The sequence below is a fragment of the Nyctereutes procyonoides genome, unplaced genomic scaffold (assembly GCF_905146905.1).
Source record: "Nyctereutes procyonoides isolate TBG_1078 unplaced genomic scaffold, NYPRO_anot_genome, whole genome shotgun sequence".
NCBI lineage: Eukaryota > Metazoa > Chordata > Mammalia > Carnivora > Canidae > Nyctereutes > Nyctereutes procyonoides.
The window spans coordinates 29,148,243-30,219,030 of record NW_026575146.1 but is presented as its reverse complement, the minus strand read 5'-3'; the positions used below and the strand labels follow the sequence as shown (position 1 = coordinate 30,219,030).

The 1,070,788-nt window shown below is 37.3% G+C and overlaps 1 protein-coding gene across 2 annotated transcripts; it reads right to left on the bottom strand.

Annotated features, from left to right (window-relative positions):
* Positions 1 to 102,421: 102,421 nt before the first annotated feature.
* Positions 102,422 to 1,069,623, bottom strand: NKAIN2 (sodium/potassium transporting ATPase interacting 2). 2 transcript variants are annotated; one of them, XM_055309568.1, is made up of 8 exons: positions 1,069,525 to 1,069,623; positions 618,601 to 618,738; positions 549,087 to 549,167; positions 275,705 to 275,905; positions 129,297 to 129,357; positions 109,112 to 109,193; positions 108,321 to 108,409; positions 102,422 to 104,828 (listed from the first exon to the last, which is right to left on the bottom strand). In XM_055309568.1, the coding sequence occupies exons 1-7, from the start codon at positions 1,069,576 to 1,069,578 to the stop codon at positions 108,385 to 108,387; spliced, it is 642 nt and encodes a 213-aa protein (XP_055165543.1). In that variant the 5' UTR covers positions 1,069,579 to 1,069,623; the 3' UTR covers positions 102,422 to 104,828; positions 108,321 to 108,384. The 2 variants fall into 2 exon arrangements, with proteins under 2 accessions (XP_055165543.1, XP_055165544.1); XM_055309569.1 differs by lacking the exon at positions 108,321 to 108,409.
* Positions 1,069,624 to 1,070,788: the final 1,165 nt, after the last annotated feature.

The following is a 1,070,788-nucleotide window of genomic DNA, read 5'->3' as shown; positions in this document are numbered from 1 at the left end:
AAGTCTACATGGAAGTGCCCTCTGTATATGCCATCTGACAACTAGTTCTCTTTTCTTTCAAAAGAGACACGAAAGTAATCTGTGTTTTCCAGGTGACAGCAGGCTAAAAGTAAGACCAGGGTAACAATGACGAATACAAAGGAAGCATGACCCCCCCAGTGTCTGTAGGAATCAAACACCTTGAGGTCCTGGCACAGTGTGGGGACTGCCACCCCCACCCATGTTTGCCATAGGTGTTCCAAGGACTCGTTCTTGCAGGGCCCACCGCCTTGCTCCTTATCCCGCAGGCTTCAGTTCACTGGTGGCAGCTTCCCTCGCCACTGAACCGACTAGAAAGTCGCTGCTAGAAATCCTGAAGGCTCCCCCAAACTCTCAGCCCTTTTCCTTGCTGTGACTGCCCTTCTGCGGGCCTCATCTATCTCTGCGAAAAGGAGAAATGTGGCATGTGGTATCTTCACCCTCCAGACAGACTCAGACTTGCCTAAATCCTGGGCTCAGCCTCCCCGGTGTTCAATCTGGGACACTGGCAGCATGAAAATGAGTTAAAATGCAAAGTTAAAATTCCGGTCAGACCCATCAATTTCCCCTGAAATGAAATGCATGAAGCACCTATAATGATTGTGATGACAGGATGCACTTTTTAAGAAGGACTGGCTGAAAACATACTTACCATAGCATAAATTTCACTTATCTACCACAAGCTTCATATTCTCAAAACTGAGGCTATCTGCTCCACATCACGCTGTGTACAGCTGTTAGTACAGCATGAGCACTATCTGTCGCTACCAGTTTGAACTCTCAATATTTTTTAATCTGCAAGAGCTCTGCACCTAAATAAATAAATAAATAAATAAATAAATAAATAAATAAATAAGTAAGTAAGTAAGTAAGTAAGTAAGTAAGTAAAATAAAAAATAAAAAAATAAAAAGAGCTCTGCACCTTCCCCGAAACCAAGACTGCCATTGGGAGACGGTGTCAAGTTTGAGAATTGACATAGTCAGCTGCTGTAGATGGATTAAACATTTTTTTCTATTACTGCTTCTCTTATCTTGGCCTTTAAACATGACTTATTTTTGGTGCCCTTGAAAATTTTTCTTCAGACATTAATTTGAACATTAAAAAGCTGAGATTTATTAACTTATTAGAAAAATGTTATGAGATGTCAGAAGAGCTATGATTCATTTTAATTTTACACGGTAAAGGTGAAACTAATTTCTCGCCTGCTGTGGAGAAGAAATGCATAACATTTAAATATTATAAAATAATCATATAGCAAACACCTGACTTGTTTCTCTACCAGTCTTTCAGATATCCAAACAAGCAAGAAGAAATAGAAATCATTTAATTTTTAAAACAAATTCATTTCCTGTGGCACCTGGGTGGTGCAGTGAGTTAAGCATCCAACTCTTGGTTTTGGCTCAGATCCCGATCTCGGTGTGAGATAGAGCTCCCCCACCCCACCCCCCGCCACCCATCAGGCTCCTCGCTCAGCACAGTATCTGCATAAGATTCTCTCTCTCTAATACATACATATATACGTACGTAAATAAATAAATAAATAAATAAATAAATAAATAAATAAATAAATAAATAAATATTTTAAAAATCCACACATACAAATTCACTCCTGAAGAGGAATGAACAGGATGGAATGGTCTTCTAGGTCTGCTCCTGAAAGACACAGTGGAATGTTGATGCTCACTTTCCTGTTCTCTCTTCTTCACCCGTGGAGGAAGAGAGCCTGGAACATTAAGGGAAAGAGCACCAAGAAGAAAAGAAAGGGACACAATGGTTTCCCTTTCTTTTTCTACCTTAAGTTCCCTAAATCCAAATAATAGGCTTTTATAAAATAAAGTTAAAACAAAACAAAACAAAAAAAAACCACACAGTGTATTCCTTCAACTTCTAGGATAAAAGCCTAAATGCTTGGAATGTAGATGAAACCAAGAATAAAAAGGAGGACAAGGAACATAAGGAAAGGAGGAAGGGGAAGAAAGCGAGAAGGAAGAAAGAAAGGAAGGAGGGAAGAAGAGAAGGAGGGCAGCAAGAAACGAGGGGACGAAGTTTATCTATTACTACCCAAAATAACCACTTACACATCTTTACTGTATTGAGATATTTTGTTCAAGTGTTTGCATCTATGTGTATAAGAATATATTAAATGGTATATTCCCTTTTTCTGCCTTTTTCCCTTAGTAATATATCCTGAATATTTTCCATATAGTTAAGACATCTGTACATCAGCATGATTCATGACCATATAGAATTTTACAACATACATGCATCATAATGTATTTAATCAATTCTATTTTATTTTTCAAATTAGATTACTTATGATTTTATGAAATGTAACACTTAGGGGTGCTTGGGTGGCTCCGTTGGTTAAGTGACCAACTCTTGATTTCAGCTCAGGTCTTGATCTCTGGGTCCTGGAATCAAGTCCTGCATCAGGTTCACCATTGGGTAGGGAGTCTGCCTCCCTCCCTCTCCCTCGTTCCCCCTCCCCCCACTCACAGGCTCTCTCTCTTTAAAATAAATCTTAAAAAAATAAAAATAAATAAAATAAAATAAATCTTAATAAATTTTCTAAAAAGATATGGAACATTTAGCATATGTTAATATTTACTTATATTAGCATATAACCTTTGTTACCTTCCTAATACACCATAGCATAAAGTCCTAAAAATTAAATTGCTTCAAAAAAGGGGTAGATGTACTTTTGGGGCTCTTGGCACGTATTATCACAGAATCTTAGCACCGATTTATAGTCCCATCAATAATGAGGCTACGAGAGAGTCTACTCTTCTAACCGTTCTAAGGAGATTTTTTTTTAATTCAAAATGCTGTAAATAACATCTCACTTTTTAATTTTTAATTAATGAGTACATTCTCTTAAAAAAGGGCAAGATCAAATATTGACTGTCAATTACCCTTTGGATATTTACAATGTAGCATTACGTCATTACCATTCTCAATTCCTGAAGTTATAGTTCTGACAGCTTCCTTTCCTCATCTTACTCTTCTTGAGTTACCTCTTTGCCTCTTCCAAAGTGACAATAGTGGTCTAAAAGTGTTCGGAGATAAACTCAGTCATAATTAATACCTCTACATCCATAATACCAATCCTTGATTTCTAAAACACAGATTCATTCATCTATTTGAGTGCACAAACTCATTCCCAGATGAGTACTCTGCCAAGGAAATCCCATCTCTCAACCCACACTGTGGAAGCTCCTTAAATTAAGACAAAAAGAGGTCCACTAACTGCAAAATTGACCCTTCCTGGACAGAGAACTGGTTCGGTTCCTTCCCCACTGAAGGAGTCACGAAGACCTTGCAGTTTAAAGGTAACTTAAACTTTCTATGATCGTGGCTATGGTTTTCCAGAAAGATGTCAGCCCTGGCTCTGCATATGGAATCCCCAACCTCCTCTTCCCAAGGCATATAGCGACATGAATAGAGAGGTATGTTCTCTTCGTTCCTTAGCTTCTCTTTCTAAAAAGGACGTCAAGTCACAGCCTTCCCCTGACAGGCTTTGTTTATAGCATAAGTCAGGAGAATTTACAGCCTGGCTCCTCCCTGGACCTGAGACTGGAATGCTTCATTGGTTCGGTAAGTAAGAGCAAGATAAATCTTTCTGTACAGCCCCCAGTACCACTGTTGCTAGGTGATTCACAGTGAAGGAAATAATTTTGTTCAAACTAAAGGATAATCAAGCATCAAAGTAACAGAGCCAAAGATGCACTTGTACAAAACAATACTTTTAACTCTGAAGCATAGAGATTTTTCTTAGCAAGAGGAAATCGCTTCCAAATTAGGGAAGAAGTAAAAGGTTATTCAGACCAGATTTGTTTAGAACAATGGGAAATGTTTACAAAACTATGTTAAGTTAAAAAAGGCAAAAGAAAAAAAAACCCAACAACCATGTAGTGTGTAAGTAATATGCTTACAACTATGTAGGCATATATATTACAAAATAAGGACAAAATTAATAGAAGTTATTGTATAAGGTTGATGTTGTTATGATTCTCTTCTTCCTAAAATTTCCAAAATATTATTGCTCTTAGATTGGACAAGAGAGAAAAAGATTTTTTAAAAGAGTAAAATAGTTTCATCCTAATGAACAGAGAAATAGGCTTAGTGTTAATAGATGTTATTTTATTTGCATGTGTCCTTGTGACAGTTAAGCTAAGCAAGTTTTCCTATTTGTGTTACAATTCAATTTAAGAAACATTTTCTGAATGTCTATTAGATCCTATGTCAAGCTCTGGAAAATTTAGCTTACTAATTTGTTCAATGGAGAAAAAAAATCCTTTCCCCCAACTTTCCTTTATTATTAAGTTTAAAACATCTGAGAAACACTTTAAACTCTCCAGAGCATATGTTACCTGTATGGGGAAGCTCAGTTCCTGGCATTTGGCACATATATTACTTATCAACAAAGCATCTCTAAAGGACAGAGACAATGACAAAATAGTCTCCTTAGTGACTTAAGCATTATATGGAACTATGGTTCTCAAATTATGTCCCAACTTGCCCTGAGGCACAAGAGCAAACTCCTAGGGGCACCGTGGGATATTCAAAATTCTTGGGTTACCTAGCTGGCTCAGTTGGTGGAGCAAGTGACTCTTGATCCCAGGGTCATGAGTTTGAGCCCCATATTGGGGGTAGAGATTATTTTTTATTTTTTAAAACATTATATTTATTTATTCATGAGAGACGCACAGAGAGAGGCACAGACACAGGCAGAGGAAGAAGCAGGCTCCTCATAGGGTGCCTGATACGGGACTCGACCCCAGGACCCCAGGATCATGACCTGAAGCAAAGGCAGAGGCTCAAACACTAAGGCAAGGTGCTCCAGAGATTACTTTAAAAATAATAAAGTAAAATAAAATTCTTCAAGTAATCACAGAATCACCTCTTGGACACCATGAAAACAACTATTGGTAAGTTGTTTGGACCTAATTACTAGTAGGGATTTCTTTTTGCAAATAGAGCACCATAAAAAATAACAGACACAGCCCGCTGCCAAGGACTGAGAAGGCTTGGAAGCTCAGATTGAAGACCTTAGGCTCAGGGCAGAAACAACAAGATAAGCACCTTATGCTCTTAGAAATCTATACTCTAAGTTTACAAAAGACATTTATGTAGTCAAGGTTAACCTTGCCTACAGAAAGATTTGATCCTTGCCCCCAGCTCCTAGGAGTCCCCCCTAGGCTCCGCCTGCAGGAAATGAGTCTCTTTGTTGACCTGGAGTCCTTAGGCCCGTGCCACAGTCTATGTGAACAGTGTTATTTATGGTGGGAGGTCTTAGGTCACGTGATATCAGTTTGACCTCTGGAGGTGCTGGGAACTAAGAGTAATCACATGGGTGGTTGGGTGGTTAGCCATGTGTACATCACTGACTTCCGATAAAAACCCTGGACACCAAGGCTTGGTGAGCTTTCAGGCCGGCAGTATGCCATTTATGTTGTCACACGTGGTTGCTGGGAGAAATAAGCACTATTCAGGCGATTTCCCCGGGAGAGGACAGCTGGTGGCTTCGTGCCTGGTCTCTCTAGAAGTGTGTCTTGTATAGGTTTGCCTGTTGCCGATGGTAGTCTGTGTATCCTCATGCTGTAATAAACCTTTCCCATGAGTAGGCATGTTTGCCGAGTTCTAAAGGTCCTAGAGAATCAGTGAAACTGAAGGTGGCCTTGGAAAGTTCCTGAACTACATCACTACAGAAATGAAAGTTCATTGGCTTTTACAGGTTTTTCATTTTCTTTGTTTTCCCAAGCAGAAATACCTGTCATTGAGCAGGTATGGTATCAATTACTGCAAGAATAAGCCAAGTTTAATATAAAAAAAACAACAACAACAGAGGAATAGGGTCCCCTGGGTGGCTCAGTCAGTTAAACATCTGGCTTCAGCTCAGATCATGATCTTGGGGTCCTGGGATGGAGCCCCATGGTTGAGCTCCATGGGGAGTCTGCTTCTCCCTCTCCCTCTGCCTCTCTTCCTCTTCCCCTCTCCCCACTCATGCTTGCTCTCTCTCTCCCTAATAAGTAAATAAAATCTTTAATAAAAAAAGAAAAAGAAACACATTATCTTGTTCTTGTCACACAAGAAAGTTGATTGCCTTATATAACGGAGATAAGGAATGGGCCCTTCTGATTTGCGGGCTGCTTGAAGTTGGCTTCGCCATTTTGCTTGCAACATCTAGCAAAGTATTAAATGATTCTGAAACTTTTTAAGCTGACAGTTTAAGCCATTCGGTTATATTTATTCTTAAATTATGGAAGATAATTATCTATTTATTTCTTAACACACTTGCTACCAGGTTGGAATGGGAGAACCCAGCTGCCTTTGGGGGCTGTTAAATACCACAAGCTGTTTCTCAAACATTGTGGAATCAATAAAGCTCAAAATATTTTCTCAAATACCTAAAAAAAATCTCAATGTGCAAGTGTCTTAAAAAGCTCTTTATTCACATTTTGCTAACTCATTTGCATTTTATTTTTCTTATCTTGATAAGACTTTGAAGTTTTTATTATGAGCTTTATGAGGATGGTGGCTTTAATCCCATAATTATATAATGGAAAAGCTCCAGACTAAGTAAATTTATGTTTGTATCCTAGTCCCATTTTGCCATTAATTGTCTAATGCTAGGGCCTCAGTTTTACTTCTGTGAAATGGGCAGATTGAACTGGATGGTGCTAAATTTCACTCCAATATTAAAATTATCATCTTCTATTTAACCAGTAGATAATAATCCCTACTTTGTGCACATCGTCATGAAATATATAGGTGAACGGTCATAAACAATGCGTATATCATGATCCATGCCTGAGGAACATCTCAATTAAAGAGAGAAGACAGATGTCTAACTACAATACTAGGTGATTTTGGTGGGTGTGATTGTAGAACTATAAATTCAGAAGTACTGGAGCTACAATGCAGGGGGTTTCTGTTTTGGTGGATCTCAGGACATTTCATAGAGGCCCTGGAAGACAAGTTATATTTTTAGAGATGGAGAAGATTTGCAAGGATAGTAAATATTCCAGTAGAAGAAACCATGTGAGCAAACACGTGATAGCAGAACGCATGATGGTGCCTTGGGTGGCAGCTAGTAGTCCTGGTGTCCGATCTTACTGGGCATGTAGAAAAAGGACAGGAGATGAGGCAAGAAAGATAAGGTGTCGCAAAATTGTTCAGCAACTTTGTGTTGGATATCGTATTTGTCCTGAGTCCCCTTCTGCTTTTGTGTTCTCTCCGCCCCTGAAGGCTGACGCCTAGGGATACACACCAGGGGCTCCAGTTGCCCTCCGCCACCCAGTGAAGTTCAACCAAGGGAAGGCGCTAGCAGGTGATCAGAGAATTGGAGTGTTTATTTTTCTGACTCTCAATCTGCCAAGTCCCTGGAGGCTGTCTGTACCCTCCCTCAAAGGCCATAGGTGCTATCATCTCTGGGTTCTGAGCATTTCTCCCTTCGGGCCAGAGGGAGAAGTATTAGTTTCATGGGGCTGCTGTAACAAAAGACTGCAAGCTAGATGGCTTACAACCACAAACACTTACTGACTTATATCTTTCTGGGAGCTAGAAGTCTGAAATCAAGGCAACCACAGGGCCATGCTCACCCTGAAATCTGCAGGAGAGAATCCCTCCGGGACTTGTAGAAGCATCACTTCAATTGTTGTCTCTGTTGTCACACGGCCACCTTCTCCCCACATGTTTCTGTGTTTCTTCTCTTCCTCGAGGCACCTCAGTCTTAATGGATATGGGCCCATCCCACTCCAGTGTGACCTTAGATTAACTGCAAATCTTCCTGTTCTAGAAAGACATAAGATTACTGATGGGAAATCAGGAAAAACAAAAACAAAAACAAAAAAATACCTGGAGCCATATTTCTTTTTTTGTCCCCCTTCACCACTTTGCGTCTATTGCCATATCCCACAGATTCTATCTCTAACGGTGACTACTATTTAATAATTGTCGAGGATCTACTATGCGCCAAGTCCAGTTCTATGGGCAGAATAGCAGACAAATAGAAAAAAAAAAACAAACGAAAACCCTACTCTGTTGTTGTGGAACTTAAGAAAGAGGGAGAAAAAAAAAAAGGAAGGGGGAGAAAATTAAGAAACAAAGAAATAAACATAGCTCATGTCACTTGAGTAGTATGAAGAAAACAAAACAGAGCGAAGGGCTAGAAATGACTGGGGATGAAGTATATGAGGGTGGTGATATATTTTTGTTTTTATACATATATTGATAATATATATATATTTAAACATATTTTGATATGTTTTGATTAAGGAAAGCCTCAATGACAAAGGAACATTTTGAGCAGCAACCAGAAGAAAGAGAGAGGGGGCCACACGTATGACAACCAGCATCCCCGGCAGAGAGAACGTGGATCAAGGCCACAGAGTAAGCATTAATAAACAGGAAGATTTGCTGGCCTAATTTAGTTATTTTTGCATTTTACATTTCGGAGAAAAAGTCAATCTTTCATTTTCAACGTCATTTTAAAAGTCCTAATGTTAGTCATACAAGTCAGTAAATCCTATGAGAAATGTGAATAGGTTGTGACTCATAAATACATTTTTAAGATGGTGCTTCTGACTTGTATTAGGTTCTTCTACCATCAGATTCTATTGATATTATTCTTTCTGGGGTTGTGGCTGGGAATTCTAGCACATTTTCCCCCTTTCCCTCAACTTCATATAACTTATGATGCCTGTGCCTCATCATTTGACGCAGTGCTTCCTCTTTTACATCAAACAGTTAAGTTAGAGAATTAGTCAATGTGTTTAACATGATTATCCAGCCTGTTCTGTGATGCATGATATTTGTTATTTAATTACTTGCTTCCAATTTTAGACATGACTAAGAGATAATGTGAATTACAACTCAACAATGGTGGATGGCACAGGCTCTCCAATACCTAAGAAACCGTTCAGCATCATGCCAGCACTGCTCAAAATGACGTCTGCGTATGAAATTCTACGGGCACACGGGGACATAATCTGCTGACCTCCAGTTGTCAGAGTGAGTCGTGGATTTGCAAATCCTCTCAGATCCTATGCTTCAGAGAGGATGTTATTATTTTAAGAATAAAATATACCTTTTTAGTTCCTGGGGAAAATAAAGTAATAAAATTAGTATAATTTTTAATGTTACCAGTGATAAATAACTGTCCATGAACTTGAATCAAACAAGACTTGATTCTTGGGAAACTGTTTTCTTTGTTTCCCCCAGAAAAATGTTATGATTAATAAGGCATTTAAAGTCTAGATATAATTCTTTCTATTTATGCTCATTAAAATGCAGCAGTGAAAACTGAGAGTGTATGATCATTCATTCATTTTATTTGCAATGATCACTTGAAAGACTATTAAGTGAATTGTTAAAAATAGGAACTTAGACATTTAACTTTTATTTAAGAATTATTTTCAATTAAGTTATAATAAACACCAAATCATGGCATGTTCCTTGCTAGGGAGGACTATGACTGTTGGTTACATGAATTTTCCTCTAATTCCAAAGCAGCCAGATTAGCTATGCAAAGGTTAGCTGTGGAAAAACATTGTGAAGTGTTTGTGTGTGTTGGTGTTTCCTCTATCTTGCCTTGCAGCATGGTATTCTGGTTGGGATCTTATGCTGGTCCTTGGAAAACAGTGTGTCACCCATATACTAATCTGGCTCAGAATTGTTCTCCATTATTCCTTCTATTAAAGCTTACCTTACCTATGTCCAATTCCCTCAGGCCTTTGGCTGCCCCCCCCCCGCAATGACAAGGGGCAATTATTGTCATTAATAATACCACACATATCTCCTATCTATACTATGAATTACAATGTGTTTTCATGTGTATCATGTCATCTGGTTCTTCAACGTTAGACAATAGAATGTCTAACATATGGAAGTTTGCATACTACAACCTGCCACCTGTTTTTGTACAGCTCCCAAGCTAAGAATAGTTTTTACATTTTTAAAGAAGCTGTTTAAAAAAGAAAAATATGAAACAGTGCACAATGTCTAAAATGTTTACTATCTGTCCCTTTATAGGTGAAGTTTTCCTATCCCTGGATTAGTATTATAATCTTTATTAAAAGGTGATTAAAACAGAGGCAAAGCTACATACAGGGGATGAGCTAGAAGCCCTTTGATTTTAAATCTATTTTTAACCAGTGCTATTGCTTGCACTCTATTTCTCTTTCTTTCTCAATTTCTTTTGCTTAGAAAGGAGTGAGAACAGTTAGTCCTTTCTCACTAACCATAGCCTGAGATTCTGCTGACCTCACCCTGCTTATTTACCTGTCTCTTTGAAGCTAGTTGTTGTGAGAAGGCAGTGAAATAGTAAGTAAACAAGACAAGGGGAGAAGAAAGGATGGGAAAATGGGAGAGTTGCACTAATTTTTGAAAATCAAAGTTTCCAAAAAAGAATAGGAGTGATACTTACCCTTGGTTTCCCTGAATTCAAATCTCTCATATGAGCAAATAATAATAAGAAAGATGAGAAGTAGGAAGAAAATGAAGAATAAGTATATATTGGACACTAACTTTGTACCAAGAACTCTTAAGATGTGCTTTTATAAATATTATCTAACTTAATTTTCAACTTATACCAGTATTGCCCTATGCATATCAACTACTCAGAAACCTCTGTGATTCTTAGTAGCTCATGAAGTAATACGGTCCTAAAGATATCCAACAGAAAGAGTAGATAGAGTTAGTAATATGTAGTGATATACTACAGAAGTAAAATCCCTAGGATATACTACAGAAGTAAAATCCCTAAGAATATGGTCCAAATAAACCTTTTTAAATTTATATTTATGTAAGTAATCTCTATACCCCATGTAGAGTTTGAAATCATGACCCAGAGATCAAGAGTCACATGCTTTTCCAAATGAGCCAGCCAGGTGCCCCTAATCCAAATAGCTTTCATTGGACATGCAGCATCAGGAATCTTTAATTCCCATCTGTGTTAATGTTTAAATCACATAATCATTTGGTCTTTAATTTCTCATTTGCATAATTAGAGGTTTACCTGGATCACTTCAATTTATTCCATCTCTAAGGGCTATAAGTTTGAAATACTACCACTAGCTAAACTGTAGATAATTACATCCTTCCAGGCTTAAAACATGCCAGCAGTTAAAACAACAAAATGCAGCAGTGGAATTATATTAGGATGTTGACTCTCTTGAAGGCAATGAAAATAAAGTAGGATTGAATTCTATAGAAAATACAACTGTTTGAAATACTTATCTACTTTCCTTGACATGATAGCCACTATAATTGAACTTCTTTTCTTAGAGACTTAAGAGTTCTATGTGTTTTTAAAATTTCAAAAAATTAGAACCACAAGTGTTGCTTCTATAGCCATGTCAGTTCCCAGTGGACTGAGCCTCTCTTATATAACAGCTATAAACTCTACATCAAAAACAAAAGTGAAACAACACAAAGACAAACAAAACACAAAAACTACCTGAAATCTCTGGACTATGAGCCCAAGCAGGAGATTCTGGAAGAGAGTTGACTTTGAAAGAAGGAACTGGCTCATGATGCGTCTCCTGTTTCTATGCCGTAAGCCTAAGGACAGACCATTGTCCATGATGAACAGAGTGGCAGAAAATCTGTTAGAAAACTCAGAGGTTTGAATGGCCAGAGGACTGTTTAGTGCAACATCAACTGCCAAAAAGTAAAAGGGAAATCCCGTAAGGAGAGAGCCAGAAGGGTAAGCCACAAATTCTGTGAATTCATTCTGCCAAAATTTCTGGAAGACCCTGAAACACAGATGCTCGGGGCAGCCACCAAACAGCCAAGCTAAGGATAAAATAATTAAACTGAGATGGAAGCTGCTACAAAGTGCAGCATTTATAGTTTTAATCTAGCCAAGTTAATTACTTGTTAAAACAAAACCAACAAGTAATTAATAAATATCCAAATCCAAATATCTCTGAAAATCAACAATTTGGAGTAATAAAAAGACTTGAGAATTTCTGCATCATTCCCAATATTCAGGATGCAATACAAAATTAGTTGACATGAACAACAAGGAAAATATGACCCATTTTCAGAAGATGAAACCATCAACAGAGACCACACACAAGATAACCCAGATGTTAGAAGTAGAAGACCAGGACTTTAGAACAGATAGCATTTATGCTCAATAAGATAAAGAAAATCTCTTCATAATGAATTTAGAAAACTAAGTAAGAGTACAGAAACCACAAAACAGTACCAAATGAAAATTCTAGCTGAAAGAATACAATATCTGAAATATTGAAATTCACTGTATTGGTATAACATCAGAATGGAAATGACAGAGAAAAGAGTCAGTTAAACTTGAAGATTCATAAATAAAATTTATTTAATCTGTAAAGAGGAAACATTTTTTTCTTGTTTTTCTTTTTGTTTTGTTTTTTTAAGATTTTATCCATTTATTCATGAGAGACACACAGAGAGAGAGAAGCAGAGACATAGGCAAAGGAAGAAGCAGGCTCCATGCAAGGAGCCCGATGTGGGACTCCAGAATCGCACCCTGGGCCGAAGGCAGTCACTAAACTGTTGAGCCATCCAGAGATCCCCAGAAACAGGTTTTTTTTTTTTTTTTTTTTTTTTTTGAACAGCAAAAGCCTCAGGTACTTGTGAGACAATAGCAAAATATCTAATTCACAAGTACCTGAAGTCTCAAGAGGAGAAAGGCTTGGAGATGAAAAATACTTACAGAAATAATGTTCCCAAATTCCCCCCAATTTAGCAATCAAATATTTCAGCCAACTTTCAGCAAGATAAATAAGAAACTATGCTCATCATAGTTGTTGGAAACTAAATAAAAGAGAAAAATTTTAAAGCAATCAGAAAAATGATGTGTTACACACAGGGGAACACTGTTTCAAATAATCACTGACTTATCTGAAACTGTAGAGGCCAAAAGATATTGGAACAGCATCTTTAAAGTGTTAAAACAACAATACAAAAATGTCAATCCAGAATTGTGTAGCCTGTGAAAATATCCTTCAAGAATAAAGCTTAGGGGTGCCTGGCTGGATTGGTTGGTGGAGCATGTGACTCTTGATCTTGGGATTGTGAGTTCAAACCCTACATTAGATGGAGGGATTATTTGAAAATCAAAGAATATCTTTTTAAAAAAAGAGAGAGAGATTAAGTAAGGACACTTCAGATAAAAGAAAAAACAGAAATTACTACCAGAAAACCTACCATACTATAAGTGGTCATAAAGTTCTTCAGGCTGAGGAGAAATGATACTAGATATCAATTTCTGTACTGATGATGACATTAAGAGCTTCAGAAGGGGGATCCCTGGGTGGCTCAGCAGTTTAGCGTCTGCCTTTGGCCCAGGGCGCAATCCTGGAGTCCTGGGATCAAGTCCCACATCGGGCTCCTGGCATGGAGCCTGCTTATTCCTCTGCCTGTGTCATTGCCTCTCTCTCTATATCTATCATAAATAAATAAATCTTTAAAAAAAAAAGAGCTTCAGAAATGTAAAGTGTTGTATTGTTATAAGTATAAAATATTTTTTGTTTTTATTTCTTTAAACTCATATGAGTGTTTAAAGCAAAAATGACTTATTGCTTTCTGGGAAATATCTTTATTCTGAGTTTATTCTTTTCTTTCATTTTTAGTTTTAAAGTGTCCTATCTTATAAGATAAGAGTTCACCTTCACCATTTCTATTCATTAATATAAGAAGCTAGCTAATTCAATAAGAAAAGGAAGGAATATTAGGGGAAAAGAAGTTAGTTTGTCTTTATCCACAAATAACACAATAGTTTACAAAGAAAATTCTATAAAATCTGCAAAGAAGCTTTTAGAAGTAATGAGCATATATAATAATATCATAGGAATCAAAATTAATATGTAAAAATCTATTGTGTTTTATGTATTAGCAGCAATTAGGAAATGAAATTTAAAAATGATTTTAAATAGTGTCAAAAACATAAATACTTGACAGTAAATTTAACAAAAGTTATGAAAGACCACTACATTGAAAATTACAAAATATTGCTGAGGCAAATTAAAGAAAAACTAAGTAAATGGAAAAATATACTATGTTCATGGATTCCAAGATGCTATATTATGGAGAACTTAATTCTCCTCAATAGATCTATAGATTTAATACAATTTTAATCATAACTCAATGGCTTTTTTGGGTAAAAATTAACAAATAGTTTTAAAAATTTATATAGAAATGCAAAGGATCTGAATATGCAAAGTAATCTTGGAAAAGAAAAACAAAGCTGAAGGATACATGTTATCTGATTTCATGATTCACATGACTACATAATTCTTTTTTCTTTTTTTTTTTTTTGACTACATAATTCTTTTTTTTTTAAGACACTTTTTTTTTTTTTTATTTATGACAGTACAGAGAGAGAGAGAGAGAGAGAGGCAGAGACACAGGCAGAAGGAGAAGCAGGCTCCATGCACCGGCAGCCCGACATGGGATTCGATCCCGGGTCTCCAGGATCGCGCCCCGGGCCAAAGACAGGCGCCAAACCACTGCGCCACCCAGGGATCCCTGACTACATAATTCTTAATAAATCAAGACTATATGGGTATTCCCCTAAGGATTAACCAACAGAATAATGGAACAGATATATACCTCAGAAATAAACCCATGAGTTATAGAGTCATTTGATTTTTTTTTAAGATTTTATTTATTTATTCATGACAGACACACACAGAGAGAGAGACAGAGAGGCAGAGACACAGGCAGAGGGAGAAGCAGGCTCCATGCAGGGAGCCCGACGTGGGACTCTACCCCATGTCTCCAGGATCCCACCGTGGGCTGAAGGCAGCGCTAAACCATTGGGCCACCGGGGCTGCCCATCATTTGATTTTTTAATATATGATTCAAAACAATATAACAAAGAAAAGAACTATTTTCAATAAGGGATGCTAGAATAAAGAATTATTCATTTGGGAGAAAATAAACCTTGACCTCTACTCTCATACCACATATAATAATTTATTGGAGATTGCTCTTAAGCCTAACTCTAAAAGCCTTAATCATTGGGTTTTTAAGGAAATCATGGTAGAATGTTTTTGTGACTTGAACATAGGCAAAGATTTCTTAGATTATGGAAAATAATGACTATAAAAAGCAAATTGCAAAGTATCAATTTATCAAGTTTAAAATTTTTTCATCAAAGACTCATGTAAAACATCATTGAAGCCTGGGAGGAAATATTTTAAAAACATGTATGTAATAATAAAAGACTGGTATCCAACTTGTATTAATAACTCCTATGGCGTGACAATAAAAAAGTAAAAAACCAAAAACCAAAAAAAAAAAAACACACACACACACACACAAAAAAAAAAACGAGCAAAGAGTTTGAAGAGAAAATTTCACAAGTGAGGGTATATGAATGAGTAGTAAGCACAAGAAAAAATGTGTACATCATTAGTTGCCAGGAAAATTAATTCAATTAAAACCTTAAAGGGCTACCTCTACATAGCCATTGAAATGGCTAGAATTATGTTAATGAGAAAGTTGAGCAAGTGGAATTCTCATACATACTTGCTGGTATGTGAAAGGGTATAACAACTTCCTAAAAAGTTATAGCAATTTACTGTAATACTAAACATGTGTGTATCCTATGACCTAGTAATTCCAACCCTAGGTATTTACCCAAGAGAAAACAAAAAATATCTGTCTACAAAAAGACTAGTAGAAGTGTAATGATAAGAGTTTTATTTATAATAACCCAAATTGGAAGTAAAGGGAATTTATTTAAATGTATGTATTTAATATACGGTATAATTATATAATATAAATACTAAAAACTAAAAAAAGTAGAAAGCATGGTCTATTGATACACACATTAACAGATAAATTTTTAAGATATTATGCTAAGTGAGAGATAACTCATACAAGAGTACCTGGTATGTCATTTCATTTATTTGAAGTTCTAAAACAGGCCAATCTAATACATAGTAGGAAAATTATAAAAAACAAAAAAAAAACAAAAACAAAAAAACAAAACCAAAAAACAGAAAAATAGTTGGCTTTGAGAATAGAAGGAGGAATTGCTTGAAAAGGAGCATGAGGAAATTTTCTAAGGTAATGTCTTGGTAAAAGTTTAGATTACATTAATATATTCATTTATCAAAGCTCAGAAACTAAGAGAAAATGTAAACATATTTGAATATGAATGTTCAAATAGTTGAGGGAAATGTACAGATGTCATAATGGATGGAATGGAAAGGTGAGCAGATGAATAGATATGTGATAAAATAAGCATAGTCAAATGTTAATGGTAAAATCTAGGTGCTGGGTTCATGGTGCTCACTATAATATTCTTTCAAATTTTCTGTACACCAGAAAACTTTTATAATAAAATGTGAGAGAAAAAATTGAAACCAGGAATTACATTGTGTAAATAAACAAAAGTTCATCTTACTTAGAAGTCTTGAGTTTACTTAAAGGCATTTTGGAAAGTCTCTTTATACCCCACGCATCTACATAAGCATTTGGGAAAAAGATCAATTTCCTATTAATCTATAGAGTCTTAAAGTTGATTCTTAGGATATTATTTTAACATCAGCAACCTCTTTAGTAATTTACAGATAAAGACAAAATAAATTCTTTATGAAAGGGAGAAGAAGGCTTGAATAAGGTGCTGTAGATTGAATGTGTGTCCCCCAAATTTATATGTTGACATCTAGTCCCTTGATTTGATGGCATTTGGAGGTCGGAGCTTTGGGAGCACTCATGAATGGGATTTGTAGTCTCATAAAAGAACCCCAGAGAGCTGCCTTGCCCCTTCTACCATGTGAGGTTACACTGAGAAGGCTATGAACTGAGAAGCAGGCTCTCACCAGACACAGAATCTGCCAGTGTCTGGATCTCCGGTTTCTCAGCCTCCAGAAATGTGAGAAATAAATTTCTTCTGTTTATAAGCCACCCAGTTTATGGAATTCTGTTATGGCAGCCTAGACTAAGGCAGGCAGACTAAGACACTAGGCCTAAGAGCTTTATATAGAAGTTCAGAGTTAATCCAGAGTGGAAACTTGAGAAGATGGCTCCAGGAGAAATGTGACCAGATTCTCACATGAAGAGAAAGCTCCAGGGGCACCTGGGTGGCTCAGTGTTTGAGTATCTGTCTTTGGCTTGGGTCGTGATCCCGGGGTCCTGGGATCGAGTCCCACATCAGGCTCCCTATAGGGAGCCTGCTTCTCCCTCTGCCTGTGTCTCAGCCTCTCTCTCTGTCTCTCATGAATTAATAAATAAAATCAAAAAGAGAGAGAGAAGAGAAAGCTCCAAGCCCCTGAAACACATTGTCCAGTAATACATGTCTTCTTACTGTATCTGGCTCTCTTCAGGAATTTAGACGTGAAAGCATGGAATATATTCTGTTTTTAAAAACATGAATGTTGTAATAATTACATCCATGTGGCTCTATTAACCACTTTGAAAAGGAACTTTTCAGCTATTGCTAAACCATCTTACAATTAGTTTTGAAGACAATGAATGATTTGCTAAACAGATGACTCCTATTCCTGAGCACTCACAGGATGTATATATAGCCTTCCTCAGAGAGCATTTTCAGTAAAATATTTTAAGTAACACTAATATTCACTATGATGCTACTGTTTTTAGAGACATTATTAACCTCCAAATATGTTTTTCCTGACAAAGATTTTAATTATATTTTCACCCTATTTTTTTATTTATCAGTAGCACTGTATTCTTAGTTTCAGGGAAAGAAAAGTTTAATGAGTTGGGATAATTGGGTCTTTAACTAAGCAAGAACTTCCTAGTTTATCCTGTTCTCTCTGGCTTGATTTGAAAGTATTTTTGTTTTTGTTTGTTTGTTTCAAGTTTTGATTTACATTCTAGTTAGTTAACATATGGTATAATATTGGTTTCAGAAGTAGAATTTAGTGATTCACCACATATATAAAATACTCAGCGCTCATCACACCAGTGTCCTTCTTCATACACACACACACACACACACACACACACACACACACAAAAGGGATTCTTGGGTTGTATCAATATTCACTTTCACTGGCCATTGCCAACACCTAACATAGCAGTTATTTCACTGTCTTGTAATTGTTTTTGTTTGTTCATCTTTTTTTCCCATCGTACCACACACTCCTTGGAGGTAGGGCCTTCACTTACACATTTTATACCCCCAGTTCACAGCGTGGCATCAACTGAATAGTAAGAAACTCAATAAATGTTGATGGATGAATAAATGAATACACTTTGTTAATTCACATAGATTTAACTAGCCTCTTCCATGATGAAATAAAGCCAAGTAGATTCAGAGTGGAGTTAACCAAAAACAGGGACAAAGTAAATATTAATTTATAATTGGATTCAAAGAGCAAATTCCAGGAATCTCTATCTAATGTATGAGGGCCTTCTCTGGGGGCACCTTCCTTCCTTGTATGTAGGTACCTGGAAAGCCGAAGCTTCAATCAAAAGATACTGAACATAGCCTCTGTGAAAATATCCTTAGTCGGCAGAGAGCACATTTCTCTAGTGAACATATTCATGTCCCCGGAGTCATTGTCTCTGAGTCTTAAATAACACTAGTTAAATATTGACAGATATTGTGGTTTTTGCCAGTTGTTCAGTTTTCAATGACAAGTTCAGTAAATGTGTTTATGTTGTGTAATAAAGTGCTATCAATTTATTGCTGTGACTAGTTACAGTCAATATTCAACTCTCTTATTTTGATAGACTAAGACTCACATATCTGGTTCTTGTCCACTTCCTCAACTTCATTTCATAATGTCTCCTTCCCACACTAATTAGCCACACCAGTAAGCCTTCTATTGTCCCAACAAATACACCAAGCTTATTCTGACCTCAGGGCTTTTGCACTTGCTATTCTTCTACTTGGATTATACTCCCCTAAACCCTTTTTGTGCCTATCTCTTCTCCCTGTTGGAATATCAGCCCAGATGTAACTGTCTCAGTCACATCACCCGGAATCATTTTCTTCATACCACTTACTGCCACATGAAAGTATCTTTTTCTTTTTTTTTTTTTAAGATTTTATTTATTTACTTATGAGAGAGAGAGAAAGAGGAGAGAGAGAGAGGCAGAGACACAGGCAGAGGGAGAAGCAGGCTCCATGCAGGGAGCCCGACCTAGGACTGGATCCCCGGACCCCACGATCACAGCCCGGGGGCTGAAGGCACTGCTAAACCGCTGAGCCACCCAGGCTGCCCTGAAGTTTTCTTTTTCATTTATCTCACTTGTTTGTTCATTGACTTTTCCATGTGAATACCAAACTCTGTAAAAATTGGCATTTTGTGTATTTTCTTCATTGCTGTAAAACCAGCTCCAGTGCTTGGAAGAGTATCTAACACATAGTAGACCACAAAAAATGTGTAAAGAATGACTAAAGATAAAAGAGTCTGCTTCCTTCCATTAGCTGTTGATATTTAGATTGATTTTTGGAGTCCTACGAACATTTGCAGCCTACAACCTCCTTACCTTTCAAGTTTTAACACCCACTAATCTCTTCAATGAATTCTTAGCTCCTCTGCAAGTCTATTCATTGTGATCACTGGGTAATTGTAAATACTTTGAGGTTAGGATTCTTTTCTTTATTCTTCTTTGTAACTCTACACTTTTGTCTTCTCAATAGTGAATGTGTGTTGAGCAAGGGGAGATGTCCTCTAGATAGCTGGAAATATGGAGCTAGTCTGCAATAAGGAAGAAGGCATTCAATTTGGAATTTTCAACAAAGGAGTGGAGCTATGGGGCAAAATTCTCATGGACAGTTAAGTTCAGAAGGAAAAGTGCAGAGAATTCTAGCCAGGAGCTCAGTGGAGGTGGTATTTATTAAAAATAAAAGCATACCCACTTCTAAGAGCAGAGAGGGTGAGAGTGGGGAAGTAGGATATAACAGAAGATAGAATTTTAAGGAGTAATTTAATTAATAACAGTGGATTTGTCTAGAAGAAATAGGTTCACTAAACCTGTGGGATCACAACATGATTACAAAGTGTTCTGGAAGAAGGTATTTAGCCATATTATTTAGCATTTAAAAATCCTTCTTTAGGGGCAGCCCTGGTGGCTCAGGGGTTTAGCGCTGCCTATGGCCGAGGACGTGATCCTGGAGACCCTGGAGTCCCATATCAGGCTCCCTGCATGGAGCCTGCTTCTCCCTCTGCCTGTGTCTCTACCTCTCTCTCTCTCTCTCTCTCCTCTCTGTGTATTCTCATGAATAAATAAATAAAATCTTTAAAAAAATAAAAATAAAAATCCTTCTTTGCTTTCTTAGCAAGCAAAATATTGAATAAATTATTACAATTAAATGGACTAAGTTGTCTGACCTGTTTTTTCCAGAAGGAACATCCACACAAATCTATTTCCATTACCTTAAATTTACTGGTTTCAAATGTAATTATATCTGGATGTTCTCCATTAATATGCACTTTATTCATTTCCTTTCTTGATAACTTCATACTTTTTAAAAGTCTTTCCTTTTGTCATAGTCCTGACTCTACACACTACTCCTAAAGTAATTTTAAAATGGCCAATGGGGTTGATAGTTCTCTGAGAAATGCAGAGCAGATGGTAGAGAAGGCATTTAAAAACCATAGAAAGGGATCCCTGGGTGGCACAGCGGTTTGGCGCCTGCCTTTGGCCCAGGGCACGATCCTGGAGACCCGGGATCGAATCCCACATCAGGCTCCCAGTGCATGGAGCCTGCTTCTCCCTCTGCCTATGTCTCTGCCCCCCTCTCTCTCTCTCTCTCTGTGACTATCATAAATAAATAAAAAAAATAATAATAATAAATAAAAAAATAAAAACCATAGAAAAAGAGGTCGGATGCAGTAGATAACATAGCTCCACTCTCACCTTAAGAAAAGAAAGGGGGCACCTGGGTGGCTCAGTCAGTCCAGCATCCACTCTCGGTTTTGGCTCAAGTCATGATCTCAGGGTCCCTGGATCGAGCCCTGCTTTGGGCTCCACTCTCAGTGTGGAGTCTGCTGGAGATTCTTTCCCTCTCCCTCTTCCTTCCCCTCTGCTCCTTCCCCCAGATCACTCACTCTCTCTCAAATAGACAAATAACATCTTTTGTTTTGTTTTGTTTTTAGAAGATTCTTCTTATTTATGAGAGAGAGCGAGAGACAGCATGGAGGGTGAGGGGCAGATGGAGAAGAGGGAGAAGCAGGCTCCCTGCCAACCAAGGAATCTGACATGTGGACCGACCCTAGGACTCTGGGATCATTCATGACCAGAGTCAAAGACAGCCCCTTAGCCAACTGAGCCACCCAGGCGCCCTGATAAATAACATCGTTAAAGAAAAGAAAAAGAAGGATATGTCTGCTGAAGAGCTACCCAATGTTGAACTGCCCTTGGGAAAGTGATATGAGACCCTTTTCAGGAACATTAGACCCTTGATATGAGTGTGAAAAAATACATAGAAGCAATTAATTTGTCAATCCAATCAACTTGAGGTTTAGTGAAAAGATCATGATTTCTAGTGCCAAAGCTGGCATGCATTGGTTAAATGATTTGGACAAGTCAGTTAGTTTTTGTGTCTTCTGTTCCCATGTTGAGTGAAGAGGGTTTGGATATGGTAACCTATAAGGTCTCACTGATGTCTAATATTCTGTGATTCCTAAGAAGAAAGTGTGAATATGGCAAAATAAATAATAAAATAAATGGAAAAATCAGCCTGTTAGCTTTTGCATCTAGACAGAGTGAACGATCTTTTTTTTAAGGTCTCCACATTTCTAGATCCCTTAATCATTTCTTAATTTCTCAGTTGTTTTCATTGAAAAATTTTTTAAAGATTTTATTTATTTATTTGAGAGAGGGAGAGAGAGAGAGAGTGAGAGAGCACTAGCAGGGGGAAGGGCAAAGGGAGAAGCAGACTCCCTGCTGAGGAGGGAGCCCGAAGCAGGACTTTATCCCAGGACCCTGGGATCATGACCTGAGCTGAAGGCAGACACTTAATTCTATATTTCTTCTCTTTACTGCCAAATAAAGTAAACACATAGTACATTTTTTAAAAATCCCCCAAACTAAAAAAGAAGAAAATGCCTAAACAAAAAGTTTCCAACTCAGTTCATTTTTGTTATATTAGTTGTTAAAGATCAAAACTTCAGAGTCAAAGCAAAAGGAAGAGTTGAGATGATAATTTTTGTTCCTGTAAGGATAATAGGAAAAAAGATTTCCATAAATGATGTGACATTGTATAGAGAGACACACATATTCCTTCCATGTAGGACCCCAGACCATGAGAGAATGGCCTGTCTTTTCAATTTACTAAGCTTCTCCTCCCTTTACCAAGCAGCTGGTAGTTCTTCTATTGCTGATAATACTGACTGTTTTTTATATATCTTTATTCACTATTTGTAGTTCTCCTATCATAATATTTAGCCATCTTTCTATGTATTGATTGGTGTATATTAAAGATATTAAGTTGTCTATGATAGATATATGAATTTGCTTTATAGATCAGCCAGGTAATGACAGTCAAATACATTTTATTTTAGTTGTACATAGTTGTTGTTTTAAGAGGTCTCTACCCCAGGGGTACCTGGGCAATTCAGTCAGCTAAGCAACCAACTCTTGATTTCAGCTCAGGTCATGATCTAAGGTTGTGAGATCAAGCCCCATGTTGGGTTCCACAAGAGATGTGGAGCCTGGTGAAGATTCTCTCTCTCTCCTTCTGCCCTCCCCTCTTAAAAATTTTTAAAAAGTAGGCCCCACACTCAAGGTGTGGCTTGAACTCTGACCCTGAGATCAAGAGTTGCATTCTTCTATGGACTGAACCAGTCAGGCACTCCCATTTCATTTTATTCAACAATGATTTCTTATAGGCACCCATGATTTTCCTGGGAAAACAAATCGGATATCAGCCTATAGGTCAGTAGACATAGGAAGTGTCTTTAAAGGTCTCACATCTTGGTCTTTCCAACAAGCTATAGTTTTTAGAGTCTCCCGTTACTAACTTACTCTGTAGGATTATAGCATAGTACTTCCACCACAAATCCTGTTAGGCTGGCTTCTACTGCTTCTGTATACCTCATGACCCCTTCCCAAATAGTCATTTTTATGTGTTATACTTACTCTATGAATGCTTTCCAGCAAGCAGGACTTTATCTTTCAAAAATTTATAAGGATTAAAAGTGCCAGAATTTTAGCAGGCACATCAAAAAAATAAAGGATATAAGGGAATGGGTGTTGGCAATGAGGGCAAAGCAATGGAAGAGAATTTTATAGATGGGTTATCTTGACTTTACAGGACCACTAAAACTAAAATAGTATCCTATAAAATAAAAGCATAGTTCTAGAACCAGAATTGTAGAATCAGAATGAACAGATTGCCCAATTTTATGTTCTTTGCAAAAGCTTTTAGAGATGTATGAAATGATAACCTAATTTACCGACAGCTACTGAGAACCCCCAATTTACAGGAGAAAGATCCACATAATAAGAATAATTTTTTGTTTTATAAAGAGGAAAACACTGAGCAAATGTTTTTATGCCATATTGAAATTAACAATTTAATATTTCCATAGTATTACATAACAATAGGCAAACTAAAACTATACCCAAGAAACAAATGAATTATAACAAATTATTAAATTAACCAGTTGTTCATTCTAATATACAAGTGAATGTTGAGATAAATTAAGACTAAGTCACTGTATTATCCAAATTAGATTATGTATAATACTCAGCAGAAAAGCTTATCATCTCTCTTTTATATCTTTTTTTTCCTTACTTGAAGGCTTATTAAGCACTGAACATTTATAAAAAATTCATTTAGAGAAGTAATATTACAAAATCCCATTTAATCATTCAGGATATGAGTCTTACATTATTAATAATTTTAAAATATTCTGGAAGATGATCAAATTAAGCAATTAAATATGATCAATGGGTATGGATTCATGGGATGGGGTCAAGTTTGCCATTTAATTACATTTTTCTTCTCCTTTGAGCAAAAATTTCAGAATTAGATTAAAAAAAAAAACAACACTTATGTGAATAGGCGAAAAAAAACTTTCCTCACCTGACTTCATGTAATCCATTTGTTTCCTAAGGAAATTCATGTTATTCTGCAGAACTTCTTTGTTAATGAATCTTCAAATAATGGATTAGTAGCTAAACTTTGAAAGTTAGTTCTTTGTATGTTATAAATCCAAAACTTAAATCATCAATGAATAATAAGGAAAAAATTGTACTTTACGAACTCACTATTTTTTATAAATAGCTTAATCCCCGGGGTGTATAATGTATGATATCTTTTACATTATATTTTAAATAATTCAATGTCTTTCTTTTTAAAGATTTTATTTATTTATTTGAGAGAGAGAGAGACATAGCAACAGATTCTCCCCCTTTTTAAGGGGGGTTGGAGAGAAGAAGCAGACTTCCTGCTGAGCAGGGAGCCCAACTTGGGGCTCATCCCAGGACCCCCAGATCATGACCCGAGCCCAAAGCAGACACTTAACCTCTTAACTGACTGAGCCACCTAGGTGCCCCAATTCAATCAATCAATCAATCAATCAATTTATTTATTTATAAAATATTTTATTTGTTTATTCATGAGAGACACAGAGAGAGAGAGAGGCAGAGACATAAGCAGAGGGAGAAGCGGGCTCCCTGCAGAGGACCTGGTGCTTGACTCCATCCTAGGACCCTGGGATCAGAACCTGAGCCAAAGGCAGATGCTCAACCACTGAGCCACCCAGGTACCCCAATTTTATGCCTTTAAAAGCATCATTTTGTGGCCAGGTAATGACTGTAAGATTAATCACAATATTAGAGATAACTTTTAGATTAAATTTTTCTCAAAAAAAATTTTTTTTCAGCACATGTAAACAGTTCTGGGGAAGGTCTTGGTGACATGGTCCATGGGGGTATATACCCAGAAACTGAAGCTAGGGTGATTTTCTCCACCTCATACTAAAATCATTTTTGTAAGTAAGTCATTGCTTCATAAACTTTTTGTATTTGAGACACCCTTTTGTTTTAAAGATTTTATTTATTTATTCATAAGACCACACAGAGAGAGAGAGAGAGAGAGAGGCAGAGACACAGGCAGAGGGAGAAGCAGGCTCCCTGCAGAGACTCCAATGTGGGACTCAATCCCAAGACCTGGGGATCATGACTTGAGACTCTCAACCACTGAACCACCTATGTACCCCTGAGACATCCTTTTGAATACAAAAATGTTGTTGGAAATTTGGAACAATGAAAAGATTCAAAACAAATTAGCAAAATTTACAGTAGAAACATCCTGCATATAACAAGATCCCACAGAATTTAGAAAAGTATCTATGAAAACCATATTATGTATTTGATGGCTTTTGGAAATATGCCTTTGAGAAAAATTCGTTACTGCTCTACACTCTGTCATATACTCACAGAGCAAATTTCATGACTATCCTTGTCAACACATGATTTTCTTTTTTTGTTTTATGACCGATTGTCCTTTTATTCAGAATCACCTGTTTTTACCCCTTGCCTATTTTTCTACTGGTACCTGCATCTTTTTTTTTTTTTTCTAGGGAAGATTAAGTCTTCTGGATGAGACTGAACTCCAGGGCGGCTGAGGCTAGGTTTATTTAATTCACTTCACAGAGGGCTCATCATTTACATTTTGCATACTAACTTACAAAACTTATATATTTTGAAAGAATAAATGGTAAATGTTTGAAAATTTTACCCTCCATTGGCAAGATTAGCTCAAAATTCCACATTAGAAGCTGATTGGACAGAATTAGGGGAATTGCACGAAAGTTAAATGTCCCCTTCTTAGCCAGCCTTCAGATGTAATGTGAGTAAAATGACCCATCCAGGAGACTCCACAACTACTGCCAGGTACCCGTGTTTCAGAAGCATTTAAATAGCTCCTTGGTTACACCAGAGGGGAGAACTCTTTGACCCCTTGGTGTTGTGTCTCGACACATGATATTTCTTTTAACACCAATTGGCCATTACAATAAGCCTCTTATCTTCTCCTTAGTGCCAGCATATCTCATTTTGTCAACCTAGTCATCTAGCTGTTCATGCTGAATACTATGTAGCTTCATTTCTAACAGAAATTTTTCCACACTAGAAAAAATTTCACAGTACCATACAAAACACTGAAGTTTCCAATAACACCGGGGAGCACAGCATGTATGGCTGGGAAATGTTCTTCCAAAATCTAGTCTGCTTATATGTCGATTTCCTTTTCTTATGCTTTTATATTCTATCTGAATTTCCTATTGTTCTGCATCATTTAATATTTTCCAGACATGTAGTGAACTTTGCTTCATTTCCTCTTTTTTGTTGCTGTTGAGCAGTTGGCCTTCTTAATTCTTCTTTTTCTAAATCCACTACCAATGACTGCTTTTCTTTGGAATAACTCCAACTTTTGTAGCTGGTTTATAATAGAGGTATAAAGGAAATTAAGAAATCCTTGGATCTTGGCTTCTCGGGTAGCAGCAGAGAGGCACAGCAGTCTTTGGAGTATATACTTCTCTACCATACTTGACATGCTCTAAAATCTAGATCATCCAAGTGGTTCTGGAGGGAATGCCATTTTGGGACGGGGAGACTTGGCCAAGGTCCAAAACCACAGTTATTTAGAAGCCTCCCGAGTCATGAGCATGACTCATCATGACAATGAAACTGCTTCACTGTACAAATACCAGTTTGCACCAGTATCGGAGCTCTAATCCTTTTGCTCTAGCAAGGGCAATGTTGTACCTTGCTTGCACTGCCTGTCTGGAAATAACAGTGTGAACTGCTTGTGGTCGGGATGATGGCCAGCGTTCAACCTTTCTAAAACTGCCAAAGAACTCACTGTTTTTGCACAATTGTGTCTGTGGACCCTCATTTCCATTAGACTGGAGGAACTCCAGGTGTTTGCTTAAGGAAGTCATTGAAATTCAATGCAAATTAAGGCCAGATTTCCAGGAGAAGCAATTCAGCAGTAAGAATTTTCCAGGCACAAGATTTCAAGACACATTTTTTTAGATGTTCAATATGTGCCTATGGTATGATGAGTTAAAATAAGCTTTAACTTTTAAAAATACAACCCCTTTTGCCATTTGAAATAAGAAACACTTTGGTAGGGGTATATAAAACAGCATAGAAAGAAATATTTAAGTTCAGGCAAAACTTGTTTATTCAATGGTGATACAATACCGTTACATCATTTCCCAGGGACTTAAGAAGTAAATTTCCATTGAGAATTTAAAACCAATATACTGACATATAGAAAAACCAAAAGTTCATTGCAGTGGAAAGAAATGAAGATTTATAAACAAATACTATTAATTTTCAAAATCCATTTGTACTCTACATGGGGCTAGTCAGGTATTGCCTATGAAGGAAGATCCTATATAAAAAGTTTAAAAAACAGTAAGTTAAGGGACACACATTGGAAACTCAGACAAAATGAAAAGACCAAGTGACACACTATATAAATGCTAAGTTGAAATGTTTACAACTTACCTAGATATACCATTCATAGAAAGAAACCTATCATTTTCTACCCAGGATCCTCATATTGTAAACAAGGAACCCAGATCGTAAATGGGTAAGAGATTCACTTGCTGTCACATAGCTGGCATGGTTGGACGGACTTCTTGGCTTTTGCTCTACTGATAAGTAGACCACATAGTAAAAAATTATACTTTAAACACCTTTTAAATCAATAAACATTAAAAATCTTAACATTAAGAATAGTTATAAATTTGCAGCATTCTGATTAGAGAACATATTTTTTACATATATGATTGTAGAGTAATTAGCTTCTGGTAACATCTTAAGTCTATACATTGATATGAGTATTTGAGTGGACTTGTGATTGTAATAATATGAAGAAAACCCAAAGAACTTTATTGGCATAATTAAAACGATCAGTTTCATTTTAAAATGTTAATGGGTCCCATTGAATAGCAAAAAATGCCATTTTGCCCCAAGACAAACAGAAGCCAAGCCTATTTCCCTGTCAAAAATAATGAGTTTGTTTTCCCTTGAAAGTGTTTCAAGATAGAAACAGGAGTCCTTTTGGAAAGAAAATAGGAGTTTGGTTAAAGGCACAGGAAAGAGAAAGAAAGAAAACAACAGACACATAGCTATCCTTTGTCATTGAGTAGGAAGGAAGCCCCCCTGAGTGATTTTTTTAAAAAACAAATCACATTATGTCTTGCTCTGCTCAAAGGTGTTCATTGGTTTTTCAGCTGAGTGAAACAAAAAGTCTTTACCGTGGCTGGAAGATCAGGAGACTTTCTCTAGGATGACCCTTCTCTCCTCCAACTCTGCTGTGGACACCTTGGCTCTTTTTCCCCAAAACCATGTCCTCCTTAGGGCCTATGCACTTCTCCTGGGCTGCCTTTCATGCTTTACCCCCAGATATCAGTCTGACTGATGACAGCGCTCTCCTAGGGTCTCTCTAGGGTATTGCCCTGGCGGAGCAGATTTCCTTATCTAGAACGTCCTTCCCACACAACTCTTGCCCTATTGTCTGCTTTTTTCCATGAGAGGATAACCTCTATTAGAGCAGAAAGGAATCCTTTATAAGAACATACATGCTTTTGCTTTTTTTAGGAGAGTAGTAAGATTTCTTTTGCACTTACCGTAATGACTGCATTATAAGTACTTTACATTCGTGTCCTCATTTTATTTTCATAATAGCCTTACTAGAAAAATGCCATTATCATCATCATTGGCAGGCAGGAGAACTGAAATTTGCAGACGTTACAATATGTGCCTTGAGTTACACAGGAATTAAATATTTGGGACGGGATTCAAACATTAGACCTTTTGACTCTATACTGAGTGGAAGCAGTAAGAGAAATGGAGTGTCAAAGGAGGTGGGTGGCATTAGCATTCTTATATATCCAAAGTGATACAGTTGAAGCAGAATGCAGGTATAGTGACCCTTGGAGAATAGAATCACAAAGAGAATTTTTACAGAGACCACTAAAAAATATATATGACATTGCCTACGATAAACAGAGCTAAATGCATAGTAAGTGCTTAAAAAAATATGTGCTTACTTGATGCAAAAAAATTATTCATGGCTATTATCAAGTCAATGACGGCATCATGTTTGAAGATAGAATTATAAATACCTTAGGTGGACACTGTTTTAAGACCTCATACCCTGACTTCCTGCCTCACTGAAGCTAATACCGAAAAAATTGGAGAGTCCTTTTGAAGAAACCTCCCCCCCCTTGTAAGTAGGGCCAGCCCTAACCCAGAGGCAGCCCATCCAGTCTTCTTCCTGAAATTTTAGCAACTAAAAGCATTCTGTTTACAATAAGAAAACCGTTTCCCCCCCCACACCCTGATTGGAATGTCCCTGAATAGGTTCATGTTGACCCTCCCCAAAATCAACCTGGATGCCAAGCGACTCCCGCGGTTCTTTTGTCTTTGGGCAGTTTCTTTCCTTTTGCCTTTTAAAAGATCCCTGTAATTGCTAATCGGGGCTCTTTTCCTCCTCGGAGGCGGAGAGCCCGTTTGCGCAAACGTTCAATAAACCCTCTTGCTAATTGCATCTGCCTGTCTGGGGTCTGGGTCTCTGGGGCGTCCACCGGGCCACATTGGCACCCGTGAGCCAGGGTCCAACACTTTCATATATAAATATTCCTGGAGTAGACTTTTCTTTTGTTCCTATTCATCAAATGAATTCTTTCTTCTTTTAACTGTACTTAATTTTTCTGAATAAAGTTTCTTTCTTCTGGTGAGTTCTTTTGTGGACTTGGGAGAGCAATAGATGTGTGTTTCATCATCAGAACTCATCTTGGTTATAGATGTCCTCCTATCCAGTAGAATGTCTATCTAGTTCTACTGAGTGTAAGGACACCCTTTGATTGCTCAGTAACCAATATCTCCCTTTACCTGAACCATGGAGCTGAAGAGCTGGATGCAAGATGTGAGAGAATTTCTCTCATCTCTGAAGCAGCTGGGAAATTGCTAACCGGTTTCTGGAGTAAGTATATTTCCTCGGTTATCCTTTGGGATCTTCAGGTATCCTGGAGCACACCTTCACAAGACTAAGTCCTGTAAACACAAAGACTGTGGTAGTAACTACCAAAGTCAGCAAATTACAGGACTGGAATGGAGGATTGCATAGGTTTTAGTTGAGTAAATCTAAAATCTAGTCAAAGATAGTACCTCCAATTCAGCCTTCTGTTTAAATGCACAGATTATAAACTAATTATTCTACATGAAACACAACGGGCTCGTTTGCCTTTTGATGCTTAAATAGAAAACCAATAGTGTAGACTGGCTCAAATTAACACCAGTGAATCAGGCTTCCTATGGAATTAACCAATTATATCTAGTACTGGCCCAAACGTGCTTTCAGAGATTTTTGAGTAGATGATGTAATGATTAGGAGTGGGAGCGCTGGAGCTAGACCATGCAGGAACATCTCTACTAACCACAAATATTTCCTTTTGTAGGGCATGGGATAATTCCTGTCTTTAAAATCTCTAGTGAAATCCCTAAAAGCATGGAATATAATTAAATTCAGAGTTTTTCAGGTGATCGGGGTTGTCTGTGTGAATAAATATGTGGTTCAATTGGACTGGCTGAAAAATTCCTTGGTTGGCTTGTCTGTATTTGCTCTTGCTGCTCAGAGTGCTTTAAAATGGTCCAGTTAAATCAGACCATCAAAATGGTGAGGTTCCCTGTTTGATTTACTCATGCCACATACACCCACGCAGACTGTTATGAATGCCACATTTGAGAAAAATCTCCCATTTGTGAAAACATATTGGGTCACATTAAAAAGGAGATTAAATGAATCCCTTTTTCAAAAAGTTTTTGGTAGGTAGAAAGGAATGCTGAGGTGACGCCTGTGTAAAGCCAGAACTACAGATGTCTCTTTCTCATGGAAATATGCTCCATGGGCTAAATTTCATCATATTGGGGGAGGGGTGAACTATAAGAAGCATGCTTCAAATTACCCTGAAATGGAAGGCTGGCAAATTAAATCCTGACCTTCTGCAGGGTATTTGGAGTGCAGAGCAAAAAAGCAACCCACACATTTTCGAAAGAAACCCTATTATGAGCTTTGCTATACCTCAGCGCTGCCAGGAGTGCTCCCTTCCACTCTTCTACATTATGGACTGCAGGCAATTAAGTGTGGGATCCATTTATTTTACTTCTACAGCTTTGACTGCAGGCACACTTTGTTTAACGGGTCTGGATTCTGTTGCTTTTCAATGGAATTACAAAGCCAATGGATTTAAATGCAGATGTAGGTGTATTACCTAGATATATTCTGAGTTCTGAGTTCAGTGAGACAGGTGTTTATAGAAACTAGAGTATCTTCCAGAGGGGAGTGTGTTCCAATGTTCAGCAAGGTGCATGTGAGGATAGGATGACTGAGGACTGCTGGGAGATCTTAATTCCTAGGGAGCAATGGGGGTGAGCTGGATTGAGCCATGCCCTTCAATTCAGTGGCCCTGCATGTATGAACAGGGTCAGGAGTGTAGGAAATGATTCTCAACACTACTACCTCTGGTGTTAGTACAAGGGTGGTGACTGAAAAATACCTTCAGCTCTTTTGGAATAATTGCTTGTAATCCTAAAACTGAAGGATTCTATGTTGAAAGATGGCAAACAGAAGTCGGTATTGTGTGAGGTAGGTATGATTCAACTATCTTATTTTTTTGAAAGCGGAAGGGTGAGTAAAATTACCGTGTATTTTTCATTGTCATTTTACTGCTTCAGGACTTAAATTCTACAATTAAAAGATTTAAAGATTACACTATTTATTTTTATTTTTACTTTTTAAAAATGTTTTATTTATTTATGAGAGACACACACAGAGAGAGAGGGAGGAGCAGAGACATAGGCAGAAGGAGAAGCAGGCTCCGTGCTGGGAGTCTGATATGGGACTCGGGTCCTGGGACTCTGGGATAGGATCACCCCCTGGGCCGAAGGCAGCACTAAACTGCTGAGCCACCCGGGCTGCCCTAAACCATTTATTAAAGTCACTTATTGGTGTCCTTGAATGTGATTTGCTTACCTAGAAAGTCCTCTTAGAGTCGTATCACCACTGCAGTTCCAAACCATTACCACAATGATTGCATTGTTGGAGTTTGATGGGAATAAGCTATACTCATGTTGCTCTTCAGAAGTTCTGTGTTAAGTAGGCCCCTTGCATTTCATTTTGCTTCTATGCCTTTAATATTACAAATTCAGCTATTTTTCATCCGATCTAATGTGTTGTTTAAGACTGATGTTACAGATTTTCTGTCTGGATGACCTCTTCCTTGATGTAAGGTGGGTATTAAATTCCCCTACAATTACTGTATTGCTGTCTATCTCTTTCTTTAGGTCTGTTAACATTTGCTTTATATATTTAGGTGATCCTATATTGGGTACATAAAAATGTGTAAATATTCTTCTTGTTAGATTGACCCATTTATAATTATGTAAGACCTTTCTTTGTCTCTTATTACAGTCTTTATTTGAAGCCTATTTTGTCTGATGTAAGTACTGCTACTACATCTTTTTTTTTTCATTTCCATCTGCACAGATTATCATTTTCCATCCTTTTGCTTTTCATTTGTGTGTATCCTTATATAGGAAGTGAGTCTCTTGTAGACGTCATATGGATGGATCTTAATTTTTATCCATTCAGCTACTCTAGTCTTTTATTTGGATAATTTAGTCCATTTATATTTAAAGTAATTATTGATAGACGTGTACTTATTATAATTTTGTTGATTGTTTTCTGGCTGTCTTGTAGTTCCTCTGTTCCTTTCCTCTTTGCTCTCTTCCTTTGTGGTTTGATGACTGTTTTGTGTTTGCTTAGATTTCTTTCTCAACATCTTTGTATATACACTATGGGGTTTTGCTTGGTGATTACCATGAGCTTCCATATGACAACTTATATTTTTAACAGTCCATTTTAAGTTGATAACAACTTAAGTTTGAACACATCTGAAAGCACTACATTTTTAAATCCTTCCCCCCATTTTATGTTTTTGATGTCACATTTCACATCTTGTTATATCCCTTAACTAATATTGTAGTTATTTTTACTATTTTTGTCTTTTAACCTTTCTACTAGATTTATAAGTGATTAATCCACTGTCTTTACAATATATTTACCTTAACCAATGAGATTTAGACTTTTGGATGTTCTATTGCTACAAATTAGTGCCTCTTCTTCATTTAAAGAAGTCTTTTTTTTTAAGATTTATTTATTTATTTATTCACACACACACACACACACACACACACACACACAAAGAGGCAAAGACACAGGCAGAGGAAGAAGCAGGCTCCATGCAGGGAGCCCGAGGTGGGACTCGATCCCGGGACCCCAGGATCACACCCCAGGCTGAAGGTGGCCCTAAATCGCTGGGCCACCGGGGCTGCCCTAAAGAAGTCTTTTTAACATTTCTTATAGGTCTAGTTTAGCAGTGGTGATTTCCTTTAGCTTTGGATGACAGCTTTTCAGGGTAAGATACTATTGGTTGGGAGGTTTTTTTCTTTCAGCACCTTGAGTATATTGTGCCATCCCCTTTGGGCCTGCAATGTTCTGGCTGAAAAATCTGTTTGTCTTCTTATGGAGGTTACTTTGTATGTAATAAGTTGTTTTTCTCTTGCTGATTTGAAGATTTTCCCCTTGTCTTTAACTTTTGACATGTGTCTTGGTGTGGGTCTCCTTGAATTTATTTTATTTGGAACTTTCTGGGCTTCCTGGATCTATATGTCTATTTCTTTCCCCAGGTTAGGAAAGTTTTCAGTGATTATTTCTTCAAATAAATTTTCTGCCCCTTTCTCACTCTCTTCTCCTTCTAGGGCCTCTATAATGCTAGTACTGGTCTGTTTGATGCTGTTCCATAAGTCCCTTAAGTTATTTTCACCTTTCTTCCTTCTCTTCTCTTTTTGCTTCTCTGATTGGGTGAGCTACTCTACCTAATATTCAAGTTCACTCATCCTCTCTTCTGTTCCTTCTAGTCTACTACTATATTTTCCAGTTCAGTTATATTTTTCAGCTCTTTTTTTTAAAGACTTTATTTTTATTTATTTATGAGAGACTCAAAGAGAGAGAGGCAGAGGCATCAGTAGAGGGAGAAGCAGGCTTCCTGTGGAGAGCCCGAGGCAGACTCGATCCCAGAACCTTGGGCTCAGGACCTGAGCCAAAAGCAGATGCTCAACCACTGAGCTACCCAGGTGCCCCTATTTTTCAGCTCTTGTGACTTTTTAAATATTCTGTCTTTGTTGAAACTCTGTGTTCATCCATTCTTCTCCCAAGTTCAGTGGGCATCTTTATGACCACTACTTTGAAATCTTTATCAGGTAAATTACTTATCTCCATTTCCTGAATTTTTTTTTTTTCTGAGAGTTTTATCTTGCTCTTTCATTTGGAACATATTCCTCTGTGTCTATATATTGGTTTATAGTCTGTATTGGTTTCTCTACATTAAATGAAATAGCCATCTTTCCTAGTCCTGAAGGCTTGGCCTTGTGTAGGGAGTAAACCTTATTGTTCACCCGTGCTCTAGTTCTTGGTTGTTTTTCAAATCTTTGTGATTGTCTAAGCAGACTACTTCATTTTTAATATCTTCCAGTTGTTGAGATTGTGCCAAGACTAATCAGTGTCTTAAAGGGAAGGACCACAGTCATCACTTTGCTTCACTTGATTGGAAGTCAGACCCTCAGGGAGCAGTTTTTACAAGACCCAAATATATACACTCCTGTAGGACCACAAGCATAAGTCCTGTTGGCCACCAGAGCCAGGCAATCTGGAAGTGTCCCCTAAGTGTCACAAAAATCAAGACTCCAAATGAGCATATAACCTCCTTTCTGGAAGAACCTAGTGAGCTGTAATGAGGTAGAGAGAAAACACAAAGACAGCATGCCCTGACCTATGTTCCCTGAGAGCAACTCTGTAGCATTTAGATGGGTGCCAAACCTGAAGCCTACCTCTAAGGCTAATGCCATGGAAGAAACAAGTAAGATTCTTTCACAGAAAGGTTGGGGATGCTATCTGTACAGCACCCTAGGGGGTGGTCATCTGCCAAGAATTGTATCTCCAATTGTTATAGTCCAGTGGGACCTAGGAATGTAAGCCCCACTGCCTACCAGAGCCAAGTGACCAAGGTGGCAGTTACAAAAACCAGGGTAGCAGAAGTAAGAACTAGAACACAAGCCATGTATAAGAGTTCCCCTCTGAGAGATGCTCATGCTTTGGAGTATGGCAGAGGCAGAGCACAAAGACCATGTGCACCCTGTGAGGTCTTTGGAAAGGTTTATAGTCTGCCCGTCAGGTTGCAGCTATGATAATAAGCTAATAGCCCCTTTTTGTGGAAAGACTGAGCTTCTGGGAAGCTGAGTCTTCTGGAAAGACTGTTGCTTCTTTCTGTGCCCTGGTGGTAGCATCTGTTCAAGAACTCTTTCCCTGTTGATTATAGTCATGTAGGACCTACGGGCATGTGCCCTCTGGCCATCAGAGCCAGGCGAAGTAGAGGTGTCCTGTAGCAGCAGCTGCTTTGATGTGGTTTCTCTCTCACTTGCTCAATGTGAAGGGGTCTCTGCTCATTGTTAGGGTTTCTTTCAGAGGAAATTGTTCCACACATACCTGTAGATTCAGTGTGCCTGTAGGGGGAGGTGAGTTCAGGATCTTCCTATGTTGCCATCTTGAACCAGAGCCATCAAGTTATTTTTATTATTTATCTATTTATTTACTTTTTAAAATTTTTTGGTGGGGGGCAAGAAGAGAGGAAGAGAGAGAGACTCTTAAGCAAGTAACACTTGACAAAGGATCTGGTCGTAGTTAGAAGAACTTCTAAAAGATATTAGGGTTCCAGCTGGATCTCAACATAATTGAGGGGCCCTCCTAGTGAAGGAATTTAAGTGAGACCTGCTGATAGGAACTGCAGAAAGAAATAAAAGATACAGAGGTGATGGTTTTGGCTCTCATAACATTTCCATATAAATGAAGGACTACAGAAAAAAATACCATGAAATATTTCTTAAGATCATATTTTATGGGCAATGCAAGTTAATATTGTGGGCTATCTCTATACAAAACTAAGGAAGCATTAGACTGCAGTGCTATTTTGGGATAAATTATGGGAGAATTGTGGAGGAAATGGGCTCAGAGTTACAATGGAAAGAGAGCCTTTGGCATAAATTGCTTAGACTTAATTCGACATTCTCACAAAAGAATTTGATTGCCCAGTAAATATATCTTGACTGCCCATTTTGTAGCAGGTTTGCAAAGCTTAATAAACTGAATTTGAAAGGTTTTTCCCTTTATTGTTCATTATAAATGTAACTTGTAATTGCTACAATGAACCATAATTACCTAAAGCCAGATTAGATGAAATCTAAGTGCCATTACTATCTCTCTTAATTAGGAGAGGCAAGCTCAAGGGAAAAGGAAAATGTATCCTGTGATGCTGGCTTTTACTTAAGCAGAGCAAGGACACTCAAGGGAAGTGAGCCTACGGTATTCTAATTCTAAGCTTATTAATGAATTAAAAAGTTTACCATTTAAGAACTAGTATTACTGTCCTTTAAAGGGGGTCACATCCCAATTTTCTGAAAGCTGTAGTTTGGCTTTTTCTGTTAAAAATCTTTTTTTTAGGGGTACCTGGGTGGCTCAGGGGTTGAGCGTCTGCCTTCGGCTCAGGGCGTGACTCTTGAGTCCTGGGATCGAGTCCCACATTGGGCTCCCCTGCTTCTCCCTCTGCCTGTATCTCTGCCTCTCTCTGTGTGTCTCTCATGAATAAATAAATAAAATATTTAAAAATCCTTTCTTATGTGTGTGTGTCCAATGAAAATCCCTCTTCTAACAACAAAATATAGAAAAAGAATGACTTGATGGTTGGAACCAGTGAATGGGCTTCCCAAATTTAATATTCTTATATTTATTTTTCTTTTCAATGACATGCCAGTTGTTTTATTTTTTCCAGTATTTTGATTTATAAGGGAGGATAACTCTAACCTAACTTAGATGAGGAAACAAGAGAAATAGCCTTCTCTTTTTTGTGCAGAGAAAATAATTCTGCAAATGTAAAGACTTGCCATATTTGCTTTCTTCTTTTGTAGGCCTTGTACTGAAGTTGTAAATAATTTAGAGAATTATATAGATGAATTGCTTCAACTGTCAAGACAATACAACCAAAACCAAACAAACAAGGAAAGAATGATGCAGACCTTCTGCTTGTGCGCTCCCAGAGCATAATTTCTGTACTGTGTCTGTCACGAGGCAAGTTCTTCCCGTGTGACTCCGTGCTCCTACGGGACTGCCAGCTCCAGTCTCAGGAGCTTCACTAGGAGAATCTGAACATATTTTAATGCTCCTAGGACATTTTATTTTTCTTTCGTTATGATCATACAGGGGCTCAAGAACTTTTTCTGAAGAATTCATCAAAAGGGAATAGAGGAGTAAAGACTTTTACATATTTTATACTGGAGTTGGGATACAAAACAATATGATGCCTCTGGTTATCACATTTATAGGAAAAAACTCGAGGGTTAAATTACTTTTGCTATGTGACCTTAGAGAACTCCTTTTAAAAGGGATTTTAAAGGGATTTGTTTTCTATTAACAAAAAAAGGGATTTCATTTATTTGACAGAGATACTTCTACTGAAATTATGCAATTATGTGGATTAATAGTGTTCTCAACTTTAAAATGGGATTGTTAATTTTTTTCAAATTTTATTTAAATTCAGTTAATTAACATATAGTGTATCATTAGTTTCAGAGGTAAAGTTTAGTGATTGATCAATTGCATATAACACCCAGTGCTCATTACATCACATGCCCTCCTTAAGCCCCATCACCCAGTTATCCCATCCCCCCACCTCCTCTCCAGCACCCCTCAGTTTGTTTCCTTGAGTTAAAAGTGTCTTAGATGGTTGGTCTCCCTCTCTGATTTCATCTTGTTTTATTTTTCCCTCCCTTCCTCTATGATCCTCTTTTCTGTTTCTTAAATTCCACATACGAATGAAATCATATGATAATTGTCTTTCTCTGATTGAGTTATTTCACTCAGCATAATACCCTCTAGTTCCATCTGGGGTCGTTAATTCTTATTTCAAAGAAGTTCGATGAGGATTTGATGAGTTAATGAAAGCGGAGTGCTTGGCAGAGAAACTGAAACATGGAAAGGGTGCAGTAAATGCTGGATGTTACCTACAGATCTGACTCGCATTCTCTTCTCCCGTGCGTGGCCTTTCACTTTCCAGGCTCCATGACCACACAAACCCATGTCACTCATCTGTATTGTCCCAAATCCTAATCCTAGAAATAGCCATAGCTCATAGAAAGTGCTTGATCAGTGATCATGGATCATGAATACACCATAAGTCTAACACATAGCACATGTAGATCTTCTCTACAAAGATAGAGTATATCAAGTTCCTTTTATGTTGAAAGTTCCTCAAAGACAGGGCCTCTTGTTCTATTCATTTTCTTCCCTTCATGACACAAAGTGGTTCTTAAATACTTGCTGAACATAATGGCGAGCTCCTAATTTAGTGAAAACCAGACAGAGCTAATCTTTACTTCAGTGAGAAGGTCTCTAAGGGAGCAAATTCTTTACAAAAATTTTAATTTATTTGGACACCTGGCTGGCTTAGTGGTTAGAACATGCAACTCTTGATCAGGGTTGTGAGTTTGAGTCCCATGTTGCATGTGGAGATTACTTAAAAATACAATCTTAAAAACACTTTAAAAATTTATTTTATTTAGATGTATTTATTTTATTTTAGTTTATTTTCAGAGGCTTATTGGAGATAATTGACATATAATAAGCTATTTATACTTAAGTTGAACAATTTGATGACTACTGACATGTGTATGAATCACAGAAACCATCACTTCAGTCAGGATAGTGAATATAACCATCATGCTCCACGTCTTATTTTGTGACCCTTTAAAGTATTTTCTTCCTTTACTTACTGCCTGGGTCCTGAAGGAACAACTTCTGAAGGTCCATTGTAGGGTGGAATGAGAGCCTCACAGCCTCATTTCTCTTAAGTCAGCTGTCATTATTTTAAAACACCAAGTAATTCTTTCTGTTTGTGAAATTTTAGATTAAGGATGTTTGGCAACTACTAAGGAAGGGAGAGCTGATGCCCAGATGCATGACTCATCTTTGAGAAAAACCACAAGGGAGAGAGGATTCACTGATGGTTGAGAAAAAGCCAAAGGTCTCCAGGGTCCTCTTTGGGCTTGGGCCTGGATTGACTTCTCTCCTCTATTCTTCTGGATTCTTGGAGGGGAAAAAAAATCTTTAGTGGGCACAAGGCACTATCCCTTTATTTTCATGACAAAAATTGCTCTGTTAATTTGATTTTTTAGCCTCATGTATTCTCTGGGATTTATCCTGAAGAGTTAGAGAATTATCTCCCTGTTTAATTGCTTTTAAACATATCATTTAAATTAAAATCTGCTAGTTGACTTTCCAGAATTTTCTGGAAGCTCTTTTGTTTCTTCTAATGCCACATCATCAGTTTATCTACCCTGGAGCATAAAAAGGACTTATACAACATCAATTACCAATATTTTTTGGTTCTCTATCATGGCCTCCATATTTCCCATAAGCCCTAGATTACAGTAATTTTTAAATTTCTGTACAACATCTGTAAAAGTTCCTATTTAGAAAAATATTATACCAGACAATAAACAGACCTTTTAAAAAGTAGAGATAAAATACACATAACGTAAATTTTAACATTTTAACTATTTTTAAGTGTACAGTTGAGTGGCATTAAATACCATTCATAATGTTACGTAACCATCACCACTACCTATTTCCAAAACTTTTTCAACATCCCAAAGAGAAACTCAAAAAAGACCATTAAAAAAAAAAAAAAAAAACAACAGACTTTAGTTTTTTTAAGCATTTTTAGGTTCACAGCAAAATTGAATGGATAGTACAGAGATTTCCTATATACGTATTACTCCCTTGACCCCTATGCACAACTTCCCTCGTTATCGGCATCTCCCGCCAGGGTGATACAGTTGTTACTCTTAATGAACCTAGGTTGATACATCCTTATCATCCAGAGTCAAGAGCTTACATTAGGTTTTATTCTTGGTGTACATTCTGTGGGTTTGGACAAAAGTATAAATAACATGGAGTGCCTGGCTGGCTCAGTCGGTAGAGCATATGACTCTTGATCTCCAGTCATGAGTTTAAACTTCCTGTTGGGTGTAGAGCTTTCTTAAAAAAAAAAAAAAAAAGTATAAATGACATGTATCCATCATGATGGTACTGTGCAGAGTATTTTCACTGCCCTAAAAATCCCCTGTGCTCTATCTATTTATTCCTCCCTGACCCCAACCCCTGGCAACCTGTGATCTTTTCACTACTCCCATTAGTTTGCCTTTTCCAGAGTGTGTCATATAGTTGGAGTCATACAGTATGTAGCCTTTTCAGATTGGCTTCATTTTTAGTCATATACATTTAAAATCTTCCATGTCTTCTCATGGCTGGATAGCTTATTTCTTTTAGTACCAAATAATATTCCAGCATCTGGATATACCCACATTTTATTTATCCATTCACCTACTGAAGGACATCTTGATTGCTTCCAAGAAGCTCACTCTGGTAATTATTAATAAAGTTTCCAGGGGCAGCTGGCTGGTTCAATTGGTAGAGAATGGAACCCTTGATCTCAGGGTCATGAGATCAAGCCCCACATTAGGCCAAGAGTTTACTTAAAGATCAATCAATCAATCAATCAATTTCCATAAATATTCAAGTGCAGGTTTTTTTGTGGACATAAGTTTTCGGCTCCTTTGGGTAAATCCCAAGTTGCTGATTGTTGAATCATATAGTGAAAGTATGTTTGGTTTTTTCAAACTATTTTCCAAAGTGGCTGTGCTATTTTACATTCCTATTGGAAATTAATGAACCTTTCTGTGGCACCATATTCTTCCCAGCATTTGGTGCTATCAGTGTTTGGGATTTGGGCCATTGTAGTAAGTACTGTAGTTATATCTCATTTTCAAATTTGCATTTACCTGATGACCTATGACCTGGAGCATCTTTTCGTATACTTATTTGCTATTTCTATAACTTCCCTGATAAAATGTTAAAACAGATATTTTAACAAGATTTTTTAAAACATCATTAATTCTGAAAGTCTGTTGAAAAGATTTGTGCAGTTCCTCTTCAAAGTTGGGAAAGTACACAATGAGACAAAATATAGAATACTATCTAAGCAGGTATTTATATTTTCTTTTTAAATCACAGCTTTTAAAAGAGTGTAAAAACAGGCTGGAAATATTCTACATTGCACATAGAACAAGGTAGAAATAGAAGATAGAAGAACTAATTAATCAATAAATATACCTTTCCTCAACTTGTTCTCCCATTTTTTTAGACCTAGTTTAAATTGTACTTCCTCAAAGAAGTCTTCCTTGTTAACCTTCATCAGAAACAGTATCTCATTTTCTTGAAATCTGCATAGCTTTTAGTTTCCTTCATTATGGTTTTATTTTGTATCACATTTAGAACACATCTCCCTGACCAGAGAACTAGCTCCTTAAAAACAAGTTCTCATTTATTCATGAATAGAATATCTTATTGTATGTCTATCATAAAATGCATATCTTAAACTTTTAAGTCCATTTACTTCTGCATTAAAAATTACTGTTTTCTGGGGCACCTGGGTGACTCAGTCAGTTAAGCATCTGTATCTTGATTTCAGCTCAGGTCATGATCTCAGGGTTGTGGGATTGTGCACCACGTAGGGCTCTGTGCTGGGCGTGGCATCTGCTTAAGATTCTCTCTCCCTCTGCCTTCCCTACGTCCCTGCTCTCCTCTCTCTCTCTCTCTCTCTCTCTCTAAGATATTACTTTTTCTTGAATAGCCAAAATAATCTTTAAAAAAAAAGAATAAAGTTAGAAGGCTCACACTCCCTGATTTCAAGTTTTGTACTACAATCCAAGATAATCAAAGCATTATGGTACTGGCATAAAGATGGACATATAGGACAGCCCGGGTGGCTCAGCGGTTTAGCACCACCTTCAGCTCAGGGTGTGATCCTGGAGACCCAGGATCGAGTCCTGCGTCGGGCTCCCTGCATGGAGCTTGCTTCTCCCTCTGCCTGTGTCTCTGCCCCCTACCCCCCCGTGTGTCTCTCATGAACAAATAAGTAAAATATTTTTTAAAAACCTAATAAAAAAAGATGGACATATAGACCAATGGAATAGAGTATCCCAGACATAAACCCTCATGTACATGATCAAAGGTTTTAGATAAGTGGTGCCAAGACCACTCAATGAGAAAGGAGCAGTCTTTTTAACAAATGATGTGAGGGGGATCCCTGGGTGGCGCATCGGTTTGGCGCCTGCCTTTGGCCCAGGGCGCGATCCTGGAGACCCGGGATCAAATCCCACGTCGGGCTCCTGGTGCATGGAGCCTGCTTCTCCCTCTGCCTGTGTCTCTGCCTCTCTCTCTCTCTCTCTCTCTGTGACTATCATAAATTTAAAAAAAAAGAAAATAAAAAAAAAACATGATGTGAGGAAAACTGGACATAGAGATGCAAAAAAAAAAATGTTCAACCTCATCAAATTAAACACATTTTAATTTTTATTTTTTTTATTTTTATTTTTTTTTAAAGATTTTACTTATTTATTCATGAGAGACACACGGAGAGAGAGGCAGAGACACAGGCAGAGAGGGAAGCAGGCCCCGTGCAGGGAGCCTGATGCGGGACTCGATCCGGGGACTCCAGGATCATGCCCTGAACCAAAGGCAGACGCTTAACCACAGAGCCACCCGGGCTTCCCACATTTTAATTTTTAAAGGGCACTAGCAATAGAGTAAAAACAACCTACAGCATGGTAGAAAAAATTGCATATTCCACATTTGATAAGGGATTGATATCAGGATATATAAAGAACTCCTCTAACTTAATAAAAAACCCTGAAACAATCTGATTAAAAATGGGCAAAAAACATGAAGATATTCCTCCAAAGAAGATCTAAAAATAGCCAATAAGTCCATGAAAAAATGCTTAACCTCACTGGTCATTAGGGGTATGCAAGTCAAAACCACAATGAGGTACCACCTCACACCCATTAGAATAGCTATTATGAAAATCACATGTGGGGCCCCTGGGTGGCTCAGTGGTTGAGCATCAGCCTTGAGCTCAGGTCATGATCCCAGGGTCCTGGGATCGAGTCCCACATCAGGCTTCCCTCAAGGAGTCTGCTTCTCCCTCTGCTTGTGTCTCTGCCTCTCTCTCTCTCTCTCTCTCTCTCTCTCTCTCTGTGTGTGTGTGTCTCATGAATAAATAAATTAAATCTTAAAAAAAAAAGAAAATCACATGTGTTGGGGAGGGTGTGGAGAAATTAGAACCCTTGAATATTGTTGGTGGGAACATAAAATAGTGTAGCTGCTATGGAAAACAGTATGGTAGTTCCTCAATAAGTAAAACACATAATTAGATATGATCCAGGCATTTCCACTTCTGGGTATGTACTCCCCAAAAAAGTCAAGGTAGGAACTTGAAGTGGGATTTGTACACTCATATTCATGGCAGCATTATATATAATATCCCAAATGTGGAAGCAACACAAGTGTTTACATACAGATGGATGGATAAAGATGAAACATGGTGTACACATACAGTGGAATATTATTCAATCTTCACATGGAAGGAAATTCTGACACATCGTATGGTATGGATGAGGCTTGAAAACATTATAAGTAATAAGGCCATGGCAAAAATAATTAAACTATATGATTTCACCTCTATGAGGTCCCTAGAGTAGTCAATATCATAGGGACAGAAAGAATGATGGTTGCAACAGGGCCTGGGAGAGGGAGAAATGAGAAGTTCATGCTTGATGGTAAGGAGTTTAAGGTGGAGAAGAAGATGGAACAAGGTGGATGGTGGTGACTATTACACAACTGTGTGAATGGACCTAATGCGCTTAAAAGTGGTCAAAATGTAAATTTTGTTATGTACATTTTACTATAAAAATCTGAATTAGGGCGTTTGGCCTTATATTCTCTATTTCCTAGAGGTCTAAAAATAGGTCTGATGAGAAATAATGAGACATTTTTCCTCCTTATTTCCATGTTTACTAGCATCTTTCTGGACCTTGTTTATGGACAAAAATGATCTAATGAGATTTAATCAGTTATACTCTGGAAACATCTGTGACATCTATAATTTTTCCCAGAATGGAAAATCAACAACAGAATCCTTGAGCTCAAAGATAATCAAATCTAACTCCTTAGCTTTACAGACAAAGATGCGGAGACCCAGGGGGATTTCGTGACTCGAGGAGATAACGCAGCTGCTCTCTGATGCTGTGGGTCCACCGGCATCACTGCTCTAACAGGAGCCAGAAGGTTTACAGGCTGGGTACTACTCGTGCAAATCATATTAGCTAGGAAAACAAAGTTCTGATAAATTCAGTAAACAAGACAGCCATTAGAAAAACAAGATTAGGAAGGGGCTCAAAGAGGCCTCAAGGCTTTGAAGATTTCTGAGCCTCTGACCGCCAGTCACCGCCCTGGAGTTGTAGTGGCATGACCAAGGGCACTCAACTGCTTGCTTCTCTCTGATGCAAATCAAATTTAATTGCAGGGCATCCATTCTAGAACTCCTATGAAATTCAGTGAGTTAGCACACACAGTGTTAGACTTTGCCCTACATGATCCGAAGTTATCTATCCCATAAGGGAAGAATGATCTTGTTTTTTTGTTTGTTTGGTTGCTTGCTTTTCATAAATTGATCAGAACATAATGAAAGTGTTTAATTGGAACACATTCTTGAAGAGGAATAGTGGTGTCCCCTGAGAGCCAGGGCAGAGATGCATTTAAAGGGAAGTGGGGGGGGGGGGGTTGAGCGCAAGAACTCCCAAGATTGAGTCAAGGTCTAAAGCTCACTTGGAAACTGACTCCACACCTTTCTTTTCCTCTGGCCGACCTCAGGGCCTTGTGGCTTCCTTCCCTTATAGTTGTCTAAGCGTCCTGGGTCTCCTTTCTCCGGAGGGCCTGCCAGGCAAGAGGGCATCCTCTCTCGGATGCCCCGTTTTTGGTGGTCATTCAACAAGCGTACAGGGCCTATTCATTTTAAGGGTTTCGTTATATTCACTACAGAAAAGCAAAATAAAATGAGGAGGAGCAAAGGAAATGTCAAAAGGTTCTCAGTGGTCATGGCGTTTGTTAGGCTAAATGTTTTACAAATGGGGTTAAATGTGCCTTTTCAGAGTCAGTTTCCACTTTTAGATGTCCCTCTGGAACGATCTATTATTGTTGCTTCTGATTCTTTTATTCTAAAAATGGAGCATCCCAAATTCGTAGAGCAGCTATGCTATCACAACTCTAAAATTATAAAATTATTGTGCTATATCTCTGATTTTTAAAATTTCTTCTTAGTGGATTTTGTTGACCAAACTGCTGTCTTAAATGTCTAGGAAATTGTGCTAAGAGATACTATTGTAATATATTCTTTACAGAATTTGAAAGAATGAGAAACCATTAAATAGTACACCTATTTATAATTATTCATGTCGTCTAGAAACTCATTAGCTATGGTAGCTTGAGGTTTGCAGGTACAGCCAGATAGTAGAGTGTAAGAAGAACTTTAAGAACAGCGTTATCTCATCCACACCTTTCTAACAGTATTTGTAGGCACACAATAGATGATTGTTAAATGGTCAAATAAATAAAAGAATAGAGAAGTAAGGAACTGCTCGTTAATTGCTCATTAATATTGCTATGCCCTTGATTACTTTCTCCATTGTGTATTTCCTATTCATCTTTCATGTACTATCATTTGATTGAGTTCTTTCATTCAAAAAAAATTAGTTAAGGTAGTAAAGCTGCAGTACTGGACTTTGAGAATAGATTAATCCTAGCCACAATCATGTATCACTGACTAAGAACTTTCTGGGTGGCTCAGTGGTTGAGCATCTGCCTTGGGCTCAGGGCATGATCCCGGGGTCCTGGGATCGAGTCCCACATCGGACTCCCCTGCAGGGAGCCTGCTTCTCCTTCTGCCTCTGTCTCTGCCTCTCTCTGTGTCTCTCATGAATAAATAAATAAAATCTTAAAAAAAAAACTTTCTGGATGATGTCAGAGACTGAAGTTGGGTGAGGAAGGAGCAGCTTGGGGATATCTCCGAGTGAGTTGTAACAGTGAATTCACTAAGTAGGCAGGACTAGGTCTCAGGCTTGAGGTGACATCAGTGAGCCTCAAACTCCTGTGGGGACTGGTTTGACAAAGATGCCAATTTTCTTTGAATCATAAACCCCCTTTCTTTTTATCTTTAGCTGTCTTAAGTGATGCATTTTTTATGTTAATTTATATTTGATTGTTTTTTTTCTTTTGCATGTCAGTTTTCGCTTTGATCATTTCCTTTATCATAAATAAAAGCTTATTCTAGCATTATTACCTGTCCCTGAGAGCCTATAAGAATATTCCCAAAGTACAATTACTTTGTGAAGAAATGTTGCAGAAATCTGACATGAGTTACAATCATTTTGTGGTTGGAGCAGGACAAGTAGTCAGTCATGGACAGAAAAGAAATTTTTTCTGTTTGTTGCTATCTGGGAAGTAACTGCTAAGTCTACCGTGCCCTATGATTTTCTTACCTTTTTTTTTTTTTTCCAAGAAAGGAATTCCAATTACCATAGGAGTTAAATTTATGGTCATACGTCACTTCTAGGTACAATAAATGTTATCTCCCTTTAACAAAAGTATATATGAATATTCAGAAAATACAGAAACGTAATTAAATAAAAAAACTTTTAAAAGCCTAGCTGGTCAAACAATTAGCATCGAAATTCCAAGTTCCTTTTCAAATAAGAGAAAATTGAAGAATTCTGTTCATGTGAAGGAGTCAGCATGTCTGTGACTTTAGTCTTAAGTCTTTCTCCAGGACCACTTTATCAATAAGCTCATAGCCCTCTCTTAATTCAGACATGGATTAATTTACTGAAATTATTTCCTTAAAATATCAGTTCACATTTCTGTTTTCTTTTTTTTTTAAATGATTGATTTGCTTATTCTAGAGAGAGAGAAAGCATGAGCAGGAGGAGGAGTAGAGGCAGAGGGAGAGAACCTTCAAGCAGACTTGCCCCCTGAGGGCAGAGCCTACCCTGGGGCTCCATCCCAGGACCCTGAGATCATGACTTGAGCCAAAATCAAGAGTCCGATGCTTAACTGACAGAGCTATCTGGGTGCCCTCAGATTTCTGTTCCCTAACTTTCCTGTGGCTAGTTTAGAACAGGTCCATCTGAAGAATTTTATTTTTTTATTCCAGGAAATGTTGAGTTATTATTACACTTTTACATTACTTCAGCTAAGCTTCCTTGTTAGTATAGGTTGGTATCTGATTTGCAGGCAATATGCAGATGTAAGGGCTGCTAATTTCTCAACTGCTTTCTGCCATGCTTTTATTAACATTTGGTTAAGGTGATTCAGTGACAAATGGTCATTACCATTTACTCGGTGCGAAAAAAGATGAGTATCAGAAAGGGAGACAGAACATGAGAGACTCCTAACTCTGGGAAACGAACTAGGGGTGGTAGAAAGGGAGGTGGGCGCGATGGGGGTGACTGGGTGATGGGCACTGAGGGGGGCACTTGATGGGATGAGCACTGGGTGTTATTCTACATGTTGGAAAATTGAACACCAATAAAAAATAAATTTATAAAATAAATAAGTAAGTAAGTAAATAAGTAAATAAATAAATAAATAAATAAATACAAATACACACACACACACACAAAAATTACTGTGGAAAAATTCATCCAAGGATATGGAAAATGTGATGCAGGAAAGCAGGTGGCAAAAGGCAACAGTGGAAGGTGTTAATACATTGTCCTTAGTATAAATAGAGTATTTATAATGCTGAAATCTAAGTCCCTGTGATAAGCTCTGAATGTTCAGGGGACAAGGAAGAGGATAAAGTAGTTGAAGGGAATAAGCAAAGGGGGAGAATAATAGGAGTTGACATCAGAGAGAGGTGACAGTCTTGTCCTGGCATTTGTGTTAAGAACAGAGTTTAGGCAAAAAAATTGAATAAAGGGTGAACATTACTATACAAACATTACAATAATCCAAAGTAGAAATGAGAGTGGCATGGATTTCATGGCAAGTAGTCAGATCCTGGGCAGGTTTTGACGACAGACCCAACAGGATTTGCTGACACATAGGATGTGCAAATTGAGAGACAGGATTCGTTCTATATTTATTGTGTCATCATGTATGTCAGGGATTGTGCTAAGTATCTTGGTCTAGAAAGATAAAAAAGGATAGTCCCTGATTTTAAGGAGCAGTTGAGGTAGTACATTACTTTTTCAAACTTTTTGACTACATAGTAAAAAATAAATTTTATCTGTGACCCAGTATGCACTTATATATATCTGCACAACTGTAACAAAGGTTTTAATAAATGATATTTGCCCATAAAATCTAAAACATAAAACATTAATGTAAAATATGATTTCGGTAATACAAAAATACGATGCTGTTCTATATTTTATTGAATTTAGAAAATACTGGTCAAGATCCATTAAATCAATGGTTTTCAAACATTTTGGCCTCAGGAGCTCTTTATTACTCTTAACAATTATTACGGACCCTCAAAGCCTTTTTATTTATGCAAGTTATATGAATTGATGTTTACCATATTATAAAGTAAAATGGAAAACTGAAAAATATTTATCTAAAAATTATGATAATAAGCCCATTACATGTTAACTTATTTTTATTTTATTTTATTTATTTATTTTTAAAGATTTTTATTTATTTATTTATTCATGAGAGGCACAGAGAGAAAGAGAGAGAGGTGCAGAGACACAGGCAGAGGGAGAAGCAGGCTCCATTCAGGGACCCCGACGTGGGACTCGATCCCAGGACTCCAGGATCATGCCCTGGGCTAAAGGCGGCACTAAACTGCCGAGCCACCCGGGCCGCCCTGTTAACTCATTTTTAATGAAAAACATCCTTAACCCACACAAAAATTAGTGGAAAATGACATTGTTGTACATCTTTGCAAATCCCTTTAAGGTATAAGGCAACTAGATTCTTATTTCTGCTTCTGTATTCACTTGAGTGCTATTTAAATTGAAGTAGATGAAGTAAATTGGCTTTACACGGATATGTAGTTAGAAAAGGGAATAGCATTTTAATAGCCTTTTGAAGGTAATTGTGGATTTTCTTTATTACTACACCAAATTCAATGAGTGGTAGTTTCTTAAAGGTTATTGCATCATGAAATCTGAAACTGTGTCAGTGAATTTTTAGCATTTTTTTTTTTTTTTTTTTTTTAGAATCCGTTAGCCTGGCTTGCACTTTGAATGGATCTTTTACCCATTCATGAGTTTTCATAACATACAGGGATCACTTGGAAAACATTGGTCTACTGAATTATGAAGATTTTCTAAATGTTTATAAATTGTGTTATATGATATCAAAAATTGCATTTGTTAATATCACCATTCATCTTATCAGAAAAGTCATTAAAAATTAGGACGTATCAAGCTCTCAATGGTAGATACAAGTTTTTTTCAAAAATTCCAATTTTTGAAAGCTAGAAACAATAGTGGTAACAGTGATACCCACTCATTTTGTTCACATTCACGATAGCGGTGGCCAAATACCTGGGACCAAATAACAGTACTTCCTCAGTTGTTCTTTCAAGTTGAAATGGTAAGTCATTTAAAAAGTATGTCGTTCCTCTGGTAGCTTAATTGCACAAGAATTTTCCTTGAGACAGCATTTTACTTCACTATTCCCCTATCGTCACAGAGAAGATTGAAAAGGTATATCCTTAAGCTGAGATTTAATAAAATTTATTTTCACTGTTTCATCAAGGACATTCCTAAATGAAATCGATATATTTTTTTTAAACTGTGGGTGCATTGCAATGAAGAATACATTGTCTGCTTACTAGTATAGTTTGGTGCTACTGCTTTGATTTTTGCTAAAGGCATGCAGTTTTACCCACTCTTCCATTTGCACCTATGTTGCAAATGTCAACACAGTGGGAAAAGCAAGTAACATTTAGTATTATTATGAAAATAGTTTTGGCCTAATAGATCTCCTGAAAAAATCTTGTGATCCTCTTCCTAACCCCCGCCACCGGCTCCCCCTGGGTCTCATAGACCACACTTTGGGAACTACAGAGCTAAATTAGCCTGGGGGTAGCCACTAACAGGTGGCCAAACACAGTTAACAGAGTACACATTAAGACAGAGAAACAAAAAAAAAAAAAAAAAAAACAAAAAAATTTGGAAGAAATGAAAAAAAAATGCTTAGAGTTTTGTTTTATCCCTACCAACTGAGGTCATGGCTAATAACTGAATGAAAGAGAATGCACTTTAAGTTTATCCAATTTCAAAAACCATATTCTTTCTATATAAATGCCATCCTTTTGTAAGAAAATTCTTGAAAAATCATCACTTATATTTGAACAAATATTTACTTATTATCTGCTATAGGCCACATGCTATTCTATCATTAAGATTCCTATTATTTTAGTATCATAACAGGCAAAGTCTGCTTTTAGTCCAGTGGCAGCAATATTTTCTTTTCTGTTTTTTTTTTTTTTTTTTTTTGCAATTTATTTATTTGTTTTTACAGAGGGAGGAAGGGAAAGGGAGAAAGAGAGAGAGAGAGAAAATCTTTTTTTTTTTAAGATTTTATTTTTTTATTCATGATGGATACAGAGAGAGAGAGAGAGGGAGAGGCAGAGACACAGGCAAAGGGAGAAGCAGGCTCCATGCAGGGAGCCTGACGTGGGACTCGATCTTTGGTCTCTAGGATCACGCCCTGGGCCGAAGGCAGGTGCTAAACTGCTGAGCCACCTGGGTTGCCCAAGAGAGAGAAAATCTTAAGCAGACTCCACATCCAGCATAGTGCTCAATGCAGGGCTCAATCTCACAACCCTGAGATTGCAGCCTGAGGAGAAATCAAGAGTAGGATGCTTAACCAATTGAGCCACCCAGGCACCCTGGTAGCAATATTTCCTTAAATGTAGATTTAAAAACAAACAAAATAGGGGCACCTGGGTGGCTGAGCGGTTGAGCATCTGCCTTTGGCTGAGGTCGTGATTCCAGGGTCCCGGGATTGAGTCCCACATCAGGTTCCCTGCATGGAGCCTGCTACTCCCTCTGCCTGTGTCTCTGCCTCCCTCTCTGTGTCTCCCATGAATAAATAAATAAAATCTTTAAAAAACAAACAAACAAAATAATATTCTGGATAGGATAAAAGCAGTACTACTCAGGCTCCATACTTTACAGGACTCCACTATGGCCCACCAGTTGTATCTCTACTCACAAAGCAAGGAGTCCCTGGGGTCAAACATCATTTGTACTTTGGTATTGCCAAGTCAGCAATACCAGAATCCCTTGTTTCCAAGTACTTTTTTTTTTTAAGATTTATTTATTACAGAGAGATAGAAAGAAAGTACAAGCAAGGGAGGAGTAGCGAGAGGGAGAAAATCTCAAGCAGACTCCCCACTATGTGCAGTGCTGACCTAGGGTGCAATTCTATCACCCAAAGAGACCATGACTTGAGAGGAAATCAAAAGTCTGGCACCCAGCTGACTGAGCCACCCAGGCACCCCTTCACTTCCAGGTCCTTCTAATGGTGTTTTTAGTCTAAAGGGAAAAATGAGCCACAGACGTGCACATTCCTAGGATGACTTCTGAAAGCAAAGAGGCTGGACCAAGTCCATAAGCATGAAAGGTGTCTTTCCTGGTACAGGATGAAGTGAAATGGGAAGGATAGTGAGCATGGGCAAGAACTCCCATTTATACTCTGCTCTGTCTTGGAAATGTTAAAGATGGGTCTGAGTAGATGAATGGGGAGATTGGGTGCATAGTTTGAAATTTTCTGTTAGATCAGGAGATTATGCTTGAATATAGACAAGGCCCTCTTGCAGAGTCCCCACATGGTATCATATCAAACACAGCTAAACCGTACACGTTGAACATTATTTTTGCTATACAAATTTTAGGAGTTTTTATGGTGGTGTTTTTGATAGAATCTGGCCAAAAGAAACTCATTTAATTTACAATTGGCTGTGATTTGATTTCTTGGCAATTATTAGTATACTTGGAATTCTTGTAAAAAAAAAAGAAGAAAAATAAAAACAAATTATTTGGAAACAACGCAAATTTCTTGAGTTCTTAAATAATTTTTCTTAAAACTGACAAAATATATTTTGCTATATTTAATCACTTATTCTTTGATTTTGCAATTTGTTGTTTTGTAATAATATTTTTCATTTCTCATATAATTTCCCTTTATCCTTGTAAAGCTTATTGTGTTTAATGGGTTCAAATCTCACAGTATCATTTGAGAGTTTAGGGCCTAGGCTTAGATTGTGTTGTCAAATACACTAGCCACTAGCCGCATGTGGCTATTTAAATTAAAATTAAGGAAAATTAAAAATTCAGTTCCTCAGATGCCCCAGGCACATTTCAGGTGTTCAATAGTCACATGCGTTTAATGGGTGCCGGGTAGAAGAATGCAGGTAAGGAACACTTCTATCATCGTAGAAAGTTTTATTGGACAGAGCTGATCTGTGCCCATCCTCGCCTGGAAGTATAGACGTTGACTATACCTGCAGACTACACATCAAGTCAATGATGAAGTATTGGGAGAAAGTTCTCTCAACTGGATTGTGGAGGAAAGGAGTATGAAGGCGGCAAATTATATGTTCGCAGGATGCTTTGGAGTCAGGTTTCCAAACCAGGTACAAATGACACAGGACAGAGGACAGAGTGAAGAGGCCGGAGGAAAATGTGAAGGAGTAAGTGGTGGGTGGAAACAACGATAGCAACGGGTAACAACAAATTCAAGATTTTGAAAATGGGAGCATGTGGTACGAAAGGAACACAAGCACCAGTTTAGTCAAAGACAAGAAGATCTAATTCAGGTGTCTGCCTGCTACCCCGAGAGGAAGAAGCAGATGCCTGAGGTCCTGCAGAGGAAGTAGCAGCCACAGCCTGGCCACTGATGAGGTGTGATGGCCAAACAAGCTGCCAGGAGACAGGAGAGGCTGGAGAGGTGGTACTTCAGAGTCCGGGCAACTGGCAAGTGTCCTGTTTGTGAGTCTGGACTCACTTTGGGAGGAAATGGAGGCTTCGGTGGAGAGGATGGTCGGAGGGTGTCACCATCAGAAAACAGGAAGAGATGCGGGGTCAGGGGTCAGTGGGTAAATGATTCACACACACACACCAAAAAAAAAAAAAAAAAAAAAAAAAAACATGCCTCAAGCCTGAAACAGATAGGCTTTCTCAAGGAAGAAAGAATATAACCAGCCATTCCTTGTTTGGAGGGCACTTTGCTCCTGGAGAGGAAGGAAGAGCAATGCCAAAAGAAATGCGGACGAAGGGGTTGGTAAGGGTGAAGAGTCCAGAAGAGGAACAATTCTGAAAGCCAGCCCAGAGAGGTTAGGGGGAAAACAATGGCCCAGAGACCTGCAGGTAGAAAAAACTTTGAGGTTAGAAAACACATAGACCTACCCCAATTATGAATGACAGCACCAAAAATCTTTCTCATGCTACTTCAATATAAGAGGGCAAGAAAATGCCTTGGGCGCCGGGGCCTGGTGGGCCACATAGAAAATTCTGGAATCAGGACTTTTTAATTGCAAGGAGGGCGTGCACCCTGGTTCATGGGGTGATAGCCAAAGAGATGTGGTTCTATAGGCCAGTGTTCCCAAGAGCTGAGTCACATGTTTAGAGTTACTCAGTGAAAATGACTAAAACGCGTGAAAGACAAGGGTGCTTTTCTTGTGCATACCCTCTCGCTTAAGCGCCAACGTGCATCCTGTCAAGAAGGCACTACGCTCTCATTTCACGCGTGGATAATGAAGTAACTGAGACAAGAAGGGGCTTACTTGTCTGGTACTATCAGTTCCGTCTCACATGGCCATTTGAATTCTGCCTTCCACATTCCTATGGGCACACCGGAGAGTTTGGTAACATGTTTCCTTCACAATAACAACCAGATTCCACCTATCTGGTTTTTGAACCGGCCATCAAATTTTGCTGACTTGAATCTAATTGCTTTAGGACTTTGTAATGCCTTAAAAGTTCACCCTTGGCCAGGAAGAGGAAAGAAAAAGAGTTTTCAAAGGTGCTTTCATGACTATGTGCCTGTGTCAAAAGTTAGCTTTATGTTTTGGCTCAGACCTACTGAAAATATCATATGCTTAGTATAAATTTTGTCTTTCTTTCTTTTTTTAAATTTTAAGATTAAAAAAAAATTTTTTATGTTTAAGCAGTCTCTACACCCAACATGGGTGAACTTGAACTCACAACCCAAGATCAAGGGTCACATGCTCCACCGACTGAGCCAGCCAGACGCCCCATGTCTTTCTGACCAAAATGAGGCCATTTTGTCACAGGAGGAGAGATAGAGGTTTGAGCTCCTGTTGCTAGAAACAGACTTTGGAATGACAGAGGAAGGTTACATGTAGATGAAGCTACACCTTACTAGCCGTTCCCACATACAAACTATTGAGAAAAGTATATTTCTTCAAGAACAAACTAGGGCAAAGGTTTTTAGTTGAGAGCTTTAATTAAAAACAGTTCACTCCTGTTGGAGACCGGGATTAGATACTTGTTTTCATTTCTATTTTTGCCGTGTGTGTAAAATAATGTAAAAAGAGAGTCAGAGACAAGATGTCTGATTTAAGCGTTTTAAGACTGGGGGCAAAACTTGCATTATCCCCAGCAAACAGTTTAAAGAGGATGAACAGGACCTCATTATGTCACTTCTCCGGGTAAAAGGTTAAAACTTTTCCAAGGCCCTTATCTCCTTGAGGGAAGAGTCTAGATCTCTCACTGAGGTGGAAAGGTGTTTTCATCTGCTGTCCTTGCCCTACTTGTCCACTTCCAGGGTCATCTCCTGTCAGCCCTAACCTGTACTCTCCATCTCAGCCTCACAGAAACCTGTCTTCAAGCCCCACCTCACGCTTCGTCCCCTGTGGGAATCTTCCAGAACTCCTTGAGACTGAGTCACTCTCCTCAGTGCTCAGCGAAGCTTCCTGGTGACCCTCCTAAGATATTCAGTACTCGGTTCGGTCGTTATTTCTTCCCACATTTTCTCCATCCCCAGTTTTTGAGCTCACTGAGGTGAGGGATCCTGCCTTAAGTAACCTTCATGGCTAGGTGACCTCCAAATATATCAATACCAAGCATGGTTTATTTTATAGACGAGGTGCCCACCAACGAGAGCTACTGCTGTATGACAGGAGTTGAGTGAATCAGAGGGGGCTGAGGTAGGAGGTCACTGGCTTAAGGAGTGGTAGGGGAACCAGAGGTGCTGATGTCTGAAAACTGGGCTCTCATATTGCCATGTTTAAACACACAGCTGAGTTGATGAACAGTTGAATACGAGTGGGTTATCAACTGGTGTCTCAGGCTCTGAGAAGGAGAAAAAGCACCTTGTGTTCTGGAGGACTTGAAGGACCCATGTGTGGTCGCAACATCATTGAATCACTTCGGTGAAAGGACTTGTATGGAAGAGCAGTGATGTCTTTTGGGTTGAACTTGAAAACGTAATTCAAAGTGGTGGCAAGTGCCACGGCCACAGAAGCATAGCGGCCCAAGGCGGTGGGCTGATTACGGAGAATCTACATAATCTCTGACCTTGGAAAATGAATGTCAGGTGTTTTTCAAAACCTGCTAAACTTTTCGTGCAGTTTAGCTATGTTCTAAATCTGTGATTTCTTTCTTTCTTCTTCTTCTTCTTCTTCTTTTTTTTTTTTAAGATTTTGTTTATTTATCCACGACAGACACAGAGGGAGAGGCAGAGACACAGGCAGAGGGAGAAGCAGGCTCCATGCCGGGAGCCCGATGTGGGACTCCATCCCAGGACCCCAGAGTCATGCCCTGAGCTGAAGGCAGACACTCAACCGCTGAGCCACCCAGGTGCCCCTAAATCTGTGATTTCTAAAGGGTGTTTCAGAGAACACAGGCTGATGTTACATGATGCTATGAGACTTTCAAGAAACATCCTTGGGAAAAAAAAAAAAAAAGAGAGAGAGAGACATCCTTGGAATTATCTAGTCCATCCTGGCCTGCCTAGGAGAAGTGAGAAGCTAGGAGGCTGGATGCCTAGTGCTTATTCACACGTCGGTTCCACACAAAGTGTCGCAACTGGTGTAGTACGTGGTATAGTCCTAGGGAACTCAAATCTTATAAAGCTCTTTTTTCACAACAGCATTTTCCAAAGAATGTTCCACGAAACAGTAGTACATCCTACTTATTTTTTTTTTAAAGAGTTTATTTATTTGTTCATGAAAGACACACGGAGAGAGAGGCAGAGACACAGGCAGAGGGAGAAGCAGGCTCCCTGCAAGAAGCCTGATGTGGGACTCGATCCTGGATCCTGGGATCATGCTCTGAGCCGAAGGCAGACGCTCAACCACTGAGCCACCCAGGCGCCCCAGTACCTCCTACTTATAACAACTCATAACTACTCCTGTTATGAAAGAGAGAAAGGGAGAGAGAGAGAGAAAGCAAGAGAGAGGGAAGGAGAGACCATTTGCCCAAGAAGCGGTGAACAACTGAATAATTGTAAGGCATCTTTGAGCTCAGCAGATGCCAAGGACACTTCAAGTAGGCAGAAATAGCTGAGACATTCAGGCTACTGCTCAAGGATTTGAATCGCACTGATGTGGAAGTATTAAATGTTCTGAGTTAGAGAGAGACAGGATCAGAAAGAGAATCATCTAGATAAGAATGTAAATGATCCATTTAGCTCCATGGATTTATTTATTTTTTCCGTTCTAGTGTGGAAAAAACATCGTAGAACATTTTCCTTTCTTGAATTAAACACCCACGTCTGCATCAGCTGAGGATCCCTTACTCTCACGACACATAAAACAAGGTGGGAACGAGGATGGAGAGCAAGAGGACGTGCTCTTAACGGCGAATCACCCCGGGCTTCACACAAGGCCGAAACCTTTCAAGAAATGGAATTTACCTTGAACTACGATTACAAGATGCCAAGTCCAGGGTGTCTCACAGTGTAAATGGTAGGTTTGACCCAAAGAGCAACACAAAACAAAACTCAGGCAACCCAGAATGGATTATAGAATGATGTTTTTGCGTGTCTTTACAAATTTTTTCCCATCAAATTTTATATGACAATTCGTAGCTTTTTGGTTTGGGCTGTTTGGGGGGCGGGGGGCGGGGTCCTTTCTCCTCCTTGAAGTTGCCTGAGAGGAAATGGATTTCTGCCACTAAGTCAAAGGGGGCATATTTACATAGTTCCCCATGATGTGACCAGGAAATCCTGTGTAGAAAAAACAGCTGCGGGAAAGGAGGGAAAAACATGTTGCCTGCTTATGTTTTCTTAAACTGCCCTTGTCCCACCCCCAGAGCCATTTAAAATAAGGCCTCAGTCTTCTCACTTTTTTTTTTTTTTTTAGCTATGGATGTCAGCACCAAGGCTCATATTTCAGGGTTTGCTTGTCTTCACTGATGAGAACCAAGAGAGGCGGAGATTCAGATGGATTTTTCTCTCCCTCCTGGGGCTGTCTGGTCTCACGAGGGACAGGTGACTCTCCATGTGACAAAGGCATTCCTACTTCGGAGGCTTCTGATCTCCTGCCCGACACACTGTCGGGTCTCCCGTTGACGTCTGTGGGCTGCGTGGCCAAAACAGAAAGGAGATTGGCCCTGTGATCTCTCTCCTGAGGGACAGTGACCCTGGCAACCGGGGCTGTCACTCCAGAGCCCACAGCAAGGGGAGCAGCTGCAGCTGCTGCCTTAGGGAAAACCAGATGCACCAATATTTTGAATGTGCTCTCAGCTTTGCCAGGAATGCACAGACTTGTTGCAGTTGCTTTGCAGGATCCTGGTATTTGAAATCTGTCACAGAGCCAGTTCCAATTGGGGGAATAATATGACGCTGAGCACGAGGCCCATGTACTAAACTTTCCTTGAGGGTTCACACACGTTCCTACCGACAAGTGCTACGGACCCCATGGTTTAAATAAGGAAACTACCCAGAATGTCTAAGAATACACGGTGAGTCAGTGCTATAAAGGGGAATCCAGTGGCCCATTTCTTCTCCAGTAACCATTTGTGTTCCAGCCGTAATAATGTATTCAGTCCTTGAGAAAGATGGAGCCCTTCTTGACCACCTGGGAATGAAAAATCAGCAAGCTAAATCAATTGCTCTGGAAAAAGTTAATTTTATTTGGAAGGAAGCACTGTTGCTGTAACTCAGAGACACGAACTCATGCCCTTTGTATTATCTATATTTGTCTCTGGTGGCTCTTGGGTATCCACATGGGACTCGCTTTCCTATTCCTTTTCTTTGCAGATATTGCCTTGCCTTGATCAGATTCTCTTTCTATAGCCATTTCCCCAGATTGGCTGTTCCTGTCACTTTAGGAAGCGTAAGCATGACAGCTTAAGCTTATGTCACAGAGCTCAAGGTTTTAAAGGCCATACGTCTTCCTTGGTCTATTGACTGAGTATCTCAGCCCTTGACTCGAGGGGCATTTGGCACTTTGGAAACTCAGCTGGCTTCTTTGATCAGCTAATCAGGATTTTCGCTAAGCCAAAGCAAAAGCAGGAGAAACGAGAAAGTCATCAGGTGATGAACTCCCACTGTGGGAGGTTTCACCTCCATGGAGGAGGATACGGGCCTGCTGCGTAAGGGAGGATGTTGTTGGACTTGTTCTCCCTGTGTCTCAGGCCCACGGAACAGTGCCTGGCGTGGAGCAGGGACTGCATGATAGTTATTGAAGGAAAGCATGAAGGAGTGAATAAGCAAGTTATTAAGTGGCCAGACTTTCGGAAGGAGCTCTTGATGTTCTGGGACGAGAAAAGAAGAAGACTGCTTTTAACCCTCTTGGCCGTTTCTTTTTTCCTTACCTTTAATAACATAAATTTATGTTGTTTGTATGCTATTGAGGGACCAAGAAAAGGTCTCTGCTTACCAGTCTTTTTGTGTGTGTGTGTGTGTGACAGCTATTGATTCTGACGGCTGGCTTCAAGTCCTGGGACCTTCTAGCGTCAGAGCTATACCAGTTATTCCCTGGAGAGAGCTCTCTTAGGTTGTTGCTCAGATTCAGGGAACGTGAACTTGGTGGTTTGTATCATTGTTTCTCATTTCTGATTCTCCGTGCATACTTGGTATTCTACTAGTATCATTGCGGAAGTGAATTATTACATTTCAAAAGCATATTTTCAAATCCAATCACAATAATATTTTCAGTTGTGTAAGTAGTTCTTCAATTGCTTTCTGCTAAATAAGGATGCCTAGAGCCCTGCAGAAAGTTCCTTATGCCTGAACTTCTTTTACGGGGACAAATGTCTCCGGTTTACGTGTCATGTGTCTGTTTCTGACCCTTAATTTTCTCATATATAAAATGGAGTTATATTCATCTTTCGAAGATTTAGTTGTATTCAAGAGAGCTCGTATAAAAACACTGAAATTTCAGCACATGATAAGTATCCTGGTCCAAGCTGCCTGCTGTTAGTATTGTACGGGATCAACATGTGGGCTAGGTGGTGAAGACACGGAAATAAAAAGTACTCTGACTCTACTCTCAAGCAGCAAGGCTTTCAGCAATTGAATAAATGAGTCATAATGCAACTGTACAGTAGTAATAAATGAATAATATGAATAGGACCCCAGTGATGAACTTTAGCAAGGGTACTCCAGGAAAACTGCCTGGAAAACAGGAACTTTGACTTTAGACTGGAAGAAGGAGTATAAAAGTGCCAGACAGAGACAATAAAAAGGGTCATTGTAGGTAGCAGAACCGAAATTGCAAAGAGTTGATACATGGGATATTCATGAAATAGAAGTCCAGAATGACCAGAGCCTTTGAAGAGGGTTTAGACAAAGTGCAGGTGGCAAAGCACCAGTCGAAGCAGTCAGGGGGAAGTCTATTGGAGGAACTCGTGTGGTAAGGCAAGAAATTCGGCTCTCTGTCATTCACTCTGCATTTTAGGAAACTAGTTTGGGAGGTCATGTGGAGGAGAGCAGAGTCGTTAAAAGGATGAAGTCTAGAGCTAGACTGCTTGGATTAAAATCTCGCCTCTGCTATTGACTGGTTTATGACTTCAGGGAAAGTTACTGAGACTTCGCGCGCGTCCTCAACTTTCCCAGCTATAAAATGGGAATGGTAAAGACACACGCCTTGCAAAGTTGTTGTGAGGTTTCCATGAGTCAACTTACACTTAGAAGAGTACCTGGCACATAGTTTGTGTTGGCTAAATAACAAGAGTGAATTAATAATAATGAAAAATAGGTCTTGGTTTACATGATAATATAGAGTAGATTGTGGATGACATGGAGACAAAACCCAGGTGGGAGGTTTTCTTGTGGACCAGAGAGGAGCATCAGGTCTAAGCCTTCCAGTCAGTTGAGTGGTCTATAATAATGCAGAAGGAAAATCCTCAGGTCCAAAGCACAGAGGACTCCAAATAAAACAACAAGGTTTTTTAAAACACAGGTGAGCTTGAAATAATCAGTGAGTGGGGCAGGTACACAAAACACATAGTAGTGCTCAAACCAGGGGCTTGCAACCACCAAGACATGGAGAAGCCAAGCTTTAAGACATGTGCATATTGAAGTGCCTGGCTGGCTCTGTCGGTAGCGCATGTGACTCTTTTTTTGTTTTTTTTTAAGATTTTATTTATTCATGAGACACAGAGAGAGAGAGAGAGAGAGAGAGGAGACAGAGAGAGAGAGAGAGAGAGAGAGAGAGAGGCAGAGACACAGGCAGAGGGAGAAGCAGGCTCCACGTAGGGAGCCCAACATAGGACTCGATCCTAGGTCTTCAGGATCACGCCGGGGAGCTGAAGGCGGCGCTAAACCACTGAGCGACCCAGGCTGCCCCACATGTGACTCTTGATCATAGGGTCATGTGTTCAAGCCCCATGTTGGGTGTAGAGCTTACTTAATAATAATAATAATAATAAAGACAGGTACATATGAAGACCTGAAATTAAGCTCTCTGTATAAAGCTAGAAGCATCAAAGAGCTGCACAAACTATGAAATTGGGACCAGAGAAATCTTTATCTGTCAGCATGGGGCACATGACAGGAACATTCTATTCCCTACATTTCCATAATTGGAAAAAGTGTCACCTGCAAAAATATAAGTAGGCAAAGCAGCCTTCTAATGAATATTAGTCACATTGTGTGTAGATTTTAAGCCAATGAAATGAATGTAAAAACCGTTCCTGAATAACCCAACTATGTGCTATATAAGAAGCAGTTCAGATTAAATGACATGGGTGGGTAGAAAAAGATGGAAAAGTATATACATGCCAATATTAATTTTTTTTTTAAAATGGTGAAGGATCGCCTGGGTGGCTCAGTCGGTTAAGGGTCCACCTTTGGCTCAGGCCATGATCCGAGGGTCCTGGGATCCAGCTCCATGTTGGGGGGAGGTGTCTCTGATCAACAGGGAGTCTGCTTCTCCCTCTCCCTCTGCCCCTCTTGCTGCTGCTGCTCTCTCTCATACTCTTTCTCTTTCCTAAATAAATACATAAAATATTTTAAAAAATAAAAAGAATGATGAAGCAGACTTCCAATTGATGAAAATTGCTAGGGAAAAGGAAGGACATTACATAATGATCAAATTTTTAAAAATATTTTTATTTATTTATTTTTAAGTAAGCTCTGCACTTGAGCCTTGAACTCACAACTCCAAGATCAAGAGTTTCATGCTCAATTGATGGAGCCAGTTAGGTGCCCCTGTAGTGCTAGATTTTAGACTAAAACCAAGAGGACATAACAAACCTAATGCTGCACACATCAGACATAGTTGAAGGAAAAAACAACATGAGGCAAAAATTGATAGAACTGAAAAAGGAAGTAGAGAAACCCAAAATTATACTTACCTAGATTGTAAAAGATCTGAGCAATATGATCAACCAACAGACCTACTGGCAGATAAGAGCACTTTGGTCAAGAGCAGCTGAACGCACTTGTTAATAGGTCTCCATGGAAGAGTAATCAAGGAAGCCAGAGCCCTAACGCAAGGAATTGAAGTCAAATACGTATCGAGTATATTCTCTAGTCAGAATGAAATCATACCAGAAACCAATAATAGAAAGAAAATAGGGGTGTCTTCAAACAACGTAAATTAAACAACACATTCTTAAAAATGCCTGGGCCAAAAATGAGTCTAAAAGGAAACAACAAAAAAGAACAGAATGGAAATGAAAATGCAGCGCATCAAAATACGTGGGATGTAGTTAAAGCAGTTCCGAGAGACAGAGAGAAGTATAGCATTAAATGCTTACCTGAAAAATGAGGAAAGTTTTCAAAGCAGTAATTTAGGTTTCTATCTCAAGATACTATAAAAGGAAGAGCAAAATAAATCCAAAGCAGCATAAGAAAGAAAATAATGAAGAGCAGAAATTGGTGAAATTGAAGTAGGAGAATGACAGAGAAAATTAATGAAACAAAGGTTATTTTTTTTCAAAACAAAAACAATAAAAATGATAAACCATTAAGCAAGAACGACTTAGACCAAAAGTGAAAAACAAATCCACAATATCAAGAACGAAATAGGTGACATCGCTCCTCACACTACAGCCATTCAAAGGATAATAAAATAACATTATAAATGATATTATCCTCATAGATTTGACAGTTTGGAAAGAATTGACCAATTCTTTGTAAAACTCAGGCTAGTGCAGCTCATCCAAATCCACAGAATTGGTTACACACGCATATATAATCAATTTGTTTACCCATCCGTTAAAATATACTGGTTCAAACCCTACTGCAAATAACTTTTAGGCCAACTTTCTGGTTCAGAATATACTTGAGCAAAAAAGGGCAATGGTTAAGAATTCTGGCTTTTGTGGTCAAACACCTCTACTCTGTTGATCACTAGTTGTGTGGTTTGACTCAATTAAGTAGCCTCTTTCGTACCTTCTGAGGTAAAAGGATGAGAGCAAGGACCTATCTCAAAAGATTTCGATGACTGAATGAACTCCAGCTTGTGCCATACAGTGCTTGATAAACTGCTCAAAAAATGGTAAGTTTTATTAGAATTTGCTATTGCATCGGTGCAGTCATCATATAATCCACTATCAGTTCCATGTATGAGATAGCTTTGTAGGGAAATCGGATTAGTAGAATCTTCTGTGAGTGATTGGTATGAAAATGCAGACTTTGATGACAGAGGTCTTGCAAAATGGGAAAAGAAAGCTGTTTATATTGAACTTCTAAGTTACAGGTGCTCTGTGAGGAATTTCACATGTCGTATCTCATTTGGTCTGCACAACTAGCCTTGTAGAAGAGTGACTGTTCTTTACGTTCACAATTGGGATATGAGAAATCTTGCTTCCAAAGCCATGTAGATAGTTAGTGGCCAAACTCTATTCAAATTCCCCAAGCCCTTACTTTTACTTTTTTTTTTTTTAAGATTTTATTTATTTATTTGAGAGAGTGAATACAAGCAGGGGGAGGAGCAGAAGGCGAGGGAGAAGCAGACTCCCCATGAGCAGGGAGCCCAAAGCAGGACTCCATCCCAGGACCCCACAACCATGACCGGAGCTGAAGGCAGATGCTTAACCAGCTGAGCCACCCTGGTGCCCCTACTTTGACTATCTTGTAACAAATACAATTAAGTCATAATTGATTGAATGGAGATGAACTTTTCTTCCTTTTGATGCTTCATCTCGTTTAACTAATTGAAGCAGTTCACGGCTTGATCTTGTATGTCTGCTGTTGTATCACTTTGCTGGAAATAAGTCATGAAATAATCATGATTTTCATAGTTTCTGGTTGATCTCCCATCAGTTGTCAATGTATAGGTCATAAGTTCTGACTGATAAAATTATAGTTAGGTAGATAGTTGGGTAGATGGATGGATGGGTGGATAGATAGATAGAGCTGGCGACCAAGAAAGTAAGAATCAGTCAGGCTTGAGCATACATGAACAAAAGACTAATTTGTTTTGCTAAGTATCACAGAACTTGGGCATTTTTAAACCCTTAGGAATATACCCCTAAACTTTAGCAACCAGAAGAAAGAAAACTAGAAGGAGGGTAACAGAGGGAGCAATGGCCCCAACTTCCACCACCACCCTCCAATATTTTTAAACATCAAATAATGGAATGTTGAATCATTATGTTATACACCTGAAACAAATATCACACTGTATGCTAATGAACTGGAACTTAAACAAAAACTTAAAAAAACAAACAAAACATTCTTGAGATACATGAAAGAAAATATAATAAATGGAGAGAAGAGGTAATGTACTATACCCAATATTTGAAAGAGTTAATACATAAAGACCAAATTTATGTATAGATCCATAGCAATCTGAATTAAAATCTCAATAGTTTAAAAAAATGACAGATCACAGTACACTTGGGAAATCTTTTAAATATTTTTATAAATTCAGATATGAGTGAACGTGCTGTTTTATAAACATGCATTAGTAAAAGTATTTCATGGTAATAAAATTAGAGTTTGTATTTCATTTGGAAAAAAATAATAAATTAGTCCATATTTAAGTGTTTGAATAAAGGAGTGCCTGGCTGGCCGAGTCTGTAGAACGTGAGACTTTTGATCCTGGGATTGTGAGTTCAAGCCCCACTTTGGGGGTTAGATTGTATTTAAAATTCTTTAAAAAATTAAAAATCTTTGAATAAAGACTCAAATATATTTTTTGCTGTCTTTCTGGATTTTTTTTTTTTGTATCACTCAGGTATTTTTGGTTCAGAGTTCGCTTATATTGAAAATTTGATAGTATTTTTACGAAGCTGCAGTTTCTACTTCAATCTTAGCGCGCCCTCTTCTGGTTATTGGGCGGCATGAGAAATTCTGATTTTTAACAAGGGATGCCAAAATTTGCATCAAAATTTGTGTTTCCGTATAAGTACCGTGATGGGATAAGCACTGGGTATTATGCTATATGTTGGCAAATTGAACTCCAATAAAAAAAAATTTCGTATTTCCATATTTTTATAATTAAATTTCTGAAATGTGACTGAAAATCACCACTGCTGGTAGTCAGGGATTGACCAGTCTACCTGAACTGCGGTGTGTGATGACCAGGAACCGTTTTTACTCACCAGAAATCTCAAAGAAGCTTATATCTGAGGGCCAAGATATAAACTTAGGGCCCAAATGGCAACACCACAAGGGGGGAGAAAGGATGAAGGAAGAAAACTGATATAATTCGTCGGTTATTGCATGTCAGGGGAGGTACTAGGTATTTCCCACCTGTCATCTTAAAGGGGTCAATGGTTGCGAGTTTGACAAAGAAGATTGAGTGCAATAGTTTAAGTGACTCTCCTAAGATCCCATAACTGCTAGAGCCAGGAGTTGAGGGCTCCTTGACTGCAGATCTTGTCCTCTCTCTATTCATATGTGATAGAAGGTAGAGAGAGAAGCAGAGCGACATATGACAGAGACGAGTTGTGACTTACTCGTTCAATTACTCATTTAACAAGCATGGTTATAGTTGTGGACTGTAGAGTATATATGGTGAAAATAAGTTAAATATATTTTCATTTAGACTATTTTTAATAGGCAAATAGATTTTAGCCATGAAGATTATTGGATGTCAGTTTACCTCTTCATTACGCAGTATTGAGTACTAACAGATTGAGTTCTTCTTAACCTTTTTTTTAACACACAAAAAAGGGTATTTAAAAAAAGATTTATTTATTTGTTTGTTTATTTATTTATTTATGAGAGAGGAAGAGAGAATACATGTGTGGGAGCAGGGGGAGGGACACAGGAGAGGAAGAGAGAGAGATTGAGAATCGTAAGCAGACTCTCTGCTGAGCTCAGGGCCCGACTTGGGCTCAATCTCATGACCCTGAGGTCATGACCTGAGCCAAAACCAAGAGTCAGAGGCTTAACCAACTGAGCCTCCCAGGTGCTCCAAAATTATATTTCTATTCCCCATAGAAGAGGGGGAAAGGTATAAAAATGGAATGTTTTGCCCCCAGTGCTGATTACATAGTAAATGTTGAGTTCATTTTTATTTATGGTTACGACAACTCCAGGGTATAAGGCATTGAATTTCAATTACATCCCGACTTCGTAGGACAGTCCTGGTTTACTGCTGCTGTCCTGGGGTAATTGCTCACAGGACTCCCCCCCTTCCCCCCCCCCCCCGTCACTGTTCAAAATATCCTACTTTGGACAATGCATTTAATGACGCCTTTCGTACGTGTGGAAACCAAGGCCCAGAGAACTGAAGCAACCAGTCCAAGGTGAGCAGTTTGTAAATTGCCAGTTGAGAGATGAGAGCACATTTGACCTCTGCTCTTTTCACTGCACCAACGTTGTGTCTGTCACATTTTTGGAATTTCTCCAGGGCCTCTTTGACCCTCTCTTGGCCTATTGAGGCATGTAATTTATTGCTTATCTTGTAGTCTTCAGAGGCTAAGTCATAACTGTGATTGAGCTTCCCACACAAGATGGAATTCCATTTGCAAGAGGAAGCTCAGATCCCGCTGAGCTGACCGCTCATGGATGCTAGACGCTGCATGTGGGTGCTCTGCAGATGATCACCAGGCCCTTCTTCGCTAGGTCACACCCAAAGTTTCTGAGGATATTGAAAGGCAGGGTTGAATATTTTGCCCTTTATTGACTATTTTGCCCTTCCTGGGGGGCTCAATCCGATCAAAGTGGCAACCTTGCTGAGTAATAACTTCACTAATTAGTTCCTGGTAAAAGTGTGTCATTGTCAGAGAGGAGAGAGTTCTTTGTGCTAAAACTTCCAGGACTGGGGTTATCAAATGTGTAGACCCTTGCGATATAGCCTCAGGACCGTTGTCCACAGGTAAACCAGCAGACCAACGAGAGCCAGCATGCGGAATGAATGTAGGGTCAGAGGTGGAAGGTGGGGGGTAGGTTGAAGCCAAAATGTGAGTCGCACAGCGAAGAGCACCATGGGGGGAAGAAGATGCAAAAGGACAGCCTTGGGAGCCGATCGGGAGGATGTACCTAAAGGGAAACTGAGTCACCCTTTTTTTTTCCTTTAAAGCTAGTGGAAGTGGGGGGCACTGAGAAGCCAGATAATAAGATACTATATTTAACAAAAACTCATTAACTTTAATGTGACTCGACCCATTTCTTTTCCCAGGAGAGTTTGAATTTCCAGAAGAGATAAGGTAGACCGAAGTCTCAGCAGGAGCTGACAGCCTGGACGTACTTCAGTGAGGTCTCTGCTTGGAGAAACCTCAACTCAGAGGTGGAGGCGGCCTGCTGTGGCAATTGGTAGGGTGCCTGTCGGGGCAGCACCACGCATTTCGGCAGACGTAGAGAAGCATCGAGAATGATGATTTTTTTGAGAAGCTGTTCTCTTTCCGGGCTTCGGTCCTGATGTAAAATTCCAAATTAGATATTCTTTTTCTTCTCTGTCTTGGCTTCAAATAACATACTCATAATAAGAGTATATCATAACCTCACTTTTGTGTGAGAAACACTTTTGTGTTTTATGTGGCGAGAAAGGAATACTTTTTTGGCAGATAATGAGGGAGAAGGAGAGAGAGATTTCATACTCTGAACTTTGTGCAGAGAGAAACCGTCCTGAATCTTGCAAAGGCACACAACAAAGTCAGCTAGCTGAGAAGCTGCCCAATTTCTGCAAAATCCAATTGGAAGAATCCTTTACCATCTTATCAGCATCCTCCTTACTATCTTGGCTTCTTAGAGATTGCCCTAATTGGTCCCAGTGTATGTTTAAAGAGCACCCCCCTCCCCCTTTCTTCGTCCACTCACAAGGCCTCATGTCTGGCTCCTTAATAGACCGTAATCAGGTGAATTGTTTATGCTGTTAAGTGAACGCAGCCTTATGCTTGAGGTTCCCTGGTGTGTTGCCATGGAAATGCCACGATCACGGATTCAGCATCAGGATTTTTGGCCACACTGTGGAAATGAGCATATAGAGAAAAGGCAAGTTGAGATAAAAAAAAAAAAAAAAAAAAAAAACCCAAACAAACCTAAGTCATACCTCGTCCCTTGCTTATACAGCAAATGTATCCTTTAAATAGTTTAATTTTTTTTTTAAAGATTTTGCTCATTTGAGAGAGAGAGCGAGAGCATAGGCATGGGGGAGAGGGAGAAGCAGGCTGCCACTGAGCAGGACCCAGGGGTCACGACCTGAGTTGAAGGCAGACCCTTCACGGGCTGAGCCACCCGGGTGCCCCAAGTGTTTAATTTTTGCATTTAACTTTGAAAAATAGAATCCAGGGTAATAGATACTTCAAAGCAACCTGCTAACTAGAGTTGGGTAGTCTGGAAACAAAGAATAGAGAGATTGCTGGTTTTGCTATTTTGGTTGCCGGTGACAGTAATCGTCCCCTCGTAATACATATGGTTAAACAGCCACAGTGCACAGAAGGCGTTGGGCCTGGCCTTTCACAATGTAGTGGCCGCTGTCCCTACCAGGTCCACCCCGGTGATGCGGCCGATGCCCAGGTGGTACCTGGGGAGGAGGCTCTGTGTGCGTAGTTAGGGACTCCCGGCAGGCCTGTCAGCATGGTTAGGGACCTCGGCAGCCCCATGCACGTGGTTAAGGATGCTGGGCAGCTGGCCCCGAATACCTGGACTTGGGTAACTGGACGGGCCCCCTGGGCTCGCAGGAGCCCTTAGACGCTGAGGAGGAAAGCAGAAGCCAGTCAGAGGCCTGCAGCCCTTAGAGACATTGGAGGCTTGGGAAGGACTCCACCCGGTGTGGCTGCGAGCCGGGGAGCCTGGGGAGGCCCTGCCCGCCGAGGAGGCCACCCCGGGCCCAGCAGGTGCCCCAGCAGGTGCGCAGCGGGTGCCACAGTGGGTGCCCCATCAGGTGCCGTTTAGAAACAGCCTTGTTTTTAATGGAGGTAAAACAGTGTGGAGGTGATGGAGAAGGTGGGATCACCAGCTGGTGGGAAGGATGGGAATCCATGAACGTCCGCATCCAGTTAGCCCGTTAGCACCCAGAGTCCCCAGAGTCTGCACTTCCCTGGGCCTTCCTCCTCTTCGCCAGCTGGTATCCCCCACGTTAAGTGTCCAGAGCCACTAGACCATACGATGGATGACACCACACAATGGAGGAGCCCCTCCCAGCCACGTTTCCCTTCCTAGAGACAGCTGGCGGGAGAAGGACGCCGTGTGTTGAAGCAGGCCATGAAATGGGCCTGGACTGTTAGGCCCACAACTCCTAAGACCCTAGTGGAGGTTTCCCCCTTGGGGTTTCCCTAGAAACTACCCCGCCTCCTGGTGTGTTCTCTTCAGAATATTCAGCCCCTCAGGTGTAGGGAGAAGGGAGTTTTTCCAGACGAGCATGAGGAGAGATTGGGGAGGACAGGGCATTTGCATTACAGGGGGTAGAATTTTACCCCATGAAGACTAAGCTGGTCGTGCAGCGGGGGGGTGTGGGGTGTGGGGTGGGGTGGTGTGGGGTGGGGGTGGAGTAGACTCCCACACTGGAAATGGTCAAATGGTCATTTTGGGGTAACAGAGGTTCACACTTGGTGTGTGAAAGGCGACTCAAGGATACCAACGTGTGATGGGAGGATGCACAGCTTAGAAGAAAGTCAGTCGCTTCCTATAGCTGGATTTCTTGTCAACCTTGTAGAGGGTACTAAAAAGCCTTTGTGAATGTAGACAGTTCCAGAATTTATTTTTAATATCCTCACAAAACCTTATTTCTTACAAGAGCACCGTGAGGTAGATATCATTATTTCTGTGTAGAAGAAATAGTAGAAGAAAAGTAGAAGACGCCGAGACTCAAATAATTACATCATTGCCAGGTGAGGGTGCAGGTTGAGGCTCACCCTTGGTGCTTCCTAGCACCAAGGTGGCTTCTGTTTTCTTTCAAGCTCCCCACTGCCTCCACTAGGATACAGGTCTTTCCCCTCCCCTAGGTGCTTTTTTTTTTTTTTTTAAGATTTTATTTATTCATGAGAGACACAGAGAGAGAGAGGCAGAGACACAGGCAGAGGGAGAAGCAGGGTTCCCACGGGGACCTCGATGTGGGATTAGATCCCAGGACCCCAGGATGATGCCCTGAGCCAAAGGCAGATCTCAACTGCTGACCCACCCAGGCGTCCCTGTGTGGTCCTTTTTTAAAATTATTTTTTAAAATTTATTTATTTATGATAGTCACAGAGAGAGAGAGAGAGAGAGAGAGAGAGAGAGAGAGAGGCAGAGACATAGGCAGAGGGAGAAGCAGGCTCCATGCAGGGAGCCCGACGTGGGATTCGATCCCGGGTCTCCAGGATCACGCCCTGGGCCAAAGGCAGGCGCTAAACTGCTGCGCCACCCAGGGATCCCCTGTGTGGTCTTTTTTAATTAAAAATGAGAATTCTAGGGCTCTGGTAGGTCTAGATAAACCAAGAAATGTTTTCTCTGGACTCCCAGCTTACCAGGTGATGGCGGCCTCATCACTCCCGTGACTGGCTTGCAGACTTCACGCCTCTCACACCTGGGGGCTCTGCTAGGTTGGAGGTCCTGGTCACTGGGGATGGAAAGTGGGGAGGAGCGTCTCCTACAACGGAGACGGTCAGTGGCCAAGTGGATGGGAAGCTATACACTGCCACGTGTTCACTTAGGGGTCCTCAGGCCAAGGGCCCCGCGGACACAGCAAGGAAAGGGTAAATGGTCTGTTTTGTTTATTTTGTTAGCATTCTATTACATATGGGAACAGGGAAGCTTTATGTCTAGAACTGAAAGGATTCCCCGGAGTGCCTCTTGGTACTGGGGGTACTATCAGCAGGGGTGATGATGATGTTGATGGACAATTGCAACCACCCAGGCCTGACCAGGACCAAAGCATGAACGGCAGAGACTCCTCGGGGTGGGAGGCCCCAAGCACCCCTCCAGGTGAGCGCTCTGCGCCAGCTGAAGATGAAGCAGCGTGAGGGAAGTCTAGATGGAGTGAGTGAGGGGATGCTGACTGCTAATTACAGCCCGACTATGGTCGACAACCTCTCAACACACCTACGACAGAGTGGACGCAACGTGCGCAGGAGCAGATCTGCGTGTCGCAAGCAGTGCACGACAGCAGGTGTCCTGGATGCCCCCGGCCACGTCTCCTGGCCTCTGATTTTACCCGGTGCCGAGGTGGGCAGCTCTTCGTGGGCTTCAGCTCAGCTTCTGCAGCCAGCTGCTCCGTCCTAGGGGTGTGACATGTATCTTTGTACTTTCAGAGAGTGCGTGTGTGCGTGTGTGTGGGTGTAGGGGGGTGTAGGGGTGTGTGTGTGGGTGGATTCTAAAGCCCAGAGCTGGAATCCTTTAGGGCCACCCAGCTGGCTGCAGGCTGGCACTTCGGCGGGGACCCTTGACCAGGGCGCCCCACGCAGGCCCTCCCGCAAAGCCCGGGTTCCTCACGGCCCAACAGCGGGGTCCTAGGCACCAGCCTCCCGAGAGAGACAGAGCCGGACCGAAGCTGTGCCGTGGTGTCGCTCCCACTACAGTCTGTCCTCAAGGCAGTCACGAGGCAGCCCGGGTTCCAGGGGAGGGGAAAGGTTCTGCTTCTTTATGCAGTAAAGGCGAAGCTCTTGGGGAAGCTCGCATGGACGGGAGGTGTGGCTCTGGCCATTTCTGTAGCAGCCAGCCAGCCCACATCCAAAGGATGAGCGGGAATTAACCGAGCTGAGAAGAAGGGGCTGGGATGGGACATGGGGGAGGAGTGTTCTAGAAAAAGAGAGGAGGGTTGCAGGCTCTGTGGGAGGTGAGTGAGGGGGGCTGTTCGGCCTCAAAGCGGACGGCCAGTCGGGGACACTAGACAGGGGTTGCTGGGCAGCCAGGTCCAGGCCCGGTAGGGCCCCGTGGCCCATATTCCTCATTCTCCCTTCACTGTAAAGGAATCGAGAAGACTGGACGCATTTTAAGTGGACGTGAGGGTGGATATGTGTGGACGCTGCGCTGGAGAAGGGGACGCCGTGGCCGGTCTGATTTGCAGGCTTAAGATACCATTTGGTTACAGTGGGGGGCGGGTCGGGGCAGGTGAGGACAGGTGGCGTGCTAATAGGGACGTGTGTGGGCCTGCTGGTTACATGGACCTGAGAGGCAACAAGAGAAAGGGACATAAAACAGGGTAACTTGAGTACGGTCACACCATCGATAGGTTTGTCGGAAACGGATTTAGCTGTTTTATGGGGTAGGGGTAGCAAGAACATTCAGGAATGACTCAGGTTTTTGACCGACACGCCCAGAGAAAGAAGTGACACTGGTTAGCAAGGGCCCCTCCTCGAGGGAGGGGACTCAGTGTACGCTGTGGGTTTGAGGTGCCTTTCACATGGCCAAATGCCAACGCCAGTTGGCAGTGCCAGGTGCTCAACATTTCAGAGTATATCAAATGGATCGTCCTATGGCTCAGTCGTCACTTAGGAACCCGGAAGGCATCTTCTCCCAAGTGGTCTCTGTCACATCAAGAATTCCTCTTTCATCATGTGTTTAGCCCCTAAGTATACGCTGAGCACCGTAAGTACGCGTCACTGTCTTAAACGTGAAAGACACTGGGGGGAAGAAATCAGAATTCCTGTCCACGAGGAACTCCTGTTCCACTGATGGAGACAGTCCATCCATGGAAAAATGAACAGGAATTATCGTTGGAAGTGCTACGAAGAGTAAAGTTAAGGCAGGCAGGGCCTGGAGAGTGACAGGTGGTGGTCATTTTAGATTTGAAAGGGAAGATGTGTTTTATGAGATCATCTTGAACGGCAGCCTGCCGGTGAGGATGGTGGGGGCCCAGCTCTCCAGGGCCAACCCAGTGCCCCCCGTGCCGCTGTGACCTCCTGCCTGGGCAAGACTCTGACTTAGGGGCCTTCAGTCACCATCCCACAGACAACAGCCTTGTCCCATGGGTCAACCATATATATGCCAACAGGTCTGACGACCTGATTTTTTTTTTTTTTAAGATTTTATCCATTTATTCATGAGAGAGAGAGAGAGAAAGAGAGAGAGAGAGAGAGAGAGAGAGAGAGAGAGAGGCAGAGAGAGAAGCAGGTTCCACGCAGGGAGTCCGATGTGGGACTCGATCCCAGGACTCCAGGATCACGCCCTGGGCCCAAGGCAGGAGGTAAACCACTGAGCCACCCAGGGATCCCTGATGACCTGATTAGAGTGAGAGTACCCACATGCATGTGATCTGATTTTAACTATAATAGAAAGATACCAAAAAGCCTGAGGTAGAGGAGTGACCTGATCCGAATTATATTTTCAGTGGGTAGGTTGGGCTGCTGTGTGAGCACAGTGTAGAAGGGACTAGGAGGGTAGGAGCAGGGAAGTACTGTGGTGATCCAGAAGAAGGGAATCGTGGCCTGGGTTGGGGTGACGGAGGCAGAGATGCTGGGAGTGGGCACCTCTGGGACTCTGCTACCAATGAGGCTGGGTCGCTTAGGCGATAAGGCCCTGTTAGGGCCTCCTCTGCTCTCCGGGCCCTCCTGGCTGCGTCAGGGTGCAGGGCTGCTCCCCAGGGCCTGGCTGGTTGAGAAGGTTGAGAAGCTTGTGTGGTAAGGTCATCTCCAAGTTCAAGCACATCCGTTAGTGATTTTCACCATTTGAGGCGTCTTAGAACCTAAAAAACGAAAACTGGCTAATCATGATGATAAAAGATTCGCTGTCTCCCACCTGAAGGCATTTGCTCCTCCTCTTGTAACCACACTCCTATTACCTTAGTATTTAAATATTTTACTTGCCCTTGACTTCCTTTGTGCCTTAATTCTAAAAATTGTCCTTCAAATCTGTAAAATTGGCTTGGGCTTTTTTGGGGGGGAATCAAGAAAGGATTTCAATACCAAATGAATTGCAAGGAAGGATTTCAATATTAAATGAGAGAGCAAACAAGTGAGCAGTTGAGTAAATAAACTACTTTGCTTCAGAGGGTTTGTAGCAAAGAGTGGAAAGAAAAACATTTATTTTGTAGATGAAAGCTTCAGGAGACACTGTGAAACTTGTTTTCATGTATATGAAAGGGGGTGACACACTAATATTGATTTCCTTTGAATACGATACCTCAAAAAGTGAACTTGAGTATTTTTTTAAATTGAAATATACTTAACACATAACATAGTGTAAATTTTAGGTTTACAACATGTTAGTTTGGTATATTTATAGATTTAATATTATTGTCGCGGTAGCGATAATTAGCTCCTCTGTTGATCACAGATGCCTAAGTATTTACTAGGAAAAATTTCTGTTCAGAGAAAAACGTGAACTGTTGGAAAGGATTAATAAAAGTAGCTGTGGTTGGGATTTTTTGGATGACTCTTTAGAGTACCTTGTTTTCTTTTGCCTGAGGCTACTTCGTTGTAATCCTACATGGAACAGTAGAACAGATGGGTTAAATAAACATAATTTTTATAAATGGAAGGTATAATTAATATATCACTTTCCAACAAATTTCTTTTTGGGAAATAGCATGAAGTTTTAAAATGTTCTACTGATTAAAATATTGGTAATGTAACAACATTACATTGCATTTGAAAGCAGTTTTTAGTGGGATGCTTAAAAGAAAAATGTTATAAATTATGAGCAAAACACGGTAGCAAGTCACGTTTATGATTTTTTTTTCTTGTTGGTTGTTCAATGTTCAGCTTGAGGACCGTGTCCTAATTAATGATAAGAATTGCCAGCCTAGGGCAGCCCTGGTGGCTCAGTGGTTAAGCGTCTGCCTTCAGCCCAGGCCGTGATCCTGGAGACCCGGGATCGAGTCCCGCATCGGGGTCCCCGCATGGAGCCTGCTTCTCCCTCTGCCTGTGTCTCTGCCTCTCTCTCTCTGTGTCTCTCATGAATAAATAAATTCTTTTAAAAAAAAGAAATTGCCAGCCCAGATTCCACCAGCCACTAAAGCCACAATGCATTTTAGGATTAAAGATGAATAATTCAGGAAATATTTTGGGGAGGCTTTTTCTTTCAACATTGCAACTCTAACAGCAGGTGGAATTTTACAGCACCTGGAATAAGCAGGAACTAATGAGCTAAAAATTGCTTCCTTTCACGTCCAAAATTTTTCTTATTTTCGCTAGCTCTGTCTAAAGGGAAAAATCGTTCGGAGTGTATGTATCGACGACCTGGACGGTAGAGCAAAGTAGTGGAGAGCATCTCACATGAGAGAAAAGGCAAGTGCTTATGAATCAGGAGGTGAATTGGCAGCGAAATGCACTCTATTGCATGACTAGTCAGAGGCACTTGGGTGTGTTGCTTGTCACTTAATATACAGATTCTCACACCCGCCCCGTACACCCTATTGCTACTACTACTATCCAACATGGGATTTCAATGGAGGGAATTCCTGGCAGGCACTACTCATTTGCCTCGCACCCCCTTGTGGCCTCCCTGGGGGTTGGCCGTTGTTGCTACCCTCATTGTTGATGGTTAACATCTTGAAATAATTTATCCAATATTCTGATGACTCCCTGGGAGGACCATACACATCTGATCCTGTGATGCTGCGCAGTGGCTCCCGGTTTGCGCAGGCCTGGGTTAGACTGCACGCTCTCGGTGGGGGTTGTGGCCTCTGCAGGGCCAGACCTGCTGAGGGGTGGCTGACAGGGTGGCTGAGCCTACGAGGGTCTGAAGCCTGAACATCCAACCACGTCTACCAGGAAGCATCACTGGGGGGCTTTGCTGCATCCTTACAAACGCCTTTGTGACCTCAGGCGAGTGCAGTTTGCTTCTCATAGTTTTAAAACATTGGCCAAGGGTAAAATCATTTCAATATTTCTTGGATCTTGTGGTATTTGTGGAATGTACGGCGTTTAAAACCTGTGTAATTTCCTTGGACTTTGTTTTTTTTCACCTAAATTATCAGAATATAAGGGCAGGATCAATTTACTGACCTGTGAGTTGAGCAGTTTCATGGCCAATGAATGAGTAGTAATGGCAGGAGAAAGAACCTGTACTTGTTCTTTCTCATGTTAAATTTCCAAACATTTTTCAGTCTTTAGTTATATGTTTCATACGTAAAAACAAAAATAATCTGAGTAAACTTTTGTTAACCTAGTGTTGTTTGCTGTAGGAGAAAAATAGTAAAACCAAGCAAGCTCTGTTATGTTGATAAAATTAAAGAGCTTAAACATCTATTTTTGGTGATGGTGATCATAATAAATGTACTGATTTGCTAAATCAAATGTTTTGCTTTTGATCCAGCCTTAAGGTTAGTTGCAAAAAATTCTTATTTAGAAAGAGTCACATGCAGTTTGAATTTTTTTTTTTTTTTCAGTTTGAATTTGAAGCAGGAGAGCTGGGTTCTTGTCTCACCGAGTGGAAGCATGGATCTCGAGGACACAGGACAGTGAGCAAAGCCGTAGAAGTTTATTAAGCCGAGGTACAGAGAAAGAAAGCTCTGAGGAGTGACAGGGTCCCCACAGGGCCACTACCGAAGGTTTTTAAGGACAGCCTTTTAATGAGAGCTGACAGGGTAGCTTGTGGCCTGGAGAGTCTTGTGCCGTCTTGGTTTCAGCAGGGGCGATTGGTAACACCCTTAATGACTTATTTTTTTGTGGTCTGGTGATTACATTGTAGTCTCCAAAGAAAGACCCTCCCTAACATCCAGGACCAGGGGGAACCCTGGGTGGCTCAGCGGTTTGGCACTTGCCTTTGGCCCAGGGTGCAATCCTGGAGTCCCGGGATCGAGTCCTGCGTCGGGCTCCCAGCATGGAGCCTGCTTCTCCCTCTGCCTGTGTCTCTGCCTCTCTCTCTCTTTCATTCTCTGTGTGTGTGTCTATCATAAATAAATAAATAAATAAATAAATAAATAAATAAATAAATCTTTAAAAAAAAAATCCAGGACCAGGCAGTCTGGCTTATTCCCTTATCGCTGGTTTCCTTACATCTCAGCACCATTGGGAATTCTGTAAGCCTGATTCTGTGGCCCCCCACCCAGCTCGCCCTGCCTGCCCTGCCTGCCCTGCCTGGCCCTGCCTGGCCCTCACTCAAATTCAACTTGATTTGAATCAAATATATCCTCCTAGGGCCGCCTGGGTGGCTCAGTCTGTTCAGCGCCTGCCTTCGGCTGAGGTCATGATCTCAGGGTCCTGGGATTGAGTCCTGCATGGGGCCCTCTGCTCAGTGGGGAGTCTGCTTCTCCCTTTCCCTCTGCCTGCAGCTCTGCCTGCTTGTGTTTTCTGTCAAATAAATGGATAAAACTTAAAAAAGAAAACAACAGAAAAATGAAACCAAACAAACAAAAACAACAACAACAAAAAACCCTTCTAGACCTAAGGGTCCGTGACAAAAGAGTATTTGATTGGACATTTCAATGAGAAACAGTCTCTCTGCCTTCTGGTAGCTGAGGTCCTAACTGATACCTTTTATCAGAACAATGAAGGAACGATTTAATTCTTGTCCTTCTATAATAATTAGTTTAATTTCTAGATGTCCCTATGGCCTCATAATCAATTATTTTATTGTCAATACTTAGTATAAAATCTTGGATGGGATCCCTGGGACTTAGAACCAAAGAGTATGTGTTGACAAAAATTAAAACTAAATTGTTTGCTCATTTATTTTGTCGATGAAATCTTTTCAACACTAGATGGCACTGAAAATATAGCATGATAAATTCTGGTTTCATCAGGAGGAAACATTAGCAATCTGATGACCTCAGAAGGTGGTGCATTGTTTATATATTTTTTAAAAATTTAAAACAAGTAAGTGCTATTAGGGCTCTCGCTTACTGAAATAGGTAATACAATTACCAAACTATGGAAATACATAATCTGTAACGAAAATTATTCGAAACGCTCTTTCAGTGGCCCATGGATTTTACCTTACTGCAGGCTTTTTCATCAAATGAGTTTTCTTCAAATTCACTAAGAGGAAGAAACACATTGCAAATGGAAATAATGAATAGGCTCTTGAGCAGTTTGATAAACTGATTAATAATGAAGTGTGATCACATTGATTAAAGATTTAAATTCTTGACACAGAATACTTCCTCCAACAAAGATACCATAAACCTCATGGTATGTCACTACCTCAGGGCATCAGGGACTCCCCATGGACTTGCTATCAAACCAAGGAATATTTACAGTTTCTCTTTGCACGGACTACTTTGAAATAACTCGAAATCTCATGACTTAAATTTGACAACAGTCCAAAACATTTACTCATTATCAGTAACATTTTGTGAGGCCAAAGGAAACTTGTATGCTATTGATAATAAGAGAATTTTGATCAGTTGTGCTAGAGGAAAGCCTGAGTTATCCTCCTTAGCAGACAGAGACATGAGTCAAGAGTGTAGCCAGTCGACGGGAAAGAGTAGAGTAGCTTGAGTGTTCCATAGTTTCTGGATCTTGTGATATTTGTAGTATTTGCCTGATTTTATTTTAGTTTTTAAGATTTTAATTAATTAATTAATTCATGAGAGACACAGAGAGAGAGGCAGAAACATAGGCAGAGGGAGAAGCAGGCTCCCTGTAGGGATCCTGATGTGGGACTTGATCTGGGACCCTGGGATCATGACCTGAGCCGAAGGCAGACACTCAACCACTGAGCCACCCAAGTGTCCCCAATATTTGCCTGACTTTAAAAGTTTGTAATTTGGTATGACTTTCCTCATTTCAAGTATGTACTCATTTCTATATGTAATTTTGTGTTCTTGTTCTTAAATGCAGCTCGAAACACTGTGAGCTTCAGAATCTGCAGGCCTGGATCTCCTCTGCTCCAGTCCCTTTCAAGTCCCACTAAATGTCTGGCTCTTACTTAACTGTCTGGCCTTATGTAAAGTCAGCCCTTTACCTTGTGTTCCTATAAAAAGTAATTATTCACTGTTACTACATACAGTCCTCTCTGTCTTTCTTTCACTACTGGACTTTGTTTCTGCTGTTCTATTTGTTTTTTTTTAATGCCCTTTCTCTCGGCGTTGCCTTTGGAATTTCTACTTGCCTAGGTCTATAAGACCCGGTTTGTATATCATTTTCTTCACGAAAAAGGCTCGGATCTCTCTCCCAAGCCTCCACGTATCCTCAAGCTGGTCAAGAGTAATTTCTCCCTCATCTAGAAAAATGTATTTTTATTTCTTTTGTGATATACTTCCTTGTATACTTTGCACTATATGTATTTATGAATATGTGTTATTTTCCCTATTGGGCTATTAACTTCTGGATGAAAGAGTCTAAATCTCATCCATATTTACATCCATTATGGTACCTAGCACAGTAATATATATCTTAGGCAACTTACAAATATATATAAAATAAACTAATGAACCCATGAATGTTGTTTGATTGGAGGGTCACAGAATATGTTTTTCTCTGCCTGTTTATTTTAACTCTTAATATTTTGGCCTTATGTGTATGCTTATATTTAAAATAAAATATGCAACAACCAGAGGCTACTGGAGAAAATAAAAGAGGGTGTTTTCTTCTATTTCCTTAAAGAATCATGGTTCTGTCATGATATAGACAATCTTACAAGACTATCATTTCCTCTTCCAGTGTATTTTAAATCTATATCAGAAGCCATCAAACTACAGCCCTTGGGCCAGATTCAGTAAATTAGGTTCTTGGACATAATTCTTGAGCATACGTGTGGAGGTTTCCCCACACCGACAAGCAATTCTCAGACATCAATACAGTGTTGAAAATTCAAAGTAATTCTGACACTAGTTACCCCGAGATAGAATCAGATTCCACAGGTAAATGGCTCAGTCCCACAAGATGCCAATTCACTTTAGATGTCAATCAGAAGCCCAGGTTGTCACCTGTACTTCTGGTCAACTGGCTATAAATCAGAGGTTCCCATGACTCTTTCCTTGGGGTTGATTAATTTGCTGGCACGGCTCACAGAACTCAGGAAACCCATTTACTCACAAGATTAGCAATTTATTACAAAGGATATTAGAAGATATGAATCAATAGCCAGATGAAGAGATACATAAAGTGAGATCTTGAACCAAAGAATTTCTACCCTCATAATGCTTGGGGCCCAGCATGGTGTCACCTGCAAGAGTTCTGATTCCCTACCCTATAAGCTCTCTGAACCCCTTCCTTTTGGGTTTTTATGGAATCTTCGTTACATAGGTTTATTAGATTAAATCATTGGCCATTAGTGACTGATTTGACCTCCAGCCCCTCCTGCCTCCTGAGAAATCAGGGCCTGGGACTAAAAGTTCTAACTCCCTGTTCATGGTTGGTTCCCCTGACAACCTACCCCTCCCCACCCGTCCACAGGTGCTTTCAAGAAGTTACTTCATTAGCACAAATCCACTTCTTGTTTAAAGAGCATATATAAATACACGTGAATGACCAAATATAAATAATTCTTAAAAGCTGCCTGTTTTTCTAAATAGTTGTATTGAAACATAGCTACTCCCTTTCATTTTTTATCATGTCTATGATTGCTTTTAAGTCACAGTAGCAGAGTTGAGTCATTGCAAGAGAGGCTATATAATGAGCAAAACCTAAAATCTTTACTATGTGGCCTTTGAAAACAAAGGTTTTCCTGGACCCTGGTCTAAATCTTGTTGGTACCAAGGTAGTCAGATGGCTGGAAAGGAGAGTCCAAAAACTTTTCTTTTAAAGAATTAGTAGGAATCAGAGAACCACTAAAATTTAAGCTTTAGAACTCCACTTTTTCAGAATGTTTGAAAGGTTAGGGCTGTGTTGGTACGTAGAAACCTTACTGGATAGCAGAAATTATTCAACAGAAAAGAAGGTGATGTACGTTAGCATTTTTGTTTCTCTTTGCTCAAACTTGATTTGGAATCAGAGTTAGATTCTTTTAATGAAATCAAGATGTAAACGCTAAAATGATTCAATGGTTTTTAGTCAGGCCTGTTGCAAAAGAATAAAGTTGCATTATCTCCTTTGAAACAGGTGATGCATAAATGGCCAAACCATTATACATTTCCTATAGTGTTAAGAACTAGTGTGTTATAAAGTTAAGTGTTTTTATAAATTGTCAACCTTAAAGGCAAAACAAGCTGTAGCAAAAGCTATAGGCAAGTCTGGAGAGCAAAGAGGGGAAAAGTCTCCTATAGAAGAAAGGGGAAGGGACTTGTTGAGAGGGGCTGTTTTAAGCAAAAATCCCCATCAGCATTAACTGGGAGTTTCAAGTGTAGTGGTTTTCCATTGGCTTAGTTGTGGCAAGCTCTCGTTGGGTACGCTGCTGCTGGGCAAGGAGAAAATCTTCCTTTCTCTGGCTAGAGGGCTTCTTCCTAATGGAAATGCAACAGGTGGTACATTTCCTCCTTTTGGCTTGGCCAAGGGTTGCAAGTAGTGATACAATGTAAGAGCTTCCTCTGCTGGCCTCTGGACTCCATTTTATTTATTTACTTTTATTTTCTTAAATATTTTATTTATTATTAATGAGAGACACACACAGAGAGGCAGAGACACAGGCAGAGGGAGAAGCAGGCTCCCTGTGGGGAGCCTGACCCTGATGCAGGACTCAATCCCAGGACCCCAAGTTCATGACCTGAGCCAAAGGCAGATCTCAAGCACTGAGCCACTCAGGCATTCCTCTCTGGACTCCATTTTAAATGAGATTTCCTTTATTCTGTTTCACAAAATGCAATACAGATAAAACTGACATCAGGTTAAAATATGTACACTGAACGAATTTCCACAGTGACCAGTCATTTACTGTGGGCTTCGGTGATGGGAAGGTGGTGTCATTTGGGTTGGTCAAGCCAAGGAGAGGTCTCAGGAGAGATCTTGGTAGAAAGCTGCCAGCCATCAATGCTTCCAGAGGATGGAGAAGGGAGTGTTTCTGTTCTGAAGGAGGTTTCTGGATAGTGTACCACAGAATATATATTGCAGTATATTCTAGGATTGACCATGGGCCAGATAACTAAAGAGAATTATGGGAAAGATTTCAAAAGATGAGGCAGCCAGGGAACTGGAGGAGAGCAGAATTATGCCATCCCCAAATATGCCATTTTGGCATATTAATTATTTTGAATTAAAGTTACTTAAGAAATAGCCAGTGCAAGAGGGACACTCTGACTCTCCTCTGTCCCTCTGAAAGCAGAAAATAAATCTCTCATGTAAAAGTTGCCCTCCCTATACCAGGAAGGTAGAAGGCATGTTTATCACCAGAGATAGGGAATTTAGGGCTGAGAAAGCTGTATAAACAAACCTTGTTACTTCTTCGCTAATTTACTACCCCATGCCCAAACCCCTTTGTCTTGTCATTTCTTCACAAATTTATTATTTCCTCGCCTAAAGGGTATAAAAGCTCCTGCTGTAGCTGCTTCTTGGAGTCCCTTACTTTTTATGGGCCTCCAGTATGTATGAAATTAAATATTTTTTTCTCGTGGCCATCTGTTTTATGTCAATTTAATTATTTTTTAAAGATTTTATTTTTAAGTAATCTCTGCACCCAACATGATGTTCAAATCCACAACCCTGAGATCAAGAGTCACACACTCCGTTGGCTGAGCCAGGCAGGTGCCCTGTCAATTTAATTATTGAGCCAGCCAAAGAATCTAGAAGAGACGCTGGGAAAAGTTTTGCACCCCTACAAAACCAAGAAGCCAGTGGATTGGATTGATTATCCACTGATGTTTAAGTCATTAAAGATGATGTCAGGAAGAAGGAATTATAATGAGGAAGACTATGATCTTGGTGCCAGTGTTCACAGTGACATAGTCTTCACAGTCTTCCTCATTGGTTTCCTGACTTTTAAGGGGATCATAATTATCTTCTACATCCCAGTTACCTCAGGGCTAACTGAGGGATATGGTTACATGGCTCCCTATTTCCCAGGAAATGTTGCTTCACAAACCTTGATTTCTCCAACTCCAGCCTCAGGCTTATGCTAACCTGATAGGCTCACATCAACTCCTCATCACTAATGCCCTCAGCTCAGCTACAAGCCTCTGGATCATGATCTTCTTTAACACACAGAGTCCTCAGTAACTTAAACTTCCATGTGAGCATCCCATCAAATAACCTAGTACTTGGTTCTTTGATCACCTCATCTTCAATTCCCTATTCATCCTACTATACTTCAGCCACCTATGCTACACGGCCATACAGATCCAAGAATGACATAAGTATTTGAGCAAAACAATTTGATGGGCAGTGATACAGAGTTGTCTGAGATTAAACTGTGAGTTTTTAGTGGCCAGATCCTGTATTTTTTTCTTTTTGCTTTTAAAAATATGATCAGCAGTCTTTAACAAAATGTAGTAGAGAAAAGGTTTTGCTCTATAGGAGTGGAAGCTAGGCATGCTAATTAATTCCAGGTACAAGTGATGATCTTGGAGCCCATGAGGAGGGAATTAAGAGAGCTCAATAAGTAATTAATAGACTAGGAGAAAGAAAATTGAAGGGTCAGTGGGCTAGAGATCTTTCTGAGGTCAAAGGCTATATAATAATCTTAGGTATGAGAGGTCAGTAAGGACCAGAGTGTGGTCAGAATGAACAACTGAAATTTAATGTTTCTGAGAGGGAGCACCCCCTTGTTATGACCAAGGCTAGGGAGTAGCTGGAGTAGAAATAGGGGTGAGCCCTACTCAGAGGGGAGCCATCTCTTCCAGTGTTGGATGTATGAAAAGAGTTTTGATTGCTTGTTTACTGCCGGGACTTCCTAGAGTCTTGTAGAGAAGAAGGTGTGCAGTTTGGTGGTGAAAGGTCTCTCCCAAGAAAACTGGTAATTAATCTGGAAACTAATCCCTCTTAATATTTTAGGAAATGAATTCTTTTAAAAATTTGTTGAATTGGTTGCTCTCTTCCTCTATAACTCTTGAAAATTGTATGTAACTTCAATTTAAGCATTTAATTATATAAATTCCTGAGCCACTTAAAAATTATTTCTCATAATTTAATTTTTGTCTCCTTTGACATATATATACTCTTGGATGGCAGGAAGTTTTATTTTTATCCCCAGAGATGATCTTTTTGTTTCTCTGGTATCTTCCATAATAAGCCTGAAGAAGGATATGGAACATGGTGCTTTCTGGTGATTCCAATTTTATGTTTTTATGATTTCTGCCCCTATTTTTAAAAAATAATTGTTGTTGGAGTTGAATTTAACCTCTAGGTGAGTATTGGCCTAATTGGGTTTTCTGGGTAAGCTTCACTTTGTCATGAAGTTTAGGAAAGTGGTTGGGTTATAACTTGGAGACCTTTGCTCTCATTGTACCTTTGCCAATCCGTGGACAACACTTTATTCAGGTTTGCGTTCTCCAAGTGGTATTACTGACAACATTCACCTAATGTTGATTGTTCCTTCACCTTGCCACATTTGTCCTCGTGTATCACCTCCTATAAACATCACATATTTTAATTTTCTATTTGAAAATGTATTTTTGATTATTTTTCTCTTTGGACTATAGGTTGTGGGGTTATAGCTTGATTAAACTCTTAAACTTTAGAATTGATATCAAATAATTTAGGTTGGAATTTAGAGTGACATGAAAAGTAAGGTAATTCACATTATCTACTCTTTCATTTTATAAAAGTGGAAATTGATACAAAGAATAGGTAAATGATTCAAAGGCTTATCTGTGATCATGCAGCTTGTTAGTATGTAATCTCATTTGTATAGTGTATATTCTAGGACACCTCTGCAGTCATTCTGTACACTAAACCCTGTCAGAGCTAGCCCTCAGCGAAAGGCGAAGGGGTCTAGGGTACATTGCAGGAAGTAACTGAATGGAAGCAAAAGGAAGATCAATTCAGGGAAGCTGAATAAGTAGGGACCCAGATGGGATACAGGAAATGAAGGTGGGGCTGTAGTGCAGTTGACCAGGCTCTATACCCTGACAGCTAATCTTGACAAGAATAACACAACTAGTATGTTATCAGACTGTGAATCAGAGATAAAGATTGGATTCTAAGAAAACCAGTAGGAGCATGACCTTCCTAGTGCAGAACAGAGAAACTGAGGGCCTCGAAGTTAATGATGGAAGAAACCACGGTGATGGATGGATCATCTATATGGATGTTGAAATTTTCAAGAATAAAGGTGGAGTGGGGCTAGAAAGAGATGCTGAGGACAACACTAAAAGAGGGAGAGAGACTGAGAGATGTGAGATGTGAGATGATAAGCAACAAAGGGTGGTGTATGGTAAAGTCTATCTGATGTGCACTTCAGGCAATCTGGGGTTTTTGAAATAAGAATGATGAAGGAAGAAATGGAAGTATTATTAGTGAGAAAGAAGGGCACACCCAGCCAGAATGCCCTATAAATTCGAGTATGGGATAGAAAGCACTTTCACATGTGAAAGGAAAGAGAGTCTTCAGAGATGTTTATAAAGAAGTGGTTCTTAAAATGTGGTCCTTGGATAAGTAGCTTTGGCATCATCTGTGAAAACACATGGATTCCATCCTCACCTATTGAACAGAATCTCTGGGGTTGGAGCCTAGGACACTCTTTTAACAAGCAATCTGGGTGATTTTTTTTTTTTTTTAGCACCAATAAGTCTTTATTCATTGTATTTTGCCAGGAAAAAAAAAAGAAAAAAAATCATTTGTGTTATAAAATGATAGCAAACAGGAAAGGAAGTACTTGGAACAGCAAAATCAACCATCAAATAAACTCTCCCCAGTGATGGCATCACCAAAGCCCAAAGGGGCTCAGTCTTCTGTAGTTCAGGAATGAGACAAAGGGATCAAGGAAAGAAGAGACAGGCACACTCTCTCCCTCCTTCCCTCCCTCCCCATAAATTCAAGATTTCACACAAAGCTTTGGTTTCCAGCAGTAAAGATGGAGTTACATTTGTGTCTCCTATTAAACAATCTTACAGTCACTTTGACATCTTTCTTGCACCTGCAAAAAGTTCCTGAGCAACTTGGATATACAACTATTTTCTCTTCCTTGGTCTTCTGACTTCTGACTCTGCTTTCTACATGGAAGGGCTTCTCATTGCTTCTCTCTACCCAAGGATTAGAGATTAATGGAGGATCAATCCATCAAGTACAGCAGGGAATATGTTTGGCATGAATCACATCAAGGAATGGTCTTGACTTGGTGGTTAGGAATAAGGGGTAGTGTATTTCTAGCTTCTTCAGGATTTTTACACAAATCACTTAAGAGTTGTGAAGACATCCCACAAAGTAAATGGGTACGGCAATGGGTGTGTGGGCTTTGGGGGTGAAGGGAGAGAAGAGAGTAGGTTTGGAGTCAAGTTTTTAGGCCTAGGGATCTGGTTAAGAAAAGGAAATGGGGAAGGGGAACACAAAGAAAGGATGGTTCAAGAGCCCCACTTTAAGAAGAAAGGTCTCCAAGCTTATGTTTTAGATCTTTTTGCCTGGTGCAGAAACTTTTGCCAAGGATGTTTTGACTATTTTTCTCTCAACACAAAAAGAAGCTTTTCAACAGTAGAGCTCCAAAGGACTATGGAGAAAGACCAACACATATTTATACAAAGCAGGCCAACTAGCAATTACAAATCAGTAACTTGTGAAGTCCTGCAAAGCCCAGACAAATACAACAGCTACAGGGGAGCAACAGTTGGGAGAAACAGGAACCCAGAATCAGACACACATCACCCAATGTGTTTTATTGCCTTTTCCCTGTTTCAACACAGCGAAGCAGGTTTGGAGTGATCTCACAGCATGCAAATGAAACCCTTTTCCCCTTTAGCTACCACAACACTATTAATCACTACTGCAGGATGGGACACTGGGTCTGGGCACCAAAAGAATACACTGCTAGTGTTTTTTCTGGAAGCCATGGAGGGAGAGCCCAGAAGTTTTGAAGGTTAAGTATTTTAGTCCTTACTTGATATACACATTCCTGGGCAGTGCAAGATGGCTACCGAGGTATTGTTGTTAAAACCCATCTTTAGCAACTCACATTTTGTATAACAACAAATACCTAGACCCTGTTGTGCAAGGTAGGCCTGGCCCAATGCAGTGAAGGATGTATCTGCTATGTAATGCCAGGGCCATGTCCTGGGATCAAAGGTCTGTGACAGGAAACATCTATCACATATTACGTAACCCTCACTTCATCTTGGCTTCCTCCAGATGCCTTTCAGCTGGCCCAGCCTCTCCTAACCTCTTTGTATCACCTTTTCCTGTTCAGACCAATTTCTAGTCTTGCAGTAGAAGGAAATCAAGTCATAAGTCAAGCCAGTTAAAACCCAGTTTCCTATGAAACATTTAAGGTGGAAGGGTTTCAAGAGGACACTATGGCAGAAAAGCCAGCTCTAATTGGAAAAAGTGAGGTAGCTCAATAGGTCTGCACTCCAAATAGTTCTCCGTGGTGATAAAACAGTAAAACGTATTCCTGTTGTGCAGCCCCAGAGCTGTTGCCCACTTACCCCTGGGCTTGCTCATGTACCTGGGAACACAGTGTGGGAATGAGGGCCTTAGATCAAAATGCACAAAGATACGAACCCAGAATAATTATATTAAGAAAAGAAGTTAAAATGCACAAGGTATGCCACTTGCACACAGCTAGTATAGTTGGTTTCCTGAGAAAGGGGAACCCAAGGTACTGCTGTCCAAGGGAGCAAATAAATAAAATTGTGTTGGTCCAGAAATGGGCAATATGGGTAACAGACAGCTTAGGGCAGCAGGTCTGCAGCTGGTCCCTCAACTGCTCCCTTCACCTATTATCACCATCCCTATGTCTTGGGACAGTTCCCTACATCCTTTCCCAGGAGTGGGTGATGGGGAGATAAGACATGGAAAAACCCTGCTTCATACCTGAGAGTTTCCCTCCAACAGAATGTAGTGGCTTGTGGGTGGACCCATGAATCTAGGCTCTTTTCGATCTAGCATGAGAAATAGTATTATATATTCTTCTTTAGAAGGAAAGCAACTTCCTGATCCATGCCATTTTAAAAAAGCTTGAGATTCTGGGGATGTTGACTCTATTAAAGCCTGCAGGCTCCAGAGGAGTTTCCCTAAAACTCTCCCTTGCATCTGAACAGAGCATGATTGAAGTTCCTTTGCCTCAACCTCTTCCCCCAAAAAGGAAGAAGGGGTGACTGATGTGGACTTGGCCTGAAAATCTGGGGCAATGCCAGCTACCCACCCTATCCCCTCCTTCTCCAGTCTGCTGATTGAGGCCTGCTTCTAGAAATTTCCTGACGGCAAAAGGACAGGCCCCACCCACTGTGGTTCAATTCTTGTCTTGTAGGAGCAAGGCTCAACTGTGGATCTCTTTTTCCTCCTACAAGTAGACTGGCTTTGCCTGTGAGTAGGGGTCCTATGGGCCCTTCAGTGAACAGCAGGCCAAGCCTGGGCTGGGAAGCCTTGGGAGAAGGGGTACTTAGGGGCGGGATGGAAGCTTACATTCCTTGGCCTGATAGTCTAGACCTCCATAATCATAGCACTGACTTCTTTTGATAATCCTGCACGTTCCTCCTTTTGGTGCTCTCTCACTCTCCATACAGAATACCCCACCAGGGCCGGGATATGGAGAGATGCCAGGTCCACATCCTCTAGCACTTTTCTTGGTGTCTTGGGGCTGCCACCTGCACACTGCTGGCTGGGCAATGAGTTTCCTATAGGCCCCTGAGCCCATGGTCCCAGACCCTTGATTGGGCAGCCACTGGCCCTTTAGAAAGGGGTGGCAGGAAAAGTGGCTGCTGCAGCTTCTCCAGCACCCCACGTGGAGTTTATGACCCCAACACTGGAAAACCATGAGTAGAGAAGGAGGATGAAGAGCATGTTAAGAGACATGGGCAAGGCTGTGAGAGAGTTTGCATGTGATAGGCCTGCAGATTCCAAAGAGCAAAGCAGACTCAGTTAGGAGGGTGGCGGCGGTGGTGGTGGGGGCAGGTGACATCAGATTCTCAGCATCTGCATTCCGATGTGGCTCCGTCGGGCGCGGGGGGTAGACTTGGGCCTGAGGTGCATGGGAAGAATCTCAGTAACAACCATTAGAGGCAACATGTCCGAAATAATTCAAAGGACAATAAAATGGCACTTAAATGTGAAAAACACTTTGTTCAAGATCCAGTCATAACTGTACATCTACTCGCTTCCACTCGGGTTTAATTGCAGTAGCACCAAATTGAAGTCATTGCTTTTACTACCTGAAGGAAAACAAGCAATTTAGCTTCTCAGAGTTTTATTTGTCAGATGTGTCTAACATGAAAACTAATGAATGCTTCTTCATACTTGAAAGAGGAAATATTTCTTTTCATTTTTAATTTTGAGCCCCTTTGGTCTAAATCCTGGAGGGCTGGTGAGTTAGCACGTGTCTGGGTCAAGCCTCCTGGTATGATACAATTAGAACCAAGACAGGGGTTTCTCATTCTTCAGTTATTTTGAAACTGAGACAATGCAATACAAAAAGAAAATTTTTGCATAATTGCAAGTTATTTTGGTCTGTGCCTCTCTCTCTTCGTAGTTGGCTTAGAGGAGAAAGACAAGATGGGATAGAAGAAAAAAATGAGAGCAAAATGAGTTTTACGTTTTCTGCAGTTGACTGCTTTGTTCTTCCACTACTTGACAATGCCAGACTATAAACAATTTGTAAGTTTTTTTCATAAGTACTTATCATCAGGGGTATTTTGTTTTTCTTCACTAAGACAATTCACTCTCATTTGTTTAGTGAAATCTCACTAACATGCCCAAGAAATAAATCATTGAAATTTAGACTATTTGTTTTTAGCCACAAGTGGTTCCCATCAGCACTCATACCTACAGCACTCATTGCATATTTAACCATGCATTGTTAATTCTTTATGTTCAATAAGGCAGATATCTGTCTTAAAACTCCTTTGTGTTCCATCAGAGTTTATAGTACATAGTAGAACCTCATTACATATGAGTTGATTTATATAGCCATGGAAGATGAGGTAGGTTCAAGTTCATTGGAAATCCTGGTTGGAAAATTTGAGATCTGTTCCCTGCTGATGGATGGGTTAATGAACGTTTTATCAATGGCAACATCTGGTGGGCAAGGGGAGAAAAGTTCTAGCAAAAAGTTATTTCTGAGAAGTGGGCGGTTATTTGTGCAATGAGAAATTTACAAAAGAAGAGTGAGAGAATTCAAAACTTACCTTTATAAGACTTGTGCTTGTAAACATTTTCCCAGAGTTAGGGAAAAAAATATGTTATAAATCATTTTTTGGAACCATTGTGTCTACTACAATCATTTATTGCAAGTTGCATACGTATATACGCTCCGGAGACCTTTGCTTATCAATTTCCTCTTAGTGAGGAAGATAAGTAGTTGCCTCCCTTGTTGACCACAGCATATACATACCTTGCATCCGTCAGTAGTGCAGTGTTCATCTAAGGCCTCATCCTAGAAAGTGCTCACGATTTTCTTTGCTTTGTTTCTGGATGTCAATATTTCTCTTTCTGTTTCTTTTTGAGTGATAACCCGCTATTCTGTCTTCAATGAGGACAAAGCAATTGTCAATCTGCTTAAATTGCTGGAAAATACACTTGGAATAAACACAAGGAAATGTCCCTGCAGTGAGTGCTGTTGAGCTCTTAACTAAGTGACATAGGTGATAGGTTGGCCTCAGAATACAGTTTTTTAAAATTTTAATACCGTGATAGTTACCATAAAGTGTTATATGCGTTTTGGGTGTACAATATGGTGATCCAATGGGTCCGTACAGACTCAGTGCTCATCACGGTAAGTGTACTCTCCATCCCCTTCACCTGTTTTACTCACCCCTCCCCCCACCCACCTCTCCTTTGATAACCAGCTGTTCTCTATAGTTAAAAATCTGTTTTGCTTTTTTTTTTTTTTAACTTTGTCTCTCTCTCTTTTTCCTTTGTTCATGGTTTTGTTTCTTAAATTTTACACATGAGTGAAATCATATGGTATTTGTCTTTCTCTGACTGGCTGATTTCACTTACCATAAAACTTTCTAGATCTGTCCACGTTGTTGCAAATGGCAAGATTTAATTCTTTTTTATGTCCAAATAATATTCCAGTGTGTGTGTGTGTGTGTGTGTGTGTGTGTGTGTGTGTGTAGTTACAATCACGTCTTCAGGCTCCACTTCTAACTCTAGTTCTCTTACTGTTTCTACCACAACTGCAATTACTTCCCCCACTGAAGTCCTGAAGCCCTCGAAGGCATCCATGAAGTCTAGATTCGACATCTTCCAAACTCTAGTTAATGTTGATGTTTAGATCTCTTCCCATGAATAACAAATGTCCTTAATGGCATGGTGAATTCTTTCTAGAACAGTGGATTCTTTTCAGAAGGCTTTCAATGAACTCTACCCAGATTCACCAGGGGAATCACTATTGCAACTAGACACAAAATTTACTTCTTAAAATATTAAGACTTGAAAACTGAACCTGCTCCCGTGGGCTGTGGAATGGACATTATGTCAACAGTCATGAAAACAATATGAATTTGGTCTTACATCTCCATCAGAGCTCTTGGGTGAGCAAGTGCTTTGAAAGCAGTAATACTTTGAAAGGACCCCCCCCCCATTTTTTTCTCCAAGCATTAGGTCCTGGCAGAGGGCTCAAAATATTCAGTAAACCATGTGGTTAATAGATCTGCTGTCATTCAGGCTTTATTGCTCCATTTATAAAGTGCAGACAGAGTAGATTTATTCTTATGGGCCTTAGGATTTGGGGAGAGTAAATGAGCATTGGCTTCAGCTTAGGGTTATCAGCTGCAGTAGTCCCTGATAAGAGAGTCAGCCTGTCTTCAGAAGGTTTTTTTTTTTTTTTTTTAAGATTTTATTTATTTAAAAAAAAAAGATTTTATTTATTTATTCATGAGAGAGGGAGAAGCAGGCTCCATGGAGGGAGCCCGACGTGGGACTTGATCCCAGAACCCCGAGATCACACCCTGGGCCAAAGGCGACACTAAACAGCTGAGCCACCTGGCTGCCCTCTTTGGAGGCTTTGAAGCCAGCCACTGACTTCTTTCAAGCTGTGCAAGTCCTACATGGCATCTTCTTCCAGCATAAGGCTGTTTCATCCACATCAGAAGTCCATCATTTAGTGTAGCCATCTACATTAATTATCTCCACTTGATCTTCTGGACGACTTGCTGTTGCTTCTATATCAGCATTTGCTGTTTCACTTTGCACTTTTATGTTATGGAGATGGCTTCATTCCTTATATCTCAGCCTCTGCTAGCTTCAGACTTCTCCTCTGCAGCTTCCCCACCTCTCTTGGCCTTCAGAGAATTGAATAAAGTTAGGGCCTAGTTGTAGGTGAGGCCTTGGCTTAAGGGAACGTTGATTCTGGTTCGTTCTATCCAGACCACTCAAACTTTCTCCATCTCAGCAGTAGGGCTTTCAGTTTCTTGTCATTGGTGTAGTCATTGGAGATGCTCTGTAATTTCCTTCAAGAACTTTCCCTTTGTGTTCACAACTTGGGTCCCTGCAAGAGACCTAGCATTCAGCCCATCTCATCTTTCAACATAGCTTCCTCACTAAGCTTCATCATTTCTAGCTTCTGATTTAAATTGAGAGGCTAGTGACTCTTCCTTTCACTTGAACACTTAGAAGCCATTGCAGGGTTATTAATTGGCCTAACTTTAATAATGTGTCTCAGAGAACAGGGATACTTGAGGAGCAGGTGAGAGAGAGACAGGGAGCAGCTGGTTGGTGAAGCAGTCATAACACACCCAACATTTATTAAGTCTGCCGTCTTATCTGGGTGCAGCTTGTGGCACCCCAAAACAAGCACAACAGTAACAGTGAAGGATGCTGATCACACGTGACCATAGCAAATATAGTAATAGTGAAAGAGTTTGAAACGTTGCAGGAATTACCAAACTATGACAGAGACATGAAGTGAGTAGACGCTGTTGGAAAAATGGTGCTGATAGACTTGTCTGATGCAGGGTTGTCACAAACCTTCCATTTGCAAAAAATACAGTATCTGTAAATTGCAAAAAAGGAAGTGCAATAAAACAAGGTATACGTGCACTTTTTTTAAGTGAAAGAAAATAGCAAGATGCCCACACAGAATGTATATCTGTGGCTGCCTTCAGAAAGAGAAGTCAGGTTTAAAGAAAGAGGAGTTCACACCCCATTAGACCTTTTTAATTTTGAACCAAGTGCATATATTGCCTTTTCTGAAATAAATAAAAATAATGCATTTTCAAAAGCCGTGTGTTACTGAAACAAAACAAAACAAAACCTTCGACTCCTTCCTCTGTTGATCAATATGGGATTAAGTTAGATAAATTATGGTGCTCCATATACTAGAATATACTCTGCATCTATTAAAGATCATGAAGTAGATTGGCATGGATAAGTTTGCAAGTGAACACGAGTAAAGTGCAGAATGTGCAAAGTTTTAATCTGTACATTTTTAAAGAGCACACACAGAACATTATGCACATATTCCATCCTATAAACCAGTGTCTTTTCTGGAAGGACCCACATGAAAAGGTGAATAAGGATTACCTTTACAGAGAGGAAATAGGGTAAGTGTATGGGGGAGAGTGAGTTTTGTCATTTCATACATTTTGGTAGTATTTATGTCTTTAATATGTTCACTTATTATTTTTATTTAATGAGTACTTAAAAATCAATTTCTATTATGTTTCTGTGAAAAAAAAGTTCAGTGTCATTAGGAATACTTTCATAGGGACACCTGGGTGGCTCAGTGGTTGAGCGTCTGCCTTTGGCCCAGGGCATGACCCCGGAGTCCCGGGATCGAGTCCCATGTCGGGCTCCCTGCATGGAGCCTGCTTCTCCCTCTGCCTACGTCTCTGCCTCTCTCTGTATGTGTCTCTCATGAATAAATAAATAAAATCTTTTCTTTTAAAAGGCATAGTTTCTTAAGTTGATGTGAATCCAAATGAATGAGATCTACAATATTATAGGACCCTCCTGCAAAAATTTCACAAGTAGATAGATGGCAGCTAAGCCCCTCTAGCGACTTTCTTTTTATTTTTTAGTCACAGTTGGTCTTTAGCAGTGATTAATTAAAACTGAGTTGAATTTTACAAATTATTAGCAGCAACACCAATAGTGGAAATAGCTGTGTCATATGCTCTGAAAGTTTAACTGAGTTCTTCCACTTGGGTGTCACCAACCTGAAACGCAACGATCTCATGTGTTACAAAAGGAGATGATGAGTTCATCTTCTGTTCCACCTTACAATTCCAGGATTCTAACTCTTATTCACAGGAAGCAGAGGATTTGAGCTTATTTAAGTAGTTCTGTGAATTCTTTCAAGATTTTAAAAATATCTACATAGTCTATATCGGCCATTAGAAATGCTGACCCTCAGCAAGAACATCTTCCACCTGGGTGTGTAGGGACTACCTAGGTAGAGACTTAGGTGATTATGGTTGGTGGAGCAATGGCCCTCCAAAGACTTCCATCCCTTCATGCCTACAAATATGTTACCTCATATAACAAAGGGGCTTTAAAAACAAACAAACAAACAAACAAACAAACAAACAAACAAACAAAAAACCAAAGGGACTTTTGTTGTCCCTTTCACAGATGTGATGAGGAGTTTAGACATGGGAAGATTATCCTGGATTATCCAATATAAGCAAAAAGGTCATTATAAAAAATAATTTAAAAAAGGGTCATTATGGGGATCCCTGGGTGGCGCAGCGGTTTGGCGCCTGCCTTTGGCCCAGGGCGTGATCCTGGAGACCCGGGATCGAATCCCATGTCGGGCTCCCGGTGCATGGAGCCTGCTTCTCCCTCTGCCTGTGTCTCTGCCCCTCTCTCTCTCTCTGTGTGTGTGACTATCATAAATAAATAAAAATGAAAAAAAAAGGGTCATTATAAGGGGGAGCAGGTGGGTCAGGGTCAGAGAGAGGTGTGATGATGAAATCAGAGGTCAGAGAATTAGGGGAGAGACGAAGATGCTGCACTTCTGACTTTGAAGATGGACAAAAGGGATGCTAGCCAAAGAATGCAGGCAGCTCTTAGAATTTGGAAAAGGGAAAGAAATGGCTTCTTTTCTTGAGCCTCCATGAGGAACAAAATCCTGCTGACACCTTGATTTTAGCACCATGAAACCCATTTAGGACTTCTGATCTCCAGAGGGGTATCTTAATATCTTAATAAATTTGTGTTGTTTTAAATTACCGAGCTGTCCTAACTTGCTACCACAGCAACAGGAAACGAATACAATGATTTATAGCTAGAATTAAAATTTGAGGGTCATAACAATTGCATGTATTTCCATCTCCTTTAATACAAATAGAAATTGTCCCCCGAAACAAGACTGAAGAAAATTTGTGATCACCCAGACAATCAATGATACATATAAAATGTTGTTGACTTTTATGGACAAAAATATAAGAAACGATGAATCAGTAAGTAAGGTTTTTTTTTTTTTGAAAATACTTTTTTTTTTTTACCTTTTTGTTCACATACCTGGCTTTTAGCTGTAAATGTACACTATTTAAGAAGGAGAAATTGCCAATAGACATTCGATGAGACTAGGGATGAGGGAAGACCATTATGCTTGGTGTGAATGGTGGAACTCGCTTCAGTTTTTGTTTAGCCTTTTAATATAAATCGTCCTTTAGGAAGATGTGACTTTTTGTAGTGATATTAAATTCTGTCTGTAAAAATGAATGACACTGGCAACAAATACTTAGCAAGTGCTGGTTTACTGCCCATCCATATCTCTTTTCACTCTAGCTCAGCACTTCTCTGTGAGTTTCAATTTTAAATGTCAAGCACAACCAAAGTGGGACTTATGGAGAAGGGAATTTATAAACACAATATATTACAAGTGTCTTGTTTTCCTTCAGAGTTGACCATGTTTACCAAGATTTACTGTGCTTTTATTTCTCTCTGTACAGACAGGGATGATAGTTGGTGAGAGAGGGCCTGTGGTCATAAGGGCTCACATGGGCCATACTTAAGCCACGGTGCCCCTGAGAGAGGAATAATTCCAGAATTTTCCTCTGATGTCCACCCTCTGCCAAACAGCCTTAATTGTTAAGAAACCTCATGTCCTATCTCAAATGGAAAGTGTCTGGAGAGGTGTGGTGGATGGAAGGAAGGAAGTCATTCGAATAAAGTCAGGACTACATATCCTGTGGGTGAGTGGGTAAGAATGACTATAATTTGAGACAGATCTTCTTTGATATTAAAGGGAACATAGCTATTCACATCTGTGTCCTGTTCTCTGGAGATTTTTAGTAGACGTTAGAACTGTGGGCTCTGTAGACAGATTGTTTTTGAGATTTGGATCTGTCATTTAGATGCTCTGACCACGTAGAGTGCTGTGTGGCCCTTATAGCTCTAATATCATCTTATATGAATGTTGAAAAATAGAAAAAGGAGTAAGGGAGTGGATTCTCCTACTGTAGTGCTTCCAAGATAGGCCTTCATAGAGAAACACGAAGGAATAAAAATCTCTCAATTACATAAAATATAGTCTTTCAATGTACTCTTTTGGCACATGGTGCCTTGATTCACAATGCATTATAATTAGTTATCTTTTCAGTTTTTTTTTTTAAAGATTTATTTATTTGAGAGAGAGAAAGAGCATGTAAGCATGTGAGTGAGTGGCGGGAGGGGCAGAGGGGGAGAATCTTAAGCTGACTCCCCACTAAGCCAGTCCCAGGCAGGACGCATGAGGTCATGACCTGAGCTGAAACTGAGGGTGTTTACCTGAGCCTCCCAGGTGCCCCTATTTTTGGTTTCTACAGCATTCCAACAATATATCTATCTTATTTTAAATGTATTGGAGCTATACTAACCTCAACAATTCCTACTTCTGAATTTTGGTGGGAAGGATTTAACAGCAACTTTTGTTGTTATTCTTGAAATTTATTCTTAAACTTGCAGAATCAGATTGAATTACAGCCATGAAGCGTTAGTGCCCATGCACCATAATGGATTTCAATGATCATGATAAAACTCCTTCTGTAATGAGATGAGTAATAAAAACCTGACCAATTATGTGATATAACTACATGTTTGATTCAATTCATTGGAAAGTGTGAAAATACTCAACAGCCTTGGTGTCTAAGGCATCTGATCTCTCCTTTTTGGTGTTTTCTTCTTTCTTCTTCTTCTTCTTCTTCTTCTTCTTCTTCTCTTCTTCTTCTTCTTCTTCTTCTTCTTCTTCTTCTTCTTCTTCTTCTTCCTTCTTCTTCTTCTTCTTCTTCTTCTTCTTCTTCTTCTTCTTCTTCTTCTTCTTCTCCTTCTTCAAATCTTATCTTTTCATTCTCAGTAAAAACATTTCAGGACTATTTTTAATAATAAATGAAATATCCTAGCTTCATTTGTTCCAGTAACAAAACGGGCGTAAGTTTGAAGTGGGGGTGGATGCAGACAATTTTCCTCTTGGCTTCTGTAGCAAGCAGGGCCACCTAGCGTTATGGCTGGGTGGGCATCTGACATGTTTCATTGCATAGGGTCCCCACGCTCAGAGGAGTCTGGTACTTAGTTTAACGTTCCACTCTCCTCTTCATGAAATTCTTAATGTATTTTTCTTGAGCATGTGGTGAGCAGACAAGATGGCCTGGGGTGACAGCTTGCATGAATGCTTGTGATCTAGCAGCAGGACTGGAGGGCACTGGCTCAGGCCCTTGGGCACAGTGTGCAGCTAGCAGAGGCCTGCCTCAGGGCAGTCGAAGATGCCCCTGGACTGGGGAGTGACCTGGGACAGGACTGGCAGTGGTGACAGTGGCAGCTCTACCCCTGGGGGAAAGCAGGGGCCCCGGGCAGCCCTGGGAACTGGGGGAGGCCAGCTTACCTATTAATTCCCCAAGAGCACTTGCCCCTGTAGATTCTGCACAAATGTTAACTGTGGCTCCACGCTGGACCACGACTGCTGGTCGTCAGGCAGCAAACGTTGTCAGTAAATTATTATAAGACAAAAGTATGCACATCGACATTAAATAAAGCATATCTATCACAGAGTTACTGGAATTACTCTAAGAGTTTGGAGTCCCTGGTTTTGAGAACGGCTGTAACACTGTACAATAAATCCACAGGCTTACACATAAAAAGTAAAGATTGTAGCCTTAGTAGTGGACACAAAATAACTCAATTTTCATATGATGCTTCAGATGAATAATATTTCTCATTATTAATGAGAAATAATTTTAAAATTATTTTCCTTGTAATTGAATATATAGCAATAGATTCCTTAAGTGGGTGTTTTCAAGTATATGGAAACCATGAAGCCATTTTCAGCTTCTTGAACAAGTTACAGGAAACGGAGAAAACACTAAGATGTTACTGTATATTTTTTCTTTAAAATTAGATTCAGACTAGAGTGACTTTTTGTGAGGTTAAATCTTTTTTGAAAAATTGTTCTGTGAACCGTTAACTCAAATGACTGAAATTTCTATTTAAGAGTAACCTATTAGAAATTTATCTCATTGCTGTCACTGTTTGTAAAATAGTCTTCATGGTTCTAGTAAAGTGGAAACAGCAGGAAGATTCTTCTCAAGACTAAAAATTATAAAAAATTACAACTTTATAAAAATCATCAAAAGTTGTGATGCATCTGCCAAGAGTGACTGGTTATCACATTCATTTATATTGATTGAAAATTAATCAGTTGAAAGTATACATTTTGATGACTTAATATTAAATTGTAGAAAGATGGGTCACACATCCTATGATCAATCAAGATGTCCCATTAATTTTCTATTCATTGTATTATTTAAAATGATGACGCCAAAATATTTTTTTATTATGTGTATTTTGTTTTGTTATTTATGTGTTATTATTCACCCTTTTTATGTTTTATAAGTAATAAAATACGTTTATAGGAGAAAATCTTTGGACACCTGGCTGGCTCAGTTGAGAGAACATGTGGCTCTTGATCTCGGGGTTATGAGTTTGAGCATCACATAGTGTGTAGAGATTAAAAAAATAAAAAATAAAATAAAAAATAAAATCTTAAAAAATAAATAAATACATACAGAAATAAATGAAAAAAAAATCTTTATTTTAGGGGGTTTGAACTCACAACACTGAGATCAAGACCTGAGGTGAGATCAAGAGTTCAATGCTTAACTGACTGAGCTACCCAGGCTCCCCAAGGAAAATTCATTATATTTTAGTACCTTTACTTTTTTTTTTTAAGATTTTATTTATTTATTTTAGAGAGAGAAAGCACGAGTTGGTGGGGGAGAGAAGAGGCAGAGGGAGAAGCAACTCCTCACTGAGCAGGGAGCCCGATGAGGGGTTGGGCTTATGACCCAAGCCAAGGGCAGATGCTTAACCTACTGAGCCACCTGGGCGACCCTATTTTAGTACTTTTAGTAGCACTTTTTTCCCCTACTCTTTAAACAATGGCTTCACATTTTCGTTTTTTTTCCCACTGGGTCTCACAAAACTGTGTATCCACCCCTGATGGCAAGGTGTAGACAGATATTTGGCTCATCAGAAATAGAAATGTTTCATGTCTGAGGATAGTTGCCTTTCAGCACTCAAAACAACACAAACCCTGAATACAGTTTGCTTTTCCATGAATTATTAGCACAGGCCCCAGCCTTTCAACGCTCAGCCTCTGTCCTATCTTTTGCAGATGGGAAGACTAGGTCCATGGGTGCCTGCCGCACAGAGTTGTTACATCTTTGCCAACACAGGATTTTTCATAGTCTTTACTTGATTTAATAAGTTGTCGGTGACCTGTCATTTGTAACTCAGTGTCCGTTTGCTTGCCTCGGTCCTGAGAGCCTTGGTCAGCCTGAGAGAACAATGACAAGAGGCTCAGGTGTTCTGGTGGCCTCTAGTTTAGGGCTCAGAAGATTTATGTCTAGACAGCAGTGTGCAAAACCTCTCTGCACGTGGGGATCCACAAATCCCCAAAGGATATAATGAGTAAAACTAGAAGAATAATGAAGAAAAATGACAGGCACATGGGAGGGGAATAAACAGGGTATGCCTCTGGTAAATAACTCCCTGAAGGACTCTTAGAAAAGACTTACTGATTAATTGAATCAATCCATCATCCTTGGGGTGACAGCATCAATTTGCAATCTTTTTTTTGGGAGTTGTTTTATTCTATTGCTGTTATGGCTTAAATTCGTATGAGAGTAGAATGAGAGGTTAAAAAATAGAACTGTTTTATTATTAAGGTGCCACAATCCTGTGCTCTCATTATTTAGGAGCCTTACATTCATTTTAATTAAAGTTTGGACTGTGTCAGAGCATCAACATGTGGCTTATAAAAGGATTTTTTTCCCTTCCTTGAATTTATCTTATAGAAATAAACCTTCAATACCTATTAAAATTTTAGGCTCCTTTGCTTCTCAACTCCGTGTGTGAGGATTTAAAAAAATAATCTTCGTTATAATTCCAAAACATATAAAAAGATGTGTCTTGATCCCTTTTTCAGACAAATTCCCCTTCATTTTCTTTGTTGTCACTGGAAGGCGTAACTCATGATACCTGTGAAGGTTTCAGTGGTAAATGAGACCCTTGGAATGTATGATCCCATCCAAGTTTTTGTTGAATTAAAAAGGAGAGAGTACGTAAATGTCTTTGAGATTTTGCTCTGTTACCCAAAGTGATTGTTTCAAGATACTAGCATGTTTTAAATTGGACATAATATATCAATCACAGATTTTGTTCTTTCCTGTCTCGGGAGTAGGTGGAAGGAAGATGTAATAAAATGAAAAGAGGATTGAATATGCATCCTAAGCAAAGATTCACCTGTGATGAGGATAACAGGGCCTTCATTTTTTACAATGTAAGGATCTTGATACCAAAGCTTTCTGAGTATGAGTGTTGAGTGCTGAAATTTTACCAAAGACAGATAAAATGCCTGAGGGAAGATTATCCTGACAATCACAGTAAGTATTTTTGTGACGGAACTGTTTAAGTAATCCCAATCTCTCTAATACCAACTCTTCATAAATGTATTACGAAAGAAGTAACAGGAAAACTTCTAACCCTGAAATCAAATGTTAACTGGTTGACTAGGTTTACATATGGGTACGAGTTATTGGTCTTTAAAAGAGTTGTAAGATAATAAAACATATTTAAACATATTTCAGGGATGTCTGGGTGGCTCGGTGGTTGAGCATCTGCCTTTGGCTCAGGGCGTGATCCCAGGGTCCTGGGATCGAGTTCCACGTTGGGCTCCCCACAGGGAGCCTGCTTCTCCCTCTGCCTGTGTCTCTGCCTCTCTCTCTGTGTCTCTCATGAATAAATAAGTAAAATTTTAAAAAAATAAACATTTCACATTGAGGCTATATTGAACCTAATGCATAATAATCCAGACACATTTCATGACCTTATACTGTCTTGGGGTCTTCCTTACCGGGGTTCATGCTGATTTAGCAGTCCAGGGTCAGTTGACAAATCCCCATCATCTGGGATTTGATTTATTCTATTCTGACCAGAGTACACATACCAGAATTTGGTGTAGGATGGTGAGTTATTTGCATTTTCAAGATAAATGGTAATCTCGAGTAATTTCTTGGTCTCTGTGGGCCTTAGTATACTGTCTCTATAATAAATGGGTTTGGATCTCAAAAGTTTGTTCTGCGATGTGACCTACTTAAAATGAGTTTGTATGTATAAGTTGATGGCCCACTCATTATAGTACCACGGAATGCTGGCTGTTTCCTTCACTGTATTAGAGATTATGATATTAATAGTTACCAAAGGAGAATCTTGGTACCAACAACAAAAAAAACATTTATTATTTAACCAAATGCACACCCGATTTGAGAGCTCCAGAGGCCAGAATCTTTTCTCTAGGGGACCTTGAGACCTATTTATAGTTGCCTTAGTAACTTTTATCTCTTTCGCTGCAACCGAGGTATTGTGTGCTTTGGATCTCACAGTGTGAAGCCACATTCTGATAGTCATCCACGATGAACCAGTCAACGTGCCTTTTGCACGGGGAACAAAACTAGAAACAGGCCTGATCGTTTCCAAGACTCACCGTGTGGCCAAGAAGGCAAATACTACAAGTTGATCTTCACCATCTTCAAATGCCGCCTCCAGGCCTTATTTTGTTTTTAATCGATTTCTGCATTTGGGGTTCGAGGGGATGCTGTGTGTCTGTGTGCAGGGAGAGGAACCCCAACAGCAGCTCAAGCCTGAGACAGCCCAAGCCAAGGGCAGTTTAAACTACTTTCTATCTCTTTCATCCATACAGTGAACCTCAGCTGAAATTACAGTCGTGCAATCACAAATGCGGGGGGTTAATCTTCCCTACTCACCCCCTACCCCCAACATGCTTCACTTAGAGTGTTGTCAAAGACTGTGTCGTCAAAGGAATAATGAATAAATGAGTCTTTTAAATTATTTTATTTTAAATAATTTGGCCTTTAAAAAATGAAAAACCTTACCTATGTTAAGCAAAGGTTTTTAATATAGTGCCCTCACACCTCTAGCTATTGGCTGGATGCTTAACTCTAAATTCTAGGTTGAAAGTGGGGGCGGGGGGAAGTCATCTAAATGACATCACGTCTATTCCAGGCAGTCTCGTAAAAGAACCCTTAGTGTTAAGAGATAATGAAAGTACGTGCTACCTATGACTGAGCTAAAATGGTGCCGTGACCTGGCAATTTCTTTTTACTGCTGACACATCCATCCCTACGTGGCACAGAACACCAGCGTCGCCTTCATGTAAATTTAATAGGGTTTCCCTGTCAATGACACAATCAAATACCGTGTGAGAAGGAGCAGGGGCTTTCAGGGATGGCTCAGAAACTTAATTGTTTTTCCATTTATTTTTAAAATGCAAATTACACTAGTAAGTCAAAAAAATCACTCTGTTAAAAATACATTCAGAATTAACAAACTCAAAAAAAAAAAAAAAAGGACACATCAGGATTGTAACTCTTGCCTTCCGAATATTAGGTTTATAACAAAAGCTCAGCCTAGAAAAATAGCATTCTTCACCGGATTTTGAGGAGGATTCAGCTGTACAACTTAGATGTTTTTCCAGATATAATCACACTACTGTGCTCACTGCTCCCAAAAAAAGACCTGTCCACTGATTACTTTTTAGTAGTCAACAACTGTTTTTGAAAATTTTGGTGGCGATGATAGTAGTGATTAGGTGGTAGCTTGGCTGCAACTTAAAGCAGGAATATGAGGGCTTGTTCTCTGTGCATTTAAATCTCTAGCCATATACATGTCCTAGAAGGTGGAACCTCTAGGTGCATGAATGTACAGTGAAACCTCATTTTAATAGTCACATTAATAGTCACATTAGAGCAGTTTCTGGCATGTATAGTATTTATATTTTAAGAGTCAGAGGACAATACATTGGTAAGTATTTTTCTCATACATTAAACATGCATGTCACTATAAAATCATCATATGAGGTTTCACTGACATGTTTGCAATTATAGATTTTATAAATGTATGTGTATGGACAAACATATACAAGCCACTGAGAAAATTCAAGCACAAGTGCTGGAACGATTTTTTTTTTTTTTTGTAGTTTATGTTCCAATATCACCTTTGTTCCTTTATCGTTTTCAGATGTAGATGCATGTATTTCACAGACATCCATGCAAACACAGTAATGGGACTGGTTTATGTAGATCTGGGTGGGCTAAGGTCCAAAGTAGGTTAACCCAATACTTGAAACTACATAGAAACCAAGAGAAAACATTGTTCCATGCCAATTGATAACTTTTCAAGTCTCAATTTCACTGCATTTAAGGATGTTGTATCAGTTTAAAAAAAAAATTGATTTAGCGTCTCGGGTGGATCCAAGAAAAAACATGACTCTTCTGAGTTCCTGACAAGCCTGAGCTAATTATGTTTTCCACTAATGAAAACCAAATAATGCTTGAATATATAGAACAAAATTTCCTAGGAATCCAGAATATTCCATAAACACATTGACCTACTATAAGTTTCCAAAGGCATCTTGTTGCCAACTACGTTAACAGCACAGTTTTTCTGCCACAATAATACAGGAGGATTAAAATACACTCTAACACACAACAGATCCCCCAAATACCACAAAGAGATCTCAAATATTTCACCAAGGTAACTATTGCTCCCCGCACCCCCCGCCCACCCAAAAAATAATCTTGTACGCTGAAGTTAGGAAAAAAGGTTCACCTACATAGGGTCTTCAATTTGAATTAGATATAAAAGAGTAAACATAGCTAATACATATTCAGTTGGCCTCTGTTGATAGAAATCCACAGCTGTTTCTGTGTTAGTAAAAGACATCTGTAGATACTTATAAAAGCACCTAGAGTGCGACAAATAAAATCAGTGAGTTAAGCCAGTACTGCTCTCTGCTTCCAGTAGGTTAATGAGCTTAGTAGATTAATAAGTTTTACTTTGTCCCACCCAACCCCTTCCGAAGACCACATTTAAGAATTATAAAGATGACGATTATTGTTGTTGTTGTTATTACTGTCACTTGTTTGTCTGTTTTTGGCCACCATGGAGGTTCAATGGTAAAGCACTTTGCTGACAGCTGGCAGTTTTTGTACACAGACACACTGGAGCTGCTGAGCTACGCAGTCTTGTTTCTTGACATGAAACACACGGACTCGAACTCATTCGGAATTAATAGCAGTGTGTTAGCCTAAAGGAAGTGACTTGGGGAGGTCTGCACTGAGACTCGGGCGCACAACTTAGGTGGGTTAAGGCAAGTATGTACGGTATAGCCTTTAGGGCAAACAACCTGCCATTTCGGACTTCGGTTACTAGGTCATCATGGCATGTTTCGTTTGTTTTTGCAATCACATTGCCTACATAGCCGTGGTGCTACCAAGACGTATGGAGTGCAGAAGACAGGGCTCTCAAACTAACGCGCCCTGGGTGACTTCGCAGCTCGCAGAGGCCGACTGGCTGGGCTGCAGAGGAGTTAGTGACGGCCAGCAGTGGGCACCAACACGTCTCCTTAGGAACTTTCCAAAGGCCTGGGAGAAAGAAGCCTACTTCCAGGAAATCCGAAATGGGCGTGTCCTGCATGTTTGTTTCAGTTAGAAAGAGGAGGCCAAGTGGAATTAGTATGTGCCTCTGGGTGTGTGTGCGTGTGCGTGTGTGTCCCAGTGTATGTGGAGGCTTTATATTTGTTTTGTTAATATGTATATATACTTAAACTCAGTTGCTTCTTGCTCTTCATAAAATGCAGGAGGCCACTGTGAAACAAGTTCTTTGAAAGGTCCAGGAGCTGACATACTGAAGCCATCTGTATTATTTTGACCTGGGAGAGAGAAAGAGAGAGAGGAAAGATGTTCTTAATCGGGGTGGGGAGAGCTCGGCGCCTTTTCTCACCTCTCCAAGCACAAAAGCAAGCAAAAATTAAAAAAAAAAAAAAAAAAAAAAAAAAGACCAAGCCCAAGTTTTGTTTGAAAAGAGACAACTTTCCTTTCCTTTCCATTTCTCTTTTTTCTTTCTTTCTTTCTTTCTTTCTTTCTTTCTTTCTTTCTTTCTTTCTTTCTTTCTTTCTTTCTTTCTTTCTTTCTTTTCTTTCTTTCTCTGTAATCTCCTGGATAAAGAGGCCACTTATGATCATTTAAAATCCATTTCTGGGAGCAAATGAAATGAGTAGGTATTGCCGTACAATTAGGCTGACAAATAGAACACAAGGCTTTCCGATGTTACTAATAAGATACCATGGGATATTCTCACAGCTTATACTGCAGGGGCCCCGAGTAGAGCTCCACTGGCTACGGCACGTAGGTAAGTGGGAGTCAAAGCACCTGCTTTGTTCAACAACCTGTGGACACAGGAATGTTTGTGTGCAGCAATGTTAAAGCTGTTGTTTGTTTCAAAGAGGTTGACCAAAGTATAAGAAATAAATTAATGAAAATTTTTTCTTTAGGGTTGGATGGATGATTGATAATCTCAAGAATTACAGGCCAAGAGCATTTGCCTAACTTAAGTGAAGAAGAGAGGACTAATTTCAGTGACGGTAGGAGCTGAAACAGGGCGGTGAATGGAAGTCAGGGCAGTGTTTTTGAAGCTCTTGGTCCACAAATTTACTGGGGATGAAGGAAGCCCCCCAGCTAACACTGCACATTACTTTTAAGCATTTGCTTTCCTTCTAAGGAACAGCTTTTATTTCTAGTTGCTATAGAATATCGTGAAAGTGCTTGAACTGGCCCATGATGTTAGATTACTCTTACTTTATGAGACTTATTTATGGCAGGTTGACAGGAAAGGCTACACCCCAAAGGACAAAGACATAGGAGATGTTGGGGCCCCTGCCTCTCAGCGGGGTTGAGGTTTATGTGTGAGTCGCTTTGGGGTGTTCTACAGGATTTGAATAGGCAATGGCTCTCAAATGAGTGGTTTTGAGGGCTGCCAACGTGGAAAGCCCTTCATTCAGCACTGGGTAATGTCAAATCAGAGGCGATGAGCAGAGCACAGAGAACGGGAGGGATGCAGGCCTGTTTGGGAGTCCGGCGGCTAAATAAAAAATCAGGAAATCCAGGGAATGCCAGAGCAAACTCACAGGTCTGTCTAAGAATTTGGAAAAAAACAGGGAACTAAGGGCTCAGCAGGCTGATCCCTGAGGGTTGCAAAGCTGACAAGTCCTGTGACCCTCATTTTCCTTTCTCTTCATCCTGTTTCCTCATCTGTAAAATAAAAATCTTAGTGTTGTAGTATTTGAAGTCCCACAGGGGACGTTTTGTAGAAGGGACAGGAGTAGTATTTTGACTAGCGATTCGTTATAGGCAAGTATTTCTAATTTCTCAATTGAATTTCATTAAATGTCACTTATTTCATGAGCTGTGAGACTTGAAACTTCTTGCATACTTCTACCATTCACAGGCAGGAAGGAAGAAAACAGTATTTTTATTACTTTTGGTTTGGCATTTAAAGTCTTCTGTTTAATAAGACCATGGGAAGTTTTGTCCTCAAGGAATTTAATGCTGGATATTAAATCTGCAGAGTCGCCTCCTTAAAGACAACATTAGAATTACTAATGCCTGATCTGAAACAATATACTTGATGATGCTCAATTAGCATTCTCATGTTATTATCATAGCTAATCCTGCGTATGTGGTTCCACGTCATTTATTATAACTCGATCACATTTATTGATCATCCCTATTGACCAACACAATGAAGTGCTACACGGTAAAGAAATGTTATATGAGCAATCACAAGCTTTGTCGATGTTCTGGTCTAATCTTAAGCACAAACATATTGTCACATGTGCTTGGGTGGCTATTCTATATATGACACATTGCTTACAGAGGAAATCTTTTGGGAATGAAAAATGGTATATTTATTTCTGATCTGACACAGTCTTTTCGTAAGTAGTATTGGTTAACACAGCATCATCACTACTAATGATAAGATATGTTTATTAAGCTCTTACTACATGGCATGTTTTATGTCGTATGTGCTTATAGATTCAGAATAAGTATATGAAATGTGTATGCTATATTATTTCTATTTTGCAGATAAGGAAACTTAGGTTTGATGAGAATAGTTAAAGTTGTTAATATAATGCTAATATAAAATTGTATGTCCAAGGTCACAAGGAATTTTATCTCCAGTACTCTGCCTTCAGTAGGTCATTCTAACCACTACTCTTTACTGCTTTGCCATTATTTTTTAATAGAATACTTTACATAAGTCTATAATATAGTATTGAGAAGAGTGGTAAAGAATTTAAAAGATCATTTTACTTTTTATGTAAGCTAATGAATCTTCCTGGGAGGCTAGGAGAGGCATGTTCTAAATAGAAAACAACTGTAGTGTGAGGCAAAAGGAAAAAAAAAAAAAAGAAGCATCAGAGGAAAAAGAGATTTAAAAATCTTCCAAAAAATGTATTTGAGATACAATCTGAAGGATAGTGGGATTTCATCTTGGGGAAAAAATACGTTTGGTGTCGAGTATAGCACGGACAATTGGAAAAAAAATGTCATATTTGCAGAAAGCAAGAGATCTAGTTTGGTTGGCAAACAAAAAAGATAAAGTGAAATATCAGACTATTACTGCCTTCAATAGACTATAAGCTTCGGGAAGACAGAAGCCAGTTCTTATTATTACATTTGCTCATTGTCTCCTAGCGTCATCTGCATATGATTGGGAGTCAAAAGTTGTTAAGGGTCCAAGAGAGGAGATAATATTTCAGCAGAACGCTGGGGCCAGATCAGAATAAGCTTGCAGAATAAGCTTGCATGGTGAGGAGTACAGGCTTTGTTCAGCAGGGAATAAGGATTCGTTCACAGTTTGGGGGCAGGGGAGGGCAATGACCAAAATGGTACCTTGAGAGGATTAATTTGGCAGCCACATGGAGGATGGGATAGAGGTACTAAAATCAGAAAGCAACAGGAGATTTAAGGTAACGAATGCCTGAATCAGGGCAGTGGTTGCAGGGAGACTGAAAAGAAAATGTGTAATGCACTGTTTGCAGAGGGGATGCCTTGAATGACATACAATATTGGCTGAGTTCTGACCCGATAAAGTCCTTTTTTACTAGTGGAGTTACCAAATACTTCCAAAGAAAAATGCAGGCACGATGCATAGATCCTTTCCCATTGAAGGAGAAGCTTATGGGGGCAGGTGTATAAGGATTACTTTAATCTCTCGGAGGGGAAATAGTCCAAAAATCCATTTATTATCCTACACATTAACAATACTAAAAGGTAAGATGACTCAATGGTGGAGGACAACGACGACAAACACATATCTTCAAAGAGAGAAGCTCACATTTCAAAATGAATTGGAATCTTACTTTCTATTTTGATCTTCGCTTGCAATTCAGCATATCACTTGATGCTGATATATAGAATTTGTTATCAGTTGTTATCCAAGGGAATTTGCCTAAACACAGATATAAAAATCAGGCTCTGATTGTATGTCTGCTCTCTTGAGTGCTAGAGCTAAGGGTCTGATAAATTTCAGTGTTACTATTTGGCTTAATTTTCACTTTTCACATCAGAAAAATGATACAGAGTTTAATTGCTCAGTTTAAAAAAAATTTTAACACTACATATAACTAAGTTTATACTATATATACTAGGATTATGCTATATATAACTATGTATAACCTGTCATTTATCATCCAAATGAGAATACTTTTGAGAGGAAGAGGAGGCACCAGTAATAACTATACCAGGACAATCCGTGTAAACTGAGACTCTTCTGGAAAAGCCAGAACACGCAGCTTATATATAGTTGCATATAACTACCTCCTATGTTATATCACATTTTCAAATTATACAAGTTTGGGGTCATTCAAATAAGTAATATATTAATAAAGGCTTTCGAGCTATGTAGTTGATACTTATATATATAAGACTAAAGGTCACTTTAGAGATGGCGTTTCGAATAAATTAAATTTAAAAAAGAATTATGAAGAAAATGTCATTAGAATTATCCCAGTCAAAGACAATATTAATAGAAGAGAAAATACTGGAAGTATGTAATTGGAGGAAAGCTGCATGCCATCTACTGTGTGCCAGATAACGTTTACTTAATCATCTTTTAGTATCACAGAAGAATACCTCCAAGTAGGGTACTTACATGTACATAGGCTGTAGTTGTAAATGAGATGTCTTCTGAGGGCCTTGATAGCCATAAGAATCAAACCCACCTATGAAATCAACTGAAAAGGGACAATTGTTTTCATTAGTTAACTTTTCAAAAGAACTCAACATTCGCGATCAAGATCTCACACAGATTACTAATATAAACCGTTTAATACTCTATTAAAACCAAGGTGACTAATTGTGGAGGAAAACTGATCGTCGTTCCTTCAGGGTAGTGATTTTTTCCTCCTCTCAATTGTGAGATTCAATTACTGCTTTACAAGAATCTATTCACTTGGAGAAGAAATTACGTACTCCTCTCAAGCAACCAAGACCTAATTGGAGTAATAAAATTCACTTGTGCAGTAAAGATGCTATATGTCTTTTTGGTGAGTGTGGAGATTTTCTGCAACACATTACAAATGTAAAAAATAATGATCGCTTAAGTGCATGAATCTATCAGCGACTGCAGCACTAGTAATAATATTATACTCTGAGTGTCAAGTACAAGGTGCTATGGTGGAGCCTGTGTAAATTAACTCAACGCGGCTGTCCCTGCCAATATGGGATTTATAATTTGAAATATCCAATCAGAAATAAAGAAGTGGGGCAATGTCCAACCAAACATTAAAATGCAATACATACCTAAATATTTTTTTAAAGATTTTTTGTTTTAAATTCATGAGACACACACACACACACACACACACACACACACGGGGGGGGTGGGGGCAGTGGCAGAGACACAGGCAGAGGGAGAAGCAGGATCCCTGCAAGGAGCCTGATGTGGGACTCGATCCCAGGAACCCAGGATCACGCCCTGGGCGGAAGGCAGATGCTCGACTGCTGAGCCACCCAGGTGCCCCTACATACCTAAATATTTAAGGTACAGTGATCTATAACTAAAGTTACTGTGATAAAGTATATCACCCAGAATGGCTGCAACAAGATCTCCTGTTCCATAGCTGTTACAGGGTGACCTTGACACTCCTCCCATCTGGTGGTTTTGGTCTGTATCCCTTTCTCTTGAACCTGGATAGAGCTTCGTGGCCACTCTGACCTACAGAGTTTGGTAGAAGTGATACTCTGTGACTTCCAAGGCTAGATCATAGAGATGTCATGCACATCCCTTTGCTATTTTGGGATGCTTTCCTGGAACACCACTGCCATGCCCAACTAGCCCACATGGAGAGATTAATGGAGACTCCACGGGTATATATTGTGACCAACGGACTGGATGAGGTTCCCTCCGATAGCCAGCATCACCACCTAGGCACATGAGCAAGAATGCTTCCAACCCAGTCATGGAGTCTTCCCAGCTGAGGCCCCTGATATCAGGGATCAGCCAAAAGCTATCCTCCCAGTGCCCTGTCTGAATCCGTATCCACAGACTTGTAAGCATAATAAATGATTGTTCGACACCACTGAGTTTTTGGAAGCAGTAGTCACGGCAACAGTAAATACTAAGAGTACTGTTAAAAAGTTTTGTTTTTGTTCTTTCTTTTACACTCCTGGATATAACCGTTGTGTAGGGGCAGGGATGAAATGGGTAAAATAATGAAAGGCTGGTGATACAGAGGACAGGAAGGAGAAAGAAAGGGAAATTGAGATTGAATTAGGATGCCTGTGGATATCTTTACTTCTTCTGGAGTCAGAGTCTATTGCTTTAGGTTTGACTAGTTTTTGTTCTCTTTTTAGTATCCTAAATGCTACAGGTAGAAATTGGAGCAAGGGGTGCAATAACATCAAGTCTATGATGTTTGTTTAGTGGGGAAAGCTTTATTTAATAGATTTTATTTTTTATTTTATTTATTTTTTTAAAGATTTACTTATTTATTTATTCATAGAGACACACACACACACACACACACACAGAGAGAGAGAGAGAGAGAGAGAGAGAGAGAGGCAGAGACACAGGCAGGAGAAGCAGGCACCATGCAGAGAGCCTGACTGTGGGACTCGATCCAGGGTCTCTAAGATCACGCCCTGGGCTGCAGGCGGCACTAAACTGCTGTGTCACCGGGGATGCCCAGATTTTATTTTTTAGAGCAGTTTTATGTTTATGGCAAAACTGAGCAGAAAGTATAGAGTTCCTACACAGACCCTGTCCCCACGCACGCACAACCTCTCCTACCATTAACATCCCACACCAGAGTGGTACATTTGTTGCAACTGTTGAATCTACACTGACACATCATCATCGGTCAACGTCCAGAGCTTATATCAGGGTTCACATTTGGTATTTTAAACCATATTTTTAAAAATTTTTAAAAAGATTTTATTTATTTATTTGAGATAGCAAGAGAGCACGAGCTGGAGGGAGAGGGAGGGAGAGACAATTTGAAGCAGATTCTGCATTGAGTGCAGATGTGGGGCTGGATCTCATGACTATGAGATCATGGAGATCACGATCCATGATGAAACCAAGCGTGCGCCACTTGGGTGCCCCTCAAGTATGTTTTTTGATGAGGGTATAATGACGTGTACCCGCAATGTTAGTCTCATACGGAAGGGTTTCACTGCCCTAAAATTCCTCTGTGCTCTGCCTTTTATCCCTCCCTCCCCTCATCCCTGGCAACCACTGATCTTTTTACTGTCTCCATAATTTAACTTTTCTAGAACATCATATAGGTGGACTCACACAGTATGTAGCCTTTTCTGATTGGCTTCTATCCCTTAGTTGTGTGCATTTGAGGTGCCCTCATGTCTTTTTGTGGTTTAATACCTCATTTCTTTGTATTATGAGAATGCTTTTTTGAGGGTGAATTTCTCTTTCTCATCAAAAGTGGAACAGTGTAAGAACAAAGGCCCTGATGTTAGAAAGATCAAGGTTCAAATACTGCTTTGACCACTTTAAGGCCAGCTGTGTGACCTTAAACAAATCATTTAACATCTCTCAGAAATAGGAATTAAAATACTTATTTCATACAATTAGTGTGAGGATAAAATGAAATAGGGAATGGAGAGCCCTGGGGGAGACATATGGTGTGGAAGAAGAAAATTAAGTCTCATTAAAAAAATCAGGATTTTCTTTTTTTTTTCCCTCAAGTGAAGGGTTTTATTTTATTTTTATTTTTGAAGATTTTATTTACTTATTCATGAGAGACAGAGAGAGAGGCAGAGACACAGGCAGAGGGAGAAGCAGGCTCCATGCAAGAAGCCTGATGTAGGACTTGATCCTGGGACCCCAGGGTCACACCCTGAGCCGAAGGCAGATGCTCAACCACTGAGCCACCCAGGGGTCCCCAGTATTTTCTTTATATAATTCTTCTAAGAAAGAAAAAAAAACAGGAATGTGTAATTTGGGACAACTATGAAACTGTACCGAGTATTTTACAGAAGATGAATGAAGAAGATGAGTCTCCTTTGTTTTCTGAATTGCCCACATTTGTACGTTAGCTAATATACATGGCACCAGAAGAGCTATCCCATAATTAAGGGGCAACTATATTTAAGGCTTGTTATTTTGAGAAATTATTGTCTATGATTGGAGATTCAGTACAGATAGTGCCTAAATTCCCTTTCATTTGGGTTTGCTGTTGTCAACAATGGGACTTTGTTAGGGACAGGTTTGCTGAGAGGTGTTCATAGCATTAACATGTCCTTGTTCCAAGGTCCCCCCTCAGTAGGATGGTCCTCACTCTGGCGCTGGAGAATAGGGTGAGCTAGAGTAGAATAAGATCACGGCAGATGTAAATGGTGAGGTATCCTCCACTGAAACGGAAATCTAAGTCAATCTCAGGTTTATTGTTATTATTGGTGTTAGGAAATATTTCCTTGGCTGCTTCCCAGGAGTTTGAGATGGAGAGCAGAAAAAGCCAGATGGTAACAACAAGCCAAAGACTGTGGAGTGAACCAAGGGGTAACTAGAAGAAACCATGATGAATCTTCAGTTCCAATGGATAGAATCAGGACCAAACATGGAAAACGAAGCTTGAGTTGGGAGCAGTTGGGAGCAAGACATGAGAGAAGGCCAGAAGGGAAATGAGGTGTGTTCTGAGTATCTGTTGGGAGGAGTGTTTGAGCTGTCTGGGGCTTGTTCTTCTTAGCTGCGATGTATCTGGTGTGGAGTTGGTAGAGCTGGCTTACAACTCCCCAAGTTAGGGAGGATCTCACTAAAACTGTGGTAGAAGGATTGCCATTGTTCTGCTAATTCAGATCATCTGGAGCCAGAAAGAGGCTCCAACAGCAGGTGACTCAGAACCAACATGAGAAAAGAGGAGGATCCGAATGTAACCAGGATGGATTGTTACCATTGCACTCATGAGGAGGGCAGTCGCATTTAAACAACAATCAAAGGGCATATTCTCTGTTGGGTATTTTATAAACATGCCTGAGTTCACAGCCAAGGAAATTATGAAAGGTCAGTATCCACATATTTTCATTCTTGCTAATTGTTTGGGTGTCTTCCTAAAGGCCCGAGGGTGAGGAGCAGACACAAGCTGGTCCCCACTAACTACTACAGTCAATATTGGTGTGATCCATGTAGACAGGCTCAATTCCTTGCACTTTTGCAGATGGTGCTTCACCCACATCTGGAACTCTTTTGGTGTCACATGGGTGCAGAGCAGAAGTAGAAGAAACCATTTCTTTTTCTTCCTCAAAAAATTGAGTCACTGGGGTTTAACTTACATTTTTAGAATACCCTTAATACCCCTTTGGTCTGTTTTCCTTTTCTTTTACATAATGACATTTATTTAGGCTCCAAGGAGAGTATTCCATGCTGTAAAACTTTTCTGGGCAATAAGGGTCCTAAAAACACCTGACAGGTCCTTTTTCTAAGTAACTGTGATGGCGTCTAGACATTTGGCTCATGGTTCATCTCTGCACTATTTAGAAAAGCCTATTTTTTGTTCCTCGGGAATCTCCTTATTTCCTGAAAATAAAAATAAAGTTCCAGACAATTGCATAATACTTAAGAGTTTCTAAAGCCCCCCCCCCTTTTTTTTTTCTAAAGCCCTTTTAGGTGATATCAACCATCTTTACAAAATTACTGTGAAGTGGATAGTCTTTCTAGAAAATTTACTCTTTCATCTTCTTCTCATCTCCAACCTAATATTCTATGAATATTCAGATGTGAACAAGGTTCAAAGCAAAACCCCACCTAAGCTGGTTTTTCAGTGATGGTTACTAATGAGATGTCTTGGTTTTTGTGTATCATATCTTTCAGAGGAGATAAGGTGAGCATCCTTAAAGGTTTAGTTCATTTCTTCTGTGTCTAATAATTTATGCAGGATACCATATAAACATTTAAACGATCATTTTTTCTTGAAAATTACTTATATATTCTCAGCCCCATCTCATATAACTCTGATTACAGTGGAGTCTTTCAAAATAAGGAGGCAGGTTTTCTTCATAGCTACTTGGAATATTGGCTGTTATCTGCTTATCAGAAAACGTGAAGGACAGGAATTACTAACGGCCTGAATTAGGATTAGGGGAATGAGAAAGAAAAGGTGACCACGAATTCAAGATACGTGGAGAAAGAGGTAGAAAACATTCCCCACGCCAAGCTTTTGAATATGGGGGAAGGAGAGGAAAAGGCAAGATTCAATGTTGAACTCAGACATTTGTTGACTAGGAGAATGCTGTTGCCTTTAATAGAACAAAACCAAATGTCAGGGAGTTGGTGTTGGGCTTCATTTGAAAATGTAGTTTGTAAGTGATAACTGGCACATACAAGAGGCAAGGGCCAGGACATTCCTATAAAAAGCGAAACATAACGTGAACTTGTGGAAGGTCAGGTGGAGACCTGCTGGGATCTTTAGAGATTAGTTTCTCCCGACTCAACCTTATTGGGCTTCCCTGGAATGCATCTATCCCCATCTGACATCCTGTAATCTACTTGTTTCTTTGTTGATACCATTGCTATATGGTAAACTGGGTGAAATATACTGTTTCCTACAGTAGCCCAGAACCCGGAACAGTGTCTTGGCTCCTGGAAGACTGTGTTAACTGAGTGAACTCTCTATAAACCTATTAGGCTGTAAAGAAAAATGAGGCAATCATTGGAGCATGGAAGATGTTGGTGAAATTCAACTGCTTTTATTCTTTCCTCCTTAAAGCCTTCGATGATAATAAAGAGAAGACCCTTTCTGGAAGACCTAGAATGTTAGTTGTTGTGAGATAAAAAAAAAAAAGTTTTTGAATACCAATGGGAAGAAACCACCACTGTGGTCTCTTTGGCCTAGAGGAGTAGAGGGAAAGAGGCTAAGACATCATCAACTTCAAAGTGAGACTGTTGAGTCATTCATCAAAGAAAGCTATCGAGTGCCACAAATGTTGATAATTGGTAGGAAAAACATTATTCTCGGGATGCCTGGGTGGCTCAGTGGTTGAGTGTATGCCTTTGGCTCAGGGTGTGATCCCGTGTCTGAGGATTGAGTCCCGCATCAGGCTCGCTGTGAGGACCCTGCTTCTCCCTCTGCCTGTGTCTCTGTCTATGTCTCTCGTGAGTAAATAAAATATATTTTTTTTAAAAAAAGGAAAAACATTATTCTCTTTCTGGCCAGTTTACAGCATCCTTTTTTTTTTTTCAGTTTACATCATCCTAAAAAAGGTAGACAATGAAGCAGAAGCTGACAAAATAAAATAAAGACTGTGCTTGTTTAATTTTTGCCTCATTGGAGGGATTTCGCCTTTGGTCCTCTGAAGACAACTCGGGAATGTTACCGTTTTCCTTGCAATTGTTACATTTTCTTTCTGCCTTACTTTTCCTACCTGCAATATGGGTGTATTTATAGCTACTGACCTATGGAGACACTGGGAGGTCAAATTATTTTAAATTAGTAAAGTACCATATCAGTTTAATAACTATGAATTAATAACATTAATAATAGCGGAATTTTAAACATTATCAAGTAAGAGAAAAATGCTTTTTGAATAAATATTCCTTGCTAAAATATATTCCCTGTTGTGAGCTTCCCATTTATTCAAACCTCTTAATCATGAACATTGAGTTCAGTAAACCTAAAACTACCTTTTTGAAATAAATGTTGGTAGTGAGGCTTTGTCATATAAAATTGTACCCTGGTTATTAATGACAAAGCCACTAGTTAACATACTCCCTTTTGGAGACAGAACTGGAAAAGACCATGAGGGGGAATTTTAAAAGGCAGATCACACAAAACTAAGGCTAAATATTTAGAAGAACTCATTGAAAGACATGAAAGAATGTGTGTGGGCCCATGAAAATAGAGTGTATATACATTATCTCTGCATGTGAGAATTTCAAGGGTACTTATCTCCAGTTGAACAAAAGAAATTTAGAGCATAACCAACCGTAGGCCAAATTCAAAAGAACCACCTTCCTCCCACACAGACTTACTTGGTGGCCGCAATTCAGCTTACTGTGGGAGCTTGAGGTGTTTGGTCTGGGCTAAAATCCCTGAGTGGACTTTGTGTTACCTTTTTTTTTTTTTTTTTCCCTGATTAGGGAAACACAACCCTTTGCAGGGGTACTTTACCCTGCTGGTGACGTAAAGGTCACTAAAGTGACTGTTACATTACAGAGAGATCCTGACAGACGAAGCGCACATGGAATGAAATGAGACTCATGAGCTAAATCATTGCAGATGCTTCACTTCCTAACCTTGTTCAGCACACGTGTCTTCTCAGGGCCCAGTCTTCATGTTTCTCTCTTAGTTGTGTTAGAACCAGACCTTCAATATTTTACACTTACGCCAAAAAATGAGAGTGAAACCCAATCACTACAGTAATACCATAGCAGAAGAGATACTTCTTCGGTGAGAAATAGTTTGAGTAACCCCCTTAAGCTTTTGGTTTTGAAAACAGAAAAAAAAAAAAAAAAGAAAATATTACTTCCACTTGACAAAGTATGCTGTCTCTCTGCTCTTGCCTCTTTCTGCCTCTTTGCCGTGAAGGTGGTATTTTAGGGGAGATTTGAAGCAACACATGCTGTGTTTCCGCTGACACCAGGATGTTGCTCTCAAAGGAGCCTCCACTATTATAAGTCCCCCTGGATACAGCAGGGAAGTGATGAAGTAGCGTAAAAATCGCAGACTTTGGAATCAGAAGACCTGGCTCAGGTTGGATCTTCACTTCCTACCAGCATCATACCCACAAGTAGGTCACAATTGCTCTGAGCCTGACTGTTGTCCTCTCTCAAGTGGGGATAATGAAACCATCCCAACTTCATTGGGTTATTGACAGGATCGAGTGTCATGTGCAATACTTAGACGCGTGTATATTAAAGATACACTGTGCATGGATTTGAGATCTCATCTTTCTTTTTTTGGAAGCGATTTATGCAAAGAAAATAATTTAAAATGCATAGTTAGGTTCTTTACTGAGAGGACAAGACCTGGGTGTTAGAATTTACAAACATATTGTGTGGAATGACACAAATATTGGGTCATCAGCAGAAGCTGAGGACAACTGAGGTAGGTCTATGGAAACCCTTCAACTGCCCACTCTGTTGGTTAACCGTGGTCTGACAAGCCACGGAAGAGCTGGTGTGACATAATATAGAACAAAGGGAAGATATTTTTTGCCTAAAAAACTACATGGAGCTGAGTTTTCATATTTCCAGTTGTTTTGTTTTGGGAATCGCCTTGTATATTATATATAAGGACAGAGAGGCTGGGACCAATCTCTTGGTCTATGAGGTTTACGGTCTATGAGATGTCAGCCTGTATGTAGGCAAAAGGAACTATCCTGTGGAGTGTGCTAGAATGCAGATCCTGAAAGCTTATCCTGCTGGACCAGGCAGAGAGCATGAGCTCAATGCTTGGTGAGGGATAACTAAGGAAGGAAAAGGTTTACCTGTTCCTCTCAGATTTGGGTAGGGTTGTCAGGAGATGACCCCTTTGAAGGTGTCTGGGCTCACTCTGTGCTGGGCCATTTGGATGGAGCAGATTCCCCAAATCTTTGTTTCACTCTCCCCTGTTCGACTTGCTTTCAATCAGGTAGGCCAGGCCTTCCAGCTGGAATCAGAGAGAGCAGCTATTACGAGCTACAGGTGAGTGAGTAGGTCGCGGCCCGGCCTGTCTTCTCAGCTGACATCCAGGTTACATGTAGAAGGCACAGCCCATTTAAATGCAGCAGTTTTCATCAGGGTGCGGGCCCACTTGTGCAGGGAGGCATATTTAGGAAAAGAGAAGAGCCGTGCGTGTCTTGCTAATGTCACCTTGGCATCACTTTTACATCCTCCAGATGCAAAGGAAAATCACCAAACTCTTGAGCCTCAAATGATCATCTTTTCAGAACGGCTGTAGCGGTTTCAGGAAAGAGAGTCCAGTGGTTATCCTAGCATTCTAACCGGCGTTTTGGAAAGCTGAAACTAGATTTACTATATTGAGCTCTTTAAAAACAATATTACTCCTGTGTGAATTATGGTGTACATTAGGGTCAGTATGGATTGGGAAGTAGTCCCCTTGAACAAAGGCGCGCCTATTTTTGTCAAATTCTACATATGTCCCTGACGTATCTTTTAGATTTCAGCCAAAATGTCATCTCTTCGGGGAAGAATGTTCTAGTCTTCTCACTTGGCCGAGGCACACGGGGATGCATTCCCACCACGCCGCCTCCTCCCTTTGCCTGAGTTATCATCAGGAACGACAGTGGGTGTCTGCGTGAGCTGCATCCTTGACTCTAACCATCATGAAGGCAAAGGCGGGATCTGCTTGGTTCCCTGTGACTAACACGTAGCCAACCAAAGAGCGGTTACTTGATCAATATGTGTTGAAAGAATCTATCTTGATCATCACAGTGAAGCGACGTGGAAAGTATATTTAAACCAGGAGACTTAGGTTCAATTCCCAGGTCTGCCTCTAAATGACTGTTTAATTTAGAGCAAGTCAATTTGAGGGTCCCTCTCCTCAACTGTAAAATGAGGGGATTAAAGCAGCTGATTGCTAATACTGCTCACAGCTCTAGGATCTTGCACGGTTCCATATTTCTGGGGTGAGTTTACAGACCAATGGCAGCAATAAAATATTTAAAATGAGCAAATCTACCCAGGCAGAGTGAGCGGGAAAAAAATCAGGGCAAAGGAATTACTTCTCTCTGACTGTTAATACTATGATACTTTAATTTTACTCAGCAAGTTTCCAGGGAGATGAGCTGCTGAGTAGTCTATGCATATACCGTGGAGTCTGTGTAGTATATGCATATTTTATACTTATATATTTACACACAGACACAGCATTTGGAACCTAAGATGCGACGGTTTCCAGTTGGAAAACAGGGTGATGAAAACAAATGTGGGAATCGGGAGTGGGGAGTAGGATTGGTAGGTTTGGAGCCAACTGCAAGAAACACTGTCCCCCCGACTCAATTCACTTCCGAGACGAAGGTGCAAGGATGTGACTCTGTGCTTCCCTTTGCTTTTCTGCTTTTGGGAATTCCTTAACATCAACTTCATTAGTTACAAAGGCAGCAAGCAATCCATATCCAATTTTCTTTCTCGTGTCAGGATTGTTCATGTATAAACCAGGCTCCTTTGTTGGAAAACATTTGCAATTAATCCCATAAACAAACAAACCAAATATGCAAATCTTGCACCGCCTGCCCCAGCCAACCCCACTGACTCTGAGCCTGACCACCATCCATTATATGCAAAAATGAATTGAAATTCCCACTTTGGGCCTAACCTAATTTTCAAGTGATAATAGGCCTGGATTCCCAGAAGCACGCTACGCCTCTTGATAGCAACATCCTAATTTCCTTCCCTGGTAAATGTTTTAAATAAGATTTTAGCACCAAAGGAAATTAACCTTTAAATTAATTGTAATTATAAAATGCCATCACTGATTTTTGTCTTCAGTCTAATTACTTTCTATTATTTAAACAGACCTCACCTCCTGCGAGCTTTGAGTTTGTTTCTCCTTCACTTGCTGCCACACAATGCCAACCCATGCTCGCGGAGGCCTCCCCAGCCTCCTAGCCTCCGCAGCGACCTCAGCCTCATTCAAATGTCATGCAGACCTGAGGGTCAGCCCTCTGCTCGCTTAGGTCCAAGGCCCTCTTTCAGAGGCTCTGTGTAAGGCTGCTCTCTGCTCAGGCGTTTCCATTGGGCATCCCTGGTGGCCATCCCCAGAGCTGTGGGCCTTTTTGTCCTCCTGCCATCAGGGAGAGAGCTAAGCCCGGCCTTGCCTCTCTATTAGGCGCCTCCCAAACCCAAGCACAACTGGACATAATGAAGTGGGCACCTGCCAGCATCATGTATCAAAAGGCGAACGTTGAATGTGGAGCCCTCTTGACCAGCAGGCTCTGGAGGGCTTTTAGTGCTCGGTGTCCTGGCCCGGCGCTTTGTCTTGTTCTCATTTGTTCTTTTTCGAGATGGGGCTGTGGGATCCCAGCAACTGTATTTTGTGAGCGTGTGTATCTACACTGCGGTGCTAAAAGCATGCCATTTTCCTGCCACTTAGCCGCTTTCTTTGTCATGTCATTATCAATGCGAGGACAGAGAGACGTGTGAGTCCATTACAGGGGGGCCGCGACCTGCAGAACTGGAAGATGAAGCGGAGTCATCAAATTGGAAGGTTTTTCTTTTAATCATTTCTGTAAATGTGCCCACTTCTCCTTCCATTCATTTGCTGGCTTTCTTTTCCATCACAGCTGATTGAAACAACCTGAAGAATACCAGAAAATGTCACTGCTCCCAGCTAGAAATCTCTTCTGCATGGAACACTTCCTTTATCACACCCCAGTCAAAGGGCCTCCTTTTTGCCACTCTGCATATTGTCACCTCGACGTGATTCTCTAGAAACAAGGTCCTGTTTGTTCTGAATCAACAGAGGGTAGGGACTAAATCAGTTTCCTTCCCCTGCATCTTTGACTTGGGGACATGAAATTTATTTAAAGATGGTTACGTGTGTGTGCATGTGCTAGAGTGTGTGGATGTGAGTGTGAGTACGTATGTGCGTGGGCATAAGCAGGAAGCAGTGGGGTATAATGGAGGGGGCATAATGAGCAAAAGGGGAAAATAAGGAGTGACCATTGAGGAATCAGACTCAACTTCCACCTGAAATTTCATGGCTAAAAACGAAGCTCATATATTTTCCCTTCAGTGACCACAAGAGGGAGGAATGTAACAGTTGGCGGAAAAAAAGAGAGCCGTCCTGGTTAATGGGGAAGACAGTGAAATACAAAAACTGTGTATTTCACTGAGAGGGAATGCTGTTGCCTCTGAGAGAAACTTGGTGTGATGGACAGGAGGCATATGTATATGTCAGCACTTGTTTCAGGTCTTGATCATTTATTCAGTCTTTTATTTTTTACATATGGCGGCATGTCTCCAGCCCACCCCTTCCTGTCATTTGCTTGGAAAATGACAAAAGTGCTTTATTATATAATTGATTATTCATTTACTTACAATAAACTGGGATCTAAGGAGATGTCACATTTCCTCATCAGTTTCCAGATAGTCCAAGAAACGTTTGCAGAGAGCTGACTGATTTCCCAGATGCTTACTGAGTCCTGCTCCAGGTTGGAGATGGGCTAGATGCTGAGGATACAGCAGTGGTCAAGACAGGTGTGGTCCTGGAGGGCACTGGCTAATAGTCCCTCATCCCGAGGGGGTCAGTATATGCAGTATTGGTGTCAGAAGTTCACGAATGAGCTCAGCGACCTTGGGCAAGTCATTTAATCTTTATGAGCCTACAAAATTAAGGTGTTGGAATGGAGTGGTAGACAGTTTTCCATCATTTTAAAACCTGTCGTGTTCTCAGTCCAAAAGGACTCTCAAGCAGAATCAATAGTTGTAAAATTAAATAAAAGCAGAGCTTCTGAGGTTTTGGGGGCTTGAGGAAGGAGCAAGGTGACATCTTTTACCCTGTGCGGCATAGCTAGAGATTAGTAGCGTTCAAAATCTGGGGCTCCAGGCTTTAATAATAGGTGATTCCACTCAGAAATGGGGAGTGAAATGGCAAGTTTGGGTTTTGTGGGAGGCTAGCAGACATGGACAAGATTATTTCCCTTAGTTACCTTGAAAATCCAAAACAAATGTTATAAAGAGATGATAAAACAGTACCGTACTAACGATATATTATTCTCTCATTTGATGGCTTGAGTATGACACTCCAAAAGTAAAGCAGATACAACGTTTTCAGAACTCTGTCAATCTGATACCCAAGAATTTGGTGCCTTTTTTTGATATGCTAATTGCCTACCCCTTAGGTTATGTTTGAGGAGTGATTTGTAAATAACGAGAAGGAAAGTTTAAATTACCAAAAAAAAAAAAAGTATAGAATGACTCTATCAACTGGATAGATAGATAGATAGATAGATAGATAGATAGATAGATAGATAGATAATAGGGAGGGGGGAGATGGGAGGAAAGAAGGAAGGAAGGAAGGAAGGAAGGAAGGAAGGAAGGAAGGAAGGAAGGAAGGGAGGACAGACTAGGAACCATATACTACATTGAAATGTTAATGGAGAAACAGAATTCAGAATTATGGGGTCATTCTAATTTTCTTTTTGTGTAGTTTGTATTTTCTATGCATTCTTCAGTAGATTTCCATTTCTTTATAAATGGGGTGAAACAAATTTTTTTAATTTTTTATTTATTTAATTTATTTTTTAATCTTTTAATATTTTTTTATTTTTATTTTTAAAAGATTTCATTTATTTATTCATGAGAGACAGAGAAAGGGGAGCAGAAACACAGGCAGAGGGAGAAGCAGGCTCCTCATGGGGAGCCCAATGTGGGACTCAATCCCAGGACCCCAGGATCACGTCCTGAGCCACCCAGGCATCCCCCAGAAACAAATATTTTTTAAAGGAGTAGTACCACTCCCTGCTGCCACTACTCTCTCCCCCCAAAGTGGGAGTGTGTGTGATTGTGTTCAAAGCATTGCCTCCAAATTCAATGATCCTGACAAACTGGAAAAATGATCAAAACATATGGAAGGGAGTTCAATACACAGAAGTGTAGGCCAGCAGCCTTTAGAAGAAAAATCAAACAAAAATAACAGAAAATTATTAGCCTCAGAGAAGTGAATAATTTCCTGTGGTTTGCTTTTCAAATGAAGGTTTCTATAAATCGATTGTGATTTTTATCCCAAGGCCGCTTGAATTTAGAGAATTCAGGACAGGTTTTTATGCATTTCCTCCTGGCTGGTGGGTTTGCGCTTGAGTGTATTCATACGTTTAAACACCTAGAATTCATTTTTCAAGATTTTTTTTTCAAAATAAGTCCCTGTAGGATATTATTTTTTAATGAAATTCTGTATCTTTCTAGAGGTCATTTGAATATTTAATGACACTTGCAAATACACGAATCTCTTTTAGAAAAGATAGCGATTCCTTAGACAGATGGATTCGTTTTCTCGAGGACTGATGCTCAGTTTTAGTTTAACTATGAAATAAAAGGCTTATGAGAAAACATAATACAAATGGACAAATCATATGATTCTTTTTTTTTTTTCTGTTCTGGATTGGTGCTATTTTCCATGGCTGCACATCTTCCTTTTAATTGTCACATCTAACAGCACTAATGAGGCAGAGAGAGAAGTTTTTCATTCTATCACTGTAAGTGGACATCCAACTGTGGTGCAGGTGAGCTAGGGAATGAAGACAGAGAAGAGCTACATAGATCATAAAAGGCATGCCAGACCGAAAATCTCGGATCATTTCATTCCTTTCACAGAATATTGTAAAAGCGAATAAGTTGAGGAGAATAGAAAGGACTGGAGGTCACGAGGAAAACTCAGCGTGGTTGGCAACAGATGACACAGGGAAGGGCCTTGCCACAAAGACAGCACAGCAAGGGTCACCTGCTCTCCTGGAGGAAGTCTTTCCTCCGAAGAAATAGCACTGCCTTTTCAGGAACAAATACATGAAAGTACGCGGCAATGGTTGCCTCAGTCAAATAGGGTTCAATGTCAAGGCACACCTTCTGGAGCAGGCTCCCAGCCTGTTCTCTGCAGAAGAGCGACTCATCTGAAGGTAGATCACCCCACACCCAGGCAGGAGGTGCTGACCAAGAACTCCTTAGAGAGCGTGGGGCCCGGAGGGTGGGAGGTGGGAAGTAGTACAGCCTGGAGCCTCTTACTCACAAGCGTTTGATGGGTCAACGGCCACTGCTGGCCTCAATCTGCACCTCACAGGGACTCTCAAATGTCCTGGAGACACAGGGTGTGTGTGTGTGTGTGTGTGTGTGTGTGTGTGTGTGTGTGTCTGTGTTTGGATATGGAATGGTCAGAACTAAAATCCACCCCCCACCCCGTAATGTATATGTTAAAGGCCTAACCCCCCATATGACTATATCTGGGGATAGGGCCTTTAAAGAGGCAATTAATTGCAAATGAGGTCATAAGGGTGGGGCCCTGATCCAATAGGACTGGCGTCCTTGTCAGAAGAGGAAGAGACGCCAGGGGCATGCCCACACCGAGAGAAGGTCCCATCAGGACAGAGTGAGAAGTCAACCTGCCCATAATTTGATCTTGGATTTGTAGCCCTGAGGACGGTGAGAAAATAAATTTCTGTTGTTTAAGCCCCCCCCCCCCCCTGCCAATATGGTATTTTGGTATTGTAGCCCCTAGGCGATTAGTGCATGGGGCAGGAGCGTCCCCATCTTCCTGCTCTGAGGAAGGAAGAGGCTCTGCTCCCAGGGCTGCTGTTATCTCCAGGAAGGAACAGGAGATGGCAGTGGCGTCCTTCGAGTTGGCCCGGCCAGCCGGCCTGTCTCCTGTGCCTCTGGCTTCTATAACTGAAAGGTCAGAGATGTCAACTTCAAGGTCTGAGCTAGTTCATTGGGGACAAAACAAACAAACAAACAAAAAACAACAACAACAACAAACCCCCCCAAAACCCCCCAAAAAACAAAATCTTTGTATTAAAGCATAGCTATCTTTCTTATCTATTTATCTGTCTATCCTCTATCTACCTATCTATCAATCTGGGGCTTCACAAAAGTAAACGAGGTACCATTTACACGGAAAAATAAGGAAAACAAAGATTCTCAGGCATTTGGTGTGCCTACGGTCCAACTCCCTCTGGCTCACGGATGACTGATTGCTATTTCGTGGAATGAAGTGGGAGACTTCTGGAGCCTGAATCCTTTCCACAGTTTCCCTGGAGGCTTCTGCCTCTGAAGCCCCCTGGCTACACCTGCTGTCAAGGCCTGAAATATCAAAATGGAGCACAGAGCCGGTCAAGTTTCATACTGACATCAAGAGTACATATCTTAATTTTCCAGTTTCCAAAACTGGGCCCTTGTCTCTCTACTGTGGTTTTCAGCACAGTTACAGAACTAAAACCACCCCCTGCTCCTCACGAGGCTCCCAGGAATGAAACCTTGTCTAATTTGGCAAGCAGGTGGCTAGCACGTCCTCCCGCCACTCCTGTGCTATCCAATGCTTCCTTGCAGATCGGTAGCAGGGAAAAAAGGACATTTCCCGAGATCCCTTCCCTGGTGACATATACACTAAACTTCTCCCATTCTTCAGGCCTTACTTTCTGAGAACATTTTTTTTTTCCCTCACCAAACCAGAATGCTTTGAAGGAGCAAAATAATTTTTTCTCTGCAATACAATTACCAAAACTTAGACAGGAATCTCAAAACTTTTTTACTCTTGAACATTTAGGTAGTATCTGTAGGTGAGTATACAGACAAATGATGAGGACAGTACTGCAGGGGAAATATCAATCCAAAGCACCGTGTTCGACAAATACCTGGAATGTACTTCTGAGTGTAAATGACCACAGGTAATGGACCTAACTGGACACAGAACTGGCCCAAATTAGCACTTCTTCCAGACTGGTTGAGTCCCATGAATGCCTAAGGTGAGTTTCAGTCTATTTGGCTATACAGATAAATAAGTAGTTCATATCTAAACCACTGAGCAAAAAAACTAAAAATTGGAAACTTGTTTACAAGGAGTCTGCTTGGGATTTGTAGAGAAAGGCAGATAAGGGGTCATGGTCCAGTACACATAATATAGGCACTATTTTTTGGAATTTTTTTTTTTTTGAAAATTTTTCATTAGATGCTTAAAAGAGAAACCTGATCTTCCAAAAGATATTTGTGACTTCATATCCCTTTGGATTTACATGGTTTTGGCCAAACCTTGGCATAGGTTGGAATTCCTTAAACTCTGAATTCTAATTCTCTAGACTATTAAGATTTCTTATGAAAATGGGTTTTGGGTTCAAATGTTTGGGATATTAACTCCTCTTTTGATTTCTGTAAGTTAATGCTTTAACATTTACAAGATGACCACTGGCTCTGTTTCTATAAATTGATGCTTTAACACCTACAAAATGACCACTGGTTATTCCCAAGTCAACCCTGGCTCGCCTAAACCATCTGGAGACTTTAGGTGCCCCCAGACTATATCCACTAATAGTCACAGGGAACACAAGTTCAAACTGAGCTAGTCAATCCTAAATCTGTTTCCCCTGCCTTGCCCATTCCTTTCTGAGGAAACCATAATGAAGGTGCTTGGCCAAAAGTTCTGCTCTCTCACTCTGCCCCATGACCCTTCCTAATGACCTTGTATGGTGTTTTTGTGTTTTCTCTGCGGAACTGTTGAGCATCATGAAACTATAAAAATCTGTCTAGTTTCTCCCTTTGATTTGCGTTTGGGCTCACCCAACGTAGTATGGTTGATACAAAATTGTAGATTAGAAAAAATAAAATCTACTTTGCCACAAAACCCCCAGAGTTGTTAATATGTAAATGTGCACTCTAAATTTTTGGTATCTGACATCCTTGGCTTTGGAATCTTTTCTGAGCAATGTATCTTATGAAGCTAGCATTTCTGAGATCCCCTTTGGGAGGCACTCTCCTGGAGAGATACTGATTATCTGTCCAGGAGATTTGGTGTGTCAGTATTTTCTGAAAATAAAAATGCGCTGACATCATTGTGAAATGAAATCAAACATTATAGATTGAAAGATGGCTCAATTCCCCTATGAAATTTGGACTTTTCCTTCACCAGGGATTTGGCACAAAGACACTAAATGATAGTATTAGAATGAACTCACATAGGCTGTGGAGTCCGTATATTTTAAAATCCATAATCTATTACCCTTCCTAATCTTTGAATAAGTCTTTTGTGCATAAGACAAATGCTTGTGAGATATCCTCCCTTGTGCATTCATTAGGTACCTGGATCAACGTGTTTAAACAGAACCAGTTGTCACATCCCCATTCTACTTTCCTCAAATGACATTTCCATTTAGTCATTCACTCGTACCAGAAACCCAGCAATCAGTTGGTCCTTCTCTCACGGAGTACCCACCCATCACCCAGGAACCACTCCTTTTCGCATGTTGCTTACCGTATCTGTCCTCTCCATCTCTGATACAGAGATGTCCAGACTCTCATCAACTCATAGCTCAGTCATTTTCATGATGTCCTAGGTAATCTTCCTTTCCCTAGCTTTGTTCCCCCAACCAAAGTCTTTCTTTCATCCTGATACCAATTTGATTTTTCTAAAGCACATTTCTGATTATGTTATTCTTTTTTCATAAACTGCCTTCCAATTGATTTGCTGTCATGCTGTATAAAATGAAGTCCAAACTCCTCACTCCTCATGACCATTTGTCTACTGACTCACTCATGTTCTCTTTTCCAGTCTTCTCTGGAAATACAGATACAATTCAGCCACAGTAGTCCCGGGGGTTCTGCTTTCCACGTGGCAGGCTGTGATAGGCCGTGGTGCTGTTTCATCTTTTGCCTCAGATCACCATATTCATATCAGCTACCCAACAGTATCTACTCAACTCTCAAGATCATGCTCAAGAGTGTCCTTCTCTACGAAATCTTTCCTGGTCTCTTTTCTATCCCCCACAATATATGCTCTACAGAGTTTTATTATACTTATACATTCACATGTTTGTTTTTCCCTACTATGTGGTAAATGCCTAGAGGTTAAAGCTTGTGTGCTACTAATCTTAAAATCTCCAAAGCCTGACATAACACTTGATCTACTGAGGAGTGTTACACATTTTTTTTTTTTTTTTTGTGAAAAGACCATCATTTCTTTTAACACACAAATAACATAAACTATGTACTGTATATTCCTGATTTTATATCATGTATTACTGTGATTGAAAAAGCTCCTTCTGTAAATCAGTCAGCCAATACTGATTCTCCCTTTTTTTTTACATTTTTAAAATTTAAATTCAATTTGCTAACATATAGTATAACACCCAGTGCTCATCCCATTGAGTGCCCTCCTCAGTGCCTGACACCCAGTTATCCCATCCCTACCCACCTCCCCCTCAGCAACCCTTTGTGTGTTTCCCAGAGTTAGGAGTCTCTCATGGTTTGTCTTACTTCTCCCTTTCTAGCATGACTGGAAAGTGAAGAAGAAACACATATTTCTCTTTGGAATTTTCCCTCAAATTATCCTGTACAGAGCAGTGGATCTCATCTTCTCTGTCTTGAAATCCCCATCATTATGAATATTTTTGGAAACTGGTAAAAAAAAAAAAAAACCCAACTCTGATTTTTTCCTCAGAATAAAGATAGCTGCATAGGCAAGTACCCATGATACTACCACGAGCATAGTAGTATTTTTCCAGTCCTCTAATTTCAGATCCTTAGGGGGCGAGAAAGGATTGAAACCTTCCATCTGCCAAGTTTAGAAGAGTAAAACACAATGGAACCACTTTGAGGCTCATAAAATGACACCAGCATCTAAACTTTGGATCACCCAATAGAACTCAATGCCGAGACTCTGACAAAGAGTTATAGCTATTTGCATCAAACTGTAACAGAAAGGAAATACAAACATTTGGTTTCCTGAAACACATTCCTTGAATTAAGCTGAAGTCTTAAAAATTTTAGGAACGATTCCAAATTGTTGATTGCTGGGAATTTTACTCCTGGGTGACACTGATTCGGCAGCAATACTTAATAAGGGTTTATAAAAGGAAAACCATCACATTAACCACACTGAAAAAAATCATTTCCGTCTTCCATGCCCCCTTTTTATTCTCTACTGGAATTGTTATAGAGAAATACATCTTTAAAAATACCTTTAATGACATGAAAGAAATATGTTTTCAACATGTGTGCTTCTCCATTTTTTCAATATGCTGGATACTTTTATGAAAACACTTTAGTCTGATGGATACAAAAGGCTTATTCCCTGTTCCAGTGATGTGTTGGGAGGATATTGTCTGAGAAGTAGGAAGGCTAGGTAGGAGGCAGTAAAGGAGATGCTTTGAACTTGAAAGAAACAGAATAGAGCTTTAATACTTACAGCTGTCCTCTTCTTCAGTTATACATTTCACAACATAACAGGCGTAGATGAACCCTGCCAGCTGAAACAAAACAAAGATGCTTTAGACAAGAGGCAAAGGCAACCGTACTGGACCTCATTGGGGGAGTGGTACTTCAAAGGCAGACAGTGTATGAGAAACTAGATTCAGTTTTCCAAAATGATGGTTCCTCAGACAGAATCTTGACTCCATTGTGGATTCTTGATTCAAGTGATGTCTATCTTCTTCCCTGTAAATCAATACATTGCTCTCTTTTCCTCTGAGCTGCGTTTATGTCTAAGATTTGTTAACTGCCAGGCAATCTAAAACAAGTTATTTTAGGTTCCGTAAAACAATTATGGTCATTTATTAATGGAATAACATTTGCACTTGTGCCAATCAACTTCTAATTTACGTTCATTAGCCAAGAGCCTTAGATTCTAAAATTGGACTCTTACCGACTATCAGGAAAATGTTTTGAGGGAAAAATATTAAGAGTTTGTGGTATGTTGCACGGACACTTTGTAAATAAAAAAAAAAATGTTTATTTAGACCAGTAACAGGAACCAGAGCATACGAAGCACAATTAGGATGACATATTACAGAGAAGCATGGGAGTGAATGCTATCACAAGGCATTGAATTTGGGATTGCACACATCACATCATCCTTTCTGAAACATACAGCAAATAGGTGCCTATGGTCAGAGAAGTCTTTGCTCGCTGAAATTGTTAAGGAGAACAGCAAAGGTCTTTGATGCCTAGCCTCTCAGGTGGAGTGGTTTTGTACTCCTTCGTATCAGTCTAATATTTATTTACTGGAATTATGAGTGCTGGTGAAAGTATGGAAACTCATATAATTTCCTGATAGTGCAATTTTCCCCCTCAACACATTCCTGTCTGGGGGAATCCTTAACGCATGGGACAGTGATGAAGATTATTCTTGACGACAGTTCAGAAAGGCATTGATCTGGCTGAGAACTAACCATCTGTGACAATATTTGGGACACGATTTGGCATGGGGAAGGGGACATTGGGAAATCCTGCCATCTTCCAGCGGGAAGCCAAGGCACAGGGCAAGAGGGAGCCCCTGTGAGAAACCTAATGAAGTTGTTTTCCATTAGCTGACAGTTATCTTTCTGGAAGATGTGAGTAGAACACTTTTAAGTCAGAGGTACGCTGATAGGTATTTAAAGAGCACAGTATTATCTGGAGACAAAGAGGGGTCCAGTTAAAAGAGAAACTTTAGAAAATCCCTAGATGAGATTTGAGGGAGGAAAAGCATATTCTGGTAGATTCTAGTTGTCTGTCAGAGAGAACTGGCATGGGATAAAATGGCGGTTATCCTGGCACACAAGAGGGGGGATGTATGAGGATAAAAACGGCAACTTATTTTTCAATGGCTTTTGTTTTCAAATCCTGGCTAAGAGGGAATGTCCGCCTCCCCCTGCATGTAGTATCTGAACCAGCACACAGAACTATGTAAGAATACCACTAATATATTAAGTTCTTTTTCTTTTTTTTTCAAACCTATCTTAGAAAAATCATCAAATCAGCATTTTCTTTTTAAATTATGTGTTGCTAGGGATGCCAGGGTGGCTCAGTGGTTGAGCGTCTGCCTTCGGCTCAGGGTGTGATAATGGGGTCCTGGGTTCGAGTCCCACATCGGGCTCCCCGCAGGGAGTCTGCTTCCCCCTTTTCCTGTGTCTCTGCCTCTCTCTCTGTCTCTCATGAGTAAACTAATAAATTATTAAAAAAATAAATTATGTTTTGCTATGGGCAATGAAATAGTGGTAGTAAGACCTCTTTCCTTTAGAGAATAGAATCATCAGTATTGCTTTTACAGGCTTATTTTTAGAGTACAGGGCAGTATTAGAAACTTGACTTTAGCTAAGATTTGTAAACAAAATTACGTAGTAATTTGAACATTTTTGTGGGTACCGAAGAAACAGACTATACTAATCCTTCTTAATCTTTTATCCACTAGGATCCATGAAAATGCTTTAATCATTGAGTGGGCTAGTCCCAAGGGTATGCTGTCACTAGGACTTGGATTTGACTGTGGCTAGTTAAAGAGGCTGTGGTTTTGGTTAAATCCCCTGGGTACTGCCTATATAGCTCCTTTCCTTCCTCCACAGGAAATCCTTACCATCCTTGGCTAAATGCTATCCATTTGTCAATAATTTATCTCTTTTCAGTTTTAAATACTTACTACCTGAATTATCTATAAAGCAACTTCTTCCTGGTCACAAACTTTTCTTTTGATTTTTCACTCATCACTTCATTACTTCTAAATGAAAATCTAGGTAGAGAGCATTGATAAATTCTGAGATTCAGGGCCAATAAATTTAAACTTCTCATTAAAGTGTCACTAGATTCTGGATTATTAAGTGTACTACTCTCTCAGAATGCAGCCAAGGCATTGTATTCTGCTTACCAGTGATCTTTTAATTGTATTCAGTTGCATTCTTTAACTATCAGGGGAGCTCCTTCAATATAAAAGTAAATCCTGCTGCATTTCATTACAAAAGCTTGCTGATTAAGAGAACTTTAGTTTTTAAATTGGTCACCTCTAAATGCAAATGCAAATTAGTTTCTCCCAAATTAATCAAGATTCATAGCTTCTGTTATCTTCCCATTTTCCAATACCAGATAAATTTATAATTTAATTTTTACTCCATAGCAATTTATGAAATTTACCTACAAAAAGGGGCTTCAAGGGATCCCTGGGTGGCGCAGCAGTTTGGCGCCTGTCTTTGGCCGGGGGCGCGATCCTGGAGACCCAGGATCGAATCCCACATCGGGCTCCCGGTGCATGGAGTCTGCTTCTCCCTCTGCCTGTGTCTCTGCCTCTCTCTCTCTCTCTCTCTCTCTCTCTGTGACTATCATAAGTAAATAAAAAAAAATTAAAAAAAAAGGGCTTCAAATCATTTGTAACAACTCTGAATGCTTCCTATAATGTGCAACTCCTCTAACTGCTACGTGGACTACAAAGACAAACTAAGCCAGAGTTCTTCAACCTTGGCACCATTGACATTTGGGTTGGGTAATACTTTTTTGTAGAGTTTGTTGTGAATGATAGGATGCTTAAGCAGTAATAGCCTATAATCAATCCAGTTGACACCTGAGACAATCAAAAATGTCTGAAGACACTGTCATGTGTCCTTTAAAGGGCGAAACTGTCCCCAGTTAAAGCCACTGTTTTAGATGGGAGGCAGTTCCATCTTCAAGGAATTTGCAATCATGTATCTGGGATACACATATAATTATAGTGTGAGGAAGATGAAGTTAAGTGTCATGAGGAAGGAAGAACCTTGAATGCCTCCTAAGTGACAAACAGTAAACTGTGTATTTTCATGCATTAGCACATTCATTCCCACCCTTGGAAGAACACCATATGTATTTTTGTAGAGGGGAGGTAAAACGGACCTTGCTTTTCTGGATTATGTTCATCAAGTGGGAGAGGTATGGGTTGTTTTCAGAGAAGAGCCTGTAGTTCCATCTGAGAGTTTGGGGACCCTCCCCCCATACCAGAGCAATGGAAATAAAAGTGATGAAGGCAGATTCAGGTATGTATCAAATCGCAAATTTAACTATGTCATTTTCTACACAATACACTTAAGAAGCCCCTCATCTTCATGGATACACACTGGAGTATTACTCAGCCACCAAAAAGAATAAAATCTTGCTATCTGCAACAATGTGGATGGACCTAGAGGGTATTATGCTGAGCGAAGTAAGTCAGTCAGAGAAAGACAAACAACATATGATTTCACTAAATGGATGAAAGATCTAAATGTGAGACAAGATTCCATCAAAATCCTAGAGGAGAACACAGGCAACACCCTTTTTGAACTCGGCCACGGTAACTTCTTGCAAGATACATCCATGAAGGCAAAAGAAACAAAAGCAAAAATGAACTATTGGGACTTCATCAAGATAAGAAGCTTTTGCACAGCAAAGGATACAGTCAATAAAACTAAAAGACAACCTACAGAATGGGAGAAGATATTTGCAAATGACCTATCAGATAAAAGGCTAGTTTCCAAAATCTATAAAGAACTTATTAAACTCAACAGCAAAGAAACAAACAGTCCAATCATGAAATGGGCAAAGGACATGAAGAGAAATCTCACAGAGGAAGACATAGACATGGCCAACATGCACATGAGAAAATGCTCTGCATCACTTAGCATCAGGGAAATACAAATCAAAACCACAATGAGATACCACCTCACACCAGTGAGAATGGGGAAAATTAACAAGGCAGGAAACAACAAATGTTGGAGAGGATGTGGAGAAAAGGGAACCCTCTTACACTGTTGGTGGGAATGTGAACTGGTGCAGCCACTCTGGAAAACTGTAGAGGTTCCTCAAAGAGTTAAAAATAGACTTGCCCTACGACCCAGCAATTGCACTGTTGGGGATTTACCCCAAAGATTCAGATGCAATGAAACGCCAGGACACCTGCACCCCGATGTTTCTAGCAGCAATGTCCACAATAGCCCAACTGTGGAAGGAGCCTCAGTGTCCACTGAAAGATGAATGGATAAAGAAGATGTGGTTTATGTATACAATGGAATATTACTCAGCCATTAGAAATGACAAATACCCACCATTTGCTTCAATGTGGATGGAACTGGAGGGTATTATGCTGAGTGAAGTAAGTCAGTCGGAGAAGGACAAACAGTGTATGTTCTCATTCATTTGGGGAATATGAATAATAGTGAAGGGGAATATAAGGGAAGGGAGAAGAAATGTGTGGGAAATATCAGAAAGGGAGACAGAACATGAAGACTCCTAACTCTGAGAAACGAACTAGGGGTGGTGGAAGGGGAGGAGGGCGGGGGGCAGAGGTGAGTGGGTGACAGGCACTGAGGGGACACTTGACGGGATGAGCACTGGGTGTTATTCTGTATGTTGGTAAATTGAACACCAATAAAAAAATTAATTTATTAAAAAAAAGAAAGTAAAAGAAAAAACATATGATTTCACTGATATGTGGAATTTAAGAAACAAAACAAATGAACATAAGGGAAAGGAAGGAAAAATAAGATGGAAACAGAGAGGGGTCAAACCATAAGAGCCTCTTAACTATAAGGAATAAACTGAGGGCTGCTGGAGGGGAGGTGGGTGGGAGGACGGCGTGATTGACTGATGGGCATTAAAGAGGGCATTGGGTGTAATGAGCACTGGGTGTCATATGCAACTGATGAATCACTGAATTCTACCCCTGAAACTAGTAATATAGTAAATGTTACCTAAATAGAATTTAAGTAAAAAATTAAAAAAAAAACCCATGCACATCCAAAAGATTAAAAGGGCATGCATAACTTAAAAAAAAAAAAAAAAAGAAGCACCTCATCTTCTACTGATAAAGTAGAAAACTTTTCGTGGAATACAAATCCTTTCTAACGTGATCCTTAGATTCCTTTCTAGTCTCATTTCTCACCACTCCTAGCCTTGGAATTGATGCCAATAGTAAGCTGTTGGTCGTCTGCCAACCTATATGACGTGGTTTTCTTCTGTTATTTGACTCATTAACCTACTCTGTCAACAAAGCATGTGCATGCCCTATCCCCCCCCACTCCCCCACTCCCGTTTGCACCTCTAAGTAATTCTAACTCATCCCTTAAGATTGAATTAAAGTGTAGTGTTTCCCAAGAACTGGCAATTCGTTCCCAGGATAGGTTGCAGGGTTGGCACTTTGGAAATAGAGCTTGAGAGATTGGAGGGCTTGAGAGGGAATAATGAAGGGGAAGGTGGGAATGTTTTCCAAGCAGAACTCAGGAAAACTCTGGGAAGATGTGGATTATGTTCAGGGAGGAGCAAGTAGCCTGGTTTAGAGGAGTTCGGACAAGGGTAAGGGTGTAATGCACAAATCAGAGAACACTGACCTGTGCTGTCAAAGTAGATCCGAGTACATGGAATTTAAATAAAATTATCGGGGATCCCTGGGTGGCCCAGCAGTTTAGCGCCTGCCTTTGCCTCAGGGTGTGGTCCTGGGGTCCCGGGATTGAGTCCCACATCGGGCTCCCTGCATGGAGCCTGCTTCTCCCTCTGCCTGTGTCTCTGCCAATCTATCTCTCTCTCTGTGTCTCTCATGAATAAATAAATAAAATATTTAAAAAAATAATCTAATTTTGTTCTTCATTTAAGGATAACTAGAATAATAATGAAAGATACCAGCGGTATTATACTAGGCAAACACACCATCAAACACTTATATATATAAGATACGAAATGAAATATTCCAGTTGTTTTAGTCTTTGGCATTCAAAGCAGAGCTAAGCCTAAATCTTTTTATTTTTATTCATCTTTTCACCTTGATACATCTAATAAGATTTGTTCACTTCTAATTCACCTGATAGGGAATTCATATCATCTTGATATCATTACTGGCTGAAAGGAAATGATATTTTCTCTGTATAACTAATCAGATTAAAATTCTTTTTTGTATCTACAAACCAAATTATGATTGCATGTCCCAGAAACTCACTTAGAAGCTAATAGATAAGAGGAAACCAAAGCCTTTTGGTAAGTATTTGAAAAGATCCAATTGTAGTAATTGAAAATTTAACAACCTTAGTGCTTAAATTACTATCTTTTGAATTTCTCTTTCCAGAAAGTTGGAGGACACATAGTTGTCCCTAACCCGCCCTCTAACTACCACTGAAAAAAACGGACATTATATATATATATATATATATATATATATATATATATATATATAGCCAAACTGTGGAAGGAGCCTCGGTGTCCATCGAAAGATGAATGGATAAAGAAGATGTGGTCTATGTATACAATGGAATATTACTCAGCCATTAGAAATGACAATTACCCACCATTTGCTTCAATGTGGAGGGTATTATGCTGAGTGAAGTAAGTCAATCAGAGAAGGACAAACAGTGTATGTTCTCATTCATTGGGGGAATATAAATAATAGTGAAAGGGAATATAAGGGAAGGGAGAAGAAATGTGTGGGAAACATCAGAAAGGGAGACAGAACATAAAGACTCCTAACTCTGGGAAACGAACTAGGGGTGGTGGAAGGGGAGGAGGGCGGGGGGTGGGGGTGAATGGGTGACGGGCACTGAGGGGGACACTTGACGGGATGAGCACTGGGTGCTATTCTGTTGTTGGTAAATTGAACATCAATAAAAAATTAATTTATTAAAAAATAGTTATATATATATATATATCTCAAATACAGGCAGATTCTGAAAAGTGGAAAGAGTGTAGACTGGCTAGGAACCTTAAGAGCCAAGGAACAACATGGGAATGGCTTCCTTATTTTTCTTTCATCTTATATATACCAAACCAGGAGCTGAAGGAGCTTACAACTCAGAGATGCCGGTGGGCACATATCCAGAAGCCCTAATAAAAGCTTCTTCTCTCTAGCCAAAGGACCAGGAAAGGGCCAGGCTAGTAAGACAACATTTTAAGACAATAATAGCTCTCCTTTAGTCAAACACCATGGAAAAAACTAGTCCCTTTCCTCATCCACAGCAGCAAAGAGTTGGGGCGGGGTGGGGGTGGGGGGTGGAGGCTAGAGGCCTCCCATCAGCATGCTGGAGTATCTCAGAAGTCAGGCAGAAAGCTTGGACTTGCATTCCTGGGAGGAAGGAGGAAGGCCCTCTCCCTCATGTCAGGTAGAGACCATGTGGGGAAACTAGACTTCTAGCCTCACTTGTAGTAAGGAGGTACGCCTCCCCTGAAACACCCTCCTCAGGGGATGTTGAGGAGATCTAGGGGAGAATCAGGATTTCCACCAATGCCCAGCAGTAATGAAGGCAATCCTCACTCTCCATCCGCGGTATCAGACAAAGCGACCTGGGAGCTTCCGCTGTCTGCCAGCCTTCATGAGAAGCCCTTCCTTAAACTTTGGTTTCAAATAAAGGTGAGTGGAGAACTGGAACTTCTGTCCCACTTGGCAGGGACAAGTGTGCATCCCCCATTCCCCTGCCAAAATCTATCAGATGAAGCCAGCTAAAACAGGAGGTTTAAGAAAGACCTAGAGTCTCATAACATAATACCCCAAATATCCATGTTTTAATTTAAAAGTACTCACCATGCTAATAAGGAGGATCTCAGGCTGAATGAAAAAAGACAATCAGTGGAAGATAACACAGAGCTGGATGGACAAGATGTTAGAATTACCTGTCTGACAAATATTTCAAAGTAGCTCGCATAAAAATGCTTTGACAAGCAATTATGTATACATCTGAAATAAATTTAAATAACAGTCTCAGCAAGGAACGAGAAAACCTTAGGAAGAACCAGAGTGAAAATCTAGAGCTGAAAAAAGTGCAATATCCAAAATAATAAAACAACTCAACTACAGAATGGAAAAGAATCCGTGAACTTGAAGATAGATCCGATATGGACAAGAGAGAAAAAAGTAGATTGACAAAAATGAAGAGAACCTCAGGGACCCCTGAGACTATAATAAAACAGAGACCATTTGTACTATTGGAGTCCAATAAAAGCAAGAGAACAGTACTGAAAAAGTACTACAGAGAATAGTGGCCCCAAACCTCCGAAATTTGACAAAAAGTGTGACATTACACATTCAAGAAGTTGAGTGAAGCCCAAGCAGGATAAGCCCAAAGGAAATCACACCAAACAAGATACAGAATAATCAAACTTTGAAAAATCAGAGACAAAAATCTTGTAAGCAGAAAGAGGGAAATATTTATGTATTCAGTGCTGAAAAACAACAGTTTGTGGGTTGTTTTAAAAACTAAACATACAGGGACCCCTGGGTGGCTCAGTGATTGAGCGTCTGCCTTTGGCTCAGGGTGTGGTCCTGGGGTCCCGGGAACAAGTCCCATATCCGGCTCCTTGCATGAAACTTGCTTCTCCTGTCTCTGCCTCTCTATGTGTCTCTCATGAATAAGTAAATGAAATCTTAAAAAAAAGCTAAACCTATAACTACAATACAATCCAGCAATTGCACTCCTGGCCATTTACCCCAAATGAATGTTCACCTGAACAATTGTACCCTAACAGCTTTATCCATAAAAGGCAAAAACTGAACACAACCCAGATGTCCTGCAGTGGGTGAAGAGTTAAACAGCGGTGTGTCCACATCATGGACAGTGATAAAAGGAAGGGCCTATCGATATATGTAGCAACCTATACGAATGTCCATAGAATTATGCTGGGTGAAAAAAAAAAATCCCAAAGGTTATATACTGTATGATTCCATTCATTTTTTAAAAAAATTATTTATTTATTCATGAGAGACACAGAGAGAGGGGCAGAGACATAGGCAGAGGGAGAGGCAGGCTCCTCACAGGGAGTCTGAAGTGGGACTTGATCCCCGGACCAGGGATCACACCCTGAGCCAAAGGCAGACGCTCAACCACTGAGCCACCCAGGTGTCCCATATGATTCCATTCAAATAACTTTCCTGACATGACAAAGTCATAGAAGTGGAGAACACATTGGTGGTTGCCAGGGACTAGGTTGGGTGGGAGTCATGGAGAAGTGGATGTGGTCATAGAGTCGCAACTGGAGCGATCCTAATGGTGATAGAAGTCCAGCACCCTGACTGGATCAATGCTACCATCCCCACAGTGATCTTTGCAAGATGTTACCACAGGGGGAAATGGGTAAAAAGTCTACAGGATCTCCCTGCATTATTTCACACAAATGCATGTGATCTATAATTATCTCCCAGTGAGAAATTTAATTCAAAGATGCTGTATTTTAGGCAACCATTATTTATCTTTAAAAAAATTTTATTACTATGTCTACACTTGCAAATATATGTAAACAAGGTAGATTTTCTTAAGTACAAAGACACGTTTTAATTCTGAGCCCTTAGACCAACACAGAAGTCTACAATCGTCTCTCATGTTGATACTATATAGAATCACTACTTAACTCTCTTTTTTTTGCCTGGGGTTGGAGATGGGAGGGAGTTTGCAAATACTTTTTTTCTTTTTTTCTTTTTTAAATTTGCAATGATCTCCTCAAATAAATTAGTTCTATGTTTCATTTATATCAAATCATCTATTTTTGTTCTGATTTCATAATTTGGATGCCATAAGCCCATGCTTTTTGTAATATGGATTTGAACAGAAGATATGATGCCCTCACAAAATATACTTTCAAGTTGCAAAAGATTTTACTTGCTCTTTCATATCTTACTCCCATTTACATAATTTGGGATTGCTTCAGCACAGGATTCTAATATGATTATATCAGTGTTATTAATGAAGGCCTTTTATACGAAATATTTTTTATGTGGGCTGGTGTATCATCTATCTTGTCCGCCAGATGATTCTTATCCAATGCCATTCCACTGACTGGACTGTTAGAAAGCATGTTGCAAATTTTCTTTGCTACAGATAATCCAGGTGCAGTTATCAACCTACAATAACTCATGGAGGATTGCCGTTAGGGCTATTGTGAACGTTCACAGCCTACTGAGTCAGAAAAGCTTTTCAGAGGATCAGAAACATATCTTAATACCAGCCTTTAGGTATTGTGCTGCATCATCAAGCATGACTGTATTAAACACTTTTTAAAAGATTAAATAAAAGTAGACATACATGCAAACTTGTATTATCTACTTAAGGCTGGGAAATGGACTGAACCAAATGCCAACGCTGGCTTAACCAATAATTCCCATTATAAACTGGCCTCTGGAGGCTGGTAGATTTCTTTAGGCCAAACTTAGCAAAAAAGTTACCTTGGTTCAAGTGAGTTCAGCGTATTTGTAAAGTTGGCAGAGTGAAAGATACTCAGGTGGGGTAAAGAACAACTAATAAAATTCAAATGTCATGATGGTTAATACCTCTTTCAGAGTTTAAATATCAAATTAGTTTAAAAACCGTATTGAGAGCAGTAGTTCAACTGTTCTATGCATATGCCAATTGGAGGGTGATTGAAGAAATGCTATTTAGTTCAGTGGAGCTGCCACAGGATGCCTTCAGTTTTTGAGGTAGGAACAAAAGTCCTTAACCAAAACTGTTCATTGAAAATAACTGGCATTATATCGTACACCTAAAGTAATACAATATAGCATGTTGATTATTTCTCATTTTTTTCAAAAAGGAAATGATTGGGAAATGCAAAAAGCATGCAAAGAGCATGTAGAGCAAGTAAAATCATTTTCAACTTAAAAGTGTCAACTTCACCCTACTATTTATTTCAATAGTTAGACTAAGTTTAAGATTGTGTAATATAATAGGGGCCCTGATTTATTATAATATAGCATCTGAGAAAGAAATGCAATTTTAAAATGTTCTGTAAAATATAAACAATATTGTCTAGCAAAGAATTGAAGAAATTAAGCACATAATTCCTTTGTGTGAAAATGGTTCAAATAGCATATTTTTTTTGCTCAAAGATAATAGGGAACTGAAAGCAAAATTAATGACACAAATAAGATATATGCAGAATAAATTAGCCCAACTTTTAGGTATGTCAACAGTAACAGACAAGGCTAATAATGTATTTCATTGGAGGGAGCGTGCTGTCCCAGTGATGACGATGGGAATACAAGGTCAGATTCTTCGGGAGGGAGGAGAATTGTATTGCAGCACTAGTTGCAAAAACAACCTCTTTTAAAAAGGTGCTAAAATTATGTTAACATTTTTTAGAGGTGCTTGTTTAGAAGGAAAATGTAGAATATATAATGCACCTGGTCCTGCAACACGTGTTACAACACTATATTTCCGGAAATCATAAATTACACCATGAGAATATGTAGAGGTATATATGTAGAATATGCATGGAAACTATGCACTGGATCTGTGTCTGATGAAAGACTTGGACTCTGCAAAGAGCAATGAGGAAGAGATCAGTTTAAAATGGAGGGCAGTTCCAACGGATGCGCTTTAGGCGTCTCACACCTTAAGTCCTGTTCTGCAGGACATTTAAAAATTCTTGAGGCAGGTCAACAATGACCTGATGATCACATTTTGTAAGTAATGGAGGATGCCGATACAAGTAGTGTGGTCCTAGTAGTCTGAAGAAAATTACTTTATCTAGAACCAGGGAGGCAAATAGCCCCACTTTCTTCTGGTCTTGTCCATCAAAATGCTGACAATGTTCAATACTGGTACCGTAAATAAGAGAGATACCCAATGGAATTGTAAGCACACTGTGTACAGAGACAGAGAAATGAGATAGGCTGAGGAAATGTTCTCAATCATAGAAAGTTCTCGAACTTTGTGATGATGATGATGACGATGAAGAAAACCGAATTCTCCATGCAAGTTGATGGTTGACTGCTTCCTGGGAACATCCCTGGGGACCAGATGAACTTTGTGACCACTTCACGTCAGAGATTTTAAAAAAGAAGTAACGAGTAAATTGTCATTGTTGAGAAATAAAGATTGGAAATCACAAGTGCATTCAGATGTTTCCTGTGCAAATAAGCTGTTAAATTAGCATTTGTCAAAGGGCAAAGTGAACACATCCATGCATGCTAGATTAGTAAATAGTCTGTGTTTTTCCTTGTTAAGGTAGCTCTGATGAAAACTGTAGGCCATTTAATGTTTTGGGGATGATGAATTACCTTTGGTTTCTAAGATTCTGTCCTGTTCACATTTCTCAGGGAGTCTGGGGTCATCTGGGATCCTTAGGATAATGCAGATATATGTGGGCACAAGGCTTCTGAATGGGTAGAAGTCATTCCTTCCGATTTCATCTGAGGATACGAATTTTAGACACGATCTCACTAGAAATTCTCACTTTCTGGAATTGACCCAGTTGTCATCTTCCAGTGAGAAGGTAACTTCCATCAGGGATTTTGTTACAGAAATGGGGGCTGAGTCAAGAAATATAACTGAGAATCATAAATCTCATTAGGCAAACTACAACCTCAAGCTCCTGGCCAGCTCCATGGATGTTTGGCATGGCCAGCTAGGATATTCCCATGGTTTGAAAGCCAATGCTATACTCTCACAATATAAGAGCAATCCTTGGCCAAGGCTGATTGGCTATGGGGTGGGACGTAAGAAAGAGTGAGTGTTACCTAACTTTGGTGAATCTCCATAAGACGTTTTTTTTTCTTTTGGCAGATAATGAGTGTCAGAAGAGATTGCTAGGTGACAAACTCACTATTATCAAAAATAATTTATTGGTTAATATGATAGAAAAATGGTGTCAACAAGACTAGAGCTTTTACTGTACCAAGAAAGAAAAAAAAAGCTAAAAAGAAAACATCAGAATATGCCAGCTAGAGAGAAAAGTTGCCTCGAAATGTGATAGTAAACTTAGATGTATTATTTGGGGTTTGAAAATATAGTTAAAAGGGAAACTTAGAGCAATTGGTCCATTTACCATGACATCTGTGGGAATAAGCTTTATACTCTATGAAAAGGTATTTTATGTAGCATCAATGGAGCTTGCTTCTGAAGCAAAGTACTTGCTGTAACATGAGGCAGGGGAAGATGAATGGGAGCGAAGGTAGTAACAGAAAAAGAACCCTAAAGGGAGTAAGCTATGGATTGGGGAAGACACAAATTTGAAGACCAGTTTTTTCCCAAAGCAATTTTAAAAGGCACATAACTGAATCAAAGTAGTACTTTTAAAAGGCCCGTCAACCCTATCCATGTGCAGCAGTATAATCTAGCTGGATTGAATAAGTTTGGAATCAGAACTTGGCTATGATTGGTGTTCTTCACGAACTCCTTTTTCCTTCCCATCTGAGTTACCTTCTGTTCAGCACAAATTATAGATTATCTTCTTTCTACATAAGTCAGAGCCAATACGAGGGTACAAGACACTGTATCAGTGACCTCAGACTGAACTGATTTCATTACTTACTAGTGACATGATTATCACCATTTGGGAATACATAAAGTAAAAAAAAAAAAAAACAACCTATAAGTGCATTTGTTTATTTTGCTTTTTTAATTCATCCATGTTTAAACCTCAAAATAACCAATCATATAACTAACCCCTCATATTCGGAAGGTAGGAAAGGAAAGGCTAGTGATTGATCTTCACGGTAATGGCTGGCATTATTGGAGTGCTCGCTATATTCTGGGTATACGCTAAATCTTTAGAGCTATTGTCCATCCATTCTTTCCAGAACCAACGAAAGAGTTTAATCACCATCTATGATTCATAAATGAGAAAACTGAGGCTACAGAAATTAACTGATGTCCCAAGATTAAGAGATAGTCAGAAGCGGCCTTGACTTCATGTGTACAAACCTGAAATCCTTTATTTTCCACTCTTACACAGTATTGCCAACTTCTCCAACAGGTAAAACTCACAACATTCTCAAGGGAAGGGAACCTAAGATTCTAAGAATCAGAGTAAATTCACATTCAGGAAAAAAAATTCCTGGAATTAAGTTCACTTAGTTTTCCAAGTTGGAAATTTGGACATTGAGGATGTACTGAGCTTTGGGTTGGCAGATTCTTGGAAATCAGCAAGAAACAAACTGGCTGAGCTACCAGACGAACCACAGAAGGGCTTAATGCCACTCAAGGGAAACCTGTAGTATGTAGAAGAATTGGAACGTTCCTTCCACTCATTTAATTACTGTTCCAGTTCTCTTTCGGTGGTTCCAGATCATCATGATTTTATAATCCTCTCCTGAATTGTTTATATGTGTCTCTAAACAGAAGCTCAGAATGGTCTTCAAATGTCAGAAGAGTATTGGTGAGCCACCAATTACCTTCAGTTTACTCCTGGTGATTCTATAAATCAAGCCTCCTTAAACATTTCCTACAGATCTTTTGTGAATGTATATTTTTATTTCTCTTAAGGAAATACTTACTAATGGAATTACTGGGTCATTGCAAGGTAGGAGCCTGGCTGGCTGGAAGAGGTCTGAGCCTCCAGAGTATAAACTGGCTTCTTCAAGCATATAGATTGCTCTACTCTAAATTTTAGTTTTATTTTTAATTTTTTGGCATGTTTGTATGATGTGATCATCTTCCCCACATCTCATTATACTTGAAACTTGAGGAAAGTCTTGCTTTACATGCTTATATGAATAGTACTTTGGGGGAACTGAAGGAATCAGGGTGACCATGTACAAGGGTGAGATGTAAAGAGATAATTGAGAATTCAGTTAAAATACTGGAGTTAAGGGCATCAAACATCCCCCTTCTGCGGCCAATCCCCCACTGATATCGCAGAATATATTGTATATGGGTTGGGAGTCTGGGCTTTCTTTTAATCCCAAAGAATGAGCTGATCCCAGTATATTGGAAGGCTTTTATTGGAAAGTGAATAAGCATTATGCCCAACACTTAGTAGGCTCTCAAAAATTTACTAGTTCCTATTTCCACTTGGTTCCAATCATGTCTCTTGGGCTAACTCATTTAAATAATTATATTTTAAGATGTAAGGATTAAGTAGTGATAGGAAGATATGTTTTATATGGTTTATAGGCCAATGTGAAGATAACAATGTGAAATCATAACTGTGAACATACTTTGAGCTCCTGGGAGAAACATCATATATTAATCATCTCTAAATCTCCATCAGACTCAGACTCTAGTCATTCCTCAAGAAGGAAGAGTCTTTTTAGTTCTTTTCTTGTTCCCATTCTATATTGATCATCTCAAGTAGTCTTTTCTTCCTTCCTTCCTCCTCCTCCTCCTCCTCCTCCTCCTCTTCTTCTTCTTCTTCGTCTTCATCTTCTTCTTCTTCATCTTCATCTTCTTCTCCTTCTCCTTCTCCTCCTCCTCCTCCTTCTTTTTTAACTTTAAAGGTATAGAAGTTGAGAACTCTTGGCTGAATTAAAATTTTTATTAAAATACCTACTAGGGCAGCTGGGTGGCTCAGCAGTTAAGCGCCGCCTTCAGCCCGGGGCATGATCCTGGAGACCCAGGATCGAGTCCCATGTCAGGCTCCCTGCATGGAGCCTGCTTCTCCCTCTGCCTGAGTCTCTGCCTCTCTCTCTCTTTGTGTCTCTCATGAATAAATCAATAAAATCTTAAAAAAAACCTACTAAAATTGAAGTGGGGTTTAGGATTGTGCCTCTCCATTTAAAAGCCCTTTAAAATATATTTGCTTATTCTTTATTAGTAAATTTCATTCATATTTCTGAGCTCTAACTCTTCCTCTACTTATGTCAAACTAATTCTATCTGGATTATCAGTTCTTATTTTCTCCCTCTAATTATTATATCATTAACATTTTCTCATTATACACTTGTCAAAAATTATCAAGGAGAGTACAACATTGATGACTTCATTAAATAAGCAAGAAGAGAAGAGAAAATAAAAGAGAAAGAAGAGGATTTGATAAGTTTGTAAAGATATGAAAAAAAGATAGCTGAGAATGGCCCCCATGCAGGGATTATTTTTTAATTTATTATTTTAAAATTGTGATCTGGGGATGCCTCGGTGGCTCAGCAGTTAAGTGCTTGTCTTCAGCTCAGTGCATGATCTCAGATTCCTGGGATTGAGTCCCCCGTTGGGCTCCCTGCATGGAGCCTGCTTCTCCCTCTGCCTGTGTCTCTGCCTTTCTCTCTGTGTGTCTCTCATGAATAAATAAGTAAAATCTAAAAAAATAAAAAATAAAAAAATTGTGATCTATATGCTGTAAGAACCAGGTTTTTATTCTTTTAACTCAGCACATTAGTATTTACACTGACTTGCAGTTTTTCCTCTACTCTAGGAAAATATGTGTTCCATCTCATTATTTTTTTATTACATTTGAGAAGATATAAGAGCACACTGCTCATAACCACAGCATCAGATCAGAGGCAGAGAAAGCCGTCCTCTTTCTTCTTGTCTTTAAAGATGCCACCATTAACAGCTGTATCTCCCAGAAAAGTGAGGCTTGATGACAATCTATCTCCTCACTTTACCTTAATGACTTCAAAATCATTGAAATCTCATTACTGAGTGTCATCGCTGTGTGCATGTGTGTGTGTGCACGAGCGTGTGTGTGTGTGTGTGTGTGTGTGTGTGTGAGAGAGAGAGAGAGAGAGAGAGAGAGAGAGAAATGTGAGTTTTAAGAGAGAAAGAAATACTGAGTAAGGGAGTACATTCTGTTGCTTTTCATGATCTTTTAGGAAGGTTGACTGAATTCTTTAAAGATTTGCCCAGCCTGCTTCTACAGATCAATTTTCTAAAATTAAGACAGTTTAGAGATATTTTTCCTATACCTGACCTGCCCCCTCCATCTCAGAAGTCCCCATCTAGAATCTGTATGATTCCTCCTAAACCTCTTTCTTCAGAGAGCTGATTCCCAACTACTTGTAACCTCTCTGTGCCTGTCATAAACTATATCCAGTCTTTACAGCTTCCTGAAAAGCAGGTAGACTTTGTGGTTCATCATCGCCAATGAACACATTCAATCTGAGAGTCTTAGTGAATAATAATAATTAACATTTATATGGTACTCAGTCTGTGCCAGATACTGTTCATATGTCAAGTCTTTTACTCCTTACACTTTACGAGGTAGCTATAATTATTATGCCCTCCTTACAGTTGAGGAATTTGGGGTACAGGGAAGGTCAGTGACTTCTTTGAGGTCACCTGCTAGCCAGTAGCAGAGCGAGGATTCAATCCCAGGCTGGCTGGTTTCAGAATTCATGCTCTTTAGGAGCCTGTCCTGTCAGCTCAGCCCTGGACCCACAAGGCTGCATGCTCCTTGGTACTAGGGATTTTTTTTTTTTTTTTTTTTAGAATATCCACCTCATGGACTACAATTTTTCCCTTAAAACACAGCTGTTTAGGAAAGCAAACATAAATAAATGCCAAAAAGCATAACTTTCCCCTCTGGGCTTTCACATTATTTATTTATTAAAATCCTGTATGGAAAATACAGTCTGTTATATTTAAATTTTTAGGTGATTAAAAACATCTGCCCACACGCCAGTCCATTTCCTTGATTACACTTTATTTTGCAGAGGGACACATTTCAGGCTCATATCAGCCATTTCTAGGTAGTACAGACATTTAATGGAACACCTAAGCCTGTAACCTAAATTGTACATCTATGATTAAGATGAAATAAGCCATAACAAAGATGAAATGTGGACACTCAATATAAAGAAGGGAACTTTTAATTTTCCTAAATGTAAAATAACCGAGTGGGGGGAAAAAAAAACACACTTGGCAGAAAAATACTTAAAATTTCAATATAGAGTGCCTATAATTTGAAACTTGATACTCTAGTTATTGTTAGAGGGGGAAAAGAACCCATAAACCACAGTTTTATCTCTTAGAAAATATAGTATAATAGAAAGATGTCATAAAAATGGAGATGTATAAGACCATATTTAGTCTGTATTAAAAGTGACATACAAGGCTTTCACGGAGATAAAACGTCCAGCCCCACCCTCAGGAGCTGACGCTATTTGGGGCACAGACCATCACATACTCCTGGAGTCAGATGGAATAAAAAAATCGCAACGATGACCAACAAGTGGTGCACGTTTTATTACCTTTGCACAGTGGTTATTCCTTTTTCCACTGTTGGGGTGAACTGAGTGATTAAAAGGCAAATGAAAAAGAGGTGAAACACCCTACTTCCTCTTCTCAGTTCTTCTAAGCCTAGAATTCCTGCTCTTTTTCCAACTCAATGATGCCAGTCTCAAGTATAGTGCCTTCAGGAAAAATCGCGTGTCGGGTACTATAAAGCCACGGGTGGGCCCTGGCATCATCAGAGAAAATTCAATGACAGAGTGGTGGGGAGAAATATGAAGTTCACAGTTATGCAGAAATATCTGTAGAGGCTTCATGAACAATTTAGGCCAGATTTGGTTTAACTGTTTCTCACAGAAAGGACTGTGAACAGAGATCTCTGCATATTGTTTCAGAACAGAAAATCCTCAAAACCAAAGAGCAAGTGGCTCTAGAAGGATGGGGGTTGATTTTGTTTTCTGCCAGACATGCTGGCCTCAGTCAAAAGGAGCAGAGGATTGAAGCTGGCACAGCGAGTGGGGCATTCTCACGTAACGGGAATCCTCCCAGGCTGGCCCACTTCAAATTTCTGTTTCCGTCCCCTTGGCTCTGACTCTTTAGATGCTGTTGGTGCTTTAGGAGCTTGACCTCTGTAAGGGAACAGAAATGTTCAGGGTAGTAAAAGAAAAAAAAATCTTTATTTCAATTAAACCGGTGTCAAGAGGGTTCTGAAGCTGCCCAGAGCAATAACCCTGACTGGTACAGTTTGGTTCCTCACGGTGTTATCACAGCCAGGATGGCAGGGTCACTGCTCAAGCTGAATGAAAGATTGAAGCCACAGGCATTTTCCCACTTCGAAGATAATGTTCTCTTTACGTTCAGGTGGAATTACAATACATCCTTTCATGATAAGCTGCAGTTTTTCCTGTATACAACCGCATTCTAGTCAAAGAGCTTTCGGGGTGGGGTGGGGGGGAAATACGATGGAATTAAAAAATAATGTGATGTTTCCTGGGTGGCCCAAGTTTCCTAAATAATTCAGAACTTGAATATGTTGTTGGGAGATGACCTCGATTTATTATAATGCAGGTTTTTAATCTGCCCTGTTTCAACTTCTTAGGTAAAATGATGAATCCAATGGGTGAAAACAGAAGTTCCTTTGAGGAGATTAAAGGCTGGCTTTGTCCCAAGAAAGCTGCCAAATGAGGGTTCAGAACTATTGGACTCAGTGCCTCCTGGGAGAGTGGCAGATGCAGAACTCACTTCATAGTTCCACTTTTGCTCAAAAATTGCCTGAATACCTACTCTGGCCTTTCCTACTCAGTCCATTGAATTCTTAATATTTGAAAAATCCTGTCTTTAGAAGAGATGAGGTATTTTCCTCCATAAAGAATGTGCTCAAATTATTTGATTATCAAATATTGACTGAGCCCCTTCCATATGCTTGTCCAGGTGTAGTGGGAGTACAAAGGATTGAGGGGTCAGGGGGTCAAACCTTTCTGTTTCTGCCCCCTCTGGAGTTGGAATTGGAAACCCGACTTTAAAAAATTATCGCCAGATTCCTTGGCAGTTTCTCTGAGCTCTGTACTGTGTCACCAACTGCCCACCAGAATCCCCCCCACCCCCCGCCCGTGTCTTAGTAGGTATTGCAAACCTACCACGCTAAAACTAAACTTCTGCTCTTCTCCCTAATACCTGAGTGTGCCCACGGCCTGTTTCAGGCAACGACAGTGCTATCCTTCCAGGTGTTAAATGCCAAGCCTGTGGACTCATCCTTAGTCTTCTGTCAGGCCACAGAACCAGCCCGTCCGGGAGATGCTGTAGGACTGCCTTCAGAGGATGTCCAGAAGCTGACCACTTTCATCACAAGGCCTCCCAGATGTGCATTGCCATTTCTCTCACCTGGATTGCTGCGATGACCTTCCCACTCATCCCCCCACTTCCAGTGGTTTCCTATCCACCTGTAATCCACTTGCAACCCAGCAGCCAGCGTGATCATTTACGAATGTAAGTTGGATCCTTTGTTCAAACCCTCCCTGGCTCTCCAGTTTACTCAGAGTGAAGGCCTGAGTCATTATAGTGGCTCCCAAATATGGCATCATGTGTCCCCCCCATTACCTCTCTGACCTGATCCTTTCTGGGTTCTTTTTTGTCTTAACAGAACACGAGGTCATTATGACTCCATGGTTGTCTCCTGGCCCCTCCTCACTGGGCACTTCACATACTTCTGTGTTCACACTTACAGGTGCCCGGACTATGTGCAAGTTCACATCTGCTGCCCAGGTCATGCAGACTAATGTCAGCTTGCCCAGGGGCATCACCGCTTGAGTGAGCTGAGGGCATCTCACATGCATCCCCTGCAGCACTGAGTCCTCTTTGTTCTCAACTCTGGTCCTCCTCTCTTGCTCCCTGTCTCACTGACTAGTACTATTATCTATTCCATCCTATCAGCTGGGATCGCAGAGATTATTATTGACACCTGCACCCTTGCCCCCACCTTACTAAGCCCCTTGTCTGCTCACTAGGGATCTATTAACTCGGTTCTTGGTTTTTCAAGCACATGGCCACTGCTTTCGTCGGGGACCTTGCCATTTCTTGCATGGTGTAATGTAATGAGTTGACAATTCATTTTTCACGGGGCTGCCAGGGTGATCTCTCTAAAAATGCATTCCTATCATGTCAGTCTCCTTTTTAAAAAAAGTCCTTCACATTCTTTCAGGACAATGTTCAAACTCCTTCACCTGGCATCTAGGCTGTTTTTCAAGATTTGCCTCCTGCCTCTCATACAACTTTATTTCCATTGCACAGTCACACCGAACCACTTGACGTTGCTCATAAATTCCATTCCTATAACTCCCCAACATCTAATGGCTCCTGCCCCCTCCTGCTCTTTTGTACCTGAAAGGGAACAATTGCATTCACCTTGGGAGCCCTTTCTGTTTGTTCAAACCTCAGCTGAGATGTCATGTCCTCAGTCTCTGTTTGGGGTCCTTCGTGAGGCAAACCCCTTCTTTTTAAAATTTGATTTAAATTTCACTAAGTTCAAAATAAGGCTATGCTCACTAAAAAAAGAAGGAGAAAGAAAAATAGAAATTACTCACAGGTCTGTTATTTACTTAATCTCTGTTAATATACTCTTTTTTTTTTTTAAAGATTTTATTTATTTATTCATGAGAGACACACAGAGAGAGAGAGGCAGAGACACGGGCAGAGGGAGAAGCAGGCTCCATGCAGGGAGCCTGATGCAGGACTCGATCCCAGGTCTCTAGGATCAGGCCCTGGGCTGAAGGCAGGCACTAAACCGCTGAGCCACCCAGGGATCCCCATCTGCTAATATACTCTTGTCTATCCAATTGTGCCTATGTACCCAACACAATGTATCTATAACGTACATATAAAACCACACATTTTCAAAAATGTTAAATATCATCATATTGCATGTGCTGTTTGAAACCCACTTTTCCCTCCTCAGCAATATATTGTGAACATCTTTCAATGACAATAAATAGAACTTTCGATCATTTAAAAAATGTTCACCTATAGTCCATTCTGTAGATGAAGCCTAATTCAGTCCCCTAGTATTTTCAGAGAACTTCCATTCTTTTGATTAAAAATTCAAATGAAAACATACATGTGGGTTCAATTATCAAATGATTTCTCTAGGACATATTCAGAATGGCATTGCTGCATCATGGATACTAACACATTTCACAGCTTTTGCCAAATTTTGGTTAATCCTTCTATAAACAACTTCAAGCTGTATTTTAAACCTAAACTAGATAAAACATACTACTTTTAAAACATAATACTTTTTGAACTGCTTCAAAGGTACAGGTTCTCCAAAATGCCTTGTGTGAAGAAACTGACTTAGATAACAAGTATTTCTCCTGTCAGTTCTTGATGAAATTAGAAGCAAGGGCTGGTGGACTGTTCAAGATGTCCATGGAGTCGGATCTTTAGGGGAGTAATAGGGGCTTCTGAGAAGGTTTAAAAACCAGAAACTTGGAATTTTTTAGTAGCTATCAGCTACTGAATGGTGAGAAGAGCCATTCCTAGATTTCCTCTTGTTTCCTTTTCTTCCCAACTTAATGGTTCTCCTGCTGTGGCAAAAGGAAGATAAGCTGTGGGACTTTTTATCATTGTTATTTAAAGAAATGGGACAATATAGTGTATGCTCGAAAGAAAGCCCAAGTAAAGGCATCAGATAGAAAACAAGAGAGAGTCACTGAGCTAATGTACCAATCAGTCCTCCGGAGGTTTAATAGTCTTTTAAGTAGTCTCTGGTGGACCTAAAACAGTCAGATGATAAGAGGTGAAATAATGAATCACAGAGCAGTTAAGAAAAGGCAGACTTTAGGCAGGAAGGAGAAGAGAGGAAAAAAAATAAAAAGAAGAGAAGAGAGGAGATCATAATGTGTAAATTACACAATGAAATCTAGAAATGGATGACATTCAGAGGCCATTAAAATAAAAGATACCGTCATGCAGAGAAATGGAAGCCCAACCTCTCAATACCTCACCCCAGAAGGTCCAATTCTGTGGGGAAATGGGACGGGATGGTAAGGTGTTTGGCAGCACACTGTTCACAGATACGGAGCTAGAATTTTGCTAAGAGACTAGTGAAGTTTTATCACTTCCTTTTTCTGAAAGATGCAAACGAGTTCAAGGTTGTGAACGGAGACCCAGAGGTGGAGAACAGAAAATTTCCAAGGAGAAGAGCAGCGGGCACGAGAGGTGGAGCGGAGCCCAGTTGGCCCAAGGGCTGGAGTCGCACCAGGTGCCAGGCGAGGGCCTCATATTGCAAGGCTTAGCTAGGTGCTTTGACTTTAAAGCTTGATGCTTTCATATATTTAAAAGAACATGTTTGGTTGGTTAATGTTTTCCTCTTCTCCTGTTAAGGCAAATATGTACTCTATTTTCTCTAACCCTATTGAATGTGACTGTTCTCATTCGAGGGAGCTATTGAAGTGCTGACACAATCTGTCTCTGGAGAGGGCTGCTACCTGCCTTCAACCAAGTTGCAGATAATAAAAGAACAAAGTTAACTCCTGAATTTCCGGAGGGAGGATACCTAAAACTCCTCTACCTAAAACAAGAGTGTCAAGATAAGAGTCTGCTTTGGGGACCTAGAAATGGTCAGCCCAGGTTATGAATCTTCATGTTAGAGCTGGGATTAAGGGCTTGCTTTTGAAAAAAAAAAAAAAAAAGCAAACAGGTCTTGAAGTTGCCAGGTGAACCCATCCATCACTTGTAATTAATCTAGTGAGCTCAACTGTCCTGAATATATTTCAGTCGCTTTACTATTAAATGCACCTGCATGAGAAAGAGAAATAAGAAGAAGCAATAAAGTGAACGAGTGTGTCATTTAAGAGTGCTGTTTGTAACAGGGAAAACAATCGTCCTCATGGGGAGACATGGGAAATTCTAAGCCCTTTTATAATCTGTTAAAGTTAACCAAGTTGATATTTCTATACAACAAATAAAGAAAAGACTTCCTAAGTAAATGGATATTTAAAAACCCATCATTCCTCCCATTCTGAATTTTCAATTAATAGGAGGAACCAGAGGCAGAGGGTAGGGGTTGGAGGGACAGAAACACATATAGCCTGTGTGATCTGTTCTGGAGGGTTGCTTCTTTTTATTTTTTTTTCTTTTTAATTTTTTTTTTTTTTAGCACTAAGCATTCTAAACATTTTCCCCCCCTCTGCTTTGTCTTTGGGGAATGCTACAGAATGGTTTAATCATCTGGCTTTGGTATCTGACTGCCTAGGGCAGCTGTAGCCTTTCTTATCATTATGTCTCACCGTGTGTCACCTTTTCCAGACAGCTATAGGATCAGGATAAGAAAAATTGTTTCTTTATGCTGTAGATCTAACAAAACCACAGGCTGCTCACAGCCCACCAAATGAATGCCTAGCATTTAAAATCGACCTGAATTAAATGAAGCAGTTGATTATAAATGCTAGACACTCAATTTAGAAACTGTGGCTTAAAGAAAGAAACAACATATGACTGTGGATTGTTCGTCTTGCATGAGAGGAAAAATGTGATGTTATGACCAGAATGAAATATTTGCTGAGGGGTGAGTGAATTCCAATGACCGTGGTGACCCAAAATATCTTCCTAAATGTGATGCTATAAAATGGTCATTAAGATGGCATTTGCATCAGTATTTCTATCTCTGGGAAGAAGTACAACCCAGTAAAGGACAAGGTATAAATGTTCATTTCCTACATCATGCCAACTATTAAAATGCTGCAAATAACACAGGAGAAATCAAATAGAGAGGTCCCCCCCCTTAGGAAAATTTTGAAGTATGAATAATTATACAATCCTTATATTTAGGAGATGATGGAGAAGGTGTATTTGGTGATTGACATCTGTTTATAGTTCTCTCAAAGGCGTTGTAGATGAAGATTTTGATACTGCTTTTTTAGCTTAAGAAGCACTGTAGGATCAAGACAGTCTGATTTGGTTACTTTTCTGATAGTGAAGTTTAGGAGTCTGGGCTCTCCAAAGCCTAAGATGGGAGGATGTTTCACAGAATGGCCCGTGAATGCTGCTCAGATGACAGATGAGACTGATGTCTTGATGGAGGGGAAAGAACTTAGCTGACATGGCCGTTCAGCATTCTCAGAAGGAAAATTGATTATTTCTCCATGCTGGCAGAAATGTAGAGTTTGTACATGCTTACCTTCGCAATAACATTGGATATATAACCTTAATAAAGAGTTGATTGATTCCATCCTGGTGTGTTGTGTTCAATAGTTGCACAGGTTATATAATAGACTATCTAAAAATAATATGAATTTACATACTTGGTTTTTAAGGACTTCTTGGACCTAAATGATTAGCGTTTTTATTTTCAATGTTTTGGATTTTTTTTTTTTTGTTCTCTCTGTGAAATGCGGATGCAGACATTCTGTTTGTAGTAAAAGTAAATTTCATGGTGTTGAAATGGTTAATGCAATTATAAGGCTACTCTAAGGCCACTGGGATATGGTATGATGTAAAATGTTAATAGTTAGGTAATTATTTCTTGAATATCTACTGTGAGCCCGTGCATAGCATCATGTGTTGAACTACAGTGGGGCCGGATAAAGAATCTGTTCTTCCAAAACTTTTGCTCTAGTGGGAGAAGCCAGGCAAAATTACAAGTGATAAAAGAGTGGACCAAAAAATAAATGGGCCAGCACAGTGCGGATCAGCTAAAATTGAGGTTGAAAACCACAGCCTTATTTGCCTCAGAGGATGGGTCCTGGGCCTCCAGAATGCTGAAAAAGAGTGGGCAACAGTGAGGGATTCCAAAATCAACCTACCAAATAATCCCTTCAAACTCTTGGCTAACTCATTTCCTACATATGTGCATGTAATGTTCCAAGGCCCGGGAAGGGAATGATAGGTAAGCAGAGATTTCAACTGCAAAGGTAAAAAATAAATAAATAAATAAAATTGTAGTTCAAGTTCAGCCAAGCCAAAGGTTCTTGATAAATACCCAGAGTTTCCACAGAGTTAAGATTGTGTCCTACAACTATGTGATTTCCTTGAATTAGCAGAAAAATCAACACAATCCACTCTAACAAAGTATAAAACCAAACCTCTACAAATTTAAAATAATCTGCCAGTCATGTAACTCTCTAGTAGAAAGGAACTCACCACTCTTGGAGGAAAATGAACAAAATCCCAGGATATTAACTACACTGTATTATTTATAAAGTCTAGTATACATCAGGAATTACTAGGCATGTGAAGAAACAGGAAAACATGTGAAGAGGAAAATAGGAATAGAATAAAGAAATGACCCAGATTTTGGAATCTTGTAATAAAGAATTAAAAAAAAAACTATTTTAAAGAATCTATCGAAAAAGATTGTTATACTAGATGGAGAAATGAAATGGAGAAATGACTTCAGGAGAGATTTGTAACAAGAACCCAATAGAAACCTTAGAACCAAAAAATACAATATCTGAAATCGAGTATTTATTGAATGGGATTAAATGTGCTTTATATAACAACAAAAGAGAGGATCATTATACTTGTAGATCGTACAATAGCTACACTATCTAAATTGAAGCACAGAGAGAATAAAATAGAAAAAGAGAGATTCAATGATATTTGGGACAGTATCAAGCTGCCTTATACAGATAGTATTGAAGTCTGTGAAAGAGAAGAGATAGAGTATGGGACAGAAGGAAAATTTGAAGAAATACTGGCTAAACTTGACTTTTAGGAAAATCTCAAGTCAAATAAGCTCAGTAAATATTACATACAAAGAAGTGAAATGAAAATGAAACTTAGGCACATCATAGTCAAACTACTCAAAATTAAAGATAATAAATATATGTAACACATGTTTATTATCTTATATTATAATATGGTTATATTAATATAATATAATTATATTATATATTACATATTAATTATATACATTACATATCATATATTACATATTACATATATTACATATAATATTATATATATGTTTCATGGGCACAGTTTTATTTTTTATAGGTAATTCCTTCCTTCCTTCCTTCCTTCCTTCCTTCCTTCCTTCCCTCCCTCCCTCCCTCCCTCCCTCCCTCCCTCCCTCCCTCCCTCCTTCCTTCCTTCCTTCCTTCCTTCCTTCCTTCCTTCCTTCCTTCCCTCCTTCCTTCCTTTCTTCCTTTTAAGGAAGCTCAATGCCCAGTGTGGAGCTCAAGCTCACAACACTGAGATCAAGAGTTGCCAGCCAGGTACCCCTTAGGAGTACAGCTTTATAATTAGATACACTACAGAGTGATCACCGCCACAAGTCCAATTACCGTCCATCATCCTACAGTTGCTCCTTCTCCCACTTGCCAACTCCCCTCCCCTCTGGTATTCACTAGTTTGTTCTCTATATCTAGGAGATTGGTTTTATATTCTGTTGTCTGTTTGTTTTGTTTCTTCAGATTCCCCATATAAGTAAAACCATGAGTATTTATCTTTCTTCATCTGACCTACTTCACATAGCAAAATACTCTCAAGGTCTATCCATGTCCAGGTGAAAAGATTTCCTTCCTTTTTATGACTGAGTAGTGTTCCATTTTATAAACATAACACCTCTTTCATAACACCTAAGCGTCTGTTGATGGACGCTTAGGTTGCTTCCCTATCTTGGCTATCATACATAATGCTGCAAAACATATGGGTGCAAATATCTTTTTAAATTTGTATTGTTGTTTCCTTTGGATAAATACCCAGAAGTGGAAAAGCTGGGGTCATATGATAGATCTATTCTTAACTTTTTGAGAACCCTACATACTGTTTTCCATAGTGACTGTACAAATTTACATTCCCACCAACAGTGCACAAGAGTTGCCTTTTCTCTTTGTACTTCCCAACACTTATTATCTCTTGTCTTTTGATAATAACCATTCTAACAGGTGTGAGGTGATATTTCGTGGTTTTGATTTGCATTTTCCTAATAATTAGCGATTTTGAGCATCTTTTCATGTGAATGTTGGCCATCTGTATACCTTCCTTGGAGAAACATCTATTCTGGTCCTCTACCTACTTTTAAAATCAGGTTGTGTTGTTGCTGCTGCTAATTGTTTTTGGGTTATATGAGTTCTTTATGTATCTTGGATATTAAGCCCATATTGGGCTTTCAAATGTTGGATAATATCTTGGCTTAATATCTTGGATATTAAGCCCATATTGGGCTTTATGTATCTTGGATATTAAGCCCATATTGGGCTTTATGTATCTTGGATATTAAGCCCATATTGGGTTTTCAAATGTTTTTCCTTTCTGTTTGCCTTTTGTACTGATTATGGTTTCCTTTGTTGTGCAGAAGTTGTTTAGATTGATACAGTAGCATTTGTTTATTTTTGATTTTGTTTCTCCTGCCTTTGTAGTCAGATCCACAAAGACATACTAAGACTGATGTTATTTCCCATGTTTTCCTCTCAGAATTTTATGTTTTCAGGTCTGATATTCAAGTATTTAATCAATTTTGAGTTAATTTTGGTGTATGATGAAAGATACTGGTCTGTATAAAACAGACCAAAAGGATAAACCTTTTGCCTGTGGCTATCCAGTTTTCTCAATACCATTTAGTAAAGAAATTGTCCTTTCTCCATTTCATGTTCTTGGCTCTTTTTTTTTTTTTTTGGCTCTTTTGTTGTAGATTAACTGTCTATGCATTTGTGGGGTTATGTCTGGGCTCTTAATTCTATCCCACTGGTCAGTGTGTCTGTTTCTATTAATATTACCATGCTGTTTTTATTACTATCCCTTTGTAGTATACTTTGAAATCAGGGAGGATAATACTTCCAATTTTGTTTCTCTTTCTCAAAATTGCTTTGGCTGTTTGGGCTCTTTAAGGGTTACATACAAATTTTAGAATTATTTGTTGAAGTTCTGTAAAGTATGCTATTGGAATTTTCATAAGTATTGCATTGAATCTGTATATTGCTTTGAGTAGGATGGGCATTTTAACAATATAAATTCTTCTAATCCTAGAGTACAGTATATCTCTCCACTTATTTGTGTCTTTGTCAATCTCTTTCATCAGTGCCTTATAGTTTTCAGTGTATAGATCTTTCACCTCCTTGGTTAAATTTATTCCTAGCTATTATATGATGTAATTAAAATGGAATTATTTATCTTTCCAATGATTCATTATTACTGCATAGAAATGCCAGAGATCCCTGTATATTGATTTTTGTGCTCTGCAACTTTACTGAATTTATTAGGTCTAATTGTTTTTTGGTAGTATCTTTAGGTTTTTTGGTATTTAGTATCATGGCATCTACAAATATTGACTGATAGGTTTATTTAATCCAAATTTGGATGATTTTTATTTCTTTTTCTTGTATAATTGTTGTGGCTAGGACTTCCAACACTGTGTTGAATAAATGTGGTTATATTGGGTATTCTTGTTTTGTCCCTGATTTTAGAGGAAAAGCTTTTAGATTTTCACCATAGAGTATGATGTTAGCTATAGAATTGCCCTATATGGGCTTTATTATGTTGAGGTATGTTCTCTCTACATTTAATTTGTTGACAGTTTTTATGTTAAAAGCTTTTTCTGCATCTTTTGAGATGATCATATGTTTTTTTTTTTAAGCTTTCATTTTGTTAATGTAATGTACCACATTGTGGATGTTGAACTATCCTTGCATTCCTTGATTGTGGTATATGATACTTTTAATGTATTGTTGGATTTAGTTTGCATCTGATTTTTGCATCTATGTTCATCAACAATATTGCCCTGTAATTTTCTTTTCTTTTCTTTTCTTTTCTTTTCTTTTCTTTTCTTTTCTTTTCTTTTCTTTTCTTTCTTTTCTTTTCTTTTCTTTTCTTTTTTCTTCTTTCCTTTTCTTTCTTTCTTTCTTTCTTTCTTTCTTTCTTTCTTTCTTTCTTTCTTTCTTTCTTTCTTTCTTTTTTTGTAGTGTCCTTGTCTGGTTTTGGTATCATAGTAAGGCTGGTTTCATAAATGAGTTTGGAAGCATTCCCTACTCTTAAAGTTTTAGGAAGAGTTTGAGAATGATAGGTATTAAATCTTCTTTGAATATTTGGTAAAATTTGCCAGTGTCTGGTTCTGGACTTTTGTTTGTTGGGAAGTTCTTGATTCCTGTTTCAATCTCCTCACTACTAAATCAGTCTATTACTTCATGATCTGGAAGATTATTATGTTTCTAGGAAATCATCCATTTCTCCTACGTTGTCCAGTTTTTTGGCCTATAATTGTTTATAGTAGTCTTATGATTCTTTGTATAACTGTTGTAACTTCTTTCATTTCTGATTTTATTTATTTGAGTTCTTTTTCTTGGTTAGTCTGGCTAAGAGTTTGCTGATTTTATTTTTTCAAGGAACCAGCTCTTAGTTTCATTTATCTTTTCTACTCTCTTTTTAGTCCCTATTTCATTTATTTCTGCTCTGATCTTTTTTTATTTCCTTTTCTAGTAACTTCGAGATTCATTTACTTTCCCTTCCTAGTTCCTTTAGGCATATGGTTAAATTGTTTAGTTGAGATTTCTCTTGTTTTCTGAGATAAGACTGTATTGTTATGAACTCCCTTAGGATCACTTTTGCTGCCTTCTAGAGATTTCAGTATGTTGTATTTGTGTTTTCATTTGTTATAACTAGTTTAAAACTTCATTCATTATTCAGTAGCATATTGTTTAATCTCCATGTTTTTGTGGTTTTTCCTATTTTCTTCTTATAATTAATTGCTAGTTTTATACCATTGTGGTTAGAAAACATGGTTGATATGATTCCAGTTTTCTTGAATTCACTGAGACTTGTTTTGTGGCTCAACATGTGATCTATCTTGAGGAATGTTCTATGTGCTCTAGAGAAGAATATGTATTCCACTGCTTTTGGATGAATGTTCTGCATGTATATATTAATTCCATCTGGTATAAAGTGTCATTTAAGGCCGATGTTTCCTTATTGATTTTTTATCTGGATAATCTATCCATTGATGTAAAGGGAGTGTTAAAGTCTCCTAATATTATTATATTGCTTTCAATTTATCCTTTGGTTCTATTTATATTGTCTTTATATAGTTTGGTCCTCCTATTTTAGATGTATATGTATTTTTAAATCCAATAAGATTGACCCCTTTATCATTATGTAATGCCCTTCTTTGTCTTTTATTATGGTCACTGTTTTAAAGTCTGTTTTGTCTGATAATATAGCTACTCTAGTTTTTTTTTTCCATTTCTTTGGAATATATTTTTCAAACTTTTCATTTTCAATCTGTGTGTGTCCTTACTTCTGAAGTGAGTCTTTTATAGGCAGCATATTAGATGGGTCTTGTTTATTTATTCATTTCGCTACTCTATGGCTTTTGGTGAATTTAGTCTATTTAAATTTAAAGTAACTTTTGAGAAGTATATACTTACTACCATATTGTTAATTATTTTCTGGCTGTTCATATAGTTCCTTTGTTATTTTATTCTTTAGTTCTGATTGGCTCTTTTTAAAAATATTTTATCTTTGTTAAAGTTCTCACTAAAGTTCATTCACTCTTCTCTCAAGTCCTGTGAGCATCTTTATGACCATTACTTTGAACACTTTATTAGTTAGAGTGCCTATCTCCATTTTGTTTAGTTATTTTTTTGAAGTTTTATCATGCTCTTTTGTGTGAAACCTATTCCTATGTCTCCTTTTATTTTGCTCTTGGCATTTGTTTCCATGTATTAAGTAAGTCAGTTTCTTCTCCCAATCTTGCAGGATTTGCCTTATGGAGAGATGTACTGTGGGGCTAAGAAGCTTAATCTCTTCAGGTCACCAGAGCCAGGCACTCAAGGGATGCCCCTTATGTGGTCTGTGTGCACCCTCCTGATGTGGTGGGGGCATGTCTGTGGCACATTAGTGGATAGAGTTGGTGTCATTTTAGCTATGGAACATGGCTCCAACTGCCGAGGCATGTTGGTGGGTGGGGTTGGTCTCTAGATTTGCTTTGGGGTGTGCCCATGACAGTTACAGTGTTTGGTGGGTGGGACTCTCAGCAGAACACACCCACAGGCACTAGAAGGTTATAGGGAAAATTCCAAAATGATGCCTGTCAGCACCAGTATTAGTAAGAAAGACTGAGACCGAAAGAAATGGTTTGTGCCAATGTTTCAGTCTCTGGACAAAGTTCCTGCTATTTCTTGCTTCTCTGGCAGATGCTGAAAGATTGATAAATGGGTCTCCTTTACTCATATTTAAGCACTTTTCAAATTGATGTGCTGATAACCAGCTGAGCCAGTCTACCTATGAGCCTTTTAAGACTAGGTTTTCTGTTCCCTACCATTTTATAGTTTTCCTGAATATAATCCCCATTGATTTCCAAAGCCAAGTTTTTTGGGAGCCTTCTCTCCTGTGAAGGGTCTAAGGGTTGGGGTGCTTGATGTACAGCTCCAACCCCATACTCCTCAGGGAGAAGTTCTGTATATTCACTGTCCTCCCAATTGTGACTCACAACAGCTGGGGGGTGGTTTTTTTTCCTGATGAGTCTGTTTCTGTCTCTCTTATCTCAATGCTGTCCTGTTATCCTTGTTGTGGGAGCTCTGCTCATTGAATTTTCCAGTCTGTTTCAGAGGCAATTATTCCATGTGTAGTTGTAGATCTGATGTGTCCATGGGAGGAGGTGAATTCAGGATTTTATTGGCATCTTGTACCCCACTGCCAAAGAGGCAATCTTAAAAGCAGCCAAGGGGAAAAAAGATATGAAAAATATTTGACTTTTCATCAGAAACAATGGAGGCTAGAAGAAAAAAGAATGTCAGTTTTAAAGTAATGAAAGAAAAGAAAAAGACAATTTGTCAACCTAGAGTTCTATATCCAGGAGAATTTTTTTTCCAATAGAGAAGGTGATAAATTTTGAGTAAAATTGTTGCTAGCAGACCTGCAGTATCAAAATTATTAATAGGAGCTTTTTTAGTTGAAGAGAAATGATGCTAGGATATATATTAAAACACTGGAAATGTTAACCACAGAGATAAATGTAAAATGTTATCTTCTTGTTTTTTTGTTCATCCTTTAAAAGATAATCAATTGCCTTAAGCATAAGAATGACAATGAACACCTATCTTACATCATTCACAAAAAAATTGACTCAAAATGGATTAAAGACTTAAAAAACCCTATACTATAAAACTTCTAGAAGAAAACATAGGGAAAAAGCTCCTAGACATTGGTCTCAGCAATGATTTTTTTTTTTTTTTTTGCTAAACCACCAAAAGCACAAACAACAAAAGCAAAAAATTAACAAATAGGACTACAACAAACAGAAAGAAAGAAAGAAAAGAAAAGAAAGAAAGAAAGAAAGAAAGAAAGAAAGAAAGAGAGGAAGAAATGAAAAGCTTTGGACAGCAAAAAAAAACAGTTAGCAGAATGCAAAAGCAACCTAAAGAATGGTAGACAATATTTGCAAATCCTATATATCACAAAGAGTTGATATTCAAAATATTTAAAGAACTTACACAATTCAATAGCAAACAAAAAACCCAACCAAACAAAACCCAATCTGATTAAAAAATGGGTAAAGGACCTGAATAGATATTTCTTCAAAGAAGACATACAGATGACCAACAGGTACATGAAAAGGTGCTGTGCTCAACATTGCTAATCATCAGGGAAATTCAAAATAAAACCACGAGATATCACCTTACATCAGTTAGAATAGCTGTCATCAAAAAGACGGGAAATAACAAATCTTGGTAAGGATGTGGAGAAATTGAAACCCTTGCACAGTGTTGGTAAGAATGCAAATTGGTGTAGCCACAATGGAAAATAGATTCCTCAAAATTAAAAATAGAACCACCATATGATCTAGCAATTTCAATTTTAGGTGTTCACCCAAAGGATAAAAACCTTAATTCAGAAAGACATATGCAACTCCTTGTCCAATGCAGCATTATTTACAATATCCAAAATATGGAAACAAGCTAAATTTTGCTAATTACGGATGGTGATGGATATTAACTAGACTTACTGTGGTGATCATTTTGCAATATATATAAATATTGAATCATTATGCCATATACCTGAAACTATTACAATGTTGTGTCAGTTATACCTCAATTAAAAAAAAAACAAGTTGACATCTTGAGCTTGTTTTGTTCATGACTTAATTGCTTAAAAGAATTTTGTACATGGAGGACATGGAAATATTTGAATAGTTTAAATTTGGGTATACTATGATTTGCTCTTATCTTATTAAATATTTACTCATTTATTTTTCCAGAATTCATTTTGATGAGAGATGAAATTTTGTGTGTGTTAATAACTGGTTTCTCTGTTACTACCCAGCTATCAACTTGTTACTTAATAAATGATCTTTATTTTTCAGAAAAATTTTGGAAGTAATAACATGTTGAAGGATAGTGTATATTAACATATAAAGAAGGAGAATGATTTAAATGAGGTTATATCTTATATGGATTTTTTCATTATGCTTGAAATGATATAACATTATGTTAGACAATGTAAGTGAATAATGCATATTGCAACTTTACAGAAATCGTTAAGTAACATGAAATGGTATGGCTAAAAAGACAACAGAACATACAGAATGGAAAACCAAAATATAAAACTGTCAAACTTTTAAGTATTAAAATTAAATAGAGCATGTTCTCTGACCAAAACATAATTAAATTATGAATGAATAATAATTAGATATCTAGAGAATTACTACTATATCTTTAAAAATTAAGTACCACACTTCCAAATTGCCCATGGGTCAGAGAAAAAAAATCACAATAAAACTTAAAAACAGTAAAACTTAAAAAAAAAATAAAAACTTAATGCTGATGAAATCACAAAATACTAAAATTTATGGGATGGAGTTAAAATTACAATTAAAGTTAATTTTGTCATGTTGAAAATAGAGAAGTTTAGTTCATAATATAAGTATTCATTAAAAGTTACAAAATGAACAGATAAAATCCCCCAACATAGAAGAAAGGAAATAATGTAGGTAAGAATAATAATCAATGAAATGCACCAAAACATCAAAAAATAGAGAATATCAACAAAAACAAATGTTGGCTGAAATGATTAATAAAACTGATATATCCTTAAAAAAATGCAACCAGAAGGAAACTAAAAGAAAAATCTTGCCAATATCACTAATGGCAGAAAAAAAATATCACTGTAGTTCTTGCATTTACTGAAATATTAATAAAAGGCTATTATGCTTTTAAATTTGACAACTTAAATAAAAGGTTCAAATTCCTTGAAAAATGGTTTATGAATACCAATGTAAATTTTGCTGAGTGAAAGAAGGCAAACATGAAAGATTCTATATATTGTATGATTCCACTTATATCAAGGTGTTAGCATTGGCAAACTAAGGTATAGTGATAGAAATAAGAACAGAAGTTGCCTCTGATGGTGGTCTATCAAAGACTTACTGGAGAGAGTGTACAAAATATGTCCATTCTATTTTATGTAAATTGTATCTTAAAAATAAATATAAGTAGACATGATGTGTCACATAGAGATAAGTATTATGAGAAAATACAAGGGGGTAGTCTGATAAAGGGTGATGGGAGAAGAATTAGATTTGGGTTGGGTGTCATTGAAGACTTTTTGAGACACTAGCATTTGAGCTGAGACCTAACGGGCATTAAGGAACCAGACATACGAAGATCAGGTGACAGGACTTTCTAGCTAAAAGGCCCAGCAAGTGCAAAGTCTACAAAGTAGGACAAAGTCTGGCATATTGGGGGGCCAAGAAGAAAATCAGTGGGGTTAGAACTTATCTGGTGTAAGTGTGATGGGAGCTGAGGTTGAAAGGGGAGGCATGGGCCAGTTAGGAGTTTGAAAAAAAAATGACTTGTATAAGAATATGAATTTAAAATGTTATTTTTCTAAATATGTCCCCCAAGACAAGGGAAACAAAAGCAAAAATAAACTATTGGGACTACATCAAAAATAAAAAGCTTTTTCACAGCAAAGGAAACCATCAACAAAACAACAAGACAACGTACTGAATGGAGGAGATATTTGCAAATGACATGTCTGAAAAGGGATTAATATCCAAAATACATAAACAACTTACACAATTCAACACCAGATTAAAAAATGAGCAGAAGACCTGAATAGACATTTCTTCAAAGAAAACATACAGATAGCCAACAGACACATGAAAAAATGTTCAACATTACTCATCATCAGGGAAATGCAAGTCAAAACCATAGTGAAATATTACCTAATACCCATTAGAATGCCTAAAATCAGAAAGACAAGAAACAACAAATGTTGGTGAAGGTGTGGAGAAAAAGGAACCTTCACGTACTGTCGGTGGGAATGCAAATTGGTACGGCCACGGTGGAAAACAGTATGAAGTTTCCTCAAAAAATTAAAAATAGGGACACCATACGATCTAGTAATTCCACTTCTGAGAACACTGTCTCAGAAAGTTTTTGCACCTCCATGTTCACTGCAGAATTATTTACAACAGCCAAGACATGGAGGCAACCTCAGTGTCCATCCATGGACTAATGATACCGAAAGTGTGGTACATGTAGACAATAGAATAGATCACGCCCTTTAACACAACACGGATAGACTTAGAGGAAATGATGCCAAGTGAAATAAGTCAGCCTGAGAAAGACAAATCCCATATATGATTCCATGCATAAGTGGAATCTAAAAAAAATACAGCAAATGAATAAACAAACAAAAAAAGCAGAATCAGACCTAGAAACACAGAGAACAAACTGAGAGTTGCCAGGGTGTGTGTGTGGGGACTGGGCAAAATGGGTGAAGGGGAGTGGGAAGTACAGTCTTCCAGTTTGGAATGAGTCAGGCATGGGAATAAAAGGCACAGCATAAGGGATGCAGTCCGTGATAATGCAATAGTGATGTAATGAGACCAACTGTAGCTATACTTGTGGAGAGCACAGCATCACACATAAACTTGTCAGATCACTGAGTTGTTTGCCTGAAACTCCTGCAATGTTGTGTGTCAACTGTACTCAAATAAAAATAAAATTAAATGCTGTTTTAAATCTAAAAAGGGCATCACTATTTAGTCCTATCAGTAACTGGAGGTCGATTTTTTTTTGTTTACATGTATGAACACAGCTATGGTTTCACCAAATTTATGTTTACCTATTATAATGAAAGCCAGCACATAAACTCTTGGAATCTACGTGAGGAGGTATTTTAGAAAGTTGTCCAGTTGGCTAGAACAGCAGAGAATAGGGAAAAAATGGAAGAGGCAAGGAAAGGGGGCACATGGCTGAAAGCTAAAGACTGGGTGGGAAGGAAAACACCAGAATCTTTTATAAGTGGTAGACTGTGTGTGTGTGTGTGTGTGTGTGTGTGTGTGTATGTGGACTGGCAAAAGGAAAAAGTATCTTCAAGCACTTGATGTCTTACATAACCCTCCTCCAATATTCAAAAGGAAAACAGAGTATTTGTGTAGAATTTGAATGTGACAATGTCCTTAACTGTGAAAAGCAAAAGCACATCTGATTACCTTCATGCCATATTTCTCTGGTGGCTAAGACCTTAGGGAATCACAAAGCACATTTTTTTTTTTAATCACGAAGTGCTTTGGAACAGCATTGTCAAAAAACAGGAGGGCGACTAGCATTGCTTCTCTTCCATTTCCCCTCCTTCATTAACACCTGAAGTAACCTAGAGAGTTGGCATGATGCACAGTTTGAGATGAGAAATACGATGTAGGTCTTGTACTTCAAACAAGAAAGACATCTCAAAGGAAAATACCCCAAGATGGGGAAGGCTTCTCCATCACCACTGTGTTCGGCTCCTTTGCTTAAAGATTTCCAGCCTTCCATTCTGTTACAGCTGTTCAAATAGACTTTGTTTTGAGAACAGTTAATAATGAGAGCCAGTTCTGGGAAAACACAGATTCTAGAGGCTAGCCTTTCCTCATTTTAATATCTTGCCAAGCCAGAAATTACACATAAGCAGACATTTGAGCAAGGGTTACTTGTGTGTTTCTAGTGCTGCAAGGTGGGCAGTGTGTTCTCTACATATGAAATAACCTCCAGGGGCAGAGCACCGAAGAACTAAGAATCCAAAAGAATGTTTCAGCAGAGACAGAAAGTCGTGATGTAGGTGCTTATACAATCCATGACTGATTCTGTTCGCAGGCAGGAGAGGGTGTATGTGGGAGGGACGAGCAGCTGAGAATGATGCAACGTCAGAAGCTAGTACCCCCTGAGTGGAGGTGAGCACCACGACCCCAGGGCCCCTGACTCCAGTGTCCACTCTTGCAAGGCAACCGTAGGTTCTCTTCCTCTCAATCTGACACTACCAAAGTGAAATCCATCTTGACATCATCGACAGCCCTCAGAGGCACTTTTATGGAGAAGACTCTGCTGTCTCCTGCCAGTCTAGAGTTGGAGGTTGCAGCTGGTTCTTCAGGGGGAAAACTAGTCCCTTCATCCTAATATGAAATCCACTAAAAGCTCAATGATTATACCGAATGTTTTCTTTAAAATAAATACCCCTCATCTAAGTTCTCTCTCAGGAAATATTCTTGTAGGGAAGAGAAAGTCAAGGCAAAGTGCCAGGATGACAAGCATGCAGAAGAGCCAATATCTAGACAGCTCACAGAAACTTAATTTTGTTTGGGATGTGTAGCACTATAGAGACAGTTCTGTAAAAACACAAGGTAGAATCGATGACTGGCCCCCAGAGTCCCTAAAGAGGACCAATCCACGAATTCTCTTTCAGCTGCTGCAATGCCCCACCGGTAATTCAACTGGCACCGTGGGAGTGGAAGGCCACCTCTACCACATGTATTCAGTCGTGCTATGATTTCATTTACTAAGATTATAGAGGGTTCTTTAGTTTTTAGAGATTCAGTGGGTAGAAGTATACAACAGGAGGAAGTGCTGCAAGGAAATTCAGTTTTCTTCCTCGGAGGCTGGGGAAGCCGAGGCATGACTGCTTGTATGTGCTCATATTCTCCACGAGGCCTTCCACACTATTTCAAAGAGCAACTTAAGAGGAGTGTGACCTAATCTCAGCCTGAATGAACCTCTTTGGCAGGAAGAAAGGCTGGAGAAGATAATTTAATTGGCGAGACATAAGAGGATCCAGTGTGACTCTGAAATGGAATCCAAGTCACACAGACGTCTTTCAGGACAGAAGTGCTGTGCAGCAGCTTGATAAAACCAGGCACTGAAGTGAGCCAAGAAACAGCAAAACACATATTTCCTTCTCGATTGTTGAGGTCTCTCTGTAAATGCAGTGAAATCGCTAAGGGAGGCTGTAAATATTGTTGGACAAACTGGGCCGGGTCTCCTGTGATAAAGGCATTGGGATTTCAGCAGGCCATTCCCTGAGACTCTAACTCCCCACAGAAAGGAAGAAGAGTAGGTATTTGCATTGCAACATGCTTCGACTGCATTTTCCTGTGCACAGATGGTCTGCAAAGAATGTGAAAGGTTTCCGTGAGATCTGAGTATCCCAATATTTATGAAAATAATAATGATTGTAGCCTGTACTTACATAACAGCTTCCATCTGAGGAGCTTAGGCATTATTTCATTACCTTTTAAACTACCATCTGGAAGTTGGTTAAGTGGAAGCTATATATTTACATTTTAGTCCTAGTGGAACTCGGCGAAAGGATGTGCCAAAAAAGTTGCAGGCATTTAGGCAACCTTGTGATAAGTTCATTCAATACTCTGAATTTTACCTTCAAGTAATAAGAATCAGGAGAATAAATAAATATTTTTTTGCATTAACATTTAATTGATAGAATTTTCCTTAGTATGCTTTACTCCTCTCAACCTGATTTCTTCCTGCCTGTTCTGACTCCAGGGTAGGCTAAATAAAAGAATCCATTTACAGCCAACTTTTAAGTGATAAGAAGCTGTCTAGAAGGGCTTAGAGGTATCGACGCAGAGAAGTCTGATAAATACAGAAATAGATGGGTTAGTAGTCAAAGCAAAAGCCTAAATACGAGTTCTTACAGCAAGGAGGTGCAATGATGCAAGGCAGTTATCCCCCATCCCCAAATACAGGTTTCTCACAACAAAGAGGAGTCACAGTACAAAGCAGGTCCCCCCAACCCCCAAACTGAAGTAATAAATATACAGACTCCTTCTAAACCCTCCTTAACCATTTTCATCCTGTGGAGTTCTCTGGCAGGGTGTAGCTTAGGGACGTCTTCTCAGAACAATGTTTTTAAATGCAGAAACTTAGAAAACCAATTTTTATGTAGAATTATGCTAATCAAAATATTCTGGAAATCATATTTAATATAGGTGCATTCCTTATTAACTCAATAAGATCTAGCAAGATGAGATTGATAACTGGTTTTGAATTAGTGATGGGCATAAAAATGTTCCAAATTTTCACAGTAATTGTAATGCCCTATAAAAAACATCTTCCAGCTGCATCACCAACATTACTCAGGTCATATTTCAGTTAGAAGTTAGTGAAAGTAAAATACCTACTTATTTTCTTCCCCGTCTTCAAGCACCTTCTATTTAAGAACCTGAGAATAAATCCATGGATGCCTAGGGAACCAAAGACCATAGTTTGATAACATTGACATAAGGAATCTGAGGGTGTCAGAATTTGTGAAAGGTGATTAAGTGACCAAAGTAAATCACTGGTTTGGGCTCTTAAGAATTAGTATATGAACATTTCAACTGAATTTAGGGTGCCATTGTGAAACAGGAAATGTTTAAACATTGGAGGGAAGCCAAATGACTTATGATTTAGATTTTTCTTAATATGGAGTTTCAAAAAAAAAAAAGGAATGATACATGTAATTAATAGAAGCATCAAGGGAACTTTGTGACCTTAAATCTCTGCTGTTGCTAACAGTAAAATCCAAATTTCTCAGCATGATAATGAAGTCCTACCTAACTTTCCCATTCTTATATCTTTCTTCCCTTCTTACTACACAAGGGTCATCCTGCTCCTGCTCCTACAAATTACCAGTCCCCACCACTCAGTGTTCCAGGCAGATCTTTATTCTCTATCCTATATTTTCCTGCCATTGGGAATGTGTTCAATTTACTCTCTTTATCTATTCTCCCATTCTATTTGTATAGGTCTTATCTTTTAAAGTCAGATCATCCTCTTATAATCTAGGTCTTATCCCACCTCCTTCAAATACAAACCAACAATCAAACATCTCACCAAACCAATCCAGAAACACAATATATAATAATCATCATATTTATCACAACATACTTTGAATTACATCTTTTATGATTTCACTGTTCTCTACCATGAGCTTTGCCATGAGTTGAATTGTGCTTTCCAAAATTCATATGTTGAAGTCCTACCCCGGGGATGTCAGAATGTGCCTGTGTTGGACATAGAGCCTTTAAACAGGTGATTAAGTGAAAATGAGGCCCTAGAGTGAGCTCCATCCAATCTGACTGATGTCCTTATCAGAAGAGGAAGTTTGGGTGCAGAGAGAGACACACACACAGGGCACAAAGGAAAGATCATATAAGAACAAAACGAGAAGGTCATTACCTGCAAGCCAAGGAGAGACCTCAGGAGAAGCCAAACCTGCTGACACCTTGATCTTGGATTTCTAGACTCCTGAATTGTGAGACAATACATTGCTGTTGTTTGAGTTACCGAATCTGTGGTATTTTGTTACGGCAGCCCTTATAAACCAATATCAGCTATGAATGGTTCTACACTGAATATATATTAGTTCTTTCTAAATACAAAAATAGAGAGAGGTAAGAGACCAAGGGCAAGAGCAAGAATGAGAGTGAGAGACAGAGAGATACAGAGATGAGACAAGTGAGCTGAAGTTGAGATAAGGTGTGTACCTGCACATTTTTGAAGGCATATCTCACCTTCCCACTTCTGTTTCTTCAGAATTCATGATGCTTTACTCAAACGGATTCATGATGAAAAATGGTACAGAACTGATTAATAAGATAGGGTTTTAACTTCCTTTTTTCCCATTCAGTAGACCTTATGTGGTAATCATAACAAAGATGGATGCTGCAAGATGCTAGTTTGATAAATTATATTGCATTTATAAACAGAAATACTGCAATGAAAAGAGAAGGTTATGTTAGAAAATGTCAATTAAAGAAAATGAAGTAAGGAAGTGTTCAAATGTTTGAAAATATATTCCCAGAAGGTAATACATAGAGAATTCAGGAACTATTTGGCTTGAGCCAAAGGAAAGGATACAAGCTATGTAGTGTATAAATATATAATTTCATGCAAAGAGAGAAAAAAACATGTTTGGGAGCTGATGAGTGAAAGTCTGTTGATGAGAGAAAAGAGTTTATCAAAAAACAGATAAGTGGCATCTTTCTCATAGTGGGAGAGTGCCTTAGAAATAACAAGAAATTAAGAAGAATCTCAGTAAGAAATGACAACATCCATAAAAGGGGTTCTGTAAGCTCAGATAGCACCAGTAATGTGAAGAAAAAGACCAGTGTCTAAGTAGCTCATCATGTGTAGTAGCTACTCTGAATCTGAAACAGAAATCCATAAAGTAACAGCAGGATAATGTATTTCATATTGTAATTAATACAAAGATTTTGAAATTTGGTTATTAGAAGAAATTTTGCTATTATCATTCATTCTCATGGTTAGAAATATATAACTGGTTATGTTGGCAATAAACTCTTGTATTGAACAATACATGCAACAGACATTTATTGAGTGCCTACTGTATGCCAGGAACCTTTCTAAGTACTTGGACACAACAGTGAAGAAAGTGGAGAAAAATTCTTGGCTCATTCCCGAGATGTATTAAGAGCCCTCCTTTTTTTTTTTTTTAAGGTTTTATTTATTTATTACACACACACACATGGAGAAGCAGGCTCCATGCAGGGAGCACTGATGTGGGACTCAATCCCTGGTCTCCAGGATCATGCCCTGGGCCAAAGGCGGGCGCTAAGCCCCTGAGCCACCCAGGGATCCCCAAGAGCCCTCCTTTGATTGGCTGTAGAGTCCTATAATCTTGGGAAGTGAATGAAGACTGGGGGTGGTGGGGTGATTTGAACAACTTATTTCCATCGCAGAAGTGACCAGACAGTCTGAGAGGTGCTTGAGCCTGTCACTTTGAGATTGTCACAAGCAGTGGCTCGTAAACAAGATGCAGGGATGCTTATCAACACCCAACTCCCGAACACCAGAACAGGTTAGTGTCCGTGACAGTGGGTGACTGGACCTTATGCCCTGAGCTCCCATAGATCAAGGAAATCCAATCTGGATGGTCCTGAAGAGTTTCCCTTTTTGGCAGAGTTGAAGAAATCTGGCTGAATGGAAATGTTAGCCCGTTTCTAACAAGACATTGTCTGGCCAGGAAGCTCTCACTGTTACCGGAATCAACTCCAAGTTCCCTATTCCCTCTGCCTCTCCTGCGATTACACACAGTAGCTCAAGGACAGTGTCCCTTTTTAGTTTTGAGCATCCAGTCAAAGCTTGCCTCTCTGTTGGCTAATTAGGGCACATGGGATCATGTGTATAATGTCACTTTTCTGCTTGTAAATCTCCTCTTCAATAAGCACTACTTTAAAGTTGCTATGGTGTGCTCCCTGCGTAAATAATAATATACTCTGAATGAAACTACTGTCATGGAGTTTACATTCTCCCAGGGAAAATAAACCATAAAAACATAAATAAGATATTTACATGTTAGATGGTGATAAGTGCCAAGGAGGGAAATAGAGCAGGAAAGGGACATAAGACGTGTGTGTATATGTGGTGTGTGTGTGTGTGTGTGTGTGTGTGTGTGTGTGTACTGCAGTACTAGATAGGGTGGCCGGGGTGTAGCTCATTGAGAAGGTGTCATGTCAGTAAAAACTGGAAGAGAGGAGAGAACCAAGGCAATTTCTGTGAAAAGGATAAGCATCCCAGGTGTAGGTCATTTGAAACACTAAATCCTAAATTAATATTTTATATGATAAGTGTATTGATTAGACTCAGTAGTTAATATTTATTAAATTAAAATAATTTCCCGAACCCCTTACTAGCAATTAATGATGTGAAAAAATTTTGTTCACAGCAAGTAATGAGATCAAAGAATATCTTCTGACTTTCCTTATATGTGAAACGCTATTGTGATGTCAGTAGCACTGTGTTTGGCACACACTGCCTATTTGCTACATCTTTGTTGAGCACGCAAATAAATAGATGATCAGCCCGTTTGCCTGGCACCATCCAGGTTGTTGTGGGAGATATCCTTCAGGAGTTAGATGCTGTATCTGCTTTCTCTGAACAGTTCTTACACCAGGGACATGGCAAATAAAAAACAACCATCATACAAGGCATAACATAAGAGAAAAAAAAATAGCTGGTGTATTAAGGAAATGGGACATAATACCTGACTGAAAAATTAGAGAAGTTGTTTTTACAGGAGTTAATATTTAAAATAACATTGAAGGATAGGCTCCTGACAGAGGAAAATAGAAACAGTGCCCTAGAGGAGAGAAGATACTAGAAAATGTGATGAACACAAGATGTTCGACTTTGCTGTAATATAGAGTTTGGGTCAGAGAATAGAAAATGATATGCTGACGTGAGAGGCTGGAGCCATAGTATGTGAGGCTTTGAATTCTGGGTTGAAACATTTGTAGTGAATCTGACAGAAATGGGGAGTCACTGAACATTTTTTTGAAAAGAGAGGAAAAAATAAGGTATCTGAGCTGTAATTTAAGAATTCTCTGGCAAGCTAGATGATGCAGGAGACAGAGAGATTAATTAGTGAGCCTCCGCCATGGGGGTGTGGCAGGGGCCTGATTGAGGGTTAGCATCCAGGACACCTTTGACCGTCACCAGAAAGTCAGAGGGGAGGCCAGTGTGCAGTTATGGGACGTGGGCTTGTTTGGGTGGAGCTACTGACATCTCTTTGGATCCTTGGCAGTTAGAACTGGAACCTGAAGTTGAAACATTTTCAAAATCTTTCCAAACATTAAAAAAAAAAAAAACAATCCTTGTATAACATACTGGTAACACAATAAGCACAATTTGGGGCTAATATCATAATGTTCCCTTGCCAGTGAATTTACTGAACCGGAATGCCTGCAACAGTAAGGAATTCAGAGATTGCAGGCAATGGATTCATACTTTGTTCTCCGTTACAGTTTTCTATTAAGGGAATCTCATAAAGCCACAATACCTCATTTGTTAAAAAACTGAATAAATATGGGGCGCCTGGGTAGCTCAGCTGGTTAGGTGTCCGTCTCTTGGTTTCGGCTCAGGTCATGATGTCGGGGTCATGGGGCTGAGCTCCACGATGGGCCCTGCCCTCAGCATGGAGTTGCCTGGAGTTTCCCTCTCCCTCTGCCCCTCCCCTCCTTTCTAAAATAAATAAACTTTAAAATCAAAACTAAATAAATATGGGGTTGATACTCTTATATTTTATGCTTCATCTCAGTAACACTGGGTTTTCTGTAACATTTCAATTTGAGCCCATGCTGTTTAAAACTATGTAGGCCTATTTAATTGAGTGTGCTGGCATATTTTTTATTTCCAAGATAACAAGTTACTGTTCATTAGATTAGCTCACTTCTGGATAACCCAACACAAACCTGTATGCCCCAGGATGCTCTCTACCTCCGTGAGAACTGTTACCTTTTAATGACCATAGCCTGCCATGCTTTAGTGCTTTGGAAAAGGTAACATATTTCCTGGAGAACCTGCTTTAACTCTACAGACATGCACCGATGTATATGTTGGTCTAAACCTAGGTGAAACATCCTATCACTGTCACACTTACTCTTGTTTCAGATAAGCTACAATTTTATGAGAGGACATATCTAGTTTGATTTCTGAGCATGTGTAGTTGAATAAATGTAAACTATATCTAGTGAATCCTTCACAAGAGGCAGGCATCTTGGAAATTTGGAGGGAAAAAAATGAGACCAGGGATTCCCAATAGATAACCATATGAATCAGTATATAATGGTGACAGAAATGTTGAGGTGTGCAGAATAAAATAATGGCAAAGCAAATCAGGTCTCCAAATGGCCAGACAAATCTATACTCTGTTTAACGAGAGGAAATGCAGGAAAAACAAATGTGGAAAATGAAAGGGAGAGCACATCAGAGGCCAGATAAATGATACTTCAACTACAGATTTTAAAGAAAGTAAATGATGCAATTGCCTCCAACCTAAAACTCCAATTTATTAGCAGCAGAGTTGTCCTTTCCCGATAAAAAGGGAGGAGGGCAGAAAGAATGGAAAAGAGACTACAAACGATTAAGCAGAGTTCTAACAATACCACTAGTTTTCCTCATACTGATTTTATACAAAATATCGATGTAACATAGAAAAAAAATGAAGCAAATAATCTATTTTTAGACCTCTGTAGAAAAATATTAGAAATTACATGAGAGCCATATCAAATAGTAAAAAGAAAAGCAAATATTTTTTAAGCATTTAAACATGTGTTGCCATCAAAGACGAAAGAAATAAAAAATAAGTTGCTTCTATAACATAAAACACAAAGGGAGACCAATGGTATGAACGAGGCCAATCATAAGTAAAAAAAAAAAAAAAAAAAAAAAAAAAGTCTGAGTAATCACCAGAGCTTCTGGTTTAGTCAGTGCCACGGCTCTAATTTGTATGAATTCCCTCATTCTTTTTCTTGATTTTTCTGTATGGTAAGCTGCCTTGTCCCCATTTAAATTTTCTTTTGGTGTCCACCGGTGTATAGGGCTAGCACTCCTGGATTTGGGTATTTGCAGAGTCTGGTCATAGAGGGGAGAGTAGGCGAGGTCCTAAATGGTAGTCTTTTCCCCTTCTCCAAAGAAAACACAAATGGGTTAACTCCGGTGTCTTTAAAAGGCCCAGGGTTGAAAACAGACAGAGGAACCTTCCCTCAAACTCCTGCTTCACTCCCACTCTCACTTAAGAAGGAGGAAGGAGCCTCAGGCAACCAGCGCTTCTTTTTCATTATTTTGGGCCTTCTGTCCAGAAATTCTGGAATAAAACAAGGTGGAAGATCTTGGGTAACATCCTTAACCATCACTTGTCTTGCTTGCTTGCCTCTTTCTTTCTTTAATTTAAAAATATATCTTTTGTAATGAGTGCATTGGAGGAAAGACACAGAATGAGTTTATGCTCTTTTAGTGTTAGTCTCAGGTGTGGATATTAATTAATTAATTAGTTGATTAATTCATTCAATATATATGCGCCCAACACTGGCTTAGGTACCAGGGTGTGAAATGGCAGAAAAGATGCCATCTTTAGCTAAAATATATTTCAAAGAAGATGGAAAAAAAACACACTTTATTTAATATTTTTCTGTTTCTATCCCAAGCATTTATTCAGTGGCCAGCATTTAAGAGATTCTGAATACATTCTAATCAAATGCATTAAAGAATGTGATAAGAAATCAAATGAGACAAGGAATTCAATGTAACAACTGGATCCGTTTACTGGTAGCATTCTTCGGAGCTTTGTTTATTATACTGAGTTTTGTATTAACTACCTTTACAACCATAAATACTGAGGTCATCCCCAGTGACTTTGGGTTTCCGAGTTCTCAGGCAAACCTCTCAATTGTTGCAGTGTGCAATTGCAAGTAGAGTTAATTGGAACCTGTTACCGATGCAGGTGCATAGTAGAAGCAATTGAACAAGCATTTTGAAAATTGAGCCTTTGAGGAACTTACTGAAAGACTCATGGAAATTAGAGCTGAGAGAGATCTGATAGTGCTATGCAATTCATCCCTGGAGGACTGGTATGAGACTGTCTTTTACAGCTTATTTTTCCATATATTTTCCTACTTGAAGTTTGAATGACTCAAACGAAAGGGCTTCTAATACTTCCACCGGGACAATATTATAAAAGACCTCGTTATTAAGAAGTGTTTCCTGATACACATCCTGAATTTTTCTTTGCTTAACTCCATCCCATTAACCCCAATTACACCTCCCCAGGGCAACAATAAACAATTTCAGCTTCTCCTCTGAAGTTGCACTCTTCAGAGATTCCTCATTTCTTGCTGGCATGCTGCAGTCCGGCTGCGTACCTCTGCTCCTCTCTGTGTTCATGAGCCAACTGTGGCCTTCTAACTACGTTTATTTCCTTCTTGTGAACACCCTCTAATCTCTAGGAATCTTGACTCGATATAAATCCTCATATGCTTTAGACCCTCTGTGGGCCACGCATATGAACCCTGATCCTATAGTAAGCTGTTTCTCCCCCACTCTGGGTTGAGCTGGTAACCAGAGTTTGGAAAAAAAAAATCATAGTGTAAATGGCATGCATGAAAAGCTAAACTGACAGAAATCACATTCTTGTTAGGATTTTCATCTTGCTGAATACAATTTTGTGCTAAAGAGATTATCTTAGGAGGTGGTGTCTGCAGTACCGTTACTGTACTGGTTGATTTGTAATCAGAGTGTGCGGTTTAGCAAAGCTGTATCCTTCATTCAGAGAGAGATTTTGCTCTACAGACAAGGTGACATAAAACACTTGCCCTTCTAAAAGAGGATTAGTGACTTTTACATTTTAAAGCCCATTTTGGTACAACCACGAACATGAAGCCAGTTTCCAATTTCATAGAAGAAAGATCTCTAAGGAGATATCCCGCTTAATTAACTGAGAAATGACAAGTACAACAGAATTTCACACTGACAAGAGTGTGACTTACTGTAAAGACCCTGACCTCATCTGACCTCTTCAGTGAAAACTGGCTAAAAGAAAAAAAAATCTTCAAAAATTATGCCTGAGTATGGGCATTGAGAGCCAAGGGGATGAGATAGAGAGGAAAGAGTATCCAAAACTGGGATATTTTCTTATTTGTTTTGTTGATCTACAGTCTATGAGACACTTGAAATATTTTTAGCATATCTGTCAGAATTCATTTCATCACTCTAATTTTGTAACTATAGTTTATTCATTTCATAAGCAGAATTTATTCTTATCTTTATAGAATATATGCTGAGATGTATATTTTTTGTTTACCATGTCACTGTATCAGGAGCATAGGAAGGTATGTATGAGCTCTGCTGACCCAACTAAACTCTAGGCAAGCTCTGCTGGGAGGTCAAGTGAGTAGTCGTCAGATTGTTGGGAGATTGTTTCCCTATAAAATTAGTTGGTGATTGTTCACCCTTCTCAAACATATGGACATGCTTTCACACACGTTTCAATATATCATTTTGATAACCAGGGTTTGCTCATGTTCAGAGTAGAGAAAACGACAAGGAGCAGATGGGAGTAAGAATGGAGGAAGAAAATAAAAGAAAACCTGAGGGAAATTTAAAAAAGATATACTCGGAAGAAGGGAAACAAATATTTTCCCCCCATTTCTTCCCACTTTTTACTTAATTCCTGGAGTATGGTTTAGGGACTTGCAGAATCAAGAACTTTGAATAAATGTGAAGAGGAAAAGAAAATGCCTGAAATGTGAAAACTTAAAAGTTCTGGGAGACTCCCAAGGTTAATCACCATGCTCTCTCCCAAGAGCAATATTTGAGCTTTTTCCTTCACCCACTTTTGTAATGAGAAGAATGGGAAGGAAGTGAGGACACAGACCACGTAGTCAGTTGGGCTGGGACTTGTTCTGCCTTTTAAGGGAAAAATGGGAGTTGAAAAGCAAAAGTACATCACATTTTCTGAAACAATAAAGTTTTCTGAAATATTAACACTTCTACCTATATGTTCAAGTGGAGCCAGATTTACAACTCCATTTTTCAATCCAAGTATTCCTCTACACCCAAAGATTTGGGCCTATTTTTAAACCACCTCAGGTAAGGGGTTGCTAGGTTCAATTTGTGTGTCAGTGGACATGCTGCGGTGCACCATGATGGATAGATTCCATTGAGGAATTTACTCATTCATGCCTATGTCAGTGTTCAAGTGACATTTCTAACTCATCCCTTCTGATCCAGAAATACACATTTAGGTTCCTACTGACCAAGAGGGCCTTAACATTCCCCTTGGCATGACTCAACTTTAGATACACTTCTTCCAGACTCTGACCTCCCTTTTCTTAGAGCACTTAATTTAGAAAACCTGTACTGTGAATTCTTTCTCTGCCCCTTTGGGATATACATTTTTTAAAAAGCTATTTACCCATCTGACAACCCAGGAACGCCTTTCTCAAGGTCCTGCAAGCTATCCCATTGAGACGTAATCATCAAGGAAGATGGTACTCTGTCTCCTAATTCCTTGGGAAGATAGGAGCTTGACTTCATAGGCAATTTCTGTCAGGCTGTAAAACTATCTCCTGTCATAAAGATATTAGAAAGTTTGCTTTTCCTTTGGATGAGGCCAATTAGCAAACACAGGTGGTCTTCATGCTACCAAGTCTCCAAATATGTCTTATCGTGGTTCAGTCAGCTGTTGAAACTTTCCTGCGTATGCAGCTGGCTTTCTGAGAATCAGCTCCTGTCTACTGTCTACCTAGACACCCTAAATATAGTATTTTTTGATCACTCTGTCAAATTGTACTGAGCACCTACTATGTATAGAACATAGAACTTTGCTTTAATAATGAAGTTAACAAAGAAATAGTGCATGCTTTTAGGATTTACTATGGTTATAGGCATAAAAATGCAAACACACGATATTACCATTTAGCATGCAAGATAACTAACAAAATAAGAAGATAAAATAACAGAATTATTTGCCTATAAAATACTTATATTTGATTTAAATTTAGCATATGTTTATTAAGTATACAGTATATACTTTATTACTGTGCTAGGTTCTATACCCATCCACCCACCCATCCATCCATCCATCCATCCTTCCATTCATCCAAAACTTTTATCAAATAATAAGGTGCTATGGATAAAATAATAAATAAGACATTCTGGCACTCAAGAAGTTTATAATGTACTAGAGGGCAAAGATAGGTCTAGAAATTACCTTTAAAATGTGAAAGTACTAAATACACATGGTTATGGAGGTTATGGAGGCTGAAGCTTAACTCTACCCGAGGGTCAGGGACAACTTGACAGAAGAGATAGTAAGCTAAAGCCTAAAGAAAAAAGGAAGTTCTCAAAGAAAAGGATGTCTCTAATGGCAAAAGGATAACTAATATAAAATTAAAGGCTATTATATGACAGACATTGTATTATATGCATTTATGTATATCACTTCAAGGCCTCAAACATCCCTGCAAAGTAGGCTTTAATAATCTCATTCACTCCCCTGGCCAAGGAAGCTTTCGGTAGCTTCAGGTCTAGTAAAGTGGTAGAGTGACTAGTTCAAATTAATTTCCAAGCTTACTCTATTTTGATTATCCCACATGTCCCCAAAGAGAAGGACAGAGGAAGTTTAATCCGAGCAGAAAGAAAAGCACATGCAAAGAGGAGCACAAAATGACAAGTATTTGGCAGGTGTTTTGCTACAGCGTAGGCAATGAGTAGGAACTAGTGAGGAATGAGGCTATAGTATAGGGACGGCTCAAATTATGAAGAATCAGATTTGCTAGACAAAATAAATTGAATTTTATAGTATGGCATCTAGATATTAAAAAAATAATTTTGGGTAGAGGGCTAAAATGGCATGAGCTAATGATGGTGGCTCTCTGGGCATTATACTGGAGCTGGGGCAACGTTTGGAGAACACCCCAATAGAGCAGGGGCACAAACACAGCACAGATCCCACCATAAAGCCTCTGACACTCTTCTCAGGAGTCCTCATATAAGACTTGGACCTTATCCAATGATATAAAGCTAATTACATATTTTTAGTTTTCTCTTTTACCCAGCATAAATGCATGGATTTATAGTTGTGTTAGGCAGAGGTGCCCAAATATGACACTTCCTATTCTCTGGAACCTCTGAACAGGTTACGTCACATGTCTGAAAAAACTCTGCAGATATGATTAAGGTTACAGATTTTGAGATGGGAAAGCACCCTGTATTAGTCAGGTGGGCCCACTTCAATCACATGAACCCTTAGAAGCAGAGAACCTTTCCCCCAGGAGGGGCAGAAAGGGCTGCGTGAGGACTGCACCCACCATTGCTGGATTGGAGGTGGAGGAAGGAGGCCATAAGCCGAGGGAACTGGTATGGCTTGGGAGCTGGGAACAGCCCTTCATTAACCGGAAGGAAATGGGGACCTCAGTCATATAACCTCAAAGAACCGAATTCTTCCCACAACCTGAATGAGCAAAGACAGTTTCAGTGCAGGGAGACCACACTGGACTTCTGACCTACAGAAGTTGTGAGATAATACATTTTTGTTGTTTTAAACCATTAAGTTTATGGTAACGGGTTACAGTCTTAACAGAAAGTGGATATACTAGCATACTTGACGTCAAGGCTGAAGAAAGCAGCAAATGGCTCCAAGAGAAGAGTTAATAAATATTTTCACAGAGGTGCAAGAAATCAAATGGGGGAAAATAGAGAAACTCAAAAATAAAGGTATAGGACTCCAGTGTTTTTATGATCTTTGAAGAGCAGGAACTAAGCAAGAGGCCAAGTCAATCTTTTATTTGGGAATCTCTTAAAGGAAGTGAGGAGAGTGTGGGAGTTACTCTGGGTGTTGGAAGGATCTCCATTGGTGTAATGACAGAAATGCTTACGTTCCTTTGTGCTTCATTCATTTGTTCGTTCGTTCTTTCAATAAATATTTGCTGAGCACCCCAGAGTGTTAGGTATTGCCTATCCCCTTGCAGAACTCCCCGTCTAATCTAGGCGTGTAGAAGTCTAAACAAACAGCTGCAGTGTGGGAAAAGCCGAGATAAGTTTTTGCAGGGTAATTGTTGATCACAGTGCTATTCAAAAGCTCCTGGATGGGAATTTGTGTATTATTGGTCTGTGATGATAATGCACAGAGTTCAATATTAAGAAACTTTACAGCAAATTGACAGAGTGGCTTTTATGTCTGTTGACTCTAATAATAAAAATGGGTTTATTTTTATGTTTTTTAAAATATGATTTTTGTACTCATTTTTTTTTCCTATACTTGATAAAAATACCCATTTTTTGCAGGTGATGGATTGGGAAAGTGAATAGTCCACAAGGAGTCTGAGAAGCACTGGTCAAGCATTTAAAAGAGGCATCGAGCCTAGACTGAGGACCACTAGAAGGAAAGAAGAGAGGTCAGGGATGTCTTGTCTGAGCGCTTGCTCTGGCCCAAGTTGGTTTTTTTTTTTTTTTAATTTTTATTTTCATGGGGCTCCATCATGGAATATTTTGCAGAAGCACTGCCCCTCCTCGGGTTGCATATAGACCCCTTCCTCCATTTGTCCTGTTGGCCCAGTGTTTGGGAGAAACTTTCATGTAGCAGGAATGTATGCAATTATTCATTCCATCAGTTAAAGATTTTAAAACAATTTCTGCTTAGGCAACACCCACACACCAGCCGAGCACATTTCCCTCTTCGCCCCCTGCACTAGGAATTTGTGCCAAGTTTCCTGGCACTTTTACAGCTCGGGCTTCAGCCTAGCTTCTCTCCTTCACACTAAGCTGGTCCCTGATAAGGGGCAGCTGGGGAAATCCATCGCTCTCTGGACCAGTCAGGTTTTCACATCAGTTAAGTTAATTGGCAGAAGGCTTAACATATTTCTTAATTATGGCTGCAAAGTTATTACTAGAAGAATCCCCCAAATCCTAGAGAAACAGGGTTTTCTGATTAACCAGCTAGGAAAATGGCACATGATAAAGCAACACATAACCTGGTGGGATTCTCAGAAGGGACGAGGGTGACCCAGGAAAGCATCACATAGTGAGAAAGGCCTGATGGGCTCCAGGGATCAGGGGACACATGTGCCCTCACCTCTGACCCTATGCAGTTAGCTCTTCACCTCTGGTGTCTTTGTCTTGTGCAACTTACAGGGCTACTATTAAGAAAACATTCGATCTTGGGATGCCTGAGTGGCTCAGCGGTTGAGCGTCTGCCTTTGGCTCAGGGCGTGATCCTGGATTCCTGGGATCGAGTCTCATATGGGGCTCCTTGCATGGAGCCTGCTTCTCCCTCTCTACCTTTGCCTATGTTTCTGTCTCTCTCTCTCTCTGTGTCTCATGAATAAATAAATAAAATCTTTTTTAAAAAAGAAAATATTCAATCATCTTTGAGATTGTTTTGGGAATTTAATTTTATCATAGGTATAAGGTGTTATGTGTCGAGGGAAGTGGCCAGTGAGGTGTGGTTTGCTAAAAATGCCTAGTAGGCATAGTGCCTGTGCAGTAACTTTGTTGCCACTAATACTTTAATTAGTCTTTGTTTTCTTTGGCTATCACAAGGTTAGCACTACATTATAGATTCATGGAATTACAGAAGTGAAAATGACCTTAGGAGGTGATCGAGTTCAATTTTCTCATTTTATGGATAAGAAAGCTGAGACTCAATGAGATTAAGTGACTTCCCCTAGGTCACTTAGCTTATTAATGATAGGACCATACCTAGAAGTTTTCCTATTTCTCGGTCTTGAAATTTTTTTGTGTGTGATTATAAAAGTAATAAATACGCATTGTAGAAAAATTGGGACCTGCAGATGATAAAAAAAATAAATTAAAATCCTGTGTAACTCCACAGTTCAGAGATGAACATTCCTAATAATTTCTCATTGTATTTAGATATAGACATAGATTTTTAAATTGGGATCTTATTACACAGTCTGGTATCCTCTTCTTTCATTCAATATTAACATGTCAGATTTTTTCACTGTCATTAAAAAATTCTCTAGGCTATCTCTGTAGTAATTGAATAATGTTCCTTGTCAGCACGTCCCCATAAGTATAAATATCTTTGCTCGTTGGAGAAAAAGACAACTTTTAGTTCCTTGTACTTGTTTTAAACTAGCCTCCCCTTCCCTTATCCATTTTTCCTGTTTTTGACCATACCATTCTTTCTCAGGATTTGTAAATGTTCTTTACCTATTAAAAACATTAATTCTCAGGGTTCCTGGGTGGCTCAGTGGGTTAAGCACCTGACTCTTGGTTTTGGCTCAGGTCATGATCTTGGGGTCATGAGATTGAGCCCCCTGTTGGGTTCCACACTCAGTATGGAGTCTGCTTCAGATTCTCTCTCTCCCTCTGCCCCTCCTCCCACTCCTGCTCTCTCGCTTTAAAATAAATAAATCTTAAAAAAAATAGTTCTATTTTCTTCTACCTTCATAAAGAATATTAGAACATTTTAACTTTAAGTATAATGATTCAGGGCCATCATTTTGAATTTCAGCTCCTTCCATGGACTCTCTTATGGGGTGAGTAACTTACCTGAGATCACACAGCTGTAAGACAACTGTCCCTGAAAAGCAAGTGTTTCACATCAAAACCTAGCTCTTCCTTATTGCAGCACACTGCTTTTCTGACCAGCTGAGATCTAAAACGTAGGGCCTCTATCCAAGTTCCTAGACATCTGATGAGAGTTTTATGAGTCAAGCTGTAAACCATTCTGACAAGAAGTAATTAGTAAATCAATATCTTGTATCTTTTACTTTTCATTTTGAATCTTGTTGATACCTGGAACCAAAAGCAACTCCATACTGTTTAATTTTGTGATTTGTACTTAGTTAATAACACTTAATGTTTCTTTTCCATGTATGCCATAAAATGCCTCATGAATAATGAACCACTTAATAACATTTATTATTATAAATAAATAACATTTATTATTTATTAATTAAATTTTATTTGATCCATAAATTTTACTAAATTTTTATCAATTTAATAATTAATTAGATAATAATTATTTACTATTGTAAATATATGTTATTATTGTTATTTTGAAAACCAGGTATTTTTTATAGAAAAAGAACAGCTGCATGGACTTGTGTGCTAATGATTTGTCTCATCTTTGGAACATATCAACGTCTAGACAAAGAATATCCAGAAATACAATTGAGAAATAACGGTACCATTCACATCCTTTTTGGAGACGTGAATGGTCTTCTATTTCAGTATCTCTGACTCTCCTAAGGTTGATATTCAGTGACAGGTATCAGTAGACAGTTTTAAAAAATCATATTTAAAAGGGGATGCCTGGATGGCTCAGTCAGTTGACTGTCTGACTCTTGATTTTGGTTTGGGTCATGATCTTGGGGTCCTGGGTTCAAGCTCAGCAGGGATCCTGCTTGGGATTCTCTCTCCCTCTCCCTCTGCCCCTTCCACTGCTCATGGTCTCTCTCTCTAAAATAAAGAAAGAAAGAAAAACAATCCTTTAAAATAACATTTGAAAAGACATGTAACACAACTTGAAAATTTGTATTATCATGTTTTTATCCCATAATAATTGTTGTGAAAACAAAGATAATTCAAAAATTATTACAGATTCCTATTCCAAAATAGAAGAAGATTTTAGGAAAATTCTGATACCGATAAAATCTCCACTACTGGGAAATACCTTAATATTAGATTCATCTTTAAATTTAAGTCTAGAAATTTTGTCATATCAAATGTTAAAGTCCCACTAGGTAATGGACAAATTGAATGCCTTTAAGTGTTTGTACATCTACTGTGATATATTCATTTTTTAAGCCTTTTTGTAAAATCATCTTTAAGTATGTGAGAATATTTACATAGTCTGTCATTCATTTTCCCATTTTGATCTAGTTTCGATTAAATTCCTTCCTTTGGGAGCTGGCCATATCTTTTGCAGTAATTGAACACTTCACAGTATCCTGCATTAGACTAATTTATCTTCTCCGCTCTCATATTAGGGTGACTGGAAAAAATTTAAACGGGGAAAAAAATCAGAAGAGAATCCAAAGATCTCCCAGCAATGTGAAAGTGGTTGGCATTCAAGCCCGGCATTTTATTGGCTGATGGAATCTTTGTTAATTGTGTGAGACATTTGCCCTTTACTGGAAAATGGAGTTAACATGTAGCCAAGGATGACATCTCCCCGGTTTGAACTTTACCATCTTAAGAACCTTTCTTGGAAAACATTATAGTTTTATGCTTCTAAATGGACAGCATTTATCTCTTTAGCCCTGATGGGAAGGTGGTGATAGAAAGATGTGTTGGAAAACACTTTTCCTAAAATTTGTGGATTGCACATATCATGACTCTTGTTAACCTAGAAGAAAGGTTTTGTAAGATCACTGAATCATTTGATGGGGCCCCTATGTGGCCCCAAATGCACAAAATAGGATAGATGTAATGCTACTTGCTTTTAAAATGGTTGGGAAATAACTTCAAAATCAGAATATTTCTGAAAATGCCTGTTGGTCATTCCACGGGGGTAAAGTAAGGCCTCTCCCCGGCCCTAAAGTTTGAAAGAAAACAGGAAAAACAAATAGATGCAGAGCAGCTTAATTTTGCTTTCACAAAATAGTAGAAAAAATTGGGGGAAGTCACAAATTCAATGAAAATCATTTGGATGAAATATGAAGGAGGTATTACAACCATGTGAGTAGCCAGAAAAAAATTACACATAATCACCATCCTAAGTGACTCAGATGGTCTTTGTGTAATCCAAATCTACCCCTTCTTTTCACCAAATAAATAAAAATAAAAGGCCAGAGGGTAAGGATTTCTCTGTGTCCTCCAGTATATAAGTACATAAGCCTGGGGAATGTGCCGGCAGTGGAACCATCAGTATTATTCGGGTTTATCCTTACAGTAGCAAGGTATGTATCAGGCTACCCTGTTTTAATTCCATCAGCTATTAATCAAAGTAAACATTGTGGTCTGTTTCCAAACTCATCCCCAAAGAGAAGAGAACAGGAAAAAAAACACAAACTTTTTCTTAGTATAACTTGTTTTTAACGTAGATTTTTTTTCTAATTTCTAATAAAACCAACTCATTGCAACTATTTTGTGTGCTAGGTTGCTTTGTTTTTCATTACAAATTAATAAATTGGTCATTATTACCCTTCTTATTTATTTATTTAATTTATTAATTTTTGATAGAGAAAGAGACAGAGAGAGAGGAGGGGCAGAGAATCTCAAGCAGGTTCCACGCCCAGGGCAGAGCCCTGTATAGGTAGGGGTTCGATCTCATGACCCTGAGATCATGACCTGAACTGAAATCAAGAGTTGGATGCTTAACTGACTGAGCCACCCAGGCACCTTATTAACATTGTTTTAAATTAATCAACTACCAGTATTTCTACTGCAAACTCTTCTGGCTGTGGTCTAGGTCAATGAATTTTATGTCTCCTGATCCTGATTCCTCTGGCAAACTTGAACATCTAGGAACCTTGAAGGCTGCACGGAATAGAGGACTGTAAATGATAACAGATGGCATCCTCTTCTTTGAGGGTTGGGGAGCCATGGACTTACCAATAAGACTTACTTACTCTCGCTTCTCTAATTTCAGTGCTGCCTCTAAGGGTCATGGAATTCGCAGATGGAGAGAAACAGGAAAGAGAGCAGGAGCAGCTGCCTGTGTCTATCTTTGCACACGTGCTATTTTCAATGATGGAATAAATGCAGAGGCACGGATTTTAACTCATCACCCACATAACACTGTAAATTATTAGATAATTCATCCCAGTATCTAAAGCACATCAAGACCTTTGGCATTCCAAGTTTTATTTGTGTGGGGGTTTACTGAATCTTACAGCAATCTTCGGAGGCAGGTACAACCAATTTTCACAGACCGAGACATTGAGTTGGAGAGGTTAGGTAGCTTGCCAAGATCACAGGGTTAGTAAGGGGCAGAGCTATGGTTTTTCCCAGGTGATCTCACATCAGAGTCTGTACTTCCTACCAGCATGCCCTGCCCCTTTGATGCCACAGCTTCTATTTATCCATGGCTTACAACGAGCTGGGCATAATGCCAGATGCCAAGCATGAAGCAGTGAACAAGATTGACAAGATCTCCACTCTTGGGAGCTCAGTCTAACACTTCTGAATTGTGAAGGAATGAATTTTTGAATGAATTATAATTTTAATCTTGATCATGTTATATTGTAAAATCTCCACTGTCTTCTTTGCAAGTAATAGCCCTGTGCCTCTAAAATCTGACCACCTTCCAGGAATCAGAACCTTGGGCACACAGACCCAGGGTGGCGATAGTGTCCTGGGTGAGGGTGTGATGAAGAGGTGGAAAAGGCCCACACCAGGGATCTGCAGTGGAGGTTGTAGGGAGGGAGTGTTTCCCGAGGACACAATGTGTTTGTGGTAGGTGTCAGGTTAAGGCAATCCACCTAAATGACTAAGTCAGAGTGAGAGGCGCATGTGATCCAGCGAAGGTGTTGTTTGCTGCATTTTATAGGGTAGCTATGGCTGGGGGTATGAGAAGTGAGGAGTTGATGAAGGCACTATCCCAGCTTTGACGTTGACCCTGTTGGATTCTGAGCACTGTACTCTTGTTGGCTTGCTCATGACACAAGTCCGTGACTCTCCTCAGGCTTCTACCCTTCAATGAGAAAGTTCAACTTGTACCATTTACCAATGAACTGACTCAGCTTGCTTACTATGAAATATTTGTTTTTATGATTTGTATTCAAAGGAGGATCAAAGTGGCTTACATCTCAAAACATGTGAGTTCGGACAGGAAAACGATCAAAAGGCATATACGTAGAGTAGACTGTGATGGATTAGTAAAATCAATTATAAAGCACTTTGCCTTCGCAAATTGCAATATGAGGGTGCAATACAGAATCATAATCACGATACATAATAATAGCCATCTTTAGCTATTGTTTTTGCCCTGAGGTTCAGTGGAAGTTCAGCTCCTCATTTTCTATTCATACCTGACTTAGTGTTTCTAGTCCAAGACAAGCACACATTGGATTCTCTCTGAAGGGTCTCTTATTTTGATAGTGGATTAGTCAGATCCTTCGTAGTGTAGTATTTGTGATTCATATTGGCATTATTTTTAGTGTTCATTTCTAAAGCTAAGGAATCCTGAGCTGTACCTCCCAGAAAATTATTTAAATTATGATTTTCTGCTTCTGACCCTACTCCTTCACATCATCCCCATCTCAGTAAATAGTATCACTATTCAACTACTGTCCATTTAGGATGTATTTATGATTTCTCTCCTTTCCATGTGCATATTTTAGATATATGAATCCTAAAGTATAGACAGCATCAAAACATTTTTCTACCTCCTTTGCTCTACTACCCTCTCTAAAACTTAATCTTTTCTCAGCTAAATTATTTTCATTGCATCTAAATTGGTATCTCAGGGTGCCTGGGTGGCTCAGTGGTTGAATGCCTGCCTTTGGCTCAAGTTGTGATCCCGGGGCCCTGGGATTGAGCTCACATCGGGCTCCCCACAGGGAGCCTGCTTCTCCCTCTGCCTATGTCTCTGCCTATCTCTCTCTGTGTGTCTCTCATGCATACATAAATAAAATCTTTAAAAAATAAATTGGTATCTCTATAGATTTCCACTCTTGACTTCCCACCACCAATTCTTTGCACCATGGTTCAAAGTCTTTACAAAAATCTTCCCATTATATAATTAGATCACATTCAAAGTCTTTACCACAGCCTTAACTGTCCCATTTGAACTGGCTTTTCCTCTAAATTTATCTTCTACTATGCTGCTTCTCACTCATTCCTCTTCACAGGCGCTGACTATCTCACAGTTTTTTTTGAGAATGGCAAACTCCTTACCATCTTAGGACTTCCTCTTACTGTACTCTCAGCTTGGAATTTTCCTTCCACAGACATTAACATGGTTCATTTTACCACTTCATTCAGCTCTTTGCTCAAGGGTCATTCGAGATGTCTTCCTGGCTCTTCTAGATCGAAATAGCCCCTCTTCCCATTTTCCTTCTGTTTCTGCACATTGGTCTATTTTTATTTCTACACCAGTCACTACCTGACATTATATTATGTATATATTTATTTTTTGTCTCCCTCCATTAAATGGTGAACCCCATGAGGGTAGGATCTTTACCTGTCTTGTTCTCTAATGTATTCCCTGGGCCTCAAACAGTAATTAGTATTTATTAGGGCATTCAGCAAATATTTGTTGAATATTTGCATACATAAATTCTTACATACACAAATTCTCTGGGTGTAGATGATATAGGCTATGAATTAACCATGTCTTCAATGTTGGCTCCTTACCATTCCTCTTCCTTCTCTGGTTACTGTCATACTTAAACTGTACATTTCAGTCTACTGATAAAATGATGGAAATGGAAAAAAAAGGAGTAACTAACCTTTGGTTATTTTTGGTTGGGAACCTTTGAGGCAAGATTAGAGGAAGTGCCCTTGACCTTATGCACAAATGGAAATGCAGATCACTAAGTGCTTCTCTGGGCCCCTTTGTCGCAGATAAAACAAAGCTGGAGGGGCAATGTGGACTACAGAGCACTTATACCTTCCTTGGGCTTCCTTGGCCACCTCTGGCAGTCTGTGTCCTGTCCACCTGCCACAACACGCTGATTTGGAGGAAGCTACTCAGACATCATTAAGGCCTCTTTAGGAGACCTAACCATTTGGTCTACAGGCGGCAGGACCATGCAGGACTTTTTTTTTTTTTTGGAATCATGAAGGGTTCTGTTTTTGTGCTGCCCTAAGCATAAAGTTGCTTGTAGTGTTTACCCTATGATTTCATTTATGACCTGGTTGAAAATGTCATAAGCTAAACCCATCTTCAATGTGCCTATTGTGCCATTTCTTCTCATGCTCTCACCATGGTCATAACCATGGTCAACTGAGTTACAGGACTTCTACTTCTCCCTACTACCCTTAGAGTCATGTTATGATAACAATGGAATATATATATAGACATATAGAACGGAATATGAGCTGGCCCCAAACATTACCAGGAGCGTCTCTCAATAATCACAGTATGGAAGGGTCACTGGCCACAATGCTCCACAAGCTACCACTATAAGTCACTTCCTAGTTATTTGTGAAGGATGTGTGCACACACATAGAAGAAATTAGTCTCTAAATTGCTTATGATTAATTTTTGCCTATGCCGTGGCTGCCTCTGCCTCAACAATCAAAATTTGGAAAGGTGCTGATAAATCTTTATAAATTTTTCAATAGTTGTTTTTGGTACTCACAAACATTGTGCAAAAACAAAAAAAAATTACGAGAATATATGAAATAAACAGATAGATGAACTGGACTTAATAAGCACAGCTTTGAGTTCCCTGGGAATCACTGGGGAAATAATCTATTAAACATGAACAAAGAAATATACTAATAATTAATGTGTGGACAACACAAGTTGCAGATTATTTTCTCATATACAGTTTACCTTTTATCACTTAGAACAATCCTATAACAGAGATGTTGAGCTCTATATTATGATGAAGAAAAAGAGACTGAAAAAATGATATGATTTTCCACCTCACAACCAAGATGCAAGGAAGGTCTTCCAGTAACTGCTCTTCAAAGATGCACAGTTTAGATGAAGAGAAGTTGCATGCCTACTAAAAAAATTATGATTGATAATTAATAAGAGTATAAAATATCGCTAAGTGGTATAGTAATAATTTCCATTGTTTCTGCAATTTTAGACACAAAACATTGCATTTACAAGGCAATATTAAAATTTCACTTTGTGGAACAAAGATAAGGAACATTTTTTAAGAGCTATTCATACTTGAAGCAGCCTTTTAAATTTAAATTTTTAAAAAGTATTTTAAAAGTTATTTTCATTTTTTTCCTTGTTATATTTTATTAACCAAGGGGAAAAAAAAGTACTATGTTCATACTCTCTTATTTAATTAGATTGCTTATGTAACAAATCTTCAAGTGGCAGGCATTTTGCCAAACACAGCAAAAAAAACAAAAAACAAAAAAACCCAACATTGGTTGAACTTGCTGTTTATTATAGCCAATATTATTGCTACTTTAAAAATATTCAATGTCTGATGCTAATTTATCTAATGCCAATATTAAATGGGCTATGGGTGGAGATAAATGTGGAGCCAGGATTATACTTCTGCAGGATCCAAGCTCAGGGTTAGACCACATTTATTTAACATTCATTAGACCCCATAGACCATTTGAACCTTAAATCACATTTTATTTTACAGTTACTATTTTCCCTTGAAGTATTTATGACCTCATATATTTCCATTACCCTGCACTTCCTCTATGTTTGTGCATATTGTTACTTATTATGTTATCATAGTGCCATCGGGATTTGATCTGTGGAATGGCTTCTTTGACTCAATTAAATATATCTGACAAACTGTATGAAGTTCTGAATTCCAAGGGTTTATTTTTAACCATGACAAGATGACACATTATAATCGCTTTCTCGCTAACCTAGATTGGAAGATACTATCTGACAGGGAAACTATCATTGGCTGATGCATGTGGATAACTGTAACTGAGAATGTATCATGCTGTTAAGCTCAAACAATTGGTTTGCTGCTGTTATAAATGTGGGTTACAGGTGAAAATAAGAATTCTTTTCTCAGGAGGGCTCCGCTTACCTGCTCTTCCTTATACATTTTCACACAGTTCTAACAAGTTTTGGATTTTTGAGAAAACATAGTCGTGAGAGTGTCAGTACACAGTTTTGGGTGCTTCTCACGGAGGTTAATGATGTGTTTGGTTTACTTCCATCAAGACTGGAAGGTAGCAATTTCTTAGGACTCTGAAATTTGAAGTATCCGATACAGAATCTTTTTATTATTGATATGTTCCTAACTCTGCTTTCTGCAAAAGATTTGTAATTCATTTCCAAGTTCACTATATCTGTTTGCAGAGTGCATTTAAGCCTCATGAAAGAAAAATACTCAACAGCTTCACTCTCAATGGAAAAATCATGCTAATTCTGGTCTCCAGACTCTTAGTTTGCAACCAGCACCTTTCCCACCACTTTGATATGTGGTTCCAGTTCTCTGGGATCCCATAAGGCCTTTTCCAGTGATTCTTACCTCATCTGATGTCCCCCATTACTGGTCCCCTGTAATTTTCTCTAATAAGTATTTGGCATGCAATTATCTCTTGCCTTCCAGGGTTACTTAGCTGCTTCATGTCTGGATAATGCTTATGAAGATCATGAGCACTTTTTATATTTTTCAGGTACTTATGGCATCCCTTGGCATCATGCTCAGTATTGGCTCAATTGCCATTTGTTGAATAAGTGAAATAATAGCATTTGCTTTCTTCTTATGTTTAAGATAGTCAAGTAATCATGGAAAAGAAAATAAATATCTCCTAGTTCCAAATGGAATAAATTTATAATTTGGATAAGAAAACTGCCAGCATAGCATCAAGCAGGGACAAAATTCCCTAAAGGTGTGCATTTGGCAGGAGGAAAGAGAACGACAGGGGGCTGTTCAGTGATCACCCTTTGCAATCTTGAGCGACACTGGCTGTGATTCACGTCTGTTCCTCTGGAAAATGAGAAGGTTGTTTTTAGGTCCCTTGAAGTTCTATCTGAGTCTGTGAGCATTTTAATAAAATGTCATGCCAAGTATCTCTTCTATGCCAAGGACTGTGACAGAGAGTTTCACAGATATTATCTCAAGGTCAACAAAAATCAGAAGGTAATAGAGTCGAAAAGCATGTGGAATTATTCAGGCAACCTCAGTTCTGGTCCCAGAGAAGCCAACGTGGAACTGCAGAGGAAACAGCTAAAGAGCAATACCCCAGATGGTCGCGCAGCCAGGGGGGATGAGCAATAGGGCGGCATGGGAGGCATCATTCAGTCAATGACTTCTGCACAGGAGGCTGGATTTAGCTTGGATGTAGTTCTTTTCCTGCCAAAAGCCATAAGAGCACTCAAATCCTTCCATGCGCCCTTGCAGGCAGGGCTGGCTTCATGGGTGAGCTGTGTACAGTCATGCAGGGCCTCAGCTCGGAAGGGCCCAAGACTTGCTCTCCTCATCTTAATAATTTTTGGACAAGGAGCCTTTTTGCATGGCGCCCCCCAAATTAGGGAGCTGGTTCCCCTTGCAGGTCAGAGCAAGACTAAATAGAGAGGAGAGGGCATAGAGAGCGGGCACAGATCAGCTCGACAAGGCAGTCCAGAGGAAAGCAGGTGTGAGGCATTTTGCAGAGTATGCTGTGCACAGTTGAGCATTGGTACCAGCTCTGACAGCGGGAAGGAATCACCCGAATTATTGAGACATACTTGGGGAAGATCCTGAACTTCATGCCTCCAACTCGGAGCTGTTGTCAGAGGCAGGACAGAAAAGATTGGACAATTAAAATAAAATCTGAGTTTTAAGGGGCACCTGGGTGGCTCAGTCAGTTAAGCATCTGCCCTTGGTTCAGTTCATGATCCCAGAGTCCTGGGATGGAACCCTGTGTTTGGGTTCCTGCTCAGCAAGGAGTCTGTCTCTCCCTCTCCCTCTGCCTGCTACTCCCCACCACTTGTGCTCACGCCCGCTCTCTCTCTCTCTCACTGTCAAATAAGTAAATAAAATGTTTAAAAAAAATCCAAGTTTAAAGAAAGTAATTGTTTTAATGCAGGATGACTTGGTACGTATACAAGACCCAGAAGAATAAGTGAGAGAAAGAAACATAGTGGTAAAAAGAAAAGATTAGAGCAATATACACCATCCCATCACTATATTTTTCTCACGTGTAAAACACATAAGCCACATTATGTGGTTGTATACTTATATATTAACTCTACTTTTTGCATGTATTTTCTCATATGCTTGTTTGTTCACTGTACATACATATATATCCCTATATACACATCAAGTAAAGATAGCTGAGTTTTTTCCTCTCTCTTTCTCATTTCACAGAGTAGACTCAGTCATCACATCCCATTAGCTCAGTGACCAAGAACTCCGTGAGTTTTGGCAAGTCACCTGACTCTTCTACGCTTTGGTTTCCTCATCGATAGTGTGAGAAAATTAAATATGCCTGGCTCTTTATATATGCAGACTTTTTGATTTTCCTCTAAGGAAGAAAAGAAAGAAGTAATCTAGCCTCTTTCACCATGTGGGTATTGTTAAAAATAAGAATTTCACTACAGGGGGTACAGAAAATTGCTCGTTTATGGCCAACCTATGTAGCTTTTGACTGGCAGTTAGCGGATATGAACGTGCTCCTGTTCCTCAGGGTTGGTTAGCTCTCTCCTTGAGCAGAGCCAGTGGTTGCTGAAAAGGTTACACGTTTGAGATTTCTTTTAGGTTTTAGCTTTGTTGTCCTAGGAGCTTTCTTCAACACAATGCACTATAGAAGGTCCACATTTACACAATTGTTAGGTTTTTGCAGCGATGTATATTTTATGCTCTGTGAATATGCTCTGTGAATATGCTCTGTGAAATGCTCTGTGAATATGCTCTGCAAAGGTACATTTGCACTTTTATAATCTTTTTGTTCACTTTTAATAACCTCTCTGCAGTTCCATCCTGAATTATGCCCTCTAAAATATGTTACTATTGTGGCTTAAGTGTTTTTCTTGGCCTATTACAAAGGAATCTCATGCTTTACTTTCATTTTGCTTATGAATTTAGACCATTTTCATCTCAAATGGGATATTTTTCTCTGAAGTACAGTAAAATGTTTGTGTATTTTTCCTAGAGGGGGGGATAAATAGAATATGAATCTCGTACTTGTGAGTTGGTTCTCTGATAAATTGCAATACCACTCAACAGTGCAACTTCTATCTGATTTGAGTCTTTGTAAAATTTTATTTGCATATATTTCAAAGAGTGCATATAGCAACTGCATTGATTATATAATGGAGAGAAATACATTCATTCCTCCTTCCATGAAAAATTAATAACAAATCCTTTTCTCTCCCTCTGTGTGTGCATGTATATAAAATACCTACACAAATATATATATATAGACAAATATGTACCCACAAACATATATACATACATTTATATATACTTTGTATATGTAAATTCTTCTCTGTAGATAGAAATTGAGGGAATAATGCATACTAATTCTTGTTATTTAATACAGTAGTAGGCACACACTAAGAAAAATAAATGGTTCATGAATGATGAATGATTAGCCACGATTAGCTACTTAATCTTTAAAAAATTACTACATTATGGCATTTTATCAATTGTCAAACTTCTCATTTGAACTAATTTGATATCTCATAAGGCCATTTAACTTTTTGATCTTAATGTCACCCTTTTAATTTCCCACTAACATCCTCTTTGACAACAATCTTGGTATCAGCATCAATAAACATCTATGAAGTGTCCACCAAGAGCAAGGAAATATACCAGGAGAAAGTAACAAAGTCTTTGCCTTGAAGTTCCTGTAGTAGTGTGTGAGGGAGGAGAGAAACACAATGAAGAATAAATAATAGATTGCTATATGTTACATGAGCCAAGTACATGGATTGGAAAACAAGTGCTAGAGATATTTGAAGACAGAGGTTTGCTGCCTTTTTTAGGTTTCATGGAGGAAGTCCAGTGCTTTCTACTGAAGAGTGGGATACTTTGAGCAAGTCTGAAAAAGCATGACTAAGAAAACATGCACGAAAACTTTGGTGTGTAGAGCTTTTAAAAAACAATAAATTTTATGCTCTGGGCCGTGGAAGGTGCTAAGGATTTTTATTTTTTTTTTATTTTTTTTTTAAATATTTTTTTTAATTTTTATTTATTTATGATAGAGAGAGAGAGAGAGAGAGAGAGAGAGAGAGAGGCAGAGACACAGGCAGAGGGAGAAGCAGGCTCCATGCACCGGGAGCCCGACGTGGGATTCGATCCCGGGTCTCCAGGATCGCGCCCTGGGCCAAAGGCAGGCGCCAAACCGCTGCGCCACCCAGGGATCCCTTTTTTTTTTTTTTTTAAATATTTTTTTTAATTTTTATTTATTTATGATAGAGAGAGAGAGAGAGAGAGAGAGAGAGGCAGAGACACAGGCAGAGGGAGAAGCAGGTGGATTTTTAAATAGGGTGGTAAAAATCCACAGCAACGTTTGCCTTGGAAGAAAAGATAGACTAAAGTAGATATGGAGATTCTTAGGAAATTGTTGCAATAACTAAAGCACTAGCACGAAGTGCACGCTGTAATGAATCTGAGAAATGGGTGAGGACCATGGAGAACCAGCAATATGAAGATTTCTGAGATGTCGCCAAGGATTGTAACTTGAAAGAATGGGGTAAATCTAGAGATTATTTGACTGAAAGTTTGTTTTCCGTAATTGCTATAAGGTGAAATGTATCCCCATGAACGAAAGATATATCAAAGTCCTCCAACACTGGTGAATTTGATTTTCTGAGGAAATGGGGTCTTTTGCATATGAGGACAAGTTATGATGCAGTCATTTGAGTGGGTCCTAATCCAATATGATTGGTGTCCTTAAAAGAAGAAGGAAATCTGGCACACAGACATACAGAGGGGAGAATGCCACGTAACAAAGAAGCTGACTGGAGTGCTCCCACAAGGAACTGGTGACCTCGCCAAATGCTGGAGGAGGCAAGGAAGGTCCCTCCCCTTCATGGCTCTACTGACACTTTGCAGACTTCTAGCCTCCAGAACTGTGAGGGAATACATTTTTTTTTTGTTGTTTTAAACCATTCTACTTGTGATACTGTTCCAGCAGCCCTAAGAAATTAATAAAGAAATGCTCAGCTTGAGACCCATATATATGGGTTGTCTATATGGAAATATTTACTAGGACATTACAGGTAATAATGAAGTCAGGCCTTGTTAGTTTGAGATGTGGGAGAAATCTGAGTTTACGTGAGAAAAATGAAACTATAAGAATGAATGCATTTCTCAAGGGAGAGAAAAGCTTGCACAGAACCAGAGTCAGGCTTGGGCCAGTGATGTGCTGATAACTGTTTAATACCCTCAAAAGAAAAAAAAAAGCCTTAATTAGTAGCATTTTCTGATTTCTACAGTATAAATATATGTATTATAGCTGATTTCAAGCTAGATGTGTGACGTCAACTGGTTTGCAAAATTCATCAAAAGCTAACAATCCACTGTGAGCTGGAATGAATTGTTCCAGCACACCACTGCTGTGCTATATTCATATTTAGGACTCATATGGAGAAAGTGGCACCATCAGATGAGACACGGAAGTGGCCAGACAAGTATCTGGACCAGGATGGTGAATCATTGTGAAGGACATCATGAGATTTTTTAACAGAATGGTTTAGGCTTTCTGTCCTTTATTCCTAAATTCCATTTAATATTAACAGCACAATCCTACCCCATAAAAAACTAAAGTACTATTTGTTTCTCTCAACATACCATTACTTTCATTGTTAACCTGTATCTTGGTTAGTATTAACAAAACAAAAGGACAATGGTATTTTAAAAAATAACTACAATTTCTAGGGTTATTGCTATGTGCTAAAAGCCTTTGCAGAAATTATTTCACTTATCTTATGCAATAACCCTATTGTTGAGAGATGATTGTTATCCCAACTTTACAGCTGAAGATAGTGGGGTGAAGGAAGTTTATATAATATGCCTAGGTCCACCCTGTTGGTAATTGGCAGAACCAATTTTCATAAAAGTCTGTCTCACTCAATTACAATGACTACAGAGGTGAGAGAGAGAAGTGTTTGAGTGCATGTGGCCAGCTGTAAGTGCCCCTCTGTTCTCACTCTGTGTTGCCATGTAGAAATAAAAGCTCGGAGTCCCAGATCTCATCAATTTCAAGGGAAGCCAGAAATCTGGATTTAAATGTGAATTCTGCATTTTAAAAAATGTTGCTCAAATTTTTCTATTTATACATTGTGCTGGCCAATAAACTATGAGTGTGTGCCATTAAATTACATTCTTCACTATAGTGATCATGCCATTCAGTCTTTCTAGGATAGTAGACAAGGCAAGAGGAAGAAGGATGGAGGAAAGTTCACAGGAATTTTATATATATCCTATGAAATATTTTTAAAAATCAGAAAGTGAATTTCAATGCAAGATGTATTAAGCACATATTATATATAAAGAATATTACTATTATTTTTTCCATGAATAGTAAGAATTATCATTGATGTCCTCATATTTACTCTCTGCCTCTTTTGGACTGACTTTTCTGTTCAATAAACACTTATGGAACATTATCTATGTGTTCTGTGCCTTGAACTGGGTGATGTCTAGCATTTGTTATTATTTTTTTTGACATTCCACAAACTTTCTAATTTCTTCTCACTACCTACTTTGGTCAGTCAAGGTCTGTTAGGGGGTCTCTCCTGGAAGTTCTCTTTGGAAGTTAGCTGGTTTTGTCCTGGTTTATAGGATGTCTCTGTTCTGTCAGGGAGAAATGGTGGAAAATGCTGATAAGGTAATCTGGGGTCAAATTATCAAGGGCCACCACTAAGGAACTTGGGTAGTGAAGAGCCATTTAAGGGTTTTAGTCAAAAGAGAAGTATGGTGAGAGATACACTTAAAGAGGTTACTCTGGAACAATTTGTAACATACAGTGAACTATAGACAAGGCTCAAGTGGAGGGTACAGTTCTGAAGCTGTGATGATATTTCAAGGGGAGATAATAAAACCCAGCAGAGATAACAGCAAACAGGGTCAAGATCCAAGAGATATATATATGTGTTGAATGTTGAACCCCCCCCCCCCCAATGATAGCATTTTGAGTTGGGGCTTTTGGTAAGTAACTAGGGTTAGATGAGGTCAAGAGGATGGAAACCTAGTCTGATGGGATTAGTGCCCTTGTAAGAAGAGGCACTAGAGAACTTGCTCTCTCCATGTGGGCATGTGCTGGGAAGGCCATGTGAGCACTTGGTGAGAAGGCAGCCATCTGCAAGCCCAAGCCAGAGAAAGAGCTCTCACCTACCATGCTGGTACTCAGATCTTGAACTTACAGCCTCCAAGACTGTGAAAAAATTTTCTGTCATGTAAGCCACCTAGTTTATGGTATTTTGTTATGGCAGCCACAGAAGACTAACACGATTATTTTATTTTATTGCACAAATAGTTCCAACTTTGGTGATTGGTAGCTGACTTCTGTGTGTGTGGTTTGTTTGTTTTTTTTTAAAGAAATATTTTATTTGTTTATTTGAGAGAGAGTAAAGGAGAGAGAGATAGAGAGGGGAAGGGAGCACAAGCCGGGAAAAAGGCAGAGGAAAAGGGAGAAGCAGACTCCCTCCTGAGCAGGAAGCCCAATGTGGGGCTCGATCCCAGGACCCTAGGATCATGACCTGAGCTGAAGGCAGACAGTTAATCCACTGAGCCACCCAGGTGGCCCTTGCTTTGTTTTTTGACATAACCCCCAAATTGTGAGGTTTTTAAAAAATATTTCCCTATTTTCTAGTATTTCAAGGTAGTCTGGACTCAGGTTATATATTTCCTGCTCTGGTTACAGAGTCAGCTATTTTTTCCAGGGAGCCCAGTTTCTTCTTATTAGAGAATGGTATTAGAAGCCAAAATCTAGGCATTAGATGTGCTCATTTCTATGGGGGTGCTATTCATTGCATTGGGCCCTTTCATCTGACAGAGCAAAGAAATATATGTGTACACTAAGCTGTATATGCATGTGTGTATATATATTTGTGCATATGTGTACCTGTATATTTATATATGTAACTATATATATCTATATTAAGCTAAACACGAGTTCATACTGATTAATCTCCAACTCTAATCCATTATCACAGGATCATTCTAGCCTTCCCTCCTTGTTTATCTGCAACCTTGTACTCTAACAGTGAAAAATCTGTCTCTCACCATCTATTTATGTCACTGTTTAATTCAGGTATACATTGTAGCAGTATCAGAATTATTAACCTGTGCCACCCATGGGAAACAACTTTATCAACTACTGTGCAGTGCTTATGGGCAGTTTATTTTTCTTTTAGTTTTTCAGGCTCATTTCCAAGTTTCAGCACCATCCCACCCCTCCCCTTCAGTGAAGTTGTTTTACACATTCATGACACAATTGGATTCTCTTGTCATCATCTGCATTACTTCCTGGGATCTCTGAACCTCCTGAAAGATTTTTTTAAAAAATGTTTATACATTAAATTTTACTTTTTACGCTATAATGTCCTTTGTATTTGGACAAATGCATAATTTCATGTATCCAACACTACAATATCATGAAGAATAGTGTCACTATGCTAAAAATCTCCTGTACTTCACTTATTCTATCTTACTCCTAGGGCCCTTCTGTCCTGACAACTACTGATTTCTTTCCTTTTCTTTTCTTTCTTTTCTTCTTTTCTTTTCTTTTTCTTTTTTCTTTTCTTTTCTCTTCTCTTTTCTTTTCTTCTTTTCTTTTTTCTTTTTACTGTGATGTAGTTTGGGTTTTTCCAGAATGCCATATAATTGGAATCATACAGATACTAACTTTAATTGGATTCTCTTACTTTGTATATACATTTAATGTTGATCTGTGTCGTTTTATAGCTCATTTGCTTTTATTGCTGAATACTATTCCATTGTATGGAGATAACACAGTTTGTTTGTACATTTCCTATTGAAAGACATATTGGTTGCTCTGAACTTTTGGGAATTTTAAATAAACACAACATCAGTGTGCAGATTTTTGTGTGGATATAAGTTTTCAAAACAGTTGCATAAAAACCTACTAGAATGATTCCTGGGTGATGTCACAGGACTGTTTTGTTTTGTAAGAAACTGCCATCCATCTTTCAAAGTAGCTAAACCAGTTTTCTTTCCCACCAGCAATGAATAAAATTTCCTGTTTCTTCATATCTATGCCAGCACTTGGTATCATCTGGTTTCTAAAATTCATTTTTGGATTGTAGCCATTCTCATAGATGTGGAAAAGTTAAAAAGTCACTTAACTTTTAAAATAATATTTATAATAAGTAGAAACAGAATGCAAATTTTTAAGACTGGCAAAATTCTTGCATTTCACTTAATTAGCTGTTGGGTTATTTTCCAATTTGCAAGTCATCATCAGTACATTTAATTTTTATAGCACTTCAAATTATATCCAAAGGTTGATTAAATGTACTCATGTTGGGGACCAGTAGAATAAATAATCCAAATTGGAGGGATAATCTTAAATATTAAATGTGTTTGCCTTTTGAATGCATTTTATGATCTGTTTTATAATAGCAAATTTATTGTAATTACAATAGCTTTAAGAGTCATAGCTATATATTGTCACAACAACTGTGTGGGAAGGGGTTCAGTTTTTATTATAGGTTCCTTAATCTATACTAATTAGTTGACATTATTTCTTTAACTTACTACTTTTTAAAAAAGATTTTATCTATTTATTTGAGAAAGAGAGAGAGAGAGAGCAAGCAAGTTGGAGAGGAGTGGAGAGAGAAGGAGAAGCAGACTCCAAGCTGAGCACTGAGCCTGAAGCGGGGCTCAATCCCACAACCCTGAGATCATGATCTGAGTTGGAATCAAGAGACACATAACCAACTGAACCACACAGGCACCTCTAATTTACTACTTCTATCTTTAGCTTTCTGATTTGGCATTGTGTGGCTTCAAGTTCAAGCAAAATTAAAATAGTTTCTTGTATATTATTTCTACATCCCAACTAATAGGAGATGGAATGATAGTTGCAGAAATGAGTTTGGATTAAACAGCTTCCAAAATACTACAACATGAAAGAATCAAGAGTTTAATACATTGGATTTCTTATGGAAATACACTAATAAAATGTTAAAATTGCACCAAATGCTAAAGAACTTAAATTCCTGTTGTGCAAACATACTAGTGACTTTTTAAAAGCTATCTCTGTGTACTTTTAAAATAGACTGTTTTAATCCTTGTTGATTATAGAAATGCTTTGACCTCAATAATTCATCATCATCATTACTATATCCTTAAAATTTGGGATAATGAAAATTTAAGATTTTGCTGGAATGAATGTTTAAAAGGAAAATTATTCTTGTAATAATTTTCATTGCCATACAATGCAAAGTTCAAAAATAACAGCAAAATAACATAAATATTATATTTGTTGTATTTAGTTCTACTCATTTGGAAAAGAAAATTAGACATTAAAATTGGAAGTTTCTAGATTATCCATTAGAAACTGAAATTGATTTTAACGTATTTTATGCGTTTTTTATGATGCGTTACCCCCACTTAGATCAGTCTCTTATCTCTACCTCATTGTATTGATGTTTTAATGGTAATTTGTTAATGATGTGTGTATTGCCAGCATCAATTGCCCTAACTACTAAGTCTTGTTCTACAACATCTAGACATGATGGGAAGTAATATAAAATATTTATTTTTAAAGTAAATGCTACACATAGAGTGGCAATATTCATAGATTAGAAATCAGTAATTAGGGTGAGAAATAGCTAGCAAAATGCTGACTTCTCATCTAAGGTGACCCAGACATTTCCTGGATGCTTACAAGGCTCTTGACATTATTGTCTGTCTACTTTGCTATGACTCTTGTCTTCTGCATATTCCCAAGCCAAAGCCTGAAAAAAGCCACAAATAGTATAATCCACAATTCTAGTGCAGAAATTCCTCAAGGTTTTTTAAAAAGAAGCCTGTTGATAAGCTCTTTGTCTGCATTAGAAATTCATGTGGATTTAAGCCACTTTTTAACACAGACAGTTCTACAAAGATCCTATAAGTCTATGGAACCAATGACACTCTTATTCTTCATTGGAAGTTTGTTCCTGATTGAATTCTTTCTGTGCAAGGACTGTGGGAACAATAACCAAATACCATTAGTTATCTGGTGCTTATCATGCAGGGGGAAAATGTGCATGGATCAATGTGCTAAGAAAACCTTTCATGACTAATGAGCAAAAAAATGTCATCTTGAAACCTCTCAGCAGTTTTCCTGAAATACCAAACTTGCACTGTAGCCTGAGAATGGATTTAAGGATCTCAATGTAAGAAATGAAACCATACAGGTACTAGAAGAAAACATGAGTAAATTGCTCTTTAACATGCCTATAAGGAAAGACTTTCTATGACTCAAAATTCTAGAAAAAAAAAAACCTGATTAATATCTTTGGCTACACAGTTTTTTTTCCCCATAGCCATAAACAAACACCATAGACAAAAAGTAGAGACAACTGAAAAACTAGGTGAAAATATTCACAACATATACAACAGAGGGCTAATGTTTATAATATAAAGAATCCCTAAATTGAGAGTATACTTTTATAGTTTTCTCAGAGGTAACATCTTGTGAAACTATAGTAAAATATTAAAACCAGGATTGACATTGATATAATCTACAAATCCTTTTCAGAATTCACCAGTTTTACTTGTACTCATTTGTGCCATTATTTTTTTGGATGTGGAACTATAAAAAATGAAATTTTTGAGTCTCAATCTCCTTATCCATGGAGTGAGGAGTAATAATATACACTTGGCTGGGTTCTTGTAAAAATTAAATGAGCACTATTAGCATGTAGCATCCTTACTGCAGTGCTTGACACACCGTAATCATTCAGATAACCCCTGCTCCATTCCAACCTCATGATTCAATCCCCTGCTCTTTGTCTTAGTCTGAGACCTGTATTTCCTTTCCTTCCTATTTCTCATTTCACCAAACTCTGTCCTATTCCCTATCTCCCTGCAATAGCTTAGATCTGTACTCCTTACTCTTTGTATGTGGTCCCTAATATTTTCCAATGGTCCCTTCTTGTCTAGAATCCCCAGAGGTAAACTGGAATTCAGGGAGGCTATTCTCACTCAAAAGGCAAAGGAAGGGATGGAGAAGGTGGACTCTCACTGTGTGAAAGTTGTAGCAGAGAAGATGTGTTTCTTTTACCCTTCTTGTGAAGTTCTATGGAGTTTTCATGAGAGATGCTTTGATAAATGGAGGTTACATCCTATGATACTATACTGTTCATTAGAATAATTCATCCACATGTGGGTTAAATAGGCTTTTAAAGTATTCTGATATCCATTTATTATAGTCAAACAACCACTGTTTTATTCAGTCTTCATGTACTTCATTTCATTTGGGCCTTATAGACACTGTTATGTAGACACTGCTTATACTTAAACAGGCACTATCTACTGTTATATTGATATTATTACACAAGCACAAAGTAAACTGAGTAATTCAAGATAGTTTCTTAGAAGGAAGGCAGGTGGATGATTAGCCATAGCTATAATAAAGTGAGTGAACCACCTCATGAGGCTTACATTTGAGGTTTTTTTATTTTTTTGGTAGGTGTTCTGGGGTTTAAACAACTGATTAAACTTTCAGAACACAGCTCTATTATTCCCTTTAAGAACACTCTCACTTTGAAGTTTAATAGCTAGGGTTTAGGTAATAAAGGCAAAATAACTCGGTATATGATATTCAGGAGAATATAAGAAAAACCAGAAGTCCTCTCTTTAAAGAGAATTAGAACTTAGAACAGGGCGCATAAATGTCTAGGATGATGAAGCCCGAGGAAACTCTCAACTATAGGACAATGCCAAATGGCAAAGCTGGTTTGCCAGTATCCAAACTGTGACCTACGAGTGGGGTGTGCATGGGAGTGAGGCTGGGAGGATGCTCTCTGGGAATGCAAGAAAGCTCCTTAACAGAAGGGCTCCTTTGGAAACAAAACAAAACAAAACAAAACAAAACAACGCAGGTACTGCAGTGGGTCTCAGTCAAAAGCCACAGAAATTCAAAAGGAAGAAGACAGAATTGTTGCCGGATTCCAGGAAAACTGCAGTAGAGTTGGTGAGACAGGTGCACAAAAGATCATTGCAGCTTTATAAGAGATCCCCCTACCCTAAAAAAATAAAACGGCAAGTAAAAGGGATTGAGAGAATGAGGACAGATTATCCAGAAGAACAAGAAAGCTAAGACCAAGATCTACGGAGGGGTTTATGAACCAAAGGGGAGTATTTAAACCCAGCAACCTCTTCTTAATTTATTCATGCATTAAGAGTTTACTTCTTCATTACATGCACACACTGGGTTACACACGGAGGGGGGTGCCTATAAATAAAACTCATCTTTATCCTTAATGCTTAGATTATTGATAAACTACTTCCTATCTTTGTAACTATGTTGCAGGTGTTGTCAAAATAAAATCCACCCCATTTTTATTCTCGAAGAGAGATGATAGATAATAGATAAAAATCTCCAATACACACACAAACGCGTATATCCCTTTACACTGTAGTAAAAAGTAGTGGAGTACACCATCCGTGTGAGCTATACTGCAGAGAACTGAACTAGAACAATGGGAAGAAGCAATGAAGAAAGGCAGGGACACAGAGAAATCAGCAGAAGGAGAAATAACTTTGACTCTCCCCTTGGGTGGAGGTGAAGGTGAAATAAATTCTACTGAGGATACCGTAACTTATAATATTTGTTCTTTAAATACTTCTGAGAGCAAAATTTTCTGCACTTAATTGGCAACTTCAGTTGTTAAGCCACGACAGACAAGGTGCCATCCCACGTTGCGCTCAGGTTTAGTTCAGGCGCTGCTCTTGGTCAGAAAATTATTCAGTTTCTAAAAGCCACAGAGGGGCTTAACATTTAAAATCTCCTAGAACAGCAGACTGTTTAGCTGGGATGATATAAACTGGAACAAAAGGCAGCCTCTCTTCCTGGCTGCCTTTGGTGTTGGCTCATTGGATTCCACGGTCCAGCAACTCATATGCGAACAGTATGAAACTTTATCACAAAGAGTTTTATTCTGCTTTAAACCTGCCGATGAAAAGTAATTTAGTTCATATGCTGCGCTGATGCAAATCAAAACCCATAACGTTTTTATTAATTGCTGAAAGCAGACAGGGTTTCAGAAGCACAAAAGTATCAGCACCGAACTATAGAAAGACAATAAATCTGAAGACTAGGATTGGAAAGATGCCCGGTATTTTGGAAGTGAAGGGTCTGCTTACACGTGATTTTATAAATGTAATTGTGCTGATGCAGAACAGTAAAAGTAGTTTACATTTCTGAAAATTCTTTGGCATAACCTAAATCTTCTTATTTCAAGTCTTGACATCAAGCACCTTTAACTTACTCTTCACCACCAGTGAATACTGATTTTTTCCCCTGTTAGGCCCATGTTTCTACCCGCTGTCATTTGGGGCACAATTTCATTTTTGGTCCCTAAGATCTTCTCTCATAATAAACAAGCAGCTTTCCAAACAGCTAAGGTCTAAGACACCATCTACTCCAGAGAATAAACAGTGCCTGCCTCGCACAGTCGTCAGTGGGAAGGACTCAAGTAATCGTAATAGAACTGAAATGTCAACCCCGACTTTTACTCTGCAAAAGAAGGGAAATGGATAAAAATAAAAATCTTTGGTAGTGCAGCTGTAAGTCAGGGATCATTATACATGTCACACACACAACACACACACACACACACACACACACCCTCAAAGGGTAAAAAAAGTGCTTATAGTTTTCCATTACTTCAGGGATGATAATAATAACACCCAGCAACACACTGCAAAGTGTTACTATGTGGCTCAGGGACTTAGGTATATTTGTAAAAAATACACATCTAGAGGTGAAAAATGTTAGTTGTGTCTATGTAATCTCTCTTTATGCAGATAAAAAGTGAGATTTTTATAGCAAATATTCTACTCTACACAATATTGTAGGATTGGCCGGGTGTTTCCTTTCTCGAGGTACTTTCCAATATAGTAAGTTGTATGACTAAAGTCTTCAAAAGAATTGTCTGAGGAACTTGTCAAAATATTGCTCATGCCCCATCCTCAGAGATTTGACCCAGGAACCTGAATGTTTGTAAGATGTTTATGAAGTGATTCTAACGAATGTCATTTGCAAACTACCCTCTGGAAAACTGTCTAAAATTTTAAGTCTAAAATGAGCTGGTGCTTCACACCCATTCACCAGTTAGGATGGTTACCATCAAAAAGACAAAATTTAACAAGTGTTGATAAGGATGTGGATAAACTGGAGCCCTTCTGCACTGTTGGTAGGAACGCAAAATGGCGCAGCTGCTATGGAAAACAGTTTGGTGGCTCCTTAAAAGCTTAAAACAGAATTACCGTACAATCCAGCAATTCCACTTTTGGGTATAAATTCAAAATAACTGAAAGCAAAGTCTTGAAGAGATAGCTTTACACGCATGTTCATGGCAGCATTATTCGCAAGAGTCGAAGGAAGAAGAAACCCCAGCATCTATCAACAATGACATGGATGAGCCAACCATGGTATCTGCATACAGTGGAATGTTATTTATTTTTAAAAAGAAACTCTGACACATGTTACAAGTTGGATGAACTTTGAGGACATAAAGCTAAGGGAAACAAGCCACACACATAGACAAATACTATATGATTGCACTTACATGAGGTTTTTGGAGGAGTCCAATTCATAGAGACAGAAAACACAATGGTGGTTGCCAAGGGTTGGTTGCCAGGGGGGAATGGGAAGTTGTTTACTAGGCACAGAGTTTCAGTTTTAAAGATGAAAAGAGGAGCACCTGGGTGGCTCAGTGGTTGAGTGTCGGCCTTTGGCTCAGGTCATGATCCCGGGGTCCTGGGATCAAATCCAGCGTCAGGCTCCTTGTGAGGTGCCTGCTTCTCTCTCTGCCTGTGGCTCTGCCTCTCTCTGTGTCTCTCGTGAATAAATTAACATAAAATCTTAAAAAAATAAGATGAAAAGAGTTCTGGAGATTGACTGCACAATGATGCGAATGTACTTATCACTACTGACCTGTACACATAGAAGTCGTTAAGATGGTAAATTTTATATTTTCTGTGAAGGGAAAGTGGGGATGAGCAGTAGTTTGAAAGGAAGGGTCTTAAAGAAGAGTATAAACTTAAGGAAAGGATCCAATGAAGACAGAAATGTTAATCATGCAAGGGAATTGACTATAAAATAGTATGTGTGAAATATATTTATAATTCATGAATAAAACTTGGCACCTAATAGGTTCTCAATATCCTTAATCTTTCCATGGACACTCTGCATCAGAGACTGAATTAGGTGAAACGTCTGAGGGACTCTAAATTTTCATATTTCTAAGACATAAGTGAAAGTGAGTAGGTATCAGGGTTAAAAGTCCTTCCTGCTTCTCTGACTGGAACCATGCTGGCACCGAAATGATCAGTTTCAGATACGCCAAATGTGGAAGGAGGCTCACTTCATTGTTCTTGCACTGCACACTCCTATTCATAAAAGGACTTAAGGATGTCAAGTCTATGGACAAAATGGTGGTGAGTATTTCAAAACATAATAATCTTGGCAACCACACTGAGTATAAAGAACACATGTTCCAATATTGGGACCTGGATTTCATTACATCTCCATAGGGGTTTAGAAGTATTCTCATACTGAAGCTTGTAGATCCTGTTATTCTTTTCTCTAAATGGAACAAACCTTGCTCCCAGGCTTCTTTGGGCTTTGGGAGCGGAGGTCACCTGTTGCCGAGGTGCTTCTCTCCCTGTATAGTGCAGGACTCCAACGCCCACTTTACGATCTAGCCATGTCCAATCTCCTAGCCTTGCAGAGAAAATCTAAAGAGGGCTCTGGGCCTGGAGCACCACTGGGACATCGTGAAGTCGGTGCTATTGTAAGTGTGACACAGATTCCATTAAAATGTTCAAAATATGTTTGACATAGGGCTGAGGAGTATTTGAAAGGTAGCGATTCAGATATTTCAGGATTCCAAAGACCCTAATTTTGCATGTATTTAAATCATTTAAATAACATTTATCTTTTGCCTATCTATTATAATTTGCTCCACTGAATTTACCACATCTTACAATTAATTAACCGACCCTCCTTTATTTAATGAAAAATAAAAAAAGAAAACTAACTTGTCAATTGTTGGTTGAGGGGAGATGTCCCCGATGAGTCCAGTGAATCATAAAGAAGACTAAAATGTCCTGATAGCTACAGTGGTCTTTGCAAAAAGTCTAAACTCTCCCCTCATCTATTACTATAGAAGAATCTGACATATGGTCCTTGTGCTGCTTAATTACACATTTCTTTTCCACTCCAGTTAACATATTTCACTTATTTGTCATTTCTAATATTTTAGCTAAAATTATGCCATTTTCTTCCTTTCAGTTTGACTGATAGCATGAATCTTGATTGCAAGGAGGAAAAAATGATTCAATCCTCTAAAGAAAGAATGAGGATCTAATCAACAAAAAAATCCTGAAAGAACCTGACATTCTCTTTAGGGGATGATTGGCTGCCCATAAATGAGAGCATGTGTGGGGAAACTTCCTTAAGTCCATGTTATTTGATTAACTTGTAAAGGCTAAGATCAACTGACAAATTCAATTATACATTCAAATTATATTTTTAAATTGGCTTAATTTTTTAAAGTGATGAATGAACCATAGGGGAAAAATTCCATTACAATATGAACCAGCAGAAATAAGTCCCAGCATTAATACTATGCTTGTGCACACAAATTTCCCTATTTCTCTTGATTAGCAGGGTAGGTTTAATGAATAGAAATATCTACTATATAGGTCAACTGTGGTGTTTACTTTCTAGGAAGAGAAAGCTTTTGGAATTAAAAAAAAAAAAAGTGATGACGCCCTTGGAAAAATCGTAAGAGTTCTCATGGGCTGATCTTATCCTAGTAAAGAAGACCATAAATAAAGAAAACTATTTGTTTACTGAGGGTCTTTAAAGGTACAAGATTTGATAATGACTGCCTTGTAAGAATTATTATTATTATTATTACTTGAAAAAGACAGTTCTGAGTTAGATTCCAGTACAGTCACATAGTGATAAGTAACATGTTGCTAAACATTTGCTCCCTCTGGAGACTTAATGTACCATAGTCAGGAAAAAAAAAAAAAAAACAGAGAGAAATACTCCCTACATATTCTATTAAAGTCTGAACCATTGTCAGCACTTGAATATAGTAAATTTCAGTTTTATGGAACAGGTTGAGATAAAGACTGTTACATAAAAATTGATTTTTACACAAAATGGAAATTAGCAATTTATGCTAAGAATGCTGTTGAAAAAAATTGTCTATTTGACTAAAAATAGATGATGAAGTGTATCATCATTTCTCCTTTTTCCTTCTATGTTGATAAATTAGCACAAAAAAACACCCAGTAAAATTACATTAAATTCATGTTATTATTTAAATCATTACCAGTTGGCCACTTCCATTTGTCAAGTGACGTGTTAAATTGAATTTTTATTAACAAATTGTGGATTTTATTGTTTATTAACACGTTATGGATTATAGTTTATCACTTCTTATTCCTCAGATTTTACCTGCAAGGTTTAGATCTTTTAAATTGACTCAGAAAGAGGGCGTTTGCCAACCAGCCATCTTCTAAAATAGCCGTCAAGACAGGCATGAGATAGAACGTTAGAACGTTTTTTGAGTTTCCTGCATCAGCATCACTTTTGAGCATTTACACTCTGCCAAGACAGGCTGCAGAGGAAACAGAAGTTCAGAGAAGCCAAATACATGTACAAAACCACGCAGCCAAGTCTGCTGAGGTTGGGGCTTGAGTGCTCAACTGGGTAGTTGCAAAGTGTGCGGATTTCCTCATAGTACTCAGAATATTAAAAGATAATGGGGATCCCTGGGTGGCGCAGCGGTTTGGCGCCTGCCTTTGGCCCAGGGCGCGATCCTGGAGACCCGGGATCGAATCCCACATCGGGCTCCCGGTGCATGGAGCCTGCTTCTCCATCTGCCTATGTCTCTGCCTCTCTCTCTCTCTCTCTCTCTGTGACTATCATAAATAAATAAAAATTAAAAAAAAACTCTTTAAAAGATAATGAACCAAGAGTTGTTACACAAGTGTTCATAGCTGCATCACTCGTTGCAGTCAAAACGTGGGAACATCCAAATGTCCATCCACTGATGAACGGATAAACACAATGTGGCTCATTAATGCAATGGGAGGTATTTGGCAAGAGAAGTGGGGGATGCGTGCTACAACGTGGATGAACCCTGGAAGCATTTACAAGTAAAAGGAGTCAGTCACAAAAGATCACATATTAGGTGATTGTTCTTATACAAAATATCTGGAATAGGCCAATTTATAGAGCTCGAAAGTGGATTTATGGTTTCTAGGACCTGGGGGAGACAGATTGGGGGGGGTGACTGTTAGTGGGCACAGGGCTTCCTTTGGAAGTGAAATGTTCTAAACGTAGACTGTTGTGATGGTCACACAATGGTGATTATACTCAAAATCACGGGATTTGTACCCTTTAAATGGATGCATTTTCTGGTACGTAAATTGTATCTCAATAAGATGTTAAAAAAAAGGACAATTTCATTATTACACATCACAATGATCCCAGGCTTCTTTTAGGATTCCTTCTAAGCCTGTCTACAGAGGGCTAGGTTGCTGGAGGGGGGGGGTGTTGTGGAAGGGTAGGGATCATCGGGGTGACAGAAGGTGATGAGAGCTCCAGATCGAGCCTCTGACTCTGCAGCACGGGGAAGGGAGGCATGAAGAAGGCAGCGCAGGATGGCAGTGGGCGACCAGGTGGTGGAGCAGCCCTGTCCCCCTGCAGCTCCCATCCCCCTCCTGCGTCCTGGAGGTGGGCAAGCATCCATGTTCCTCCTCCTCCCACCCCCAAACCCGGCTGCACCTTGCTCTGGGTGTGGAGGGATACTCTACAGCTGAGTCCCACTTTTAGCAGCTACAAATTAAGGAAAGTAGCCAATGTGATGTGGGTAGGAGAAAACAGAAAATGTCCCCTAGGGTCGGAGCCACAAAGGTAATGGGATGAAATACACTTTTTCGCAGAACTTGCAGGAAGTGGCTGGCATTAAGAGGGTTAAACTGCCTAATGAATTCTGTAGCCTGGGTGCTCAGCGCTCTGAATCACTCCTCTCAGGGTTCCTGCAATGCTCCTCTGACATGAATAAATGCTGCCTGCCACCACCGGGCTCCAGCTCTCCCAGTTTAAATGAGGGGCCTCCCAGTACTCAGTCAGGCATACCTGCTTCCTGCTTCGAAGCCTCGGTTTCTTGGAAATAGCCTGTCAGGTCCCATCTGCTTCATGAAGCTGCTAGTCCCCTGAGAGTAGGACCTCCACTCTGATCTCCTGTCAGATGCTGGAAACTCAGAAGGGAATAATCCTTCCAATCTGCCAGAAATTGCTTTTGTGATATCAAGGCCTGCCTCAGGGAACCACAATATACTATACTCAGATGAAAATTAGATTTGTAAGTACACCACTTTCTTCTCTGGGCGCCTGGCAAAACTTCCTCTCCCTTTCCTTTGCAGGGAGGGCCCTAAGAGCTTTAAATTTATAGCCATTAATAAGCAGGATTTTGCCTAACCCAAATATCGTGTCCCTATAGCAGGCAGGTGTGGAGGAAGACCAGAATAGACACAAGGCTTTGGGGATCCCTGGGCGGCGCAGCGGTTTGGTGCCTGCCTTTGGCCCAGGGCGCGATCCTGGAGACCCGGGATCGAATCCCCCGTCGGGCTCCCGGTGCATGGAGCCTGCTTCTCCCTCTGCCTATGTCTCTGCCTTGTCTCTGCCTCTCTCTCTCTCTGTATGACTATCATAAATAAATAATTTAAAAAAAATTAAAGAAAAGAAAAAGACACAAGGCTTTTCACCAGTGAAAAATGAAAGTTAAACTTCCACGTCAGCGGCAGGCATGGAGTGGATTATAGCAGGTGCAATTAATTGCCATTACATTTGTTGGAACCTTGAAAACAATTAGCAAGTGTCCTAGTTGATATGACGGATTCATTAATCATTTAATATATTCCTGTAAATTGATTTATCAATCAAAGAGCTACCTCTGGTTGAGTAACTCCCGACTGTGCTTATGTCTCTATTCAGAACTATGGTCTGTGTTTTAAAGGAAACCAAGAGGCTTTAGCTTAATTTAGATCTCTCAGTCTCAGCCCTTACGTAGATCACATCCCACTCTCTTGAAGGCAGAGCCACTATGGTAGTAAAAGGGGTTCACAAAGCAGACATTTAAAAGAGCTGGAAACAAGATGTCAGGGTCAGGTAGGCACTCTTTTGGGAATGAAGTCACATTGACAGAAAGGACATACCGAGGAGAATGTCTTGAGGACCATGCATCTGGGCCTCAGGAACAGCTAGACCTTGTCCAAGCCAATTTTAAAGTTGCAAGATGAGCAAATGATGAAGTTTCTCAGAGAAACGTAAGACTCAAGGTCACTTCCCCATCCTTCTTAGGGCATCTCTGATGGGTGAACAGACAACCTCCTGAATCTTTACATGAAAGGAATGCTCTCTTCCCTTATATTTCACAACGCTTTTGCTTATCAGAATTGCTTCCTGTTCAGAGTAAAATTTTGCCTCCCTCCTCTAGAACTGCAAAGGAAACCTTACACCTCTCCTAGGTGATGGTCTTTCTAATTTTCGAGAACAATCATCCTAATATCCTGAGTTCCACTCGGGGATCTGATCCTTCATGCGTAGTGGCTCTAACGTCTCTTCCCCATCACCATTTTCAGATGTGTTACCATTTCCTGAAGTTTCACTTAACACACAACGTTCAGAAGTGGGCACGACACTCCAAATGTGGAGAGGTAAGCTGTAACCACCACCGTTGTTTGAAATTCCAAGATCTTTTAATTCAACTGAAGCCTATTTTGTCTTTATTTGAGACCTCAAGCACCCTGTTGACTCCTATTGGGTGGGCTGTCAACTATGTCTCTGAGGCTTTTTTTTTGGGGGGGATCTCTGCTAAACCACATACTCCCTACCCCATATTCTATTTGGGACTATTCTTACAGGCTTTCTTAGGAAGGAATCAAACTTAATGTTAGTTTGTTATTATGATTAAGAGAAAAAATTTTCTGGATTTGAAAGTTTGATCCTCTGCTTAGTAGCTATGACCCGACACAAGGAATTTAGTCTACATGAGCCCGTTTCCTTATCTATATAACAGGGATCATATCATCATAGGATCGATGTAAGTATTCAGTAAGCTTCATAAGCTGTTTACCTCAACAGCTCGGTACATAGGAAGCACCCCATAATGTCCACCATTGTTATTATTTTATATGTCCCCTGTGTCACGCATCACATTAGATTTTTTTTTCTCCTTCTATCCCTACCGTTTCTTGATCTAAAGCAGAGATAGTTGAATGGAACTAGATGAAAACAAAACCAAACAGACCCAAATGCCATAATTTAAGACCTGAGCCCTTTTTTCACTATCTACCATGAAACCTGATTTCTCTTCCTATAGAGTTAGATGCAATGCTATTCTCTTTGAGAAGCAGAGCTTCTTAAAATAAAACCAGGTATATAAGAAAAGGAAAAGCCTCTTAGTAAGTTCAGTCATTTTGTGAATTTAATTTAACTGAACTTAATTTAATGTTTTTCAGCTGGAGATGCACTATGCCCCAGATAACGTGCTAGGGTCGAACGAAGATCTGGCACCATGTTGGCGCAGTCAAACTCAGTGCCTTGATGCTCTGCGACCAGTTATTTAGACTGACACTTCTCTACCTGCTTCCACTAGCCCTTATTCTGCACCCCGCTCCTTGATTCTGATTTCCTTTGCACTTGTCAGTTTATTCATTTTGTTCCTTAGAATTTTCAGCTTTTCTGATACTTCTGCCTCGACTTCCTGCCATTCACTCTCTTTTTTTTTTTTTCCTTAGACCTTCTATGCAACAAAGAAAACTGTTTCAGCTGCCACAGAATCAGGCTTCAGTCAGGATGAAAAGTTGCTCATTGTCACACAAAAAATATAACAGTTGTTAAGAGCTTAAGGCCTTGAATGACACAGCCTTGGATTTAAATGAGAACTTCCCTACTTATTAGAGATGACCTTGGCTAAGGACCCACACAAGCCTCATTTGTTCATCTGTAATAGAAGGGGCAATAATATTATCTGGATCTTACAAGCTTGTTGTGATAGTGAAGTGAAAGAAAGCACTGTACGATGTTTAGACAATTCTTACGCAGAATTATTTTTATTATTATTAGCTATTATTCAATTCAACTCAAACATATCGACGTTCTGGTAGGTAGTGGGTACTGGACCACACCAATGCACAAGACAAAAATGGTTCCTGCCCTTGGGAGCCTATGGATCAATGACCCTGTCATCATGATCATGACCACTGTTGTGGTAATTATTGCTTTGTCTTGGTTGTCACTGTCATCACTTTCTCTAAACACTCAATGGCCATCAACAGTATATGGGGGTGGAATCTGTGGGTCCCTTGATTTAGTGAGTCTATATTCTCTCCAAGTGTTCCTCTCCTGCTTCAGTTATTAATGCTATTTCTTGGACTTACTTCTATTTTTTTTAAACAACATATGCTTAATTATTTCCATGAACTCTTTTCTAGCCTTTACCATTTTGAGCCTTAGTGATCAACCATCTCCATTTGGTGTTCAAAATGCTGGGTTTAATATTACCTGTTATGGTTTACTCTTTAAAGAGCTTGTCTTTTTTCCCTTCAGGAATCTTTTTATAGCTTTTGGAAATCAGTACATAATTCGCCTGTTTTTGGTCTTCCAAATGCCTGTGTCTTTATATTGTCCACAGATGACTGATAGCATCTCAGCACTCTTTCATTCACAAACTTTTTCAATACTCTGGGATGCAGTTTTTATTAAGCAAGAAGTTTGAGTCCAGGTAGCATTGTTAGGTACTCATTTTTTTCTCCCCTTAAGGTTCAATTCTCTCTCACCAATGTTCCCTCTCCTCACACCAGTCCATGACAAAGAAAAGAACAAGAAAGCATCTGGGAATTTCTGCATTTTTCATGTCATTTGATAGCATTTTGTCAACTGTCTTAATAGCAAATTCTGTCTTATTTGTATCTTGTTTTGAACATAAAAACTCATTTTTATAATTCTATTATTTTTTGAATGCCTCAGCTTGTTCTACTTAATAATAATTGAAGGACTTCCCATCTGTTCTATGGATTCCTTTTCAGTGAGAGCTCTTAGAGAAGCTTCACTTAGCTCCTTAGCTAACTCTCCCTAGTATTGTTTATCAAGCTCATCTTTGTATGATCAGTATTTTGTTCTGGGAAGCATCTAGTTTCTTGCTGAGCAATATTTTTTTTTCTAAGAGCTTGTGGCTGTTGGCTTGTATTTATCCTTCAGCAGAAACTTTTTAAAGAGCAGAGGACACATCTGTGACTAAATCAAGTGTTTTTTCCATGGCTACTATAGACATTAAGATAATATTATCACATCCATGCAGAATTTTCTTGCTTCCATTTTATTAATTGATTCCTCTTGGGTAGTCACAATTAATTGCAGATAGCACTCTCTGTATTGCCTCTTCTTCCTCCTCTTTATCATGAAGGTAAGTAGAGAATTTATTAGGTTCTATCAGGATATAAATCACAGCAGTTGTCCAGATAATGAAAGTCTGTGGGGTTAAGATATTTGGTCTCAACTGGTTTTAGGAGACTCTACCCATCTAACCAGAACATTTCAGGATACTTCCATCAAGAGGTCATGACTCTCTTTTTCTCTTTCACTCACACTCTTGTTCTTCTCCCTCTTTTTTAAAAAAATATTTTATTTATTTATTTATTCATGAGAGACACACACAGAGAGAGAGAAACACAGGGAGAGGGAGAAGCAGGCTCCCTGCAGGGAGCCCCACACGGGACTCGATCCTGGGCCTCCAGGGTCACATACTGGGCTGAAGGCAGCGCTAAACCGCTGAGCCACCCGGGCTGCCCATCTTGTTCTTCTCTTACCATTTGTTCCCAGTAAAATTTTGTCTATTACACTTCCACAGTAATGATTATGTTTGTGACATGAACTCTTACTTTTCTCTATTAAGGTTTTTTGGGGAATAAGCCTTCCATTTTCATTCAATAGCCATAAGCCATTCTGGTCAGTCTTGGATATATGTTTCAGATTATATCTGTAGCCCTGCATTTATTTATTTATTTATTTGCCCTGTATTTAAATTTCAATTTACATTATTTATTTAATTTCTGTGAATTATCACATTGTAGTCTGAACATCTGTGACCAATGCACTTTATTTCTCCTACTACAGTCTTCTCTGATTTTTTAAAAGATATTTTTCTAATAAATTCCCAACCATAGTGTCTGCCATATAGAATTATTTCAACACGTTTGAATAAATATATTAATTTTTATGCTTCAATCTTTGACACATTTCTCATTGGTTTTATTTCAAGGAGGGGGTGCAATTTTTCTCTCAAATTCTCTTTGATGCTTAGGTGAACCTCTTCTCATGATATTCCCTTTGTCATTATGAAGACCCTGTGGGCCATTGTTATGATCTACACCAGTATTTTCCAGGAACTCCCATTTTGGTATCTGCAACCATGGCTCATAAAAAAGCACTGCTCTCTAGCACCATATGCATAATTAATTCGTATTTCTCCCTTTTTATTTAGTTTTACTGTTGCTGTTGTTTTGTACAGAGACACTACTCTCAAATGGTAGAGATAAAACTTGTACACATGTGCTCCAAAGCCTATTTCCTATATGACAGTAAATTTACAGAACATATATCCCAATCTCTTGTAGCATATTCCAGATTTACCACAAACTAGGAAAAATAAACATTTGTTAGTGAATTTTATATATCTTGGCAGGTTCTCAATTTTGTTTCATATTCATATTCTGGCAAGAGAGTTTATTTCCTACCAGACACATCAGAGCTAGTGCAGGGTCCCTTCCTTACTTGTCAGCTTAAGGAACTAACCACCCTCATGACTGATGTGTGCACCTGGGGCTCATAGTGATTTTCTAAACACCTGTGAGAGCTGCAAGTTTTTAGGTTGTACCATCTTCTAGTATTTTCCTTCCTGTTTTTTAGTACTACAGATTAAGGTAAAGCTGAATGCATGAATTACTGTAGTTATCAAAGCACAAGAAAATTAAAGAAACATGTTGGTCAAACAATGCAACAAAAGAGCAGAATTTTCTGCTCTATGAAGTCACTGTAGGCAAACAACTTCCAAAATTGCCCAATTAAGGAAAGGATGCCAAACAGCAATCAAGGTTCATGGTTCAAAGATTATGCTGATTTTTTGAGGTCTGGAAGAAACTTTCCCACACAGTTATTTTTTTTTCCTTCTTTCTTTCTCAGTCATTCTTACTTTGAAGAGTATGTTACATCTACCTTTGAAGGTTCCCACAGTAAACCTGTCACAGACAGTCTTGAAGGATCATTGGTTTGTTCCAGATCATAGTTTTTGTCTTTTGGTGACAATACATTTGTGAAAGGTTTATGACTTTCTTGACAGACACAGTACTGGCTGAATCCAATTTTAAATATACCCAGTAGAATGATGGAAACAAGTAGTAATGCCCTTAACCTGCATGCAACATTTACTCTCTTTGGCACATGAGCTCAAGATGACTGCTAAGCCCACAGAACTTATCTTTAATTCGTTTTTAAGTAAAAATGTTATCATGTGAGTAAAGGAGCAAGCCAAATTTAACTTTTGAAACCATACATTTATCGGAATGTATCCGATTTGGAAAATTACCCACATAGCATTGAAATAATCTCACTGTATTTTCAATGCCATGTTTGCATTTTTTATAAATTAATTTTTATTGGTGTTCAATTTACCAACATACAGAATAACACCCAGTGCTCATCCCGTCAAGTGTACCCCCCAGTGCCCGTCACCCATTCACCCCAACCCCCCACCCTCCTCCCCCTCCACCACCCCTAGTTCATTTCCCAGAGTTAGAAGTCTTTATGTTCTGTCTCCCTTTCTGATATTTCTCACACATTTCTTCTCCCTTCCCTTATATTCCCTTTCGCTATTATTCATATTCCCCAAATGAATGAGAACATACACCGTTTGTCCTTCTCCGGTTACTGTGGCCAAGTTCAAAAAGGGTGTTGCCTGAGTTCTCCTCTGGGATTTTGATGGAATCTTGTCTCACATTTAGATCTTTCATCTATTTTGAGTTTATCTTTGTGTATGGTGCAAGAGAGTGGTCCAGTTTCATTCTTCTGCATGTGGATGTCCAATTTTCCCAGCACCATTTATTGAAGAGACTGTCTTTCTTCTAGTGGATCGTCTTTCCTCCTTTATCGCATATTAGTTGAGCATAAAGTTCAGGGTCCACTTCTGGGTTCTCTGTTCTGTTCCATTGATCTATGTGTCTGTTTTTGTGCCAGTACCACACTGCCTTGATGAACACAGCTTTGTAGTACAACCTGAAATCTGGCATTGCGATGCCCCCAGATATGGTTTTCTTTTTTAAAATTCCCCTGGCTGTTTGGGGTCTTTTCTGATTCCACACAAATCTTAAAATAATTTGTTCTAAGTCTCTGAAGAAAGTCCATGGTATTTTGATAGGGATTGCATTATACGTGTAAATTGCCCTGGGTAACACTGACATTTTCACAATATTAATTCTGCCAATCCATGAGCATGGAATATTTTTCCATCTCTTTGTGTCTTCCTCAATTTCTTTCAGAAGTGTTCTGTAGTTTTTAGGGTATATTTTGAGAACCATTTGAATGGTAAATGGTTCTCCAAGCTTTTATTTTCAGGTTGTAGGTGTCCTTCTGTCTAAAATGAGTCTCTTGTAGACAGCAAATAGATGGGTCCTGTTTTTTTATCCAGTCTGAAACTCTGCGCCTTTTGATGGGGTCATTAAGCCCATTCACGTTCAGAGTTACTTGAACTTCTTCTTAAAGGGGAGTTTTAAGAGTCCCCCTTAAAATTTCTTGCAGAGCTGGTTTGGAGGTCACATATTCTTTCAGTTCCTGCCTGTCTTGGAAGCTCTTTATCTCTCCTTCCATTTTGAATGAGAGCCTTGCTGGATAAAGTATTCTTGGTTGCATGTTCTTCTCATTTAGGACCCTGAATATATCCTGCCAGCCCTTTCTGGCCTGCCACGTCTCTGTGGAGAGGTCTGCTGTTACCCTAATATTCCTCCCCATGAAAGTCAGGGACTTCTTGTCTCTTGCTGCTTTAAGGATCTTCTCTTTATCTTTGGAATTTGCAAGCTTCACTATTAGATGTCGAGGTGTTGAACGGTTTTTATTGATTTTAGGGGGGGATCTCTCTATTTCCTGGATCTGAATGCCTGTTTCCCTTCCCAGATTGGGAAAGTTTTCAGCTAGGATTTGTTCAAATACATATTCTGGCCCTCTGTCCCTTTCGGCGCCCTCGGGAACCCCAATTAAACGTAGGTTTTTCTGCCTCAGGCTGTCGTTTATTTGCCTTAATCTGTCTTCATGGTCCTTCAATTGTTTATCTCTTTTTTCCTCAGTTTCCCTCTTTGCCATTAACTTGTCTTCTATGTCACTCACTCGTTCTTCCACCTCGTTAACCCTCGTCGTTAGGACTTCTAGTTTGGATTGCATCTCATTCAATTGATTTTTAATTTCTGCCTGATTGGATCTAAATTCTGCAGTCATGAAGTCTCGTGAGGCCTTAATGCTTTTTTCTAGAGCCACCAGTAGCTGTAGAATAGTGCTTCTGAATTGGCTTTCTGACATTGAAGTGTAATCCAGATTTTGTAACTCTGTGGGAGAGAGGGCTGTTTCTGATTCTTTCTTTTGAGTTGAGGTTTTCCTTCTAGTCATTTTGCTCAGTGCAGAGTGGCCAGAAACAAGTTGTATTGGAACACGGGGGAGTATCACTGGCCCCTCTAGCTGGTCTTCTGGGGGAGGGGCCTGCTGTGCTGATTCTCAGGTGTTAGCACTTGGGGGAGCTGCTCTGCCCCTGCCTGCTGCAGGGCTCTGCGGGGGTTGTTTACCCCGCCAGGCCCCAGGAGGAACAGCAGCAGTTGCTATGGCAACTCTGGAAGCCTGGATTCAGCCTCCGCAGGAACTATGGGGCTCGGGGCTCTCCGCTCTCCGTCCGCAGGGCCTGGAGGCTCCGGGGCGGGGCCGCTGATCTGCTCAGCTCGGGGCAGGAGCGTCCTCGCTGTCTCGGGCCCTCCCGGCCTCTGCCTGTCCCGGGGGAGGCCGGATCCTGGGCTGTGTCCCGGCGCCCTGTGCTCCGGGGCCTGCGCTGTTGGATTCGCGCTCCCGCCCCGCAGCTCCCTCCCTGGAGCCGCCGCCCGAGCCCCTCCGAGCTGCTCCGGTCGGTCCCGCCGTGCGCGCTGCACCCCTTAGGGAGCTCGGCACACTCTCCCCAGGCCGCAGGTGTCTGTTAGTGTCCCAGGGAGCCTGAGGGCATCCCCGCTCTCCTGGGTCCTGCTCCAACTCCCTGCGAGCCCCTTTCCGCCCGGGAAGGTTGGTGCAGCTCCTGCTCCTCCGGGACGGGGCTCTCCTGTCCTGGGGACACTCGCCCCGGCCTCAGCCCGGCTCCTCGCGGGGCCCCTCCCCCTCGGAGGCCTTTTGTTCCTTTATTTCTTTTTCCCCGTCTTCCTACCTTGATAGAAGCGTGAACTCTTCTCACTGTAGCATTCCAGCTGGTCTCTCTTTAAATCTCAGGCCGAATTCGTAGATTTTCAGGATGATTTGAAGGTTATCTAGGTAATTTGGTGGGGACAGGTGATTTGGGGACCCTGCTCTTCCGCCATCTTGCCCCTCCCCCCCCATGTTTGCATTTTTAATGACTTGAGAGACTCTGACTGTTTTGGGGGCACAGAGATATAATGACCAATGTTAAGGCATTTATGCTGTCATTTTAGCTTTTGAAATTTTACGTTCTGCTGCTCCCAGAAAGCTAATAAGCATTGCCTGCTTAATAGGAAAAGGACAGTACTAGCATCAAGGCAAGCAGACCGGGAGTATGATGAATAATGGAAGCTGGAAAGAAGCATCACGAACCGATTTCTTTCTCTCCCTCTTCCACATTTTTTTGGCTACAAATTGCCTTTTTCTGACACTTTTCTTAAACTCTGCAATGTATCTAAAGAAGCCCCATTGTGAAAGAAAATGAAAATAATGTTGGCAAGAATTTGCTGGCTGTTTATGTTAGCTAGATATGAAATTCATGAAGACAATTCACAAAGCTTACTAATCATTCAAATAAATATGAATGGTCTTTTGTTGTTTGTCCTTGTACATTTAAGTACAAATATGTCATACTCCAAAAAGATGAACGTTAAAGTCTATGATTTTATAAGGTGGAGATTTTCATGAAATTCAAAACATGATATATTTATCCATACAGAAAATAAATATTCAATATCCAGAAAGGATTCTAAAATAGTTCAGAATGCTTCCTGCATCTGATTTTGATATTTTATGCCATTTTCATCATGCATATTCGGTTTATAGGCAAATATGTATGTTTAGCAGTACTTGTGTTTATATATATCTATCAGTTAAATGTAACTCAATTTCAAATTATTCTCTAAGGAAGAATGTTTTAAACATATAAATGGTTCAAACTGTCGCTATGTCCAAGGTCTTTGAATCTCCATAACTGCCCTATGTGGACTCTAGTTCCAGACATCAACACAAATCCCTAGCCCAATCTGGAATAAAAGAACAGAGCTAATCTTATTCCCAAACATCCTAAAACTCTGCAATGTCTTTATTAAGGTATATTCTACTGGACCATGCAATACTCCTCATAAATATAAAAGCCAAATGATTTGTTCTCATTGCAGAACTGATGATGGCCAAAACCAACTAGCCTCTGGTTTCTCAATGTGAAAAACACAAAAATTTAAGCTTTGGTAATGACACAAAGAAGAGCAACATACATGAATGTGTGTTAGTGCTGATTAGGAAAAGAAAATTTTATTCACATTTATTATCATGTTTCTTTTTCCCCTGAGAGACTATTGTGTTATAGGTAACAAATCCCTACTTATTTCTTTTTTTTTTAATTTTTATTTATTTATGATAGTCACAGAGAGAGAGAGAGAGAGGCAGAGACATAGGCAGAGGGAGAAGCAGGCTCCATGCACCGGGAGCCCGACGTGGGATTCGATCCCGGGTCTCCAGGATCGCGCCCTGGGCCAAAGGCAGGCGCCAAACCGCTGCGCCACCCAGGGATCCCCATCCCTACTTATTTCTGTTCTTTCTTTAGGTAGTTGTCTTCAGTTTATTTTTTTATTATACTATGTCATGTCATTTAATTTTTATAAAGCTATCTTTTTAAAAAAGATTTTATTTATTTCTTTGAGAGAGAACAAGCAGGGGTGGGGAGGGGCCATACAGAGAGGCAGAAGCAGACTCCCTGCTGGGCAGGGAGCCCGATGTGGGGCTTGATCCCAGGACCCTGAGATCATAACATGGCCAAAGGCAGACACCACCTGAATGCCCCTATAAGGTTGTCTTATATTTTTAGTAGCCAAGAAAGAAATCATAAATAAATACATAACTAATCTGAGTATTTCTCAAAAATACATGTAAAGTTCACATGGACAGATGTTTGAGGGTAAAGGTTCAAAGAAAGAAAGTCACGGTCAATGGATTGTCCTTATGAAAACTGCATAGGGTCACACGGTTTAATGTCTTTTCTTATAGCTTTAACCTTGTAACAGAACTCATTGAACAATGAAAAGGACCCATAGAACACTGTAAAAAAGAAAGCTCCAAATTTGTGGCCCAGTGTTTAATACATATGCAGCCCAGTTTGTGGATGTATCCTTAGTTTTAACCATCATGGTTTTCTTTTCTATGCTAAAAATTCTAAGTGACAGTACCCTGTGAGTAAATAACATAATTTGCAATAAGCTTAGATTTGAAAGCTTTATAGGACTTTGTCCCCACAAGGTTCAAAATTCTAAAGCATTGTTTTAAAATGTTTTCATTTCAGTATTTATATATGAGGAAAGAGATGATTTCTACCAGAAGAGCCTGATCTAGCATACTCACTTTTTCCTGGAATCCAAGGAAATCACTCTAATATTCTGTTGTCCAAGGTTGGAAAATGAGCTTCTGTGTTAAGACAACCAGTTATTTTTGGGTGTATTTTTCTGTCTTAGTTTAGTCTCTGTGAGATGTTTTATGTTTCACTTTTTCTAAATGCCTGTAAGCCTGCCTCTAGGTATGTCACTGAGCTGACTTGTAATTGTTTACGGGGATGCATTTCCACATCTTTGGCCAGTGGTGGCTTCTGTCATTTACTTTAATTATTAGTCCATCTTTGAAGAAGCCTGATAAAAATAAAATTATGCTAGCCATTTGTAAACTGAGGCCCACATCAATTATCTGACATTCAAATGGGGTTGAACAATGTGTTTAGAACAATGTCTTCTACCTGGTGACTATAATTTAATTTCTCAGGACAAATCTTTTGCTTTTGGCAGAGAGTTAGTGATGTAACTTAACACCTTGGGTTTTTATTAATGAGATTCCAAGTGAACAAAAGTAATACTAATCAATTCAGTGGGAAGCATATTTTTAAATGTTCTTTCCCACATCTTGGTGAGATCCTATTAAAGTATTTAATGCATGGGTTATTTTCCCTTGTGACTTCCATGATTTTGCCTGATTTTTCATCTAATTCCCATAATGTCATCTGTAGAACAATGATTAGAGTCACTCACTTAAAGAGTAAAAATAGGTTATTCTGAATATTAGTAATGAGGTGTGCTGGAAGTCATCAAAATGTGAAATTAAAAATATATCAGTGAATCATCTTTATAAACACATATTTCTTTTAGAATTTGCTATGAGAAAAGAATTCTCTATCCTAAATCTTGCCTAACTAGCACAGCCAAAAAAAAAAAAAAAAAAAAAGAGAGAAAGCTTAATTCCCTTCTCTATATAAGATATAATACCAATAAAACTGTACTTCAATGACATTGGTTATATTTATCATTATTATTTTTTGTAGCAATTTTGGTTATAAGAATATGATTTTGCATATTGAGTTCTTTTCAGCAGCAATGTGAAGTTCAAGATAAAAATACTATGTTTTGGTCTGAAAGCGGTCTTAATTTTTAAAAATATCATCTTTTCATCACTTGTGTAAAATTTTTATACATCCCTGGAATTGACCCATTATTGACTAGAGATTCCCTATGCCATAACCAGTCGTCACAGGGAGAGGCAACGGAATCCTGGTGAAAGGGCACAGAGGGAATGTACTGGGACTTAGAGTGTAGCCAGCTGCCACGTAAGAGAAAGAAATTCTAAAACTATAAATTATGAAGAATATCAACAAAGTGAATACTTACATATCTACTCAAGCCTGAAAAAATCAGTGAATGTTTCTTTTCCCCTGTCTGCAAGAGTAGGTAGAGGTTGAAAAGACGTTAATTTTTGAAATATTGAGAAAAAAATATCACAGTTACAAATGACAGAGAGGATAATGAGATCAGGACATAATGCAGCATGTTCCAGCTTCTGGAGGACAATGTTAATATCCAACATTTACGGAGGGCTCAAGATATGCCAGACACTGTTCTAAATGTTTGCCTATTATTGTTACTAGCTCATATAACCGCTCCCAAAACTTACAAAGCAGATACTATATAGTTGTTAGTCAACAGCAGATTTTATTTTGCAAATATGATTGCAATGACCTTTCTCATCCCCTAGTGTTCTTCTACAGTGTGATCTTGCCACTCCCTCCATCAGGATGTGGAGTCCTAATTCTTCACCTCATGAATTTGGGACTACCAAGTCTAGGTTATAAAAGTCTTGGAGCTTCCTCTTGGGTCTCCAGGAAGGCACTATCCCAGGATCTTTGCCCCCCTCCCGACTAAGCTACCAAGGCACACAGAGAGGCTGTGAGTAGGCACTCTGATTTATCTCCCAGGTGAGTCCTGCATAGCCACTAATGTCAACTGCCATCTGTGTGGAAGATGTGCCATCTTGGACGCCCAGTCCAGAGATACCATCCCTCAGCCGAAACATCACCTGGCTGAGCTCCACAAGTCAGAACCACTTGACTGAGCCCAGGGAACCCACAGCACACTGGGTGTTAATTAATAAAGTGCTGCTTTAAGCCACTTAGCTTTGGAATAGATCTAGACTGTAACTAGATTGTATTCCCATTTTACAGATAGAGACGCTGAAGCACCAAAAGGTGAAAAAATTTGCCCAAGGTCATACAGTTAATAAGTGGAGTTATCAAGGCTGCAATATAGGTAAGTTAATTCTCAACCTTTATCCCCCTGGAAAGCATTCTGTGTCGTTACTGGTGGTAAGAGAACAGTGGCCTACATGGATGACTCTGATGACCCTCTGTGGCAATTCTCTTGTTTCTAAATAATTTCCCGTCCTTTTTTTTCTATCAACAATGACTTTTTTTTTTTTTTTTTGCTTCTGCTGAAACACTGGAGTTGGACAGGGAAATTAAAATGGCAAATCTGATACAGCTTGGAAAAATACAGTACATAAATTACGGTCACATTAAGATGATTATAGCATAGGAATGGCAGTCAAAAGTAATGAGAAAAAGACCTCTTTTCTAGAGAGCAAAGCAATTATCCTGCACGATAGTGAGTTGGCTGTAAATCTAAGACACACTGCCTGCCCACTTCTTACACTGATCTGGTGTTGCTATGTCATTGTTATGTTACTTAATGATAGCAATTACTTAAAAATTAAGCACAGGGTATTTCATGACATGGTATTTATTATATCCAAGTAGAGAGGATTTCAACTTTCCTTCAGGGCAGCACAACCTTTCCTGACTCATTCCCATGCCCTTCATATTTTCCTTGGAGCTGTACTTTTTTCATGCTAACACTTTTAGTAGAAATTTCCAACATAAAAAATTAAAAAGGTCAATTTTATGATGAAGTGCAGGAGCTTAGATATTCTAAATGGCACCCTAGACTCAAGAAGCTAATTGCTTTTTCATAGCACAACTCTCTGAAGTGCCCACTCTGCAAGCCGGCGGAGACAAAAAGCAGGATGTGTCTCTCTCTTCTGGTGCAAGGTCCACTGGGACCTCCTGAGATGAGTGAAGCCGTAAAGAAAGAGAAATCACCTGGAGCCTGTGAAAATGATAATCAAGTAAAACTACAATTATGACAGTCTTAACCCATCTGTCTCTGTGTATTTGCTCCATGTTTCATCACCTGCTTGGTCACAGGTGTACTCTTAATCAAGTCAGAAATGGCACAACCCCACCAAAGCCAGGCTGCTGAGTGTAGGACACACACCTATTGTTCCTAGCTCATTTACATAGACCAGCTGCAGGGATGGGTTATAAGTCTGGGTACTGCCAACTGTGTGAGATACAGGGATTTTAAGGAAAGAAGGACTAAAAGGCGGCCTGGGTTCTTCCTAGGGGAAGTGTTCTACGAAATAATATTTTACTGATTTCTGTTACTACATAATACTGCTAAGCATACTGTCGGTATGCTTTCTAGGAATGATAACATTTAGCAATTTGAGGTAGACAAAATATCGGTAGGAAAAGTTAGCTTAACTGCTATAAATAACGAATGCCTGTTAACCTACATTTATTTTGCAAGCGTAAGATCCTGCGTTAGGCTTTGCTGGAGTTCATGAGAGCATTGCTTATGCAGAGAGAGCAAGTATTAGAGCATCATAGTGGTTTTCATTAAGGAGTGCTCTAGTGTAACAAAGACACATAAGTGGACATACGACCTCTGTATAAAAAATAAATATTTCATATGATGGGACAACTGACAAGGTAAAAGCTCATCATCTAAGTTAGGTGTTAGACAGTTAATGAGCCACTAGGTTAAAAGTCTATTGAGCAATCAAGGATTGAGTCAGAAACACCATCACCTAATTGGGTTTCTTTTTTTTTAATATATTTTTTAAATTTTTTATTTATTTATGATAGTCACAGAGAGAGAGAGAGAGAGAGAGAGAGAGGCAGAGACATAGGCAGAGGGAGAAACAGGCTCCATGCACTGGGAGCCCAACGTGGGATTCGATCCCAGGTCTCCAGGATCACGCCCTGGGCCAAAGGCAGGCACCAAACCGCTGCGCCACCCAGGGATCCCCCTAATTTGTGTTTCTTTACACAAAGCGTATTTTCCTTTTTCTTCTGATTCCCATCCCTCTTTCTGCCACTATTTTTGTCATATTGATTACCTTTGACCAGTTGCCTTTGCATTCTGAACATTTAGTTGATTTGTTTGGGCCACTTGAAGGCCTAGGGATTCTGCAGAAGCTCAGGTGATGGGTTCTGCTCGACTTTCAGTGACTATTGTGCATTTTAATTTTACAAAGGTTTTCAAGACAAGAAAATCCTGGGAGAAAACCGATTACTATTAAGATTTCTAGTTTATACTGTAGAAGACAGAGGCAGCATGAAAATAACTCTCTGAAGGTTGTGCGGTGGAGTCAATAGGAAACATGCCATTTCCCCGCCCTGCCTTCTTTGCTTACTGAAGCACTTACTTATTAAGTCCCGAGTGAACCTGTTTGGAACCCACATTCATAAAAGTGGCAAACAAATAACAATGGCCTAAATAAATCCTCCTTCTGCCAGCCGTTGAACAAGTTCCCTAAATTGCTTTATTTCAATCTTCTTGACCTAGACCGTCACTGCTAGTAATTTTCCTGTATTCTTTTACTTTTTGGTACATACATGTCCAGTCAAGTCCATGAGACAACGCTAGTTGTTTCGCTTCTCAAGAAGGGATCTAAAAGTGGTGGCATTTAAGCAATTTAAGTTGTTGGGGTGAAAGAGATAGTGTCTGTTTCTGTTCCCGGGGATTTATTTGGCTTCCCATGATGATGACAAAGGAAAGATCTGCTCTGTGACACTCTCAGATAGAAGAGGGGAATTCCCAATTTCTACCCCAAAATACAACAAATCTGGGGTTTATTTTCAATTCCATAGGCCTCAGGTCCCCAGAGGAAACTCATGGCCAGGACACAAGGCATGTAGAAAAACTCGGAAATGAAATTAGTTTGTGTTTAGCTGCCATTCCTACACCAACATATGTGTTCTTTGAGCCCTCTCACTTTAGCAGACTTTGCCTTCTACTTTCTTTTTCTTTTACTGTGATTGCACAATAAAGTGTTTTGAGTGCATCACAATCTTCTGGAAATAAAGACCCTCTCATGTCATAAAGCAGGTTGCCCAGAATCCTCCAGGACTCTTGTAGGATGGACATGGTTTAGGATTTGGTTATTCGGTCCTCTGTTATTAGGATGGGACTACTGTACCTGGTGAAGGCACAGAACAATATGTAACCTTCTTAAGGCTCTCAAAACTCACATCAATGAGTGAGATTGCAGGGAAAAATATTTTCAAGAGAGTGATGAAATGTTTAAAAATATCTTAGATATTCTGCTGCCCAGGTAAGACTTGATTTGCCCTGGAAACCTCTCAGTGAGTTTAGGAGGCTGAGCTTCTGGCCTGGCCCACTTCCCTGACACATAGGTTTAAATCTAAGTCTTCTGAAGAGTAAATTATTTTCAGAAGCGGGGCAAGAGAGGACAGTGTATTCATTCTCGATGGACCACAAGGCACTGTCCTTTATTGACAATCTATTTTTCCAGGGAAGGCTACAGGAGCAGTAAATCCTATTAACTGAGTCCAAGTCAAATGAAGACATTAAGAGAAACAGAGAACAGTTCCTCTAAGCTCCACTGGAGAAACGCTGCTCCAAAAAGAGGGAAGTAGAGGCTGAAATGTCTCTTGCATTGTACAAAAGTGCTACTAGAGTAAAATCAAACAAATAAAAACAATCAACTCTTCAAAAACAAAACAAAACAAAACAAAAAAACTTCTGTTCACCTATTCCTATTCACCTATTCATACATTTCAGGTAAAACAAAATTCAAACATTTTTATTAAATCTAGCGGCACACTTAGCTGACTGTGCAAATATAGTCTTCACTTCTGTCAATAAATATTCATGTTAATTTTCTGGATAAAAAATCAATTTCATGCTAGCAGGAATACCGTGGAAAGTGGCTAGATTAAACTATGGCTCCCGGCTACACGTTTCCAGCACCAAAAATAACCATATGGGATTGAATGTGTGCAGGTCACTCTGGAGAGTTCCTGTAATTATGTCATGATGTGCTTATTGTTATGGATTCAGCAGCCTTCCTTGCCTCTCTACCTGCTTTGCTGAAGAGCAGCTGCTGGCTTCAAGCTGTTGTCTGTTTCCGGCACAGAGACTGAATGAAGAAATGCTTTCTAGGGAAGGCATGCTCCAAAGTAGAGACCGCAATAATAAACGGATTCAGTGGGAGGCCATAAAGTTCACTGGGCAAGAGTCTAGTAATCAGCCTGTGCTAATTTAATGCTGCCAGTTCCAATTGGTAAATACCATTGCCTCTGCAATTTATGCAGAGTTGAAAGGGATGGGGAGTGTATTTAATGGACAGAGGAATAGAATACTACTTTGCAGAGTGCCTGATTGTGATAGTTTCATTAAAATGATTGCATGAGTGAGCCTCAACTACTATTCCTACTCACCATATGTGCCAGGGCAGCGGAATTGTGGATGCAAACGTGCAGAACACTCCATTATTTTTTGCTAAAGATAATGCTCAGTAAAAGAATATATAACCGCATACGCTTGTTTAACTACATGCCATATACTAAGTGTTCATATATGCAAACAGTGCTTTTAAGCAAATGCCTAAAGCACTTGATGGAATGCTGTTTATGAGATGCACATTTATGGTAATTGGCTTGGGTTACCAATTTAATGGCGATGGTGTCTGTTTTTCCCTTTTTAAAAATGTCTTAAGATTGTTTTTAACATGTACTTTTACATTCTTTTTAGAGTTTACAAGCAAGTAGATAGGACAAAAACAGATGTAACTTGGGGGACTTTATTTTTCACACCAGGTCTCCTCGGATTCTCAGGGTATGTGTCCTTGGTCAGGAAGTGTATAATTAACAGAAGTTATAAGGAATGGCACGTTCATGTGTCACATCCAGTGTCTCTGGACATCTTTGGCTTCCCCTGGCATGCCTCCCTCGGTGCACTCTCTATGCTCCAGTTACATGAACACCTGGCCTTTCCCTTTTTCCCTTCACTGCTGCTCCCTGGTAACTTCCTCTCATCCTTCAAAACTGAGTCAGGGGTACCTCACCTCTTACCTCTGCTTTCCCCAGGTTGTGTTAATTATTCCTTATCTGAGTTCCCCTAATACCTGGACTTTTTTTTCTACCATCCTACTTATGACATCACCTTGTAATATTTATCTTAAACCTGGAATATACTCCTGATGACAAAATATTTGTATAAAAAATGACACTGTCCTGACTTAGAAGACTTTCAAATAAATATTTTCTAAGAGCAAGACTTGAAAGAGATGTATAGTGTATATCGGTGTAAAGGACAGGCTAGATCACGATTTCCTAGCATCAGCATTATGACCTGGGCTGCTCATTGTAGAGTTCAGATTATACTAATTATCTGAGGAATAGGTTGGGATTGATTGATTAATGAGAGACACAGAGAGAGGCAGAGACATAGGCAGAAGGAGAAGCAGGCTCCCTGTGTGGAACCCCATGTGGGACTCGATCCCAGGACTCCAGGATCACGACCTGAGGTGAAGGCAGATGCTCAACCATTGAGATACCCAGGTGACCCCGGGTATTTAAAATCATAAATAAATTATGGTTTCCATATTAAATGCATAATTTATCTTGTGTTAATACTGGAGCCTGTACCACATAACTGATTTTTTCATTGTGATTATAATATATAATACTGGGGTCCCAAGAGTCTCCATCATAATCATAAAAAATATTAGTTTCTATGAGAAAAATAACCACTTTAGTTTTTAAAAATTACTTGATTTCATGCCCACTTGCCTTACTTAGCTTTATGTTTATTTTTAGATTATCATGGGGAGAGACAAAGAGTATCTTCATAAGAATATGAATATTTCAGCTCAATGATTATTATGTCATCTACAAACCTTGCAATCATTTGCATAATGGGAGAAAAATAGCAAAGATACTTCCTTCCGCCTTCCACCCTACACTTATACCCCATGAAAATGTGAAAAAGCAAAGCCGGCATGACTGCTTCTGTGATGCACCAGTGAATTAAAACTTTCTAGTTACAAGAGGAGTTAAAGCAGTATTTCAAAGAAAGTCAAAATATATTTGGTAAATGGAGTACATTTTATAATAAAGTTAGTTTTGAGTACCTTTGATAAAAGATAGCTAAATACTCAGGTTTATCCAATTATTACATTCTAGATTTTTATCCTGTACCTTTAAGTATCAAAATATAACTAACTGATGACTGATGACTATGGACACAATTACAGTGCATCAGACATAGGTACTTAAAATAATCAGAAAGCAGTAATCTAATTACTTCAAGATCTATATTCAAAAGAGAAGCTAGAATGTACATTTGAATTTGTTACATGTGCTTTTCCCATTGTGTGTTTCCAGAATGTGCTGTTCTATGTTGTAAGAGGTGGTGGCAGGAGGGAGGCCTCATCCGTTACCAATGGGTGAATATTTTGGTGTTGAAAAATCAAATTGGTCAAACTTTTGTATAGATAATGCTGGGAGTATGACTTTTCTCCATCCTTGTTTGGTCAGTATGGGCTTCCTGAAAGGGTATAAATCAAAAGAAATCTTGAATAATGCAGAAGAAAAAAGAGAAATGTCCTATTGACACTGGGAGTAGTAGCTATGCAACTTGAAAATCAGACACAGAGGTGGAAACAACATAAGAAGCCACTGCCTTAATTTTTCCAACTCCTAGTGAAGGCACTCAATGGAAGGGGGCCAGAAACATCATTGTGAAGAATCTGGATTTTATGGAGGAATAACAGAGAACATACATAGGGTTTGGGGAATTGGTAGGCAATAAAGGTGGTTGGGGAAGCAGTATTTTGTGCTGAGTGGGAAGGACACAGACTGAGAGCAGTGAGGACAGATGGAAATTAAGTTGGAGGGATCCACCAGGGTGGTGATGAGAGTGGAGATCATACCTGAGCAGTGGGGGTGCAGAGGTGATTTCTGGTGATCTTTTGGTAGAAGCGATCCAGGATTTTTAGAAAATCTGACTATAGCATAAGAAAATATAAAGACAAACCTAGGGGATCCCTGGGTGGCGCAGTGGTTTAGCGCCTGCCTTTGGCCCAGGACGCGATCCTGGAGACCCGGGTCGAATCCCACGTCGGGCTCCTGGTGCATGGAGCCTGCTTCTCCCTCTGCCTATGTCTCTGCCTCTCTCTCTCTCTCTCTCTCTCTCTCTCTCTGTGACTATCATAAATAAAAATTAAAAAAAAAAGACAAACCTATTTCCATGCTTGTAATAAAAGTAATGTTTCCCATAACACAAGGTAGAAAGGGGGGTGGATTGGAAGGGAGGCAAAAAGTTACAACTTAAGGGTGGTTCAATATTTGCAAATCACTCAGTGTGATATATCACATCAGTAAGAGAAAGGATAAAAAGAAATATATGATCATTTTAATAGATACAGAAAAAGCATCTGACAAAGTACAACATCCATTCATGATAAAAACCTTCAGCAAAGTAGGTTCATAGGGAATATACCTCAACATAATAAAGGCCATATATGAAAATCCCACAGCTAACATCATCCTTAATGAGGAAGAGTAAAGATCTTTTCCCCTAAGGTCAGAAATAGGACAAGTATGTCCATTCTCATCACTTTTATTTAACACAGGACTGGATGTCCTAGCCACAGCAATCAGACAGCAACAAGAAATAAAAGGCATCCAAACTGGTAAGGAACAAGTCAAACTTTCACTATTTGTAGATGACATAATACTATATATATAAAAAACCAGAAAGACTTCACCAAAAAAACTGCTACAACTGATAAACAAATTCAGTAAAGTCACAGGATACAGAATCAATGTGTAGAAATCTGTTGCATTCATATACATCAAAAATGAAGCAGCAGGAAGAGAAATTAAGAAAATAATCCCATTTACAATTGCAGCAAAAATAAGATGTCTAGGAATAACCTTAACCAAAGAGATGAAAGACTCATGCTCTGAAAACTATAAAATGCAGATGAAAGAAACTGAAGATGATAGAAAGAAATGGAAAGACATTCCATGCTCATGGACTGGAGGAACACACATTGTTAAAATGTCTTACTACCCAAAGCAATCTACACATTTAATACAATCGCTATCAAATAACAACAGCATTTTTTCATAGAACTAGAACAAAGAATCCCAAAATTTGTATGGAACCACAAAAACTGAATAGCCAAAGCAATCTTGAAAGGGAAAAACAAAGCTGAACATATCACAATTTCAGACTTCAAGTTATACCACAAAGCTGTAGTAATCAAAACAGTACGGTACTGGCACAAAAACAGACACAGAGATCAACAGAACAGAATATAAGACCCAGAAATGAACCCACAATTATATTGTTAATTAATTTTTGACAAAACAAGAAAGAATATCCAGTGGGAAGTTTCTTCAACAAATGATGTTGGGAAAACTGGACCATTTTCTTAAACCATAAACAAAAATAAAGTCAAAATGGGGTAAAGACCTAAATGTGAGACATGAAACCATAAAGATCCTAGAAGAGAGCACAGGCAGTAGCTTCTTTGACATTAGCCATAGAAACTTCTTTCCTGGGAAAAGGGTAATGAAAGCAAAGGTAAACTATTACGTCTACATCAAAATGAAAAGCTTTTGCACAGCACAAGAAACAATCAACAAAACCAAAAGGCAATCTACCGAATGGAAGAAAATGTTCGTAAATAACATATCCGATAAAGCATTAGTATCCCAAATATACAAAGAACTTATATAACTCAACACCCAAAACCCAAATAACCCAATTAAAAAATGGGCAGAAGACATAAACAGATATTTCTCCAAAGAAGACATCCAGAAGGCCAACAGACACATGAAAAGATGCTCATTATGACCTATCATCAGGGAAATGCAAATCAAAAACTACAATGAGATACCATTTCACACCTGTTAGAATGGCTAAAATCAACAATACAAGAAAAGCAAGTGTTGGCAAGGATGTGGAGAAAGGACACACATGCACTGTTGGTGGGAATGCAAATTGGTGCAACCACTATGGAGGGTCCTCAAGAAGTTAAAAATAGATACTTTATGATCCAGCAATCACACTACTGGGTATTTACCCAAAGAATACAGGACTACTAATTCAAAGGAATACATACATCCTATGTTTACAGCAGCATTATTTACAATAGCCAAGATATGGAAGCAGCCCAATATCCATTGATTGATGAATGGATAAAGAAGATGATATATATATATCATATATATATATATATATATATATATATATATATATATATATAATAGTATTCAGCTCTAAAAAGAATGCAATCTTGCCATTTGCAACAGCATGGATGGAGCCACAGGGTATAATAATGCTTAAGCAACATGAGTCAGTCAGAGAAAGATAAATACCATATGATTTCACTCATGTGGAATTTAAGAGACAAGACAAGCAAAGGGAAAAAATAAGAGAGAGGGAGACAAATCAAGAAACAGATGCTTAATGGTAAAACTGAGGGTTACAGTAGGGGAGTTGCGGGGGGAATGGGTGAAATAGGTGATGGGATTCAGGGTTGTGGTGAGCGCTTGGTGTTGTATGGAAGTGCTGAATCAGTATATCACACACCTGAAACTAGTATTACACCATATGCTAACTAAATTAAAATAAAAACTTAAAAAAAGTTACAACTTAACCTGCTGCCTTTCTTGCATCTTTTTCTTTTTTTCCTTCCTTCTTATTGTATTGTTTTTTTATTATTTTTTAAAGATTTTATTTATTTATCCATGAGAGACACAGAGAGGCAGAGACACAGGCAGAGGGAGAAGCAGGCTCCCTCCCTTGAGAAGATGCTCAACCACTGACCCCCCCCAGGCACCCTCCTTGATATTATTTTAAATACCTTCTCCAGGCATAGTGGGAAATTAGGAGAGTAGGGTAGGGCAGGGAGACTGGAGAAGGGGTCTGAAATAATTTGGTTCTGAAATGACAAGCAAACGTGACAATATTAACACAGTGCTTAGGGGGAAAGTATGACTATAATGTATAGAACAACAGAACAGGAGAGAAACCACCCAGAGGGAAATACACATAAACAACCAAGGCGGTGACAGGGATGAAGGTTCAACCTGAGATGCACCATAGAGGAAGAATAAGTAGGAAGAGCCCAACTGAGGCAAACAGGGACAGGAAAAACAATTCTCTTAAGGTTTACAAGGCCTGAGGAAATAGAAAAAGGCATGGCTCAGAAAAATACATTCAGGGAGCCTGGGTGTCTCAGTGGTTAAGCGTCTGCCTTCAGCTCAGGGCGTGACCCTGGGGTCCTGGGATCGAGTCCCACATCCGGCTCCCCACAGGGAACCTGCTTCTCCCTCAGCCTGTGTCTCTGCCTCTCTCTGTGTGTCTCTCATGAATAGATAAATAAAATCGTAAAAAGAAAAATACATTCAAAGTTAAAGAAAGAGTAGGAGGGTATAATGTAAACTCTGTTAAGGTGAAACACTGAATGTGATAAGAGAATAACACTTGGCTATACTGTTATTTTTGTTAACACTTGGAAAATAAAAAGGGAGAAAAAATTAACAGAAAATCAGTAATACCATTACATTGGAAACATTAGAAATGTTTTGTATTGAGAGGACCCTCATACTCCAGAGTAGAGGATAATTGATCTGTGATGAATAAGGTTGGTTGGTAAATTGTTTTTAAAGAGTAATAGGTGACTGCTAGAAGCAAGGAAAAAATAAAAATTGATCAGAGATAAAGGGCCAGGATTATTGAATAAATGGATGATATAAGATGCTGTCATAGACAGACTTTAGGGAGTCCCCTCTGATTCCCCCCTTCTAACGTGCATGGCTTTGTAAACTTTTGAGTGGGGGTACGGCCTATGACTTGCTTCTAACCAAGAGAATACAGGAAGGTGAGGGGCTTCATATGACCACGTGTCCATGATTACCTACATAAAACAGTAAGCCCTGTCTTGCAGAAGTCCCTACTTGCTGGCTTCAAGAAGCAAGCTGCCATATTGCAGGTAGCCTGTGTTAGGAGGTCTCTTGGTCAATCTGTGCTGCTATAACAAAGTACCAGAGGCTGAGTGTCTTATCATAACAAATAATTTATTTGTCACAGTTTTGGAGATTCAAAGTTCTAGATTCAGTTGCCAGCACGGTGGTTTTGGTAAAAGCCCTCTTGTGGGTTGCAGACTGCTCATTTCTTGTTCTAGTCTTGTATTCTCACATGCCTGAGAGCAGAGAGAGCAACAGCAGGGTCTCATGCCCCTTCTTATAAAGGGACTAAATCCATTGGCTAGGGCTCCAATTTCATGACCTGATTACCTCCTGAAGCCCTGACCTCCTAACACCATCTCACGGAGGGTTAGGACTTCATCCTATGAATTCTGTGGGGACACAAAAATTAGTCCATAATAGGAGGCCCGTAAGACAATTAATTAATTGTAGGTACTGTCTAGGAGTTGAGGTTGGCTGACCCTAGTGAGAAACCAAGGCCCTCAGTCCTCCAGCCACACAGAACTGATGTCTGCCAACAACCTCACTGAACTTGGAAGTGAATCCGTCCCCAGCCCATCCTCAGATGAGACCACAGCTCTGACCTAAGGCTTGACTGTCACCTTTGAGAAACTCTGAAGCAGAGAACTCAGCTAAGTTGTGCTCAGAGTTCTTTACCATAGAAATTATGAAGTAAATGTGGGTTGTTTTAGGCAACTACATTTCTGAGAAATTCATATAATGACAATAAGATAACTATCATAACCATCAAAGTATAATGAAGAAGTTTCTGGTCTGCTGGGAACAGAACTACATTTTAGTAGCCAAGGAACTTTACCTTGCTGAATCATGGTTTGCCTTGTCAATAAAAGGAGGGATGGCATAGGATATCTCTCATGTTTTTTCTAGCCTTAATTTGGTCTAATTGAAGAATTCTTAGGATAAGGAGCTTTTATAATGGAGTCCATATAGGAGTTTTATTCATTGCGTATTTGATCATATGCTAGGCACGACGATAATCACTTTTCTTTCTTTTTTTTTTTAAGATTTTATTTATTTATTCATGAGAGACACAGAGAGAGGGAAAGAAGCAGAGACACAGGCAAGGAGAGGGAGAAGCAGGCTCCATGCAAGGAGCCCGATGTGGGATTTGATCCTGGTCTCCAGGATCACACCCTGGGCCAAAGGCAGGCACTAAACCGCTGAGCCACATAGGGATCCTGATAATCACTTTTCATACATTTTATTTTCACTCTGATTTACATAAGTTCCCTATCACTATCCCCATCAAGGTGAGGATGCTCAGGCTTGAGGATATTCAGTTATTTAACAAACACCCAGAGTGGTCAGTGTCAGAGGTATAATTTGCATCCAGATCCATCCAATCACAATGTCCATGTTATTAACCAACCCCTTTCATGAGAAGATACAACTGGAGGATGGTTTGGGCTAGAAGTCAGGAATCCTGTAGAGTCCTGAGGAAGCCAGGGCCAAGTAGACAATGGAATAGGATCTATGAGTCTGACATGTGATTAATATGAATATTACAACCTTCTTTTAAAGATTCTATTTATTAGAGAGAGAGAGAGAGCACAAGCAGGGGGAGGGGGAGAGGGAGGAGCAGGTTCTCCACGGAGTAGGGGGTCCTACCTGAGGATTGATCTCAGTATCTTGACATCATGACCTGAGCCAAATGCAGATGCCTAACCTATTAAACCACTCAGGGTCCGCTGAATATTGAAATCTTAATATCTTCCTGATGTAGGTTTTTCTCTCACAGCTTATTGGGGTTTTTTTGAGGTGAAGACTGCCTTTCTTAAAGTCACCTCACTTCCACAGTGGATTAACCAGAAAAATCTCTAAAACGTCTTCCAGTTTCAATGTTCTTAGTTTTTTTTTTAAATTTATTTTTTATTGGTGTTCAATTTCCCAACATATAGAATAACAACCAGTGCTTATCCCATCAAGTGCCCCCCTCAGTGCCCATCATCCAGTCACCCCCAACCCCCACCCACTTCCCTTTCTACCACCCCTAGTTCATTTCCCAGAGTTAGGAGTCTCTCATGTTCTGTCTCCCTTTCTGATATTTCCCACTCATTTTTTCTCCTTTCCCCTTTATTCCCTTTCACTATTAATGTTCCTAGTTTGTATCATGCTTAGACGAATTTGCTTTGCACAACTTCTTGCAAATAATCTCATATATAATACCATTTGCATGCTTTTAGTACGAGTTTTCAAAAATAATTTTATTTATTTATTTATTCATTAGAGACACACAGAGAGAGAGGCAGAGACACAGGCAGAGGGAGAAGCAGGCTCCATGCAGGGAGCCCAATGTGGGACTCGATCCCAGGACCTGAGATCATGACCAGAGTCAAATGCATATGCTCAACTACTGAGCCACCCAGGTGCCCCTAGTATGCAGTTTTGAATGACAAATAGATCCTTGAGAAATCACTTCGTAAAACAATCACATTTCATATTTTATATATATATATATATATATATATACACGTTTTTTAAACTACTAATTATAATTATTTTCTGTCTTTTAGTTTAAAGTAGAATCCTTTACCTCTCCACAGGGACTCAAATTAGCAGAACATTTTTAAGTCACTCAGGTCTCTACAGGAGCCTTCCATAGGTTTATTTCAAGTCATTTGTGTGACATAGGATAAATATCCCCTGCACCTAACTATTTACTTAATTTGCCAGTCTCTCATCTTCAGAAGCCCCAGACCTAGTGGCTTTTAAACCTGTAAATAGGAAGAAAGGGAGAAAGAGAGGGAGTAAAGAAGGAAGAAGGAAAGAAAGAGGGAAAGGAAGGGAAGGGAAAGGAATGGAAGAGAAGGAAAGGACAGAAGGAAGAAAGGGAGGAAGGAAGGGAGGAAGGAGGGAATAAGGAAAGAAAGAAAGAAATAAAGAAAGAAAGAAAGAAAGAAAGAAAAAGAAAGAAAAGTTGATTTCTGTGAGAGCCCAGAACAAGAAATAACTAACCTTACCCAAGGAAGTCTGGAAAGACTTCACCTAGTTGAGCTGGAGCTTACAGGATGGTTAAGAGTCTGTTGGATGAAGCAGGAAGAGAGGGGGTGGGATAAATTTTAGAACAAGAAAAAGCGTGTTCAAGTTTCAGAACCCCTGAAGAGTAGGGAATGGGACACAAGGAGCTGGGGTTACATCCTGTGGGGTTACGGTCGTTAGACATAATTAGTTGTCTTTCTCCATTTACTTGCTTGTGTCCAAGTGTGTCCAGGTGCTCAGTACATACTGGCTAAGTGACTGACTGGCTAAGGGATGAGGCTGGAGTTACAGACGGGGGAACATACTGTGACGAACGTTGTGTGTCAGACTAGAGAGCTTATATTTTTCATCCTCTGGGCTAGAAGAAACCCATTGCAATGATTAAATTTGCCAGATTTTTCATTCTGGATTTTCTTTAATGGGTTGCTTATACAATTCCATGAGATTTCTCTCTATTCACTTTCCCCCAAATGTTTCAAAATAATGTATAATGGGAACTGTTTACCAACATTCTGCTTTTGCTAAGGCAGTGGTTGCCAAATTTAGTGTGCCCCAGAATCACTTGTGGGAGTTGTTAAAACGGAGTGCAGGGGCCCATCACACAGTTTCTGACTGAGGGGTCTGGGTGGGATCTGATCTTTTACATTTTTAGTAAGATCCTAGGTACTGCTGATGCTCCTGGTCCAGGGATCACACTTTGAGTAATTGCTTAGGTAGCTAAGCAATCTCCACTACAAATTGTTAGGCTGTTAAATAAAATAAAATTTTATTTTAATTTTTTAATTTAATTTAAAATTATTTTTTAAAACAAATGTAAACAATTTCAACAAATTCGTGCAAGCACAAAAGTTCAAGCAGACATATGTTTTTTTTTTTTCCTTTTTGCTGTTGAAACTATCAGGTTGCAGGTGTAACCCATTTTATAGAATCTGTATATTCCTGAAACTTTATTCATCATTCGAATTCCATTTTATTCTGCTACAGAAACAAACCTTTCATTCAATTCTCAAGAGAGGAATTATTTTTTTTATTAAAGCATAATTGAGATACCATAGCCTATTACTTTCAGGTGTACATCACAGTGATTCAATATTTTTATACATTATGAAACAATCCCCAGGATAAGTCTTGTTACCATCTGTCACCATACAAGGTTATTACAACGTCATTTACTATATTCCCTGTGCTGAACGTTACATCCCCATGACTTATCGAGAGAGAAATGCCTTATGATAGAAATGCTCACCCCCTAATGTGCTGGTTTGTATGTTCTTATTATTTTGAAACTTAATGCTTTCTTACATGGGGAGTCACTTTAAAGAATACCTTCTCCTCTAGAAATTCAATGACTTAAAAAAAAAAAGAAATCCAGTGACTTTTTAGTGACTTAGAGGGAGCCCCAACTTTCCACAATGCTTTCAGAATCCCAGGACGATAAGCCAGAACCATGTGGGCTTCACCGTTCCCTGCCAAGTCCCAGATCTCTTTGCATAGTGACTGTTTTTCCCACTTGCTGTGAATAAGAACAGCTGCCCCTTTTGTCTTTGCTTTTGAAGCCAGTGCATATGCTTGAGTGACTAAATGGAGGCTGCTGTTGGCACTTCATGTGCTGAAGTAGGAGGGGGATCAATTCTGGCAGGCACACTGGTCAATCACCCCACCCCCCAGCCCGCCCCGCCTCACCCCTCACCAGGCTGATTACAGTGTGTGATGTGATGTGCTGCTGCTTGGCCCTCACAGACTGTCCTCTGTGTGGGGCTCCTATCTGCCTGAACCTTTCATGTGGCATCTACTTGGCAAATGCCACACCAAACCGCCTTCTTCTGGTGAACTCAACGCGAGAACAGCTTCTCTGCATGGAGCATTGAATGGGGGTGGGACAGAATGGCAAAGGGATTCAGAGCTGAACAGAGAGGTAATGTAGGTAAACCCAGACAATGGAAAGCACAAGAAGATGTAAAGAAATCTCATCCCAAAGTCTCCCATTAGAGTTATCCTGTTGCCCACAGGAAACAGAGGTATCTGTTCTTTGTGGCTATGTTATAAGGGATGGGAAGAGGTGAGCCCTTCTGTGCTAACGGGATGTGACTGCGGCAGTGAGTTAACACTTTCTACTTATGGTTCATTCTGGTTCACTGAATGGCACAGGTGATATTTCACCTGTCAAGTATTTACTTGTGTTTGTTCCAAGATGTGTTTGAGGAAGAGAGTGGGTGGGAAATCAAGCCTAATCTTGATGAGAGAACATTGTGTATTCTCTTTACTTAGAGAGTTGAAAATTTATCATGACATATGCTGGCTGCACAGTCAAAACTTATCACCACCCACAACTTGGGAAGTTCAACAGGATAGCTCTGTGGGAGCTCTTCCTTTGCAGATGCGGGTTCGATGTGTCAACTGCAGGGTCTGAGTAAAACTGAGATAATCCTTCTAGCAGAGTCTTCCATATGTGGGGCTATTGGCAAGCTTTCCATAATTTCACCTTATAAAACGCTTTAAAGGATAAATGTTTTATCCAGTTTATGGCTCTCTGATGAGAACTGGTCATGATTTTAAGTTAAAATATATCAATCCTTATATCAGAGAATGTTGATTTATACTGTCCTTAAAATGTAGATCAAGAGGGAAATTTTTATTCAAATCAGAAGACTTTGTATTTTATCACAGGTATTAAGAGTATTTCCCCCTCTGGACTGAAATGACTTTAAAGACTATTTTGCTTACATAATTCTTTTTGAGACAATACTGAGTTGGCATTATAATGTCCTATGCTAGGGAGTTCTTACAAAGGTATTCGTCTCTACTATAAGAACTTCGTGTCACATACTCTAAAAGTTAAAATTCCAGCTAATAAAAGATTTTTAATGTTTATGCCCCTAGTCAGACATTGTGACCTTTTCCAGATCATAAATGGATTAATACTGTGACCACTTTCAAGTGTATGGTGTCAACATCTCTTTCAAATAGTCTTTTTGAAGTTTTCTAACTTACTGCCACAAAGTCCCCCTTCCTGCACCAAACACTGGTTATTAAAATTTGATATATCTCTGATCATAACTCTCTGGCTATTTAATGATTAGCCCATGCTAAATCTGTCCTCTGCATCTGTTTACCATTTCTTTTAAGTGCATCACTGATCATTTTTATTCCTAAAAGAGAAGTACAGAATAATATGTGCATATAAATGTTTTTGGAATTTGAAATAAATCCTAGCTTCTTTGTAAAGTATGCATGTCACATTCTTTTCTGGTCTTTGCAATCCTCTACACTTCTCTGACATTTCCCTTGCCTTTCTTCTGTCATTGTTTTCCTCCTTTCATTCCAATTCCACTGTTTCTCTTTCCTGCAAATTCACTGCTTTGCTGATGCTCAAGATATCAAGTCTGAATTTAAAGGATCTCTCAAGCCTTTATTTCTATTTCTGGTTTCTCACCTGTTTGTAGGTGATGGTGCTTAGAGGGATAGAATCATAAGAAACACAGAAACCTTTCTCACATGGAAAGGAAACCAGAGAGACTCTAAATTATATCCAATTATAGATTTTCCAGGCATTCATTTCTCTATCCCCATATGTCTCAATCTCCACTCTTCATTCCTAACTATAGCAGCAGAACATATATACTATGCATAGATTTTAGCCATATGCAAAGTAACCAAATGAAATGACAATGACAACGTGACCCACTCTCAAAACTGCATCATTCAACAGCAAGCATGAATCAAAGGCCATTAGGACATTTCTCTGAAAAGCTAATTAAATGATTAGATTAACAGTATACCAATATTATGCACCAAATTAAGGTCTGAAATATATGTAATTTATGTCATTCAGAGATGTTCTTTTTTCTAAATAACATTTTTTCCAAATAAATGGAAATCAGTGGTGTGATCTATCTCAAACAAGATGATGTCTTAGTGCGGGTAGGAGGAATGAAAACAGAATGTCAAAACAAATTTCTGCTGTTTTATAGTTGGCCTTGAAAATAAATCATATGTAAATAGAGTTCTATGTCATACTTCTTGTGGTGTTAACAACATAGTATGTGAATACTAGAATCAGTACGAAGATTTGGAAAGAATACGACAATTTGGAAAAGGCAGTAGGATAGTACTGGCTCAGTCTCAACCACTAACTAATTGACAGGGCAGAAAAATGAAGGTTTTTAATAGATATGTAACAAGGAAATATGTACTACTGGAGTTCTTTTCTATAGAGAAACACTTCATTTGCACTTACATTGCTTTTTCTAAAACAGTAAACCCTATCTGGGCACCCGGGTCGTTCGGTTAAGCATCTGATTCTTGGATTTTGGCTCATGTCATGATCTCAGGGTTGTGGTACTGAGAGCTCAGAGTAAGGCTCTGTGCTCAGGGGAGTCTGCTTCCCCTCGCCCCCTCCCTTTGCTCCTCCCCAACCTTTGCATTTTCTCTCTTTCTGAAATAAATAAATAAATAGATAAATAAATATTTTTTAAAAAGTAAACTCTACCCGCAACATGGGGCTCAAACTCACAATCCCATGATCAAGAGTTTCATGCTCTACTGACTAAGCCAGTCAGTCACCCCTCTTAAAATGCTTCTTAACCAAGGTCCTTAAATAGAATATGGTCCTAAGTCAGGAAATGTGCAAAAACAGGCTAAGTATCTAAAACATTTCACCAGTCCTACACATTTCATTTAGGGGAGAGACTTTCTGTCTGTGACTCAAAGATGAATTACTATTTTAAAAATAATTCTAATAATCTCAGTTTTCCTGTCCACAGAAGAGTACAGATGGGAAACATAGAAGCTGAAGAGGAAAAAGATAATTTAGGCTCAATAAGAGGCAGACATAACTCAGATGACAAAACTCAGATGACTTATGGCCAACTCACTTTAAAAAAAAACAGAAAAAATATAGATAGTATATGTAAGGACACAAAAGTTTCTATCTATAGCTTCATGATTTAACAAAAAACATTCCAACATGTATTCAATGGTGCTTGAATGTGCTGTCATATTTCCATTAAATAACTGGTATCTTTATCAAAGGTCTACAATGTAGTATGTTAGTTGCTTAGTAGATGTTACTTTTAATTTTTAAAAATAATCTTTTAAAAAGATTTTACATAATATTTGTAATAGTATCTGAAAATATTCTAAGGTAAATATTATAATGTTCATTTTGCAAATGGAGAAACTGGGAACGGTATAGTTATTTGTTGAAGTGGCAAGAGCCAAGGGCAGAGCTGAATCTAATATTTTATAAAAATGGAATTTTCATTTCTTTATCTGATAGCTGTCTTGCAAACAATTTTTTGAAAAGATAGTATTATACCCATTTTTATCTGCTTAATAAATCACAAACCTACATGACATATTTTAGAATACTTCCTACCAAAATAATTTCATTCATTTACAAGAGAGTTCTAGTCCATATGGTGAATAGAGCATATATAGGAATTTCCTCAGGTAAACTATAATTAAAATAAAAGTCAGATCTAAGATTAAAAGGAAAGAAAGGAAAATTCAAGCCTAATGAACAAGATGGGATCTTAAAACCAAGATGATGAATGGAGCTAAAATTGTAATCTTTGGAGGTACAGAGATTAAATATGTACCCCAGAAAGAAGACTTTCATTATGCTATGGAAACTGGACTCAGAAGACTCAGGTACAATGAACAGATGAAGTGCACTTTCTTCCAAAAAAAGAGAGGAGATAGGAAGAGGCATTTTGACCATGAATGAAGCAATCCTGGACCACAGGTGGAGGGAGTCAGTCATCATGAAACCTGAAGCCCAATGCTTCATCTCTGCATCACAGGGAGTCTAGGAACTACATGCATGGCTTTAGGACATTAGGCTCAGTAAATGCAAAATTGCCTTCCCAATATAGGGCAATGATAGAGCCTCACTCAAGACAACTCCTGATAAAGAGATTCTTATACCAAGTAATTACAAAGTGTATAAATTACACTCCAGCTGCAGAATAGATAGCAGACATAATAAAGATCTCCAGTCCAGGGACTATGGTTGTGAGAAAAAATAAACTACACTTTAAAACAACATATTTAGTGCAAAGAGAGATAAAAGACTAAAAACAACAATAAAATAAAAATATTTAAGAAATGGAGCAGATTTTTAAGAATTAAAAAGAAATTATAAAATGAAAAATATATTTGTTAAAATTTAAAAACTCCATCACAGAGAAGAAGGAAAAGATAAAAAAATATAAAAGTGGAGAACAAGAACCTCCAATATACAATTGAATTTCCAGGAGGTAAAACAATATTTGAAAAGAAAATGGTGGAGCATTTTCCTGAATCAAAGAAGAATATGAAAAAGGCAAGCTCAGAGTGTCAAGCAGGAAATAATTTTTTTAAATCCACATCTAATTCTGTTCTTCAGTAATATTTCAGAATATCAAAAAAGAGGACAAGATTTTTAAGGCTTCTAAAGAAAATAGACACATTACCTTTAACTCGATGATAAGCCGACTCAGAGCCAAATTCTCCTTAGCAACAACTAATGCCAGGAGAAATTAGAATAATACTCTCAAAGTGCTTAGAATAGCTTCAACTAACAATTCTATACCAAATAAATTATCATTAAGAGGTGAAGATAAACATTAGTTTTTATATATATGAATATTGAACATTTCATTACCCACAAAAGCGTGTTAAAGAGAGAAAATGATATACAAGCAACAAGAAAACTGATTATGGAAGGATATTCTGAGAAACAATAGGAGACAAAGCATTCTTTGAAACAGGGAGTAGGGGGAGCCATAAAGAATTAAAAATAATAAAAGTAATAGTGGATTAGGAGAGTCATGAAAATAAAGTGGGACATACAGTAATAAATCATGGGATGTAGAATGCCAGGGTATTTTGGGGGCAGTTAGAGCATTTTAATGCCTTATCTTTTTCAGGAGGATGCTAAACATATTGATTATATACAACTTTGTTAATGATTCAGGGTAAGATGCTGTGCTAACAACTAATAAAAGCAAAATAGAAAACACACCTTTTTAAGAAGTACAGATTAGAGGAAGAATTTAAAATTCAAAAATCCAAAATAAGGCAGTGAAAAAACAGTTTAAAAATATGGTAAATAAAACACGTGAAAGGAAATTGTAAGTGAATATTTCAGTAATTCCTCAGAGGTGTTTTTAATCCTGCTGTACACTGTTTACATAATGGTAATGGTACCGAAAATAAAATAATAGAATTAGATTTGTAAGGAAGTACTAAGAAAAAGCTGATGCAGCAGTACTAATTCTAGACCCAAAGGAATTAAATATGAAAGCATTACTAGAGGAAGGGAACCATTATATAGTAATAAAAAGAGTAATCCACAAAGAAACTATCATTATGTTAGGTGTCCAGAATTTTTGAACAAACCAAAAACATATAAAGCAAACATTGACTGAACTGTAAAAACAAAGCAAAGCAAAACAACCCATTCATAAACATAGCAGGTACTTTTAACAAATTTGAACACTTGATATGTTAAGTAAACTAAAAAAAAAAGTTAGAATGTAAAAGGCTTAAAAATACAATAAGGAAATTTATGTGACAATCATGGTATAGAAGCCTGCATCCAGTATAAAGTGAATACACATTATTTAAAAAAAAATACAAAACAAAACACATGGTACATTTACAGGAATGGCCATATAGTAAGGCACCAGGGATGAACAAAAGTATCAAAGGAAAAAGTTTCAAAATGAAATAAATTTTGAGACAAAAGAAAAACTCCCTTGTTCTGCGAAAGCCAAAGCACGAAACTTCAAAATAATGCATGAATTAGGCGACAGTTCTAATATAAACTACAAATTGTTTAAAACTGAGTGACAAAAACTTATTATATAACACGTCTTTGGTAAAGAAGCTGCAATTATCCTTAATTTTTTTTTTAATTAGAGAACAATGAAGATAATAGGGTGCAGTTACAACTCTAGGAGTTGGAAAAATAATGGCAGAAAAAATCCAATAAAAGTTAAAGTAAATAATAAAGATAAAAGAGATTTTCTAACGTGTTAAAAAAGCAGACATAAGGAAACAAAAGTTGATTCTTTAGAAAAAAATAACAGACAAACCTCTGGAAATATTAATGAAGAAATAGAAATTGAAGGCAAAAATATACAATGTTAGTAAAAAAAGACATTATCAAAAATGCATGTTTAAAAAATAAGATAGTATAAATATTTTGTCAAATATTTTCAGAATTTAAATAAACAAGTTTTAGAAAAATATAATTACCAATTTGGTAGTCTTAAGAAGCAATAGAAAACATGAAGATATATATATATATATATATATATATATATATATATATATATAAAACAGTTATATATTAACTTCATAGTAAGAAATCTGCACCCTCATTTCACTTCCACAAGGTCAGCTGATCAACTTTTTTTCAGGCAATTTTAACAAACTTTGAATATATAGGAGATTTTTATGCTAGATGAGCACTTACAGGTATATAGAAAGAAAAAAATAAAAAGGAATGCTTTTAAAGATTCTAGTATGGCCTCAATACCAGGAGTAGTGACATATCATACAATTATAGAACATCATGGACAATGTAATTTATTAAGCAAATATTTAACAAAATATTTTCATATCTAACTATTTATTGATAACAAAACAACAACATGAAAATGTATGATTTATGCAAGGAGTGCAAGGATAGCTCAATTCAGGATTTTCATCACAATTAACCACATTGAAGAGCCAAGGAGAAATATTATATAATCATCAAGATAAAAAGAAAAATGTCCAGTAAATTTTACAGATACTCTTAAAAAAGGAGGAAGAAAAGAGAACTTGACTTGATAAAGAATATGATACCCCCCCAAAAGCAAAACAAACCTACTAGACGTCATCCTTAAAATTTTAGAGTATATACAGTAAAGGCCACAAGACGAACATATCAGAATCCTGCTATTAGATCTATAATTTGTCATTATGATGGCAAACTGGAGAAGACTAGCCAAAGATGTGAGGTTAAAGGAAAAGAAGGAAATCATAATATCATTATTTGCACGTGATATGTCCACCTACGCTAAAAATCCGAGAAATTCTACAGGCCTATTTTTAGGACATAACAGGGTTCATCAAAGGCGTTTCTGGACACAAAATCAAAATTACTCCTAAATTCCAATATTTACAATTAGACAAAGTAATAGGGCTGTTAAAAAAATCAAATTTATAGTTCTAATAACATTCCATGTACCTAGAGCCTTCTTTTTTAGTTACAATAAGCTATGCTAGTCTTTTATGGAGATAATTATTAAAAATTTTTGAGCTCTATAAGAGGAGATTTGAAAATTATAGAGATATAATATTCAGAGTTGGAAATAACAATCTTATGATACAATTTTTTCCTACTCAATGTTGTAAGATGTTATTTATTCCATAATTAATTTGTAAAGTTAATGCAACTTCCACCGCATTTTTCATAGAACCTGATACAGTAATTTAAATTTTATGTGGGGAAATGGAAACATATAAAGAGCCAAATGATTCTGAAGAAGCAGCAAGAAGTGAGCACTTCTATTAGATATCAAAACGTATTACAAAGCTATATAGGGATATTTCATTTTATTGTGCTTTGTTTGACTGAAATTCTTAACAGTGCCTTTTTTTTTTTTTAACAAATTAAAGGTTTGTGGCAGCCTTGCATCAATCAAGTTTATCTGTCCCATTTTCCAATAGCATTTGTTCACATTGTGTCTGTGTCACATTTTGGTCACTCTCACAATATTTCAAACTTTTTCACTATTGTGATATTTCTTAAGGCGATCTGTGATCAGTGATCTTTAATATTACTATTGTAATTGGTTTAGGGCAGCACAAATCACACCCATAAAAGATGGTAAACTTAACTAATAAATGTAATTGTCCTGATCACTCCACCAACCAGCCATTCCCCATCTCTCTCTCTTTCTCTCTCCCTTTGGATATCCTGAGTACCTGAAACAGCACAATCTTCAAATTAGGCTAATTGATAACCCTACGATGGCTCCTAAGTGTTCAAGTGAAAGGAAGAGTCCTATAACTCTCACTTTAAATAAAAAACTAGAAATGATAAAGCTTAGTGAGGAAAGCATGTCAAAAGTTAAGATAGGCTAGAAGCTTGGCCTCTTGGAGGAAACAGCCAAGTTGTGAATGCAAAGGGAAAGTTCTTTTTTTTTTTTTTTTTTTTTGGTGGACGTATAGTTGACACACAATGTTACACTGCTTTCAGATGTACAACATAGTGATTTGACAAGTTTATACATTATGCTGTGCTCACCACAAGTGTAGCTACCATCTGTCACCATGCAGCACTCTTGCAGTATCTGACTATATTCCCTGTGCTGTATCTTTCATTCCTGTGATTTATTCATTCTATGTCTAGAAGCCTGTACCTCCTATGTCCCTGCACTAATTTTGCCCATTCCCTAACCCATTGCCTCTGGCAAAAGGAAAGGGTTTTGGTTTTTTTTGTTTTGTTTTGTTTTGTTTTTGAGAGGGGGAATTGGGAGGGGCAGAGAGAGGGGGAGAGAATCTTAAGTAGGCTCCATGCCCAGCATAAAGCCCAACACAGATGGGGCTTGATCTCAAAACCCTGAGCTTGTGACCTGAGCCAAAATCAAGACTTTGAATGCTTAAACTGACTGAGCCACCCAGGCACCTCAAAATGAAAGTTCTTGAGGGAAATCAAAAGTACTATTGCAGTGAACACACAAATGATAAGAACACGAAATAGCCTTATTGCTGCTGTAGAAAAAATGTTAGGGGTCTGGACAGATCAAAGCAGCAACAGTATTCCCTTAAACCAAAGCCTAATCCAGAGCAAAGCCCTACCTATCTTCACTTCCATGAAGGCTGAGAAAGGTGAGGAAGGTGCAGAAAGAATGTTTGAAGCTGGCAGAGGCTGGTTCATGAGGTTTGAGGAAAGAAACTGTCTTCATAACATCAAAGGGCAAGGTGTAGCAGTAAGTGCTGCTGTAGAAGCTGCAACAGGTCATCCTGAAGATCTATCTGAGATGATTAAAGAAGGTGGCTACACTGCACAACAGATTTTTAATGTAGATTAAAAGGCCTTCTATTGGAAGATGATGCCATCTAGGACTTCAATAACTGGAGAGGAGAAGTCAATGCTTGGCTTCCAAGCTTCAGAGGACAGCCTGACCCCTTTGTTAGGGGCTGATGCAGCTGATGACTTGTTGAAGCCAGTTCTCATTTACCATTCCAAAAATCTTAGGGCCCTTAAAAATGATGCTGAATTTACTCGGCCTCTGTTCTGTAAATGGAACAACAAAGGCTGGATGACAGCATATCTGTATATAACATGGTTTAGCCCATCATTGAGACCTATTGCTCAGAAAAAATATTCCTTTCAAAATATTACTACTCAATGACAATGCACCTGGTCACCCAAGAGCTCTGATGGAGATGTACAACTGAATTTATATTGTTTTCATGCTAACACAACATCCATTCAGCAGCCCATGGATCAAGGAACAGTTTCGGCTTTCAAGTCTGATTGTTTTAAGATATCTATTTCTTAAGGCTTTAGCTGCCGTAGATAGTCACTCCTCTGATGAACCTGGGCAAAGTACATTGAAAGCCTTTTGGAAAGAATTCATCATTCTGGATGCCATTAAGATCCCTCATGATTCTTGGGAAGAGATCCGAATATCAACATTAGCGGGAGTTTGGAATATTCATGATTCCAACCCCTCATGAATGACTTTGAGGGGTTCAGGACTTTGGTGGAGGAAGTAACTGTAGATGTGATAAAAATAGTAAGAGAACTAGAATTAGAAGTGGAGCGTGAAGATGGGACTGCATTGCTGCGATCTCATGATCAAACTTGAGTGGATGAGGAGCTGCTTCCTACAGATGAGAAAAGAAGGTGGTTTCTTTAGATGGAATCTGCTCTTCGTGAGGATGCCATGAGGATTGCTGAAATGACCATGGAGGATTTAGAATATTACATGGATGTGGCTGATTTTGGGGAGGACTGAGTCCATTTTTGAAAGAAGTTCTACCATGGGTAAAATGCTGTAGCAGGTAGGATTGGGAACTACAGAAAAATCCTTCATGAAAGGAAGAGTCAATCGGTGCAGTAAATTTCATTGCCTTATTTTAAGAAATTGCCCCCAGCAGTCCCAGCCATCAGCAACCACCATCCTGATCACTCAGCAGCCATTAAGGCAAGACCCTCTTACTGACGTCTCAGAAAATGATTAGCATATTTTTGGCAATACCGTCTGTTTAAATTAAGGTATGCACATTGCTTTTTTAGACATAATGCTTTTGTGCACTTAACAGGCTACAGTCGAGTGTGAGTGTAACTTTTATACGGGAAACCAAAAATTCATTTGACTCACTTTATTGCAGTATTTTCCTTATTGCAGTAATCTGGAACTGAACTCACCATGTCTCTGAGGCATGCCTGTAGTAATTAAAGAAATCAGGCATAAAAATCGGAATAGCTAGACCAGAGTAGACAGCCTGAAAGCAAACTTAAGCATAGAGGTGAATGTGGTTTATTACAGAAATAGAATTATCCATCAGTGGGGAAGTAAAGGATTGCTCAGTAAACCGCGTTAGGATAGCTGTCTATTTTTGGGAGAAAAAAAAATGAGGTAGGTATCTTACAGTTATCACACTAACAAGGACAAGTAAGTTTGAGATAAGTTAAAGACGTGAATGTGAAAAGCAAATGTTTAGACCATTTGTTTCAGAACAAGTACAGGAGTATATTTTTGAGATATTTGGTTTGGTAAAACATTCCTTATGTAAAGTTTATAAAGCACACAACTTCATGGAATCAATTTGATAAATCTGACCATATCAAGATGAAGTATTTTGCATGATGGAAGACCACATAACAAGGAAAAGAGACAAAGGCAGCCTCCAAAAGATAAATCTCTATAGTATATTTTTATAAATTAACAACAACAACAAAAACATTAAAAATATAAACCAACTGAAAAGTGGACAAAAGTCCCTAGGATTAGGGACTCCACAGAAACATGAATTTCTGCAGAGTATATAAAAAGATCCTTATTTTTCAGAGCAATCAAGGAAATAGTGCACACCTGTAGATTGCCAAGAAATTTAGAAGTCTAACTTTTCTGAGCTTTTAAATTCCTTGAGAGGAGGAGAGAGCTGCGTTAGTATTTCTCTGGGTTACGATCATTTCCTAATTGACCTGGCAGCATTTAGAGGCATCAGCCAGCTGCACAACAGGGTGGGTGGTAACAGGAAAGGATGAATGGAGAAAGAAGATTGCAGTGGTGATGCGGTGGATGTGCCAGGAGCTTGGACAAGGAAGATGCCAGGGCTGGCCTATTGTTTATGCAAATCTCCAACTGGGGCCTGATAGAAAGCTAGCATCCCATATGTAAAGATTTTGTGCCTGCCAAAGGGACCTGAAGAATGACCAATTTTTTTTTAAGATTTTATTTATTTATTCATGAGAGACACACAGAGAGAGGCAGAGGCACAGGCAGAGGGAGAAGCAGGCTCCCTGCGGGGAGCCCAGTGAGGGACTCGATCCCAGGACCCTGGAATCACACTCTGAGCCAAAGGCAGATGCTCAACTACTAAGCCACCCAGGTGTCCCTGTTTTTATTTTTTTTATTTTTTAAGATTTATTTATTTATATGAGAGAGAGAGAGAACAAGCAGGAGGAGGGGTAAGGGAAGAGAGAGAATCTCAAGCAGTTTCTGCTAAGCACAGAGTCTGATGCAGGGCTCAGTCTCATGACCCATGAGATCATGACCTTATGTGAAACCCAGAGTCAGGTGCTTAACCAACTGAACCACCCAGATGCCTCCAGAATAACTGATATTTTTCGTAAAGGTATTCAAATCTTGCTCAGCTCTTCCCAAGATCCTTACATACTGATAATTAGTGATTAATAGAGAGAGCTCCAGTTGTAGATCCCTTTATTTAATCTCCTTTGACATGTGTTCCCTGGCTATTTAAAGACTTGCTCCTCGGTTATAAAATGAAGCAAAATAAAAGTGAAGTGGGATTTCATCAAGGCTGTCATCTGTAACCAAATTGCTTCCTGGGCCTGCAAACTTACCCTGAACTGATACAAAGGTCAGTATGGGCTTCCCTTTTGCTGTATTGAGGATTTGATCTTCCTTCTGCCTCCAGCCAGAGTATACCGGGCCATCACTGGATACAGAAACAGATCCCTCAGCCAAGTGGAAAGTCCCAACTTCCGCCTGATATGAAAAAGTTATGTGGGTAAAGACTAATCGTTGAATGTGTTAAACTCCTCAGTCGGTCTCTGTTCTTGGTGTTATGGAATGTTCACCTATTTTCAATTATTAAATAATCAAAATACTGTCGTAACTCAGAGAGGAGATAGCTTTTCTGAGATTGCAGACTAAAAAAAGCCAGTTAGTTGGACAACACTTGCAGAGTTGTGTTTGTTTTTTGCACAAAGCTGTCATTTCTACACTGCTGACTCTACAGAGATAAGACTCCACAGTCATGAAGGCCAAGCCCAGGTCCCCTAAGCTATATTTGATAAAATAAAGGGATTTAGCGTGGAGAAGAGAGCCTTGGTAGAAAGGGAAGAAGGGAGGGATATAATAATGGCTACATTTACTGGAGGCTTTCTTTTAGCTAAGAACTATTTAATGTCCTTTACATGTATTAAGCAATTTAAACTTCACAACAATCTCACAAAGTAAGTCCCAGAATTATCCTCATTTTAATAAAATGAAGTATTTCATTAGAAGGTATTTGGGAAGTCTCTAGTACTGTAAAATTTCAATCAAGGATGGCGATGATGATGGTGAACGTTAGTGTTGCTGAGTAATGTTTCCAATTAGACGAAAAAAGGTAGTCAGCCCCTGGTAATGATTTAAGGAATGTCTTGAAAACATTTTCCCATGCCAGAAACAACATCCTCATTTCCTCCATTGTAGCTCAATTCTACTATCAAAATTCATTCTTCTGAGTTCTGAAGAATTTTCTAATTCTAGAATCCTGTGTTGATTTGCATATTGTTTGCCTCCATGAGGGGTAGTAAAGCTTTCCACTGGCTAGCATATGTTTTCAAATGTGAGAGCTGACTGAGAGTATTTTCTACGTTCAAATGAACATTTCTTACATACTAATCTGTTGGAAGCAGGCTGCTGGGTTTAAGTGATATAACGATGTTCTTTCCACCTTCCCATCCGAAAGGAGAACAGGAAGCAGAATGAGCGACTGGATTCAGGAGGGGAACGGGGTCGAATGGTACCCACTGAGGAAGGGGAAGAGACCTGAAGGAAGAAATGTGAAGTTTCTGAAAACAATCTGAGTTCATCTTCCGATTTTTCCTAGTCAACATGATTTTATGCCTGTTAGTTTAATAAACAGAGGCCATAAAATTTTTCAAAAGGTGTTTCTTTCTATGCGAAAGGTAAAAGAGGTTGTTGACTATGAAAATAACACTTGGAATTTCACAATAAGAACCGAGGGAGTGTGCCTTGTGGCTGTAGTCCCAACCCTGGAACCATTCAGCTGTATGACTCAGTGTTCTGATCTACATTTTTTTTTAATTTTTTAATTTTTTTTTATTTACTTATGATAGTCACAGAGAGAGAGAGAGAGAGAGGCAGAGACACAGGCAGAGGGAGAAGCAGGCTCCATGCACCGGGAGCCCGACGTGGGATTCGATCCCGGGTCTCCAGGATCGCTCCCTGGGCCAAAGGCAGGCGCCAAACCGCTGCACCACCCAGGGATCCCTGTTCTGATCTACAAAACAAAGAAATAACATTAAGTGTTATTTAAATTTAAATAAAGCATCTAAATTTTTGATGCTTTAAAATGATGTTTAGAAGGAGGTTAACTGGAATTGTTTGTCTTATATTGTTATCTAGCTGTATATTTTGCCTTACTTTCTGTTTTTATGAAGTATGAAATGGGCGCACCTGGGTGGCTCAGTGGTTGAGCATCTGCCTTCAGCTCAGGGCATCCTGGGGTCCTGGGATCCAGTCCTGCATCAGCCTCCTCGCAGGGAGCCTGCTTCTGCATCTCTCTGGGTCTCTCTCATGAATAAATAAAAATCTTCAAAAAGTAAAGTATGAAATGCCTGTTTCTTTTATTTTTTTTTAAAGATTCATTTATTTTAGAAGAGAAGGTATGCAAGTGGGGGGAGGGGCAGAGGGCAGGAATCCCAAGCAGATTCCCTGCTGACCACAGTGTCCTACCCTGCTAGATCTCAGGAACCATGAGATCATGACCCACACTGAAATCAAGTATCAGATTTAACTGACTGAGCACCCAGGCACCCCAACAGTTTATTTTAAATATACCTATTTCTTAGTTTCCTTTCCTCATCATTCTATTTTGTTAATATTTTCTAAGCAAAGTTAGATGACATATCTTATTATATTCCTTAAAGTTTGCTTATAGTTCTGTCTCAGCTAAAGTATTAATTGAAGAGCTCTAGCAGTTTGTTCTATTAAAACTCTTTATTTCTTCCTGTGGAAGTGTTAGGTAAAAACAAGAAGGAGAAATATTCCAAATTCTGGGCTATCCTGTAATACCCTTGCCTACTTGCATGGATGATTTCTTTTTTGCATGCATGTGTTGAGTATTTGTATTTACAAACATATTTCAATTTGTGTGATCTTTCAAGGAAAGTCATCTTATATCCAAGTACCACTAAGAAATAAAATCCCAAGAATTTGGTTCCTCCTGGTTGGCACTCTGACAACCATGCCTTGTATACTGTGTGGACTCTAAATCATGATGCAAATAATTGATTCTGATGTAAACATTCTGCATTGTGAATGCTAACTAAATGTAAGTAAATGCCATTAACCAAATGTAAATTCTATTTTCAGACATATACAGATTCTGTCTTTGACTCTGGTGAAGTCACCAGAAACCAGCATAGCATCTGTTAGTCTCTCCTTTTGGAAAATTGAAGGAAACAACACTTCGTATAAGGTCTGTGATAAATTTTCTTTAAGGAGAAATATTCTACAAATGGTGAATGTTGTCATTGATTTATCCTTTTTTAATGTTCCATATTCATAAAACCATCAAGTTTTGGTATTTACTAATGTCACTTTGCAACTGGAGTATTATGGTGAAATCTTTAATATAATAGAAGGCAATTTTAATTATCATCACCTAGAAGAAAATAAGGTAGGTGAGAGAATGATAAAAATTTGGTGGCTCAGGGTAATGAATAAACAATGACATCATTTGCTTCCTTATCTGTCTAGATGCTTACAGTGGTTTCCTTTATCGTTTAAGTCACATCTAAGCATTTGATCTAACTTTCAGATTCTTTTATCAACTGACACACTTTTATTTCCTAACTCATTTAGGAAAATCTCTAATGGTCACTACTTCCACTCTTTTCTCAAATAACCCTGACTGCTTCCTTTCACAAATAATAAATACAAGAACAATAGTAACGCTAATTTCTACTGAATACTTATTCTATGAAAGGAATGGAGATTTTTAAAAGCATTCATCATCTTATTTTATTCCTACACACAAAACTCAGTAAGTGGGGGAGTGATGTCAGCAAGATAATGGAATAGGAAGCCCTGGACCCTCCTTCCCCTCAGAGAGACACCAATTCAACAATATATGGGTTATAAGGAAACAGAACTTCAACAAAACGATAGGTAAAATGGACCTACCAGACATGTACAGAGCATTCTATCCAAGAGCAGCAGAACACTCATTCATCTCAAGTGCACATAGATATTCTCTGATAGATCACATATTAGGTCACAAAACAAGTCTTCACAAATTGAAGAAGATTTATACCAAGTGTCATTTCCACCCACAATGGAATAAAATTAGAAATCAGCAGCAGAAGCAAAATTGGAAAATTCACAAATATGTGTAAGTTAAAGAACACACTCTTGACTCTTGGGTCAAAGAAGAAATCAAAAAGAGAAATTAGAAACTATGTTGAGACAAATGAAAACAAAACCACAACATACCAAAACTTATGGCATGCAGCAAAAGCAATACTGAGAGGGAGGTTTATCGAAGTAAAGGCTCACATTAAGAGAAAAGGAAGATCTCATATAAACAGTCTAACTTTATACCTTACAGGTAGGAAAACAAACAAAGCACAAAGTTAGCAGAAGGAAGAAAATAATTAAGATCAGAGCAGAAATAAACAACATAGAAAATAGAAAAAAATAGAAAAAACTAACAAACGAGTTGGGTGTTTAAAAAATCAAAGTAGATAAAACTTTAGCTAGACTAATCAAGAAGAAAAAGAGCATTCAAATAAATAAAATCAGAAATTGAAAGAGGACACTTTATAACTGATGCCACAGGAGTTATAAGGGTTATGAGAGAGTACTATAAAAAAATGTATGCCATCAAATTGTATGGCCTAGAAGAAATGGATTAGTTCATAGAAACATACATCCTACTCTGGCTGAACCCTGAAGAAATAGAAAATCTTAACAGACCTATACCTGGTAAGGCAACTGAATCAGTAACCAAAAAATTCCCAGAAAAGAAAAGCTCAGGACCAGATGGCTTCCTTCCACTGCAGGATTCCACCGTACATTTTTAAGAAGAATGGCAATTTTTATTTAACATTTCAAAACCGTGAAGAAGAAGGAACACTTCCAAATTCATTTTATGAGGTCAGCATTATCTTGATATCAAAGTATTTTTTTAAGATTTTATTTATTTATGAGAGAGGGAGACACACACACATACACCCACACACACAGGGAGAGAGAGAGATTGTGCAGGAATGGAGGGAGGGGCAGAAGGAGAAGCAGATTCCCCACTGAACAAGGAGGAGACCCACAGGGCGCTTGATCCAGGACCTTGAAATCATGACCTGAGCCAAAGGCAGATCCTTAACTGATTGAGCCACCCAGGTGCCCCCTGATACCAAGTATCTTAAGCATTTTGGGCTGCTGGAACTGAATACTGTAGACTGGGGTGGCTTATAAGCAACAGAGCTTGTTTCTCACAGTTCTGGAAGCCGGAAATCCCAGATCAATACACCAGAAGATTCAGTGTCTGGTGCAAAGTCACCTTCTGGTTGTAGATTGCTGACTTCTCCCTGAATCCTCATATGACAAAGAAGGTGAGAGAGGTCTCTAGTATTTATTTTATAAGAGTACTAATCTCATCTAAGAGGGCTTCACCCTCATGTTCTAATCACCTCTCAGTGATCGACTCCCCTAATAATGTCTTATTGGCAGTTAAGATTTCAATGTGTCAATTTTGGAGGATGCATTCAGTCCACAGTGTGGCTTCCCCAAATTTATGTCCTTCTCATAGGCAAGATACATTCATTCCATCCTAATAGCCCTAAAAGTTTTTAACTAATTCTAGCATAAGCTCTAAATTCTAAAGTCCAAAGTCTTATTAAAGATCATATATGTCTGGCATGAGTAAAACTCAAGGTACAATTCATCCTGAAGCAAATTTCTCTCCAGCTATAAATCTATGAAACCAAAAAGTCAAGTACTTGACTTGGGGTAGGCATAAATAGACACTCCAATTCTGAAGGGAGAAATAGAAAAGAAGAAAGGGATCATGGTCCCAAGTAAGTCTAAAACCAAATAGGCAAATTCTTTAGAACAGAAGGATTGAGAGTAATCCTTTTTGGCACAGTGTTCTACCTTTGGACCCACTGTGGTGGCAGTTGGGTGTCTCTAGCTATCCTGGGCATGGGTTGTATACCCAAAGGTCTCCCAGGATAAGGCTATGTCCCCATGGCTTCAGGTAGTCCCACCCACACGGTTCTGCTGGTTACAGCTCTGCAGTTCTCTGCAAGGGTCCCATCCCTGAGGCAGTAGACAGGGGCATCCTGGTCCACCATAATCAGAAAGGCACCCACCCTCTGAGGCCTCTCTGTATCCCCCAGTTTCTACCAGCCTTCATGCTGTGCGCCTGTGGAAGAAGTGGCAACCCTGGACTCTGAATTGCCTTTGAAGGGAGCACCTCTTCCCTTGTCTTTATTTTTATTTTTTTTTAAGATTTTATTTTATTTAATCATGAGAGATACAGAGCAGGAGAGAGAGAGGCAGAGACACAGGCAGAGGGAGAAGCAGGCTCCATGCAGGGAGCCCGATGTGGGACTCGATCCCGGATCTCCAGGATCATGCCCTGGGCTGCAGGCGGCGCTAAACCGCTGCGTCACCGGGGCTGCCCTTCCCTTGTCTTTAAGAATAGAAACTGGTTTCTCTTGAGATGACTGATTAGTTACTATTCATATCTTTATTGAACTGTTAATTGACCACACCCTTAGTGTTCTCTTTTGAGCACACTTTCTAATTTTTTCAAATTTGGCCAGCTGAGTCTTTTCCAAATACTTAAGTTCTGATTCCATTTTGCTTAGCAAATCTACTTTTAAGCCATTTCATTCTTGCATTTTATTATTAGTAGGCAAGAGGAACCAAGCTGCTCCTTCATAAATTTCCTTAGGAATCATCCCCGCTAAATTGCCAATTTCATCACTCACAAGTTCTATCTTCAACAAAGCACTAGAACATAAACACGTCAGCCAAATTTGTTGCCACTTTATGATAAGGATTGCCTTTTATCCATCGTCTGATAACATATTCTCCGTTTCCATCAGAGACCTCATCAGGTCTTTGCCATCCATATCTGTTCTCAAAAAAGAAGTCTTTTCTACTGCTATCCTCTTTTCTTTCTGAGGCTTTCCTAGAATGGCCTTTAAAATTCTGTTGCTAACAATTTAGGTTTTTTCAAGCATGTACCTCAAACTCTTACAGCCCCTACCCATTACTCAGTTCCAAAGCCATTTTCACATTTTTAGACATTTGTTACAGTAGCAATTTCTGCCTTAGTTGGTTCCTGCTGCCATAACAGAATACCATAGATGGATGGCTTATAAACAACAGAAATTTATTTTCACAGTATTGGAGGCTACAAACCCAAAATCAAGGCACCAACAGAGCTGATGTCTGGTGAGGGAGTGCTTCTTATTTGCAGATTGCTGACTTCCCTATGTCTTCATGTGTCAGAGAGGGTAAGAAAGTTCTCTGGTGTCTCTTTTATGAGGGCACTAATCTGACTCATGAGGATTTCACCCTTAGGACCTAATCACTTCCCAAAGTCATCATCTTCCAATACTATCATATTGGGAGGCAGGGTTTCAACATATCAATTTTGGGGGGAGAATACAAACACTCATCCACAAAGCCAGACAAGGACACTAAAAGAAAACTACAAGCTGATATCCCCAACATGCATTTTGAACATAAATGCAAAAATCTTCAATAAAATATGAGGAATCTAAATTCAAGTTCACTAAAAGAATCATACCCCATGACCAAGTGGGAGACAAGGATGGTTCAACATAGAAAACCATACAGTGTGATATACCACATTAATAGAACAAAGAATGAAAATTTTGTAATCATCTCGACAGATACAGAAGAAAACAATTTTCCATAATTCAACACCCCTTTATGATATAAGCACTCAACAAACTAAACACAGAAGGAAATTACCTCAACATAATAAAGGTCATATATGAAAAGCCCACAGCTAACATACTCAATGGTGCAAAATCAAAAGCTTTACTTTACCTCAAAGATCAGGAACAAAACAAGGATACCCACTCTCACCATGTCTACTTAACATAGTACTATAAATTCTAGCTAAGGCTAAGAAAAATAAATAAAAGTCACCCAAGTCAGAAAGGCAGAAGTAAAACTATCCCCATTTGTAGGTGCATATGTTCTTATATGTAGTAAATTCTCTATTCCACAAAAAAACCTGTTATAACTAATGAATGAATTTAGCAAAATTGTAGGATACAAAATATAAACTTACAAAAATTATTGGTATTTCTATACACTACCAACAAATTATCTGAAAAGAAACTTAAGAAAGTAATTCCAAGTCTGGAGAAGGTGGGGGCCACTGAGCAAGGCAGTCCCTATCAAATTCCCTATGGTGTTTTTGGCAGAAATAGAAACAAAAAACAAAAAACAAAAAACAAACAAAAAACGTTGTCAAAGTACAGAACCACAAAAGACTTTAAGTAGTGAGAGAATCCTGAGAAAGAACAAAGTTGGAGATCTCACGCTTTCTGACTTCAAAGCATATTACACAGTTATAGTAGTCAAAACAGTATGGCACTGGCATAAAGACTGCAATAGAGAGCCCAGAAATCTACCCAAGCACATGCAGTCAACTTATCTTCAATAAGAGTGTCAAGAATCCACAATGGGAAAAGATAGTCTCTTCAACAAATAGGTTTTGGGAAAACTAGATATCCACATGCAAAAGAATAAAATTGGGCCCTTATCTTACACCACACAAAAACCAACTCAAAATGGATTAAAATTTTAAACATTAAAACTTAAGCTTGAAACCATAAAATTCCTAGAAAGAAAACACAGGGAAACATAACATTGGTCTTGGAAATGACATTGAAACCACAGACAATAAAGGCAAAAATATACAAGTGGGACTATATCAAATAAAAGGCTCTGCCTAGCAAAGGAAACAACAGGGTAAAAAGGCAACTCATAGGATGAGAGATAATATTTGCAAACCATATATTTGCTAAGCGTTTGATTTCTGGAATATGTAAGGAACATCTACAACTCAATGGCAAAAATATAATAAACCAAATTTTAAAAACAGGTAAGAGATTTGAGCAGACATTTTTTTTAAAGAAGATATACAAAGGCTAAAAGGCATATTTTTAAAAAATGATCGTTACTTATCATCAGGGAAATGTAAATCAAAACCAGAACGAGATATCACCTCACAACTGTGAATATGGCTACTATAAAAAAGATAAGAGTGAGGGCAGGATGCAGATAAATAGAATAGAAACACTTGTGCACTGTTGTTCAAACACAAAACATGCAGCCATAGTGAAAAACAGAATGAAAGCTCCTCAAAAAATTAAATATACAACTACCAGATGATGCAGAAATCCCTATTCTGGATATTTATCCGAAATCATTTAAAATAGAATATCAAAGAAACATTTGGCACGTATAGTCACAACAGCCAAGAGGTGGAAACCACCTAGATGTCCACTGAATGATGTACAGATAAAGAAAATGTGGTATATACATGCACTGGAATATTATTCAGCCTTAAAAAAAGAAGAAAATCCTGTCGTATGTGACAACATGGTTCATCCTTAAGAACATGATGCCAAGTGAATTAAGCCCAGCCACAGAAAAAAATATATACTACAAGATTTCAGTTCCGTGGGTAGCCAAAACAGTCAAACTTAAGGAGAAAGTAGAGTCCTGTTGCCAGAGGCTGAGGGAGGGGGGTATTGGGAGTTGCTACTGAGTAGGTCTAGAGTTTCAGCCAGCAAGACTGAAAAGTTCCAGAGACCTGTTGCACAACCATGTACGTATAGTTAATGATATTGTATTGTACAATTAAAACTTTAAGAGGATAAATTTCGGGTTATGTGGTTTATTTTATTTATTTATTTTTTTTACCACCCAAACCAACAATAATTGTAATTGTAAGTGCAATGAGTTAAGCCTATTGTGGATGAAGAAACTGAAGCTTAGGGAAGAAGCTAATGTTTGTCTCTGTGCCCTTTGCCCACACTTTCCATTGTCTGAAATGGTGACTCCTCCCCTTTGCCACCCACATTCTGTTAGCCTTTTTCAATATGCAGTTACCCCTACCCCGCTCCGATCTCTCCCTCATTCTACACTCACTGAACCTCATGGTCAAAGACCTTCTTTCTCTTTTATTCTCTCTCTCTTAATATTCTCCAGAGAACCCTGAAGAATATTTGGTCTACTGTAATTACTAATTAAAGATCAATCCAACTGCCTCTAACTTCCGTGGAACAAAAAGATGCTCCAACTAAAAGTGCTCATTTGTCCCTTGGAACTACGGATACTTCCCTTCGTTCTTCCGGTTTCAGTGACATCCAGTGAAAAGCACTGTCCCATAAGTCATAAAGCAGAAACTTGATTGATCGGCAAGGATTCCGAAGCGGATATAATTTAGCAAAACCCAGTCTGGGCTTTTTTCCAGAAAATTTGTGTTAATATGTTAGAAAGGTGAAGGAGAGGGAAGCAGTTCTCACATTCAACACTCTTGGAGACTCCTTTGGCAGGAATTTATTTTGTGCCCAATATTTTAAAAAACCATCATCTTAATGATACAAGGTGAAAATAATGTAGGAAACTTAGTTTCGTGGCTCACAGGATTTGATTTTCTCTATTAGCTAGAGGCATGCATCATTGCAGATTTGAAATTCCTTCATCTCACCTCTCTGAATCTCAGAGCAATATCTGTAAGTCCCACAAAAGAGTGTTAATGAGCCACAAAACGATGGTCAATAGACTTTTCTCCTTCAAACTAAAAATCTAGCTAGTGATAGAGAAGTTAAGGGTGGTACTCGAGTTCACCCTCTAAATATTTAGACCAGTTTCTCTTTTTAAAATGTGTCCATCATCAAGAAACAGCCAAACATCATATTGTTCTTGGTGGTCAATCTAATATTAAAGGTAACTGTCCCTCTCTGTACTTAAAATGACCTCAATTTGTAACTACCTGGATTGCTTCCAGAGTCATCCATAATTTAATTATATTTATCCCAGCTCACCTAGAAGAACTCAAAATGAAATGGTGACTTTGGTTTGCGAGGTCAGAATCAATAGCCATTAAGAGAATGAGGAGATTTTTAAATCTAGGGGGAAAAAAAGCAAGTACTTAAAATATCCCTTGCATCAGCCTCAAAATTCTGGGTACACAGACAATACAGATACGGTGGGACTTTATCAGGATGCATTATGCAGCTGGAATGCCTGGGAAGGTAGAGGTTAATGCAGGAGTCGATTGGCGATCAGAATAAGAGCCCAAAGTGCAGCTTTCAGAGTATTTTGGGCCTGGTGTGGTGCACGTCGGGAGGCAGACAGATCCTGAAGGAGGGCTGAGACAGACGAAAGCTAGAAGATAAGAAGAAAATTCCATGGAAGCCAAGTGTATGTGTTTCTCTAATCATGTCATTGGCATCATGTAAATGCCAGACACCATTTATATACAGCTTAGATATAGCAGATGTTGGCATTTAAGTATAGGTTGCTTGAGAGAAAATTGCCCTTGAATGGAAGAGGAAGTTTACTGGCAGAGAAAAATGATTTTCTCAGTTAACAGTTATAACCCCAATAATAGAATTGTTTTCAACCAGAGGTTGTGGGGTGGGAAAGGAGGAGAGATATAATGATACTTCAATTCCAATCTAAAAAAGAAAAAAAAATCAGCTTCAGTTTAAATTGCGGATGTGTGGGTTGTATCCATAGAACCTTCTCCTCCCTCTCTTCTAAACCTCAAGGCTTCATGTTAAATGGAACAAATCACATCCTTCGTGGTTCTGCTCTGTTTGGTACAGCTGCTTGCTGCAGGTGGTGCCCTAAAAATATATTGTTTGTTTATTTTGCAATATAGCAGTCTGCAGAGTGGTACCTAAAAGTGCAACAGCTCCTTCTCTTTCTGTCAGTGAGCCAAATGATGAACGACGGAGACCCCCCCGCCAACCCTATAGCACGAGGAGGCCCAAATGAGAGGCACAGGTGGTGCTGGAGGCTCAGCTTTTCTGATAAGTTCCTTTTTCTTTGGATTCAGGAAGCAGCATGGACAAGGGGATTGTCTTTCATCAGAGCCTCTGCCTGGGTGTGGGCGAAGCCAGGCCAGGCCGCAAACCACCCGGGTTGGGAGAATGGGCCTCCTTCTCCGCAGATTAACATCTGGAAGCATCTGGGGTTAAGAGTCCATCACAGTTCACAGAAAGAAAATAGAAGTGAAGGTTCATCTCACACAGGTATATTTAAATAGAGGTTTCAACGTGTTGTTGTTTTTTTTTTTTTGTTTAGTTTATAACTGAAATGTTCAGGTGAGTTTCCCAGCCGCACGGGCAGGGCACCCACCCTGAACCCTGTTTACTAAGTACCATGGCAACGCTGAAGCTCTGAAGTGTGTAAGTTTGAACCAAAAAAATAAAAATAAAAATGTGGGCACCACGTGGCGAGGTGGTTCTAATTCAGACAGACTCACAACTAAAAGACACCAGAGGAGTGGCTAAACGTATTTTCCGATTTAGTTTTGGTTCCCCCTTTACCATCTTTTTAGTATTCAGCTTCCTTTGGCAACTCGTTTGGAGCCTTTTGATTTGCGAGCAACGCAGACTTTCCTAAATTTGTGAACTAAGCACATTGCTGATAATGAATACACCAACAACTATTGAGTCACTGACAGGGGAAGTTTTTGTACCTCACAGTATAATTTCACTTAAAATTGATTTTTTGAGGGCGCCTGGGTGGCTCAGTGGTTGAGCATCTGCCTTTGACCCAGGTCGTGACCTTGGGGTTCTGGGATCCAGTCCCGCATCGGGCTCCCCACAGGGAGCCTGCTTCTCCCTCTGCCTATGTCTCTGCCTCTCTCTGTGTGTCTCTCATGCATAAATAAATAAAATCTTAAAAAAAATTGATTTTCGTTGTAACAAATAAAGTATATTAGGACTAAATCAACCTAACCGTGATAGATAACTAAGAAAATGGTATTAAATTACGGCAAATATCATTTGTAAAATTTAGAAATTAGAAAAAAGAGAGGGAGTCTCCACTCATAATTCTGTGACAAAGAAAGAAATCAATAGAATTCTGGAAAACGGGTAGGAAAAGTGAAGATAAATGCCTGGAGGACACCAGAATAGTTTGGGGTAAAAGAAAAAATTTGTATTTAGGAAGTTGGGGATAAGAAGCTGATTACACTTAAGAGGCAGAGAGATTAAGAATCAATAAAGAGAGGAGAGCAAGGCAGACATTCCCGAATAAAAGAAGAGATACAGAAAACCAGAATATCCCGGAGCCATGACTCTCTGCAATCCAGTCCTCGGGTTTGCAGCCATAGTCACAAATGGTGTTAACCCAAATCATCCTGTGACAAGTAGCTGCCCTATTAGGTATGAAAATATAAAATATTGCGAATAAAGTTAGGAAGACATTACAAGTGAGAAACACCCATGTGAGAAGGTGTGGTCTTGATTCTTGGGGAATCTCACAACTTGTTGAGAGTCAGAAGAAAGGTCAGAGGGGAACAAACGACAGGGTCGAGACAAAAGGCACCATCCATAAAGGCAGGAATAGGCAGGCAGAGAGTGAAGACCAGGAATCATACACCCAGCTGTTGAGAAGCATGTGTGGGTTGAGAACAGTGGAGCTTAAAATCCTATTTATAGGACTGGTAAACACAAAAGGTGCAGGAGGAACATTACAGATGGCTTTTTTCCTACTATGTAAACACTATTTAGCTTAAGTGTGTTTGCCCATATTTTCCTTCTTTTTTCACTCAAGTATAACATGCTAAACAATAAATTATCCCTCATATTATAGCTGTCATTACCAATCGTCTTCACATCCTTCCTTTGAGAATATGTTGCTGCTGTTTGAAAACACACACACACACATTCCACTATTATTATTCCGCCGCTGTGTTTAGAAGTTCCAGCGAAAAGGAAATAGATATCAAAGACGTATTTCTTAAAAACTTTTTATCAGAATAAATGATCATGACTGGCAAGACGTCCTCAAAGACAACGATATATGTGACAGAGGAAGGTGGTAATTCTGTGTTCAAGGCCAATAGGTTGTCATGTTTTTCAAATTACTCTATTTTTCGTATACGTATATATGCTTATTTTTCTGAGCTAACTTATGATTTAAGATACCTTATTATTTATTCTGAGATGTTTTATACTTAGAAAATTAATTATAAGAAATGGGATTGTACACGGTTCATTGCACAATTTCAGACAATCCAACTTAAATCTCATAGTACTAAAGAAAATCTAATTATTGGTAATTTGTTGCATCTTATAATCCTCACTATCATCTTAAACATACTGGCATTTTTATTCCATGTGTCTCTGTATTCTCATGGATCGAGTGATATTATGCTTCGGGGTGAGCAAGTGCTTCAAACATTACGTAGAAAAGCAGATATTGCACACTGATGATAATGGTTGATATGGGATAAAACTTGCCCCCGTGTAGGCTAGTGCGTTGGTACACTAAATGGTATCACACTGGCTTTAAGAATCACAGTCCTATCTGGGGAGTGAGTCAACTTAGTAAGATTTAATTCATATTTGCACATCATCATGAGTTAGTCTGAAAAAAAGTAACAGTATTCTCAATAAAGCAGTGGAAGATACCGAGCCAAGGAGAAAATAAATAACACCACCTTTATTGTTTTCAAGCAATTTCTTAGGAATTATCTCATTTAGTTCATAATTACAAAATAGCTTATTATACAGCTGGGTGTAAGATTTAAGGATTGTTACTCCCAGACCGTGAATATTTTACCTTATATTTCTGACTATGCGTGTAGGGAATACCAGAGAATATTACAAGCAAAAAAGTCTTAGACTTAATTTGACTTTTGAGGCTACTCCAGTTCTTGCACTCTGTTTGTTCACAGACTCACAGAACTATTCACCAATTTACAAGGGCACCGTTCAGAAATAAAGCAAAATACAATAAAGACCATGATAACTGATTACTTAGGGTTTGTTTTTTTACCACAACTTGATTGATAATTGTGGACAAGACATCAGGGTGCTATACCCTGAGTGACAGTATTGAAATGACTTTGATACTGTCCAGAGGAATTGAGATTTACATTAGGAGGTTCAACATGTGCCCATTTCAGAAGTATCAATATATCTGGATATATTTAACTATTTAGGCATAAACCCAGGTCAGGTTCTAAAATTAATCTGTGGAAAGTTGTTTGATGATTTGCAGCCCTCGATTGTGCCAACAAATCCTTTCCTGATTTATTCACTGCCTTCATTCTCCTATTTCAGTAGGTTTGTCCTTGGAAAAAATCTCTTGTTCGCAACTGTGATTTGGTTCTTCCCATATTTTTTGTATTTGTATAAACTCTTCTGATGTTACAGAAAGACAAATGACATTTATTTCATTTCTTGGGTTACTACCTTTTGACAAGTAGATCTATATATCTGAGTGTCCAGGAGACCTAGAGTTGGAGCAGCGTGTATGACGTTTGAAGCCAAGCAGCAATGCTGTTGGCCATCCTAGGAGCTAGGAAAGGAACTGAGCGTCTGTCATTCCGCCCATTTCTATCACAGGCAGGAAGCAATTCTGTCCTAAGAAGAAAACTGTTGTAGAGTCATGGACCCTGGAGTAGGAATCAGAAGACTCAGAAGAGCTCCATACGAACTCACTCTTTGGTGCGGAGATATGGCAGGCATGGTACAGGTTCACAGACTCAGCACTGGAAGGGAAGTGACTCTCGAGTCATTTCCAGAAGCTGATGGAGCAACTGAAGCTGTGGTACCATTTTGGTATTATAGAATCTTTTTTTTTTTTTTAAACAAATACCATGTTTCTGAGCAATTCAGGAAAATTAGAGGGATCAGTAGTGAGGAGAAAGAGAAGGCACTGATATCTCTGGTGAAAATTTTCAAAAGTACACCCACCTAGGGCCCAGACTTTCCAGAAGTAGGTCATGTTTATGGTAAGCCTTGAAACAAGTGAGTAAATCATTTCTATTCTCAAGCAGCATTAAGAACCTTTGTTTTAGAGTAGTTTAATGCTTAAATGCCTTTAAGCATTTCCAATCCCATATAGCCTGAATTTTTAAGAATTCACTTGAAAAGTTACATTTGATGCTTGATATTTTCATCATTCATTTATTTTTTTATTTGTTTAAAATGCATTTTATTGTTTTTAAAGTCATCTCCGTACCCAGCATGGGGCTCAAACTCATGAGCCTGAGATCAAGAGTCCTATGCTCTACCAACTGAACCAGCCAGGCACCCTCTCATTACTAGTTTTAAATAGCTGCAAGAGCACTATTTATTTTGGCATATAATAAGTAGTAATATCTTTTAAAGAGACATCATAGTCTTTGAAATCCGTCCAACGAAATTTGAATGCCACTGTGATTTGGAATTCATCTTCTTTCATTTAAAAACATGTAGCCAAAAAAATAAAAATAAAAAAATAAAAACATGTAGCCCCATCAAGACGATGCAAGTTTACAGCTCAGATTTACTATTTACCATTTAATATCAATGCCGTAAGCTACATTAAGATGAGAACCCAAATCTCTGACAACCAAATCTTTGTGAATATGTTCTTTCCAAATTAAAGAAGGCAGTAAAGAGCAGCGGGAGCAGTCAGGCAGCTCATTTTCATCCCTGCGCCATGCACTTCAGCAACATCCAAAGGAATGCTTCTGCGCCATTCCCAGCACAATCCTGGATTAACTTGGCTAAAGGATTTCGAAGTTTTGAAAGCTCCTCACCAATCGTATTGTTGGTAAGTCTTAACAAGTCAAATATCAAATATATCTATCGTTAATTGGGAATAATTGGAGATGTCTGTGGCTCCATCCATGTGAAGGCACATGTTTCATCTTAAAAAAAAAAATTTTTTTTAACCACAATCTGTTAAACAATGACTTCCATCATTTTTTGTACTCTAAAAATGCAAAGTTTTCTGAATAGGGAATAGGTATGACTGAAGGTTGAACCTGACAGTGATCCTATTTTTAGCTGTGAACAGAGCCCCAGGTATCAGAAGCTTTCCTAAAGTCATCTATGATGTCCCTGCTAATTTGTACATGGTTCCTCAGCCAATTGTTACAGCTCTGAAAAACAGTAAGCTTATTAAAGTTTTTACCAATATCCTCTGCTGGAATCCTAAAAATATTAATCATCAACCTGCTGTGAACTTAGAAGTGTGCTGGAAGTAAAGGAAATAAAGGAAAACAAAACCCAGCAATTTTGGTTGGAGAGGTTTATCTTACATTTTAGAGATCATGGTTCTCTGGGGGTAAGCAGAAAAACCAGGAATTATTTGTTTCTGTTTTTTTGTTTGGTTTTGTTTTTGGTTTTGTTTTTACCAACGTATCATTTGAAACCGTAACATATATTTTAAAATATAAAGTTCCTTCAGTACTGCTATAAATATTTTCCCTTAAAGCTTCATTTATTTACGTTTCCTTGGAAAACACCCTCCATTTTCATGGTTTCCCCTTAGCCATGGGAAGTGAGGTGCAATGTGTGCACAGCAGGGGTGAGGCACACACACCTCCACTCCCCTCACCCCCCACAGAGTGGCCACGTGGTCATGGCATTCTGTGCTACTGAAGAACTCTGAATTTGGGGGTTTCAGGAGTCCAACTCCAACCAGCTGCTGCTGGCCTGCAGACTGCCATCGACTTCCAGCCTTGGTGCCAGGGAAGAACTTAGGTCAGCATGTCTGTCCTCCCTCTTTCCCAGCTAAGACATCTGGGGAAAGGCTTTCAGCCTGTCTTGCAGGCCTCACAGGACTGTTAGGGAAATCAAAAGATTAAATTCCTGCGAACACATTTGGTAAACCCTATATTTGCAATCATACGTTGTTTGAAGAAATCAGCTTAATTCTCTTGTAATGCCAACAACGTGGTCTCTGTAGGTGATCTCCTTCCAGGCTCTTCCCATACATATTTATTTGATCTGTTTTGTAAGTGTGGATGTTTTTATTATTATTATTAAAGCTGTGCACACCTGTATTCCTTTTGAGGGCGATATCTGATACTAAGTAGAAGAAAATGCTGCTGAGGGAGGAGAAGCCTCCAAGTGTCACACCTGGCTCATTGTGACAGTGCCCTGGCTGTCCTCTCCACTCTGCTGGAGGCTGTGGGATTCACAGCCCCTCTTCCCAGTTATGTGGTTATTGTACTCGTCCTCCTCTGGCTGTGGGTGGAAGGTCTCTCCTGTGTGTGCGATGCAAGTGTGGGCTTTGTGAATGCTCATTTCCCAATCAGCTAGGAGTCGATTGGCACAAAAGGGTGACAGGATCGCCGGGGGCCAGGAGCCTGTGAAGGGAAGACTGGGTGAAGTTGGGGGACACGAGCTAGAGAGATTCAGAGTGAGCCGAGAGCAGGAGCTGGGAGGGCAGCAGTTTGGGAAAGCAGATCCCAGGCAGACATCCTGGAAGAGAGGGCACCTTCAGAGACCGGTGGAAACTAGGAGAAGCAGATGGTTAGCTGACTTTGCAGAAAGCGGGGTGGAGCGAAGAATATGCCAGAATCTGCACAAACTGTATCCTTTGTCTACCACGTACGTTCCCCAAAATGCACCCATGTCACCTGGTTTGTATCCTGAGAAACGTCACCCTATTTCTGACTGTGACACTGTCAAGGCCATTTGTTTCTCAGGATGCCAGCAGTGGACAAGCAGTCAGGAAGCATTCACTGGACCCGAATGGAATGAATGTTGGATTGTCTTGGGCGGGGGGTCATTTGGGTCACATGAAAAGGGGAGGAGCGGAACTTCTAGATGCCCTCTCCTGTCTCAATCACGATGGCAGAAGTGATCAGAATGATACAGGAAAACCCAGTTGGGAGGCTTCCAACCAGTAGGCAGAGCAAATCCATGGGAAGTCCCATTTCGGTGTCCACTCGACAACGCCAGTTAAGATATGTTAGGTTTTCTGTGCAGCAGACACTTTCAGCCCAAGGCCGGCTAGACAACAGCAAGCCCCAAGACAGAAAGGGTCTTGAGAATTCTCCAAGTAACTGGCTTGGGTATACTCTTGAGAACCGACTCTCAGTTGACCTACAGTCAGCACTGCCCAAGAGAGACGCCCACCCCGGCGGAGAAGACCAGGTGGGAAGGGGAGAGGAAAGACACCACAACCTGGGATAGCTTGCTCAAGCTATTTCTCTACTCAAATAGGGCCGTGGAGACAGCAATGGGAGCCAGGAGCTTGCATGATCAGTCACATCTGCTCTTAGGGACACTCCTTCCATCTTCTTTGCCCTCTTGCCTCTTTGCATTTAAAGATGATTTTATTTTGGGCTGTATGTCAGCCTCATGTCTATTATTATTATTATTATTATCATCATCATCAAATAGCTCATGTGCTAAAACTTTATGTGGGTTTATTAAATCTCTGAGTATAGCTTATACATACACATATTAATTCAACGAACTGTCTAAAACAATCTTATAGAACTTTCCATGCACAGAAACTATATCCTTGATGCCTAAGTGGAAGTTTTCCAAAATGTATGGATACAGTAAATAAGGAACTTCCAATGAGGGAATGTTTTATCAAAACTCCCTCTCTAGGGCAGCCCCGATGGCCCAGCGGTTTGGTGCTGCCTTCAGCCCGGGGTATGATCCTGGAGACCCAAGATCAAGGCCCACATCAGGCTCCCTGCATGGAGCCTGTTTCTCTCTCTGCCTGTGTCTCTGCCTCTCTCTCTCTCTCTCTCTGTGTGTGTGTGTGTGTGTCTGTCTTGAATAAATAAATAAAAACCTTAAAAAAAAAAAAGACTCCCTCTCTAACACATTATCTGTCCTGAAATATCAGAAACATTTTATTTTTTTCCCTTTGTGAGAATAAGTACTTCACCCAAATGGATTTTAAATAATGGAATGACTTTTTTCATCCCATCAGATCTAACTTACCTTTATTTCAAAATAACTAACGTTTTAGGGTTTAAGAGTACGGCAGAGGAGTGTATTTGTTAAAAAGTGTCTCAGGTTGCATGTATTCAAGGGAGATCATCACTCAATGCTTTTAGTCAAAACGGGATTCAAATTCTGTGTCAATCGTTCACGCAGATTTCCCCAAATTTACATTCTCTCTCCTTCTTGGCCCTTTTACTGTTGGCTGGGACTATGTGACCAGTTCTAGACAATGAACTGTGAACAGTGAGCTTCTCTTCCCAAGGTGAAGTATTTTTGTGCCAAGGTAGATACTCCAGATCTATCAGTACTCTCTGGCATGGCAACCCATGGTGACTGAGACAGTGGCTGCTCCACCGACCTTCTCTTTGTGACAATTATTGGGAGAAATATCTACTGATCCATAAGAATAAGCCTTTATGGTTTTTAGTAATAATGATTTGGTCATGTTCACTAGTACAGAATACTTAGCCTACTGTAATTTATGTGTGTGTTTGTGTATGTATATGTGTGTGTGTGTATATATATTCTTCATTTAAAAAAATCTAATAACTATCTATTAGTTACATAATCTAACATCCACACAGTCACATGGTTTTATTAGTTCCAGAAGAATTTTATGCGAACTACATGATGCTATTCTATCCAGAATGCGTTATGTCTTGTTATTTAAGAATCATGAGTTAACATCATTTTGAATGTAATTAATAGAATCAAGAGGCAAAAAGCAGATTCTATGTGTATTATTTATTATTAACAATTTTAAGGCTATGCACAGAAGTTGCAGATGTATATGGAGTCTAAGAAAAATATATGTAGATCTGTACATATAGGATCCGTACCATATATATGGAGGCATGTGTAATAATATTGCCATTATAAAGTCCTACAAAATTATGTATTTAGCCTTAGTGAAAGTTCTTTTTGAGAAAATGATGTGTTTTTTTTTAAATCTCTGCCATACTGATACAACATAAAATAATATAATAATATTTATTTGAAAGAGAGAGAGCACGAGTCAGGGGAGGCACAGAGGGAGAGAGAGAACACCCAGCAGACTCCCTACTTAGTGGGGAGCTTGACATAGGGTTTGATCCCACAACCCCAAGATCATGACCTGGGCCGAAATCAAGAGTGAGATGCTCAGCTGACTGAATCACCCAGGCGCCCCATAGCATAATATGTTTTATATAACAGGCATATCTTACACAAGTATGCTCTATAAATACTATGCACAAACACAAAGGAATCATTTATAACTCCTACTGCCCCTTGGTGGAGGGAAGGTTCTTTATCAGCTTAATATGAAAAGTGGAGGCACGAGAGTCCTAGAAGTAGAGTTTATGAAAAGCTGAACTGTTTTGAAAAAGAAGGGAAATGATAAAAGATAATGAAATGCATTGTACTTTGAGAAAATCTAGGAAGAAGATTATGGGCAAATGGAGAAGAGAATTCCTAGGGCTAGCAGCATGGAGACAAAGAAGCACCGGGGGAAAATATCTATTGAAATCTTATAAATTAAGGCACTGTAGCACATTAGTTGTGAAGACTCTCTCATCTCTCTGCAGGAATCCTTGGAAAAGTCTTATCACCAAAAATCAAATGATCAAACCTTGACTGGTTGGATTTCTTACATAAAATGCTGAGGACACCAAAGCCTATTTATAGATTTACTGATTGATGACCTTTTACTGAGCCCTGATTTAATCTGAAAAATCCCTATAGAAGGGGGCATTAATTGGAAAAAAGCAAATAGCCACGCTTTATTCACAGATTCCATTTGTGTGCACTCAATTTGCATGGAAATAAAACAAGCACTAGAAGGAGTGGTTGGCTGTCAACACTTACTGCGAGGACAATCTGGAGGGAACTATGAGCCACTTCTATGTACTGGTACTCCAGAAAACACCCTGAGACCGTGATGTAGCGATGGTCTTCTGGGGCCCAGTCTGGTGCAGGTGTCACTGATGTCACCATACATCCTGGTCCATTCTCCATCCACCAAGATCGGTGCATTGAAATATTAAAAGTCAGGATAAGGTCTGTTTCCTGCAAGAAGGCAATTTATAAGGATGAGAATTACTTTATAGATGTCACTCAGCTTATCTGGGACTGACTTGGAGCTTTCTGATTGGAAATGTGGGGTTTTTCCCCCCTCCCCTCACCATATTTTATGGACATAAAGGAAACATCCCAAGTAAAACTATTAGTTCCACTTGAGAGTTATGTGTCTATAAATTCCACTTGTCAAGTTTGCCTGACCACAATAATATAAATAAAAATATTTATTAGTAAACTTATCAGTGACTGACATTAATTGTAACACCGAAGAGTCCTTACTTTTGAGGACTTGTAAATATTACAAAAGGAGCGATTCGCTCTATTTTATCATGTGAAGTTCGTCTTATTTTAAATCAGCTACTTTTTCAAACTCAGAATATTTACGTTTTTATACATTTAAATATTAAAGTTAACTTCAATTTGGCACACTTTTTCATAATGTGGCTAAAGCTAAAATTTGTAAGACCTTTTTTTAACGAAACATAATATAACTTGGTCATAATATTTCTTAGGAAATATTAGCAAATTCTTGAAGGTTGGAGAGAATAAGTCAACTCTTTAGATGAAGTTCAGCGTCCTAGGTGATGGGTAGCTATAAATGGAATAGAAGGTAGATTTCTGCACTGGAGAGCTTGTAATCACATACACAAGCATAGAGGTATTAATAGCATAGAGACACATGTTGTCTTTCAGAAAGAGAATGACTAAAAGGAAAACAGCAAACACACTCTGTTACAGCAAGTCAAGGGAAAATGAATCTTAACCCAGAGCGTCAGTGGTAGAAAATGGAATCATTTCACTACTGGTGATAGTGCTACAAGATAATAAAGGCCAACTATTCTCACTTCGAAATGAGGTGCTGGATTAATTAGGCAGATCCTGCATAGAAAATATCTGAAATCAGGTTTTGCAGCCTTGAACACTCACTCACACTGAATTCATGAAAGGGTTCAGCTGAAGTGGCCAGGGGCTTTGGAGATTGGAAGGGTGGTTCCTCTAGAGCGAGCTAAGCTATGAGATACCTGATTCCTAGAAGGGGATAAGTAAATTTTCTTTCTTTCCAGCCTACTGACAAAAGCTCCCTTGCCACCTGGGAGATAGAGCAGACTAGTTTCTGACTCAGGCCTGATAAATCTTAAACCAAAGCCTGTGGGTGGAGCTACCTGCAAATGGTCAAACAAAAAGTGTCTTTACTTCTTGGTTACATTAATTGGTTTTTGAATGTTGAATCAGCTTTGCAAATCTGACATAGATCCCTCTTGGTAGTGGTGTGTAATCCTTCTCATACACTGTCGGATTCATTTTACTAATATTTTGTTGAGGATATTTGCATCTATATTTGCAAGAGGTATTGATCTGTACTTTTCATTTCCTGTAATGTCTGGGTCTGGTTTTGGTATTAGGTTAATGCTTGCTTCACGGAATGAATTAGAAAGTTTTCCATCTGCTTCTATCTTCTGTAAGAGATTGTGGAAAATTGGTATGATTTCTTAAATGTTTGATAGATTTACCACTGAATCCAGCTAGGCCTGATGTTTTCTGTTTTGGAAAGTTATTAATTATTGATTCAATTTCTTTAAAATATATAGGCCTATTAAGATTTTCATTTCTTCTCGTGTGAGTTTTGGCATATTGTGTCTCTGAAGGAATTTGTCAAGGTTATTTAGGTTATTAAATTTGTGGACATATAGTTGTTAATAATATTCCTTTATTATCCTTTCAACGTTCAGGGGATCTGTACTGATGCCCCCTCTTTCATTTCTGATATTAGTAATTTGTGTCTTTTCTAGTTTCTTCTTAGTTAGCCTGGCTGAAGACTTAGCAATTTTATCGATCTTTTCAAAGAACCAGCTTTTGATTTAATTGATTTTCTCCATTGTTTTCCTGTTTTGGATTTTATTTCTGCTCTATTTTTTATTATTTCTTTCTTTCTGTTTACTTTGGATTAAATTTGCCCCTTTTTTTCTAGTACCTTAAGATGGAAGCTTGGTTATTGATTTTCGATCTTTCTTCTTTTTTAATATAAGCATTCAATTCTATAAATTTCCTTCTACGCACTGCTTTCACTGCATTCCATAGTTTGATGAGCTGTATTTTCATTTTATTCATTCAATATAAGTTTTAGCTTCTCTCGAGATTTCTTTTTTGATCCACTTGGTCTTTAGAAATATACCTTTAATTACCAAGTATTTGGGAATTTTCCAGTTATCTTTGTTATCGATTCCTTTACATTTCTGCGGCATATTTTTCACTATCTTTCTGTACTGTTTCTATCACTAATTGTTTTTCAGCTGACCAACAGTACCATAAAAACTCATTCAATATTAACTTCTACATATTCTAACACTTTAGAACCAATTAATTCCTTTTTTGTCTGTTTTTTCCTATGGACCTCTGAACTGGAATCCCACAGGCTTCTGTTCTCATCAGCTCTATGCAACTGATGCATAAAGTTGGACATGGGACTTCATTTAATATCATTAGCTCTCTCTTATGTTGGCTCCCCACTTTCCTGTGTGACTAAGATGATCCTGACATTCCCTTCAGTTTGATGAAACAGGTTTCTTCCTGAGTATAGGCCTTGACCTCACTTTCCTAGGAGCATTTTCTTTTCTTTTCTTTTCTTTTCTTTTCTTTTCTTTTCTTTTCTTTGCTTTTCTTTTCTTTTCTTTCTTTTCTTTTCTTTTCTTTTCTTTCTTTTCTTTCTTTCTTTTCTTTTCTTTTCTTTCTTTTCTTTTCTTCTTTCTTTCTTTTTCTTCTTTCTTTCTTTCTTTCTTTCTTTTTCTTTTTTTTTTAAGATTTTATTTATTTGAGAGACAGAGAGAGAGTGAGAGAGCACATGAGTAGGGGGAGGGGCAGAGAGAGAAACAGATTCCCCACTCAGCAGGGAGCCCAATATAGGGCTCCATTCCAGGGTCCTGAGATCATGACCTGAGCCAAAGGCAGACACATAACAGACTGAGCCACTCAGGTGCCCCCTTAAAGCATTTTCTTTAGAAAACTTTCAATTATAAATTCTTCCTTTGCTCCTTCAAGATGTAAATTTTCTAAAACTCAAGAAGGTCTTTCTCAATGCCCTGGGAGCCATTTCTTTGCAATGTAATTGTCAAGAAAGATAGCATCTGTATCTCTCAGTCTCTGTGGATGGATAGAAGCTTAACTCTGAGAAGCAACAATTAACAAACACAGATGGCCTAATTACATTGACTAACCTCCTCAGAATGTCCTCAGGTACTGTTCCATTAGCTCACCCCAGCACTTACAAATCCTCTCAACTTTTGTTTCAGTGAAATTGAGTTGAATTTCTCTCCCTGTTGCAACAGTCATAAATAAAATGTTTCTCGCCTATTTCACTTGGAGTTGAGTTCAGTTCTATACTGACATCTCTCTTCCTTACTATAGCAGTTAAGAAAACCTGTCCTGCCATTTTTCACAACTGCCCAGTGCAATTTTTCTTAACCGGTCTCATGCCTTTTAATAGGTTTTCTCTCTTGTTTAACAGAGTACAAAATTCACTAGTTTCCTAGAATAGGCAAATGATGTTAAGCCTTAGGTGTTTTCATTCAGCATTTATATTAATTGATTGATATTTTGGCTGGTTATATGCTTCTTGGTTGAAGATGATTTTCTCTCAGAGTGGGTGAATATTTCTCTTTCATCTTCCGATTTCTATTATTACAGTTAAGAAATCTGATACCATTTTGTTTCCTGCAATTTTTAAATGTGATCTGTTTTCTTTTTTTCTGATCTCTTACATTGTTTTGTCTTAAATAGTGAAATATTTCAAAAATATTGAAAAGTATAGAGAGTATTACAGCAGTATCATTATATTCATCACCCAGCCTCATTGAATGTTATGCTTTATTTGCTTGCTGTCATTTTTTAATACTATTTTATACATATAAATAACACCTCCTCTGTATTCCTCCTAAGTGTTATTTCTCTCTCTCCTTCTCCATAGCTAATTACCATCATGATTTTGGATTAATGTTCTCATGAAAGTGTTTTGTAGTTTTACTACATGTTTACATATTCATTAATAATATAAAATATTGGTTTTAGGTTTTTAAATGTGTGTTTCACTCATGTGGAATCTAAGAAACCAAAACAAATGAATAAACAAGGAAACAAAAAGCCAAATCAGCATTGAAAATAAGAGAACTGATGGTTGCCAGAAGGGAGATGGGATAGAGGGGTTAGGCAAAATGGGTGAAAGGGAGTGGGAGATACAGGCTTCCAGTTATGGAGTGAATAAGTCATGGGAGTAAAAGGTACAGTATACACAATACAGCCAATGATACTGCACTAGTGTTGTATGGGGATAGATGGTAGCTACCCTAGTGGTGAGCACAGCATAATGTATAGAGATAAGAAATCACTATATTGTACACCTCAACTTAACGTAACACTGTGTGTCAACTATACTCAAATAATAAATTTAAAATGAAAAAAATAAAATGTGCATGCACTCTAACTTATTTTAGTTGCATATTATATTTTTGAAGTTTATCTAAGCAGACAATCTTTTAGTTTCAGCTTCTGAAGTTCTAGAAGGCTTTTTTTTTTTTCCTTTCATTTAGTATATAGAGCATTTGGAGGGTCTTTAATCATGAGACTGTTCCTTCCATTCCAGGAAACATTCTTGCATTTTATCTTAAATTGTTCCCTCCCCTCTACTTTTCCTGTTACTATAGAAATTTCTGTTAGTTAGACATTTGACTTCCAGGATTGACTATTATATTCTTATCTTTTCTTTCCCACTGCTTGTACCTTACATTTCTCTTGACTTTCTTGGAGATTTTCTTTACCAATTCCTCCCAGTGTGATATTGGACTATACACTTTATTTTTAATACTTTGAATATTTAAGAGCTAATTATTCTTCTCTAATTGTTGCTTTTGCATAGCTAATATTTTTTAATTGTTTCTGGGATATAACTTTTCTTAGTTTTCTGAATTATTATTTTTAAAAATTGTGTTTCCTACATTGGTTTTGCTTTATCTGTTTTTTTTACTAAACAAATAAGTAGATAAATAAGTAAATAAAATAATTATCAAGCATCTACTATGTGCCATATGCAACATTCCTGCCTTTATGAGTGTTCATCATGCAATGGGGAAAATGGACCAAAAAAAATGCATGGATATGTAAAAGTATCAGTGTAGCAATTAACATATGGCAGAAAATAAATTCAAGTCAAGAAACAGGATAACCAAGAATAGAGTTACAGGGGGAGTGTAACACTATTTTAATTATAATGGTAAACCAAAAAAAAAAAAAATCTCCTAATATTTTGTGTTAAGAGAGTCCTAAGTGAAGTATAGCAAAGATAGGGAAGCATATCCCCAGCAGAGGTAGTAGCTAGTAGGAATGCCCTGAAGATTTTCTGTTACTCTTATTTTTGTCTTTGGCATTTCCTGTTGGGAGTCTTTCATTAAAAGTCTGGCAATTTCTGGTTGTTCTTTGATATCCAAGAAGAGAAAGTAAAGCTTGATTGGCAGTTATTATGCACTAGTGGGGTAGTCAGTTAGTATCCTTCACATATGATGACTGGGCAGTGCCCCCAAAGGCTAGACCTGTATGGATCTGTAGGTCTTTGTTCTGTGTCTTCCAGTCTACTAATGGGGCAGGGCAGGTGCCAGACCACAGAACGCTTGTGCTGAACTGGGGAGGAGTTGCTGGTTTTGCTACATTGCATGCACTTCCCACCAAACCAATATGCAGTCTTTAAGGTAATCCTCATGTGTTCTGAAATTTAGTTCATGCTTGCTTGTGTCTCAGGAGTCTCACTTGTCCAGAGGAGAAGCCTGACTGTATACATTAAAAGAAGAGCCTGCGGCAATCTAATTTCTCCTTGAACAGATTATTCAGTCCATTCCCATTTCCAGTCCTGCACCTCACACACTCTGCCTACTTCTAAATCCTGACTTATGAAGGGATTTATAGGTCAAATCTGTATATTGGAACCCTCCTCCACATGTTCATAAACTTTAGGTTTTTCCACTCTACTAAGTCACTTGCCAATCATCCATCTACTTTCTGTCTTCCAAAAACTGTTGATACCTCTTATCCTTTTCACCCTCCTCTTATTCTCTTTTACTGTTAGTTTGTAATTTTTTATTCTTCAATATCACTTTAATATCACTATAGAGTTTAGAAATGAAATGTAAATAAGTGCATATCTTCAACCAACAATCATTAACTGGAAGATTCCTGGCATTATCTTATATTCTCATTTATCTTCCTGTTAAAGAACTTTTTTTATGTGCATGTGTGCATTATTTTAACCACAAAATATAAATTCCTTGTATATAAATTCCTTCTATTATCTGTATAAAGCAAATAACAGAAAGGTCTTAAAGTTCCCTTTTCAATGCAACAGAAATTTCTCTGTGATCTGCTCCATACATAATCAATAGGTTATTTAATTCGCATTTATTTTGTAAGTTTGAGCTCAAACTATAAGAACTTTTCAGACAAAGAACAAGTCTTGATAGCACAAAATAAGAGAGTAAACCACAAAGCAAATCTTGTGAATTCTGCACAGATTCATATTGAAAACCATACAAATGGTCTCATAATTTTAAGATCTTAAAAATTTTAAATCTAAAGAAAACTTTCATAATTATATTTTCAGATCAGTATAATGACAAAAAAATCCTTTGTATCAATATATTTATATGTTTCCTTAGTAAGTCTCCAAAACGTTCAGATGGAAGAACCCCATCATTGGTCATGTCAATTTTTGAAATAACAGGGTCAGATGTGTTACATGAAAGCTGTTATTAGCACTAAAAAGTCACTTCTGGCAGAAGCTATAAGCATTCAGGTCAACACAAGAACCCTAATTGCTCAACAAATAAACATTTGATTAAACAAAAATTGACAAGCAAATGAGTAAAAGATACTAGTAACATCTCGAAATTTCAATAAAGGGCTAAAACTTATTTTCACAGTTTTATGGCATTTGAAGGAGAGCATACATGCCTATGTCTGTTCAAGAGTAAGTGATGGAGAATATATTGCAGAGATTAGAAGGTGGGGAGTGGGAGAGAAATTGTCAGTTGCAGTTTAAAAAATCTGAAATGTTTTCTTAGATTCTTGGAGTTTTCTATGACTTAGTTCTTTTGGAATAATACTGAAAATGGATACTTTCTCATTTCTAGACTGCTTAGTCACTGTCAGAAGGGCTAGAAACTGCACTTTGAAATAAGGCAATTAGGTTACAGTTAGCAGCATAGTTGCTAACACATAGTAAATTATTCATATCCTATATGCAAAGCTATAAAGATGTAAAGCAACAGAAGATGTGATCCCTAACTTTATGGGGTTTACTGTCTCTTTTTGAGAAGACAAGGTATAAAGATAATGTACAATGGAAGGAAATATCTGATAAGTACCTGAAGAGAGGCATGAACAATCTATGCACAGGACTTTTGGAGGGTGTGATGCCTGTGTACACTGGTGGGACAGCTTCCTAAAGAGTGTGGGAACTCTATCGGGTGCTGAAAAAAAGCCAGGCTTGCCGAGGCCCACAGCCTGAGGGGAAGACTATTTTAAGTAGAGGGCTTGAAAAATAAAAATAGCAGAGCTATAAGTTTTGTATATTTAAGAACCTGTATATTTAAGTAGCCTTAATTTTATGAGGTAAGGGTTTGTGAGAAGGAGCAGTAGTATAAAATAGTTTGGGAAGATCTTGATTGGGCTGGTTTGAGCAGGGACTTACATGCCAGAACAAAACAACCCGGCTTATGGAAAGATTTTTGAGCAACAACAAGATGTCAGTACCATCAAGCAGGAACCAAGAGGTATTGCAATAAATGTTAGTCTGTTGTAGGATCAGGCTGAGGCAGTGCAGGAAACATGATGGAGATCAGTACAGGTGTTGTTTTAGACAACAGTCATTACGGAGGTGATGAGTACTCATGCCATAAATTCAAATGCTTGACCTTCTTCAGCCCAGACTATCGTCCTGAGTTCTACGTGGGCCCAGGGAGGCAGGACTCAAACAGCTGCTTTCAGTAGTCAGAGGAAGAATGGGAACAAGTCAGCCTGCTCTTCTTCTTACTTTAAAACATACTTCTGGCCATGATATTAGAGGAATGACAGCAAGCACATTTAATGGAAAGAAGAAAATTTTAAAACAACAATGCTCTGGGAGGTCAAAATATACTAATAAAAGCATACACATTTAGGGGCACTTGGCTGGCTCTGCTGGTTAAGCAGCTGACTCTTGATGTTGGCTGGGGTCATGATTTCAGGTTCTGAGACTGAGCCCCGGGAGGGGTCTCCATTGAGCACGGAGCCTGCTTGAGATTCTCTCTCCACCCCCCACGCCCCCTCCCTCTCCCCTGCTCTTTCACTCTCTCTCTCTCTCTCAAAAAAAAAAAAAAAAGCTTACATATTTAGTTGTTAGGACTCAGAGAGGTAGTTAGGAAATCTTGTGATTGAATGATATTCTGTGTTAGCAGATGATGCAGGTGTTGGGATAGTGGGAAAAGCTATGTTTGAGACCAAGAATCACTTTTTTTTTTCAATGAACTCTTATTTATTTACAGCCACTATACACTGGGTTACAGTTTAAAATAACGCCAGAAAGCATCATTCTATATCTTATTGCCAATATCTACATATGGGTATCAATTCATAGGAAACGCTGAAGAAGTCTTAAAAATTGTCATCATCCGTGGCTTGTTTCCTGCTGGTGAACTTAATATCCCAGCCCTAAATATAGCTGTGTTTTTCTGTTAAGATATGCATAGATCTATGCAAATCTACATATAAAAACCCCAAATGCTAAATTTATCCTGGTAACATATGAAAATCAGTGGAAGCAAATCATATTGTTCAAGATGCCAAAAACAAGAAGCTGAGCAAATATAGATTTGAGAAGATAAGAAAAAATTACAAATGCACTTTATTTAACAGGTTGAATGGATGTTGCATATGTAGGAACGCAGCCCAGAACATAAGGAAGCTCCTATCTACCAACTCCAAAGATGTGTTTTATCCTGCTACGTGATGAACTTAAAGGAAGTAGATGCGCATCAAATATACATCTGTGCCCTTACTTTCTTTGAGAATCTTCAACTATGGGCATCCTTGGGATTTGGCTGATTATGGATCATAACTCAATATAATACCATAGCTGGCATTAACTCCAGTTCCTAGTTCTTGGTCATTAATTATTCAAAAAAAGTTTTTCACGCATCTTTTCTGTGAGCATGGAAAACATTATGACCATTGCTCTAAAAACAGATGAGGGGAGTCTCATGGAATTGGGGTTGTTAAAATTTAGATTTTTTTATGACAAAACGTGTTGCTTCTCACTACACAGAAAGATTCGCAAAAGATTTAATGCACGATCTTTAAAGTTCAGTGCTATTAGGTATTTTCATTGTTTCTTGTCCGTGGTCCAACAAAGGCCATTATTTCACTTTTCCAAATCTCATCCTGACCACCTTTTTAGTCCAGATAAAACTTTTATGTTACCTCACAATTGGTCTGGCACTTTCTGCATGCTGAGCATTGCTGCAAAAATCGCACTTTAGTAAAATCCTCCTCAATACCTCCTATTAACATCCTGTATATCTCTCTGCATTTAAAGTCCTGCTCCTGGCTATTCCTTCTAAGAAGCTTTTCCTGATTAACTCCATTCCCTTTTTCAGCACCACAATGTTACACCCAGTACTTCTTTATATATGTATATGAATGGCAATATTATCCTGGTTAATTGGCTTCTTCTTAAGGGTAAAGGAGGATGTGAAGCCCCAAGGGTAGCCACTGGTCCTGCTCAAAAAATTACCTTTCAGCTGAAGAAGAAAGTTGGCATCTATAGAGAACTATAGAGAATTTTGTTTTAAGGTGATCCTCCTAATGTTCTGAAAGAGAAGGAAGGAGGGAAGGAGCAGGAAGGGGAAGGGGAAGGGAAAGAAGGATGGGAAAGTAATTCAGCAAGGAAGCCTCTGTGCTAATGTTAAAGTTAATGGAACCTCCAGGCTTGAAAGTCCTAATTTTTTTTTTTTTTTAACCTTCTAAAGTTACTCATCGGCTATGAGTAGGATCTAAGTTTGGCAAAATGAGTCTTCTCTCTTTCACACCCTTCCTAGCAGATGCTCGAGGCAGAATTTTCTCAGCTGGTTACAATAATGAAAGATCAACTTCTCACTGACTTTATAGTTTTCCAAGTACTGAAACCTCTTCAGGCGGCTTTTCCTGCTGTTTTCTCACTTCCTGTTTGTTCCTTCCCTGCAGGTATCTTTTCCCATCTTGTGAGTGTTCCTTCCCGTCTAAGAGCTTTGCAAAGTGATCTGCATTTACTCTAGGCACTTCCGGAGGCAAAGAACAGGTGAGCTATTTCAAGAGCTGGTGTTACTGCCATTTGAGCCCCCACCTGAAGGCCACCATTTCATTCGTTTATAAAGCATATTTCTGTGGATTTTTAATGGGCATGGAGGCACCCAGGTGTTAATGATATCAAAGGCTTGGAGACATTCAAGGAGCACTCCTTCATTGCTCCCCCCCATCACTGCCAGTCTCTAGCCCCCCTACATGCCTCCGCAGCCCACCCCCAGGACTGACCCTGTCATTATCCCAATGTCAAAAATTCGAACTTGCATAGCATCTGTGCTTGCCTCCACGGATTTTAGCTCATCAAGCATTGAATCTGGAGCCGGATCTCACTTTGATCCATGGTTCAAAAGGTCTCCATTAAATTTGTTGCCAGAGATGTTAATATAGTCTCATGTTCTTTCCTTCCTTCATTCTCTTGGAAGAGAAAATGACCAAGAAATGGTAGCAAGATAGAGAATGAGCCAAGTATTAATGGTATTGCTGATGGACTTCATAGTAATTTTTTTACTGAGATTGATCGTAATTGGAAATAGAATGAAATATCAATCGATAGAAATTTCCTCTATAAAATCTCTATAAATCAGGCAGCCTGGGTCGCTCAGTGGTTTAGCGCCACCTTCGGCCCAGGGCCTGATCCTGGAGACCCAGGATCGAGTCCCACATCGGTCCCCCTGCATGGAGCCTGCTTCTCCCTCTGCCTGGGTCTCTGCCTCTCTCTCTCTCTCTCTCTCTCTCTCTCTTTCTCTCTCTCTCTCTGTGTCTCTCATGAATAAATAAAATCTTAAAAAAAATCTGTATAAATCTTTTCATTTGGAAGATAAGCGTGTCTCCCAGTCCATTGGGATATAAGTTTATCTCCCAATAAATTCTGTGACTTACTGTTAAATTTGTGGCCGTACGTACGGCAAAGAAAGGAAGTAAGGTTTATGTATTTCATTACCTAGTATCTGCCTCAACAACATTTAGAGGTAGGGATTACGATCTTTTTTTTTTTTTTAGCAGAAAGGGAAAAAAATGAGACTGAGTGGATTTACAACTCTATCAAGTTATTTTTTATTAAGGATGAAACTAGATTTCAAACCTATTTTTGCCTGACTTTGTGCCTTCTCACTGGACCTTGTTGCCTCTTGAGAAAATTTTTTTGGTCACTCAATCGATCATTGCCAAAACACCCGTATTTGGTATTCGTTAGGAGAATGTACTAGAATAAAAAATGGCAGACACATAATTCATACAACCTACTTCACAAATTTCTAAATGCTGTTCAGAAACCTACTCAGCACTGTATAAGACCTTGACATGTCCTCTTAGGTGGTTTGTCAACTCTAATCCAAAATTCACTGTACCTTGCATTTATATTATAGTAGAGTTATATTTGCCACGCGTTTGGATGAAGAAGCTTTTAAAGATATTTTAGTTGTACTTTATTCTCATGAGAGAATTTTTTTTAAGTGGTAAGATTTGTTCCTTGTCTTGTTTTATCCTGGCAAGTACATAGATCAATACTGCTTAGAATTTGTGGAGACAAATATAAATAAACCTTTAAGTCTAAATAAAGCACCTTTAAGTATATGTACCTATTTCATTTGGTTTGCTTCCAAAGAGCTCTTTGCAGCTTTTGTGACACACAAGGCCACGAGGCTACTGGTGGAAAGGTCGCTGTCTAGAAGAAGACATTAAAAAACAGAAAAATACTTATCATCATGGTTATAGAGAGAGGGAACTTAGTTTCTTAGTTTCCTTCCGGAAGAGAGGAGAGTCTCCCCCAGACGTTAGGGAAGACAGAATTAGAAGTTGGAGGCACAGATATAGGGGAAGAAAGAAACTGTTCAATCATTGTGTGGCAGTGTTGGAGAGATGAGAGCGGAGCCATAGTTCACTAGACAATAGTTCATTCTAGAAACGGTGCTGATAATTGCCGCAGCACCCCCTACAACCTAGTTCTATTTAAAGGGTGTGCACTTCCTTCCAAATTATTATTTTTTTCATTTTGCCTACAAAAAGGAGGCATCATTATCAGAATATTCTTTTCTATTTATTGATGATTCTCAAGAGTATCAAAAGAATGACTTGAGAAAAGAATAGTTTAATAATTGTTCCCCTCCCTCCCCAAAGTGGTTGTTCAGAGCCATAAGCCAAGGAACCCATTTAATTGACATATATAAGTACATCCAGTATGAAATTGGGAATCAGAGAAAAACACCGAGGTATAATTTTTAAGTTACAGGTGGATTTTGTTAAGCTACATCAGTAAAGGAATAATAGAATAACCAGCTATTTTCCTGCAGCGAACATAAGAAACTGTGTGCTATCTGGTGTTCTCACACACCTAAGGGATCTTTATAGCTTTATGATCAGCCTGCTTATTTTGGGCTGTGCATCTGAAAAGGGACACTGATAAAATCGCATCCCAACATGGTGTCTGGGTGGTTGGGGGAGCTAAAAATCAAGTCGTGAGGAACCTTGAGAGAATTCGGGTTGAATTATCTGGAAAAGAAGGAGAGGGACCCTTATAATTGTCTTCCAATGGTTAAAGAAATATCAAAAGTCAGAGTGATAAGACTCATTACTTATAATTACTTAACTCCAGGGCGGCAGCCCGAGATTCAAGCTGATGAATTTATCCGGAATGTAAGCCTCAAAGGATTAGAAGGGCACCCAAGCAGAATGGGTAGTGTGCTGTGTAATGAAGTCCCGTAGCTTGTGGTATTTGAAGAAAGGGTGGATGGCCCTTTACGAGTGAAGGGCCTGGGGACTTGGGAGGGCTCAGTGGTTGAGCCTCTGCCTTTGGCCCAGGGCGTGATCCTGGAGTTCCAGGATCGAGTCCCGAATCCAGCTCCCCGCAGGGAGCCTGCTTCTCCCTCTGCCCGTGTCTCTGCCTCTCTGTGTCTCTTGTGCAATAATTTAAAAAAAATCTTAAAAAAAAAATGAAGGGCTGTACTCAAAACTTGTATAGTCTCCTCCCTCAAAACGATTCTGTGTTTATATGAGTAGAGAGAGACTAAAGATCACACATGATATGATTTTCTGTTGCCTCGGTTTATTTGGGGCCACTTAAAGGGACGATGGACTGTAAACTTTTGAAGTTGATGTGAAATAACTTAGGAAAAATACACTATAATTTTAAGTGTACAAATGACTAGTTTATGCTCAACTGCTAAAAATCTGCCTCTACTGACAACTACTCATTTTTGCTCTTAAATACTATACTATGCTGTATTTGACAATAGTTATATATAAATTCTCAGCATCAGGGCACTTAGAGAATCTCTTTAGAAGTATCAAAATCACTTAAACACTCTTGTGAAAGGGAACAATTTCAATAAATTTTCACCAGTGGTTGCTCATAGCTAGAATCAAGGAAATGCCTTGAATTTACACAACGAATCTGAAAAGATTCCCACAAACATCCGAGCAACCTAAGAATTTAATCTAGTTAGACTATTAAAAAAAGTCACTTACTGTTAATGAAAACAGCCACGTGATTTTGAGTAACTTCGCACTTTAAAAAACTCAGTCACAGAAGAACTGAAATTTACTGTGAATCCTAAGGCTAAACTCTAACCTGACATGTCGGACTCCTTTCACTCTAAAACATAGTAATTAATTTTCCCTTGTGCTACATTGTCACTTAGCATGGATTGAAGCTTTAGTTTTTATTAACTGTATAATTCGATTTCTCCCTCGTTGAGTCCATGTTAATCATTCTCCATAAAGAGAGATGTATGTGCCTGTCTGAGATCACGGAGAATAAGAGAAAGGCAAAAGTAAAAATATTTCATGTTCAGGAAAATTCTGAAAGAGCTCATGTAATTCATAGGAATCATCTATTTTTTTATTCTTCTTCCTTCTTCTGGTCTAAATTATCCAGGTAATTATGTAATTTCTCTGCTCTGTTTGCCAGTAGAAATAGGGAGTCGAGATGGTGGGAAGAGTAAAAGACAGTGAATAAGAAGACATGAGTTCATGACCATGGGCATCATTCTCTATATTGCTTTTTCATTCAGTAATACAGAGGAGATAATGACCGTGCCTTTCCAGGTAATTGAGTACTAGAGAAGTAAAATGGGACCTGTTACCTTTAATAAGGATGAATTTGGTCTTAGTGGTGAGGCTCGGTAGGATATTGAAATAATGAGATTTCTGAAGATCTGTAATAATTAGCCATTCTCATCTGAAGAACCTACCTTTGACTGAGGATTAGTGCACAGTTGAAAACCCTTTCCTATCATTTCAAGTTACTTCTCACTATGGCACAGGACAGAGCCTTGACTTACTTTTATATTTTTAGTGGCCAGTTTCCTGGCTATTCCGCTTTGTCACTTCGTCCGCAATCTCCCAGAGCAGACCCCCTTCCTCACCTCTGCCCAAGTGTAAGGAGTCGACGTTGGCCTGTGTATGTCTAAGAACATACTGTTGGCTTTTTCCCCTTGCTGGAGACCTTCTCTCTAACCTAAAACCCCAGCCTCCATACGTGCTGCTGCAGCACCTACAGGACATTTCTTCCCATGCTACTTGTCCTCCTGGCTGTGTTTCCCGACATCACCATTGGCTTCAGATCCAGGGCCTCACAGCCCTTCTGTGCCAACTGCTTTTCTAGACCAAGTGCGCATCAGCATAAATCCTAGAGTCTAAATATGTTCAATAACTAATTACTGGCATAAGTATCTCTTGAAGATGACAAGCATCTAATAGAGCTTCTGAATTGAATTATTAAGTCAATAGGCTTCACGTACAGATAATGAATGTATTGTGGTCACGTGAGCTCTTTCTTTATAACTAGTTTAACATTTCTTTGTGACTGAAATGGACTTCTGGAAAGAATAACAGCTTTTGCAATATCTTAATGTTGGAAAAATTTTGATGTCTATTAGATTTAAACCATAAAGAGAGGCTAGAGGAATTGAATAAGAAACTTGTGTTCAATTAGATTAATGACGACAAGTCAGTGTATCTTTACTTCTCTTAAGCTCCGGGGTACTTATTTTCTTCTTCGGTGTAAACTGAAAACAATATTTCTTCTGTGCACATGGGTGAATTATTCCTTCCCATGGGCCAGAATGAGCAAGAAAAAAAGAATTCTTGATACACTAGTTTTGGGGGGAATAATTTGAGACAGGAAACAGTATTGAGTATGAATTCTGGGGCTACTAAAATCAGATAGAAATCATTTCAGAGAGTTCTGGAGGCAAATGATAAACTGCTTATCGGTGCTGGAGGAAAAGACCTAAAATTGCAAAACTGGTTTTGGGGGAAAAAAGTCCCTTGAAAAGTGGGAAGACTGTTGTGGTTCTGTACTGGGCTTCCAACCCTGTCTCCTCTGTGAGCTTGTTATACCCCTGGGGCTTACTTCTTAGACTCAATGAAAGAAAAGAGAAAAGTAAAAGTCTTATTTCCGACTCTTCCAGTTTTCAGGGATGAAAAAGAATTTCCACTTCAACCCTCCTCAGAAAAAAAGGATGGGAGAAACAAACCTCCCACATCTCTCCATGCACTTAGCCTCATCACTTCCACGAAGAATGGACCTATTCGATGGATTAGTTTGGAAGAGAGATGGAGCATGCTTTGGACAGTCATTCCTCTCTCACTTGGAGCCAGCTTATCTGCAGAATGCACAGGATCTTTATCACTCCACAGGGTGAAGTGGAGTGATATCTTCCTTATCTTCCTTATAGCAATATTTATGAGGATATTTTATAAAGATACATTCATATTTTATATTGCTATCTTTTATAAAAATACACAACTCAACTGAATTTATGCCTGGAAGCTGAATGATACTAGACTGGAGAATGGGGTATGGAAACTCGAGGGCCCAAGAAAAGTACTGGAGAGAAGTCTATCTTACTCAAGGACCCACCATACCCACAGCCTGCTTTTGAGGAATGTTGAGTTGGGACCCAAAATCCATGTCCACTGCTAGCTGGATAATGAATAGAAACCTTATATTGCATAAGGATCAACGGGACTAGTTAGATCTTGTGTCTTGCCCAGGTTGAAAATAGCACATTTAAATAAATTTAGTTGTATGTCACTAAAATATCCATCTCCAAGTCACGTATGGTATTCTAAAATATGTCTTGATCTGTGGTAACTGGAAAGTGTCTCTTTCATGAAAATGAACTAAGATTATAGTTCCTCCAAATAGCAAACACCATTACTGTAAAGGATAAAATGATAAGTGAGACAGGATTGTAGTCTTCAAAGGCTGTACAATCTGATATATGCAGTTAATATGCATAATTACATTATAAGGGAGAATGTGTCTATGACCTTAATAAAGATAAAACAAAACAAAACAAAACCAAAAACCCCAGCACTTTTGAAGTTAAGGTCATCTCCTGTGGTGTCACTATGAAAGGCTCAATAGGGGAGTTGGTATTTGAACTAGGCCTTACAGGACAGAGAAGATTTAAGTAGGAAGAGATGTAAGAGGGAATTGTGGGTGAAAGTACAAAGTGAACAAAAGAATTTAAAAAGGATATATTTAAGAAATGGTGAGTAGGTCTATGGAGCCACAGTGGCTTGCTTTTGCATGTGTATGTGTGTAACCTAACTATGTGTGGGACGCTTGGGTGGCTCAGGGTTTGAGCGTTGAGCATCTGCCTTTGGCTCAGGGCGTGATCCCGAGGCCCTGGAATTGAGTCCCACGTCGGGCTGCCTGCATGGAGCCTACTTCTCCCTCTGCCTATGTCTCTGCCTCTCTCTCTGTCTTTATATGAATAAATAAATAAAACCTAAAAAAAAAACTAATTATATGTGATTATGCGAGAGTGTGTGTGTAAATATGTGTGTGTGCCTGCATGTGCCCCTGGGGAGAGTCACTGTGGAGTCGTGAGGCATCCCTTTGACCATAACACCCACCAGTACTCAGGACCTTTGCACAAGCTAGGGAGTCAGCATGGAGGATTGAAGGTTTAGACTTGCATTGTACGAGAAAAGGTGAAGGATGGAGACCAACATGTGCTGACAGCTGTTCAGACATTATCTCATTTCATTCTCATTACAATTCTTTAGAGTGAACATTCTTACATAGGGGGAGAGAAAACTGCCACTGAGCAATTAAGTGACTTGCTAAAGGACAAGCAGGACCTGGATGGAACTCCTACTTGTCTTACTCCAAAGCCTGTGGTTTCCCCCCAATATCAGAGACTTCCAAATTTCAATTGTTTGCATACTTTCTTCCTTGCTTTGCCTTATCACCACTTGTATTAGTCTCCTAATATTTTTCTCATCATTAGCTTACACTTTAAGTTATAATTACTTATTTTGGAAAGGAAATTCTATTGCCATTTTATACGCTGGGTATGCTTTTTTTTTAATATAAATTTAGAATTCTTGTATGACATAGAATCCTCTAGCTCACACATAATAAGGTATCTTTTGTGAGAAAAAGCCCACTCCCCCACCCCTCCCAAAGATGCTGGCGTGACTTGGCTCTGAATGAAGACCCAGGGCTTGGTGAGCAAAACTCAGACTATACTTTAGTCCCTACTTCAGACAGGTGCCTTGGAGCAGGGTACAAGCTACATAGCTTTATGTGGCGGCCCTGAACATACCCATTCAACTTTAAACAAAACAAAACAAACAAAACAAAACAAAACACCTGCCTGACCATGTACCCCCCCAGAAAGAATCTAGCATTCTTTTGGAAATGCTGTATTCAACAGCATAAGGGGGGGGCCATCAGTGGTCTTGACATCTGTAAATTTCCCTTTTAGACTCCTACTTACGTATGGGAGCACTTAATGAGGCATGAGTCATTCCACAGAATGGATTTCCTGGGTGTTTAACGCATCTTTAAGTGCGTGTTAGATGGATAGATTTACACCCTGGGATATGTAAATTCTGCTTCTCTGGTCCATGAGTCTCCACCGTAACACGACGAAGTCTGAACAGCTCGGATATCCCAGGCCCTGCCCCTTGATATGATTATATCATGACTCTGTGATTCATTTACTGCATATTTTATCAGAAGTTTCGGTATTTCATCAATTCAGAGCTCTCAACATTCCCACAGACTCAGGATGGAGCTTTATGAATGGGGCTTTTGGAATGTGGCCCTCAACCCTGTTTTTACCCTATTTACTGTATTCCTACTTATTCAGACCCTGCCAATTACTTCCTCTTTAGATATTCATACAAGGAGCAAAGAGTATTCTTTTTTTTTTTTTCTGTTTCTGAGTGGTAACAAAAATAAAGTAAATCTGATTACAGTCATTACTTTTTTTTTTTTTTAAGAAGACAATGTGTTACAGTAGAAAGAGTAAGGACTTTGGAATAAGACACACTTTGAATCTGGTATTTGATGGTTTCTAACTGTGTAATCTTAGCCAAGTTAATTAACCTTTCTGTCTCCCTTTTTTAAAGGTAGATAATACTTTCAAGTTTTTCCATTGCAGCCAAAAACCATAGAGGACCCACAGCACAAAGTGGGTGCTCAGTGAAAAGAGTTTCTTTTCTCTTTTCATAATGACTTTCAATTTCTTAAAAGTGAAGTCAGATAAGCTATTTAAGAGTTTTGAAAAATACGTTTGATGTACCACTGGATCCTATCCAACTCTTTGGTGTCTGGTATTATTGGACTAACCGGCGATTTCCTGCTTACTAGCAACAACTTCTGCCTAGATTAAAAAATAAATATAAAATAAAATAAAATAAAATAAAATAAAATAAAATAAAATAAAACAAAGGACTATGAGTTCCCATTCTTGCATCATAAGGTCTAGCCTTTTTCCTCCCTGGTCGCTAGGGTCACAGCCTTAGAGCAGCAGCCTCTGTGGCAATGAGAAAAACTTTGCTTAGAAAACTGGCATGTAATCAAGTCTCCTAAACAACTCCTGCCCGGACAGGTTAGGGAGATTTTTTAGGGAGAATATGTCCCAGGGAAAGAAAGAAATTACGCCCAACTACGGCTGTGCGATTTATGTTGAGACTCTGATGATTGTGTTTAGTTCCTAAGTGGAATGAAGGAAACTCTCGTGTCAGGAAGACAGAGGAGGCAAACGCAAATCAATATTGCAGAGGATGCTCGAGGAAATGACTTTTCTTCCTTCGTGGTATTTTTGATCTGTGAATGATGCATCTTAGCAATTTAACTCTCTTCCTTTAGAGCAAAATTAATATCCCAAAACTGGATTTGAGAAAGCTCGAAGTGGAGATGGAAAATTTTCAAGAAATTAAGCAATACAAATGAGCCAGCAGAGTCGATTGAAATGATCTGATTATTTTTAATGAAGTCACTTGTAAACATTTGCTCGAGTGATATTTTCAGCTTCAAACCTCTAATTTTAACAGGTACCTATTCTGATTCAAGACAAACAAATCCACACCGCAGACTCAAACTTTTTGAGAACAGCATGCTGCCAGAATGAAAAGTCCTAGTGTATAAAACGTGCAATCCTGTTCACTGCTTTTGAGAAGGTGCAGAATGAATGACTTTCTGGCTATAATTTGAAAGACTTCCTCACAGTCGGGATTTTGAAAAAGAAGAAAATGAAGGTGCACTGATGAGCAGATCAAAAGGTTCAATTTAGCTTTTGCTAGATGCTTGCTAAACATCCTTTCACTTCACACCATCCCACCATCTCAGGCTAGGATGACGAAACTTGGCATTTCAGCCCTGGAACTGAGCTCACTTCCTCCTCTCATTTGTGTAATCCTTGGGGACTTAAAGCCATGAAGGACCTGAGAAATTATACTATTTGCTGGGAAGTTGCAGAACTAGATGGAAGTCCCGAATCTCCTAAATTTTACTGTGTCTCTTAAAATATTTTTATCCTTCCAGACAGGACAAATCAGACACTCTTGTCCTATTGACATTATAGAGATCATCATTTAAGCAAAACGTCCTCCCTTTTTTCCTTCCTTCCTTCCCCATCTGGAACAGGCTATGATTACTTTTATTGATTCGCTCAGACATGCCCCTAACATAAGGGTTCAGGGAAGTTTCTCTTTTGAAGAGGTTGTACCGGGGTCTGGGTTATTATTACCTGACTGACATCCCTTTTCTCTTTCTCCTGATAAGAGGAATCACCTGGCCGTGTGATGTTACATTGACCAGTCGCAGTACTTGATCCGCCTCGACACAGCGGTTTAGAAAAGGGGAAAGGCCCTGATTCCAGGACGGGGTTGGAGGGGGGGTGGGGGGATTCAGCATCCCTTTGGAGGAACCTGCAATGAACCTCAGTGGAAGAGTACGTCTCTGTCTGAGGGGGAATAAACTGCAGACTGAGGAAGCTGCAGAGAGGCCTGCTGGCACCTGTCCTACCATATCGGGGGGGAAGTCTGGGAGGGAAGCAAGAACACAGAAGAAAACAAGTCAGAAAAACAGTACAAAAGGAAAGATAAATCCCCGATGGATTCATACCCCCTGCATCCTTGGATTCCACTGGTCCTGAAATGAGCAGCCCATCCTTAGATTTTCGAGCTCACCAGCCAATCCCTTCCCCTTTCTCCTCCCTGAGCCAGCCTGGGTTGGGTTCTTGTCACTCAGGTTTAAAGGAGTTGTAACACAATATTATTCTTTCTTTGCATCCTCAAATTCTCTACAGCTCCCTGCACTTGTTACCACACAGGCTCATCATTCTCTACGACTCTAAGACCTAAGGAACTGTGCCCTTCTTTTCTGTCTTCATTTCTGCTTATAAAGTTCAGCAGTGTGTGTTGAGGCCCTGAGGAACCACTTGTGGTCTTCTGCTGATAAGCCACACATGCCTAGGGAGCCTCCTGTCCTCACAGCTGAGCGTTCTTTCTCTCCAGATGAGAGGTCTGTCCTGCTCCTTCCCTTGCAGCCCACTCATGCAGCCCACTCATGCAGGTGATGAGCCGAAGAATGGTTCTAAAGTGAAAACCTTAAAACAGGTTTTGTTTCCCAGCATAAAATGACTGGAAGCTGAGAAACAAGGAGCGTCTGTGGGTGAAATGATGCCGCCCCCCCTTCAATGTCTGAACCGCCCTCCAGAACGTGTGAATGTGACTTCATTGAGAAAAAGGATCTTCGCAGATGTAATTAAGTCAAAGATCTCAAGATAAGGTCGTCCTCATGGTTCTGCTGTGCTCTAGATCCAATGACAAATGTCTTTATAAAAGCCAGAAAAGGAGACACAGACACACAGAAGACTCTTTGCCTATGTCTATGGGACTAGGCCCAAGGAGTGTGTGGGGCCACCAGGAAATGGAAGCAGCAAGGACAGACTCTTTCCTAGGGCCCCCAGAGGGACAGGAGGGCCCTTTCAGTACCTTGATTTCAGACTACGACCTCCCAAACTGGGAGACAATACATTTCTGTTGTTTATGGTGATTTCTACGGCAGCCATAGGAAATGAATGCAAATGTATAGAACAGGAATGTGAAGATCAATTATTTCACAAACAGTGAATGGATGGGTTGTTATTTTTGTCACCGAGGTTCCCAGCCTGGGACACAGCCCTGATGTGCCCTTGGACTGAGTTAATTCTGGAGCAAGAAGAGGGAGGGCAAAGTGCGCACAAAGCGGAGATGAAAGGGAATTACCTCCACCCGAGTAGGGAGTGGTTTTCAAGTATCAGCCAAGTCTTATGAGGGGATCTCTTCTTTCTCAAATTCTTCATTAGGAAACAAGTATATTCCCTTCCGATCAAATTGGTAATCTTTTCTTGAGGTAGTGAGCATGAGCTCTGTCATCAGGCAGGCCTGAGTGCAAATTATAGCTTCGGCCTCAGTTCTGGGATCTCGAACTGTCTCTGATCCAAGCAGAGCAAATGAGACTTCTTCTGATCAGTGTGAGAAAGAACCCTTTGCTCTCCTCGCGTAGATTCAAATGTGAGAAGAATGTGTTGGGAGCGGTCCCGCAGTGCGAGGCAAGGTTCCATGTTGAGCCAAAGCTCCTTGTCGTCCCTAGCCAACCCGCAGTCCTGCGGCGCAAGGCAGGGTTCCAAGTTGAGCCAAAGCTCCCTGTTGTCCCTAGCCAACCCGCAGTCCTGCGGCGCGAGGCAGGGTTCTGGGTTGAGCAAAGGCTCCTTGTCATACCTGGCCAACCTGCTGGGGCTGCACCTAGCTCTTCCCCCTTATGGAAGTAAATGTACATATTTGCTTCTCCTTTAAAATGTTATCGAGACAAGTTCCCATAAAGTAAGCAAGAAGGTGGCCTGACACATGACCACCTTGGCAGACATTACTTAATAAACAAACTTCACTGTTTAGTCTATATGTGGCCTTCATGCTCTATTGCTTAAACAAATAACAGGTGTCAGTCTTAAAAACAATGTATGTTTGTGCGTGAGATGTACTTCTCCTTAAAGAAATAAGCTGCCTGCTTACAGAGGCTATATAAACTCTACATGCAAAAATAAAGCTTGTCCATTGCAGCCATCAGCTGCATGGAACCTCCTATCCCATGAACTTTTAGTCTCTTGTTTCTTTCTCATCCCCTTGCCCTCGGTTCCTGAATCCGGACCTTCTCGCGCCGGCCGCGACAAGAATGTAGTGTTAGGAGTCACTGATGTATCCTCTGACCCTGAAGGGACATCTGGTGTTAGAATAAAGCCAACCAGAAAAATTGAAACCGAGATTGGGAGAGAAGTAAGACACTGGTTACATGATTTAGGATTTCCAATTCTCCTCTGCTGTGTCCTCCAGACTTTTTAGTTATGAGAGCCAGTAAATCACATTGTGTCCAAGATACTTTATCCAGAGCGCGTTGATACGCAATGTAAAGCCACTTAATGTAATTCTTGAAATGCAGCATATACGTTATAAGTATTAGTATCCTATTAGCCTGGAATTCCAACAATGAATTTCCAAAGAAAGTGTCTTAAGGTAGTGGTTTTTCAGCCTTGGCTGCACATTAGAATCACCTGAACAGTTTTTAAAAACTGATGCCCAGTAGCATTCGAGACCACTTAAATCTGTCTCTGAGAGTGAGACTCGGGCTTTGCTATGTTCTTAAAGCTTCCCCAAGTGATTCGAATGTGCAGCCAAAGCTGAGAACCACTGTTTTATGGCTCACAAACAGGATTTGCAGGGCAAGGGGGAGGGGGGGGGAAGAAGGCTTTTACTTTAAATAGCAACCCTAAGTATTGCCTATTTATTGTGTCAAGATTTTGAAGTTCACTACCTCTGTGGAGACAGCTCCTAATCTTGTTTTTGCTCCCTCTGGCAAATTGTTGCTAGTTTTCTTTAGCAGAAGTTAAGAGAATATCTTTTTAGCCTTGGTAGGCTGTGCTCATTTATTTTTATTCTGTGAAAAACCCTCCAAGCTTTTGAGCTCGTTATTTTATTAGGGACTAATAAATTTAACTTGACCATACACACTGCTCAAAAGCTTAGTGCTCCACATGAGACAGGCCAATGCACTGAGTTATCTTTGAAGCGTTCCACTTAGCTTATGAAAGGTTTTAGTGTTACATTAATACTCAATGTTAAATTGTGTGCAAATTATAGATTTTTTTTTTAGGTCCCAGCTTCTGTGACCATATAACACTGAAGATCACTTATCATAAACCCTGGAACCTTCTAGAATAGTGGGGATTTGAAGCTAGCATGTGGCAAAAGAAAGAACTCCGAATTTAGGGTCATAAAACAAGATTTTCTATCACTACATAGGTTTGTTTGCCAAGGTGAACTTCAGTTTTTCTCATCTGTTAACCTAAGCGAGTACTACCTCACCTATAGATCTTACAGGATAAATAAACTAGAGTTATTTGTATGGATGAGTTTTGTAAACCAACAATAAGGATAAAATATGAGTTAGAATTTTTGGGAAGAATAGGAATCCTTTACATATGTTTTTTGCCTGCATGACTTCAAATAATAAAGATGATTAATAAAGAGTAAAGTAATGCTTATCTAAAAAGTCGAGCCTTCAGGATGAAAGAAGAATAGGACCTGCGAAAACCATCCGGGTCTAGGGCACAAGTGTCATCTCTTTCTGTTTAACATCAGTATGTCAAAGGGAAAGGACTTTAATATTTGTAGGCATCTGAAGGCCAGGCAGTTTTAAAACATCATTTATTAGCCTAACATTATTTATTTGAGTACCTGACTGCATTGGGCACTTCTCGTCTAGACCTCACAACGAGGAGATGAGGAACCCAAGGCCAGCTCGGGGATATTAAGAAATGTAAGGCTATGTGGCAAATAAGGAATTTAAAATCAGGTCTAACTCTCCAGCTGTTTGTCTGCAATGATCCCCAGTTCTAGCATAAAACAGTTTTTCATCTAAAAAAGGATAGGAAACATTGATGATTATCACACTCCCCTGCCCCCGCAATTGTTTATTTAGAAGGTACCATTCAATGCGGGAATTGTGGTGGTACAGATTCCTTGTTCATCCTCACCAAACCCTTTGCCAGGTTTTAGTCTGTCATCATAGCATCTCCCTGATGTTCTCATTACCAGAGTAGTACTGCTTTTTTAGAGACACTGACCTCTATAAAAGGACAGGATTTAATAAAATATATATATATTCTTGTTCTTCAGTACCAATACTTTTAAGAGTTTTGGATTTTTTTTTCCCCTCAAGTGAAGTGGAATGATCAAGTTGAAGAATTTAATGCTTCCGACTATTAAATTTGTTTTAGAGACCATACTGTAAACATGAAATATTATAGTATCTCAGTTTCACAATAAAGATATTTTAGGCTTAGGAAATTTCAAAAATGGAAGAAACTTATATTTCGGGATTAGTTACAACCATTTATTTTATCGACAACGTCCAAATAGTCCTATGGGCTTCCAAGGAGTGTAGAAAATAATTTATCTGATAGAAAACCCTCTCCTCCATGTTAATAGGAAAGGAATTATAATGCTAACAGGCACAGTCTCAAAATCTTCCCAAACCTAAGGAAATATGTGTCTTCCACACCAAGCTCAGATACTTATTAAGTCTCTTTGATCCTCAGGTAATAAATCAAAATTGAAAATAATTTGGTTTTCATATTCTAATTATGCAACTTAATTCTTTTCCTTAAATGTGATGATTAATGTGGAAACCTTCCCAGGAACTTTTGGGAGGAGAAGAAGTTTTTATCTTATTTTTTCAAAAAAAGATTCATAGAAATCTTAAATGAAATGCAGTCTTACTTTAGATTCATCCAAAGGAAACCAATGCTTTATTAAAAAAAAAAAAAAAAAAAAAAAAAAAAAAAAAAAGCATGTACACAGAAACACCTGGCCCAGAAGGTGATTACCATATCAACAATGTCACAACAAACTATTCAGAAGAAATGCTTTATGAATACATGAACCATGTTTCTGCCTTTTTCACATTTAATGGGCCTGCAATCTTAACATAAGTCTCAAAACCATCTTTTGATTGAACTACTTCCTCCCCCCCAATTAAGGCATTAAAATGATCTGTGAATTTGCTCCTCATAGCTACCATGTTCCCCCTGCTTCTAAATAGCTTTGTTTTTGGAACTGTAGAATATGTACTGTTCCTTTCAAAATTTAGATTCATCAATAAAGTGGTTTCAGATTTATTGACTCTTATTCGGAGACAAATTATTTATTTGTTTATTTATTTTTAAGTAGGTTCACTCCCAGCATGGAGCCCAACACAGCCCTTGACCCTCATGACCATAAGACTGAGACCTGACCTGAGATCGAGAGTCAGATGCCTAACCAATTGAGCCACCCAGACACCCCAGGAAAATTAACTTAAAAAGTGAAATATACTGGCAGTAATGTCTAAGTATCTAATCATAAATATAAGAAAGGAATTTGTAGAGAAATGCAAAAGGGAGAATTTATTCTTCATCGAAACAATCCAAAATAAGATATCAATGACCTTACTACTAGACTCATTCTATGGAAATTATGAAGAATTAGTAGGTTTCAAACAGGTGCTATTGCTGATATATAATCTTGTACAGAAATTGTGCTCCTGACTCCTTATCTTATTGTGAATAAAATATTTGCTTTTGCATTCATTTGTCCAACTACAAGAAAAAAATGCCCTATTCTCTGCCTTCTCTACTCCAGATTTATCTTTAAGTAGACTATTTCTTAAGCCCAAGTATCCCTTAGAATTCTCTCATTTGAATGTAGGGGTTCAGCTGGGTATTTGAATTATCCATAGATAGTCACAGATACAAAGAAAATTTAATCTTCTATTAAGCCTATATTTATGAAATATGTCTTCTCAATACAATTCTCCTCGTACATGGTAGTCTCACACATGGGGGCAGGTGGGGGTAGCTGGGTCCGAACTGGCTGCCTCTGGCGGTGTCAAGGAGATTTTTTTTTTTCATATTTTTAGCAGATGTTTTTCTGGAATGGCTGGTGATTGTAAAATAGGAAGAACTAAAAGAATCAAAGTCAAAGTAGGTAAAGAGGATGGACTGGGCAGGGGCTTGGACTGGGAAGCAGGAATGGCATATCAATTAAATTTCCAGACTATTGCTTATGAAATAAGCTGTCTTCAGATCGTTTCTAGGACACGGCTGTACATGGTGGTCATGGACCAAAGAAAACGAATCCAGACTGATGTACAAAAATCATTTTATCAGGAAGATCCTGTGGTTTCTAAGTCAGGATCATAAAGGGTTATCATGGTCACTATCTGTGGGACCACACTAAGGTTTAGAATTTATAATCCACACTCACAATTTTTATAAGCTATGTATATTCTATTTGTTCATTTACCTAGCAACCATCTCAGACATGAGCAAGTCCTTGCATTAAAGGAGTTGATAATTTAGTGAATAAGGTAGCTAACAGGCTTATGAAGCACTATAATATGAGCTTGAACCTGATAGTTACATAAAAATATAAAAGTCTGCTGAAGAGATTTACATGGAAAGAATATTGTAGAAGGATTCAGTGTGGATACGTTATCTAAGCAGCTCCTTGAGGGATATTTGGAATTCATTAAGGAGAAAGGAGAAAAAGGAAAGAATGGTTGGAACAATGCTATGGGCAAGTGTGAGACACGTCTGGGTCTTAGAGAACAGTGTGATTTGAATTGTGTAGACAAGTAAGAAAAGTGTGAGAATAGATAGGAAATTACCTTGGAACCAGATCAAGGAAAAACTTGCATCTCGGAGGAAGAGTTTTTGTTTTTATATGTCTCTTATTTTACAATGCCTGTTACTGAGCACTGGTACCAGGAGAGCTACTTTATTTGTAACACATCTATCAATCCTCATAATGATTCTTTGAGATAGATATTATTCTATTTAATAAGTGATGAAATTGACACTCAGACATTTTGCCCAAGATTATAAAGCTATTTGGAGACAGATCTTGAACTCAAACCCAGATTTACTTATCTAAAATTACTGTCCTTTCGTTTATACCATACTCTTGGATTTTGTTCTTCAGGAAATGGAGGGCTGTTGGCTGCTTCCACAGGAAGGCATATCATGACCATAGCCATTCTCTTGAATGATCACAACTATGCACCAAGGACAATAACCTTTCAGTAGTGTGGAGGACGAGGATTAAGAGTTTAAAAAAAAAAAAAAAGTAGCCCTAAGGCAAGGGAAGTTTTATCCAGAAAGATGACAGTAGAGACTAAGTCATAGAAGTAATAAGAATGCACAGACAATATAACTTGTGCATTGAATAGAGAAATAGATTTTGGATTCTAGTAAGCTACTGCTAGACTAACATTCCTGCAAATAACAACCGTAAAGTTTAGGCAAAATACAAAAAGTCTGAAGGCACTGGAAAGTGAAAAAGGCAGGAAAAGTAGAGGGGAATTAACACTTGGAGGAAGAGAATGGCATACTGCATGTGGTATATAAAATTCTCATGAGAACACACTGACTTTCTGGTCAGAGGAATAAAAGAATGGGGTTGAAGGCAACCATTGATGCCAGGAGGTAAAGGGGAACCACAAAAAGGAGATAGCCAGAGGGGAAGATCCCCAAATTCTGTGTATAAATCTGCCTAAATCTCTGGCTGTGTCCTGAAGCACACATGTACAGAGCTGACTCCAAGTAGTAGAATGAGGAATTAAAGAACCGAATGGAGATTTGAACTACTGTTCAAGGGACAGAATTTGACATGTAGTTTGAATCCAATGAAGTTAAACTGCCTACTAACACTAATAAATAAACGAACGAAATCTTCAGAATAGATTCTGTTGTTCAGAGTACGGTAACAGAATTCCAAGTTTCTGCAATATTAAAAATGGCAATATGCAGGGTAAAGTTCACATATGAAGATTCAAGAAAATATTACTCATTTGGAAGAGAAAAACAATCAGCTGAAAGCAACCTTGCAGTAATGCAGATTTTAGAGCCAGTAGACACTAATATAATATAACACTGAATGATGGGAATAAAAATAACCTCACTGTAAATGAAAAGATAGGAAATATCAGCAAAGAAGTAAAACTATTAAAAAAAAAAAAGAACCAAATGAGAATTCTGGAAATAAAAAAAACAAGTATCTGAAAAACAGCAGCCACTGCATAGACTTTATAGCAGATGAAGATGGCAGAAAAATGAGTAAAAATGAGGAGAGCAATACAAACTATGTAATCTGAAGAACAGAAGGACTGAAAAATAGAAAAAAATGACCAGAACCTTAGGAATTTGTGTTATTATATAAAAAATTTTAATATCCAAAAGAAGATGTGTTTAATACATGTGATGGACTATTACACAGCCACAAAAAGGATGAAATCTTGCCATTTGTGACAACATGGATGGACCTAGAGGGTATCACGCTAAGTGAAATAGGTCAGTTGGAGAAGGACAAATACCATATGATTTCACTCATATGTAGAATCTAAAAAAAAAAAAGAACAAATGAATAAACAAACAAAAAGTAGATTCAGGCCTGTATATACAGAGAACAAACTAAAGGTTGCTAGAGGGAAGTAGAGTGGCATGATGGGCAAAATAGGTGAAGGGGAGTGGGGAACACAGGCTACCAGTTATGGACCACTCTGTAAGTCACAGGAATAAAAGGCACAGCATAGGGAATATAGTCAGTGATATTATAATAGCATTGTATGGTGACAGATGTGTGGCTACATTTGTGGTGACAATAGCATAACTTATGGAGGATGTTGAATCACTATGTGGTACGGCTGAAATGAATAGTCAAATATAGTTTTTTAAAAGTTCTAATACCTTTGCAATTGTAATCCCAAAAGGACAGGGAAAAGAATTTGGGTCAGAAAAAAAAAATTGAAGAAACTATGGCTGAGAATTTTCCAAATTCTGGGAAAAGATATACAAATTAAAGCAGGATAAAAATGAAGAAAACCTGATGCAGACACTTCATAGACAAGCTGCTAAAAAGCAAAGGCAAATAAATATTTCAAGATGGACTGCATCAGAGACAATGTAGTTGAGATTACTTGCTTAAAATCAGCACAGCAAAGAAGTTGAAAAATAAAAGGGGCAGTAAATGTGAATTAGCCCCATTTCTTTATTCCACGTGTGTTTAATGGTCTATTCCATGTTCCAGGCACTGTACTCAGTGCTGGACAGAGACTGATGGAAAAATCAAGTTTTTGTCTTTCTGCGTCTTACATTCTTATGGGGGATTAAAAAAGAAATTAAATATTTACATTTTAGTAATTCTGCTTGAAGTCCTTACGTATATTGGGTCAGCATAGCTTGAGAGATACTCCAGATGCCATCACGGTTAGGCCTTCTCTTCCTCCAAAAGTAACTGGGCACTGACCTATATACAATGATTATTTAGATTCTCTTGGTAGGATTTCTGTCTACATTTAGAAATAGGTTGATGAATGGAGTGTTAACGCCAAGCAAAGCCAGTTGGATCTAGGTAAAAACTCACTGGGCAATGCCTTGATTAACTGCCTCATCTGAAAACCTGGCCCTCTGCTTTGAATGACCAGACATTTCTTGGGATCCATGGCTTTCATGCGCTGAGTGTTGATTTATGCTCACTAAATGTCAAACTAAATTAGGGCATACTTACTTATTAATTTAGAATGAGGAATAATACTTCTATAGACTAGAATAGTCACACGGGCATATTCTCCCCGTGGTAAGGCACTTGGGAAGCCAAATCATAATCAGAAACCCATTTTAATTTTCCACAAGAAATCACTGTGATGGGGACAGGTAATATTCAACGTGTCGATCCTCAGTGCCCTTTTTTCCAGGAGGCAGACATGCATAAAATATAATCAGAAGGTAGCTTGGTGGGCAGAAAGTCAGAACAAGGGACTTCGATGAATGGAGGTTCTAATAGCATCAGGATAAGATAACCTGATGTATTCATCTCACCAGCTCACAATGGTCTTGTTATTGACATGGAAATACTTAAAATGCTCAGTCTCACTTCCCACTGGACTGTGCTTGCGTGGGCCCTGCCACCATCTGTGCACTCATTCTCCCTTTTCTATTCTTCCAATTATTTCCACTATTGCACATGCATGCTCTGGATATATTGAAACGTTCAAAAAAGCTACATTCTAGTCCTGCTGGCATGAGAGCTACCTGCTGTCTTTGAGGTGACTTTTTATTTCTTGGCTCTTAAACATGTCAATTTGGTAGTGTAATGCCCAAAAGATTATCTTATTTCCCTCACTTTTGTCATTGGTTCTTCCAAAATTCAGATGTCCCTCTTGATTCTCCCATGCAAATAATACATAATAACCACGTCGGCAATCATCATCAGAGACACATAGTTGGAAATGATTTGAAGTTATACTCTCTTTAAGATGTCTGCTTCCTTTTGGGTGTTGTGATTGTATCTTTCTTGGGCTTTTTTTTCTTTTAATCCATATATTCATAAAGCTTAAAAGTGACCTTAGAGATCATCTGATTGAAAAGCATCTTTTATAGGAGAGGACGGTTCTGCCCCAGAGATTTTTAAGCCATACAGTACGTAAGTTGTACAGCGGAAAGCAGAGTTGGGGTCCAGTGACTTCAGCCTCCCCCATTCTCTGCTGCCTTTGGGGCATAAGACTTTAAGAATTAGATTTCCACAGAGATTTACTCTGTATGCTACAGGCTGGTAACTTCATCTTTTGAATATCTTACCATAGGATAAGCACAGAAGAAGTAAGTTCAATCTCATCAATATTACTGTTAAGTTATGTGAATTTATCTAAAATGAATTTCTGCTGTACCACAAATAATAAAGAAGGGAAGAATTTCTCCTTTACTTAATGCAAAGCAACCTGTATTACTTGATTCTGGATTTTTTTCTTTTCCTTAACAGTTTTCACATAAAAATTGTGTTCCTGTAAATAAGACCTTTATCTATTCCAAAGAGATGGAGTGATTCAAATGAAATCTCAGCACAAATTATATAATCAATATGCATAAATATGCATAAATTATCGGTAAAAGGTGAATATTTATTTGAGATACAAATGGCAGTCTATATGAGCTTTGAGAATGAATGGCAGTTCTAAGAAGAAGAAATTTAAAGAAAAAACAGTAGTAGTACCCACTCTTTGTGTCTCTCACTGCAAGGCTGAAATTCAATGGATGCCCACACATTATATATAATTTGAAGTTGATAAAATAGTTTCTTTCTAAGTTGTACTGGCAGTAAAACACGCATGAACCACCCTTTGTCCCATTATGTGATCCTTAGGATAGAAGGGCAGGTCCAGTTGAGCCCATTTGTAGGCCTCAAGAGAGTCACACTTAAGCAACCTTAGACATGTTCATTACACTATAAACAGCCAGCATGAGGGAGAGCAAATTTCTTTTAGTATGCATGTCTATATAGCTCTTTGGTTACACACACACAAACATACACACACACACACACACACCCCTATTTCATTCTGTTCTCCCTCTGCTGTCCATGAAACAGCATGTTTACCTACTTGTTTTTAATACTATTTATTTTCTTATCCTTTCCTTCTCCAAGGTAAATGATTCCTATTCCTTTAACTAATGACTTAGGCCAGATTTCCACCTCTTTCTTTCTGATGCCCTATGAAGATGACTGAACTAATAACAACAATAACAAATAAAGGAAACAGTGTTTTAAAAAGGAGAATTTGGATAATAGTCACATGAGCTGGTTATAGTTTAATAAACAGAGTTAAGGACATTTGGTCCCACTTCTTCTGGCATAAAATAGTGTTGTCTAAATTTTTCTAAGTGGCCTTTTGTTTTTTGTAATTAAGTGTTTTATAGATTGAAGTCAGGAAATCCATTATGATAAGAAAATTCTATCCTTTATGTGTATATGTATTAAAATAAGATAATAAATAATGATGCCTAAGGTTACAAAAGAACTTGCTCTGAGTCAGCTTTTCTGATTTATAAATATTCTATTGATAGTTAAGTAACTTTCCTTGAAAAAAAAACTCATAAAATATACTACATCAGGAGAAGTGTCACTTATAATTTCATTCTTTTTTTTTTAATTTCACCTATGGCGTTGTCAAATGTACTGAACTCATGGAAATGAAGTAAAGCTGCTCTCTGCTTCCTCTTTCAATATGCATCTAGAGAGAGCAAGGTTATGTTTCGGAGATAAGGCTCTAACGACAATTTTGTAGTCCAGAAAACTGTGTCAAGACAGCAGTAGTATGAGCTTATAGCAAAGTAGGTGATACTATTGCATTTAAAATTGAGAAGAGTCAGAGTTTACTAATGGGAGTGATTGAAATGGAAACAAAGCCAGCATTTTACTGAGTACAGATAATTTCACTCTGGAAAAGATACTAGAGCACCGTATGCTGCTACGACAAACAGTAAGTCAAAAACCACAAAAACACAATATTCATTCCAAAGCATACTTAATCTAAATGCAAGGCATGAAATGGTGGAGAATCAAACTTCATGCAAATACTCTCATTCGTTCATCAAACTGAGTGTCAATAGTGTGTCAGATATTGGAATAAGCTCTGGGTAATACAACAAAAGATCATAAACATGGTTTGTGCCCTGAGTAAGCCCACAGTTTAGAAGGATGTTCAAGTAGATATTATAATACACTATCCTAAGCATGTTTTTAAAGATTTATTTATCTCAGAGACAGACAGAGAGAGAGAGAGAGAGAGAGAGAGAGAAAGAGAAAGCACGAGCAGGGGGAGGGGTAGAGGGAGGAAGAGAAAGGGAATTCCAAGCAGAATCCTCACTGAGCTTGAAGCCTGACTCTGGGACTCAATCCCACAACCCTGAGACCATGACCCTGAGAGATCATGAGCTGAACTAGGACCATGAGTTGGATGGATGCTCAGCCGATAGAGCCATCCAGATGCCCCATCCTAACTAAGTGTTTGTGAAAGAAAAGTCAAATACAGCAATTTGTTTCGGAGAGCAGGTACCTGCCAGTGCTACAGCTCAGGGCAAGGAAGGGACAGCTAGGCAAAGCTAGCTTCACATGGAGGGGAATGTGAGAAACGGTAAGAGGGGGATGTGAGACAAATCACTAATTTCAACTTAGCATTACACTGGGTTTGCTACATGGCTAGAAGTCTTTACGCACTTTATCTACCAAGTAACTTAAACTTCAAATTTACCCTGTACGGTAGGTACTATTATTGTCTCCATTACACAGATAGGAAACTGAGGCAGAAGGTCACAGGTAGTAAAGGCTGGAGATAGAGAAAAAACCCAGGCATTCTGGCCGTAGAGTTTAAGCCCTCAACAACTACTCCATTCTCTTTTCTTCCCTCTCTTTTTTTCAGGTAAACAGTCTCAGACACATGGTGAAGTCTGTGAATTCAAAAGGGCTCAGGTGCATTCACAGAAAAGTGACGGGTGTAGGGTTGCTGGAGGCCAGGTGCACACTGGTGGGGTCACAGGAGAGGGGGTGCGAGACAGATAGGGACAGCCTGGGGACACCCCATCATCCCCACTCATCCTCCTGTCCCCCACCCACGCTAAACGTTCAAGATGCCCTTTTAAATTTCTCATGCATCCCAACTTCTCAGTGGCCAACAATGGCATGAGTTTTAGAAATATTCAATTGAAAAATTCTTAACATCTGGAAATTCTGTGATTTTTTTTTTCTTCATCTCAGAATTTTTTTTTCAAAACAGCCTATAAAACTGTTTTAGGGCCAATGATGAAAAATAAAGTAAAACTGACGTTAGCCTCAAGCTTTGTAATGATTATTTTGTGTCTTTCTTTTCTTCTTCCTTTTTCGTTAATTTTTACTTTACAAATAAGATCATAAGAGGATTTTTGCCATCTCTTGCAGCCACAAGAAAGAGTATTTATTTTCCTTCATCAGATCATTTCAATTGAGGGGAAATCTTGGTCAGGCAACCAGCAGCATTGTTTGCATTCCAGACAACAACTGAAATTAGAGGTGGCTTTTTGGTTTCCTGCCTCACCCGTATATCTTCTCCCTGAACAATTCCTAGGTTCGCTTACATTGAGGTTTCCAAGCATTTAAGCCACAAATACTCCCAAACCCAGAGTTTCGCCTAACAAACCACAACAACATAATAAGAGACAGCTGATTTTCAGCCATTAAGAGAATACACCACAGATTGACAAATCTTCACGGACGTATGTGTATCCTACTCAACTGTCATTAACACTACCCCCCTGTAGCCAGGTGACAGTGGGGTGGAAGAATAATAGTCTGTAGGTGCCTGCCTGTGGCCAGCCATGCTGCCTAATGAACATCTTGACCCTCTCGGTCAAGCTTTTCCATTTCCCTAAATCATGTTGAAACTGTCAGCCCCAGGGCTGGATGGCAGTCACAGAAATATTTTGTTTGTCAGGGACAGTGTTTAAAAAAATAATCTCAAATGGTTGGCCAACATTAAAACCCCAGAAGTTTCCATAAAATATTGGAATGCCTAGCTTCTTTGGGAAACTTGGAAGATTTGGCAACCCAGGGCTCGTTAGGAAACCAGTTGGAACTGATTGGTCACAGATCCCTTGGGGAAGGCCCATTCTCTCCATGCTCAGCACCATCCTGGTACTTCAGTCACCAGGCTGCCTGCTTAGCTCCTGCAGATATATGAATTCTCTTCCTCTGTGGCCTCGGCTACTTCGGATGGTTAGATCTCCCTCCACTTCCAATATAGTACCATTTAGTATCTCCATCTTCCTGAAGGGGAAGATAAGGAAGACAGTTCAGGTCAATTTATGAAACATGTACCAAGTGCCTGGTGTGTGCCCGTAATCTGTTAAGTGCAAAGGTCGGGGGGAAGTGACATGAGTAAATGGGAGTCTCTACCCTTAAAGAGCCTGCGGCTAATGGTAGAAGAAGAGAGAGGTTGACAAGAGATCATGGTAAAGCCAAAAGGTTTTTTTCTTTTTTTTTTAGATTTTATTCACTTATTCATGAGAGACACACAGAGAGAGGCAGAGACACAGGCAGAGGGAGAAGCAGGCTCCCTGCAAGGAGCCCAATGTGGGATTCAATCCCAGGACGGTAGGATCATGACCTGAGCCAAAGGCAGACGCTCAACCACTGAGCCACCCAGGTGTCTCGAGCCAAAAATTTGATTCATTTGGTAATGAAAACACAAATTTTATCACAGGCAGTTTCCCTTGTTAGCTTATGCTTGTAAGAAAGACATATCAACCCATGTATATACATATCTATACACATATATTTGCTCAAACACAGACATATGTGTATATATGTGTATAGCAAAGAGTAAGATTAAGTTGTGCAATCCAGCGTGGCAGTAGTAACTTGAAGATTATAGTTATATACTGAAATCAGACTTTATCACAGTCATTTAAAATGAGTATTAGGGTCTGACGTCTTTACAGAGAGCACGTGAATTATTCTAAAACTCCTAAATATGAGTGATAACAGGTTTCTATAGCACTCTAAGTTCATTCCTCTCTATCCTATTTCGTTTGTGTTTTCCAGACACAACGCTGAGTCCAACAAACTCCAAGCTTTCCCCTCCATAATTTCACTTTTCCTTATTGCTGATGGGTCATCCTTACTCATACTGATGAATGACCCGACGGTGCATAGGAAAAGATTGTTAATTCCCCATTTGTGTGAGCCAACTGTTATCCTATTTGTTAACCAATTTAAATGGGGTCCTTTCTTGAAGTGTAGTTCAAAATTATAAATAGGGATTCTAAACCCCCTCTTTGGAAGAAGCAAGAAGGGGGCAGGTGATATGAACCAATGACATGGATGATAAGTTCACTGATACACTATTGCTATTTACCATTACTATTACTGATTTAGTACGACTATTACTGACTTCATGAAGATAAAACTATCATTACGTTCTCTTTCCTTTTATTTCCCCACTTTCCTCCTTCTAATTTTCTTACTACTAAAGTTATTTTTCAAAAAAGACATTATTATTTCTTACTATGCATTTATCATTTATATAAAATGCCAGAAATCATGAAATATTAATTTTCTTCCTCAATGAAAAGTTCTTTTCCATATTGATATCTCTAATGGATGTACAATTAAAGAAGATGTTGGTAAATTTCACAAAGCTCCTCAATACTTCAATGCAAAATTCCTTTGATAGCGGAATTTTTTAAAAAAACTACAGTGTTGAAGACTATAGCACTGAGATATTACTAAATAAATGCAAGGAGCAAGTAGAGGTGTGATTGTGAACTTATTCAACCTTTCACTTCTGTTCCTTCGTCCTATAAAAAATAATTCTCCTTTGGATGGAAAATGAAGTTGGCATGAAATTAAAAAAAAAAAAAAAAGAAAGAAAGAAAAAGCAGAAGTCTTCTGGGAAAAGCAAGCCCCAGGATACTATCTGCTTTTCTTTGCACTGAGATCAAGGTATTTCCAAGAAATAGAATATTTATGAGCACAGAGTTGTAGGAGGTGAGTAGAGGTACTATCACTTTGGGAGGATTTAAAATAGAGGCCAAATGGAAATTTTAAATATGTATAAAATCTAAATGATGAAAAACAGGACCAGCCTAACTTGAGATCTTTACTTTTAAAAATTCTTTCCTAAAGTCCAAACCCTTATGTTTCAAAAGCTTTTGTATCTCCAAAGAATTCTTCTCCAGAAAAGATGCACACATTAGGACGCTGCACACATACCGCCAGGGGCATAAGTTGCCTTGCCCTCTCTGCTATAGTGACCCCACTAAAAAGATGACTCTTTCCCTATAATACCTATAAACTAAAGGGATTCAGTACAAACATTATCAGCAAACACAAATAATTTTAAAGGAAACCATGTCGTATATCACAAAGTTTTTTTTTTCTCTTGTAGGTAGCTGTGGTAACCTGTCCTAAATTCATGAAATAGAAGGTTTTTCAAAGTAATCTATGAAGAAAAATTCTGATACAGAATCACTTTTTCCTCATCATTTTATATAGAAAAATTTGAGCTCAAAAATCTTTTGGGGATATACCACCATGAAATTCCCCATAGAACAACTTGAAATACTGTGTATTCCATCTTCAATTAATTTTGGCATATTTCATTACATGGGAGCCAACATCTCCCCGCCCCCCCCCCGACTTATTGTACTTGGGAATTATTAATGGAAAATGTGCTTAATCATATTCAATTTAGCACTTTGCTGTACGTAGCCCTATATTGTTCTCTAATTTTGCTCCTAATCTTGCTTTCCATCAAGGTTGCATGCTAGAGAGGGAGAAAATATGTCATGTACTTTGTTTCTTTTAACTCAGCTATGACATTTTTAAATCGCACCATGCGAACAGTAGGGCTCAGTAAATGCTTATTAATCATGACCCTCAAAGCTCTCTAACTGTACCACTAGCTCTATTACAGACTCAGGGAATACAAGTAGCAACAGTAAGTCCCTAAGTCTCCTTCATATCTCAAATTATTTGTTTGTATAAAACATTTTCTTTTATTTTCAGAGTCTTAACAACTGCAAAGATTGAACACAGTTGTTAAAATGTTAAAAAGCTACACAAAACAGGGGCTATCACTCTCATTTAGACTATGAAAGGGTGTCTATAGGTGTTTGATTCACTATGAACCCAGTGTGACAAAGTAAGAGGAAGCCCAGGTGTTTTTATTCTTCTGTTCATTCAATTGACAAATATTAATGGGTGTCTTCCCTGTACAAGACACTCTGCTCGGAGCTGTTCAGGATACAAGGATGAAACAGCAGAGATCTTGCCCTCATGTCTTATGATACTTTCTTGTAAGGAATACAGTCAAAGCCAAGTGGTAGGGCCACTGAATCTAGAGCCCTGAAGTCTGTAGCCAACATATTTTTACAGCATGACATGCAAATGAATCAAGTGATTAGGAAGGTAGATTTCACTTCTCAACCCAAACAGATAAAATGCTTAGAGAAGTACTTTTTAGTTGGTGAAAAAAAAAAGATGAACTATCACATATCTGTTTTATACTTTTATTACAATGATTAAGTATTAATATTAAAAACATATTTAATATTTCTTGGTGAAGATAATGAGGCAAAACTATCAGGCATGGAGAAAAAGATCTAATGATGATCCATCTGTTTCTCATGAGAAGAGGAGGAAAGCAGAGAAAGAAAAGAAGAACAGAAAAGAGGGGTCGGGGGGAGACTCTGGCAAAGAAAGAACTTTAGAAAAGTCTGAAAATGCTTTAATTCAACTCAACTTTATGAATAAAATGCAAGTTGGTAGAGGGTTTTGACACTTGTTAAGACAGTAAATGAGCCAGAGGAAGGCCTAAGAAGGAAGGTAGTAGCAGTCAGGGATTATATCACATTATTTTAGCATTTATATTTGTTTAATTATTTTTTTGGAAAAGATTTATTTATTTTGAGAGAGGAATGTGCATGAACAGGGGGAGGGACAGAGAGAAAGGGAGTAAATCTCAAGCAGACCCTCCACCGAGCATGGAGCCCAAGTAAGGGGTTCCTTCTCACAACCCTGAGGTCATGACCTGAGCGGAAACCAAAAAGTCAGATGCTCAACCAACTAAGCCACCCAGGTGCTCCATATTTGTATTTAATTTAAATCAGTGCTTCTCAAAATGTAAGAAGAATATGAATCTCTTAAGGATTAGTTAAAATTTCATCTTCTTGGGCCTTGGAGTTGCTACTTTGGTAGGTCTGGAGTGGGGTCTGGTAATCATCCAGTGGCCTTTAGCTAGGAGAACTACAAGAAATGCGCTTGCTGCTTTGCTCTGATCTAGCCCTTGCAGAGACTGCTATTGTCTTGATACTCAAAGGAAAAAAATGTGTTCTTTACAGTCTTTGTATCTCATACCTACCACTGTGCCATGGCCATCCTCTGATGGTGGCACATCCCAAAAAGCTGAGACTGTGGAGACGGTGACTATGCCCCCGTGAAGTTATAATTTCGTGACACTTCATCTCCTGAAACCAACATTGCTGAGATCTATCTTGGATTGATTCTTTTGAGTTTAGGTAAGAGGAAATGGTCATATTTATTTGATCTACTGTGACTTCACTCTAGGGTGACCACACATCTCGGTTTTCCTAGGACAGTCCGCTTAACCCTGTTGTCCCATTTTCTTGTATTTGTTTGCTTGTTTGTTTGTTTTTTGTTTCACTCTTAAAGTGTACTAGTTGGGGCAATAAATTATATGGTCATCCTATGTAAATATAATAGGAAGGAAGAAGTTGAAACTGTGAAAACCCTAATTTGTGGAACAACTCAATGAGGAATGGTAAGTTGTAATGCAGCTCAGTTAATCAAATATCCTATTCTATAAACTAATAATTTTAGGCTGACATACAGACACAGAATGAGAGTTACATTGAAGTAATTTGTTAGTTCTTTGTACACGAGACAGCTGAATTGGGTATTTCTTGATTTATTTCTCTGAGAAGAATTGAATATTATTAACCAAAATGTATGTAATGAAAGTGGAGATGCAGAAAGTTAAGGAAAATTAATACCAAAATTGACTATCAATGAAACCTTTTCAAATGACAGTTGTAATAGGAGTATACATTTTGATAAGAGCACAATTTTTCTTTGAAGGCAGACATGACACATAACTGTGCAGAATCATTTTAAGTAGCAGAGAGGAGGGAAAATATCAAGACACATGGAGCTATTAGATCTTTTGGAATAGAAGTATGTGGCTTTTGTGGGTCTGGGTTCATTTAATCTTTGTGACTGTTCTTTTCTTCTTCCGTAAACTGGGGATCACATCTCCTAACAGGGTTGTTGTGATGATTAAATTATAAAGGTGAAATAAAGTAGCACATATTATAAATGATTTATAAATTCTGGTTGCAAAGCATGAGCCTGTCTAATCTTTATGCTCTATTATGCTCATTGTTCAGTGTTTTTATAATTAGGTGACTAGATGTCACTAGATGAGATCTTTTAATGAGTTATGACAGCAGTTGATTCTTTTTAGGTGTACTGATTTTAGGTGAAATGCCATTCGCAGCAATTATTACATGATAAGGACATTGTGGAGATAGAGTGGACACAGACGGTCTTGGTCTCATGGGGCTTGTAGACAGGGAAAGTTCTACATACCATAATGGGGATGACACACGCAAGGAAGTATTTAGGAAATTTTCATCCTCAAATACACATATTAGAAAAATAAATGTGGATCAATAGTGTCTGAGTTTCCAAAGTAAGGAGTTAAGGGAAGAACAAAGAACAAGAGTCAAAATCCTTCACTAGTTGTTAGCCTCTTCCTTAGCTATTTTTCTTTCTCTTTCTCATATTGTCTTCCTTTTTCCTTTTTTTATGCAGAGCCCTTTATGTTTTATGTCAATTCTCAAAATTCATCTAAAAGTGGCTTGTGATATGCTATCAATGACAGTTATTTCTAAGAAAATTTTGGTATTAGCTGCTAGGTAATCATCATTTATACCTGTGACAAATAGAAATTTCCTAAGTGAACCAGAATAAAAAGATGTTTAATACAAAATCCAAGCAGAATTTTATGTAAAGAAAGCTTGGAGGCTATTTAGCCCTTACACTATCAAATATAAATTTTTTTCCTCAAATGCAGGTAGTATGAAACAAATACTCCATTAAGCTTAGTTTCGGAATTACAAAACACCTGAAACCACATACAACCTTAGAGTCGGTCTACTCTAGTCATTTGTTTATTCCTCATCTATCCAAAGTATATTCAGATTACTGAGTCTCAATCAAATACTAGGAACAAAGGTAGAGGACCCCAAATGGCAGCCCATGGGCAGATTTAGCATCCAAGTATATTCTAGGATATCCATCCAGTGGTGCTAATACCTAAAAGTCAGGAGATTCACATTAATATCCAAATGTATACTTTTTAAAAAAAAATTAGAAAAAGGGACAGCACTAATTCTAAACTCCTACTTTGGGAGCAAATGTCTGGAGCCAATTTGTTGCTGTCCCCAGTTGTCAATTCTCATTATCTTAGAAGTTAATAATACTTTTTTAATGATTTGCTTTACAAGCCTGGCTTATGTCAATTGTAAGTATCAATAGAATTCCTTCTTTTTCTCCCCATCTTTATTGTTCACACCATAGTCCAAACTGTCATTATCAGTAGCCTAGACATGTTCAGCTGCTTTCCAACCGGTACCACCACTTTCTGTCTCATCTTGCTATCCACATTTCCTAATCAAATAGCTACTCTTCAGATGCACTGCAATAAAAATCTGACCATGTCACTATGGCTCCCCTCCTCCTGGACTGGGCTTTCCATTTCCTTCTGCAAAACCCATAGTTGGCACTTCTGAACTATATACTCTAGCTATGGGAAATAAGCTTGAAATGTAACATTTCTAAGAGTATTAAGATAAAAACATTTGTCTCAGATAGACAAGCTGATTAATTTGAAAAAGAAGCTTATTCACTAATCCAGCACTTCAGGAGCACAGAATCCTGTAAGAACTATGTAGGGTAGTTGTCAATGGACACAGGCATCAGAGCTTGAGTTCAAAAGATCAAAATCAATAGTATTAGAGGGCATTCTTTCCAAAGCATGGTAATGGTATAACTCCCATTGGCTTTAATGGAAGTCATGAAGCTAACATGCCATGTAACCTTTTAGAAATGGAAGGATTAGCATTCAACTGGAGCTGCCTCATGGTGCATCCATTGACAGAGCATTATGCATAGAGCTTGAATTGATCAGAGTGACTTAAATTTCTTCTCCTTCCTCTGATGTAAACTGAGTACAATATTATCCTCCCTGCCTATATGGTAATGACTTGGACATTCAAAATGGACCTCAATGGGGATTCAAACAATACCATCTGAAGCAGGAGCTTTGGGAGATTTTATTTAGTCTGATGATTCTTCTTCATGGCTTCATTTAAGAAAAATATAGTCAAGGCTTATTAAGTGCAGGGCACCATTACTTGTTGACAAAAATATTTCTGGTCAAAACTGAGAGACTATTTCCTATTCTACTACCCATGAAAATATTTGTTTTCCAAATAGATGTAGCTCAATTATTATCTACAGGGGGCTTCCACGAATTTTCTTCTGTGACATTTTAAAATAAGGGAGTTAATCCGACTATTCTGCAATTGAAAACATTCAAATATCAAATTTATTCTAGACAAATTTAACCCTCTGGATTCTATTTGCTGCTGTCCACAGAGTCCTTAAATACTGAAATAGTTTCAAAGTAGTTTATTTTATTTTAAAGAGCTAAACATCTAAGCATAAAAGTGAGAATACAAAAAAAAAAAAAGAATTGTAAACATGGGTTCCTGAAAATAAACATTTTCAGTAGGGTTCTTGGGCAGCTCACTATCACATAAAATGTGTAATATGACATAAATCATGATTCAAAAATAAATTTCCTTTGTAAAAATAAAATTTAGGTTCAATAAGGTTGACTGCTTTCATACTATGTATAAAAGCACATAAATAATGCCATTGGTTTCAGATGCTTTTATGGGTTGCCTTGAAAAATAGTTTTTTCCACTTGAAAAAGCCACATATGTGGATGGCATCTAGAATTTAGCTGGATGCTAACATCTAAATGTTCACTGTATCTGTGGGTGCCCAAAAGCAGTCACTTATTACATCCTCCTATAACAATTCCTGGCACTGCAGTGATGGCATCCAGTCACATCACAGCTGCTTGGTTTGCTGAAGTGAACATTAACACTCTCTTTGACTCGCTGTGACATGGTTCTCACTCAAACAGTGGTCCAGTCCTTCTACTTTCACATATATTCCCCAACATAATGAAATCCACTGGGAGCCCTGGAAATCTTTACCAGCATAGATTCGAGAAGTCATGCTGCTAGATCCCTTAACAGGCTATTTGATGCTCTGACCAGTTTTGATTTTGACAGAGCCTCTGACACAAACAGAGCATACCTTGTATATTCCAGAGCATTGTGCTCTATTTCATCACACCCCAAGGTTGTCACTTATCATCACCCTTGGTCACACAGAGCTGAAAGAGGAGAGGTAGATATTCTCTGCCATTCACAGCTGGGCTCCCTTTTGGCTGCAAAAGAAAGCTACCTGATGCATTGTGGACCACTTCTTAGCCATTCAACGATATTCAAAGAAAGGCGAAGAGCACCTTTCATAAAATGAAATGCCATAAAAATGGCATTTGAACTACTGTTTTTTTCTTATTTCTAGCCCTCACCCAAGAATTATCCACCATCCTAACAGATGATCAATTTTGAAGGGTATTCAAGGTATAAGGGCCATGGCTGTGTCTCTGCTTTCACACATAGATTAAAAATAATTTCTAACTATTTTGAGCTGCAATACAATGTGCTTTCTTACAGCAGGGGATTTCTATGGAATCCACTGCAAGGACAAAAGACTAGATGGAACCATGATGTCTTGCTCCAATTAAACATGTTTTACTGAAATCTGTGCTCACTTCAAGGCGGTAAACAGAATTTTTTTTTTCCCTACAAAGGGTCTCCATATTTCAAATTCAGTTCTTATCTTTCATCCATTAATTTATTTTACCTAATTTACCCTTGTGTTTTCTTAGTCCTCATCACCTTTTGACTCAAGTTATTAGTTTTCAATATTACCTATTTTAAGATTAAAAATGTAAGATGAAACCTCTAGGACCTAATTAGGGTTTGGCAGAAGCTAAAGACAGGAAGCAATCATTAGGTTTTCTAAGGTAAGACCAATGGCTGGATAGAGGCTATTTGCATGCCCTGTGATGAAATTTAAGGTTCTTGAAAGAACTACAGTGTGATATTGGGTTGAAAGAGAGAATGTAGATTTGTGTCACTCATTTCCTCTATGAACTTGAATATTAGTCCACTTAAAGTGAATCTAGAAATATTTGATTTATTCTATTCCTGAACAAAGAGATAAGGGGAAGGGGGATCTCTAAATAAAATTTTAGGAGTATGTGTGCACATTTCTATAAGAGGGGGCTAAGTGGAAATGAATAGAAGATCTATGAATTAGGAAGTTATGTTCCAACCATGACTCTGTCAAGAGATAACTTGTGAACTTGGTCATGTGGTTTAGTCTCTCATCTCTTTTGGATTTTAGTCTCCTATGTTAAATAGTATGTTTTTCTTTTAATTCAAAATATTCACTGAATTTCTCTCTTCGGTTCATTCCTATAGGATCTACCTTGGTTCTCCGCTTTGTGAAAGGAGTATACTTCCAACCACATTCACATCTGGCTTGTCTGTGGACTTGCTTCACACAATGGAATATGATGGAAGTGATACATGCCACGTCTAAGCAGAAACATCAAGACCTTTCACATGGTTTCGCCATTATTCCCTTTTCTTCTGCATCAAGACCATAAATCTCAGAAAGGAGATATTAACTATGAAGAGAAAAGATGCCAACAAAGCACATTTTTATGAGTTTTAAGCCAACCAGTAGTTTAGATATTTATTAATTCACGAAGTGATGTAGAGTTGACAGATTTAAAGGATTATGATAAAACCAAAAAAGTTTCATGCTCTCGATTCCCTATGAAAGAGAAAGTAGATACCTATTATTTAGAACATCAATTAATTAGGGACGTATAACTAATAAACACAGAGGCATTCCAACCAATGGGAGCCACAATGACTTTTTCCTGGAAAGGCAATAATTAAAATGGTTTTGATTGAAGTTTCTCAGAAGTACTTTTTAAGGAACAAGTTACTCTATCCAGGTAATTTTTCATAAAATGAACTTACGCTTTGAATTTTCTCAGAAAAGGTTAGACAGCTTCAAAGTTAGATGTTTTAAGAAGGAAGAACTAATGACTATTTGACAGGTTTAAAAAGTCGTACTTGACAGCACGGTTATAGCTGTTTGATAGTAAGACTTAGATGTTCTGCTTTATTGAATGTCAGGCAGCAGAGCTAAAAGATCATTCGAATAACTTCTCTTCTTTAAAACCAGCAATTTTTCATCTAAAAGCACAAGAGTGGTTTTAATCAAATGATGATCCCTAATATCCGTTATAGCTCTAAAACTCTATGATTTTATGAGCTCCAACCATTTGTTCAGGGTTAGAGGAATTTTGGTTCTGTTATTTCACTCTGAACTAGAAGTCTGGATATCCCAAGTCTCTTAGAATTCTGGGGGCGGCTCTGAGGTGCATGATGAAATAATCTTATAAACTACCTTTCATTCATCAACAATATGCATTATTGGTTGCTATTCCCAATGCATTTTCACTGCAACACACAATATGAGTACAATCTATTTTTCATGTAAATGGTATCAAATGAATGAAATGAGTACTTCCATCTAATTTCATAAGTCCAATTATTCCTCATTCTTGTATGGAGGATGATTGTAGGGTTGCCAGATAAAATAGAAGATGCTCATTTCATTTTAAATTGCAGATAAGCAATAAGTTACATTTTAGTGTAAGTATGTCCCAAATATTGCCTGGCTCTCTTTAACATCTTCATCTGATTAAGCAGCTTTTCAGTCATTTGCCACCTATTAAGAGTTTTAATCTAATTACAAAGAAGGATCTTGTTTATTTTAATTCTGTTCATTTTTAAACTTCTGGAATTGGGATAGCATGATGGTGAATTTTATGTATCAACCTGCCGGACACAGGGTGTCCAGGTATTTGGTCAATTATTTTTGGATGTGTCTGTGAGGTTTCTGCATGAGATTAACATTTGAACCAGTCCATTGAGAAAGGAGATTATCATCCTCAATATGAGTGGGCACCATCCAATGTATTGAAGGCCTGACAAGAACCAAAAGGCTGAGGAAGGGAGAATTAGCCTTCTCTGCCTAACTGACTTGAGCTAGAACATCAATCTTTTCCTGCCTTTGGATTTGGACTTGGACTAAAACTTACACCATCAGCTCCCCTGCTTCTCAGGCCTTTGGACTCAGACTGAAACTAACTATATAATCTGTGGCTTTCCTGGGTCTAGACTTCTCAGCCTCTATATGTGAGCCAATTCCTTCTAATGAATCTCTTTATATATATACACACACATGATATATATATATATATATAGCTTATATTTCTCTGGAGAACACTAATACAGATAGGAAGGAGAAAGAAGAAACATCCACTTTTTAGATTATTGACCTGACAAAGTTTCTGTGTACTCTGTTGGCCTGCTATGGACTTGCTGGGGGTGGATGACCTCAATATTCTCTGCTCCTGAGGGTGGCTTCAATCTCAAGTATTAGTCTTATGCATAGATTGTCCCTTCTGAGCCTCAGCCACAACTAGGAGTCATCATCTGGAGTTTTCACATGGGACCCCTCTGAGGTGTAAGCATTTCTCACCACCCTGCAAGTCTACAACAAGCAATCTCATCCACGCTCTAGGACTCGGTTCATGGCAATATTCACCTCACATACACTTTGGGCACTGAGAACGCTGGGGAGTAATATCTGATTCCTTCTTCCTATCTTACCAGTGTTCTTTCCACATTCAGATAGTACCTAAATAAGTCAGCAAGACCTAGGTCATGCAGACATCAAGTGGAAGACCAAGGCATCAATCTTTCCTTCCTACAGATAACTATCATATACTATATATGATCAATAATTCTGTTGGAGTTCTCATTCACCTCTTTATTCCCCAAGGAGAACCACCAGAATTCTAGCACAACTAGGAAGAAGCAGGAAGGGTCTATGGCCACTGGGAGGTCATATGGGCATGAGATAAGGAAATTGAAGGGGCCCAAATGAAAACAAACAAACACAAACAAACAAACAAACAAAAAACTGTTTTTTGTTCCTTTTCCTGCTTCTTGCTAGGACCTGCACCCTGGACCTACCCATGGCTTAGACTCTCACTATGTCCTTTTTGTCAAGAAGTTAGTGGTTTCTTTGGATGCTTCTAACAAAATAGATAATATCTAAGGAGTAACCAGGAGGGGTCATAGTGAACATTCTCCAGGACCACTGACTCCAGATGCCTTGAGTCCAAGACCCTTGGTTCCAGGGCATAAGTGACCTATGGCGGGCATCTGAGCACTCAGCCTTGTTTTGACCAGTTCCTGGCTGCCTGAGAGGACACATACATCAGACCATCCTCAATAAAAACCCCAGACCCCAAGCAAAGATGAGACTCCTTCTTTCCTTTCTGAGTCTCTCAGATGCTCCATCTGTATCTACACTCTCTCTACCTTCAGTAAACTCTGCTCTCACTTCCTCTCAGATCACATTTGATTTCTATCTTGCACAAAGCCAAGGACCCTTTTAGGGTCCTTGGACTCAGCCAGCCTACATCAAGACAAGAGCCATTTTCCATGGATACTGTGCTCTGTCAAATAGAGAAGTCACCACACTTTCCTCCTTCTCCTTCCTCTTCTCCACCTCCCATTCCCACTTTAAATCTGTGGTGATCAAGGCTGCCTAGTAAGTTTGGTCTCTCTAGTTGCTGGGAACCCTGGCAGTTGTACAATAAGAAATAGGTCTTGTGTGTAATTGGTGCTGAGGAACTCAGTAACATCATCATTCTCAAAGCTCTGCTATAATCTCTGCACTACTCACGACTTACCTGGGTGAGAAAGATGTCAATGAGCAACACATGATATTGTATTAGCAAAAAGAGGTTAAATTTTTAGAAGTTGAGTTTCCTGTTGATGTTTAATTTTTGTTTTGATCTCCCTTCCTTTCCCACAAAGTGTATGTGTTAAAATAAACTTAACATTATTTTGAGGGAAAAAAATACCTCCAAGAAGTTCCCTGAGATATCTGGAGGCACACTGGGGTTTCTGCAAACCAGGGTTGGTGATCACCTGCTTATAATATGGTTGTTCTCTCAGTTCCTCACTAGGGCCTAGGCTGGGGGCCTGATCACCAAACAAGAGTTTTCCTGCAATTGTCAAGACATCAAGTGGCTCAGAAGTCAAGTCTTGCAATGTTAGCACAACCCAGAGAGGGCAGGCAGGGTCAGCGGACAGGGCCACCTGGTGGATCTGGTGCCCTAATTTGAAGCAGTGTTGAAGAGGAGACCAGGTTGTAAGACTGGGATCAAAGGTTAGAGGTCAAGAAAAGGAGAAAAGCACAGAAATCAGAACCTAAGCAAGGAGTCTGAATGACAATCATGGGTGCCACTAATAAGAAAGACTGATACTGAATAACAATCAGCCTTGTGAAAAGAAGCCACTACCAACTGATGATCTCCTTTGGGTGACACCAAACTCTTCTTATGTAAACTCAGAGGCCCCAAACTCTTCTTGGATTCTTCTTTTATTTCAAACTTTTAGATTCCTCTTCAAACTTCCAACACAACTACTTTTCACTTCTCTCTCAGTAGATGACTTGGACTCTCACTTCACTGAGTTCATCAGGAGAAAACATCTCGATTTTCCTCCTTAGCAACCATATTTATGCACTGCCTGTGCTTATCTTTTCATCTGCCCACCTGTGACAGGGGAGGAGGTGCTTTTCTTCTTTTGGTCTTCTTCTGGTTTTCTTCTTCTTCTGGTCTAATGTAATCCCTGTCCCTTTTCTCTCAATCTCCAGCTTCTCCCACTCTCCTCTCCCTCGATCTGGCACAAATAAATATACTAAATATACTATTTCAAAGAAGAAGAAGAAGAAGAAGAAGAAGAAGAAGAAGAAGAAGAAGAAGAAGAACTACTCACGTTTCCCTCTAGCGATAGTCCTATCTCCCTCCCTTCCCAAACAAAATTTGTAAGAATCATTTCCTTATTTCCTTTTCCGCAGACCTCAAGATGACTATATCAGATATTAAGTCTTACTACTCCAGGGAGATATCTCTAGGTGCGTCAACCTCCTCCTTCTGACACTTTAGTCCTTATTCTAAAGGAACTTTCTGTAGCACTTTACAATGCTGACATCCCCCCCGCCCCCCCCCCACCTTTTCAAAAACTCTTTTCTCCTAATACCTTGATTGTCTGAATTCTAGTCTACTGTTTCATCTTTCTTAGGCTCTTCTCTCTCTCCCTCCTCCTAAAAGTTGATTTGCTCAGGGCTTTGTTCTTGGTTGAATCATCATTTCACTCTATTTGCTCTATTTATGTTTAAATTGGTTTAATAATTTAAATTCATGACTTTTGCTATACTGAAGATTCTAAGCCATAGCTCCTGGCAGATATGTTTTGTTGTATTGAGTTCTGCATATGTGACTGGACGTCCTACAGGAGGCCCGCTTCTGACTTGACAAGTCCAAAACATAATTTATCTTCTGTGCTCACCACCCCTCCCGTCCCTCACACTGACCTTGGCCTCCTCTGTATAGTCTGTATCTCTGCAAATAAAAGATTTCATGCCAAGAATGGTGTAAGGCACTTTAAATGCACTAACTCGTTTAATCTGTATAATAACCCTGTGCCTTAGAAACTCTAATTATGACAAAGTATAATAGCAACAGTAAATACCTACTTGCTCAAAGCATGAACCTGGAGGTTACTTCGGGTTCTTCTTTCACTAATACCCTAAATATTTCCCGAGTCCTAGTTAATCTACATCCATAATATCTCTCAAATTCTCCCTTTATCTCCAGTCTAATTGAGTATAACCTTAAGTCATGTGAGTAACAGCTTCTGAAGACCCTCTACAATGCAGTCACAGTGATTGAAAGTTCAAATCCTACTGTTTCCTCAGTGTTCAAATTCCTTGAGTAGCTCCCTATAGCTTTCAGAACAAAGCTCAGCTATCTTAGAAGACTCTTCATGAACTGATCTCTTTCTATTTTTCTGCCAATTTTCTCATTTTGAAAGGAGGTACCTCTCCCTCTTTCTGCTTCCTTAAAGGTCCATGCGCTATGAACGTCGAGAAAGGGGATGAGGTAAAGGAAGCTTTGGCCTCTGCCTGCACTGCTCCCTCCCCGACTTTTTCCTTCTCAGACTAACTGGTAAAAATGGGGAAAAGATCAATAGAACTTAAACATTGGGATACAGGCAGAGTGGTACAGCCAGATGACATAAATCTTGTGGAAAATAAAGCTGTTAGGCAAGAGGGTAAAAGAGTAAGGTCATGAAAAATAAGAAGCATGCTGAAAATCACATAATTCTTTCTCCACCTTTGGCCTTTTAGTAGGTGAGGCTCAGAAAAACTCATCATCTCCTCTGGATGGCTGAACAAGAAAGCACTGCTACCGGAGTAAAGACAAATTTCAGGTAAGAAGTTGAGGTGGAAGGATTGTTCTGGTAAAAGACTAGGGGTTTAGAAGAGCTTGTTTACAATGAAAGTGAAGTCCCAGAGGGCACAGGGATGAGAATGGGTGTCAGTGGGAGGATGCCAGCAGAGGGAAGGGTAAATTGGTCTGCAGAAAGAATGTAAGAAGAGATCTTTGGAGAGACTTCCATTTGGACTTTGGTAGAAGAATTGCTAGCTTCAGGTTCAAAGCAGTCATGATACCCAGAACTGCTGAATTCTTACTGCACTTGTCCAAGTACTTTACGTGGAATATTCAGTTTCATGTTACCAGTGGGCAGAAAACGGAAGCAGAGGAACACCCCTGAACTTACATAGCTACACAGTGGCAACTCCAGGTGCAAACCTAACCACTCGAGGATAAGAGAACTGTATTGTGAGGTGAGCATGTCGCTAGCACGTGGGCCCAAGTACTGGTGAATAAATATTTTCATTGCTTCTGCAATTTAGCTCTGGGTCAAAGAGAACGTGAATTAGATTTCTTTAAAATTCTCCGAAGTAGAGGCTTCCAAAGCTTCATGGCTCAGGCAAACTTGAGCTTTCCTCTTAGTCAGTCTATGCCCTTTCCACAGTTAAGTGTTAGGAATCAAAATAATTATGCAAAAGATTATGCAAAATGACTCTATTATGGTTTAACGAGTGACTTGCATATTTCCGGGGTTAAGAGGTTCCTGAATTCCTGCATTTCACCAATGACACTAGCCATGTATTAATGTAAATCTCCCCTGAAACATTTTCTTGCATGTAACAGATACCAGTGGAGAAAACATTATGTATATGAGTACATAATCATATAAAAACAATTATCTAAAAATTTGAAAACTGGCCAAAACCTTATGTACCTTTTTGTTGTTTGTTTTGTTTTGTTTTGCCCTCGAGGCTAATGAATATAACCTCTCTCAGACTCCAAATTTAGCTCAAACTCTTAACAGTCAAGGACATTTTCATTAGAGTGGCCTTTCTTCATCCTCATTAAAGTTGAGCAAGCATAAAGTCTTGACTCTTTTGGGTCTATTCTCTGAAGAAGAAAGGTTAGTACAGTGAAAAGTGTATGGATTTTTTATTCATCAAGACCTAGCCTTAGCTTTATTTTTTATTAACTCTGTGACCTTAGGAAGGTGACTGAAATTCTAAGCTATGATTCCTTACGTGGTTAGGTCTTTACCTGAGACCACACCCCTACTCAGTTCCCTACCCTTCCCTCTCCTGCTTCACTCTCTCAGCGAGAGGTTTTCCTTCAGGTGTACCTCCCTGCCAATAAATCCTACACATGGATGGAATCCATATCCCAAACTCTACTTCAAGGAAACTTGACCTATGACACTTGGTACACTCCTACTCTTGTTTCATCGTTCATATTCGAGATGGTGGTGGTGGAGGTTTTCATTTATTCGATTTGATTTGGTTTTTGGCAACAAATTTCCTTTTCTCTGAATGCCTGGTTGATTCCCTGACCTTGACCAGTGCTCTTTCTTCTAGATTTTTGATGTAGTTGGAATATACTCAGTGTTGTACCAACTATACATTTTCATGGTGATCCTGTGCATATCTCATCCCCACACCATATTCTCCAAGAGGGCACTGCAAACACTTTTCCTTTTTTTAGCCTCCAAGCTTAGCAAAGTTCCTTATTCACAGAATATGTGAAATAACAGTGGAATATACAATGGAGGAAGAGAGGGAAGAGGAAAATATTTATTACCTACCTGGTTTTCTATTATTTTTATTAATATACTCAGCAATAGTATCAAAAACAACAAGAAAAATAAAATCCTTTCAAATTGCTTTTGTAATTGATGGGAGGCAGTGACAAGTACTGACGGGAGAAGGGAGCATATAAACCAGTCTCACTAGAAGAAAAGGTAGACTCGGCGTGGAAATGGCTCAGGGCTGTGAAAACACCTCTAAAAGAACATACTGACTTGTAGGTTTGCCTCTCATAGTTCTTCATTCCTTCATCTCCCATTTTCCACAGTTTCATGCCCTCTGTAGGATTTTCTTCTCTACCCCTCACATTCGGTTTGATCAGTTTTTGTCTTCTTTTCCATCATGTGGACTTTCCCTCAAGAGTTTCTTGCCTCAGACCAGTAGAATCTAGAGTTGTTAACAACTGACTTATAAACGGCCTAGGGCCGAATCCATGGTTTTCCTTACAAAGATGGTACATTCCAATTTGTGACACCATAGACTTTGAAAACAATCATGTGTTTGTCATTTCTTGACTTCTTGAGAGTTTCCCAATTTCTCACGAGGAAAGTGGGCACCAGGGTCCATGCTCCTCAGGCTCAGACTCATCAGAAGCAAAGTCACCTGCCCTGTTGGTCATGGCTGAGATGGCTCTTTGTAGCTGACATACTTAGTGCTTGTCTCATGGAAGCAAGAAATCCAAACACGGTGTATCCCTTGAGTGACTGTATTCTCTACTTTTATCTTGTTGATCCAGTTAGGGCCCTTCCAGTTTCTCTTCAGGCATCCCAATTACCAACTGCAACCCAGCCACGTCAGGGGAATCCCAGTGTGCTTCTCTGGATTCGGAAGAGACACAGGCAGAGGGAGAAGCAGGCTCCTTGCAGGGAGCCCGAAGTGGGACTTGATCCCGGGACTCTAGGATCATGCCCTGGGCCAAAGGCAGGTGCTAAACCGCTGAGCCACCCAGGGATCCCATGTTCCTTCATTTTTTAAACCTCCTATGAAGCCACTGACTGAAGTCCTCTTATGAAGAACCCATGCCAATGCTTTCCCTGTGACTTTGAGAGTCACCTAAGACTTGAATTTCCCCTCTGATTTCATTTCTCACTTTCTCCCACCCCCTGGAAATACCACCCCAATGCTTGCCACAGATATGGGGCATGTGCCAAGAGCTACAAGGCCACTATCCCCCATCACGAGGTAAAAATGGCATCCCTCCTGCTCCCAGATTCTTCTTTCCCACATGTCCCATCCGAGATCTAAGTGTGTCTCCTGACAGGGTCAGTTCTGAAATGAGGATGTATGGTGTCAACATTTCATATATTTCTTTCAAGCAACGAGAGCATAGGACTGTGCAGACTTCAGTCATCTATATAAAATGGATTTTGAGGTTCTTAATGCAGTGAACATGCCATTCAGCCAAGGCACCAGTTCCTGGCAATTCTAGTTCATTGGGACATCGTCCTGACACTGGATATGACCCCAAACCTCTGAGCACAGAAGCAATTGTCACAAAATGTCAGCATTGAAGTATAGCCTTAGGGTCTCAGGGAAGAAACTGACGGCTACAATTTAGCACATAATTATTGATTTGTTTGCCATCTGGGTTTCCCAACTCTGCCAACAGCTCAGGCCTGGGCAGCAGCAAAACAGAGGGGAATGGACATGAGTTTACATTGGAAGTAATGCAGGTGAGAAGTAACAACTGAAAATCTGGCAAGCAGTAGGGAGACCAACAAAAGCAGGTGCATTTTGTTGCATTTTGGGCAACATTTTAAGAATGAATATACAGTTCTGACATTCGAAGATGTAATCCCTCCCCCCATTTTAATGTTTTGAGATTGCCATGTATACATCTGGCCAATGAGTCTATTTAATATTCTTCTATTTTTCTTCTTGCACTAATAGGACTTCCTAATATGAAGAAGTCTTATGATGGAAGGAATGTGGTATTAAGAGTGACCCCAAATTATTAAGAAGAACACGAACTGTATTTGAAGTATTTTACTTAGGAAGATCTTACAATATTTAATAAATGTTAGAATATCACTCCTAGGAGAAAGAGGTTAAATAAGGAGTTTTGAAGATTATGGAAATTATAGCTCAGTTATCCAGAAAAGTCACTAATTGATTTCTCTAGCAGCAGCAGAAAAATGAAGCTTTATGTCGAAGCATACCTCCTTCTTCGGTGTTTGTTTTCCTTTAACAAGCGAAAAGCAAACACTCTGCGGAACGACCTATATTCTGTTAAAGCATTTTCGCACAGACAATTTCCGTTCCTTTCATATTGATTTATAAAAGTTAGCATGCTATATTTAACTACATAATATATGTTTCTCTGATTCACAAGTTTATCTTTTGCCTCTTGCTTTTTAAATGATTATATACTAGAGAGATGTATCTATTCTATATACAGAAGAAGAAGAACATAGCATCATTATAAGAAGGCATTAAAGAAGTATAATATATTATTTACCATAATGAGAAAATACCCCAAATAGGTCACTGAAGTAGATTCTCCCAATTGCAAACAATACTTTTGTTTATTATAAGTCAAGATAGGAAATATTTTCCAGAGGTTGCACAAACAGACTAAACCACAGAAATAACATTATTTCAGATAAATGATCAATCTCTCCATGGTCCCCGAGGCTTATTTTAAAGGAGTTTTCAGCTGGGGGTACACTAGAAAGTCTGTGATGCATGTAATAGAATCAAGAGCTCTATTACAATCCCAAATTGGTAGCACCTCTGAGTATCTCTGGGCTCACTTTCTTGAGAATATATGGGCCCAAAGTCCCAAATAACTTACCATAGCTCACTCAATTATTAGTACACATAATTGAAAGTGAATTTCATTTATTGAGCTGACCTGTGCTCCAGGTTCACTTTGGAACCCGATGTATCATTTTAAATGGTGGCAAAAATTCAAAAATAGTAAACCCTAAGAAAACATAAATCTTTTCAGTAAATAGTAAGTAGTTATTACTATAACAATTATTGACACAGGCATCAGATTTTTAAATTCTTATGGTCAGTTTTTTTTTTTCCAAGTTCTAATTGTCCATCAGTATTTTTTTAAATAAACAGTGCTCTTAAGTTAGGAGAATCTTAGTAAAGATTCTTAGCAAATTCTGGGAAGCAGAGAGAATGTAAAGGGTGTGGAAAAGTAAATTATTATTATTTTTTATTTTATTATTTTTTTAATAATAAATTTGTTTTTTATTGGTGTTCAATTTGCCAACATACAGAATAACACCCAGTGCTCATCCCGTCAAGTGCCCCCCTCAGTGCCCGTCACCCAGTCACCCCCACCCCCTGCCCTCCTCCCCTTCCACCAACACTAGTTCGTTTCCCAGAGTTAGGAGTCTTTATGTTCTGTCTCCCTTTCTGATGTTTCCCACACATTTCTTCTCCCTTCCCTTCTATTCCCTTTCACTATTATTTATATTCCCCAAATGAATGAGAAATGTGAACTGGTGCAGCCACTCTGGAAAACTGTGTGGAGGTTCTTCAGAGAGTTAAAAATAGACCTGCCCTACGACCCAGCAATTGCACTGTTGGGGATTTACTCCAAAGATTCAGATGCAATGAAACGCCGGGACACCTGCACCCTGATGTTTATAGCAGCAATGTCCACAATAGCCAAACTGTGGAAGGAGCCTCGGTGTCCATCGAAAGATGAAGGATAAAGAAGCTGCGGTTTATGTATACAATGGAATATTACTCAGCCATTAGAAACGACAAATATCCACCATTTGCTTCAACATGGATGGAACTGGATGGAAAAGTGAATTAAAGGAGATTCCTGCTTACAGCTATAGTATACACTATCATTTTGATAGAAGTAATTTTTTTCTTTCCCTCTCTCTCTCTCTCTCTCTTTTTAAGTAGGTTCCACACCCAACATGGGGCTTATAACTCTGAGATCAAGAGTTGGATGCTCCACTGACTGAGCCCACCAGGCACCCTGATAAAAGTAATTTTTAATGAATTATCTTTCCATGATGCTGTGTTAGGCACCACTCATCGATAATTAAACAGACTTGATCCCTCACCGCTATAGAATTTGTACCTAGGAGACATCACGGAGATGTCAGTGATATGTAGTCAGGTGGGTATTGCAATGGAACCTACAAGGTTTAGTTGGGCCATGTACAAGCAATGGAGCATACTCATTTAGTGATTTCTTGCAGGAAAAGGAGTTTTCTGGGGATGGGATGCTTGTTGCAAAAATGCTCTTTTCATAAGCCTTGCAATTTATGCTTTGCTAGGTTCCAACATGTTGAGATTTTTCATTAAAAAAAAGTTGATTGGTAATATGAGCAGAGATGTTTCTTTTCCCATTTCTGTTTTCTACCAGGAGAGCCTTTTCCTAAAGCAATCCAGATCTTTCCCTACCCCCTTCTTTTCTGGTGGAGGTCTGGGAGATGCCCATGACACACCTGGAGCTCAGTTTCCCCACATGCATTCTCTCTTTCTACCTGCAGAGAGCATGTGTTCTGTCTCATCTCAGCCAGTCATGTGAGCTGAGGCTTGGTGCCCTCGCTCTGGGCAGGCCAACTTCTGTGGGCCACAGCCTGTGACTTCAGTAATTTGTCCACAGATGAACACTACATCCTCCGATATCAGCTTTGGTGGTTATAGGGAGAGACAGGGATTAGGATCTTCCCTTTACGTGATCCCTTTCCTTTCCTTTTTTTTTTTTTTTTAAACTTGCTGTGCCATCATTGCTATTATTATCATTACGCTGCAAAATTTACATCCAGCAAAATCTATGCTTTTTAGTGCACAATTCTGAAAGTTTTGAGAAGGACATGCAGCAATCAAGTCAGTAGATAGAGAGTTCCATCATTCCCCACCCCCCACCACCACCCCAAATTCCCGTGTCCTTTGTAGTCCACTCCTCTTGTTACCCTAGGATATGTGTGCTGCCTCTGCAGTTGTGCCTTTTCTAGAATATCCTATAAAGGGAATCATATCAATGGGACTGTATCGTGCCCTTTTCAGTGTGGCTTCTTTCACGCAGCATAATAAATCTGAGAGTCGTTCACGTCGTTGCACGCATCCGTAGTTTGTCCCATCGGATTGCTGAGTGATATCCCTTTGTATAGAAGGATCATAGTTTATCCATCTATTAGGTAAAGGAGACTTGGGTTTTTCCAGTTTTTGATGATTAGGAACAAAGTTGCTCTAAACATTGATGTACAGATTTTTGTGTGACCGTAAGTTCTTACTTCACTTAGGCAAATATCTAGAAGTGGGATCTTGAAATTGCCAAATTGTGTTCCAAAGTGGCTGTGCCAGTTTGCATTATGACCGGCAAAATGTGAGAATTTCACTTACTTTGCATACTTGCAGGTGCTTGATATGTTGGTTTTCTTCCTTATTTTAAACACTGTAGCCATTTTAATAAGTATGTAATTAACTCACTGTATTTTAAAGTTGTGTTTCCCTAATGATTAGTAACTTTGGACATCTTTTATATGCTAATTTGCCATATGTATCTCTTCTTTGAACAACTATCTGATCAAATATTTTGATAATTCTTTAAAACTGGGTACTTGTTTTCTTATTTTTTAGTTTAGAGAATTCTTGATATACTCAGGCTATAAGTTCTTTATTAAACATATGATTTGGAAATATTTCTCTTTTTATTTGGTTACTCATGTATAGAGAAGAGCAGAGGTTTCAATTTTGACAGAGTTCAATTTATGGTAGTTTTCTTTTAGGGATTTTGCTTTTGGTATCTTATCTAAGAAATCTCTGCCTAACCAAAGGTCTTAAAGCTTTTTTTTTTTTTTTTTTTTTTAGCAGTTTTATAATTTTAGGTCTTATATTTAGGTCTCCAATTCACTTTGACTTTGGTATATGGTTTGATAAATGGATCTTCTTTGACACAGTACTGTATTCAATAAGTATTAATTTCCTAAAGATTATTGGCAATGTGCAAATCTTCACCACCCTATCAATGAACTTTCGCTCGTTTGTTACAGTAAAATGTATTGGTCTATCTTGGATTTTACACGGATCTTTTACCTATACCTGATTTTATGAAATCATATATTGCTTATTTGGAAAATACCAGTTCACTGACCTATTTAGGTTTTCCAAAATCTTGACATATTTCATTTATAAAATTTCAAAAAATCGCATATTTTAATATTATCCAGAATCTCATCAAAAATATCTACATTGTTGCAAGTTGTCAAGCTCACTGTCAAACTTGATACAAGTTTCAAAAATTCTAATTTGTTGCCTGAAAGTTCAAATGTTGTCATTGGCATCAAATTTAAGTTTTTGCCTTGAAGTGACATGTGCTTTTGTTCATTCTCAACAAAAATGTCTGCCAAAAATCTAAGTTTGTATAACCATATTTTATCTGTCAGTTGTTCTTCAAAGTAAATATCATGTTCTGTAAAAACAAGTGGCTAGTTCAGTTTGCAACTCAATCATACAAATGTTTTTCCTTCCAGACAGCCATCATACTTCATTTAATATGAATAGAAGTATTTTATGCAAACTGTCTAGGTTGTCCCACACAACACTAAAATGATGTGTCATCGGGGTGTTGAAATTTAATAAATTAATGATTTTTTTACTGCTTGATCAAGGATCTTACTAAGTGGGATTGGCTTTCTTATTCGCTTCTGTGAATTGGGGTTTAGACTGTCTCAGTACTGTGAAGTCTCTGGGTCATGGAGAACAGCACAGTCCGTAGGGACATCCTAAGATTTAGGAGTCTGGTGTTACAAACAAGCTTACCAAAGAGGTTGTTTGCCTTCCTTCTTTTCAGAAGAAGAACTTTGCAGTTTAACTGTAGATGGCATTCACATCTTGGATCTCTGATATGGACCTACGGCAGATTTTTATAGACTGATATTGAGGTGTTCCAATGTGGTGGTGTTCACAGAAGAACCTCTAATCCTTCTGCCTGTGAGAGATACTCCGAATAAATGTGTCACTCAGTATATCTTACGACAGGCAGACGAGTCATAAAAACTAGCATTAATCTACCCTTCACTATGTACTAAGCATTTTGTGTACTTAAAAAAATTTAGTAACTCCAATAACCCCATGAGATGTGTTAAATTTTGTAGATGAGGTAATTCGACTTAGAAAGATTAAGTAGCCCAAGGTGAGCTACTTCTACTTTAAAGTGGAATTAAACCCAGATCTGTCAGATGTGAAAGCCCATTGATATTCTATTTTCACCAGTATTTTTCAAGTCATTTTTGTGTTTTAGCAGGATCTTTTTAAATAAAACGTTAAGCAGAACACTAAAATGTTAAAGCTTCTCATACAGCATCAGCATCCATGAAATTCTAATCAAATATCCGAAGAACCTCAAAAGCATTTCCAAAAGGCTCTGCAGACAGAACACAGCTGCCCCGTGGCTGCCTACACTACCAGCCGTCTTTGTTGACATCTGCTACTTGCCTTTTTCGGCCTCTCCTCTCTCTCTCTTTTTTTTAATTGCCCCCAATACCTAAGATTGTTGACGGCAATGCACGGGGCTTTTCCATTTTATATTCAGGCTGAAGAAGCTGCTTCTATCTATCTTTTATAGCTTTAACTGCACATAAGTGGAAAAGCCTGTGTTAGCAGAGCAAATAAACCTCTACCCCTTTGTCATCTAAACTAGAAGACACAAGTGGCTTTTCCACTCCAGCCTGACTCTGAATAAAATTAGTTGTGCTGTCACAAGGATTTGAGTGGAGCATTTTACCTAAAAGGAGAATCTAACATTAGTGCAACAACTTCTATATCTCACAGACTGTGCTATACATCATTCACAGATTTAATATACGTTATACTCCGCTGAGTGCTCTGTGTTTTATGCCAGGCCTCAGCTTCAGATCTGAGAGGGAGGATTGTGCTGGATGGTTCTGCCTTAAAATTAATCTTAAATTTTGTCCAGGTTTAACTGAAATACAATTTCCAAGGTTTACAGCATTGTGAATATTTTTTATTAATTGCATCTCTTATAAAAAAACATGTTGGGTTAAAACCAAAAGACTGTTACTCCTTGATAAGGAAGTTTAAATTGCTTATATTTACTGTCAGAATATGAAACAAATTTGAACTGACTTCTCCATCTTTGTTTCATTTAAAATAATGAAACATTTAAACATTTAGATAATGTTTTAGTTCTATTTTTCCTATCCTGTCTTCTTTTTTAAAAAGGGAATTTATTTCTTATTTGTTTTGCAATGGTTTGGAAATTAGTCTTTTGCAAATTGGTAGTTGTTGACTTACTGTGTTAATAAATCCTATTATATCAATGTTTATTTCATTCTAAAATTTGAAAACAAAACAATAACTTAAGCATTCCATTTATGGCAGGTGAAGAGTTTAACTATTTTGCCTCCCCTACTCCATTTCCCTTATTCTGGTCTCTTTATTTTGGGATCAGAAACCTCATTTAAAAAATGAAATCTTTATTTCACAGGCAGAACAATCATTTAGTCTTTATGAGATCAAGTTACCTCTCCTACCTGGAATCAGATGGTAATCTGATCCCGATATATATTATTGTGGTGGGCAGGATGGAAGAGTGGGTGAAAGGTCTGCCCAGTCAATGCAGCTCTAGATTGGCCCGTCATGATTCTCGTTGGCAGCTCTAGAAGTCCTCTGAATCAGTGGTCCTGCAGCAGGGCAGGAGGGCAGTCCAGAAGAATGTAGCTGAGAGAGCTGCCACAATAAAGAGGCCTAAATAATATCCTGAGAGTTAGAAAGTTCAGGCAAGAAGAGCAAATAAGGAGGAGACTTTTACTAGATAAATACCTCAGCTGGGAAATGTCTCTTTCTGGCATATACTAAGAAAGAACTGATTGATTGACTTGCAAGAGTCTGGAATAGGACAGAGAAATACCCTTAATTACATTTAGAATCCACTTCTACACAGTCACATTATTAACTTTGACTCACTTCTTGAACTTCTCTTCAGAAACTTTCCCTGGATACTTTGCATCTCAAAGTCTCCCTTCCTACCCTTTCCCCACTCATTCCTATAGAGTCCAGATAAGTCATTGTTTCTCTGTACTTCCTTCATAATTTGTGGATTATGTATTCCTTTACTGCAGTTAACAAGTGAAATTTAGTGACTGTTTACTGTTCTGTTACTTCTGTTAGACTACAAATTGTACAGGTTTGGGATAATACCCATTTGGGGTAATACTCAGTTCATCACTGTATCTAGTAGCTGGCACAGAGTAACTCTTTAGCAAGTGATGCTGTGTTGAAAATCACTATGCATTACTGAGATAAAGTGTACAGAGAGAAGAGAGGAGAAAATGCTTGCATGTCAGGGGGAAGAAAAGAAGCCATTAGAGGCAGAACAGAGTCCTGAAAGGTAACAGAGGAACCAGTACAGTGCAGGGTCACAGCTATCAAGAGAGGAAAAGGACTTGAGTGGGAACACACAGGGTGAAATAGTGAATTGTAGGAGAATGCAGACTAGGGAAACGTCACTGGACTGGGCAACGGAGTGATCACTGATCATTTTCAAAGTAGCAGATCAAGTAGACTTATGGAGACAGAAACCAAATTGCAAGGTCAGAGTGAGTGGGTGACAAGGAGATGAATAAAGACTAGCTATCCTGTCTTTGAAAGGTGCATTGGTTTGAAGAAAGAAAGATTTGGAGTCATTAGCACATGGAAATTACAAGGTTGAAACTTATTTTGCTTTAGATTAAGAATCCATGTGCATGATTATAGGCAAAAGAAAAGGAGCCAGAGGAGAGGATGGAATGTAAGAAAAATGGATAGTTGAGGGAAAGTAGTAGAGCAGGAGAGGAGAAAACAAGATTAAACAAATGTGAGAAAAAAAAATGTGAGGAGAGGGTGAAAGAAGGTGGAAAAAGAACATCTATTCTGATAGGGAAGAGGAATAGTTTTTAACAAGTCAAAATGAAGACAAATCTAGAAGTAGAAACTTTCTTCTGGTTTTTAGGTAGAAAGAAATCTGTGAGAGCTGGCATCAAATGGCACCTATCTCAGTAAATTAGAAGTGAAGCCACCCCCTGCTCCTAGAGTGGAGTTGCTGAGGATAGAATTACGGGCTGAAGAATACAGAGTTTAGAACAGCAGGGAGAAGGTGTTACAAGGAATCAATGAGAAAAGAAGTGTAAGATGAAAATCAGCAATGAGGGCCTATTTAAGAGTAGTTAGTGTGAATTCTACTTCTGGTCTCAGCCATGGTTTATTGAGATTTTCCAGCAGTTTTTATCATCCTGTGTGGTATTCACACCATACGTGTGAATGAGCATGGATGATCATATGAATGTGGGATTCTAGACTGTAAGTGGGCGGAATATTGACAGGATTGAGCTTGGATTCCAGACCACAGATGTGAGTGAGGCCAAAATGGGAAACTGTGTAAATGTTAGGAAATGGAAGAAAGAACAGATTAAGAGCTTGTGGTCACAAATAATGAGTGCTGGGTGCTTATTCATCCTTTTAAGGTTCTTAAATATTTATTGGTTTATTTTAATAAAGACTTTCCAGGCAGTCCCCCCGTTTTTTGCCATAATACATTTCTGGCAGTAATACTGGAAAACAAAAGCTGAACAAAGATCTCACCCCCCACCCAACCTTCAGTTGTCTTTTCCTTAGTGAATAGCTAAAAAACACTCTTTCACCACTAGATGACCACCCTGCATTTGTAATAGGCTATATAGATTGATTTCATGATGGTCAACTAGAAGTGATGGGACTGATGAGTATTGACAATGATAAATTCAGTATTTCAGGGGTTAGAATGACTGAACCCAGATTTTGGAAAGTGACAGAAATGTAACTTAATATTAATTGATTCCAAGAAAGTTACTTAACCTCTATAAGAATCAGTTTTCTTAACAGTAAGTGGAAATAATATTAGCTATCCCAAACAGTTTTAAAAACTGGAAAAAATAATGTATGTAAAACTTTTATTTAGTGTGTCTCCTAGAATGAGTACATGTTCTACATCTTGCCCATGGTTAATTTTATAGGTATTGCAAAATCCATTCCTTTATTAGTTATTTATTAAGGGCCTACTAGGTATCAGTCATTATTTTAAATACTCAATATCCAATAATGTGGGAGACTGAATTACTGGCCCGAATTCTTTGCTATTCTCTGGATCCATCGTCTTTACCATGCATTTTTCTGTCCTCCTACTAAAGGGAAAGTGAGCCTTTCCACATTGAGTCTTGCTTTTTCTCCAAATGACTTGCTTTTTCTAATGGAACATAGGCTGAAGTTTCAGTGAGCCAGTTCTGTGCCTTAGCCTTAAGCACCATCATGGGTTTTTACTTGTTCCATTCTGCTTTTAACATTTCCATAAGAAGAGCATCCCTTGGGCCCCAGAAGGCACCTGTGAAGCAGACCAGAGCTCCACCAACAGCACTAAAGCTCAACTAGACACATAGCTGGAAGCAGTGGTACCCAATTAAACATAGTCTATATTAGGAGATGGCAAACTATGGCCGGGGATTGAATCTAGCCTGTGGCATGTTTCTATATGACTTACAGATCTAGAATGTTCTTTACATTTTTAGAGTTCTAAAGCAAAACCAAGAGCAAAACAAATGAAAGAAAGAAAGAAAGAAAGGAAAGGAAAGGAAGAAAGGAAGGTGACAGGACAGAGATCATATATGGTTTGCAAACTTTGTGATCTCTAAAAGAAAAAGTTTACTGATCCTTGGTCTTGATCACCAACACCAGACAACCAGAAACTGTAAGTGATTCCCACTGAGATCAACAGAGCCACCCCTGACAACTTTGAGTCATGAGAGAAGTAAGTGCTTGCAACTATTTTGCAGCATTCCAACAAAAGCTAAGTGAAAACTGAAAACATACATGGACCCTACCCTCATGGAGTTCACATTTTGGTTAGAGAGACAGAGAACTATTGAATAATAATGAGAACAAATGTACAAATACAAATTTTGATAAAAGTCATGAAGAGAGATGAAAGATTAAAGACTTGAAACAAAGTGGGTGTTTGAAACAGTCACTGAAGCAAAAGGAAAGTGAAATGATTGGATGTTCATTCATAGGAGCTTTTCTGGATAGTGTTGAATTAGTGCAGCTAATTGGTGATCATGATTTAGAGGGGCATCCCTCTCGCGTGTGTCCCATTGTTCAGCTGTTTTTGGGGGGGTGGGTAGATGATCTAAAAAGCACATTATTTCATCCAGAATTTGGTTTTACAATCAGGGTGTGATAAACAGAGCCAGAAGGTATAGAAATTTATTTCATTGTCAACAGTGATTGAAATAAGAATGGAATCTAAGCCCAAAGGAGAGGACTGGTGGATTTGGAAAATGTTAAGCGGTGACTGGCTTAAAGGTCCTACAGAATTTAAAGAACAAGCTGCATAAGCATGGTTTACAAAAGCTTATGGTCAAAACATTTGCCTTGTTGGCTATGCAAATACAGGTTTTACAAACTTAATCATAGAAACTCCTCTCTTCCTTCCTTCCTCCTTTTCTTTCTCTTTTTTTATTTCCTTTCTTTCTGAACTTTGTAAGACAACATTTCTGGGAAGATGTTTTTGTGTATGTGAAATACTAAATTATGGTTTTCTTTATAGTCAACTACGTCTCCCTAAGAATTCACCCTAGCTTAAGTCTTGAAGACTTAAAATACATACTAGCATATTAAATTATAAGTCTTACAGTAAAGAGTTTTATAAAACTTTATCTAACTCAGCATTTCATAGACATTTTTGACTACCAAAATCTTTTATCGATTCATTAATACCCTGCAGAGAAAAAAAAATTAGTAAACAATAGTGTCAGCTAATCAATTCTGTTAATGTATCTAAGGAAATAGTGTGTCAACAGGAGGAGAAAGGGATTCATGGAGTCAAAAAGAGCAGGCCAAGAGTAATTCATTCACTGATTCAAGCATTCGACATTTTCTGAGCCCCTGCTACATACCATTCACTGCAGAATACAAAGTGGATTAAAATGTTGCCTCTACCTACAACGAAATTAGAGAGACAGAGAGATGAACAACAAAAGGAAGAACTGCCACATATAAAGGTAAGGACTAATAAAAGTCCATGCAGAGTTCTCTCTCAGGCAGGGGACCTGCAAGACTTGGTGGCTGGAACACAATGGGGCTGAATGAAGAATAAGAAAATGATTTTAGGAGAAGGTAAAACTTGAATCAGATTCCTACATCTGTAATTTACTTTAAAATACTTGAACACAGATAGGGTAATGCTAATTGCAAGTTTAAGTTTCAATCCTGGGGGCAAATGGGACCTATGAGAATCCTCACTCCAGCAGTGGTTAGTGTTTTGTCAGAAATGCCACACTCCAGAGGTGGCTGCTAGAAGTCTTCCATCATCCAGAACTGGACCGAGACCATAGGCCCTCCTACTTAGCATAGCAAATACATTTTTATTGTAGAATTCAATTGGTTTTTATTTATCATGAGGAATGTGAGAAGGAGGCTTTCATTGTTCAAATTAACAGTATTCAAGATTGGCTAAAACATGTTACAGACACTAGTCATCCTTTTGTGAGTGGGATCTGAAGTGTTTATACTTTGGAATCAAGCTTCCTTCTTCCTCCATAGAAATCCTGCATTCAGCCATTGTTAAGAAGGATTTCCTGTCTCACTCACTTCAGGCTTTATTATCCACTACCCGAACCCACCAAAAAGAACCTACGCAAGGCCAAATCATGTGGGGTCGGTCAGTGACTAATAGATTCTTTAAAGATTCAGAGGCATAAAACAACATTATAAATACAAGGAACACTAAGTGCTTTCACACAGAATGAAAGGGGAAGCGATTCTAAAAAGAGAGAGATTGAGTCTCAGGCATCAGTCCCGGAAAATTAGGTCTTAATCACATATTGAGATATAATATCTTTTTAGTATGGTGATAAACACATCAGATTAGAGTAGCCTTATAAAAAGGCCATTTCAGATGATCCTACTGATTTCCTTCACTTTATTGTTTTTTAAGATTTATTTATCTATTCATGAGAGACAGAAAAAAGAGAGAGAGAGAGAGAGAGACAGAGACACAGACAGAGGGAGAAGCAGGCTCCTCCCAGGGAGCCCAATGCAGGACTCGATGCCAGATCCCAGGATCATGACCTGAGCCAAAGGCAGGTGCCCAATTGCTGAGCCACCCAGGGATCCCCTTCACTTTGATTATATGTTGGCTTCTCATATATATTGCATTAAGGTGAGCTAATGTATTAACCAGTTAATGCAATTATTGAAGTCTCTTTGGAAGTCGTATTACTTAGGGAAATGTAATGCATTGGCATTCGGGTTTACACCCAAGCTCTTTGGGAAGGCTAAGATGAAGCATTCCAACGAGTCCGGTCAATTCTACCTACACTCAAAGAATCAGCTTTCTGCACATGCGAAGCGGAGGCTCAGAACCTTGGCTATGGTCACTCTCCACTGCCCTGTGAGACTTTGAGTTCTGTGATATCCTTATACCCCCCTAATCCCAGACAGATCTCTTTCTTTTACGGTAACATTTGGAAATATGGAAAATGTGGGATCTGTTACAGACCCTGGTGAGATCTGGGTGGTAAATGTGAGAAGTTTGTATAGTATGTTAAATAGTAAAAGTCAGTCTGAGAAAATGGAGGGAGAAACAGCAACTGGAGTGAAAACATTGGGATCCTATTTATTTGACATATATTTAATGCAAAGGATCAGTCTCTAGGAAGGTTCATGTCTTTCCTTTGTACAACTATTTTGCTAAATATAAACACACTAAATTTGCTTTCATTCTAAAAAGGGTGAAAGGAGGGTATGAGCCAGAGAGAATGCAATCTGAGAGAAGGTTCAAGAGGTGAAGTACAATGATGGTACCAGTGGAAATTTGAATACAAAATTATTTTTAGAATAGAAAGATTGTCTTAAAATAAAATATTTCAAGGGACTTCATTAGTGTTACTGGTTTTTTTTTTTTGGTTTCCGTTTATAACTAATAAAAAATAATATTAATGTTCACAAATTATCCAAAGATACTCATTTTCTTTGGAAAACTCTAGACAGACTAATGATCCAGGGACCCTTTTTCACAAAATTATTTTCATAATAATACTAAGACTTCATTTGCTTCTTTGTTTTTGTTCTCTGCTGATAGTACAGTAGAGTCTTCCAGAAACCACCTTTTCTATGGCCTGGCAACAGAGCGAATGCAGAAGCATGCATGAACATCAATAATCTTCTATAACAGCAGAAAGTAAAGATATTTGCAAAAGGTAAAACAACACCATTCTTTTCATGAATATTTTTGTTCTGGAAAATGATTATTTTTCATGAAAAAAAATGTTGCTTATACTAAACTTTTTAAATGAGCTTGTAGGTCCCTATGACCCAGCAATTGCACTGTTAGGGATTTACCCCAAAGATTCAGATGCAATGAAACGCCGGGACACCTGCACCCCGATGTTTCTAGCAGCCAGGTCCACAATAGCCAAACTGTGGAAGGAGCCTCGGTGCCCATCGAAAGATGAATGGATAAAGAAGATGTGGTTTATGTATACAATGGAATATTCCTCAGCCATTAGAAACGACAAATACCCACCATTTGCTTCAACGTGGATGGAACTGGAGGGTATTATGCTGTGAGTGAAGTAAGTCAATCGGAGAAGGACAAACAGTGTATGTTCTCATTCATTTGGGGAATATGAATAATAGTGAAGGGGAATATAAGGGAAGGGAGAAGAAATGTGTGGGAAATATCAGAAAGGGAGACAGAACATAAAGACTTCTAACTCTGGGAAATGAACTAGGGGTGGTGGAAGGGGAGGAGGACGGGGGGTGGGGGTGAATGGGTGACGGGCACAGAGGGGGACACTTGACAGGATGAGCACTGGGTGTTATTCTGTATGTTGGTAAATTGAACACCAATAATAATTAATTTATTAAAAAAATAAAAATAAATGAGCTTGTAGGTAAGATTTTAAAACATTTTTAGCTTTAATGGTTAATATGGTCATCAATACCTACATAAACCAAAACTCTGAGTTCCTCAATAATTTTTAAGAGAGTAAAGAGGTCTTGAGACCAAACAAGTTTAAGAACTTTCAATATAGTCAAATAAAACTTTCAATATTTGACACTACCCATTTATTTTCTCCTATTTGAACAAAACTAAACCATGGGAAATAATCAGTTTCATGTGTGTGCCTTAGCTATTGTAGACTGAGACTGTTGATCTAAGAGGGTCTGAAGGTACTGGTGAATTTGCACTTCATTTTTTATTTGAATGAGATGGTGTGTCAATGGCACTAGCGTGGAGGAGAAAACCTTTTTACTGTTGCTACAATGGTAAATTTCTCTTTTTGATGACTTAGCATATCCAGCATCCATTCCACAGTATTATGTGAATTTCCAGGTGCTGAGATTTAAAGGAATTTATGTTGATTGTTAGACTCTCAGAAGTAACTTGAAAAGTCACTACACATTTACATGACTATGAACCTAGCTTTCAGAAAACTCCCAAAGGCACCAGATCCCAGGGACTTAAATCTTAATGGTAAATTTCTCCACAATGACAGATACTAAAGCAGCACAGAGATAAAATATGAGATCTGCCCAGATTGAAGTCAGTTCACTTGAATGTAAGGCACTGTGTGCAATGCTTTGACTTATTATGTGAAGAATTCATGGCCTTAAGTTTGTTGACTGCTATCCAGAGAGCTGACAGCTGCGGATGGATCTTTTTGTTAATAAGCCAAAGTGCAAAGGAGTCCCCCAGTATATTTTAAAAACATGGGCTATTTCAGCAGAAAACAGTATAAGATTTGTCTTCTTTTAGGATATATTTAGCATTAAAATAATGCAATAGAATTACAAAAAAAAAAAAAAAAATCTCCCGTCTTCCCCAGCTCGTAGGGTAAATCTGTTACTTCTCTTTTTTACGGTTAGAGAGTAAGAAAAAGACAAAACAATACATCTTAACCACTGTGATCTTTCTCTCATTAAGTCTTGTTATATATAGAGAATGGCACTGAGAGAAAGGGAGATAGAGGTTGAGGGGTGGGAGAAGGGCCAGCTAAGTAACAAAACTAATTTAATGTTTTTTAAGTATTTTTTCCACAGCCCAGATTGTAATTTACAACCGTGCCATTCCATCAAATGCTATGACACTTCACAAAGCTGCCTAAATGCAAAATTGGCCAGGTTTAACATAATAGCTGGTTGCGTAAAACATGAGATTGCAAATGTCACAGGAAAGAGATGATAAATGGCTGAGGGATATTTATATACACTATATAGATATGTTGGCTAAACTGCTTGAAAGAAATCTGTTAAAATCAATTATTTCAGTTACGATTTGGACCAAAAATGCTTTTTTGTGTTACAGGCATCTGGGATCATTAGGTCTTCTATGGTAGCTTGGTTTCTCTTGCTTAGACTGTTCTCCAGTAATCACTCTGTTTGCATCAATGTTGCTCTGTGGCCCGAAGCAAGACAGTGATGCACATCAGGGCTGATGAGGGCAGTGCTGAGGGCTTAGCCTCTGCATCTAGGTGACCTGCCCAGAAATTCTTACTTTACTATCACCTCTGGGTCTAGGAGGTTGCCGGCCCTGGTTTGAATGCCTAATGCCTTCATCATCTGCCTACTTCTGAAACATCTTCCAAGAAGCAGAGTCACATTCAGGATGTGAAAGTATTCAAATGGTCTTGGCATGAAATGATAGGCTCCCTCTTTGTCATTTTTCTGTTCTTGATTTAAACAAAGAATGATATTCAGAGTGGATTATTCCAATTTTTCCTCTGAGATATAATGTGATAAGCAACAAAAATAATTACATTTTACACTTCTTAGTTTGAAGGTGGAATTTTTCCATAGAGAATTTAGTGTTATGATGAAAATAGCTAATCCTTACATCGTGATTACAATGTGCTAGGCCTGGTTCTCATTTAATCCTTATAGCATACACACAGCATAGCCTCATTGTTATATTCATTTTAAACACAAGAAAACTGAGATGTGGAGGTTAAATAACTTTACCAAGGTCACACAGCTAATGAATATGAGATTCTAGATTCAAAGTCAGGCCAGCACAGAGTTCATGCTTTTAGTTATGATGCTATGTTGCCTTGCCAATAAATGAACAATACTCAAACACAAACACCACATTTGTAATACCATATAAAATCATTAATTTTATCTTTCAACCTAAAGTTCCTTTGAGTGGATACTAATGTTCTAGAGGACTTGAAGTAGCACAAACTGAAATATGGGTAAATGTATTATTCATATAGGCTAGGTTATGCTGTGGCAACAGTCCCATTATATCAATGGTGTAGAGCATCAAAGATTTTATTTCTCTAGTCAATCACAGGTTCCCTGGGGGCTTTGTCTTACATTGTCATGGTGCTCACACCAGAACCTTGGATGACTTAGGACTCAGTCCACTGTTAGGGGAAGAAAGAATGTGACAAGGTATTTGTCAACAATTAAAGCTTTTGCCTGGAGATGATGTAAGCCATTTTCCCTCACATTCTATCAGCATAAGAGAATTATATTACTCATTAACTCTGAGGGTGAAGTACCGCACCTGTTTTACATATATATATAATAAATTTATACATTTATATAAATATAATAAATATATATAAATAGTTATACATATATTTTATATATATAAACAGTCATAAGGTCTATTATAGTAGAGTTACCATGTTAAGGGGGGATTAGTTGAGACAGCAAGGGACAGTCTTTCACCGAGGGGCTAGGGACACTGTTCCACGACACCTGAGAGTCATCTGGTTTCAACTTACTTCTTTGGGACAACTTTTATGACTATTCAAAATGAGGTTAGAAGTTCTGTTATATGCTCTCATAACACCTGCTTCCTCTTTCATATCACCCATGATATTTGTCTCCTTGCATAAGGTTTTACATAAACTCCATGAAGTCAGAGAATGATGTTGTGTTGGTCAATTGCTCTATTCAATCATCTTCAATCCCATCCTGATACTTCAAGAGTTACATGACCCCAATAAATATTTATTCATCTAGTGAGTACATATTAAGCTAGGAAGAGTAAACCAGGAATGGAATTGGTACCTGGAACATACTTTTGAGCCAGTTTCACCTAAGTACCCTGCATGACTCAACAGATCCATCCTCCCAACAGTCTATAAACTCCAGCATAATTTTTGAGGCAAAGAGAAGGTTCTCTCCTTCCTGCACACCACCCTTTGGGGCATCTTGAACAGAAGATTAGGCTTTTCACTCCACAAACGAACCCTATAGGAATAGAAAGGCGAATATCCAGGAGAAATTACCCCATGAATGAATGACAGAAATGACGCCAACAAGAATTAAAGCAATCCTTTTCCTGATTTGATAGGGAAGGAGACTTAGAAAGCCAGAAGGCTAGCTTCTTTTAAAGGGGAAGGAAGGGGAATGAAAGAAAAAAAAAAATGAAGTAGAAAGAAGAGTCCAGAGGTGAGATGACTAATTTGGACTTTATGATATTGCCACAAGCCTCAGCTTATATTCACCTACTCAGTCAAGGATCTTCTGTTACATCTTGATTATGTGTTTCCTGTCCATAGCTGTCTGAATAGCTTCATGGGAACTGCTGGGAACCACATGTAAATCATGAACAAGACTGAAATCTGCTGGAAGATAATGATAGCAATACATCTGGCCTTCTCCAAACAGCATCACCACCTATTGCTTGCCCCATCTAGCCCTTATCACCATCATAAACCACATAAAGAAATATTCAGATTTTGGCTGTGTTCCCCTGGGAGAAACAGTTAGTGAATTTTGAAGCCCAAAGCATAACACACTGTCTTTTTTGTTTGATCTAAAAAGCAGTGCATTTTGTGTCATGTAATACATGGGTTACTAGGTCATGTGCAAATTTGGGGTAATTACTAATATTTAAATTCACATTTCTATGATAATTTAAAATCACAGTACCTTCACTTTCCATCAGAATGAATCACTTTAGAAATCTAATAGTAGTAAGTCAAAGAGATACGCTGTTGATAACAGAGGGAAAAGGCTTTCTAATAAGAAAGCTTTTTCTTTAAACCAATCATACATAAAAGAACAATGTAGGATGCTTCTAGTTTTCTTAAGGTAGTCAGGCATTATAAATTATGCTTTATGTCTGACCTCAAATACAGCTGGATTATCTCAGAGAAGAAGCAAAATAAATGCAAAAAAAATCAGATTACATAGTATCCTGAAGAAAGACCCAGGGTTGGAAAAAGTCACTGATAGTGCTACTTAATTCTTCTTTCTTTTCCTATCAGGACTCATATAGTCTATAGGGACAGTACTAATTTGTTGAAAATACCATTATGGTAGTTTGTTTTGTTCTGGTTTGCTTTCCTTAATCAGTAGTTGCTTGAACCAAAAGGGAGCCCTTGTCCACACACACATTTGGAAAAGTAGAGTTATCTTGAAGGAGGAAAATTGTGCTTTTTTAGTGTGGGCTACAAAGCCAAATGTAAACCAAAGAAAATTATCCCCCTAGGGAAAGGCAAGTCATCTTTAGAAAAACACCTACTTCTTTGTATTCTGAATATTAAATACTCAAAGGTTAAGATCACATTTCTACTATGTAGGACTATAGGTGTTTCTCCATAAGACTGTTTTTATCATGATTTATTGAAGCTTATGTATGATAGCCCAAGAAAAATCATTTATATTTGCCTATGTTAATGTTCTGTATGAATCTTCTGCATCTTAATGGTGCAATGATACGTGTGTGATCTCACTGTCTGAAATACTAGTGGTTAGATCTTTGTCCTGGTGTTTACGAAGGCTACACATTAACTAATTCATTGGCTGAGACTTCTTTACATCATGCAAGAAACTTTGCAATAAGGATACAGAAAAAAGAATGAGATATTTCAGACATATATAAGCATTAAAGATAACCTCATAATCATATATTTAATTTTAAATTACAAATTGAAGAGCTAAGATTTGGCTAATTAAAAGGGGATTTTTCTTTCCTTTAAAATGGAAATAGTCTTGTAGAGCAGAAGGAGCACTTGATATAGAGTCTGAAAGTTGGATTCTTAACCCCAGCCTTACCAATTACCAGCTACAGCCATAGCAAACTGTGAAACTTTATAAACTTCCATTTCTCCATCTGTAAAACATATTATGCCTAACTTGTGGAGTTTTATGGAGGTTAGTTCCACAGTAATTATACCTTACCTATACCTCAGGAGTTTGCAATTACTAGAAAGGACATACATGGAATAATATTAATAGGTCTTCCGAAGAAAGAAAGAAAGATGGAAATGACTGAGCATCACACTGGTCTTTGTGCTTCCTGCAAGTCAGGATAAAAGTGGAAATAGGAAGAGACACACAGGCTAATTAAGAGAATGAGGAGGAAGTGGGCTAAAAGTAGGCTAATTTCTCAAAAGATACAGATGTTTTCCTATTATTAGATTCTACATTTTCACATAGAAAACTCAATAATTCAAGCAAAATTGGAAGTAGTTTTTTTTAAAGATTTTATTTATTTATTAATGAGAGAGAGAGAGAGAGAGAGAGAGAGAGAGAGAGAGAGGCAGAGACACAGGCAGAGGGAGAAGCAGGCTCCATGCAGGGAGTCTGATGTAGGACTCGATCCCAGTCTCCAGGATCACGCTCTGGGCCTAAGGCAGGCACTAAACTGCTGAGCCACCCAGGCATCCCCCTGGAAGTAGTTTTTATATGATTTCCCTATTGATAAAAGCCAAGGGCACCATTTAAACAACACACTAAAGATCAAACTGAATGTGATTCACCTGGCTGGTAATTTAATTTAACACGTAGGTAAGAGATTAGAGGCATGGTGACACCAACCTTCACTCAACTTTGATGAAGAGTTCCTTTTCCAGTCTGTTTTTGGCAGGAGCTTAATAGAAGATAATTTTTGTTCCTTTAGTTCCTTTTGTTATGTTAGGAAGAGCAGATTGGCCCATATAATTTGTTTAATTTGGAAACTAGGTTAGGTAGGGTTGTCTGGATTATAAAGTGTTATATTTTTGTGAACATATTTTAACATATTTTTCGTCTCTTGACTTACTTGTCTTCTATTAAACCAAGATCATCCATTTGCATTTGGGAAGTTTAGGATACTTGAAGCAAAAATGCAAACAAAAACTAAAGGGTTTGATATACAAAAGAGAATTCTTGAGTCCTAGGAATACATAGTCTTGAAATCCATGGTTTAGGGAAAGTGAAGTGATTTTCTATTTTTTTAATCATCTCTTTCTATATTATGAGCCAGTCTGTGCCAAATATATCATAGAATTTTACTGCCCAACAATAGTAGAGAGAACTTTGGTGAGTTTTTGTCATACAGTAAAGGGGGATAAAGTCCACTTTGTCAACTCTGGAGATTGTGAGACAGAAGCCGAAGAGCCAAATGATCAGTGATGTCTAAAGTCCTAGAGGTGATTAGTGCTTGATAAGTTTATCAGAAAGCTGAAAGCAGAGGGGGTTTTTTACCATGTTCTCTGCTTGGTATCCAGGAACCAGCTGCTACTCCACCTAGGGCTGCCCCCCGCCAAGAGCCTGTGAATAGTGTAGAAGTGATCAACTGGTTTCTCTGTAGCCCATGTAGGGCCTAGAAAGAAGCTGGGATTCTAGGTGGCAATATGTCAGGAGCCCCACAAGAGAAGCAGCCCTGGGTCTGAAGGCTTCACTGCAGGCTGCTCCAGGAGCCTACTAAGAATCAGATCCAGCAAGTGCAGGTACCAAGAGGTGACAGTCGAAGTCCCTAAGGCAGGGACTAAGCTCTGAGCTACAACAGCCTGAGGAATTCAACAGTAGATGCCAGCACGGAAAGACCACAGGTGAGAACAGCACACAGGCCAGAACAAAACCAAGGACTCATCATTTGCCTGCCACGTGGCGAGAACCTTGTCCTGTCCCACCTGAAAAGCTCAGAAATCATCTCGGGAAGAAGAAAGAAGAAAGGGGAAACAGTGTTTGCCCGGAGCTGAACTTTGAATTGACAAAAATTGTGTACCAAATCTAAACTATTTTTCATGAAAAAGAGATACCGTTAACTGGTAATGTCAATGTCTTTGCTATCCATTGTGGTGGGACTTAGGAGGAAAAAAAAATTGGCATCAGTTATAGAAAATAATAAATTTACATTCTCTCACAATGTCCGGGTTGTGTGAAGAAAATACTCAGAGAAACGCAAGAAGACGCAAAAGGACTTCTGGATTCTGGTGCTCCTCTGCAGGAGCTCATAGCCAGGCCACCCCCAAGACAGCCTGGGATCCTTCTAGAAGACAGTTTATTTCAATTTGGGCTTTCAGATAAATATTTGACTGAAACTCGACAATCTCACCAGAGAATGCAGCAGAAATGGTTTTGGCTGAAAACCACTTGACATGGGGAGAACAGTTCCCCACACTGGTAGCAGGTTAGAGTAGCATTGATCCTGCCAGGAGTGGTTAGCTGTACAACAGACCCCCAGGAAAGGCGATGAGTTCACCTGCTTGATGGAGTTATTTGGAACTGACCGATGGGACTGGGATGAAAGTTTAGCAAAGACAATAATTTTAGTTTTTGACATAATTAAAGTTGAGCTATCATTTCAGGCTGTAGCTATCCACCAAGATCAGCTGCCTCTGGGGGATGTGCCCGCTTTACGAGAGTAAAATTCTGTCATGGGCATAAAGGAAACACTCACCATCTTCCCATTTTCCTTTTGTAAAAGAGCATACTGCAGGCTCATAAAACAAAACAAAACAAAACAAAACAAAACAAAAAGCACCAGGGTATTTATTAAGTGTGTGATAAAGAGAAGATGGGCTTCTGGTGATTTAACAGACTAATGTTTTAGGAAGTGCCTGTCAAGTTATACCCTCTCCTCCAGCTCCGCTAGGAAAACAGTGTTGGCTAATTCTAAATACTTTTTACTAGATGCAGGTAAAACCTTCAGAGGTGGGTAGCCTGGAGATGAAGTTGAGTCCTGCAGTAGAGTAGTGGTCAAGTTACTTCTTTGATGTAAATGCAGCTAAAACAAAACAAAACAAACAAACAAAACAAAACAAAACAAACAAAACACACACACACAAAAAAAAAACACCCCCAAAACAAAAACAAAAACAAAAACAAAAAAACAAAACAGGTCTAATGTTCCAAAATTAATACTTCAAAGGACCATTGGACCTTTTTGTGAAGGTCAAGTGAAGTAAGTATCGAAAACCCCTAAATCTCTGGCACACAGGAAATAATAAATGTTAGTTCGGTCTCTGTTATTGGGACTTTAGGGGTCATAGCATAATCCTGGCCAAAATCCTGGCAGTACGTCTGAAACTGTGCCACATTCTGCCCCATATGGACTCATTGCCAAAATTCAGACTCTTTTACCAAAGAAACTCTGATATCAAAATTTCCCCTCTGCTTGTTATTAGACATTTTTGAGCACACAGGAAGGACTAGGGATGATATAGACACTTTTATTTCCTTAAAACATTCCAGAGGGAAGTTTTAGTTTTTGTCTTTCAATCAAGGAAAGGAAAATAATTAAACTTAAAAAAAAAATAGAATCCTCCTGTTTGCCTTCTAAAGTACAGTCTTTAATTCAGTACTTTGAAAAAATGACAATATAGAATTATTCAAATAATAGCACCAGAGCAGTATTTGTTTTAAATTGTTATGAATTCCTAGGTGCATAAACATACTTGGGCAGCAAGTATTATGTCTAAATTGAAACCACTGAGATGTTCAGGCTCTAATCTGTAGATTGAGAAATGAGTGACTAAATTTTTTTTTTTTTCAACAAGTGAATACCTCGACCTTTAGATTTCGATTTTGAGACCCTCTTTCCTTCTGTTGGTCAAGTAAGCATCAAGAAGATTTTTTTCTTTCCTCGTAAATATTTAATCCAGTGGTTTCACTGGCTTGGCTATGCTAGCAGTATAATGTTGGTAATTTTGGTTAACTCTTTGGGATCATTTTTTATTCCTTTATCTAAAAGACGATGTCCTATTAGATGGTCTTTAACGTTTCTCCCACAACCAAAATACTGTGACTCTACATAGACCTAATCCGTGTGTAGAAAGAAGTGGTCTGAGTTGGCAACTGACTTGATTGAAAAGAACACAAGCTAAAGATTGTGCCAACCGTCTCTTACTTTGAATATCAGAGAAGTGCTTGCCTGACTCATTCTGATTCAAGTGCCTGCTATGTGCCCAGCATTTCCCTGACTCTGGAAGTCTAAGGCAAACAGTCTGCACCTTGATGTGCTTTGAAGTTTAGTTGAAAGCAGATATAAAACTAGTGCGTACCCTAAAGAGTGTATATCATTACTCGGAGCATAGAGAGAGGAGGAGGACACTATTAGTAGGATCACTCATAGACGACTGAAATTAGAGTTTCTGGATATCAAGGAATGTTTCTTTTAGAAAATGTTCCCTTTTCGGGGCTATTAACAGTGTCTTCAGGTCAGAACCAAGTCCAGTGAGCAGAAAGTGGGTAAATCTGAGACTTCTGCTCAGTATGCTGTTGTGCAACGGGTCACGCTCAGTTTCTAACAATCATCAACTGGAAACCAACTTCATTAACCACTGAGTAATTACTAACACTCTCATGAATAATGGTCAAGGTAATTTTAGAAACAGCCATTTAGCTGACACATCAAAGGTGACCAAACATGTCTCACAAAGTAATGATTCTGACCAGTGAAAAATTAAACCACATCCTCTCATCAATTTGTTTTCAGATCGGTTAATGGAGTCTCCTACAGAATAGGTTTTATTTTTACTTTTCTGGCTTCATTATATGACCTTGGTTGGGACAGAGGAAATGTTTTCAGATAGAAGATTGGCATTGATGCTGTCAGTGATTCTCAAACTTGTTATTCTATTTTTTTTTTAAGATTTTATTTATTTACTTGAGACAGTGTGGGTGCGAGAGCTAGCATGAGGGTGGGGGGTGGGAAGGACAGAGGGGGAGGGAGAAGCAGACTCCCTGCCGAGTAGGGAGCCCAACAAGGTGAGGCTCAGGGCTCCTAGGACCCTGAGATCATGACCTGAGCTGAGGGCAGACGCTTAACCAACAGAGCCACCCAGGTGCCCCTCAAATCTGTTATTCTAGTGACCTTGAAGAAGCTCACTGTGATCCCCCAATTTTTGTTATCTTTTTCCTGACAAAGATTAGGTGAAATGTCTGTGACTTTAAAGGCATAAAATTTTTCTTTTTTTGCTTCCTTCAATTGCTTAGGAAATGACTGTGTTCTTACCAGAGAAATGGTCTCAAATATTGAGATGTGGTAAAAGAGAAGGGTGATGAGAGAAAAGGAGTGTCAGGGACTAAGGCATACACAAGAGAGGAGGTCACTTGGCAAGGTCAAGGGATAAAAGCTTAGAGGAATGGTAGTGCTGCTAGTGTGGACTCCATTTGAAGAGGAAGGAAAGAACCTGACACAAATTCTCTACTTTTCTCAATTTCAGTCACACAGCATTCAACTGAATTATGTAGATAAATTCAGAGCCATGAATAAAATCAGAATTTTTTTCTATGACCACAGACTGATAATACACTGCTTCCCCCCTTTTATTCCCTTATCCAATTTAATCCCATTTAATCCCTAAGATTGAAACACTGACATACAAATATTGCTACTTCTCTTACCTACTTCATCTGTAGTCACCTAGAGAAACCTCAGTTACAGGTTCACCAAATTTATCTGCCTACTTCATGCCTGCATCTGAAAACAATGCTGTAGCATTTTATTTTCATGACCATGAATTCCCAAAATGTCAATCCCTGATGCAATTCTACCTTAATCCTTAATATATTCGGTTTGCATGTTCTTTAATGCTTTCTCTCTCTCAAACTTCATCACTTTCCCCTTTCGCTCCTACCTAATGATCTTGCCTAATTCCTCAACACCACCAGGAAAACAAATAGGAACTTCCTCATTTTCTACCAAAATCAAAATTTATTTGAATCTGAATAATGTTCCTTCTTGTATTCTTTTACAGTGAACAATGTCCTAGTTTTTATCAAAGGCCAAGCCCTTACTTGCACCTCTGGAGTGATGGTGATGACCCTCTCCTTCTCAAAGCTTTTGCTTCTGAAAGAATTACCACTCCTGCATAATCAACTTCTCTTGGATCAGCGCCACTAACATATAAAAATTCTTTAATCTCTCATCTTGAAAATCACTCTTGAGGCTAGAAGCAATGATACCATAGTAGCAATGAGCACACCTGGCACCAGATGGTAGTTTTTAAAATACCATTCCCCAATAAAAGGAGCCAGGTGATTCCGTGGCTGAGTTAGAGAAAATATGTGATGAGCATATTGTGGTACCAGAAAGTAAGGAAATGGGGGAGGGTATAGAGAGAAAGAGAGAGAGAGAATGAAAACAAAATGAAAAGGATTAGGGCACATAAAAAGGTCATAGGAAGCAAATGGAAAGAGACTCTAATGGCCCAAGTGAAAACAACCCTAGTGACAGAATGAATGATGACAGTATTGGATTATAAGCAAAATAATATAACTAATACTCAAAAGGATCCCAGACATTACAGGAAACACTGAGTAAGTCCTATACTTTAGTTAATAGTATTGTGCCAGTTTTGATAAATGCTCTATAAATATATCAGATAGTAACATAACAAGAAGATGGGTGAAGGGTACATAGGAATGCCGTGCTATTTTTTATAGTTAAATGCCATACTATTATGTAATTTTAAAAAATCCACCTTTGACCTAATATCTCCTTTTAGGTACCATTCAGCATACTCATTGGAAAAGTAGTTTGTGACTCCGGACTATGTCCTCACCTTCCAGTGGTTGGGACCCATTGCCTAGAACTATCATCCACCGGTTCCATCTTGACAAAACTGAAGGTTCCTTCTTTACCTTAAAACTACCTCCATGTCTCAGCCACAGTAGCTTATGAAGGGTAACACCTTCGTCTTTGAAACATTATCTTCTCTCTCGGTTTTCATGTTACCACATATTCCTGATTTCTTCCGTGACTTGCTATGTGCTCCTTCTCCATCTCGTCTGATTCATTCTCCTCCGTGGATGGTGGAGTTCCTAAAATTTAGTTCTTGGCTGTCTTTTCTTCTCTGCACTCCCTTCCTCCTTTATTTATCTACTCTCATGATTTGAAAAGCTATGTACATGCTTATACCTTCTGCACTGACGTTTCCTTTCCCTATCTGGAGGTGACAATCTTTGATTGCCTGAAGGATCTTGGCTTCCTTCTTTAGCAATGAGAGCTGGATGAGGACAGAGGGGGCATCTGAGTTTCATGGCTATGTTTCTGCAGTATTCACCAAGCTTCCCTTTCAGTGAGGAGGAAGGGAGAGACTTGGACCTGTCAGTATTTTCTAGGATAAATATCATATGCTATTGGAAAAAACTTAATTGTATTCTCTGCCCAATCCAATTAGGACTTGCCTCCGTGAAATCCCATTATTGTTTCCTCTTACTTCATTTGTAATTCAGGGAAATATTTCCTTCCTCATATATTTAGGAGGCCGCACATACCAAAAGCACTAGGTAGTAAGATTCCTATACAAATGAATTTCTATTTCAGGGATGAGATTGTTTGTGTTTTATCTTCCAAGTGATGAATTACAAGTGTAATATAGACTGGACTGGATCAATCCCTTGGAGTGCTGTGCTTAGAAAATGTGGCAATATATTAACATCTTCTGCTTCCACAAGAAAGAGGAGATAGCACATGGTTCACACGATAGTTCGTTTTGAGATTTTATTGTAAATTTCATATAATAGTAATGCTGAACCCAAGAAATATCAGGAGATGATCTGTAACATTACCAAAAAGAACATCATGATTTTGCATAGGTGTCAATGGTTATCAGTTTGAATATATTGGTGTGTAGAAAGGGGGTGAGGGAAGGAAAGGGGAATGGGAAGCAACTAAGCTACTGTGTTAAGATACTGTGTTTTAGTTCAGGCAATAGTGTTTGCCTTAGGCTGGAGGCACTGGAATGAAAAGCAAAGCACACACACATACACACAAAAAAAAAAAGAAGAAAGAAAGAAAGAAAAGAAGAAAAAGAAAGAAAGAAAAAAGAAAGAAAAAGAAAGAAAGAAAGAAAAAGAAAGAGAAAGAAAGAAGAAAGAAAGAAAGAAAGAAGAAAGAAAGAAAGAAAGAAAGAAAGAAAGAAAGAAAGAAAGAAAGAAAGAAAAAGGACAAATGCTACAGATCCATTAGACTTTACAGCTACCATCTGAAATCAAGTACCCAAACTGACCTCTCCCCCTTCCTTGTTTTTTTTTTTTTTTTTTTTTTTTTTTTAAGATTTTATTTATTTGTAAGAGACGGAGACACAAGCAGAGTGAGAAGCAAGCTCCCTTTGGGGAGCCCGATCCTCGGACCCTGGGATCACTCACTGAGCCGACGGCAGACACTCGACCACTGAGCCCCCCAGGTATCCCCCTTCCTTGATTCTTAAAGAAACTCTCTGAACCACATTTTCAGAAGATAAAACCATGTAATAAGACAGTTGACAAAGAAGTGTAAAAAACTGGCATTTAAGTACAATTTTAAAAAGTACTGCTTCTGTTCATTACAAATGTCAGTTTTAGGCTCCAGCTGTTCCAAATAGGTTTGTTTTTAAGGTACCAGCTGAACAAAGGTAAAGGATAATTGTTTTATAATGTCCCAGACTTTAAAGTAATCTCTGTATGTATTTATAATTGAATGGTCGAATCTTGTAAATGTTATTACCTATCTAAAACATTATAGTAAAACATAATTTAGAGACCCTAAATACTTTACATCATTCAATTAGTTTGTGCATATTAGTTCCATCAAAAAGCAATAGAATGTTCTTCTTTACCTGAACCACTAATAAATCAAGAAGTTTATCAAAGGGCCAAAAATATATGGTCATATTTTAACAGTTTATGGTATCCTTGTCTAAATGCATTTTAGGCATTTAGTTTTTCCTAATACGATTTGCAAAGAATAACCATTTCTTTGTTTTTCTTTAAAATATTTTTTAAAAAATCACCTTTGGGATGCCTGGTATGTTCTTCTCCTGTTCATTGTTGCTTTTCCTGTCTCCATCCCCACTTTCCCAACCAGGAGAATCACTTCTTCTTCAAAGCCCAGTTTAAATATATCTTGCTCAGTGGTGACTTACTGGAGTTTTCAACCCCAGTGAGTTTCTCTGTTCTTCCCTAAACTTGGTTCAATTAGGTTGTAAATGTCTTGAGGATGCCCGGTGGATTGAATGTTTGTGTCCCCCCCCCCCAATCCCATTTCTATGTTGAAGCCTAATCCCTAATAATGGCATTTAGAAACGAGGCCCTTGGGAACTGATTAGGTCAAGAGGGTTGAGCCTTCTTAAGTTAGTGCCTTAGATAAGAGCTTGCTTCCACTGCCTCTGCTCTATGACGTGTGAGGTTATAAGAAGACGGATGTTGCAAACCAGGGAGCAAGTTCTCACCCCACCCCGGGTCTTCCAGCACCTTGATCATGAACTTCTCAGCTTCCGTACAAACAAATGTTTGTAAGCTATAAATGTTTATTGTTTAAACCACTTAGTCTATGGGGGTATTTGTTACAGCAGCCTGAAATGAGAGAGGGTGAAGTTTTATCTGCTTCTGTTACACCTTTGTAGCCTCCCAACAGATTCAATCCATAATGACATACTTGAAAGAAAGACAGAAAGAAAGAAAGAAGAAAAGAGGAAAGAAAGGAAGAAATACATACTCAGATTATATAAGGTGAGAGAGGGTGAATAGGCATGTATGCCAGATAACTTGAGATTTCTTGTTCAGGGACACTTGAGAAATGACTTTATCTGAGGATATGGCTTTGCTGCTAATATGTAAAAGGCAATTTTCAACACGTGCTCAGCAGTTTTCTTAATTCTATGTGGACAGTATCTGCATGGAGAGTATCACCAGTAACAGCTTGCCATGTTGGGAACTAAAGACTCATGTTGAGGCCCCGAGAGAGAAAACCCAGGGAACAAAAGCCACACTGAAATGCTCCTCTGTCTCTACTCTGTTAATGTTGCTTCTACTACATTCTGTATTCCCGGCTCAAAGAATCAGATTTTTTTTTTTTTTTTTTAACGAATCAAATTTGACACGTGTGTGAAACAGAGAGGTTAACGACATCACTTGCACCTGGATCCATATGGCATTCTCTCTCCATACTATTCCTTCCTATTATATGTTAACACCAGAACTTTGATCAGAAACAGGATTTAAAAAGAAATCAGGAAACAACAAATTGATGTTTTTCCGCACTATTTTTTTTTTCCTGCAGGAGAGCTTATTCAAAATAGAACATTAAAAATAGTTGAAGGAGGGAAAGCAGCCTTCGAATGTTGCTATTTACCTCTAATGTGTCATCAGAGAATACAGTATCTGTCACTAACACAGACTCAAATAATCAAATTTCAGGGCAGAATTCCTGAGACTAATGTTTGTGTCATTTCATTTTGTAGTTGTTTTGCGGGTAAGTGAAAGCCAATTTTACCAATTATATCACCATCATTTAGTACCTTGCACATAAACAACTATATCAGTGTCATCGAGTAAAGTAATTAGCATTTGATGGGTGCATACAAAGGTAGGAAATCAGGTATCATGATGAAAATAACGATGTGTGTGTGTGTGTGTACACAGTTTCTAGATTATTTACTATAAACTTGGGAATGGAAAAATGAAAGCTAAATACATTGATTTCAAGTTATGTTTGCCAAACAATAAACACTTAGAAAGGACAAAATAACCTGGGCTGTAAACTGACTCAGTCATCTCAAGAAGCTTACCGTAAGATTTATCTGATACACCCCAGCTGTGTTGCCAAGATGCATCTGATGCTACCCCACCAAGGATCAGCTCTCTTGCATGGACTTAATACATTGCTTGTCTTTATGGAAAGAGGTTTTAATTTTAGCGGGGAGAAAAAAATGCCATTCTCAAATTATTTTTCATTGCTTCTAATGAAGAAAGCTAGCTTTCCTTCCTAAGTGAGATTATTTTCAAGTCAAATAGTTTTCAGTTTCCATTTAAAGAGCAAGTGACTCAACGTTAAGCTATTTTCAGGGCAGACATTGGTGCAATTCTGCGTGTACAAGTTTGCCTTAGTAAATAGAATTCAGTCCCATATCTCTGGAGGCAATTTAGTTGATGTAAAATTCAAATACTTTCCCTCTCTAAATGAAGCGAGAAGGCTTTACAGTATCCTAATAGAAGAGTTTTAAGTCACTGCCCAGAGAAAGGGAATTATTGATTTTTCCATGTTTTGCTTGATTTGGCATTTACAAATTCAAAGGGATCTACGCCCGCAACTGTTTATCATCAAATTATATTTACCTTTATCTAAAGGTATACAAAAGAGCTTTGTTTCTTTGGGTGAGCACTAGGATTTAAACACTCAAAAATGTTGGTTCCATCACCTCTTAGTCCTTAATTTAAAACCTAAGGATCTTGAGTTTCAGGAAGTTTTGAAATGATCAGTAACCAGTTTTTCATTTAAATATAACAAGTGTAATTGGTATGCTGAACAAGCAGGACTCGTTGAATTTACTCACATAGCATCTAGTTCTTTTCCTCTTATCATCACTTCAAATTGGTTGAGGTAGGGAAAGCATTCCCTGCCCCTAGATTAGAACACAGGCTATTCTGTGACATTTCTGCTCTCAGTTACTAAAACGCTCATTCTAAGATACAAGTTAAATTCTGTGATTAGAATGCCCGGTTTCACATAACTTTCAGAAAATTTCACATTTACCTAAAATCCCTGTTGCTTCCACATTCCACAGCTGTATATGCTCAAGGAGGGAACCTGGCCCTGGGAAGGCGGTCATTCTTTATTTCACAGCTCTTGATCCTCTGTCTTGCAAACAGAAATTCCTGACCCTTCTGATGGTGGAGATCTAGTTAGGAGATGAGGGTTGGGAAGAGAAGTTGGGAGGCTGAAAAGTTCTTCCTCACCTGGAGCGTCACTGACTGGTTTCCTCCTCTCTGGGCCTGACAGCTATTGGAGCTGACTGAATCTTGGGGAGCTCTTCAAGGACCCCAATGCATGGTGGGTCTCTCACAACAAACTACTTAACCAGTGGAAAGTCACTCTATTCCACTCCAGGATTCTAATGGCCTCCTTGCAGTTCCTTCTGGACCAAGAACTGTAAACCCAGGAGGCCTCTTTTGATAGAATTTCATGTGGAACTTGGCTGGCTCTCCCTCTTAGGAGCAGCCTGCACCTGCTCCTTGGAAAACAAGTATGTGTTTCTACCCAACAAATACGAGGGACAGACTGATCCCAATGCAGTATGACTCTTCTCACTCTTTGACCAACACTTCCTTGCTTGTCTTTACCTTAGAGATTCCTAGGCAGGGGTCAATTACCAGTCCAATGTGCCCACTAACAGCAGAACTCAGGGCTCATGTTTTTTAGGTGGTCCAGTGAAGTTCCTTCTTGTCTGGAGGAACTTGGTATATACCCCTTCCCTTGCAGGAGTGGGGCTTCCCTCCTACCCGCTACCATCTCTCCACTAAAGTCACTATTTCCTTTCAACTCCCACAACCTCATCCCCTTATCCACTTAATGTGGACTTGAGGTTTTGTACTACTTTTGTAAGTTCTACATATAGTTTTGTATCGACTGAGAATTGAGCAACTTTTGTGTTTTGGCACATCAGTCCACATTTCTAATTTAACACTCTATTACATAATATTTATTTAAATCATCTAACAATAGATAATGGTGAGACTTTCCCCTTTAAGAATTTTTATTAAATGTGACAAATTAGGCCAAAAGTTGATCAAGTGTGTTTTGTTCTGGTTATATCTAATAAAAATAAACATCAGCCTTCTTATTACAATGAAGTGCTCATTTAGTGTTTAGACAATTAGTATTGAAATTAAGTATACAATGGGCTATATCCTAATCTACATTTTATGATGTGTTTGTAAAGGTATTAATTATTTGGTTAGGTAGTGAAAGGATTAGTTGTATAACAGCATGTAAAGTTTCCCAAGGAAAATGGGATGCAAATTTTGATTAAGATGACAAAACAGCTACATTTCTTATTTTTTAGAACAGTTGGTAGACATAGTGTATACCATTTAAATTCTCGTAAGGTTGTAAACACAGGGGAAAATATCTAGTAAAAAGAAGTATTCTTTGACTTCACAGTGGTGTTTTGATTATTATTATTATTATTTAATAATCACCAAGCAGCCATGCTGAGCAAAGCTCTAATTTAATGCTTATCAAGTGCTGTGAAGTATTCAGATAAAAGAAACCAATCCAATATTATCGTATATAGAAATTCAAACTATCTGTTCATCAAAATGTTTGCCAAACACATATTTTCTTAAGTTCAAATATTATGAGTATTGTTTTTACAGCCTATTTTTCCTTTAGTTTATTGATTATTCAAGATAAGAATTTTAGTAATTTTTGCCTTCTACTGATGACAATGAACTTAGGATAGATGAAGCCGAAGTCAAGGGACTGCTGTATTTCATCTTGGGTCAGTAAGATCCTTTGAGGCCATCCAATCTCTTCTCCCACCAGCAGCATTTTTGACAAACGGTTTGCAATACTGTTATTGCAATGATGATTTTAAGACTGAGAAGTGCCTTTGTCTAATCTAAACTCCTAGTTTGTATCTTGTTTCTCATTTTTTGTTAGGCAGTTGTGAAGGTCTTCAAATAGAACTTGACATCAGTAGACCTGAGTTTGAGTTTCTGCTCTACATTTGCCCATTGCCAAGACATCTATTTTCTGAGCCTCTGTTTCTTCATTTAAGTGAAGCTAAACACACCAAACTTTCAAAGACATGAAATAATTTATACAAGAACTATTATAAGAAAGAAAACTGTGTAAGAGAACTATACAAGGAAATTATATGTCAATGTTAAGTATTTTATTTTTCCCACTCACCAACTACCACACATTCTCTTCCTTGAGTCTAAGAGATAAGAAAATATTCTAGAGTATTTTGACTTCTTTTAATATAAAAATCTACCTTTAAGTGAAAGTACGCAACAAATAAAACTTACAGAAAACAGATTTTCCCATCACAATCTGTTGCTTTACCAAATAAAAATTTGAAAGCACGTTCCTCCAGCCATTATAGAGTTCTTAAAATACAAAAGAAATTAAATCTATAATAAAGTCTAGTAGATTAGTCGGTGTTGTCAGGACTTGTATGTTGGTAGTTATGCTTTAATGCATCCCAGGCCATCCACCTCCACTCACGCCATCTTGAAGTATTTTGACTTTTAAACCACAGTTTTATTTCATCCAAAATGAAAGGTTTAGCTATGTTATATATTTAAATTATGAAAATAAGGCTGTCCTTTAGAGATAGATAATAAATCCCTTTGAAAGTATCCCATTTTCCTTTTACCTTAAATTTATATCACAGTGTTGATCTATATTTTGTAATTCATATTCACTCTTATTTCTAAAGTTTAATTTTCAAATAAATTTCTTATGCTCAGAAAACAAATTGCTAAATATGTATGTGTCTCCTTTGTAGCTAACATGCTCAGTCCTTATGTTTATATCATTAAAAATGGGCATATATCTCATGAAGCATTTATTTATTATAAACACTCAAAGATAGAATGAAAAGCAAATGTTATACTGTCTGCCAGTGAAATGTAGTGATAGGCTGATCACATATTGGTCCCATCCAGATGCAACTTGAAAGATGTTAACACAAGTCTCTGATGGATGTCTCCAAGGAGACGGATGCCAATGTTAGGAAAATGACTTAAACAACTGCTAACTGGGGTCTCTCTAATTTGTGTCACAGATGGGGCTGGCAGCAAATATTGGTGGGTGTTTTAAAAACATGACCTAATCTTTCCCTAATTGAGGAGGCTTCTAATTGTGTAATAATTGGTTTTCACAGTTGAATGTCACAGTATTAAAGACATTTGCCAATGTATTAGCTCTAACACCAAGCAAAGCACATACTTTTCCTTAAATGCATCTTTCTATAGACATTTTCCAAAGTACATTTTCTAATAATGGTCATAATTATGGAAGGTTGTGTTAACTGAGCACTTAATATGTTCCATATACTGAATTAGCCCTTTATATTAATTGATCCACTTGTAATGTATAAAAGTCCCATTATCTTTTTCATAGTAAGAATGAGGAAATTGAGACTTAGAAAAGTTACTTGCTTATGCTGCCCTGTGTATCACCCTCATGTATCTGACTGAAATATTCAAGAAGACTAACCTCTATAATATAATATACTGTCTGTTATGCTTAGATATTGCATACTTCTCCTTGGGAAAAGTCTTTAAGAAGTCAGTAGGCAATAATAATCATTAGTAATGGTAAGTCCATTTTAGAAAAATAGGTTAATACAAGGCATCTGTGTGTGTGTGTGTGTGTGTGTGTGTGTGTGTAAAAGTAGAAGTAAGTCTAGAAGGCTCTAAATAACATCTATTGGTCACAAAATACAACATATTATCTCATTTTTCTCATCACAAAAATACTATGGAGTATATATTCTTATCCCAATTTCACAGATATGCAAACTGAGGCTTAGAGGAGCAAAATAACTTACATGCCACTGCCCAGGTAGTACATTGCTAAGCTAGGACTGAATCCTAGGTCAGCTTGACTCAATACTTTTGTTCCCAGTCATTCTAGTGAATGGTATTCCCTTAAAAGAAAAGGAATGCAGATCATTACAGATGTGCAAAAAATTCTCAGTGATAATAGGGAGAAAGACAGCTTTATAAGTGCTGTCATATTTAATTGAAGGAAACTGTTTTCAAAGAAAAAAATAAATTACAAAATCAGCTGATTTAGACCCATGAGGCTTAATTTCTTAATTTGAATTTTTTTAATTGCCTATCTGTACATCAAAATGACTGGGGCTGTGCTCTGTGAGGAAGTTGCCTTGTCATAGGAAATTTGTCTGAAATTTAATTCATAAAACTTTTAAGTATTTGCACAAATTACTTAAATTGGTTTCTTTATAGCCCACTATATCCTGCTATGCTTTCTGGCTACATCATTAATTTGCTTAGAAATCAAATGTAAAATCCACATCCTTTCTGCTACAGAAGACACTGAGCATATTTAATGCATAAATATTTTAAGACCTTGGTGTTTAAATAACGAATTTAAGGGTGACTGGAATATGACTTGAAAATCCATAATGGATCTTGCCATTTTCTTTCTTTAATGATTATTAAATATATTTATTAAAACAATTGAAAATTAATTAAAACATAATTAAAACTGTACTTGATGAATTTTAACAAGATATTTATTTTCAAGTAATACGCATCTCATCTAGATTCAATTCAAGTTATAAAATAGGACCCTATGTGGAGAATTTATTGCAGATAATTAGGCTATTTTATATACGTGTATTGCAATACATGAATGAAAACCACTATGCATGAACAAATAAATTATTGAATGAAAAAATAGTATTTCACAGAAGAACAGAATAAAGGCAGCGGGAGTGACATTTGCTTCACTCATGGCTCTGACCCTGAGTATTTGTTTAACTGAGAGATAAAATTGTTCTGAGTCTCAGCTCCCTCATAAATAAACAAGAGTAGTGCTGAACTAAATACTGTCTAAACTCTAGATGAACATTCAATATCTCTGATTATACAAAATAGAACAGTGGTATAATTATTTATTAAACATTTTTCTGAATCTCTGCTAAGCATCTAACATGTGCTATGCATTAGGAATGTAGAGCTATAAGATACCACCCTTGCCTTACCCGTCATTCTAAATGAAATTAATTTCATGGACAAATATGACAAAGACAATGTAAAATTATGTTTAAGAAGCTAGATAGAAATAACCTCCATTTAAAAAGAGCACTGTTATAAAATGAAAACACGCAAAAATAAAACAAGAACAATTGACTATGAAATGTGCAATCACATAATTTTAAAATGAAAAATACATCATTGAACAAAAAGGAAAGAAAAAAGTCTTGTAAGAAAATAAATATCATAGAATAGCACTGCAGAATTTAGTCAGAATGCAACACCAAAAGTTACAATCAGTAAACTTCAAAAAAATTATATATATATATATATATATATATATATATATATATATATACATATATATATGTCAGCTAGGAGACAAAATGAACAGTCTCAGAGTTTTTTCAAAGATAAAAATGAGTTCCCAATTAAGAGAATGGAGGAAATGGCAGAGAAACAGAATCTGAAGAACAACTGTGTAGTTTCCAGATGGATATGTTCCCAAATTGAAAAGTGTTTTTCAAACATTAATGGATGCTATGGCTAAATATACCAAAATGACCTTCAGTATAAAAAAGATGGAAAGAAAAGGTTATTTGTGGAGACAACACTCAGACAAGAATAGCCTTTCTTCACATGCAATAATTGATGCCAAAAAAACAGTAATGTCTTCATACTGCTAGGCAAATTTAGCCGGTTTTACCCAGCTAAACTATCCCTGGAATGACATAAACTAAAGACACTTTCAGAAAACATCAAAGGTGGTCCTTCCCACACATATGCACACAGATATGTTAAAGGATGATCTTATTAAGAGGAGTAGTAAACACAGTAGAGAAGACTGTGAGAACAAAGAAGACATACAAAATTAAACTGAGATGCCTTGTTAAATTTAGTGAACTGTGGTCTGTAAAATCATGGGTAAAAGGTAGCATTAAATAAAATATTTGAAGTAAAGTGAAAATATAGGTAAAATGACAATAAATATAAGATTTGGCTTGATTTTAAAAGCAGAAATTATATAAGTGAATGGTAAACGAGATACTTATAATTCCACTCTTACAGTTTAGTAGTTGTATATGTAAAAAAAAAGACAAAAATTTTGAAAAATAAATTTAAAAGATTTGCCAGGTAAATACTAGTACCAAGAAAACAGCTACCACAATGTATTAATTATAGAATTTAAGCAAAAAGCATCAATAGAGGGGCACTCGGATGGCTCAGGTCATGATGCCGGCCAGGGTCCTGGGATCTAGCCTGCTTCTCCCTCTGCCTACCTCTCCCCATCCCCCAGCTTTTGCTCTGTTAAACAAGTAATTACAATATCTAAAAATAAAACAAAACAAAACAAAAACAAAAAACAAGCCCCACTAGGAATCAAAAGACACAGTATCAATGGATAAAAGGGAATATTTACAAGGCAGATATGCTAGCCATGAACTTGTATCTTACACATAGCCTCCTATGGACAGATATGAGAAAGGGAGATAGAGGGAAGAAGAATCCAGCAGGATGTAACTGAGCCAATCCACAAGAGAGTGTCAGCAACTGAAGACTTATGCACACACAAAGGATGATGAGCATCCGTATTTGAACAACAAAACTGTTTTAACACCATGAAGATATACATAAATATACTCACGCGTGCATAAAATTACTACACCCAGTAAGACGAAGTGTGTATTTTTTTTTTAAGTATAAATAAAACATTTGCTAAAGCAAGCAACATGGGTCATGGAAAAAGGGACTTGGGCTGTAACTGGGGACACTGATGCACCAGATCTGACTGAGGAGAGGACAATAATGAGTTTGCGGAGGTTTATTCTCTAAATCAATTTATCACACGGAGAACAAGCTAGATCAAGGTCAACAGATTAACACTCCAGCTACTCTCTATGATTTGAGGAACTTTAATTTCCTTTTCCGACAGTTCTAATTCTCACTTTAGGAGAATTTTCCAGTGTTCCTTCTGAGGCACTGTCTGTGAACAGGAAGGAAGCAGCAGTGAGCTCGTGGGGCACAGCTGTGTAGACAAAGGTAGAAAAGTGGACACGTTTCGGCTTTCTGTCCCCACTTTGTAGGACCCACTTTCTCCCTTTCCACGTGGTCACAGAGGTGACAGGGCATCTCCGGGGCTGGGGCCGGGGCAGCTTGTCCACACAGAGGCCTGTCCTTAAGAAGCTCGAGTGTCACCTAAGTGCCTCCCGGCCCTGCTTGCTAGCCACATAATGCCACTTTGCTGAGTCGTGCTTATTTGCTTTTGGTCCTCATTGGTTTGGTCTTTGTGTGTGTGCTTGTTATTTGTTTATGAAACCCGTAAGAGAAAATATTCCATGGGAATAGAGAAAAAAAAAATGAAGCCACGCCTCTGTGAGAAGGAGAGCCCGATAATCTGCAACTCCAGGCTTTGAAGCCCAGCAGCCTCGCAGCCCTTGAAATGCATGAAACACCCCTGCATCCTTATGATAAGGTCTCCTTTTGGGTTAGCTGGCTCATGCATTTTTCTGTTGGTAACCACAAGGAGACTCCTAACCAATTCAAGGAAAGGTTCCCCCAAAAAAGTGTGGAGTGGAGGAGGCTTTGCTGATCTGCTTGGAAGGGGGCAGGAGGCAGAGAAAAATCAGTTCAGGGCCTGGGGAACCTGGCCTCTACCTCTGCAGCATCACCATGCACGCTAGGGCACCCAGTGGGCACCACAAGGTCACAGAGGAGGCTGCAGATGAGCCCAGGTGGAGGAGCTGCTGGACACGGGAGGGCCGCCCACGCCGCACACAAGCAAATAACCCACACACAGTACCGACTCAGGTGCAGGACCTACTTAAGAAGTCTTGCTTGAAAAAAAAAAATAATAAAAAGCAGCAGCAGCAGCAGCTTTGCTCAAGACAAACCGTCTCCTGTCTGCAGTTTTACAATTCGTTCTCATTTCCCTTGTGTCTGATGTGTTTCTCACGTTCAATAGTTATTACTTGGGTGTTTGAATGTTTTATTGAGCGACCTCTATGTCAGTGGCTCTGTTCCACCGGAAAAGCGGGGCCTCGTCCTCCGATGGCCCCGTGGAAGGCCAGTCTCCCCGGGGCCTCCTCCCTGGCCTGGGCCTCAGCACAAAAGGCAAATAATGATCATTCCTTCCTGAAGCCCCAGCTGCTGCCTCCTGCCTGGGGGAAGCAGCAAGGAGGGAGGCCTGGTCTCCCTGAACTGCTCCTGCTCCTTCTTCAGCCGGCCTGGGGAAAAACAAAAACCCAACCCAACCCAAGAACTTGCAGGCTGCACCAGGGCAGCAGTTTGAGCTCCAGGCATCTTTCGACAAAAAAATTGAACCTTCATCGGAGGCAGACGTACATGGCAATTATTTGAGGTCACTGGTGTGATCACTGTATTCCTCAGTGTAAACAGGCACAAGGGAGTGACAGCGAGTCTAATGAAGTATTGGTTTTAGTGCATCGAAACAGCAAAAATCCAGTATTTCTTAAGGGCAACCTAGTGACTCGGGCACTGTCATTTCAAAGGCTATCTAATTAAAGGAAGTCGTTGGCTTTGTTTACTTTTTCATTCGGTAACGATTCCGAGATCTCACACCACGACTGACATTCCGCAGCAACTGTCACGTCGCAAAGGCCAGCGGGCCAGCACTGCGAACAAAATAGAACTGACTCGAGGCCTGACTGCCAAGAAACTAGTAAACTGAACTGCGAATTTACAAATTCAACACGATTTCATTAGTAAGCCAATCAACCAGTCTTCCCCGAGTCTCTCCCAGGCTGTGCAGTGTGCTAACCCGTGTCCCAGAGACTGAACGCATTTGTTAGGATCCTGGCTCCAAGGCAGCTCAAAATCTGGTAGGAAAGATACAGTCAGTACTGGGAAAGCCTTAGACGAAAAGACAAAAGCCAACTGTTGGGGTAAGATTGTCCCAGTGCGTCACGAGCAGAGAGGGGGCAATGTGGGCTGGGTGAGAGAGGAAGCTTCCTGAAGGAGGCAGCCACCCAAAGATCCCTGAAATGGGGCAAGTGAAGGAGAGAAGTAGAGGACGCTGGGCAGGGTAATGGGAATGGAGTCCGAGCATCTTATGGGAATGGAGTCCAAGCATCTTACGTGCCTTACATATTCCAATGTCTGCTCCCTCCGACGGAACACCAAGATATCCTGAAATCAAACCCAACCATCTGCCATTCACAAAAGTAGCTATCGGCTTTTGGTGTCACAGGCATCGAGTAACCGGCTACTCATCTCCAGCATTGGACTAATTTCACATTAATTAGTTGGAAAAAACCAAAAATACGCATGTGCCACAGAAGCACTGACAGCTGTTATTTAAGGGCAATTAGAGTAACCCACCCATGCAGGGCTGAGCATCTCTCTGCAGAGCACTGTGCTACGTCTTCACATACGTGATTTACTCTTCACACTCTGAGGTGGGTACTCTTAGTAAATCTGCTTACAGGTAAGCAACCTGAGCTACTGATGGGTGTCATACAGACACTGAGTGGCATGAGGAAATATAAATCCCAGCCACTAACCCCCTAGGTAATATCCACTAATCAGCAGGAACTTTTAAATTGCAGTATCTGCACAATATTATCCGTACAACATTATCTGTACAACCTAGATGCTCTGGTGGGTACAGATACATTGTACCTTCCTGGGTATCAAGTAATTTATCCGAGTTAAATTAGAGAGCTTGTGGTAAAAATACATGTTCGTAATGGGGCCAGGCAAGAGATTTCGATGGGACACTGCAAGAAACCATGTGGGTTCCAGGAGGTGAGAAAACACTTCAATCACTGAAGCTCTGAAGGATGGGGGTAATTTGGAGACAGGCATGTAAGTGGGGAAAAAAAAAAAACAAAACAATGAAGGGAGAAGACGATATGAGCCTGTGATGCTCCTGCAACATTTTATCAGAATAATTATTATGACTGGTGGACTACAAGTAACCCAGACTAATCAAAGGGGAGGGATTTGTTCGCTTGGGACAAGTCACGTGTTTTATGAGAAGCATCACATTTTTAAGTGCCAGAGACCGGCTAGGCTAGGACAAGGTGTGAAAAGGTGAAGAGCAAGCGAAGAGCTGCTGCCAAGTGTCCACAGTCCGGGGCACGGTGAAGCGTAGAAGACAGCCTGCATTAGATTTTTATGCACGTGAGGGCAATCTTTGAAGAATCCAGGGAGCAAGGTAGGTATATTAGACACCTCTTGCCTCTTCCTCTTATCTGGCCCTGGCAGCAGCAGACAGCTCCACTAAGGCTTCCCTGTATGCTGACATCATCTTACCTCAAATATGCATTACTGCCTTTTGCTTTCTGGCTTGGGGTCTTTTGGGTGTGCAGGAATGTCTGTGCCCTGAAGGAAAATCCTCTACAATGGTGGAGGGGCTTGTAGGGACATGCTTCTCTCTGCCATCTGTAAGCTTCTATAGCTTCCTCACAAGGTCCTGGTGAAATATCATCCTTGGTGGCCCTGGGAACTCAGAAATTCACCTTCTTATTTGCTTTCCGCCTTCTTTATTTTGTTTTCAAGGTTCCTTCCTCTTGCTCCCTGGGATCACTTCCCAAATAACTACTTGTTCATTTTCTGTGTTCAGGGGTAGGGGGGTGGGGCAAGCTGAACACTGAGCAAAAAGGGACCACAAAATGGGGGGTCATGTATTAAGGAAGCAGCTGAGCCATGGATAAGAGATACTCAGCCCAAGGCAGAGACCTAATATGACTCCAACCCTTTCCTTGCAGAAGCACATCTATTTTCTCTCTAGGAATCATGGGGCATCAGAGCTGGAAGACAGCATGGCAATCCCAGCTTTCTCATTGTGAGTATGGTGGTGAACACTAGAGCTATTAATCTTTTTTTTTCTTTTTATTATTTTTTCTATTTTTAAAAATTCAATTAGCCAACATACAGTATATCATTAGTTTCACATGTAGAGTTCAATAATTTATCAGTTGTAATACCCAGTGCTCATCACATCACGTGTCCTCTTTAATGCTCATCACCCAGTTACTCCATCCTCCCCAGCCCTGTCCCCTCTAGTAACCCTCAGTTTGTTTCCTAGAGTTAAGAGTCTCTCGTGGTTTTCCTCCCTCTCTGATGACTTGCCATTCAGTTTTCCCTCCCTTCCCCTATGACTCTCTGTGCTGTTTCTTATATTCCACATATGTGTGAAACCATATGATAGTTGTCTTTCTCTGATTGATTTATTTCGCCCAGCATAATACCCTCCAGTTCCATCTATATCGATGTAAATGGTAAGTATTCATCCTTTCTGGTGGCTGAGTAATCCATCGACGGATGAATGGATAAAGGATATGTGGTATTCATACACAATGGAATATTTCTCAGCCACAGGGCTAGGATTTTAGCCTCTAGGATTTGAATCAGTGCCCTGGTAATTACCTCATGATGCCATTACAGTCTTTCATGCTGTTTCTAACAATCTCTAAATTTGGTTACCAAAGATATGGAGATCACATGTTAGAATAAAACAGAAACCCCTACTTTGATTAGGACAAGAGGGACATTTCCTAATAAAGAATATGTTTTGGTTAGGGGAAAAAAAAAACCAACACAGATCTAACAACAACAATAACAACAGCCTATTTGTAGGCTTAGGTTGATAAGAGTTGGCACAGAGACAAGAACAAATTGTGATATGAATGGTAAAGATAAGGACAAAAGAAAATCACAAATTGCAGCGTACAGGACATCTGATGATTTCCCCTAACCATGATCTATTGTCCTTTCTTATATTCTAAGACCATCATTGTTTCCCTTGGGGAAGCCTTTTTTTGTCAGTCTCCATCTAGGTGGTTCCAATCTGCTTCCCAAGAGTGTACACATGACCCAGGCCTGGCCAATCAGAGTTCTCCTTCCCTCACACACATCACCATTCTGCAGGGTGGACAGAGTACAAGGCTAAAAGGACACTAAACCTGACTCTCCTGGTACTGGGTCATCCAAAAAGACCAAATCTTGAGTGTTTTCTGTCATTACGGGACAAGAGATGCTGGTTTTTGTTTATTCAGTTACTGAGCTGATTGACTGAAGGGAAAACCTGCCCGAGAGTGAAGACATTGCAGAGAGATAAAGACAAGAGAGGTGAAGTCTTGGTGACATTAATTGGCCTTGGACTTTGTGATACCATGAGCATCCCCTCTATCTTCCTGTCCCTAATTTTGTTTGGTTTCTCATCCTAGTCTGAGTTGAGTTTCTGTTATTTGTGCACAAATAGCACATGTTAGAGTAGTAACTGATGCTAAGCAGTGAGATTAGTACCAAGGTACAAGAGATGATTTCGTTGACCAAAAGGAACATATAATTGACTACTGCCATGATACTCAATCATTTATATTGAGCCAAACATGAATTTCATTTTTCAACAAAATATGCTCCAAACCACATTCTTGAGCATAGAGGGCCTATGTTTTCTGAGTTGTCTAGGCCTGTGAATGCAAACAGGCTTTAGCTTTACTCCCAAATAAATATTTCTATCTGGAAAATTGATTTCAGTAGTCCCTTCTAACTCTAAAATTCGATGAATCTGTAATTTGTTTATCTTGTATGGCATCTCTTAAAAGAACCTTTGTTGGCTGTTGATTCTCATTGCTAGGTTCTGCATAATACAGTGGCTTACCTCTTTACTTGATTAAGTAAGGAGGCACAGCTGAAAAATGTTTTTTTTTTTCCTAATTCACTGTATCCCTTTGAGGATTTCTACATACTTGGTTTCTTTAAAGGATACAGAAAGTTATTAATTCTCCAAAAAATTAGATAGTTTCATATTCCCCCAGGCACTGATTTTGGAGAAAATTAGTACACCCAGGACTTGATAATATTTCTCTATATGTGGTAATCTCAGTTATTGAAATTATTACAGTGTAGTAGGGTTTTTTGTTTTTGTTTTTAAGAACAATGGGCTAAAACGATCCAATAACAGTCAATTATATTTAAGGAACTGCCTTGGGTGACCAAATACCTAACACATTTGTGCAAGGTGTCAAACCTCTTGTGAGTGTTTACTTAAAAAGACAAAATACTATGGCACTGCATTTGACCCAGTGTTTCATGAAAACAGAAAATAGTTCACCCACATATAAAAAAGGCTCTCAGGTAAACAGAAGGCAAAACAAAATACTGAGGTAAAATGAGGAACTTAATGCTTTCCAAGGCAGAAACATCTAGGTTCCCTTTCTCCTTTTTTCCCAGATGCTGAATACATCTTTCTGCCTCCATCCACCGGTACTATCTTTGTTCAGGCCATCAGCATCCATCGCTCTGTGGGATGCATCTCGGGCCTTCTATTCCAGCTCCAAGTGAATTCTCTCCAAGTGAATCTCCCATTGCCACTGATCTTCCCCAGTGTGAAGCTAATCATATCACACTTCTCTTTGCCAAGTACCCTTTGGGTGGAATTTAAGCTTCCTGCCATGCTATGCAAGGGAGTTAATGAGCTGGTGGCTAACGAACTCTCCAACTTCACTCTTTGTCTGTAAACTCTTCTCATTTCTCTTCACTTGTGCAACCTCTAATCGTGCTGCATGACCCAGTTAGGGGTATGTCAGGCCTTCCCGATGTATTCCTACCTACCGTGCTACACTCAGAAGAGGTAAGTTTCATCACTTTAGCGTCCCAAGGGCTGTCTGTTGGTCCACATCATAACATTGATTGTGATGAGCATGATCCCTTTTCTGCGTGACCACGTGACTGTGTATTATGTGTTACTGTGCGTGCTCAACAACCATTAGCTAAACAAGTTGTTCACAGGACAGAGGAATGCAGAACTCCTCAGGCTAACCCCCACAATAAGAAACCATATAATGTGAAACAAAAGTCAGGAATGAATTCTAGAATTAATGATATACCTTCAGAAATGCTTGCCATTTAGAGAAGTTAAGGAAAAGTACAGTGAGTTGGTGGAAAGTAGAGCTACTGACACTTTAGACACTTCAGTTATTTCAGAACAGTTGTTTAGAACAGGCCTTAGAATAAGAACACAATAGCAAGGGAAAAAAATCATATTTTTTTCTGACATTCTTAAATGTTATGTGATATTTTTGCCACAGTAAGCACAAAAGAATAATAATTCAAGTCATACAAAGAATCTAACTAAAAAGTCATTGTGCCTTGTCCTTATTCCACATGGAATCATATTGACTATGTATCCAGTGATTTTGTAAATACAAGACCTCGTATTGATTTGCCTGTTTGTTCTAATTACATGAAAGTGTAGGTTATATAATAGAGAGCTCTGGGTAGGGTACTTATTTCCATTTTTCTCAAGAATGGAATGCTGTAGTATTAGTTTCTAGGTAGCATGGGGGTTAAGTGCTACGGTACTTAGTCCAAGACACAAAGCACACAAAATCTATTCCTACAACAGCTGGAGTTAATAAGGAAAAAAGAAAAATCAGCCCGGAAGACTGGTCCTGGTGATATATCTTTTAGGCTATTGTGTTGACAGTTTAGTATTGTCCATGAACAAACATATAAACCCATCACACATACCACCCCTCCCACACTACCCTGGTAGTCATTCAAGAAAATGGTACTAGCATCTACTTTTTTTTGACTCACACATAATGATTAGAATTGGGCCTTCTACTAGACAGTGCTCACTAAAAACTAAGTTGAGAGAGTCATAATTGCTGGTCATTTCCAGTCGCAGTTTCCTGGGCTCAAAACTCATGGATTTATTTTTAAAGTGTTCTCTTTTCTCTGACTTCCTCAGAGAGAACACATTATTAGGTTCTATTATCTCTTTCCTGAGACAGTCTCTAAGATATATCTCTTTCTAACTTCTTTCGAGCCCTCTGAGACCCCAGCAGCAATTATCATGTAAAAGGCCTGGAAGCATTCACCACTTCCATTGGGCAGAAAGAAATAACCTCATGCAGTCCTCAGTTTACCCAGTGCCTCATTTTATGTAATCTGTAAGATATCCTTAACCCATGCCATGGTCATCTCAAGGCTTTTCAAGGGCTCTAACTGCCTCACCTAACCTCTTATGTTGTTTGCTATTTTCCCCTTCTCCTATCCTGCTAAATGAACTGGCCCTGGGCATTTAATCTCCTTTTAAGAGCCACTCCTTCATCCCAGCTTCTCCTGATGATCTCGTTCATGGTGCTTACCATGTTCTGCTTTTGCAACTTTCTATATATTATCACTCCTATCTGGAAGGCACCCACCACACACTCTACTTCATACTCATCACCTACCTCAGCATTTGAATTCAAATGCACTTCTCTGGTAACCCTGATGCATTTCATCATCAATTTTTTTCTTTTTTCTTTTCTTTTCCTTTCTGACTGCTATATCTCTGCCTGCTCTGAGCATCAAAGGAGCTCATTCTGTGCTATGTTGACTTGCCCTTGGTATGGAACTTTGTAAGTATTTTTAAGCCATTACTTGCTTGGTCTTTTTAAAATGTTATTTTCCTAATATAACTTTTTTGAAAGTTCCTCAGGTTTGAAGCCACAGATTCCAGGTTCTCAGCATCATGTACTCTCAGAACACCTTCAACAATGTAGTGTTTTCTGAAGTCTTCCTCATTAACTTTATATTTTCTGGTGTAACTTCATATTTTAAAACAGTAACAAAAATTCAGAGTTATATTTCTTTTTTTTTTCTAATTTTTATTTATTTATGATAGTCAGAGAGAGAGAGAGAGAGAGAGAGAGGCAGAGACATAGGCAGAGGGAGAAAAAGGCTCCATGCACCAGGAGCCCGACGTGGGATTCGATCCCGGGTCTCCAGGATCGCGCCCTGGGCCAAAGGCAGGCGCCAAACCGCTGCGCCACCCAGGGATCCCCAAGAGTTATATTTCTTTTATAGCTCTATACTATGGTAGAAAAGTTCAAACTAACCTCTAGTTGAACATTATTATGACAAAGGATAACACCCTCATCCATGTGTAAAAAAAACTGTACAGACAATGTCCTGGGCCAGGTAAGTCTCCTTCCATTACTTGTTCTGCCTCCCACCAAATTATTATGACCCACACAAGTTGCTAGAATCACTAAAGTATATGTTGTATAAGGAGCTAATTTCACTGTCTGGCTGGATTCTACTCCTTATTTTGTTTACTATGTTATGTGACAAAAGCAATTCATAACTTTCCTGCCATTAATGATAGGTAAAAATTTTATCAAAAAATACCCCCTTTGGGATTTTTAAACATTGTATAAGAAAAAAAAAGTTAAATTCCCACCTCTATATGAGATAGACAGTTCTAGTTAATGGAAAAAAATCAATTCTGAGTCCAGAGAGAGACACATACAGTATATAAAGTCCTGTTTGTGACCTTTCCGATATTTCCTTCACATGCTCCTTCCTGTCTCTCTGGAAGCTGTTGTCTCATTTTCTGCCAGTGGTTCACTGGGCTACAAAAGATACCCACAGAGCTTGAAAAGCAGCTCAGCCTTTTTCTTCAGAAACCAATTGTGTCACTTAACTGCACTTCTCATTTTCCAAGTCTAGAAAGCTTGCAGATTCCACTCTGAGGAATGTTGGCGGCTGTGCTGGTGTTCACTGGTGTGGTCTTGCTTCTCTGAAGACTTTACCTGATGTCCGTGTACAGAAAATGTGTGGATTGGGATGGGTGTAATACCTTTGTGTCCACTTCTATCACCAAAGGCTCTGTCCGTTTGAGATATTCCCTTGAATATCAAATGGACTTATTAGACAAGGGGCTAGCACCACATGCCCCATTATTTCATAAGGTGTTTTTTGTTTCTGGGGCATAAATCAACAATGCATGTGAAAATATTGAAAAACTGCTATCTGTAGAGACATGTGTATAGTGAGCTTTACATTAAAAATGTAATACTAATACATTACTATTTTCATTACTTTTGTTAAAATGACAGAATGCACTTTGATATGTTAAGTAGTGTTAAATTACAGCAAATTAATTATATAAAGTTGTCTTGTGTAGACCAGAAAAATCTCTCCAAAGAAATACATCATTCCAGTGTTTGATAAATAAAGCTTACAACATTAGAAAAGGCTTATTTGTATTTACAAATGAACAATAAATACACTATAACATACAAACAAATATGAGTATTTCTTGTAAAATTTGTGCTTATTGGCCAGGAGGGTAATTCCAAATTTATTTTTCTACGAAGCTAGTCACCAAGCAACTATAACACCTATTGATCTTGTTTCATCCAGATCAATACCACATTGTCAAGATAGACTTTCAGTTTTCCACATACAACATCTGAGAAAGTAGTAACTGCTGAATGTAAATATTAATCAGCTCTTTTAAATAAGTAGCAATTTATGTAACATTCCAAACAAAGCATGCCATTCCTAGACTTCCAATACATACAGTTCCATTCGTTCCATGTGTTCTGGACTAGTTTATTAAGGGGCTGAGAAAGCAATCCACTAATAACCAGACTGTTGCCTGCTATGGCTTACAAGATTTCAGGTACACTACATTAGTTTTTTTTTTTTTTTTTAAGATTTTATTTATTATTTATTTATTTATTTATTTATTTATTATTTAAGAGAGAGAGAGAGAGAGAGAGAGAGACATGCAGGGAGCCTGATGTGGGACTTGACACCAGGACTCCAGGATCACGTCCTGGGCCGAAGGCAGGCACTAAACCACTGAGCCACCTGGGAATCCCCACTACATTAGTTTTTTAAACATAAGTAATGAGTCAAGATGTGTGCCTTTTTGAAGACCTTCTAATCAGGATGATATATCCATAATCCATGCTTAAAATCTTACTAGCACTGTTTTTCCTCTCTTTCTCATCCTTTTCTGGCTGCAGTTTTGTAGAGTTGGGCAGGGTTTACCTAGAGAGGACAGAAGCATAGTTTCTCCTCTTTACCAATGTCCCTGTGGTAGTCTCTCCTTTATACAGCAAAATGACACAATTTTACTAAAGTGTCTTTAATTCAGTCAAGTTCCAAATCATATAATTTGCACTGATAAGGCAATTAGATATGGTCATGTGCCCACCTTATTTATTTATTTCATTTGATTTCACTTCATTATTTCATTTCATTTCTACACTAGCTTTCCATTATGACTCTCATTTGATTCTCATTATCAGTGAATCCTTGGGGGAAAATGTGAAAATGGCATCCTTCACAGAAAAATTCTTAATAAATATAGCACCCAATATGGCTCTTCCTAATGACTATGATATTGCCAAAAATTAAAAATAAAAGTCATAGTTTAAGAAACAAGAGCAAGAGGTATAATGGTAGTCATCTTCATGTACCAGAAAATATGAAAGGACCTGTTCCACTCATTTTGGTGAGGCAAGTAAAACTATGAACATAATCTTGAACTTGTTTTGTTATATAGAAGCTGGTTATCCTTAAAGAGGATTATGGAAATGGACAGTGAGATAGTAAAAAACAGTGTTTGCTTAAAAACAATTTTTTGTTAGCCTACAAAAATATCATAAAACTGATACGGCCTTCCTCCTCAGCAATAGCAACAGGAAAATAATTTTATCAATATAGATTTTACATCTCGATTCGAATGAAAGCCTTTGTCTTATACTAACGGGCTGAATGAAAACTCTGCACATGGAGCAACCATGGAGTTCCTGTGGAATTCATATACAAGATTAAATCTGTGGACAGGTTGTGTCTTTCTAGGTTTCTATCTGTAACAGAAAATAAGAGGAAACCACAGGTTTTCTGTCACTTAAGCAGGTGACACTATAAGCTGACAAGAAAATAATAGTACCCAGCTGGAGAATAAACTCAATGGCAATACTTTGTTCCTGAAGTATTTTATATTTACTCCCTTATACAACCTCATCCAAAATCACATTATTAATATGCCTACTCCTGAAAGAATGCTCCCCATTTCAGGATATGTATTCCATCAAATTTTCCTATGAGAAGCCCTTACAACTACACTAAATGTCATGCTGTGTATAATGAGGAGCATATATGTGATTGAGCAGCAACATATTCTGCATTATATGAAAGCAGTTTTACAACACTTTAGTTACTATTCTTACTAGAGAATATAACTTTATAAACACTCCATTATATATGATACTGACTTTTTGCCCTGAACTCCGGGCCACAAAAGTATCATTTAATAGCTGATAGCAATTCTACAAAACAATCTGTTATTTCTAATAAAAGCCACCATAAGCAAGTGAGTCAGATGGGAGAGGGAAAAGGATAAAGCAGGAAGCCCAAAAGCAGTTAAGACATTCAATGGGTTGTTATTGAGAAAGAATCACCAAATAAGATACGTCTTTATTTTCCATTAATGATTAGGTAATGAAACTTAAGACAGCTCGCCAAAAAGAGTAAAAATGAGTTTAAGGATTAAAAAATGTATACATACATATTGAGACACACACACATACACACATACCCCTAAATAATTCATTTGCTAAAAAAAAAAAAAAGCATTATATCCCTATACTTGTGCAGCGTTTAGTATGGACACATACACGTATCTAAAATTCACCTAATTATAACTGAGCATTTTAAGGAAATAATTGGGCTAGTGTCTGAAATATTTTACCTCGTCTTGATTTTAAGGTTATAGGAGAAAATCATACCATCAATTATTCATGAGCATAGTTAATTGTAATTAATGTTTGTATATTTGTAACCTAAAACGTATTGCAGAAATAAGAATCGTACCTGTAGAGAAGGGAAGCAAAGCGTATAACCTAGAGAATTCTGATCATCTAGCATAATGACCAGCATTTATGTATTAGTCACTTGATAAGTATTTATTAATTGCATGCCATATTCCAGGTGCCATGTTAAATACCAGGGAGATGACAAAAGAGCATTTAGGGAGATGAATGCAGATGAATAATTAAAATACAATGTGGATGACTAAAGAATAAAAAACATATAATCGTCTCAATAAATGAAGAAAAAAGCATTTGACAAAATCCATATCCCTTCATTAAAATAGTTCACTGCAAACTAGAAACAGAAGGAAACTTCCTTAACCTAATAAAGACCAGAGAAATCCTACAGCCAAGATCACACATAATGATAAAACACAGAATGCTTTTCTTTTAAGATGAAAAACATGGCACAGATGGGATCAGGAAAGAGGCAAAGATGTCTGCTTTCATGGCTCCTATTTGCCATTGTCCTAGTGATCGTATCAAGTCCAATAAGGCAAGAAAAAGAAAGAAAAGTCATAGAGATTGAAAAGAGAGAAATAAAGCTCAATCTGCATCTTTCATGATTAGTCTATATGAAAAAAATCCCAAAGAATAAAAAAGGTTATTGGAAATAATCAATTAGTCTCACAAGGACCTAGAATACAAGTTTGCTATTAAAAAAACACCACCACCACCTCTATTGTTTTTCTATATGTTAGCAATGAGCAATTGGAAATTGAAAATCTAAGAGTCTAGGTTTAAAGAAACCTTTCATCTGTTCCTGAGAATTCGAAGTGATTTCATTCAGTCACATGGTGTGTCTTCATTGCTTGGACTACGTAAATTCTAAGTTTCCTGTTTGTGGAAATATGATAATCAAGTCACAGACATTGGAGCCATAAGGGATTTTTCTTTATGTAAACAATGAATAAGAATTCAGAGAGATAAATGACTTAGCAAACCACAAAACTAACGCCAGAGTCTAGATCACAATTTTCTTTTTTGAATCTCTGTCTCATTTGGAATGTTTCTCATTCTTATGGCCCCTGTTAAAATCGGCAAAATATGCTGATGCACAAGTCAAGTGGCAATACATTCTAAGTCTTCTCCGCTGTCATCTTTAAAAAATTATTGTGAAAGTGGTTGTACTGATAAAAAACACTGCAGTCAAAAAAATAAATCCTTGATGTTAAACAATTTCATAATTACTAGAAATTATTATATACTCATAATTCTTAATAAGAAAAATTTCAGTGTATTAGGTTTTAGGGACCTCACAAAGGTCAATGGGGGGACATTTATCTTTCATCAAATGCAAACAACATGAGAAGAAGCATCTTAAATATAATACTAAAAAGATCACAAGCATCACTGAGGAAGAAAACAAAAAAAAGAAAGGTCCTACCCTGCCTTTTAGCCTGTTTTCCATTCTTTTCTAGAAACTAAATTGTATGCCTTAAGAATTCAGAGGAAAATATCTCTGCTTCCTGGCCTGTTTTTCTGTCTGACTAGACCGTGTAAGGGAGTAGTTAAAGCCTACACCCTAGAGCCAAGCAGGCAGGCTTGTATCTCTGCCCTGACACCAGCCCTACGAGCTTGCTTAAACCTCTTGCCTCAGTTTCTTATCTCTAACATGTGTGGCAGTAGTTACCCCAAAGAAATGTTGTATAGATTAAATGAGATCATTCATGTAAAGAGCCTGGGACGGTACTGGACACATAATAAAAGCTCACATATTTCATATTTGATGATCTCCAATAAGTCATAAGACATGCAAATATTAAGATTGAAATGTTCTTATATATCTTTTGTAAAGTACACTTGCTGACTTTCCAATCGGTTACTTAAGTCACCTTAAAAGTCTTAAACACTCTATTTGTAGGCATGGGATTCATCTTTTGTTATGTACAGGTACTTATTAATTCTTCAACGTTGTAGCCATTCTTAATTTAATTCAGACTCTGGAAACTTGCATTAAGCTTTCAAAATCTGCAGGGATGATTATGCTTACTTGGAAATTTTGAGTTGCTTAGTTACAGTAACCTTGTTCTAAATGTGCTGGAGGAAGTCAGGCTATGATTTCTGCATCTCAAATCTGAGATTTTTGACACAGTTTTTACACCTACAAATCTCATAAATTCCTCTTACAGTGTAATTCTTGTGTCCTGTTTTCATTTTCCTGGAATCCTAATTCCAGTTGTTAAAACCACATGGTCAGTTCCCTTTGATTGTTGTCAGCCAGGAACCCTGCCCTGCTAAGAGACATTTTAAGCCAAGTTTTCTTCTTTGTTCACTCCCCATTCCCATCCTATGATGACGCCTGTACTTATTTTGGTTCTTTGTCATAACTGTACTTGATTCAGTCCCTTTCTGCTTCTTTTACATTTCTGCTTTGTTCACTGCTGTGTTTTATTTATGTACTTATTTATTTAGCCCCATCTCTAGCTCATTTTGGCCAAGAAACTGAATTTGTCTCCTGCTTTTGTTTCACTGATTTCAAAAACTGGACCCTTAAATTCACTCACTCTCTGATCTCTATCGCCCAGTTTGCGTTCTAGCCAAGTATTTGTTCAGACCTGTCTTGATGACCCTTTGCCTTCATCAGCTAATTCATACTGGTTCTTCTACTTCTTCTGGGTCGGAGAAGAATTTACTTCTTTTAGGGATTCCTAAATATTTGTTGAATGAGTGGTATTCTATAAAGAATGCCTTCTAAAGTATCTGAGATCCTATTGCATCAATTAAGTCAAATGGTAATCTCACAATGTTCACTTAGTCTTCTTTTCCCTCTTTCGGTGAATCAATACTGTCAAAATGACCCGTGGCAGAAAGAAGCACATACGCATAACACAACTGGGGATAATGTTTGCATTAGATTTTGAAGTACTGAGCCTCTTTTTTCTTCTTTCTTTTCTTTTTTTCTTTTCTTTTTTTTTTTTTTTTTCCAGAGTCTGCACTGAATCCTATAGTAATGATCTAGGCTTTACTAATCCTTACAGTGCTAATTATACAAATACGGTCAACTCAATAAAATGTGAAGAGAGAATTTTTATCTGCTTTCAGAGAATGTAATTAATATAGTATCATATTAAAAATAAACTGCTCTTTAAAAAACAACGGAATTTCTCTTTCATGATACAATAAAAATTCTGTAAAGAAATAAAAATCTAACCTATGTCTTAGATTGTATTCAATAAAAATCTAAAATAAATGCTAAGTATCTTTATCTCTATCCTCCCTTAAAATTAATAATATAAAATGTAGCCAATTTCACATGAAGGTTTAAATTATTTCTAATCAAGTGTTATTTGCATCTCCTAAAAAGCATTATGTAAAAAAAGCAGTTTTTAAATAGAAAATGGTAAATATCAGAATTATTTTTCTTGTAAATACAATAGGAAATAATAAAGCAGAATTAATGTAACACTTATTTCTCTTTAAAATCCTGAGTCAAATATAATATGATTATTTTTCTTCTAAGCATTTGTTTTATAGAAATTTACAATTACATAGCCTGTTTGGGTGCACATTGCAAAGTAAGTTAGGGCTGTTAGGAGGCAAAGGACGAGAAGGCTGAAGGTGGAAGGAATGGAGCCTGGGCCTTACTCTTCCTATCTGCTCTGACACCAGAGTTTCTTTCAGAGCCTAAATAAGAAAACTGATTAGCACAGTTGATGAAGGGCATTTTTATGGAAGCCACTGTTTGGAATATATTGAAAATAAATCTGGGAAACAAAATATAAGTCATTTCTGGGAATAAAGATGGGATTTGTGTGTGGCTGGTGTGCACACACGTGTGCGTGCACGAGATTTGGAGCCCACTAGCAACTGTATCAAATCAAAAAGAACTATACATTAAACAGTACTTCTGCCCTAAAGATAGTTTTATATTATTGCTCCCTCTTTAGTTTTAGAGTGACTCCCTAAAGGACCACTTCTAATTACCGAGGATATAACAAGATTTATTTCGAATGTTATATATACACTCATGACCAATAATATAGTTGCATCACCTGTGACTTCTGTGAGTTTCACTTGAACTTAAGGGCTTTAAGATATAATTACCAGAAAAATCTAATGTGAAAATCTAATCACAATAAGCTTCCCAAGACACATCTAAAACTGAGGGTAGGAGCTGTTCTTTAGAGTAGATGAAAAGGAGCTGCAACTCAGAAAAGTATCCCATGTGTTGGCAAAAATCTAGCAACATACCCTTCGTAGAGTACATTCATTACATGTCTGTGGGATTTATTGATTAATTAATTAATTAAAGTTTACCTTTGAAGATGTTTTCATGTACCCAACATTTACAAAAATTGTCTTATGCCTTAAAGACCCATGCAACTCTGAGACTTTTGTCAAAAACTTCATTGGGTTTATTTAGGGGGTCTGAACTCTTTTACAAGCAGAGAAAGAGAGCATTTGGGGCACAGGACAATTCTACTGTCTGTGTCTAACTGGTGGTGATATAGGTCTCACCAGGACACACAGCAGGGTGTAACTAAAACACACAGACACATATACATACAACCTTGGGATGCTGAAAAATATCAGTGTGCTTGGTAAAAGACAAATGTAAATACCTGTCAATGACAACACAAAGAATAACCACATGAACTTTGTGTTTTCCTAATGTTTTTTTGGAAAATGAGCAAAAACGAATATCTTAAGACAAGGATGAATCATTAATTTAAAATATCTATTAACATAGAACAGGTTGAAAGATGGCAGTAGAGCGATCCAGAGTGATTAGGGAAGCACTGCCTTTTTCTCTACTATAAGAAAAAAAAAACCAAAATTATTTCTTTTTTAAAAAATTGTTATCCAACATTTCATGAAATGTATTATCTTTTATGTTCTTCTCTCAAATAATTACACTTCCTTCAAGTCTTAATTCAGATTTTCCCTTTTTAATGAGACCTTTCTTAACCACCCTGTCCAAAATTCTCATTCTCCATCCGTGTGCTATCAATTTCCTTTACTATAATTTACTTTCTCTCTCTCAATCTCTCTCTTTCTCTCATTCTCTCTTTTATTTTTTCTATAGCATTTATTGTCACAGACTATACACGGTCTTGTACATTGCTTATTGTTTCCTGCATGGTCCACTAGAATTAAGCTCCCTCAGAAACATACCTATAACAGTACTTGGAAGCTGAAATATATATAGTGGGAATGCAATAAATTTTTTTTGAGGAAATTTGAAGAAATCATCATGTGACTATGAAAAATGCCCCTCAAAAGACTTAGTATCATAAAATGCAATAACCAAATATGGAGGACTCTAAAGGAAAACATTTTGTGATGGTAGAAGAAGGTCATCAGGTGCTAATGGTAGAGACAATCAGGAGATGGAAAATGGGAATGAAATAATAAGAGAAAAAAAGGAAGAAAACGAAAAGTAGGAAGGCCTTGAAGAAGAGAGAACAATTTAATTAGCTGCTTCAAGGTTTCAATGTACTTGAATAAGAGATGAAGAATGATCCCAGATTCTGACCCTTAATCACTCTGAAATATCTATGCTACTCGGTCATTACAGAGTAAAATTTTTAGGAATGTCTTTTTAGATAGAAGTCTCAAAAACGCTATGCAACCCAAGAATGAAGTTTGATATATTTTAAAAACATATTTCCCTTTGTTATCTTTTATTGTCAAAAATTGTTACCTTTGCCAGCTTCCAGAGGCTCCTAAGGGGGAAAGGGTCAGTGAGCCACTTTCTGATGCAGTAGTTTTAAACCTGACTGCAGACTGGAAGGATGTGGGGAGTTTCTAAAAGTGCCTGACCAGTTAAATGAGAAGTCTGAGGGTGAAATCTAGGCATGGGTGTCTTTTTTTAAACACCCCAGGTGATTCCAGTATGCAGTCAAGTTTGACAACTTTGACAAATTCTCTATTTACTGCCTTACTGCATGAAGGTTTGTCAACCCTTGAAACTCCACTTACTGGAGAATCTTCTGAACCTGGGGGCTAGCCATTATCTGGGAGCTAATCAGCCATCCACCCCAAATGGAGGCCGCAGGAGCAAACACTGGCAGTGTGCCTCTAACTTTAGAATACCTTAGAATCACCTAGGGAGTATATTAAAATGTGAATTCCTAAGCCTTACCTTGAGAGATTCTGATTCATTCGGCCTGAGTAGGGCCTGAAAGTTTTCTGTTGGCTTCTCATGATACAAGTTTGAAAGTTTGAAAGCCGTTGCCCTACAGAAAGGACATTTTGAGATATAGCTCATGAGGCCTGTGGGAATAGCCCTGGGGGAAATGCAATGAGGGATATTATCATATCCGCACCCCTTCTTATTCTGGATCTCCAGTGCACTTCAACAACTGATTTCTCAAAATCTTCAAGGGTGGTTCAAGTCTAAAACATCTGATAGATGCTTCAAGAGAACCATGGGCTGGAACAGTCCACAATGTGGATTGGTCTACAATCCACCAAGAGAGCCATCCCAATGTTAGTTACATGCATGTGTGACATGTTCCCCACTTTCTGTAACATGTTTCGGATTGCTCATCTTCTCTATGTTTCCATAACGTTTGGTTCATTAATGCCTCTTCAGGCACTTCACAAATAGAGCATAGTTAGAAATGCTCTCACTTGCTGGATTTTGCCTGTCTCGCATCTTCAAAATTCCGCCTAGCATAACATCGATCACACATTACATATGTCTAGAACTTTTAACAGTAATGTCCCTGGTTCCCACATTTTGGATTACAATTCCATGTGGAAACTGTGATGTGAAAGGATGTAGCACCAGCACTGGTGCTGTTACTGGTTAAAACAATATATCGAATCAGTTCAATAGACAAGGCAAAAATCATTCCCAGCTTTCCACAAACCTTTGAGATTGACTCTTTGTGTTTCTGTTCCTATTAAATATTGCTTTTACTGCCTTTAGAACTTTATTCAGGTCACATGAAAATACTGGGGAGGAACAAAGTGGTTTGCCCAAATGCATCCATGGTTAAGCACGGTCCTAGGTCCTATGACCCATACGGGATGTCATTTCAGCTTAACACTGAAGTGATCTTGAAGAGAACTATTCCTTCAAATGAAAACAAAAGGACTCCCTAGCTGGGGCTAAACAGGAGTTGAGGAAGTTGCCAGTGACACGAATAAAATGAATTCTCTCTTGACATAATTTTTGTCTTCTCTCTTGATATAATATCGCCACTAAATGCAAGCGTGTGCAAGGATGAGGCTTTGTCACTTGCTATGTATTTTTGCACTTGTCAAATTACTCACTTTCTCACAGGTGTGTTGGGAGGCAACAATTCAGAAGAAGAGTTTTACCCAGTAAAAATTCTCCTTTTTCCCCCAGTACTTGGAAATGCAAGTACTATTAAATGAGATCAAAATTCTATATAGCTCTATAAATGTGAACCAACACACCTTTAGCCAAATACCAGAAACTTTTCACATAGTTGCAGCTTAACATTTTTCATACTGCTTTGGCATGAGAAACATTATTGCCAAGAAGTTTACGGGGTCTCAGGACCACCTTAGAGCATCCACAACTCTTTCCCACTCATTCATTTGTTTCAACTTCCCAGAGGTCGGGCCTGCATTCTTACACGATGAACTGTGCCTGGAAAAGCACCTGTTATGGGTCTAATTTTCTTAGCAGCCTCAGGATGCCATAAACATTTTTCTTTCCCTTTTGGATCTTTTATAACATTTTGATTTTTTTTTTAAACATCCTGTAGATCTACTTGTCAGGAACTACCATTTATCCGTAGCACTACCTGTCTCTGCGACCAGCAACTACAACACAACCACATACAAACTGCAACAAAATCCTGAGTGGCCCACCAACTTGCACTACTTGCTCGGCTCATAGTCCTCCGACAGGTTTCCACCATTCCCCCCACCAAACTGAAACACAGACTACTTTTCCTCATAGAGGTCTGAGCCCTGGTGACTGTACCATGTCCCAGGGCTGCTGGTCAGACAGGCTGTGGCTCTAAACGGAAGCCATATGGCAACAGGCTGCCTTCTCTGTGTCGAGTCCTGCACCTGTTACTCAGTGGGAGGATGCTCTTTTAGTGTTTATGTTCTTCGAGCTATTTTAATTTTCTTCATGGCTACTCCTCTGTGACTCACTGTTGGCTTCCTGTTCTTTCTCACTACTTTCCAAAATTCAGATAATTTAAGCAACTGAGAGTTATTCAATATAGGTTTATATGGGCTTCACTTCATTTCTCATTCATTTACATTTATTTTTAGTTTTAGTGGAACAGAAAGGACACACACTCTTGGTTAAATTCTTCTCTGATCTGCCAATGAGCGAGAGGAATTTGAGAAATCTGTGGAAGGAAGTTGGGAACCTCTTGGAGAGATGAAATAGTAAGATCATCCCTCCATGGTGTATTTGGGGGCAAGTCTGCTTCCTCTGTAGCAGCAATTTGTGGCATGAGTTGTGGATGTTGTCAAATATACATCCTTTCAGTTATTCTCCAAAGGATGCCTAGAGTAGTGGATCTGTTTAAAAAAAAATGCTTTTATGTAGTTTTATTAGTTGTGTTAGCCAAGAGATCACCTGGGTCCCATTTAAATTAAAGTAAAACTTGGCATAAATCATCCCTAGAGCAAATTCAAGACTAGAATCAGTGGGCGGTGGAGGGGCGGTGGGGGGGAGCAAAAGGAAATTATTTTTGAACTCTGTTGCTTTTTCATATATATGAATGATTTTATAAATACATCCGAAAAGAATTATTTCAAAAGTGGTGAGCCCTTTTGAAGGTCAGAAAGGGTACATGTGTTAACATGCTGGGCTTGGCAAGTGAGGAAATGATTTTTTTTTTTTTTTTACCTCTTCCTTAATTGGGCTTAGCTGCTACATTATGAGGGACAGCAGCTTTGAAAAGGGGTTCAGCAGACTGAGATTCGGTGACCAATTCTTTGCTTATTGGTTGTTGGTTTTCTTTCTTTCTTTGACTAGTAAATTAATTTAGCAGCATCTGGGGAAGCACAAGGATGAACCCATAAATCCCCCCAAATATTTCCTCCCTTGCAATGCTAATGCCTGAAATATCTCAAGACCTAGAGGATTTATACTTATTAAAGTACCACCTAGAAAAATGATGGCTCATTTCCATATTAATTTGATTTATTTTCACTTACTTAGTTACTATTATTATTAAATCTTAACTTACTATGATTTAAATTCTCAGTTATTTTCTGAGAGCAGTTTTAAAGAAAATGATAGTTAAAGAAAATACGAAGACAGGTTTGGCTGGGGAAAGATTAGCAATGTGCACAAAGGAGAAATTTGAGTAAACTGCACAGAATCTTTTTTTTTTTTCCTTTCTATTTTTAATTGCTTTGGGCTCTCATAGGTGGGCAGTTTCTGGGAGAAGGCACAAAGTAACGTATGATTTTCTGTCCTATTCGAAGAAAACCATCCTGAACACAGGGCCCAGTCTGTGCTCGAGCTGCTCTGGGGGAAAACTCATCATGTTTTTACCAGGCTTAAGGTTAAAAGAATGGCTTTAGCTTGTTTGTCTCTCAATCTGATCTAATGCAGCACTGATAATTTCTGAACTAAGATACTCAAGATATCTGACAGAAATAAATTTGCAGATTTTTGAAACCAATCTCTGGTTTGTTAATAAACCAGAAGTCAACTATACTTTTTCTTGCTGAGGACTTAGGATATATAATTGGCCCCTGTTTTCAACCTTATGACGGCTGGTGTAACTCACTTGAAACTAGTGTTGTTGATTCGGCCCACGGCAGCATAGAGGCATCAGGATATATGCAACAGTTTGCTTCCAGACCTTCCAAGAACACATCAGACATATGTTGAGATGAAGTTGTTGTTTTATAATCAAACAAAAATGTATATTTTTGAATCACACTTGATATATGTCTGCTAATAGGTAACAAAGGAACAATGTATCTAGAATTCTCCCTATTTTGTGGGGAGGAATTACCTGCAATACATTCTGTGCGTGGGTAACGACAGAAACGTTGTTCTATAAAATGCATTTTTTTGAGTAGTCAGATAAAAATAATTACAAGAAAAACATTTCAATGTCTAATTAAAATATCAGACAGAGTCTTTATATCCACCACTTAATTCACAATTAACTCAAAACAAGCTGAAAGGATTGAAGACTCAAATGTCCATGCTTCATAAAATGTCAAGTTAAACGCCTAACTGTGAACCAGATTGCTTACGATACAGGCCTTTCAACTGTAAATATCAAATGCATAAAGGACGGCATGAATCTTTTAACTTTATAAAGATGGCATGTGGACTTTAACATTTTGGGAAAATTAAGTCACTTACTAACATTTATGAGAAGGCATGCATTTAAGCATTACGTTGGACCTCTGTTGATTAATTATATGGATGCCGAAATGTCATACATCAGATTCAAGCGTGATGTTAAAGGTCTTGGTTAAAGAAAGACTCTAATGACTTCTCACAATAATTTAAAATAACACTGAAAATAAGATCTGATTCAAATTTTTCTAGAAACTAGTGAAATTCTATTTTTAAGATAAATAGAAGGAACTCGGTCCCACCATTTGGAAAAGTGTTAGACTTGCTCATTTCTAAAGTTCTATGAGATGTAGCATTCTGTATAATTATAAATATTATCATTTCTTTCACCAAAGCACTAAAGATTTTACCAAATTTCAAAAAATTACAGTAATTATTCCTCAGAGGATATTGTCCCTAGTTAGGGAACAACAGAAAAATGACAGAGATTAAATGAATTGTTCATGTGTTAAAGAGGCTTTTGGTTTGAATAGATTTAGAATAACATCCCTTTGTGGATGTCTCAGTTGTTAGGTAATGTTCCTCCTGACATTTGTTCTAAAGAACAATCAAATCCCAAATCTCCTTTTACTTGGATGTTCATTTCAAAATGAACATTGGACTAATGTCTGTATTTATTTGTCTATATCCTCTTAAAGTCCAAGTTTTTACAATGTAGCCCTTCTAATATGCTGATTTTTACAATAGTGTTCCATCATATGATGAAAACAAGCAAAATAAATGAGGGTACACTTAGAGGACACCAGCCAAACCACCTGGCTCCACATCTTGCTCATTTTAAGGATGATGTGAGAAAATTAATTACTTTAATCAAACACCTTGGCTTCTTGTTCACAAATTATTGGGTGGGTATAGTGCGTAAATGCCATAAATTTGTGAGTGAGTGGCAGATGGTTAGACAAGTCATGGGCTCAGAAAACACTTTTGTTCAGAAATGCAAGTGTTTTGTTCTAGTACAAAATTGAGTTCTAACTAAGGACTATCTAAGAAGATAAGTCACAGAAAAAATAATTAACAACAGCCAAACAATAAGGCAGTCTGTCAATTATACTGTTAGAACAGCAAAACAAATCCAGCTAAGTCATGGGTAACGTTTACCACCCATCCAGATAGTTGGCATTGTCTTCTTTCAGTTCTTCAGGACCACAAATTGCAGAGTCATCCATGAACTTTTTCCTTCTTTCACCACTTCTAACTCCTGATGATAACAGCATATTCTCCTGAATTGTAATCCAGTGTGATCAACTAGTGAAAGATGTTCCCTCTATCATCAAATTGAATGCACACTTATTTTTTTATGTTGTCTACACTAACCTGACTTTATATTTTTTATTTGAATTCAATTAGCCAACATATAGTACATCATTAGTTTCAGATGTGGCATTCAGTCATGTATCAGCTGCTTATAATGCTCAGTGCTCATCACATCATGTGCCCTCCTTACTACTCATCACCCAATTACCTCACCCCCCAACTTCCCCTCCAGCAACCCTCAGTTTGTTTCCTAGAGTTAAGAGTCTCTCATGGTTTTTCTCCCTCTCTGATGACTTCACATTCAGTTTTCCCTCCCTTCCCCTATGATCCTGTGTGCTGTTTTCTATGTTCCACATATAAGTGAAACCATATAATTGTCTTGCTCTGATTAATTTATTTCACTCAAAATAATAGCCTCCAGTTCCATCCATGTCAATGTAAATGGTAGGTAGTCACCCTTTCTGATGGCTCAGTACTATCCCATTGTATATATAGACATCTTCTTCATCCATTCATCTGTTGAAGGACATTTCAGTGGTGCACTTATTTGCTGGAGTGGAAAAGAGTGTAGAAATCTTTCTTACATATTTACACAGTGTCACCTACCAGTGGCAAGAATGTGTTTCTCTTGGTAAGGAATCTCAAGGGAACACCAAATTCAATCGCATCTGGGTCATCCCTTTATTTTAAAGAGCTCCGTTATGGTTTGAATTGTGTCTCCCAAAAAGATATGCTGAAGTACTAACCCCCAGTCCTTGAAATGTGACCTTCCTTGCAAAAGTCATTGCAGATATAATTAGTTAAGATGAGGTCATACTTAAGCAGGGAAAGACCTTAACCAGGTAAGACTAATGAGCTCATAAAACAAGAAGAGACACAGAGAACACCACATGAAGACAGAGACAGGCAGAGAGAAGACAGGCACACGATGATGGAGGCGAGGCTGGAGCCCTGCAGCTGCAAGCCAAGGGTGGCCTGGAACACCCAGGCCAGGAGAAAGCACAGCTCTTGATTTCAGACTTATAGTTTCTAGAACTGTGTAAGAATAATTTTCTGTTAAGTTTCTGGTCTTTTGTTATAGAAGCCCGAGGAAACTCATACAGTTTCATTTGGTCTTCTCTAGTTGGGTATATCTACATGTATTTGAGTCTATGTCTTAAACCTAATTTAAATTCTCAGTTATATTATAATCTTCCTAAGAGTGGAGTCCCTAATTTTCCTTAGTTTTTCCTCATTTTGAATCCCTTTTTACCATGCCACTTGGCTTGGTACCATGATGAATGCAGGGATTCAAAGATTTTGTTGTCTTACTGAGCCTCATATTACAAATGTGATAAAGAGAAATGAATATATGGTAGATTGACAGAAAAATGAGGGTTACGTTCAAGTCCTCTTTCCTTATGATATGTGTATAAAATAAGCAATTTTGAAAGTTGAATCCCTTTTACACCTCAGAATGCTCTAGGGATTTATGTTAAGAATGTGATAGAAATGTTTAGACACAGTTCAAGATGGACAAGATAACTACCAAGAGTATTTTTTAAAACCTAGCATAAAGCCCTATAATTAAAATCTCATGGTCCTGATGTCAGAATAAAAAGACATGCCGTCGGTAAGACACAAAATTCAAAAGCTTTGTCATAAGAAGGTAAGGTATTAGAGGCATTTCAATTCAATACAGAGAGGGAGAATTGTTCATTTTCTGATTCTAGGAAAACTGGTTACCTATTTAAGAATATGAAGCTACCTCCTTACCACATGCCATATTTTATGGCCTCAGTAGACAATTTAAAAGTAATAATGCCCAGCATTGACCAGGGTGTAATTGAAACAGACTGTCTCATACTCTGCTGGTGCAAACAAAAATCACTATGACCTTCCTGAGGTGCAATCTGATAATGTGTACAAAGAACTTTTAAAATGTGTATCCCTTCTTTGGTCATTACATCTTTGGAGCTTTAACTTTAGCAAGTATTCTAGTAGCAGGAGAGCAATGTTCCTTCAACCACAGCTCCCCAGACTTTTTTGTGCACGGGAGTCACCTAGAGATCTTTTTTTTTTTTTTTTTTAAGATTTTATTTTTTTATTCATGAGAAACACACAGAGAGAAGCAGAGACGTAGGAAGAGGGAGGAGAAGCAGACTCCACGCAGAGAGCCAATGTGGGACTTGATTCCAGGATTCCGCAATCAGGCCCTGAGCCAAAGGCAGAGCTCAACCGCTGAGCCATCCAGGGATCCCTTACCTAGAGATCTTATTCAGATTACAGATTCCAACCCAGGAGTCTTGGGGTGCAGGGCTGAGATTCAGCATTTCCATCTAGCTCCCAAGTAATGCCTATGCACCTAGTCAGGGGGCTCCGTGTGGAGTTGCAATGCAGTTTTGAGCATTGTTAAAAAATGCCCTGCAAAGGCCTAAGCTATGTCTTCAGACACATATATACAAAGTTTAAATGGCAAGCAAAGTACATTTATTCTTTAACCTTTCCCACCTTTCTTCCTCCTACGTAAAACTCTGATATCAGTAGTTTACAGAGAAAATAGTTGCACTAAAACAATGTCTCTGGGGCTTTAGAGCTCATTATTTCTTTGCCCTGGGAAAGTTTCTACTTGCAATTGCCCTAAAAACATTCTTAAATCTGCTTTCCATCATTGAGTTAAACTCTACTGTCTGAGAGAGGAGAAAGGTATGAAAAGCTCAATTGGGGCCATTCCGGCAAATTTAATAGCTCTTCAATTCACTGACCCTTTTGGGATGAGCCAAATCCACTCTCACTCCTGTGGAGAGACTGCACATTAAGATGCTCTTGATCAGCCCTTACTGCTCTGCACTCTGAACAGCAAAGCTTCTTAGAACACTTCCTTTGACCACCTCCAAATTTGAACATGACAAGGATGTAGTTCAGATAGAAAGCAATATAAAAAAGCAAGAACAACTTTTGAATACAACACCTTCTGTACTAGAGAAATGAAAGGTGCTGACTGTTTTATACCTAAACATACCGGAGGGTAACAACCCTCACAGTGGCTCACTAAGAAGTGCTGAGTGTTAGGGGCAGGTAGTTGAAGAAAGAGCCTGCAGAAATTTGGGGAGGAAGGCCAAAATAGTTTGAAAAATGCCTCAGGGGAGTTGAACATGTGCTCCACCCACTTGCACCTACTATGCCTCCCTGTGGGTTTTGAGTCCCTCTTCCAGAGACTGACAACAGGATGAAAATTGTACTTTATGTTAAAAGAGCATCCAAACTTATGCCTCTCTTTTTTCAGATTTGAAGACGTTTGACAGATTCAATACAGTGATAGAACTTAGTCACTTACAAAAAGGCAGATCATTTCCCATCCCGAACGTTCTGCTGGCCTTTGAACACGTTTGGTATCCTAGTAGTAGTTCCCAATTAAAGAGCTGTCTCAGCATGGAATTATTTCAGCAAAAGCTTCTTCTTTCTACACAAAACTAAAATTCTGTGCCACAATTATGGATGGCAATTTGATGGAAGAGGTTCTGATGTTAGAATATACTTGACGTCTTTTTTCCTAGTGAGCTTTACAACATATTTTCATTTAAATACATTGAATTAGTTAGACCAGCTACACAGAGCTCTCCATATTGAAGAGGGTCAAATGCCACTTGAACTTCAAGGATACATTAGGAAAGTGAAATAAGGTAGAGGATCCCACACTAAGCTCACTGAATATAAAATATACATAAGCACAGACATTTTTTTCGTCTCAAACATTAAATGGGATTTCTTTTAGTTTTTATTTCTCTAATACAAGTTTCAGAAACCTTTGGCATAGGTTTCATTCTCAAGCTTAGATTTAATTGGCACCTTGTGTGGACTGTATTCTGAAATGTAATGATATAGTTTAGGGATGGATATATAAAGCCTCCCCCCCCCCCATTTCCATGATCAATCTTAACAAAGTTGGTGAGGAAGTCCTTCATCATATGCTCGTCCTGTAGTGAAATGTGTCCATAAAAAAGGACATGCAGAAACATAATTGCCTCAGTTGTTACTTCAAATATCTGGATCCTTGGAGTCCTCTGATATTTGACTAAACCTGACCCTTTAGTTCATACTTCCCAGAGTCAATTCATATGCCTAAAATCACTTATCTTGCAATAGCCAGAAGCTAAGGAGGTTTAAACCACTGGGTTTCAAACTTTTTTGGCTGCAACCCCAGTACAAAAGATTTAATGCATACTGTAGATAGACATCCTTACTTTTGTGATGGCAATTCCTGCTGATACTTTCAATTCAATTCCGTTTAATTCTGTTTTTTCTATTCTAAAATGAGGTATAGATGAATATTTAAAAAATGACTAGCTTGTGCTCAAAATAATTTAAAATGTTCTTATTTTATTTTATTTTATAAGATTTACGTTGGAGACAGGGGGAGGGCAAAGGAAGAGGGAAAAAGAGAGTCCCAAGTAGACTCTGCTTAGCGTGGAGCCCAACACCACATTCCATCTCACCACCTTGACATTGTGACCTGAGCCAAAACCAAGAGTCAGATACTTAACTGACTATGGCACCCAGGCATCCCTGAATTCTAAATTTTAAAATAAGAACATATTACGGGCACCTGGGTGTCTCAGTCGGATGAGCATCTGACTCTTGATTTTGGCCCAGGTCATGATCTCAGGGTCCTGGGATGGAGTCCCATGTCCAGCTCCGCACTTAGCAAGGAGTTTGCTTGAGATTCTCTCTCCCTCTGCCCATCCTGCTTGTACTTTAAAGTAAATAAATAAAGAAAAGAAAGATAAGTAAAATTTAGAATTCACTGTTGAAAAACGAGAAGTATGCTGGCAATGTTATTCTTCTACCATCTATTTGTATTAAGAAATCACTGAAAGAATTTTAAAGTATTTTATGATCATTATAAAATAAAAGTTAAAGTCTAGTTTTTTCAAATACTGCACCATCCTTCTCTCACAGTGGCATTAGAAATCAGTCCAAGTATGAAAAGGAAAAATAAATGAATCATTATTGATGTTGTCAAAGTAGAATTTGTATAAAGTTAAAAGACATCATTCCTATGCAAAAATATAGTGAGTACACAGCAAAGGTTAGTTTATTAATGAAGGAACCAGTAGAATAGTAATGTTGGCTCAGAAAATGATAGGAGAAACTAGTAGAGACTCATATGCTGCTTTATTTTGTGTGTGTGTATGTATATTATATATATATATATATATATATATATATATATATAAACAGTATTTTTATATGTTACACAACAATCTTACAATGTTACATAAACAATCTTAAAAAAAGAATATTAAATGTTCATTGGCAATAACTAAATAGATCTATTTTTGTGTCTTCAGCAATTCGGACAGTGACTGGTCTGTAGTAGGTATTTAATAAATACTTCTTTAGCAAAGAACTACTCATTTAAGAGTAAAAGTCAGTTCTGATGGCATAGAACTTTACAGGAGGACCTCTGAATAGTAGCATACCCCTTTGTATCTAATAACATTTTTATTCATACTGACCGCCTTCACTCACCTCCTCCTTATTTTGTGAGAATTCTTGCATAGCTTAATATTGTATAAGTAGAAAATATTCTGGGATACTTTTAGGCTATTTTCAACTAGCACAAGAAACCTTACCACTCTTATCTACATTATGAAAAAAAAGTGTGCCAACAGAAATCATAGCCTTAAGGTCTCTATGAAGGTATGTGAAATAGTTTTTTTTCCAAGGCCCTTTCTGAAATTAAAGTGGCAGCCTTGACTTGAATCCTTGTAATTTTCCTTTTGGACTCTGCTTGACTGGTTGCTTTTTGGGCAAGGTTAGAGAACTCAATGTCATGTACAAACACTAGTTAAAAGTTATAATTGTTTAAATGCCTTATTAAAATCAGTAACAAGACAAACTATCTAGGAATGTGTAACATCTGTATGTGGAAAACTTTAAATGAGCACTGAAAAAAGCGGAAGACCTACTTTTTTTTTTTTTTGTATAGGAAGATATAACATTATGAGGGTTTTGACTGTCCCCAAATTAATCCATATGTTTAATGTATTCTAATAACAGCATATAATTTTTTTCTAATGCAGGCAAGATGATCATAAAATTCTTGTTAAAAAATAGGAAGTAAGAGTTGCCAGGAAAATTCTGAAAAAGGCTGATGATAAGGAATGACTAACCCCAGCAGATACTAAAACATTTTATAATCCCTGAATCATACAAAGACTGATGATGCACATGAATAGAGAAACAGATCAATGTAACTATAAATAAAGTCCATATAGGACTAAAGTCTGAGAATCAAGGCACATCTCAAATCACTAACAAAATAATTAATTATAAAGAAATAGAAAAAAAACTTCTGAAAAAATTAGGTTAGAACAACATCTCATATCTTAGACAAGTATCAAAAATTCAAACATAATAACCCATAAATGTACTAGCAAAATGAAGACTTTTTTTTCTATAATCTTGGACTAAGTAAAGTCCAAGCATGAAACATAATTCAGAAAACATTTACAAATTTGATAGCATAACAAGTTACACATTTCTGTAAGTGGGGGATTTACATATGCATATAGTTGTCTCCAAATGCACGACATATTATCTGAAAGAATTCACAATAAACTGAAAGTGCGTGGCTGTGAGGTAGGGAGATTTTTTTTACCATATATCCATCCATTCTTTCAATATATATCACTGATTAATTAAGAAGAATGTAATGTAAGAGAAAATGCATATATAATGCTGAAATAACATGGAATGGTTGCCTCTGAGCAGTATAACCAAGACAAGGCAGGTCCGAAAGAGAAACTTTCTTCTTGGCATGTTACTATGCAACACCCTCTTTCAAGTCACCTGTTGGCATCTTTATGCATCATTCCAAAGGATTCCTCATCCTACATCATACGCCCTAAACGAATATATATAACCAGGCAAAGAAGGAATGAAGAATTTTCCCATGAGCTGCCCCAGCAGGTGGGAGCTCACAGCACTTTCAGGAGTAGAGATGGTAGGGAAAGGAGCGGTGGAAGAAGCAGCTGGAGAGGTGGGTCTGGACAGGCAGGGATCTGTAATCTATGTCAAGCAGGCTGGCCTTGATCCTAGGCCCCGTAGAGGGCCATGGGAAGGGGCTGCACTTTAGAGGATGACTCTGGCCATAGAGCAGAAAACTGTGCACAGGGGATGGGGAGGTGGCAACACCAGAGGCAGCAAGGGGCTGCCCACGTGGTGGGCTGTCCCATATCACATACCATGGTAGGTTACAAAATCTGTTTCAGTAACACTTTGAAGCAGTTTTCTTTTCTTTTTTTTTTCATCACAGCTAATTAGAGTAACTAATTATGAAGCAGAACCGCTCTACTGCTGTTTCATCTATGTCTTTTATACCTTGCAATAACCACATGGCATAGATAACATTCCGATCCCCATTTGATGGATGGAAAACTGTCACTAAAGCATCAGGAACATGTCCACATTCACTGGGTAAGTGACAGAAGCAGAGTGTGAACAGGCACTTGGGTCGGGAACCGCCACGGCGCTTTGTCATGGCCCCAGTACTTCTGTGATGCCAGTTGAAGGTCTTCTCTGACTCCTGTGATCTTCAATTTCAAACCCAACTGACCACACTTTTTAAAACCAACATTGTCAAATAAATAAATAAATAAATAAATAAATAAATAAATAAATAATAAATAAATAAATAAAACCAACATTGTCTGCATCAAGCACCACTTTTTTGCCTTGTATTGCAGAGTGGCTCCCTCCCACTCATTACTGAAATCGTCTATATTTAGCATCTGTCCTATCTCCTTACCTTTGTTTGGGATGGGCTTCCTAGTCCTTTAGGTAGACTCGAATTCAAACTCCCCCACAAGGGCCCCCATTTTCATGAAATTATGAAAACTAGACCTAGGATCTAAAATCCTTTTTCCCATTTCTCAGCAACTACTGCATTCAGTAGTAAACACTCCAGAATGTGATTATAGGTTTTGTTGAGTGACATTGTGTACATTAGTCCTATCTCCCTCTCTTAGATTATTTTTTTTTTAACCAGCATCTCTGACACTTGAGCCCTTAGTGCAACCTGGAAAGCAGACATGCAGGAGGAGGACAGTATGCATCCAGTTAACTGAAATGCCTTTACTTGTGAGCTATGGCTTGATTGCTATTTCACAAACTTGGCTTCCAATGCCTTCTATGAAAACAGGTCTCTTTATACTTGGGGGAAAATTAGTTAAACAAACTTAAGCAGGTTTTTATTTATTTATTTATTTTTAGAAATTTTCATTAGATAAGAATGAAGTGGAAGACTAAATTGTATTTGGTTTCACCGCAAAGCTCCCTCACCTTTTTAAAAGCACAATATAAAAATAGCAATAAGGATTAGTAACATTTATCGCACATGGAGTTCTTTTCCCATATGGTGTCAAGCCTGTGCCATGCACCTTCTCATTCACTACTGTTTTTATCTCTTGGAATAGTACTACTTTCAAAAAGATAGCTTGGAAAAAGCTTATCCAGACACATTCATAAAGAACTCAGGTTATAATTTTTATTTGCCTACTCTTGTTTGTCCAAGTCCAACCAAGTAGAATGTGGAGAATCATTAATGCCACCAAACTTGAAAAACAGAGTATATTTTTAAAATAAATTGCAGCATTGGGAATTCTTGGCTCAGAGAGTCTTTCTTCCTTCCTTATGTATAAGGCCATATAAATCCTTCCGAGAGCTTTGGATATGATCACAAAGACTTTTAAATCTAACTGAGACCAATGGTCTTCCATTTTTTAACCTTCTTTATCTTCTGGGATCTTGAAGCCTTGTGAAAGGGCACAAAAGCTGTCTTTAGGCATCAGCCGAGCTGTCCACCTTTCACTGACAGACAAAACTATTGGCTCTTTTTTTTTTTTAAGATTTTATTTATTTATTCATGAGAGACAGAGAGAGTGAGAGAGAGAAAGGCAGAGACACAAGTAGGCTCCACTCAGGGTGCCCGATGTGGGACTCGATCCCGGAACTCCAGGATCACGCCCTGGGCCGGAGGTGGCGCTAAACCACTGAGCCATTCAGGTGTCCCAAAACTATTGTTCTAGTAAGTATAAGTTGGCCTATGTTTCTGAGATGAGTTGTTCAGATGATAACATAGTCATCATTTACCCAAAAACACAAGGTAAATCACATAACTGGGAAAATAGCAAGGGAAAAATAATCTCAATGACTTGGTAAATTAATTAATTGTCAACTTTTGACCTTTCTTAAGCCCAGGAAGCCTATTTAGGATATGGAGTTCCCTAGACTTGTGATTTTTTTTTTTTTCTGTTTATCTTTGCATGGGCACAAGGTCCGTGTTTGCCAATAAGGAAATAAGGTCTGTCTACAAATATTAGGGGCAAATATCTATCTGTAAAAATAGCCCAAAATTCTAAGAGTTCAGAAATATAGTGAATCTACCAATGACTAGGATTACAAAAATGTTACATCTAAAAGGATTTGTAGCAAGCATCCATTTCTATCTCTTTTTATGTGAATATTTTATTTAATGCCGTGGCAATTTAGTAGGCAAGATGGTTATAAATCTTGTTTTCCTTGCTGTTTATGCAATGCCCTTTTAATAACAATCTTTTCAGGCAGCACTTTAATGGATAAAGAAGTGCTTTTATAATATATGTTAATTACCAAACATGTCCTATATGCTCCCCATGACATGTGAAACATGAGGTTCTCTGACCGTACCACTGACATACAGTGAAAAAGAAAACAAGAATGGATAAGATAGTCTCAGACATGAGAGAAAAATATTTCCCCAAGAAGACATTCAGATTTTCTTAGATTTTTTTATCTTGATGAAAAATTTATGTTTTCACCATCACAGCACTGATTTAGCTGTGATCTATGTTGTACGATGTATGCATCCGGTTCCATGCACTTTTGAGGGCTCTGTCCTATTCTGGCCAATTCCCTTTTCTGGGTCATTATGTTGAGATGCTATATAGTTTTATCATTCAAATTAGTCCTACTCTTGCACCCCCAGGAGAGACATGTTTTTGAGATTCCATGATGTGTGTGTGACTTTAACGGAAGTAGTATTAGGACTTCCTACTTGTTTTCTCCTTTTAACAGCTTTTGCCTGTTTGTTTGTTTTTGGTCTTAATTGGTATAATTGAGTAGTAATTTGGTATAACTCATTTACAATTGGTAATAACTGCTATCAAGTGCAGCACAAAGTACGTTTCACAAGGAATTCAAAATGTTTTTGTGAGAAGTTTGCTAACGCATTAGGGTGACTATTAGCCAATTAAGGAGTTGAGTTGGGGCAGTCAACAAGACAGCGGGGCCTGCTGTAGGCTAGGTCTCCATAGGCCTCCCTGGGAATAGGGCAGCAACGAATAAAACAGACATAGCCCCAGTCCTGTGAAATAATCTTTTTGAAATAATGTAATAACCTGCATGCCAAGGGCTCACTGAGCTCTGTGCTTCAAATTTTGCTAGTTTTTATGGCATGGCCATGCTCATGTCTGCCCCATCCTTTCCTGCCAGGTCCTTTCCTTCACACATGGTCAATGGCATGTCTGTCCTCTGAGGGCTCCAGACTGAGAACACAAGTCAATCTGCCTTCTTGGCTACCAGACCCTGTCATGCATGGCCAATCTTTCCGCCTCATCCCTCTGCCACATATCACCTGCTGTACAGTAAGGTCCCCTGACACACTCAATATTGCATGAACAAATAATTGACTTTTTTGTTACTTTCTTCTACTTCAAGCTTTCTTCTTTTTCTTCTTCATTTAGGCTTTGTAAAAATGGGGAGGTATAGTATCCATCCTGTCCTTCTCAATGATACAGTCTCCCTGAACAGTTGACATGACCACTTGGTCAGGTTAGGGAGAAAAGAATCTGGAAACAGACATTTTGACAAATTCTTATACATAAATTTAGAGATGGTGAAGTTTCCCTTAGTGTGGTGACAAACCTCTTTAAAAGACGATGATTTTTTTTTTTTTAAGATTTTATTTATTTGAGAGGGAAGGAGGTAGAGAGAAAGAGATAGAAAGAGAGAGAACAAGCTGGGGGAGGGGCAAAAGGAGAGGGAGAAGCAGACTCCTTTGAGCAGGGAGCCCATCCTATGACATGGGGCTTGATCCCTGGACTCCTGGTTCATTTAAAAAAATCTCCCTTTCCCCCCCCCCTTTTTTTTTCAGAAACAAATATAAAACCATAAAACTTAAAGTAGTAGAAATATATTTATTAAAATTTGCCTGACTTAATTACTAGTTTGATTTCTTTCTTTCTTTTCTTTTATTTTCTTTCCTTTTTTTTTTTTTTTTTTTTTGGTAACTTTGAGGCTTGGTAGCAATAAGAAAAGAAAACACTTAGAAGAAATAGTATATAGCTTGCAGTAAATCTTGAGAATTTTACTTTATATACACAATATGTCCTATCTTGAGACAATTATTTTTCCAACTTCTTTAGCATTGCATTTCAAACCAAACTCGTTATATCTTTTTGTTACTGAATTCTAGAAAAAAAGTGCCAGACATTAATATCTCAGCTGGAACAGCCAAGACCACATATTATTGCAGTTTCTTATTAAAAGTGGCATTTTCATTAAAATCCCCTTCTTTGCCTTGAAAAGCCATGATGATGTATTATCTATTTTGAACAAATGTGCTGCAGAAAGTGCCTAGGAGGTAATAACACAGTTTAAGAAAAAAATTAAATATGATGGCTAGCCACATGCAATTTACACATTTGTGTTTTTTTGGTGGCAAGTCATATATCTTATAAAAAGGGATGCACCTAAAGCATGAATACAGAAAAAAAAGTTGTAATATTACAAAAATAAAAAATACATCAAAAAGAGTTGCACTAAATCCAGGTATTTTAGTTCAAAAAATTCCAAACAGTGGTTAAGTGATATTTTGATCTTTTTTTGTTCAGATAAAAAACTGTTGTTTTTACTCTCTTGTCCCTGGCCTGTGAAGCGATCCTCCCTCTGATCCCCAGGGAGAGGCTAGGAGCCTTCCAGCTGCAATGAAGGGGTGAATCCAGGATCCAACCTGTCACTATTCTTGAGAGTAGAAGAGTGAGCCCAGATACTAGGTTGAAAACACAATACTGCCATTTGCAAGCTTCCTGACTCCTTAGTAGTCATCTCAGCTCTCTGTACCTCATTTTCTTCAGCTATGAAAAAAAAAGGAGGAACGTGAGTCCAAGTTTAAACCCTCATCTTTCCAACATACCCCATCAATATTCTAGTGTCAGTCTACTCTCTCCAAAATACAACAGCCCCAACCAGCACAAAGAGACGATGCCTACCTATTCCCCAAACAGCATCCCTGGTTTTCCAGCTCCATGATGCGTTGCTACAGCTCCTGCTCCATCCCCACTTCTAAATTCCAATCATTTTCAAAGTCCAGCTATGAAGCTACTGTGCTGTGGTGTCTTCCACACCTCCTACACACTGCTCTGGGCTGGAAATGATTGCCCGCTTTTGAAAAATTCTCCCAGTATGTGATCTGTAACTCATGGAAGCACTTATCCCTTTCTACCTCGCAATTCATGCACATGTTTTTATCTCTCTGCTACATTATAGGTTCTCTGAGGGCAGTGCCATGACTTATTAATCTTTATATCTTCTACGGTACCTACCATAGCCTTGCCTATAGCGGGAATTTAATTAATGTTTATTGTGTCAATGAATATAAAAAAAGGTTATCTCTACTATTTTATTCAGTAGAAAGATAAGATGATATAAGATCAGAGATGCGAAAGCCTTGGAAGAGTAAAAGTTTTATTGAAATGAAAGGCTTGATGGCTGGAGTACTATACAGGCACATTTGACAAGGGAATAAAAATCCTTGAGGGTTATTCACAACTGATGGAACTCTGAGGTGTGACTTGGCTACTAAGGAAATTCTTGGGCTATAAGTACAGCTTTACGAGAAATTGAGATAACACACTCGGAGAACACTGGAAGAAGTAAAATGCCAAAGAGAACAGCTTTTTCAGAGCTGTCAAGGCATCTTAATTTGTTTTCATGCAGAGAGACTTGTCAAACTGCCACTAACTATCTTGCCTCCTTGTCATAGCAAAGTTTCTATACGTTGTGCCAACTCCACTTTCGTGGTTGCCAAAAAATTTCACCAAAGTGTGATAAAGCCATTGCAGCACACCAGCCTGTTAGGAGTGTCAGTGCTGAAGTCGTCTATGGTTTGACACCATCCCTGTTGGAAAATCAAAGTAATCAGAGAAGGATTCGGAAATGCTGATGTTGACCTTTTGGTATGAAGGCCCATGACAGGTAGAAAGAAGGTCACAGGAACTCTGCAGAGGCTTCATCTTTTGGAATCATTCAAAATTGTCTTCATTGAGAAAAAAGTAATGTAAAGACCGAAACTGAGGCTACAAAGGATAGAGAACTAAGACCTTGCTTCTTGAAGTGTGGTATGCAGACCAGCAGCCTTGACAACACCATAGGGCTACTTAGGGATGCGGTCTCGGGTCACTCTGCACAGTTACTTAGTGAGACTATACATTTTAACAAGATCCTAGGTGATTCATGATCACGTTAGTCTTTGAGAGGCACTGCTCTAAGGCAGGGGATGGTCAAAGGAGAAGAGCAACAGTTTTTGCACCTCATTGTGGTTAAGAAAGGCCTAAAAAATATAGAAGTGAATTTCCCATTCAAATCATGTAATGAAGATATTTTCAATTTAAAAATACCTTTCAAAACTAAAGGAAATAGAGCTGTATATTTAAGATGGAAACAAAAGGGGAAATAAACCCCAACCCTAAGCTACTCTTACTGATAATCAATGTACTTCATTTTCTTTCTAAATGTTGTCATCTGGATATAGAATTGATGAAAATATATATAAGTACTTCCTCAGAAAACCCCAAGTTAATCATTAGACATGGTACCTGACTATTCCTTTCTATCCAATTATAGTTAATAGGCATTTGTTATAATATTTTCATAAAGCCTAGAATTAACCAATGACTATAGAAAATTAATTGCACTGCAATTGTAGAGAAATATTTAAAATCTTACCAGTATTTTTCATAATAAGAACAAAAGGATTTGGAAAAAAAATATTCATAGGATGAGCTCCCTACTTTCCTATTTTACAAATGCTAATGCTTACTTTTATTTTTTTCTGAAGTTAAGTTCAGACATGGATTGCAAAATCAGGTGTTCTTCCTCAATCAGAGAAACGCTCATAAAAACAAATATGTATCCACTTAAAACAAACAAAAGACTTTGAGATGGCAATCAGATGACTTTTCGGTATTCAAACTGTGCTGTTTGGAGTTCAAATTCAAAATATTCTGGACTCTTCATTGTATATTGACCTAAGTGGAATTCATGATTCACTTCATTATGATTTATTTGTCATTTTCTTAGATATATTTACAGAACTTTACACATTATAGTTTATCAAATTGCACATGTGGTATTTTCCCATTAAGTATCATACTAAGTTCATAAGAATCCTTACTAAAAAAGGTCACAGTTTTAATAAAATCCATTTACTCTCATTTTAAAATGCAATACAAGCTTTTTTTTTGAAAATTAGAATCTTATTATACTTGAAATACTGCTGCATATATACATAAAGGTGTTTTTGAATATTTTTGTACATTTGAACAAGTATATATTTTTTTGAACAAGTATATTAAAAAAAGATTCATTCTTAGTGCTAATACAGAGGAATATATTTTGAGTTTTTCACTCTAGAAACATTTATTTAGTAACTGATATATGACAAGCACTATGAAAGGTTTTAAGAAACCAAAAACAATAAAACAATATCCCTCTTCTCCTGGAGTTCAGTCTTGTAGGTAAGAAAGACAGCTAAACCAATGCAATACCATGAATTTTGCATTTTAAGAGTAAGCATTACCCATGGTGGAGTTTGCTATCTGAAGACTGGTCTGGGGAAATCAGAAAAGTTGTCATGGGTTGAATTTTCTATAAGTAGAGCCAGAGACTGGGATTCTTGAAGAAGTGATTCCTACAGGGGATCCCTGGGTGGCACAGCAGTTTGGCGCCTGCCTTTGGCCCAGGGCGGGATCCTGGAGACCCGGGATCAAATCCCACATCGGGCTTCCGGTGCATGGAGCCTGCTTCTCCCTCTGCCTGTGTCTCTGCCTCTCTCTCTCTCTGTGACTATCATAAATAAATAAAAATTAAAAAAAAAAGAAGTGATTCCTACAGAGAGTATTCTCTGATTGAGGAGGATGAGGGAAAGCAGACTAGGATGAGGGAAAGCTAAATATGGATGTGGTCTCATCTGAAGAAATGTTTCAATCTGGTCTAGGGCAGACAGTGGGGAGCTTTTACGGCGCTTTCCCCGAAGCAGAAAGATGTGTCAACCTATCAGTGTGGGTGAAGGAGGCAGTGGTAAGGTTCTCTGTAGGAGGACTCATAGGTTTGGGAATGTTGGGGTTTATCAGGAGGCAACAAGAAGACTCATCCAGCATAGGAGACAGTATAAGATGGAGAGATGCAGAGACATAAAATAAAATACTCTCTCCATGTAATGGTCAAGGGATTTGTAAGAAGTACAGAGAAAAGATCATTCCACCTGACAATTAGCTATTAACTATAGAAATTAGTTCATGTAATGTTAGCAGACTAAACCCAGAGGACATGCTTCTTGATCATTATCAGTCAATTATATGATAGCACGTCTAATAGGGTTTGAATGTTCATGACAAAACCTATTTCAATTTATATTACTCTGAATCCACAGGAGTATTTCCCAACTGAGATAATGCTCAAAGTGTATTTCTTATTATCATTTCTATAATGCAGAAATAACTCTACAAAATTTCTATAGGTTAAATCTGTCATATTCATGGACTTATTTATTCATCTGAAGGCTTAATGTGTGCCAAGCATTATATTTAGGCTAAATGTTTTTATGTATTTCTGATTTAGTTCATTATGCTTTAATAAAGTCCCACTGTAATAAAAGAATGTATGATAGATTCAATCCTCCTTCAAATATTCTTAATAATAACACCTAATATTTCATGAGTGCTCTTACTGTGTGCTAGGCATAGTGCAAAATCTCTTACATTCATTTTCTAATTTAATCACTATAATAACCCTGTAAATTGGTACCATAATTAACTACATTTTACTAATGAAAAAATAGGCTGGCAGAGGCTAGTGTCTTGCCTGAACTCACCCACCTGTATGTATACAAGTCTGTTTTCTGACCACCATGGTGTACTATTCCCAAGAAACCAGAGGAACCAAATTTCACAAATTGACCAGAGGCAAAAATTTTCAGTATGTTTGTCTTCATTCAAATTCATCTTACTGGAAGTTTTAAGCTTCATTTGATTTGTGTGTGTGTATGTGTGTGAAAAAATATTTCTTAAATTATTTAATTCTGACATCTGTGAAATATGGTTATGATACATTAAACATCACATAGGTTGTAAGGACCACCTATTGTAAGGATCAAAGAAATTAAATGTAGTAAATTAATTAAAAATCTAGGATACAGATTAAAGCATAATAGCAACCATATGTATAAACATATTATTTACCAATTAAAATTATCTATATCAGAAATCTGATTTCTGTCCCACCCAATGACTCTAATGAAACAATTCTATTAGAGATAATACCTACTGCAAACAGTTATTATTTTTTTTAATTTTTATTTATTTATGATAGGCACACAGTGAGAGAGAGAGAGAGGCAGAGACACAGGCAGAGGGAGAAGCAGGCTCCATGCACCGGGAGCCCGATGTGGGATTCGATCCCGGGTCTCCAGGATTGCGCTCTGGGCCAAAGGCAGGTGCCAAACCACTGCGCCACCCAGGGATCCCCTACTGCAAACAGTTATATGAAGATCTTGAAATTGTATTAAAATATTTCATGAGCTATACATGTCAGCAACAGGTTACTGATTACAATCAAATCCAAAGGGTTTTCCTTCACCTTCATTCTCTTGTGTTTTTATTGATGTGAATCTTATTCTTTATTTTTAAATTCGTTTCTTTAATCTGTCATTTATCATTGGCTTCCATGGTTCCCCAACACCATGACTATTGCTACTACTTCTCTATTATTATAAATTTAATCTATGTTCTACAGGCCTTTCTCACACAAACATGAGCATATTCTTATGCAGATGCTACTCTTTATTCTTCCTTAACAGTTTAAGTTTACTGGATACAACCAAAGCATTCAACCATTTTGACTTTAATAGGTCATCACTAATCTCAATTACTGACTTTATTGCTTTCATGCTTTGGAATGGAGAACATTCTCTATCATATCAACTTATCTCATAGTTTGCAAATTTTAGGTTTATTGGTATTGTTGAACATTCTCTTCAAAGATGGTTACAGGCTAGACATAAATCATTATCCACATCTGTCAGTATTCCTTCAGGATATGTTATTAGTTGTGGAAGTACAAAGTAAAAAAGGGTGTAAAAACCTTACAGGACCTTGATTCATTTTCATTTTTCTTAAAAAAGACTATGTCCATGTGCACTCATGTATAATACATGTTAGTGCCTTTCTCACAGCACTCTCAATAACACTCTACAGGATGGATTTCCTGAAGTGGTAAGAATTAAAATATCCATCTTATCAATCAGATAATTGAAATTCATAAAGACTAAATCATCTATCAGTGAATAAATCAGAAGATTTGGAACAAAACACAGAAATCAGGGCTAAGGTATAGTACAACATAGCACATACTCTTGAGACATACTAATAGGTTCTAATCCATTTCCTACCACTCACTGGCATTGACCGTGATCTCATCAGTAAAACTGGTGTAATGGGAACTATAAGTTACTTTTGAAAATGATTAGATAACACGTGTGTAGCATTTATCAAGTGCTTGTCTCATTAGTGAGGGATCATCATTTTCTAAAAAAATGATATTAATTTTCTCCAAAGATATCAATTTGAAGGAATTTTATTCTAAGTATTACAACCAGAAATTTCAAAATATAAAAACTATGTATTACAACTTGGTAAGTCCTCATGATAACAATAGAAAATAAGGAAGTAGCTTCTAAAGAAAATAAGCACTTTCTAGAAAATACCTTTTCTCCTAGAGTTTCAGTTAAATATTAGATATGATCTTTAGGACTTAGAAAACATCATCAATTTTGAATAAAATAGCAATTAAACAAAATGGACTCTAGTTCTTTACTCTCATTTGTAGAAAGATAAATATAAGAACAAATTTTGTTCTAATGGTATTGTACTGTGTTCTCTTCCACTAAATACTGTCAATTTCCATGCACATGGATTATAAAGTAGAAGATATTCTAAATGAGATTTTCAAACTAATTAGCCTCTTGCCTGACATACTCAATGACAAGAAAAATAAATAGTACATCATGATTCATTTAAACTCACAGGGCTGAAATTAATGGTATTACTACTTGCTATTTTACCATAGAGGAGAATAATGTACAAAGCAACATAACTCCCCTACTGAATGCTTGCTTATTTGTATTTAAATGCATTTTCCCCCCACCTTTTAAACCATTAGCTATTAATGTGATAGCAAGGAAACAGTGAACTGTGATTAAGGATTGTTTTAAAAAATCTATCATTCTATATATTCTTTTTCCTTTGAGAGAAATTCCTCAATCCCTTGCTACATTCATGTAATTTCATTTAGAGACTACTCACTTGGCTTCACTCTCTTTCACTGACGATACCATATCAGCTCATATTCTACTAGGGACTGGCTTGCTTTCCTTTTGTTTTTTATTTTCTTTTTTTTCCCAGGATGTTCCAAGAAACTTGACTGACTCATAAACACTCTGGCTGTTTCTTTTTTTTTTTTAAATAACCACCTCTATGCATTGGTAGTTCTACTGAGCGAAGTCAAAATGTAGCCAGGACCAAGTAGCAAAGATATTTTAATGTTGGGCTAAGAGCAGTAAATATTAACTGATCATAAAAACCTCACAATCACAAATACACACACATTCATTTTTTCTAGAAACATCAGCTCATCTTTTATTTTATATTGTCAATTCCAATTCTTGTATGATTGTAATATTATGTGTAGCTTTAAAGAGTGAATTGAAAAGACAGTGAGATCATGAAAGTTCTGACCGGTATCCCTCATAGAGAAAGGGGGTCAGAAACACAGTGTAATAAATATCACAGTTATATCCCATGATAAAGAGAGGAGGATGTTATGAATTATTTGGTGACTCTGCCATCTACATTTTTTCAGTACTTTGGGGGCTATGAATTTGACAAGGCAATTGTGATGAAGTCAGAGAAACCAGAGCATGACTGTGATAATTTGAGGGCCAAATGTTCTTAATACTAAAAGTGGTCATGGAAGCTACAAATGATATGACCTAAAAATTCTCAATTCCTACCACCGAGGCTTTTAACTCATACAAGAAAGTTTTCTACCTGGAAAATGGGTAGAAATCCCAAATGGCTTTATTTACCTTTTGAAAACTTACAAATAACATGGTTGATTGTGCTTTTTTTTTTTTCACTGTGATTTTTGTTCTGAGCAGATAATATGATTACAGAAACAAAGTACAAATACCTCATATTGCCTGGATAAGGTTATGGCTTAATTTAATTATAGTAATTTACAGCCCCATTGCACAAGGTTGTTAAAAAAAAATGTGCTGCTTGCAATGGGCAGTAGGTTGACACAAACTAACAATGTACATTTAAACTAAACTACCTCATTAAATTTTAGGATGCCATTATTCCTTGTCTTATTATTATTCTAAACACACTATTGTGGCTTCTATGACTCATACAGAATAGTTCATGACAGAATTAATTTTGATGCATGCTGCATTAGTCATACTTTCGCTCAATTTAAGTGATGTACAATGCCACATATATAGTTGTCAAGTTACTTGGGAAAATTTCCAGGGTATTAGCTGACATTGTCATTAACACCAAGAATATAAACAAACATCACTCTGAATAACTCCTAGAAGATAGGAAAACAAATTCATTTGGCTTTTCACTTCTGTACAATAGAACATGAAAGGTTTCACAGTGAGAAAAAAGAGCAAACTGGATTGAGTGAGAGGTCCTAGGTTGGCACACCCTTAATTTCCTCTGTAACCTTGGGCAAGTACACTTGCTGGGATTTAATACTCTTGGAAAAGATGTTCTCTGTGCTCTCTCTTATTCTTGTTACTCTGAAATACCACAAAGGTATTATCTTATAAAACTAATCTTTCATTTGCTTCTAAATATGAAATAGAAATATAAAGGTGAGAAGAGCATGATCTCTGATACATAAGGATACTTCTATTTCCTTTTTATAAAAAGGTATATTAAATTTCTAGCAATTATTGCTGGGAGTGTTGAAAATGAGCAATCCAATTGTTCAATAGATATTCCTCATGGACTTGCCACATGGTCTGCAATTCTCATATTAGTCACTCCTTGAAATCCCTTGTTGAAAGGCCATGTCGTTTGGGAAGATTAATATATTAAAGTTCTTTAGTAAATTAAACTGGTGGAATTTTAAGAGTGGGCATATTTGCATAGCTCAGAAATTTTCTAAAAGGAGGATTTTCTTGGACCAAATGGCTGAATCTGTATAATCAGATAAAGGCTATTCTAATAAGATTGGAGTCTCGTCGTCTTGCATGGTATTATGGTTTTCATGCATTGAAGGGACTGGATGTATAAAAAGACTATCCACCCCTCAAGTAAGACCCTCAGTGAACAGAATCATCAGAAGCAGAGCATCTACATATACCCAGAAACAAACTGAGAAATTTAGAAATTTCTGGGCAGAACATCTAGGTGTTAATGGGAAGGGACATTAATTTTTTTCTGTGGTGATTTATTTTATCAAATAATGTAGCATCAACTCTTTAAATTCACAACTTATGATAAGATACACTGCCTGAAAGTTACTTGCATGTGCCCAGTAAGACTCTTCATGCTTATTTGATTCTAATCTTGAGCTGACTTTATGCTTACCCTACTAAAGACTTATCTATCACCTTGGGAAAACTGGTATATTAAATCACTACCTTAGCTTAAATTAGATGATCATAGCAGTCAGAAATAAGATTTGTGAAGAAATACACATAGGATGAGGAAATGGTAGATCGTGGGCAAAGCGAGGGTTGGATCTGGGGACCATACCCAGTGAGGTATTGCAACTGGTTCTCTGAGGAACTAAGAAAGAGCATAAAGGGGATGGGTGTGTAGGAAAATTGGAGAGATGGTGAAACTAAGAATAAATGTTCTTTTGTCACATTATTTAAAGGACATGTCCTCAAATCCTTTCAAATAGAAGTTCACTGATCATAGCTAATAAAAGCATCAGAAATTTCTAGAATGTTAGACAATATAAAGCATGGACTACACTCAACCTACAGATCTGTAGCTCATATCATTGTATTGCCTGGCTTAAAAAAATGTTATTCTAATATAAAGCAATAGTGAGAAGTGGTAAAGCCAAGATCAATATGCAAACATCCAGGAGGAGGGCAAATAAGTGGGGCAAGAAAAAAAATGAGAGCAAAAACAAAACAACTCTTACTAAAAACAAAGCCAGATACATTTCATACATTCAAAATAAAAGAGTAAGAGGTTTTTTTTCCCCATTATTTCCCTATTGAAGACATTTATCTACTTCCCACTTCTATTTCTATTTTATAAACTATCCTTTTTTATCATACAAAATATTTCATAAATGAGTTCTTATGAAATCCTGCTGTTGTAACATTCTGATGTCAAGGAGACAAACTTCATCTTTCTTTCACCCGACTAGCAAGAGTTTTAGAAGCTACTCAGCACATTCCCTATGTTTCCATCTATTTCATTTTATATTATTGAAGTCCATACTCTCTTATTACTCTTTATTTCTTATAACCAGTAAGGGTGAGTGAGAAGAGCCCTGGGTTAAGAGCTAACATCAAGAATGAAAATGAAAATTCAGCCCTCCTTTAGAGTCAGCCTGTTAAGGATGAAGGTGGGTCAGAGTCAATAACTAAGGCAACACCGTTTCACTCAGCTTGATGAAAAAATTCCACACTTCCTAGACATCACCCAGCTGACAAAACCTCTTGTGGGTCTTCACAGCATCAATCTAGCTGCTTGTATAACTCACAGGAAACCAGACTATGGAAGAGGAGCTCTGACACCAACTTAAAAGATATGGTCCCGTCCAAATGCTACACTCCAGAGATGGGGATTTGAGTAACTTGACTTGCTGGCAGTTAGGGCTTTATTATTAGAGGAGGGCTCAGGCGAAGAGAGATCATAAGGCAATGAGGTCATCTGGGGGAACCTATGAAAGCATAACCAGGTGCCACTCCTCTGATGTAAACAGTAGGAGAGGCAACACTTAGAAGAAACAAAATGCACAGTATCAGGCTGAAGAAACTTTTTATTTTCTATCTTTATAAAGCATGTATGCCCTCACATCCCTTCAGCATGTCATGGTACATTGTCTTTGGTTGAGAAGTCTAGGGAAGAGGAGAAGCAGGAGGAGGTGAGGAAAAGAAGGAGGAAGAGGGAGTCTGTCCTAACTACTTAACACTTGCTGGTGTAATTGGTAGACTGTGGTATAGGGTAGTGGTCTCCCAACTTTAGCAAATGTCTGAATCATTTGAAGGGCTGGTTAAACACAGATTGCTGAGCCTTGTCCAAGAATTACTGATTCAATAGGTCAGGATGGAGCCTGAAAAGGTGCATTTCTAACAATTTTCCGAGTGCTGCTGCCGCTGATCTTGGGAGCATCCTTTGAGAATTACTGGTGTGGGACACTGTAAGAATGAGAGCAGCTGAATGTCTAATGGAGCCGTCTCTGATGCTCAGCTCAAGGTGTGAGGAATAACTGAAATCGAGTCTGGAGCCCTGGTACTGGCCTGTTTTAGTGAGGGAGAACAGGATTCTTTTGATAATGTACCCATTAAGGAGCTCCTCTTTTATTGTGCACAAGGTGCTTTATATGCTAGTAGGGTCCTTGCCGAAAACAACAGAAGGCACACACACAGAGCACACGTTCACATGCATGTATGTATTTATGTACGTATGTGTATTCATAGACACATGGTATATTTATTTATGCATGTATATATGTATATGTTCTCTTCTCTCTGAAAAAAAACCTATCTTAGAGGGTGTTTATACATACATATGTGTGCATGCACGCATAAATGTATTCTGTTATCTCACAAAAATCCTGCCTTGGAGGGTTTATATTCTATTTTACCAATAAGGAAAATGAAAGTCTAGAGCCAGAAATTAAATCACCAACTTACTCAACCAGTAAAAAGAAGCAATGGAATTCTGATATAAATTTTCTGTCTGCCACAAAATCCCTTTTCCTCCCATGATCTAAGGTGTTCCTACCAGATACTTGCAATTTGTCTTTTCTACCACCATGAGGGGGTTGGAAGCCCAGGAATTCTGAGGGAGAGAGGCAGCAACAATAAAAACACTAAACAATATCCTAGCCTTCTCCCTACAGTAGGAAATGATTTAGGAACAGACCTGTGATCCCGGATCACTCAAGTTTTAGGGTTTAGCCAATTACATTTAGGTTTCCTCTTGAAGTAGGTTGGTTGGTTGATTTGTCCTTAAGTAGGCTTGGATCTATTTGTGATAAATATACTTAAATGGTGTGAGTCCATTTAAAGACTCCACTTGATGTGTGCTTCAAAATATAAGTTGAGACAATCCATCAAACATAGAATGAACTTGGTTTAGAAATATAGACCATAAATATAAATGAAAGGAATCTTTAAAATAATCCCCCAATTCAAAGTTCCTGAATCCTGAATTCACGAAACCAATGGATTCTCATGGTTCCACAAAGTGGCTTCAAAGACAGAAAGAACCTTCCAGAAATGGAAATATTTTGGCTTATGTAGAATTTTTCTGAGAAGCTATTCTATAGCTTTTATCATTTTCTCAAAGTTGGCCATGATTCAAAAATTTCAAAAACCATGCATCTGTCCCAAATACCTTCAACAACAACAACAGCAACACCCCAAAGATGTCATTCAGTTAATTAGCAAGTACAAGGGTACTTATGCTCAGTAAGTCTAGTCTGGTGTTCTTGACATATCCTAGCTTGATGTCCAGTCTAAAATCGCTGTGGCCTGTGCTAGGCTCTTGAGATGTTGAAGATCTCATAGCAAAAAGCTAGGTAATTGTCTGGAGTTTCAATCACCGGGTTTTTAAACATGGTTACTGGTTATAAAAAAATAAAAGGCCATCTCATTATCTAATTTTAGTTGATCTATATAAAATATTTTATAGTGTTGTATAAATCATTTGTTATATATATATATAACAAATATATAACAAATATATATATATATATATATATATATATATTTGCTACTCTATACAATTTTTATTTCCTTGGAGATTCTAAAGAATCAAGATTCTCATGTGGTTTCCAGCTGTCCTTACATAATTTAAAATTCAATATTATGAACTGTGATAGAACATAGAGTCTATATTTTTATTTGTAGTTTATCTTCTTTATTCATATATATTTTCGTTCTACTGCAAGCTATTTTATCTAAACCTTTTTTTTTTTCTAAATGACTACAGACTAAACAGGTTCCTCTTTTTTTAGGTCTGAATTAAGAAGTCAGAAGTTGAAACTACATTTACTTTAAATTAGAAATATGAGTGCAAAGATATGTCTTAATGCTCAGAGTTGGAAAAAAAAAGCTGTAATGCTATTTTCACCATATTTTCTGGTTTGATTTGCTCTTTATCCGCACTTAATGTTTTGTGACTCAATTCCCATATTTCTTGCATGTGATTATGTCTTAGTGAAATGCTTGACACATAGATGCAAAATATACTCTCATTCCTTTTATTCTTCTGTGGCTATGGCATATGAAATGATGTTGGCAAAAAATAATAATAACATGATGAAAACTTGATAGATCCGCTGTCATGAAAGCCTTTTACAATGATGCAGTTATAATTTATGCTTTGCTATAGTATGATTGGTACTATAGTTTGCATTCTGTATTTCGTATAGAGTATAGCTGATTACCATTATTACTGTTATTAAAAAAGCAGTATTACTGCTACTAGAAAAAAAAAACAATTAACAAACGAACATAAAGGCATAAAGGTAAACTGTTGCCATTACAAACTATTTGATCATATACTACACATATGTTTTTAATAGAATAAAATATATCAAAATTGTGCATTTTCCTTGGTAATTACAAATCACAGAAGCCGATCTCTAAGTATTGGAAAATTCCTAATTTTCTTAAAGATACTTATAAAATTAGGGATCCCTGGGTGGCTCAGTGGTTGAGTGTCTGCCTTTGGCTCAGGTTGTGAACCCAGGGTCCTGGGATTGAGTTCCGCATGAGGCTTCCCCGGGGAAGCCTGCTTCTCCCTCTGTCTGTGTCTCTACCTCTCTGTGTCTCTCATGAACAAATAAATAAAATATTAAAAAAAAAAACAAACCCATACTTATAAAAATAAATCTGTTCTGAGGATGGCAACTGTTACTTTTCCCCAGATTTTGCTTAAATACAGAATTAAAGGGGGCAAAATACCTTCAAAGATTTAGTCTGTCAGAGAGTAAAACTCCCAGGCCTTCACTAGTCCAAATAAATACAATATGATGATTGGAGAAGCATGAATTGTGTGGCCTACACTCTGGTTAAGTTCATGTGTGTGTTTTATTTAATTTTAATTTTTATTAGGTTCAGAGGTAACATTCAGTGATTCATTCATTGCATATAACACCCAGTTTTACCATTTCAATTACCCTCCTTAATGCCCATCACCCTGTTACCCCATCCTCCCACATCCTCTCCAGCAGCCCTCTTTGTTTCCTAGAGTTCAGCATCTCTTATGGTTTGCCACCCTCTCTGTTTTTATCTTATTTTTTTCCTTCCATGTTTGTGTTTTAGAGGGAAGCTGGACATATTTTTAGAAATTCCACCTTATTGACAACATAGGTTTATTAAATTATAAAGGAATTTTGTTGTCTATTTTAAAACTACATAGGACAAAGAATGTTTTTAGAGCCAAAAAGAAATCATCTACACTGAAGTCTATTATGAGATGTCAGACCACAATCAGTTTCAATTAGGCTCACAGAGAACGTTAAAGTAGCTCAGTCCTTGAAGGAATCACTATAGTTAAAGATCTGTCTGCATGTTCATTATAAGTCTAATTTTTGAAAGGTTTATAACTCAGCCAGTTTAATTTGCTTTGGGAAGAGACTTGGCACTCTGCTTTCTAACCCAGATACATTCTTGAGGGTTTAAAGTATATATTTAAATTGCTTTGGCTTTTCAGTGATTCGACCTTTTCTTCATTATTGCCCTCTCCCCAAACCAATTTAGACATTTTTTTTTTCCTAATCACTCCCCATTACATGTTAACACATCTGTTTATATACTAAGACTCTTTGGAAAGCACCAAACCATTGTACGAGCTATATATATATTTTTTTCATCTTCCCTCAAAAAGCTAACTTTTCCTCACCTGGGAGAAACCAGCACCGCCTCCCCTCCCCACAACATGTATGATCTATAGAGACAATACAGGTCTCTTGAGACCCACAGATTTCAAGGTTTCTCTGATAATGAATATGTAAAGAAATTTCTTTTTTTTTTAAAGATTTTATTTATCTATTCATGAGAAACAGAGAGAGAGAGAGAGAGAGAGGCAGAGGGAGAAGCAGGCTCCATGCAGGGAGCCTGATGTGGGACTCGATCCTGGGTCTCCAGGATCACACCCTGGGCTGAAAGCAGCACCAAATCCCTGAGACACCCGGGCTGCCCTGTAAAGAAATTTCTTAAAGTCAAAGTAAATTATATAAAAATGAAAGTTCAATAAAGCTCTAAGCTGAAAGGTCAAACACTGATTTGTATCTTAACAATATAACAATATCTGTTCCTTCCTCTTCTCTTATCACATGGTAGGCCTTTCTGAACCTACCTACCTACCTACCTTTTCGAACCCTTCTTTTTTTTTTTTTTTTAATTTTTTTATTTATAAATTAATTTTTATTGGTGTTCAATTTACCAACATACAGAATAACACCCAGTGCTCATCCCGTCAAGTGTCCCCCTCCGTGCCCGTCACCCATTCACCCCCACCCCCCGCCCTCCTCCCCTTCCACCACCCCTAGTTCGTTTCCCAGAGTTAGGAGTCTTTATGTTCTGTGTCCCTTTCTGATATCTCCCACACATTTCTTCTCCCTTCCCTTATATTCCCCTTCACTATTATTCATATTCCCCAAATGAGTGAGAACATACACTGTTTGTCCTTCTCCGATTGACTTACTTCACTCAGCTTAATACCCTCCAGTTCCATCCACGTTGAAGCAAATGGTGGGTATTTGTTGTTTCTAATGGCTGAGGAATATTCCATTGTATACATAAACCACATCTTCTTTATCCATTCATCTTTCGATGGACACCGAGGCTCCTTCCACAGTTTGGCTATTGTGGACATGGCTGCTAGAAACATCGGGGTGCAGGTGCCCCGGCGTTTCATTGCATCTGAATCTTCGGGGTAAATCCCTAACAGAACCCTTCTGAAGATACCTGGGAACCTAGAGACCCTGCCCCGAAGAGCCTTTAAGAGTAGCTAATGTTGAACTCTTTACAGTTTTTTCTCTTTAGATTGATGAGTGGTAAGTTGTAACTGGCAACAAGCCACCTGCTCACTAAATATTGTAAGCCCTGAAATGAAAAGCTTCTCAATTATCTATACAGACATAAAAAAAAAAAATTCATTACCTCAAACTTGAATCAGCATTGAACAAGGTATGAGCAATGCCTATGCACTGTAATGAACAAAAAAGCAAGTGACCTCAGAAGCTGGGAGATGGTGCCCAAATCTGAATTGCATCTAAAATAAGAGTGTCTTTTCCTCTGCAATCTGTTTGATGCAGAATGCATTAGTGTCTCAGCATTGCACAGCTGTGATTCCATCTAAGGAGAGTAATGCTTGCTCTTACTTTTTTTTTTATTTGTGTTTTTTCTGTTTTTGTTTTTTTAATGTTTTTTTCTAATTGGATTTAGTACCTTCATCTGAACTCAATCTGCTACTCTTTTTTTTTTTATCTCTTTCTAAAACAACACACCACACTGCACACTAGTAGCCTTTTACATGCCTGAACTGAAAAAAAAAAAAAATTACAGTGGTTAGAATTTCTCCATAAGCTCCCAAATTGTATCTTACTACAGACTCTCAGTTAAACAAATACAAAAATGAAGAAGCAAAATCATCATTTAACAAAACATGCCTAGATTGTTAAAAATTTTCTTGCCATAGCCATATATTGATTCAGGCAAACAAATGATTCAAAAAAGAAACAAAAACTTAAAGCTTTTAGTTTTTAACCCTGTTCCATGCTATGACTTTTGCCACCACACTGCTGCGTAGAGGCCTGCATAGGGGGCTTGCTTTTACTGAGACACCATGGCAGGGCAAGCTCAGTGAGATCACTTACTCCTTCTCCTAGATTGATTGGCTGTCATCTGGATTCTTTTTTTTTTTTTTTTGTCATCTGGATCCTTAAACTTTTTATTCAAGAAAAGTTTCAGACTTGCAGAAAGGCTCTGAAGATAGTACCAAGAGTTCCTACACATCCCACAACTAGCCCACTTGTTATTAACATCTTGCATTCTTAGTATGGGACATTTGTCATAACTAATGAATGAACGTCTATACATTATTATTAACTAATGTTCACACTTTATTCAGATATCCTTAGCTTTTGTCTAATATCCTTTCCCTGTCCCAGGATCCCATCCAGGGACCACATTACATTTAGTTGTCAGATCTTCAAATACTCTTCTAGCTGTGACAGTTTCTCTGGCTGACCTTGACAACTTTGAGGAATACTAGACAGATATTTTGCAGCATGTCCCTCAATTTGTGTTTCTCTGTTTTCCTTATGATTAGGCTGGGTAATGTGTTTTGGGAAGAAGACCACAGAGGAAAAGAATCATTTTCATCACATCTTATCAATGCTATGTGCTATCAACACGATGTATTACTGTTGCTATTAACCTTGATCACCTGACTGAGATGGTGTTTCTCAGGTTTCTTCACTGTAAAATTACTTTTTTTTACCCATTTCCAAACTGTGCTTTCTGGAAGGAAGTCGCTATGGGCGGCCTATACTTAAAGAATGAATGAATATACTCTACTTCCTTGAGGGCATAGTATCTACAAATGTTATTTGGAATTCTGCACAGGAGATGTGTCTGTTCTCTCCAACCCATCAATTTAATCATTTATTTATATCAGCATGAACTCATATATTTACCCCATAATTTGGGTTTGTCATCTAATACTACGTTATTTCTTTTTCTTGCTCAAATTGTACCAGCTTTGGCCATTGGAGCCCTTTCTGTTGGCCCCTAAGAACCTTTGACACACCCTAGTGTGTGTGTGTCTGTGTGTGTGTGTGTGTGTGTATTTTATTACTTTCTTACTTTCTGGGGCTACCAGATGTTCCAGGCTCATTGTGCATATTCCCTGCTGCAGCTGTAGAATCAGTCACTTCTCCAAGGAACCTTGGTTCCTTTTACTTGGAAGTACCATTAAAAAACAGATCTGAATGCTAAGCATACCATTTAACTTTTATGTGATAAACACAGCAGTGTTTTAAAACAGTTGTTTTTATTTTTTTTAATTTTTTTAAACAGTTGTTTTTAAAACAGTGTTTTTAAAGGGCTTTCAAAAGCCCTTTCCTGTTACCTGTTAGTATAGAATACATTCAACCCCTAAAAGGTTGGTTTTAGAGAAGAAAGTTCTCTGTGCTTTCTTGAAGAGAAGGGCAATCATTCTGAGATGAACTTAATTTTTATAACAAGAAACTGGGGTGCCTGGGTTAGAATTCTCCTTGTTACCTTTCACCCATGTTAGAAGATAATTGGCTTTGTGCTCCTCACATCAAGGGGCAAAATGTGGCAGTAAAGACATCTAAAAGCATGAGCCAGTCTCCCCGGGTTTGAGTTCAAAGCACTGACACTCTTTATAAAAGGATAATTATTGGCACTTTTAGGCAGTTTCGACCAGATCATCAGAGAAAACACTGGGATTCTTTCCCACAAATGGAGAGAGAGAAGGAGACAGAATAATTTTGGAAAATCAGGCCAGGATAGCACTATTGAGGAAGTGCCAGACAGGTAGTTCCCAGCAGAAAGGATTATATGTAGTCTTACAAAAGATTCTTGGCTCCCATAAGTTGCACAAAATAGCAGAAAGCTACAGAACTTGAGGAGGCCTTCAGAACTGGAAATAGATGCATCTCACTAGGCCACCGACTGGAGCAGATGACCTATCTCTCTCCTCCACACCACCCTGACACTGTGGAATACTTAGAGCTGGCACTTGGCTGCGGTCATAAACAGAATCTTGGAGTTAGAAAACAGTTGAAAAAAATAAAAGAAAAATAAAGGGGTGCCTGGGTGGCTCAGTCAGTTAAGTGTCCGACTCTCGATTTCAGATCAGGTCATGACCACAGGGTCGTGGGGTTGAGCCCTCCCATGTCAGACTCCATGCTCAGTGGGGAGTCTGCTTGAGATTTTCCATCACCCTCTCCCCCTCTTCCTCCCATGCATGTACACTTTTTCTCTCTCTCAAATAAATATATAAATCTTTTTTAAAAAAAATTAAAAAAAAGGATGTAGGTTGAACTCTGCAACCCTAATGCATGTTTCTAGCTCATTTGCATTTGTGGACTAAGACTCATACCAAAAATACCTCATATTTTCCTTACTTTGGTTAAGGATTAGAGCAAATCAATCGCTCCTTGAAAGAGCTTTATAAGGGATGTCTTTTAATTCCTTGGGATATCTGACAGGAAGAATTAATGCAGAGTGGTACAGCTCTTTCCTTTCTTCCTCAAGATTAGCTAATTGTGGTTGGGAGTCTAAGACCCAGTATTTATAAAGTGCTTTCCGTTCAAAGGGTGACACTCTGATTAAGGCATCTGAGTACATGGTTAAGCACACAGATTCTGGTGTAGTCAAAATAATTGCAGTAAACAGAAAGCTGCGTAAATTTAAATCCAAGGTCCAACATTTTCACGAGCTGGGCAACCTTGGATGGTCTGTGGCTCAATGATAATGTGCATTGGAGAAATAAAATAGAAGTGCAAACAGTTCCCACCTCATGGTATTGTTAAGGGCATTCACTGAGTTCATATTTGCAAAGAGGTTAGAGTATAGTAAGCAAAGTGTGAGGGATTAAATAAAATAAGTGAATTGTACTATAATGATTTTGTGTTGTCTTCAGATATATTCCTTTTTTGTCACAAGGCATATAGTGTTGCTTTTGAAAAGGAAGCTTGTCTCAAATTCAAAAGTCCTAACATTGGCTATATATTTAAGTGGTTTCTCAACTTCATATCTGAGAACTTTGTATTTTTTGCTTCTGATTGCTGTAGCAAATGAAACTATGCCTTTAACATGCCTGTCAAAAATCAGAAGAATGCATTTTTTTTTCATTTTCTCAAACACATGTACACACAAACGCACATACACACTTCTGAGTTCAGTAAAACAAAACAAAACAAAACAGCCTTGATTGATTTGAAACTTCCTTCAAGCCTTGTGAGTGAGATTCAAATGCCTCAGAGTTTGACTAAGAGTCAGATGCTAGCCAAAGCTTAACTTACTGAGAAAAACATTTTTTTTTCTTATACAATATAAGCACCAAAGAGATATAAGTGTTTTTGTCTTGGCTGAAATGATTTCCATATCTTGCCAATTAGGAGGAACTTTGTTTTAAAGTCCAAGGATGAGAAAAAATCCTTTTTCCTGTGCATTCTTTACACACACACACACACACACACACACATACTCGCTTCAATGTTGGGAAGCTCTACGAATAGGCATCTTCATATTCAGGAATTAGAAAAAGCTATCTTTGCATAAATGTCTAAGAAGCCCTTTAAAAATCAGTGTTTTAAGTTTTTCAAACACTTATTTATTTATTTTTGAAAAAAAAAAAAAAAAGCAAGTACCTCATCAGTTCTCTCACAAAAATCTTCAAATGCTTTTGGGAAAGAAATGAATTTTTAAGTGTGTTCAGTCATCCTCTATTCAAGCAAAGCAGTGAAAAAAGTCTTTGAATCAGAACTAGAGCTCACCATAATCTGGTTAAAATTATCTCCAGCACCACCTGTCATTATTAATATGCAGCAAGAGGAAAACCACCCTCAGCCCGTGGATGTGGCCCATCAGTGCGTTGGGACTCTGTGTTATCATAATGGCAGCTACAGTTTCAGCCCTTGAACTTCATATAATCGCTGAAGGTAGCTCCTGGTTTAATTTAAATGTGTTTTAAGGAACATTTCATTAGCATTTACATCTACTCGGGGATGAAAATCCACAGGTCTTTTACATTTTCTATCTCTAGGTTTTCAAGCTTACCCATTTTGTTTGCCTTAAAAACTGTTACGTTGTTTTAGAGAGGGATCATATGCAGCAGCGTAAGTACCAAAGTATGAACTGGAAGACTGATTTTTTAGCAGAAACTACAGATGTGGGCCTTAAATCCTAGTCATAAAAACAGTTCATTATTAGAAAGAGACCGATAAAGTGAGGCCATCTCCTAATTTTGGTGATTTCTGATCATGTCAAAATCAGTTGGGTTGCATGTTGAATACCCACTTCTTATGGCTTGAGAAGGCCACAGACTCTCAAAAAATTTATTTCAGGAATATTCTAGAATGCTCTAGTCTAGAACAATGCATTCTGTCACGTCCAAATGGGTCAAGAGGCCATGGATCTACTCTTGAGCAAATTATATATATGTACAGTGAGAGTAAAGTCTTCTTCTAGATAGGAATAGGAAATATATGTCACAGACAGGCCCCAAATAATTCTATTGCTTATAATTTGTAAGCATAATTATTGACAAAGGTTATGTCAAGGAAAGTTACTCTGACACCTACAACATTTCTCAAATATTTAGCATCTAGCATGTTAACACTAGTCATCGTATTCTTTTTGCCTTCTTTAAAATAGGGACTTTTGGGGCACCTGAGTGGCCCAGTCAGTTAAGCATCTACCTTTGACTGAAGTCATGGTCCTAGAGTCCTGGGACCCAGACCCACACTGGGCTCCCTGCTCAATGGGAAGCCTGCTTCTCTCTCTCCCTCTGCCCGCCCCCCCACCTCATGCTCTCTCTTTCTGTCAAATAAATAAAATCTTCCAAAAATATACAGTTTTTCCATTTTAAAATTGAAAGTATATATAGTGTTTTCATGTGTACACAACACACACACTCACACTCAGAGCAAACATCCTGAGTATAATTATCACATTTTTGAGTCCTGGATGTTGTTGTATTTGTAGAATCACTTTGTCCTCCCGAATTGGACAGGAGATAGCTTGTATGGCATGTTCATGGAACCTGTAGCCAAATTCCAGTAGAAGTAAGCTCAGACGGTATTTGTTTTAACGCAGTCTGTGCTATTTTGCCCAATCTCTTTATTTCCTTTCCTTCTTCATGACAAAGAACTTAATATGGCTTACACGGGGGAATGGGGCACCTCTAAAATGATGAAATTTGGCAGGTGCTACCTTGAATAGGTGGAAACATTTTTCCCTTTAAATACAATTCTAAGAAAATCTAAGGCAGATATGTTTACTGACACTGTACTTGGGCTCCTACTGAAACACAGCAGTGATTTGTATTAATAGTTGATAATGCTGACTTGATGGTGACTCATATACATGCATATAGTTGAAAAAAGCTATTACTCATTAGTACCTGAAGATTATGCTTCTACCTGTGGCTGTAACTGCTGCTTTTATTTTTAAATTAAATAAATTTTTTGAAAAGATGTATTTCTTTATTTTAGAGAGAGAGAGAGAAAGAGAGAACATATGAGTAGGGATAGGGGCAGAGGGAGAAAATCTTCAGTGTCCGCTCAGCTCTGGAGGCTGACCCGGGGCTCAGTCCCACCACCCCATGAGATCATGACCTGAGCCAAAACCAAGAGTCAGCCTGGATGGTTCAGAGGTGCCACTGAACCATCCAGGTGCCCCTAACTGCTGCTATTAATGGCTCTGTTGGCACACTGTGCTTTGAAGAGTTTTTGCTCTGTTTTTTTTTTTTTTTTCCAGGTTTTGACACATGGTTTGGTGGAACTGATATGGAACCAATGAATTCAGGGAGTTCCAGATTGAATGGCTAGATTGGAGGATGATGGTGCACTGGGGTCTCACAAGTGCCACAGCTTTGGACATAAGCCTGTTTTTAGGAAGAGCCACCAATTTCCTCAGCAAGGAACCATACAGTAGAACATGGAAATATCACAGGACATTTCTAACCGTATTTTGTGTGCTTTATTTAGTCGGGTGTGTTTGTTAAGCATTAATACAAGGAAATGCTCGTCTGCTAAAGAAGTGCCAACAAACATTAGAATTTACTTTTATAAGAATTTGCCCACATAAATCTCAAAGAAAAAACTGCTTGTTACAGTGAGTAAAATAAATCCCAAAGCCATAAACGTTCTTGAATTTAGGAACTGCAATCTGTATATCTTATTAAACAGTGCAGAGCTTTTCAAATTCTAAAGCAAAGGCGGACTTTATTTCAAAGTCAATCTTAGCTAAGAATCTTATTTTTCTATCTGTTTTGTCCATGGAAACAGCTCTAGCAGAAGCCTGGCCACCTCATTGTCCTCACCTCCTGGCCAGCTCTAATCTCCCTTAGTAAGCCCTCGAATATCACAGAGCACCTCTGAAATATGTGCTCGTGTTTTAGAAAGATGAGCTGCAAAAATAAAACTCAACACTCATTAAATTAATCAATAATCCCTGGGCCTCTTAAGTACAAATTGTTTTCACTGTCCTGTAGTAAGAGAAATTCATTTTTTAGAGGCATTCCTTTATAGCTGGGGTCTTCAAGGGTGGATTCTCAACAGAGGACCTCGGCCTTTCTTCAGATTGTAAGTCCTGTTGCTGTGTGTGTATAGCAGCATCACTGGTGTTTCCCGCAGTTCTCGAGCAAGGGCTGTGGCAGGAGCGGGTGGCAGAGAGGGTATGGAATGCCAAGCCCAACTCTCCCTATTTCCTTTAAAGGGTTTTATGTATGTGTCCAGATAAGGCACACATTCATTCATTCTCTCTTCCTCTGTGTCTCCCACTACCCTCTACCTACCTACACACACAGTACACATATATCTTCCCTCGTGCATCTTCCTCTCCCCCCTCCTCTCCTCCACTGACCATAATGAACCAGATGCTATTTTCTGAACGCTCGTATGTTTGCTCAGGCCTATACTATTGATTATGCTGTTCCTTGTGCTTGATCCCCATCCTTGCCTGCACAGAAAACTTCCTCTGACCTTCCACGTCTTGGCTCCCAGAGATCATCCCCTGCTCCCTGGAGAGGTGATTCTTGTCCTTGCTTCCAAAGTGCTGTTCGCCTACTGGGAGCAGAGAGCTTACTACAGGTGAGTATGTGGCTTTTTCTTTTTTTTTTTTTTTTAACACTATGTTGTAATTGTTCGCATTCATCTTGCAAATACTTCTTTAGCATCATTTCCTCTCTCTATACTGTATGTTTTTTGAAGACAGGATTATATCTTTCTGTTTTAATATTTTGGATACTATTACTGCCTTGTTCAACTAAAGGGCTAAACAAATTATTTGTGCATGAATAAAATCATTCAGATATTCTTTTCCCCACAAATTGGTCTAATGAATCCTAACAGGAAGACCTTCATTTCCAGAGCTTAAGTGATTCCTAGGTGTCTACTACAGATATTTTGGGGTGTTACTAGTGAATCATGTATAGTTAAGTAAAATCGTGTATAATTAAATAAAATCAAGGACAGGATAGGCAATCCTTCCAATTCCCTATTCATTTAGATGCTCTAAATATAACAAAGTGATGAAAACAATTTGAGGACCTTTGTTTTTGCCTATTGACTATTCCACATAGTAAAAAAAAAAATACTTTAAGAGCTCTTTGGTCATTGAAAAAATTTCTAGATGGAAAACACAATTGAAAAATAACAACTATATATGTTCATTAAAAATTCTTAAAATGTAAAATAATGTTTCATGTTGGTTATTTTGCTCTGGCAACTCACCACTGCCTTACAAAAGTAGTACTATGATAAATATAACACACAAAACAAATATGATAAAAAAAATATGAGTTTTACTTGTATCTAAATATTTGTACTTAAATTATTGAACAGAAGTTCTTATTGAGTTCCTTTGATCCCCAGATTATTAGATTACTATGTGTAAGATATAAGGCTCTCAATATCAGTGTTTTATTATTATTTTTTAGCTGAAGCCTTATAATTTATTCCTCAGTAAAGTATTTACACTCAGCACACGTTTTGATGCATGAATGGTTTCCAAATATTTTAATAAAGCAGTTGATACACTGACATGGAAAGTTTGTAATAAAAATTTAGAGTTCTACGTGTAATCGCCTTGGGACTATGTCTGCCTTTGAATATGCCAGAGATTGACTAATGAGGTATACATTAGAAAAAGAGAAAAATGTTGGAAAGCATAACTTAAGAATAGTGGATTAGAATGATATTTATTTCAGGTACACAAAATTACATATAAAATTATGTTTGTTCTAAAGAAAAAAGAAATTGAGGTCCTATGCACAAGGTCAAATTCCAAATACAAAATATATCAAATTTTATTTGAATATAATGATATAGGTAACTTTATCAAATGACATTTTATGATGAGAGAACAAAGGTAAAGAAAACACTTTCAAACCAGGAGTCAGAAAACTTTTTCTGTAAAGGGCCAGACAGTGAATATTCTAGACTTTGTGGGCCATATAATTTCTGTTGCAAATATTTCATTCTGTTCCCCCTAAGATAAGCCATATTCAAGAGGGAAATCAGTGGGTGTGGCTGTCTTCCAATAAAACTGAATTTACAAAAACAGACCGAAGACCAGATTTGACCCCCAGCCTCTATTTTGCCAGCTGCTGTTTTAATTTTTTTTAAAAAAGAGAGCAAGAAAAATATTAATTTAGAAAAGCTAAATGAGTAAGTTTAAATGGATTCAACTGAGGCATAGTATTTTACAAGGACAAAATACACCTATTTCTCTATCAGACTAATATTATGCTAACAATTCAAAATGATGGGACCACTGGCTATATAGAATGGAGAATATCTTCACTTTCTTTTAAGCTTGAGACTCCCAGAGTTTCTATTTTCCCAACTAGAAATATAAGGATCATCTGGATGACCATTTTCTAATCAAAGATTTTCCATTTCTCTGTGTATGTGTGTGCATGTGTGTGCATTCAATATATAGATCAATTGTCTCTTCTAATTGCACTTGCAATAAAACCTGGAAGTTATTCTTGACACCTCCTTCATCCTCCTGCATCCTAGTCCTCCAGTTGATTTGCTTTCTAAATAGCTCTTACTGTTTCACCTCCATCAACTCATCTAAAATCCTGCAAAGTCACTGATTTGGAACCCTACCTCAATCCTTCCTCAACACCGCAGGTTCAGTGTTACTTGCAAAAGTAAAGTTTTAAAATTCTTTCCCTTTAGTCCAAATACAAGTAAAATCTTTCCCAAGGCTTCCATAGCTCTTCTTGGCCAGGTTCCTGCAACCTTCTGCTCTCTAGTCTCTTGCATGTGCCTGCTCATGCTCTGGGCTTCAGTCACAGAGGCCTGCTCTTGGTTCTTCATACTTCTCATTCTCACTGTCATCACAGGACCTTTGCACACACTATTTTAACTGGAACAGTCTCTACCCCCTCCCTCCACTGCTTCCTTATACTAGTTAACTTGTCATCCTTCACAGCTGGTCTTCAGCTTCACTTCCCCAGTAAATCTCTCTCTGATTTCACTGACTTCCTCAAATCTACCAGTAGGACTCTCTTACACCATTAAGGCCTAGACAAGGATGAAGCAACTGAGGCATTAAGCATGTATTCATTCTCAAAGTCATGCAAGTACGGAGTTATTGTCTTCAGGGAGAGAAGGGGAGATGACAGAGTGTTGGACATCCAATCACCACGTAATTCCAAGCAAGTTCAGAGGCCAAAATGAGGTGATGAGAAATGTGTATCATTCCTCTTTTTAAGCTTGTACTTTATGTCCTGTTGTGGGTCTCTCGGATCCTTACTGTGAAAAACTGTCCCTATTAAACTGACAAAATAAGATCTATAAGGAAGGTTCTGTAGGGAGTTTGAACAGAGTGTGATTTTCTTCTATTTTTAAATAAAACACTCTCAATTTTAAACACATTTATAAGCAGGCATATAGCATTATATTATCCTTGTTTACATTAGCAAAAATATAAAAAAGGACCACAATAGGCCTTTGTTATGTGCAGTGATTATCAAGATAGCACTGAATAAAACTGACACAAATTAGAACCGGAGTTTTCCATTTCCTGAATATGTACAAACTGAATATATTCATCTCTCTCTCTCTTTCATACACACACACGTATACACACAGACTTCCCCAATGCCTTATATTTTGGCAGAAGTTGAAAAGTTCACCATCTGGTCTTAGAATTAAGTGTCCGAACATGCAAGGAGAAAAATGTATTAATCAATTAAAATGAACTATTTGGAAGAGATAATTTTATTTCTTTTAAGAGTCATATAATTATATTGACTGTGGTCCATTAATATATCCATTCCATCAAGAAAATCTTGGATATTGTGAAAAAGACAATCTTGCTGAGTAGAATTATTTTTCATTGGCCAGTTGATTTTTATATTGTTTAATCCTTTTTTGCTCTAAAGTCCATTGCCAAAATGTTATGCCTTTGTCATACCATGGCTTTGCACACTGCTCCCTAGGAAGGATGGAAGGAAGGAAGGAAGGAAGGAAGGAAGGAAGGAAGGAAGGAAAGGAGGAAAGAAAGAAAGAAAGAAAGAAAGAAAGAAAGAAAGAAAAGAAAAGAAAGAAAGAATGAAAGAAAGAAGAAAGGAAGGAAGGAAAGAAAGAAAGAAAAAAAGAAAGAAAGAAAGAAGAAAGAGAAAGAAAGAAAGAAGAAAGAAAGAAAGAAAACAGATGAGGGAGGAGGGGTGGAAGGAAGGAAAGAGAAAGAAAAAGAAAAAAATCACCTAAGGAATGTTTTATAAGCAACAGCCTCTGAAAATTAACAGAGAATGGAAACAAGCCAATCAGGTGTTTGGAGTACCTGGACATCAGCAGGGCTGCTGCACTGAGCAATTCCAGGTACACCATTTATAGGACATTCTCTAGGAATATTATGAATAGGTTAGATTGATGTTGTGAAGTAGACCTTTTTCTTGAGTTTCACATAATTACAAGATAAAAATTAAACTATCAAAAGAAAAAGTCGTCACCTTTCACAGGTACTAAAGTAAAACTATGTGCTTCCATGTTATAACATTTTTCCAGTCTCATTTTTAGTTTAGTTCAAAATGCCAGTGAACGTGCTTGCTAAGGTAAAACCCTAATCTGCCTCAAGATGTACGCGCTACTCTGCGACAGTAACTTTACCCTCAAAAGTTTCATGGATCAATGTTTCTTAAACTCTTTCAGCACCTGGTGGAACTAAATACAGAATGTAAATAATTAATGAAGCTATCATATTTTTCTTTTTCTTTCAAATTATGAAGTCAGTGGAGCAAAAGTCTAAATACACATGCATCCTGTAAACATACACAGATTTTATGCAATCTGAGCTAAAACAACCTAGGTAAAGACATGTCTATTTTCTCATATTTCACCATAAATTTAGAGAGGTGTACCTATAGAACAAAGCATGAGAATGGTTTGAATTGCAAACATTAGCTAAGGTAAACAATATCATGGATATCAATATTGATATTGAGGTCTGGATAGTGGCTCTCGGTGTTTGTTAAACTAAGCAGCATGAAGAATGCTCCTGTAAGATTATAATCTAAGTATCTAGGTCATTTATTTCTGAAACAAAGGGTAGGATTATTGGAAAGGTTAAATAAAGTAATATGTGTAAGCACTTAGCATAATTCCTGGAGCATAATATATTTATTCATTTCTAAAAATCATTTTTTCAATTCTTGGAATGTAGCGTTCATCATCACCCTATCTCTTCTTTTCTTTCACTGCCATAGTTATGTCTGCTGGTTGGGGCATCTTCTAAATCAAGATATCAGAATTTTATTACCCTTATGTTTCCTTTGGTTGATATTTACTACATTTAATTCACCAAGGCTATGAGATCATCCAGTACAACCATCATCCTGCTCAGATTTATCTTGAAACTTCTGTTGAGGCTTTAAGTAGTATAAAATAGGTTGCTGCCTTTATTGATATCAGAAGATATAAAATCTGTTTATTAGATTCATAAGACATACTCATGTTATTTCATGTAGGTGTCAAAATCATAAAAAATTTAAATTACATTTGTTGAGCACTCACTATGTACGTAACACCATGTTATTTACTTTAACCAAGCAATATTTCATATTTAATCTTTACAACAGCCCGATGATGAGTAGGTCTATTACCCAAAGTTCATACAGGAGAAAACTGAAGCTTCAGGAGATTAAGTAATTTCTGTAAGGCCTCCAGCCAGTAACAAGGGATACTGGAATATGGATTCTTTCTGAGTTGGCTCAGCCTGAGCTTTGATCAGTTTAAATCCAAATATTTTCACAATAAACACTTCTTTTAAAACAAATAAAACATTATAAATACTATCCTTTTGACATTATTTGTATCAGATGTTTAGAGTATACTTGTCCATCATAGATAATTTTAGAGTTAATAAATAAGTGCATATGAGATTGGTTATTAATTTTGCAATGGGTGATCATTAAATTTTCCTGGACCTTTAGTCAGTTTTAGAGAGCATTGTCTGGGTTTTCCTTGTAAATAGAGCAATTTGTAAATAGAAGTAGCACAAAATTTAGAGATGTGGGAATGTGCACACATGGCTTTGGTTACAGGAAGCATAGAAACACACTTCTAGTAGAGTCTTGTATTTACAGATAATGGTCTTTCATGAAGTTGATTTCAAATAAAATTACAATAACACAGAGAATTCAAAAGCCCTTTAGTCTTAAATTCAACAACCTCTTCTTATTCCCAATATTGTTTTCTTGAGTAATTCTGTAAGAGGAATGGGAATTTACTTGGTAATCCATTTATATTCTTATACAGGTTGCTTTTGTGAATTAAAAGGACATATTGCAGCCAATACTTTCATAAACTTTTATAGTCCCTGGGATCACGTGAATTTTCCTTAATATACCGAAAATAGTGAAATAATGTTGACTTTTAGATATTGGATATGTTGCTATAGCACTGCTCATTATGTATTCATCCTAATTCTGCATTTATTATTACAAAGTGGCCCACACCATGGTTACTTAAAACGTCTTATCATTTGTTTTTAATTAAAAGATTATAATAATAAAAATTACATCTTTAACCTTTTGCTAATGTTATTACTGTTCTTGATGGATACTTTCTAGAGAGTCAGAGTTAAAAATGGTTTATACTTTGAGGTGTGAAGCTTTTCATAATAACAAATGAATTATAAAATTATTGACTTCCATAAAAAAGTTTCATAGACAATTTTAGTTGACTTTTAGAAGATTTAACACTTTGCTGATTTTTCTTTCTTTTTTTTAATTTTTTTTGCTCTGAGCTTAAATGAATTCTTTTTTTGACTCCATATGTTACTTTGAAAAATATTACAGAATGCCTGCAGTGATAGGATCTTTTTTTACATGTCTTATTACATGTTGCTGTGGGTCTCTACTGAGAAGACCTATTTTAATTCTCATTTTCAGACTCTCCTGAGAAGGAGAGCTGCTGTCTCCTTTCAAGGTCACAGGATTTGATGGATGAGGAGTACTAACAGAGATCCCAGTTTCATTCCAAATTGAAAGAAAAACAGGGAAGAAGATTAACCTGTCCCAATTAAGCTGAAATGAGGGCAAAGGCAGGTGACCTTTTAACAACTAAACACTATTATTTTAAAGCTGAATTACTGATGTTTTCTTTATTTTTCAAGCTCCTTGCGACTGCATACTAAAAGTACTTAATCTTACAGAAAGAACTCTTCAGTTTTTGATCCGTTGGCACTTGGAGTAGCTTATTCTCCCACTGAGCAACATTCTATGAGAATTGCAACGTCACGGTTAGCTGTCAATGACTTTCTTTTGTAAAACTTGGAGCAAAATTTATTTGCCTTAATTCAAGGGTCAGGATTTCCTGGTGCCACCAAGGGATTTGGGATTGGGATTCTTAGTCCAATTGCCAATTACTGTTGGCCAAACAGTGCACAAAACATTATACCTATCCCATTAATCAGGATTATAAATGTATTTTAAAAGTATGATTTGTGATTTAAAAGTAAAGAGAATGTATAGGGAATATTGATATGTGTCTTTATCTGAGTTTACTTTCGAAGAAGTCTTTCCTGGACTGAAGGGCATATGAAATACTTTTTAGCAAATATTCACATATTTAGAATTCTATTAGCTCATCTATGTACAAAATTATAAATGCTATTTTCATGGAGTCATTTTCCAGAATTGTAAAATATTCTTACCATTGATGTAATATATCATTCTTTGGCATATAATTTTTTCATAGTTAGGCAAATTCCCTCTTAAGGCCATGGCCATTCATGAATAATAGCATTATTACAATTTGGAATTGGATATGACCATGTAGCTTCTGTAACACAATCATGTGTTGATAAGGAAACAGAGAATCACTGGTGTCATAGGAATTTCCTGAAAATAAGCATTTTTTACAACATACAAACTACTCTCATTAGGTAATTAATTGATAATCTAATAAAGGTGGAACAAATACATTGGGGATTAAGCCAATTTGATGATAAATACACCTCAGTGGGAACAAAGAAGTAATAAATTAAAGGTCACAAGTTATACTTTCATTAAGTCACAGTTTAGGTTTGAAGAAAAAAAAAAGGTTAGCGTTCATGGCTAATTTTGCTATAAAAGTAAAAAAAAAAAATGTCAATGACTGCTTAACACCATCCCAGACATGTAATAAAGAACATAAGATATATTTTGTCAAAGATTCTGAAATTGTCAAGTTGAAAGGGTCATTTAAATGATTTCCTGTACCAACCTTACTTCTTTAGAGGTTATAAATAGCTAAATAGATATTTTCTATATTCTAAGGGCCAAATTTTGGATTGAAATCTCTCAGGATTCAAACACAGTAAAAATAACCACAATGTTTAAGTGACTTCGAAAAGCAGTAACATTTTGAACAGCAACTGAAACACAAAACAGTCTTTCAATAATGTCTGTAATAATAGCTCTAAATAAACATGTACACGATTTTATAGGTAAATGCTATGGGAATTAATAAAAAGAAGGGTTATTTTAGGCAGAAGATGGTAAGGAAGGCATCATGGTAGACAGTACAAGTTGTCCCTCTCTTTTTTTAAGATTTTATTCATTTGAGAGAGCACAGGAGAGAGAGCATGAACAGGGGGAGGATAAAGGGAGAGGGAGAAGCAGACTCCCTGCTGACCAAGGATCCTGACCCAGGGCTCTATCCCAGGACCCCAGGATCATGCCCCCATCCAAAGGGAGACGTTCAACCGACTAAGCCACCCAGGTGAGGTGTCCCATAAAGTTGTCTCTTTAAAGAATTGGAAGGATTCAAATACATAAGGGAGAGGAAGGCATTGCCAGAGGTAATGGTGGGGGGTGGGGGCTGTATACAAGTCACAGATGGAATATGGTAGAAAGCTCAAGGGACAAGGTGGGAGAACAGTTGCTGGGCAGGGTTTATGTGACAGGAAACGATTAGGAGATAAGGTGGGCCTGATGCAGTAGGACCAGATGGAAGAAGACCTTTATTGTCAAGATAAGAGGTTTAGAATTTATCTTGGAAGCATTAGGGGATCCAGAGGGTACCAATACCTTGCTCATTATAGTAAAATGTGTATATGTTTACGAACAAAATTGGTAGAAATAAATAGCAAAATCTACATAGCGGTGGAAATAAAACATGTTTGAAATATGTTAAGCGTGTACTTTATTGGGCTAAAATTTATGTTACTCAGTCATGGATTATTCTTTAAACTTAGGTTATCAGGTAAAAAATGGAACACAAGTGTGCACATGTGCACCCCCAAACACACACATACATTTTAATTATTCATCTACGACTCAGCTTTATTCCAAAATTCCATCTTTTTAAATGGTAACTGATTTAAGTTTAATTCACTCTAGATACTTGATTCACTTCTCTTGTATGGGGAAATCATCACTCTGCTGGCTGATTTCGTTGGCTGACATGCTTCAATCACTTTATTTTCCCACATTTCTGACTCAGAGGTTCAGCATGAAACTGTTTTGTAGAGCTGTGGAATAAATGCTCAAAGATTTTCTTCTAAAGATTCACTTTACTTCCATCAGGCAGATTTCAATCATATGTCAGAGTATTTTATGATGCTTGAAAGTCATAATATTCATATTCTATATTTTCTTTGATGGGGTATTCAATAGAGATACACATAGATGTACAATATAGATGTACATATGAAAATATGGCAAACATGTATCAAGAAATGTTTTGTAAATGAAGTTCTCTAGAGTCCTGAATAGGCATACTGTCTTACAAAGTCAAATAAATATTTCAGAAATCTGATGTGAAAGGAAGATTATAATACTGAACTGTCAGGATACTTGTTCTAGATTCTTTATTCTAGAAGATTTGAGTCAGTCAATCTGAGTTATATAAAAGTGGTATTCTCTATTGTATGTTTTGTTAACAGTTTCCAGATTTGGAATTTCTAATATGAGGGTGTGGATAAGAAATAAACATTAAGGATCTTGCAGGGACAATGTGATACATTTTGCCTAATGAGATAGATTAGTACTTGGGACAAGTACTAATTTATTTTATATCCTAAAATAAATTCATATAGCCTGTTAAATATTTTTTGCTAAGTATTAATATTTAAATTAGTAAACCTAGTTTTTTTTTAAAAAGCTCAAACAAATTAACAACAAAAGAAGACTACTCTCTAAGGTCAGCTTAAATGAATAAAAGCCAGGTTTTTGTTGGGGTATGAAGCTTTTAGTCTCTTTAAACAGGATACTGTCTTTTACCTATATTCATTCTCTCTCCTTCCTTCTCTTCACTACTACCTTTCTTTGATTTCTTATCATGTTCTAAATTTCATAATTCATTGTTTAGAAGTCAGAATGTATCTTCTCAGGGAACGAAGATTGTAAATGACCGATCTATCCCAAGATGAGCATACTGAAAACTGTTAAAATGTACACTGCAGCTGAAATATTATGCCTTTTTGTTAGAATTTAGTATTGTTGTAATATCAACAGCTGAACAAAGCAAAATGAGAAAAAAAATATTAGAAAGTCTTGAATTCAAATGATTGAGGTTAATGAGGGATAGGCAAATACCTAAAATACTGGGTAAAACCAAAAGAGACTTTGAGCATTTTCTAAGTGATTAGAATTTGGTGATAGCTATGTAACTTTTCCCCTTAATTTTGTTTCAAATTTCCTGGTTCTATTTTTAATGTTCCTTTTCCCATTAGCTTATAAAACCCTAGATGCGAGGCGGCAGGTCAAATTTACCTTGACTTCTCCCATAGCTCCTGGTGAAATACTTTAGTGAAAATAGGCTCTCTTTCAATAAGTGCATTGGCCAATTAAATATTGTCAATATTCTAAATGGAAATTCAAAGCATCTAGTGTTTTGATGATGACAGTATTGATTTTGTTATTCTAATTCAAAAATTATAGTTTTGAAATTTATATATAATTTTTCTAAAGGTTTGAATGCCATAATTTAGAAAATATTTTTCCCTATAAGTTAAATGGAGAGGCCAAAACAGGGAGTGAGAATGAGAAATTTTCTACAAATAATTAAGAAGTAGTTAAACACAAAACAGATTAAGAAGATAGTCTAACATTAAATTAACGACTTTGAATATAAATTTAAAGGAAAAGTGGACAGCCTGGGTGGCTAGGCAGCCTGGGTGGCTCAGTGGTTTAGTGACACCTTCAGCCCAGGATGTGATTCTGGAGACCTGAGATGGAGTCCCATGTCTGGCTCTCTGTATGGAGCCTGTTTCTCCCTCTGCCTGTGTCTCTGCCTGTCTCTCTGTATCTCTCATGATTAAATAAATAAAATTTTTTTAAAAAAATGAAAAACAAAATGTGCATAGGAGAGAAACAGAGAGGTAAAATTGTATAATTTAGATGTCAATTGATTAGTAGGAGTTTGAGAGGAAATTAAACTTTCCATAGTTGTGTGTCTACATACACATAAGACTCAAAGGGTTACAATTAAACTACACTAAAGAGAAAATTCTGTATGTGCCCAGAAATTTTGTAGGGTCATTTTACACCTTCAACACTTTTTAAGTCAGGTTGCATTTTGTAAATGAGGTTGATTTGGCAATAAGTGTTTTGCTGTTTCTCAGAAGCCTTGACACTGTCTTGGTATAGCATGAGATCACATCTGTGTGAATACTTAGTACAGAGAATTAAACTCAATCTAGCATCATGGCTGACTGAGCCAACATAAAGGGCTCCTCTCCTGTTACCAGTACTTAGAAATGTAGAATAAAATTTGATTTTAGAAGTTTTAAAACCATATTGCTGAGAAAGAAAGGTAAAATTCCAGGTACTAGAAACCAAAAGAACTATGTAGACTGCAGTAAGAAATAATACAGAGGGAAAATAGGAACTATTTCTTGTGAAATAGAATCTATAAAAATGGGTCTAATATATATTTGATAGGAATTATATACAGTGAGCGTATATAAAATGAAAAGGAGGCAGTAATCATACAGGAAATGATTAATCATTTTCCAAAGCTGATGAAAGACATGAGTCTTCAAGATGAAGTAGTATGCCAACTTTCAAGCAATATGACAAAATAAATCACCTTTAAAAATCATGGCAAAATTTTATTTATTTTTATTTATTTTTAAGATTTATTTTTATTTATTCATGATAGACATAGAGAGAAAGAGAGAGAGAGAGATAGGCAGAGACACAGGCAGAGGAAGAAGCAGGCTCCATGCCGGGAACCCGATGCGGGACTCAATCCCGGGACTCCAGGATCATGCCCTGGGCCAAAGGCAGGCACGAAACTGCTGAGCTACCCAGGGATCCCCCAAAATCATGGCAAAATTTTAGAACGTAAGAAAAAAAGCCTCAAAAGTGACAGAAGATAAAAAGTGTATCGTCTACAAAGGCATAATGGACAGATGACAACAGGTTTCTCATCATCAATAATAAGAGAGACACAAAATGAAATAATGTCTTAAGAGTTCTGAGTGAAAAGAGTTTTGACCTATCAATTCTGAATTCTATGCCCTGCACAGATAGCACTGAAAAGAAGGATGACCAACTGAAGACATTTTCAAAACCAAAATTATGTCACCATTTGCAGACCCTCCCCAAGGGAATTTCTAAAGCTAATAAGTAGAAGAAAACTGAACTCAGAATGAAGGAAAGGGATAGTACGTAAGAAGTGACTGTGAGCAGTGAACTCAATCAACTTATTGGTGAATGTAATAAACATTGTCAAAGGAAACTATGACTAACATGGAGGATTTTTTTTTTTTAAGTGGAACTAGAAAACTAAACACAATGTTGGCTGTGTGAAGGTCAAGGTTAGAGAACTCTACAGTCCTCACATTATTTGGGAAGAACATAGTGACACTGACTAACCTTAGGTCTGTTAAATAAGTATGTTCTGAGTAAACTTGAAAAGACTAGAAATAGAATGTATACCTTCCAAACCACTAGAAGAGGAAAAGTGAGTGTTAAGAAACCTTATAAATCCAATATGAAGGAGGACAGGAGATAAAGCAAGAGAATAGCTCACAAACATGCACACTTCGATAGGCACATTCAGGTAAAATTGTCATATCTGTGATGATAATAAATATAAACAGATTAAGTCTGCCCCTTGAAAGATGAAAATTATTCAAAATAACAATAAAATAAAATTCAACTCCACACTGTTTGTAGAAGACACACTATAGCAAAATGACCTAGGGAATTTTATGTTAAAAGAGATGAAAATAAGTTATATTACTCTAGTTGAATGAAAACTGATGAAGCACTATTAGCATCATGGTAAATAAATTTTAAGGAAATATGAAAGTCAACTTGAATGTTCTCTCTTCATAATGAAAACATAGATTGCAAGGCAGGCTTCCAGTGTAATACCTGTTATAAGTAAAATTATTCAGAATATAGATAATGATATCATCACTTAGGTGTCAAGATGGTTCTTTTCTAGCCTCTTACAGCTGTCATTTGCGATTACTACTCTACTTATAATCATGACAGAACAAGATTTTTAACATGACATTTATCCACAGTTTTTTTCCCAGATACTATGCCAAAGATTTGCTATCTTACAATCTTTTGATATCATGTCACATTTTAATGTAAATGTGCTAATGCAATTCATGCTATAACGCATCAGCAATTTGCTTTGTTCAGGGACACAGGTAAGCCACAGAGACAGGTGGTTGGCTTTTCTGTGGACTTTGTTCAGGCCACTGAAGTCACTGACAGAGTACAGAGTGACCCAACAGTTGTCCCTCAAGGTCTAGGTTTGATCTATTCTTCTTTTGTCCCTGGAGACTCCTCCTCCCTTCAGATCAGTAATGTTTAGAATACATTTTCTAAGATATATTAGCAAAGAAATACTAGTTTATCAACATTATACTTATCTTTAGTGATTGAAAACTAGAAAGTCAGTAAAAATTCACTACAGATCATTAAATTGCAGATTGTTAGTCTGGTGGCCTGACCCAAAGGTCTGAGTCAGAAGTCACAAGGATTTATAGAAGGAATTCATTCAGTCCCTGCCATGGTGGGAAACTTCTGGCAGGTACTTCTGCTTGGCCCTTCTTCTTTTCTGATTCTATCACTTAAGGCGATGCTCAGACTTGATAACATGTTCTTAGTAGGCAGCTGTGAGGGTCAAGTTTACACATTCGTTTCCAGTCCTCAGCTATGAGGATAGAATGACCAGGTCCCATGCAAATCTCCAGTGTTACAGCATATTTTGCGCTGTCTAGATATTGTTTTGAAAGGAAATCACCTCAAAACATTTCAGTCCTAAAAAAACCCCAAAACAAAAACAAAAAACATGCCAGTCCTATACTTTTACTCATGCTAGCCAACAATATCAAGATCTAGATCATATTTTTTTTTCATTTTTCATTTTTCTTCTTGCAGAATAGGTTATTTTAAATGTAAACACATTTAAGTTCCATCAATGACAATGGATATAGTACAGATATGTACATATGCACAGATATGTACAGTATTCCCTCACTGTATCATATTGTTTGCAAATAACAATGTACAGACCCTACAGCAGAGTAAAAGCTACAGTCCTATAGGTACTCCCTCCATTCAATATCCTGCCTTAGTTTTCCTCTGAGAATACAAAACATAATGGTAATTTCTCAGTTCCTACAACTGCTAAATATCTTGTCAGAGTTTTAACAAAAAAAAATGTTAAACCGGCTACACCAATTTATTTAGATTTGCTTTGGTTATTTCATATTCCACCTGAAAATAATTAAGTCACAGAATAGCTCTACAGGATGGTTCCTTGATCATATGGCTTATTTACTTTTTAAATGACTCTGTAATATTTCAATAAATTACATGCTTTATTTTTGCAATAAACTTCCATAGAAATGTATGCAATAAATCTACATAAGCCATACTAAGTACAGAGGTCTGAAAATAGAATTCTTTTAAGGAAATAAGACATGGAAGCAACTTATGTCCCAATTTAAAGGCTATCAAAAAGCAGAGAACAAATACTTCTTATGCTATAAAGAAAGGGTAATTTTCTAAAAAGCAACAAACTTGATCTCTTTAGTATCTTGCAATATAAAAAAAATTATGCACCTTTCACGCACACAGTTTACTGAATAACAAACAGATTCTTGGAAGTGGACTTGGCTCTAAACTTAAGAAATGCATTGTGTTCCCCAGCCACTGCAGAAGTACTAGGGACTCTAAGGGAAAGGCACTAAGTCTCAAGTATCTGTATGCTCTGAACCTGGCCTGGCATTTGGCAGTGGGGAAAATTAACACTCTTAATTAATTAACACATGGGTATGTGGGGCTATAGGAGAAAACAATGTAATCGTTGAAAGTGGGTGTGAATGGTGTAGGATTCTGTGGAATAACGTAGGAAATCCAGATCTGCATATTATAGCATGGCTGAGCTTCAGAATATCTGACATTTTTAGAATATTAGAGAAGTAAAAGGATTCAGGGATCATTGCATCCAGCAAATCATCATTTTTTGTAAGAGACCCTGAGGGCAAAAAAGGGGGTGTGATTACACAGAAGTTCAGAAAATATTGCACAATACATGTAGATGTGCAACACCTGTGATTGTAATGGCCCTGAGAAGCCCACAGTAAAAAGCAAAGCAAAACTCTTTCTCTCTCTCTCTCTCTCTCTCTCTCTCTCTCTCTCTCTCTCACACACACACACACACACACACACACACACACCACTTGTTTATCTCTCTTTAATCCAGGATTTGGCTCACCTATTTCACTTTTGTTTTCTTAAAATAAACACCTAACACAACCAGTGCTTCTGAAAAGACAATTTGAGAAACGACAAGGAGGCTGAATCTCAGCTTCTTATGCAGAAAACAGGCCAAGAACATCAAGTTCCTTTAGCAGAGTTACTAATTACCTAGCTCCTGGCTGAGAAAGATCTAGAATCTGGGTGCTTATTTTCATTCAGTGTTCATTCTACAATATAGCCCTACTTCCTGCGGAGAGAACATACACAGAGCTTGTACTACAAAGGAGTTGCAACTTAATCTAATCCATAAGGCAAATAACAAAAATTAAAGTCACTGAGAGCTTCCAATGCCCCAGGTACTTTTCTAAGTGCTTTAAATAGATTGGCCAAGTAAAACCCTATTTTATACCATGTACCACAATAAATAATAGAAATCAAGGATCCAAGAATTAACCAACAAGCCAATTAAATGCTATGAAGGCAGAGAAATTTTTCTGTATTTAAGTGGAGAGGACATTGTTAATCTCAAATGTATAACATATAAAATTCATAGTAAAAATTCTAGTGTTAAAAATCAAACAACAAAATTTAGAATCAAAGGGCTAACATTAACAATGTATAAAATAGTTTTACAAATCAATAAATCAGACAACCCATAGACAAAATGGACAAAAAACATAAAAAAATAGTCAATAACCAGATGTAAAGCTATTCGCTGCAAATTCTAAGGTGAAACCAATATATCCATATATTAGATCAACCAAACTGATAAAACCTGGTGCCAGCAAAGCGCACACAGAAATGGGACTCTTCACAGCTAAACAAAAATTGTGCGTATTCCATGACAGCCGAACCACACATTAGGAATCTACTCTGCAAAAAAAAAAAAAAAAAAAAGGAATCTACTCTGCAGAGATATGGGAATTAGTTGGTAAAGAGCTAATTATATATCTATACATAAATAAATAGTTTTTTTTCCAGAGTTATATTCAATAGTAAAAAGTCAAATATTGGAGTGATCAATGAAAAGGCAAAGTGAAAATAAATTTTATTACATAAGGCAAATAGAATATTATATATTAGTGAAAGAGAAAGAGCTTTATATCTACTGACATTAGAATTGTCTAAAATGGGGATGCCTGGGTGGCTCAGTGGTTGAGTGTCTGTCTACTTTTGCCTCAGAAGGTGACCCTGGGGTTCCTAGAATCAAGTCCCACATTGGGTTCCCCCCAGGGAGCCTGCTTCTCTCTTTGCCTATCTCTCTGCCTCTCCATCTGTGTCTCTCATGAATAAATAAATAAAATCTTAAAAAAAATAAAATTGTCTAAAATGTATTAAGGGCAATAAGCAAGAAGATGAAATAGATATGCACTATTATTTTTAAAGTGTGTCTGTCTGGTGAGACTGATGTGTATGAGTATACACGAAAGAAAAGGAAATGATAATTTAAAATAATTCCTGATGCTGCTACCATTAAAAGTGTCTCCACTCCCTCACCATCTTCCACTACTCCACCCCATGGCATTTCAGTTTTAAACAAAAAGAAAAAAAACAAAAAAACAAAAAACCAGAATATCTGGCAAGGAGTCTGTCAGACTGCACTATAGGAGATGGGGATCAATTTTATGTTTAGATCAGTAAGGCAGTCTCAGAAGGCTTTTTAGCCCTGGGGCCACTCAGGCTCAAGGGGTATCTGTTACATTATATGTCTGTTTATGTATTTGTGTATATATTACATAAATATATACAAATATCTGCAAGGATACACACCACTTTACCATTATTATTAATTCTTTGAGGGGTGAGGGGCAGAGGGAGAGAGGGGACGTTAAGGCAGGGGTTTCAGGTTCTCTCCCCTGACCCTGAAGATCATGACCTGAACTGAAACCAACTGAGCCACCCAGGTGACTCCCTCCCCCATTTTATCATAACTAAATCTGAGGACTAGAATTACTAGATACTAGAATTACTAATATCTCTTTTCTTATTCTTTTTTTTTAAATAGTAAACTTAATGGCTTTGTTATTAAGGGAAATATTACTAATTTCTAAAAGGAATTAAAACAAAAATACTAAAAGGGGATTCTGGGGCATTTCTCTAACGTCATCATAGCGGTTCGCTACTGATATATTTTCTTGATGAACACTGTTTATGGTTGTCAGGGCTTCTCTGAAGGATAAACTGTTCATTTTCCACTTATTCATTCTCTAAGTGCTCAATATCATTTTCAAACACTAGAACAACACTCTTTGTATTTCCTAAATGTGTTTGCTTACACTTCAGCTGGGAGTACCTTTGTTCCAAGCGCTTGGTCACAAATGCTCTTTTTTAACTGCCAAGAGCCTGCACACACATGTGAGTGCTGGGCAGCTCATGCTGAAGGGCACACCTACTACAGGCACTTAACATTTTTACAGTGACTATTTCTAGACACTAAGGATGTTCATACTCATTAAAATTACTTGTTGTTTCCCAATGACGTCCAACATGAATACATATGCCCATGTTTCAGATTGTGACTGAGTTACCCGTAGGAGTAAAGTTCAACACTTATAAACCTCATTTCAACACATGATAGTGTTGAGATCACCATGTAGGTTTGATTCTAATATTAAAAACAATCTCAATAAAAAAAAATAAAAAAAAAACAATCTCAATAGGTACATGTTGATAGATGAATAGGTTTAATAGATAAAATTGGACTGCCTGTGTTTCATTCTCTTCTGATAACTTGCGAATTGTTAAGGTCAGCGGTTCTCTTACAGAGATATTTAAACGTAGAGAACACCATTTGTTTTAAGAGCTACTAATAGTCCTGAAAGAAACTGAATAGAAATAAAATTCTCAATTTTACTCATAAGACACCACCCCTCCCTTCCACCGTGTGCTCATTAGGCCTACTAGAACAACTCAGCGACAATAACTCAATTATCTTCTGAGCATGTTTTTAGAAAAGAAGATCCTCCCTACACTGGTTTTTACCTAGCAAAAACATGTATTGTCATTCACAACCTTTACAGTTTTAAAAAAGAAGACTATTAATTTCAGCCTACATCAACAGATTTTCAGCTTTTAAGCTACAACCAGAAATCAGGGTTCTTTGCTTACCTATGTAATGTCATTCATCTCAAGTAATGTAAAAAATATCACATATCACAAGTGAAATTGAGACTTTTACATGTGTACGCTTTATAGCACAACCAGAGGAAAACTTAGTATATATTATTGCAAGAGAAACTTGCAATACTACTTTCTATATAAGACACTGCATTTGTCAATTTGCCTTGCACTTTAAAATTTTATTTATATTACTGCTGTATTTATATTCAGAATTTAAGTGTAAATTAAGGCCACAAGTAAAAAAAAATATTTTTACGATGAAAATTGAACACAAATATCCTTTTAATATAATGACATCCATACTACGGACAGGTGTCAGTGCAATCTAGTTCTATGGCATAGTTGAGTCTACAACATATCTATGAATGTCAGCATGCAAACCAGTAACTTCAAAAGAAACATACTGAAGAGCTAAATATTTTAACTTAAGTTAGCTTTTCTGGTTTATTTAGGAACAAATGGCTTTGCCATGGCCACTGGATAACATGTTTACTGAGTAATGTTAATCTTGATTTTCTAGCATTGAAATATTCTGTCCTTTTTTCTCAGATAATCCTCAATAAATTTATTTTTATATACTTAATCTCAGTGTTTTATCTTATCTATGCCTGCAGGAGAAATCCACACTTTCTTTAACTATAATTGTACTAGATCTATTAATCAATGTGTGTCTTAAAAAAAAATCTGTTTCCTTGTGGATGAGGAAAATCATAGCCCTCATCCAGTATTGTGTTTTGCTGGTTTTTCTTGATTTTAAGTACTCTAGAAACACTTGATGATATTAGTGTCATTTATGCTGTAGAGCAAAAATGTAGAGAGTTGTATGTTGGTACAACTCTGCCAAAAGCTCTCAATATTAAAAACTAAAAGTACTTATTTTTTCTTTTAATGGCCCCTGGATGAAAAATGCTGAATGTTGGAGAGGGTATTTTTGAAACATTAAGGTAAACTTTTTCTTCACTTTCTTGTCCTTAGCATATAGAAATTCTTTCAGAATTCAATACAAAAGCAGGAGTGACCTGTATTTATGTCACACTGTTAAAATTATATTCCTTCTTGAATAGCCGTTGCTTGACTGGAGTCGCCTGATTGGCATAAGAAACTACGTGTGTGTTGGGGGAGTGGGTAGGGCAGAGGAAGGGAGAGAGGAATGGAGACAGAGAGGAGGAGGATGAGGATGAGGATGAGGAGGAGGAGGAGGAGGAGGAGGAGGAGGAGAAAGATGGAGAAGGATGAAGGAGAAAAGAAGCTGGGGTCAGAAAATAAAAAGTCAATAGCTCTCAGGAAGACAAAATAAACTATGGTGGTGTGAGATACGGGTGCCCTCTGTTCGAGTACTTGAGAGTGACATGAGTCCACATCCATCATAGAAATAGGCGGGAAATGACCTAAAACTGTCCTTTTTGGGTACTGAGATGAGAATTGTTGTCCATGCTGTCTCCAATCTTGGCATTCACTGAACAGAGACGAAGATAGCCAATTAAGCCTAATTGTGATAAATTATGTGTTTTACAGTCATTTTAATGGAGAACTAATGCCTAACAGGTAATAACCCCAAACCACTAAACTAATTGTGGTTAAAACCTTGGGTTAGATGTAAAATGACCCTATATGTGAGAGGGTAGTGCTTCATCTACGAGGCCATTATTACTGCATCCCAATTTACATACACAATTAATTTTGTGACAATGTATGAACTTATTAACATTAATATGGCTAACAAGGCCTGTCCTTCCACTATACCTTCAGTTTTGAATCCTAGCATAGCCTTATTGGCATGAGCTTGAAAAACGTAAAAATTAAAGGTTAAGTTACTTGTGAGTTGTACTTTATTTCTGTCATAGATGTATGAAATTCCAGTGCAGTTATTCTAAACCAACTTTCCTCTACTCCTAACTTCATTTCAGTGGTCTCCAGATGTTTTTATTTTTATTTTTTTTGATATCTCACCTATATCTATAAAAATATTTTATATTTATTTTCATATTTATAAATTTAAAATATGTGTTTATAAATCATAATCATGCATAACTATTTTAACATATTTATTATAAAATATATGAGAACAGTAGATAAAATAAACCCCAATAGGAGTTCTAATGTTTTCTTGCTCTATCCCAATGTAGTGTCTCACATACCCCATGGGGTAGGTTCACCTCTGTTTGTAATGGCATGCTCTAGCCAACAAACAGAAGCTTACAAAAAAAGTAATACAGCATACACTGATCCTTTTATCAGAATACAATTCTAGATGTTTAAAATTAAGAGGAGGAAGAGATTTTACAGTTTTATTAGGAAATCCCCTTTCTGGCCTGCCACGTCTCTGTGGAGAGGTCTGCTGTTACCCTAATATTCCTCCCCATGAAAGTCAGGGACTTCTTGTCTCTTGCTGCTTTAAGGATCTTCTCTTTATCTTTGGAATTTGCAAGCTTCACTATTAGATGTCGAGGTGTTGAACATATCAGATAAAGGGCTAGTTTCCAAAATCTATAAAGAACTTATTAAACTCAACACCAAAGAAACAAACAATCCAATCATGAAATGGGCAAAAGACATGAAGAGAAATCTCACAGAGGAAGACATAGACATGGCCAACATGCACATGAGAAAATGCTCTGCATCACTTGCCATCAGGGAAATACAAATCAAAACCACAATGAGATACCACCTCACACCAGTGAGAATGGGGAAAATTAATAAGGCAGGAAACAACAAATGTTGGAGAGGATGTGGAGAAAAGGGAACCCTCTTACACTGTTGGTGGGAATGTGAACTGGTGCAGCCACTCTGGAAAACTGTGTGGAGGTTCCTCAAAGAATTAAAAATAGACCTGCCCTACGACCCAGCAATTGCACTGTTAGGGATTTACCCCGAAGATTCAGATGCAATGAAACGCCGGGGCACCTGCACCCCGATGTTTCTAGCAGCCATGTCCACAATAGCCAAACTGTGGAAGGAGCCTCGGTGTCCATCGAAAGATGAATGGATAAAGAAGATGTGGTTTATGTATACAATGGAATATTACTCAGCCATTAGAAACAACAAATACCCACCATTTGCTTCAACGTGGATGGAACTGGAGGGTATTATGCTGAGTGAAGTAAGTCAATCGGAGAAGGACAAACAGTGTATGTTCTCACTCATTTGGGGAATATGAATAATAGTGAAGGGGAATATAAGGGAAGGGAGAAGAAATGTGTGGGAGATATCAGAAAGGGACACAGAACATAAAGACTCCTAACTCTGGGAAACGAACTAGGGGTGGTGGAAGGGGAGGAGGGCGGGGGGTGGGGGTGAATGGGTGACGGGCACGGAGGGGGACACTTGACGGGATGAGCACTGGGTGTTATTCTGTATGTTGGTAAATTGAACACCAATAAAAATTAATTTATAAAAAAAAAAAAAAAAGAATACTCAAAAAAAAAAAAAAAGGAAATCCCCCTTACCATAGCCATGATAAATTGAAATTCAGTATAAGAAATACTGTATTGTATATTTGAAATTTGCCAAGACAATAAAGCTTAAATGTTCTTCCTATACACATACACACACACAAATGACTACTGTATGACATGGTGGATATGTTAATTAACCTGTGTAATCATTTCACAATGTATATGTATATAAAAACATCACATTCTATATCATATACACATGTGTACATAAAATTTTTATTTGTCAATTATATCTCAATAAAGCTGAGGGAAAAAAACCAAATAAACAAACAAAAGAGAAATCCACTCCTTTCTCTGAAGCACTCTTCTTTTTGGAGACAACTGTTAAATGTTCATCATTATACTGACCTATGTCCATTTAGTGACCACAGGTTTGGTCATCTATGAAGAAATGAATCTGTTTCATCATTGTCTTTTACATATTTGAAGAAACCTAAGACTCCTCTTATTGGTATTGTTTCCAAACTGCACATATTCGCTTGATTCAACTATTATTTATGAAGTGTGTTTCCTAAACCATAATCTCTTCTCTCTCCTTCTATGAGCATCACTAGCTTGTGAATATTTATCTCAAAATGGGAAGACAAGAAAGACAAACAATACTCTAGATAAGGGCTGACCACTCCTTTGAAATGTGACAAGTAAAACCTTCATTGATCAATAATCCATTTTATATATCTAAATCAAATGAATAGTTCTTTAGAAATATAATTATTTGGCCTCATGAGTTTTAAAGGCAAACAGCAAAATCATTACATCATACTGTTCCATTTTAAACATCTGCTGTGGTATGTTATTAAATACAAACAAACAAGGAAAAAGCCCCACAAAAAACAAACTCTTACAAGGAACAAAAATCAATGGACCTAAAATAAATAGAAAATAAATATAAATCCACTAGGGCCCTAAAGATAATGCAGCTGGCTTTTCTTTCAATGAATATAGATAAGTTATTTCATGTGGAGGAACCTAGAATAATCATGATGAAATTACTTTACAGAAAGTGTGCTTGGGCTAAAAGGTTTTATTATTTTAACTGATTCTTTCCATTTCTGGTTTCACTGATGTATGTTCTAGACTTTTTTTTTTGTTTCCTGCATTCCTGCATAGCTAGGTAGAGTATTTTTTATGCCTCATTACTGAGTTTTACATTATCTTCCCAGGTAGCAGATTTATAAATCTTTAGCAATTTGAATAATATATGTTTAAATTTTAAACTACGTGAATGTAGGCATCTGGTGGAATTCAAACAAACAAAAATTCCTTGAGTGGAAATCCAAGGTATTTTGATCAACATTATATGGCAATTATGTTTTGTAAAACAAAGTTCAGTTATCTAACTGCCTCAGTTTCAAATGTAAGGAGCAAATTGAGAGCTTGTATTTCTACTGTATTTAAATGTTTGACAAATCTTAGAATCAATTAATATTCTTATGAAGATATGCAGTCTATTAAATAAAAGTGTCTCTTCTGTTTTCCATTGTGAAGAATTTATTTTCATTATGAAAAGTCATCATCCTTACAGAATTGAGAGTTAAAATTATAAGTGTAGACTTAACATTATTAATAAGAATGTATAGTTATATGGATCAACAAGCATTGATGTGGATTATTAATGTTTAGATTAATACCCTTAATCATAGAAAACTTGGATGTCACAATTTTATCATACATGCACATTTTTCAGATTAAAATAAGAACGATTTTAAGAATTGCAAATAACCTACTTCTAACGGTTAGAAAACTTATATTATTACATACACATACACACATATTCTAAAATTTTCATGTCATGTAGGATGATGTAGAAAATTACACGAGAAATTTATTAATATTTGGTAGTCTTGCAACTAGTTGGTTACATGGATCATAAAAACTAAATAGCACATTTTGAGACGTGATAATGAGAATAAGCATAAAGGGTAGAGAATAAAACTGACTATACTGTTGATATTGGCAAATATCTTTGTTTCCTTCCTATTTGAAGATGCAATTCCTCCCTTCAATTGCAGTAAGGAAATCCAAAATCAGCATTGCATACTAAAGGTTCATTCTCCATGTTACAATTTACTGATTGTACCCATTTGTACCAAATGTCTCCAATTTAAGTTAACCCAGTCTTTGGCTATACTGGATTGAAAAATGAATCAAATGAAACAATCTACCCCAAAAAAATAACAGCCATATGGTCAATCTAGCAGTTAAGGACAACTTATAGCCCCGATTCAAACAATGATATGATCTACATACTTGGTCATAAAAGTATTTCAGACTATCATGACTATATCAACAGTTATTTCAGTTATATTACATTGGATATTGTAGATAAAACTGCACAATTCAAAACGTTGAGAACTGATGTGTGATTGTCCATGTTAATCTTCCTTGAAATTAAGGGATTCATTGCTCAGAAGGTCTAAGCATAAACTTGTCCTTCTTAGATCCACAATACTTACTCTTTCTCAGGACTGATTTGTGTGGATCCTTTGCCTGACTTGAAAGAAAACTACTGACTTTTTGATGTTTAGATTTGTCATTGATCTCTACTTTTGGTCATGTGTGAGAATGGTACATGGTTCTCTATTGCTTCCTACTGTTCAGAATATTGATTGGTTATATCTGGAAAATATCTTATGCTCTGGCTGGTGCATATCGTTCAACCCTAAGGATGACTGCTGATTCCTGCTTAGATATGGCTTTATGTTTCAGATAGTTCTTTCCCAAAATGTAGTCATTATAAAAGAAACAATAAATCAGATTAAACTATATTTTATGGAAAAACAATATTGAAAGCACATCTTAGATAGGCAGCTATTTTACAAAACCATAAATTAGCACAAGAAAGCATTCATATATTTCTCATATTCAGGTCTTTTACCTGGATTCCTATTATTTTTTAAAGGGCTTACCTAAATGTAAAGATACTCATTAAGGGAGTTCCCCGAATATTTATACAGTTGTCTTTGATAATTATGGAGCACATTCAGTAAGATAGCCTTACATATCTATTTTCACTTATTTAAGATGTTACTTAAGGTCTTATTTAGGATGTTATTAAATTAACAACCTTGTCGCTCAAAAGTGACTTTATTTATATATGTATAAAGCTTGACCAAGCATGATTTAAAGCAGCATGAGCCATCAATTAATCTTTAAATTCAGAGTCCAAATGTCTACAAGTCAGTAGAGCATGCAGGGGCAGGGATTGGTGTTTTAAATTTTGATCATGAATGCTATTCACTATGCATAGGGACAATTAGAAGGCATTTGCTTCTTAAAATATTTAACCTCGGTTTGGAATCTGTGCCTAGAAGCTCCAACTCTACTACTTCTAGTCATTGTTTCCTTAAGTCAGAACAGACAGTAGAGATTAAATGCTTAATATTGCTTAAAAGCACCCCAGTAAAGGAAAATGTGTAGCTTCCACTGAGCTTAATATTTCCTGACTCAAAGCTGTGGAAGTATAATCAAAGTCCAAAACAGGTTCATATAGAGGTTGAATTTATTAACTAGTCCAGTCAAGGAGAGCAGCGTCCTTCTGTTGGTTAGTCAGTCTCTATGAATATATGGATTGTAGGGACTAAATATAGGACAAGAAGGAGAAATCTCCTCCTCAATAAAGGAAACATACTTTTTTGATTGGTATCAAAGAGGCCTGACAGGTCTCTCTTGGTGTGGGTCACTATCTGAGTGCAAATTCGTTTGGGTGGGCGTAAAATTCACCTACCTCTCAGTAAAGTCCTAAATGAATTGTTTAAAGATCAAGCAGGCTTAGAGTCATTCCATGATCAAACCCTTACATGCACATGCAAAACTGGAGCTGAGATTTTCTTTGTGGATGCTAATCATAGCGTTAAAAGAGAGCAGATGTATGAGTAAGCTCAGAGATCCTGTGTTCCAACACTTCATTTTGCAGATAAAGAACCTGAAGCCCAGGACAGCAAAGTGGCATTCAGTTGACACTCAATGCTAATCAAAGTGCCATCCAACTGACAAATGGCAGAGCCAGAACTCAGTCCGGGTGTTCGACAAACTCAGTATACACAGCATTGCAATTGAAACTCAAAATAGATCTCCGCCTTGGAGAAACCGAAGGGTTTCACTTCACACGTCATAGGAGCAAATTTGCTCCAGTGTAAAGGGCAACTTAATGGCTTGGGAAAGTTGGTGGCACTCCACAGAGGGATGTGGAAAAACAGGGCCATCGTGTTAATGTGTGCCGCGGGGTGAGGGATAGAGAGAATGAGTTTCAGTTACATCTCCACAAACTCATTGGCATCTAAAAACTTTCAGCGCAAGAGAAACTCCCAGAGTTACTGTGCCCTACAGAGATGGAGGCAATTAAGCAGAAGCCAGCCTGAAATGACTACAGGATAGTAGAATGTTTAGAAGCGTCGAAGGCAATTAAGATTCTATGATCTATGCTTGTATCATCTCTGTGCTGCCAATGCGCCATTCAACCACTGTATTCATCTTCTGCCTAAGAAAGCACCTGCAACTGCAGAGACTCTGATATAACTCCCAAGCAGAGTACTTCTTCATTGCGATTGGAATTAATTTCCCGTAACAGGTCATTCTCATCCCCCCACCACAGCCCCCACAATTCCATAACTGCCTCCTGGATCCATTTGAAGAATAACTGGTCAAAGGCATTTTCATCCTTCCTTCATGAAAACATCACACAAAATTCAAAACTATTTCAACCTTTACAATTTATCTTTATTCAGTTAGTGTCCAACAAATAATTATTGAGTGGCTACCATCTACCAGACACTAGGGTTTTGGTTATTTGACTGAGTTTAGGGTCTGATGTGCAAGATATATATGCTAGTAAAAATTACAATGCAGTATTACAATGGAGACATTTCACAAAAGAGTTCTCTGTACACACTGATGAGGAGTCACTTAAAAGGAAATACTTCCCCTGTCATCAGGGAAGGGAATTGTAGAAAGAGGAAATTTTCATGGGAATGGCAAGTGGTTTTGTGTGGAAAGGAGAAAGAGTGAGATGTTAAAAGTAGTCCAGGATACCTCAACCTTGGCACTACTGACATTTTGAACCCGATATTTTTGTTGTTGGGACTACCCTATTCATTTTTAGTAGCTGTTTAACAGAATCCCTGGTATTCACCCACTAGATAACCGTAGTTCGCATTCCCCAGTTACCACCACTACAGTCGTGAGAATAAAAATGTCTCCAGACCTTTCTGTGTGTCCCTTTCTGTATGTCCTTTTTGGGGCAGAAACATCCTTATTTGAAAACAATTGGTAGAAGATAACCAAAGGCTATATGCCACGCAAAGGAACTTATGATATTCCCTATATAGTAGATAGGATGCCAAGATGTCATAGAGTTCCCACTGCCTTTAGACAACAAATGTGTACACACACACACACACACACACACACACATATACCTTCTGACACATTATAAATTTTATAAAACATGTATTTTTAATATATGCAGTTTCAGAGAGAGAGACTTGATCCAAATTCCTAAACTAACATGAATCACTAGAAATAGTTCTCATTATTGAATATTCCTCATGTATTGATACTCTTATAGAGGGGACATAGAGAAACAAACAAAAACCACATAGAACAACAACAACAAAACAGTATTTGCTTTCAAGTAAAATAATAAACAGTATCTGAGTCTTGCCATATCTCAGTGAGCAGCATTCCTGACAGAGCAAGACACCCAAAAAGACCAAGTTGTGCAGTTACTTCACAATTAGCTAAGCAATTACATTGCACATAAAATAGAATGAAAATGACATTTCTTTGTTTTTATTTTGATGAACGCTTACAAAGCAAAAAAAAAATGTACTAATGTGGATAACAAGAACTTGCCAAATAAATGGCTTACTGGCAATATTATATATGTTCTTTTGCAAAGGTAGTGAAGAGGCCATATAACACTCTTTCATGGCATGCCAAGCCTGGGTATTGGCTCCTGGTTTTTTGTTTGTTTGTTTTTTAATATCCCGCCACTTGGCAGTAATAGTTGGTGTTCGGTCAATACTTCCTTCAGGGGCAGCATGGGGGGCTCAGTGGTTTAGCACTGCTTTCGGCCAAGGGCGTGATCCTGGAGTCCCGGGATTGAGTCCCACATCAGGCTTCCTGCATGGAGCCTGCTTCTCCCTCTGCCTGTCTCTCTCTCTCTGAATAAAATAAATAAATAAATAAAATACTTCCTTGAATGAATTAATAAATAAATAAATAAATAAAAATACTTCCTTCAGAATTTGTTATATTATTGTTGGTAAAAGATTATCAGTGTTAATCATAAACAGTGCTGTTGTATGAGATTCTGAAACGTGATGCAACAGTGGTCTGAGACCTGGAAAACATTTTGGTTGCATGTTCAATATAGAAATAATGGTTGGGTCTTATTGATTCTTTCAGAAAGTTGCTGACCTAACAAAAAATCAAATATTGAATTACCTGAGAAATAAAATATAAAATAAAAAATATTTTTAGATAACACTCTAGAACATTATTCCTTAACACATATAGGGATGTTTACTTTAAAGTTTTTATTTCCTGAGGTAATAGAAAAATATATTTTTTAAATTAAATGAATTTTTATAATAAAAGTAATGTATATGTAAATTAAAAGCTCAAATAGTAAAGAAGGGCAAAAAATAGGAAGTGAATGATAATCTCTCCCCTCCAACTCCTAATTCCCTTTCCCAGGAAGTATAAACAAAGTTTTTTTTCGTATCCTTCCAAAAAGTTTTATTCACACAGAAGAGACAATTCTATATAGTTTTGCTCTACATCTTGCCTTTTTTACTTGAAAATATATGTTGTAGAGCTTTCGATATTATTATCCATATACCTATTGCATTCTTTTCTTTATAGCCACTGTATTGTGTATAATGACCTCATAATCTACAAAATGCAACAAAATATAGCAAAATGTTGTATATATTCTATTGGATGTGTATATTCCTTAACAATTCCCTTCTATGGAGAAGTGCATATTTTCAGTTTCTTTGTGAACACAGAATTCTACACTGTAAATTTTGTGCATACATCCTTGAGCAGTTCTATAAAAATGTTTATAGGATTCATTCTTAGTGAAATGAAATTTCTTTAATTTCAATTTCATCGATTTCAAAAACAGCTTTTTGAATTAGATATTTCTGTCAATGAACATGTAATTTTCTTGTGTAATTTTGAGTTTGGAATTCTATTGGGATGCAAAAGTATTAGGAGACAGAAATCTAAGTTCTTAGATTTAATATATTCTAAAATATATATAATATAAATATGCTGTATATAAAACAAAGGCCTAATTTAAGAATATAATGTTTACCATAAGAAAAGTTTTGGTAGTTTAGATTAGAATGCATGTTACTGAACAAAAATGAGTACTACACCAATTTAATAAATGATTCAACAGCATATATAACATGGTTACCCCACTTTCCTTCAAATATTCTTATATGGGTATCTTAGGTTAAAGATAACTTGAAAGCTTCAAATCATTTATACTACAACCATCCCAGCTAGGCACTTAGAGTTGTTTTGAGCTATTCAGGTTAGTTAAACATGAATTTGGCAAGTGTAAGTGGAATATTTCAAATCTGGACAATGTTCATTTTTGTCAAAAATACATCAAAAGTTCAGGCAATTTGAACTAAGTACCAGGTATTAATTAGCTATATATATATTTTTTAATTTTAAGGGTCCTACAAATCTATTTTTATGAGACAGAATTTGCAGTCTCTAGTCAAAATTCTAGTGTAGCTCCTAATTCATTAATGCATTCTAGAGTTCCTTCTATATAAATTAACTCTAGAAGTTTTTATTTTTTTTATTTTTTTAAATTTTTATTTATTTATGATAGTCACAGAGAGAGAAAGAGAGAGAGGCAGAGACACAGGCAGAGGGAGAAACAGGCTCCATGCACCGGGAGCCCGATGTGGGATTTGATCCCGGGTCTCCAGGATCGCGCCCTGGGCCAAAGGCAGGCACCAAACCCCTGCGCCACCCAGGGATCCCCTATAGAAGTTTTTAAATACCAACTGCATGCCAGGTACTATGCTAAATGCTGTAAATACAAATATTCTCCCTATATTTCATAGAAGTTACAATTTAGTTAGGCAAATAAATATTACCTAAAAATCATGCAAATAATTATAAAATCAAAGCTGATATATACTGAAAAGGAGACTTACAGGTCATCTAAGAGCTTATGATGTGAGAATTGACCTATTCAGGAAAGTTTTTCTAAAGAGATGTAAATTATAAGCAAGAGTCAAGGAAGCAAAGAGGGAAACAGACAGCATGTCTAGGGAGGAAACAGCCTCTGCAAAGACCTTGTGAGGCAAGGGTTCAGAACCAGAGTCATTTGCCCTGTCTCCAAATGTCTAATCAGAACGGGTATTATTTTGTAGTTGTAAAATTCCCAACATGCCCCTGGGTGTGTGGGGTAAGAATTTCAGTAAATAAGTCCAAGTGAAAGCCTTTATCAAGAGAGTAAGTAAAAAACAATTTTACTTCCTGTAGGCAATAGCAGAGATTAGAGCTATCCTTTGATGGCTCCATCATATCCCAACATGATTCACAAGTTTGGACCCTACTAAAGCCAAATGACACTGGATTATTCAAAACTGAAATAAGTGGCATCCCCGATTGCAGCCACCACACTGGATATAATGTCTTTGCTGGAGCAAACTGACATGGCCTTTGGAATGTCACGTGTTCTTTTCTATCTCAGTCAGAAATGAGAATCAGAAATAGTATACATTTATGGCCTTGCTCCAGAATTATGAATTCTTCCTTTGTCAAAATATAGTCTGAGGGGAATGGGATTATCTGGATATCCCACAGAATATCTCACTGGTCCATTAAATTGGTGGAACCATATCAAAAACATCATGTCAACCAAAATAGGTCAGCAAAAGGAGAAAATACATTGGAGACTTGGGAAGGTATATGTGGTATGATAGGAAATAATCTCTGCAAAGACTGAAGGACACTCTGAGTGAAGTTTGTTGGAGTCGAATGATCTGTAGGTTAATGGGACATTCCTTTAAAGGAAGGGACAAAGTATTACATCTTGCAACTATCACGAACAAGAAGAAATAACAACATCTTTCTTGTAGGTCTCATCATGTTCTCATTTTTGAAAAATACTCATTTATTTATTTGAGAGAGAGAGAGAGAGAGACAGAGAGAGGAGGGAGGCAGAGGGAAAGACAGAGAATCTCAAGCAGACTCCCCACTGAGCCTAAGATGGGGATTGATCTCATGATCTGAGATCATGACCTGAGCCAAAATCAAAACCAACAGTCAGACACTCAACCAACGGAGCCACCCAGGCACCCCAGCCTCATTACATTCTAAAGGTCACATATTCCATACTTGGAAATACTACTCAAACCTATTTACCATATGAAATAAAAGGCTGCTAGCTTAGAGTGAGGCCTAGAGTAGAACCAGGCAGTGGTGTAAGTGACCCTGCCCCTAGGGCCATAGGACCCAGAAGACCTTATGGTATTAGAGTATTGGTGGAGAGAAAATCCAGTTTTGGCTTGTGGCAAACTCCCTCCGCAAAATCATAATATAGAATTTTAAGGTCTTGGAGCAAAGCCATGCCATCTGCAAGATCATCCCAAAATAAAGCCTCTGACATGCTACCAGGACATGGTAGAAATGGAGTGCCTGAATATAGGACATAAAGTGACAGAAGTGCCTATATGTTCTAAGTTCTATCAGAACTACTGAATCATAAATTCAAATGGATCTAGTAACAATTTTCTATAAGATGGAAGTGGTGTTTCAGGGATTGGGTGTGAGTAAGACCAGAGGTTACAAGTAAGATGCATGAGCAGGTATCTCAGACCCAATGCTGCTTGCCATTAATGCACAAATACTTGTCAGTTCACTTGACTGAATGGGAGGCCCCTTTTACCAGATGTTAAAAGAAGGGAAAGGGCAATCTTGGATCCTGAGTAGATCTGCTCAGTATGTGAGTGCCAACCAAAATGAGCATTGACTACATCAGAGCTCTTCTCAGGGTTGACTGGAAAGTACAGCGGGAAAGGGAAATTGTCTAATAATTAAAACATCTGTAGTACACCTGGTTGTCCACTTTGTTTGAAAATAAAAGTGGCTTAAGGTAAGATCATATACTGACTCGTGAGCAGTGGCAAGTACTGGTTGTTTAGAGATCTGGAAGGAGAAAAGGTGAGTGGTGAGGGAGGGATAAGGAGGTTAAAGATAAAGGCATGGGGATGGATATATGGGACTAGACACAATGTGTAAAGATCTTTATATTGATATTAACACCACTATAGAACATCTGCCAAGTAGACAGAATGACTCAGCATTGTCATCCCAAGTGCTGATCTTATGTATGCACAAGTGGAGTGGTCCTGGTGGCAGAAAATGAAAGTTACACATGGGCCCAAGAGCGTAGGCTGTTGATCACAAAGACTTATTTAGCTACTGCCACTGTCAAATACTTAATCTGCTTTAAATAGAAATGACTCACATCCTAAAATAGCACCATCCTTTGCAGTGACAACCAGGAAATATGGTGGAAAGGTGACTATTGCATCCTTTACACCTAGAAGGGACAGTAATTCAGTGTTTTGGTTATCTGTTGTTACACAGAAAACCATCCCCAAACCTAGTAAGTTAAAACAATAACAACATTTATTTTTCACCTACCATCACCAGCTCTTCTCTATTCTACTGCAGGTAAAGCAAGAGGAACTCAAAGGGTAGGGGTTGGAATCATTTGAAAGTGCTCACTCACTCACTCATCTGATGGATGTTGACTTCTTAGCTAGAATCTCAGATGGGACTGGAGCTGAAATTCCTTCATGTGGTCTTTCATTGAAGCTGCTTGGCCTTGTCAGAGCATGATGGTAATTTTCATAGACAAGTGTCCCAAAAGCAAGAGACAATGAAGCAGGACTATGTCATCTTTTCTAACTTAGCTTTGGGCATCACATAACCTCACTTCTCCCACATTCTATTCATTAAACAAAATGACTAAAGTCATGCCATAGTCAAGAGAAAGTATATTAGACTCCACTTTTTGATGGAACAATATCAAAGAATTTGTGCACGTTTAAACTACCACATTCATCTTGATTGAAATTACATAGATTCCGAGTATGAGTTATTCTTTTTTGGCTTCAGAGACTCAGCAGTGCCACTGTCTGAGGACTTCTAGGGCTTGATTAATTGACATAGGATCCTGCATAAAATCAAATTGGATTGAGCATTTTATAGAAAAGGAAGGGGCAGTAATGGGTATAAAACATCCAATGACTGTGTCATACACTCAATATCCAGAAACTACCAGCTTTACAGAGAGAAGAATGACTTGGTAAAGGCAAAACTATCTGACTGTGAACTTAGAGATGATACCTTGAAAGGATGACAGTATATACCCTAAATTAAGAACTAGTACATAGTACTGTGTCTTCTTTAAGGAGAATACATGCGCTTAGGAACCAGTGAGTGAACTAGGAGTGGGACTACCTACCACCATTCCCAGTGTACTATTTGGGAAGAATCTGTGCTTCTCACTTTACAACTCTGGATTTCAAAGTCTTGATTCTCAGAGAGGATACCCTTATACCAAAGGACACAACAAGAGTCCTATTATATCTCAAGCTTTAAGTGTTGCCCATTTACTTAGGACTCCTTGCTCTAAAAAAAAAAAAAAAAAAAAAAAAAAAAAAAAACAGGAAGTAAAGAGAGAAGTCTGCATCCTAGAAGGGCTAAATGACACCAATCATTAGAAGAGGTCAAATTGATGTTACACAATGGATCAAGGAACAATATATTTGGAAGGCCACTGATCCAATTGGACATTTCTTGGTGTTTAATTGCCTAATTTTGATGGTAAATGTAAAAGTACAGCAGGCATACCCCTAGAAAGACATAACCAGGTGTTCAGACACCTCATCTGGAAATTCATCTCAACTATCAGACAAACTGTCTGAGGGTGAGTATGGAAGTATCAGTTATGGCCTCAAGATCAGCTATAGCAAAAGGGTTTTAAGTTCATTCAGTTAACCACCTTCTTGCAAAAGGTTTTTCCCAGGAAAAAGAAGACCATGGGAATCCCCAGAGAGTTCTCCCCATAGCTTATCTAAAGTAGAGTGGACTGCAGTAGATGCCATTGTGTGCTGCTTATTAGATTCACCAATCCACTTTGGACCGAACACTCATTGTCTAGGTGCTTGGATTGTTGGTGGCTGACTCAAGTCCATGCCTGCTCCCCAAGGATATGCCAAATCCAATGCTTGGTCAATAAAGATAAATAAGGTCTAAGTCACTTGGCCAACTTAAGATATTAATGAAAGATCATCCTAGTTTTTACAGGATTATCTGAGACCCCTCCTGTGGCACAGTTACATTTCACCCTGTATTCAAATATGCTTTTTTAGATTCCCTCTGGCTGCTGACCCTGAGAACATGCTCTAGTAAACTTCCTGCATGCAAACCTTCTTCAGAGCATGCTTCCTAGGGAACCCTACCTGAAAAATAAAGAGAACAAGAGGATAAAACCAGAAACAGAGCACAGGAATCTGAAGAAATACCACATTATTTCATCATCTGTAAGGTAAATGTTCTTTTTTCACACTTTTATACCACTTAAGTTGGAATGTATTTTTAAAAAACAAGGGGTGCCTGGGTGGCTCAGTCAGTTAAGCATCTGCCTTCGCTCAGGTCATGATCTCAGGGTCCTGTGATCTAGCCCCCCATTGGGCTCCCTGTTCATCAAGGAGTCTGCTTCTCCCTGTCTGCTGCTCCCCCTGCTTGCGTTCTCTGTCAAATAAGTAAAATCATTTTTAAAAAAAGAAAAAGAAGAATTCTGTTACAGTTTAATGCAATATTTTTGTCTTTTGTAGTAGTTGAAGTGGTTCAGAACCTGACATACCAAAATATGCTGTTTTGGTTTACAGATTATTTTGGGCTGAAAGCACTTGAGAAACAACAGATGCAGGAAGGGCTGTCTGACCTCCCCCTTTCTATTTAAAAGCATATTGTAAAATTTCCCCTGAGAAAGGTGCCTTTTCTGTACTGGAAGAATATTGTTATCACCAGAAACTGGGAGTCCATGCCAAAATGGACCCCTACAAACAAGCGTATCAAAATTACCCTTACTTTTGTAAATTCTCCCATATGTTTCCTAGTCACTGTTCCACAACTTATTACCCCAACCCCTTTATTTTGTCACTTCTCCACAAATTTATCATTTTTACTTTATTTTATATTTATTTATTTTTGGATTAAAAAGTATATAATCTCTTGGTTCTAACTTCTCTTTGGGTCTTCGTTTTCCTTTTGCAAGCTCCCATGTATATGGAAAAAGATTGAATACAACATGTATGTTGTTCTCCTGTTAACCTGTCTTACATCAGTTTAATTTTCAGGTACATCCACAGAAGTTTTTCCTTCCCTAAATAATGCATTTGTGAATGATGGGTCTTACTTCAAAAATGCAGGTTTGATTAAAAATGAAACAAAACTAGAGAGAAGGGGTTTAGAATCCAGGCTATAGTTTGGAAGAATTTTAAAGAGGTTAGTATAGATCCTAAGAACAGCAGGGAGGGAGATATTTAAGAGAAAAAATCTGACATTACAAGAATTGCTTTTGAAAGTACCATTAGGTCTACTACATGAAGAAGTAAGAGTTAAGCTTATGAGCATGCAAGAAAACTGATGGGGATGTTAATGTTAGAAATAAAGATAAGTAGATAGATAGGCAAATTTGAGAGATATTTAGCAGGTGAAATCTATAGTACCTAGATTTAGGGTAGACATGAGGAAGAGGCAGTAATTCTGGTTCTTGGACTTACAATCAGGTGATTGGTTAGTATCATTCATGAGATTAAAAAACACTGGGAAAAAGCCATGTTAGGTTTCTTTAGAGAGGACGTGTATATGTGTGAATCAGGAGTTTAACACTTTAACATTGGAGATCTCATTAGCCATTTGCAAAGAAGTAAAATGTTTTCATGTATAACTCTACGGTTGAGAAAAGAAGTGTATGCTAGAGATACAGTTTTGAAATCATTTAGGTAGATCAGTAAGTGGTAACTGAAGCTCCAGATATGGATGAAATTACATAGGATTATAGTAGGAAAAGAAAGAAGACAAACTAGGACCAAGTGTCTACTAACTCCAAGATTTAGCAACTGGGTAATAGAAATGCATGTATAAAAGGAGACACTTAAGATGCATCTCCTGAAGGGAAAAAACAAAAAACAAAACAAAAGCCTTCCAAATAACATCACACAGGGGGTTACATGTGAATTGTAGGAGGACAGAAACAGCCTATATTTTCTCTCTGTTTCTCTCTGAAGAAAATAAAGCACATTTAAGAGCCAATAGGGAGAATGGAATTCAGTGCTAGAAGATTAATTTACATGAGAAAAAGAATAATTGATAATATAAGAATCCTGAATTAGCTAGAGTGACCTTTCATCTTCCATGTGGTAGAAAACAGTATTGGTACAAATAGGCTGCACCTTCTTTTCTAAAGCCGAGTGGATATAGTGCTTAGGAGGTCAAGTATTTGGGGAAAAAAACAAATTACAGAATCAGAAATACATTAAAAATAAAATTCTGGAGATTTCAAAACAATTACTAGAGCTTGATTCTGATTATCAAATTCTATTTTTTTCTTCCTATCTAAAACTTTGAATGGTCTCAAATTTTATAATGATATAAATAATGACAAGTTATGTGTATGGAAAGATACTCCTGGAAAATGTTCACTCACTGGTTAATAATATAGGAAGTCTGGTTGAAATGTGTTCACTAAATGTGATGCCAATGGACTGTCTTGCCACACACACACACACACACACACACACACTTATATTTCCAGATCTGATATCAGGACTGCAAGTTAAAATGATACAAATAATAACTACTGAGAAAAACCAGAATTTTGCTTTGGACCAGTAATTATGGTTAAGAAAGAAAACCTAAAGATCAGCAAATAATATTTATAATTCAACTACCGTATCCTTAAGCCATTGGGGAAATAACTACTCTTTGTCTAAAACCCAGTGCAAAGCTCATTACACTAAGCCTCTTCTCTAACCCTTTCCCCAATTCTTCATGAGGCACATGCATTGTCCAAGGCACGTAACCCAGTGCACTGAAAAGTTTTAAGTTCCTAAGATATGACCGAAGCTCTGTGACAGGAAGCACAGTTTTTAATTCATCTTTGCATATCCACAGCTCATAACTCTTATTCCATGTTATTGAATTGATTCAGGAGAGCTTGGTTCTTGTCTCACCACATCGAAGAATGAATCTCACAGACAACAGAGAGTAGTAAAGCGATGGAATTTTATTAAGCAAAGATAGAGAGAAAGTTCTCAGAAGTGAGGGAGTCCTGACAGGGTTGCCACTGAGGGCTTGCAGTAGCAGTCTTTTATTGAGAACTGACTGGGAAGCTTGTGGCCTTGAGATTCCTGTGCTGTCTTGTGTGAGTTAGGACTGGTGATAACATCTTTAATGGCTTACTTCTTCTTTGGGGTCTGGTTATTCCTTTGTTGGTCACAGATGACTGTCATAAAAAGACACTATTCTGGGGCAGGGTGCTCTGGTTTGCTCCCTTATCTCTGGTTTATTTACACCTCGGCATTTTTGGGATCTCTGTGAGTCTGATCACATAGGTCCCTACCAATCTCTCTCCCTAGTAACCCTGCCTGTCCCTCACCCAGAATGAGACAGGGAAGAGGAGGAGGAGGAGATAGAAAAGAAAGAGAAGCAGGAAAGGAAAAAAAGGGAGGAGGGGAGGAGAAGGAGAGGAACACAAGGAGGAGGGGAGGAAAGGGGAAAATAAATAGAAAGACCATGGAAAGTAGCATCACAAGAAAGAATGGCTTGTGATCAATTAACTGGCAAAATGTACAAGGTCATGATTCATAATGATATACTGGATAAAAACTGAAAAATGTTCTAAAAGAAAAGGCAAATTTGTGCATCCAACAAATAGTCTTTGAGCACCAATTTTGTACCAAGCCTGAGGCCCACTGGAGGCTCTTATTAAAAGTTCCCTGGCCTATTGGATTTCATATTCTGGGGCAAGTAATCTTAATATATCATATACTATACTAAATAATACAGTGTCAGAGGATATGACAATGTGTTAAATGCTACAGAAAACAAAACAAAACAACAGAGGGACCAGGACTGGGAGTGCAAAGGGGAGGAGCTACGATCTTAAAATGGGTGGTTAGAGTAAGATTCACTGGAAAGTTATCTGATTTAGAGAGTCAGTCAAAAAAAAAAAAAAAAAAGAGAGAGAGAGAGAGAGAGAGAGAGTCAGTCACACATATTTCCTAGAGGAAGGGAATCCCAAGCAGATGAAACAGCATGTGGAAAAGCCCTAAGGCAGGGTGTGCGTGGAGTGTTGGATGCCATTGTGGCTAAAGCAGAGTGAAAGGGAGAGAATAAGGAAGTAAGGTGATTACGGCAAAGGGGATGGGGAGCCTGGTAGATCACAGAGACACCACAGCCACTGTAGACTTTTCCCTTGAGAGAGAGGGATGCCATTTGAAGAGTTTAGCAGAGGAGTGACTTGATGGGGTTTATAAGGAAAAGGATCTCTCTGGAGCTGCATTGGGAACAGAAAACAGGGCCAGAGAGAGGCCAGAGAGGCCAGGTACAAGATAAGGTGGGCAATGGGAGCAGGAGAGGTGGGTTCTGGAAATATCCTGAGAGAAGATGGGAGTGGACTGTGGTTGAAAAAGACACCAGGAGAAATCTCCTTCTTACCGATTCCAATTCTGGGGATGAAAATTTTATTCAGCTGTGTTTGTTTCTCAAAAGCAGTCATATGTTTATATGAATGGGCATCAACGTGAAATCATTTTTATTCCTGCCTATTGACTATTGTGAATTAGATCAACAATGAGTTTAATGAGTAAAAAACACTGTATTTTATCATATTGTAATGGTAGAAAAATAAGCATTTGTGATTTTGAAGACTGTCTAATTGGAAAAAAATCTTCATTTCTGGTGTTTCTTAGTTGAGTGGGAGAAGAAGCTAAGAAAAGCACCTGAACTAACTTTATGGGAAAGAAAGTTGATACTGTAGAGTTTTTTTTTTTTTTAATGAAATTTTTTTCAGGGAATGAAAGTATATAGACAATAAATCCACACAATACTCAGCATATAATTTCCTTCAAAGTACCCAGTGGAAGCATGTAATACATAAAATACATCAGTTGTTGTTAACACATAAAGACAAAAATACATGGATTAAATATAAATTTGGCTTATTTATTCATTCAACTTGATATTGTGCTTAGCCATAAAAGCAAGTACTTCTTTCCCAGAGAACTTTATATTGGGGGTTTTGAATTCAAGAATTCTGAAGAAACTACTTCTATTTAATCTAGTAAATTTTTCTTAAAATTTTTCTTTCTGAAGACTACATTTCTAAGAACCAAAGGGTCTCTCTGGACGAGGGAATGTTTGGCTTTGAAACTTCTGAATATAAGTTTTCATTAAGTCTATGAAGAAGCATTTCAGCAAAACATGACACTGTACAGTTTTATCTCAGTGGCAAAAGGTGTATGTTCATATCAGAAAAAAATACTCAAGAAACACTTCCTTAAGTCTGTGACAAGTTCCCCAATAAGGACATGGGGTCTGGAGCCAAATCACTTGGGTCAAACCTCAGTTCAGCCACTTGTGAGACCATGGGAAGTGCATTTAAATTCTCCATGATTCTGTTTCCTCTTGTACAGTAAGAGAATTAATAAAAATACTGACTGGCTATGGTGAGGAATAAAAGATTTAATATATATACATAAAACACTTAGAATCATGCTTGGCACACAACAAGCATTCATTTCACAATGGCTATAATGCTTGTTGAAAATACTCAACATTCCTTTTTTTCTCTTAAAAGAACCTTACTGAGTGTATCTAACTCTCGGGCCCAGAAAGAATTTGAGGGCTTTTGCTGTAGAACGACCTAATGGCTTACCAAGACCTCTGTGGTCTGACCCCTGGCTTTCTTTTGATTTTTAGAACATGCTAATCAGTTTCTATCCTAGGGCTACTGTACTAAGAATTTCCTTCTCTGGAGACCTTTGGATGCCATATTCCTTCCAGTCATTTGGATTTCAGTTTAAAAGCCATTGCCTCAGGGCAATGTCCTTGACTTGGGCTAAAATCAATAAACAGTCACTCTTTTTTTTACCTCACTCTTGATTAGTCCCCTCAAAATACTTGTGACCTTCTCAAACTTTTCATAATACTTTGTTTTTATTTCTAGCTCTCCCAATTAATTTAGCAGCTACAGGGGACTCAAAACTCTATTCAGAGTAGCAAGAACAGTGCCTGTATGGAATATCTGCTGATTGACTGAACAAAAAAGTTAACTCAGAATTTGCATTTCCTTGGCTTCCAATGTCTGCCCACCCTTTGTGAACCTGATGCCACGCGTGACCTCACAGGCTCACACCACTGCCCTGCGTCAACATGTGGCTCGGGCAGCCTCAAACCTACACGGCTGATAGACTAAGGAACTCTGTGCAGGAATGACTGGTGCTCAGCACCCAGTACACAGTCCTATAGAACAACATATTTTTATTAATATTTCACTAGGTCAAATGTTAAGACAATTTAAGAGAAATCAGTTTCAAAATTCCACGAAGCACTCTGCCTATGTAGTGCCTGTAGAAAGGCAAACAAAGTAGCCAGCAGTTGGAAATCTCCCCCTTGTTTGTATGCCCCCAGTTTCCCAAATGCTCACAAAACACCTATTATTATCCTCTTTGAACTAGTACTCCGAAGATCACAACTGGGGAAATGATGAAACAGAAAAAGCTTATCTAAAATCATCTAGAGATGATCTTGAATACAAAATAAACACCAAACTTCCCCCTAGGGATTTTAGAATCACATTTCCCTAGCTCCCGAGGGCAAAGATTACATGTTGTTTTTTTTTCTTTCTTTTTTTTTTTTCTTCTCTTAAAAATAAGCCAACCCATATGAAATGTACTGAGGTTAAGTGCCCCCTTCCCCCCCTGCCCACTAAAAATAAATGTCTGGAGAAAAAGATCCCTACAATGGTGTAGAATTTACAAAGTTATGTATTTCTACTTCAAAGAAAATCAACGGGAACTATTTTTAGGCCTAGTGTAAACCCACCCCCCACCTCCACCTTTTGTTTTCCTGGAGAACACAGCAAATGCCATAGATCAAAGTCTGTTTTCTCTGAGCACATAGGGGGCTTGCAGGCTGTCCGCTCACTGCCACCGTGTCGGATGGATAATGACAGATGTAATGTATAGAGCGTCTCAGTAGACGAGGGATTTTTCACTTCATCCTATGAGGATGAAGGACGATGAATTAGTGTACTGCATGCACAGACTGCCAAGAGGAACACGCCACTAGCCCAAGCAGCAAAAACAAACAATCCCAAATGCCTTTGTGGTTTACAAGTGGTCATTTTTCAAAGAGATGTGCAAGCATGTGGACGTAGTGAAGAGGCTCCCAGCAAATGGGAGAAAAGTAATGCTACCTTTCACGAGCATTTCTGGGAAAATGCTACCATCAAATATTCATGGTAGCCTCTTGTCTGTATGAGCTCGGTTGATGGAATAATAGTGCCGATTCACCTGGCACCAAATCTCAGCCCCCTTCCCATTCTCTAGCTAGTAAATCTTGGCTGTCAGTGATGGGAGCTGATGGGAAATGATAGCCTTATTGAGCTGCCTCATGAACTGTAACTCATTTGTTCTCAAGACCCAGACTGACAGCCCTTGCATTTCTCCCTTCTAGCAAAATTGAGCATAAATCACTTTATCATTTTTCCACATGACAGTTTATCAGAATTCTGGAATTCTATATGAAGTCATAGGGCCGGTGATAGAAAGTGAGACAAGTTCTGTCCTGTAGCTGAGTACTGCCCCTCCAAAGGCATTAATGCAGCCTTAAAAATACAATTGGGACTTAACTAAATACAAATCTTCTCCCTTTTGACAGACATTCCATCAGCTTTCTTTTCTCCAGAGTTTTCGGCGTGACGGAGATGGGGAGAGTGGAGTTATGGCATATAATAGGCTTTCGTTCTAACAAGCAAGGAAAAGTGGTCCAGCCCAGACAATGCTTCTACCACCTAATTTCAGGGCTTGTGTCTTCTGAGGGAGAATGGGCAGTGATGGGAGCTGCCACTGGGGCCATACCAGGTTTGCTCCGGAGAAAATCTGTTAAACTAATTCAGAATAACCTGCCAGCATGCCTTCCATTCTTCAGAAATATTTTACAGGTGCTTCACTCTGCTGCCAACTGGGGATACAAAGACAACTGAGATGCCCTGACTACTTAGGGACCCTCAAATTCATTAGGGTACAGGTGAGCTCCAGGAAGGCAAAGCTATAAGGAAGACATTTCCAACAGCAGTTGCACACACAGGACACACTGGTGCATTTGAGACACAGCAAAGGGAGTGGTTGGTTATTGGGCTGAGGGAGAAAGGATTCAAGAAAAATTCTTCAGAGAGGGTGACTGGGAAGGCCAACCTGGGCAGATAATGTGGTGCTTCCCCCAGGTGGACCTATCACTCTTCTAATGGTGGCCATAGAGGCTGGAAGCCAGTTTAATTTACTATTATTTTAATCCAAACAGGTATTGCCCTATTCAGTGGTTCACTCAAACCTTATAATCTTAAATAGAGCCCTTCAGAAATGCTCGGTACAATTTAAGATTGAACATGCATCTATTTACACACTAAGGATCTATGATATCTCACATCCAAACATCCTAGAAATGAAACAGAAGACACGACATGCATGGTTTGACAATCACATGCCGGAACTCAGGTTCCCAGGATGAGAGGGCACGTGTAGATTAAACTCTCCTTCATTGGCAATGGTCCATCAGAAACATTCTGACTTGGAAACTCTCTGTCTGATGCGGAATGCAGGTCCATGTGACTATACCATGGCTGGATACGAAGTGTGGCAGTAAATACACCGTTTTAATGTTCAAGATGGGTACAAAGTTGTGAAACCTACTAGATCTCCTTTTTTGAAATCTGTTGTTCACAAAGATCACTATTCAGGTTAAAAAAGGGGTTTAAAAGAAGTTTGTGTGTTCTAATGGCTTTTATTTCCCATATTTCTCAAAATTATCTTTCTGAGAATTGATTGTGTCATTCACTGATGTATTATTTCTGTGTCTGAACTATGTAAATTGACCTCTTATCCTCTTGCTTTTGTTGTTCTTGGCAGTAGGAGTATCCCTAGGCATTATGCATAAATATTTAGATACATGAACACAATTATATAGATGTGTCAGACACAAATTCTTTGAAAATGTCAATATTTAAACGTGCATTTCTCAGATGGCCATGTATCTCTGATTTGCTATTTTAATTAATTAAATCATTAGATTAAATATATACCTATAGGACATGCATTTCAACAAAAGTGACATTACTCTCAAAGAGGAAAAATTAGGCCTTGAGGCATGAAAAAATATTATTGTTTTTATGCATAAAGCATAGCTATACATGCTACACAGACAGATATGCAGTGTATCTCTGATGCTAAACTTCACGTGGAGGGGGAGAACTTACAGGACAATAAGGAAAAAAAAAAGATTAAAAACACTGTCATAGGGTATCTGTAATGGTATTAGTGAATCTTGAGTATTTTTAAAAATGTTTTTAAATAAAGTAATCCTGGCAACCGCCTTAGCTTTCAGGATTTTATTCTGATTTGCAGTGCCATGATAGCAGCTTCAGTCATTGTTCTGAAGAGAGCCAAAAATAAGGCATAAATAGAAAATCTACATGTGGGAATCTGGCCAGAGACATTGCAGTGAGTAAATAGAGAACAGGGACCGGGGAAAATCAGTTATCCCGTCAAACAAGCCCCTGGATGCAAAACAGTTGGCAGTTTCTGTTTCCCAAGCAACCTTTGCCGGTGATAGACTATCAGAATGAGTTTCTCAATCCCACTGCAATCATATGCACTTTATAAAATCTCTCTAGGAATTAGTCTCTCTAAAAATAGGCAATGAAGAAGTTATTATCTCATTCCAATTTATTGCAATTTTCACTCGATAAAGTTCCATTTAAACGTCTATGGAGGTCATGCATATTAGCAAGACAAGAGCAGTTCTAAAAGCATGTCTGAATCACACTGAAAATTCATGACACCCAAGTAATTGAAAGCTTGTAAGGAATTGGCTCTGGGTGTGTGCACGTGCACATGTGTCTTAATCTGTACTTGAAAAATGTGTACGATGGTTTGACATGTCCACCCATCAAGAGGTAGAGTCTCTGTCCCTTCCTTTTGAAACTGGGAGAGTCTTTATGATGGTCTTGATAAACAGATGTGTAAATGAAGCTGCATGACTTGTGAAATCTTCATGGAAATGCATTCCCACCTCTTTGGGGATCTCCATGACTCTGGAGGTCTGAGTCACCACGGAGGAGTTGGCTATACGGAAGTGCTGCAGAGGAAAACAGAGAGGTGGGAGGACCTGGGTTGTCCTGGCCCTCAGCTATTTGTGCCTCACCAGCCCATAAGCTAGATTTGAGTGAGCGTGCCTTAGAAGATCGCAGGCCTGGCCCACCACTGATGGAAACCACATTAAAGACCCAAAAGAGAAGAGCCCGAGTGTAGTCAAATTCTGTAACAAAAAATGATAAAATGATTGTTTTGTAAATCACTAAATTATACAAATATGGGATAGTTTGTTACATAGGGGTTGCTAATGGGAACATGTGAGCACACACACACATCAAATGAGAACATTTCCATGATGCACATATATTTTCCGAGAAACCTATTTTTTTTGAAAATAACTTGGGCTATTTTCTGAAATATTATAGCATAAAGGAAGGTTTTTTTTTTTTAACCCCAGATGGATCAATTCTTTATATTGCAAATTTCATCAAAGAATTATCCTAATAGTTCATTTTCCTTAAAAATAATTGAAACATGGTGAATCACATTATATGTTTTGTCTCTTGGGTCTTCCAAAATACTGAAATCTTTGTCTTTGTTGCAGTCTTTTTTCCTTCAAATCTTTCTTACATTTTTCCCCTTGGATTTTTCATTGCCTCATTTCATCTATCTGATTTTAAATGTCTCTGTGACCATGTAAATAATCATTCCTCAGTCCCTGCTGCTGAGTCTTTCTTGCATCAAGAAGTTTTCAATGATTGCCCATCCATACTCCCCAATAATTCAAGATTGGCCAAAGGACACAAGAAGTCCTGGCAGCAAGGCCTGTAGCAGCTGCCAGAGACCAGCTCGGTGTCACCAATGCCAGATCATTAAAACCCCCGAGAGTATTGTTCTTGTTTTCTGCCTCTTGAGGTCCCAGGGTTGTTCATTTATTTGTCTAGTCATTCATCCATGAGCCTATAAAGAATACTGACTGCAATGCCAAATACTGGCTTAGCACCAATGATACAAAGGAAAATAAAATGTGACCCGTGTCTTCAAAAGCTTCCTTCTGGAAAGAGCCAACCTCAGGGATTTTGATGAACAGCTGGCACAACAGAAGTATGCATCAAGTGCTATGGGAACAAAAAGAAGGAAGTTCCCACTGCAGCTCATGAAGAAGACGAGATGTCTCAAACGCAACACTGGAACTGATAATTAAAGAAAGAATGGAAATGCAAAAAGAAAGAATACAAATTCACACACATGACCACAAGATGGATGCTAGGGTTCACATTCAGGAAACAGAAAGTAGCAGGTTTTGGTAAAACTGAAGGGGTTTCCCAAGGGTGTGGGGTATGGGAAGATTGAACCACTTTCTGGTTCTTGGAGAATAGGTGAGTAAGGGCTAGATGGTAAAAGCCTCACATGGTGTGCATCTTCTTTACTCCTCTCATGGAATATGCAACCTCACGTGGGCACACACATGCACGCTCAAGAGGCACATACTTGTTGTAGGCTTGAAGTGTCAGCTGGTGTTAAAATTGATTTAGCAATGCTGGCGATTCAAGTTATAAAATCTTGCACCTAATCTTGGAAAAGATGTATCTCCTTCTTTCCATCTCTCCCAAAGAAAAGATATTATTCTTAGCCTTAAATATCTCCTCAGGTTCTCTGAGAATATCCCCTGAATGATTAACTCACTCTACCATTATGAAGGATTTCCGAGTATTTTGCCTCCATGCTTGCCTGCCGCAGCTCTCACTTAGGCTGCCCTCCCTGACAAATGAGAATCATCAACTCCTAACTTATTTATAACATCCTTTTATATATTTGCAGGAGAGCTCGGGGAGCAATTCAAACAAAAATGCAGCTGCTTCCAGTCTGACTAAATAAAAAAAACCAAGCATCCTTAGTTTGGTCTCTCGGTTATGGCAGCTCAGCTCGGTGATATCGTTAATAAAGAGCTGTGTAGGGGTTATGGCCAGCAATCAGGAATTGGGATGAAACATGTCTCCAGTTCTTTGGCGGCATTTTCTGTTTCACAAGAAGTACTCACGCCATGGAAATTTATGTTTATAAACTTAGCTTACAGTACTTAGGAGATGGTCGGAGGAGAAGGAATTCTAGAATGAAAGATTCTTAAGAACAATGAAATTGCTGAGTAATAACCAGCAATGGGAACACTGCTGGATCTATTATGTGTCGGGATAGAGAGGAGACATTGAGGTAAAAATACCATGCTGGCACAGAATCTAGATAGAAAGTGAGAAAATGGACAATATATTTAAAAGGATTAGAAAAGTCTGTCTTGAACATGAGAGACTCCTAACTCTGGGAAACGAACAAGGGGTGGTAGAAAGGGAGGTGGATGGGGGGTGGGGGTGACTGGGCGATGGACACTGAGGGGGGCACTTGATGGGATGAGCACTGGTTGTTATGCTATATGTTGGCAAATTGAACTCCAATAAAAAAATAAATAATAAGAAAATTAAAAAAAAAGAGAAGTCTGTCTTTAGCATTCTATTCTTTTGAGGTAAAGTTAAATAATAGTGTAATTCTAAATACATTTTAAATCACAAGAATGTAGCTATTACAGATACAAATTTTGGTAGCCCAAGACTGCACATCCCTTTCTTTCGTTCTACGGCACTGGAGAAAGCAACAGACTTCCATTAAAATGGAAAGACACTGCCCATGAGGCCAGTGAGGGACCTGTTGCCTCTTTGGATCTATTAAGCATAGCTAGTAACTAATTCTTATGTTCCAAGCACCCTAAGAGGCTCACAGAGATTAGCTCATTTAATAAATACGAAAACACCCAAAAACAATGAGTTACGTGCTTGACACTATAATTATCCAAATCACAAAGGAAACAGGGCCACAGAGATTAAACTGCTAAAAAGTCAGAGTTAAATATCATATCAGAATACTGATACTCCAAAGAGTTTTTTGCTTTAGTTTTTAAAATAGATTTGCTGAGGTATACCTGACATACAATACTGCTCATATTTGAAGTGTACCATTTGATAAGTTTTGATGTATGTATGCAAAGTGTGATGTCATCATCATAATCAAGATAACAACATACCCATCACTCCCCAAAATTTACTTGTGGTCTTCTCTAATCCTCTGCGATCCTTCTCCATCCATGTCTCCGGGCAACCACTAGTCTGTTTTCCGTCATTAGAGATGGATTTGAATTTTCTGGAATAATGTACAAATGAGATCCTGCAATATGTACTCATTTTTTTGCCTGGCTTATTTCACTCAGTTTAATTATTTTGGGATTTATCCATATTATTATGTATCCATCATTTATTCTTTTTATTGCTGAATAGTATTCTGTTGTGTAGATATATCATAATTTGTCCATTCATTTGTTGACAAACTTTTTGGTCATTTTCCATATTTGCCTATTGCAAATAAAATGCTATGGATATTCATATACAATTATTTGTACTGACATAGATTTTCACTTCTCTTGGGTAAATATCTAGGAGTGGAACAACTGCTAATAAGAGGTGTACATTAAACTTTTTTTTGTTTGTCTTGTTTTTTTTTAGAGAAAGGGAGAGAGAGAACACGGGCTGGTGGGTAGGGGCAGAGCTATACGGAGAGAGAGAGAATTTTAGGCAGGCTCCATACTCAGTGTGAAGCCCAACACGGGGCTTGATTTCATGACCCTGAGGTCCTGACCTGAGCCAAAATCAAGAGTTGAATGCTAAACTGACTGAACCACCTAGACACCCCTATACATTTAATCTTTAAAGAACCAGTAAATTGCTTTCTGAAATAGTTGTTACAGATGTTATAGTCTCATCAGAAGAGTATGATTGTCCCGGTTCTTCTACATCCTTGCCAACACCTGGTGTTTTTTTTTTTTTTGTTTTTGTTTTTTGTTTTTTGTTTTTAAATTTCAGGCATATATAATGGTATCTCATTGTGGTTTTATATGACATTGTCCTCATAACTGATTCAGGTGCTTATTTTCCATCTTTTTATCTTCTTTAGCAAAGAGTCTGTTTCAAATCTCTTGCCTATGTTTCTCTTTTGTCTTTAATTCTCGAATTTTGAGAGTTCTTTATTCTGGATATGAGTCACTTATGACTATATGACTGGCAAATATTTTCTCCCATCCTGTAGGTTGTATTCTCCTTCTCTTAACGTTATCTTTTTAAGGACAGAAATTTTAATAATAATGCCAGATTTATTATTTTTGTGTGTTTGCCTCATGCATTTAGTGCCATCAAGAAATGTTTCCTAAATTTAATTTCATATAGATTTTCTCCCATGTTCTTGTAGAGGTTTTATCACTTCCTGTTTTATTTTTAGGTTTGATCCATTTTTAAATATTTTCTGTTATAGAGTGTGAGGTATGGGGTAAAGTTTTGTGCTTTTATTTTAGTTCTGTGGATTTAAAACATTTTTTTTTTTGCATATAGGTATCAATTATTCCAACATTATTTATTGAAAAGGCAATCCCTTCTCCACTGAATTGCCTACACAAACAAAAAAAAAAATATTGACCAGAGAGTTTTGGGTGTATTCTGGACCACATGTTCTGTTCTAATGATCTACTTTGATGACAATACCATACTTCTCTTGATTACAATAGCCTTATAATGGAGGCTTGAAGTCTGATAGTATATAGATCATCCAACTTCATTCTTTTCAAAATAGTTTATTCTAGGCCCTTTGCAGCTCCATATAGATTTTAGAAGCAGCTTTTCAATTTCTTTTTTAAAAAGCCTGCTGAGATTTTGATTAGGATTATATTGTATCTATAGATAAATTTGGAGAGAAATGACATTTTAACAATATTATGTCTTCTGAATCATGAACTTTATATATCTCTCCATGTATTCAATTCTCTTTGATTTCTCTCAGCAACAATTTTGGTTCTTCAAGGTACAAATATTTAACATATTTTGTGAGGTTATATTAAATTACTTCATATTTTCAGCTACGTTACATAATATTGCTTTAAAATCTTCATTTCCTGGTCTTTTGCTGCTAGCAAACAAAATACACCTGATTATATAGATCACTCTTATATCCCACAACCTTGCTAAGCACACTTACTAGTTCTAGTAGCTTTTTGCAGATTCCCTAGGGCTTTCTCCATAGAAATGTCATGTGCAAATGTAGAGTTTTAATTCTGTCCAAACTGGATTTTTTTTTTAACCTTGCCTAAATGCAGTTACCATTTCTTGTGCTCTTCAGTCTTTTGTGTAGATCCAGACTGCACTGTCTAGAACTTCTAGTACGACATTAATTAGTGATGGTGAGACCAGACATATGTGCTTTGTTCTTTTGTTCTTCTTAAGCTTTTATTTATTTATTTATTTATTTGTTTATTTATTTATTTATTTGAGACATAGAGAGAGAGAGGCAGAGACATAGGCAGAGGAAGGAGCAGGCTCCATGCAGGGAGCCTGATGTGGGATTCGATCCTGGGACTCTAGGATCATGCCCTGGGCCAGAGGCAGGCACTCAACCACTGAGGCACCCAGGCATCCCAAACTTGTTCTTGATCTTAATAACAAAGTAATCAGTATTTCATAATACATATGCTGTTAGGTGTAGGGTTTTTTTTTCCACAGATGACTATTATTTATTCCTGAAGTATGTTATTTAGGTTTCAAATATTTGAGATTTTTATAAATATCGTTAGGTATTTATACCTAATTTAATTTCACTATACTCAGTATCCCCATAATAGGACTCTGAGAATACACTTCTTTGATTTGAATGCTTTTAGATTTATTAAGAATTTTATGGCCCATAAATAGTCTGTTATGATAAATGCACCATGTTAACTAGAAATAATTTGTATCTTGGGCTATTGCTGGTAGGTATGTTTCATAAATATCAATTAGGCAAAGTGTTTTGTTTTTAAGATTATGTTACTTGGGGGTTTTATTTATTTGTTTATTCACTTACTTATATTTAATTAGGTAAAGTGTTTGATGGGGTAGTTCAAGTCTTCTGTATCATTACTAATGTTCTTTACACTAGTAAGAGACAAGTGTTGAAATCTTGGACTATTTTTGTGGATTCTTTTTCCTTTCAGCTATATTAGTTTTTCCTGTATGTATTGGAGTCTGTTATTGAGCTATAAATGTTCATGATTTTCAGATTCTATTGATAAATTGACCCCTTTATCATTATGAAATGACCTTGTTTATGTTTGATTATATAATTATATATTTTTCTTTAAAATATCTTTGGCGGGATCCCTGGGTGGCTCAGCGGTTTAGTGCCTGCCTTTGGCCCAGGGCACAATCCTGGAGTCCCAGGATCAAGTCCCACGTTGGGCTCCCGGCATAGAGCCTGCTTCTCCTTCCTCCTGTGTCTCTGCCTCTCCCTCTATCATGAATAAATAAATAAATATTAAAAAAAAATAAAATATACTTTGGCAGTTATTATTATAGCCACTCTACCTTGCTTTAGAGTTTATAGTACACATCTTTAACCTGTCATGCTCTGTCCTCATGTGAGATCGCACTACTTCATTCATACTATAAGAACTCTACGTTGGGGAGGGGCAAGATGGCGGAAGAGCAGGGTCCCCAAATCACCTGTCCCCACCAAATTACCTAGATAACCTTCAAATCATCCTGAAAATCTACGAATTCGGCCTGAGATGTAAAGAGAGACCAGCTGGAACGCTACAGTGAGAAGAGTCCGCGCTTCTATCAAGGTAGGAAGACGGGGAAAGAGAAATAAAGGAACAAAAGGCCTCCGAGGGGGAGGGGCCCGCGAGGAGCCGGGCTGAGGCCGGGGCGAGTGTCCCCAGGACAGGAGAGCCCCGTCCCGGAGGAGCAGGAGCTGCACCAACCTTCCCGGGCGGGCGGAAAGGGGCTCGCAGGGAGTTGGAGCAGGACCCAGGAGGGCGGGGATGCCCTCGGGCTCCCGGGGACACTAACAGACACCTGCGAGCGCAGGAGAGTGCTCCGAGCTCCCTAAGGGCTGCAGCGCGCACGGCGGGACCGACCGGAGCAGCTCGGAGGGGCTCGGGCGGCGGCTCCGCGGAGGGGGCTGCGGGGCGGGAGCGCGAATCCAACAGCGCAGGCCCCGGAGCACAGGGCGCCGGGACACAGCCCAGGATCCCGCCTCCCCCTGGGACAGGCAGAGGCCGGGAGGGCCCAGGACAGCGAGGACGCTCCTGCCCCGAGCTGAGCAGATCAGCGGCCCCGCCCCGGAGCCTCCAGGCCCTGCAGACGGAGAACCGAGAGCCCCGAGCCCCGTTGTTCCTGCGGAGGCTGAATCCAGGCTTCCAGAGTTGCCATAGCAACTGCGGCTGATCCTCCCGGGGCCCCACGGGGTGAACAACCCCCGCTGAGCCCTGCAGCAGGCAGGGGCAGAGCAGCTCCCCCAAGTGCTAACACCTGAGAATCAGCACAGCAGGCCCCTCCCCCAGAAGACCAGCTAGACGGACCAGTGATACTCCCCCGTGTTCCAATACAACTTGTTTTTGGCCACTCTGCACTGAGCAAAATGACTAGAAGGAAAACCTCACCTCAAAAGAAAGAATCAGAAACAGCCCTCTCTCCCACAGAGTTACAGAATCTGGATTACACTTCAATGTCAGAAAGCCAATTCAGAAGCACTATTCTACAGCTACTGGTGGCTCTAGAAAAAAGCATTAAGGACTCACGAGACTTCATGACTGCAGAATTTAGATCCAATCAGGCAGAAATTAAAAATCAATTGAATGAGATGCAATCCAAACTAGAAGTCCTAACGACGAGGGTTAACGAGGTGGAAGAACGAGTGAGTGACATAGAAGACAAGTTGATGGCAAGGAGGGAAACTGAGGAAAAAAGAGATAAACAATTAAAGAACCATGAAGACAGATTAAGGCAAATAAATGACACTCTAAGGAGGAAAAACCTACGTTTAATTGGGGTTCCCGAGGGCGCCGAAAGGGACAGAGGGCCAGAATATGTATTTGAACAAATCCTAGCTGAAAACTTTCCCAATCTGGGAAGGGAAACAGGCATTCAGATCCAGGAAATAGAGAGATCCCCCCCTAAAATCAATAAAAACCGTTCAACACCTCGACATCTAATAGTGAAGCTTGCAAATTCCAAAGATAAAGAGAAGATCCTTAAAGCAGCAAGAGACAAGAAGTCCCTGACTTTCATGGGGAGGAATATTAGGGTAACAGCAGACCTCTCCACAGAGACCTGGCAGGCCAGAAAGGGCTGGCAGGATATATTCAGGGTCCTAAATGAGAAGAACCTGCAACCAAGAATACTTTATCCAGCAAGGCTCTCATTCAAAATGGAAGGAGAGATAAAGAGCTTCCAAGACAGGCAGGAACTGAAAGAATATGTGACCTCCAAACCAGCTCTGCAAGAAATTTTAAGGGGGACTCTTAAAACTCCCCTTTAAGAAGAAGTTCAGTGGAACAATCCACAAAAACAAGGACTAAATAGATATCATGATGACACTAAACTCATATCTGTCAATAGTAACTCTGAACGTGAATGGGCTTAATGACCCCATCAAAAGGCGCAGGGTTTCAGACTGGATAAAAAAGCAGGACCCATCTATTTGCTGTCTACAAGAGACTCATTTTAGACAGAAGGACACCTACAACCTGAAAATAAAAGGTTAGAGAACCATTTACCATTCAAATGGTTCTCAAAAAATACCCTAAAAACTATAGAACACTTCTGAAAGAAATTGAGGAAGACACAAAGAGATGGAAAAATATTCCATGCTCATGGATTGGCAGAATTAATATTGTGAAAATGTCAATGTTACCCAGGGCAATTTACACGTATAATGCAATCCCTATCAAAATACCATGGACTTTCTTCAGAGACTTAGAACAAATTATTTTAAGATTTGTGTGGAATCAGAAAAAACCCCAAACAGCCAGGGGAATTTTAAAAAAGAAAACCGTATCTGGGGGCATCACAATGCCAGATTTCAGGTTGTACTACAAAGCTGTGTTCATCAAGACAGTGTGGTACTGGCACAAAAACAGACACATAGATCAATGGAACAGAATAGAGAACCCAGAAGTGGACCCTGAACTTTATGGTCAACTAATATACGATAAAGGAGGAAAGACGATCCACTGGAAGAAAGACAGTCTCTTCAATAAATGGTGCTGGGAAAATTGGACATCCACATGCAGAAGAATGAAACTGGACCACTCTCTTGCACCATACACAAAGATAAACTCAAAATAGATGAAAGATCTAAATGTGAGACAAGATTCCATCAAAATCCCAGAGGAGAACTCAGGCAACACCCTTTTTGAACTTGGCCACAGTAACCGGAGAAGGACAGTGTATGTTCTCATTCATTTGGGGAATATGAATAATAGTGAAAGGGAATATAAGGGAAGGGAGAAGAAATGTGTGAGAAATATCAGAAAGGGAGACAGAACATAAAGACTTCTAACTCTGGGAAATGAACTAGGGGTGGTGGAGGGGGAGGAGGGCGGGGGGTGGGGGTGAATGGGTGACGGGCACTGAGGGGGACACTTGACGGGATGAGCACTGGGTGTTATTCTGTATGTTGGTAAATTGAACACCAATAAAAATTAATTTATAAAAAAATAAAAAATAAAAAAAAAAAAAAAAAGAACTCTACGTTATACTGGGGAAACTTTCAGCCTTTGCATCCCAGTGTCATATATTTTATTTCAAATATGCTATAAACCCTACAATTTGTTATCATTTAGACTTTAAACAGTTACCTTTCAAAGAAATTTGAAAAATAAGAAAAATATTATTTTATTATTAGTTACATAATTACAGGTGTGACTTGTGGAGATGCAGATTTCCCTCTGAAATAATTTTAGTTAGCCTGAAAGACTTCTTATTTTAATTTTTTAAAAAAGATTTTCTTTCTTTCTTTTTATTTATTTATTTCTTTTCTTTCTCATTTGAGAATGAGAGAGAGGGAGAGAACAGGGAGGGGAGGAGAGGTAGAAGGACAAGCAGACTCTGTGCTGAGGATGGAGCCCTATGCAGGACTCAACATCATGACCCTGCTGAAGGACTTCCTTTAACATTTCTTGTAGTATATATATGCTAACTGATCAATTCTTTCAGCTTTCTAATTTTTAAAAACATAACCTACCATCAGTTTTGAAACAAAAAGGAGAATCTAGGTTGGCAGGTTATTTTCTTTCCATACTTTAGAGATGTTCCAATTCTTATTTGCATTGTTTCCAACGAGAAATCTGCTATCATACTTATTTTTGTTCCTCTGTATCTAAAGTGTCTATTGTCTGTGATTTTTAAGATTTTATTTTAATCACTGATTCTACCCAATTTTACTATGACAAGATTTGATAGAGTTTTACTTATGTTTCTTTGCTTCATGTTTTACGTTATTGAGCTTCATGGATCTGTAGGCTTATAGCTGTCATCAAAGTTGGAAGAATTTCTGCCATGATTTATTCAGATACTTTTCTGTCTACTCTTTCTCCTCCTCTTGTATCACTCAATAAAATTTAGGTAATATTTGTAGTCATGGCAGCAAACAAAATATCTGCAGAAGAATATATGGAAAGCAGAGAGATGAGAGCTGTGAATAAAACCATAATGGGAATCTATATTTTAAAAAAACATTTTTAAATATACATGTATATATAATATTTAAAGATATATTTATTTTATACAGATATATCTATATTTTTAAAGAGACATTTATTTTGAGAGAGAGAGAAAGAGAATGCATAGGGCAGAGGGAAAGGCAGCAGGAGGGGGAGAGACAGTCTCAAAAGCAGAGGCTGTGCTGAGCATAGAGCTTGATGCAGGGCTCCATCTCATGACACTGAGATCTTGACCTGAGTTGAAACTAAGACTTGATGCTCCCCTGACTCTGCTACCAGGCACCCTGGGAATTCATATTCAAAAGGCAGCAAGAAAAAAGGGAGCGTGTGATGGTGATGGAGAAGGAATGCCAGAGATGCAGAGGGAGACCAAGAGCTCTTGCGACAGTCTCTTTTGGCTATACATATCTACATAAGAAATCATTCCAAAATTAATGGATTAAAGCAACAAAATTATTTTCCTATCTTAGTTTCTGTTGCTCAGGAATCCAAGAAAGTAAGAGCTGGTGGTTCTGGTTTAGCATATCTCATGGAGCTGCTGTCAAACAGTAGCTGGACCTAGCAATAATCCCCATGTCCTCCCCACATAGTTTCTCCACATGGGCTAGTTTGAGCTTCTGCAGAGAATGGCAGTTTTAGGTAAGTCATGGCATAAATCTTGGCTGATAGTTTTAAGATCACTTATTCCATAGAACAAAGTGAAAGCTATATCGCCTTATAAATTACAGAGCATCATACTGCTATACTCTATTGGTCAAAACAATCACAACAGCCCTGCTCAGATCAAGGATAGGGTCATAGACACTGTCTCTCCATGGAACAATAGAAAGTCATAGTGGAAAAAAAAAAAAGCATGAATGATGAGAGCTATTGCTGCAATGATCTTTGAAAATATGATCTGACATATAGTTCACAAAAGGAGACAGATTTAAGAAGAAAATGGAAAAAAAAAGTTACAAGTCTAATTGCTACAGAGAAACTAGGTTAGATGAACATTGAAAACTCACAACTCTTGCTGTTAGCTTTTCATTGGCATATGGTCTGAGCAACGCTATATTTGTTAGTTACAGAAGTATGTAGATAAAAGTAAATTACATTAAAACAAAAACAACATGAAGTCATGAGAACAATATTGTGAATAAGTAAAAAGTGTTTACAATAGAATAATACATATTTTAAAGTTTAATTTTCATTTTTAGTTTAATATTGAAATAAATATGTTTTTGAGTCCCTATCTCATGCTAGGTACTTAAATATGTTTCTTTGAAAACTTTGATGTAGGGATTATTATAAATATTTTACATATGGAAATCTCACAAAGGTTACGTATATTTGCCAAACTCATACTTCTAATACGTAAGTTCATTTCAGTCTAGGTCTGACTCCAGAGCCCGCCCTTTTCCTACTATGCTTGACTGGCTGTAAGATCAATGACAGCAAATTCTCCTTATCATTTATCACTTAATAATCACAGTAATAGTCCATCCAAACATCTAATGATTTAAGTCCCTAAAAATGAAAAAAAAAATCTGTTTCCAGTGTTGCTTCGATATTTTCAATGCTCACAGAAAAGAACACGAGTATGCATTTATACTTGACTATCAATATCAGCAACAGAAATGTTTAAGCTATTTAGATTTTCAAAAAAGAATCATTTAAATCCAACTATTTTTTGATTAGTTTGCTCAAATGTGTGTGTATTTTCATGTTTACCTTGGGAATTATTTACTATTTTGAAAATGATTTTCTTTTGTATGTCATGAAGTTGAGGGCTTGGGGATTTACTCAACCATTTATAATAGGATCCTGAGGAACACATAGCAAACATTGGACAGCCCCAAACACATACCATCTGTAAGAAAGGTCAGAACCTCACAGGATTTTCATTGAACCTTAAAAGACAAACACTTCAGCTCTGCACTGCTATGTCTTGGCTCAATGCAATTCTAACCCTGCTGAGAATAGTAAAATAAAGAGGATATTTGATCCAGGTTGCAAGTGAGCTATTTTTATGGTTGTTTTTCTGTTCTGTTTTGGGTTATTTTCATTTTCTTTGCAGGCAAAGGATGTAGACAAAATTCAATTTATACATTAGTTAGTTATGAATAACATAGTAAGTCAAATTTGAGTGTGCTGATTTCACTTATAAATTCAAAACAGAAACAAAAACAAAAAAATTAATATTTCTGAGGTAACATAGCCATAATCTGAACATACAAATTAATACCTAAATAAGGTAAACTTGGTTAGGTGGTGTAAGGAATACATCTTTCTTTATGCATTTTATCTTTAGATATGCATCTGAAGTTTTCCTAGCCCTTCCATTTCAGACCTTACAAATATGTGGATAATTTACTGTTGTCTTTTTTATTTGGTAAAATATATTTAATTCAGCTTCTCAAAAAGCTAACCATCTGTATGTCCTATTCAGCTGCCATTACATAAAAAGTTCAATTTAAATGAGTGTCTTGGGCCAAATAACAGAATCAAAGGAAACCAAATTAATAATAAATCAATAATATAATTTCATATTTGATATTTATAATCTATTTAATCCTATTACATCAAATCATACTTTTGTTTTTCCTGTCACTCTATAGACTATTTCATTTGCATCTTGCTTTAAACTCTCGCCCTAAATTCAATTCATTCATTTATTTAACTGGGTGATGGGCATTAAGGAGGGCACTTGTTATGATGGGCACTAGGTGTTGTATGTAACTGATGAATCACTAAATTTTACTCCTGAAACCAATATTACACTATATGCTAACTAGAATTTAAATAAAAATTTGAAAAAAAAAATTAAGCATTAGTCTCTGCTTGCTGTTTTGATCACAGCCCCCACCCCCCTAAAATGTATATATAAAATAACATTAAGTGCCAGGCATTATGTTAATCATAATCAACAATTCCTATTATGGAGTAAACAATCCTGCTTTAATACTGCTAGGATATTGTCTTTTGAGCTACCAATTCCATCTTTTTAATTAGGGAAGAAATGTCTTCTGAGTTGCATGTGTTTACATAATATGCATTGATAAGTATATCTGATAATGGACAATAACTAAGCTTTAACATTGCAAAACAAAAGAGTTCTGTGTGAATGATGTGAGATGATAGGCCATCTAGAGTGAACTCATGTTGCATGCTCACAGTACTTCTTTAATCCTGGTATGAGTTAAAACATCAAACCACAAGCGATAATCCGTACTAGTACATAACAATGAGCAGAAGATAATAACTCATTTATCAAAGCATTTACTAAAAATACTATAGTTATGTCCTGTCCTTGTCAGAGATTTTTGTGACAAATGCAGTTAGATTCAACCCAAAGAGTTTTGAGAGAAGTTGGAACACTTTTGCTGTGCACGGGTAGCATACAAAGAAATGCCCCACAGAAACACTTCAGAGGCATAGACTTTAGGTAATGCTCAGAAGTCATTTGTGTGTTCAGTCACTACTAATGCCCCACTTGGATCTTACTATACACCATTTGTTAGAAGTAAAAACCATCTCCTTCTCCGAAATTTCAGGGAAGTTATAAGATTTAATATTATTTTGTTTGTTATGGTTTTGGTTGCCAATAATAGCAAGAGCTCTCAAGAATAAAGCATGGAAGCAGCAGTTGGAAGAATGAAGCAAATCCCTGTTTTCTGAAGAGAAAAACCAAGGTCAATTAACCACACAGGATATTTTTTTCAAAGATATTGGGACAAATTGAAAGTGTTCTTTTTCAAGTTTTGACAGTAGCAGCCATTGTTTGGTTCTCTTCTTTTTTCTTTTCTTTTCTTTTTTTTTTAATGTTATTTACTGCCTAAAACTCTAATGGGGTTTGATTAAAGAAAGTAAATGTAATATTATGTATATAGGTGGTGAGATATCTGTTGTAGGCATCTATTTTTTTTTTTTTCTACCTGAAATCCTGGTCAGCAGAACTTGTAGTTATATTTTCATACTGCTTTATTAGTAATTCTGTATTATTGAAATGAAGATAAAACTACACAAAAGCCAAATGTAGCAGAAACCACCTAATCCACATAATAAAAACATGAACTCATCATTTGTCCAGATTCTGGGTATCTTTGTTGTAACCCCAGAAAGCAAGTGGATTAGTAATATAGTTGGCCAATCTGTACCAATCTGGGGCAATCTTGGAACATTCAAAAGGAAAGTACTTGGCACATAGTCAATCGTTAATTGTTGTACTGTGCAGATAATGAGCTTCTACACATGGTTCCTTTAACGATCTTAACTACTGACAAGCCTATAGTTTTTGTTCTCTTAAGAAAGAAATTACCCTATAGCTTTATTCATCTCTTTAGAATTCTACTCAACTCTTCTGTATTTGTACTCAGGTTCTATGTGTAAATTTATTTTATTTTTTTTCTACGTGTAATTTTAGACCAACACAGAAACCAAAAGCTCAAATTGTTTAACCTACCCTCACTCCACTCCTTTCTAATCACCTCCATCTGAAAACCAAATGTTACCTTAACTGCACTTTGATGGGCAAATGCCTCTAGGAGACTGGGTTTCTAGGCAACGATGAAGAGAGACTAAGGGCAAGACAAAGGAAATGGTTCCCTACTTCAACTCTCAGAACAAAAGGGATTCCTTCATAATGCATTAATGCCTACAGAACCGGTGGAGTGTTTGACTTAATTTTTCATAAGCTGTCATCAAAAACCTGTCTTTTCAAATAACTATTTTTTCTGAAGTTATTGTCTGAGTTTTATTTTTTATTTATTTTATTTATTTTATTTTTTGAGTTTTATTTTTTAAACAGTTTATTACCAAGTTTAAATCCACCTTGGTTAACAATTCAGACTGGCTCTCTTAATGTTTTTTTTTTTTTTTCTAATTCTTCTTCATCATTTCATCTTCCCTTTACATGAACACTCTGTTCAAATGTTCATATTCCAGGATAATCAGGACAAGATGGGAGAAATCTTGCTAACAAGACAGTGTGCAACCTTTTCACACCATCAGTAGTACTTTAGAATCTTATATTTGCAATTAAAGGAATTATAAAAATGGAGAGAGCACAATTAACTCATTTTTTTGCTCCTTTCACTAGTAAAATGAGGGACTTAAAAAAATAATTTGTGCCACAGAAAGATTAAAACATTGTTAGATCTGGAAAGTAAACCAGGAAGGAACCAACAGGGAATGTACACTACTTTTTGCAGTGGTATATTATCTTATATATCTTCTACTGTTTCTGAATGAATGGGTCATTTCAGGACAATGAATCTGCTGCTTTTGGTAACAGTAATAGTTAATCTGGATCATAGAAAGATATAGGAGTTTCCTCAACCAAATTGTATATGCATTTTTCTGGCATGAAATTTAGAGGTCAGAAGTCCTCAGTCTTAGGCAACTTTGTATCTGCAATGTTCAATGTGTGTTTAACTGAAACAAAAACATGGTTTCCACTTCCTAGCAGCAATTATGGCACCCTGGTTTTCAAAGTCCCATCAAACTATAATGAACAAAGTCCCTCCCTTAGCTGTTGAAACATAGAGGAATTTTAGGAATTTTGTCATGACTGATGAGAAAATCAGAATATGCCACCCCAAAACATGCCACTTCAGCATAAGGATTATTTTGAGTTGAAGGCAACTGAAAATTAAAAGATACAGGAAGAGTTCTTTATTTCTCTTCTTATCTGCCTAAAAGTAGGGCATAAAATTTTCCTTGAAAAAGTGGCCCATTTGGTACCAGGGAGAGAAGAGTGACTCTTATGGAAGATAAGGAGTCAACATCAAGATGAGTTTGCATAAACAAAACTTACTAAAATAACCTGTATCTTCTGTTAGCTTCCCAATATACTTCCTAGTCACTTACCATAATTTATTCTTCCTTGAGTCCCAACCTCTCTTTCCTTTGTTAAAAGGGTACATAGGCCCCAAGTCTAACTATTTTTTTTGTTTTATTTCTTTTCTGTGAACTTTCATGTTCAGAAATATTAATAAAAATTGTGTACCCTTTCTCTTGCTAATATGATTTTTGTTAGTTTAATTTGCATGCCCCATGGTATTGCATCTAGGAAAAATTTTCCTCCTCAACACTGATTTGGTATTAGAAGTGTAAAATGTTGCGGCAGGTGATCAGGTATGATTTGAGAATCATTGTTTATATACTGGCAGTGATTCTAAGAGAAGTAACTTTAATAGTTTAATAGAGGTAACTTTACAAATAACACACAGCAATGAAGGTTTAGGTATGCAGATCATAAAGAAAAATAAAGTAGATGCACAGAGAAAGCAGAAGAGAAAGAGAGACAGTTAATGAGGATTATAGTTCTTCATGAGACACAGCTGGTTTTAAAGTTACAGATTAAATTTATTTTGCCTCAGTTTGAGAGAAAATAGTGAAATGGACAGAGTGAATGCTAATCACAGAATGGAAAGCAGACACACAGACAAGAAATTTTCATTTCAGAGAAAATCATTCCTTGGTTAAAACAAAAATATAGAAGAAAATTTTTGCAAAGCATATAAAAAAGATTTAAAGTCCTTTCAAAAAATATTTGATGTAGACTGTGTGTAATGTAAATCATCCACATATGCAAAAGATTAAATCTTAGTCAAAGAACCAAATCAAATAATCCATCATTTCAGTCCAGAACAAAATGAGATAAGAGTGCTAAGGGCACAAAAATGATCAGTACTGGGGTAGCACCTTTTTTTTTAGGGAGAGTTCAAAGGAACACAACACCTCATTACCTTGGACTCAAGGGGTAAGAAATCTTTTCAGTTTCTGAATGAAGATAAAGCACAATATTGGCATGCATTACATAATATTTCTACTTATTGCATATTATATCCCCAAATTAACTTATATCAATGTATTGCCCATTTGAAAGTTACTCTAACAAAATGTTCCATTACCCTTGAATAATCCCGTGATATTGGTATATAAACATAATCTTGGAAGACCCTATTTTTATTACAAAGAATTATTTTATGTTCAAAAAATGAAAACTAAGCAAATAGACCCCTTATAGCATTTTGTCTTAACTTGGTTTCAGACGGGTTTTGCTACAAGTTACTCTAGCTCAAGTTTATAACATTTCTTTTTATAAAACAAAAAAATGGAGCTGACATTTATTAAATGACCAATATGTCTCTCACTTTGCTAGACTTTTATACATGAGGAGACTAGGTCATAAGAAGGCAGTTCAGTACCTTGGGAAGTGAAAGAGATGGAATTTAAAAGCCGAATGCCTGATTCAGAATCTCCTTCTCTTAACTACCACATTGTATTTTCTCCAAAAACAACTGACAAAAAAAAAAAAAAAAAAGGGGGTGGGGGATCTGGTTATTGTTCATCTAGCTTTTTAATTCCCTGCTACCTAACAGACAGTCACATAGCAGCGTTTAAGGAGGGAGTAAAATAGACAACGTGAAAGAGGCTCTGGAATTTTTACTTGACCATTCCAGGTCTGGAGTCATCCTGAGACACAGGAACTAATTTTGTCCACTCTGAATATCTTCAAGTATTGGATATACTTATGAGTACTACTTATAAAGAACCTGAGGGCCAAGTCACAAAATACAGAGTAGAAGATCTGTGTAATACTTACAGAGACTTTCCAAATAGTTGCAAAGATTTTAATATATTAGAACATTTGGTCTATAACAACAATGACATTTGAAGGGGAAAAGATAATTTGCAGCCAAAATAACAATATCAAACACTATAATGTTAAGAAACTAACATATAAGATAGGTTGGAAGAAAACAGACATATATGTAAATTAAAGAAATATCAGAAATAGTCTATTTCTTTCTTGTTCAGATGGAGTAAGTCTACTGTTTATTTTTTTCAGTTCATTGATTCTCCCATCTCTTTTCCCTATTTTGCTCTTAAATATATCTACTGAATTCTCAAAATTTTTTTAGTTCTAATCCACTTGATTCTTCTTTATATCTTGTATATCTTTGCTTAGACTTTCAAGTTTTTCTGAGGCTTTCTAGTTTTTCATTTACTTTATGTGTTTTCATAAATGCTTGTTAAAGCATTTTATAGTGGCTGCTTTAAAATCCCTGTCAGTTAATTCTAAAATCTATGTCATTTTAATATTTACATCTATTTATTGTCTTTTCTCATTCAGTTTGATAAGTATTGATTCCTTTCATGAGAAGTGTTTTTTTTAAATGAAACCTGGATGGGGCACCTGGGTGGCTTAGGGGTTAAGTGTCTGCCTTTGGCTCAGGTCATGGTTCTGGAGTCCTGGGATTGAGTCCCGCATCAGGCTCCCTTCAGGGAGTCTACTTCCCCCTTTGCCTGTGTCTCTGCCTCTCTCTGTGTGTCTCACATGGATAGATAAATAAAATCTTTAAATAAAACCAAAAAAAAAAAAAAAAAGAAACCTGGCTATTTGGTATTAATTGAATGACTAGCTCTTATTAGTCTTGAATTTTGGCAAGCCTCTTCTAACACTGCTTGACTGGGTAAAGTATGACATCCCCTCATTACTGTTAGGTGGGAGAAGAATTTCAGTTTTTCCACTTGGCCTATGTTGACATCCTGCATTGTTGGGGTGGAGGGGACAGGAATCTCTATAACTGCTAGATGAGGGCAGCTGTTCAGGATCCCCACTGAACTCCACTGATACCACCTTGGCTGGGAAGGGGAGGAATATTTCATTACTGCCCCTATGTGCCTCTACTGCAAGGGGTGGGAATGGATGTGTTGCTTCTTCACTGATGAGTGGTAGAGAAAGTCACAAGTTTCCAGTAGGCCTCCTACAATACCATCCTAGTGGGGTGCTACTTAATTCCAAATTTCATGCCAGAAAAATGCACATATAATTTGGGCGAAGAGATTCCTATCTCTTTTTATGATCCAGATAAACTGATATTGTTATCCAGTTTGGGATATATGAAGCAAAAAGAAAACCCAGGATACTCACTGCCATTCTGGTCATCCTGGTCTTTGGAGCCTGAAGTGGTCAGTCTCTTCTATCTTTCAGAAGATTCTTATGTTTGTTTATATTATATCCAAAGATTTTAGTGGTCCTTACTGGAAGGAATAGGGAAAAGTGTATGTACTCTACCTTTTCCAGAAATGTAAGTCCTGTGCAAATAGAGTGAAAAGATAAACAGAGCCTCAGGGACAAGTGGGACTATAACTAAAGGGCTAATTTTGGTGTCATTGGCATCCCAGAAGAAAAGAATAAGACTTTACCTTCTACTACAAAAGAGTAGTAAAAGAAGAGCAAATTAAACTCAAAGTAAACAAGATAAAATAAATCACAGTAGAAATTAATGAAAAAGTGAGAAAAACAATAGACAAAAAATCAATGAAACCCAAAGCTGGTTCTTGGAAAAGATCAATAATATCAATGAACCTTGAGCCAGACTGACCATGAATAATAGCTTTAAAAAAAGAAACAAATTACCAATGCTAGAAATGACAAGGTTTCATCACTACAGACCCTACAGCTATTAAAATGGTAAGGGAATATTACAGACACATTTATATCAATACAATAAAACACTTAGATAAATGCATCAATACAATTACCAAAATTAACTCAAGAAAAAATTAAAAAATCAAATATCTCTATATCTATTAAGAAATTGGAATTATAATGTGAAATCTACCCCCTCCCCAAACCCTCAAACACTAGATGCTTCACTGTTGATTTGTACCAAGTATTTGGGAGGAAAATGCATATCAGTCTCATAAAAACTCTTCCAGGAAATTTAAGAGGAAATAATTTAAGAGGATGATTTAAGAGGAAAGAATATTCCCCAATTGATTCTATGAGGCCAACATTGCTTTGATATCAACATGGGACATAAGGTAATACCAGAAAAGAAGGTGACACAGTATTATCCCTCATGAACATAGAAAAATTCCAAACAAAATTTTAGCAAATAGAATCCAACTCCAAATACAATGGGTAATCTCCCAGGAATAAAGTATTTTAAAATGCAGCATTTTAAGATCAATCACTGTAATTCATGATGTCATCAAACTAAAAAAAAAAGGTTATATGATTATATCAATAGATATAACACATACACATACATACACACACATACACATCCAGTGGCAGTAATGAGTAAGTGGGGTAAACATAGGTTTACAATGAATCTAGCTAGGGCGAAGTTGGCCTACTTTAAAGTTAATTTAAGAAAATACTAATTTTAAAGATTTATTTATTTGAGTGAGAGTGCAAGTGAGTAAGTACAAGTGGCTGGAGATGCAGAGGGAGAGAGGGAGAGAGAGAGAGAGAGAGAGAGAGAGAGAGAGAGAGAAACAGACTTATGCTGAGCAGGGAATCCAATGCAGGGCTTGATGCCAGGACCCTGAGACCATGACCTGAGCTGAAGGCAGATGCTTAATCAATTGAGCAGCCCAGGTGCTCCCAAAATACTAATTTTAGATAGCCAGAATTTTTTTTAATCTTAATAATGAAGTGATGTTACTTGATTTTTTTTATGTTGTTGTTTTATTTTATTTTGACTTAGAATTCTCAGTCGTGGCATTGCAAATTGTATTAATTTTTATGTTGTTTGAATTTAAAAATTATTTTCAGAGAGGATCTAAACTATCTCACTAGTGTGATAGTTGACTTGAGTTTCCTAATATTTTAGGATAATAAAAATAGGTTCTATATTTATCTTGGTAGTGTGAATTTATAAGACTTTAAAATATCACCAACAGAAACAGCTTCTATACTGAGACTTTAAAAATAAATATTCCTTTCTACCTGAGTTCTGAAATCTGAAAATCATCCCACAAAAACCGTGTACCATTCCCCTAGGGTGTTTAGACTCATGATATGCACTCATAAGTTCTTTTGGAACTGATATTATTATTTTCTATCAAGAATCCAAGTATCAATAAGCTTATCTGTGGTTTTTCCCATACTTTGTAAAACTTATGCTAAAAAAAGGTGTATTTGCATAAATTTAGAACCCAGTAAATCATGAAAAATGGCCTTTACTCAACTGTGTCTATGACTTATGTCAGAAAGTTCTTCTAGTATAATCATCAACCATTTTTATTGAACATGCAACATGTCAAAAGTATTGCGATAGGCATGATTATAGAAACAAATGGTTTGAACAAAGCATTCATTTATTCAACAAATATTCATTTGAGTTTCCAATGTAGAGCAAACATTTCACTAGGTACTGGGGTATAAGTTTCAATAAGAAAGACATGATCCCTGGCTTCATGATGTTAAACATTGCAATGGGAGGACATGCTAAATAATAGTTGCTCTGCACTAAATATATTTCATTTCAGAATGAAATTAATGAGAAGACTCTTGATAAAGTGAAGATACAGGGTTTACATTTTAATTGTATAGAAAAAAAAGTAAACATATCTTAATTCTGATTTAAATGTAAACAACAGTTAAAACATGTATATATACATATATGCAGTTAATTTATAACTTTTTGAAAATATACATAAAATATTTTTAAAATAAGTTTTATGAGAAATTTTAGTTCCATCACTCTTTAGTCTTTTACATGAACAAACAATTCCTGAAGACCTCTCCTCCAGGAACAGCGAATTAGGTAATTCCGACTAACTCTCCTACTGAGTACATCCAGAAAAGCAGGACAAATTATAAAAGCATCTGAAGGAGTTAGACCTCTGATGAGATAGGGACAAATTACTGGGTCAGGATCTAGGCAGGAAAAAAGATTCAGAGAGGTAGTACCATTATTCCTTTGGGGTGTTTGCTAATTCCCGAGAAGGTGCTGAGAGGAAATTTTGGCAGCCTCTCTTGGCAGAAGCACAGTGAATGATATTTTGGGGTCACCAAGAAGTGTTTAGACTACGACCTCATGGGATCCCTCCACTAGGGATAAAAGTTAATCAGAAGTAGAGAAATTCTCCCAGGTATAGCATCTAATCATCTCTATTCCTGCAAAATGGATAAAAGTAATCTGGGATTGGTCGTCCTAAGCAACTAACAGAGCAAATGTAAATCCTCTATGGAAGATGATAGAATCATACAAGGCTTTAATTTATTTTGACAAAATATTTCCAGATACAATGCCTACCACATATTCAAAACAATCAGATACGATATCATAATTTACAATTATATATTTATTCCATTATACATTTATTCCACATCCATAGTATATATAACACCAAGAGTGAGCCATAATAAACTATGGACTTTGGGTGATTTTAATGTGTCATTATAGGTTTATCAGTTGTCACAAATGTATCACTGGTTGGGGATACTGACAATAGGAGAAGGTCAAGTTTGGAAGCAAGGTATATATGAAATATTTCTGTACATTTATCTCAATTTTCTGTGAACCTAAAGCTGCTCTAAAAACAGTCTTAATACAAAAATTAAAAAACACCAATCAAATGTACAACAAAGCAAATAATAATAGGAATAATAGAAAATAAAAACATACTCATAAGTGCTTTAGATACTGGAGTAAAGCTACATACATTTTACATAATTTTGAGGAAACAAAATACGGATTAAGAATCTTGACAAATAAATATAAACTATAAAAGAAAGGACCAGTAGATTTGAGAAGACCCAAACGGAAAGTCTAGAACTAAAATTATAGTTACTTAAGATCTCAAAGGACATGTTTAACAGATTACATATAATGAGAATGAAAATGAATCAACTCAAAGCTAAGCCAGAAGAATATATACAGAATGGAGCAATGTTTTTCCCATTTATTTGTTTTTACTCTATGTCCTCCCACTGTAATGTAAACTCCTTGTGTCCCAGGATCATGTCTTACTCATTTACTCATTGTTGTTTCATCGGTGCCTCATAGAATTCTTAGCACATAGTGGATACTCATTAAATAACTGTTGGATAAAAAGTTTGTTCAGGAAAATTTATTTCTTAATAATTGTTACTATAATATTTTTGACAGAATGTGTGCTGATTAAATATGGTTGACTATAGTGAAATAGTTTTCTAGAATAATTCCTAATCAGTGACAGAAAGGGGAAAAAGGAAATGAAAGGTATTAGAATTGGTGATGGAGGGAGAGTGGAGGTGGGGGTGGTGGTGGTGGAGAAAGAGACACACATACAGAGAGAGAGAGAGAGAGAGAGAGAGAGAGACTTACTGCCCAACCACTATTGTTCTTCGAAGATGATAGGATTGTAAATGTACAATATCCAAAATGGTCTAACTTCTCAGAATTAGAAAGTGAACTTAGAAATGTTGCTGGATTTAAGGTCAATACACAAAAGCCCCTGAAGTCCGTATATCTGTACTAGAAATAAATAATTAGGAAATGGAATTTCAAAAGCAATAACATTTATGATGCCATCAAAATATAAAATACCTGCAAAACTATAGAAGCACATAAACTGACTATCCAAATGCATAAAACTGTAAATAAACTCTTGGAGAGGAAGAATATATTGAGATTAAATGTCTACTTGTATCAGGACTTTATATAAAGCTTTAAAATTTAAGAGATGTTTTAGGATAAGGACAGACAAGAGAGAGAAACAGACCAACGGAAGAGCATGGTAAGCCCAGGGAACTTTGTACACGTTGGGTCATCTCAAAGCAGACAGGACAGTAAAGCACAGTGGTTTTAAAAGGTAACTAGTGCTGGTGTAGCCAGGTATGCATATGGAAGACAGTGAAGCCTGATCCCTAGTTCATCCCATTCGTAATATCAATTCCCTAGGGGCGCCTGGGTGGCTCCATTGGTTAAGCATCTGACTCTTGATTTCAGCTCAGGTCGTGACCTCAGGGTCGTGAGACTGAGCCTTGCATTGGGCTCTGCACTGGATGTGGAGTTTGCTTGAGATTCTTGCTCCCCCCCATCTTTATCCCTCCCCACTCCTTTCTCTCTTTCTTAAGGAAAAAAAAAATCAATTCCTTATTACGTTATAGATCTTAATGTGAAAGTCAAGATATGGAAAAGTTCAGAACCACAAGTAGCCAGGAAATTGCAGATAAATCAAAAGGAAATTCTACATCTCCATCGGGAATGGCAAAATGGAGAAGCCTGACAACATCAGGAGTGATGGAAGATGAAGACGGGTCAGCAAACTTACTATGAAGAAGGGATAGTAAGTCTTTCAGGTACTGAGGCCTCATGGTTTTATTTTTATTTACTTATTTTATAAACAGTTTGGCCATTTCTTTTATTTTTTTATTGCTTAACAAGGTATTTTATTTTTAAGTAATCTTTATACCCAATGTGGGGCTGAACTCATGACTCCAAAATCAAGAGTCACATGCTCTACCCAGTGAGCCAGCCAGGCACTCTGCAGCCTATATGGTTTTAGTCCCTAATACTCTATTCTGTGGTTGTACCACAAAAGCAACCATAGACCATGGGTGAATGAATGGGCATGGAGAAATCGTGAAAAAAATCTCATTTTTCTATATTGGCAGGAGTCCAGATTTGGCCACTGAGCCACAGTTTACAGATTTCCAATGTAGAATAACATGAATATTAATATATTGTTGATGAGAGTGTAATTGGCAAACAGAAAATTTGGCCAAGTTGTCATTATCTCCTAAATTACTCATATTCTCAGGGATTTCACTCTTAGGTTTACACTCCTCAGAAATGTAAGCAAATATGTCATGAGAGATAGGAACAAGAAGTTACTGGCACAATTTTTGGTAATAAGAAGGAATAGAAATATCTCCTACATCTGGTGATAGCAAAAGGGATACATACGAGAACATGAAATAATGAAATGTTACAGCCACAAAAAAAGAGCACACCGATGAGTTGACTCAAACTAGTATAAGGATATTTGAAAAAAAGGCAGACAAAAAAGAGTATTGTGCTCACTAACTGAATTTTTTTAAAGGCTGTCATCAAAGAACATGTCTTTTAGGGGCATCTGCGTGGTTCAATCAGTTGAGCATCTGACTCTTGGTTTAGACTCAGGTCATGATCTCATGGGTCATGGGATTGAGCCCTGGGCGGGGCCCTGAGTTCAGAAGGAAGTCGGCTTGAGGCTTCTTTCCCTCTCCCCCACCCCATTTGTGCGCTCTCTCTAAAATAAATAAATCTTTAAAACAAAGAAATCTGTCTTTCATAATTGAAATGTACCTTTGTGTGTGTGTTGAGTAAAGCTATAGTTTATAGTTTAGTAAAGTTTAAGTGAAAACATTAATGAGGGATCCCTGGGTGGCGCAGCGGTTTGGCGCCTGCCTTTGGCCCAGGGCGCGATCCTGGAGACCCGGGATCGAATCCCACATCGGGCTCCCGGTGCATGGAGCCTGCTTCTTCCTCTGCCTGTGTCTCTGCCTCTCTCTCTCTCTCTCTCTGTGACTATCATAAATAAATAAAAAATTAAAAAAAAAAAAAAGAAAACATTAATGAAAGTAAATAAGTGTTATATAGAAGTCAGAATATTGGTGTAGAGATAGGGAGAAGGCATATGGAAGAGTTCTGAGAGGTTCTCTTTCTATATATTATTTATTGACCTGGATGGTATTTATGTAAGAACTTGGTTTTATATACATATGCACATTTTTTTCATATGCACATTTTTGTTTGAGTGCTAGATTTCAAAATAGTTTAAAAATTTTACTTGAATTTTCCTTTCTTTCTCTTTCTTTCCTTCTTTCCCTCTCTCCTTCTTTCCTTCCATCCATTGATCCATCCATCCATCCGTCCATCGAATGAGATATAAATATCCATGCAAGGCAGACTTAGGAGTGTAACAGACACTCAGATGAGGAAGTTTCCTCTCCCACAGCCTGGGCCAAATTCACAGCATGCCAAGTATTCTCTTCTCTTGTGACTATATCTAGCCAAAGAACTGAACCTTACAAATAAAATAATTCATAATGCAGTTCATTTTCCTAACTTTTCCATCCTTATTATGAATTTTGCTCAATACATGGGGAATCACTGGTTCTACAAAAAAACATGGTTTTAACCAGTGAGCTCTGAGGAGTTCACATTTATCTATCTCAGCGGTTCTCAACCCTGGCTGCATAATAAAATCAGCTGGCAAGTTAAGGAAAAAAAAAAATCCATGGTTTAAATCTAGCCCAAACTAATTAAGTCAGGCTCTCTCAGGGTGTGGCCCAGGTATTTTTTAAGGTTACCTGGGAGATTCTAATGTGTGGCAGTTTGAGAACCACTGACCTGAAAGACCCTTCAGAATTATGCATAATTAAGTGAGAAATGTTTAACTTGTCTCAGTGTAGTCAATTAAGAAGAAATAGTAATGGCTGTGGTAAAGGCCCGTTTATCTTACATATCCTCCAGATTATTTTTATTAAATGAAACTTTTTTAAAAAGTTTAGCAATTAAAAAAACGTATTTTGCTTCTTTCTGAAAATTTTTGATTCATTCATTCATAGAAATAGCAAAACAGATAAATAATCACTTTTCCATGCTAGAGATTATTGTAACTCTGGCCCCAGTAGGCTGTTAGAGTGTTCTCAATGATTTCTCATCCACCTGCACTGCCAGGAGCCATTTTTATAGAGGGGAAACCACTAATTGTACCTAATATCTGGCCAAAGCCCGCTGTTCTTCTAATTCTGTCCTCTGTTAAATAAGGAATCTCCAGCTGCTGGTTGCACTTAATCAGACAGATACTGTGAAAGGCAAATTTTGCCCAGATTTGCAGTATATTTCTGGAATACTGTGCTTGCCTGACCCTCTTCTCTTAAGTGAATACCTGTCGATAGGCCTCGTGAGAGCTTTTGCTCATCTGGAAGCTAAATGGCTTCACCCAAGTTTAATTTCACAAAAAGCCTCTATGGGTTGCTGTAACTTTTTTCTCTGCAAACTCTGAAACCCTTATTTCTTAATGCGTCCTTCAGATTTGGTTAATGCCCCTTGGCCCTAGAGGGAAATAATCCGGTGAAGAAGATCCAAGAATTTCAAGTGATTGACCTTCAATTTACATAGAGACTACACACCAGTAGGCAAACCCCAACCCACCCCAAGATAAGAGACCTGCCAGGCCTCAGATCACAAACTTAAAGATATGTATAACCGAAAACAACACATTTTTAAAGAAGGTCGAAAATAGCAGTTGTTGGCATTTTTCCAAAATCCGAAACAATCTGCCAGGATAATTTTTAAATGTATTCCTCTCAAGAGCACATACTCAGTGATAGAGACTTAAAAGGCCCATTATGTTTATCTTTTTACTTTTTCTGTACTTCATTTCTGATTAGTCAGAAATCAAACTAGTAGACTTGATTATGTCTTTTTCATCCCATTCATTACCATTTGTAACACCCTAATTTAGGTTCATAACATCTCATTTAAATCTGCACAATTTAAAATTGCCTCTGTAAGTCATTCTTCATACTATTGCTGATTTTAATCGTTAACACACTTCTCTGCTCAAAATCCTTTGAAGCCTTTCCAAGCCCAAGAATGAAGTATAGACACTTGAGATAGGAATTTGGCTTACAGTCTGGGACGTATATCAATTCATTCTAGCTTACTTTCCACCCTTCTCTTCATTCCTACCTCCGCACAGCCTCTTGTCTGTCAATGCCTCTGATTTCTGCTACCGGCGTTAGGTTTCCACGTTGGTGTCTTTGGTCAAATCCTTCCCTCATCTCAGACCACTTAAGTTTTAACTCTATGGTAATATTTTGTTGCTAGGTAAATGAAGACCTATCTTCATCAGAATCACCTGGAATTTGGGATTCTGGGATTTGGGTATTTTCATTATAAAGTAATTCCCCAGGTAATTCTTAAGCACATTATATTTTGAGAACCTAGTTTGAAAGGTTCAGGTCTTTCTTTTTCTAAGAAAGCTAATATACTTTAAAATTCAAAAGTAAAACAAAGACTTTAAATTCGAACACCACCACTTAAATAGTTTTGGCTTTGACAGTTCATTAACCTTGTTAAGACAGGTGTTCTAGTTTGAAAGGGGGATGATAACACTAGTCCACTTGATGTACTTGTTACATGGATCAAGAAAAAAAAAAAACACAAGAAACAATTTGAAATGTATACAACTCGAGTTTTCCATTATTTCCCCTCCATTTCAGCAGTTAGCCTAGTAGTATATAACATATTGGCTCAAATCTTGGGGTTCAAAACCTGGTTCCAACACCAACCTAGTTGCAAAAATAATCCATCTATGCCTGACTATATCAATCCACACAATAAGCTCAATGACAGTATCTATCATTAAATGAAACAAAGCACTTAGCCCAGTGGCAGGTAAACAGTAAATGCTCAAAACTTTTTAGCTACTGTTAAGAGCCATCCTGTTTTGTTACTGTTGCTCTTGAGATCGTTATTATTGGTAAGTAATAAATTATGTTTAGATTGAATTCTACCAGAGTTCCTTAGAAAGAATAAATATCATAAATTGCTGAAAAATTATTATATTTATTTGCATTATTTAAATTGAAATGTAATTTATCCAAGCTGTTCTTAATTCCCTCGAGCAAAATTTCAAAGGAGGGACACTATGTCTTAAGTGTTAAAACCATCATCATAGTTCCTTTTATTGTCTTATTTAGCATTATATTGAGGGATATGTTATATAATTATCCAAAAGGCATGAATAAAAAGTGAGGGACCATACTTATTTTAGTACTGACTGAGGTATCAACTGCTACAAATTTCTCAGCTGTTCCTATTCTAGATAGGGAATGGAATTATTCTATAATACATTTCAGTATTTTTACCACGTTATAAAAAGCATAAAGTTCTCATGTTCTAATGACAACTAATACTTCTCCATAAGGAAACCTAAATGATGCAAAAAATGAAATTCTTCTTTTTCCTATGCAACATTTCCATCATTCCCACCATCTACCACGTCCCTTAGGTGAGAGACTTTCTAAGTTATCTTTGATTCCTCTTATTCCTCCCACATATAATTCTAATTCAACAACATCTCTAACAGTTATTTCTTCCTTTCCATCTCTACAGATTCTTAATGATCTCTGGCCTGAATCACTGAAACACATTCCCTATCAGCAGTTCTGTTTCTAAACCTTCTGCCCTCTAATTAAGCCAAAATGACATGACTGAAATCACATTTCTGATTCACTATTGTATTTCATTAAAACTATTCCCCTTAAATCTCTCCACCAGTCAGCCAACACCCTTCCATCAAATTCAGATAACAAACCTTATCCAAACCTCATTGCATTTTATTGCATTATTTTTCTCCAGTTCTTTTCTCATTCCTCAGCCATTCTCTCTGCTCCAAAATAATATTATTCATATCTTAATATTATCTTTCCCTTTCTCACATTCCATTCCAGTATTCACAATTTATTTTAACTGCTCCTCTTGCCCCTACATGGTGCATATGGTGTATCTCACAAGGTATTGTGAGATATACATTGTTTTCTTCAGAGTGATAAAGTGCCTCTAACCTCCTATGTTTCATAAGATAAAGTTTGGAAGTCATATGTCACCAAAATTGTGACTTAAGTTATTCCTAGTTTCACTCTGCCTCACAAGAAACAACTATTCAAGAACAAGACCCCACTGAAAAAATCCTGGAACACAGCGGTGAGGCTGAAGCACCCCCCCCCCAACCTTCATCACAGATACCATGGGAGGATTGCTTTCAAAGGGTAGGAGAAGTGGCTACACGTTGACTTAATTGCCTTTCCCTTAGGCCAGTGCAGCACGATTTAGAACCCAGGGGGAAGATTTAGAACCCTTTTCTCTCGTGGGAAAGGAGAACCCAGGGGGAAGAACTAGATCCTCCTAGCATTATGGCTCACTTTTTTGGACCTTATACTCTGATTTTACACGATGGGGATTGACAGAGAATCTGTAGGGCTCAATCACTAAGATTTTTATTATAGAGAAGTAGGGAGTGCCTTGCAATAACCAGTATAGATATCTTGGAAGATAGAGTTCATATCTGCAATGCCCAAGTAGTAATCCCAACCAGCAGCTTCGCTCATCTGCAGAACCAAGTCAGGGGAACTCTCTGATCAGGGAACTCAGTGGTATACAGATTGGTCTGATTCAGATCCTCAAATGAGGAATTTTGCTTGCCTTAGGGCCTGGTTTTCCCACAGCCAGCAAAGATGCTTCATCACAGTCCCATGCACTATGGAGGGTGTTTTCTGGTCCCATCTGACCTGAAGGGCTGGTGACAACTCCTGGATGCTGCGCAGCCCACTGGCACTTGAACCAAGAAGTGGTAGGCAGAGCTGATTGCCCCCAGAGCAAAGGCAGTGCCAGGTATGGTGCATTCCCATTCTATAGCAAGCAGGGAGATTAATTTATATCCAAGGCTGAGGGGAGCTCCCAGCCCTTCCTAACCAGAGAGGCTGCATGGGAAATTGAGAGTAGCCCGCATAGATCTCTGCTGGCACCCAGCAAAGAGAGCTGAGACACAAGTCCACCCACTGTTGAGAATGTTATCTAGCCCCATTTGACCAGAAAATCTGGAGACAATTCCTGGAAGCTGTGCAGCCCAGCAGCAATCAAGCAGAGGGGTAGGTGGGCAGAGCTAATAGTTTTCAGAGCAAAGCCAGTGGCCCTTTTCGGTCAAGGAACTTGGGTTGTAGGTTAGCTTTAGTGATGACAACAAGCAAAGTCTTGGCCTTAGAGCTGCTTTTCCTGCTGTGCCCAGGGAAAGGATCTAATTCATTGCCCTGCTCATCACTGAACACAACAACCTCTGGCCTGTCTGACCAGGAAATCTAACCCGAGCACATGGGAAGCTGTACAGCCCATTCAACAGCTCCAGAGTGGTATTTGAATGGAGAGCACAGCTTGTGGCTTCCCTTCTCTGCAGAGCAAAACTCTGCAGTGGTTTTACCTGACCAAAAATTCAGTGCACATTCTAGCCTGATTCAAGTTCCCAGACAAGAAACTGTACAGGCTCTGCATCCTATCCTGTTTCCCTGCCATGGCAGAGGATCTAACTCATAATACCACTGACTACTGAATATAGTTGCTAGTCCCAACTATCTAATAAGGCTGACCAGAGAATTCAGGCAATCAACAGCCTCACTTGGATAGAGAACCAAGCCAGCAGTCTGAGCCAACTGTTCTCAGGCAGTGGCACCCCCATCCTTCCCTGTACTCAGAGCTGGAACAGTTGCCTTACTCAAAAATAGATCTCAAGAGCAGGCCACAACTGCCAAAGCATATCACCAGAAGACAAACCTAGAAACCCAAACAGAATTGACTGGTAAAAAACTGTCTCTGCCAAAGCAAACCTATAAAGTCTGGAAGAGAAGCCCAGATTACTCAAATGTACAGGTATCAATGTAAGAAATTGAGGATCATGAAAAATCAGGTAAATATGACACTATCAAAGAAACTAATAAAGCTCTCATAATTGATTCTAAACAAATGGAGATCTTTGAACTGTCAGAAATAATTCAGAATTAAGAAAGTTAAGTGAACTATAACATACATAGACAACTAAACGAAATTAGGAAAACAATATACAAACAAAATGAGAAGTTCAATAAGAAAATAAATATCATTAAAAAAAAGAAACCTACAGTTGAAACACATAATAACTTAATTGAAGAATTCACTAGAGAGTTTCGTAAGTAGACTCAAACATACAGAAGAAAGAATTAGTGACCTGGAGTATAGGTCATTAGAAATTAGCCAGTCACAGGAGCAAAAAGAAAAAAATAAATAAATAAAAGAGTAAAAAAAATTCCTAGATATCTAGAACACAATGAAAAGAAACAATATCTGCATTATGGGAATTCCAGAAGAGGAAGATCAAGAGAAAGGGGCAGAAAATATAATTAAAGCAATAATGGCTAAAAATATCCCTAGAGAAATAAACTGACATCCAGATGCAAGAGGGCTCAAAGGCCTCCCAAGATATGTTGAATCTGAACAGGGCTCTATGGAGACACATTCTAAATAAATAATCAAATAAAATGGAAATAAATAAATAATTAAATCAAAGACAAAGAGTTTTAAGAACTAAAGGGAAAAGAAAGAAGTTACATACAAAGGAACCCCCATAGACTGTTAGCAGATTTCTCAACAGAAACTTTTCAGGCCAGGAGTGAATGAATGGGGTGACATATTTAAAATACTGAAAGAAAATAACTGCTGACAAAGAATTCTATAACCAATGAGGCTGTCCTTCAGAAGGGATAAAGACTTTCCCTCAAAAGCAGTAGCTAAAGGAGTTTATTACTACCAAACATCCCTGGCAATAATGTTAAAGGTAGTTCTTTAAGAAGAAGTAAAAGAACACTAATTAACATCATAGACAAAAAGGTACTGTAAATCTCACTGGTAATTGTAAATATATAGTCATAGATTCTGTGATACACTAATATTAGTGCACAATTAACTTACAACTCCAACTGAAATGTTTAAAAAAAACATGATAGAAATAACCATAACTAAAATAATCTTTTCTTAGATACACAATATTAAAAATGTATTTTGTAACAGAAATAACCTAAAATGTGAGAGAGAGAAGTAAAACTGTAAATTTACAAATTATATTGAAGTTGAGTTGTCAGCTTAAAGTGGGATGTTATAAGTTTAAGATAGTTTATGTGAATCTCAGAAAAACCACAAGGGGACCTCTAGTAATACACAAAATATAAGACATCAAAATACAAAAAAAGACAGTAGAATAAAAAACAAGCATCAGGGCAGCCCGGATGGCTCAGAGGTTTAGCGTCTCCATCAGCCCAGGGCCTGATCCTGGAGATCTGGGATCAAGTCCCACGTTGGGCTCCCAGCATGGAGCCTGCTTCTCCCTCTGCCTGTGTCTCTGCGCCTCTCTCTCTCTCTCTCTCTCTCTCTCATGAATAAATAAATAAAATATTTTTAAAAAGAGTCTGGTTTCCTTTAAAAAAAAAAAAAGCCAAGCATCAATGGATCTACAAAACAATCAGAAAAAACAAGGAATAAAGTTGGAATGGTAAGTCCTTATCTATCAATAATTACTTTAAGTGTAAGCAAATTAACTTCTCCAATTAACAGATATAGAATGGCTGAATGGATTAAAAATGCAATATACTGCCTACAAGAGACTCACTTTAGCCTTAAATATGCATATAGATTGAGAGTAAAGGGATAGGAAAAAACATTTCAAGCAAATGGTAACGAAATAAGCAAACAAATAAGCAAGCAAGCAAGCAGCCAGAAGTAGCTATACTTTGAAAAAATAAACTGTACAGTGTATATGATACTATATAATAATAAAGGGGCTAATACATTTATAAAATATACTAACTGTAAATATTTATGCTTCCAACATCTGAGTGCCTAAACATAAAGCAAAAAGTAACAGAGCTACAAAAGGATAATAAACAGTAATACAATAAGAGTTGGGGACTTTAATACTCCACTTCCAACCATGGATAGATCATCTAAACAGAGAATCAATAAGGAAACTGTAGATTTAAACAACACTATAGACAAAATGGACCTAACAGACATATATAGAACATTCTATCCAATAACAGCAGAACGCACATCCTCCTCAAACACACATAGAATATCTTCTAGGACAGACCATATGGTAGGTGCTGAAACAAGTTGCAGCAAATTTAAGAAGACTGAAATCATACCAAGAACCTTATCTGACCACAATTACATAAAATAAGAAATCAATAATATGAGGAAAACTGGAAAATTCATGAACATATGGAAATTAAACACACATTCCCGAACAACCCAATGAATCAAAGACAAAATTAAAGGAGAAATTAAAAAAAAAGTTTCTTGAGTCAAAGATGAAATGAAAACACAGCACACCAGACCTTGTGAAATTCAGCAAAAGCTGTTCTAAGAGGAGGTATGTAGCAATAAATATCTGCATTAAGAAACAAGAAAGCTTCTAAATAAACTATCTAAACCTGCAACTTAAGGAGCTAGAAGAAGAACAAACTGAGCCCAAGTTAGCAGAAGAAATTAAACAATAAATATTAAATATTTAATTTATTTGTTTGAGAGAACGAGACAGAGAGCACAAGCAAGGGGAGTGGCTGGCAGGAGAGGGAGAAGCAGACTCCCCACTGAGTAGGGAACCCAATGTCAGTCATGATCCCAAGAACCTAGGATCATGACCTGAGCTGAAGACAGATGCTTAACCAACTGAACCACCCAGGTGCCCCTCAATAAGTATTAGAGCAGAAATAAATGAAATAGACAAAATTAAAAAACAAAAAACAGAAAAGGTTAACAAAACCATGAATTGGGTCTTAGCTAGACTAACCAAGAAAAAAGAGAGAGGACCTAAATCAACAAATTTATAAATGAAAAAGGAGACTTTACAAGGAATACCACAGAACTTCAAATGAACATAAGAGGTTACTATGAAAAATGAAATGTCAACAAACTGGACAACATAAAAGAAATGGAAAAATTCTTAGAAGCACACAATTTACCAGGACCAAATCAAGAATATATAGAAAGTTTTGAATAGACCAATTACTAGTAAGAAGATTCGATTAGTAATCAAAAATTCCCCCATTAAGGCAAGCCTAGAGTCACATGACTTCATTGATAAATTTTATTGAACATTTAATAAAGAATTAACACCAATCCTTCTCTTCTCAAACTTTTCCAAAACATCAAAGAGGAGGGAATGGTCCCAAACGCATTTTACAAGGTCAGCATTATCTTGTTAAACAAACTGGAAAAGGACACTCTTAGAAAATAAGACTACAGACCAATACGCCTAATGAATATTGATACAAAAGTTCTCAGTAGATTACTGGCAAACTGAATTCAGTAGCACATTGAGAGGGTCAATCACCATGATCAAGTGGGATCTATCCCTGGGATGCAAGGATGGTTAGCATATGCAAATCAATCAATGTGATTTACCATATTAGTAGAACAAAACAATCATATTATCATCTCACTGGACACAGAAAAAGCATTTGACAAAATTCAATATGGATTCATGATAAAAACTCTTAACAAATTAGGCCCAGAAGGAACATATATCAACATAATAAAGGGTATATATGACAAGCTCACAGCTGGTATATTCAACAGTGAAGAGAGTATTTCCTCTAAGACATGGGTGTCTACTCTCAACACTCCTATTCAACATAGTACTAGAACAATCAGGCATAAAGAGAGAGAGGGGGAGGAGGAGAGGGAAAAGGAGAAAGGGAGAGGGAAGGGAGGGGAGAGGCAGAGGGAGAAGGAAAGAAAGAAATGAAGGAAGGAAGGAAGGAAGGAAGGAAGGAAGGAAGGAAGGGAAGAAGAAAGAAAGAAAGGAAAGAAAGAAAGAAGAAAGAAAGAAAGAAAGAAAGAAAGAAAGAAGAAGAAAAAAGAAAAGAAAAGAAAAGAAAAAAAGAAGAGAAAAGAAAAGGAAGAAGGGAGGGAGGGTATCAGAATTATAAAAGAAGAAATAAAACTGTCTCTTTTTGCACATGACATGGTTTCATATGCAGATAATCTTAAGGACTCAACCAAAAAAAGACCTAAATCAAATTGATGAATTAAGCAAATTTAAAGAATACAAAATTAGCATATAAAATTAGTATATACACATTAATTAAGATCTCTACAGATCTCTACTCTGTAAACTATAAGATATTAAGGAAAGAAATTAATGAAGAGACAGATAAATGGAAAGATATTCTATGTTCACAAACTAGAAGAATTAATATTGTCAAAATGTTAATACTACCTAAAGGCATCTATAGATTCAATGCAATCCCTACAATATTCCAATGGCATTTTTTTAAGAAGTAGAAAAAACACTCTTAAAATGTATATGGAGTCAAAAAAGACCCCAAATAGCCAAAACTCTTGAGAAAGAAAAGTGTAGCAGGAGGTATTACACTACCTGATTTCAAGCTATAGTATAAAGCTATAGTTATCAAAACTGACAAACCAACAGAACTAAACTGAGACCACAGAAATAAACATATGCGGTCAACTAATATTTGACAATGGAGCCAAGAATACTTGTTTAAAAAATATTTTTTAAGATTTTATTTATTTATGAGAGACAGAGAGGAGAGGCAGAGGGAGAAGCAAGCTCCTTGCAGGGACCCCGATGCAGTACTCGATCCCAGGACCCTGAGATCATGACCTGAGCCAGAGGCAGATTCTCAACCACCGAGCCACCCAGGTGTCCCGGGAGCCAAGAATACTTAATGAGAAAAGAAAGTTTTTCAAAAAATAGTTCTGGGATAATGGATATTTACATGGAAAAGAATGACACTGGAGCCCTATCTTTCACCACTAACAAAAATGAACTCAAAATGTATTAAGGACTAAAACTTAAGGCCTGAAACCATGAAATTCCTAGAAGAGAACATAGAAATAAAATTTCCTGATGTGGGTATTTATAATGATTTTTGGATATGATACCTAAAGCATGAGCAACAAAATTAAAAATAAACAAGTGGGATTATTTCAAACTAAAAAGCTTCTGCATAACAGGAAAAAAACATCAACAAAGTGAAAAAAACAACCTACAGACTGGGAAAAATATTTACAAACTATATATCTCATAAGGAGTTAATATTAAAAAGTAGGAGCATGGGGTGTTATACACAACTGATGAATTATTGAAAACTACAACTGAAATTAATGATGTATTATATATTGGCTAATTGAATATAAATCAAAAAAAGAAAAAAAATATTTATATAAACAAAAAATACAGTTCAATATAAAAAAGAAAACCTAAAAAACCCAATTAAAAATAGGCAAAGAACCTGAATAGACATATCTCCAAAGATGATATATGAAATGTAAATGGGTCTGTGAAAAGATCCTCAACATCACTAGTCATTTGTGAAATGAAAACTAAAACTACAATATCACCTCCTGCCTATTAGAATGGCCTTCATCCTGTCATCAAAATGACAAGAGATAAAGACAGGATGCCAAGTGAAATAACTCAGATGCAAAAAAGACAAATACTGTATGATCTTGTATGTGGAATCTAAAACAAACAACAAAATTAAAAAAAAATTCATTTAGAAAAAGGTCACACTTTTGGCAGGCGTAGGGGGAATTGGCAGAAGGTGGTCAAAAAGTATAAACTTGCAGTCATAAGATAAATAAGTGCCACAAATGTAATGTACAGCATGACGACAATAGCTAGCACTGCTGCAGGATATACGGGAAAGTCGCTAAAAGAATAAATCCTAAGAGATGTCACCAGGAGGAGATTTTTCCCCCCCCTTTTTTTCTTCTTTCTTTTCTTTTTAATATATATAAGGAGATGGAGGTTATCTGAACCTACTGTGGTAATCATTTCACAATATACATAAGTCAAACCATCACACCGTACACCTTAAATTATTCATACTCTGATATAATATGTCAGTTATTTCTCATAGCTGGAAAATACTAAGATAAAGTTCTAAAGCACAAATCAATGTACCTTATCTGAAATGGGAGCATTCGGGGATGTATGCAAATACAAAATATCACGATACTTACTTACACACTAGAACATCACTACTGAGGGAAGAAGTTTCATTTGTTTTATTCGCTGTTATAGCTCAAGAGCCTAGAGGCTTAGCATATAGCAGTCACTCAAAAAATATTTGTTGAATACGCTAACGAATAAATCAACAGAGTATATCCTCAAAAGATTGAACCATACTTACCATGCAGATATCTGCGTAGAACATATGATAATACACGCAGCATAAAATGTAACTATACCTATTCTATTATGATATAAACTCAACAACTATTTATTCAAATACTTCTATATTCCTTATCTCATGCTACAGAGGAAAGCAATGATCTCAGTCCGCTTGGTCTGATCTAACAGAACGTAATAGACTGAGTGGCTTATAGCCAACAAAAATGTATTTCAACCAGTTTTAGAGGATAGGAAATCAAGATCAAGATTCTCGCAGATTCAGTGCCTAGTGAAAGCTCAGTGAGTGGTTCCGAGATGGGCTAACATTTGTCTGTATCTTCAGGTGATGGAAGGGGACAAAGGAGTTCCCTGAGATCTCTTTCCAAAGGGCACTAATCTCATTTATGAGGTCTCTGCCCTTGTGAGCCAATCACTATCCAAATGGCCCAGCTCCTTATATCACCACATTGGGGATCAGATTTCAACATACGAATTCTGGAGAGATCCACACTTAGCAATAATAAACAAAATAATCAGGGGCGCCTGGCTGGCTCAGTCCATAAAGCCTGCAACTCTTTATTCAGGGTTGTGAGTTTGAGTCTTAGGTTGGGTGCAGAGATTACTTATATATAAAATCTTAAAGAAAATCAAAGAAATCACTAATGTTGCTTTATCCAGTCATGATTATCTTGAGGGTTTGAGAGAGGAATTTAATTCAACATTTCTATATGCCAAGGATCAGTTATGGCCAAGATATTTATCTTTCCAAGTCAACTAGTATCAGAAAAATCCATGAGCACCATGTCTTTATTAAACCTTTTTTTTTCACTTTTGGAACATTAGAATGAAACATTTTGTGTGCACTACTGCATCAGATGAATTTATGTGTGTGTGTGTATGTGTGGGTGTGTTTTATTGTTGGGTTTTGTTTGTTTTTGTTTGTTTGTTTTAGAGAGAATGTGTGCGAGTCAGGCTGGAGGGCGTAGGGAATGCGAGAGAAAGAATCTTATGCAGGCTCCATGCCCAGCAATAAGCCTGATGTGGGGCTTGATCTCAAAACCCCAAGATCATGACCTGAGCTGAAATCAAGAGTCCAAAGCTTAACCAACTGAGCCACACAGGCCCAGGCATGCCTGAATTTGTGGGGGTTTGTATTGTCAGTAGTTTATTAGAAATAAATTATAGATACATCAATTTTTAACCACAAATAAAAACACATACTACTTGTTAAACAAAGGAAGATCTTCCATAAAAAAATACAAAATTTAACAAATGACAGGTGACAGCATTTCACAGAGATTTCTGTCTTTAGTCACCTATGACTTGAATTTCATCTATGCGCTCATTCTGTGGGAACAGAGGGCAGTATTGGCTAACAAATAGATAGACCAGGCATATTGAGGACATCAACAAAATGCGGGGACCCTCAAATTTTAGGTATGGAAATGATCTTCATGAGAAGATCAGATTTCTTTCAATTTCTATGTGTTTATTTTGTGGTCTAGTATTTTTTTTTTTTAATTTTTAAAGATTTATTTATTTTACAAGGGGGAGGGGCAGAGGGGGAGTGAGAGAGAAATACAAGCAAACTCCCTGCTGAGCACAGAGCTCAAGGGGGGGATAGTGGCGGTCAATCTCAGGACCCTGAGATCAGACTTGAGCCAAAAGCTAGAGTCAGATGCTCAACTGACTGCACCACCCAGGTGCCCCAGTATTGCTTTTATTTTTACCTACATATCAAAACAGTGTTGAAAATCATCTTTAAGTTCTCTTAAAGACCTTGCTCTGACCTTCTGGAAAGAAGTTGGAAAGATCCAGCCCAACCTGACTGGATTATGAGGCACTGAGACATTTGGTGAAACATTATTCTGAGTGTGTCTATGAAGGTGTTTCTGGATAAACATAACATTTGAATCAGTAGAAGGAGTAAAGGAGATTGTTCTCCCTCCTTATTGTAGGTGGGCCTCATCAGATCAATTGAAGGCATGAACAAAACCAAAAGGTTGAGTTAGAGGGAACTCCATTTGCCCAAGTCATTGAAATGGAACATTGGTCTTTTCTGGCTTTTAGACTCAAAACATGGACTCTTCTTGGGTCTTCAGTCTGTTCCATTTCACACTAGAACTTGTGCCATAAGCTTTCCTGGTTCCCAGGTTTCCAGATTCAAGCTGGGACTGCACATTAGCTCTCTCGGGTCTCCAGTTAGCTAATTGCAGATCTTAGAACGTTATTCATTTATGTATGTATGTATGTATGTGTGTATTTATTTATTTTTATTTTTGTTATTTATTTATTTATTTATTTAATAATAAATTTATTTTTTATTGGTGTTCAATTTGCCAACATACAGAATAACACCCAGTGCTCATCCCATCAAGTGCCCCCCTCAGTGCCCGTCACCCATTCACCTCCACCCCCCGCCCTCCTCCCCTTCCACCACCCCTAGTTCGTTTCCCAGAGTTAGGAATTTTTAGATCTTAGAACTTTAGACCCCATAATCACATGAGCCAATTTCTTATAATAAATCTCTTTATAGATAGATAGCTATAGCTGTTGCTATAGATGAATGCATAAAGATATATCTGTGATTATTCTGTTTCTCAGAAGAACCTTGACTAATACAAGTGGCATTTATTATTAGCAGGTCATGATTTAACTGTTTTTTTCTTTTTGACCATCTAATATAATACTGTTAAAGGAAGCCAAGGAACAAAGTGAAGACATTGATAAAGAAAGTATGACTATAATATTCCCTTACCAGAATTATAGTACTATAAAAGCTGGGGAGGACATAAAACAAGTCATTTAACAGATGACCTCATGGAGCCCAATTTCTTCATATTTTTCCAATGTCTTTTCGGCAGAATAATTAATCATTATAATAAAGCAAAGATAAAGAGGAAACCCACACATTAAATATATAGTTCTTATAATATTAAGTCAAAGAGGCATTAGGCTCAGAACGAAATAACCCAGGTCTTTGTAGGCACTCTTAGATGCTTAGGCCCTGATTACATGAGGTACCATCATTGACTTCAGACTTAATGAGCCTAGACTTCATTTCTCTCTTGGCTGCCTAAAAATCATTTAACCTTTGTGAACTCACTTTACCTCTTCTGGTCTTCATTTTCTTGTTTATAGATGGGGAAATAACATTTACAGTTTTTGATGTGTAGTGAGGATTAAATGAGATAACACACACAATACTCACTGAGTGGCATGGTCCCGATTGTTGTTACATAATTAAATTCATATAGTCCTGCATATGTGGCTGACACTGGGCTCAAGGATGGAACTTACAGGAGCAGATTTGCTGGGTCTGAGGTGTTTGCAATGGTTTTTAGAGACCAGTCTTTACCAGGGCATAGAATTTCGTTATAATTCATTCTTTTAATCATTTAGAGTAGTAGCATTCTTTCCAACCAGTGTTCAGTTTCATATTTGAAATTTCAGCAGTGCTCTGAGGCTATTTTTGTCTTAATTTGATAAAAGAAATTATCGCTTTAGAAAGGCAAATGACTTGTCTATACCATAAGCCTAACGAATGGTGTGGTTAAGGTTAGAAACCAGGTCTTCTAATTCCAAATCTTCCCACTATCCAGTCTTGTCAAAATACACATATCACATCAGAGAGATTACATGAGATAGTGCCATAAAAAAAAAAAAAAACATATTCTGTAAGTGGCACAAAGAATCACTCTTACCAGTTCACAGTTGCGTCCCAGGCATTGGGCCATTACATAGCAGTGATGCTAATGAGCATCTGCACAGTGTATGGAGATTTACAGGTATAATAAGTTGATTTCATCTGCCTGGGCTTATGCAAGGTTTTCCTATTGCTCAAGTGAGCCAGACTAAACTGGAATTCCATTACTTTTATCCCCAGTGATGTTCTACTAAGCACCAGCTGTTTCCAACTTCTCAGTTTTATTTACTTATTGACAATCTGACAGGATGCAAGGTCTAAGAGCAAAGGGACACAAATCAAAGTTTTTAGGGAAGGAGGAAATAAAGAATGACTAGGAGCAAAGTGACCTAACTGGGTGAGTAACTGTAGATCAGAGATTCTATTTTGCATGAAACAAGACCTCTAGGCTTTTATTGAATAATTTCCAAACTCTTCTAAGTTTCTGGCATTTCTGTCAAATGTAGCATCTTTTAAATTGTTCTAGCCTTCAAAAATCAATAGGAGGAAGAATTGTATTCTCCTCTATCATAAATATACTTTTTCTATGTGATTGGAACAAAGCCATGAAATAACCAAGTACGGAGAGCATGCTCTGACAGCTTTTCCAATGGTGACTGCTACAGTCAAGCAAAGCCATAAACTCTCTAGCTCAGGGCAAATGAACTATTTCTCACTATGCCCTCTGCTGGAAAAGTCCTCGCCTGATCTTTCCAGAACTGAAAAATCAATCTCTGCTTAGCTCGTGATTTCAGATTCTTAAGGGTCATTTCTGGCCAATGTGTTCTTCACTGTCTATAGCTAAGAAGTAATGGAGGAAATAAAAGCATCACAAAGATCATTCCTTTGTAATCTAGCAAATAGGTACTCAAGATCTGCTATGTATACAGCATCATACCAGGTGCTGGATATTATGTTGAAGTGAAAAAGAAGGGGCCTCCCAAAGCTTATAGTCTCTGTTAACTATGGTGTTCAGAATTCAGTTGCTCTGAATGAAACCTCATTATTTAAAAAAAGTAATTAGAAATCAAAATGACAGGAAAGTACATTTTCCAGGTTTTAAAATATTTTTAATTCAGGAAAAAGACAAGACAGAATGGTGGTATTAGAAAAGGAGACAAAACCGGGGCACCTGAGTGGCTCAGTAGTTGAGCATCTGTCTTTGGCTCAGGGCATGATTCCAGGGTCCTGGGATTGAGTCCTTCATTGCACTCACCACAGGGAGCCTGCTTCTTCCTCTGCCTATGTCTCTGGGTCTCTCTCTGGGTCTCTCATGAATAAATAAATAAAATCTTTAAAAAAATTTAAAAAAAAATCTTTAAAAAAGGAGACAAAGTCTATTCACATAATAGATTAATTGCTCTGAGTTCTGCCTATATAAAGAAGCAGAAATGTCCAATGAACTTGCTATACCAGGCAAATTGGTTATTTGGCATCGAAAGGGGAGATACATTATTTTTTTACCTGGAGATTCTAGCTTCACAGAAATAATCACAAGGGCTGGATTACTAAATAGAGATTGGTAACCAATAGAGTCCATGAAATCCACTCTCTGGGATTGAGGTAGGGAAAAGGGATAGCAGGGTTAACAATAAGAAGGGTGGAGGGTTCATAAGATAACAAGAGGTTCAAGTTTTGGCCATGTTCCGTGCCGCACCAAAAGTAATTTATACATAGACTCAGTCTTTTCACATGTTTTCCCTGCTCTTTGAGCTTCCTCTGAGAATGCTGAGTTGAAACTAAGAACTCTGAATCCTAGAAGACAACTTGAAAAAAATTATATTTAACCTTAGACTCCGTAGTCATAGGGGGATTTTTACTTGATGGAGAGTTTGCTCTGCGTGTTCAGACTCTTTTGGATTTGAAGAGACAAGAAAGCAGAAGTGATTTCAGAATGGGTTTAGAGTCTATTGCTCTGCAGAGGTATATGCTCCCAACTGTGAAAGGGCTTCTCATTCACTGAACAAATATTTATTGAGTAGCTACTCTGTGTCAGGCCCTGGTGAACAAGACAGGCACAGTTCTGGACTTCAAAAGGTCACATCATGCCAAATTGCCACTGACAGATTAAGAAAACAAAAGGTCAAAAGGACAGAATGATTACAGATACCTGCTAACCCCCTTTGCCCACACATATAAACATCACATCATCAGCCGACAGGGTAGGTTTGTGACAAGAATAATTTTCAGAATATCAACAGTCCTTGCAGTCTGATCCTGACTTACAGCTTTAACTGGTAGTACTCAGTGAACATTCAAGTTTGGGTCCTTTTTGTTTCTGGCTGGCAAGGTTTTAATCACATAATGTGTATTTCCTGATCATCTACACCTGTGCACAGCACAATACTGGGTTATTGGAATATAGTCATCCATCTCATGGAAACCAGGGCGAGAAAATGAAATTTTTCTAAAAATGAAAATTTCCTTCAAATATATAAACTAAAACGAATTTTCCAATCCAAATGCCCTAACAATCTGAGAAGTTTGGCCTTTTAACCTATTTTTCAGATGCTTCTTTCTCCTTTACTATCTTGTTCTTCAAAGTGCTTGTAATGGCTTCCCTTGGCTTCCTTGAGTCTCCAATAGACCCATGATCAGACCAGCCCCTTCCTTACTATATAGACCTAAATTCTGGATTTGCAGCTCTTGTGCTTTCTTCTACTCCCTCAGTCCCATGGATATGGTCCCTCCCACCAGTTCATAGGCCCTGAAATAGATAAAGAAGCACATTACTGTCTTCTGCAGAAGGTAAAATAAAATTCCCCTTGTGTGATTCTAATATGTTAATGTGTCCTGCAAATTACAACACTGAGGCTTTTCTAACCTATTCTGTAGTGAATATATTTTTTAAGCTCTTTTCATGAATATCTAACCATGGTGTTGGGATAGAAAATATGAATTGGGTTTCTTTCTGTATTAGACAACTTCATCTGCAGATGTAATTTCTTCCTCTGGAAAAGACAGAAGCCAAATCTAGCGTTCAGATAGCATCTTAAAAACAATAAAATCAGTCCTTTACTTGTTAGTACTTCTCAGAATAATGTTCTGATTCAGTAAACTTGTCTTCATAAATATTTGCTTCAGCCTAATTGTCAGAATGTTGAAATACTTCCAAACAGTTAGTAAATTGCAGTGTCCCAAGCTCCCTGAGTGCTGTGCCACTGTCCTGGCCTCTCTTCTAAGATGACTTCTCCCAATTCTCCTAAAGACCCAGTACGTGTAATTTCATATTGAGGACAACAATGGGGTTCTGGGACCCCACCACTCGCTCTAGGGTTGGCTTCATTTCTGACTGGTTTGTGCTCAAAAAGTATCCATGTTTATTTGTTTTGAACACTAAGCCTATTTATTGAGTAAGAAAAAAATCATTAAAATCCTTGCTTCAGTTCATGGGTGAGAATAAACTAATGAAAGCCCCACACCCATTCACTTCTGGGCTTTTGATATAAAGGCGTTTGAAGGAAAGGTCTAGAAAAAAAAATAAACAAAACCACTTGGCACTGATGTCAAAGATGAGATGACATTATACATTTTCAGAATTTGGAGAGATTTACCAGGTCCACTGCAGTTGGCCTTCAAAATCTACCCTGTCAGGCTGATGTTATCAACATAACAACCTAAGCCTTCAAATGTCTCCAGGGGGTGAAAGATGGGGACATACACACAGCTTGCCCATGGTCCAGGATATACATTACCACGACCTATTCCATAAGTAATATTCACCTACACAAGTTTTCTATTCTGGGGCCAAAAGTGATGCTTCAACAGAATCCAGAATCTAGAAATGGACAGGGAATCAAAATGGATGCACAGCTTAGCAGTTAGTGTCATGTCAATTTTTTCCCCTTTTCCAACATGCCAATAAGTGAGCTTTTATTTTCTTTCTTAGGTTCACTGGTTCAAAACCCCTTAATTCAATTGAACCATTAATATTGGTTCAAGCCCATAGACAAATGCACACATGTATACACACACACAAATAGGATGTAATGGATTTGACCTTCAGAAAAAAAATCATTCTGTCACTATCTTTTCATGACTTTGACTTGTGAAGTGGTCTCTTTCCTCTGAGTTTGTTAGTTTTCGAGGAATAAGCAAACTATGCAAGCCTTGCAATGTCCACAGAGACAACAATGTTTGCATTTGAATTAATTTATTTAGTAATATTTAGTAAACACCCATTAGGTATCCAGCATTATGCTTAACAAAGGTGAAACCAAATGAATATAAAATACAAACCCAATCCAGTAGGGCATTACAACATAACGCTGCATTGTTACAAGACTTTTTCTATTGTTTAAAGTGTCTTGCATATAGAAGGTGCCATTTGAGGGCACCTGGGTGACTCAGTGGTTGAGCATCTGCTTTCAGCTCAGGGCATGATCCCGGGGTCCTGGGACCCAGTCCCACATGGGGCTCCCTGCAGGGAGCCTGCTTCCCTTCTACCTGTGTCTCTGCCTCTCTGTGCCTCTCCTGAATAAAAAAAGTAAAATCTTAAAAAAAAAAAAAAAAAAAAGAAGGACCCATTTGAATGCATAGAAAGCAAGCGCTACAAAAACAGAGAAGTTGGGAAAAGTGGGGCAGATGGGTGAGAAAGATTTATTTATAGTCATTTCTTAATACTTAGGGTAGTTATTTTCTATAAAGTAGCTGCAAATATTGGGTTAGTGAACACTGAATCATTGCTCCTACAGGAAAAATAGGGTCAGGTTCCTGTGAACTTCTGGTCACAACATTTTCATCAACCTATCAATATATAATCTGTCTTATGTGTCTTTACTTAAATAAAATATTTATATATATATAACATTCATTAACATTAAACTCATGGTGGACTGCACTGTAACTCATGCCTGAGAAAAGCTTATAGAACACAAATTTTCTTCATAAGGAATATAAGCCTTCTTGTACTTAAGAACATCAGTCAGTATTTCAGCACTATGTTTTGGGGCCATTTTGATCAGAAAAAATCACCAACAAAAGCACACAGATATGGAAAACATAGCACTAACTAGACTGTGAAAAGGGGACTTGTTTACATCATGAGAGTTGAAACAAGAGACAGAGCATCTTGGTTCAACCTCAGCTCTGATCATGTGCAGAGTGAATCAAGTATTTTGCTGCTTTGCACATGTGCATGAATGACCATGAAAGCACTGTGATTACTGATCTGAGGATGGTAAAGAAATTTTAGCATGTAGGCAAATTTGAAAGCATGGAACCTATTAAAATGAAGCTATATTGTATTCATATGCAGAAGCAGACAACCTTCATTAAAAAACCTGGGGGAGAGAAGAGCACAGCAATTTTGGGAATTTGCCAAAAAAGTGGATTATGTTTCTATAGATCAATATTTTTTAAAGTGTGGTACCTGGACCAGCAGTATCAGCACAACCAAGAGACTTTTAGAAATGCAAATTCTTGGGTCCCACCACAGACTTGCTAACTTAAAGTCTCTGGGGAAGGGACTAAAAAATCTGCATTTTAACGAGTGCTCCAAGTTAGTATGATACAGAGAATCACCACTGTAAATGGTTCTAGCTAAAGAGTAATAATGGGAAGTAAAGGGAGGTCAGTAGGGTAGATTTGGTTGGTGTCCTGATGGCCAAATCAATTAAATTGATCTTTATCCCATACTAATAATAAAGTGAACAATTTTACTTTTTTATAGAAGTAAAACAAGTTTATAAAACATATATATATATATATATATATATATATATATATATAAATTGGAAGTAATCCAGGTCTAGAGTACTGACCCAGAGCAGTATCTCTCAAACTTGGCGCTGTTAACATCTTGGGTTGGTAATTTTTGTGCTGTCAGGGGCTGTTCTGTACATTATGGGATTTTTAACAGCATCCCACAACTCTACTCACTAGATACCAGTCACACTTCCCAATTGTGACAACCAAAAATGTTTCCAGATATTATCAATGTTCCCTGGAAGGCAAAATTGCCTCTGATTGAGAATTACTGACCCAGTGTAGGGCTATTTTTATTCATTTGTTAATTTATTCAGTTTAATTCTGCTAGTATTCATGAACTGCCAGTTAGGTCTCAGACTGGGCTTGGGGTAGAGATGCAGAGATAAATAAAGCACAGTGCATGATGATTTTTTTCTGAGGTCTTAAATTTTAGAAACTAATTTTTTAAAAACCCCAGTTTTAAAAAGAGGAAAATAATTGTTATTCTGATTTTATATAGATTAAGCCATCAACCTAAGTAGATTTCATTGCTGCCACTCTGGATGTGAGAAAAATCCAATTTTGAAATCACAGAGCTGCCCACAAATGTTAGGCGAGAACTTTGTTACTGATACACTTTGTTTTTGTTGTGTTGTTCATTTTGTCATTTCAAGCTTCATCTAATGCTTTTCATCACTGAACAAAAAGCAATGGGTAAATAGGGTGGGAGGTAATCAACCAGACACTGATAGACTATTCCCTTAGTATTGGTCTGATGCTTTGTTTAAATGAGTATGGGAAAATGCTAGACATTCTGAAGCCGTTCAGTTCATACACTCAATTTCATGTAAAGGGGCAAGGGAGTCCTCTCCTATACTCTGCAAGAAATACAGTGTTTGAAGAAAATTTTAATGAGGCCAAGACTTCATTTTATAGAAGACTGAGGACCCAAGATATCACTCCTTATCATTGCTCTACTGTGAAACATAAGTCAAAAAAAAAAAAAACATACATGTGTGTATATATATGCACACACACCCAAATCACATATGTATATATCTCAAAGTTTTTAGCAAGAGCTCCATAAATTTAGAGCACAAATATGAGAAAAGGCAGTTAAGAGGAAGCCTTGACCTTGGCTTCTCGACAGAACTACTTATAGATAGGGTGAACATATGATTTACTCAAACTGGGACATTTTTAGAGTACATTATAATAGAATAACAAGGTAAAATCAATACTGGCCTAGGCAAACATTGATTTATTATTACTTAATCTGTATTATTAGTTAAGCATTTTTATTGAGTTAAAATTTTAAATTTGTAGTATTAGGACATACTGATACACTGAGTCTGGCTAGGAGCCCAGGATTCTTTATGTTTTTTTGTTTTGTTTTGTTTTGATTTGATTTGATTCTTTATGTTTAGAAAGATCTAAGAGTGATTACAATCACATGTTGTTGAGACAGAGACTGGTTACATTGGTGCAAAGCAATATCAGAGGGAGGAAGTCTCTTAACAAGTCAATAGACAGCCTCAAGGAATTGTGAGAGGGCTGTCAGGGGTAAGGGAGTGCCCTCTTATGGCTTCTTAAAGAACCTTGTCCATCTCCTTGACATGCCAAATCCTGCTGATGGCTTTGTCCTACAACTGGCCCCTAAAAAATGTCCAATAGGACCTCTTATACTTCTTTTTTTTTTAATTTTTGTAATTTTTTTTTATTTATTTATGATAGTCACAGAGAGAGAGAGAGAGAGAGAGAGAGAGAGAGGCAGAGACACAGGCAGAGGGAGAAGCAGGCTCCATGCACCGGGAGCCCGATGTGGGATTCGATCCCGGGTCTCCAGGATCGCGCCCTGGGCCAAAGGCAGGCGCTAAACCGCTGCACCACCCAGGGATCCCCTTATACTTCTTAGTTGGCTACAAGAAAGCACGTTCAGATGTCCAGCCTTTTCCATTTGGAACATGAGTCTTCCTTGGCCAGGTTTTTGGCATTGGGACATTATTTCCTACAGTAATTATCTCCTATGGGCTCTATTCTTGCAATTCTCCAGGCATATTATTTTTAAATAGTCAGCAAAAGTGAAATTAATGAGTCTTGGCCATTCGGTAACATCAATGGCTAATAGAAATCAAGTTAAAGGGAATTTAAAAAGTGAGTCAACCACTGTGACCAACTCTGTATCACAAGCAAATAGGCCTTGTTCATCTCAATAATTTTTTTGGTTAATGCTAACTATTGATTATACTTTGATAAAGAGGTATATAATTTAATTACTAAATGACATCACATTATCAGTATAACCTTACTTAGTCTTATATAGAACCACTTGTTCTTGGTGAACATGATCCAGGGAAACTACAATACTTGAATGTGCCTTTAATCCTCAGTTTCCTGGTCATGTCTGCTTTTTAAGTCTGCTACCACCGTTTTTTTTTTAAATCTATATCTTATTCAAATAACATATATTGATTGCCCAGGACATGCTAGTAAGTAAACAGTGAGTAAGTTTACCAAATTTACTGTTCTCATGAATTTTAGTTTCTACACCTTGGAGACAGATATTTAATACATATAAGCAAGCACTATGAAAGAAACTCATTGCCATCAATGTACTTCTGTTTTGTTCCCAGAAAATAGCTAATACTGATAATTTGTGTTTATTGAATATGCTCACTGTATGAGCCCCAAAGTAAGAACATCACTCCCCTGAAATCATTTCATGTTTATATTAACATTATGATGTTGGTATACTTAATATTCTTATCTTACTAATGGGGAGACTAAGAGCAAGAAAAATAGAGTCACTGGCTTGTGGTGGTCACTCAGGCAGTTAGGTGAAAGCCAAGATTTTTTTTAAGATTTTATTTATTTATTCATGAGAGACAGAGAGAGGCAGAGAGGTGGGCAGAGGAAGAAGCAGGCTCCCTGCGGGGAGCTCAGTGTGGGACTCAATCTCAGGACCTTGGGATCACAACCCGAGCCAAAGGCAGACACTCAACCACTGAGCCACCCAGGCATCCTAAAAGCCAAGATTTAAAGCCACCCTAGCTAATGGTTCAAACTTCTCATGCAAGCCCATGCCTGGGAGATAGAGTAATGAAAATAAAGCAACTGAGAGCTAAGTATATCCTCAGTGCTAAAAGTATAGAGGTGAAGAGGGGTGGCAACATAAGGCAGAGGATCAGAAAAGCTCTCCTGGAGACCAGCATTGGAGACAAGAATGCGGTTAAATAGTGTTTTGCCAAGAAAAGTGGGGATGGAGGGTCACTGCAGGCAGAAGGAATGGCTTGTGTGTGGAGGCAAGAGCATGTCTATCAGATCCAGCATGAGAGGAATATAAGCATGAGGCGCTACGGGTTGTGGGGGAGGATGGGGAGTGATGACAGTTGAGACAGGCAGAGGTCCAACTGTGGAGAGCTTTGTATACTACGTTGGAGAGTTTGATTTTATTCTGTAGCTAACAGGGAGCCACTGAAGTGTTTCAAGGCAGTTAGATGACCTTATATAATTTGCCCTTTTAGAAAGATCATTCTGTTAACCAGTGGTTGAAACTGGATTGAAGAGCCAGACAGGCAGCAAAGAAAATGGTTTGAGAAAGTTTATCTGTGGGTCAGTCAAGGGTCATGATTTATGTCAGCCAGTCACTGTGGGGATGGATACTGTCTCTAGTAACGGTAGAGGGGGCGGGGGGCGGGCGGGGGGCACAATTTATATCTCTCGTAGGCTGAGAAGAGAAAAGGAGTTCAGGGACAAGTTCTAATGGAGTCCCCAGTTTCTGGCTTGAGGGACTAGGTGGATGGTGATACAATCAGAGGAAGAGCAAATCGAGGGAAGGACATGGGGCCAACTGCTAACTGCCAGACCTCTTTCCTCATCTACAAAACAAAGGGAAAAAGCAGTATTTACCTTGTGGACTGTGGTGACACCCAATGAACTCTAAATTATCTAAGCCATTTAGGATAATTATAGTGCACGACAGAAAACCATTTACTATTTTATTGTCACGAGCAACAGATTTCACATGATTGTGTTGCCCGCTTTCACAATGGTGTAGGGTAACAAATATTCACGATTAGGTTATCACCCCCAAATAAACCAAAGTTGGCAATATGAATTTAAACAAAGAAATGAGAAATTTGTAATAGGAAATAGATGTTGCTCTCCTTGGGACGCGGCATTATATAGCATTTCCTTCCCTTTGATAGATATCAGAGCATCGTTTTCTTCTGCTTATTCTATATGCGGCACATAAGTGAAGGTAGAGCAAGCCTATAGCTCTACCAAAGTGCCCTGCTTTACATTCCCTGCCATTAGCCATGAGCTTCTGACAGAGAATTGCATGACATGAACTAGCTCATTACTGTGTAGCTTGAGCAGATCTGAAAAGACCTATCAGGGAATATCCTCCAGATAAGTCTTCCAAGCCATGTGCACATTATTCAGAACTATACCAGAGCGGGGTTGGCCCATCAACTACAACAGGGTTTCAGCCCATCTTTGCTTCAATTGGGCTAGGTGCCTGTCCGCTGATTTCAGTTGCAACTGATTGAAAAAAAAAGTTAGAAAATGAATAAAATATAAATTGCCCATAAATTAACTCCCCCCCCCCTTTCTTTTTCCACTTGGAGAGGAAGCATGCATCAAACATAAAAACAGTATGAACTGCATTTTCTTCTTCCCGGAGTCAATAGTCCTTAAATAATATATTGATTGGATATAGGATTACAGTGAAGCAGCTGTCTTATACCTTTTATATGAGTGCAAAAAGAATTCATAAATCTGACAGAGAGAGAGAGAGAAGAAAGGCTGTTCCTAAAAACTATCTACAACCTAAAATACCTCTAAAATTCAAATATACCATTTTGGTTGTACTGTTTACTACTGTAAATAAAGTGATCAATTTATTTAACATGACTGAAAACACAGAAGACCTACTTTCATTGCCTCACAGGTGGGTGATAAGCACAAAATGTGTGTATTCATTCTCAAGCACTGAGAAGCTGAGAATCAAATAATGCAAATGTTAATGTATGCTAATACTTACGTCTGGCTTAAAAGTAACATTTACAGATGAAGATTCCTGACCACTGTTAAGTAGAAATTAAATTATTTTTTGCCCCTAAGGAATACAAGCAACTAATATCTTTAAAAGTTCTTAAAAATTTTTCAACTTTATTTTTCTTTATTATTTACTTTATCTACTTTTCCTTTTATTATTTGGCACCCATCAAGCTACTCTCTCCTTAATGGTAGACATGAAGATATCCAGGTTGGGGTCAAATAGGTGCTACAGAAAAGTTGAGCTAAATGTATGATACTTCATTCGTGGGTTCAGGGTATGGATCCCAGGAGTTTACATTAGTTAGAACACAGTTCAGTGATAGAACATGTAGACAACAAAATACAGAATGTCTCAAACTCAAAGAGTTTATTTCTTACAAGTTTCTAATAAACAGGTGGATTTTTATTCTATAAGAGTGGTTCTCAAACTTTTTTTTATCTCAAGACCTGTTTACACCTCTAAATATTATTGAAGACTCTAAGAAGCTTTTGTTTACACATATTTTATCTATCAATACAGAGATCTAAAAATTAAAACTGAGCAAAGAAAAAATATGTATCAATTCATTTGAAATAATAAACCTACTACGTTAATATCAGTCATATATTTTTATGGAAAATAATTCTATTTTCCCAAACAAAAATATGATGAGAAGCGTGACGTTGTTTTGGGAATCTCTTTAATGTCTAGGGTAATAGAAGACAACTGGACTTCATGTCTGTTGCTTCATTCAATCTCTTGTGACATTGTTTTAGTTGTAACATATTTTTAAAAAATACGGTCTCACACTGTACTACACAAAGGGAAAAGCAGTTTCATAGCCTTCTCATATATTTTTAAATATTTCAAACTGTAGTGAATATTCTTCTTTGACACTATACCTAGGCTTGACAAGTGGTAGCTTTTTAAAGGTCAGTTGCGATGTGGAATCTGGACCATATCAATGAACTTCCATGCTCTTTTATATTAAAATCCAATTGTGTGTCTTGTACTTTGAATGGATCTTTTATCCCTGGTTGATTTGTAACATCATGTGTGGAATCATTTGGACATTTTTGATTTGCTGAGCTACAAAGTTGTCCCAAGTATTAACTTACTTCATTACATAATATCAAAAAGCCACAGTTACTAGTATCACTGATTTTTTTTCAGGGTTATTATGAAAAAAAATTTTTTTTTTCTAAGTTTTGAGTTACAAATCTCCTGAAGTCAGGGCCTCTGGAATCCTGAGGAATTCTCAAATGATACTTACTGCACCACTGCTCCATACAAATGACTCAGAGACCCTGGCTTCTAGTTTATAGCTTCACTATCCTCAATATCTCATCATTTTATCTACATCCAGCCAAAAGAAGGAGAAAGAGGGTAGACAGCACAACTCAGTCTCAAAAATACACTTCCCTAAAATGACGCACATTATTTCTGCTTGTATTTCCTGAGTGAACCATCTATATAGTTACATTTAGGTGCAAAGAAAGGGGGCAGGGGATATAGTCCCTGGAAAATATCTTATCATTCTTTTGCTAAAATGCTCTTAAATCATAGCTGTAGATGTGTTGGGCTGCAGGAGGAATTCTTTCCAACTCACCTGCTTGACAGTCCACTAGTTACTTCTTAAGGAAGTTCTAAATATGGATGAACAAAGAGAAAGTAGGTTGTCACAAATGAGACGCAGCCATAATTCTGCGGTGTCACTGAATCACCAGGACACAAGGGGCCACAGTAGCTGCGTCTCGTTTCTGTTTCATATTTGCATTGATCACTCAATGGTGGAACAGATTTCTCAGGATTTCTTTTTTGTAACTTTATTAGAAAATTAACAAGTGCAAATAGTAGAAATGTGTAAAATAGTTTTAAAGGATATATAAATTGAAAAGTAAAATTCCCCCTTCCTTTCAGTACTTGAATACTCCTATTTTTGGTAAACTCAGTGAAAATTCTGGCATTTCTTGCAGAATTTTTATTTATTTTCCTTAAAAATAATAATAATAATAAAAACAAGTCATACTAATAGAGAAATGACTCTGGTAAGGAAGAGTGGGATTTTACAAGATAAAGGGGCTACAGTAACATTTCACAAAGATAAGCTGAATCTTTTTAGAAGGTCTTTCCTGGTGTACAAGTGACACTAGCTCTCACGCTGGACTTCTTGATGGATTTTTCAAAAGAAATACCTGACACACTGTCTTCTGCTAGAGGTGTTTTTCTCATTATAGAAATAATAATCAAATACAGCATTGATTTGACGACGAGAGAAGTAAGCATCTAGACTCCTAGACTTTTTTTTCCAAGCCTATAAGTAATGTCCACCTTTTTCATGTACAGAATTACTGGAACCATTATCTTTACTGTATGTAAAACCTGTATCAGTTAGGGTCCAATAAGAAATACAGAAAGCACTTTAGGAATTGGAAAAAAAAGTTACACATTCACAGCCTGGACTAAAACCAGCCCTGCTAAAATCCCATACTGTATTCACTGCCTTTTAGTCACATGCACACATGCAAAAATACACATAATGATTTCTTTTCATCCAAGTGTGATTAAATGAGATTTGGAAAAAAATGGCCACTTGGTGAGATTATTATAATGAACTTGAATCAACAATTTTCATGGTAAAGAATATACGATGGTTTTGATCTATTGTTTATTTTTCAGCTTGGATAATACAAAGTGTTTTTTTTTTTTTTTAATGTAAAAAACAGCCCAATGTTAACGGGACAGAACCCATAGTGTGAAATACATTAGTACGTTAAAGATTACATTAAATATTTCCCGCGAGGAGAACTGGCCCTGAATATGTGCACTGTGTTTTTCCCTGAAGCAAATTTAATTTGATCCATATTTCCAAATTTAAAGGTTCTCTCTCTTTATTAAATCAGAGAACAGATGACAGGAATAAACTTTCTCAATCAGTACATTTGTTTAGACTCTCGCGTGCTTAAATAGCCTCCTCACATCCAGCCCAATCTTCCTAACACAGTGCGAAAAAGAATTATGTGATGCTCCTTGGAACCATGGTTTTTAAGAATTATTTTTCAAATATTGGTAAATATAATTCATCTTTCTTACTTTGATTTTTAGTCTTTCATGGGAAAAATCACACAAAAATCTATTCTATTAATAATGTTTGTTTTTATCTAGAGGTGTCCTACTTTATAAAAGAAAGCACGCTGCCTTTAAGATGGATCTCTTGGTTAAGTTTAACCATACTTCCCTACAAATTAACTCCTCGATCAACAAATTGTTCTCAGTGAGGGAACTTTGGTATTGTCGGCACTGCTGGTGGATGCTGGGTAAACATTATATTATGCCACTCATTTAATGTGAGTTTTGGATTGCAAATAAAGTTTCCTGATCTATGGAGCCAGCAAAATGTTGCCTTAGCAAGGAATTTGATATTGTACCTTCTAGATGGGAGAAAAGTCTTATCAGTAAAAACAGGTGTTATTCGATGTCAATGCAGTCTTCGAAATGGATACTTTGTGGGGTTTTTTAAAGGATTTTATTTGTTAGAGAGAATGAGAAAGTGAGCATGAGCAGGGCGGGGGGCAGAGGGAGAAACAGAGTCCCCATTGATCAGGGAACCCAACTCCAGGCTTGATCCCAAGACTGTGAGGTCAGGATCTGACCTGAAGGCAGATGCTTAACTGAGCCACCCAGGCACTCCCAACAATGGATACTTTGAAACAATATTCCAGAAATCTTCAGATCTTGCTATTTGCCAATCTTCTGTTATTGCCTTCCTACTTTTCTTCTTTTTTTCCTTCCTTTTTTTCTTTCAGGAAATATGTTTGAGCATCAGTTTTGTGCCCTGGGCCCAAAGGTCATGGCAGGGAGCAAACCAGACCAGGTCTTCCGCTTGTATTTTCCAAAGTCTAACAGAGAAGATAGATCATTAAAATGTAATCACAGTGATGTGTGACGAGTATGATAACAAAGCGTGTGCAAGATGGAAAAAGTTTTGGGACCTCCTGGAAGTTCAGAGAAAGACTCTCAAGAGCTCCTCTGGAGAGACGCCAGCCTCCTCTCTTTGACCTTCTAGAATCTCAGAAGAACTGTGCTTACTTGAACTGTGCCACACGTGTCAACCTGCTGCTTGGTAGATAAGATCTGAATCCCAGAAGCCGAGTGACATTTCCAGTGCTTTTGGACACTGTTGGTGCTGGTGTGACTTCTAGCTCCAGGAGCAGTTACACGTACTAAAGGCACACAGCCACACTGGCCAGGCCCTTCAGGCTACTTTTTCAGTTTATAACTGAGCTTCTTGCACCAGCACAGGCCCCCCTGAAGGATGATAGGGGTGGAAAGGCAGCTGCAATTGGGATTGTGGTGCTACAGAGATGTGGGGCTTTCAAATTCTACTGAGTTAAAGGATGGGGCAGAGATGAGCCTCTCCCACGGGGAGTGCATGCTGTGGGGACTGTGGGCCTCCTCAAGAGGAGAGAGAGCTTGTAAATCCCTACCTAAGACGTGTGAAACTCGTCATGAACCCAGAGTCACTCTGATTACACAAGGTATAGGAAGGCATGAGGTAGTGTGGGGGGCCACCCCGTAAGGTCAAGTGGAGTGGGGGAAGTCTGAGGCCTCTGGTCAGGCTGCCAGCATGGATGCTCGCATAGACCCAGTGAGTCTACAGGAAAAGCAACACCTCAGCTATGCCTGGTGGAAATTCCTCACACTCTCCTGGGCCCGAGACAAACAGTACAGCATCTACCAAACATCTTTTTTTGCTACTAGAGGCTGGACTCAGGAGGTCTAGATTCTATTATCTCTGATACTCAGAACCACGTCATCCATTTTCTCTCTCTCTCTCTTTTTTTCCACTTTGTGTCCTCTCTTTCCAGTCCAATAGAATTTTATGTCAATGGTAACATACCCCTTGCTGATGACCACTGAGCATTGATGGGACTCCTGCTGGTCTCCTGTCATCAAATCTCTGTAAACGAGGTATAGGACCCTGGGATGTTAGTGCTGTGCTCTAAATCTCAAGAAAGCTGACCCATTCAGGCTCCAGGTCATCTGATGGAAAACTGGCAAGAATAAATGAGAATCCAGATAGTTATTTTTCTCTCCCAGTGTGACCAAGGTCCCAGCCATGAGCACATCTCCTCTGTGTCCTGTCAGTTGTACCTGATACGGTTCCCGGTTCTAATGGTAGCCTCCATTCATGGGTTCCATTAGCACTGTCTCCACTGTCTGTCTACAGCCTAGGTTTGGGGGTAGCTTTCTGCTGCTGCCAGCCTTTGGTCTTCTTCAGCGTCCCCAGTTCAACTTCTCAGATCTGTCATCATTTAAATATAATCAATTCCCTGCTGTAGCTCCGAAATCTCGATTTCCCTGCAGTGTCCTCCCTACACAAACACTTCCAATCTCATTGCTCCTATGGCCTTTCCTGCTACCTATAACCAGACTTTTCCCTTCCATTCTATGTTCAGACTCCAGCGTAAGTCACACACAGGCAACATCATATGTTCTATCTCTCAGAGGGACTATATTTGAACCAAGAACAAAGAGCTAATCTAGAGACTGAGCTCGTGACTGAAATGTGTGGGTACGGGATTTTTGAGTCATTAGGTTCTTGATGGAAGTCTGGGAGTCATACTCTCTCGACAGAGGTGTTTATTCTGACTGGAACTTTCTCTGCTTTTTCCTCTAGAAAGTGTCCTTCTCCCCCTTTCTTTCTGAATTCTCTATCGCTCTCACTTCCTGTATCAAATGGTCATATCAACCACATTTTCTTATGAATGGATAGAAGCAAAAAAAAAAAAAAAGAATATAATTTCTCTAGCTAAATGGGGAACAACTCTTCTGATTTTCATCGCCCAACCTAGATATTTTTTCTGGTTGGATACTTCATCTGCTGGGTAGAGTCTCTGTTGGTTCTTTTTGGGGAGTTACTAATACCTAAATGAGGCGAAATCTTTCTGGATGAGCAAGAACGATCTCCAGGCACAGCTATATATTTATAGAGTTTACAAAAATGTTATTACTTTATTAATTCATTGTAATAAAATATTCATTTAATTAATTCATATAATTCATCAGCTTGTAACTATGTTTATGTGACACACATACAATGAGCACCTACTGGCACTGTTCTCAGTGCTCAGATACACAGGAAAGCTCCGGTTTTCACAGGAGAGACAGACATTGTACAAGTAGACACATAAATGTAAAAAGTAATAGCCGACTATTATAAAGGCTATGATTAGAAGCCAAGATGGATAACAGGCGTGAGAGCTGGAACAGGCATTTTAGACAGCATAGTCTAAGATCTTTTTGAAGAGCTGACCCTAACTGGAGACCTCTGTGAAGGAAAGCTGCTGTAGGGAATGAGACAGTCTGAGGAGCAAGGTTTTGAGCAGGAGAAATAACACATAATAAGGAACTGAAGCAAGAACGTACTTGGAGGGTTGAGGAAGAGCAGAAGGGAACATGCTGGAACAGTCCGCAAGGTGAAGAGGGGCCAGAGGAGCCCGGGAGCCAGGCAGGGGTTCAGACAGTGTCTTGCATGTGTTAAATGCTTTCCTATAGAATGATCTTTATTATCTTAGTTTTAAAATTACATTTTGGATTTTAAAAGAACTGTAAAATAAACAACATATAGATATATCATAACTTGGTTAACTATCCTCTTACTGTTAGGTATTTAGATACCGTCGCTAGATTTTTCCCTGATACACGTAATGCTTTTTACGTCCTGTACATGATACTTTGTCCTAATTTCTAATTTTATATATGACAGGACACTTTAAAGTTGCCTTTTAGTTACTAATAATTTTGTTTTTAGTTACTAATAATTTAAAAACAAAATTTAAAACTTTGTGCCAAAGGAATCAACCCAGAAAACCCATGCTACCTAAGCTCACTTACTAGGTCAGTTCCCAGAGTCTAATTTGCTTAATTGGTTCAAAAGAGCATGAAGCTAATGTAGTAGCAGTTACAGGCAAATGACTATGCTGGTTCCCAGCACTGCTGCTCAGCCTAACTAGCAGGCATCCATGAATTTCACAGGTCATAGGTACCACTTGACAACCATGTTGTTGGCTCAGCACATCTGTATCACTATGATTAGAAAATCAATGTTACGTTCACTCTCGTGGGCCACTCCATTCACACACCCTTCCCCCTCTTTTTTTCTCAAAACCTAGATTCCTTTTTTTTTTCTCCAAACTTTACCCCTCACCAAATCAGTCAGTCAGAGAGAGATGGATACCATATGAGTTCACTCATCTGTGGAATTTAAGAAACAAAACAGATGAACATAGGGGATGGGAAAGGAAAATAAAAACATATGAAAACAGAGAGGGGCACACCGTAAGAGACTCTTAACTCTAGGAAACAGACTGAGGGTCCCTGGAGGGGAGGGGGTAGGGGGATGGGGTAACCGGGTGATAGGCATCAAGGAGGGCACGTGACAGAACGAACCCTAGGTGTCCTATGCAACTGATGAATCACTGACCTCTATTCTTGAAACTGTTAAGACTATATGTTAAATACATTGAATTTAAATTAAAAAACAAATCAAGACACCTAACCCCTCAAATCGATCCCTCTCGCCCCTTACTTTACTGAAGCACAGTGAGACAACTAAGAGGGACCTTGTTGTCTAACCGTTACCTCTCCTGGTCTGCCTGCATCTCTAACCACCAGCTCTGCATTTTCTCCTTGTCTTAGATGCACTGTCCCTGTTCCTACCTAAGGATGGACCATTCAGAGAGCACTGGATTTCCTCTTCCCGCAGCTACTCCAGAACTTCACTCCCCTACCCCATGAATGTCTCTCCCTCATTAGACTGTGTCCATGAGCATACACGTGTTCTCCAATATCCACGTGGACACAGAGTATACAAGCTGACCGACCTCCCTAACCTGCCCCAGGTCTCTTCCCCTGGCCTCTCATGGGCAACAGCCCTGGAAGAAACAGGCCTTCTTCATTCTCTTCATTTTCTCACCTCAGCTCACTTAATAAAGTTTTCTTTACTATTTCTCCACCAATACCACTTTTTTTCAAAGTCTACTCCCACTTTGTCATGTTTCATGTTCTGTTTTCAATCCCCATTCTTGCCACAATTTATCATCCTTCCATCTTAATTTTTTTTAACCCCACCTCTAGGACACTGGTCTTCTGTTCTTTCTTCCTACTTCCCTGTCTACTCCTCCCTCGTCTCCTTGTCTGGATCTTCCTCTCCCAGACCTGACTAGTTGTAGAGACCCCAATGCACAATTCTTGGTTCTCTTCCTTTCTCTACGCATCTTCCCAGAGATCTCCTTCCATGTGAATTTAAACCCCATTTATCTACTGATGATTCAAATTTATGTCTACCATTCAAAATCTCTATTTTAATTTTTTAAAAAATTGAAGTGCAATTAACATTCAGTGTTATACTAGTCTTAGGTGTACAACATACTGGTTCAACAATTCCATATGTTACTCGGTGCTCACCAAGGTGAGTGTAGTCGCCATACACTATTATAGGGTGATTGACTATATTCCCTATGCTGCATTTTCCACCTCCATGACTTACTTCTTTTATTTTTTTTATTTTTATTTTTTTTTAATTTTTATTTATTTATGATAGTCACACACACACAGAGAGAGAGGCAGAGACATAGGCAGAGGGAGAAGCAGGCCCCATGCACCGGGAGCCTGACGTGGGATTCGATCCTGGGTCTCCAGGATCGTGCCCTGGGCTAAAGGCAGGCGCTAAACCGCTGTGCCACCCAGGGATCCCGACTCACTTCTTTTATAACTGGAAGTTTGTGCTTCTTAATTCTCTTTCTCTATTTCACTCACTTGCCTCCCCTCCACCCTCCCTTTGGCAACCACCAGTTTGTTCTCTATATTTAAGTGTCTGTTTGTTGTTGTTGTTGTTGTTGTTTTTTTTTTTGTATTCTTCATATAAGTGAAATCTTATGATAGCTATCTTTCTCTGTCTGACTTACTTCACTTAGCATAATACCCTCTAGGTCTGTCCGCATTGTTATAGATGGCAATATCTTCTTTTTTTTTACCACCAAGCAATATTCTCGTGTGTGTGTGTGTGTGTGTGTGTGTGTGTTTACCTCTTTTAAATGAAAGACCTAAGTATCCTACTGTTTACTCAACAAGATTGCTTGGGATGTCTAATGAGCAGTTTGGATACAATATGGACAAAAGAGAGGAACTGGTTCTTCACACATACCCCTCCTTTTTTCCAAATCTGCTGCCATCCTCATGTCATTAAATGGAAACATGGAAATCTCTCAATGGCTCCGGCTCAACCCTGATCATTCACTTGCTACAGCCTGCATTTACAACATTAGCAAATCCTGTTGCCCTAACCTCATATGATATCTAGAATATAACTACACATAATCTTAAATGGCATCATATGCATTTGTCACTGTCACCATTGTCACCTTCTCATTTCAATCCAAATCATTTATAACTTACATGTAAAAGTGTCCAAATTAATTTTCCTTTTGCTATTCTTGTCCCTTACAGAATATTTTCACAACAGTCTGGGTGGTATTTTACAAACAGAAATTAAGTAATGTCATTTTTACCCTAATCAAAGTCTCATCACATTTAAAATAAAAATGCCTTACATTTTCAGAAAGCTGAGAAAAAAGAGGAGTTGTTTTATACTTTGTTTAAGTTCATTCAAACAGAAAAATCAATCTATAATGTTCAAATATTTTTAACAAAGACTAGTTTTTTTAGTGTAGCATATTAATATGATATAGAAATTAAGAAAAACTGAACAAGAATTAGGATGATGATGAAGGGATAGTATTTGCCAGCAATTTAGATGTATGTAATTTTGACACATAAACTAAGGTTATACTCTGAAAATAAAAGAAAATTAAATGCAAAGTCACCACATGGGACAATTCGTTTTTATCCACGTTAACATTTTTTTTAAACAATTTCCAAACTGTGTGGTTTCCCTAAAGAGTACATTTCAATATGAAGAAGCCTGAGTTTCCTCTCTTTTCACGCAGTTCATCAATTAGGACAAACAAACAAACCAAAATCGTTAAAAATCCCGAGGACAACAATCCTAGTGAGTTTGAAAGCCTGGCTTTCCTCCATCTGGGTAGGGCAAAGTCCTCGAATGAGCAGAGAGCTCCAGGAAACACAAACACAGATCGAACAGACCCTGGAGATCTGAGGGTGATAGATGTCACAGACCGCCCGCCTCGTGTGCTGTTCAAAGTTTTGTCTTTTCATGTTGCTTTTGCTTTTAACACATTCTGGGAGAATATAGCTTGAAATGTGGCCCAAAACATGGTCAAATGGTGATAGAGATTACAAAGTATCCTGTAAGAGTATGAAATCCTGAGGCCAAAATATCTTCAAGGAATTACATTTCGTAAGATCATTTACATTATTTTGTCACCAGACCTTTTTGCAGTACCTATAAATGCATCACCCAAACCATTCCAGTTTTTCCTTTACTCTGAACATGGAATTGGTTTATTCCCCCTCCTTTTTCAATCTTCATATGTCTTTAGATTTACTAATTCCATAGTTGTCAGGGAAAATACTAAGGTTTGTGTCTCATTTGCATTTTGGCTCGACTGTTTGACAATGCTTTCCAAATGGAATCATGTCACTTGTGCCCCTATGGAGAGATTTTGATCTTATGCAATGCTCGAGAGAATGGAATCATTAAAAAAAATAAAAAGCTTAAAGCCAGGCAAGTGATTTAAACCTGGAAAAGTGTTATAACCCTTATAAATCACATTTACAGTAGCTTATTCCACTTTTCTAAAAGGAACCCAGAAAGTTGCTACAACTCGCACACTTAATAAAGAATGGAATTAGTCACAGACTGAGGACCCATTTCTCCAGGGATAGAAAATTGCTGTGAAACACTCTTTTCTCATTATTTCATTAGCAATTAATACTTTATGGTTTTTGCACTGTACATTCACAGCCATTTTATCTATTAGATAATATTCTGCTATCTTTGTTTTCAAATTGCGTTTCTCACTTTATATTTTCTGAAGCATAACTTAAGGAGAAAAAATGTCCAGCAGTACTAATTATTTGGCTATTTGGTAATATTAAACTCAGCTTTTTTTTTCTTCATTGAGAAGAAGGAAAGAGGAAGCAAAAAGACAAGAAGAATCGAACTCATTATGTTGCGCACTATGATGCCACAGTTAACATCCAATATAAATGCGTTGAAAACTAAGTAGTGGGGGGTCTGATGCACAAAATGCTTAATGGATTAATTTCAGTGCTCATAAAACTGGAGTGCGAAAGCTTGAGTCCATCCATTCTGCATGCTGCCTGGTGAATCTGGTGTAGCAGGAGTACCCCCAGGAGAGTCACAGCCCTTCCGAGCACTTTGCTAGCTACAGATCTCTTCAGAAACAATTGCAGGGTGTGCCAAATTATATGATATTGGTTCCCCTCTAGGGACTAACTAAGAGCACCAAACTCATTCTTACTTGTGATTCAAATGAAAGATGAGAGGACCTTTCACTAAAGATTTTTTTTTTTTTTGTCCGAGTGGAAAAGGGACAGAATGTCCCTACAGTACCAATGCAGCTACTTGACTACAAAATGCCTAGTTGTTACAATAGGAAAAAGATGGCACTTCTTGAAATGCCACCTAATTACTTCAGTTTTATGTATTCTACTACCTGTGAACGTGAACACCCTGGGGTCCTGCAGTTACCATCACACCCATTCTTCTGGCAGGTTACATATGCTCATGAAGGGGAAAAGCTAATTATATTCTATGAGTGGCTATTTATTAGTGAGCCATCTTCCTCTTTTTACCCTTTAAGCTGCTTTTCTGGTTGCATCAGGCTGCATACACATTTTGCTTTACTGACTTGAAAATAAATCTTTGAGGAAGAGAAGGGGAAGCAACACTTTTGGTGCCATGTCGGAATGTAAAATAATAAGTATTTCAAAATTTCCTCATTCAATTCTCCACCAGGAAAGAGATTTTTTTTATTTTTGTTATTATTTTTAAAGATTTATTTATTTATTTTAGAGGGAAAGAGAGCACAGGAGAGAGGGACAGAGAGACAATCTGAAGCAGACTCTGTGCTAAGTGTGGAGTCAGACTTGGGGCTCAATTTCATGACCATGAGACTATGACCTAAGCCAAAATCAAGAGTCAGACACTTAACCAACTGAGCTACCCAGGCACCCAACAAAAGAGATTTAAACAGTCTCATTTTCTTTGTATTGCTTTGGGTCTAATAACAGTATTTAGTGAACATTGCTCCCTGGTTACCTATAGTGTACCCAACTACTAATCCAAAGGTTCAACTGCATTTTCTATGTAAATTTTAAGTACAGGACAGAAAAGAGTAGTTTCATTACCTTATGTAAAGCACAGAAGATAGGCACTCATTTGTTCTTTCTAGCCAAATGACCCTGGATGCCAGATGCAAAACAAAACAAAACAAAAAACAAAAAAAGCTTTCATTTATTTCACTATTTAATATCACTCGAGTTGTATTTTTATATGATTTCCCACAGTTCATCAAAGCATCAATTGTCCCTGAGTAAATCTGTAGATCAAGAGATTGACCTCTGCCCTCTAAAGCTAAGCTGGCAACTGTCAATCTCAATTTAGTTTCCAAATGAGTTGCAGGGGTCAAGTTAGGATAATGGTTTACAGTGAAGGGTGTGATTTTGATAAAGTTATCACAGACTGAGAGTACATGGGGCTCGGGGGACCATGCTGAACTGGACATAATTCCCAATTAAGTTCTGCAACTATTTCAGGATTGAAAAAACCTACTTAATAGGAGATTATTCTAATATGGGCCAAGTATTCCAAAGTTTCTAAACAACTGTGCTGGTTTTAAACTTAAAAAAAATGTTTCTAAATATAAAGCCATAGGACTCACAATGCAAACATATTTTCATATTCTTACTTGCCATCTGTAAATAATAGACCTATAGAAACATGACTGTTTGGGGATAGAAAAAAAATCTTGCTTCAGGAGGATCTCTACAGACTAGGTTCTGGAGACCAACAGGGATGGCAATTGTGAGGACCATGTTTATATCTGCTTTCCTTTTATTTCAAGCAGGATGCTATCTTGGAATATTAATCTGTGTGCTTTTATTTTTGATATTTATCTTTTACAAACTTTCCCTAGTGAGTCACTGACATCCTCATTGCTTCAGAAAGAATTTTCATTGTTTTAGTAGCAATGAAAAAAGAAATAGCCACTGCTTGATTTTTTTATTTTTTCTTTTTTGACTTCCAAAAGACTTTCTCAAAGTCTCTATGAGAAATAAAGCTTTGAAACCAAAGTTTTTGATTTATAAGATACAATAAAAGATTACCAAAAAAGAAAATTAGGATAAGGCAGATTGTAAAGCGAACAGTTACGGCCACATTAGCCCAAACCTAAAAAAGAATGTACTGGGTATTGCTCAAGTAGTGGGAACAAGAGTGCCTTTGAATGCACAGCAGATCCTGAACAATGTGAATTGCAGCTTAATCAGCATTCTGAGGCTGACACATTGAACTTTGCTAGAAGTTCAGAGAATGGGGGGAGCCAAGTCATTACCCAGAGACTATTCTGCTACTCCAGGAAGATGCTCAACTTGTCTATTCTCATTTTTCTTTCTCTGGGAGGATCTTCTACTAACATTTTACATGTATAATGTCTGTGATATCACCCAGCTTCAAATAGCAATAAATAATGCTTGTTCATGTTCAAAACTTTGCTAATGCTCATGGGGACTCTTCTAGGTAGAAGGTCCTCCTTTCAATACCCATAATATTGTTAAGCCCCACAAAAAAAAAAAAAAAAGGATGGGATTCTTGATACCGATAGGGGGATTTGGAAGGAGAATCAGCAAGAGGGAAAGACATCAAATTAAGACAGTACAAAATAGTTAATTTACTACAGTCATAGAAACTGCATATTGCTGATCTAGTTCTAGTGGAAAGAGCAAGTGACTCAAGTATGAAAGGAAACAGCAGAATTTTGAAATGCTTTCTATTGTTTTAATCACAAGAGAAGAAAGCCAAACTCCAAATGGGAATTCTCAGATACGGCTGTAGTTGTAAATCAGAGCTGTACTGGATATACCATAGCTTCGTTACTCTGAGAATTGGTATCCTCAGCTTCTGTAAATCATTTATAATAATAAAAAGTATGCAAATAAAGTAAAATTAGAGGCATGGCTAGTCAGTTACATTATGGAAAAAGGTGTGTGGAGACTTCCTGGATAGTATTTTGCCACACAAAGGAAGGCCACATATGATTTGGGTATTAAAGGTTGAATTTAAGCATAAATTCTTCCCAGGGCTCTGGGTAACCTGATTTGTTTCTTTTTATACCTTGGTTAGAATAACTATCAAGTAACAAATTGGGTAGTCAATTTGCATGTGAACAAATATCAAGATCTACACTGGAATCTCTGCTTTAAAGGACAGCCAGAAAACCAGAACTCTGCTCTGTTTAAAGGTTCTGGATAATCTAAGTCTTACCAGTTAAAGTATGTTTAATGGACAAATACAAATGTCATCATGCAGTAGTTTATTAGAGACGAAATGACTCAGGCTTCACTCCAAGGGAATCAGAATCTGTACTTAAAAAAGATCTCCAGGTGATTCATATGATTCTTAATCTTGATAAGTGCTGATTTGGTGGCTAGTTGCTTGGATTGCTTTCCTTCGGCTTGCTACCACCAACCATTGAGTGCTGGGCCAGCCCTAGGAGATGTTGATTCCATTACCCATGCAATGGTAGAGTGGAAGAGAACACTTCTAGGAGCTTTATTTGGTGGAGCTAGACAGTTACTGAAATACACTCTATTAAGATTTGACTTCATTCCAGTAAGCACTGTTCATATGCCTATCATTTTCCTTGGTCCCGGGATGAATAAAACATAATCCCTACATTGAAGAAGGGAGAGTAAAGTAAACAGATACATAGAACATGCTGATATGAGCAACTTGTTGCATTTGCTTTATTTATTGTTTTAAATAGGCTTATTTATAAACATGTAAAATGCTCTTTAAAAATAAAAAAAATAAAAAAATACAATGCTCATAATTTATCCTATAATTCCTCACTATTATGGAGTAGCTCAGTGGCAGACATTCTCTTGAATAATGATGATGACATGGCCTTTAGGCAAATTGAAGTTTAGTAGGAGAGATGGAAATATACGTAAATACAGTGTGAAAACTTAATTCATAATTACTTATAAAGTTATACAGAGACATTTAGCATTTTTTCTTTATTCTTATTTACCTTATTACATTTTAGTTCAGTAACGTGTATGTCATTTGACAATCTCACCTATCTCCAATAAGCAATGTTACGCTGGCTCATACGATAGGAGGCATTCTCACTTTGCTCTTTGAAAGAATTTGCGTAAGATTGGTATTAGAACATTCTTTTTTTTTATTTTTTATTTTTTGTATTAGAACATTCTTAAATGTTTTTAAGAATTCACTAGTGAAGCCATGTGGACATAAAGAAAAAACCCACATGAAGTGCTGTTTTTTTTTTTTCCTCTTTGTTAAAATATTTGAATTAATGTTGCAATTTTTTGGGGGGGAGGGTGATTCAATTTTTTTAATGGATAAAATTGTTTAGGTATTAAATTTATTTCAAGTTGTATTTTCCAAGGAATTTGTCTTTTTCACCCTGACTGCCAAATATATTGGCTTAATTTTGCTCATAACATACACTATCTAATCTGTAGGGTCCTTTGTAATATTAGCAAAATATGTTGTTACTTATTTTTTCCTTTTATCTCTCTTGATAGCATTTTTAACAATTTTATTAATATTTTTAAAGAAACTAATTTGGCTTTATTGATTTTGTTTCTGTTACATGTACATTGAGCTATAGTTTCTTCATTATTTCAATCCTACTTTTGAGAGGTTTCATTTGCTGTCCCTTTACTAGTTTCTGGGTATGAAAGCTTAGATTATTAATTTTTTAACATTTTTTCTTTTCATATCTTTATGTAAGGCCAAATGTTTTCCTGTAAGCACTTCACATTTTCAGTTCAAAATATTTTATATTAGACTCTATTCAACCTATTGAGTTTATAGGTTATTTAGAAATGTATTGCTTAATGTCTAAGCAGTCACAGATTTTCTAGCTTAATTCCACACTGATTAGAGAATATCTGCTGGATAATTGTAAATATTTCTATGTTTTGACTTGACTATGTTTTGATCCATTTTATAATTGAATATTCTTTGTACCTTTGAAAATAATAGGCATCCTTTTACATGGGTAGGTGCAGTATTCTACATATGTTCATTAAGTTTGTTAATTGTGTAGATATTTTGTTCCTTTTGAATTTTGATCTCATTGATACATGCAGAGAGGAATATTAAAAATCTCCAATTGTGATTGTGAATATGACTATTTCTCCTTCAAATTCTGTCCATTTTTGCTTTATATTTTTTGTAGCCAGATTATTTTATTTAGGTAATACTGAATGTAATATTTTCATGTGGATTGACCTTTTTATCTTTACCTTTGTTTTTGTTGTTTTTTAAGATTTTATTTATTTACTCATGAGACACACACACACACACAGAGAGAGAGAGAGAGAGAGAGAGAGAGAGAGAGGCAGAGGCACAGGCAGAGGGAGAAGCAGGCTCCATGCAGGAAGCCTGACGTGGGACTCGATCCCAAGTCTCCAGGATCATGCCCTAGGCTGAAGGCAGGCACTAAACTGCTGAGCAACATCACTTTACCTGATATTAGAATTACATGATATTAAGTGTGTTTATATGGTATTTATGTTCTACTTTTTCTTAATTTTAAATTTAAATCCTTATATTTAAGATATATTTTATATATAACATAGTTGAGTTTTGTGTCCTTATCCAGACTGACAGTCTTAGTCTTTTAAGTGAAATATTTGATTTACATTTAATGTAATTATTGGTATATTTGACATTATAGCATCCATCTTGATATTTGTTTTCTTATTCACCTCCTTTTTTTTTTTGTTAGTTTTTCTCCTTTCTTAGATTCACTTGGATCAATTATTTCTATTATTTAATTTTTTTCAAATCTAATTGGTTTTTGGCAGTTATGTTTCTTTTAGTCATTATACCAGAAGCGATTAATCCTTGGGATATTATAATCTATTATAAATATTATCTTTACTATTACCTTGCTAATACTAGAAACTAAACTTTCACTCTTTCTAGCTTTTGTGTTCTTGTTGTCATGCATTTTAGTTCTATATCCATTTAAATTCCAAACGACTTTGCTATTATGATTTTGTACTTTTTTACTCACATATTTATCCTTTCCATTAACTTTTTCCATGAAATTCCACTTTTGTCTCTGGAACTTTTTTCCCCTTCCACTTGAAGAACCTCCTTTAGTATTTCGTTTTAGTTTTATTTAAAAAAATATTTAAATTCCAGTTAACATACAGTGTAATATTAGTTTCAGGTATATAATATAGTGATTCAACACTTCCGTATTAATACCCCATGCTCATCACAGCAAGGGCCCTCCTAGTATTTCTTTTAGTGCATGTTTGCTAATAGTGAATTATCTTAGATCTTGTTGCCTGAAAATACTTTTATTTTATCTTTATTGCTGAACAGTATTTTTGCAGGGAATGAAATTCTAGGTTGCCACTTTTAAAGTACTTTAAAGGTGTCATTCAATTGCCTTCTAGACTCATTGCCTTTGCCACAAGTTCAATTGTCAGTCGTTTTGTTGTTTCTTTAAAGGCAATGGGTCTTTCATCTTTGATGGCTTTTAAGATTTTCCTCTTTTATTTTTATTTTCAACAGTGATATCAGGCTATGCCTGAATGTGGTTTTCTTGATATTTACTACACTTGAGATCTGAAAGTCTTCTTGAGTCTGTGGGTTTATATATTTAATCAGTTTTGGAAAATTCGGTCATTGTCACTTCAGATATTGCTTCTGCCTAATTTTCTCTCTCTTCCCTTTCTGGAAATTCAGCATTTGTAGACAGAGCCTTTAGCAGAACCCTTTATTTTTTTTGACATTGTTTTTATTATTTTATTCTTTCCTTTTTGTGTTTGTTAACTCTGCTTTGGTTTGGATATTTACTATTACCCAATCCTTCAGTTCACCAAACTTGTCTTCCAATCTTTCAAGAACTCATACACTGAATGAATTCTTGCTTTCATTTATTATATTTTTCAGTTCTGGAATTTCCATTTGATTCTTTATATAGGTCTTGACTCTGTGAAGGTAAATTCTTCATCTTTAAATACATTATCTCTTTATATATAAATATATTATCTGTTAATAATAAACATATTACATTCTAATAATATATTAAATACATTATTTTCTTCAACATAATGGTTCTTTAAAGTCCTTACCAGGTAATTAAAATAGTTGCATATTGGTCTGTCTCAATTGTCTGTTTTTCTTCACCTTCATTAATGAGGTTCTCTCTTTTGGCATGTGTAGGAATTTTCAATTGCCTGATATCATGCACAAAAATAAACTGTAAAGACTAAGATAATGCTATCTTTATCTTGAGGTATTTCCTTTTTTCCTCAATAAGACAGATGAAGCAGTGGCTAATCAGCCTATTTTAATCAGGGACTATACCGAGTGGATCCTGGATATTAGTGGAAATGTTTGTGGTATGTAGCTCTCCTTTGCCCCTGGTTCACTCTACGGATTTCTCAACTATAAGCTCTTTTATTCTGTAGAGCCCCTCTCCTATCTTCCATCTCCATTCTGTAAGACTGCCCCCAATTTTTTACTCTGCTTTTAGTCTTCCTATATATGTTTTTTGCCTTACAGTCACCAATTCCCTAACAACAACAACAAAAATCAAAAACCAAAATCCAAAAAGCTGTCCATGTACTGGAGGACCTCTCCCTGAAATCTATCCTGATTTATATATAACCCAGGAGTCATCACATATGAGTTCAAAGTTTGGATTCTTAGCATCTTTCCCTAATCAGAACCAGTAAATATTCCCAGAGTACAGCATAATTAAGAAGTCAGTGGGGGCTCATTGGCTCAGTGGTTTGGTACCTGCCTTCGGTTCAGGGTGTGATCCTGGAGACCCGGGATCAAGTCCCACATCGGGCTCCCTGCATGGGGCCTGCTTCTCCCTCTGCCTGTGTCTCTGTCTTTCTGTCTCTCTGTCTCTCTGTGTTTCTATGAATGAATAAATAAAACCTTTAAAAAAAAGTCAGTTAATGTATTTGGGGTTACCTTTTCAGAATATCATTACTTCCCTCTACTTCTCTACTATTTGTGACTTGTCTGAAATTTATTACATATATATATATATATATATATGATGTATGTATATATCCATACAAGCACTATATATTTTTTTAAAAATCTATTCCTTGCTTCATATCAAAGTCAATCTATAAATATTTCTGTAGGTTCTCTCCACCAAATTATTTTTCCCTTTTTATTTGTTTTTCAAAATATAATTTGCCATTTATTTTCTTATTTGAATTAGATGTGAATTAGGAAAGTTGGATTCTCTGAGGATAATGAAAAATCCTCTTGGACATAGTGAATTTTATGTGACAATGGAATTGACATGACATCAACAGAAAGTTGGAGATGTGGTACTTTACCTTAGCAACAAGGTCAAAACTGAAGATATAAATCTGGTAGATATATGTGTAAATATGATAATTAAAATTATGATAGCAGATGGCATTTTCAAGTGAAAGAATGCAGACAGAGAAATAGAAAAATTCAAGGACTCTATTCCTCACTTTAGGGGTATTGGGGCAAAGTGGAAAAAGTAGGCAAAGAGAACTGAAGAAGTAAGAAAATAGTTAATTCAAGAAATATGATTAAAGAAAACAAGAGGGGCGAAGTAGTGATGGTTTTACCAATTTACAATATGTTGGTTTCTTTCTATTTGGGGGGCAAAATTACATTAAATTTAATTCTTGATGACAATAGGACATTTTTACTCTACATCCTAAAGCAAAATCTACTTTGGTGGTTGGGAAATGAAAAATTTTCCTATTACTTCAGTAATAATTAAGTGAAGTTTTATTATACTATGTACATTTTAGAGTAGGAAAAGCAAAATTAAAAAAAAAGTCCAATCAATTTTCTTCTTTCCATTTGTTAAATTTAGTCAAAAGTAAATTATCAGGGATCCCTGGGTGGCGAAGCAGTTTGGCGCCTGCCTTTGGCCCAGGGCACGATCCTGGAGACCTGGGATCGAATCCCACATCGGGCTCCCGGTGCATGGAGCCTGCTTCTCCCTCTGCCTGTGTCTCTGCCTCTCTCTCTCTCTCTCTGTGTGTGACTATCATAAATAAATAAAAAAAATTAAAAAAAAGTAAATTATCAGAGGTATTTTTTATTAATAATTTCATAGATATTTTTACCTCTTAAAAAGAGCACTAATTCAATTAAAAATAATTATAGAAGATTTCTCTCCATTCCATCTTTTTCTTTCTTTTGACTTTTTAAAAAAGTTTTTAACATGTATTTATTCATGAGAGACACAGAGGCAGAGACACAGGCAGAGGGAGAAGCAGGCTCCCTGCGGGAAGTCCAATGTGGGACTCGATCTCAGGACCCTGGGGTCACAACCTGAGTCAAAGTCTCAACCATTGAGCCACCCAGGTGCCCTACACAATATTTTTCTGTATGAAATTGTAAAAGCAAAGTTTGTTACAAGCACTGATTCCACTGAGCAGAAAATATCCAAATATCAGATACCTTCTTAAATGAATACTTCTTTATAAAAGGAATAAAACTGGGATTGTTGCAATAGTACTTTTTTTTTCTACATATAACTCACATTTGGTTTTAAGGATTTGTTTCCTGTTGCCTATAGTGTGTGGCAGGTTTTATCTTCTTCCTTTCTCTTATATTTGCAAGAGTGCAATTTTATTTTCCAAAGCTCAAATAGCCTACATTATTACATGGCTTTTTAATCTATCAAATTCTTAAAATGAAACTTATATCTAGATCTCAGAAGTGACTATCAAAATTATTAAAATACCACAGCTTTCTAGAAGTTGCTATTAAATGTGTTCATTCTGAAACATACACATCACTAGGTATAACTAATTGCTTTAGGCTATGTTTAACTAGATAAGCTTCTGATAATATAAGGAAGCCTGAGAGATACGTACCTGCATCCCAACTCTCAAAGGGTTAAACACAAATAAATTGGATTGCATTAAGTGTAATTCAAACCCTTGGCTAATCATTTATGCTCTGTAAGTTTATTTCTAAAGACAGAGGCATCATTCTCTAATGCTGCCCCATAAATTATGAAAATAAAAACCAAGAGCTCAAAATATTCATATAAATAAAAGTGTTAGAATATCATTTCGGGTTCAGAATAATTTACAACTGTAGCACAACCAATAAGACACAGATTTTTACAGATAACCGGAATACCACTATATATTTTCCCTGTGTGTTATTATTCAAAACTTATTTCATAAATTTTATTTTCCCAGGTGCTGAAGCTAATAGGTGAATTGCCATAATACATGTGTTTTCCTACTAACTGCTATACACTTTGACGTTAAAAATTACTGCAGAACAAATAGTAGATCTCCTTCCTTTTCAAAATAACTCAATTCACTTGATAGCTGAGATTAATTCCCATTTCTCTCTATTTGATATGTGAGCAGGAGATTCACAACTGCCCAGAATGATGCAATGCAACAATAAGATTATTTACACCAGGAGTTCACAAAACTATTAGTCTAATGTCAAAGTCACATTTAATGCTCAAAGACAATTGCCTAGGAAGTTAGCAGGCACTGGATTACAAACTAATCTTGAAAACTAGTCTTTGGGGATCCCTGGGTGGCGCAGCGGTTTGGTGCCTGCCTTTGGCCCAGGGCGCGATCCTGGAGACCCGGGATCGAATACCACGTCAGGCTCCCGGTGCATGGAGCCTGCTTCTCCCTCTGCCTGTGTCTCTGCCTCTCTCTTTCTCTCTGTGACTATCATAAATAAATAAAAATATTAAAAAAAAAAGAAAACTAGTCTTTGGATATTTAGTTATAACACTAGTATCTCAATCATTAATGTAAACAATGTAGAAATAATTATTATGCAATATAAATGTTATCATATTATGTAATGTTTTTACATTAATTCCCATTATTTTGTCAACTTCACTGAGACAAAATTTTTAAAAAGCTATTTCTCTAGTTGATTAGTTTTATTTTCCCTTACGTCCTATGAGAATAATAATTAAAATATACTCATTGATAGCTTAATAATAGTGTTGGGTTTACACAGAATTTTTGATGAACAAAATATATAACCAATACAACTATAGGTACCGAGGAACTGAAGATCAGACAGGTCAGTTCTGTGTATCATGTTATTGTGATTAAGCCATTTCATTACATATACTGGGTTGGTTAATGACTCTGATCTCTGGATCGCTCTTAAGTACATGGCATAGAGTTCTGCAGAAAAGACGCTGTGGAAAACGACAACACAAAATTCTGAACTCTTAACAGGTAATTAACGTTGTCTTAATATTTTACCACTTTTTACCACTTCTTACCTATTTTCATCATGAAGAAGTCACCTATTTACAAAATGTTTTATGGAAATAAACACACTTCGTTCACACCCATAAGGACTACAGAACTTCCTCCCTGATTCTATTTCTCAATATTTCTCCCTCGGCCTCAAACAAACTGGCCCACTCCTACGGTCAAACTATTTTTATTTATTTATTTTTTTTGGTGGAGTGAGGAAAAAACAGTTTATATTCTGTAATCGAAGTATTATCAACAGTTTCAGGAGTCCCATTTTTGAGTTTTCATATATCTGTACATTTTTCAATCACCATTGCTTCCTTCTGGCGCTGCATTACTTGAAGAATGTGAGGCAGTTGCAGCAGCTAAAGAATTAAATGGTATAAATACACCTTCCCCAACCCTTTGAGTAGGAAAGGGAGGAAAAAATCTGGTATAGAGAACTATATAACTTTGCCCTTTATGGTTTTCCTTTAGATTATTTGTTAAAAGGAAATTATTAAATTTTCATGTGCTCTGCAGAGTCCTGACTTGGTTTGTAAGATGAAGAGAAGGGAATATTAACTACTTCATTTCCAAGGGTTAGACACTAGCTGTCTGTGTGCATTAGAAGAATTCTTAGTCATTTGGGTTGCAACTGTCTTGAACTACAGTGTGTTAGGATGTGCCCTCACTGTGGATTTAATGCCCGTGTCTGAGGTCAGGAGATCACAAGCTTTATTCTGTGCCTGCAGTGATCACGTGGAACAGTGAGCTCAATTACAGAATATTTCTGCAGCCAGCCTGGCTCAAATCTCCCTCTCTCCTTCTTCACATATATATATATATGATTTACAAACTCTGATCTTCTAGATTATTTTACTCGACCAAGATATCTGAATACCTGCCTTTCAATTTTTAGGGTGATTGCTTAAAATCAAAATATCATTAAAAATCATTCTAGTATGGAATTTCTTTGAACAAAATGGATTATAGAGCAGCAGGGATATATAAATTGAGTAAGGGATTCAAGTCTTGGGAAGCAGGCATGCTTTTCCAGTACAGAGGAAATATAGGTTTTAAGCAGCTATCTTGTCTGCGTCCTTCCTACGGCCACCTGAACAATTTCTTTTCTTTGGTTACGGCATCTTCGGGAAAGGACTGCCTGCTGCCAAGAGTGTGGAGGACAATGCCTGGCAAGAATCACAGAAATGGCATCTACCAGTGCAGATTTTGCAGAAGGACACAGTGAGGACTTGCCCAAAATTTGATCATAAAAACACAAGTTCCAGAAGCTTTGGTTCTATCTCATGCCATAATGTTACCTCTTATTTTATCCTTTGTCATTTGCCATTCAACAAAATAATCACAATTATTTATACTTGATATAAAGCCACATCACAGTTAAATAATAAACATCCTTGAAAATGATGTCCTTTGTGAAGTATCTGTATGCTGGATTATATAAAGTGTATTACCATTACCCTCATGCCCCACTCCCCAAAATGTAAAGCCCTACAAGGATATTTCCTTGCAACTTTTTAGCTCTTTTAAACTTCTAAAGCAGGCTATCATCTCTAGGGTTTAAAAATGTCAACATCTTGGCAGGGTTTTTCTGCTCTAATAAGGAAAGTGTATAGAACATTTTAAAATCTGTCTTTAAAAGTTAATATGAAGAAGGACAAGTTCGTCACTGTCTCAAGTACCTTAAGCAGGATTTACCACCACTTTGAATGAATTATCTTATTTGGCTTATTTGCTGATAACCACATTCCAATAGAAGAAGGATGCTTGCTGGTTTTAGAGATCTAAAAACTACATTATTTCAATAGCAAAATCATTCATGTTAGAAATATAACAGTAATACACATAAACAAGAATACATAAACACACTCACATGAGGATAGCACAAAATAAAAAACCTATGTGAAAAAGTATTTTAAATCTTTCCTAGACTATTTTAGAATAAAAGGTTTATTTTATTTATTTATATATTTAACCACTTCCCTCTGGTAAGTATTTTATTCAACTTAAATCCATTAATGGTTTGAATGACTGCCTTACTATTTGGGTCCAAGCAGGAAAAACTTTCGGACAGTAATAAGCAGCATAGTAATTTCAAAAACCTTCAAGATTTTATCTCTGAAAAAAAATCCTATTCTGCTTCAGAAATGTCTCTCATCAGTCAATGTTTTAAAAGTACACAGCGTGGTCATTGTAATAACCATTACTTCACACTAGTTTTGCTTAAAATAATAAAAGTACATTTTTGTGACAAACTAAAACACATCTTTGATGGTAAAAAAGCAGAGATATAGATAAGGAGATTTTTCAATTTACCTTCATTCGAGGTGCATCTAAGTGACAAGACCAGGGTGAGAGTCTGGCTTATTTAGGAAAAGGCTTGTTAACACACTACTGATGACTCAGGCAAATCAGATGGCAGAATTACCTTTGAGAGGTCCCCAGCCTCCAAATAGAAGCAGATAACAAACACGTTCCAGGTAACCCAGAGGACTAGCCAAACAGCATACTGTAGAAAGGCAAGAGAGAAATAACATAAAATTAATTTTGGATCAGCTGAGTAAGATTTAAATAGAACTCCAACCTTTGAATACTCTAATCTTAAGATTAGTAGAAAATATTAGCTATTGTGTCTAAGGAACAGGTCGAGATGCACATTCTTCTCTGTTGACGTTTTTTCCTCACTGATACTCACTGTAGCCCAAACTTGATTAAGGCTTTTATACAAAAGCTACAGTAGACCACATTTATGCTTTAAGGGGGGCTGATTATGTTCTCCAGACATCTAACAAAATGGGATTCTTCAACAGATATATCAAATAAAAACCATCCAAAAGAGACTTGTATCTTCCTTTAGCAAAACCGACGCCATGCTTGATACTACACAACTTTTCTCCCAGTTATCTGGCATCATCTTCAAACCAGTCCCCATGCCTCAGTCCCATCTAAGCAGCCTTATCTCTTTGCTGTCTTCCTTTCCTTTCTCTCTTCACCTTCTTTTACTCTCTCGTGATCTCCCCTTATAGTGATCATGGAGTCATTATCTCTGATTTTACAAGGTTTGCTATTCAGTGTGTTTTTGTCACTGATGACACATTTTTCTTACCAAGTTATATTTATGGGCATTTGTTCAACTAAATGTATTAAGCATCTAGAGGGCAACAAGCCAGAAGGACACTGGGGATACAAAGACCAATGATAAATTCTCCCTGAATTCAAGTCAAGTGATGGAGACAGATAAGAAAAGAGAGGATTATTCTATAAGAATCACAAAAAGATGTATAGTCTGATCACAAGGAAGGAAGATGGGAGAAGTATATAAACTATCCCGAGGGGGGAAAAAAGTCCTGCAAAGACTAACAGAAGAGATAAAACACCTTCCACAGAGGTGAAACAAGCTAATTTGTAGACTTGACCAAATCAAAGTGTGGAGGTTAGAGGGGCTCTGATGGAAAGTGCTGAAAACAAAGAAAACATCAGGTGTGAACTACAAAATAAGACTAGAGTGTATCATGTCATTTCTCTGCAAAATAAATACCAAGGGCTCCCGTCCTTTACATGGGACAAACCAAAATTTTTCTTTAATAGTTCAATAACCTCCATGCTCTTGGATCTTGTACATGTTATTTTTTCAGATACATGTTTCAGTTCATATCTTAGGTCATTATAGATCACAGACGTATCCGATTACTTGCTGTTCAGCAGACACGGAAAGCTATTTCTCACTTCTGTGCTATTTTGTATATTATTCCTCTATTCTTTAATATTCTTTTTCCTCCCTAGGTACTCCTTTTTCCACAAATAAATATTCTGTTTTTCACCAAGGCTCAAGTTAAATATCAACTCCTGAGTGATAATCATCCAAAGATGAATTGGGCCAACGAGTGGTGCTTAGTGCTCCAATGAGATCTTGCTCGCCTAAATTTCATTCCAAATGTCTAATTGCAGATGCAAATCTAATTATTTGCACATTTTCCTCCAAGGCCCGATGACAAGTGCCTTGAGAAAAGGGGCTTTTTGAAATATATGTTTATATCTTTAAGTTGTTAACTTTGTACAAAACAGGATTCAGATAATATTCTGCAAATCAATGAATGAATGAGGAATAATACAGGGAAGATTGTACTATTTTCAGATGGAAGATGCATGCTCTTGTCCCAGACCTGATTTTTATGAGAAGACTATGATCACATATGGAGTGTGAGGAGTAAGGGTTCTACATGGTGAGTTTATGTAATAACACATAGTGACTTAGCTGTTTTCCAGGTGATGGATTTACCTTACTGCTGAGTATGTATGTTCCTCGGTGAGAATAAAGTAAGAGTAATAAACTAAATGGTCCAAGACAAAAGAAGAAGTTTGAGACTCTGTATGAGGTGAGGTCTGGGGACTGGAAACAGGGTCAGAACACTAAACAGGCTGCAGCAAGGAATGTTACTTCTAAAACAGAGATTCAATGAATATTTAAGTTTGCTCAGTACTGCAAAGCATATATTTACCTTACAATTCCAAGAACCTAAAAACCTAGACTTATTTGACTCTCTGACAGATCTGGATCTACATTTTATTTATTTATTTATTTTACTTTATTTATTTATTTATTTATTTATTTATTTATTTATTTAGGATCTAAGTTTTAGAACTATACTGCAGTGTTGGGTCATAATTTATAAGTAACAGGCTAAAAAACACTAAATGTGTTTATAGTTTCCTGTGACTTCCTTTAAGTGACTATAAAAAGAATAAAAGTGGGGCACCCAGGTGGCTCAGTGGTTGAGCGTCTGCCTTTGGCTCAGGGTGTGATCCCGGGGTCCTGGGATTGAGTCCCACATTGGGCTCCCTGCAGGGAGCCTGCTTCTCCCTCTGCCTGTGTCTCTGTCTCTCTCTCTCTCTGGTATCATGAATAAATAAATGAAATCTTTAAAAATTAAATAAAAAGAAATGAAAAGAATTGGGATCCCTGGGTGGCGCAGCAGTTTGGCGCCTGGCTTTGGCCCAGGGCGCGATCCTGGAGACCCGGGATCGAATCCCACGTCGGGCTCCCAGTGCATGGAGCCTGCTTCTCCCTCTGCCTGTGTCTCTGCCTATGTCTCTGCCTCTCTCTCTCTCTGACTATCATAAAAAATAAATAAATAAAATAAATATAAAAAAAAGAAATGAAAAGAATAAAAGTGACTGAGTGACTTTGTTCATGGTGGCACACTTTTCCCACCTTATTTATGAGGGGAAGCAAAATAAGGACTAGTTTCTAAAAGCCAATATAGCAGAATAAGTAAAATATCTGGTAAGTAATGATGAAACAATTTGTAAGATATATATATATATATATATATATATATAATGTATATATAAAATATATATTTATTTTAAAATATATATTTTTATATTATATATATATTATATAAAATATTTCTGAAAAAAAACCTCAATGGTAGACCTATATCCTGATGGGGCACTAAGGAATATCAATATTGTAGCTTTTCAGCTTCCAAATCAAAATCATATTTTAAGCTCCTTAAATGTTGAAAAGGTCATCTGCATCTGTGAGGTATATATGTCACAAGCATTATTTCAATATTACATGTTGAATATATAATAAGAATTTGGACATCACTTACACTTACTTAGCTTAACGTGCATGCGTAGATCTAAATTATGCCTCGCTTTGTTAAAAAAATTCGGCTGAAAAATTTATGCTTCAGTCACCAAAATTAATAACTTTATAAAGGACAGAAAAGATCATGGGTCACAAGCATATGAATAGCACAGAGAGATGAAGAACACGGGACCTGGAGGGAGGCTCTGTGGCTATTTTCATGCCAGATGGTCTCATTACACTTTAGTTACCTCAAATGTAAAATAGCCTTAGTAAGAGGAGCAAACACACATAGTTTATATAAAGACGGAATAACAGAGTGCTGGAAAACAGTCAATATTTGAGTTCTTAACTAGATGTTGCCATTTTATTATGATTATATCACCACTTCTTGTTTAAATAATATGGCAGTAATCGCCATTTTTTATCCCCTTATGATACTAACAATACACTCTTCACGTTAATGTAAAACATTCTCCAAATTGAACTTGCAATCTAGACCTGTTTTCCTGAGTGCTATATATTCTTCTCCAGGATGTTCTTTTTTTTTTTTTTAAGATTTTTTTATTTATTTATTCATCAGAAAGAGAGAGAGAGGCAGACACACAGGCAGAGGGAGAAGCAGGCTCCATGCAGGGAGCCTGATGTGGGACTTGATCCTGGGTGTCCAGGATCACACCCTGGGCTGAAGGCAGCACTAAACCACTGAGCTACCGTGGCTGCCCTGGATGTTCTTTTTTTGATACACGAATGCCAATACTGATAGACCAATGGCATTTTATGAAATCTTGCTTCATATCATGTCATGACTATAATTTATTATTTCTGACTTCCCACCCTGCATATTTATAAAGCATTCTATGTCTTGTTTTATGAGCCATTTTTTTAAAAAAACTATTTATTAGTAATAACTTTTTGAAAGATTTATTTATTTATTTATTTGAGAGAGAGAGAGAGAGAGAGAGAGAGAAAGTGTGTGTGGTGAGGAGCAGAGGGAGAGGGAGAGATAGGGAATCTCAAGCAGACTCCCTGCTGAGCATGGAATCCTACATGGAACTCCATCCCATGACCCTGAGATGATGACATTAGTCAAAATCAAGAGTTGGATACTTAACCTACTGAGCCACCCAGGCACTCCCTTTGTTCCTTTTATCTCTTTTCTCCCAGAGTAATTTGGAAAGATAGGTCCAGAAGGAACATAACAAATATACTTTCCATATCTTTGCATTTACGTTCATTATTTTCATTCCATCCTATACTTCGTTACAAACTAGTTGACTTCACAGTGGACTCTACATCATTAAAGATTTACAAAAGAGAATAACTGCCTGTAGTGGTGAGACACCTTTAATAAACACAGAAACCCATACTATGCTATTGGCGGGGCGGGGGGAGGGGGGGGAAATCCCTGCATTTTCCCAAAGCAAGGCTTTATCTCATTTAACTCATTAACTTTCTCTCATTTGACTCCTAACTGCTTTTTTTCATTCTTCTCTTTTATTTTTTATACCTCCTTCTCTCATTTTAGTAGCTGGCATTTGCCTAAATCAAATCATCTTCAATTGAATTTTGCCTTGTTTCTTAAATATAGATTTTTTGGCATTCCCTTGTAAATCTGGTCTATGAGTGATTTTTGTCAATTAAATCCTATCTTTCACATTGTTCTTAAAATTACTCATCATATTTATTTAAGAGTATAAATATCTGTACTAACTTCTTCCCAGTTGCTATAGCTACAGTTGATGTGATATAATTGACAATTGCTCAGTTTGAATATAATTGAAAACGATGTCCTGCCCAGAAGAGATAACCTAACAGGATAACAAAGTATCACACTTGCCAGATATCACCTTCCTTATAGTTATCTGCCATAAAATTAATTTTTCTTTAGTCTCTCCCTTTTATGTGGGAAAGTTATCTAGTATTTTATGTTTCAAGTAAAAAAAACAAAACAAAAACCCAACAACTATGAGAGAACTGTGGTGATAGAAAAATCCCATTGTATGATGAAATTCATTCTTCAAGGGCTGATTTCTGTAGCACTAAATGACCATTTGAGAGGCTGATTTAACGTGAGTCTCCAGCTAAATGGTAAAAATTATCAGCTAAAAAGTAATTGAATCATCATGGTTTCCCTGTTGTATTTGTGGCTCTAATGATGAAATCAAATTAGCTGCATAAGATAAAAATTAGTTAAGGCTGTCAATCACAATAGGCCAAAATATTGGCCAGATCCAGAGACACGGTGCCATTATATGCCATGGTTACATAATAATTAGAAAGACAGAGCCTCAGACTAGAACGCTGGTAAACTTTTTATTGGAATATAATGAGTCACACCTTAATGATACTGCCACTGCTTTTCTACCTCTCTCTCTTACAATAAACCTTTCCAATTAAAGTATATTTTTGAATTATAAAGTATATTTAACACACACAAAGCATATGATTTTTAGTACTAGTTTCTCAGGTTTTCATGTACACACACAGATAAAACTTTTTCACACTTATTTGAATTATATTCAGATTATGAATTATTTTGAGGAAAACTGGAATCTTTATGGCACTGTATTTGCAAAATAACTTATTGTACAAAAACTCTGGAAAGGAGAAGCTATTAAGACAAACAGATTTTTGTACTTTCTCAGTATGAAATGATTCTAAAATCAATTTCTGGAAAAAAAGTTTCCCATTAAAGCAAGCATTCCTTTAAAAAGGAGGTTTAAATTTACGATTTATCTGGCTTTCTAATTTCTTATTTCTCTTTCTTGTATGTCTGGGGAGAGTAGACATATTGGAATAATATATTAGCAGATAATATTCCAGTTTTTCAAAGAAACATTTCTATGTTTATTTAAGCTTTTTTTTTTGATACTAGAAGCTTTCTCATGCAAAATGTTATTGGGTGAAATATTGAATAATAACTACATTCTAATTATGTAATTCATTCTAATACATTTCTAATTATGTTTCACTATCACTTATACTTTTTAAAATGTTATGCATTTAAATAATTTTGTTTGGACCTTGGAAGAGCATCTTTCTTGCAAACTATTTCATTGTTTTATTTCTTCCCTCTCCCTTCCTCCCTCTAACATATTTAGGTGACAGTTGGATTGTAAACTACATAGGGCAGAGACTAGATTTTTTGTTTACCACAAAAACAGCTGGGATAGTAGATAGATGATAGATAGATAGATAGATAGATAGATAGATAGATAGATAGATAGATGAGAGGAGGGACGGGGAGAGAAAATGCTCACACAAACATATGTAATATATATGAGTGGACTAAATTATATTAGTGACTTTCTTTTAAAAATGACAGTTTAGAAAACTATTATTCAGTAAAGGTCAGAAGATGAAAGAGGGTAATGCAGTTCAATCACTGGCCACATGATGCTCTAAATGGCTAATTAGAAAAGGAGTTGGGTCAATCAGTTCACATTTATTAAGTACCAGCTGGATGCAACTGTCTATAACAGATGTTGTAAAGAAACATTACAAGGATATAACTAAGTCAATCCCCTAAAATGATTTTTATTTATCACTGATATGCAATTGATACAATCTATAGGAATGGTTTCAGGAATGATTACCTTTAGCAGAAAGCAAAACTACCGGCTTACCAACATTACTGACATGGTGCTGCTACCATAAGAGGAATAATGTAATCCATTTTAGTAAACTGTGTTAGAAGCATCCTTAAGAAGCATTGTATTAGTAAATCATACCTTAAAAGCAACTCCTTTAAGCAAGGATTTAGAATTATTAATGATCAAGTGTTTTAATAATATAAATGTATACTCATAAAACAAATATCCTTGGTCAAAATGGTTGGACTATGTTCATCTTTTGTTCAAAGTTAATTACATTTTAGCCTAATTTTATCATCTTCAACAGCAATATCACTTAATCTTCTCAGGCATTCTCATATCAATTTCTCATCCATTGTTATGATAAGAAAAGAACAAAGTGGCCCACAGAAAGGAGCTTATTTCCTAGTTCTTGATCATTTTATGACCACGCACAGGCTGCTTTATGATTTAAATTCCATCTCCTAACTCAAAAATCCTGTTATATCTATGCCATGCTATAAAAACTTGTCCCTTAAGAGAAATACCTACGTAAAAATACAGTTATTGCAACTTCTAGTTTGACCAGGGATGAAGGCTCTGATTAGTTAATTAGCCAGAACTGGATAGAAATCCAATTCTACTCATACGTCACGTTGTAGATCATAAAGGAAGACAGATTTTTGCATCTTTCACTAATGCTGCTATCATATGATTAAACTTACTTGTAGTTTTATATTTACTTAAAGACTGAATAAGTTCATTTTAAAGTAAGATTTATTTTGCTTTTCTCCCAATTACAGACATTTCTTATTGTATAAAATATTTAATATTTTGACTATCAAAAAGAGACATTTGGAAAATATCATACTTAGACATAATCACTGGTATCACATGTGTGTTTAAATTAAATAGGAATATTGCTTTATATTGTTATCTGATTTTTCCCCGCTTGATTAAAAAGTCACCTTAAGTATTCTGAAATATACATGTCAATTCAATGATAAACTATTAATTATTGGGGGCACCTGGGTGGCTCAATGGTTGAGTGTCTGCCTTTGGCTCAGGGCGTGATCCTGGGTTCCTGGGATTGAGTGCCTCATCAGGTTCCCTGCATGGAGCCTGCTTCTCCCTCTGCCTGTGTCTCTGCCTCTCTCTCTGTGTCTCATGAATAAATAAATAAAATCTTAAAAAAATAAATAAAAATGATTTTGTGTATTTATTCAACTAATTATTAATTTTTTTGTGCTTCTCTTGTTCTATTTTGATCAATTCCTATAAATTTGGATTTTCCTTAAAATGTTTAGTTTGACATATTAAAATATACATGAAAATATTTTGCTTACACAGACTATTTCTAAGACAGACTATAAATGTTAGAATGTCCAATGGGCATTATTTTAATGAACATATAAAAATGGCAATTAAATTTTATGAAACTCCAAATAAAAGCAGTATCCCAAAGGTATTCTATTCTTCTTGAAGCATAAGTAGAAAATAATTCTCTTTGAAAAAAAATAATATTCATTTAGCACGAAGACATCCATATATGACAAATTTTAGCTCATTGAAAATATTTCATACAGAGATATTTACAGCTCTATAACCCTAAAGCTAGAATTTCTTTGAAACAATTTTTGATATGAAATAAAAACAAATCACGCTATATATTGATGTATGCAAATGAGAGATTTGAACAGCTAATATAACATAAAAACTAGAGAGAAAATCCCAATCTACAGTTTTAAAATCTGAAATTTATACAGTTTAAGAATCAAACAGTGATTTTATTCAATGATATTTGTTTGTCAAGCAGGGTTTTAGGATGCTGACATTTAATACATAGATTATAAAGTGAGAACTGATGTGAGAAGAATCTCACCTCAAACTATTAAAAAGGCAATTTTTGTTTTCTTGTACATAATCATCACCACTTGTGCTTAAAAGTGAAATAAAAAACAGTATTTTTGCTACTCAGTAAATAATTAAAAAGTCAAATATACTGGCCTCATTGATTTTGGAAATCATAGTTAATGCTAGTAAGAGTGGTTTACCCTGTGGTGACGTTTCTTGGACTAGCCCAATAATACTTAAAGTGTATGAAACTGCCTCTAGGTCTGGTGTTCTGGTATTTGAAGATCAAGTCAAGATGATATTATAATGTATTTTAAAAAACTAATATCGTGTGAATTTGAAAATTTTTATACCATACATATAACATTGTCTTTATTTCATTAGTTTGCTATTCCTCTGCTCCCCACATATAAGATGGTAGACTGAGAAATGGCCCTCGCAAAGGCATTGATATCTTAATCTCTGGAACCCATTAATATCATTTTATGTAGCCAACAATGATGGAAGGAAGGGAGGAAGGGAAGGAAGGAGGAAGGAAGGAAGAAAAAGAAAATAAAAGTCTTTGCAGATGTTATTAAAAGTTTTTAAATGGGGAGACTATCTTGGATTATCTAGGTGGCACCAATGTAATCATATATATATATATATATATATATATATATATATATATATATCCTTATAAGTGGGAGGCAGATGGATAATTTACACAGGAAAACAAATGGACAATGTGAATAGAATAGAATGAGGTTTGAAGGTGTTGGCCTTGAAGACTGTAGTGATGTGTCCACAAGCCAAAACATCTTAGCAGCTAGCAGAAGCTGGAAGAAGCAAGCAAGCTCCTCTGGAGCCTCTAGAGGTAATGTGAGCTCTGATTTTGGCTCAGTTATACTGATTTCAGACTTTTGGATTCCAGAACTAAAAGAGCATAAATTTCTGCTGTTTTAAGCCACCACATTTGTGGTAATTTGTTACAGAAACCACAGAAAACCAATATATCCACCCAACTCTTCTGTTCTCCAAAATCACTCTGTCAATGAAATGTCACCCTGGAGATTATGCCTAATACTTGTGGACATGTCCAATTACCTTCAAAATTGAGGTCCACTCCCTTTGGGCAATTATATCACAGCTTCACAATCTGTCCATTGCTAATGTTTGAATAATATACAACAGAAATTTTTTTTTGAATTTTTATGCCTTATGTAATTGCTGTGAAAATCTATAATAGAAAATGAGGTACTCTTGTTTTATATGAGCCTCAACCGGTTCTCAGTGTATTTTCAATATTCTAACAATACAAGGCTGTTTTATTGTTTTCAGAATGTATTTTATAAAGTTCCAGGATGCAGAGATCAATAAATTTAGAGTCCTGAATATTACCAGAGGTGTGAAAAATGACAAAATGAGTTAAGTACCTGGAAAATATATAATTTCAAGTAATGTTTTATTGTGACTAACTTTGAAGGGAATAAAGGGGAAAGGAAATGATAAACATTATCAATATAATAGGCTGGTATTTTTTTTTTTTAGTTGGGAAAATGGATCACATGATACTAAAAATATTAAGAATTCTAATAAACAAAATAGCAGTCCTAAATTTATCAATTATCATTGTCGCCTTGGAAATTTAGAGAGGTGTTAAATTGCTGATTACTTAATATTTGTCAGCCCAGTATTTATATACAGATATTCTTCTGTAACACTTTTTAGCCAATATTTTAACTCAGTAAATACTATGACATCTGTCCCAGTGGGTAAGTGGAAAGCATTATTTTAGGTATATTCTTAAGAGAATTTTGGCCACTTTGATGTATGTGTGACTAATTCACCAATGTATCTTATGATGCCTAAGAACATTGACTTGTCTTTTCTTATGACAAATAATTAATTTAAAGAAGATGTACTTTACCCACGTATTGAATTATAGATTTTAAACTGTGCTTCTTGGAAGAATTCATGGCACATATGGACAATGATACTGTTTATAATGCACTCTAATATAAATAAAAGCCATAGTTTGCTGATGAAATGATTGATTCAGGGACTTTGGCCACCCTGGGTTCTTGAAGGACTCAACATGCCAACACATTTGCAATCTATTAGCTGTGACACTACGGGAAGTTCTGCTCAGAAAAAACACACATAATCCACAATTCTATTTAAAAAGATACATTTGCTTGTGTATCAAAAATAAAGTCTGGCCTGTCCGACCTAATAAGTAGGATAGCTAGTTCTGCATAAGTCTTTATATTCTATATAGTCACCTAAAGGATATTTTGGAGTATCACAGAGCTGACCCAATTAATTGTGTGATAATTATAGCTAACAAATCAAAGAGGCAATGTTCTTTGCATTAATGGCCAAACCTACATATAATATGTATTGCTCCTACATTATTCTCAACTAGGTGCTTGATACTTTTGAGATTGTAAATATTTGTTTGATGTTTGAAGAGTGAAGTTCCAAATTTATATATGTTAATAATGAATTAAAACTATGGAGTGTTTTTCCCATTTTAGAAGTTCTTTTTCTTTCCTTTCCTTTCCTTTCCTTTCCTTTCCTTCCTTCTTTCTTTTTTTTTTTTTTTTTTTAATTTGCTAAAGAACTTTTCCTTTACTATCTCAAAGGCAGGGCTTAAATCCATTACCAACAGGATTATGTTGGTAAGATGGATAAAAATTAAAGCAAAATGAAAACCAACTCTTTCAATCAGGAATACTTTTGGCTGCAAGTAACACAGTGAACTAGAGAAGGTTTAAATACAAGGGTTTTTAAAAAATCTTTCCTCATATGAAGTCTGGAAGTGGGCTGCTGTTGGCTCAGTGGCTCAGAGCTGCTGTGGTTGTAGATTCATACGGCTGGAATTTCTTTCAAATCCTCACACGGTAATACACTCTGCAAGCAGAAAGGTGCTGGGCAGAAAAGGTCCCTTCCTTCTGCAACACTTTATTCTTTTAGGAAGAAGAGTTTTTCCCAGAGGCACTAAGTGGACTTCCTTACACCTCACTAGCTGGAACTGTGTCATATGCCTGTTGTGAATATAATCACTGGCAAAGAAGATGGAAATAATTATGTTTGTAACCAACTGTAATTCATCCCCCCAAACACACACCTGTGAGAAGATTAGACCTCCCCGAGAGCTTTGCTGGCTATTTAAATATCTGAACAAAATTGGGATTCTTCTGGCAGAGAAGAATAAGAGAACAGAACTGTCTGCCACTGAAACTTATGCACATGTTTTGTTTTTTTTATATGCAAAAGTGAATCATCGCTATTTTATATTTTTTATGAGTCTCTTGTTTTCTAGAGAAATACCTAATCCTTTGTTTCAGTAAGACTATAGAAACTCAACTAAATAGAAGTGCAACTTAATATTACAACCAAAGTAAGTAAAAGTAAGTAAAAAAAAAAAAAATCAGACTATCCATAGAGGAAAAACATGAATTAGATGAAGTGTCTTACAAACCATTTTCTAGATGAAGAACATACATAGAGGAAAAATACTGTACTTAGTGTTAGATTTCTCATTGGAAATGCAGAACATCTGTTCTTGAGAAAGAAGAAAAAATGTTATGGAGAATATTAAAAATACTAAAATAAAGAAAAGAGGAACTTTTAAAGAGTCATATGTAAAAAGTTAATGACATTTTCAAAATTTACATAAATATGCTTCACTAAGATGATAGACTGACAACACTGAGTAAACAGTCCACTATTTTCTTCCTTTGGAATTGGAGACATGATCTCTTTCAACCAGAAATGTTTTAATCTCTTAGCTTTTCTGTCCTCCTAACTTTCATCTCAAATTGAAAGAAATTCTAACAGTAAGGTAAACAGCTTTCTAAAATATGTAAATTATCCCAGTTGGGAGATATGATAAACCTATTAAATGGCCTTGAAAAATGATTACTTGCTGTGTTTGTTTTTAAAATATCCAAATAAGGAAGAGACAATATATATAAGCTGACACATTAAGGAAACCTCATTCTTCTTGGGTCCTTTGTAAGACATTAGATTATTTTTTTTTTGATTGAAGTATAATTGACATACAGTGTCACATTAGTTTCAGGTGTACAATACAGTGTGTGGACAACTCTGTATGTCATGCGATGTGTACCACAAGTGTAGCTACTGTCTGTCACCATACAGTGCTATTATAATACCATTGACTCTATTTCCTATGTCGTACCTTTGATCCTCATCACTTATTCATTCCATAACTGAAAGCATGTAGCTTCCACTTCCCTTCATCCATTTTGCTTATCCCCTGCCCTCCCCCCCACCCCTGCCCCCTCTGGTCACCACCAGTCTGTTCTCTGTACTTACGGTTTATGTTTTTGTTTTTAAGTTTGTTTGTTCATTTGTTTTGTTTTCTAGATTCCACATATAAGTGAAATCATATGGTATTTGTCCCTGCAGGACATAGGATTTTAAGTGTGGGCGAAATCACCAAGTTCTCTCAAACATTTAAAGTTGCTCCAACAATACAATTTCCTAACTTCTCTAAAAAATTTCCATCAAAATTTTTACTGGGTAAGTTTTTTTTTTTTGCGTGTGCCAACGTAAGTGACAGGATAGACATTTAACAATATCTCATGTGTTACGTGTCTTCTGAATACCTGTCTTCTTGGTTGGGTACTGTCAATAGTAAAATCTTAGTCATAGCACATCTGGTGAATACTGCTTGCTATGCTGGCATTTTGGGCTCAAGAGTTCTAATATGCTAAGAAGTCCAGAGAACCACATATTCAAATCTAAATGTTTTTCAGTGTTTGAGAAGAAAACTTGAAATCATCAAACTTTTAATTAAATATCTATGCTTAATGTCCACTATATAATAAGAAACATCGAATGTAGAAAGCTTACCTTCAGAAGAGTTAAAATAAATTATCACAGAATGTAGGAACTACTTTTTAAATCAATTTAAAAGGAAAAATCTTTTAAAAGTACTTGGTTCAATGCAAAACACAAGTAAGTTTTAAATTATGCATCTTTTGGCTTTGCATTTATATTCTGAAAATTGCAAGAGTGTCCAATAAAAACGTTCTTTTAATTTCATTTCTTTTTGAGGACAAAAAAGGTAAAGTTAAAGGATTCTTTATAAGTTATCTTTGGTTTTAAGTGCCAGCTTTGATTCATCTGTGAAACAGTAATCAACAGTGTATTTTTGAAAATATATTTAGCATTTTTCTGAAACTCATTTTTTATTTCTAATTTTAATAGTAGTAGACAAAATGGTGGTCCCCAAATATGTCTCACCCTAATCCCCACAATCGGTGAATATGTTGAGCTATTACTCTTGTGATCATGCTATGCTGTAGGCAGAGTTGACTTAAAATAGAGTAATTACCCACATGGGCCTGATCTAATCCTATGAGTCTTTTAAAGCTGATAACTACTTTTTGGCTAGCGGCAGAAGGGGACTTCAGAGAGATCTAAAGCACGTGAAGAACTTCAAGTACCTTGCTAGTTTGAGGATAGAGGAATCCTCTTGAGAAGGAATGTTGGTGGCCTCCAGAAAAGCTGAAAACAATCTCCAGCCAACTGCCAGGTAGGAAACGTACACCTCAGTCCCAGAACCAAATGACACTGAATTCTGCTGATAGCCTGAATGATCTGGAAGCAGACTGCATGCCAGAGCCCTAGGAGAGTCACTATCTTGATTTCTGTCTCATTAGTCTCTAAACACAGTACTCAACCAAGCCCATCTGGACAGAACTGAGAGAGAATAAATGGGTGTTATTTTAAGCCTCTAAGTTTGTGGTAATTTGTCATTCAGCAATAGCAAATTAATACTTGAACACTGAAGTATTCAGTTTTCTGAAACAGATTTTTAATTGTCAAATAATTTTCCACAAGGATCAAGTACAATATAAATATGTTGTATTTTTAGTAGACTGGATTTAATAAATCTTTCAGACTGACTTTTGGTATATGTATTTCCTTTGGAATTCTAAGACAGTTTGATATAGCATATCAATTATATTATTTACTTAAACGAGTTAATTAATAGAAAGATATATCTATAAGTTAGGAGAATTGGGTTTAAATCCAAACACTTTACTGAATCTACCTCTATAATCTGAAAAATGTTGGGATTTTTATCTGCTCTTGAAACTAAGCATTCCTGGAAGAACGCAAAGTGATTTTATTGTTATTTTTCTGGAGAAGCATATCCTTTCTCACATAACAAACCTTATAGCTGCAGTGCCCATGGGCTAGTCCAACATTGGCAATAGCAATAAACAGAATGTTTTACTCCTTATGTCAGCCACTTAGACAGTCAATCATCTTTATTGGAAATAATGATTGCAGAGTGGTATCAACCAAAAGTATTAGCACTAGCAGTCACTTTTTGTATCATTATACATGAACTCTTTTATAAAGAATGTATTCATAATTTCTTGAGGAACATATCTTGAGAAAAAATATCAGGCCTTTAAATGGCCATCAAGTAGACACATTATTTGCAAACTGATGCTATTTGATCAATGTGTTGTCAGTGCATAGGACCTTGGAAAACGTGTTAAGAAAAAAAAGAAATGCCCCCAAATGTACAAGGTTTAATGTACATTTAGTACTAAGATGATCTTTGGATGAGAGCTTAATATATATTAACTTTTCCAAAAGTTGAAAAGAAGGTCATGTCATGATGATCTGCACGCGCTAATAACGGAATTATGCTTCATTAAATATATTTGTTTCTTCCCATTTTATGTTATCTTTGTTTCCTTTTTTTTGTTTTTAAATCATCCTAAATCTAAAATTACTAATTCCTTGTTTAAATATAGGATTCAAAGTTAAAAAGTTTAAAAGCTATTTTCCTCTTAAAAATGTTTTCTCCTACTCAAGGGTAAAATTGAGTTAATTCTACAGGATCCTAAAAAAAAAAAAAAAACAAGTTCTATACTTGGCTCTAGAAAACATTTTTGTGGGCACCTGAGTCGTTCAGTTGGTTAAGTATCTGCTTTCTGCTCAGGTCATGATCCCAGGGTCCTGAGACTGAGTCCCTGTTGGGCTCCCTGCTCAGCGGGAGTCTGTTTCTCCCTCTCCCTCTGTGTGCTCTCTCTATATATATCTCTCAAACAAACAAATAAATAAATCTTTTTATTTTTATTTATTTTTAAAGATTTTATATATTTATTCATGGGGAACACAAGAAGCAGGCTCCTTGCAGGGAACCTGATGTGGGACTCAATCCCAGGACTCAATCCTTGGACCCCAGGATCACACCCTAAGCCTAAGGCAGATGCTCAACCACTGAGCCACTCAGGCATCCCAATAAATAAATCTTTTTTAAAAAATAAAGATGTCATTATTGTATCTTCATCAAACTACTAGGCAAATCTAAGAATATTTATCCCAGGTTTAGATGAGTCTGCTAATGAGACCCTAGTCTTGGATTGGATGCTCATGCAAGCTCCTTAGAGTTTTTCTTGCTCCTGTCTATAGAACATCAGTCTTAGCACAGACACATGTCTTACAAATGCAAAGCTAGGGGCTCTCTGGGTGGCTCAGTGGTTTCGTGCCTGCCTTTGGCCCAGGGCGTGATCCTGCAGTCCTGGGATCAAGTCCCGTGTCGGGTTCCCGGCATGGAGCCTGCTTCTGCCTCTGCCTGTGTCTCTGTCTCTGTCTCTCTCTCTGTCTATCATAAATAAATAAAAATAAATCTTTTAAAAAATGCAAGGCTACAAGGTGTTTTAAATTAAGAATATAATAAACAGTAAAAATGTATTTCAACAACTTATAAAATCTTGTGCCATATTCCTTATTGGTCCATAAATATTAGTATAGAAATGGTATCTTTTCTGACAGATCCTATATGTAAGTTGCAAACAAATTAGCAACTTATTTCATTACAAACTTATTTCTGTATAAAATCGCAGTGTGACAAACACATATTTGAGATAAATAAAAAATAAAGCATTCTAGAACTGAGACTTCAGTGGATGCTGTGAGTACTGCCCAAGTTCCTCTTTTGGGCTGAGACACTAATCATTTTCCAACTGTCAGAAGTGTTGCTTGTTGATAGATGGGTCACAGCCAAGTCCCTTCTCAGGAATTAGCCTCTGCCAAAGTGAGCTGCCTTGTGTACAATTACACTCACCTCCAGGAGCAACCCTTATTTCATGACTGGTGGATGCTAAGGTACAAAGCTCCTAGACCCTTGTCTCAATTGGGGACATTTATGAAAAACTGGCTCAGCTTCAGTCCTTTACATGGCATCATTCTGTTGGTGCTGTAACTTCTTCTTCTGACTGTCCTACTCCCTTCACTCCATTACAGATGTTGTTCCTGGAAGCACTCCACTATAAGTGACCTGCATTGAGTCTTCATTTCAGAACTTACCACCTGAAGAACTAACAACCACTGAAAATAGGAGCCATCCTGGAAAAAGAGATGTTAAAGGGAGTTTCAACCCTACATCACAAACTTATCACTGCAATAGATGGTGTAATGATAGTTCTTGGCCTAGATAGTAACACTGAAACTATTAACATTTTTCCTGTTGGTAAACTAGGATGGCTTATTGAATCATAGCTGAATAACTAAACTGTCAGCAACAGAGCAATGCTGAGCCCTCAGTATGGTACCACTTCTAGAGGAGACCAACAACCAGTATGTAATGGATGATGATGTTAGATCCCTTCTACCCTAAAAATGGGAGCAATTCAACTGGGAAGAAATTGAAACATTCTCCATGTGGGTTGCCTTTCCTGCTTATAAGGCTTTGGAAGGACTGAAGGCTTAGAGAATGTTTGATTCACCAACACAAGATACCATAAAACACTGCATTGGTACACAGGACTCACTTCATAGTTAAAGAAGAGGAGAATTTAACAAATCTCTATGGGATCTATCAGTCCCATGAAATTGAGAAGCTGTCAGTCTGACAAACTCATGTGGTTTTTGAAAATGCAGATGAGGTGTTAACTTGGAGATGAAACTGTGTAAGGCTAGGTGTCTTCCTCCAGGAAAGAGTGAATGCTCTACATGAATATCACATGGTGCTGGGTCTCCAACAGGTAGAACACATGGGTCTGGGAATAGAGCAGTGAAAGCAGGAGGGGCACCATGCAACATCACTTCCAAAGATGAATTTGGGGAATGTGCTTCCTCTCCCCACACATTAGCCTCTATGGATTTAGAAGTCCCAGATTGCAAAAGAAAATGCTTCTAGTACAGAATAAGTCTTGCTGGAAGCAAGTGAAGTCTTGCTTAATTAAGTTATTCTGCCATCCAGTCAAAGCAACCACTAACCTACAAGGACTATTTCCTTGTGGAGCACGAGGTATGAAGAGAAGCCTGTGGTATGCCACTGAGATCTCCTCTTTAACATTAAGCACTTACTTTTGCAGTGCTGAGTCCCTCAGACACACTCAAGGACATGTCCTGCTTCTCCAGGCAGCCTACAACCAATGATAGGTCCATGGGGAAATACAAAAGGCTTCCTATTACTCCCCTGGTTTTGGACATCTATGAAAGTCACCTTGGGTTTAGGGAGTTCCATAAACCAAATGATTCCTCTGTTGCAATTGCACTGCAGTTTCAATTTTTCATTGGCCTAGTCCTGTTTTTGCTCTTAAGCACATACTATAATAAATGTGCTGCATGTAAATCTCTGTCTCAGACCTGGCATCCCAGGAAAGCTGACCTATGGGTGGAAATCATTACAGGCCATCACAAAGAGAAAGCTCCCTGAATTTCTTCAACAACAAAAAATGAGATTTCATAAATCACTTTGATGAAAATACCATAAGCATAAAGAAATACTAATAGCACCGTAAGAATAAGCAAGACCAGGGCTCAGCTACATGTGGAAATGTATACACCAGATCAATATCAACACTCTATTACTTTACAAATATATTACAGATTTAAAAAAAAACAAATAGGTTATGACTATTTTAAGAGGTAAACAGCCGAAAAGTCCCATATTAATAATGTCTATTCAACAATCTCAATAAAGCTGCCCCCTACAGTGTAGTACACATAGACTATTCCTACATAGTATATCCTTGCACTCACTTCTGGCATCTTCAGCTGGGTCTTCCTTTCCATTTTGTTTGTTTTTCTCTTTTCCTGTTCGTTTACCCCTTTTGCACACCTACAAAATCATATGCTTTCCTCATATTGTAAGGGGAATGATGATATCTTTTGCTTTACATATTAGTTATTATTTTATATATGTAAATGTGACTAGCTTTTTTCTTTTTCAAGAGAATGATATGGAAAGCCAGAAATAAAGAAATGACTACATAGCTTTGTTATTTGAAACCTCTTCTCTTACTTGGTATTTTCACATACATATTCTACTTTCTATTTCCTAAGCTCTTTAACTTATTTCTGCTACTTTATATTTGCATGAGTATAACATGGGGTGATTTTATTGATATTTAAAGACAATAATAGTTATTATTCATTACCAGTTCAATATGTACTAAATAGGCTGAAATAATTTTTTATGAATGCCTAATTCAATCCTCAAACAATACTATGAAGTAGGTTCCATTGTTATTCCCATTAAAAACTGAATGAAAGTGGGGTGCCTGAGTGGCTCAGTGAGTAAAACATCCAACTCTTGGTTTCGGCTCAGGTAGTGATCTCAGGGTTGTTGGATCAAGACTGTCTCTAGCTTCATGTTCAACACAGAGTTTACCTAAGATTCTCTCTCTCCTTTTGCCCCTCCCTCAATTCCCTAAAATAAATATATAAATCTTTTAAAAAGTTGAGTGAACCAACACAAAACTAGAATGCTTACTATAAGCTCTTCTATTTAACATTATAGTTGATATCCTATGCAACACAGAAAAATGTAAAACAATAATAATAAAGAGTTGGGAAGGAAGAAATTAAACTTTCATTATTTATAGATGATATGGTTATTCAAAAGATAATTGCCAAATTACTTGAACTAATTACGAGTTCAACAATGAAGCATGATCAATATTTAAAATCAATTATATTCCTATACACAAGGAAACGTAGTAAGAAAATATCATTTTAAAAAACTCTGGGGCACATGGGTAGCTCAGCTTGTTAAGTGTCTGCCTTAAGCTCAGATCATGACCCCAGAGTCCTGGGATTGGCTCTGGACTTCTGGCTTAGACTTACGGTGTAGCTAAGCAGTTTTCTGTTCAATAAAACTTCTTTAGAAGAAACCACATGCATCAACCAATACAGGGAAGGAAAATACAAAGCATCTTCTACAATATGTGTTAACAAGTAATCAGCATTATAAACACCAGAACATGGGTAGATGTAGTCAAATCACTCACAGTGTCAGGCAATGGAAATTGCAGGAAATGAAAAGGAATTTCTGATGAGTCTCATGAGCCATTGAACATCTATACTAGAAATAAATTCACCTCTAGAAGGCAAGGACCTCACATTGAACAGAGAGTGCTGGGTTCCAGGTTCTTGAACAGTCAACAAAAGTTAGGGAGTCATGAGGGTACAAAAATTGAATGGCTAAGTTCCCTAAGTAAGGAGAGAGGAACAGATGGGGAACATGAACACAGCTCTGGTCATATATGCCCTCTGGGTTGGATCACATGATTCAGCCAATATTATATGGGACATAGTTATAAGTAAGTAATTAAGTAAATAAATAAATAAAAATAAAAACAAAAATAAAAATCTATTGCTTATTGGAAAATCAAATTTTACCAGGCATCTACAGTTTGTTTGGGAACTCTATCTCCAGGATATCAAAAATATCTAGAAGTGTAGAACCTCAACCTAAAGAAACATTATTAGAAGTCAAATAAAAATGAGCAGAATAAGCATATTTGAGGTAAGAGAGAGGTAAATACTAGAGGGAATAGGACCAGAGACATCAGATCCTAGAAAGTCTTTTAACAACAAACAATACTATTTAAAGTGGAGAGCACTGTTTTGAAATGAACCAAAAAAAATTAAGAAAACAGACCACTGGGATGCCTCGGTGGCTTAGTGGTTGAGTGTCTGCTTTCGGCTCAGGGCATGATCCCGGAGTAGTGGGTTTGAGTCTCACATTGGGCTCTGGGCAAGAAGCCCGCTTCTCTCTGTCTATGTCTCCGCCTCTCTCTGTGTCTCTCATGAATTTTAACAATCTTAAAAAAAAAAAAAAAGAATAACAATCAAACAAAAATTATAATTAGAAAATCTAAAAAAAAAAGATGTTTAGATAATAGGAAGATTGACACTTCTCAAGAAAGATTTAGATGAAAAAAATCTTCAGAAATAATGATGGAATTAAAAGGTGTATGACCAAAGAAAAATTGACTGTAAAGTGAGTAAGTGGTGTACAGAAAAGTGTAAAGAATAAAATAGAAATAAGGAAGAAGGTAAAAAAGATCCAAGAAAATATATATATTCACACAGAAACAGGAATTTCCAAGAATGAAAACAAAGTACGAAAATACTTAAATATTTAAACCTCTAATTCAATAAAACTTTCTTGAAATAAAAGAAAACTCATTCCACACAAAGGAAACATATGTCAGTAAAAGTATTGCTTTTTTTAAACTGAGGAATAATCCATATGTAATAAAATGTACAAATTTTAAAGGCACAGTTCTATTAGTTTTGACCATTGTATAAACTTATGTAAGCAGCACCCCAACAGAGTTATAAAACATTCTGAACAACCTAATAATCATTTCCTACCTAAGGTCACTACTATTTTAATTTTATTGATATAGTTTAGTTCTTCCTTTTCTACTCTGCCTGGCTTGTTTTTGTTTTAATTCACAGAGTGTTTTTGAGATTAATCAATGTGATTGACGTAACAGCAGCTTATTCTATTTTATTGTATTCTATTTTATGAAATATCCAATGTGTTTACCCATCTGTTGATAGATAAGTTCTTTTTTTTTCAGTTACTATGAATAAAACAGCTATTAACATTCATATATAAGACTTTTTGTGAATGTAAATTTTCAATTTTTCCTGGGTCAATACTTAGGAATGGGATTGCTAGGTTATAAAGTATGCCATTAATAAAAACTCAAAACTGTCAAACTGTGTTCCACAGTGTTTGAACCATTTTACATTCCCACTAGTGATGCAAGAGAATTTTAGTTGTTCCGTATCTTCTTCAACAATCGATATTGTCAACTTTTAAATTTTTGCTTGCTTGTTTATAAAAAAGACTCTCAGAGAGTTTTAATTTGTATTTCCCTGAAGTTGAACATCATTTTTAAAAATATATTTATTGGACAGATATTCTCAATTAAACACAAAGCTGGTTCTTGAAAAGAATAATGAAACTGATTCCAAGACTGACAGAGAGGTAAAAGGGCAGAGGCAGAAAGAAAAGACAAAGTATCAATATCAGAAACAGAGACTTCATTTCTGATATTCAGAAATTTGCAGACATCAAAAAGAGACCAATTCCTTAAACAGGACAAACTACTAACTCACCCATTATGAAATAATTTGAATAGCCTGGTCACTACTAAATAAATTATATTCATAATTTAAAATTTTACAAAAGGAAATTTTCAGACCCAGGTGACTACACTGGAAAATTCTAACATTTAAAGAAGATTTAAAATTTACTTTAAAAAAAAATACTGCAAGACGTGGGAACACTAACTAATATTATGAGGCCAGTATTACTCTGATAATAAAACTAGCCAACATTAAAAAATAAACAACAACAAAAAGAAAATTATGCACAAATATCTCTGATAAATACTACTGCAAAAATCTTTAACAAAATACAGTCCATGAAATACATACAATTTACACATATATAATAGCAATATATAAATAAAACACATAAATATATGTTTCAGCAATATATAAATATATAAATAAGTGTTTAGCCATACACAAATAAAAAATAATAATGTAGAAATTCAATAATAAACTATGCAACACATAGGTATAATATTTAAATACATAAAAACATATGTATAAATTCAGCAATAAAACATAAACTGACCAGGTAGCATTTATTCAAGATATGTAGGGCTTATTCAATATTGGAAAATTGGTCAATATAATCCATTAAAGTAACAGGCTAAAGAAGAAAATAATTGCACAATTATATTGACACAGAAAAGTTTCTGATAAAATTTAAAACTAATTCATAATTTTGAAAACCTTGGAAAAATAAGAAAGGAGGTGAGTTTCCTCAATGTGATAAAAGATTTAAAAATACCTACAACTAAAATCTTACTTAATGGTGGAAGACTGAATGCTTTCTCCCTAAACATTGGGAGTACGGCAAGAATGTTTGCTTCCACCATTTATATTAAACAGTACTGAGAGTTCCAGCCAACACAATAATATAAAACAAACAAAAAAAAAAAAAAAAAGAAAAGAAAAGAAAAGGCATACAAGTCAGAAAGGAATGAAGACAATTGTCCCTAATTGTAGATGACATGATTGTCTATGCAGAACTCACAAGGAATCTACAAAAATCCTTCTAAAACTAGTAAGTGAGTTAAGGTAAGTCACGGATTATAAGATAAACATATTGTATTTCTACATGCTAGCAATAAACACAACTTAAAAATATAATTCCATTGGATGCCTGGGTGGCTCAGTGTTTGAGCATCTGCCTTCTGCTCAGGGCATGATCCCGGGGTCCTGGGATCGAGTCCCTCAGTGAGCTCTCTGTGAGAAGCCTGCTTCTCCCACTGTCTATCTCTGTTTCTCTCTCTGTGTCTCTCATGAATAAATAAATAAAATCCTTAAAAAATGAAAACAAAAAAATGTCATTTGTAATCACTCAAAAAACCCAAAATATTTAGGTGTAAATCTAGAAAAACATGATTTGTATGATGAAAACTATAAAATGTTGATGAAGGAAATATAAAAATGATCTAAATGAATGGAGAGACATACCATGTTAATGGATTGGAAGACTCAAGATAGTATATATGTCAATTATCTCCAAATTGAAATATAAATTTAAATATTTTTTTAATTTTTATTTATTTATGATAGTCACACACACACAGAGAGAGAGAGAGAGAGAGAGAGGCAGAGACACAGGCAGAGGGAGAAGCAGGCTCCACGCACTGGGAGCCCGATGTGGGATTCGATCCCCAGTCTCCAGGATCGCGCCCTGGGCCAAAGGCAGGCGCCAAACTGCTGCGCCACCCAGGGATCCCCTGAAATATAAATTTAAAGCCACTACTGGCCAAATCCCAGCAAGGTTGTGTTTTTTTTTTTTTTTTTGATATAGACAAGATTATCCTAAAATTGATATTAAAAGGTAAAGTTATTAAAATTACTAATTCAACTTTGAGACAGAAAAATAAAGTGAGATGAGATGAATGATTGTACCAATATTGCAACTATAGTAATTAAGACAGTGTAGCATTGGCATACAGACACATGGTTTAATGGATTATAATAATGAACTCATAAGTAGCCCCACACAAATATGTGCAACTTACTTTTGACAAAGGTATGAAAGCAATTAAATTGGAGAAAGAGGGTCTTTTCAAAAAAATGTTTTGGAGCAAATGAATATCCATAGGCAAAAAATAAAACTTGATCTAAACTTTATACGTTATATAGAAATACATTACATTCAAAATGGATCACAGTCATTTCTATAACTTTTTTAGAAGATCTTACAGGAGAAAATATTTGTGGACAAGAAGTCGGCAAAGTGTTCTTACAGGACAGCAAAAATATGTAACAGTAGAAATGTGGGTGAAATGGACTTCATCAGAATTAGATACTTTATCCTGTAAAAAACTCTGGCAAAAGGGTGAAAAAATGTTGCAGAGGAGCAGATTGTATTGGCAAACCAAATATATGACAATGAACTCATATTTCGTACATATAAACAACCCTCAAAATGCAACATTAAAAACATAAAACTGGGGCACCTGGCTAATTCAGTCGTTAAGAGCATGTGACTCTTGATCTTGGATTTGTGAGTTTCAGCCCCACACTGGGTATAGAGAGTCCTTAAAAATAAAATCTTTAAAATAAAGCAAGCAAACAAACAAAAAAAAAACCCTAAAAATATACTGAGAATATGGCAAAATGCATGAAGAGATATTTCACCAAGGAAAACATACAGATGGCAAATAAGCACATGGAAAAGATTCCCAACTTCATCAGACATTAGGGAAATAGGAAAATAAGAACATGATGAGTTATTACTAGATATCTACTAGAAAACTTAAAACTGAAAACAAAAATCAGGGGCACCTGGGTGGCTCAATCCGTTAAGCATGCAACTTGATTTTGGCTCAGGTCATGATCTCAGGATTGTGAGATCAAGCCCCATGTTGGGCTCTGCTGTGTGGAGTCTGATTAAGTTTCTCATATTCCCTCACCCTCTACCCTCCTCCACCTGCTCTCTCTCTCTCTCTCTCTCTCTCTCTCTCTCTCTCTCTCACACACACACACACACATACACGCACATTCTCTTTCTCTCAAAAACAAAAACAAATAACAACAACAACAAAAATATCGTGACCAAACAGAATGCTGGTGAGGATTTGGAAAAACTAGATCTCTCATACACTGCTGGCAGGGATGTAAAATTCTATAGCCACTATAGAAATTACTTATGGAATTTCTTAAAACACTACAAAAACAAACAAAAAACTGCTTACCATATAATACAGTGATCATACTCCTGGGTCTTTGCCCACCCCCAAAATAAAAATTATGTTCACACAAAAACCTGTATATGCTATTCACAGTAATTTTATTTGTAACAGCCTGAAACAGGAACCAACCCTAACATATAATGGGTGAACAACCTCTTACATGAGTGAATGGTTAAGCAAACTAGTAGATACATACCATGGAATACTGCTTAACAATACAAAGGAATAGATTATTAATACATACAACCACTTGGGTAGATCTCAAAAACATTATGTTGAAGGAAAAATGTCAGTATCAAAAGGTGATACTGTATGATTCTATTTAGGTAATATTCTAGGAATGACACAATTATAGAGATGAAGAATAGTGATTGCTAAAAATTAAGGGATGGTGGGGAGGAGTGGGTGGATATAATCTAAGTGGTAGCACTAGGAGACTTCCATGGTAATGATTTTGCATCTTGATTACAGTGGTGGTTACACAAATCTGTGCATGTGGCAAAATGGCATAAAAGTACACATATTATGCCAAAGCCAATGTCTTGTATTTTGATACTATACTATAATTTTGTAAGTTTTAACCATTAGGGAAAATTGGGTAAAGGCTGGAAGGGATGTCTGGACTATTTCTGCAACTTCCTGAAATCTATAATTACTTCAAAATACAAAGTTAAAATCTATTTTATTATCTTCTTTAGTCAGTCTAATTAAAGCCAGGTTTACTTCTTAAAGGACCACACTCAAGTGTAATGCTTTATAAGTTTCTTATTAAATAAATGTTTTCATCTTATTAAGCAAAGACACTAGTTTATTCTAGTAAACTTGATTTACAATTGTTTTTTAAGGCTTTATTCATATGTAGTTTTTCCTTCTTGGTTAGAATTATTATATGTAGCTCTACATGGAAAAACTGTTTTATCATAAGATGGCCATGCCTGCATTACTATAGATTGTCACTTACTAAAAGGTATAGAATTCCGATAATGCACAAATAAATATTAAGTTCAGTATTTAAAAGCAAAATGTATCATACAATCTATAAATGTTCTGTCTCCCTTGCAAATAGTAACTGTTAAAATGTTAAGCTCATTTAGATAGTGGTCAGATTAACCAACTGGCTTGTGAGACTTTAGCCTAGCATTTTCTAAAGCCATGCCAACATTCCATCGCCTCTGAGTGGCTGTCCCACAGAATTTGCAGGGAGGGGTCCTGAAGACCCATGGCTTGCATGCCTGTGAGTGAATCACTTAGCAATCGATAGCTTAGGTTGTCCTTCTAGAGAGTGAAGACATTATGAAAAGGTCTATGGGTCATGGCCTTTCATTGATATCTCTTACAAACCTAAATAATATCCACCAAAGCACTGGGAACTAGTATGGCAATCAGTATGTAAAATTAAGATCTATACTTACCAAAAAAGTATACGTTAACTACATATCTTGTAAATGGAATGCTTTATGATTGACATGATTTTATGATTATGTTAAAAATGATTTTAACAAAACTCTTCTAAGTATACCTATTAATCCAAATGTTCGTGAGAGTAGCCAGAAAGCTTTATAAGTTCCTCAGGCAAAAGACTAAAAGGATCACAGAAAATTTAAAATAATCAATGAAAGGAAAGATATAACAGTAATAAAAGGAAGGCACATTTAACATGGTATGGACAATTTCAGCGAAAGTATCTACTCCAGCCATTTTTCTACTTAGTAAGTCCCCAGGAAATACTGCATCATGGAACCCTTATTTGTGTTAGGCACTCCAGGAGATGCTAACTTCCAGACATAACCCCTACGCTGCCTATTCTCATCGGCTCACAGTCAACATGAGGTATGGAGACACCAGCTAGTTACAGATTATGTAGTAATTAACATAATTACTTAAATCAGTGAGAGAGAAGTTGACTCAGGGGGCAGAGGGAACACTTAGCTGGGCCCTGGCTATACCTTGCTGTGGGGGAGAAGACTCATGCAGGTTGCTTCGAAAATCAGTGAGCCAACAAATCTCTATTTCCTAGCTAAAGCTCCCTTTAATGTCCTCATTTGTCATCCTCTGCACTAAAGCAGTTATGGTTTATAAAAGAAACTATTAGCTGTTTGAGAACCCATAAGCACCCTAAAAGTCTTCAGAGCTCCATCAAGTTCACCACTTCAAACAATGGATAAAACAGTCATTGTACCTTGGGGTATTCATTGAATATCATGGATGAAATGTTTTAAATCAAAATGGTCAAAGACTTTAGCTACAGTCTCACCATTCTGGCTAAATATTTATTCTCATAACAAACATTTATTGAGCCCATAAATTGGGCTGGGAGCGGCAGATACAGCAATAAATAATAGGTAGTTTGCTTTCAAAGATCTCAGTCTGCTGGGGGAGATGGGCAAGGAAATGAATGATTTTCATATGTGGAAATATGTTACGCAGAATTAAAGGAGTAGCTCGCTCAGTTTAGGATGAATCTTATCCTTGGGAGCTCGCAGAGGATTGCAGAATGTCATTACTCAACCACTTTTTATCTCTTTATTTTAAAGGCCTTTCCAAGAGGAAACCTATTTTAAAAATATCCTCATTGGAGCTGGGCTCTTCGCTTTGTAGAATTGGACTGCAATCAGAAGGATCTAGCTCTTGCAACATTAGAGATGAATGCCATTTTGGATAAAAATTTAAATCAAAAACCTGAGGGCAAGAAGCAACTAAATATGAGAGCAAACAGCTGACACTTTAAATAAAATGGGAATATATCCAAATGTCAAGACAGTATTGATGATTTTAGCAATTAAAAGAGCAGTAGGCTTCCACACATTTCACAAAAGAGCAAGTTCAGCTTTGCCTCAATTAACCCAGATTTCAATTCAAGGGCAGAAGGATCATGAGCCAAATGGATCCTCCACAAATCCCACAGTGAAAGTGTAACATATTAAATATGGGCACCTTTTAAGATATTTTTAAAGCCCATTTTTTTTAAAACTGTGGCTTTATTTATGGCTGCTAATTTCTCCATTTGATGATCTGGCTGTGACTAGTCTGTGACTAATTAAAAACTTAAAATTCAATGTAAAAGCATAAAAGTAGCAATCCAGAAAAAATCGAAGATATAAAGAGTTGATTCTGATTTTTCAAAATAACAAAGGGCAGGATGAAAATGAACTTGTTCTGCCCTTGTACCCAATGCATAATAAGAGACTGAGAGGACAAATTCAATGAAGTTAAAGGGCAAGATATCTGAAAGGAAGATATTTGAAATCAACGGACATATTTATTTGCCCAGCATGTATAATAACATTTTAGCACCCATAGTTACTAGAGGTCATGGAAAACAAATAAAAATACCTGGGAGCAAAAAGAATAGAATAATTTTCTATGTAATGAAAACATTTATAGCAAAGATAATGGCATAGTTAATTATATTGCCATACTTCAGGGAGCATTAAATAAATCATCTAACAAAAGTCACCCTATCAGATGAAAAGCACAGCATAGGGAATATGGTCAATAATATTGTAATAACATTGTATGGTAACAGATGGTGACTGCTCTTATCATGGTGAGCACTGAGAAATGTATGGAATTGTTGAATCACTGTGTTGTACACCTGAAACTCATAAAAGATTTTATGTCAACTATACTTGAATTAAAAAAAAATCATCCTATCAACAATAAAATGCAATAAGGGTTCTCTATGTGTTGGAAGCCTACAGAATTTTCTATTGATGAGTGAGGAAGTAATTAGACTTTTCTGATTTGTTAGCTGATGAAATATGCCCCTAAATCTTGGGGGGAAAGTGGGTATGGAATTAGCATTTGAATACCAAAATGGTACATGCTGAAATATTGCTAATGACTGGAAATAGTAGGGGGTCTGAAGTTAGATTTTGATTTAAATGGGTCACAGGGGTCTAAAGGTATAGACTTCCAGTAATAAAATAAGTAAGTCATAGGCATATAACACACAGCATGGTGACTATAGTTAATAATATTGTATTGCATATTTGAAAAAAAAAGTTGTAACTCTACATGTAACTAGATTTACTGTTATGATAATTTCACAAAATATACTAATATCAAGTCATTGTACTTGTACCTAAAATTAAATAATGTTATATGTCCTTCATACCTAATTAAAAAAAACACAGATAAATAAATGTGTATTATTTTATGTACTATAATTTTTTAATAATTTTCAGTGATTCACCTAATTTTTTTGGGTTATAATTTTCCCATTTGTAACATGGATTTGCTCATGCTTATCACTTCCTTCTGGGAACTGGATGGACAGATCACAGCTTTATCTTTGTACGGTTCTTCAATTAGACACACAGGTTTAAATAGAACCCGTAGCCCAGACATGGCCTGGATGACCTGCCATTGCTCATAGTAAATAAGTAAAGCACCTTGACCACAATTTTATGTTAAATACTCCTAATCATGGTCAGTGAGAATGAACCCTAAGGAAGGAAATGTTCACTAATGCCTCTTGGTTCAGGGTAAGCCACAGAGTTGTTAACTCAGTGAGCTTTACAATCTCTCTTCTTTGTCTGAGAACTAGGGGCAATGATCTTTTTATTTTAAAGTCAGGTTTGATCATATGGAGCTAGCCTACTTGCTCCCCTGACTGGTTGCCCCCTTTGTTTCTATATTTAGCATTATGGTTTTATCTTTTACTCTTAGCATAATTTTCTTATCTGGTGCAGAAATACATATTTCTTTTTTTTTTTACTGGATATTCAGATTCTCAGTTAAGCTGAAAAGTTTTAAGTGAAAGAAAAGTAAGTTGAAGTAAAGAGGACAGGGGAAATTTTTAAAAATCTCTGACAGACAGGGGGATAATAATTCTAAGATATTATCTGAATGGAAAAAACACCCAAAAGTCTATCAGAAGGCCATCCTTACTTCAGAATTATCAAGAATAATTTATTGGTAGATGAGGAAAATGTTGCTAAAATGAAAATCCATAATTTGCTTCACTCTCTCCAAAGATGATTCAGAGTAAATGTCAGCAACAGACATAAAACTCAAGAGACAAGATAAAGAATTATTTGAATTGCTGAGGGAAAGCATGGCAAATCTAACCAAATTTTCAAATGGGGGGGGGAGGTCTAAACCCATAATAAGAATAAAATAGCAAAACAACAGTACTAAATTATACTACATTTGTAATCATTTTAGGTCCCGGATAATATTTTTATACAATAAGCAAAGCAGCATTGCTCACATTTACTATGCAATCTATGAAAAACTCCATAAATGCCAAAACTATTTCATGAGGCTTTAGCAGAGGAGATAGTATTGAAATTCTGAATAGAAATGATTTGTACTTAGCATTTCTCTGGCATTAGAGAAATGATTGGAATTTTTACTTTTAATTAAAACTGTCAGTATGGAAGGATTTAAGGATGATCAGAACAAATCCAACCAGCAAACTTCATTAGCCAAAAAAGTTACAAGAAAAGTAAAAGGCACTATTTACTAGTGTCATAAGAAATGGATCTATACATTAGGTATATTCGGTGGTATTATAAACATATTGAATCTAATCCTGATCAGAATCTTAAAAATTCTTCAACTAAAATTCTATCAGTTGTGAATAACCTAGTACTCTGATGATCAAAATCACTGAAAGCCTTTGCCCTAGTATTTCTCTGAGCATGAAGAAATATATAAATTTCAGAGGCTTATAATATTAAGAAATATGGATTTTTTCTTCCCTCCTTTTTAGTTTGCATTAAAATAGTATCTAATGAGATGATAAAGATTGAATTTTATTGTGACCTAAGTTAATCACCCTGGCAAAAATCATAAGAAGTCCGAATGATGATCTCACAGACCATCACATGTGTTCAAAGCAATGAGAACAGCTTGCTTCATACAGCACTAGTCACTTCTCCAGTCTGCTACTAATATCTTCTAAACTAGTAGAAATGCAGAACCCTTTAGAAACACTATTCATATAGGATCTAAACTGATCTGACTTTTTTTTTTTTTAAACAAAGAGAAAATACTTCCCTATACTATATGTTCAGGATAAAGCCTTCAAGCCAAAGACTTGTATGCAGTTAAACCTCAAGAAGTATCCAATGCATTGATATGAAAATCAGAATTAAAACTTGAGAAAAGACCACAGTGCATTATTTTTTTTTAAGTTCAATTAATTAACACATGGTGTATTATTAGTTTTAGAGGTAGAATCAGTGATTCATCAGTTGTATATAATACCCAGTACTCATTACATCATGTGCCCTCCTTAATGCCTGTCACCCAGTTATCCCATCCACCTGCAATGAGCAATCCTCAGTTTGTTTCCTATGATTGAGTATCTTATGGTTTGTTTTCCTCTCTTCATCTTGTTTTATTTTTTCCTGTCTTCCCCTATGGTCCTCTGTTTTGTTTCTTAAATTCCACACGAGTAAAATCATATGATAATGGTCTTTCTCTGCTGACTTCTTTCACTTAGCATAATACCCTCTAGTCCCATCTATATCGTTGCAAATGGCAATATTTCATTTTTCTAATGGCTGAGTAATATCCCATTGTATATATACATCACATCTTCTTTATTCATCTGACAATGGACATCTGGGCTCTTCCCATAGTTTGGCTATTGTGGACACTGCTGCTATAAACATTGGGTGCAGGTGCCCCTTCAGATCACTACATTTGTACCTTTTAGGTAAATACCCAGTAGTGCAATTGCTGGGTTGTAGGGTAGCTCTATTTTCAACTTTTTGAGGAGTTTCTATATTGTTTTCTAGAGTGCCTACACCAGGTTGGATTCCCACCAACAACATAAGAGTATTTCCTTTTCTCCACATCCTTGTCAACATCTGTCAATCCTGTCTTGTTAATTTTAGCCATTCTGACCAGTGTGAGGTGGTATCTCATTGCATTTCTATACATTAACAATGAGACAAGAGAAAGAGAAATTAAGGAATCAATCTCATTTACAATTGTACCAAAAACCATACGATACATAGGGATAAACCCAGCCAAAGAGGCAAAGGATCTGTATTCTGAAAATTATCAAACACTCCTGAAAGAAACTGAGGAAGACACAAAGAGAAAAACGTTCCATGGCTCATGGATTGGAAGATCAAATATCATTAAAATATCTATGCTACCCTGAGCAATCTATACATTCAATGCAATCCTTATCAAGATACCATCAACATTTTTCACAGAACTGTAATAAATAATTCTAATTGTATGGAACCAGAAAAGACCCCGAATAGCCAAAGGAAAAAGAAAGCCAAAGCTGGTGGCATCACAATTCCAGACTTCAAGCTATATCGTAAAGCTGCAATCATCAAGACAGTATTGTATTGCCACAAAAACACATATATCAATGGAACAGAATAGAGAACCTAGAAATGGACTCTCAACTCTACAGTCAACAAATCTTTGACAAAGCAGGAAAGAATTTCCAATGGAAAAAAGATAGTCTCTTTAACATATTGTGTTGGCAAAATTGGACAGGTGCGTGTAGAAAAATGAAACTGGACCATTTTCCTACACAAAAATAGACTCAAAATAGATGAAGGACCTAAGTGTGAGACAGGAATCCATCAAAATCCTAGAGAAGAACTTTGGCCCCGGCCACAGGAACTTCCTGCTAGACACATCTCCAAAGGCAAGGGAAACAAAGGCAAAAAGGAACTATTGGGACTTCATCAAGATAAAGTGCTTTTGGGCAGCCAAGGAAACAGTCAACAAAACCAAAAGACAACTGACAGATTGGGAGAGGATATACGTATTTATCTTATTAGATAAAGGACTAGTATACAAAATCTAAAAAGATCTTACCAGACTCAACACCCAAAGAACAAATAATCCAATCAAGAAATGGGCAGAAGACATGAATAGACATTTCTCTAAAAAAAGGTATACAAACAGCCCATAGACACATGAAGAAATGCTCCACAGCACTTTGCATCAGGGAAATACAAATCAAAACCACAATGAGATCCCACAGTGTAAGCTCTAAAAAGTTCCAGAAAAATGCTAAATGGGGCTCATCCTGATCTACTTTAGGCCCCACCTCTCAAATCTACCACCTCAGGAGCACAGCAGAAATCTTAAATTTAGTTCAAATAGAGCCCCACTGCTACTAAGCCACAGGGGCTCTTGACCTTCCATAGCCACCAAGAGAAAAAATTAAATTTAAATAAAGCAACACAGTACATTTAAAATATAATAGTGCTTTCCCAGCCCACCTGAAACTTTCAATTCTGGAGGATACTGTGAGCTGAGTAAGTTAACTTTATTGCACTTTGTCTCTCTGAAAGCACACAAGAAATTTCAAAAATATTACAATTGCACTGGGAAGTTTTACCTGAAACTCCTAACTTTTCTTTTCCTTAACTGTTTCTTGTGATTTTTATAATAGTCATCAATATCTCTCTTTTCATTTTCTCCTTTCATTTATGTTCATGATTTCATCAATATCATATCATAAAGTTACTTTTCTAACCTTATGACTTTCAGAGAGTCAGTATATAAAATGTGACTATGCATATATTCTGTATGTTAATGAGACAGATGGTATAGATCATATAGTCTGCTTTATTTACACTGATTACACCAAGTCTATCCATATATCAATCATTGTTTTTGGGGTGCCAGGCTGGCTCAGTCAATAGAGCATGTGACTCTTGATCTCGAGGTTGTAAGTTAAAGCTCCACAACGGGTTCTTAGAGATTACTTAAAAATAAAATCTTAAAAAAAAACCTCACCGTTTCAATATGTTGATCTTCATTTTGCCTCACACAGACATACATCTAGTTACGAGAGTGAACATTTAATGACTATTTGATTACAATTCACTCTGTTAATCGTTTTTGATTCTGAGCCCCCTAGATGCAACGTTCTAGGAAGAAAATCCACACACCTTATGATAGAAATATTTAAAAGTTGACCCCATCAATTATCTGTGTTTCTAATAGCTATTTTTATTTCCACAGGAAAATAAGATTTGTTTTTAATAAGAAGAGATATAAAAGCTAATGTTAATATACCTGCACTGGACATTGCTCTAAATGTGTATTTTGCAAGGCAAAAGCAAGGACATCTAGCAAGATAATGTCTTTTTCCATTGCATTCAGTGAACAAAGGACCAATGCAGTATAATTTATATTTGGAGATTCAACACTTTGGAACATTAATCCTCTGCCAATTCTATTCATATGCTAAGTCCTTACAATTGAAGTCATGTCTTCAATATGTTGAGTCTCTAGAAACTAGAAAAGATTTTAGGCTCTTAGCAACTTTTGATCCATGAATAATTTTACACATGTCAATTGCTTCCAAAATTGTAAGAGTTTCTTTAGTTTTATGAGGTTTTCTTTTTGTGCTGCTATCCTGAGAGAAATCACTTTTTTAGTGCTTTCACTACCTTCTCTGACATTGTAACTATTTCTTTCTATAAATGGTATCTGCTCATTTGCTTTTTGTAATATCCTATTGGAAAAAATCCATAGCTTGAGCTCTGAATTCCTGTCACTTTGTAGCCATGTGCCTGGGAAGCCTGGATGGTTTTATTGATTAGTTTCCAAGTATGAGATGCCAGATGTTGATTCTGGATGCGGTTAAAAATCTTACAAATGTAGATACACTGACCTCACAAAGAGAAAACTGCAGCTATTCCCAAAATAAAGAATCTAGGAATTTTCATTGATAATAATATAGTGGAGATAATATATGAGGCACACTACCACTTCTGGCCAATATTAATCATATGCTATACAAAGAATTTACATAACATTAAATATTCCACATTAGAATGCTCATTTTAGACTTAGAGAAACTGAGGCAAAACCTCTCTAGAAGAGTTAAAAATATTCAAATTATATGCCATTCATGAGCTATGGTATTTAATTAATGTATAATCAAACATAAGCAATTTATTCCAATAAAATATTAGAATGGATTCATATGGTTTCTGCAGTGGATACTGTAGTGGCCCTGTTCTATAGCTTCTCTGTAGGTGATGTCTCCTCCAGCCCCTGGGAATGTTGGCTGTTGAAAGCTCACAGCTGATTTTTTTTTTTTTACTGGATGCAGCCCTTGGCCTCAGGGAACTGCCTTACCCAAGGCTCCATCTCTTTCTAAAGGGCAAGATTCAACTATTGACTGGCTAATGTGGGAATAGAAAGGCCCTAGCCCTTGTGGTGCCTCAATTTGGTACAACTCTGAAGGCTTATGCCCAATCCAGAGCTCATTGTAGGGTGAACGGAGACCCCATTTGCAGTTTCTCCCTCAGCCCTACATTGCTTCCCTCCCTTCCCTGTAGACATGGCCCCTCCACTAGCACTTCCAAGTAAGTTCTCTGCCTCTCAGAATGTTTCCAAACAATACAATAGAAGGAAACTTCTAAACATTTTCCTTTTGGAGAACTTCATAGGAGTAATATTTAGTAGAAATTCATTCAGTGAGCTCCAAACACAGTGTCAAACAAAAAGTCCTGACTGTTCCCTGCTCATTTTCCATTAATGATTTGTTTTGAGTTAGAAGATAAGGGTAATCTGTCTTTCTTTAGTTTCTGCTTATGTAATGAATGTTGAGGAGGACTTCCCCAATAGTCTAGAATTGTCTGACACAGCTAGAAAACAAAGACATGGAGAAAGTACTTCACATCCCCCCCCGCCCCTTTTTTAAGATTTTATTTATTTATTCATGAGAGACACAGAGAAAGAGGCACAGACACAGGCAGAGGGAGAAGCAGGCTCTCTGCAGGAAACCCAGTGTGGGACTCAATCCCAGGACCCTGTAATCACGACCTGAGCCAAAGGTACACTCAACTATTGAGCTACCTAGGCACCCCTGCTTCACATTCTAATGAAGGCTAAAAAATGGGTTTCTACATCCTCAGTAGCCAATCCACCTCTGCTCCCTCAACCTTCACCTCAGCACTCCCATTTCAGCTCTAAGCAAAAATTGGAGGGCTGCAGAGCAAAGCCTTGATCTAGTCAGGGACTGCCACAGCTTTTCACAAACTTCCATCCACCCCCTGTGGCCCCCAAAAGTACCCCTTATAGAGATCTGAAACAATCCTAAAGAAGAGAGGTTAGTATCACATTCAATAGGACATCTTGGTAGCAGACTTGCTGATAGGCCCGAGTGCCTTGAAGTTGGTGGAGGGGATGGGAGAGGCTAACCGAGGTTGAGCCAGAGTAAATTTTCTGAATTGAAGATTGATTTTGTAATGATGAGGCTGTTGAAGAATCCTTCAAGGAAATGATGCAAGCTCTATCAAAGAGCCAGCACCATCGTGCCAGCCACTCAGAGGGTATAACTGGAGAAATTTTCATAATTAAAATGGGAGAACTTCAACACAATCAATTAAGTCAGAGATATTTATCTCTTTTTCCCCATCTTCCCCCTGGTCACCAATACACTGGAGAAGAAAGAATACTGGAAGAGAATAGAGAGCACAGAAGTATAAAGAAAGCATAGAGTAGCAGTCATGGCCTCTTTCCACATAGATACCTGAAGCAGGAAAGGAAGCTGATGGGGAGAATAAGAGATAAATTGGATAAGTGACTGGTATTGTATATTGGACTGAACTAGAATAGTAAGACCTGAAAAGTAGGGCACCGGGGTGGCTCAGTGGTTGAGTGTCTGCCTTTGGCTCGGGTCATGATCCCAAAGGTCCTGGGATCAAGTCCTGCATTGGGCTCCCTGCGGGAAGCCTGCTCTCTTTCTGCCTATGTCTCTGTGTCTCTCATGAATAAATAAATAAGATACTTTAAAAAAAAAAAAAAAAGATCTGAAGAGTTAAAGAATCTATGAGATCTACCATAGTTGTTTTTGTTTTCCATTTGTTTTTAAAGTCTTATTTATTTATTTATTTATTTATTTATTTATTTATTTATTTTAGAGGGAGAACATGGGGAGGGGAGGGGCAGAGAGAGAAGTAGGAAGGCCATCTCAAGCAGACTTCCTGATGAGCATGGAGCCTGATGCTGGGGTGGATCTCATGACATGGAGACCATGACATAAGTCGAAACCAAAAGTCAGACCCTTAAACAACTGAGTCACCCAGTGCCCCACTGCCATAGATTTTTTTTTTTAAGGAATGGGAAATAGAAATCATACACTGCAGTTAAAGGTGAGAACCAAGGAAAACGGGATGTTTCCTCCCACTGGGTTAAAACTGTTCAACACCTGGTTATTTTCATTCCAGCAAATCCTTGAGAAATATTAGTCAACTTCATTGGAGAGGAATGATTAAATTAAAACATTTACTCTCCTACTTGACAAGATACACTAACTGAAGGACAAATTTGCTGTTTAGTAAAGAATTTTCAACTATGCATCTCTATTTTTATTTAAAAGAATTCATAGTCTTACATGAAAGGAAGCATAATCATAACATCGAATGAAAAAGAAAAATCTACAAAGAAATGATCCTATTTATACAAATAAAAAGTGCATGATTACAAGTTTGTATAAGTTTTCTATATTATATATCTCTTTTTCTCTCTCTAAAGGCTAAAACTAGAGGTTAACAGTGGGTAAAAATGGTTAGAAGGATTACTTGGGAGCAAAGGCAGACTGAAATTTTGTTTTATTTGTATTGTTTGCATTTTTTGAAAGTAAAGAATGTGTATGTATTTTTTAAACAGCTAAAGTCAAAGGAAGAGATTCATCAGGCAGGCAATGGTCTCTCTTCTGCATGCAGGTCTCTTCAGACATTAGCGAACATGTCATGACTTTATAATCACTAGAGGTACCAATTAAGAATGGGCTCTACCAAGCATATAAATGAAAATCCAATAAGAAAATATGCCTGCCACTTTATTAACTCCATAGTGGTCCATGTTCCTTCTTATTCACTTCTTGCTTCCTGTTTATATTCAATTTCCCGTAAGCTAATGTAGTAGAGGTGGTCCTTGGAAACTGGCTAGTCTGTAGTCCCCTATTTTTAAAACACGAAAAACAAATCTAGGATTTTCCATAGTGGCCATGGAGATACACAGTTCCAGGGAAGCCCAGGAGTATATCTACATTGGAAGTATGTGAGCACAAAGTGACAGCAGCATGCTTGCATAAGTGGAGAATCTTGGCTGGGCCTTTAATTCTACTAAAATGGATTTCTAAAGGGAGTTTGTGGCATCTTTTACGCTGTATGTTTTTCCAACAGGGTACAGTTTTATCTGTCTGTGTTAGTACGGGATCTTGTCCAAAATTCGGGCTTCTCAGTATTCCTGAACTCTGCAGAGGTGCCATGCTATGCTATCGCCACATACTAATTAGCAGCACAGGGTGATCACAATGGCAGAGGGGGCCCTTGTTCCCTCTCTCTCCTTTCTCTTAAGCATCTCCACATTTCTTGGCTCTATATATTGAAATCTATTTTAATAACTCAGTGAAAAAGAGAATCTCTTAATATTCAAGCTTTTACGGAAGGATATTTGAAAGTCTTATTACGAACTTTATTTTGGTCACGAGAAAATAAAATTGATTTATTGGTTTACTATGAATAACTCAGTCCCAAATTTGTGGTGTAACTACCACCAGGCCCAAAGCATTAAGCATTTCTCTCTCATGTCAGATGTCCACCTTACCACACTGCTTCCCTTTTGATTCTAACTTCATTGTTTGTATTATTTCTGTCTTCCAAGGTGTGGGATTTTGAATATTTCTGTCCTAAATAATTAACAAAGGTATGCCAGAAGATTCTAGGTGTTAAGACTGTAGTTGCTTACTAACATCACCTTTGATTTCGTAGAAATTTTGGTCATATTTGGTAGAATAGCTAAAAGATAGCTATCTTTTAGCTATTCTATTTCAGTCAATTTTCTAATGAATCTACCCAGCCTTTGAGAATCATATAGCTATTTTCCAGTAGCACTGAGGTTTATGATGTTCTCCAAGATGCAATATATTTTGCCTAAAAAAAAATCAACTCAAGGAGATATATTTGGGGTTTTTGCAATTTTTAGATAAAACAACAAAAAAAAAATCCATAGCCCACATTCTGTTTGTCAAAACACCAAAACTCTTTCAAATATTAACTTTCTAACCACAATTTCAGAAAGAGTATAAAATATTTGTCTTATGCAATTTAAAACTCTTATCACAAGTGATGTGTCAGCAATATCATTATAAGCAGGGATGGCAATTCAAGGCAATTCCAACCCAGCTGCACAAATAATAAAATTAAAATTACACAAAAATTCATCTACGCAAGTGAAAGTGCTAAGTTAACTATGTAAATCACCTTTTATTCTCATCTTAACCCTAGTGGAACAGATATGTGCGTTTCAATGCACTTTTCTTCTTTGGCTTAGTGGTTTGATCCCATTTTAGTGTTTAATTGGTTACATGCTTCCGTAATAAATATACTGGGAATACTACTTTTCACCAAGCCCTGTTTATCTCAAAGAACTTAAAGTTTCTATGAAGCATGAATATGTTAAGTCTGACACGTGTATCCAAATAAGCTTAACCAGATAGATTGACCTCTTTCATTAACATTTGAGATCATAAATCCCAAGAGTTAGAATAAAGGTGAAAAGATGGACCAAATGTAAGATGAGTGGAACAGAAGGAAACAAAAGAGAGAAAGTCAGACAAGTGGTCTTGTTTGACCAACATTCTAAGTGAAATGTATGGGTCAAGAAAGACTGCTGTGTGTCATTAAAAGGATCCAATAAAAATGCCAAAAATGATAGAACATTGTGTAGAACATAGTGATTGGGATGAGTCTATAGAATCACCCTGTCCACCTCCATCAATTCACAAATGAGACAACAAAGACCCTTGAGAAGAGCTGTCTGGCCTGAGGTCATGTAATAATTAAGTAGCAGAGCTGGAAACTCCAAACTCTCAGTGTCCAGTCCAGGATTCTTGATTAAAAAATCAAGAACCGAAAGAAAGAGTTCTAAATAACATTGGATTCTTTATTTTTTTTAATTTTTTTAAATTTTTATTTATTTACGATAGTCATAGAGAGACAGAGAGAGAGGCAGAGACACAGGCAGATGGAGAAGCAGGCTCCATGCACCGGGAGCCCGACGTGGGATTCGATCCTGGGTCTCCAGGATCGCGCCCTGGGCCAAAGGCAGGCGCTAAACCGCTGCGCCACCCAGGGATCCCAACATTGGATTCTTTCAATGAGTATGCCAAAGTATGCTGTCAGATATCAAAAATAGAAAAACCATATGATCCAGTAATTCCACTACTAGGTATTTACCCAAAGAAAACGAAAACACTCATTCAAAAAGATATATATGCCCTTATGCTTACCCCAGCATTATTTACAATAGCCAAGATATGGAAGGAACCCAGTGTCCATCAATAGATGAGTGGATAAATATGTGGCATGTGTGTGTCTGTGTACATACATAATGGAATATTATACAGACACAAAAAATAAAATCTTGCCATTTGTGACAACATGGATGAACCTAGAGGGTATTATGCTAAAAGAAATAAGCCAGACAGAAAGACAAATGCCATATGATTTCACTAATATGTAGAATCTAAAAAACAAACAAGCAAAACAGACTCCTCCCCCCAAAAAAGATTCCTAAAAACAGAGAAGAAACTGGTTTGCCAGGAGGTAAGTAAATGGTAGGATGGTTGATCAGATAAAGGAGTTAAAAAGTACAAACCTCAAAAATTAATCAAACAAAATAATAAAAGTACAATGATCTAGCATATTTTAATAAATAGTTTCAAGATATAGTAATTTATACTGCTTTACAAGAACATTTTCCTATGGATTATGGTAATAAAGAGTAAAAATTTCAATTGCAATTGTCAACTTTTATGTATATTAAAAGCTTTCCACTTCCATCAGTGAAGACCACAAGATACGCATGGCTATTGATTGTAAGCTATTTGTACAGGGTGGATTAATGGCTTCTTCTCCCGTAAATATGAATATTTCAACCTGACTTCATCCAACCTTTAAACTGTTAAATAACCATTAACAATATCCAATCCTATTCACTCCCTACCACTCTTCCCCAGAGTTTTGTTGAAATAGTGCCTTGTGGAATAAGAAACTGATGAACAATAATGTAAACATGAGCATATAAATTATTTTACATATCCTGACAAAATTGGGCTGTTCAAGAACTATATTTTTATCTTGATTTAGCCAGAACATTTTACAACATTTTTTAAAAGATTTTATTTATTTATTTATGAGAGACACACACAGAGAGGCAGAGACATAGGCAGAAAGAGAAGCAGACTCCCTATGGAGAGCCCAGTGTGGGACTGGATCCCAGGACCCTGGGATCATGATCTCAGGCGAAAGCAAATGCTCAACCACTAAGCCACCCAGGTACCCTACAGTTGCTTTTATTCATGAATTGTTAAAATAACTGCTGGCTTCCTTAAATAAGCATGGGCAGGGATATGCCTGGGTGGCTCAGTGGTTGAGTGTCTGCCTTCTGCTCAGGTGATCCCAGGTTCCTGGGATTGAGTTCCACATCAGACTCCTCGAGGGGAGCCTACTTCTCCCTCTGCCTATGTCTCTGCCTCTCTCTGTGTGTCTCTCATGAATGAATGAATAAATAAATAATAAACAAACAAATAAATAAATAAAATCTTTAAAAAAATAAGCATGGGCAGACCCAACTCATTTGCCTTTTCTCCTATCACTTATATATTGTGCTATCAGAGGAATATATTATCCATATTAACTAAGATATATACTAAATTCATGCCTGAAAAAAATTTCATATAGAGGCCCTTGATATGTTAGATCTTTTGAAATAAAACATGAACTACTGGTGTTTCTTTTCTTTTTTCTTTTTTTTTTTTTTTTTGGTTTGTATTTTCTATTAAAAACAAAGCTTAGGTTAAATTGGACTTAGCAGCAAAGTTTAACATATATACTCATATGCATATGATTAGTACTATGTGTGTATATATGATCATATGTTAATACATGTAATATACTTACTAATATGTATTTTAAATATAATTTGATATCCAAAGATAAACAAGACCAAAATAAATTAAAAAGTGCCATGAAAGTTCACATATATAAATATCCAGACAAGGACTAGATCTTGGGTTGAGATCTGAGGGTATTCCTGGTATGAGAGGATCAAAATAACCTCCAGTTATGGCCATCCAGTCATTTGGCACTAGACATACCTTTTAAATAATATCAGAACCGCAGGCCTCTCATTTTCTCAAATATCTTGAGAAAACAGTGATTTGTTCCAGTATTTATAATCATAATCAATACTTATTAATCCTGTGACTTTGAACTAGTTACTTAAAATTACTGGGGCATCTGCTTCCTCACTGTAATTAGGAAAAACTCACTTAGCATATTATAAAGATAAGCAGGGTCTACGTAAAACTCCTGACACTTGTTCAGCATGAAATAAATGTAAGTTATAATAATAATAAAGAAGACATATGTCATGCCTGGACATTAGAGTGATCTGGTCCCATTTCATTTGCATACTTAAAGCCTCAGCATATAAATTTCAAAGGCAGGTTGCTTTATTGATCCACAAAAGTGCTGTGTCATGGCAGATTTGGTTTTCTTTAATCATCAGTTGTTTGGATTGAAATCACAGTCATTCACATTAAAATTCTTGAAACACCTAATTTATGCATTAAGAGTTATAATCCATAGTTTGATTTTTTTTAATGGTAAATGATTCTCACATTCATTTTCACAATGTTTCTCTTATATAATACAACAAATATACAACTGCATTTAGGAAGGAGTTATTAAAAGCTATTCACAGTTTATAGCTCTAAAAGCTATTGAAATGTCACCTTGTCACCTAGTCTTTCCTGAGTCTTGGAAGCTAAATCTTGGAAGCCACCACAGAGCAGACATTAATTTTTCAAAAGGACCATCCTTAAATGTCTTGCCTACCAACTCTTCAGTTAGTTAAGAAGTAATCTACCATGTTAGAAGAGTAAAGAGACCTCTTTCCTGAAATACATACCAATCTATTTCAAAAATGCTTCCTCAATAAATGCATATGCATTCCGATTGTGAAAATCAAGTAAGCTAATCTGGGACTGCTAGCAGGTGCTGGTGTTGTGGGGTGCAGAGGCGAAGGGGGAAGTAGGAGACAGTGACGATGGCAATTATCTCTTAGTAACCTGAAGAGCAAGGGCAATTGGACCCAAGATAACTGAAGGAATGGGTAAGAGGAAGGAGGAACAGAGGAAGGAAAGAAAAAAAAAAAAGGGTAATGGATTTAACTCCTGCTATTTTTACCCAGAAGCCCCTGCAAAATCCCTTGAAGTCTTGTGAACATCATAAGCTCTTTCTTGTCTCTCTGCCTCTGCATATTCTGATCATCCCCTTTTTAGATTCTTTTTTTTTTTTTTTTGCCTGCCAAAATAACATGTATTATCCTAGCTGAGGCCCAAATTTTACATTCTCTACAGAGTCTTGATTAACTTTCTCAGACAGATATGAATGTTTCCTTTTCTTAGGTGTCTTTATTTTTATTTTTTTTCTCTTAGATGTCTTTAATATAGTGACTGACATTATTCTTATAATGTTTAATTTTTTGTGAGCCCTTGAAGTTGAAGAGGATACTTTAGATACTGCATACTTTTTTGTGTATAGTAAAGTACGTACCCGGAATATGGTAAATAATCATTTTGTGTGTGTTTGTGTCTTCTATTAGTTTTCACCTGATAATACATAGACTTTGAATGCAAAAACCAAAGATAGAATTGGAATCAAATAGCTATTTCACAAAAAAGGCAAAAATAAATACCTATTTCACCTTAAGACAAAATTTTGACACATTGCCCACATTGACATATTAGCATATTCAAAAATTATAAAAACAAGATTATCAATGAGGAATGATGAACAGACAAGTCTTCATTAAAATATTTATAATCTATTGTCTATGTCATGAAAGAAAATTTTCAATATTTGCAAAAGCCATCACAAAGTCGAGAAATCTAGGAATCAGAGGATTTGGGGGTTGGAGGGAATATTAAACATCATGTCTCCCAACTAGCCTGCCAGTATGCAAATCCTCTATCCTACAGTTCTGCTAAGTGAGCATCCAGGGACAGCTAGGCCCCCCAGCTATTCCCTTCGGAGGCTGATCTGAGAAATGCCACAGTCATGCATCGGCTACACCAAAACCAGTTTCAAATTCTCTCTTGTGTGAAATATTGTGAAACATCATGAAAGAAATGTGAAACCAATCATTTAACAAAGTGCAACACTCTTAATTGGTGAATTTTACTTTTAAGTTATATATTTTCTATTCATTTTAGTAGATAACTATAAGGAAATATTCACTGAATAATTAAATTTAACCCAATTAACTTCAGCCCTTATTTCAGAATAGAATAGAAAATAATAGAATATAGTTAGAAAATAATATACACTTGTGGAGGAAAAGTTGAAGGAAGGGAATGGGAATTTGAATATATATGCACACTGGTAGTTATGATTATCTCATTTTTGTGACATAAACCATGTCTTCCTTATTATTTCAAAATAATTTCCTTGTGTTCACTATTGTCAGAATACAATGGAATCATAAATTATCCTTGGGAAATACTTATTTAGAAATATCACCCTTTTTAAAAATGTCATTTTTCCTTTCAGGGCAGTGATCTGATTTGTGAAAATGTAGGAAAAACCAATTACTATGAAAAAATACTCTAGAATCCAATAACAGTTTAAAATGCTCATGTTTTAGCAGTTTCAGAACCTAAATTAAAGGTGATAGGCAATTTATAGAAATTTATGTGATTACCACAGGGAATTTTAAAAATTGTATTTATAAGAATTTTCTTGCCCTAATTTCTTCATCTGTATCTTCTAAGGACTGATATTCAGAGCTCAATTATGCTTATTATTCTTATTCTTATTATTACTATTATTACTATTAATGTAACCTAAAGCCCTTTGCAAACAAGTCTTGTATTCTCCTTGTGTATAGCAGGACAGTGGACTTCACACACCTTCAGAATCAATGAGACTTGAAATCATTTAAATGGATTAAGATGCTTATTTACTGAATTTAGCAAACTGGGAAGACCATTTCTTTACTGGTCACAGGACCATCCATAAACTTTCACACATGATTACCCTGGAGAAACCTTTGATACACTGTTAGCCATGGACATACTAAAACCACATTACTCTCTGAAGACTTCACCAAATTCCCATGGGAGCCCTCACCACAGCATGATATGAAATGGTTTCCTGTACTATTCTAAAATGGTTTGAAATAGCATCTCTACTACTAATGGGCACAGTATAGCATGGTCTTCAACGCATCCAAACATTATCGATGTAGGCATTATCTGCTGAGTTCACAGAAAACAAGGAGCTGCTTTCCTAGGATCTTTGATCATTTTACATTTAAAATTATATATTATTTATAATTCTGTTTATCCCAGATGAACGTATATGGCCTTGTCATGTATGCCTCAGTGTAGACAAAAACCCATAAAAACAATCCCCAAGTAAATAGGGCTGTTGACAAGTAAATTATGGAAATAGTGAGCAATGGACATTTTGGAACATCTTTAGTGTGACAGTTTACAACCATATGTGTTATTTATTTTGCTTTTCAGTGTCAGATTGAAAATGGTTCATTCCTGGTAATGGTACTCATGACAACAAGCAAGATTGGAAAAAATAGTGGACCTTTTTCTGCTGAGCTCTGAAAGATGGAAATCATAATGGAAACATTAAAAATGGAAAGAAAAAAAAATAAAAATGGAAAGAGAGGAAGAAGAGGTCTATTGGTACTCAAGTTTTGTTATAGATTTGTGACAAGGAGATACATAAATACCATTTTAAAATAAATTTCTGGTAGAAGAATATTGGAACCCTATTCAGAAAAGGTCTTAAAATTTTTTGATTATCTTTTAGTTCAGAACCTTTTTGACTCCTAGATGGTGTTCCTTTGCTTTAAGCCTCAGTGAAGAATGGCTAAGGATGATGACACAAGGTAGTGACACCTTTTAACATGATAAACAATAACTTGAGAGTCTTGTACCAGACTCATGCTCAATATCCTATATTAATCTTTTATTCTATACTTGCAATAACTGACAACAGATATGAGCAAGAAACTACAGCTTAAAGAGTTCATTCGAGGGATCTCTGGGTGGCGCAGCGGTTTAGTGCCTGCCTTTGGCCCAGGGTGCGATCCTGGAGACCGGGGATCGAATCCCATGTCGGGCTCCCGGTGCATGGAGCCTGCTTCTCCCTCTGCCTATGTCTCTGCCTTTCTCTGTCTCTCTCTCTCTCTCTCTCTCTCTCTCTCTCTCTCTGTGTGTGTGTGTGTGTGACTATCATAAATAAATAAAAATTTAAAAAAAAGTTCATTCGACTTGGACAGGAGTGGACAAGTGAACATACTTCAGAACTGAGAGAGCCAGATCCTTCTCAGATTCAGGGACCTTGTCTCTAACCCAAGTTTATGATTTTTAGAGGAAAATATTTTATTAAATTATGAGAATCTAGCAATTTCCACACAAATGTCCCACATTGTCCCATGTAACTATGGGAGAAAAGTCATGACTTTGGAAATTACTGACCAGTAAAACTCTCTTCATTAGGTATGTGGTTAGTGCTTGGAGGTTCTGATGTATTTCTTCACTCTGTTATAGACTGCTCCAGGGAGGCTAAGCATTCAAATTGTTGAAAAATGAAAATGGCAATTGGCATGAGGGAGAGGTCTCCGCATCAGTGAAGAGTAAAGACTCTCCATTATTCTACAAACACTGCCTTTTAGTTTATATGAATCAAGAGCACAGTTAGTTTCACTTAAGGTCAATGGAGAAAGCACAGCTGAAATAGGATCTAATTCGGTCAGGCAAAGGTAAATGCTTGCATGTTGTTGACTGGCATGTAAATCATTCAATACCCCTCCCTTAGGAATCTATACGGATCACTGTATTGACACACACTAAAATAATTCCTGTGAGGATGGAGAGGGAAAGGGTCCCTGACCTACTTCCTTTTCATTTGAGCATCAACATCGTTCAAATGATGCACTTCTGTGGTCCCAAATAACACTAGAGGACAGGAAGAAAAACCAGGGTTCTGAGAGGAAGTGCACCACAAGGAAAATGTCGATTAGTGACCCAAGTGTAATACAAGGACATAGGTATTCCTAACCAGATGTGCTGGGCCTAATCCTAGAGTATAAATGATGTTCTGACCCTACCAAAGTCGGGCACTGTAGAGGGGTTTTAGGAAATGGAGTAAGTAGTGACAGCTGTACACCGGGGGCAAGGCAAGTGGGTCTCTAGCATAGACAGGGCATGACAGACTTGAAGGGGCTCTTTGAGGATGGGTTGCCATCAAAGCCCTAGCCAGTCAGCAGAGACTGGCTCACTAGTGGTTATGAAGGCTCAGAGTAATATTGTGACAGCGCGTATTGGGAAAACCGGCCCCTAGTAGCTATGGCAGCAGTAAAATAGAAAATGGCATAGTAACTGGACTGTCTGGGTGCAGTCACCCTGCGGTAGTTGGTGGCAGTTTATGGTGCACTCACCATTCCTGGTAGATACTGTGTGGTCCTTTGGCCACGCAGAAGCGTATTTGAGTTCGGACTTCATCGGTGAGGTAAAATAACCAGGACTAATCTCTTGGACATGGATGAACATGCCTGGGCATGCTAGAACGTAACATGCAAGAGGGACCTGAGGTGGAGGAAATTGCATTTTATGTTAATACGGGGCAGGTGTGAACTTGGGAGTCTTGAGAATTTGGATGTTAAAGGACCTTAGTTTTATTTCATTGCAAGCTGATGAGATCTAAGGACGTCTACGTTTCAGTTTAAAATCAGGAAATGTGAAGCCACGACAGTTCTGTTCATTGGCAGGTGGCAGAGATCCTATGAGCATTCCATACTTAAAGGATTGTGATTTATCTCTGCTAGCTGTATTGTCACAGCAACAAAATTTGGTTGAGTATAATTTAACTTCGAGTAAATAAGTAACAGAGGTTCTTTTTTGTTGTTTTTTTTAAACCAAATTGAAAATAATATCATTAGAGGCTTGCCTCTAACAGATTCTTCATCAACATTTTAGAAATGAGATCTCTGGACAGAATTATGACATGTGTTCAGCTTCCCATTTACTTACAAACTCCTACAACCTAAATAAAGTTTGGAACATAATCAAATGCATTGAAAACTTTTGCATAAACTTTGACCCAGGTTATTTTTTTCTGATGTAATAATGTCTCAATAAATTATTCATCTGGAATACCAGCTACAAATTATTGTCCTTGTGCCAAATGTGAAGAGCAAAGTTGTGAAAACTTGCTTTTCAATGTGAGAGTGACTTAATAAGCTATTTTTTCAAAATATTCATTTGATGGGGACATCTGGGTGGCTCAGTGGTTGAGCATCTGCCTTTGGCTCAGGGTGTGATCCCACAGTTCTGGGATCAAGTCCCATATTGGGCTCCCCGCAGGGAGCCTGTCTTTCCCTCTGCCTATGTCTCTGCCTCTCTCTCTCTCTCATGAATAAATAAATAAAAGCTTTAAAAAATAATTGTTTTATGATTTAAGTTACAAATCCTAGTAAAAAATGAATAAATCAAAATTTCAAAAGCACTCAATTCATTCTGTACATTGCCTTTTAGTTTTGTTGTCTGTTTCCCTTGTTGTGCAGAAGCTTTTTACTTTGATGAAGTCCCAATAGTTTATTTTTCCTTCTGTTTCCCTTACCTCAGGAGATTTATCTAGTAAGACGCTGCTATGGCCAATGTCAAAGAGGCTACTGCTTATGTCCTCCTCCAGGATTTTAATGGTTTCCTGTCTCACATTATGACATACCTGATAAACGGTTAGTATCTATGATATATAAAGAACTTATAAGGTTAACACCCAAAAAACAAATAATCCAATTAAAAAATGAGAAGACATGAGTAGACATCTTTCCAAAGAAAACATGCAGATGGGGCAGCCTGGGTGGCTCAGCAGTTTAGCGCCACCTTCAGCCCAGGGCATAATCCTGGAGACCCGGGATCAAGTCCCAGGTCGGGCTTCCTGTGTGGAGCCTGCTTCTCCCTCTGCCTGTGTCTCTGCCTCTCTCTCTCTCTCTCTCTCTCTCTCTCTCTCTCTCTCTCTGTGTGTGTGTGTGTGTGTGTGTGCATGTGTGTCTCTCATGAATAAATAAATAAAATATTTGAAACAAAAAAGAAGACATGCAAGATGACTAACAGACACATGAAAAGAGGCTCAACCTTACTGGTTATCAGGGAACTACAAATCAAAACTACAGTGAGATATCACCTCACACCTGTCAGAATGGCTAAAATCAACAAAGCAATAAACTAGTGTTGGCAAGGATGTGGAGAAAGGGAAACCTCTTGCACTACTAATGGGAATGTAAACCGATGCAGCACACAATGGGATACTACTCAGTCATCCAAGATAATGAAATCTTGCCATTTGAAATGATGTGGAAGGAGCTAGAGTGTATTATGCTAAGCAAAATAAGTCAGAGACAAATACCATATGATTTTGCTCATATGTGGTATTTAAGAAACAAAATGATCATAGGGGGAAAAAAGAGGCAAACTAGAAAACAAATTGATAGTTACCAGAGAGGAAATGGGTGGGGAGACGGGTTAAATTGGTGATGGGATTTAAGGAGGGCACTGATGAGCACCAGGCATTGTAAGGAAATGCTGAATCACTAACTTGTGCATCTGATACTAACATTACACTGTATTTTACTAGAATTTAAACAAAAACTTAAAAAGAAATGTCAATTCAAATAATGAAACAACCATCAATTTATTGCCACAGACTTATTAATAGTCATAATACTTCAGTTTTGTGCTCCCAAAAGCAAAAAACATGTCTGCAGAGTTAGAGGATTTGTTGTAGATGGCAGTGTGTGGCTCTTGAAATTGGGAAAAAAAAAAAAAAAAGAGCGAGCAAGAGAGAGAAAATAAATGATCAAAGTCAGGGTAACCATGATGGGCTGAGGGTGGCTAAATTGTAACTAAAATCCTAAGTGCAAGAGCCATAGTTTATCCTCAGAGCCAGGACAGCATTCTGGGGCTGAGAGAAAAACACAGGAAGACTTCAAACCATACTAAGGTGGTAACCAATGGCTTCCCATGAAGGCTTTTCCCTTTCTTTTGGTCCATCAAAATCATCAAGGGCTGTTTTAGGTTTTATATGATTTGCATTTCAAAGATTGAATGTTATTCTGTGATGACACTAAATTTTTAAAGAGCAAAAACAAACAAAATCCAAATAAGCTGTTTTTCAGGTATAACCTGTGCCTGTGACTTCAAGGATGTTCCTCCAGGATGGCAGTGAGACAGTCTTCTCCTTTCCCCCCTTAGGGAAGTAGAGAAAATACAGACTATCTGATTATAAAAAAAGCTAACAAGAACCTTGTTTTGAGTTAATATGCTTAAAAGAGTACAACCAGAAGTAAAGACAGCCAAATGACTGATCAATTTAGAGATTTAAAAAAATCTATTTTCCTGAACTCCATTGCAGGAAAACAAAACAAAACAAACCAAAGATCTCTCTTGAGTCATCCCTCAAGAAAGATGTCATAAATCTTTACATAAATCTTTACATATCAGACTCATCTGCAGGGCTTGTATCAAAGCGGATGTCTGGCCCCCACTTCCAGCTACTAATTCAGGAGGGCAGGGCTGCCTAGAGATAATTTGCATTTCCAGCAGTTGTCAGGGGATGCGTGGAGAATAACTAAATCCTTTATCTGAGGGATGATAATTCTGTCCAGCAACTCTGAGAGTTAGGAAAGTCGATGTTAGAAAGATACCTACATCCTGACTCATCATTTGTTAGCTGGATGCCTGAGAGCCAGTCACTTAAAAGAGCTCAGTCTTTCAAGATCTACACATGCTCCCAGTCTTGGAAGGATTCAAAGAGGACAAGTTAATGGAAAAGATTGGTTTGTATGGTGAAAGTTCTCTTAATTTTGGGAAGAGTAAGTGTATAAATAAATATATTTATATATACAAAAATAAGTACATCAACAATTGGAATTGGAAGCAATTAAAGCATAAAAGAAATCCCTGAGAAAATGAGCCTATAAAGTCCAAAAAAGTTTACTATTAAATCATTTAACTTGGAAAGGAATTATTCTCATATAAAAAAATAACATTCTTTAATTTATGTGCAGTCTTTTTCCACACCACAGGCTTTACCAAAAATTTAAGATGTAGACTTATAGCTTCCAAAGCCAAAGAATAAAGCAAGCCCAAATAATCCTGAAAACAACGGGAACACTTGTGTCCAGGGGGATAACCGCTCTGAGTTTACTTTCATTTTGTGGTTATAATGGCCCATTAGATGATGTTGTGAAGATAACTGGGATCAACATAAAGACTTGATAGGTCTTTACTAAGGAACTAGGGGTGGTGGAAGGGGAGGTGGGCAGGGGGGGGAGTGTTGGGGGTGACTGGGTGACAGGGCACTGGGGGGGCACTTGATGGGATGAGGAGCACTGGGTGTTATTCTATATGTTAGCAAATTGAACACCAATAAAAAATAAATTTATAAAAATAAAAAAATAGACTTCATAGTTCTCTTCAGTGAAGAAAGAGAAGTTTAAAAAAGAAAAATGGAAGTAAAATAAATCAAGGGAAGTTTTATTATTTTTATGGTGATAAACCAGCTGACTATCTCTTCTAGACAAGTACTTATTTTGACCCAAACTATTTCCTGGAATATAAGATTGAATTAAAAGTCCTTATTCACTATATATTACAACCATAAATGTATGAAACGGAGGCTAGCTAGACGAAAGATCTAAGTATAATAACAGAGAGGTCAGAGTTTCCTTGACTGTTGATTACTGACAAAATAGAAGCAGCAGGGGACTTGAATGCTTTCATATTCTTAGCAATTAACTGTTTACCAATAAATCAAATGCTGTACTGTGAAAAATCATCTAAATACTAAAAGTGGTTTTCATAGAAAATGTTGTAAACTTGAAACTTTACATTAGGTACCATAGATTAAATGCAAGAGTCTGTAATTGTTCTAATTCCGAAATAATTTAAAAATATGTCCGGTCCGGCAGTCTTAAAACGATTTCACTTAAAAAGAAAAAGCTGCTACCCTTGCCCTCATTACTCTACAACCTCACATGAAGACAAACTTCAGAAAATACATTCAGTGAATACTTTTTTGAAGAAACATGCATAGCCGATAATAGACAAAGAAAAATGTATTATATGTAATATGTGTCAGAGCTCTCACATCTATCCTGAGTTTTTTGAGAACAGCCTCCATTTCCTTCTTCTGTCCACATATCAGAGCTATAAATATACTGATATATCAATCTGTAACCAATTTAGTATCAATAGAATTATTTCCTTACTTTTCAATATATTTGATGGATGCCATCCTTATATTCCTACATAGTTCTACAAAGGAGCTCATAAGATATGCTATTTAAAATTACTCTTCTCCACGAAAGGACATAGTTACCCAAACCCTATGACTTTCCAATTATTAACAACAGGCTGTAGAAGCACTAAGAATGAATTGTGAAATCAAATATATTAGTGTGATACAAATGAAGAGCAGCATTAAAAGAACAGACCATTCACAGCATGGAAGCATAAGGAAGGGGTAAATGGTATATGAAGGTTATAACATAATCCATACTAAGTCTTTTATGTTTTTAATAGATTTTGCAGCCCTTCAACTTTAATATGATTGGAGAAGTTGAAACTGTTCAGATAGTTTAAAGAAGTGGCTGAAGTACAGGAAACAATTTTGTGAGCAAAAGAGGAAAGAAAAAATTACTCGCTGCATGGAAATACACTGAAGAAAATAACGTTTTAAGTAGCCCTTAGATTGTATTTTGAATACCAAACCAAAACAATACAGGGAATGGAAAAATAGTTCTTTGGCTAGTCATTTAGCAGTGTTTTCAGGTTCTAACCCCAGGAAATTGTTTCCAAATTCACCAGGAATTTGATTTTGCAGAAAAAACATAATTTCCTTAATAGGCATGACATTTGTAAGTCATACTGCATACACCTCCTGCTTGTATCCTTCCAAATATTTGTGCTTTCTGTTTTGTAAAACCCTTTTTCTGTCCATTCTTGGTAGCTAGAGTAAGCATAAGCATCCCCAATTTAAAGATTAGGAAATTCAAAGAAATTAAAGTAATTGCCATGGTGTAACCCACATGCAAGTGTGCAGGAATCGAAACAATTCTAGAAGGGAGAAGACAAAGTACTTTAGCTATAGCTGGGGCTGCTGACAGCAACTAGCAATGAGACCCAGAAAGTAAAGGGTTTCCCAGTAATGAGACAAATCCTCAGCATGTGTTGTTCTTTTCCTACCTACAGAGCCAGTCAGAGTTTTTAAATCTATAACTTCAGCAATTCAGCAAATGTTGCACAGTGTAGTAGGGATTAGCTGAATTTGTCTACAGTGGAGGAGAATGAGACAACAGTTAGAGACCTATGAAGATCTGTTCAGTGCGAAATGGGAGCAGTAATAGAGCAGTACAAATAGAGTTCATGAACCTGTCTCTTAATAATCTTTTGCTAGACTTCAAGGAATTGGAAATTTAAATGCTAGGAATTCCTTACTGGTACCCTTTGAGCTCTGAAATCAGAAGTAATCACTCCGGCATGTGAGCAGAAGCACAGGAGGCAGAAATGCAGCAAAGAAGGAGGCAGCAATTGGTTGGATACCATTTGTGGTTCGAGGTTGCAGGGACAGGTTAGGTTGTAGGAATTGGTGAGTGACACCAGAAACCCCATTAGTGATTTAAGTATGTCATGTGTGCTTCGTGTGTGTGCTCTCTGTCATTAGCTGTATAGGATTCACTGTCTTGTGCCCTTTCATTCCTAAGAGAGGCCATATAACCAAGAAGAAAAGCCAAGATCTTTGAAGACAGACCTATGACCAATCCAAAGTGTCTACATACTAGCAGTAGGATATACTGGGAAGGTTGCTTAATTTCACTAAGCATCAGTTTTCTGTAAAACTGAAAACTTTATCATTCTACCTTGAGTGACCATGGGAAAGACTGAGACGATAGTTTATATACATTATAGTGAATATGGTTACATGCAAGGAATCATGGTAATTGTTATTAACATAATTATTTCAGGTTTAATCACCATCTAGGAACACCTGCATGCAATTTATGAGCAAGAGAGAGAGAGAGAAAATTATCTTAGGGATGATTTGATTGATCTAGTATAAAGTGGTAAAAACAAGACAACAGGCCCCAAATGAAGTCACTTATGATAAGTGTCACATCACCAAACCGAAACTTGACTCAATTACAGTTTTAACTCTCCCAGAAATGGAATCTTAAACCAGTCACTCAGGAATTGCCTGGATCAGCACAAGTTAGGTTATCTGCCTAACAGACCCCTGCCATCATCCGCTAAAGGAAAGTAACCCACTTTTTTGGCCTAGTATAACTTTCTTGTTCCTGCTCCCTTCTGCCTATAAAGGTCTTTCATTTTGTACAGTTCCCTGGTGCTCCTTTCTATCTGCTATATGGAATGTTGATCCACTTGAATTGACTTTTGCTCAAATAAACTCTTAAAAATTTATATACATCTCAATCCATTTACCTTTTAACAAAAATATACCATGAAGGATTTACCTACAGAGAGTTTATATCTTTTCACAAGTATGCAAAAGGCACATCTAATATTAAAGCAGATGGCACACCTAGAAGTCTCAAAAGGGATTAGATCTTAGTGAAATATTTTTATCCTAAATATTAATTTTCCTGAGTGTATTAATTACTCCTAATAATTGTGGGGGAAAGTCTAAATTAATTTACATATATGTTTTGAAAGATTTTATTTATTTAAGAGAGTGAGAAAGAGCACAGGAGCAGAGGTAGAGGGAGAAGGAGAAGCAGACGTCCATGCTGAGGCTGGAGCCCTAGGGGGGCTCGACCCCTGGGATCATGATCATAGATGAGGCTGCAGAGGCTTAACCAACTGAGCCACCCAAGCGACCCTAAGTTAATTTGTATTTATTTCACTGCTCTATAATTTATTCCCAGATCACGGTGGAGAAATGTGGAAAAAGTAGCATTTTGGTGAGTTGAGGTCTTTTAGATACAGAATCTATTATTTTGGTAGCGCATGCCATTATTTTGTACACCTTTCTTACTTTTATGTAGCTTGATTTTAATGCAATTTTTATATAATTTTTGCATCACATATTTCATGAAACTTTTGCATCTTCTTGATAATATCTGAACTTCTAAATATCCCTACTAACCAACTGTGGTATATGTAATTTCTCCTTGGACATATATTTATACACACATAGCTGAATAAAATTGTAAAATGAAAATATTAATATAAAATGTTTTCAAGAACCACTAAAAAATTAAAACATCAAATAAGTTTTAAAAGAAAAGAAAACCAAAGAATTTTGGGGTCTAGCAATTCCATTTTATCAGTGTTTCCTGCTTATAAATTTCAATTTAGACTTATATTCTGTATATATCTTCTTATGACTAAAAGCAATCTAAAAAAAAAGTAAGTTCATTATACTCTGATTTACAAAGAGTGAAAGCTGAGTGGAGGCTTAATCATGAACAAATGTAAATCTAAGGTATCCAGTGTTTAAAAAAGTACCAAAATTTGAGGGAAATGCTACAATTACCTCGGTAATACTGAAAAGCCAAAATTTTTTTGAATTTTAAAATTTGCAAAAAAAAAAAGATTCTGGAGATGCCTGGGTAGCTCAGTGGTTGAGTATCTGCCTTTGGCTCAGGGTGTGATCCCGGGGTCCTGGGATCGAGCCCTGCATTGGGCTCCCTGCTCACCGGGGAGCCTGCTTCTCTCTCTGCCTATGTCTCTGCCTCTCTCTCTGTGTCTCTCATGAATAAATAGATAAAATCTTAAAAAAAATAATTCTGCCTTTCTTTGCATATTAACAATGGTGTTATACATGAAAATAAAGTGGGGTTGTACAATAATGGGCAGTCTATTTCTCATAATGAAGGGGGTGGCCATGGTACAGGAGAAGAGGCACCACCAGATAAATGGCAAATGTTCTCTGTGGTCTCACTTATTCTCACTATTTTATCAAGAACAGTGAAAGCACATTTAAACTAGAAAATTAAAAAATAAAAATAAAAAAAATTAAAAAAATAAAAAAAACTAGAAAATTGCCGTTTGTAGAAAAAAAGATAATGTTGTTTTATAACAGTTCATTCATTACATATATCGTTAGTTGAGAAAAGCCTCAATTATATTATACCTTGAGAATAGGTGTTAGCATCAGATATCTAAAAGCAAGTGTTCTATCTGGTTTATCGAAATTCATTCACTTTCAGTCTTAAGGCATCAATAACAGCAGGGGCATTAAAAGACATTACAAAGGATTTTAACTTCACCTTGATAAAATTGCATTAGGTTTGTTAAAACACATACATTTTTAGCCTCTTTCTTAAAACCAGAGAGTTTCATTCCCACAGTAGGCCGCATAAGCAATGCTCATTTCATCAATGCAGGCGAGCAAGAAAAGAAAATCCGGCCGATTTGATTGTTCTAGACTGACCTAAAGTTACGGGGCTAAGATGATTTTAATATTACTAAGTTTGCAGCTGACAGCATCATTTGCTAAAAGAACCTCGCACAATGTCCACACGCTCCCTGATGCCTTTGATTAAATGTCTTGCATTAAAATAATAATAATGAAAAAATAATAATAATAATGAAATAATAATAGAAAAGAAACATGAAAAAGAGAATGAGAAAGGAGAAACAAAGGCTTTAGAAGAAGATGGAATGACAACTATGTCAAAATATAATTTTGCCTCATTATAAATTTTTAAACAAAAACTACTCTGAAAGTGTAACTTTGAATGTAAATATAAGCATTTAAGCCTTTAATCAAACACTGACCTTTCAAAACAATGACAAAAGAATTAAAATAAGATGTCTCCTTGGTTCCAATTTTATTGTTGCTATGAAGTGAAATTATTTAAAAACTAGCAGCTTCACTTCCAAGGGGCATCTTCTTGCATACACATGCTAATAAGTTTCATCCTATGACTCCCTTCCCCTCCATACAAATAAATTCTAGATGGAATGATTTTAACACATGTAGTAAAACATTCCCTTTACAAATTCCTTAAATATGAGTGTACCTTTAAAAGGAAAAAAAAAAAGGGTGGGAGAGAGAGAAAAAAAATTGATTCCATTGTGTTCTAGAAAATGACAGGTCTAGGCAGACAGAGGTTTAACTGTGGACTTTAGATAACATGTTCTGGTGTATGGAGTTCCCCGATGAGGCAAAGTTTCCAAAAACCACTGACAAGATGTCTACACATAAAACACAGAGATGACCAGAAAAATGACAACTATTCCATTAAAGAGACAGCTGGGCAATCAAAAAGTATCCTGCAAGGAAAACTGTTCACAAGGCACCTGAAGGGTCAACTTCAGAGTATTTTGTGATCTTCTTGCAACGAAAGATTTATTTTGAAATACATAGCATAAAGAATATTACACAGAAGCAATTGTATAGGAATCACGGCCCCTGAAGACCACTTCTTTATTTAGTGTCAGTCTGGCTGGAATGGGAAATGAAAGCTGTTAGTGTATTTGAGAATTAAGTAACTTGAAGTGGAAATTCTCTGTTCAGTCCCAATCATTTTTTTCCCTTTTAAAGTGATGGTTTATAATTGTTATTTAACATATAAACTATGCTAAGAAAATCTAAACTGAAGAAAGTCATAAATCTACATCATCAATTTGCCACATTCACTAACATAAAGATCAGCAAATATACTGTGTAGGTAGTGCTCTGGCTGCCAAGACCCTGCTTCTTCCTACTGCTGTGGAATGAAGGAGGAGGGCAAAAGCAGGTCTTTGGTATTATCTGTTTTCACTTTCCTCTAGATTCAGGGAAAATACTACATTAAATATGAAAAAAAAAAAAGGAAAAAAAGGAAAAAAGGGAATGAGAAAAGAGACCAACCAAGGATACAGAAGATATTTCAAAAAGAAAGGAATCAAGCATTCCTGAAACTCTACAACAATACCATAAAATGAAAGCTCCAGAAAATAGATGCTCTGTCAAAATTTAGATTACTAAAATCATGCAAGAAGTGGAAGACTTGAAAAGACCAATTACTGTAGAATAGATTGGAAAGATGATTAAATTGCTACCATTCATGAAAGTACTAGGACTAGATTATTTCATACTAGATGAGTTTTAGAAAATATTAGTATCTCTGATCCTATTTGAACTGTTCCAGATAACAGTAGGAAATCCCAATTTATTCTATGAAGTTTGCATAATTTGCAAAATATTATAGGTGAAAAGCTATGAATCAACCTATTTTTTTAATAAAGTTGCAAAAAGTGTAAATAAAAATATCGGAAGTAGAATACAGCAACTGGAGCAAAGGCTAATATATTAAACAAGCTATAGTCTAGCACAGGAAGGTTGGGTTAATATAAGAACATTTATTAACCTATCTGAATGCATCCAAATTTTTTTTAAAAAAGAAATGATACTATCATACTACTGTAGGCTGAAAAATATTTAGAAATATATATTGCCATTGCTGATAACTGAAGTAAACTACTTAAATGTAATAAAGGCTACTTAATAAATAGCAATTTAACAATAAATAACAAAATACTAAACTCTTTACTTTTAAATTCAGGAATGTGACTGAGATTCTTCCTATTGTCGTTAATATTTAACATTTTTTTTCGAGCATATTGTGAATACACAAGAATATAAAATAAATACTATTAATATTAGATGTAAACAACAAAAGTTTCCCTTTATTTATTTTTTTAAAGTTTCCCTTTAAAGATATTACCTGAAATAACCCAAGAGATGCTACAAAATCTTTACTATATTAGTAAGAGAATTCAGACATGTAAAATGTGCCAAAATACATATTTTCTCCCTTTCAATAAAAGACATTTAGGGAAAATATTCTACTCACAATTGTTATGAAACCTACAAAACACATATGAATAAATTTAACAATGGCACAAAATCTATATGAAAATATCTATAAAATCTTACTGAAGATCAAAATAAAACAAGAGAGATTAGAATAGAATGACATATTAAATTCTTGGGTGAGGAGTCTAAACTTCATAAATTATCCCTCTGTGAAATTAATTTTTTTTAAAAAAAGCAATTCTAATTATAATCCTAATAGGTTTTGTTTTGTTTTGAATTGGATATAATGATTTTTAAATTAACATTAAGGAATAAAAACTGGAGAATAGCCAAGGGAGGTATGAACAAGTAAAATATTGAGCAGACTTGTTTTACCATCTGTCACATACTATAAAGCCATTATAATCACGAATTAGGTAGTGAAACAGGATACACATAAATTAGAGGAAGAGAATAGAGAAAAAAATTGAGAAAAAAAATCCAGTATATTTGATAATTTAATATAAACAAATAAGATATTTCTATTATTTGGGAAAATAAATGGTAGAACAAATGGTTTCCCATATGGAAGAAACTAGTGCTGGAGCCCTACTTAATATTAAATACTTAAATACATTCCAGAGTAATTAAAAGCTTACTATAAATATTAAATAATACATACCTTAGATAATGAACATTATAAATATATAAAATTATAATCCTATACTATAGGATATTATATATATTACTTAGGGTGGATATATTTCCATTACCAAGACAGGAAACTTGAAAATATAAATATTTTATTAGATAAAAGATAAAATAATAGTTATTTTGGTTAAAGTGACCAAAACAAAAATACATAAGAGAGATACGGAGAAATTTTCAACACATATTGAAGGCTGACAAGTTAATTTTTGTAATACCAAAACAAGTTAATATCTATAAATAGAAACTAGCTAGAAGACAAACATATCAAGAAATGAACAAAGATTTGGATATTTTATAGTAATTATAAATTGATATTCAAAGAACAATCTGGGAATATAAAATTAAATAGAATCATTAGGCTTCCACATCTTTGTACAACCTTTTTTGTCTTTCTATCAGATCTAACTGATAGAAAGAAAATCATCTCAAAGTAAAATATGTTTAATGCACTTTAATGGTTATTGTTATACTTTTGAGTCAAAAAAAAAGCAAACTGTAACACGTATAGTTCTGCAACTGTTACTTCAGCCAACTGCTGGAAGAGGAAGGCCAGACCTACATTTATTGATAAACAAGCAGAGTGGAACAGTTGGCTGTCTACAATGTATGCAGTGGGCTGAACAGACAAAAAGGAAGCTGAAGTGTTAGGCAAAATTCTGTATATTCTAGAGACTTGAGGAAGGAACATGTGAACAAAAGTGAGTATTAAAAGTGGGCCAGAAATCAGAGATAATCCTCTATGACTTTTAGAACCAGCCCTCCATTTATCTTTACTGAGAAAAAAAAAAAGATTTTTAAATAATTAACTAAACAAACAAATAGCTATAATATATAATTCTTAAATGATCTGAGCCTAAGGCAAATGTTAAAATGCATAGAGAATCATCAAAATGATACATACGAAGTGCAGAGTTGAAGGCATTCATGTCATTTAAAATCAGAAGAGACCTACAAAATTTTAAATTATGTCCACACCTCATTTTGAAATGTTAAGACAAAAAGGGTAAAATGAGTATTTCAAGAACTTCTTTTAAAATTGTCAGTGAAAGAATGAAACATGGATTGATATCAGACTTCCCATCAGTAATACTGCTCCCCAGAATGCAATTGAGCAATGACTTCAGTGTTCTAAAAAAAAAAAAAAAAAGATTCTTAATCCTGAATTCTGCATCTAACAAAAGTATTACTCATGTGTAAAGGGAGAATAAATTCAGAAAGTTTACCTTGCAAACATGCCTTTTCAAGAAGTTGTGTGAAGAGTACCAGAAAGAAAATACATAACATTTAAGAAAGAATGAATCTAACTCAGGGAATGATTCAGGGAAGAAGATGTCTAAGAGGCCCAGAGAGCAACCAATTTAGATAAAAGCAAAAGAAGAGAGTACTATGAGAGAAATCTTGAGGGAAGAAGAGCATACCATTAAAATAAAAAGCTACAGATAATCTCATGTTCAAATATGAAGAAAATGGTCAAACAGGAATGCAATGTGTTCCCAAAATAGCCAGTGGCATGAGTACCAAGATAGAATGAATAAGAATTGGATATATATTTAGGATACAGCTTTAAAAAAAAAAATCCCATTTCTCTTTTATAAGAATAAAAAAAAGAAAGGCAACCAGAAACTGGCAGGGGGTGTGGGTGGTAAAAACAAAGTATGATCCAAAAGTAAATTAGGTGAAAATGATTTCACGTTTACAAACTGTCTGAAGCATATTCTCTATGTATACAGATGATATAGATATAGATCTGTCTATCTATCCAAGAAGAACTATAAAGAGATTAGGATCAGCTGGAGAGTGGTAAGAGAAAGACTTTTATTTTATTGTAAAGCCAATTTTATTGTATTTGGTTCTGTAAAATATCGATATGAAGAAACTTGATTTTTTTTAAATTTTCAATTTTAATTTTATTTTTTTTAAGATTTTATTTATTTACTCGTGAGAGACACAGAGAGAGAAAGAGGCAGAGACATCGAGGTGGGACTCGATTCTGGGTCCCTAGGATCATGCCCCGGGCCAAAGGCAGTGCTAAACCACTAAGCCACTGGGGTTGCCCTAACTTGATTTTTTAATAGAAAGTAATACATACACATATATATCACATTTCTTCTTCAAAATATTTTCTCAGTGATGCCTGGGGGGCTCAGTGGTTGAGCATCTGACTTTGACTCAGGTCGTGATCCTAGAGTTCTGGGATCGAGTCCCACATCAGGCTTTCTGCATGGAGCCTGCTTCTCCATCTGCCTGTGTCTCTGCCTCTCTCTGTGTGTGTCTCATGAATAAATAAATACAATCTTTAAAAAAATATTTTCTCAAAAATTATTAGATGATTTACAATCATTATTTTAGACTGTCCAAATGTAAATACTTATATTTACCACATTCTACTTATATTTACCACATTCTATAAATCTTTAGTCACAGCCTAACACCAGAATGAGTGCACAAAGTATCTTCTTGTAAAACAAATGGCCCACACTTCCCCAAGGGAACACATCTTTTTGAGAATAAATTGCATTTACCATGTTGCATGATTACATTTATTTTAGGACTACAGGCTAAATCCATAAAACTTGTAATGATGCCCCCCCCGGCCCCCAGGCTTATGGGAAAAGACTTATTCTCACAACTATGCTAGGTCATTAGAAGCATTGTTAATTTACTACTATCTCAAGTCTCTTCATCTTTAATCTACATTGATTTTTCTGTCCTAAACACAGAAAGTGTGCATTTTTAATGCATTAGCTGCAGTATGTTTTCTTTTTGGATATTTTTTTCTCCAAGAAAACTTGATGAAAGAGGCAAAACAACTGCCTGAACATAGATTAATAACTTCCTAGAAATGACTGCAAAGAGTGTACAAATTTTTAGGGAGTTAACATTATTAGAGAACTTGAAAAAGTAAAAACATAAAGAAGCACATGACTTAGAAATAAGACATACAAAGGGCTTCTCATTTATTACTGTTGGTTAGTCTCTATCAGGATCGGAGCTCCATGAGCCATTAAAGTTCAACTCCTGGTCCGTCATCAATAAAAAGTAATTCGAGAAATTTAGAGAAGTTGTTTTTTCCGCCTTACAAATTAAGCATGTGACTATCTGCTTTCACAGATCTTCTACAGTGTGTACACATTTCCCAAATTGTCATATCTGAATGTTTTACGAAATGGGCCTCACATCTGTCTTCTGTTTGTTTGTTTATTTAATTTTGAGAGACCATGCAAGAGCAAGAGCACCCACACGGGAAAGAGGGGAGGGGCACAGGAAGAGAAGGAATCCTACACATGCTCCACGTCCAGCATGGACTGGAGCCCTATGCAGGCATGGATCTCCTTACCCTGAGCTCAGGACCAGAGCCTAAATCAAGAGTCTGATGCTTAACTGACTGAGCCACCTAGGCACTCCATGTCTTTTGGTGCTTCAGTCACTATGAGTGACTGTGAGTCTCAGGTCTTGCCCTGGATGACATGGGGTTTTTTATTTATCATGTTAGCTCAAGGAGAAGAAAAATCAGGGAAGTCACACAGGTGAGCCTTGTCTGAAACTGCTTCACTGGTGTCTTAATGCTGTGCCCTCACCTTCAATGGGAAGAAGGATGTGTATCAATTCACAAATCAATACACATGCAGCAGCACATGTAATATATTTTTTAAAAAATTATAGTAAGGGAACAGAGTGGCCAAAAGGAGCTGTAGTTCTCAAAAAAAAAAAAAAAGGTCAGAAATTACCATTTAAAACTTTAATATATGAACTAAAAGAGTATTCAATTATTTTATTATTTTAAAAGAATGAGTAGGGATATAACAGCATAGTCTAATAGTTTATCATTCTTAAAATACCAGGAATAAAGATGAATGAATATTGGCTTCTTTTTCTAGCCATCGCAGCCCTATTTTGTCAAATTAGCGTTAACCACATTATTTTAATCTCTTGCTTTTTCGGTGACAAAACAGGAAACCATCCCAATCATTTCTATTCACTTAATTTTAGGATTAGCTACTGCAGTCTAGATTGATGTCATGGCAAACCTCTGCACTAGATAATGATAGTATACATTAATACAGATTTCACCAAAATAATATGGGTAATGCATAATATGGGTATTTTTTCAGTCACATAGACACAAATTCATCAATTCTTTGAAGCTCTTTACCAATAACAAATATAAGAAGAGATACTTTGTCCTTAATTAATATATAATTATATTCGATATAAATTAGACTATATATACAGATGTATATTTATGTGAATTATAATTATCAAAATACTGATTGCTGTAAGAAGAGAAAAAACACTAAGTTACTCTTTCTGGAAATTAAGGATACCCTGTGATGCTATTCTTTTGCAAGAATAAAATATCCATCACTAAGGGTTTTCTGTTCTTAATTCCTGAGGCATGAGATCATTTCCTCATTAAATAAAGAGCTAAAGACATAATCCTTGATAGAGGACAGCAGATCACAATTTAAAATCTAAATGCTCTCCAAATTGCGAATGCCATGATGGATTTTAAATTTGCCAATAACTTAACAAAGTTTGTTTTCATTTGTTAGATAGATTGTGGCCTTCTGTACTGTATCCCTAAGAGGCAATTCAGTACAGGGGTTAAGGCATGGCTTTGGCAGTTAGAAGGACCTGGATCTATACATCCTAACTCTGCTATTTCCTAGGCACATGGGTTTGGACAAAAATTGTATGAAGTTGATGTAAGGTTCATAGGAATTGTAGAAGAAGATGGAGCATCTGTAGAGGGCAATGGAAGTAGTAAAAAAAAATGATTCTTATAAATATTACTGTGATCTTGGTATGCTGTCCTCTGTTTTTATGAAATCAGAGTAGTGGATTTTTAGCTATTTTAAATTTATTTCTAGTTTTAGGACTAGGTATCCTTGACCAAGCCAGGGGATCCAAACTAAATAAGGTATTTTCTGTCAAAATAACTTAAATAGGAGGAAATAGTGGAAGGGGTAAGTGAGGGAGGAAAGGAGAAAAGGATGTAAGGAAGATAGGAAAGAAGGTAGGAAGGAAGGAAAAAGAGAGAAATCTTTTTGACCATTACGGCAACGCATCCTCTGATAATGTCATCAAGAAAATTGCTGTGCTTCTAGCAGTTAGGAACTTACACACTCCTCAAATTACTTTAGATAACTTAGAGCAGTGCAATTTATTAACATTTTTTTTGGTCATTAATAAACTGAATACCCCAAATCACAGCCTGCCTGCCAGTATCTTTAGTCCTAATGAAGATGTAATGGACAATTCCATTTATGACATGAAGAAATGCTTTCATGGGAGCCCTTTGTATATATTCATTTATAAACTATTCTGCCAGAGTTAACTGGGCTTTTTTGGGGAGAGATAATGTTGTCAAGAATTATACAATACAGGCTTTCTATGGATCCTGGCTTCAGATTTCCTTTGCCTAGAATTGAAATCATCTATTTCATTTTCCTTCAACATGCTGAATTCCTTGACATGCCAGAGACCCTCAAAGGGTACTACTGAGTTCTTGTTCTGGTTACCTGTTTTAAATTTTTAAATATTATGGGACACCTGGGTGGCTCAGTGGTTGGGCACCTGCCTTTTGCCCAGGTCGTGATTCCAGGATTCGGGATTGAATCGCACATCGGGCTCCCTATGAGGAGCCTGCTTCTCCCTCTGCCTATGTCTCTCTCTCTCACGAATAAATAAATCTTTAAAAAATTTTTAATAAAATTAAAAAATAAATTTTAAATATTTCTTCTTCACTCTTATGAGACAGAAGAGTAGTAAACAAAACTCAATGAAGATTTATCATCACATTTTTCAAAATGATATTTAAATTTTATATATTTTTTTTAAAAGACTGACTGATTGGTTGAATTAAGAGACAGAGGGAGAGACACTGTGTGCAGGAGGGGCAGAGGGAGAAGGAGAAAGAGAATCTCTAGCCGACTCCCTGCTGAGCACAGAGCCAGACATGGGACTGGATCCCACAGACCCTGAGAGCATGAACTGAGCCCAAATCAAGAGTCAGACACTTAACTGACTGAGCCCCTAAATTTTATAATTGTAAAGCAATAGATGATACCATAAAGGTATGGGGAGTTTAACAAGAGAAAGGTAATAAACATCAAAATAAAAAAATGATGACATTTATAGTATATCTTTACTATATGATTCATATATAAAGACTATTATGATAAACACTAAGACTCCAAAGAAAAGAATGAACACAGATAAACACAAATCAAAAGAGAATCCCCCCAAAAAAGGATATAAAAAAGGAAAATATTTAATGAACATATGAAAAAGTCCAACTTTGTCAAGATAAGAAATGCAATTCAAAACACAAATGACATTTTTTCTCCTATCAGATTGACAGATGTGAGAACAGATAATATTCAGGGTTAGCAAGAGTGAAGTAAAATAGACTCTGCTGTACATTTGTGGGAGGATAATTCAGTAAAATAATTTTGGATAGGTAATTGCCAATCATATCCTAAGAACCTTACAATTGTTCATGTTATTTAATTATACTGAAATATTTCTCCTAAGGGATGAAATCACAAATAAAGATGAAAGTATTTTTAAGGGGATGGTTATTTGGAATTATTTATCATAAAAAACATGGAAACCACACAATATATAACACCCCATGATATGTTATATATTATTATATAGTATGATAAATCATGATAGTGTAAAGGGTTAAATGAATATCCATATGAATTTAAAATTGTTTATATAATGTTAAAGAGATAAAGACCTTTTTGAGGTGCTGCAGATTCTGACATGTTACATTCACACATACACAAAGGAAATATGCAGAAATATTAATAACAAGTTTCAATTGTGAATTTATGAGTTTATCTCTATTTTTAAACTGTTTTAAATTGTCTTTTAAATTGTTTTATAATGCAAAAATAGAAAATGGCAAATAAAGAAATAATAAAGGCCTGCATATCTAGGGGAGAGAAAAATAAATTTCACTGTTCATATCTGAGTCTCCTGTGCACATAAAGCCTTTGGAAATTACTTAAGTGCAGCGATTCATTATTGTTAGTTACAACTTGCCCCCAGCTATGCATTCTTCTGCTAATCACAGATTCTTCAATGATCAGAATTTCTGGTATACATGATTCCATTCAAATTTCTTTTAATGGTAATCCCTTTTGTCATCTTTAGGCAAATTAAAAAAACTTAATTCCATTTTTATGGCAAATTCTCTACTTTCCTGAATCAACTTCTGATCTTTAACATGGCATCGTGGACATTCCATTCCATTAATTTGATTATTCAGAAGTCTGTTATACAGAAAATCACAGAAATAAATAACTAAGCTAGAAATTGGTATCAAAACTGAATGATACTATAACATAAACTTAAAACACAGCATTAATCTTGAGGAAAGGTAATGGGCAGGGGCCAGAAGGGCAGTGAGGAGACTCATTGAAGACAGGAAGAAGGACAGTAACTAAGTCATTTTTTAGGACTGGAGAAAAAAGGATTCATAATAAATTGCTATCAGAACAATCAGCTTGACCATTGGCTACAATGGTCAGCTTGTGGGTCTGCCTAAGGGGATTTCTAAGCAAAGAATGGACAGTGTTGTCACCTTTTAGCCCCACATAATATAATAATTGTAAGAGAGAAATGAGCTAAAGACAGAACAATTCCATTTTTAAGCAGAATTTAGAGAATGTTTTCCCAACTCAGGACTTGGGGTGATAGAAAATAAAGGTTTCCCATTTACAGGCCTCCAGCAGGCAAAAGGTTTTCTAGGTAAGACACTGTCTCAAGGAAAAGATCAAATTCAGAATGCTGTTTGCAAGTCGAGATCAAGTAAAAAATGTAGCTCTAAGACACACAGTTAGGACCGCAGAAAAATTTCAGAGACTCTCTTGGCTATATAAAATATCTAACAATCTTAAAGGTGTCCCAGGGCCTCTTAATTCTCAGCCCATGCTAGAGAGCACAGCCTCTCTAAAAAAGAATTGTGGGTATGCATCTTATCTAAAGGGATGGGATTGGGATTATAATTTGATACATAGAAATTCTGCAAAATCATTTTAAGAGTTGTAGCAGCCTGGAATAAAAGGGAAAGAAATGGTACAACCAATAGCTTAGAACACCTCATTCTATTTTTTAAATTGCTCCCCAGCCTATCACTAGTCTATACAAGTTAGAATCATTTCAAACAACAATCAGGAGAAAAATATCATAACTAACTTTTATTGACCACTTTTTAAGCACCAAGCATTGTGCTAAGGACATTTCAAAGAATATTCCACTTACTGCTCCAAGCAAACCTCTCAGTTTTTAAACCGCTCCAACATTTCGATCCACATCTAGATTTTTATTCTAACAACTTTATCAGAAATGGAGACTGCATATTTATAAGACTATACTCAGAGCAACATTATTTATACAAATAAAATCACAGAGGACCCTCAAAGTCTAATGAAAGAGAACAGTTAAATTAAGAATCTTTCCTATAATGTTTTATAATCAATGAACTGAAGCCTATGAGTCAATATCATTATTACTTTTATTTTAAAAGTAGGAGAACTAAAAATGGTAAGGTTGTGCTTGTCTAAAAAGTTTTTAAAAAATGGCAGACACAAGATTTAAATCCTGGTATTATGACTTCAGAAGACCGACTCCTAATTGCTGTACTATTTTCCCAATATTGATTCATATTACAATTTATATAAGAAAGTTAATGGTACTATCATGTCTTGTGTTTCAAAAACTTCACACTGCAACAAAATGCATCGTACTTTTTACATAATTTACATGGCTATATACCCTTAGAAGGACATGCACTCATTTCTGGGCATGCACCCAGAGGAGAAAGCTATGGCTTTCTCACTCATCCTTAACGAGACAGTGGATCCCCTGGTCCAGCTGTCACCACATTGTCTGTTTCAGTACCAGTGAGCTTTATCTAGGTTCCAGATGACTGAGACAACAGGTCATAAGAGAGCATCTTTTATGTGAAGGAGGCCTTTGTGAAACCTGAGAGGGCTTGCTGGTTTGTGTTGAATAAGGCTAGCTGCACTAGCTTATATATATTCCTTTACCACCAAATTGCTTTATAATTTTAAATAAATGCTTATAGACTTTTCCTTTGTCAAAAATAGAAGAGAAAAAAATGACGAAACTAAAAAAAAAAAAAAACTACATTAATGAAGAGCTATAGCTGAGATCTGAGGCACATACAAAAGTAAAAATTCTAAGTTATGGTTCCCATAGCAACTGCAACACAGTTGGATTTCACTTTTATGATAAGTAAGTTTAACTTGAGTAGAGATGCAAAATACTTCCTCTGAACCAAAAAAGAGAATTATGAAAGATATAGACTTTCAAATGTATCAAAATGAACCCCAATATATATAAATATGTTGACATCCAAATCATATGTTCATTTGTATTGATTTCAAACTATCCTTATTCAATTTATGAAATATGATTATTTAAAATGGGGGAAATTCCCATCAAAATCTGTTAAATCAAAGGACATAATCTTATAGTTTGGAAATACAGGGGCATCATTCTGTTTTTAATTACAGCAGAATACTTGCTGGAAGTGCAATCTATAAAAATACAATCTGATTACGTTCACTGTCAAGTGTTTTAAAACTTGACATTTTCAATTACTGTAGATGTAATCTGAAACTAGGAAAACAACCCCACAGTACTTTAAGAAAAGGATATACATATAAATTTTCAAGACATTTGTAATTTGCATCTGTATCTCAATTTTTTTTTTTAAAGAAGCAGGAAGGGTACTTACTCCTGTTATGTAACGAGGTCTATATTGAATAGTTCCAAATAAACCAAGAATGACGATAATAATATGTACAAAATTTGCCAGGATAGGTGCCCACTGATATCCAAGGAAGTCAAATATTTGCCTCTCCAGCACACAAACCTAGAACAGCAAAACAGGATATAGGTAAGCACAGTGGTGAGAGAGAGACAGAGAGAGAGAGAGAGAGAGAGAGAGAGAGAGAGATCACATCATGTAATTAGCAATTATAACTGTTAGTATATCTGGCATTTGTCTTAAACAGTGAGACTGACATTTTCAGGTAAATTTCAAAAAAATACTATGGAAGCTGTACATCCATAGACAGCTACAATCCTTTTAGGGATGATTTTGTGGAGGCATCAAGCCATTTTCACAGGATATCATCTGTGCAGTCACAGGATAAATTATGTTGTTATATGCACTAACACTTTAATTCTTCAACCAGCAAGTTTGCAAAGTCCACACAAAGGGTTTGCTGTTAGGATCTGCTCAAATGTCATCATGCAAACTGGAAATAAAACAAAGGGGGTTGATGTAAAGGAAAAATAACTCATCAACAAGTCAACTGACCCGGATTCTGGACTTAGATCTGCATCTAAACACCTCTAGTCTCCTAGCTAAGTTTTCTCTTCTTCGGGGTTCTGATTCCTCATTCATAAAATGCAGGACTTTGGCTAATGTCCAGGGTCCTTCTACCTCAAATAGTACTGAATCATAAATTAAACATGACTTTTTTTTTTTTTTGTCATACCCAGTTACCTATATAACCAGACAAAAGGGTGTGGAAAAATACATTAAAATAATGGGAAACAAAAATTAAAAATAAAGCATCACTGTTATAAAAGCAAGGAGTTTAGGTCATTTCAAACTATCCTACATTCCTCTGTGCTTACAACTTTACAGTTAAGACACAGGTACAAATCTAAGGAGTGAGAGAAGAAAAACAAAACCAACCAACCAACCAACCAACCAGACAAACAAAGGCTGCCACGGTCCAGAAGTGCCATTTGATATTGAGATGTAAAAAAGTAAAACTTGGATAACTAGCAAGTCTCTCATGATAGCTAACAACGCAAAAGGGGAATGGTGCATTCCACTCAGCTTTGTCCCTCCTGCCTGCCTGCAGGTGGAATGATAATCAACCGTTCAGAGTAAAACATTGTGAAAGGACCTGATGATATTCCCACACAAAGATTCAACACTTTTTTTCCCCCATGCCAGGCTTTAAAGGAGAAGGATTTTAAAACCCCTCAGATACTGACATCACTATGCTTTAATGATATTTCTTGTCAGAAGGACATACTAACTCTCAAAATAGCGTGCTTTTCAATGAAATACCCGTAGCTCACTTTGAAGATTTCTTGAATGATCGATCGATATTCCCAAGGCACTTCTTTAGTGGCACAGCACATTTTCCCATCAGGCATTTAAAAAGAAAATAAATTCATGATAACTGTTTGCACAACACGTCTGCTTCCCAAGGCACCCTGGGTACCACGTAAGGCCTGTAATGGCAATCCAGCTTACTCAGATCTTCCTTTTCACTTAGCCTTGGTGGCGATAATCAAGAGAGAGGATGTAGGTCTCTTCGACCCTGCATATTCTACATCCACAATACCCACCAGTGTTGCAAAAGTGGAATGCAAAGAACATTGCACATGACTCCAGATTCATAAACATTCAACCTCCTTCTGATGAAATGTTTCTTCAACTGCTCTCATGCAGTCAACACTTCACTTAGAGGAGACCCATTTGGGGTGTCAGGCAGTGTTCTGTATGCCTTGTTTTTGAATCCATTAATGGTACCAAAAAGCAACTGGTTGCTCTCAGGGCCCCATTGCTAATCATCTGTATAAGAAGCTCACTCCAACATGGAACTCTCTATCTTGATCCTATGAATAAACAGTAAGTAGGAATGTAAACAGCAGCAAGAGGAATCTAAACTCTATAAATTCTGAGCGTCATAACTGCGGGGACACAGCAGGGAAAAAGTATAGAGGATGAAATGCATTAGTCAAACAGTGGGAAATCTCTCAATAAATGCACCAATTATGGAAGAAAATAGCACCATTGTTAATTATAAAAAATATATAGATGATAATATACTTGCTAAGTGTGCATGGCTAAATGAAGTTACATCAACATTTATTAGTCTTTTTTTATGACAGAACTAATAGTTTCATCAAACATTACTTACAAGGCTATGCAGACTGAATAATGTGTGATTCTTCACTAATATTTCTGCTTTTACCCTGTTTTTGATTGGTCTGGCTAGCCATCATAAGTAGCGTTATCACAGGTCCTGTAATTTAGAGCTGGGACCAGAGAAGGGAAGATTTTGGGAATAATTCAGAGAGTATAATGGGAATAACACTATGTAGAAATAGTTGCACCCTTTTCTAAGAATCCGCTTCCCACAAAAAGCATATTAACTATGGAATTACTGGAAGGGTCGGGGGGGGGGGTGTTGTAGGTGGGAGGACATTAGTTAAAACACTTAGTATGTGATGGGCATTCATGCTAATCCCCCGGTATTACCTCATTGATGCTGCAAAAAAACCAGAGAGGTCAATATTATCTTACTATCTTATTTTTCAGATTAAGAAATCTAAGATGGAGTACAGCTAAGGTGATTCTCCCAATGTCACAGAAGTGGTAAGTGCTAAAAAATAAAACAAAACAAAAAAAACAACAACCCCAAAACATAGGTCCCTGAGGTGTGTCCTGACACTGCAGACTTGGGACACACCTAGTACAAAACAAAAGCGTTCACAGTTTATGTTGTAGGCCCCCCATCCTGGTCCCAGGATATGTACTACCTTTTTACCTTACTTATTTTGGAATGATGTAAAGAATCTCTTTGATCATACCTGTCAATTCATGACATTAGTCAAGGCAAAGGTCCTGTTTTCATTTTATTTTATTTTACTATTTGCCTCCTTCAATCCATGTTCTCAGTGTTATTCTTCTTTCTCCCATTAGACCCTCTGGAATACATTTGCTTTATGTCCTTTCCATACTCTGCATACAAATCTATGTACACGGCCTCAGAAGACATATACAGATCTTCCTTGACTAATAATGGGGTTATGCCTTGATAAACAGGTTGAATATATCATGTCAGAAATGCATTTACTACACTTCACCTACCAAACATCCTGACTTAGCCTGGCCTACCCGGAATGTGCTCAAAACACATTAGTGATCAACAGGGCACTGTCATCTCACGTGAAGCCAATTTTATAATAAAGTACTGCATATCTTGTGAAATTTCCTGAATATTGTATTAAAAGTGAAAAACAGAATAGTTCTATGGGTACAGAATAGCTGTAAGCGTGTACTGGTTGTTTACCCTTGTGATCGTGTCGATACCTGGGAGCTGTGTGTGGGTTCCTGCCTCTTGCCCAGTGTAACTAGAAAGGATGGTAGTGCCATGGCAGGAGTCTGGGAAAAGATCCAAATTCACAATTTGAAGTAACTTTCTACTGAATACATATTGTTTTCACACCATTGTGAACTCAAAAAATCTCAAGTCAAACCATCGTAATGTTGGGGATTGTCTGTACTGCTTCTGTTTCTATGTGCCATTTCCATATAAAACGTCTTATGGAATAAGACTCTTTCATGCTTGTCTGTTTTGCTATAAATAAATTTTGTTCTTTGTGTTTGGCTTCTAGATAGTAGTCTATTATTAATGCAAAATCTAGTGCTTTCCACAAAGAATTATGTTCCCTTATAAGACTATTATTTATGAAGTTTCTATTTGTTAACATAAATAGAAGCTAATCTTTATCACTTATTATTTCTGCGTCTATTGAGATAATCACTTTATTCCTTTCTTTTATATCATTACTGTGATTGTTTATATTGATAGTTTTTGCCATGTTCCATTATCCTTTTCTTCCCGGGAAAAATCCCTACTTGAAATTTAGTATTATTTTTACCACAGTTTCAGTTTGGGTTAAATAAAAATTTATTTGAAGTTTTGTATTGATACACTGACCCATAACTTAATTATCTTTTTCTCTCTTTCTTTAACTCTGTTACAGAGATTGCAACAGCCTTAAAACATAAGGTACAACGTTCATTTAAGTACTTGACAAACTTTGAAGAAAACCTCAGTCCTATTCTCGTTCCCAAAAACAATTGTTGTTAATTTGGGGGAAGAACTATAAAGTACATAGCTTTTCCGGAAAAAATATTATATGTGCCTGGCGGCATATAGGCGTATATCTGTCATATATGTGTAAGAAATTTTTTCACATCATTTTATTTACATAAATAGGATCACAATGTAGGTGTGGTTTTTTCCCTTGTACTTTATGATGTTTGTGGGTGTTTCTCTACATTAGCACATCCTACATGTATAGATCTACCTCTTATATCCTTATTTAATCATTCTATTTTAAGAGATATTCCATTGGTTTTTAGTTTTTAACTATAACGTTCCTAGTGCATTAAACAACCTTGTGTATGTGTTGGCACATCCATAGGCTAAATCCCCAGATGTGAAAATGCTGAAAATTCTGATCTCAAAATCCGTAATAGGGATCCCTGGGTGGCGCAGCAGTTTGGCGCCTGCCTTTGGCCCAGGGCGCGATCCTGGAGACCCGGGATCGAATCCCACATCGGGCTCCCGGTGCATGGAGCCTGCTTCTCCATCTGCCTATGTCTCTGCCTCTCTCTCTTTCTCTCTCTGTGACTATCATAAATAAATAAAAATTAAAAAAAAATCCGTAATATTATTACTTAACACACACACACACACACACACAAACACATACACACACACTATTTAAACACGAAAATGTGGGATGCCTGGGTGTCTCAGTGGTTGAGTGTCTGCTTTTGGCTCAGAGCATGATCTGGGTCCTGGCATCGAGTCCTGCATCAGGCTCCTGCAGGGAGCCTGCTTCTTCCTCTGCCTGTGTCTCTGCCTCTGTGTGTATGTGTCTCTCATGAATAAATAAATAAAATCTTAAAACATGAAAATGACTCCTCTCTTTTGCATTGTAGCAAACATGAATTTTAGTGGTCATTGTTTATCTAGCAGAGTTAATTTAAACTGAAAAAGTTTTCAAAAACCTTTCTCATAAGTACATTGAGGAAAATTCATCTTATTAACAATGACTACAAATAATCATAAAAAGCACCTGTGAAATGTCTTTAGGATAAATATATTTATTGACTTTTCAAACTGGAAGACACTCACTCCACACTCTTCAATGTGAATCTGCGGAAACTGGGCCCAATTAAGTAAATAATTTGCTAAATTAAGTTTGACCCCTTAACAGAGTATTCAGTCTGAAACAAGTGCACTTCAAATGTTTGCATAGCAAATTGAGAATCGTTCATATTTCCTAGGTAGCTATTGCCATTTCACTTTATTAACAAGGCAATTACATGTGCATGAACACTTTAAAATATTTTTCAAAGCCATAACAGGATGTTTATAGCTAGTTGTTTTCAACTGGTGGGACTCAGAATCGGTTTCCTTGAGACACTACAGTTTGCTAATAATTACTAAGATTTCTTAATAAATTTTCCTTCCAAATATTTCTATAATTTTATGTCCCTAAGTGTGACTTGTAAGTTGTTATAATTAATATGCAATAAAACTTATACACAGTATTTGAGAGGAAAAAATAGGCTTTTTATTCTATCATGGTAGAACACGGGTTCCTTGGTTTAAAAATAAATTAAATCTTTGAAAGAATTAATAAGATAGATAAACCATTAGCCAACCTTATTAAAAAGAAGAGAGAGAAGACTCAAATTAATAAAATCATGAATGAGAAAGGAGAGATCACTACCAACACCAAGGAAATACAAACGATTTTAAAAACATATTATGAACAGCTCTACGCCAATAAATTAGGCAATCTAGAAGAAATGGACGCATTCCTGGAAAGCCACAAACTACCAAAACCGGAGCAGGAAGAAATAGAAAACCTGAACAGGCCAATAACCAGGGAGGAAATTGAAGCAGTCATCAAAAACCTCCCAAGACACAAGAGTCCAGGGCCAGATGGCTTCCCAGGGGAATTCTATCAAACGTTTAAAGAAGAAATCATACCTATTCTACTAAAGCTGTTTGGAAAGATAGAAAGAGATGGAGTACTTCCAAACTCATTCTATGAGGCCAGCATCACCTTAATTCCAAAACCAGACAAAGACCCCACCAAAAAGGAGAATTACAGACCGATATCCCTGATGAACATGGATGCAAAAATTCTCAACAAGATACTAGCCAATAGGATCCAACAACACATTAAGAAAATTATTCACCATGACCAAGTAGGATTTATCCCCGGGATGCAAGGCTGGTTCAACACTTGTAAAACAATCAATGTGATTCATCGTATCAGCAAGAGAAAAACCAAGAACCATATGATCCTCTCATTAGATGCAGAGAAAGCATTTGACAAAATACAGCATCCATTCCTGATCAAAACTCTTCAGAGTGTAGGGATAGAGGGAACTTTCCTCGACATCTTAAAAGCCATCTACGAAAAGCCCACAGCAAATATCATTCTCAATGGGGAAGCACTGGGAGCCTTTCCCCTAAGATCAGGAACCAGACAGGGATGTCCACTCTCACCACTGCTATTCAACATAGTATTGGAAGTCCTAGCCTCAGCAATCAGACAACAAAAAGACATTAAAGGCATTCAAATTGGCAAAGAAGAAGTCAAACTCTCCCTCTTCGCCGATGACATGATACTCTACATAGAAAACCCAAAAGCCTCCACCCCAAGATTGCTAGAACTCATACAGCAATTTGGTAGCGTGGCAGGATACAAAATCAATGCCCAGAAATCAATGGCATTCCTATACACTAACAATGAGACTGAAGAAAGAGAAATTAAGGAGTCAATCCCATTTACAATTGCACCCAAAAGCATAAGATACCTAGGAATAAACCTAACCAAAGAGGTAAAGGATCTATACCCTAAAAACTATAGAACACTTCTGAAAGAAATTGAGGAAGACACAAAGAGATGGAAAAATATTCCATGCTCATGGATTGGTAGAATTAATATTGTGAAAATGTCAATGTTACCCAGGGCAATTTACACGTTCAATGCAATCCCTATCAAAATACCATGGACTTTCTTCAGAGACTTAGAACAAATTATTTTAAGATTTGTGTGGAATCAGAAAAGACCCCGAATAGCCAGGGGAATTTTAAAAAAGAAAACCATATCTGGGGGCATCACAATGCCAGATTTCAGGTTGTACTACAAAGCTGTGGTCATCAAGACAGTGTGGTACTGGCACAAAAACAGACACATAGATCAATGGAACAGAATAGAGAACCCAGAAATGGACCCTGAACTTTATGGTCAACTAATATTCGACAAAGGAGGAAAGACGATCCACTGGAAGAAAGACAGTCTCTTCAATAAATGGTGCTGGGAAAATTGGTCATCCACATGCAGAAGAATGAAACTAGACCACTCTCTTACACCATACACAAAGATAAACTCAAAATGGATGAAAGATTTAAATGTGAGACAAGACTCCATCAAAATCCTAGAGGAGAACACAGGCAACACCCTTTTTGAACTTGGCCACAGTAACTTCTTGCAAGATACATCCACGAAAGCAAAAGAAACAAAAGCAAAAATGAACTATTGGGACTTCATCAAGATAAGAAGCTTTTGCACAGCAAAGGATACAGTCAACAAAACTCAAAGACAACCTACAGAATGGGAGAAGATATTTGCAAATAACATATCAGATAAAGGGCTAGTTTCCAAGATCTATAAAGAACTTATTAAATTCAACAGCAAAGAAACAAACAATCCAATCATGAAATGGGCAAAAGACATGAAGAGAAATCTCACAGAGGAAGACACAGACATGGCCAACATGCACATGAGAAAATGCTCTGCATCACTTGCCATCAGGGAAATACAAATCAAAACCACAATGAGATACCACCTCACACCAGTGAGAATGGGGAAAATTAACAAGGCAGGAAACAACAAATGTTGGAGAGGATGCGGAGAAAAGGGAACCCTCTTACACTGTTGGTGGGAACTGGTGCAGCCACTCTGGAAAACTGTGTGGAGGTTCCTCAAAGAATTAAAAATAGACCTGCCCTACGACCCAGCAATTGCACTGTTAGGGATTTACCCCAAAGATTCAGATGCAATGAAACGCCGGGACACCTGCACCCGATGTTTCTAGCAGCCATGTCCACAATAGCCAAACTGTGGAAGGAGCCTCGGTGCCCATCGAAAGATGAATGGATAAAGAAGATTTGGTTTATGTATACAATGGAATATTCCTCAGCCATTAGAAACGACAAATACCCACCATTTGCTTCAACGTGGATGGAACTGGAGGGTATTATGCTGAATGAAGTAAGTCAATCGGAGAAGGACAAACAGTGTATGTTCTCATTCATTTGGGGAATATGAATAATAGTGAAGGGGAATATAAGGGAAGGGAGAAGAAATGTGTGGGAAATATCAGAAAGGGAGACAGAACATAAAGACTTCTAACTCTGGGAAATGAACTAGGGGTGGTGGAAGGGCAGGAGGGCAGGGGGTGGGGGTGAATGGGTGATGGGCACGGAGGGGGACACTTGACGGGATGAGCACTGGGTGTTATTCTGTATGTTGGTAAATTGAACACCAATAAAAATTAATTAAAAAAATAAAAATAAAAATAAATTAAAAAGAAACAACCAAATTGTTTCCAGAGCTAAATTATAAATTGAAATTGAATTACCTATGGGCATGCCTGTTCCCCTCTGTACCCTCCCCGCTTCACTGTCCTCACTCTCCTTCAGAAACCCAAGCTTTCAGACTGTCTCCACTCTCACGTCTCTGAGGAGAGAGAAGATAGACTGGGAGTCCCCCTGCATTATCCAACTGAACTTCAGGGAAATGACAAAGCTCATCAAAAGTTAATAAAATACCGAGGTGCCTGGGTAGCTCGGTTGGCCGATCAACTCTTGGTTTCAGGTTCAATGAGGAGTCTGCTTCTCCCTGTTCCTGTGCTCCTCCCCCAGCATACGATCTCTCTCTCTGTCTCTTATAAATAAATGAATGAATAAATGAATGAATGAATGAATAATCAATCTTTTCAAAGAGTCAATAAAATACAAATTGTGGAATTTCAGGAATTGAAAAAGAAAGGATTTGCATTTTATTATTTTTTTTAATTTTTATTTATTTATGATAGTCACACACACACACAGAGAGAGAGAGAGAGACAGAGACATAGGCAGAGGGAGAAGCAGGCTCCATGCACCAGGAGCCCGACGTGGGATTCGATCCCGGGTCTCCAGGATCGCGCCCTGGGCCAAAGGCAGGCGCTAAACCGCTGCGCCACCCAGGGATCCCAGGATTTGCATTTTAGTCGTTTGCAGGAGAAGGTAACTAACAAAATCAAGTCTGTTACAGCCTAAAAAGTAGGAAATACTATGGGAAATCATGATTAACATTGAAATGGGCATAACAGTTCCTGTAATGGGTCCAAAGTTCTTATTTAACCCATAGGACTATGAAAGTTTACATAAACGTCCAGACAGAAGCTCTCTTGGCCATCTGTCAGAGTTTTGTCAACAGAAATTGCTGTGATTTTTCCTTCGTGCCAATCAAGTATGGTCAATTCCTCGTTCCCAGTTGTTCTACCCTTTGTTTCTTGCCTCATAGAGCATGTAACACTGAAGGAGATAAGGAAAGAGTTCTGATCGTGTCTCCTTGCTCCTTATAGGACATTGCTCTTTCTATCCTTGCTCTGAGATCTTGTCTTGGATTCATAGTCTCCTGTGTCTGACTCTCTGGTACATCTTCTGTTTCTTGGTTGTCTGCCCACTTTGGTAAAGCTGCCAGTTCTTATGTCTATATTTATTCACTGTATCTCACCACACTAGATCTCATCTATATTCTACTTACCCTCTCCTGCAGTCTCCTATGGTGCATTGTAATCTTGAACATAATCTAGACTGTCTGCTCCAGAATCAGAAAGGATGCCCCGTATAGGTTTCTCTTCTTTTTAAGCCAATCCTCAGGAAAGCTGTAAGGACTTGGGAGCTTTTCTGGGTCTTTAGGATACTGCTGAGGTCTTTATGATATTGTCTAAAACACCAGAGTGTCTCAAAGCAAGACTCTTTATGAATAAGATTGATGATGCTCCCTGCTTAAGATTCTCTGTGTTATTTACAGTGGACAAGTGAGAACATATATGCCAACTTTTAAACATTATCTGTAGGAGGTACACTAGACACAAATCTTTCATCTCATCAAGAGAACTGATTCAAATATAAAATGAAGAGAATATTGAAGTAGGGTATATAATAATTGAAGTAGGGTCTATACTAATTGTACATGTAAGATACGGACAGAGCCAAGCACAGAGCTTTGTTTGAAAAGTTTTATTAACTCTTGAGTAATTGCAGTTTTCAAATGTGTGTGTGAGCGTGTGTGTTTGTGTGTGTGTATGTGTTGGGGTGTTTATTCACTAAGGGAACAGAATAAAATTATAAGGTGTTTGATAAAGTATTGGGTCGCAAATAATAATTTACCTTATTTCAATTAAACCAAGGATTTTCTGTCTCCTCCCACATAATTGCTTTCCTTTAAATACAAAACAAAGGAATAAGCCACAAGAATAAATAACAAAAATACCACCAAAAGGAGATCTGGTCTTAATGGCTTCAATTATAATAGAAGTCAACATGTCTTAGTGGTTCAGAACTCAAGTCTTAGATCAGAAAGTCATGTTTAAAATCTTACTCGAAATGTGACGACAGAAAGTCACCTGATCTCTGTGAACCTCAGTGTCTTCATCTGTAAAATGGGGGCACTGTGGTACATAGCTCTTAAGATTTGCAGGAAGATCAAAGTAATAATGCATATAGTTATTATAAAGCTTAGGTTGCATCCTAAGATGGATGCTAATTAATTTATATTTTAACAATATGTAACATGTTTAGACACTGGTATTTTAGTACAAATATTCTATCTAGACCAATAGTCTTGCCAGAATATTTCAGTTAGAGATGACTAAATATTTCTTTTTTATTGGTCAGAAATGCAAATTATACTATGGATAGCCTCAAATATCTGGGGGGGGAGGTGTTCTTCCTCAGTGAATGTTTTCCTGCCTGATTCAACGCTCCATGTATCCAATCTGCTATACTACTATGTAAAAAAACAGACTTCAAATATTGCAATTTTTCAATTGTTTTCTTTCTTTCTCTCCACCTTATTTAAAAAACTGTATCTCCATACAGTTAAGCACAGTAAATATTTTCAAGAAAATAATAATTAAAAAAATAAAAATAAGTTTTTTTTTTTGGATAAACTCAAAGGAACTAAATAAAAGAAGTATTTATTATTTGTTTTCTGAAGTGTATTTTCTTATAAGCTGCATTACTGAAACAGTCCATGGCATTTCTTCACAGATTTTTATTGAAATATAGTCAATCACTTATTTCTGAGGTTAAATTAAGAGGGCTATTTAATTGACCCACATCAGAGTCGAATATTATATTTCAAGACTTTTCCCCATTTTGTGTAATAATGGCATTTATATATAATTCTGCATAAGCCAGCTAATATTCTAGTTGTTGTGATAACAGAATCATTTATTACTTCTCACAGCTGTTCATTCTGCATAGTAATTTATAACCACTTCATAGTTAACATTCATGCTATCAAGAGACAAGTTGATGACTAGCATATTATACTAGATTTTTAAAAATATATTATTTGAAAAAGTAGTACAGCAAATTGACACTAGAGCACAAATAATATTGTTTGTTGTTGAATTGAACTTATCAACTCATAGAATTGCCTCATCTGTACATTCATATGCCAAATTGTGTGTGTGTGTGTGTGTGTGTGTCTGTGTGTGTGTGTGAGATAAATCACTACATATTATTTGATGTTCCGTAGTGGGGATTTAACATTTTTTTTGGATTTAACATTTTTAACTCAATATCTCCATATCATATAAATTGCAGCCCTCTGATTGAATAGTGAGTATGGATTCTGATACAATAATTATTAAAAGTTGAGTGCTTAGTATATCTCAGGCATTATGATAATGACTTTAATATGCTATTTTAGTTCATGCTTACTTTTATATCATGCACTCTGCAATGATTATCTGTCATTACCTTTACTATACAGATGAGGAAATTGATATCATGACCAAGATCATGATTATAGAGCTAGTCATTCTAACTTCAATGTCCATGTTTTTTAGCCACAAACTATTTACAACACATTACAATGTACTAGAACCATAATATACTAGAACCTTATGTTGCTGCTTTCAAGAACATTGGGGCATCATTTCTACTTTATTACCAAATATTTCCCTAATTTGATAAGCAAATAACATAATAGGTTCTTTGTACAAGATAAAAGATAAAAATATACAGTAATATCTTTTTATATATAGCTCTATGGCTTGTAAACTCACATAATTATGATAACTCTATAAAATAATCATTATTATAACTATAACTCTATTTCTACAAATTGTATAATTCCCTCTATAGTCAAATTTACAGTTAGGACAGAACTCTTTTGGAAATAAAATAAGCTGAAAGTTTATAGCATTGCAGCAGTTAATAGACTAGTAATCCTGCAAAGTGTCAATAAAATGACATCTATGTAGACTTGTGCCATGAAATGATTCCATACCTAAGTAGGCAAATTTTCATTTATTAAGTTTAAGGTCTCCCTGTACTCATATAAATGAACGAAAAAGATCACAGCCCAGGGCCTCTTGGTAGATGGATCAGTGTTTTGGTTTTCCCACAGAGTCTATAATAATTTTACTCAATGGAAATCTAACCTCTCAGAAGAATCAGAACACATCAAAATGACAGCTGTTCTAGGTAGTTTTCATGGCTCACACAATGCACATGACAGGTATGAATTAGAAAGTTTAATGCATCCATTTGACCTTGAAATTTCCAGTATCACCACAACAGAGTCTCAACTCATCCAAGCTCAAGCTAATACACAAATGGGATAAATATTTATAACATAGGGAGAAACTCCTCAAAGTGCAGAAGACCATGGCCACAGACTTTTGAATCATATCTACAAGCATTGATGGCATATTGTAAGCGCTGGGAGATGCAAAGCACTGTCGGAAGCACCAGCGAGAAGTGGGATTGGGAATTGGTGATGAGATGAATCAATTTTCATGTTGTCTGGCAGAATTAGTATTACACTGCAAGATATCTAATATTTGAAATGGTTCTTAGGGCAGAGATTCTCAAAACTCTCAAGAGGGCACAGGTGTAGCTGTTCAAATGACACCCCTGCTATGGATCTATCTATCTGGTTCTGATCCATTTCCAGATCTCCTACTGCTCATGCAGCAGGTGTACACAAAAAACCACCATGTGGCTAATATGACTAATATGCAGAAAAACAGATGAGAGATGGGTTGACTATGTTTTAATAAAAGACTTTAGAAACTGGGCAAAATAAGTTGCTAAGTTCATTATCAGCAACATCTATTTGGTCAGCATAGACTTTAATTTTTTTTTAATTCATCAAGAGAGCTCAGTAAAAGACAAATAACAAAAATAGCTTGCAATATTCTTATTTTCATGTATCATATGGTATTCCTTTCTCATACCAAATGACTTTCTCTAGAGAAAACTCTATTGCTATTTTTTAATAGCACAATCCTATTAAACATATTAAAGCTGCCATCTGGAAAATTTCAAATTTGTCAACTAGGTAAAATGCAGATATATATATATATATATATATATATATATATATATATTTATGATTTTTTTCTGTGAAGCTGATAAAGAGTCCAAAAAGATGCCACATATATCATTATCAGAGAAGCAAAGTCTAGGGAGCCTTCAGTTTGGGTCTTAATAAATACTTCTTATCTTTGTATAGCTTTTTCTTTTGTGAATTCAAAACTAGATAAAATGCCACTCCAATACTCCTGCCCTCCCCCATTTGAGGCAGTGAATTAATAATTTTGTTACTATCGCTGGTGCTCCTTGCTAAGCAGATGCTGAGTATTTGCCAGGACGGGAGGTGGACACATGCGTACTATCTCAGGGAACAGAAGTGGACATCATAATGTCCTGCACTCCAGTGTCTTCCCTGTCTCCTTTTCCTCCCTTCTGTTCTCCTCAAATGAAGGCACTATTTCTTTGACTACAGCAAGACAGCCATATGGAAGACGTCAATCAAATCTCTCAAACTCTAGGTTACGTCTCTTTCATAAAATTCAATTTCATAAGGATAGGAGATGGAATGACAGCCTCACTTACTCTCACTGCTAAAGGCCAATCAAGAGTTGAAATGAAAGCAGAAATGTTATCAAGATCACTCCCATGTACTGGCAGTCACTGTAGCAGTGGGTTATATCAGAAATTGCAAAGAGGAATACAATACCATTTCAGATGGCTACAGGAGCATTTTAGAATTTGTCATAAGATATGCTATTTCTGGCATGGAAAAATACCATGTCTTCTGTGCCCTTTAAAGTAACCATATTATTGAATTCAACACAGATATGGAGATGCTATTCTGAAATGAGGCAGTCATAATATTTGTTTTTCTGTTGACACAATGTCTGTGGCTGTCCGTGGGTGAATGTAATAAGAGGTGATATTCTCTATCAGCTTTAGGAGCTCTACCATAGACTCCATTAATGTAGCATAGATAACTGGTACAGGCTCAAAATGACAAATTCTGTTGAGCTATGAAATGTATTTCATACCTTAAACTTGAAAATCCAAAGCATCACAAGCACTCCTAAATCATACCCATGGTTTCTCTGTCCTCATGCACACCGATTTTATATAATACTATTACTATTCCTAGCACTATTCTAAGTATTTTACAGGTATGAGCTTATTTAATGAGGCAGGCAATACTACTATCTCCATTTTAAAGATGAGAAGACTGAGGCAGAGATTAAATGCCCAAGCTCACTTCGCTATCAATTGGTTGAAGATGACTTGTTAGAATCCAAACTTTGAACTACAATCATGTTCTCTCCCAAGTCATATTATAAATATACATACATATATAATACATGTCTGTACAGAACATATGTGTGTATATATGTAAGATGTTACAGATACAAATATATGTACACATGACATACTTTGATACGCTATGTTTCAAGAATATTTTCTTTTTAGTTTCATGTACTCATCATACCATTTCTTTTCAGTGGTTCATTAATACTTTGCTGAAACCACACAAAACATTGCCTAAAATGTTTTTTTTTTTTTTTTTTTTTTAAGTAATGCAGTTTTCTCCACTATATGTAGCCCTCAGCATGGTACCACATTGCTGCAATGCTTTCAGTCTGGTATCTTCCAGTGATACACATTTTCGTTCCATTGGCATGGGGAATAAATTGGTCAGTATTTCTGAAGTGATACTACCATCTGGAGAGAAATTTAAAAAGGCTAAATATTGTTTAGGAGGTCCAATTTACTTATGAGCCAAAAGCACTGAACCACTAGGTCCCATTAGTCCCAAAATTATATATGTTTATACAGATCTAGCTATAAACACAGACTTGAACCTGGTTATGCCAGTTGTACTCATAACGTATATCACTGCACAATTTAATTATTATGTATACAATTAACTTATGAGTGCAAAAATACAGCTTTAAAAAACCCCTAAGGGGGCAGCCCCCGTGGCTCAGCGGTTTAGTGCCGCCTACAGCTCAGGGCGTGATCCTGGAGACTCAGGATCGAGTCCCACATCAGGCTCCCTGCATGGAACCTGCTTCTCCCTCTGCCTGTGTCTCTGCCTCTCTCTCTCCTCTCTGTGTATTCTCATGAATAAATAAATAAAATCTTAAAAAAATAAAAATAAAAAAAACCCTAAGTTTAGCATATTAGAAAGACTACCTTAAGGCATAAAAGTGAGTTTCTATTTTTTTAAAGATTTTATTTATTTATTCATGAGAGACACATAGAGAGGCAGAGACACAGACAGAGGGAGAAGCAGGCTCCCTGCGGGGGGCCCAATGTGGGACTCGATCCCTGGACCCGGGATCACACATGGAGCTGAAGGCAGATGCTCAAACACTGAACTATCCAGGCATCCCTAAAAGTGAGTTTCTAAAGGACAGATGAAAAACAACGATAAAAATATTAAAGGAACCTTTTGCCAAAATTATTTTACAAGTCTTTGAGTTCCTATTCCATTGTAAAGAAACCAATACATAAAAATCCATAATTAATAAATTATGGATTTCTTATGCAAAAAGAACATGTCAAACTATAGCCAGTGAGTCCACACACAAAGATGAGTCCTTAGTCCTACACCAACAGAATAGTCTTTTGCAGCTTGAGTTAAAATAAAATGTGTCAGGTATGCATGTATCACTATTTTATAATTCACTCCTTTACAAAGGTTTTGGATTAACTGACCTAGTGTCTAAAGAGATTTACAGTGTGTCATCAATTTGGTAGCAAACTCATGTCTTGTAATTTTGTGTATGAAACAAGTAATATACCCACTGCTTTATACCATAATCTAGAGCACTGAAATGATTCCATAGATCTTAATTCATGATATTGTTTAGGAAGGATAAATACTGACCATTATCTCACACCCTGGAGCAAATAGGAGCCAGAAAAGTGCCAACAGTCACCAGGCTTACTTTCCTTTAGGCAAGTGGTTTGAAGTTATCAATTATTTTTCGTGATTCCATAAATAATTAACCAGGACTCTCCATTCATTTGCTATGCGCTTGACAATCTCAGCATGAACAACCATCAGGTTCTAGAGCTATATTATTTTTTTCAGAGTTCTGACAGTAATCTGACCTTTTCCAAATACATCATAAAAACTAGTTTATTGGCAAAGCTTCCTGAGATTTAACATTTTCCTAGAGTTGGAGGTTCCAAAGAATGCCAAAATGTCCATGGTATCTACATAATTCCCTTATAATTAGGTTGAAATTTCTTGATTTTTTAAAGTATGCTAATCAGAGAAAAGAAAGAAAGGCTTGAAGATGATGAGTAAGTTGCCCTTTCTTCTTGTAGTTTAACGATACAGTAGTTAAAGCCAAGAATTGTGCGTGCATGTGTGTGTACAGTGGCACGGATATATACAGAGTCCCTGATATAAATACAGTCAGAAGCATGCTACATCTTCTCAGCATGCTACATCTCAGCCATGTAATAGAGTTTTACCCAACAGAGAGACCCTACTCAAAAATTCTATAGAAAATTTATAAGGAGTTATTTGTCAATAAAAATCTTCAAACTTTTTCTTCGTATAAAGTATCATTATGAGAAGTATGGGTCACAGGTTATGACTTTGATTCAAAAAAGATATTAAATTATGAAGAATATATTTTCTTCACATGTGAACAATCAAGTCCACAAAATAAAACTTACAGCCAGGTGTCAAAATCATGGTTTTCCCTGCTTTGCCTTTTTAATCTCTTTGTTTGTTATGGCGATTGTTTATATTTTGTTTGTTTTCTTTAATTCTCTCTGACTGGCTTCATTTGCTTCACTGACAATCACATTTCACATTTCACTTTGATGGAAACCATGTCAGTCTGAGACCCCAGTCCCCGGGTTCCAGCTGAGCTCTGCTAAGCTCACCATTGGTCATGCAGCTTTTACTGGCATGATGTCACCATGGTGTTGCGCTCTCGTGCCACTTTCTCACTCCCCGTTTGTTATAAGGGGGTTGAACACTGTGCTGGCCTAGCAAAGTCTAAAACCTCATAGGTAATTACAGTCCTGTAAATGCATAGAGAATCAAGGCACATCATGGTGGGAATTAGAAATCAGCCTAGTTAGAAAAGCACAATCTACTAATTACTTGCACTGATGGTTTTTCTGGAAGAAAATAATCATGGGCCTTTTGATAAAAGGCAAATAAAATTGCCTGAACTCCCTTCTGTTATCTCATTTCAAAACAAGTTGATAATTTTAGGCTGTTTTAATGCATCCATTCTGAAAGTTCTAAGTTTGAATTGTACTTTAACATCGGGTATGTTTTACAATAGTGATATGCAGTAGAAGTCCTGCATTAAACTCATGTTAACTAACTTGGCATACAATAGTATTAGACATAAACTATAAAAAATAGTATATTTATATTTTAATATACCTAACTATGATCATTTTAAAAGTGTAAAATATTCCAAAGTTTGTAATTTTGGAAAGAATCTTGGATCAAGCCTTTTTTTTTTTCTTTATCATTCACAAACATGAACCTAAAACATAGGCATTATTTAAGGTTTAACTATCATAATGGAAATTATGTAAGCTGCATTTCTAATAATTTTAGCATAGTTGAGTGAGGTTACTTAAAAATAACCAAATACCATATGATTTTACTTGTATATGGAATCTAAAAAACAAAACAAGCAATTGAATAAAAAAGCAGAAACAAATACATACAGAGAACAAACTGTATGGTGGCCAAATGGGTGAAGGGGAGGGGGATGGGCAAGATGGCTGAAGAGCAATAGGGGGTATGCTTCCAGAAAAATACTTGAACACACTAGATGGCACATAAAACTCTAAACACTACCAGAGCACCCAGGTGGCTCAGTCAGTCAGGCATCTGACTCTTGATTTCAGTTCAGGTCATGATCTCAGAGTCATGCCCATGTCAGGCTCTGAGCTGAGCATGGAGTCTGCTTGAGATCCTTTCTCCTTCCCCTCTATCCCTCTCCACACTCTTGCACTGTCTCTTTCTCTAATATAAAATAAAATACTATTGATATTGCATATTAACCAATACCACAGAAGATATATATTTTTAAGATAGCAACTGAAAATTGAAAACTATATTTTAAGCTGGATCTATTCATGAGTTTACCGAATGGTAACTCTGTGAGGCAATGGACATGTTAATCAGCTTGATTTTAATAATCATGACACAAAAGATACTTATCTAAAAATACCATGTTGTTCATCTTAAATATATACAATTTCTTATTTGTCAATCATATCTTAATAAAGCTGGATAATTAAGAACAAAAAATAATAAGAATTCAAAAAAGTATAAATATAATAAGGTGCTCCAACCTGCTGTTTCAGCATCCATTCTCACTGGCGGCTCAACTCATTGTCAATTTCCTGAAACGTCTTTTCTCACATTCCACAGTGTAATTGAGATTTAGTGGTATTGGGGATTTTATGTCTATTTTATAGAGGAATTTCATCAGAAGTAAATGGTTGGTTGGAATAACTAACTATAGATTCTTTTTTTATATGTCAGACTTAGTTTTAATTAGGCAAGTAACTAATGATTGCCCTCACAAATCAAACTAGGATTTGGAAATGTATGAGCACAACGTTAATAATCTTTAATCAATATTAAATGTTTCATGTATCTTTGCCAATTTTATCACTGGACACATTTTAGAGTTGACTTGAGTAAGAGATCTCCCAGCTGGGGCCCTGAAGGAAGGAAAGGTGGTGGTGAATACAGAAGCAGCTGCCCAGGTGAGGTATGTGCATACTAGAAGATGCAGAATTTATGATCTGAAAGGAGAGGTTAGGCAAATTGTTAATAAATAAAAGGTGAATTGTAATTTTAATATACAACTCTAATTTTGAAAAGCTTCTCATTTCACTTCCCTCTGCCATACACAGAAGTTGATATTCTGAAAATAAAAAGAAACTTTTACTCTGTGAAGCTGTGATGCCTCAAACTCCTAGAAACTGGGGAAATGCAGTGCACAGAACTTAAAACTTCAAAGACGACAGGAAATAGTAGTTGGGTCCTATCCACAGGGTGATCTCTCTCCTTTGCCCTACACAAAGAAGACAGATTTTTATCAGCTTCTTCCTAACATTCCTGAAAATGCATCTGAGAGCTGCAGCAAATTGCCATTTTCCATTGCATGCACATCACAGGTGATAAACATCACCCACGATGAACCACTTGATAAAGCATAGATGCCTATCACATTTGAATTTTCTTATTGACCAAGTGATATTGTGCACATCCAAGGAGGGGTATGACAAAGAGCTACGTGTCTTAAAGAACCATGGTAAACATACAACATTTGTTAAGCCGGCAGATGGTGTTGTCACCAGTTATTATAAACAAATGAAAAAAAAAACAAATAGACATTGCAGGATAGATGATATGATTTATAAACAAGTTGTAATGTTGACCTTATCTGGGCTGTTAGTTTGTTGGAAGGTTGGGAATTAACTACTTGATCCATTTTGTTTTCTTCTCGACAAGAAGTGCAACTTTGCAAAATGTACAAATGTGACCATATTATGAAACTGAGTCTGCAGAGTACCTCTTTGATTCACAGGTGGAAATGTAGGCAGAGAGTTGTCTCTGCAAAGCAAGGACAATGAAAAAACGCTGTCAGTTACAGATGATACTTTCCAGCTTTGGAGTGCAAAATGTCAGTTTCTATGTATCCCACTGGTTGTTTCAGATCCTTCCCAATCTTCTGAACTCATAGCAAACAAAAGAGAATGAGAGCATCATGATTCATGCTTTTAATAAGTCTAACAAATTCATACTCCATTAATAGACATTAATTGCAAATCCTTTTTTCGCTCATTGTCTATGACCTGTTATATGTGTATTTAATATGCAAATATATGAAATGCCATGATTAGCCATCAGAGTTAAATCCTAGAAGTCTTAGTATTTATATTTATTAAATGAGTATCATCTAATATGATACTAATATCATGAGTTTATAACTCAGGGGTTTTTATGATGTTTGAATGGAATATTAATGAGTAAACTACATTTATTAAGTGGTTATTATGTGCCGATTATGCATGTTTATATGCATTGATGTAATACTTATTACACCTCTATATGTAGATGTCATCATGATGTCCATCTTATAGAGGAAGAAACTGAAATCACTGAAGAGTTTAGTAACTTGCACAAGGTCATGGAGATCAGAAGTCAAATCCAGACAATCTGGATCCAGAGTCCATTTTTCCAGCCACAAAACTACATACAGATATCTTATGCTACTTTGTTACTAACTTAACTGGTTTTCCAGTCTTTGGTCTTTTCCTTTGCTAATCCATCCTCCATCTGGCACCAAAATGGCCTTTTGAAAATACAATCCTAACATATTATTTCTTTATAATTTTCAAACCATTTCACTAAATCCATGCATTCAAATTCACTCTCAAATCTCATAATACCCTTTAGCTTCTGGCTGAAAAGCTCATTCCACTCACTCACTAAGCTTGCAAATACAACCCAGACTTTTTCTTAAGCATTGACAACACATTTTCTCCATGCCTCTACAACTTTCTACATCCGGTATACATTTCCTAAAACAAACGTCCTACTCTTTACCAGAAAACAACATCCAGTTTTCAAGATCTTAATCAAACTTTCCCAGTGGATCCTGTCGCAGTTTTGAGAGATCTGAGGAGCTCTCCTCTGGGCTGCCTGTTTTCTTAGACTGGTTAAGAGTCTTATCCCACTGTGTTTCGATTATGAGTTCTCAGGTCTTTGTCTCACTGAACTGTGAACTCCTACAGGATGAGAATGGAGTTTGATGTAGCCTTGAGTGATAGGTGCCTGACACTTAGCCCCTGAAAGCATTTACTCAATGTCTATTTGTTCTCCATGTGAAAATCATTTAAGTACCACATTAGCAGTCATTGCAACAGTTTAATCCAATAAACATTTACGGAATGCTAATATCTTTCAGATACTATGATAGGTGTGAACTACACATGGCCATGCCCCCCAAAGGATGGCAGGGGCACATTCCCAGTTAATTTAGGTTCATTCCACTAACACAGACATGCATGAAGTGTTAGGTGAGGCAGAAGAGGGGCACTTAACCCAGCCTGAAGAGAAAAGAAGAGAGCACGGGTTGTCTCCAATCCGTGGACTGTCTCTCCCCAAACTGCCATTGAAACTTCAACTTCTGATGAAGTGGAATGCTTTCTGTCTAATAGTTGCAGTCCACCCACATCTTGATACGTATGAGAGTCAGCCACCTTGTTACTGAGGTGGTTCTATCGTGGTCTTGAGAGATCCAAAGACATAAAGCAGTCATAACTAGCCCTGTTGAAGTGTTCACTCCCTGATAATCCAAAATGGAAAATGGCTAAGTCTTTTGCAAATTTAAGGATTTAGCAAACTCATCAATTCATGCTATCAACAACAGATGTCAATATGCACAGTTTTCCCTCATTATAAGAGAAAAAGAGAAAGAAGGAGGAGGAAGAGGAGGAGAGGGGGCAGGAGGAGAAAAAGGGAAAAATAGAAATAAAAAAGACCACATTGGTCTATGGATTTGATTATTTCTCATCTCTGAAATATTTGTAGATGATATTTTGGCTTGAGTTTTTTGTTTGTTTGTTTGTTTTGTTTTTCGGTCAGGAACCTGAACAACCAGGGCACTGCAGCCAATCTTCTATATTTTCCATTTGTCAATGTTTTAGAAGCCTCCATTTTGACATGTTCTTTTTTTTTTTTTTTAAGATTTTATTTATTTATTCATGAGAGACACAGAGAGAGAGAGGCAAAGACAGGCAGAGGGAGAAGCAGGTTCCATGCAGGGAGCCCGACGTGGGACTTGATCCCAGGATTCCGGGATCACACCCTGGGCCAAAGGCAGGTGCTAAACCACTGAGCCACCCAGGGATCCCCCATGTTGACATGTTCTATCATCACTTCTGAAACATGAAATTCTTCAGGGCAGTCCTCTCTGTCTTATCTAGGTATTACCCTCTGTGCCAAGAATTACATCTCACACATATTACCCTCAGCATAATTACTGAGTGTTGAGTGGATATAATCACAAATATAAAAGTTAGAATTTTACTATGGCAAATTCTCAGATGCAATAAAATAAAATAAGAATTTAAGGGATTGGAATTCAATGGGTCTTGGCTACATCAACATTTTCTCTATAATAGCTCATAAATTAGGGAACTTCTACATGCCTTTGTTCCCTTGCAGCCTATTTTCAAGACAAAAGCTAGCGTGATCCTGTCAAAATATACTCAGATCATGTCAACCCTCTGCTTTAACTGTATTCCTCTCTGAACTCACTCGATGAGAGGCAGCCGGGGCTCCTCGCCGATTCCTGGACATGGCAGGCATTCTCCTACCTCACAGCGTTTACATGCTGTGTCTGCCTAAAAAACTCTTTGCCCTGACACCTGCCTGGCTTGCTCCCTTATTTCTTTCAATTACTTATACAAAAATTTATCCTCTCATTGAGACCTTTCTAGCCACTTGGCCTAAATCTACAATCTTACCACCACATTGTCCAAACTTCCCATCTGCTTTATCATTTCTTCTTGGCACTTACCCCTTCTTAACATTGGATGTACGTTAACTTTTTATCTTATTTCCTGTCTTTCCCACCAGAATGTGAGCTTCATGAGGGTTGAGACTTTTCTTTTTGGTTTACTAACATATATGCAGTGTTTGAAACCGTGTTTGGCATATGGCAGGTGCCCAATATATATGCTGAAGAACTGAATGGATTTCAATAATGATAACAAAATATTTTTTTAAATAACGAGTGTTAAAAATTAAGAAGGGCTATCATGATTTATAGATGCTGTTCTAACTCTAACTGGCTATGTAATCATTACTAATCACTTGGTTCACTATCTTCAATAAAATCATTACCAATGAGAATCAATAGAGAATATTAATCATTAGTCTCATCTATCTTCTATTTTTATATTTCACTAGGAGGCAGAAATCTTTTAGCATTAGAAGGGACCCACAAAAAATTTTTGTGTAAAAGCTTAAGAAATTATACAAAGGAGGAAAACAGAGGCATCCAGAGAGAACACCCCATCTCAGGTGTGGGTGGGTTTCAATCAAGGCTTGTAGAAAATTTTATGGAAGACTAAGAAAATGTAAATTATCCAATTATCCTAATCATATGATAAATATCATTAGAGGAATTTCTGCTGCTCTCACAATGGCCTGAGACTACATAACTCATTGTAACTTTGAAAAGAATACATGGGGGGGAGAAGTCCCCAAATGAGTAAGGTTACATTTTCCATGAGTCAAGATGAAGATTCAAAATGGAAATTCAGCTTTTTTTGTTTTATTTTGTTTTTAAGAAAGTGAAGTGTGTGTCCCTTGACTGGCTGAGATTCATACCTGTTACATGTATAGTATTTTATTTCCCCTTTGAAAAATTCAGTTGAGAAATTTGGTGCCTGGTCTGAACTGATTCCATGTTCTTAATCCCTGCATCATATGATTTCAAGTCTTCACAATTTTATACTATTAGATACTACACAGTTCCAAGTTATTATTTTGTTTCCCATGGTTCCTAGAATGTACTGAAAAAGAAGCTATAAATCCTTTTGAGAAAATCATGACTTTAATCATTGGATTATTTTTTACAATGATCTAATGCTTACACCAAAAAAATGAGAGAATGAATGAATAAAGATCTGCTCCTTGATGCAAGATCTGATCCTTCATTTCCTTTTGAAGTGAGGCATAAGGAAATAAACAATGCAAATATACTAACATACAGAATTATATAAGATTAGACTCTGTAGATATGGTGCCTGGATTTCAATTTTTTTTTAATTTTTTTTTATTTTTTATTTATGATAGTCACAGAGAGAGAGAGAGAGAGGCAGAGACATAGGCAGAGGGAGAAGTAGGCTCCATGCACCGGGAGCCTGATGTGGGATTCGATCCCGGGTCTCCAGGATCGCGCCCTGGGCCAAAGGCAGGCGCCAAACCGCTGTGCCACCCAGGGATCCCGGTGCCTGGATTTCAATACCACCTTTGCCTTTTTGCAAGAGTGTTACTCTGACCCATTTGATTCCTCTGCTTGTACTTCACTTTTTAAACTCTAAAAAGAGTATTGCAGTAGTACCAACTTCATATGGCAGTTTGAGAATTAAATGAGATAACTTAAGTCAGGTGGATATAGAAGTGCAGGCACCTATTAAGCGCTTTAAAGGACCTTATAGGTTTTAAAGCAGACACTACTTCAAATGGCTATTTTCTCTCGTATCTGGGATATAAGAGTAGAACTCTTTAGGGCTTAGGTAAATCACATTTTGTCATGTTGCATTTTAAGTGGACTTCCATAAATGGTTCAGGAAAATTAAGGAATTTTCATCTATATTAATAATTTCTAATTTTATAATATTAAAGACTCCAATTAAATAGGGTATACTCCAAGATAAAATTTGCTGTTCTGAAAATACTGAATGAATAAATTAGTTCTAGGCGATATGCAGGATGAATCCCATACAATGAGCCCGTAAGAGCTGTAAGAAGTTTGCACAGCCTGTTTGCTGAAGCAAATCTTAAACCACAGACCTGGAACCTGGCTCCATCAGTTAGGGGTTTCTGTCAATGCAGCATTTTCAGAAAGAGCATGCAAGAGCAACCAAGGCTTGAGGGTAGAGATTCACAGCGAGTGTTTCACCCTTTGGTTAGTTGACTACAGCATAACAGAGGCGATAAAAAACATTAGCTCAAAATTCTTTGGTCATTTGCTTTCATCCATCATGACAATGGACTGGATTTTTTGGATGACCAACCTGACCAGGGATGTGGAAATTGATCCTCTGGAAAAGAAATTCATTCAGTGACACAGCCTGAGAGAAAAGCATTGGCGATCTCAGGCCCAAGATTTTATCTTTCCCTTCTAGAAGAATTTTGTTGCTTTTGTATGTTGCTATGTATTGTTGTTCATACAACTTTTTATCAGGAATGCTAATCGAGATGGTGTTTATCCCAGGAGGAAAGACGTTATGGAAAAAATAAAGTAAAAATTAATTCTATCTTCTTAACACATCACACATAGATTCATTTTACTAATATTTATTAATGCTTAAAATATACCAGGAATTTGGAAATATCCTACTTTTACTTAACTCCTCAAAAATCCTACGATGTAAGATATTGTTGCACACATATTTTAGGTAAATTGCACAAGATCAATCATTAAATGAAAGATCTGAAACCAAAATTTTCTGAATTCCAAGACAATATAGTCTTAATAGTCATGCTAAGCTACTGGGGAAAAATATTTGTGATATGGGACTGTTAGATTTAGCACTGTGTATTATTTTCTTCACTTTTTCTAGTACTAGTGTTGAGGTTACATAAAAGTATTGATTGTCGGTACCCCCGTAGTTCCTGGGTTACCTCTCTGTGGGCACTGGAAAGGCAAAAGTGGGTGGTTACATTTAAGATTGATCAGACTGCCTCACATGCTTTAACAAGGCTATGAATTATTCATAGGCTTGTAAGGGCTTTCTGCACTATCTCATTTTTCACAGAAATATGTGAGAGAAAAATCACCCTTCACCAGGAACCAATGCAGTTTTCTTAAGATAAATCTGTGACCTGTATCTATGGGTGAAGACCTTTTGGATTTTTGCTGCAGTAACATTTCCCTTCCTTCAAAGTATTTTGCCCAGATGATGATCTCAGAGACCAAGGATTAAAGTTTCCTCTTTGCCAACTGACTTGCTGAGAACAGAGTGGCATGTCAATGCTACAAGGGGTAATTTACCCTTGTAAAAGGTTATCTAATTAGATATCTAAAATAAACTTTCTATTTTATATCTACCGTTTAGTGGAGAGGAGCTTCCAAACAAGGTGAGTTGCTCCTTAATGATTGCTAGAGGTTGCAAGAACAGCAGACTGAGCAAGTAAATACCAGCCCAGAAGAAGATACCAGCACATACAGGGTCTATGACTTGGGTAGATAAGGGGAACAGCACGGAGCCTGTGGGGATTTCTAAACCAAAGGACAAGAAAGAGTATATTTTAATGCAAGCATCCTATAACTGATTATGGCTAGGATGATGGTTTCAATTATGGTTTGATCAAACAGAGCTTCGTGTGGTTTGAGGATCAATGGGCAGGGCAAAGAGCTCTGAACATTTTGATCACATCTTGTGGTGGGCTTTCTCTCATTTAGTACTCACAGGTGAGTCTCCCTTTCACTTATTTTCTGCTTGTAACAAGTATACAAAATGGAAGCTTTCTTTCTATTGCTCCATGACTGCATGAAAATGCAGCATCCTCTGTGAGATAGAAGGATCACATGGTTATTCAGCAGCTGCGCCTCGTTCAAAATATCAGCATGAATTAACATGCATATTATCTTTACAGAATGAGGATGTATACAACCACTTTGTCTCCTCCCTACAGGTTGACACTTCAAATAAATGTTTGAAATTAGACAAGTGTTCTTTATTCTTAGCAGAAGATGGAAAATTCACAAATCCTGGTATATGAGCACATAAACATTTCACTATTTCCCAAATATACAAGTGTGAAATGGTTGTCATAAATACAAATGTTCATAGCTGTACACAAGATGGGTCCAACCACATTACAGCAGCACGCCTTCTTGCATTTTATCACAGCACTAAAATATGCAATTCCTTCCTTTGAAAAAGCACTGTTATAGGCATTATAAAGAAATGAGCCACAATGTGGTGTGAGCAATTATCACCCTGGAGGGAAATACAATGATGCAACTGAACAGGAATAGCTGTTTAGACAACCGGACTCTACTAGTTCACTATCTGAGCCAAGGGGCTTAATTCATCACCTGGCCTCAATTTTAGGAGAATCTCATTCAGTGTGAAGACTAAAGCAGTCAAAAGACTTAATCAGAAAGCCTATTAAGCACAATAAAAAGCTGACTATAAATAGAGGTGACTATGTTAGAGTAATAATTAGATGTTCATGAAGAGATGAGGCATATGTTAGGTTGTACTATTGTTTTTAATTATTTTTTTTTGTTAAAGCATTTCACTATGTACTTTTAATCTTTCTAATATCGATATTTAAGGTTAGGGATGGAGAATTAGTACTTAGCAGGCAACTGCATCAAATTGTAGTGTCCTTTTAATGATGAAATAATGTCATAAGACTTCTAAGTCCTGTATATAGAATTTAATATTCAAAATCATTATCTTGGGGACGCCTGGGTGGCTCAGCCACTGGGAGCCTGCCTTCGGCTCAAGCCATGATCCTGGGATCCGGGATCGAGTCCCGCATTGGGCTCCCTGTGAGGAGCCTGCTTCTCCCTCGGTTTATGTCTCTGCCTCTCCCTCTCAGTCTGTGTCTCTCATGAATAAATAAATGTTAAAAAAGAAACAAAAGACAAAAAACAAACAAAAAACCCAAAATCATTATATTGGGTTACACCATAGTATTCATTACAGTCTCTCTCCACCCCGCCCCCCACCATCTCTCTCTTTCTGAAAACTCCCATTATTTTGGCTTTCACAATGAAACAAATAAAAACCCACCACGGAAGAAAAGAAAAAAGTACAAATCAATATATATATATCACTGCTATACTCTTCAGTTCCCTAAAAAAAATGAGAATAAAGCAATTCACCATACCCTAAAAGCAGTCTCTTTATAAAACAAAGTACAATATTTGGCAGATGTTTGTCTCATAGGGATGCCCCTCAATATCAGCAATATATAACAAAACAGGAATATGAATTAGCTAGAATAGGAAAATTACTTCAATTGAAAGTAGAACACTTAATAACAGCTGCACATGAACTACAGATACTAAGGAACAGATGATTTAAAAAAAAATACTTTTAGTCACCAAGCTAACATATACTAGAAGAAAACAGATATGCTATGACATTCTTTCAAATAGCATCCATGGTTCATGTTGCAAATCTTATAATAAATGCCATTAGGAAGTAGAGAAATCTCGCATCTCATTTTCAGAGTAAATAATAATGATTTGAAACACACACACACACCTCACTATAAGCAGTAGTGTACTATCAGATTAGGGAGGAGTTAAGTAGCCTCCAAACTTACAAACTACCCTGAATCTGCTGATATTAAATCTTTATTCTGCAAGAAATGCTCTAAAAATGTAACTTCTTCCCCATCTTTTTTTTTTTTTGATCCCTTTATTTGGAGAAAAAATATATTATCACTATTTGTAGAAGATACAATTTCCTATGTAGAAAAAGAAGTCTATAGATAATTACTAAAATTAGCATATGAGGTGAGCAAATTTGCTGTGTACAAAAGCAAGTGGTATTTATATTCAGCAACATTTAAAAATGGTGTTTTGATAAAAGATATATTCTCAACAGCAATAACCTTAGCAAAAAAAATCGAATAATTATCAATTGTGCATGGCCTTGACACTGAAATTCATAAATATGACAGAGAAAAATGACCCCTCTAATACAGATAGACCATGCTCATGAACTGCAAAACTCAATATTGTAAAAATGCCAATTCTCTCTAAATTGACTGTACATTCAATGCAAAATCAATCTAAATATCTGTCAAGATTCTCCCATAGGTATCCTACAAATTCTGAAAAGCAAATTCATGACTGCCAGAAGAAAGACAGTAGTTCCTACGTATTTCTGCTCTGTGTCAGGCATTGTTCTGAGTGCTTTACAAATACAAATTCATGTAATCCTCCTAACAACCTCATGAATTGGGTACTATTATTATCCTTATTTCAGGGATAAAGATACTGAAGCAGAGAGAAGCTAAATAACCTGCTGAACACTACAAAGGTATAAACTGAATGCAGAGTGTCTCAGATTCTGTTGCTAACCACTACACCGCAGTGAGGAGAAACAATCCAATCTTCTCCTGTCCTATTCTACAATAAATTTGTAATGGACCAGAAATATCACTTTCTTTAGCACATGTTTAATTTTGAACGATTTTATTTATTCATCTATTTGAGAGAGAGCGAGTGCATGCACACAAGCCAGGGGAGGGAGAGGAACAAGCACGCTCCACACTGAGGTTGGAGCATAAGGAGGAGCTCAATCTCAAGACCCTGAGTAAAACAAGAGTTGGATGCCCAACTGTCTGAGCCACCCAGGCGCCCCTACATGTTTAATTTTGAATTAGAGTATATGCTATATATATTAAATATATACATATATATTTTAAATAAAAATGTGTATCAAGACAAAGGAATAAAATATAACAGTAATTCAGAAATCTTGGTGGTGGTGTCTGCCATCCCCAAATTTTATTATCTCAGCTTTTAGGCAGAAGTTATCCTGAAATTTGTGGTAATGATCCATTGCCTTTTATTAGTGATATAAATATAGGCAGTGCACTTGTAAACAGCATATTTTAATTTAAGCTTATATTACAAAAATTATTTATAGTTTAGATATTCTTCCCTGATTTTTTGCTCAAAATCATGCTTTTGATATTGATCATATAATGCATGTAGCTATAGTATTTTCATCTATTTTCACTGATGGATATGACATTTGTTTTTGCTTTCTCCTGTCAACGGATTTCTGGGTTGTTTCCAGTTTTTGGTGTATATTTATGTGCATATGTGTAAACATACAAGAGCATATCTGCACACATGCTATTAGCAAAAGCCAACAAAAATATTCTTATATATTTACTGTCACAAATATTCATACATATACCTTCTTCACAGGTACAAGAATGTCAATGTGATTTGAATTTAGGTGTAGAACTGTTAGGCACTAGGGGCATATAAACCTTCAATATTTTGTAGGCAATGCCAAACATTTTCCCAAAGGGTTCCATCAGTTTGAACTCCCACTGGGGGAAACTGAGGAATCCTTTGCACCACATCCTAACCAGCACTTATATACCAACAGTACACACCAACACCACCAACAGTATTGACTGATTTTTTTTTTAAAGGGTTCTCAACATAGATTTCCTTACCATTTTCTTTTTCTTTCTTTCTTTCTTTCTTTCTTTCTTTCTTTCTTTCTTTCTTTCCTCTTTCTCCTTCCTTCCTTCCTTCCTTCCTTCCTTCCTTCCTTCCTTCCTTCCTTCCTTCCTTTCTTTCTTTTCTTCTTTTTCAATTTTCCTTATTTCTAAAGTGCCATAATATCCATGTAGGTGATTACTAATAATTTTAATTTCCTCTCTCACAGAATACATGTTCCTTTCTGTAGCTCATGTTTCTACTGTTGGCATTTTCTTTTATTTTTCATTATTTTTTAAATATTTTATTTATTCATGAGAGACACAGAGAGACAGGCAGGGACATAGGCAGAGGGAGAAGCAGGCTCCCTGCGGGGAGCCCTATGTGGGACTCAATCCCAGAACCCTGGGAACACGATTTGAGCCGAAGGCAGATGGTCAACCACTGGGCCATCCAGGCATCCCTCTACTGTTGGTATTTTCATAAAAGTTGTTTAAATATTTGGGAAACCTTTTTGTTGTGGTCATTATGTTGATATAACTTTCAGATTTGACAAGACTTTTCTCTAAGTTTTCTGACTAATAACAATATTTTTTTTCTACTAAGAGTACAAATATGTTGCTGTTCTTTGAATGCAATTTGTATGGGATATATTTTTCTGTCCTTTCAATATGTCTCCTTATATTTGAAGTTGAGACAGGATATGACCGAATTTTTAAAAAATCCAACAATCCTTTTCTATTAACTGGAGAATTTAGTCAATGTCCTCTTATTTCAAACATTTGCCATTATTATTTTTTTGCCATTAATTTTTTTTAAGATTTTATTTATTTATTCATGAGAGACACAGACAGAGAGACAGAGACACAGGCAGAGGGAGAAGCAGGCTCTCTGCAGGGAGCCTGACGTGGCACTAGATCCCGGGTCTCCAGGATCAGGCCCTGGGCCGAAGGTGGCGCTAAACTGCTCAGCCAAACAGGCTGCCCCAACACTTGCCATTATTATTTCCACAAATTTGTTTTATACTCTTTATTTCTCTCACTTTTAAAGATTCATTGCCCTACCTAAAAATAGAATTTTCCCCATTCTGTTTTTTATTCTATTTGCCTAGAAAATTTATCCCTGTAATTATTATTTTAATAATTATCTTAGCTATTTTAGAATACTTGATTATCATTTAAATTTAATAAACATCTTTATTCTCCTTCCAATGATACCAAATTCCTAGATCTCAATACCACCTATCACTTCTAACATATGTGCTATTTTTTGTCATTAGTCTACTCCTTTTCCCCTTCATGAATTAGGATTATTAGTTTGGATTCAGTCAATATTTGCTTACATTTCAGATATTTACCCTTATCTTTACGCACACTCCCATCTTAAGTCTCATGTCATCCAACCTGAACTTTATGTTTTATTCCTTCAATATAAATTATTTTCTTTAGACTTTCCCTTAGTAAGCATAATTTATTGATAAACTGTTTCACTTTTTGGTTGTTTTGAAGATTTTCATTTTGACCTAATATTAGTAAGACCATTTTCCTGTATGTGGAATTCTAGGTTCATAATGTTTGTGTCTTGGTAGACTGAAGCTACCAATTCACTGTCTTGTTTTCACTGTTGCCATTGAAAAGTCTAATATTAATTAATGATACTTGGGGATCCTTGGGTGGCCCAGCGGTTTAGCACCTGTCTTCAGCCCAGGGCGTGACCCTGGGGTCCCGGGATCGAGTCCCATGTCAGGCTCCCTGCATGGAGCCTGCTTCTCCCTCTGCCTGTGTCTCTGCCTCTCTCTCTCTCTCTCTCTCTCTCTCTCTTTCTCTTTCTCTCTCTCTCTGTCTCTCTCTGATGAATAAATAAATAAATAAATAAATCTTTTTAAAATTAATTAATTAATTAATTAATTAATTAATTAATGATACTTTTACATAGTATACCTCTTTTCTTGAATGTTTTTCAGCTCTTCCTTTTTTATCTGGATTCTACGGTTTACTATGATGTCTAGTTGTAAGTTATCTCTTTACTAATTCTCCTTGGAAATCTTTGGGATTACTGGGGTTTAGGATTGTGGTCTTGCAAGAATGCTATTAAATGTTTGCCCATCATTCTTTCTATTAGTGCTTCTAAAACTCAGAATCATCATAAATGAAAATCTTTCACTTGGACCTTCATACCTTTTAATCCTTCTTTCCTATTTTTCATCTTTCTGTGTCTCTAGACTTCATTTTGAATTATGACTTTGACTCAGTTTTCCTGGATATCATTTAATATCTCTTTGTCTAACTTGCTGTAATTCATTCTTTTTTTTTTTTAATTTCAATTATTTGTGAATTGTATTCTATTTGATTTTCTATCAGTCTGCTTGGCTGTTCTTTGGAGTCACATGTCCTTTGTTAAATAAACTAATGCATTTCATATTTTGTTATTTCCAATTACCTTAAGGGTCTATAGGTCTGGTTCTCTTGAGTGTCATTTCTGTACATTCTGACTTATGTAGTCTTATTTACTTTTTTTTTTTCTGTAAATTGCTTTTATTCCTTTAACTGGATCTATGGAAACTCTTTGAAACCTGGGTAAAGCTGAATCCTAAAAAAAGGGAATTGTATATTTTTTCTTGTTGGCTGGGAAAATAACAAACCAAGGAAACTTTACACTAAATTTTCCCCTAATAATCACCTTATCCCTTCAAAAAGATAATCTTATTTGGATTAAAAGTTGACGTATAACTTTGTGTGACTAAATTCTCAGCCACACAAAGCTTAGGGTTATAATATCAAAGGGTATCTGTTACTCCTATCTCACATTGAGGCCAAGAAAAGGAAAGTTTCTTTTCTATCTTCTATGTAACAGGGCTTTGTCCTCATTCACTCTATGCAAAGAGGTATAGGTTTCCACCTTCCTGTTGAGATCTCATATTAGATCCCCTACATTTGGTTTTAAGCCCTACCCTCTGTGCCTCAGGCAGGCAGTCCTTAAAGTAGAAACTCCAGGTCACGAGATTTCAGCAAGACTTACAAGATGAAAGCAACCTTGGTGCTCACTCAATTCCCATGGTTCTAAGTTCCATTTTATTTCAGGACTCTTGTATTATTGTGTGGGTGTGTGTAGGTGGGTGGGTGTGGGTGCGTGGGTGGATGGGTAGGGTCCCAGTAGTGCATTTGAACAGATTTCTACAACTATTTTTATCCAGTATTGCATTGTTTCAACAAGAAGAGCTCTTCAGGATATCTAAAATCATCACGCTAGTGGCAAATAGAAGCCTCATACTAACTTTTTAGAGAACCTGGGACATGAAATGACATGCCTCAAACATTTGTTTTAACAGTCCAGTAAGATAGGATTCATATGTCCAAATCCCCACACCTCTCCTTAAAAAGAGTTTTTTTTGCCACCAGCAGTCTCTTCTATCCTGAGCATCAAGGGCATCCTTTGATTGTTTGTAATGACCTCTGTTTTGCACAACCCATTTACTTTGAAAGAGGAGAGAGATACTTTGATGTCAGGCAAACCTTACACTTTGATACTATCATTTAGAGCCTGAAACATACTAATCTATTTGTAGAGGTGTTGCAGCACATAGTAGATGCCCAAAAACTGTAGTTAATTGTGCCTTCCTCTTAAACACTTCACAACACCTTGCTTAAGAATTAGACTGAACACCTCTTCATTATTTACTGAAATTTAGAAACTGAGTTTGTACCTCATCTTGTCCTCAAATCTATTTGCCTGCTATTAATCTCACTTTATTTGCCAACACCTGCATAAAAAATATGATGCTCTGTAGGGATAGTTATGCTCTGAAGTTACATAATGTCTAGCACAAGAAGAAATTTCCTATGATTTTTCCCTTTTCTTGTCCAGTGTTAGCAGATAGTTGTCTGTAAATAGTCTCAATTCTTAATTTATCTCTAGAATTTAAATCACAAAGCCACATGATAATAAACATACCCTGTATAGCCAAACAATGAACTGTTAATTCAGGATTTTGGATGTATTTATTAGATACTCAGTGGCCCTGCACTAGGATGTCTAAAATCTAGCATTACTCCTCAATCTACTATAGGAAAAATGCATTTACACATATAGAATTATAGCTAAACATAATGTAGTTTATATTTGGTTAATGATAAATGTACTATAGAGAGTAAAGAATCCGTGATGGTGTTTGAAGAATAAAGACATACCTTAAAAAAAAAAAAGCTTTAAAAAATCCTCAGGTTTAATAAGTAATAAGTATAATTACCTAACTCACTTTTGAACTATAACTATGTGAGCAAAGTACTTATGAGATAAAAGGGGAGAAATAAAAAGACTCATTTTTAAAGCCCCACAGGTGTACTAATTAACCACTAAACAGTAGAAGACTTTCTTGTACTTTAACTGCTCTAAGTGAGTTCTGCTCAACTACTAGGATATCACAACTAAGTGAAGGGCAAATCAAAAACAATTTTTCTGATCACTCCATTTTCAAGATGAAGAAATTGAGGCCAAAACAAGACTACTGCTAAAATGGTACCTGAACCCTAATGGACACACTGAGCATGGAAATTTTAAGAAAAAAAATCGTATTAGGGTTTTCTTAACATAATGGTGAATGAACTAAAATGTATTCTGGAGTTCATTTCTTATTTTTTTTTTTTTACCTCTCTCTCTTACCTAAGTTCACAGAAAATTCTGCATCATTCTAATAAGGCAAAGGCTACAATTTTAGAAAGAGTAGTATCATAAAGAGAGTAGCTTTTTATTAAAAGTACTGTGCACTGATTATTTCATTTATAACACCTTACATTAATCTACTAAAGTAGAATCTTCCTACTTAATTCTATAAAATTAATGGTATATTTAATTTTTAATTAAGGATTCTTGCATTGCACCAAGAGAATACTCATGTCCTAAAGTCCAGACTATTGAATGCGTACAAAGCCTATTTATGTTAGTTTCCCTTAATATATAATTTAATCCACAAAGGGAAGGGAATCCACCTGCTACCACAAATAGCAGGTGCTTCACACAAGGGTGCATTCTAGATTCTGCTCCTGGGCAATCTTGTTAAACAGGAGAAACAGCCCTTCTTGCTGTTTCCAGATGAAGGGTTGCCATCCTCCACTTGCTCTTCAAGAAAATCCTTCTTCTACATGAGTACAACCCCAAATGTCTCACATAGTCTATGTGTGTCTTCACATAGTCTCTCCATACCATATGATCTGAACACTTGCTCAAATTATTTTATGTTAATGGAACTAAAGTCTCTAGTTTATGATGTTGAGTGGAAGTTGTAGAAAACAGTTTAACAACAAGAAAACCAGAAATGACCCATAAATACTGAGAACAAACTAGTAGTTGCCAGAGGTGAGGGAGAGGTAGGGGGATGGGCAAAATGGGCAAAGAGTAGTGGGAGGACAGGCTTCTAGTTAAGGAATGAATAGGTCATGAGCATCAAAGGTGCAACAGAGGGACTATGGTCAGTGGTATTGTAATAACATCATAGGGGACAGTAGTGACCCCCGTGGTGAGCACAGAATAATGGCCAGGGTTGCCCAATTGCTATGTGCTACACCTGAAGCTAATGTCATATTGTATGTCAACTATAATTCAATAAAAAGTTATTTTTAATTTTTTTTTAAAGATTTGATTTCTTTATTTGATGAAGAGAGAGCACAAGCAGGGGGAGCTGCAGAGAGAGGGGGAGAAGTAGGCTCCCCACTGAGTAGAGAGCCTGACATGGGGCTCAATCCCAAAACCATGGCCTGAGCCAAAGGCAGACACTTAAGCAAATAAGCCACCCAGGCATTTCCTAAAAAAAAAAAACATTTTCATGAAACTTCAGAAAGTAAAATAGTTTTTCAGCTTATCATTTCTTGTTATAAGTTAATATCTTTTGGTTTCTTTTCAAAGAAAAAATCATTGTCCCTTAAATGGCTAAACACAAACATACAAACACAAACTGAATTCTGAACTTCTATAATTCTCAAAAGAAAAAAAAAAGAATGTAGATGGCAAGAAACAAGCATTTTAGGGAGATAAATGAATGTTATTCCTGAGCACATTTTGGTCCTTCACTATGTCATTAACAATTGCTTATTTGATGCATCATTTTGTACCTATGAGAACTAAAATAGCGACTCCTAAAGATATCCACGTTCGAGTCCTTGGAACCTATGACTATATTGCCTTACATTGCTAAAGTACCTCTGCAGATATAATTAATATTAAGGACCTCAAGGTGGGGCAATTATCCTGGACTCTGGATGGGCTCAATCTAATCACACAAGCCCTTTTAAGTGGAAAATCTTTCCCAGCTGTGATCAGGATAAGATGGAAGCATGAGAAGGTCACAGTGACCCATTGCTGCTTGTTCCGAAATGTAGGGGCCACTGTGTGAGGTCCTTAGAGAGGCCCTTAGAAGCTGAAAAAGGCAAAGAAATGATTGTTCCCTTAATCCTCCAGAAAGGAACACGGTCTGCTAAAACCTTGACTTTGGCTCAGTGAGACCTCTGCTGAATTTTTTTATTTTTTATTATTTTATTTTTTGAGAGAGAAAGCACAAATACGGCATACAGCTTATGCCAGTGACGAAAGAAGTAACTGTTTTTGGTGGGTGTGCCAACAACCTTCTTGTCCATCACAGAGCTGCACACAGTAATGAAATACTTATATTTTCAGTTCAACCAAAATCTCTTGTAAGGCTAAGCTAAGAAGCAGTCATTTGCTTTAAAGAAATGTTAGCCAACTCATGGAACTGCCTTCCAAAATACTTACTTCACAGTGTGAAACAGAGGTTTGGTAGTAACAACACTTCTGGATCTTAAGGCTTCATAGATAATGCCTCTGATCACCTTGCATGGACAGCAATTCTGTAAACATCAGAGAGTGGCATTGTTTGTATAATCAAATGCATTGTTGTAGTTTGCAGCTTTTTGGTTTTAATGTGCATGTGAATGGCCTAGAGAACCTATTTTTGTGACTAAATTTTACAATAAATGTATTTAACACCAGTAAAAGAAAAAGGGGGGGAGGGGAAGAAGGTGAGAGAGACTCTTAAGCAGGTTTCCTACCCAGTGCAGAGCCCAGCACTGCGCTCATCTCATGACCCTGAGATCATGACCTAAGCCAAAATCAAGAGTAGGATGCTTAATCTACTGAGCCACCCAGGTGACCACCACCATTGAATTTTTGACCTACAGAACTGTAAGATAAATTTGTATGGTCTAAGCCATTACATTTGTGGTAATTGCTAAGCAGAAACAGAAAAATAATTCAGCACCTGATACCCAGAACAACTTTGTGAAATGAGAGAAAATAGTTGGAGTCTCTCTTACAGTTGAGAGAACTGGTGCTCAAATTGTTGTGACTATTTTCCAAAGATGTATTGGCTAATGGACAGTGGTGTCAGGACAGAAGGTCCTGTCTCCGAAATCCAGATCCATAGCACTACCCCTCATATTCATCCCTTAATGGAAGAACTGTTGAGACCATTGTGCCTTGTTTAGACTACTCCCAAAAAACCAGGTCACAAAACTACTAAGACAATGAGGTAAAACACAGATACGGGGATGAGTGAAATGGATTGTGGAAGTGAGCTAGGCATAGTTTCAGAAGTGTGATAAATCCTCCAGTTTTGGAGGAATGTCGGGAGATCCAGTGTCACTGGCCTTGAGAGATGGTAGGTAGGTACGTGATGCTGATGAATACTGAATGCCACATAAGCATATCTGCTATATCCAACAGACAAAGGTAAGGCATCAGTGCCTTCTGAACAAGAATGAGGCTTATTTGGCATGTGCTAGCACAGCAGAGAAAGCATTGCAGTAAAAATAGACTATAAATAAGAACCCCCAAACTACTGGAACACTATTTTATTAGCTTCAATGAACTGCAATAAAAATTAAAACTATGGCTAAAGTGGAGGAAATGACAGTTTTGAGATACCAAATAAATAAATAAATAAATAAATAAATAAATAAATAAATAAATAAAAAGTTTGAGGAGGAGTGCTGAATGCAGGGTGTGGGGGGAAATGACATTTCACAATCTGAGATTTCTACAATTTTCATTTTGTAAGACTTAACTAGGTACTTTTAAAAGAAGCTTATATAAATCCTATCAGAAGTTAGCATTCACTAGATGCTATATTCTGGGCTCTGCTTTAAGTAATGTATTACTGAATATATTCCTCATAAAACATTGATGAGAGAGCTACTCTTAATAAGCCCCGTTCACAGATCTTCACACTGAGGTGCTGACAGGATACGAGCATGCTAATGTTCACAAAACTAGTAAATCACAAAGATCAAATTCAAACTCAGGGCTATAGGAATTCAAAATTATTAACCACTGAACTCTAGACATGGTCTTAGGATTCATGCCCCAAATGTTGTATTAACGCTTTGGTGAAGCTTCAAATTTCAGAGGAAGTTAATTTTATTTCTCTGAACATCGGTTACTAAAGCATTGAGGATTTTTTTTTTTTTTTTTTACTCTGGTTAATCTGCCAACTGGGGACAAACACAAGTTCAAGCTGGAGAATAATAAGAATTTCTTTATTCTTAGCAAATGAAAATAGCCTCGTATCTTGTAGTAGCTAAACTGCAAGATCTGAAGCTAATGAAAGCATAAATGCATGTATACCACTCCTGTGGATTCTAAATTCTGTGCTAAATTAAGTCAAAATGTTAAAATTATGTAATTGGCATAAATTACCAAATTTTATTTCTCCCAGAGTAGGATTCTTTAAATACTCACTAAGCTGCTCAGTATCTTTTGAATCAAAGTACTTTTACAATACACTGAAGTGATAAAATAGGATGTATAAGAGCTAAAACAATAAACCACACGTATTAAATGTCTCTCAGAAAACTATCAGGTTTAAAAGCTAAGAGGAACACACTTAGATGGGAAAAAGAACATAAGAAAATGTCACCAGAACTGACCAAGACCAAACATTTGAGAAATAATCTGAGACCTGATTCTGAACTAAGAATGTGCTAGCTTATCTTTGACTAATTAATGCACCAAAGAATTGTAGGACTTTAATTAAAATACACTTAGAGGATGGAGCTAACATGCAGCAGTAATGGGTACAGAGTGGCTGAGTTGCACATTAAAAAATGAGCATAAAAAATAAAACATAAAAAATAAGGAGCAGTTTTATTATAAAATTTTTGAGGAACCTCCATACTCTTTTCCATAGTGGCTGCACTAATTTTCATTCCCACCGACAGTACATAAGCATTCCCTTTTCTCCACATCTTTGCCAAAGCTTATTATTATTGTTTTTTCTAATAACAGCCACCCTAACAGATTTGAGGTGATATCTCATTGTTGCTACAATTTGCAGTTCCCTGATAATTAGTGATGTGGAGCACCTTTTTTATATACCTGTTGGTCATCCGTATATCTTCTTTGGAGAAAAATCTATTCAGTTCTTTCCCCCATATTTAAATCAGGTCATTTTGTTTTGCCGTCCATTTTTAGGAATTCCTTATATATTTTGAATATTGAGCTTTTAGAAAATACATGGCTTTCAATGACCTTCACTCTTTCTGTGGGTTGCTTTTCATTTTGTTGGTGGTTTCTTTTGCTGTGCACAAGCTTTTTCGTTTCAGTCTCACCTTTGTTTCTGCCATCTATGCTGTTGTTACACCCAAGAAATCATTTCTAAGACTGTTGTCAAGGAATTTGTTCCCCTAAGTTTTCTCCTAAGGATTTTATGGTTTTAGATCTTACATGTAGGTCTTTGATCCATTTTGAGTTGATGTTTGTGTGTGGTATGGGATAAAGGCCTAATTTTATTTTTTCACATGTGCATATCCAGTTTTCCCTGTACCATTTATTGAAAACACGATCTTCTCAACCATTGTGTGTTCTCAGCACCCTTGTAAAAGATTAGGCATCCCTTAATGTGTGGATTTATTTCTAAGTTCATATTAATCAATATGCAATACTTCTGGGTATATATCCAGAAAAGTGAAATCGGGATCTTGAAGTGATATCTGCACTCCTATGTTCATTGCAGCATTATTCACAAAAGTCAAGACATGGAAGTAGTAACCTGATTGTCTATCAATAGGTAGGAAAGAGAATGTGGTATATGCACACAATGAATATTACTCAGCCTTAAAAAAGAAGGAAATCTCACCATCTGCAACAACACAAGGCTGAAGGCATTAAGTAAAATGCACCAGGCACAGAAGGATCAACATCACATAATACCATTTATATGAAGAATCTAGACTAATCAAACACATAGGAGCAGAGAGTAGAAAGGTGGTTGCTTGGGGTGGGGAGGAACACAGGGAATCAAAGTGTACAAAGTTTCAGTTATACAAAATGGTAAGTCCCAGAGATCTACTGTACTGCATAAAGCTTACGGTCAACAAAATTGTATTAATTGCCTAGAAATTTTTTAAGGGGATAGATCCTACAAAGTGACTTATCATACATACGTAAACAAATAATAATAAAGAAAGTAGGAGGAAACTCTTGGAAGTGATGGATATATTTATGGCATATTAAAACCATGTTCATATTATCACCGTTGCAAATAACAAGATATGCTGATTCTCACATGAGATTCATAATAATATTTTAAGAAACGAATAAACTTTGGGACCAAGATCTGGCATGTGATGGCAAAACTCCCTGTATGTAACTTACTCTGCACAAAGTCTACTATAGAAAAGAAAAGCAGTATCACTCAAGCTAGAATAGCTAAAAGCTTCACCTAATCCAATAATCTAGGATTCTGTTCTGTAGAAGAGTGGTTACAGAAAACAGCAAATCAATAAATGCTGAGAGTTTGATCTGAGAGTTCATGTAGTTCTTCACACAAATGATTATTGGAAAACAATAGCAATCTATAGGGAAGGTCATGGTGACAATAATCTTGGTGATTTCAAGATCCATGTGGATGACATTCCCAATGCTCTGGCTGCCAAAGTTCTCATATTTCTCAATTCTGACATCATCTTCTCTATCTTCCTCACTTTTACCTCTTTTTTTCAGAACATGTCCGAACTGCTAGCAAGCTAGTTTTCCCACTTCTGTCCTGGAACCTCTCTCATCGAATCTCTTCTGACTACTCCAGCTCCTTCCTCACGTTTCACCGCTATTTTCCCCTCTCAGTTTCTCCTTTTCATGATTCTAACAATTGAGATTAGCCTCCCATGGGAAAAATCACCATAAATTCCTCATTGTGAGGTGCCTTCCTTTGTGAAACCTACTTAATGACATCTTCTAAAAAAGTGCTACCATAATATAAAGGTAAAAATAAAAGTACATGACACATACAAGGAAATGTGGTATTTAGTAGTAATGGAAGATGTCACTGCAGTAGAATTACTGAAGATTTTTCTCCATATTCTAAATTTTAATATATTTGTTAAATATATTAGTCTTTTAATATTATTTTAAATAAATTTACTAAATATGTGTTTTATTAAAATAGTTAAATAAATCTATTAAATATTTATTAATATGTTTAATAAATTTAATATATTTTTTTATATCTTAAAACTTCCCCTGTTTTAATGATCCCCTCTATTGTTCCACAACCAAAACTCAAAAAAATAGTTTATATTCATTGGCTTCCACCCTCACTATTTGCCTAACACTCATGCTTTAACCTATTTTAGTACTGTTTCCTTTCCTTCAACTTAATTAAAATAGTTTCCATGAAGGCATCCAATGACATTAAAATCCATGATTATAGATTTTAAATTTTTATTTTATTCTTAATTATCTTTATTATGTTTCTTATAACTAAAAAATGTTGTCTTCTGGAAATTTCTCTTCATCCAGTTGTTTTGTAGACCCTCAGGATGTCTTTTTCTTTCTTTCTTTTTTTTTTTTTTTAAGATTTTATTTGCTTATTTGGGGATCCCTGGGTGGCGCAGTGGTTTGGCGCCTGCCTTTGGCCCAGGGTGTGATCCTGGAGACCCAGGATCGAATCCCACGTCGGGCTCCTGGTGCATGGAGCCTGCTTCTCCCTCTGCCTCTTTCTCTCTCTCTCTGTGACTATCATAAATAAATAAAAAATTAAAAAAATCTTAAAAAAAAAAGATTTTATTTGCTTATTTGACCCAGAGGGAGAGTGCACAAGCAGGTGGAGGGGCAGGGAGAGGCAGAGGGAGAGGCAGCCACCACCTCCTCACCCACCCCGTGGAGAAGGGAACCCAATGCAGGCTTCATCCCAGGGACCCAGGATCATGAACTGAGCTGAAGGCAGACGCTTAACCGACTGAGAGACCCAGGGGCCCCTGAATGTCTTCCTTTTATTATCCCTGCTCCTTCTATTTCTTCTCTCCTTACCCTTCATCCATTTATCTCTCAGATGTCCAAAAATGACAAGGTGCTTCTGAACTTCTTTCCTGTCATTTTTCCTACTCTGTCACTTGTTTTTTCTTATTCCACAGCTTCAAGTCTCAGTTCTTTGCAAATGACTGTTAAGGAAATCTCTGTGAAGGGCAGCCTGGGTGGCTCAGCGGTTTGGTGCTGCCTTCAGTCCAGGGTGTGATCCTGGAGACCCGGGATTGAGTCCCATGTTGGGCTCCCTGCATGGAGCCTGCTTCTCTCTCTGTCTGTCTGTCTCTCATGAATAAATACATAAAATCTTAAAAAAAAAAAAAAGAAATCTCTGTGAATATGTTGGTCCTTGAGTTATACATTCAGTGTCTGCTGGACATATCTTATAGACGACCTTATGATAACCTCAAAAATTTCACTACCCAAGGCAATCACATCACTGTCCTCTCCAATAGGATCCCTCTTCTGTGCTCCTTACTTTTATAATAGCATCATCTCTAAGTAGCAGGGATATTTAAGAATCCTCCTCTCGTTCCATACCTTCAAGACATTGAAATACTGTCAGTTTTAAACTCCATAAGATTTAATGTATTTTAGCAATACCTTTCTAGATTTTGGTTTCCTTTCTTCACTTATTGTTGTCTCTGTAGAAGTATCCATCCCACCTTGCCAATGGTGTACTCCTATGGAAAGTGTCCTTAAAATACACATACACACACACACACACACACAATCACACACATCTAGCCTCCTTGGGTATAGTTAATTCACTAACATTTAATTAGTTTCTTTCCCTACTGTTCCCTTCTGTTAACAAAATAAAACAAAAATGCTCTCTACACTATGTCTCAACTTGCCAACTAGCCAGTCACTCCTTCCTACTGTAAAATAAACTGCAATTTATTTTGTTTCAAGCCCTAAAATAATTAAAAAAGTCCTTCCACTAGTTATTACTGATTTCCAGCATACCAAGTCTGAATTTTTCTAAGTCTTACCTTCCTTATCGTTCTACAGTGTTTCACACTGCCAGTTATACTAAATTTCCTAAATCTTATGATTTACCTCCACCACATGCATTTTCTTAGCTGGTTATAAGTAGGTCAATATTTCTTTCTTCACAGATTATTCTCTCCTGCTTCATAATGTAGATATTGTCATAGTTCTAAATTTGCATTTTTTTTTCTATTTCTTTAGTATCTCTTAGAGATCATCTGTACCCATGTTTGAAACTAGACTACTTTTGTGGATCATCCAAAATCTTTCTCACTTTTGAGGGTCAGAGCTGTAATCACAAGTACCTAATAAAGAGCTCTGTCCAGGTGATCTTTAAGAACCTTAAATTCAACACATACAAAGTCAGTTTTATTTTCTAGGTAAACTCAGTATCCAATTGACCCCTTAAGTCTGTTATTCTGTAGTGCATTCCAACACCTCTAATTTTCCAACAGAAACCATTGTCAACAATATTCCAGTTTTCCTTGGTTTCACATACCCAACTTCTTGCAAAGTCCTAAGAATACTTATTTCACATGTCCTTCTTTTCCATTGCATTTTCAGAGCCACAGCCTATTTTTCCTCATACCAGAGGAACCTTCTAAAAGCACTCTTCTGTTAACACATCATATATTTTTTTCAAAAGCCTTTCATGTCTTTCCATTGCTTATCAAGTCAAGGATGAGTTTTCACTTCCCACCCTAACTATTCAGGATTTCTTCAAACCTTTTTGTTTTTTTATTTTTTATTTATTTATTTTTTATTTTTTTTTCTTCAAACCTTTTTGTATGGACCTTTGTTCGGCATCATTTGGGTCACCTTTTAAATTAACCCCATTGGACCCTAACTTTTAGAATCAGAACTGCCTAAATCAATGCCATGATATGTTTCATAAGCTTCCTAGACATGATTCTGGGCATCCACATTTGGGAACCACAGGGACATAATTTAACTCCAACTTATCTTTCTTACCTTATTTGAATTATTAATCATTTTTCCATTACAGATACTCTGCAAACCCCTCAGAGTGACATGTTTAAATGTGCACATTATGTGGCACATAGTGTCTTACATGTTAAGTATTTAATAATTGCTGAAGAAAATGGAATCAGTAGATTTAATCCATTCAGTCACATAAAGTCACTTACAATTAAATATATTAAAATAGTCTTTATTAGTTGCCATACTAGAAATACCTTCCAAATTCTCAATGACAGAGAAAGGAGGGCAATTTCCCTAAAAAAAATTTATAACTACATATTTTCTGCCTTTTTTATGGTTCTTAAATTTTACTGCATTATAATGGCACAGAACAGGCCATATAAAAATGACTCATGGAAAATTAAATAGAAAAAAACTAAAATTTTAATTCAAAAACTCACCATTTCCATCCAAAATATACAATATTTTCCCTTGCAAGCAAGCTTTAAAACTGGCAGACCTGCATCTACCATAAGCTATATTTTTTATTAGTATTATCATATTGCTTCCATAATGAGTATCATCAAAATTGAAACCTTACGAGACTATCAATAAAAACAAAGTTAGGTTCTCCTTAATGAATTTAACGATTCAATGAGTATAAAGTATACTGATTTTCCTTATATGTATTACTCTTTATGAATACATACATTCTTTTTTGTAAAACTGTTAGGAAGTGAAATATTTTCCAGAAATAAAGTGTAGAAGCCCAAGCCAGAATTCAGCTGTTCATAAGAAATAAACCAGAGTGCTTTCTCAAAAAATGTGAGGAAAGATGAGCATGTGATTTTGACCTTCAAGATTTGTAAGCCTACTATAAGCTAAAGTATATATCTATATTTATACCTATATATTTTTAATGGTATTTGGATGGAGAAAAGTGTTTGAAGAGTATATAACAAAATAGATTCTGCCCTTTAAGCCTTGGATAGAAAGTAGAGAACAGATGGAAAATTCCATTGTGTGCTTTCTCTGCCACCTGTCACCATCTGAATGGAGGCCAGCATTACAACTCTACCTTATTAAGTTGCATGATGGAAAGATTGGCACTACTGGGGAACTAGTCTTCTTGAAGTTAATGATACTTAAAGCTTATGGTAAGTATGAAAATACAGATTGTACCTATAATGAAAACTTTGATATCTAACATTATTCATTTATTCAATAAAATTTTTTTTAAAAAATATAAATTTATGTAATAGAATTTGATTTAGAATTTGTGGAGGGCACTGAACTAAATGTTAGTAAAGCTCACATGGCTTATTATCTCAGACAGACATTGATGGTAGATGAAGAAAAAACAGTTAACAAAATTGAACAAAGTATGTGAATGTTTAACATTTTATCAATACATACAGAAACATGAATTATATCTATATTTTGTTGTGGTTTTAAGGCCAGGGTCATGATAGGCAATTGGGTAAACAGGAAGAGATGAAGGAGTATAAAGTATTTACCTTTCTAAAGAATATATGTCATGCATTGTAGAATGTAGCACTGAGAATGTAATTCTAATTGAGCTCTCTATTGATTTCATTTGGAATATTATTTTTTTCCCTACTGGACATCATGGTTATTAAGGGCATATCAATGACTTTAAGGGCATGACTAGTATTGTGCTGAATCCAAAAATATGATTAATAAAGTTTGTTAAATTATAATTTGCCTGAAAAAGGACTGTGAAATAAATGACATTTTTGGAAAGATTGGCACAAAGGGAGGAAGAACTATTTGGGGAAACTATAGCATTGGGGTGTCATGTTCAGATTCAATGATGCTTTAGGACAGAGATGATTAGAGAAAGCTGATGCTGAAAAGTAAGTGTACAAATAAATGCTCTTTAGAGGAAGAAAAAAAAAAACAGAGAGAAGAAAAAGCTAGAGAAAATAAGAGAGTTGGGTTGGCCTGATGAAATTCCAGGGTGTATACAGCTATGATTTACATTCCAGGATCACTGTACGAAGGAAATGTTCTATAAAATTTCAGGCATAGAGGAAAAGGGAAATGATGTTAAGAACTGACCACTTAAGGTGTGCACCCGGGTGACACAGTCTACTGAGCTTCCAGCTCTTGATTTCACGAGTCATGAGCTGAGGTCGATGATCTTGGGATTGTGAATAGAACCCCGCATCAGGTTTCATGCTCAGCCGGGAATCTGCTGGAGGTTCTCTCTCTACCCTGCAACTCCTCCATCCCTGCTCCCTACCAGCTCCCACACTGGCACATTGTCTCAAATAAGTAAATCTTTAAAAACAAAAACACCTGACCACTCGAAAGCAAAGATTGTGTAAGATTAACAATTGAGGAAAATAATTTAAAAACAAACAGTGATGCTATTCTGAAAGATTTGGGGGAGTTCATATAGTATAGTGAGCATGGTAAAATTTAGAAAATCTCGTTTATGTTATTTTAGAATTTTTGAAGATGGCTATACTTTTCTTGGTGATTTAGAGTAGACATGATATAAAAATAACATAGTAATAGATTACAAAGATCTTGGGAACAGGAGATTGAAATTTAGAGACTCAAAATATGTCATATTTTTAAAATTTGAAGATAGTAAAGACAGCTTGTTTGGACCCATTTTCAATGTTTTCTTATATATAAGTGTGAATTCTGAGAGCATGAAGACAAAGAAAAGAAAACAAGCATATTCTTAGCTCCTTTCCAAAGCCATAGAATGGGAGGCTGGTTCTTAGGCAGAATTTTCCTAATTTTGCCTTGGCAGCATTAGAATCACCATCAGGGCTCCCTGTAGGGAGCAGAACTGCAAAGCTAGGACACCTGGATGCACAGGTGGGAGAGAGCAAAATCCATCATCTTGTCAAGGAGGCAATGGATCTGGCCCATTGTGTTTCCATCTTAGTACAAACTGTTACGATGGGACATGATGATGGTTTGTGTAGAAATCTTAAAATTAAAATTTAAATATGGAACTTCTTCTGTTTTCTCTTAAGAACACAACTTTGCCCTCTAAAATGAGCTCAAGAAGGCTCACTTGGAAGAACAACTTCCCAGCATAATAAGCAATGTAGAGCACACAGATTTGCCATGTGAATACGTGTGCTAATATGATGGGAGTTCATAAGTCTTCCAACTGAGTAGTTCCTTCTGAGGCCCAGGCTGGCTCCCAAAGCACCCCTGCACCTCAAAGATCTTTCCTTCCCTATGCAAAGCTGCCACCCAGTCCAGACATTTTCCTTCTCTGAAGAATTGGTTTGGAAGGGCCAAATAACATAAGCCATTAGAAATCAGTTACAAAGTGGGGGCGTTGCTATGGCTTCTTGATTTGTGCAATAAGGAGTGTAAAAGAAGTACTGCAGAAAAAGAGAACTTAGTGAAAGATAGTAGTTCCAGTCTTCTCAAACCAAGATTATTTTTTCTTAAAAATCATGGCATTCATGCAATTACAGTCAGTACTATTGGAGAATATTTGAGATAATCAAATTTCAGAAAAAAACACATAGTTTTAATCAGAAAAAAAGAGAAAATGTTATAAAGATACACTTGGATTAAGGATCAGTATCTTTTAAGCATCAATAATTTCCTTTGCATTGTACTTCAGCTTCTCTAAGGTCTGCTCATTTTTCTCCTTTGCAATTGATTTATTCTTTCCATTGAAAGGATATTTTTTTTCCCTCCCTTCTTTACCCAAAGAGTCTGGTTATGTGTAGTTCTGTCTTCCCTGTAACCTAAGCTTGCCATGATTTTCATGGCTTATGCTCTATCATGGCTCTTCTCTATGTATTTCCTTACAACCTCCATTCCCACTAATAACCATTTCATTCACTCCACATTTTCTAGTACATTCAATAAAATCTTTCAGACCTTTTTACAGGAACTCAGCAACTCATGGATGAAATATCCTTGGGGTATCTGTCCACTGAAGTCTAGTCAGTCATACCTGGAAGATCTAGGTCACAAGACTTCTTAGAAGAGGCTGGCACACTGGAAGTCTCCATGTTTGGCATGGCATATCATATCATATATCATAACATATATCATATCTAATACTAACCTAAGGAAATAGGCAGTGGAAAGGTAAAAAATATTTGTATGTTGACAGGTTTAAAGAAGTTTGGAAATTTTTGTCTAAATCATATATGCCTACAAAAATGGAGCTAATAAGTCCTGATCTCCAAAGTGTAATGTTTAGGGGTGCCTGGGTGGCTCAGTCAGTTAAGTGCCTGACTCTTGATTTCAGTTCAGGTCATGACCTCAGAGCTGTAAGATGCAGCTCTACACCAGTCTCCATGCTGGGTGTGGAGCCTGCTTAAGATTCTCTCTCTCCCTCACCCTCTGCTTCTCCCCCTGCCTCTCTCTCTCTCTACCCGTCTATGAAAGAAGAAAGAAAGAAAGAAAAGAAAGAAAGAAAGAAAGAAAGAAAGAAAGAAAGAAAGAAAGAGAAAGAAAGAATAAACAAATAAATGTTGTATGTAGTTATGGAGGCTAAAAGAGGGAGGATACAAAAGGTAGGGCCTAATTAAGAAATAAGTGTATTTTCTTCAAGTTTTGAGTAGTCTTTCCATGTATGTGTTTATTTATATCTTTGGAAATAATGTGGAAATAATATACTATTCTAAAACAAATTGTATGATCTCATGCATAAGATAACTTCTTCATGACATATTTAGGATTAAGGCCCCAGACTACAGTTTGTCCTACAGGTAGTCCACATACTATGAAGAGTAGGTAAAGTAAATCTTCAATTTGTCTGAACTTCTTGATACTGAATAGCTGCCTACCACAGTCATGTAAATTTATCTTTATTCATGAGTAAGTTAATCTTTATTAACTTATGCCATGCTGGCATTCCCCCATTTCTTTCACCTTTAGTTATTTATCTTCCATCTTCTCTGCTAGTCAGAGGATTCTTATCTTTAAATACTCTCTGAGCTAGGCTAGTATAGAAAATACTTTGAAATAATCTAGGTACCGTCCTGTCATTACAAATCTTTTCCTAACTTTGTGCCTACCATGACTTAAGAAATACATATTTAATTGTACTCTATTTACCACTTGACTAATAACGTTACATGATCTTTATCTTGTAATATAAGGGTTTGCTTATTAGAATGTCTCACTCTATATTTTTGTGATAAAAACCTGCCCATGGTAGAATGAATGACGTTAGACACAATGGACACTCTATTTTTTTTTCTGTTTTATATTATTTTGCATTGGTGAACAGTTATAAAATACCATTTAACGTTATGATGATTTTTTTTGTTTATCAAAGATTAATTTCAGTATTATAGTATAAGAACTGGCCACAGACCTATATAGCAAATGAGTAGGAGACCTGCTTTCTGAAATGCAGGAGCTCACACTCAATAGTACTATTAGTATATAAGAGATTTATAACGAACTACTATATAGATTGCAGCAGGTGGGAGCCAGGTCATTGGCTACTACCATATCTGTAGAGATTACTTGAGTATTCCATGTTGGCATGGTAGACCCATATTCTCTCCACTATGAGGCAGTGCCTTCCATGATCTAGGAAGTCATAACTTAGCCTAAGTTAGTCACTCCAGAGCTGGAATGGAAAAGATGCCTGGGAAACTGAGTCAGCCTAAAACATCAAGTAAGTCATTAATGAAAAAAGATACAAATGAAATATGTGCCATCTTTGCAAAACTGGATGGTTTATGACTATTTGTTAGAGGTAAGAATACACTCACTCTAAATCTAAAATTATAACATTAATATTAATACCACTGCTTTAATTTAAGGGTGTTTGGATCTGCAAATATTCTAAATGTTTTACAATAAAAAACAGATTAAAAGATAAAACAGTCACAAAGCTTACAGAAACACACCAGGCACTGAAATCCTTGGAGAACTGTGTGTAAATGTAAATGCCAGCTTCAATATTAGCATGGTTTTGCAAAACAGCAAAGTTATAGCTCTACTTTCTTTTAAATCAAACACATGAACCCTTTCATAGAAAAAGCCTCAGCTACATAACATCGAAAATGCAGGAGAGATCAGTCTACAATCAACATGAAACAGGTCCAGATAGAAATGTGCCACTAAATCCCTCTAAGTGGCATAAATACGTCAGTGAGGAAGTCTGACTTCAGGCCACCAGTTTCAGAATATTACTAGTCTTTCTTTTTTGACCTTCAGGAAAGCAGAAAATGGTGAATCTTCCAAACTCGAAGAGACATTTCTCTCAAAGAACTAAACACACAAGAGTAAAAATGTGTGGTTTCAGCAGCTTCACCTGAAATGGAGGTTATAAATACTCTATTTCTATTTCTTACAGGGTCATTGGGAGAGCTCAAAGATATTTGTAAAGTGCATCTCACAAAAAGACTGCTGTGTAGAAGTGCTAAATTCATCATAAGTAATAACACAATAAATAAAATTAAAATGTCTCCCCAAAAACCTCCTAAAACCATACCTGGCAGATTTATCAGCATTACTGAAATACATTCTGATTTGTGAAAAGAAGACATTCTCATGGTCAGTGAAGGAGAGACTGGTCCTTTGCCTTACTGAAGACTAGACTCTAATGCAATTATGTGTTAAAAAAAGGAGATGCAAGAACCTTCAAAGGCAAAAACTAATAATGAAAACAGAATACGAAGAAGAGGAGGAGAAAGAGGAGGAAGAGAAAACAGGCTCAAACAATGTCACAAAGAATTAGATTTAATCACTGGGGGAAAAAAAAAAGACTGCCTTCCACAATGGTAGTGGCAAATTATCTGCTGTCAATAATTCAATAATGTAACTCTTATAAGGGTAACATAAGTCTTGAAAATCTGAGAGTAGAAATGTTCAACAGTGTAAAATTGGATAACTTCTGCAGGGGAAACACTTGTTTTAAAGACACTCGATTTCCTGTAAATTTGTTTATCATGTAAGCTATTGTGAACAACAATATAAATATAATCTTATCATCAAAGGTATCAAATTCTAGAATTACTCCAATATAATTTAGTTTGGGGGTTCTTCTACAACCTTTTGATGTCTTGAACAAATAGTCGGCTCCTGAACGACTGTCAACTGCCAGGCTCATATAAAATTAATTTTTTAAAACTCACAAAATATCCACTGACCTAATAGCTTACATCAGAAAAAATACAACTTAAAGGTTATGTCAAAGCTTTCAGTAGTAAAAAAATAAGGCCTATACTGGAATTGAGAATGCCCATTCTCTCCCATCATACCTGACTTAGTCTTTGATGCCTTCAATTACTTTAGTTCTGCTTTCCAAGGCTCCTAACATTTTATAGTAAACAGAAGGCACAAAATATAACTGATGTTTCCCCATCTGTTTCCTTAATAAATGGCCTCTGCTAGAATGACCAGTGTACAAACAGCAAAAGAGAACCACTCATCATACATTACACCTCATGCCACCAGAGAAAGAGCTTTGTTTTGATAAGGATTTTCTGGATGGTATGACATAATTCTTCCTGTCTCAGAGGTATTTCAGCATCTGGACAAGAAATTTTCCAATGTAAATGGAAAAAAAATGATCCTTACCAACTAGGAGATGCTTATATTCTTATAGGGAAATAGCACACATTTGAAAATAACCAGTAAAATAAGTTTATCTAAAATTTTTAGGTATTTATATGCAGATTTTCCATGTTCCATTTTACTTCAAAAACTATTATTTTGACTCTTGACAAGAGTGCATGCTTTGTAATGTCATAAAGCATCTAAATGACAAGTTATAAAAAAGAAGCAATTTACTTTCTGATCCTTAAGTTGAAGTTAAGAATTCTGAAAGACCTTCTTTGAAAGGCAGGGATATCTTAGATAAAAAATGAAGATTAATTTGGATTATTTTAGAGAATGGGAGCAGACAGTAATGATTAAGGTGTACAGAAAATGGTCTCAAGATTTCAGATAATTGAGGAGAGTCACTTAAAATGAAACTTTTATAAAGGCATGATACATCAATGACTAAGAAAAATACAGTAAACACAGATGTGCAGTTCAAATTTTGCTATCATTTTATACTACCCTTAAAAATATATAAAGTACTATTAAGGAACATTCATTAATTCTTTCTTGGAGAAGTCTGGCCCTCTACAAATAAATGAAAAGTTTTCAAAGTTATAAGTGTTAATTAAGAGAAAATTTATCACAACAAAGATTTAGAAACATTTTAGTTGAATATCCTATGATTTCATCCCTATATTTAATGAATAGACAGCTTTTAACACAAAGCCATCCATAATGAATGCCCGGTAAACATGTATAGAATGAAGAATGAATAAATTATTAGACAGTTATAACTACAGGATATGCATATTAGCCGAGAGGATAAGTTTTACTTTTTTAGTTACATATATATTTTTTTAAGATTTTATTTACTTATTCATGAAAGACACAGAGAAAGAGGCAGAGGGAGAAGCAGGCTCTCTACGGGAAGCCCGATGTGGGACTTGATCCCAGGATCCCAGGATCCCAAGATCATGACCTGAACTGAAAGCAGACGCTGAACTACTAAGCTGCCCAGGCGTCCCTTGACTTCAGTATTTGACTAAATATAATAAAAAAAATAGCTAATATTTCCCACTCAGCCTTTATTCCTATTCAAGGAATGGCCACATCCTAAAATACACCTGATAGTCACAAATACTAAAAATAATAATAATAATAAACAAAACAAACAAAAACTAAAACCTGTTTGAAACTGAATATCCAGAAAGGTTTCAAGGCTTATAAACATTTCAAAAAAGTGCGGAAGATATCACTTCTATTAATGCCAGCCATCCGTGTCTTAGGGAGACAGCTTTCATATAATGTGAAATGACCAGGATTCCTTAAAACCTTGGGACAGAAAAGGAATTAAGAAAACAAAAACAACAATAACAAAGAACATTCTCTAGGTATGTTTATTTTGGGCTGAAGCAGAGGCGAGCTGAAAAACTGCTTGCTATGTGGGTCATCAATTAGAATCGCAGTGATGTTTTTTTCCTAAAACAATACTTCCCAGGTACATGTATCTAGGCTATTTCTCAGGAGTTATAGATTCCTTATTTGTACATAAAAACAACACAAAAATAAGAAAACATGTAATTCTCAGAGGATTTTTATTGTCTTAGGCTAATGTTTCAAAAAGACACAAAAGCAGCCCTCATTAATCAACACGTGTTTAAATGACTCAACTCTCATATATGTTGGCCGAACCCTTTTCATAGTAACTTTGGATCAAATAATTCATTCGAGATAGGATGATACTTTGGGACAATTGTGCTATTTGGTATTATTACCAGCTTCATTCAGGAAACAGAGTTATCAAAGGACCACAGGTAATTAGCTCAACTAGAAGAAATAATCAGCAGTCTCCCATTCAAAAAAGAACACATGAACGTATACATCGATGTATATGTGTGAATGTTGACAGCGAGATGTGTGCATACACACAGAACAAAGTGCTTGTCCTTCAAGTCTCCTGTTTTTGACTATGACAGATCAGAGTAGCAATTAAAACCAAACTCTGAAATTCCATATTCCTAAAATTGTAGTTTGTACTCAAATTAGGCCAACAAAATGGTATCCTCTCCAAGTACCATCTCAATTTAAACATTCTCCCTCTGAATTCCCTTCTGGACAGGATTATACACACGCGGTAAACTTCTCATTCTATATTACTCTTCAGATCTCAATATTTTCATTGTCTTTGTCATCTAGCAATAGGTGGTAACCATCCCAAGTCAGCAGACGATCCATTGGAAGCAAATGCTCTAACTAAATCTCAGTAGGGAAGGATGCCTAAATGGGCCATACAACAATAAAATGATATTGACTTTAATTCTCCCATGCAAGTTGCCAAAAGAATAAACCAAGAAACTGAAGGTAACTTTATATTTTGTATAGAACCCTCAAACTGGTCCAAGTAGAAGATTGCTTTAACTCTCTTTATCAATTTCTAGCCCTAAGTAGAATGAAGGCACAGAAAAACAATGGAATTCTTGGCCATGCCTTTACAGTCCTAAGGTTTTGTTGTAAATGGTAGGACAAGAGTAATGAGTGAGGGAGGGCAGGGACAGGATACCCACCAGGAGGGGCGATCTGCATGCTCGACTCTGTTCCTTTTCACTCATTCCAGGACTTTGCTTGAGTAATTCTTATCCTCTTTCTTCCCCTTTACTGGATCTTTCCCATTAGCAGACAGTCATGCTCTTATTTCTCCCCCAATGAAAAAGAACAGCAACAAAAGCTTGCGTTTATCCCATTTTCACCTCCAATTACAACTCCATTATTCTCTTTCTCTATAGTGCAGCATTTCTCAAACTTGCCTATATTCACTCTAACTCTTTTATTCCTATTCCTTTTTGAAATTTTATTTAAGTTCCATTAATTAGCATACAGTGTATTCTTAGTTTCAGGGGTAGAATTAGTGACTCATCAGTTGCCTATGACACTTAGTGCTCAATCCATCACATGCCCTCCTTTAATGCCCATCATCCAGTTACCCTGTCCTCTCTCCCATCTCCCCTCTAGCAACCCTCAGTTTGTTTCCTAGGGTTAAGAGTCTCTTGTGGTTTGTCCCCGCTCTGGTTTTGCCATATTTTAATTTTTGCTCCCTTCCCCTATGATTGTTTTGTTTCTTAAATTCCACATATGAGTGAAATCATATAATTGTCTTTCTCTGGCTGACTTATTTCACTCAGCCTAATACCCTCCAGTTCCATCAATGTTGTTGCAAATGTTAAGATTTTGACTTTTTCAAGATGGCTGAGTAATATCCCTTTATATATATGCACCCCATCTTCTTTATCCATTCATCTGTTGATGTACATCTGGGCTACTCCCATAGTTTGACTATTGTGTGGACATTGCTGCCATAGATATTGGGCTGCAGGTGCCCCTTCAGATCACTATGTTTGCATCGTTTGGGTAAATACCCAGTAGTGCAATTGCTGGGTCATAGAATACCCCTATTTTTAACTTTTTGAGAAACCTCCGTATCACTTTCCAGTTAGCATTCCCACCAGCACTGTAAGAGGGCTTCCCTTTCTCCCCATCCCCGACAGCATGTGTTGAACACGTCAGTCAGGCTTTCATTCCCATCATGGAACCAGAAGTGCTCCTGTCATCATCAATGACTGCTGCATGGCCAGCTGGCTAATTTTCAGTCCGTATTTTACGTTACTTAGCAGAAAGTGGCATAGTGACTCTCTACCTCAAAACACCTCTTCACCTGGCCTTCCAAATACCTCACTCTGAGTTTCTTTGCACCTCATCAGGCCTTTCCCCCGTCAGTATCTCATCAAACTTGCCCATTAATGTGAGAGTGACCAGAGCTCAGTTCTCACCTGACCTCCAGGCCTGGACCTATCGTCTTGTGGTCCTTGGCCTGTAAAAAATTTTCTCTAGGTGCTCTCTTGCCTCACTCCCTATTTTCCTTCAAGTCTTTACCCAAATGTCTGCTTCTCTATCAGGCATTCCCTGACTCCTCAATTTATTTATTTTTAATTCCAGTATAATTAGCATATGTTACCTTATTTTCAAGTGTACAGCATAGTAATTCAACAATTTCATATGTTATTCAGTGCTCATTGTGATACGTGTGCTCTTAATCCCCTTCACCTAGTTCACACATTCCCCCTCCACTTCCTTTCTAGCAACCGTCAGTTTGTTCTCTATAGTAAAGAGTGTGGATTTGGGTTGTCTCATTTTCTGCTTCATTTTTGTTCTTAAATTTCATGTATGAGTGAAATCATACGGTATTTGTCTTTCTCTTATTTCTGTTAGCATTATACCCTCTAGATCCAACCATGTCGTTGCAAATGGCAAGATTTAATTCCTCTTTATGGTTCAATAATACTCCATTGTATCTCTCTATATGTATATGTCAATAACATCTTTTTTATCCATTCATCTATGTGACTCCTTAATTTGAATTTGCATCCATGTACACCAATACTTTTCCTGTTTCACTTTTCTCTACAGCACTAATTGCCACTTGACACTTTCTCTTATTACACATACGTATATGTATGTGTGCATGTATGCACGTATGAAATTTCATGATTTAGTTTTTTAGTTGGTTACTTTATTTCCGTTTCCCCCAGCCAGAGTGTAATCTTAATGATGACAATCATTTATATTTCTTTCTGTTGACTGATGCAACTAATATTGAATAAAAATGAGACAACGACATACGTAAGTCATGAGTGCTCACCCATCCTGGGCATTGCAGAAGATCTGTCCTTGTTCCTTTTCAATATGGAACAATAGAGGATCCCTGGATGGCTCAGCGGTTTGGCAACTGCCTTGGGCCCAAGGTGTGATCATGGGGACCCAGGATCAAGTTCTGCATCAGGCTCCCTGCATGGAGCCTGCTTCTCTCTCCACCTATGTCTCTGCCTCTCTCTCTCTGTGTGTCTTTCATGAATGAATAAATAAAAACCTTTTTAAAAAATGAAGAAAATAAAACAAAAACTTAGTGATTTACACCATAAGAGTATATTACTTTTTTTTTTTTAATCAGAAAAGTATTTCCCTGACAGTCAATAAGAACTATTCTTACATACAACCATGCTTTTCATGTTTTATGAGGTAGGATATCTTTGATTCAAATATGAAATTTCTATTCAATAAAAATGATAATAAAATAAAATGATGGGCATAATAAATGATAGGAACAAAATAGATATTATAGTAGGAAGCTATTAAAATTGGTGCTCTGTATACTTAAAGCCATGGAAAGACCCTTTTGAGACAATGCTAAATGAAACAAAGGATAACATATACCATTTTTTATAATCCTTTATCTTTCATTCCTACAATTTTTTCTATATTTATTTACAATTTGCTATATTCTGTAACCTGTTCACCTACCTTTTGTCTTTCAATTAAAACTATAAAGATGTAGGAATAAATAGAAATATCCTGCCCTGAATCATTTCACTGACATTGTGTCTAAAATCTCAAAAGCTACTTCACTTGAAAGTCCGCTTTTAGGACTCAGGAACCATTTCTTTCTTATAGGTTCCTAAAATACCCCATCATAGCACGATTATCATTGCATTCGTCATGATTTTATTTACCTTCTGCTTATACCCTGTACAAATACATTTATGAATTATAGTATATATTCGATAAATATTTACTGAAAAGTTAATGGGCTGACTTAATTTTTAAAACCTGATAGAGTTCTAAAAAAGGATCACTTTGCTTATCTAGATCCCTAGGAGTTATACTTGATTTACTCGTGCTTTGAAGAGAAAAATGTCAGATTACATGATTTTTCACATATGTTACTAATTCAATCTTTCTATGGCACAGTAAAATGGATCACAGATTATGTCAAAAAAGTCAACTCCCTAAAAAATCATCAGTAAACTCATTAAAATTATCAACCAATGTGATTTTTATGCTATTTTTTAGTGATCAGTGGTTGGTATACTATTTTCCTATTCAATACAGCTCTAGACATTAAATGAGAATGAATGTGCATAGAAAAGAAATTCAATACATTTTTTTTCATTGTTTTCTGTAAAACAAGATGTTGAAAATATCACTTATTAGAAAATAAATTTATGGTAAAACTCATTTGCTTCATCATCTGTATCAGCTATGCAAGTATAAAACTCCAACTAAACTGAAAATACTGCAAGAATTTTTTTAAAGATTTTATTTATTTATTCATGAGAGAGAGAGAGAGAGAAAGAGAGAGAGAGAGAGAGAGAGAGAGAGAGAGAGAGAGAGAGGCAGAGACGCAGGCAGAGGGAGAAGCAGGCTCCATGATGGGAACCCAATGTGGGACTCAATCCCGGGACTCCAGGATCACGCCCTGGGCCAAAGGCAGGTGCTAAACTGCTAAGCCACCCAGGAATCCCCAAGAATTTTGATTTTCAGATTTTTATTTTTATTTTTCACTTTCATAAAAAAAATAATGTTCCAGAAAGAGGAAAGCAGGTTCCACGCCTATATCATTTATCTTTTAAAGCCTAATTATATTTAAATTACTCTTCAACTCTTACTACATTAACATAATTGTGTGTCAAATAGCAAGATGTACTTATTGAATGAGGTATTTTTAGAACATTCTGCAAGTCAGTAACACCTTTTCCATTTTTTTAATATATCATTTTGCCAATTATCTTTCACTAGAAGAGTTTCTCTTTCCCTTTTGTTCCTCTGGAAATGTAGCTTTCAGAAGTTTCAACCAAACTATTTTACTACTCTTATTCGACAGAAATAGGGTTTGTAGTATTAAGAAAAGCTCAATAGATTTAGTTTTATGTATATCTTAGAAACTGGTGGCAAGGAGAATATTTAAGTATAAATTTGAGCATTACATTATGTATCTGCCAGTAGAATTTTGCCAAGACACAACACTGCCTTGTGATAAATATATGGCATACTGGGAGACCAAATCCAGTAGAATCATTTGTTCATGCAGTTGAGAATGTAAACTGGAATTCTAAGATGAGAAAATGATCTAACTAGTCATGCTTTCACACTAGCAAATATCTAACATACTTTTGAGTAAAAAAAAAAAAATCCAAAAACATATTTTTATCAATATTTAATCTCCAATAAATAAGAGATGCTACCATGTTCCATCTTCCAGATGGTTTTTAGATTAATCTCTAGATCTCACTAAAACAAACAAAAATGACTAATTTTTCTTTTGCACTATGGATTTAAATTAAACTAATTTGTGTTACTTTAAAATCCAAAGTTGTTTTAATAGTGTAGTTATGCTTTAATTTCATTATCAAAACTGTTTTCATTCTTGTGTTAACTTCTAGCATTCAGTGGAAACTCCAATATCGTTCTTATTTCTGATCACACTGGTTTTTGTTTTTTCCCTATGGAGAATTTTAATATTCAATGGTTTTAAGATTTCTTTTCTTTCTTTTTTTTTTTATTTATGATAGTCACACAGAATGAGAGAGAGAGAGGCAGAGACACAGGAAGAGGGAGAAGCAGGCTCCATGCACCGGGAGCCTGACGTGGGATTTGATCCTGGGTCTCCAGGATCGCGCCCTGGGCCAAAGGCGGGCGCCAAACCGCTGCGCCACCCAGGGATCCCCTGGTTTTAAGGTTTCAAAATGATATACATGTGTACAATTTTTTAAATGTTGTCATATGCAGCCTATGGAGGTGAGGCTCTTCATATTGGAGACTCTTATTTTTCAAATCTCGAATTCCTCTGTGTATTATTTGTGGGAAAATCACTTTCCTTTTTTCTGCCTGGTCTTTATAAAATTCCTGTAAGTTAGATGTCAGATCTCCTTGATTGACCTAATTTTAAAAGGGTTTTATCTCTTACTTTTCACCTGATTTGCTAATTTTTTTGAGAGATTTGTTTGGGGTTAGTTTTCAAATATTCTTTGATACTCAAGAAAATAAATGGCTGTATAATCCAATTTCCAAAATGTTTTTCTGGTTTTCTTAGTCATGAATATGTTTTATGTTCTATGATTATTGTTTTTTCAAGACTATCTCTTTCTTATGTCACGCAAACATTTCCTACATCTCTTTCCTGAGTCTTCTCACCACTTTCTCTTACCTAAGAATTTGGCTTGTATTTTTGTTTTTATCTCTGTATGGAAGGTTGTTGTTTTTCTGCCTTTCAGTTGATTTTTTGATATTTAAGAGTAAAGTTCCATAAAATTCACTGGAGCCTCTGCACATTGGCTCAGGCTTGCTCCTACAAAAAAGGGATGTACAAATGCCTGATTGCTGCAGACTGCTGGGTAGGAGACGGGTGAGAGGGACTTTGAAAAAACTTTTAGACTATTTGCCTGTTACTTTCCTACCTTCAATCCCATTTTCCGTGGGATCAATGTATTCAAGTTTTGATTCTTGTGATATCCAATTGCTAAGTTTTCAGGAATTTTACAAGTTTATTGCTAAACGGAGCAATTATTACTATTAGTATTACTGTTAAATAAATCACATTAAAATATAAATATATATATATTCAAAATAAATATTTATTATAAACTCCTCACTTATTTTACTAATATTTTACTACTGTTATATATCTGTGTGGTAGAGAAGAATATATAATGGTGAGTTACTTCACAACTGTTTCCAAATTCACATTCAGTGACATCACATCAATAGCTTGAAACTGGGCGTGGTAGGAATATTTACAACATGGAAATTGGCAGATGCTACAAATTAAGGTTTGATTTATTGCTTTGTCAATTGCCTATATTTAAGAATGTGATGAGGAAAATGTTAATAATGCAGAGTAAGCCTAAAATGTTAGTGTCTCTGTAGCATTACACTCTAATCAAATTGAGGAAACCATCTTCCAGCTATTCTAAGAAAGAATTTGCTCATATTATGCTGAAACAGTTAAGTTCCAACATATGTATTCATTGCTTAGCTTTCATCTTACTCATCCAAGTAAACAGAAATGCCTACCTCATTCATGTCAAAAAATAAGTCCATACATCATTTGCAATAATAGATTGGCATGAGTACCATATTTCTGCAACTCCACAAATTGTTCCGTAAGAATAAGATTTCTAAGTGGGTTTTACAAAAAAGGATATATATTTTATTCTCAGTTATTACTAATTATTATATATTTTATTAGTAGTAAACTGTACTGATAAAAAAAACCTTAAGCACACATACATATGCATATATTTATGAGACTCAGTTGTTAAATATTTAATAGCAACAAAGGCACTTATTTTGATGCTTTCTCTCTAGCAACAAAGACACTTATTTTGATGCTTTCTCTCTCTGGTAATCTGTTATAATTTCTATAAACTCCATATTCAAAAATGTATTTCTCTCTCTCTCCTCTCTTTTCATTTCTCTCCTCTTTGTTCTGGTGGGTGTGGTTGGGTTGGGTTTTTATATCTTTGATTTTAATGGAGTTTTGTGAGTGAGGACAAAAATAAAAATGTGTCCGTCTGTATTTAACTGAGAGTACTGTAACCAATTTAATTTTAAGATAGCTCATTCATTCATTTATTCAGTTACTTGACAGATATTTATTGTGTACCCAAAGAAAATTTATAAAACACAGAATCTGCCCCCAAGAAATCCAAAATAGAGAAAGGAAGTATGTAAATTACTATAATGAAAAGTAAAAAGTGATACATGCCATAAGAGATACAGACACTGTGTCATGAGAAACTCAGAGAAGGTGATTATTAACAGCTGGGGAGATCATTAAACATCTCATTAAGGATGATATGATGTAAGATCTGAATTGGAAAAGGTAGGTAGGAACTTGGATACAGAGGGAGAAAGCCCACAAGCGGAAGGCATTTTTGCTTGAAGAAGGCTGAATAAAGGCATAGAAATATGCGAGGTTATCTAGTGAATTAATTTCTGAGTAGTTTAATTCCTTCATGAATGTGCCTAGAGGAGAGGTATTAATAAACTGATTTTGTTCTCTCCTTTCCTTGATGATTCATGAATGCCATTCTTGAAGTCTTCAGTATTATATAGAAAAGCTAAAGTCTAACTTTCATAATTTTGAGCCTAATAACAAATAAATATTCTATAAAATAATCAGAAAATTAAATATAACTTTAAACACTGCAAGGTCAATTATAATTCATGGTCCAATGCTTCTCATTATGAGTTTTGGCAGAGAAACTAACAAAACTTAAATCCACAATCATAGTAGATCTTACTTATTTATTTTAGATTTATTGATTGGTTGAGAGAGCGAGGAAGCTAGTGCAAAAGGGGGGGGGGAGGGCAGACGGAGAGGGAGAAGAACCTTAAGCAGGCTTCACACCCAGCAAGGAGCCTGACATCATGACCTGAGGCCAAAATCAAGAGTTTAAAGCTTAACTGACCAAGTCACCCAGGCACCCCAATCATAGTAGATCTTTCTAAGAAACATATATATATATATATATATACATATATATATATGTATATATATATGTGTGTGTGTTTGAATTCTGAACTTTAATAATATAACAAGATTTTCTGACAGAATTGCAAAGATCTATACAATGACTATAACTTGTTACATGCACAAACCATTTTTACCTGATACTGAACACATCTGCACAAGACCTCTCTGTGACACTGTGCTCCCCATACCTGCACAGGGCCACCACAAGGCAAGAATGCCATAGAACACAACTTCCTGGTGCTCTATTTACTAAAAGTACAGAGATATTTTTCAAGACTGTCTAAATGATCCTAAATATTGCTTTATAATGACTATTGTTTATGAAGGCTTTGGACATTACTACATTTTAAGGGCATCTGTTATTTTTTTTCCTTTATTTGAAGGTTTAAGTTGAAAGCTTAAAAGTAAACTAAGAGAGAACTGTACATTACATTTTAAACAAAAACAGTAAGGGGAATTAATTAAAAATGTGATTAAGATAAAACCACAAATAATGACATAGTGATTAGAATGAATGGTTTAGACAAGTTATTGCAAATGTCACCAAAAACTGTACTAGTCTGAAAAGTTATTTGATTGTACATTTGCTTTCTAAAAGCAATATATCCCCATGTGTATCTTCAGATCTAAGTGAAAACAAGTGGTCACATTCTGTTCTCATTGAATAGATTTTAAATCTCACGAAACTTGGTTAAAATAACACTAACTATTCCATAATAGAAGAAAGCCCATCATGCCAAGAAGCTTTAAGGATGATTAAACACTGTATCTGAAAAGTAACAATCATCCAAAGAAAAGGAATATACCAAACTGATATTTGGAAAAGGTAAAACATTTGTACACTTGGTATTATTTTTTAATATTTTCCATTAAAATATTTTGGCACCATACAGAAAAAAATCCAAAATATCAGGCATAGCTTTAAATATTAATAACCATTCCCTCTTTTCACTGATTCTAAGTCTGAATTTTTATATAAATTAAAAATTTAACAGTTTGTTGGTGAATCATCCTGTTGGCAACACGCTAGGCTAGTGTATCCACTAAAGCCTCCAAGAAGCCCGCAGTCAATGTGTGAAGGGGGCAAAGAACTCCCAGATATTTCCAAAATCTGGAAAGAACATGCCAACAAAAATTTAAGTGAATTAATCTAAAACAAACCTTTATTCTACCCATTGCCAAACTCAGTATGTAATAGTGTCTGGCAAATATTAAGTGCTCTGGATTTTTTATCATTTCTCTTTATTCCAGAACAGAACTACACAGGGTCAAGAAAACAGTAATTTGTTAGGAGATATTTAAATGACTTAAAAGATTAAATTTATTTCATTTCTATAACATTTTCTTAATACCTACTATGTTCAAAGCTCTTTTTAAATATTTTCCCAAAAGGAGGATATTACATCCTGTAAAAGAAAAACAAAAAAAAAAAAAGTAATTTTTTTTGGTAAAAAGAGTTTTTGGGAGAATAGTCAAGGAAATTCAATAATAGCAAGCCTCTCATATTTCTATTGCTCCAGGTGCCACAATAATTCTATAATATTCTAAATTATTTTCCCCATTCATGCAGGGAAATAATATACTTCCATTCAAATATAAGTATTTAGAAAATCACAAAAAATACAAAATAAATATATATTTTAACTAGATTTTCTATAGGACAAAAATATAACAAACAAAATATTGAAAACTTGGGTTGTTGCAATTTAATTATCTCTTAAGAAAAAAATAATTATCTCTTAAGTGGAATCCTATAAATGTAATGTATATATATATATGTAATTATATATATATATGTAATGAATACACATACTGCTAAGTCATCATAAAGTTTGCATAAATATTGAAAAAACAAACATATGAATATATGAAAACTATATGGATAATTCATTTTTCATTTTTCTCACTAAATAGGAATTTGTATTTTATTGTCTAGATCTTACCTTATCATTGGGTATCATATGGATAATTAAAATTTCTATTGAAGGATGTAGGAGTATTTGTCTGCTAATATAGCTTAATGTGCTTAATGCAACCCAGGACTGATCAAAAGCTTGAACCTACCCAACTACTTTACAGAATATGTATTGTTAATATTCAAAATTTGCAGACCAAGAAATGGAGTCTGAGATGCTAACTAAGTGACCCAAGATGACACAAGAGTACAGTGAGTGAGAATCCAAATTAAATTTATTACAGTTTACAGCTTGAACTTCTGGTCTCTGTGCTGTACTTTCCATAGTTAACAGGAACAGTGATCAAGACAAGCACTTTAAAAAGTTTCTTTCTGGTATTTTAACTGTAAACTAAGTGAATTACCCAAAAGCAAGCATCCAAGGCAAGTCTAATGCTCGCTGAATGGGTCACCCTGTAGAAAACAGCACATGGAATTCTAATGCATATAACACAACTGTCATATTTAATAGTTCATTGTTTACAGTTGAAATTGGGCAATGAACAAGCAAATTATTTGTACTGTATTATGTATTACATCGCTTATACTGTTAGGCTTATAACAAATATTTCTTGACTTTCCTGAAATCAAAACAATATAGGGCTTCTTTTATTTAGTGAAGACAGGTCATCTTTCACCACTGTCTTTCAAAGAAAAATGGTAAATTATGCATTTTGGAAAAAAAATCTATGTTTTTAAATTCATCTACTCATAATTCTTAAAATAGTTGTCGAGCACAGTTATGTTCCAAGTACTATACAAGGCAGGAAAAAGAAAACTTAAATAAAATGGAGTCCTTCCTAAGAGTACTCTTAAGACAATAAATGAAACAATGAAATGAAAACTATAGTAAAAGTGTAGAGATTATGTACCAACACAGAGAAGGATATAACAAACTGCATCTAGGAAGTTGTTCAGAAACATACACTTTATGTACTCCCCAAATAGTTACCAGTTTCCAAGGAACAAAATTTAGGATCCTTCAACAAAGTTAAAGTATCCTTAGAATTAAGAAGAGGTTGAGATGGGAACTCCTTAATAGATAGCCTTTAACAGATTTATAATAAAGCTCCTTATTTCAAAGTGATTTTTGGTTGTAGATTTATCCAGAGAATATTTTTGTGGCACTGGTGTGAGCTAGGTTACATGTATAATTTAATATCTTTCATTTAATTGGAAATGTGCTCTCTGATCACATATATTTGACCAATCCATTGGGCAATAATTCCAAATTCAGATTTTTTTCTTAATGAAGTGTTAGATGTTAGCCCCGTATTTTACACCTAAGAAAATATGATTTCCATATCATGTAGAGATTTAATCTACCACTTCTGAGGCCAGAAGCCAACTGTCCGATTGACTGTTAGTTCCTGGCATAATCCTATTTCTATGGATCATTTCTATTTTTCATCATTTAAATTTCGCTTCTTTAAGATCATCTTTAAAAACAGTATGTTAGGAAAAGAACTAAAGAAAAAAATCTTGAAAATTAAAAAAATATGATTTGTGAGGAGTAGCCGTATGACTAAAAAGAAAAAGTAAGGAATATGAATCCATGTAAATAATACGTTTCTCATATTATGAATAATGATTCAAGTTCAGGAAGAAAAAGAACACTAATAATAAAACTAAAAATAATGCTCACTCATGTTTTTTTTTTTTTAATTCTTTTCAAGTCCATTGGAAGGCTACAACACAATAATCCTATATGTAGGAAGAGCTTAATATTAAAGAACAATTTAAATGTAGCACTTCATTTGGCATTCTTAAGCCTTAGTGTATTCCAATCTGGACAGCTTTCTGGTTTATAAAATCATCTGTTTCCTAACTGAGGAATTATCCTCTAGCTTGTTTAACACTCTAAATATTTCATGTATTCTGTTATTTACAACAGGAAGATCAAAGTTAGATGTATGAAAAATAAAGAGAAACAAATATACAAAGAAATACTAACACAGCATAGTGTCAAGTACCTGGGCATGCATAGGCTTGTGCTTAAGGATTAGGAGCAATAAATGGAAAGCTACACTTAAAAGCTACACTTGACATGCAGAGAGAGGAGGGCTAGAGGTTCTCAGTTACACTTGGAAATTGATTGTCAATTATTGAAGTTGGGAAAAAATTGTAGGGGTGTGTGTGTCTATGTTTCCAGAGGGTTTCTAGTCAATGACCATTCAACCAAGGAAAGCCAGAGTTTGGGGAGCGGTCCTTACTTCATTGCAGCACAAACATTTGTGTTCTTTGGAGTGTGTTTTTACAAGCGTTCTAAGGCATATTAGATATAACATGAAGTCTGTCCTTTAGAGGAAGAAAGGTGAGTGACATTAAAAGTAGTTTTTATTAATCATGGCAGGAATTTTAATTACTTAAAACAAATCTGATTCTCCAAGGTGGATGGTTCCTTTGACAAAACAAAATCATCCCCTTTGTTACATTTAATGCTGTCCTCTATGAATTCTGTATTATCTGATATTAAAACACCTTGCATTTTGTTTGTGCTTGCCTGCTATACATATACCAGCATTTTAATATCTACTTGTCATTTTAGTAGTGTCTTGTAAATAGCATATAGTTAGAAGATGTTTTTGACCCAACCTCTAAATCCTTGACTTTTAACAAAAAAAAAAAATTAATGTGAAATATTTCTTTAGCTTATTTTGCTTTCCGTTTTTGTTCTTTATTTTTCCCTTCAGGTTTTTAAATAATATCCATGTAATTGGTCTACACCAAAGATAAAGTTAGGTGTTATTTACACCTGGCACACAGGGTTCACTGAGTAAATCGTATTTGTTTGCCTTTCGGTCCTCTCCTGCCTATTCTATGCTTTAGTCTCTGATAACCTTGGGAGATATGAACAATGTTATAAATTCTATTATAAGCAATTTTTATTTAAGTGATATATTTGCTTTCAGGTGAGGACAAATGATCAATATAGAAAAACTAAGACTAGATACAACTTCGGTTGTATTGGTTAAAGTGTTCAGTGCATTCCCTTCTCTGCCAAAATAATTTCTCCAACATATGTCTTAATGTGAAGCTACTTTTGGCTGTCTTTTCCCTGATTTATTCCCTTACTAAACTTGTGATTTACTATGGAAAACTTTTACAATATGCAGAATGCCTCTTACTGTGGAACTTGTGTTTCCGTTATACTCTCATTTGTCCTGAGGCAAATACAGATAATGTGTGAATCAGCAACTGATTTCTCTTAATCATACACAAGATTGTTGAAGTGCATAGTATAGGTGCACTAAGAGCAGCAGGATAAGGATGCCAGGACCAAAAGTTAAATACATGGTGTGCACTGGATTTATCTGTGTATCAGAGATGTTGCAATGGTCTGCACACCACACCATGCGTTGATCTCCTGGTGAATGCTTATGAGTTTATGGTTCGCTCAGAAGTGAGGTAAAACTTCTTCAAAATCATTTGGCAGTTCTGCACATCTATTAAATTATCTTATTATCCTCTTAAAATATCATCAATTATTACTTTTTGGATATTTCATCTTTCGTGATGCTCAAACCTACTAAACTGATACTTTAAAAAAAAAAGTGTAATGCTGTGAATGGTTTTAATTGGCCCAGATGTCCTCTAATTCTCACTATGACTTACTCAGGAAATGCTTGCCCCACTACTGTTAGTAAACAGAACTCGTATATTCTCTGTAATAGGAAATTTCCAGATTCAGGAGCCAACCTACTCTTTTAAACCACTCTCCACCACCCCTAGACTCTAATCCTATTTGTGCAGACTTAGTTAGATCTACCCATTGGGGCTGACATGGGCAGGATTTGCCTTAAAATTCTCTGAAGAAAAAAAAAAAGAAATTTAGACTATTCTTTTATTTATTTATTTATTTATTTATTTATTTATTCATTCATTCATTCATTCATTTATTTATTTATTTATTTTTATGACAGTCACAGAGAGAGAGAGAGAGGCAGAGACACAGGCAGAGGGAGAAGCAGGCTCCACGCACCGGGAGCCTGACGTGGGATTCAATCCCGGGTCTCCAGGATCGCGCCCTGGGCCAAAGACCGGCGCTAAACCACTGCGCCACCCAGGGATCCCTAGACTATTCTTATAATTAATATTTTGAATTTTACCTGAGATTTAGCCATTAGAGAACCCACTTACAGGAGGGTGCATTTTGAAGCCTGTGATGGCATCTTCAATACTCCCATGAAATAGCATAAATACATAGCTTTAATATGGCTTTTGCAACAACAGCCTATCAATGTAAAACATAATTTTTCTCTATTCAGCTCTTTTCTGTTCTGAAAGCAGACACTAGATATACCTGATAGTCCAAACCCATGGGTAGTGCAGGATCAGAACAACAATGCTCTGACAACATGGGATCCCTCACCAAACCAGATTAGCAATCTGGTACAGTTCTAATGACAATATAAGTATTTACATTCTATAGGGAACTATTTTAATAACTCTTAAGGTACTCAGCAGACAAGTGAATCTAGAAGGGAAATTTTAAATCAAATCTAAAATGTCATATTGTTTTTTAACATTTAAACAGACATGATACATTACATGAAAAAGCTACATGAAGAGTTTACTTAAAACTCAAACAAATATATTACACATCTATAATGTTTTAAATTAGAGATTACATGCAGTATTATCACTCTATGTCTTCTATAGATGCCAAAATCACTACCAGCAATTATTTCTTTCATGTCTTTCCATGTCTTCAGATAAGAAAATTGACAGAAAGCCCGCAAGAATACTACTATGTCACAACATCATAAATTTCTCCTGTAGCTCTTATGATTCTGTCTAGGTCTGGAAACCTCTTTCCCTCACTAAAGAAGAGCTATCACTTCTTGAGCACTCACCATGTGCAACAAGGCGTTGTTAGGCATTTTAGGAGAAAAGGGTCCAAATCTTCCAAGAATTCTGCAAAGGACCATATTTGGTGTTATTCCTTAGAATAATAAAGCTGAGATGCAGAAATGTTAAATGACTTAAGTTTTCACAGCCAATGAATGATAGAATCAGGATTCCTACCCAAGCTTGTCAAATTCCAAAGTCTGGACATTTATTCCCTAAAGACAAGAACATTCACCCAAGGCTTTTCTTTTCTTTTTTTTTTTTTTAATTTTTATTTATTTATGATAGTCAGAGAGAGAGAGAGAGAGAGGCAGAGACACAGGCAGAGGGAGAAGCAGGCTCCATGCACCGGGAGCCCAATGTGGGATTCGATCCCGGGTCTCCAGGATCGCGCCCTGGGCCAAAGGCAGGTGCTAAACTGCTGCGCCACCCAAGGCTTTTCTTAAATCCAACTCCCTCAAAGATCTGTGATATCAGCTTAGAAGGTTAATGGATGTATGTACCTTTCTTCACTCATTCAACTATATTGTGTATACTTTCTGTGGTGGACTCTCTGTTGGGTCCAGTGCATACAAGAGAGAACCGGACCTGGTACTTTGCCTCTCTGGACTATGAGCCAATTGCTGTAGGAAGACAGAGGGTGTAATAAAGGTGGTCCTGGGAAGAAGGGACGCTTCACAGAGGAGCTGATATCTCAAGTGGGTCTTAAAGAATAAAGTAAGATATTGGTGAGTGCTATTGGCTTAAAGGATTAATGTGCAATACCAGGAAATATCACATTCTTATTTTTTCAGGGACATTCTAGAGCCCCTTAAGTCAAAATAATGACCAAACAAGTTAAAGGTTATATTTTTCAGGACTGCATTTTTATGGAGAAGCATATTTCAATGCTTATCCGGTCATACCGCTGCCACTTTGCCCATGAGTAAAAAAGAGCCTTGAATATTTTTTATGGGTAGTATGAAAATTACATCTAACCACATTTGTTGATAAAATACAACCAAACAAAAAATATGCTTTTAAAAGCTCCAATGTTAATGGAAGTTTGTTCCCAAAAAAGCACCAAAGGAAAATTGTTACACAGAAAATAAATGTTATTCTGTTTGAAGTAATTTTATCACTTTCATAAAGAATAAGGCAACAGACTTTTAGTTCCAAATCAAGAACATTACAGTGAAAAAAAAATGACCTAAGAACATAGGCAGACCAGTTAGCTACCATTTGATGTGATTTTTATTTTCCCCGTCTTTGTAGCACATGCTTGAATTGATGGGAGAAATAATATTGTATCTCCATGTATACCCACAGGAGTAAAGTGTTAGCCTTCCAATTCTTCCTAAGTTTTAATTATGTGAGTAATTATGTTGACATAATGTGCAAAATATTGTGATATTTCATTTTCAATTATTTAGTTCTATTGGCAGACTAGGGCACACGTTACAGATGTGCATGCATTCGTGTTTGCTAACAATGCACTACCAAAGATTACTAAATTTTTAAATTATAGTTAACAACAATAGGTAGCTAATTTCCCTTAAGTACTTCTGATATGATTCTTACTAATTAGAATTGGAGCTGACTTGAATTTTAATACTTACATATGTTTTAAAGTGTTTAAGTTTTATTCTTTATCTTGCCAAAGATTAATTTATGGGCCACTATATCTAAAATTACAAATACATTGTATTTTTTTAAAGGTAAACTCTTATTTTATTGAGCCTTTGATTCATATGGTTTCTAGTGTTGAAAATTGTATTTTTTAAAGGTAAACTCTTATTTTATTGAGCCTTTGATTCATATGGTTTCTAGTGTTGAAAAACAAGAGAACCATTAACAGAGTTCTATTTTAATTATGTTTCTGTGTATATTTAATGTAATATTTTAATCCATATCCCTGGTATACAAATCTTAGCATTACTAAGACACCAGAAGAAATCCAGTTCTAAGTAGGTAGTCGCATATGAAAAGGCTGGTTTTTATTGTCTTATGCTTACAACTTTATTATGTAGGTGTACAAATTAGATACAGAAGTACAGCTTAGTCTATGTTCTCTTTGAAAATTCCTCTAGCTTTTCAAAGCACAAGCTAAACCAAGCACCATTGCTGACAGCCAACTTTAACCCTGTCCTTGTGATCTTCTTGGCAACATAATTTGCACCCTGTAGAAATGAAGATGACTTTTTCCTATGACAAGACTGTGTTCGACACTGGTTAATTAGCACGCAGATGGCAGGGAGGCTGCCCATTTTACCCCCTACTATACAATCCGCACATTTATATGCAGCACATATTGCAAAGTGGAATATTTGCACAAGTCGTATGGCAGTAATCAGGTCCTCACTTTTGAGAGTTAGAATAAAAAAGAAGGTAATGATTATGAACTTCAAAGTACAGTGCACTCAAATAATTGGACAAGCTTCATTGAGAAAAGACGAGGCACAATTTATTGTGCTGTTCTCATAATTTAATTCTTAATTCCTGAAAAAGCCAAGGTACAGATGAAATTTATATACATATAAAGATACTCATGAATTGGTTGGCAATGAAAACATAGCATAGTTTAAAATAAGAGCAGAGGAATACCACGGATACTTGTTTTGGAACTGCATTTCGAGGGTTTTGTCTGAATATAAATATCTGTTGATAATGAACTCACAGCAGTTCACACAGGGAGGCTTCATTGTGAAGTACTGCCACTGGGGTGGGGGTGGGGGGACCAGAGCTTGAATCCCTTACCTAGGGCTGTACATTCCCTGTTGCTTCCTTCATACCACAGATATAGAGGATTTCCCTTCAAACTGATGAATGCTGTGGAAAAGTTTAAACACTTATTCTTTAAAAAAAAAAAAAAATCCTGAGTCTAAAAAAAATGATGCAGATATGGTTTGATAAGCGTTCTCTTGAGCTATAGGTTGCCTTAGGCAAATGAAAGTCAATAAAGAGGTAGTGAGTGTTCATTGACAAATTATTTATTTATACCTCAATTTGATTTAATTGCCATCTGGATGTGAATAATCAAAACTTGATAGAGCTTATATAAAACTTGCAACATTCAAACCTTTGTTATTTGTGAACAGGGTCTCTTGTTTATTGATTTGTTTTCTCAACTAACACTTAAATTTTTGAAATCACTTAAAAGAAAATTTTGGAATGCCAGACAGTAATATTTATATAAGATTTGAATTAAAAATACTTATTTCAGGACTATATTTCTCCTTGAAGACATATTTGTTTTGGTTGAATCATCACCAGCATTATGAAATATGTTTTGATACACAAGGTTAAGAGACTCTCTCAGAAATTAAACCTAAAATAACTCCTATTTCTTGATTATATTCAAATACCAACTTGATTTTTGGTTCAGTTCCTTTGTAGTTACCACAATCAACATGTTAAACTCAAACAATCCCACCCCGTATTATACTTTTTTTTTTTTTTACAAAATGTGATCTTTAAACAGTTAAGAAAGTTGAATGATTTATGTAGAAATGCATATTAATATTTTTGCCCTTACATTTATTTTTTGCTCCAATAATACCAAAACTTTATGTAGGTTTTTCAAGACAGCCTTTGGGATTGACTGTATCTTCATGCTTCCCTGGCAATGACACTTTTCACTTTGAAGATGTCAAACGAGGAAAGGAAGCATCACATAATTTAGGAGTGAGAATGAATGAGAGCCCTGAGCACTGGTCATCCTTGAAGCAGAAAACTTAATGTGCATTCCAGACAAGAAATCTACTGCAGAGGGCAAGGACATGGGACCAGAGCCAGATCTTACATTCACTTTTCATGATTCTTTAAAATATCACACCATACCAACTCATTAATGGAATGGACTTGACTTTTTTTATTTGGTTCACAATTTATATATATATATATATATATATATATATATATATATATATATTTTATATAAAATATAAATATATATATATATTTTATATAAAATATAAATATATATATATATATTTTATATAAAATATAAATATATATATATATATTTTAAGACAGGTACTATCACTATAACTCTTTGAGGACTATATCCAACTAAAATTTTAGCAGGCTTTGAAAAGAAAATCTACAAATAGCATGCTGTTGAAAAATTGTGGAACACCATAAGTCACTATGATAAAGAAAGGTTGCTTAGAATATATTTGTAAGTAAAAAGCAGATAATAAAACAACATAAGGTGGAGCATGTGGACCTCCACGTTGGATCCAGAGGACTGTCCCTCCCACACAATAGAAATAAGCCAAATATTCTTCAAAATGAGAATTTAATTCTTGAATCTATCAGAAAGTTCTCCCTCTGCCTATGTCTCTGCCTTTCTCTCTGTGTCTCTCATAAATAAATAAAATTTTAAAATCTTAAAAAAAGAAAAAGAAAAAAGAAAGCTGTAAGTCTAATGCAACCAAGAAACCTAAATTCCAAAGAGGGACAGGCCCCTTCAGGGAGATTCGGGGCTTACAAACTGTCTTGCTAATTAATGATCATGCAAGGAAGAGGCCAGAGCCCCCATAAAAGTAAGAGACCCCCCCAAAAAATAGCTAAAATTTTAACAAAGAGCCCAAGAATTCTGGGCTATGTATCCAGTTGAAATCACTGGAGACCACAGCCACAAAGGGAGTTTAAACTCATTTGCATGCTCTCTTCAGTAGGGTTCAGCCTGTGCTGAGTAGAACAGAGCCTGAGATGAGACACCCCCGGTGGCACAGGCAGTCTGGAAGAGAGCAGCAGTGGGTTGCACAAAATGCCTTGCACTGCTCTGGACTCTTCTCTCATGTAAAGCAAAAAGCCTTTGCAAAAAGCAAAAAGGAACAGAGGGGAGAGGCAGCAAAGATGCACTATGGCTGGGGAATGCATGCAAAAAGCAAACAAAACCAAACAAAACCCACTAGTCTTAGAGAAAGGATAGTAAACTGTCTGGGATCTAAGATCCCAACTCACTCAAGCTTACACCCCCTATCATGGGAGAAAGAAGAGAAACTCCTATTCAAGATCAAGGTCAGGAGCAGATACAAGACAGAGTCTGGGTATAGAGTAGTTCCTCCTTATCCACATTTTTGCTCTACAGTCTTTTTTTATTTATTTTTTTTCCTTTCAGTTTCCCATAGTCACCACAGTCAGAAAGCACATGATCTTCCTTCTGATATGTCATCTCACATCAATGCAAAAAGTGTGAGTATGGTACAAAAAAAATTTTGAAAGAAAAACCATATTCATATAACTTTTATAACAGTATTTGTTAGAGTTGTTCTTTATAACAGTTTTTGTTAGAGTTGTTCTACTATAAGTTATTGTTGTTAATTTGTTACTGCGCTGAATTTATCAACTTTACCATCGGTAGGTATGTATAGAAAAAACATACACAGTTTGGTACTCTCTGTGGTTTCCGGCGTCCCATCAGGTCTTGGAATGTCTTCCTTGTGGGTAAGTGGGAACCGATATATAGACATACACGTTGAAATCTATTTCAAGTTTAACAGTCAGTAGAATATGGTAGCTGAAGATTCAGTCTCAGGAGTAAGACCAAATTTGTTTAAATGACTGTGTCATCTGCCTTGACTTACACTGACTTTTAAAAATCTCCTCAAGCATCAGTTTCTACATCTATAAAATAGGAAATACAACAGTACTCTTCTTATTTATAGAGTGTTACAATGAATAAATACATGAGATGTCACCCAGAAAACATTCACTGTATGTTAATTGTTGCTGTTATTTTTGGCTAATATTTAGCTAACATATAGAACAATCAAGCATTGTAATTCAAATTACACTTACTTGTATAAATATTATATTTGTTCAAGATAACTGCTTGTCTTACATAATCATTTATAAATGAAAATGAGCTAATATTTCAAAAATATGAAAATAATAAGACTACAATTTCAAATCAGGAAATGAAAGTTAATTGTCAGTTTCTTAAAAAGCATCAGCTTCTCTTAAAACCATAATCATTCTTAATGACAGATGTGCATATATCTTTGATAAAAACTGGGGAAAATGGTGAATATTGGTATTTCTTAAACAAACATGGAAGCAGCAAATTATGAGAAAAAAGGGAGCAGGTCCTAGATGCAGCATTTAGATGAATATCAGAAATGAGGCCGGGAGTGAAGAGAAAGGAAGATAAATAGAAAGCTCATGCACACAAACAGCAGTTCAACATTATTTAACGAATGGGCAAATTAACTTACACAACTGGATAGCTCACAGATCCATCACAGTTCTTTGAAATCATGCAAAAATTAACCATTTCACTGAGATATTGTTAGGTAAAGAAAAAAGAAAAAAATGAGACTTTGCTGGACCCAAGTCTCACCCTATCAATGACATCATTATCCTTGGGGGAAAAAAAATCACTCAACAATTTTGGAATCAGTTTAGTCATATGCAAATGAGAAGTCTTCAGGAATCCTTTCAAGAAATATATTCTTGCACGTGGAACTCTGAAATGCTGAGCAAGTAAGTGTTTGCATGAACATTTGCTCTGTCTTTTGAGTAAGATACTGAATAGGAGGAGAAACAAAATTGAATTTCTTTCTCATTGTAAAGAGACTCAAACTTATATCCACTTCATTGAGTTATCTGGTTTAAAAAGTAATAATATAAGCTATTATATTTAAACCTGACAAGGTAATCTTCAGAATGGATGCATACTATGGAAATTAATCTAGTTTTAGTAAGATCTCACAAAATTGGGGCACAATTAAAATGGAAATTTTTTTGCTCCATTGGTCACTATGGAACAAGGACTATTATTTGAAGAGGCTGATTTACCTTTAAAAAATGTCCTTAAAGATAGAAAAGTCTATTCAAAGGAATATAATAAGTATACCAAACATTATTATTAATAATTATAAGTTAATTTTATAAATATTTAACATTATGTGAGAATAGGATGTGAATAAAAAATGTATTATCTTTTTATATGCAGTAAGATCAAAATGAAAAAAGTTCAAATATAAGACAAACATGAATCTTTCACATCTAATGTCCATAGCCTTGTACTTACTGTACTACTTTATATATTTTTTCTATGTTTTACAAGTATCTTAAAATATGCAAAATTAAATCCAGGAATTCATAGTTCTCATTCTCTAGTATGCCCTATTCCAGTAAATGGCATAAGAGCTTCAAAACTTTGGAAGTGATTCTTAACTCCTCTCTTTCCCCTCCATTATATGTTGTAAAATGGAACCGTTCTTAGTTATATCTTATAGATTGATCTACTAATAGTGCATGCAGGAAAAAGAAGTCATGAGGTAAGATGGTGGGCTATGGAAATCTCAATCAATACTTAAGCCATTTTTGACCTACGTCATAGAGAACATAAAATAAAATATGAATAAATATTGATTAACCCAAAAGAAGCAGGAAGGGAGCAACAAAAGTTAAAAAAAGAAAAAGAAAAAAGAGGATGTATGAAAGTCAAATAGTAAGATGGGAAATTTAAATTCAACTATATCAATTAAATGTACCACTTAATGATACAGTAACACTCTAATTGAAAGGCATATATTTCCAGATTAGACCAGAATGATAAAACCATATGCCATCAATGAGAAATGTCCATTAAACATAAAGAAACAAAAGTTAAAAGAAAAAATAAAAGATATAGTATGCAAATAATCATAAGAAAATGGTATTGATTTAGAATCAAATTAAGACAAAAATATCAGAGAAAAAGGAATAATGAAAAAAGTGGGCAATTATTCAAAAATACTTAATCCTAAACATACATACTATAGCAGAGCTTCCAAAGGTATTTAGCAAAAACTGATAGAACTAATGAGAGAAATAAAGTTACAGTTGCAGATATTAAAATTCCTCTCTCTAAAGAACTTATTAAACTCAACACCAAAGAAACAAACAATCCAATCATGAAATGGGCAAAAGACATGAAGAGAAATCTCACAGAGGAAGACATAGACATGGCCAACATGCACATGAGAAAATGCTCTGCATCACCTGCCATCAGGGAAATACAAATCAAAACCACAATGAGATACCACCTCACACCAGTGAGAATGGGGAAAATTAATAAGGCAGGAAACAACAAATGTTGGAGAGGATGCGGAGAAAAGGGAACCCTCTTACACTGTTGGTGGGAATGTGAACTGGTGCAGCCACTCTGGAAAACTGTGTGGAGGTTCCTCAAAGAATTAAAAATAGACCTGCCCTACGACCCAGCAATTGCACTGTTAGGGATTTACCCCGAAGATTCAGATGCAATGAAACGCCGGGGCACCTGCACCCCGATGTTTCTAGCAGCAATGTCCACAATAGCCAAACTGTGGAAGGAGCCTCGGTGCCCATCGAAAGATGAATGGATAAAGAAGATGTGGTTTATGTATACAATGGAATATTACTCAGCCATTAGAAACGACAAATACCCACCATTTGCTTCAACGTGGATGGAACTGGAGGGTATTATGCTGAGTGAAGTAAGTCAATCGGAGAAGGACAAACAGTGTATGTTCTCACTCATTTGGGGAATATGAATAATAGTGAAGGGGAATATAAGGGAAGGGAGAAGAAATGTGTGGGAGATATCAGAAAGGGACACAGAACATAAAGACTTCTAACTCTGGGAAATGAACTAGGGGTGGTGGAAGGGGAGGAGGGCGGGGGGTGGGGGTGAATGGGTGACGGGCACGGAGGGGGACACTTGACGGGATGAGCACTGGGTGTTATTCTGTATGTTGGTAAATTGAACACCAATAAAAATTAATTTATAAAAAAAAAAATTCCTCTCTCAGCAACTGATACAACATAGAGACAAAAAAAAATCATGTAGACAATAATCAGCAAGGATATATAAATGTAAACAACAATACTGATCATCTTGACCTAATTTTTATAGAACACTATATGCAATAACAGCAGGATACACATTCTTTTCAAATAACACAGAAAATGTTCACCAAAATAGACCATATGCCTGGCTACAAAATAACTCCCAATAAATTTTAAAAGCTTGCCGTCTCACAGAATATGTTCTTTGATCAAAATAGAATTTAATTAGGACTCACAAACAAAAAAATCTATAAAACCATCACATAATTTGTAAATAGCACACTATTATATAATCCATGAATCAAGGAAGTAATCATAATGCAAAATTAGAAAATCTTTCCCAAAGCATAAAAATACAGTATATTAATAATTGTAGGATGCTGTGAAAATATTGCTTAGAAAAAAAGTATATAGCTTTAAATGCCTAGGGCAGAAAATGGGGAAAGACTTAAGAGCAGTGACCTAATTTTATACCCTACAAAGAATGGAAAAGAAGAGCAGAGCAGCCCAAGTAACTGGACAAAATGAAATGACTGAAAGTAGAAGTAAATGAAGTAGAAAACAGGTGACTAAGAGAGAAAACTAATATAATAAATGTTTGCCTTGTGAAAATATTGGTAAATTTATAAATTTTTATCAAGACTAATTAACCAAAGAGTGAAAGGAGCAATTATCAATATTAGAAGAAAGTAAGGAGTACTATTTCAGATCTTCTAGATATAAAAAAGATACTATGAGGATATTATGAACAACTTTAGAGCAGTAAATATAGCTTAGATAAAACGAGACATTATGTAGGAAAAAATACAAAAACTAGGAAAGAATAGAAAATCTCAATAGCTCTATATATTTACTTATTGTTTAAAAGTAATTTGATTACTCATTATTATAAATTTAATTTGTAATCAATACCTTTACACAAAGAATATCAAGTACAGATATCAAGTACAGATTTTTTTCTCTTGAGAATTCTACAGAATACTTAGGAAAAAACAGTATCATTCATATACACACTCTTTAAGAAAAAATGAGGGGACATGGAGCTTGACCCTGACACCATGATTTATTAAGACACTGCAAGACAAAAAAAAAAAAAAATGACACTTCATCCCTCATAAACACAAATACAAATATCCATAACAAAATACTGTCAAATTGAATCAGCAATATTCAAAAATGACATTATATAATGCTTGTTTGGTTTGTCTTAGGAATTAAAAGTTGGCTTCAGAAAAAAAAAGGCAATTTGCCAAAATAGTGGAATGATAGAAAAATTGATTCTCAATAAAAATCTCAAGATAGGGGCACCTGAGTGGCTTAGTCAGTTAAGCATCTGGCTCTTGGTTTTGGCTTAGGTCATGGGTTATGGGATCGAGCCTCATGGCTCACGTCATGGGTTATGGGGATCGAGCTCCTCACTTAGTGGGGAATCTGTGTGAAAGACTCTCTCCCCAACTCTCTCTCTCTCTAAAAATAAATAAATCGTTTTTAAAAACCTCAGGATAATTCATTAGGGGGTGATAAAAGAAGAACTTCATTCTTTAAAAGATTCCACATATGAAATATTACCAATAGAATGGTTGAATTCCTGTGATAGGAAAACATTTTTAGAAGTGACACCCAAAACACTAAACATAAAAATGAAGAAAATTATAAATTAGATGAAGTGACACCATCTAGGTAAAAAACAAATAAAATATGATGTAACATAATCATATGCATCCAGACTAAGAGAGATTTAAAAACTCACTTTAAACATTTGCCAGAATATAAAAAAAGTATAACATCACACATTGCTTCAGAATTTGTAAAATAATTGATATACATATAACTACATAGAAATTTACAATTGATATATATAATTACATAAAAAATTAAATAACCCTTTCAGTCTTTTTATATTAACTTAGATACAAGTTTATTTTTGGAAATTTTTATACACACTTAAAAATGGACACAACTTCATTTTTCTGTGACCTGTTACCATATACAATTACAAGATCTGTGTAAGAAAAAGTAAAAAATTCTAATGAATGAAATCAAAGAACTAAATGAATGGAGAAATATTCAATGTTCATCGATAATGAAGATTCAATATTGTCAAGATGTCAAGTTCTTCCCAACTTGATCAATAGATTTAATGCAATCCCAATCCTAATCAAAATCCAGTGAGTTATTTTGTGGATACTGAAGAACTGATTCTAAAGTGTTTTATTATTTATTTATTATTTTTTTTCTAAAGTGTTTTAAAACTGCGTTTTGTTTTGTTTTAAGCAAGCTCTAGGCCCAAAGTGGGTCTTGAACTCATATCCCTGAGATTAAGCGGCACATGCTTGACTGACTGAGCCAGACAGGTACCCCAATTCTGAAGTTTTCATAATGCCTGGATCCCTTTGTGGCTCTCTAAAACAAAATACAAAAACTGGGTGGTTTACAACATAAATTTATTTCTATTTCTGGAGGGTGGTAGTCCAAGATTGGGGTACTGTCATGGTCCAATGAGTTTTCTTCCCCCGGTTGCAGACTTTTTCTAACCTCATGTGGTAGAAAGGGAAAGAGAGATAAGGAGGGCCTCTTCAGTGAGGACACTAATCCCATTCATGAGGGCTACATCTTCATGACTTAATCATCTTTCAAAGATCATACCTCCTAATACCATTACCTTGGGGTGTAGGTTTCAACATATGATAGAGGGGCAGAGACAGAAATATTCAGATTTTAGCATGTAGAAGGGAAAAGGACACAGAATAGCCAACACAATTTTGAGGAGAATGAAGTTTGAGAACTGACACTATACAACTTTAAAATGTATAAAAAACTATAGTAACACTATGGTGTTGATGAAAGAATAGACAAATAGATCAATAGAAGGACCCAAAATAGACCACATAAATATAGTCAACAGGCCTTTGACAAAGAAGCAAAGACAATACATAGAAAAAAGTAGGCTTTTTAACAAATGGTGCCAGCACAACTAAACATCCATATGCCAAAAAACAACAACAAAAAGAACTAGACAGAGACATTGCCCCTTTAAAAAAAAAAAAAAGTTCAAAACAGGTCACAGACCTAAGTATAAATGCAAAACTACAAAATTCCTAAAATGTAACACCAGAAAAAAATCTAGATGACCCTGGGCATGGCAATGGCTTTTTAGATATAACACCAAAGGCATGTTCTATGAAACAAAAAATTGCTAACATTAAATTTTTCTATTCTGGGAAAGAGAATGACAAGAGAATGAAAAGACAAGCCAAAGACTGGAAGAAAATATTTGCAAAGGACACTTCTTACAAAGTATTGTTATCTAAAATATTAAAAAAATCATTAAAAAGTCTTAAAACCTAACAGTAAGAAAACAAACAATCCAGTTAAAAATGAACCAAAGACCTTAATAGATACCTCACCAGAGAAGATACACAGATGGCAAATAAGCATATGAAAAAAATGCTCCAGATCAAATGTCACTGGAGAAATGCAAATTAAAACAATGAGATATGGGGATCCCTGGGTGGCGCAGCAGTTTAGCGCCTGCCTTTGGCCCAGGGCGCGATATTGGAGACCCTGGATCGAATCCCACATCGGGCTCCCGGTGCATGGAGCCTGCTTCTCCTTCTGCCTATGTCTCTGCCTCTCTCTCTCTCTCTGTGTGACTATCATAAATAAATAAAAATTAAAAAAAAAGAAATTCTCTAAAAAAAAAAAAAAACACAAAAAAAAAACAATGATATACCATTATATACCTACTAGAATTGGCCAAAATCTAGAACATTGACAACACCAAATGCTGGCAAGGAGCAGAAACTCTCGCATTCATTGCTGATGGGAATTGCTCAATGCTATGGCCACTTTATAAGGCAGTTTAGTAGGTTCTTTAAAAACTAAACATACTTTTATACCATATAGTACAGCAACTAAACTCCTTGGTATTTACCAAAGGGTGCTAAAAACTCATATCCACACTGAATCTGCACATGAGTATTTGTGGCAGTGTTATTTATAATTGCTAAATACTTGGGAGCAACCAAGATGCCATTTACCAGTAGGTGAACAGATAAGCAGTGTACATTGAGACAGAATATTATTTAGTACTAAACAGAAAAGAAAAAAAGCTAATAAGACATGAAAAGACATGGAACTTAATTGGATGTTACTAAGTAAAAGAAGACAATCTCAATCATGCACTCAAAAGGTACACGATTGCAAAAGTCTAGTATAATTCCAACTCTATGACATCTTGGAAAAGGCAAAACTATGGAATAAAAAACTCACTGGTTGCTAGGGATGTGGTGGTAGGGAGGGATGAATAGGTGGAGCACAGAGGATTTTTAGGGCAGTGCAATTATTCTGTTATATTGTAATGGCGGATGCATGTTTACATTTGTCCAAACTCAGAAAATTTCCAGCGAACATCACAAATGAATACTAATGTCAACTATGGACTTTGGTGGATGATGATGTGTCAGTGTTGGTTCATCAACTTTAATAAGTACACCACTCTGAGATGGGATTCTGATGGTGGGAAAGGCTGTTCATGAGGTGGGGAAGGATGGTGTACAGGATCTCCATCTATCTGCTCAATTTTCCTGTGAATCTAAAGCTGTTCTAAAAAAAAAAATAGTCTGTTAAAAGAGAGAATTTTAAAAAGTGACCACATAACTAACAAACAATGGGATGGATTTGGCAGGGTAGGAGGTGTCAGAAAGGATCTCTCTATTAATGTCTTAATCCTACATGTAATTTTTCTTGTCTGACGCTCTGTCATCTGAGAAGACGAATATTTTCTGGTTGAATTTTTACACTGAATCACTTACCACTATATATGCTTATTAGCAATCTGGGTTTATTCTTATTAACAATTTGCAGCTCCAAAATACATTGCCATACTAAATATATTTAATGCAAGAGGAAATTCAAAAATGTCAATTATAGAGCCACTATAAAAAGAATTTATTCTTCCAACAAATGTCTTCAGAAAACAACCTGCCAGACTAGTTACTATTTGATAAGATATCGCAGTATGTTCAAAACAGTTGCATGGTGTCAAGTTTCCAAAGACAAATGAGAAATTCAGACAAAATCGTTTGTCTACATGATGTCAGACATTTGCATACAAGACTGAATGTCTCACTTTTCATCTGAATGGTTAAAATCCTCTAGCATAATTACCAATATGTGTGTTTGTGTTTTAAAATTTGCACAGTGCTTTACATACCTCATCTCATTTGAGCATCAGGATAACCCTCCAATATGGAGTAATTAAAGAAACTGAAGCTTAAAACAAATAGGTGGATCTACTAATTTCGCATTACATTACGAATGGGAGATGGTCTCCTTGAAGAAGACCCACAGCAGATCTCCTGGCCAAGGTCTCAACTATTTACTATTTCCACCAAGGACACACTTCTATGTGTCCATGTGCATGTGCAGGGCATTTTGGAACAAGGAGATAACAGCTAATACATTTCCCATAATTACCACTTTTAGAAAACTTGCCCTCTGACCTTCACGATTTTCAGTAAGAGGAATAAACTCCGAAAGATAATATAGACACCAAAATACCAAGTGTCTACATTGTGAAGGCTCATTGTGTTCCTGACATTCTGCTTTACTTCATCTGAGTTGGGAGAACAATGATAAAAAAGCTTTCCTCTTTCCCTGTGCACCATTCAAAAGGGCAGTAATTACCACAAAAAAAAAGGAAAGACATGCTTGTGTCTGGCATTTTCCCATCATAACTTTGTCCCAGCAAAGTTTTGTATCAAGTGTTTTGCATTCTTCTTAAAACTGAATAACCATATTTGCACGATTAGCCATTGCTTTTGCGATATTAACAGGCAAAAAGAATCTTTGGTCCAATATGGAGTTCCATTTCTATGGGTCTCCATTTATTTAAATCATCAAAGGATGCAACTGGTTCAGAGCACAAATCCTTTTAAAAAATTCCTGTTTTTCATGCCAAAAGTCATGTTATATAGGTTAGTGTTTTATATATATATATATATATATATATATATATATATATATATATACATATATATATATATATATATATATATATATTTTTTTTTTTTCAACAATCTCATGCTTTGTTACTTGGTTGATTTCTGGTAACATGAAACTTTTTTTTTTTTTTTCCTCCTTCATGTGAGCACCTAACACACGCACACAAAATTTCCAGTTGTGTATGCTTTTAGTAGACAGTAAAAGTGTTATGGTTGTCACATAAATCGATGCTATACTAGGGAATCTGATGCTTAGTTAAAATGTTTCTCTAAATTATTATAAATCTTTCAGGAATAATGCTTTTTAACATTTGTCCAGAGTTCTTTGTAAGTAGCTATTTCCCCTCATCAAGCTATTATGAGAGGAATCGGGACAAAGCTTAAGAGATTTCCTATAACTGTTAAATATTTAATTATATTGAACATGGCATTTAAGTATGGATTTTGATGAGTCTGAGAGAGCCATTAAAAGACTGGAAACACAGCTATAAATTCTATCAAACTATTGACCAATAGGCTCACCAGTGAATCGTAGCTTACAGTATTCTCTGGAGGAGTAGTTTCCAGAAAAACAATAAACCTAAGTACCTCACATGCTTAAAGACTTCTAGTTAGGAAATACTTGGCTATGAACACCAGTACAGAAAATGCTAAATCAGATAAACAAAATCAATATTCCTTGTGATAGTTTTTTTGATCTGTTAATTTGACCAGTCTACAGTCCCCAGTTACTCAATCAAATAGTAATCTAGGCAATACCCCAAAGGTATTATGTAGATGTGATTGAAGTCCATAATCAGTTGATGGTTGAGTAAGGAAATTATTTTAGATAATCTGAAGGTGCCTGATTCAATCAGTTGAAAAGCAGAGTTAAGGATTCCCAGAGAAAACATTATCTTATCTCGGAAGATTTGGTCTGAGAGTTCTGTTCTAGTCTCCTGTTCCTGATAGCAAGTCCTACAGTCAGGCGAGTCAAGTTCTTAGAGTAAATCTCTTAATATATTTCTCCCACTGGTTTTGCTTCTCTGGTTAAATCTTGTTACCAGGTTATGGGACTATATTCAGGCAAGGTGTAGAATCAATGAGTTTTGACTTTTTATTAAGCTCTCAGCTCTAGAATTAGGAGGCATTTTATTTTCAAGAATCATTATATAGTGTATATATATATATATACATTTGTATGTTTTTTGCAGTAAGATAGAAGAAAAAGATTATTGAATCTACAGTGAACAGACAAGGAAAGATCTACTGGTTCCATGACACAGGAAACAAGTAAGAATATGTAATTTCATTTAAAGCATGTTTCAGGTCAAATTGTATTTTCTTATATTGAGTAACAACTTGGTTAAGGAATGGAAGTAACTAAAACAATCCAGGCCTAAACAGGGATATGTGGATATTCCTAACAACTTAGTGAAAATCCTCAGAAGGAGGGGGAAGAGGAAAAGGATATTTGGGGTAGAGAATTGAACTCAAAAGGGAAGTTAATATGACACAGAGGTTTCACATACATGCACTACAAATGGCAAATGAAGGTTAAAAGGGATGAGATGCAGATTCCAAGATGGGTTGACAGAGAAAGAGAAATTGAACTCATTTGTCTTGGTATGCAAAAATATGCTTTTTGGAAAGTGGTCATCAGATGTTAGCTAGGAAAGGTATTACAAAATGCAGTTTCCTGTGATCTGTCTTCAGAGATTCTGATTCAGTGTGCCTGAAGCAGGGCTCAGAAACCCTGTTTTTAAAAGCAAATGCCATTGAGGGTTCTGATACACATAGTACAATGATTATACTTGAAGACTCACAACTTCATAGTCTCTGCTTTTTTTTTTTCTTCCTTTTCTATGATACAAGGAAAAGCCTACAGATTTCACTTAATTTTTGACATTTTTTCCCACATAAGTATCATTAGCCTTGATCATTTTTTTTGACTGTCCAGGAAACATACCGTTTGGTCTCATCATCAACTGTTCTATCTGCCCATTTAGACAAGGGCAATTGCAACAAACAAAAGAGCTACAGAATGAAGCAAACCCTTAATGAAGGGGACATAATGGTTTTACCTACCCATTAACTCAACACAATACAAGATTTGAGGATCCAGAATAAAAAAAAGCACATTGACAGATCATACTGGTTTTACTGAAATATTACTAGTAGATATAAAATCAAGTAAAATATTAAAGCTGGTCCTGAAGTCATTTCTAATCCATCCATATTAGGTTACTGAGCATTATCAATAGCATTAGTAAAGCTAGGCTACATTAACAAGGAGCTTAAAGTACATTAATCAACTGGAATTTAAATAAAAACTTTATAAACAAGGATTCTGCTAAACAAAGAAATCAAAACAAAGTAAAAGGGAGTAATTCTTAAGGTGTTTTTAGACATCTACATTCTAATAAAGCTACATGGAAATGTACAGGATAAATCCCACACACAACTCTTAGAAAGCATTAGATCAATAAATCTATGGAGTGCAGCTTAAATAATAACAAAATATATAAAAAAAAAACCTTTATCCAGTACTTTACTTTCCTTGTCAGACAAAATACTTTAAAAATATATACTGGAAGGATTAAAAAAAAAAAGTCAACCTCAATGACACTTAACAGAACAGTTCAGACATGTATAGTCACAGACATAGCTCGAATGCTTACATTTTTCATATAGTTTCCACAGAGCCCAGTATTTCCTATTGTACAGTCTTCTTACACCTTCTACATACCTAATAAAAAAATACATGGATTCTCTACAGAAGGCATATTAATTTAACATGAAATAAACTTTTTTAGCATAGTGAATTCAATGAATAAATATCACAGAGTAAGAAACATATACACTTAGATCTGATAGAGTTCCTGAAAATAGACATATTTTCAAATGCTTAATTTGATAAGGACTGTCATAAATCTTAATAATTTTATAGTATCTGTCTTCAGGTCTATATATGCTTAACAATAGACATTTAGGGCACATATATGAAAATATCACTCTCTTATTTACCCCTCTTCTCCATATGTCAAGTGTCAGGTCCCTTTCACTCTGCCTCACTATTCCCTCACCCTTTACTACCATTTCCCCTGATATATCCTCAATTTCATTATGGAAGCATTCAATCCCAATCTTCTTCTGAGCTCCTAATGTACCTATTTCAGACAACAAGCAAATGCTTTATTTTTTTTAAGATTTTATTTATTTATTTGACGGGGGGGGGGGCACAAGCAGGGGGAGGGGGAAGAGAGAAGCTCCATATAGGGCTCCATCCCAGGACCCTTGGATCATGATCTGAGCTGAAGGCAGACACTTAATTGACTGAGCCACCCAGGTGCTCCCAAGCAAATGCTTTAAATAGCAGTATCATAGTAAGTTTACTTTTTGATGTTTCCATAGAGAATTATAATTCAAGGGGAAATGTTTGCTGACTTCATTTCATTTATCTTCCCTGAGTTGACTTTGGTATTGTCACTATACAATATCTAAAACTGTCATATAAGGAACTCATAAAACTTAATTCCAAACATGTGGAGCCTCAGTAAATAGCTACTTTAAACCATATAAAGAAACTGGACAACTCCGTACTATTATTAAGAGCTTCCATATATTGTATATAAGTAACAAGTCTATTTACAGACACAAAATGCCATTTTTTTTGAAATTTATGAAGGGAGGACTGCTACATTCATGAATTTTCTAGAATAACTTCCTAAGCAAATGTGCTCATTGTAATAACCATATAGATCTCACTTCTCAGATTTGTTATAGCAGCAATTAGCACAGAAAAAAATAAAAGAGATACAGATACTGGATATAATCTTATTGTTCATTATATAAGGTTCATCTTTCTTCGAGTATAAAGGATATTCCTTGTATCAGCATTTATTTTTATGGCTCGATGATTTTTTTTTTTCTGTTACAATCCCTAGGGCTTTGTAGCTGACACACATTACTCCTGTGACTTCTACAATTTGAAGAATTCCCCAAAGAACCAGAGCTCATCATTTTAAACTGCATTATGTGAAAATTGAAAATGTTTTGTTTTAGATACAGTACTAATGAAATGAATAATTTACTTGCACAAAACTACTGTAGGATAATGATATATCTGAGAGGTCTATAATGTGAAAAAGTTCAATTCAAGTTGAACATAGTAATATAGCTGCATTTTGCCATGAATTTCATTTCCAAAGTCAGAGGCCCCTGGAATATCCCAAACATAGATATGCTTTATATTTAAATGGTTATATTGTAAGCTAATGAACATAAACATAGAGTAAATGATGTATTTCAAGATAGAGTAATTAGTAGGTCATAAATTTTAATATGAAGAAAATGCTATCATTTGTTCTTCTAACCAATGATAGGAATAGATGTACATTGTGTAATAATTAATTCAATTTCCTACTAATTAATTCCCTTTGTCCCAGTCTACTGCTCCATCCATTAAAATCTATGATTAACAATTGAAGAAATATAAGATAATTATGTAAGTCTATATTTAACAAGTATTTGCTTTCTTTAGGCTTGTCCAATCCTTTTAATTTTAGGACTAAACAAAGATACTTTGAGCTTAGGTTTTTTTCACCCCAAATTAAAAGGATCTCTCTTTAGTTTCAACTGTTAAAACACAGACATCTATGACTGTTTCTTCCCCTAAATTAAGTCAGTCATTTATGAAAATGAGTGATTCATGATAAATCATGAGCATAGTTTTGTTACTTCTCTCAGCACTCTAGAAGAGTGATCAGAGTATGGACAGTAAAGGGCACAGAGTTCTCCCATCAAGATAACATGGGTGAAAGATCAAGGGACCAAGGGAATCTTCAGCTGGTGGTAAGAACAGAATTAAATGGCTGATCATGAAGCACAAGATGACATAAAAACAAAATGTTGCTGGGAGATGTTTGAGAGACTAAAACATACAAAAGGTCTAAAAATCATGAATTTATTAAAGAGATTTGTAAGCACAGACAGAAAACGAAATGAAGAAAAATGGTTACAAAAGAGTTAGGGCACCTTTGGGATCCTCAAGATTTTAAGATCAAGAGAACATCTAATTTCTTAAAGAACTAACTATAAAGATGAGAAGTTGATCATGGAAGCTGAAGAGAAGCAAACACTTTGGGATCAGGATGCTTGGGCATTTCCCTAAAGTAGCAGTTGCATTTGAGAAGTCAGATTTCTTTCTATATTTATAAAGAATATTGTCTTCTTTGCACACTTTGAACATTAAAAGATAAGAGACAATGACTTTTCATCAATCTGTGAACATCTGGCCATTTCTTGCTATCTGATGAGTTCTTCTTTTCTTGTTTTGATGATCTGACAAGATACGCATGAGGCCAAAGTACAAATAAAGTCATTATCAATCTGTATGTGTGGTGGTAGATGTCTGTATTCCTCACTAGTTCTGCAGTCTTAAATGACAATCAAACGTGCCTTTTTAAAAAACATTTTCCATACTGAAGGTGACAGTGTAAAATTTCAATCTCGAAAAAGTAACAAGGCTTTCTAATGAGATACATGCCTCTGCAAATGAAGTAAATCTACCACATTCTGGTCTTTTATAGTTTTGTGGAAAAAGTTGTATGACATGTAATTTCCTATATGAAACCCAGCATCTCAATTAATTAGGGAGGATATAAGATGAACTCTTGAAAACCATCAAAAAATGCTACATCAATAATTTACAGCTTTAAAGGAAAAAGAGGCAGTGTTTAGGATAAGGAAAGTTAGGGGGAAATTCTAATAAATATTAGCATGAAGATTAACAATTGTCCATCAATTACTAAATATAAACTTATATTAAGAAAATAATGTGACTATTTTGTAAAACATAATTAATTTTGCCATGCGAGAAATATATAAGGATTAAGCTTCCAAATGTAGTTAAAATTCTCAGTACAGAGACTATACTCCAATAATTTATATAGATCACATTTCTACAGCTTAACATACATTATATCAGCTGTTGCTATACTTTTATTAGTAATTATGGAAGTATAAAACATACAAGCACTAAATTAGTAAATATAAACAAAAAATGTATATGTGTCTGCATGTATTTAAAATAGATCATGGGGGTATGATCACTATTTTACTCCTAAATTCACACTTTGCTTATGAATCCAAGTTCTGCTAGTCCCACCTTCCTTATTACCTACCTACTCAGATTTTTTTATCCCAAGATCTATAAAAACCACAACTCTCTATGCCTAAATCCAATGTGAAAAGATTCCCAGAAGATTTCTACCTTGATACTTCCCATAGGACAGAGCATCATAACTCTCAATCTACATTTTCCAAAGGAGATAAAGATCATGAATAAGTGAACTGGTACAAAAATAAAATGATAATGATAATTCCTCATCTTGCAAGAATATTTTTTGCATATGTAACATTTTGATTCCAGTAATGTCTAGGCTTCATGGCTGTAATAAAGAACATGAAATCTACTAAAAAATATATTTTGTGAACATAAACATAATAGAACATAGTTTTAAATTTCTCAAGATGAATATTTTCCTATGTGTAGTTTCCAGAGCAACATTTTCCCAGTAATTTTTAAAGTGCTTAGAACAGTGCCTGGCATAACATGCTCATTATAAATGTTTGCTAAATAAAATATAATAACCATCTGTCATCTGAAGTATAATTTCAAGCAGGCCTATTTGTTTCAAATCCAAAATATTAAAACATGGATTTAGACAATCTTATAGACAGCAAAGTTAGGGGCAATTTATTGGCTACTTATCAAGTAAAACCACCTGGACCTGAAATTTCCCAAATAGATTATACAAGTAAATTTAATTTTATGAAAAAACACTTGTAAAAAAATCACTTGGATAATGAGAGCAAAAAATATGTAGAAAATATGTAAAATAAATATTTGGAAGCAAATATTTATTGAAGACCTGCTACATTCAAAATATTTTACTGGTAAACTGAAAAAGAGACAGAACATGGAAGACTCCTAACTCTGGGAAATGAACTAGGGGTGGTGGAAGGGGAGGAGGGCGGGGGGTGGGGGTGACTGGGTGGCGGGCACTGAGGGGGACACTTGACAGGATGAGCACTGGGTGTTATTCTGTATGTTGGCAAATTGAACACCAAAAATAAATTTATTATTAAAAATGTGTATATATATTACTAGTAAACTCAAAGAATACACAGTTGTACATGATGAAGTCCTTGTGTACGATACAGTATAGTTAACAATTACCTTGTTGTAATTCATAATGTAGTTTTTTAAAAATTATTTGAAATTATAGAGACTCATTATTATAAAGTTTAATTGAATTTCTTATCTTAAGTCAGTCTATCTATAAATTAATCAACCTACCCACTTTTCAACCTACCTACAATATTTGTGAAAGGAGGAAAAAATCATCTGAAAAAAGTGTCATACAGGGAAGTTGAAAATTTATTCAGAATTTGTGGCTCAAAGAACTGTGCCATATTTAAATCTATTGCTCCTCTAAATCAAGTAGTGTGTGTCAAGCTCTCACAGAAAATAAAAGTTCAGTTACTGCCAAAATTAGACATAGTTAATTATTAAAAATGACAACCAACATCTTCAAGTGCCATCCATTATTTAAGAAGGTTTCCAATTGAGAAGTACTTTGATTCTAATAGAAAACCTCTTTGATGTTTGCACATTGCTTCACAGGAAAAGAAACCAATATAACAGTCACAGTAACAATTCCCTTCAGAAAGTAATACTGTGGATAAAAGACCCAATATCCAAGGCCTACCCATGGGTAATCGGTGAAATGGAGGAAATACGCCTTGAGTACCATATGAGTCTCCCTGTGGTCCCTCTGCTATCTATTCACTGCCTTTTTACTTCCTTGTTCCCCTCCTTTTCCTCTCAACAGTACGCTTACAACTTCTGTGGTTCTTGATTTAAACTTTAATTACCAAAGTAATTAAAACTACTTAGAGATTTGCATTTCTGTCAATTGTTTTTGCATGCCTTTATGTTACTTGATCCTAATACCTAAGATAAGTACTATACCACACTGAAGCCATGAGCTAATTTTAAGCCACTGTATTTGAGATCACTTCTTTCTAATTCCAAATAGAATCAGAAATGCCTGCACATGGGTTAGATGAATAAAATAATCAGTTTAAAATGAGAAAGGCAAGGTTTGCATAGCCTGTATTAATGAACTTTTCTGATATGTCTAGGTCTGTGATTCATTAGTCTTCACTACATTGTACTTAGTTAGATCTGATCTTAATTTTGTACAAATCTTATATATGGCTTGACAACTAAGTATCTTAATTCCTCATCTTGGTTTAGAACTGATCCAGAAATCTTATTTATATTCTTTTTATCTGCAAGTTAACACTATTATGGTCTTTGCTAACTTTTTATTTTAATCAGGTTGTAATACTTGTATGATATATCAACTGTGTTGGGTTGAAGACTAGTATCTGAAATGAATGCATATTCCTTCACCAAAGATGGTACTATACCTGGTACAGGTTATTTAAAGGTCTTGGTTTGTAGGACTATATTTGAAAATCTTTTTATTTTTTAAAGATTTTGTTTATTCATGAGAGATACACACAGAGAGAGAGAGAGAGAGGCAGAGGGAGAAGCAGGCTCCCTACAGCGAGCCTGACGTGGGACTCGATTCCAGGTTTCCAGGATCACAGCCTAGGCCGAAGGTGGCACTAAACTGCTAAGCCACCTGGGCTGCCCATCATTCTTTAATTACAGTCTGAATTGGGTATCTTCCTTTCGTTCATATTGTATTTAAAGTATGTATTCTTCTCTTCCAATCCAAATTGGCCAGTCACACAGAAGGCACAAAGTTTAGAGCCAGATTGCCCAAGTATGAATATTGGCCCTTTAAAGGACTAGTTCTATGATCTTGGGGAAGTTAGTCAACCACACTATGGCATCATCCTTATCTATAACATGGGGCTACTGCATAATAGCTATCTTGTAAGGATGGGATGTGACAAAGAGGCAATGTTTGTAAAACACTTAATACCATGTCTGGTACACAAAGGTCTCTAAATAAGAATTGGCTTTTATTATGTTTTCACTTTTTCAGGGTAACTGTAATAACATATAACACATTGGTGGTGTATGTTACATGAAATGTATATATTAATGTCACAGATCTTTGTTTTAATAAGAAGTTCTGAAAAATCAGTATCTGAGCCACAAAAAAGGATGTTGATGGTAGCTATTTCTAGAACTGAGGCAGGATTATAGCAGAAATGGCAGTCTTAAGGAAATCACATCAAGTCAGAAGTTGCCATGCTCTAAACATAAAATTGTCCAGTTTGTGCTCAGCAGTTCCTGTTTTCCCCTTATAAGGAGATGTTTAGACTTCAGTTGTGAGGAAGAAAAAAAATTACATTGCTTCTGTCTATGCTTCCTGAACTTATTTACCTCCAAGGATCACTAAAATTGTTTATATTTTGTTAATGTTACTACCAATTTATGACTTGAGATTGGTATAAAATTCTCCTGTATTTGGATTTCAACGGTTTTTAAAGTTTCCAAAAAATATCTTGGAGAGCAACAATATTATCCCCTTTTTATTTTACCAAGATAGAAGTTTTAAAGAAGAATGTAAAACCTGAAATAATAAAATAAAGGATAAGTAAATTTTATGCCACAGCATTTAAAAATATATGGAAAAGTATTTAAAAAAACCTTAAGATAAAAACCATATTAGTGAAGCTTTTTATAAGAAATAAGATAGGCAAAGGATAATAGTTGTAATATAATAACCTGAATGTTAATTAAAAAAAAAACAAAAATGAAAAACAAATTTATGAATGAAAAATTGACAGACACATATGAGAAATACATGAAAGGTATTCAATTTTACCAATTATATTACGGTTAAGTTATAATGCAGTATACCATAGTGACATGTACATAATATTTTGTTTTTAAATTATGTGTTAATCCACCAGAAATCTTCATGTTTATCCTATCTTCTATGAAGCTATTATTTATTTTTACTAAATCTAGAACAAGGAAAGGCAAATGCTTCAGCTGACAACACATTTAAAGGCATTACATGTTTACCCCCTAAGATCAGAAACAAGAAAAATATGTCTACTTTTACTGTTACTATTCAACATTGTACTGGAAGTCATACAGAAAGCAATGAAGCAATAAATAAATAAAAGGTGTCCATTTGGAAAGGAAGAAATACATCTCCCCCCTCCACTTTTTTTTGTAGAATGAATGATCCTAAAAATAGTAAATCCCAAAGAATCCACCACCACCACCACCACCACCACCACGAGGAGCTGTTGTTAAAGACTGGCAGGTAACCCAGACTGTGACTATAGAATTTCTGGTGAGAGAGGGGCATGAAGCAGTAACCTTTTGAGGGTAAAAGAAAGTTTAAAAAGTATATTATGGTAACATAAATCTACTTGTATTAAGTGGGAAGGGGATGGGAGGGAGGATAATACACACACTGTAGAGTAACAGGTTTATTTAACAGATTGGAAGATAATGTTGAAAACCTAGTAGCACCAGATTGAAGAAAATCTGGGATGACAAACAAATGAATCTGGAGTACATTCTGTAAACAGAAGAAACAGAGAAAGATTGGGGGCATGGGAATATGTCTATTATTAACTTTTTTTGTGTAAATTGATATATAAACAATACATGTATCTATGAAGTGGATGATCATTGAAATGTACGAACTGATCAGATCCCAAATGTAAGCAATTTTCATTTTCCCTTTAGGTAGTCTGTATTATGGGGAGCTCCTGTCATATATTTTAAGTGCTTGTTTTAACTTTAAATATGTTTGGGGAGTTCAACTATTTACATTTATGCCAGATGAATTAAGCAATTTTTTAGAATATTATCCCAATTGCTTAATATTGACTTTGGTTATTACAACATTCCTTGTCTCTCTCCCTCCAAGAAAAAAGAGAGAGAGAGAGAGAGAGAGATTTTTATTTTTTATTTTTTTTTTTTTACAAATGGTAATGACATTATACAGGTGTCCATTATTCATGCATGTATATCTGTCACCCAGGGTGAACCACAGGTTCATACAAGCATTTAACAGTTGTCTTTTAGATGAGAACCACACAATAATCATCTCTGCATAGAATCCAAAGTACAAGGAAAGTCAGTTGTGTTAATACCACTGAGCATCCCCATTTTAATAACTCAAATTATAATGACACTTGAAAAAATTTCCTATGTATCGCTTCAACTGAAAATGGCCTTATTTTAATAAGTCAGAGAGCTTCACATAGTAAGAGAAGAATCACTCTACTAATTGGAATACTTATTAAAATCCTCAGATTTAATTGGAAATTCCACATACACATGGCTCTTCATCTTATTTAAGTGGTGACATGTAAGTGGTTAAAAAGGAGCCATGGGGATAATCTTCCATTGAAACTAGTAATCTGCCAAGGCCTTGTATAAGAAGCTAATTTGTCATCAAACTCATTTTCCCTTCCTCTCAGGCACCAAGTTTGCCTAGATTTCTCTGCTGTCCTTGTTAGTACAGTCATGTGACTATATTCTGGCCAATGAAATGTGGGAAAAAGTAGTATGTACTTCTTTGGCAGGGTCCACAACAATCTCCTAACAGGATCCTTCCTTTACTCTCTTTGTCCATTGCCTAGTTAGATGAACAGACCTTACAGAATTAGATAAGAATACTGTATGCAGGAAAAGAATGCAGGATCCTAGAACATCTCTGTAGAGTACTACACCTGCTCCAGTGTAACAAGATATTAAAAATGTATTAAGTCACTGAAATTAGGGGATTCCTTTTATGCTACTTAGCCTTTCCTCACCAACACAAGGTACAAGGTGTATCTTTTTTCTTATTATTTTTTCTGAAGTTTTTTTTTTTTTTTTTTTTTAAGATTGATTGATTGATTTTGGTGGAGAGAAGACAGACTGAGTACAAGCAGCCAGGAGGACAGAAGGGGTGGTGATAGAGGGAGGGGAAAGAATCTCAAGCAGACTCCACATGGATTGCAGGGCCTGATGGCTGGTCGGGTCTCGACCTTGAGATCATGACCCTAGCCAAAAAAAAAGAGCCAGAGTCTTAACCCACTGAGGCTCCCAGGTGCCACCTGAAGATTTATGTACTTGATGGGGGAGGGGCAGAGGGAGATGGAGAGACAGAATCTCATGCAGACACCCTCCTAAGTGCAGAGCCCTACACGGGGCACAATCTCATAACCCTGAGATCATGGCCTGAGCTGAAACTAAGAATTAGATGCTCAACTGACTAAGCCACCCAGGCATCCATGGTATATCTTTTTTTATCTTTATTTTCTCTGAATCTGGAAGTGTTCTCTTCGTTTAAGGAAATACTTGAAATTTGGTTCAAAATGTTGGCTAATCCTTTGATCTTAAATCTGCTTAGTATTAAGGTGGGATGAACAACCTCTGAGTTTCTTCCCAAAGCCTCGATTCTGTGACATTCTGAGTTTAGAATTCTAAGTACCTTTTTTTCTTTCTTTCTTTCTTTCTTTCTTTCTTTCTTTCTTTCTTTCTTTCTTCTTTCTTTCTTTCTTTCTTTCTTTCTTTTTGTTTTTGTTTTGTTTTGGTGGGAACTCTTCTATAGAAGTTTTTTAAGCATATTTTTATTTATTTAGCACAGATGTCATCCTGCATGTATCAAATATTTCTTTAAATTCTATAGACATCTATGCTCCATTTCATGGTTTAATACAAGCTAAATAGAATGTAAAAATAAGAAATACATACTTTACCATAGTATCTCTTCTTGCTTTTAAAGGGCCACATAAACATAAACAAAATCCCTATTACATAATAGAAATTAATGTAAACAGAATCAAATCCTTAGCATGAAACTTTCAATCCCTTATTTTCAAAAGAATAGCTATCAACTTAGAAACCAGTAATCAAGGAGTGCCTGGCTGGTTCAGTCAATTAATCATCCAACCTGATCTCAGCTCAAGCATGATCTCAGAGTTGGGAGATGGAGCCCCACCTTGCACTCTGTGCTCAGCTTGGAAGAGTCTTTCCCTGTCCTCCCTCTGCCCTTCTCCCAACTCAAGCACATGCTGTCTCCCTCAAATAAATCTTAAAAACAAAAAGAAACCAATAATTATCAAGATGTCACTCTCAAGTGAAGTTTAAATAACTGCGATATCAGGTATGATAAGTATATTGCTTATTCTACTCTACTGCATTAACCCTAAAAACTAGGAAAATAAAAATAATAATAATACTAATAAGAAAAATATTCAAATTATTCAAATTATTGTACTTCCCCCTTACTTTCAGAGAAGACAAAATAATATTTGATATAGCTATCATATAATCAATGTTTACTTAATTTCAACTTTAAGTATAATTTTGAAGAATTAGATTTGTGCCAGTGTTAGCAAAATATATCCTCTTTCTGCTCTTTTGCAAATTTTAATTTCAAAATTCTCCAAAAAGCCTATGAATATTTTGTTAAGAACCAACTCATATTTTGTATGCATGACTTTTTGTTGTTGCTTCTGTAAGGCTCAACTATGTAATGACATTTAATCTTCATAGCAGGGATTTTTGAGATAGGAGTAGGCTAGTTCACTTTATCTTATTTATTTATTTATTTATTTATTTATTTATTTATTTATTTAGCTAGCTCTCTTTATAATTGCAATTAGAATATTAGCCTAAATTACTAGAGTGGAAGATAAAAGTATTTCCAGGAAATGTCCAGCTATGTATTAAAAATAATACACACATTGTATATAATATATGCAAAAACATATATTATTGTATGCTAAACGTGTTAAATTAATGTTATCTATGTTCATGTACATTAAAATGAATGTCTGAAATAAGGTTCATGCTGAGGAATGTTAATCAACATAATCACTTTTATTTTACAGGCATATCTTGTTTTATAGTACTTTGCCTTACTGTGCTTCACAGATGATGAGTTTTTCATAAATTGAAGATTTGTGGCAACCCTGTGTCAGCATCATTTTCCTAATAGCATTTCCTTACTTTATGTCTATCACATTTTGGTAAAACTCACAATGTTTCATATTTTTTCATTATTATTATATTTTTCAGTTGATCTGTGATCAGTGATCTTCCATGCTACTATTATAATTGTTTGTAGGCACCACAAACCATGCTGGTATAAGATGATGAACTTAATAAATTGTGTCTATTTTGACTGCTCTACAGACCAGCCGTTCCCCTGTCTCTCCTCCTTTGCACTCCCTATGCCCTAAGACTCAGCAATACTGAAATTAAGCCAATTAATAGCCCTGCAATGCCTCTAAGCATTCAAGTGAAAGGAAGAGTCACATCTCTCATTATAAATCAAAAGCTAGAAATTATTAAGCTTAGCGAGAAAGGCATACTGACAGCCAAGACAAGACAGCCAAAAGCTAGGCCTGCTGTGCCAGCCACGTTGTGAATGCCAAGGAAAAGTTCTGAGGAAACTAAAAGTGCACCTCCAGTGGATAACGAATGATAAGAAAGCAAAACAGCCTTATTGCTGATATGTAGAAAGTCTGAGTATCTGGCTAGAAGATCAAACCAGTCAGTGTTACTTTAAGCCAAAGCCTAATACAGAGCAAGGCCCTGTCTCTCCTGCATTCCATGAAGACTGACAGAGGTGGGGAAGCTGCAGAAGAAAAGTCTGAAGCTAGCAGAGGATGGTTCACAAGGAACCAGCCTCTTTAAGGAAAGACACCGTCTCTACATAAAAGTATATATACCGTCTATAACATAAAAGTGCCAGGTGAAGCATCAAGCACTGATGTAGAAGCTGCAGCAAATTACCCAAAAGATCTAGCTGATAGCTAAGATAATAAATGAAGGTGGCAACACTAAAAACGACACATTCAAAGTAGACAAAACAGTCTTATATTGGAAGAAGATGTCATCCAGAAGTTTCCTACCTAGAGAGAAAACAAAGCCTGGCTTAAAAGCTTCACAAAACAGGCTCACTTGCTACTGGCTAACACAGCTGGTGACTTTAAGTTGAAGCCAGTGCTCCTTTGCCATCCCGAAAATCCTAGGGCCATTCAGAATTATGCTGAGTGTACTCTATACCTGGAATAACAAAGCCTGGATGACGGCACATCTGTTTACAACATGGTTTACCGAATATTTGAAGCCCACTATTGAGACCTACTGCTCAGGGAAAAAAAAGATCCATTTCCAAAATATTACCTTTCACTGACAATGCACCTGGTCACTCAAGAGCTCTCATGGAGATGTGCAATGTGATTAATATCTTCATGTCTACCAACACCTCATCCATTCTGTAGCCCAGGGATCAAGGAATGATTTTGATTTTCAAGTCTTACTGAAGAATTACATTTAATACGCTACAGCTAAAAAAAAAAAAAAAAAATACGCTACGGCTGCCATGAATAGTGAATCCTCTGATGGATCAAAGCAAAGTAGGTTGAAAATCTTCTGGGCAGGATACACCAGGATGACGCCATTAAAAACCATTCATGAGTCTCAGAAGGGGTCAAAATATCATCATTAACAGGAGTTTGGAAGAAGTTGATTCCAACCATCAGTCTGGAGGAGGGATGACTCAGAGGGCTTCAGGATTATAGTGGAGGAAGTGACTGTAGATATGGTAGAAATAGCAAAATATCTATAATTAGAAGCAGAGCCTGAAGAGTGACTGGATTGCTGCCATCTCATGATAAAACTTGAATAGATATGGAGCTCCTTCTTATGAATGAGCAAAGAAAGTGGGTTCTTGAGATAGAATTTACTTCTGGTGAAGATGCTATGAAGATTATTGAAATGACAACAATAAGGATTTGGAATATTACATCAACTTGGTTGAAAAAGCAGCAATAGGGTTTGAGAGGGCTGACTCCAATTTTGATGTAAGTTCTATTGCAATAAAATGCTACAAAGAAATCATTAGAGAAAAGAAGGGTTGGCCAATCAATGCAGCAAACTCAATTATTGTCCTGTTTTAAGAAACTGCCATAGCTACCCTAACCTCAGCAAATACCACCCTGATCAGTCAGCAGCCATCAACATCAATGCAAGACACTCCACCAAGAAAGTGACTGACTCACTGAAAGCTCAGACAGAAATTTTTAGCAATAATACATTTTTATTTTTTAAGATGTTAAAAAGTTATTTATTGAGAGAGTATGTAAGATTCGGGGGTGAGGGGCAGAGAGAGACAGTAAAGCAGACTCCCTGCCAAGCAGGGAGCCCAACATAGGGCTCAATCCCAGGACCCTGGGTTCATGACCCCAAATGATGGCAGATGCTTAACCAACTGAGCTACCAGGTGCCCTAGAATTAATGTATTTTTAGTTAAAGTATGTACATGGTTTTAGATATAATGTTATTGCACACCTAACAGACTATAGTATAATGTAAGCATAACTTTTATGTGCACTAGGAAATAAAAATAATAATAATTCAATTCATTTTATGGCAATATTCACTTTTATTGCAGTGGTCTTGAGCCAGGCCTACAATACACATTCCAAGGTTTGTCTCCATATTTATTTATTTATTTATTTATTTATTTATTTATTTATTTATGTCTCCATGTTTAAAGGCCAGTCATGCTTAGTGAAAGAGTAAACAAACCCCACAGAATTACAAAGGATTATAGAGAACACTATGAAAAATTACATGTCAACAAACTGGACAATCTAGAAGAAATGGATATACTCCTAAAACATACAATCTTCTAAAACTGAATCAGAAAGAAATATAAAATTTGAAAAAACTGATTACTAGTAATGAAATTGAATCAGTAATCAAAAAACTCCCAAACAAATGTACAGGACCAGATGGCTTCATAGGTGAATTCTAGCAAACATTTAAAGAAGACTCAATATTTGTTCTTCTCAAACTATTCAAAAACATAAGAGGAAGGACAACTTCGAAATTCATTTGACAAGGCTAGCATTACCTGATATCAAAACCAGACCAAGATGCTATAAAAAAAGGAAAACTGTAGGCCAATATCGCTGATGAACACAGATCTAAAAATTCTCTACAAAATATTACCAAACCAAATTCAACAATACATTAAAAGGATCAATCTCCATAATCAAGTGAGAATTATTCCAGGGATGCAAGAATGATTCAGCATTCCCAAATCAATTCTTGTAACACAGATAGTAACAAGAGGAAACATAAAAACAATATGATCATCTCAACAGATGCAGAAAACCATCTGACAAATTACAACATCTGTTCATGATAAAAACTCTCAACAAAGTGGGTTCAGAAGAAATGTACTTCAACACAATGAAGGCCGTATAAAAAAAAAAAAAAAAAAAAAAAAAAACCACAGCTAACATCTTACACAATGGTGAAAAAACGGAGAGCTTTCCTCTAAGATTGGGAACAAGACAAGCATGTACATTTTTGCCACTTTTATCCAACATCGTACTTTTTATTCAACTTCTATCCAACCTAGTCTACTAGGACAATCAGATAAGAAAAATAAATAAAAGTTGTCTAAATTGATAAGAAGCAAGCTGTCATTGTTTGTAGATGACACGGTATTATATTTAGAAAGCCCTAAGATTCAACAAAAGAATAGTTTAACTCCATAAAGTTGCAGGACACAAAATTAATATACAGAAATCTGTTGTGCTCCTATACCAACAAAGTGGTAGAAGCAGAAATTAAGGAACTATTCCACTTACAATTGCACCAAAAATAATAAAATATCTAGGAATAAATTTAACCAAGGAGATGAAAGACCTATACTCTGAAAACTATAAGAAACCGATGAAAATAACCTGAAGATGACACAAACAAATGAAAAGATATACTATGTTCATGGACTGGAAGAATATTGTTAAAATGTCTGTAATAGCAAAAACAATCTCCAGATTTATTGCAATACTAATAAAAATATCAATAATATTTTTCACAGAACTAGAATAAGTAATGCTAAAATGTTTATGTGATCACAAAGACCCTGAGTCACCAGAGCGATCTTGAAAAAAAAGAACAAACCTGGAGATATCACAATATCAAATTTCAAGATACACGTCCAAGCTGTAGCAATCAAAACAGTAATGGTATTGACACAAAATAGACACAGAGATCAATGGAACAGAATAAATGCACACTTAAATAGTCAATTAATCTGTGATAAAGGAGGCAAGAATATGGGTAAAAGGCAGTGTTTTTAATAAATATTATTGAAAAAAATAGGACAGCATGAAGAAAGGAAAGAAAGAGAAGGGAGGGAGAGAGGGAAGAAGGGGAAGGAACAGAGGAAGAGAAACAAAGTGGACCACTTTCTTACATCATACACAAAAATACACTCAAAATGGATTGAATACCTAAATGTGATCCCTGAAATCCTAAAACTCCTAAAGGAAAACAGAGGCAGTGGTCTCTTAGACTTCTATAAAAGAGAGATCCCTAATTTAATTACATATGCATTTTATACCATGCAATTAGACAACTGTAAACGTCATTATTTGGAACTACATTGGCATTGATGTAAACAGAGTTTTAGAGGATGTTAGGTACCGATCATATTCCACTTTAGTTATAAAATCAACATGGTTTGAGATCATATAATTGGAATTTAGCTATTTAGATGAAAAGTTTTCAGAGTATATGGATATAATTTCAAAAGTATATTCAGAAGTAGCAGTCTTCCTCATGTGGTATAACATAAGGAATCAAAGCTTCAGCCAAATTCTGTTGTATGCAAATTACTTCCATACTACATACTAAAAAACAGAAACAAGCTTCTGAATATTAAAACCAAGATTTTATTTTTTTGAGAGAAAGAGAGAGAAAGGTGGGTGTGGGGAGGGAGAGAGAGAGAGCAAATCTTAAGCAGGCTCCATGTCTAATGCAAAGCCTGACAAGGGGCTTGATCTCACTACCCTGAGATCATGACGTGAGCAGAAATCAAGAGTCTGATGCTTAACTGACAGAGCACTCAGGTGCCCTAAAAATCGAGATATTTTTTTATAATTGGCTTGACCTCCATCAAATAAGTGAAGAGAGACTGCTGTACACACATATATTTCAAATCTTAATGCAAAAACTTGGACTGAATTCAAGCAAATCTAATGTCCCAAAAGAAAACTAAGCAGTGATCCCACAGTCTTACACAGATTCTCATAGCCTTTTAACTTTGACTTCTACCACAAGAAGAAACATGGTTTAGGGATCCCTGGGTGGCGCAGCGGTTTGGCGCCTGCCTTTGGCCCAGGGCGTGATCCTGGAGTCCCGGGATCGAATCCCACGTCGGGCTCCCGGTGCATGGAGCCTGCTTCTCCCTCTGCCTGTGTCTCTGCCCCTCTCTCTCTCTCTCTGTGACTATCATAAATAAATAAAAATTAATTTAAAAAAATAAAAAAAAAGAAGAAACATGGTTTAGAATGAAACGAGGATATTCTATTTTCCCTATTCCACTGTTCTGTTCTATTCTTTCCTATCTTCTTCCATTCCTAATTCATTCCATTCCACCCACCTGAGAAAACATAGGTTTTGATGTATTTATTTCAAAATCCAGTAATGGGTTCTAAAAGACAGTTTTTAAAAGTCTAGCACAGAATTACAAAATTCAAAAGCCAAAATATTCAAATCTGTGTGTTATAATACAAAACGCTCATTTAATTTCTCTAATAAAATCGGTCCTATCTTAGGGAAAGATTAGCATTGTTTTGTTATTAGTACTATGGCAAATATCTAGTTTTCTGATTACCTGAAAATCCATCATATTATGAAAAACACTTTTAAAAAAGATCTCCAGAAATTATAGAAATAAATTCTCTAACCTCTATATTTTATTCTATGTCAAACTTTGCCATTTCATTTCAAATTACTTTGACTAAAATGAAGAGATGAAAATTTCTAGGTTCTTAAAATTTTTTAATTTGAATGATATAGTAGAGAACAGAACCTGGGAAATTTCTCAACAGATTTTTGACATCAGAATTAGCTCTCCAGACAATATGTCTTTGAAAAGGGATAATATTCATTACATGGATAAGGCTGTAGAAACTGATGAAATTTATGTTTAGTGGCAAAATGATAATCATGCGGTAGTCTTTATTTATTTTCACCTCTCTCTCACATATCTTAAATTTCCAAAAAAAATCTGGAATTATAAAAATGTTTTTTTTAAATATAGTGACAAAGCTTCTAAAGAAATTACATGAAATTTCCTTCACCAGGATCAAGAGGTCAATATTGAGACACTGAGTTGAAAGCTTATGGAGCTTAGGAATTAAGTATGATTAATTCCACCAGCAAGTAATCAATTTATTGAAAAAGGCAAAAGATGTGACTAGGTTTGCCAACTGAGTTAGATGTAGACATTCTACATACAATGAAATGTGTATTAAGAATATCTCTGAAACTAAAACACTTATTATTCTCTTTGCAATTAAATTTTTGTGGCCTGCATGTATATATTGTTCACAAAATGTGGCTTAAGGCCAAATTCACCATATTTGTAGAGAATATCAAAAGATTTTGTAGAAACTAAGAAGCCACAGATCTCCTTATCTAAGATAAAATCAGTTCGCTGTGTGAGCAGGATATAATGCAGAGAAATTTCTGTAATGAGTTGCTGCAGTGTTTTCATTGTCCAACTCTAGCTATTAAATTTAATGATTTTGTCTGGTCAGATACCTTTTGCCACACACCAGAGATACTTCTCCCTGCGTAGTTTCTACTTGGTGGAGATAAATCCAAGTTAGGCTAAAGTAAAGAAAACTATATTTAGAAATGACATAACATCCATCTTTTACTCATTCATTCAACACATATTTTTAGAATATCTACTATATGCCAGATACTGTTCCAGATGTACTGAACAAGACAAAGTTCCTGTTTCCATGGAAATTACAGAGAGTATTAAAAAATAAATTAAAAAAAAACATTTAATTAATGCCAAATTGTCCTGTGATGGAACCAGATTGTTCTATAAAGCAACAAAGTACAAAGAGGTGAGTGGAAACTATTAGATGATAAGGCAAGGGGTAGTCATCTTTGAGCTGAATCTGAATGAAACGAGGAAGTAAACCAGACAAAGATTTACAGAATGAGAGATGCTACAAGAGGAAAAGGGAGAAGCCTGAAGTTTGAAACAAATTTGGTTGAATATTCATTGTGGGAAATCTTTCGACCTGCCAATCCTTAATGACATGGCTACTAAGGAAACTGCTCTTAACACCCTTGATAAAATTTACAAGAGGCTATTACTACCCATTATAATTATTCTGCTTGATTCTCCTTCCAAGATAAAGTGTTGGTATCAGGACTAATTTCACAATATCTAAATACATACAAATCTAATTGGTCAACAAATGGACAATGTCTACAAAAATCAAATTATTCAAAGAATGATTTATAATAAATAGATATATAATTTCTAGTGTGCATCCACAAACTAAAAAAAAAGAATAAAAACAAACTTAACAGAACTTAACTCCTGTCATATACATTACTTGGGATTTTTTATGTAAGTGTAAATTATCTGTAGTCCACTGGTAACTGAAATTTAACTTGCATTTAATATTCTATGGATAGCCAAAAAAGTTCTCTTTAAAATTCAGTATATACACAACAGTATTCCTACTACACCATTATATAATTCTGAGCCACAATTTAAGCTAGGAAAACAAGAGTTATTTTAATTCCATTACAGTCACAGCACCCACAAATGCCAAACAATTTTTAGAAATTTAAAGTATGATTATTCTGACAGCATCTTTACTGGTCAGCCACATGTGACCTGTGTGAGGGAATTAGTCCCCAGCTACCCTTTGATGTTTTACAAAGCTATGGCCATAATAAACTGTCAATGATGTAATACAATCTTATGTGTTATTAAAAATTTTAAATGTTCAATTTGCAAAAATATCATATGGCAGGACAGATACTAATTAGATTTTGCCTCAATGTTCCACCTCTGATTCAAATGTAATGACAAGGAATAATGGCATCAAGACAGAATAAATGTTTGATTTTTCTGTGGACTCTATATAGGACTGGGATTCTCAAAAGTGAAGGAATTGATCAGAACTGTTTCTCTATAGTCACATGTACTTTGATAAACATTACCCTGCAATGCTTCAGGTCTCAAACTCAAGAGACTAACCATTTAAATAAAATAAACAAATCTGTAATGCACCACTGAAGTCAAAACACATGAATCGACTTTGAGAGTTGGAAGCTCCATTTTCTCAACAACATTTTCAAACAACCTAGCATGTTGAGAATGCGTAACAAAAGAGGAAATAAAATAAACTGTAGAATTACACCCTTTCATATTTTCTTATGCTGGAAGTTTCAATTCAAGTTGACTATTTTGCCTATTAGCAACATTTTATTAAATCTATAATTAGTTATTCCAATTTTTTTCCTCAAGAGACATTCCATTTCTAATTTGAAAGCAGTATTACTAAAGAAGGCTCCTTGATATATCTAAAAAAAAATTTCTTTATTTCAAAATGTTTAAAATTTTAGTAAGGACTCAAAACATGCTTTTTGCTAACACCACAAAGAGCCAGGAGAAGACCTAGGCTACCACTAAAATACTTTTTCACTTGTGAAATTCTTGGTCTTAAAGAAATAATAAAAAGAATCTACATTTTTCAAGACCTTAATGATAATAAGAAACCTCTCAAAACCCCACAGAACTGACTGGAAAGAACACCTTCTGACCATGGAAGTCATTTAAAGGATCAATTAAGTTATGGCCTAAAGTCTAATGTTCTGTCATAAATTTACAATGATTGGGTTCAATCTGTACTTTTACAATGTAGGCATATTATAAAAAATATGAGATGCACATTGTTGCTTTAAAACAGAAATAGGTTTTTAAAATGACAGATTCTCAATTTTGTGGTTTCAGAGTCAACTTTTTGATTTATTTATTTTTTTCACAGCACTACAGGGGGAAAAATATAGCAGTTCTATGTAATAAGTCAAGTCCAAACAACTTAAAATTACAAATAATTATTGTCTAACACTTAGTGACATTTGAAAAAATAATGCACACAAAGGAAAGAAAAAATAATACATTTTACTATGTTCTTAAATTATCACAGTGACACACGAATAGTTTGAGTGAGCTGTGCCATACATAGTCTGGGAGCTGGGCAATGTTTTAAACCTTGAATCTGACTTGACATCACCACCCTCATACTCTATTCCACATAGATTTTCCCATGGTTATCTTATTTTTTCTCAGGAATGACTGAAAACTCAAAACTAACACTATTAAAAGAAAGTACTGTATTCTAATACTAAATCTATGAACTACCTGAGGTAGTACCTTGTGTGATATCTAACCGATGTAAAACGTCATTATTTTCCTTAGAAGTTTAGAAAATCTCATCGTACCCTGTGAGTTCCTTAAGGTGTCCTGGGGTGCCCCGAGATACTATTTGGGATCCACCAGTATATGCTATTTTACTCTGGGGCTTTGAATTTCCATGGCACTCGACATAAGAGTTTACCTGATAAGTTCTTCTGAAGTACTGAAATCAGTGCACCAAAATATCTGTTAAATCTTGTCTAAAACTCTGTATCTATTTTTTTAAAGATTTTTGTTTATTCACATTTGTGTGAGAGACTGCATGAGTAGGGAGAAGGAAGGGCAGAGAGAGAGGGAGAGGCACACTCCCCACTGAACCGGGAGCCTGACTCAGGGCTTAATCCCAAGACCCAAGGATCAGAACGTGAGCTGAAGGCAGACATTTAAGCAGATGAGCCACCCAGGTGTCCTAAGACTCTTATCTAGTGAAGAGTTTTCACAAAACTCCTTCAGAATATAAAACTATTTTCATACTTTACTTTGTACAGGTTGATAGGAATTTTTAGAAAATCCAAATACCACCCAATGGTGACTGAGTCAAAGAAGTAGAACTAAGGATGCAGTTCATTCTGAGTGACTCCAGGGTTGTTTGTAACAGTTTATAACAGCTTGCTCAATCCACTCATCTTCCTTCAATTTCTAGTTCATTTTATCTTAACCCATCATTTGTATAAATATAGACTGTTCTTTGTCTTCAACATTAACACTGTCCTACAACTAAAGATCATGTTTGTCTCTTTCTAAAACAACCAGCCCTATTTCCCTTTAATCTTCACTCACAGGTTCCACTTTTCATTTCTTTAAATATCTGTTTTTTTGTCTTTAGATTTCTTTATCTGTTTTTTTTGTCTTTATCTTTCAATATCACCAAATTTCTTTAAGCAATCGATCCCCAAAGAGAATTGACAAATATAATACTAAAATTACAGAACACAGCTTATGCGATTAAATGAGAAATTATATATGGAAGACCTCTATTAGCCAATGAAATCTATTACCATTCGCACAGATTATAAATACTAAAAATTCTTATGTGAAGCTATTTTGTTTAGAACATAACCATATAAGAAAATTTTGAAGGATCTCAGATTAGGAGTATAGTTTTGAAAATTCTTGCTTTTTAAATATCTATAATATAAATATAGCATAGCAAATTTTAAAATGTATCAATGAGACATTCTTGTTGGCCTTGTACAAAACTGACCATAATTGTCTAATACATTTCCTATGGACGCATTTTAGATTAATAAGTATCAAGTGACACTGTTGTTTATATTTCAAGCCTGTTTCCTAGAAATCTTATATTGGTTTTCTAACTACAGCATATTTTCTCCTCAGGAAAAACAAAACAAAACAAGAAACTATTTTTAAAATAAATTTAGGAGTCAAATTTCTTTTATTTTATTTTATTTTTTTTTTATTTTTTTAGGAATCAAATTTCTAACTCAACTCTAATTCACACAGATTATTTTGTATTGACCATGTAGATTTTGAAGCATCAACTAATATCCCAATATTAATAGTTCAACAATCAAAGACACCATACTTCGGATATATAAATGTGATCAACATTTTAGGAAGCACCTGTATATTAAGGGTAGAATCAGAAAACCAGCAGACTGCAAGCCAGACAGCATGTAACTGTAAGAGTCTTTGAAAACAAGCTTTATTTCCCCTAAATTAAGAATATTCCTTTTTTAAATAGTAAGTTTTTATTCAATGGAAATTTTCCTCAAACAACTTCATGTCTGGGGAAGTATTACTATATTAGCTATTCAAACATAAGGAATGCTTTGAAAGGATCACTTCACTACTATCCCCCAAATGCTATTTCCAGTTTGGAAATTGCAGGCCACAATGCCTGGCCCCCAGAAGGGTCTGTTCTTCCCGTCCTGTGACTTCTTTCACTAAGGCTCTTTCTCTTCCTGATGGGACCATCTGGCCCATGGCAATTTTAAGTTTGCGATCAATGTTTATCACCTACCACCTTTTGAAGTGGATCTATATTTCCAAGTATCACAGGCATTCTGGAAGTGGAATACCTGAACTGTTAGGGAAAAGCAAGATGGCATCTGTAACTAGCATACAGCATGATTTCTACTTGTTTCTCTGACATGCATGCATAGTTCAATTCCTCTATATTGTACCATACCAATTTTCTCCTTTAATAGAGTAAAAACAAAAACAACATCCTTCATCCATTCATGTTTAATACTGTCTCATTGAATGAGCATCTATTTCTTGATGTCACAAAGTAGAAATATCCACAAGTTAAGGTTATAAGTAGATGATAAATCAGATAGAAGACAGTAATCGTTCATCATTCCATTCTAATTATCCTAACTGGACCTTGATAAATGTTAAAGAAAGCATAACTTTCTATGCCTAAGCCTATGCAGGGCTTACCATACGTGTCAAGATACACACACACACACACACACACACACACACATTATCTCAAGTAATCCCCATATAACCCTATGAGGTATATATTACTATCACTATTTCACCCTGGACACTGATGTTTAAAGAATTTCTGATCCGCTTAAAATCAAGTAAAGGTATAACTGGGATTTCACATTAGATTGCTCTGACCTTGCCAAAAAAAAAAAAAAAAAAAAAAAACAAAACAAACAAAAAAAAAACATGAAATATATTTTATTTTCAAAGGCTGTCTTACACTTAAAGTCAATGTTAAACCTCAAATAATTTTAAAATCTAAAACACAGAGTCATGTTCTCAAAGTTGGTGTTCATATAAAACCTGTCTTGTGCATGCTTATTTTTCAATATTTCAAGTATTATACATTTTAGGTTTCAATTTATAAGGGGAAACCCTGGTATCATTGCTATTCCCAGTGACATGAGTATTGTCATTAAAAAGCATCACAGAAATTTTCAAAGATAAAGTCATCTTGCTTTTGTATTCATTTTCTATTAATATGATAATTTATAGCTTAATAGAGAGCTAGCTTTCCATAGTCCTTTCAAAGACAATGCCATTTAGTGTAAGTTAAAACTGCAAATATAAATAGTTCAATTAATAATCATTATATATGGAAATGTTATACCCAAGAAAGCCCTTACTTAGTGACTTTTACCAGATTACGATGGGATCTTGAAATTCAAAAAAGAAAAAGGAACTTCTATTTGTGTGTACTCTAATGGCAAAGGAGATACCTACTAGATAAAACTAAAATTTCTTTGTAGCTTGATTATAAATTCAGATTTCAGATATTCTCACAAACTCAAAAAAACTCATCTGTAATACATGCATAAACATAGTTATATAAATCACCCTTCTCCTGAATCTGAAATTTTTGGATTTGGCAGTTTAGCCTCAGCATAACAAAACTGCTTTCCTTAGTTTTAATTAATCAAGTCCAGTCATTCTGGTAACTTAAATGTATGCAGACACACTTGTTTTAAATGCACATTTAGCTTGTACATAAAACAGACATGTATTTGGAGACCCAGTATATACACATACACATGCATATATACAGTACGTAACATACAGATGCATACATTTAATGTGGAGGATAGAGTTGTTCCCAAATACAGCTGTTTCAAAACAAAACCTGAATATATTTCACTGATAGAATTACTCTTGTACCCTCTTGAGAGCTTGTAATACACAAGTGCACTTGGGAGCAATTGGGTCTTGGCTTGAGCGGGAGAGTGGCATTGAGAATAGATTGCTGCTGTTAGCTGTTAGTGTGAAGGAGAAGAGACTGCTGTGTAGATAAAGCCAGGCTTATTTTTCCTACCCTATAGCTCTGTCCCTTTATTTGCTGTAGATCTCCTCACCCAACCGAATAGATTTCCCACTAGGTATATTATCTTGAAGGAAGAATCTTTTCCTGATTGTACTCTGATGGCATATGCATGCTGGTGTTTACAGCCCTCCCCCTTCCCCTGCCAAATGAGCCTCATTGCTTCCTCAGAATAAGCATCCTTGCCAAGCCCCAACTCCCATGACGGCTTTAAAAAGAAGAAGTAAGACAGGAAAGGGGGAAGGCAAACACTGGCTGACTGTGGAACACTGAACACTCTCCCTCCACGGCCAAATTCATGGTTTAGTATTCGCAGCTTTAGGGTCTGGTCGGGTGTATTGCATGGTCAGCTGTATCCACGTTTTTCTTACATGGGGCATAATTTGGCATTGAACATATCTAAATAATGAAAATTTGACAGGTTAAAAAAAAAAAAGCCTCTGGGTTTCTCAGGCCACCTTAAATCCTGTGTTTCTTGGTTCCTCGGTTTTGATGATTCCACAATCTGAGCCCAACAGATGAATTCATTATTCAACTCAGACATGACCCAGCTTCAGTCAGACTTTCTCCTTGCTCAGTATGTACAGCTCTCTGAGGGCAGGCATTTCTGAGAACTGCTAAAAAATAATTGCTCCATATAAGTAAGCCACTACTACATACACTAGTTGATTTGAGTTTGAGTGTCCCTGAGTGGTTTTACCATATCCTGCCACAATCAAGAGAATTCTCTTTCGGGTAGAACAATTAACGATTAATACATAAGGATGTTACTCCTCCAATGCCTGTATACAGTGAAATTAAGACAAACCTGCTAAAAATCTGAAGGCTTTGATCACACTGCACCCTCCTACATCTTCTAGCAAAGAAGATAGGTCCTTTCACATTACTGTCAGTTTCACAGATAAACAAATATGGGAATATTGGTGACAGAAATGGGCTGAGAAGTGAGAGACCGAGTAAATGACCACAGTCTACCCTATCCGTACATTCTAATTGCCCTAAAAATCGCATGGGTGTCAGGAGGGACATCTATGTCATTCACCTCCATCAGCATCAAAACCTTATGTGATATGCACGTATAACCCTATGTCACAGAGGAGCAAACAGTTGCCTAAGATCAAGGAAAGAGTATAGCTGGCATATAAACCCAGGCCTCTCCGACCCCCAAAGCATAGGCCTCTTTCAAACATAGGTCACACGTTGGATACTCACAATCTAGCTATTGAAGCTATATCTGATGGGCTAGTTCCATGCAATGTGAGAACTGGGCAAGTAGGAAAGGGTCTGGCCTACAAATGCAGAGTGAAATTAAGTTTTGTTTTCTCCAACTGGATACTGCAAGGTCTTCATTAGCCAAAGGGCTTGAAATATCAAGTGGGCTTGTTCTGTTAAATCCTGAGGTACTCTGCATGCCTGGGTAGGAAGGGAATGAAACAGTGACTGTTATCAGTTCAAGTTACAAGACTAATGTTGCCCTACTCATCCCAAAACTTTAGAGATTTTAATTATGTGGATAGATAGCAATAGCATTCTTGGATTAGGAAATCTGTTTTAATATTTTCTTGCGCACTATCATACCTATAACTTGTTTCATTCCAATCCTCAGTGGGTTCTGGGCTTCATATGCTAAAGGCCTAACCCCCATAATTTCAGAGTGTGACTATTTGGAGACAGGATCTGTAAAGAGGTGATTAAGTTAAAATGAGACTGTCAGGAAGGGCCCTAATCCACCCTGACTGGTGTCTCTATAAAGATTAGGACACACAGGGGCACGTGGGTAGCTCAGCGGTTGAGCATCTGCCTTTGGCTCAAGTCCTGATCCCTTGGGTCCTGGGATCGAGTCCCACATCGGGCTACCCACAGGGAGCCTGCTTCTCCCCTCTGCTGTGTCTCTGCTTCTCTGTGTCTCTCATGAATGAATAAATCAAATCTTTAAAGAAATATTAGAACACACAGAGAGACACCAGGGATCCCTATGGACAAAGAAAGACCAGGCAAAGTGTCAGAAAGATAGTAACTATCTCACCCGCAAACCAAAGACAGAAGCCTCAGAGGAACGAACCCTTCCAGCACCTTCATCTTGAACTGCCTAGACCCCAGAATTGTTAGAAAGTAAATGCCCCTGGTTCAAACCAACCACTCTATCGCATTTTGTTATGGAAGCCCTTAATAAACTAATAAAAAGAGAAGAAAATAGACTCTTAATATGGGATTCTATATAGGAATTTTGATATACAGGCTTTTGCAGAAAACTACAAATGTAGGCAGTTTGAATAAATGTGGACACAAATGGACCCTTTTCACACCTAATTAAATTTGTCCTCAGGGCTAGCCCACTTTAAAATGGTAAGCAGGTTGGATTCATTAACATTAAAAAAATGTAACTACCAGAAGGAAATCACAGCTTAAGAAGTGAAACAATCTCCCACACCCACATTAGTTTAATTTCCATTTATGTTAATAAGATCAACATAAACAATCAGAGAATGACAGACAATCCTCTCATATAGATTGTTAAAACCAAAAACATAAAAATAAAAGAAACCTCAAGAGGCTGAGTGCTAGAGCCACTAATGAAAAAGTTTGAAAACCATGCATACATCATCAAGAATGGAGTAAATAAGACAGTAAAGGGAGAAGACTTGATAAAGTTGACCAATCATGTGTCAGTGATCCTTGCCCTTCACAGAGATAGTCAGTTATGAGAGAATGATGTTTTTAATTTCAACCATGGATCCATAAGCCGATCTAAAAACAACTTCACCAATCTTTTAAAAAGAAAATGGTAATTCTACTTCCTATAGGGTTCTTTCATTTGTGAACAACACCAGACCAAAAAAGGAAGGAAGGAAGGAAGGAAGGAAGGAAGGAAGGAAGGAAGGAAGGAAGGAAGGAAGGAAGGAAGGAAGGAAGGAAACCACAACTAGTTGGAGACCTTTCCTGAATAGCTTTTAGAAACCCTTAACATATAATCAAACTATCAATATGCACTAGGTAGGAACATGCATATAGTTGTGATCAATTAAGAGGAAGGCACATGCTGGGCTCAGGGGTATACATGTTTTGTTTTCCTATTGCACTCACCCTAATCTTAGACAATTAATTCCTGGTTGCCATTTCTCTAATATATGTCCCAGGAATATCTCCGTTTTTTTTTTGTTACTGCTTTAGTCAGTCCATAATTTCTCATTTGTACCACTGTGTATGCCTAACCTACAAACCTCCACTTTTACACTTTCTACAGGGCTGGCGAATGATCTTTACAAATGTAAAGCGAGGGCACCATGGTTGAGCATCTGCCTTCTGCTCAGGTCACGATCCCAGGGTGCTGGGATTGAGTCCTGCATTGGGCTCCTCGCAGGGAGCCTGCTTCTTCCTCTGCCTGTGTCTCTGTCTCTCTCTCTCATGAATGTATAAATAAAATCTTTTTAAAAATAAAAAAATAAAAATGTAAACTGGATTTTTTTTCACTTTCTTATTCAGAGCTTTCCAAAAATTTTCTCTTTGATTTAAGGTGGAATTCCAACTTTTTCCAGTCGTCTACAATGCCCTATGGGATCCTTGCCCACCTCTGCAAACATGCTGTGCTAGGATTCCCCTACTCAGCCTTTTCCAGATGCAATGAATTTCTTTTGATTCCTAAACAACGCTTTAATGCTCCTGGACTTGTTATTTCCTTTACCTGGCACACTCTTTCCCCAGATCACTCTACAGTTGACTATTCATGTTTCATCATAAAGGTCACATCTTCAGAAAAGACTCACTTGAGTAACCAAGCTAAAGTAGTCCTTAATTTTAAGTCTCTATGGTACTCCTCTGTTCATTTTGTTCATAGCATTTTTCACTCTCAGAAATTACCTTGTTCATGTAGTTATATTAGATGGTTTATTTTCTCTTTAGAATGAAAGACCTTGTATGTCTCTCGCTACTGAAATCCTGGAAGACAGTTACTGGCACAGAGAAGGTGTTTGATAAATATGCATGTATGAATCATGGATATAAACCCTAAAACCTGCCTTTTCTACTCTGGCAGGAGCTGCTCCAGTAAAAAGCTGCATGAATAGAAAGAAACATGAAGTCCATTCTCTTTATTGTTCTCCTTTACACCTGAGTCATCCATCAGTACCCAGTGATCTACTTCCTCTTCTCTGGTCCCTATCCTACTCCCTCTAAATTGCTTTTTTTTTTTTTTTCTTTTTAAGATTTATTTATTTGAGAGAGCAAGAGAGAGAGAAAGAGAGAGCAAGCACAAGCAGTGGGGAGGGGCAGTTGGAGAAGGAGAATCTCAAGCAGACTCTACACTGAGTGTGCAGCCTGATGTCGGGCCCGATCCCATGACCCTGAGGATCATGACCTGAGCTGAAACCAAGAGTCAGATGCTCAATTGACTGCACTGCCCTGGTGCCCCCACTTCTAAATTTCTAAATTCAAGTATTTCTCCAAAATAGAAAGTACAATGTCCATCTTGTCAAAAATAGCCTTTACTCCTATTCAGAAGCAACATAAACTCCCTTTGCTCCACTTATTCATCATATTTGATGTAAGGGTCAGGCATTTTTTTCTTCCTTTCCCTGTCCTACTATTTGCATTTCTGTGTTTCTCATTGTTCCTAAAGACCTTAAGTGCAAAATCAAAGGCATGTAGAGAAATATGAACTGAGTTCTTTATCTTTTTTATCTTTTCATTTATGCCCATGGTCTTGTTCACTTAAAAATACCAGCTTTAGTAATCATCCACTCACTATGTGTCAATTACCTGCTTCTCTATCATCTTATGTCATCACATCACCTTTCTCACAATTTAGAAGCCAAAAGCATAAACTGCTTATTTTCCTTCAAATTGTTTTTCCATTTATCTCCATATCATGCAATTGGTAAGTCATATCAAAATTGCCCCTGACACAATATAGCAAAAAAGACATCATACATTATATGTATACACTTCCATCATTTAGAATAAGACTCTCATTATGGCCATTTCGTGATTTCTACAATTATAAATTCCAAGCTCTTCCTTCATCAACCTGTTCATTCTGTCACTCATTCACCATTTATTAAGTGATCTTTTGCACATTCTGCTAGATACTGAAATAGCTAAGACAAAATATATATGTATATCCATATATCAAGCATATCTCACATATTAATGGCTTAAAATCAAATAGTTTCTAATCTAGAATAAGCAGCAATTTTGAAATGTCAGAACTCAAACTTACCATGCAGTTTTCCGCCTTTTAGTATCTAAAACAATCTCTTGCCTGCCATCTGAGACAGTATTGAACATCAATTATTTATAGTTCTGATTAAAAATCACATTTATGTAAATCTCTCCCAATAAATACTTAATGGACAAAATTGTGTCACAAATAATGGAATATTCATTTTATGTGAATTTATAATGGAACATTTGTTTTTGTACATTATTACCTGAGATATTATTATATATTATATCTGTCAGATAATATTTTTTCAGTTAAGAAAGAGTCTAGAATTTGGCATTAAATCCAAACAATGCAATCCCATGGTGCTTTATGTACTCACAACACACACATTTTTCAGTGGTGAATAATGCTCACTTTAAACTTTAAAAATGGGGATCCCTGGGTGGCGCAGCAGTTTAGTGCCTGCCTTTGGCCCAGGGTGCGATCCTGGAGACCCGGGATCGAATCCCACATTGGGCTCCCGGTGCATGGAGCCTGCTTCTCCCTCTGCCTGTGTCTCTGCCTCTCTCTCTCACTGTGTGCCTATCATAAATAAATTTTAAAAAATCAAAAAAAAATAAAATAAACTTTAAAAATGAGTGAAAGAATCATCTTAATTACAGGAGGGCATAAGAGAGCATTAGTATGTAAAGAACTGAATGACAGAGCTTAACAAACTCATAATTTGAGGGACATTTCTTTAATGAATATCCACTGACATCATTTAAATGAGGTATTAATATTTATAGCCAAAGTAAAAATTTTATATTTCATGGAACTCAGCTGGAAAACTATGACCAAGAGGTGCTTATTCCTCAAATTAAAAAAAAAATAACATTTGAAAACCAGTGAAGATAATTTACCAATAGAGTAAAAGTGAAAAATTGTATGATTACTTCAATAAGTGCAGAAAAATATGTAATAAAACACTCAACCATGCTTCACTTAAAATACTAAAACTACAAAGGGAGTTTTTTGATACAAGATATCTACAAAAACATGCATACAAAATATATTTAATGATGAAATAATGCTTTCCCCTGAGGTTGGAAACAACACAATACACATTATTGCCATATCTATTTAACATTCTGCTGCAGGTTTTGACCAGTGAAATTAGAAAAAGAAATATAAAGCACAAAATATTGGGGGGGGGGAGAAAAACTAATTTTACTTTCAAAAGAATCTATAAGTTATTAGAACTAACTGAATTTACCACGTCACTGGAATCAAGGTCAATATACAAAAAAAAAAAAAAAAGAATACATATATTTCAGAAACAAATTATTGAGAAATTAAAGAAAAAATACCAAAATAAAAGATACCACCAGTGTTAAATATTTGAGGAGTGTTATTGAATATGTGTAAGACTGCAAAACTGAAAAATACAACATGCTTACTGAAGGAAATTTAAAAAGACTTAAAAAATAGAGAAATATGCATGTTCATAGATTGGGGCACTCAATAATGTTAAGAAGTTAATTGTTCTTATGATGTATAAATTAAATGCAATCCTAATGCAAGTACCAGTTGTTTTGTTGTTTTGTTATTGTGAAAATTGAAGATCTAGTTTTGAAATGGATTTGGAATTTCAAAGGATCTAGAATTCCACTACAATCTTCATAGAGAGATGTAAAGCTACAGAACATATACTCTCAGGTTGTGAGACTTACTGTAAAATTATATTAAGTTATGTGGTGGTGGCATAAGGATTAACAATTAGAACAATGGAACAGAATAAAGACTAGAAGTTGACTTTCACATTTACAGTCATCTATAACCATGATGGAAGTTCCATAAGAATTCAATGACAAAGGAGTCCCTTCAATATAAGATATAGAATCAACTGGGTATCTGTTTGGGGGGCAGGAAAACAGAAGAAAAAAAAAAACCTATGATACACATACAAATATAAGGCAAGATAGATCAAAAGCCTACATGTGAAGGATAAAATGAATTTTTTAGAGGGAACTATAGGGAATTATCTTCATGGACTTAGGTAAGGATTTAATAAGCAGAACAAATAAAACAACTATAAAAATTGTTTACTTCATTAAAAGCAAAAATATCTGGGAGGTGGGCAGGGGGACAGGTTAAATGGATGATGGATACTAAGAAGAGCACTTATAGTCATGAGCACTATATGTTGTAAGTGATGAATCACTAGACTCTACAAACTGAAACTAATGTTGCACGGTACGTTAAATAACTGAAATTTAAATAAAACTTGAAAAAAATAAAACTATCTGATTTCCTAAGAGATATTACATAAAAAGACAAACATTAGTATAGAAAAATATACATAAATAAAAACTCATATGTCAAATATACAAACATATTTAGAATGTCCTCCAGATCAATATATAGGTGGCCAACTACATTTCTAAGCGTTAGCAAATCTTGAACAAAGACTCTATGAAAGATTATGTCCAGATGGCCAATAACCATACTAAGAAGTGCTTATATCATAAGTCATTGGGAAATAAAAATTACAGTGTGATCATGTGACACACCATTTCATATCACTAAGAAGAAAAGGCTAGACAATATCAAATGTTAGCAAGAATGCAGTATAAGTGAAAATTTCACACGTTGCTACTGGGAGTGTATTGTGGGAAATTCTTTGGATTTATCAACTAAAATTCAACATATTTACCCCCTGTGACTCAGCAATTACATTACTACAAATATACCAATCAGAAATTAGTGCATATGTCCCAACAACATAACCCCTAATGGGAAATAATCCAAATGTTCATCAGTAACGCACATGGGAGGCTGAAGAAGGGATCTGAAAAAGTAGAGAATGTTGATATCGGAAATTGTTGAGTATATACATATGTAAATTTCTCACAGATTGGTTCTCACTATACATTTGTCTTTTTAAATTACTTTACCATACAGATTATTCTTTGTTCATCCCATAAACAAACTGTTTACTCCATTAAAAAAGGGAAATCTAAAAACAGTTTTCCCAGAAAAATTCGGAGATGCATGTTAACTTTTTGTCTCACAAAAATGAACTTATGTTTCACAACACAATATTATTGTTTTTTCAAATTCAGAAGTTTAAAGATGACAACAGTGTTTTGAAAGTAAAAGTCAACACACATATTACTATGGGATTCAGCTTTCTATCAAAGTGTTATTCTGAGTAGATTTCCTTAATTTATGGCAGCATATAGAGGTTATACTCAGGTTCCTCACTTTTAATAGAATGAGGGTAATACCTACTTGACAGGGTTTTTGTGAGGAGGAAATTAGTAATTACTTTTTTTTTTCCAAGTAAAAGAAAGATCTGACAAAGGGTTAATTTCAATAATATGTAAAAACAGCTTCAACTCAATAATGCCATGAATTCAATAGAAATATGGAGAGCAAGAATAGAGATTTCAAAGGAAAACAATTATGAATGATACTTGCAAACATATTTAAAGTCCTCAAAAGCTTGCTAGAATGCAATCTGCACATTTTGCAAATGTAAAATGCCCGTATCTTTGACCTAGGGATTCAATTTCTAGGAAATGAGCTTACTACTGATATGTTTATACAAACAAGTTCATTACAGCATTGATTGCAATAGCAAAAACTCCAAAATTAATGTAAATATCAATCATTAAGGAACTGATTAAATGAACTGCAATTTATCATTATAATGGAATTCTATATGACTATTTAAATAGATTATTAGGCTGTGGTAGAGGCCCTGGATTATATTGTTAACTTGTACAGCAAACAACAGACAATTTTGTGCAATAGATATTCACAAAATAACACATGCATTTATTATTTATGGAATGAGACACCATTTCTTAGTGGTGTCCCGCAAACAGGCGTGTCTGAGCTTTTGGAAGAGACTTTCTTTTTAATATGTTTTGTAGTATTGTGTTGGATTTTTTTTTTCTTTTTTAAACCAAAAAGTCTCCCTCAAGTAGATATACAATGGTAACAGAAAAAAAAAAAATCTTTCTCTGCAAGCAACTCGGAATAGTCAAAACAATTTTGAAAAAGAACAAAATTGGAATACTCACATATCCTGATTTCCAAACTTACTACAAAGCTACAGTAATCAAGATTGTGTGGCACTGGCCTAAGAATAGACATACAGATGAATGGAATAGAATCAAGAGTCCAGAAATAAACCTCTTCATTTATGGCAAATTTGTTTTTGACAAGGGTGCCAAGAAAACTCAGTGGGGAAAGAATAGCTTTTTTAACCAGTTTGTTTTAGAACTGGATCTCCTCACGCAAAAGAAAGAAGTTGAACCCCTCTCTTGCAGCATACACACAAGACAAATGAATTCAAAATGGATCATATAGCTAACAGTATAATCTCTTAGAAGAAAATATAAGAGCAAATCTTTGTGACCTTGGGTTAAGGTAATAGCTTCTTAGATATGACACCAAATGCACAAATGCAAAAAAAAAAAAGAAGATAAAATTTATGTACTGCAAATTATACTACCAAGAAGATGGAAAGACAACCCATAGCATGGAAGAAAATATTTGCATACCTGAAAAGGATTTCTATCCAGAATATATGAGAACCTTTACAACTAACCCATTTTTTTAAATGGGCAAAGGATCTGACACTTCTCCAAAGAAGATATACAAGTGGCCTATATGAACATGAAAAGATGTTTAACACCTTTAGTCAGAGAAATAAAATCAAAGGGAGATGCTATTTCCTACCCACCAGCAGGGCTATAATCAGCACTAACAAGCACTGTTGAGGATGGAGAAAAATAGCAACCCTCAATCTCAATGTTGCTGGTGGAAATGTTATATGGACTCACTTTGGAAAACAGTTTAGCAGTTCCTCAAATCTTCAAACATAAAGTAACCACAGCAATCCCATCCCAGTTATATATCCAAAAGAAATGAAAATGTACCCAAACAAAATTCTGTATGAATATTGATAGCCAGTGTTACTCATAACGGCCAAAAAGTGGAAACCATCAAAATGTACATCCAGTGATGAATGGATAAACAAAATGGGACACATTCATACAATGGAGTATTATCCTGCAACAGAAAAGAGGGAAGTACTGAGGCATGCTATAACATGTATGAACACTATAAATGATAGAAGCCAGTCCCCCTAAACTGATGCTATATGTTTACATTTATGAGAAATGTCCAGAATAGATAAACCTAGAGACAAAAATATCATTCAGTGGTTGCCAGGGGGATAGGGAAGTAGAAATGAGGAATGAATGCTAATAGATAGGAGGTTTCCTTCCCGTGTGATGAGATTGTTTTAAACTTAGATTGTGGTGATGGTTGCCCAGCTCTGTGAACATATTAAAAACCACATTCAGTATGAATTAAAAAAAATGATTTTTATGGTATGTCACATATCTCGACAAAATTTTAAATGGAAAATATTAATTATAAAAATGTAATTTCCCTAAAGTTACATCTTATAATTTCTTGCAGAAAGCAGGTGCCTAACAGAGGTTCTAAAAATTAAATATATGAAGTTATTTCCTCAAATATAAACAGGAAGAAGGATACTTATTCAGAAATCAGAAATATAAAAGGATTAATTGTAGAATACATATCAAATATTATAAATTTAATTAGTGTATAATGGACCTGCAATAAAAACGAGACAGAAAAGGAAGCTATGTCCAGGGAAGGTATTATGGGGCTATGTACTACCATTCTGGGGCGGGAGGCAGATTTTTCATACCTGTAAATATTCACAGCCTTTTATATGAAAAAGAAACACAACTGAAATTTAAGTATTCCATTACTTCAAAATATCTTCCTACTGATAGCTTTACTAGTGCAAGTAATGGCCAATTAAACTGAAGGATTAAAAGAACCAGCTTGTAGAGGGAAAATGAACAAGCTTCAACAGCAAATATGCATCAGCTGAAGATGTTTCAAAATTGCCAGAGTTAATAAAAAAGTCACTTTGATAGCATCTTTCTTTGAGGAGTTCAGTTCTTTTCCCCCCAGACATTACCTAATTAAATTTCAAAATACATAAGGTTATATAATCAATTCTCAGAGTTCTTTTGAGACTCTTACTGGAAAAGCAAACCTTTCTTTTGAGCATTTCGGTCTATTTATCTCCTTTGTCATGGGCAGAAATTGGATCTTATCACTCTTCAGGGTAGAGTTTTTTGCTTCTACTTCCATATGTGCAACTTGTTCATGTACAGTTGAGCTTGACCTCCAGAAGTGATCCTTAATCACTGCAGGTCAAAAATGAAATTGTCTCCATCCACTATTGTTTACGTTCTCAGGTTAGTAAGGATGACCTGAACCTTTACAATGATGGATCAGAGCATCACTTTTTTTTCTTTTTTTTTTTGAGCATCACACTTTTCAGGATATCCTGAATGAATACACAGTGTGCTACAAAAGATGATAGAGAATGTTTTTCAAAAACTTCCACATTTGCATCCTGTGCTAATGAATAATTCTGACATAATAAAGGAGGTGAAAAAGAACAGCACGGATGTACTGAAAATAGCGAAAATACATGTATGACCAGGGAAGACAAGACTTTTGAATTCTTGTCATTTGCTTCCCAACCACATTTTTCTCCAGAGCACATTCTTGAATTTTATAATTACTCATTACCTTGATTTCTTCATTACTTTTCATATATGTATATATGCCTAAATAATAACAAGCTTAGTTTTGTAAGTTTTGAAATTTTTGAAGTGGAACCCTAATGTATTCTTTTGATTTGTACTTTTGCTCAACATTCTCTTTGTGAGGTTCACCTATGTAGACGTGAGATATTTAACTGAAGAATTTATTTTAATAATGAGTGGTTTTTGATGCATTTTTAAACTTAAAACACTGCATTCTGAAACCACTTGGACATAAATTTCTATTTACTTATATGCTTAGGATTTGATAAGTACTATGAAGACTTTAAAGATGTCTAAGACTCGTGGAAAGTTTGTAATGAGATAAAAATTTAACTAGGTTGAGTCATTTTCTCAGAATACAGCACAATTAAGTGCAGAGATTTTGGAGCCAAAAGTCTTGGATTTAGATCTTTCTTTTCTCATTTATCCATTGATTCACCTTGGTTAACTCCATCTCTTTTTCCCCAATGTTTTCATTGATAAAATGGAAGACAAAATATTTATCTACTTCATATGATGGTGAAAATGCACATGAAATGTAAAAATAGTGACAGAAAAATATGAACACTCTATAAATAAGATGTGCTATAATTAAAATAAAGGCATCCTCAAATTTATGACCTAATTATTTTTCTTTCTTCCTTTAGGCACAACATAATAAATTGGGTTTCTAGCCTTGATAAGAAGAATCCTAAAATCCAAATTCTTTATGAAATTAAAATAAAAATAGTATTTCAAATATTTATAGAATATGTTAATGTAACTGACATAACATTTTGATATCCAACTGTGTGGTTTTCCAGTTAACTTCTCTCTTCTCTGATCTTTTGTTAATAAATACACTATATTCAGGAAGGGCTGATGTAGTAAGAACATTAGTCACTCTTCTGAGCTTTCTCACTCTTTGAAGGACTTGGGGACACCTGGATGGCTCAGCTGGTTTAAGCATCTGACTTAGGCTCAGTTCATGATCTCATGGTCCTGGTCAGGCTCTCTGCTCAACAGGGAGTCTGCTTGTCCCTCTCCCTTTGCCCCTCCCCCAGCTCATGCACACTCCTCTCTCTCTCTCTCTCTCTCTCTCTCTCTCTCTCTCTCAAATAGCTAAGATCTTAAATAAATAAAGGGCTTGCAAAAGTGTTTAGTAGAAGAAACACGTATTCTTGAATATCATGTTTTCAATTATAAGAAAATAACATAAAGCAAGAACAGAACATTTTTTTTTCTTTCATTCCTGAGTCCTGTAAGATTTAAAATATGGTAATCACATCCAAAACATAGGGTGAAAAGGAATTCATGATTATCTAAGAGATGTTTTCTCATCAAAAGGTGACAAGAATCTCACCACAGAGTAGGAAAAGAATAAATGTGCTATTTACAGGATATAGAGGATTTCTGATGAAGGGTCCCAGGGCCCCTCCTACTGTAGAACCCCCAAATGGAGCTGAGGCAGGACCACTGAAACTCCAGCAGCTGCCTCACGAAGTTTTGGTGTAATTGCAGAGGAGAAGAGTTATTCAGGGGCAGCCCGGGTGGCTCAGCGGTTTAGTGCCTGCCTCTGGCCCAGGGCATGATCCTGGAGACCCAGGATTGAGTCCCACGTCAGGCTCCCTGCATGGAGCCTGCTTCTCCCTCTGCTTGTGTCTCTGCACCCTCCCCCCATGTCTCTCATGAATAAATAAACTCTTAAAAAAAAAAAAAGAAGGGTTGTCCAAGATGCTGTGTGAGATACTACAATTCTTACAGAGAACTTGCCGCTAACAAAGAACTTCCCATATATAGGTCAGGAAACCATTATGAGAGGAAAGTGCAGAGATACAGCCTGAACACAGCTTGGGTCTTGTATGAGCCAAGGTACTGTAGGGAGAATGGCTATGAATTTTGAGAACAGAGGAGAGTTCTAAACTTGTTGAAAGACCAAAATTTTCAGAAGAGGCGCTGAGATTGGGTATAAGAAGACATAGAGCACAGGGAGCTGAGAATTGGAGGGCATGATGGGAACTGCATCCCAGCAGTAGATGCATCAGAAACAAAGAGAAACATTCTTGATCTGATGAGTCACACTTCAGCACAAGCCCTCAGTGACAGAAGAGAACCAAGAATGAACTGCAAACCCAGTTCCCACACCTACACTGCTTAGTAAAACTCTCCTGAACCCAGAAGCTCCCAGGAAAGGGGCAGGGGAGGGGAAGGATGGGAAGATTATGAACTGACCACAGTAATCCATAATGGTTTCCATTTTATTTTATTTTATTTTATTTTATTTTATTTTATTTTATTTTATTTTATTTTACTTTTTAAATATTATTTATTTATTTATTTATTTATTTATTTATTTATTTATTTATGAGAGAGAAGAGAGAGGGAGAGAGAGAGGCAGAGACAGGAGGAGGGAGAAGCAGGCTCCATGCAGGGAGCCCGACGTGGGACTCGATCCCGGGACTCCAGGATCACACCCTGGGCCAAAGGCAGGCGCTAAACCACTGAGCCACCCAGGGATCCCTGGTTTCCATTTTAAACCACAGACAACGAAATTATTATCACTGGCAAAAGTAAGCTTTCCTCCACAGAACGGGAAAGCTGACTCAGAAGCTAAGTTGAACTTCCCAACAGTTAATATTTTTATTCCATATTTGAATCTTCCCTAGTTATTTAATAACTATATAATACCCATTATTAAATAAACTTTTATGAAAATGGTTTTCCTTGGGCTAGGCTGACTGAAACATTTCAAGCTAACAGTCTAAAAAATTCAGAAGAAAGAAAAGGAAAGAAAGAAAGAAAGAAAGAAAGAAAGAAAGAAAGAAAGAAAGAAAGAAAGAAAGAAAGAAAGAAAGAAAAGAAAGAAAGGAAGGAAAGAAAGAAAGAAAGAAAGAAAGTAAAAAAGAACCATCTTTTCTTTATAAATCCCACTTAAACAAGCACAGGCAATCTTCACTGTTCCCAGGAAACTGAAATCATATATTTTAATTTTTCCTATTTCTGATCTAATAAGGGTATATACCTCCTTCTATTTTTGAATGATAAATGATAAATTTCCCTAGTGGTTTAATTTCTAAGGATGCCTTGCCTGGTCAACTCAGTGCAACATTGGCCACAAGCTTACAGAGCAGTGTCACTACAAGTTTTATCCTATGAAGAATCCTAATTCTCTTAGAAAACATTATAAAAGCTGAGGATCTTAGGTTGAACTGCTATAATCTTGTCTCCATAATATTACAAATACTATTAATGACTTGAGAGGTCTCTACAGAAACAAACTCATTACATGGCTGAGCCAAGCTAGATGGATAATGATGAAAATCCAAACATTTTATGTTGCAGAAGGAACTACAGATACCTCTCCCTTTTCTAGCTTTCTTTTCCTTTTTTTTTTTTTTTGTAATTTAAAATGTTTTCTACAATGAATATGCATTATTGGGGTAATAAAAATCTAATATAGAAATAAACACATTTTTGAGAGTTGGATAGGAATGTAATACATGACTTGAATGCTTCATTTTAGAGGTTGGTTAATTAAGGTCCAGTGAGTGTCCTGGCCCCAGGCCACACTGCTAGTCAATGAAAAAGATGGCAGTCACTCTCAAAAATTCTTTCCATTAATCTGGTCTAGGTGGAAACTGGTGGAGTGAAAAGGCAGCACACTGTTCAGATAATTCTCGGAAAGGAAGGCAACATCTCAATAACTGAGCTCATAAACCCCACTGCATAGATCATGTCTTTTTAATGTTTTTACCTGCATCTGATAATGGAGAGCAAATTGTCTCACACCAAGAGAATTGTCAACAACTTTTCAAATGATGAATAAATATGATGTGTATTGTGAATTCATGCTTTTCAGTCATTCAGAGAACTGTCATTAGTGTTGCAACCTACATACTGTGTATTTTGCATTATTTCTGGTAGCAAAATAAAGTTATTTTATTTGAAACCATAGCAACGTTTTCGATTATGCAAAAGACAGACTGAGGGCGAAGATTGATGTCTAACAGTAACACATGATGCTTTATTGTGTTTCATCACTGTAATGTTCTATTATAACTCGTTTCAGTTTAGAGGATTTCAGTATTTCCAGTTTCCTTCTGAAGTTCCTACTTCTAATTTCAATGAATTGTACTTGTGATATTAACTAGAAAGTGTTGAGCGATCTTTTCCCAGACTCTGTTTTCCAGTGGGGGGGGGGGGGAATTAATGAGAGCTTAACTTTTGAAATTATGTCATCTTCTGAAAGACAGATCTTAAAATTAAGCCACATGTTTTGGCTGTAAAAATGTGTATTTTAATGAACTTTACTTGGAGACTCAACTTGTATTTTCCAAGAAGAAAGGAAAGGAATGTCAAACACTCTTCTATGTTCTTCAGTCTACTTAAGGAAGAATAAGATGAAAACAATTCAAGATAATTTCAGAAAAAATTACAATAGGACCCTTAAATAGATTTTAAAAATCATAAAGGAGAAGATTTTTTAAGGAGAAGATTTTCATACATAAATCTCAGAGTAATTTAGTAATTTTATTTATGCCTTAAATTCAGTTTTTAACTTTTTATCAACTGTAATAAATTTTTATTTTTCAGATAAAAAATCTAATATGTCTAGAGAGACCATTTTTCTCCCCCCATTAACTTCTAAAAGTGATTTATCATGCAAATTTTCATACAAAAAAGACTGAGTAATATAAACTAGCTTTTAGGTAAAAACTATGTATCTCACATAGTTCCTACCAACTTATAATTTGGTGTAGGGCCTAATTTTAAAACAACTCAGATTAAAGTTTCTTGCAGAGGAAGAAACTAATGGAATCCTGGTTCATAACTTTAAGATAATCTAAAAATCATGGAAAATTATAACTAGAAGAGTTCTTAGTGTGTACTGATGGTCTTAAGCAAACTGTGGAAAAAGTGAGACAGACATCGAGCCATAAGACACTGGCAAGTGCTGGTGCGCATGTCCCTTGTCACTAACTGAAAAAAGCAGCTAGACTTGGTTGTTTGGAAATTGTCCTAATTTTACAACCCAGATAAGATCACCTGTATCAGTGTCTACCCACCATGACCTGGAGTACATATAAAGTTGTTTTCTGTTCTTCAGTGAATTATTTTAAACATTTTTCTATGAATGCATTCACAATCTCTATTTTTAAAATATCATCCTAAAAGGTAATTATTGCCCTCAAATAATAATTCAAAGTAAAACTGAACAAGAAGAGTGATCGTAAGTGCTAGACTAACACACTGCAGATCACCATTCTACAAAATCCAAATGAAAAAGGAATGCAAACATTTAATTCAGTTATCATATCTATATTATGGAGTAATATGTTAAAACTGTTCCTATTTACATATGCCTGGAAATATAGGAGAAAGAGAGCAAATATATAAAGTTATTTTTAGAACTGGTACACAGGAGAGATATTTTAATAGAATATCATACTACTTTAAAAAGTAAGGAACATTAATTTCAAGGAGGGGATATAACCGTTTTTATGGATGAGGCTTCTGAGATTTACCATGAATGGCAGACAGTTTATTTACTAATAAACCTCTTCCACTGCTAAGTATATTGCCACTGGGTTTCAGGTAAGAACAGTTTCAAGGTTACAATTCGAAACATGGTTTGGGTTCACATCCTCGGTTGTGGATACCTGGTGCATCTCTTGGGTCCAGAGTCCTACCCCTGGTGCATGGGTAACAGCACCCTAATTCTACTTTGGGTTGCCAGCCCTCATCCTCTCCCGCAGGGTCTACTCCTTTACCCCAACCCCTGCCATTCTGATTAGAGGGGTGAGCACATGACTGACATAGGGCCAATCAGGGTTCATCATGGAACTTTGTAAGGTCTACTGGGAAAAAGGCAATCCTCTTCTCACTGAAAGGGACTAAAATCCATGTAAGGCTAAAACTGACAGATGTCACCATCATCACCATATCAAGACAGCCAATGTGAAAATAAAACTTACTTCGAGGAAGGAAAGACCAATAGAGGAGGACTGAGCAAGTCTTGATTCCATTTCTTGTTTCTCTAAATCTAGATTAGCAAACCTAAAAGTCTAACTGATGGGGAAAGGTTGTAAATGTGTTAAGCAATCTCCTAAAACAAAATGCATCTGTGAGATCTGTGGAAAATGAAGATACACTCTAATCACAAACAATGATTTTTTTTTTTTCAAATATTGTTCTGATCACAATAGCTTTGCGACCAGATTCCTCCTGGTGGGTACCAGGTGGCAACCCCTGCCTGAATCTTAGAGGGTTGGTGTAATCTAGCCTTTCAGTTCTATAAATCAATGTTTTTCTTTGGCTTTCTTGCTGCCTTCTCACGTGTCTTTGCTTTCCCCTCCCCCTCATTCTTTCTTCTTCTCCTTCCCTTTTTATTTTTCACTGTATGTCACCTCCTGACAACAGGTGAATACATATACTATTTGTGCAACATACAAGACAAAAAATGACCATGAAGGATTATGTCTTTCACTGAAGGAATCCGAGAAGTATTAACAATTCTATTTTAAAGTTAATTAACCCAGCAGCACATTTAAATCTTGGTTTAGGTGGGACACCTGGCTGGCTCAGTGTTTGAGCATCTGTCTGCCTTGGGCTCAGGGCGTGATCCGGGAGTTCCGGGATTGAGTCCCACATTGGGCTCCCCGCAGGGAGCCTGCTTTTCCCTCTGCCTGTGTCTCTGCCTGTGTCTCTCAGGAATAAATAAATATAATATAAATATAAAATAAAATAAAACTTGGTTTAGAGCAGGTGTCTCCAAAGTGTGGCCACCAGTCCAGCAAAATAGTATCAGCATCACCAGGAAATTTGTTAAAAATGCAAATTCTCAGGCCCCACCCTAGACCTGTATTAGAAACAAGCAGGTAAGTATTCCTTGTGATTCTGGTGCACACCCAAGTTTCAGAAGCACTGCTTTGGGGGAAACGTATGATGATCAGGAAACCATTCAGTAATTCACACATTAAATGAACCTAGGCTATTTCAGGGGCAGTGGTAAGGGAACATGCCAAGCCTCAACAGGAATGGCTAACATATTTTATGCATAAAACAGTCTCTGGCATCGCCAAAGGTAATAACATACACAAATGAGTGAGTGTGAGCAAAAAAGGAAGAGCAAGACCAATGAAGGACTTAAAGATGAAGCAACACAGTTGTTGAAGCTATGTGCATATACCGCCTAGGTTTAAATTCCACCTTTGTCATTTCCTCCCTGTGCCAAATCTCTCTGCCCCTATTCCCTCAGTCCTATAATGGCAAAAAGAATAATGCCTACTGCTGCTGATTCTTCCGGGGATTAAGTGTGTCCATACATGTAAAGTTCTTAAATTAGGTCAGGCACAAGATACATGCTCATGACATGCTCAAGTTTGGTTCTCTAGTTGCTTTATACTATTCCATACCCAACAGCCATGGGTTAACAATTTAGATTTATATTTAAAAAAATGTGTATTAGCCACATTTCAAGGGCTCAATACCCACAAATACACAAATACCATGGACCATTCTCATCATCAGAAAAACTTCTAGTAGACATCAATGCTCTAGGCTATGAGGTTAGTGTACTAATGACAGAGTCAGAGAAGGGGAGGTAAGGGACATGGTTTATTCGGTGAAAAATGACTTTCAGATCTTTGCTCTGTCATCACATGAAATGGCCAACATCAATCTCCTCTCTTAAAAGTCCAAGTCCCTGCTCACGGGGTCTGCTGTCTCATCCTGGGACCCCGAAGCTCAGGTAGGCTGAAATGTAAACTCAACTGGAACCCTGGATCTGTTCACTGGGAAAACCTCCTATGCCGACCTGATCTGTTCTTCGTATGTCTCAATGAAGGAGTAGAACTTTGATGTGTTCAGGCCTCTATACTCCTGTTCACCAGTATGTGTCCTCAATGCCACCAAGATGTGTATTTTTTCCTCAATCCTGAAGTATGACACATGAACTCAGTTTGGAAGATACTAAACAGAAAATCAAAAGAAACATGAGTCTAAGCATACCCTACTATAAAATCTCAGCTCAAGAAATGCAAAATTCACCACTAGATATTTCCATGTTCTATATCATCTCTGTTGAATGTATCCTGGAATTCAAGGGCATCACGAAGCAGCATCCAAGCTTCCTTTGCCACCATACCCCTTTCTGAACTCTTTCATGAAGCTCTACTGTAGTTACTCCGGCTTCCTTTCTGAACCCTGATTATATACCATGTCATCGGCACATTTGCATATGTCCTCATGTTGTGTCTCTTGTCTGGAATGGCTGCTTTGATTCTTTCTCCATATATCCAAATCTCTCCATCCAAAATTTTCAGTTCAAGTCTTACCTTCTTGAAGCCACGTTTGAATATTTCTCACATCCCTACTTAAAGAATGTCTGTAACATGTAATGTATAATTTCGCTATACGACATACATCCTTTTCCATATATATAACATATATATTTCTTTAACTTGAAAACCTATCTTAAATCATCCTTCACAGTAAATAGATACTGATTTTTAAGAAATAACATAGCATCATATTGCACTCGTCTATTGTAATAATCGCTAGACCAGTATTCTTGAGTAAGGAAGGTAGGTTGTAAAAAAAACATTTAAAGGGTACAGCCTTCTGTAAAAGCATGAACAATTCATCAAAAGTAGATTCAGTTTAATCTCAGGTAGGTGTTAAATACAATGACTTGTGGAAGTTTGTGGTAGTCTCAATTTTCTCAGTGAGGCAAGAACCAAGTTGGCCAGGAAAGTGGGTAGACAGAGGAAGAGGTGGCTGAAATTTGGAAAAAAAAAAAAAAAAAGAAAAGTCAAGAAAACATGTTCTTACTTTTGAATAAGTAAGAACCAGAATGGACTAGAAAACTATCAGACGAGAGTAAGAAGGAGGAAAGATGTTCCCAGAAGAGGATGAAAACTGATATTTGCTAATGATTGATTGTCTTTTGTTTCGGCAAAAACCGTATCTAATACTTTAAAGTATATAAAATAAGATTCCTACCTTCCTATAAAAGGCTCCAGAACTCAAATATTCTCTCATATTATGAATGCCTACTGAGGCCTGCCATAGGGAACACGAGACTTGGAAGTTAGAATGGCAAATATATTGTAAAATTTAATTAAAAGAAATGTTTAACAATGCTGCCTTTTTATTTGTAATAACTGGCTATTTTAAAAGGATAACTCTAAAGGGAAATCGTTTGTTCCCTATGTAGTTTTTATCAGCCCAAACTTCTCCCCACCAACCCATTAGTCATCTTGACTTAACTGTGTTTGCCTTCGTAAAATATGGAGGGAATAAAAAATGGATAGCTCATAAACACATATTAAACAGTAATTTGAGATTTATAGAAGAAAATAAAGTGAAAGAAGGGCCACTGTAGGCAATGCTATCATGTAGGCAAAATGAAATAATCCATACACAGTGTGTACTTGGAAATGTGCGCATGCACACATACACACACCAAGAATTGAGTTGTGACTCAATCACAAAACACTGTTATAAAACCTTTATAAGATAACCAAATATACTGTTGTATGTAATTTATCTCGTTATTAAAAGGACCTTTTTCTATATACTATACAGCCACTGATGTTTAAAAATATTGAATATATGGGGGCAGCATGGTTTAACGCCACCTTCAGCCCAAGATCAAGTCCCACATCGGGCTCCCCGCATGGTGCCTGCTTCTCCCTCTGCCTATGTCTGTGCCTCTCTGTGTCTCTCATGAATAAATAAATAAAATCTTTAAAAAAATAAAAAAATAAATAAATAAATAGATAGATAAAAAATAAAAATATTGAATATAGAACTGACAATCTAGCAGAACGTTACTATGGTTAAAACATGGAACGACTTAACTATTGGTGATGTTCAAATAAGTAGAAAATCCTAGTCTCAAAGATCATTCTAAATGAAAAAGAATGTTCTAGGAACACAATGGAATAGATACAAGGTACCTATTACCTGTTACCTGGATAGGGTAGAAACTGACTCCATATTAGCTCTATTTAGGATGGAATTACAGAGAAGAAAAGGAGCAACATTGCAGAGAACAACCAACTGTAGACAACTATAAAAAGACCCAAACCCAGGCAGCCCAGTGACTCAGCATTTTAGCCCCGCCTTCAGCCTAGGGCCTGATCCTGGAGACTGGGGATCAAGACCCACGTCAGGCTCCCTGTGTGGAGCCTGCTTCTCCCTCTACCTGTGTTGTGTCTCTGCCTCTCTCTCTGTCTCATGAATAAATAAATAAAACTTAATTTTTTTTTTAAAGACCCAGACCCATCAACTTCCACCTTTAGAAGACTTCCAAAGCAAGTATCACCTATGTTTTTTTTAATTGAAGCATAGTTGACATACTAGTTTTACATGTACAACAAACACAGTGATTCACTTATATATATATATTATGCAGTGATCACCATGATAAATCTAGCTACCATCTGTCACCAAAGTTATAATATTATTTATTTATTTTTATTTTTTTAAAGATTTTAATTTATTCATGAGAGAGAGAGGCAGAGACACAGGCAGGGGGAGAAGCAGGCTCCCTTCAGGGAGCCCGATGTGGGACTTGATCCCGGGTCTCCAGGATCATGCTCTGGGCTGAAGGCAGCTCTAAACTGCTGAGCCACCCGGGCTGTTCTAATATTATTAATTGCATTCCCCATGCTGCATATTACAGCACCCTATATTATTTATATTGGATGTTCTCTCCCTGTCTTGCTCCCTCCCTATCCTCTTCTCCTTTGGCAACCACCAGATTGCCATGTATCTCTGTATCTATGAGTCTGTTTTGGTTTTGTTTATTCCTTTGTTTTTATTTTTTAGGTTCCACGAATAAGTGAAATCATACGGTATTTGTCTTTCTCCGTCTGACTTCTTTCCCTTAGCAGAATACCCTCTAGGTCTATCCGTATCATTGCAGGTGACAAGATCACCTGCTTATCTTGACTTGGAAGAAGTTGGAAGTTGGAAGTTTACTAAATCATACAGTGATGTATAAACAAATTGAAGAAGAAAAAAAAAACTTATACAAAGACATCAAACTAAACAATATTTCATTTCTGTCTTTTGTTATGGTTAACAAGGCAAGAAATGAGCCTATGCAGAGAACTGAGCAGAAGGCATCTTTGAAAATCCACATTCAAAAAAAATAAATAAATAAAAGAAAGAAAGAAAGAAAATCTACATTCCTGGCTTAGTTAACATTTGTCTCCTCTTCTACTGTACAAAGTAACAGGCTGAATATTACAATTGCAAACCATAAAAAGAAAAGTAACTATATTAAACTGCAGGACTATTATTCTTAGTAAATAATAGATGTATCATTTTGAAATTCTGGATACTTTAGATGATTCAAATTTCCATTAACAGTTTTCTATTAATACTGCTTTGTAACAGGACATGCATTAACTGATATAATCTTTAAAAATGATATTAAAAATAAATGATTTGTTGAGGTAACTCCTGAACTAAGGACAATTAAGTTGCATATACTGACTGATAAATGGAGATGCTATAAAATCTTTTCTCTCCCAACTATATACAAAAATAAAGCTCCTATTCCAGTGTAATATTTTTATTAAATCCATCCTTCTTGGAATTAGAAATAAATAAAAATGAGATTAATCGATTCCATTATTTAAAAAAATCCAATACACTGTGGACACTTTCAGGCCAAGCAAGTATGGCCACATCAATAGCTGCATCCTCCAAATGCGAAAGATGTAATAAAGTAATGCACATGGAGGGCTGTGACAGCTCATCCTAAGTGGTCAGTGATATTGATGAATCAGTATCCTGCATCATGAGAACAACTAGACAATCCAATAATCCAAAGTCAAGTCTTAGATTTCTCTCTCTCAACATCTCTTAACATTGATTAGGCAATCAATTTTGTCTTAAAATGCAATGGCATCTTGTCGCAGTTTTGAGTGTTTTTAAGTCATCGGCTATATTCAGGATAGGACAACACAGGCTAAAGAACTCAGCCCCTGCTATTGGGTAGTACGTAATCCACAGGTCAACTTTTAATTATAGCATAGCTAGGACCACAAAGTCATTACAAGAAAATGAGAAGCCACTCCCTTTAATGTGTCACTGTCCAACCTCAGCGATCGGAGATAGTTTTTCCTCATATGTTGCTTGATGACTGATATATAATCTCTGAAATGACAGTCTTAGATTTTGCTATAAATGTGAAAAGTAAAGATCCATGCAAAAATCTCTTGATTTCCATAGTCTATCTAGGGCATAATATCAGAAAAAGAAAAATCACGAAAGAGTAATTTTTAAAAATATATTTTAAGAAAAACAAGAATTAGCTAATCTTTAACATATTGGAACTTCTTTCTGTCTCCTTTTTGATTATCCCTACTTCTTTTTCAGTAATCTTCTCTCTCACCATTGTAACCATGTTACCCTAAGAGCCTTCCGAGTTTCAAACCCTCCCAAGCTCTGTATTTCTTCCTTTACCTTCCGGGGGCCTGCCATAGCAGCATTCTGCCAAATAGTCATACACTCATTGGGCGCCTATTATTTTGCCCAGCGCCACTAATGGCCAAACTAAAAAAAAAAAAGAAAAAAAGAAAAAAAAAGCTTATTTTGAAATAGGTTACCTAACACTTATTATTAAAATGGAGCTTAAAATCACTGGGTGTTATACACAACTGATAGATTATTGAACTCTACATCTGAAACGAGTGATTTACTATATTTTGGTTAATTGAATTTAAATAATAAATCAAATCAAATCATGGGCCCAGGGATATGTACTATAAATCACTTTACTTAGATTCATTTTTAAACATTCTATGCAATTCTCCTATTATTTTTAAACATCAATGTGGATATCTGATCCTTTTGGAAAGAGAATGAATTATGACATTATGGAAATTTCTTCAAACAAAGGCAGAGGCTTATGACTTGAAGAGTCTTATCAATTAGGAATATTCTTATTGAATTTAAGAGCCAGAAATTGTATAGAAAACATATGTTTATGGATATTTCTGAGAATTTGAAATTACAGAGAATCACTATTTTTTTCCAGAAACGATACAGAATTTTGGAGTGTTATCATCAGTTGTAATGTGTCCAATTTAATTTGTCCAATTTCCAAATATATGGAGCCACCTGAGCTCATGGTATTGTAACATTACAAAATACAATGAAATGTTAGAGGTATGGTAATTAGATCTGCTTTCCTCTTGCTAAGTTTTACAAGGCAATAGATTTTTGCTAAAATTATAGGTTATAGAACCCTCCTCTTTGAAGTCAGTCTAGTAACGTGGATGAACATGAGTCTAAGTTTTGTGAAACATTGACTTATCTATCCAGACTAATCATTTTTAAAATGACATGTTTACAATGTCCATTTTAAATAGTAAAAATCATTATACCACACAATCTCAGTTTTATGTGAAAAAAAATCAAATAAAAAAGAAACATTTCAAATTAATTAGTTATAGGTAGATGTACAATTATAGGTGACTTTAAGTCATCTATTTTATACCAACATTTTCCAAATTGATTTCAATTACCATGAATCATTTTCAGAACCAGAAAAATATATGTTATTTAAAAAAATTTCAGGAAGAAAATCATGTTTTGATTTAATGGACTAATATGAACATTTAGGCATGGTCATGAATTCTCCAAATGGATATCACCCTGTAGACATGAATGGAAAAAATATTACTCTGAAAAACTCACGGTTAAGATATTTGTGGGGCAATATAATAAGAGATACCTAATGATGCCCATCCATCTTCAGTACCTGTAAATACATCAGAGGGACAAATAAGGCATGATTAGAGGGTGACCCATCTAAAGGTAACCCCCAACTAATTCAACAAGGCTTTGAACTTGACACTGATTAAGACCTTAAATAAACTTCACATCATGCTACATCTCAATTTGCTTCCCATATACATCATCCTCTACCCTTATGCCAGTCACCTGGAACCAATCTCAATTTCTCCTTCTTGCTCATTCTACCAACCCCCACATTAGATTAGTCAATAATCCATTAATTCCATCTCAGCCAGACTCCACCATAAGATACATTTGAATTTTTATAGTTTCTGAAATCTGAATGTGTCTTACAAAAACTATAATTGCAGGTTTGGTACATTGTTCATCTTCTCTGTTAAAAGCTTCGATTACATTGATGGTGTAATATAACAAGAGCATCTTGATATCAATGAAATGCAACATGTATATATTTATATTTGTGTATACATCTATACATTTAAAACTAATATTTTATTATAATTTTTATGTATTTATTCTCCAATCTACTGAATAACAAATGTCTTCACCTATTGACCATTCTTGGACCTTAATAAACATCTTTCCAATACTCTTATATTTTTTTCCTTAATAAATTAGAAATTTGTACTTTGGGCAAAATTATACATGGAACTCCAGGAAAGGGTGGACAGTAATGACACAGAGACAAAGGGAACTTAGGCATATCTATTTCTTTATTAAACACTATCATTTTGCAGAGGAGATTTTAGAAACATTAAGTTATGTGTGGATTTTATTGATCTCTCTTGGCCCTTTTTTATTGCTTCAAGTAGGGAACAGTTTGGGGCTAATCAGTACCTTCTGGGACAGGTATAAGTAATCTGTGCCTTCATAATTCCATGGGTATCAATCTTTAGAAAAAAAATCTCATCAGATCATATAACATTTTAAAACTATGAAGTAGTTTTAGTAGTGATGCTTCAGAACATTTTTTTTAATTTTACCATAATTCTGTGAGTCTACTGCATTTGCTACATACACATCCTAGAAGAAAAAGGAAGTGAAAGAGAACATACACTTTTCTTATGAAAGTTTTGTAATAAAAAAGTGAGTTATTCTCAGCAGGTAATTTATCTTTATATGTAATTATTGAGTAAAATAAATACAGTCCAAGATCACACTAATTTAGATATAATTTGGGTCAGATGTCTTCCAACTGTCACTGCATTTAGCCAAGACAGGTGTCCAGCTGCTAAGAGTAAGGACTAAGGATCTTGGTTGCCTTACTTAGTAGTTGTGTGACCTTTAGCAAATTATTTTGCCTTTCTGTGCCTCATTTTCAACCTTTGTAGAATAAGGATAAGACAAAATCACTTTAGAGGATTTCTGTGAGGATTAAATTAAATAATCCAGCAAAGTACTTACCCATTGTCTGCAAGTATTCAATTAATCTTGGCTATATACATTACTCTTGATACTATTATTATCCAGTAAATGTTATAAAGTAGGTTCAATCATGATGTTATCGGTGAATACAATTACCTGAAATAGTATCAGTATAGACTACTTGCCATGCCTATATCTAGAATGTCTGTCTTAAAATTACAAATTCTATGGGGATTTTTAGGATGTAATGGGAATGTTTCCCAAATCATGTTCTATGGGAATAATACTAAATGGCTAAGTAGCCACAACTGCATGGAGCACTAAAACTAAAGGATGATAATTTCCATTTTTTTTTCATTTTTAAAAACTTTAATTCCACTACAGTTTAGATACCGTGTTATATTAATTTCAAGTGTGTAATATAGTGATTCAACACTTCCATACATCACCTAATGCTCATCACAGCAACTTTACTCCTGAATCCTGATCACCTATTTTGTCCACTCTCCCACCCACCTCCTTTCTGGTAACCATCAGTTCTTTATATTAGGAGTTGGTTTCTTGGTTTGTTTCTGTTTTTTTTTTTTTTTTTTTAACTTTGCTCATTTGTTTTGTTTCTTAAATTCCACATATGAGTGAAATCATATGGTAGTTGTCCTTCTCTGGCTTATTGTACTTAGTATTATACTCTCTAGCTCCATCTATGTCATTGCAAATGGATAGATTTTTATGGCTGAATAATGGTGTGTGTGTGTGTGTGTGTGTGTATATATATATAATAAATTATATATAATCTATTTATAATTCTATAATTATATACCTTATATAATAAATACCTTATATAACAAATCATATAATCATATTCATCATATATAATTATTTGTAATGACACATAAATTATGATTAAATTATTACATTTATTATAAAACAATTAAATTGTTATATTTATTTTATGAACTAAATTATATAATTATAGATATGTATATAATTATCACTTCTTTATCCATTCAATCTTTCGATGGACACTTGGGCTGCTTCCATAATTCGGCTGCTGTAAATAAAACTGCAATAAACATAACGGTGCATATATCCCTTTGAATTAGTGTTTTTGTATTTTGAGGGTATCCAGTCCTAGGATTACTGGATCGTAGGGTAGTTCTATTTTTACTTTTAGAGGAGACTCCATGCTGTCTTCCACAGAAACTGTACCAGTTTGCATTCCCATCAAAGTGCTAGAGGGTTCCTTTTTCTCCACATCCTTGCCAACACTTAAAGTTCCTTGTGGTTTTGATTTTAGCCATTCTGATGGGTGTGAGGTGGTATCTTATTGTAGTTTTGACTTGCATTTCTCTGATGATAAATAACGTTGAGCATCTTTTCATGTGTCACTTGGTCATCTCTATATCTTCTTTGGAGAAATGTCTGTTCATGTCTTCTGCTTATTTTTAAATGGGTTATTTGTGTTTTGGGTATTAAGTTGCATGAGTTCTTTATATATTTTTGATACTAACTCTTTATCAGATATGTTATTTGCAAATATCTTCTCCCATTCAGTAGGTGGCCTTTTAATTTTGATTATTTCCTTTGTTGTACAGAAGCTTCTCACTTTGATGAAGTCCCAATAGCATATTGTTGCTTGTTTTCCTTGCCTCCTGACATATAACTAGTAAAAAATTGCTAGCTACAGCCAATTTCAAAAAGGTTACTATCTTCTCCTCTAGGATTTCTATGATTTCACGTATCACCTTTAGGTCTTTAATCCATTTTGAGTTTATTTTTGTATTATGGTGAAAGAAAAGGATCCGGGCAGCCCAGGTGGCTCAGCGGTTTAGCATCACCTTCAGCCCAGGGCCTGATCTTGGAGACCCGGGATCGAATCCCACCTCGGGCTCCTGCATGGAGCCTGCCTCTCCCTCTGCCTGTGTCTCTGCATCTCTCTCTCTCTCTCTCTCTCTCATGAATAAATTGAATTTTTTTAAAAAGAAAGAAAATGATCCAGTTTCATTCTTTTGCATGTAGCTGTCCAGTTTTCCCAACACTATTTGTTGAAAAGATTGCCTTTGTCATTGGATATTCTTTCTGCTGTGTTGGAGATTAATTGACCATATAAATGCAGATTTTTTTTTCCATTGATCTCTGTGTCTATTTTTGTGCCAGTACCATTGGATTTTATTACTATAGCTTTCAGTATAACTTGAAGTCTGGAATTGTGATACCTGAGTTTTACTTTTCTTTTTCAAGGTTGCTTTGGCTACTTACAGTCTTGTGGTTCCACACAAAATTTAGGATCATTTGCTCCAGTTCTATGAATAATGTTGCTGGTATTCTGATAGGAATTGCATTTAATCTGTAGATTGCTTTTATCAGTGTAAACATTTTAACAATATTTCTTTCAATCCATGAGCATGGAATATCTTTCCATTTCTTTGTGTCTTCTTCAATTTCTTTATCAATGTTTTATACTTTTCAGAGTACAGGTCTCTCACACAGTTTCTCTTTCTTTCTTTCTTTCTTTCTTTCTTTCTTTCTTTCTTTCCTTTTTTTTTTTTTTTGTTAACGTCAAATCAGGAAAGCTGTAGAGCGCTCTCCTATCTTGAAAATGAAAACTACACATTAATATATTAAATGATAATGAGATGCCCACAGGAAAGACACCTGGTTTCTTTGCTTCTTTCAGCATCCCTAACAATATTTAACCATTGAATTTTTTTTAATTCTTTGACCACAGATACCTTATTAACTTATCAACTTACATGCTCTCTAAGACACCACTCTCTAGAGTTTTAACAACAACCAACAACCAACAACAAAAAAAGAAGGGGACAAGATACAGAAAAGAAAAAGAAAGAGGTAGACATGGTACCAAGGTAGATTTTTTTCCCCCTGGGAACTGCAAAAGAAGTAGGACATGTTGGATTATAAATGCCAACAGAGCTCAGCCTGAGCACCAGGGAGACGAGGTGTGCTGGTGGGGGCTGATGCAAACCAGAGGCTGCCCTCCCAACATGGGCAGCTCATTGTTTCCATTCAATGCTACAGGCCCAAGGCTGCTAGATCTTTCCTTTTTTCTTTTCCCGAAAATCCTTATTTTCATATATGGTCACCAAATATACATATATATATATATATATATATATATATATATATATATTCATGTTAGCATCTCAGATACTTAAACAGTCTGTGTTTTTCAGAGCAAATTAAACATGTTTATATGTTGGACAGAGTCCTTTGGCCAACAAATTGAGACTTCAGGACCCAAATTAATAGATATAATTATCTATTAATTGATATGAATCATTCAGGTAATAGCTATGTATTTTGCCTCATAACAACCTTGTGAGGAAAGGATTATTATGCATAGTTTCCTGATAAGGAGATCAAGTTAGAGACAGATGAGGAAATTTGATCACGTTAACAGATCCGGCAGGTAGAAGAGCCAAGAGCTACACCTGGCCAATCCTGGCTGCATATTATTTAATAGTACACTTCCCATATCCCACATATAGATAAACACTTATTCTTACACAGGATGTGGAATATTGCTCCTATTGCTTCTACTCACTCACCTGCCCTTATTCAGAGGTGATGTAACTTTGTTTAAATGACATTCATTTTTCTATCAGGAATTGGCAAAATATGGCTCATGAACCAAATCTGGGTAACTGCCTGATTTATAAAGCAAGTTTTGACACAGCTTCACTCATCCATTTACACTTTATCTTGGCTCCTTTCATGCCACCATGCTAGCACTGAATGATAAGTGATGGAGGCCATATGACCCACAAGACTGAAAATATTCACTCTGGTCTGTGTAGGACAAGTTTGACAACTTCTGCTCTAGGTATTCCAATCTGTGTACTTACATACAAAATCAGACAATCATAGTCCTTTGTCCTTAGAGATCACTTTTACAGACTCTCATACAATAACTTTTTACTGAACTTCATGTGTATGTCACTACCAGGCTCACATTAAATGTAGGTAATAAAAAATATCTAGAATGATTTGTACTTCATTGACTGGAGGGATATTGTTGAGGATGTTAAGCTCATCACAGGGCCCCCTATGAAAATGAGAGATCTATAGTTGGAGTACCACAAAAGGTCTTTTCTTCTTTTCCTCATGAGAAATTAGCATTAATAACATAAGCACTTCAAGTCTTATAATTGGTTTTCTCTTTCCTTTAAAAGCTAAAAATCTTAAAGCTAAAAACTGCAATCTGCTAACTTCCATTGCGGAGCACACCTTCCAACTTACTAATTGACCCTTGGTTTCATTTTAGCTCCCTCGTGTCCTGTTGTTTCCCTTTTCCCTGTTTCCTTTGTTCACTTTATACTGGTGCAATGTATACATTATTTTAGTCATATCTCATCTCTTTTTAATCAAGAGTGGATATAAATAAATTAGAGTATCAGTTACATAGAAAAAGACATGAAAGGAAAGATGCTTACACCTTCTGTCTGTCACAAAATCCATTCCTATGATTGCATCATGCCCTATCCCTGGGGTTCAGTTTAAGCCTCTGGAAAATAAGAAGGAAAGAGAATACTCTGACCCTATGAAGACCTCATCTTAAAGAAAAACAAACAAAAAAATTCCCTACTGTTATGTTCAGGGCTGTATCTTGAGGAGAAAGAAAACCTCATTCTCACAGTTAGAACACCTCCTAAGGTATGTAACGTGGTCCTGATAGTTTTAAGGATTTTATATAGAGATCCAATGAGATTTAGCACAGAGTACATACTGTAATGGCAGCGTTTTATGGCAATGGGACATAAAAGGGGGGGCGGGGCATCAATATAGAATTATACTGATGTTACTAAAATCAGATTAGAGTATAACACGGGCAGATGTTCAGGTCAACTCTCTGTCTTACTGCCTAATGAAATATGCAGGATGATGCTGACCATTCTCCCTGCTACTTGCTCCCTGGGCAATTTGAAGTGTTGAGAGACATGCTATCAAATGCCTCAGACAGATCTAGAAGGAACCACTTCAACTTTTACTAAAGTATAATCAGAGCAATCTGAGGAGTGTGGTACTCTTGATCTTGGGGTTGTTTGAGCCCCACAATGGGTAGAGATTACTTAGAAAAATTTCAAAAAAAAAATCAATATTTCTGAACTTCATTCTGTAAGCTTCACAACAACATGAAAATACATTGACCTTAGTTCTAACTTCCATGACACCTAACTTGGATAATTTCTCTATGAAATGTTTTCCTACCTTAACCAAAACTGAATTCATTTCTAAATCAATTATGGAAAAAAGCAAGTGACTCACCCCACCTGAATCTCCCACCCTATATTATAATGGAAAGGTAAAGACTTAGAAAGGTAAATAGTTCAAACCCAGAAAGCATTTTATACCCACTTATTTTTTTTAAGATTTTTATTTATTTATTATTCATGATAGACACACACAGAGAGACAGAGTCACAGGAAGAGGGAGAAACAGGCTCCCTGCAGGGAGCCCGATGTGGGACTCGATCCTGGGACCCCGGGATCATGACCTGAGCCCAAGGTAGACACTCAACCGCTGAGCCACCCAGGTGTCCCTATACCTATTCATTTTAAGAAATGAAACAGTGTCATAAGAAGCAATAATTAAGAAGTAATAACTAATAATATTAAACAGTACCAAGATCTTTATCGTTTTCTTTTAGTCCTCTTTTTAAGCATAGGTCTATAACTGCTGTGGCTCCATGTTGCTGTCACTGTATGTCCAGAGTAGCCAAACTGTAGAGGGAGCCCAGATGTCCATGGATAAAGAAGATGTGAAATATATATACACGCATATATCACTCACACACACATACACAGACACACAGGAATATTAGTCATCAAAAATAATGAAATCTTACCATTTACATGGACATAGATGGAACTGGAGGGTATTATGCTGAGTGAAATAAGTCAATCAGAGGAAGATAATTATCATATAGTTTCACTCATGTTGGAATATAAGAATTAGCACAGAGGATCATAGAGGAAGGGAGGGAAAACTGAATGGGAAAAAAATCAGAGAGGGAAACAAACCATGAGAGATACTTAACTCTAGGAAACAAACTGAGGGTCCTCGGAGTGGTAGTGGGTGGGCAGATCGGGTACCTGGGTAATGGGCATTTAAGGAGGGCGTGTGACGTGATGAGCACTGGGTATTATACACAACTGATAAATTATTGAACTCTACATCTGAAACTAATGATGTACTATATGTTGGTTAATTGAATTTAAATAAAAAGAAAACCATGAGGTTTATGATTTACCACATGCTTGATGTTTAGAATATCTGCTTCACAGCTACTTCTTGAAGTGCTACTTCCTTACTCTCCACTGAAATTACTTAACGCTCAAATCCAGCTTTCTACTAGATATTCACACAAAAACAGTGTTCAGTGGTATCTTTACAGCCATGTGTTTAGGGTTCTTCATAAAGGGATCCTGAATTAAAGTTAAAACATCCGTAATTCAGTTATTTGTGATAACACACTATTACCTCCTGTTACAGCGTGTCACATTTATCAACATTACACAGGCATCTCAGAAGCATGCTGCTTCCATGATAGTCTAATATAATGTCAAGGAAGATCTCTTAATAATAATAAAGATAGAATGTGCTGACAAAAATCCATGCATAGAAGGTACAAGGACAGGAACTACTTTACAACACAGCCAGAGGGACTTCTTAATGCAAACTGGCTGATGGCACTGTAGATGGAGTATTAAAGATACATGGTTCTAACATACTCTTTGTATCATCTCCATTTCTCACCAATAGAAAAAAAAAAAGGCCTCTGTGTAACAAGAATGATATTTTGCCTGGAAAACTGATATCAGTCTAATAAGAACTTTGTCACTGATCTGAAAGAGATAACATGTATTAAAGATTTAAGGAAAACATACAGCCACCCTAACTATAACAAAAATATGATTTTTGTAGAAAAATACATTTTTGTAAAAAAAATCAAATGGTGTTTTCCACAATGTATTTCTATGTTAATTTGGGATAGCTGAAAATACATAGTACCCTAAGACACAGTTATTAAAAACAAGAACTTGAGGGACTGTAGTTTTTAATTAGTACATATATCATTAATATAAGCTAATCTTTTTTCATATTTTGACATTTCTGAAATCAGGGCGGGTCTTAAAAGGGAAGGCATGTCATCGTTTTAACGGCAATTTGCTATGTTAAATAATGGTGAATCTTATAATTATCTAATATTTCTTCGAATCTGTAAAATATAAGCCTTCGCCATAAAGTTAGCTCCAGTTTATTCATTTTCAAAAATTTTAAAGGATTACATTTCTGATTAAGCAGTGCTATGAATCATTAAAGTAGAAAAAAATTTAAGGCTGTCAAAAAGGGGTATCTCTCCATTTTCTCATGACTATTGCTCAAGGAGGAATATTAAATGTCATTCAATTGTTTTTCTTCAACTTCTTTTTCTGAAGGGACAGATATGAAAATGTCTGTTTAGCAACACCATGATTATGTGATATTGTTTGGAATTCTCACATAACTCCAGTCTCTTGTCCTTTGAATTGACAAGGGAATATGTCTCTCTCTTTTTTGCTGTGTAGAAAATATAAAAGAATACAGTATATTAATATTGCTTATCTATGCTAGTAACATGAAACTGTCTTCCTTATTTAGGATGCTATTATTTAATGCAAAATAAAACAAATTATGTTTCTGGAAAATTGTTCCTGCCAAATTTTGGAGGGAAACATTATTGATACTCTACTTGACAAACCTCTGCTTTTCTGTCCACGGACATCACCGAGTAAGCATCATTAAAGTCCCCCCCTCCCACCACCGTCATGTCTAAGTCAGAGTCTCCAAAGAGCCTGAAGAGCTGCAGATGCTCTTTATCACAGGTTTGAGCTTTGAAACAATGAATGAGAGTCTGAGACATGTTGAGCAATGAGGAACACTTATGGACTGTGTGGTAATGAGGGATCCAAACACCAAATACCCCTGCCCTTCTTGCACCTTTTTTTTTCCCCCAAAGGCAGTTTCACTCCCTTCACATATGCCACTGTGGAGGGGGTGGATGCCGTCATGAATACAAGGCCACATAAGGTGGATGAAAGAGTTGTAGAACCAAAGAGTGTTGTCTCAAGAAAAGATTCTCAAAGACCTGGTGCCCACTTAACTGTAAAAAACAAAGATAACTGTGGGTGGCATTAAAGAAGACACTGAAGAACATCATCGAAGAGATTATTTTGAACAATATGGGAATATTAGAGTGATTAAAATTACGATTGACCATGGCAGTGGCAAGAGAGGTTTTGCTTTTGTAACATTTGATGATCATGACTGTAGACACAACTGTCATTCAGAAATACCATCATGTGAATGGCCACAACCGTGAAGCAAGGAAAGCCCTATCTAAGCAAGTGATGGCTAGTGCTTCACCCAGCCAGAGAGGTTGAAACAGTTCTGGAAGCGGTGGTAGGCATGGAGGTGGTATGGTAGGAATGACAACTTTGGTCATGGAGGAAACTCCAGTGGGTGAGGTGGCTTTGGTGGCAGTTGAGATGGTGTTAGATATGGTGGCGGTGGGGCAGGCTATAATGGATTTGGTAATGATGGAAGCAACTTTGGAGGTAGAAGCTATAATGATTTTGGCAACTACAACAATCAATCTTTAAATGTTGGTCTCCTGAAAGGAGGAAATTTTGGAGGCAGAAGCTCTGGCCTCTATGGTGCTGGAGGCCAATACTTTGCCAAATCACAAAACCAAAGTGGCTATGGCAGTTCCAGCAGCAGCAGCAGCAGCTATGGCAAGGGCAGAAGGTTTTCATTACCATCAGGAAACAAAACTTAGCAGGAGAGGAGAGTCAGGGAAGTGACAGGGAAGCTACAGGATACAACAGATCTGTGACCTCAGCCAAGCACAGTGGTGGCAGGGCCTGGCTGCTACAAAGAAGACCTGTTTTAGACAATACTCACGTGTATGGGCAAAAAACTCAAGGACTATATGTGTGACGAACTATAGAACAGGTTATTTTAGTTGCTGTTCTATGGAAAGTAGAAAGCATTCCAACAAAGGGTTTTAAAATGGTTTTTCGTTTGTTTTTTGCACCCATGCTGTTGATTGCTAAATGTAATAGTCTAATCATGATGCTTAATAAACCAAAAAAAAAAAAAAAATCCACTGGCAAACCCTTATTAAATGTGCAAGGCAACTAAATTCATTAAATTCTATATTTATGGTCCAATGTAAAATGATGATTTCCCTGGCTCATTTAGTGTATTAGACCTAAATACAAATTCAGAATTTCCTTTTCTTATTAAATGGCATTTTGCTAGATTTTGCCTATTATCCTCGCTTGTCAAATATATACATATACTATATATACATATATAAATTTTTACTTTTTACAACTGTGTATTTATCATTTGTTCCAGCACACTTGCAAACACACTGGCCTTTCTGCCCTGAAACTCCTTTCTTCCTGTGATCTTAAATCCTAAATAGAACCATTGTCCCAGTGGTCATCCCCATATGCTTCCATTTGCTAATAGATGGAATCCTATATACCATCAGTTTCAAGCATTTCACTCTCCAGCCACCACCTCCTGTCCCCCTAATACCTTAGTTGTACTGATCATCCCTTTAGGCAACATGGGGTACAGTTCATCACTTCTTTCTATTGAAGAATCCTTAAGTTTAGGAGTGTCACAACTCACACATTTCCTTCTTCCTCTCCGTTTGCTTTATCTCCTCTTCAGTCTTTACTGGTTTCTTTTAATAGATCTGATTGTGGAGGACGCTTGTGTTTAGTACTTAGAATTAATCTCCTTTCCATTTATATGTATCCTATAAACAAAAGCATCAAATCCTATGGATTCGGTCATCTATATGCTGATGACTTCTAAATAAGCATCTCCCCTGAACCTAAACTTTTATGGTCAACTTCCTACTTGACATCTCCACTCAACATTATCTAATAGGAACATCAACATATTCTATACTAGATTTTTCACATTCCTTCTTTTCCTCCCATCTTCTCCTTGTACAGTAATTCCCATTGCAGTTAATGGACAATACAGTTTTTAGTTAACTGAGCCAAAAATCCTTCAAGTCATCTTTTACTCTACTCTTTCTCTCATAACTACATCCAAATCATTAAGAAAACTCATTCATTCTTCCATTAAAAGAATTCAGAAAACTCTAAAACCCCAATTAAATACTACCCTACACATATTACAATTGTAAAAATTAAGACAATAACAAAACATATTATGAGAATGTGAAGCAAAAGAAATCCCATGTATTGCTGGTGAAAGAATAAACACTAGAGCATTCTGAAAAACAGGAAATTCTTAAAATTCTTAATTTCTTAAAATGTTAAACATATACCTACTCTGTGTGCCAGCAATGGTAATACTTCTTCTTAAAATATTTTATTTATTCATGAAAGACACAGAGGGAGAGGCAGAGACACAGGCAGAGGGAGAAGCAGGCTCCATGCAGGAAGCCTGATTAGGGACTCCATCCCTGGACCCTGGGATTGTGACCTGAGCTGAAGGCAGACACTCAACCACTGAGCCACCCAGGTGCCCCGCAATGATATTCCTAGTATTTACCCAAGAAAAAGAAAAACACAACCACAAAAATAATTGTACAAGAATATTTGTAGCAGCTCTATTCATGGTAAATGTAAATATAAACAACCTACATGTTCTCCAAATGGAAAATAAACAAATTGTGATGTAATCCATGCAGTGAAATAGTACTCAGCAATAAAAATATAGAGCTACTGGCACCCACAACAATATAGACCAATCTCAAAAACGCGATGCTGAAAGAAGCCAGAAATAAGAGTACAAAATGCTTGATCTCACACACACACACACACACACACACACACACACACACACACACGAGCAGAACCAATCTAAGGGGAAAGAAATCATAAGGGTGGTTGCTTATGGTGGTAGAAGGATTGACAGGAAAGGGGAATAAGGAAAACTTTGCAGGCATGGTAACCTTCTACAACTTGGCTGGGTAGTTGCTTGCAGAAGTGCATATACTTGTCAAAGTTCACCAAATTATACAATTAAGACTTATGTACTACACCATACATAAATTTTACCTCAAAAATAAATATCCAGAAATTGAGCATAGTTACTGCTAACACACCCTCTTGCCTGAATTAATTTTTTTTAAGATTTTAATTATTTATTCATTAGAGAGAGAGAAAGAGAGAGGCAGAGACACAGGCAGAGGGAGAAGCAGGCTCCATGCAGGGACCCCAATGTGGGACTCGATCCTGAGACTCCAGGATCACACCCTGGGCCGAAGGCAGACGCTCAACCACTGAGCCACCCAGGCATCCCTTGCCTGAATTAATTATTGCAGTGGATCTCTGTGCTTCTACAACATATGTTTCCCTGACTGTTTTTTACCAGTCAACCAGAATCAGATCTTTAAAAAAACAAGTCATAGAACACCTCTGATCTAAACCTTTCAAAGACTCACTCTCAGAAGTCGACATCTCTGCCCTATGTATCTGCACAATATAGTCCCTCACCTGTCAAGTCTTTGTCACATGTCACCTACTCCGTGAGGCCTTACCTGGCAACTATACATAAAATTGTAGACCCTCAGTAGTATCCATCCCACTGCCTTCTTTCAGCTTTTGCATAGCACCTATACTAATGTACTACACAGTTTGTTCATTTTTGAATTTTTTTTGTAGAACTTGTCTCACATTTTATTGTAAAAATTTATGTAGGCAATGACATTTTTTGCATTTTGTTCACAGCTATGTTGCCTAAAATAGGACCTGACATATAGAAGGTACTCAGTAAATATGAATTAATGTGCAAATGAATGGATCTATAAATATGATTACTCCTTCTCCAATGCCCTCATTCTGTTATTAAAATATTGAAGTGGACAGAGTAAAGGACAGTCATAAAACACATCACCAGAGAAATACCTCTAGCTTTACTTAGAAAGAATAATCAACATCTGTTTTAGATTTATTTACCAAGCTTAAATCATTCTGCCTTTCCTTGCATAACAAAATCAACTTGTAAGTTTTTATCAAAATGGGATTTTTGATCGTAGTACAAAGTCAAAACCATTTGTCAATTGCTATACCAATACCATTAATGGAGTTTATCTCACTATATTTTAGATATAACACACAAATGGTCTCATTTGGTAGCATTTAATTAAAGCATGTTGCAATAATATAGGCATTTTCCCAACAGCTACAAAGAGAAAAATCATAAACTCTTAAAAAAGAGATTTTTCACAAGTAGTGTTTTCAGCTCTTCCATTCATTCCATCAAATGACCAATCCACAGCTGACAGAAACCACCAACTACACAGTCATACAACTAGTATCAATATACTTTGGCACCAGCATTATAGAGCAGGGGATTCATATGAAATCTTGATTTAATCAATTATTTCAACATATTCAAAAAGTACAGAATATTTGTTACTAAAGCCCAAAGGAATGTACCATCTAATATTCATGTAACCTGTTCTGGTGTTACATATTACTCCGGGTAGTGAGCTTAACTTGGTGGTTAGGCACATACTTTCTGGGTTGAAATCCCTTACTTAAGCTCCTTCTACTTTAAGTTTTCTCATTTATAAAAAATAAAATAACACCTTCCTCATAGGTTACAGAGATGATAAAGTGAGATAATGAATGTAAAATGTTCACTAGCGTTTGCTATTATTGACATATTATTGACATAAAGGAAACAGCACAATTGTTTTCTTTGCTTATAAATTTTCCTTTGCAACCTGATGACTCAGCTTTAAACATTAAAATAGGAAGACAGTGACACATGCTGAGCATGTATAAGTTAAATAACTCTTGACTGTTTGACTGTGAACACCTGAAATCCTTCTTATCATAAAGCAACAAGTCTACCTATGTCCACATGCCTCTCCAGAAGTCAGATTCAAGACTCTGGCATAAGCCTGTCTCTGCCCAACTAATTTGAATGGACTATAAGTCTCGTTGATCATTCTCCTCCAGACATAATACCAGAGAATCACTGATGCAAAGACCCTTGTCCCTGATGGGCTTCTATCACTATTCAGGTAAAAATACTGGCACTATCGTTATGCTCTTCTACCCAAATCAGAACTCCATCCCTGGGGATCCCTGAGTGGCTCATGCCTTCCACCCAGGGCATGATCCTGGAGTCCTGGGATCAAGTCGAGTCTCATGTCAGGCTCCCTGCATGGAGCCTCCTTCTCCCTCTGCCTGTGTCTCTCTCTCTCTCTCTCTCTCCTCTCTCTCTCTCTCTCTCTCTCTCTCTCTCTCTCTCTCTCTCGTCTCTCATGAATAAATAAATAAAACTTAAAAAAAAGAAAAATAACTCCATTCTTGGCTTCAATGGCTTGATTGGAATATCTGTATCCACCAAAGTGAAGGTCTCTGCTGTCAACCAATCCCATGCCACAAGCACCCCTGAAAGGCAAACACTTCCTTCCATTGTGCTATGGTTAAGAAGATTTGTTTGGACCCATACTCAGAAAACATGAGATGTTTTTTCTTGTTCAAACACACCTGTCTGGCTCATTGTACCTGTGGTCACACAAAGCTATACCACACTGCTACGTCAGACTTCATTCTTTACAGAGAAAGTCCCCCTGTCTACAATATTGATTTTTCATAGTACCTCACAACCACGGTCCGTAGGATGGATATGTTTGTACGTATCCAAACTCCAACTGTGGACAGAAGTCACCTCCACTTCCCAGGATGTCTCAATCTCTATGTTAAACAGTACACTTAAATAGATTTTAAGGATGGAGTGTTGCATAACCCTACATACTAGCTACATGTGTGCTAGCTTGGGGCCTGCGAGATGCTCTGTTACAAAAGAAAAACAATGCTAGTGTCATCTCTTGGCTGTAATAATTATAAAACTGAGCAGAGATAAGAAATCTCATTTAGAATCTCATAGGTCGATCGTTAGAATGAGCACAATCTTTATTCATGAATCTCCAATACCATATTTTCTTTCATCTATTTTAGAGGCTGTAGGAAAGAAAGTAAATTTTATTTTTTTCTTAACAATATAGATGTATGCTGCATTCATACACATGTAAATCTGAATTGTGGTAATTTGGAAAAATATATATAAATCCCAAGGAAAAAATCTAAAATACCTTAGTTCCCTAATCCATGTATAATCACTGGAAAAGATACCTCACTCTTAACTTGAGATGAAAAATTACAGAAACATAGAAACATGCCATTCTTGATGAGACAAAAATTCAAATGAGCATTTAATCATAACTTTTATGACACCAAAATATCATCAGCAGCACCATCATCAACAAACTTGACAACAGAAAGAGAACATCCTCTAAAAACCTCAGGCCATATGAAATGATATCAGAGTTCAAGCTGAATTCAAAGTTTTTCTTCCATGAGATAATGAGTCAAAAACTTAGCCAAGTGAAAAAAAAAAAAAAAGAAATAAAAATTAGTATGAGAAGCATTCCTTCACTGCTTCATATTACTACATCTATAGAAAAGAGGAAAGAAAAAGACTGAGCAGATAAGTTAGTTTAGTTGTTTGCTTTTCATTTTTTAAATCATCTTTATTGCATTATTTACATTTTAAAAATGAAAATAAAAACAATTCCATGCCTCATAGTCAACAAAGACTTGTTTTAAAATGTAATATAATTCCTGTAATTCTAAAATCATTCTATTTAATAACCATCATTCAAATAAATTTGAAGTCATTATTAGAAAAATAATTCAATGAATTATAGGGTCAGACATTCTTTAGCTCAATAATAACACTCCCAGATAGTTCTAATTAGCTGAAATGACTAAAGATACTGATGGTAAAATGCTGCAAACTATTAAATTAATAGATCCTAGAAGACAAATGTAGGTATATCTTTTTCACATTGCACAGGACAGCTACATAGCTTACTCTTTCGCTGGTTTTCTGGAAAAGTAGAAGTGAACATGTATAAACTCCCAAATAAACCCCTTATGTTGGTAATATTTAGGAAAATCCTTCTATTTTAATTCATAATATATTTTTCATGTAATTGAATTGCTGTGTTTATTACATGACATTAGTCAAATTGGGACTAGAAGCAAAGTCTGGTTTCCTCTCATTTTACTCTACCTGGATACCTGAACAAGGTCTGTTTCATACATGAGCAATTGTGACCACCGTTTATGGCATGTTTTTATCTTACAGATGAATAATCTAGTACTCATCCTTTGTTCAAGTCATACACATAATTAGGACTAGATTTTTAATCCATAGGTTTCCAATCTACTCTTTTCTGAATACGATGCCACTAAGGAAGTGTGTCCAGGCAGCGTCTAGAATTCTGCAGGGAACTGATCAAAAGGCAAAGATGTTTGATCATGTGTTTAGACTACCACTGTATTATTAGGTCTCTCCTGAGGAAAACCAAAAGCAACAGGACAGTTCTATCTACCAACGTTCTAGAAACACAAAAGTTACATATCTGAAACAATTAGACACTATTAAGCAAGAACTGTTTAAATGCTCCATTACATTTTTCCAGCTGCATTACAGAATTTTTTAAAAGGAAGCAATCGATGCAATGTGGAATAGTTATAAAAGGCTCTCTGAAAAAGCACAATGCATTCACAAAAGAGGACATGCTTCAGGGAATTGTCCTGTGCACAGAGTCACATGCTCCATGTGAGCATCACTAGGGATCTCAATACAGATGTATCTTAAAAAAAAAAAACAAAAAAAAACAGAAGCCTACCAACTCCTGCAAGAAAGCGCTATGTGTCGTGATGATCACAATCTTCTCTCATGGGGCATCTTGCCTCCACTCACAAACAGAGTGACCCCACTTCCAGATTCCGCCTTCCTTAACACCTCATATCAATAATTCACCTTTAGAATTAGTCTATTTCAAGTCTCCAAAAAAAGGTAAACATCTCCCAAAAGTCTCCAATCCAAGCACCGGGCCCTTCATTTCTGATGGGAGCCAGAGCCTGGAATTAAGTTAGATTTCCAGGCCCAGATATGAGGTGCTCAGGCCCAGTGACTGGCATGTCACAGAGGCCCAGGATTCTTCATGGCCAACTAGACCATGGAAGCTAATGCGAAGGTGACCCAGGTGGCCTGTACCACTGAAGTGGCAATGGCAGCGTTCTCCTACCCCATCTTGTGTTTTTCTGACCTCTGCCTGAGAGCTCACTTCCTTTCCCAATCCACCCACTACACCTCCTCTCACATGAGACACTGCCTAACAGTCCTTGAATCTGGGTCTACTAAAGTCAAGTCATGCCTCTTGATACAAGTCTTGCCACCTGCCTGGATCCCGAGTGCCAAGCCACCCTCTGAATATCCTTCCTGCCTACTCTAACATCCTGAAAGTGACAGCCTCTGGCATTGGGACTCAGGGAGTTTTCCCTCAGAACATCTGTGCCGAGACTCGTTGGTGGACATACGCTTGGTGGCCAAGTCATCATCTTCTCTCCTTGCCCTGATTCAGTGAGTGGTTTCTGCTCAGCCTCCTTGTCCACCTTTGGGACCCGTGTTTGAGGGCTCACCATGTCTTACACCCAGGTAGGCTTGACTCATTCTAAATTGGTCACTTACTTCTGGTACATGCACCCATCAGTCTGCCACTCAGTGAGTTCTCACCCCCAAACATCAAATTACATCTTGGTTGACTTCCACTCCACGTACTTCATCTCAAAACACACATATTCTAGCTCCATCCCAACAGATGGAAAGGCAGGCTGGTTCTCAGTCCCCATGGAGGGAAGCGGGGGAGGGGGTATAACAGGTTCAAGAAGCATAACAAAAAATTAATAGAAACTACGACACCTGACATTCTTTGCCCAGCAATCCTCTAGTAGTTTTTTTTTTTTTTTTTAATATATCCTCAGATGCTTTAATAGAGGGATCTTATTCACTATATACAGGATTCCCTGAAGAAAGTGGGCTAGTCACCAGCCAGGCAACCTGAATGACCACCGAAACCCCAGGGCATCACAGGGGCAGCTAAAAGTTGACATTCTTGGCCGGCTTCATGTCTTCAATTTTGGACAACAGCCAGCAGTAAGTATGGTGGCGCCGCAGTACCTCAATGGCCAAGTAGTTGGATGTTGGTGATTTTCTGGACAGTCTACTCTTGAGCCATTATCCCTCAATGACAGTCTTTCCTCCAGCCGGCTTCCTGCCTAAAATGGAATGGTGAGGAACACATTCTCTCTGCACTTTCCCTCAGGCATTCAGCAGGTCTTCTGAGATCACCAGCTTTCAAAGATGACCATCATTTTCCAGCTTTCAAAGATGACCATCATTTTCCCCACTCAGTTCCAGAAGGCTGCATCACTCCTATATATACACTAATGTCTGGGTGGCCGTCTTAGGGAGCCTGAAGGGTCAACCTTAAAGTCTATCAAGGCAGTTATCTCACACCTTGGCATCACCGGCTCATTGTTTTTGTTGTTGTTGTTGTTGTTGTTTTTTGTTTTTGTGATAGACACAGATGGTTTCCCTGTGCATGTTTAGGGTATTACACAATGATTGGATGGCATCAAGTTAGAGCTCACTGTATCCATGGGGGAAAACAAATATAAAATGTGAGCAATTCTATTATACGAGTAAACATCTACGGCAGGATGTCATTCAGATATAACCTTGTCATGTACTTCCACTATTCCGTCCTCTCCTCAAATTCCAAGAAGGCGGCAGCCAGCTTCTTTGTGCTTCCTCGCCTCAAGGAAGGTTTGTGACACAGGGCAGAAAGCAGAAGTTGCGATCAATATGCTAGAGGAGAGGGGGGGAGAGTTAGCACATGCACCTGTGTGTGTGTGTTAGGGGGGTGGAGTTAGAGGGAGGGGAAGACTCTATAAACCAAGAATAGCCCAGAAGTCCCCAAACTATCAGAAGCTGCAGCTGAGATTACTGATTCCTTCTCAAATAAAGCAGAACTGTCTAAATTTTCATGCTGTGATAACATCCATACAGCAGCAAGAGATTTTTTTTTTTTTTTTTTTTTTTTTTTTACTTTTAAGGAACAGCAATGAGTGACAGGAAAACTCTTCTTTTAAATTAACGTTGAGATAATCACAACCTAAAATGAGTCGTGTCTCTATTTATAGATTTATATTAACATTCACATTAACTACTCTATTTGCTGCTGAGTATTTTGCCATTTGAAAATGTTGAGAAATACAGGTCTGCTGCCTCTTCATAAACACTAGACACTAAATAAGTGTTAAGTTCAATATATATCAACGATAGGAATTACACATACGTATTTGGAAGGCAAAAGTAAATTTTATATATCTGTACTTACTTTTCAAACATTGATAAAACTAATTTTTTCTCAAGAATAGTATTTTCCAAGCCACTTTTCTTCTACATAAACTTCATTAATAGTGTTCTTTTTAGATTTAAATTACTTTCTAACTTCATTACTTGTCCTGCATAAACTCTCAAAAATCTGCCAATTCAAAGGAAGCACTCAAGCATCCCTTTATGTCTGAAGGATCAGGAAGTCTTGAGAGAAACAATAAGTGGTTTTGTCATGTAGTGAATAAGGAAGAAATGTCTGCAGTAAGGAATAAACCATGCTCAATTTTAACATGTGAAAGAACATTTCTTTAACTTCCACTTGATTTAAAATCCAATCACTAGAATGAAGGTCTTTAAAAATTAAGATGTCTTTTCTAGAAGAAGATCAGTATCCTGGAAGGCAGTAATACTGGTAGTAATTGATCTCTTAACCCAACAGAAATTCAAATCAAAGCAAATGAGACAAAAAGAATCCAGTAATGTGTAAGGTTCCATGCAGAGGCTTTAAGTCAGTTTTCAACCTCTGCATAATTGACATTTGGGGTCAGATAATTCAATTCTTTATTGTTGTGACGTATACTACAGGATGTTTAGCTGTATCTTTGGGATCTACCCAAGAGATGTCAGGTGCACCTCTCCTCCCTCATCCCCCCCTGACACACTGAGACAGTCAACTTGCCAAACACTCTCAACTGTTCCCTGAAGGCAAAATTCCCACCCCAAGAGCCATTGTTGTAATCTCATTCCCTTCTAGCTACTTTCTCCATGTCATTTCCTTCACACAGCTGTTTATTAAGCAAAAAAGGATTTGATTTTTAATATCCATAAAAATGAAAAGTTGTAAAGGCTGAACAGTGTATTGATATTGGTATCTGTAACTAAGGAATGAGCCAAATCCAATGCCATGAATTTTAGGGGGATCCTGAGTGCCAAGCCACTGTATTTGGCTCTGTATTTTGGTGTTTCAGGGAATGTCAGTGCTTTGAGGTCGCTGAGGTCAGGCAACCAAAGTTCAAATTTCATTTTTAACATTTAGAAACTGTGTGATTGTGATCAAGTTACTTAAATTCTGGACACTTCTAGTCTTCATATTAAAAAGGCATAGATAACAGTATCTCTACATTATTATAGAAATCAAATGGGATAAGCCCTAAAGGGCAAGCCACATATTAGATAGTCAATCTATTACCTTATGCTTATAACCATAAAATTATAAAAATATTATGTGTGTTCTGTTTTTCTCTTCGAAATAGCATATTTCTTCTCCTAGCTTTTTAATAATTAAACTAGAACTATATCATTTGGAACAGCCTCTAGATCGCTAAAGAGTAAAATTCATAGTTATTTCCATTTGTTTTTTATGATGGAATAAGGCAGTAGAGTAAGTGTAACTCTAACAGTTATTTCATCTTTAAGATTCTGGCTGTATTCTTTTCAAACATAATAAGTAAAGGACACACAATTGACACAATTTGACCTCACTAAAGAACTGGAGTGCTATTTCTTACAAAACCCTCCTGAAACCCATTCATCCTAAGCAGTTGTCTAAAACCAATGAAATGCATATTATTGATGTTAACTGGATATATAGTATGAAGTATTGTTCAATATTATACTCTGATAGGAATCACATGTGGCACACTATTTTGTACACAACAACTCAAACTATTGGGCATTCCTCACATGAGAAATGCAAATAAAGCATGATTCTGGCCCTCCAGAATCTTACAATTACAACAACAAAACTTGAATAAATGTATATTTGCTGTCAGGAAATAACCAAAGTTGAAACAATATAATCTAGTCATCTTCTCCAGGATGCATGATCTCCTCATTTTGCTCAAACATTCTCTTCTTTCACCAAGTAACATGCTCCAGAAACCCCTTGTTCTCTCGCAGAGACTCATGGACCCAGTCAAATCATTTCCCACCACCAGGTGACCAGCCCGGGGAAAAAAATGGATAGTATAGTATAGTCCACCCCTCAGCCAGATTGAAATACTGTCAAATAATTTCCAAGATATCAGGACTCAGGTTAAGGGTTAGGTCTGCAGGATCCTCTTCCCTGAGCTTGACAACCAGACTAGGTTGGCTCCTTCTGCTGTAAGATTCCTTTCACCCTAGACTTGTCCTATGTACACTTTGCACAAATACAACATGCTGTTTAGAAAAATTTGTATCCAAAGCATAAGGCTTTTGGCCAATCTATGGGCCAACATTTTCAGTTGTAGGATTATTAACATTTCATTTGTTCTTAAGTTTAGCCAGACTGCTGACTTCATCTTGCATCACCGCCCATAGCTCTGGTTTAAGGAGATACACTTGCCAGCCAACCATACATAGATAGCAAATAAGTGAGCAATCCGTTCACTTATGAATAAATCTAAATGTCAGCATATAGCAAAGAAATGACTGGCTAGTTGTCTACTAGGCCCATCTAATTTGGAAAGCTCTCTAGTTTGCTATCTAAAAGTGGGACTCACATTTATTACAGCTTGTGATTAAATTATTATATTCTAGAAGAAGAAGAAAGATAATGTTGCTGAACTTTGTGTTTTCCTTGAGCTTGAAGGCTTCTATAATCTCAAGTATAATTAATTATCAGTAATAAAACATGCTTTCTTATTTAGTGGTCTTGTCAGAGTCTTCATTGATTTTCCTAAATCATATTCAGTTCAACAAACATTCCTTCGAAGTCTAAATACGAGTATGAAACTGCTCTAGGCCCCTGGCTACAAAGCCTAGTGAGGAAAAACACATAATAGGCCATTTTAATAATATAAGTAAAATGTACAGGGGAAAAAAATATCTACAGCCTACCCTAAGGCTCAGTGAAGGATTCCTGGGGAAGATGACCATGGAATAAGCCTCAAAAGATAAGTAAGAATTTTTAAAAAGAAGAAGATAAGAAAGATTTTCAGGAATAATACAATCAAGGCTGTGGAACAGCATGGTGCTTAACTGTAACTAAAAACAATTTAGAATTAGGAGAGCCTATGTGTGAGGAGGGTCCCAGAACAGAGAGGTCTGAGAGCCACTCACAGGATTGTTCATTAAAACATCAAGGCAGCATGGTTTTGGGACATGTATCACTTTGAGTGGGAATTTTTCTAATTAGGCCATGGATGGCCAGATTTCAACAAGCTAAAGGAAGAGAAGACAATGGGTATCCTTCGACATTGCCATTTGATTGATAATGGTAGGCCGGCCCATACAATATTTTAGAGAATTCCCATTATAGGAAATGCAATGAAAATCTTGTTGTTGTAATATTTCACTTCAGTTCTTGCAATCAGACAGACCAGCAAATAGATGCTGCAATAACTTATTCATGTGAAAACTATTATTCACTTCATTAGATCAATGTTTTCTTGTTGCAAAGTTTTCCTACAGTTTTGCTTTCCACTCTCTGCTTCTTGCTCACAGAGGCATAATTGCCTGATCTTCCTAGGCTAATAAGATCCTCTCCCCAGTCAGGGACAGCAAAGGGATCTCTGGACCCAGGGATGTACACTCAGACACTATCACTGGCACGCAAGCAAAGACAACGCAACTTCAGATTCTGATTTCCAACCATTAGCCCCGTTGTTACAACAGTATACTTAACAGTACCCAGGGGAATGAGTAAGCTTGATGTTTAATGCAAACCAGCTTATTGAAAAATAGGATCACTTCATATTATATTACAAAGCAATAAAATAAAAAAGGAGGCCCCGGGGAGATATTTAATGTATATTCATAGAGTTTATCTCAGAGGGGGTTGTACAATTACCAAGGCAAGTGGACTAATATAGTATTAGAAAATTTTTAAGCCTAGGATTTCCAGCAAAATTTTGTCAACAATGAAATATATCTGCATATAACTTGAATACAGATCATTTTAAAATTAGGCTTCAAAGAAGGGCAAAAATCCACATTCTGATTAAATAATTCTACACATTTATACTTTTGAAAGTGGTATACATATTTTTATAATTAAATGAACATTTAATTTAGATCTATGAATAAATACCTACAACGTACACATTTTTAAGTTACAATAATAAGTCTTATTTGAACTCAGAATGCATCACAAGATTTTATGTAGGGCTCCTGATCAAACATGACCTACACAGGTCTTATTCACAAGTGTATGTTTGAAACAAGAAAAATATCCAATATTTGTAGAATTAGATTAAATAATGTTCAAATGAACATATTAATTCATTGAGACATGTTGAAAGTTCAAAATCATCTAGCCAACATGTTTTTACCCTATAATGACTTTTTTAATGGAACTGCTGGGTTGACATGACATCATAAAAATCAGCAACTTTTCAACCACTCTGATCACCTGAGACAGCTTTTGAAGAAGAATCTCCAAATTCTTTAGTAGATTTATTATAATAAAGCTAATGCTATGGACTAAATGTTTGTGTCCCCCTAAAATTTGTATGTTGAAGCCCTAAATCCTTCCATATGATGGAATTTGGAGATTGGGCCTTTGAGAAGTAATTGCTTTTGAATAAGGTCATGAAGGTGGATCCCTCATGATGACACTGGTGTTCCTGTCTGGGGATGAAAGAACCAGAGACATTTAATCACGGCAACTGGAAACCAGCTCCAATGGTTCCTGCCCAACTAAAGTTGAAATTCTAAGAAAGCTCTCAAATCTGATCCGTGATCTTTTTTTTTTTTTTTTTTTTTTTACCTGCTTTCTCTTTTTTCTTCTTTCCTCAAAAAAATAAAAAAAAAAAAAACATCTAACATGTAGAGTTCTATAGATGCTTTTTAAATCTCATGATTGTCCTAGGAACTAATGCAAAGACAATTTCTGGAAAATAAGAAACATTAGGGGCTCAGCGGTTTAGTGCCGCCTTCAGCCCAGGTCATGATCCTGGAGACCTGGGATTGAGTCCACGTCGGGCTCCCACATGGAGCCTGCTTCTCCCTCTGCCTATGTTTCTGCCTCTCTCTCTCTCTCTCTCTCTCTCTCTCTCTCTGTGTGTGTGTGTGTGGTGTGTGTCTCTCATGAATAAATAAATAAAAATCTTAAAAAAAAAAAAAAAAGAAAGAAAGAAACATTCAAGTCACAATTACCAGGCCTTTTTTTTTAAAAATAAATATTAACTTAAAAGTACTCCAGAATTGGGATAAGAAATAAGAATTCAAGGGGATAGAAGGCTTCAATCCTCGATTTTTAATCTATATGAGGAAATGAACCTTAAGTATATGAAACAATTAGAAATAAATCTCTAGTTCTCTGATAATGTTAAGTGGTAGAGTGTTAGAATTACTGTAAATATTTAGAAGAGGAAAAGAGAAATGTTTCTTAAGGCTGTATTGGTATTACATGTCACGTGAAAGACTACAATTCTGTCCAAACATTGCAAAGCGTGAGAAACACAAAAACGCTGTTCCATATATCAAATGACTTGTCAGTTAAAGTCAGGCCCTCACAATCACATAAACATTGATTTCTGTATTCCAATTAATTTGTTTTAGACAAGAAAAATCTCAAGAAAACAGATGATGCTAAACGCAATCCTTCTCCTTGATGTTCTTTCCGATGTGTCCCATGAGATGTCTTGCATAATGTAGCAGGAATGAGTCTGTTGGTGTTCTTAGTAGCTATAGCAATCTCCTTTCTATAGTTTTGCATGTTCCTATTCCTTAGGGTTTTATGGTCAGAGAAATGATACGATCAATATTCCCATCTTATAAATTTTTCCAGAACATGGGATTTCATATGAAACTTCATATATTTAAGCTCACATTAAACAGATATACTAAAGTATACAGATTTCTGAATCTTGGGGAAAAATGCTCTCTTCCCTCTATTGATTAAATTTTAACCCTAAAAATATTTTGAATACATTAATAACAACAGCTAACATTTGTTGAAGGCTATGTACTAAGTTCTCCTTTGGTTGCTTTCCCATAAGTACGTCATTTAACCCATATAACAACCCTATGAGGTGATGGTTAAGCATCTTGCTCAAGGTCATACAGCTGGGAAGCAGTGGGTCCTACACACAAACCTAGGAGTATAGATTTAGAGCTCACACTACACTTCATTTATCCCAGTTATCTTGGCAGCACCATTACAGTAAGTTTCTCATATGAAACTGCACAGGGATTGAATTCTTATCCTGGGACTGTATATGTATTTTTCTAATCTTACATATATCCAGGTTTCCATAAACATATATACCAAATCAAACTAGAGTTTGTAGACTTGAGGGAGGAGGAGTTCAATGTTTTTAAGTAAGCTTTTAAAAAATATGCCCAGAGAGAATCATGCAGCTAAGATCTGCACAACATTTATAACATTTAAGCAGATGAGAATTAGGAACTATAAGACTTTAAAATTCATACTGGCAGGAAGCCGCAAGCCGTGATGATAAAAGAAAACAAAATGATGCAAATTTAAGTGGATTAAATAGAGAGAAAAATCAGTGGGGGGGAAAATCTTTAATCAAGCCAAAGTGCTGAAGACAATAGAGGTTGATGATGTAGAAATGGTTAATAGTTTTATATCTACTGAGATCAGCCCTATTCAGGTGATTTTTTTTTTTTTTCAGTTTTTCTAGTTCTTGATAACTTACTCTGGTGAGCCAAGAATATCTAGTCTGGTAGGACTGAGATGAACTCTACATAAAGAAAGAATTTTATCTAAATAGGCTCAAAACTTGAGAGCTAGAAAGGAGTTTAGATATCATCCAAACCCATCAGGAAAGAAGTGAGACCAAAAGAGGTTAATTAAGCTTCCTTGAGGTCACTCTAAAGTTGATTAATGTAAGCTTGCATTAGATAGTTATGTAGTAGCAGAGTCTATTGTGAAATTAAAGAAAAAAATCTAACATGTAGTGTTACATAAAGGAAAAGACTACAAAAAAAAAACTCTTGAATATTGCCTTTAAGTCCTTTTGAAAATCAGTAGTAAAGAGATTATAAAAGATGATAAATTATAATCATCATTAAAATACTTTTACAGAAAATTTTTCCTTATATATTTTCTAAACTCTGATGATCTCTGCATGTTCTCAAAATATCTGAAGAGAAAACCAACCACAAAGATGTTCTTTTTAATTTCTCATGCCTTGGGCAAGACATAAAATATAAAATATGGGCAATTCAGAATTTTAAGTCTTCAAATGCTTTTGGTTCCTTGAAACAATCCCTGAGGTGAAAGGGCATACATATGGCATGCAGACATGAAGAAGACTAAACCGTTTAAAAAGCAAATGATGTAAGTTAGGATTAACAAAGCACACAGCACTAGGAAAATTAAAATGCAAAGATGGGGACTATGTTAGGTGGAAGGGAATGTGATGCCCTAAATGAGTCTGCACATGAGGTTATTGACTGAAGCAGAAATTCCACGGTGAAAATGAACAGGAGATTGAGATCTGGCTATGATGTGGGAAAGAAAGAGTAAGGGGATAAAAGTGCAAACGATGGAAAAGATGGACTTCAATGCACGGGACAAAGGGTACCACTGAAATAAGCAATGTGATTTAAGCATTATTTTTGAGAAGCAGGCACCTGAGAGTAAATGGATCACTGCCATGAGGCTGAAGTGTGGGAGACGACTTGGTGGGGGTGGGGGGGAACACAGCTACAGCTGGGTGCTCATCTGTGAGGGAACAGGTGATTGGCTTGCGGTAAATGATTCAGAGCTTGATAATGATAATCTGTTCCACTCAGCCAATTTCTAGGAAAAAATATTTTCAGATTCTCCACGGTCTTTGATGAAAAACCAGTGTTTAGAGACTATGTCTTTATGAGACTCAGTTTTCCCATTATCTAGGTAGTTTTACCAATAATTATATTTTTCTCAAATCTCCTCTTACTCAAAAATTCACTTTCCTTGATATACACATATAAACATATGGGTAAACTGGAATATATCATTAAAGGAAAATTCTTGCCATTATATTTTACATTTTCCAAGTTGGATCTCAAGTGATTATGCTCTTGCCTTGATAATCTTCCTAATTTGTAGCCTTGGGATACTCCTTTGATCCACTGGACTATAATGTGGTCTTAGTACTTCATGTAGCAAAGGCTTCCTTCAATCTCACAAGGCTTTGCTTAGCCTTCATTTAAAATCAATTTAATGTTTATTTCACATGCAGTTTGTTAGCCTATTTACCTTGAGTTTAGTCACATAGACCATATCAACAATCACAGTAATGTGCTATACTAATTTCCAATTCAAAAGTATTTAAAATGTAATAGGCTATTAAATTGTTATGACTTAGGTTTAAAGGAGCATCCAACTGGAAGAACTTGTGGATGTTTATCTGATAATATAATGGCTTATGGCTACCATTTATTTATAGCTTACTACATGCCAGGCCTAGTGGTATAGCTCCTATGTCCATTACCTCACTTAATTCTTCAAATAACTCTATGAAGCACTATACATTATTCTTTGTATTTCATAGGTAAATACACTGAATTATTATTGTTCAGCAAGTAGTATTATAGGCAAGATGCTGAGCACTTTGAGTGCTCTGTGACCTAATCTTTTTTTTTTTTTTAATTTATTTATTTATGATAGGCACACAGTGAGAGAGAAAGAGGCAGAGACACAGGCAGAGGGAGAAGCAGGCTCCATGCACCGGGAGCCCGACGTGGGATTCGATCCCGGATCTCCAGGATCGCGCCCTGGGCCAAAGGCAGGCGCTACACCCAGGGATCCCTCTGTGACCTAATCTTAACAAAACAAACAAACAAACAAACAAGAGGTAGGCTGTGATTTTATCCCATTTCACGAGATGAAGAGAATTTAAGGAATTTGCAGTTATTAAGTGGCAAGTCCTAGCTTAGAGCATTTTTTTTTTAGCCCAGAGATTTTAATTAAGTAACTTTCTGAATATACAATGGAGCTTAGATTCAGAAAGATGTATCCAGACTTAGAAGCTCTGGTTTCAATCACTATGGCAACTGCCACTTAATCGGACTCTTGCCTCTACATGGACAAAATTCAGACCATTCAGAATAGGGTAAAAACTCCACTATTAATTTACACAAGAGATGTTACAACTTCCTAGAACTATTATCCAATTATATCAAAACAACTCTAGTCAGAGTTTATACACACACACACACGTTAATTTTTGCTATTAGGATTTAATACCCTGAAGTCATTTTCTTTCATATTAAAGATCCTCTGGACTTTCTCTGTCCTCCTGCGAAAACTGTGACTTTAGCTGAAGGTTCTAAAACATGGTTATGTTTAGAAGAGCTGAAGGCAAAAAGCAAATTTTTTATAAATGTCTCAAAATAAGATTACTAAAGCATTCCTATAAGACATGACACACTGTTAACTTGTCTATGATTCTGCAAACTATTTACAAAGCAGTTCTTAAATGGTGTTTTGAATACCATGGGCATAAATACAGTCTCTTAAGAAAATCAATATTGAGATGGGAAAATAAAGGTATAGTGGAATATACACAAGCACCTACTTATAATTCAGTCTACAGATGTACAATAGAAAACTGGTTAAGAGGGAAGGAAGACTCTGAAAGTGAATTCTTAATGATGACTCAAGCCACCTTACTCACTAGCTGGGTAAGACTGAGAAGCTTGAAGAAACTCTGTACTTTAGATTTCTCACCCATGAAATAGGGATAAGAGTATTTACTGCATTAGGTGATATTGAGAGTTAGTCAAGCTAACACCAGTGCCTGAGAGTCACTAGCTAATATGTTTTACTTATTATCATGGAATGTGCTAAATTATAGGAATAAAGTCCTATGGAACCCAGAAGAAAGGCCAATCTAGTCTTTCTAGGGGAGAGAGGAGGGCAGGTAGGGAGTTTTTTGCAGAGTTCTACATTAGTCCTGTGTCTTGATTTGGTTGTATGGAAAAGAAAGTAGAAATACACTCTAGGGCAAGGGAACCATCTAATGAAGGGCATGAATGAATTATCTGTCTACTGATGAAATGGTCACGCACCAGTAAGACAGGATATAGGGTTTGGAGTTAAAATAATAAATGAAAGAAGGTAAATGAAAGAAGTGGTAAGAAACAGATCACAAAGACAGAGTAATCTAAAAGAGAGAAGATAACAATGTTTGCCAGCTAGGATCCTCTAATGTCAATTGAGTTAGTAGATGCTAAACAATTCAAGATGAAAGGCCATGACTTGTCAGGTCTAATCACAGTACTAGGACTAGTTTGACAGAATCGTGGCTTGTTCAAATTAGGTACTTAGGAAACATTTGTTGAATAAAATTGATAAATAAAGAAAAATAAGACAATCACCAACTTGTTATGTAGCTTCTGCCAAATATATTCTGTGAATAACCACTGAGTGGTAATACCCTACCTTGATTTGGTTAATTGTCACTTACTTCATAATTTGATGTTACGTATGTGAATTAACACTTTTATTAGATCAACAAAGAATACATCATGGGCATTTTTTTCAAATACTTCCTATATGGACGGGGAGAGAATTCACACATTTCTTATGAAAGCTCATAGAGTATTTCTTGCACTTCAACTTAACCACCCAAACAATTAAGCAACTTATGTATCTGCTAATATTCAACATAAAAGCATAGCACTTACTTCAAAATAAATAATATAATGACTTCAATAAACTCTGTACCTCTGCATTAGCACGAGTAATCAATCGATGGTGACTTCAAAGTAATTCCTATCATTCATTATATATAGCCCATTTTGAAGAAGTACATTACAACAATGTATTGTATTTAATTTAATCAAGCATGGTACATATTACTAATTGAGAGTAACTAACCTGAGTGCAATTTCAAAAGAAATTAGTACTGGAACAGATGATATATCAACTCAATGGTGATAGACTTTGTTTTATATTCAATCAAAATTATTATATCATAGTTGACTTCAACCATTTTTACCATAATTTTACAAAGAATTTCTTGAATAAGTAGATTATTCAAAAAGTTAAAAGTATTTGCAAAGGTCCTACAGGTAATAACCTACAGCAACATTTCTCACTTTTATACTAAAATGAAGTTACATGAAAATGAAGTTTCCTAATGTTAATGTATAATACAGACAATGTATTCAGGTACTTGTAAATTTTATGAACTCAAGATATTATACATGTGAGTTCAGAAGATTTTAGCAAAGAAATCCTACCAGACACTTTTGCTAAACTGAAAACAATGGTAATGCATAATGTATCATATGTAAATGGACTCAATATCTTATGTCACTATTTAATATTGTTTGCTTCCTATGAACTTTGCTTACATCATTAAATTCAATGAGTATCTTCTAGATTTGGTTTAGTCAGGTTCCACTATTGCTACAGAGAGCAAAAGTACTGAAGATGACTATATTGAGCAGGTGAAAGATAGATACATCACTTTTTACAAACAATGAAAACATTTTTAGTAATCAAATTGCTAAGTGGTTAACAAACGACTGGTGGGGATTGACCTCAGAACCGTGTCAATTTTCCATTCTCATTTGAAGCTACTTGTCAAGGTTTTGAATTGCTATTTTGTAGTAGAGACATCTGAAATATGGTCTTCTGCAAATACTGCATTTATTCTTCTGCAAGACACATTATGTGCCATATAGACCTCTGGCAACTTCATGCTACTCATGTGCTTTATTACAGGTGTATTTAAGGATGTGTGATTCTACTATAAACTGCTCCTGAAGGAAATCCTAAAAGTGAAGATGAGAATGTGTTATAATATAAACACTCACTAATAATTGTCATAAATACTTAAGCTGTACAGTTTTGAATTCCATGAGGATATTACATTAAGTAGATTAAAAAAAAAACAAGTAGATTTTACTATAATACAATCTTCAAATTCTAAGTGACATTCTCAGCTGTGTATGTTCTCCAAGTATAGCTAAAACATTTTCCCCTCATAGGTGGCCAGTTGCATGCTAATTATTCCTGTCTACCACTGCCAACAAGGTAGGCTAATTTAGTTAAGACACTCAAGATAAGTACAGTGTACAGGATTTTTATGTTGGGAGTGAGCCAGTGGTGTAGTGAAGGACGGAAAACAGACTTTCACACTGGGGAGCAGAGAGGATGAATCCCCATGATATTTACCTTTGAAAATAGGCATGGCCAAAATTCATGGGTTCTGGGAAAGCCCAGATGACATTAGGAAGCAGAGTCCCTGCCCTTAAAGAGAGACAGTAGGACAAACAACCTATGCAGATACAGACTTGAATCAGCAGTTTGAAAAAATCCTAGGATTGGGGGGAGGGATGAAAAGAGGGGGCATGTGGGAGGGAGAGTGATTTGTCCATCTTAGAACATGGCCTAGAGAAACAGGAATCACTGGGAGAGCCCTCCAGGAGCAAAGGAACTGGCAGGTGCCATTTTTCCCCACCCCCACCACATGTAGGAATTAGCCTTAGCACTCATTACCTAACTAGTTTGCACCAAACCCACTACCCCCACCGTTGAGGCTTTCACAGATCTACCCTTCTCAGTCATGCTCCCCTCAGTCCTGGGGCTGTAGACCCCTCAGAAGACCAATGCAAACCCTGCCAACATATCTCTTGTCCATTGGGTCTTGTGGGACTTTATTTTTGGTGCTGATAGGACTCATTTAGCAAGAAGACCACCCCACACCTTGTTAAAATGCACCCCACCCCATTAGAGGCAATTAGAGTCCCTTCAGACCACTAGGTTGCAGGAAAAAGAGGCCAAGGCTCAACATTAGAACACATGCAACACATATAGAAGATGCTCCCTAAAGTGCAAGGCCTTGGAGAAGAGGACACACTGTGATACAGGGAATACAGGACCTCTTCTTCATAAGGTTATTATCATTAAGAGCAAGAGAAATACCTGACTTTGCTAACACCTGTAGAAACAAAGTCAGTCAAAAGGAAGAGACCGAGAAATATCTTCCACATGAAAGAACAAGGCCAACCCATGGCAAGAGACCAAAGCAAGATATATCTTGTTCTTCCTACTTACTTTCTATGCCTGATAGAAAATTTAAAGCAATGATCATAAAGATACTCATTGGGTTTGAGAAAAGAATAGAGGACATCAGTGAGACCCTTAACACAGAGATAAAAAAGAACCAATCAGAGATCAAGAACACAACAAATGAAATACACATCATCGAATAAACAGCTGACTTTATGAGGCACAGGAATGATGCATGACCTGGAAGGCAGAGTAATGAAGAGCAACCAAGCTGAGCAAAGGAGAGGAGAGAAAATTAGGCAAATTAAGAATAGTCTTAGGGAACTCAATGACTCCATCAAACATAATAACATCTGTATTATAGGAATCTCAGAAAAAGAGAGAAGGAAGCAGAAAATGTTCTTGAAGAAATAATAGGTGAAAACTTCCCTAATCTGAGGAAGGAAACAGATACAGATCCAGGAAGCACAGAAATCCCCCTAATAATTTAACCTAAGGAGGTCCATACCAAGACACATAGTAATTACAATGGCAAAATGTAGCAATAAACAAAACATTTTAAAAGCCCCAAGAGAAAAGAAGGCAGTTACATACAAGAGAAACTCAGTAAGGCTAAGAAAATCAGCAGATTTTTTGGCAAAAACTTTGTGGGCCAAAAAGGAGTGGCATGCTGTATTCAAAGTGCTGACACAGAAAAAAATCTGCAGCCAAGAATACTCTATCCCACAAGGTTATCACTCAGAATAGGAGAGATAAAGAGTTTCTCAGACAAATAAAACTAAAAAAGTTCATGACCATTAAAGCATCCCAACCAGAAATATTAAAGACAGTTCTTTGAGTGGAAAGGAAATATCATATAAGGGAAAGTGTAAAAAGCAAAAGAACAAAACAAAACACAAAAGAACACACACACACACACAAAAAAAATCCATTTAAAATTATATTTCTGTAAAAATCAGTCAAGGGATTCATAAAATAAAAGGACATAAAATATGACACCCTATATATAAATATGGATCTAGGGTGTGAGTAGTTAAGAATGGGTTTAAACTTCAGCAACCATCAGCTTAATATCAACTGTTGCAGAAGATGTTACACACAAACCTAATGATAAGCACAATTCAAAAACCAATAACAGATATGTAAAGAAAAAAGAGAAAGGAAGCCAAGTATATCACTAACGTCAACAAACCACGAAAGAGAGCAAGAGAAGAAAGGATCAGAGAAAATCTATAGAAACAACCACGAAACAAGTAGCAAAATGGCAATAAATACAAATCCATCAATAGTTACTTTGAATGTAAATGGACTAAATGTTCCAGTTGAAAGATAAGGGTGATAGAGTAGAAAGAAACCAACACACATCTATGTGCTGCCTAGAGACTAATTTCACACCAAAAGACACCTACAGATTGAAAATGAGGGGATAGAGAAGCATTTATCATGCAAATGGATGTCAAATGCAAACCAGAGTAGCAATATGTGTATCAGATAAAATAGACTTTAAAACAAAGACCGTAACAATAGACAAAGAAGGACACTCTATAATCAATCATAAAGGGAACAATCCAACAAGAGGATATAGCAATTGTAAATATTTGTGCACCCAACATGGGAGCCCCCAAACACATAAAGCCACTAATATCAAACATAAAATAAATAATTTATAGTAATACGATAATAGAAGAGGACTTTAACACCCACTTACAACCATGAAAGATCATCCAAACAGAAAATCAACAAGGAAACAGCAGCTTTGAATGACACACTGGACTACATGAATGAAACAGACATATTCAGAACATTTCATCTTAAGCCAGCAGCTTTTCAAGTGAACACAGAAGATTCTCCACAAGAGACTACATATTAGTCCACAAAACAAGTCTCAACAAATTCAAAAAAAGGCATGTCATACCATGCCTCTTCTCAGTCCACAATGCTATGGAACTAGAAATCAACCAAAGAAAAAATCTGGAAAGAGCAAAAATACATGGAGGTTAGATAATATGCCACTAAACAATGAATGGGGTCAATGAAGAAATCAAAGAAAATATCAAAAATTACATGGAAACAAATGAAAATGAAAATACAATGGTCCAGAATCTTTGGGATGCAACTAAAGTGTTTCTAAGAGGGAAGTTTATAGCAACACAGGCCTACCTCAAGAAGCATGAAAAATCTCAAACAACCTAACTTACACCTAAGAGGGCTACAAAAAGAATAACAACAAAACCCCAAAACCAGCAAAAGGAAGGAAATGATAATGATTAAAGCAGAAATAAATGATACAGAAATTAAATGACAAAAACAACAACAAAAGCAACAGATCAATGAAAGCAAGAGCCAGTTCTTTGAGAAACTTCTAGCAAGACTCATCAAAGAAAAAAAGGGAAGACTCAAACAAAATCAGTAATGAAAAAGGAAAAATAACAATCGACACTATAGAAATACAAACAATGATAACAATATTATGAAAATCTTGATGACAAAAAATTGAACTTAGAATGGATAAATTCTTAAAAATACATAGATTAAAATTCTTAGAAACACATAAATTCTTAGAAACAAAATGAAACCAGGAAGAAACAAAATTTGAACAGACCAATTACTGGCAGTAAAATGGAATCAGTAATCAAAGAATTAGCAAAAAACAAAAGTTCAGGACCAGATGGCTTCACAAGCAAATTCTACCACACATTTAGAGAAGTTAATATTCCTTCTTCCAAAAAATACAAAGGAAAACTTCCAAATTCATTCTATGAGTCCAGTATCACCTTGATATCAAAACCAGATAAAAAGCACCACAAAAAAAAGAGAACTACATGAATGATGCGCAAATCTACAACAAAATACTGGCAAAATGAAACCAACAATACATTTTTTTAGAAAAATCATACACCACAATCAGGTGGAATTTATTCCTGTAATGCAAAGGCAGTGCAATACTTACAAAACAGTCAATGTAATACATCACATCAATAAGAGAAAGGATAAAAATCAGATGATCATTTCTATAAATGCAGAAAAAGCACTTGACAAAGTACAGCATTCATTCCTGATAAAAAATCCTCTGCAAAGTAGGTTTAGAGGGAACACATCTCAACATAATAAAGGACTTACATAAAAAATTCACAGTCGCCATCATACATGATGGTGAAAAACTGAGAGCTTTTCCCCTGAGGCCTAGAACAAGATAGGGATGTCCAATGTCACCACTTTTACCTAATATAGTTCTAGAAGTCCTAGCCCTAGTAATTAGATAACATAAAGAAATAAAAGGCTTCCAAACTGGTGAGGAAGAAGGAATTTGTTATTTGCAGGTGATGTGATCTACATAGAGAAAACCCAAAGGACTCCACTAAAAATTGCAAGAACTGATAAATGAATTCAGTAAAGTTGCAAGATATAAAAATCAATGTACAGAAATCTGTTGCATTCTTATACATTAATAATGAAGCAGCAGAAAGTGAAATTAAGAGAACAGTCCTATTTTATAAATGCACCAAAAACAAGATCTAAAATTAAACCTAACTAATGAGGTGAAAGACATGTACTCTAAAAGCTATGAAACATGACTAAAGAAATGCAAGACAACACAAAGAAATGGAAAGACATTACATGCTCATGGGTTGTAACACAAACTGTTAAAATGTATGTACTACTCCAAACAATTTACAGATTCAATGCAATCTCTATCAAAATACCAACAGTATTTTTCACAGAACTGGAAAAAAATGATGCTAAAATTTATAAAGAACCCAAAAGACCTTGAGAAGCCAAAGCAATTTTGGAAAGAAAAAAAACAAAAGTAGAGGTATCACAATTCCAGACTTGAAGTTATATTACAAAGCAACAGAAATTAATACAGTATGGTACTGGCGTAAAAACAGATACATAGATCAATGGATTCGAACAGAAAACCCAGAAATAAACCCACAATATATGGCCAATTAATCTTTGATAAGAGAACAATGAACACCTAATGGAAAAAAAAGACAATCTCTCCAACCAGTGGTGTCGGGAGGACTGAAGAGTTAAAAGCAAAAGAATGAAACTGGACCACTTTCTTTCACCATACACAATAAACTCAAAATGGATTAAAGACCTAAATGTGAGACCAGAAACCAAAAAATCCTAAAGGAGAACACAGTAACTTTTTTTTTTTTTTCACAGTAACTTTTTTGACATCAGCCCTAGCAACTTCTTTTGAGTATGTCTCCGGAGGCAAGGGAAACCAAAGCAAAAACACACTAGTGGACTTCATCAAAATAGAAGCTCCTGCACAACAAAGGAAATAGTCAACAAAGCTAAAAGGCCACCTGCTGAATGGAAGAAGATATTTGCAAATGACATATCTGATAAGGGTTAGTAGCCAAAATATATAAAGAAATTATACAACTCAATACTCAAAAACAATTAAAATTAAACTAAAGATAGGAACAGACATTTCTCAAAGAAGACATCCAGATGGCCAAGGGACACATGAAAAGATGTTCAATATCACTTATCAGGGAAATGCCAATCAAAACTACAATGAGATATCACCTCACTGGTCAGAATGGCTAAAATCAACAATGCAAGAAACAACCCATGTTGGTGAGGATGTGGAGAAAGGGGAACCTTCTTGCCCTGTTGGTGGGAATGCAAACTGGTGCAGCCACTGGGGAAAACAGTATGGCGGTTCCTCAAGAAGTTAAAAATAGAGATACCCTATGATCTAGTGATTGTACTATTGGGTATTTACCTCAAAAATACAAAAACACTAATTCAAAGGGATAAATATGCCCCTATGTTTATTGTAGCATTATTTACAACAGCCTGATTATGGAAACAGGTGTTTCCATATGTGTTTGTATATACACACAAAGTGGAATATCAATCAGCCATAAAAAGAATGAAATTTTGCCATTTGCAACAACATTGGATAGAGCTAGAGGGCATTATGCCAGCTGAAATATAAGTCAGAGAAAGACAAATAACACAGGATCTCATTCACATGTGGAATTTAAGAAACAACACAAAGGTGCAAAGGAAAAAAGAGAGAGACAGACAGACAAACCAGGTGACAGACTTGACTATGGAGAACAAACTGATGGTTACCTGCAGGGAGGTGGGTGGGATGGATGGGATAAATAGAGATGGGGATTAAAGGGTATACTTACCTTGATGAAAATAAAATAAAATAAAATGATAAAAAATAAAGTAGTGCTTATTAGGACAGTTGTCCCTATATACTGTCCCTATATATACTGTCCCTATAAGGGACAGTATTGTCCCTCAATACATATCTGTTGCATGCATAAATAATTTGTTTGTCCTTGGTCCTCAACACCATTTAAAGTATTACTAACCAGGGTTTACAGGTGAAGAAACCTAGACCAACAAAAGTGAACTCTGTGCCAAGGATACAAAAGCAGACATCAGCAGGTAGGTGATGCGAGCCTAAGTCTGCATCTGCCAGATACAAAGAGCTCCCCACCCACTGCCCATTCTTCAGATTTGCCTACTATTCCACCCAGTTCTGCACTAGAGATATGCACAGATACCGTGACAGTGCACGTACTCTATATATTTGATACAATGATTTTTGCCTTGCCATTAGATGCAGTTTTGTTAAATGACAAATTCAGGGTTATCTCATTTCTCTTTAGTATAAATTATAGTTCTCAAAGTTCTATAATAAACAAACCACTGGGAATTTTATAGATTTTAAATTTAGTAATTGCATTTAAAAATCCCCATTGCCGCATAAATATGAATTCCAACTGATGAGCATAAAATAATTTCCTGAACTGTAATCATAATCTATTTTTTTAAAAAGCATTTTCCTCAGTTTGCTTTCACATACTGAAGACAACACTGTCAGTTCTTCAGTACAAAATACGCTATTTACAGCGTTTCTAACTTATAAAATGCATGTGGAAAATTGACATGTAAGATCCTGGTGTGAGCCTCCTTTTAACAAATTTTAAACTCTTTAAGCAAATATCATCATAGCATTTACCTGCTGTGCACGGCTTTTTGATGGAAAATGCTCTTTGAGTTTCTCAGCAAGACTAGCAAATTTTTAAGCAGAGAGATATTTTTCTTTTCTAGCAACAGGAGAAGTTCCTTGGAAACCCCGCTACCTTCTCTTCAGGTAAGCTTTATTCTTGACCCAAAAAGATTCTTACACGATTTCAGTACAACTACCTGGACTTTGGTTCTAGACATGTCAATTTGTATGTGTTTGATCTCTGAGCCTTGTTTCTACAAGGGGATAGAGAACATTCTTTCCCTTTCCCACACATCATATCTTGTGGACAAGATGAGGTAGCACAGGTGGAAACACTCGAAATTATCAGGTTATGGAGAAACAGAAGATCAATACTATTCACAGAAGTTCTACCAGAGAATATACTGTTACCATTTTTTTTTTTTAAGAGAGAGAGTGCAAGTGGAGGGGCAGAGAGAGAGAGGGAGAGAGAGAATCTCAAGCACACTCTGCACCCAGCACGGAACCCAAAGTGGGGCTCAATCCCATGACCCTGAGATCATGACCTGAACTGAAATCAAGAGTTGGACACTTAACCTGCTGAGCCACACTGGACACCCCAAGAATACAGTTTTGATCTGAGATCCAGAGGACAAGATGGCCAAAACCAAGGGTATTCCTCTCCTCCCTCCAACTCCCAGGAGTTTCATTTCCTTTTCCCTCTTGTGCAAAGGCCACACCCACCACAGCAATCAAGCCAGAAACCTGACAGCGTCTAAACCCACGACATCCACTTTCTTCCAGATACAACTATGCTAACCAGCTCGTCAGCCTTTCTTCTCCTTTGTATCCTCATGTCCATCTTTACTCCTTTCCACACGAATCCATGGCTTCATCCCTTCTCACACAGATGACTGCAGCAACCTACCTACTGGGAACCCCGTCCCTTTAGTTCAGTATCCAGTGATCGCCAAAATGACTTCCCTAAATAGAAGATCTCATTTTGCCACCTCACTGCTTAAAACTTTCAGTGGGTCCCTGTTGCTCTCAAGATCAAGATGAAAACATGTGTGATCTTTTCTACAATCATTTTGGATCCCTCTTCAGTTCCCCGCTTCTCAGCAAGGATACATGCATGCTGGAATTTGCAACTGTGTGAAAGATGATGCTCTCTATAATCCTGGGGCCTTTAAAAGTGCCAGTATGCAGAGACCTCCATGCCAATCACAGAGACCTGATTGTTGTTACTGTCTCTCTTAGACCGGAAAACAATTAGGGCATTTGATAAAAAGGTTTGTCCCTTTTTTGTAGATATTCTAATTACAGAGATCTGATCTGCTGCTACAGATCACTGAGAACTGGTCCCAACTTGAATTTGGCATGGAATGAAAGGAAAATGTCAAAGACTCTGGTGAACATTATAGATTGATTAGAAATCTAAGCATGTGGATATCAATTAAAAATTCTTATAAGCACATAAGCAAGATATGTATTGATGAAAGAACCATCGCTAAATAGAAGTTTTATTTCATTGAAATTAAGGGGAAATTGGGATCTAGAGAAAAATGAAACAGCATTATTTCTCCAAATATCTACACATGTAACATTTATTGATAATATTTTTATGTTTAGAAAAGTAATGATGGCAATGATGACAATGATAGACCGGTTAACACTTGTTGAGCATGATTATGTGCCAAGCTCTACTAGATGTTTTGTATGGATTATTTCATTTAATTCTTGAAACAGTCCTATAAATAAGTACTATAAATGTCATCTTAGAGATTAATATACTCATGTTAAGATGGTAAATAATTTGCCTAGTCACTCAATTAGTAAAAAAAAAAAAAAATCTGGGATCCCTGGGTGGCGCAGCGGTTTGGCGTCTGCCTTTGGCCCAGGGCGCGATCCTGGAGACCCGGGATTGAATCCCACGTCGGGCTCCCGGTGCATGGAGCCTGCTTCTCCCTCTGCCTGTGTCTCTGCCTCTCTCTCTCTCTCTCTGTGTGTGTGACTATCATAAATAAATAAAAATTAAAAAAAAAAGAAAGAAAAAAAATCTGAATTCAATTTATTGCAATCCAAAATTATTCAAAACAAATGTTACATGCATATATAATATTAACTTCTGTTTTTGAATATAAGGGCTCATAGAAAGGTATATCTTGTAGTAGGAATTTATTAGGAATTAAAATAAAAAAACAGTTCTATTTTCTTCCAAATAGATTTTTCTCACATTAGGAAGACATTTGAGATATAATAGTTAATACACATGAAAGGGATAAAAAATATTACAATAAATGCAAAATAATAATCCTAATTTTATGTGCATTAATACCTACTACTTGTTAATAGGCATTATATACTCTCCATATTTGGGAGGTGTGCATAGATTATTCAATCCTCAATATTAAACACAGTTCTATTCTGTGAGATCCTACCCAGATACAACTACATACAGAAACCTAAAGAATCTGGCTTATAAGAATTCATGAATCCAAATTCACAATTTTGGATTCTGAATCTTGTGACACAGCTTCCTAAATTTGGAAGAATTCTAATGAATATGTTATTTTTTTTAATATTGGCCATTTTTACTAGAAGCAAGTATTTGAAGCAGGGATATAACTTATTTTTCCAAATGTGTTATGTTTTAGTAAAATATATTTTTCATCCAGATTTCTGTTTCTCAATGAATGAATAATATAAGGAGCCTATAAGAGAAAAAGCAAAGCAAAACCTTATAGGTTTGTCAACTTAAATTGTACACAAAGTACATATTAGGTATCTTTCACATCAATTGCTCACATGCACTAGGACCTGTCTGCATTTAAATGACTCTGAAATTAAAGAAAACCATCCTTATGTCAATAGCCTCTAATGTTAAGTAACTTGGGGGAAAAAAGATCTACTAAATATCTCATGATAATAGTTTTGTTTGCATTGATGTTTAGCATAGCCAGAGTGAAAAGACCCCTAAGGACACAGAGAACTAATGCTTCAGATCGAGTCCTTGCCACTAATTCATAATCCAGAATCTAGCTTGGGTTTCCTTTGTCTCTCCCACACCACTGGCCATGGCTTCCAACAGGCCAACCTGGGGTCTCAGGAGGGGTTATTTGCCTCTCTCTGTGAATTCCTAAAATACCTTTCCCATATCCTTCCTCACACCTGACACTGGCTTTATTTCTCTTTCTCCAATGAGGTCAGGTGCCAGATCATTTACCTTTGTGCTTTATTTGCCTAGCCGCAATCCTCAGAGGGCTGGCTAATCGAGATGCTGAAGAGGTCAGATTTTTAATTTAGTGATAATGATTAATGCTATTTAACAGAAAAATAATTGTATTTGATCCAACTACCACTGTCATTCAATAAAAATGTTATTCAAAACTTTTGGACCTTCCTATCTTCACATTGTAACAAAACATATTTTAACTGGATTTTTGAAATCCATTTGGTCCTAAAAATTTATGCCTTCACGTTGCAAACTGGCCTTGAAGATTCAGAGTTTTGATTCTCCGTATTTTCAATAACCATCACAGTATATCTAAAAATGTCTCTGCTAGAAGATTCAACTCAAGTTTACTAAATTATAGCATATTTTACTAAAAGTAATAAGTATTTTTCTCCTTTCCTTACAATCCTTTTGCAAAACATATCTGCAAAAGAAAACAGAATTTATGAGTAATTACTAAATTCTATACATAAGGACTATACTTAGACACTCTAAAGATAACACCATTAAATCCCAGTAAAGAGCATGTTGTATAAGAAGGATGCAAGTCTTATGTAAAAGCTAAATGAATGAAATAAGAACATTTTAGTAAACTAGTAATAAAATCTTCTTAGAACACCTCATCTGATTCCACTAATCACACATAAAATTGATTTCATTACTGTACAGAAACACCATTCCTTGTATTTTCCACAGTTAGGCTGGCAAATAAAGTAAGTTCCTCCTGTCATCCAGGGTTCTTTGGCAGATAAGACTCTTTGAAATAGAGGTGCCAATTAAAAGCGACATCTAGGAACATCCACATGCAACGTACATCTTTTAATTTCAGGCTAAATAATTCTTTTTTAAGACCAGGAGATTTATTTTTCTTTTATCTAAACTAAACTATCCGCTACCAGTGAATAAATAAATCCTTGAAACCAACTGCCCTGAAATCCAGTTTTATTACTATGGTGATATTGACATTGATGTAGGTAAGTTAGTTTATGATTAAAAATTTAGTCTCATAAGGCCTCTTAATTTCTCTGAAGTTTTTGGCAAGATGACACATCTGGTAGTATTAGTACTAGAAGAAGGTTAAGAGTTTATATTCCAAGAATCTTATTTCAAGAATATTCTTATTATTTATATAAATACAGGGAAGATAGAAGAGTGTAAAAAAGGTCTCCTACAATGAGCTGGGGAAATGTTTTTGCCAGTAGTTCTGTGCATGCTTGAGAGCAAAGCCAGATTCAATCAAGAAGGGCCATTAAACTAAAGTGTTAATTATCCTCAGTTTATTTTCTTCCTTTTTTATTGTTATTAAGGAATTTAGTCTTTACAGTGATGTTTGGTATAACAAACTCAAGGGAAGTAATTTTACAGCTACTGGAGATTACAAACAATGCTGTCTATCTGTACATTATATATAAGGTGGAAACTGATAATATATTTAAGATATACAAGAACTTAGTAAGAAGTGAGATTTAATTTAAAAAAGAATCACTGATCATTATAAGTATTTAAGTAAAAAAAAAAAAAAAGAAAAATATACCTTGAATTTATGGAGATTGATAGATCTAGAAGAAACTGCAAGGGACCCCCTACCTCAGCTCTAACGTAGGAACAAGAGGGCCATCATGAAAGATCTTGAAGAACAATGCAAATACCTGTGGCAAATCTTACAGTATCTGCGATATACAGATGTGGAAGTCCAAGGAGAGACAGGAAATGCCCCAGCCTGGGTGGACTTGGACAAGATGCCCAGTGGGGAGCCCACCCTGAAAGACTGGCCCTCAGAAGACCACTGAGCAAACCTGTGGTCCCATCATCACAGGGTGACCGTGGGCACTAATCTACACTCCCCACTGCTTTCATCCTTTGATGCCCAGGCTTCCTTCCCCTCTAGGCCTTCCCACCATTTCTCTCTGAGGACAAAATTATGTGTCTTTTTGCACCCCCCTCCCCCAGTATCAATTCTTTCCTCTCTGCTCACTACCTTTAATTTTGCCTTGAGTAATTTCTTCTCTCTGTGGCAAGAGAAACCCAGGTTTCCCGGGCCTCAAGAGGCTGTCGCTTTAGGGTAAATTACACATTTATTAATACACCCTGGTGCTGCAGGCTTAGCAAAAATAGATGGCATGCCCAGGACAAGAAGTTTTAAATGGACATAACCGTTATTCAACTCTTATGCCAACGTAGTGAAAACACTAAGTATAAAGGAAAACCACAAGGATGGTTATAAGTCAGTAAACCCTATCATGCTTCAGCTATCTGAGAAATTAGAGCACTTAATTTTTTCAGGTGATCACATAATCATCAATAGTTATACTCTCAAAATTAAAATATACCCTTCTCTCTCTCTCTCTCTCTCTCTCTCACACACACACACACACACACACACACACACACACACACACCCCAAGGGGGAACAAAATAAACTCTAATTTACAGTTTTACATGGAAAACAGAATAGAATGCAAAATGAAATATTTTCTGGTGATTTGTACCTCACACTGAAGAATCTTTCACCCAGTCCACTAAGTTTTGTCAAAGCTAATTTTAACTTTGACCATTTTATTTGCCTCCACTGTTAGTGCCTGATAAATACATACAACTATCAGAAAATAACACAGCAAGAGGAAGAAGGAGGAAAATACAGGATACACTTTTGTTACAATTACTAACACAAATAACTTCAACATGTTCATTAAGAAATGATAAAGTAGTTAGGGATACAAGATTTAAACCTATGATCTATATAAAAATAAATGAAATCTCCACGTGGTTTATAATTGGACACACACACAAATAATATATAGTCATCTGTTTTTTTTCCACTTAATGTGATAGGAAAAGCAAACATCCTATTTAAATCAGGTGAATATATTTAATATTACAGGAATTTAAAATAATAAGAGAACTTCTTTAGACTAAGATTACAACATGCAGAAGATAAAGAGCTCTTCTTCAATTTGCTTTGCCAGGCAGATAATTCTCAGGCTTGATTAAGTGCTGTGAGGTTGGACTGTCTGGGTTCAAACCTTCTCCTCTCAGTTATGAGACACGCGGCTTTAGCCAAATTACTGAACCTCTCTGGGCTGCAATTTTCTCATCTGTAAAATGGTCTCAATAACAGCATCTATCTCAAAGGGCTACCATAATATTCAATGGATTAATATTTGTAAAACACTAACAACACCGACGGGCACATATTTGGCATGTTGATTAAGCACCTGTTGATTCAAAAGCAGACTTAACTTCCACTTCTGCACTGCAAATCCTTAAGAGATTATTTTCAGCTCGGATAAATCTTGATCAAAAGCAATAAATATAAGAGTCCAGAAATATAGGATATAGTCCATTTGTGTAGAAAAATTACACTAAAAATGGCTAGCTCTCTATGGGAATAGGTGACTTACATCTTTGAGGTCCAATCCCTAAGCCCTTTTAAAAAGGTACTACTCTACAAACCTGATAAGAAACAAACTATATTCTATTCCCACAATACATACCCTAAATAAGAATGAAATCAAGAGGATTGAAGCAAAAATGGAATTAGTGAGCACAAATAAAATTCAAACTAAAAGAAACATTAACCTCAATGCTTACACATCTTCCATAATTACCTTTTGCTTTTTTGTCATGAAATAGAATTAAGAATTTTAAGATTTGTTGCATAATATCCATTTTACTAGCAATGAGAAAATCAGATTTCCTCACGGTACTTCATCTGGCTACAGCACGCTAGTGAAATCCAAGAATTAGTCATTTTAAAAAAAGTCACAGAAAAGATCAAGTCAATGTCTCCTGGACCAACAACCTCACCCACCTGGCTCCTATCTGCACGTCTCACCTCCTCCCTGTGGAGTGGTGTGTTCTCAGCTCATCCGTATTTATTTATTTTTTTTTAATTTTTATTTATTTATGATAGTCACAGAGAGAGAGAGAGAGGCAGAGACACAGGCCGAGGGAGAAGCAGGCTCCATGCACCGGGAGCCTGATGTGGGATTCGATCCCGGGTCTCCAGGATCGTGCCCTGGGCCAAAGGCAGGCGCCAAACCGCTGCGCCACCCAGGGATCCCCTCATCTGTATTTATATCAAGTCTCTTCATATGGGTTCTGAGCTCATAGCGGTTTTTAAGCAGCAAAAGAGAAGAAGGAGAAGATGGATACAAGAACACGGACCAAACTAAACCATGTGCATGAAAGAATAATCATTGAAAAGATTCAAAATGCCACTGGGCCCACTTACACACCAACTGTCCTGAGGTATTCCAGCCACACGCAGGAGGCCCAAGGCCCTACTGCAGTACGGGACTGTATCTGATGCCCACCCAGAGGGATGGCTCGGAGTTTCCAAGCTTGAGGGGTCTCAAGTATATTCCCTTTAACAAGGCAGGTGACACCTTACTCTTATTCAGTACTTACTAAGTGTCTTATGTTTTAAGTGCTTTATACACACTCATTTACTATAGGTGCCTACTAAGCGCTTATTTCACTGAACTTTTGCATGGCCATCCCCCAGACAGGGTTTGTAATCCCCCATTTATGAAGAGCAAGAGAGTCCAAAACCTACGCTGTTGGATGGTAGAGGCATTCCAGATGCAGTCCTCCATCTGCAGATGTCCCAGGGCTGAGCGCGGCACAGAAGCTCAGGGTTCTGACACCACCTCAGTGTAAGAACACCTCCACTGAGGTCTTTGGGCCTCCAAGAAATGTGTGTGAAGGACAAAACCTCCACCCTTTCTGTATTATACACATCAACGCTATTAAATGATCCGCTCTTTCACCTTCAGATGTTCCGTCTGAAGCACGTACACAGACAGCACAAGAGCGTAGGTCTACCCTCCCCTGTGCCTCCTCCGGACTTTCTCTCTGCCCAGCAGTCTGCTCACAAACAGCCCACCAAGACACAGCCTTTCAATCCCCACATTAGCTCTGCCTCCAGAAAAAACCTTTGAAAACAAACACAAATGAAAAGAACCCTTGGGAATGTCAATCACCTCAACTTTTCCCATTCCTTCTGGGCTCCTTTACTGAGCCCCCACCCCCCCTTCCAGCTCAGATGCTTGACATTGGCCTCAACTTTCTAAGATCCCTACTCTTGGGAAACTTTCTTGATGTTGCTGCTGATTTCTCATTCTCCTATGATTGCCTTCGGGGATCAATTCTTTCAGAATTAACTATTTTTTTTTTTTTGGTCAAGAATCTATTTATTTATTTATTTATTTATTTATTTATTTATTTATTTATTTATTTATTTATTTATTTATTTATATTTATGAGACAGAGATAACCCAAGTGCACCCAGCAGGGGAAGGGGCAGAGGGAGAGGGAGAAAGTGAGCACAGAGCCCACACAGGGCTCGAACTCACGACCCTGAGATCACAACCTGAGCCAAAACTAAGAGTCTGATGCTTAACCAACCGGGCGACTTAGGCACCCCCAGAATAAACTAGATCTAATTAAAACTACAAACACTAGATTCCAGGTAACCTTTTCATTTCTAAGGTGTGCTGGCCACCAATGCTGGGAGTTAATGGAGACATCAGCCACTAGCAACTTCTTCCAGCATTGTTATATTAATCCCACATACAGCCTGCCTGGAGAATACACAATAAGTAGGTTGTCTGTTGCCCATGTGAATGAATATAGAGACACAAGCATGTGTATGTAGTTCATATGCCAAGAGTGGCTATTTCAAAGTGCCATATTGCCTCAGGTTTTACAGAAGTAATATGGACACATCTTTGAGTCATAGAATTGCCAGTAGGTCCACTACAGTTACAGCAGATCTTGAAATGGGTCTTAAAATTATGACAACAAAGTTAACAACACCCGTTTTAATAACAGATTTCTGGGGATCCCTGGGTGGCTCAGCGGTTTAACGCCAGCCTTAGGCCCAGGGTGTGATCCTGGAGTCCCAGGATCGAGTCCCGCATCAGGCTCCCTGCTTCTCCTTCTGCCTGTGTCTCTGCCTCTCTCTGAGTGTGTCTCTTATGAATAAATAAATAAAATTTCTGAAAATTTAATGAAACTAATCTAACTCCAATTAATATAAATTAGGATATCATGCTTATATGCACAGACATGGAAAATAAATAAATGTTACAAGGAAAGAGAAACACCAACACCACGTAGCTTCCTTTCTATGGCATATACAGTCGCATGAAAATCTACCCAAGCTTTTTATTAGCAAACCCATATAGGTCCCATAACTTCCCTGTGTCTCTACTGGGTTTTTTTTAATTGATTGTCTGGTGCTAAGGGAAACTGCCTAGAGGTTTTCCAACAGGTGTGTAGAGCCTTGAGGATGGACTACAGCACATTTTCTCTGATACCATGGTGCTATCCATGCTGTTATGGAACAATGCTCACAATTGAACCTAAATCCTTAAATTCTATCCACTGGAGGACTAACTGCAGTACTGTGGTAAATATGGTCACTATCAGTGAGTACCTATATCATTCAACAAGTATTCCTGGGCACAGGAGTATAAATATGAAGACTAAACAGATTCTGCTTTCCGGGGGCTCAAGTCTCATGGGGGATGGAGGGAAGTGGTTTAGTAACTATAGTGCACTATGCCAGGTGCTATGATGGGAAAGTTCTGTTCACTAGGGGGTCATAGTAGGTAAATCAGAAACACAGGAGGATGCGACACCTATGCTGAAAGCTAAACAAGGAACACGATTTTGGTGAAGAAATAACACAGGTGGTTGAGGATACGAGACTAGCACATGCAAAGTCAGAGATGAGCAAGAGCTAGTGAGTTTAGGTACGGAAAGGGTCTCGGTGTGGCTGGAACCAGGGAAGCACTTAGCATGGAAGCTAAAAAGGCTTCAGCTTCACGTCCCCTCCCCAGCACCAGCCCTTTCCAAGGCTTTAGAAGGAACCAAGCAATGGGTTCACCTGTTTACACGTGTACAGGCAAGAGTTCCCCTGGCAGGACTGAGATTCCCATCCTTGGAAAGGCCTGCTCTCCCCTGGTTGGCATCTGGGATCTTAGATTTCAGGAGAGTTCCCACCATTCCATGAATGACACAAGTGGCTCACTGCACCTACACCGTTCATTACCCAAAAGCATGGGTTTGTGATGAACTTGCTTTCCTCCTGGGAGTTTGTAACTTTGGTACCTGCTAGACAGAGGATGTCTACGTGACCAGCTCCCCATAAGGAAAACCCAGGCAGTAAGTCTCAAATGAGCTTTTCTGGTGGGCAACATTTCAGACTCGCCACAATCCACTGCATAAAAAATTAAGCACATCCTATGTGACTCCACTGGGAGAGGACTCTTGCAAGTTCATACCTGCTTTTCTCTGGACTCTGCCCAATGAACCTTTTCCTTTTGCTGATTCTGCCTCATATCCTTTCACTGTAATAAATCACAGTCATAAAGCTGTGAGTACAATTAAATGCTCAGCCCTGGGAATCCTCCTAGCATATCATGAAACCTAGGAGGTCTTGAAGACTCCCAACACAATAGGTTTTATTAAATGTTCAATGGTAAGAAAGGTTTGTACTCCTTTTCTTAAAGGGGATCCCACAATTGTCTAGTCTTTTAGACCCACAACATCCGGATCCTTCGGCTGGGTGGGGGACCATAGTTCCAGTGTGATGCCTAATCAGCCATCAAAGTGGAGAGAGGCACAGTAGGGTAGCCAATGAAAAGACCAAAACATATGGCAGAAAGGAATTGGTATCACTTTTTTTTTCCCCTGTAAATATATCTAATGAGATTTTGGACATAGGTTAGAATAAAGAACTGTTGCTATTGCATTAAAAACAATAGCATGGGGGATCCCTGGGTGGCTCAGTGGTTTAGCGCCTGTCTTTGGCCCAGGGCACAATCCTGGAGTCCCAGGATCCAGTCCCACGTCGGGCTCCCTGCATGGGGCCTGCTTCTCCCTCCTCCTGTGTCTCTGCCTCTCTCTCTCTCTCTCTCTCTCTCTCTCTCTCTCATAAATAAATTAAAAATAAATAAAATTATGCAGACCGTGCACCAGTCCTTCAGGAACCTACAATTTAATTGGAAACTGATGTAAGATAAGAATGTCTATTCCATGAAACCAGGAATTATGGAAAAAAATAAGTAACATACAAAGCAGATTATGGTGAGTGTAACAACATAAGTACACAGGTCAAAGGAGGAGGAAATAAAACTTGGTGTGGTGAATAAAAAGAGGCTTCATAGAGAAGGTCAATTTTGAAACATTCCTTGAAAATTTAGAAAGTATCGGCATTTTCAGAGTGAGTCTTTGCCATCCAGGCAGGAAAGACAGTGAGGACAAAGTGAATGGCTTATTGATCCGGTATAGGGTGGGGCAGATGGAGGGAAGGAATGGTATAAATGGCTGGGAAGGAAAGCAATGGCAAAATGGTGGGGGCTCATGAATGCTACAGGAAAATGAAATTTCTGATGGGCACTGGGAGTCATCTGCGGGTGTTTGAACACAGGTGTGATATATTCAGATTGGGCTTAGAGGAATGGACAAAGCTGGAAACCAAATCTCAGCCATATGCCTCTAGAGACTTCTCCAGTTCTAATCCACTCCAGGGCTACACTCAGGACAGGAGGCCAAGAGCTAAAAGCCAAGGATTCTTCGTACAGCTACCAGCAGGCTAGAGTGAGACCAGCCCACACCGGTTAGTCGTTTCCATCGAACCAAATTCAGATCCAGAACAAATAAACATATCTAGATTTGAGGAACAAGAAGCAGGAGTAAAAACAAGTGCAAGGAGTTTAGGGCAGGTTGGAAGTCAATGCATTATATAAAGGATTATACACAGCCTCGGGCTCGGGGTCGGAGGCCAACTATAACCACAATAGAGAAGACAGGTTGGAAGAATTAGAAAGGGATGAAGGCCTGTAAGTCACGCTCTGAACAGAAACAGGTTCATTAGTTATCTAAAATGTGTATATAATCGGTAGAACTAGAGCTCACAAGTGACCTTAGCTGAAGGAAAGAGGTATTGTGGTTGCTGCAGGCAAGAAGGTATCAATGAGATGTAGACTTTTAATTTCAAAAGCAGAAAATACATGTCCTGACAGTGGTGTGGCTGGAGGTAAGAAAGATAAGTAGATACTAATTTGTTCGATTAAAATAAGTTAATGGTTTCTCTGTTTCTTAATCCAGGCCTCAAAGCCATTTTATACCAGGGAACTGACAAGTATGTAGAAAGCATCGTAAGTGGCAGACACAACCATGACTAGTTACAGCTTTACCCTGGCTTAGAATCAGAGGTCAGCTTCATAAGAGACCATCTGGAATTTGGTATGAGTGCCCGAAGGGAAAGCATGCCTCGTGGCCGGCCAGGGCGCTACCACAGCCATCAGTGATGCTCCTGGTTGGGGCAGGTGGCACCTGCTAGCAGGACTCAGAGTAAAAATAGCAAAATCACCTCTACGCATGGCTCTCATCCATTTACCCACACTTGAGCCTTATCTCCACAGGGAAGCTGGGCCTGAGCAAGCCACAGACCCAGTCCGGACACACCGCGGGTCACCTGTCTAATTAGACACCCGGAGCTGCCACTGTGCTAGAACTGCTCTCCCCCCACCCCCTCAGTGCTCCCCTGGACTACACAACTGAAAATGCACACCCAGTTATAACAACGGAATGGGGTTGCTTCCCTGAATGACTTGAATCCAGGTTTCTTTTGCGTACCCTTGACTGGAGTGACTGCAACAGCCAGACCAACTGGCCACTGCCCCAAGTGGAGGACTCTTAGAACTGAGACAGCCAGGATCACAGCCTCTCACTCAAAATTCTCCTAAATCTCAGGGATATATAGCTGACAATTCAGATGTAGCTGTGTTTACACATGAAAATTTTGCTAGGCCATCGCTCTGTGGAATTGAGCTGACTGTGAACAATTTCTAAGAGAAAATGTTAAAAAAAAAGAGGTAATAAAATTTAATAGAACCTGAGTAATAAAGATGAGATTCCATCTGCAGTAAAATAGAGACAGATGATGTGGTGGTCAACTGTGTTTGCAGAATGGTTACTCAGAATTCCTGAAATGTAAGAAACAGATAACCAAGCAGGATTTCAAAACATAATGCTCCCTGGACATAACAGAATTTTAAAAGAAAGTGGGGGCAGGGGCAGTGTCAGAAAGCTATGGTCTCTGTCGACAGGAGTAAAATCGCTTTGAGGAGAACTCACTGCAATAGCAAAGCATGGCTAACCTATCTACTCCATGGTGTTCCAACTTTTGTCACTTAATACAGGCCCATGGGGCCAGATGGCATGGGTAGTTGGCCTACCCTCCACTCATCTCTCCGAAGATCCCTTCTCAGGAAAGACTCCTTCATGTCTTCTCCCCAGATATCGGCCATGCTGCCACTTGGAAAACATTCATTGGTTTGGTTATGTTGATCCTTCTCCCAAAGATACATAATTAAGTTATCCTTCCAAAGAAGTTCAAAGCTCAATATGCAAGAAAATGTTCTTTCCTGAGCCAAAAGATATTTATTCTTCAATGCTGTCCGCATACACCAAATATGAAGTGCCCTGCTAGCCACAACTAGGCTCTCCCACCACTCCTCCCCAGATGAGCAAAAGAGGACTCAGTTGGTTAAGCATCTCCCTTTAGCTCAGGTCATGTTCCCGGGGTCCTGGGACTGAGCCCCAAGTCGGGCTCCCTGCTCAGCAAGGAACCTGCTTCTCCCTCTCCCTCTGACCCCCACCCCTGCTTGTGTGCACATGCTCTCTCTCCAAAATAAATAAATATTTTTTTTAAAAAACCACTGGCAGAGACAGAGTCGGTGAAAGTATCTTACATTTCACTGACATACAGCAGGCTGCATGCTATCTCAACCTCTACCAGAAATCAGGAAAAGAGACTAACTCATTGCATACTGACTATGTATCTTGTGCATTATATCATCTTCCCCAACTCGAATCCTTCTCTAGGAAACTGCATTTCTATTTTCTCATTTTGTTCCAGTGTAATTACTATTAAAGGGGTGTTTAAGAGGTTACATAATAGAGCCAGACCACTTAGGATTGTATCCCTAATCTTCTACTTACTAACTACATTATCTTGAATAAGTCACTGAAACTCCATCTGCCTCAGTTTCCACACACGTAAATTGAGTACAATAAAGCCTCTTTCATAAAGTTATATTATGGACTGTATGTAGTCCATGTAAAAATTTTAGAACGGCATGTGGCACATATTACTACTCTTCTCTTTATAGGTTCATTTCCCCAACCTCATTTGGTTCTATCCTGATTGTTACCCTAGCACTTAGGAGCCTGTCACAAAAACAGGTGCCCCATAAATATCTGGATAAGCAGATAGACTTTATTCACATATTAACTCTGTGATGCAGACATCATTATGTTTGGATTATAACTGAGGAACTTCTATTTTCAGGAAATGGTACATACGGAAAAACAGCATCAAGGATCGTCAAGTAATAAAAAACAAAAAATTAGAACTACCATATGATCCGACAATTCCACTTCTGGGTATTTACCTGAAGGAAATAAAATCACAATCTCAAAGAGATAGCCACCAACCCCCCACGTTCACTGTCACGTTATTTACAATATCTAAGCCATTGAAACAACCGAAGGGTCCACCGAGAGATGACTGTGGATAACGAAAACAGGGTGCATAGATACACAACAGAATAGTGTTCACTCATAAAAAAGAAGAAACTCTGCCGTTTACAACAACACATGAGCCTTGAGGACATCATGCTAAGTGAAATAAGTCAAAGAAAGATTCATGACCTCACTTATATGTGGAATCTAAAAACAGAATAGACTGACAGTTGCCAGATGCAAGTGATGGTGAGTAGGGAAAAGGAGTGGTGGTCAAAGGTGGTCAAAAGTCTCAAAAGTTACAAACTCCCTACAAGTTCTAAGATACATAAATGCTGGGCATGTGATATATTGTGCATTTCTAAGTTAAGAGAATACAACTTAAAAGTTCTCATCACAGTAGTATTGTAGCTACATTAGGTGATGGATATTAACTTATTGTGATGATCATTTCACAACATATCCCCACACAAAATCACTATGTTGTTTGTATACCTGAAACAAACAAAATTATAGGTTAAAAAAGGAAGAAATAAAGCTATCTAGGAGAAGGGAGATTTTAAATCAAGAGTCTATGCTTTCCTACTGTACCACACAGAGAAATTGAGAATGATCTTAAAGACTTGCTAGTCAAAAACAAAACAAAACAAAAACTGCATGAAATCTTGACTTGGAGAAACATCCAACGAATAGAGTTCAAAGTGTTTTCATGTAGTTCCATTTTAGAAATTCTTATTATAATCAGGTCATTAGGTGTCTCATCCTCGATTTCGATTTCTAGCATTTGTTCTTTGCTATAATGAGTAGGTCCAAGCGAAGTACAGTGAGAATCAGGGTTTCTCATAATGGACTGTGGTCAAAAAAAAAAAAAAAAAAAAAAAAAAGGAAAGGCTGTGGAGTGAAAACAAAGGGCAGGAATAAAAGGAGACAAATATACAAATATAGACAGACTTAGGAGAATGGTCTGCACCCGCAACAATGTTTTCCTTAGAGAGGGTTGAGCATGAGAAAGTTATGTGATTCAAAAATATTATCCATGCTGTGTCTGTTCTAGGAAGAATGCCCGGCTGGCTGTCTCACGAAAGCCCAACCTGCTCTGCTGGTCGGCCTCAGCCTCCAGAGAGAACTTGGAAGAGGCTGAAACGAGTGGAGTAGCTGACAAGAAAACAGATTAAAAATATAGGGAGAAACCTGCCACACGAGGCTTATGGAGAAGGCCCATTACAAGATGCCTCTGTCACACTGCGCACATCAGCCAAAGAGAGGATATTCTCTTCTGGCCTCAGAAAAGCTGGCTTAGATTGACAAATAAAGGGCATATTGCATTTAAGATATTCTCAAGCTGGGAGTTTGAGTATTTGCTGCTTTTAACACAAACAAAAATGAGGCACAGTTAAAATACTCTTTCAAGTTGCATCAGTGTGTTTTGAGATAGGATCCTTACAATATGCTCTGCACTCAAAGGATTATGTGCTTCCCTGCTTATTAAAGCGGTTACAGAAGCAAAAGGAAGCCCATTCTAAATAACAAGCTTTTTACATATAAACACATATGGCTAAATCATATGTTATAATTTTATTTTTTTACAATTAAGCCCTGCTGCTTCTAGTTCTTAAGTTTATAATGGTCTCAGGACCTGTTACTGCTGAGAGGTCATTAACATACTATCTATAAAATCTCAGTTCTAATTCTAATGTGCATATGCATGTATGAGCTATGAATCACGATCCGTAACTCTTTTCTAATAAATCTATAGTGCCTGCTGGAAGTGCACTCTAGGTAAGTACACTTTACTGCTCTGTCGAAGCAATTAATTAGCTAAAGCTGTGCACATTCCTGCCAGTGCCATCAGGAACCCCAGCCAGACAAGGAGGGGAGATACAGCAATGGCAGACGAGAGCCAAAGACTGCCACGTTGGAACACGACTTAGGAAACAGGGAGATAAAAAGTCATTAGGTGTGGACTCTCAAATATACCTATAATTCAGAAAATAACAGTCTCATTAAGTGATAGGGCCAGAGTAAGAGGTCGCAACACCCATTGCATAGTTCTTTTTTTTTTTTTTTTCCTTATGCATAGTTCTTAAGGGGACCAATCATACTCCTGGGCACCAAGACCTGGAGAAGACAAAAAAGTTGACACGGTGCAGGGTGCTAACTTTACGAAGCAAGTTCTGTGTAACTCAAGTTACATTCTTCCTCACTTTGACACTGGATTCTCTCATCTAGATTTTCACACATACCCTCACACCTGCACAGAAAGTTGCACATACGCTGTTGCGTGTATGCAGATGTGTGGCTACGTATATTATATCTACGTATATTACATTTGCACACATATACACATATGCACACTTACCTTACTAATAGAAACTATGAAAGCTTTTTGAGTTATGCACCCGGGGTTGAAGAACATAAAAGTGTGAATTTCAAATGAACAAATATTCAACTGCATATAATGTAAATCATATATATATATATGAAATTATATATATGTGTGTATATATATAAGTTAAAAGAGATATATAGGGACCCCTGAGTGGCTCAGTGGTTGAGTGTCTGCTTTTGGCTCAGGGCGTGATCCTGGAGTCTCAGGATTGAGTCCCAGATGGGGCTCTCTGCATGGAGCCTGCCTCCCCCCTGCCTATGTCTCTGCCTCTTTATCTCTGTGTCTCTCATTAATAAATAAATAGAATCTTTAAAAAAAAAAAGATGGAGAGATAGATCGATCAATCAATCGATTGATCCAATAGAAAAGACAGGCCCAGTAAGTAGCAGGTCAGGGCCAGTAGGAGCTTGTGTGCATGCATGTTATATGTGGGAAAGCAGCTAGCGAGCTCTTACTTGGAGTAAATCAAATGGAAGTCACTGGAGTTTTCAGTTTCTGTCTTGTATTCATGTGCGTATGTTCATCTGGTAGGAGTGAGAGATGAAGAAAAAAAGAAAAATCAGGGCAAAAATTAGGAAGTTAAAGGAAATACCATAAAGATCTTTGCTTTTGTAAAAATAATGAAAGGCTGTACTTCGAGTGAGATTGTGAGTAGAAATGTCTAAGATGGAAAATAAGAACACGTAAAGTAAGTCTGTGGGATTTTCAAGGTTTACCTTGCAAACCTGGCTCACTTTTCTATCCATTGAAAAGCACAGTGAACACAAGACCAGGGCTACCACGCACTGAAGATGTGGATAAACCACCATATTCCAGTGCAGAGAGAGCGCATGGGTCCAAAGCTAGCAGATACTGGATGCGAACAACCAGAGTTATAGGTGCAACATCACAAATACCACCCTGCATCTAGAGAGAGAGGGAAGAGGGGAGATGGTAAACCAGGGACAAGAGAGGAATTCTTCACGGGGGGTTAACCCTGGAAGCTATTTGAAAATCCCAGCGACGACTACCTAAAACAGGAATATTAACGGCAAACGTGTTTAGCGTTTACCGGGTGAGTGACAGGCATTTCTAGGCACGCTTAAATACAGTAGCTCATTGAATTTTATCCTTATGACAACCCTGTGAAGCGGGTATCGTTATTTTTGTCACCTCACAGGTGAGGACAAGGAAGCATAGAGAGGTCATGGGCTGTCCCCAGAGTGGGGACTACAATCCAGGCAGCCTGGCCCCACGCTCCACTGCCTAGAGCGACAGTGGCTGAGCACTTAACTTTGTGCTAGTCTGCTCTGAATGAGGGAATTATATACATTAATATTTTCTTGCAGCCCCATGAGGGCTTTTTGTACACATATAAAAATTGAGACTTAAAACCTGCCAAAGTTGCCCATCCTCCAACTGCCATAGCCTGGGCTAAACCCCAGGTCTGTGCAGTGCCAAGGGACCACCAGGCAACAGAGATCCCCAGCCTCTCCATCACCTGCATCAGCCTCCATCCTCTGTACTTTGACTCACATGACTGTTACCCTCTTAACCCCACTGAAAGCTCTTTGGTCCCAGAGCCCTGGGCTCCCAGAGCAGTCCTACAATTTGGCCGCCCCAACCACATACATGCTGAGGCCCACATGCTTCAACTCTACACATTTCTCCCATGGTCTCCACCACTTACTGATGCTTATATCTCCAAGATATATATGTCTGAAATGGTATCTGTGTTTGGTCCAGATGGCAAATGTCACCTCCTAGACATATCTGGAGAAGACGGAGTTTCTTAGTCTAGAGAGTATTTTGACATCTTCCAGTTTACTGATGCTGGGAGAAGTGGATTTGGAGGCTTCATTTTCTAGGTTTCACTAACCTCACCTTCAAATGGCCCAACGTATTTCTGTAAGAAACTCTGAGGATGGAAAGTAATATAAATACCGGGGGTGAAACCAAATAATGAAGCACACAGCTGGTAGGAGTTCCTCGTTGGCCAGAATACAAGGTAAAAATGATGATATCTAATCCAACCAGATCTGATATGGCTCTTATGAAATATACTTATCATTTTTAGCAAAAGCAAGTATTTTGTAACGTTTGCAAATAAGAATTATTTAAAATAGTATTTCATGGGGCGCCAGGATGGCTCAGTCACTGAAGCATCCGCATTAAGCTCAGGTCATGATCCCAGGGTCCTGGGATGGAGCCCCGCCTCTGGTTCCCTGCTTGGCAGAGAGCCTCCTTCTCCCTCTGCCCCTCACCCTGCTTGTGCTCTCCCTCTCTCAAATAAATAAAATATTTAAAAAATTATTTCACATAATAAAATTATAGACTATATGCAATATATGTCAATTTGTGTTAGTACAGTATAAATAACTACACATATATCTGTGTGTGCTAAAATATATTCTTTTGTCAAGAACAAGAGATCAAAAACAGTTTATGATATCCTATTCCATTCCAAAATTTACATTTAGTTATAGGTTATAAAACATAATCTTATTTTCAGGAGCAATTATATATAAAATAAATATACTGAACTAAGACTAATTCGCTTTTAAAAACAGAGGTATAAAAGAAAAAAGTGAAGTAGATACATGGCTCTGAGTTTTTGTCTTAATTCGCTCGGCAATTTAGCTAAAAATAACAAAAGCCACCATTCGTTAGATGGCTATGACCACACTTGACATGAGCTAGTCCTTCACAAATATTAATTTTGTTCCTCACAATACTCCTATGAGATAAGTAATCCAGTAGGGGGAAAATTTTGAAAAAAGTTGTCACTAATCAAAAAGCAATAGCTAAATAACATAAAGCTATTATTTTGTCCATTACCTTCACAAAAATGAATTGTGATATATTTTGTCATATATTAAGGAAGACAAGGAAACTGGGGTCTTATTGCCACTTATTAACTGTGCATCCTTGAGCAAGTTAATTAATGTCTCTGGGGTGCAATTTCTTCAAATTCAATTCTGGAATTGAATTCGTATAAGAAGTGCAATAATACCATACATCTTAAAGATGGTGGTGAGAATTTTAAGATGTTAATTCATGTAGAAGTTTATTTACAAGAGTGTCTGACACATAAGAACCATTAAGTGTTAACTCTCCTACACTGCTGACAACAATTCTTTTGAATATAAATTGGAATTAGGTATCAAAAGCCACAGAGGAGGTCACTGACAATAACCTGTTCCTGGGACTCACTCTATCCTAAGGAAAATATAGAGTATTCTGTATACGCGAAGACAAAGCTATTCATTGTCACAATATTTATAGGAGCAATAAAAAAGGAAATGCCCTATGCTAGGAGAATTACATAATCATATTTGCATTCCTCTCATTAGAAAGATAGGCTAAAACTGAGAGTGATTTTGATCTGAAAGCCTTGATCTTAAAGGCCACGTAAAATATAAAAAAAACAATTTAGGCCATAACCTTAGATGAAAAAAATAGGTTAATGAATTTCACATGCCCATTTATGCTTACATTTTTACTTATATTTACATTTCACTATAACGGACGGAATAACTTTGGGTGACAGATGGGAAAGAAAGGTTTTAAAATTATGTTGGTTTTATTTGGTTGGTGGAATAAGTGTGATTGTTTTCCAATACCAAAGGTGTTCCAGTTTCTGCCCTGTTTATGTTGAAACACATACTTGGTGTTATTTCCTTCACCCTTTTGTCTCACGGACCACTACACTCAGCTTAAGTCTCATCAACCAATGAAGAATATTTTTTTGAAAAGGCTAGGATTAACCGCAGACATCATTTCTAATTTGTCCTTAACTGAATGAGTCGTACTATTTGTTAAAGATCTGAAAATAATCTTTGATGATGTGTTTATGGACTCCTGAGATTTTTTTTTTTTAATAACCGATCTCTTCTTTGGCAATAGCTCTTACTGTCTAAGGCTACTGAGTAACGGGAGCAATATGAATAATTTGTAGGCAGTGCTTGGGGACAGCACATCTCCCAATATTTAAATCACCTTTTAAAAAATATTAAAACATGAAAGAACCCAAGGAGTAGGAAGGGAAGGAAGATGTAAACAACTGTCCTTTTACTTTTATTTGAACACCAAGCCTGCTTGCCTTTTCACAAAAGACACTAATAGTGTGAAGGTTTTCATCATTTAAATTACATCTCCGTTAATGGAATGGAATCCTCACCACAGAATCACATGCATTATCTAACTTTTGACAAAAAGAGAGAGAAAGATTAAAGACTTTTGAGAAAGTTTTGAAAAGATGCCTTGCTTCTACTAGCTTCCGCATAAAATTGCTAGGAAGGTTAATGATAAAGATTCTATAATAACATTCTCGGCTGTTTAGTAACCAATCATTATAAACACCTGTGAGAATGTTATTGCTACTGGGAATACCTCCCCCTCCACCTTGAGCATAAAAATAGTGTTGGATTTCAACTTGTCTTCAAGATGCATGGGTTATTCAGACTTGTTTCTTCAATACCCAAAAGGTGCAGCAATTTGTGAACAATCTTAGCCAATCAGAACAATATTGAAAGTAATTTCCTAAACACTGTATTATTTACTGTCTCTCAAAGGTTGGAACTCTCCAATCAAATAGCATTAACTTTTATTTTCAACGTGTTATATATGCTGAAAGCTTTCTCCGAAACTACACATACTTAGGATAAAAAGCCATATTTTCATTAATCATCACAGAAATGCCCTTTTTTTCAACCAAGTTTTTCCTGTATCATGTTATTTCTCCATTGCTGGATGACATTTTGTTTTTAGTGGATGAATAGTTTCATGCCAAAGCATTTGATAACATCCCAGAGAGAACCTTGTGTTGCATATTTTCTAATTCTTCTATTGTTAAGTTTCACGTTTTTTTTTTTTTTTGTTTGTTTGTTTTGTTTTTGTTTTTTTTTTTAAGGCTCTGCTTTGGAGAGTTTTGTAATTAAACACTGAGGATGGGGATCCCTGGGTGGCACAGCAGTTTGGCGCCTGCCTTTGGCCCAGGGCGTGGTCCTGGAGACCCGGGATCGAATCCCACGTCGGGCTCCCGGTGCATGGAGCCTGCCTCTGCCTCTGCCTCTGCCTCTCTCTCTCTCTCTCTCTCTCTCTCTCTCTCTGTGTGACTATCATAAATAAAAAAAGTAAAAATAAAAAAAATAAACACTGAGGATGAAATTTTAGTTTTTATTTACACAGGCTCCTAAACTTTACTGGATGAGTAAGCAAGCAAAGAACTAAGGGTGAAAGTCATTCTTTCATGCAATAAATATCAATTCCCTACTGTTCTAGGCACCGGATTTATCTGGCAAAGATGTTAAATAAGACAGACATACTTCTCCTGTAACTCACATTCTGGTGAATGATGTCCAGTTCTCTCTTGGAAGCTCTGAAGTTAGGTGTATTGATAAATGCATTACAAATGGACCATAGGCATTTTTTTTTCTGCCTTGGCTAGAGTTGGAGACTACACTGTTCCAACCTGCATTTATTTCTGCTTTTCCTTTTTTCTTTGTAGCCTCAACTTAAGCAGAGGATGGAGGGGGGAGTAGAACAGTATTGGAGGAGATCGTGGAGAAGACATGACCACTGACTGACCTGTGAGCTAGAGCCAGGCAATGGGAGAAGGGTTGTCACCCCCTCCCATCCTCAGAATGTACACTGTGCCCTCCATTCCCACACTAGGAGCTGTTTCAAGGACATAGCATTGAGAGTAGTATGTTGTCGAGATCATCTGAATGGTGTATATGAGACTGAACCCCGTCAAGGACTCAATATAAATTTGCAAGATTCTGCAGGGCTGGTGCAGAAACCTCACCTTATGGCTACTAAGACAAGCCTCACATATAACTTCCTTTGCATCTTAAACCTGCTGCCTCCCAACCTGGAACACTCTGCTCTTTCTTTGGTCTCGCTTTGTCCTCTGCGGGATGGGGTCTAGTTTTCAAACCAACAAACCGGAGAAACTTTTTCTCCTTTTCTCAGGCTCCACAGCTGATTACTAACAACTGCACAGAGGTTCACATGCTGTAAGGCTGGCTTCCATGAGCTCCGAGAAGATAAATGGATCACCAACATAACAAGAATGAAAACAAGAGAAACCTGTGACTGGCACAAAGGCTAGCGGTAGCAAGATCAAAAGTGGTTTCTGAAAGCCAAATGATTTTAATGTGTTTTTCCTGATGTTTGTTCCATTACCCAGAGAGTAACAGAGTTACCTGTACTCTTCATTCACATATATTCCTGGAGCACCTGCCCCTGCCTGCTCCAGGGTTATGCAGAACACAAAGAAATAGTTTAAAAGTTATCATCTCTGCCTACAAGGAGTTTACAGCCTAACCTTGGAAACTCTTGTAAACCAAAAAATTGAAAACAATTCAGCATAAACCCCAAGGAAGCTACTTGTTTTGCAAGCTATTATGTTCCTCTTTATTTTATGTGGGATATGAACGATGAATAGATAAGGCCTGGCTCTGGAAGTGCCATGATAGGAAAAGACTGCTAAGACATATACATAAGTAAGCCTAGCTAACAAGAATATGAAAATAGCAGGAAAACTTATCAAAGATATATTGTGTGCCTACAGGATCCATCTAGACCAGAGACCCCAGGCTAAAACCTATGTAAATGCCAAACTATTCATCTAGAGCCAAAGACCCACTGGAAGCTCAGGGTGAGAAGAGCAGTGAGTGGAACCACTGACATGCTCAGCACAGAGTGGCAACAATGCAAGAGAATCAGGGGGATGTGTTCACACAGACTGGCGCCCATTCTGTGCCAGAACCGTGATGGACACTGGAGCTAGCCACAAGGGCCACAAAAACAGGAAAAACCCACACCCACCATAAAGCTCAGGTTCAATGTTTCTGATACTAGCAGTCCTGAGGAGAGAATAAAATGGAATAAGGAATGGAGGACCATGATAGCTCAAACAGGGTGACAGGCCAGACTTCTAACTTTGGGACAGAGCATCCCAGGTAGAGAGTCCTGCAAAGGCCCTAAGATAGAGACTAGCTTATTATGTTATTGGAATAGGGAAGTGTGACTAGAACAAGGTGAAGAAAGAGGAAAGCTGTTGGAGAAGGTGTCCAAGAGGCAGGCAGGGACCAGATTACATAAGGCCTTTTGCAGAATAAGTTTGGGAATGGTTGGTAGAGTTGATGAAAGGAGAGAAACAGAGATTTACATTTAAATTACCCAAGTTGCATCATTTGCATAAAATCTTCTTTTCATCAGGTTCTCCCCCGCCCCCACCAGCTCCCACCCCCAAACACAATATATATTGAGGCTGACTGTACTTACCGGCTTGCTTAGGATATTCTCAGTTTATGCCACTTGTTCCAACTTATGATTCACAGTATCCTCATTCATTCTCAAGTGTGTCCTGGTTTGGACCAGGATTGTCAAACTTCTTGTGTCAAAGGTCAAAGAGAAAATATTTGAGGCTTTGTAGGCCAGGCAGCCAGGGGACTGTGGCACTATAGCACAAAAGCAGCCACGATTGATATGGAAGCTAATGAGTATGTCTGTGTTCTAATAACAACTTTGTGGATACTGAGACTGAATTTCCTATCATCTCAATGTGTCACAAAATATTATTTTTGACTTTTCCCATTAAAAAAACCACAAATACCAAAAAATAAAAAATAAATAAAAACACAAAAACCATTCTTAACTCACTGGCCACTCAAAACAGGTAGCTGGGTTGGATCCATGGGTTGTAGTTTGCTAATCTGCCATTTATTTATTTATTTATTTATTTATTTATTTATTTATTGCTAATCTGCCTTTTAGATGACAAATTAGATGGCTAGCCTTATAGCAACTAGCTTTCACTGAGGGTTTACTATGTACCAGGTCAACTTCACAACAAGCCTATGAGGTACCGTACCCACCAGCATTATAGGTGTTTTGCAATAAAGAGACAGAGGCATGCCTAAGCAATGCTCCCAAGGTCTCCTCGAGAAAATGTGGCAGAAAGCCTCTTTATTACATGCGGAGCCCCCACTGTCAACCAGTGCTGAGTAGTACCCTAATACATTCCCATTCTCTCCCTCCTCATGACCTAAGCCAAAACCAAGAGTCAGATGCTCAACCGAGCCACCCAGGTTCTTTCGAATTTTTAAACAACTATTCCCTTCATATTTCTCAAATGAAACCCATTTTCCCCCTTAAGCATCAGGTTTTTAGTTAGCAATGCATCTATTTTCTAATTTCATTGTATTTCTCTTTCAACGAGCAGTATGCTCACAATTGTTTTCTTTGAAACTGAACAAGTCTGCTACCCTACACCTCTTACTTCCCTCATATCTATAACCAAGAGTCTTAAGACTCTTGGTCTTAAGTTAAATAACATCCGGATAAGTTATTACCCCTGAGACTCTATAGTCCCTAGTACATTAAACTAGGAATTTTACCACCATATTGAGGATTGGATCTTCTATATTACAAACCACTCTCTTTATGCTCTCTTTACAAATGAATTCTTAGAACATTTTTTTTTATTGGAGATTTTCAGTAGACTTCTATCATGCTATCCTTTATGGCTTTAAAAACATTAGAAAAGTGCTTATTTAATGTGGCTATTTTGATAGTACAGATAGATAAAAAAAGGAAGATACTTGACTGCTGGACCACTTTCACTGCTGAAGCTTCTTGCCAGCAACAAGGCAGCAGTAAAGTTCAAGTAGTTTATAAATGTCAGCAAAATCCTACGAACAAATTACTTCCTGAGTCATTTGTGTGTGTCTTTTATTTGGAAAAGCATACTTTTTAAGAGAGGAGAAATAAAGATGCCATTTGGTTGCTTATGTGCACTACTGTTTGCTACTAAATGCTTTTTAACGAATAAAAAAAAAAAAAGATCAAGTGGAAGCTTCTGATTTAAGTTGCTCCTTCCATAACAGTTTCTGAAAATGTGAGGGTGGCATTAAAATCAAAGACACGTTTAAGGAAAAACATATACTTAGTTTGGAGGGATGAATGAGAACAACCTGCTTGGTTCATACTAAGCTTGCAGATTTATCAACACTGGGCACACAAGGGAAAGACAGATCAAGTGTTTATGAGCTCTCCAAAAGGATTGATTTTTACAAGTCCTTGATTTAGCTGAAAGGGGTGCCTATATATTTAGTTAGCAAAAGGGTTAATGGATTCAACCTTTTGAAAAATGCACTTCTTTACATGCATATAACATGATGGATAGTTAACGGAATGCACGTAGGTAAACATAGGTGAAAACAAATTAATTGGAAGGTATAGGACTTATTGTTTATTTTTTTCTTGATAGATGGATCTCATTATTTTCTCCTTGGGCAGACAAAGCCATAACAGTTTCCAAAGAAAGGAGAAGTGACAGCTCCAGGAAACTGCTTACAGATGGACAGCCAGCAGGCTAAAAATATTACTTGTGTCCACCTCATCAATAAGCTGGCTCCATGAAGAGTGACAATAATTCTTTTCCTGCTTGTGCTGCCCTTTGAGAGGCATGAAGACGATTATTGATAACTAGGTATGTAGAACAAAATATATACAGTAACACAAACTCATTTACTACGGCAAATCCATATTAGAGAGCACCCTGCCTTTCATGCCATTATTTAAAGTGGCAACATGTACTCGTCAGTGTCTTAGAGGATTATGCTGATACTGTGTTTTGTTACAGTCCTATTAATTATTAATGATACATATTTACTATTCACCTATATTTAGAGAACTGCAAAAGGGGGAGGAAACCTCACAGAGTGGAAGAAGGTGAGTTCTCAACCTCACATGCATATAAATGTCACAAGAACTGGCCTTTATCTACTCTTTGTACCAAAAAGGATCTTTTCATTTTTTTGTGACAATACCAAAAGGATGGATACAAATAAATTTTGACATGATTCATAAATATCAATGCTTGTTAAAAAAATCAAGAAACAAGATATACAACTTTATTATTCTTCTTAATATAAGAAAAATTTGTAGTACCAATTACTGTGTGGAATTAAAAAAAAAAAAAGCCTTCTCAATTAAAGGCACTACAAAATAAATGACAGTTTCCAGGCATCAGCACAAAGCTAAAGGGATTTCAATGGCCTCATTACTTTTATTACCCTGCATTGCTCAGCCAAATCTCCTGCAAGGCTGTGTTTAGGCATAGGATCTGTCTCATACTTCCAGAAATGTGGGCAATGGATCAGCTCACCTGAAATCAGTAGAACAAACATGCAAAAATCATAGCACAGCAAATGTTATCCTTGGTTAACCTGCTTTATACAGATTGGAGAAAAGTTATTAGCCAGGAAAGAAGTTAATGGAAAAATGGAAGACAATTTCAAAGATAATAGCCAAAATTTTGACATATTAGATCAATAGTTGACAGAATTTCAGGCTATTCCCTTTGCATTTCCTTATTGAATATCTCATTTCCTGTCACTTATATTCTAAAATAGATGAAAATGATGCATTTTTGTTCAACAAATGACAGAAGAGCAAAGTGATTTCTAAAAAGTCAGTCTAAATGAGAGAACATGCCTCATACTCTGCCCAAGTTTTCAGATTCTTTTCAGGCTTGAAGGTCATAGTAATTAAGTGTGCTGTGTTATTCTAGAGCTGCACAATTATCCAATAATCAGGATTCTACCCAGGGCTGCCATGACTTGACTAAGGGGACTCTTGTTCCCAGTTTTCCTAAATGTCTGGTCTCTGAGGACTCAAAAGAGGAGTTCATTGGAAGGTCGACTGTCTTACTGAGTTTTAAAAAGCAGTGGATAATTACTAAAAACAAAACAAAACAAAACAAAACACTACAACTAACTATCCTCCATCTAATTCTTGAATCTCTTTTTTTTTTTTTTTTAATATCAGAAAGAGAGACAGAACATGAGAGACTCCTAACTCTGGGAAATGAACTAGGGGTGGTGGAAGGGGACATGGGCGGGGGGTGTGGGTGACTGGGTGATGGGCACTAAGGGGGGCACTTGATGGGATGAGCACTGGATGTTATGCTATATGTTGGCAAATTGAACACCAATAAAAAATAAATTCATATATAAAAAATAATAATTCTTGAATCTCCTGTCCATTTTTAACTTGTATCTTGTAAAACTAAAATTTTTCAGTCTAGGATACAATGATTAATTTTCTTGTTTAGAAAATTCCCAGGCTAGGGTAGCCCAGGTGGCTCAGAGGTTTAGCACTGCCTTTGGCCCAGGGTGTGATCCTGGAGACCCGGGGTCGAGTCCCACGTCGGGCTGCTTGCATGGAGCCTGCTTCTCCCTCTGCCTGTGTCTCTGCCTCTGTGTGTGTGTGTGTGTGTGTGTCTATCACGAATAAATAAAATATTGAAAAAAAATTTAAAAAATAAAATGATGCATTCTTTATATGCTGTCTTTGTAATTTCATGAAAACAACTAAATGCAGCAGTATTTATTTAGGGAGAAACAGCTACTAAAACCTTTGTGGAATTTGGAATGCAAGTTATTTCTCTCACCTCCCTATCATGAAAGAAAATTACAATTCTGCTTAGGTGGCAGGACTTTTTTTTTTTTTTTTTTTAATGGGCAATACATAAGACTATCTAGGTGAAATGGTATTTGAACTACAATTCACTTGAGGGGCGCCTGGGTAGCTCAGTCAGGTGAGCTTCTCTGACTATTGATTTCAGCTCCAGTCATGATCTCAGGGCCCTGAGACCCAGCCCCACACTGGGCTCTGCGGTTATGTGTGTGGAACCTGCTTAAGCCCCTCCCCACCCCAGCTCCTGGAATGTTCTCTCCAAAAAATCAAAACTCACAATTCAGTTGAATTTAATTAATCCAAATTTACCAATTATTCATTCTAGCAAAAAACTAATGTCCAATGGCAAATTAAGACTATCTTTGAATTATATTGACATAGTTCATGAAGAAAATTCTTTGGTCATTTCTCAGGGCACTTTTAGTCACAAGTGATAGAAGTTCAACAAAACAAAGGGGAAACTATTGATACCTCTCATCAAGCCAAGGAAAGGGCAATGATGGAGCCAGTCATGGAACCAGAGACCCAGGGACTTGAATTCAGTCAACATCCCTTCCCCTTATCCCCCCATCTGCTTCTGACAGCCTCAAAGAAAGGCTGGGTGGGTGATTGTGTGTGTATTTCTAGGAGGTACCTTCTTCTTTTTCTTCTTTTTTTTTTTTAACTTATTTACTTAAGAGGGAGGGAGGGAGAGAGAAATAGAGAGAGAGACTGTGAGAGCCCAAGAGCAGGGGAATGGAGAAGCAGACTCCCCACTGACAGGGAGTCCAAAGCTGAACTTGATCCCAGGACCCAAGCTTGATCCCAGGACTCAGGATCAGGACCTGAGCCAAAAGCCGATGCTTACCCAACTGAGCCACCCAAGCTGCCCTCCTGGGAGACCCTCTATAGATAAAGAGTCCATTGCTTCCTTGATCTCTGTGACCAGAGAGCAGGGTCACAGGCAATCAGATGTGCTGAAAGATAAGATCTCCCATTCTGACCCTTGGCTAGGATGAGGGGGAAAGGAATAGGTTGCCCCAAACTTATAAAATGCTATTCCTTGAAGTCCTGGGCAGAGAATGAACTACCTGACACATTTCCTGAATGTTACCAATGGACTAAACACAGTCAAGGCTGATATTTAAGGTCTCTTCTGTATCTAGGCTAACTATTGTATTTTAGCATGACCATTTGTCCCAACAACACCACAAACATGATTAGCTGAACCCAAGAAAACTCCTGCAATATGTTCACCAATTTTTATTTTTTTATTTTTATTTATTTTTCTAGGGAGGGGGACAGAGGAAAAGGGAAAGAGAATCTCCAGCAGTTTCCATGCTCAGCGCAGAGCCCAACACATGGCTCAGTCTCATAACCTGAGTCAAAATCAAGAGTCGGATGCTTAACTGATGGAGCCACCCACCAACTTTTAATAGGTACTGTCTGAATAAAACTTTCACAATGAAATTAGTTTGCTTAGACCTGCTCCTCCTCTACTACAAAGTTCCCGAGTCTAACTCTTAATACTATTTCTCAATGTCTCCAGTGATAGCTTGAGGCACAAACCCTACCATTTGTAACCACTTATGTTCATTTGCTCTGTCCTCCTCTACCAGTGTGCCAGTCCAATAACATAGCAGGAATGCCTTATTTGATCTCCCACCTATAATCCCTCGGTAACTTTTTCCTTTAGAGACAATGTGAAGTCAGAAAAAACACGGCTTTGACTCAGAAGACCTGTGCCTTGAAACCTATCTTTCCACCTACAGCTGATATGAATCCTAATGATTTTCTTAGGCTGACTTTTTTTTTTTTTTTTTTTTGGTGTACCCTATAAAGACAAAATGGATAAGATATAAAATGCCTTAGCCAAGAAGCACCTGGGTGGCTCGGTTGGTTAAGCGTCTGACTCTTGGGTTCAGCTCCAATCACAATCTTGCAGTTTAGGGATCAAGCCTCACCTCAGGCTCTAGGCCAAGTGCAGGGTCGGCTTCAGATTTTTTCTCCCTCCCCCAGTCTCCTCCCCACTCACACTCTTTCTCTAAAAGAAATTTTAAAAAAATTGAATATTTGATGGAATATAAATATTTCTATTCAAGCTATTAACTTGTTATCTGACATTCCTTCTTCCCTTATAAACAGGCTGCATCATCTTACAATAACCTTACATATGTAAGCATCATTCTTATTAGTGTTTTCTCCATCTTCAGGGACTCTGAAAGCTGGAAGCATAAAAATCCTAGCACACTGAACCCACCATTTCTAGAATCTCATAACTGCCAGACTAACCTAGATGAAAATTTTCTTGACTCTTGGACCTATTTTTCTCCTCAATCCATTTAAAGACTCACATGCTCATCCTTGCACCCATTTCAAACCTTACCATGGAGAGGAGACCATCTTCTAGAACAAAAAATGATCTCATAACTCAACAGACCAATTCTACTCTTGAATAAACAGGTCTTCATCATGCATCAGGAGCAAATGGTCTTTGTCAAGGACTTCAGGAACTTACCAACGCACTGGCTCTGCCTTAACCTACTGAGGCACAGCAAACAGCCCACTGCCATGAGTTCTAGTCTAGGACAGGTGGTATTTAATGGCCAATGAAATGCTGAGCCAGATAAAAGAGGTAACACTAAATTATTTAGTCTATTGCTTCCACCAGTATTCCACCCCACATCTTGAGTTTCTAGCTTTGCCCTGCAGTTTGGCATTTTTACTGGCTTGTTGTACATCATACACATGCTAGCCAGTGCCTTAGATGTTAAATTAAAAGGTTAATCATTTCAATCCTTTGTCCCATCTGTTCACTCAACTTCTCTCCCTTCTCTCTTCTCCTCATTCCTCCCCCAACTTCCTTTCTTTTCAGTTTGCTTCCATTCTGAGTCTTCACTTGCTTATCCTTTTCTATTTCCTACAGGGAAGTCACTGGAGTCAGAGATGAATAAAAGGATTTAAGCCTCATGTGGAAAGACCTATCTCACACGTGCCTTATCTTTATCACAAGACTTTTATTATACGACCTTCCTCATCCTCCTGTTAACTGAACGTGGTCTTTACTATTCTTTGAATACCTCTAAATAATTTTTGATGAGTCATTTTATGGGAGCATATCCTCCCACAAACAACTTATCCTTTTTGTATAGCTCATCTTGTAAAGCTTATATTTTTCTACTGTGAGGCAAATATGTTTTATTAATTTGTAAGTTTCATTAAATTTTTAAAAGTTTACATTAGACTGTCCTTTATCAATAATTATAATTTATTTTGGTTAACCATTTAATAAAAATCCTAGGTACATTTGGTTTTTACTCTAGAATTTTTTCTAACATTAAAAAACATTCCAGCAAAATATTTAGAAATACATGTGTATGTGTGTGTGTTGTGTGTGTAAATCTATGCTCCTCAACATTGTTCTCCTAGCACAGCATAACTTTTTTAACATTCATTAAATAGTTGCAAAATGGCCTGGATTTATAGGACCTGACAGCAGGCATCACAAAAAAAGTCGCCTTTTGCGGGTTAGGCATGAAGTATTAGCATGTAATTCTAACCCTTTCTTCTGAGATCAATACACCCATGGCTTGTGAGGTTCTGGTTAAGACCCATTGTTTTAAAAGATGATAATAAAAGCAATTATCCAAGCTGCTATTAGTATGGTTACATAGACTCAGCCTGTTTGGAAATCAAATAACCATTTTTAGATTTTGAGTTTTGCCTGCAAATTATGTACATAGTACTGCAGATTCAATCAAGTATGAGTCTCAGGGACATAATCTTATCATATTAAATGAAGGACTTTCTTATGTTCCCTTTATTTCTCCATCCTCAATTCCATATTTCATGGGCAATTACTTTATTTGATACAGACGCTCCCCAAATCACCTTTTTTATGTACCTATATTTACCTATGAAAAACACATGTACTATATATATATATTGGGGGTATGTTTTGTATATACCTTTGAAGCTATAGAGTTTAGTGGTTTATGTATTCTCGTGAAATTTGGCAAAAACTTACATAGCACCCATGCATTTGATTAAATATGAATGTCACTAATCCCTTTCACATCTTATCAAATGATTTTACCATGTCCTGCCAATGCATTCACCAACTGATAGACACGGATAGCGCATACTTCACTGTTACAAAAAATGCTGAAGTGAATACCACGGCATGGGTTTCTTTGTGCATATTGCTTTCTTTGTGAAATTTTATTCAGTTTTCCCCTTTTGAGCATCTTTTTATTTGTAAGGGTCATTTTCCTTAAAACACTTCATGCTAAAAGGGTAAAATCAAACAAACTCAACTGAAAAATGAGAATATGCTGTTTTATTTTATCCGACATTAATATAAAGCTGGTGTTTACACGAATTTACCCTCTGAATGTACATGAGGGTAAAAAGGATTTTTTTTCCCATTGGAAAGGGGCTGTAATCTTCAGAGTCACCTCAAAGAGAGCCTGAGTGCATATTTAACCAAGAAAGATCTGTAAATAGTTAGGACAGGTGGCAAATATAATTAATCAATTCCCATAATAGCATCTTCAAGATGACATAACAAATCTATAGCTGTTTTTTTTTTTTTTTTTGTAATGAATGAGTCGAAGAATAAAACAGTGGAACACTACTCCAGTCAGTATCTCTCAAAGTTAGTTGAACTCCACTTAGAAACTAAGACTTTTTTTGTAAACTCAAGGTCTGGGGGACTGCAATCAGGATGATGTTAATGAAAACAAACAGATAACAACCCTATCTATATGTCACCAGATCAACTTTACAGTCCCACAGCTTACTACCTGTTACAGCTTACCCAAGTGAGCTATTCTCCTCTAACTGTGCATCGTAATGGGCACTCCGCTGCAACTGGGCAAGCCCACCTCCAATCCTACCTGTGTCTCTTACATTGCATTATTTGAGCATCAGCTTCTTCATCTTTAAAATGGGAATAGGGATGCCTGCATGGCTCACAGGTTGAGCGTCAGTCTTCGGTCCCAAGGTGTGATCTTGGTGTCCTGGGATCGAGTCCCACAACGGGCTCCCTGCATGGAGCCTGCTTCTGTGTGTGTGTGTGTGTGTGTGTGTGTGTCTCATGAATAAATAAATAAAATCTTTTAAAATAATTAAATACATAAATAAAATGGGCATAATAGTACCCACCTCATGGTGCTGCTCTGAGTGTGTGTGTGTGTGTGTGTGTGTCTCATGAATAAATAAATAAAATCTTTTAAAATAATTAAATACATAAATAAAATGGGCATAATAGTACCCACCTCATGGTGCTGCTCTGAGTGTCAAATAATGCGTGTGAAAGTTCTATAAAATTTGAAGTGCTACACAAAGAAAGTTATTATTGAGATTGTCGCATTTTAAATGTACCTTAGAGGGATACAGATGAGAATCTTCTACCCACTCTGGGAGTCTACTGCTCCCCTTCTCCAAGCTGACAGGAGGAGTGGGGCGGGGGGCTACTACTGACATGCGCTGCTTCACTGCTTTGAGCTCCATCCTTTAGTGACATCATTTCTATTTCCTCTTTGCCTGTAAAGGCCTAAATTCTGTAAGCGTCATCTGTTTTGGGCCTTTTATTGGGTAGCACTAAACAAAGGCTTCCAGAGAGGCCAAGGCTAAAGTCATTCCATTCGCCTAAATGAACTTAACCAATGTAATCAAACCATTTTAGTTCCCTTCATTGCATCCCATCCTGTATCTTGGTTCTACACACACTTATTTTCTTCCCCACGATATCTAATGGGGAAAGAACAAAAAAAAAAAAAAAAAAAAAGTGACTGGCTTGTTAACAGCATGACCATTTGTAACATCATACAGTGCTATTTCTCAATGGCATTTATGAGTCATTATTAATAAAAAAGTGTTCTTTCTGAACTCTCATATAGCTGTCTTTGAAGTCAGTAATAATCATTTTAACACAATACTTTATTCCCTTTCTCCAAAAAGCTCTAAGCACCTGGGAGACATTATCTAATTAATCCTAATGCATGCAGAGAGGCTCTGAGGGGGTGTTTAGGAAGACAAAAAATGTCTATAAAGTTCACCATGACTATCATTAAAATATTATCTGTTCAAATGCATGTACAAAACACAAGCCTCTAGCCACAGGAAACCATTTAAAATAATTTAAATAGCTTGTAAAATAAAATGGATTTCTATTCACAATTATTATGCACTACAAATTTAATCTGTTACTTGAAATTTAAGTTATTTTGACTCAATGTATTTCTTTTTCCCCCTAGAAAAGGACAAAAATATTTAAGGATCTTGATCAGCTGCAAAATTCCTATAACTTTTCACTGATTCAATAGGTACAACTGATTTTACAGTCCTGGTCTTAACGTTTAGAGTGTATGTCACTTGAAACACCCAAGTTTTAGACAGCTAGAAAAAAAATAAATATAATTCATTTGAAAGCATTTTAAGATGTAAAGAATACTGAATTTGAGTTTATGAATAGCCCTATCTAAACTAAGAAATAAAAAATATTGTAAAAATAATGTAAATTTAGCATGCACAAAATAAGTATAATTTAACTTAACCACATTGATTAGAGAAAGTCAAGTTTTAGATCACAAAATGGGCTTCATCTGCCAATCTGTGCATACAGCAGAACTTTCTAAAGAAACCCACGGAACCCCAAGACAGGCTGAAAGGAACCTGCTGACCCTCCTTCCCAGTAATGTGGTAAATATATTTTTTTTAATATTTTATTTATTTATTTATTTATCCATGAGAGAGGGAGAGGGAGAGAAGGAGAGAGAGAGAGTGAGAGAGAGAAAGAGAGAAAGAGAGAAAAGAAAGAGAAAGAGAGAAAAGAGAGAAAGAGAGAAAAGAAAGAGAAAGAAAGAAAGAAAGAGAAAGAGAGAAAAGAGAAAGAAAGAAAGAAAGAAAGAAAGAAAGAAAGAAAGAAAGAAAGAAGAAAGAAAGAAAGAAAGAAAGAAAGAAAGAAAGAAAGAAAGAAAGAAAGAAAGAAAGGCAGAGACACAGGATGAGGGAGAAGCAGGCTCCATGCAGGGAGCCTGACATGGGACTTGATCCCGGGTCTCCAGGATCACACCCTGGGCTGAAGGCAGTGCCAAACTGCTGAGCCACCCAGGCTGCCATGTGGTAAGAATATTAGGACATGGGAGGAGAGATGCCTGATGCTGACCCTGCTTATTATGGAACTAGGGGACGTGACCCAGGATCCTCTGTTTAACTCCAGTGAATGCTTCTGCAGGCACCTTGTCCAGTGCCCTGCTCACTTATATGTTCCATTAGTAAATCCCTTGTTACATGTTCCATTAGTAAACTACCACCATAAATTTCTCCTCTGACAAGACTCCTCACCCTTGTGATCACTGTTTCAATGTATGAATGTTCTGCAAAGCTACAAACCCTACAGTATCAAGGGTAACATTTCCCTCTCCAGTTCCCAATTAGCATATTGTCAAGCTTAGTATTTAATACATCCTGACTAAGGAGTGGATGGAAGCTTTGGTGAATATTAGATGAAGGAGCTACACTTCTTCATTTTGCCCACAGTTACTCTTTGAAAGCCCTGGAGTGGCTGGAAGAGATGTGAAAGACTCTGAAGAGGACTTCCAGGAACTTCCAGGGTCTCCCATCTTAGGTAATGTTTCTATACATTGGTTTCAGTTGAGATTGCATGAGGTCCTGCTTTCCATAACTACTTAGTATTCATTTCTTAAACACCTGTTATATACAAGAAACTATTCTAGACCATGTGTGAACAAGCAAATGACTCCAAAGGAGGTATGTATGAAAGTACTTCCAGGTGGTTTTAAATATTGAGACTTCATTATGAAAATAAAATGCAGGGAGTTGACTCAAACATTCCCAAAGCCATAACAACTTAGAAATCAATAATGTGTGCTTTATTAAAAAATTAGGTGATCTTGGAGCACCTGGGTGGTTCAGTCAGGTAAGCATCTGACCCTTGTCTGACCCTGGTTTAGCTCAGGTCATGATCTCTCGGTCACAGGATGGGCCCCAAGTTGGGCTCCCCATTCAGCATGGAGTCTGCTTGTTCCTCCCCCCTACCTGCTCCCTCTCATTTGCTCTCTCCCAAATAAATGATAAATAAAACTTTAAAAAAAATAAATGAAAATAAAAACTAGGTGATCTTGGGGCACCTAAGTAGATTGGTTAAGCATCTGACCCTCAATTTTGGCTCAGGTCATGATCTCAGGATCCTGGGATCGAGTCCCATGTCAGGCTCTGCACTCAGTGGGGAGTCTGCTGGAGATTCTCTCAATTTTCTCTCCCCTCCCCCCACCCCTGTCTGCTGGTCCACACTCTCTCTCCCTCTATCTAAAATAAGATTTAAAAATCACTAGGTGATATTATAAATAGAACTACAGTCTAAATGATAAGCACAATAAAAATGTTTTCAAACAGATCCTACACACTCTCTTCAAGACATTTGATAAATTTATACTATAGGTCATTTACAATTCATTAAGAGTTCCAGCCTCTAATGACCAATAGAACCCAGAATCCAGACCTAATGTGATTGAGAGACGCACTTAGGGAAATTACTTTAACAGCATAAAGTAGTGTACTATATGTCTCCAAAAGGCATTGCTTTTCTTTCACTTTCCTATTGTCAGCTGAACTTTCCAATAACGCTTTACATCAAAAATGAAAACAGCTTTCAATCAATTGATAAGCATCACAGAGACTTAAAAATATTGCCAAGAATTTAGAGCCCAGAGGCATTTTATTCTCATATGCATTTTCCAAGTAACCATCGGCCTTGTATAGATGCTAGCATTTTTCCCACTACTAGAAGGAAAGATTAATCAGTCAGAAAGGAATGTTTACAGATACCGTCTCAACAGCCAGCAATGAAGGAAATCTTCCTGAAGTATTTAAATCCTCCTCACTCTCTTTCTACCAGTTATATAAAAGTCTGTTTAATTGTTTACACACACAATGAAGGTGATCTCCAGTGCTGGGTCTTGCTTCTCTTCTAATTTAGGACAACCAGGAGACCATCTCACTATCCCAACAGCATCTTCTACCATCAGGATAATGATTATTTTCAATGCAGTAACTTTAGCCCAGAGCTCCTCCCCTTCCCTATATAATTCTATCCGAGGAATTTCTCCCCATATATAAATATGATCACATGTCCTCCCTATTCAAAAATCCTACACAGGCTCCCCACTGAAGACTGGAAAGCCCAAAGTCCCTATTATACTATATAAAAGTCAACAATCTGAGCTCATTTAGTTGTGTGATCACTGTGCCTACTTTACATTTCTAACTTTAAAGATTCCAACTACTTCAGTTCCTATAAATCAACAGGATGTTTATTTCTGCTTAAAAAAAAAAAAGGATTTGAGAGGGGAAAGCAGAGGAAGAGAATCTTCAAGCAGACTCCTTGCTAAGTATAGAGTCCAACACACGGCTTGAATCCACGACCCATGAGATCATGACCTGAGCTGAAACCAAGAGTCAGATGCTCAACCAACAGAGCCACCTACATTTCTTTCTGCTTTTATCTTGCACCGTCTCCTCCAGAGGCTCTTCTCCTACCCCAGCCAACTGGCAACTATACATTCACCTTTGACAGTCACTTCTGGTTCTAAGGAGTGTCTCATTCCCATGATCATATTAAGATAGAATCAGCAACTCAAATAGTTAATTTTTCTTTTATAGTTCTTCTTCAAGATACCAGATAATACAAACATCTTCATTTATCACATATCATGCTTCAGTTTTACTTCAATGCATTTGCGAGGATGCATCTTGAAATAGACTATTTTCTCCCTTCCCTCCTATAGCTTTTTCATATCTTTTCAACACTCTTCAATGAATTTTTAAGTGCTAAAATGTAGAAGGAATTGAAGATCAAGTTGTAATGGAAGTTAGGCCCATTAGAATTTTAAAAATGTGTAAGGGGTGATGAAAGGGTCAATCCATTTTTTCTTATGAGAAACTCAAGTCTTCAAACTCTGAGTCACTTTCTTTATACAATATTTTGAATGAGTATTCCATTTTCCTATACTTAGAAATCTTGAGCATAAACTGGGAGAAACATAAAAATGTGCATTCTTCAGCTATAAAAGGACACTAAAAGTCTAATTTGAATATCTGTCATGTCTTTTTTTGATCTTTCTTTTGTTGCTTTTCTAAATTTTAGGCACCAAACAGGCTTTGTGTTCCTACTACTACTTAAACATAATCTATTTATTCTTGTCTTCATGACCTAATGAAAATTCATTATTTTTGTTGAGGACTTAAGTAATTAGTAGATATATATATATATATATATATATATATATATATATATTTGTGTATACTTTACTCACTTGGTTCTGTATTTTTTTCTGCAAAGTACAGTGAATTAAATACCATAGTCTTAAACTGTCCATTTTTCTTGTCGAAATCAATGCAAAGATTTGCTCTGTAAAATTTCTTTTGCAATATCCCTAACCAATCTCAAAGTGATTTTCATTGAAAAAAAAATTATCTTTAGAATCACAAAGTTTCAAAAATGTTTACCACTTAATGATGCTTTTTAAAAATGGTTAATGTTTAATGTCATTAAAAAACAACTTCTTTGGGGTGCCAGGGTAGCTTAGTCAGTTAAGCATCTGCTTTTGGCTCAAGTCATGTTCCGAGAGTCCTGGGATCAAGCCCCACATAGGGCTCTGCTCAGCAGGGAGCTTGCTTCTTCCTCTCCCTGCCACTCTACCTACTTGTGTGTGTGTTCTTTCTCTATCCCTGCCAAATAAATAACTAATTTTAAAAAATCAACTTGTATTACCGTTACTTATCTTTGAAACATTTATAATCTAAGCATTTATCAGACCTGCAGAAATCTACAAAAGGTTTTGTTTGACCACAGATAGGAAATGATGAGTCTGCCAAGTGTCTTACTACATATGTGATAACGAGGCAATACAACTGCATACTATTTAAATATACTACTTAGCATATTTAGTATGACTTATACCAGGTATGAACTGGCTATTTAAAAAAGAAATAGATTATAAACACAAATATTACTAAATATAGTCTGATCTTTCTTTAATGATTCACCAGATTCTTCAGGCTCACACAGCACTTCAGAGACATCATTAGGAAAGTCAATTAACATTGAAGTGCATCCTTACAGTGGAGATAATAGACACTGAAAGTCTATTCACCAAGATTTAATATGAGAAAACACACAATGCATAATATTAAGCAAAGAGAATACCAAAATGAATATCATATTTAAACATGTAAAGTATGTGAATGTCAATGCAGAAAAAAAAAGTGGTAAGAAAACAACCCAAAGAGTAGTAATCTCTAGGAGACAGAAATAGTCTGTTAAAGAAATTTTATTCAAGTGTACAAAAGAGGCAATTAAAGCATTGGGTTTGCTTAAGAAAATAAAAGGCAAGAATAAGGACTTAGTAGAGGCCACAAAAAAAAAAGTTTGATTCCTTCAATCAGAGAGTGTGTGGTTTAATATTCTTGGGAGTATCTTGGAAAATATCACCCTTCAGAAGCAAAAAATAAATTATCCATATACATGTAGTGTGCAAGTGTTCCAACTGGGACAAGAGAGTCAGAAGATGATGCTAGAAACTACTGAGACAAGTGTGTCAGAAAGTCTGATGTTCAAGCCTAAAAAGCTCACAATGATGCCCAAGCCTAAAGCAATAGAACTGATAAGTGATATTCACAGCCATATCACTCCAAAAGTGACCAAATACATCTCAAGCACAGAGTTAACCCAGCTACACCTAAGTAGTTGATCCACAGGCCTGGGATTCCAAGAACCGGGGAGACGTTCTAGGGTCTACCAAAATGAGAAGAGACACCCCTTCCTAGGTAAGCCACTGCTTTGATTTATATAACAAGGTGCCAAATATTGCTGGCGGCCAAGAGACAGACTGACCAATGGTCTGCGTTCTCGTTATTCTTGTTAAATCCAGTGCCAAGAATTAGCTGGGTATTTTACACTCTGCTCCTGCCCTCTACTTAAGGAAGAAATTGGTCACTATCCAAAATAACTTGGGCGCCAGAGCTGGTATTACTCACAGAGTCTTTAAGGGTGGATGACAAATGGATTGCCTGGATTTACAGCAGAGCCTCTTAAAGCACAGCCTGGCAGCCAGGGGAGAAGCACTATTTCTCATATCACCTTTCCGTGTGAGAACGTAGGGCCCATGACAACTCTCTTACCTCATTAAGATCCTGCAGCCTACTCTGACTACACATTTATGGGGCACATTTTTCCCCACTCCTTGATTCTACTCTATTTGACCCTCCCCCAAATATTGCAGATACATGAAAGGCAAGTATTTGATTGACTTTCACCAAAGTGTCCAATACACGGGCCTCGGTAGGTGATCTATATATACAGTCAGTTATGGCAACTGCAGCTGAATGTTAGGAAAGGGCAGAGATCCGAGGGGCCCCACAATGAGCATTGCAATCACAGTCCTGCAAGGAGGAAAATAAGTCATGAGGCAAATGCAAAGACCTTCGACCACACAAATCAGATTTACCTGAAGGTCTTCCATGACAGTAATCAGATTATAAAGGGTTAACCAGCAAGTATCTGGAGAGGTAATGGAAGGAGTGCAGGTATTGGCCCTTTGCTCCAAATTTTAAGACTGGTCACAGGAGTGCTCTCATCAGACACACAGACTGAGCTTTTTATAAAGCAGAAACAGCATTTTGAATAGCTTGATACACTCTTGTCCTCATGACAGAAACCACAGAACTACCCTGACCCTACTCCACAGCTTCTCAGCAAGCACTTCAGAGATCTGGTTGTAGAGCCCACTTACTGTATGTACAGACTTACAAGCTCCTGGGCAGCAGATTCTCCTCTCATAGCACTGTACCCACAGGCTCACCATCTCCAACACTTAGGATTCCTTGGAGTCACCTGGACAACTGATTAAAACTCAGGTTGCTGGGCACCAACCCCCAGAATTTGATTAAGTAGCTCTAGGGTTTTGCATTTTTAACAAGATCCCAGAGGATCCTCATGCTGCTAGGTCCGGGATCCCCTGAGAAGCACTGTTATTGACAGGGCTTGAAATTGATGTCCTGGTTCAGTGACTACCTGACCCACATATTACCCTGACCCTCTATCTCCTTCCTCTCTTTCTTTTCTTTCTCTTCCTCTGTAAAGTAATTATCTGAGAGCTGTGTTCATGGCCACAGTTGAAAAAAAATCCTTCTATTTTTAGAGCAGTGAAAACACTCTTTCTGATATCAAAAATGATGGATACATGTCATTATACATTTGTCCAAACCTATAAAATGTAAACCACCAAAGAGGGAACCCTAAAGGTAAACAGACTTTGGAAGATTCGGACACGTTAATCAGCTGTAACAAATACTCTGCTCCTATGAGGGCTGTTGATAATGGGGGAGGCTATGTAGATGTGTTAAATGAGCTAATGTGCACTACAACTCCCCAAGAAGGACTAACAGCACTTACTTTGTTTCATTGTGAAGTCTTTTTTGTGTGGAACAGTAGTATTCTGGAAACAGAATCTGAGACAGGCACCATTTTCCCCAATGATTCAGGTAACTGGCAAACTAGGTAGGATCACTTTTCTTTTAAATCTCTTCAAAAAGAAAAATAGTATTTGTCTATTAGGCTACTCCACGTACGTGCAAAAAGACTGATAAGTTTTTAGGGTAACAGAGCTTCACCACAACAGATTTAAAGTCATAACCGAAATCGGGTTTTATGAGACCTACTATCAAGTGCAAATTCCTGAAAACCTACAGAAAAGAAAATGCGAAATACATTTCCTTCCTTGCAACTGTATTAGAATGTTTGCAAATTAATTTAGTCTGCATTTGATGGCTAAACCAAAGACTCACAAAAGACAAGTTTCAATTTCCAGACAGACCCAATTCTTAAATTGAATTTGTGGACGTCATAACTATTTCAACTTAAACTCACACACATTCCTAATACTATATCAAAAGACCATTTAATTACTAAGTTAAATATCGGATATTTACTGAAAGGGTCAGAGATTGATAAGGATTACTGTTTGTAACCTTTTAAAACCAGAACGTATCAATTTCAAATTCTGGAATATGGTTTAAATGTCACTTACGCATTGAAATAAGCTGAAACACATAATCACCATCTCTATGAATCACCACTTAGCTTCATTTCTAATCCTCCAATGCAGACAAAGGTTACTAGGCTACAGCCTTGTTTTCTATTTGATGAGCATTAAGTGCTTAATTTTGAGGATTTCGCTGATCTCTTACACAAGGGCAGACACAAATTGTTTTCTAAACAAGAGATTAAAAACTGTATTTACAGCCACATCTGTAAAGATTTCCTCCCCCTATGAATGTCTTTAAAATTAACTGAAAATGTGAAATGGAGAAGTTCTTATCCCTTTATGCCACTATGTAAATTTCACAAAATGTTTCCACGGCAGGAGGGCATACATTCATTCATTCATCCACTCATCCATTTAACCAATATGTTAGCTCAGTGACATGCAAGAGAGGCAACCAGACCAGAGCAGAACAAGGACAATGACGACAAATCAGAACCATACAGAATGGTTTTGACTCAAAGAACTACACGTAAAGCCGAGTGGTGATGTAAGAGAGCTTCATTAATGGAGAGACAGCTTTTTGATGAGCCACAACATTACCTCTACTGGATAATTCCAGGCAGAGAGACAAAGCTACTACCCTTCCAAGGAATCAGAAGACCCAGTTTAGACTGCTGGAGGGCATCAAGGTGGGGTGAAGGCCAAAATATTCCTCCTCCTTACAACAATTATTGTACTCCACTCCAGCTTTACCGACTAAACGGAAGTTTTCTTCCGATTTTCTTTCTCTATGGCAGGTAAGAAAATTCCACCCTTAACATCTTTCGATGATAATTGAGGATGTTGCAGAAAATACAGATAACTGATCAGCACTCCGGAAAAAGGTTAGTGTCCTGCCAAAGCAATTGACCTGCAAAGGAGGAGGTCAAAAAATACCATTTAAATTCCGTCTAGGTGAATGACCTTGTATAATGCACAGGGAATGAGGAAACAGCACTAAGAGGGCCCTCCAGGGGCCCAGAGCCCTGGCAGCGGATGCAAAAATCACAGCAGGGAGACCGGTGGCTCTAGCAACTCAGAGGGGACCTTCCAGGTTCAGGGCTGGTCACTCCCAGCTCCACTACTGAAAGGAGTGACAACAGTTACTGAACAGAGAAACTACTTCAAAAGGCACCTTCCGATGGCCCAGAGAGAAACCAGACATCTTATGAGATGGGGGGGGGGGGGCAATGCGGGTATAGTTCAGAATAATCCCAACCCAATGTCTGCAGAAACCCCACAATTTTTAATATTTAGGAAAGTGTAGTGCCCTCTTCTGCAGAAGCCTTGGAACTTTGTGATGGTTGAAAATGGCTACTTTTGCTTTGGTTCTACATCATAAATGTTGGCCATTTACAATAGCCAGGCCATCTTGTAAGAGCCTAGTAAGTAATAATGAGAAATTGCAACATCAAAAATTGGATGTTTTACATGGAGCTCCGGAGCCATTAACTTCGTTTGCAATGTAAGATACCAAGACTGAAAAATAGTACATAACTTGCTAAAGGTCACAGGTAGCAGATAAGAGATTGAGAACAGGGTTTGCATTGCCAGTCCATGTCTCTTTCTACCATAACCATGGTGATTCATTAGAGGTTTACAACTAGAACACTTGTCTAGTTGATAATGAGCAGAGGACCAGTTGATTATGCCTTTTGCAGTAAACTTCACACTGTCTTATTTTCCATTCACCAGGGAAGTCAGTGTTTACTGATGTGTATGATCCATAGCTGCACAACACCTCACATGCATTGTCTTCAAATAAAGAACAGCTCATTCCTCTCCATACCAGTGCCCAATACAATCTCAAAATAGATTTGTCTGAGTTGAACACTTGAGGAATGTAAGACAACCTGTGAGAAAAAAAATATCATCCTTGAACTCTTTAATATTTAAAACATAATTCTAAAAACATATGATCTCAGTCACCATCTAGTTCTTTGGTCTCAACAATATCTTATTATGTCCCTTTTTTTAAGATGTATTATTTTAAGTATTCTCAAAATGGATCTTGACTTCCAGGACAATTTGTTTACTGTGAATTTATAAACAGAGTTGGATTTTTTTTAACCTTTTTAAAAGAGCCTTGATACCTGTAGAAAATTAAATTTTTAGATTGGCTGCTGTCATAGAGGGTAGAACCTAGATGGCAGACAGCTGGGACAGTTTCTAAATTAGCATCCCTTCAAATAAATACCCTTTAGCTATTTGCCTAATGTTTTAATAGGGATAGTGAAAAAACAGATCCTTCTATTAAAAAATGTTTAATTATCCATCAAGATAAAGGAATTAACATATGTTAAATATATCAGAGAAAGCCATTCTGTTTGGAATTAACTGCATTCAGTTCACCAGCATTTTTCATGCATCCAGAAGAACATGAGAGACCTCTCTCAAAAAGAAAAGGCTAATGGGCATGGATAGTATTTTAAAATCTTTTTTTTTTTCAAATTATAGTTTTCTAGATTTCACTTGGACACTCCAGGCATTTCGGTTCATTTAAAAAATGTATTCTGAATCTCAATAGTGCCTTAAAATTTTAAATATTTAGAAAATAGAGTATACAATGTATTCCTGTTTAAGTAGCTCTACACTATGCACAAGATTTCTATGAGCTGAAACTGCCAATTTCAGCTGCCTGTGGGCTTTTATGTCTCAGAATTAGTGCACGGCCTACAGTTGTACCACTAAATTTGCCAGGATAGAAAGATAGTAAGTATGTTCTTCAGAGATCAATTTATGGACTGTTCTTCCCCTCTGAGTTAAGTGAATATTGAAACCAATTTACATTTCCCAAAGTATGCAAGAGTAGAATGAGAAAATGAGTTAACTGGGCTTATGTTTTCTAATTAATGCAATGATATTCTGGAGCCCTGGCCAGCCACTTGCTGATGGTCACGTATCAATGTGGTTCGACTGTCCTATGCTCTAGAGCTTTAGGAACCATATGTCCAGTCAGGAGAGGTATTAGTATCTCTGCCAAGTGCAATCCTGGTAAGTTGCTCTGAACAGGCTTCTTTGTATTCCGGCTCCAAACACTGTGGCCACCAACCAGGTGAGCAGTGACTCACTGTGCTACCGATCAAATAAGCAAGGGCACAAGAACACACCGAGGGACAAGTGAAGTGTCCTTCTGTTTCATTTAACAAACACACTGGCTCACTATCGTTAATTAAGGGATCATTTGAATCCAAGCTTCCCAAGCCCAACACAATAAAAACCAGACCCTTTTATCATCACTATGAAATTCTCAAATGTCATTCAGGTGGTGAAAACCAAGAAACCCATTTATTTATTCCTGTTTATTTAGAATTGAAGAGTAGTGATACAGTTTTCCAGTTTATTCAAGTGAGGAAAGGCATGGACACCTTCTTTCTTCTTGCCAAGAGTTAGCCGACTAAAAAAGGCCAATTTTCAGAAAACAAGTTAATCACTGAACACCTGTTGATTAAATTAGCTTAGTTTTATCGATTTTTAAAAAGCATTATACTTTAATGACTTCATCTTTATCCAAATTTGAGACTGTGAAAGCAAACATGTATGTTTCCTTCTATTGCTTTCCATTCTCTGTATAGATATGAGAATCAACATCTCTTCTTTTATTTTACTTTTTTAAGATTTTATTTATTAATTTGACAGAGGATGAGGGAGAAGCAGACTCCCTGCTGAACAGGGAGCCCAACACAGGGCTCACTCAATTCCAGGACCCCGGGATCACAACCTGAGCCAAAAGCAGATGTTTAACCGACTGAGCCACCCAGGTGCCCCCAACATTTCTCCTTTATTAATAGTAATAAAAGTATTATTTTTTTTTATTGTCTAGCAGAAGTATTTCATAGCAAAACACTAAAGTGAAAAAACTCCAGTCACAAATACAGGAATTTTCAACCTCTGAACAGTAACCCTTGCTTTCTGAAAGTTCATGTTATGCCACTCTACTTTTATGAAAGACCCACATTAATACAGTAACTTCAAACTGACTAACACTAAAAGCTAAGTGGCATAACATGAGCTTTAGGAAAGCAGGGGATATTCTTTGCTTCACATCATTTCAGCTTACAAAGGCTTCCTAGGAATGCCCTACTTTTCATGTAGTAAGGGAAACCTGTCAACTCTTCATTTTAGCTAGAATGAAACTAATCTATTTGAAATAATGTTTATATTTCAAAGCAGAAAAGCATGGCTAAAATGTTGAATGATAACAAATCCGTAAGAATGTCAATAGGGTAAAATTAACAAAATGCAAATATTTGCAGTAAGTTTGAACAAACTCAATTTGGCCTTAAGTTCTCAGGATTTCTGCTTATCCAACACAGTATTAATACAAAGACAGAAGTCTCCTGGATTGTTCAATTTCTGTGCCCAGAAGGCAGCGATGTCCTCACAATAAATGATATGCAGAGGGCAGCCCAGTTGGCTCAGCGGTTTAGCGCTGCCTTCAGTCCAGGGCGTGATCCTGAAGACCCGGGATTGACTCCCACATCGGGCTACCTGTGTGGAGCCTGCTTCTCCCTCTGCCTGTGTCTCTGCCTCTCTCTCTCTGTCTCTCTAATGAATAAATAAATAAAATCTTTTAAAAAATGATATGCAGATAATCATCACTAAAAGCATAAGTCATTCAGCTGGTAACATGGACAGGAGTGGTGCTCACACTCATGAATCAAAGGCTAAAGGAGGCACAGTAGATATTGCAACAACGATAGAGGACACCCCTATCACAATAGTGGAATCAGAAATATATTCACGTGACTTTGTAGAATGTGGCCTTGTTAATGCACAATTAAAAATTCTCCTCCTGGTGGTGAACTACTCAAATGAATAGAAGTACACAAAACAGCAAACTGGGAATGGAGTTCAGAAGTGGCTGTCAACATAGAGTAGAAGACCTTGAGCATTAGAATCAGGCTCTGCTCCTCTCTCTCTCTCATTGACTCTAGGACCTTGGACCAATGCTGAATCTTTACGACCACCACCAACCATAATAGTTTCTACGGTAGTCACTTGCATTATATCAATTTTTATATTATTAAAATAAATACCCCTTTCATCTCCTTAAAGATGAGAACACTGTTGTCAGTTGTTTCTGGTAACTTGACTTTAAAAATTTGAACCCAGGAAGCTTAGGGCCAGATAGAGCCACGGGCATAGTCACACGCTTCAGCCCAGAGGGAGTCCCAGAGTCTCTGAAAATGCCTACATTGTAGTTGCATGGGTAGCATTCAGTGATACCATGAAGCAGTGACTCAGCACAGAAATTTGGAGCTTGGTAAAATGTACAATAATTTTAACAATAATGAGGAGGAAGAGGCGGAGGAGCAAATCTATTAATAAGTTACATGTATTAATAAGTTAGCCTCCAGCAAGGTCCTGATAAACAGAACAAATTTCTTATATCATAGCAACACTTGCATACTTGAATCAGATCATAACCACTTGTGCTTATGTGTATGGGCTGGAGGGGAGGGTGAGGGGGGACATGTATGATTGTGTGTCTCAAAAGCCGGAGTAATGAATAATAGGAAGTATTCTTATTAATAGGAAGTATTCCTATATATCTACTCATATAGCTGTTTGGGAAGTATCTTTGCAACCAGGCAACAGAAAGAAATAAAGAGAATGGAAAAAGACATTCATTTTGCAGAAAGTGGCAATATGGGTAAATTATAGCCTGAGAGAGACAACCAAAAACCCATTTTTTAAAAAAGATGTAATTTCATCAAAGGACAGGTTTTCAATTAATATATAAAAAGCAATCATCTTCCTAAGCTAAAGAGAAGAACCACCTTTTCTCTACAACTAAATGCCCCATTTCTAGGAGGCTCTCAGTAGATATTAATTGAATAAGGGAATGATTAAATATAAGCAAAAAACTTTTTGTCAATTAATGGTAGCAACACAAAACATGAAATATGTAGCATTAAGAAAAAATTCACCTGGGGGCACCTGGATGGCACAGTTAAGCTTCACACTCTTGGTTTTAGCTCAGGTCATGATCTCAGGGCTGGGAGATGCTAGAGCTCCATTCAGTGCAGAGTCTGCTTGAGATTCTTTCCCTCTCCCTCTCCCTAGCCCTTCTGTTCCTTGCCTCGAGTCCTATGCTGGCACTCACTCTCGCTCACTGTCTCTCAAAAAAATAAATAAAATTTTAAAGAAAAAGAGAAAAAATGCATCTAGTCTTTATGAAGATGTAAAATAACTGAATAAATGACTACATTCATTATTATAAATATACATGTACACACCTATCGATGAACACAGTGCATTCACAGTAATGAAACAAATTATGTTTGTACTTCTAAAAATAGTTGGTATCAGCCTTGATATTTTATAGAATATTGTGGAGGACTACTTGCCCTATCACACATAAAGTATAATATTACTTTATGTAATATTATAAAGTTACAGTAATTAAAACAGTATGATGTTGTGTTGCAATAGAACCTAGGCATCAGCCTATCTATAGGTCCTGGTATTTCAAATTATTTTCATTGGTAATATTTGGCAACCCTGTTTGTATTTTTAAAATAAGCACAAAGTTAAGTAAATACATTAGAACTTCAACAGATGTTAAAAGACTTCTGGAAAAAAAGGTCTTTTGCATGAGAAACACAGACAGTGAGAACACGAAGGCTCCCAACTACTCCCATGACCCTGAAAATTTGTCTGAAAGGAGACTTTGAATTAAAATTGTCAGAGTTGTCACAGATCCCCTGAGAGAGAGAAGACACCACTGGTTAAAATACCCTTGATTCTAAGTATAGCAATTTATAAAATCCTGAACTCTCCCGTTAATTTGCTTTTGATGAAACTAGAAAGTATGAATGTGTACATAGTCCTAAATAAAGGTGCCAAGATCTCATGTTCCTATTCATTAAAATGAAATTTCTTAGGTGCATTTCATTGACAGGATATCAGAGAAATGGCCTTTTAATCTATTATCTGAGCTAGTTATGGTAGAGAAACTATCAATTCATGGATGATGTGTGCTTGTGCATGTGTTTGGAAAGAAAGGGCAGGGGAGGAGAGTGGAAAATTTATTTTGTTCAAAAATCAGGATTCTGTGTCCTGTGATTGCCTGCATTTTACCTCAAATCTTATAGTACAAAATATGAAGTTATTCAATATACCCATAACCTAGACACAGTCCTTCTTGGGTCTCCTATTTCCTTTTGAGAATATGCAGTTTAAGTATCCTGGTTCAGTTTCAGGCGGAAACTGGAATCTATAGTGATAAGAAAGATGAAACTTCTCATGTCAGCAGAATTGTGGGCCAGCTCACTAAATTATACTAACCTTTTAGCCTCACCTAAATTAATGGGAAATGTGTGGTCAGCTTGGTTGATTTCAAGATTATAAGATGAAGGGATCTCTTAAAACCCATTTTCACTGCCCTCAATTCAAGCAAGCACACGATGTTGGTCCCTTCAGGGGACATACTCATCCAAGAACCAGGCCTCACCAGACAACTCAGGAAAACCCTATGGCCCTGACTTTCACAAGCAAGCTCTGCTTTAAAGTACATACATCTTACCTGGCTGTTCCTTCGCCCTTTGGCCCAGTCATGGACTTTTCACATATTGCACCAAGCTCATCAAGCACACGGTTCATGCCAGGTGCTTTGAGACCTTTCAAGGTCTTATGCCTTTCAAGTTGACTTTTGCTCCCATTACTTTAAGTAAGTTTAGACATCTCCTCAGAATCCCAGAAAATTATACAATTCCAAAGCTCAGTTGGCTATTCTAGTCTTTGGATAAATGTTACTATAATGGAACATTTGAGAATCAACAAAGCCTTCAAATAAAACCATGTGGTTTCCAAATCTGCCTCAAGACACTATTTGGTACAGAGGGAGATAGAATTAAATCATATTAAACCAATATTATGATTAAATCTAATGTGTCTAAATTTTTTTTGGGGGGTGGGGGAGACAGCCTCTAAGAAATCTCAAGTTACAAAGGTTTTCAGGAGCAAGTAACTACACAGCCTCAGAAGAATAGAACATCTGTGAAATATTATGAAAGCAAATTTCACTGGTGCTAGTTTATGGCATTCAGGAAGAGAAAGACTGGGGGTGCCTCGGCGGCACAGTCGGTTAAGTGTCTGACCCTTGGTTTCTGCTCAGGTCATGATCTCAGAGTCCTGGAATCGAGCCCCCTCAGCGTTGGGCTCCACACTCAGTGGGGAGTTTGCTTAAGATTCTCTCTCTCCCTTTCCCACTGCCCCTCCACCTACTCTCACTCTCTCTCTTAATGGAATAAATAAAATCTTAAAAAAAAAAGAAAAAAAATAAAGACTGTTGACATAAAAATGGAATGACTAGTGTCCAAGTTTTTCATTTCCATTTCAGAAGTCATTAGAAGCAGCAAAAAAAAAAAAAAAAAAAAATGAAGCCTCCTGCTTTAGGTAATATAATGGAGCCGAATGTTTCCAAATTTGAGTTTTATGAATCTACTTATCTCATCACGCATTCTCTTCCCGCTGGTAATTTCTGTGTGACTCTTTCCCATCATAGCGAGGGCTGACGCAGCTTTTCCACTTTCTGGAAGTGAACACTGCCTCCCTTAGCCTCACAGTGTGGACACCCACTCCCTCCACGGCAACTGGAGAGAGTCAAACGGTGTAGGTAGGCAGGCCCGGGGTAGAGAAGAAAGAGCATTCTAGTTTGAAAGCACCAGACACAGACTTGTCGATTATAACCTGACTAGTGTTCTCTCAGGAATACTGAGCTGCAAGATAAGAATGAAGCTTTGATAATCCAAATGCACTTTGATAGAACATCAACTGAATTTAGCACCGAAGAGCAACATTTTTAAGGTTCTAAATTTTAGCTGGAGGCAGAGGGAATACCAGAAGGAAAATAAATGAAAGCTGCTCACCACTTCAAAAGCTAATCTTTGTAATGCTTTCATTAGCAGTTTAAAAAAAAAACTGCATACACACTTTTGAAGTAGAAAAGAAATGATTTTGATGCCTGATTGCTATAGGGTGTAGTTTAACTTCCCAGTCTTTCAAAAATAGGCAAGGTCAGGAATTTCTTTTACTGCTATGGGGCTTGTAAAATATTTTGTTGGTAAAGGAACCAAAATAGATATATAAGAGAGAGATTAGTTGATGAACCGCTCGTTTCATTTCCTCAATAAAAGATAACTATCTGTTATAGCCAATGAAAAAGGAGAGGAAAGGTTCTCCTTTCTAGAGAAACTATTCCCTTGGGCTGGGTTAGAAAGGCACTATTTTCACATTTAAACAAACATAGTATAAAAATATTTGGATTAGGCTATAGGGAAGTTGCAGTAAGAATAGCAACTAGGAGAATCTACAATCTCTCTTAGACTTCGGCAACGGTAAAGGGAGGAAAGCAAATGAAAATAGTCTTAGCCAAGTCTCACCGGAAAATGTGTGTGTATCAAACCAAAATACACCACTCAATGGCCATACAAGTTTGTCAAAAGTAAAATAGGTAAATTCAAGATCATGTCTCCAGTATCAATACTCCAAAAAAATTTCCTACCTAAAGTTCTGGCCTTGAGAAAATCCTACCGGCCAGATACAATGTGGGGTTTGTGGCTCTCAAATCAATGACATTATGGGTATCACACGTGGGTTGAGGTATAATAGAGAATTTCCAATTACACGGCATCAACATGGTATCAATCTTAACAGACAATATCCATTATTTACTCTTTTAATACCAAGTGATTCTGAGCTGTTTTTTACATTATCACAATGGCATGCTTTTCAAAACACATTTCTAGCATCTTCGTCATTTTTCTCTCCAGCATTACCATCAAACACTCCAGTTGACAGGTTCCTTTGGGACACACCTGGCCTGCCCCTTCTGCTAGCATGGGGGGCCCCACACATTATTTCTAACTCACAAGCAGTACCAAAGTGCAGGACCAAATATCAGGGCCAAAAATGCAGTTTTGAATTTCTTGCACACAATGTTAAATAAAAATGCTCTTTTTATTATTCAAAAGTGTGGCAGGGTTTGAATGGCAGCAATTAAGATGTGAGACATTTGGGGCAGGAGTAGCATGAGTCAATCACATAAGTGGGAATGATAATAAAAACACTGGCTAGGGGCACTTGGGTGGCTCAGTAGTCAAGCCTCCAGCTCTAGATCTCAGCTCAGATCTTGATCTCATGGTCTTGAGTTCAAGCCCTGGGTTAGGCTGGAGCCTACTAAAACCAAACAGAAACAAAAACCAACAAAACAAACACTGGCTAGTACTTATTAAGCAATTGTGTATCAGCTACTATTACTTAGATCAAGTCCTAGACAAAGCAAAAGGACACACAGGTGAAATAACTTGCACAGAATCACATGGTAAGTGGATAGCTGGGAAAGAGCAGTGTGCATCTAAAGAAATAAGGCATGGGAGAACTAGAGGAGATGGCTTGGGATAATTTGGAGGGGAGAGCATGCAGGTCCTGAATGCTAGGGTAAGATGAAGATAATACTTTTATTCTACAGGTGTTAAAGAGCTTATTAAAGGTTTGCTTGTGCAAGCTAAGGAAAAGAAGATATTCCTCAAGGTAAATGTGCTAGATCCACAAGGTGTTCTATAATTTAACATCTAGGCTTTCTTAGCTCATGTGAATGTTCTTAAACCCACAATTTAAAGATTTATTTATGGTCAAATTATTGGTTCTATTTTGAAAAGATCAAACCCTAACTTATGAACAATTTTACAGCTGTCTTCCACTTCAGGGGTTTTCAGCCTCTTGTAGAAAAGGCCCCATGTCTTTGTTTTCTTGCATTTCTATAGATTTGAATCATGATAAATATTTATGATACAGCATTACTGGATGTTTGTCTTCATGTACTTGCAGTCACTACTAGGGGTCCTATCATTGTATCAGAATGTCAGCTCTTATCAGAGATAACATGATGGAGGTAGATCCTCCCAGGCCTCTTTCTAAATAGCAGGCATTAGAAAAAGGGGTTATGGGAAAGTGAATGTAGCTAGTTAACACAAACCCTCACACAACTACTAGCAAACTTCATCACTATGTGATAATGGGTGAGTAACATCATTATCAAAAAAATGAACAGAAAGCACAAACTGTCATCAAAGCAAAAATTTCAAACCCTAATTGCGGGAAAAATACTCTCCTTTTGTATTAGAAGTATAATACTTCATATCTAGAGAAACATTTTTGTTACTACTATTATCGACAGAGGGGTATATGTAATTAAACTAGAAAATATGTTCGTCTCCATTGTTACTTTTCGAAATTCCAGATCGGCCATTAGACGATCAAAAGTAGCATTGCTAAAGCCATTTTTCAAGAAGACTATGCATGCGGTTGCATTATTTCTGTTTCCCTGACAACCTGCCAGCATTCATGACCCAACCAAATTCCCAACAGTGTTACAGAACAGGCTTTTAATAATGCAAAGGCCTTTCTTTCTTTTGATGGGATGTTCTCTTAGTGAGAATTGAATCACCCATCAACAATCTGCTCATCAATTATCCTTTCAATGTCCCAAATGTGATTTAACCTTTGTTAACTAATTCTCAAATTATTTTACATGGCATGCTAGTTAGAAAGTACATTTACAATTGTGGTACAATGGATGTCCAAGGGTCCTAAATAAGCAGCAGCTTAAAACACATCGGTTGGCTTTCTTTCAACCTATTCCTATATTGCTAATTTATTTTAAATAATATCTTTTAAGTATTATGCCTAATGAGAGAAAGGTAAAATAATCTTTACTGAGATATTTTCTATCAGGTATTTAAAATTTTAACTGGTTTTTACATAATCATCCAAGTTATTTTAAGGCATTAATGCAACACATTTAACTCTACATAATAGAACACTAATCTTCATCCTTTCTCAAGTCCCTGAAACTAGACAATATGCTATTCCTGAATAATTGTAAATGGCTAATGCATCAATTTAATGTGTTTTTTTTAATACTTTTTATATTGTGAATCACTCTCCTCTCTATTCCCTACATCTTCTCCTGAAAGAGAAACATATTTGCCATCCTTTGGTTCAGATTTTTATATTAAAAAGTGTCTATCATACTAGCAATAGGCAAAGTGGTTCAGTTTACTAACACATGTAGGCTAGGCGTTGTTAATCAATGATATTTTATTGATTTTTTTTCCAGAGAATAAGCGAAAACATAAAGCATTATATACAAAAATAGGGCACTAGGCAAACAAACACTACCTAGGCAAACAAACATTACCAGAAAGGAAATATTGTTATACTATTGCTATATTACCTTCATTGGTTTGCTGTCATGACAATATAATGAAGGAATAGCTAAGGAGATAGATCTTTCAAGCAAATCTTGCCTTTGAATGTTCAGATTTTTAAATTTTTATTTTTAATGAGAAAAAAATCAAATGATGTTAAATATGTTCTTATTCTATAATTACATTAATATGGCAATTCGGATCATTTTTATATTGCTTTGTAAGAGTAAGTCCCTTTCGTGGAATTTAATAGTGCCTTTCCCCCAAGGCTTTTAATGAATATCCCAGTATGAAAGAGTTATCTACTCACCTACTTACTTTTGTTAAGTAGTAAAAATGACAACAAATTGGAAGCTACGCAGAGATTACTTTCACTACATGAAGTTCTAAAGTTCCACAGGAAGCTCATCAATTTCTTCCTAAATTGACGATCTTTGAAAAACATGGGGTCAGTACTCTATTTAAAGACAGATTACTGGAGATCATAGTGGAATGGTTCCTTCTTGGCCATCTCTTTTGATACAAAAACAAGTTTCAATATAGGGATATGGCCATCTAGAGTCTTGAACGTTTGGCATATTTCTGCTTCCTTAGTCTTTCTTACTTTGTTTAAACCCAACCATATCTACCTCTACCTCTACCCATGCGGCAGATTCATCTTTTGTTTTGCTTTCTTCCTGAAAAATGTTTAAAATACGATTTTTCATTCTGCCTCTCTGCCAGCTCCATCACCACATACCTCAGAGAATCTGGTTGGCTTGTCTTAAGTAATACACCACATAGGAACCACTGTGTGGCTAGCAATCAATACAAGGGCAAGTGGCTCTCCTCCATTTTGGGTACCAGTAGTGTTGACCTCCAGTCTAGTTCAGTTCAACAAAGATTTAATGAGCACTTAACTCATTCCAGGCACTAAACCTGGGCTCAGAGAATACAAAAATTCATAAGAACATATTCATGCATCCTATACAACGTGTGTATGAAGTTGTCTGATCACAAAGCTGGTTTCTACGCTGACAGAGTTACTTCTTAATTGGTATCCCATCTTAAGCGAGATCAGTTCCTAAGGAAAGCACATTTGGTACATCGAGATAAAAATCCTTGTAAATTCCTTAAATCATCCATAAAAGCCAGTATATATCTTGTATGCTACTGCTATCCTAATGATTTATATTCAACACTGTGAGAACCACTAAGACTCAAGAACCAAAAACAAGTTTTGTGGAAAGGGCCAGAGAGTCAACATTTTATGTTTACAATCATTAAGGGAAGAGGAAATGCAAGATTTTTAAAGAATTTCTACTCGCCTCCACATTTACTTCATTCTACTTTAATATGGAACCTCACTTCTTTAAGTTAAAGCTGTATTTTTTTGGTGAGGTTTAAGCATGATAATATATTTTAAAGCAGATCATTAAGGTCTGGCACACAGTCACTACCAACAAATGTTTTCTGGATTTGATCTATATCTTTATCAGATCCTTAACAATGAAAAATATAAAGATCTGGCCATGTGCTCCTCTGTCCTCCCAAACTGGTGTCACTTACTGCGGCCCCACTTAATAACCATCATCCTCAGGTTCTGGAAATATGGAATGCAATAAGCCTTTCACTCTTCATCCTCAGATTATGAAATTGGCACCTTATATTAAATGTGAATATGATGCAACCACTGCATGCAAAAAAAGAAAAATGCTATGGAGGTTCAGAGAGGAGGATTATGGGCTAGACTGAGAAACATTGTGATTTGTGCAGAGATCACTATACCTTCCAGTGCCATTCTAGCCTAACTAAAATCCAAAGATACCATTAGGTAAGAACTGGATCATGGGAAACTATATGTTCTATGCTGAAGACATTGGCCTTTATTCTATAGGTATCTGGGAAGCATTCAAAGATTTTGATCAGATGAATGGCAGAGCTGAATTTTAATGTAAGGTATATTTTTCTTTGCATGCAGCAAAGAATGGAAGGGCAACAGATGAGTAGTTTAGAGCCCTGACTTAGGGCAATGGTAACAAGATACAGAGACGGAGAACAGAAGTAAGAGCTACTTGGAGTTCATGAGAAATTTGACAGTTGCTTCATTTGAGGTGAAAGCAATGGATGAAATAAGGAGTGATGCTAATGCCTATATCCAATTGACCCAGGCATGACTGGAAGGTGACCATATCCTTTGAAAGGTGGACTGCAGGAGGTGTCAATGTTACATATGGGTTTCTCATGGGTTATCAGAGAAGATACAGCCACCAGGAATTTTGATATACAAGGACTAAGTATCAAAAAAAAGGCTAAGGTAGGGCATATAGAGTCAAGCCATGAAAATTTTAAAAGCCCTGAGAGAGATTGACAGAGGACAGGTAGAGAGTGAGACCCACTATAGGTCAAGGACATCCCAGGGAATGTAAGTGGCATAAGCAGTTCAGGAGTGATGGGAAGACAACTCAGGAGAAGAAATGAAGAAACAGGAGGAGGGTGTAGAGGAAGAGAGTCTGAAGGATGCACCCAGTGGCAGGAAGATAAAAGCTAAACGGCCGCATAGCCAAAGGATTACCCGCGATTTGCCAGCACAGCTTCAATGGAGCAGTGGATGCAGAAGGCAGGCCACAAGGGGCTAAGCCAAAAATAGAGAGTGAAGAAGTTGGGACAGCTAGTGGAGACACTCTTCCAAGAAGGTTAGCTAAGGAAAGAAGAGATGAAGGGATAGTTGCTACAAGGTGGGCTCAAGGTTTGGTTCTTGTTTTAGGATGAGAGAGTTTACGATGTTTATAGGAAAGGGATAAGAAACAGGTTTGCGTGTGGGTCCCTGATGAGTATTAGCTGTCTTAACACAAGGTCAAGAACACAACCGGGATGACTGTAAGGTTCAGTGAAGGGGAAAGCAGTGATTGAGGAGGAGTGTCTGCTACAAGCAGGAGAAGGAAGCAGTGGAGTGGATATCCTAGATCTGCCATTCCTTTGGAGGTTTACTCCAAGGTTTATTCCTTTGGAGGTTTACGCTCCAAGGCGTAGGGTTATCTACAGATGAGATGCACAATGGACATGCTGGTAGACATTACAGTTTTCTGATCGGCAAAGGAAAGGAGAATTGAAGCATAAGGCATTCTTGGTAAGGAGTTACTGAGCAATTCACTGACCCGCTAGAAATCAGCTTCCCTAGGACTCACAAATTGGTTACTACAGGGCAGCCCAGGTGGCTCAGCAGTTTAGGGCCACCTTCAGCCCAGGGTGTGACCCCCGGGGTCCTGGGATCGAGTCCCACGTCGGGCTCCCTGCATGGAGCCTGCTTCTCCCTCTGCCTGTGTCTCTGCCTCTCTCTGTCTCTCTCTGTGTCCCTCATGAACAAATAAATAAAATCTTTAAATAAAATTGGTTACTAGAATATTAAAGAAACAAGCAAATATGAAGGCATTATTTTCCTAATTAACAATGTATTTGAAGGTCTGACCTTAAAAAGCAAACCAAAAAAGAAAAAAAAAAAAAAAGGTGAAAAGAGACCACCACCAAGGATTAAGGACATTCATTTTTTCCCCCCCTGGGGTTTTCCCTTCATTCATTTATTGGTTCTTATCTAGACTTCACTGCAAGAATCTGGGAGGGGTTCTTTATTCTGCTGTGACCTCGCTGTTTCTCTAGATTTGTGGATTTGTTGGGCATGGATGAGAACAGATCCTCATGTATCACAGATCTCACTCTACTACTTCATGGAGTACATGTCCTAGCCCATCAATACAAAGGATCTGTGAGGTAAGCACTGGAAATAAAGGTCAGCTCCCTGAAATCCTTAATCTCAGAAACAAAGAGAAAAGATAGAAAATGAGTATGTTATTAGTGACTTGAGAACATCAAGAAATTGGCCTTGAGACACCTGGTTGGCTCAGCGGTTGAGTGTCTGCCTTTGGCTCAGGGCGGGATTCTAGGGTCCCAGATTGAGTCCCACACTGGGCTCACCAAAGGGACCTGCTTCTCCCTCTGACTGTGTCTCTGCCTCTCTCTGTGTGTGTGTTTCATGAATAATAAAATAAAATCTTAAAAAAAAAAAAAAAGAAATTGGCCTTGGTTTGAAGCAAAAACGCATTTTCCCTGCACTCCAGGTACTCCAAGAAAGCGGATCTTTAACACAGATTGTTTAGAAAATGGATGCATACCAGTAATGAATTACCACAAAAAACACTTGAATAATTAGGAAAAGCACTCTGTTGAAGTGGCAGGGTCGCAATTTTTTTTGAGTTTTCATAATTGTCCAATAATCATGCAAAATATAACAGTTACCTTAAGACCTGCTATATCTAAAATTATTTAAATATAAAAGCCAATGAGTATATATGAAACAATTCCGTAGGTTATTTCATATCTCCTAGCATCCGTTTAAGTATTTGTGTTGTTTTTTTCCCCTTCTCTATTTTTAAAAAACGCATCCTCCAGGGGGAGAGGACTTGTTTTGACTACACAATATAGCAGTGGGAGGCGCCCACATTCAGCAGGTGTTCTACAATTCTTTGTGCATTCTATCACATATCATTTTATAAAAGCCACTCGATGTTAAAATATAAGTGATCTAGATGTATAAACTATTATGCCTGGTAAATTTTTTGAAGGACTAACCTGATAGGTTTGATTTAGTGGAAGATGTTTAGTAAGGGGTCAATAACACCCTTTAATAAGGTGTTTATCATTTTCTAGATTGAGGAAATATTGACTAAAACAAATGATACATCATTGGAAAAAGAAAACACCCGAAAACCTGAAACTTTCTTATTGTAAAATAAATCATTTATCTGGACATGTTTGAGTGCAGGACATGGTTTCTCTCACTGACACAAATCAACACCACTTCATTTTTTAAAAATTGTCCCTGATGATCTTATTTTTAATTTTCAAATCTGAAACACTGTAATTATTTCCTAACAATTCTTTTTATTTTTTTTTTAAAGATTTTATTTATTTATTCATGAGAGACACACAGAGAGAGAAGCAGAGACACAGGCAGAGGGAGAAGCAGGCTCTCTGCAGAGAGCCTGATGTGGGACTCGATCCAGGATCCCTGGGATCACGCCTTGCACCAAAGGTAGGTGCTCAACCACTGAGCCACCCAGGTGTCCCCTTCCTAACAATTCTTAAGAATAGTATACTTTTTCTATTACATCCCTAAACATTAATTTCTGATGGCTTTTCTATATCAATCCTTTCCTTATCCCATCTGGTACTCTACTAATAGAGGTTGTTTCTTAACTCTGGAAAGCCACATTTCTTAATTTTCCCCCATATTGCCTAGTCCAAATCCCTCACCTATTTTGCTTTACATTTTGTAACTTTTCAGTCACAAAAATGTAATAGCACTATATATGTTTCTTCTTTGAGCCACACAGTGCTTGGGGAAATACTATCTGCATTTGAGCAAAGGTAATGAGAAAAAAAAAAATCAATGTAAAGTTAATTTCTCCTGCAATAATGAGAAATTCTCTAAAATCTCAAATTCTTTAAAATATGTTACTGATAACGCTGGCAGTCTTAAATGTAACAATGTGTTATTAACATCAATGAGCTAACATTTCAAAGATACATATTGATACAAAAATGAACAAAAGTACACTTTAAAAAAATTAAGGCACGGAGAAGATTCAGTATTTGAAAGGTGGAAAGGGATTGCTAAATTAAGTGATCTGGGGTAAAAGTTTTGGGAAAAAGAATTAAGGAGAATTGGCAGTATGCTAGCAAACTGGGAAAAATGTAAATTTGAGGGGCACCTGGGTGGTTCAATGGTTGAGCATCTGCCTCCAGCTCAGGTCAGATCGCAGGGTCCTGGGATCAAGTCCCAGATCAGGCTCCCCACAGGAAGCCTGCTTCTCCCTCTGCCTGTGTCTCTGCCTCTCTCTCTGTGTGTCTCTCATGAATAAATAAATAAATAAAATTTTTAAATGTATATTTGAAGGAGTAGTTAGGAAAAGGTGAGCCAGAGAGGTGAGAAATGAAAAGAATCAATCAGAATATCCCTTGGAATATGGCTGAGTAGGGGTATATGTGTGTACACACACATACATGTATGTACATTATATAATACCCACATTCTATAACATGCACACACATATTCACACTTGCATAGATGTACCCCCATATGTGTGTATGCACACAGTTTTAACATACATATAATCATACATGTGTTAAAATATCTATTATTTGTTAATCCACATGTACAGGCAGCAGAGCCCGTACAGATGCCACAGAGGTAATAACTGTGACTATTTCCCTCACAACCCCCCTGACCTAAAAACCTCCTCCTCTACTCCCAGGAATCCATGCAAGCATTCACACTCTGAAGCCTGTGGGAGGGCAAGGGAAAGAAAGGATGGGCAAATTAGCTATAATTGGATCTTATTAACTTAGTCATTTAAATTGCTAATCTGTTTCCAAGTAGGCTCATTTGTAGATAACTCATCTTTAGCTGACTGAACTTGGCTTTTCTAACCCTAGCTTGTAACTGGAAAAGAATGGAATAAGTTGTCATTTATCCTCCTTTTATTTCATCTCAATAATACATGGTCAAAAATGTCTAGACCCACAAACGTGGAAACTCCATGCCTTACATCCACCTGGTTAAAGATTATGATCATGATAGGACGAGAGGTTACGTGTATTCAATTAACTCCTACAGAAATTTCATAAAAACCTAGCTATAATTAAAGGTAGTAAAATGGGAAGGAGATTGCCAAATAAGTTTTTCCAGCAAAGGAATACAAACGTGCCTGTAGAGCAAGCCTATAAATCCGTAAGTTTAAAAACTGCTTCTTTTTAAAAGAAACCTTTACATGGTCCAAAATTCCATAAAACATGTAAGGTGGATGAGTATAAAACTCTCCTTTCTTTCTGGATCACTTTTAGAAGAGAAAATTTCTGATGCTTTCAGAGGATAATATTCATAGTATATGGTATTGAAATAGTAAGAGAGGTAATATGGCAAGTTTAGGTGATATAAATGAAAATGAAATACATAATCATTCGGACTAGACTTTAAGCTTTTTAAAAAAAAAGACAATCTTTCATAATCTTCAGGTCTAACGGTATCTAAAATATAGTAGGTACGCAACAAGTACTGCCTGAATGAATGCTCTTAAATCATTAATTCATTTAAGAGTCAATATAAATATCATTATGTTGGCTTCTATATTCCTTCAAAAGGTTAAATATTGTCCTTTATGACAACATATCTATCAAGTCCTTTCCCAAAATACATAGATGGCAGGAAACTTAAGACTCTATGTTACTGCTATTTTAGCCTATTCTCAAGATGCAAAACCAGAATTTAGAATACCAGTGTTGTCCCTGATATCTCGTTTTGGACGACCTGCATAGGAAGAGAATGGATCCAATAAAAACCCTCAAAACTCTGTTCCGATATTAATATGCAAAGGACACTGATCAATGATAGCCATTAATTTTCGCAAGAAAAACATTACTTCTTCACCAGGAGAGAATGACCCATTTTCACACTGGCTTTTAGAAATACAAAGAACAAGTATGGACAATGTGGGTACAGATGTACGCTTCACAGGATCTCAGGGGAAAAGTCATCTCCGCTTCCTACTGCCTTTTCTGTTCAAATGCTATAAAGAGGAATAGAGAGATCACTCAAAGTGATGATATTTCAGGCTGAAGTGAACAATAATATAAAAGAGAATGAATGAATAAGCAATAAGATAGATGCCTATCTTCCACAGCCCCCAGACCATTCAAGTTCACTAATAAAAATATTCACTAATAAATTATATTTTAGTGGCTTCCATTGAACATTGTTTTTCACCAGAATGAGTTTCTATCTAGCTGTAATATCTTCAATATTTTCTAAAAGTCCATTTAGTTATCATGGAAAAAAATAGTTATCACCAACAAGGGGAAGGGGAGGCAGGGGGTAACTGATTTTTTACTATGATCATACCAAGAATTTGTTAAGGATTTTAGATAATATTAATGCATTGATTTATCTAAATGCAGATGACAAAACAACTAAATTTCCATACCAGCAATGCACAGTTCTGTCCAAAACGGACACCCTTATATTTAAAATGATCTAAAATATTTATCCTTTCTATAAGATGATCTGGGGTACTTTGTAAGTTTTTGCTCAGATACAAAAATGAAGACATTAGGTAAAGGTAACCACGAAGAGTTTCTTACTATAGAAAACAAACTCCTAAAGATTTAGGAAGGAAAATTGTGTTTGGCCCTGACAATTTAAACTTCAAAATCAAAGACCCTTAAAAGTTCACAGAATTTTACAGTCCAAATGCCAAATAATATTTTAATTTACTTCAATATGCTTTCCTTCTACCTCCATAGTAAGAGAGGCAGGAATTACGCTTTTGAAAAGTCAAGCCAATGTCACTTTAAATTATTATATTTTAAGAGTTGCACATTAAGATAGGAATGTTAAGGGGGGGAAATGTCCCTAATTGGCTATATTTTAATGGTGAGAAAATGTACCAAAGTGGGCCACTGTGATGTTTGGACGGTATATTGACTCTCTGGGGGTGTCTCACTGGAACACAGCCTTGGGCATTTGCAGGAGTGCAGATCCGGGTTCAAATACAAGCTCCAACACATACCTCAGGCAGGCAAATGTAATTCAAATCTCCAGTCTTTGGTTATTTCTCTAAATTTGTAAAATAGAAATAAAAAGAACCAACCTCCCACAGCTGCTGTAGGGACCATAAGAGAAAAGGAAATGAAGGATGAAAAACTTGACCTGGACCAAAACAGATGACCCCATAAGTCAGCCCTGCAGTTGAGAGAGACGGTTGTTGCTGTTGTCAGGGGGGCTAACTGATGTACACAGTCAAGGCCTGCAGTCCGGGAAGCAGCCTCAAAAACAGTGAAATTGTTTGAGGCAAGAAAGTTGAGCAAAGAAAATGTCAAAGCCAAGTTACAAAGGTAATTTCAGCTTCCTCAAAACTGATTAGCATTGTGGACTGTGGCATGAATTCATACAACGGCTCATTCTATTCTGAGTAAAAAGTGATCACTGCTTTCGGGGAAAGCATGCACTAAACTGCCAAGTTAATCAAGGTACATCAAGCATTGCATACAATTGCAACTTTTTTTTTTTAATTCCAGCAATTCACATTATTATGTTTACAATTAACTAGTTCTTGACAGTATGATTTGTTGAGGTTTGAACAAATTTCCTCAGGAGTTTTTATTGTGCGAATTTTACGACAAAACCTGCCCATGACACTTGGCCTGTCAATAATTTACAAAGGAATCTCTGGTTTCCTTTGTACACATAAACCTTGCCAGGAGAGGTCTTATATTGGCGGTTTTTATTCTGTTTATTAAGTGGTAAGTAATATTCCCTGAACAATTTTCTTAAAATTTAAGTTCTAAAATTTTAAATGCAAAAATTGGAAAAAAAAACAACTAGATAGCTTTCATGAAGCTTTTTAAAATTTGCAAGAATTCTATAAATTAACCACTGAATCCACAGGTCAAAATCGAAAATACCTAGAAAAAAAATTAGAAGCTAGAAAGATACAGAATATGGATCAGAGGAATTTCAGCAGTGTGGACTGATTGCATAATGAGAGCTGGTGATAGAGAAGGAGTGAGAGATTGAGGGAGACAGAGAGAGAGAAAGGGGAGGTCTGCAAAGTGTATTCTGGTAGAGAAATCTAGTAATTGCTTCAATCTCGAGTGCTGGTCACTATAGATGGTAGGGCATCCTCCAGGGTACTTAGGAGGAAGACTAAAACCACATCTGGAATGGTACTTCCAAGAGAAGAGCTCATAAATACTGATTGTTATAGGAGATGCATAGAATAAAATGAGCCAAACTTCTCTGGACTGATGTATGTTATCAAAGGAGATGTTATCGTTACTAATGACCCAGTCACAGCTAATGATTTTATGGCCAACCAGAGGCCTGAGCAGTTATGCTAAACTTACAGAACAGCTTTGCAGTACTTCATGGTGGTTTTTATTCTCAGCTGAACCATTCAAAATGTGGTTCTTTTAATGAACTATGAAATGATCCAATAAGATCCTCTCAATCATGAGGCACACTGTGTGACTTCATGGTGATGGGATTTAAGAAGTCAGGATCAATTTGAAAATTTAAAGGAATGAGAAATTAAAACTTAAACTCTATAAAAAAATCACATATTGATAAATAGGATTTGGGGAGGGAAGGAAAAGTTCACTGTCTATTTAAGAGTAAAGAAAAAAAATTTAAAGATTTTGGGCAAAACTGGGTTATGGGCCCATCTCTAAAAACATTCATGGACAAATGGAAAAGAATTAAGTACATTTGGCTTATATATACCCTCAAAAAAGGGAACACGTCCCTTTCCCGAAGCTGTAGAAATGCAAATATAATAAGCATCTTATGGGCAAGAAAACAGAAGGGATGGTTGTAGGCAGGCAGGCAGCATACAGCCTTCATACTCTGCTAGTCACGATCCAAATTAAAATGTCCTTGAGATCCCTGGGTGGCGCAGCGGTTTGGCGCCTATCTTTGGCCCAGGGCGAGATCCTGGAGACCTGGGATAGAATCCCACGTCGCGCTCCTGGTGCATGGAGCCTGCTTCTCCCTCTGTCTATGTCTCTGCCTCTCTCTCTCTCTCTCTCTCTCTCTGTATGACTATCATAGATAAATAAAAATTTAAAAAAAAATGTCCTTAAAGACAGTCTGATAATATGAATCTAAGTCCTTCAAACTATACATTCCATTGGAATAGGAGATTTATCTCAAAAAATTCTGTAAGATAATAATCAAAGAAAGTATTTTAAAAATTATTCATATAAGACCACTGATTTCAAGACTATTTAAAATACCAAATATTATGGGAAAATATCTACTAGCACAAGTTATGTCAAACATATAATGGAATGTTCATATGGCTGAATATGCAGCCTTTCAAAATAATGACAAAAATATTGATAGTTTGTTAAACAAGCATATTAAAATTTCCTTTTATGTAAATATGTGCTCTAAAACAAAATGCAAGATGTTTAACAAAATGGTAACATCCAGAGTAACTATTAGTTTCTTATATATACACACTTTTCTTTTTCCTTTTTTTTTTTTTAAGATTTTATTTATTTATTCATGAAAGACACACACAGAGAGAGAGAGAGAGAGAGAGAGGCAGAGACACAGGCAGAGGGAGAAGCAGGCTCCATGCAGGGAGCCTGATGTGGAACTCGATCCTGGGACTCCAGGATCACGCCGTAGGCTGAAGGCCGGTGGTCAACTGCTGAACCACCCAGGGATTCCCACACTTTTACTTTCTAGAGTATTTCAATAAATGCATATTTTTAATCAGGTAAAAATAATCTGAGAAGGAAGAAGAAAGGAACTTTTAAATATCAAAGGCAATAAATTTATAATTTTTTGTAATAATAATTTTTTGTAATTTTTTGTAATAAGTATTTGTAATACTTAAAATAATATCAGTGTCCAGTCCTAGAAGCCTTTTTGGGGAAATCCAATGTTTATCGACCTAGAAAGATGGTCACAGTGAAAGACTAGGTTACAACATATTATTGATCGAAAAAAGTAGATTACAATACTGTATATTTTGTATGTTGCCATTTTTTGTTCACTTAGCAAATATGTACATGGTCTGTCTTACAGTTATTGAGCTTATAAAACCAATAAAGATCTCTTGGACTATAATCAAGATGTCAGTGGGGCTGCATTCTTTTATGAAGACTAGGAGAGAATCCCTCGCCTTGCATTTTCTAGCTTCCAAAAGCCATCTGCATTCATTGGCTTGAGGCCTTTCTTTTATGTAAGCCAGCAAGGTGGTATCTCCCTAAGCCATTTTCTGTGATTGCATTGGTCTCTGACCTGAGCTAAGAAATGTTCACTGCTCTTAGAACTCATGTGATTAGACTGGACCCATCTGAATAATTTTCCCATCTGCAATTCCAGAACCTTCATCACACCTGAATATTCCCTTTTGTTATATAAAATAATACAGTCAGTTTCCAGAGTTCCCACCCCCACAAAGTTCCCCCCCACACACACACCCAGGACTATTATTCTGCCTATCACACAAATTATCAGGGATGTCTGTCTTAACTATGGTCTTTAATAATGAAACTTTAATTTACAAGGAAAACAACTCATTCACTATATCCTTACCTCCTTTCACCTTAGATTTCTCATATTTTAATAATGAGATGAAAATGATGAGCTTATCTATGTAAACAGATATAGGTTAATAGTTTTGATGTTAAAAATATTAAATCTTCTAGACAAGAAATATAGGATAAAACCATTGTAACTCTGGGTTAGGCAAAGATTTCTTGAATGGTAAAACAAAATCTATAAAGAACAAATAGGTAAGTACTTCAAATTAAATATTTTTTTATGAACACTAGAGAATGAAATCAGACTCAAATAATATTTTCAAGTGTGTTTGATAAAAGACTTATATGCAGAACCTATGAAGAGTGCTCGAAGTTTTAGAATAAAATAAAATTTCTAATTTAAAAATGGACAATATTTTAACAGATAATTCACCGAAGAAGTTCTATGAGAATCACATAAAAGGTGTTCAAAATGATTATAGGGAAGTGCAAATGAAACCACAATAAGATACCACATACACCTTTTTTATTTCATTATACACTTACTTAAATGGCTACAATTAGGAAGACTGAACATCTCAAGTGTTATCAAGGAGACAGAGTAGCTGAAACTCTCATGCATCACTGATAGGATTATAAAATGTTACAACCATTTTGAAAAGCAGTGTGACAGTTTCATAAAAATATGCATCCATCATATAACCTAGCCTTTCATTCCAAATATTTAATCAAGAGAAAGGAAAGCATTACATTTATGAGAATTATACATAAATACACATTAAAGTAAAAAAAAAAAAAGCCAGATGAAAGAAACAGCAATACTGTATGATTCTAGTTATATAAAATTCTAGAAGATGGAAACTAATCTATAGTGGCAGAAAGGATATTAGTCCTTATCTGGGGTGGGGATTGGAGAGGTGAGAGGGTAGGAAAAAAGGGGCACAAAAACTTTTGGAAGTGAGGTTTTTCATCATGATTGTGGTCAAGGTTCCATATGTCATGGTATACATACATCAAAACCTTGACTATATTTGTTTTATTTCATGCCAATTATACCACAAATTGTTTAAAACAGAAAAAAAAGATAGGTTATATCTGTATGAATAGAAGAAAGGAGGAGTATGGGATTAGGTGGTGAAGCTGGACAGGTAAGCTATGGCTCAGAATGTTGTCCAATTTGCTACAGGTTTGAATTCTGTCCTACGTGTAATGAGGAGCCACATGAAATTGATAAAATGGGAATGATCTGATCAGACCACTAAAAAATATGCCTTGAAGCAAGTAGTGTGGATTTTGAACTGAGATCACCAAGAGTCTGTTGACAGGAACATACTAGTTGCAAAGACTGTATTATTCTTTACTTAAAATCTGATGAAGGTCTAAACTAAGCAGACCGATGAAAAACAAGGGGAGACCAATTGTATGCACAGATGTAAAGAATTCAGGCTAGAAGAACTGATGCCCCGTGAAATATGAAGGCATCTGGAAAGTGTATGGTAAGAGATGAACCAAGTTTGGGAGACCCAGCATATGATGATATCACTAGCACAGAGCTGTAAAACAAGTTTGAGGAAGGAAGGTAGTAATTTAGGTTTGAGACATGTGGACTATCAGGTGCAAAAATGATATTCAGATGGAGACTCATAGTTGAAAATATAACTCTTGAGCTTTAATAGGGAAATATACATTAGGGAATAAATAGCTGAACTATGATCATTCAACATAAACGGATGGATGGTCTCACGTAGAGTATATAAAACAAAAACAAAAGAGGACTTTAGTTATGCCTCTGGAAAATGACCTCAAGTATGATAGATGACTGAAGAAAGACTCCATTCAACACTAAGAAGGAGGACCATAGAAAAAAAAGAAGAACCAAAGGAGGAAGAGGTACTTAACAATGGCCAGTGGAAAGCCAAATGGTTGTGAATTAAAGTCCAAGTCATTTATAGATTCAGCAAATAGGTGATCATTAACAGCCTTTGTGAAGGCAGTTGCCACATAGCCTTGTGAGTAGAATCTGGTCAAAAAGAGTTAAACCGATGAATTTGAGTTAAGGAGAGAAAAAGTAAAGGTAGTGACTAGGGGTTACTCCTTAAAAATGTATCAATAGGTAGATAACAAATATAAAAGATATTATATCTATTGAAGATTAAAAATTGTACAAAAAAATAAAAATAAAAACTGTACAAAAGAGAAAAAAAAACAGTCCCAGCCAATTTCTGCTTTTTAAAACCATTCCTAAGGGCAGAAAGACCCATCATAAGGTAAGACCACCACAGCAATAACTATACTAGCCAACTTGGTTGATCCTTTGTAACATTCCAGTCACTACTCTAAATACACACACACACACACACACACACACACACACACACACACACACTTTAACTTTTAAACAGTCCCTATGCTTGTACAAGCAATTATGGTCCCTATGTTATAGGGAAGGAAATTAAGCCAAAGAAATGTTAAGAAACTTCCCCAAGGTTAGTAAGTGATATAGATAGTGTTTGGGTCCAGGGTACACTCTTAGCTAGGACACTATGGAATAAACAGAACTCTAAAGGAATCTAGGATGATGCACCCAACTTCTTAGATGATTTTTGTTCCTGGGATCATCTTTAAATCTGCAATGAAGATATACAAAATAATTATGTTATACAACTTCACGATATGAAGGGGAAAGAAAGTAAAAGGCCATAGCTGTGAAGTACTGAAGGGAGGATTACTATTACAGTTACTATTACATGCTTTCCTTTACTCTGGCCACCCTTGGTGAGGGTAGGATAGACCCCTGTCAGTTGAAAAATGCCCAGGGGTTACTCTTTGATCTGTCCCTCTGGGGAGAGTTAGGTCATCTTACAAAGGCCCTTAGATCCCTTCAATTCCTCAGAGAGCAAAGTCTGAATTAGAAGTGGGAGTGGTCCACCCTGTTCAGAGGGAAATGTTGGTCTCTCAAAGGAATTGTACTTCCTTGACATTTTAAGAGAACAGATTTTTTAGTGTGGGCCCCATAAGAGAAAAAAAAAATCCAAACTTGGGATTTTCATTTAAAATGAAGACCATGGTATCTTTTCAAAGCCAATCTTTGTTCCTTTGATGCATTCTCACTTTGGAATTAAAAGGGGAGAAGTAGTATTAAGAGACTGATGCTCTACCTTGGATGAGAACAGAATTGTTTAAGAGATTTCACATGGACTATGGCAGGATACTACTTTCTGTGGGAGATTATGGGACTTCGTATATTCTCATTAAGTCAACCTAATTTTGTTTTTGATTAACATCCATTATGGTTCCTACTATTCTATATGTTATTTCTTAAAAAAAAAATAGAAAAATAAAAAAAATCAATTACTTCAATATGAATATATTAGACCAGATATTCTTTTTTCTTAAAGATTTTATTTATTTATTCATGAAGAGACACACACAGAGAGAGAGAGAGAGAGAGAGAGAGAGAGAGAGAGAGAGTGCAAGAAGCAGAGACAGAAGCAGGCTCCATGAAGGGAGCCTGACATGGGACTCGATCCCAGGTCTCCAGGATCAGGCCCTGGGCTGAAGGCAGTGCTAAACCACTGAGCCACCCAGGCTGCCCAAGACCAGCTATTCTTAAAAGTACTTGGTTTCAGAACCTATGTACAGTGTAGTTACTGGATCCAAAAAGGGGTTTATGTGATAGTGATATTTACCACAACAAAGATTAGAAATTTTAAACATTTTAAAATAAAAATAAACCTAAATATATTAAGTATTTATGAAAAATAAGTTTTCTAAAATAAAAAAAAACTGAAAAAAATATTATATATGTATTTTAGAATTACAGGCTTTATGGAGAGAAAGTCTGAGTTTCCTATTTGGTTGTCTGTTCCATATGCTCTTTTGATGAAAGAGTATGTAGAAAACCTAGTTTTACACAAATATAGAGTCGGAAAAGAGAAGAGTATTATAATAGTCTTTCAATATTCTTTGATACTACACCAAAAGTTGAAAGGTGTAGTTTGGTTGTTTTTTTTTTTTTTAAGTTATGTTGCAACATGGATCTAAAACTATATCAATACAATTTTGTGATATTAAAATCAATTGGTGTATCTTGCACTTTGGATGATTCCTTGCCCAGGAATAATTTTGTAATGTCCCACATTTGTAATTTGAAAATAATCTGAATTTTGCAAATTTTCCAAATGTTGCCTCTTTTTGTTAAACAGTATTCAGAAGTCATATTCATTACTAATGTTACCACCCGTCTGATTCAGAAAATTCTTCAAGTACTGGAAGCTGTCAAATCCACAATGGCAAGTACAAGTTTTCTACAACTGAAAACTAAAAATTCAAATTTTGTCATAAACACAGTCAATTGCCTTTCTTAATTTCTATTTTTTAAAGTAATCTCTACTCCCAACGTAGGGGCTTGGACTCACAACCCCAAGATCAAGAGTCATTTGCTCCACCTACTGAGCCAGCCAGGTGCCCCTGTCTACCGTAATTTCTTAAAGTAACAAACGTAACTTGTCTGTTTCAGAAAATGTATGAAAATACCCAAGTCTAAATAATCATAATTTGTCAGTTCTTTTCCAAGTAAAATTCATGTTAACATGGAAAAAAATGCACTGAGATTCACTCAGCAACTGCACAAGTGCTTTTCCTCGAGATGACATTATCACACTTCAGCATACAGCAAATGTGCTTGATGCATGCTCCTCATTTTGACACAGAACAGTAAAAGGATACTTATTTGGGGGGGGGGCAATAATTAACAAAATTCATAGCTTTTACTGTTTCATCAAGGACTTTAAGTGAAACTTACCTTTTGTTTTTTTGTTTGTTTGTTTTTGTTTTGTTTTGTTTTGTTTTGTTTTTTTACACACACTCCGAGTGCACTATGGTAAAGAACACATGGACAAGTATAGGTTGGTGCCAACACCTTGATTCATGCTAAAGTGAGTAATGATACTTTCTGCATTGGTGTAAATATCAGTAAAATGGATAAGGTAAATAATGTCTCCCTTTTATTAGTAAAATAGTTCAATCTTCCTGACTCTTGGAAAGGTCCACAAATCATACTTTGAGAACAGCCAGGGGACAGCAGCAATAAGTAAATGCATTTACATTTAAAAGTTCTAATAATATTATGAATTTGACCTCAAACCCTTGAGTATTGAGAAGGCATTTAAAAGGTACACCATCCATCTCCATTTATAGTTTAAAACTGTAAATAATTATTTGTTAAGACACTAACTGTTAGCAATGCAAACCAAGTGATAGATTTATGGGCAAACACTCCACCTGTGAGTGTGTGAGACACACAAACACCATAGATAACAAAATGGACACACTTTCCAAAACCACTGGGGAAAGTTTTTAAAGCCTACTTGATACTGCACATTGCACAGATTCATTCACATAGAATGAGAAAAGTTTGCACATAAAGTGACTACATCTAGTTATAAGTGAATTTCTGTTTTCAGCGGTATAAAAGATAAGAATGGAAATACAAACAACACAAGTCAGAAGTACTTCTTTGGCAAAGAATTATCTGCAGGGCCCAATGGTGACATGGACGGGACATTGCCCAGTGTGTGGAGTGGCAAGAGCAGCCTATCTTCTTAAGCTGCCACCCAGCGTTATTTCTGCACATTTGTAAAGGGAATGTCTCATTCTTGGTGGGGTAAGCAACAAAGCAGACTATTCAAGACTTAGAATGCAAAGAACTAGCCTTGATGACTGCTTACCACTTATGGAAATGAAACAAATTCTATCAGTTTGAAATAAGAGATAGCTAGAAAGCTAAAAAGGTAAGTAGACTGGGAAAGTCTTCCGAGAAACACAGAGAGAGAAGAGAAACAGTCATTGTGGACGTCATTAAGAAGCGACCAACAGATGGTCCATGAGCTCCCCAACAACTGGAGGCTCCCCTTGTCCTTGGAATGTGGGATCCATTTGCTTTCTCCCCTCCCAGAGGCTGCCTCAAGGACACAGTCTTGAGATGGTGATGTGGTGTGGACAGCATTCAAATGGTATATACACGACTAAACCTAGTAAAGGCCTCTATAAACTTTTAGGATTCGGACAGTTGACCTCCACACTCATTTTACAGCCACCCAAGACAAGCCTCATATTGAACTCCTTGCTTATGAAACCTGCCACTCCTGATCTGGAGCAACTGGCTTCTTCCACTTCTCTGTGCCCTCCAAATACAGAGGCAAGGTTTCAGATTTCACCCAGAAGCTCCAGAGGAGCTTGCAAACCAGACAAGCAGGCAGGCAGGCAGATGGAGATGGGAGAAGAAAAGGAGGCAACAAACGGAAGAGAGTGAATAGGAGACACAGGCACCTCAAATTAAACCAGGGAATTGAAAGAACAAAGCTTTGTATTTCAGGATTACAACTGTTCCGGTGCAGATTTGTGACAATCGTTACTAATTCTGACCTATCATGTAGAGCCTAGTAATTGTTTTTCCTCTTAATTTTAATGAAAATTTTTCTTTCATATGTAGAAACATGGAAAACCATCTGAAAGCACATGCCCAAGTCTCATGATAGGTTTTATTACCTTTTTCCCCCAAGAATACTCACAGCAATAGGCAACATGCCAGTGGATCCATTTCCTAGGAGTTACATCTCTTGGTTACTCTCAAAGGGTCCATCTAAGGATCACTCGTGCTACCGTTCGCCTGTGTTGCATTAAGAAGTCTACTGATCTGGCCAGTCAAGTGTCAGTTTTACTGGGTTGTCTGTTGCCAAGACAGCCATTCATAAGGATTACTTTTCAGGATGACAAATGGGAGATTTAAAGCTTGACCCAATTTCTAATTCTTGAACATCTCCTCTAGAAGAGGGTCGCACAAGCTTTCACAAACATGCATCCAAGCAAACATACTTTGCCACGGTTCCTGCTACTTCTGAATTACTGACTCCAGGCTGGCCTTCTCCAAGGCCTCATAATGAGATTTGTGCTGATTCTCTGCAACTGCTTCACAAATGCCATTTCCTCTCCTACCCAAAGGGCTCTGGGGCAGACTTGAGTTCCTCAGGGAAGAAAAGATGACAATGCCTTTCACATTCATGCACTTACCAAATTAATGATTCTCAAGTAGGTTACAAAAAGATGTATGTAATATAGATTTCTATTTCAAATTACTCCTGATCTGCGATTATCTTGTTCCTTTTAAACAGAAGTGTTTGCATGGTTGTTTTTGTGTTTTGGTTTGGTTTGTACAACAGTCCTACTCCTTAGTCGTTAAGAAAAAAGGAACTGATGCTTGTAAACGGACCCTTGCTGGCAGGCAGTGGGAATGCAAAGAAGAATAAAGATGAGCACACGTGAGATGAAAGATCACATTTCTCTGTTGACGCCACTGAAAGGTTCTGACCAAAGCAGAGCCACTGGAGAGCTCAAATTTGAAAAGAAAAGAAAACAAAACAAAACAACAAAACCCACTACTCTTCATCCTGGCTCTACCCTCTGCCCTGGATTGACTCATGGGTCATTGCTGGGGCAGCATGACCAGCAGGAGATGGTGGACAGGGGCTTTCAACAGAATATGGTCCTCCATGACACTATCTATCTGCTCTTTGTTGAGTTTTCAGGTGCGCAACTCTTCCATCTTTTATCTCCCTGTTCATGCCCCTGCCTGTAATTCCAGAAGTCAAAGCCCTAGAGACATGAGAATATGAAGTTTGCAGGGTAAAGTGTGTGCAATTCAGTGGAATGGAGACCCTCCAGTGTTCTCCTTCCCTGTGGTTTCTGCGTTCAGGGCAAATTGATCCAGGATGCGTTGATAACAACGATCCAACTTGGTCTTTTAAATAAAAAAAAAAAAAAATCGGTCAAGATAACAGGCTAGTAAGTCAAACTGCCTGATTCAAATACTAACTGCCTGACCTTGAGGAAACGACTGTCAAGACTCTAAGCCTCAATAACCTCGTCTGTAAAATGGGAACAATAATAAACACCTCAAGGGTAGAGGATTAAATGACATAATATCTGGAAAGTGCTTAGTAGTCAATAATTATTAGTAAGGAGAAGAAGAACCAGGTACAGCAAGTGAGAAGAGAGGAACAGGTGTTTTTAAGTATAACTTTGGTAATTCAATATCCCACTTCCTGATCTATGATAAATTCAGATGATTTTGTGTAAAAACAATTTATAGATTCAACATAAACACATTCAAGTCTAACTTAATAAAATCCTGTAAAATAACTGTAATAATATAGAAGTATTTAATATATAAGTATTATATACTTACATATATACTTGTATAACAAAATATATGTTTACTATATATATATTATATATTGCAACCAGCAGCTGTGACATAACACAGTAGGAAAATAAAATGCTCACATGCTTTAAATTTGTGGCTCTCACAACCTTTTAACAGTAGCCCACCAAAAACACACTTCATGACAAATAAGATTAACACATGAAACTAAAGTTTCATAAAACAATCCTTGTCCTTGTTAAATGTTTTATTCTAAAACATCGTATCCTAATTTTTATATTGTCTGTAGTTTCATTTTAGAAAGGTAGTTATGACCCAGTGAATTAATATCATGATCGCCACAACCGCAACCTGAAAAAGACAGATTTAAGCTATCATGTGTATGTTTCAATTAACTTTAATACACATTTTCAGGATGCTCAGTATGTGATGTGGCTTGAACAGGAATAAACCCTAGGGCACTGAAACTTAGGGCCTCAAATATGACCAACTCTACACCAGAGAGGGTAAGGGGTCAAAAATCATATTTCATTGGTGAAATAAGAGGTGTTCCACATAAGCAGTAGGTTGGAATGAACTGCGCTTCACAGAATAAATATTACAGCAGGTTGAGGTCTAGATCGCCGTTAGTCCTGTGTCACTCGACTTCAGCAATGACTTGATCATCGGTTCTAATGTGGTATAAGTCCTGACAGTTGGCTTTTTTTTTTTTTTTTTTTTTTAATGCAAGTGCCTGACTTTGGCACTGACTGCCAAGACATCAGCTTCAGATAGGCTATCCCCAGTAAGCACAGGGCTGGACAAAGCATTCACAAGCGCCCCCGTCCACCCCAGCCTCCTTTGATTTAGAGACCTTGATTTTTTTTTTTCCACTTCCATGCTTTAAATTCTTACCTTCAGATTTTAAATTCACCAATAAGGATTGAGCCTGTGAGACTCTAGGCCCCCACGCTCAATTTCAATGAAAGCGGAACCCCAGGCCCGAAACTATAGGCCCCCAAACTATAGGCCCCCACCCTCAACTCTAATGAAAGCAGAACCCCAGGCCCTTGCAGATGCCCCCTTTCTTTCCCTATCCAGAATCCTGCTCTAAGTGCCACCTCATTTCCAGAGTCCTAACTAATAAACCTCCTCCCTCACCGAAGTTTCTGGATAGCTACCATTGAGGGCATCTTGCAATCATCAGAAGAATCACAAGGGCAGGTCCAGTTCCAGCCCAGGTTATCAACAGGCTGAGACAGGCAGACAGCACACACGTAGGAGGCTGGGGAGTCCTGCCTCCGAGGGGTCGCTGCAGCTGCTCCAAAGTAAACCTTCAATGTACAGGCTAGCCAGGTGCCTGTGGGCAGAGGACAGCTGTCCCTGAGCTAGGAGACGGGTCTGCAGGACAGTTCTGCGATGGCTTGACAATAAACGTTTGTGCATTTAGCAGAATTTAATCTGAGCGTTGCTTTCATGGTGCAATCTCACTGGTTGCAACCTCATGGTTGTGGGGGCAGCGGGCATGGAGGTGGGCGGTGGTGCCATATGGCCCACTTATCTCTACCCCCCCCCCAAGACTGCAGAAGTTTACAGGAATCTATTACTAAACAGCCATATTTGCGTAGGTCAGTTAACCACAGTTCTTTCACACCATTGTGCTGAGGAACCTAGAATGACTTGTGTTCCTTTCAATGGCACATACCCCATTCCTTCGGTGACAGTGGTAGGGGGAGCCATCCTGCTCTCTTCTAGTCTGTTGGAGACGTCCTGACCCTACCACCTTCACCTTCAGGCCTGTATACAGGAGCACTGGAGCTCTACATCCTGCCAGGTCCAATTAGAGGCAAGCTCAGTGGAGGGGGGAGGGTGGACATTGCTAGAACGATTAGAAACCAATAGCTGTGGATTTACAAGCAAAAGGGCAAAACTCTGCTGGGTCACAAAGGAAATGGGGTGGTGCATGGAGGAAAGGGGAAATAGAGTTTGATTTCCAATATTCTTAAGTGCAGCTATTTGGGCTCAGCAGGACCCAAAAGGACCCCTTCAATTTCTTTGTTATATGAGCCAATAACAACATCCCCGCTTTGTATTTGAAGCTAGGCTGGAGTTGTATTTGGTCACTAGAAACAGAATGAGTACTACCTCATGCATCCCTCCTGTATTCCACTCCCGAAGGCTGACAGTTGGGCACCGTAGCCCTCCCCAACCAAAAAAAAAAAAAAAAAAAAAAAATCTAGGTTAGAGCCACTCTCAACAGCTTTATCTCCCATCGATGCTGGGACTTCAATCTCAGTTTGCTCACCACTGACTGAAAAAGCCAGGAGAGTTAAAGCCTTTCTCAGGACATTGGTCTTCCCTAGAATATGTTCCTGTGTAAATTCTACTTTTTTTTTTTTTTTTTAAAGACCCTGCAGAAAGTACACCTCTGTTTAAAAATCTTTTCAACTATCCCTCCTCTCCAGAATGCCTCAGGCTGTCCTCAAACACTGTCAAGCCTTTATGGTATACATACAGAATTATTTAAAGTAAATTCTACACAAACAGGATACAATGGCAGTGTTCTGAACCTTGCTGGAGTGTAAGGGTGGATGAGCAGGGAACGAAAAAGATGCAGAGGAACTGGTAGGAGTCTATCACAGGAATCCTGCAGTGAGATGACAAAGGCCTGTCTCAAAGAATGACAAAAAGAAGAAACAGTTAAAGACTCAGGGGGATTGATGAGATTGGTGGCAGATTGCCCAGCTGGTTGAAATGGCTTAATAAAGACACAGTACCAAAAGCCAGGTCTCCTGAATCTTGTCTCGTCGTCACCCTGATATAATCATACTGGACAATTAGAACTAATTTTTTTTTCTACAGGTTGACAGGTCATAAATTGGTAATTCCCTTCAAGGAAACAAATGATTGGATTTTGTAAAATAAGCAGGACTATAGTTTTATTTTTGTCATTTAAGTGACTATGCTAAGGCGGCATTTTGCCAGAATTGGTACAAAATTAGATAAAAAGGGAAATGATATTTGAAACATGAAAATGAATATTAAGTATTTCAAACCTAGTGGATATATTACGTTACATGACCTAGCACGTGACTGCTATAAAATGATTTATGACATTATGACATACATATAAGCATATGTTATATTTAGACTTTAAAACTGTTAACAGTTCCTAAGATGAGTTCATTTATTGGTACATTTTAGATATTTGCAAATATTTAGAGTCATTCCACGGATTTTTTTTTTTCAAAAAATATTTACAGTTAGTATTTAGGGAAGAATTTGTTAGGATTAGTTTAGAAGCAGAAATAAGTTATTCTCTTTTCCTCAACATTTTTTTAAGATTTTATTTAAGTAATCTCTACACCCCCAAAGTGGGGCTTGAACTCATGACTCCTAGATCAAGAGTCACATGCTCTACGACACTGAGCTAGCCGGGTGCCCCATTTTCCTGAATGCTATATACATTTCAGTTCTCATTTCTGATATTTTCCATTGCGGAGTTTCACTCATCCATCAGGATCTCTGCTGCTTGGAGGCATCTCCACTTGGAGCCCCACATGGCAGTGTTGCTCTGAGAATGCGGTGTCTTTCAATAAACAGTGGGAGTCACTTCTCTGTAGCTCTGAAATCGGGCAGAGGCTGTGAGCAGTTCCATTCCCCCAACACAAATCTGCTTGGCCCCACAAGGTGTACTGTGAGTCATTCCTGCTTACTTTGCCATTCCTCTATCTTGGTAAGGACAAAATCCCCTGTTCCTATCAATGTCCTTAGAGACACACAGTTAAAGCAGTAGCAGACACACATTAAGGACTCCATAGCAATGTCTGCTAAACAAACTGCATTCCATCAGGAAGTTCCAAGAAGTTTGGCAAGAACCAAGACAAGAACACAAAAACAACAGGAGATCATGGTACCAGTAAAGGGGATATGTGGATTCTCTCCTATTGTGTATTTACTAACACGTTCTTAATGCCTATACGGCCAGGGCAAGAGTAGAATTTAGAACATTTAAGATGATCCCACACTATCTTGAGTGATTTTTTTAGAAAAACACACGTACGCATCCAAGCTTAGGTCATCAGCAAGTTTATGAAAATGTGATTTTAGATCTCTATCTACACCCCTGATGTTACCACTGTTTTAAATAGGGCTGCCAACGTAATGAGTCTTGGTACCTTATGTTGTTCTTGTAAATAATAAAGCAACATTTCCATAAAGAATAGTGCAATTTATCTCCTTTGGGTCAAGAAGGGATATCATAATTATCCTGTGAGGAATGAAAAGGGTTTGAGAAGAAAGTCTAATCAGGAATTCATTCTACTTACTTAGAAACACAATGTTCCAAGTGGAGCCACTCATCTTTGTGTCTTTATAACTCACATCAGAGCTTAAGTTGTTGCAGCATGCCAGCAGAGCTCTGCTCAAAGCTTAGAACACAGTATGGGCAGTTCAAACCCTGCCAAAGTCTATTTATAATCCATATGAAGCCCCTTCTCATTCTCAGTGGATCTACAAATTCAAATACGGTATAATACTGGAAAGGTGGCCAATTCTCTCTCACTAAATTGTTTTCACAACTGCTCTTCTAATTCTTCTTGCAATAAACAAAGAAATTGAGCACGCTCTTCTGGAAGGAGTAAAGGTAAATAAGAAGGAACACTGTAGGCAGGACAGATTGTGAAATACCTTAAAAGTCAAACTAAGGCAGGTAGAGCTTCAAATGTCAAACTAAGGCAGGTAGAGCTTCTATTCCAGAGTCGAAGCAGATCTATGGAGGACTCTTTTGGTGAGGACACACAAGATAGATTATGGGTTGATACTTAAAAAAAAAAAAAAAAAGAAGAAGAAGAAAATGAAAGTCTGGATTAGGTGGGAGGTAAGGGAAAAAAGGGACAGATAGGATAAATTGAATAGGAAGACTTGTTTCTTTGTAATTTCTCCAGTGTCTAATGCCAGCACAAAGTTCTCTAGTTCCTCACAGACTATCCATTTGACTCAAATTATGCTATTTTTTTTTTTTTTTTAGTGTGTTCTCTATCCCCAATCTCATTACAGTCTTGGAACATCCATAATATTCAAGCATCGGATGGATACACCTGGCACATCTCAGATGCTGCCCAAAAATGTGTTCCCTCCTACATTCTGCCTCCAAGAATGATAAAGAAAACTTGATTATTGTTCTATACTAGCTTTTCTGGAAATCAAATATGAAGATATACCCTTCAACTAGAATCTTTCAGGCATGAATCTGTCTCTGCATCACTTTTGTGTAGCACTCAGAGGCAGCCCTCAGCTTCAATAAAATGTTGAATGAATAAACTGTATACAATTGTATTCAGACTAACAGTGATTATGATTCAATGGAGAAATACCAACATGATCATAATATAGGACAAATAATATTTTTCCTTTGAGTAACCCTTATTTACAATGTTCATTTATGCTTTCATATGTAGGATAACTGGCACCTAACATCTTACATATTCTATTTAGAATGTGATATAAATACTGATTTATACTACTCATTCCTTTTAGAATTCACTTGATTTCTCTGTGTAGGACTCATTGTTCAGCATTCTAAGAAACAGCCTCTTAAAAAATCTGTCAATTTAGCTCTTTAACAAGGTAATGAGAATTTAGGTGCTGACACTCCTATGCACGTCTATATATATTTAGTTGGAACATTAGTGACATATTTTTAGAAAATACATTGATTCGTTATTTTTTAGAAAAACCAGATGCCTAAATGAAAAGCAGTGCATGAGATTCTGTTATGCAGGCAGATGTCAACTTAAGAAAGAGTACGTTACTGGGGCACCTGGGTGGCCCAGTCTCTTAGGCATTTGACTCTTGGATTTGGCTCAGGTCATGATCTCAAGGTTAGGGGATCCGCCCACATTGGGCTCTGTGCTCAATGCACAGTCTGCTTCAGATTCTCTCTTTCTCTCAAAATCTTTATGGAAAGAGCAGTATATTAATTTGTCCTGTTTGCTATTGTTGAAAGTCTTAATAGGAGAATGCGTTACATGAGTATCTTCACAGACCTGGATAACTTCATTCCATAGAGTTGACCTCACAGCCACAGATCCACTATAGAACCTCTCATCTCCTGTTTCACTTTCTCTATGTAGACATGGTATTAGTCAATCACAGTTTTCAGAACTGAATACTTAAAAAAAATAATAAATCAGCCTGTTAAAGATTTTATTTATTTATTTGAGAAACAGTATCTGAGCTGGGGGCAGGGGTAGAAAGGAAGAGAAAAGCAGACTCCCCACTGAGTGGGGAGCCCAACGCAAAGTTTGATCCCAGGACCCTGAGATCCTGACTTGAGCTGAGCTGAAGGCAGACACTTCACCCACTGAGCCACCCAGGGGCCCCTAAACAGGCTGCTTTCTAATATGACACTCAAAGGCCATTCCCTTAAGTGAAGAGAAGTGAAGGAAAAATAAAATTTATAAAACAAAATTACACCTAAGAAATGAAAAGAAACTTTTTCCTTAATTTATTTAGGGACACTTGGGTGGCTCAGCTCTACAGCATCTGCCTTTGGCCAAGGGTATGATTCTGGAGTCCCAGGATAGAGTCCCACATCAAGCTCCCTGCAAAGAGCCTGCTTCTCCCTCTGCCTGTGTCTCTGGGTCTCTCATGAATAAATAAATAAAATCTTGGAAGGAAGGAGGGAGGGAGGAGGAAAGGAGGAAGAAAGGGGAAAAAAAGATTATAATGGGTTGCTCCGCATCACTAACTGGCATCTCCAGTTTGGTCTGATCTAGGTCATTCTGAAAAGAAGTTTTAGCACATGCCAGTGCTATTGCAACCAAGCCATGGGCTATTTTAATATTCTGGCCATCTACTATGTGCCAGGCTTTGTACTCAGTGCTGGTGATTGAGTATTTTTTTCAATGATGAACAACTAGTTTGTGGATTTTATAGTGAAACTGAAGCAGAGAAACAATTAACCAAGGAATCACACTATAATGAGAAGGGACACTTCATAGTAATGCCACTAATAATAATTGTACTGCCTTCCTGGTATGATTTGGAAGCTCCTTTCCTAATGAACAACAACAAATAACAGAATTTAGTGTGTCAATGAAAAACAAACAAACAAGCAAAGAGAACAAGACAAACCAAAAAACGTATTGGCAATTCAGGGATGCTGGGTTAAAAAAAGATGTAACTCATCACCTGGTAAGAATAACATGCTTACTATCCTTAAAAGCTATAAATCTTACAGAGTATTTTTTAGAGATAAATTAAGAACCCAGATTCCTAGACACATGGGGAATGAAGAAACAGTGTTCATGGAGTTGAAGTAAAATGGAAAAGAGGGCAGCCCTGGTGGTGTATAGGGGTTTAGTGCTGCCTTCAGCCCAGGGTGTGATCCTGGATACCTGGGATCAAGTCCCACGTCGGGCTCCCTGCATGGAGCCTGCTTCTCCCTCTACCTGTGTCTCAGTCTCTCTCTCTCTCTCTGTCGCTCATGAATAAATAAAATATTAAAAAAAAAAACAGCAGGAATTTATTTTAAAAAATGGAAAAGAGAGGACTGGGTCATATTCTTTCTTCATCTGGCTTCATGGAATTTATATGATTCCCCACACACTTAATTCTGAAGCATTTACAAAGTATATTTGTTAGCTGCCAAATTCCTGGAATAATCTCGTTCTTTTTATCTTCACTCCTGAGGCTTTCGTTACAGCTGAGTAAAAGCTGATGAATTCCAAGGTAAATACAAGACAAATATCCTATCCTGGAACTTCAGCTGATTATTCTCAGTTTTGGCTCATTTGCGTTTATTAAAATTCAAGTTCCGGGCACTACATTTTGTCTGTGGACTTTTCGCTTTAATTAACAAAGTAGATGTATGGGTGGCAACAATTGAAATTGTGTCTCTTAAGGATAGAGAAGTACCCCTTGCTATTCGATCCTTACCAAGCAATCAGTTACCACTTTTTGAAATAGGAGAGGTTAAGGAGATGAGGGTTTTTGCTTGGTTTATTAACCAGGTACCCAAAAATCTTATTACGGCATGCAACTAAGAATGCCTGCATGGTTTAAGGAGATGTAGAATTTTAGAATTGTACTAATAAGACAATATAGTGTATGAAACACTGCCAGAGTGTTCTTATGCCTATCATGCTAAAATTCCCTGGCAGCAATTAAATACAGGAAGACAGAGATACAGAGGCAGGCCTTCTGAGCACTCCACCCCCACCAGGCGCAGCTCTCATATCCCCACATTTCTCGAATGTGTTAATGGGAGACGTGCAGTCTCTGGCCTCTCACTCCCTGTAGGTCCTGTCTGTGCCATGAGAGAGACAGGCCTCTGGAAGCAACGTTTAAGCTTTACCTTCAAGCTAGCAAGCACTCTTGATAAAAGAAAAGTAGTACCGTATTTCAATAACTCTAAGGTGACTTTTTAGTTTTCACATCTTCATATTGTTGAAATTGGGATGAGCCTTCAGCTTATGAAAAGTCCCACTTTCATTGGAAGCACTTTTCCTCTTAGCGGTATACCGGACATAACGCACATCTTTGCACTGAGGACACCTTAGAACAGATGAAATAGGATTACCCTCAGCCTGGACAGATTTCAGGGACGGTAGCAATAAACATTAGAAATACAGCAGGTCAAATGAAGGCCTTGTGGATTTCCTCTGAATAAAGATGCAGAGTTTTTCTGCCCACATATCAGGCTGGTCCTAGACACACACCTTTATAGCGCACCTGCACAAACAGGTAGCTCTAGCTCCGGTAACAGCATCTTAGAACAGCAATGCCAGGATCTCATTTTCATAAATAATGCAAGCACTAGGGCTATTTTACCTTGATTGCTTGTCCTCCATTCTCCAAAGCTTATAGCTTATACCCAAATGATGTAACCTTACCATTTGCATTAATTCATGGATTTGAAACCCGACCCTCTACAAGTTCCCTGGGGGAGTTTAGTTTCATTTGTATGCATGTAAATAGCATCAAGGCTGACATAAAAATTAATGAACTATTTACTTTAGGAGTCTATGCTTCGCTCGTAACAACAAAAAAGGCAAATGCTTAAGTTTATGAAAATAAAATTAAAGCTATAAAGTCTTAAATAATGAAGACTGTATCAAAAAGTTGGTAGGGTTTAGTTTTTAACAATGTAAACTAAAAGCAAACTTAAATTGTGGAGCATTCGTTTCATCTTTTTTGATGCTATCACCCTCATCAAAATATAGTCTGATTCTGGTACCACAGAGTTCAAGAAGCAATCTAGTAGCAACTCAAACCAACCCAGAAAAATGGTTGTTCTAAAGATTTAGAGTTTAGGCCTGGGATGACCAAACTTTTTAAGACCATCTTTAAGTAGAAACAATCCCATTATTATAGCTCTGACTATAAGATGTGGTACAAACATTTTACATATTTTATATATATTTGACTATATAGTCCTCATCTAATTTGACCAGGTCTCTTCAAAACCTCCTCCAATAGGTGTCACTGCCAATACCCCACAAAAATTAACCTTGAATGTGCCAATCTTACCCATGATAATTCTGTGGAACTTCCTCCACCCCATTGCTCCCTCAACGCTGCTTTAATCAGGTTATTATCCTATTGGATGCCCATTTTACTAGATATATTTTGATTTCAGGGTTAAGGTTTGCCTCTAATTTTGAGGTTGTTGAGGTTTCCATTTATCTCCCCCACAGGATTTTCATGGTGAAGCATACAACACAGAATAGTTTTCTCCAATTCTAGGTGCTTTAGAGAACCAATTAATTTGTCCAGAGCCAAACTTCACCATAAAAAGTACCTATTTTTCTTTGTTTGACATTGCCTATATTTAATATAGTATATAAAAGTGCTCAATATGAATACATAGATACCTATTATTCCCTTGGGGAATTTTTTTCTTAGTAAAAGGAAGATGCAGAACTGAAAATTCAGCACTAAATAATCTGTTGATACCAACAAATTTTTTGGTAGGTTGCCAACCCCCCCACCCGACACACACACACACACACACACACCTTTGATATAACAAAGAGCCAAACTAATGAGAGTTATTTAAGTAGATAAACCTACAATTCTAATTAACATAAAATGTACTTGATCAAAATATAAATAACAAAAGACAAAGGTAAAAGGGGTGTAGAATGTGGAAGGAACTGGGGAATGAAGGACTAGATCTACACACAACTATCCTCATTCCATTTGAAAAAAAATCCTAGAGGGCCCAAAACACAAACTGTTTGAACAAAGAACAGTAGACTCCAGCTAGTGACACGTACCAGTTCACAGATAGAAGAACTTAATAACCACTTTGCAAAATCCTTTCTTGCTCCACATAGATCATTCACTGACTCAAAGTAATATGCTAAGTGGGGCTGGTTGATAGGACCATTGTGAACTGGCACTTAGCCAAGACAGTTGGCTATGCCTATCACCTGGAGGCCACTTGAATGTCACAAGAACAGTAGACCTGATGTTTCTGGATCCCTACCACATGGTGCAGCTATAAACGGGTAGCAATGAATTAGACGAAACATGTTTTATAGGCTAGTTCCATTTGGCCATGTTTGTAGAGAATAGTCACAGAATATTACAGGAGAAAATGCTCGAAATAGATTACATTTAAAGCATGGTATCTATGAAAGCTAGAGTTAATTATAAAACGCATCAGCCTAAAATAGCAACTTATTCAAATGCCTTAATATGTTTATCTTCTGATCACACATTAGATTGATGGTTTACAAAATGGTTGCTGTGTGCTGAAAGTTGCTTTGCATCAGATATGCACAGTTCAATTATGCTGAATCTCCAACATCCTTTAAAGAAACACAATATATAATTTGAAACAAAATACAAGTCTCTATTTCTAAAAAAAACTTTCAAATGATGGACCAAAATACATTCACAACTAAAATGCTCTGATCTGTTTTTTAAAAATCATATTTAGCCATTTTAATAAGGTAAAATTATCTGTCCAACAATATCCATATACTGAAATGAAGTTCAAAGGGCCTCTTAATCAGAATTTGTTTCTTTTACGAAACAAAGGAGGTTCAAAGAATTGACAAGATAAACTTTCTAAGAAGTTTCTTACATTCGCTAATCTCAAATAAAGAAGGAGTTTGGATTTAAAGGGATTTAAGGAGAAACAATCTATAATATTAGTAAAAGCAAAGAATTTTCAGATGTCTCAGATAAATAAGGCAAAGGCATGTATCACCAAAATATGGAAAATATTATTTAAGCCTTACTAGCTGATAATTTGAAATTATTTAATAAAATCTTACCTTTAACATTAAAGCATCCAAACTGGAATATAAAGTTTGTTCTACTTTACACATTAATATCGAGATATTACAAACTTATTAGCTGAAAACTAAACATCAGCTACCAAGAAAACCACTTTCATGATTGAAAAATAACCTATTATTTAAAACCAAAATGGAAAAAAATAAATAAATAAAACCAGAATGGCATAAGAGTTACTTAAAAGTTTGAGAATAGTAACCTATAGTAAACATTAATGGGACCGAGTACCCAGGGGTTTACTAGGAAAAAATAAGAAAAAAGTAGTTTTGTTTACTATTGACCCTTATAAACCTGAGATTCATTTTATCTTTCAGTTTAAGAAAAGTACAAGTCAATGCAGTTAAGAAAGAAAAAGAAAGAAGTAGGAAAGATGGATTAAAAATAACTGAACATTTAATAAAACGCTTCTATGTTGTTGTTTCCCTTTCTATACAACTTTTTGTTGCTTCAAATATGCTCAAGATAAAAGCTTTTAGAGATTTTATACCCAGATCTCACTGATTCATGAAGATTTTTTTAAGATGACTTTTTTAAAAAAATTATTTATTCATGAGAGACAGACAGAGAGAGAGAGAGAGGCAGAGGGAGAAGCAGGCTCCATGCAGGAAGCCGGACATGGGACTCAATCCCGGGTCTCCAGGATCAGGCCCTGCGCTGAAGGCGGCACTAAACCGCTGAGCCACCTGGGCTGCCCATTCATGAAGATTTTAATGAAAAGTGAAATTTTCCTATTTACCAAGGCTACAAACTAGTTTGTTGGGGGGAAAAAATCATCTATGTTTGGTACTTGACTCCATAAATGGTATTTTAGCAAAGCATTAATAATAATCACAACAATAATAATGAAGATGGAGATATAATGTATGCTCAGCTAACTGGTTGTACTAGAGATTTTCAATTTTTTTTTTTAAATAATCAACCTGTGGATTATTTAGTAACTATTAAAGCATCTACCAAGAAAATCCTTCAGGCTTATAAACAAAATTTTGTGAATTAAAAAAAATGTCAATAACATTTTAATGCCTTAACAGCAAAGATGGCGGTTTTGATTCTATCTAATGGCTCTGACCATATCAGAAAAGGGCCAATTCATCTGACTACTCATTAATTTCTGATTACATTTAAATTGCATTATCTTTAAAATACTGATTTCACTATTAAAGGGCTAATGAAAGGGGATGAAAGAGAATTTATTTATTTATTTTTTAACAATTCTGCCTACCATGCTTGGTGCCTTACATAAATTATTCTACTTATCCCTTAGGAAATCCCTTAAGTAGATAAGAATTAACTATTTTTACATAACAGGAAACTAGTTCACAGAGTTCAGTCGCGGAGAAGGGATTCGGTTTCTAAAAGGCCAAGTTGTCTGTTATTCTGTCCCATTTCCAAATATTTTGCCTGGAACTTCCTTGTCCCCTTTTGTCACCTGGTTGGCTCCTCCTCCACCTTGGTGGTTATGGTGCCTTCCTCCATCACTCATTTGTTAAATCCTTTGAATTCGCCTCTTCCAGGAGGCTGTGATATCCTCGAGGACAGGGCTGTCTTTTCTTATACAGGTCCCCAACCTTGCTGACAGTACCTGGCCCAAATCCCTTCTCCTTCTTGTACTTTATATTTGCAGAGCTTAAACAAAATGAAAACAGTATTTGTAACTCTATTAAGTTGATCCCTCCTTACGCTTGCCCTATACCTCAAAAACTGGGCATATTTAGCTCTCACACAAATATGTCAAAATACAAAGCAATGGCAGTGTAAGGTTTCTTAGGACCCTGTTATGACAAAACAGACTAATCGATCACTGGTTTCCAATTTTTCTACAACAGGTAACACAGGAACACAGGAACATATGGGACACACCTTTGTAGAAGGTGTGGCTCTTTCATTTGAAGAGAGGTCACAGGGAATGCATTTGGTTGTAGCCTATTTGAGGCCCATGGGGAAGGTGTGAGAGGAGAACTGCTGGCATAACTGGATTAGGTTTTTCTTCCCAGTTTAAGCAGCTCTCCGCTGACCTTCTGGGGAAACTGTCCTGAGAGTCTTACTATTTGCTTACAGAGCAACTGAGCATGACCCACAATAAAGTGGTAAATCATGTCTAGATCAGACACTCTAATTCTCCACTCCCTTTTGGGCTACAGTAAGCATAGAAAGGTTTCCTCCCTAACGCAAAATTGAGCAGGGGAGGAGGAGGAAGAAATGTTTTTTTCTTTCTACCCACCATAGTAAATATTTGAGGAACTTTAGGATCAAACTGATCTGTAAAACAAGAACAAAACAGCCTTTCTATGAACTATGCTGGGTCCCCAGAGGTACACTGAGCAGGTTGGTAGATAAGACCTCAGAAGCTGGGGTGGGGGGAGAAAATCTTGGTTTCTTTGTCCCTCTCCCTTCTCCAACTGAGGTTTATTCCAAGGAGCCCTGTGGGCAGAACTACCAAATTTAGAGCCAATACTGCTCAAGGACAAAAATTCTGATCTCAACAGAAAACTTTCCGACAATCTGAACCCTCTAGGGAAGTAACAGAGGACAACTGTGGGTAATCCGGCTCTGTACCTGAGCCCTCCATTTAGCCAAGACAAACTTCATCAGTCATTTCAATACCATGGAAGATCATCCAATTATTTTTACTACAATTAGCTTACTGCAGACCCACAATACATTACAACTGTGGCACAGCCCTGTTGGAAAAGGAATTAAATTCTTTTATAATTCAGAAATATCACAAGAACTACTTTCAATGTGATCCTTAATACAAAATGGACAGTTACGAGGATAAGTGAGGGCAGGCACATGGACATAAAGGATGTCCTTTGGAAAAATGTTGGAACATAAAACCTTATATGAAGCATAAATAAAATTTATAAGCAATGTAACTCTGGGGAGAATGCACATTGGATATGGATCATTCTGGAAGCACTGATTGTCAAAATAACTACCTACTTGGCTTTCATTTCATCGGTAGTATTGATACCGTCAACAAGAGTCCACCTTTGAAGGTTTTCTTTAAGGATAGTTAAGCAAATTGGATGCCAACGAAACACATGGGTTATGCCCATATAGATCCTGAGGCCTGAAGAAAGTGTCCTTTTCAAAATATCAAAGAACATTAAATATTAACTTTTATAAAATTTTAAGATTTATGGACTACTGTGAATTTTCATCTAACGCTGGTCAGGCTGCTGAACTGCAAAGCTGTTACCACACTGATTCCCTCATAACTATAATCAAAATGAGTTTTATACACCAATGTATTATCACTTATTATAATGAAGTGAATTAGATTAATTAGCACAGTGGAACAATGACAGAAAATGATGTGGGCAGAAATAGGTGAATATGCTTGTTCCTTAACCACCCTTTTAAGAAAGTTAACAATAAGATGTTACAACACTTGAGTTTTTATATGCCATGGAGTGTGCTGTGCTTGTTACATAACTTATCCTATTTGATCCTCACAGCACTCCTAGGAGATGGCTGTCTTATTATTCCTGTTTCACCAGGTGGAGGAAAAGGCTGAGACAGTTTATGCTCTTTGGGTTCTCAGAACTAGGAAGTTGTAGAGCTGGGCTTCAAACCCTGTTAGTAGGACAAAGATTATGGGCTAGTAGTAGGTTTGTTACATAGCTTATTTTAGAGGCAAAGGTACCACAAGGGAATAAAATAGGAACAAGTGATGGTGAGTATATCTGGAAGTGATACTACTCGGCTCCCACTGTTTAATAAAGGTCACTTCCTTTAGACATTTGGCTTAGTGTGGTAGGGCAACTCCAGCTTTGTTTCTTCCAGTCCCAGACTTGCCCGACATCAAATATTTCATCGCTATTCTGCATTAAGTGATTTTTGTTCATAAATGCAATCCATGTGTTTGAGTTATGCACCTTTGCATAAGTGTATGTCTTCAAATTGTTACATTCAAGGTCTTTAAATAAATCTGTCCCAAATCGATGGAATAGTATATGCATTTATATTACTTTACTTTCTCCTCAAGGAGGGATCAATATTTTATCAATTGATCCAAAATATTTGATCAGTGTTCTAACATTTTCATCCGTTAAGTCCAACAACCCCACTATATTCCCTCATCAATTCATTCTTCCACTCTGCATTGATTTTCCAAATTTATCTGTTTTCAACCTCTGACATCTTGAGGCACACCACCACCCCCCCAGCTCCTTCATTTCCAACAGAAGTTCCTTCATATTTCATGAGAAAAGAGAACTTTCCTGAGAAAATAGAGGAAACTTCCAGTAGCACACATCTTACTTGCACTACAGTATTAGCCATTCCTTCCTGCTTCCACCTATTGGGATGTAGAACTACTGCTCCTTTGCCTCTGGAAGATATGCTTCCAGAATGGATAGCATTCTCTCTTGGAGGAAGAGAGAAGAAAACCAGAAGGATGTAGAAGTGAACAATGGGGGATCCCTGGGTGGCTCAGTGGTTTAGTGCCTGCCCTGAATCCAGGGTGTGATCCTGGAGACCCAAGATCGAGTCCCACATTGGGGTCCCTTGTTTGGAGCCTGCTTCTCCCTCTGCCTGCGTCTCTGCCTCTCTGCCTCTCTCTCTCTCTCTCTCTCTCTCTCTCTCTCTCTCTCTCCCCCTCTCCCTCTCTCTCTGTCTCTCATGAATAAATAAATGAAATCTTAAAAAAAAAAAAATGAGAACAATGGAGAAGATCTCAACCTCTTCCCTACCGCCACTGTCTTCCATGTCTCTGCTTCTACCATTCATACTAGGGACCATTAAAAATGATCTTTTTCTCATTCCTTCTATCTACTATCCACATAAAACAAAATTAACCACAAATGACCACTTCTAAGCTTTAAGTCTGTCTTACAGAAAGTGAGGCTTTTTCCTCTTCCTTTGAATTTTATGTCCTCAAATATTTTAAGTTAACATTCCAGTGGTCATTTTATTCCTCATTTCACTGAATTCAGCTAAACATCACATGGAGCTCTTTCTGTTGCCCTGAAGTCTCCACAGGCTCCAATACATGCTCCAAGTTTTCTTTGCTAACTCTCCTTCTAAGGATCCTTCCAATCCCACCTTCTCCTTCTCTACCATTATTAAATATCTGAAAAACTTGCTTTTACTCTTCTAGTACACCCTCACGCTCTGCCTACTACAGCTCATTTCTGTCTGAGACTTCAGATGCCATTTTCTAGGTCATAAAACGTCAAATAGCAGGACTAGTTCTAAAGCACAGAATCCTTCAGCAAACAGAAATCAAGCATTTGGGTACTCATGAAGCATCTGTTAATCAAAATTGTAATGGTAGAGTTATAAACTGCATTAAACAAAACAAAGTTCCCCAGATGTAAACAGGCTCAAGATAACCTTTCACTTCTTTGAGAAAAATGAAATTTTGCTTTATTTCCTTATAACCCTCTGCAGCATGTATTTTCACTTTGTCAATAAAGCATACAATATATGTATACAGGAAAGCATTCTGGGCATCAACATGAAGATTATGACTTGGAAGACACTGCATGTTTATTTAATGACACATTTTACTATTGAAATCCAACTAACCGTATGGATGATAGGTTAGGAGCTGGTCTAAAGTGCAGCCTATACTAACATAGCCAATACTTTGTGTCAACACCATCAGACATGTAAAAAAAACATGAAATGTTTGAGAGCATGAAAGAAGGTTTCAGGAGCTCAGAGAAAAGAGAACTACTGTCAATCTTAGAACTAGCTGCAACATTGCGAAAGCCAACGGTCACATGGATATTCTTTCTACAACAGCAATAGTCTTCAAACTTAATGAACGCTTCTAAGTAATTTGACAGAGCTACATGCCTCTCATACACCTTGAGATGGACATTTTTTTGCATGCTAAGTTTAAATAATAAGGGACACAAGTTGTAACATACTAGAAATATTGATGTTTGGGAATAAAACTTACATAATTCTTTTACTGAATCCATAGTGTTCTAACTACTAGAGACAACTACATGAGCTGGATCTTATTTACAGCTGGAAATTTTACTTCCTTCCTCTTTCTTTCTGAACTCATATTTCCATCCCAACTGAATCTTATCTTAATGTAATAATTTTTATGCTCCAAAGCCTTCTCATTGATCATATTTCTCTGCAACAAAAATGTGTATGCAGAACTGACTTTAAAAAAATTCCCCATGACCATATGACTGTGAGTGGGGGAAAAAAGTTTCCCCCGAATTGAGTTCTAAATAATTTTAATTGTAAAAACACAATTATCAAAACAGATTTAAAACTGTGATAAATTAAATAGGATTAAATAAATGCTACAATTACTAGAAATTAATTTCTTAATAAGATGGATAGATTTGACTTTTTTCCCCACTTAGTCACCCATGGAATACATGAGATATTACTTATTGCTGAAAGGAAACAGGGTCCAGCATCAATTTTCTTCCATTTTTTATAGCTTTTGTTTTTATTACTGTAAACTGTGGAGATTTTGCTCATGTAAAATCGAAAATGGAAGAAATTCCTTCCATCATAGCTATGTCACTCAATTCCTCAAACTCTTCAGTTATATGTCAAAAGTCAGTGATCTTTCATCAAAGATTATTTTAATCACATATTGGCTGACAATTCAATTAGGTCCTTCTGTAACTTGGTTTAAAGTAGAGAACTGTAAACCACCTGACTTGGATATGGATTTATTACCCAGTCATCAGAGCAATTCCATCTGTTAATACTATAACCAAACAAATGGTCTCCTTTTTTTTGGTATCCTCAAAGCACCAAGTCCATATACCAGTGGGAAATTCTCATAACCCCAAGGATATGCACACTCCAATTTAAAGTGTACTACACAACAGCATGATGGCTATTTATATTAAACTTATATATGTTCAATTCTCCTAAAAGTACACAAGTAAAAATAGAGCACACCATAACTATGACTCAGATAACTTTGAAATGAAACAAATCATCCTAAGGATTTTCTTTTTATCATCAGCAAATAAACACATTCACACATATCCCTATGAATACACACACACACAAACACGCCCTTAATGATTCAAATATCTATGGCAATTTATTCAGTTTTAATATAAATTATACAGAAGTATTCCAAAGAATGCCAGAATTTTATTTTCTTCAGTAATATTATACTAACCAAACAAGGCCAAGCATTATTAGTAATACCCATTAATCCATTCATTTTTAATTTTTGGAAAACAGCTGGAAGATTTATTTCTTTAGTTTGGTTCTCAGAAATACAAAATTGGCTCAAACTTAAATAACATTTCCTGGCTACAGACACCTTTTCCTAAAGGGTTGCAGGGAATTAAGTAAGAAAGCAGCCAAGTACTTAAAGCAAGTGTTGAGAAGTTTTATAGCTTTGGGAGGCTGGAAGCTGAGGCCTTCCTTGTTCCGTGATAAGTCCAATGAACTCACACAACCAGCTACACTCAACATAGCCAAGAGTACCACCAAGCTATTCTTGGTTTTTGTATCAATACAACCTTCAAAAAAAAAAAAAAAAAACAACGAATGTGTGTCAATCTTTATTTGCTGAATGTGGCTCCTTTAGAAAAGTTTAAGTGTATATGTTTCAATATCTCCTTGTCATGAGATTAAGTTGTAGGAGAAATTTTGTACTAAATTTCTTATTTAGTAAGAATGAAAAGGAAAGAAATAACTAAGAAATAAGAGCACATCTAGTCTTTGTAAGGCACCAAAATCCTAATGAAACAAAGCTTATATTTTTAATTCATAATTAATATCATTCTATGTTTCCCCCTGTTTTTCCTGTAGGAATTAAAGAAAGCCTTATGCACCATATCCAATAAAAAGTGATACTCACTGACGAAGCAAAGTAGTGAGTTTTCTCATTCCCTGCTTCCAAGTCAGCTTACATGTGACACAGTCCATTCATTCTTCTTAAATGAGGGAGTATTAAATGAGGGACCACCTTTTCTGGTGATCCTCAATGATCCACACCCTTGTATAATCACCTCAATCTTTGGTATGAGAGACACCCATAAATAGATGCATTCTCACTCCTATGACTAGGTTATTTGGTGCCGCTGACTTTAAGTAAGCACGAGTCTCTTCAGTGAGGCCTCACCCAATCACATGAACCCTTTAATTCTAGATGGAGATGTCAGAGAGAGAACATCAAAGCTTTGAAGCATAAGAGGGAAATTCTCTGTCACTGGCTCTGATGACAGAGGGAGGCCACTGGACAAGGAATACAGGTTGCCTCTAAAAGATGAGGGGAGCTCTGGCTAAAAGCCAGAAAGGAGACAAAACTCTCAGCCCTCTAATTGCCGACAAATGGACCTGGCCACAATCTCATGCTTGGAAAGGAATCTGAGTTCAGATGATAATGCTGCACAGCTCAAACCTTGTGTTTGCTTGGTGAGACCCTGAGCAGAAAAACCTGCCCCATCAGCCTGGTCTTCTTACCAACAGAACTAAGCTCATGAACTGGTGTTTTAAAGCACCGGTGGTTTGCAAAATGGCCCCATACACAGAGGGTGACCAGAGACCAAAGACATAAGCAGATCACTCCAGATTGGCAGATGGAGCTTTAATAAGTGAGAGAGAATTTCCATATGACTTTTGTCTTTGGTGGCCACAAGGCGAGCAGTTTTCTAAGCCTGCCCACCAGAATCTTGAAAGTCTCTAACAGAGGACTTCACTGGGTTCAGCCGCATATGAGGAACAGATGGTCTCAACAGCATGTTACTCTTTCAAGGCTGCATCCTTGGAACAGCTCCCACCGTGGGCCCGGTGAGCAGAAGGGATATTCCAAGGTTATGGGAAAGGATGAGGAGCATCCCACTGCCCATGGTCTAGCACCAGGGTCAACTGGAACTCCTGTGCTCTTGATGACCTTCTCCAACAGGCTGTGAATCAGTGGTCACCTGTCATACAAAAGAAAACCTATATCCAAGATAATAGGTACATTGTCTTTTACTACTGTTTTGGGCTCGTTACTGTGAACAAAAGACCATTAAAAGGACAAAACTTATGGAAACCAAGACCTAAAGCTATAATACATTTGACAAATGAGATCTAAAAGGGCCCGATTCCCTACTTCTCTATTTTTTTATTCTGTTAATTGAGCCTCTGAACTATCAGTGAACTGCACTATGCACCATGCTTTTAAATGCATTCTAATTTAATTACCACAACTTTGGAATGAACTAGTTACATTCTCATTTCACAGATGAGAAAACTGAGAGTCCTAGGGATTTAAGTTTATCTTTCACATATTTAATGTTATTGTAGGGCAGGAAAATTCTCTTCTCTAGCCTTCAAGGTATTCCAGCTGGACTAAGATTTAAATTTAGATAAGACAGACAAATAAGAGGGAAAAAAAAAACAGCTTAATTATCTGCATATAATGAAATTGGGACCTAAAGAAATGACCAAGGCAGGCAGTTTTCATACATTTTAGACTGATAGTAAATGTATGAGGAATTCACAGGATACAGAAAACAGATGTTTGGGAGCTTTAATTGGTAAGGAATTCTAAGTAGAATTTGGGCTGAGGTAGTGATTAGAAAAACAAAAAACAAAGTCTGTAGAGCTCAATCAGCTTCAGTCCCTATTTCTGATGATAGGATGTCTTTTTACTTCTTAGTACAGTGAAGGTATTTTCCAAATGGGATGTCTGTTTCCTGCTTTCAGGGACAAAGGAGGTTCTGAGTGTCCTTGCAGTGGCTGCTTCTTAAGTAACTTTTATTTAAAGTAATCAATCTGCCAAAGTGGCACATTTTGGGGCGACCTGCCCTTGGCTCCTACATTATCTTAATTTTAAATCTCTCCTATGTTTTATAGCTCATCTCTCCAGCAAAGACTCCATCTTCGTTCAGCATAGAACACCTTTCAAATGGCCACATCCCAAACAACCTCACCACTCAGCCTCTCAGTGAAGTCTGAGAGCTCTCATTCTGAGTCCTTGACTCGCTCAGTTCTTTGGACTTATTTTTTGATTGATGCTGTCCCCAGTTTAATGCTAGGCAGCTCTGTTTAAGCGCTGAAGGCGTTAATAGGCTAAACCCTCCTAGAACAGTGATTTTTCGGTCTCAGTTGCACATAAGAATCACCTGGGAGGATTAAAAACATCTGCTGTCTGGGGCCCAATGCCAGAGATAATGATTTAATTGACCTGAAGTGGGCCTGAGCATCAATTTTTTTTTAAATCTCTCCTGGTGATTCTAACATGAAGCCAAGGTTTAGGCCCTCTCATCTAGAGATGGCTTATCCCTTTGGAAAGGATTATAGAAACTATAACTGGACTGGAAACAATGGGGGAAAAGAACTAATACAGTCTATGGGGTCCTGCTTTGGCCTCATGAGATCTACCTGGACACCTGAGGCCTTAAAAGAATCATTTGAAAGGAAGGTCAGCAATGCTGATACAAATATTCCTGTGGGTCTTTTTATATAATAGGAGTCTCATTTAAAAAGATTTGCACTGTTGCTTTAATTAATGTTTCTATTTAGGTCTATTATAAATATCTTCATCTTCTAAAATCACTGTATTCCTCTCCTTTAATTCAGCATAATATACGTTACCTCTGTTTTAGGCTTCAATTTAATTGTTTGCAACTTCTTTTGTCTTACTATTTTTCCGTTTCCTATTTAAAATCTCCTCATTTTTTTGTGATAATTTTAGCTAATTTCTTAATTACTTATGCTTTATTTTTTAAAGGTTTATTTATTTATTTATTTATTCATTCATTCATTCATGAGAAGCAGAGACACAGGCAGAGGGAGAAGCAGGCCCCTCACAGGGACCCTGGTGCCAGACCCGATCCTGGATCCCGGATCCCGAGATCACAACCTGAGCCGAAGGCAGGCACCCAACCGCTGAGCCACCCAAGCATCCCAATTACTTATGCTTTAATGGAAACCTCTTCATTCACAAAGATAGAAATTTATAAAACAGAAAGTAAATTTGCACGGATAATGCCAACCCCAAAGGTAAACCTCTATACTCTACAATCCATTGATCCCTAAGTTTTTCAGTTCCTTCAATATATTAAATCTCTCTGGCCTGCAGTCTTTCTTAGATGTTATTCCCTTGGCCTGAAATAACTTTCCCCTGGTTAATTCCTACTTCCCTTTGTGGTTTCAATTAGACATCAGGTTTTTTTAAGAAGGCCTTCCCAGATGTCTAAACCAGTACTTTCCCTCCCAAACGCAACCCTTGCAACCCCAATTAAAACCAAATATATAATAACCCATCACACTTTATTTTAAATAACTGTTTCATAGATCTCTTTGCCTGTATGTGGCATCTTGCATTATTGGGACTCACTAAACATTTACTGAATGAAAGAATGCTAACAGCATAGTGTGGATCTGTGTATCTTTCCAGACATTGAAGGCATATAAGTACATTTATAAATGGGATTGCACCCATATGTGTTGTTTATTTTCATTCAACAGGATATCATGAACTCTTCCAGGTCACTACATGTAAATCTCACTCATTCTTTAGAGAATTCTGTTTTTGTTTGTTTGTACTCTACTATATTTACCAATTAGCTTGATGTAATCTTTTACCCATAGATCTTCCTGTGCAATTAAAATCCTTGTACATGCATATTTGGTCACCTGTACAATTATTGACTTAGAGTGCTGTAGGTGAGATCACGGAGTTCAAAAAAAAAAGTATCACTTTAATTTTAAGTGATACATTTTTCTCCATAAGTTATCTTTCTAATTGTTACTTCCATCAGTAGTGTAAATTAATTTCTTTAACTTTTTCTTCTACTTATTAATGTTAACTCATCATTTTCTTTTATATACTATTATAAGAAGCCATTTGTGTTATCTTCATGAATGAATGTATCAACTGCTATGAATCATCCAGTAATAGTCAAACTGGTTCATTTCGGAAAACTGAGAACTGAGGAGCACAGAAAAGCTCTGTAGGTCAAACTTTTAAATCTTAACTCATCTATCAAATTCATGAAAGATAGCTGAATGGTAGTAACAGCTTTCCTAAGCATTTACATTGCTTTGTCCAATGTCATCCAGCGATAAACCTCACAGGATCTAAAATTAATGTTCCTATGTAGGAGGCAAACAGTTTCAGATGTACATGAACAAATTAAAAATAAGACATCAGATCCAACACCACTTCTTCTTTTTGATATTTCAGTGTACAATAGTGCTAGATTTTAGAATCTTACATAATGTATGAATTATATTTATACATATGTTGGAAGTTATGAATAGCATACCATTTCACATATTTTCCAAAGACGTAAAAGCCCATTGAAGTATACGTAAAAGTCTGAGTATAGGGAACTAAAAATCAATAGGAGTAATAATACAACCTAAAGCTTTACCTTAAAGCATGGAGATTCTCTAACAAAATATTGGCTCACCCTTATTTCTTACTGCTGACAAATTTACCCCCCGCCAAAAAAAAAACCATCAAGAAGAATTACATAAAGTTATTAGTTTCAATTTATAATAGAATATCCTAACAATATTGTGAATAGAAAATATATCCTCAACTATTTACCCTAATTTGGTTGAGATTGTGAAGTACCAAGTGACACTGAGGTTGTAACAAACACCATGAATATCTGCTTATTAGCCTTATTAGCCAAGAAGTGAGTGGGCTGTGGGGAAACATGGAGTATTAGAACATCCTCAGTCATCGAGACATTCACTTTTGAGGTTAAGAAGTCAAGAAAAGTGGCACAGAAAATGTCAACAGATATAATAATGCTTGTGATACTACACAGAGTTAAAAAGAAGCCAAGGTGTGTGTATCTCATACACATCTGCAGACTTACAGACTTGGATGGTTGGAAGGACATTGTATTCCATTTGGTTCAAGATTGCTAATAATCTCTCATCAGAGTTCCACCTAACATGTCTGGCTCAAGGCCACCTGGCCGAGCCATGTCTCTTCCTAGCGCTAGGAGTTCCGGGCTCATCAGGGAACCGTTCATTGCACACAGCCACAGTAATGTCAGGAACTCTCTCAGCTCTTTGCTGGACATCTCAATAAGAAAGTCCCACAGGCATTTCCAAATCAGTCTGTCTAAATTCAAAGTCATTTTATTCCCTGCTGCAAAACTGTCTCTTTTCCGAAAATGTTCCCTGTTGTAGTTAACAGCCCTACTACTTCACCAAGCTAGACCTTCTGGCATTGTCTTTGATCCATTCCCTTGCCCACTTCCACAGCGTGGCACAAACCAGACACTGAGTAACAATACTTCAAAAAGAAGGGAAGAAAGGAAAGAATAAAGGGGGGAGAGAGTAAAAGGGAGAAGAATGGGATGGGGGAGTTTAAATTTTGGAGTTAAATTTAGGCTCAACTGCACTGTTTCTATTGCATTTCCACATTGATGGTCCTTGGTAGGTGCTTCTATTTTTTTTTTTTAATTATTGCAGTAGCCTTCCAACTTGTCTCTTGCCACTTGCCTACCATTTTCTTATTTCTCAAATTGTTATCTTGTTGTTAAATTGATCGTTCCTTTTTTAAAATAAGATTTTATTCATTTATTTGACAGAGAGGGAAGGAGAGAGGCAGCACAAGCAGGGGGAACAGGAGAGGGAGAAATAGGCTCTCTGCTGAGTGGGGAGCCTGATGCAGGGCTTGATCCCAGGACCCTGGGATCATGACCTGAGCCAAAGGCAGATGCTTAACCAATAGAGCCAGGTGGCCCTAAATTTCTCATTCTTGTATCTTTCTTTTACAATAATGGTCACCTCTGGTTTAAAAATATATTTAATGGGTCCCACTATTTATAAATCATGTTCAAATTTTGTAGCTTAATACGGGCCTTTAAAGTCCTGTCCTTAGTATACTTTTATATATGTAGCTTATGGCAGCCCCAAACCCAACTCCTTTCCTGCCCCCATCTGCCCCAGGGTCACACAGAGGCACAGTAAAATGCAACTAGCATCCTTCCCCCCTTTCTTCATGCGGTGTTCACAAATTGAAATATCATAGCCTGATTCCGTCTCATCAAAACCCAGTATAGTTAAATCTCTCCTTAACAGTCAACCTAAAAGTCACCTCTGTAAATCCTTCACTTTCAGAATTAAGATACCCTAGCCTCTTTGTACGTCTACAAAATTTTGTCTATTACAGTGTCTGAAAGTGACAAACATAATATTAGTACAAGCACATAATTTTATAGTCTAGGAATCACTAAGGTGTCCACTCCTCCGAGGGCGACAAGGATCTGCCTCTCATACATCTTTGCATCTCCAGCACCTAAATGATAGCCAACAACAGCTCTGCACATGTCAGACCACATCGTGGACAATAACCTGAATTTTTTTCTAGGAAAAAGAAAATTTGGTCACACGGCAACAATATTTTTGATAGATCTAACTTAAAGAAAGTACTTCAATCTTATCAACTGGGATGTAAAGTTTTAATAAGACCTTTCAACGAACACTGCAATGCCCCTCACATTGCTAACCCCCAGATCACTCTGATAATGACCACCATCAACAAATAATAACCTGGACCCCCAAAACATCCCCTCCCTACCTTCTGCTGTATCTGCTTGGTCTATTTCTTTCTCCCCCTGCCCTCTCTCCCGCTCTGTCTATTCCTCTCTTCCTTCTTCTCCTTCCCTCTCTCCTTCTCTTCCTCGGCATCCCATCTGCAACACATATCCATCTCAGGAAAATTATGGTATTTTAGACTTAACCCTCTTTATTTCATTCAGTGCTCACTCAACACCCAGTGTTCCTTTATCAATAAAGCATATTTGGACAGTATTTCAATGTCCTGTGACTTTAGCCTTTCTGCCATTAAAAGAAGCAGCACCAGCCAAGTTTTATAAAAGAAGTATATTATGAACTGAAACACACAGTCAGTATAGAATACACTTTTTCTCCCTCTCCTGAGATTATTAAGCTTGATTTCCATACTGATGGAGCCAAAGTAACTGAGACCAGATAGTGTCTGGCAGGAAAGTTGGCATTCACCAAAGACACGATGCTAAACCAGAATGCAGCATTCCGAAGAACACGAGACTACCTGGAAAATGTCTTGTTTTTCCTGGCCAAAACAGCTCTCTAAATGATCAGAACTAAGCTGGTCGAGGCATTATGCCCACTACTAGATGGCATCATTTTTTTAGCACTGGTTAAACTGTCTACATAAATTAAAACATGTGCGTACATGTTATTAGACTCCTACGATAAAGGGTTCTTCACCATCAACGACTGTTCCCTTAGCATCCACCACCTGTATGAACTGAGATATGAAGGAGAGGGATACACAGACCAACAGACAAATAGAAATAAAGACGCAGAGAACATCCCACTTAATTCCAGGATCTCTGTTTTGTTCCATTCTTCTTGGATCCCAGTTTAGAAGGATGAAAGTCCACCAAGGGATCAGAAGTAGTAAAGAGAGTAAGTGTCCCCCAAACTATCACTTAAATAATTAAACAGAGCCAACTTGATCATTCCAAAGCCTTTCCTTCTCAAAGATGACATTCATTTTAGTATTCAAATCTTGTTTGGAAGTTAACTCTGCTGCCCGGGAATTGCAGAATGCCGTCTGTTTTGTAATTCTAACGTGGCATTACTCCTGGGCATTAGTGGCAGGGTATAAACTGCTGGCATTTACAGAGTACTTAGCAGTGATACCAGTAAATCAAGACGACGTTTCAGCAATGCTTAGGTTTTAAACCTCTACCTCGCTCACCCTCTGTCCCAGCCATTAGTGATGTATAATTGAAATCTTAATTCTCACTGACTTAGGCAGAGTCAAAGCCACTTCAAAACACAATAATGCTATCTGACATGCATGACCTTTGTGATTAAAATAACTTGTCACTTTTACAAAAATGTTCCTTCCTTATCTCATTAACAGCTTCACAGCCTCCAATCTTCAAAAAAGACATTTATTTCAGGAGATGCCTAGAAAATCTGCCTTATTTTTGGAGGTGTCACTAGAATAATCAAGTATTTATTTGTATATTATTAATAGCAAGAAGTAGTCTGGCTTCTATATTAAAAAACATCAGAAACTTAATAGCAATTATCAAAGATCCTCAAGGATACAAAAAGTTTATGCCAACATCAAATTTAAACATATTCCCAATTTATTAAGAGCTCTATGAATATGTAAAGGTTCCCAGATCTATTAGACCAATCACTGTCTAATACCTGTGGCATAATGTTGACTAACAATTCTGTAGATAGTTGCAGGAGATAATTGGATGACATTTCAGGTACAGAGAGAGAGAAGAAAAAAAAAAAAAAAACAATGTAAATACAAACAAGAGCTATTTCCCCTGCTCATGTTTCATTCCCATCCTCATTACCAGTTTGAACCAGGGTGAGCTCAAAAGGGTTTTAAGGAGATACAGAGAACACACTGTATAAAGTATCTCTGAATTAAATGGAACTTTTCAAAAGGCATGAGGCAACAGGAACCATAACTTGATCCACAGTACAGGTAAAGAGCAAAAGAGCGCACTGCAATGGGACTTTATTTTTTAATACTATTTATATTTGGTCCTCGTCAGGTAAGCTAACTTTCCTAAGTGGAAACCAAAGAAATAGCTGGAGAGATAATTCTCTGGAATGCTGGATGGCATAAACACCTATATTCACAAATGTTTTGGGTTCTGATGTCATTTAGTGTCTGTTAGAAGTAAGAATTGCAAAGGTCTCACAATACTGGTGAAGCCCAAGAAGGTTCACGGCCAGTCTTATAGTGTGGAAGGTGATTTAGGCCAGAAATACACGGTGTTGGTGCCTGTATATGTACCCCCATTTCCCATACACACTGCCCTGAAAGACTGGAGCTCTGTCGTTTGTTAAAAATGTCATCACCTCACTAGCACCTTCAAAAAGTAATTTTAAATTATGGTTTTCTAATGAGAAGACTTTAAACTGCAATATAAAATAATATTTTTAAAAAATGCATAAGCTTTTCTGAGCTGCTCTGAGAGTTAGACATTGACTGCCTCAAATCAGAATTGATGTTCAGTCCTCCTATTAAAAAAAGAGGTGGGGGGAGATGGAGAATATAAAAGAACATTTTATGCAGTAATATTAAGCAACAATCACAAACATGATTGCTCAGAAATTATGCTTGGGAAGGATAATTATATTTGTTTCATGTGATTATATCTCCTAAGAAGGGGCAGAGTTTGGTCCATATTCAAACCTCTGCTTAAATACGATGATCCTCCACACCTATAGGACCAAGTCCTAACCAGTTACATACATATGCTCTGTGATGAAGTTTAAAAAATAAAAATGTGTCTCTTTGATTGTGAAGGCAGTCTATTGCTATTTAATGATGAAGCTAAATGCTCTGATAAATACTGTACTCTTGAATTTATTGACAATATACTCTGCCTTGTAGAAACAAGTCAATCAATTAAGAACAAGCCTTAATAATGTGTACGTTTATGTGTAATACATGTTTATTTACTCATAAGCAAACCTATGCATATTTGAACTTTGGAAATCAAAAACCAAACAGAAAAAAAAAAAAACTCTCAGTGCTTCTTTTGTTTTGTTTTTAATTAAGTTGTTCAATAATGCATTCATTTTCTGGGAAAATATGATAAAGAAAAGTCCTATATTCAACACCGTGCATCAACACAGGTGGTTAAGATTAACATTCACTGTTCTGATGCTTCAATTTGCACCGATATCATATTAATAATTGTTAACAGGCTATATCCCATTACATTTTGCCCCAAAGTATGAAATTTCATTGACAGCTCTAAAGTGATTTAAAGTTGCAAATTGCATTGCCCTTGCAGACTCATAATTCAAGAGGGAAAATGGTACACATACTAGTAACTTGTTTAATTTCTACTTTAACCACCATTGAAAAATAAATTCTTTGGAGTCCAGCAGACCACTAGGAATTCTCACTTCATTGATCTAAATACAATGTGAGAAAACCAACAGAGCCCAATTGCAATTGAACAATTAAAGATTGTATTTGGTATGCATTTCATGTAAACAAACACAAAAAAACAGGATTCCTACAAGGTAAGCATTTTTTTTAAGATATAGAGGTTTTTTTTTTTAAGGTTTTATTTATTCATTTGAGACAGAGCATGAGCAGGGGGGAGAGGCAGAGGAAGAGGGAGAAGCAAACTCCTTGCTGCGGGGGGAGCCTGATGTGGGGCTCAGTCCAGAAACCCAGAGATCATGACCTAAGCTGAAGGCAGAAACTCAACCATCTGAGCTACCCAGGTGCACCCAAGCTAAGTATTTTAAATTAATGTATAGTAAAGATTTAAGCAAAGAGAAGAGTTGCTTTTTAATGATAATATGGAAAAATGATAGGTATTAATAAGTGAAAAGCAATATTTTAATATTTTAAATCGACACACACATTTTTGTATTTGCTTATCATGCTCATATAGTATTGCATGATCCTCTTCAAAATATAAGAGGTACACTCTAAAAGTTCCATACAACATATTATCCTTCTGTAAACTTTGAGAGTTTGTTTAAATAAATTCAAATATGATACATTCTTTCTTCCAGTGGGAGTTAGGATAAAAGGAAGGCAAATGAATCAAGTGTTTGACAGAAATATGAGTGATGCATTATTTCTTTCTATACAAAGGATGAATATTCTCAATTTAGGAAAAATATCCACATAACCTATTGTTACTCCTGCTCTAACTGCCCAAGGATGTCTGAAGTGCAAACATGACCAAGATCATAGAAGAAAGACTCTCTGGCATTCATTCAATTAACTGCTGGAGGAAGGGCTTTGGAGAAGATATAGATAATAAGCAAGGATATTCATCTTACATGTTGGCTAGCGTATTTTTCCTAAATGGGATATATCTCACAACTCCACTGAATTCTAGCCTTCCTCTCAATAAAGAAAATCATCTGACTAAAATGAAACCATCATATACAGTCCTTGTAGGCCTGCACTACTAGTTTTATATCTTTTCCATTTTTAAATCACTAACAGAAAACTCCTGATTTTAAGTTGATACTAATGTTAATGTTAAAACACATTTCTGAATGGACTATTAGTATCCCGGGTCCACATCTCTTTTTTTGATTGTTCTAAAAGGAAGAAAGATCAAAATGGTAATTGGACAGAAGAGAGTGGACATCGCCATTGCCCTTATCACTTTCTTATCCATTCTTCTAAATCCTTAGAAATTGATGGAATGGGGAAAAAGCCACAACTTGGTCTATGCATTCTTCTTATAGAAAATTCAGCTACCAATGCAGCTGTGTATGAAGGTAGGTCATCCTAATTCCTGGCCATTCACAGGTCATTCTCCAGAATGTGAGCAGGCTTCATCCAATCAGTTTAAGGCCTAATAAAACAAAAAGATGGCTTCTTCACCAAGAGAGAATTCTCTGGCAAACTGCCTATGGACTATAACTGCATCACTGATGATTCTGAGTCTCCGGCCTGCCAGCCCACACTGCAGATTTTGAACTTACCAGCCCCATTATTCACATGAGCCAATTTCTTATAAGGAATCTCTTTCCATATACATTTATATGTGCATCCTATTGGTTATGTTTCTCTGGAGAAACTTAATAGTGTCAAGACCCGTAACTTTTCTAAAAGTTCTTTCTATAAAATGGCATCTTTTAAATCCATAATTAAGTTATAGTGCTTCAAAAAGTTCTCCTAGTGTATGAGAATATTCATTTACACAGTTTCTTATCCACATGGAAATAAGAAAATGCCACACATTTTTTTTTAATTTAGGTGAAAAAAAGGAAACATAAATTGAGTAACGGGTTCACTGAGCATGTATATTCCCTTTAAAAATACATTATAATATTTCTTCAAAGCCCAGTTTATTCACCAACTGTCACTTCTTAAATGGGTAGGATTTTAATTGTAATAAAATCCCAGCACCCAACCTTATAGAAAAAAAAAAAAAAAAAACCTAAAGAGTAGTTCGACATTTTCTCTACTACTTGGAATGAGTTTTTGGCAAGATGGGTTAATAACTTTATTTTCTGCTTCTATTTTGCAGGTTTTCTCCTCCCTTCCTCTTAATAACTAAACTAATAAATGAATAAAGTAAGAGAAGAAATGGATTCCGGTCTAGAAAATTAATTATTTACTGATGAGTAACTTACTGTAGAGGTCACACACACCATTTCATCACTGTAAGCATAACAAGAGTGTTACCTTTTCTTACCTTTTTCAGGACACACACTCTGAGGAGCAAGACAGTGTTAATAAGAGGTATGCAGGCAATACACAATGTAGTCTTCTCTACATCCTATTAGAATTTTCTTAGAAAATGGAAGATAATGTCTACCATAATATCAAGTCCCTTTCGAGGGTCCCCACTGACATGGTGCACCTCAACTGAATAATCTTACCTGCATTGGCTGACCTTTCCCTGAAAGAACTGATTATTCTACAAAGCACATTCTTTATTTAATTCAGCAGCCAACCTTTTGCTACCCAAGCAGAAAACTCCCAAACCGATGTGCCAGTTAGAGCATTCTTATGTTTTGACATTGGATTTTTGCCTCCTGTTATTCCAGAATCTGATACTTGTGTGTGCAGTCTACAGTCCCCATGGAAGACTTCAGAGCCTCTTTCAAAGCCACTAAAGGAACATCCTTGGAAGAACCATGGTAATTCTTATTTGAACCAATGCAGTCATCTCCCCTTGAACATACATAGTTTTATTTTTTTTGAACATACATAGTTTTAATCTAAAGGGGAAAAAAACACAGCAAGAAGCAATAAAGCCTACTGCGATCCTTACTTCAAAGTATCCACCAAAAAAAGACCTTATTTTTTGACTTTTTTTCTCATTGTTAAGGGAAAATACCCTTTCTTTTTTAGAGGAATTACAGTTTCGCTAATTTCGGGAGTCACAGTGGCACCACCTCGGGCCATCCAAACCATCTTTTGTACATCCTATGATGCTTCACAACATACCTATCCAAGAGCCTTTCTTTATTAGGATGTTCTCATTCTGATCTAATAACATTGTCTACAGACAAGTGGATAACTATTACAGATTCATTTTCATCATTTATATGAAAGCACCTCGACTTTTACTTTTCTTTTTTCTTAACAAAAAGTTTCATGTCTTTTAGCCACAAAATCAAACTTTCCATGGCATTTCTTCTTTCTTGATTTTTAGGGTAAGCCTCCTTCCTTTAAAGAAAAAAAAATAGGTTTTGCAGGCCTCTCTTTTCTGAGTAGTTTTCCTCTACTTTTAGGGCTCTGACTCTACCACAACATTGAGCTTTATAAGGAAAGTTCTATCCTTTAACAATTCTTCAAACATTTCTAAGAATCCGACACAATAGCTGGATTCCTAAATATGGTAGAACAAGTTATTGTATTATGTGATTAAAAATTGTGAGGGCCCTGGGTAGCTCCATGGTTGAGCATCTGCCTTCGACTTCAGGTCAGATCCCGGGGTCCTGGGATCAAGTCCTGAGTTGGGCTCTCTGCAGGGAGCCTGCTTCTCCCTCTGCCTGTGTCTCTGCCTCTCTCTGTGTCTCTCATGAATAAATAAATAAAATCGTTTTAAAAACACTGAGTCCGGGATTATAAAAAGACAGAAACCCAGGAAGTAAACTGCATTCCTACTCTGGTGATAAACTCTGATCTTTACCCTTGACTGTGATGACCAGGAATCTTCAACTTGAATCATCAATTGGTAACCAGTGACCTTCTTCTGTTCCATAAAGACAGCCAGGGACTGCTCCAGACACAAGAAAGATGCAGGCTATGTAAGGCTCAATGCCTTCCCTTCTGCTTTTTTAATCTCTCTTCCCTTTCTCCGGGTATCTTCCCCCCATTTCTCTCCCTCCTCAAATTCACTTCACTTCTCAAACCCTAGTCTGTCTTTCATTCTTTCAGGAATATTTTATTTAACTTGATGTTTCTGACTACTACTACTACTACTACTACTACTACTACTACTAATAATAATAATAATAAAGGATGTTAGCTTTCAGGGGTATGTTTGGTTGAACCACGTGGATGCAGAGATAGAGAACTCTAAGTTCTGATGGTGACATCAGAACCTCACGGTTTCCAGCAGGAATGATGCATTTGAGAGAGAACAGCCCTCTGATCAGGTTACACTACAACACAGGGAAGACTGTTTGGAAATGAAACCAGAACTCTCCTGGGTCGATTTTTTAAATGCTAGATTTCTCCAACAGACAGTATTTGTTTTGGTATCTGGGGAGCAAATAAAAATCTGGCAGCAAACATAAAAGTTATAAAATATATTGATCTCTGATTTTGATAGTATTAAGCCCCTGGTTTGATTAATATTTATTTTATAGATACTGTGTGCTTACCACGCATCGGGCACTATTCTAAGTGCTGTACATGTATTCTATTATCTATCTAGACCTCACTACGGCCGTACAGCTTCTATGATAGACCAAAAATGTCCAATGCTATGATCTGCACAACAGGATAGGGGACCTACATCTAGAAGCGAAAGAGCAAATGATGTCAATCTAAATAGGAAAAATATCATATATAGGCTTATGAAAATATTTGTGGGTTTTCACACTCAGGAATATTTTCTGAGCAAGAACAAAGTTGTGCCAATATTAATGGGTCAGAGGGACTTACTCTAAGCTAACACTATGCTCTTATATCTTACAAAGCTTTCCACAGCACCCAAAGGGTCCCACCATTTAATTATGAGTTTTTTTTCCCAATCTTTCAATAATATCATGTTCCAGACACTAGGCCAAGTGGCAGTATTCTCAGTTACTCAGATTCATAAACCTTAGTTCCAACTGCCAATTTTCACAGTAAAGTAAGACTTCTTCATTTTGCAATTAACCTTCCACAATGCTATTTTTCACAAGAACCCTTTGAGTTCTGGGACGACCTCTAATCAAATCATAAAAATTCACATTGATCAAATCTGGATAATAATATATGTTAGTTGTCCAGACTGTTCCAGAATACAATTAACTTTTAAAACCCCTTTTTAACAACTCTTTAGAACTACATCAACTTTGAACCATATCAATCTTCATATACAAGAGCTAAACTTTTGAGTGGAAAATGGACATATAACCTATTTAGATCTCATTATATGTATCTTGTCCAGGAGGCAGGAAACAATGGAAAATCATCCCAATCCTCCCAACACCTGCCAACACTGTATATCCAATGACAGCTTAGTATAGACGTGATAAGGGCAATAAGCTTTCCCAGAAGAGGAACTCTTACCATCGTATTTCAGAAAGATCAGCCTACAATGTCAAATATGCAAGGATCAAATCAAAGGTATCCATCCAAACTACATAAAGAAATTAACTAGAAAGCAGTGTCCACCCCAACTAGACAGGAGTCCTTTCAGGAGAAGCACCGTGTGTGCAGTAAGAAAGAGCAAACACTAATGAAGCGTATACAAACCCATAATAACACAGGGCTCTTAATAGTTTTATGAAGAAGATGCAACACACACACACACACACATAATTAAAATAATTCCTAACAAATACTACTTGGGAAAATATCTTACATTTATATTCTATGTTTAATACCCCTATCTATCCAAAACAGCATTGGCTCCACTGTCATCCTGTCCCAAGGACTCCATCATCTCACTACATTTTCGCTTTATGGATTTAGCACCACTTATATACTATGTATGTACTTATTATCTCTCCTCCTCAACTAGAATATGATCTTCCTCAGAACAGAGACTTTTCCTTTGTTTATGCCATATTCCCAATGCTAAAACATCTTCTGTATAGGCAACATATCGGTATTTAATGAATATGAATCAAATAAATGAACAATTTTGATACTTTATAAAACATATAATCACCACAACGTATTACTTCAACAGTAAGGATTTCTTTAAACTCTGTCTTACTACAAAACGACTAATATTCTTAAAAGATCAATATTGCTCAAGAATGGAGAAAAAAAAATCTAACACAAAATCCTCATCTCTCAAATGAGAAAACTGAAGTTCAAAGAGAGTTAGCTAAAAAGAGTAAGTCAAGGGCTGATTCTGTGTCGTCTTCTTTTTCTGTACTGTTTCCTGAGATAAGCGTCCAAACCTCTGTGACAATAACAGACCCACCTGTGTTTTCATTTTACACTCCCTTAGATTTATTTTCAGTAACATAACTAAATTTCAACTTTATTTCTTTTGTTTTTCTTAACAATTACACAAAAACTAGCGTTATACAACAAACTCCCAGATACATGCCAGTCACTGTTTTAGTTTTTTGTTTTGTTTTGTTTTATGATAGATGTGAAACTTTGCAAATAATGTTGAAGTCCCATCAGTTCCTCAGTTCTGTTAATGATCTTCCTTCCCAGAGGGCAACCATGAGGCTGAACGTGATGTGTCGCTTCCAGTCTATTTTTATACTTTTGTACTGAAACATGTCAATTTAAAAAATCACTATTGCTTTGTGTGTCTCTAATTATAAGAGTAATATAATATTGAACCAATCTGCTTTCTCATCATTCTATATTTTGTTTTTGATATTATAGATTTGATTCACACACAGATGTCTAGCTTATGCAGTTTTTATCAACATGTATTATTCCATCTCATGATGGAATTGTTCATTTTTCTTCTACATCCTTCTAAAAGTTAACGTCTTCTTTCAATTTATTTACTTTGGTCAATTCATTTTTTAATTTAAATCCTTCCCTTTTGGGATCCCTGGGTGGCGCAGCGGTTTGGCGCCTGCCTTTGGCCCGGGGCACGATCCTGGAGACCCGGGATCGAATCCCACATCGGGCTCCCTGCATGGAGCCTGCTTCTCCCTCTGCCTGTGTCTCTGCCTCTCTGTCTCTCTCTGTGTGACTATCATGAATAAATAAGTAAAAAATCTTAAAAAATAAATAAATAAATCCTTCCCTTTTTAAAGATTTTTTATTTATTTATTTGAGAGAGAATGAGAGCAGGAAGGAGGAGGGGGAGAGGAGAGAAGCAGATTCCCCTATATGGGGCCATCCCATCATCCTGAGATCACGACCTGAGCTGAAACCAAGACTTGGACACTCAACCTACTGAGCCCACCCAGGTGCCCCTCAATCCTTTTCTTAGTCAAAGATAATTAACATACAGTGTTATCTTAGGTTCAGGTGTACAAGAAAATGATTCAACAATTCTATATTTTGTTTTTGTAGCAGACACTGCTGAGTGGGTAGCTCAAAATCCATTCCAAATACCCTTGTCTCTTTCTTTGCTCCACTACAGAGTCTCGGAAAGCAAAAGCTTCCCTTTCTTTAGCTTCCTTTGCGTCTAGCAGAGGCCACGTGACACTGATGTGCCCTCTTTAAACACTGTCAGCTCTCTAGAGAGTTAATTTTGATAAATATCTTGCTTTCCTGAATAACAGATTGCAGGCCCCTGTGCAACTCTCTATGCTTTGTTACCATATGAATATGGGCATGATATCTGAAGCTCTGGCAAGCATCTTCAAACCATAAGGAAAAAAAGACAAGGAAAGCGCATAGAATACTGGTTTTGACATCCTTGAGCTGGTGCAAACATTCAATCATTTATGTGTGCCTACAATGTGTGCCAGTCTTCTGGTTGGTGAGAAAATTCAACCTCTACCCTTAGTCATGTTTCTGTTTATGTGCAGCTGAATGTCATTGTGAACTCTTACCCATTTCTTCACATGTTACATTTATTTCCATTTCCTTTTCCTTCATTTCAATAAGATCTCTTTTTAACAATGCCCCCTCCTAGCCATGAAAATACATGTTATACTGCACATTCTACTGTACCATGATGAGCAAAATTTTCACCATGCATCAATTTTTAAAAAGAGAACGGAGGTGGCTGCCATGTTTAATAGAGTAGCAATAATGGTAAAAAAAAAAAAAAAAAAAAAAAAAAAAAGCGAGCAAAACATGAAGACATTTGATAATTTTGAAGGCCATGCCTTATTCTTTCAAAAGATATCCAGATAATGCTCACATTGCTTCGCAGGGGTGAGGCCTATACCTACAGGTGAAGGCAACCCAATCTTTATTCAAATCCCATTTACTCAGACACCATAAGCAGGAGATGGAAGCCTAGTTGGGAAGGTAGACACACAGAAGAGTAGAAAGGGGACTGTCCTCCTGGAGTTCCCAGCCCAGTGGAGAGGGGAAGAGACAGCTCCAGCACACTGCAACATACCAAGATAGCAGACACTCTGCAGATGGATGTACAGGACCTCTGACTTTGGGGGGCATGAAGCCTTGGGTTGGCCCTGGGGATAATCGCTGACCACCTCACTGCAGATTTAACCCTTGAGTTGACATTTCATGATGAGCAGATATTTGTGAAGCAGAAAAGGGCATTAGTGGGGAGAAAGAAAGGCATGAGCAATGACAAGAGGCACCCAGGCAATTTCAGGCAACGGTCAAAGATTATTATGAATGGAGCCTCAATGTGGGCCACAGCGCAGAAGATGCAGGCTGGGCTGGTTGTCACAGGCACAACCTAGTGGGGAAGTGAGGATTCAAATCTACAGGCACAAATAAATGAAGACTCTAAAGAATTACAAAAATCATCAAATGGCCAAGAAAGTATTTTTTAAATGTGTTCCGATGATACAAAAAGGAACATGTACATACTGGATCTCTTCAGATACAGGAAAAGACGTTTAATCTCTATAGTACTACTACATGGAAACTCCAGCCTCAAACATTCCTTTTTTAAATTGTCCTGCTCAGCCCCAAGAGGGTATCTTCGTTTTGCACATGTGATTCATCAGAGGACATAAGCCAGAGAAATCACCCACCCCCTCTTTCCTTGTTCTTACACTACAAGTGCTCCATTTCCTGTTTACAAGCCTCAGCTTCTTTTCTTTTTCCTCTCTCCTCACAGTGATTATACTGAGAACACATCTGAAAACAAAAGGTTGGGCGAGAATTCCAACAGGTGTAATTAATGTCAAGTGCTCCTGCAAGTGGCACTGCTTTCCTGCTGCCTCCTCCACCTGCTGCCTTTCGTGGCTGCCTTCTTAATGCCGTGTCCATCTGTTGAAAATGTGCATCCAGAATTCATCATTTTACATCCTGAGAGGCACCTGAACCCTCTTCTCTTCTTAAGTGAGCCCTCAGAGCATCACTTTATAGGCACAATTAGTTAAGTGTTGTGATGCCATGGAGATCAAGCACAGCGTTTTCAGTATCTCAAGGTGGTTTGTTCATAGTCAGAGACTTGGCTTGATTAAAAAAAAAAGAAAGAAAAGAATTCCAATCCTGTATTTTGCTATTTTGCTCATAAGTAGAAAGCACATGCTAGGAACTAATATCATCTTCATCTAAGTGCCCATAATACACACACACGTATATTTACATATTTATATATACACACACTTTTTTTTTATCATTGTGTTTAACACCAGCTGAAGATAACACTTGCCGCATTAAGTTTCTGTGCTTCACACTGACCTTCAGGTGGAGATAAAACCCCCAGTTAAGGTTCCAGCACCAATCCTGACCGACTGTACCTCAAACATGAGTGATGACATGAAGAGCTGAAATTGCTAAACGAACCAAGTAACAAAAAAATAAAATAGAAAGTAGTCGAGTCAGAAGAGAGTAACTTTTAAGGTTTTAAGTACAGAAATGGTTTATACTCCAGCGCTTAGCACCTTCCTAGCTTGCTACCCAGTGATCTCAGCCACGTGCCAGGAAGGGAAGAATCAAAGAAACTCATTATATTCATAACTGATAACAACCTCATGTGCTTTATCCCCCGAAGAATACTTCCTCCGAATTGCATGCACAAGTGCACGTTCTCAACACTGTCTTTCTGAAAGTGGAGTTTATGCTAGTAAAGTAGATAAGGCAGTTGTTTAGGAGAAATGATGAGGACGGTACCCAGTACTTCTCAAAACATAGTAAAAATGTTGTCTATTCCAGTTATGCCTTAGAGCAGCCCTGTATTTGCTTCTGGCTGGACAAACTCTTTTAGGGAGTGGGGGGCTAAGTGAAAGCGAATAAAAGTGTGGATACTCCTTTAATCATCATTCCTGAAACTAGATAAATACTTTCAGGGAATTACTGGAAGGGAATATAAGTACAGACACTCCTTAATGATCATTCTTGAAAGCCAGGGCAATTTATTTTATTTTTTCAGACTAGGGGAGTTTTATAATATTTATGTAAACTATGTCCTTAATATTTTAACAGTTAAAGCATAAAATAATCATCTTCTTTCAGAGTGAAAAAGAAAATGTCATGAGATTTAGAAGCACGTCTGTGGCCTTCGTTCAAGTGTTCCCAAATAGCACTGGGCACAGGATAGGCGATCAATAAATATCCGTGGAGTGAAGAATAGCCTTCTGCAGTGGACATTAATATAGCATTTTAAAGATGATAATCTTGAGGCTCAAAATGATGTGACTCGCTCAACTACGGTTGGTGCTTTTGCTACACAAACACATGAACTTGCCTTTGACTCTTGTGGGTCTGACATCACTAGCTTTCTCTATACTTCTTCCTGAGAAAATCCCCCTTCTTTAAACTCTTGCTCGGAGAGCTCAGTCTCAGCTTCAGTCCAAGTAACCAACTGTTGAGCACAAAGTATATCAATGCACTGTGCTACCTGCTGATGGATTATAAAGATAATCCTCTGCCTGGGTGAAGCTTATAATATAGATATCGTAAAATCTTACAAAAATGTACCTTAGTACTAAAGCAAATTAGGATGTTAAATAATTGGCCACCAACTCCTATGCACTGCCTAGGTTCCTTTCTCAAACTGGTGCAGGAAGGATGAGGTCTGATTTAAAGTTCTTCTCTTCTGGGGGATGACTGAGTAAACGTGGAGTGAAAGGAGAAGAATGAGCAGAGTTGGCAGCGGAGTTGCAGAAAATGGGAAAGCAGAGGAGTGCCCACGCACTCCCAGGATACTCCCAACAGAAGCTCCCTGGGTCAGGCTGGCCAAAGAAGCTTCATTTGGAGAGATTTCTGAAATTGCTGCCATTTCTGTGGAAGTTCCAAGCCCACCACAGGATCCAGAATCATCCCCACTGGTATTTAAGCTTTTATATACCCTGGGCAGCAGGTGGCACCAAACCACAGCCAAGATCAGGGTGGGGTGATTTTTTTTTTCTTTTCTTTTCTTTCTTTCTTTTCTTTTCTTTTTTTTTTTTTTTTTTTAACAGCCAGCCCTTCCTGAAGAACTATAGGCCAAGGAGCTACCCAGGCTGGCCTACACTTATTGCATTAAGCCCGCAATAATGTATGCTGACATGGTAAGCATTTTAGCATTTAAGAATGTGTTGAGCCCCTCTAATTAATTAGATCGTGTTTTATTGTATACCAATAACACAAGGCAAGATTTAAGAATGGATGCAATACATGACGCCAAAACAAATTATTATGTGAATTCAAAGGAGGAAGAGATGACATCTGATTGGAGAAAGGAGGAAATAAATCATGGACAAAATGGCATTTGAAATCCGCTTCAAAAGCTAAACAGCATCCTGAGAGCCAGAAAGGAGGGAATAATTCCAAGTCTGGGCAACAAAATGAACAAAAGCACCACGGTGGCTATTGTGAGGACTCTGGGAAATAAAGCAGTAGTTTAGTTTTACGTGATCACAGGAGATGAGTAGGGGAATGAAACATATGGGAAATTAAAGGAATGATTATCAATTACAGGGAATCTTGAATACTCTGATAAGAACAATGAGCTAAAATGTTGGCAGCCCTGGAAGACAGCAAAGGTTTCTGACCGTGGAGGAAGAGGGGGTTCCATGATAGGATAAATATGAGGCTTCCCAATCCTAAATTCCCAGTTTTCATCTCTTAATAAAACCAGATCTGCAACTGCTGTTAAGAATATTTCTGATCTTGTATCTCACTATAAACTAAAAGTCATCTAAGCTGAAAAACTTAACTACTGATTCCACTTCTTGACAACCAAGTTCAAGTCATCAGGGTCCAGCTTTGATTTTCAGCATCCCTGGCTGTCTGAGGACAGCTCTGGAGTCAGTAAAGATATAGGTGACCTGGATAAGATGGAGGAGGATCCCACAGCAAGGAATTCCATTGGCAAGGGGTGGATGGATCTAAGAGCTCAGATAACAGGACTAGGAAGCATGTTTAACTTGGATCCATTAGGTGAGAAATGGATGCAGGGCTCATTTAGCTTTCAGTGTGGGCTGGCATGGTTCCAGGACCCGGAGCGAAGCCGAGCTTCCAGATGGGGTAAGGGGAACGAGGTGGATACTGGATGAATGCGGGTGCAGGAAAGAAGCCGGGCAATACTCCAAACCCATTTGACATTTTCACTTAAGAATTATTTTTCAAACCTATAATCATTTTTGGAACTCCTATACATGCCCTTCCTGCATCCCCATGTCCTTTCAGTAATAAAATGAGGAAATTGAGATATGATATAGAGATGAGGGGGAACTTATGTCTTTATATCAGAGACCAATTTTTAAGCAAAGTTTTTCTACATTTTAGCCAGAATGACTAAGATATACATTAGAGCCATAGGAGGCCATTCATACAGCCTTATAAAGCAATCCAATGTTGCTGACACTAGGAATTCATACTAATTAAATCCAAGGAAATTAGAGGGGGCTCAAGAAGAGGCAATGCAAGGGTCAAAGGATAAATAGACAGCCTGTATAATAATGACGAAATACTGACTTATTTACTAAATCCTAGGCTACTAGAACAAACAGGTAAAGCAAAGGGCTGAGACAGTTTTCAAATAAATAAAAGAAAACAAAATTGATGTAGGTAATTTCTATTTCATACCACAAAGCATTCTTGGAAATCACACCGTAAAAGAGCTTTTGTATTTTCCCCTAGGAATAATTTTGTAATTGGATATTGTGTTCCTGAACAATAATTTGTTTTTCAAATAAATCAGAGATATGATCAACAATATGCAATAAAGGCAAAGAGGAACAATACTAGGCCTATATAATAAAACATCATCATTATATTTCTAGTTCTATGAAATGGGCATAAATGAATAGTACATGTTGATTGTATAAGGAGACCAAATGCACCATAAAATTGTGCATGCCACATGCAATATTACAATTATGTTGCCTCATAAATTTGACCTATCTAAAAATGAATATAGTAGCTATAATAAGCATAATTTAAATATTTAATCAACAATATTGAGTGCCGGGATCCCTGGGTGGCGCAGCAGTTTGGCGCCTGCCTTTGGCCCAGGGCGCGATCCTGGAGACCCGGGATCGAATCCCACATTGGGCTTCCGGTGCATGGAGCCTGCTTCTCCCTCTGCCTGTGTCTCTGCCTCTCTCTCTCTGTGACTATCATAAATAAATAAAAATTTTAAAAAAATTAAAAAAAAAGAAAATGTTGCAAGTGTCCTTAAATATCTGCTTTCCTTTTCTAATCCTATTCCTATCTATCCTCTATCTATCTGTCATGTTTGCTATGTTGCAGTTTCCCTTCTAAGCATTCCATAAGTATTAATTTACTTAATCTTCAGAACACTGTAATATTTGCACAATTGTTATGCTTATTTTATAACTAAGAGAAATGAGGTAACTTGGCTGAAGTCACATAGCTAATAATGGACAGTGCCAAGATTTGAAAGTAGGATCCAAAATACTACACTATGGAAATGCTGCTCTTTGGAAAAATGTTTTTTCTCTCAAAATTCTTCTGTAACAAGGAGAAGCATTCCAGTGATATTTGAGCTGTGTTCAAAAGAGGGATCTTTTGTTTCAAATAGTAACATAGACTTTCCTTGTGAAGATTTGAAGGAGTTTTATCGTTGGTTCTCTGGTTCATCTGTTCCCCCTTTTTCCCCTTCACTCCAAGAATATTAAACATTATCTGGAAAATTAAAGTGGGTCACAAGAAAGGCAGTGTGTCTAGTAAGCAGTTGACTATGCCACACAAATCCTCAGCCCTGATGCAGATGGCGCTGTGGTGTGTATGAGTTCAGGCCTTGGATAACGTTAGTGAAGTCATCATTTCTCCCCACTTTGTACAACGTCTTCCTGAATGAAGCAAAGGCCACCCACCACTCTAGGCCCAAAACACCACGAATAAAACAACAGTAAGCCAATGTATGTGATGAGAAATGAAATTCAGCATTCGTCAGCTAGAAGTGGAGGAGGAGAGTGGAAAAATCATACATGGTAAAAGGAGAAACTCCCCAACATTCTGCACAAATGATTACAGTGTCAGAACACTTGTAAGTCTAAGAGACAGTAGAAACTGAAAACACAAATAAGGTTAAAAGGACTCAAAAAAAATCATTGATTCTAAATAGCTGAGTAAGGAGAGATAAGGAGATGGGAAAGCACTGACTTTGAAATGATGACAGTCAAATGTACCCTCTCAAAATTCAGGGATGGCCCCACCAGAGGTTTTTCTTCAGACACGAATCTAGACTAGCAATGGCCAGTGGGACTCCTTATGAAATAAACCACTACACCAGTATATGTTCCAAAATGCCCATATGAAAACCCTGTGTGCCTTCTTCCAGTGTGCATAAGATTTTAAAATAAATGTTAACTTTCTGGTTGGTTGTGATACTGCTAGAGGTTTTCATTAAGATAACTAAATACGATGTTTATATCCACTTGCCTTAAGATCAATTATAAAATAGTTAGATGGCATATAAAAAGAACTTTAACTTTTTTATTAAAATCTAGTATAAAAAGAGATAATATAACAATAGGAGTATCTACGCTGCTGATAGATTTAAATGTTTTTTTTAAAGTTGTCTTTTCCACGCACTAATTTAAATAAAGTTCCTACTGACATGCTTCAACTATGTTATAAAATTATATTTTATTCTCTGCATATATATCCTCAAGGTAATCGAATATTTAGTCACCAACAGTTTTGGAATAATGCTGGTCAAATAACGGTGTCTTTAAACTATGTTTCAGCTAAGCTACATATATAAACATCACGTGTACATATCCATGCATATACACCTATATGTATCGCATGTATGCACATGCATATTAGGTATGATTTGGCTTTGTGATTATATGTAATACATATACATTATATGTATAATATGTAGTAACAGTCATGAAGGCTGATGATTATATCAGCATAACTAAAATTTAATTATTGGTATTAGCCAATTTCTTTTAGGGGCAGAGGGAGAGGGAGAGAGAGAGAATCCAAGGCAGGCTCCATGCCGAGTATGGAGCCTGACACAGGGCTCAGTGTCACAACCCTGAGATCATGACCTGAGCTGAAATCAAGAGTCAAATGCTTGACTGAGCCACCCAGGTGCCCCTGTATTAGCCAATTTCAAAGAAACATGTCATATCTCTAATTAATAAGAAAAAATTATACTGGCTCTGACTCCCCAATGCATAAGCACCTTTTTTTATTGGGTAAACTAAACCTCTCATTTTAATACAAGAGTAGTAGATTTCAAGTTACATATCACCAAACAAAAACAAAATGTTTATAGCTCTCGGGATAACCAATAAAAGGCAAAGGGTTTTTTTTTTCTTTTCTTTTCAGTTTATTTACTGTGTAATAATGCATAGTCTAAAACACGCTGTTGCTGAGATATAATGTAATTATAGAAATCTTTTAACATGTTCCTTCCGTTTTCTTCTATATAATTTTAAACAGATTATGTATTTAATCATCCTTTCATCCATAACACTCTCATTGTTTTTAGAACTGACTACTTATTTGAAATTAAATCATATCTTTTCTGTATAGTCTTTATTCCTATGTATTTTCAACAGAGCATGCATTACTATTTCCATCTTAACAGACCCGCTGTGACTTGCAGAATTTAAAATTAGCTAGTCTGGGCCTATCAAGTGCTGAAAAGTTACAACATGTAATGAGATTGGGTCCCTAATTTAGTGTAAAGGTTCAAGAACCAGTTTCTCCTTGAACAACCAATCTTGAATAATTTTTATTTCAGAATTGCATAAGCAGCGTTTTGAAGGGTTCATTCTGGTGTGTGTGTGTGTGTGTGTGTACACAGAAAAAAATGGAACAGGATAGGATACTATATGGTAAGGTTGGGCAAGAGCACGGTTTGCCTGATATTGGGGTTGGTGTGAGGCTAAGGCTTGGGAGGTATTATTTCAATCCTTAGCTACAAAAGCTCAACATCAACACTTACCAATATTCACACAATAATATAAGAAGTTGTAGAAAGGGGGAAAGCTTTATCAGTCGATGTTAAAAATGTGTCCTTATCTATTATCAAACAGAAAAAAACGCCTCATATCATTCCACAAGCCGTAAGTAGCGGCGGTCATTTGAGATCAAACTATCATCTCCCCAATACAATCTCAGCCACAAAAATAAAACGGTTTTCACAAGGCTCCTAATATTATGAATATTCTGGCAAGTAAATATAGCTCAAGTGCTGATATAATAAGAATTCTATTAGGGCTTTGTCCTTGCATATGCCTACACACATAAAATGTTCAGAAAGGGGAGTAGACTAGAACAGAAACTTCATTATGCTGAAAAATACCAATAATAATATGCTGGCAATTGTGCTTTGATTGTTCACATTTCTTCTAAAGTGTTTTTCTAGCCCATGAGCACGTGAGCTTTAAACAAATTTGATTACAGCCACAAAAGTATTTAATGAATCAAGAATAATACTAGTATACGACAAGAAAAGGCTTTATATAGTTTTAAGACTTGTTTTGTTGTTGTTGTTGTTGTACAAAATGGGGCACAGGAGAAAACTCGGTGCATTTATGGCACTGTGGGTTGTTTTTTTTGTTTTTTTTTTTTCCTTCTGCTTTGTCTTCTTTACTAGAATGTCACTTCCACATTTATGGTTGCCAATGCGCATTTCCTATCACCAAGAGCAATAGCTACAATGGCAGGCTACAGAACTCTACAAGGGGAAGGACACACACACGTCTATTTTGCATCTGCTACAGCACGCCTCGAACACTGCCAGTGCAATGTTAGACAAAGACAGGGAAGCCAGCTACTCAAAACTATTTCATTTTCTTTTTTCTTTTCTTTTCTTTTTTTTTTTTTAAATATGAACTAGAGTTAAAGGCACATTTCTCTGTCCTGACTTCAAAAGACCTTGACATTATTGCTTAGGCTGATAATCCCTGAAAAGAACGAACAGAGGCTGTAGTAAATCCCCCTTCCCACCACTTATCAGAGAGGTCCATCATTAGGGCTCTCATTCATCTAGAAAGAGTCTAAGGAATGGCTGACCAGTAAGAGGATCTAGTGCCTGGTGTGGGCCTCTGACCGTAAGAGAACTCTCACCTTACAAGGCTGGGGATAAGTCCTGCCCCTCCTCCCCCCAATAAAAGCACATGGCAAATGCCCTCAGCCTAGGCATAAGAGCAGGGGAGAGCCCACGAAAGGGTCATGATGCGGAGGAGAGATGCTGTTCTTAAGGCCACCTTGGGAGGACCTTGGAGTTGAAATCATGTAAAGACTTCACTTGAAGAACCGTCAAGGGGGCACACACCTAGGCCAGGGCCTCAGCGGTGCTCCCCAGATGCAGCTGAGCACTCTGAAGAAGGAACTCTCTGGAGAGAGAGCCACAGCTTCCTAGAAAAGCCTGCCTAGAGATGCAGACCTTCCTGACCTGCTCAGGGAGATGGAATAGAGAAAATCTGGAGGGAGGAGTGGTCCTTCCCCAAAGCAAGTGACAACAGCGAGGGCCTTTTGAGCATACCTGCGGAGGCAGAGGCGTGAATGAGACCAAGCTGGGAGATGAATGCCATTAATTTCCGGTCAGAGATATAGCAAATGATGGCCAGGAGCCTATCACAGCTGACAGGTGTCTGCACCTGGATCTGCTGCCTGGCTTGAGCTGCAAGTGTTTTCTTTGAAGAGTAGAATTAGGGGCACCTGGGTGGTGCGGTCAGCTAAGAGTTGGACTCTCGGTTTCGAGTCAGGTCGTGATCTGGGGATTGTGACATTGAGCCCTGCAGTGGGCTCAGGCACAGCAGAGTCTGCTCAGTTTCTCACTCCCTCTCCCTCTGCCGCTCCCCATTCTGACTAAAAATTATGTCTTCTTCGTGCTGGTAATATTAGGGGGAATTATAGGTCAAGAGAAATACGTCCTATCGACCAAGTGTTTGCATCCTCCTCTTCAATTTCCTACGTTGAAATCCTAACTCCCAGCGGGGCTGTATTAGGAGGCAGGGGCTTTGGAAAGTAGCTGATTCCTATGAGCAGAACTCTCATGAATGAGACTAATGTCTTTACAATAGAAACCCCAAAGAGCTCCTGTGTCCCTTCCAGCACATCCAGGCATAGCAAGAAGATGGCTATCTGTGAACCATCTTCTGTGATCATCTCCTGTGAACCATCAGGAAGTGACACCGAATCAGCAGGCACCTTAATCTTATACTTCCCAGGCTCCAGAACCCTGAAAAATAAATTATATTCTATAGAAACCACCCGGTTTATGATATTTTGTTATAGCTGTATGAGTGAAGACAGTATGTCTTGGGGGGGATCTCATTTCCCTAGTTACTGGAGTTATTTGAAGCTGAGTTAGACAATGAGTTAGCAAGTATTTTCATAGTTCAATTAATATATTTCTTCTCTATGCATGATGTTAACAGGTTTAAGAAACATGAAAACCAATTTAAGCTGGAGAATCCATTTCTTCCTTTAGAAGGGAGTATGAATATACCCATTTGGCAATCACATTAGAAACTGAAGGAATATCATGTTCAAGGACATTTAAGAAATTATTTTTACAACAACCACTTTCTCGAAATAAGCTCTGTAAAGTGAGTACAAGGGTTGTGGTATTAAATCTGCCTTTCTCAGGATGCCTGGGTGGCTCAGGGCATGATCCCGGGGTCCTGGGATCAAGTCCTACATCATGGGGAGCCTGCTTCTCCCTCTGCCTGTGTCCCTGCCTCTCTCTGTGTCTCCCATGAACAAATAAATAAAATCTTTATAAATAAATAAATAAAAATAAATAAACAAACAAACAAACAAACAAATAAATAAATTCGTGTTTCCCATTTCTCTTTTTTTCTCCCCAGTCACCTGAAGGGCTCCTGGCAGTGTAGACCTGCCACATGCAGGCCTCTGGCTCTGCCTTCTGACTCTACTCTGTGCCACCAGACAAACAACTCCACGATGGCTCTGTAGTCTTACAGGAGGCATCTGAAAGACAGATTCACAGTGTGAGGCCAGGGCAAGCTCAAGACTTGCAGCATCAATGCATTAATGGCCACAAAGAAAGAATGCCATCCTCCGTCTAATTCTGTTATGTAGATGCCTGGCAAAACTTGGCTCATTTTCTAGACCCATAGACTCACCGTTTATATAAATTCCCTCTCATAAACTCTTTCCTGCATCAGCCCCTTCTCCCAGTCCCTAGCCCCCAAACAGTCACATTGATAACTTGAGTAAACCATTCAACTCACCACCTAGGAGTAACAGCTTCACTGGAGTTGGTCTCAAAGAAAATGTCTCATTGATGTAGGCCACATATTCAAGAACAATAGCCAATGGCTGCCAAAGAAATTATGAGTCGTTTGTAATGTCTTACCTCATTTATAGCATATTTCATTTCTTGCCTTTATAAAAAATAAACATCCATTCATTCCACAAATATTTATTAATGGGCTGATTAATCACATGGTGGCACTCTTGTACGCTCTAGGATAAGGTCAACAATGCGTCCCACATGCTTGCTTTCCAGAAACTTAGATGCAAGACAATTACATAGATGAGGAAATACATCATGTCAGCCCGCGGTGAGTGCTTTAAAGAAAACTAAAATAGGTTAGGCAACACTGGCTGGTGGAATTATTTTAGATAGGGTGGTTTGTGAAGGCCCTCGGAGGAGACATATGAGTAGAGAACAGAGTCGAAGCAAAGGTGTAGGGTAAAAACATTCTAGTTGAAAGGAAAGACAATTGGAATGCTCCTATTGCAAGAATGGCCAAGACCACCCGGCGGGGCTGGAATGATAGAATGTTAAGAAGTAAGATCAGAGGACAGAGGTGTGATCTTCTAGGATTTTGGAGGGCACGGAGAAAAGCTACGTGCAATTAGAACCCACCAGGGGATTCTCCTCAAATACATGACATGCTGTGATTAGGCTCCTAGGGGACCACCTGTTCTACACTGTGGAAGACCAAGAGTAGGAAGAGAACACGGAGAGCATGGCGACTGCAGAAGTTCAGGAAAGAGGCAGTAAGAGTGGTACTAACATAAGTGCTGTGATACAGGGAGGACCTGTTGATCAGGAAAATATCTTGAAGGCAGAGCTAATAGGATATGTTGACAGAAAGATGAAGGGAGGTTAGAGTTGTCATCAGATAAATTCATACAATACATTAGCTGGTTTTCTATTTGTATTCAGTTTTGTTTTTTGTTTTTTTTTTGTTTTGTTTTGTTTTGTTTTTTTTCCTGCTGGGGCATAGTAAAGAACTGGAGATGGCATTAGGAGAGGAGCTGGTGGGCTAGGCTAGGCCAAGGAAAGCCTTGCGAGCCATGGGGAAAATGAGAAGTTAGTCTAGTTTCGGTGGAGCCAATATTCAAATCTGGCACATCCAGCATCCGCTGGTTTGAAGAGAAAGATGACTGAACAGAGAAGGTAGCGACTCTGAAACAACTTTAAGTCCAACTTGAGGAACTTCACATCCAAAATTCAGGGAGATTCAGATATTAACTCCTCTACCAGACAGATCTTGAGGGCCAGGGAGTGACAGATGGCTCCACATGCAGAGAGGTGAACAGAGTAGAGATCGCTGTCCCCAAAGCATCTCATCTCACAGGAGTTGCCTACAACTTCCAAAGGAATGAAGACAAAGGATGAGATGGTCTATAGTTTCAGATTTAGTAAACCTATTTCTTCTTCTAATGACTTGCAACATATTTTTTTCCCTACAAAAAGCTCTCTCTCAACTTTCCAGGTACAGCAGCACTCAAATGGGTGTAGGGAGTACCCTTCTATAGTCCCCAGTTTCCCAGCTATTGGGAAGCTGAGACTCTAAATGTCTCCTGGTTCTGCCATTTCAGGATCAGGAGTTTGGAAAGACAATAGCTATGATTAAGAGAAGACATGCTAGTGGCAAATACCCCTTCCACTTGTAAAAATATTACCAGTATCATGACATTGTGCATTACAAATATTACCTCTATATTTTCCTTCCATAAAACACAATCAATCCAACTGAACCGTGATAGCCTCATGCCCACAGTAAATAATTTAACTAACTAGAATTTCAGTGAAAAGAATCACGTAATAAATCACGAACATTAATGTAAAAAAGAAAATTAATTTTGAAGTTTTTTGTACATCCCTTACCCTCTTAATTATTTTAAGAAATAAGTTGTCTTTCTGGGTGGTATATTAACTTAAACAATGGCATATTAAAAACCCAATTCCTCTAGGACTAAATTATAACACACAGTAGATCATTTCTACAGTATAATTCAAGTGCATACTCCATGGAAAACTTAAAAACACCTAAACTGAAAACAAAAATTATATTAGTAAAAGAAGAACTGATGATAGAATTGAAGAACCTTGATAATAATTAGACATATAATCATTCCAAAGTAATTACTTTGATCTAGATCTGTTAAATGTAACATTAACAGGAAATATCCTACTTGCTGAAAAACACAAGATATATATCATGTAATTTTTATATACCATTCATTTTTCCAATGTGCTTGAGTTTCCATGATGGAACCAGCACTGTACCAGGTGCTAAAGATACAAGAATTAAAGTTCAGACATGGGCTAAAGAGGTACTTTGACATTTTGAAACGATAAAAGAGAATTAGAGATTCAGTATAGGGATGATTTACGAATCTATTTTTAAGATATTGATGGAATATTTTTAAAACATTATTTTTCTATAGGCAGATAATAGTTTCATATGGTACGCTGTGCTTCTACGGCCAAATGGAACCCCAAGTTTCCTGTATTAAAAAATAATTGATTTTAAACAGACTTGACAATAGAATTACAGAAGTCTTTAGATGAATTTTTGTTCTATCCTGACCCAGAGACAGAGGGTTAGCTTGATCTCTTGAGTGAAACACTAATAAATGCCTTATCAGATCTAAGGTTTCTCCTGATTCAACTTATAACTTGGATGAAATTGTTAGAAAGGTAGTTATCCCCAGAAAATTCTGAGCATCTGATGGTTCAGAATTGTGAAATTTATACCAAGTAAGTGGGCTTCCTTTCTTCCTTCTAAGCCAAACATCCAAATATATTTAGAGAAATATAGCATTTTAATTACAATCAGGTTTATGAATGTAATAGTGCTTTTAAAGATGAAAATTTAAATTTAACCCCACAGTAATTTTGAGAGGATTACATGATTACATAGCTGATGTTTTTGCAGCTTTCATCAGTATTCTTTACCTAGTTGTTTCAGTGATGAAGAATTTAAAAAGAATGAATTGTATCTCATGCAAAATGCCCACATCCTTAAGCTCTGAGCAACTGAGGATGAAAGTTGAAGTAGACGGTATACATGAACAGTGGAGGATACCAATCAAAGTACGTTCATGATATCCATAATCATTAGTCTGTGGCATGACAATTAGCTACAAATGGTAAACAGTCCTCATTAATTAATATAATCAGTTCTACATTTGCATAGCCAAGTAAAGGTTTTGGCTTTTCTTTCTTTACAGTTCTTCAGTAACTCTTTGAGAGGCAGCTATATATTCTTCTACCCTTTAACTAAAAATGCCTCAAACAGCAAATTAATGCTTTAAAATGCTGGCTGAATTGGTATGTTTAAGGAGCTCTGTCTACATATCTGTCTTTTCTTTCACTTTCTCTCTCTCCCCTCAACCCCCAGCCTGTGCTTTTTCCCTCCACGTACCCCAGAGATCAGAGATCACAGGCACTGTATTGAGCTCCTCCTAAATGGCTGTTTTCTTCATTGCTTCCAGCTTCCTTCACTGGAAATTTTAACACACTCCCGCTCCCTGTTCCCTAGTCAGAAAGTTCGGTTCTGGGGGTACCAAAGGGCTCAAATGCTAAGGTGGAAGGTCAGAAAAGGATAAAGCAGTGTGATGGCCAATAAAGAACACAAGCCAAGGAGAGGATCCCCTGAGTCAGCATCTTACAGAGGTGCTGGGGCCAAGGCAGCCATGGCGAAAGGGAAAGTGCATGGGTGAGAGGGGATGAACAGCCCTGAAGCCTCAGCAACCTGTCCCCATGGTGGTCTGGCCTCGGCTAAGAGAAGTAGACAAAGCCAGATATGTGCTCTTAAGTCCTTAATAGTGTCTTGGATTAAAGCTTTCCGCAACAAATATAAATAATCTTCTGGTGGTATACAAAGGCAAGAGAACGAAAAAGATAAAGTGTGAAGGAGTATTTCAGAAAATGAACACAAGTTAATTTGACTCAAATATAATATTTAAAATGCTACTATATCTCTCCTCCAAGTTTTTTTTTTTCACCTATCTTGGCTTTTCATGGAGAAACATGGACACATGTGTTCAGTTTAAGCTGAATGGGTGGAGTCGTGTATTCAGATGAAGAAACAGTCCAAGTATTTTGTAAGCCTTGAAATATATTACTATTACATGCTTTCCAGATCAGAGCTCTGACCTCGAAGACAATGGGCTAGAATAACTGAATTATGCAGCCATTTCACTTTATCACATCAATCAGGGCACTGACACATCAAGGCAGAGTGGTCCAGGTGAGGGTAACTCCCAGGGCTGAGACTCTGTGCTCTTTCTCTTCTTTTTTTTTTTGGGGGGGGGGGGATTTATTTTATTTGAGAGAGAGAGAGCATAAGATGTGGGGCTCCATCCCAGGACCTCTGAGATCATGACCTGAGCCAAAAAATCAAGCCTCCAACGCTTAACCAACTGAGCCAGCTAGATACTCCATGCTGCTCTTGAGTGTAGGAAAACAAGCCTGGAGGGACAGAGGCACCCCAGCTTAATAACAACTCCAGCAAGAAAGGTTTTCTTTCCTGGGTATAACAACATCTAGAACCTCTGAGGCTGGCACTTGAACGATCATTCTTCAGGAGACAGAGACTGCCAAAGGCACTTACTGATGCCCCCATTCTCCGCCTGATAGTCACAGCACAGGTATGTCTTGTTTGAACTTCTGCACCTTACCAAACACCAACGAAAGAGGAAAAAAAAAAAGCAGTATAGAGATTTCTTAGGAATCTGAACAATCTGGATCACAGAATGTGCAGGTTTTACTCTATCACACAGTTAGCTTGTTATTTAGAGCTGGGGCAATTCAGTGGGTTACCCCAAATTCCGAGTGTTTTTCTGTTGCATGATACAATTAATGACAACCCTCAGATGTAATATGACACAGTTTTTTTTAAGGCACATCATCTGAAAATTATGAAAAGACTTCAAGTTCCTTAAGGAAAACATGTTTTAAAATTTCTGCAGTGATAATTACATTAACACAGTGAGAGTTTTGAAGCTCCCTGTAAAATTAGATTTAAAAATTAAAGTGTAAATTTCATTTGAGGCACATCTAACACATCACACATATTAGAGCAAAGTATTTCAAAGAGATATATTTTAATAATATTTTATACAGTCAACATTTAAGGGGAAAATACAGACAATAAAAACAATTTCAGGGAAATTAGTGTTGTGTGCCACTGAAATTATAGGCGTTCATTCTTAAAATCATCACTTACATGTAAGGTCCTTTTTAATCCCAAGAGAAATACTTTACTTTCTCAACTCACCAACTAAATTCCTCATTAACCTACCAGAATACAGCTACACTGTTGTGCAGCTGATAACCCTCCCTTTTTATTATGCAAATAAGACTATACAGGTGGTTACAGATTTTGAAATAACTGTTACTAATTATACATTATTCTCCAATGCCATAATAAAAATTGAATGAACTTGATATTGACATAAGGAAAATATGCAGTTTAAGGAAATGATATGGTATCCGAAACAGATGTTAGCATAAATTACAGTCTAATAATTTGAGGGTGAAATTGTGCTGAAGGCTCAGTCATCCATAGTGGATTTCTTTATGACTTACCCAACAGGAATCAGGGTTAAACATTCTAAATATGGTTTAATCTCACTTGAATTATACACGATTAAAAGTTTCAATTTGACACAATTGACTAACTATCTCAGAAATTCAATTGTTGTGTAGAAATAGTTCACTTGCAAGGATAACTCCCAGCAACACAAGACATGATGAAGGTTTCCTTTGCTGAAAGAGGAGGAGGAAAAGACAAAAGGGAGTGAGTCTCACACTAAAGTAGGATGCACCGAGCAACAGTGGTTGGACAGTCGCCAAACTGACCTCAAAGGTCCAGGGAGGTCTGGGGAACAGCTGTGAGAACCAAAGGGTGTGTGTTCACAGTCTCACGATCACCATGGAAGAAGTTGGGGTGACAGGCCGAACGAACAATGAGGGGACTAGGAAGGCCATTCAGTCTGGGTCTCACCTGCTCTAAGAACCTCATTTTTAGAAGCTGATGTTACCTCTTTTTGAGTTTTACCACATAGTCACAGACACAATGAAACAGCTCAATGAAAGGAGGTATTCATATTAAAATTCTCAATATATACAATATACACAATTTCCATAAGAATATCAGACATTTCTTTATTTTTTAATACACCAAGAGACACAACAATGGATGTAGCTGAACCAATCCTGACCTATGAGAGGCCCCAGTAAACCCAGAAACAGAGGACTGCAGATTACTGAAGACACAGCCCCGCACTGTGCTAGCTTTAGGATATTGTCATAAATGCCATTATTAGTATGTTTAATGGTACTGACCATCAGAGCAGGGGATTTGCTCTGGGAAAAGCAGACTAATTGCTTTTCCAAATATAAGCAGTTATACTGACCCTGGACAAAGTGGGAATAAAAAACTAGAATTCAATGTGAGTACTTATCTTTTTTTTTTTTTCTTTTAGAGAGAGAGGGAGAAAAGGAGAGGGGAATCAGAGGAGGAGAAGTATAGTATCTTAAGTATAGTATCTTAAGTATAGATACTTAAGTATAGTATACTTAAGTATAGTATCTTAGTATCTTAAGTATAGTATCTTAAGCAGGTTCCACACCCAGTTCGGAGGGGCCAGCGTGGGCTTGATCTCACAACTCTGAGATCATGACCTGAGCCAAAACCAAGAGTCGGAAATTTAATCAACTAAGTGACCCAGGAGCCCTGTGAGTGCTTTATCATCTTAAGGATTAGCAATTGCTTCAATTGGGATGTCTGGGTGGCTCAGTGGTTGAGCTTCTGCCTTTGGCTCAGGTCATGATCCCAGGTCCTAGGATCGAGTCCTGCATCAGGCTCCCCGCAGGGAGATTGCATCTCCCTCTGCCTATGTCTCTGCCTCTGTCTCTCATGAATACATAAATAAAATCTTAAAAAAAAATTCCTTCAATTTATAAACCACCACTATTTTACCCCTCCTCTACAACACTGTGAAAACACCTAAAATATGGTTCATAAATCTTGAAGTTTCCACATATAAAATTTATATATATACACATGTGTGCATGATTTGACATTTTTGAAAACATATTTGACATTGCTCTTATCCCCGTGGTATCAGGGTGACAGGAATATAAACAGAACAAATCCCAACAGTAGATCAAAAGTCTATCCAAACCTAGAACTATGACCTTGAGTTAAGGAGTTCAGTGATAGGAGTTTTGAAAATACCAAGGTAATGAAAACAATCCTGAGAAGTTGCTATTTACTGTACCATATGTGCATCAACAGCATATCCAAGTGATTGCTTCATGGTTTCTCTTTATCCAAAAGTAACTTCTCTTATTAAATAAGAGACTAATTTCTCAGGTCTTATGGTTTTCCTTATCAAAATGTTTGTTACAGAGATTGAGTGGAGGTAGGGTCGGTGTAGGTTTCTTTATTAGGTATCAGGAAGAGTAGGGCACAGGGTAGGGTTACAATTACAGGAGTAACATAAGACCCAAGAGAGCTGGTCAGTAAGACTTTACTGCTATCAAGACACAATTCTGGGTAATATCCTGAACTAGTTGATGACCAAGCCATCAAAGCCTAAGGCTTCATGCTGAAGGGGGAAAGAAGCTAGTGTGTCAGAACTCAAGGAGAAAGAGGGCTCAGTCGTTACCCTTTGATGTAGAGGGACAAGGTGTAAAATCTGATTAAGGATTAAAGTGGGAATCTCAAAATCCTTACAGTCTATGCCACAGTATCTAGCATTATGGAAGAGTGATTTAATTTGAAATCCTACCAGGGAGGGGATGAACTGGAATGGGGACTGGTGATAAGCTTGATCATTCACTGCTTGCATCAGAAACTGGGGAAAGGGTATGCCATAAGTAAAGACAGGAGGAAGGCACAAATATGGGAAAAGAAAAAAGACCTGACACTTTTTTTTTCTTTTCTTTTTTTTTTTTTTTTTTTTTTTTTGCTTCAGGCCCAGCAAGGTTTGAAAGAAACTGGTGTTATCCCATAGGACTATAGAGAAAACTTCAAAGAATCCCTTTGGAATCAATTAGTGTCCACAAATATTTATATAAGTAGTCACTCAAAGACAGGTAAATACTTAAATTCAATGAGGTCCAATAACACAGCCCTGTGAACAGTGTTTGTTTGCGTTTGGGCTTTTTGTTATTTAAAGCTATTACGACATCACTAAGCGTTTGATAAATGAATGAAAATGGTATTATTGAGCTAAAGTGTTTTGACCTCCATAAAGCATCTCCAAATTGCTCTCTCAGCTATTCAGTGCAGCTGAATACGTAGAACAATGGAAAAACCAACAAGGCTGACTTACAATTAAAGTCTAATTTTCAATAAAGTAGAGAGAACTATTAAAGTCATATTGACTCTTTTCATGGGGACAGGCGAATGGTTATTACAAGCAAACCTATTGTGAAACAGATACTTCAATATTTTCTCCTAAAATCTTCCCAACACTACAGTGAAGTGGGTATGATTTCCACTTTACAAACTGGGATACTGAGGCGGAGTTGAGACACAGAGTGAAGAACGAACCCAATATATATCCAAAGCAACTGAAATCAGGATCTTGTCGACATGTCTGCACTCCCAAATTCATTGTACCGTTATTCACAAGAGCCAAGAAATGGAAACAACCTAACTTATGAATGGATAAGAAGATGTGATATATATCTATATACCTATATCTATAGAGCTAATAGGGATTATAACTAATTATACTGCTGCTGTAATACTATTACTAGATTATCACTGCATTACTACTATACTAGTATAATAATATGTAAGACAGTACATCTTAAATATTCCCATCACTTAGAAAGTGGTGAATAAATGACAGGATGGAAGTATGAGCTAATGCTATGGTGGTAATCGTCTGGCAATATAAAAATGTATCAAATCAACACCTTAGATTACACAATGTCATATGTCAATTATACCTCAGTAAAGCCGGGGGAGAAAAGAACTGAGCCCCCAATGGCTTACTCCCTTTCCACAGGGAGACAAAATAAGACTCACCGCCATCCAGAAGACTACTGGGATTTTAAAATGATGGTTTTGTCATACCGTTACATGAATATGTTTCCTGAAGGATTCAAATAATAACGCAAGTCATTAAGAAAAAACCCTTTGAAGCACTGATTTACTATTTAGAACATAAGCAAGCTGTACATATCTGTACCAATCTACAAGTATTTGAGGGAAGAATAACAGGCATATTTAATAGGTGATAAGCACCTTAGAAAGATCTAGATGTATTGGACACACTTACTAATTATAGCTCAGAGGTAACTACTGGTTGCTTCATAAGCCCAGTGGCTGTCAACCTCTTACAAGAGTTTGCCAACTGTATTCCTTTCCAACTACCCCTGATGGAAACGTGCAATTATTAAAACTACTAAAGTAAATGCATATGAATCAAAGCAAACTACACTGTAAATTTTACGGCCATACGGTTTGCAATGCACGTGGGATTGAGTAACAGGTAATAACCTGGCTGCTTTAAGAGAGAAAAATAGTTTATAACATGGCAGCTAAAACCTAACAATGGTTTAGTAAGAGTAGTGACTCAATTATTACATAAATAAGCACTCCTCCAGGAACAAACTCAGTTATGGTTACACTGAAGTCTTAAATAAAAAGTGGGGCCTTTAAAACAGACACCACCTATTCAGAAGCTATTGAGAGAGTTTATTAATTTGAATCATGGCTCACAGAATAATGTTTAAGAAGTCCGTCTTCCCCTGTGATGACAAATCACACCTCGAAATTGCCTTCATAGCCATAAAACCCTAGAGCTATGCAAGACCCTGAGCTGTCCTTCAGCTTTGGCCAACAAAAATATCAGCAATAAGTACCGCTCACATTCCACCTGCAGCATTGTCTAAGTGAAGGTAAATAAGGCATTCATGCAAGAAATTAACACATGGCAGAAAATAATACTGAGCTCCAGGGAAAAATTCAGTCTTGTGTCACGGTAAAAAAAAAATATCAAAGAATATAACTTAGAATATGAAATCCCTAAACAGCATCTCATTAGTATGATTCAGAACTTAACTCCAGGGACAAATATTTTTTAAATATTTATTTTCATCTTATTTTGTCATGCTCTTAAAGAAATTCTTCACTCTCTAGAGCTGCATACAGGAAAACCCTGTCACTGGTTTTTATTTAGTTATTAAATTTCATTAATATTATGTCTCTTTTTATTAATGTTAGTCATTATTTTGGTTATTCTTTATTACACCGATTGTGAAGGTAAATGAACATTCTGTTCCAATATGCTCAGTTTTCATTTAATTGCATAAATGGAAAAATAATTTTTCATGTAGTATTCAGTAATCAATTTCAGACTAAGAAACCATTGGAGTAACTGTTCTAAGGATGCATCAGCAGTACATAAACAATAAAATGATCTACTGTTATACACGCATAAAATGATGATGTCAGCAAAAGCCAACCAGCTATTTTATACTGCTACATCTTATTCTGAGGCTTTGGGGCTGGTCTGCAGAACCAAGGTAAGGTGAAATGAGACTGAAGATAAAGTCTGAGGATAGAATCTGCAAAGAAGGATTTGGAGAAAGAAGACGTGGCACGCAGTCACATTTCATGGGCACCTGCCTAGCTGTGATAGAAAAAATAATAAAATAAAATAAATAAAATAAAATAAGATAAAATAAAATAAAATAAATAAAATAAAATAATAAAATAAAACCACAAGAGAGTTAGTCATAGTGTTTCCTTATCCAGACTCCTTTCTGAACTCTGACAGAGTAAGGAATTCCTGAAGATGTTGCTTCCAGAAGGAATGTAACAGCAGGGCAGATCAGATAAACCTTTTTCTTAATGCTGCTAATTTTAAAAATATCTGTTTCTGAAATATCTCCCTAAAAACCTGTATTTGTGTGTATGCATACAATTCACGTAGTATACAGCTACCGTGAATGTTTCTTGCATGATGTCAGCCAGTAGGGACTCAGCTGGCAGACCAGACTACAGCTTTAGACCCATGAGCATCAGGCTGCTAAATCCCCGCAAGGGCCTTTTACAACTTTATCCTGGGTAGAAGAATTTTCCTCGGTGTGTTTCTCTCACTGGTGTGTCTCTTTCAGCTACTTGTTTTGTGTTCTGATAAGCAGTTAGGGCTCGTAATGACACAATTACGGGCTAGACCTGCGAGCAAAAAACAAAGAAAGTGTGTAACACTGGCCGTCAGCATATCTTGGCTAAGATGATTCCAGGTGTCTTCCAGAAAATGAGTGAGGAAACATTAGGTAGAGATCTTCAGGGCCTTCAGGACTGGCAAAAGCCTCCTGGCATTAGGGAAGGCATCCTTAATTTCACTGAAGCCTGGAAGGCTGGGACAGCGCTTGCAGGAATGGTAAGTGAAAGAAGCTATTGCTGGCGGAATTCAGACTCGAGAAACTTTAGAAAACCCAAGACAGAAAACCAAAATTGAGTACCAAGAATGAATCTTTGTAAGAACTCAGCCAGAGTTTTCAAACTTCAGGACCTGACCAATTGTTGGTGGGTTATGAAAGCAAATTTGTAGATCAAGATCCTTTTTTTAATTTTTTAAAAATTTTTAAAGATTTTATTTATTCATTTGAGAGAGAGAACCAGCAGAGGGGTGGGGGGCTGAGGCAGAGGGAGAGGAAGAAGGAGACTCCCTGCTAGGCAGGGAGCCCATAGTGGGGCTTGATTCCAGGACCCTAAGATCATGACCTGAGCTGAAGGCACATGCTTAACCAACTGAGCGGCCCAGGCTCCCCAAGATCTTTTTCCCCCCTCAAGTAATAATAGCATAAAATTGAATAAAATGAAATTATCACAGTGCATCCTTCACAGTAAACTATACACCAGATGATTTTTGCTTCATCTCTAATTCATGTCTTTTTATGTCACGTAACATCTGTCCGTGGGTCACATTGTAAAATGTATGGAAGCCAGTAGCCTAAGCATAAACTACCACAAGTAGTGCTGAGTTAGCATCTTCCATTTCACAAAACATACCCTCCACAGAAAACAGGCTACGGGGCCCCTGGATTATTACAGATCTCAGCACAAGGAAAGTGCAAGGTATAGAATTTGTTAGCCTCTGTGCAGTTATATAACCAATGTCTTGGTGAACACTGGGCTCCTTGGTGCTAAGTGCCACCCACCCACCCACCCACCCACCACCATGGTCCTCGGATAACTTTATCTTTGGGCTGTGGTTTAGTTTCCTGATTGGTACTCTACAACTTCATCAAAATTGGGGACTTTACCCAGATCCGAAACTCTCTTGGTCCAAGCCTTAGTATTCTGTTTAGATCCTTCCAGACTCTTCCTCCCATCACAGAGGCCCTTTCGCGTAGACTTTCAAAGTCGGCCTGGTGATCTGCTCTGAAAATGAACTACAGCACATTCTTGAACCACTGCCTGCTTCTTGGAACCTCCTTTTGCCTTATCCTAGCCACCAAAATTTTATTTCTGAACAGAAAAGTCGGTACTTTACTATGTTCTTTGGATATTCCAGGTAAATTGATGACTGTTCCTCTAAGAACTAACCCACCATATGGGTCAGTTCTGCATGGCCAATACTCACTTTTCTTCACTAATTTCACTAACATTATGTCCTAATACACCTAGCAGAGCCTGAATTGAGACCACTTACACACTAACTCTCCATGATTCCATAGATGGACTCTTTCTCTCAGCTTCCTAGTATCAGTAGGTCTGCAAAAGTCAGTAAATGCAGGTCATCCTGTGAGTCTGCCTTAGAAAAGGAATTATATTCTTTAAGAACTGCCCTTGTAAATGAGTTCTGGTTTCATGGCAACTGCAGATTGTTCCATCTCCGGGCACTTGACGGAGGAATTGTAAAGGCAATCACAGCGAAGCACAAAGTGCTCAAATAAACTTCTAAGAAATCAAAACAATTTTTGAAGTGTGTTTTAATGGCATTTATCCTTTCCTTTTTATCTCTTCTAGTGTTGGAAATTAGCGTATTCAATCCTAAGCCATGTGATTTTAGTTGGGAATGCTTTTGGCTATGAGCAACAGAAAATCCAGCTCACAGTAGCTTAAACACCAAAAAAGGGGTTTATTTTTTTCACAAAAGGAGACTACATGGAGATAGATGGCTGCCATTACTAGTTCAGCAATTCAACAATACCAGAGCTGAGATTTCTGGATTCTCTTGGTCTTTCCTCACACTGTTTCCTCATGAAGCTGTGTGCCTCAGATCCCACTGAAGGTACAAGATAAGGGAGCATAAAGGTGAGAGCTGACCACATCTGACCCTTTCATCTAGAAAATAAACATTCCTGTGAAACCCTTTCAGCAGCCAGACTGGGTCACGTGGACACCTGTAGCTACACATAAGGCTATACACTTTGTAAAGAGAATTGGCAAGATTAGCTGAAACAGATAATCCATTGCTTGTGTTGGGCACATTACCACCCAAAATAAATTCGGTGCAATTAAGAACGAAGACACTGGAAATGAGTATCAAGTTAGCAATTAAGAGTTTACCACCTCATGGCTACCTCTGGCTACAAAGTCAATAAGTTAAAAGAATGTAGATATTTTGTCTATATTCATGAATAGTTGAGTCTTTAAAATATGAAATTTAAGATACCAGCAAATATTTCTTGCTCCTTAGGTTGGGACAAAGCAATGTTTAGGTAATCTCATCCTTGTTTTCATATGCAATGGTGTATTCTTACTTTTTTATTAGCTAACTGGAACGATTAACTCCCCAAGAGTGGTCTACATCTCAAGTTAATTTTAAAAGAAAGTGTTCAAATTTGATGAGAAGAGTAAATGGCAGATTACCTGGCATTGTAATATCTAGATCCAAGTTCAGTTGGGCCTCTTACTGACAACAAAATCCTCGACAGATCAAAACCCTTTCTGGAAATCAAAACTCTTTCTGGAAATCAAAACCATTCCAACGAGAGCTAAGTTAGATTTAAGGATAAATTTGCTCTGGCTCAATGAATGATTTTAACTTTCTGGAACATGAGGTTATTCTTGAGGTATGGAGCAGCGACTAGACTTGGGCTTCTCAAGGTCCTTAAAGCCACTGTGTTAAGACATCCTTATTGTAAAATCAACATAACAGACATCTCCGGGAACTTAATGTCAGAATAGCAAAGCCTCTTGTGGTAGTGATGATAGTGATGGTGGTGGCAGTCTTTGTTTCTTGACATGGAGGACTAGTAGCTGCTGCACACGTATGGTGGTAGTGTAAGTGGTCACTGAGCTAATTGTGATTTCTCTAGAAATTAACTGGGAATCCATCTCCAAAATCTAGTCATAATAGAAGAATGCCCATTTTTAATGAAGAGCTTCTAATACAAACACTGGTGCGCCAAGCGGTTATTTTGTCCAGAATAATAATATCACAGACCATGTTCTACAACACTGACATATTTTGTTCTCCTGTAATTGCTCACCGGATTCTAGCCCCTTAAATTTCAGACACAATCTATTGACAAAAATCATAACATTTATTGGCACATCAAATAACAACACTTTGGCATAATTACTCCAACGTAAGAAATCTTGTTTAATTGTTGCAAGTTAATTAAATCATTTTCCTGTGCTGGGTCTACATGTTTCTGTGCCCAAAGCCCACTGAGGTCCACACGTTGGAATCCTAATGCCCAATGTCATGGCTGGTATTAGAAAGTGATGTCTTTGGCTAGTGTTTATTAGGTCATGAGGGTAGAGCCCTCATAAATGGGATTGGCAGCCTTATAAAAGAGATCCCACAGAGCTCCAGTCGTGTCAACCACCAAAAAGGTGCTGGCTATGCACCAGGAAGAAGGCCCCCAACAGAAGGTGATCATGCTGGCATTCCAATCGTGGAGCTCCCAGCCTCCAGAACTGGGAGACAGAAATTTATGTTATTTGTAAGCCACCCAGTCCGTGGCATTTTGTTACAGCAGCCCCACCAGGCTAAGACATACTGTAAATGTTGTCTTCTTTTAAACATTTAATAGATTCTTCATATTATTACCACCCCACATTTCATAACTTCTTTATTTTTTTAAATATTTTATTTATTTATTTATTTATTTATTTATTTATTTATTTATTTGATTCATAGAGATGCAGAGAGAGAGAGAGGCAGAGACACAGGCAGAGGGAGAAGCAGGCTCCATGTAGAGAGCCTGACGTGGGACTCAATCCAGAGTCTCCAAATCACGCCCCAGGCTGCAGGCGGCGCTAAACCGCTGCACCACCGGGGCTGCCCTCATAACTTCTTTAAATGAGAGCCTCATGTAGATATATCACTTCTCTTTTGTTTCTGTCAGCATTTTATTTTAGGATTCATCTCTTCCTGTGACATCTTTTCATCACCACTGCAGATATTTCAATGTGGAAAATTTTATGTTCCTTTCGATTTCAGTTCTTAAAATGTTTTATGCATTTATTTTTTCCATCTCAATATATAAAAGTAATAATAGGAGTAATTAATGTTTTGCTGTTTTACTCCTAGCTTATGCAGAGTAGTCATTTGATTATCAAGTCCATCCAGAATCTGCAATTAGAGCCAGTCCCGCAGCTGCTCTTCTCTTTCCCTACAATGCATGGTCCTTTCTTTGGAACCGTTGTTTGCCGATGCATGTGGTGTACAATACTCAGAATGCATCTTCAAAATGAATGTGGCTTCTCTTTCTCTCTCCAAGGCCAAAATGGAAAGACACTGTACAAGCTTTTCAAAATTAAAGTGGTGCTTTTAGTGCTTGCATATTTGGGGGGACAATGGATGCAGTCAGCAGCTTTGTCAATTGGGTTGTCACTGTCATACGAGGCTTTCCAGATGTTCAAACGTAGAAATGTCATGAAATGTCACAGCAAGGTTACATCTCTTTTTACTCTGCTTTTCTTGCCTAGTTTCATTCCTAAGAGAAGGATGAACCAAAAAAAAAAAAAAAAAAAAGCACAGCCATAGCCAAGTGTGGCTATCCTCTGTTTCCTTAAATGGCCCAAGAGAGAAGAACCCCCAGGATGCTTTTGGTGATTATAAATGTGACCCAATTTACTTTGTCAAACAATTAGATTTAGTATCTGAAGTAGAAAAGGATTCTACATTAACCCTGCTAGAGCTTAGAGACATTTTGTTTATATTACTAAATGGCCTTAGGTAACTGATACGTAAAGATACAACTTAATTTTTATTTTTTAAAGATTTTTTTAAATTTATTTGACAGAAAGAGAGAGAGCACAAGCAGGGGCAGTGGGGGAGAGAGGAGCAGGCTCCCTACGGAGCAGGGAGCCCAATGTGGGGCTGGATCCCAGGACTCTGGGATCATGACTTGAGAAAAAGGCAGACGCTTAACTAACTGAGCCACCCAGGTGCCTCAATACAGCTTATTTTTCTAAATTTGATGTAGTATTAGAATATAATTATCTTTTTAAAAAATAAAGTTTCTATTCTAATAACATGGAATAAGATTTTCATTAGGACTAGGCTTTAGGGAAAATCTACTCCTATACTTAAATAATCACAGAATCATAAAATAATATATAAGCTGGAAAAGGGCCCAAGAAATTATCTGTATATACTAACAGTTTATAAAAATGTGATTTTAATTAATAAAAGAATATACCGTGTGTGTGTGTGTGTGTGTGTAACATATCTTACTTTTCAAACTCACTTTATAAAATAGTGGCTTTGACAATAAAAGCAGAAATTGTAAGCCAACCACTTGGACACAACTCCTGATTTCACTCTTCTTCCCCAGGAAGGACAGCACTGCCTAGTATCCTCTATATCGCCACTAGTTTGTGGCCAAAAACCAGGAAAGATAAAAGAAAACTAGTCCAATTATATGTTTCTTTCTGGCTCCAAAACAAGTTTACAGATAGAAGCCTAATAAAGTTATCTTTTTAATTACTTGAAAAGAGCTTCTTCATTTTATTTGAAAATTCTGTCTTTCAGGGAAACAACCCAAATGTCATTCAGAGGGGAGAACAAAACACTGTAGAAAATAGACTGAGCAACTCTTGTAGCAACTTGTGATCGCACAGCTAAGGCATCACATTTTAGTTGAGTTCCAAAGATTTTACTTTAATTTCAAAAACTAATTAAGTTTAAAAAGAGCTGTCAAGGTGACTGGGAAAAATAAATTCTGAATGGACATACCTTTTGAAAAAGTACTATGGTCCAATCAAATTTAAAAAGAGCAGTCAGCCTATTTATCAGAGTTATTTATTCTTTAGGATTTTCTAGGCACAATCATAATTCTTAGCCCCTAGCCTGGCCATTTTAAACCTCAATAGAAGACCAGGTGCTCAGGACACATCGAATCTAGCGAGGAAGAAAGAACATGCACATAAAAGGGTAAGTAATGGCACACTGTAGAACACCATGCATAAAATAAATGGCCTAGAACATAAGACCTATAAAAACAGGAAAAGGAGGGTTCACCATGGGCTCGAGTAGTGGAGGATGATTTTATAGAGAAGTTAGGCTTTGATATGTGTTTGTGGGAAAAAAAATAAACTGGTACAATTCCAATGAGTAGCAAGGAGAAAATGAGCACTGAAATGGTAGATAATGGTATGAGCAATACAGGGTAAACTGAAACAGGAAATATAACCAGACACATCAAATAGTCCTAATGGGTCACAGACAAGGGCTCAAAGTGGGGAGAAGTGTGAAAAAAGTAAGCAAGTTAAGAAATTGATTATAAAGATCTTCAGTGCTAGCCTACAGGAGCATGGACTTTTATATAAGCTCACAAAATCACTTGCAAAGTTGTTGCTATTGTTATTGTTGTTGTGGTTGTTAATTTTGAATACATAATTCCATGCTAGAGATTCTGATTCCCAGAGGCTGAGGTTGGAGACTATTTTTAAAACAACCCACAGATATACTGTTGGCTTTCCAGGCTTACAACCTGGGCAGTCTAACAGGTCCCCATGCTAATAAGGGCACCATACTTAGTGTAATACTCTGCTGTAACCATCCCAACATTTTTTTAAGCTATATTTATTTAAGTAATCTCTACACACAACATAGGGCTTGAACTCATGACCCCAGATCAAGAGTTGTATCAAGAGTCCACAAACTGAGCCAACCAAGCACACACCATCATAACATTCTCAATAACTTTACCATTGGTCTTTCATCTCCCACCATTCCTCGTCACTACTTTCATAGGTCATATTCACAATGGCCTATGATGCAGAATTGCAGTGGATCCCAAATGTGTGACCCAAAGTTAATATAAGGTAAGCTTACAATAGCTATGACTAAATGCAAGTACACTGACAGGTCCCAAGAGGCCATGTTTTCTGCATGAACCAGAATTTGCATGGAAGACAGAACACAGTGGCATTCTAGGCAACAGAAACGACCAGGGGACCCTGTCCTATCCTTTCCTGCTAGGGGGCTTTCTCTGTAATAACCAACCATCTACTCTTAAAATGAAGACATAGAAAGAGAAGAGGGTAACTCATAACTTCTTTTCCTTTCAGTTCTTCCTTCTTTGCCTATAAGCCGAGTGCTACTAAAATATGAATGTAACAAAAAATTACATAAAACATATGAGTTAGTTTTGAGCTGCATTTCCAATTTTCTGGTAAAAAAAAGAAGTATTCTGCACATACAAAATGCAAAAGAGTAATGTTAATGTTTCTGGGTATGAATTAAATGGTCTTACAATTCCATTTAAAACTGTCACTGTACAATTTAAAGATGAATAATAAAACTCAGACTAGTAATTTTTATTTTTATTTTTATTTATTTAGCACATTAGAAATTTTAAAAACACCATGAGAAGTTGAGAGACCATGGAAGAGCACAGCATTGTTCACATCCTAGTTCTTTAATGACACTTTTTCTTCCCTGCTTTTGAACCAGGGGCTCCACGTTTTCATTTTGCACTGGATCCTGAAAGTTATACAGATAACCCTGCACAGATAATTGTGAAGACTGGAGCTAAAAATTGCTGGTGTAGGTAACAGAGAGACAGTCAAGAATTTTGAAGAGGGATGTATTTCAGGAGATTTAATCATGAGATTTTTCTATTGTCTTTATAGACCACCTACAATCCTTTAAGTAATCAAGGGTCAAATAGACAGACATGAATAGAAACAAAGGTTAAAAGAAGCCTGATTGAAGTGAGAAAGAGAAATGCAGGGAGACTCACTGGAAATGTTTACAACAGAATGGTGAAGATTAAAGACCTTCACTAGGGTCACTGCAAAGAGAGAAGAAAGTAATAGAAGGAAAAGGGGATCTAAGGTGACACAAAATGGCAGAAAATGTAGTGGGAGAAATCAAAATCTGTCTCCAAATGTCGAAATGTCCTCTGTGACTGGCTAATAATGTTGTCCGGTGAAATAGGAAGTCAAAGGTCTCCACTTCATGTATGTTGCCTCTTAAGTGGAAGAGAGACATTGAAGAGTTATTGGTCATTGTCCTGTTGCACTTGAACTGAGTGGAAATCTGCCTACCATCATGGACATGGTGTTTCTTTATGGAATTAAATAAAATTGTACTGGAAAGATAGTGCAGGGAGAAGGCATCCATGAGTGCTAACATGTAAGTGATACCACAGCTTAGAAAGCAAGAGGAATAAGAAAAGCCAGTGCCTTCAGAGAAATGGAGCAGCCAAAGATCTGAGGAAGGTGAGGACAGCAACTCAGTGATACCAGGCCAGAACCTGGTTTATTTAAGAAGAATGGAATATGATAGTGTTGTATGTCTTCAGAGCAAAAAAAAAGTGCGATGTGATAAAAGTGTTTTGAATTTTTAAGTATATATCCAGAAGTGACCTTGGAGGAAGCAATTTCAGGAGAGCACCTTTTCAGAAATTGTCAGACTAGAGAGAATGTAAAGGTTGAGTGGATGTTGATAAAATGGAGGTTGCAATTGTACTGCTCCTTTTTAAGATGTGCTACTGGTAAGAGTGAACTTAAATAAAAGAGAGGTGAACAGCATGAGCAGAATCAGGTGAAGTATTTTTCAAGACAAATGAGTAATCATCTTCAATATGTACTTATGTTTTCACCGTTACCTCAATGTTTTCTATTATTTTTATAGACCACCTGCAACCCTTTGAGTAATCAAGGGACAGATAGGAATAGAAACAACGGTAAAAGAATAAAAAATGATGAAATCAGGAAAATATGTGGAGTCTCTTATCTATCCGAAAAGATGTATCTGCCTTATGCAAAGTATTGTTAGGAAAACAAGAATGAAAATAGACGTGCTGCCCTCAGGGAGCTTATGGCAGGGGACATATTTATCATGAAACTGCCAACTAAACATCAAACAGAATCCAGGAAAGGTCATAATGAAATGAACACAGAGACATAAGCACGTTATATTTCTTTTCCAGCTCAGAGTGTCATGTGAATGTTTCAGTGGAGAGTGAGAAATGGAAATATCTGAAAAGGTCACGTGGGGATGGTGTTAGACCAAGAAGAACAGGGACCAAGAATTCAATGAGAATATGTCTTCCTCAAAGGCCAGCAGGAGAGCGAGAAGAACACGTGAAACTACAGAGCTATGTAAATGAGAAAAAGATGCTATATCGAACTGTTTGGGATGGGGAAAGTCAGGTCAGGAAGCTTTGATGGTCTCAGTGAGATAAGAGGTAACCTCACCTGCTGAGAGAGGGGGTAGGAACATCTGTGAAAGCCTCTACAAAGAACAGATCAATAGGACTTCTGACCATCTCCGTGTATTCACACTGCCAGGACACCACCACCCCTCCTTTTCAGGCAAAACAGATCTTCTTATTTTTGAGTTCATTTTCCCCCTTGAAATCACCGAAGACTGTAGCTGCACACAATCATCAACTGCCTTCCTGAATTTCTATTATGCCTACCCAGTTTGTTCCACATGCTACTATATATGCTCTTTGGCTAGGTTCTCTAGCTGCTTTGGATTCGAAGACTTATCTGTGCCTGGCTAGGGCTGCTCAAAGACGGCGAGACACCCCTTATTCCTAATCTGCGTCCTTCCATGTGTCTGCAGAGTAGTCTTGGCAATAAACATTTCCTGATTGACTGAAGAGGGAGAAGTATTACAAACACATATAAACAGAAGGCTCCTCCCTCCTCTATTATTCTAGGGGATTTATTGTAGTAAATTGTGTATTTAATATAAGACTTGTACAAAACAAGATACCAAGAAGTAATATCCGTAGAATTCAAAATACAGATGAGACGTCATAGTTAAAAGTCATTTTTCACCTCAGCAGCTTGCAAGAACTGTAAAGAATATTTTCCTTTAAGATATATTCTAGATTTAGAAGACAGGAGCCACATTGGCCATGGGATGTACAATATAATCAAAGAAACTAGATTTTTACACATTCTAGCAACAATTCTACCATGATTACATAGGAAAGTTTAAAAAGGTAGATGAAGTAACTACACAATCTGAATAACTCAAACCAAAACATAACTTGGCTAAATCTACACTTAAAAATGTATATAAATAAAATAATTAAATAATTCTGGCAGAAATTCATTTTTCCAAAATATCCAATAACTGATATGTGTTGACTGTCACCATTATGCAGATTCAGCATAAATTACTGCATTTTCATTTGAATTCTGGAATGTTGTACATTGGTCTTGATTTTAAAATGTTGGATGGACTGAAACTACTCAGGTTGATGAATTCTATTTACAGGAGATTCTCACCATGAAATCCCTAACAAATGTGTGTTCTAAATGCTACACTGAAGGACAAACACATCTTCTACTACGCCAAATGGAAAATTTTTTGACCTGCAGCATAATCAAAGTAATAGCAGTGTGAATACTTTATAATGCATTGATCATTTTGGCCACCTATTGTCAAAGTGCCTAACTAGTTAGGCTTGATTTACACATGAATGTAGCAAAAAGTTTGAATTCTTTTCTTTTAATTTGACCGGAGCTACTGCATAAAGTAGTTCCCCAAAAGACATAAAATAGAGCCTTTCCATCTCTTTCTAATTTCTGCATGGAATGCCAGAGCTGGAATATAACTATGAGAGCATAGATCAATCTTCTTCACCCCCTTGGAGAAGTGAAGCTCAGAGGGGCGGAGTTACCTCTCCCATGACACCCATCCAAAAAGCAATGGCCACAAATTATAACGCATCCGTTCAAGATCCTTTGTCACCCTAGCATATCAATCAGTCATTCATTTTCAACCTTTTTGCTGAAGTATAAGACACACAGTTCACTGAATTACCACAAAGTAAACATGCAATCAATATATAACATCATCAGTAAACCAGAACCACATCATGTTCCTTCCTGGTCACTACTCTCTGCTTCATCTTCCAAAGTAACTATACTACCCTGATTCTAACATTGTGGTTTCTGTTTTATAACTATACAATTAGGATCATACATTGTAGGTTTTTTGGTTTCTGTTTTTTTTTTTTTTTAATCTGAGGATGTTACCCAAGTTACTGCAAAGAGCTGTAATTTATTCATTTCCTTTGCTATGTAAAATTCTATCGTATTAATATATTGCAATGTCTTTATCCATTATAATACTGATAGACATTGGGCTTTATTCTCCACTCTTCAGATACTAGAAACAATGCTGTTAGGGCCATTTTTGTCCATGTCTCTTGGCACACATGTTCAAGCTCTTATGTTGGATATACAACTGTTAATAAAATTATGGGGTCATATAGATTATGTTCTGCTTTAATAAATATTGCCACCTTGTTTTACAAAGTGGTTGTACTAATTCACTTCCCCACCATTAGCATTTGAAGGTATACCCTTAGAGCTTTAAAGAAGCATTTATTGTATGCCTCTACTGTATTCCAGAAATTGTGTTGATTTCTGAGCTAGTAAATACAACTCAAGGGACAGAATCTTCTCTTGAGGACTTTTCAGTCAAATAAAGGTGATGACATAGAAACGAACAAATGAAAAAAGAATATATCCAGTATTTACATTGGTATGTGCATAGCATAAAAATATAAATAACTGTATAATCCTACTCTTGTTTCTGCCTCCATGTGATCAGCATCCATCCTGGTTGCACACAACTACATAAGAGACGGTGTAGGCATTAATGAGTGAATGGTCAAACCGAGATGAACACAGACGCCAACGAAGTCTTCATAAAAGTTTCGGGGTTAAGAATAGCCTTAAAAGAGAGTTTTTTTTTTTTTTTTTTTTTTCCTGAGCTACAAGCAGGGAGCAACCTTCTATGGAGAGGAACATGTGCAAGCAAATTCACCAAAGATTTTATCAGCATTCCACAGTTAGAAAACTGGGACAGCAGTGATAAAGTGTAGATTACAAGTGGTAAGGATGCACACATCCCCAAATAAGGGATGAGACCACGGATTGATTGCCCAAGTGCTCTGCTTAAGGATTTGGGGCTCTATTTCATAGACAATGAGGAATCATCAAAGGCACTTTAAGAAGAAAAAAAAGAAAAAAAAATAAGAAAAAAAGGCACTTTAAGAGAGGAGAGAAATGATCATATTTGAATTTCAGAGGGATCATTATGGTTTGGGAAGATGAGTTAGAGAGACACAATAGTAAAAGCCCACCACCATTTCAAGATCTACTGTAATAGTTGAAAAGAAAGATGAAGAGGTGGATCATACTGCAAAATCTGCAGAGGGGAGGAAAGGAAAAAGTGAACACGATGTTAATGAAACAGAATCAACAGAAGGTGCTGCGGATTAGACATGTGTATGAGGATTAAGGAAGTAGTTTGGGTTTTTTGTTTATTTTTTCAACTAGATAGATGATGGTATGTTTGGCAAGATCAAGTAGACCACAGGAGAGAGATATTTAGAAGGAAAAAAATATTTCCATTTTGGAGAGATCTAGCAGGTAATTTTACAGAGCTTATACGGCCATGTGGTGTGTCAGATATCACTACTTTTCCCCCAATACTCCCCATCCCTTTTTCCTTTTGATCATGGAAATAATCAAGTTTTAACCAGGCTCATGGTCTCACAATTAAAGACTATATTTCATATCCAGCTTTACTTGCTGGAAGGTGTGGCCACACATTAAGTTCTGAACAATGGGATCTGGACAGAAGGCATTCTGCAAGTTACAGGTTGTGGCCTTAGTGGACTTATTGGTTCCCTCTACTACCTCCTCCCCTCTCATTAACTAAAAAGGGAATGAACTGCTGGTGGCACATTTTTGTCATGTGAACAAGAGCAATACACTCAGGAGTAGCAGAGCCAAAAAACTGAAGAAGCAACTTGCAGAACAGAGTTGGCTCTATATCATCCTCTATATTGTTCTCGATTTTTACTTAAGAAATAAGCCTCCATCTTGCCTAAACCAGGTTCTCTTTGAGTCTGCTGAAACAATTTAAATGATATCCTAACACATGGACATCACAGATGGTGATATCTGCCATAGGTCAGTGATCCAGGGGCCAGTCTTAATTTCCATTCTCCCACCATGCGGAACATTGCAAATAAGATAAGGCTATTTTCAAAAAAGATCTTTGCTGTTCTTGGAGACACTTTTATTGACTAATATGAGGCTTTTTAAAATGTCTTCATTCTGCAAAGATACAGAATTCCCAAAGATAAAACAGAATGTTTCTATAAAAAATTAAGAAATACTGTTCATACTGTAAAGAGTGTAGTGACTTAAAGAAAAATTGTTTATTTCACTTCCATACAGTCATGCACTGTATAGAGTCAATGATGGTGGAGGCAGCTCAGTTCAGAGAAGTCACCAAGGCAGGTAGCTTCCTTTTAAGTGTCCTCGTCTTCGTGGTCAAACGGTTGCCTCAGATTCCAGACAGTAGGAAGGAAAAGGGGGAAAAGAGAATGTGCCCAATGTCCTAGATTATAAACCCAGAGGTGTTACATGCCACTTTTGCTCTTACTTCAATTCCCAGGAACTTAATCTCATTGCCACATCTGAACTACAAACAAATGGTGAGAGTCTTGCCTTGTGCCCAAGGAAGAATAATATATGTTTGGGTAGACCACTAGCAGCTTCTTCCACATGAGGGTAAATAAGAGGTCCAAGAGAGGAGGAAATTTTAAAACAAACACACACACATCAGAAATAGATCGGGTCAGATTATAGAGGATCTTGAAGACTAAGTGACATGACAAACTTTTTAAGTAATAAGGTTGTAACTGATCTGACTGCACGTTTGAAGATTGACTAGAGGGCATCCTGGGTGGCTCAGAGGCTTAGGGCCGCCTTCAGTCCAGGGTGTGATCCTGGAGTCCCAGGATTGAGTCCCACGTCGGGCTCCCTGCATGGAGCCTGCTCCTCCCTCTGCCTGTGTCTCTGTCTGTCTCTCTCTCTCTCTCTCATGAATAAATAAATAAAATCTTTAAAAATAAATAAATAAATGAAGGTTGACCAGACAAGAAGTAGTGATAAGGAGAGCATTGGGGAGACCACTAATTGAGATAAGGAAGTCATTTATATAGTCTGGAGCAAAACAATGGCGTGGAAAATTAAGATGAGGGGCAAAATTTGGGTAATACAGCTAAAGAGAATGTGAAAAAAAGTATTGGGGGAGGGGAGGAAAAAAAGGCAGAGGTGAAACTCACTCCAGGTTTTAGCTTAGGAGGCGCTGGTAGTAAACACTACAGCAGGAATTTGGAGAAATGAAGAAAGAGTTATTTTTAAGACAGGCTGCTTTAAAGGCAACTGTGGTCCATGTAAATGGAAATGTCCCGAAGACCGTTGTAAATATTTTCCTGAATATCCATAAAGGAGCCAGCATTTCATACTGCTGTGGCTACAATCACATGCCTGGACAGTACAGAGCGAGAAGTGAAGAGAATGAAGGATAAATAGTCTGTGAAATGCCAAAGTTTGGGGGAAGCTGAAAAGAAGATCAGTCAAGAAGAGGAGACTGGTTGGATGGTTTTGAAGACAATGCAGAAATGCTATGAACAGAAAGAAATGCACCAAAAAATGTCCCCTATGCCTTCAATAATGCATTCAGGGTAATGATTTTAGAACTATTTCACATGCAAACCTAGGAAAACAAGAGACACTAGACTGCATTTTATCTCTATAACTTTTTTTTTTTTTAATTTACAGAGGATAACTTGCAGTGTCATATATAACCAAACAGGGAAGTGGTGTGGCTTCTACAAGAATTTTTCACACCGCTAGGAAACAAAACCAAACCCCCTTTACAAATCAGTCAGAGGAAATTCATAAACAGGTTTGAACAGATACCCAGGAGACAAGTGCAAATTGAAAGCAGTTCTAGTCAAGTCCACTTTGTTGGACAGCTTTTGGAAATTTCTAAAATAGCACTAGTGTTTCTGGAACCAGTGTCTTTTTATTTGGAGACTGATCCTGAGGCACTTTTCTAGAATACAAATTATCATAATGCAATGTTTTATATTCAAACTTTGCACCAAGTATAAAAACATGAGCCAATTGACTTCTTTTCTTTCTTCTGCAAGTCAAATAATTCACTCAGTTAACAAATATACATGATACTTATGAGGAAAATTAGTGCTTTAAATAAACACATCCATTGTGTCTTCTATAATAGAAATTATGGTCACTTCAACAAGTAATTAGAAAATCAAAGTAAATTTCATTCTGAATGAAAAGTAGTTGAAATTTTATATTCTGGTTCATGAACATGTTTTCTTTGAGCTTTACACTTTTTCCAATTATAAAATAATACAATAATTATAACATTTCACATATCAATCAAACCTAATCACAAGGCTTATTTACATATATTAAAACCCACACATTTTAGTTTTGTATATTCATATCTATACATATACATATCTCCAAGTTTAACACATTAAAAAAAGTATAACACATTACCTCCTAGTTTTATTCTTCTTTAAAGTATGTTGAAAAAGCAAAAGCATCCCCTATTTTTTTTTATTTTACACAAGAAAAAATTCCTGAAGAAAATTACAATGATACCATGAGATTATAGTTAAAATGTGGAGCTAGATGGGATCTCATAGAAAGCAACCCATTCATTTAACAAATAAAGAAATGCAGATACAAAGCCTAACAGAATGACCCAGGCCTCCTTAATCTCATACCCATTCTTCTTCTACTGTAACACTAAATCCCCATTATAGAAAAATAAATAAATAAATAACCTTTGGGCAATACATAAATTCTGCAGAAGATTATAAGTTCCATAAATAACATCATTTTATAAATGCTATCACTCCTCATAAATGATAAAACTCTGGTCCCTACTATAAAATCTATGGGATGGGATAATGGAGAAAGCATTTCTTTTTTATAGTTGAGGAAACAGGCTCCAAATGGTTAAGTGACTTAAAGTCACACAGTAAGTTCAGCATTCTTTCTGGTAGTCTACAAACATATATGCACAAATAAATATTTTTTTTAAATTTTTATTTACTTATGATAGTCACAGAGAGAGAAAGAGGCGGAGACACAGGCAGAGGGAGAAGCAGGTTCCATGCACAGGGAGCCCGATGTGGGATTCGATCCCGGGTCTCCAGGATCGCGCCCTGGCCCAAAGGCAGGCACCAAACCGCTGCACAACCCAGGGATCCCTGCACAAATAAATATGAAAGGGCTGTTTACACCACCAAATTACCGAAGTGAGGTCAGGGCAGAGAACAGAGGTAGTGGCAACATTGTTACTGTCATGGAATTTTACCAAATGGGTCTGGCCAATCCCATGGTTAGCTTGCTTCCAGATTGTCCTCACAGGATGTCCTCAATTACCAAGTGGCCTAAATAACTGCCAAATGCGTGTCTCCAACTCAATTGTAAACAAACACAATGAGGCTAGACAAGAAATTTTTTAAACGTCAAAACAACAATTTAATCTTATTTATTTATTTATAAGCATTTGTATATTTTAGACCATTAAAACAGTTCACATTATAAAAGACTCTTATTATTGAAAGTCAATGTGTTACCAGCTTTTCCAAATTCTTACCCTCAGATTAAGGTCAGGTTTTGTATGGATATGTCTGCCTGCCACAGATGGACATTAAAAATCTGATTTATCTGTTAAATACACTGAAGGCTTTCTTTAGAGATAGTAATATGTTGACTACCAAAAACCAAAACTCATTTCCTAGAAAGCAGTAAAGTGGCATCCTCAGAATCATTTAGAAAAAAATGAATATATAAAGCTTACAGTAAAAAGTTACAGATGTCAAGTATAATACAAAACATCCACAGGATTAATTTGTTGGAATTATTTACTTTGTTTTATTTTCCCTATAATCAAAATTAAAGGGGTGAATTCAATAAGCTGTGTACTCAGAGTAAAAATGGTAACTAATATTAACATGGCTATTTACACGTGTTATTTTAGCTAAATCTTTCAATAAGAAAATTCAAATCTATGAAGTAGTTATTTTTATAGACCCCGTTAATGGTGGAAAAACATGAAATGCAAAATCATTAAACTTGAATGGACCACCTGGCAGGGAAGACCCTCAAGTAGTCTGACTCCAAAGCCCATGTATGTAGCCATAATGCTACACCGGCTCTGGTTAGATGCTACCTACAGAAAGGAGCTAAGCATGTTCTAAGAACAAACCCAATGTAATACAAAAAATAATTACATAATATTTGATCTGAAATTTATGCTGAGCGAGCGGAGTTCTAAGTGTACCATAGTGATTTTTTCCAAAATTAAAGCCAAAAATATTAATTATGCTTTGCATTTCAATAAAGAAGAAGCCAACTCAGTAAAAGATTAGTTTTCTAGGTACACCTCCTGCCTTCTGCTTCTATCCACTACATACTCTCAGGAAAAGGAATATTGAAAAGTATTACTGAGCAAACAACAAAGACTGGACTCCTATGCACTATAATCCATACACATTAAAGAAAGTGAGGCCCATCAACTCTATAAATATCCAGATGCTATTGTGAGGAAAGCACGTTATTCTATAATATCAGTTGCTCTTTCCCTGCTCCCAAAATGGACCAAAAGCTGTAAGGAAATACCAGAACTAGGCACCCAACAAGGAGATGATGGAAAATATTGTAAAGGCTTACAGTATTACTCCACTACGTATGGAGTTCCCAGATCTTGACAGAGTTCCACAAAATCAATAAGCACCAATAAGTTATTAAAGACTTGGGGATTCCAGGGTGGCTCAGTGGTTTAGCGTCTGTCTTCGGCCCAGGGCGTGATCCTGGAGACCCAGGATCGAGTCCCATATCAGGCTCCCTTCATGGAGCCTGCTTCTCCCTCTGCCTGTGTCTGCACCTCTCTCTCTGTGTGTGTGTGTCTCTCATGAATAAAGAAATAAAATCTTTTAAAAAAAAAGAAGTTATTAAAGACCAACAGAATTGCCATATGTAAAACAGATCATTCCCCAACAATTTACAACACATACAGATAAGACTTAATCCAAGGAAAGACTTATTTTCACAGCCTGTCTATAAGCTCTCCATTTCTCATTTTCACATAGTTTTTCTTAGAATATATATAGCATGAATTTAAAATAAAATAATAATAGCTAAGGAGTTCAGAAACTTGGGTAATTACATAAATGATTTGCCTATCAGCTAAGAATATTTAAATTTTTCAAAGCTCTTGAGAAATGAAAGAAAATTAAATTGCTGGACAAGTTCACTCTGGTTTAAAAAAAGGAAAACATTTAGACAGGTGTTTCTGTAAAGTCAAGTCAAAAGCCCTAAGACAAATTAATGGGCACTACATAATAGTCATATACCTTGAAACAAAATTACTGAGTAATAATTTATAAACTACTAAAATTCATCACAATTAGGCAATTCTAAAAGCAAAACAATGAGATAATGGCCACAAAATGATGAAACCAGATTTTGGGTTTCTCATATATGGCTCCCTGCAGTAAGAAGGCATACTATATAGGTACTGAAAAAAGAAGTTTTCCTCTTATTAGGTAAGTTCAGTGGTCATCTTCACCTTTCCATCCCATTACCAGATGCAAAGAGAAGAGAGAGACCAGAACAGTGAAAGACATGGAATTATGTCATCTGAGAAATTAAAGAAGTATTTTCAGGGCTATAGGACTTCAAATATTTGAAGTACTTTCCTAAGGAAAAAGAGCTAGATATAGTTAGCACCTGGCACAATTCCTAACACACTATAGATACTCATTAAATATTGACTCTATAACTGAGGGGGTGAATCAATTAATGCACAAATCATCTGCTGATTATATCCAGAGCCAGAAAATTACTCTAGAATCACAGAATTAAGTACAAGTTATGGGAGGACAGAGCTTTGCTTTTATGTATGAAACAAATTAGCAACTAGCTGTACAACGTAGATGGGCTGTCTCTAAAAGTTGGGTGTGCCCCCAAAGCTCTGTCCATTTCCACTGGCCATTAAAGAAGGCAGCACTTTGCAGATAGGCATTCAGACTGGCTGACTTTCAAAATTCCAATGATGCTGTGATTTCCTTTCCTTTTTGAATTTCTCTGTTAGTCTGGCCTCATTTCTCATTTAAGCTACTAATTTTTGGTGTTTTCCCTCTGCCCTGATAATTCATACTCACTCCCCCCACACACAAGAGCAAGCAGTATTACAACAAAACAAATTTTAGCTGCTCATCCATTTACTCTTACCACGGCCACCACACGGTCACATGCCGAGTGCTTATGAGTAAAAGTGGAAAAGAACTAGAAACACCACTCCTATGTATATACATACATGTGTTTTTTCCATTTCTGTTTTTTTAACAACTTCTAAAATGATGACTTGAGTAATGCCACAGAAGTGGCAAATTTCCTGCTTTTGTTCATTATAGTTATCTTCATAGGCAAAGGGGGTTAGTAAAGCAAAATAATGTGGTCCTATCTGAACCTCTTATAATTAACAGCTGTAGCCAAAATATAAATGTGGTATTATATGAAGTTTGAAGGAATATGAATTGTTTTCCTTATTCTTAGTTGGGATGTAATGGAGAAAACAATGATGCTGTGGGCCAGGTGGTTGGGGCACTGGCTTAAGGTATGGGCTTAAGGTAGAGAAGTATACACCCCAAATTAGTTCAATTTAAAACCTGTCGAAAAATAAAAATAAAATAAAATAAAAATAATAAAACCTGTCAGAATTATAAAGCAACAATTCTAGAGCAGGACTCTATTACCACCATTCTAGAAATAACGTACTTATTCTGCTATACGGTTATTGCCACTGACTCCATGTACTTCTTTTTAAACTGCTTCACAAAGACAAACCTATACAGTATGGAGGTGTATAAAATCATCTGTACCACACAGAAAATACCCCTTATGTAAATTTCATTTCATATTGATTTTGTCTTTCCATCATATTCATTGCAAAGTCAAGTCATGCAAAGAAAATCAATAACTGAACATTAAGAAAGCGCTGTTCATACAAGGGCTTGCTGCTACTCTGCATATCCTTTTTATTTTCCACATTATGTAATGTAATGCTGCAGGTTGAAAAAAATGAGTAACTGTATCAATTAAAGTTAATATTCTGCCTTTTTTGAAGGAGCAAAAACATATTAAATCCATACAGGCTCTTGCTTGCTTGCTTTTTTTCCCCCTGCTGCTCTGCAGGTTCTTTATCACTCTCAATGGCTTAAGACGATATTATCCCATGGCTGCCATTGAAATGAACAGTACTATAGCATCCTGTTATGAAAGGGCATTTGATGATTTAGCAGGTGAGAGATTATTAAATCTTGAATTTGAAATGCTGGGGCATTATGAAACTACAAACTTCAAACAACTGTGGAATCCACTCAAGCTCTCTCTCTCTTCAGGAGATAAAATACCACGTAGGCTTCAGCGTTCAAGTGTTTTCAGAGGCTTTGAACACTGAACCACCTGCAGTTATTCAAATATGAACTTTGTCTTTGCAGCAGAAGTATCTGAATGGCATTGTTTGCAAAAATATTATATTTATTAAACCACAGTTAATTACTTTTGGGAGTTTTGCATTAAAAAAAAACACATCACAATTAATATTAGTCGTTCCGCATACAGAAAGCAAAAGTTTCATATCTGTCTTTCAAATAGCACGAATATAATAGATAAGGATTTTTTTCTGTCCCTACATTAAATGTTTGATAAGTAACTAGGGAAACATGAAATCACATCTACATGGAAACAATATGATTAAAAGAACTCATACGCACTCTTGTCGGAGGTCTGATGCTCAGTATGTAACACCTGGATTTCTGAGAAAGAAAGTGTATGCACATATACACATATTTAAGTTTTCGATCAATGTTAGTTCTATATAGAAAGTGTAGCACACAACTCACAGATAACTTTTAAATTTATATAGCCATTTATTCCAAATTCCATATAGCCAGTTGATTGGTACATAACTGTTTGTTTTACTAAACTTTTGAATCAGTAGCTCTCCAGAGAAATGGAAGCAGTGGGATATGTGTGTCTGGGTATCATGCAGCTATACATATAATATGTATACATGCACTTGTATGAAAGAGTTATTTTAAGGAATTGGCTACGTAATTATAAAGGCTGACAAACCCAGAATCTGCAGGATAGGCTGATGGGGTGGATGCCGCAGGAAGAACTGATGCTACAGTCTGAGGTCAGTCTGCAGACAGAAGTTCTTCTTTGGGAAAGGTCACTTTTGTTTTTTTCATTAAGACCTTCATTGACTGGATATGATCCACCCGCATTATGGAGGGCATTGTGCTTTACTCAAAATCTACTGATTTAAATGCTAATCTCATCTAAAAAAAAAACTTCACAGAAACTTCTAGAATAACATTTGACCCATTATCTGGGTACCATAGCCCCGCCTCTTTGATATATGAAATTAACCATCCCAGTAATTAATCCATGGTTGCCCTGGATGAACAGGGCATTTCCATCATGAATGCTGGTTATTTTCTTTTACTTCGAAGAATATGGATAAAGCGAAATAAAGGATATTTGTGTCAGAATGATATGATGACTCTGTTGCTGAATTGAATAATAGTTTACATACAAAGGGGATATCTCCTCCGTCACTGTGCTACTAAAACAATGTCAAACCTATAGCTCTAGCACACTTTCAGGGTCCATCAGCATTGTTAACATATTCTTAAGTCTGGAAAGTCAGCAAAACAATCAACTAAACTCTGATTTGATCATTCCCATGGTGTAAATACACCTACCATCGCCATTTCCAAACTACCAATATAATGCCACTTGGGCAGAGTTCGGACAGGATATGTAGTCACACATCCCACTGACACAACGGCTGAAAATACCAAGAGCATGGATGTGATTGAGATGTAGTAGTAAAACCAGGACATAACTAGCTTGGAAAGTGAACTTTGTTTTTTTTTTTTTTTTGTTTTGTTTTTGTTGTTGTTGTTGTTGTTTTTTTTTTTTTTTATGATAGTCACACAGAGAGAGAGAGAGAGAGAGAGGCAGAGACACAGGCAGAGGGAGAAGCAGGCTCCATGCACTGGGAGCCCGATGTGGGATTCGATCCCAGGTCTCCAGGATCGCGCCCTGGGCCAAAGGCAGGCGCCAAACCGCTGCGCCACCCAGGGATCCCTGAACTTTGTTTTTAATATTATTTACTTAACTATAAGTTTGTAGAGTTTAATTTTCAATAATGGCATTCATTGATCAACCAGCTCACAACAATTCTGAAAAATGTAACAATAATTTCTTGTGAGCTGAGAGCAGCTGGTTCCAGCATACACTGAAGCCTTACTTTCCCTAAACATTGCTGATAGATGATACTCTACAATGAGAACTTAATTCACTAAGAATCAAGGATTAACATTAATAAAGTATAATGAGCTCCTCCTGTAATACGTTCAGCCAAATCAGTTATTAATACTTATTATGGACTCACACGGCAGCTCCTTTCCTGAGGGCGGGCTTTGATGAACAGAGTGACAGTGTGGAGACATGTGAAGGGATGTGGAAAAGGAAATAGACCCACAAGGAGATTCTCAGAGAAGCAAGATGAGCCAAATTGAAAACCAGGTTGGGAATGGTCTTTCCTACATGGTGCTCTGACAAATGCAAATATAGAGAAATTTCAATTGTTCAGTTTTACTATGAACTTTTAGACAGAGTTTAACATGTTTTAGAGTTTCTGCCTAACATATACATTCTGTGGATGATTTGTGATTTCAGTGTAAAATTCGGGCAGTGTTCTTAGGATATAGGTATATATATATCGGCTTCGAAAAAACTTTATTTGCCAATAGGGGATGCGAGCAGGATAGTCACAACCTAAGCACACATGAATTATATTATCTATATTCCAATAGGAAAATGAAAAGGGGATGAAATCCAAGCTCACCTGCTTTTGTTCGATTTATTAGAGTTTGTCTCTTAAAAAACTTTACAGAAAGTTTCAAAGTATGTCTTCAGAGAAAGAGGCTCTAAGAACATTAATAAAAATGAAAGACTTGAAAGTAAGAATAAAAATAAAAGTTCCATGTGTTCTAATCTATGGCGGTTCCTGTCTTCACACACAGCAGGGTATTAGGCCTCTTGCTTAGCAACTTCACAATTTTAGAAAGTTTTAGAGATGACTATGCCATTGATATCATGAGTACAGAGCCCTGAGATGATTAGGGTTAGTCATTTGAAGTCTGACACACACACACACACACACACACACACACACACACACACACATACACCCTTACCTCTAGATTTCAGTTTTCTATCTTCCTGATAGGTGTAGCAGCTAAAAAAAAAAATTTGAAGGACATAAAATCTGCTTTCAAATACCCCATCTTCATATCCATCTTTCTTTCATTTTCTCCATTCATGTGTTCCCTCCCAACTATATTAGAGTTCATTCAAGAACATCACAATGACCCCAGATATACCCAACATTCCATTCTGGTTTTTCCATGCTGTCTTTCTCATTTCAAAACATATATACTCGGGCAGCCTGGGTGGCTCATCAGTTTAGCACCACCTTCAGCCCAGGGCCTGATCCTGGAGACCCGGGATCGAGTCCCACGTCAGACTCCCTGCATGGAGCCTGCTTCAACCTCTCCTGTGTCTCTGCCTCTCTCTCTCTCTCTCTCTCTCTCTCTCTCTCTCTATCTCTCTCTCTCTCTCAGTCTGTGTCTCCCATGAATAAATAAACAAAATCTTTAAAAAAACATATATACTTGATATGTCAGTATATCAAGGGGAGTTCCTGTTCCGTACTCTCTGCTAGCTAAGCTTTTAAACTCTCTGTGTGATAAAAATTTTCCAAGGTATTTAGAGACCCCTGCCCCCCCCCCTGCTCCAGGCAAATTGCTGGTATTTTTAAATAGATTTTTGGGAAATTAAGCCTCAACCAGTACTTCAAATCACACCAGTGGAGCGCAGCAGTCCTAAAATGTGTCCACAGAACATTAATTCCTCAGAACATCAACAGAACTATACAGAAAACATGTGTTCCGGGATCAAATGACTTTGGAGATTGGTGGATTCGTCTACACTGAATTAATTATTTTCCTTTTAGAACATTTACTATGCCAGATGTGCACTGTTTACCACCTCTAAGATGGAGAGCAATTTGAAGGGTTTCATAATCAAAAGTGACCGTGGAACTTTGATGTCTATCTCAGAAATACTGCTCCATGAAATGTGAGTAGTCCTTGCAGAAATTAGACTTTCAAATAATGTTGAGTTGGGTGGGCCTGTCAGTACTCCTCAAATCAAGCCAGGTAAATGACTTACTACTGTCTTAGGTATTAAAAAAATGGCTAAGTTAGAAAGAAGAGGACAAGGGAATCTGTCCTGAGTGAAGCGGTGCATGATATCCTACATCCTTTTATGATATGCAAGATATCAGTATGTGCTATTCTGCACATAACACTTTTCCTGTAAGAAAGGAAAGGTGTCAAAAAAAAAAAAAAAAACAAGAAAGGAAAGGTGTCATACAGTAAAGTCAGTGCACTTTGCAGGGAAGATGGGAGTGGGTGGACAAATGACGTATCAAGATGGCAACCAGGAAATGGAGCCAGATCACAGGACTGGGAAAATATCCAAGGCAAACAGTGAAAAAGACACAAGGAGAAAATGCTGGCAGTAGGAACTGATTATCTAAAAGTAGAACATATTCTCCTTGGAGAGCTTTCTTTGAAGAGGTTGGTGCATGTCCACCTTTTCTCAATGAGATAGAGCTTAAACATAGCCAGTGCATCACCCCAACAAGGGTCAATTATCAAACCTATGACTAAATTGAACTGGATGACCTAAATTGAACTGGATGACCCTTTGAGAAGCAGCAATTCTCAAACCTCAGAACACACATGAAGCATCTGAGAAACTTTCAAAATGCAGGCCCAGACTGCCAGCCACCCAGAGATTCTGATCCAGTAAGTGTGAGGTGGGCTTGAGAATCTGTAACAGACTCTCCTCTGAGGAAGGCTGATTTACAACTAACTGACAGAGGTAGGTCACATAGGAAATTCAGAAAGCATGACCAAGTACCTTCTAGATCAGAGCCATTTCACAAGTCCTGCTACTGTACATAAGACATCTGACTCTTCTAAGTCCTCTTTCCTCATCCATTACTCCTATCACAAATGTCTCTACTCTTTTTACCTTTTCTATGTTTCCTTGGGATAAAGCAGAGGATGAAATATGATGAAGGGCATGAGATGTGAGTGAGATAGCCTGGGTTTGAATCCTAGCTCTAACATCTACTATCATGGGGCACCTGGCAAATCACCAAACTCTATATCTTCATCAACTGCCTCTTCTGCAAACTGGAGACAATTATAACAGAACCTACTTCAGAGGGTGTTACGGAATGAGTATTTGTGTCCCCCAAAATTTAACATGTTGAAGCCCTAACCCCCAGTGTGGAGGTACTTGGAGATGGGGCATCTCCAGAAGTAATAAGCATAAAGAGGGTATAGGTGTGGGGCTCCGGTCCAGACATAATGACACAGACAGAAGGCAGCAGTCTATAAAACAGGAAGTGAGCCCTCACCCGAAGCCAATCATGCTGGCCATGGATATCAGACTTCCAGCCTCCAGAAGTATGGAAAAAATAAATTTCTATTATGTAAGCCATGCAGTCTGTGGTATTTTGTTACAGCAGCCACAGCAGACTAATACAGAGGGTTCCTGTAAAGATTAAATGAAATAATATACATAAAAGCATTCAGCATGGCCTAATACACATAGTAAGCATCCAGTTTTGAATAATGCCACCTGTCTTACAAAATCATTTTGGAGATAGAAATAATTATGATATTAATTATATTTCATGAAGAGTAATCTATAATCATAAAAATTTCAATCACAAAATATAAGTTAAAAGTACTTTCTCTTCTCTTTTAGTAACTCCAGCCAGTTATAAAAGAACAAAGCATTCCTTAAATTATTTCCAGTATGGTCAATAAAAACATGGTTCCCTGCTTTGTTTCCTCAACTAAAATGGTTGATGTTAAGTACTATTAGTTTTCATGTTTCATCGGCTTCTATCAATTCCTATAATGTAGCGCATTTTCGACCATTACTGACATGTTAGGAAGTGATGTTGGATGAGTCGGGGAGTAATTTAACCTGGGTGAATATGTGTGGTTCCCCCAAGCCCTAACTTCTGCAACAATGTTTTCATGACTCTCTTCATGAAGTTAACCATTAGGACCAGGAATGGCACGATGCACAGGCCTGCACTGGCGGGGCTACTGATATTGGATTCAGTAATTGCACAAACCTTGGGATGTCTAAGAAATCCACCCATTTTAATGAAGGATAATACAAATAAGTAAAAACATAACTCTTCTATAAGTAGTGTTAAGCTAACACACAGTAGTTAAGGGATCCTTTAACAGATACTCATGAGGGAATGAGCAAAGGTCAATACAGTATTCACTAAAAGAAACAAATCTGAACTCAATGCCTTAAAAAAAAAAAAAACACACATCCCATTTGGAATAGAGCAAATATATTTTAAACATAAAATTTAGGCTCGAAACTTTTTGGTAACTTGAATCAAACTGAAGTGGGCTCAGGTTTAAATGCTATGATTTACTAAAGTATGTCATAAATGACATTACATACACACAAACATCAAAATACATGTATTACGATGTATTACAAAATACATGTTGTATCTGAAATCCAATCATTAGGCCTATATTTCTTTCAAGATTATCTTTGACACGGGAAAAAGATCATCTATCTAGCAATAAAAAGACTTTAATTTACTTTACCTTTAATAATTAGAGGTAAATATGAGAGTTAGTTTAATAAGCAAGAAAAGTGTCTACTTCCCAATATTTTGGGGAAAGGAGCTATTGAATTTTCATGATTCCAGACAGTCCAGGAGGTTATGGATATTGGCTAATCTTACTTAGTGTCTAATTTACTATTATGTAACTTAAAGCTATAAACTTTAACCTGGAATGTAGAAAATATTCAGTAAAAAATGTATGTCAAGTGCTTGATGCTTTCTTGAGAAAATATATCCTAGGGATCTATGTATAACACTATCTTACTGTAATGCACACGTAAGCACTGCTTATTGCTGTAAACTATTAGTGTAAAGCACTAAAGATAAAGATTAATTCATCAAAGAGGCACTCCAAATGCTTCTCCAAATTTGTATATAAGATATATTCTGCATGGGCAGAATCAGAAGGAGGTTTACAATGTTTAAGGCTTTAAAAGAAAAGTGTATTCATATATCTTGTACTTAATGTGTATTTATAAAAATATTAAAATACGTGTATAATATAGCATACATGCACACAAAATGTAAACCTGGTAATCTAGGTAATGCCTAATCAACATGTGGACCATATATATATTATAAGATATATATATATAATATATAATAATATATATATATATATATATAATCTAAAAAGTCCCTGTACTGAGTTTAAAAATGTCCACTATAATCTACAAGACTATCTATAAGCTGCTGCAAGATCTGAAATTTTTAATAAGGATTTTGTATAACACAGCAGAGAAAATCTTCAACTTAAAGTTTTATTTTATATTCATTATGAGCTCTTTCTCAGGTGAGCTGAAACTTCTAGATTTAAGAATACGCACTGAATGCACTGTCCTCAATACAAATATTGGTTAATGAAACAAATACATACGATAATACTAAAATACATTAGAATTTAGACTACTTTAAAGATAGTCAATTAGTGGAAATACGAAGTGCAGAACATTGTAAAGGCATTTTAGAAATTATTTTAAAAGATGTATTAAAATAAAATCTGCGTGGCATCCTCAAATAGTTAAACCTTAGAAACACTGCTTCATCATTCACACAGCCCCAGCCCCCACTGCTTTCTCTTTACAACAAACCAGAGAAATACATAGAGCAGGAAGCAGGTTCAGGAAGGTAATTAATGCTCAACTTCACACAGCCAGGAAGTAGCAGTGCCCAAGCAAATATACAAGGTCTCTGACTCACATATGATAAGATACATTTCCTAATTAGAAGCATTTCCAAACTTCATATTGTTAAATTCCTCAAAGGCCGTTTAAAAGGACCAATGTATTGATCAGGCTATTTTTCATGGCAAACTTTTAAAAAGTCAACTTCACATTACCCTACATTTAACAATCACTCATTCCACTGTCGTAGAATTATTCTTCCCCCCCCCCATAAGTAACTACTGCACATTTAGTATCTGCAGATTGCTGAGCCAATGGCTGAGAATACTCATACAAAATTCAGTATACTCCAGCAAAGACACCTTATGAAAGTAAGCACAAAAATATATGTTCACACTTTCTGATGAGAATGATGTAGGCCAAGCTCAAGTTTCTATGGGAACACATAAAGAAGACCTAATCTGGTTTGGGTGGTCAGGGAAGGCGATGCTATGCTTGCAGGGGCTTGATACACAAGCTGAGGGAGCTGGCCAAAAAAAGCTAAGTGGAGATGAAGAAATACTCTAGGTAGGGCTTTATGGAGGAGGAAGCATGGTTGTCTACCTTCAAGATCGATGTGGCCTGTGGGCATAGACAAGGGCACACAGTGACACTCAGGGTAGTGGCATCAAATCCTCTCTCAAGGATGCTAGTCTTTTCTAATGCAGTAGCCCCTGATTCGCTCCAAGCAAGTAGGTATGATAAGGCTGACTTGCATTCATGAAGTCTTCTGTTTACAAGGTGGGAAATGAATCGCAAGGGTTAAGAGTAGGTGTAGGGAGAAAGCAGGGCTGAGAGAGCTAATGTTACAATATACAAGGGTAAGATGGTACCAATAAAAGAGGACAGGTCCAAAGCATATTTAGGAAGGAAATCAAGAAGACTTAGTGTTGGGTTAGAAATAGGGGGGGTAGTAGAGACAGTCAGGTGAGTGAGATTTTACTTAATTAAAAAAGAAAAAAAAAAACAACTAGAGTGTATTCATAGGACATCTGTATTCACAAAAGCTAATTGATGATTCAGGTTAATTACTGTTCTCCACATGTTGAATTTCTGACATAGTTTCTGTAAGCATAATTCAGCAACACAACAATGGCAGAGACTGTCATGCCAAAATGAATTGCTAACATATGCAATTAAAATAAATGTCTATGAGACATAACTGTCAAAATAGTAATTATGACTTGGTGAGAGAGAAACAGTCTGAAAACTTATTTGAAATTAAATTCCTGTCCTCTACATACAGTCAGTATATTCCAAAGTAAGGTACTTAAAAAAAAAACCATAATCAAACTCTTTATTACTGAATATTCAACATGATTCAGATAAATGGTATATAACTGGGAACTGCTTTGAGTAGTTTAATGATTTTGAAATCATGTTTATTTGAAATATATTTCAATTTTGAAAAATAATGAAGAACAGACCACTCTCAATTTTAGAAATCTAGGGTCATTTATGATATTCATTACATGTAAATAAATTTTCCAAGACAAAAGCAATGTACCAAACACAAAGTTAATACTCTGGACATATGTACCAAGGAGCATTTACTAAGCCATCTATTAGATTTGGGTAAGTATAAAAGTATATTGGGATATGCATGTAATCCAAAGTCCCAGATGTATTTCTCTGATTAGAGGGGCTAACAAGAGGTAAGGAGCCTTTATAGGTAAATAAACAGAGTGTTCTGTAAAAATACTACTCAAGAATTAATATTCTGAAGCATGCTTCTAGCAAACCTAAAGGAGATATCATATTTCACCATTTGGAAGACTCAGATTTTTGTTTTGTTTTGTTTACCTTTTAACATCTCTAAAAGTCAAGAAACCTCTTACTATCAATACTGTCTTTTAAATGCTGGGAAGATCAATACAATGGACAGTCATGACATAGTTGCAAATACCTGCTCTTGGTCATAGCTAAACAAATCTTCATGTGCCTTGTTGCTACAATATGAGCTACATTTAACTGCTGTTTAAAATATCTTCAGAAAAAAAGTAATAAGATAAAATTTAATTTAATTTAATTATTTAATTTAATTTAATTTAATTATTTAATTTAATCTAAAAAAATATCTTCAGTTCTCCTAGCTGGTTGTCCATAGAGCATATAACTCTTAATCTCAGGTTTATGAGTTCAAACCCCATATTGGGTACAAAGCTCAATAAATAAATAAATAAATAAATAAATAAATAAATAAATAAATAAATAAAATAATTTCAAAATGTTTACAGTACAATTCATCACTAAGACAAAAATACATTGTTTACACTGAAATGAATGGCAACAAAGAACAGGATAAAATTTTGGTCTTACTAAAACATTCTTTGTGGGAGAGAGGACAACAGTTACTGATTTTCCTATAAAGCAACAAACATGTGCCCAATGAAACATGACAAAGAATTACATGAAGCTACGTTATATTTTGTGTCTGAGATTTATGCAAAATGATGGTCTCGTATGCAATTCAATTCAGGTTAAGGAAAGACAAATTTCAAAGCAATGAGTGACACAGGTGACGAATCCATGATTTGGGTGGGAATATTATTAATGAAATTGCCATAATTTAATGAAAGCATTTTTTCTTCCTTAGTGATAAGTGAAATGGTGATACATTTTACAATAATGTCATATTCGATTCAGTGTAATATGGTTATGAAACAGCAATGAACTGAGAAATGGAAGGCCAGGGGTCTGGTCTTAGCTCTATGGTGTAATAATCTGGAAGACAATAGGACAGTCTGTCAACTTATCTGACCCCCAATTTCCTCACTTGTAAAATGAAGACACTGGGCTGGATCACTACTAAGATCTCTTGTAGGTTTATAACATGATATATTCTTATGAACTTTAAATTCTTGCAACCAATTTATCTTAGGAGATATATAGGAAAACTTGGTTCGCAAAAATTCCTATTCATTTGCAACACTAGTAAACATGAAATAGAAGTAACCAGTACTTTTTCCTATGAATTTCATATTCAGGCTTTTAAAACTAAAAAATGACAGTACTCGGGATCCCTGGGTGGTGCAGCGGTTTGGCGCCTGCCTTTGGCCCAGGGCGCGATCCTGGAGACCCGGGATCGAATCCCACGTCGGGCTCCCGGTGCATGGAGCCTGCTTCTCCCTCTGCCTGTGTCTCTGCCTCTCTCTCTCTCTCTCTGTGACTATCATAAATTAAAAAAAAAAAAATGACAGTACTCATAATAAAAGCAGAAAGGAGCAAATAGTAAATGTGATACTGGGTAAGTGAAGATTTGGTCAAATATTTTAAATCTCCAAAATAATGTAGAAATCACTACAGTTCAAAGTAAGAGACTAAATGCAACAGAAGAGAAAGATCAAATCACAACTTTAGTTTAAACATACTTGCCTTTGAGTTCCTTGAAAACTTGTTATGAATGTATTGTAAATGCTGGTGCTATATATGTGTCAATAATTTTCAGTTCACCAGAATATTTAACCTGAATACTATAGTGCCCATTATTGAGTAAAGGATAAAAATTACCATAAAACACTTTGATGCAAAACCTTATCATCAGATGAAAATTTCTATAACCTACCAAATAGGCATATATCAAATTTCACTATAAAATCTCATTTAACAAGACAGATACTATGGGAGGTGATGAAAGTCTGATGAGGTTAAAGCAGTGGGGAAATGGAGACATTTTTGGTAAAGATAAGCTTTTTAACTTGAGCTTAGAAAGTGGTGATAATTGAGGTGGATAATGTCACTGAGATATAATTTACCAAATTCATTGAAGGCTTATGCAAAGGTATAGAAGGGCAAACAATTTTTTTTAAATACTAATTGGGAAAAAAAGATCAAGGGAAATTTTACACAGATTATATTTATTACTCTATAATTCAAGAAACAGTTTAGAGTGATTCTTTGCATAATGGGTTGTGAATTTCAGTACTTTAAGTGTTAACACAGACCAGTAAAGGAAAATCACAACCATGTGTAGAAACAATTTGTGAAAAAAAAAAATCACACTGTTTGAAAAGGCAGAAAACAATTCCAAAAATCAATCTTAATTTGTTATATATAATGATACGCATGCTAAGCTAACAATGAGATAGAAATATATATTCATATATATAGTCAAAGATTAATAGCACTCTTATACGTGATGTAAAATAGAGCATATCAAATTAATCTGGAGAATATTAATTTAATCTGGAGATAGAAACATTCATATATATATATATATATATATATATATATATATATATACTCAAAGATTAATAGCACTCTTACATTTGATGTAAGATGGAGCATGTTAATTTAATATGGGGTTAAAGATATTCTTGTCTTAGTTAACACTAGCTTTTGGCAAAACTGATGCATGATTATCCCCAGCAGTGTTGTTTTCCATATATTCCTTTATTTTACCTGAGTCAGAAATATGCAATCTTATTGAGAGCCTTGCCAGTCCTGATGATCACTTACCATAAACTAGCACAAACTCTAGTGCACAGGACTAGGACCTACATCTCTATGGGTCTCTCTCACTGTTGTACAGAGTGAGACAGAGACACTAACCGCCCTATAGTAAACAGCTTGGGAAGACAGGATCTCCAATGGGAACAGAGGGCAGGTTTGTTTACTGTCCAGTATCAAGATAAGGGCTGCTCTCCCCAATAAAATTCAAGCGGATTTGCTTAGTATTCATTATCAAAGATTCAGATTTCCTAAACTCAAGATTCCACAGCTGTGATATAAACCAATTATGTTTACAGGGTGGGCCTATCCGTATCATCCCCAAAGCACTTGGAGGCATAATAAAGTTGATGCCACTTGCTCTACTGTGAGTAATAAAGCCTTTGTCTCTGATCCAGGAGTATCATGCCTCCTGCAAGAATCCGCCATGAAACTGTTGCAGGTTATCCTGCTGGCATGAAAATAGGAAAAAAACTCAGACCCTTCACATTCTTGATCGGAACCTAAATATTAGTCATCATGAAAGAAATAGATGAACTTTCCTAGAAATTCTTCTAGGTGTTTTAAGATTACAAAATAGTTATTGGCCCCTTTCAGTAGGTATTCCTGATTATGTAAATAATACGATTAATTCCATGACCACTGACTTTGAAAAAAATATAATTATGGTTATTTGAGCCCAGATTTTTTTTTTAATTTTTATTTATTTATGATAGTCAGAGAGAGAGAGAGAGAGAGAGGCAGAGACATAGGCAGAGGGAGAAGCAGGCTCCATGCACCGGGAGCCCGACATGGGATTCAATCTCGGGTCTCCAGGATCGCGCCCTGGGCCAAAGGCAGGCGCTAAACCGCTGCGCCACCCAGGGATCCCGAACCCAGATGTTAAGACATTCCCCCAAACAGGTCACACCAGGTTTCCTCCATCACCCTGTTCACTCCTTCTTATCTCTAGTTCAGCTAGTTAGGCTTATATCCATGTGAGGGAGAGAAAAATTGGAGTGCAAATCTTAGATGCAGGCTTGCTAATCAACATCCAAGAATTCATTTAGCATGTCATTTTTGAAATGCCAAAACAAATGCATATCAGGTTCATGGACGTTCACTGAGTGAAAAGCCTATTAACTATTTAACTACAGACTCTTTGTATATTCCTACATATAACTCTTTCAGTGAAAAATACTCAGTGTCATATTGAAGATCTACTTGTACACTGAGAGAAATCCTTAAAGCTAAGCTCAATATTTCAAAGTGTGAGAAGGGTAACCTGGAAAACAACCAACTGGATCTATTAGGTAAGTCTATTCTATGAGGCTTAGGATAATGGTAAAGTTCTGTACACAAAACGGGCAGATAATAAACACTTGATCAATATGAAGATGGGAGATATACAAAGTTAACCTGCCATTTCACACTGATAGCCTGTTGTTATTCAACAAAGTCTCATTATGGACCAAATCAGTTAAAAAACAAAACTCTACACCTCTTTGATGAGCACTGAACAACATGGACCTGCTGAATCACTATGTTGTACACCTGACACCAATATAATTTAATTCCAGTGTGATATGTAAACTACACTGGAATTAATTTTAAAAAAAAGCAACATTAAGTTCCTAAACCAGACACATTTAAATGATTGTTTTGTGTCATCTTCATAGAAAATCCCATAAAATGGATTGGAGTAGCTTTGTACAGTCTAATGGTAAAAATCATCAGTTGACAAGTTTCAATGCATGAGTTTTTATTATATTGATAGAATGTAATTAAATTAGTGTTTATTACCCAGGTTTAAAATTAAATAGGTAAATCACATTACTATACTTTGATTATATCTACTGTGTACTTCCAATATCTGACATATAAAGATAATGAGGTCTACCTTATGAACGCTATCCTAAAGCCTTACTGTATTTCTGACAATCCATGGTAAGCAGTACAAAATTCAAGAGAAACTTGGCCAATTGCTAGCAAGTGAGAGAGGGCTAAGTCTAAAAAAAAAAAAAAAAAAAAAAAAAAAAACAGATAAATAAATGATAATGAGAGTGGCCAGAATCAATTTTTTCTCTTTTTAGGTGATAGAACTAACATGGGCCACTCTCAACTATTTCCATAGAGAAGAGCCTAAGCTAACCTTTGACATCCAATATTACCAAAGCACATCATCAGACTGAAAAATCTTGATATTCTTCATCATTTAACATGTACTATTTTTTTCAGGTAGCCAAATAAAATACTTACTATGGCAGGCATTTAAAACTGAAAAGCACTTTGTTTATCAGAAAAAAAAAAAAAGTTTAGAATCATGATGCTCCCATCCACATTCCATTTTCAACTGCAAGGAATAAAACAACAATTAAGAAAGAACTAATAAGGCAGGAATTTAATGACAGACATCAGTTGCATTGTTTCACATTAGCTGTTTGAACAGCCATGAGGGGATAATGACTTCCAGTCACTATTAATCAATAAATTATTCAGTTGCAGTTTCCCATAAGTCATTGCTAACACTACCAGTAATCAAGTTTCCTCCTTTGTTTCTTGAAATTAAACTGGAACAATCAGTACAACTAGTTATCAGTTGACTTTCAATAGCTCCCACCAATAATTTGCCACTTTGCACATTAGACTATATTAGTAAGAGATGAAGGTTCTGCATATTTTTAAGCCATGGTGAATTGCTAAGTAATTGCATATATATTATTCACCCTACTATCAGTGAAAAAGCATTATGCTGCTTAGATGAAGTTAGATTAAAATCAATTAAAAAGATGAGTTGGTTTTGTTTATCATGTATTTTTATAATTTATCTGACAGCTGTTTCCTGAATACTACTGAAGGATGCATATGAAGCAGATACAACCCCTTTGAACAAATTGAAGCTTCTTTAAATTTCTTTTTGGAATGTTTTAACCCCAAACAGGATTGTTAATTCTGCAAGAGTAAGATTCAAGACGATACTAAAAACTTCCTGATCTTCCAGGTTTTATGTTAATGTTCCTAATGTTTAATTAAGATTAATTGCATGGCTGGAAATGGTGCTGTCTCAGTATCAATATTAGGGAGGTCATACTTTTGAGAATGCCACTTAACATGAAAGTTGCAATGCAATAAATTCACATAAACAATGTAGAGAACGGGGATCCCTGGGTGGCGCAGCGGTTTGGCACCTGCCTTTGGCCCAGGGCGTGATCCTGGAGACCCCAGATCGAATCCCATATGGGGCTCCCGGTGCATGGAGCCTGCTTCTCCCTCTGCCTCTGTCTCTGCCTCTCTCTCTCTCTCTCTCTCTGTGTGTGTGACTATCATAAATAAATTAAAAAAAAATTTTTAAAAAAAAGAAAATAACTCTTAAAAAAAAAAAAACAATGTAGAGAACGAAGGGGTTGAACCACCTATCTCACACTAGATGCAGGAATTCCTCTTTTAAAGCAAAATCATAATCCCTGTTTTTAAAGCTGGCCCTTTTTACTTTGCTTAGGTCGGGTGGTACCAACTTCTGATGCATAGAAGCAGTATAAACACAGAAACTTTCATTCCTAATGGCCACTCATGATCACTATCAAAGTTTTCTTGTGTAGTTTCATGGATGTCCACATGTGTGTAAGCATAGTGGCTTCATTAGGTGGCTTACTTCCACCTTTCTTAGGGTCATCTTTTCACAAGTGCATTTTTGCACCTGACTTACCACTTGATAAACTTTGTCTTTCAGTATTTAAACTATATACTCATCTTTTATATTTCCGTAATTGTGACATTATGATGCTAAGGAAACATAGATAATTCTTTTTTTTAAGTTTATTTTTTATTTTTTAGTAATCTCTACACCCAGTGTGGGGCTTAAACTCACAACATCTAGATCAAGAGTCACATGCTCTTCAAACTGAGTCAGCCAGGTGCCCCCAAGACACAGATGATTCTCTATGGTTTTAGTTTCCTAAAATTTATCTAACAGTCCATTAAAATAAAACTTTACTTAACATAACTAAGAGCATACAAGAGAAACTAGTATCAATCTCTTTACCTAATGTCTTCATGTCCCAGGGTAATAAAAGGATTGTACCTAAGTAAAGATCAGCTTAGCCTCTCTTTTTCTCAATTCTCTAAAATTATCAACTAATTGTATCCTGGAAACTCTTGCTTTAGAATGTTTATAATAATAGCACATTGTTCATAATATGGAAATGAACAAAAGTCTCCATTCAAAGACATGAAATATGCTCACAACACAAAAAGAGAATTGTGTGATGTTTCAAAGTTTCTTATTCAATAAATTTTCACTGTCTTTGCAGAAAAATGACTGAGATGTAGAACAGCAGGAAGGGAAATGTCTACTATAAATCTACTTCTGACTCCTAAGGAAATACTGTTTGTGACAATGACAGAAGTCACTAAGAAAATAAGAAAATCCCTTATTGAAACTGCGGATAAAAAACAAACTAACTAAAAACAATGGAAATGCCTGGTATATTGAACCACTTATTTTACAATTTGTGAAACATTTCCAAAAAAAAAAAAAAATCCAGAAATATTACATTGTATCCTGCTACTGAGACTGAAATAAAGTGTTTCTAAAACTGCAAAGACAGATGTTTAATTAAAAATAATCCTAAGGTCCTTTGGTGGCTCAGTTGATTAAGTGCCTCAGGTCATGATCTCATGGGTCAGGGGACTGAGCCCACCCCACCTCTACCTGGCGCTAGGGATCCGCGCTCACTGGGTAGTCAGCTTGAGCTTCTCTCCCTCTGCCAGTACCCCCACTGACACTTGCTCTCTCTCTCTCTCTCTCTCTCTCTCTCTCTCTCTCTCTCTCGCTCTCTCTCTCTCTCAAATAAATAAATAAATCTTAAAAATAAATAATAATAATCCTAAGGAGAAAAAAAGTGAGATCATTAAAAAGATAATGTTATTTCATTGCCTGCTTTCTAATAAAGTCCCTACAAAAATATGGCCATAAAAAGTTAGGAGCACTCAGGGCACCTGGGTGGCTCAATCAGTTAAGTGTCTGCCTTCAGTTCAGGTCAGGACCTGGGGGTCCTGGGATCAAGCCTTCCCCCCTCCCTCTGCCCCTCCTCCTGCTTGTGCTCTCTTGCTCACTCTCTGAAATAAATAAAACCTTAAAAAAAAAAAGGTAGGAACACAAAAGAAGGAATAAATAAAATCAGAAGCTAATAGAGTTCTTCTAGGGAGTTCTTCAGCTCAAAATGAACTGAGACTTATTAAAAATACTAAGGACAGGGGATCCCTGGGTGGCTCAGTGGTTTACCTCCCGCCTTTGGCCCAGAGCGTGATCCTGGGGTCCCGGGATCAGGTCCCACGTTGCGCTTCCAGCACGGAGCCTGCTTCTCCTTCTGCCTGTGTCTCTGTCTCTCTCTCTCTCTCTCTCTCTCTCTCTCTCTCTCTCTCTCTATCATGAATAAGTAAATAAAATCTTAAAAAAATACTAACAACAATATTAAGATAAAAGACATAATTTTAAAAAGAAAACAATCAAGGAAGTGATGGATCCACTACAAGTACCAAATGATGATATAATATTAACACTTGTTAGGTCAAAACTTTAACTTCTCGTAGCTGTGCTTTTCTTCCATCTTCTTAAAGAAAATCTCAAATTAAATCAAATATAAAGCTAAAAGTTATTAATATGTCCAATCTTTTACTTAAGTGGATCATTTTAAATATTACTTTTTTTTTTCTTTTGCTGTTCCCCTGCTAGTTTAAGGCCTCCATCTGCCTGAGGACTCATTAAATTTTGTTTTAGATACACTGCAAAGGGAAAAACTGAAGCATGGTCAGCTTCTGACATGAAAATATGACTAGGCAAGAAGCCAAAAGCCTTTAAAACCAGGAAATTCTCTAAAGAAAGTATTCTCCAAGTTGCTTTCTTTCCTTTTGCAGATTAAAAACTATGCTTGAAGAACTAAGCTCAGAGGTTAACTAGACTGTAGAGATTTTCTTCCCCATCACTAATGCTTGGCTAAAATTAAAAACAGAAGAACAAAAACAAAAAACAACAACCAGAAAACATTGCCCTTTTTCCATCATGTATAATCTATTGCAAGATATGTGAAAGGAGATATGTTCTGATTTCCTTTTTGGTTGGGGGGGGGGGGTTGACCCAGAAGGGTTGAATCCAGGCTTCAAACTTGTCCCTAGACAACCAATGTGGGCCTATGAAGAGAGGACTGAAGACAGGATGGAAAAGGAAGAAAGAAAATCTGCTCCTGAGCTAACAGGATGAGTTAATTCAATGGCTCACACGATGCCTCTGAGTCACAAACCTAGATTCACAAGCAACTAGCTGGGCATCTTGGCAAAAGCCAACCTATCTATCTACACCTCAGTTTAGCAATATGCAAAATGCTAGACCCAGACCTAGCCCACAGATCTTCTCTATAAATTAAATGAATTAATATATATGCAACAAAGATTGAATTATTTATAATGTCAACTCCACAGGGAGTGTAAATAGAAGGGTTTATTCACTAAAAATGTTGGCAGATTTGGCACACAAGGTACAGGTGGCAACCAGGGAGCGCTGAATTGCTAGGCAGAATGGAAAGGAAGAAACCGAAGCCTTGGGCAATTAGGAGAAAGAAGGTGAGGAGCAAGTGGGAGGGGAATGATAGGCTACAGCCCCTGACTGAGCCAACAAGGTGGCAGAAAGTGACACAGTCCTGTAATGTGTACATGCAGATCTCTACACCTGAAAACCCCTGGGAGGCTCAGCATGAGTGGACTTCATGGAGAATCAGGGAAAGGTGTTCAGTTTGCATCTGAGTTTATGAAGGCAGCTGAGAGGAGATGGAAACAAAGGTGGCCATACAAGTGAAACCTGTTGGGCCTCAGGAAAAAGCCTGGAGACAACTTAGACATTCTGGGCCATGGAATCCTAGGTTAATCCAAGTTAAAAATTACTCTGAGAGAGGGGCACCTGGGTGGCTCAGTGGTTGAGCATCTGCCTTCAGTTCAGGTCGTGATCCCAGGGTCCTAAGATCAAGTCCTGCATCGGGGTCCCCACAGGGAGCCTGCTTCTCCCTCTGCCTGTGTCTCTGCCTCTCTCTCTGGGTCTCTCATGAATAAATAAATAAAATCGTTAAAAATAAATTACTCTGAGATGTAGAACTGGAGAACTGCTAACGGCTAAGACTGGGGTTTACATATGTAAATTGACTTCAAAGATGGATGATGATATCAATGATGATGACAACAATGAGGATGATTTTCTAATATAGCAGGTAATTGATTAAGTAAACTTTCAGACGTGGTGCTTGTTAATTTAAACAAGGCATTTAATTAAGTCTCTAATTATATTCTGTGGACAAAGTAGAAGGATGAGACAGAGGAAAATAAAAACACCCCAAGAGTCAGAAATCGATACCTGAACATTTTGTACCCAAACAATGTCAACCAATGAATCAATCTGCAGTTAGAGGGAAAGCCGTGTAATTTGGGGTTCTGTGATTTACGTTTCCATGTATGTATTTTCATCAATGATTTGTAAGAAAGCTATAGAAAGCAAACTTGTCAAACTACAGAGAATCTCAAACCAGGAAGGAGAACAAAGGTGCATGCAGGATGAGATCACTGGAACTATAAATTTATTTTTTCAAATGGTCAGGAACATAATTAAAGGTCTGCATTTAGATTTAAAAAAAAAATCAATGACACAAGTATGGGAATATAATTATCTAACTTGATAGCAGCTCATATGGAAAAAATAAAACAAAACCTGGGCTTTAAGTAATTACAAGTTCAATGTGATACGATTGTGAAGGGAACTAATGTATCACGTCTGCATCAGTATCAGGCAGGCCCTTCCAACACATGGAAGGCAATCATCTTACTTCACCTTGCAATAATTTATTAGTCTTAGCTGTGATTCCTGTGCTGTAAGTAGAAATTTGGATGATTAGAAGACAATCTATGGGAAGTAGAAAGTCTTAAAACTACTTGAGAAATAATTGAGGGAAGTGAGAATATTAGTTTGTTAAAAAAAAAAAATGAAGCCTTGTGTAAATACCTAGTAGCAGAATTACTGGATCATATGGTATTTCTAAGTTTTTGAGGAACTTCTCTATTATTTCCCCCAGTAGTTGTATCAGTTTGCATTGCTACTAACAGTGCATTAGGGTTCCTTTTTCTCCACATACTTGCCAACACTTGCTATTTCCTGTGTTTTCATGTTTAGGCACTCTGACAGGTTTAAAGTAATATCTCATCATGGCTTTGATTTGCCTGATGATTTGTGATGCCGAGCATCTCTTCAAGTGTCTGTTGGCCATCTGGATGTCTTCTTTGGGAAAACATCTAGATAGGTCTTCTGACTGTTTTTTTTAATTGTATTATTTGTTTTGGTGTTGAGTTTTACCTAAAGAAAATTAAAACACTAATTCAAAAAACTATATGTACCCCTATGTTTATTGCAGCATTATTTATAATAGCCAAGATATGGAAGTAACCAAAGAATCCTTTGACAGATAAATAAAGAAGATGTGCAGGGGGGGTGTTTATATGAAATGGATATGATATATATATATATATATATATATATATATATATACACATACATATAATGGAATATTACTCAGCCATAAAAAGAATGAAATCTTGTCATTTCCAACAATACAGGTGGACCTAAAGTGTATAATGTTAAGTGAAGTAAGTCAGAGAAAGACAAATACTACATGATTTTACTCGTATATAGAATTTAAGAAAAAACAAAAAAGGAAAATGAGACAAACACAAAAAAGACTGAAATAAAGAGAATAAACTAGTGGTTGCCAGAGGAGAGGTGGGCAGGGGAATGGGTGAAATAGATAAAGGAGATTAAGAGTACACTTATCTTGATGAGCACTGAGAAAGGTACAGAATTGTCGAACCATTATATTATACATCTAAAATTAATATAATACTATATGTTAACTATGCTTGCATAAAAGAAGAAAAAAAATGAAGTCTCAATGAGACATGCACATTTTCTTCAAATAAGCGAGTTTGTTGTGAAATACACTTGTTCTTTGCTACAGAACCAGCCCACATGGATATATCAGAGGGACTCATCTGGCTTAGCACAGTACAACCAGAGGCAGTGAGAATAAGAGGGTGAGATGGGGCTTTGGGGCCAGCCATCACTTAGGCATTCAGCCATTCATAATCTAAGTAGCAACAGGCATTTCTGAGCACCTTCTGTATGCCACACACTGCTTGGTAGTAAGCTAGAGTCGATATTCAAAATATGTAACAACGATATGGCATAAGCATCAATTAATCAGCACAAATGCCTGACCAATCAGAAAGAATGCCCACCACAAAGAGTCTGACCACCCCAGTACCTCCTGCATTTCAATTCAAGACGATCAATCAATGGAACAAAGGTCCATATGTAATTCTAACACTAAGACAGCCACTGTATTGGAAATCTGAATGAAGAGTATTAGCACTCCTGGAAAAAAAAAAAATGGAAAGGCTTAGACAGCAAATACCATTTGAGAGGGAGCTTGATAAACTTGGGTGAAACAGCAGGTGAAAGGAACATCATAGGAAAAGTCAAGAACCTGCAACGATACAATGATATTTGGCATGTCCGGGGCACCAAAATCACTATATCATGACAAATGAGAGTGAGTAGCAGGTGGTAAAGATTACAAAGACAAACAGAAGCCAGGTCATGAAGGTTTACGTGTACTATGCAAAGAGGTATGGATGCTATTCTTTGGGCTTTGGGGAACAAGTGAAAAACTGAACAAGAGAGTGACGTGATCAGAATTAATCAACAGAAAGATCACTCTAATGGCATTGAGAAAGACAGACTAATAAAGCTACTGCAACCACTTAGGATTGGCCTAAACTAGAGAAATAGCATACGAGCAGGAGGAGGAGATGGATGTCAAAGGTATCAAGAAGTAATCCGTCAGCATCTATTGACTCAAGCAGGATGATGCATAGATTTCTTGCTTGGCAAACTAGGGCCATTCACTGAGACAAGAACATAGGGTGGGAGGCACCTATAACAGACTGCTTGATGGGCAGCCCCGGTGGCACAGCAGTTTAGTGCCGCCTGAAGCCCAGGGTGTGATCCCGGAGACCTTGGATCGAGTCCCACATCAGGCTCTCTGCATGGAGCCTGATTCTCCCTCTGCCTGTGTCTCTGCCTCTCTCTCTTTCTGTCTCTATGAATAAATAAAGAAAATTCTTAAAAAAAAAAAAAAAACCAGACTGCTTGAAAATAACAAATTACATATTTGGAGCTTGAGCATTCCATCAGACATGAAGGAGGAACTATCTAAGAGAATTTGAGAGAGAGGTAGGGTCTAACAATTTCAGATTCACTAACAGTATGTGAAAGTACTCTTAAAAAGTATACTGAATAAGAAGAAAAAGGGGCTGAGGCTGAAATGTAAAAAAAAAAAAAAAAAAATCAAAATACAAAGAAACCCTACCATTTTAATAGTGGATTAAAAAAGAGAACCCTGCAAAGAAGACTAAAGACTCAGCTTTGTAAGTGTGGTAGCCTTAGGCAAGTCATTTTGCCCCAATGAACTCTAATTTCCTTAATTTATACCTTGGGGATAATAATACATAGTTCACAGGGTAATAAATTATCATGCATGGTTCCAAATGTCAGTTCTCTTCTCTCTTTTGTGGAAATTTCCAGTCAATCACTGACTAGTTAAAGCTGGCTAGCCAAGAGTAACTCATTTCAATTCTGACTTGAACATTTCTCATTAAAAAAAAAAAAAAAAAATTGAACAAATCTGCGGTATAAGGAGGAGAGCAAAAGTTCTAGAGTCATTCGGATCCAGATTCCTGAACTGACTTTGGACAGTGTATGTGACCTGCCTAAATAGGTTTCTTGGGTTATAAAGCAGGGGTAACCTTACCTGCCTCACAGAAATCCTTCCACTTAATGGCAAAAGCATAAGCAGTTCATCTCCCCCGGGTCTGCAATTCAGCAAGAATTCAGGAATCCAGGGTTCTTCCTGGACCCTACCTCTTTACTTCCCAAGGGTACTGTACCAGACATAATACAAGATGTCCTCAATGACTCAGTGTTGGCATCACGAACATCAGTGAACGCTACGTGTCTAAGATGCAGATGCAGCCACAACTATAACAGAACGTCAGGCGAAATGAGCCACTCATGTAACACGCAGTTGACTTGCCTAATTTTGTCATATGCATGACCGTGAATCTGCAGCAGCTTGAGATGATTTACCAAGCACCAAAAAATGTCAACAGCTGCCTTTCTAAGATCTGATATCGTATAAGGGAGAGGAACAGATGTAACAGGCACTCTTCAAGCTCTAAGATGTTCGTTAGTTCTTTCACAGGTAACCCAACTTGCCTAGGCCTTGTCTAGCCTCCTGTATTAGATAAATGAAGTCTGGGATCTGGGTTGTACCCCACACTATCCGACATGACAACAGTCTCTGTTCTACTGCATGTGTGTTCATTATCTGACGACACTTCTGAGCTTATGGCTGCAGCAGAGATGTCAAAGGATCTCTCCTGGATAATTGCCCAGGCCGATCACGGTCTCCTTGGCCTAAGCAGCCAAATTTCATACCACTGTGACCCTGTGCTGGGCCTGCCGCTGGGTGACTGGCCCAAGAACCAGCACCAGATGTATGTCCCAATGATTCATGGGGTAGCATGCGACATGGCCTATGTGGCTCTGAAAGGGTAAGCTAAACCTTTAAATTCTTAGTTTTCAAAACCCATGAAGGGAAATGCCAAGGCACTCTGCAGTGAGCTAATGGTGAAATAATATCACGTGTTAACCTAAAGTCTGGAGGGACCAGAAAAGACAAGAGGAGAAAAAGGATGTAATCACCTGGTGTGAACAGAGACTAAATCAGATGTGCAGAGAGAGGCAGAGCAGCAGAGAAGGAGAGGAAGGGGAGAGGGGATGAGGAAGGGAAGAGGCCAGAGGAGGAGAAAATTGAGAGAAAGACGTCTTGAGCCCAAGGGCTTTAGACATCCCCTTCCATTTTTTTTTTCCTTTAAAATACACTCCCCTTTATTTCCTTAGATAACGTAGTAGGATGATCTTTCTTTATTTCAATTTATTTAGCCCGACTGATACATCACGGTGGTTCTAAAATACAACTTCTAGGCCTCAGTCAAGTTCATCTTGTATAATGTGCTGAGTGGCGATGGTTGCCAATGGCTTTTGATTGACCTCAGAGATTAAGTCCAGGTGAGTCTCCTCCGTTACCTGCTCCCCTCCCTATGCTATGTATCGCATAGCAGGGACACGATATTCCTTTACAGAATCCTGGGAGTGTGAGGGACCAGTGTTCTGGGGTTCGGTTCTGTGTTTTATCCTCTCAGCCCACTCCTGCCTCTCCCTTTCACTCGCTCTCGCTCTCTCCACTACTGATGCTCCTCCTCACCCACTCTCTTCCTTTTTGCTCCTCTGCTTTGCTTTTCTTGGTGGCTTCCACCTCACCCCCGTCCTTGAAAGCTTCTAAGGCTGCATAGGTCCTTTAAAAATATCGACAGCCAATCTGTGCACCATCCAGCGAACCTTCTCTCATCCTCACAACCTTGCTCTTCTCTGCTGTTTGGTCCTGTTTCTTCTGTCTCACGGCCAACATACTGATTTCTAGATTTTGTCCAGTTATTCTGGAGTCCTGAGAGATTCTGAAAGGCTGCTTCGAGTCCCAGGGCTAGGCTCTGGACAGCTGTAATTTTTGACACCGAGAGCTGGCTCCGCTGCAGTGAGCAGCATGTGCCTGGCCACGTGTGCTGTGCGGCCAAGAGCCGGGGACAGGGCCACTCGGGGCTCCAGAGAGGCTCCAGCAATGTGTATATAAAAAATATATTAACACTTTTCTCCTAAAAATATCAGGCAATATCTTTGTATGATTCAGAGAAAAGCAAGGTGAAACATGTAAATTTAGGGTTCTAGGCCTTCTTTGAGGACCTGACCAAATGGGGGCCTTCTTCTGGAATAATCCCTGCCACTAATCTTATAGAAAAGATAACAGCATGAAAGCCAAGGATTGAATATGACCTTGTCACATTACAGCTGTTTCTCAGGCTCTTACCATAGCCTTTGACTCAAATATTTGAATATGCAATTAAATCCTAACTAAAGGGGACAAATGACCCACATCCTGGACTCTATCACCAACCAGCCACCTGACACTGGGCTTACAAGTCACTTACAAGCATCAATTGCCTAATACTTTAAAGGGAGTAGATCGACCAATATTTGTCATCCCTTAGAGCTTCAAGATCCAACAATATACATTTCTTCAGTTTTCAGGGTAATAAGAAAAAGAACCTTTTAGGAGAGCTTATTATCCTATATTAATTACCCTCAGGGAAAGAGCTATAGGAGATAGAAATTTCTGCATACATGTTGTTTGAAAACAGAGACAGGTAAGAATGTCCTATATCCAACGTAAAGAATCAAAATTCATTAATTATTTCCTATTTAGTATCACAGAATTTCAGATTGTTTTGCCTTCTACTTACTGCCGAACTTTATTTCGGAAACACCACCAGGAGACAGTTCAATCAGTGTCAAGAAGACAAACTGAAATAAATGATAAATGGAATGCTCAACTCCTAGGATAGTGCTGCGTGATAATTAGGATTGGGGTGGAGAGCCCCACTAGCCAGATACACCTGGAATGCCTGCACATGCTGTTCTGTTTGATCCCTCCAAAGTACAAGTTTTATCTATGAGATGAAAATCTAGGCCCACTCCATGAGTGTAAAAAGGAGCATGTTCCTCCCTAAATTAGGACTCACAGCTAATCTGATTGGGGAAAGCCCGAGAGTTACTAGAATCATATTCTGCTAGAGGAGATTCATGTGTAAAAGGTCATTGCTCACTTGTAGCAGGGCGATATATAATGCAGTTGGACCTGCCAATGTTCAGGTATAACAGGTCATTCATTATTTTTAGTCACCTTTTAGGTACACCTGAGGGGGACCTCCTCATTGTGAAAAAAGAAAAGAACACCATCCTCTGTCTCTCCGAGGTTTTCTGATACTGTCTGGGAAAATCAGGGTTAACCTGCTCTATAAAGCTGGCCTTGCCCACAGATGTGATCCAAAGTAGCTAAAGAGCCACCTGGGTTTGGGGGAGAAGCTTCACCATACCATACAGTTTATCAGAGTCCCACTTCATAAGGAAGCCAGTATCTATGAAGTCAAAAATAAGGCTGGTACTTGCCACTCCATTTAATGTTTGTATCCATTCTTCATTTAATTCAGAAAATAAAGCAAGAGAGATTTGGCATTTACTCCTCCACCTCAATTTCTACCTTACCAGCAGTTTAACTACGAAATTGGAGAATAAAGACTAAGACTAGGACTTCAGGGAGAGATGTAGTTTATTTTGCCCCGTGTTTACTGCTGAAGCTTATCATTGTGACGACACTTGTTTTAGAAAAACAGCTGAAGTTAATCAGTTTATCAGAACCTTACATGGCTAAAAAAAGCCAAGTTTCATATGAGGAACAAACACCAATGTTTGAGAGTTAATCTTTAGGAGTAAGCACCAGGTTCTGGTGAATGGCATTCAATCAATACTCTGAATTCAGTTCCTCTGTATCCTGGTGTGCAGGAATAAGGAGAACAGCAAAGAAACTAATTTCCTGATTCTTAAAGCTTATCCACAAGCTCTTAAAGTGGCCAATATATGAACTCATTACATGCTTCTGTATAGCTTTTGTGTGGTCAAATATACACAACATAAAGTTTACCATTTTAACCACTTACAATATGCACCATTCAGTGGCAGGAAGCACATTCACAATGTTGCATAACCAACACCACAATTTCCAGAATCTTTTCATCACCCCAGGCAGAAACTCTGTACCCATTTGCAACTCTCCATTTGCCCCCTCCCAACTCCTGGTGACCTCTATTTTACTCTCTGTTCCATGGATTTGCCCAGTTGAGGTATTTTATGTAAGTGCAATCATACAACAGTTGTCCTTTTGTGTCTGACATATTAGCATAATGTTTTCAAGGCTCAGCCACGTTTTAATGTATATCAGTTCATTCGTCTTTATGACTGAATAATATCCCATTGTATTATAAACCACATTCCATTTATCTATCCATCTGATGATGGACACAGAGGCTATTTCCACCTTTTAGCTCTTGTGCTATGAACATGTGCTGTTAGCATAACACTGCTATGAACATGGGTGTACAGGAATCTGTTTAAGTTTCTGCTTTGATTCTTTTTAGGTATATACCTACGAGTAGAATAGCTCGATTATATGGTAAGTCTACATTTAATTTTTTTGAGAAACTGCCAGACTGTTCCACAGTTGCTTCGCCATTTTACATTCCCATCAATAATGCATGACAGCTACAATTTCTCCAAATTCTTGCCAATATTTGTTATTTACCATTTTTAAATAATAGTCATACTAGTGAATATGAGGTGATTTACATTGTTTTGTACATAAGACTTCTAATTAAGATGGACACTGATGATTACTTACCCAACAACCATTTCTTCTTTCCCCTTTTCTAAAGAATTCTATTTTACACAAGTATCAACTCTATTCCCAGCTCTAGATGGTGACGCTGATTAGTTAGCCACGTAGTTCGTGGTATTCCCCATTACTGATTTTGGTCCAGGATGAATTCAATCAGACAAACTGAAAGCTTTTTAAGGGCTTGAAAGATGCTCCATGATCTCTCTCTCTTCCCACCTCACCACACCACCCCACTCATACATATGTTATAAAAAGACAGTGCACTGTCATAGGTTTTTCTGGAGCTGTCTTACAACTGTAAGAAGAACCAGCCCGAGGACAAGACTGAAACTCCAAAGATGTCAGAGCAGAGAACCATAAAAAGTCTGAATCCTTGATGATATACTCAAGCCAAAAATCACTCAACCAGAAAATCTACACGATCCATGAATGTCTTTATATATGAGGTAATAGATTGCTCTATTTTAAGCCAGTGATGGGTGTTTTGGTATCTGAGCTCAAAATCATCCAAATTGATCTGCTTTACTCATATCTGGGGACTTCACATATAGACCAGAAAAATGGGCTGCATGATAGAGTAGCAGCAGATTTTTATCCATGAACAGATACAGGTGAATGGCAACCATACATACAAAATATAAAATGTATGTTATCTTTGTGGCTTACAAGTGAAAAGAAAAATACCAGGAACCAATCCCCAAATTAAGAGGAAATTAAAATACCCAGAACAGTAACTTTATGTCCTGAGTTTGTTTCAATATTCAAGGATGAAAGAGAATTCATGTTAAAACAGGCAAAAAACATGGGGGTGATACAGCATGAATCATATGCCTCCTAATCTCTAATACATCCCCAACTTCCATGAGAGTTGATTTAATTTTATTTTAAACTTAATGACTCAGTGTTTTATTTAACTATGTTCTCCTTATGCAAACTACTATTTCAAAGAAAAGCCTGAAACAAGCCTTTCCTTCAAGAGGTATATTAGACATTTATTTAAGATACAGGTTAAGAGTATTCCCACACCATCCCAAAGTTGTGGGTTTTTGTTTTTTTTTTTTCTCTTCCTCCTTGCATTCTCTCAATCAAGAGATTCACATAGAGACAGTCTGCTCGTGTCAACATTGTACAGTTAATTCTTCTTTCCTCTCTTCTGGTACTTGCAATAAATGCCAAGAAACCTAAATTCGGGCAGAGCAAGAGGTTCGCTCTCAATAGAACGAACCCAGTTGCTTTCCATTTCAGGTCATGCTGGGGTAGAAAAGGTCAAAATATAATGGTCACCCTGAAACCATTCTTAGTCACTTAAGCAGGACACCTCATTTAGAATATGCCATTCAGACCAACCAGCTCCACATATGTCAAGTTACCATGCCCCCTAGGAAGCACTTAGTCTAACTAATAATATGATGATATGCATTATCGGGATGTGACGGAAGGATAAAAAGCTGAGACATAAATGACTCTTCTAAAATGTTCTGGTTTGGATTTATGATATACAGGTCAAGTATCACTTTCAAGGCACTCAGAAAGCATTAAAATAGAGAAAATAATATCTCTTCTGGGTCTTATCCTTTCAATGCCATTCGGCAGATTGTTCTTTAAGGCCAGGTCTACACTTGAAAGTGCATGATCCAGCTCGCCCTTCTATAGCTGCTGTTTCACTCTCCACTCTGTTTTAAAAGCAGCCAGACCTGAAAATAGCTCAAGAATGTGAAGCCTGCATGACGGTGCAGTTACCATTTCAAACACTCATGGAAAATGTTCGGTCTGAGGCTATTTTCCTCAAGTGTGAATACTCCCTAAGAGAAATAGTTAAAATCTCCCCCTAAATATTCTCTGAAAGTAGAGATCATTAAAAAGGGAGTTAATATATCGGGATCATTTGGTCTCTAATTAAGTAGAAAGATAGTCCTCAAACCAAAGGAAACCATGATCAGTTGGTTTTTTTTTTCCTTTTAATTTGAAAAAGAAAAATAATCTTATTAAAGTTCTTTTATAAGAACTTTAATATTGATAGCATATTGTTAATAAAATATGTCAATAATATCAGGGATTATTGAAGGGAAAGACAAAAGACTAAAAATTCAAAATTGTCAAATGCTCATTTGTAAAGGAAAAAAAAAACTTAAGCATTATCAAGTTTTACACCTAGCTCAACATTTCCCCATGCCCCTCCCCACAATGGTCCCTCTGTACATGTTCTGGTAAGATTTAACATTATATTAAGGGGCGTTTAAGGGTAGCTCAGTCAGTTGAGCATCAAACTATTGGTTTGGGCTCCAGGCATGAGCTCAGGGTCCTAGGATTGAGCCTGGCCTTGTGATCTGGGCTCAGCCTAGAGCCAGCTTGAGACTCTCTCTTTCCCTCTCTCTCTGCCTCTCCCCCTCACCTCTTTTTGTCCTCCCCCCTGCTCACATATGCACACGCTTTCTCACTCGCTCTCTAAAATAAATAAATCTTTTTGAAAGGTAAATATTTAAAACTATCAGTGAAAATAAGTCTTAACTGGAAAGTATTTCTAAGCCACAGAAAAAGAGAGGATGTGTTTGGAAAATGTATGGGCTGAAGATATGAAATAAAGCTGTCATAAACGATGTCTGTTAATCTTTATAACTTGTATGATATATATGGGTGCCTGGGTTCCCTTTATATAAAATTAGTATTATTGAAACTAAAATTGATTATAATATTAAAAGCACATATACATTAAGAATAATGTGTTTTCTTTGTCTAGACTGCTTTTCCTCTTGGTATGTATATTAAGAAACATTTATGGAGCACTTAATTTATCCCAGACACTGTTTTATACATTTTACAAATATTCGCACGTTGGATCTACACAATTACCCACTCATTGTACAAATAAAGAAACCAATGGACAGGAAGGTTAAGTCTTTTTCCCAGAGTCACAAAGCTTGTAAGAAATAGGGCCAGAATTTAAGTCAAGAAAGTCTGGCTCCAGACTTCACCCTTAATCACCACACTATTGAAAGGTTTCATTTGTAGCTTCTCAAAGAAGAAGGAAATGATGGGCAACAGAACAAAGGTCTAATTTTTATTTCTCACTAACTACCATCCAACCTTAGCAATCTCCTTAAATTCTCTGGGCCTCTTATTCCTCATTAAAGAAATGGAAGGTCTTTACTAAGATCTATTTTTCCTCTAAAATTCAGAGCTATTGACCTGCAATATATTTACAAAAGTTAAGAGCATGAGATACTCAGTGTCAGAAACTGGGTGTGTAAAGACCGAATATATCGGGCACCTGGGTGGCTCAGTGGTTGAGCGTCTGCCTTCAGCTCAGGTCATGATCCCAGGTCCTGGGATCAAGTCCCACATCGGGCTCCCCACATGGAGCCTGCTTTTCCTGCTGCCTATGTCTCTGCGTCTCTCTGTGTGTTTCTCATGAATAAATAAATAAAATCTTAAAAAAAAAAAAAAAGACCGACTATACCAAGAGCTGAAGATACAACATTATCTGATTCAGAATTAATGTCCTTTGTGACAGCTTTACTGATTTTTCCATCTGGTTTTAATGTTGAAAATGACTGCTCAATGTAAAGGTAAGTATAAAATGGCACTACCGTAAAGAAACTATGTGAATAAGGCAAATGCTTAAACTAGAACACACGAAGGTGAGTTTCTTCTCAACCATGGGAGCTACAGCAGGTCATATCTGAGCGCAGACTTTGTGAGTGGGTAATATATTTCTACTAAGTGTCCCAAACACAGAATCATTGTTAGAAACAGCTTAGAAGAGAAACACTGAAGTGTCCATTCCTAAGCGGTCAGGAGGGACAGAAAATAGAATGTAGGTAGTTAATGAATTCCTGCATAATGCTAAAACAAATCTAAAGAGGATGCAAAAATTACGTGATGGTTTACTAGCTTGGTTGTTCGTTAAAATGACATCAAACAAACTTGCATTCTGGCTTTTATAACATACAAATTTTAATATATAGGCTCACTTGAAGGGAACAGATATTTCATTTCATATGGATATTTGCAGTAAATCAATACAATCTGCATTACAGGACATTGCCTCAATGAAGCAAGAGGATTCATTTTAATGATCTCCCACTGTGCCCTGTTATTAAGTTTCACTGACTAAGTGTTTTCAGCAATATTTTCGTCTCCAAAAACATGTCTACACAACTGCAAAACAGCTAGTCGATATAGTCAATTGAAAAATAATTCCATTGGGGCAACTGACAAAATATTTTACTGTTCTGAAAGAGCTGACCAACTGATTGATTTTCCTTTTTACTAAATTGATTGGCTATTTCTGTGAACAATTCCATCAAAAACTAATTTTATATACTTCTTTCTTCTTTCTATTTAAACATTCTAGGTTTTACTTCCCTTTATATATGAAATTTTTATTATTACACTATAATTAACACGTTTGTTCCAGGATCATAATCCCAGACACAAACACACACACACACACACACACACACACACAAGAAAAAAAAATATTTTCTATTCATTTAGATTCTATTCATCAAGATTCATTTATTTACTAGAGTGAGAGAGAGCAAGCAGGTGGGGCACAGAGAGAGAGAGAGAGAATCCCAAGCAGACTCTGCATTGAGCGTAGAGCCCGATATGGGGTTCAATCTCACAACCCTGAGACCAGGGCTCTGAGATCACAATCTGAGCCAAAACCAAGAGTCAGATATTTAACCCACTGCAATATACTGTCCTTATTCCAATTCTTAAAAAAAAAAAATATTTTATTTATTCATGAAAGACACAGAGAGAGAGGTAGAGACACAGGCAGAGGGAGAAGCAGGCCCCATGCAGGGAGCCCGACGTGGGACTCGATCCCGGGTCTCCAGGATCAGGCCCTGGGCTGAAGGCAGACGCTCAACCACTGGGCCACCCAGGCTGCCCTATTCCAATTCTTTAACATTCTTCCAAAACAGTTTAATGACTAAAATATGCTGTCATGTGGAAGTAACGTAATACTCTATTAATATATATTAATAAGCAAATCATCATCTGGACATTTTTTCAGGGAAGGTTTCTACAAATAAAACACCTTTATCAAAAAGTATGAACATTTTTAAAGATGATGTTAATTTTTCCCAAACCACCAACTTGAAAGTTGTATGGACATTTACCTTCACAACCAGACAGAAACACTTTTCCCCATCTCTGAAGAGTATATTTTATGTCCTCACTTATTTTATGAATAAAAGTTATTTAATCTGCCTATACTATTACTATGAGTGAATTTAAACTATCTTATACATTTACTAACCATTGTTACTGTCTCTTTGAATTGCTTCCATCCCTGCCACCTTTTCTTAGTGGGAATCCTATTTTCTTTTCTTTTGATCATTGTTATATCTCAGTTGGATTTTTCATTCCTCATTGGCTAATGTGGCGATGGCACCAGAAAGTAAAAGTCTAGAAAAGCATTCTTCCTTTAGGTAACATTTTTTTAAAAAAACTTTTTTTTGATTGCTTTTCTTGTCATTGTGTGTAAAATGCAACATTCATACAAAAGAAGAGTCAATGGTGAACTGAAAGGACCTCTGATTGGTAGGCCAATTTAGCCTATAAACTAATACAAAGACAATATCGCATAGCTCAGCACTCCAAACATGTCTTTCTTGTACTTCCTTTGAACATTGGTGGTTCTCATATCACTAAGAATGTATTTTCCTCAAATTTAGAACTTAAGAGATCAATTGCTAGCTGCTCTTAAAAACCCAGTGGCCATGGTCATTTTCCTATTGTGTTATTTATACCTCAATATTTTGAAGCTAACTATTGACTAGTTTCAAGCTAACATTCCCTGAGAAAACTAAGGCATCCAAAAATCTGATCAAAAATTTCAATCTAAATACCTTTTATGCCCCTCTTCAATATCAATGTGTCAGAAATGATTAAAATATAGTTATTGTAGAGGGACCATCAGAGTAAATGAGAAGAGATAAACACCAACCTGTAGGAAGCCAGACTGTAACTGCTAATCAGAAGCAATTTTGATACAAAGCTACCCTCTAACCCTAACAGAAGCCACATGTCCTTGCAGCCTGATTAAAAAGTGAAATCATCCAGAACCCTTTGACATCATTCAGGAAAAAAAAAAAAAAAGGCATCCAGAATACAAGGCTTGGGAGTAAATATGCATTTAAAAAGGCTAACATATCTGTTAAATCTGTAAAAACATATCTGAGTAAATCTGTAAAAAAAAAACATATCTGAGTAAATCTGTAAAAAGGCATAAAATCTAATAAAGTGTTTAAAAATGATTTATGAGTACATTATCACTTCTTTCTGGCTCATAAAACTGGACCAAACCTAGGAAACTGAGGATAAAATTGCTTCCTCATTGCATCTGGGATAATGAGAACTAGAATAGGCAAAGAGCGCAAGGTAGATAATCAACAGACTGAGCTGCACTGGGGCGCCTGGGTGGCTCCATCGGTTAAACGTCTGCCTTCTGCTCAGGTCATGATCTCAGGGTCCTGGGATGGAGCCCTGATCCAGACTCCCTGCTCAGCGGGGATCCTGCTTCTCCCTCTCTTCCCCGCTCCTGCTCTTTCTCCTTATCTCTGTCTCTGTCTCTCTGTCTCTCTCAAATAAATGAATAAAATCTTCAAAAAAATGAGCTGCATTTTTAATAGTCAATTATATAGAAATACAGACACTGTTAAAACAAATGATGACCAAGGTATAACCAAGACACTGCTTATTGCCCAGCTATAATAGTAATCTAAGTTACAATATCACACTATGTGAATTTTATTACAGACTTAGTCACTAGTCTTTATAATGGGTTGAATGAATTTTTTATCTAATATTATGACCAATGGGCATGAATTGCTTGTAGTGAATTCCTTTCACTGTCTGTTGTTAACCTAGGAAGTATCTGGACAGATTATCAGAATTACAGGAATGTAGTGATAGCAACCAATGTTGTCATGACCCATTCGTTGCTAAATGTCTCTTACTTAAGCCAAATCAACAGAGTACTCATTGAACTAAAATCAAAAGTATAAAAGATTCCTTTAGGAAAGCTGTTAGCCCAGAGCATACAGACACACACACAAACACCTGCTTTGAAAAATCTTTTGACTATATTCAGTCTTTCCAGTAACTTCTTAATTCCCACGTCTGTTTCCTTAAAAGGAAGAAAGACATGCCCATGTTGATATATATACACGTGTGTGCAAAATCCAGACGTAACAGAGAGCTTCAAAGTTTCTGCCTGATTGGGGTTATTTTAAATCTCCCAAACATGATGAGACACATGCATGTGGATGCTATGTTTTGTTTTACTTTGATTTTCTTTTTGCTTAAAAATGGCTCTTTTCATTTTAACTTTTACAAGACTTTAGGGTCCTCTTTTTAAATATCAGTAAACAATTCACCATGATTGATGAACAACAAATCCATGCCATAAGATTCCAGTTATTAAATCTTTAATTATACATTTACTCACTAACATTTAAAGATATTGACTTTTTTTTTTTACCAGAGAAAAGATGTTTGCATTTTTGTAAACCTCCCAAGATGTCCCCCAAACACATACATATACACATAAACCTGGTCTGAATACTGAATAAAAGATAAATTCCACTTAAAGAAGGTACTATAGGGATGCCTAAGTAGCTCAGTGGTTGACCGTCTGCATTTGTCCCCAGGTCGTGCTCTTGGGATCCTGGGATCGAGCCCCACATCAGGCTCCATGCAGGGATCCTGCTTCTCCCTCTGCCTGTGTCTCTGCCACTCTCTCTGTGTCTCTCATGAATAAATAAATAAAATATTTTTAAAAAATAAAGATGTTACTACATTATTATTAAAGTCAGTTCACAATAACACACTAAATATTGTGCATTCAAACTCATTCACAGAACCTGTAAATTGTTTACCTCTATTCTTTTTACACTAAGACACACAAATAATCCTTGAAAACCAAAATGAAACTATTTTCAAGTAGTTTGAGAGACTTCTTTTCAGGATGGAAAGAGACACACATGTCATCTATCTCAACATTGTATTCAAAGCAGTGATTTCTTCTATAATCAATGGCCCAAATCCTAGAACATCTTATACTTCAGTTTACCCAAATAATGACAGTATATACATATAATCTTATTTTTAAATGTGTATGTTTGGGGTGCCTGGGTAGCTCAGTCTATAAAGTGGTCGACTCCGGATTTCAGCTCAGGTCACGATCTCAGGGGCCTGGGATAGAACCCAGCTTTGGGCTCCCTACTCGGTGGGGGAATCTGCTTCTTCCTCTCCCTCTGCCCCTCCCCTTGCCCCTGGTCTGTCTCTCTCTCCCTCAAATAAATAAAACTTTAAAAATAAAGAAATAAAAAATAAAATAATAAAATATATATATTTAATATATTTTACTATGCAAAAACTTAAATCAATAGTTAATATTAAATAATATGAAGAGATCAGACTTTACAGATGGTGGACATTACTAATTATATATGTCAGCAACATGAAAAAATTTAACAATCTAAGTGCTTGGTTTTCGTTTTGGTTTTGTTCTTGTTTTTAGAGAGTGGGGAGGGGCAAAGAGAGGGGGAAGGAGAGAAAGCACAAGCAGGCTCCATGCTCAGCGTGGGAACTCAACATGGGATTTGATCCTACAACCCTAAGATCATGACCTGAGCTAAAATCAAGAGCTAGACATTCAACCAACCGAGCCATCCAGGCACCCCAGCAATCTCTCTACGTTTAAAAAAATTGCGTAATCTATGGTTTCTGTATGTAAAGTTCAAATATAATTCGTCAAGCACAAGCTAATCTAAAATTTAAAATATGGTAGTTCTTATTTTAGTAATATGGTGTGCTGATTTTTAATAATATTATGAACAGTAACTACAATACTAAATTTAAACACAAAGTCTTATTAAAAATCTGTAGGACCTCTCTAAACCCCTCTTGCTCATTTCAGCTCCCTTACATAGGACAGAAGGTATATATGCAGTCTAGAATGCCTATACCTGTTTCATATATATACACATATCATGATAGTGGCTTACAGACTAAAACGTCAGTCTCATGTTTCTGTCACAGTACATAGAGCTCTCCTAATAAGATTTCACACTTTGAACTGTATTTTTTTTATAACCCCAAGCATCATATTTGAAATACACAAATAAGAGACCTTTCTAAATGGCCAGGTATACAAACCAAACTCTCAAAACAGTTCCTGAAGAAAAAAGGATAATGCGTGTTCTCTGCAACCAGTTGGCTAATACCTCTTCCTAGAGTTAAAGGCAACCTAATTCCCTACTGAGCAATCAGACTGTGACACTAGATACACTACATCGGGTTTCACTATAAAAGGTCTCATTTCACTTCACATACTATACTGCTCCTCTTCCTGCCCTCCTTGGACTCTCATTTGGTGGCCAGAACACATGAAACCATTCTCCATATACACAAACTTGTGTCTGTTTTCCTGACTCATGCTTTGGAATGAAATCCCTAGCCACAGAGTAGTCAGCACCCTCTTTCCAGTCCCTGTGGGGCTTTTGTCTCGCTCCAAGCCCCGCCAACCTTGAATGTGACTCTGATGGAAATCAATGGACTCCAATCTGATCATTCTTTTCATTGGCACCACAGCTGACTACAAAATGTCTTCAAATCAAATGCTTTTAGGAAAATATTTACCATTCCGTCAAGCATCACTTTTTACATTACAGTAGAGACTTCAAAAATAAAATGGGGTAAAAAAGATTCAAAGTAAATATCTTGATTTCCCCCAGGTTACACTTTCTGAAAACCAGCACTTGGTACCTTTGACTGTACCAAGTGATTCAACTGTAAGCACACCAAGATACGTGATAGAAGTATTATTTTTATTCCTGAAAGTTGCCAACTACCTGGTAGTTCCAAAATGAAAGCAATATTCAGAAAATAAATGTCCTGCCCTTCCATCTTTTCAGGTTTCTTTTCTGATACATTTGGCCCACATTGCCCTTGTCCAACATGCAGTCGTTGAGTACAGGTGTGGCACTGGGAGTTGCTAGAGGACCACTGAATTCCATTCTCTCCTTTACCAGTAAGGGCACTGCCACTGCACAGTTACGTGGTCAAGTCTCCTTTGCAGGTGGACCCATGTGACGAAGGTCTCCTCAAATGAGACATGTAAGCAGAAGTGACGTGGGCCATTTCTGGGCCTGAGATGCTCCCCTTTTTCTGCCCTTCCTGTACCTTCTAGAATACTGAGGTGCTCCTGCTCCAGTTGTGACCACGCCACTGGGCGATGGTGAAAAGACAAGGAGGGAGGAACTGAGCTCCTGAGTAACCACAAGGAGCAGAGCTATGCCAACAGCCTGGACCACTCCCTTCAAGAATGCTAACTCAGGAAGAATGGACCTAGACGGTATGAGGGCAAGTGAAATGAGACAGGAAAAGGATGAATACCATATGACTTCATTTATATGTAGAATCAAAAAAAATAAAAAAAGAACAACAACAACAAACAGACTCTTAAATACAGAAATCAGACTGGTGGTTGCCAGAAGGGAGTCCGTGGGGAGATGGGTAAAACACATGAAGGGGATTAAGAGGTACAAAGTTCAGTTATAAAATAAATACGTCACAGAGATGAAAAGTACAGTACAGGGAATATAGTCAATAGCACTGTAATAACGTTGTGTGGTGACAGATGGTGACAACATTTACTGTGGTGAGCAACGAGTAACATACAGAATTGCTAAATCACTATGTTGTACACCCAAAACCAATATAAGATTGCGTGGCAACAGCTCTTCAATAATAAATAAAAATTTTTAAGAAAAACACTGTATACTTTAAATAAAAGCCAAAGGTTATATTCAGGGAAAAAAAAAGAAATATTACATGAGCAATAAGAATATTTATGTTTTTATAGCACTGTGTTTTGAGGTTTCTTTGTTGTTGTTTTTAAAGATTGTATCTATCCATCTATCTATCTATCTATCTATCTATATATTTATTTGAGAGAGAGAATGTATGTAAGATCTAGCAGGGAAGGAGCAGAGGGAGATGGAGAGGATGGAGGAAAGAATCTCAAGAGACTCCACCCTGAGCATGGAGCCCAACGCAGGCTCGATCTCAGGACCTTGAGGTCATGACCTGAGCTGAAATCAAGAGTCAGATCTTAACTGAAAGAGTGACCCAGGTACCCTGGGTTTCTTATAGCAATGTAGACTTCACCCCAATACAAGATGAGGTGGGATACAGCATGACAGATAAAATATGAAATTCTGCATTTTGGATTAACTATATCCTTTAATGTAGCTAAAAGATAACTAAGCTTCGTAAATAGACAGCACATGTATCTACCAATAGACGAAGAATATTCAGAAAAAAATGTTTGGATTACTTATAATTTATATTGAGTTCATTTGATCTTGAACTGATAGCAAAACTGATGACTTTCTGGCATCAATAGTTCCACACAGTTCCCAAGAAACAAGGCAATAATTTAAAAATAAATACATTTAATATTAATTCTCAGTAAAATTATATGTAATAGTATATAATATTGTTTTTCTAAGATTTAGAGGTTAAGAATGGAAAAATGGAAAAAATAAGTCAAATTTTACAATGTACTTATAATTACATGGAAAAGTGGGATACAAAATAATATAAGCACCAAGATCTCAAATTCTTTAACTCTATGTATAGTCATAAATATTTTTCACATAATTTATATAGATGTGTGCATGTACACACATACATATATGTATAGAAGGGGAAAAATCAAAGAATTACTCAATAATGGTAGTAGTAATTGTCTTCTGGCAGACGGAACACAAGTTTTTATTTTCTTACCCACAACTTCATATATTTTTCCAGTTTTCTACAGCAAACATATTTTTATAATCAAAAGAAACAATAAAAAAATTTTATACACCCACTTAATTTTATGAACCTTGTTCAGTGTAATGTTGTATCTCACTGTAATGAGAATCAATAATTCTGAAAAAAATGCATTTGTAGAGCAATGAGTTCCATTTTTAAACTGCATTAATATTTTCATTTCTAATAAACTATTTTATTTAGTGCCAAAATAAGTTCCTTCAGACTCTGTATTAGGAGCTATGCTAATTCTCATGGCTGCTGAAAAGCATTCAGTAATGAAGAGCATAATCTCTGCTTTCTCCTAATCTTGCCATTTCCCAGTCAGGACAGGAGGGCATGCTTGTGAAGTCAGGGTCCAACATTCAAAGACAAGGGATTACTTAGATAAACCAGATAACCTGGAATGTCTGTAATGTGATTTTTAAATCAGAAATAGTTTATGAATCTACTGAGATACAGTCACAACTGTCACAAACGAGGATTTAGGAATTCAGCCCAAGTTTTAGCCATATCAGAAGGGGGAAGGAAAGGATCTCTCTCAAGGCCCAGCAGGACACACAGCTAGATGTTTCCCATAGTGGAAAGGGAAGTATCCAGTAAGTCAGTGCTGAGGACCACACAATAGGTCAGTATTAAAACCGGGGATATAACAGTCTCTCTGATGACAAAATTAGCATCAATAAGACAATGCATCCCATCGGAGAATTTTCCTGCAAGGAATTAAAATGAGGCAAATGGCATGATATGAGCAATTTTTTTCTTGCTTCTCTTATATGTCAAAAAATTATTTTAACCAAACAAAATTCAAAGTGAGGAGAAAGGCAAAAATCATTCAAGAAATCAAAGAGGACCTGGATGGATGGTATACGTTTACCTATATAGTTAGACTCTGCACGATGAAGAGTAAAGCAACACTGCTTACAACCCCTTGCACTTGATGAGCTCATACATAAGGAAAGGTCAAAATAGGGCTCCCATACCCTCAGGCTCTCCTGCCAAACACCCAGGACCCCCTATCTATTCCCATCAATATGCTTGTCAACTCTACTCCAAGATGACTTTCAGAATCTGCCTATGTCCCTCCCACAGCAGTACCATCCTGTAGGCTAAGGAGGTGCCTGCCTCCACATTCTCCTTCTCTCTCCTCTTGCCCTATTTTACACAACATTTTCACAGGAATCTTCCATACTACAGAAATCACATCACTGCCCTGCTCGAAACTCTCCAGTAGCTTTCCAAGGATTCTTGAAGCCCAGTGACATAACACAGAATCCATTCCCATGGCTTTCATGAATCGGCCCCACCTAACTTTGAGTGTCATCTCTTTGTTTGCTCTTTCACTCAAAACACATGGCCCACTCTCAGATCCTCTGACACACCTGCTCATTCCTGCCTTTGCACCTGAGTTCCCTCCTCTCAGAGTCAATTTTCCTCCAAGTTTCCCCTTCTTGGTCAGTTCCTATCATCCATGTCTTATTATCCATACCATATTACCTCTTCAGAGCAGTCTTTTTTGAGCATCCAAGTTAGCTCTCTGGTGCTCTATTATCACTTCATTCTATTTGAATTTCTTTACAATTCCTATCATTATTTTCATTTTACTAATTACTTTTTCATCATATCTCCCCATTTAGAATGTACACACCCTAAGAGTAGAGATCTTACCCATATTGTTCCAAGTGTTAACTCCAGCACCAAAACTAGTGCCTAGTACACTGGTCCTCAACAATACTTGAGATAATTAATAAGATGTTCCTGAAAACATGTATGTTAGAAGACTATATGGCTAACCAATAATAATCTTAGGGTATAATATGGATTCACCTCCTGGAGAGCTAAAAATATTATAGAATCCCATAATTAATTACACTTACCTTTTTAGATAATTTCAATAATGTAGTTAGCACTTATAAACATTTTTTAGTTTACTTTTTTTCCTCTATAATTGAATATAGGAGTCAAGTGATTTAAGGGCAATGAATGTCTGACTGAAAGAGAAATTATCTCACTTTCAGCATGCTTAATGAATATTATCTTTGTGTCAGATATACTGGGGTCTCAAGACCTATGCTTCTTATCAGCTATTTCTCATAAAATAAGGCAGCAGTCAGTGGTCAGCCCACATCCCCCTCAGATGCCTAGACCATTCTAGGAAACTTCAGTTCTTAAGCACCATCACTACTCATGTCTTTTTTTTTTTTTAAGATTTTATTTATTTATTTGAGAGAGAGCACCAAGAGGGAGAGTAAGAGGGAGAAGCAAACTTCTGGCTGAGTGGGGAGTCTGACATGGGGCTCTATCCCGGGACCCTGAGATCATGACCTGAGCCGAAGTCAGACGCTCAACTGACTGAGCCACCAAGTGCCCCACCACTTGTGTCTTTTCACAGGAGAGTTATCTCACCCTGTTGGATCCCACCATGCCTCAGCACATTGAGAGCCTGAAATTTATGCCCTTCTGGGGTTGTCCTCAAGCACTGATGAGGATGCTAGGGTGAAACAATCTGGCTCTCTGGCTACAAATGAGAATAACTAAGGTGTGCACCGCACTCTCTCCACACCCTTCCCTGTTCCACCCCCTTTCCTTTCCAGGCCACTTTCTCATTTTTCTACCAGTGTTTGCCGGGAACACAACCTAATATATTGCTTTCACATGAATCCTCATCTCAGGGTCTGCTTCTGGGAAACTCAACCTAAGACAGTTAATATAAGCAAAATGAAAAATGAAAAAAGAGAATAATATTAAACATGGCTGCAGTTGTTGGTCATGTCACCGAAATTACACAACACTGAAGGCATGCAGGGAGTAATAACATGAGTAGATTAAAACAATGTCAAATTGGGAATGGACAGGTCAATGGTAAAAGATTGTGAAAAACTAGAAAAATCTAAAATTCACTCAACCTTAAAGAAAAGGAAACATATTATAGATGATACATTACAGGTGTGTTGCAAATGAGACTATGACAAGGAAATGCAATCAGGAATTCATATTGAAAGATAAGACTGATTTATTAATAAAAATACTATCAAATGAATGGGCATTTATATGTTTCAAATTATATGAAATGTTTAATTTTTTTTAAAAATCAGATCGCAATGACATTTAAATAGCTATATTAACAGACAGAAGACAGGAAGGAAATATCTTCAAAACCCTAAAGGGAAATTATTTCCATACTATAATTCTATACTCAGGCAACTATTAATTGCAAAAGAAACAGACATTCAGACGTATAAAGTATCAAAATATATCTCTCATACACCTTTATCCAGGGAGCTCTTAGACGTGTAGTCCATTAAAACAAGAGGATAAAGCTAAGAGAAGGAACATATATGTGATTTCAGAAACAGCATCTAACTGAAGAGAAGAGGCACAGAGGGTCTCCAGGAGCTGATGGTGATGACGTTTGTCCCTGAAGCAGACTCAGAGAGCAGTCAGGCCAGACTAGGGCTAGTTGGAATGCTCCAGCAAAGTATCTGCTCTGAAGAAGAAACTGAGAAGATATCCGAAGTGCTGGAACATGGTGCAAAGAAATTTAAATTTCTAACAGAGTATCTGGGGGTGAAGTAGTAAGCAAATGAAGTAAAGCAATAACCAAAAAAGACAATTATTAACTTATGGGAACAAAAAACATTAAAGAAAGGAAAGCTAGTCATTGCACAGCTGTGAATAGCACTTTAGAGAATAATGTAACTATTGAACATTTACCTAACCAAAATTATGATGTAACTATACTGGTAAGTGGGAGAATCAAAGTGTGCATACACAGTGGTATAAAGAAGGCAAATATTAATTAATAGTGGGAAATTAAGAGTTAATGTCTGAAACTGAAAAATCATGAAGTAGCAACATAAGCCTGTTCCTTAAATATATGGGAGCAAATATCAAAAGAAATAGTGAAAAGAGTTGAAAACAGTTGCTTCTAAGGATTGGGAATGAGACTATGGGGGTGAGAAAAAAGACTCACCTTTTTGTTCTTATACAACTGATAAAATCAAACATTAAAAAGAGAAAAAAGAGCTTTGGACCATTTCTCTATCATCTAATATTTGAGCATTTAATATTTATCCACCTCTACTGGAAAGAACAGAATATTTTCTTTTACAGCTGTTTAATTCAAACAAGGAATCCTACATCCTACCAAGATACTAACCAATAGGTAAAGGCTTTGACTAAAGTGATCTGAAAGAGAAACTCTACATTTCCAAATAACAATAATCCCTAACATTTATCCAGTGCCTGTAATGCATATACTATTTAATTCTCATAGTATCTTTTTGAGATAGTACTACAATTATCTCCATATTACATAGGAGGAAACCAAGGATTAGGAGAGGTCAGTATCTGCTCAAGTCTCATGCCCAGAAAGCAACAGCAGTAAGACTTCAGTTTTCTCTGGTGGGAACGCCTTTTCCTTAAAAATCCACATGTCCCATGGTCTTTGCACAGTCTTTGTACAAATCTCACAATCTCAGGACCACCCTCTCTGAAGTGGAAACCAATTTTCTCTTCAACACACACACACACACACACACACACACACACGAGCATCCCCTAACCTCTGGGTGCTTTATTTATTTTCTCCATAGCACTTCTCCATGTGAAACACCATATAGTTCATTTATTGATATGCTTTATTGCCAGTTTCATCAATCAAATGTAAGCTCCATTTAGAACAAGTTTTTTTTTTTTTTTTTTTTTTTTTTTTTTTTTTTGTCTCTTTTCTTATCATGACATACCCTTTTCTTGTCACATCCTTGTAACATACCCATTTCTTGGCTCAAATGAGCATCAGACACATCATGGGGTCAAAAAATAACTGCTGAATTTGCTACAAATTCATGAACCTAGAATCTAAGATCTTTACCACCATATCATATTGAAAACTCTATAGTTACTCTTTGTAAATGTTGTAGAGATTATCAAATTTTGTCAAAACACAACTTATCATAAGAAGACAACATGGATGAAAACACTTTTATGAGAAATCAAGTCCTGGGATCCCTGGGTGGCGCAGCAGTTTGGCGCCTGCCTTTGGCCCAGGGCATGATCCTGGAGACCCGGGATCGAATCCCACGTCGGGCTCCCGGTGCATGGAGCCTGCTTCTCCCTCTGCCTGTGTCTCTGCCTCTCTCTCTCTCTCTCTGTGTGTGTGACTATCATAAATAAATAAAAAATTAAAAAAAAAAAAAGAAATCAAGTCCTACTACAAATCCATGAAAACAGCACCTCTTCTCCCATGTACAAGAATGGGTTATGGGACCTTAACAGTTAGTGAGTTTACTTTTGCTTTCATCAGGATTATCTTAATGTTTCCTGATAGGCAAACATAAGCAGAGGCCTTGTTGTGGTAAAGTGGGTCCATGAGTAGAGAAACATGTGCCTCGTGTTGGGGTGCGGGGGGGTTGTAGGCAAACAAAATAATAAAGCATATGTTCCCCAAAAATCTCCCCAGCAGAAATCACTTGAAATTGCACAATCATTCAAGATCCCGTGTACGATCTGTAATGCAAGACTGATGCAAGTAGGGATCCCTGGTGGCACAGCGGTTTGGCGCCTGCCTTTGGCCCAGGGCGTGATCCTGGAGACCCGGGATCGAGTCCCACGTCAGGCTCCCTGCATGGAGCCTGCTTCTCCCTCTGCCTGTGTCTCTGCCTCTCTCTCTCTCTCTCTCTCTCTGTGACTATCATGAATAAATAAATAAAATCTTAAAAAAAAAAGACTGATGCAAGCATAATAAGGTAATAATTTAGCTTTCAAATCAATTGACAGTTGCATGAATTTAGTGGTCTGTTAGGGGATATAAGGTTGGAAGACAAGAACCCACTTGTTATGTTGTTGGTTAGACTAAAAGATAAGAAGTCTGTAATCTTTTCCAGATTTACAGCTATAAATAACTAATGGCGAACACAATAACCTCAGTAGATTACCCTTTCATACTTGAATTTACTGAGTGTTTTTTGATAAGAGGTCAATTAAGAGCTAGGGAGGCCAAGTACAGGGCTATTTAATAAATAGTCACTGAGTTAAATGACAAAGTCACTTTTGTTTCCCTTTTGTTGAGAACACATATCTCTGTTTTTTTATTCATCTCTAAAGTGATTTAGATTCAGGATTAGATGAACTAACTCTTCAAGACCTTCTAGTTCTTTGGATAATTGGGACTTAAAGACCGATCAATAACAGGCTTTATTTGGGACAGGAGGATTTCTTCTGATAAATTGTTATATGTACCTGATTAGTAAGTAGGTTTTTTTAAACTTCTTTAAATTTTGTTTTTATAACTATTCACTATCTTCAAAATACAAATGACAGATTAGATGTTTTCTATAATTGCCATATCTTTATTTTTTCAAGTTTATTTTAATCAAGATTTTTATTTTAATATCAGTACAGTTAATATACAGTGTTCTATTAGTTTCAGATGTACAATATAGTGATTCAACAATTCCATACATTACTCAGTGATCATCATGGTAAGTGAACTCTGTAATCCCCATCACCTATTTCACTCATCCCCTCACCTAATAGTAACCAACAGCTTCTTCTCTATAGTTAAGAGTCTATCTCTTGGTTTGTCTTTTTTTTTTCTTCCTTTGTTTTCTCTCTTAAATTCCACATATAAATTAAACCATATGGTATTTGTTTTTCTCTGACTTATTCCACTTACCATTATGCTCTCTTGTTTCATCTATGTTGTTGCAAATGGCAAGATTTTGTTCCTACATATATCCTTTCAAATCAGTGTTTTTGTATTCTTTGGGTAAAGACCCAGTAGTAAGGTTACTTGACTGTATAGTAGACCTATTTCTAATTTTTTGAGGAACCTCCATATGGTTTTCCAGAGTGCAATGGCTGCACCATTTTGCATTCCCACCAACTGTGCAAAAGGGTACCCCTTTCTCTGCATCTTCAGCAACAACTGTTGTTTTCTGAGTTGTTAATTTTAGACATTCTGACAGGTATGAGGTGGTAGCTCGTCATGACTTTGATTTGTCTTTCCCAGATGATGACTGATGTTGAGCATCTTTTCATGTATCTGTTGGCCATCTGTATGCTTTCTTTGGAGAAATGTCTGTTCATATCATCTGCTCATTCTTTAATTGAATTATTTGTTTTGAGGGTGTTGAGTTACATAAGTTATTTATATATTTTGGATCCTAATTCTTCATCAGATATCTCATTTTCAAGTATCTTCTCCCATTCAGTAGGTTGTCTTTTAGTCCTGTTGATTATTTCCTTTGCTGTGCAATTACCCAACCATTATTATTTCCTAATATTACTCAGAGTTCTGAGTATAAGTATAGTGGGACATGTGGAGAAGTAACTATCTCTGCATAAAATATGAAAGATCTTAAATGAAAAAACCAATGGGATCATCTGGTTTGTAATCAACTTTTCTCTATTTACTTCTACTTATTTAATACAAAGACAGATTTATAAGTAATTTTGAAATTGATTTCTAAACCATTCTACTTGTCCGTTCACAACCAAATCAATGATATAACTAGCAAACTCTCTATGCATGTTTTACTGGAAAATCTCAACTTGGGACTACATCTTACTTATAGTCAGGAAGATTGAATTAATTTCATTTTTTAGCATTCAGGAAAATATCACAAGCAGTTTAATAAAAAATATCAATTAATAAGTCCTTTAACACTTCTAATGGCAGACCAAGAAGAAAAAGATGTCCCCGCTAAACTTAATTTATACACTTATTCATTAATTTATTCCATCAATCAATCATTTTTTCCTTCAAATCCTTACTGAGAACCTATTCAGTACCAGCAGACTCTGAGCAATACTGGACAGTAAGAGATCCATATGACATAACTTTGTTCCCAAGGATCTTACAACCTCAAGGAAGAAGACTGGAATAGGCCAACAATTAGTATGTACAATAATGAATAATAGAAGGATGCTCCAGTTCCACAACAGTTTTCATCTGACCTACCGTGTGGTGCAGGGGAAGGAGCTACAATGGAGTGTGCTTAGAGAAAGTGTAAGAGAAGAGTAAATGCTTGACTATATCTTGAATAATAAAGTGAAGGTCAGATGGCACAATCTTAGTACATGCAGAGGCACCTATTTTGAAATAGTATAAAACGACCTGGAAACCACAAATAATTAACAATAGCTAACAGTTTTGAGTCTATTTATGTATCAGGCATCTTAATAAGCATTCATTTAACAACCATACTGTGAAAGTAAATACTTCTTATAATTTGTATCAGGAAACAAAAGCTCATAAGGGCTATATAAAATGTACGATTCACATAAGATTTAGACTGGAATTCAAGTCATCTGATTTCACAACTTTTGCTCTTAACTGATCACCAATATACTGGACTTCCTTAAGGTTAATAAAAGTAAAGTGACTAAGGAAAGAATACAGACATAGCCAAATAATGATACCACACTTTGCTGTGGTACTCAGACTTGTTTCTAACAGCATTAGTAGCCATTAATAGATTTTAAGATGGGAAATTACATATACTGAGGAAAAGTTACTGCAGTTTTCCTAGTGAAAGTAAATAAGATTCAAAGGTAACAGAAGAGATGAAAGATAAAAGATACCTAATGTCATGAGATATTCAGGGGGTAGGGTCAGAATGACTTCAGAGCTGATTAGATGTGGATGGTGAGAGAGACAACTGAGATGTCTCCCTGGGCTCTGGCTTGGACAATACAGAGATGACACTCCAGAGCTCAGATGAAAGGTGTAGAGAGGAATGGGAGAGTCATTTATGTATACAGTAGTAAGACAGGGATAGCTGTTAAAAGCTCCCCATGGAAAAGCATGACAATTTTATAAATATGGAAAGTGGGGGTGGTAAAAGTAGAATCCAAAGAAATGCCAAATTTATAGAGTTGGTGAGGAATAACTTTTTTTAAGCCAAAAGAAAGCAACCAGAGAGGCTGGAACAAACAAAACAAAGTAAATAATGCTATAATAATGAATGGAGAAGAGCAGCTTTTAACGTGAGCATAAATTACTCTTTCAAGAAAGTTGGCTGCAAAGGGTAAGAGAGAGGGTCAAATGAGGATAGAGGTTAAGGAAAGAGAGAAAGGAGTCAACATGAGGGAGAGCTTTAGGGTACAGGAAAGAGGGGAAGCTGAATGAGCAAAGGTCGTCAGTGAAATGCACAAGGGGAATTTACTTCTAACTACATCTGCCATGGGGAAAGTCAGCTTTACCCAGGTAATAAATCATAGTTTATTCTAGGAAGACAAAACTCCAAAACCACCTACAGAATCCTTCTTTGGGACCATCGGGAGCAATTTGTTTTCTACCATTTGGCAAAGGAGCTATTTTATTTGTCTAATAGAACACAAGTGGGAGAGAAAGCACTTTGGTACATTGTATAATTAAAAATGTTAAGAATCTTGCTTTGCATAATTACAATTTTCAAATGATCTACACACTTTAAATCTTCCCTCACTATAACATATTCATTTTTGTTTTCTCAATATTCATCAAGGCCATTCTTCTGTTTGATTGTCTCAACTGCTGTTGACCTTGGCACTATAGGAATGGCCTGACACAGAATTATGGAACCACATGTTTCCTGGGAAGTTACGTCATGGATACATATTAAGTTCTTTGAAATTCTGAAGTTTGTTCCTAAGAAATTGGTATTATTATTATTTTTAAAGCAAATTATGAAATTATTGCATTGTTTAAATTTTGGAATAGATTGAATAGAATATATAATACATAAAATATATAACATCTCTGTGTAGATTAAAATATATAATAGAATAAGTAATATGTACCTTTTTTTCTTGATTTAGCCCAATCCAGTAATATAAGTGATATATATCTATCGCTAACTCTTGTTTTTTTGTCTTAACTCTTGTTTTGAGTCATAATAATATTTAATAATAATTAAAGCATGATTATAAGAAAAAGCTAATGGAAGACATAGAGATTTCTATGTAGCTTAATAGTATAAAAAGTTTATCACTGGAATAAATGTCATTCTAGAGTTGTCTTTCCATCAGTACTCTTTCAGAATGAACTGAAATTAAAGACATCTTACCCTGATAAAGTATCAGATATAGCCCTTTATTAACATTTAATGACTTTCTGCAAACTTTTACAATATTTATTGCCTTGGAAAAATGCACGCATCAGGATTAAATTACCAAAGTTTCCAAGAGACTGATTTCATAAATGACATAATAGATATCTTATGTATTAATTTGCCAATAGTCATACATTGTTCACATCGAAAGATATCTGTGTTAGACTTACAGACAATTTTAAAAGGTTCTTAGATATACATATTTTTTTGTTCTTTGCCTAAAAGGATCCTAAGATTACTTGGCATTTTCTAGGATAGTTCATTTAACTTAATTAAAAGGAACAGAGAAAAATGTGAAAGTATTTTTCCAGCATAGATGACCATAAAAATGCAATAAAGGCTCAACGAAAGCAAAGATAATTAACCAGGATATTGCTGTGTAAAAGTTTAATTATTAAAGGTTGATATGATGCTTTTACTAATTGTTCTACATAACCAATTAATTTTTAGGAGGTTAACTGAGATTCAGCTAGCACTTTTTTTTTTTAAGTTCAGGAGAAAATATAGAACATTTGATTAGTGAGTATGTTCAATTTATCTAATTTCTGTCCTTTTTATATTTTTAATACTTTAACTGATGCAACACACTCCTACCTTAGAGCCATGGCATTTACTATCCTCTGTGCCCAGAATGTTCTCCCTGCAGATATGCACATGACTTTCCTCTTTCCTTCATTCAGAATTTGCTCAAATGCCTTCTTAACAGAAACACTTGCCTTTACTGCTCTAGGTGAAACTGCATCTCCCTTCCTCCAATCTCTATCTTCTCTCCACATTATGAGTCTGTTTATGGCTTCTCTGTCCCATAGGGCGTAAACCCACACTATGGTCTGAATGTTTGTGTACTTCCAAAATTCATCAATTAAAACTTAATGCCCAAAGTGATAGTATTAGGAGTTGGGTTCTTGAGAGGTGATGAGATCACAAGGGTGAAGTGGTTGTGGATGTGGCTAGTGCCTTCATTAGAGAGACCCCAGAGAACTGCCCTCTTCCTTCCACCATGTTTTGCAAAAGGAAGTGGAAGTGGGTCCTCAGTAGATATCAAACCTGCTGGCACTTTAATCTTGGACTTCCTAGCATCTAGAACTGTGAGAAATAAATTCTGTTGTTTATAAGCCACCCAGTCTATGATATTGTGTCATAGCAGCCCAGACAGATGGACGGTTTCCTAAGAGTAGGGACTTAGTTTTGTTTACCACTACATCTCCAGCTCCTACAATAGTACTTGGTATGTGGAAGACAATAAAATGACTATCTGTGAATGAATGAACTTAAGAATTCAGAGACGAAAAAGATGATTTATTTGATATTGAAACAAAGGAATCACAATCATTGAATTTCACTTTGTGAATTGTCCTATTTATTTACAATAGAAAGCTCACAGCATTGGAGCCATAGTCTCACTACCTTTGATAATATTTAAAACAGGCTGTAGCAATCTAACAGACACTGAGTGACAGATCCCAAAACTTCAGTTTATGCCATCCTCATGCTTTCAACAACAGGAACAAAAAAAAAAAAAAAAAAAAAAGCAAAACAAGCAAACAAAGAAACAAACAAAGAAAACACAAACTCACTCTGGAAGAGGTAATACGGATCTTCAAAAGATTATCATATGTTCTTTGATAATCTGATCTTTATAGCTGGAAGAAGAAAAAATGTATACAAGATGTAATGTAGGAGCATCTTTTCTTCATTTATATATCTTTCATGATAACTATATGACTTCTGACACAACTTTATTTTTACAGAAGAAATAATTGGGCTCTGGTGAGTTAGCTTCATTTTCCCTAGCTGAAATGTAAAAAAAAAAAAAAAAAAAAAAAAAAAAAAAAATCAAGGGAAAGAGAGGGAAATGGGGGCCTGCATTTATAGATGGGGAGAACGTTTTTACTTTCAGTATATTGTACTACTGCCCTTAGTACACAGCATGGCATTAGCACTGGTGTTCTAGACCTAGGAAGATCATCAGACAAGGAAGGCAGTGAATAATGTACCAACTCTGCTCTAAACATTCCCCATAGGTCAAGAGGGCCTGAACACAAATCAGCTTTTCTGTGGGTTAATACTATAGCTACAAACAATCTTCTCAGGAGTGAGATCACTTGATTGCAACTTAACTAGTGATACATTAGAAACTCCGGTCAGAAGACAGACATTTTTCGTCCCCCTATACCTTAATTCTCCAACCTGCTAGTACAAATGGAAAGTTCATAGATTCTTGATAAAAAAAAAAAAATAAGGTGGTACAAAATGAAAACTTTATTTGGAAGTAAAAATAACAAACAGGAGAGATTATTAAGTAAATCTGAAATCCAGACCATGATATTAATTGCTATAGTTACCTGTAAACCTAAGACAAACATTGATGACTGCAGATAGTCTCCAAAATATTGTAATCCAGCTAGAAAATAAAACCCCGCATTATTCCATTTTAAATATACTCCCACCCTAGAAGCTCTTTCAACATAACTTGTCTCCTCTCCCTTCCCCCATAGCACTCTGACCTTACATCTTTGTCCCTATGGACTCCTGAAGAGGCCAACTGGCATTACAGAATGACTGCCTTTTAACTTTTTTTTTTATTATGATGATTTGTACATTTACAGAAATCCATAGAATAATCAGAAGAGAGGGCTTTGAGATGTAGCTATTCAATTAAACAATTTATTCATTGGCCACCTGCTATGTGTACTGCCCTGAATGTTCCCAGAGCCCCATGGTAAGACTAAGTCTTCATCCAACAAAAGCTTTACAGTATAGTAGGAGGAAAAGGAGATACACAACTGACTATAACACACACTAGAAAAAATGATATATGCCATAAGGGAAGGAAAGGCAAAGGCTTTGAATGTTGAAAAGAAGAACCTGCAGGTATTTGTGGGATCCAGCATGGAAACAGGTCATGAGAAATGGATTTTAAGCATGGCTCTTGTAGGCAAAAGCAAAGAATTAAAGAAGAATAAAGTAAGAATAGAAAGTTCGATCTATCAGATAACAGGATATATGCAGTGGATCAGGAGGGAAGAGACTGGAAGTTTATACTGTGGAAGGCCACATATGTTAAGACGCTACATCTGAACTAAAAAGGCAAAAAAAAAAAAAAAAAACAGTATTAGAAAGAATCTGACTGCTGACTGAGGTGACAGTTATTACTATGTTTGTATCATTGTGAATGGTAATCTAACAGCCAGGAGAGCGAATGGAGACAGGGGAGTAAGGAGACAGGATGGTCTGTTGCAATTACCATAGTCCAGGTAACCTACGATGAGGTCTGGAATAAAGTGACAATGATGAAAATGGGCAAGAGCAACAAGAAGTGAGACAGAAGAGAAAATGGTTTACAAAGGACGGGCCACAGGGATACCAGAGAGGGGCATGTCAGTGACAATTCTGTGATATTGACTGATACTGATATATTCATTAAGATATTGACATATATATATCATATATATATATCATATATATATATAGAACACATTCCTCATTACAACAAATGAATAAACAATCCTCTATTTTACACATACAAAAAATATTGGGCCTTAGAGACTACTTGCCCAGTAGTGGCAAAGCTGCAACCTGGATTGCAAACTGCTTGGTTATATTATAACTCCTAGGAGGACATGAGTGGTTATACTACTACTACTAATAGAACCGTATTTTTCATTCCAAGGTTGTTCCCAGACATACAGATTTACAATTGACAACAACTTATCAAATGCATGCATTTCTAATCTATTAAATTTATGTATTTAATTTTACTCACTTCTGTAATACGCTTAATTGGTAGCGCTACAGTAAAAATAAGATTTTGATGCAAATGAGGTATCAAAATAAATTAAAAGGAAATTAAAACAAGAGGGGAAATTTAACTGGAAATAGGTGATATAACAATTCTTAGAAGTCCAGATAGGAGGACAACCTAGAGAAAACAAACTTAGAAGTTAATTTTGTACTCTCCTGTTTTCGACATAGATTAAAACAATGAATTACCTATTAGAGTATTTGACATATTTCCTCGATTTCCCCCCTAAGATGACAGAATTTGAGACAGAAATACTTATTTTCATGTTGACTAAGGATAGAACCTCAATAAATTTCAATGGGATTTTCAGATAGTTATTGTTTCTACAAGGAAAGGACAATAACGTCCTTTATTTTATCACCTCCAAATGCCTCCCAATAGTATGTCATCAGAGTTAGAAACTAATGAGACATCATCATATTATGGCACATAGTAATTTGAACTTGAAACACATGAAGACATTTTACAGGATTGCCTTTATACACTGACTGACTTTTGGACACACATACAACAGAGTATCAGACCCTCAATATATATTTAGAAAACTGTGCTCCTAACAGCTAGAAAGGCTATTGAAATAAACAGGACTTCCATCTCATTTGTTCCTGGCTTCAGTTCACCTTTGTTTCCTGTAGTTGTGATTTACTAGAAGTAATTATTAAATGTAGACAGAAGACTTGGAGACTTTGGTGATAACTGCGACCAAAGCACTTCTTCGGAAATCATCATCTGTCCCAAATACTTGACCAGGCCAAGGAGGTGCCACAATGTGAAAAGAACAGAGATTTGGGAGATGGTCAATGTGGACCCCCAGCATCTCTAAGTAGACTTTGAGAAGGCACCTACTAGTGTGGCTCGTGCCCGGTAGGCACTCTGAAAATGCTCTTATTTCTCTTAAATTCCTCAAGGAGGCATACACTGAGTTGGATTGAATTAGAGGCAAAGACACATTACACATGAAGAGAAGTGCAAAGCAGAGAGGTATGAGTGTGTGAGAGTGAGACAAAGATCATTTTTCATATATGGAGAGCTCCAGGAAGTTTACTAGAGATTATTATGTATACTACAATTTAAAATTTTTGAAACACCTGAAAACTAATATTACCCTGTAAGTTTTAACTGACTGGAACTTAAATAGAAACTTGAGAAAAAAATAAAATACTTAACAAAATAAAGTATAATGTAATAAAAATCCATATATTACCATTTCCAGAAAATTAAAAAAAATGGAACATAATTGGTGTAGTTGGTTCCCAATAAATTCTACATCCTCAGCTCTGCATTTACTTTTTCTGGAGGTTATAGATTTTGGGGGCTACCTCTTGGCATATTTTTCATTTCTGAGAAACATTTACAGCAGAAGGTGGATCTTTTTATTTGCATAAGTCACTCTCCAGCCCTATGCTGCCAATGTTTACTAAGATTTTCAGCACTAGATCCCAGGTGGTCCTCAGACATTCAGTGCTACAGGCTAAATAAGTCAGATACTCCGTGTTCACTCAATAAATAAAAGGGGTCATTTTGGCAAGTAATCTGGCTTCTGAAAAGCAGAGAGGCAAACATTTAGCTGATCACTCGTCTCCTACCATGATGAATATGAGAGTATTACAGATGAAATAGCAGGTGGACAACCAAACAGATGGGTAGCCACTTGCTAAACAATTCCTTCTCCACACACTCCTGAAAATGCTGCTGGACAAGATTTGAGAAAATGTTAAGTCCTGAATTGGGCTGTCTCTCTTTTTTTTTTTTTTTAAGATTTTATTTATTTATTCATGAGAGAGAAAGAGAGAGGCAGAGACACAGGCAGAGGGAGAAGCAGACTCCATGCAGAAGCCTGATGTGGAACTCGATCCCAGGACTCCAGGATCACGCCCTGGGGCTGTCTCTTTAAAATGAGATCCTGCAACTTCCAGTCCAGGAAAACTTTTGCTTGTGTATCTTCAAACCCAGTGGGCCCACTGGAATATTTGTCACGACCAGCCCCTTTGATTCATCCAATTCATCACATGCCCTTTTGATGACAATTTGGTTTCCCATATAAAGAAATAACATACTGCTTGACATGGAATTTGTGTTTGTTTACTCTGACAGTGAATTCTTATAGGGATTCAAAAGAAAGCTTTGATTTGTGGTTTGATTTCCTGTATCCCTCAACAAAATGACCCCTACCACTGTATCACCATGCCCTGCGTAATCCCCTTTGTAATTCTTCATTTAGAGCAGTAAATGAGCATTCTAGTAACTAGAATAATTATCGATGTACACACAGACACACACATAGTCTACAACATATATTTCTGTGTGTGTGTGTGTGTGTGTGTGTGTGTATGCTTATAAAGAGATATCAATACAATCTTAGCCTTTGGGAACAAACATCTTTCAAAACATGAGTTTATCTGAACATCGGGGTCCTCAGAACCATTCCCATTACTATGGTTGCTTAGCCAGCCCCACTCTCAATTAAGGCTTCCAGCACAACACCCACTGTTTCCTAGAATTTGCTGATACTAACCTCAGCTCCCTCCACCACCCTGCCTCTTCGATAGTACATAGAACTAATTTCCTGTTCATTAGGTCATGATATAGGTTCAATAATGTTTGATTTTGATCCACACAGTCTTACCTGAAGTCCATTAGCCTAGATTCTCAAGTTCTACTACCAAGACAAGAACTAGCTGCAAAGCTCTAAATACCACAGGTCATGCTCTACTGAGATCTAGCCTGTATTCCCCCTAGAACCCTGAGTTATCCTCACCCTTAAATGCACTCATGTATCTGGGCAAGCTATATTGGTCTTAATTTTCTCATCTGTAAAATAGGTTTGGAAAATCAAAAAGATAATGCTAAAAAATGAGAGTTCAACACATGTTATGTGGAAACACTTTTAGACTCCTTTCTTCCTGTGAATGGGTACTTTTCATTTATCAATCTCCTATCTCCCTAATAAACTCACTCTCAAAATGAGAGGAGAAACAACACATTCACACTACCTTTCCAAGTCTTCACATAAATCTATCTTTGTTTAGCAGGTTAGCTTTGTCAAGCCAATCATCTGTGTCATTCTCACTCTTCAAATACAATCGTACTGACATATGGGGCAGCTGACTATATTCTGGAGAGGTTAAATAAAATTATAAAAGCAAAAGCTTTGATCTTTTGGCCCGAAGTGTGTCTGATGAATACAACTGATAGCTCTGTGCTTTGATATGTGTGGTCTTTTTTTCTAAAAAAAAAAAAAAAGAAAAAAGAAAAGAAAGAAAAAAATGTTATTTAAACATGTCTTTATCGGGATCCCTGGGTGGTGCAGCGGTTTGGCGCCTGCCTTTGGCCCAGGGCGCGATCCTGGAGACCCGGGATCGAATCCCACATCGGGCTTCCGGGGCATGGAGCCTGCTTCTCCCTCTGCCTGTGTCTCTGCCTCTCTTTCTCTCTCTGTGACTATCATAAATAAATAAAAATTAAAAAAAAAAAACATGTCTTTATTAAGCATGATGAAACCTTCAGAAAAGCTAAACTAGATAAGTGTGTTTTTCTCTTTTGTTAAATAAACTTTTGAATATGCCTCCTTTTTTTTCAGAGAAGAATTCTTTAGTAACCTTTAAAGAGCAGACAATGCCAAAATTATTTAAATTATTATTAAATTATTATTATTAATTTAATTTATTTACCTAGACAATAGAAAATACAGAAAATTCCTCAAATTATTTTTAAGGTAATATAAATATATATATATTTATATATATATATAATATATAAGTAAAACCCTAATAATAGGGTTATATAAATTTTAAGGTAATATAAATATATATATATTTAGGTATATATTTATATATAAGGTAAAATTTTAAGGTAATATAAATATATATATATTTATATATAAATATAATATATAAGTAAAACCCTAATAATAGTAATATGAATATAAATATGTAATCAATTGCATTTATAGAAGAATAATGAAGCAGAATTTTTTTTTTAAATTTATCAAGTAGAATGCATCAATATACCAAAAAACACTTCCAGACACGTTGAAAGAAAATGGGACCCCTGTAACTGCTCGTGGGAATGTAAAATGGTGCAGCTTCTATGGAAAACAGTATGGAGATACTTCAAGAAATTAAAAATAGAACTGCCATATGAGCCAACAATCCCACGGCTGGGTATATATCCAAAAGAACTAAAAACATGTCTTCTCATGTAAAAATTTATATAAGGTCTTATGAGGTACATCCATGTCAATTTGACAATAAGCTCTGGTTTAACATAAATTTTTCTCTGGATTTACTCTTTCTGCAAACTTAAAAAAAGAAATTTTTGCAATTTCCATGGCCTACAGAGCAAATGTAACTTTAAAAAAATGAAATTGCATGTTTACAAATTGGTGCTATTCTGAACTATCTGAAAAACAGTATAGACTTTTTAATTAAATAATTACAACTTTACATGCTTATGACTCCTTAGATGCCATTATCAGCTACAAAGAAATAATGTACACACTGAAAAGCCCTTGTTTGTATTGCACAACAGTTATCACATATGTAAAAATAAATAAATAAATCTCTAAATCACAGGCTTGTTTTATAATAATTATGAAGACCTACTGGCATGGGGATTCTTATTTTAGGGACCATTCTGAGCTTCAGGTGTTCCATAAACCCTTGATTTTGTCCACAAAAACATGATACACATTTTTCTAGATAGAGCTTCTACTGCTTTCCTAGATTGTGAAAGGAGCCCATCATACTCCCTCATCAAAAAATACATAATAAGAAGTTAAGAGTTTTATACTTTAAGAGAAATAAAAATACTGGAAAGAAAGTAGAGAATTAAATCTAGACTGAATTAGTGTGGTCAGAAAGGGAAAATTGGGAACCTCAATATCTCTCTCTCTTCTCTTTTTTTTTTTTTTCCCTTTAGGTGCCAGAAATCACAAATTTATTTTTATCGCCAATGTGACAAAACTTACTCAGAGAAGGAGGGTTTTGGAAGCACCAGTTATTCTCACTGAAGTGTGCTCCAACACCAGGGGCTTCTTACACAAAGTGCCTGGCCCCAGCTAAGGTTCTGTAGGATTGTGTTGGAGCCTGGAATCTGCATACTTAACAGCACAGGGGTGGCGGGGAGTGACAGATCTAGGTAACCCAACAGAAAAACCTGATGAGAAACACTGCATTTCTTCCAATCCACTAAAAATTTCTCCTTTAATACTTTGTGCCGTATTGTCATTTGTAAACTAGGCATCCTGAGGCAAGATTCTGTTTATTGTATTTTTTTCTAAAGAGCAACAAAAGTTATTATAGATGCTATAATATAGAGTTATAGAGTTAATCTATGAAAAAAGAAAGACTTATATACCAATGCTACTTTCAATAATTTTCAGGATATCAAATGACAATCTCAAAGGCCATCTTGTTGACTATTGTCCCCTAAAACAGGAATAAATAAAAAGCGGATAATCACAAATGTAGATTATAGTGCTGTAGAATTGAAGATGAAAACATAAATAAAATTCATTTTATATTCCAGACAGTGCCTCAGTTTAACAACAGTTTTGTTTACATCCCTATAATTCTAGGATCACAGAATCACAATGCTTTCAGAAAAATTAGGAGACTTAAACTTTGATTAATCTTACATATCTGGGGGAAAAAGAAAGTTTTATTCCCAGTTCTAATATAAATAGGCTATATAAATTTAACAGCTCATCATGATAAGTGAAAGAGTGAGAAACAAAGAAATCAAGGATACAGGCAACATTTCACCTATTATTTCCAATTTGGTTTAAATAATAGGTCATTTGAAACTATAAAAATCTTGAAATACATTGTAGAAAGGTAAAATGGCACCTAATTGTAAAACTTCACAACAATATGACCCTGATAATTGCTAAAAATGCATTTACACCCTGCAAGGTACAACTAATAAGGTCAACCTAAAATTCTTCAAACGTAGCCATCCTTTTAATCATAATTCTATAATACAATTAATTATTTGGCACTTACGCAAGCTTGCTATGGTGAAGCCGTGTGAACTCAGACGTCATCAGACAATATTTATGTGCTTGGTACACAAATAGCCTTGTCACTCAGAACTGCCTCCTTAATGCAAAAACACCAGCATATCTGTCTAATTTCTATCATCCTGGGACATAGCACGTGCAGTACAATAACGGTGGCTGACAGGAAACTGCAGTAACCTCGGCTAGTCTAGAATAGTCTAACCAGGATAGGTGGCAAATATGGTGCTCTGAGAAGTATGGAGGCTCCCAACCACAAAGAATGAGGGCTAGAAAATATCATTTTTCACACATTACTTCTGGGTCAATTTGCAATAGTCAAAAGCCCTCTTAAATGACATTCACATAAAAATACAAATTTAAATGTTTGTGATCTGAATTGGTTTCCAGAATCTGTAGGAAATATGATGTCACCTTGGCAGTATTTTTTATGTGCCACCCAGTTTCTAAATGTCAGACTTAAAACATCCAAGAATATTTTTCACTAAGTTTGCCTCAGCCATATGTACTGTGATTTAAGGGCAACAATATTTGTTCACAATATTTTAATTCACCGAAATTAGGGATGAGCTCCTGGGAGGAAAATCCATAAATGCAGTACGTTGAAACCTATGCCAATGAAGTGATTAATAAGAATTTCAGACTGAACCCAAAGTTCACATAAGAGGTCAAATTTGCTCATGTACAGGGGTATGTTACCCTATTTCCTCGTATAATATTTTATTTTATCACTTCCCGAACCCATCTCTACTTAACTGACAATGAATTTCAACTACAACGACCTTCTGGGCAAAGCAGAGGTATGAATCCCACTCCAAAAACAGTAAAGAGAATGTTTCTGTTTCAGTGATTGGTCTACGTGAGGATGAAAACAGGACTATTCACTGGAATCCTGTCCCAGTCAAGGGAAATTCTGGAAGAGCAAAGCTATTTTAGATCTGCCTCAGCATTCAGCATCCTTCTAGGAAAAGCTTGAAGATCTAAATAAGTTAATGGTCTCATGATTCTATCTCAGAAAAGTTTCTGAGACCTTCTGTCGTCACTTGCACATTAAGTCTCACTGTCCTGGTCTGTAAAATGTGGATATTGATGATGACTTTTTAAGGTTGCTTTGAAGGTAAAATGTGACCATGTATGTAAAGCATTTGGCACAGTGCCTGGTATATATAGAAAGAACTTAAGTGTAATAATCATGTTTAATAATGGTAATTATTAATGCTAATATTTTAATATCCAAAACTAAGTTTGACCCATGGAAAATCTCCATTTCCAGCAAACAGTCCAAGCACAGCTCTGGTGACATCTTTTCTTCAAAGAGCAGATAAAGTCAGACAACTTGGCATGCGGCATATGTTCTAAAATTGTATAAGCTACCAAAGGCAATGGAAAAGCAGATGAGAGCATTTTAAAAATTAAAATGCCTTTTGATTGCTCTGTGTTATGTCCTGTGTTGCAGAGAGGCACTGTCAGAATCAGTAGCTTTATAAATGATGGATTTTGTACAGCATAAAAAGGCATGGCAAAGTATATTTTAAATTTTGTTTTCAAAGCATCGATTCCCAAACATCTTTGAAATTAAATTTCCCTCATGGTTCACCTTTAAACCCCTTCCCCTGCTCCAAGAGAAAAATAAGAAAAGAAATATTCCCCTTTATGATTCCATCTAAAGGTAAATTGCAGATAAACATCAGAAATCACAGGAATGAATTATTTTTCGAGTCTGATTTTTCTCTATTGAATATTCTCCTCCTTTTTGTCATTACTCCAAGTAGCTAAGTGTCACTCGTATTTACTTCTTTCCTTATGTTTTCAAAAATTAATGAAAAGGCTAGTGTTTCTAACATAGCACTTTGTTTCTGCCTATCTGATAATGTAATAACCAAGATTTCATTATAGCATAATAAATGTTTGTAGAATGAATGAGTGGAATGTCAAGTCTAATTCTCTGCTTTCCTTTTTATTAATATTAGATTTCCTATAGGTTTTCTCTTCTTTGAGACCACTTCACTTGAGAAATCTGAGCAATTTCTTACTTAGATTTTTTTTACTATGTACTTTGCCTGCAGAATAGATACCATTGAGTTTTTCTATTAACAATTTGTGAATTATATATAAAAAGGGCATTGCATTTTACCAAACGTGGCAGATATCCATTTACATTGACTAAGCTTAAGATAAAGTCAATGTTTTTCACAGGGGTAATTACTAAATTCCCACTATCATATAGAGATTTTTTTTTTCAAAGTAAAAACGAACTGCAAGTAACTGGTTTTTAAAAATTTGTCATTCCATTAAAATATGTTATTTTGTTTATTATACTGTGTGGTACACAGTATAAAGAAACGTGGGCTATAAATGAATCATAGTACTTATTTCAGATACATCAATAATTATACTCAACATGATGGTGATGATACCAATCTATGGAATGCCTGGTGTTATCATTCTAAGTCTCTTAAGGATGGGGCACCTGTTAAATTAAATTAATGCTATATAACGGCACACATCTGACTTGTTCCTTTCTTGATTCCACAGATTTATTTGGAGCACCACAACCATTCTACACACCCCAAATTCCTTAAGGTGTTTTCCTTCACAGTGTATGTATAACACTGGAAGTGACAAATGAAGAGAACTTTCAGAAAGAGGAAATGCAGTGGGAGTAGTTTAATGCAGGAAGAGTTAGAGCAACTAGGCAGTAAAAAGGTTGTTCCCACAATGAACACGGGTACAATGTCCTTTGATTACTCATTGTCTCCTTCAAAATGCTTGTCTTATACCATATGATTTCACTTATATGTGGAATCTAAGAAACATGGCGGGGGGTGACAAGAGAGATGCAAACCATAAAACAGACCCTCAACTACAGAGAACAAACTGAAGGTTGCTGGAGGGAAGGTGTGGGGTGTTAAGTGGGCGACAGGTATTAAGGAGGACACTTGTGATGAAGCTCTGCGTGTTAAGTGATGAATCACAAAATTCTACTCCTGAAACTAATATTACATTCTACAGTAACAAACTAGAATTTAAATAAACATCTGAAACAAACAAACAAACCAAACAAAATGCTTGTCATTGTTGGTGACATTAACCCATCACTGGCCTTTCCTTAGAAAACAAAACAAAACAAAGCAAAACAAAACACATCATTTTGGCAACTTGCAAGTGTCCTTAACTGTAGTTGTCTTTTGGTCGTTCCCAGTAAAGCAGAGGGGAATGTGACTTAGTCTTTTTACCCTCAGGCCTCTCAGGTCAACTCAACAGCTAATCTGATTCCTAGCATCCTTGCTGTTTGACTGAGCTCAGGGGGGTGATCTGTAATGAGTACCCTGAGAGAGTTCTGATCACGTCCTACAGCATTCCCAGTGCACATGTTCAGCAGCTTGATGCTCAGCCCTGGCACAGATACAAAGAAACATTTGAAGAAAGGGGGGAAAAAAAGAGAAAATAAACGCTGACTCATCTATTCAATCACTTAATAAATAGTTATGAAGCCATTCTTTTTAATATTTTGGATAAGGTGTTGTAGGGGCTTGTGAGAGAAAAGGAATGACATATCTGCTTTTAAAGACCTTCCAATCCAGGAAATACTTGAACATAGAAGTTAAAGAATATGGCATTCTGGCCCTTATCTCCTTGGATCCCTTTACCATCTTCCCGTACCCCAACCCCAAGTGCACTCTCACCCCAACCAACACCAACATCTGCAGTTCCTCGTTGGAATGATGCCCACAAGATACCAGAACTGCTCGGCCAACGCCCACAAAAATTAGCAAGCACCAGGGATTATACGCCACCTCCTGCCTTCAGCCAACCTCACTGCCTTAGCCAATGACTAAAGGACTTAAGACAAAAAAATACTCCAGGCCCCTTGCCTCCTAAATGGGACACTCAGTAGTGTGCCTCACAGTGTCCCAGGAGCTTATCCTCTAAGACCGAGTCATGTTACGCCCACCCACTGTAGGATTTTCCTGGATATCTCACCCCCTGCTTATCTTCCTTCCATTTAATGTCTTCCTTACCCTGCCTCAGGTTTTTTCCAGGGATACTTCCCAATGCACAGGAATCCCATCTCAAGGACAGCTTCCGGAAACAGGTTGTTACTATTATTACTAAGGATGATTGAAAATAATACAAAGATGAATGAGAAAGATTCCCTAAAAGTTACACAAAATGACAGGACTCATTAAGCAAGTACAACAAAGGAAAGGGATATTAATTTACCAACATCTTAAAAGGCCTTGACTGTTAAGAAAATGGGCTTCTATGTCATTTGAAAGAAAATGGGAAATTACTGGCTCAGTTGGTAGAGCATGAGATTTCTGATCTCAGGGTTGTGAGTTGGAGAGCTATGCTGGGTGTAGTGATTACTTAAAAATAAAATCTTTAAGAAAAAAAGAAAATGGGAAATTACTGAAAGGTTTTAAGTAAAAGAATCCCCGTCATGTGATTTTAGAAGTTCAGCTTGAATAATTCAGTAGAAATGTCACTGAGTCCTAGAGTTTTCCTGTTCTTTATGTTGTAATATGAGACCTCTTCAAAGGTAGACAACAGAGAAGGGGCTGTGTTTTATAGCCCCCTCTCTTCAGATATGAAAGCTGCCATGAGAGATAGTGAAGAAATACAGCAAACTACCCAGAATCCTGATTATTCTAAAATGCGGATGCACCCTGACAATGAGAACGTCTCCTGGTCGCAGTTAAATTATTCCTGGTCCTTAAATGCACTGTGGCAGTATGCAAACATTCATACTTTAAAGTCATGGAAGTTGGCATTAGCCTGCAGATTCTTCACCTCGTCTTAGAATCCCACTGTCATGTATGACTACTTATCAATCCAACCTATATGCACCAATATGGGTTTCTAAAGCTTCTCTCACCTTTTACCCACAAGATAATAGGAAAATGGTTCCAGGCATTGATGCATATAGTTCCATTACTGCAATGTTTTACTTGTTGAGACAGTATTTCCACCCTCATCTAACAATACCTATCATTACAAGGTTTTCTGATAAGAATATTTACTATTTTTTTCTTGGCTACAGATGGAGTTCATTGCTCTAGGCGCTAGAATGTTGCTGCTTGACTGTTTTTAAAGGTCCTTATATTTGAAGGTCTTGACATTTAAACCACCAATTCTCACACTAGGTGTACAGTAGATCATATGGGACCTTGATAAAATGACTCCTCCCTACCTTCCCCCCGCCCCAAAAAAAAAAAAAAAAAAAAAAACAGACTCCCAGACTCCATCCCAATCCAATTGCCTAGGCAAGATTTTTAAAAGCTTTTCAGGTGCTTCTCAACAAAGCCAGCATAGAGAACCACTAGTTTACATTGATAGGTCTGCATTTGAGACACATCAATTTTAATATCAAATTTGAGAATTTGGGGTGGCATTTAAAAATGGTGCATTTAAAAAATAAGAATAAAATAATAATAATAATAATAATAATAAAAACGGTGCATTTGTATAATTCCAGTCCATTTATAAATTATTCTCACAAATATCATATCTATGAGACCAAAATAGCATTTATTTGAGTCATTTTAAAGAAGAGGAAACAAATCCTAAGAAAGATTTTATGATATACTCATGGCTGTATAATAACATCTGGTACAACCAGGACACACCTAATTCCTGACACTGAGTTCCATCTATCAAGGAATAGCCACTTGGGCCAATGCACCAAAACACAACATCCTACCAGGGAGGGAAGGATGAATAGAAGGACACAGGATTTTTAGAGCAGTGAATCTACTCTGTATAATACTAAAACGGTAGGTGTATGGCATTATACTTTTTTCCAAACCCACTAAATGCATTATACCTAATGAACCCTAATGTAAATTATGGACTTAAGTGATTATGATATGTCAACATAGGTTCAGTTGTGACAAATGTACCAGGCTGGTGAGGGTTCTTGATCACAGCAGAGGCAATATATGAATGGGGCAAGGTATATATGGAACTCTCTGCACTTTCCTTTCAATTTTCCTGTGAACCTAACACTGCTCTAAAAAATTAAGTTTATTAAAAAAAAAAAAGTAACATCCTTCAGACCCTCTTTGTTAAATATAGTGCAACTATCTGTGTATGTTATTTTTTTTTCCTGCTTGGTTGAAATGTTTTAATATGAACTAAGGTGAAGGAGATCATTACTACTGTAAGATGTAATCCCTTTCCACCATCTTTCAGCAAATTGACATGCATCTATTAAGAATTCTCCTGAGTCAGCTCATGATGAAATGCCTTTAAAGGCTATAGAATATGTTTCCTTTATGTGTGTTCATTAGGTGGGAACATTTGTTCACTATGGTGGATATACATGTATTGATAATGACAACCCAGGCTGATTTAGAAAGATGCCAGCACATTTGGGAGTTAGGAGCCTTTTAGCCAGGGTATAAAATTTTAGGTCAAGAGTTTGTGCTTAGGTCAACAATTTCTCTTGGTTCTTAACCATCCTACACAGTGCTATATAGAACAACCCAAAAGGGCATGTTTATCCTTGTATCCTCACCTCCAGTACAGTGGCTGGCCCAGAGTGAGTACTCACTAGGTATCTGTGAATGAAAGAATAATCAAGACACAAGTATGTGTGTTTGTGTATGTGTGTGTGCATGTGTTAATGGAATGGGAATGCCTCTAGAAAAGAGATTTTCAACAGTATTTTCCATTAGCACCCTCACCAGGAGGCCTAGGTTTGAAGAACGTTGAAAAAACAAGAAGCCCATGCACAAATACTGCTTGCTACTTTTTCCTATGAAGAACTGCTCTCACAACCTAATTTTCCTTGATGCAATGTTGCTGGAGAAATCATTTTCTATTCCTATTAGCATCTTACTTATTTCTTCACAATTGAGATAATATCACCTCTAAAAGGCAAAACATAGATCACAAAGGATTAGAAGTGTATGCAACAGATGTCTACAAGTTAGACTAGATAATTTCATAAAAAGCCCATGGGGTGGAGATTTCAAATAAAAACAGCACTTAGCTACATACATCTCTTCCTTACTCGGCCCCACGTTTTGATAAGGATAGAAGCAAGTATTGGGCTCACTTTTTAAGTAAAGAAGCAAAAGCACTACTACCCTAGATGAGGTGGCAGGAGAGGGCATTATCTTTACCTTATGGGGAATTAAATAAGCAAAGACAATCCATTCATTCAAAGCCAGTTTCAGAGTCTTTTCTACCCCACCTAGGTATGCCTAGAAATGAGAGTTGAAAGCCTAATTCCAACTCAGCATGTACACATTGATTTCTGCTCAGAGTTTAGCACATTAATAGGGCTAAAGACAGGTCCTTTCTAGTTAGAAAATAAGATGTAGATAAAACTAGCAAAAATGTAAGCTTCTAAAAGTATAGTCATAAAATTAAAGTGGACAGAATTCAAAAAGATTAGCATGAGTCAGAGAGACTTGGTAAAATTGTCACGGAATAAGAATGGAGAGTACATGAAGAGACTGAAGAAGAAAGAAAAAAATGGTTTGCATACAAGTTGAATAACAGAAGTCAAAATTTTATATGACTTTCAAATTAGTCTTTTTATTTAGGACGTTTTTACCATCCGTGATATGGCCTCTTCTCTATTACTATATAGAAGTTTAATAAGATATATAATAAAAATCAAGAAATGAAGAGAAATACAAAATATGTGATTCACTTGAGATAAATAATATAGTATAGTATTGGATATAAGTATAAAAGGGAAATACATCACATAGAGCAAAAATTGTTAAATCTCTACTTCTCATGTTGCTTTAGTATTTTTCTTTTTGATGGCTGCATGTCTACTTATGAAATGTTTGAAGGTTATTACATTCTGTTTCTGTCAAAAGACTTTTAAACTATTTGAATCCCATGCCTTTTTTAAGTATCACAGATGACTGGATTCTTTATATTATCAAATTGTTTCATGTCATAGAAGATAACACATTTGATAGTATTTGTATTCAGATCCAATTCAGAAACATAGCAAGCTATCCGCAAAGGAAAAAAAAAATACATGTATTGATTTTACTCCAAGTATATAAGCCTATAATCAGAATATTCTACTTCAACATCTATTTTTCTCAAAAGCCTGAAATGACCCCTCCAAAACCAAATGGTATCTATTCAGTTGGGATTTAAAGCTGTCTTTCAATTAACATCTTAACGCAAATTTCTTCTTCGGTAATGTTTAATTATTTTGTTCGATTTTCCCTCTGTCACTCAAACTAAGTAAGATTTAGCCACAGGCCTGCCTACAACAGCAAATATCTCTCCGAATGAGTCTACCTAGAAATACGCTCTTGATAAAGAGTGTATCTCCAATACTACATAAATACAGAAGCCACATGGTGATATGGAAAGAACCCAAAATTGTACTTAGTAATAATCACATCTGTTAGACCTAACCTAGCAGGGCTGGGATCACATGATCTCCTAGCTCCCTTCCAGGACTAAAATTCTATTCTGCTTGTGTGATATGAATAAATCTGTAAGCTTTCCCATCAAATCTAGACCATTACTTTCTTCAGACAATGCCATTGATGATCAAGCACATACATTTATGTCCATGTGGTATGATTAAACTCTGCTCCTTTCCCCCCAGACACGTGTCCTGGTGTTAATCTAAACCCACATGGCCTGACAGTTACTTCACCTGCTCAGAAAACACACATATATTAGCTACCTAGAAATGGCTAAGGGGAGCAAGCAGTAGAGATTCAGCAGAGACCAGCTAAATGGGATTTTAGCGACAGATGACAAACATACATCAGAGAGAAATAAACCTACAAACATGGGGATTCAAAATCAAAATTCCAACATCTGGAAGATGGTAGTGAAAATAAGGTAGAACTAATTCTTCCTTCATAGCCCATGCTTTACCCACTTAGTTCTTCAATATATATGTGTAACCATTTCTTTCTTCCAGAGTCACTCTCCTTGTAACTCCTTAAGCTAACTTCTCTTCATGTTCAAGACTTAAAATAACTATCAGTTTGTTCAAGAAACTTTGTCCAACTCTGGCAAGTTTGCTGTATTATCCTGCCATTCTGTTGTATCACCCGTACCCCCCTTCCTCATTCTAATGTTTACTATGCTATATTGGAATTGCCTATTTATTTAAATCTGTTTCCATCATATAGCAACTAGGAAAATAAAATGCCTAGTTGGCTATCAGTTTAGGAACATAAACAGTTTAGGAACAGTTTTAGGAACATAGGATATTAGTGTTACATCAGGAGAGAGATATTGAGACTAGAAACCTGAATGTTTTATTCACAGTTGTAGTTCTTAACCCATAGCACAGAGACTAGTCAATAGGAAAATAATGAAGTATATGTTATCTGAATAAAGAAGTAAATTAAACATTTTAAAAACAAAACTGTCCAAGAAACCAGTAAACCAAGGTATGAATTGTATGGATTGCGTTGATAAGTATGCAAGACCAGGGCCTTATTATTAATAGGTGTTGGTTAAAGGACTAGACCAGAGAAAAGGAAAAGCGCACACTGCTGGAGCCCAAGTAGAAGTTCAGAAAAAACTTCAGACACACAGACTTCAGGATTCACTAAACTACCAGCATAGGAGTTCTTAGATGTCCCTAATTTCTGAACAAGAATGATCTTCCAACATGGAACACAACTAATCCTGTAAGTGGAGTTCAATGTAAAGCACAGGTGTAGAAAAGAATGAAATCAGTCATCTTTGCCCAGATCCTGAGTTTGAAAAGTTCCTAAGAATTCCAAAAGAGTCTATTAACCTAATTATCACTGTTATGGACTAAAAATCCGTACTGCCCCTCTCTACCACTCCCCTGCCCAATTCATATATTGAAGCCACAACTTCCAATGTGATTATACCTGAAGACAGAGCTTATAAGGAGGCAATAAAGGTTAAATTAGGTCAGAGGGTGAGGCTTAATCTAATAAAGCTGGTGCCCTTATAAGAAAAGGAAGGGACACCAGCTTTCTCTCCACCATGTGAAGACACAGCAAAAAGGAGGCATTTGCAAATCAGGATAAGAACCTTCAACAAGAATCTAAGCAGTTGGCACCTTGATCTTGGACTTTCCAGCCACCAGACTGGTGAGAAATAAAATCTGTTGTTTAAGCCACGCAGTCTGGTTTTGTGTGTGTGTGTGTGTGTGTGTGTGTGTGTGTGTTTTTGTTATGGCAGCCCAAGTAAACTAATATGTGCATCAAAGTTAATTTTTGTGTATAATGTTCCAAAATCAATTGAATAAAGTTTGTTTTGTCAGCATTATTCTACCCCTTGGGAGTGGAGAAACAGCAAAAATGGATAGCTACTGATACTGGTAGACAAACACTCCTAAAATCACAATGGGCTAATTAACGCTTCCACTTCTTCTACTGTGGAATCGGCCCATTATCTGCTGACAGTATCCAACAGTTTACCAGCCAACACAACTGAGTTCTCAATGATGTTTTCTGAACCCATGCTGCATCTGTCATTCTGTAAAAGTCATGCTATAGCTGCTTCCAAAGCTGCATGACTGACAAGCTTATGAAATAACTGATCCAAGAAAACTCAAGCCAAGGTCTTTACGATGGTAGAGAATCCCTTGGCTATTGCTATTGTTAGTTCTGCTGCTTTTCCTATTGTTGATGAAAATGATTGAAATGTTCTAAAATTCCTCAGCAGCCTGGGTGTTGAGGGTTACTTAGGGCTGTCACAGTGAAGCTGTTCCTCTGGCTCTTGGTTCCGTGACTGTCTTCAGGAGATGGGCACCCAACCCAGAATGTCACATCTGGGAAACCTTCTCAGAATGCGTACAGCTTTGCCGTTGATGAGGGATGGATGCCATAAAGGAAAGCTATTCAGGTGTGACTTACCATCACAACTGAACTCTTCGCTGCAGTGATAAGGGCAGAGGCCTGCTTGGTTTCCATATTTGCCATATTATATGGCATTGTAAAGCAAGTCACCCTCTTCAGTCTTATTTGTCCATGTTTAATTACTACAGCTTAAAGAAACACACTAGACTCTGACATCTCACTATCACAACATTCACTATAGGGTAGCGTTTGGTATTAGGCCAGTTTATTTTGAACTCCATTCAAGTGAATTTAATTAAGAATATCTAAAGCACCTTGTTATGAGATAATCTTACCTGCAAATTGGTCCCAATGAGAGTGGTATGTTAAAGTTCCCAAAGATGTGGTCAAAAAGGAAAAAAAGAAGCTTAAGCTTCTTCTTCTATTTGAGTACAAATACTGCTCTATTCACATCCCTCACACCAGGCAATTTTCCTAGTGCAAGTGCAAAAGAATAGTTGTGCTAAGGTCCAAGAGTGCCTGAGTCTGGGGATTTTTATTGGATTTGCCATTGTACTAAAAATACACAAAGGGTAGAAGTTCCATTGGTTTGCAACCTCAGCCAAATGTGAAATGGAACGAACAGTAATAATTCTAATGGTCTGAAGGAAATAATGCATTTTCCTTTACATAAAGATAAAATCCTATAGAGAATATACTTTGAATATTTTTCTAACAGCCTTATAGTAAAGAGTGATGGATGGTACATAAGTTATGAAATGACCAAATAAAATTAATGAAGAGGTCCTTTCTATCATATTTAAGTCCCAATAATATGAGATGAAGTCTTTTGCAGACTTTTTTCCCCTTTTTGGTCTTTGAAACCGCAGTGCATTTTGAATACTCAATAAAAACCTATATAATGCTTTCATATTTTTTAAGTACTATAAAAGTCTAATAAAATGTATTTCAAAACACATTTGAGGAAAAGTACCTCAAATACATTTTAGACGTTTAACATCCATGACTTCTTTGTTCTTTATTTTGAGAATGATAATTGCATAAAAAATTAGCTGGAATTATAAAACTATAACCAGGTTTTATGTTATAAAAATATAAGCAAACTTACAAAACAATTATAAGTTTTTCCTCAATCAAACATCCCTTTTGGTATAAATACGGAGTTTTTTGCTTGCAGTTTTGCAAGCCTAAAAATCCATCTCTAAGTGAAAGAAAAAAACTGAATGTTTCATTTTTTTTCTATGTGCGTATAATTTTTTGGCACAAGAGATATAATTTATATGTAAATTTTATGAATACAACTTTCATAGTTTAAAAAAGTAAATATTTTTAGAACATCATATAATCATATAAAGAATACAGCATTTGCCTAAGTACTCTTGGGATAATAGTAGTAATTAAACATACACAAACATACATACTTAGACGTGCACATACATACAAAGTATTTGTCAACTACAGTTCCTGCCATATCTATTGATGGCCACAGGTTATAAAGAAACCATAGAAGAAAAATGACTTAGAGGTAACTATTAGTTTATTCCGAATTTTATGTCAAAAATAATATCTATTTAATTGAAAACATGGAAACCAAAACCAAAAATTATATAGCAAACCAACTTGTTTTTAATCAAGTCCAGTTAATACGGAAAGTTTTGAATGGGTTGATTTATTTTTCAGAGGGTCATATGTACTATTTTTCTTAATACTGAAAACATTTTTTCAATAAATTTATATGTATATATAAAAATATAAAAAGTAAAATATATATTGCATATAATATATTAAGAATAACATATAAAAAGTAAATATATATATTATAACATAACATATATTAAGAAATTTCTAATTTTGAAAAGTGATACTTTGAGCAGAGGAACATCTTTCATAATCTATTCTATATTATCTTTAATAAGCCCTCAATAAATATCCTGTGAATAAAAATGGAGACCGAAATACTTTAAACCATTCAGTTATTAAAGCTGGAATTAGTAGTTACAGCAATGCTGAAAAAAAAGAAAGTGGAGGGGGGAAGATGGGGCAGGATTTACAGCCAAAGTGAAAATAAATCTTGAAAGTTAGAAAAAGACTGAGCTGTTAAAGGGAAGTAGAAACTCTGACAACTTTATAGGAAAAAAAACAACAACAAAACAAATGAGCATATGCTCATTTGTACTGTTTCAGTGAATCCTACAGAAAGAATAGGATTCGATTGCATACGCTGTCTAGACACACTTAAGCATCTAAAGATCGTCTGCTGTCAACACTTCATAACAGGAGAAATTCTCCTAATCACATCAAGTTAAAAGGAGAACTTTTACATACATTTACATATATGAAACATTTTAAATAACTCCTTTGTATTTTCCTTAAATTACTAAAAGCATTTATATTTACTATAAACTTTACAAGATGCAAAATAACTTTGAAATGACCTTTCAAAACCCTTTACACTTCTGTAGGTTTAAGATGCAGAGGTGTGCTCTGTCCCGCCAGCCTCTTCAGATGTCCAAATAAAGCATGCAAAGGCCCTTGCCCCCGTAAGCAGGACAGGACAGTTGCTGCCCTTTGTTCCCCAGCTGCTCTGCTCCCTGGATTTTCAAGCACAACACTGGCTGTCGTGCAGGTGGAGCTGGAACCCATGGACGACTAGCCATTCTGCAAGTTAAATTCTGAGAGTTTTCATACACATCCAAGAGAGCGTACTGCTAGCAGCATCTTTATGTGTGCAAAGGAACAAATCCTCTAATCTAACCTGGGAAGGTAAATTGCCTTTTTTCTGGCACCTAGGGTAAAATCTTACACTCTTTGAAAGACAACGGATTTCAAACGTACAAGTAAAAGGCAATTACCCCTTTAAAAATGATTCCCAGATCCCTAGCACCCTCCAGTAGAACTGTAATAAAAAAACACTTCTTTAACACAATGATCCCTCCATGTGATGTGTTTGCTTGTTGTGTCTATGTTGATAGGCTGTTTTGCCTGAGGCACATTTATTTTTACTGTGTATGGGAAATGAAGTAAATATATTAGTTATTTCTTATCAAGTGGCATTTACAGTGATTTTTTAATATATATATATATATACATATGTATATTTCAAAAATCAAAAACCTTTCTAAGAGTGGAAATTTGACATAGTTCAAATAAAAAATGGCTTCCTTCACTCAGACAGCAGCAGGATGAATAACATTATAACTTTTATACCAAAGACTGGCTTATTGCTCTCTTGATCAACAATGGAAGGACAAGGACGGTGTTAAATTATATAAATCATCCCTCAGGATTTATGAGGTTATAAAAGTGGAAAAATATAGATTCATAAAGGAGAGAGTTTATGAAGTAGCATTCAAAACCACTTCAGCTAATTTCTCATCTGTATTAGAAACAGAAAGGTAGACTTCAGCACTTTAGCTTCCATTTGTTCATTTGTTAAAACATATTTACCTTAATTCAGTTCTCTTTATCTTGGAGATAAAAGGGAAAATTACAAATCACTGCTGCATTAATAAAACAAAATCTGCCATTTTATTTCCAAGAATATCGTACTAGCTACTCTGCCAATTTTTTCTGTAATATACTGTTCAGGGTAAACTTTCCCTCCTATTATCTGCCTTTGCTTTAAATCTTGTTTCTTTCTTAAAATCTTCTTTACCAGGTACAGTTGCATAACTTTTTTTTTTTAATGAACTTGTCCTCTTTCTCAAATCAAAGCAAAGATCCATCTACAAAACTTTCGACAATCAGTGTCACTATTTCCATGCACAAAGCCTTATTCAAGAGAATATATTGAAAGGCAGTTTCCACATCATTTTTCACAGAACAGAATGTTCCACAGTGGAATAGTAATGAAAACTATCTCAAATTTCCTCTAAGTAAAAACAGTCCAACACTAAAATAAATAATAAAATAAAATTTAATAATTCAGAAAGAACAGGTCAGAGAATAGTAAGGATTTTAGTTACTGTGTCAAGAGAGGCCAAAGAAGGATTTTGAATGGAGAAGGACATGAATTTCTTTTAATACAAACACTCAGATGGCTGTGTTGAGAATAGACTATGCCATATGGGTAGAAACTGAGAAAACATCCAAGGAAAGGATGATTGGCTTGGACCAGAGTGATAGCAGAAGAAACGAGAAATAGTTGGTTTCATATGGATATATTTTGAAGGTAAAGCTAACACAATCTCTTAATGGATTGAATGTGGGTGGAAGAGAAGTAGAGTTGCCAAGGATGAATCCCATATGTTTGGTCTAACAACTAGAACAGGAGAAACCCACTAAATGAAATGGAGGATGGGATGCTGTGAGAGTAATAAAGGAATAAGTAAAAGAATAATAATAAGGCATCCTCTTCACATGTTGGATCTAATTCAACATTCCTATTTTTATTTTAACTCCAGTATTACATTAGTAATTATTGTGTTATATAAGTTTCAGGTATACACTACAACGATTCAACAATTTCATACATTACTCAGTGCTCACATCATGATACATGTACTCTTAATCCCCTTCACCAATCTCACCTATCCTCACCTACCTCCCCTCTGGTAACCAACACTTTGTTCTCTATAGTTAAGAATCTGTCTCTCGGTCTGTCTTTGTTTCTTTGTTCATTTTTTTTGTGTGTGTTTCTTAAATTTCACAGATGAGTGAAATCATACAGTACTTATCTTTCTCTGACTGACTTATTTCACTTACCATTATACTCTATAGCTCCCGCCTTAGTGTAAATGGCAAGACTTAATTCTTTCTCTGGCTGAATAATATTCCACTCTATATATTTACCACCTTTTCTTTGTCCATTCATCTATCGATGGGCACTTGGGTTGATTGCATAATCAACTATGGTTGATTGTAACAATGCTATTGTAAACAATGCTCGTGATAAACATGGCACGGATATATCCTTTCTAATTAGTGTTTTTATATTTTGGGGTTAAGTACCCAGTAGTACAGTTATTAGATTGTAAGGTAGTTCTATTTTTAGTTTTTTTTTTTTTGAGGAACCTTCATGTTGTTTTCCAAATTGAGAGCACCAGTTTGCATTCCCACCAAAAAACCACAAGGGATCCTCTTGTACCACATCCTCACTAATCTAGTTTCTCATAATACTGATTTTAGCCATTTTGACAGGTGTAAGGTGATATCTCATTGTGGTTTTAAGCTGCATTACCCTGATGGTGAGTGATGCTGAGCATATTTTCATGTGTCTAATGGGCTATCTGTATATCTTCTTTGAAGAAATGTCTATTCGTATTTTCTGACACTTTCTAATTATTTGGGTTTTTTTTAGGGTTCGGTTATATAGGTTTTTTAATTTATTTTGGATACTAACCCTTTATTGGCTATATCATTTGCAGGTATCTTCTCCTATTCCCATAGATTGTCTTTTAGTTTTGTTGACTATTTCCTTTGCTGTAGAGAAGTTTTTTATTTTGACATAGTCACAATAGTTTGTTTTTGTTTTTGTTTCCCTTGCCTCAGGACAGATATCTAGAAAAATACTGCTATGAAAAAAAAAATACTGCTATGGCTGATGTCAGAGAAATTACTGCTTGTGCTCTCTTCTAGGACTGTTATGGTTTCAGGTCTCACATTTAGGTCCTTAATCCATCTTGAGCATATTTTTGTGTATAGTAAAAGAAAGTGGTCCAGTTTCATTCTTTCATATGTACCTGTCCCGTTTTTACAACACAATTTATTGGAGAGACTATCTTTTTCCTATTGCATATTCATTCTGCCTTTGTCAAAGATTAATTGACCATTTTAATCATGGGTTTATTTCTGGACTCTCTATTCTTTTCTATTGATCTATGTGTCTATTCTTGTGCCAGTACCATACTGTTTTGATTACTACAGCTTTGTAGTACATCTTTAAATCTGGGATTGTAGTATCTCCAGTTTCATTTTTTTTAGATTGTTTTGGTTATTCAGGGTTCCATATAAATTTTAGTATTATTCTAGTTGTGAAAAATGTTGTTGATGTTTTGACAGGGATCACATTAAATGTGTAGATTGCTTTGGATAGTATAGACATTTTAACAATATTTGTTCTTCCAATCCATGAGCATGAATTATCTCTCCATTTGTTTGTGTTATTTTCAGTATCTTTCACAAGTGTTTTATACTTTTCAGAAAACAGGTCTTTCACCTCATTGCTTAAGTTTATTCCTAAGTATTTTATTATCTTTGGTGCAACTATAAATAGGACTATTTTCTTAATTCTCTTTCTGCTACTTCATTATTAGAATACAGAAATGCAACAGATTTCTAAATATTGATTTTGTAACCTGAGACCTTATTGAATTCATTTATCAGTTCTAGTTATTTTTTGGTGAAGTTTACATAATAGCATCATGTCATCTGCAAATAGTGAAAGTTTACTTCTTCCTTACCAATTTGGCTACTCTATTTCTTTTTCTTGTCTGATTGCTATAGGCTATGACTCCCAGTGCTGTATTGAATAAAAGTATTGAGAGTGGATATTCTTATTGTACTCCCGATATTAGAAGAAAAGCTCTCAGTTTTTCACCATTGAGTATGATGTTAGCTATAGGTTTTCATAAATGGCCTTTATTATGTTGAGGTATGTTCCCTCTAAACCTACTCTGTTGAGGGCTTTTATCTCAAATGGATATTGCACTTTGTCAAATGTTTATCCTGTTGAAATAATCATGTTTTTTTTTATATTTTCTCTTGTTGATATATCATCTTCATTTGTGAATATTGAACCATTCTTGAATCCAGGGAAAAAACCCTACTTAATCATGGTGAATGATTTCTCTCTTTTTTACTATATTTTTGGATTAGTTTGCTAATATTTTGTTAGGAATTTTTGCTTCTATATTTATCAGAGATATCAGCCTCTACTTCTCTTTTGTTGTAGTGCCTTTATCTGGCTTTGGCATCAGAGTAATGCTGACCTCACAGGATGAATTTGGAAACTTTCCTTCCTCTTCTATTTTATAGAATAGCTTGAGAAGTTTAGGTATTAACTCTTCTTTAAATGTTTGGTAGAATTCACCTGGAAAGCCATCTGATCCTTCACTTTTGTTTGCTGGGAGTTTTTTGTTTACAGATTTAACTCTATCGTTGGTAACTGATCTGTTCAAATTTTCTTTTTTCTCCTTCTCATGAAAGTAGAGGCCTTATGAAGAAGAGGTCCAATAGTGACCTGTAGTACAATGTCTCCTGTTCACTAGAACCTAGTGCTTCAGGGATGTCTATGTGTGTTGCATGTACCTTATTGCTGTTGTTGAGCTGCAGACTCCAAGCTGAGTGTGAAACCAACAGTGGGGGGTAAGGGGGTGGGGTGGGCTCCATCCCACGACTCTGAAGATCATGAGCTGATCCAAAACTAAGAACCGAGCACTTAACCAACTGTATCACCCAGGCACTCCTAGACTTTATCTTTTCTAAATGAGTCACTGTGTCTACCCTAAACTCAAGGAGAGCTTCACGTCCTAGAACAGAAAGTATCTGCATATCTTATAGCACATTTTTCTGCAAAGAAGAGTTATGCCTTCTCCCTCTTCATTTTTAGTAATATTAGTATGCACTCAAGGATATTTTATTTATTACAGTGTATCATTTTATTTCGATTCTTCCAAAACTAACGTAGGAAGGACACATATTTCTATCAATATCTTACAGATAAATATATAGCTCAATACTTACAAATACATACAAAATACATGCATATCACAACAGAGATTGAAGATGAAGAGAAACCAGTATGCTTTCTGAAGGGGATCAAAATATACCACTGCAAAATATGCCTCTTTCGCATACTGATTATTTGAGGCAGGTTATTTTTAAGATAGAGTAGACACTGGTGAAGCTCTGAAAACCATGTAGATGTTAACATTTTATAAGAGTCATTTACATTTATCAGGGAAATCTCACTACTATCTCTCAGTACTTGGAAAAGAAGAACGACTAAATCTCTAGAAAATCTTTATGGATGGAGACAGATTTAAGTCTGCATAATAACCGTAACCCTGTTTACTGAACTTTACCTGGAAAACTCCCATAACTGACTCCTCCTCCCAACATCTTTCTTTTGTCTTTAGCTAGAGATTGTCCTTAAGGTGTGGCTTTGCCACTTGAGGGAGTTACTCACTTTTCCTATCTGTTTCCCATGTATATATGAGACATACATGTTATTAAACTTTTGTTTGCTTTTCTTCTGTTAATCTTTTGTTAGAGGGCACATCTCAGCCAAGAACCTAGAAGGGCAGAGAGAAAGAAAATTATTTTTCCTCCCCTACATTCCCAAACACGAATCTCAGGGGGAGCCAGATATGTGAGCCTTTTGTACCCTGGGCATAAAAATAAATAAACTATAATGAAATAGCACTTTAAGAGATATACAATTTCCCCAGAATTCTGGACAATAGTAGTAAGAGACAAACCAGTTGTCTTACAAATATTATGTAAGTTCATTCCACATAAGTCAAGCCTAAAAACCAGCTATGAGGTTATAACCACAAAATAAAGAATAAAGCCAAAAAAAAAAAAAGAATAAAGCCATTTATGCGATACGATGCCTATGCTCACACACAAAACCCCTTCCAAATTGAAGAGTAAACATCACATTTAATTTGCCTTATGTACTAAAGAAAATATGTACTAAAGAAAAAAGAAATTACCCTCTGCCAGGACTGGAAAGTACACCTATGGACGTAAGTGCCAACCTCTCTTAATGAATGTATATAGAGGTAGATACAGAGGTTGTAGATAATCTCATTTCCTATTTGTTAAAATAAATAAATAAATAAATAAATAAATAAATAAATAAATAAATAAATAAATAACAGCTATAAACAGAGTGCTTTAAGAACAATGCACAAAAAGAAAATGCTTAGGGGACGTCTGGGTGGCTCAGCAGTTTAGCTTCTGCCTTTGGCCCAGGGCATGATCCTGGAGTCCTGGGATCAAGTCCTACATCAGGCTCCCTGCACAGAGACTGCCTCTCCCTCTGCCTATGTCTGTCTCTGCCTCTCTCTCTCTCTGAGTTTCTCATGAATAAATAATTTTTAAAAAATCTTAAAAATAAAATAAAAATCTTAAAAATAAATAAAATAAATAAAAAAGAAAATGCTTAGGCTGAGAACCTAAGCATGAATAAGTTGATTAGTTCAATAAACAAACATAGGAAGGTGGAATTTCAAATGCTTCTCTATTTTTGTTTCAGGATTCAAAAGCAGTGTCAACTGAACTGATTGAATAAAATTGGATACAGGGAAAAGTCAGTGAAATGAATTAATGAATTTAAATGGAATTACTTCATTGCTGTCATTCAAATGAAGCCATATATAACATATAATTTACATTTCATTTCTTCCTTTTTCCATCCTAATAACAGCCATATCTCCAAGATATTACGGGTTTGGTTCAAGACCACCACATTAAGGTAATATTGAAGTAAAGTGAACCAAATGATTTTTTTGGCTTCCCAGTACATACAAAAATTATTTTCATGCCTAATTATAATTTATTAAGAATGCAATAGCATTATGTCTTAATAAATGTATATACCTTAATTTAAAGCACTTTATTGCTAAAAAATGTTAACCATCATCCTAGCTTTCAAACACATCATAATTTTTTTTGCTGATGGAGAATCTTGCCTCAATGTTGATGATTGCTGACCAATTAGGGTGGTGGTTACTAAAGGCTGGGGTGACTGTAGCAATTTCTTAAAATAAGATGATGAGGTTTGCTATATTGATTGAGGCTCCCTTTCATGAACCATTTCTCTGTAGCATGCAATACTGTTTGATAGCACTTTATCCATGTCAGAACTTCTTCCAAAATTGGAATCACTCTCAAACCCTGCCACAGCTTTATCAACTAAGATTATGTAATATTCTAAATCCTTGTTGTCATTTCAACAATCTTCACAGCAACTTCATCAGGAGTAGATTCCATCTCAAGAAACCACTTTCTTTGCTTATTCATAATAAGCAAATTCTCCTCCATTCAAGTTTTATCATGAGATTGCAGCAATTCAGTCACATCTTCAGGCTCTACTTCTAATTCTAGTTCTCTTTCTATTTCCACCACATCAGCAGTAACTTCCTCTACTAACATCATGAATCCCTCAAAGTCATCTATGAGGTTTGGAATCAACTTCTTCCAAACTCCTATTAATGATGGTATTTTGATCTCTTCCCATGAATCATGAATGTTCTTAATAGTATCTAGAATGCTGCATTCCCTTCCAGAAAGTTTTCAATTCTGCCCAGATCCATCAGAGGAATCACTGTGGTCTTACAAAATCACTTTGGCCTTACAAAATATATTTCTTAAATAATAAGACTTGAAAGTCCACAGGCAGCAGAATGGCTGTTGTATCAGCAGGCATGAAAACATTAGTCTCATTACACATCTCCACAAGAGCTCTTGGGTGACCAGGAACAGTGTCAATGAACAGTAGTATTTTGAAAGGAATCTCTTTCTGAGCAAAAGGTCTCAATTGTCAGCTTCAAATATTTAGTAAACCATGCTGTAAACAGATGTGCTGTCTTCCAGGCTTTGTTGTTCCCTTTAGAGAAGACAGGAAGAGTAGATTTAGCACCATTCTTACAGACCCTAGGACTTTTGAAATGGTCACTGAGCAATGGCTTCAACATAAAGTCATCAGCTACATCAGCGCCTAACAAGAGAGCCAGCCTGTCCTTTAAACATTTGAAGCCATGCATTGACTTCGCTAGCTATCAAAGTCCTAAATGGCATCCTCCACCAAAGATAGCTATTTCATCTACATTTAAAATCAGTTGTTTAGTGCAGCCACTTTCAATAATGATCTTAGCTAGATGTGGACAATTTGCTGCTTCATCTTGCATTTTGGTATTATAGAGTTGGCTTCCTTAAACCTCATGAACCAACCTCTGGTAGCTTCAAAGTTTTTTTTTTTTCTGTGGCTCCCTCACCTCTGTCAGCACCACAGAATTGACGAGAGTTAGGGCTTTGTCTTGGATTAGGCTTTGGCTTAAGGGAATGTTGTAGCTGTAACTTCACCATTAAAACATTCTATATTCAGCAATAAGGCTGTTTCATTTTCTTATCATTTGTGTGTTCACCTTTAATTTCCTTCAAGAACTTTCCTTGGCATTCAGTACTTGGCTAACTGTTTGGCACAAGAGGCTCACTTAGGTTTTGGCCTCTCTTGGTTTTTAGCATGCCTTCCTTATTAAGCTTAATCCTTTCTAGCTTTTGATTTAAGGTGAGAGATATGCCACTCTTCCTTTCACTCAAACATTTAGGGCTATTATAGGGTTATTAATTGGCCTATTTCAATACTACACTGTCCCAGGGAATAGGAAAGCCTGAGGAAAGGGAGAAAGACAGGCCAACAACTGGTAGGCAGAAAAATCAGACCAGGAATAACATTTATGGATTAAGTTTACCATCTTATATGGGTGTGGTTCATGGCATCTCAAAACAGTTACAACAGCAATATCAAAGATGACTGATCACACGTCACTCTAACAAATATAATAATAATGAAAAATCTGAAATACGAGAATTATTAAAATGTTCTCCGAAGACACAAAATGAGCAAATATTATCAGAAAAATAGCATGGACAGACTTCCTCAATGCAGGATTGACACAAACCTTTAATTTGTAAAAAAAAAATTAAAAAAAAAACACTATCTACAAAGTCCTATGAAGTGAAGCACAATGAAATGAGGTATGCCTGTATTACACAAACTATCAATTGCTTTAGAAATATACACTTCAGTCCATCCAATGTCTTAAGTAAAGGAAACAGGTTTGGGCCCAGTTTACTATGAGTCCAGTGTACACATCACAGAGAGGCTCAACAGCATTAGATCATGGAAAACTGAAAACACCACAAATACTCTGTGCTATTATTTCAGAATACAGGGCACTGGATGCAAAAGGAAGTACTCTGATACTTATATTTTTAAATAGCATGACATTGAAAGAATACCTATATATTCTTACAAAACAAAGAACAGAGTTACAAGTCCTATAGTTCATTCTGAATCCCCTAACTGCTGACAAGCAAAAAAAAAAAAAAAAAAAAAAAAAAACCACATTCTTTAATGAAAAACTATGCATGCTTTCCTGTACAATACTGATTCACAGAGTTGAATGATAAAAACATAAAGTCAGTTCTAGATATGGGAAAAGGTAAGTGATCACATCTCATTGTTTTTATTTACTTTGTGTATCAAAAAAAAGAAAAGAATGGACAATGCAAAAGAGTATATATGCTAAAGATGTTACTAATATAGAAAAATCTGTATTTTCTGAAGCTCAAATTGATTAAACAGTTTAAAATTTTTTGTTGTTTTATTATGGGGTCCAAGAAGCACTATGGAAATGTAGTTTAAAGACCATGATACCAGAAATATGCTTTATGAAGACCTCAGAGCCAAACATTTGATCGGGAATCTTGAAAAGAATATCTAACACCTACAATTGCCACAGTTAGAACACAGTATGGCTCTCTTGCCAAAAAAAGAATAAGTTTAGACACTGGGATAACTTTTCCCAGAAATTAAAAATAAATGTTATCGCCATGGAAAGTTTTGGAAATCATAGCTACAAAAGATTTAAATATTGCACAATATGCATATATGATACTATTTTCAGCAAATAACATAAATATGCATATATACATATAGAAAGATATAGATATTCAGGAAATACAATTGCAAGTATATTATTTCTGGATATATAAATGCAATACCTCAGAAAGACACTAAGGGCATTACTATCTGTAGAATGTCCTACCATCATGTCAAAGTATGTTGCTAGGAAACCCAGTGGGAAGAAGAAAAAAAGAAAATTTCAACCATGTAAAGATCTGATGTAAATCTCTAAGCAGAACAAATTCATTTCTAGTCTTTATGCTCTAACCTTTGTAAGACTTTAATTGTTCCATAAAGAAATCTTAAATATGCAACTTAAAAAACCCTGGAACTACAAAAATATCGGGGATGGTCTAAGTTCTTAAATATGTATCTCGATATGCCTATAGAAATAATGACTTCAGCTGATAATACTACCTGGTATACAAAATCATTCATTCAGCATTCACTGATTCATTCATTCAAAAAATCTATTAAACACTGATCACTTGTCAGACACTGATATAGACACCGAAAGAGAAAACTGAGCCAAACAGAACGTAACATCCAGTGGCAGAGATATTGATGATCTAACAGTCACACAAAGAAATGTGGAAAATCGTCATATGCGCTACAAAAGAGAAATACAAACTGCTTGAAAAGTTTTAAATGGGTGAATTTGACCTGGTTAGGGAGATCAAGAAAAGTGTTCCTAAGGAAGTGACACTCTACTGTGATATCAAGGATACGTAAGTGTTAACTAGGTGAAAAAAAAGGAGAGGATTTTGAAGGTGAAGCCCTATGGCAGAGGGTAGCATGGAGAACACCAGAAGACAGTGTGGTGAGAAAAGGTAGAAAATAGTAACAAGAGTGTGAGCTGAGGTAGGAGCCAGGCTAAGCGTGAAGTTGTAAATTATGTTAAGGAGTTTTGCCTCTGTGCCAAAAGCAATAGAATGGCTTTGAAGTGTTAACAGCAGGGGTATAATGCGATTAGATCTGCATTTTAAATGTTCACTTTGGCCTGCTGTGTAAAGAAGACTAGAGAGGAGCCAGAGGACATGAGGAAGAATGGTTAGGCTATTTTGTGGTCCAGGCAGAGAGGAAATGAACCCAGTCTCTCTATATAAAGATTAACTATAGAGATAGAGATAGATACAGATAATAAACATAGATACAGACGCAGATACAGATACACAGGAGGCAAAATCAACAGGGTGAGGGAAGAGTTGGAGATGATTTCCGGGCTTCCGGCTTCCATTTCCCTAACCTTTAAAGTTTCTATTTTCCCAGATTTTTTTTTAATCAGGAATTAAAACAGCAGACAAATTAAAAACCTCTTTGAGAAAAGAGCTTGAGAAAGAGGATAAAAAGAATAACATCTATGTCTGTAGCTTACCAGAAACGTGCCATTATCTGAAACATGACAAGAGGTCTGGGGTTCATTTGTTTGTGTGGCTGGTTAGTTACTTTGGGAAATTAGTTTAATTTTGGTCATGTTGAATGTGTCAGAGATGATTAGATGTCAGCCAAAGATATGCACTTGACATTTCTCGGTAAGGAATTTTTGTGGGAATCAGCTGCTCTACCAGGGGCTGTATCTCCCCTCCACCCCATTCCTTTGCATTGAACGAGAGCCATGTAACTGGATCCCACTGGTAGTTGATGGACAATTGCACTGGGTCATGAAACTTATAAGAGGTGAATGTGTTTTTTCCATTTCATTCCCCATCTCCTGGCCTCATGCAAAAGTCCACAAGCCTTAAGAGAGAGTAAAGCTACAAAAAGGATGAAACTGGCTTCCTAAGTCACCATGCAAAAAACTGCTTGCTGACCAGAAACCCTGAATTGAGCTTTAACCCTAAAGGTTAAACAGAAGCTTAACAGTGTAGGAGAGAGTGGCATTCCAAAAAAAAAAAGGAAACTAAAAATCAAATGAGAAATAAAATTTACAAATAAAGAAGTAAACACTGAATTAGTAGATTGATTCTAGAATGGTCTTTTATGCCAGGCAAAGAATTTTACATCCTGATAACCCTTCAAAAAATAATACGTATAGCAAACTTCACCTTCCTTACACTGCTATATTTTTCCTTTACTTCTCATGTTTTCTATGCTTGTTGTTCATTTCCTGTCCTCCCACAATTAGAAGGAAAGTTCCATTACCAGGATGATCAGTAATCTTTGTCCTGGTCATTGAAACAACTAAATGAACCTGGACCAGTTCCAACCACATAGTAGATATTTAATAAATATGTTTAAGAGTAAGTATCATTCTTTGAGTAAGCGGTCTTCAAAATGGCTTTTATCTCACATATTATCCGATAAAACTGCTTGAATTCATATCTCATAGATGTAAACTGATTTTTTTCCATATTCACTACACTAATATATGTATACCTGGTAATTCAAGCAAAATAAAAATTTCCTTTAAAAAGAGATGAAAGTGGGCAGCCCCGGTGGCGCAGTGGTTTAGCGCCGCCTGCAGTCCCAGGCGTTATCCTTGAGACCCGGGATCGAGTCCCAAGTCAGGCTTTCTGCATGGTGCCTGCTTCTCCCTCTGCCTGTGTCTCTGCCTCTGTGTGTGTGTGTCTCCATGAATAAATAAATTTAAAAATCTTAAAAATAAATAAATAAAAATAGATGAAAGTGATTTAGAAATAGAGGCTTCCCCCAGCCTCTCTCCAATGGGTTACATGCATCTGAAAACAGCGTTTTTGTCATCATATCCTCTGCCTTGGTGAGAACTCACATTATTTCCCTGTATAGCTCATTGGCCAGAAGTAGTCTCATGGGCTCGTGCTACCTGAAAGGGAGTCTGCAAAAGGGAGTTCTGCATGTGTAGCATCCATGTAGGCCCACAGAGTTATCCTTCCCATCTTCCTCTCTTTCGGGCTTGGGCACAGGGGGGCCTAACTCACCTGATGAAGCTCATGCTGCTTCGGGTGCTGTGGATAATGCAATTCTTTGTCTCTGATCCAGGAGTCTCTAGTATCCTGAATGCATCCATGAAATAGTAAAGTGTAAATTATAAGCTTGTAAAGAGAGTAATATCAGATCATTGACCTTATAGAATACTAATATCATCTTGCTCCCCCCCTTTTTTTTTAATTGAAGTTGCTGACACGCATATTAGTTTCAGGTATACAACAAAATGATTCAACAATTATATACATTGTGAAGTGATCATCAAGATAAATCCAGCTATCAGCTGCCACCACACAAAATTAACCATATTACGTATGCTCTACATTGTACCCCTATGTCTTACTTATTTTATAGCTGGAAGTTTGAATCTTTTAATCCCCTTCCCCTATTCTGTCCATCTCACCACCATCATCCTCTCTGGCAACCACCAGATTGTTCTCTGTATCTATGAGCTTGTTTGTTTGTTTTGTATTTTTTTTTATTTCTCAAATAAGTGAAATCATAAGATATTTGTCTTGCTCTATCTGACTTACTACACTTAGCATAATATTCTCAAGGGTCATCCTCATTGTCACAAATAAGATTTCATTCCTTTTGATGGCCAAGTAATATTACATTATACGTATATACTATGTCTTCTTTATCCATAAACCTATCAGTGGACACTTAGGTTACTTCCATAGCTTGACTACTGTTAATAATGCTGCAATGAACATAGACTCACATGCACCTTATCTTTTCAAATTAGTGTTATCTGCTTTCTTTGAATAAATATCCAGAAGTGGAAGTGCTGGATCATATGGTAGTTCTAATTTAAATTATTTGAGGAGCCTCCATACTATTCTCCAAAATGGCTACACCACTTTCATTCCCACAGAGAGGGCAAAAGGGTTTCCTTTTCTCCATATCCTCACCAACACTTGTTATTTCTCATCTTTTTGATGCTTCCCATGCTAGTAAGTACAGTTTCAATTTGCATTTCCCTGATGACTTGTAATGTTGATCATTTTTTGTCAAATGTGCTGGCCACCTGTATGTCTTTGGAGCAATGTTTATTCAGGTCTTCTGCCCATGTTTTAATTGGATTACTTGATTTTCTTATACTGAGTTATATGAATTCTTTATATATTTTAGATATTAATCACATACTGTATGTATGATTTGCAAATATCTTCTTTCATTCAGTAGGTTACCTTTTTGTTTCATTGATGGTTTCCTCCCCTATGCAAAGCTTTTCAGGTTAATGCAGTCACATTTATTTTTCCTTTTTTTTTTTTTTTTGGCCTTGTCTGAGGAGATAAGCTCAGAAAGATACTGCTCAAAAATCATGTCCAAGAGCATCCTGCCTAGGTTTTCTTCTACTAGTTTCATGTTTTCCAGTCTTACATTTAAGTTTTTAATCAATTTTATTTTTGTATATGGTATAATAAAGTAATCCAGTTTCATTAGTTTGCATATAGCTGTCTGGCTTTCTCAACCCATTTACCAAAGAAATTCTCTTTCCCCCATTGTATATTCTTGCCTCCTTTGCCAAAGATTAAGGAACCATATAGTAGTGGGTTTATTTCCAGCCTGTCCATTCTGTTCCATTGATCTATGACTCTGTTTTTGCACCAGTATCCTACTTTTTTGATTACTACAACTTTATAGTATTGTTTGAAATCACAGTGTGTGATAGCTCCAACTTCATTCTTTCTTCTCAAGATTGCTTTGGCTATTTGTTGATTTTTTTGGCTCCATACAGATTTTAGGATTCTTTTTTCTAGTTCTGTGAAAAAATACCATTAGTATTTTGATAAGAACTGCACGGAATGTTTAGATTATTTTAGGTAGTACTGACATTTTAACAATATTAATTCTTCTATCCCATGAATTCAATATACATTTCCATTTATTTGTGTCATCTTTATTTTTTTAACATTTTATTTATTTATTCATGAGAAACACACAGAGAGAGAGAGAGAGGCAGAGATATAGGCAAAGGGAGAAGCAGGCTCCATGTAGGGAGCCTGATGTGGGACTTGATCCCAGGACCCCAGGATCACACCCTGAGCCAAAGACAGATGCTCAATTGCTGAGCCACCCAGGTGTCCCTATTTATGCTATCTTTAATTTCTTACATCAACATCTTAAAGTTTTCAAAATACTTGTCTTTATCTCTTTTATTTCCATATATTTTATTCTTTTTCATGCAACTGTGAATGATATTGTTTTCTTAATTTCTCTGATAGTTCACTATTATATAGAAGTGCCACAGGTTTATGTATATCAAACTTGTAATCTGCAAGTTTATTAAGTGTGTTTATTAGTTCTGAGTTTTTTGATGGAGCCTTTAGGATTTTTTATACACAGGATTACAACAGCTGCAAATAGTGACTAACAGTTTTACTACTTCTCTAATTTGGATGTGTTTTATTTATTTTTCTTATCTAATTGCTATGGCTAGGAATTTCACTATTATGTGAAAAAATGTTAAGCATGGTCATCCTTGTCTTATTCCTGATCCTTGAGAAAAGGCTTTCATCCTTCAACTACTGAATATGATATTAGCTGTGGATCTGTCATATATAGCCTTGTATAGGCAATGTCTAGGTATACTCCCTCTATATTTCGTTGAGAATATTTATCATAAATGGATGTTGAATTTATTAAATGATTTTTCTGTAGCTATTGAGATGATCCTCAGTTTTGTTTTTTTTTTTTTTTTTTTATCCTTCTTTTGGATAATGTGGTGTATCTGGTGAATTGATTTGCAGATACTGAACCATCCTTACATGCCTGTAACAAATATCACTTGATCACAGTGTATGATCCTTATACCGCATTATCGAATTTGGTTTGCCGATATTTTGTTGAGGATTTCTGCATCAGTGTTCATCAGTAATGCCAGCCCATAATTTTTATTTTTGTGGTGTCTTTGTCTGGTTTTGGTATCGCTGGCCTCATAGATTGAGTTTGAAAGCATTCCTTCCTTTTCAATATTTTGGAGTAGTTTGAGAAGGATAGCTATTAATTGTTATTTAAATGTTTGGTAGATTTTTGCCTGTGAAACCATCCAGTGCTGAGCTTGTGTTTGTTGAGAGGTTTTGAATTAGTGATTCAATTTCACTATTAGTAATTAACTCTATTCAGATTGTCTATTTCCTCTTCTTTTTTTTTAAAAGATTTATTTATTTATTTATGATAGACAGAGAGAGAGAGAGAAAGGCAGAGACACAGGAGGAGGGAGAAGCAGGCTCCTTGTCAGGAGCCCAACGTGGGACTCGATCCCGGGACTCCAGGATCGCACCCTGGGCCAAAGGCAGGCGCTAAACTGCTGAGCCACCCAGGGATCCCCAGCCACCCAGGGATCCCCTATTTCCTCTTAATTCAATCTTGAAAGATTGTGTTTCTGGAAATTTATCCATTTCTTCTAGGTTGTTCCATCTGTTAGTGTGTAACTGTTCATAGTAGTCTCACATAATTCTTTGTATTTCTGTGGTATCTGTTGTGACCTCTTTTTCATTTTTGATTTTACTTATTTGGGGACTTATCCTTTTTTTCTGGATGAGTCCAATAGCTAAAGGATTATCAATTTTGTTTATCTCCTTGAAGAACCAGTTCTTAATTTTCACTGGTTCTTTCTATTAATTTTTGGCATCTCTATTTCCTTTATTTCAGCTCTTATCTTTATGATTTCCCTTATTATGCTAACTTTGGGTTTTGTCCTTCTTCAAGTTCCTTTAAGTGTAAGATTACACAGTTTATTTTATATTCTTATTTCTTAAGGTGGTGTTATATCACTATAATCTTCCCTTAGAACTATATTTGCTGTGTCCTGTTGATTGTGAACTGTTTTGTATACATGTTCATTTGTCTCAAGGTATATTTGATTTCTCTGATTTTTTCATCGACCCCCTGATTGTTCAGATGCATATTGTTTAATCTCTATATCTGTGGTTTTTCAAATTTTCTTATTGTAATTGATTTCTATATTTATATCACAATGCTTGGAAAAGATGCTTGATATGATTTCACTCTTCTTGAATTTACTGAGAGTTGTTTTGTGATCTAACATGTGATCTAAAGAGTGTTTCATGTACCCTTGAAAAGACTGTGTATTTGCTTGTTTAGGATGGAATGCTCTGTATACATCTATTGTTTATCTGCTCTAATGTGTCACTTAAAGCCATTGTTTCCTTAATGATTTTGTCTGGTTGATCTAATCTTCAACGTAAGTGCAGCGTTAAGTTCCCCTACCATTATTGTATTCCTGTCAATGTCTCCTTTATATGGCTGTTAACATTTGCTTTATTGATTCACACACCTCTACGATGGGTGCATAGATATTTACAAGTGTTACATCCTTTTATTGGTTTGATCCCTTTAACACTATAAAATGTACTTCTTTGTCTCTTGTTACAGTCTTTTTAAAGTATATTTAGTCTTACATAAGCATTATTTCCCCAACTTTCTTCTAGATAGCATATAGATGGTCCTATTTTCTCATAATTCAGCCATCAATTTTTTGATTGGAGCATTTAGTCATTTACATGTAAATTAATTATTGATAGGTATGTACTTATTGCCACTCTGTTGTTCTCTGCTTGTTTCTGTAGTTCTTCTCTGTTCCTTTCTTCTTCTTTTGCTCTCTCTCCTTGTGAGTTGGTGACTTTCCTTGCTCTTATGTGTATATTCCTTTCTCTTTATTTTTTGTGTACTTATTATAGACATTTGATCTATAGTTACCATGAGATGCATATATAATATCCTAGGGATACCCATCAGTCTATTTTTAGTTGAAAGTCACTTAAGTTCAAGTACATTCTAAAAATACTACAGTTTTGCTGTCTATCCCCACCTTTTTATGTTTCTGATGTCATATTTTACATCTTATTACTTTGAGTATCCCTTAAAAGATAACTTTACTACTTTTGTCTTTTAGCTCTCATCCTAGCTATGTGGGTGGGTGTTCCACTACCTTTCCTATGCTTTTGCCTTTACCAGTGAGATTTTTCTCTTTCTCATTTCCAGTATGGTCTTTTCCAGGATCACGCCCTGGGCTGAAGGCAGGTGCTTAAACTGCTAAGCCACCCAGGCTGCCCTTTTCTTTCCCTTTTAAAGAAGTCCCTATAACATTTCCTATAAGGCCAGTTTGGTGCTGATGAGTTTCTTTACCTTTTGCTTGTCTGGGAAACTCCCTATTTCTCCTGCGATTCTGAGTAATCATCTTGCCAAGAAGAGTATTCCTGGTTGTAAGAATTGAATACATCATGCCACTCCCTTCTGGCCTATAAAGTTTCTGCTAAAAAATCAGTTGATAGTCTTATGTCAGTCCCTTGTATATAGCAGCTGTTTTTCTCTTGCTGTTTTAGTAGTCTCTCTTAACTGTTGACACTTTGATCATAATTCAGGTCTTGATGGGAAGCCTCTTTGGGTTCATCTCATTTGGGACTCTCTGTACTTCCTGAGTATGGTGTCTGTTTTCTTCACCATGGTAGGGACATTTCAGCCACTATTTCTTCAAATAGGTCTTCTATCCCTTTCTTTCTCTCTTCTCCTGGAACTCCCTATAATGCAACTGAATGTTGTTCTAGAGATCCCTAAAATACCCTCATTTTTAAAATTATTTTTTCTCTTTGGTGGTTTCACAACCCTGTATTCCAGATCATTGTTCTGTTTTTCCACATCATCTAACCTGCTATTGATTTCCCATACTGTATTTTTCGTTTCAGCTATTATATTCTTCAGCCTTGATTGATTGTTTTGTATTTTCTATCTTTTTTCTGAAGTTCTCCCTATGTTCGTCCATTCTTGAGTTCAGTGAGTACCTTTATGACTACTACTTTGAATTATTTATCTGGTAGACTGTTTATCTGTTTCATTTGGCTCTTCTGCTGAGGTTTTGTTTTATTTTGACTGGAACATATTTCTCTTTTCTCATTTTGCCTAACTCTGTTTGTTTCTTTTTATTAGGTTGATTGGTTACATCTCCTAGTCTTGAAAGAATGGCTTTAAGCAAAAGGTGTCCTGTCCTGTGGGGCCCAGTAACACAAACACTCCTGGTTACCTGAACTAGGTGCCCCCGGTGACCCCATGGGGACTGCATGCACTCTACCATTGTGGCTGAGTCACAACTGGTGCAGACTTGCTGGTGTGAAGGTTTGTCCCCTGACACAGATCTCTGCAAGGTCCACTTGTGATTGCTGTAGGCACCTTGGTGAGGAGGGCTGGCCCCTTCCCATCTGGCTCAGAGGCCCAAACACAACCATGTAGATGTGCTAGTGTACAGGTTGGCCTCTAACACAATTGGCTGCAAGGCATGGCAGTGACAGCTGCAGGGATGCGGTGAGTGTGGCATGGCTTGTCACAGGTCTGAGACTATTGTAGAAACCTTACTGTTGGAGGGCTGGCCTCCTAGGGCACAGTTACATGGGAGGGGCTCCACTGCCAGCCAAGGCTACCTGCCAGGAATAGCAGAGCCACAAGCCTCTTAGAAGTACGTACAGTTGGCTGAGGGGCATCTGCCTGACATTGTGGAAATGGAAACCCCTAGAGAGGCTCCAGACCAGACATACAGGTTGAGTGGGGTGAGTCCACAGGAGAACCCCAGGGGCAAGAGGTGCTAGAATAATAGATGGAGTACACCCAGGCAGCTGGTTAGAAAGGAAGTGACAAAGGTATCTGCCAGTGCTTCCATCCCCAGAGAAACTTTGCACAAAACCCTGTCCCTCTGGCACATGGCCTAAAATCAGTCAATGGGTATCCTTCATGAGTAACCCAGATTCTTTCCAAATTACTGCCTCTACACTAGGACTTGGAGCAAGTGAGTCTACGTACATGCCCTTTAAGAACTGAATCTCAAGGGTGCTTGGGTGGCTTAGCTGGTTAAGCATATGCCTTTGTCTCAGTTCACCATCCCAGGATCCTGGTATCGAGCCTTACATCAGGCTCCCTGCTCAGTGGGGAGTCTGCTTTTCCCTCTGCCTCTGTCCCTCTCCCCTGCTCATACTCTCTCTTGCTTGCTCTAAATAATATTTTATTTAAAAAAAGAACTGAATCTCAGTTTCCTACTACCCTCCAACTCCCCCAGACATAAGGCCTATTGGTTTTCAAAGCCCTTTATGGGGGCTCATCTTCCCAGTGCAAACCCCTGGGCTGTGAGTTCCCATGTGGGGATAAGACCCCTGTAGTTCAGGAAGTGCCTCTATAGTTGTGATATTCCTCCTACATGTGGGTCCTGACTAAACCACACTTCGGCCCTCCTACTCACCTCAATGTGCCATTTTCATTATATCCTTAGTGTATAATCTGTTTAGCTAGTCTTTAGTTCATTCTCAGAGACAGTTTTCCTACGTGTAGTTATAGATTCTGGTGTGTCCAAAGAAGGAGGGGAGCTCAGAACCTTCCTAGTCCATCATCTCAATCTCCTCCTTTTGAAAACTGTAGAGAAATGGCTCCATAACGTGATCTTTCCAATTGAATGTCCTAATTCTACAGATATCGGATTCTGAACACATTTTTGAAGTTATTATGTAATTAAATTAAAATCAAATAGTGCTAAGCAACTTTATTATACAAGGGTTCACATTTAAAATTTCATTGTACTACTCAGAATAGCAGCATTCTCAGTGAAAAAAGAAATGGGCTATGCAAGAACAGTGAATAGAGAGAAATTATGATTCCACCACTTTGTCTGCAAGTTTATTGGGAGGGTAAGAATGGGAGGTAAGGAAAGTAGAGGAAACACAATATAAAAACATTGAGAATTACTTCAAAGAATGAGAAACTGTTTCAAGGATTTACAGAAGTAATTCAAGCATATTTATGCCAGTGCTAAAATACACATTTCAAGTAGATTGGGAGAAGGTCTGTAAAACAAGCTCCATTTTTTTTTCTTTAAATAGTAAAGACTATTGTAGAGATTAAAAAAAAAAAAAGTTTATAAATCCCTGACTTAGATATCCTTGGCAAAGTTCAGAAGGTTGAAGATTTTAAAAAAACAAAAAACATTTTGTTCCCCTATTCAAATCCCTTGATTTGATTTAAATTGTTTTTAAAGCCTAAAGGTTTTACCATATTCCTCTAAACTTCAGAAGTCAATGAAAACAGGATATTTATGAGCCATTAGTTACATATGCTTTTCAGATTCCTTTCAATTTTACAGGTACAAGAGAAAGCTTCCAACAGTTACTTAAGATAAGGAGGGTAGACGCATTGGGATTACCAGAGCAGTATTTCTTACAAAAGGAAGCGGGCTGTTCTAAATTAAAGATACAGGAAAGAGGGGCTGCAAGAATTTTAGCTTATACCATTATAAATCATAACAGCATATCACAACAATCTCTTCACTCTTCCTCTAGTGCCACCTCTGGCCTATCACAGTTTAATGTTAAGCTTTGCAAAAGATTAAGTCTTTCCTTTGAGGCAACAAGAGATAGAGTAAATTTCATTCAGCAAAATGTTGAGCTGCTTCTACTGGTAATTTAAAAATTATCTGAGGTAAAAGTGAGAACCCTTGTGCAATCATTAGCCTTTTTTCTACTAATAGACCATTTTAATACTTTGAACTATTAGTCATGCACACAATTTTGGGACATTACTCCAGAAATATCGTTAACAACATTTCCATCACAAAACAGAACACATGTACACCACATCTTGGCTAGATCGCTTTCTACTGTGACAGTAGTACTTAACAGATTTGAATTTGAAATCAAATCAATCAATTTTGAAATAAAGAGGAAAAATTACTTAAATTCTAATAAAGTACTCAGAACTTTACTTTTTCTTGAAATTGTAGCTTCTTGAAGCAAACAGCCATTAGTAAAATTACATTATTTAAAGGATTTTCACAAAACGTTCAGAGGAAAAAGACCCACAAGAGATGATTCAATAATATTTGTAGCTTGAAAATGGTGGTTACTTTTTAATGGTTTCTAAATTCAAACCTCTCACCAGCAGGGAGAGGCTGGGCCATCAAGTATCAAGTTGAACAGGAAAATGTCCCTCTTCCCATCCTCTTTTCCTTCAGAGGAACATCAGGATTCAGTACAGTAAGTTACTTTACACCTGGCGGTAGAGCAAGATGCCCCATTCAGCTGCTACAGGAAAATACTTCTCCACGTTTTAATCTTGCATTGAATTAACCTTGATCATTGTAATCAATTTCAGTAACTATATTTGGTTTGCTAATAAGATAATAAGGAAACAAGATCTTGGTGAAATTATACCACCCTTCTGTGCCCTCATAATCTCAACTGTAAAATGAGAGTTGGTCTGAATGAAATTCACATATAATCAGATCTAACATCACATTAATTAGCAATGTAAGATTCAACCATTTCTCAAATAGGTTTACATTTATTAAAAAGGATAAAAAACTAACTCAGAGTTGTCCAATTATTGACACTGAGAATAGCTACCCCACACACTTGCCAGAAAGTGCAGATTAAATAGTTTGGATATGGTGCCAGACACACGGGAGGCACTCCACTGGGGTGAGTCCCCTGTCCTTCCCAAGCCTTTCCCATAGGCATATCTAAGGATGAAATGCCACTGAATTGTGGGAATATTTAACTTCCTCAGGGATGTTGCCTTGTTTTAGATTTCCCCATATCTTGAAAATTGCCAAGCACACCTCTGAGGAATCACCATATATTTAGGACATAGGGGTGATAAAGGGATCCTCGGAATATGCTGAACTTGACTGTCAGGACCCAAAGATTTTGGATGGAACATGTCTAACTCATCCTCCAGATTACCCATTCTGTGCCTCACAGCACGTCTTCCACGGCTGTGCTAGAAAGACAACAGAAATTACAGTAACAAAACAAACATCTGCTGCTTCTTAAGCAAGAACAGCGGGCATACGCCAGGGTGGGGGGGTGGGTCCTTTCTGGGTGCCACGGCATTCTGCCCCAGTGTGGTCTTCTCAGAAACTTCTCCCAACGTTTAAAGATAATATGCACGGAATGAATTTGGTCCCTGTTCAATATTTTATTTTTTTAAGATTATTTATTTATTTATTTATTTATTTATTTATTTATTTATTTATTTATTCGAGAGAGAGAGACAGAGAGAGAGAGGCAGAGACACAGGCAGAGGGAGAAGCAGGCTCCATGCAGAGAGCCGGACGTGGGACTCGATCCCTGGTCTTCAGGATCATGCCCTGGGCTGAAGGTGGCGCTAAACCACTGAGCCACCTGGGCTGCCCCCTGTTCAATATTTTAAAATACAATAAAGCTTTTCAAATGGTTAGTAATTTAAACTTGGAAAAGAAAACTTTACTTCCAGTAACAACTCCATTACATCTTCACAATTTACAACGTATGAGCCTGCTGTCTTGTGAGGTTTTGAAAGCCTAATTCTATAGCCCAAAATGTTTTAATAGACAACAATGCTGGCTTTTGTTTTCTCTTCCTTTATCCTCACCTTCTCAGTTTAGATTAACATTTGCCCTTTCAAAATATGGAATACCTTGAAAAGCATTTTTTAGATAGTTCCAGTTTTCACTATGTTAATCGTAATACTATCTCACTTAAAAAAAATGCTCAAGTGCAAATACCTGTCTTAAGGGGTACATATAGTCAATCATTTCACATATTCCACATTCCTCTAAATCAGATTTGTTGAAAAGATCTGAAGTGCAAAGCAATTAACACGCAGTTATTGGATCTACTGGGCAACCTGGTCATTGTGACTGGCTGGTACTAACTTCACTTATAACCAAATCTATCAAGATAGTTTAATTTTATTGTCTGTTGCTTTTCTTTTAATAATCTGGTACATCCATAAGTGAGAAATGTTCCAGAAAAAGCCTAAATTAAGCAAATGAATAAAAGCTGCAAAGTTATCCCAGAGTTGTTCTGGAGCAAAGTCGACATCTGGGACAGGAAATCCGTTTGTTCAATTTGCAGGATCTCTTGCCAAGATTATTAACACTCCTCAACACCAAGCATCTAACCAGTTCTATTCAAAACAACATTTAGGGGATTCTCAACTGGTTGTATTTTTATCCTTCACATTTCTCCTGGCCAATTTAGAGGCAAAAGCTGACAAATCTCTCCTTCCCTTGCGGTCTTTTATTGTGGATCTGTTGATACCGAGAGTGGCCGTGCTGAGATGTCTTCTCTCAGCGGTGTGCTCCTTCTTTTCAGGCCGAAGACACCATATAATGGGATCACCCCACTAAATCCACGCATTTCAGGGGATACTGAATGTTCTCCTAGAGCACTAAAAGCAGTCATCTATTTTTAAATGCAGAAATTAATGTCATACAAAATAGTGTCTATCGGCAAACCACAGCAGTTCTTAATCACTTTTAATCTAAATCTTCCAGAAAAGTGCTTTGACTGATTTGAGTTACCATTTTAATGGTACTTATTCCATCTCTTGAAATGAGATGGGCTGCTGTTTGAAAACACGTATCATTCTGAATGCTGCGGGAGCATTTCTGTCATTGTTTTTAAAGCAAAGGAAACTGTTAAACACACGCAGTGGGAGATTTTGATAGATGGCAAGATAAGGTGTTTTCACTTGACCAAAGTTACTGAATTATACAACAAACTCAGTGTAAGTGATTTTCAAAACAAATTCAACGTGAAATTTTGCTCTAGGGCAGTGGAATATGCCCATTTTAACCCACCCTGAATACACTAATCATCTCTGAAATGGTATGTGAGAAAAAAAAAGATTATCCATTGTTAACAAGGAGAATGGTATGCAATAGCTGGCAGATTCGGAGCGGGGTGATTCAGCATTCTTTCAGGGTTAGGATATTACACTGGACCTATTTTTGTGTCAAAATAGGTGCCAATATGATGGTGTACCTTGAAAACAGAATTTTAGAGAAAGCTAATCAATAAACTAGTATCCATAATCCACTCTAGGCTAGAAACGCTTTTTTGAATATAATTGCTCTTCCCAGATAATAGTTGCCCATCTCTTTAAAACTCAGTTTTGTTTTGCATTAATGACTGGAAATCTTTCAAAAAGTACATCATGTACTTCCCTGATTTCTGAAACAGAGAATACTGAACCCAACTTTTCATTCAGGCAGAAAAGAAGAAAGGCAGCCAGCCTGCTGTCCCGACTCCAAATCAGGAGATCTAGTCCTGAAACTCAAACCCTTCACTTGCTAACTGGGTTATGGGACAGCAACCTTTAAACTTTAAGCTACTTCGAGCTCCTAATAATAATGTCCTTCAAAACCAAGTCAGGTAAATAGAGACTGAGTGCATCCTCCCTCCAAAATGTCCCCAAACTGCTACACTTTTTAATTCTTGTACTTGCTGGACTTATCCTCTGTCCCTTTAGGACGTTGCTATCTAATTAATTTTTCTTGCCATCAGTACACCTACCACAAAGCTCTTTCACCTGGCCCTTCAAATGGTCTGCTGTGGTTTACATCACATCATCGTGCTCATGTATGTTCGTTTCGATCTAAGAAGAGACAATCCTAGCAAAGGCCTATGGTTCACACTTACTTGTAGGGAGCATGGGCTTTAATGACCATGAAAGGCCCCCAATCTGGTCTCAGCCCGTACTTTCTAATTAGGTTCTTTCCAGCTCATCTTTTAACTCAGGCAAGAGACTCCACAGGCAAAGCATCCTGTGATGGGAACGGAAACTACCCACTCAAGCAACAGGGATTGCCCCAAGGCAACGACCTGACTCCCCTTGACTGACCCCAAGACAATGAGCGACCCGACCTTTACTGCCAGCTTCAAGCACCGGCTGACTTTTGTGGCACATTTCCTTACATGATCCTACAAGTACTTTCAGCGCTTTGGAGATGTTAGTCTGCTGTCTTCCCACTGCTGGCCTTGCTGAAATACCTTCCTTTTCACCCCCCCACCCCCCAACTATCGTCTCTCTGCCTTGGGATTTTGTCAGTGGCAAGTGGCCACCCCTGGTCTGTTTGGGAGCCCTAGGGCCAGGGGCCTTGCATTCTTGGGCCTCAGTTACAACTCTGAACTGCCTGGATGCTCAGAGGCCTCTGAGGGCCTTTTCAGGATCCTAACTACGCACTGTATTACTATATAGATTTACGAATATCGAAAAGGTCAAAAGTGCTTCCTAAATGTAAAAATAAGTACTTTCAGCTTTGTACAGAAAATTCTATCAGTAACAGAGAAATTGTCAAAGGTCATGCGGTTAATGGCAAATCCAGAACTAAACCCCAAGGATCCTACCTCCCAGTTCAGCATTTTTTAACTCCTTGAAATAGTCTACATATTTTGCCTTCTTTTCCTCACTACTACTTTCTCCCTAAATCCCTCATGTTGATTTTCCCCATTCTAATTAAATGTCTTTGTCAAAAATTCCCTGAGTTTTGAACCCAAATGCTTGCCCAACCCTCCTCCTAGGCTTTTGTCTTCAGGGTTTTTTCCCCTTCCGGGTACTTCTCTCTGCCCTCAGTGTCATCCTTCGATGACACATGGCCTGTCCTTGTCCAGCTACTCCAAGTTCGCCTTTTCTTTCTCTTCAGCAATTCCTCTTCCCCTTCTCATCCCATTGGTGGCATTTCTGAAAACACGTCCCCAGTCCTCGTCTTGCTTCATTGGTCAGAAAAGAGTCAAGTCTCAGTTAACCTCTAAATAAATTCTGCAACTGCCTTGTAGACTTTTCCATCATTCTACTTCTGTCATTTCAAGTGCAAAAAAAGTCAAAACAAGCTCCTATTCATTTTCATTTCAAGGGTTCCCTCTCCTAATTTGATAACCTTCCAAAAGTGATTCCCCAAATCCAGAGAATTTTAACCCTGTACCCTCTCAACTACCTCCGCAATTACTTTTTTCTTTAAAAAAAAAAAAAAAAAGACTATTTATTTATTCATTAGAGACACACAGAGAGAGGCAGAGACACAGGCAGAGGGAGATGCAGGCTCCCTGCAGGTAACCTGATGCAGGACTCGATCCCAGGACCCCGGGAACACGCCCTGGGCTGAAGGCAGACACTCAACCACTGAGCCACCCAAGGGTCCTTCAGCAATTACTTTCTTAAAGATCCTCTGATAACAGTTTTTTTACCCTCTATCTTTGCTCTTTCCACATGATAGAAGCCAGCACCAAGTTTCCATTTCTTCATTTCTGAACTGAAGATATTGTTGTAGCAACAGAGGTACTGTTATATCAAAAGTATTTTATAAAGAAAACAGGTTTTGGTGCTTGTTATCCACATTTTTGATGTAGCTACTATCCTAGGCTCTCATTATCTTAAATCCAGATATTTCCTATTACAGGAGCCTTGTTGTCTGGAGCCTTCCCGCATGTGAATTGGTACTATATTTTCTACCTCTATTGCCTTAAACGTTGCTCTGAACATGTCATTACATAATAAAGAAACTATCCTGGCTGTATGTCACTTATCCCATAAAATTTTGAATCTTCTGTCAGATTTCAAAACTTTTCATAATGACAAAAGTTACATTTATTGAGTGTTTAGCAGGTCTCCATGACTAGTCTAAGCATTTTACATGTATAAATTATTTTAACCTTTCCAACTGCTCTATAAAGTAATACGATTATCATCCTCGTTGTACAGATTAAAAAAGTAAGGCCCAGAGAGCTTATTTGGGCAAGGTAACAAAAACTATAGAGTCATCATTTGAGAATTTGATTCCAGCAGCTAAGCTCTTAAAAACTACATTGTATTTTAATATCTGTAATCTTAACCAACTCTATCCGTCCGCAACCCCCACTACGTCCACATCAATACATCAACCTAAGTGGGAGAGAGGTGTCTCAGATCTACGCAGCCTCACACTTCCCTTTTTAACTCTGCTGGTAACTCCTCTAAACTTTATCCATGCTTCAACACTCAACTAGACTTACCACACCAATGAATCTTCCCTAAGATAGTCTGTTCGTTCTGGAATTGCTAACCAGACAGAAAGCTTCATAGCATCATCTTCTCTCCTTAGATTTGGGTTCAGGACATGCTACCCCAAATATGGCACCTTGGCATATTCAATAATTTAAGCTGAAAGAGTTTGAGAAAATGGCAGAAACAGGGTCATTCCGACCTTCCTCTCTCTCTTCTCCCCTGAAACAGGTCAGAAAACCCTCACCTGATGCTTCCCCAAGACTCCCCAGTTTACTACACTTACCTCATACTCAACCCATCATATTTTTACATGACTGTCCACCCTTCATCAAATGTCGCATAAACATACTCAGGTCTAACTCTGTCTTTGAGGCTTTGTTTCCTAATGAAGACTCCTGTGTTGTGTAAAATGTGTATTTAATTAATTTGTAGGCTTTTTCTCCTATTAATCTGTCTTTGGCAGTTTAACCTTCAGATCCAGGAAGGGTCCCTGAAGGGTGTAGGACAACTTTTTCCTCCCCTATTCTATAATACCAAGCTCTGTAGAAGTCCCATTGTATGTAATCAATCAATATTTATCGACCAACTGATTTCTCATCTCCAAAATGTAGAACTCCAATGGCAAAAGTTAAAGAATAGCAAAGAGAGAATTAGGCCTTCAGAAATGCTCAAAGCTAGAAAGAAGAGATCAGGACACAACAGAGGCATAAAAATGAGTTGCTAGAAGCCTGGGAGTAATTTTTTTTCACAGCTCTCCCCCTTGCAAAGAATTATAACATTTGTGTAAATCACTTGCCTGGATATGGTAAATTATCTCATTAAATGCAGTAACGGGGCAAATTAATACTTCCCAAGCAATATTTTTTTTAATTCCATGTAAGGTTCTGAGTCCATTTATCTTGAGTATTTTATTTCAATCATGTATTTTTCACTCTTAAAAAAAAACGATCATCGACATAAGAAAGGCAGAAAAGGAAAAGTATTCAAATTCAATTAACTCCGCATAATAACGGAGTTCTGTTTTCTCTAGTATTCGGCCCTTTTACTCTTACCAGCTTTATGAAAAATATTTAGAATCTTAATCAGATTCTAAAATCAGTTTATCCATACACACACACACACACACACACATATATATATACACATATATATACACACACACGCATGCATATATGCAAGGGTAAAACAGACCTCGTAAGAAAACAATATTGTTTTTTAACTTGATGGGTCCCTAATCCTCACACAACCCCACCCCTGGCCCCAGCTCTGCCTCTGTCTGTCGCCTTCCACACACCCACAGTAGGCCCAAGCTATAAGCCTCTCTTACAGTATGGAGAAAAATAACGGGCTTTTGTTCCCCAATGGAATTTTCACTCACATAGACTGCTAACAGTGCTGGGTGTGTGAGGTAATGGTACAGGGTCTCTATCTATATATACTCTGCAGCTGCACAGCTTTGTGATTTCCAGCTCTCTGAGTATAATGCAAAGTCAAATGCCAGATCAAAAAATAAATTTTAGAGCCAGCATGATCAAATCAAGGGACAATGATTTCCCTTTGCACCATCCATCTGAGCAGCATCTTACATTAACATTAGTACTATCAGCACCTGGCCTGAACCAGCTGCTCTCATCTTCCCAGCTAAAAATACGATGCCTGATCTAAAAAAGGGAGGGACAATATGAAGGAGCCATGTTTCATTAAAGTGTTGTTTCAATTTCTCAATGAAAAGAAAAACTGGTGACATCTACCTATGATAACAGTATTGTCTACAGAAATGCTTCACTCCAACCCTTTCAGGTCAGTGTTCCTTATTTGCTTTGGAAGTGTTAATATATATAATGATCCAGTGATATGTGATTGGCTGGCATGTACTATTGCTCATTAAAAACAGAAGCAATGGCCCAAAAAAATTCCTGAGCACTGTTGTTTGTGTGTAAACCATCAGCGACATTTTTTTCTTTGGCTGCTTTCTTTTTGAGGCCAAACCATTGTGAAACAGCTAGAATGTTTTTCCCTCTATGGCTTATGATATATTCATTCTAAGTGCATCTTGAGTGAAGCCTAAAGGTGAAATTTTAATTTGACATGTATTATTTAAGTCTCTTACAGATGAATGGGTATAATATTCTAACTTTTAAAAATGATGTAGGTAACATCACCCTATAGGCTTAAGACAACACAAAAATTGTTGAGGGGATACTGACACATAGCAAAGGGGTAGTAACAATATCCCAATTAATTTCAAAGCAAGTACCAAATTTTTTTTAAAATTTTTTAAAAATCCAATTCAGCTATAAGATGCATAAATAAATCTACCTCTGGTCAAGAGAGGTGATTCACACTCATGCTCTACTCAATGGCTGTCATGGAGAGATTCTGGTTTGGCACGGCCACCTGAATGCTGGCGTGATTTATTCAGCTGCAAAGCATGTAGATGGTCAACATGGGAAGATGGAGGGAACATCTATGTCCCACGGTGCTTATTTAGCTGTTGTCACATAAATGAGAAATGCTCTACAAACGTGTGTCTGATCAAGACAACTCAGAATACAGACAGCTTACTCTTAAAATTTCAACAGAAATTAAAAGTTCCTTTCTATCCCTTTTATTTCACTGTGTAGAAATAAGCTCTTATAAAAAAATTATTTGTACAAAACTTCATTTACTAGTATCTGCAGAGAAATACTGAGTTGATTTCAGCTACCTATGATTAATTACTCAATTGCTAGATATCCACAGACCCATGTGTCTTTTGTGTTGGCCACATTTTTTTTTTGTGCTTCTTTTAAGACTTTCTGCTTAGTCGAGTGGGTGGCCCATAATAGATATTTAATAAAATGTTTTGAAGGTTTTTGCTTTTTGGTTTTGTTGTTGTTGTTGTTGTTGTTGTTGTTGTTGTTGTTTGGGGGGGGCGGGGGATACAGTACTGCTCTCAGCATATTAGGCATATAAAAACAGTAATGAGAAATTAACTCCAGACTATTCAGGACTTAAATGTGACACCCCAGTTAGAGAATCTTACATTTAGAAAATACATAGAATCTTTTATCTACTTTTTTTTTTCCCCAAAAGAAGATATATTTAAGTGTCAGGTAATCATCTGAAATCCTATTAGACTATTCTTTCTCTTTCTGCTCTTCGGACAAAGTACTATTTGAGCTTAAAAAAAAATAAGGCATAACGTCAATGAGGAAACTGTTTTATTTCAATCAGTAGTGTTGGTCATGCCTTCCAGCTTTCCATTGTGCACTCATATTCTAGTCCAAGAGTTAATCTGGGGGCTGGCACAGATTTCTCCATTTTAAAGCTAACTCACTGGTGTCCCTTTAATGTCTCTACTGTTAGTACATCCTAAATAATTACCCCGCTGGTATGGAGCATCTCTGAAGGCATGTCCAGAACATAGCTTTCCATTGCATTGCTTTAATTGAGTGCTGTTCTTCTTCGTTTCCACTTTTCTTTAAATTAGCAAGTAAGACTGGGAATCCTCCAGACTCAGCTCAGTCTGTATTTTCTAATTAGATGATTGGAAAACTTTAATTAATAAGATGACCCCGGCATAAAAATCAGGTCATACTGTTAAGCACTTATAGCTTACAAATTTTAGCAAGCGCTGACTTTTGCAAATCAGCCAACTTTGTTAGTTCTCAACAATCCTTTAATTAGGCTAGACAGGAAGTAGCATGCACTAATGTGTGTCCTGGCTGAATTCCAGTGGGGATAATTGCAATCCGCCTACCTATACTTGCACTGGTTCCATCCGAATACAGTAGTCTTCTCCATTCTCTGTCTCTGCATTGAGCTTCATGAAGGTTCCTGCTTTTCACTCCATGCCCTGAGGACATCCAGTTAACAAGACCTGCTGAAAACCTAGCACATCCGGAAGAACAATGTGCTAAGAAGAGCAGAGTGTATTCTAAGAAAACCCACTTCCCTCTTCTTCCATACATCCACCACACCTAAGTCAATTCCTCTGAACAGTATCATTTTTATTCTCCCCTTTGCTCCCACCATGTACCCACTGCACTCATTACACACAGGCACACACACACGCCACACACCTAAACTTTCAGAGGACCCAGTTACATCTTTAGAAGCTTGCACATAAGGGCAATTGAGAAAGCATCATATGCATCTTGGTTCTAAGTTTATTAAGGTGTTCGTGTTGGTCTTATTCCTGCCTCTATTATTGCTATCTTGTCCTGTACCGTATTAAAGAAAAACTGCATGAGGTGACATATTAATTTAGCTCTCTACAAATAGGAAGATGGAAAAGTACCTTCTAGTCTGGATCTCCCAGAAAAAGCCAATTTTCTAAATGCAAGATTTAATCACAAAATCTTCAAGCTAAAAGGACCTTCAAGAAGTCATGTAATTTACTCTCCTACCCCCAGGCATGCAAATCAGAGTCCACCAAAAGACTAAGGTACCAAAAGAAATCAACTTGGGCCAAGAGGAATTATATAGTCTAAGATAGGATAATTTAAAAGATTAATCTCTGCTGCCTTCCCATACTTTTTTAAGCAATAACTGGGCCTTCTAGTGACTCAGGATATCAAATATTAAAATGCTGTTGAATATTCTTGGGTTTGGGAGAATCACCTAAGGAATATTAATAGCTTAAGTATTTTTTTTAATTCAAGTTCCTGAATGGCACGGGTTATAATTTATGTGGGTGTGTCTGTGCATTTCCATAAGAGTGAGGGAATGTTTCCAAATTCTTTAGAGCCTTAAAAAAGGTTTACTTTTTAATTTACAGTCATAGTAACTCTTACCCGAATATTTTATTAAATTTAAAACTTACAATCTGACCCAAAACTTCATGTCTCACTCTTCATATAAACGATTACATGTCTATCTCTTCATTAATACTTATTCTGTACCTGAAATCATTCTTAATTAAGACATTTCGAGAAGAACTATATACTACGTGCATATTTTAGCAGGCTATCAGAGTTGGGAGAGGACAAATGCAAAGTGTCAAATATTCATGGACAGTCCTTACAGGCACCAAAGAAAAGATGACATTCACTGGCTCTTAGATAACATCCACCCGGTACAAACTGAAAGGAGCAAGACAGCCAAGAAGGCAAAGGCTTGGCTGAGCACATAATTGACCATAAAAAGCAGCTTTCAAATGAATCTACAATCGACACTGCCTCACCAGTAGCTATTCCCACAAATGCTAACTCAGTGTATATCTCTACCTAGCTCCCGGTTCCTACTGTATATCTCCCAGTCCCTAACACACATCTCAACCTACCTCCCAATCTCCTTTATCTCTCCTCCTGCTTCTCTGCATGCCTCCAAAGCTGCTCACCCACTGGCCTGCTCTCATGTGATACCTGCTTAGAAACAAGAAAAATCATCTAGAAAGTTTCCAAAATGTCTAGATGAATAGGCTGCTTCGCTGAGGGTCAAGGGGCTAGGGAAGGGAGTGCTGGTGCTGACTTTTAATAGAGCCCCCAGTGACTGTGACCCATGGCCACGGTGCACAGGGCACGACCCTCACAGGTATACAACGGCCGAGCTCAAAGCTTCTCTTCCCTTCACCCATATTTCCACTGTTCTCTGGACAATTCCAAATTCCATCAGTATGAAGAAAACCTGCTGTTATTGTTAAGTGAGCTTTCTAGGGCTTTGCTCTAGCTCAGTGGATCTCAGCAAGAGGGCTATTTTGTAATTTGGCACCGTCTAAAGACATTTTTGGTTGTCACAACCTGGAGTATGCTACTGGCATCCAATGTGTAGAGACCAGGGATGCTGCTAAACGTCATGTGATGCACAGGACAGCCCCACATGACAAAGAAGCATCCCGTCCCAAATGACAATACTGCTGAAGCTGAGACAGTACCTTACCTGAGACCTACTGTTCCCTTCCTTCATCTTTCCACTCACATACTCTTTAAACATTTCCATTCCTCCTAATTCTTCCTCCTGACCCCCACTCACCATCCTTCTTTTCCAGCTCCAATTGTCAGATCAAACCATACTCTCCCCAAATTCTCACAATTACCTCCAATCCCTGCAACGCTCTTGTTCTTTCCTGACTGTGTTCCTCTCCGTCCCTAACTGTTGACCATCTTTAATAAAGCCAAAATGTACAGTGATGGTTCTTTTCACAGTTGGGCCTCATGGCCTCTCATCTTTCTCAGCAACTAGACCCTCCACCAACTTGGTGGCCAATCAAGGGGCTCCGCATGCCCCAGGCAGCGCTCCTCTCCAAGACCTAAACCCCTCTGTGTATTGTATTGTCTCATCATACCACTAACTAACACAACCACCTTTCCTGTCATCCCCCTTCTGCTGAACTGGCCTCCTATCCTCGAACATCCGCAATGGTGCTCTAGTTACCTAACTGCCCCTTTCATTCTGGCACCCTATTCATGGCCACCAGTCCTACATACATCAAGACAACCAAAGCCTCAGTTTTGTTCAATCAAAGACCAAGGAAACTTCCACTTTCTGCTTTTCCATTCCAGCTCTTAGAAAGTTGGGGAATGATGGAAAAGTAATGGGCTCCCCTACAAATGCATGGAACCCACTTTTAAATAAGGCCTCTGATGAAATTAAGCACTTATTTAATTAATTTATTGCTGCTTTCCCTCACATTCCCCATAGAGCTTGCTCCAAACCTCAGGCTTTCACCCTCATGTCATGTTGCTTCTTATTCTACTATGAGGAATGGTGTCATTCACCTGGAAAATTGACATCTCTAGAAATGCATATCCTATAAAGTTTAAACTCCCTCCAAAGGTGCTCTAGTCCATCTGCCAACTGCAGCCCTACCCATTTCATTCTGTTTCACCCCCCAACTCTTCCTACTTGCCAGTAAACTTGACTCTTCATTGTCCCCCACACACACTCTTTCATTCTCACCTTTGTTCTTTATTTATTTATTTATTTATTTATTTATTTATTTATTTAATTTATTTATTTATTTATTTTTAGTGAGCTCTGTGTGGGGCCAATGCAGGGCTGGAACTCATGACCCTGAGATCAAGAGTTGCATGCCCAAACAACTGAGCCAGTCAGGCACCCCCTAACTACCATTTCTTCCTTCTGGGATTCTCCTTTCTCCAGTTTTTAGTTGTAGAAGTCGACCTATCATATGCCAGCATGATGAGCCTAGGAAGACATAAGTGATTACCTCCCCCAAGTCCCCTTATTACTTCACTCTTACTTTTCTTACAGTTCTTATTATTCCGTATCATTCTGTAGGTATCCAAGCATATCACTTAACCTCCTAGATAAAGGCCTAGTTTGCTTACACTATCCAACTCAACTCTGCATCTTTTACCTTCCATAACACTCACACAAAGGCACTCTCAAAGAGCCTATATTATCTTTACAATATATTTTAAATAACGCATGTTAAATATATTTATAGAATCTCTTAAAATGTCTTGCAAATTCAAAGTAACTGAATTAAATTTGTCAATAAATAGAATATCTTGATGAAATGTTAGACGAAAAAAAAAAGAAACGGAAAAATTTATCAGCAGGTTTCACCCCAATTTCATGTATTGGGTTGAGACATTTGTGAACCCCCACAAATTATATGGGTATTTTTCTGATGAGAAAGTTCGTAACTTTTAGCAGATTCTCAAAAGAGCCCATCAGGCATTTAAAAAAAAAAAAGTCAAAAAGTACTGCTCTGGAGATGTGAACTATAAAGACAGGATTCACTTCATTATTTACATTCTGACCTAAGAGAGCCTTTAAATAATGTTCTATCAATCACAGTAAGTAAAGCTAGATAATACAAATTTGAAAGATATGAATTCACAGTTTTCAAAGATGGCCCAGTTTACATCAACATTTACTTTCACCAACACTGATCTTATTTATAGTAGCTTGAAATGTGATCTTCGGTTCATGACAGAGAACGGCAGAGCATTTTTAAGTGCTACCACATTAAGCAAGTACTATGGCTTCGTAAATAAATAAATAAGGATCATGTTGCAACCTAAACTGATCTTCAATTATTACAAACACTAAATATTAGATCAACCCATGACAGAAACACAGCTTGACGTTCCTTTCAGCTAGACCATACCCTAACTGCCAAAAGGACAGAAACATACACTTAAGTTACTCAGCACATGTCAGTATGCTATTCATGGGTGGACATTTCATAAATCCTTCTTGATGAAGCTGATTTAGTAGTTACTTCATTTCCTCCCACTGTTCATTCATTTATTTTGAAACAATAACTGGAACACAGCAGTGCAGGCTAGTAATCAACTCTAGGTTGATTCCTGGAGTTGCACTGGGTCTTCTTCTCCCAAGACCCAAGGGCAGGGCCCCAGGCATAGGTGGTCCTCCACCTCGGACAATCTGACAATCATGGGTCCAACTACTGCTGCATTCAAACTACATCAGAAAGACTTTCAGGGAGATGTATTTTTGTAAAAGAAAGCTATTTTTACGTCACAGAATTAACTTTTCAGCCAAAAAGTTAACGCCCCTCCTGTAAACTGTGATCACTGCCTCTGACTCAACAATTTTGCTAATACTCCTCATCCATGTATTACTATTAAAGTTCAACATGTGACATTTTTATTCACATTATGAAAGATTAAATTTTAAAATAAGCCTATATTCAACAGAACTATTTTGCATGTCAAGTCTGCCTTACTGGTATACAAATCTCAAAAAAAAAAAATGCATTAGGTTTTATTTCTCCTTACTTATAGGAAAAGCTAACATTTCAGGCTGCTGTGGTACTTAATATAACCCTGGAGTCAAAGTAAGTGCAATCACGTAGCAATCATCACTATCTCATTCCTGTGAAAAGAAAGTGAAAACCAACAGGTTTCCCTTAAGAATTAAAGTAAGAGAGGCATATAATTAAAGGTCACTAAACACTGTTATTACAAGATTTACATTTACTAAATGTAAATTGAACTTATGCCACTTGCCTGGTTTCTAGGACAGCTTTTTTTGAACAGCAACAAATCTACTCCAAGACAGTCTATAAAATGGTAAAACGGGAGAGCAGTGTCCCCTATAAGAGCCTGTGGAATTTCCCAAGAACATTATAGATAAAACCAGAAATATGTTCCTGAGAAAACTCATTAGTGAATTTGCAGTCATCTTCACAGGCTTTAAAAATGCATATATCATTTTAAGTAGAGAAGTATTACTTGCCTTTTAACTGCTAGACATTCAGGATCCAGCCACCTCTCCCCTACATCTCTCTACTTCCCCAGCCCCATCCTTTAGAAGAAAGAAGAAAACTTTCAATACCAAGCCAAAAGAAAAGCAAAACTCAGGTTCATAAATGCTATTGAAGAGCCATAATTTAACTAACATCCTCTGACTGAATAAAATGGAGCTACATTTTATGAAAGATGGGCAAAAATTAAACTTCATTAATCCTTTATTGATAAGGGTAAGAAATACATAACCCTAGACACAGCACCAATATTGTAGAGAATCACCAAGTTAGAGCAAGCTTTATTTTTTAAAATCCTCTTATTTACTTAAGTAATCTCTACACCCAATCGGGACTCGAACTCACACCCGGAGATCAAGAGTCCTGTGCTGTTCCGACTGAGCCAGTCCATCAGAACTGGCTTATTTAACTGTATTTAACGCCAAGCAAAGCTTTATTTAAAAAGGCAGAAGGGGGTGGGGGGAAGACCCAGAGCTCTTTACATACCACTTGTGCATTATCAAACCCACAGATGCTTCTAAAGTCTTCAAATATGTAGCTCGCTCACTGCCCCCAATAACTGGCGTTAAACACATCCCCAGATCCTGATCTCACCTCTACAGCTCAGAGAAATCAAATGGAACAAATGGGCAGCGCCTAGATTCATCAACTCATATAGGTCAGCTATTCCCTAAATTTACAGATTGAGAGAGCAAGGTCAGGATCTGGGCATCCACAGGATGAATCATGACCCCCAGGAGCAAGCTGCCTCCCACCACCTGCAGGTGCCATAACAAAGGAAGTACTCAATGCCAAGGCAAGTCAACAGAGCCCTTCGCCAGGGGCCCATGAACACGGAAAAATGCAGGCTGTAATGGCCTCCATGGGGCCTGTAAAAGTCTTCCCCACGTTTTGTTTCCCAGTGACATCAGAGACTGTCCTTTAAAAAAAATAAAATAAATAATAATAATAATAATAATAATAGTATAGATAGTAGTAGTCTAGGAGATCTGCCTTGTATACCCCCAGGCCTAGAAGCCCACATAGAGGAGTCTCATATGAATCCCCGACCACTGAACCTTGTAGACATAACACTGACCCATCTATCATCTGACTCATGGCTGTCAGTTAAAACATTTGAAACACCTCCTTATTCTGTTGTGCAGTTAGCATCATACACATGCGTACAAAGACTTCTGTTAGCAGAAGAGATCTGATTCCTCCATTCCCATCTAAGACCCATTTGTTTCCAAAGAACACAACATTGTTAGGGCTTTTAAATGTGTTACTGTTTTAGAGTGTGTGCACTGATTAGGAAACAAAAGTCAGTACAAGAACTCCTTACCACCAGCCCTGCAAAGACAGACATTTAGGGGCCGATGCTGGAAAGGCAGGCTTGGTTTCAGATGTAGGATACAGGCCCTGCTCCTCACCCATGGCTTTAAAAAAAAATTCTTCCGCAGATGCCCTCCCTCAGGTGTTCTAAATTTCCAAGTATCTTCAGAAGCCTATTGCAACATCCCTCCTTCTTCATAACACCAGTAATGAGACCTGACTGAATTTCAAGGTTAAGGGGTGTGATTTTAGTGGCTGAGACATCATTTCACAAAACTCAAGGAAATACATGAAAAACTGGCCAAGTGTGTGAAAACGAGGTCCCCTTCATTGATTTTAATTACGTGATGGTAATATTTGATATTCTTAGACATCTTTATGTATTGCTATTTGCTAAATACCTCTTTAGTAGCTTAAGAGTGTCCATATTGAATTTTCGGCCCTTCAATATTGTTTAGATAATAATTCAATATTATTAACTTTGGACGGCACCATTAGCCAAGAGTAATAATTCGCTAAAAAGTGTTACTGAGAATGCTGGTTCCATGGAAGATTAATAGGGGCTCTCAGGAAAAGAGGTCCTTGGTTGGCTGCAAGCACTTTATAAGTATTTGTGGAGTTAAATGGAATTAAGCAGCAGTTTCTCTGGTGTAGGACTTCTAGGGGCCAGTAGGATGTATTGTGACCCTTCGGGGGCAGGAGAGAGGCTGAAAAGCCTGTAGCATCCCACAACTTATTTAACCTCAGAGCTCCTGTACTACAGGGCATTTTGCAGAACTCGTGCCCATGGAACACAGTTTTAGAAATACCAGTCCAGAAACGAACGAGGGGTGGTGGAAGGGGAGGTGGGTGGGGGGTGGGGGTGACTGGGTGACGGGCACTGAGGGGGGCACTTGATGGGATGAGCACTGAGTGTTATTCTATATGGTGGCAAATTGAACCCCAACAAAAAATAAATTTATAAAAAATTAAAAATTAAAATTAAAATTAAAAGAAATACCAGTCCAAAGGACTGTACTAACCAATTCGTAAAATGCAATCCTTAATGAATACTTCAAGTAGGTGTATTAGACACCGAAGCGTAACGCTTGACCTATTTCACCTACCTGCACCCAGGAGTATCATCCTATGTACACAGTCCCCCAAAATGACAAGTGGGTGAAGAAAAAAACTGTTCCTACAAGAAATTAGTTGTTACAACTAAAGTCATTGTCCAAGTGATATACAAACAGCCCATACCCACCCCTCCTGTGACTGGATAAGCAGTTCTGGAAGATTAAACTATTCATACTTACAAAGGTTGTCTAGATATCACAAGTCTGGGAAGCTCCTTTCACATCCGGGAAGCTCTTCAATACATAAACTTTGAGCCCATTTTCTCCCCAGATGCTCCTAAGCATCTTGTAGGGGAAACGGATGAGGAATTATTTGCCTCTCTTTTTTAAATGATGAAATGACAATCAGTCACTTAGTTGGGCAGACGGGGTGTAGAAAAATCTGCCCTCTGGCTTAGTTGAGTGCTTTCTCAGCATAGCCCCACCTCTCCCTCTGTCGCCCACGGTTGTGCTTGGCAGTGAGAAGCTATTCCAGAAATTCATAGTGAGGGGCTAGGCTAGCAAAGAGAGACAGCTGAAGGAACCAATTCGGCTCCAGCATGACAGGCAGGGAGCGAACCCACTAGAAGCACAGAATCACTTGCACATGGCCTGCGTCTCTATTCGCTGCAAAGACTCAAGTGCTGGAGAAAGACCTTCCATTCCCCCTTATTTAAACTTCTGAATAAGACTAAGCTAAAGTCCTAAATAGACACAGTTGGTCCTGAAGGAGTTTGTGTTCGCATAAATAAAAGGCCAAAGGAAGAATGAGCTAATTTTCTACTTAGGTTGAAAATTTTCAAAAACAAGGTTCACGTATTCGGGTAACACCCTAAGTGAAGACATATTCTTTGGGCCAGTGGTTCTCAAAGTGTGGTCCCTAACCAGCGGCAAACTGTGTCCCCCCGGGGAACTCACTGGAAGAGCAAATTCCAGGTCCAGGACCTCGCTGAGACCTACTGAATCAGAAGCCCTGGAGTCCGTTGATTTGTGTGGGGAGCGCCCTGCAAGTGATTCCGATGCACCGTCAAGACCCAGAAGTGCTCTAGAATACTCAATGCACATTTCAAACAACCTATTACTCGAAGTCATCCCCAACCACAATAATTTTAACTAATAGTCTTACCAATAACTCATCTTGATGGATTTAGGACTGGGACGTGCTTAAAAAAAAAAAAAACAAGAGGCAAATAATAACATCATGCTGCATAAGCAATTCATCAGAAATTGGTTTTAAAAAAAAATGGGAATTTGAGAAAAACAAATACATTCTGACTTCCCATAGAATCTTTCTAAAACATACATATCAAAGCGTGCAAGCCCATCCCATGTGCTGATTTCTCAATAAGTGGCCGGACACAGATAGTAGCTGTGACACTCCTCCCCACCCTTCAGCAATGACAGAAACACAACATCATTATGAGGGATCACCTCTCCAAGGGAGAACTGCAAGTGTGTTTTGCAATATTAATGCACACTTGAAATCTAGTGGGAACAGCGAGGCAAGATGACTGTGCAGGGAACAGTGTCTGCTTGTAGCGCACACCTCACCCACCAGCAGCCCCCTGCTGTGGCACCCCTGGGTCCCCCCAGGCCGGCCAGGTCTGGACAGAAGCCTGGCACCAACACCCCCCACACACCCCACGCCTGCTTAGTCTCGTGTTGATTTCTGGGCCCACGAGGAATCAGAAGGGAGATTTTGCCTTTGTGAGTCAAAGAAACATGAGCTACAACACTGTTTTATGACACATGGAAGGGATTCAGTGAAGCTCAGTCTGGCTTAGAGTGGGGCAGAGGGGGGGTGAGGGCAAGCTCTGTCACTCACTGAGAGAAGGACTTCAGAAAGTTGCTTAAACTTTCAGAGTCTCCACTTTCTCCCCTGTAAAGTGAGGATATTAGTATCTATCGCCCATCTTGTAGGATTATTGGAATCGGTGAAAAAACATGATTAGCATTTAGCCCAGAACAAGCTTCCAGTAAATACTGACAGCTCTCATCATTATAAGTATTTTACAAAGCTAGACGTCTAAAGCACAATAAATTATAAAAGCACAAAATTTGTTTCTAAGTACACACAAGAGTCAGTTTATTGTAACTTTTCAAGTAAAGTTTCTACAAGGATCAAAGTTAGCATGTGATCCGTGATTAATTCAAAGGTAAAAATTATCAGAAGTCACCTTATTTCCATTCTGGGTTGAAAAAAAAAAAAAAGAAAGAAAGCCTATAGATTCCATCAGACTTACTGTTAGAAATATTTTTATTCATTAGACCCAGGGCCTGTTTTAGAGTTTAAGCCTAAAAAGAAAAGCACTGCATTCAGGAAGATGAAGCAAGTAATTCCTTTAAATAGTAAGAACTTGCAAATTTAAATATACCTAAAATGGTAAAAAGAAAAGAAACCCAGTTTATAAATTTCATTTTCCACTTTAACATGTAGAAAGGGAAAAAAAAAAAACACATAATTTTACCTTATTTCTTTCCAGTGTTTAAATATCCTTCATTTTCTTGGAGTTGGTAGGAACAAAAGTTTCATACACTTTTGTTTTCATTCCATATGTAGAAATTATCTAAGTGTTGACACAAGATTTGTTTCTATCCTTCTTAGAGGGGAAAAAGGAACCTTAGATGTATTGTATCTCGATAGACCATGTATTTTATTATTTTGAAAATAAACAATAATCAAGTTTCTCTGGGGGAAAATGACGGCTAAAATTGGAAGAGTTCATGTAATCGGTGAAAAAATGGACTAGAAAGGAAATAGAAATATTTCTCATGCATACGTTTGATTCCTGAGAGTTGAGTGTGGTAAATCCTGGAAACAGAAAATTATCCATTATTAGCGATACTTGTTTCAAAACTACTTTTTGGAAAAATTACACTGAGCTGCTTGAAATTCCACCAAATAACATAACTGAAGTATATCCTTTGAAATTTTGGCCATTAGTTGTATTTTTACAAATACATACAATGCAACTGATGCCATAATTCTAATATTTTTATTTCCAGTATAAATCTAGGAGGGTTAAAATGTGCCTCTGTCTCAGATTTTATTTTTCTCAAGCCAGAATGCACAAAAAAAGCACCAGAACCAGAAATAAAGACTGATTTCAAAGGAGTCTCTGGCTGCCATTCTAAAATTCTTGATTGGGCAAGGAGAGAATTTGACCCCAAAATAAAGCAGGATCACAGGGAAAAGGAAGTGGCAATGCCTATTCACATTTCTGGGCCACTGCCCACTAATGGGGCCCATGCCAGAGAGGAGTCTGGCATTCTGCACACGGCATGCTGCCCATCCAAGCCTCTACTGGAGAAAGCAGGGGAAAAGCTCTGCACAGATTGGTTCTTTGAAACTTTGGGTATATGGGAAAAAAAAAAAAAAGGAGCTGTGCCACTTGGCTCGTGAACCAAGAAAGAGAGCTGGACAGGGGAAGGAGTTTCTGTATCTTCCTTGGTAAATGTTTAGAGCAGAGCAGTACTGAATTTACAATGAAAGGACAGGTCTAAAAAAATGTGCACACATACCCACAAGACAATGTTGGGATGCAAAAGGAGAAAACATCTGAAAAGAATAAAGTTATTTTACAACTTAGCACACCCAGCATACTTTTGCACCGTAAGCCTCTGAAATACCATGTGAAAATTGTTAGTCTTCTCCATGAGTTAGACTGGGTCATGATCACAAGATTTTACTATCAGTGGCATAGGAAACTAAAATTTTAAATTGTCCGGGTAGGGAGGTTTTGTGGCAGGTAGATTTCTAAACTTCTGAAGGACTTTCAAACATGTCAAAAGGAAAATCGTAAGATTCCACGGGCAGTTTTCAAGTCACTTCACATCCTGATTTAATTACAAAAAAAAAAAAAAAAGTGATGATACTTCATGTAACTATGAACACTGTACAAACATCACAGACATCACTGAAATACTCCATAATTATAACAAGATTGCTTTTATTTAGTCCATCTACACACTCATGGCCTTCTTTTCTAAAAAAATGTGTCCCTCTGAAGATGCTTAGTGCTTCTACCTGTGCAGTAGAAGGTAACTGGTCATTCTTGAGTAAGTTTCAAATGTGCTTTTTCGTGGGAACTAACACAATCCTTAGCTGCTCCTGCTCCAAGTTAGCAATATTTCAGAAAGCACATGGTAGGAATGGCACCCTCAAGCATTACTCTGGACATAAATCTCTACTTTCAAAAGTTTATGGCACATACACTATGTTCCATAGAAGAATCTGATGCACACAAAAGGGGGGGGGGCATGTTTAATTTTCTTACTTGAAAACAAAGCCTTCTTTTCAAACCAAAATAAGTTATGTTTTTTCCACAGTATAGCTAAGTGATTTTCACTGAGAATTATCTGAGTGATTTTTGCAATATTCAAATAAAGTACTGAGTCAACCAAACACTGAAGAACAAAAAGCAAAAATAATAAAGTAAAACAACAGAGAGGTCATCTCAAGCTGCTGAGTTGTAAATAAGCTAGATTGGTCTTGTCCTGTGCCACTATATCCAACACTGCACATGCAGTGATGAGTTTTGTTACTATCTGAAATCTTCAGGTCCTGAGCATTAGGGACAGCAATGATAAAAAGAAAATTACCTTCTTGAGATTAAGAGCTTAAACTTTGGATCGTGCACATATAACAAATCTGTTCCCAGAGATCACACCCCTTTTTTCATAGCAATCATCCTAAAATCTGAAGTCGGAATAACCATACATCTCAAAGATTTTAATTTATGATATACAGCTGCAGATACTTTTTCATAAGATGGAAGTTTTGCATTGGGTCTCTTTGGTATGAAATTCTGAATTCCTGTCTCATAAACTGACTTTTAAAAGAATGTATGTTTATCCACACTTGTAATCTGCCAAATGTTAAACTAAACACACATTTAATATAATTAAAGCACATTTAATATAATTAAAGGCAAAGATGTCGAATCCTGACAGGTAAATTTTTCTGGAGCGTTTGTCTCTGTCCCTCACCTGTTAAAAGATCACACACTGCGTCTGCTCTGATAATAACCTGATGAATGAGGTTCTCGTCGCCACTGTACCAACAGCTACCCCATCCTCCACAAAGGTCAGCTGCAAGCTGGCCTAAACATAACTATTCCTTTAAGTCTAATTAACACAGAGATATTCTACTTACGGAATTGGAAATAAATGTTTCCAGAAACTTCAAGTTACTTAATAAAGGAATTTTACAAAGTTGCTGTCCTAGCCTACCTCTGGCTTCCATTCATTTTAATAGATCTAAGATTTATCAGTACAACATGCCCAAACGTCACAAAAACACACACTGAACACTCCAGAAGTAAACAAAAGTGGGTGAACCTCTGTGTCAATCAACGGTACCTGAGCCATAAGTTACTCTGGAAACACCCCTACGTATAAAAACCACTTCTACTCATAATAGCTGATAGATACAAAAAGTTTCTAAAGATCTATCAAGAGCAAAGGAAAACATATCCATCCCCCTATTTTATGTGTCTGTGTGCAGTGCTCTGCAATTATTAGTTTGCAAAGGAATTATTTTATTAAAATTAAATACTCTACTTCTAAGACGTAACAATTCCAGATCTCTGAGGTCCTTTAAATGTGATCATTTAGCCTTATCAAAGCAATGAATGTTCCTCGTCCTTTGTTTTTTGTTCTGCATCTGCATTAGCATGGCTGCTAATTATATTAGCCTGGTGGCACATAAAGTCGGAATGGGAAAAAAAAAAATCACATGATTGTTATAGAACATCCTTAAGATTCAAATGGAGACTTGCTTAGGCTGAACATTCCTGTATCACAACTGCCTCTGTTTTGTTAGAGAACTTCGCTTTGATTCAGAATTTCTGTTCCATAAGGGATGGAGCACTTCTCCGATACACACCATCGCATATGTGCACACACACATGAACAAAACACACACAGAGAAATCTTGAGCCTTATCGTGCCGCTTTGTATATTTAGCTTATTTGTATACTTAGGTTTCTCCAAAATTGCTAAGTTCTTGAGAAGTTTGTGTTCATCACACAAAATGCCACATAGATCTAATGCCTACACAACCGCCACCATAAAGCCCTACTGCGCTAAATGACTTAAAGTTAAATCACATTTTAAAATTTTCAAACTGAAAATAGCATGAGAATACTTACCCACCCACTCATTCTCACAGTTTTATGCTTTTACACAGTGAATCAGCAAATGTGTTCTTTTCTGAATCATATATGAACATAGGAATGTTTAAAAAAAAAAAAAAGAACACTTATACAATTGGGCTTACTTGGCCTAACCACTGGTTTAACAAAGTAAACTCTCCCATTGTTCGGGTTAGCTTTCTCCTCAGCAGTCAAAGTCCTTTACTGCACAACTTAAGCGTGTAGCAAAAAAGAAAGAAACTGCTTTACACATCACTGCAAAAATATTACATTCTTAAAACTGTATTTACAGTTCCACCTTCTTTTTCTTACAACCAAGTGCCAAGGTGGGAAAGCCTAAGTAATTCACAGATCCACCTAGGCTTCTTGAGATAACTTTCCTGGGGAAGAAAAAGCACCCCAAGACAATATGCAACCAAAAAGCACGGGCTTCAGCTAAATAGTAAGCAAAACAACAACAACAACAAACACTCTTGGGGATCAAGACAACTGATGAACAATGAGGACCACCTAAGGAATTCTTCTATCAGTTTCAACAGCAAATCCTTGCTCTTCTGAACACTTTCCTGGTGGGGGTCTCGGCAATCCCCTTCGGTCTGGGGGTCCTTTCAGCCTTTATGAAACGGGGGTGGCTTTGCAGATTAATTCATACTCTCCAAGGAACGCTATTTGCCAGCAGGAGGGAGCGAGCACTCCCTAACCTCAAATTAACCACTTGGAGTGGTACATGCCTCACCTCTGAACTACCCCCCAGCCTCTCCTATTGCCCTTAGAGCATTTAAATTCAGAGACCTGACGTGTTCCATTACTGGCTCCCTGCCTCTTTGCAAACACACAGCATTCCTCAAAAAGTACATGGGGTTCTCCATCCTATAGGATCAGAGACAACGTTATCTATTTCAGGAGCAGTTACATACATCGTGGAGGAAGATAATAATGCTTTCCTTTAGTTCAGTGTATTTGTGATTTAAAGGCCACCGGTTCGGTTCACGGCAGTGGCGTTACCGAGCCCGTCCGAGTTATTTCCCTTCAATCTACACACTTTTACAACTCAGCGTGGCCGCTGGGTCGGGCTGCTGTGGAGACACCACCTGCCCTGCGCAGTGGTCTTGCGAGGGCGTTAGATGGATAAGGGAATTATCTTCCTTGAAACATCACACACGGCAACGGAGGAAAAGGTACGGCCAGGGGGTTAGCCGGCGGGAGGAAAGTCAAAAATTCCGAGTCTCTTCCAACACCTGTGCAGTAGACCGTCTGCGGCAAGCACGCGGTTACAGGAGCAGGAATGCAGACCGTGCAGGCACGAGAGACCCGAGCTCAGGAGATCCCAGACAAGTTTAACCCGCACCTGCCAAACTGTGTTGGGCGGAGCGGAAACGGGGGGGGGGGTCCCGCACCCCGCGCCCGTCCCCGCGGTCCTGGGCAGCACGGCCGCTACCTGTGTCACCTGCCCTCCGGTATTTGCCCTCCCAGCGCGGCCGGCGGCGGAGCCTCCCGTGCAGGGCTCCCGGGGCCCGGAGGCGCGCCGCCCGAGGGGAGGACCCGAGTGTCACTTACCAGTTGCATGCCACAGATGAAGATGAGCGTGCACCTGCCGCTGCAATAACCCATGGTTTCCGAGACCCCTGCCGCCGCCGCACTGTCCCACGGCGGCCACCGTCGAGCCCCCACTGTATCCAATCAGATCGCGGGGAAGGGCAGGCGCACCTGCCGGGGGCTCGGGGGCTCCGGGCCGCCGCCGCCGCCGCCGCCGCCGCCGCCGCCGCCGCCGCCGCCGCCGCTGCTGCTGCCGCTGCTGCCCGCGTCCTGGGGGGGGACAGGCATTAGGACCTGCAGGCGCGGCGGCGGCGGCGGCGGCGGCAGCTCCAGCTCCAGCTCCGGCTCCAGCCGCGCCCGCCGCACCTCCGTCCGCCCGCTCGCTGCACGCGCCGCGCCGCGCCCGGGCCCGCAGGGGCAGCAGCCGCAGCCTCGGAGCGCCGCCGCGCCCACGGGCATCTGGCCGCCCAGGGGCGCCCCCGCCGCTCCCCGCGCCCGCTCGCCCCGCGCGCTCGGCGGCGGCTCCGGGGGCGGCAGGAGCGCGCGCCCCCTCCCCTCCCCCCCCGCCCCTCCCCCCTCCTCCCCTCCCCCGCCCCTCCCGCCGCTGCTCGGCGCCGGGGCTCCGCGCTCCCTCCCGCTGCGAGACGCCGGGGCCGCCGCGCGCCCCTCCCCGCGCCCGCGGAGCCGCTCCCGACACCGAAACTTCTGGCCGGGCTGCCGCCGAGGGCGCAGGGGGGCGCGGGGGGGCGCAGGGGGACGCGGGGGGCGCGGGTCCCGCTCCTGCAGCCGAGCCCGAGGCGCCCGCGCGCGTGTGCGCAGCCGGGGGTCCGCGGGGAAGGGATGGAGACGGGGGTTGGAGACGCGCCGCTGGGGGGGGGGCGGCGGTGCAGCGGCGCCGTCCCGGCCGCTCGGGGAGCCCCGGGGGGTGACGCGGGCGGGCACGGGGATGCTGCCGGGGACTCGGGGACCCCCGCGGGCGGCCGCGCGGCTGCTTCCCACTGTTTCCGCGCCAGAAATCAGAGCCTCCGGAGCCGACCCCGGCCCTCGGCCTCCGCGGCCCGCGCCCGCCGGGAGGGAGTCGTGCAGGCGCTCCCGGGGCCCGCCTGAGCCGCGCGCCGAGCCCCGCTCCGGAGCCCGCTGCTGCCACCTGCGGGCGGAAGCCTGAAGGGCGAAGCGCTCCGTCCAGGTGGCGCCCGCACCCCGGGTCCCGGGGTCTCGGGGTGCAGGCGGGACCGCGGGGTGCACTTTGCCTGGGAGCCCCCGGCAGCCGGCTGGCGGCGCGGCT

Coding starts and splice junctions, on each gene's coding strand:
- NKAIN2 (XM_055309568.1), bottom strand. CDS start 1,069,578: ATGGGTTATTGCAGCGGCAGGTGCACGCTCATCTTCATCTGTGGCATG. Junction 549,168..618,600: donor GACCTCGTTACATAACAGGA/GTAAGTACCCTT, acceptor GCCTTTCTACAG/TATGCTGTTTGGCTAGTCCT. Junction 108,410..109,111: donor CAACTACAGCCTATGTACAT/GTAAGTACCCTA, acceptor ATCTGTGTTTAG/GCAAATTCCCTTGGATAACA.